This window comes from Alligator mississippiensis, chromosome 2 (genome assembly GCF_030867095.1).
Source record: "Alligator mississippiensis isolate rAllMis1 chromosome 2, rAllMis1, whole genome shotgun sequence".
In the NCBI taxonomy this organism is placed as follows: Eukaryota; Metazoa; Chordata; order Crocodylia; family Alligatoridae; genus Alligator; species Alligator mississippiensis.
Window position 1 is genome coordinate 62,484,259 of NC_081825.1, and position 1,153,433 is coordinate 63,637,691.

The window sequence follows — 1,153,433 nt, forward strand, 5'->3', positions numbered from 1 at the left end:
CTATTTCACATATAGAACCAAAAAACAATATCATAGCATTTTTAAAATCACTGAAATAGTATGAAGAGTTGTAAGAAGTACTTTGATAAGTTTTCAGCCCAAGTATTTATACTGATCTCATCACCGTAGTATTTGAGCTTGCCTATGTTCGTTTGGGAACTGAAGCAGTGAGCTTTTGCAACATGGAAGCTGGTTTCATAAAGCCTCTATAGTAGTAGGCCATGCTAAAAAAAAGCTAAATCAGGAGACCTGTGAAAATTGGTAAGAGCTTAGCAGTATACCTATTCGTTGCTATCAATATTTAATTGATAAATTACAGGAACAATTGTTTGCCACCCTTTTTAAAACAAAGCAGGAATTCATATAAGGAGAAAAAAAGGAAAACCAAATCTGTCTGTAGAAGAAATATAGGGTCCTATGTACACTATAGAACTGCACATATCTTCATTATATTTGTCTCATGCTCTGAGTGCAGATGTAAGGAAGCACAACATTTTTACCCCAGGAACAAGTCTTCTTTAGTTTCTGCCAGGATCTCCATGGGAACCTTCTTTCTCAGCCAATGCTACCCACTTTTTTGGCTTTTGGCTTCTTGGTGGCTTTTGATATCATAGTCAAAACAAGCCTGGCTGCCATTCTGTTTCCAGGAGCTAAATTTGAATCATATAATGAATCTGGAAAACCCTATTTTAAAATAATCAGCATAATCTATAGTGAAAATCATGTTAATCAGAGCAGGTATGGCTCTGACCCAATTGATTTTTGGTCTATCTCTGACATCAGGCAACCCATCTTAACTTGACAAAGATTATTTATGAATATTTAACATTCAACTGGAACATCTCCATCTTAATGCTTAAATAACCAGTGTTGAATATTCACTGTGGTGAGAGAGTCAGCATGTGATGCCATGAAGTGTGGCCAGAAATGCTTTCTACAAATTTACAAAACTTATTTTTATCTTAATTGTAATTTAAAAGAGCCTTTAATTTAATTTCAGATAGAAGCCATTGAATTACATTCTTATATCAAACATCTTAGTGCCCTGTGGAAAAGGAAAATTCTGCCTGGTTTTTTTTTTGGATGACATTTCTCCATGCCCCTTCAGAAGTCAGTACCTTGACAGGGACCTTTAGATTTAAGCTATACCTAAATCAATACCTTCTCTCTCATATATTTGTTCTGATTATTTGAATGCATCATAAGCATTTTACTTCTTCACTAACACAAGTGCTAAGAGCAGCAGATAACAGAAGGCATGCTACTGTGACATACAGTTGACACACATGAAATTCAATGTTGACTGCTCTTTTCTGTACTGTAAATCCGCTCTTTAATAAGCACAGACATTTCTTTACAGCTGTTGTTCAGCTACAGATAGAAATTATCAAAAGAATCAGGTATGTGTCATTTGGCTAAACTAGCACAGAAATGATTGGGTAATAGTTTACAAATATTTTAATGTCAAAGCCACCATTTATCATGATACATGGGAATGTATTAGAAATAACTGTACAAAATTAAGGAAAACTTAGGCTGAATATTGGAAAATTCTCTAAGAAAGAAACTGAGAGACTATTCCTTACACAAGACTTTCAAGGGAATTGGTGGATTTCCACTAGCTGGAGATATTTGAAAGTGACTTTACAGAGGGCTATTCAGCATTTCATCATAAGGTAGCAAGTAACAGCTTGTTTGCCTTGAACAAACAGCAAGACTCTGCCCGTAAACTGCAGAAAAGCAATTGTTTTACACCTGATTTTTTCCTATGGCAATTCTCTACAAGTTCAAAAAAATTACACTATGCATTTTTGTTTATCACACTGATGTAAAGGCCAATTACACTGGTGTAAATGATCTGTATGTCCAGGCCCTGGGGAAAATTCCACATCATGTACAGTAATAATGAAGCAGTGGTGAGAACTGAATTAATATCTGTTTAAATTTAAAAATTAATTAATGATGACAATGCTCATGTCCTTCAGTATTAAATCTCAGGAATACAGAATGCTTAATGGGTTAAGATTCAGGTTCTACCATAAACTTTCACTAATGAACAAACTAGATCTTCCCAGAATTAGCAAGCATTCCTTCATAAAAATGATGAAGTGTTTGACAGATAGCTGCTGACCTACAATAGAATTGATCCTTGGTCTTGGATATATAGGTCTACACAATAGCTCACATCTAAAATCCTTTGTGTGTCATTTCTAGTTTGTTCCTATAATTAAAAAATATTGCTTACATAATTTACTGTACACTGTAAGAACCCTATGATTATTAATTCATTGGAGTCATGGAAATAACTGCCTACAACCAGCTGCTTATCTTACACTCATTGCAGAATGTCATGTATTCTCAAATTAATTTTGTCAATTGCAAAAAAGAGATGTTCTGAACTGACAGATGACTTCTTTAAAACTGATTTGCATTTGACAGGATCTAGATTACTTTTTATAAATATGAGGAATTAGAAGTAGAGGCTTGGGTATTTATTTTCTTAAGCCATCAACTGAGCAAAATCATTTTTTTCTAAGTCAGATGAATTTGTCATATACACCATTAATAATATCGCTAGAAATCCCAAGTGTTATAACCTTCCATGTTTTACTTTCTCAGATGGCAATGCATTAATTCAGGGCTGTTTTCTGATTTTTCTCAGCTTTTTTGGGGGGGAGGGGTGGAGTGGGGAGGGGAGTCCCCTTGTTAATGTCAGACTGTTGGTTCTTTTATCCATTGCTGAAAAATGAAATAAGATTAAATGTGAGCAGCTAGTACAAGTCTCAGGCTTTTCATGTAACAGGTTCTTTCTGTTTTGTCTATATAACAAAAGGTGATGAATATTTATAATTATTACAGCTCTCCCCTTCCCATTCCTATTATGAACAATTAAAAGAAGAAAGAAAAATACACCCTCTGGACACATTCATTTCTGGTTTTCCATAAACAAATTGAACTTTGATTACCATAAATTGTATTATCTTTTTTCCTTAAAGCCATTGTTAGTAGGCAAACCTTTTCCAGATATGATCAGAACTTGTGCTTTGTTTCTCCATAGATGTCACATTATTCTTTAATACGTTTAAAGATTGCTGCAATGCATTCAGTCTTTAGATACTGCATTGAATTATGTAAAGCATAACACATAAGGTATCCTTTAATTCCTTCTCTGTTCTGACCAAGTCACATCACATAACCATTTTTTATTTCTATTCTGTTAGTCCTCAGAGGCCCCAGTGTTGATCATGGCTCCTTTTCATTCTAGCTGCTGTACAAAATATGTAAAACTGTTCCTGATGCAAACTGTTCTTTAAGCTTGTTGGACAAATACTTAGACCCTCCTTTCATACATATTTAAAACAAAGTGTAGCTATACTTGCCTGGGTTTGTATCCCAAATACAGTCCAATAAAATCAATAAGACTGCACAATGAATAAATTAGGACCAGTTGGCCCATCAGGTATATTTTTTAATGCGGCAACCCATTCATATTAACTCAAACCAGCCATTGGTGCTCCAGCTGCAACAAGGTTTGTTATTAGGGTTGTTGATTGTAGCCGTGTTGGTCTCATAGGCAGACAAGGTTCTTTGGGTAAATGTGATATCTTTTATTAGACCAACTAAATAGTTTGAAAGATTGTTCTTTGCAAGTTTTTGGGCACAAACACACTTCTTCAGACATAGGGAGAGTCTGGTATTTTGTGTGCTCTCCTGGGAAGAATAGAGGGTAATATGCAAAATGAAGATCTGTGAAAATGCAAATGTGTGGCAGTGAGGAGCAGAGGGAATAGGAGACAATAGGTATGAGACAGGTAGGTGGAAGGGGCGGGGGCAGGGAGGAAGAATGTTGACCTGGTGATAGAAAGTAGCTGGTAAAATGCAAATAGGTTTCCTGAGGTTATCAGATATCAGGCAGGTTATAATGTGCCATAAATCCAATGTCTATATTTAGTTCATGATTTTTTGTATCCAGTAGATTTATGAAGTGAAGTTCGTAGCCTTACCTACAAGAGACGGTTTTTAAATTCCCTTTGAGGATTAGGATTGAGAATTCAGAGAGAGAGTGGTTGTCTTATGAGAAGTGTACCCCCACAGGTAAATGGATGTTTTTGTCTTTGATAGATTTTCTGTGTGCATTCATTCTGGTGCACAGTTGTTTGATTTCTCCTACATATTTTCCATCAGGGCATTTGGTGCACTGGATGAGATATATTACATGTCTGGAGGTGCAGCTGTAAGATCCAGGAATGATAATGGTTCTGTTGTGGGGTGTAGTTATTGTGAGGGTGGTGGAGATATGTTGGCAGGTTTTACAGTTTTTGTCCTGGCATGGTCTAGAACCATTCGGTGCGCTTTGGGCCATAGGAAGTTTGCTACTCATGATGAGGTTGGTGAGGTTCAGTGCTTGTTTAAAGGCTAGGATGGGTGGTTCTGGAAAGATCTCTTTAAGAATTGGGTCTTCTTTTAGTATGTATTGCAATCATTTGAGGGTTTTCCATATAGATTCCAGGGAAGGACGGTATGTCATAACTAATGGTGCTCAATTCATGGGGAATCACTGCAGTTCAAAAAGAAAGGCCCCATGAATCACACACCATTAGTTATGTAACATGATGCTTCCTCTGCATGACTAAAGGTGTTTGTACCCAAAAGCTTGCAAAGAAGAATTTTTCTAACTATTTTGGTTGGTCTAATAAACAATATTGGATTTACCCACAGAACCTTGTCTGCCTATGCCCTTAGACTAACACAGCTATAACCAACACCCCTGAAGGTTTGTTACTGGCATCAGCTATTTGCATTTGTTTTTTGCTTATTTCCCACTGGAGTCTCATCTCCTTGCTCTCTTATCACATAAATTTTCTAATGTGACTGTTTCTATCTTCTTTAGCTATTTCCTGTGAGATGAGGGACTAAAAATCAGGCAATTCAGAAAGCCCTATTTTTTCTCTGAGCATTGCTGTTTGCAGAACTTTCTGCCTCCCATTGCTACAGGGATATCTTTGCTGTAGATTTCTCAGGGTCTGCATATTTTTAGAACTCAGACTGCCTAGGATGTGAATTTAGGTCACCTGACAATCACAATCTCAGCCAGAAGGAAGATGTTTACCATTATTCTAATGCATTGTTATCTTTTCCTTGTAAGTGCTAAATTTACTTTCTATAATATATGCACTGAGGAGAAATGCAAATTGAAAGCCTATTATCAGCTACAAGGTGTTCCTAGTGAAAAATGTGTATCTGAATAAGAAAAACCCTGGTAGACATACAGAGTGTTTAGGAAACATTGTTACTGAAGTAAATGCTCATGCACCTGGATGTCTCTGAGACCAGTTCTACACTAATGGAAGAACATTTTTATTCAGAGTTCAATAGAATAACATATCTAGAATAATCTGACACAGCCAGAAGTTAATAGAACTTGGAGGGATCTTAAGAAAGAGTTTACTAAATCACATAATTTTTCATGAAAAAGCCTCTGTGGGCATGTTCACACATGCAGGCATGTGAACTTGCAGCAGCTCAAATAGGAGTGGCACACATCTGAGCCCAGGATTTTTGTCTCAGTGCACATGCACTTTGGTGTGGGGCAAGTTGTGCCACTTGGTGCAAAATAACCCTGCCTGGCTCTTCCGGGACCTACAGCCAGGGAGAGCTAGAACCTGGAGCCAGCACCTGTGACACAGGCACCTGTGGCCCCCTCCTCCACACAGGGCCCTTATGTCCTCAGTGTGATGGCCTGCTTTGAACTGTCAAAGCACGTCCTCCTGGCCCCAAGTGGCCAGGAGGTCAGCCATCTCCAGCTGGGTCCCGAGTGCCAGCCCTGAGCAGGGTCTTCTGCCTGGGTCCTGCCACTTGCCTCACTAACAGGAATCCTGGTGTTCCCTATTTAAAAATTGAAAAATCTCTGATAAAAAGAATCTGAAATTCACTCTTTGCAATACCCCCAAATCCATGTTCTTCCACAATTAAAACAAAAGACTATATATAGTGTCTCTCTCGCTCTCTCTCTCTTGTGCTCTATATAGATATATCTATACAGATACATATATACAGATACTTTATATATATATATATAGAGAGAGAGAGAGAGAGAAAGAGAGAGAGAGAGATCAGTTAGGCAATGTTATATTGATATATTTACAATGTTCAAGAAATTTGGAAGCCTACCAGTGACTATATCATCATAATAAAATACATTTTAAATATCTATGTTTTGATGTTTGCTTTTGGTTTTCTTGTCATAGAACAATTAAAGCTCCTCCTGACCTCTTCACTAACTAGGATGTGGGGATAGCTACCTCTGCAGTCACAGCTCCTGCCAGCAGGTCTCCTCCTGTCTGGTGGCTGGGCACAATGGGTGTGTGATGGGGGGGGGGATGTGGGGTGTACAGGACGGGAGTGGGAAGGGGTTTGGGGGGATATGGGTGGGTCTGTGGGTGGGCATGGAGGGATGTGGGGGGTGTGCGGGGGTTGGGGGACTGTGTGAGGAGGCTGCTCAGGAGGGGTGGGTCCCCTGCCCCCCCACAGGGCACAGTCCCCCCAACACAACACTTGGACTGCCTCCCCCACAGGGCCACAGGCCCCCCCACCCACACAGGGCCCACATGCCCACCCTTCAGGGCACACATGTCCTCTCATAGGGCCTGAGCCCCCCCCCGTATGGCCCCAGCCCCCACACAGGGCACACATGTCCTGCCCGCAGGGCCCATATGCCCTTCCCGCACAGCCTCAGCCCCCTACACAGCCCACATGCCCCCCCCCTACTACATGGCCCTCAGCTCACCTGCAGCAGCAGCAGCCATTGGGGCACTTGGGGCCTCTTGGCACAGCCCCCCCTCCCCTATGTGGCATTGGGCAGTGAAGCTCAGCTTTAGGTGCCTGGTACTGCCTGTATTTCATCATGTGGGCCCGGCCTGGCCCGGTTCGGCACAACACCGCGTGCCTTTGGGCAACTCTGGGCTGCTTGTGCTGTCACAGATTCCTATGTTCATATGGCACACTATCCACTTCCATTGGTGTAGGGATATGCTTGGAGTGACAGTGGAAGGGACTTACTTGGCCAGAAGGAAGAGGCAGGTAACATCAACCCAGGTTATTATTCTCTGCTCTGCTGTATCTGCTGATGGACTGAGAATTCCATCAGTTCTTACCCACATCATAAAATGCTTTTATGGTTCAAAGCATGCATAGGCACTTTTTCTTTGTTATGTTTTAAAGTGTCTTATACAATTAGGCCATAGCCTTTCCATTGGTTCTACCATAGTGAAAATAAATAATATTACTCTGGGTACTCAAAAGGGGTTTGTTTTGATACTCAGACTGGTAGGAACTGGTTTTGTGTAGCAGTATCATCAGGCAGAATGTAGAGAGACACATCTGGACAAATAGCTGTGGCTCAAATGTCCTCAGAAATGGACTAGAAATAGTTTTGCTGTGAAAGGAGAACAAGGTACAACATTAAGTCTGATATCACCAGGAAACTGAAAGTCTCCTCAAGCTCTTGTCATATGAGAAGCTTGAAAGGTCAAGGACTTGTTTCTTTCTTGTGTGCAGCTCACAGCCAGATTGATATCTGATTTATCAGCCACCCCTTAAAACTGAGAATGCCTAAGGAGGAGGGAAAATTGGAGAAGTATAATGGAACAGTGAGGTAGCAAGCATAATCAACAACTCCTGCTTAACACAATTCATTTAATAAATGCTATAGGAAACATAGGTATATGACAACTAGAAGTGTATTATTCTTTGAACATCTGACTTTAGGATAAAGATAAGGGTAATGAGCACTTCAGGGCTAAGTACAGAGGTTCAAAAAGCCTGAGGCAGAATTGATTCTATCTTTGCAATGTTTTTTTAAGCTGTGTAGATTAGCCTGATAACAAGCTGAACTGATGTTCAGTGTTCTAGTGGCCAAAGCAAGCAGAAGCCCTCACTGGCCCTGGCCAGGAGCCTGGGGGCACTCACATGTGCCTCCCACATGTCAGACACTGCTGAAGAGAGTGGCCACTGCTGAAGGTCACTGAACCCAGACAATCAGCAGGCCATGGCAGTTACAATCCTCCATTCCCTGCTGTCACCTGCAGGGAGGGGGAGAGCCAGCAGACATGCCCCTCCCCAGCCCCTTTCCAGTCACCCCCTGGCGTGGCACTGGCTTCATCAAGCAGGAATCTGTATGGTTGGGAGGTTTCTGCCCCACCCACTGCCTAGTAAGTCAGGCTGGGAAAGCTACAGTCCCACCTCCACACCAACCACTGGTCTCTCTGAGAGGTAGACGGCAGGGATGAACACACTCCCTGGCCCAGTGCCAGGCCTCCCCCAGTGCCAGCTGCAGGGTGCACCCCCCCCCCATACCATGCATCTCAGAGAGGCTGGCAGCTTGTGAAGGCACAGGGTTGGGGCTTTCCTAGCTAGTCTTCTCCACCCTCCCCCACCATACAGACCCCTGCTGGGTGGGCAGTGCTTAGCTGGTGGACTGCGTTCCACCTCCTGTGTTGTGCAGACCCAGACTGGATGGGGGACAGGGATTCAGTCCCCTTCCCCCTGCCCCATCCCACCAAGCTGACAGGTGCAGGCAGGATGCAGACTAGGAAGCAGAGGCTTTACTACCTCAGCTCTGTGAGAGCTCAGAGTGGGGCTGGCTCTGCTCCACCAGAGCAGACAGCACATGCCAGGGCTGAAAAGCATCCTGGGATGCTGGTGGACTATGAGGTAATGAGTGGGGGGCAGGATCTGGGACACAAGTTCAATAGACTGATTTAATCTAAGCCAGTTAAATCTGATACTACCTCCAACCAGGTTTAGACTGGGTTTGGCCATTTTGAAAGCAATTTATTTGCATTGAACTTCTCTTATGTTACAGGCTTGAATAGGTTTCCAATCACTTATAGTGGTTTATGTGTAACTTCTATCCCTAGCCTAGGAGTTGAGGAGGTATTGCCTAATGGAATAAAATCACCAGTGGGTGGTGGGGAGAGAAAGAGGCCATGACCACTTCATTAAAGCATACTTATAGCTTGTTTCCTTCTGGCTCCATATATTTACCCTTCTTAGCTGCCCAGTGAGCTATCTTCAACAGGAAAACTTCTGAGTGCTCTCAGCAATACCTAGCCAAGAACCTGGTATAGTTAGATCACTTTTCTGGGAAGTGGGAGATGTAAACTCAGACTTTTATAGGTACATAATTTTATAGGTAATGAATCTCCTGTCTACAAACCCCCTAGATTAGGGGTCAGCAAAGTTTTTGGAGCACAATCCTTGTTGTGGCAATGCAGCCCTGGCCCCTTCCCTGCCATCCGCCCCGTGGCATACATGCCAAGCAAAATACCTTTGCATGCAATGCTCTAGCACATGTGCTGGCGGTTATGACTCCTGCCCTAGATCATACCTAAAATTGTTCTCTAGAAAGATCTCAGATGTCATCATTACTCCCAGATAAATATGAAGACATGTACATGTTTTGAGGAAAAAAAAAAGTTTTCTTTTGCTGTTATGTCTAGAAAATGGGGCAACATGCTCTCAAACATGGGACTGGCTCCCAGGTCCAGCCCCACAGCTATGTCTGTTCATAGTTTCCATAAATTAAAGTAGTTCATAGAATCATACGATTGTAGGAAAGTACGGTTGGAGACACCTACCAAGGTCATCTAATCCACTCCCCTCCTGAAGGTAGGATCATTCCTGACTAGACCTGTCTAATTGTAACATCCCCCTTTCCCACTGAAAAAGGGAGAGGCCGAGACAGTCTCTTCCTATCTTCCTTCCAAGAGCAATGGAGTGGTAGCAGAATCTGCTTGCACAGTTCCAGAAAGGAAAGGGAGCAAAGGAGCAAAGAAGCTCTGGCAACAATGTGTGGGCTAGACCATCTGCACCCCTCCTGCACCTTGTCTCCCTCACAGAGCTGTGAGGGTACAAAGTTAAACCATCTGCTGAAGTGCACAGTGCAGTCAAGACTTCCCAGAAATAATGTGTGAGGATGGCTGCAGAATCAGACATTATTCTATTGATTATATTTGGATTATATGTTTAAACTTTCTTCATGAAAGCTAGACAAGCTTTTTCTTTTTCCCCCAAATAAAACTGAGATTCTGATTAAAGCACAAACAAATCCATTAAGGTACTAGCCCTTCAGGGTTTATAATACTTGTGCTTTATATCAAAACTGTCTGGACCAATGTATAATATGCAAAATATTCAAAAAATAAATTTTATAATCTAATCTAATCTAACCTAATCTACAGTATTAAAATGTTCAGAGGCTTTCCTTAACTTTCTATGATTATTTTTCATACTCCTAAAAGACAAAATTTAGTTAGTGATTCAATGACAAAATTTATTCCTTAAATTAGATATGAAGAACTTTAGCATCCATTATAATCCTTGTAGCTAAACAGATACAATGAAGATGTAAAGATTATTATTTTCTTAATGAAATATGATGCCAAAATATAGTGGGCAAGTCCATGATATATGAACTTATTATTCAATGTCAGAAGGTAGTGAAAATTTACCTAGTTCAACTATAGCCAGTTTTACCCTCAAGAAAAAAATAAGAAAACCAAAGTTAGCAGAAAACTGGAGCTATTTATCTAGTTCTGAGAATTTTTCAACGTTGATGAAACAGTCTAGTAATTGGAACTTGTGAGCCCATTCTGACCAACTTTTGGCAAAATCTTAACAACTTTGTTTTTCAAAGAACAGTGTGAACAACATATAAAGGTCTGTCCAGATGTGACCACTGAAGTGTTATGGTGGTAGTAAGGGACCATTGAAGAATTACGGTGTACTTCAGAAGAGGTAATGCTCCCAAAATGATGAACTGTTAAAAAAGCTGGGTTCGATTTATGACATAGTATTTTGGTATAGGTATACTTTTGGAAAAATTACTAAAACAAAAGACATACACCTTCCTCTCACATGCAGTCTACATCCCTGTCAAAACTTCACAGGTAACCTTTGGTTCTCTGTGCACTTCACTGGCTCACAGTACTTTTTTGACTCTCAGATTCACTAGATTCTATACTGAATTATATTATCTGACACAAATTAATAATTGCTCAGTAATTTACAAGGCATGGATATTAGTACTATCCCTGAAAAAATACTGCAAGGAAGACAGCCATACACAGGACACGATATACTGTGAGAACCAACATTTGTTTCAAATTGCAATATAATTGATATGACAAGCATTGATTTGAGCATCCAAACATAGGCACAAAGACCTGATGAAGATTTTTGTAGTGCACTTGGGGTATAACCATCCTGAGAGAAGCAGATTTCAACACCCATTGAGGCATTTTGCATGCATATGTCCTCCTGGAATGATAAGACCTTTATATTTTAAGGGTTTTGGAACCATTATAATTGAACATACAGTGGCAGCAAGGATCAGGGCTCTACATTACAAACTGTTTAGAAAGGGAGCCAGAAGGAGGTTCACCTAAAGGGTATGGTCCTCAAACCACGTTAAAATTTCAGCTCAGACCCTCAGCTATAATGTTTAAATGGTATAATATACTTTATACTTACATTATTATACAATAGATTAATATCCCTTTTATGAATTTTATTGGATATTTATTATTGATTCATTCTTAATTCTTACACTGCAGGCACATCTACATGTGCACGGTTACTGCACAAAAACTATGGGGACTTATGCCAATTTGGGCATAAATTTGCTACCTGCATGCTGCAGGTAGCAAATTTACATCCACGTAGTTACTGCATGGTTAGGCACGTGTAGATGCCTTACTGCTCAGTAACCCTATTTGTGTGGACTGACTTGGGGCTAATTTTAGTCCCCCAAGTCAGTCCACACACCGTGTTACTGAGCTGTTAGGCCTGCACATGTAGATGCCGGTGTAAAAGCCACTTACTGTGCAGTAACTTATTGCATGGTAAATACATATGTAGACACACCCTGCATGTATTGCTTTGGTCCCCAGCAGTTGAGTTGCTTGTTTCAGAGATACAGAACTATATTTGAGCAAAAAAACCCAAGTGCCCCGATTTTATTATTCCTGAACATAACACAAACGATCAGTCCTTGCCAAATTAATTCCATACAATGCTCCTCATAATAAATCTACTGAGACACAAAGCAATGCTGCTGAGACTATGGTGGAAATTGAAGTGGGGGAGAAAATACAGCCTTACTTTGGGTATCAGCCTATTGAGAATTGAAGTTGCAGAGAAAATACAGCCATACTTTGGGTATCAGCCTATTGAGACAGGCTTCATCCATGGGTCCTGAACAAAATATTAAAAAAAATATATTATCCTCCAGATAAACCAGTGTTAATCATTTTTTATGTAAAAATAGGCTAATTAATATTTTACTTTCCCTTAATAAACCTTTTCAGGCACTGTATGCATCTCCACCAAATTGCCCAGGTAACACATAAGCGTAAAAATGTGGACAGATGTTTGAGCTGCTACAACTTGTTTGATTAATAATCAAAGCATTTGATTAATAATCAGCTTTCAGTCCCATTCTAGGCATATACTCTATCATTTACTTTTGAAATATTCTGAAAACTAAATATTAATAACCATGGGGAGAAGGGAAGATGGGACACAATTTTGGGTTAATTTTATATTTTAAAATCTTTTGTGAAATAGAATTTCCATTCTCCAATTTTAACTGACCTTTTAGCTTTAGGAATTCCCAGGTTACTTTTCACTTCCAAGGCAGTGTGCCTCCTTTAGTATAGTACATACACCTTCACTTGAAACATGGTCAAAAAATGAGAAATGATAGCATAAAAAAGTGAGTGAAAACTTTTTCAATAAAATATAATTACTCAACATTTTGTTTCCCCAATAAAGGTCATAAAATGCTGGTACAAAAACATTTAATAGAATTCCTATGCATCGATTAGAATTTTCTCTGATAATCTTAGATTTATTTATTTTGCAAAGGATATTGCAATTAAATCTCATTGATTCAAAAATTGGACCTGTAGGTCAGGGTGGGGAAAATATTCATTAAAAATAAGATTAGAAAATGTCTGTGTCAAATAACTTAACTTATGCAAAGGTTTAAAGAAAACATTACACATGGCTATATCTGAAGATTCTGGTGGAGCTGTATTGATTTACATCAGGTGTAGAGCTGATCTATTTTGTGTATCTATACAAATCTATAAATAGATTTTCAGTATCTCCAAAGTTATATAAACACCATGACTAGATACAGACACTGAATAAGCCTGAGGCAGAATTGATATAAGTTAAATGGTTTACTGTAAGCAGCGAGATCAGTGGTGAACAGAACACTCCTTTACCCTTTGGTGGGGGGAAAAAATCTTAGACTGGGTTCTGCCATTTTTAAATCAGTTTATGGGCATGTCTAGACATGCATTTACTCTGGCTTAAATTTACTGCACAGTCGATGGCAGTCCCTTGAAATTGAGGATGATGCCCATCAGGCTTGATGGGTCCTCAGGTGACTGAGGAGCCCAATTCTGGATGCACGCATTCTTTGGCAATGAGGGCATGTTGTTGCATGGGGGAGTGGGATTCACAGCCCTGGTTTGGTTTCCTTCTCCTTCCTCCACTGCCACTGTTCCACCTCAGTATCGAGTTGTTGGGCCTCAAAGTGGTGCGCACCTTGGTGGACCAGGTGGTGCCACACCAAACGGTCAGCAGTTTGCTCCTCCCAGCTGTTGGTGCCAATGTCTCCATGCTTGATGGCTACCTTGATCATATCTTTATACCATTTCCTTTGGCTGTCCTTTGAGCATTGGCCATTGGAAAGCTGGGGAAAGAGAATCTGGTGAGGGAGGTGGTCCTCAGACATCTGGATGCAGTGTCCCATCCATTGGAGTTGATTTCTCATTAGTGAGGCTTCGATGCTGGTGGGCACAGCTTCTTGGAGGATGCTCACCCTGGTCCGATGATCATCCCATTTGATCCCCAGGATTCAATGCAAACACCGCTGGTGAAAGCTCTCAAAGGTCTTAATGTGGTGTTGGTAGATGGTCCAGGCTTCACTGCAGTACAGGTGGGTGGTCAGCACAACAGTCTTATAAACCAGGACCTTTGTTGACTTCTGAAGATCTCTATTTTCAAAGACACATTGTCGCAGCTTGAAGAAGGCAGCACTGGTGCAGTTGACTTGGTGCTGGACTTCTTCATCAATGGTAGCCCATTGAGAGAGATGGCTGCTGAGATACAGAAAGTGCTCCACATACTCCACAGCCTCCCTATCTATGTAGATAGCACAAGGGATGTTCAGTTGGCCGGGGTGGAGAATAGTGGATAACCTTCATCTTGGCAATGTTCAAGGACAGGCCAAGTCTCTTACATGAATCACTGAAAAGACCTAGGGTTGCTTGCACATCCTGTGCAGAGTAAGCCATCACACAGCAATCATCCAGAAACTGAAGGTTGTGGATGTTCTCGGTGCTGAGTTTCATTTTTGCCTGGAAACGTCCAAGATTGAAAAGATGCACAGTAAGTGGGAACAGGCTGGCATTTACATGTGCAGGCGTTAAAGCACATTAACGCTGTGTGTGGACTGACCTGGGACTAAAGTCAGTCCACAAACAGTGTTACTGTGCAGCAAGACATCTACATGTGATGCAGGTATCAAATTTATACTCAAGTCAGCATAAGTCACCATATTTACGGCACAGTCAGGGCATGCATGTGTAGACACACACCCATACTGTGCAGTAATTTCGGTTACTGTGCAGTAAATGCACATGTGTAGATGTGCCTTCTGTGTGTCAAACTTATTTTCTGTTACAGATATAAACCAGCTTTATGTGCCAAACTTCTGTTCTGTTACAGATATAGACTGGTTTCCAATTATTTATAGTGATTAAAGTGTAATGTCTGTACCAGGCCCATGTGTTTATTACATATGTATTGTATTGCAACCAATATATAATATATTTAGAAGCTGAATGTAAAGAAATGGTGAGAGGATATTATAGTTGTAGAAAAACATGATGCATAAATCAACCTGTTTTTCAAAAAGCTTCATGTTTATCCCTGCTATGCACCAAATATGTAAATGGTTTAATAATCACAATCTTTTTGCCTTAGCCATCACAAATGCAGATGACTTGTTTATCCTTTTTAATTATATTTCTGCTAGAATAGTAGCATCAAAAACAAAACAAGCAAAATTACCTTTTGTACCATTTTTGCTATTAGGTAGAAAAAGCCTCTTTACCTGAAAAAAAACAATAGTCAGTCCAGTCATAAGCAAATACATTTTCACCAGAAGAAAGCTATGTTTACCACTTGAATTATAGGGCTTGCTTCCCACTGGAGAGGGGTTGAAGGTTAAAACTAAAAAATAGCTTTCAGCATCATGTGGTCTGGATCTTAATAGTGTTTAGACAATGACTGCAAAAACAAATAGTACAGGTCTTAATGAGCTGCCTTGACAAAACACACTCATTTTTACGAAATTAACATAAAACTAAAGTCAATTACCTCACCATTTATTATACTAAAATGAGCTTCTAGAATTATGAAGGTCAGTCTAGATCTCTAGATACTTAGTAAAAATGTGTGTTTAAAATTATATTTTTCTTTTAAATAAGAGGATGGGATTTTCCACCCAGCTCCCTGACTTCCAATCACTAAGCACAAAGTTCATAAACTGGAAGCTGAGCAGCTTCTTCACAAGGTAAAAAGTTTGGGGAGCCAGCCAGCTTGGGAGTTGGAGAACTGGATACCCAACATTCAAGGTAACATAGGGATACAGGCATAATAAATAAATAAATAAATAAATATAGACAGCCCAGACACTCATCAGATAGTAAATCCTGAAAACTAACCAGCTAGAGAGCCAGCCACTGGGTTCTCCAAGGAGTGTGGAAGCTAAACAACCAGTAAACCAGCTCCCTGGGGAACTGAACAATTAATCCTCCTAACAACCCACCTGATGGCTATAAAAGAAGCTAGCTATTCAAGTGAGCCAGGGATCTAGATATTATACCAGCTGGGAGAATCTTAGAATCAGGAAGCCTGGTAGGTCACCAGATAGTCATTTGATATACTAGAAAACCCAGGGTACCTATGGGTACATCCAAACCTCTTTGAAGCAGGGCAACAGGTATGTGTGGGAGCAAAAAAATGTTCTCCACACTGCAAACTGGATATCCAGGAGTCTAAAAAAACCACTCTGCAATAGAGCAGAACAAAGCACAGTTCAAGACCGTGTCTGGAGCCAGTCCTCCAAAAGAAACGCTCTGGTTTTGGCTAGAGTGTCTCTTTTGTATTCCTGCTGCCCCTAGCACTGTCCAAGGTAAGTTGGGGGGGTCATGAGTGTCAGGGGGTGAGGGGTGGAAGGAGGATGTGGGGGGGGTTGGAGAGTGGCAGGGGGGGAATGTCCCTGGGGCTGTGGAGGAGGGGGGGGTGAGGAATTGGCCTAGATCCCTGAGGCTCGCTAGTCTGGCTTTGCACCGGAGTGGGTTGTATGGCTCTGGGAGGTGCGCACAGGAACCGTGCCTCCTGGAGCCCTGTGACACACTCTGGTGCAAGGCCAGACTAGCGAGCCACACGGGGCTGGGCCAGGTCCTCACCCCCCCACAGGCACAGGGGTCAGAGGCGGGAGCCAGCCTGGGGCCTGGCCCATGCTGAAAGGAGCTGCAGCGGCATATGGTTCCCCTGTGCTGCGGTGGGTCCTATAGCTGCAGGACCTGGCTCAGTGTGTGGGGACCGCGTGGAGCCAAGCCGGGTCCTGCACAGCCCTGGGGCTGCTCATGCCACCTGGCAGCCAAGCGGCATGAGCAGCCCCAAGGCCGGCAGCTCCTCATGGTCCCTGCATGCTGGGGAACATGAGCCACCTGGGGCCGGCAGGATGCAGCTCAGCTCTGCACAGTTCCTGCATACTGGGCTGGGCCGGGGAGCATGAGCTGTGTGGTCCCCGGGTGACTTATGCTTCCTGGCCCATCCTGGCATGCAGGGACCATGCAGAGCCAAGCTGGGTCCTGCTGGTCTTGGGGCTGCTTGTGCCACCCAGCTGTCAGGCAGCATAAGCAGCTCCAGGGCCAGCAGGACCTGGCTCAGCTCCTCACGGTCCCCACATGTTGGGCCAGGTCCTGCAGCTATAGGAAGGGCCCAGCTGTGGCAGAACCCAGCATGGCACATGGGAACTGCATGCTGCACTGGCTCCTGTCAGCATGGGCCAGGCCTCAAGGCTGGCTCCCACTTCTGCCCTCTGTGCATGTGGGGGTGAAGGTGTGGACCTGGTTCAGCCCTATGTGGCTCGCTAGTCCAGCCTTGCACCAGAGTGGATCACAGGGCTCCAGGAGGCGTGGCTCCTGTGCGTGCCTCCCAGAGCTGTGCAATCTGCTCTGGTGCAAACCTGGACTAGTGAGTCTCAGTGATCTGGACCCAGCCTGGCTGGGCTGCAGAGGAGCCCCAGGACCTGGCTGGGCCTGGCACGCAGTCCCAGTTGCCACAAGACTAGCCCAGCTGGGCAGCAAGAACAGCCCCAGGGCCGGCAGAACCAGGCTGGGCTCGGCACACAGTCCCCCTGCTGTTGCTGTTAAAGGTTAGTTATGGGCCATGGGCAGGGGAGCTGGGGCCCTGTGGGGGATTGGGGCTGTGGACCTCCAGGGTGGAAATGAGACCCTAAGTGGGAGCGCCTCCAGGGTGCCTGGGGCCCTGGGCTGAGGGGCTGGGACCCTGTGGGGGATAGGGGTGCATCCACACATGCAAGCATGTGCACTTGCAGCAGCTCAAATAAAAGTGGTGCAAATTTGAGCCACGGCTTTTTGCCTCAGCGCACATGCTCTGACATGCACTATGTTGTGGAGTAAATTGTGCCACTTGGGGCAAAATAACCCTGCCTGGCTCCTCCTGGATCTTCATCAAGGGGAAGCTAGAGTCCAGGGCCAACACCTGTGCTGTCCCTAGCAGTATAAAAAGCTGCCCTGGCAAGTAGTTCAGGGCTACTAGCTCACAGGAGCTTCTGGCCAATTGGTACCTGGGGACACTACCCCTTGTGCCAGCTGACTGCTGAAGCAGCCCTGAGAGTTCCCTGCACCCTCTACCCACTGCAGCAGTTTGGCAGTGGGGGCTGCTGCCTGGCTTTGATCTGCTGCCCACCTGCCAGACTCGGGTGGGGACTGCAGAGCCAGTAGAGGCATCTGCCCCTCTTGGCCAGCTGCCAGTGGACTGTGGTTGCAGGGTTGGCTTTTGTGTGGCACATCTGCCATTTGTGCCCCCTGCCCGGCCATCTAGGCAGCTATCACCTGGAAGATGTTCCCAGTGTGGTGGCCTCCTTTGAACTGTTAAAGCATGTCCTCCTGGCCCCATTTGGCCAGGAGGTCAGCCACAGCCAGATGGGTCCAAGGTGACTGCTCTGAGCAGGCAGGATCCTGCCACTGGCCTCCCTAGCAGGAATTCTGTTGTTCCCTATTGGAAAACTGAAAAATCCCTGATATAAAAAATTCCCAAATCACTCTCTAAAATACCCCCAAATCCATGTTCCTCCACCAGTAAAACAAAAGACCACTATAAAGAGAGAGAGAGTGAAGCAGAGACAGCAATCGGTTGGACAACGTTTTATTGATATATCTACAGTGTTAAAGCAAGTCTCTTATCATAATAATAAAGTGAACTCTAAATACATGTTTCATGAATTCATGCATACATATTTTGCTGCTCTCCCACAGGGCGATGGACCCCACACAAGGGGTTGGTTCCCTACACAAGGGCTACGGCCCCCCAACAAGGGGTTCGTCCCCCACACAAGTGGTACGGCCCCCCAATGGGGGCCAAATGCCTCCTGAAGGAGCTACCACCCCCACTGCAAGGCCCACATGCACCACCCTAGCCCCCTGATTGCTGCCCCACCTGGTCCCATCCCTCACCAGCTGCTGCAGCCCCCACAATGGCTGCCCCCCCAGCCCCACCCCCCCACTCCCCCAGAACCCCCCCAATGGCTTCCCCACCCAGCCCCACCCCCAACTTTCACCCCCAGGCCCCAAAAGCTACCCCCACAACCCCAGGCACCATCACTTAAAAAACCCGGAGAAAAACAACAGAAAAAAATGGGAAAAAAAGCCTCTGCTTACTTTAGAAGGTTGGGGGGCTCCAGGGCCTCCTGGCAGAGCCTCCCAGGCAGCACAGGATAGTGGGGGGGAGGGAAGGAGGGCCCAGTCTGGGGCCGCTGCAGCTGTCACCCTGCCCCACTCTGTACGGACGGGGCCCCAGTCAGCCAAGGGCAGCTTCAACCGCCAGTAAGTGCCAGGGTTTCTCCTTGTTTTTTTAAAGTATGGGGAGGCAGGGAAAGGGGGGTTTGGGGGGATGGGGCCAGCCAGGGCAGGGCCCAGGGGCTTCAGGGGGGCTGGTGGGGGGATGTGCCAGCCCCAGCAGGGGTTGGGGGTTCGAGGGGGCTGGCGGGGGAAGGGGCCAGCCGCAGCAAGAGTCAGGGGCCCCAGGGGGGCTGGCAGGGGGAAGGGGAGCTGGGGGAGATGGAGGAGCCATCAGGGGTCCCCCCCCACAGTCCCTTTCCCCTTCCTCCAGCCCCCCTGACCCCTTAATCACCAGCACTGGAGCCCTAGTTCTGAAACACACAGTCTGGCTGGCTGTGTGTTTCAGTACCAGGGTGAGAGGTAACCATAGAGATGCTCTGGCAGCCAGAGCATCTCTTTGGTGGACCCAGCCTCCGGTTGCCTCAGGGCACAGTCAAGGACCATGCCCTGCCCCACTTTTTTATACTTTGCTTTTTTTAGACCCCTGGATATCCAGGGGTCTGATTTTCTCCCTGTGCTGCAAGTTTGCAGTGCAGGGAACAATTTTTTGTTCCTGCACATGCCTGTTGCCCCACCTCAAAGGGGTTTGAGGTGGGGAAAGAGGCACATGCACACTCGTGTGGACATGCCCAAAGAGTCGATTGGGCTGGCAAAAATTACTGAATTGCCCTGGTCTATTTTATGTGAATATTGGAAAGGGAAAATTTTGATCCCATCAAATCAACATTTTCCAATGGAAAACTATCACACTGCATTTTTTTCCAGCCCCCCAAAACAGTAGAGTCTTTAATAACTGCTGGAGCTCTAAATTGTTATTATATGCCAAAACCTATACAACCTTCTGAAAACAGGAATTGCAGGAAGAGAGTAAGAATAAGGCTTGATCAATACTAGAAAGTTTCACAAGCAAATGTTCTACCAATTTATTGCAGTGGAATACTGCAGTTGACAGAGCTATACCAGCAGAATAAGTTCATGCTTAGCTGCCTTTTCTGACACTGTGTGCTCTCACAGCTTCAGGCTGCAATAGCAGAAGATGTGGGGCACTGGGGGTGGGCATACCTGTGTATCCCATGCAACACTCTGACCTACAACCTTGTGGGAAATTTGTGCAGTGTGTAATGGCATGCCCTCGCTCTAATCATAGAAAAGTAGAATGGTCAGAGCCATCAGGATGTTATTTAGTCCAACCCCTTGCTCAAGACAAGATTATCCCTGACTACTCCATCCTAGATGAGTGTTCCTCTAAGCTGCTCTTGAAAATGTGCAAGAAGATTCAGAAGGCACTCTGGACAGCCTGTTACAATGATTTACGACCCTGGTAGTGCAAAAGTTCTCCCTAACATCCAATCTAAATATCCTCTGCTGCAATATAAGAGCAGTGTTTCTTGCCTGCTCCCTTGCAGCCACAGAAAATGTTCAATCACTAACCTCTTTATAAAAATCCTTCAAACCATATTTAAAAACTATCAAATAGTCTCCCACAGTCTTTTGTCTTCTCCCCTTCTCCCCTTTTGATTTCATTTGCCAAACCGTGATGTCACACGAGATAGGCAATATATCCTGAATCTATCCCTGCCCTCTCACCTTGTTTCTCAACACAAACTGAAGGTTACTTCTTCCTGATCATCAAAACCAACTTCCTGATACTAGTATTAATTGGTTGGAGGCCTTGCATACTTGTATTATTAAGAACATGGAGCAACACAAGGACAACTTGGAGATAAAGCCATACTTGTATAGGTGGAAGGGAAAGAGGCATTTTCAAAACACACCTGAAATTTTAAGGAAGGTAGGCTTATGGTCATTGTGACCACTAAGCAGCAATGTCTAAAAACTCAGAAAGAGCAGTGACTGCTGCAGAGACAGTTATATTATGGGCTTATTACTGTATGATTATTTTTGCTGGTATACTAATTTCCCCATCTATACAGATGTTGTACCCATAGAATTATACAGCAGGGCTAGGGACAGAAATTACACATAAACTGGTTTAAGTGATCAGAAGCTGGTTTACACCTGTAACAGAACAGAAGCTCAATGCACATAAATCAATTTCAAAATGGCTAAAAACTGGTTTAAAATAAATCTGGTTGAATGTAGTACCAGACTTAACTGATTTGGATCAAACTGGTTTATGAAACTTCTGTCCCAGATCCCTTCCTGGTTCAAGTTAAATCACAGTCCCCAGCATCCCAGAATGCTTTGCAGCCTTGAGCTGGGCTGTGCTGTCTGCTCCAGTGGAGCAGGGCTGGCCCTGCCCCTCTGCTCCCTAGCTGAAGCACTGAGGGCTGGCTGACAAGTGTGTGTGGGGGGGTTAATGGGGATGCAGCCCAGTCTGGGGGGTGGGGGTAGAGGTGGGGGATTGCCCTCCCCAAACAAACCCCGGCTGGGGTCTGGGGCCAGGGAGGGGGATTAAACACTCCTTCTCCCTTGCAAACTTACTCATGGCTGTGACTGTGGACTACAAATACCAGAGGCACCTGGAAGCAGGAAGAGGAAGTGATGAGCAACACTGCTGAGTCCTGCTGCTGTGATTCTGGACTGCAAATCCCAGAGACCTTGGAGGACAGCAGAAAGAGAAAAGAACATACAGGCCATGCTGATTATGACATGCTGTCAGAGAACCATGCTGTAGCATTCCCTGGCTTCTGCCTTGAGCTACTGCAGGCATGTGGCTGCGTTTCCTGAATCAAAGGTAAATGTTTGTCCAGTTGTTTTTTAGTTTAATCTCTGCAGTTTAGACTAATCTGTAAAGACTGGAACAAGTCAGCCTTGGGCTTTTTGACTCTCTGTACTTAGCCCAGAATGCTTATATCTTTCCAAGGTCTGGTTTAAAACTAAATTTGAATACATACAGTTTTATGTTGATGGAAGGAAAGATTTTTTTTCTATTAAAGTTGTCTTGTAGTCTTGCACAGATCATGCCTAAGAGGAAGGCAAACTTAAACAAAGGTACTGAAGATGAAAGATTGCGTGTGTGTGCCAGAGAGAGAGAGACGTGGCTTACATGATATAGTTTAATATCTTTGAGGCTTGTTTTTGAAAAATAAGCACATGCCAGACCAAAGTATATTTCATACTGGCTTGTCTTTTTTTTTTTTCTAGGAGGAACAAAACTACTTAAATGATTTAATTGGCATGTTCTAGCACTACTTGTTGTACTCATTGATTTTGCTCTTTCCAGCAATTCTGTGTCTGTAGCTTCCATCTTTTGATCAATCCTCATTTGTCAAATTCTCTGTTTCTGAGCTTGTTCTTTTTATGTATTTATTTTTAGCTTCATCCAAAAGTTCATTCAATGGTTTCAATTTTCGTGGTGGCTGCAAGACAGAAGTTTCCCACCTTCAGCAGATTTGTCAGTCACTTCATCCAAGAGGCTGCTCCTTACTGTCCCAGCATCATGAAAGCCAAACATGGGGTAATAGAGCCTGATGATTTCATTCTTGGTGTCCCACTTCACTGATCAAAAGAGACCTTTTGAATGCTAAGGTGAATTCTCCCAATAGATTTTTCAAGTGATACTGTGATATTTGTTATCCTTCATGTTAGGAAAGATTGACAGTTTAGCTTTAAAAAGCATCCAGAAATCTGAGGTTTCTATGCTGCCATCAAAACACCTAATTTCCTCTCTGTATTTGGCTTTATAGCCTGGAGATTTTTACTGAACAAACAAAAAATTACCCTTTAATCTAGTCATTTCATATAAATCCTGTATCTTCCTGCTGTTATTTATTTATAATACTCTTTACAGTACTAGAGGTGGGCATGGGGTTTTATAGATAAAGACAAGTATCAGTTTTCAAAAGGCTCAACTCAAAATTGTACATTACCTTAAAAACGAAGATAAACAAAATGTGGTCAAGGAGGGAGAGTGGAATGGAACTAGGATCAGGAGACTGGTAAGGAAACCATACCAGGAGTGAAAGATTGCTTATTTATAACTGCAGCTCTCTACAGGGAGGCTTGGCCTGCCTGTGTCAATGGAAGAAAGAACTAAATTTCTAGAATACAAAACTATGCTGGTGAGTGTGCATTTCTGAGCTGAAAGACATCTACCATGGTGACTTGTTTGGAGAACCTCTGCATTTATATAGTATTTAGGAATGCTATTATTAAGAATAATATTATGCAGTATTTATGAATACTGCATTATTGGCTTGGTTATTGGGATGTTTACAGTAAGAATATATTGGGGATTTTCTGGGAAAATGGGCAGGAAGGAAAAGAATGGCTTAAGATAAAACCTCACTGAAAAGTTGTTTAAGGATAATAGAGAATGACTGGATCTGAGAATTATGGCTCAGTCTTCTGCTGAATTTACAAGACTGATTCTGAGAAAAAGGTCAAATTCCTAGAACAAAGAAGAACTAAAATTCCTTTCTCAAGAAAGAAATTGGGGGAGGTGGGGGGGAAGTAGGGGGCTGGAAGTGGGGAATCAGGTATGGCTTTATAAGTTAGGTTGCAATGAACAGATGATAGGGTCTTTGGGTAGATATATAAAATGTCTTAAAATCATTTTTTTAAAATGTTTTCCCATTGAAAAAAACAAGTGGGCTGACCACAGTGAACTGGTGGCACAGACCAGCTTTGAAGGAATAACTTTAAAGTGGCTTGAAAATGAGCTACACAAAGGCAGAATTCAGTGGTACCTTAGGGTGCCTGTATACATGCAGGGATGCTGCTCTGACACACTGTAATTGCAATGCATCAGAGCAGAGTCAGTTAGCCAATTCTTCTAGGCTGTGCTAATTAGCATGCTCCAACAGCCTCTGAGTGTCATGTATTAAGCATCCCCATGCTTCATAATGGTGGTGGAAGCACCTTAAAACTCATTGAATGAGCTTTAGTTAAAGCACTCCCACCACCATTTTGAAGCATGGGGCACTGAATACATGAGATATGCAGGTGCTTTAATTAGAGCAGCTCTTGGAGCCATTCTAATTATCATCCCCCACTCCCCAAGCATGTATAAAGACATCCTTAGAGACTAACTTGTTCATAAAAGTAAAGGTTTCACAGGCTACTGTCTCCTTTGTCAGATGCTATGAAAGAATTTGCAGAAAGCAGAGGTACTACATGGACTAATTTAAACACAGAAGAGAGGGAAAGGCAGAGGAAAGGATTGGGGAGGGGCACTACAGAGAGAAAAGAAAGTGGGTTGAAGAAATGAAAAGGGAAACACAAAGTAGTTAACCCGCTGAGGGACATAATGTTTATACAAGTTCACAAGTTGGTTTTCAAGAACAGCTTTGTTGTTTAAGAACAGCTACTCTGAGGTAAATGATGGACTGTCCACAGAGATTAGAGTCTTTTGCCTGTGCTTGCATGGCTTTCTGGCATTGATGTAAAATTGGTGTCTACAAGCTAGACAAACACAACATAGAAAAAAGGTCTTCCAAGGGGGCTAGTGCAGAAAAGCTATTATGTAGTAGGTATTGTGAGTTTTTTTTCCCTTTTACCCTCCTCCCATGAGAATAGGAAAACTGTAAACTTCCAACCTTGGAGGACACCTAACACCTGAGGGACTGACTTCAGGAAAGAAAGAAGTGCAGTTAGCCTGTAACCATTACACGTATGCACCCCTTGGGGAATAAAGCACAGCATGAATATCTTTTTCTGTGTGCCGTATCTGACTGAAGATTTTTTTCCTAAAAACCTATTAAAGGAAGGAAAAATATTCATATTATACACAAAGTAATCTTGAAAAATGTCAACTGTTTCCTTGTCATACACTAACATTTTTGTCAAGGTCCTGGAAGAAAGCATAAAATCATAGTGATAACATTTTTCTATAACAACGACTAGGTTTGTGATAACCAATGAAGATGACTCATCAGTGATACAAAGGGATCCAAGCAAGCAAACAATTTGTGTGTGAAAATTATACATGTAAAATTGCAGGCTATACTTTCAAAATGAGAGACTATCCTAGGAATCAATGAAGCTGAAAGGATTTGTATGGGGTTAAGGGGGAGACAAACACCCAGTGTGATGTCGTGACCACATAGACTGAAATCTGTGGATGGATACATGGGGACTATAGAGTAGGAGAGAGAGGTATTTGGCCTGAAGAGGTCCAGTAATGGAACATTGTGTCCAGAATTCAAAGAGGATATTAATAAGATGAAGAGGAAATTGAAGAAAATTCCTGTGTAGCAAAAGATTCAAGAGGCTCAATTCTTTGAGCCTAACAAAAGGAAGACAAAGGCATGACTTAATTGCAGTTGTAAATACATACATGGGCAACAAAAATGTATAACAAATGGCTCTTCGGTCTGGCAGACGAGAGCGTAACGTGAATGCTGAAAATCCAGACTAGAAATGAAGTGTGTTTAGCCGCAAACTGTATGGAACATTCTACAGCCTGCAAGGGTTAGGGTCAACTTTCCATCTCTAGAAGATATTAAATAAAGACTTGACATTTTTGCTGAAACATATGCTCTACATCAAATGGGAGTCTTGTGGTATCAGAGAAGACGATAGAGGTGGCTTCCTTTGGCTTGATAATCAGAGTCAAATAGCAAAGGCTTCTTTAACCCATGCTGTGGAGAAGGAAAGACTGAAACAGTTAGGGCCCATATTAACTTTATATAGCCTTTCATTCCAACCATCTGAACTATTAATTTGTGCTTATGAATCCCATTAGATAATACTTTCTAGAAGGCATTGGAAGGTCAGGTGTGAAGCTATCCCATCAATAGGAAAGCATTCAAAAGCACTTGAAAGGGAACTTAACATATGCTTATCTTTCCTTGTAGTCCTTGGAGCTTCCTCTACCACCTTCCTTCCTTCCACACTTCTTAAAATTATTACGTTAATTAGTAAAATCCCATTAGAGTGGGAAAATGATGTTAATAGAAATCAAAGTACTGATTATTGTAGAGGGATTTAAAAGAGTGTGAGGTTTCATGACATAGAGGTCAAACTGGGCTGTGTAGGCACAGGAGGAAATCCCAGTTGTAACTGCCTGGGGAGAAATATATAGAAAAAATACTGATCCAAGGAATGATCAAAGGAATTTGCTATAATCTGGGAAGTGCTCAGGTCTTACAGTGATGGGCATCATCACAACTGAGATAAAATAAAGGGATGATCAAGATGGCACAGAAATGAGGCAGCACCATTTGGAGTGAGGGGACCAAAGAGGAGGAAAGAGGTAAGTTAATATATATATTTCACAGAGGTCAGAATGCAAATTAAGGTGGAAGGACGCAGAAAGCTGCATGAGAAAGAGCTGTGCATAGCCTTGAAAGTGAGGAAGATGATATAGAAGAGGGTGAAAAATTAAAGCATTTGCTAAGAAAAAATATTTTAGAGCTGGCAGCATTCTGTATAGATTTGAAGAAAGCAAGATGAAGAGCAGTGATATTTGGTAGCAGGGGAGAAGATGTGGATTTCTGAGATATTAGAGAGAAAAGAACCACAAGGATTTAGCAATAGCTTTCATGTCAGAGGAAATGGAGAGGAATTTATCTTATATAACCCAAAGACTGTGAACCTGGGTAAGTAGAAAGATGTTGGATATTACTAATGGTGTTACAAAAAAGGAGGGAAAGATGAGGGCAGGGTGTATGTGCACAATAAGTTTTTTTTCAATGATGTGTTTGAGATACCAGATGGACATCCAGGCAGAAATGTCAGAGAGATAGGCAAACGTGAAAGTCTGAACAGAGAGGGAAAGGTCAGAGGCATAGATGAAGATTTAAGAGTCATCAGTGTTGAGACTGTAACTGGAACTATAAAAGTAGACGATGGGCACAGAGCAGTATAGGAACAAAAGTAGGAAAATACAAAAAAGTTAAACACGTCAAACTGACACTGTTAAGAACTCAACAACAGTAAATGTCAGCGTTAGATTTGCACACACAAGCTGATCTCTTCCCTTTCAAACACAGGCATTTTGATACAGGGGCCGATTCTCATTTGTACCAAACCAGTTTGCACTGCACTGACATTAACATGAGTGTAAATACAATTAATGCTTTGAAGAGCCTTTACATTGCCAGGATGGTGCGAATTACTGTTAATGAAAATCAAACAAACTCCAGAGTATAATCACTCCAGAGTTTTCTATGAGCGTAAGCATAGTATATATTTTTTTCTCTCTGGAGTCTTGCATGTGCCATTCTGACATTATTTTTACTACTGTGTACTATTCTGTTTATGGAAGGACTTAACATGGTGAGTGTGTATATGGGTATGGAAGATGAACTGCCTTGGCAGTTATTATTAGATCCATCAACAGCTTTCATAAAAATCACAGAAAGGTAGGGCTGGAAGGGACTCTGGAGGTCATCTAACCCAAAGACTAGTTCAATACTTGAACTGTTAATTTTCAGAGGCAATGCAGAGGATTGTATTTAGGAGCCTCTAGTCCATTCCTGCTGCATATTCCTAAATTTCCTATTGCTCTTCATCCTTGTAAGTTCTTTCATGCAGATTTCTATATGCTTCTGCTTTGGCTCCAGAACTGACATTACAATTTAGTCTGTTAAAATTTATTGCGACTGAAAAATCATTGACCTCGCTAGTACAACTCACTGTAATGAATGTCTCTAGTCTACAAGGCAAATAATACCGCACTTACCAGTTCAGAACTAAACCATTTCAGAAGAGATGAGTATGCAAAGCATGAGACTCCTGTTGTTTCTGCATAATGTAAAAACAAACATTTATCTGATGTTCTCTTCCACAAGTCAGAGGTTCACAAAACTTCTCTGTAAGGATACCACTTTGTAGATGTAGGATTGTAAGACACTGGACCATGTCCTGTATCAGCCACTCTTTGGTTTAACTATGTAAATAAATGACAACTTCACTGATGCAAACTGAATTCCCACAGAAGATGCAGAGCTGCAAACAACTCTGTGAGCAACAGACAACTTGCTTTACTTAATTCTTACTTAATTATTGTGGCAGGCTGGCTGGTGAGCTCACTGGCAGCCCGGCTTGTTGGTTTGAGGTCGAATGGCTCAGGCCAATTGGTGGGGGCATTTCCCTTCCCCACCAGTCAGGAGGAGGCAGAAGGCAGGCTTGCCCCTTCCTGGCCCAGGAATGAGGCGAAGAAGGAGGAACTAACCTCTCAGGCTTTCCCACTGATCTTTTTTCAGTCTGGGGGTGGAGCCTTCAGAAGAGATAAAAGCCCATGTGCCCAGCACATAGGTGGCTTCAATGAGGGACAATGAAGACAGGCTGTAGAAAAGCTGGTGGAGCTGACCAGCGGAGGGGAGCAGTTTCCCCAAAAGCGCCCTGAAGATGCCTCTGCTGAGTGGGAAAGCAGAAAGTGGTTGTTCCTAGCCCCATCCATGGAGAGAGCTGCGGTGTTGGTACATGTAGGGTCTGGAGAGCTGAAAGGACCCTGTGACTGCATGAGGCATCATGGGTCCCTACCCCTGCAAGAGGCAGGAGCCCCCTCAGTAGACAGAGCAGTGCACAGGGCTTGGAGAGCTGATGGGACCCTGTGGCTGCACAAGACAGCATGGGTCCCCAAGCCTGCAAGAGGCAGGAGCCCCTTGGTGCACAGAGTGATGCAGGGGGCCTGAGAGGGTTGACAGGCCAGGTAGCTGCACGTGGCAGCGTGGGCCTTCCTGCAGCAAGTGACAGCAGGACAGAGTAACTATCTCAGTGAGGGGGGAAGCCCTACAGCCAACCCAGATAGGGAGACAGATAAGCCAAGCCCACCAGAACTGCAGGGAATAGAGTTACCTGAAAAGGGAATTGCAGTCCCAAGGAGGGGAGGAGATGAGGACTTCCACAGGGGAGGAGGGGCCCTCCCATTTTGGTGCTTGAAGGGAAGCCCCACAATGAGGGAGGGGACCCCTTTGTGGCAAAAGGAGTTAAGGGCCCCCATTTGTCAGGGGGTGACTTCATGCTAACTGGGCCATGATAGTCATGTCGCCTAGAGGAGGGAGATAGTGTATTTATATGGTTACCTGCTCTTTTCCCCTGGTATCAGTACAGCAAAAATTGCTGTACCATTGTTGTTGTCCTTGTTCCTTTTATTGTTGGGACCTCTGATGTAAACTTGAGTGCTTAATGCTGTATTATGAGATGATTATGAGCTGCCTATTTAGCCTGCTAGTGGTTCAGTTGCTTAAGGGCTTGCTAGAGCATCCCCTACACAATATTTGCTTTCATTGTATTTGTTATCTTTATGTACTGAATCCTATTAATGTAATCTCACTTACATATGTTTAAACTAGTGATTTATCCCTGCCAGGTTTCAGCTGGTGTCCTACTGTTTAACCTGTGTTTTACTGTTGATTGCCTTTGCCTGCTGCCTGGAAAGTCTGCTAAGGGTAGGGAATGTGCACTAACTAGAAGACCAAAGAGGGTGAAGGCCTATGATATAGTGCCTTCATCTGCCATACCCAGCTGAGATTGCCTGGGTTTATGTTCAACAAGAGTTATTGTTTGTGAACTTATATTTGTAAATAGTTTATGGAGTATATAGTGTATTGTATAATGTGTGTATACTTATAGTACACACACACATTTTATAAGTTTATCGACGCTGCACTGTAAAATTAAATCTGTAAACAGTTAAACATCACTGGGTGCCTCTGGTCTCTGCTCTTCTCTTCTCTGTAGGGGAGGGAGGTGAGCTTGCCTAAAGCTAGGCAGTCATGCCCCCACACCACATTCACGCTCACTAGTATCCCTTCAGTTGAAGAGCGGGTACCAGCTACGTACCGCCTGGGCTACATTATGAATATGAATAAACTAAAGATTTGGATTTGCGTCTCTCATATTACCTAATTTGTTGAAGCTAAGTTTTTGCATGCTTTTCATTGTTTGACAAGAGAAATAAAACTGAACAAATTAGCAAAGTACAGTCCCAAGTGAAGTGCTGTAAGGGAATCGTACATTCAAGATGAAGAGTGTATTGAAGGATAACTTGAGGTAAAAAATATCATAAATGACCATAAAAAGTCAAATCAACAATTTACATTTTTGTTGTATGACACAAATAAAAAAAAATCAAATCACTTAGTGTTTATATAAGTGTATGATAGCCCCCCTCTGCACATCACAGTTATTGAACAATTAACTGACTAATTGTGCAATTACCTTCAGACCAGCTGCACCTGCAAAATACCTATCAAGCCATAAACAGCTACAACCAGCTGTAATATTAGGTCTCAAAAATGCATACAAACTTTATAACTGGTTGCTATCTAGCTTTAATTTGCCTGTGTAGCAGGGTCTCCCATGTGGCTAGAAACAACGTCAGTGAACCAGGCTCCCAGCTCCAGGGGTGCACCATGCCCAGCTGGGTCTGGGAGTCCCACAACAGAGGGGACTCTCAGCCACAGCAACTGCCAATGGTGTGTCCTGGCAGCACACTGTGGCTGCCAGGGCCCGAAGTCCTTCATCTGCAGGTGCTGGATCTCTGCAGTGTCTGTCCTGGTGCTGAAACCCAGTTGGGTCCCAGCAGCTATAATATGCCAGCCGCAGGGGTGAGTAGATCTGTGAGATGCACCTGCTGCAATATTGCAACCTCGGGGTTTCACCCCCCACCCAAGGCTGAGATACTGCGGTAGCTGTGTCTCCCAGCCCTGGAGATGTCTTGGGTGTCCCCATGACTGGGAGTTCCTCAGCAGAGGGGGGATCTCAGCCATGGGAGCTTGCACTAACAATAAGGCACAATTAAATCTAATGCGCAATCCATGCAAACGTGCCTTCCATGGCATATGTGCATAGATTCATAGAATAGGGTCGGAAGAGACCTCAATAGATCATCGAGTCCGACCCCCTGCATAGGCAGGAAAGAGTGCTGGGTCTAGATGACCCCAGCTAGATGCCTATCTAACCTCCTCTTGAAGACCCCCAGGGTAGGGGAGAGCACCACCTCCCTTGGGAGCCCATTCCAGACCTTGGCCACTCGAACTGTGAAGAAGTTCTTCCTAATGTCCAATCTAAATCTGCTCTCTGCTAGCTTGTAGCCATTATTTCTTGTAACCTCTGGGGGCACCTTGGTGAATAAAACCTCACCAATTCCCTTCTGTGCCCCCGTGATGAACTTATAGGCAGCCACAAGGTCACCTCTCAACCTTCTCTTGCGGAGGCTGAAGAGGTCCAGGTGCCCCAGTTTCTCCTCATAGGGCTTGGCCTGCAAGCCCTTAACCATATGAGTGGCCCTTCTCTGGACCCTCTCCAGGTTATCCACATCCCTCTTGAAGTGTGGCGCCCAAAACTGCATGCAGTATTCCAACTGCGGTCTGACCAGCGCCCGATAGAGGTGAAGTATCACCTCCTTGGATCTGTTTGTCATGCATCTGCTGATGCACGATAAAGTGCCATTAGCTTTTCTGATGGCTTCGTCACACTGCCAACTCATGTTCATCTTGGAGTCCACTAGGACTCCAAGATCCCTTTCTGCTTCCGTTCCACCAAGCAGGTCATTCCCTAGCCAGTAGGTATGCTGGACATTTTTTCTCCCTAGGTGCAGCACTTTGCATTTCTCCTTGTTGAATTGCATTCTGTTGTTTTCTGCCCATATGTCCAACCTGTCCAGGTCTGCTTGTAGTTGTTCCCTGCCCCCCGGCATGTCCACTTCTCCCCACCGTTTTGTGTCATCCGCAATCTTGGACAGAGTACACTTCACTCCCTCATCCAAGTCGCTGATGAAGATATTGAAGAGTATCGGTCCAAGGACCGAGCCCTGTGGGACCCCACTGCCCACACTCTTCCAGGTCGATACCGACCCATCCACTATGACTCTCTGGGTACAACCCTCTAGCCAATTCGCCACCCACCGGACTGTGTAGTCATCCAAGTCACAGCCTCTTAACTTGTTCACCAGTATGGGGTGGGATACCATATCGAAGGCCTTCCTGAAGTCTAAGTATACGACATCAACCCCTACTCCTGCGTCCAGGTGTTTTGTAACCGGGTCATAAAAAGAGACTAGATTAGTCAGGCATGATCTACCTGCTACGAACCCGTGCTGGTTTCCCCTCAGCATAATTTGTCCTGCCGGGCTCTCGCAAATGTGAGTCTTGATCATTTTTTCGAAGACTTTGCCAAGGATGGAGGTGAGACTGACTGGCCTGTAGTTGCCTGGGTCCTCCTTCCTCCCCTTCTTGAAAATGGGGACCACATTGGCCCTTTTCCAGTCCTCCGGGACCTGGCCCGTGCGCCACGAGTGTTCAAATATTACCGCCAGTGGCTGTATATACAGCCAGTGGCTGTATATGGTTCAAATATTACCGCCATAGCAGGAGGCCAGCTTGTGTGGATCATGCATTAGATTCCATCATGCTTTTACCTGTATGTGTATAGGAGCCCTTATATACACTACTTGTTTGGAGGTAAAATGTATCTGTTAAAGTGAGAATCATGTGATAAAATATGTTTATTTTGTACCTTTGGCTATCTGTCCACGTAATCTCTGAAATGTTTCTGATATCAAAAAACTCTGTGGTAGCTTCAAGATATCAGAGTAAGTTTAAAAAATGAATCTGCTAGTGAAAATATTTCCCCACCTCACATATTTCTGCAGCCTGAGGCCAAAGATGAACACAATTCAACATTATATGAATAAAAACTTTTTTTTAATAATTTTTTTTTACTCCTGTCACAAATCCAATATCTCATAACTAGAAAAAAAAGCATTTTGCCACTGGAATAATGCCACTGGAATGTGCATCTTCCAAGATTATTACTGGGATCCAGACCACTTGCTCCTATCTCTGGGAAAAAAGCTTAATAGGACAATCCCTAAGATGATATTTTTTTAGTTACAGAAAGCTATTTAAGCCATTTTGAGGTGTTTTCACATGTTTCTGTGTTTAGCAGAATTGAAATCATGAGCTCTGGTTGCACACATGCTAAAGTCAATAGTAGTAGTTCTGCCATAAACTTGAACAGATGCAAGACCAGGACCTGATTTTATAGATGAGGCACACACTATATAATCAATTCCCCAAATCAAACCAAACACTCTGCACAGAAACCAACAACCAATATTTTCATTTTTTTGTTGTTGTCATTTTTTACTATTTACAGAAAATATAAAGGTAAAAAAGGGCACAACATTTTTATGAGCACTTATTTGGGGTGACCTCAGTAACTTAACTATGGCGATGTGACCCCTTCAGACTTAATCCACACTGTGCCATAATGTGTTCTATACACATTTTGATTGATCTTTGAATATTTCACCTACTTCACAGGTCTTTCTTACCCTGGCATTAATGACTCCTCTGATTGACTGTAGGGTGATCAAGAGTCCAAGCCACCTATCAAGATAGCCTGGACCAAGAAAGAACATGTTTCACTCTTTATGTGGGCTGTATGTCTGAATCTCTTGATGAAGGTTTCCCTCAATGAAGAGGCCACCATCTGAATAAGATCCTCTATTTTAGGAGAGGCTCTTTTAGCTATTTCATACTCATCTTGGACTCTTGCCTTCCTAAGGTATGCAATACTCATTTAAACTTTGTCTTGCAGAGAGGTAAAGAACCTGTACTGGCCACTCTTCTCCTATGGCTTTGGTTGGTTCTGTCATAACTGTTGTTGGGCTGCTGCAGCACCACATGCACTCTTATTTTGGGGGAAGTGGTGAGAACAGCTCAGCCTATGTACAAACTGTCTCTCAGCCCAATAGTGGCCTTCTAATACCAGCCAAGGAGAAGTATCTTCCAAGAGAAAATAGCCACAATCACTCTGTGTCCTGCTTCTGAGCTACCTGCCATCTCACATGAACTCCAGTGCCGACCTGGCTTCCTTGGTTGGCTCCATTGGTGATTTTTTTGCAGCTCCTAACTCAGGTACAAGAGGCTCCAGCTGGAGGGAGCAGAGCCACACTAACAAGCCCACAAGCACTAAGAAACCCAGATGATGCTTTCTACCTGTCTCCTAACCACTTTTCATCCCAACCCAAGCAAGTGGAAGGAGACCCTATCCCTTTTCCCTATCAGTGCAGAGAAAACCCCCATGTCTTTGAGGTTGTAAGTGGGTGTTCTTAACCAACTCAAATTGATTAATAGGAATTCTAGGAAGGACAGAAGGAATCAGTATGGTGATTGAACCTTTTTGTTAAAATTCACTAAAGTTAACTTTTGATATTTACTCTTACGGTAAAATATATCAGCATTTGTTCTGATAACATTATTTGATATTCAAATCCAGATACACAAAAATTTACCACCACCTCACACAAACCTACTGATCCCAATACTACTGTTGAATTCACTAAGATTATAATCAGGCCGGCAGTTCAGTTTTTTGACACAAAATAAAAAATCCAGATTGACCTCTGGCCAGGCAGGACTTACTAATTAGGCAGCTTGCCTAGGAGCATGAGTTGAAGAAGGGCTTAGATTTCATATGAAGTCAATGGAGAAAGTAGACACATCTATGTCATGACCCAAAGGGTATGATTTTGTGTGCGCTTCGGCACTGCAGAATTATTTCCCGCCACAAGGAGCTTTCTTTGCACGGTGCAATTCTCAGTTGCATAGAGACAACCCCGGTACAAAGGAGTTCCTGCCACCCGTATGTAAATTTGTGTCCCACTATTGGCTGTTTCTAAATTATTCCCATGTGGCAGCTAGCGATTGGCTTGCTAGCCGTATAAGAGGCTTGAGCGGTTTCCGCCCAAGTTGGAGAAGGAGAAGAAGGACTTCACATCTCGTGAAGAACTCTAAGCGCGCTGTGGAGCTTAACGAACCCAGTGTGTGCCTTAAGAAGGATATAGGGGCCTGATCAACCTCTAGCCTCTCCCCGTCGCTGCCTGATCCCTACACGTACCCTTCCCTGCGCGCTTTCGTGGAGAGTCACCTTTTGGACTCTCATCATGCTATCCAGAGCTCTTCTCGGGTTATTTCATCCGGTTGATTCGACAGGCTCGCGGTTCTAGAGCTCTCAGCCGGCCTTGGACCAGAGTTCGCGGTTAGAACTCTTGTCCGCTCTTCTTCTTTTCTATCTGTAACTGCAACACAAGCAAGTTTTCCTGCCTGCACCGCGACCATCTACGGTGTAAGTAAAATAATCTTTAATCAACCTCTATGCATCAATGCCTAATTCTAGTCCGCTGTGCCAAATTTCCTGACCCACATGCCAGGGCTGCTGGCCACAGCCCGCCGTGCGCCCCCGAAAGCCTCGGACGGCTCCTGGCCCGCACAATCTAAAGAATTGCAAGGTAGATGTTCAAGGTGCTCCTGAGGATATATGTTGAAGAGTGACAGTGGTGCCCTTTTTTTTAAATAAAAGCCTAGTGGTTTGAGTACTTATTCAGGAAGCTATGGATGTAGAGCTCTAGGCTTTCCTTAGCTAAAGGGAATTTAAACCCACATCTCTGTTTCCCAGAAGTGTGCTATAGGCACTACCTACGGAATCTGGAGTATTAAGTAGTCAAGACCAAAAGAGTTAAGGGATCAAAAGAAAAAGCAAGCAAAATTGATAAGGGAAGTCAGCTGGAAAGGACAAAAAGAAGGTTGTAACTCCCTGTACCAAGTTTTTACCTTTTTTTTTTTCTTCTTTTTAATAATGAATGTAAAATGCATGAGCACTTCTGGGAACAAGAATTAATTTGCCAAAATTAACAAAGATAGCAAAAGTATACATGTGAAACTAAATTATATCTGTTTGTCTCACCCTCCCATACTTTATAAGTTGCTTATCTTCTAAGATGTGAAGTACTGCAGGGAAGATGGTGTCTACTGTTTTAGTAGACTATCTTTACTTTCACCCAAATCTAATGAAGTTCCTTGGGGCTAGCATAATGTCAATTTAAAAATAGAAATAAATTGATTACTATTTTTAGCCATAAAGTACATTTCTTAGATCAGTCACAAGATTGTTCACACTGCAGTACTAGTGTTAAATCTACCAGGCCATCTCCTTCTTCCCCCATTTTTTCCCTAAGAGGATAATTTACTGGAACCCAGGGGAATCAAAGTCTCTCCTAGACCCTGATCCTGCAGGAAGTTCTGGATAGATATTAACATAAATCGATGTAGAACTTCTTGTAGGATTAAGAACCTGTAGTGATGGACGTTGTAATTTGTAGACACTCCCTTACTTGGAAGGCTATAGATGTGAGGAATTAGAAGATGGTCCCTCAGTTAAATGGGTCAGATACAGCCAAAATGGTTTGCAGAGGGTGCACACTACTCCATGATTAAAAATAGTTGTTGTCCTTCTTGTTTATTGTATGCATGTGTTTTAATGAACCCAGTGATCACTACATCAAAAGCAGTGAATGAGCCAGAACCTGAAAGTATGTATATATCCTATATGTACAATTTGAGTTCCAAGTTGAAGAGGAAATTGACGCTTGAGAGCAAGTGGAATAACCCAGCCTCTGCATGCAATGTTTCTGCGCTGTTCACTGAAAGACAGTTAGTTACGGAAATTTTCTAGCCTCCACATACCCTTCTGACGTCCAGCAATATAGCAGAGAACTGGAGGGCATTCAGAGAAAGGTTTGAGTGGCACCTAGCAGGCACAGAGGCAAAAAAGATAGTTGACAAAGTCAAATCCTTAGTATTCATGCATATCATGCAGGAGGAAGCTTTGGCTGTTCATAATAACTTTACCTTTGAAAAAGGTGAAAATATGCAGTTAAGTGCAATACTGTCTACATTTAAGAAGTAGTGCACCCTCAAGAAAGGAATGAGTCTTGCAAGACATACATTTATGTACAAACAAGCATAGGAGAAAGTGCAGGTCAGAAAGGTACTGAACTAAAGTGACTGAGTAAGAACTGTGCTTTTGGAAACTTGACAGAATCCCCACTTAGAGAAAGGATTATTTGTGACATTGTAGACACGGCATTACAAGCAACACTCCTAGTTTCAGGGAGATCAGACCAACCTGATTGCCTTCTATGATAAGGTCATAAAATCATTGGACACAGGTGTCATGGTAGATGTAGTCTTTCTGGACTTCAGGAAGGCCTTTGACACTGTCTCCCATCCCATTCACATTAAAAAGCTAGGCGACTGTGGCATTGATGCCTACACAGTCAGATAGGTTGCAAATTGGCTGAGGAGTTGTAATCAGAGAGTGGTGAAGGATGGGTCATATTCAGCCTGTAGGGAAGTGAGCAGTGGAATCCCCCAGGGTTCGGTCCTTGGGCCCGCACTGTTCAATTTCTTTATTAGTGACTTGGACAATGGGGTGAAAGGCACCCTGTTTAAATTCACAGACGACACCAAGATTTGGGGTGAGGTGGGCACGCTAGAAGGGAAGGACAGACTACAGCAGGACCTGGACAGGTTACAGGGGTGGGCAAATGAATATAGGATGGGATTCAATACTGACAAGTGCAGGGTGCCGCACTTAGGCAGTAGGAACCAGCAGCATACCTATAGGCTGGGAAACTCCCTTCTCAAAAGCATGGTGGCAGAAAGAGATCTTGGAGTCATTATTGACTCCAAGATGAACATGGGCCGACAATGTGAGGACATGGTCAGTAGGGCTAACCATTCCTTGTTGCGCATCCACAGATGCATCACAAGCAGGGCCAAGGAGGTGATCCTCCCCCTCTATGTGACACTGGTCAGGCTGCAGCTGGAGTACTGTGTCCAGTTCTGGTTGCCGCACTTCAGGAGGGATGTGGACAGCATTGAGAGGGTCCAAAGGAGGGCCACTTGCATGATCTGGGGACAGCAGGGCAGACCCTATGAGGGGAAGCTATGGGACCTTAACCTGTTCAGCCTTCAGAAGAGAAGGCTGAGGGAGGACCTGGTGGCTGTCTATAAACTTACTAGGGGGGCCAGTGGGGAATGGGACAGACCTTGATCACCCAAGCGCCTCCCGGAGTAACAAGGAATAATGGCCATAAGTTGTTAGAGAGTAGGTTCAGACTAGACATTAGAAGACATTACTTCACAGTTAAGGCAGCTAGGATCTGGAACCAACGTCCAAGGGAAGTGGTGCTGGCTCCTACCTTGGGGGTATTTAAGAGGAGACTTTACGTTTACCTAGCTGGGGTCATTTGAGCCCAATTTTCTCTCCTGCCCAGGGCAGGGGGTCAGACTAGAAGATCTACAAGGTCCTTTCTCGCCCTACATCTATGAATCTATGATATTTATCCCTGGAAAAAAACTATGTGCAAGGCAGAAGAAAATGTGGAGGCTCAGGATGTAGAGCTGAATGCACCAAAAGGGGTTGTCCCTAGGCATGAAAGCATATGGCCAGAAAAAAAGAAAACACTTCACAGGACTTTCCCACTGGTAAGAAGACACCTTGCAGAGTGGAAGCAAAGGGAGAGACAGCAAATAAACAGACATGTACCAAATATGGACAGCAACATGGCTACAACCACAGTGCTGCATTTGGAAAGCTCTGTTTTAATTGTAACAAAGGGAATAATTTTGCCAGGTGCTGCAGATCCCAAACATAGAAACCTCAAGTGCACACAGTTGAGAGCATACCTGGAGAATGTTATATACATATGGAAGAATCAAGCCAAATCAATGCAAGAGGCTGGATTTTGCCAGTGGAAGTACACTGCACACTGATTTCATTTAAACTGGGCATTAGAACTCCGGTTACTATTTTGCCATACATGAATACAGAAAATTAAAATTGCGGCCAAAAGTGAATCCAATAAATATAAAAATAATTGGCTATATGGAACAAATACACCAGTAAAAGGAAGATGCATTGCTACCATGCGATATACAAATAAAGTATAGAATTTTCCATTTATTGTGGCACCTAAGGAGGCGACACCAATTTTGAGTCTGGCAGCTTGCAAGAAACTGAATATAGTTAAGTGTGTGCTTAAAGTATAAGAAAGCACCACATATATGCTTCCTGATGATCCTTTTGGCTGTCACAGCCCACATCTGGACAATCTTCTTAAGAAGACACTGACTGTTCCAGAACACAAGCAGCAATGATGTCATTATGGGAAGAAATGTACCTACAGGCCTAAATGCAAATACTGTCATACAGAAAGAGGAAATTAGCCTCAGCAGTCTGTAGCTAATGAACTTTGCAATGCACAGAAGTACAATTGCCAAAAGTGCAAGTCAGTCAGATCCCATAAAAGAAATCAAGTTTACTAAGTTTACTAAGACTTGGATGAAAAAATTCCCAACAAAAGCAAATCAGAAATTTGATTGGATAATTTGTCTTCTGAGAAGAAAATTAAACCTCCTAAATTCTTCAAAAAGAGTTGTTAAAAGGGCTGCAGAGAAGGGGTAATAGGAAACAGAGTGGTAAAGACTCCACAGTGAAGTGCTACTAACCTCCCTTCTGTAGAGGTGTGTTATTTGATTTTTGTTGTTATTGTTAAAAGGGAAGATGTTGTGGTAGAAGTTGTAGTTTGTAGATTCTCCCTTACTTGGAAGACCATGAAGGTTGGGAGGAGGAGGATGGTCCTTCAGTTAAGCTAGTTAGTTAGAGCTGGACAAATGCGTCTTGCAGTGGTTGCTTGCTGCTTCAGGATTAAAGTTTGTTGTTCCTGTCATTCATAGTATGCCCATGTTTTATTGAACCTGGTGATAATTACAAGGCCCAGGGGGCAAAAAAAATATAATCTCCAGTCACCTTCTAACTATACTACATGTACTATCTGGAGGAACAACTTCTGGACATCAGAAGGGACTTCATTATATCTTAAGATCTGTCAAGATTACCAACAAAGATCTGTTTTTTTCCCTTTGTGGTGACTTTCTGACCTTTGGAAACTGGTTCATTAAGGTCACCAATGTTTCACATTGTCCACTAAATAGCTATCCTAATGAAGGTCCTTGGCAGATAGACCGTTGTAGATGGGAAAATAAACAGATTATTAAGTATCTCGTTATTCAGTGAACAATGATAAAAGTATCCATTAGGGATATTTTGCTGTGCCAATTACAATCATATACAGTCATCTGCATTACAAGTCGTTGTCAACTCATTGGAGAGTATCATCAGTCAGCTGATGCATCTGCTACTAGTGGCAGCTGTTCTGTTCTGGTATACAGACAATTAGACATGAATATATGCTTTCCGCTATTTACATTATTCAAACATGACATTAGCTGACACCTGTAAATCTATGATGTATACTTCCTTCTCAATATCTGCACTTTATAATTATTGAAAATATAGATCAATATATTCCTTAAACAAACTGTAATATACGGATAATTCAGCACATATTACAGTGAAGTTGGTAGCACACTGTGTTTATCTTAAGTAATACTTTTAAGACATTTGGGGGTCTGGTAAGTTTAAAGATTGTCAGTTAATAAATAAAAGTAACAGGTTTATTTTCTTTTGAAAGAATGCCATGCTAGGGCAGATTTTGTGAAAAAAATCCCCAAAAAACCCTCCCTACAATCCTGGTAAAAGTTTAATGATCTATATGAAAAGGAATATGTCACAAAGTACTCCAGAATCCCAAATTAAATGCTTCATTATGTTAAATGGCACATAACTTTGCCTGGGGTAATGTAGTATTTACTAAATAAGGTAAGTCAAATACATTTATATAAAGATGAAATCAAGGCCAGTAATACTGTTCATAATACCACACTGATGTTGGAAGGGAAAAAATAATCCCAGATATGTTGCATGGAGAGGTGAATAGGTTAAGACAGTGCAGGAAAGGACTCCTCTATTATATGTTCTTCACTTTTGTATAAAATGTTTTACATATTATTCATTCATTAGTAGGTTATTGATTATCACAAATAGATTTACAGCAAATGGCATTTTACTTTGTCCTGTGTCTTCAACACCTCCTCAGGGTAATAGACTTTCCTGTGGGCTGAAGGATGAGTTTTCATTATTCCACCACTGAAAAGATAGAAAGTAGAATGGACTATTCAGTCACCTGCTATAGGAAGGTATTGGTCTTCTCCAATTCAGGAAAACCTCAGGTATCCTGATCTGTACTAAATGAAAAAGAAGTGTGATCCTTTAAATAAAACCAGGTAAAATGTCTAAATACTATCATAATCTTTCATATCATGCCCTAACCCTGAATTGTGAAAGGATAGACAAAGTGAATAGAAACTGTAATTTACCATGTTCCAGAATACTAGAACTAGGGGCACACATTGAAGTTAGCAGGGAGACAGATTTAACACTAACAAGAGAAAGTACTTTTTATGTAGGGCATAATTATTTTGTGGAACTCATTTCCATAGGAAGTTGTAGCGGCAGATACTATAGCCAGGTTCAAAACAGGACCAGACAAAACAGGACTAAATGATAGATCCAGGAATAACTCTTAAGCAGAATATCAGGGATGTAGCTCCAAACCAGTGGTTCCTAACCTTTTTTATACTGCAGACTGGCAGTGGAGCCAGGAGGGAGCAAGGACTGTGGAGTGAGACTGAACCAGGAGAAGGGATGAGGCTGGAGGTGCTGCGTGCCTGAAGAGCATGTCTGAGGAGCAAGCAAGCAAGCAAGCACGGGCTGAGCTGCCGCTGCTGGGAGCTGGTTAAAGCTTGTGCCGTGACCTGGCAGCTTCATGGCCCAGTGGTTGGGAACCTCTGCTCTAAACTAATGATGAAGGATTCCAGGGAGGGTATAACAGTAGATAGACTACTTTAGATATACCCTGTTCATATGCTCTCCCTCTCAAGCATCCACTAATGCCACTGTTGGAGACAGGCTTCTGGACCAGATAGTCATTAGTCTGTCTCAGTAGGGCACTTATGGTCTTATATTCTTATGCTTACCATCAATAAAAGCAAGGATTCCCATATCCAATTACACACATTATGAATATAGGAAGACAGACTAGAATGGTCCTCCCAAGCTATAACGTTTGTTCCCCTGTATGCAGTCAACTGTTTACCCATTGATTTTCCCCAAATTGAAACTTCAAACCAAATATAGCATTTAACCATCACAAAACTACAAGGTGGAAATTAGAAACACTAAGAACACCCAAAAATATGGTATAGGTAAAATCAAGAGAAATAAGGGCACTTCCAGTTTTCTACCACTATAAAGATAGGGAAACTATTTAACAGGATATACAATTGCATGTATAGAAAACCTATGCTCCTTTTGAGATGAATAAAGTTCCTGATATCTTTTCTTTCCTCCAAGCAAAATGTAAAGCAAAATAAAGTGGAACATGCATTAGATCAAGTCACGATTATTAAAAAGTTATTACTGGTAATAGTAACTTAGTCAACTTTAATCAATTACTTAATTTAGTAGCAATGACAGCAATTCAACTATGTTCAGATCAACAAGATTTTAGATTTCAAACTGAGAAAAATAAAGACCCATTAGCTTATTATAATCTAAAATATCTTGACAGGCATCAGAATAATAGCACCAGAAAAGTGAGATTCTGTCCTTAAAGATACCCATGAATCAACTCCCTTAAAAAGATTTGTTGACCTAATCTATATTTTTTTAAACTAAGTATTGTACTTCTGATAGATGCAGATTTCTGACAATTTAAGTTATCTGAGGGTTATCCCAGTGAAAAGGGCATGAATTAGGTCAAATACCCTACTTCAATTTCAATTAGATCCTTTATAAAGTCCATAAAACTTTATTTAAACATACTGAGCTAGGATGAATTTCATAGTATAGGTGGTACATATTTATATCTTGATGTTGAAAATGCTTACCTAACTTTGTGCCTCTAAATAGTCCCATTGAATACATTACATGTTCACATTACATTTGTTAAGCACATTTGTAAGACTAGACCTTAGGATTTAGTTTTCCAAAATGCTAATCTTGTAGTTAATTTTATTTCATGTGAGTGGTTCAACTGTCTTCAATGAGATTATTCACTTGAGAATTTTTTTTGTGCACCTAAGGACAGGGATCTGTAAATTAAGTTACATAGAAATATTTTTGTGGAACACTTTACTGTCAGAATAGTGCTGATGCAGTGAAATCAAAATATTCATAAACCTCCAGCAGCTCTCTAACCTGTTATATAGCCATCTCCTTAGGTATCCTTGCTTCCTGATTGCTCATTGGTCCAGGCATACAGCTCTTTAGGAACTGGGTAGATTAAATTGAGTGGTAACAGGTCAAAAAATTCTATTTTGAGTGCCTCAAAGTGGACTTTTTAAGAAATTTTCCTCACATGAAAAAAATCACATTTTGGGGTTTTCTTCCTTATTCAGGATAAATTTTCTCTCAAAAAACATTTTTTTTGTGGCAGTGGAATCCTATTTTGTAGCTAGCTCTACAGTCAATCTACCTATTGAGGTCAATATAATTTACAATCCTGTTCGAATCCTCTTTATGGTAGCTTGTCAGTAAACAGATCAGTCATGGGTTTTTTTTTTCTTTTTTTAAATAATGTTATGGACACGTGTATCCAAGTAAGTGAGACAAGCAATTTCTTATGGGTAACTGAATAACTTTTGTTTACTACTAAACCAGTGTAGATTCAAATCCATGGGCTACATATGAGAGACTCCAAATTTCATCCATTGCCCTATTCAACAGCTCAAACAGATTCAAGTAATCCAGGGGTAAGCAATCGGAGCAATTCAGGGGCCACTTAAAGAGTTTCAGTGAGCTGTTGAAATCTGCGTGAAGTGCTGACTTGGGGTTTTGGTGAGTGGTTGAGGGTCTGAGGGAAGGGGGTGCTGCTGTCCCAGAAGGCAGGAAGGAAAGGGTGGGGGCCAGTGAGATGCCACTTGGCCCATCTCCGTGCCCATCTGTTCCACACCCATTACCATGGTTGCCAAACCCCTCTGTTTGGCAGGGACTACATGGAGATCCAGGACCCACATGGACAGAGTACACTCAGCTGGGTGGATGGGGTCTCAGGTGGGTAGGGAACGGCATCCAGGACCGTGATGGGTGGGTGAGGCTGGGATTGCAGGCCAGTGACAGCCTGGGGCCAGGGCCTGAGGCAGTGCCACAATCCACACCCACACATCCCTGCAACAGACATTGGTTCCCCTTCCATAATTCTCACCCAATATAGTTTAGATACATTTTATTACAACAATATAAAAAATTAAGGATAGAGAACCTAACTAGAACTATAATTAACGGAAAAGTCATAGAATCAGCTTAGATCCAAGGTTAATGTAAAAGGATTATGTTGGCTTAAAATGTGTTTCCATGATTTTGGGAAAGAGTAGATTTCCTAATATCTAACCAGAGTTAATATTGTAACATTGTAAGACAGATATGACATTTAAAAACATACAAAGGAACTGAATAGAAACAACAGCTGATCATTTGATATTGCTAAGCATTCAAGAACACATATTAATATTTACTGAATTATTGAGTTGGACAGACTTAACTTGAAAATTACTTTTTATCACACACAATGGGGAAAGAAATATGAACTGAAAGTTTTTACATTGACAATAAATTTCACAAAGCATGACAACAATTAACTTGCATGTGGCAGGAATTATAACTATACCTTTGTCAGTGGTTAAATAATACAGGATGCAAATCATTGTCAATACTGCATTTTATTAACCTCTTATATGTTCTGGTTCTGCAAATGTTGAAGTTTGAGATGCAAATTCAGAGAATTATAGAAATTACCAATGAAAAGCAACCTGTCAGTCATTTTTTATATTTGTTACCATTTAAAAAAAAATGTTAGTTATTGGTGAGATATGCTCATACTCCCTGCTCAGAATCAGTCATAGCTACTCTTAGATACAGTGAGGGAACAATAATGAAATGGTAGTTAATACAAAAGAAAAAAGAGTATGTTTGATGGAAAAACTGTTTGTTTCTTCTTCAAGCAACATAGTATATCCTGTTCTGACACCTGAAACTCTAAAGGAATAAATATATATTTTATAGCCAAAAGGAATATTGTAAATAAACGGCTTGTTACACAATTAGACATATACAGTAAACAGGTCTAAGATAAAGTCCACTCTGAATAAAGGAAATCCTACTTTCAAGCATATTCAAGCAAAGAAACAATGATATTAATAAAAATAGAACATCATTTACAACTATTTACAGATCACAGAAGCATAGAAAATTAGGGTTGCAAGAGTTGGAAGGGTCCTCAGGAGGTCATCTAGTCCAACCCTGTGCTCAAAGCAGGACCATCCCCACTAGATCATCCCAGACAAGGCTTTGTTTAGCCAGGTCTTAAAAACCTCCAAGGGCGGAGATGCCACAACCTTTCTGGGGAACCTGTTTCAGGACTTTACTACCCTCACAGTGAGAAAGTTTTTCCTAGATTCTAACCTAAACTTCCCTTGCTATAACTTGAGACTGTTGCTCTTTGTTCTGTCATCTGCCACCACTGAGAGCAGTCTATCTCCATTCTCTTTGGAACCCCCCTTCATGTAGTTGAAGGCTGCTATTAAATCCTTTCTTAGTCTTCTCCAGACTAAATAAACCCAGTTCACTCAGCATCTCCTCATAACTCATGTGCACCAAGGTCCCTAACCATTTCTGTTGCCCTCCGCTGGACTCTCTTTAATTTGTCCACATCCTATCTGTAGTGGGGGGTCCAAAACTAGACACAGTACTCCAGATATGGCCTCACCAGTGCAGAATAGAAGGGAATAATCACTTCCCTTAATCTGCTGGCAACACACCTGCTAATGCAGTCTGGTATGCCATTGGCCTTCTTCATAACAAGAGCATACTGTTGGCTTATATTAAGCTTAGTTTCCACTGTAACCCCCATGTTGATGAAGATATTGAACAAACCCAGACCCAGAACTGACCCCTGGGGCACTCCCTGTGATACTGGCTGCCAAATAGACTTTGAGCCACTGATTACTACCTTCTGAGCCCAACAATCCAGCCAATTTTCTATCCACCTTAAAGTCTATCCATCCAACCCATACTTTTCTTAGCTTGCTTGCAAGAATGTTATGGGAGATTGCATCAAAGGCTTTGCTAAAGATCATGTCCGTTGGTCTCCCCACATCTACAGAGCCAGTCATCTCATTACAGAAGGTGATCAGGTTGGCCAGGCATGACTTGGCCTTAGTGAATCCATGCTGACTGCTCCTAATCACCTTCTTCTTCTCCAAGGCCCTGGTGGTGGGGGGGGGGGGAGCACTTTAATTAAAGCGGCTCTTGTAGCATCTTGTGTATCAGTATTCCCACACTTCAAAATGTCAGCAGGGATTCTTTAACTAAAGCTCCTTGAATAAGCTTTAGTCAAAGTGTCCCTGCCGCCATTTTGAAGTTTGGGGATGCTGATACATGAGGCACAGAAGCTGCTGGAGTGCACTAATTAGCATGCTTCAGCAGACTCAGTTAATTAAGTCTGCTCTTATATGCTGTAATTAGAGCACATTGGAGCAGCCTCTACACACATCTACAGATACTCCAAGTGCTTGGAGAGAGATTACTTGAGGACCTGCTCCATCATTTTTCTAGGGACAGACATGAGGCTGACCAGTCTGTAGCTCCCCAGATGCTCCTTCTTCTTTTATTAAAGATGGGCACTAGATTTGCCATTTTCCAATCATCTGGGACCTCTCCCAATCACCACAAGTTTTCAAAGATAATGGTCAGTGGTTCTGCAATCACATTGGCCAACTCCCTCAGCACCCTTAGGTGCATCACATGTGGCCCCATGGACTTTTACATATACAGCTTTTCTAAAAAGTCCCTAAACCTGTTCTTTTACTACAGTTGACTGCTTACCTCTTCCCCAAACTGTGCTGCCAAGTGCAATAGTTTAGGAGCTGACCTTGCCTGTGAAGACTGAGGTAAAAAAGGCATTGAGCACTTCAGCCTTTTTCACATCATCTGTCACTAGGTTGCCTTCCCCATACAGTAAGGGACACGTGCTTTCCCTGCTCTTCCTCTTGTTGCTTGTAGAAACCCTTCTTGTTACTTTTCATGTCGCTTGCTACTTGCAACTCCAGCTGCAGTTTGGCCTTCCTGATTTCATCCCTGCAGGCCTGAGCAATGCTTTTATACTTCTCCCTAGTCATTTGTCCAAGTTTCCAGTTCTTGTAAGTTTCCTTTTTGTATTTTAGTGTGCTTAGGAGTTCCCTGCTAAGCCAACTTAGTCTTCTGCCATGCTTCCGAGTCTTTCTATGCATTGGTATGGTTCATTCCTGCATCCTCAGTAAGGCTTCTTTAAAGTATAGTCAGCTGTCTTGGACTCCTTTCCTCCCTCAGACTGGCCTCCCAGGGGATCCTGCCCATCAGTTCCCTGAGTGAGTTGAAGTCTGCTTTTCTGAAGTCCAAGGTCCTTACTCTGCTGTTCTCCTTCCTTCCTTTCCTCAGGATCCTGAATTCAATCATCTTGTGGTCGCTGCTGCCCAAGTTGCCATCCATTACTACATTCTCCATCTATTCTTCCCTGTTTGTGTGCAGTAGATCAAAAAGAACACATCCTCTAGTTGGCCACTCCAGCAGTTGCACCAAGAAGTTGTCCTCAGTACTCTCCAAAAACTTCCTGGTTGCCTGTGCACTGCTGTACTGCCCTCATAGCAGATGTTAGGGTGACTAAAGTCTCCCATGAGAACTAGGGCCTGTGATTTAGCTGTTTGAAGAAAATTGGTCAGATTAATATTAGGTACTTACTTAAATCACAGTTAGACTACACAATTTTTGTGGCTTGGTCACAGCTTAAAGAGAAAATTTTGTGAATATTTCCTGGATGCTCTCCACTGGCCCCATCCCTTATTGCTGATCGGTGAAAAGGCTCTGGTGAGGAACAAGGGACAAGGGGGAGGCCGTTATCTCTGGTGAGGGAGAAGGAACAAGGGGGAGGTCATCTGCTGCCCTTTATATAGCCTCACCCACCAGTGCCTTCCCTGCCAGGTGGGCTGTGAGGCCGGACCATGACAGTGAGGACCACTGGCTCCCATTGAGGACCAAGCATTTTATTATTTTAAGGTTTGGGTTTTTTTTAATTCATTCTGCTGATAATCCCAGATTTTGAAGTTTCCACAAAATTCATGAAATTGCAAATTGAGTAGACTCCTAATTAATATTTCTGGAGGAAATCTTTTCCTCACTGCTCCAAATAATTTTCTCATGTTGGGAAATTGGTAACTTATCTATCTTATTCCTACTGCCAATGGAATAGACTTTGTAACATCTGTTTTTTAGGAAATGAAATGTACCAGACATGCAGGCATCAGACACCTAAACAGACTGAATGAAGATATGATAATAATTTTCTGACCTTGCAAACTTACTAGTGGCTAACAATAATTTCAGCTTCAAATACATAGTTTTCTTTTCCACAAATACCTAGATAATATAGTAAACTTATTCAGTTATATTCTGAATATTTTGAGATGGAAAAATATTTTCCAAGTTAGGTGATCAGACTGACTATTAAAGAAAAAAAGCAACAGTCTGAAGTTTACTGCTTTTTAGAAATAAGATTTATTTTCATGAAAGAGGCTGAAGTGATCATCTTTTTTGTGTTTGTGCTTACATTTCAGATTAAATGGTGGAGATATATGGGCCTTTCAGTGTATTTCAATGAGAGAGAAATCCTGTTAAATATTTTGCAGTATGTCAGGTGGAGTAAACAAAGGTGAATAACACTGACCTGAAGACTGTAGTGGACCATAAGCTGAATATGAATCACCAGAGTTCTCTTAGTGCCAAAAAAGGCCAACTAAAAGGCATCCGCATGTGCCCCCCACGGCACAGTAACAGCTGCTACTGAGCTGTCTCAGAGGCTCATAGTTATTTTTAGCAGTTACATCAGTGTAGTGATGCACTATATTGAGGTAGCTCATCACTACAGCAATCTAGCATCGGCATCACGGTTTATGCCTGTCAATGCTACATTGCTGCAGCTCTCTGTACAGTGATGTAGCGTCTCATGCAGACACAGCTACTGGGTTGTATTAACAAGAGTTTCACTTGCAAATGAAGGGAAGTGATTCCTTTGCTCTATTCAGCATTCCCTGGAGTACTGTGTCAAGAAAGATGTGGACAAATTGGAAATAGTTCAGGAGAGTGTGACAAAAATTATTACAAGTTGGGGAAGCATAACTTACAAGGAAAGGCTGAAAGAGGTAGCATTTCTTTACTCTGGAGAAGAGATAAGAGAGAGGGGATTTGATAAGTCATCAAATACCTGAAAGGTGATGATAAAGAGGATGAAGATAGACTATGCACTGTGCCTATAGGAGACAGGGTGAGGAGCAATGACCTCAAAGTGCAGCAGAGAAAATTTAGTTTGAAGATTAGGAAGAACTTTATGAGTATAAGGGTTAAGCACTGGAACAGGCTACCTGGAGAAGTTGTAAAATCTCAGAAATTTTGAAGAGCAGGTTAAACAGACACTTGGCTGGATGGCTTAACCAGGGATGATTCTGCCTTGAACAGGAGGATGGACTAGATGAACTCCAAAGGTCCCTTCCAGCCCTATTTTCCTAGATCCTAAATTTTCCCTTCCCTTCAGAACTTCATAAAGCCTCAGACTGCAGGTCTTTTTTTCAAGGGAAGGAAATAATACACCTGAAGAATAGATAGTGTGAACTGTTCTCACTGGCAGTGTTGTTATCTTGGCTAATTTCCATTCTGAACGTGATAAAACTTGATTCTGCAGGTCTTTTTTGAGAGAAGGAGATAATACTGTTGAGAAATGTGTGGTGTGAACAGTCATCACGGGCAGCACAATTCTCTTGGCTAACCTGAAGACTTTCTAGCAAAAATCCCAGCAGAGTTCTTTTGGAAAATCTGAAACATACAGAACCAGTGGTAACTTGGCTTCTGTGTGACCCTGGTTATCAGAAGAGAAAAGAGTACTGGAAGAAAGGATTTGTTGTGCAGAAGCTTTGAAAATGATGAGTTTTAAAAATGTCTTAGCATCAATGACATTCAGAGGCTGTATTGCATACTTTCTCCAGAATACCTGCAGGAGATGCTAACTTTAAAAAAGTCACCACCCTCATGCTGATAACTTATTCGGATAAGAAATCATTTAGTATATGATCCCTTTACCTAGAATGACAAAGTCTCTGACTTCCTCTTATGAAATCAATTCTTTTCACCCACAATTTCTAGAATATCTTACATCTCTATGACAACCTCCCTTGGTAAGGTTATATAGTTGAATGGTTAGAAAACTTTAGGAAGCAATAGTTTTTCATTGTGGCTTTTCAACTAAAGAGAGATTCTTGTTAGCAACAAAGAAATAAAATACCAGTTATGGAAGTTTAACAATATTACACTTTGTTATTTCATATTTGTAGCAGTCCAGTCACCTAGTGAGGAAGAAAAGAGCAATGAGGAAAGAAATGCAAAAGACTAGATTCTTGTTTAAGAGATGATACCTTGTATTAGACCAAATAAGAAATCACACAAAAAATTATCTTTCTGTGATTGCTTAGTTGGTCTAATAAAAGGTATCGTGTCTGAACCAAGCATTCTAGTCTTCTGTATTTCTTTTTGTCTCAGACCAACAGGAAATACATCCCTGATACATCCCTGTATAATATGTATTACCAAATACATACCAATACATACCAAATACATCCCTGAAATAAGGAAAGGAAAAGATTTCAATGTTAAAAATCAACTGACAATGAAATGGAAGTACACAACAGAATAATATTTTCTGAAAAGTTGGATCATATGGTCCCTTGAGCATAATCTTACCTATAGAGTCATTGCTTGTTACATAATTGATACCAAATATCAAAGAATCCATGTTATAGAGTTAATATTTTCACAAGAGTAAGTGTTCTGAATATTGTCAGTGTATTTGGTTTGGCGAGCCTTTTCTCCAACAATGGGAAAGCAAATACAGCAAACACTTCTTTTTTCTAAAATATTTATTGTGGCAAGTATTAAAAAAAAGCAACCAAAAAAACCCCTGTTTTCCATTTACTTGAGTTCTCTACTATTTTTTGGCAATAACTAGGGCAATGTATCCTACCATGGCTGTCACATGAATTTCTTGTTTGATTTTTAAATACTGCTCCCCTTTCCCCACCCTCCCCCCCCCAAAAAAAAAGAAAGAAAAGAAAAAGAAACGGCTCCAATGCCATGAAACAGCTGGTTAATAAACAGTTGCCATCTGCACTGGTTTCATCTTTTAAGGACTGAAATTTATTTTCCTTATCTTCTCATGTGGAGTCCTGGGGTACTCATTCCCTCAGTACCGTCCAGAGTACCAACAGCGTGAGCAAACTATACTGAGCCAGGTAAACTGTGAATTCAGGCTGCTAGTATCCAGTACATGCTGACAAAATGCTGCTTCAGCTATGTAGCTCATTTTAAGGTCCTTGTAGTTGCTGCACTTCACATGGCTAATTGGTATAATTCACTCTCAAACACTCATGTTCATATGTAGGTTGGATTTATTTCTTCCCGTAAGTGCAGAAAGCACCTAGCTACTTAGCATGTAATGGACGTAAACATAAGCCAAATAATTACTAAGAATTACTAAAACTGCACCTCTTATTCTGTATTAAAATGTCCTGTCTCGTTTCCAGGAGACATATTCAAAACTTCTGAAAGATATGAGCTGATTAGATGAAAACTAATGTAAACATCATAGATATAATATAGATAATACTTATAGCTTCCTGGAATAATTCTAAAGAGCATGCCATTATAACAGGAAAATAAATCAAGCTTACGCATTTAACAACAGTTTATACTAAAGACGTTTATTTACATTTATTTAAAAATTGATATAGCTTGTCATACTTCACATGATAATACATTTATATACTTTTTCAGTAATTCTAGTAATAAACAAGGTGTTTTTTTTCCTAAAAGGGAATAATACACTTTTTAGAAATTTTGTGTTGGAATGTAAATTCTTTGTTGTCACTACAACCTAATTAAAGTGATGCTTGCTTGATAAATGATACAGTGTCAAATTTAATTAAGGGTTTCTGTGTTGGTTTTCCTAAAATCAGATAAGGAAGATGCCCAAATCAATGGAAATTAGACTGTTCTGTAAAATGAGAAACAATACAATTTAAATGTATTTTTCCCTTTCAGTTATCAGAAACATATGGCCATTAATAAAGTTTTGTGGTTTACACATATAATTTCAATCTCCTAAAAAGTATATAATGTACTATAGAGAAACAAAAGATTAAGCCAACCGTAGATTAAATCCATGCAAGATTTTGGAAACTGGAGGTAAACAACTAAATCAAAATATTTTAGAGAGCATTTGCAGTAAACTGATTAATCATGTGGTGCCTTGTTCATGAAAAATGTGCTAACATGCATGGAAAAGATATTTATTCTCATGGCACTGCAGAAAGAATCTGCATAGTGTCCCATATTTTCCTAAAGGAAACTGAGTGTATAAATGGTTTATGTTTGATACCAACATTTTAACATGTCTAAAGCTAATCTAAGAACTTTAGCTAGAAAGCATATATATGTGATAATATTAGTCAAACGGGATTTGTGTGAAGGGCCGTACATAGAATGCGTGCTAGGAAGTGCAGAAAGTAGGTTTAAATTAGGGAGAATGATACCAGATGGTCTTTTGGGGGGTTTAGGACTGTGATTTGTTTTCACTGGAAAGATGTTTTTTGTTACATTTCTACCATTAGCTTTTCACAGGTGCCAAATCTAGATTTCAAAACATAATAAGAAATGTCTGCTTTTTAAGAAACTGTTTTTTTCATGACTGAACTTTTTTTAATCACTGTGGATTGAAAATAAACCTACTTGTTCTGTTCGCTCCCAGAAATGGCTTTAAAAGATATGCCTAATAAAGGGAAATACAAGAAAATAATGATATGTGCTGGCTATCTTGTTTTATAAAAAGTGTTAAACATAAAGGAAATATGTTTGTTTGTTTGTTTGTTTATTTATTTGGCTTCTTTACTTTTCATTCCATCCAGGAAGAGCACACACCAACTGCAGAAACTTCCATTGCCTGACCAAGGGTTTTTGAACCCGAAAGCTTGCTTAATAGTTGTTTTTCAATTATTTAAGTTGGTCTAATAGAAGATATCAGATTCACCCAAAGAACCTTGTCAAACATAAAGGAATGTATATGATTGATTACCTTTTTATTTTCCATGTATCCCAGAATAATACACTTAAAGATGCATTCCTTCATGTCTCTAATACCCATCTTGAAGTGCTGGGTAAATAAGTACAGGACTGGTCCCTGTATGTATTTGAAACTTGCTCCTTTCTCCTCCCCTTCTTCAAAAATCATCATGAAGGGTCTGGAATAAGAATCATTGTAGCAATCTGGAATAAATCAGACCTCCATTTGCTATCAGTAATAAATGTCTAATGGCATAAGAGACTGATGAATAAAGAACTTTTTAACAATCCGTATTCTCTTCCCACGTCTCGGGGCATGCTGTTTTTAAAAGCCCAGACAAAAACAAAAATGTAAATGGGGATTTATTACTCTCACCTTTCAGCTGGAAACTTCCTCATATATATATATATCTCCCTCGCTTTAATATGTTTTCCTTTTTTCCTGCTCTTTCTTTCCTCACTCTCTCTATTTCATTAGTTTTGCTTCAAGGCTCCCTTTTTTCTCTTTCCATTTGCATCTCCATTACAAATTAGGACTCCACAAATTAGGACTCCAGCTGAAACTGGAAGAGAGTGAAAAATATCCCTCTAACCTGAGAGAGAAAGAGACTTTCTGAGCTAATCAGGAGAGAAGTTGAGGAAAGAAGATGGGGAAGGATTTCAACTGGTAAAACCGTCAGGGATTTGTTGGGATATGCATTCAAGATCCATAGACCTTTAGCCCTTCCTCCTTAGGGATACTTTGGTTCTATCTGAACCTTAGAGGCACGTCTACACATGCAATTAGTGTGATGTAATAAACTTCAGCATATATCATGCCTGAATTAATTTTTCCCAGGCACTACATTTGAACATGTGCCTAGGACTGCAGCATGTTGACCCAGAACAGAGCAGCCTTGGCTGGCAGGGAGCCCAGGGGGGTCAGCCTGCCAGCTTGGAATTGCTCCATCCCAGGTCTATGTAGTGTAGAGGGGCTGGCTGGGACATAAGGGTGCATCAGTGCAGAGCTAGCCAGCAGGCAGCCCTGCACAGAAGCACTCTCATACCTCAGCCAGCCCTGTTACATGTCTACATGTGCACTGTGGTACACTAAGTAACACCACAGCAGGATAGTAATTATATTTACAAGTATTAACCTGCAGAGGTGTTTAGTAGTTTACTGTGACCTAATAGGGCAGTACATGTAGATGCAGAGACTTTACTGTGGAGCTTTTTAGGCAACTCTGCAGTAAATGTCTCTTGTAGACACACCCTAGATCACTCCCCTCCGCCACAAGTGTAACTAGTACAGATGATGCCTTCTAGGAAAAAAATCCTAAACTGCCACATTGAGCCCATCAAGCTTATTGGCTACTGTTAGATGATAGATATCTCCTCTTTCCAGGATGCCCCTCTAGATTCACAATAGAGTTTCTGAAATGTTCAGAGAGAGAACAGATCATGTCAGGGATCTCAATTTGATTATTTGGGTGGTTTGGGTTTTTTTGCCTGATTTTCCCTCCCACCATGCCTTAGTCAGGAAAAGGGGCACGTGACTTCAGACTGTGGCTGGTACTAGTCCCCCTAAGACTTAGCACTGATTATTTTTTTAAATTACAGCCCTGTAAGAACAAATTGTATGTAATTTGCATTGTGATGAATACAGATACACTACTTTTGTTTCTCTCATGTTTTAACATGTCCAAAGCGAGTGTGTTGATATTCCATTTTGACTAGTCAGCAAACACAAAGCACCCAATGAGCTAAAATCCAAATTACATACACAGAAAAATTCAAAGTGTTTTAGAAGCAGTACATAAAGTCATGTAAATTGATAAAATATATTTAGCACAAATATTTGATAAAAACTTGGAACATGATAAAAATCTTGTGAAATCAGTAGACTTGCATTGACTTCAATAGGGTTTGGATAAAATCCTTAATGTTCTGGGGTGTGTTCATTCTATTTGTCATGAACAACCACCAAGAGCGTCTTATGACAATTACTGAAGCAGCTCATGGTACTTATTTCTAAATTGCTATTTTTCTTCTTTTTTGCAGATGCTTGCTAAGAAGAGTCAGAAAAGGCGAGTTCCTGGGCAGAATAGCATAGACTTGATTTATTTTATATGTGACTTTCCACTTGATCAGCTCTGTAAACTCTTTCCTATTGTTAATAATAGCCTATGGGGCAGCAGAATGACCATTTTCTTTCATTAAAAAATACTCAAGTTTTCAGCTGCATTACTCCTGTGTACACCTGGAAGAAAGCCAGTTCTGATTTACTGCCTGGAAATAATTACTGTCCTCTAAAAACTAAATAATAGGTTGAGCTGTTCACTGCTCTTTCAGTGCTTAGGTTCTTATTCACAGCTGGCCAAAGGTACAGTTACAGCAACTTCAGTTGAAGTGTGAAGGTCTGGTCTCTGGATTGAAGTATTTTTGTAAGATAAGGACATGACAGACCTTGACTATCCTACTGTGTTCTTAAGCCTTGTGAGTTTATTCGTAAGATCCCTTCCTTAGATGACCCTACACCAGCTTTCGCGTATTGGTAATCTAAACGCAGAGAAGTATTTGAGTAATAAAAGGTGCAATGTAAATGGTAGGTATTGTCATCACTAGAATGAAAAGTAATTCTAAAAAGAGTTAAAATTGCAGGAGAAACCAATACAATAGGAATAAGAACCTTAATTTATATAGGATATGAGATTATTATGTTGCCCACAAGGAGCAAAATTAGGATATAAGAATGTTATCATGCTACCCTCTAGAAGCAATATTTTGATGTAATTTAATAAAACTGCATTTTGTAATACTAAAATGATCAACAGGGTGTAGAAGGACACATGATTACCATATGGAACAACCTCTCTATTCTAGTTGCTTAGAAAGCTGTAAGTAGGGACCTAATGAATTTGTGATTTTGGTGGAAACCGTAAATTTGGTTGGACTTCACAAAAAAGCCCACTCCACACAAAGAAGCACAGAGACCACAAAAAAGCCCCAAATTGGCAGGGAGTGGGGTAAAAAAAAAAAAAAAAAATGCCACAAAAACAGAAAATGGAGGGAAGCCCTCACATCCTGAAGCACACAGGAAGGGAAAGGTGGGGAGAAGGGGGAGTACAATGGGCCCCCTCTATGCCTCTGACTGAGGGGCCCTGAAAGTCCTGTCCCTCCCTGGAGATTCTCAATCTCCAGGGAGGGACAGGACTTCCAGGGCCCCTTGGCCAATCAGAAGTGTAGGGGAGCTGCTCCACACTGCCATGAAAATGGCAACCAGTGCCATGCTTAGACCATGACATCAGGGGCAGCCACAGTGGCAGATTAAGGTTTCTTGGAGCCCTGGGCAAACAGAAAATTGGAGGCCACCCACCAGGTGAGGGCAGGTTCCCTCTGTGTCTGCCAGGGGGCTGAGACTAGTCCTGCCCAGCCTTCTTGGCACATCTGGATTGAGTCAGGGGGCACAAGCACCACTGTGGTGAAGGTAGCCTTGGCCCAGGCCTGACCCGGCCCCTACACCTGGAGGGTGTCACAAAACTGGGGCTGTGGTCCTCCAGTGCTGTGGGAGAAGCCAAGGTCAGGACTTGGGCTGGGGCTGGGGCCAGGGATGGCTAGTGGCAGGAACACGAGTCCTGTACCACCCTAGGCTACCTACCTGCCCCTCCACCAGCTCCAGTGGGGTGGGGATGGGCTGTCCAGTCTCATCGTGTCCCATTGGTGCTGGTGGCCACCCACAGATGGTGGAGAACAGGAGTGGGAGTGGGGCTGCCCATGGGATCTCCTGGCAATAGATGGCCCCAGGAAGCCGCAGCCACCTGCATGGAGACCCGCACCCATCCTCTAGCCTTTGGTCCTGGCCTGGCTGGAGGGAAGGAGGAGTGTGCAGGATTGGCAGGGGCCCCTGGGCCTAGGCCAAACTGGCCTGCGTGTTAATCTGCCCCTGAGCAGCCGCCCCAAATTCAGTAGGTCCCTAGACATAAATGCATATTGTTAACAGCTTGGAACATCTTGTATTATGTATTTATTCAACACCATTTAAAACTTTTTTTGGTGAATTTTAAAGTAATTTTAAATAAAAGAGAATAAAGAGGGTAGGCCTATTCAGTTTTAAAATGAGATATTTGAGGGGGGACATTTTAAGGGCATATAAAATACTAAATGGTGAAGAGAAAGTCAATAAGGATGTGTTATTTACTCTTTCACAATACAAGGAATAGGAGTCACAAATGGAAGCTAGTAGGTATTAAGTTTAAAACTAACAAAAGGAAATTCTTTTTCACAGTATGTAATTAAAGTGTAGAACTCATTGCCAACAGGTGTTGTGGAAGCCGACAGTTAGCCAGATTCAAAAAGGGATTGGCCAAATTCTTGGAGGAAAGGGGCATCAGCAGCTATTGAATATGGAATTTAGGGATACAGCCCCTGAATCAGAACTACCTAGATTTTAAAAGCTGGAGGCTGCAAGTAAGAAAGGAACAGTGGAAAAAGCCCTGGTCATATCCTCGCTTTCAGCATCCCCCCACTGCCACTGTGACACAGGATACTGGGCAAGATGGACCTACGGTTTGACCCAGAAAAAGGCAATTCTTATGTTCTTATGTTTTTAAAAAGCAGCGTGGAGAGATGATCAGTACTTTCTGTATTCATTACAATAGGAAGAATTCATTTTGACATTTCCTATCTTTATTCTGCTGATTATAAGACATGAATTTTTCCTGAACAACCTATTATCCTCTATGGCAGAACAGTTTCCTGCCTGTGATTCCCAGTAAGGTACAAGTCACAATAATTTTACATTTGGCTTTAGAGCCCCAAACCTTCCTGTGAATGAGTACAGCTGTTATTTTTGGAGGCTGGACTAAAGAAAGACAGGATTTCCCTCAAATTAAAACCCTGCGCTTCCTAGGGTGAAACTGTTTAAAACACGCCTGATTTAGGAGGAAAAATGTGCATGCTATAGTCTAAAATAGAAAATTATTAAATACATCACTGGCCAGCCTGGAAATCTCTTAGTGGTGGAAAGCTGAGTCCCTGCCATTTCCCCTCAGCTGCTAACAAATGGGATGCGCCCGGAGCACTAACTGTATCCAGCTGCTGTAATGCCTGTTCTAATCTTACATTTAATATTTTCTAAGGCTGCTCTAGTTTATGCTGGTGGCTGAACTGATCCCTGGCAGGCCTCACAAGGAAGTTGATATACATGTGGTGGAAAGCCACCTTTGCTTTCCAGCTCAGGTTTAGTGCCAGTGGTAGCTTGGATGGCTTGAAGCTCCCTTTTTTCCCTCTATGCAGAAGTCCTAAAGCATACTGGCCCGTAGGTATCTATGAGAGAGCTGCAGAGAAGATAACATGGTCAAAAGCTCAGAGAAGCAGCTGCTTCTCCAGATCCCATGGTCCTAAAACAGTGTGTGCCCTACTTAGACAGAACCAGGGTGGAAATCAAGGACATGCCTTTTCTAGGTCATTCTAATACTTTTCTTTTGCTTCTATGACAAGCAACAAAATAGAGAACAATGGAATGATTAGATAGGAAGTAAAAGAAACAACATATTCAAATTTCTAAAGCATGTAATTATTTGGTTCAGCTCAGGATCCAGAGAAAGTTTCAGAGAAATAGTTATTTTAGAAAAGTAAAAAGTTTGCATCAATCAGTTCCATTCTACTATGATTGGTGTAGGTTCAAAATACATTAATAATATACTCGATAATTTCAAAATCATCAAACTTCGTGGAATAGAAAGAACTAGCCCAAACCTTAATTACTTGGTTCTTAATAGATTTTCTTAATGACTACTTTATTGGTACCTTTGTATTATTCACTGAGGGTCTGATTTATATTTATACTAATGATACATTTACATTTCAGTCACTACACTGACCACTGCTTGTGAAGACATACTCGATTTAGTTTTAAATTATCAGTGTAATATTGGTACTGGATAATTTAGCACAGGCTAGATACCTGAGTATTTAGTGAGCTTTGCAGATTGTACTAAGCTCTTTGCTGCTATGGTTACAGTTGTAACAGCACACAAATTAAGTAGGTACACGTGAGCTGCAGCTATGATAGTATGAAGAGGCTTCTGAAGAGGGACAAATATAATTTATATTCATTTTAAGGCCCCTTTATGCTTTCAGAGTTATAGTAAAGTAGCCTTAATATAAATTAGAATCACAACCTTTGTTTTAACTTCTCCAAGTTTGGCATGAAAAAAAAATCCATGCACTTTGTAGTATGTAGTCAACATGCTGCTTGGTGATTTTCAAGAACTCATCATATGTCCTTAGCAGTCTGTGTTGTATGTAGACAAATTGATAACAGTTATCTCAAAATGACAACTTTAGAACATAAAAGAGGGAATGTGCTAATAAAAATGATCTTTAAATAGAAGATACTCAGAAAAAATATACATCTCTCATCTTTACAAAGCCGCATCTAAGTATCCTTGAATGCATTCTGATACTTGTTTTGCTATTTTATCTATCATACTTATATATGGTTATACAGTAGCACCAGATGGAAGTACTAAAACCAAATACAAACTACAGTAGAGACTTTAAAATCTCTGTTAATTACATGCCGTGAAAGTTCCATCTTTCCAAGAAAATCAATTTCCAACTTCCAAAACCTTGCTTTTTCCCAACCTAAAAGTTCTCAAGCAAACCAAAACAAAAATCCTGAAATATAGTATATTGTTTTTGAATAATGTTTTCTACAATTTATAAGACAGACAATCCATTTAAATAGAAAAAGATTTGTTTTACATAAAGCAAGAGAGAATACAAAAGCACAGCTTTTGTAATTTTGGTAATATTGCAGTTTTACAAACATATTGCATAGTATGTGTAAGAAAATAGTTCATCTTTTTATATATCTATGTACATAAGAAGAGCATTAAGATGAAAGTTACAAAAAAAAAATGTTTAGCAGATCTTTACCAAAGTACTTTTTAAAATAATATGACACTCAAACTCATATCCAATTTGCATCTGCATGACAGTGAATCAGCTGATAACACTTTATTAGTCTAAATTTGGCTTTTATTTTAGTAACATTTAGACAATGACTTAGAAACTCTAAGAGAAAAAAAAATCATAGGTTACTAACAGCTGAGCATCCTTAACAACCTTCATCAGCTTTTTTCAATCCCTATGGCTCTTATCTTTGATTCGTGCTTAATAGCCCTCTGTTTCTAAATTAGTCTAAAGTGAATTGTGTTATCTAGTTAAACCACTGTGCAGGCAACACCATATAAACTTCAATTTAGGCAAGCAATTTTTTTGGCCCATTTTGGGCTGTACACTCTTTCCTCTTTACATGATTTCATGCACAAGTGAAATACCTTATTATGCATGATTAGCAACATAATTCGATGATGCTGACATCTTCCCCTATGAAAAGATAACTGAACAACCCACAGCTCAAAATGCTGCACAGATCAAAAGCATATTACTATTTCATGTTGTAATTACAACTTTTTTTATCTTATTATCCCAACAAAATTAGTAGAAGCAGCAGTGTCATAGTGTGAGATATACTAGAAGTGTTAGTCTTTGGTCTTTAACACTTAACCAAGTAATGAACTGCAGTACAAAACCATATAGGTAACAGTGCTCAAAGAGGTTGTTTGATGTTTTTATTTTCATTTTTTGAACAAGAAAGAGACAGTATCCTTTAAAATTATAACAGGGATATTTTACAGCATATAATACTATCAAAGATATTAAATACATGTGGCTAATAAGGTCTTTTTATATTTTACTGTTGTCATATGGGCAATTCTGAAGAGGTCAAACAACTATCAAACCATTTTAGTAGTGCCCAAACTGACATGCTAATACAAAAAGAGGCATTATTTGATACATGTATTTATGTTTTATAAAGCACCTCAGAGGATTATTTTTCGACACAAATTTTCTTTTTCTAATTGGACATTTACCTAAATGAAAGAAAATAGTTCAAAAATTTTCTTTAGGGACCTCCATCCTACTCTGTCACCATAGAATGACTTGTTAATTGGGAAGCTCTTGCCTTAGCCATAACAAGAAGTGACATCTCTTTTCTTAAGAGAGATAGAAGAATGTTCAGCCAGCCAAGCAATCTAACTGGGGAAACATTTGCAGGTGCTTTATCATGAGAAGAATGGTAGATAGTGTAAATAGCCCAAAACAGATTTAAGCAACCAAGATACAATGTGAAGCAGCAGAAACAGGCAGAAAGGACAACTGATAAATATCCTTCAGTGTTGAATAGGGGACCTCTTTTATTTTACACCTCAGCATCATCACACCACATCTAAAACCCATGCCCATGGCTCAGCTTCATAAAACTAGCCCTAAAAGAGTAATGATTTCACTCCCTGTTTAAATATAATCTGAGTCTTCAGAGCTGCCATTTGCCCCCCAAATGAAACAACATCTGTAGGTGTGTACGACTTTTCATACATTTTTTGGACTGTTAGGAACAGAACAACTGGGACATTGTGAGAAAGAATCATTCATCTGTTTTGAAACATCCTCATTTTGTTTGTCTTAGCAGCCCTTCTTGCTTGTTTTTGCATCTCTCATGTGCACATGAGTGTTTAGCTACTGTCAACTCCAAACATTCAAAAATCATTAATCAGGCTCCCAAGAAATCATTATATTGGCTTATAAATAGTGACTTTTTTCTTGTAATCTGCCTTCTTTTTTTAGCCTAATGGAGTGCTCTAGTCACATGTGCAAGTTTTCTTTGCAATCTCACAGACTATAGATGTACTTAAAAAAAAATTCAATGGGGCATCTCACATATTTGAATTGTTACCAGGAGTTTGAACTTAAATTAAAGAATACCATGGTGAGAGTTGGAAACACTGAGCTTTCTTCACAAAACTCTCTTCTCTCTGTTTCTTTTTGTTTGTTTGTTTTTTGATGTAACAAAATTCTATTTAGGCAGAAGTAAAGGAGCTCATAAAGGATGGATCATTCAGCCAGGAATCTACACATGTGCTTCAGGTGACTATTACAGCTCAAATAGCAAATGAATAGACTCATAGCACGATATACTTGCAACACTGTACACCACTCCTTAGGTTTAAATTCATTAATTTGCATATAACTTCATCGTAACATTCTTAACAGTAAAAAAGACTCTGAGTCTGTGTACAGACAGTTTGGGAACAGGTTGAAGATTTATCTTCACTGAATAAATTACTCATTGCATATTATTTGTCCATCTTCTAAATTACCAGCAGATAAGCATAGGTAATTGAATACATGATATTTTGCAGCCATCCACTCCCTTTAAATATAATTTGTCTACATAAACATTATATTACCTGTGAGCACAAGTGAAAGATATTTCTTTCCTTAGAAGGCTCTTTGAATATTAACTGTACAGCTACAATCCCTAAACTCTCTTTTTATATTTCTTTATACTCTGCATTGTAATGAAGGGGCCTGTTCAAAAAAAAAAGAGAGAAGGAAAATAAGAGTTACTGTATGATATATTTTTATCCTATTAAATAAAGGAACTAAAATTTCCAAAAGGAAGTTTAACTGGTCAGTCTTAACTGGCTTAACACCCATCTTTTGAGTGCTGCAAGAGTCTATTTTAAATTCTTGTTCAGAAGCAGGAGATATAATTCTTCCCACAGAATGAAATTCACGCCTTTGAAGAGAGACAACAAAAGTTCAAACACCAGTTAAATGGTGTAGATCTCTTTTGTTGGTCTTCTGCATGGGTGAAGATCACCTGGAGAAAACAAAATAAATCCTATGAAATGAGAATAAAGTAGAAAATTAGCCATATTGTTATGGTTGCTCATTTTCTTGCTTTCCCTTTTTTGGTAAACTGCATATTGGACACAAGTACCTACCTTGTACTGCTTTCCCTGTGTTTTGAACCAGTTTAGAATGCTACAGTAGGGTCAAAATGTGTCCTCCTCTTTCTTAGACCGGAGAAGGGGCACTTGATGCCCAAAAGCTTGTCCAACAGCTCTCCCAACTGTGTATTTAACCCAATAAAAGATATCACAAAAAGTCCTTATGTTCAGAAGCAGCTAAAAGTATGAGTTGGATGGGGGAGTTCAAAAAATATTAAAACATACACTTACCTTATTGTAATCAAGTCATCTTCACAATAGGAAACATTTTTATATGTTTTACATTCCTGGGTTCTGCAAGTTTCACGATACTCTTGTTAAAAAGTGTTATGACAAATTTATCAGCAGCATACCACACTGTCTTTTACTGGAGTCCAATTACCAAGGAAAACCAAAGCAGGTAATGAAATATGATAAAGAAATCCCATATCAGTTAAATAGTAGGTAAATATTGAGAGCTGAGTGGAAATACGGCTGCATTATTTAAACAGAGACTTAATGGTGTCAACATAATATCAGTGTACTTGTTAATATTCTATTTCATTTGATTTAATTAATTAATATATGACCATGTATTTTTAATGATATCACTTTGAAAACTTTAATAAAACACAGTAAGCAAAAAGGATAATAAATGTAGTTAGTGTACTGCTTGTTGATGTTATGCATTACATTAGTACTGATGTGTTTGCACTGTGTTCAAATAGCAGCAGTTAGACATGGCTATAAAAAGAGACAAGATGTACCTTCAAAGATATTCTTTTCTTTTCTTTTTTGCTAACCATAAATTACCTTGTGAAAAGTAACAATTTTATCAGCCATTTCCATATCATTCCATTTCCCTCTTTATCTTGTTCGATCCATAAGCTGTATGTTTTATTTAAAACAATCACTTCACATGCAGTAGCCAAGAAATTACTGCGTAAGGCCATTCAGATTTGATAAACAAGAGCAGATGTCTTTTTCACTCTGGAAAGGTAATATTGCTGAGCGCTTCCAAAATGTACCTAATGTACAAAACCCTAGATTAATAGACAAAGAGTAACAACACACTATTTTAAAGAAACAAAACTCAGGGAGGGATTCTGTCTCTTTTTTTGTTAAAAACCAAGTACTGAATTTAATTGTTTAGTAAAGCAAGCATCACACAATGCTTCAAAATTTTAAAATTCAGGGATAAAAGTTTACATCCAAAAAGATGAATGGAAAATTGTGCTTTCAGACAGTAAAGTTATTTATCATACAGGGATTACCAATTCATCTCACCATTGGATTCTGGGCAAATTTGTATATGTACCGTATATATATATATGTGCAGTTCATATCCAGGTCCTGCAAAAATCTAAAACTATGTGCTTCACTTCATGTAGCAAAGGCACCTGTGTTATTCTCCCTTTTGGACAAAAGGTGATTTTATGATCCAGGTTTCCTGATGAAGACTACATTTATTTCTGAATATCTCACTCCCATCTCTACATTGAGTGGTAACACGAGCCACAAGAGAAGGCAGCGTTGTATTCCTGCTTACGCTGGAAGAAGTTGCTCTGCAGGCCATTTGAAGCTTCTGACTTGTCACAAGGGAAACCGGGCAGAATTGTGAAGCAGAGGGACAGTAACAAAGGCTATTCTGGTGTGAGGAAAAATTGGAGTCAGTTCAGCTCCACAAGCAGATGTTGCTACTGGATTGACATGTGGAGCCTGCTCCTGCCGGGGACAAGTAAAGTTTACCACTGGGACAGACGCAGACCTCGTAGATAGTCTGTCGAGGAGCTGAAGAGCTAGGTGAGGAAGATGAAAAGGAACCCATGGGTAGATTTCCCAGTCGGATTGTATCTGCATTTAAAAATATCTACAGGGAGAAGAAAGGAACAAGATAATTTAATGTCTATCTGGATCCCAATATAATTAAAAAAAATGTATTCTGATGCATAACCACATAACCATTTGACTTTATGAAGAGTTAAGATTTTTTTCTGTTTCTCCTGTGATGTGCTGTTGAATACACAGTATATGCAAATACCTCTTAATATCTCTCCCAAGATTATCATTTAGCCATTTGTAACAATCATACAATAACACTGCTATAATGTTTCCTGACCAGGTTGAATTCTCTTGTGTATCTTTTATAATAAAAAATAACTCATTCCATGCAGAAGCATCTCCCAACCTTGAACAACTGATACTTTAATAAGTGTGAAATGGCTTTAAAGGGCATTCTGCAGCATGTTTCTTTACATAGTAAAATGTATCGTTGAAATATGCTAAATTGAATAATGTTAACAATAGCTATATGCAGAGAATAATATAAGAAGGGTATATGTTCACATACACAGGATAGGATAAATCACTTATTAGACCTGATATATGGGGGGAAAAGCTTTAGATTAAAGTCTTATTTAGAGGGGCATTAAACCATTCCTGTTTGATTTTTTAATATTACAGGTGAGTCAAAAGACTTTTAAAAATGTACTGTCACCCATTAAAAATATTTTGAAGTTGCCTAGCCTGGAAAGGCTAATGAGATTACACATTTATCTGACCACATTTCTATAATTTTTATAAAGAACTTCCCCCACTTGCCAAATTGCTCAGGATGCTGATTAGGTACCACCACTATAACAAACGTCATTAATGGAGATGAATAAAATAGGGGTAGGTTATAAGGAAAAATGCCTCTGAACAAAAGAGGTTTTCATGGTTTTGTTTTGTTTTTTAATTAAAGAGAGATGACTGAGGGAGATATTTTAGGTAATCGAGTTCCATGCAGATGCTCAACCACAGCTGAAGCAAAATTGACCACTATCTTAAATGAAGCATTGAAAACTAAAAATCTGACAGCATTTCCAGTGCCAGTATAAGCCCCGGAGACAGTAATATATGACATCCAAAAGGCGTAGAAGTTCTGAAACACCACATAAATTACTGGAAGTCAATATTTTCACTTTAACATCAATCTACAACATTACACGTAAAAATTAGGGCTGTGTGAAGCTTTGGTAGCCGATTCAATTAGGAGGAGATTCAACCCAATTTGGCAGCTGAATCTCCGAATGTGAATAGAACTGGGAGACCCATTAAAAGGTCTGAATTAAATCAGAAGCCTCCAAATTGATTCAGAGAGATTTGGAGATTCAGAAGGCTTGCAGAAAACAGAAATGGAGAAGAGAGAGGGGGATGGGGTGATCTTCCATATATGGAAAAGACTTGGGGGGAGGTGGGGGCGGGAAGACTGCTCTGATATTGACATCTATAGCTGGCCAGTGACTGTGATCTTTGTCTGAGTTCCCTTCCAATCACAGTGTTCTGGGGGAGGGATATAGAAACAACATATAAAGCTGTGTTTGAACAGTTTGAGGTATACTTTCACAGAAACCCCTGTGCCTATCTCCTTGAAACTTGGCAGGCTACATGCCCTCAGAAGGGGCTACTATTCCTGTTGCTGACATCTGAATCTTCAAAAAAATAACAAAATTATAGGTATTTTAGTGATTACTCATTATAATCTATGGCTGAATCTCTGAATTTGCACCGAATCTTTGAATCCGAATCGGCCACATTCAATCAGAACAGTGATTTAAATCAACAAGTCAAATCACTGTCCCTCTGATTCAGCTGAATCCAAATCTGAATCAAATACTTGCTGCTTTGCACAGGCCTAATAAAAATGTATAGAATGTAGAATGGCATAGCATATATACTACTGGTCAATTCAATAGGCATATTTTTTTTAATAGTGAATGGTTACATAGGGCTTTTCTGTAGACTGAGAAAAAAACACTTCGGAAGTATTTCTAAGCCTCAGCTACAGACAGATGAATATGACCAATGTGAGAAACTAAGAAGAAGAGAACCGGTTAGAATTTTATGAAGTTCAGTGCATACAGTCATGTTACGAATGTGAAAACTGGAGAAAATATATTGAAAGATCCAGCTGGTTGAATGTAATGGAGAGATGTACAAGAGAAATCTATAGATGGATGCTCAGTCTCAAAAAACTAAGCATAACCACAAAAATATCTCCAGCTGCCCCAGGAACACTGAGTTGGGATTCAATGCTGAGAAAGAATAGAAAGAAGAAAGTACTGAAAGAGGTAGCAGAAAAAGTAGTGTGCTGTCTTCCTGGATCCAAGACATGATGCAATAGATGGGTTTTTGTGGTCAGTGCTCAATGACCCACTGGCAATGATACCTGTTTACACTAATGACACTGCTTCTTAATATACCTCTCAGATAACAGATCAGGAGTGGGCAAAATATGGCCCGTGGGCTAGATCTGGCCTATGAGGCCATTCTATCCAGCCCATGGGGCTCCTAAAAAATTTAGAAAATTAATATTTATCTGCCCTTGGTTCCTATAAAAAATGACAAGAACCAAGGGCAGTAGGATCCAGGAGAAGCTCGGCAGGCTCCCACAACTGCAGGGCCCACCCAGCCCTGCCCCCCCCCAGCTGGAAGCCCCAGCCAGGGCTTCTGGCTTGGGACCACATGGCTGACATGGCACCAGAACCACAGGTAAGGGGGAAGGGTGGAGGGAAGGGCAAGTGAGGACCCTGGGCAGGGAAGGAGCCTGGGGAAACATGGCCCAGGGAAAAGCTGAGCACGGGGGGGTGGGGGAAGTAGTCCCATGCCCACTCCATGCCCGATGCCCCATGCTGCAGCCACTCGCAGCCCACATGGGGCTGCCTGTGCCTGCTCCAGACAGCCCCACGTGGGCTGAGAGTGGCTGCAGCAGAGCATGCCAGCCACAGGGCAGGCAAGGGGCCACTTTTCCCACCCTGTGCTCAGCTTTTCCCCAGGCTCCATCCCTGATCCTTCCCAGCACATAGGAAGGCATGCCTCCCCTCCCTGTTCCCGGCCCTCCCTGCTGCAGCCACTCGCAGCCCACGTGGGGCTGTCTGGAGCAGGCACAGGCAGCCCCATGCAGGTTGCGAGCAGCTGCAGCACAGGGCGTCAGGCACGGGGGGGGGGCGAGGGACCGCTTTCCACCTCCCCCCACACAGCACCAGCTTGTAACCCAGCCCCACTGCCAGCCTGGACCCCATGCCAGCTTCGGGCTTGCTCATCAGGGCTGTGCTGCGGCAACAGATGTGGCCCCACCCCCCCCGCTTGCCATGCCAGGCAGTGTTCGCCACTGCTGCCTGTGGGCTGCCCAGCGTGCGATCTCTGGGCGGACAGCAGCAGCAGCCAACACTGCCCGGTGTGGCAAGTAGGGGGGGGCCGCAGCTGCTGCAGCTGTGCGCAGCTCCAACAGGTGAGCCCAGAGCTGGTGCAGAGCCCAGGCTGGCAGCAGGGCTGGGTTACAAGCTAGTGCTGAATGAGGGGAAAAAGTGGACCCACTCACCCTGTGGCTGGTGCCCCATGCTGTAGCCACTTGTAGCCTGTGTGGGGCTGCCTGTGCCTGCTCCAGACAGCCCTGTGTGGGCTGAGAGCACCTGCAGCAGGGAGTGCCGGCCATGGGGTGGGCAAGGGGTTACTCTTCCCCATGCTCAGCACCAGGTTCTTCCCTGTTGGTGAGCAGGGGGTTGGGGCTGTGTGCTGCCCCCCCACCTGTACTGCAGGGCTGGGGGGCACTGGGAGTGAGCAGGTGCAGGAGCCAACGGGAGCATGGGGCCTGCACCAGTGTTCCAGGGCCAGTACTGGTGGGGCCCAGATCAGGGTGGCAGGAGCGTGGGGTCCCAGCCAGCAGGGGCTCTATGGAGCTGGGCCAACTGCCCCCTCTCCCTCCTGGTGCAGCCTAGCCCAGCTCCACAGACCCCTGCCAGCCTGTGTCCCGCTTTGGGCCTCACTGGTGCTGGCCCTGGGACCCTGGTCCCAAGACATTGAGACATTGGTCCCAAGATGGTGACCAGGGGGTGGGACATCTGTCAAGGGGCGGGACTACTCATGTGGCTCTCGACAGTCTGCCAAAACTAGGTAAGTGGCCCTCTGCCCAAAATAATTGCCTGCCCCTATAATAGATGTACCAGAAGGATGCTACAAGAAAATCTTTGAGTGATCCTTTCTGCTTCATGATTAAAAGGAAGATGGACATCAAAGGACTCACTAGTCAGTCTAGACAATGGGTAGGTAAGGCATAAAGTGGAGTATTTGATGTTTCTGAAGTAGTGATAACTTCCTGTATCTTCAATGGGGTAGAGGGAAGTATGGTTTCGATGGTCTCCAACTCAGGAAAAGGGAAACCAATATTTTTAGAAGGGAAGCTAGTTCAGACTAGTTTCATAGTTGGTAGGGTTGGAAGGGACCTGAGCAGATCATCAAGGCCCACCCCCTGCCATGGCAGGAAAAAATACTGGTGTCAAACGACCCCAGAAAGGTGTTCGTCTAACCTCCTCTTAAAGACCCCTAGGGTAGGAGCCAGCACCACTTCGCTTGGAAGTTGGTTCCAGGTCCTAGCTGCCCTGACTGTGAAGTAGTGCCTCCTGATGTCTAGTCTGAATCTACCCTCCGCCAGCTTGTGACAGTTATTTCTAGTCACTCTAGTGCTTAGGGGAACAGGGACTCCCCCAATGCCTGATGGTCCCCTCTGACTAGTTTGTAACAGGCCACTAGATCCCCCTTCAGCCTTCTCTTGTGGAGGCTGAACAGGTTCAGGTCCCTTAGCCTTTCATCATAGAGCCTGCCCTGCTGCCCCCTCATCATGTGGGTGGCCCTTCTCTGAACCCTCTCAATGCTGTCCACATCCCTCCTGAAGTGCGGCGCCCAGAACTGGACGCAGTATTCCAACTGCGGCCTGACCAGTGCTGCATAGAGGGGGAGGATCACCTCCTTGGACCTGCTTGACAGCCATTTGTGGATGCATGACAAGGTGCGGTTGGCTTTCCTGACTGCGTCCCCACACTGTTGGCCCATGTTCATTTTGGCATCAATAATGATTCCAAGATCCTTTTCTGCCTCTGCACTGACAAGAAGGGAGTTCCCCAGTCTGTAGGTATGCTGCTGGTTCTTCCTCCCCAGGTGCAGCACCTTGCACTTGTCAGTGTTGAAACCCATCCTGTTCTCATCTGCTCACCCCTGTAACCTGTCTAGGTCCAAATGCAGCCTATTCCTCCCTTATAGTGTGCCCACATCCCCCCATGTTAGTGTCATCAGCAAATTTGAATAGGGTGCTTTTTACCCCCTCGTCCAAGTCACTGATGAAGATGTTGAACAGCGCGGGTCCGAGGACTGAGCCCTGGGGGACCCCACTGCCCACATCCCTCCAGGTCAAAAATGACCCATCCACCACCACTCTCTGGGTGCAGCCCTCCAGCCAGTTAGTGACCTATTTGACTGTGTAGGTGTTGATGCCACAGTCCCCTAGTTTTTTTTTAATAAGAATGGGGTGAGAGACAGTGTCGAAGGCCTTCCTGAAGTCCAGAAAGTCTATGTCCACTGCTACCCCTGCATCTAAGGATTTTGTGACTTGGTAATAGAAGGCCACCAGGTTGGTCTGACAGAACCTGTCTCTAATGAACCCATGTTGGTTGCCCCTAAGCATAACCTCCCCTGCTGGCCCCTCGTGGACATGCGCCAGGATAATTGTCTCAAAAAGCTTAGTAAAGAGGTATGTAATAACAAAATGCAAATATAAAAAAGGAATAAGAATACTCATTTAAAACAAAACTAAGATGTTGAGAAACAGAATAATCAAGATATAATAGGATTTGGAGAGAAGTATTTCATGAATTGCATCAATGTTGGTAATGAACCAATAATGAACATAAGAACTAAAATTTCTGATATGTGAGAATAATTTGACCTACCTGTTATTATTTATACCTGTTGGGGAGCATAATTTGAATTTTAAAATCAATAGTTATTGCCCATGTGAAAAGGGTCATGTGGGGATGGGGAAAAGGTCAAAACTGGCAGTACCTGTTCCCCTGTCACAATCAATGTAGAAATAGATTGATTTATGCATGCTCATGGATGAGCATTCAAAGAAGTAAACCTTAAAATAAGGTACTACTTGTCTGCTAAAGACTAGCAAACTATACCAGAGAAAAGAATAATGTTTTTTTAAAGCAAAGGCTAGGGAAAAAACACTGTGTTGGCCTGACAATTAAATTTAAATGAATTATTCCAAAGATCTCATGTAGGCGCAATCCTCAGAATTTCTAGTTTTATGGGTGATGTTTTCCTAATTCAAAACATTGCAACCAACACGGGGAGAATTCTATATTTCTGACTGAAAAAAGGAAATGAATCACAGAACTAAAAACTAGAAGTGACTGAAAGTGGGAGTAATCATGTGTTATCCATTAACAGAATACAACCTAACCCAACAATAAATATCTTAGGTCCTTCAAAAGGCCAATTTTATAAAAAAGAAGAAATAATTCTGATCCATATTGGATGGGAGAAATAATTTAAGACAACTTGAATTCTGATTGGGAACTGCTTAGATGCCAGAAAACTGACTGAGAATGTTACACTTGCAAAAAAAAAAAAAATTATCTCCTGCAAACAGCAAAAGACAAAGCAGTTATAATAAATGTAAGAACAAGAAAGAAAAATATAATAAAATAACTAATGGGAGTAGGGGAAGTTAATAGTACTGAATATAAACTAAAAGTTAGAAACTTCAGAATATAGAAAGCAAAAGGACACAAGTTATTATCAATGCCCAGCACTGTCGAGGGACCAGAAGGAAGAATATTTTAAGGGGCCTACTACCCATGCAGGTAAAGGTGTGTTACACAGGCATGGCAGGAGGCAGCCATTGCCAAGAGACCCCATGACAGACAGGAATATTGGCCCTGGCTGTGCCCCACATGCAGCCAGGACTGAGAGTCCTGCAACTGACAGGGCTCCCAGCCCAGATTGCACCTGGCTGCACATGAGGTCTAGTTGGGGCTAGGAGCCCCAACAGTTGCTGGGCTCTTGTTCCCAGCTACATGTGAGTAGCAGCCAGGACCATGAGCCCCATCAGTTGTGGGGCTCTCAGTTCCAGCTGCATGTGAAGGACAGTTGGGACTTGGAGGCCTGTTAGTTGCAGGTCTCTCGACCCTGGCTGTGAATGAGGTGCCGTCAGAACGGAGAGCCCTATGTGGGGTGAGGGTTTCAACCATTCCCAAGCTTGGGGGATGACTGCAGCTGTGATCCCCAGGGCTCAGGGGTTTCACGTTAGGCAAGGCACACTCCTGTGGCTGGGAGCCTCATCAGCTGAAGAACTAGCCACAGGAGTGATCCTGCTACACATGCAAATTAAAGATGGACAGCAATCAGCTATAAATAAGGACCTATTGAATTAATGGAGGAAGTAGGGTGCATGGCAGCTCCTTTAATCTTGCATGTTAGCTGCTGATTAGTGGAGGACCCCACTGCTCCCTCCTTATCAGGAGGAAAGCTAAAACCATGATTTTAAACACAGCACCATTTTTTATAGTCAGCAGCAAACAGCAGAGCTGTCCAGGGCCCCTCAGTCAATCAGTAGCAGGAGGCAAAAACTGTGCCATATTTAAAACTGCAATTTTCACCTTCCCACTGATCAGGAGTAAGCCACAAGTGGGGCCCCACGACCAACTGGGGGGGGGAGGGGTGTGGGGGAACCTGCAAGATTTAAGGAGCCACAGTATATCTATCCTACTTCCATGATGAATTCGGTAGGTCCCTAGCTATAAAATTAATACACATTTTTTATGACTAACTTTATATTTGGTTGGAACTTTTTATTGTATGATACCTATTTGCATGTGTAGGTGGTCTTAAGGTAATTGGGCAATTAATCAGTTTATTGAGCAATACAGGAAACCCTCGCTATTCCCGGGTTTGGCATTTGTGGTTTCAAATATTCGTGAATGCCGAACCCGCATTTTAAATACATTTTATGCACTTACAGGAGCTCCTCAGGAGCTATGAGCTTGCTGCCACTGGGCTCCTGCCACCGCCGCTAGGCTCCCACTGCCATCACTACTGGAGCCATGCACCTCCCCCCTCTTACCCCCAGCCACCAGGCATACTATGTTCATGAACGCAGTGTCTTATTCACGGATTTCGCCATTTGCAAGGGATACAAGAATGCATCCCCCGCTAATGGCAAGGGTCATCCGTACCTGTAACATGTAGAGGCGGCCTAACATATAATGAATAAAATGAATTCTAACAATGTTTTTGATGATGGCAGAACTGTTAAGACTAATAAAGAAAATGCAGAAACGTTTGACAGTATTGGTTATAGCTGTGTGGGTTTAAGGACACAGGCAGACAAGGTTCTTTGGGTAAACATGATTCCTTTTATTAGATCAACTAAATAGTTGGGAAAATTGTTCTTTACATTCTTTCAGGCACCCTTCTCAGGCATAGGGAGAGTCTGTTGGGGTTTGTATGCTCTCCTGGGTGGAATAGAAGCTTAAGCCAGTATGCAAAATGCAGGTCTGTGAAAATGCAAATTAATGGTAGGGAAGATCAGAGGGGATGGGTGTTAATGGGAGTTAGTGACACAGGTATGTTGGGGAGTGGGGGAAGGGGAGAATGTTGACCTGGTGATAGAATGTAGTTGGTAAAATGGAGAGGGGTTACCTGGTGTTATCGGATGTCAGGCAGGTTATAATGTGCCACAAATCAAATGTCTGTGTTCCATTCTAACAGTAATTTGGAAGCATGTTCAGTAGCACCTACTAATTTTAGACATTTTTATTCATCTCTAGATAACTTGCACATAAAAACTTTAAAACAACTGGCTCTGGAGATCTTTGGAGAATTCATGTAGGCTTTTCAGTAAATGGTGGAAACTCTAGAGGAAAAAGTTAATTGTGTTCTGTTCTATAAAAAGGGTCAACACTGACACAGGTTGTTATCTATTTCATATTAGAGGATTTTTCAAATCTAGAAGATAAAGCAACAGCAAAATCCAAATTAAGACTAGAAATAAGGCACAATTTTAAGAGTGAAAGTGATTTATTGCTGGAATAGATTACCAATGATGGTAACAGACTCAGCATTATTGGATATTTTATAACTTGTTAGAGGTTTTTTTTAATATATGTATTCTACTTCAAATGAGAATTAATTCAGGTAATTTTGAGGGCCTGTGTTATGCAGGAGATCAGATTAGATTATCATATTACCCCCTTTTGTCTGATAAAACACTAATCTATAAATTTCTATAAAGGTTTTTCTTCTTTTCTTTTGCATTAGCATAGTTACACTCATGAAAGCTTCTGATGTAGATGTGCTGTAAAACAGGGACTTCAGTGGAATTACTCTGGTGTAAATCAGGTGAACCTGGCAGAATTTTTTTACTAATTAAATTAGCAGGCTTTGTTAAACTTAGCTGCTCATTAATTTCCATCTGAGATTTGTTTCACACTGTGCTGTCACCAAACTGGATTTTTTTTTTTGCTACAACTGAAAGAGAAGCAACCTTGTTTTCTTCTGCTGGTAAACTGCTTTGAGGCATGGATTTGTCCATGCAACATGAAAATCAGGCAAATGGAGTGGTAACAGAAGGAAATGAAATGGTGAAATATTATTTGAAAAGACAGCTCTGTGATGTAATGATCTTTATAAGTAACAACTCAAAGTAAATTAAACCCTTTGGCAAAAAAAAATCCAAACTTCAATGATAATTGATGAAAGAGCATTCTCCAGCTATATGAAATGAGCCTCTTTTTATGCTGTGTTTTATTCTCCTGGAGCAATAATTGTGTAAGAAAATGTCCCCTTTCAAGATGCACTCTGAAAGTGCTTACATTTTGGGATAGGTAGGGAGGTAATATTCTAGAGGCAGAACTGAGGTGGATACTTGGGAGCAGAGTGCTTGGCAGGGTCTGCAGCCCAATAGTTCTTCAATGAATTCTGTGAAGCATGGTGGCCCAAGATCAGGAGAATGTAAGGATGTTTAAAGTTATCATCACAGCTCAGGCTCTACTCATGGCCTTTTGTACTTACAAACAAAGAGCTTTATCTAGCATGAGAGACTGCTCTTTACTAGGGGTGTCTGAAGTGCCGTAATAGATTCAGATTTCGCCCGAATCAGGGACAGTGATTTGATCCATTGATTCGAATCACTATCCTGATTCAATTCGGCTGAATCTGAATTTGAAGGTTCGATGCTGATTCATAAGTGACTCTGAGCTAGAGCATAAACTCCTCTCTGTGTGGACATTGTCCTCTTCTCTTTCTGGTACACCTCCAAACACCTTATTGGTGCTTAATACACAGATATATACCTAATGCAACTTAATAACAGGAGTTCTACACATGAAGAACTTGTGAAACTGGGCCCTACATTTTCCTTCATTACAAATTAATTTTGGAGGGAAAAATCTTAGTGTAGAGAAGCAAGACCACAACTTTCCATATTTCCTCAGCAAAAGGGATTGCCTACTAATTAGATCAGTGATAGATATCAACCAGCTACTCTGGCTCTGCAGAGTGGGGAGGCACAAGAAATGAGTAAGAATATTAAGATTCTTTTTGGAGGCCTCCCTAATTAACTGTTTGAAAGCAGTTGGGCAATTGTTGTTTTCTTTCTGAATACATACAAAAAAGACCAGCTTTTAAAAGCAGGTACAGACACAGTGCAGCATGTAAGGGAATACTAAATATGTGACTATGGAACATATACAAACTTCTATTATTTCCATTATAAGTAGAATTTAGATTAATAAACTGCAAGCAGCTTCTTCTAAATGGAACAATCATTTGTAGTTTTCTTCCAGTTAAGACATAATAGTTTTCACCAAGTAAAGGTTTGACAGTTGTCACGAGATACCACAATGAATTATAAGAAACGCTGAGGATGCATGACCAAGTGCTTGGGTTTTGTCTTGGAAAATTTGTAATCAATTATATTTATGACCTTTAAAGGCCCTCTTTTAGGCTGTATGGCAACTATAAACCCTCAAACCATGAAGGGAGAGGCTGAAAGAGTCCACAAAACTGGCTTCACTGCTTTTTTTGTTGTTGGGGGAGGAAAACACACAGGACAATCCAGACTCATTATCATAAAACTGAAGGTAAAAGTATAAGGCCTTATTTTTTTGAGTTAGCAAGAATCCTGAAACAAAGGATCATTAACCTCAAGAGGGACCCTTTGTGAGAAGAGGAGATGAAGGTAGAAGTCACAGACCATGTCATCAGCCCTGACCATTCTTACTAGAATCCGAAAGACTCTTGGTTGTGTAAGCTCAGTCTCTGGTACGGCCCTCATTTGGTCTCTTGATTGAAGCAATAGCTCTTACTCTACATGAGTCTGAAAAATATACTTTTTTATCCTGCCTTTTTCCATTTTGGGGTATTGGGTTTTTTGGTTGTTTTTTTTCCTTTTTGCCTTTTGCCTTCAAATTGGGAAAAATCCCAGTCCTTTTACTATATGAAGATAAATAGTTGAAGATAAATATAATAGTAAATTAACTTGAAAATGTCTCAATGATTTTGAAAATATTGAAAAATATATCATATAGAAACTCATCAAAACAAAAACATTTCCTAATCAGTGTCAACATTGACAAATCAGCATTTCTTCCAAAGAAATGTTGAGGTACTCCCCTTCAGCCCTATTATTTATTTACTTACCATATAGGATGACAAGTAGCTAGTTATGTTCCATAAAATATTTTGAAGACAATATGAAAAGAAACCTCATTCTATTTGTTTGGTTTTGTTCCATGCTAGTTCTTTGGTTCTCCAATTTAATTTATCGTTATAGTTTAATGAATTCACTTGAGTAGGGTATCTTTTCCTTTTAAGTTTCCTTTTTTTTTTAAGTTGGTTAAATGGACAAGTTTAACTAACATCCTTAAAAACATGTGGATTTAAAAGGCCATGATATTGAAAAGAAAATATAAGAGGAAACTCACCCTAAAACAGCAAACAGAAGAAAATCTATCATGGACATAGAAACTTTAAAAAGACTAGAAAGTAATAAAATCCTAAAAGGTTGAGAAGGGCTACAATGGAAGGTAAATTGCTACAATGGACGCTATTTAGAAATTTAGCACATGCTTTCTTCTACTACAGTGTTATTTCCTACATAAATATGTTCTTAGACATTTTGCAATGTTTTAGATGACAAAATTAATGGAGTTTCTACCACATCTTTCAGAAGATTATCAAACAATCTAACAATGAGATATAGAAAATATACCCTAACATAACCCACTCTGTACAGAACTAACTCTGCTTCAGCAAAGATGTAAACTGAAATACAGGAAGAAGTAGAGAACAACACATGTATAAAGTTTAAATTAATACTTTCAACAAATAGTCATATCATTATTAGTAGGCTAGTTAGAGGGACCCCAGCCAAGAATCAAACCTCATTATCCAAGAAGGTATATAAAAAAAGCAAACTAAAACATTCTTTTGCCCCAGACAGCTTGCAGTCTAAAAGTATAATAGCAAAGCAAAACTGGACAAAAAATGGGGAAAGGGCTGGGAACAAAGTGACAGTAAAGGTGAGTATGTTTGTGTATATGAGTAATTTTCTCCTTTATTTTATTTGGCCTTTGCTAGACAGTAGGAGTGTCTGAAGTGGGCCCTATTCAGCCCAAATCAGGGACAGTGATTTGATTCGGATCTCTGTCCCTGATTTGATTTGGCTGAATCCAAATCTGAAGGTTCAATGATGATTCAGAGAATCAGCAATTTGGACATAGACAGTTTTAAAAGTTTTTTCTACATACCTTGAGGTAGCAGACATGGCTCATGATTGCTGCAATACTGGGGTGCGTGGAGCATCCCACAGGAGTGGGGAAGAGGCCCTCCATGTGCTCAGCGGTGAACTTGGAAGCAGACGCGAAGTACTTCTGGTCCACTTCTGGGTCCTCCAGGGAGTACACTGGCCCCCCCGCCCGCTCCTCCCTGGCTCAGAGATCAGCCACAGGGGGACCCCAGGTGCCCTGAGTCACTGCGCCGGGCAAGGATAGGCAGCTCCCTAGCATGCTCCCCAGTGGACCTAGAAGTGGATTGGAAGTGCCTCTGGGTCTGCCACCGAGCGCATTGGGGAGCCCCCCGTACTTCTGTGGGATGCTCCATGTGCCTCAGTATCGCAGCACTCATGAGCCCCTGCTACCTAGAGGAATGTAGAAAAAACATTTAAAACTGTCTCTATGTCTGAATCTCTGAATCTTTCTGAATTGATTTGGAGGGTTCTAATTCGATTCAGAGAGATTAAAAGATCCTCTGATTCAATTCTGATTCAGAGATTTGGCCACCGAAGTGGGCCGAATCTCTGCCGAATAAATCAGGGACTGAAGCTTCGCACAGCCCTACTAGACAGTGAATGTTGCTAAAAGGGAGGGGCTTGGCTACATGGAAATAATCTGTTTGAAAAAATGAATACCACAAGAATCAGGATTAGATTTGGTTTCATAAGAACTTGGTCCAGATAGACATCCTTCTCCTTCAAAGACAAATCTTTCATCAAAATCACTTAAATCATATTATCAATATTTGAATTGACACCATCAAATACTCCTTTAGCCATCTGATCATCTTAGGCTGAATTATTTATAGTATGATATATTTGTATGCATTTGTAGGCTTTGCAAAAAATGGTAATTACAGGAAGAAAATACCATGATGTGAATATCTTTGATCTTGTCTACTGTCTTTATATGTAGAAGAAGCAATAGTCAATTAGCAGCCATGGGCTTGTATTTTTCAGTGATGGAATGTTTCTTCTTATATGAACTGATGGAATCTGTTAATGCCCAGAGCTTCTAATTCTATTTTATGTGTAAATGATGCTACTTTAAGCCATTGGCTATGGTTTATTTATAGAATAATTCATAGCTCACAATTAAATGCCAAGCTGTAATTGAATCAAAGGATTCTGCTGATCTCTTGAATCACAAGGGTGTAGCTCAAGTGCTTCATAAAGAGCAGCAGAACCTGAAAGTAAATTATAGCCTCCAGTACTCAATCTGGGATCATTCTTTATAATTTATAATTCAAATAAAAAGATTATTGTGATACTGAAGTAAATAAAAAGAAAAAGTATTGAATAGCAGAAACCAGAATGCTTGCAAAAGTTTTCAGTTTATGACAGGAATGACTATAAATCATATTATATAAGAGAAATAGGACTGAGGGAAAGGGATTTGGTAAACTTATTTAAATTCTTCAAAAAATAATATCAAGGTTATTGCTAAATAAAAGGGGAGCATATCTTTCATAATTTAATCCAAGTAAATCCAAAATGTTCTTAGATTTTGTTATTAGTGGTTGATTTCAAGTACTATAAAAATAATTGCTAGCATATGAAGGAGATAATTATGCTTCAGAAAAAAAATAGAAATTCATTATATTTATCTTGTCTGAATTTGTAGAATAAGTAAAAATCTCCATATGTTATAAAGTACAATTTGGTTAGCTGGTATATGAACTATACAAAAATAAAGTGTAGTACTTTTCTAGTACAAAACTTCTAATCTTAAAATAGTGCACTAATGCATATATGAAAGTGATCAAGGGATTTGTTTATCATAGAAAGCAAGGATTGCTTTTAAGCTTCTGATTTAATTTGAAAAAATGTTCTATTAATAAAATAAAAATAAAAACTCTTTCAAAGTGGAGTTCTCATGAGCTAAGAAAGAAAAAGCTGTAAACTATTCAGTATGACTAAATTTTAATTATTATATACTTGATGTAATACTTCTCATATACTATTCCTGTACATACCTGCTTTATCTTTTTATTCTACAATTTAGCACTCACAAATGGTGTTGGATTATTTTGCCCTGAACATCAAAGCCCCCTGTGTATCCACAAAGAACTTAAAACATGGGCAGCAACTACCAAACCTTTCCAAACTTATCCAACCAGTATGCATCAATCTGTGTTGTAAGAAGAACAACTTTAGGGGCAATTAAGCAGTTTAGCCCAAACTGAATGACAGCATGGTTACTACCTGTTGATACTGCCAAAAAATACACTAGTTAGTGTCAGTTATGAATGGTTGGTTTTTTTAAAGGGAAATGTGCCCTTTTAGAAGAAACATTAAATCCATCATCAAATCTTTACTCACAGAGCACATTACATGAGACGCTACGTCGCTGTAGCGATAAGCTATGGCAATGTAGCTCATCGCTGTGGCGACAGTGTAAGCAGGCACTAACTGTAATGTTGCCACTACTGCACAGTAGGGTCAGAAACGCCCCAGGTGCCACTGAGACTGTGCAGTACCGGCAGTTTTACCGAACATAAAACTTCACAGTAATGCTGGAATTAAGGAATTTACAAGAAACATTTTGCTTTATTAAATATCTCCTAGTAGATAAAAAATGGAGGTGGAGAGTTACAGTAATAAGATTTCATGACAACTATTACTGAACCAGCATGGAACTAACCATCTGGGAAATCCCAGATGGGTTTACAGTTTTAATTGGTGGAAAATTTAATGGCAGTTTAGGAATTTAACAAGTATTCATATACAATATTTTGCCAAACCTACCTGTCAGCTTGTGTTGATATTATTGAATGTCTTTAACAGATGCTTGTATTATGAGTAAAATATTTGTGACAACAGTACTTCCTTTTTTATTTGAATGGTTTTGAAAACCCTACTAGAATATCATGACATCCAGAGGCAGTGTTTTGGCAAATTAAATGTTTAAACTTACGCGTATGAGGAACTTGGGTAAAGAATCTAATCAATTTAACTTTCTTTGGCTAGTCAGCAAAGTCAAATTGATTCAATATAATCAATTTAACTTCTTCGATAATGATAATCAAAGTATCTGTTATCCTAAGTAATGCAATTACAGAGTATTAGATTTTTTTTCTCTCTCAAGCTTCACCAAAGTGTTATTCAAAATTTATGATTTATTGGTTGGTTTGTCATATCATGTCAGTCTGCAAAATCCTAACTGTGAAGGGCATAGTCAATTCCTAACCTACCAATTAACTGACTCATTTTTAGGGATCTAGTGAAGGACTTGAGTAACCTGCAGCATTTCATTCCATATAATATGTACAATTTTGAGTGCAAACACTTAATGGGTTTTCTTAGTATATTTGTTCCTGAAAGTAATGGTGTGAATAAAATGGAATACTTCAAATTTTTTTTAGAAATCAAATAATGATGAAAGAGTATGACTTAAGTAAATTCATTTCTAATTTGGGTAATCACAGAATATTCCATGTGGTTTTTATGTTGCCCTGCATGTAGTACTTCTTACACAGCATGCTTTCATTTTTCTTGTGCATTTGGCTGGACAGAGCTGCAGAGCATTCAATTCTGCACAAAACTTACCTCCCCTTCTGTGGACTGCAAGTGCAGTTCTTTCCTGCAGGTGGCCTTTAAGTCTCCTGCAGCAGCGCTAACTTGCACTCCCCTGGGAGCTTCCATTATTAAAGATCTAGTTGGAGATTCAAGTCTGAAAAACAAAAATATCCATTAAATAGGAACCCCCTGACAAAACCTCCCAGGCCCCAAAAAACATCAAGCCACATTGTATTCAACTACTTGTCCCTGCCATCTCCCTTCCTAAATCTAGATAAAGAACATTAATTAATGAAAATCTATTGTCAAGACAAATGAGAAGTGAATTGTTCCAGAAACTGGTCATCTGGTCTCCTTTATGACTCTAAATCAAGAAAACACTCATGCAAGTGCTTGATTTCTTAAGACAGTGCTTATACACATGCTTAACTTAGTGTAAAGAAATGTACCTAATGTTACAAGCTATTTGGCACACTTCAGTTTTCTACTCTAACCACATGCTGATAAGCTGTGTCTACTCTATGTATCCAGTGGAAGATGTTCTTTTAAAAAAAGTTTAAGTTAAAAGATTTCCTTTGAGGGTTTTTACAATTGAAGCTCATTGGGACCTCTTCTTCTTTCACAGAATAGCTGCACAGGATACTGGAAGGGTGCAGGTAGAGGGAGAGGCCAGGTGTTGTATGCATGAGAGAGAAAGGATTTGGACCCTCTGCCTGTCTGAATTTTCCACTTTCTGCATTCTATTCACTTTCCTCTGCTAACTGCCCATTTCCTTTTTAAACCCATTACAATGGTCACATTCTTTATTTCTTTTCCCAATGCAATTAACCACATTGATTTTATTTATTTTTATCATCTAGTTTTGTCTTCTCTATCTTATAATTTCCTTATATCAAGATTCTGGATCCATCATAATCAATAGTGGTGTTCCATTTGGTGGGCAACCTCACATTGTACCAGTGTGCTTTGTTGAAAGTTAAAGTTCCAGCAAGAGACTATGGGAGGTAGTCCTGAATAAGTAAAGATAACCTAGTACAGGGATGTCCCATTGATAAGTGACCAGGGCCTGTACACCCCATAGGCTGCATCAGCAGGGACCACACACCACATGAGCACCCGCTTACTGTACTGCCCACACAGGACTCTCCCTATTGCACCATGCACCAAGGCATGGGTACCTTGTCCTCATCCTTAGCTGCCCTGGCCACAGATTTTCCTGCAGCACAATGCTGTTCTGAGCCACGTGCTCTGGGCCACAAACTTATTCAGTACAGTATGCCATGCTGACCCACAGTGCTGGCATGAGGGCAGAAAGTGGAAGTCAGAGGAAGGAAGAGGATCTGGGTCACTCAAGTGGCTGCTGCAGCCACAGCAATGTGGGAAACAACAGCTGAGTGAACCCAGGGGGTGCAAATTAACCCCTTGAAGGCTGCTTACTCCCTCATCTAGCAGAGAGAGCACTTCACTGAAACTCGGGAAACCTGGATTAAATTCCTGGATCAGTCAGGAATTTCTGACCTTGTTAACACCTTGGACAAGCCACTTATCCTAAGATATACCCCAATTCCTCATCTGCAAGATAAGGAACATATTACTCATGTACCCAACTACATGCATCTAGGGAAGATGAAACTGATTAATAATGGTGATGTATTTGCTACAACAGTCAGGGCCATCAGTACTTAGAATGAAGTAAATTATAGAAGTATATAATTATTTGACTAGAAGTATTGGCAGATAAAAATCGACTTAAATATCTATTAAGTAGTCATAGGAAACTGGAATTTGATGTTTCATAATTTTTTTAGCACTCTTGCACAGACAAGAGAGATCAGCAATGGATTAACTTCTTGAAGCTACATTCTTTTATGTGAGTGATAACAAAGATGAGATTTAAGCTACCAATCACTGAGGTAGCATCTATGCAATATTTCTGACTGCTGAATATCACTGACACTAAATGACAAATTATCTGAAAGCCTTTATTTGGCTGCACAAAATGAATCTCTTTGTAGGGACATCCAGATATGAAATCATTAGGTACTTGGGGTTTTTTTTGTGTGTGTCTAGGTAAGAAGGCAGATACACATCTGTTGTTAAAGAAAAGGAAAGAGAAAACTTTTGAAGGTACACTTCTTGTAATTTGATTTTATTAAAAAATGAAATACCAGCCAAACCTGATTATTAATTATGATTATCACTTGAATAACACCAATAAGGGGACAAGGAAGAGCAGGTAGAGGTAAAGGGTAAGAAATATTTTAAAGAAAGAAAAATGTTTAAAATGTTTTTTAAAAGCATGGTGATGAGGAATCACTACTCTAATCACTACATTGTATTTCAAGAACCAATCTATTCGGCTTGAAAACATCCCTTATCTTTTCATTCAGGTATTATAAAGGTAAGTAAACAAATGTACTTAGCAGGCTACTTTCTTTCCTTTTGGCATGTGACATTCCCATTTCAGATTGTAGCAAAAGACAGTCTCTCTGATATCTAAATGGATCATATAGTCACAGGACAGTTAGGAAAGTAGGGATGGAAGGGACCAAGGTTATCTAGTCTAGCCTTCCACTCAAGGAAGAGTCATCCCTGACTAAAACATCCTAGCCAAGTGTCGATCTAACCTCCTCTTGGAAATTTCCAGGAAAGAAGATTCCACAGCCTCTCTAGGTTGCATGTTCCAATGGTATGCAGCTGGGAGATTGCAGCAGCTGTGGTCTCCTAGCCATAGGGGTGTGTGGTACACCTCCATGGCAGGGAGCTCTGTCAGCTGAGGGGGCTCCCACCTATGGGAACTTGCTTCTTGCTGGTGCAGGGGGACCTCCTTTCCAGAATTGGATGCCCACTGCACCAGCAATAAGGCATGATGGGATCTGCTTTGTGATCTCACAATCATGCCTCCTGCCTAGCACATGTGGCATGACAGGAGGCATAATTATGTGGCTCAAGCTTTAGATCCCATAGCATCTTTACTTGTATATGTAGGGACAGGGGGGCTTAGAGACAGATTCTTTTCCACCTATTAGTTGTGTGCAGTGGGTAGTTAGTGCAAAGCAGTTAAAGGAAAAAGTGAGTGGGTTCTACTTCTTTTCATTGCTTTTTTGTCACTCAGTCTTAAAGGGCAAGTTGGTATTTATAATAGTAGATGCATTCATAGATTTTGAGGGCCTTGAACAGGGTGGAGTAGATTTGCAGTTCAGCACTTAAATCCATCCAGATGTGTAATAGAATCATAGAAAATTAGTGTTGGAAGGGACTTCTGGAGGTCATGTAGTCCAACCCACTGCTCAAACCAGGACCACCCCCAACTAGATCATCCCAGCCAAAGCTCTGTCTAGCCAGGTTGTGAAAACCTCCAAGGATGCAGATTCCACAGCCTCTCTGGGTTACCTGTTCCAGTGTTTTAATAGGTAGAATACATTTTGGTTCCCAGTGCTTAGATCACTCATTCAGAAAATGGTAGGTCTGGGTTTTAGGCCCTTCTCAGAGATGGGGATTCAAACTTGTCTCCATGGAAGTTGCCCTATTAGCAACAAGGTTGGAATAATGGCAGTGATGGGAAAACAGCCTGTCCTTCCTTTTGAAGCTGTGATGTGTGAAAGAATAATTGGGTCAGAAGAAGAGGGGACAAAACAAAATCTTACTTGGCAAACATTCTTACTGCTAGGTTATAATGTAAACTATGGGTGGCAACATTACTTGCCTGCTATCAGAAGAGGGCTTTATATCCTGAGTGAAAGGAGATACCTAAGCACCAAAGGGAAGTTAGTTCACCTTTGCTCATCCTTTCCAGTTGTTTTATTTTCTAGGTAGCTCTCAGTTTCTGAATTGTCCCTTGTGCCTATCTCTACCTGTTGACTACACTGGAGTCACAGATACTTAACCCTGATTCTTTGGGACCAGAAGAAAAGCCTTACTTGAAAGCACATAACAGACCAATCTGGATTTTCCCCTAGTATGCATCCAAATAGTTTATTAAATGGCATACGGTGGGATTTTCAAAAGCATGCAGGGATTTGGCTTAATCCATTTTATCATTGATTTCAAAGGGAATGGGATTTGGGCTAAGATTGAATGCTTATGATAATACTACTCATTGCATATCTCAATTGGTATAACATTGCTATTTAGAAATGCATTTACCATAATCTCTAAAACTTCCACAACTTTCCTCTGCCATTTCTTAGTTATGAAGATAAAACTGCCCTCCATGAAATACACTATGCAAAATTTTCACTGTCACATAGTTTTCCAGGGGCATACCTGTTGTCATGAATATTAATTTGTGCAGGGGATGTTTATCAGACGCCATTAGTCTTTTCTTTACAATTACTAACAATTATTGGCATGCCACATGCTGCTCATAATTGCCACCCTTATTTTCACCAAAATTATTCATTTTCCACCAAATTAATGAACCAGATACCTGACTGTTAGTTGTGCAAAATAAGCTGTGCTCGTATCAGTTTTCTATGCATATTAGCATTTTCAGAAAAAGAATTAGGAATTTATCAGTATCCTGAAATTATTACATTAACCTGACTGATGTATAAATTATTTTTTGGGTTATTTAAAGGGTAGCTTTTAAAAATTAGCTATATGTTAATAAAAATGAATTTTCCTGTCATGTTCCAATTGCTGCTTCTTTTGTATTAAAACTTTCCTTCTTATGATTCTGAAAAGGAATTTTGGAAATACATGACCTGCAACCATCATCTGTAAACACAGAATCCTTTATATAAAGAAAGGTCATTTCTTCAGCAGTGTTGCCAGAGGACAAGTCTGAGATAAGCTCCTTTTCCAGACTTTCATACAGAATAATATTTTTTGCTTGTTTCAGTCCTATTCTCTAAAGGCTTTGATCTTTGCTACAAACTTATTGAAACATTCCATGCTATAATTTTAACATCTTTAAGAAAAGCATGGCAGTGAAGAATGCTTATAAATACCATATCAAGAATCTGCTTTTCTTTCAAATTTCTTTTCTGTCTGTCACACTGGTATTTAATTGCACAAGGGGGTCCTATACACATGATTTCATTTTTTCTTTCCCAAGCAACAAACAGCTATGTTAGAGCGGGCAACTTAATAGACACACCACTTGAGAATAAGAAAAAGCAGAGTACTTTTAAAATAAGGATCTTTGACATCTGATCTGCCACCTTTCTGTGCAGGTGATTTAGACAGAATACATATCCAGATTAAGGGCTTTGTTATACATTCATTTTAGGCAGCTCCTGGAGCTCTTAACTTCTGGATTGTCTACCAGTTAACACCTGAAACAGCCTCTGCCCCCCACACCTACCCCACCCCCCAGCTACTTACCCTTCCTTACCTATCTGGAAGGGGAAAGGAACAGTGAAGCAAACCCTACAGTTTCTTACCAAACTAGGCACTGAACATCTTGGGAAAGGGACTGGGGATTTTCCTTGCTGCTTCTTTTCCCTTTCAGACTGGTCCAGAAGAAGAAGGAAGTGAGAAAAAGTCCCCAACCTGTTCCCCAGACCGAGGACCCTGGTCTGGGGAATGGGAGGGAAGCATTGTGCAGCTGTTCCTGTGCTCTCTTCCTGGTCTTAGAGGCTGCACCTAAAAATCATCTATTTTACTGCGGATAAGGCTAATTAGCTCCACAGTAAAGTGTCACCATCTACCTGTGCACTGGTATTAGGGTTCAGTAAACTAACTGCTGCAAGATAGTAAAGTCAGGGACTTTATGATCAATCCTATGATGGGGTTTGATATGCATGTGTGGATAGTGACCGAGTGGGAGCTGGACGCCTGGCTGCCACACAGGGGTGCAGAACCTGCAGAGCCATGTCCCAGCCAGCCCCTCTGCCACCTACCATGACCACGTGGAGCCCAGCTTTGACCCCACCATACTTCTGCCAGCCTGGACCTGCTCCACCTCCGCTCAAATTGCTGCCGTCTTGCGTGTACACGTAAGCGCTGTGCCCAGGAGCAATTTACTCCAGCTTAAACATCTTTGTAGTTGATCGTTTCGCCTTAATTGCACATGTAGCTGCACCCAGAGTGTAGAATGGAGGGAGCAGTAGGACAAACCCCAAACCTGCTTCTTATTCCAGGACTCCAGTCTGAGAAGCAGGCAGGGGGCAGTGCTGTTCATCCAGTTCAATCCAGAAGAGGGACTGAAGCCACAGCAGTTTTTACTACAGACCTAGGGCTGAACCTCACATATGATATTATTGATTAAAAATGAACTTACATTCAAATAAATAAAGTATTAGAACGTTATCAGAAAAATTTACTGATTATAAAGTAAGTGAAAGAAAATAAGAAAAACAAACATTAAAGTCTATTCAGTTCTATCCAGGACTGTCTAGCCCAGATGTGGATTTCTCACATTCCATTCCTACATTCCCCACAATTTGTATGCATTTGTGAGCTCATTTCACAGATCTTTCTTCTAATTACACTAAGAATAGGCTATTGCCTTAAGTGCTTTCGTACTAGTGTTATTCAACATGAAAAATATCCATTCTATATGAAATTTCAACACTTTAAAAATATTTATTAAAAACTGTAATGAGTAGTAGAAACATCAACATATCTCATGGAAGGGAAACTCACAAAGTATTTCATTTCAGAAAAAATAATGTTTGGGTCCATTTTTTTAATATCTGGATGTTTTGGCTCTTGGGGACTCCTTGGACCATGTTTATAAAGTGTTCCACTGTAGAGCAGGAAGTTCAAAACACCCTCAAAAGATGGCTCAAGTCAGGCCCCTCAGAGCCTCCAGTTACCAGGTTCCTGGGTATATGGCAGGTAGGTCAGAAGCCATGAAAGCCTTCCAGGAACCCTTCAGTATGTCCTCCTCTTGTCCCTGATACAGCACTCTGGGTATCAGGTAGGGAAACAGTGGTGGGTGGGGGGTGAAGCTGTAGCTGGGCAGGAGCAGGGGGCCCATGCCGGGGACAGCAGGAGCATGGGACTGGCTCTGCCCCATCACGTGGTCCTCCCAACAGCTCATGAGCAGCTCTTAGGACTCAGCTAGGAGCGATGAGCAATGTACAATGGAGCCAGAAGCCTGGCTTCACTCCCTGCTGCCATGTGCAGCTCTCAGGGCTCAGCTGGGAGAGGCAGGAAGCCCTGCACCATAGAGCTAGTCCAGCTCAGCCCTGCTCCCTGCCACCCTGGTTGAGTCTTGGGAGCCACATGAGGTGACAGGGAATGGGGCCAGGCTGCTGGCTCTATCACATGGGGCTCCAGTGGTGTGTGACTGATAGAATTCTGAGAGCTGCATGTGAGTTGCAGGGAGATCCGCACAGTGGAGCTGGCAGCCTGGCTCTACTCCCTGCTGCCAAGTGCAGCTCCTAGGACTTGGCTGAATGTGTGCACTGCTGTGGAGGGAGAGTGGGGAGGGTACTCTGCCACTGCAGTGGGAGCGGGCAGAGCCCTTACTGGGGGTGGCAGCTCTTGTCACACTGTGGGGGAGAGTGAGCCCCTTCCTGGCAAGGGGCTGCACTGTGGGCTCAGGCTGCACATGGCAGTGCCGGGGTCTGGGGACAGAGGTCTTCAAGTCCCTGCAGCACCACCACACTCAACAGCAGCTCTTCTGGCCCCAAAGTGTGGCCCCCCTGGGAAGCTGTGACAGACTCTTGCCCATGGGGCTCTCACTGCTCCAGCTGCTGGTGGAAGCAGGGGAAGTATTCCCCCCTGAACTTCAGCTGCAGCCCAGCCACATAGACCCCACAGCCAGTAGCTGAATAAGCCCTTCCTTGCCAGGAGATGCCTTACCCAAAGCACAGAGGGGCCACTCACACTGCAGCAGGGTCTGCCAGCGGGTTCTGCCTGGCCTAGCCGCTGCTGCCCTGTGCTTGAAGACAGCAGCTGAATAAGCCTCCTCTTGCCAGCAGGGAGCTGTTTCTGAGCAGGGGGCAGCAGTGGCCAGGCCAGGCAGACCTGGCTGGGCAGATCTAGCTACGATGCGAGTGGCCTCTCTCTGTGCTTCGGGCAAGCCCCCTCCTGGCAGGAAGGGGGTTATTTAGCTACTGGCCATGGGATCTGCTCAGCTGGGGTGCAGTTGAAGCTCAGGGGGAATAATGGGGGGCTAAATAAGTCCCCTCAGTGGCTTGCCCCAACACAGAAAAAGTGGAGGGGGCTGACCCCGTCCTCGCCCGGCAGCTGGAGCAGTGAGTGCCCAATGGCAGGAGCCCATCATGGCTTCCCAGAGCACAAGCCCCTTCCCAGTGGAGCCACACTGTGGGGCTGCCAAAGCAGCTGTGGAGCACAGTGTCCCTGCAGGGCTCTAGCTAAAGACCTGGCACTGCCGTACACAGCTTGACCCAGCAGCACAGCCCCTCTCTGGGAAGGGGCTCACACTCCCACACAGTGTGATGGGCTGCCACCCCCAGTAAGGGCTCTGTCCCTCCCACTGCAGTGGTGGAGAGGGGGCACAGCCAGGCTGGGCTCCTCGTAGGGGGGCAGGGAGGGGTTATTCCTCCTCCCTCCAGCCTCTGGTGGAGGGGACAGCTGGGGGCCTATTCCAAGCAGGGAGCCACCCAGCTGCCAGTGGGATAGAGAGGAAAATAACTCTGCTCCCTCCCCCTCTCTGCCTCAGGGGCCAAGGTGCCCCGCTGCTGCAGCAGTGAGGGGGGAGTGTGGGAGGACCTGGCTCAGGTCCTTATTGGTGGCACAGGGAGAGGGAATTAAATCCATCTCTGGTCAGTTCAGCCTGGGTTGGCTACACCTTCCTGCCCAGCACAGCTTCCCTGCAGCTGAGGGCTGCCTCTACAGCCCCTTGGCACCTGGCCTGAGCAACTGCAGGCATGTGCCTGCATTGCCTCAGTCCAGAGTGAATGTTTGCCCTGTTACAAACTGGTTCAGCCTACACAGATTAGACTAACGTGTGAAGGTTGAATCAGTTCAGACTCTGGCCTTTTGAATGTCTGTCCTTAGCCCAAGGGCCCACTGCCTGCTGCTGCTGCCACTGGTGGTGGGGGCTATGTGCCATGGGGGGAGGCATGTGGGGAAACCCACACCCAACACCAACATACACACATCCACACCCTCCCAACACCCACACCCTCCCCCATACTCACCTCCTCACCCACCACACATCCACAGCCCTCACAAAACACATCCACCATATACACATCCCACCCCATCACGCACACACACAGGCCCCACCCTCAACCACACCCCACGTGCTGCCCCCCACACACAATGTACAACACTAAGATTTTATTTTGAGCTATTGTACAATTGCTTCTATATACACTATACACATAAATCAGGACAAAATATTTTTTTGAAATAAAACTAAGATATGTTATAGTTGATATTTGATTTTCAGTATATGATTTTTTTTGGTTCCAAGATAGCACCCCCCCAAAAAAAAGGAATATTTATGGGGGCAAGGGGAGGGACTTTCTGTCACAAAGTTTAGGGCATTAGGGGCAGGAATTCTGGTCCCAAGATGGTGACCCAGGATTGGGGCATCTATCGAGGGTGGGATAGTTCATGAAAAGGCATTAAGCAGCCCTCTAGCTGAAACAATTGTCCACCCCTGGTTTAGAACTTGACCACCATGCAGGGCTGCACTCTAGCCTTGGCCAGAGATTGTGTACTTTGCCTGAGCACTGAGTTGGCCCCACTCTCTCAGCTGTCACTGGCCCAAGTCAGTGACAGCCTCTGATCCTGGTCCTGCCTCCTCCCTCTGGCCATATGTGAATTTCAGCCTGGAAGAGGAGGAAGGAAAGAGAGTCTCTCTCCCGACAGCTGCCCTGGCCCTGGAGTGCACTACAGCTCAGCCAGTGGGGATGCAGGAGAAGGGACCCAGGTTCTTTCTCTCTGTAGCATCCCTGGCCCTGCAGCTTGCCACTGCCTGGCCTGAGAGACTGCAGAGGAAGTGTTCCAGGATCGCTCCTCTATCAGCCACTGCTGACAGTGGCTGAGACTGTGGGGAGACAGTAGGGATACAGCCCATTACAACAACCTCCTGGGAGGTATGTGGGAGGCATGCTGGGAGGTGTGAGGGAGCACCCCCAGTGGCCAATGTGGGCAGGCTGTGAGCCACTCCACCAAAGAATGAATGTCTGTTTGGTTTGCTCTCACTCTAACTTACAGTGCTTTAAATAAAGTGTGATAGTTATAGCTCTTCCACCAGAGGCTTTTAGCCTTCTGCTACAATATCATTATTTATAGAATTTATATCTGCATGTGTGTGTGTGTAAATATAGTCCACACATTGATACCTGAAAAAAACACTGAAACACACTCACACACACACATGCACAGACAGTACATATATGGAGGAATTTAAAATATTTTTAAATTATCAAAAACATTGGCAAGCTTTTCGTATTTTATTTACACATTGAAGGACTAAACTAATTAATTTCTGTGAATATCCTTTTTAGCTGGGCCTTGCTAAACTCCACTCTCTAAATTGGATATAAGCATTTTTAACCACAGGAGTACAGTAACTCCAGGACTAAGGCTGCTATTGGAATTCAAAGGAAATAAATATACATTTACATCAGGGCTTCACAAAGCCATAATCTTGCTCATTGATCAGCTGTATTATATGGATTGCAATCCATCTTCAGGTGCTTGCATGCAGACTCCTTTGAGTTCTGTAGAGCCTACCACATACATTCCAGGGTAGAATTTGTCCATTGGTTTTGTGACCTTGTTAGGAGAGTGAAAGTGGAATAAATTTCCTATAAAAATCTTGAGTATATATTTGTGAAAACAGCAAATAGCAATTCATATATACTTGTCAACATTCAACTTTACAGTTCATTGAAAATATTTTTAGAGGAAACTTTCCTGACTTATAACTAGGACAGTAAGACAGTCATTTTGCTATTTGCTGTTATATTCACATTCATATCTAACTAATGTCATTGACTGTAGGACATATCTTTGTCACCTTAATATAGCTCCTAAAGCTCTCATTAACCCAGAAATCCAGTCGCTGGACTCCAAACTGAATACTAATTGCACTGCACACTCCATTGCTTTCAATATGGTGAGTCTGTATTATCAAAGTAACCCAGAAAATAACTGAATACTTAATATTAATACATTTGCAAGGGTAGTTCAGGAAAATCACTGGAGTCTTCAAAGGCCAAGCTACTGGATCTCCTCTGAGAACCACAAAAGAAAGTTAGTTAGTGAGTAGGGAGAAAAAGAGATAAAATAGAATAGGCGAGTCTCTGACATTGTCATTGTTATTTATAATGAAAAAGAAAGAAGGCTGAAAAGTGTTAAAGGAAGTAATAACATTTAACAGACAGTATCCAGGACATTTGACAAAGCTTCAGAAGTAAGTAGGACATCTGAAGGAAGTTATAAAAGGTCTGGTGTGGCAAATACATATGGATGAAGGCAAAGTAAAGATGTGAAAAAGTATATCAGGATATAGGGGAATACGCAAAAAAGAAAAGACAAAATAGTATTTAAGAAACAAGGAGGTTAAATTTCAGAGAAGTCTGAAAACAGCAAAGAAAGTTAGGTGAATGCTAAAAGCAGACAGGGATGCAGAGAGGAGTCAATTCTCTGATAAAAAAAGCTTTGTCAGTGCAGAATCAAGCTTCACTAGTAGTATTTAACTTAACAAACACCCAAGTCTCTAAAAACCAGGAGTTCAAGTATTTAAAACTGAAACTTCAGCAAACAAGAAATACAGGTTGTAAAGTATACATCAAGGCAACCTCAACTCTGACCTCTTTGGCTAATACCCCAATATGCTTAAAATACATGCATTTGAATACTAACTTTGCAGACAGTGTTCATTTCCTATGTAATGGGGTATGTAGCCATATTTGGACAGAATCCAGTACTTTTATGTATTTAGGTTAGTTGTCTAGAACTGAAAGTACTACCTATCCTCCCAAATATTGACCTTACTTCAGCAAAACCCAGCTCCCTTTGGCTGAACTTCTCTTTACAAGGCCTTCTCTCTTACTCACAGGACTCTATCTAACACTGTACTTCTACTTATCCATCACTTAAACCCCAAGATCATTCTCATTTCCAACTTCATTGCAGGCTATCCTCACAGCAAGAATCAAGAATTTTTTGTGTATTGGATAATGCTGATTCACAAAACCCAAAAGCTTTGCACAGAGACATATCCATGTTGATGAATATTTCAAGAAAAGTTTTCTCAGCTTCAGGATGGAATTTCTAATTCAAATTCTCTCCTCCAATGAACATTCAATTATGTATATAAGTGGAACAGCATACACTGGAGAGATTGAGAAAGAACCCCAACCAGACAATAGCCTGCTGGTTAGGAGACTGCACTGAGAAGTGAAAGATTACAATCCTGCTTTGAATTTGAGAGCATGTAGACTTGAAGCTGGGTTTCCCACACTCAAGGCAAATGTCTTAAACACTAAGGGTGCCTATACATTAACTGGGAGGCTGTTCCAAAGTGCTATAATTACAGTGCACCAAAGCAAACTCAATTAATCGAGTTTGCCAGGGCATGGAAATTACCACTCCACATCTCGTGTTTCAGCATCTTTGTGCTTCAAAATGTTGACAGGGGAACTTTAACTAAAGCACATCAAATGTGCTTTAGTTCAAGCACCCAACTCCCATTTTGAAGCGTGGGGATGCTGATACGCGAGACACTGTGACGCTTTAATTAGCGTGTCTCTTGGATCCACTCCAATTAAAGTTCCTGTCCACCCCCTTCATCCATGGAGCACATGTAAAAGTGCCTGAGGCTATTGGCTATTTTTGGTTGTGTTTGTCTCTCTCCATGTTTTTGGCAAGTGGGAGAGGGTGTGAGGAAGAGCTTGGACTTTGAAAGGTCTTAGGTTTACCCAAAGTAAAATGGAGGAAATTCTGTAATATTGAAAATTTTCATACAATTCCCTTCTAGTTTTACAAAAAAACCTTGTAAACTCTTATTGGTACTGCTTACAGATTTCAGTTCATCTCAGGTCTCTCAAAGTACATATGCAACATCTTTTTTTTTTTGATCCCACATACAGGAGAAAAAAAGTTGTGTCCTGAGATCTACAGGTTTTCCTCAGGTCACCTCAGATCACAGTCACAACTGCATAATGTTGCTCTAACCAATTTCTCCACGATACAGTATTTACACATCACATAGGAAATGCAGACAGAGCAACTGCCAACTCCAGGATGCAGAGTTAAGGCTACACTGGCAACTATATTAAATTTATATTACCTGTTTTGGGAAGTTTAAAATTTCAGTTAATTTAATCCTATAATTTGGCTTTCAGGGAGGCCAAGCAGAGCCCATGGGGGGGATGGGAGGGGGTGATGATGGATGCAGGCTGCCCACTGCAGGCTTGGGGCTCCCTGCCCCGCTGCCCTCCCCCAAGGAGCCCTGCACAAGCCATGCTGCTTCTGAGGCCCAGCCAATTGGTACCTGGGGACAGTACTCCTTGTGCTAGCAGGACTGCTGAAGCAGCCCTAACAGTTCCCTGCATCTTTTACCGAATGCAGCAGTCTGGCAGTGGGGGTGGCTGCTTGGCTGTGACCTGCTGCGCACCTGCCAGACCCAGATGAGGACTGCACAGCCACTATAAAGGCATCTGCCCATCTGGCCCAGCTGCCAGTGGGCTGTGGCTGCAGAGTTGGCCTTTGTGTGACAGGCTCCTCTGCCTGGGTCTTGCCACTTGCCTCCCTAGCAGGACTTCTGGTGTTCCCTATTTGAAAACTGAAAAATCCTTGCAAAAAAATCCCAAAGTCACTCTACAAAATACCCTTAAATCCATGTTCCTCCACAATTAAAACAAAAGACCACTAATATATTATATATATATGAGAGACAGACGGACAGAGATCAGTTTTATTGATATATCTACAGTGTTAAGATAATTTGGAAGCCTACCAGTGTCTTTATCGTCATAATAAAATGATGTCTAAATACCTATATGTTTTGCTCCCCACAACAGGGGTTACATCCCCCCCAACAGGGGCTATAGGCCCCCTCCCAAGGGGCTACACCCTCCCCACAGGGGTCACAGCCCCCCCACACAGGGACCACTCACCTCACAGTACCAGGTGCTCTGGGGGCTCTGGGGCCTATGGTCCCCTGCCGCCTCCTCCTGCTCCTCACTACTTACCAACAGGAGCCTGGGTCTAGATCTCTGCAGCAGGCATGCTGCCTTTCCTGCACAAGCAGGCAGCATGCTTCTGGCTGCTACCAGAGTGTCTCTGTGGAGGACCCAGGCTCTGGTCACCTTGGGGCATGGTCCAGGACTGTGCCCTGCCTCACTTCTTTATCCTGTTATTTTTTTTACCCCCGGATATCCAGGGGTCTAATTTTGCCCCTGCACTGCAAATCTGCACCACAGGGAACATTTTTTTATTCCTGCATATGTCTCTTGCAGCATCTCATAGAGTTTTGAGATGCTGTAAGATGCACGTGTGTGCTCATCTGGATGTGCCTCTTAAGGCTAAAAACATTTTCTCCCACATGCACAGCTCTGACTTGCCACTAGAGGGGGCTGACTAGGAGCTACAGCTGTGAGATGGCACTACATGACTGGTGAGTCAGGACAGGCTTCTATCTTTGCTCTAGGTGCATGTGTGTGAGAAATGGGTTGAGGGGGGAGGGGGCAGAAACATGGAACTGAGAGACAGAGTTAATGGGATAGGATGGGTAAAAAATGGAAGGTAGAAAGGAAATGGTGGGGGGAAGGGTGAATATAAGGAAGTTAATCACTGAAAGATAAAATAAAAATAAATAAAAACAATTTAAAAGAATGAGAGGAAGTAAATTAAAGAAGGTCTCATGTTTTAATAAATTGGGATTTGGGATTGGAGTGGTGGGGGGGTGGTGGTCATGCTTCCCAGGGTGGCTGAGAGGTGGGAGGAGTGATGGAAAGTGCTTTGGGGGAGCTACTGCCCCTGCCCTAGGTAGGAAGTCCCCAGCTCATGGGGACCCAATCTGGTTCCCCTTAACCTACCCAGACTCCACTCCCCAACCTGTCCATGTCCTATGACTTAATTAGCTGGGATGTGCTCTGCAAGCTGTTTGCATGTGGTCGCATGACAGCAGGGAGTTGACTTGGTGTCAGAACCCCTCCTCCCTGGCAGTATAGAGTTCAGGGGGTGTAAAGTTTGTCCACACAGAACAGGATAGTGGGGAAGAGGACACTGCATCCTGGGATGCTGGTGCACTGCATTTTGTGCTGTTCATTTGTAGGGAGTGGCTGTACATTAATGGAACATGAGCTGGATAACACAGATCAGAGATAAACCTGCCTTGGAGTGACATAACTTTAAGCCATCTAAAGTGTACTTCAAACTAGTTTCAGGCGTTAATGTGTGGACAATCCAGGGGTTAAGAGCTCCAGGGACCACCTAAAATTAATGTGCAACTAAGCTCTAAGTATTTCTCTAACAACTTACAGGAATACTATGGATGAATTGACTCAGGGAAATAAAAAAAAGTGAACCTTTTTGCCTGTACATTGTATAACAATTACCCTCTTGTCCAACACACAAATGATCTCCAGAACTTAAAAAAAAAAAAAAGAGATGTTACATCTTGTGTTAAAACCCTGTTTTGGGAACTCAGTCATAGAGTAAAGCAGATGACAGAAATTCTATTTTAGGAAGGATTTTAAGATCCTGAACTGCAGCTGCTTCCTGAATCAGAATGAAACCTGAGAATGTAAACATTTCTTTGTCAATGAAAATTCTGAAAAACACATTTTAGTCAATCCAAACTTTTCATTTTGATGTTAACATCTTAAATGTTGTATTATAACATGCAAACTTAAAAATGATAATACTTTTGAAAACAAAAGAAAAAATAATAAATAATTTTAAAAATTTCAAAATATGTATTTCAGCATTAGCAGAATTGTAATGACTTTTCTAGAAACAAATTTTCAGTAAAAATCCAGACCATTTTATGTGATGTTCTGATTATGACAGAACTACATTTTCCTATGAAAAACTGCTTCCTCCAGATCAGGCACAGAGGAAAACCTGTAACACAGATTTCCCAGTTGATTATATTTGCAGTTTCCTTATCTTTTAAAACCAATAACCAGAAAAGATTTGGAAAGCCAACTTATTTCAGTTATCTTTTTAGGACAGGCATCATATTTAGAAGTAACTAGGCAGCAATTTATACCCTTTGCCAGTGAACTCATGTCACCAGTGAGTCACATGGCCCTTTCTCCCTTTTTGACAGTGAATTCTCTCTTCAAGGACAACAAGAATAGAATAAAGCTTGTCGACTAACTTGTTAGTCTGTTTGGAATTCTTTGTAAAACTACAGACATTAAACAATAGAAATGCCAGATGAAATATGGAGAGATTGAAAAATAACAGCATCTAGTGTAAAATGTTTGAAGGAAGATATAGTAAGATAAAATAATTAAATTAACTGAAGATAAAATAAAATATTCCCTTACTGCAACATTAGATCTACACAGGTAAAAACAGGAAATTCTAATATTATGGCTCATTCAGCTGCACTCATTGAGGTGGTAAAAGTTTATGATACAAACCTAAAATTACACTTTTAAAATGAGAAACATGAACAACAAAGGATATACAGATGCTTTGGGGCTTCTTTTAGAGTCCAAACATAGTATTTAGTAATATAGCTCTGGGCAAAATTTTGAGTCATTGAACCCAGTCCCATACTATTGCTATTGAGGGCAATCACATCATATACTCCACTTCAGAAAGTCAATCAAGCTTCACCTTAAAAGTCTTTTTTTCTTTCTCCCTGCCACTACTCCTTCTGAAGATTATTCTAGATTCTCACTTACCTATTCTTTAGAAGCTTTCTTTTAATTGCAAGCCTAAATTTATTCATGTACAGTTTATATCCTTACAACACAAATAAATGTTGCCTCCCCTTCAGTCAATTCCACCCACCTTCCAATTCTTGTACTAAGCCCTCTTTTCTCTAGTTTAACTAACTGTTTTCTGCTTGGCATAATTTTTAATGTTTTAGCAAAAATCTAGAGAGGTTAAAACTCCAAAACAGTCTTTATCTAGAAAATCAGTGATCTTTGCAAAGAGATAAGTCAGGTTAATCAAGCTGCATTTGGTAAACACATGTTCCATTTCAGCCTCTCCCCCCATTTTCCTCCAAGTTTGTAATTATTCTTTCCTTCAAAATGACTTCCCAATGACTCCCCAAAAATCCTTCTCAAACCCTTAACAATACAGAGATCACAGTAGTAGGCTTACAGGGCATTTGTACATGACACATGATTTCCTTCTTATGCCACCACAACTACATTTGTGTTTGCATGAGCAGGATTTCCTGCTGCTTTAAAAGTACTTTCAGTGAGTTAAACTAAAGCGGCTTGGACATGTTTTAGTTTGTGTTGCCGTTGTTTACATAGCCCTATCTATGGATTCATGGTGTGTCAACACTAAGTGACTCAAAGACTTGTAATTAATGTTTTTGCCACCAGGTAGTACTGTGCTACTTCTGTAGTTCTGGCCTTTGGCCACTGGGTGCTGCTGTTATTTGCTGCGGTTAGTTTTTTGGCCTTTTTTTTGGCTCCTGCTGATCCTTCCTTCCCTCTCCCTGCTCCCACAGGGGGCAGAAGCTGGGGCTACTACAGGGCAGCCTGTGCTCACAGGGGCTGAGTGGCCAGGAGATGCTGCCCCGGGGGTGGGGGGGAGCAGGGGGGGGGGGGGGGAAAGGAGGCTGTGGCCAGGCTGTCTGGCACAGCACAGCAGCCCCATCCCTGTGCTGCATCTGAGCAGGGTTTTTAAATGCAAGCTAAATGTCCGGGATTTTCTCCCCCAGTTTGTTTTCAAGATGGCCGCCATTAGACAGAACTACAGTTTCCAGAATACCTAGCATGATGCGCGCATGATCAGGAGCTGAGATTTTGCTTTGCTCCACTGGAGGGAGCAGGGGTGACCTCCTATCAGAACCATAAGGCAGAGCCGGTGGGGAACATCCACCATTTTTATTTTTATTTTCTATGACTCCTGTCATACTTTCTGCATCCCTCTTTCCTGTTTTCCTTATCTCTTACTAATTCTTTTGTCACTGGAAGCTTCTTTCTACCTTGCATTCAATGACTGCTGTCTCTTTTCTTCCCCTGCCTTCTTCCCCTCTCCCTCTTGTATTCTCCCTTTTATCTTTCTAATTTCTGCCTACTTACATTTTCACTCCCACCGTGCTATACTTTTAGCTTCTCTCATTCCTTGGAGTCTCAGACCAGCAGAGACTCTGACTGTACCTGAAAGCTTGCCACTAACTTTTTTCCAACTACTCAGTTGGTGTAATAAAAGATAATCACATCTACTCAAAGAACCTTGCCTACTTAGGTAAAACAATCAGGATTCATAGTAGAGATGATATCTTTTATTAGACCAACAAGGGTTTTTTGCAAAAAAACCCCCCAAAACCTCAAAAGAATACTGCATGTAACTAAACTAAAATAAACAGAGAGAACTCCTGGCTGTTTGCTAGTGGTTTTCCTATAGCCATGTGTGAATTAAAAATAACTTCCTGTTGCATTTTTTCCCTATCTGTAAGGCTCATACTTAGAAGATTTACTTAAAAAATATTTCCTCTTATCATGAACAGGTTGTGACATAAGACAGGTATTTGTTAATCCTAACACACAGTGTTTATCAAGAGCACATTCTTATTTACACAGCACAACTAAATTCAGTCAATGTTTTACCTGATATTTATAGTAATTTTATATGCCTCTTTCCCAAGTTTGGATTTATTGGCCAGACATTAGACCAACAAGATTTTTGCAAGAAAAAAAAAATATTGAATTGCAAGTTTTCAGGAACAAAAACCCTTCATTAGACATCAGAGAAAAGATTGTAAAAGTTCTGGGTAGAAATGAAAGTTCATATTTCATAGGATTTCACAGAGAAGTCAATAAATGGAAAACTCCTCTGGGTAGTTCTTAACTGGTATGGACCCTCAGGTCTCCTGTGAGGCTGTGGTGATGTAAATTACTTTAGACAACGGAAAGAGTAGGATCTCAGGTCTGACTAGCAAAGCAGGGAAGGCATCCTTTACATTTCAAAGAGGGCAATTGTCACTCTTTTCAGGCCCAGCTCTATCTGTTTTGTTCTCCTGAGAGCAAGAGAGGCTAAGAGATATTCTTCCCCTTGCCCTCACCCCACCCCCCACCTCATCCCACCCAGAAGCAGGATGATGGTGGGGAGGGCAGTGACATGTTGGTGCCCTGCTTTTGCCCATTCTGTTGCCCACTAATGGCAAGCCACAGCCCCAAGCCCAAACCTGCCAGAGCCCCTCGCTCCCAACCCTTTGTGTCCCCTGCAGCCTCTAATTGTCCTCCCCCTGGTCCCACCAGCAAAGAAAAGCATTGTATTCTTGAAATTGTAGTTCTACCTAGCAGTATTTTGGGTTCATTTTCAACATAGCTGCTGCTAGGTATTCTGGGAACTGTAGTTTTACCTAGCGGTGGCCATATTGAAAACAAGCTGGGGGGGGGGAGGGGTTAAAAAAACCCGGATAGACATAGCACAGGAGGCCAAAAAAGAGGACATGTCTGGGAAAACCCTGTGCTCCATGGCTGGCCATCGAGTTTTCCACTGCCCTCAGAGGCAACCCCCACCCCTCCTGCCCTGTAGCAGCCCCAGCCTTTATCCCCACCTGCCCCCCACCCCCCACCCCCCCCCAGCCTGCCCAAATGTCAGGGATTTTGCTTTATTTGGCTGGTGGGAGCAGGGACAAGGTGATCCAAGCTAGTTTGATATTTGACTCCCCCTGCTGGAATGTGTTGGGATTTACACATGGGGCTTAATTTGTTCAAAAGCCCATGGTGTGTAAACACAAACACGATGCACCAAAATAAACCAGGTTAAAATTTAAGGTGAGGTAAATTAATGAAAATCAAATGCCATGGTGTGTACAAATGCCCATAGTTGCCTGGAAGTCTTTTTTGTCCATTTTCTTAAGGATGGGCAACTACATATACTACCACCCAAAACAGTGCACTACCACTTTCCAATTTAATTGCCCTAAGAAGAATATTTGCTATAGCTTCTGCAATACCATTTGCTGGTCCTTTCAAAATGTTGGAATGCAGAATACATACTCTCCCTGCCTTGGTGCATAAAACTTTTGAATTTAGCTTTTACCCTGAATGTTGTCATTTTCATTATCATTCAGTCCTATTAACCATCTTGCTATTGGTGTCATGGTAATTACTGTAGCCCTTATTGAAAGCTAAGGCAATGTGTTCATTTTGTTTAGTTCCATTTCCTAGATAATCTTTAACCTATGTCCCTCGCTCACTGTATAGTGGCCCTGCTTCTTTTTGTGTACATGGGTGAAGAAACTTTCCTTATTTGGTTTTCATGTACTTATCACAATCTAAATCAGCATGAATTTTGGAAAAAATATATATTTCCCTTTTTTTCTAATTTTCACCACCTATAAGAATTTCAGGGAGAAAAAGCATGTATAGAGACACAAGAGAATTTCAGTTTAAATACTGAATATGTTAACAGTGAACTCACCTTAAGACAACTTGTGACAAAAGAAATCAGAGTCACTAGGACCCTTCAAGTCACAACTTAAAGGGCAGATAATGGGAAGCTTACAACTCTTAAACCTTAAAAACAGCATGGGCTTGGATGGCCTCAGGTTATAACACACAATTTCCCTTCTATTGATGATTTGTTTATTAATGTTTCCTGAGTTAAAACCATGAAGAGAAGTCAATTGGTCCCCTGACAACGTAAAACTACCTCTCATACTGGTTTCTGTAAACATCTAACACTTTAATTGCAAAATTTCTGTGCAACCTCTTCTTTGGCCTCTGACTTTGAAAGATAGGATGCAGAACCATTTTAGCAAACTACCTCTGGCAACTTTGGCAGAAAATGGCTCTTAGAAGAATCATAGTTTTAGCTTTGTAGGAAAAAAAAAATCATTATGCAAGATTTGTGCATCTTCAGACTTAAAATGGAATCCTACAAACTATATTGTATGCCATTTCCTTGCTGCCCGATCAATTTCCATTTCATTATGCCCAGTATTTTTTTCCAGGATTATCTGATAGTAAATGGCATACTAAGCTTGACACTGAAAAAAGCTATTAAATTTGATCTTCTCGTTCTTCCCAGAGGTAGAAAACAACAACAAACTAATTTACCCCCTTATTAAGGAGGTGATTCAGGGCATAGCAATCAGTATATAACCACTGTCTGCCTTTTATGTGCATAGATATTGCCGATTAGCATACCATGTTTGAAACGCATTATCTTCAAAACCAATATTTTGTGGCCTATCATTCTGGCAATTTAGTTTACTAACTGCAGGTTTATCAGAAAAGGTAGCAAGATAAGTCAGAAGATTAAATTATTAAAATGTAATTCATTTTACCAATTCTAAGGCATAATTCCTGTTTTCTGCTTATTCCAGCTAATGAAAGTTAGATTCAGTTCTTTTTTGATTTTGATCTAAAGGAGTTTACCAGCTTTCCCAAAGGATTGTAGGAAAGCATTTTATACTAGGAAGGGCTGGCTGGTTAGATTTGAAAACAGCAAAAAAAAAAAAAAAAAGCTAGAAAGACATAGGGAAAAAAGACAGAGGAAAAAAGTCATACCAAGTTATGTATATGTTTTTTGTTTATAGTGTTTTTTAATTTTTAATTTTCATAACAAATACTTGAGGGGTGAGGGGGAGGTGCAGGGGGAATGTTTAAATCAAACTTTCCCAGATGCTGGAAGGAATGGCATTATTTACTGTGAACCTGACCAAGATCTGATTTTTCAGCTATACCAAAAATCCCACTGTTGAAAATTTCTGAACTTTCTGTTGAAACCTGGGTCCACAGAAACATTTTGTTGTTCATCCTCATCTTTTGTAATCAAGATGTTCAGAATTTGGCCTTAATTTTTTTTTTCAATTGGTTATTCCACTGTGTATGCAAGGTCAGGATTTAGTATGTCCAATTCCTCCCCTTCTCCCCTGGAATAAAGTATAACATATTATTAGCTTTCAAAAATCCTAATTTGAAAGACTTAGTTTGACTATAAAAACTATCTTTGATACCAATTCTATCTAAATTAAAAAAAAAAAAATTGGTCTTTCATCCTTGTCCTCAGCATTTTTTATTTATCTTTTATATTTGTTTGTAATATAGGTTCAGATTGCACAATCAAATGTATACAATGGAAAATGTCCATCTTTAATGATGATCCTATTATTCAGCTGGCATGGCCAGAAGACTTTGTAACATTTCATACTAAGTATCAATTTCACATTTCCTGAGTTCCATCAAAGGAATTGTATTTTGGGGTGCAAATCCACACAATATCCACAAGTGAAAACCGTGGGTTCTAAATGAGTGACAAACGAACCTGACAGGCCTTCTAAGGCCACTGTGATGCTGACAAAGGAAAGCTAGGGGACATCAGGTAATAGGTTTGGTCAGGAAGGATTGGGAAACAATCAATCATTTTTACAGTAACTCCCTTATTTTAACAGTAGCTTTAAACTAAGCAAACCTGCACTTCCCCCTCATGTACAAGCCACACGCAAAAGCAGTTTAAAAAAAAGGCCATTTGAATTAATTAAGCTAAAAAAGTTTTGCATGATGACAAGGAAGACTAAAAAACTGTTGTAATTTCCCTCCTGCTGTTTAAAAACACCAATCAAAAGCACAATTATTTAAAGTTATTTAAATCAAAACAGCAAAGATTTCGTACAAAATATTTTGAAAGGTCCATTATTGACTGATACCAAACTTGAGAAATCTCTGCCCAAATAATTATTGTTATGATTCTATAAAGGCTTAAATGAAGGGAGGGATTTAAAAAAATGAGTATATTTAAAACTGAATTAAATAGACAGTGTACTTTTAGGGTAACTAGTAGATTACAGAACATATTTAATAAATGAAGAAAAACATTACTGATAGGTTATGTTACTTTATTGGAAATTTGTGGCAAATTTTGTTCTAGTTTAATGGATTATTGTCAAATGCAGGAACCCAAATGCAAGAAGGCTAACTGAGGACTATTGGCAAATACCCAATAACTGTAGTCCATGTGAGAAGACATCATCTAAAGGTAGGTTTAGTGATATTCAATAAAAGGGAAAAGCATGGGAAAGAGAGATATTAAAAAAGGATTAGGATCAATAAACCAGTCTGAAATAGGATGCGGTGGCAAATAAAAGGACAAGAAATAAGCGTACCCAGGGACATACCCATGGCAGTAGGGAAATTTTACCTTAATTTAAAATAACTCTTAAGATCATACCCAGTATCATAAATTTAAAAGGCGAGACAACAAGAGAAGCAGCCATGGGTATTTTCTTTGTGGAAGAAGGTGGGGTGGGGTGGATAACAACAAAAACCTGCCAACCCAGTTGGCATCTGGTTTTGCCACCTCCTCTGACAGCGCAGCAGTTGGTACTGCCCTATCAGTGAAACAGCTCAACTAATGAAACTGCCTTTCTATGCCTCTGATCATACCTATTTCATTGCATTCTGTTATATCAATTCAAATATCAAAAAGAATAGTCAAAATATAACTGCTTTTGGTCTCCATATCCTTTAGGCCGCTACAAGTACTTTAGGGGAAGTTACTTAGACCACACTAAGGGCATTTAAAATGCAAGCATCTGGGTAAAGCTTATTAACTCATGGTAAATGCCTTCTAAGGCCATGTCCAGATGAGCGTGGATGTGCTGTATGCAGTACCACAGACTGGGAGATCCCAGGGTCAAAAAACCCACGCCAAAAAAAGGCATGGTGGTGCATGCAGCAATAGTGCATGCTGACCAAAACCAGCCACAGTTGCTAGTCCTAGCCTTCCCTACCTCACCCAGGATAACCTGCCACATGCCAGAGCTTGTGTGGCATGGACATTCCCCAGGGACAAGTAGCAGTCCCACAAGGTATGCCTACTACTTGTCCCTAGGGAAACAAACATCTGCACTCATCTGGATGTAGGGTAAGTGTCTCAAAGCTTTATCACTTCAGGGGAGGTTAACTCTTGGCCTAGTTTGTGTAAGGGTACTTCAGTCTTGTCCACAGAGATAAAGCAAGAAATGTGCGGTCCTCCAGAACACTAAGATTCACTTCTCCCAAACTCCCCTCTCCAAGCAAGGATAGAGCCCAGCTGTCCCAGCTGCTAGCCACTTCTCTGCTTGCCATCCCTCTACTGGCAAGTCAGAGCTGTGCAGGTAATCCATGGTCTTAACCCTTAATTTGTGACTGCTCATAGCTAGGAATCTACACTATTCATGTTGAAAGTTCACTGCACAGAGGGTCCTTTAATATTGTTTTTTTCACTGCACACCTGTCCCTCTTCACTGATTGGTAGATTACCCCAGCAGCCCTGCCTCTTGCTGCTGATCAGCTGGGAGGTAACAACTGTGGCATATTTAAAACCATGTTTTTTGCCTCCTGACTCATCAGGAGTGAGTGGAGAGCGATGGGGTGGCCTGGGCCACCCCACTAATCAGCAGGGAAGGGGCAGGGTGGGGGAATGTGATGAAAAGAGCAAGATTAAAAGAGTCACTGGGCAGCACACTTCCAGTGTCATTTAGATAGATCCCCACTTATAGCACAGTAACTTTAACACAGCTTAATATTTCATAAATTTAGTATGGTTTAAGTATAATGTGTAACTTCATCGTTCCTTGCACGAACAGCAGTTGCTGCTTGTTACTTTTGAAACAGCAGCCTTTTCTTGTTTTTTCTCCTTAACCTCAGGTGCCCTTTGTGCAATTATTAACCCTACCATCTTGTTACTTTTGGAAACAGTAACAACAGCTCTTATGAAAAGTTATGACAGTAGAGGGATATAAAAATGGACCCATTTGGAAGCTGCAAAAGTATTACATTAAATGGGCGATAGCTTTTATTAGATCAACTGTATGGCTGGAATCGAGTTAGAGTGGCGTGATACTCAAAGGCTTGCCTAAGTCTATCCCAAACATGCAGTTGGTCCAATAAAAGATATCAGCTACACAAATTCTTGCCATATATTTTCTGAACCACCATGGTTACAACATCAATTCAGCACTATATTAAGTTCAAAATATTATGTCTAAATGGACAAATTTCACTAGACAGCTCTTTTTTCTGAGAAAGAGGGAGGAAATGGACCTATTCTTGCAATCTGTGACACATGGACAAACCTGTGGGCCTCAATGAGTTTAGTGCTTGTTGATGGATCCCAGGACCTTTAAAATATGAAGAAAGGATCCTCATTAGAGTACAATAAGTCACTATAAAAACTGATAGGTAGGGCAATGATGAAGGTTTATAATTTTCAGGAGGCAAGGTAGAGCCGAAGCAAACTCTCCGATATAAATACAGGGTAGAAAGTTCAAAAAGCCCCTTCAGTCTGCAGTCATTATTTCTCATATAAATCCCACCTCTCTGACACTAAGTGTGAACTACTGATTAATGTCAGCAGTCCAATTGCATTTAAACTTTATGAAAAGACTTCCGTTTTAAGTCACTCTAAATTGTCTTTTTCTGGGTCCCTTAGTTGCTTTAGCTTTAGTTTTTTACCTTTTACTATTTACTCATGCCCATGTGTTTGTGTAAATTTACAACAACCTCAAGATGTCTTTGAGTACATTTAAAGAGGTAGACTCACTTAACTTGAAAATGAATTTCTGGAGAAGGGAAAAGCCTTTAAAAACAATGCAGAAATACTGTTTGAAGGACAAATTGTATATTCTTACTTTTTGTTGACATTTTGACTTATATCTCCTGGAACAGTTCATAAACAAACAAGAAATGGCCTTCATGCTAATAGACAGCATTGTATGAAATAGGACTTTGTAAAAAATCTGACAGCTTGAAAATGTAAGGAAGGTGGTGAAACCTGAACTTTCAAAGAATAACATTCGTTCAGTACTGGAGAAAGATGTTTTATAAAAGGAAGAAGCTTTACGTTTTGCTTGATTATAACAATATTTGTGTCAAACTGTTGCAGGTTTAGTTCTAATAAAAATTGATTAGTGTTTTAAATATATCAGGAATGGGTCATTAGAGTCAATTGCATAGATCATCAATAAAAAAGAAAAATCAAAACTTCTTAGTTGATTTCAGGAAAAATAAATGTAAAACAACTCTGAATAAACACCTACTTGAGGTCTTGGGAAGGTTCTGCTCTGATATGGGGTGTCTCCACAGAGTGCCCAAACACTGCCCCTTCTGTGCCTAAAATAAATACATAAATAAAATATAGTACAATTATACTGGCAAGAAAAAATACAATTAAATGTATGACCAAAACTTGACATTTTTAGGATAAATGATTTAGTCAATTAATTTACTAATGCATCCATCCATACCTCGTTATCAATGGACATTCTGCAGGTTCAATATGTATTTTTATCTTAAAGAAATATTACTGTTTATGCCAAAATCAGGATTAACTGCACTAAAAACTGATGACTTCCATTAGTCCATGGAAGAGGCTTAACAAATCCAAAAATCTTAGAACTAGCTAATAAGTGTGAGCATACCATCAAAAGCCCATGAAGGGACCTTTTTAATGCCCAGAAGTTTTAAAACAACTAAAGAACTAAAACAAGCACAATTTTGAACACACACGTACACACACACACACACACACACAAACAGTAGTTAAATTTTCAGAAGTGTCCATTAATTTTTATTTGTTTTAGGATTTGAATAACCAGAATGAGTTATTCTGTATGCCATTATTAAAGCTTTTGAGAACCCATAGTTTCCAGCTGTTTCTGAATTTAACACTCACCTTTAATCACTTTCAATTTTGTATTCTCTCTCAGAGATCTCTCATTAGTTTTTGAAGCCAACCAGTTTTGGGGTATTCAGGTATTTGTTATTAGTACCCATACCCCAGTGCAACAGAATACATGAATATGTCTGAAAATGTTGGGTCTAGAGTATTTTTATGCATTTATAAACTCTGAAACTTATATGAAGCACTACTGGGTTTGACTGAAAGATTTCCATTAAAACCATGGTTCAGGAATAGTCAGGTTTTGACAAAACATTTTAAATAAGTAATTCTGTCTTCCATTAAGTTTTCATTTTTATTGAAAAACTGAGAAAAATGCAATCAACCAATAAATAAAACCATTTTAATTTCTAGCAAAACATTGATTTTTCAGCAAAAACCTAAAGTTTGCTGTGAATTCATCCATGCATTTTCAATAAGTTCTAAATTAATAGTCACAAGTAATAAGCTATTTTGTCTTTATTTAGTTCTCTTTACATATGCTATCTGTATATGTTAGGAACAAAGACCACCTATAGGCACCCTGCTCTCCCCTCTAGGATTCCTGTTTACATTTTTAAGTGCAGCATGCCAGCAGATAGGAGTCATTGGCTTTTGCTGCAGAATAATAAACAACAGAAGCCTATCCAGTTTTGTCTCTGAGAAATGGTTCCACACCTCCGCAGAGACCAAGAGCAAAGAACCATGATTGTTTCTAGAGAAGGGCTAGCTTCTAAACAAAAGACATATTGGTTGCTGGAGGTTTGGCTCCTAGATATTTTCCTTAAAAGATGACATACTTGTCAAAAAAGTTCAATTTGAGTTCTAAGTGAATGGCCAGTAAGAGTCTTATTCCATTTTAACCAGTTAACCAATCTCTAATAATTAATAATTTTGTTACAAAGATGCATATTTTCACAATATTTTTCCACTGAAGCTTTTCTTTAAAAATCATTTGAAGAGTTAGGTCAAATATCAAATGTCATTAAAGTGAAAAGTCTGCTTACAAATTAGGAAAAATTAAACTAATATTTATGGCTAAATGAAAAGAAAACTGCAGAATCTGACATGGTAAAAAAATGCTATGCAAATGGATGCTATTCTCTTCTCTGAGGGCACAGACAGAAGTGACAATTTGAACCCAATCTGGCTACATAAAGCAGTATATAGTGGAGAACAAATACAAGTGCATGGCTGCACCTTCAAAAATGGCTGATAGGGTGAAAATCTGAGTCATCATTATATGAGGGGTCAGATTAAGACATTGCAAATCACAGCATCTTCTGTAACTTCTGTCTGCACTGAATGTGAACTTCAAGCTGTTTTCAGAATGGGAGGGGAGAAAAGAGAGTGGAGGGGGTTCATTCTGGTTGTTTTTCAGCCCCTCCAGAGCTGGGTGGAGAACCCCTAGAATGAGCTCACTCTGCTCCCTTTCCCTCCTCCCATTCAGAAACAGGGACAGGCTGGGAGAGAGGAGGGGCCATTGTCAGGGGAAACTAGCTGCAGGCTCACAGCAAGTAGCTAGATTTTTCTCTCCCCTGGAACCAACAGGGAACTTCTGTTTATTCCAGGACATTATTGTAACTCAGAACACTTCCTGCAAAGCATTCTCAATTACAGTGGGGAGATGCACTTCTACCTGAGCCCTGTATCACAAGGATATATAGATATATAATAATTTATATTTCTAACTGTATATATATTTAAGATTAATAAAATTCTGATATTGTTCATCATTACAAAAATAAAAACTTTTGTTTAGAATGTACTGATATCTACTTTTTGTTTATTTCAATCATCTAATGTCAAATTTATTTTTTTTACCCATTTTATAATATATATATATATATATATATATATATATAAAATCAATAGCCATGTGCCTGAAAGTTCTTTCCTCCTCTTCTGAAGATGGGGTTAAACTCTGTGCAATAAAAACAAAGACGCTCAGTGCTTTGAAGAAAAAGACTTCTTTTTAGACAACTGAAAATGAAAGAGAAAGAATTTGATGAAATACATATATCCATTCATCTTACACTACTAATATATGATTTGGAAAATTGTCTAGGATCCTAATATTAGATTATTTAATCTTCTAAGATTAAATAATATATTTTAATGTGATGTATCACCCGGAGGTTGGCTGATCTCCTCCGAAGAACTTTAAACTAGGCTCGACAGGGGTCAGAGAATCAGTAGTCAAAGAGAGCCCAGGGTCGATAAACCACAAACAAGACACCAGATTGGACCAGGTAAGTATTAAGGGGTTGGTAAGCCATAAACAAGGCACCAGACCACACCAGGTAAGTAATAAAGGGAACACATGCCATCAAGGCACAGGGGCACCAAGAGCCCCCTTTTGGGGGGCTAAAATGTCTTTATACAAATGCCAGGAGTATGGGGAACAAGCAAGAGGAGCTCACACTCTTGCTTGCTAGCACCCAGTATGACCTACTTGAACTAACCAAAACATGGTGGGATTCTACACATGACTGGGCAGTAGGCATTGAGGGGTATAGGTTGTATAGGCGTGACAGAGTGGGGAAAAAAAGGTGGGCGGGTAGCACTCTATGTTAAGGAGCAGTATACATCTTCCACCATTAAGTCAGGGGGTGGAGGAGGGGAACACCAAGGCATTGTAGGTCAGGATCCAGGGGGAACCAGGGGAAAAGGACTTGGTTGTAGGGGTCTACTATAGGCCTCCTCATCAGGATCAAGAGCTAGACGATGTATTCTCCAGGAAGCTAGCAGACGCCACACAGGCGAGGGAGGTGGTGGTCATGGGAGATCTAAACTACCCAGATATCTGCTGGGAGGAGCAGACAGCCAAAACAAGCCGCTCATGAAGGTTCTTACACTGTGTGCAGGACCTCCACCTAACCCAGGTGGCATCTAGTCCCACCAGGGGTAGCGCTTTGCTTGACCTGGTCTTAGCAACAGGGGATGATCTCGTGGGGAACATGCACATTCATGGTAGCCTGGGAGATAGTGACTATCACTTGGTTGAGTTCACTATCCAGCGAAGGGTGGGTAAAGTAACTAGTGGGGCTAAGGTGTTGGACTTCAGAAGAGCCAACTTTAGCAAGCTTAGAAGGCTAGTTAGTAAGGGGATACAACTCAAGAACATAGAGCAAATTGGAGTCCAGGAGGGTTGGAGGTATCTCAAGGGAGTGATCCTTGGGGCTCAAAAGAAGTCTATCCCATTACATAGCAAGGGAAGTAAGGGGGAAAAAAAGCCCCCTTGGCTGAACAGGGAACTCCAGGAGAGTCTGGGGGCAAAGAAAGAGATGTATAGGCAATGGAAGCAGGGAGCAGGCACCAAGGAGGAATATATCTCCCTGGCGTGCTATTGCAGGGAATCAGTTAGACGGGCCAAGGCGGGGCTTGAGCTCAGGCTGGCTTCAACAATCAAGGACAATAAAAAGTCCTTTTTCAGGTATATAGCAGGCAAAAGGAAAGCTCAGAGCAACATAGGGCCCCTGCAGGACAGTTGGTGGTTGACGCGGGGAAAAAAGCAGAGCTCTTCAATGAGTTCTTCATTTCAGTATTTCTATGTACCGACCAAGCCAATTCCCCAACCTTGATCATTGATGGATGTCCACATGGCACCAATCCACCTACGGTTAGTTCTGAAATAGTTAAGGAGCTCCTGGAGGAGCTGGATGGGTACAAGTCATCAGGCCCGGATGACCTCCATCCACGGCTGCTGAAAGAATTGTCCGGTGTCATAGCTGAGCCCCTGGCACAGCTGTTTGAGCACTCGTGGTGCTCTGGCCAGGTCCCTGAGGACTGGAGAAGGGCCAATGTGGTGCCCATTTTTCAGAAAGGGGGAAGGGATGACCCGGGTAACTTTAGACCAGTCAGTCTTACCTCTATTCCTGGGAAACTGCTAGAGAAAATAATCAAAGAACACATGTGTGGAGGCCCAGCAAGGGAAATGATGCTGAGGGGAAACCAGCACGGGTTTGTCACAGTTATATCCTGCCTGACATCCTTGTAGCCTTCTATGACCATGTCACACACTGCCTGGATGTGGGAGCTGAGGCTGATGTCATCTTCCTGGACTTTAGGAAGGCCTTTGACACAGTTTCACACCCTATCCTCATTGGGAAGCTAGCAGATGGTGGAGCAGATGCCTACATGGTCAGGTAGGTGGCCAACTGGCTTAGGGACCTCACCCAGAGAGTGGTGGTGGCTGGTTCCTTCTCGGCCTGGAGGAAGGTGGGTAGTGGGGTCCTGCAGGGTTTGGTCCTCCAACCGATATTATTTAATATCTTCATCAGCAATTTGGATGAGGGCATGGAGAGCACCCTCTCCAAGTTCGCTGATGATACCAAGTTATGGGGCAAAGTTAGTACACTGGAGGGCAGGGAGCAGATTCAGGCTGACCTGGACAGGTTGGATCAATGGGCAGAGAGAAATAGGATGCAATTTAATAAAGATAAATGTAAGGTACTCCACCTGGGAAGGAGGAACCTCCAGCACACCTATAGGTTGGGGAGTGTCCTTCTCAGCAGCTCAGAGTCAGAGAGGGATCTTGGAGTCATAATTGACTACAAGATGAACATGAGCCGGCAGTGTAACGAGGCCATCAACAAGGCCAAACACACCTTGTCGTGCATTAGCAGGTGCATGACTAATAGATCAAAGGACGTGATGCTCCCCCTCTATGCAGCGCTCGTCAGGCCGCAGTTGGAGTACTGTGTCCAGTTTTGGGTGCCACACTTCAAGAGGGATGCAGAGAATCTGGAGAGGGTCTAGAGGAGGTCCACTCACATGATTAGTGGCCTTCGTGATACACCCTACGGGGGAACGTTGAGAGAGCTGAATCTCTTCAGCCTTCACAAGAGATGGCTGAGGGGAGATCTTCTGGCTGCCTATAAATTTATTAGGGGAGGTCAATGGGGAATAGGGGACGTGCTGTTTACTAGGGCACCCCAGGGAGTGACTAGGAATAATGGGTGTAAACTAGTTGAGAATGGATTTAGGTTAGATATTAGGAAGAAACTTTTCACAGTAAGGGTGGCCAGGATCTGGAATGGGCTTCTAAGAGAGGTGGTGCTATCACCTAGCTTGGAGGTCTTCAAGAAGAGGCTAGATAGTCACCTGGCGGGGGTCATCTGACCTCGGTCCTCTTTCCTGACGTGGCAGGGGGTTGGACATGATGATCCATTGTGATCCCTTCCGACTCTACAATCTATGAATCTATGAATCTTGCTTTTTGAGCACTTCTATTTGTGTTTATTTAAACATATTTCATCTCCCAATGACATCCATACAATAAAGGCACGTCCACACATGCAGGCACGTGTACTTACAGCAGCTCAAATAGAAGCAGTGCAAATTTGAGCCAGGGCATTTTGCCTCAGCGCACGTACCCGGATATGCACTTTGGTGTGAGGCAAATTGTATCACTTAGGGCAAAATAACCCTGCCTGGCTCCTCCCAGGTTTGCAGCCAGGGGGAGCTAGAGCCTAGGGCCAGCACCTGTGCTGGCCCCAGCAATATAAAAACCTGCCCTAGCAAGCAGGTCAGGGCTACTTGCTCTCAGGAGCTTCTGGGGATCAACTGGCAGGATCTGCTTGGTGAGGATGTGGCTGGGGCAGCCCAGTGGCTGAGTCTGTACTTCAGCCTCATCCCATGAGGAACTGGGGGCCTCAGCTGGTGACTCCTTCATGGAGCTGTTGCCATGGGCATGTATGTGGTGAGTTTCACAGACACCCTGGTCTCCTGCCCCTTCTGATTGCACCAGGCTGCAGCCCCTCCACTTCTAGTACCTCCTCCTGAGTTTCTGGTTGAATTTCACCCCCTACATCTTTGTTTTTGGTCACCCCATCTGCAGCTCCACCAAGTCCCAGGACCTCCTGGTCAATGTCCTCCTGGCCATGGCCAAGTGGGCCCTATACTTGACTAAGAAAGAGGCTTTGGCCAGAGAGGTGCCCGAAGACTGTGGAGCCACTTTCCTGTCACTCATCCATGCATGATTTTGGATGGAGCACCAGTGGGCGGCATCCATTAGCTCCTCAGATGCCTTTGACAACTGGTGGGTGTGGCTCAGGGGGCCCTGCTTGTTGTCCCCTTCTGGAGAAATTACTTTCAAGTTTTGAACCTTTGACCCCTACTTGACTCCTATCTTGTTTTTGCTTTAGTTGTCCCAAGGAATTACTCATGTTATTCATTCATTGGCCTCACACCGCAGGGGCCACTAATTAGTTGGGTGGGCCTTGGGCCACAGCATTTGGGTAACAAATAGACAGGAGCTTCTGGGGCTCAGCCAATTGGTATCTGGGGACACTACCCCTTGTGCCAGTTGGACTGCTGCAACAGCATCCCAAGTACATTTTTAAAAACACCCCAAAATCCTTGTTCTTCCACAATTAGAACAAAACACCACTCTACATATACACACACACACAGAGCAAGAGAGAGAGAAGAATCAATCAGTTGGGCAATGCCTTATTGATATATTTACAATGTTAAAGCAATTTGGAAGCCTACCAGAGTCTCTATCATCATGTTAAAATAAATTCTAAATATCTATGTATTGATGTGTGCTTTTGTTTTTCTTTGCACATGATGGGTGTATGATAAGGTGATGCGGGGTTTGCAGGAAGGGGGTGGGAAGGGGTGTGGGGGGAAGGTGCATGGGTGTGTGGGTGGGTGTGGAGTGACTGCAGGTGGACTGTGGGCATGGGAGACCTTGCGGGGGGGGGGCATTGCTAAGGAGGGATGGGTCCCCTGGCTCTCACAGGGTGCAGCCTCCCCACACACATGTGTGCACTCATCTGGATGCGCCCAATTTGAGCAACAGAATAGATGCATCATTCTAAAGGTTACAATATTTTACACAATTTTCAGAACTAAATTATAGAATCACATTAGGAACAGGTATAGCCAGAAGCCTACATTGCAAAGAGGTTAATTTACTTAATTTAAAGTTTAATTTATTTCAAAGTGTTAAAGGTAAAACATTCTCAATTTGTATTACTGCTAAAACTGCACAAAATGTTGATTTATTTGGCTAAAGGCAACTGTTGTTACTAACTGGTGTTTTTTAAATGGTACTTGGACAGAAAAGAAAGTACTGCAATGCAAGATACAATATTGGTTAACAGATAGAAGTGGTTTAGGGCGACAATATATTAATGCCCTAATCCTTCATCTCCAGAGACCTAAGTACTGAAAATTCTTAAATAGGTTAAAATACAGGGGAAACTGTTTGCTGGATAAATACCCTTGTATATATCAAAAGAAACAGTTTTTCAAGACAAATTTACTCTCTACTTCTAAATGTTGATGCTTATGGTGGAAGTCTACAGGAAGAGAAAAGGAGCAAGCTTCCTTTAGCATTAAAGAACATGAATAAAGCTGTTTCATGGTACCTGTTTATAATATCCGATGCTGACAAAATAAACCCTGCTCCTTGTAGCCAGTGGCTACAGCAAAAGTCAGCATTTAGGCAGAGAAGATGGCTCATAGCAGACGTTAGTGTACATCCAGGACTATTCTTCTTCTGTGTCTTGTAAACACTGGAGAACCATGAGGGAAGGGGAGAAGAAAGTGTAATCAGAACTATCCAAGTAGCTTGGGGCTGTTTCTGAGCCATCTACTCTGCATAATTAGTGATCTTTGGAGGTGAGATCAGAAGGGTAGTTGATATGCCTATACCATGAAGGCAAGGTGCCTCATGCACACCCAGCTCACCTACTCTTTCTAGCCCACTCCAAACCTGGAAATGTGATGGTGAGGCCATTTCAGGGTCCTCCTAAGAAGCCGCTCCCAAGTTTTTCAGAAATCAAGATTTGAAGGATAGCCACAAATGGATGACCTTGGAGTGACCTTGCTGGCACATAGGAACATAAGAATTGCCATTTACTAGGTCAGACCATGGGTCCATTTCGCCCAGCATTCTGTGTCCTACAGCAGCAGAGAGTGAATGCTGAAAGGGAGAGTGAACTGGGTCTGACCCGGGTTTAATTTTTCCTCCACTGTTCCTCTCTCACTTGCAGTCTCCAGCATTTAAGGTCTATGCAGTTCTAATTCAGAGGCTGTATCCCCAACTCCCATGCTCAATAGCTACTGATGTCCCTTTTCTCCAACATTTGTCCACTCTCTTTTATAATCTAGTTAAACTGTCAGCTCCACAACACCTGGTAGCAATGAGTTCCACACTTTAATTATATGCAGTGTAAAAATAATTTCCTTTTGTTCATTTTAAACTTACAACTTACTAGTTTCATTTTGTGGCCCCTAGTTTTTATATTGCAAGGCAGAGTAAATAATAAATCCCTATTCATTTTCCCTGTAAACCCTTATCATGTCCCCCCTCAAGCATGTCTTCTCTAAACTGAATAGGACTACCCTCTTAATCTCTCCTCATATGGAAGTCCCTCCATCCTGCTATTCATCCTTGTTGCCCTTCTCCATGCGTTCTCTAGTTCTTCTATATTTTTCCGAGATGAGGTGACCAGAACTGGGCAATATATTCACAGTGTGGACACACCATGGATTTAAAAAGGGGCACAATGGTATCTTCAGTTTTGTTCACAATTCCCTTCTTAATAATACCTAACATTTTGTTTGCCTTTTTAATGGCTGCTGACCACTGAGCTGGTTGTTTTAGAGAACTATCCACAATGACTACTGGATCTCTTCCTTATGTGTTGACAGCTAGTGTACAGCCCATCATAGCGTAAATACAATTCAGGTTATTTTTGCCCAGGTGCATCACTTTACACTTCTCTACTTTGAATAGCATCTGCCATTTAGTTGCCCGTTCCTTCAATCATGTCAGATCCTTCTGTAATTCCCCACAGTCTGCCTTGGTCTTTGTCACTTTGAATAATTTTGTGGCATTGGAAAATGTGGCCACCTTGCTGTTCAGCCTATTTTCCAGGTCATTTATGAATATGTTAAAGACCACTGGTCCCAACACATATCTCTGTGAGACCCCACTGTTTATTTTTTTCCATCCTAAAAGATGACCATTTATACTCACTCTTTCTTTTCTATCTCTGAACCAACTTTAATCCACAAGCGGACATTCCTTGTAATCCCATGATTACCTAACTTAATGAAGAGCCTCTAAAGGTGACCTTGTTAAGGGGTTTTTGAAGTCCAAATAAACTGTCAACTGGATTGTCCTGATCCACCTGCTTATTGACACAATTGAAGAACTGTAGTAGGTTGGTGAGGCATGATTTCATTTTAACAAAGCTGTTATGATTCTTCCCATGCAAATCATGTTTATTCATGTGTTGAAGAGGTTGGGTTTTTTTTCTTAATTTTTGTTTCTACCAGGTTTCCAGGAGCAGAAGTTAGGCTCACTGTGCTGTAGTTCTAAACACATTTCTGACTGTCAAAGGCCTCTCTGCATCCAGTACACTTTGGTTTTTACTACCTATGGCTGCTTGTGGAGGTTAAAAAACCCCAAGCAAATGGCACTTTACTTTAAACTCTATGAGCTCCCCCACTGAGCACAGCATGCCCAGAAGAGGCAGCATGTTAGCTGGACTGGGCTTGCCCAATTTCTGTATAAATCAGGTGATTTAGTGGGGCTTTTTTGGTGCTTTTATCTAATAGATGATTGATTCAACTTTAGATAAAAGCAGCAAAGAGACTCACTGAAGCACCTGATCTATACAGACACTGCAGAGCTGGGTCGAAGTAACATGCTGCTTCTTCCAGTATAAAGCATTTTGTTTTTTTAACATCTGCAAGCAGCTATTATGTATTGTTACCTCAATTACTATATGTATATCTTTACATTTTCTAAAAAACTCCACAGGAAATCCATCATGGCCCAGAGATATATTATTGTTCATGTCCTTTTAAGGCCAAATTATTTCATCTAATTATAAAAGCACTTAAAGTTTCCTTCTCCATCTCTGAAATTCATTGTATGGATGTAAAGTACAGGAGCATATCTGTTTTTTCACTAGTAACATACTGATTCTCACTATGCAAACTGGAAGACAATTGACTACTGTTGTCTGATTTGTCTCTGTGTTATATGGATATTCCTCAGAGAGTCTCTTATAGCTAATAGTTTATTATGATTGGATTTACTCTTTAGTTTATATGTTAGTAACATTATTGCATGTCTCTCCCTCCCACAATTCTCAATAATCTTGGTATGATCTATACTCCACCTTCTGGGGCAGTAATTTATTCAACTCATATTGGTAAAAATGCATAGTTTATCTAGCAAAGGATTCATGACATAATCATCACTTATTATTATTTAAGTATCTATTTCTATATCTATTTTTTCTCCTTTTTTTGCATAAGCATATAATATTATACATCCTCATAAAAAGACTTCAGCAGTTTCCTGTAACAGCAAGGCGGACGAATCAGTAGGTTGATTAATCTCAATCAAATTTTTGAACTCCTCTCAAATGAATACTTCAGATATAGAATCATTTAACAGGGAGATGTTGAATTGACAGTAATTATTTACAGCCAGTCTTTCTGCAAGGAAGAGCTGACGCTCCACATCAGCATGGTCCAAAATAGCTATAGAGGCACTGAAAATAGAATCATTTATGCTCTGAGAAATAAAAAAGCAGTCAATTCTTGAATATACTGAATGAGATATTGCGGGGTGGGGGGAGGGAATCCTTCATTTTTGGATTCACTGTTTGTCAAGTATCTATGCAACCCAGGTCCATCATATAACTTTTAATGACTTCCCAGAAGTAGATTTCATGGATAGGAGGGCAGGAGACCTATCAATGACAGGATCCAAAGACTCCTTTGTATATTTTGGGGTGAAACTAAAATATGTCCCCAAATCATAGAGCTTAACAAAAAAAAATTAAAAGATAAAATGTGGGATTGTCTGCATTGGGACTTAGGAACATCTAAAAGTAAAACTGGAATCCATAATTTTAACATTTGCAAGAACAAATCTACCCCCTGGACCATCAGCTATTTCAATGAAATGCGGGTATAATTTTTTATGTACTAAAATAAAAGCTCCATGTGACTTTGTGTTTTATATACACTATTAAAGACTGATAATCACACCCAACCATGCTCTAATTTTGAGACTCCTCTACTGATAGACATTGCTAAGCTCCAACAGACCAGCCCTCTCTTTTCTTGGGAAAAGACAATATTTTTTCTTTTTAATTAACATTCTAAGATACACACTTAATAGGACAGGCCATTCTCAGTAACTATATCTTCTGTTCAACTTTTATATAGCTAGCAATTTGCCATTTTCCTTAAATCAAAAATACAACAGTTATCTGCATACTTGCCACAGTTCATAATATCAACATTCTCCCATATATTTAAAACTCATAAAAACATATATTCCCAAGCACACTCTTCGAAAGGTCATAAAAGGGGAGAGGAAAAAAAGGCAAAAGAAAAACAAAATAAAGTACAAGAAATACTAGCTAGCAGAATATTTATTCTATGACATATTATGTCTGCCAGGAAGATTTGGGCAGGTGTAACCCAAAGTGATCTACCACTTAGTGACAATAAAGACAAAGACATTAACAAAAATCATATGAATGCTAGTCACTAATAAACAGTTCTTAACTATCCCCAAACCCTCCCCCCCCCCTTTTTTTTTTTTTTTTTACAGCTCAGATTATTCTATAAGTTTGTCTCCTCCAGATGGTATCCATGTAAGAAAGGTTTTTGTTTTCCTAGGATCAGAAAAAAGTGTCGGTTTTCTACTCTGTGAATCCGATGTAGAACAGAAGGATCTCTCGTGAAGTATCTCAGCTGCTTTTGCATGCCATGTAGTTTTGCTGGTGTAAACAGAGCCTTCTTTTCAGCCACCTCACAGGAAGATCAAGACTTTGGAGATGCCATACAGTAACATGGGACAATGCCCACCAATTAGAGGGGTGATGGAGGCCACTAAGGGCATATCATTGATTGCTTGGGACAATGAAATCAGAACAGGAATGGGAGTGAGGGTCATAGGTACAAAACAAGTGCAAAAAAGGGGTGGGGAGGGAGAGACATTGAATAAAGCACACCAAAAACAGGGAAGGTCAGGAAACAGCATAATAGGAGTGCCAGCCTCACCCCATGTCATCTTTCCTACTTCTCTGGCAGCCTTGAGTGCCCTCTTGTCAGTGATAATTTACAGAAACTTGGCTATGAATGCCCTAGGTTTTTTTCCTAAACCAGACTTCCTCCTATACAAGCTGTGGGCCCTCTCTCTCCAAATCAGTGTCTGAGGAGAGTTTTAAAATGCACTGGACAAATACTATTCTATGGCAGAGCTATTTAGTATGCTGAAACTCATGTGTAGATAGTCACTGGGGATGCCTGGGGCACAAGGGTGCTATAGTGTGGGGGCTGCCTGCTTGCCTTCGTGCCCCAGCCAGCCCCTCTGCAGCATGTTGAGCCAGGGCAGAACAGCTCCCTCCCTGACCCCTGCCAGCTGGAACTGCTCCACCTCAGCTCAATGTGCTGCAGTACCGGGCGCACATGTAAATGCTGTGCCTGGGAGCAATAAACTCTGGCATGAACTGTGCCAGTGTTTATTGCTATGTGCTAATTGCACTTGGTGCACTGAGAAGTAGGTGATTTTTTTCACAAACTTGGTGGAATTAGGTTTTCCAGACCCCCCAGGCACTCCAACAATGTAGTTGTTGTATCTCCTGAATCTGCCTTTTAAATGTAGCATTTTCTCTCTCACAACCTGCAGCTCCTTGCTGTGAGAGCCTGTCTATCTCCACAGCCTGATTTTGCATGGAGAAACTGTCCTCCATTCCTTGAATCCTCTTCACCAGGGCATTCAAGGAAGCCCACACAATCACTGGAAATTCCTGCATCTTATCCACTGTAACTTTAAAGCTAGATCTCTCTCCAACATCCCCTGCATCAGAGAAACCAAGTCCTCTGTTTTCCTCTCAGTGCTCACTTCAGAGGCTAGGGTTGCTAACTGTTCATAAACTTAGATGGTCAGTAAAAACAAACAAACAAAAAACAAAGAACACAGGGCAAAAATACCTGTCCATAAAATCCATAGAAAACTTAGGTTGTCTCTAAAAATGCTAAGCAGTCAGAGCTGATTGAAGCAGCCGGGGTGCAGTGGGACACAGCAATGAAGCACAGAACACAGCAGTGCCACCTGGTGTCTAAGAAAGTGTGCAACACCCTTAAGGTTGCTCTTCTCAAGGCTTTGTAGACCCCTTCTCACTAAGTCACACGTTTTTCTTGCTGCTGAGTCCCATTGGCTCCCTGTAACACTGATCACAGATAGATTCTTTGAAGGTCCACGCTGGTACAGTGGAAGTGACAGAGGTGGATTAATGTGTTTTGGGGCCCTGGGCAAGCACAAAATTAGAGGCTTCCTCCCCCCTATGGGAGCTGGGCTGCAGGGGGCGGGCCCCCTTCCCCTTCTAGTGCTGTGGGGAGAGGCTGGGTGGATCCCACTGGCCACCAGGCTTGGGGACACACGCCTGCCTCTTCTCCTTGCTCCCTGCCCCTGCTATGGCCAAATGTACAGACACACATGCAGGAGCGCACACTCTACTCTCACTCTGCATGTGGACACAGACAAAACACACAGACAGACACATACCCACGCACACACAGACACACTTTCCCCTCACAGGACCTCCCACCTCTCCCTTCCCCCACTCCTGATCACTTGGAGGGAGCCCTCCATCCCTACACTGAGAGCCACCTGTGGCTCAGCCTCGCTCCCTGCCTGGCTCATGTTACACTTACCTGCAGGGAGCTGCTGACTGGCTGCCTTGTGTAGCTTTGCAGATGCAGAGGGCCGGGCTGGGCTGGGCTAGGAGTGCCGTGCCATATCTCTGTGGGTGGGCAGCAGCACTGGGATGGGTGGTTATGGGGGGCCAAGATGAATTTTGAGGGGCTAGAGCCCCCAAGACCCTCCTGGTGCTACTGCTCACAAAGGTACTGTGCAGCACAGCACTCCAAGCCTGGCCCCAACCCTCCCCCCCATCAAGTGGGGCATGGGTCTCCCAGCACAGCTCAGCCCCCTCCCGTCCAGATGTGACACCACTTGGCCCACCCCCCTCCCCCAGGTGCAGCATGGCTCTCCCAGCCTGACTCCACCCCATAACTGGAGGGATCCTACTTCCAGGTCCCAGGGAAGCAAAGGTGAAAGCCGCTGTTTTAAACCTTGATACCAAAATGGGTGCTGAGTTTAAAACTGCAGCTTTCACTTCCCTGCTGATGAGAATCCCAGGGCCAGGGTCCCAAATTGATAGGGGGCTCTAGGCTCATGCCCAGCTTGCCCATTCATTAATTTGCCTATGGGAAGTGGGGGCCAGTGGAAGTAAGGCCTTGGGCTGAGCTGGGCTGGGCATGATGCAGGGTATAGTCAGTGGTCATTAGGGCATGGCAATGAATAGGAGGTCCCTTGGGAAGAATAGCATGGTATAAATCCATTGCTGCAGTCAAACAGGGTTGCAAAACCAAGACTTTTTTTTTTACTGCAAAGTCTTTTACTGACAACCAAACATTTTTACTTTGTTACTACAGTTGCTGTTAAATCCTTATGTTTGAACCCAGCTCTTCTAACTGGGTCCTGGCAGCAGGGCAGAGGATGGCACATTTACATTATGTAACACATCAGAAAAAACTTGTGACAGTAAAAGAGTTTGGTTATCAGAAAAATGTTTGTAGATTGTCAGTAACCAAACATTTAAAAAATTGGATTAGCAGCCTTGTCACAGCCCTCCATCTTGATAGCCAAGGGGTGTTTTGATCTTTGTTTTTTGATGGCCTCTGAAAATGGAGAAGAGTGAGACTTTTCTTCAGCCATATATAGGGATTGGCAGTAGTCTCAAATTTTTTTTATAAGGGTTTACTAAAAGTGACAGAAAATATCACAAAATAGCAGGAGTCTATTTAGTTCACATTTGCTTCAGTCCACAACACCCCTTAGCTCCCAGAGTGAGGTACTTAGTGGTGTTAGTCTGAAGTCACGCAAAAGGAAGGACAACAGATGTGCAAGAGGAAATGTACTTATTATAGATATTAAAGATTTATTTTACATTTTGAAAGTGAATATTTGTTCTTGATAATTATCCAAAGGATATATTAGTTCCACTTATTATTCAGAGATAAAACATGTGGCTTCTTTTAAAGGGACTGTCAAAGCATTTTTGGTACCTAATAACTGACAAGATTAACAATCTCAAGAGTGAAAATTCACAACATTCTGAGTGATCATTATACAAAGGACACAGAATTTATCAGGATATGAAATTTGAAAAAAAAAATTTAAAATGAGTTTAAAATCACCTTCTTAATGAATGAAATTTAGCATAACTGGATACCTTTGGAAAGAAGTATAAATCTAAAGAAAATCCACTATAGTGTGCTGTATCACTTTCTAGATTTGTAAAGTTGCAACCAATTTACTTACCTACTTTGAGGTGAATAAAATCTAGGCAGAGATGAATCTATATATCAAAGCTACAACCTTTTAGCCCTTTCAAGTATAACTCAAAGTGAAGTAGTCAGGAAACTAAATTCAAAGGAACATGACTTAGAATGGATAACAATAAAAAGTGAACCTTTCAGACACTAAAATAGAGAGGGCACTGAATTGTGGGCAAAGGACATAAAATCAAACCACCAGAGTGAGTGAGTAAAATTACTTCCATCTCCAGTCTTTAAACCTGGATAAGAATGAGTTAATTTCCCAAGAGCTTCAGACTGCAGGAAGCTTCTCCTTAAGCAGCCTAATGAACAGCATGATGCATCTATTCAGAATTTGCTGAAGCTAAAAAAGCAACCTGAGCCAGGAAAGTATACCAGAAGTAAGAATTCCAAAAAAAAAAAGAAGTCTGTAATACATGTGGAGTTTTTATAAACTGCAGGCATTCAAAAGACATTTCTGACACACAGAACAGCACAAGTCATAATCATTCTAATTCACTACAAGCAAGAAATAGTCACGCATTCCCACCCTGAAACTATGGAAACTAGGGTTACCATATTTCCAGCATCAAAAAAGAGGACACCTGTGGGGGGACAGGGAGGAAAGGGGATGGGTAAATGACTGTCAGGGGAGGGCAGTGATATGCCTGTACCCTGCCTCTGCCCTCACTCCTAAGCCACAGCCCCCCAGCCCTGCCGGTGCCTCTCACTCCCAACCAGCAGGCTCGACTCCCCCAGAGCTGTTGCCCGTGAAGTTTGCATGTTCATATGCACGCGCACACACACACACGCACACTCTCTCTCTCCTACCTGCAAGAAGCTTGCCGAGGCCCACACAAAGCACATGACCCCTGACAGCCAATTGCCTTGCCCCACCGCTTTCAGCCCCCATCAGCCAAGCTGGAAGTGCCTGGGAAAAGCAGAGGCACAGCAAAAACCCAGACATTTGCTTGCATTTTAAAAACCCACCCAGACAAGAGGCCAAAAAAAGAGGATATTTCTCAGAAGACCTGGATGTATAATAATTCTAAAGGAAACTGAAAATATGGTACTCAAAAGGACTGTGTGGGGTAAGCTACTTACTTCTGCTTAAATTACTGGTTACTGAAACTCAGCCTTTAGATAATGACAAGTTTCATTACAATGACTTTCCTATACAAAGCTGGTATTTGGTAATGGATGATATTTTCTCAGTTATGCACTCACAGAAAAATGCAGTCATTTAAGTATCACATGTAATAAGCAATACAAGCGTTTCTTAACCTTTTAGTTATCTCCCCAGAGCTCTTAAATGTCTTATTAACAGACTTCAGGGATAAAGACATTGTTCGCAACTATTTACTTGGTCTAATGAAAGATAACACTTCTACCAAGAGTTCTGACTGGTTTTGCCTATAGACTAACATAGCTACAACCTGTATCCCTGAAACATGGAAGATACTGTAATTAGCCATTTTGAAATGAAAACTTCATTTTTTAATTTATTTTTATTTTTATTTATTTATTTATTTATTTTTACAAAGAAGCAGTAAAATTCAACACTGTCAGACCTGGGCTAGGGACACACATTACACATATACCAGTTTAAGTGATCAGAAACTAGTTTAAACCGTTAACAGAACATAAGTTCAGTGTACATAAACTAGTTTCAAAACAGCTGAAACTGGTTTAAGGTAAATCAGGTTGAATGTAGTATCAGACTTAACTGATTTGGGTCAAACCAGTTTATGCACCGTCTGTCCCAGACTCCTTCCTGGTTTAAGTTAAACTAGAGTCCCCCAGCATCCCAAATGTTTTGCAGCCTTTGGCTGAGCTCTCTGCTCCAGACAGCAGGGCTGATCCCACCCCTCTTTTCCCTAGCCAGACCTCCAGAAGAGACTGCAGGCACAGCAGGGTCTGCCTGGCTTCCCCCTGCCCCCCCCCCTTTGCTGCTCGCTACTTAAGCAGGGATCCCCCTCCCTCCCACAGCATGGACCCCAGCCCCATGGACCACAGACTATGGTACTCAAGCTAATGCTGAGAGGTGTCTGTGTCTCCAATTTCACAGGGACAGGCAGACAGAACAGTGTCCACTTAGGGCTTTTTGTAGCTAATCAACAGGTCAGCTGGTAATCCCACAACCATTCCTTCCTTGGAAAACGCTTTTTAAGAAGATCTTGAAGCAATCAGAGAGGCTTTTGTTTTGTTGATAGTACGGTAAACGCTATGTTATCAGCTCCCTTGCTTATCAGGTTTGCAGACAGTATGAAGAAGCATGGAGAGGGAGATTGAAAAGCTCAGTATCATCAACAGATGCATGCACTCATAGGTGGCATATATGGGGAGCATGGGGCAGGCCATGTGTCCCCCCCCAAAAAATTTGGCCCTCGCCAGCCAGGGAGTGAGGAGCACTGGCTGGTGCCCCCCCCCCCCAAAAAAAAAGCACCAGTAGTACTTCCATTTTTTCCGGCAGCACTTCTGGTTTACCAGCAATCAGCCGCTGGGGGACCCCTTTCCCCATCTGCAATTGGTCACTGGTGCCCCGCTCCAGAGCCAGGAGAAACCAGTTGCCCACACGTGCGCTGAATAACCCGCCCCACCTTTTGCCTCAGAGTCCTAGCTGGGAGCTGAGGTCTGGCTGCACTCCTGCCCCTTGAACAGTGAGTGGGAAAGAGCCTGGGACTGCAGGCAGAGTGGGAGTTTTCACCTCTCCCTAATAATAACATCCTGCAGGGGCCTAGTCACACCCTCCTCACCTCAGTACTTTGTAAGGGAAGGGAGGACTTCTCTAGAGCCCCTTGCCTTCTAGCCTGAGCCACTGCAGGCATATGCCTGCATTTCCTCAGTCCAGAGGTAATGTCTGTGAAGTTGCAAATTGATTCAATCTAGGCAGGTTAAAATAACCTGCAAAGATTATATCTATTCAGTCTCAGGCTTTTTGAATGTCTGTCACTAGCCTCAAAGGCTAACACTCCTGCTCCAGCAGGCTTTTGTTTGAGCCAAATTTGCATACTTAAAAAACAACCTCTACATAACAGAAGTGCCTTAACCAGGAGAAACATTCCACTGACTAACTCTCTTCTGCAATATAAAACGTTACCAAGAAAGAAGCAGAATTCAACATCCTTCTTGCCATCAGACATCTTTCAGGTAAATAGACTGCTCCAAGTTTTATTTGAGCCTAATTTAATGAAGTCTTCCACCATGGGGAGCTCATAGCATCCTTCAATTTTCCTTTGAAATATAAAATTTCTTTTCCACCTGGGAGAAATTTTACAATCTTTGCATTCTCTTTGCCTGAAGAGCACATGAGCCCAAAATCTTGCAAATAAAGAATTCTTTTTTGTAGCTATATTTTGTAGTTGGTTTAATAAAAGATATCACCTCTACCAAGAGTTCTGGCTGCTTATTAACAGAATAATAATTAAAGGAATGTATTCTTCATTAACTGATGTTAAGAGTTTGTATGTCAAAAGCAAGCATTATTAGGAATAAAGATCAATAATATCAGGAATCAGAGAGCTGTATTATTCCTTGTAAATAATGGACAAGTTGCTACCCCTGTTATTCTGCTTTCTTTGCTGTATTTTGTATGACAAGGCACATGGAATGCCAGCTTAAATGAACAGTTGAAGACACCTCTAATATTGAGACAGGTGTGATGCCCTAGATTGGGCTGTGGCTTATTATCATGAACTGTTCCAAGTTCTTCCAAAATACCTAGGGATATATAGCAGTGGCTTTTGAGACCTAAAAGGTCAGAATTTGGGGCACTGAAAGGGGGATGAAAATAATTAGGATCTTTAAGAAAAATCAGTGACAAACTTTCAATCCTAGAGATCAGTTTGCATCAACTACCTTCTGATGATCATTAGGGACAGAAGTGGTAAAAGCTAAGATTTACTTTACTTTCAAGCTTACTGAAATTTCAGGAGATGACTAAGAAACGTGAATTCTATTACATTCCTATAAATGTCTGTTTAAGAAAGTGGCATATAGTAGGAATAAAGGAAGGGATTTTGATGAAATGCCAGTTTGTTCTCTTGAGTTAAAAAAATTTAAAGAAGAAACTGAACATTTGAAGCTTAAAATTTTAGTCATTACAAATTCTTCATTAAGCTAAAGCACCCACAATTTAACTTTCAAAGAGAAATTAAGAATAATTAATCAAGATTACTTTACCATTGAAGGAACCTTGAAATCACAGGCTTTATGCTCTTAAAGTTTAATTAGGATTTAAAAAGCTTATTAATTCTTATATTCTCGGTAGAGTTAACATTAATTGTCTCCTTAGGTTTAGACATTCTTCTCTTCCACTATAGCCTGTGAAAACTGGATTAATGTTATATCAAACACCAAATCAAAGACTCACTGGGCACGTCTACACATACAACAAGTGCTATATGGGTTTACACTGCAGTAATTCACTGTGGGGTAAACCCAACCCTCGGCATGGGTCTACATGCACAGCCATTTGGGAGCAGATTTGTTCCACCCCCAGGCCCTGGGAGTGATATCCAGTGCTCTGAGATCCTGCTGGCCACCCTTCCCGCTGTGCTTTGCCACTGTAGTGACCACTGCCTGGCCCAAGGCTGTCTTGGCTCCGGCTACCCGATGTGTGGTGCACTTATGTGGACAGGCTCACCATGGTGTCACTAGGCCCCCTGTCACTGCACTGCTACTACCTGGACCCTGTGATGCCTCAGCAATTGCCAGGGTGTCCAGCACACAGCAGTCCTCCTGTGTGGCCCCCACTACCCCAGCCACCATGGCAGCCTATAGTTCCTGGGCCTCCAGAGGCCTCTCCTTGTGGGCCAGAAACCTGTTCAAGAGCTCCTGGTCTGCCTGGTCCCTCTCTTGCTCATAAGCAATGTCTTCTGCATGCAAGGCCCACAAGTCCACCACTTTTTCCTCCACCATAGTGATCAGGTGGTCCAGCAGCTACATCCGGTCCTGGGTCTGCTGGTGCTGGAGCCAGCATATACAGAGGGCCCCAGCTGAGACTGGCAGTGACCCTGATGGTACATCTTTGCTGGCAGCTGGCACCTCTCCCCTGCATGCAACTTCAGAATCTGCAGGGCCAGGGGAAAGAGACTGTTTGTGAGAGTTTGCAACATTTCTAACTATACTGGGGGATATGCACTGCCCAGCCATAGATTGGGGGGGGGTCATACACACACAGGTGCCCAGAGTAAGTTAGCTGGGCAGGTGATAGCACAGGTGGCTGCTGGCTGAGCTCTCCACCCCCGCTTGCTCTGCATGAGCAGGTGGGCTGCTGGATGCTTGCTGCAGGCACTCTGCCTTTCCTGCCCCCTTCCCAGGTTGGGCCATGACTAGCTCCTGGTAGCACCTGCTGCCATGGCTCCAGACCCACTTCCCCCTTCTCCTCCAAGACTGGCCATCTCCTCTATTGCCACCAGGCCCATGGTGGCTGGGCTTGGGGGGTGAGGGGCTGCAGACCCTCTCATGGTGTCTTAGAACACAAGCCTCTTTCTGGCAGGGGAGCCACACTGTGGGTGGGGGTGGAAGTGGGGTGGGGAGAGCTGCCACAGGCAAGTGGTAGCACTATGGGGGCTTGGGGGGCTATGGCCCTCTCCAAACTTTGGTGCCGCTGCCTGCCCTATTCAGTTAGTGGCAGCTCTGACACCCACTCACAGCCCTCCCCCCCCCCCACTGGGAAGAGGCTCATAGTCTCCAGACACCAGGAAAGGGGCTACTGCTCCATCAGGGTTCTGCCCCCTTGCCATTCTAGTGGCAGGGTCAGGGGCCCGGCCACAAGCTGACCAGCAGGGCCCATTAGGTGAGGGGATAGGGAGGTGGGTTATTCCCCCCTCCCTCTGGTCCCTGGCAGAGTGGGCAGGAGAAGGCTTATCCCACCACTTGCCGCATGCAGGGAGTGAGCAGGGGCAGCAGTCAGGGCAGACAGACCTGGGGTGTGGTCCCCCAGGTGTAGTGGAGGGAATAACCCTCTTTTCTGCCCCCTGTACCTCAGGGGCCATGCTAGCTGGCATTTGGTCATGACTCCAGCCCCACCATTGCAGCATCAAGGGGGGAGCTCCCAGAAACCCCAGCTCAAGTCCACACCAGTGGGAAAGGGATGGGGGATTAAACCCCTCCCTGTCCAGTTCACTCCAAGCTACTGCCGGGGCTGGCCATGCCCCACAACACAGCTTCCCTGTAGCTAAGGGCTGCTCTAGTGCCCCTTGGTCCCTGGCTTGTATCTCTGTTTTGTGAATGTTTATTCACTTGCAAATTGGTTCAATCTAGGGAGGCTAGACTAACCTGCAAAGATTGAATCAATTCAGGCTCTGGCTTTTTGTCCCAATACTTTGCTCCAATTCTAGCATTTTGAAGGCCAAACGAGTTAATTCATTTGGAAATTACATTTAAAAAAGTCTTACAGAAATCTGGTTGGCATTCATAAAGACAGGACACAGACCTTTATCCAGTCAGAAATAAACTGTTTCTTACAGATGGTAAGATTAAAAAGACCCACACAAATCCTGAGGATTCATGCATTTGAAGTTGAATGAGAAAAAACACTCCTATTTCAGGTACATCTCTGGCTAATCATCACCTAAGAGAGATGCTGAGGTACCAGACCAGTATCTTTTGGCAAGATATCTGTAATTCATTCTGTATTTAGAGTTTCCAGAGAGGTTGTGATTGATGAATGAAGATCTAATGTTGATTGCTACCTGGACTTCTTTTAATCTGTTTTATTTTCTTGGGTAGATGTTATTTTTTATAGAGGGCATAGGTAGCAAACACCTTATAGTAGATTTCTTGGGTTTGAATATTTTATTCCTTCTACAAGTTTCTCAAAGAAGTTCATGCAGGCCGCATCCAGATGAGTGCAGACGTGTCTGTGGTGCCAAATGCCACAAATTCAGGTGTTCTCCATGTTTCAAGGTAGCAGTGTGGGTTTTATTTTGGTAAGGCTGCTGGGGCGCTACTGCTAGTGTAGCAGAAAGCCCCCTTTGTACATTTCCCTTCTGGACATTGATATAACAGAAGCCCATTCTTCTCTGCACCCCCCCACCCCATATTGTGCATTTCTTTTTCCTTCTAAGTACTGGCAGAGACCTAGCACACTCATTGCATGCATGTGACAAGGCTCAAAGCAAGCAAGAAAGAGGAAGTGGCTTTCTGTGGGAGAATCCTAGAAACTACTTCTACATATCAATTAAGCTCAGTGTCACTAAAGAAAACAAAAGAACTAAAATATCCACTTCAAAGACTGTAAATATATCCTGGTGCTAACCTAACTCACTTACTGTCCCCAGTAGCCTTTGATCCTCACTACCTCACATTGCATTTTTCTATATTTCTTACAGTGCATTTTTTATATTTCATCTGTCTCACCTTTACCATGACATTTTGTATTTTATATTTTATACTTTTAAACCCTTAAGGAATGTACTTCCTGTAGAATGAAGTTACACCCTGGACCATTGTTAGAAACTGCATTGAAATTGTAATTGTACAATGATAAAATCTGCTATATTGGGCAGTCCCTTGAATGAATGCGAGTATGAATGACAAACCAAGTACCTCTGGCTGTTAATTGACAATAGCCTAGCCAGAGGAACTTACCATTACAAAACTACTCTACAAGCCATTTTAAGCTAATCAAGCCAAGGAACTGATTCTTGGAACTAAGCACCCACTTTATTGACTATTCCTGTAACCCATGATAATACAGCCATAAAGTCAATAAGTCAAGGGTGGACTCCTGAAACTTCAGATACCAGCAGGCAGAGACCCCTATGACTAACAGCTGTCATGTACTACTCAAAACCCACATGGTCCAGAGACCTCCAGATTGGGCAACCAAGATGATGCTGGGGGATCACACAAGTCTGCCTGAAAGGGATAAAAGGCAGTGAAGCATGACCCTTAGTGGCACCCTGTCATCCAGCACCTGACCTACTTAGACAGAAGGACAAGCAGGTGACCCCCTTCTGAAAAAGACATTGACTTGAAGGAAGCTGACCATTGACAGCAGCCTGCTCTCAAAATCAGTGCTCTCACAATCAGTACAGCAGCTACTATACTACATGGGTTTAAATGACATGGGTTGGAATGAGTGAGTGCGTGTGTGCACATGTGTGCATATGCTAAGGTGACCAGTACCACTCATAACTCAAAGTTTGCATTTATGATTTTATTGATAACTTCATATCCTGTCTAATAAACTAGAATTTATGATGATCTGAAGAGTTGGTCCTTTGTAGCCAATGCTAGTTATCCACAGACAACCCAATGTCCATACTCACATGGACAGAGTTTAAAGAGGTATTTCTTACTTTGAAGGTTTAAGTACCCAGGTCACCTAAAAGATGGTTCCATCCTCTAAGCCTTCTCTCTTCCACAAAAGCTCCACTCCTCAGGAAATAAAAAAGTGAAGATGAGACAAGCTTTTGTCTAAGTTAAGCCTAAGTCTTTATAATTCATCCAGCCAAATCTAAGAACAACCAAAAGTCTCACCATTTTATGATCCAAACTCATTTCCTCCCTGAGATTTAGATAACAAGGCTCCATAGTATAGATGTGTAATGAGCTATGTAGAGCTATAGTGATTCATAAGAGCTTTAGCAAATTATAAAAGCTCTGTTGTTAGGACACAGCTATACCCTTGCCAAGGGCTTAGGAGTAACATTTGACAAAAGGCAAATGAGCTTTAAGCAAAAACATGTGCGGAGGCAGTTGAGACTATGGTATTAATCTGATCTAAGATTTATTTGAAGATTAATATTTGTCCAATTACATACTAGACAAATAACAAAAGCAGACAGGAATCAGATGAAGTTTAACACTTCCAAATGTAAGGTGCTCCACCTGGGGGAAAAATAACCCTCAACGTACATACAGGCTTGGAGGTGACAGCCTGACCTGCACCACAGCTGAAAGGGACCTAGGGGTGATGATGACCACTGCATGAACATGAGCCGTCAGTGTGATGCGGTGGCCAGCAGGGCAAACAACATTCTGGCATGCATCAACTGATGCATCTTGTGTAAAACTAAGGAAGTGATACTCCCACTGTACTCAGTGCTGGTGAGAACTCAGTTGGAGTACTGTGTCCAGTTCTGGGTGTTGCACTTCAATAAGGACATGAAAAAACCTGAGAGGGTCCAGGGAAGAGCCACCCGTATCAGCAGGGACTTGCAGGGCAAGCCATACAAGGAAAGGCTGAGGGACCTGGGCCTCTTTAGCCTAAAGATGAGAAGGTTGATGCACTCCTCTGATATAGCTTACTGCTATATCAGAGGATTGCATTAGGAGCTCGGTGAACTACTGTTCACTAGGGCATCCCTGGGGAAGACCTGGACCAATGGATATAAACTCCTGGAAGGCTGCTTCAGGCTTAATACCAGGAAAAACTCCTTCACAGTCAGGGTGATCAGACTGTGGTATAAACTCCCTTCAGAGGTGGTGCAGTCCCCTATCCTGGAGGTTTTCAAGAGGAGACTGGACAGTCACCTCGCTGGGGTCACTTGACCCCAGTTGTCTTCCTGCCTAGAGTGGGGGAGCTGAACTTGATGATCTGCAAGGTCCCTTCCAGCCCCTAACAATCTATGAATTAGAAACCATTTTTATGACCAATGTGAATACTTATTTCTTCTTTCTAATGCGATTCCTGAAGCTTTGCCAACACAAAAGACAACAATAGACCCTGATATTTTGGAACATTAGAAACTGATGCTGAGGTGCAAATCCTGAAAAAGACAAAATTACTCAGCTAGCTCTTAAGTAAACCTCAAGTTAAACAGGGTCTGTGAAAGGCCACCGAGGGAGGGGAGGAAGCTGCCCCAAGTGCTGATGAATATATCTTTCACAGAACGTTGCTTTATGAGAAAATAGGTTTTTTTGCTTTCTAACTCCTAATTATTAAAAATTATTTCTAAAAAACTTTTATGCTCTTGGTGTAAATAGGCATTGAAATAATTTACAATGCAATAACCATACCAATCTTTTATACTCTTTCAGAGGAAACTACCCAAAAGGCAATAAAAACATCCACACTTTAGAGGCATCATTATTTTTGGTTGTGCATTTGGTATAGTCACTACAAATCAGCCACTCAGACAAATCTGCTTTTTCACTTATTGGCAGGACAGTAGCACCTACACACATTTTTCGAAATCAGTCACATAAAAACAATATTCTAATCAAAGAAAGCTATAGTGGCTTCAGATACCTTGGAGTACCAGAAGAAATGAAAAGATGATAGGAGGCCTTAAGTTTCCTTGCTGACTAAATGAGCTATATTTCCTGCTATATTGAAACAAAAATATTAGCAACTTTAATTACTGAAAGTTGCACATTTTATTCCAAAATGAGAAATAAATGAAGGCTATAATATCAGTTCTTCATAAAAGTGTTAAGAAGTTTCTATTTTGACATTATCATTAATTTTCTTGATTATTACCTATTTTGAATGCCTTTTTAGTCATGTTCTCTATAAAGTTCTGTTTTTCTGTGTTCACTGGAACAAAATTACACAGACAAATGCAGCACATTAAAACCTGTCATTACTACAATGAAAAAAGGAAAATTACTTATTTAGACATGTCTTAACTGTAGTTTAAAATGGAAATTCTGCAGCTGTGAGGGAGAGGGTAAATGTAGAACAGTAATTTTGTCAATTTAAAATATTCTAAACTCCAATTCAGGGTAGCAGTGAAGCAAGCCTCTTAATTTAGCAACAAAGTGGCAGCAGGTGTATTTTAAAGCGATTAACTGCAATGACTGGAAACCAGAAATGCCCCTGTCAGCCTCTGTGTGTGCTTATGTGTGACCTGTGCTGATCACAGGAAGATCATTTTTGCTGCAGTAAAGTAGCAGAATTTCACAATATATCACTGCAGTACTCAAGAGTGCTTGCTTGCCAAATTAATTTCAATTATCAATCACAATGCTCTCATTGATGTGTTTTGTAAACAACAGTTTTATGATTGCATTTTTTCCTTTTCTCTTTAATTTCTTTTAAAAGTGTTACTTAATTTTTTTGTTTTCATTTCCTGAATTTCTACAGTATCTGAGTATTAAGAGGCACTTCAATTTAAAAAAAAAAAATCTCTAAAAATATGTTATCCCAGGACAGAAAGGAAACACTGTTAGAACTGTAGCTAGAAAATCCTGGAAGAGGAAGTGTTGCACAAACTGGAAGCAAAATAATCCAAATGTAAAAAAAAAACCAAACAAACCCATGACTACACGAACAAAAGCAATCCAAACTAGTCCAAGAGAAAAACTAAATAGAAAGGCTTTAAATCTGGTTTAGACAATCATCGAACTGCCACTCTGGAGAGCAAATTCCAAAGAGTGAATGTTATTCTCAGAATGACAGCAAAATCATTCCCAGATCATTTAACTACCATGACATGGTACAAGTTGAGAGCACTTTGCTAGAGCAACTAACTAGAGTTTATTAATACCTTTGACAGGAACTCAGAAGCAAAGATATTGCCAGTGCTGAAAATGTAATACGTGTCTATATTTTCTTCAGTGTGACTGTCACGGGATGGGGTCCCCAGGGATGGCTGCGATACCCCTAGGGCTCCTTGACCATGCCAATCCCACCCAACGGGCACCCACTTCTCATTTGGCACGTCTTGTTGGTAATTATTATGAATAGGGAGGCTGCCCTCGAGATTGTTTGGAAGCAGTCGATAGACTCCACTGAACCCTGTTGGTTCTTGGACCTCTTTTGAGTTCTGCACAAAATGGTTGCCTCACAGGGCACCCTAAGCCTTATGGGCTAGATGTGTAGCTCCAAAACTGGCCCTTTACCAGCCTCACAGATGGCATTCACACATTGTCCCTCCCAGGCCTCAGTTAACTTGGCCTCTGCTCATCACTGGGCTCTCCACAACTGTGTCTCTGCGCCCCCTGGCACTGGGTCTGTTCACCCCCTTTGTCTCCACACCCCTGGCACTGGTCTCTCCACAGCCATATCTCTGCACCCCCTTGCACTGGGGTCTGTTCACCCCTTTGTCACCATGACCCCTGGTGCTGGGGTCCTCACACTGTAGTGGGCCCCACCAATGAGGCCTCCTCCTTCCCCAATAGCATCAGCCCAATCCACCAGTCTATAAACAGCAACTAAAATATAAGCCTTTGGGCTATAACATAACACAAGCAGTTCAGGGCGTGCTCTGTTTCTTTAAATAAGTCAAACTTCCTCTCAACACTAAGTGCCTTGCAGCCCAAGGTACCTGGAGAGCTCCAAGAACCCCATTAGCCCTAAGCACAGCATATCTGGCAGCCACAGCATCTCTGGGTGATTCCTCCATGAAGGCTCCTTCCCCTGACTGCTGCCAGAGAACTAACCCCTCCTGGTCCCAGCCCTAGGGTTTATATGTGCCATGGGCCCTGCCTTCTTCCAGTCAGCTGACCAGGTGCAGGTGCAGGCTAATTCCCTTGTTAGCCTGCTGCCATTGTAACCTGCAGCTGTGGGGTTTCTGTCTGACTCTTAGGGTCCTCTCCCTAGGTAGTTTATGCTCTTAAAGGAGCAGGCACCTTAGTGTCCTGTGACAGTGACTTTCCCTTTATTTCTGTCCTTATGGTCGACTAATTTCTCAGATCAATGCTTTAAAAAACAAAACAAAACAAAAGCAATTAACTCTCTTTGAGCAAATGCTAGTTTTGCTGCCATGACAAACAAACAAAAACAAGGAACTACTGTAGCAAATCTACTTCTACTAAATCTTTATATTCAGAAATACTAATTGCCCTTTAAGTTTTCCTCTCAAATCAAAGCGAAACCAGGGAAGCAATACCCAGAACAACAATAAGAAGAAAAAAAAATTACAACTTGGAGAAAACTGAAAACAAATCCGATGGCTTAAACATGAAATACACATATTGATAAATATTCTCTCTACACAGTATGCTTTAGCTATAGGGTTTTATCCATTCCACACTGTGAGAATTGCATTCTGAGTGTAAAAATAGATAAAGAAAAGCAGTCCATCATTTTAGTAACACTGTTCAGATAAAATACTGGAAAATTACACAACCTGTTTGTTTTATATGAAAATAAATATTTTAAAAGACATGCTTCTTTTTGATGTTTAATGAGATAAGACAGCAGTATTGATACAAATCCTTTCAGGTTTAACCAGCAACCTTACTTTCTGCCTCTGACCGTAAATCAAGAAAAAGCATGTTTCAAGACAGCTTTTCCTGCTGCCATGCCTGGTGTTTCACATCATTGATCTTGGCTGCTTTTGGTATATCTTTGTCCACATGCAAGATATTGTAACCCTGTATTCTATAGGCCTTCTAGGCCTCTGGGTCTAAAGTTTTAGCCTCTATAAATGTTTGCTTTGTAAAAAATGTGCTTGGTTAAAATCAAGTACAACCTATTGCTGTGATTTTTTACCCTATTACTATTAATTATGATGATATAATCTACTATTTGTTGTGACTTCTGTTACACTTTGAGTCATTGTTGTTGAATGGTAGCAATAATTAAATTCTCCTATTGAGATCAGTGACAGGTTTTCATGTGAGTTGGGAGAGCATAATGGTGGAGAACCACTTTGAGGATAAGTCAGGCTTTGTTTGTGTAGAATGATTGGAAAATGATTTTCAGATTAATTTTCAAACTCAGAATATTGTGACACACATCCAGAGTGTACTCATACTTTCAGAAGTGTCCTTCAGCCCCAAGCTCCTCTCTAATGTCTGCTGTTTGACCAAAAGCCAAGATATACCCAGGGACAATTCTTTAGCTTCTGAGCTCCACTTATCTCATTTTGGCCTCGACAGCTCTTAGCAGAGTGGGTTTTGCCAGGTTAAAGAATCACACCCTTTCTCTGATTCATTCCAGAAAAAAAATTATACATCTTTTCATTCTGAAGAAATGATAGGTCCAGGAGAGGTGTCTGTGGGTACAACTACATGAGATGTTTACAACAGAGTAGACTAATTAGCTCCTCAGTAAATGTGTTGCCATCTATACATGTGACTCTATTAGGCAGCAGGAAACTAATAAATGCTGTAGGCAGCAAGTTAGTATTTGTAAATACAAGTACTATCCTGCTATGGAGTTTTTTTCATGCATAGCAACATACATGTAGATGCTGACCTGGCTGGCTGGGGCATGAGGGTGCATCAATGTAGGGGCTGCCTTCCAGCTAGCTCTGCACTGATACATCTTTGTGCCCCAGGTAGCCTCTTTGAAGCGCATCAAGCTGGGTTGCAGCAGATCTGGGCTAGCAGGCTGACCCTCAGGTTCCCCCTGTCAGCTACAGGTGCTCCGACCCAGCTCAGCGTGCTGCAGTCCTTAGTGCACATGTAAACATGGTGCCCAGAAACAATAAACTCAGGTGTGATATGCACTGGAGTTTATTACTTTGTATTAATATGCATATGTAGATGTACCCAAAATGGTCAAATTATCTGAAATCACAATTATGACTACGAATAAGTAAGAAATAAGACTTAGGCAAAAGGTTAAAGACAAAAGAAGAGAAATCATAAAAATATATCATATGTTGAGATAGAGATATAAAACAACATATGAAACATTAAAAAAAAAGATTATATTTCCTCATATAAAACATACATTTTTTCCCCCAAACATCGGCTGATGGAAACTGGGATGCAAGTTTTAAGCAAGGAAATATGATGATACCAGCTTCTGTGGAAGGAATGTCTTCTGAAGGTAAGACAGAGTAGTGCTGCTGTGGGGCTTCCTACCTGGTGGTTCTGGACAATAGAAGCCTTTTGCCCCACTCCCCCTGGCAGAGACCTGAGCTGCAAAAACTGGTACTGGCTTTACTCCACTGTGTTTCTAAAGTGTACCTAAGCTCCAGTTTGGATAGGTCCTCAGCTGATTCCACAGGTCCTGCAGGCTAGGATTGGACCCCCTGCTGATCTGGTGGAGGTTGCTGGCTGCTCACTTAGCTCAGGTTGAGAACAGAAGAGGGGTAAAGCAGTTTGGCTCAGTCAGCAGCACCTGCTGCATCCTGCAGCTAGAGGCTAACAGAACAGCCACAGTGTTTTGTTGCCTCTGCATACTGTGTAGTTGCCTGTTTTTCCTGGGATAATGCCAATCTTACCATTATTTTCAAGGAAAGATTTTTTTTCTTTTCATTCTGCCTCTCAAAAATAAGGTGCATAACTTAATTTGGGTGCATATTGTACATGAGAAGAGTGTGTATGATCTTGCCCCTGTATCTTTACTCTCAAAATGTGGCTCTTCCCTCTGACCCTTTGTCAGAATTTTCTGCAAGCCAGCTTGCACTGCCCAGCTAAACCAGCTGGGAGGCTAAATCATCCCCTATTCTGTTGTCCTATGCCCTGCAACCATGGACATTTTTAAATACCTGCCTTTGTCCGACAAGGTTATTTGGGTAAATCTGGTATCTTTTATTAGACCAAATCAAATAGTTGGAAAAAGTTTTTATTTGCAAGCTTTCGGGTATAAATACCCTTCATCAGGCTGGCAATTTATGTTTCTATTGGATTCTCTGGGGAGCCTATATTATGCAGAAAACTTCCTGCCCCAGAACTTCCTGCCCCTTTGAAAAAATACGCATCTTTCCTTATCCAATAAATGAGGAAAAAACTTCTTTACAATCACAAAAATCATTAATTCCCAAATCAAAAGGTACAGTTTTTCATTTCTAATCAGATGCTGTTTTGCAGACTAACACCTCTTCCCTTTGAAATAGAAGCCATCACCACCTGAGGATGGATCTGGAGTTAAGTATCCACCTCAGCACCTGGCAGGTTCATTTGCATGGCAATTACAGATGTATATTTTTATTGTTAACCCTCTCTGAGCCATCTGGGCTTTGATCCTTATAGGTATCAACCTCATTGTCTGGAAAGAAACACCTAACCATATTACCAAATACCAGCTGCACTATAAAAACGTCAAAAGAATACACATCAAAGACAATAATTAATTAATTAATGCAAATAATAAAAAACAAGGTAAAACAGCTTAACATTAGCTAGTCATAGAGACCACACACTATATAACATATCTAACCATTGTTTACCATTAGCTATAAACAGACTACACATCATATCAGAAAGCCTAATTCAGGAAACAACCTGTGCATGATATTCCACAAGCACTCCAAAATTTTATGGGTTTGTGACAATTATAACTTTAGCTGTGACTGAAGTTCAGTCATATCTAGAAACTTCCTAAAATATTTTCTCAAATTCAGCTCTTCTCTACTGGCATTCAGTGACAGAAATAAATCATAACATTTATATAGCCATATCACCCTATTTCCACTATCAATACTACTGTAAACTAGGCCACAAATAGTCATTTAAGCACATGTCTATCCAGCAAAATGTAATTGTGAGTGATCATGTGTAGGCACGCCCAATGTAGCTTTAATTTTGCACAGAAACCTTTTATAACAAAGAGGCAGTAGCATGGGCTTCCACAAAAAGCTAGCAACCAGATTATTCATGTAAGCCCAAATCCATCTCCACTTTTACATGGGAACATAGCATGTATGTGGTAAAGTTAGCCATGTAAGTGACGCTAACCTACAAAATGGGGAATTACTACTGGACCCTGAAAGACTTGGTCTGAAGTTCCTAGTCCATGTTGAAGCCTAGGGTGCTGAGTTCTCCTTGTTGTGATTCATGTTCGCTAAATTAAAGCTGGCTAGGGTAGATCAAGCACCAAAAAATATATAAATACATCTTGTGCAGAGCTACCTTTAATCAAAATTCATACTGAAAATGAATAGAAAAAAAGTATATAGGAAATACAGCAAATGTAGAAAGTGTAGAAAAAAGGGGACAAGTGTCAGTATCATTGCTTTTAGAGGCCAAAACAAACTCTTTTCATTCTTTAGACCCTAGAATGATTAGGATTATCTGGGCGGGCCACTGTGATTTTCAGTCACTTTAACCTCAGAGCTTCAGTGTGCCAAGATGTTATAAGGAAGAACCACGTTTATTTGTGTGCATTCTTCTATCCATTGTTCCATGTCATTTTTATAAATTAATCCTATGAAATGGTAATGTTTTGCCTGTGCTGATTTTTGTTTCAATTGCTTTGGAATCTGGCCTTCATTTCATTTAGTACAGAGGTGGCTAGCTGTTTTAAGCTGAGGTCAGGCTGAAGGAAGGGCAGGGGACACCTTGCAGACTAACTGGTTCACAGAGACATAAGCATTCAAAGGCAACAGCCTACTTTGTTGGATGCTATGAATGGATTAGAAGAAGGAAAAGATTTTATATGAAAGGGAAAGGGACAGGGAAAGAGGACACTAATAAGAAAGATAAGAAGTGAGTTAATTAAATCAATTGAAATAAACAAGGCAGTGAACTCCTGGAGATCCCCAGAGTAAACATCTAGTCCAGCTAGTGGGATATAAAACCAGGCTCTGTTGAGACCATGGGTAATACAATCTAGACTGTGGATTTGTAAGGTATTCTCTTTCAGATTTCACAACTCAAAGCTCACAGTTTGGCCTATCAGGAACTACTCTCTTATAACAGAATTTAACAAATGGGTCCTATTCTGACATGTTTATGGGAAAAAACCTTGTAAAGCAAGGCGGGGATCAGAATATTCCACCACACAAAATAAAGGTCAAAGAAGAATTCTCAGTATCATTTAAGATTCTTGGGGGAAAAAGATAGCAACAAAAATTGAGAAATGACAGCCAAAGAGTCTAGGAGATAAGAAACATGTTTAGCAATATATCTAAGGCTATACAAGAACTAGGGAGAAAGTAGATTAAAAGAAAAATGGAACAGGATATTTTATTTCCCTCAAATGAACAAGTTACCCTACTATAATTAAAAACTTAATTTTCCTTCTAAATTTTGTAACAACCTGTGAGGAATGATTTGGAAGATGACACCAGGAAACTCAATGTGCTCAGATAATTTTGCAATCGTTCTGAGCACATGCTGCACCCCAAGGATGCAAGCAGCAGTACATGGCTTTTCTAATAAAGTTTGAGTTCTTGAAATCCAAACGAAGCCCCTTTATTATTGCACAGAGCTCTATGCATGAAACACATGATCTTTAACAGGAATAACACACATAAATTATGATAATTATTACAGATAGAAAAATGTCTAAGAATAACTGTCAACAAAAAAATTGGCCATATTAGATTATTAGAACAGTGGCTCTGATCCTGCAATATATTTTAACATACCCTGAAAAGCACATGCTAAAGTGTTTGGCAGGATCATCACTAGAAAGCTCAGCAACTTGTTAAGCTGTAGAACTGAACTGTGGAAATATGGAACCATGTCATTACACCATAGTTCTGTGCTTTAGTGGCCTTGAATTTGAAAGTCAATTTCATTTGTTTAATTAGCGTCAAATATTGCCTCCATTGAAATTAACATTTGTAAACAAATAAAACAAATATAAAAGTTATTCTCTAGGAAGTTTGCTGGAAGCAAATACAGGACAGGTTTATATTTTTTATGTTTTAGCTCCCTGTTCTTCAACATCCCGTAATGCCTACAGCTCCACTTTTGCACCATTGAAATTAGTGGAAAGTTTGAAATTCTACTATGACTCCCTTTAGTCTACAGATGTGTACCAAAAAGCAGGGTGGAAAAAATTGAGCTAAGACAGTGGCCAATGTAGTGGCACCAACACTACTAAGGCTGTACTCTACCAACTATTGGCCTTGTGGATCATAGCTATCTTTCTACCAAGAACAGAGACAAACTGGGCAACAAATTGTGTGCATCTTAGCTTGCCTGTTGAGCAGGAAACAATGTAGTACTACCTGTTCCAGGCTCAGGCCCATAATTTATTTCTATATAATGAAAAAAATGCAACATGTAAGATAGAAAAAGAGCAAAATATCCTATTGCTAAAAAAAAAAAAAAAAAAAAAAAATCAACAAAAATTCAGTTCAATTATAGTAGAACATTGATTATCCAGAAGTTATCTGGAATATCTGTTAGCCAGAAGGTCTCCCCGACCTTCCCCCTCACTCTTCAACTCATAGAGAGTGGCTGGCTCCTGGATAGCCTACCCAGTGGCAAGCTGTTCAACTGCTCTATGGGGACTCTGTTACTGCTGCAGCTTGAGCAGCCCTAGGACTCTCTGGTCCTCCATAGTCTGCATTTCTTTGCACTTGCATCTATTCATGTCATTAGAATAACCCCAGTAGCTGCAGAGCTGTACTGCTATCCAGAGCATCCACAAGTAGTGGATAGAGGAATGACCTTCAGGAAAGGGTGGCTGTGAAATAAGTAGGGGTAACTCTGATGAATAAACAGTCATGGACCAAGTAGTGGCAGTACCACCAGGATGTGGTAGGGACAGTGGATGGCAATGCTTTCCTTCCTGGAAAGCCAGATATTTCCTCTCACAGTGTTGTGACATGGTAAGTACAGGTCACCACTATAATAAGCCTGTTCATCCCCAAACCATGGGTCTACAAGCCCATAATGGTGGAGCAGGCAGAAGATTTTATAATCTCAAAAGCTACGAAGGTGGATAAAGGCTGCAGCGGAATGAGATCTCCAATTGTCTTGGACTCTTTACCATTAGATTAAGGTTCCATTCTGTCAGGAACCATGTGGAAGCTGATGTGCAGCAGCTTCTCGATGATAAAAGGCACACACACACCTTCCATGAAACAGATGTTCCAGCACATTTTTCAAGCCTTTTGGTGATCAGCTATTGACAATAGCAGCAGGATTGTGAGTGTGGAAGCTCCTAGTCATGAACTGGCATGAAGGCCTCAGTTACAAGAAGGTCATCTAGCACTTCAATGAGGCAGAAGTGTGATTCGGCAGTTGTAACTGAGACTGAAGAGACCTCTCCAGGATCCACTCTGCTCAACTCTACAGTCAGGGCTATGAAAGATTCCCATAACATAGCCTGTCTACCTTTTTCCTAACTGGATAACCATGTCTAGTAGGATTACCTTTACTGTGGTTGAAATCAACATGGACACAAAATCATTTTCAGAACCTGGAACATCAGGATCCTCTTGGACAATCAACAGTGAACACCCAGAGTGCTACACCACAATTATGGCTTGAGAATTCTGGAGACATAACATTGACATCACTGCACTGAGTGAGACATGGGAAGCGGAAGATAGGCAGCTCAAAAACATGGAGATGGCTGTACCTTCTTTTGGAAGGGTAAACAGGAAGGAGAACACCAGCTTAATGAAGTTGGTTTTTCTATCAAGAATGAACTCAAACTTACTCAATGAGTTTCCAATCAGAATTAATGAGCACCTCAAAACTCTGTCTTAAACTGGCATGTTGCCAATATGCCACTGTCATCAGCATGTTTACCGTGACACTTGATGCTGCTGATGAAACCAAGGAGGAATTCTGTGCCAACTGTGACTAAGTCCTTTCTGATGTTCTGGAGGAAGACCGACTTATTTTTCTCAGTGATTTTGATGCCAGAGTTAGAAGGGACTGAAACCTCTGTAATGGAACCATCAGTAAGGAAGGAGTAGGAAAGGTCAACTCCACCAGCATTCCCCTCTTTACCAAACGCAAGGAACAGGGATTCACTATCACAGCATCCTCCACCAGAAAAACAAGCATAAGTCCTCATGGCCACACTCACAAGCTAAGCATTGGCACCTGATTGACTATGCCATTGTTCATTCCTGGGATCACAAAGATGTCCACATCACCTGAGCTATGCTAGGAGCCAATGATTACTGGACTGATCACCAACTCATCCAATCAGTTATGTCACTCAACTGGCTCCCAAACAATGTCTGCAACAAAGCAATGTCAACAGAAGATCAACATCAAAGGACTCAAGGCCCCAATCAAATGAGACATCTTTCATCACTGCCTCAAAGAAAAACCAACAAATTCCAATCAACAACAATGGGAGAATGTCAACAACACTTGGGGTGCCTTCAAGTCCAGTATCATCAGTGCCTGAGAAAAGACCTTGAATTCTTTACCAGGAATCATCAAGACTAGTTTGATGAGAATGACCAGGAGATCCAAGAGTTGATCAACCAGAAGCACAAGGCCTTTTGTGCTTAGCAGAATGACATCAACTTTAAGCAAAAGAAACTGAATCTCCAACAAACCAAGGCAGAGGTCCAAAGAAAGACCCACAAAATGAAGAACAGGTGGTGGGAAGTTAAAGTGAAGGAGATTTAACATCTCACTGATATCCATGGTATATGTATTTTTTCAGTACCAGCAAAGCCCAGTTACAGTCTGAGCACTCAGGGACCAAGCCCTTTGAGTCCTAAGGATGGAAAAGACCTGATCAAGGAAAGGGAAGCCATCAATACCCATTGGAAGGAGCATTTTGAAGATCTTCTCAATTGAGACTCTGCTATGGATGAGAGTGTTCTCAACTTCATCCCACAACATCCAATTAGGGATGACCTCGGAATCCCTCCAACATTTGATGAAGTAAGGAAAGCCACTAATCAGATAAAGAAACACAAAGTACCTATAGTTGATGGAATCCCTGCCAAAATCTTCAAGAAGGGGGGAGAGGAGCTCATATCACAGCTCCATGCCCTCATCTTAAAGATTTAGAATGATAAGGAAATCCCAATCTTCAAGAAAGATTGTGACAACCTTCAAGAAAGGAGACAAGCCCAACTGTGCAAATTACATAGGGATAGCCTTGCTGTCCACCACAGGAAAGATCATTTTGAGAACCATCCTGAACCATCTCCTTCCACTTGCTGAAGATCTCCTTCTGGAATCTAACTGCAGATTTAGGGCATCAAGAAGCACAATTGACATGATCTTCACAGCTTGCCAGCTACAAAAAAATAAAATAAAAAAATGCCAGGAAGAACAAACTTCTCTACATGTCCTTTTAACCTCATGAAACCCTTCAAGTTTGATACTTCTGAGGTATAGATGCCTACTAAAATCCATCAGCATTCTTTGTCTGATGCAGGATGGTATGTGAGTGAAAGTTCTCAGTAATAGATTTATCCCAGAACCCTTTGAGGCTAAGATGGGAGTTAAGCAAGGCTGCATCATTGCTCCAACACTCTTGTTGGTGGTCAGATGTAGTACATGATATTCCTTACCACAGTGATACATCTGACTACCAATAAGCTTCCAGGTGAAATGGAGTTAAACTACCCAATGGATGGTAAGCTGTTTAAGCTTAGCTGACTCTGAGCCAAAATCAAGACCACCCCAACCTTAATCAGTGAGCTCCAGTATGCTGATGATGCTTTAGTGTGTGCTTACTTGGAAGTAGACCTTCAGGCAGTTGTTGATGTCTTTATTGAGACCTGTGAGAAAACAGGACTGATGCTTAACATTCAGAAGATAAGGTCCTCCATCAACAAGCACTTAATGAGTAGTCCTTAGCTCTGAGAACTCTGGTTCATGGTGAGACTCTGGAGAGAGTTGTGTATTTCTTATACCTTGGAAGCCATCTCTCACAAAAGGCTGTCATCCATGAAGAAATTCAACATCACCTAAATGTGCAAAAGTGCAGCCTTCAGACACCTGAGGAAATGGGTGTTCAAAGATCACATCAGATTAGAAACCAAGATCATGGTTTATCAAGCAGTTGTGATCTCCACCTTACTGTACAAAGCAGACACATGGCGAACGTGCAGGAAACACCTAAAATTTTTGGAGAAGTACCATCAACGCTGCCTAAGAAAGATCCTTTGAATCCAGTGGGAAAGCAGACATACCAACCTTAGTGTCTTTTTACAAGGAAACACCAAAAGCATTGATGCTATGATCAAACATCAACTTTGTAGGGCTGGCCATGTCATTTACATGTCCAACTCCGACTCCTGAAACAAGTTTTATTCTCCCAGCACAGTCAAGGCATATGCTCAGAAGGAAGACAGAAAAAAGCTTCAAGGAAGTCCTTAAGAACAACTTCAAAAACATTCAACATTAACATCAACTTGTGGGAGACTATGGCTCCGGACCACCCCAAATGGAGGAAGAGTCTGCTGGAAGGATCTCACTAGTTTGAAACCTTACGATGACAACAGGAGATGGAAAAGCAGGAGTGGCCAAAAAAAGTATGTTGAGGATCAAATCAAGAATCTGGAGGCATCCCACATGGAAACATGTTTCTGAGTTGCAAGACTCTGTTGCAATCAGCCATCTTTGGAAACACAGATAAGACAATTGTGGAGGACAATCAACCTTGACTGAGAAGAATTACTGAAGAAGAGAAGGAGTGCAGCTCCATCCGATCATGTTTGTTTTGATCTTTCAGTTCATGTGTCCAGGTGATTTGGGCATCATCATACTGGCCAGTCTAGATCAGCCTCTTTGGGAAGGCCATCCTGGGGTTCCAGGTCCATTTCAGAGCACCTGATTGCACATAATCATGGTTTTCAGAATCTCAGTCATGTCCTGTCTACTGTCATCTCCAACACTGGTCACTAAACTCTTTTTTTACTTTAAACCATTTAATTACTTCTGTGTGACCATAGAGTGGATGCCATGGTTGTCTTCTATCTGCCATGATCTTTCTTTTTTACTTGCTACCTTTCTTTTGATATCAGGGGTAACAGATGAACAATTATCATAAGAAAAGAAGCTGATTATTGGGAGATCAAGGCCTCTTAAAAGGGAGGAGGGTCATCCTCACTTTTCATGTGTGTAAAGAATTCAAGAGTTGGTTAAAATATAATGTGCCATAAAACCAATATCAATGTTTAGTTTTTGTTTCTTAGTGTTCAGCCAGCTTATGAATTTGTCTTCCAAGTTTTCTTTTTAAAAGATGTTAGGTAGCTCCCTTGAGCAAGATGCTCCCTTGAGGAAGAGGATAGTGGACAGAGAGAGAGTGGTTATTCTGTGAGAATTATGCTTCTAATGATGTGCATGTGTCTCTACCCTTTATATTTTTTATTATGAGAGTTAATTCTGGTGTGTAGTTGCTGCTTAGTTTCACCCACAGTGCTTCCATGAAGGCACCTGGTGCTTTGGATCAGGTATATCACAATTTGGGAAACACATGTGTAGGAACTGTGGATTATCATTGTTTTGCTATGGGGGGTGTTGATAGTGGTGGCAATGGAGATGTGCTGAAAGATTAAGCATTTCTTGCCAAGGCAAAACTGTCCCAGTTGATGTCTTTTACGCCATGGAGAGTTTGCTTTTGATGATGATTTGGGCAAAGTCAGGGGCTATTTTAAAGGCAGTGTGGAGAGGCTGGGAATATTTCTCTCAAAATCTGCTTTTTTGTCCAAGTATAGCCAGAAGTTGTTTGATGATTCTTCTGATTTGTTCCAGCATGGGATGGTAGGTAACCACAAGGGGTATGCAGTTGCAAGGGTTTTCTTTTAGTATTGTATTAGGTTACTAAAGGGTATTTAGATATTGATATTTGCAATTTCATATGAATTTATGCCACTGGTCAGTCTGGGACCACAGAGGCATCAGAATGTCAATGAAACTGAAGGTTTACAAAGCCATCCTTCTACTAACCCTCCTTTCTGCCTGCAAAACCTGGACCATCTACCAGTGTCATGCCAGAAACTAAACCACTTCTACCTGTCCTGCCTGCAAAAGATACTAAAGATCAAGTGGCAGGACAAGACTATGGATACTGAGGTACTCAGAAGATCAGCTCTCCCCAGTATCCATACCCTACTGAAACTAGTCCAGCCAAGATGGTCTGGCCACCTTTCAAGAGTGCCCAACACTTTCCTGCTAAAGAAAATCTTCTATGGTGAACTGCCAAATGGAGTATGCTTTCGCAGTGCACCCCAGAAGCAGTACAAGGACACCCTAAAGATGTCCCTAAAGAGTTTTGGCATCGACCTGGAGCTGTGGGAGTAAATCGCTCATGACCATCCGTCCTGGAGGTCATAGATCCAGAGCAGAGCTTTGGCCTTCGAGTAGCAGTGCACAGCAGAGGCAGTGAGGAAGTGCATGGCCAGGAAAATGAGGGCCTCTCATGTCCGGTCCTCATTGCTCTCCTGCCCCTGCTACAGCAGATTGTTCAGGGCAAAGATTGGGCTTATAAATCACTTGAGTACTAATTCAACCTAGTCTCCATCCCCCTCCTTTCTCTTTCTTTTCTCTTCTTCTTTTTCCCTTTTCCTTTTCTCCCTCCCTTTTTCTTTCCCACTTCTTTTCTCTCTTCTCCTTCCCTCCACCCACTGGCTGAAGTCATCTTTGCTTGTAAAGGATGAACAACATGCCACTGGTACAGACATGGGCAAACAGCTCATTGTGATGTAAATAAGGGTTGGTATTTGCAGTGCATCAGCTGTTCAGTGGTAATTGCCTGTGTGCATGCCTTTTCCTGTTGGTAAGTGGAGCTAGTTCATGGTAGCTTACTAGTCATTAATAGAGGTAAGAGAACTCCATCTAAGATACTGATAAAAGAAATAAACAGTCACAACAGTCAACCAAAGTAAGGGGTTTGGGAATTACTAAATCTGCTTACATATGAATTGATAGTGATAATACAGTGCATTTACTGAGTGACCTTCACTGTAAATTAACGGTGTAAGGGCTTGCTTCTTGTTTTGTGGAGGTATTTTGAAGTATATTTTGTTAAAAAAAAAATCAAAGGCTCTCATTTTACACTGCTGGAATCTGTTACTTCTGCATTCTAAGTATTTCATGTAACTGGTACATAACATTTACAGTTTAACTGCAGACCATATAGCTCCTCAGTCTGAAATGCTCCTAGCCCAAAGTGTCCTTATTTCTTATTTTAGGAAAAAAATCCAGCTATTGCTTCCTGTAACAAATCTAAATGTGATGTGGGTTTCCTCTGATGAATGTGTAGGCTGACTGGCATAACATAACACATTTCTAAAAGATCAAAATAGAACAATATCTTTTTAAATGTAAAATATTGTAACATTTAAAAACTTGATGAAAATAAGGTTTTCACAAGTAAAAAACAACCAACACAAAGCAATACCTAAAATGAAAACAAATACATTAGTTGTACCAAAATAGGAAATGGTTGTTTTGATTTTTTTGTTGTAAGAAACTGAGATTAACAGCCTTCTTTCAGGTAAGAAAAGTGTTTTTTTTCCAAGTTACTGAGAGTTGTAAAAAGTAACATACTACTCTCTCATATGGGATAACTTCTGGATAATCAAAAAGGAATTTTATGAAAGCTACTGGAGCCAATTTGTGACTAGAGGTACAGTAATATCTCATTTATGATCTCCTGAGGATCCTTCCTTGCTCCAATTGTAACATATAGACTGTACTGAAAAGATAAAGCCTGAGTTGCATTTTTATAATGCAGTATCTCATATTTATATCTAATAAAATTTGGTCCACTTTACCAAGTAATTCACATATCAAAGAATTGTTACTTGCTATTTTATTTGCTTTTGTATCATATTCGTCTCATTCGAGAAAGCTGATATAACCGGGTTCAAAAAGAGATTTGCTAAATTCCTGGAGGACAGGTTTATTGAGAGCTATTAAACAGAACAGTCAGGGATATATATATCATCAGATATAGTGACAATGGTTGATGTCAGGGATGTTAGGTCATTACTAATTTTCATTTGTTTCATTTGTTTATTTTTATGGGTTTGCCTTATTAGTTTAGATCTATAAATAAATGTGGGTCAATAATTTCATCATATCATGCAGGGAACAGATTACACTAGACACGTTCTGCACAGGTACTTCTAAAGTATCAACCTGCAGTTGTTGGAAATAGGATGTTGAGCTACATGGACCATTTGTCTAACCCAATGACACTTAGGTTTTCATGAAAAGTCACTTGTTAGTGTCATCACAAGCTCAAGTTCTAGAAATGCAGTCTTAAAGTAATAATTTAGAGCATACATTCCCTTGTCCCATTTCATCTGTGTATCTCTGTAATTCTGTCATCCAGCCTTTTCTAAGGGTCTCAGGGGAAAATTGCACTTCAAAAATATGTGTCACAGTACTTCAAATAAATCTAATAGATTTGTTAGAAATGATTTCTCCTCCTTTGTTGATAAATCCATGTTGACTATCATAATTAAATAGTATCATTCTATAGGACCATTCTTTCTGTACCTTATTACATTTTTAAGTATGCTTCCATTCATTACTGTGTTATTGTTGTTACTTTCCTATATATATAATTTTCAAAGACCTAAAATATATTTGTTACGTGAGTTGTACCAACACTGTTATTTTACCAGTCTATACATTCTCCCTTATTTTTAAACCACATTGGTAGAACAATCTCTATTGCATTTCATTTTGCTTCTTTTGTATGAAACAGTTGTTGATTTTTGTCACAATCCCCTCTGCAAAGTTTGTGGTAAAGCCACACTGTGAATTCTTTAGGTGCATGTATGCATACTTCTGTATGCACCAACTACCCAATAACACCATAATTTTATGTACTTCAATACAAAAGTAAAGGCTTGTATATATTGATTACATATTTTAAGAGCCAAAAGGATGGTTCATTGTACTAGTATACCAGTGAATTGAATTTACTGCTGTCAAAAACTGTGAAATGTAAACCCATCATTATCCACCATCCAGACAGAAATTCAAATTTACAGTACAGGCAGAAAGCTTCAGGACATATTTTTGTGGGCAATTTAATATTTTTCTGGAGTGGTTCCCCATGGGTGAAAGTATGCTTAGCTCATAGGAGTCTGTTATAAATAAGCTCCAAGATGTACTGCACCACAGAAATGCCTTGAATCTACAATTTCTTTCACAGCTTCATCTGAATGCTTCTGATTTGTTCATAGATCTAATGACAACAGTGAAGCCCTTGTTGATAGTCTAGCAAAACTGCTAATTTCCCCATCAGTGTTTCAAATTGCGACTGTTATAGATTTGCAGAGCAAGAGTTGGGGGCAAACAGAACTCTCCGGTGGTGAAAATTTGAAACATGGGGAGCATGGGAGCTTTTGTTGAAGCATGGGGAGCATGGCAGAATTTGTTCCCTAGGAGCGTGAAGAACAAACAGGAGAAACTGGTCCTCCTGCTTTCCAGCAGGGGCTATGATATCACAGGGATAACATAGACCTGGTGGGACTCTACCCACAATTGGACCATAGCTTTAGAGGTCTACACCCTGCATAGGAGGGATTGGAAAAAAGGGTGGAGGTGTAGGTCTATACATAAAGGAGCAGTACACTTCCTTGGAAACTGAAATTAGTGAAAGGGTGACTTGACACCCTCTGGGTCAAGATATGGGGCAGAACGTGGTGAAAGGGACCTAACTATAGGAATATATTACAGACCTCCAAATCAAGATGAGGAGCTAGATTTGGAATTCCCCAGAGAACTGGAAGAGGCTGTGAGAGCATGGGCTATGGTCATTATGGGCAACTTTAACTACCCAGAAATCTCCTAGGAACAACACTCGGCCAGATTTGACTAGTCACATAGATTCCTGACTTGAATTGATGAGCTCTACCTGTCTCAGGAGGTATATGGGCCAACCAGAGAAAATGTGCTCCTAGATTTAGTTTTGGCAAAGGGGGACAACCTGGTGAGTGATTTGACAATAGAGGGTAACCTAGGCAACAGTGACCACAACACTATTACTTTCACTGTCCATCATAGGGATTGGAAATCTGTCAGTAAGGTAAAAATTCTTAACTTTAAAAAAGCTGACTTCAATAAGCTAAGGAATTCAGTGAGTAATTCCCTACAGCATCATGGACCACAGGGAAAGAGTGTGTCTGAAGAGTCGTTGTTCCTCAAGGACACAATCCTCCATGCACAGAAGTTGTCCATACCTGCACAGGGGCCCAGAGGCCATCTTGGCTCAATAAGGGAAGTTGCAGATCTTTTGAAAAAGAAAAGGGAGGCTTACCAATGATAGAATCTAGGAACAGGGCCCAAGAACTACATAAAATGGCCCACACCTGTAGGGGACAGATTAGAAAAGCAAAGGTGACCAAATTCAGGTTAGTAACTGAAATAAAGGACAATAAGAAGTCCTTCTGTAGGTACATAGGTAACAGGAGGAAAACCAGTGGAAAAGTGGGACCACTGATCAATGCATCTGGACATCTGATCACTGACACCAAGGAGAAAACAACTCTTGAATGAGTACTTCACATCTGTATTCCACCAGCCTGCTGAATGCAAATATGACACAGAATAATCACAGTAGGGATGATCACCTACCAAAAGTCAATGCACAGCTGGTGATAGAACAGCTGTAGACTCTGGATATCTGTAAGTCAGCAGGACCAGATGAACTCCATCCGAGAATGCTGAACAAACTAGCCAAAGTCTTTGCAGGACCACTGTTTAACCTCTTTGAGAATTTATGGCACTCAGTAGAGAACCCAGAAGACTGGAAGAGGGCCAACATTGTGCCCATCTTCAAGAAGGGGAGGAGAGCGGACTCTGACCTTAATCCCAGGAAAAATCCTTGAAAAATTTCTCAAAGTTTCCACATGCAATAAACTAGTAGAAGGCAAAATTCTGAATGAAAGCCCACATGGTTTTGTCATGGGTAGGTATGTCAGGGCACCTAGGGGTGAGTGCACATTTAAGAGCAGAAACAGCTTAGCAAAGGAGCCTGGCAGGCTACAGAGATCCCCACAGCTGCAGCTTGCCTGAGTAACAGACTAACAAGATAATTAGCTGGCACCCTGCAGGCAGTCATCTGACAGGAGGGAGTCAGAGCCCAGGGCACATATAAGCTCAGGTCTGAGGTGGGCCAGGGGTCATTCTCTCTTTGGCCACTACTAGGAGAAGGAGCTCCTGCACAAGAGAGCAGCCCCATGCATCTGACTGCCTGCTTTGCTACCTCCAAACACAGTAAGACGCTAGGGGCTCACAAGGTGCCCAGAGATAGAAGGGGCTAGTATTCTAAGGGCGGGAGGGGAGTTGGCTCTCTTAAAGAGGCAGAGTGCTGCCTTTATTATTAATGTCATGTTGTAGCCCAGGGGCTGAAGTTTGTGTTATTGTTTGCTCCAGTGGATTAAGCTGAGGTTACTGGGGAGGAGGAAGCCTCATTGGGGGCACATGATTGTGTAGAGCCCCAGCACCAGAGGGATGCAGTCTCTGGGGCTGCAGAGAGCCCAGTGCTACAGGGGCATGAGCTTCAAGGGCCAGGGGACCAGTAATAAAAGGAGTTTGTGGGCTAGTGCCTCAAAGCCGGGCCCAACACAAAGGGTCTAGGCTAGAAGGCCTAGCTATATCAAATGGGTGGAGTCCAAGTAGGCCAAGGCCCCAACAGAGTATAAAAGCAATGTAACACCCACAAGGCATGGGGCATGGTAAAGGAGTGGTTGGAGCCATGCAATTGGCCTGTAAGGCCAGAGGTGTCTCATGTAGCACCATCCTGAAGAGAGGCCTGGCAAAGGGCCTACAGATCAGAAAGCTTGAGTAAGTCCTGGTTCACTGAACCTAAGCAAAGGCTCATGGGCAGCCTCCCAAGTTATTTTTCCAAAGACATGGCAGGTGAGATAAGAGGGCACCCATGTTCACAGAGCCACCAGGGGCATCACAGCCACCCCTGAGGATCTTGCTCCGTGACAGCAGGTCAAGGAGATGATCCTCCAAGCCCAAAGGGTGACAATCCCAACATGGATCAAACAGGACAAGAGTACTGAAAAGCCCCCATGGCTCACCAAAAGCATCCAGGAATGTCTCAAGCTAAAAAGGAGGCGTACACCCAATGGAAGGGAGGGGCCATCACCAGGGAGGATTATACCTCCTTGGCTCAAGAGTGTAGCGGGGGCTCTTAGGAAGGCTAAGGTGGAGATGGAACTGGGACTAGCAACCTGGTTCAAGGATAACAAGAAATCCTTTTTTAAATATGTAGGGGATAAAAAGAAGGTATCAGATAATGTGGGGCCTCTGCAGGACACGCTAGGAAATCTGGTGGTCACCCCAAATGACAAAGCTAATCTCTTTAACAATTTATTTGCCTCCATTTTTCTGAGCAGGGACCAGGTCCTCTCCCCCACTGGGATCCCCAACGAGGCACAGTGAGGCCCAGGGTCAGTGAGGACCTAGTCAGGGAACTTCTGGTGGTACTAGATATGTTCAAATCAGCAGGTCCTGATGATGTCCACCCCAGAGTGCTGAAGGAATTAGCAGAGGTCATTGTGGGACCCCTGGCATGACTTTATGAGCACTCATGGTGCTATGGTGAGGTGCCAGAGGACAGGAAAAGGGCCAATGTGGTCCCCGTTTTCAAAAAAGTGACAAAGGAGGACCCAAAAAACTATAGGCCCATTAGTCTTACCTCAGTCCTGGGGAAGCTCTTTGAGGAAAATTATCCAGGTGTACATCTGCGAGGGACTAGCAGGGGAGATTATGCTTAGGGGCAACCAACATGGGTTCATTAGCGGCAGGTCATGTCAGACCAACCTGGTGGCCTTCTACAACCAGATCACAAAATCCTTAGATGCAGGTATCGCAGTGGACATAGTCATTCTGGACTTTAGGAAGGCCTTTGACACTGTCTCTCACCCCATTCTCATTAAAATTTAGGCAACTGTGGTGTTGATGCCTACACAGTCAGATGGGTCACAAATTGGCTGGAGGGCTGCACCCAGAGACTGGTGGTGGACAGGTCATTTTTGACCTGGAGGGGTGTGGGCAGTGGGGTTCCCCAGGGCTCGGTCCTTGGGCCTGCACTGTTCAACATCTTCATCAGTGACTTGGACAAGGGGATGAAAAGCACCTTGTTCAAATTCATGGATGACACTAAGCTGTGGGGAGAAGACGGCACACTAGAAGAGGGGGATAGGCTGCTATTAGATCTGGGCAGGTTACTGGGGTGGGCGGATGAGAATAGGATGGGTTTCAATACTGCCAAGTGCAAGGTACTGCACCTGGGGAGGAAGAACCAGCAGCATACCTACAGGCTGGGGAACTTCTTTCTTGGACTTATTATTGACTCCAAGATGAACATGGGCCAACAACGTGAGGATGCAGTCAGGAAGGCTAACTGACAACTTGTCATGCATCCACAGATGCATCATGAGCAGGCCCAGGGAGGTGATGCCCTGCTTCTATGCGACATTGGTTAGGCTGCAGTTGGAGAACTGTGTCTAGTTCTGGGCACTGCACTTCAGGAGGGATGTGGACAGTATTGAGAGGGTCCAGAGGAGGGCCACTCGCGTGATCAGGAGGCAGCAAGGCAGGCCCTATGAGGGGAGGCTATGGGACCTGAACCTGTTCAGCCTCCACAAGAGAGGCTGAGAGGGGATCTGGTGGCCATCTATAAACTGGCCAAGGGGGACCAGCAGGCAATGGGAGAGTCCCTGTTCCCCCAAGCACTACTGGGAGTAATAAGGAATAATGGCCATAAGTTAATGGGAGTAGATTCAGGCTAGATATCAGGAGGCACTACTTCACAGTCAGGGTGGCTAGGATCTGGAACCAACTTCCAAGGGAAGTGGTGCTCACTCCCACCCTGGGAGTTTTGAAAAGGAGGCTAGACAGACAACTAGCCGAAGTCATTTGACCCCAGCGTTCCTTCCTGCCCATGGCAGGGGGTCGGATTTGATGATCTGCTCAGGTCCCTTCTGACCCTACCGACTATGAAACTATATCTGACTAACCTCATATCCTTCTATGGCCATGTTACTCACCACCTGGATAAGGAAAATGAGGTTGATATGATATACTTGGACCTGAGGAAAGCCTTTGACTTGGTGTCCCATGATGCTCTCAAGATAAAACTAGGGGACTATGGGCTCAACAATTCAGTTGCCAGATGGATGGGAAACTGGCTGTGGGGTTGGACCCATAGAATACTAATGGATGGATCTGCATCGACCTGGTGGAAGGTAGCCAGTGTGGTCCCCCAAGGTTTGATACTCGGACCAATGCTTTTCAAAATCTTCATCAATGATCTGGATGTAGGGTAAAAAGCACACTGGCAAAGTTAACTGATGACACTAAGCTGTGGGGAAGTGTGTCCATGCATCAGGGTAGGCTGACAATCCCGGCAGACCTAGACAGATTAGTTAGATGGCGGACCAGAACCAGATGCTGTTCAACATTGACAAGTATAAAGTGGTCCATCTGGGGAGGAAAAATCTGCAACAAACTTACAGGTTCAGTGGTGCTATGCTAGCTAGCACCACATCTGAAAGGGACCTGGGGGTCATAATTGACCATAAAATGAATGAGCCACCAGTATGAAGCTACAGTTAGCAAAGCAAACAATAGGGTGGCATGCATCAACTGATGCATCTAAAGCAAAACTAAAGAAGTTACTCTTCTGCTCTACTCGGTACTGGTGAGGCTGCAGCTGGAGTAGTTCTGGGTGCCATACTTCAAGAAAGATGTGGAGAAGCTTGAGAGAGTCCAGAGAGGATTCATTTGTATGATTAGAAGCCAGACGAGCAAGCCATATGAGGAAAGGCTGACAGATACGGGATCGTTCAGCGTAGAAAAGCAGAGACTTTGGGGGGATTTGGTGGCAGCTTACAAATATATCAGGGTTGAGCATCAGGGACTAGGTGAACAACTATTCACCGAAGTGCCCCAGGGAATAACCAGGTGTAACAGGCATCGCTTCCGAGCCAAGTTGCGGCCTGCTCAGCTGTTCCTGTGGCAACTGCCCGTCTTCTTGCCTGTCACGTCTTGATGTTAATTAATTAATTAGCGGGAGGCTGCTCATTATAATGTCCCGATGCCAGGGGGCGCTCTGCGGCTCCAACCTCCCCTAATACCACAGCCCAAGCCTCGCAGATGTTTCTGGACATTGTCTTGTCACTAATCAACTCACCCGCTCCCTCGGGCCTGCTACATACACTCTATGGAAGCACCGCCTCTGGGCTCCTCCTCTCTGTGCCCACTCTAGGACTCTATAGTGAGCCTCCGGCCTTTCTGGCCCACCGCGCTGCTCTCCCCTTCTCTCAGGGCACACCGCGCTGCTACCCCGTTTCCCTGGGGGCAACCGCAGCCCTCTCCCCTGCTCCGGGGTTAGCCTAGGCAGTAGCCATTCTCCCGAGGCCCACCGCGCCCATACTGGGCCTCCTAACAATGTTGCCCCCTCTCTAGGGCTTGCTACTCCTGTCCTGGGCTTCCTCAATATTGCCGCTCTCGGGCTCCTCAGTAATCGCCCCTCCTTGGGGCTGGGGTCTATGCACCCCGCAAGTGACGCCCTTGCTGGCGTCTGCTGCACCTGTCCCGGGCTTCCTACTATGGCGCTCCCCCTCTCCGGGGCTCGCTGCGCCCACCTTGGGCTTCTCAATGCTGCCCTGCTCTGGGGCTGGGGTCTACGTACCCCACACACAACCCAGGGTCTCTGTTCCCTGACCGCAACCCACTGGTTGTGCTCCTCACCGCCAGTTACGCCTTCACCGGTGTGCAAGCGGCGCCTTCACTGCCGCTGGGGTCCCCCTACCACCGGGGTACCTATGAGAACAATGCGCCCTCTTGGTGCTAGACTGCGCCCTCACTGGCGCTGGGGCACCCCACCCCTATGGGGTCCCTATGAGGCCTCCTCCAACCCCTACAGCCTCACCCAAGCCTCCGGTTTAATAAACAGAGCCTAACATAAACTCAAAGCACAAGCCTCTAGGCTATAACATAACTACAAGCCGCCTGGCCATAACTTAGTATCATGGCTCAAGCCTCCAGGGCTATCATGAGCTATACTTGCAAGTCAGGCTTCTTCCCCATATCTTGGCTGAGGGAACTCCTGCCTCTCCAGCTGCTGGCAGGGAACTGCCAGCCTGGCGTCAGCCCTGGGCTTTATAAGGGCCAAGCCCTGCCTCCTACAGGCAGCTGGCTCCCCTTAGTTGCTCCGGCAACCCGCAGCTGCACTCATTACCCTGGCAACCCTCAGCTGGGCTCATTCTGTCCGGCCAGGGCTCGCTCTCTCTCTCCCTGGCAGTCTCTCCTCTCTAGGAGCAGCGGCACCGGGGTGCCCTGCGACACCAGGGGATAACCAGGAGCAAGTTTTAGACTAGAAATAAAAAAAAAAGAAAAAGGTAACCTAGCCTGGGAGATCTGCTGCTTCCCAGGGGCCTGACCACTACCCTATGCTCCTTATCCATGTGGGCATGAAAGACATGGCTCGGAGCAATCCCAGCCAGGTCATGAGAGACTACAGGACTCTGGGAGCGGGGATTAGGGGGTTAGGGGCACAGGTGGTCTTTTCCTTGCTCCTCCTTGTTGTGGGTCATGGCCTGAGGAGGGAGAGATGGGTTGAGGTAGCCGACCAAAGACTATGGCGCTGGTATCATCATGAAAACTTCAGCTTCAACAATCACAGTCCACTCTTTGGTGAGAGAGACAGCAGTCTGCTGGGGAGAGATGGCCTCCACCTCACTCTGCTGGGGAGGAGGCTCTTCTCAGACAGACTGGTTGACCTGCTCGACCGGGCTTTAACATAAGCCCACTAGGGGTTTGGGGGATTACCGCCACTGCAAGCCCACTGGGTAACCTTTGTAAATCCAGCAGGCTAAGGCACTTAAAGGAACCCACCCCTACCCTACCCTACCCTACCCTACCCTACCCTACCCTACCCTACCCCAGAATGATCTGTAGGGAAGGCAGAGGCCCGCAATGGGACACTTGCCTGCCTGTACACCATTGCCAGGAGCTTGAGGAATAAACAGGAGGAACTGGTCCTCCTGCTAAACAAGAATGACTACAACCTCATATGGGTAACGGAGACCTGGTGGGACTCCACCTATGACTGGGCCACAGGTATAGATGGCTATACCCTGTACAAGTGAGATCATACAGAAAGAGAACTACACCCCCACCCCTTCTATGTCAAGGACAGCTACACGTCCTTGCAAATTGACATTGGTACCCAGGAAAGATGACTGGAGGCTCTCTGAGTTAAAATACATGGGGAATGTGGCATGTGGGGAACGTGGCATGGGACATCATGATAGGAGTCTACTACTGACCTCCTAAACAGAAACAAGAGCTGGACCAGGAATTTGCCAGGGAACTGGCTGAGGCTGCATGCTCTCGGTGCATGGTTGTCATGGGAGACTTTAACTACCTAGACATCTCATGGGAAGAACACTCGGCCAAATCCAATCAGTTGCAAAGCTTCACATGTGTGGATGAGCTCTACCTGTCCCAAGAAGTCTATGGGCCAACAAGAGGTAAAGTGTTGCTGGACCTGGTACTAGCCAAAGGGGATGACCTAGCCAGTGACCTAAGAATCAATGGAAAACTGGGTGATAGTGACCATGAGTTAATCATCTTTACTATCTATCACAAAGCTGGCAAGTCAGTCAGCAATACAGAAGTCCTCAGCTTCAGGAAAGCTGACTTTGACAAGCTTAGGAACCTCGTTGTTGAGGCCCTAAGGGATCATGACTTGACTGGAAGAGGAGTAGTTGCTCCTCAAGGGAGCGATCCTGACAGCACAAGGGATGGCCATCTCATCTCGGAGGAAGGGTAGCAAAAGGGCACAGCAACTCCCTTGGCTCAGCAGGGAACTTGAGGACCTCCTATGCCTCAAGAGAGACTTATAAAGAATGGAAGGCTGGAATTACGACCAAGGATGATTACTCAGCACTGGTCTGTACCTGCAGGGAGCAGATCAGAAAAGCCAAGTCTGCTACTGAGCTCCATCTGGCTTCACATATCAAGGATAACAAAAAGTCCTTTTTCAGATATGTAGGGAGCCAGAAAAAAGCAAGGGTAACATTGGACTTCTGCTAAACCAACCAGGACAGCTCATAACCAACCCCCAGGAAAAGGCCAATCTGCTTAATGGGTGCTTCGCGTTGGTCCTTCATTGATCTATTGGGACCACCCTGCCTAGCAAGACATAGGACGGCCAGGGTGAGGGTGTATTTATACCCAGCATTGGTGTTGATTTAGCAAAGGATCATCTTGAGAGGCTGGACACCTTCAACTCAGCTGGTCCTGAAAGATTACACCCTGGAGTACTCAAGGAGCTGGCAGTTGTCATAGCCCAACCATTGGAAAAAATATTAAAAAACTCGTGGAGCTCAGCTGAAGTACCTGAAGACTGGAAGAAGTTTAATGCGGTACCCATCTTCAAGAAAGGGTGGAAAGTAGATTCCAGGAATTACAGGCCAATCATCTTGACCTCAATCCCGGGTAAGATTCTGGAGAAAATTATCACGGAGACCCTCCTGGATAAGCTGGCTGAGAGCAACATCCTGAGGAAAGTCAGCACGGGTTTGTCATGGGTAGGTCTTGCCTGACCAACGTAATCTCCATCTATAATCAGGTGACATATCACCTGGACAAGGGAGAATAGATTGATGTCATATATCTGGACTTTAAAAAAGCATTTGGTCTGGTGTCCCATGACCTCCTCACAGAAAAATTGGCCAACTGTGGCCTTGGCTACATCGCAGTCTGGCTGTGAAATTGGATCTGAGGTTGGACCCAGACAGTAGTGGTCGATGGTAGCGAATCATTATGGTGCTCTGTGACCACTGACATCCCCCAAGGCTCTGTCTTTGGACCGGTTCTCTTTAACATCTTCATCAACGATGTGGACATTGGTCAGAAGCGCACTGGCTAAGTTCACCGATGACACTAAACTTTGGGGCATGGCGTCCACACCTGAGGACAGGCTAGTGATCCAGGCTGACTTGGATAAACTTAGTAAGTGGGCAGATACAAACCCGATGCATTTATCAGTATTGAACATCAAGGTACTACACCTCGGGGGGTGGGGAACCCTCAGCATACTTATAGGCTCAGCAGTGCTATACTTGCTAGCACCACTGCTGAAAAAGACTTGGGGGTGATGACTGACCACAAGATGAACATGAGCCACCTGTGTGATGTTGCACCTGGTAAAGAAAGAAAACTCTGGCTTGCATCCATAGATGTTTATCAAGTAACTCTCAGGATGTCATCCTCCTGCTGCACTCAGCCTTGGTCAGGCCACAGCTGAAGTACCGCATCCAATTCTGGGCTCCACAATTCAAGAAGGATGTCAAGAAGCTTGAGAGAGTCCAGAGGATAGCCATGCACATGATTAGAGGGCCTGAGAACAGGCCTTATGAAGAGAGGCTGAGAGCCATGGGTCTCTTCAGTCTGGAGAAGCACAGGCTCAGGGGGGACCCTGGTGGCTGCTTATAAGTACATAAGGGGTGAGCATCAGGACCTGGAAGAACATCTGTTCACCAGAGCACCCCAAGGAAAAACAAGGACCAATGGTCAAACTCCTCCAAGACCATTTTAGGCTGGACATAAGAAAAAAATTCTCTACTGTCTGAGCCCCCAAGACCTGGAATAGACTACCTCCAGAAGTGGTGCAGGCACCTACTCTGGACTCATTCAAGAAATGTTTGGATGCTTATCTTGCTGGGATCCTTTAATTATGGCTGACTTCCTGTCCCTGGGGCAGGGGGTTAGACTTGATGATCTTCGAGGTCTTTTCCAGACTTATGAGATCTATGAAATTCATTTTAATTATAGTTTCATTATAGTTTCATAGTTTCATAGATGGTAGGATCAGAAGGTACCAGTCCAACCCCCTGCAATGGGCAGGAAAGGATGCTGGGGTCAAATGATCCCGACTATGTGATTATCTAGATCCTTTTGAAGACCCCCAGTGTAAGAGCGAGCACCACTTCCCTTGGAAGATGGTTCCAGATCCTAGCCGCCCTGACTATGAAGTAGTACTTCCTGATGTCTAGCCTAAACCTAATCATACTTATGGCCATTATTCCTAGTTACTCCTGGTAGTGCTGGGGGTTGAGGGAACAGGGACTCTCCCATTCCCCGTTGGTCCCCCCTGGTAAGTTTATAGATGGCTACCAGATCCCCTCTCAATCTTCTCTTGTGGAGGCTGAACAGGTTCAGGTCCCATAGCCTCCCCTCACAAGGCCTGCCCTGCTGTCCCCTGACCATGCAAGCAGCCCTCCTCTGGACCCTCTCCATGCTACCAAGTTGGTCTGAAACAGGGGTGGGTAAAATGCAGCCCGCAGGCCAGATGTGGCCCACCAGGCCATTCTATCCAGCTCGTGGGGCCCCTAAAAAAATTTAGAAAATTTTGCGGTCCTCAATGGCTTGCCAAAACTCAATAAGTGTCCCTCCACCCAAAATAGTTGCCCGCCCCTGGTCTGACAGGACCTGGTCCTAATGAACCCATGTTGGTTTCATCCATCTAGAAAACACAACCTCCAGACAACCTAAAATCAAAAATCCACATTTTAACATGTGGTCTACAGCATCCTTCGCATTGCTAATGGATCTGAACTACCCAAAATAGTTTCCTACTATCATAGGAATCCTACTATCCTGTGGATAGTAGGAAATGATAGTAGGAAATGATACTATTTCCTACTATGATTTCCATGGCCAGAGAATCTTGCCCATTTTTATTAGGGGTGCACCGATAGCGATTTTTTTTGGGCCAATACCAATGGCTGATTTTTTTTTCTTTTTTTTAAGGAGCCATATCAGCCTATCAGCCTGATCCAATTCCAATATGCAGCTGGGCAGCTTGGAGACCAGCATCGGGCTGGTAAGTCTGGTGTGGGAGAAGGGCTGCGGGGAGGGAAGGGGCATGGGGGGGGAAGATAGAGGCCCCCACAGTGAGGGAGGGAGTGGGGAAAGGGCAGGGACTGCTCCGCTGGGGTGGGGTACAAGATGGAGCTGCAGCTCATTGAGGAGGGTGTGGGAATGGGAGGCAGCTCCCACCGCTGCATGCACCCCAGGAGGGCATGGGGGGTGTGTGCCCCTGTATCTGCACGTGGGGCGAGCATGGGCTGGGGCAGGTGTTGTGCCAAACTATTCCTGGTGGGGTCTGGGCAGGGCTTTGGCCGAGGCAGGCAGTTGCAGTGCTGGGATGGGGGCTATGGTGGGGGCTGCAGCCATCCCAAAATTCACCATAGTACCCACATAGCCCCCCTCTCAGCACCGCTGCCACCCACCCTGAGCTCAGCTTGGCCCAACCCCAGCCGGGAAGAGCCTGGCACCATCCTGGCCCCAGCCTGAAGCAGCAGCCTGTCTTTGCTTTGTGCAGATCCAGGGCACACACCCCCATGCCCTCCTGGGGTGCATGCAGTGGTGGGAGCTCTGTGCCCCTACTGCACCTCCCAAATGAGTCACTAATGACTCCACCCTGCGTCCTGCCCCAGCTGAGCAGTGCCTGCCCCAGCCCCACTCCCTCCCCTACCATGGGGGCCTCTATCTGCCCCCCTGCTCCCCTTCCCTCCCTCCCCTCAGCCCTTCCCCCACACCAGATTTACCAGTCCGATGCTGGTCTCCAAGCTGCCTGGCTGGATATCAGAATTGGATCGCTGGGACTCACTGCCTCATCAAGTGTTGTTGAAAAATTTAGAAGCAATGTACAGTCTTTGGTCAGAATGCAACACCTTGCTGTATGAAATTCTGTGCTTTTTTCACAAGCTGAGGTTTAAATGCCTTGCGGTGGGATTTCAGCCTTTTCTGTGGATATATTTTGGATATATACACAGTTCATAAAAATTCTTCAGTTCTTCTCTTATATTTGTAACTTAGTTCAATAGATTCAGCCTTGGATTACAGTCAGTAATAAAATTTATGTAACTCATTACAGTTTATACTCCATTACCTTTTCAAGTGTCTAGGAGTTTAGATTTTTGTGTGTGTGTGTGTGTGTGTGTGTGTGTGTTGGGGGAGAAGCGTGCAACTCTATTAGAAAAGCCATTTAATTTGACACTTCTAACTTCACATAATAGGAGATCATATTATTATTTATAAGCTGATTAAAAATAACATAAAAAGGACCTTGGTGCTCCTTTACAGTACAAAGTTTTGAATTCTGATCTGTGTTGCATTCTTGTTTATGAGGTCCTACATTTCAGCTAATTAGCATGGTTAGTCAGAAGGCAGTAGTGAAGAATGATCTTTTAAGTTTTGAAATAATTGATTTAACAGGTAGAGTAGAAATGTCAAATTTGGAAGTATTTTCCCCAAAGAAATTCATTTTATTAATATTAATCCCCTGTCTAAATTTTACCTTCTATATAATGTTTATAGTCCTTGGTTAGGAACTGAAATGAACACTAACTTTGACTTTCTGGCATATCTAATCTAATTGACTCCAGATAATCATTCTTTATACTACAAGTGATAACAACCCTCTTCCCTTTTGAAAGGTTTTGGTCTTCCCCTAATCAGGCTATCCTTTCTTCTGTTATTTGCTCATTTGCCCCTCTTCTCCAGTTTTATAGCCCAAACTGGTTTTAATCTTTCGCCTTGTGCCTGATGTTTCCTTAGACCTAAATAAAAATGTATTGCATTTGAAAGTTTGTCGAAGTCTATCCCAACCATGCAGTTGGTCCAATAAAAGATCTTACCCACAGACATCCTTGCCTCTCATATATTTCCCAGGGCAGGGGGTTGGACCTGATGATCTGGTTAGGTCCCTTCTGACCCTAAGCACTATGAAACTATGATTTCCTGGAGCAAGGTGGCTATAACATCATTCCAACATTACCAAACATGAAGGATATTTTTACACAAGTACTTTTTAAAGATGAGTTCAACTAAAGATACAAATGACATCATGTTCTCATTCAAAAGATTTTCTGATTGGAATGGATTCCATATCTTATATTGTATAAAGAAGGAAGGAAGACCTGAAGGGAATGAGAAAGTATCTTTAGTATACAGGACCACTAAGAGTTCTGTGTTCAGTGCTACACTTGGCTCATTTTCAGAAAAAGTCTGGGTTAGAATAATCAAACTGAAGCTCAAGAGTAAATCTGCTCAAGGAATCACAACAAAGCAGAATTTCTGCATTACTTACACGTTACAGATGCCAAAAAGTCACTACAGGGTGTGCCTGAACACTTTCTAGTCCGGATTCCACAGGATTGGTTCTCTGCATTTACTATTCATCTCTGACACATTAGATCCCAAGAAGTCAAAAGATTTCCTCCAAAATTCCAGTACAAATTTTGCTTAGTTATCACCCCAGTATTTGCATCCTTATGTATTGTATTCATACATTCATTTTAACCAATAATCTTATGATTACATGGTAAATTTACCACATACTTTTCAGAAATAATACATCCACATACCTAGGGCAGATTTTCACAGGTGTTTAGCAGTCAAATGCTCTTAATTAAAGCAAGAGAGTTACTGAGTATTTTTTAAAATTTATAAGGTTAAATCAAAGAACTTTATTATTGCTTAGATAATGGCAGACAGCTTTACCAAAATCTATACAGTATTCCCTTAGACTCTGACCACACAAAGACTTACACATATGTCTAACTTCACTCACATGAGTGATTTCCTTTTAAAAAGAATGGGAATATTCATAGGAGTAAAGGCTTGCATAAATAGTATCAAAATCAGTGTCTGAAGGTCCTCTAGACTGGATAGTAGGGATAACTGGCTGGCAGATAGGAATTTCATTCACCCTAGAGTGGCCATGTAAGTTAGGCTGTTTAACTTTGATGTATGAAATGGAGGTTCAAATTTCTGCTGGGCCTCCCACATACTTAACCACTTCATTATTTTGGGCTAGTGATTCTCAACTAAGGTGCCACAGCTGAGAAAACCAGAGTTTTCACATAGGAAACCATAGTGTTAGAAACACACTGACCTGTTGTGGTCTTTTTGAGTTCTTTGCAACAAAAGAATAGCTCTAATATCTGTCCAGCAGTCAAAAGAGAGTCAATACTAAAAGCTGGCATTTTCCAAGGGGTCCTCAAGGCTATGAAGGGGTATCTCAAGTCTGGCCCGAAAAGGTTGAAAACCACAAAAAGATTTGTGGTGCCACAAACTGCATGTGCCTGCATGTCTGGATGCACCCAGCGTCCACATGAGCATGGATGTTTGGTTCCCTAAGGACAACACATTGTGCTGCTACTAGATGTCCCTGAGGAACAGTTGTGCCACAAACTGTTTAGTGTGCAGCAAGTTACCGTGGGTGGGGTAGGGGAGGCTCACCCCAACAGCCTTACTTGGGGTCTTGAGGGGCTTCCTGGGGTTGCAGCTGTGGTCATTCTGCCACTTGGAGCCTGGCTGGAACTTGGAGTGTGGTTCCAGCCAGCCAGGCTCTGGTTTTGAGCAGCACACGCTGTCCTCACATGCAGTCTCTCCTCCTAAATCTGTTCCTCATAAAAAAGTAGATAGCTAAGCAGGGGCTGGACCAGTATCCCTACTGCCAAGTGGATACTCCAACCACCAGTTCTTATTTTTTTTCCCCTTGTTCACTATTCCTCCAAAGTATATTTCATTATTTGTACAAAGTGGAGCTATTTCAACATGAAAGATAAAGATCAGACTGTTTTATAGCCCAAGGGGTTGGGCACTGTTCTTAGAAGCTGAACACTCATGTTCAAATGCATGCTATGAATTAAACAGGAGGGCGATCTAAATGTGTGACTTCCACATCCCAAGTGAGTTCCCTCATCACTGAACTAGAAAAAAAGAGTGCTCCAGCCCCGCTCTGTACCTTTGTAAGTGGCACCTCTGTCCCCTTGTAAAGCTGGCCCTTTGTTTCCAAATTTTCTTTTAATAAAAATGCCTAAAATGTAATATTAATTTTGGGTTGAATGTTTGGCACTATCCCCTCACCCTCCATCCCCAGTTTATTGTGGGAAAACAAAGCCTTAAGAAAATCTGCTTTGAGTAAATACAATGTCATCCTTTTATATTTTTGAGCAAGAATGACTGCTAGAGGACCATATATATAATAAACCCCAAGACTCTGATAAAGTGTCAAAGCAGCATTAAGTCAGATTTTTATGTGTTTTTTGCTTTGACCTTCCCTCCTGCTTTGGAGGGTGTATGCATGAATGTGTGTTAGCCATATCATATTTTTCCCTGAAATAAACTGTGTATATGTGTGTATGTATACATACAGTTTCTTTCAGAGAAAAATACTTTTTTTCACATATGCAACTATATATATCCAATATATGCATTATAGGCTCAATTATGGTTAGCAGTATAATTGAAATGAATGGATGCTAAAGATATTCAGTCACTTTGAAACTTGGGCTCTGTAAATTGAAGTAAAGTTCAGCTAAACATTACATTATTTTTTTCAAAGTCTTTCAACAGAGAAATGTCATCATGTCTACAGCACATCTAGCTCTTCTATGTCCTTTGTGAAACATTTTTTTAATAAACTTTTAATAGCTACTGTGAAAGTTCCTGTGTCAGATTGTTTGTTTAAGATTGAACCTTTAAATATTTAACAACCTGTCTGGGAGTCTGGGTCCCAGCAGGGGCTCCAAGATGACTCTCTTTTCTTCTTCTGATGTTACATTGCTTCTCCTCTGTTTCTGCTCCATTATTATGATAAAAGTCTCCTAAAAACTTCAAGTTGTGAAGAACTCCTCTGAATCGATAGGAAATTGATTTTTTTTCTTATTCTGGTAAATAGCTGGAATTAATACTATTTCACTGGACACTGCACCACTGCTAACTGCCTACTAGCAAAAAAGCTTTTCATTATGAAGTAGCCATGTGTGATGATGAGAGGATGGGCTATGCAAGGAAGTAAAGATAAAATAGGAATGGATGAACTGGAGTGAAAAAAAAAAAATCTTCACTGTCCATCAACACAGCTGTAAGCAAAAACAAACACACTTTATGCCCTTCTCTCCCTTCCCCTGCTTTTTTAAAATGTAATGATAAAATTATATTGAGAGAGGGAGAGAGAGTTAAGTCATTAAAGATTAGCTGTTTATCTAAACCAAATGTAGCTGAGCTAACTCTTTTCAGGCCAATGTTTCAGCAGTTTCAAGTGTGTAATAATGCATCCATACACCAAGTAGGGTCTCTAGGTCCTACTGAGGCAGATCAGCTGTCTAGCAGGATGTGTCCTAGCACAGCTGATCTGTTTCACCAAGCAAAACACACGTCCCCTGTTGGTTCCACGTTGCGCGGGGTTCCTGTCATGTGGAATAATGTGCTCCCTATTTTCAGAGTCATACCCTGGGGAATCTCCAGTGTGTTTCTAAGCTGGGACTCCCAAGACTTGAGGTGCCTGACATTGCAGGAATTCCTGGGGCCCGTCAAGTCCTGGGAGCTTCTGCCCAGAGCAGCTGAAGCTCCAGGCTGGTCACAACCTCTCACCATAAACTGAATGGACATGTGCTGCAATAAAGCAGCTTAAATTGATATAATCTATGCTGCAGCCACAAATGTTGAGTATTTGTGGCACAACAAAGGGTATGGAAATCTGTTTGCTTGGCTTTTGTGCTGCCATAAAAATGTTATGGTGGCACAAATGTGATATCTGTTTCTACCTTAGGTTTTGCTCTGTGAAAAGTGAATGAAACTGCTTTAGAGATTCTTTCCCCCCAATGCTGATAGTTCACTGTTCCTCAAAACAGAATAATTAGCCATCCAGGTGCAAATTATTTTGCATTTTCCTATTATATTATTTTACACATTCAAATCAGAAATAGGCTTTTTCTTTTCAAATTCAAGCAAAACTGATGGGGTACTTCAAGAACATACTCATGAGCCATACAAAAATTAGATATGAAATTTCGAGACTAGAAGAACTATTAAATGTACCATACACTTTTCCCAGAGTCTGACAAATGGACTTTGATCCTGAAAGCTTGCAGAAAAGGACAATTTTCTTGCCATTTTCCAGTTGGTCTAATAAAAGGTATAATTTTGGAACTAAGAATTCTAGTGTTTTGTATGCCATTTAAATGGCAGCTTTTATGCTTATGAAGGGACATTACCCAAATACACTTTTCAAACTCATACATAAATCAAACATCAATACTTTATAACTATGACAAAAATAACCTCTGTTGAACATGTCATTTGTACAACAGCTGGTCACACAAACTTTAAGTTCACCTTTGATCCCAACAAGCCAATACAACAGTCAACATATCTTCCATTTGTTACATTATATGGGGCCTATTGGTTGCTCGTTCTACATTGTTTTGAACAGGACAAGAATTCACTGCAAATCATGAGATATTTTTCCTCATATACAGATTCAGTGGAAGAGAGCATTCAAGAAAATCTAGTAGTGACAGATTAATTGGATGAAGTTATTGGTAATGTTAAGATATAAACAAATACTTTTTAGAAACCTGATTGTTACTCTACCTGTTACTTTGAGTCTGTCAGCTCCAATGATGATCTCATCTTCATCTGCAGAAAACAGCAGCTTTCCACCTTCATTTGCCCTCACTTCAAATCGCTTACACTGGGCCTCTACAGCATCAGCTCCTGGAATTGAGAGGATTCTGTGAGAATTCCGAGAAACAGAATACTTCACCTAAGAAAAGATTTCTGAAATTGTAAATGAGCCATAATTTACTTTGAATCCCCAAAACACACGCTCAAGCTTTGGATGACACAATTTCTTGTAGACTTGGTTGATTATTTTGTATTATAAATCTTTCATTGTGTAATAATTATTCCTTTATTATACATTAACATGGACTTTAAAACTAATAATAAGAAGTGCAATACACCTCATTGCTATTAGTGAAAAGGAAACAAGAGTTTAGAAAAGTCATATTCTGAGATGCTGAAATATCAATGCAGAAAGGTTCTTAGCTTTTATTCTAAATAATATTCATGGCTCTTTTGACAGTAGGAACAAAGGACAAAACAATACTTTATTCTGCCCAGATCAATTAGAAAAAAATATACCCAAACACATTTAGTAGAAAAGGCTTTTTTCCAAGCTTTATTTATTTTTTGCTTAGTCTTGTTGCAAACATTCACTGTTGAATATCTTTAAAAAGCAAATACACTTTCATATAACCAACAAGACTGTTTAAATATTCTAATGAACTCAAAATCTTAATTTTTTTTCAGAGATTAAAGAAAAAGTACACTCATGTTATGTATGAAAAAGTTTTTGGACAAATTGTTAATCCCAATGCCTCATACTCTTCCTCTTGTTCCTAAATATACCCCTTGTCTTCTTTTAATTCCTTTCTTATAATTTTGCTCATATGTAACATCTTTCAAGTTATTCAATGAAAGCAGAGGTATCGCTCAGAAAATGATAGTGACTAATGACTAACGACAATCCATAAGGGACCTATCAGCCCTTTTGTGAACTGTTCTTTCTACAATGTACTCAGGTTTTTCAGTTGGTTTTCAATACTCAAATACCTCATTTAGGCCTGGATCACTCCCCCCCTCCCCACCCCCAACACACACACACACGTAAATGGGAATGCAAGAGGTTGTCAGGATAGCACTCTAGACATAGAGATCCATTCTTATTTGAGTTGTCTTCTCAATTACATCCAGCCTCACAGCTGTGTGGAAGTTATTGGTTCATATAATGAGAAATGCACCTGTTTGCATAATGCTGCAGTCATCAGCTCAACATCAGTCCAGGCCATTATCAAAAGACCGGAATCTAATCAGAAACATAGAAGCCCTAACAGCTTATATGAGATAAGGATTTTCAAGTAAACTCCTTCATATGCTGGTCAAAATTTTCATAAATGATTCATGATATAGTGGTGTGATTCTCCTATCAGAATGAAAATACAGGTACACTGTTCAAAACAGAGCATTATGTTTATACTACTAGTAAGGAAAGTAAAGTAGTAGGTTATAACAACAAATGTAGGACACTTCTTTTGAAAGCAGTGACAATTATCCCATTATAAAGTGTAGCATTTCATATAGGTTTCCTTTAATATCCAGTTTTAGCTGTATTTTGATTTGTGATGTGTGTGTGTGTGTGTGTGTGCGTGCGTGTGTGTGTGCACATGTTTAACACAATACTAATTTATTTTGAAGGCAATTTTTTTTCAGGATGGGGAAATTGAGTGGTGAAGTGACTTGCTAAAGATCACATGGGTAATTAGAACAGTAGAACCTAGTTTTACTGCATCCTAATTTATTGCTCTATCTGGTCAACCCTCTGTAGGATTTCCCAAAGAATCTTTCCCATATTTGCTTTTCCTGATTTGTCAAAGCTGAAAGTAGGTACATGCATGGTTTTTGAACCTGTAAGGTGCATGTTTCTTTCAGATCTCATTTGAAGGTCTGTATAAGGAATCTCTGCATCCCCTCACTGCTGCTTGTGTGTTATACAGTGTATGTAAATTTAAAAGTGCCATGAAATGGAGAATAAATACAATGATGTAATGTTTCAGTTTTGCATCAGGAACTGAAGTCAAGTATCTTCAGTCTAAAGACTACATTATAGAATCTCTCATTCTTTATTGCCCAATAAATACTTAGCTATTCCACGAAGTGGAACAGTTTGGACAGGAGTGATTTAGAAATCCCAACCCATAATACCTAATACTGTGCTGGTTACAACATCCTTGTGGGAGATTCTTCAAGGTCCCTTAGTCCGATGAAGTCTCCACTATTCTAGGCACTGGATCAGATTGCACAGATGAGCTAGATGGGGAAATGTCTATTTTGTGAATCTCAAAAAAGATTATGCTGCTGGTTGGTGCTGTCAAGAATTAGGAGACTTTACAAATGAACGCTGACAGAAACACAGGCATCAACAGACTTCAGAAACTACTCAGAAGGTTCATTCCTCAGATTTGTAATGCTTCTTTTTAAATGATAAATGTATAAAATTTATAGGCTGTGCATATACTACATTACAAAATAATTCATACGTTGGCAGTGAATACATCCATTTTGTTCTACAGGTTAGGCATGTCCACATAACTCACAAGTCAAGAACACATAAATAAAATGGATGATGATATTTAGCACATCATTTATTTAAAAGAGAGAAGCAAATATAATAAATTAAATACAGGGTTGAAATACTTAAAGAAATTTTAAATGGCTTGTTTCTAGGTTTTATGTGATTCACAGATGATTTACACACATATTGGATTCAAAGCTCAGAATAGTTTTTAAAAGATAGATGGTTGATATAAGCACAATAAAAGAATACAGTTTGTACTATACTTCTCTTCTTATACACGGATATAAGAACATGCCTTACTGACTGCACAGGTTTTGAATGAGAAGAAATAATCCCCGCCTTGCTGCTCTACATTAATGCTTTCAGATTAAATTATTGCAATTATATATCTCCAAGACACAATATCATTAAATATTAGATAGTTATTAAAAGAGAGATTCTCCACAGCAGTCCATAATGATACCTAAGAGAGCATTACTGGTGATTTAATTGATGGCACATTCTCCCTTGATTTATTCCTAAAACAAAGTACTAGTGCAGGGCTGTTCAACTGACAGCCCACTGCCCACATGTGGACCATGAGGGGTTAATCAGTGATGCGAGATGCCTACCTGCCTAGGCTTTCTAGGGTCTAGGCGTTCCCTCCCTCCCTCAGTTTTCATTTTCTGCTCCCACCCCAAAGGGTGCAGCCCAGGAACTGAGGTGGATGCTGCCTGTACAGATATTACAGCTGGGTGTGCAGCTTGGGAGCATGTGGCTTGCATGTGTGTGGCCCCCACTGTTGCAACCTGTGTGGCATGTGGCCCCCAGCCACTTATCAGTTGAACAGTTCTGTGCTAGCATGTACTTCCTGATAATAATGCTGCTTCATGTATTAATATTTAATTTACACACACACACACACACACACATATATATAGTGCTAGCAGACACTATATATATATATGATATATATGTCTGCTAGTAAATTCCACAACAGAACATTGAAGGGCATTTATACACATACTTATTTTCCAGCAACACGCTGGAGATCCACCACTTCAGAGCAGACTCAACTCATCTAGTCTGCTCCATACGCAAGCTGAGGCGAACTGTACTGCATCATGTGCAGTTGTATAAGCGGAAAAATGTGCGTCAGTGTGCAGAACATGGCAGTGGTATGCTTTTGAACTAAATCACCTCTGAGGTGTTTTAGATCAAAAGTATGCCACCACCATTTTCTCAGCGCTGATGAGCATTTTGCTGCTTATACAACTGCATGTGTTGCATGCAGTGCTGCCACCCATACAACCCAAAGAGACCAGGCTGAGACTTCAGGAGATTTTAGTGTGTGTATGTGTGCGTGTGTGTGTATACACATATATATATGATATATATGAAAATTAGAATCTCTTCAGGTCTCAACCTGGTCTTTTTAATGTTCTGCTGTGGAATTTACTAGCAACAAGATTGCACCATTTATGTATCACTGTACTGTCACATTTTCATATAATGTAGAGTTCAAGGATCAAGTAGTCCTAGGAATCTATGTAAATATAAAAGGCATATGGCATATTTTCAGATTAGCCCTTAATACTTACACATCTATGTTCACTATCTTTATATAAATAGAGTTCCAGTTTGTCATATCTTAATTTCAGCATTGTTAATTAGGAATAGTTTTGTCCATTTGTGAAAATTAGAATTTTAAAATGTGAAATATAAATTATTTTTAAATGATTTTATAATCATTTACAACATGGCTTTGTTGCTGAAAGGTCCTGCCTGACCAACCTCATCTCCTTCTATGACCAGGTGATGCATTGACTGGACAAGGGAGACAAGGTTGATGTCATATATCTGGATTTTAAGAAAGCCTTTCACTTGGTCTCCCATGATGTCCTCATGGTTAAGCTGGGGAACTGCAGCCTTGACCATCTCATGGTCCAATGGCTGAGGAACTGGCTCCGGGGTCGGACCCAAAGTGTATTAGTTGATGGGAGCCAATCAACATGGCGCAAGGTGACCAGTGGTGTCCCTCAGGGCTTGGTACTCAGGCCAGTACTCTTCAACATCTTCATTAACGGTCTGGATTTGGGGGTCAGATGCAGACTGGAAAAGTTTGCGGATGACACTAAATTATGGGGGACAGAGGTCCCACTGGAGGACAGGCTGATCTAGGCTGACCTGGACAGGCTCACAAGGTGGGCGGACAAAAATGCGATGGCATTCAATGTAGAGAAGTGCAAAGTGTTCCACCTTGGGAGGAAAAACCAGCATCATACATACAGGCTCAGTGTTACACTGGCTAGCACCATGAACAAAAGAGACTTGGGGGTCTTGACTGACCACAAGATGAACATGAGCTACCAATGCACTGCTGTAGCTCACAAAGCAAACCCCAACTCTGGCATGCGTCAACCAATGCATCTCAAACAAAACCAGTGACATCATCCTCCTGCTTTACTTGGCCTTAGTGGGGCTGCAGTTGGAGTATAGTTTTGGGCCCCCCATTTCTGAAGGGATATGGATAAGCTTGAGAAAGTCCAAAGGGGAGCCACCTGCATGATCAAAGGCCAGGTTGAGAGACATGGGCCACTTCAGCCTGGAGAAGAGAAGGCTCAGAGGGAACTTGGCAGCAGCCTATAAATATATAAAGGGTGTGCACCAGGATCTGGGAGAACAGTTGTTCACCAGGGTCCCCCAAGGAATAACAAGGTCTAATGGCCACAAATGGTGGAAGGCCTATTTAGACTGGACATGAGGAAAAATTTATTTACAGTCCAAGGATCCTGGGCCTTGAACAGACTCCCCCAAGAGGTGGTACATGCATCTACTCTGGATTAATTCAAAAAACATTTGGATTCTTATCTTGATGGAATCATTTGACCCCAGCAGGCTTCCTGCTTATGGCAGGAGGGGGCAGGACTCGATGATCTCGCAAGGTCCCTTCCAGCTCCTAATGTCTATGAAATGTATGAGTCACTTAAAAACCAAAAAAAGTCAGTTCAATTTCCCAATTTTTTTCTCTTGGAACAACAAACTCTCTATAGGCTTACAGTGCAGTAAAATACTGTGCAGTAAGCCTTCCCCAGTATCACATCTACACATGCACCCTGTTGGGAGCCAATCTGGTGCCAACAGGGGCAGCCTGGTGCAGGGCTGCTCCTGCCCTTGTTTGTACCCCAGCAGCAGGCAGGGGGAGCTCCAGGCTCTCCCAGGGTGCTAGCGCAGGGGCTGGCAGGGGGCACAGAGTCTGGTCCCAATGCACATAGGGCTAGGAGAGCTCTGCCAGCTGCAGCATCAGCTGTCTCCTGGACCCATGCATATCACTACAAGCAGTAGAAAACTGCACATTAGCTTAATTTACTGCACAGTAGTTGCTGCACACATAACATGGTGATGCCTTACAGCACAGTACATTAGTTTAGTGCACAGAAAAGTATCTCTTGTAAACGTGCACAGACTTTGTCAAAGAAACTAAGACCATATTCCATTGCAACATGTCATTCCATTCAAATTGAAGTCCTTTGTGAAACTTGGTCACTTTGCTTGTTATTTCATTTTGGGAGAAAAGCAGAAAAAATGTTGAAAACATTCTATTGTTATATTTTAGGAAATGTACATTTTTCATTCTAAGGACTTTCAATGTTGAAAGTTTAAAAATGTTGTATTATAGTTATTATGTAAAGTTTAAGAAGTAAAACTAGAAGGAAAACATTTAAATTGACCCCCCCAAAATTATTGGCCTCTGAAATTTTCCCTTGCAGAAAATTTAGAAAATCTGGCATTTTGCCTGGATTCAGAAGCCAGATTCAAAAGTCCCAGATCTTGTGTGACATGCAACTTCATTCCTCAAAAAAACCTCTAGGTTTTCTTTATATATTTAGTTTTCTGGAGCACAACAAACTATGAAGGAAAGGCCGCAGATATAGACACTTTGAGTCATTCATTTTATAGTCTGAGAGGCGCTTTTTCAGGAAGCCCATAAACTTTTTAAATCTAAAGTGAATAAATTATCTGCTTGTAAAACTGATTGACAGAATCTGGGTTGGTCATCTCAGTATACTCATCCATTCCTTATTGTAATTTTAAGTTTTTCAAGGTTACAAAACAACAACAACAAAATGAATGGGATAAAAGATTATTCAACATGGGGCAGAATCAAAGGATTTAGAGGCCCTTGGCTAGTGCAACCTAAAGCCTAAAGTTAGGTGTCTCGACTTAGGTGTCTTGTTTCCCTTAAGTGTAAATGGGCAAAATTGGGTGCCACAGAATGGTACTGTGAAAAAACAAAACAAAAATGCTGAATGGGGAGTCTTCTTCAGCTTAGGCATTCAGGTTCCTGCTCTCAAAACACACCTATCAGATTGGGTCTTTAGGGGACTTTGGCACCGTTCTGTTTAACTTATAGATCTAACTGTTGCTTAGACAAGTATCACAAACCCCACTAGGGTCTGACAATGTTAGTGGGGTGTCATGCATGTTTCCTTGAGTTTGTTTTACTGAAATGATGTGTGTAGTCTCTTCAGAGAGGTAGCATAAAACTGTATTTGGCATTATCATCCTTATGTTTGTATGCACTGTGGTTTTATGAGAAAATAGGACTCTAGACACTTAGAAAACTTTAATTATCTAAAACTAAGATTTCCAATGGAGTACAGGTACCCACAAGTGGTAGCTGAAAACAATTTAGGTGCCTGAATTCCACACAAGTGCCATTTTAGGTGTTGATAAGGCTATACCTATACTGCAGAACATCTAAGCTAGCTAGTTTATGCAGAAGCAGGTAAATTACCCCACAAGGAGGTTTAGGCTCTCATGGCCACACTGGTACCCAGAATGGAGGTTTAACTCTAGCTATATATCTGTCGGTGACACTGACTGAAGCACAGATATTCCTAAATCCTTCACTGCTGTAAGAGTCTGGACTTAATAAACTAGCCAAAGATCATGCAGTTAACTGTGGGATAGTAGAAAGTAAAATTTGGGTTTCCTAAGACACAACCTTGCACCTTCATCTTTCTGTGTTGAAATAGCCTTTGAGGAGAATTGATGTTTGTAAAAATGTATGTGTACATATGAAAGTATGTGATGATATCCCTCTATCATTCTAACCAACCTTTCAGACGAATGTACATAGTACTACAGAATTAGCTTTCAGCTCCACAGAAGCATTTTCCAAGTTGACAGGAGGGCATATGGAGATGCAGATGGTGTCCCTAAACCCTTTTTCCTGTCTGAAACTGGTAGGAAAATCTTTCATGGAACTGGAATGAATATCAGTAGCTGGGTAATACTGCCCTTCCATTTTCCTCCCAGAACTAAGGCCATAGGAAGTACAGCAAGTAGTGAATCCAGCTGAACTCTGTATTACCATCAAGTCAAATCAGTCCCAAAGCCACTGCAGCTGTTGGAACATCTTAGATGCTGTAACAACCCTCCTTTACTCCTCACAAGGTTAACTGAGTTGGTTTGCATCACCGGTGATTCTTTGGGCAAAGTGACTTGGTGGTGCCCATCTCCTGTCCAGGTATGGCCACTGGCTCACAGGGAGATCATTCACCCTTTCACATGTCTTGTTTTCAGTCTTGCTGGATATCCATACCCCACCTCAACCAGGGTAGCCCAGGTGGAGTTGCCAGTTTAGTTGCCAACAACCCGAACATGGAACAAGCTGTACTGGTTTACATGGTACCTGAGAGAGGCCTGGCCCGCTAAGTTGTATTACCATATTTACTTGAAAAAAGCCCCTCATCTTATAATCACATACAAGGAAATCACATTAAATACATTGTCTATTATTAAACTGCTGCCAAAAGCAGCATGTGCTCAGTAGTGGAAACCAACTATGAAACTGATTAAACACAACCAACACTGAGCATAGCCCACGTTGGGTGAGCAAGTTTGAGAGAACAGGTGGGTAGTCTCACTGCAAGGAACTGACACTGGGCCTGGAAACTTAGCTAAAAAGACCAAGATGCTGATAGAAACCTACCAGAAAGATAGGTTAGTATAGCCCATCTGAATAACATATATAGTAGTGACCATAAAGCAGTCCCCCTCACTGCTGACTCTTTTTCAAGTCATAGTGAGCCAAGACATTGCATAGAGTTCACCTAAAATCCTTCTCCTCTCTCAGCCTGGCACATAAGATTCACATGGCTCTGTCCATAAGCAGAAGGTGGACCAGGATGCCCTGTGCCTTATTTTCATATACATTTTGGAGCATCCCAGGCCTCATGACATGAACAACAGGTTCCAGTCACGAGTAGAGGTTCATTAGCACATGGATCCTTCATGTATTTGGAACAGTCGTATACTGAGCAGTAGGGCTGTGTGAAAATTCACTGGGTGTTTTGTTTTGACACTTTCGAATCATTTCGAGCACAAAACAGTGAAATCAAAATGAAATGAAAGGCTTCAAAATGGTCTCAAAATGAAACAAGGGCAGTTGAAATATTTTAAAAGTTTCAAAATGTTTTGAATTTTGAAGGTGGGCTTGCTTGCAGGGAAACAGAAAGTAAGGAGAGGTATGGGGAAGAGGAGGGAAAGTCTGCTCTGATATTGACATGTGTAACTGGCCAATGACTGTGATCCTTACCTGAGGTCCCTACCAATCCCAGTGATCTGGGGGAGTGATGGAAAAACATCATAAAAAGCAGCATTGTTTGAACTGAGTTGCTTTCTGCCTTGGGGTCAATTACTGAGCTGCATCTTCCAGCAGCTCAGCAGCGTCAGACAAAGGCTGTAATTTCCTACTTGCTAGCCTGTTCCTAGCAACTGGGATTCATCAATACCTTCTGCTTTCTATACCCTTTTATTATTATATTAATTAATTCCTTTCAATCTATTCCTCCCCCATAATCCTGTTTTTGTTTTTGTTAATCTATTTTGATTCTTTTCCCCCAGGAAAAAAAAATCTGCTTTTTCTCGCATTGTGCGTTCCATTCACTGTGCAGGAAACCACAGCATATATTGCATATTATAATATAGAATTTATTCAGGAGCACATACTATATATATTTATATATTTTATTTATTACATAAATACATAGATACATTATATAAATACACATACATTTACAATTATCTCTATATATTACATAAATCAGATTAAATTACAGAAGAACAGACAGATTTTCCAGCACACCAAGGCAAACACGCTATGAAACACACCACGAAGCATGCTAGAAAGCCAGCTGGCAAGCTTTGCAGGGAGGGGTGGAAGAGGGGGTAGAGGAAGTAAGTTCCACCCCACCCCCAAACAGACACAGCCTCTTTCCTACAACTAGCAGGCATGAGGCTTCCGTTCTACAGGCAGCAAGAAGAGGGGAGCAGTGCCACTGCCTGTGCCTGAGTCTGCATCCCCTCCAAGAGCACCAGCCATAAACCCCCCCCACCCCCACACACCACCACCACCATGACAACAAGCAGCACCAGCATGACAATCTCCTTCACCATGCATTTCACTTCCCATGCTGAGCCTTCCAGTGCCAGAGGAAGAGCTGGAGCTGGAGCTGGATCTGAATGCCCTAGCAAGGGAAATTCTGGGAAAGGAGGGGGAATCATCTGGATCTGGTATATGCCATACTGGATCTGGTATTGGCAATGGGAGATGACATGGTAGCGGACCTCCAGATCGGTAGCCATCTGGGGGACAGTGATCACCTAATAATAAAATACACCATAAGATGTCGAGTGGGTAAGGTAACTAGTAGGGTGAAAGTGCTAGACTTTAGGAAAGCTGATTTCAATGAACTCAGGCGATTAGTCAAGGACGCACTGCAGAGTAGGAGATTTGAAGAAATGGAAGCCCAAGAAGGGTGGCTGTGCCTTAAGGAAATGATCCTTCGGGCACAAAGCAAGACGATCCCCGAGCGAGGCAAAAGAGGGAAAGGGGCCAGGAGGCTTCCCTGGCTGACCAGAGAAATCCAGGGCAGCCTAAGGGCCAAAAGGGGAGCACATAAAAAGTGGAAACAGGGAGAGATCACCAAAGATGAATATACCTCCTCTGCTCGTGCTTGTAGGGAGGCAGTTAGATGGGTCAAAGCTACCATGGAGCTGAGGATGGCAACCCAAGTAAAAGACAACAAGAAATTGTTTTTTAGATATATAGGGAATAAAAGGAAGGCCCAGGGAGGAATAGGACCCCTGCTAAATGGGCAGAAACAATTGGTGACGGGCAAGGTGCCAGACTTCCATGCGTAGACCCTGAGACGGTGCAGAGTCACTTGGAAGAACTGGATGCCTTTAAGTCGGCAGGCCCGGATGAGGTCCATCCGAGGGTGCTGAAGGTACTGGCCGACATCATTGCACAGCCACTGGCGGGAATATTTCAACGCTCGTGGCGCATGGGCCAAGTCCTGGAGGACTGGAAAAGGGCCAATGTGGTCCCCATTTTCAAAAAGGGGAGGAAGGAGGACCCGGGCAACTATAGGCCAGTCAGTCTCACATCCATCTTTGGCAAAGTCTTTGAAAAAATTATCAAGGCTCACATTTGTGAGAGCCCGGCAGGACAAATTATGCTGAGGGGAAATCAGCACGGGTTCATGGCAGGCAGATCGTGCCTGACCAATCTAGTTTCTTTTTATGACCAGGTTACGAAACGCCTGGACACAGGAGGAGAGGTGGATGTCGTATACTTAGATTTCAGGAAGGCCTTCGATACGGTATCCCACCCCATACTGGTGAACAAATTAAGAGGATGTGACTTGGATGACTACACAGTCCGGTGGGTGGCGAATTGGCTGGAGGGTCGCACCCAGAGAATCGTGGTGGATGGGTCGGTTTTGACCTGGAAGGGTGTGGGCAGTGGGGTCCCGCAGGGTTCGGTCCTTGGACCGATACTCTTTAATGTCTTCTTCAGTGACTTGGACGAGGGAGTGAAATGTACTCTGTCCAAGTTTGCAGATGACACAAAGCTATGGGGAGAAGTGGACACGCCGGAGGGCAGGGAACAGCTGCAAGCAGATCTGGACAGGTTGGATAAGTGGGCAGAAAACAACAGAATGCAGTTCAACAAGGAGAAATGCAAAGTGCTGCACCTAGGGAGGAAAAATGTCCAGCACACCTACAGCCTAGGGAATGACCTGCTGGGTGGCACGGAAGTGGAAAGGGATCTTGGATTCCTAGTTGACTCCAAGATGAACATGAGTCGGCAGTGTGACGAAGCCATCAAAAAAGCCAATGGCACTTTATCGTGCATCAGCAGATGCATGACGAATAGATCCAAGGAGGTGATACTTGCCCTCTATCGGGCGCTGGTCAGACCTCAGTTGGAGTACTGCGTGCAATTCTGGGCGCCGCAATTCAAGAGGGATGCAGATAACCTGGAGAGGGTCCAGAGAAGGGCCACTCGTATGGTTAAGGGCCTGCAGACCAAGCCCTACGAAAAGAGACTAGAGAAACTGGACCTTTTCAGCCTCCGCAAGAGAAGGTTGAGAGGCGACCTTGTGGCCGCCTATAAGTTCATCACGGGGGCACAGAAGGGTATTGGTGGGTATTTATTCACCAAGGCACCCCCGGGCATTACAAGAGATAATGGCCACAAGCTAGCAGAGAGCAGATTTAGATTGGACATTAGGAAGAACTTCTTCACAGTTCGAGTGGCCAGGGTCTGGAACGGGCTCCCAAAGGAGGTGGTGCTCTCCCCTACCCTGGGGGTCTTCAAGAGGAGGTTAGATGAGCATCTAGCTGGGGTCATCTAGACCCAGCACTCTTTCCTGCTTATGCAGGGGGTCGGACTCGATGATCTATTGAGGTCCCTTCTGACCCTAACATCTATGAATCTATGAATCTGAGTTTCTGCTCCACACCCCTCAAGTTTCCCTTAGAGCCAGGTCTCCTTCCCCAGAAGGCATTTTGGAGGAGTTTGAGGTAGAGGTTGTGGAGGCAAGTGGCTCAGCTGAGTCCACTTCTCCTGTTGCTGTGCCTCTGTCTGCTGATGAGGAGGAAAAGGCAGCATCAGCACATGCACCTGCACCTCAGAAGTGATCGGGTAGTGTGGTCTGGGATCATTTTGAGCTGGCAGATTATCCCACATATGCTACCTGCCTGTACTGCCAAACCAAAACCATCTGAGGAAATGGAACGAAACACATGAGCACCACGGGGATCCTGATGCATCTCTGTAGGTACCACCTGCTTGCCCCTGCTCCTTCTCAGCCTGGTACCAGTGGGAGCATGCCCAAAAAGAAGTTCCCCTCTCGGTCCAAAGCCCCAGTTCCCCCAAAGCAGAGGCAGGCCATCCTGGAACGGTGGGGTAAAGGCAGATAGAAAGGAGGGCACATTGCAAAGGTGAGTGAGACCATCCAGACCATTGGGGAAATGCTTGCTGTGGATGGCCAGCCCTTCTCTTTAGTTCAGTGGCCCATCATACCAACTGCCCGCACACACCACCTTCAGCAGGATGGTGGTGCCTTCCCTTTATGAGGCATGCAGGGAGTAGTTGAGGGAGGAGCTACACAAGACAGATCATTAGGTGGCCTTACACTTCACCTCAGACATCTGGAGCAGCCGGGGTGGAGATCATGCATACCTCTCCCTCACAGGGCACTGGTGCAACTAGTCAGGTCATCAGTGCACTCTCCTTCAAGCTGAGGTGATGCATGAGTCCCTCACGGCAACTGAGATCATGGGGGCCATGGACCACTTAGTGCAGGGGTGGCTCAGTGGGCAGGGCAAGCTCACCCACAGGTTCATGATCACTGACAATGGAGCCCATATGGTCAAGGTGGTCCATGATGCCAACTTAACAGAGCTGAGTGGGATACCATCTCCCAGATCTTGCTGGTCCTCAAGCCCTTCCTTGAGGCCACCAAAACCCCCAGCACTGGCAATGCCCTCCTTAGCCAAGTGATCCCTGCAGTGAGGAAACTTCAGAACCAAATGGAGAAGTTCCAGGGGATCAGTGTTTCTGGCTGAGGCAAGTCACTTTCACCAGACATGCAGGCGCTGGTGAGGCGGCTGAAGGAGGGCATCAGGAAATGGCTTGATCTCTTGTGGTCCAGTACGGATCACATGCTGACTGTCATGTGTGACCCATGTGTGAGGGTGAAGGGGAGTGTATGCAGCAGCCAAGTGGATTGAAATCCTGGTGAAGATAGTCAGGGAGGCAGAAGGGCAGAGGTGGGGGGATGTGGAAGAGGGACATCCACTGTCTTGGTGCCACCACACCATCCACCAGCCAGTCTCCTCCACCACCACTGGTGCTACCAATGTGGGCCAAGGGCATGGCTTCCATGGTGGGGTCCAGAGGCACCAGACCCCACCATCAGGCAGGTAGATCTCAGGCCTTGGTGGCTGCCTATCTCGCTAAGCACATGGAGCTACTGCTGTGCAACCACTTGGCCTACTGGGCAAGCTGCAGCCAGATGTGGCCGGATCTGGGCATGGTTACCCGGGAACACCTGTCCTGTCCACTGACCAGTGTTCCAAGCAAGAGTGTGTTCAGTATTGCTGGTGATGTAGCAACACCACAACACACCTCCTTGGATCCTGGTTTGGTGGAGCAGCTGGTGTTCCTCAAAGTGAACCTCCCGCTGCTGGGGTTCCCCAAGCTTCACCTGCAGATGGAGTGAGTGCCACCCTCCTCACTCCATCCACACCTATTTCCTTTTGGTTTCTGGTTTCCAGACCATTTAATGAACCCTCTCAGAGCTGGAGGGGCCACTCACTGCATCACCAGCTAGCAGGGGAAGAACATGCCCCTGCTGAGTTCCTGTGCCAGGACAAACTTGGAGGTATGGGCTGGGGCTGTGGGGAAGGAGAAGCTCCAGGTCCTGGATATGACCACTAAAACTGCACCCTGGCAGGGTTGGGAGACCTGGTGGGAAATGCCAGGATTGAGGTGAAAGGTGGGTAGGAGTCACCCTAACCTCCAGCTACCACATGCACACAGTCCTGGCTGGGGAAAGCCCAGACCCATCACATCTTTGACAGGCCTGAGGATTGCTGGTTGCAGTGGAGATGTGAGGCTCCAGGTGAGCTCAACATAGCTACGTGGGATGCCAGGTTTTGGGTTGAAAAAAACTTTCAACAGGCTGAGGAAGCACCTGCAGTTTGTGCATGTCCTGTTTCTGGATGGAAGGAAAAGTAAAGAAGCCAGAGGCTGGCATGCAATGCAGGCAAGAAAGCCAGTGAGTGAAAATGGAAATGGAGGTGTCAGGGGGTGAGGGACAGGCTGGGGAGGGAGCGGGGAGAGGGATGTAGCAGTACGGATAAAAGTGGAGAGGTACCTGGGGAGTCAGATGTCCGGCAGGTTGTAGTATGTCAGAAATCCAATGTATTGAGTCCATGAATTTCTGTGCCTGGGAGGTTGATGAAATGCAGTTCATAGGCTCATCTCTGAAAAATGGTTTGTAAATTCCTTTTGAGGATCAGGCCTGAGAGATCAGAGACAGGCAGTGTTCTGTTGTTGTATTTGATAGATTTTTGGTGTGCACTCAGTCTGGTGCACAGTTGTTGCTTGGTGTCTCCACATATTTTACATCAGGGCACTTGGATTTGTATCTCCTTCCATCCTGGAGATGTGTATAGTATTGTGAAGATATCTTCATACTGGAGATATTGTTGGCAGGTTTTGCATGTCTTGTCATGGCATGCCCTGGATCCATTCAGTGTGTTTTGGGCTGTAAGAAGTTGGCTTCTGGTGATGAGGTTAGCGAGATTCAGTGCTTCTCTTGCTTTCAAGACTTTGCAGTGCAGTTTCCCAGAAACCCCTGCACCTATCTCCTTGAAGCTTGACAGGCTTTGTGGCCTCAGCAGGGGCTACCCTCCCTGCTGGTTTCATTCAAATCAGGCAGTGAAACAATTTCAATGAAATGAAATGGAACAGTGCTTCAAAATGAAATGAAACATCAAAACAAAACACTGTCCCATCAAAATGGTGAAACTGAAGTAAAAACGAAATGCTGCTGTTTTGCACAGCCCTACTGTGGGGTCACTGTGACTTGAAGTGCTGTTGACTCTGGAGGAGCTCAGCCCAACGACCTATGTGGTAAATCATGACCCTTTGGCTTTGAACTAATATCATGCATACTTTGTATAAGTAGATGCCAAAGTGCTGTTCAAAAGTGTGTTTATGGAATTCCTTTGCTAAAACGTGCAGCAGTTTCAAAAACAGGTAAGATGGATCAATTCTGGATGAACTAAATGCATGGGTACTACATGGAAATTGCTACAGCCATGTTTAATTTCAAGGTTATTATTTTCAAATTTATTCCTCATGTCCATGTGTTCAGGGAGAGAAGAGTCTGACAGTAAGGAGAAGGGAAAAGGGCTGCCAGGGAAAAAAGTTGGGGGGAAGCAGAGAGCAAAGGGCTACCTGTTCCCCAAATTTATTTTTCCTGATGCAGCATTGGGGGGGGGGGGGGGGGGACAAATTCAAGGCAAACCTCCAATAATTAGATTCTATACCTGTAACATTATAACAAATTTATAGTATGTATTTTTTCCATACATAGAATCTAATTATTGGGGGGGGGGGGGGGGCATCTTATAATCAGGGTCATCATCTATTGCAGTAAATATGGTAACTCTCCTGGGGCCTATACAGCTAGGTACCACTGCACTGCCTATGAGAGAAGTAAAAGGCTTAACACCCCTGTCAGCTTTGTGAAAGGCAGTAAATACATTTCAGAAAATGATGAGAAAATGGGAGAAAGGAAGAGAGATCTGCCATGTTGGCATTCATGATATGACTACAAGTGACAGCATAGTTTTAACAACTGATGTTTAAAACTTGAGAAGTATTCCAGATAACAACTTTTCATGAAAAATGCTTTACAAGACAATGGTCTGTAGCAAACATGATTGCTAACACCAGGAAAATTGAAAGATACTGTAAAAACTCAATGTTTTAGCCTTCTCAGTTCCATACATTACAAAAATACCACTGAAATTCACCAAGTCCAAAGATGCCATTCCAAAATGAATTCTACTTTCTAATGAAAAAAGAAATAATCTGTTAGTATATGTTGCACAATGAAATGTAATGATGCATCACTTTCAGCAGTAACTAAATACCAGTAATAGTACATAGGAACTACTGGGAAAAATTAATAAATATTAAAATTAATATATGTGATGTGCACTTAGGTGAAGGTGTTCTGAAAATGCTTTTGAAAATTTAAGTTGATGACAAAGTCTAAATGCTACAAAAAACGTAACTGTTTCATTATATTTCAGATGTGGAATGGAAGTAAAAGTGTACTCATAAAGAGTATCAAGAATTTTGATTACTTTCAATTAATAAGCAATTTTTTATCTCTCAAATGCAATCATCAACCCTGCTGTCAGTCCATGAGCTGTCAATCTGTGATACTGACAGTAAAAAAGAAGTGTGTCAGGGTTGCCTTCTAATATCACATAGAGACAATGTATGGTCCTCATGGTAATTACATGCTTGAAACTAAACAGCAACTATGCACAAGAATGAATGCTCTCAGAAAAAAAAAAAAATATTAAGGACGAGACACACACAGATTAGTAGGAGCATATTTTTCCCAGAACAATGACTATTTCTGACCTTACTATTCTCTTACTCAAGAGAAATCTACCAGACACCTTTAAAAGGTGAGTTTGGGAATAAAAATTCATTGGATGGCTCAACAGTAGGAACAGAGGTCTGAACATCAATATTGATTTTATGATGTGCTAAACTACCTGATTCCTGAAATTCTTCCTATATTATTACAGGTAATAATGACTTCCCTCCCTCTTGATAAGTCTTGATTCCTCAGAAATCAGCTTCTTTTCTTCTGCTAATTGTTTGCCTGCTACTCCTGGGAATTTCTTAGCAAAGTTTCACATCTTTATTCACTGTTCTTAAAAATCACTGTGCTTGCTTTTCTCCTCAGACATGAATATGAATGTTTGGCATTCAAAAGCGTGTCTAACTTTATCCCAGACACACAGTTGTTCCAATAACCAATATCACCCCTGAAAATCTTTGCCCATCACAAAAAGACAATGTGGACATTTCGACATGTGCAATTAGTGCACCAGAATTTTCTGCATGGAAAATTCGGGCACATTAAACTGCACCCCTGCATGCATCTGAACGTGCATTCATTGGGTGTTCCTACACAGGCAGGCATGTGCGCTTGCAGCAGCTGAAACAGGAGTGAAACAAAATTGTGCTGGAGATTTTTGCCTCAGCACACATGGCTGAACATGCACTTTGGTGTGGTGCAAGTTGTGCCACTTGGGGCAAAATGACCCTGCCCAGCTCCTCCCAGATCTGCAGCTAGGGGGAGCTAGAGGCTGGGGCCAAAATCTGTGCTGGTCCCAGCAATATAAAAACCTGCCCTGTACTGGCCCCAACAATATGAAAACCTGACCTGGTGAGCAGCTCAGGTCTACTTGCCCTCAGGAGCTTCTGAGGCCCACTACCCCTTGTGCAGCTGGACTGCTGAAGCAGCCATGACCTGGAGTGGCCCTTACCCCCTGAATCCACTGCAGCAGTCTGGCAGTGGGGGCTGCTGCCTGCCTGGCTGTGACCTGCTGCCACCTGCAACAGTATCCACCCTCTTGAACCTGCAGTCCCATGGTTGCATGCCTGTCAGACCCACTCTGTCATCTGGGCAGCTATTGCCCAAAAGATGTGTGCACTGCAGTGGTCTGCTTTGAACTGCCAAAGTGTGTCCTCTTGGGTCCAAATGGCCAAGAGGCCAGCCACTTCATTTGCACTCCAGCTGGGTCCCCAGTGCTGGCCCTGGACAGGCTCCCCTGCACGGGTGTCACCGAATGTCTCACCAGCAGAGAACCTGGTGTTCCCTGTTTAAAAATTGCAAAATATTTGATAAAAAACCCAAATTCTCACATTAAAACACCCAAAATAGTGTTATTTTGCTATTAAAAGGAAATGCTACTATATAGAGAGAGATCAGTTGGGCAATGTTTTATTGATATATTTACAAGTTTAAGGCAATTGGAAGCCTACCAGCGCCTCTGTCATCATAATAAAAAGGATTCTAAATATCTATACGCTTTGGCATTTATGTTTAGGGTTTGGCATGGAAAAGTCAGAGCTGCTTCTACCCCCTTTGCTCTCCAGGATGTGCGGCTCTAACCAGCACTGATATGCCACTGCCCTGTCCCTGCCCTTGCCCCTGCTAATTCTCAACCCACAGTCCCTCCTCCCCCCCAGTCCCCTCATCCCTCACCCACAGCCCCGACTAGCTCCATTCCAGCCACAGTTCTGTCCCGGCACCAGGACGTGAGTCCAGCTGCAGCTGTCCCTCCTGCTGCTTTGTGGCTCTGAGCAGTGCCAGCCCTTGCTGTTCTGCTCCTTGCCCCACTCTGTTCCTGGGAAGCCCTTGACTGGGGATGAGGAACTGAGCTAGGCCCTTTCCTCCCAGGCCAGACTCCCGCTGCACAGGCTGCTGTAATGGGGCAGGAGGGCTCTAAGTCTGGCTTTGGAGGCCTCTCCTACCTGAAGCACTCTCCCACCCCTAAATCCCATCTCTCTCTGATGCACTATTTCTGCCATCTCCACCCCTCCTCCCAGCCCATTACCCCTCCACAGTGGCTCCTGGGACCAGAAGCCCCCTCCCCCCCAGCTGGGGCTGTATATCCCAGCAGTGGTGTGGCCATGGGGCAGGGCTGCAATGTGTCAGTTGCCCCTGCAGCTCCCACCAGCAGATTCCATCCCATCCCATCCCATGTGGATGGCAGGGTATGATATTTTTGGAGGGATGTAGGGGGTTTGTGGGTGGGTGTAGGGCTTGGTGAGGTGAGGCTTGGGGGGCTATGGGGCTCATGCAGGAGTTTGGGGTTTGTGGCTGGGTATGTGGGTGAGGGGTTTGTGGGAGTGGTTTGGGGTGGATTGTGGGGGGGTTGTGGGTATAGGGAGACTGGATGTGGGGGGGCTGTGTGGGGGTGGGGGAGTTGCTTAGGAGGGGTGGGTCCCCTGCCCCCCTGAAGCATACAGAGCCCCCCACACAGCTCACTGACAGCCCCCCCCACAGGGCAGACACCTCCCCCTGGCACAGCCCCCCCCATGGCATAGGGCAGCATGGCATGGCCCCAGCCACCTGGGACCCGGCGCCTCCTGTGCCACATCGTGTGGGCCTGACCCAGTGTGGAGCTGTGTTCCTTTGGGCATTACCGGGCCGCTCAGGCTGTCACCTGGGGACCCATCACCTCTCACAGGTACCACACCAAGACAGGTTCTGCCTTCATGGAATGAACCTGACCCAACAGCACATAGGGCCCGTGCACTCAAAGCCTAGCTCAACATGATGCGCAGTCCCTGCGAGTGATGCCAGGCCCCTGGGTGATAGCCCGAGTGGCCCAGTCCTGCCAAAGGTGCATGGGTCCATGCAATGTGGCACAGGCAGCACCAGGTGCCAGGCAGCTGGGCTGTGCCACACTACCCTGCACCATTGTGGGGCTGTGCCATCAGGGCCCTGAGCACCCCAATGGCTGCTGCTGCTGTGGGGGTCTTTGGGTCATGCAGGAGACCCACCACACATGAGCATCCCCCTTCCCATGCAGTCCCATGCACTCACACAGCCCCTCACTCCAGTCCTCCTCACTCCCAGTCTCTACTTACTTGGGACAGAGCCCAGGTCCAGGTCACTGCAGCCTGCATTGCTCTTTACCCCACATGGGGAGGCAGAGTACTGCAGCACTGAGACAAAGGGCACCCATAGAGATGCTCTGGCTGGCTATCAAAGCATCTCTTTGGAGCACCCCAGCCTCTGGTTACTTCAGGGCATGCTGCAAGAGTGAGCCCTGCCCCACTTATTATCCGTGGGCTTTTTTTTTTGATACCTGGATTTCCAGGCATCAAATTTAGAGCCTGCAATGCAAATACGCAGCACAGGGAACAGTTTTTTGTTCCCAGCATGCCTCTTGCTGTGTCTCAAGCTGCTCTGAGACACCACAAGAAGCACTTGCGTGTTCATCTGAATGCGCCCATTGGGAGCAAATTTGCTCTCAACAGGAGAGTTCAATCTTGAACTATTCCTGCCCAGGTCTGCCCCCTGTAGCCACCAGGAGGAGCTCCAGGCTCCCCTGGGTGCCAGCTAGTCCTGATCTCTGCAGGGCATGGGAGAGCTATCCCAGCCATGTGGATGCTGAGACTGTCCTGATCTCCACGTGTCTAGGAGAGCTGCTCTGGCTGCTGGGCAGCTGCCTCCAATCTCTATAGGGCTGGAAAGCAGCTGACTGGCAGCCAGGACAGCTCTCCCAGACACATGGAAATCAGGATGTGTCCCAATCTCCATGTGATTGGGAGGTAGCTGCCTGGCAATCTGAGACAACTCTCCTAGACCCCTGTAGCCACTCCTGAAATTTGCTCTGCAGCTACACATGTGCTTCAGGTCATTAATTTAAATGAACTGATTTATTTATTATTCTACAGGTATTAGGAAATGTTACTTTAGACTAATCTACTGTGCAGCAATTGTCATGCACGTGTAAATGGTCAGACTTTACTACACATTAGATTAGTGTAATGCGCAGTAAAGCATCCCATGTTGAAACGCTCTGTAAATCCAAAGTTGTTAAACTAAACTTCCAGAAAATTCCAGCCTACACTATACTCATATGTAATGTATACACAAAAACATACCTCTCTGAAACATGCATTTCATGCTTTGTGAAAACACAAGTCAGTCTTCCAAATGTTGTTGATTTGGAAAGGTAATTTCTAGGAGTCTCTCCAACTATTAGGCCATCTGGAAAGCCTTCTGATCTGCTGAGGGCATACCTACTCATCATGAATGCAGTCTACTTCCCAAGTATCATAATCTGTTACCTTTGATGCCAATGGCAAAACTCTGTCTTTAGTGTGCCCAGGATATGGCACCAAGAATGATATTTAAAGTTATTTTAATTTCTAATCTACCCAACTCATTTGAGGCTGAGGTTACATTTCAAACTAACTCCAAAATGTTACCTTAATTTTTTTTTTAAACATGCAAAAATTTAGCAACAGTTTCAGATCAAATTAATACTGAATAATATTCCCCATGATTTCATAGATTTAATAGACATTAGGGCTGGAAGTGACCTTGGAATATCATCGAGTCCAACCCCCTGCCCCAGAGGCAGGAAGTCAGCTGGGGTCAAAGGATCCCAGCAAGATAAACATCCAAATATCTCTTAAAGGAGTCCAGAGTAGGTGCTTGCACCATTTCTGGCAGCAGTCTGTTCCAGGCCTTGGGGGCTTAGACAGTAAAGAAGTTCTTCCTTATGTCCAGCCTGAAATGGTCTTGGAGGAGTTTGTGACTGAACTTTTCATCCCTTGGGGCACTCTGGGAAACAGGCGTTTCCCCAGATCCTTATGTCTGAAAACACAAAGAGTTACTTACTGCACTCTTGCACTAACAAACACTAGCACAATGGACTAATTCTTACAAATAAAGTACCAAGTACAAGTAAGTACAATAAAATAAAAAAAAGTTTTGGCTTTTGCCTTCTTTAAAGAGAAAACATTCTATACAAATATTCATCAAAATAATACAATGAAAGGTGTGGTAAAAGCCATCTTTATTACCCCATCTCCAGTTGTCTGAGACTCACTCAAAGTGGCAGTGGCAATTTCTCAGGATGGACAAAAAAACTTACTGAGCTGTAGTTCAAAGGAGCCATAACATAGTCTCAAATGTTAGTGGGAAAACTGCATTGGGCCTTTTTCTTTCCAAAGACAATGGAAAGGTTGCAGAGGGCATAGAAAAGTTCCGTCCCACTATAAATACCGATTGAATAATCTTGGATTAGTCGTAAAGTTAGAGGTGCACAGAAGCTGCTTTAAAATGGCAATGGAAAAGACATTGAGAATCAAGTGTCCACAACTGGTTTCTCTCATATTCTCACATATGTACAAATTGTCGACTCTGTGCTTATGCTGGGGAGAACTCTGGCACAGGAGAATAATCAAGTGCGAAGCGGTTCTAAAAATATAAAGCATGTTTTGAAACATACCTCTAGTAAGAAATAATTTTGTCAACCTCAATGAACAATAGTGTGAGATAGTTTTCCCTATACTAGCATTCATTTTTAAATCTATTAAAGTTTCTTTATAAGTTATGCTTAATAAATATTCTTTGTATAATGAAAACTAGCATCTCAGCAACTGCACTGGATGTTTTCTCATTTACTAGCAATGTTCTCTTCCTGATAATTTATAAATGTGAAAATATAAAACTAGGATTTTTTACTTATTTGCAATAATAGATTTATGTATTGATCAAGTGAAATAGGTGGCCTGAATATACTATGTTAATAGTGAATATAGCTTTATTGCTCTGATTGTAAACTTTTCAAGGCAGAGACTGTATCCAATATATATGTATGCAATGCCTAGTTTAACGAAGTCCTGTCTCTTAAGTAGTACCATAAAGTAAACAATAAACGGTTGCTGTTGTTATAGCTTAACAAAAATAAACTGCTGCTCTTTTAAAATAATTTATTCAAATAAAAAAAATCACTTTTGGCCTTTGATAAATACTTATTCAGACATATCCTGGAATTTAAGTATGACAAAGTAATTTTACAGGCACAAAGGTATGTGTTACCATGATTAGCATGCTATTGAGTAAGGAAAGACTCTAGATGCTCTTATTTAGATGTGTTATACAAACCCAAACAGATACATAGCCCACTTTTCAACACATTATGTATCCATTTCTCCACCTGATCCACAGAAAATATGTCTGTTTCCACTTTCTGCTAGAAACCCTCAGTCTTCACCTCAAGTCTTAGTAATTTAAACCTTTATCTGTTGACCCCATTGTTTCAGTCCTTAAGATATCAGCCATAATGAGATCCATGAAACAAAGGGAATTTACTGAAGAGTCTACATAGAAAATCTCCCCAGTTGGGGTAAGTGCTATATAATATCCAACCAATACAGAGTGCGATTTCATAGATTTCATAGACACTAGGGCTGGAAGGGACCTCAGAAGATCATCGAGTCCAGCCCCTCGCCCGAAGGGCAGGAAGTCAGCTGGGGTCATAGGATCCCAGCAAGATAAGCATCCAATTTTTTCTTCAAGGTGTTCAATGTAGGTGCTTGAACCACCTCTGATGGCAGGCTGTTCCAGAGCTTGGGGGCTTGGACAGTAAAGAAATTCTTCCTTATGTCCAGCCTGAAATGGTCTTGCAGTAGTTTATAACCGTTCGACCTTGTCATCCCTTTGGGCGCTCTGGTGAACAAATATTTCCCCAGATACTGGTGATCACCCCTGATAAACTTATAGGTGGCCATCACATCACCCCTGAGCCTGCACTTCTCCAGGCTAAAGAGCCCCACAGCTATCAGCCTGTCATTGTAAGGTCTGTTTTCCTGACCTCTGATCATGCACATGGCTCTTCTCTGGACTCTTTCAAGCTTCTCCACATCCTTTTTGAATTGTGGGGCCCAAAACTGGACACAGTACTCCAGCTGTGGCCTCACTAAGGCCGAGTACAAGGGGAGAATGACGTCCCGGGATTTGCTTGAGAAGCATCTATGGATGCAAGCCAGCGTTTTGGTCGCTTTACTAGCCGCAGCATCGCATTGCAGGCTCATGTTCATCTTGTAGTCAATGATGACCCTGAGGTCTCTTTCTTCCGTAGTGCTAGCCAGAGTAGCACTGCTGAGCCTATAAGGATGCTGCAGGTTTTTCCTCCCAAAGTGGAGAACCTTCCATTTTTCAGTGTTGGACACCATCAGGTTCTCATCCGCCCATTTGCTGAGCCTGTCCAGGACAGCCTGGATCGCCCTCCTGTCTTCAGGTGTGGATGCTTTGCCCCAAAGTTTCGTGTCATCGGCGAACTTGGCCAGTCTGTTTCTGACTCCAATGTCCACATCATTAATGAAGATGTTGAACAATATGGGTCCAGGGACAGAGCCTTGGGGGACCCCACTGGTCACAGGACACCATGACGATTGACTTCCATCAATTACCACCCCATGGGTGGTAATTTGTGCAATAATTCTAAATACATGAAAGAACTGCAACCAGAACTTCAATATTCGTGGGAAGCAGAGCTCAAAATTTCACATATAATAAATGCAGTGGGCTGCTCCCCTAATAACAAATAATACAACTTACATTCTTACAGCATTGCTACAAAGCATATTTCTTGATAAAATATATTCTGCATCAGTCTTACCAGAATACAATGACCTCCTTTACCTCATTTGCTTGTAAACAGCTCCTCATAGGTGCTAGCTGCTCATGCCAAAGATATAACTGGCAACTTCTCCACCTGCACCCTGTACCCTGGACCCTGTGGTGCGTGAAGAGTAGCTAGAGATTCCTGCTACTGGGGGAGATCATGTCTCCTTTTGTGGCCATCAACCTGCATGCTGAGCAGCCAAAGAAAAAACAGTTTTCAGTATCAGTATCTGCTCCCCAGCAGTATAGAGTCACTGACTGTTGCTGCCGCTTCTCTCCCTCCACTCTACTGGAGCTGCTGCAGGGAAGTTGCAATGGGTGGTGTAGTCTAAAGGCAACGGGGGAGAGAGGGGGAGGGGGATTTTAGGGTAGGGCTCCTCCCTTAACTCCATTCCAGTGGCCCCCATGCATCATGTTAAGGTCTTGGGTTTGTGTCTCATTCACCCACTCATCAGTACACTACTGGCTCATAACATCCCTAACAAGTTATTTGAAAGCTGCAGCTCTTCACAACAGGTTTTGTAGCTATGCATATGCATATGACAGACTTTATAGCTATGCATATGACACAGAGCAATATGTTATGTTATGATATATAATGCTCATTGCTGCTTGAGTACCTCTTTGCTGCATCTTTTAATAGATTTCGTTTCTATTCACCAGCTCTGTAAAAATGTAAAAAATTATTATAAAAAATGTATTTTATTATTAGGTAGACCCTAACGACAAGAAGAATATCTGAATTTCTTTGATTATAACAGAATGCATTATTTGATTTCCTTTTTTAATGTTATTGCTTATAAAGCACAAAAATTATATATACCCCTCTCGGGGGATCTTGCAGCTTACATTGGTCTTTCTCTGTGTCTTGGCAGTAAAGCATTGCACTCCCACAGCTACCAGCAACAATAAATGCTGAGAGACAGAATAAAGCTAACACTTTCATTACTGAACCTTTTTCTCTCCTTTCAGGCACTATTGTACATTTTAATCTGTTCTCAAAATACTAATGTTTGAATTGAAATTGAGGTGTCAAAAAGCAACCATGCACCTCATTACAATGGCCTGCTTAATTTACAATATTCCATGGGATTAGCACACAAGAGATTTCTTATATTTTTTAAGTTAGTGCCATGGAATCATAGAACAGGAGGGCTGGAAGGGACCTTCAGAGGTCACTAGTCTAACCAATTCTTATCCAAACCATCTTATACAAATTCATTGCCTAACCTATTAGTAAAACTATACAGTGAACCCTGATACAACCACAGGACATAATACCCTAATCTATCACAGGCAAATCGGGGGGACAACAATAGCCAATTCCTTCTGCTACAAGGGTTGTTAAAATACACTTAAGAGATCCAAGGAAGAGGGCCACACCCCCTACTACAGAGGAAAGCAAAATCCTCAGTGGTCTGTACCAATCCATGTACTGTGTCAATATGCAATACTGAAATGCTATGGTCATGTAAGGGTCTAACTGAAGAAACGATGTACAGAAGTAATGTGTTTTATGAGGTGCCTTCCAGCCCTAAACTTCTGTGAATCCGTGTGCCTGAGAAGATGGAAATAGTCTATACTACAGTACTCCATACAGCTATGCTCTGCAGATGGTGCATCCGTACTGGATCTTTAATAAAAAGGTGTTTGGGGAAAATGTGGATGAGTGCATATTTCTGTATATCTGCTTATCTCTGAATCATGCCCATATTTACTTCCCACTATCAGCAGAAAGGATGAAGAAACTGAGATCATCAGACTGAAAACTAAGACTGACATTCTGGAAATCTAACGTGAAACATAAGGCCTGATTTACACAGCACCCAAAACACTAATGTAAAGACCATGGAAGCTGCAAGAAAATATGGTTATTATCTTTACTGTTCCAGTTCTGTAGAAAAAACAGATGACTTTGGTCTCTAAGACTGGCAACTTTTACATGCAAGAAATTTGAACAAGAGTAAAAAAATACTGTAAATGGAAAAATTAGGCCCCAAGTTCAAAGTGATTAAGATTTCATACACATTAGGGCTGGCAGGGATCTTTTGAGATCATCGAATCTAGCCCCCTGCCCAGGGGGCAGGAAGTCAGCTGGGGCCAGATCACCCCAGCAAGATATGCATCTAAGCATTTCTTAAAGGTGTCCAGAGTAGGTGCTTGCACTGTAGCAGAAAGCCCCCTTTTCCTCTTGCCTGCAGTTGTTCTCCCCTCCTTGGATATGGTTTTCCTCTTCTACCTTTTCTTCCTTCCTCTTTCTTTCACTTTAAGATAAGGAATTGTGTTTTAAAATTTGTATGTGTGTATTTTGTATCTCCCCTTGTATTGTGGTATTTTTATCTATTTGTGTGCCATGGCATTACTTTTGTAGCTTATACTTTATACTCCTCACCTTTCAACTTTCAACTAAATGTGTTTAGTTTCAGAAGTAAGTTATACATTGTAACAATGTTAACAAGGGCAGGAGTCAAACTGCCACCTCCCTGTATCAGGCAGGCCCCTGAAAGAGCGAGTGAATCAGTGCTTGAATGCGTAACGCAGTAGCAGGCAGCAATTAACACCTAAGAAAACCACAGATCAACCAATGGAAGAAATCAATAGAAGACAATGTAGCAACCGGGAAATCTCTAAACATCACTGTTCAAGGGCTAGAAACCCTGGTCTGAGTTAATCAACGCTGGGGACAAACTTTTGGGCTGAATATCTCCAGATCGGCCACTCCCAGAGCCCTATTCAAAATTCATCAACGGACTCCCAAACCTGCACGTACATGCGGATGACCCCTGGGGCTGACAGATGCCATCCAGTAGCCATCAAGGGGGAAGTCCCATGAGGGTCAAAAACCCCTGGATTGGGCAAACCTAAAAACTGGAGAGTCACCAAAGTCTGCCAAGAACAGATAAAAAGCAGTGAAAAGTGACCCTCAGGGGCACCCTCTTGATCTCCAACTTGACCAGCACCCGACCTGTCCAGCCAGAAGGACCAGCCGGCAACCCCCTTCTGGAGGATAACACCACGCTGAAAGAAGCCTTCACTGGCCACCAACGGCAGACTCCAGCGCCTGTGGGATAGGTATACCTGACTCTTGTAGCTTGCTACTGTGTGTGTGCATGTGTGTGTGTGGGGGGACCAGCCCCAAGGTTTATGATTTAACTTCATTACAGTGTTTCAATTTGCCTAATAAACCAGAATTTTAAGGATCCTGAGTTGGAAATTTGTAGCCAACAGCACCACTTCTGGGGGGAGTCTATTCTAGACTCTGAAGACTTGGATGGTAAAGAAGGTTTTCCTTATGTCCAGTCTAAAGTGGTCTTCCAGAAGTTTGTGACCGTTACACCTTGTCTTCCCTTGGGGTGCCCGGTGAACAAATGTTCTCCAAGTTCTGATGCACACCCCTTATACACTAAGAGGCTGCCACCAAGTCGACCCTTGAAGGTGGCCTTCCTCATAAGGCCCGTTCTCTTGGCCCCCAGTCATGTGCATGGCTCTCTTCTGGACTCTCTCAAGCTTCTCCACATCCTTTCTAAAGTATGGAGCCCAGAACTGGATGCAGTACTCCAGCTACGGCCTCACCAAAGCCGAGTAAAGCAGCAGGATGACTTCTTGGGTCTTGCTTGAGATGCATTGGTAGATACAAGCCAGAGTTTTATTTGCTTTGCCAGCTGCAGCATCACGTTGGAAGCTCATGTTCATCTTGTGGTCAATCATGACCCCCAAGTCTCTTTCAGTTGTGGTGCATGGTGAGTGTTGCACTGCCAAGCCTAGAAGTAGGATGTGGGTTTTTTCTCCCGAGCTGGAGCAGCTTGCATTTCTCTTTGTTGAATATCAGCAGGTTTTGATCTGTCCACTTTGTGAGCCTGTTCAGGTTGGCCTGAATTGCCAGCCTATCCTCTAGAGTGAGCATACTTCCCCCTAATTTAGTGCTGTTCATGAACTGGGCCAGTCCGCTTCTGACAGCCAAATCCATAGAATCATAGAATCAAAGGACCAGAAGGGACCTGGAAGATCATTACGTCTGGTCCCCTGCTAGGGGCAGGAGGTTAGTGGGCTCAAATGAGCTCAACAAGGTGCTTGTCCAGCCTTCTTTTGAATACCTCCAAAGATGGTGACTGCACCACCTCTGCTGGGAGTGTGTTCCGGATTCTAGTTACCCTTATGGAAAATAAGTTTTTCATTATGTTCAGCCTAATTTTTCTTCAATTAGCTTGTTCCCATGCAGATAATTTATGAATATATTAAAGAGTACTGCTCTGAGTACTGAGCCCTGGGGGATGCCACTGGTCACCATGCACCATGTTGACTTGGTTCCATCGATTATCACTCTCTGGGTCCGATTATGGAGCCAGTTTCCCAGCCATTGGACCATAAGGATTAAGCTTATGATCAAGAGCATATGATCTCTGAATATGCAAAATGTAATGAAATCCAAACTCAATATACCCTCTTTAGTTTCTTCAACAAAAATTAGTTGTTTAAATATTTATTAAATGCAGGATGACAAAGACAATTTTTTAAAAAGTAGGGTGATTGTGAGGCCAGGCGAATAATAAAAAAAGAAAAATCACAAATCTCAACAGGATCTGAACTCACGTGATTAAAAATATATATACAACAGATAAAAATATCTGGCAAGCCACAGACATTTTGTTTAATAGTCATGCAAAAGTTTCAATGTCAATATTATATTATTTGGCCACCAGAGGGCTCCCATATATTTTAATGACTGCAAAGGAAATACAGCAAATGAAAAAAAAAATCACATCAACTGAAGATAAGGGTTATAAAATCCAAATAAAGTATATTCCCTCATTCTTAACAAGTTGTCCACACATTCTGATTTCCATAAAAAATCAGAGGGTTTTTTTTTTAAAGAGTTTTCCACATAATATATAAGATGAGTAACAGTGAGGGCTTTTTTTCTCGAAACTTGTCAGTGAAATGATACCTATTAAAATAATGTTAAATGTTATATTCTCAAGTAACTAGGCCAGCAAGATTTGACAAGACTAAATTTGCCATATTTGAGCTACTGCATATTTTTTCCTATGAAATATATTCCTCTATAATGTAGAAGGGCACACCTTTTTCCTAATCTAGTTTTGACTGAGCCCTGTGATTTTCAATTTACATACATTCAATTCACTTTAAGGTGAATTTTCAGTGAAAATTTATTTTAGAGGTAACATGAAAGAAAGGCTCAAAACCCAGTAGTATCACCATTTTCACAATAAGACTACTAATACTGGAGAAGCAGGGAGAGAGAGAGAGATAAATACATGGATTTGGGTGCAGAGTAACTACGGGGCATGAAAATAACATGCATATAAAATCTTTCTCTTTCTGTGGAAGCCCTTTATGAACCCTCTTTTTTGGGGGAGGATGGGAACTTCTGTATGGCTCCAGTAGGTGGCAGAAGGTGAGGAGGGGCTGGAAAAAATAATTTTCTGAAGCTCCTCTGAGTCATCTTGGGATTTGACTACCCAGGATAATTTGATATAATTGGTGAACCTCGATATTTCACTGTGCACCCCCATTTCCAGGTACTCAAGAACCTTTTTGGAAGTTGGGGGAAATGAAAGTGGCAGTTACAGGAAAACCTCAACTGAGCTCCATACAAGGGTACTGAAGGCACTGGCTGATGTCATTGCACAGCCACTGGCAAGAATATTTGAACACTTGTGGTGCATAGGCCAGGTCCTGGAGGATTGGAAAAGGGCCAATGTGGTCCCTATTATCAAGAAGGGGAGGAAGGAGGATCCAGGCAACTATAGGCCAGTCAGTCTCACCTCTATCCTTGGTAAAGTCTTTGAAAAGATTATTAAGGCTCATATATGCGAGAGACCAGCAGGAAAAATTATGCTGAGGGGAAACAAGCATGGGTTCATAGCAGGTAGATCATGCCTGACTAATCTAGTCTCTTTTTACAACCAGGTTACAAAATACCTGGGTGCAAGAGTAGGGGTTGACATCGTATACTTAGACTTTAGGAAGGCCTTCGATACGGTATCCCACCCCATACTGGTGAACAAGTTAAGAGGCTGTAACTTGGATGATTACTCAGTCCGGTGGGTGGCAAATTGGCTAGAGGGTTGAACCCAGAGAGTGGTGGTGGATGGGTTGGTATTGACATGGAAGGATGTGGGTAGTGGGGTCCCGCAGTGCTCGGTCCTTGGACCGATACTCTTCAATGTCTTCATCAGGGACTTGGATGAGGGAATGAAGTGTACTCTGTCCAAGATTGCGGATGATACAAAATTGTGGGGAGAAGTGAACACACCGGAGGGCAGGGAACAACTACAGGCAGACCTGGACAGGTTGGACAAATGAGCAAAAAACCACAGAATGCAATTTAACAAGGAGAAATGCAAAGTGCTGCACCTAGGGAGGAAAAATGTCCAGCACACCTACGGCCTAGGAAATGATCTGCTCAGTAGCATGGAAGCAGAAAGGGATCTTGGAGTCCTAGTTGACTCCAAGATGAACATGAGTCGTCAGTGTGATAAAGTCATCAGAAAAGCTAACTGCACTTTATCATGCATCAGCAGATGCATGACAAACAGCCAAGGAGGTGATACTTCCCCTCTATCGGGGTCTGGTCAGACCACAGTTGGAATACTGCATGCAGTTTTGGGCTCCGCACTTCAAGAGGGATGTGGATAACCTGGAGAGGGTCCAGAGAAGGGCCACTCGTATGGTTAAGGGCTTGCAGGCCAAGCCCTAAAAGGAGAGACTAGGGCACCTGGACCTCTTCAGCCTCCGCAAAAGAAGGTTGAGAGGTGACCTTGTGGCTGCCTATAAATTCATCACGGGGGCACAGAAGGGAATTGGTGAGGCTCTACTCACCAAGGCGCCCCTGGGAGTTACAAGAAATAATGGCCACAAGCTAGCAGAGAGCAGATTTAGACTAGACATTAGGAAGAACTTCTTCACAGTTAGAGTGGCCAAGGTCTGGAATGGGCTCCCAAGGGAGGTGGTGCTCTCCCCTACCCTGGGGGTCTTCAAGAGGAGGTTAGATGGGCATCTGGCTGGGGTCATCTGAACCCAACACTCTTTCCTGCCTATGCAGGGGGTCGGACTTGATGATCTATTGAGGTCCCTTCTGACCCTAACATCTATGAATCTATGTACTGGGGTAAGGGTTTCTGGATCCTAACCTTTAAACTATGGACAGATCTGTTATCTAGTAGATAGTTCTGTGATGGAGATACTGGAGAGGAAACAGCCACCTCTGGAAGGAAATTGGTCTTTAAAGTACCCCTGTTTAGTTGTTCGCCACCCTGGATAGGACACCCCCTCAGCTGTTTATCCATAAAAAGATATACTGCACAGGTTCACTCTATCCCAAAGTCATTCCCCAGTGTTTGACTATAGCTTATACTATGAACAAAATATATTATAAGATACTAATTAGTACATACACTATTTGGTACTGTGGAGGACTCACCAACAGAGCCCAGCATGTCGGGCTCAAGAAATCTCCAATGTGGTTGGTTGAGCATTGCCACCAATCTGACGATGGATTGAAAACTCGCAACACATTTGGTGGAGCATTTCCACTGATTGAGAAGGGACAGGGAGGAGCCTGCCCAAGAGTCCAGACCTGAGTGTGAACTGCACTTTTCAATTCTTTCATAGATTTCATAGATTTCATAGACATTAGGGCTGGAAGGGACCTCGGAAGATCATCGAGCCCAGCCCCCCGCCCAAAGGGCAGGAAGTCAGCTGGGGTCATAGGATCCCAGCAAGATAAGCATCCAGTTTCATCTTGAAGGTGTTCAAGGCTGCAGCTGAAGTACTGTGTCCAGTTTTGGGCTCCACAATTCAAAAAGGATGTGGAGAAGCTTGAGAGAGTCCAGAGAAGAGCCACGCGCATGATCAGAGGTCAGGGAAGCAGACCCTATGATGACAGGCTGAGAGCCCTGGGGCTCTTTAGCCTGGAACAGCGCAGGCTCAGGGGTGATCTGATGGCCACCTATAAGTTTATCAGGGGTGACCACCAGTATCTGGGGGAACGTTTGTTCACCAGAGCGCCCCAAGGGATGACGAGGTCAAATGGTTACAAACTAATTCAAGATTGTTTCAGGCTGGACATAAGGAAGAAATTCTTTACTGTCCGAGCCCCCAAGGTCTGGATCAGTCTGCCACCGGAGGTGGTTCAAGCGCCTTCATTGAACACCTTCAAGATGAAACTAGATGCTTATCTTGCTGGGATCCTATGACCCCAGCTGACTTCCTGCCCTTTGGGCAGGGGGCTGGACTCGATGATCTTCCGAGGTCCCTTCCAGCCCTAATGTCTATGAAATCTATGAAATCTATGAAATGAAGGCACTTGAACAACCTCCGGTGGCAGGCTGTTCCAGACCTTGGGGGCTTGGGGGCTTGGACAGTAAAGAAATTCTTCCTTATGTCCAGCCTGAAACGATCTTGTAGTAGTTTGTGACCATTCGACCTCATCATCCCTTGGGGCGCTCTGGTGAACAAACGTTCCCCCAGATACTGGTGGTCACCCCTGATAAACTTATAGGTGGCCATCAGATCACCCCTGAGCCTGCGCTTTTCCAGGCTAAAGAGTCCCAGGGCTCTCAGCCTGTCATCGTAGGGTCTGCTTCCCTGACCTCTGATCATGTGCGTGGCTCTTCTCTGGACTCTCTCAAGCTTCTCCACATCCTTTTTGAATTGTGCAGCCCAAAACTGGACGCAGTTCTCCAGCTGCGGCCTCACTAAGGCTGAGTACAGGGGGAGAATGACATCCCGGGATTTGCTTAAGAAGCATCTATGGATGCAAGCCAGCGTTTTGGTTGCTTTACTAGCCGCAGCATCGCACTGCAGGCTCATGTTCATCTTGTGGTCAATGATGACCCCCAAGTCTCTTTCTTCCATAGTGCTAGCCAAAATAGCACTGCCGAGCCTATAAGGATGCTGCAGGGTTTTTTTCCCAAGTTGGAGAACCTTGCATTTATCGGCATTGAACACCATCAGATTCTCGTCCACCCACTTGCTGAGCCTGTCCAGGTCAGCCTGGATCATCTGCCTGTCTTCTGGTGTGGATGCTTTGCCCCAAAGTTTGGTGTCATCTGCGAACTTGGCCAGTCCGCTTCTGACTCCAGTGTCCACATCATTAATGAAGATGTTGAACAATATGGGTCCAGGGACAGAGCCTTGGGGGACCCCACTGGTCACAGGACACCATGACGATTGACTTCCATCAATTACTACCCTCTGGGTCTGACCCCAGAGCCAATTTTCCAGCCAGTGGATCGTGGAGGACCCAAGGCGACAATTGGCCAGTTTCTCCAAGAGACAATCATGGGACACCAGATCGAAGGCTTTTTTGAAGTCAAGATATATGACATCAATCTCATCTCCCTTGTCCAGGTGATAGGTCACCTGGTCATAGAAGGAAATGAGATTGGTCAAGCAAGACCTACCCTCAACAAACCTGTGCTGGCTATCCCTCAAGATGTTGGCGTCGGCCAGTCCATTAAGGATGGCCTCCTTAATAAACTTTTCTAAGATCTTCCTTGGGATAGAAGTCAGGCTGATGGGCCTATAGTTAGCCGGATCCACTTTCCTCCCTTTCTTGAAGATAGGCACCACATTGGCCTTCTTCCAGTCTTCGGGCACTACACCAGAGCGCCAAGAGTTTTCAAAGATCCGCGCTAGAGGCTGGGCTATGATGCTCACCAGCTCCTTAAGTACCCTGGGGTGAAGATTGTCAGGGCCGGCTGACTTGAAGGTATCCGGCTTCTCAAGATGTTCCTTCATGAAGTCAGCATTAATGGAGGGCAGGGGATCACCCTCACTCAGACTTCCTGGCCCTGTAGCGGGCATGGGCATCCCATGGGGCTGATGAAAGACTGATGCAAAGTACCTATTTAATAGGTTGGCTTTTTCCTGGGCGCCAGTTGTCAGTTGCCCCATCTGGTTCAGCAGGGGTCCAACGTTGCCCCTTCCTCCGGCTCCCCACATATCTGAAAAATGACTTTTTATTGTCCTTGATGCTCAAAGCTAGCTGGAGTTCAGTTGCAGCCTTGGCTTTCCTGGTCAGCTCCCTACAGGACCGGACCAGTGCAGAATAATCCTCCTTGGAGGTGACTCCCATCCTCCATCCTTTGTAGGACTTTCTTTTTAGCCTCAGGAGGTCTGCTAGGTCCCTGGAGAGCCAGGGGGGCTGCTGTGCCCTCTTGCTGCCTTTCCTCCATTCTGATAGACTTTGGGAGTGGAGCCCCTGAAAAGAATAAAAGGAGTAGCATGCTCAGCATGAGGGAGATGTGTTGAGGGACAGAGGTGAGAGTGGGGCTAAGAAGAGCTGGGGAAGAGCTGCCCAGTGGGCAGACGCTGCTGCCCTGAAGAGCCCCTGTGGATGCCTCTCACCAGACAGGAACAGCAAACAGCTTCAGCCCCAGTTGGTGCACAGTGCAGCACATGGGTCCAGACCCTGGGAGCAAGAGGCTCAGGTCTGCAACTCGTGGCATGAGGCCAGGGCTCCTGGTGCACAGAGCCAGTAAGACTCCAGGAGCTATCCGTGGTGGCTTAAGATTCCATCTCTTGGCATGTGGAGGGGAACCCAGTGCAGGAGATGCTGTATGGAGGGTCCAGGAGTGCCCCGGAGCTGTGCAAGGCGGTCTGGGCTTCCAACACAGAGGAAAAGCCAAAGCCCCCCCAAGAGCACACGATGGTGCTCAAGGCTCTGAATAGGGAGTGGTGCATGAGAAGCCAGAGGCTCCAGAGGCTTCTCCAAATAAGAAGCCACTCGTCTGAGGGGATGATGGCCACCTGCCCGGGCACCAGATTTGTGAGTTGCTGAGAAATTGGGTTCCCACAGGGCAGGGGAAGGCCTTCTTGGCTAAAAAGGGGCTTCTTGAGAAAGGGAACGGGGAGGGTCCCTTCTGCATTTGTGAGCTTCCTAAGGGGCTTGGTGTGAGGCCCAAGGGGTAATAGGGGCTTCCCTCATGGGTCACTGGGCCTTGGGGAACCTTTTAATAGTTTAAGGTTACTTCTATGCTTATGTGCCTTATAATTTGTGATATTGCACCTTATATTTTGTGATATTGTATTTTATATTTTGTGATATAAACAATTTTTGATTTTTTATATTTTGTTATATTAACATTTATCTTTTAAGGTTCCCTGTAAATATTAATACATTTGTATATGATTTAATATTGTCTTGGCCTGGCTCTATAGGGAATGGGGAGACTGTGCTGAACTTGCAGTTCTTTCCCACAGCACCCCTGCCTGCTGCCGGTCCCTTTCAATCAGAATGGGGAGTATATACCCAGGCTATAGCATATTATGTCTGCTTAACTATAGCCATACTTAACTGATGTACTTATTTTAATGTAAATATAACATTAACACAAGTTAGTAGTAAAATGTATAAATAATAGCTCTATTAACAATTACAGATTTTCTGCAAAGCTATAAAACCGGCATTTTGCCAGCATTAAATGTTACAGTACGCATCTAAAAATAAAGGAGTGACAGTATTCAGATTTCTACGAAAGAACAGACTGATTTATTGACTGCCTTCCTTTGCTTCCTATATGGAATGTTGCTATTTGCATAGTTGTAATTCACATTCATGTGTGATGCAGAAATTATACTAAAATATATATTAGAAAAATGTAAGAACATAAGAAATGCTGTAATGGGTCAGCCCTTCTCTCCTAGTATCCTGTTTCTGCCGGTGACAGGAATGGATGCTTTAGAGGGAGATCACTGAACAGTATATGTCGAATGTTATCTATTGCTAGAGTGACCATGTGTCCTGGTTTGGCCAGACCGGATTTTGTAGGCAGGTCCTGGCTGGTTGGTGAAAATTGAAACAAAAGTCCCAGAATTGCAGGGACATGGGGAGCAGTCCAGCAGGGAGGTGGAACAACAGGCTTTGCTGCTTCTGTGCAGGAGCAAGTCAAATGGGCTGGAGTTCACCCCCTGCCTCCAGCCACTGCTGAGGAGGAGCCAGGCTGGCATGTGCAAACAGGGTGGCACCTGCTTTAGTCCACCCACCTGGCTCCTTGCACCTTTTGCACCTTGGTCATTTAATGTTCCCACCATTCTCTCTCTGGCTCCCTTATTCTAATGCATTTTTATTTTTTTTTTCATGATTAACTTTAATATTTTTGCTAGGTGCTTCTCAATTTCATTTTTGGCCTGACTCAATTCACATTTACATTTGACCTCCCAGAGTTTGTGAGTTTTCCTGTTTTCCTCATTTGAGCATCCCATCTATTTTTTAAGGATATCTTTTTGCCTTGAATGGCCTCCTTACCTCTACTAAGAAACTATGTAGGAGTTTTATTGGGCTGCTTGCTACCCTTTTTAATTTGGGGTATACACTTTTCCTGATCCCCTAATATGGTCTTTTTAAACAATTTCCAAGCTGCCTGAAGGAAAGTTATAAACAGGCTGGACTCAGGTAATTAGTATTTCAATGGAGAGTTTTTCTCTCTAGATTGTAGGTTAGCATCATGTCACTGGCTTCTGTAAAATGAGCTTCATGATTCCCTTCAAGTCTTCTATAATCAGGTGTTTACATAAAAAAAAACAACCTACTACTAGAACTTGTTATAGATGTCTGGGGAGAGGCCTTCACCCCCAGTCTGGTCCTTTTATGTGTTGTGAAGGATTGGAAAGACATAAATGGGATTCCAAAGGTGTGTGAACAAACTGGATGAAAGGATTCCCCTGGCACTACAAAAGATTGCAGCAAGGGCTCCACCTGGAATTACCATCATGAACTTTGGCCAGAGAGGTGTACTAATTATGGTCCTCAGGTGGAAGGAACATATTAGAGACAGAATCATAGCACATAGTGCTGCAGAGATTCCTAGGCACAACTCTGCCCAGACAGAAACCTGCCATAAATTGGATATGTCCCTAGGGCTATTTAAATTACACCTAGAAACTCATCACATCCCAAAGTAGCTTTAGCTAACAAACAGGGATTCAACCATCTCACTTGCAGCAGGGAGATTTAGTTTGGATATTAGGAGGAACCTTCTACTTATGAGAGTCATTAAATACTGGAAGAGATTACTTAGAGAAGCAGTGTAATTTCTATCACACAAAGTTTGTAAATTCAGGTTAGACAAACATTTTTCTGGGGTGGTATAGTCTTGAACAGGGATTGGACTAGATAGAATCATAAGGCTGAAAGAAAATTCAGGCACATTAACCTGTCCCTGGTCATGCATCTACACGTGTGCATGGGTTATGGTCAAATTGAGTCCAACTGGAGTGGTCTAATCCAGGGCTGCTCCTGCCCTGCTTTGCCCCCTGGAGCAGCCAGGGGGAGCTCCAGGCTCTGGCTGCAGCTGCCTGGGTGCCACACCACTCAGAGTTGTCCCCAAAGCTGGAGACAGCTCCTCCCCCATCCTTAAGCTGAGCAGCCGTTGTGGACCCCTGCTGCCTAGGCTGATCAGGAGCAATTTGCTCCCAGGTCAGCATCTACACATACCTTCAGGTGCATTAATGTAAAGCACTATTGGTTAGTACTTGTATCTGTTGGCACTAGCAAACAGCTCTCTACATTAATCTACTATGCAGTAATTACCGTATATGTGTGGATGCAGTAATTACCGTATGTGTATGGACAGTCCTTTAGTTTAATGCACAGTAAAGTGCACATATAGATGCACCCTGTAAGGAACACAGGCAAAAGCAGGACTTAGGGAACCAAGCTACCAATCACTCTACTTCAGTCAGGACAGTCACAGCTTTAAAAAAATGCTATCCCACCCTCCCAAGGAGATTACTAAGGGGAAAGAAATTACACTGCCTTAGTATAGGGCTGGCAGAGTATAACCAATGGGAGAGACCAGAGCAGAAGATCCAATTGAAGTTTTTGAGGGTGGGACACAAAAAGAACTGCCATTGCCTCTCTACACTGCTGCTGTTGGGCAGAGCAGTACTGAGAAATACTGATGCATCATTCCATCCATGTCCATTTAATCTGAACCAGAGGTGCCTTAGCGCAGTGCTTCATGCATGCCAATAACCTCTGCTAAGAAATATGACATACAGGCACATTTGCTGCTTGGCATTAAGGAACCAGAGGTATTCTGATGCATGCAGTAGATTCATAGCAGGCATGGCCTCTCAGCACAGTATGCCTGTCACCGTGATACTGTGATTGAGGCTTCCAGAATATTAGTAGCTTCAGGACTAAGGTTTTTAGCCCCCTGTATGCACTCCCAGTTCTGATCTGCATCAGGGGCTTCAGTGACCTTCAGCATAAGTTAGGTCCAAATAACTGCTCAAGTCTACTGTGACGCTTCCTCAAAACTCACTCCAAGAACACTTTCCCTAAGAAGGGCTGCTAGGGTTTCCAACAGACAGTTTTCAATTCCTGGAGAATTCGCCACTGGACTTGAGCCTTGGAAATTTGGGAGCTCTTTATACCTTTCTAGCTTTTATATAGAGGCTAGAAAAGGTGCGAGAAGATCTCTAGGTTGTGTCTCAGATTTTCCAAGATGATGAATCTACCATATTTACACTTTATAGGTCAACGTGGTATACAAGTCAACCCTATTTTTTCTGATGCAGAAAGTTAGGAATTTCATAGATCCAGTGAACCTTTTTGGATCAGAACTATGGGGTCAAATCATACCAGTCCCTGCACACCCTCAATGCAGGCCAGGCACCCAAGGAGTGGGCATGTGCTACCATGTCACTTCCAGAGGACAGGGCCGGGCTCAATGCCTGACTGGCGTGGCCCCATCCCCTGAGAATAGTGCTGCCTGGGCTGTGCTTGGTGCTTGGCTGGCACAGCCCAGGTAGTGCTGCTCGCAGGGGATGGGACTGCACCAGCTAAGCACTGAGGCCACCCTGTCCCCTGGCTCTGCCCCCTGTGAGTGGCACTGAGCTCAGCACTCTGCTGGCACGCCTCCATCCCCTGTGAGCAGCACTGACTGGGCTGCATCAGCTGAGCACCAAGCCTGGCCTTGTCTGCTGCGAGTGGCACTACCAAGCAGAGCCTAGCTGTACCACCTGAGCACCGAGCCCAGCGCCACTTGTGGGGCTGGGACTGGGCTTGGCCCTCGAGCCTGGTGCCACTCGCAGGGGATGGTGATACAGTGTTTAAGTCGAGGTCGAATTTTAATAGTAATAAATTGGGCTTCAAAACTCAACTTATACACTGTGAAATATGATAATTCTTCTTCATACTTATTTTTAAAACTTATTTTGCTCTACCCTGAATTTCATCCAATACATTTATTTTCTTTAAGACATGATGCAAAAACAAAAACAGTAACAGAACTGGACTTGTTTTATACATATTTCTATGAATATAATCAAATTTGGTGCCTGCATTCTTTTGCAATACTACTGTATTGACTTGTACTTCATTCATTATCCACTACAGTCCCTAGATCCCTCCCTGTGATTTTAGCATGTACCAAGGAGAGACTAGAGAAACTGCACCTTTTCAGCCTCCGCAAGAGAAGGTTGAGAGGCGACCTTGTGGCTGCCTATAAGTTCATCACGGGGGCACAGAAGGGAATTGGTGAGTATTTATTCACCAAGGTACCCCAGGGGGTTACAAGAAATAATGGCCACAAGCTAGCAGAGAGCAGATTTAGACTGGACATTAGGAAGAACTTCTTCACAGTTCGAGTGGCCAAGGTCTGGAATGGGCTCCCAAGGGAGGTGGTGCTCTCCCCTACCCTGGGGGTCTTTAAGAGGAGCTTAGATAACATCTAGCTGGGGTCATCTAGACCCAGCACCCTTTCCTGCCTATGCAGGGGGTCGGACTCGATGATCTATTGAGGTCCCTTCCAACCCTAACATCTATGAATCTATGAATCTAAGTGACATTGGACTATTTATCCTCATCTGAAGTGTTTTCTATTGTTCTTTATTACATCGCCTTTTATTGGCGTTAGCCCAAATGTCCATTTTATGAAGATCATTTAACTCTCTCTTCCAAATTAAACTATGAATGTGATTGACAAAACTTTCAACTCATTTTTTGGAGTGATTATTGAAACCTAAGTAGTAGTAAATTCAGAAGAATCCTTTAAGAACTCCACTTGACACACACTTGCCCTTGAAAATGAATCATGCATAATATTTACTGATTTTTTAGCCTACTGTATTTATTGTATAGAAGTTAATTTAACTTACATTCTTCTAATGGCATGGTGTATAAATCCCATTTCAAATGCATTTTTGATGCTGTGATATACTCTTTGCACTATGCTACATGTGGAAAAGGCTTGCTCCAACAACCACTGAAAACAAAGGGAATCTTGCATTTGACTTCAGAGGGACTTGGATCAGGCTCTAGGTCTGCTATATTTCTAAAATATAAAATAGTTTAAAGTTACATGTTTTATTACAAACCCAAGTTACCTTCTAATAGTCCTAAGTGTATTATTGATATGTTAATAGACTGAAAGAAAAAAGATACGATGAAAAGGGAATGAGTAATATGCAGTATTAAACACATGGCCTCATACTAGGTGCACTGTATAGAATACTAAAATCAATTACAAGAGCAAATCTAAGACACTACTAGGAATCTAAAATTTCTTAGGTAATGAATTCAAAATCTAAGGCTTAAAAAAATCTTTGAAAAATAAAAATTTTCAGCTTCTATTACGCGTTTTAAATTTTCTCAAATGTTGCAGTTAAACTCACTTAGAGTTCCCGCAGCCTTGTTTTATTCTCTTCTTAAAAACAAGTTTGATATTTGACCTGATCCAATCTTCTGAGACCTTACCTGTCATCCATGAGCTCTCAAAAATAATTGCTAATGGTGCCAATACCTTTCTGCTGACTGCTTTAGTACTCTAAGGTGAATTTCAATGGACTATGAAGATGTGAAATATGTTCATATTATCTAAGTATTCTTTACCCTTTCTCTTCCTGATTTTCCTTTGTGAACTCTCTCTTGTTAGTTATTATTGTATTGAGCATCTTGCTTTGTACCTGCATTTCAGTTTTCTCTTTGTCATCTGCTATTTTTCTGTTAAGTATCAGGCCTATACTTTCTGAACCTGGTTTATTTAAAAAAAAAAAATAACACCCTTTGTATTTTTCTTACTTTAGCTAATAACACCTCATTACGTCACTTGTGTGCATAGACATTACTTATCTGTATTTTTATAACCCTGTTCTCATGTCTATATTTTTTCTTTTGATTTTCATTCTAATGTTTTTCATTTTTATAAAACAACTGGTGTACCTTGTTAGTGCAGAAGTTTGAAAGCTTACCTCGCTTTCCTTGGAATTTAAAATCTACTTTGTTGTGCCCTAAAAATACTGCAGCTCTGACATAATCCTAGAAATTATGTAAACATCTTTTTAAAGATTTACACATACTAATTGAAACTTGTGAGATGAAGTAAATTAGTCTAATTTTGAAAATGAGAAGCCTGAGGCAAAGGAGAAATGTCTTGCCAGATTCCCCACTTGGGAAATTTTAAAAAATAATTTCCAAAGTTTTTAAGAGCAGTTAAGGTCTAAAATAGACAGACAGATAGTTGTCATGACTGTTTTACGCATGAAATTAAATGAAAGGTCACAAGTGGCTCTATCAACTCTAGGAAATCTCTTTGAAAATATGTTCCACTTTTACTAGAACTGAGATATGCAACCAGTACGCTGGGGAAAAGAAAAACAAAAACACCAGGATATGTGTTGGGATTTAGGGCTTGGGACTGATATCAGTTGGAGGTTCCTAGTGCAGATGAGCTTGGCAACTGAACCCAATGAGGATTTCCATTGAAATAATATTCCCCTGCCAGAAATGGATTAGGTCAATATTATGGAGAGAGGCTTCTGGCCCCCGGTATAATGAACCTTGCACTGAGTGACAAAGGAATAAGCACTGTTTAATTTTGGGAGAGCCAAGTAATTTTCTGGACTGGAAATGTTCCAAACCTCCTGGTGGATCCTGAAACACAGGAAGGAAGTCAGCTGTATGTGGAGGCAAAAGTATTTACTTTTATTTTGGATTCTGCTTACTCAGGAATGGGAAGTTTTTTACCCTGGCAAAAAAAATAAAAAAGTGGAGTGTTACTCCACTGGTCTTGGGAAGACTGTCTTTTGTGGAAAGATGACCCAAAATGGAGGGTGGAGTGAGGAAGGTAGGAAATACCTTTCCTTAACACTTGAAGGCAAGATAATAAAAGACATGTAGTTGTCATTAGGGCTCTGCAAAATTTCACCAGCAGTTTCATTTTGATGCTGTTTCAACTCATTTTGAGCTTGAAACAGCAAAATTGAAATGAAACAGAAAGCTTCGAAACAGCATCAAAATGAAACGAGGCAAGTTGAAAGCCCTGCTTTCTGCCTTGGTGTCAGTTGAGTGAGGGCGCACCTTAACACACACAGTGTCACCCACCCACGTCACAAGTTTTGCCTGTTTGGCCCCAGAACCCAAACGTCCCCTGCACCTATCTCCTTGACAGCTGGCAGGCTTCGTGGCCAGAGTAGGGGTTAGCAGGCCTGCAGCTTTCACCCCCCCTGTGCCCCAAGACAGACACAGTCCCACAAGCACCCATGCCATGAGTTTTGCCTGTCAGCCGCCAGAGGTGCAGGGCCCCAGAACCCAGAAGCCCCTGCACCTATCTCCTGACAGCAGGCAGGCTTTGTGGCCTCAGCAGGAGCTAGCATGCCTGCAGTTTTCACCCTGCTGCGCCTTAACAGACAGTGTCACCCATGTCACAAGTTTTGCTTGTCTGCAGCTGGAGGTGCAGTTTCCCCTAAACCCCTGCACCTATCTCCTTGAAACTTGGCAGGATTCATGCCCTTAGAACGAGCTACCATTCTTGAAAGTTTCATCCAAATCAAGCCAAAAAATGACAATGTTATAGGCTGTTTTGAGCTTCCCCATTATAGCCTATGGGCGAAATGTTGAAACAGCGAAACTGTTTTAACGAAACAAAATGGAACAGGAGTTTCAAATCAAAACAAAATTCAAAACAAAATGCTCTTTCATCAAAACATCAAAACACAAGTTGAAATGGAACGGTGCCATTTCACACAGCCCTAGTTTTCATCGAATCCTAACAAATACCTGCCAGAATCTTAAGGAGCAAGCAGTGAAAAAAAGTTATTTTTCCCTTCCAGAATCAGAAAGGGCAATTTACATTCCTAAAGTACTTAGCTTACCAGAAGCTATTATAAACAATAAGTCCTTTAAGGAGGGTCCAGAGAGTTCACTTTAATGCATATTCAATAGGGGTGTGCAAAATGGGTAGTATTCAATTCAGATTTATCCTGAATCAGGGACAGTGATTCGATTACCTGATTTGGATCACTGTCTCCAATTAAATTCAGCTGAATCTGAATCTGAAGATTTGATGTCAATCCCAAGAATCAGTGATTCAGCCATAGACACAGCTTTAAATGTTTTTTCTACATACCTCAAGGTTTCAGGTGCAGCTTGTGAATGCTGCAATGATGGGGCAGATGGAGCATCCCACAGGAGTTCAGGGGGCTCCCCTGCATGCTTGGCAGCGAACCCAGAAGTACCTCCCAGACCCAGGATGCACCAGTCGCCGAGCTGGGGAGATATGGATGGGGCCCCTCAGCATGCTCCCTGGCAGAACTGGAAGTGGACCGGAAGTGCTTCCAGTCCGCTTCCGGATCTGCTGCTGAGCATGTTGCGGATCCGCACCCCGCTTCCTGTGGGATGCTCCATCCGCCCCACCATCGCAGCATTCATAAGCTGCTTGGTAACTTGAGGCATGTAGAAAAAACATTTAAAGCTGTGTCCATGTCTGAATCATCAAGTCTTTCTGAATCTCTCCAAATTGATTCAGAGGGTTCTGATTTGATTCAGAGAGATTAAAGGGTCTCCTAATTGAATTCAGATTTGTCAATTCACCCACCAAATTGGACCAAATTATGCTGAATCAAATCAGCGACCGAAGCTTTGTACAGCCCTAATATTCAATCACTAGGTGAAAACTGGTTGAAACTCTGTAGCTGTTGTCTGCGCCTTTCTTCAGTTAATAAATGTAGCCCATCCATTGTAAATAGCCTTTTAAATTTTTAGAATTGCCTGATGAGAGCTGGGTGAGGGGAGTCAATCCAATTATTTTTCCAAAAAGCAAACTAGTGGCAGTGTCACAAATGCACTTCACTTTCATGACATTTCTAGTGTTCAACATGAGAATAACCTGCCTAAGAGAAAAGAGAGCCCTTAATTTTAGTTTAGAGGAAAAATGATGATTGAAAATTGTTAAGCTATTGAATATGAAAATGTCACCAATTACATTCAGTGATTTGGTCTGATTCCTTCTGAGGGGTGCTGATTGGTACTTGACCTGAGCTATTCTGAGATCAAACGGTGATTGAATCAATGACTCTTAGGTATTTCATATGATTAACTGAAGGTTTATGGAATATTCTTTATTCACACACAGGAAGAACTTTAGCAGGATATTTTCAATAATCAGCTATATCACCAATTTAATGCCTTCTATTTTCTATTCCACTCTAAGTGCAATATTTATCATCAATTAAAATAACCTAAAAGAAATGGAAATATTTTCTGATAAATATTTATTTACAACAGGAGTTAGAATTAAGGCCATAGTTATTTATCTCCATCAACTAGTGTGTATTTTGTAATGCATCAATAGGGTTATAATATCATATTAAATTCCTATGAATTGTAGATTTCACTGTCTTTTATTGACCCTCAGTTATTTTGCTAAAATAATTAAATCTTGACATTTGTCAAATATATCATTCTTAGTAGAACATATAGTGGAATACTCCCCAGTGCAATTTGAGCCACTCAAAAGACACTTGAGTACAAGGAACATATTAGGGCTGTGTGAAGCTTTGGAACGCAATTTGGATTCAGAAAAGATTCAGACCATTCAGAGGCCTAATCTGTGAGTCCAAATTGAATCGTTAGCTGCTCTTGGCTTTCTGAATCAATTCAGAAAAGATTCGAAAAAGATTCAGCAATTTGGAGGGCTGTCTGTATGGGGAAACAGAAACTTAGAAGAGGGAGGGGAAGCAGGGGTGGGGGACGGGGAGCGGGGAGAGGAAAGACTGACATGTCTAGGTGGCTAGTGAGCATGATTTCTCTCTGACTGCCTTTCCAATTACAGTGTCTGAGGGGAGGGACATAAAAACAGCATAAAAGCCTCTGTGTGTACTTGCTGTGCCTTTTCTGAGCTGGTTCAGTCTGAGCAACAGCGTCAGAAAGGTACTGTGCTTACTTTATAGTCAGTCAGTTGCAACTTGCCTGCTCCTTTTTGTTCTTAGAAAGGATTGAATAGGATTTAGCTTAGCTTAGCTTAGAATCTCTTTACTTAATACTATCCAATTTATTTCTTTCAATTTATTATTTGCTCTTTCTTTTTTTTTTTTTTTTGCAAACTTTGAAAAAAGAAAGCTCAGTGTTTTCCCTGCCAGCATAATCCATCACTGTGCAGGGAGGTACACAGATTGCACATACATACTTATAATATACACACATAGAAGAAGAAAAATCAGATATTCATAGAAGAAGGGATTCAGATGCACCTGCACCACCTCCCTTCAGTCTAGAAATAGGCACCAGCAGCAAAATCACTGTCTCCTCCACCCCAATATCATCTCTCAGCATGAGCTTCCCACTGCCAGAGGAGGAGCTGGAGCTGGAACCAGGGATGCTGAGCATGCTGGCTCAAGAAATTCTGGGGACTGAGGGGGAATCAGAGTTTGTGCTCTACACCCCTCAAAGTTCCCCTAGACCCAGGTCTCCTCCAGAAAGCAGCACCTCAGAGGAGGTTGAGGTTGTAAGGGCAAGTGGCTCAGCTGAGGCAGCTCCTCCTGCTGTTGTGCCTCAGCCTGTTGAGGAGTAAGAGAAGGCAGCATCCTCAGCCACAATCCAGAAGTGGGCAAGTAGCATAGTGTGGGAGCATTTTGAGCTGGCAGATGATCTCAGATTTGCTATCTGCCAGCACTGCCAAAGGCATATCAGTTGGGGCAAGGATGTGAAACACTTTTCCACCATAGCCATGCTGCTGCATCTCAGGAGCCAGCACCCCCTTGCCCTTCTTGCTGCTCAGCCTGGCACCGGTCTGTGCATACCAGAAGGGAAGTTCCCTGCTCGCTCCACAGTTCCCTTCCCCCCAAAGCAGAGGCAGGGCATCCTGGAACAGTGGGGGAAAGCTTCAGACAGGGGGGCGGGGGGCGTGTTGCAAAGGCAAGCAAGATCACCCAGACCATTGGGGAGATGCTTGCTTTGGATAGCCAGCCCTTCTCCCTAGTTGAGTGGCCAGGGTTCAGGCAGCTCATAGCATTTCTAGCCCCATCTTACAAAGTGCCCACACCCACCATCTTTAGCAGGACAGTGGTACCTTCCCTGTATGAGGCATACAGAGAGTACTTGAAGGAGGAGCTGTGCAAGGCAGGGATGCAGGTAGCCTTGCACTTCACCTCTGACATCTGTAGCAGCTGGGGTGGCAATCACGCCTACCTCTCCCTCACGGGGTACTGGTGTGATCAGTCAAGCTGTCAGTGGGCTCTACTGCAAGCTGAGGTGCTGGATGAGTTCCACATGGCAAGGGAAATAATGGGGGCCATGATCTGCATGGTGCAGGGGTGGCTCATTGGGAAGGCTGAGCTCACCCGTGGGTTCATGGTCACTGACAATGGGGCCAATATGGTGAAGGCTGTCCATGATGCCAACTTTGTTGGCATCCATTGTGTGGCACACAGGCTGCACCTCATAGTCAAGGATGGCTTTGTGGGGGACAGGGTTGCTGGTGATGGTGCCGCCACCAGTACTGCTACAAGCCAGGTGATTTCAAAATGAAGGAAGGTGGCAGGCTACTTCCACCACAGCATCAAGGGGGGCAAGATGCTGTGGGAGAAACAGGCAGAGCTGAGCATCCTGCAGCACAGAATCATACAGGATGTGGAGACTCGGTGGAAGTCTACATACCTGATGCTCAAAAGGCTGGTGGAGCAACAGAAAGAAGGCCATCCATGAGATGTCCTTGCTTGGGGAGATCAGGATCAGAGGCCTCCTGAACAAAGCTGAGTGGGGTACCATCTCCCAGATGTTGGTGGTCCTCAAGTCCTTCCTTCAGGCCACAGAGACCCTTAGTGCTGGCGATGCCATCCGCAGCCAGGTGATCCTCCTAGTGAGGGAACTTGAGAACCAAATGGAGACGTTCCAGGGGATCAATGTTCCTGGCTGGGGCAGACCGGTGGCTGAAGGAAGACATCAGGAGATGGCTGGATCCCTTGCAGTCCAGTATGGTCCACGTGATGGTGGGCATGTGTGACCCAAGGGTGAAGGGGAGCATGTGCACTGGCAGCACCAAAACCCTCAATCACTGGACACAGGTGCTGGTCAATAAAGTCAAGGAGGCCAAAGTGCAGAGGTGAGGGGATGTGGAAGAGGGAGATCCACTTTCCCATGCCAGCACTCCCAGCACTGGCAACAGCACCAGCACCTTCATCAGCCAGTCTCCTCCACACCAGCCACTGCCGATGTGGGCCATGGGCATGGCTTCAATGCTGGGGTCCAAACACACCAGACTCCAGGCTCAGGCAGGTAGCACCAAGGCTTTGATGGCTACCTATCTCGCTGAGGATGTGGAGCCACAAGACTGCGACCCCTTGGCCTACTGGGCAAGCTGCAGCCAGATGTGGCAGGATCTGGCCACAGTTACCCAGCAACACCTGTCCTGTCCACCAACCAGTGTTCCAAGCAAGAGGGTGCTCAGCATTGCCAGGGATGTTGTGACACCCCACTGTACCTGCTTAGATCCTGCTTTGGTGGAGCAGCTGGTGTTCTTGAAGATCAATCTCCCACTGCTGGGGTTCCCCAAGCTGCACCTGAAGATGGACTGAATTCCACCATCCTTACTCTGTCTGCACTGATTTCCATTTTTTTTAATACCAGGTAATGCCCTGCTTTCAGCTGGAGCAGGCACTAACTGCATCAATAGCCAGCAGGGGAAGAACATGTCCCTGCTGAGCTCATTCCCTTGCCATGACAAACTTGGAGATAGGGGATGGGGCTATGGGGAAAGAGGTGGCCCCAGGTCCTGGGCATGACCACTAAAACTGCACCCTGCCAGGGTAGAGAGGCCTGGTGGGACTGCTGGTGGTGCGGCAGCCCTGTAAATGCCAGGACCAACAATCTCCTGGTGAAAGGTGGGTAGGAGGTGCTATAACCTCCAACTAACACACGCACACACAAAGTCCTGGCTGGAGAACACCCAGACCTGTCATGCCTTTGATAGGCCTAATGCTTGCTGGTTGCAGTGCAGTTGTGAGGCTCCTGGTGTGCTCAGCTTAGCTGCCTGGGATGCCAGCTTTTGGGTTGAAAAACTGTACTTCATCAGCCTCGTAGGTAGTAGGAACAGAAACTCATGGACTCAATATAGATTAAACAGTGGAATTCTGGCACACTGCATCCTGCTGGACATCTGACTCCTCAGGCACCTCTGCACTTTTACCTGCACTACTACATCCCCCTTCCCGCCTCTCCCCCAACCCCAGACTGTCCCTCACCCCCTGATGCCTCCATTTCCATTTTCAGTGATTAGCTTTCTTGCCTGCATTGCATGCCAGGCCAGCCTCTGGCTTCTTTACTATTCCTTACATCTAGGACAAACTCCAGGTACTTCCTCAGCCTGACAAAGGGTTTTTCAACCCGAAAGCTTACTAAGATATATTTTTTTAAGTATTCCTTTTTTTTCATAATAAACATATAAGCATAAAAACACAACATAAGCCAGCACACACCATGAGTAACATCATATATCCAACACAACACAACATTTTTACTTCTTGCTGTCAATTCCTTTATAAAATGACAGGCTTTGTGACAGTTCCGTTTGGGTACCTTTGATACTGTTGCTGATGCTACTGGTGTTGAGCCAGCTAAGTTATTTTGACCTGAGTTGTTTACAGTGGTGGACCAGGCTGAGACTGTAGGGGAGGAGAAGACCTCACTGGGGCACACTGCCATGTTGTGCAGAGGCCCCAGCACCAGTGAGGGTACACCTGAACACAAGTACACACACACACACACACACACACACAGACACACATAGAGTTGCACAGTGACAGCATACTTTAACAGACATGCTAGAGAAGAAGCAACTCCTATACTTGAGAGGAAAGAAGGGTTCTCTGACAGTTTGGCTACCTTAGATGCTGCTGGTGCTACTGCTAGTGCTCAGCTGGCAGGCTTTGTGGCTTGGCAGGGCCTAGCAGGCCTGCAGTAGTTTTTTTCATCCCCCGCCCCGCCCTAAGAGAGACACTGTCGCACAAGCACTCGTATCATGAGTTTGCCTGTTAGAAGCCAGAGGTGCAGGGCCCCAGTACCCCACCATGCACCTGTGTCTTTGACAGCTGGTAGGCTTCATAGCTTGGCAGTGCCTAGGAGGCATGTAGTAGTTTTTTTCACCCCCCTGCGCCCTAAAAGAGACATAGTCGGACAAGCACCCATGTCACAAGTTTTGCCTGTTAGCAGCCAGAAGCGCGGGGCTCAAGAAGCCAGACTCCCCCTGCACCTATCTCCTTGACAGCTGGCAGGCTTTGTGGCTGCAGCAGGGCCTAGCCGGCCTGCAGTTTTCACCTCGCTGCGCCTTAACACACATAGGGTCACCTATGTCTTGAGTTTTGCTTGTCAGCAGCTTGAGGTGCAGTTTCCCAGAAACCCCTGCACCTATCTCCTTGAAACTTGGCAGGCTTTGTGGACTTATCAGGGGCTACTACTCCTGCAGTTTTTACCCCACTGTGATGTAACGCACATGTGACATAAGTTTTGCTTTCAGAACTTCGAGGTAGTTTCCCAGAAAACCCTGCACCTATCATCTTGAAGCTTGGCAGGCTTCATGCTCTCAGCTGAGGCTACCACCCCTGCAAGTTTCATCTGAATCACACAAAAAACAACAAAGTTATAGATATTTCATTGATTTCCCATTATAGTCTATGGCCAAATCTCCAAACCGGCTCTGAGTTGCCACCAAAGTTTTAGAGCTGATTCCGCTGAATCAAAGCGGAAAAATGATTCAGAGCTCTGAATTGAATCGCTGGCATCCAAATCAGCTGAATCCAGATCCGAATTGAATTGTTCCCTATTCGCACAGGCCTAGAACATACCCAACTGATCACTAAATGATCTTCCTTGGCACACAACAATTATACTGATGATTTCTTGGATGCAGTATACACTGCTGATACACTTTAAAGTGCGACTGAAAACCTTCAGCGATCAACAGGTTCAATAAGTTTTCAAGTAGGGTTCCAAAGCATTAGATACCAGACCTGAAGAAGCAGTGATCATCAATATGAATTCCTCTGTGATATACCTCAATCGGGCTTATATTAAATGAGCTCCCAATTTTTATATGCACCAAATATTCACACATGCAAATCAGATGCTTAGAAGCCTGGCTACCCAATCTACATGTGCAAATCATGTACACATTAAAACAGAGACGGTCGTTCCTTAAATAATTAAATAAGTTTCAGATCAGATCTTTGCAAGAGTGTATATATGGAATTCCAATTTTTTAACCAAATTTTCCCCTCTGAATACTTTCCTTTTCATAGATTCATAGACGTTAGGGTCAGAAGGGACCTCAATAGATCATCGAGTTTGACCCCCTGCATAAGCAGGAAAGAGTGCTGGGTCTAGATGACCCCAGCTAGATACTCATCTAACCTCCTCTTGAAGACCCCCAGGGTAGGGGAGAGCACCACCTCCCTTGGGAGCCCGTTCCAGACCTTGGCCACTCGAACTGTGAAGAAGTTCTTCCTAATGTCCAATCTAAATCTGCTCTCTGCTAGCTTGTGGCCATTATTTCTTGTAACCCCCGGGGGCGCCTTGGTGAATAAATACTCACCAATTCCCTTCTGTGCCCCCGTGATGATCTTATAGGCAGCCACAAGGTCGCCTCTCAACCTTCGCTTGAGGAGGCTGAAAAGGTCCAGTTTCTCTAGTCTCTCCTTGTAGGGCTTGGTCTGTAGGCCCTTAACCATACGAGTGGCCCTTCTCTGGACCCTCTCCAGGTTATCCGCATCCTTCTTGAAGTGTGGCACCCAGAATTGCACGTAGTACTCCAACTGCGGTCTGACGAGCGCCCGATAGAGGGGAAGTATCACCTCCTTGGACCTATTCGTCATGCATCTGCTGATGTACGATAAAAGTGCATCAGCAGATGATTTACTGCGGGCTGCCTATCCTTGTTCCACCCCTCAATTATCTAAACCAGTCCCACTAAGAGCAAGCCCTGTCACTCAGTCACTCCAGAAGGGTGAAAAAAAGAAAAGACAAAGTGAGAGAAACACACACACACACACTCCCAGCATTAGGTAAACACTCTGGGCAGGGTATTTTTTACACATGCTCCTGACGTAGCATCAGGTGCTTTAATTAGTGAGACATGCTAATTAAAAGTGTCCAGCACCTCATCAGGAACATATGTATCAGCAGTACAGTGAGCCTCCATGCTGACAAAATTTTGGTAGTGGACTTTGAACTAAAGCACATTGAGTGTGTTTTAGTTCAAAGTGTATCACTGCCATTTTCTCGACAAGGAGGCATACTGTGCTACTCATACACATGACATGCAAAAATGCCAGTGTGTCAATTTACATGCTCCAGTTGACTTGATTAATTGAGTATGCCCCAATCTTGGAGCAGGCTTCTCATATGCATGTAAGTGCCCTCTAGAACCAATCTGCCACCCTAAGTCACTAGCACAGAGGAAAGCCTTTTCAAGACATTCTTACACCTAAGCTGCTTATCCCAAAACAATGGCTCTCTGCTTACATAGGAAAGATTAATGTGAAGAAGTGCAAATATTAGTACATTTGTATCCTTGAAAAAAAGGAAACAAAGCTTTCTGTAACTTAGCAAGGGGAAGAATGAAGAAAGAGACAGTGAATTAAAATTAAAATCTAGAAAATCCTTATAGAAGTCTAGAGCAAAATATATTACATGCAGAAGTACAAGGAAGAGTTCTCAGGCCATCAGCATTAAAAGTGTTGGCACAGTATTTAAATATTTTGTTAAAGGTAAATGATTTAAGAAAAGAAAGAAACATTAATACATGACAGGCAGTTTGGCATAAAACAGGAAATGTAAAATTTGTTTTTTGTGGGCATCATTTAAAAAAAATACAAATCCCACTATTCACTAATACACAGCTCCCACTGGAATGACAAAGAAGATAAGGAACTGAATTATTAGCTTATTAAAGCTGTATATCCAGAGGTCCAAACCCCTTGGAACTTCTGACATCAAACAGCGAGAGATGCTCTGTGTTTCACAAAGGGATTTTAGGCCGAGTAAGGGGAAAAAAAAATAAACTAGCTAAGTAAATTAACCAAATGCTTTTACTAAATTCTGATGGTTTACTGCTTTCTCTTTATATTGTTCAATATCATTTGTAGTAAACTATTTGTAAAAGAAATACTATACATATTATTATCTGCTAGAATAAGATAAATGTATGATACAGTAGTTTAATGTCATAGTTCCACATCAGATCAAAAAGATCTCAAGGTACTGACTTGTATAAAGGAGATTAAAGGTAAAAGCTGTCTAATGCAGAAGTAGCAAGTCCTTTTAATTTAAAGTTATATCGTCTGTAGATAGCAGTAGCGTAACTTGGGGTGAATGGTACACCAGCTCTAGGTGCCAAATTAGTAAGGATGCCAGAATTGTACCCCCATTCCTGAACAGTTGATGCCCAGGCAGCAGAAGCCCCATGGCATTGCTTCTGCAGCAGGGTGGGCAGATTAGGCTGTTGGTGCAGTAGCAGCCAGAAACTGTTTTTGAGTCCCTGGCATATGTAAGACTCCTAGGCCAAAGCACCCTCAACTTTCAGAACTCCCACCCCTACCTTCACCAGCCTCCTGCTCTCCCAAAGCATTTGCCCAGGGAAAAAAACAACCATGCTCATTATGCCTCTCATGAACAGTTTGATCAATAGTGTCTACTTTAAATAGAAACAAAATCAATAAATGGTTACCTCATTAGAAGAGGTATAACATGGTTTTACATTCAGTTACTAAGTATTGAACAGGATGTGTAGAACAGTGAAAGTCCACGCGTGCACCATATGACTAGAGGTGAGAAGTTTTTAGAGGGTTTGAACTCTCAACCTTGATGAAGTCATGACCTATTTTTAAGGTCTGGGCATGCACAGTGTATAATGGTAATGCAACTGTTGATCAATGTTGATATCTTAATGAATACGGCAGTTATGATAATGCTGCTTGTACAGAGTTGAAATACTTTGAATTGATTGGTCCGTTTAAGTATTGCCCAGGTTTGAATGTTATTGGGCATTGTGAAAAGGGTGATGATTGGACCATTGGGTGAGTGACAGGTGGTAGGATTAGAAGCATAATTCCTGTCCAGAGCAGCCAGCAGGGGTTGGGAGCTCAGGCTTGGGCTCAGCCTTACTCTCACTCTGGCTGGACAGTTCTGACTCCAGGCTCTCTGGGTGCGGGAGTTTGTTTTAGTGCAGGTTCCTTGTTGTGACCTGGTCATTGGGAAGATACAGTTGGGTAAAGTATCATTCTTTCCCTAGTTGAGGTGCTTAGTCCCCAAGAAGGGAAATCCTCAGGGACTGTCAGAGGGTTTCTCCTGCTGACGAGGCCCAGGGTGTTGTTGCTGCCAACTGGAAGACTGGGGGCTCAGCTGCTTGACAGTTAAGTGGGTGAGAAACTGGCTACAGGGTAGGACCCAGAGAGTTCTCATGAACAGATCTGTGATATCCTGGTGCAAAGTGGCCAGTGGTGTCCCTCAGGGATCTGTGCTTGGACTGGTGCTTTTGAACATCTTTATCAATGATTTGGGTGGGGGAGTGAAAAGCTTACTGGCCAAGGTCGCAGAGGACACCAAGTTATGGGGCAGTGTGGCCATGCCAGAAGACAGGTTGCTGATAGAGGTGGACCTGGACAGGCTAGAGAGTTGGGTAGACTGGAACCAGATGAAGTTTAACACTTCCAAGGTGGTCGGGTGCAGTGAGGTGGGTGGCTCAGTGCAGAAACACCCCCTACTGGCCTGCCACAGTTGCTGTCACCCAGGTTACCCTCAATGTTCAAGCCACACACCAGATCATCTTCCTTGGCCAAGACCAGGTCTAGGAGTGCATTACCTCTGGCTGGCCCTTGCACTTCCTGGGCCAGAAAGAGCTTCTCAATTATGGTCAGGAAACTGCGTGAACAAGATGACCTAGCCAAGTGTTCCTCCCAATCTATGTCCAGGTAATTGAAGTCACCCATGACAACCAAGTTCCTTGCACATGAGGCCTCTGTCAGTTCTCAAAGAACTCCAGATCCAATTCCTCCCCTTGGTTCGGTGGCCTGTAGTAAATGCCCACAGTTAGGTCTCTCTCACCTTGCACCTCCCCCCCACAACCGCCTCGTCGTAGCTTGACCCAGAGAGTTTCAAGCTGTTTATCTTTGGAGCCAATGTCACACTCCAGAGAGGTATACTACTCTCTCACATAGAGAGCTACCCCTCCACCTTTTATCCCTACTCTGTCCCTTCTGTGTGGGGTGTAGCCCTCTATGGCTTTCCTAAATCATGCGACGAGTCCCACCAGGAATAATGACTCTCTGGATTAATTAGTTAATTGACATCCCCATGGGTTGTCCTTCAGATGAAGTGCAAATCTTCAGGATAAATCAATGCAAACTTATAAGGGCCATGTGCTCAATTACGCAAAGGCCTGATTGACTGCATTATGGAAGTTCAACACATTAAGAGATCCTACTACCTTATAAGAATTCATGGGAAAAAATATAGAAAGTTATACAGAGCTGTTTTCTATTTTTTGTGAAGTGTTAGAACTTACTGAGGTTGAACCAAAACAAATGAGTTCCTTTCAAATGATGAACTACTAAACAAAGACACAACCTCAACAGGAACATGAATTTTACATGAAAACTATATTAACTTCAAATGGCCATTTCAGCAGATAGCTCACACTAAGCAGAGAAGTCACAACTTAGGAAAGAGCTGAAGAAAATTGTGAAAAGTGGCTGAATACACACTGCCACTGGGGTCTAAAGTCTTTAGCCTGTGGAAGTAGATTGCTAAGCAAAGTTATGTTTACTGTACATCTCAAAGTATTTCATAAAAATTGGCATGCTTATGGATCCTATACATCAAGTGTTTTCTATGAAGATACATTTTCCAGACATGAAACTACAAGAATCTGTAGAGGTGACACTACATTACTTCCTGGATGATAAGAAGGGACATAACTTTGATTCTAGTTGGGCATTTCAATCTTCATGAAAAACATGAGGAACTCTCTTAGTGGCCTACATCAGCTTTGAACAGAATACAATTAAAGGCATACTGTTGATTAGAAACACTATAAAACTGAGATTTTTTGTTCAACATGCTTTTTCTGAAGCTGTGCTGCTTTTTAAGCATGCTGTCTGTCTGTTTGGGAGGAGGTGCTTGGCTGATGATGTCAGTCCTGTGCACCACCACGTAGGGTTTAAAAGGCACTGGAGAAGTTCCAGAAGACAGGCAGGGAGGAAGCAGGCACCAGGCAGAATGAGGTCAGTGGTGTTAGATGCTGCAAGGCATCAAAGCAGTGAGGCACCCCCAGGAGCTGGGTCCCCACTGCGGCAATGATAGGGGCGATCACCTCTCTCACTCCTCATCCCAGAGGGGAGGACAGGAGGAGAAGCAGCCCATTTCTTTTCATAGATTCATAGATGCTAGGGTTGCAAGGGACCTCAAAGGATCATCAAGTTCACCTCCCTGCCAGTGGCAGAAAAAAAGTGCTGGGGTCATGTGACCCCAGCCAGATGCTTGTCCAGTCTCCTCTAGAAGACTCCCAAGGTAGGGAGAGTACCATCTCCCTTAGAAGCCCATTCCAGATTCTGGCAACACTAACTATGCAGAAGTTCTTTTTGATGTCCAACCTAAATCTACTCTCCATCAGCTTGTGGCCATTGTTTCTGGTTATTCCAAGGGGTGCTCTGATAAACAGAGCATCTCCTAATTCAACTGCTGCACCCCCCCACCTGGTGAATTTGTATACTGTCACAAGATCCCCCCTCAGCCTTCCCTTCCCTTCCCTTCTTGAAGCTGAAAAGGTCCACGTCCCTCAGCCTTTACTCATAAGGCCTTCCCTGCAGGCCTCTAACCATACAAATGGCCCTCCACTGGATCCTATCAAGGTTGTTCATATCATTCTTGAATTGCAGTGCTCAGAATTGGATGTAATACTCTAGCTGCAGCTTGACCAGTACCACACAGAGGGGGAGCATCAGCTCCCTGGACCTGTTTGTGATACACCTACTAATGCATTGCAAAGTGCAGTTAGTTCTGCTAATTACTTCATGACATTGATGATTCATATTCATTATGGAGTCGACAAAGATTCCAAGATCTCTTTCTGCCACTGTGCTGCTGAGAAGGTCATCCCCCAGCCTATAGGAGTGCTGGTGATTCCCTCTCCCTAGGTGCAGCACCTTGGACTTGTCCTTGTTGAACTACATTCTATTGCTGCCCACTGGTCTAACCTGTCCAGGTCCCCCCACCCAAGGACTGAGCCTTGGGGGACACCATTGCCCAGATCTTTTGAGGTTGATACCAACCCATCCATCACCACTCTCTGGGTACGAACCTTAAGCCAATTTGCCACCCACATGACTGTGTAATCATCTGTGGCACAGCCGTTCAATTTGTTTAAATGAATAGGATGGGATACCATGTCAGAGGCCTTCTTAAAGTCCAAGTAGATGACATCTACCTTGACTCCTCCATCTAAGCTTTTAGTGTCCTGGTCAAAGAAAGAAACAAGGTTAGTCAGGCAGGATCTACCTGCTATGAACCTGTGTTGGTTGCCCTTCAGCATTATATTACCCACTGGACTCCTACAAATGTGGTCCTTGAAAATTTTTTCAAGGGTTTTCCCAAGGATAGAGGTGAGACTAACTGGTCTATAGTTACTCAGGTCCTCCTTCCTCCCCTTCTTGAAAATAGGGACCACATTGGTCCTTTCCCAGTCCTTTGGGACCTCACCTGAGCACCTTGAAGTCTCATCCAGTCATGTCAGTGACTCTGATATGACACTGGCTAATTCTTTCAACACACCCTTGGATGGAACTCATCCAGTCCCACTGATTTAAACACATCCAGCCCCTCCAAATGTCTCTTTACTAGGTTGGTGCTGACAGTTGGTAGGCTGGTGTTTCTCCTGCTTCTGTCAGTGATGAATTTGGGAGATTTGTCTAGATCCAAGTTCAAGAATACACAGGAAAAAAAATACTCATTGAAGAGCTCTGCTTTGTCCCTCCTATCTGTCACCAACTGCCATTGTCTATCCTGTAGGGGCCCTATGCTGCCCTGCACCTTCTTTTTGTTCCCTTGCTTGAGGAAGGGTGTTTTATTGTCCTTCATTTTTGTCACCAGCCTGAGTTCTAAAACTGCTTTGGCCTTCCTAACTGATTCCAAGTGTGAGCCAAGGAGGTATACTCCTCCTTGGTAGCTACCTCCTGCTTCCACAGTCTGTATGCTCTTTTTTCTGCCCTTAGGCTTTCCTGGATTTCCCCGTTTAGCCAGGAGGATTTCTTAGCCGCTTTGCCCTCTTTTCTATGTAGTGGGATTGCTTCCTTCTGTGCCTGAAGGATCATTTCTTTGGGGAATGATCACCCTTCCTGGACCCCAGGTTGTCCCCTGTAGACAGCACAAAGTCCAGCAAGGTGTTCCCCCTAGTGGGACTGTATACCTCCTGCATTAGGTGGAGGTCCTGTATGCAGGTTAAGAACCTACATGAGTGATTAATTCTGGCTGACTTGTCCTCCCAGAAGATGTCAGGGTAGTTTAGGGCACCCATGACAACTGTATCTCTTGACCATATGGCCTTTTCTTTTGGGCTGCTTTTTTTTTTTTTTTCCCTTGCTTTGAGACTCTCCATGTCAAGGAGGCAGGGCCACCTCCTTGGCAAGGCAAGGTACAAAGGGATGAGCCCCTACAAAGGACATGAAGGCTGGTGGTGGGGAAGATGCCACATGGGCCCACCACATTGCAACTGTAGGCAAACCAACACAGGGTCAAGCTACACATCTTCAGCCAACATAGAACAAGCTTGGCTAGTGAAACAAGGCAGCAATGGGGTTTGGAGAAGCACTGACATGCACGGTTGATAAGTGGATGGGATGTAGGGAAGGCAGAGCCCTGAGTCAGCTATGGTGGCAATGTGAGTACCCCTATGGAAACCCATAACATACACCACTGAACCCCTTGTTCCAAAGTACCATCAAGACATGGCAGGAGAGTAGGTGAGGGTGCAGCCCGAGGACTCATGTGGTTATTCATCAGCAAAACCATGGCTGTGACAAGTTACTACAAAATATACTCAGTGCACATTAAAAGGTTCTCTCTGCTACATATTTGCAGAGCAGAGTCCAAATTAGATGGCAGTAAATCCCAGTATGAGGCATAATAAAAATGACTGGCCATAAAGTGGAAGAAAGAAATCTATGGAAAGTAAAGAAAGTAGACTGTCGAATTCCCCCAGCAATACACGTCTTTAGCTAGAGTCAAAATTCTTGCAAGTGGCTTGTCAACTTGTACTATGTAGCTTCAATCCACTGAGGTCTAAGTAATCCAAAGCCCATGGATCCTTAGACCAGTGGTTTTCAACCTGTGGTCTGTAGACCTCTTTGGGTCCACAGACTATATCTAAGGGGTTCGCAGAAATTACTATCATCAGTCAAAAGTATGTGAATATCCACACATAATTTAAAGGGGTCCACACCTCCATTCAATATTTTTTAGGGGTCTGCAAATGAAAAATGGTTGAAAAACACTGCCTTAGACAATCATTTGCCTTTCAAGGCATGCCTTAAGTACCTTCACCATATTTGTTTATTTATTATTATTCTATTCATCTAGTTTTTTCATCTATTACTATTCCATTTTCAGGGAGTATGCGTATATTACACAGAAAACTTTCTCCCCTGATTTATGAATCCATTTATCAGGCCAGGTGTCATTCCTGATCCAATTATATATAAGAAATATTTCTATCCTTTCAGACATATAGACCACTAAATCCAATATGCTTAGCTATCACTTATTCCAGAAAGCTATAATCTCTTGCTTATTCTATTCAAAGATTATAGATACCAGGCTCTCTAGATACTCCAATTCAACTAAAGGCTTCTCCCTTTGAAGTGTACACCATGCTACTTGGAACATTTTGAATGGGGTGGGATATAAATAAATTTTTCTGTGGATAGGCCTCCGCTCATTTGTGTGCCCACTGCATAGCCATCTCAAATGCAAATTATCAGTGACTGCTTTTCCTCAGCTAGCCTCGTCCTTTTATATGTGAATTAAACATTTAATTCTTTTGTCTGTTCTGATGCTTTTGTCTGTCCTGATGCGCAACCAGCATCCACTCGACTGGCTAATGTCAATCACATTATAAAATACATGATCATATTCACATCAAATATCACAGTAATAGTAATAATAACAATAATAATAACAATGCAAACCTAAAATGATAAAACAACTTCAACTTAACATTAGCTACAAATAGAAGCCAAGCACTACATTGGTATATCTAATTTAGGCAAATGTCTATATGTGACATGGCACAACCATAAACCTTCCTGCTATTCGGTGGGTTCATGTCATGTTAGGCTTATGACCTAAGAACCCCTCCTGGGCTCTCTCTGAATATACTTCTAAGATTGATCTTAAAGGCCAGGTACAGACATTACACTTATATGGTAAAAGTGATTGGATGAACTTTGGTAGTCTCTCTCTTATGGCCTGACTTCAGACTCCAGGCAGGCAGCACAACTCCTGTGCCTCCAAATCTGGACAATAAATTGGTGCCTCTGTCCTCCACAGACGGGAAGCATCAGCTACCACCATGCTTCTCTTCCTTCATGATCCAGTGATGCTGGACCCCCTACCCTTGCACTTCCTGCTCTCTGGGCTGCTGCCTCTTCTGCCTTATGCCTCCTTTTCCTCAGCAGTTCCACCACAGAGTGTTTGAAAAAGTTGTTGACTTCAATCTACTGCTCTTCAATTCTGAGGACTCTCCTTCCTTGACTACTTGCATGCTGCCACTTCTCTTTGCTTTCGGACTCTCCAGTGCCAGCCTCTCATAACTCTTGTCCAAGTAATCTTCCTGGCCCCTGATACAATAAAGCATGGATACCTGTCCTTCCAATCTTTGAATCTTCTTCTCCAGAGCAGACATCAGCTTACATTTGGTGCAGATGAAGCGCTCCTGGCCTTCTGAGAGGAACACAAACATGGCACATGCCACACAGGTCACAACAGTTTATCCAGACATTATTGTGCCTCTGCTGCTGGAGAACACCTATTCTGTAAGGAGAGGGGGTAGGGAGTGGTGGGAGAGGGGGGAAAAGTGGGGAAAATTCATAGATTCATAGATGTTAGGGTTGGAAAGGCACAAGACCACTTGGGATGTTGACGGCTCACACGGACAATGCATGGAGACCCAGCTGTGGGAGCAGAGTGAGACCACTTGGGCCCATCACAGTGCACAGTTTAGTGCATGGAAACCAGGCTTTGGGAGCTGCAAGCAGTGGCTTGAGCCTGTAACCCAGGTGGGCCAGTAGGCCACATAATGAACAGGGCAGCGCATGAGGGAGCACAGCCAGGGAGCCATGGAGGCTGTTTGAGTTAGCCACCCAGCAAAGGATGGATGGCCAGAGCCTTAAGGGCCTGACCTGTGCTAAAAGAGCCCTCAGTGCTGAGCCAGGGCATGGGGAAAGAGTAGTGCTGCAGTGTGAGGCCCAGTATCCAGGAGCCAGCAGCAGTGGTGCACCAGCTGAGAGAAGCTGAGTTCTCCATGCCCAGAGCAGGGGACGGGATGGGGAGGAGCCCAGTGATGCAGGAAAGGCTTGGAGAGGCACTCTAACAGAGGAGACCCCATTGAGCTGCACCCTGACAACTGCCACCTGAGACAGCGTGAGTCATTCCCCCTTGGGTCCCACAGGAGAAAGGCGTTTGAGGCGGGCAAACCCAGAGAAGGGGCTGGGTGAGCATCCCCCCTCCCTACCTAGTTAAGACCCTAAGGGAAGGGGCCCCTGGTGCTTCCTGGACACCTCACAAGGGACCCCATTGGAAGGAGGACTATCTCTTGCCATAGGTCAGGGATTATATTAAGGAATAGATGTTATTAAGATTGCTCATGTTTGTGCCTTGTATTTTGTAATTGAAATGTTTTATTGTGATGTTGTATGGTGTTGATGCTGCTGAATTTGTTTTATTGCAATGGGTAAATAGTGTTATTTACGGTTTGGCCTTGGTTATAGGTTAATGTTCACTGTGTAAATATATGTATATGATATTTAGTTTTATGTCTATGTATATTATAATTCAATAAACTGTAAATAGTTAAGAACATTGGCATGGGGTTGACTCTATAGAGGAAAGAGGGACCAGCGGTCAAATCACTGGTGTCCCTCTCAGCACTGTCGCCTGCCTCATCTATCTCTTCCAATCGAGGATGAGCACACCCTTGGGTGTTCTCGGGTTACATAAGTGTAGGTAAATCAGAAGGCCCCAAAACCTGTTCCTGAGTCACTACAGTGTGCTTATTTTAGTTACTTGGCAGATATTATAACTAGCCTAGTGAGCAAACTAAAGAAAGCAATCAACATACTCAGCTAAACTAGTGAGAGCAAATCTAATACAGCAACACTACTGAAAGGAGACATTGTACAAGACAGGTTTAAAACAGATAATCCAAATTTGGCATATCATAATTTTACCTTAAATGCAGCAGTAGTGACTGATGTAATCTACTGTATTATGTGTAGTTTTGCTATAATAGATTTATTTGTATTTAGGATCCTTTCAAACCACAAAACAGATATTAGAAGCAGATTCTGTATGTACCAGAAGCAGTATAGCACATGAGCTAAATCCATTCTACAACTCTATTTGCCTTGACACTTAAACTTATGTCACCCTTCCTTGGATTCCACTACCTATCCTATGACCAATCTCAATTTTCCTGTCTTACTGCAGGCTAACTTTTATCCCTGCTTTGCTTGCTCAAACTGTCATGAAATGTGGCATACTTCATGAGGATACAGAGCAGTTTTAGTTTTCCCAGTTTGGTGATATACCCAAAGGGTTCTTATGCTATAGTATCCACGAGAAACCCTCAGTTCCTTGAAGCTGACACATTATCAATGTTTGCCTGGACACATACTGAAAATCAAGTATTGGTTTTTCTCAAGTCCCCCAAAATCTCAGAAACTAATTTTTTTACCCCAGCTAGTTCATGTCACTTAACTAACCCTTGGGGAAACAATATTCAATATAGTATTCATTAAATGATTAAGCCCTACAGACAGGTTTAAGCCTAATGCATGGGACCTGGAAATCCATGCCCCTTTGGCTGTGTCCAAATACCATGTTTGCCATGTGCAGTCATGATGTCAGTGGCTATTTTTGAGGTTCAGGAAGTCTGGTCTCTCTGTTTCCTTTGTGTGGGTTAGGTCTCACTATTATGAACAACTTCCCTTGCCCTGCAGACAATTCAACATATGGAGGGACCCAAAAAGCACCCACCCTTCAACCGGTAACAGCCAGGTAGTAGCAAAATTAAGGTACCTACCACCCTTGTGTGTAGTGGGATAACTAATAAAAGAAAGAGGGAGTAGGGCCGGCTGTGAGCCTTGAGCATGGCAGGGGTATAGCTGAAGTAAAGGAAGAGAATCCAGCTGGGTGCAGGACCAGGGTCAGTGTGCATTTTATTCTTTTTTACTAATTTATTATGTGACCATTTGCTAAGCTTCTGTCTATGATATATACATGCAGCAGCAGAACACAACAGACAACATAAAGTAACTTTCGTTGTGCTGATGTCTGCTACTGTGTTATTGGAATGGGTAGACACGAGCTGAAAATTGGACAAACTTTGTGCTCCATCTGAATAAGTAAGCAAATTTGCTTATATTTCAGATTTGTTTGGAAAGCCTGGATGTTAGGTCATCCAGGTCCTTTCAGTAAGCCTGTTCTGTTTAATTAGGAAACACAGCCAAGATACCAGGAGAAGCAAGATACCACTGAAATAATTAGAGAATGTTCAGCAGAGTTATGTAAGTTCAGCACCTAGAGAACATTTTAAGCATAATTACTTTACCAGTCTTTTCACAAGGAAATAATGATCTGTTTTGTCAGTGGAGAGAGGGAATCGAGGAAGGCAAAGTATCAAGAATCAGATGGAATTTTCTTTAAGTGGGAAATTGGGACAAACATGTTGCTAACACAACTATCTCTGACTGACATTAATTTGAATGTATAGGCCAACGTTCTCTTCTTTCCTATAAAGTCCTGGGTTGTTCCATCAGAGTTTTAAAGATTTTGTCTATATCAGATTATATTTTCATCTCAACTCCAGGTAGAAAAGGTCATCCATAGTAGTACAATCTTATTTTGCGAGTCAGAATGCTCTGACTTCTTAGTCATGTGCTAATATGTATTCTTTCATATTCTTATTTTTTCTGAGAAAAAGAAAAGAAAAAGGAGGCAGCATCATAATTAGCAGACATTGCTCCCTTTCTCTCCTCTTCTTGAACCTAAAAACACACACATATCTAGAATGCATACAATCTTTTCACTTGCTGTCATTGGCAATCCCTCATTGTGAAGATAATCTCTTTCATGGCTCATAGATGGGTTTTGAGATGATTTAAGAGTCTAATTCTTGAGCCACAGATATGTCTGCAGAAGTTGCAGGTCTTTCCACAGGGGAGAGTAGGCTGCAGGCTGGGATTCCTCTACCTTTCCTTCCTCTGATCTCTCTTCTCAGCTTTGAGGACAAGACACTTTACCTCTAAACCAGCCACTGCTTTGTTGAGGTTGTAACACCAATGAAATTGGCCAGCAGCCAGCTCCTCCCAACTCTTGATGTTGGTATTCATTTTCTTCAGGTATGCCTTCAACGTGTCTTTGTAGTATTTACTGTGGCCACCAGGAGATCTCAGGCCATTACTAAGATAGGAGTAGATCACTTGTTTTGGGAGTTGAGAGTCAGGTAACCATACACAATATCCAGTCCAGAGAAGTTGTTGCTTGAGGATCACTGACTCAATGCTGGTACCACTAGCTTCAACAAGGATGCTAATGTTTGTGCAGTGATCTTCCTAATTGATGTGAAGGCTTTTCTGGAGGCATAATTGGTGATACCTCCCCCCAAGCACTTGAGATGACAAAAGTAGGTCACCCATGTTGCACATCTGTAGAGGAGAACAGGGATGATGATGGCCTTATAGACCTGGATCTTGGGGTCTTTCTGGAGAACATAGTGAATAGAGACATTCCAAAGCAATTTCCCAAAGGAAGCACTTGCACACCAGATCCTATGCTGGAATTCCTCATAAATGAGAACTCCCAGGAAGACATGGCTACCGAGGTAAGGGAAGTGCTTGACTACCTCCAGGGTCTTTCCCTTGATGGTAATTTGGGGAGGAGAATCACATTCATGTCCTGGCGCAGGCTGATAGATCTCTTTATTGTTGTCAAAGTTGAGAGAGAGGCCCAAAGTTCAGTAGGCTTCTCCAAAAAGATCCAGTGAGGCCTCAAGGTTTTCCTCAGTATGCAAGGATGACACCGTTATTGCCATACTGAAGGTCAAGGGTGGCTGTTTTGCATACTTTTGTCTTTGAGGGAAAGTGACCCAGATTGAACAGCCCTCCATCAATTTGGCATTCAATGTCAATTCTGTGAGAACCAGGATGACTGTCAGAAAAATGGAGAACAGAGTTGGGGTGATGATGCATCCTTGCCTGACCCCAGTTCAGATGACAAATGGATCTGTCTCCAATCCACTACAAAGAACAGTCACAGCCATCTGGTCATGGCGGAGCTTCAGGACATTCATGTACTTTTCAGGACATCCAAATCTGGCCAGTATTTTCCACAAAACTCCATGATTCATGGAACCAAAAACCTTAGTAAGGCCAATGAAGGACTTATACTGGTCTTGATGTTATTCTCAATGCCTTTCTTGGGCTTGGCAGGAAACAAATGTCATGATAATACTGGAGAGACTGGATTGTCAGGCTCAAAGGGTAGTAGTCAATGACAATGTCTAGTTGGTAGCTGATATCAAGTGGAGTGCCCCAAAGGTCAGTCCTGGGACCAGTTTTGTTCAATACCCTTATGAATGCTCTGGAAGATGGGATGGAGTGCACCCTCAGCAAGTCTGGGGTGAGCAGTAGATACATGGGAGAGTTGGTCTAGGATTCAGAGAGACCTGGACAAATTGGATGATGAGCTAGAATGAATCCCATAAAGTTCAGTAAGGACAAGTGCAAAGTCCTGTACTTAGGATGGAACAATACCATGCACCAGTACAGGTTGGGGACTGACTGGCTAAGCAGCAGCTCTGCAGAAAAGGACCTGGAGGTTACAGTGGACAGTTACCTCAGTATAAGCTAACAGTGTGCCCCTTTTATGAAGAAGGCTAACAGAATCCTAGTCTGCATTGGTAGAAGCACTGCCATCAGATCAAGGGAAGTGATTATTCCCCTCTAGTTGGTACTGGTGAGGCTACATCTGTACTACTATGTCCAATTTTGGGCCCCCCACTACAGAAGGGATGTAGACAAATTGGAGGCATCCACTGAAGGGCAACAAAGATGGTTAGAGGGCTGGGGCACATGATTTAAAAGTAGAGGCTGAGGGAGCTGATCTCATTAATCTGTTCTCAGAGGTAGCAGACACCAGCACAAGAAGCAGTGGTCTCAAGATAAATTAAGGGAACTTTAGATATAAGGAAAAACTCCCTCACTACAAGGGTAGTAAAGCAATGAAATAGGTTATGCAGAGAGGTTGTGGAATCTCCATCCTTGCAGGTTTTAAAAAACCTGAGTAGACAAAGCCTTGGTTGGGATGATATAATTGGGGATGGTCCTGCTTTGAGTAGGAGGTTGGACTAGATGACCTCTTGAGGTCCCTTCCAACCCAAATTTTCTATGATTCTATAATTGCCCCATGGGATGATCTGAAAGCACACCCATAGGAAATGGTTCAGGAGGATTCAGGCAAGGATTTTCCATGTTGTGGATATGAGGGCAATACCTCAATAGTTCCCACACGCAAACATCTTTTCTTTCTTCAAGATAGTCATGATATCTGTATTCCTTAGGTCCCCATAAATCTCTTTGTTGTTCAAAAATTTTTTAAAAAATTGTGGAGTCTCAATACTAGGTCCTCACCAGCCTTGTAGATTTCAGGAGGTATGCCATCTGGTCTATTATTCTTGTTCTTGATTTTCTTGAGACTTCTAGGATAGGAGGGATGGAGATCTTTTAAGTGATGGTGTTACGCCTCAGCTCTGTATTCTTGGGCAACCCTGGCACAGGATGCAGTCTTTCTGACTCACAAAGGACACCCCCCCCCTCCCTCCCCTCCTCTACATAAATGAAACTGATTAAGATGCAGTGAGAGACGCACCTAAAACTCTCCAGATAAGAGTGATAAGAGGGAACAACTGCCCTCGGTCTCATCTACATCTGAGATGGAACCAGATGACCATTCATTTACATGAGAGATGGAAAACAGAAAGCCTGAAGCAGAGACTGCAGTGAATTCTGGGACCAGAGAAGCAGGAGAGCGCTGCATGATGGGGAATCTGTGCTTCCAATGTTAATTAACCCATGTTCACACACACCCAGCTCAGCATTTATCAGACCAGTTCTAATCTGGATTTGCTAAGGACTTTTCTCCCCCCAGACACACACACACAGCTCTAAGTTTAATAGGCATCTCGGGCTGTACATTCCCCGGTCCCACTATGGGAGGCCTATTTAAACTTGATTGACTAAAACTCGGTTGCCGGGTTAGGGAATGCTGAGGCAAGAGACCGAGTCCGAGGGGGTACGGGCAACATTGGAACAATGGTTAAGGGTTCATCACAGCATCCAGCCTGCTGGAGCCCTAATCCCAGGTGTTCTCGTATCTTTCCCGAGACGACTGGTGGGAGTCCTCTCCACAAAAGGTTATGAGCACCCCAATAATTGCTTTAAGTCTGTTAAAAGACTATAGTAAAATCTGGAAAAGTCATGCTAAGCTGAGGCTTGTGCACAACAAGTAAAAATCCAAAATCCTGATACTGCAAGCTATCTATTGTTCCTGAAGAAACCATGAGATATCCCATCAGGATATCTGCCATCCATAGGAATCTCAAGCTGGCTCCCAAGTAGTTGGGTTACTCCCTAATCTTAAGTGTTTCCTGATTATCAATCAGTTTCCTGAGATGGTCCAAACCAGATAACCCCTTGTCAATATAAAAGACAATGATTTACACTACTGAGGGTGCTTCAAAGCAACTGAACTGAGGGTATAAAAATGTGTAAGTGTGTGTGCTTAAAAGGAAAAAAGAAAGAAGAAAGAGAAAGAAAAGAAGGAGAAAGAAAGAAGAAGAAGAAAACTCCTGTGCTGACACCATCCCCTGTCGTTCTTGGGACGCTGGAAGAACAGATCGTCTCTCTCTTCAAGGATTGTGCTACGGTCTGTGCCTGTCAGCTTTGCAGCCTGGGTACTGTGGACTCGGTGAGATTCCCAGCGTTCTCTCTCTTCTTTCTAGGCATAAACTTCTGAACCTGAACTGTATCAGTTAAGCTTGAGCTAAGTTTCCCCAAATACTTAGTGAAACCAGGGTAGTATTGTTATTGTTTGTGCTTGTTTTTCTTTTGCATGTCTATTACTACTAGTACTATAATATATTTCATATGCTTAGCAATAAATAACTTTTATAGGCAAACTGGTAGTAATTGGGTATATTTTTCCTTCTCTGCTTCTTTTTCCTCCTGTGCTCTGCAGCAACGCTTCTTTTACCTATGCTAAAGATCCCTGTGAAGCCTAAATTATTGTGGAGTTTGCTCATCAAGAGGCCAAAGATTGGGACGTGCTGAGTTTGAAACACATAAGGGGATCAGCTTGTACAGGCTGATTGACCCAGTTTGACTCAGACGTGCCCTTATGAACTGAATGCTGGCCCATGAGGGTGTCAGCTGGACACCCAGCCGGATTCAGAGGGATTCTGTTTACCTGTGTGCTTGTGTCTGACTGCGTTTTATTGTTGCTCTTATGAACTGATTCTTGGCATATGAGGGTGTCAGCCTGTCCATGCTGATCAGCCCGGCCAGATCAGGCGTGCCACGTTAATTTGTGTGTGTTTGTGTGTATGACTGATTTGGTGACTGGAGGAACCCAGTCCCATTGAGATTGAGTCCTGCAAGATAGCTCCACTGGGGGTGAGGGCTTGCAGAAGGGAGAAATACAGCTCCATATAGTAACACAAGCAGCACATTGACAGAATCACCAAGACCCTAGAAACTATCCCTAATAAATGAGCACACCCCAAAGTAATGGGCAAATTTGGTAACAAAATTGGTGGAGAAGGCTGGCAGCATGTGACCCTAATCACGTGGTAATTGTTGAGTAGTTGCTGCAGAGTGGTAAACTGAGGCACCGATCTGAAAGCTTTACTTTCCTTTTTCTTTTCCTTTTTTTTCTCTTTTCTTTCTTATCAGACCCAGCTCCTTCAGCTAGGTCCCTCTCTCATAGAACCCCTTGTAACTTTTAAGTTAAGAACTGTGCTGGAATAACTTGAAGACCGTGCTGTAGAGTTAAGAGTTGTACTTTATAACTAGGATTGTGGAGTAATACTGTGGCAGTGTGGAATCTAAGTGACTGTGTAAAAGAGGCTTTTTGATAGTGATCATTAGTGTGATAAGGGAAATGGAGATGTCTGGTAAAACCCCTTTAGCTGCTCGTTTGAGGCAGGAGAAACCCTGCGGGTTAGAGAGATGGGTAATGAAGAAGGGAAAATGTCCCTGGGAAAAAGGGTGCTTCAAGGGTGAGAATCCTCTGACTGAGGTTTGAGTTTTGAACAGTATTGCACCACTCTTAAGCCACGTAGTAGTGCAAAAGATGCAGCTGCTGCCTGGGCATTGTTTTATGCATGTTTGGAAATGATTGAGATGTTAAAGGAGAAGCAGGAATTGGAGCTTGAAAAAGAACAGTTACAACAGCGTTTGAAAGATTGTGAGATAAACAGGTGTGATTTTGTAGCAGAAAAGCTTAAACTGGTAACTTTACTTAGAGATATGCAGGAAGACAGAGACAATGCAAGCAAGACGTTAGAGCTGTATAAGAAAGAATTGGCATACACAAAAGTGTTGTTAGAAGAAGTGAGAGCAGCGTCCCGTTTCTTGGTAGAGGAGAATAAGGCAGCAAAGACAGCAGCAAGCCATCAGAAGTGTGAGGCAGAGATCAGTAAATTGCATGCCCAACTTAGTGTCCATAAGGGAGTGGTAGCAGCTGTAAGGTTGAGAGAGGATTGTGATTTTGAGTCCCCTGGGAAAATAGAGGTACTCCCTGATGCAGTCCCCAAAAGCCCATTCAACCCCGATTGGCCCTATGTGCATAATGTTGCCCCTGTTTCCACAAAGGAGGTTAAACGCCTAGTTGCAGGAGCTGATCTTCCCACAACAGAAATAGTCACTGACATAGTCAGATGGTCTCCCAGTCAAGCCAAGGCTATTGCTGAGAGACTGGGGCCACTGAACCGAGACACTGCTATTGCATGGCTGGCTCGTGTTTGGCAAATGTACCCCTCTGCTGATGGCACAGACTTAACTCAAGTAGCTCAGTTATGTGCCTCTCCTTGTGATGCAGATGCTTTAGACATGGGCATAGGTTCTTGGGAACGAACTGCTCCTGGACCCCGGGAATGGATGATAAGTGTTCTTAGAATATTACTGCCTACCTCTTCCCTTAAGAAATTGTATGTAATGGAAGAGCAGAAGCCAGGAGAAGCCCCAGAATCTTACCTGATCCGAAAGAAAATGCTAGCAGCTCTCTCTGATTCATTGCCCCAGACAGAAGAGAATGGAGTTATCACTTTCCATTATCAGGGACTTGAATTGATACAGAGCACCTATGCAGGGTTAAATTCCCAGACAAAAATGACCATAGGGGTTGTGGATTTAGCACACATGAGCTGGAATGAACTAGTGGCAAAAATCAAACAGGCAGGAGATTTGCTGCGAGAGACTGGTGTTTTAAAGAGACAAGCAGGCAAAAAGATTACATCAGAGCCTGTGCAGGCTATCACCTTTGCAAGTAATGGTCCTCACTCTGCCAGTCGCCCTCCCAATTCTAATCCCCCTTTGCCTCACAACCCTGGGCAACGACAGCCCAAAGAGACCCTTAGGAGAATGATTTGGAAAGAGCTAGTGAATTTAGGGGAAGATATGGGAAAATATGATCACCAGCCCATTAGTGTCCTGATTAATGCTTTGTCTCAAGCCATGCGGAGAGCAGAGTTAATGCAGGGAGCACCTCCTCAGCCCACTGCCCCAGTACAGAGTGCATCCCATGTGCCTGCTCCCTGTCAGCGCCAGACCCCTGCCTCCTCTCCTGAGTGGAGGCTCCAGAGGGAGTCTGCTGATCAGTAGGGGTGCCCGGTTCTCCTCGGGCCTCCCCAGCTGGTCGCAAGACTTCAGTGTGATGTATGGGGGAGACCCACTGTGAGGGCTACAGTGGGGAACCCAGGGATGTTAGCCCAATTGCTAGTGGATACTGGATCCTCAGTAAATATTCTTAGTCCCCGGTGGATCTCTGGAGGGAGACCCACCACGAAACAGGTTCAGCTCAGTGGATATGGGGGAGAAATTCAGGAAGCTCCTGTCTGGCAGGATGTTCCCTTGCAAATTGACAGATTGCAAGGAAAAGTAGAGTGCTGTGCTCATGAGGGAAATGAGAAGGGAATCCTAGGAGTTCCTTTCCTCCAGGCATTTCAGCTAACTGTAGATCTAGCTAATGGGGTGTTATGGAAGTTAAAAGGAGGACCTGCAGAAGTCTCTGCTGTGCATTGTTGTGCTGCCATAAAGGCACCTACTGCCACCCTAACCTCTATTAGTGATCCATGGGTACAGGAATTTCCCAGTGTGTGGACTAAGCATAAGGCGGAGTGTGGAAAAATAAATGCTGAAGTTTTGATTGAAGGAAAAGATCCCCCTCCTCAAAGACAGTATAAATACCCAGCTGCAGCAGAGGAAGGCATTAAAATGACTATTGATAGTCTCTTAGAACAAGGAGTGCTTGTGCCTATACAAAGTATTTGCAATGCACCAGTATGGCCAGTCCTTAAAGCGGACGGGGTCACTTATTGAATGACAATAGACTTTCGTGCCTTAAATGCAGCCACCCCTGCCGCTGCTCCTGTGGTAGCTAAATATAATGAGATCTTAGCAGCAGTAGCAGCTGGCTCCAAATGGTTCTCTGTAATTGATTTGGCTAATGCTTTCATGGCTATACCCCTCCACCCTTCATGTTGGTATAAGTTTGCTTTCACCTACAGGGGACAACAATATGCCTTCAGCCGAACTCCCCAAGGTTTTCATTCTTCCCCTAGTATTTGCCATGCCCATGTCACTAAAATGTGGAACCGTTTGAGCCCTAAGCACCACTCACATGTAATTTCATATGTGGATGACATTTTGATACACACCCCCACTGCAGAAATGAACAGAGAAATCACTAAGAAGGTGCTCCAAGGACCAGCTCGCCCTCATTCTGCCCAAGCAGCTGAAGTAGAGGCAGTTAAAGCTGTCCTAGCTTATGAATCTCGGGACACTTCTGTTGCTATTTATACTGACTCTGACTGGACAGCCAGAGCCATCACTGTGTGGCTCCCACTTTGGTTAGATAGAGAAATGGTAACTGCAGATGGGCGTCCCATTTCTCATTTAGTCAAATGGAGACAAATTGCTAACCTGATCAAAGAAAGAACTGGGGACACCTGGGTGACTCACACAAAGGGGCACCAGAAAAATTACTCAGAAGAAGCACATTGGAACAATAAAGCTGATGCCTTAGCTAAAAATGCTGCTACTAGTAACCACACTGAAAATCAGGTTGAAATCCTGAATGGAAAAAGTAGAAAACCTTGGAGGAAATGGTTTCATTCTTCACAGCTCAAAGAATGGAAGGGTAAACCACCGGACCCTCAAGGAATAGGGTAAACAGTCTTCTCTATCCTGCCGGCCACCCTTCTTGGCTAGCAGGAAGGAATGGCTTCGAGCCCTTGGAAAATACGCATCGGATAGGCTTGTCAGTGCCTACCCCGATGTTGAGGCAGGAAAAGGCCAGAGAAGTGCTCAACTTGTTATGGCCACCCTCTTGTAGATTAATGTTCCACTTTTCCCCTGCAATGTTGATCGCAGCTTCTCCCAGTATATACGGGGGGAGTGTGGGAGTTTGTTTTTCTCTTCTCTGTCCCCTCACAGGTCTCCAAACACGAATGATGACATTCCATAGCTGCACCAAGGCATTGCTGTGCATAGGTATCTGGAGTCTGATGTCCAGACTCTATTCTGAACCTGCAATACCTCTGAAACTCTGGAAGTGTTTGCCAGTTGGAGCCCAGGAAATAAAATGCCTGTGTCATATGCATGGATTCTATGAAAGTGGAAGCAACCCCCTGGCCCTACAGCGTCACTACCAGTTCTGTAAGCCATCATGGACTCAAGTGGAACCTGTACCATAAGTGATTAAATTGCACTGGTAGGAGCAGGAGTCTCCTTAATTGATGCTGCAAATATAGAAGTTCTTGCTAATAAACTGTCATATGCCACTGAAAATATGGGGAAAATGGGAAGTCCATTAACTGCATCTTTAAAAATGTTAAGCAAAGAACAGCAGTTAATAAGGAAGGTATTTCCTGGGTGGGAAAAACTCATAGAAGGGGATGAAAAGTTAATGATGTCTGGTGTACAGTCCCTCCAAAATAATGTATCATTGGCTTTAGCGTGTGAGCAAGCTCAGGCTCTCACCCAAAATGTCATCATGGGAATGATTCGGCAAGCCATGATGGGACAAATTCCCATGGAAGCAATCAACCTAATTCGGCCCCATGTAACAGAGGAAGAATTAGCCCTCCAGCCCTGGTGGAGATTAGTTAACGCTTCATACAATCACCACCAGCAAAGCTTGCAGTTATTCCTTATAACTGTGGCAGGCAAGGAAATTAGAACAATCCACCCAGTAGTCCCACTGGGATTACAAATTGATGATAGCTCAGTAATGTACTCCAGGGATCATAACACTTGGGCCTGGCAGAAAGATAGTGCATGGAAAACAGTAAATGTAAAAGGGTGTAGGAGAAAAGAAGGGTTAGGTTACATCTGTGAAGACCAAGCATTGGAGGAGCATGATGAATGTTTTTTTCCACAACCTGGGAACAAGTCTCACTGTTCCTTCGATGTTATCCAAGAAAGGGAATCTGCTATTGTTTATGTGGGTAAAGCATGTGTATGCATGAGAACAAGATGTGATATTGTATTAATTAATGGATACTGGATTCAACCTATGGTGCCTTATATTAATCGCTGTTTCTGTAATGTAACCACTATTGTTACTTGTGATCTTAAGTTTACTGTACCTATATGGACCATACAACATTTGAATGCCTACCCTGAGCTCTACAAAGAGGTGTCCCCCATTTTACTAGGAATGGGTCTCATCACCATTAAGGAACTGTTAACTCATCCCTCCTTACAAGCTGAACTGCTAAGACTCAAAGCTTTGGGAGAGAATGGCAAACTCGAGATTCAACACCACAATCAGGAGATCTCTCAGCTAGCAGCTACAGTTAAAAATGCAGGCCATCACTCCTGGTGGGAGGTTTTGTTCGGGTGGAGCCCCAATGCAACAGGTCTTTTAAATGTCATGCTTCACCCCATTGTAGTGATCATTAGTTTTCAAATTATACTAGTAATTAGTCTGATGCTACTAGTTTGCTGGATCCAGAGACTGATGCGACGATTGCAATGGATAGAAGGCCAGAACCAGTACCATGGAGCAAGAATGTGATGGGGATACTCGCTCAACGCAAGCACCCCATCAACGGGGGGAATTGTTACGCCTCAGCTCTGTATTCTTGGGCAACCCTGGCACAGGATGCAGTCTTTCTGACTCACAAAGGACACCCCCCCCCCTCCCTCCCCTCCTCTACATAAACGAAACTGATTAAGATGCAGTGAGAGACGCACCTAAAACTCTCCAGATAAGGGTGATAAGAGTGAACAACTGCCCTCGGTCTCATCTACATCTGAGATGGAACCAGATGACCATTCATTTACATGAGAGATGGAAAACAGAAAGCCTGAAGCAGAGACTGCAGTGAATTCTGGGACCAGAGAAGCAGGAGAGCGCTGCATGATGGGGAATCTGTGCTTCCAGTGTTAATTAACCCATGTTCACACACACCCAGCTCAGCATTTATCAGACCAGTTCTAATCTGGATTTGCTAAGGACTTTTCTCCCCCCAGACACACACACACAGCTCTAAGTTTAATAGGCATCTCGGGCTGTACATTCCCCGGTCCCACTATGGGAGGCCTATTTAAACTTGATTGACTAAAACTCGGTTGCCGGGTTAGGGAATGCTGAGGCAAGAGACCGAGTCCGAGGGGGTACGGGCAACATTGGAACAATGGTTAAGGGTTCATCACAGCATCCAGCCTGCTGGAGCCCTAATCCCAGGTGTTCTCGTATCTTTCCCGAGACGACTGGTGGGAGTCCTCTCCACAAAAGGTTATGAGCACCCCAATAATTGCTTTAAGTCTGTTAAAAGACTATAGTAAAATCTGGAAAAGTCATGCTAAGCTGAGGCTTGTGCACAACAAGTAAAAATCCAAAATCCTGATACTGCAAGCTATCTATTGTTCCTGAAGAAACCATGAGATATCCCATCAGGATATCTGCCATCCATAGGAATCTCAAGCTGGCTCCCAAGTAGTTGGGTTACTCCCTAATCTTAAGTGTTTCCTGATTATCAATCAGTTTCCTGAGATGGTCCAAACCAGATAACCCCTTGTCAATATAAAAGACAATGATTTACACTACTGAGGGTGCTTCAAAGCAACTGAACTGAGGGTATAAAAATGTGTAAGTGTGTGTGCTTAAAAGGAAAAAAGAAAGAAGAAAGAGAAAGAAAAGAAGGAGAAAGAAAGAAGAAGAAGAAAACTCCTGTGCTGACACCATCCCCTGTCGTTCTTGGGACGCTGGAAGAACAGATCGTCTCTCTCTTCAAGGATTGTGCTACGGTCTGTGCCTGTCAGCTTTGCAGCCTGGGTACCGTGGACTCGGTGAGATTCCCAGCGTTCTCTCTTCTTTCTAGGCATAAACTTCTGAACCTGAACTGTATCAGTTAAGCTTGAGCTAAGTTTCCCCAAATACTTAGTGAAACCAGGGTAGTATTGTCATTGTTTGTGCTTGTTTTTCTTTTGCATGTCTATTACTACTAGTACTATTATATATTTCATATGCTTAGCAATAAATAACTTTTATAGGCAAACTGGTAGTAATTGGGTATATTTTTCCTTCTCTGCTTCTTTTTCCTCCTGTGCTCTGCAGCAACGCTTCTTTTACCTATGATAAAGATCCCTGTGAAGCCTAAATTATTGTGGGGTTTGCTCATCAAGAGGCCAAAGATTGGGACGTGCTGAGTTTGAAACACATAAGGGGATCAGCTTGTACAGGCTGATTGACCCAGTTTGACTCAGACGTGCCCTTATGAACTGAATGCTGGCCCATGAGGGTGTCAGCTGGACACCCAGCCGGATTCAGAGGGATTCTGTTTACCTGTGTGCTTGTGTCTGACTGCGTTTTATTGTTGCTCTTATGAACTGATTCTTGGCATATGAGGGTGTCAGCCTGTCCATGCTGATCAGCCCGGCCAGATCAGGCATGCCACGTTAATTTGTGTGTGTTTGTGTGTATGACTGATTTGGTGACTGGAGGAACCCAGTCCCATTGAGATTGAGTCCTGCAAGATAGCTCCACTGGGGGTGAGGGCTTGCAGAAGGGAGAAATACAGCTCCGTATAGTAACACAAGCAGCACATTGACAGAATCACCAAGACCCTAGAAACTATCCCTAATAAATGAGCACATCCCAAAGTAATGGGCAAATTTGGTAACAAAGGGGAGGATGGACTAACAGTTCAGAAATGGCTCAAATGTGCTATTCATTCAGCAAAAATGCTCTTTCCATCTATCTTGGATAGATTCATTGCCCTTGAGGAGCACCAGGCCATACTGCAACAGCAGAAAGGTAGGCCCATGGGAAGATGGACCTTAGATGGCTTTCATTGCTTGGAAAAAGCTATGTATATCATGTTTGTCAGCACAGATCTGGATCTCCTTGACTTTATCTTGCCACCACTGTTGTTTGATTTCCTGGATCTTCTTTTATGCTTTGAGCTCGAGGAGTTGATATGTCTCCTTCTTTTTTGAGATGGTGTGTCATCTTGCCAAGCAGAATGAGCCCTTATCTTCTGGTTGAGGAGGGCTTGGATCTTGGTATAACTCTCACTGAACCATTCTTGGTGTCAACAGGTGGTATAACCAACCGATTTTGCATGGGCCATATGGAGTACTTTTAAACCCCTGCCAGAGTTGCTGAATGCTGCCTTCATTTGTGGACGGGGAAGAGAGCTTTTTCATGGAGACACTGTTTGAAATACTTACAGACCTTTGGGTCTTGAAGAGATGTGGCATTGTGTTGAGAGTCCTTCATATGGATTTTGGCTGTTTTTGGTGTTTTGGAACAAGCCAGGTGTTCAAGATAAATCTGACAAGATGATCTGTCCAGTCATTGGTTCCTTGCATAGCTCATAGATACAGGCATCCATTCAAACACAGGATCTAACAATAACATAGTTGAGGAGGTGCCAGTACCAAGAGTGGAGTGTCTCGAGGTAGTCCTCTGCCTGAAAATGGTGTTCATGATGACAATATCATGCTCCATGTATTTCCTCAGGAGGAGGATGCCATGGGAGTTGGCCTTCCCTACTCCTTCCTTTCCAATGGTGCCACTCCAGAGTTCCAGGCCACATCTGACCTGGATCTTGTCCCCCTTGCAAGTATTAGTCAGTACATGGTCAAGGTTGGAGTAGAATTGTTCTTTTACATCATCATTAGCATCAAGGTGTGGCATACACATTGATGATGGTGGTGTACTGGTTGTTGCTGAGCTTAAGGCGGAGGTTCATAAGAGGTTTGTTATGGACCACAGGGAATAAGTTGACTGACAAGCTGATTCTCGATGGCAAAACCAATGCCATGAATGCATCTGTTCTGGCCAGTTTTGACTTCCAGAAGAAAGTGTAGCCACCACCCTTTTCCCTCAGTTTACTCTCATCTAGGCATCTTGTCTCAGAGCTGCAATACTGATGTTGTATCTTGCTAGTTCCCTGAAGATGATCACAGCTCTTCTTTCTGGTCATTTGTTATCTTGGTTATCCATCAAGGTACAAGCATTCCATATTGCACAAATTACTGTCTTCTTGTGATGCCTTCAACTGCAGAGAGAATGATTCCTCTGGACATGATTATCCAGCCAGGAGCAGAAAAGACAGCTTAGGTTTAAGGCACTTTTTCTAGCTCCTTCCCCATGTGGGGTGAGAATAGGGGATTCTGAAAAGAACTGCTGTCATGGTAGCAGCTACCAAATGACACCCCATCTCACTTCAGGTGCAAGATGACAATTGAACTACTGCTACCTGCATGAAGATTTGTAGCTGGAGACTGCTGGATTCACTAGTTCTGTCTCCAACACCAGTAGTCCATTGCCATATGGGTTATTTGAGGTTGGTACAGGAGAGTGTATTGCTTCCTGTCTTAGAAGCCTGTGCCTGGCTAAGTTTAATATAAGCAAGCTGGTACATGGAAACAGCAACCAAATGATCTTGACAAAATGGGCATCTGAGCCCAGTAACAAGGGAGACCCCTAGACAACAGGAGACCACCACCTAGCTACAGCCTTCCTCTGTCTTTACAGCCACTGAGATCCTGACATCTTCTTCCACCTGGCCTGCCATTGAAGACTTGGGTTGTACCATGGTTTGTCTGGAACCTCCCCTCAGACCTATTCACCATAGGTGACCTTTCCAGGAGCATGAGACTCAGGGAAATAAAGTCCTTAGGGTCTTTGGGACACACAAGCCTCCCCACCACTATAAGATCTCAGTCCACAGAGAAGTCACTTGCTGCGGCTGCACTTGGAATAGTAAACATAAAAAAAATGACTGCTCCCTCACTTTTTACTTGTAAGCAAGCTGTACTTTTCTCCCAACTATCACAGGAACATTATGTCAAAATTTAAGATGACATCTGAGTTCACAAAAAGGAATAAGGCATTAGTGAATATAAAAGCTGTGGCCAGTCAATGGGGACCTTCTTTGGTGATACCACTGTCTTAAATGACTATGATATGGAGAAGTTAGAAAGGACAGAGAGGACATCAGAGAACATGATGACAATAATATAGAGAAGCAGATTATATGTAGCAGAAAATGTATCTGAAACATTCTATCCTCTCTGAGAAATAGGTTGAATCCATGGTGGTGGTGTTGTCATCTTTAGTGTTGAATTGGGAGAGAGTAATCTGACCAGGCAGTTTGTTCCCCAGAGGATAATTTCTGTGAACTGTGGGAGGTAGAAGGCTGATTTTATAAACCTGCTAAAATGGGTGAGAACTCCAGCCAGTTTCCCAGCTGCCTGGCAGGAAAGCAGGTACAGGGGAGGAGAAATGGGAAGAGTTTTGCAAGGATAATATTCAGCTTTCTACCAACAACAGAAATCATTAATGTGGGAAGGAAATATCAAGTGATAGGTGCATATTTGAGAAAGGAACTTGAGATCTAGTAGGGAAGTAGATGGGATGAGGAAGAGCAGATTACATCATCTAGTTGAAAGTGTAAATTTTTAGAAATTACAGCAGATTTTTATTTGAAGTTCTTCTGTCTGAACAAACCTAAAGTATAGTGATCCTCAAAGGGACCAAAACCATAGGTTATCATTAAATATTTTGGTAAAACTAGTACAAATTAAAAATGAAAAGTTGCACACATTATTATATTTTTTTTCTTTGAAACACTTATCTAATTCTTGTAAATTTATTAAAAGTGATTCTAAGGACTGGTTCCATAGTGTTTTCACAAATTTATATTTTTTTCCATTATAAAGGAATTTAAATATATTTTCTTTAAGCTGAGGAAGGGTCAAGCACTGAATTCTGAACCTATTTTTTCTACTAGATATCTCTAACTCAGGTATCCTATCAGGCTATTAGTGAATATAAATGTTAGAATGTTTTACACATCACTGTGGCTCTCTAGGTTTGTTATACATTTCCAAGTAAGTTCTTTGAACAAAATTATCATATTTTACATAAAATTTACCTTTGTAGTCTTGCAGTATAAATCTTTATTATATTATAGAAAATAAGAAAAATGGATGAAATCTCCATTTCCATTATTAAAATCATGTGTATTCAGCAACCCTCCCCCCCAAAAAAACCCCCATGAATTTATTCTTTCTACTGTTTCTTTATATTTAGTCTCACTCTTAAAAGTCGTATTAATAACCCTGACCTTAAAATGTATATTGAGTTTGGAGCAAAATATGTATACTAATTTTCATTCTTCTACCACTGTGAGATGAAGTCTCTCTCAGTGGTACCAGCCATGAGATTTAAACAGTAAAAATGAATTATGCTGTAGAGATCATATTGTGTGATGCTGTATCACCAAATTGATTGATGTTTCTAAAAGACATCAAGATTCCCAGACAGAACATTCTACGGAATTTTCACTGTTCTTGTTAGAATATTACACTCTGTATTGCTGAGAGCTCCTATCAGTGCTGCCATTAAAAACTATATATCTACCTACTATCTTGAGTTGCTACTTGGAAAAGTGTGAGACAACATTGATTGATTCCCCCCACAGTTTGCTGTAACTCCTGATTAACAAAAGGTCACTTATGTTCTCTCAAGGCTGTACTGACTTATGCTCTCAAAGAATACAGTTGCTACCTTCAAAGCCCTCTAGGACTGAAATTAAGTTCCTGTGTAACTCTGAGCTCTAGAGGACTTTAACTTTGATCCTAAAGAGCTTACAAATTCAGCAGAAATGAAGCACTCAATTATCAGAACCTTAAGTGTTACAAAGGTTTCAGATATTCCCAAAGACCTTTATAAAATGGAGGTTTATATGTAGGTGCAATTTCTAAAGTCAATTACATTACTGTCGCAGAAAAGAGTTTGTTCAAATCAGTTGACAAAGCATCAAGAAAAAATATCTCGGTTAAAGCTCGGTTTCAGACTAGACATCAGGAGGCGGTACTTCACAGTTAGGGTGGCTAGGACCTGGAACCAACTTCCAAGTGAAGTGGTGCTGGCTCCTACCCTGGGGGTCTTTAAGAGGAGGTTAGATGAACACCTTGCTGGGGTTGTTTGACCCCAGTACTTTTTCCTGCCATGGCAGGGGGTTGAACTTGATGATCTGGTCAGGTCCCCTCTGACCCTACCAACTATGAAACTATGAAAGCGTCCAACTGTTACTTTATTTCAAAGACATCCTAAATATGTGGGCTGCAAACTTCTCCTTATGACCATGATTTACTTAACTCAGATTCTTTTAACAAATATAATAAAAATGAGGTTTTCAAAGTTTGTTGTTTGATGTGTGTGTGTGTGTGTGTGTGTGTATGTTTGTTGTTTCCAGGGTTTGTTGTTTGATAGATACATCTCTCTCTCTCTCTCTCTTCCCTCCCCCTTCCCATATATATTCTAATATTATAAAAGCCTAAGTCTGTCTGTCTGTCTATAACACTTTATTTGCACGTTGATTGGCTGATGGAAACAGCCAATCAGAGTGCTACAAGTGTGTGGGAGCGCTGCCATGATTCCAAAGCCATGTCAGTAACTGGACAGAGGGTGGGGGAGCTGAGGCCAGCTCCCCGACCCTGCTTCCTGCAAGAGGCAGAACAATGGCAGCATGGGGCGTTAGGTGGCAGCACTCCATCCCAGGCCCTCCCCCACATCATTCTTGATGGGCAATTGGCTACTGTGTCTATATATGCAAACAGTAAGCCTTGGTAACCTCACTTTTATGTTTTGAACGGAGATGGAGAAAAGATAGGTCTCTAGCCTTTATTCAGAGGTTGGATTGTGACGTACATTCTGCAGTGCATATATCTAAGGTAAGTAGGAACACAGGGAAGATAAATAAAGTTCGTGTGGAAACAATCAATGAGGTGTTGAGACCTGCTGTAAATAGTGGGAAAAGGTAGAGAAAAGGTTCATTGGTACCCTAGTTAATAATCCCTCAATGTTTTCTGGTTTAATTCTTAGCTTCCACTGAGCATTTATGGACATATTTTTACACTAGAATTTAGTTTCTTTTTGATTAAAAAGAATTTCTAAATTATTATTCTAAAGTAAATTCATGAAAAGTTTTAAGCCTATTGAAATAAGTAATTTCTGAATGACCAACTCTTCCAAAAAGTTTTTAAAAAATTCTAGCTGGAGTGTGTTAGTGGAACGTGAAGAGTTCCCTCTCCTAAACAGGCTAAAATTGCACAATTTTGTAACTTGTTGAAATGTTCTATTCTATAAACTTTCCATAAAACTTAATTTCTTGTCTGAGGTTAAATATGGTTGTTGTTAGGTATAAATGTTTATTTAAAACAAACAAATAAAATCAAGTTAGAAAGCCCATGGAAATGAAACCTGGGTCCAAGATCTTCAAAAGAGAGGTGTCAAAAGGCAAGCTCTTAAACCTTAAATATATAGCTTAATTTTCAAAGTACTGTAAGACATGCTGTAGCCATGCTGGTTCAAAAATTATGTGAAAGGCAAAGATTTTTTAGGGTGATATATTTTATTGGACTGAGTATGTAGTTAGGGGATAAAGCTAAACAAGCTTTTGAATCCAAGACATTCTATTTAATTTTCAAAAGCACTGATGATCATCCAACAGAACCTGTTGACGTCAATGGAAACCTCTGAATGCTCAGTACTTTTTAAAATTATGCCATTTATTTAAGTGCCTAAATAAGATTAGTCTTAGGAGCCTCATAAGACACCGAATGTTGGCTTAGAATGAAATGCTTCTTTCAACCTTATTGATATTATGACTCTAAAATGAAATCTTGATTGTTGGGAGGGAGAAAAGGAATACAATCCTTTGCCTGATCTACTTTACATACAAAGCAATGAACACTTTCTATCATGATCCATATATTATCATTCTACATTTCTGTTCTGTCTACGGTGCACAGTAACTGAACCTAAATTCATGTTTACATTGTTGTAATGTTCTAAGAACTAGCATAAAGGTTTCACTGAATAAAATGAAGACTCCTTATATGTTCCAATTTTTTTTTTAGTGACAGACAAATGTCATTTCAAGCATAGACAATGTGGCCAGTCAATCTATACTGATCCTTATATAGCTCCACCTATTACTTTCTTCCCTTGCAATTTGCGGCATCATGAAAACTAGCTCTGTACAAGGATAACAGGTGCTGTTGTGTTGTTGTACCAACACAGAGCCTTACTTTTACATTATACTATTTAAATATGCACGTACTGAATCTTCCAGTACTAACAGTTGCCATTTTTAAATACTTTTTTCCCTCCCTTACTCCTCATAGAATGGGATGTGCTCCAACATGTTTTAATTATGTTCTTTATTACCATCCTGCACTGAAACACTTTGTTATCCTACGGATTTTGCAGAATTGAGTAACTAATTTATTAAGAGTTTCACTACATGGCCTTCTGTCTCCCTACATGACCAACATCTCCCTTTTTTTCTGCCTGCCTCTTCACAACAATCTACTCCCCCATTGTTATTTTAACATTTTATTTCTTGCTTTTCAGATCTATCTTAACTTGGCATGAGCAGGTTTCCAACTATTTGAGATGCAGAATGTTCATTCTTCTAGAGTTTGACCAGTGTAGCAATTCAGATCTCAAGATCAGAATCCTGGTTATTCACTACCTGGCACTTTGGCACACTTACATTTATGGAAAGTAACAGTAGCAGTTTACATCCATTTGGCACATGAAGAAATACAGTGTTTAAAACAATACAGAATTTGCCACCAAAGTATTGTTTTTGAGATTTCTAACAAGCTAACACTGTATGTAGATATATTTCCTATGCAACTTTTCCAGAAAATCTCATTCCCAAAAAGGTGCAAGAGAATCTCCTTTTCTTTCTATACGTTCAACTTTTAGGATGAGATAACAATTTAATCTTTTGTATAATATATCTACACTAGTTTCTTTTATTCCTGTGACCTTGTGTTCAGAAATAAAGAGCCCCCACAGCTTATACTAACAACAAAGTTGTGGATAAAAAACCCCTCCCCATCCCCCACCCCAATAATGTTACTGTGGCTCCTTTATATTCTTCACATAACACTGGTCAAACTACAAATGATACTTCTAGTTAGCAACCTCCTAGTCTTCAGACAATCTGCACCCTCTGTAGACCAATTAAATAGTTCACAGGTGTTCATATTAACAGCTTTAACACAAGAACATGTTTACTTAAGGATCTTCTAAGTATTTATAATAATAAAATTAAATATAATGTCTTTAAGAAACCAGGATTACATACATGTTTTCAATATTGGACTGACTTAGCAAGAAGTGTGGTTATAAACCAGAATATCAGAACCATTTCTGTATATATGAATGACAGGATGTTGTTACAGGGTACCTTTAAACCATTCTAAATCTGTGGATTTTTAGGCAGTGTTGAAGTTGGTCCAATTTCAGAAGAGTAGCAGGTGAAGCTGTAATACTGTCTCTGACCTACATAATTATGACTTGCTACTAGAGGGCCTAGCAAACAGGATCATGGTCAGAAGCCAGGTTTCTATCCTTCCTCTGGGAAAGAAGCCCCAAAGTTAATTGTGGGAACAGCATAGAACCCAGGTACACATGTCCCTGCAGAATCCATGCTCTCATCACACTCAGTGCTAGGCACCTCTTTTCCCCTCCCCATCAAGGAATGTGGGGAGCTGGGAAGGAAAGACACACCCCTCCCTCTCAAATTTTCTTGGCTAGGGGACTGTTACCTGGATTTGGGTTACACTCTAAGGGGATGGATGTGTGCCCAGCCCAGGGACTTGGATCAAGTCACCTGGGGTCCTTGGAACTGGCACCATGGTTGAGAGTAGGTGCAGGCTTGATATCAGGAGGCATTACTTTACGGTTAGGGCTGCCAAGCTCTGGAAGGGGCTCCCAAGGGAGGTGATGCTCTCCCCTACCTTGTGGGTCTTCAAGAGGAGGTTGGATAGATATCTGGCTGAGGTATTATGATCCCAGCACTTGTTCCTGACCAGCGCAGAGGGTTGGACTTGATGTTCTGGGCGGGGTTTTTTTGAGGTATGAACAAATACTTGATTTGAAATAAAAGATTTTGCTGATAGAACTGCATTTCCTGGCTTGCCCTAGTGAGTGTGCATGTTTACCAAAGATCTGGGTTTTCTTTTTGCTACCAAGGATCTGGGTTTTCTTTTCACTGCAGAAAAACATGGATTTTCCTCTTTAAAGGACGAAGCTTTAGGTTTCCCCTTGCAGGCTGGCAGCCTTCCAGCCTGCAAGGAGCTGCTTGGGTTGATTAGAGGCAGAGGGTGCCATGTGTATCTGTGCATGCACATGCACACGTCCAGGATACAGCCAGGCAGGGTGGTGGGAGTGGCCCCAACAGCTGGATACAGGTAAGTCAATGGGAATTGGGGGTTGGAGGGCCAGGGCTTGGGTACTGTCCAGGGGGCTGTGTGTGTGTGTGTGTATGGGTGTGCATGCATATGGTAGGTGTCTGTGGAAGGGGATGGGTGTGTGAAGGAGAGTGGGTGCCTGCCAGTGCTGGGAAAGGTGTCTGGGTGCTGGGACTGCAGCAGGACTGACAGAAGATGCCTGCCTCACCAGCAGAGAATGGGGGCATCAAGGAGCTGTGTGGTTGGGCCAGCAGCACTGGGGCTGGAGCCTATTTTTGCTGGGGCGGGGCAGCCAGGAGACTGCCTGTGGGGGAGCATGGCAGGCTGCCTAGCACGGTGCAGGAGCCCCAACCCAGGGTGAAGAGTGCCACAGGCCTTCCTTCCTCCTCCTTCTAGCCCACACCAGGGCCAGATTTGCTCTGCTGCCACCCACATGAGCAGGAGCCACCACAGATGTTGTGTTTTGTCCAGATTGGGACAGGGTCAGCTGGAGGCCCCTTTGGCAGGGCTGGGGGGAGCAAGGGGCTGTGAGTCAGGAGTGAGGGTCACCCAGAGGGCTGGGAGGCTTTGGCTTGGGAGTGAAGGGTGCCAGGTGGGGTGGGGGTCAGGTGAGCGGGGCACTAGCAGCCTCAGAGGGCTGTGGGTCAAGAGTGAGGGGTACCAGCAGGCATGGAGGGTAGTGGATTGGGAGTGAGGGACCCCAGCATGGCCTGGGGAGCAAGGTACTGTAGGTTGGGAGTGAGGGGTACTGGCAAGGCCAGGAGTGTGCAGGTCAGGAGTTAAGGGCAGCAGCAGGGATGGGGGGCTGCAGGTTGGGAGTGAGGGGCATTGGCAGGGCTAGGGAGAGCTATGGCTTTAGTTTTGTTTTACATTTAATTTCTGAGGCAATAATACTTGTCATTTACTGTAACAGTTAGAAACTGCCCTCCTCCCACAATTATATACCCTCTGACAGGTGTCCTCTTTCTTGGAACTGGAAATATGGTAACCTAATCTATTTGAAGGAACAGAAATATGTTCCATAAATGTGCTAGCAAGTACAATATGGCTCAAACAGTTGTTAGCTTAATTTCTACTCATCTGTATCCACTAGCAAGTCTGGTTACCTTTGCACAGCCATTTGATGTGGTCATGTAAGATAATCATTGCAGATGGTGCATCTTCATGAATGATATTGCAACATCAAGTGAAGTTTTCACATGCTTAAAGTAAAATTCCCAACTCAACAGAAGCAAAACATAATAGGTCATCCAAACTAGAATTTATAAATGATCCAGATTTAATACCAAGCATTTGAAGTGTCAGATCATGACAAACATATTAACACCATGATGACTTGAAAGAAGGAATTAAAATAAAATATAAGAAATTCTCTCCTGGAATACAAATTCTGAATCAAAATAAGACTTCATCAAAAACTAAAACAAAACGTATCTGCCTGCTACCACTATACCCATTGAAACTTAAATCAGGAAGTCTCTTGTCATCACCCATTTGCATTGAATATAGGTTAGGAATAGGAATCAGTCATTAGGAATAGGAGCTCATGCCTGGAAAGTGGGCTTTAGAAACATATAGTTTCTATATAAGAAGTAGGTAAAACAAGTTCTGCTTTTTCACTTATATAAAAATAAATCTCAGACTTTATAGCCTAACTCTATATAGAGCCATTGGGCTTTCATAATATTAGATGTTTTTTATTATATAATGTCATGCTCATGTCCACAGGGAAAGACTATTTTTAAATATCCCAACTAATGAAATGCTGATTGGCTTTTATCAAAAGCGTTTTCGGTCCATTCCCACGTAGCTGTGAAGAGTATAGTTGGGTATCTTTTATACAATGGGGGACAAAAATCATGCTGATAAAAGCTAGATGAGCCCTCCATATTCCATTAAACAATTTTTGCTCTGAATGTTGTGGGAAAGTCAGAATCATGTAAAAAAACCAACCAACCAAAAAAAAAAAAAAACCAAAATAAAAAACCTAGCCAGGAGACAATCCAATAATCTTGCCTCTGGGAGGGCTCATGATCAGCAGAGCAGCCATACTCTTTACCAGTTCATCTCTACTATATGCCACCTTCATTGTAAGAAGGCAGGATAGGAATGCTCTAATAAATTACTTCTTATCTACTAGCTTTGTAGTACTTAGTGAGCCTTATTATAAATTACAATTATATTGTCTAATTGGGGCTGCTTTGTTTGAATTGAGTGAATGCATGGATTTCTTTTTAATTCACGAACTTGGATACCACATTTAGAATTGTCCCAAATAGTAAATGATTTACTAATGGCTGTTTCATATACCAAATAGATGTAGTCATAGGAACAAAAATAGTATCTACCACAGAAAACTAGTACTACTGTTTTATTATACTTGATCTCTACTTATCTGCTTTAATACTATTAAAGAAACAATCATTTTGAAGTTTCAAATGGGATGTTGTTAAAAGGATGGCAGTAAGTCTTAGGAAGTGAAGAAGTTACAGAAGCCTGCTAACTAAACATTGCAACAGAATACTTAATCATGCCAACAAGAATACCTGTTCCTACAATAGTAATTTCTACAGTGTAAATAAAACCTTATGGACTGCATTACCTAGGATCTAATGAGACATGATTTTTTTTATTAAAACACAGATGTTTCAAATAATTTTTCATGCAATAAAAAGGATAAAAATGCCTTTCCTAATTTTAATTCAGTAGCACATCTTTGTGTATATTTATGTTGGACAGAGAATGGACATTTTTTTCATGATATATTGTGTCTAAAATACTGGATGTCTTACTTTCAATGAAGTAAGGAAGAACACAGTTTTGCAGTAAGAGCTAGGGATGATTAGAAAAGAAGAAATCCATTTAATGAAAAATTAAGTGATTTCTAAATTTATTTTTATTCTATACTATACTAAAAATGAGAAGTTTCAAAGTTGTTGTTTTTTTTAAGCATCTTGTATAACTGTTCCACTCACCTGTACAATGTTGAAAATATGATGTTCCGAGTAGCTTAAAGTTAAACAATATTTTTCAGTTTTTGGTTGGGAATTTATTAAACATATGACAATATTCATTCAGAATTCCAAAGAATTCCAAAGAAAACATCTATGACTGAATAAATATTGTCATATATTTGCTGTATATTTCAACAAATATACAAACTAGAAAAAAATATATTTTCTCTAGTTTGTCTATTTATTTTCAAAACATTAGATAGAAAAAGTCTTTATTAAAAATCCCTTCATAATATCCTTTCCCCAGCAACAATTTTTTTCACTGCTTAATTTTTCTATCTAAAAGTTTTGCTATGTGGACAAAACAACAAATATTTGATGACAGCAATGATACAAATCCAGTAGCATTATTTTTATAAATAAATTTTATACTAGAGCATTCTGTGTAATCTACTGAAATTCTAAGTTACATTAATATTATGTATTAGTTACTAATAGTAATAGTATTTCCTCCATGGTAAATCAAATAATTTCAAGACAATATTGAAAAGCCATAGAGCTGTGCTAAAAAAAAATGTTAAAGGCATAGAGACAAGCACAAGCCTGTTCAAACCTATATTTCTCTCACATACACTTAAGGTCATCACTAGTTACTTGGTGCCTATTTACTTTCTTTCACAATTTTCTATCTACTTTGCAGAGAACATTAAATAATGGTCACCTTTGTCAATACTTTCATGAAGGCAATGAGTGCCTTCATCCCTGTGCTAGCCAACAGCATGTATAACCTTATTAGTATAATTTAAAGTTGAGTGGGGGTGTCTGCACATACAATTTGAAGCAATATGCACTGGAGTTTATTGAACCAGAGTTTATTGCTCCCAGGCATGCTGCTTGCACGTGCAATGGGGACTGCAGCACAATGCACTGGGTTAGGGCAGGCTCTGCTGGCATGGGGCACCAGGGGTCAGCCTGTTAGCCTGGGGCTGCCCCCACCCCTAACTCAACATGCTGCAGAGGGGCTGGCTGAGGCATGAGGGTACTTCAGTGTGGGGCTAGCACTGTGCCCCAGCCAGCCGGGGCAGTGTCTACATGTGCACCGCTGTAGAATAAAAAAAAAACTCTGGAGCAGGATAGTACTTGTATTTACAAATACTGTCCTGCTGCAGTTAATTAGTTTACTGCAGTTTAATAGGGGTGCACATGTAGATGTGCAACATTTACTGCAGAACAAATTAGTCTACTCCACAGTAAGTGTCTCATGTAGATGTGACCATTTGCTATACATTTACACTTAATAGTAAATAATGAAAACAGAGAAATAGAAGGAAATAGAAAATGCATGGACACAAGAAAAAAAGTATAGGAATAGGCATAGTGATGATCAAGGCATTTTGAATTTTCTTTTCATCTGGAGTCTTTTCAGTTGTAAAATAAAGTTACATCAAACACAGTTTCACTAAGGACTCAAAGTATGATTCTGTTTTTTCTTGCTTTACAATGCTGTATTATCCCCCCCCCCCCCCCCCCCCACCAAATACACACACACACACCACCCACACTTTGCTGAGTGGGACAGAAATGCTAACAGGTTTACACTGTTTGCAACCTTTTGCTCTGATTCTACAACTCCTTTTGGGCAAAACCCTATGCATGATCAGAACCCTATGCATGATGCAGGACTCAAAGAACCCAAGTAAGAGAGAGAAACCTAAAGAATTAGTGATCATTTTCCATGAAAACCTATCTGATGAAACACTTCAGATGGTTGTTTTTTTTGTGTGATAAGCTTCCCCCAAACAATACAATATTATCGTTTTTTCATAAAAATGTTGACTCAACTTTCTTTTGACTTGCTCAATTTTCTACCAACTTTAATGAAAGCTGAATCATGCCTATCATGATGGTGCGTGTAATATTTTACACACTTCACCACTATTTTCTCTTTTATACCACTGACTAAAACTAAGGCTAAATTGATACATGTAATCTTTATAGAAGATAACACTCACCTACAGTTAGTTGTCCAGTTAATTGTCCCATGTGATTTCGTGCATTCACTGTTACATTCCTGTCAGACTGTAAGACCAGTGGGCTATCCTGGGAAAAATATATAAGGCAAAAAAATGAAAAAGTATTATCATAAAATTAAGATAGAACTAGAACACACACATGACAGGAGAAGCAACTCTTTCCAAACAGGATATTCTTATTTAACATGAATAATTAATTCAAAACATTTTACATATCCAATTTAAATGAAAGTTTGCTGCTAAAAATATTTTATTTTTGGAGACTAAGATTGAAATTAATTTCTTTTTTTTTCTATGAAGGCCATGTTTGGATGATAGGTATAAGCTCAAAAGAACTAATTGTTGCAAATTACATTAACCATAAGTATATATTTAGGGTAGATGCTGTATTAATTATATGATACATTATACTATCATTACTGTCTTAGTTCATGCTATATCAGGGGCAGGCAACTATTTCAGGCAGAGGGCTGCTCACCAAGTTCTGACAAGCTGTCGAGGGTTGCATGGGTTGTCTTGCCCCTTGACAGGTACCCTACCCCTGGCCACCATCTTGGGACCCAGAGTCCCACTCCTTGGCCCCAACCTTTGCTATTGGAAGCCCTTCCCATCACCCCCAGAAATACTCCTGTCAGCAAGGGGTTTTGCCACCTCAGAATCAGAAAAACACCAAATTATATTCTAAAAAATCAAACAGCTACAACATTCACTAATTTGATTTCAAAAAATATTTTTGTCCTGATTTACATGTGTTTGTGTAGTGTACATAGAGGTGATTGTATATAATAGTTTAAAATGAAGTCTTACTCTTGTATACTGTGTGGGACTGGGGGGCGGATAGGTGCGTGGGATGTGGGGTGAAGGAGTATGCAGGTGTGTGTAGATATATGGGGTGTGGGTGGGTATGGGGTTTGTGGGGGAGGATGGCTGGGGTCTGTGTGGGGGTGTGGGGGTCTGTGTGTATGGCAGTGCAAGGGGTGTGTGGGTGCATGTGTATGGTTGGCTGAGCATGTGGGACTCATCCTACGAACACACACACACACTCCCTCTCCCTCCCTCATTGCACACACAGTGTGCTTTGCTCACTATACCCACCCACACAGTGTGCTTCACTCACTACACACACACAAACACAGTGTACTTTGCTCACTACACACACACACACATACACACTGTGTACTTCATTATATATACTCACACTCTCTCTTTCTCTTCCCTTCCCTAATTGCTCTCTCTCTCTCTCTCTCTCTCTCTCTGTCTCCCTCTCCCTCATTGTATGGACACACACACACACACACCCCTCCCGCTCAGGCTTTGGTGTGTATGGGGGGATGGGATTAGGAAGGGGCTGTGGGGCGGCGTGGAGCCAGCCTGGTCTCTCCTGACTCCTGCCGGCTGCCCCTGGGTCCTACTGCCCCTGACTTATGCCATCTGTGACAGCAGCTAGGAGCACATAAATATTATTTTTCTAAACTTCTTAGGTATGCTATGGGCCAAATCTGGACCGCAGGCCATATTTTGCCCACCCCTGTGTTATATACTACTCTCCTTTGGTCACAGCTAATCAGTATTATAACCTAACTTAAACTATATATGTCTTTGGTGTTAATACAAATGGTTATTCTATTTTGAAGACGGAAAAAAGAGGCAAGGAAGGTGAGTGCTTTGCAGCATAGCTATGGCCAAGCCAGCTTAAGTACTACTAGCAGTCTACTCTGCTACCAAGAAACTCAGCAAGTCCTAACTGCAAGTATTCATTAAATTTCTTGGATGAGTTTTTCAGCCCACATCAAACATCATGCTTCTCTGGCTATACTTTTAGCAGGACCCAAGATATTCAGTTGAAAGCTAGCCCAGCTATGCCTATATTATTCAGTAGTCTGAATTACAGGCACACATTGTTTCTTATCTCCTGCATGTCTAAATGAGAACATTTTACAAGGACAGTTCTGTTTTTTTGTAGTTGTCCTTGATATCCTGAGAACTTCTTTATGACACCTAAATCATTCCATTTTATTTAGGTAAGCAGTTTAAGGTTTCAGGTAAAGTTTTGCATAAGTCATTGCTATATTGAAAAAACCCAACAACAATTACCACATTTTTACTCTCATTAGTTATCAGGCACAGTTATCTTTGTATCTTTGTATCATGTCAGTAGCTCCTCAAGGTTAAAGCTTGTCTTATCTTGCCAGGATGCATCATCTTGTTGCTACTATGGATTCTATGAGTACATAATCAATAGGGGTGTACAAAGCGGGCCCTATTTGATTCAGATTTGGATTCAGACTGAATCAGGGACAGTGATTCGATTCATGGATTCGGATCACTGTCCCGATTCGATTAGCTGAATTTGAAACTGAAGATTCAATGCTGATTCTGAGAATCGGTGATATGGACATAGATACAGCTTTAAATGTTTTTTCTTCATACCTTGATGTACCAGTATAGCTTTTGAATGCTGAGATGCTGGAGCGCATGGAGTGTCCCACAGGAGTGGGGTGGGGGGCCATCCATGTGCCAAGTGTGGAGCCAGGAAGTGGACTGGAAGTACTTCCAATCCAATTCCAGGTCCACCAGGGAGCACAAAGCCTGCCCCGCCTCCGCACCTGCCTGGCTTGGCGATCAGCCATGGGGGTACCCCAGGTGCCCCCCATTGTCAAGCCAAGGGGGCATGGGGGCCCCCCTGCGTGCTCCCTGGCAGACCCAAAAGTGGACTGGAAGTGCTTCTGGTCCATTTTCAGGTCTGCTGCCAAGCGTGCTGAGGAGCCCCCCATGCTCCTGTGTGATGCTCCATCTAGCCTACCATTGCAGCATTCATGAGCCGCCTGCTACCTAGAGGTATGTAGAAAAAACATTTAAAGTTGTGTATATGTCTGAATCACTGAATCTTTCTGAATCTCTCTAAATCAATTCAGATGGTTCCGAATTGAGCCAAATCTGCACCGATTTGAATCATGGACTGAAGCTTCACACAGCACTAATAATCAAGTCACTGTAAAATCTTTACTTTGGCTTATAAGAGCAGGGGGTTGAGGAGGTAACTGATTGATATTGTTATCTAAAATATAGAAATGGGGGAAGCAGCAGAAATGGGGGAAACACAAAACAAAACAGCAGAGTCCAGCTGCTTTTTACCTGTGGAAATCAAATAATTCCAAAACAGGCCAAAACAGGGATCTCATGAATATTTTATGATCCTGAAAGTATGTTTTTATTTTTGAAAATATAACATCTCATTTGTGGAGAGCAAATCCCATAGGAAAAAAAAAGACTTCCAGAAAAATATTTCCTAATGATCTTCTTTATCTAAATTTATAATGTTGGGGTCTGCCTCAATCAGTGATTCTCAGCCAGGCTGCTGCATCACTCTAGGGTGTCTTGACATCCTTTCAAGGGTGCTGTGGGGTGCCATACAATGTGCAAATATGATTCAGAAACACCCCCCACCCCAACATTTCAAAGAGAAATTCATAGTGTAGAAAACTGTCTGACCTGTTGTCTTTCTAAGTTATTTGCAATAGAAGAATTGCTCTGTTGTTTTTCTACAGTCAAAAAATGAGTGACAGTGAAGAGCTGACACTTTCTAAGAGGTGTCTTGAATCGTACTGAAGCAGAGACAGAGCACAGCAGTGCCACCTGGTGTCTGAGTGGGAGGGTAACACCTTGAAGGGAGCTCTTTTCAGGACTTTGTAGACCTCTCCCTGCTCCAGTGTGTACTTTTGCTGTTGCTGAGTACCATCTGGCTACCTCTCTTTAATACTCCTAGATTGCAGGTAGGTTTCTTTGGGAGTCCATGCTTTGGGGAACTAAGTATTGTGGAACAGGCAGGGGAGGGCAGAATTGTGTAGGCTGTAGTCAGAGGCATCAGGCTGTGGAGGTAAGTAGGTGACCCTTGTATGGGGGAAGCATGGTGTAAAACCATTGCTGCAGTCAAACAGGGTTGCCAACCTTAGGATTTATTATTATTATTATTATTAACTGCAAATATTTTATAGGCACCCAAACTTTTTTTTTTGTTTTGATTTGATTTTTGCTGTGGTTTCTGTTAAACTCTTAAACTTGAACACAGTCCTTCTAGCTAGGGTCTGGCAGCAAGGCAGGACCTGGCACAAGAGTTATATTTACATTCTATAACTGTCAGAACACATATCAGTAAAACCATGCATCAGTTTGGTTGTCAGTAAAAATGTTGCAGATTGTCAGGGGGAAAAAATATTGGGTTGGTAATCCTGGCCTTAATTTTTTTAATGTTTTCATGAAACATCCTTCTGACACCTCCAGGTAAAATCCATGCAATGTATTTCATGCAGCAGAAATTTGGGAGCTGGAACTGGGGCAGAAGTTGCCTGCTTTTTGGTAAACTGCACATCTCTGAGTGAGCACATGACACCTGTCTGCTCCTTAATACATGTGCTGTGGGATGGAGTGGGGGCCATTTTAATTAGAATTCTAATTAAAATGCTTGCAGCATCTCATATATTCAGCATCCCACACTTCAAAATGGTGGCAGGGGCACTTTGACTCATTTGATGAGATTTAGTTAAAATGCCCCTGCTGCCATTTTGAAATGCAGTGATACTGAATATGTGTCATGACAAGGCTCCCAAATAGTTCTAATTAGGTCAAAACCAATTCCTTAAACTCATATGCATGTGTATAGGCATCTTATGAGTTTAAGGAATTGGTTTTGACCTGACAACCCCTAAGTGATCAGAGAAGCCTATATAACTGAAAGCTTCTACTCCTGTGAAACACTGACACAGTTGTAAACAAATAAAGCGCTGATGTTTAATCTTTCTCACTGTAAGAGGGACTGGCAGGACTTTCTCTGTAAGTACGTCAAGACTTTGGGATACTCATTCAAACCTTAACCCAAACAGCTTCAATCTGCTAACTTCCAGGGCATGCTCCAGATCCTATTTATTTCACTTGGCTTTTCAAGTAGAGACTTGAGGTGTAAACAGAAAGAGAAGGTTGTTAGCATTTGATTAGGAACTTTTGCTTGGCACAAAAGGTGATTTTAAAGGGTCATTATTTTGTGATTTTAAATAATTGGGAAGTCACTCTGAACATGTCTCTTGGTTCTTTTATTGTTCAAAATCAAAATCAAATAAAATGAACCCAGGCACCTGTGGTAAGTTTTTTATCTTTCTAGAAAAGATAAATTATCTTCCTTTTTCCCACCTCCTCAACTTCCTTTTCCCCTCATTTTAGTTGGGAAGCACTAAAGGACCCACAGTTTGAATGATGAATTTGAATTAGACTTTAATTTAGTCCACCTCCCTCTGACCTTTCATTTGGCTTTCCTTTATAATAGAAAAACTCTTATTGATTTCCCCCTGATTTTTAACCTCAAAATGTTCAGTCCATAGAAACATACTTTGACCTAATTTCTAGCATTGTAAATATGTTTGTCTATCACTGGACTATGCAACTACCTTACTTAATGGCTTGCCAAGCAGCTTGCCCTCATGGAACCTGTCAGATGAAAGGTGCTGCTTGGCTTGTCCATTTTTCCAGGTGCAGAGCTATAACTGTCTGCAAGACACTGTGTTCAAAGCAAGCATTTGAGCTGAGAATATGACCATATCAAGGGATGTATCAGCAACAAAAGCAGCTGCTAGGGATATTTTTCTCAGCACTAATTTGATTTCTGCATCCCTTATGGACCTTTGAAGATCATTAGCCCAGGCAACTGCTGCTCTGGCAAGCGGCTGTAGTAAAAGACAGCTGTGTGGCTGACACCTCAAAAATGTATCTTTAAAAATCCCTTTTCTCTCTGCTTAATCAATGGCATAAGAGAAAGAGCCTCCTTAGCCAGAAAAACCAAACTCTTACTATGACAAGTTATTTGCATCTACTTTTCTTTCTGAACTGAGAACCTAAATTTTGGGATTTACTGTGGCAGCCATTTGATTGCTTAGATTTCTCAGTAACTTTTTCTGATTAGAAGAGTTCTTCCTTCTTACTTGTTTTATCTTCCCTCTTACTTAGAAATACTTATCTTTGCTGTTAATATTTTTCTACTCCTCGACTTTCTTGGGATGGTGCTCTGATTATAAAATGATGACCTAGAATCTTCACTACAATGTCATGAAAATATCAAGGTGCAAGCCTGTCCTGAATTTCTTTACTCTCCTCACTCCACCCTGGATACATTAATGAAACTATAAGCCATCAAGAATAAGGAAAAAAGTGAGGGCATCAGTCTGTATTTGAAATCATGCATCTTACGCATGTACTTATAGGATGAAATCCTGGCTCACTTGAAGTCACTGGCAAAACTCTCATTGACTCCAGTGGAATTAGAATTTCACCCATAGGGCTTAATAGTAGGTTTTGGTCCATTCTGTCTAAAAAAGAAACTTATAGAAATTAGTGTTTTAACAGTCTACTGAGAAGGGACCTGTGAAGGTCAATGAACTTATACCTGTATAAGGCAAATTTGAGATGAACACATGTGCTAAGAAAAAAAGCCTAATCTAGACCTTGAATGTGCTAAGGTGGGATCACTCTCTTGAAACCACTAGACATGCCATTTTTGATGTGGCCTTTTAATACTCAGTAATGGATGTGATAGTTCACAATATTTGAGTGTTGATAAAAGTAGTCAGTTGAGAGTTATCATCAAAATATGATCAATGAGCTTTTCCTGTGAAAAGAAAATTAAATCTACATTTCAAAACAAATGACACAAAACAGAAAGACAGAAGATTAATTCCCTCATCCATTCAAATTTAGGAGAATTGTATCAATGGAAAAATCCTTTTTAAAAAATCAGACAGAATTGGAACTATAGCGTGGTTACTCATATGTGATTCATAATGTATCTAGGCTGCCAAATTAGGAGCTACTGAAAAGTACATTAGTAATAATTACATATATTGAAAGGTATCAAAGAGCCTTAGATGATGCTTGACAAGAAAAAAAATCCTTACAGCTTCTGAAGAGAGAGGTTAAATAGTCTGCAACTATTCCATCTCCATGATGGTGACTTTACAAATTACTCGTTCATAAATAGTAAGAAAAAGTTGGAGTCGGGTCGTGATTCCTTCTGGCCACTCCCATCCGTTATTAGTGAATCAGGGGCATACAGACTAATAGATACGCTCTATATTTAAAAAAACACATATTCATATTGCATGAAAAATTTGCTTTGATCTTCCTACTTAGAATATTGAGAAGGAACAACCTATAATAAAGGTCTCCATTATGCTAATATTATTTTTTGGGTATTGAGGCTTCTTAAACATATGCAAGGAAAGAAGTGATAAACTAGGCCTTCCCTAACTCCCCAGATAACATCTCCAATAACAAGTTCAGCCTCTGCTCATTCTTGAGTTCTGCACATATACCTTGCTATCACAAACTGGGACAAAAGCCATCTGAGCAGGACAGGCGGGTTCAACTTCCTCCTCCAGCAGACAACAGTAGCCTACCATGTAGGGGAGCCTCAAATGACACCTACCTAAAAGGTAACAAAGCACCTTTGTGCATTGATGGGCACTCCTCACCTTGATGGGCATTTTTGGGAGGCACTGTGTTTTTTAAGGCCCACTTTACTTTAGGTTATCCACTGTCAAACACCAATTACTGCCAAAGTCTATTGCCTAAAGTCTAAACTGAAATCCGTAATGATACTGAATGCATGTAAGAAACAGAAACTGGATCTTCCACCAGGTTTTCTTAGGGCTTTGTTACATATTACGTTTGGGTGGCTTCTGGAGCTCTTAACCCAAGAGTGAACAATTATTTGGGCTGCAGGTCCACTTTACTTAAGAACTTTTGGTGAGTTTTTGAGGGCTGAGAGGGGAGGGGGATTGATCATATCCAGCCCACTGGCCTGCCAGCTGCTGCTGGGAGCTTGAGAAGGAGGACTTTATCCTGCACCTCTCTGGTCTGCTGCAGCTGGGGCCATACCAGGTCATAGTGCAGATTACTGTGCACTCCCACATCCACCCCCTTCCATAGCTGAGCTCCCTATTGGTGTTGCACAGTCCTGGCACCATGGCTACTGACAGCCGGGTCTGCACAGGACAGGGTGCAATGCAGTGTGGGTAGCCACTAAAGGCAACTTTTATCCTTGGTCTAATTGGGAGCATGTGAGAGATGGGTTGGAGAGGGGGTGGAAACATGAAGCTGGGAGGCAAAGAGCTAGTGGGAGGAGTGAATAATGAAATGGAGGTGGGGGAAGGGTGGTAAAATGAAGAAAATCAGCCACTGTAGGATAAAATAAAATGACAATAAAGGAGATAAACCTGCCATGCAATGGCATAACTTTAGTCACCTAAAGAGTGCTTAAAACTAGTTCCAGGTGGCAATATGTGGATAATTCAGGGGTTAAGAGCTTCTGGAGCCACGTAAAATGAATGTGCAACAAGACCCTCAGATTTGTGTTACCCAGGTCACGTTCCATTAATGTGTCCACTCCCCACATATGAGCCACACAGGTTGCAGTCCCCCAGCATGCCAGAATGCAGTGTCCCCTCTCTAATTCTTCTGGTCCGTGTGGAGAAACTTTCCACCCCCTGCCAAGCCAACTCCTCCTCCATGCCTGCAGTTATGACTTCCCACCCTCATGGCTGCAACCCTGTGCAAACAGCTCACAATACACATACCAGGCAGACACATTACAAGGCATGGATGGGTCCAGGAGTGGAATCTGAGGGTGTGGGGGAGAACAAAGAAAGGGGCTGTATTAGATCCCCATGAGCTGAGGCCTCCTTCGTGAGGCAGGGGCAGTAGCTCCTCCAAAAACACCTTCCCTTCACTTCCCCCAAGTCCCAGACACCCAGGAAGCATGACCAGCAGCCCCCCATACCCATATTCCAAATCCTAATTTATTAAAACACATGGCCCTCTTTAATGCACTTATTTCTTTTTTAAATCTTTTTAAAAAATCCCTCAATGGCTGACTTTTTTCATTTCCCTACCCTTCCTTTCCCCCCATTTCCTTTCACCTCCCAGTTTCATTTTCTAAGCTCCCCACCCCTACTCTCATACACTACCAGCTACAACTTGTCTTAGTTCACCAGCCCTGTAATGTAAACTCACAGCTGTAGCTCCTAGTCAGGCCCCTGCTTGCCAGCCCTCTAGTGACAGTTGTGCAGGTGGGGAAGGTTTTTAGCTTTAAGGTATGACTGCTCCAAACTCAAACTATCCCTAACATCGATCAGTATCTGAGAAGCTCAAAGTGAAATGTGTAACAACAGGGCACAGAAAACATGGTTTTCTCTAAGCAACATAGTGAACAGACACACATTCACCCTTTGGTGATAGTGGAGGGGAGTAGGGTAGGGGCAATCTTAGACCTGGTTCCACCATTTTTTAAACCAGTCTATGTGGCAAACTTCTGTTCTCTTATGAGTACAGACCAGTTTTCAGTGATGGACTTCTGTTCTGTTCTGGGGGTTACACTGGGCAATAAGCTGAATATGAGCCAGCAGTGTGCCCTTGTTGCCAAGAAGGCTAATGGCATACTGAGCTGGATTGGTAGGTGTGTTGCCAGTAGGTCATGGGAAGTGATTATTCCCCTCTATTCAGCACTGGTGAGTCCACATCTGGAGTACTGTGTTCAGTTTTGGGCCCTGCACTACAGAAAGGATGTGGACAAATTGGAGAGAGTCCAGTGGAGGATGACAAAAATGATGAGGGGGCTGGGGCACATGACTGAAGAAAGACTGAGGGAACTGAGCTTATTTAGTCTAGGGAAGAGGACACTGAGAGGGGACTTAATAGCAGCCTTCAACTACCTGAAGGGGGTTCAAAAGAGGATAGAGCTAGACTGCTCTCAGTGGTGGCAGATGACAGAACAAGGACCAACAGTCTCAAGTTGTAGCAAGGGAAGTTTAGGTTAGATATTAGGAAGAATTTTCTCATTAGGAGGATTGTAAAAAACTGGAACAGGTTACCTAGGGAGGTGGTGGAATCTCTATCCTTGGAGGTTTTCAAGACCCAGCTAGACAAAGCCTTGGCTGGGATGATCGACTTGGGGATGGGTCCTGCTTTGAGTGGACTAGATGACCTCCTGAGATCCCTTTGAACCCTAACTTCCTATGATTCTAAGTTTAAGCCAAAGTAGACTAATTAATTTTGCAGTAAAATATCTCTGTCTACACATTAGGCCAGAGTAAATTAATTGACTCCACCATAGGTTAGTACTGCCAGGTACAAGTACTATCCTATGGTGGAGTAATTTACTTTGCCACAGTGCATGTGTAGATGCTGACAGGGCTGGCTGGGGCACAATGGTGCTTCAGTGTGAGGACTGCCTGCTGCTAGCCCTGCATGGAAGCACTCTTGTGCCCCACCTTGCCCTCCACAGTATATCAAGCCAGCTTGTAGCAGTCCTGTGCTGTCAGGCTGACCCCTGGGGCCTCCTGGCAGCTTTGGCTGCTCCACCCTGGCTCAGCATGCTGTGGTCCCAGATGTACATACAAAAAGGCATGCCTGGGAGCAATAAAGTCTAGTATGAATTGTGCTGGAGTTTATTCAGTCACTTTAATAGCATGTGTGGGTGTGTGCATCATGTACAACATGTAGGAGTCACTGTACTCTGTATGCTTGTTCTGACATTACCTGTATTTGTAAAGCTTTTACAGGAATAATTTCTTGGACAGTGTAAAACCTATGAAAACCTTTTAAGTGGAACAGGTCATCTTATCCACATGAGGATTTTATTTGTATTCACTTCTTCCATGCCTAGAGCAGCCAATCCCTTTAGTGTAGTACTGGTTTCTCAAGCATTTGGCCTGCTTCAGGCACAACAAACAAATTGCTTTAAAAAAATAAACGCTAAAATTTTTAGAGAAAGATTATTTAAGATTTTATTCCCTTGATAAATGATTTCATGATCCAAGAACCTTAGCAAGTAAAAGTTCTGAGACTATGTGGGGGGTGGGAGGGAGAGAGAAGCTACTGGGACTATTTACTGAAAGTAGATATATTAAAAGTTAAACTTGTACACTATGGCAGACTTGCAGAGAGAATCTTTCAAACAAAAATAATTTTCTTAGAAGATTCAGGCAGCAATATTCTCCATTTCCCCAAATGGTTATGAATGTGTTTGTGCCAGATTAATGCAGTAATTCTAATTCAGTTATTCTATAAGGTGCATCTTTACCCTGTCTTATGTCAGAGTAAAAACTTTTCATCTTTCAGTCCTTTTTTCTTGCTCCCGACATAGTGAAACTATAATCTTGTATTTTTGGCACATACAACATGCCATGGAATGATACTAAATTGAGATAATGCTTTGATGATACCAATACAAGAACCGATACTTCACAGAACCAAAGGTGAGGTCTTGAATGAACATACAATTTATCATCAGCAGAATATTTTGATGTCTTCTTTGTGTAGTGCTAGCTAAGTTTGGTGGTCAAAAGATGTGTTAAATGGGTACAGGATATATCAGAGTCTATACTGCCTTTAACTAAAAGCAACATGACAGGAACACAGGCTCCTTCTCTTCTTTAGCCTTTCTACTGAGTCTTTAACAAAAGCAATGTTTAATAAAATCAAAGGGATTACAGCAGAGATGAGGAACTTAAATTGAAGCATGATGATGATAGTCTAATACTTGAAACGTTAGATCTAAAAGATTTCAGTGCAATATATTAAAAACAAACTAGCTACATCTGATCCCACTGTCATCTGGTTATTACCTGAAACAAATTTTGCAATTTGAGTTTATGATAGGCAGAGGACAGTTAAACTATTAGGTGCATAAAGAAATAGTTTAAAGGCTTTCTTAGATTTGAATTTAGTTACAAATACAAGAGATCTTGAAAAGCTACAATTCCTTTATCTTTTCCTGCAGAGCAAGATTAACCTAATTAAAATTAATAAACTTCCACGGGTACTTTATTATCTTTGACTGATATTCCTGCATATTATCAACATATGACTAAGGGAAGTGAAATGTGGTCATAAGAAAATTACATAGTTGCAAATAAATGAATAAATAAATAAATTAAATATTTATACAGAGTGAAGAGTTTCAGGGTGCCTTAATTTGAAATTATTACACTTTATTGTCATGAGGATTATGAAACTGGCTTTTAACAAAAAAGTCCTGTGTTTCTTTGTAAGTGCTTTCTGTTTAAAAATCTGGATCAAGTCTATGCAGAGCAGATACATTTGAACAAATCTGAGAGAAGTTACACATTTCTATGATTTAAAAAACATAGAAAAATATAAGATAGCTAAATAACATTGGAGTTAATTCTTATAATACTTTTTGATTTATGCTTCAAAACCACTGCAAAAAATTGTCTATTCATCAGGTTTTTAGTAAAGTATAGAATTTGGATATTTGTTTTTGAAATTATCCTTTGCTGAGTTAGGAATGTTAGACTAGTATGTTAAAGTTGAAAAACCTGTGGATTTTGCAAATAGTTTAACCAACCTGGACATTTATCACGCCTGTCAGATATTATGCTGAATTGGACTCACTGATATAACAGCAGAGCAAGAAATTTTGCCCTTTCACACTTTCCATCATAAATAAATATGCTGTCCTGCCACTTAAAACAGACATTTTTCATAACTCTTTTACATTTGGGTTAATATAGTTAGGACCAAGCCTAACACCTGCTGAAGTTGATGAAAACACTGATTGACTGAAGGGGCATTGCTTTGGGCCCTTCTTACTGCAAGCTCTCCAAGCTTTCCAGTTCATGTACATCATAGAAAAATCTCTCGTTGGTTTTTGAGTCTTCAGTTGCACTAAAACGAAGCTTGATTCATAAGCCAAAGACTCCTTATAAATGCAAAATGTAATTTCACAACCCTATTTCTCCTTCCCTCCTTCTCTTCCTCCTCCTCTACCTTCTCCTCTTCCTAAGGAGACAGTACAAAATTCAGATGGCTGGCCAGGTATAACTAGGCATCACTATGCATTCATGTAATATAACAAATCTACAAGCTGTTAGGTCATCACAATTATGCCTCTGCTGCAAGCAATAATTACCTGGGTTTTTTTCTTTCCAAAATTAACGTAACACCAGAGCAAAAGGAAATCATTTGTTATTACTGGTACAAAATCTATGATACAATTGCACTATAGATATGACCACTTGATTGAACAAACTATTTTGGCCATTTTTTCCTCAAAGCAGAAAAAAAAAATTGGCACTGAAATAAAATGTTTAGAAGGAATAAGATAATTTATTTAGGTGTATACATTTTGGACTCATTTTTTCTGGGGTGGAGGACAAGGGAACTTACTACCATTTAATTATTATATCACAGTATAGAACTGACATAGTTTAATTTTTATTTATGAAGTCTTTATTAATCTATCATGAGGTAATTATCCGAAAGGGCAGCAATGTATTTTTAGATGACCTTATAAAGAGTCATTTTATTAACAAGCTCTACCCAGAAGCAATGATAGCAGGATTCACATTTGTTGCCAACTATTCAGGTGTTTTAATACGTTTGGACAGATTTAGAGTTACCAGTAGGGTAAGCTAATTAACTCAGCTTTGAAGGGTACGGCCAATATCCACCTAGGAAAACTAAAACAATTTACATTTGATATTTTGACTACATTTAGATAAATCACTAGTTTAGGTAAGATAATGTACTTACCTAATGTAGTTAGGTAAGTTAATGTACTATATACAATGAACTATTATTTTGTATTTTAGCCTTAGGACACACTTAATGAAAAACAAAACAAGATATAACAAGTGTTCTGTCTCTTATATGAACAGTGAAACAATGTAACAATGGTGGATACAGCAGAGTGCTCTTTCAGCATACCTAGCTAGCTGTATAAAATGTATAGGACAACTTTAGTTAGTTGATGACTAAGCATTCATTTTCTGTTCAAAAACATTTTTATATCTCAGAAAATATTAAGCGATAATACAAATATTTAAACATAGCTTCTAGATCTGAGCAGCAGAAGTATCTACCTCAATGCTACTTGAGCGCTAGAGCCAACCTTTTAAGATTGATGGGCTTTGATTTCTGGTGTCATGACCCTTGGAAGACCAATGCCTATTGGGGGGTGAGATTATACATTACAGTTAGATCATGTTAAGAGCACTGAAAACTTGAATGATCACACATTAAGGTTAATTTACTAGTGGTAATTGCCATTTAGGTGTCTTGAAGATAAGACACTTCAGGCTAGGATTATCTCTGAGCTGTGCTACCTAGTTTGATTAATTTAACTGCTAGGTTAACCGTTCACCTAAAATAGAACCACCAATTTGCAGTTCTCCAGTATCTGAGGAGGCGCTGCTCCCAGGTGGATTAGCTGTCATCCAGGGTTCTATGGCCCCAGACTCACAGCTAGGAAAAGCCAAGCAGCAGGTAGGTGGGGATAGGATGAGTGGGGAGAGAGAGAAAAGGGGTGCAGGGGTTGGGGGGTGGGCAAGGAGGGGGGGGAGACAGATTAGGATTGCATTTAGTGATTTTTGATGCCTAAAAGCCATGTAAAAGCCAGTTAGACAGAGGCAGACTAAGACTGGTCCTTCCTATTTATTCCTTTCTTTCGGATTTTTATGTTGCTGGGGTGATCTGACCCCAGTTGATTTCCTGCCCCTGGGGCAGGAAGCTGGACCAGATGATCTCGCGAAGTCCCTTCCAGTCCTAATGTCTATGAAATCTATGGCTATATGAACAAAAGTTGTTCAGTAATTGTCTTTGATTTTTCTTCTTTTACTCATCATTTTTGCAGAATCAGGTTTGTGTAAATATTCAGACCAAATCTAAAGTCAAATTCATTTATTCCACAATTACAAGACTGATCATCTACATAATTATCACCAGTTCCATAGGTATGAAAAGAATCAGTTCATTATCTTTTCTATATACTGCCCTAATTAAGTGCATAGTAATTTTTATTATTTCTACCATAAAACTAGGGCTACCTCAAGTTTACATAGGACCAGATTTTCACCTAGATCTCTAGCCAAAGGAAAACCAAAGCAACTGGAGGAAAACCACTTCATCAACAATACCAATGTCATGAAACAAATGATGGGTCTCAAACAACTGAGACCAAGAAATAAGATATTTCATTAGCCAATGGTGACTTTGCTAATTCAGTAAAGTACATTGTCACAACTCTAAATATTTCTTCTTCCAAGTCATGAGATGCATCTACACATGCATTTACCCCAACCTAAATTTACTATGCAGTAAGTTAGTGTGCAATAGGCGGGAATAGGCTGGTGTCTACACCTGCAAGCGTTAAGGTGCATTAATGCTGTGTGGAATGACTTGAGACTAAAGTTAGTCCCATGTTAGTCCACACAAATAGTGTTACTGCACAGTAAGGTGTCTACATGTGTGTTACTGCACAGTAACTAATCAGGCATAAATTTGATACTTGCATGACGCAGGTATCAAATTTATGCTTAAATTGGCATAAATTGCCATATTTACTGTGCTGACTTACACTGACTTGAGTATAAATTTGATACCTGCATCATGTAGATGTGTGCCCATATTGCACAGTAATTTCAGTTACCGCACAATAAAACTGTGCATGTGTTGATGCTCCCATTCTTTCTTATTTCCAAAAAGCCATTCCATCAAGAAAGAGCTGCATAATTCTCCAGCCAGCACTTAAGGTATAGTCTGCAATGCTTTCAATTCTCTTTGGCTTTAGTAGTTGTTAAGGATGCTCAAAAACTTCCAAATGTTACACTTCGAAATCTTGTGAAAGTCAGCTCTCCTGATAGTTCCTCTTCTAAGAGACCACTCCCTTTTACTTCTTTTTTTCTCTTGTCATTTGCTTTTTTGGAAACCAATCACAAAAGAATTCCCTTCAGATGTGTTCCCTTTTTCAGGCTTCCTGCTCAGGTACTCTACATTCCCACAAGCACTTTGAAAAGGTGGAAAACCCAAAGCAATGCTCACAATCTTGTTATCCTTTCTCTGGTTAATATTAGGACATTGAACATACACTGCCATGAGGAAAGCATTATAATGAAATGACAAAATCTTGTTAAATTATTTTTTCTCTTTCAAATTCCAGGTTACAAAATGTGTCTTCTCCCCCTGCAACTCCTTCGTCAAGTCCTTTGTCTTATACGCTGGGAATGTTTGGAGGAGGGGTGTCTGTCCATACTGTCTGTTTCCCCTTCCTCCCTACCACATCTTGGAGAGTTAGGGTGGAATCTTGGTATTTCCAGTCTATTTGATCATGAATCCTTTGTGCATCAGCCATCATCTCTCTTGTAATGAATTCTGACCACACCTATAAGAACTTCATGCTGGGTTCTGGAGAGCCCCATCTTTATTAAAGTCACATGGTGATCTATAACCTCTAGACAGAAATAACCTCTATATTTTACTTTCCCATATAATGCACCATGAAATTTTTATAACATCAACATTTAGTCATGCATAGAGAAGCTCAGTGATATAGAAGAAGTAGTCAATCCAAATAGCAAATAAGAGACCTAGGGTTTCTGAAATTGATTCAAACATCAAACAATACTTCAAATGGACCTTTAAATTTCAACATACCAGCTTGAAATGCAACAAACCTGCAGTGAACCTGAAGAAACATTGTGAACTGCCTGCAGTTCTCTCCTTACTCATTAAGCTTGTGATGTAGCTGAACAGCTAAAATTCATTAAAAGCAAGCTGCAAAATCCCCAGAAGACTCAAATTATGACACACATAGAAAGCCAATGTAGCTCTTAAAACTACAAGACAAAGGTTGAGGTCAGGGCACTGCACCCATAGCACAGCAGTAGTTGAATAGTCCAGAATGCTGTCATTTTACAATACTGGGTCTGGTCTAGGACTGTATATGAAAACATAAGTTGTGATACAATTAACACGGATTCAGTATATGTTTTCAAGGAGGCAGGAGGCAGACAACAGTAAAGTCTAGACACTGAGGAGATTACAGGCACATTTGCAAACAGGAGTATCTATTTTAAATGTTTTTGAGCATCCCTGGGGATTTTTCCATTGGTTCTGGATTATATTTGTTTTAGATTCATTGGTTGGGAGAAAAAGCAAATTAAAACTCGAATGCTCAAAACTACAGTGGACAAATGCTGGTTAACGTACAGAAGGGAGACATTTTTAACTGCCGGAGAAATGAAGCAGACAAGTGGAGGCAAAAGCTGGTTTTAAAATTAATTTCACATTTTTTATCTTACCTTTTTTCAAACACAGATTTCACCTACATGGTTTCTTTTTTTTAATAATTATTCATTCATGTTCAGGAGGTGTAGTAACTACATTTTTCCAATGGATAAACTAACTGTTATACAGCTGGGTGAGCTCCCCATATTTGCACTGATTGACATTTAAAAGCTTTGTCATGGATCAAAAGGAATTCATCACAAACTTAATGAATAATAATCCTAGTTAGGTCAATGTAAAGGTGTACCCTTAGTGTCTGGCTGCCTAATTTGGATTAATTTACAAATACTAGCACTCTTATTCCCCTGTGGGGATTAACTCCATGGAGTTAGTAACTTCACAGGGTTACTGACTATTATCAGATTCCTAAACTGGTTTTCAGCCCTAATCTTCATTTAGGTTCTTCCCTCTTTCTTGATAATCAAATAACTATACTGCTGCTGCCCCCCTCCCTTCTTTTTTCCCTGTCACGGCAGGGTCCTTCAGGAGGGCCGTGATCTCCTCGAGGTCACTTGCTCTGTGTCAGGCCAGCCCAAGGCACCCTCTTATTCTCGCCCGCCATGTCTTGTTGGAAAATGAAATAGGGAGGCTGCCTATGACTCCCTGGGCACAGCTACTCAGGACCTCTGTCCCCGTGTGTTCCGGGACCCGTGGGGGTCTCCCGATACAGTGGGTGTTCCTCGGACACCCTAGCCTTATGGGCTATGCGTGGCTCCTACCTCCCCTGATACCACGCCCCAAGCCTCGCAGATGTAATAGACGTTGGTATGTCTGCATGCCCACTTCCGGGGCTCCTCTATAGTTTAGCCCCCTCTGGGCTCTCTCTAGTACCCAGCCTCTCACTGGGACTCTCGTCCAGACCACTCTGGGCCTTCTCTATACTCAGCTAGTCCCCTCTGGGACGTCCTCTCTGGCCACCAGTCTTTTGGGCCCAACGCACTACCACCCTTTCTGATTTGGACTCACCGTGCTGCTACTCCCCGTCCTCTCGGAGCAACCACAGCCCCTTGCCCGTCTCTGGGACCCTGTGCCACTAACCCCTTCTGTCGGGGTCCACCACGGCACCCTGCCCCTGTCCTGGGTTTCCCTGCAGTGCAGGCCTATCACCGGGTCTGCCACGCCCGTCCTGGGCTCCTCAGTATCGCCCCGCTCTAGGGCTCCTCAATAATCACCCCTCCCTGGGGCTGGGGTCTATGCACCCCGCAAGTAACGCCCTTGCTGGCGTCTGCTGCGCCTGTCCTGGGCTTCCTAATATGGCTCTCCCCCTCTTCCGGGTTCGCCGTGCCCACACTGGGCTTCCCAATAGTTCAATATGGCGCTCCCCCTCTTTGTGGCTCGCCATGCCCACCTCGGGCTCCCTGATAAAAATCGCCCCTCTCTCTGGGGCTGGGGTCTACGTACCTGTACATAACCCGGGGTCTGTGTTCCCCGTCCGCAACCCACTGGTTGCACCCGCAACCCACTGGTTGTGCTCCTTGCCGCCAGTTGCTCCCTCACTGGCGTGCAAGCTGCGCCTTCACTGGCGCTATGAAAATAATGCGCCCTCTTGGCGCTAGCCTGCGCCCTCACTGGTGCTAGGGCACCCCACACTCTCTGGGGTCCCTATGAGGATACTGCGCCCTCCTCGGGTGCTGGGGCCCCCACACTCCCGTGGGGCCCTTTATGAGGCCTCCTCCAACCCCTACAGCCTCACCCAAACCTCCGGGTGTAACCAACAGAGCCAAACATAAACTCAAAGTACAAGCCTCTAGGCTATAACATAACTACGAGCCGCATGGCCATAACTAAACTCAAAGCCCTATGGCTCCAACAACATTGCTCAATGTAACCGCGGTACTGGCTCTTAGACTTCTCTCTGCGTCCTCACTCCAGGAGCTCCTGCCTCCCAGGCTGCTGGGAGAGAACTACCAGCCTGGCCTCAGCCCTGGGCTTTTAAGGGCCAGGCCCTGCCCCCTACAGGCAGCTGGCTCCACTTAGTTGCTCCGGCAACCCGCAGCTGCGCTCATTAGGCTCTGCCAGGGCTCTCTCCCTGGCAGTTTCTCCTCTCTAGGAGCAGGCACCGAGGTGCCCTGCGACATTCCCCCACATATGGTTGGAGGATACTAGGCCCCTTTCCATTCAAAGAAGAGAAGTAGAATATCAAGGAACAGAGAGCTTTTAATACAACAGAAGTCTAAAAGAGCTTGATTTGTTTAACTCAACAACATGATGTCTAAAAAGAAATCACTTTCTACAAATACATCCATGTTTACAAGACAGATGTAGAAGATCCATTTAAGCTGAATGGAAAATAAATATATGAGTACATTTCAGTTAGAAAACAGAAGTAGCTTTCTAACCAACAGAGCTTTGAAGTTGTGGAACAGCCTTCCAGAAGTAGTGGGGGTTTCAAGATGGCAAATGAAACCAGGAGTAACTGGTTTCAAGATGGTTTTTGGAAGGGACATTATGACTTTGTCATGTGCAACTGCAGGGAACTGGACTTGAATCAAAGGTCCCTTTCAGTCTTATATCAATTTTGGACTTGACTATGTGCCCTGAGACACTCCCACAGTGACAAAAAATCTGAGATGACTAGGGGTGAACTCAGGTGTCTTTATGGGAATACCAGAAGCATGGGCAGTAAACAGGATGAACAGGCACTCCTTCTGGTAGAATTTCTGTCTCAGCAGATGTGTTACAAATAGATCCAGTCCAGTGCTCCTCCTCCTCTATTCAGCATTGATGATGCCACAGCTAGAGTACTGTGTCCAGTTCTGGGCACCGCACTTCAGGAAGGATGTGGATAAGCTCAAAAGGGTAGAGAGAAGGACCACCTGTATGATCAGGGGCCTGGAGGATAGGCCCTATGAAGAGAGACTCCAGGAACTGGGTTTGTTCAGTCTGCATAAGAGAAGACTGAGAGGTGACTTGATAGCTGCCTACAAGTATGTTAGGAGTGAACACCAAGATCTAGGGGAAAAGGCACCCTTTGGGAGGATGAGGACCAATGGGCACAAGCTAGCTGAGGAAAAATTTAGGCTAGACATAAGGAAAAACTTCTCTGGTATCTAGAATCTGGACACACTCCCAGCAGAGGTGGTGCAGTTGCCATCCCTGGAGTTGTTCAAGAGGAGGTTGGACAAGCATCTCATTGAGCTTGTCTAAGCCCAATAACCTCTTGCCCATGGCAGGGGACTGGACTTGATGATCTTATGTCTCCTTTCTGGTCCTTCCAGTCTATGGTGAACCATGTTTTCTAGGCTTGATTATAGCAATATGACACAAAACCATATCTTTAAGAGTTCCAGCTGTTGCAAAATATGACTTATTTATTCAGCAGCACAGATGATGAGTCCAAGGTTTCAGTTTAAGCTTCAATGCTTGCATTATGGGACTCGCCAAAATCATAGAAATGTCTGAACTGGATCAAACTAGTAGGTCTTTCTGTACTCTATAACCATTAATGTTTAATGTCTCTGCATAGGAATCTGTACCAGTTACTCCATGGGACCAAACCCTGTTTTAGGCTGTTTTTGGATAAACTGTATACAGGGAAAGCATCTTAATAGTTAAGACAAGGTTCTTTGGGTGAATCTGATATCTTTTATTAGACCAACTTAAATAGTTGGAAAACAATTATTAAGCAATCTTTCAGGTTCAAAAACCCTTCATCAGGCTAAGGAAGTTTCAGCAGTTGGTGTGTGCTCTTCCTGGATGGAATGTTTTGAACCCGAAAGCTTGCTTAATAATTGTTTTCCAACTATTTAAGTTGGTCTAATAAAAGATATCAGATTCACCCAAAGAACCTTGTCTGCCTATGTCCTTAGACCAACACGGCTACAACCTACACCCTCTTAAAAGTTAAGGCAGAGACACTGTAGACTGCAAGTCCTGGATTTACTTAAGAATATAGGAATGTCAGCTTGCATTGTTTAAAATGTAAATTTCTAGCCCTTACAGTTTTGCAGAGAAAAATGAAAATATGAACCAAAAATAACTGATGCAGTGATTTCTAAATGAATCTGAAGAAAGTTTGATACACTAAATAGGAGAGGTGAAATTTGTTCACTGTCTCAATAGACTGTTAACTTCTAGACTGACTTGGAAGGCAGCCAACAAATGCTAATTTTGCAGTGCACTGTGTAATAGCAAAATGCAGACAGGTTGGCCAAAGACCCATTCACACACAAGTCAGCTGCTGTTGCAAGTAACTAGAAGGCCATGAGTGGTCACCTCTGAGTCTCTGGGTAGGAAAAGGAAAATCTGCAACACTCACAGCTTCTTTTGAGAAGATGGCTTCCTCTTACCATTCCTGGGTCAGCTGCTCTCTTTTCCTAATTCACTGATGTAGCTGTGAGTTAAATGTGTTAATGTATTAACAAAACCACTGAACCTTGTTGCCTCACCAGCAAATCAGAAATTGGTTTATTTAACTTTGCTTCTTATACTTGAATATTTTAGCATCTACAATTTATTAATAATATAGGTTAGAAAGGTTTTTTTTAATAATGCCCCTTTTGAAGGTTTTGATCCCAAGGCTTGCAGAAGAATCAGTCATTGTTGGATCTGGATTACTTAAACTAGCAATGTTTGCAAAGTATTAGTTCTATCTATAGTTTCTGTGTTCAATAAAGAGTATATGTATTTCGAAGCAACTTTGAACAGTTTTATTGAAATGTTAAGATTTGTTCATATCATTGTTACCACATTCTATCTCCCTTTATGCTTATTCCTTTGCTTAATAAATCAAATTGGTGTGTGGTATTCTTTTTGGGGAATGGACTATTTTTATGACAATCTATATAGTACCTGGGTGCCATGAGACCCGAATAGAAACGTAAAGATGCTACTAGAAAACAAATAATAATTTGGAAGGAAATGTAGTGAATTGTCTTTGATCAATTATAAATTGTAAAGTTCTCTTGCATCTTTGGACAGAATCCCTTTTAGCCATGACAACATAGCAACTCTTACATTTTTCTTAATTTTGGAAGATGTCACCATGGCAGGGCACGTGGGACGCCTGGTACTTTAAGAGGTCAGGTAGCCTGCAAAGCTTGTGGCAGCTGCAGGCCAGGGCTAATTGAGAGTCAGCTGACCCAGGGACTGGCAGGTGAGACTAAGCCTGAAGAGGGAATCACCTGGCTCAGGAGGGAGTCTTTTGATTCAGGAAGAGGGCTGGGCTTAAAGCAGGCATAAGCCTAGGCCTTGAGAGAAGCCAGTAGTAACAGCTTGGAGCCCACTAAAATAACATCATCTCAACAGGATGGCTGCAGCTTCAGAAGGTCAACATGGAGGATAACACCTAGAGCAGTCTAGAGGTTTGGGGAGGAGCTAAGGGTAGGAGGAGATTCCTAGGGGCTCAGGGAGGGTTTCAGAGCCCAAATTTAGGAGCTGTGAGTACGGGACCAGTGAGGGTCCAGGAGCCCTGAGAGAAGGGACTAAGTGAAAGAGCACATCAATGAGGATACCATCGGCAAGGCATGGGGCATGGTGTAGGGATGTAACAGAGCCATGCAATTAGCTCATAAGGCAGGGACCTCTGCACCTAGTGGTCATTTGAGAGCAATCTGGGAAGCTCTGGGGCAGCCTCCCTCATAAAAATAATAAACATCAAAGCATGGCAGGAGACTGGAGGAGTGATTGCCCAGAAAGTGAGAGATGCAGAGATTCCAGGGGCTTTATAGCCACCCCTGGAGAGGCACCCTGCCACAGTTGCACCATCCATTTTTATTTTTAGTCAAATACATGGATTAATCTCTGAAAATGCTCACAACATTTCTCTCATGAAAGCAAAATCTGTATGTATTTTATCAGCATATTTGAGTGGTTAAATCTGAAGAATAGATATAATAACTACAATCTTTTGTAAGTTAGGAGAGGAAGGAAAACATAGAGCTGCCAAAAGAAAGCTCCATGAGAACATCAAACTGTCACCCACAATTCTGATAGGACAGAAGTGACTTTGGGAAGAATTAACTCATATTCTGTTCTTGCACAATACTTAACCTTGTAAAATCTTTAATAAGGAGCTTTGCCATCAGTCTGACACAAACTTGGCCAGTATCTGAGCTCAAAATTTGTTATATGCCTTCCTCTAAAACTTGTCATCTGTGGAAAGGAGATATTCAGCCCCACCTTTATTCTAGGACATGGCTTTGAGGTTCAATAAATTGCCTTTCTGCTAGAAAATGTGTTATGAGACTTACCAATCACAGATAAAGAAAATTCATCAGCCCTGTTCTGAAGGTCAAAATAAAGGAAATAAGATTCTACAGACAGAATTATAGTTCAGAGAAAGAAGACAGCAGATGTCCCTTCAAGAGGGTATATTATTTTTAAACAAGAATGGCATTGGCCTCAACTCCTCAGCTGTATATAATCATCATGTACTATAGGTCTTTTCTAAATTAAACCACTTTTACTGTTTCATTACTAGTTATGTAATACTGCATATATAGCTCCAACTCTTTACTACAAGATATTTTAGGAACGTTTCAGTTTTAGACACATGTGACTAAAATCTATGATTAGGGCCATAATCTCAAAGGGGCTTGAGCATATTGACTCTGTATCACCAGACATAACTTATGCAACCTTGAGTTAGTGTGAAACTACTTCTAATGACTTGGGTACGTAAGTTCCCTTGGATATAAGGACTGTCACTTATTTCTTAAATAATAGCTACAGTACTCAGGAAGTGCAAGTTCTGTGTTCTATAGTGAACAACAGGTTAAATAAATGCATGCATATTATAACTAAATAATGAACTTAATTGTGGAGAAGTAGGTATCTTCTGCAGACCCTTGGTGTCTCTCTAACTACTTAGCTGCAGCCTAACTGAAGGACCATCTCTCATTTCCTGACTCTCACAGTCTCCTGTTAGGCAGCATCTCTAAATTATAACTTTTATCACTATACATTCTATGATCCTTCCTCAGGCTCTTTGAATTCTAACCCATACCTTCCATCTTGTAAGAGAGTGCTTGAATGCCCAAGCTAAAGACTAAGCCAGAATAAGAACATACTTTACCTTTTCTGTTAAAACTAGGCCATAGCAAGGAATGCAAGGTTAATGGATCCAGATATTAAGCAACAGAAGGAATAACTTTAGTACATCTGCATGAGCATTCCCTGGAAGAAGGTAGTCAGAGTTTCTGGTCCCTGCTCTCCCACTGTCATTTAAACAGTGACTAATTCAAAAGTACCTGAAGGAGGGCCAAGAAACCAGGACTTTTCCCTACTCCCAAGAGAATGTCACTATCACTGAGCTACAAAGTCATTCTCCCTTTCTCCTGCTCCTTTTAGCCTCAGGAATCTTGCATCCAATGATCTTTATAGTGGCCCAGCTACAACAGGATGGTTTAGAGACTGCCCCCCTCCAAACTGGCTACTGGAAGACAAGAGATCTGGGTTTGACCTTCTTGTGGGAGTGCTCTGACCATTAAGTCATTACATAAAGGATGAAAGGATGGAGAACAGCACCCCTTGACCATGTTTTTGAATGAAAGTAGTTCTGGCTTCATACATTCAATAGGTATGAAGATGCTCAACTCACCTAAAATTGTGGCAGATCTGGGTACACATAGCAACAGAACGGGCAGTGTCTAACCTGTTTCAGATATTTGAGTGGTGAGGTAGGTTCTGGATCAGTATTGTGAAGCTTCAGTCCCTGATTTGATTCAGCAGAGATTTGGCCTTGTTTGGTGGCCACATCTCCAAATCCTAATCAATTTAGGATACCCTTTAATCTCTCTGAATCAAATCAGAACCCTCCTAATCGATTCAGAGAGATTTGGAAAGATTCGATATTCAGACATAGACATAGCTTTAAATGTTTTTTCTACACAGCTCAAGGTACCAGGTAGCTCATTTACTCTGAGATGGTGGGGCAGATGAAGCATCCCATGCAAGTGTGTGAGGGGGAGGGGGTCCCCAGTGTGCTCAGAAGTGGACCAAAAGCACTTCCAGTCCATTTTGAGGTTTGCCACTGAGCATGTGTGGGGCCCCCCATGCTCCTGTGGGACGCTCCATGCACCCCACCATTGCAGTGTTCATGAGACGTGCCTCCCTTCTCTGAAACGGATCAAAACTTCAGTTTCAGATTTGGTTGAATCGAATTGGGATAGTGATCTGAATGAATTAATCGAATCACTGCCCCGATTCAGGCTGAATCCAAATCTGAATCGAATACAGCCTGTTTCACACAACCTTATCATACATTAAATAGATTTATATCTGAAAATGATTTTTTCCCCTACAGCCACAGGGAAAAGCCCATTATCCACCTCCATACCCTTCATGAATTTGAAGACTGCCATCAAATCCCCACCTCTCCCTGCCTTCAGTCTTCTCTTTTCTAAGTTAAATAACCATAACTCTTTTAGCCTTTCAGTCTTTCTTCCCAGACCTCTAAATTATTTTTGTTGCCCTGTGCTGGACTCTTGCCAAACTGTCCACTTCGTTCTTGAAGTGTGGAGCCCAAAACTAGACAGTTCTGCAGGTGAGGCCTTACCAGTGATGCATAGAGTGGAAGAACCATTTCCCTTGATTTACAAGTGACACTCCTATTAATGAAAACCAGGATGATTTTGGCTCTTTTTCCAACAAGAACACATTGCTGGCTCATATTCAGCTCATGGTCCACCATAACCCCCAGGTCCTTCTCTGCAATACTACCACCTAGCCAATCATTCCTCAGTCTGTATTTGTGCATCCCAAGTGCAGGACTTCACACTTGTCTGTATGGAACCTCATCTAGCTGATTGTGGACTGTTTTTCCAGTTGATCCACATCATTCTGGAACCTAGCCCTGGTCTCCAGAATGTCCACAATTCTACCCGACTTGGTGCCTTCCAAAAATTTGCTAAGTGTGCACTCAATCCCGTCATCCAAATCTTTAATAAAGATGTTGAACAATACCACCCCAGGACAGAACCCTGGGAAACCTCACTTGATACCTCCTCCCAACTAGACATTGAGTCATTTAGGACTAGTCACTGAGTACAATGATTCAACTAGTTATGTATCCACTTTGCAGTACTTTCAACTTATCTGTATTTAATTAGCTTGTTAATGAGGATGTCATAAGAGATGGTATCCACTGCTTTCCCTTCACCCTCAGAGCCTATCACATTATCATAGAAGGAAATTAGATTGATCACACATGACTTGCTTTTGGTGAGTCCACGCTGACCATTCCAATCATCTTCTTTTCCTCTAGATTCTGCACAACAGATTTCTTGAGGACCTGCTTCATGAACTTTCTAGGTATAAACTGGTATGTAGCACACTAGATCGTCCTTCTTTCCATTCTTAAATATGGGCACTATATTTTCCCTTTTCCATTCACCCAGGACCTCACCTGACCTCCATGAGTTCTTAAAAAGGATAGCCAATTGCTCCAAAATTATCTCAGACAGTTTCTTCAGAACCCCTGAATGCATCCTGTTTGGCCTTGCTGTCTTGAAAACATGTATCTTCTCTAAGTTATCCATAAACTAGTCTGCCATTACTCTAGGCTGTTTGTCTCCTTCCTTATCTCTGCTGCCAACTCTACTTGTCAGTTGGTAGCTGCCCCTAGTTGGGAAAACCAAAGTAAAAAAGGCATTCAGTATTTCAGCCTTCTATGCATTGTCTGTGATTAGATTGCCTTCTGCATTCCATAAGGGACCTATGGAACCTCTAGTCTTCCTTTTACATTTGACATACCTTAGAATCCCTTTTTACTTCCTTTTATGTCAATTGCCAGCTGCATCTCAAATTGTGCCCTGCCCTTCCTAATTTTCTCCGTGCACATCTGCACAATACTCCTATACTCTTCCCTAGTACTATGACCAAGTTCCACTTTTTATAGTTTTCCTTTTTGAGTTTCAACTCCTTGAAGAGATTACTGTCTAGCGAGACTGGTCTATCCTATTATGCTTCCCATTCTTCCATTTCATTGGGATAGATTGCTCCTGTAAAAGGGTCATCTTAAAGTACAGCCAGTCTTCCTGGACTCCTTTCCCTCTCAAACTTGCCTCTCAAGGGATCCTGCTCACCACATCCTTGAGTTTGTTAGTTTGCCTTTCTGAAGTCCTATGTCCTTATTCTGGTCCTTTTCCTTCCTTTCTCCCCTTAGGATCTCATGTACATCTGTCCATGATCTTAGCTTCCAGACTTCTATAGTCTTCCCTGTAAGTAACTAGGAAATAGTGAGGTAAGTGAATTTATGAAGTAAAAGTTTACCCTTAGTTCACAGGAAGCCAGATTGTGCTCTTATTCACTGTAGTACTTTAAAACATTTTAATTACTTAAGGCACCTTAAGTCACATACAACATTAACTTAAGTTAATAGGGCATTTATGTGCATGGGGGCAGAATTTGTACCAAAGTTTTTATTGTCACCATAGAATAACATTTTGCACAAAAAAACAAGTTTAACTAGCAAAACCAAAACACTTTGGAGCTATTTACCTAAGCTGCAGCTAAATCATTATGGGGTAAACTGTCCTGTTAGTCAAACTCTTTCCCAGTTCTGCTGAAATCTAATATGTTTGTAATTGCCTCTTAATTGGTAACAGAGACTGTGCTATAATTCCTTTCCTGAAAAGCATATTTCTTTTATTTTCAGTTCATCTGTATTGCCTGGGGGTAAAATGTAGATAGTTAGCGCCATGAGTATATGAAATTGCCAGGCAATAAACTGGAAAGCCATTTGAACTAAAGTTTGTCACTGATTCTCATTCTATAGCAAAATGGCCTTTCTTGTAAAAAATGGCCTGTTAAATACTTTATGTGACATTTCTCTGAGCCAATTTGCTTGCCAGTTGTTGGCAAAGGTTTTAACTCTTTTGGGGAACATGCTAACAAACTCATATAGATATTAAATTGAGTTTTCCATTTTTCACCACTTTTGCAGCAGTGCTGTAGCACTATTTCCCTTAAACAGTATTACAGCAATTTCTGAGTCCATGAAACGTTGCATTCATTCCCCCCCCCCCCCCCATGAGATCCTGAGAACTCACTTACTGTTTTCAAGAATATGGGCACTGACTCAGTTTTCTCTACATAAATGTCATTGCAGTAATACAGTGTTTACATAAAACCTGCAGTCCTGTTACAAATTAAATGGATGTCATTTTATGTAACAGAGGTGAAGAGTGCAGACATCCTTCTGAGTACCTTTCACTGATATATAAAGTAATTTAATATGCTTGATGCAAGAAGATACAGAGTTAATTGTGAGTTTAGTCCTGAAAAATAGGGCCATGATACAGGTTACACTGTGAGGCGCATAAATGCTGATTGGTATTAATGCTAACTTGAGTTTGGAGTAATCACACTTCAGGCCAGCAGGGGCTTGGAGGACTGAAAGGTAAGAATCCCCCCAACCTCCCATTCTTGACTTCCTCCCTAACCCCCCAGAGCTTCCCTGGTTCTGCCCCCACACCCCTGGAGCTCCCCAACCCCATGCCCCTTAGGGGTTCTCCTTCTCCCTCCCCCCACAACATACTTGTAGCTGCCTGGCTGTTTTCCCCAGAGGAGCAGGCAGAGAAGAGTTAACCTGCCTCCCCAGCTGTCACTGCCAGGTTGCTGCTTTTCTCGGGTCTGAGCCCACCCAGAAAGCAGAGGCAGCCAGGCAGGCAGGTTAACCCTTCCCTGCCTGCTCCCCTGGAGTCCAGGTAGTTGCATTTGAGTATGTGGGGGGGGGGGAAGAGGGCAGTAAGTAGGGATATGGGGTGCTTGTGGGAGTGGGGGGGCAGTAGGCCTGATCTGGCCCATCAGGGGAGGGGGAGGCAGGGCATGTGGGGTGCTTAAACTAAAATATAGCCTAGAGTGGCTACATCTTAGCACATGAGCTGGGTAGCACGGATCAGAGGTAAACCTGCCCTGGAGTGGCATAACTTTGAGTTATGTAAATCGTGCTTTAAACTTGTTTGAGGTATTAGTATGTGGATAAGCCAAGTATTAAAAGCTCTAGGATCCACCTAAAATTACCATGTAATAAGGCTCTTATTGAAGATCCCAAAGGGAGCAACAAGTATATACAGTACCCTTTTATGGAATGGAGGCTGTCTATGACCCTCTAACATCTTGTTTTCACTGTGGAAATGTAATTGTGTTTTGATATAATTTTTGATAATTACAACTAAGAATAAGTCGCCTGAGTCACGTGTTAGCCACTGAAGTTTGCTCGAATGAGGCTTTGATTACAACTAGGTGTAGGATGCCTTTTCCCACACTGACTAGTTAGTATGGTCTCATCTAATTCAATTATTTAAGAACAGTGATTAAACAAAGTTACATTTCCTAGAGAAAACAAGTTTTAACATTACTCCTGTGCAGTCATCAACAAGTAATTCAACTTCAACAAAATTATTTGATTATCCTCATTTTTTATGATACTTTCCTAAAATTGTATCTTAACAATGCATTTTTGGGAGGATGGATCTATCTGATTTTTTAAAATACTCTAAGGGGTAGAAGAAATATTTCTACTCAATAGTGTAACATGGGGGTATGTGAGCAGGACACGTAACTTGGGTGCCACCAAAGGGGAGAGCACCAGGAGGACTGGAGGGAGGGGGCAATCACTTTATCCTGCCTGCTTCATATTGCCTGCACTTTCCAGCTGCAGGAAGCAGCTGGCATATGCAATGTGCGTCATAAAGCAAAAGGTGTTCTAGCAGGGGCAAGGTGTAGCGGGTGCACTTGTGTGCATGTGAACCCCCTGAGTATGGCGATCCACCCCTTGCAAAAAGGCTGCCCCCCTGCGGGCAGTCGTCGTTCACCACCCCACTGCTGACACTGCCAGCAGTGTCTGTGGGTGGTCTGTGATCCCCACTGGCTGCCGACAACAGTGCCAGCAGTGTCTGCAGGAGCTCCCCTGCTTACTGCCACCACACTTCTGCTGCTCCCGCCGCTGCCACCACTGTGCCTCCCCTAGCTACCAGGGGCATGTGCTGTTCATGTGTTCTAGGAAGTTGTTTTGTAAGGAAACAATAGAGTTTCACTAAGGGGAGAGCTGACCCCATATTTTGCCACCAAAATCTTTTTTTTTTTTTTGTTGGTCTTTTGGACAGAGGTTTCAGCAGCAAAAAAGCGGGGTGAAAGTTGTCCCTTGGCAGCAGTGAAGTCCACTGCTGCTCTATAAACTGATTCCCAAAATACTTGGGAGGTTTATTGTGACAAAATTCTGTTCAACAGAAGTATGCTCAGAATTAAGCTGATGGGCAAAAGACAAAAGGAAAAGAAAAGCCTATGCACTACACAGTATTTTAAGTAATTTTTGTTCTTGTAAATTAATATGAACATTAATTCTGAAACTGGAGGGTTGATAACATTGGTATGAAGGTTTCCTGAGAGAGATGTTGAACAAAAACAAGACACTTCAACCCATGTTTTCCTGCTATAAATATTTTATGGTACTGAGCTCAGCTGTAGTTTGAACATGAATTCATGAACATATAAAACTGGAGAAAATAGATCTTTGCACTCAAATGATAATTATATTTCATGTTGTATTAATAAAAATAGACATGTATTGTGCAAGTCTATGAAAAATCTACTGTTCAAAATGAAATTCAAAATTGCTTTGAAGTTTCTGGCCTACAGCTTTTTCATTCTGGTCTATCTGAAAACTGCAAATAAAATATTAGAAGCTTGGTTATGAGAGAGGCAAGGGTTTTTTTGTGGGTAGTCTTCATCAGGGGATACTTGGTAGACAAACATTTTTCTATATTCCTCCCAAATATATAGTTGGTCCAACAAAATTTATTATCTATACAAATCCTTGCCTCTCACTTTCTAACTAAACCATCACAGCCACAATATCACCCCCAACTGGATTATGGCTTTTTTAAATGTTTAGCCCACACTGTAGACCATGAGTCATTTGTACTTGCTGAAACAGAATTTTTTCACTACATTACTATCAGGGGCCCCAATTACTGAAATGCTAGGTGATCCACATCAGGGTATTGCTGGTCAGTTGTGTGACTGCTAGTGCAGACCTTCTACCATCTCTTTCTTAGAGCTTATATCCCTTTCTTAGAATCTGCTGCTTCTTCCCAGGCCCCAGTCCTGACTCGCCAGGCTCTGACATTACATTAAACACATATTTTCCTAAAATTTTACCAAATGTGAGAGTCTTCCAGCTTACTATTTAAGCCTGTATGAGGCACAGGACATATGTGGTATGTGAGCAAATATACTTTGTAATTAGTGCCTGATCATACTATTGGCAACTTTAGTTTATTTGGGGTTTCTGGGGGAGGGGGTTACAATTGCAAAGCACAGGAGCATACAGGTAATTATAAAGACAATGCTTCTTTAATGTAAGACCTTTTGCCCTGGTTCATCCTTCCACTGGGAATTCCTAGTGTTCCATCTGTGTTCAGGAAGGATGGGTTTCCCCTGTCTCACTGGTGGTGTTGAAAATAAACAAAATGAGACTCAGATCCAGTCCATTTATAAACTTTTGATTTTTCTGTCAGGTGATTCCTGATCTGGTGATTACAAACTCCTGACAGGTTAAACTCCTTTATTGCCAAGGTGACATTCCCTTTTCCCTCTACTCTCCATTTTCCTAGATAGAAGCTATGAGTACATACAGGCATTACATTTAGATTGACCTAGCCAGGGTTAAGTTGATCTGAATACCCACTCATATAGGTATTTGGAGGGTTTAAATTAGTCAAAAAATGGGGAACTTGATATACATGAGTTCACCTCAGGAAGTATATTAACTTAGATTGAGAAAACGTTAACCCAATCTAAGAAGGAGTGAATCCATTCTCATGAATGTCTGTGCCCACTGGGGGGCACAGCCCTGGAGCTGGAAAGCCCAGCTTCTTGTTCCATCCCTGGAGCTGTGCTATTCCCACCCCCTTGATACTGACTGGGCTATTTTTTAGTGCCCTGACCTCCTTGCCAACTAAACAGCCTTCCCCAGGGACCCACTAGCCCCCTGGAACCTGCCAGCTCCCTTGGACCCACCAACCCCCATTATCCCACCACCCCTCCCACCACCTACTTATCTTGGGCTCCCTGTGTTTCTCTCAGCAGTGGTGAATGACTGTATGAGCCACTCCCAGTAAAAGTTTAGGCAGCTTAAATTAAGCCACCTAAACCTAGACCAGGTACACTGAATGCTTGTCACACCCTTTATTATGATCCCTGACAATAGCACTTTGCTGGTATAGCACTTAAATCAAGAATCCTGTATTGATGGACTTATTCCGAACTCCTTAGTATATTTAGACTGATCACAAAAAAAAATAAGAAGGAAAAACATCAGCACTATTTACAAAATGAAGTTTGCAGTCTCACACACCCATTCATTGCTCATAATCTCCAACAGCATCCAAAAGCTATACAAAGAGATTCTCCAAATCACTGCTTTTCCCTCACCCCTTATAATTAATATCATTGGAATAAGACTCATTTTATTTTATTTATTAGGAGGATGCACCAATAGAATAGAGCTCAAAGCCAGTACAGCCAAAACCCTAATGAGGTTTTGTGACAAACTTATGTAGGGATTTTGCCTGGGACCCAGATTTAAGCAAAGATTTTCAGAGGAGAGAAGAATGTCCTTCAATCCTTCAATTAATAAAATGTGTGCTTTTTTCATTTTTTGTTTAAATTGCTTATGCAAAAGAAACAATGTAATGCATCTTAGTCAAGCGCTGAGTTAAAAAATGCATGCATCTTCCTTTCCTTTATTCCTGAAACTGCTCTGTCTTCCATTACGTTGTCACACTTCTTATTTTCCCTAATTCTTTGTATGAAATGTCTACTGGTACTGCTTTATGGATGCAGACATTTATTTGGATCCATTCAACTCTATTATATTACTAGTGATTCATGATATCTGGAGGCTGTTCCAAACCCATAACTCAGTGAGACGAAATGAATTAGATTTAAGCCTTTCTTTGAGTGCTGTCACAAAATGATAAGGGATGTAAGGTTTCTATCATCTAGAAGTAAGAAAACAGGTCCCTGCTTTGTGTGATTATTAAGTACAAAGTCTCCCCCTCAAAAATATAAACAGTCCATTTCTTAGAACTAATGAATATAGGCTATTAAGGTCTTGTGTTAAATGTCATTTGTGGTAAAATGCAGTAATGTGGTAAAATAGGCTTTTCTAATAAAATAACTCTCTTTCCAGCAGTTTATACGCATGAATAAGTACAATATATTTTTATACGTTCTTAAAGAAAAATGAAGAGATATTATGTTTGTATACTGATATTAAGGATAAAGATGCATAAGGCAGCCAATTATTAGATAACAAATAATATAAAGATGGTTAAATAAACGTTGAATGATGTTTTTAAAATATGACACAGCCATTCTGAAAGAAGTAAATAACTACTATATTTATTCAAATATAAGATATCCCTGAATATAAGATGACCCACATTAATAAGATTCTATAAGAGGAAAATGTATATATTTGTAATAGTTTTACAGATATAGTCCAATTATTAGAGGGTTTTCTTGAATTTGTCCCTCCAACTGCTACAGTGGGGAAAATAAATCTGGGAGGGGTCAGGTGGCTCTCTCCCCACCCAACTTCTTCCAGCTGCAGCCCCTTATCACTTAACTGTCAGACCCTGCTCCCCCTGAGCATATGGGAGTCAGGGGCAACTTTGAAAAAATGGACTTGGAAATAAACATGCCTATAATTTAGTTCATCCAGAATTTATGAATTTTATGTTGGTTTTTTTTTAAATGCTGCAAGGTTTAGCACAGGTACCCCATAAAAATATTTTTAAGAAGTTATTTTCTTACCTACTTATACATAATACAGTGCATACAAGATATTAATTGAAAGCCACAGGGCTCATGATTTATCACATAGTTCATTGGGCTAGGACTCAGCAGATACAACAGCATTTCAATCCATGGGGATCCTATAGCTCAGCACTGCTCAGTACATGTGTCTATGCCAGATACCCGCCACAAAGGATTCATTTGCTAATTAGCCCTCCACCCATAACTGGAACTGGGTGTCCTTGTCACAAGTCATGGGATCCTCCAAAAATGCATATGTAGTTGTGGTGCATGGCAACCTGGTCTAGCTCTACCTTATGGAGGGCACTGCCACACAAATCATGTGCGACAGACAGAAAGGGGGATACGAGAGAGATACTGGGAAAACTGTTTGGGGTCCAATTCAGTGATGTTTGTCAGACATTTAAGACTGGTGAAGAAATAGTACTCATTGGAAATGGGAAAGCCAGGCATGGCTCAACTGTGGGAGTGAAGACAAAGTCAAAATGTATTCAATATAGTGGCTCACCATGACTTGAAATAAAGAGTTGGCAATGGGGGGGACTGCACACAATGGGCTCTACCATTAGGGCTGTGTGAAACAGCACCATTTTGTTTCAATTTCTGTTTCACTATTTCGAAGGGACAGTATTTCATTTCACTGCTTTGAGTGCTGTTCCATTTCATCGAAACTGTTTTGCTGTTTTAACACTGTTTTGATGTGTTTCAACATTTTGCCCATAGGCTATAATGGGGAATCATGAAAATGTCTATAACTTAATCATTTCCTTTGTGATTTGAATGAAAACAGCAAGGATGGTAGTCCCTGTTCAAGCCATGAAGCCTGTCAAGTTTCAAGGAGATAGGTGAAGGGTTTTCTGGGAAACTGTACCTCAAACTATTCAAAGCAAAACGTATGTCACTTGTAAGTATGAAGGCACAGGGGGGTGAAAACAGCAGGCCTGGTAGCCCCTGCTGATGCCACAAAGCCTGACAGGTGTAGGAGTTTCTGGGAAACTTCACCTCAAGGTGCTGTCAAGTAAAACTCATATCATATGTGTGTGTTAAGGCAGAGCAGGGTGAAAACAGCAGACATGGTAGCCCCTACTGAGGCCATGAAGCCTGCCAGGTTTAAAAGATATAGGTGCATAGGTACTGATGCTGCTGAGCTGCTGGAAGACACAGCTCAGTAAGCTGACCCCAAGGCACAGAGAAAGCTTGGTTCAAACAATGCTTTTTATGCTGTTTTTCCATCCCTCCCCGAAAGGGGGGAATTCGAAGGGACCTTAGGGAAGGACCACAGTCACTGACCAGCTACACAGTCCATATCAGAGTAGTCCTTCCCCCCTCTTCCTCCTCCCTCTCCTTATTTTTTGTTTAGCTACAAGCAAGTTCTGCTTCGAAACTTGAAACGTTTCAAAAATTTCAAAATGTTTTGAGTGCCCTCATTTCATTTTAAGTCTGTTTCTAAGCCTTTTGTTTCATTTCAAATTTGCTGTTTTAAGCTCAAAACACATTGAAACAGCTTTGAAATGAAAAACCCATCAAAATTTCACACAGCCCAATCTACAATATATCTTATTCAGATGGGCTTCACTAACCTATCCTTGTGGTATGTTCCTATAAGGATCTTGACCTTTTGGCTAAGGTCAAATGAAGCATTTTTGGCACAAAAGTGAGGGTTGCCAAAAGTGAGGGTGTCAGAGCTGGCTTTGGCCCTGTCGGTGCCAGTCTGAAGGAAAGTTCTTGTCAGTATGTTTGCCCAGTGTAGGCCATGCTCAGTGTTGGCTGCATTTAATCAGCTTCAGAATTGGTTTCCATTACTGAGCATATGCTACTTTTGGCAGCAGTTTAATAATAGACAATGTATTTACTGAGATTCCCTGTATGAGAATGTAAAGTGAGGAATTTTCTTACCTGTGCTGATTGGGGGAAAAATCCTCATCGTGTATTCAAGTAAATATGATATATTCATTGATAGAACACTAATATTAGTTTTGTTTGTTTGTTCATTTTTTCTAAGAAGATACCATTACATATATCCAGGGACCTGTAAGCAAGATATGCTTTCTGCACCATCACCAAATTTTCCCTCAGTACTCGCATTCTGCAACTCTCTCTCTGTTTGTGGGCTACTCACACTTCACCACAAATTTAGTCTCTTTGGAATTAATTCAGACATATCTGGAATAAAGAACATTTCTAACATAAAACTATTACAAAGTTGCAAAGAAGTGTAAAATCTAAATTATCTGAACTTAAAGTCACAAAAAGACCTCACACAAAAGAACAAAATGACAAAACAAAATAATTGACCTCAAAGCAATCTTTTACCTGAAAGGAAGTGAAATTTCAGCTAAACATTATAATTTTATGTTTTTACCTTATTTTTTAACATATTTTGTAAAATATAGGTAATTACAAAATGAACTAGGACTTTATTGCTTTGCTGCACTACATGTTTACTTGGCTTACTTGGTAGTATACAACAAAAAACTCAGATTTTTGATCAAAATTGCAGACCATTGTCATATGAATTCAAAGAACAACAACCTAGTGTGTATGTTGCACTAACATAATAGCCTGAGACTTGCGTTCAAGTCTTGGTACTCCCATAGGTGATTAGTGGCCCTTGGAAATTTTTTTTTGTATTTCTGGTTCATGTTTCTTAAATGGGGAGATATTACAAGAATGTTAGGAGAATAAATACATTAAAAAGAATGATAGACAAGTAACCATCATTTAAGCAACAATCTAGATATCAAAATCTACACTTTAGCCAAACATCTTCCTTCAGAAGGGTGGGGGGAACCTCCAGGTGGACAAAACTTCTCTCTCTTTTAGTAGATCTAGATTAGATATAAGGAAAAAGTTCCCTACTATTAGAACAGCAAGGCCATGGGTGACTGGTGTCTCCTGAGTCTGGTGGGGGCAGCAGATCACTGATGGGGGGGAGGGTCCCCCAGTGGCCAATTGCCAAGCCAGTGGCAAAATCAGAAGTGCACTCCCACCAGCACTTCTGGTTTTGCAGCTGGCACTTCCACTGGGTCCATGGCACATCTCAGGGTGTGTACATGCACCTGCATGCAACCACTACATGCTGCCAATGAGTGAGGCAGTGGAATAGACTGCTCAGGGAAACCTTCTGGGAGGTTTTCAAAATGAGGCTAGGTAAGAGTTGGCCATGGATGATTTAGGAGTGGAATTCCTGGATTTGTGCATAGGGTTGAGGTCCCTTCCAACCCTATGATTCTACGATTATAAAAAAAAAAAAAAAAAAAAGTCATTTACAATAACTTAATTTTAAGCACCTGGGGAGCAAGTGAAGAAATCAACTTTGTTGTTAATATCTTAACATATTTTAGCATATTCTATCATGGCTAGGCTTTTAAATGGCTTTCTCTTTTTTTGCCTTATTCTACATAGTTATCTAATGGTCATAGGAGAACATATACCAGCCTCCATATTCCCTACAAAGAAACAAACTCTCATTGGCTTCAATGATGCCTTCCGTTGGCAGGGATGGTGAGGGAGAGAGTGGAAGAAGAGAGGGAATAGAGGATATTCACTTGCTTAGTGATTTTTACTGATTTCTTCTAAAGATTCTAACTTAATTTGCTAATCTTTGCTAAAATCATTACTTTCACAATTTCTATACTTCTACATTAGTAAAAAAATATCCTCTGGGAAAATAAGTAAGTCATCTGTTTTAATTTTCAAAAGTTTAGTAAAATTTGAATAAGTTCCAATGGGAGTACTACAACCCATAACCTAATGTCACACTTCCAAAGTGCTGATGCTTGCAGAAATGTTTTAAAACTACTGAAATGCAACTTGACCAAGGAGGTGAGATGACATGAATCATGTTACATACCTATGTCCCTGAGCTGCCTTTGCTCCGATGTCCTATTTGCCTATTTGCACATGGCTTTCTAAAGGTTAAGACAAAATTGGCTGGCATACTGACAATTCATATTTATTCTAATTGCTATAATTTTGTAGAAAATTACCTTAGCCAACAAATCACTTCCAACCATTCTTTCATAATTCACACCCAACCTTTATCACAAGGCCAGCTGTCCATTTGCCTTTTTTTTAAGGATGCAAACTTAGATATACAAATTGCAACATCATAAATTTAAACATCAACATCTGAGTCATTGAGAAAAACAAAACTACCTAAATGTCTCCTGTTAAACATTGTGTACTTTTCATTAAAATAAGGAAGCAGGGGAAAGCCAAACTAAATTAATTTTATCCTTCCTATATATATATATATATATAGACTTTAATATTTCTCATTTCAGTATGTTGTTGGGTTAATCATTTAATACATCAATGTTCATCAATTTTATATATGTGGAAATATTAATATTGATGTATTAAATATATATTTATTTAATGAATTATTTAAATTGTGTGTCAATTTTAATTGATGTATGTGTGTGTATATACACATGTACACACACACATATATTTGTAATCCATAGGATAATAAAAATACTTCCCTAGAGTTGTTCTAGAATTGTGCATACTTTACTCACATACTATGATAGTGTGGTACAGTGGTGTTAAGAATTTGACATCATCAGAAAACGTGAAATTAGGAGTTCAAATTAACTATTGTATGTGACTGCATTGACTCATGCTTTCTGTTACATTGTGTCATGGACTGAGAGGCACTCCTGAGAGTGCCAGAATGGAGTGAATGTAATTTCAGCCTTATATGTGGATTTCCCCTCTTTCATTCCTTGAAGGTGTGTAGACAAAATGGGGACCCTAAATTGAAGTGGTAGGTTTTCAAGGAAAAACACCGCTTCAATTTAGGGCTGATTAAACCCCTGTGTAATGCAGACATCCCACTGACTTACCTGCCTTCCTGGCAGGGAGGGGAGGGCGAGTTGCCAGCAGGTGGAGCAGTCCCTGGGCTGCAGGGGACTGGTGCTTGCCTCCATAGCAGCAGTACCCCCCGCCGCAGGTGGCACCCACCAATAGATACCTGACTTGGATGGTCCCGGGAGGTACCACAGCCACAGAGGGAAGCACCAGGCCCCTGTGCAGATCAGGCAGGCTCCAGGGGTACAAAAATAAAAGATCAGACTTGCTTTTCTTGGGCAGAGCCTGCTTTCCTGGCCTTCCTGCAGAGCCATGGAACTGCATGGAGCCTGGTGCTTCACTCTGAGGCTGTAGGGGCAGCAAACTAAAACTCTTCAAAGGAGTTTTAGTTTGCTGTGCTCCAAGTCATTTAAGGCACATTATGCCACCAAATTTCCTATACCAGCTGGAATTAATGCACAGTACACCACCAAGGTGTGCAAACACTGACACCATTAAAGAGGTGCAAAAAGCATTTAGCCTGCTTTAAAGTGTTGTGCACACATGTCTTTCATTTCATCTACATATGGCCTTTTATGGTAACTATTGCTTTGTTTAATTTTTTTTAAGAGGAGGAAAAGAGCCCCAGACTTTAACCAAAGAAGTGTTATTAGTTAATGAAACAAAACAAATAATAAAGAACTTTAAAAGTGTTGTTTTCCATTGCACTAAAGTACGCTTTGACTCCAAGATGTGACCTTGTGTTTCAATCCTTTTTTCTCAAATTCTTTGATGACATTATCACCTATTATTAGGCCAGTTCAGAAGCCATGTGTCTGCTTTTAATATTAATTAATACCATGTACACTGTACTTTAAAATATCTTTGGACCCTTTATAATGTTTGTAGAAGATGGCACAGATTTTTATTTTTCAGTCTTCACATGTTTTTCATCCCTTTCAGTTTTGTTTCAAGATTGTGCACAAACATGATTCTGTTAGGACAGCAGTTCCCAAACTGTGGGTCACAACCCCAAATGGGGTCATAACATCAGCAGATGGAGTCATGGGGGTGGGGGGCTGTGGTTTGGCAGGGGCCATGATAAGGAAATGGGGTCATGCTGAGGGCATGGGGTCATAACTGGGATCATGCTGAAGAAGTTTGGGAAGCACTGTATTCAGATGAAAAAAAATCTGAAAGACAAGGTTTTTCCTATTACTGAGTAGGTTTATCCAAGTCATAGTTTTGATGTGCTTCTGGATTCCTGTTTTCTGCTAGAGTTGCTAAAAGTTTTATTGTCTGTTTCTAGCTCAACATTTGTGAGCTCTCCTCCTAGATCTAGACCTTCCCAAAGTTATATATGCCTTTATGTTTTAATTGCTAGATTTCTTCAGATTGCTTTATGAGGGCTGGTAGCTGAAAGCCATTCAGAGAATGATAGAAAAGTAGGGTTGGGAGGAACCTCAGGAAGTCATCTATTTCAATTCCCTACTCAAAGCATGTTCATGCCTGTCACAAGCATTTCAGAAAAGTGTTTATCTAACTTGTTCTCAAAAACTTCCAAGGAGAGAGAATCCGCAGCTTCTCTAAGTAATCTGTTCCAATGCTTAAACACCTTCATAGTGAAAAAAAAATCTTTCTAATATCCAACCTAAATTTCCCTGACTATAATTTAAGACTGTTAGTCCTTGTCTTGTTTCCTGCAGCCACAGAGAATAGTCTATCATCATACTTTTTTATAACCACCAGGTATGATCTTAAAGATCATTGAAGACTTGTCAACCCCTCCCCTCTCAATCTTCTCTTCTCCAGACTAAATAATCCTAGTTCTTTCAGGTTTGCCTGGTAAATCAACTTTCCTAGATCTCTAATAATTTTCACTGCTCTCCACTGAACCCTTTCCAATTTCCCATTTCTTTTTTAGAGTAAAGGGCACAAAACTAGTCATAATATTCCAAGTAAGGATTCACCAGTGCTGAATGGAGAGGAAGGATCATGTCTTTTGAATTATAAATTATGCTTCTATGAATAGAGTTCAGTATTCTATTGGCTTTTTTGTAACACAAGTACACTTTTAGTTCATATTCAGCTTATGATACACTATAAATCCTGGTCCTTTTCTGCAGTACTGCAGCCTAGACAGTTGTTCCCTAGTCTACATTTGTCCATGCAAATTATTCCATTCTAAATTCAGGACTTTGCACCTGTCCTTATAGAATTTAATCTGATTGATTATGGACTATATCTCCAATTTATTAAGGTCATTCTGAATCCTTGTCCTACTGTCTAGAATGTCTGCAAGTCCATCCAGTTTGGTGTCATCTGCAAATTTAATAAATGTACACCCAGTCCCACCTCCCAAATCATTACTGGAGATATTAAAACCTAAACCAAGGACAGACCCCTGAGGAACCTCATTTGACACCCAACTAGACACTAAAACACTGATGACTACTCTTTGAGAACTCTTTGATATGACTACTCTTTCAACCAATTCTGTATTCACCTTACAGTAGTTTTTAGCGCTGTGCGAGTCTTCAGATCCTGCTTCAGATCCGGTACCATTTCAGATGCTTCAGCGTCAGAGTGGCATGCCCGGATTGAAGTGCGAGCTCAGGAAAGTTATCCAAAGTGGATTGGAGCGCCTGGACACTTCAGATGCTTTGGGTGCCTTGATTTACAATTAGAAGAAGGAGGGGGAGGGAGGAGGGAGGCAGTGGGGGGGGGAGCGGAGGGAAGACTGACATCTGTAGGTAGCCAGTGAGAAGGATTTCTGCCTGGCTACCTTTCCAATGGCAGCGTCTGTGGGGTGGGACTAGACACAGCATAAAATCCTCTGTTTGGAGGCATTCTGTACCTTTCCACAGCTTGTTCCCTGTCAGCAACTGTGTGACAGAGGAACATTCAGACTGATGCATTGTGGCTTGCTAGGTCAGTACTAGTTGAACTTGCCTGCTCCTTTTTCTCGTTCCAAAGGAGTGGGTACTATTTAGCTTAGCTTAGTTTAGTTTAGCTATTGTATTCAGTTATTATTAGTATTACTATTCAATTTATTTCTTTGAATTTATATTTGCTCTTTTTTTGTGGAAACTGAAAAAAGAAAGGTGTGTTTTCCCCGCCAGTGTGATCTAACACACACACACACACACACACACACAGATATACAGACAATATAGAGAAAAATCAGATATTCATAGCAGGAGAAGATAGACAGACAGACAGCACACAATTTTTACATCACCCTTAACACTGAAGCAAACATTCAAAGAAGAGGCCAGTGCACACATGCAACAGAGGGAATAAAATGAACAATACAAAAGGATTCACACACACACGCACGCACGCACGCACCTTTTGCAGCACAGGAAAGATCAATATGAAGCATGCTGGAAAGGCAGGTGCCAGGTCTTCTGGCAGGAAAGAGAGAGGGGGTAGGGGGAGAATTAAAGCTGCCAGCCCCTGCCGCACTCCCAAACACAGACGCATTCTCTTCCCAAGCAGCCATGACATCTGTGCTTCCAGTGGAAGCCAGGAGGTGGGAGGAGTGTCTGCACCTGACATCCCTGTACCTGCACCACCTCCGCTCAGTCCAGAAGTGGGCACCAGCAGTGGAATCACTGCCTCTTCAACCCCAATTTCAGCTCTCTGCATGAGCCTCCCACTGCCAGAGGAGGAGCTGGAGCTGGAACTAAGGATTCTGAGTGCGCTGGCTCAAGCAATTCTGGGGACTGAGAGGGAATCAGAGTTAGTGCTCTACACCCCTCATGTTTCCCCTTGACCCAAGTCTCCTCTGGAAAGCAGCACCTTGGAGGAGGCTGAGGTTGTGGAGGCAAGTGGCTCAGCTGAGGCAGCTCCTCCTGCTGCTCAGTCTCAGCCTGCTGAGAAGGGGGATAAGTCAGGATCCTCACCCTCAACCCAGAAGTGGGGGAACAGTGTAGTGTGGGATCATTTTGAGGTGGCAGATGATCCGAGGTTTCCCATTTGCCAGCACTGCCGAAGGCACATGAGCCGTGGCAAGGATGTGAGACACTTGTCCACCACAGTGATGCTGACATGTTGTGCAGAGGCCCCAGCACCAGGAAGGGCATACCTTAACACACACACACACACACACACACACACACACACACACACACACACACAATGTCACCCACCCACATGATGAGTTTTGCCTGTCAGCAGCTTGGGGTGCAGGACCCTGGACAACAGACTCTGCCAGCGAGACACACACAGCTAGCAGGCTTCATGGCTTGGCAGGGCCCAGCACCCAGGCCTGCACTAGATGTCACTCCCCTGTGCCCCAAGACAGACGCAGTCATCCAAGCACCCACCAACATGACGAGTTTTGCCTGTCAGCAGCTTGGGGTGCAGTTCCCCCCAAATCCCTGTACCTATCTTCTTGAAACTTGGCAGGCTTTGTGACCTTACCAGGGGCTACTATCCCTGTAGTTTTTATCCCCCTGTGGAGTAACACATAGACGTGACAGGAGTTTTGCTTTTAAGAATTTGGGGTACAGTTCCCCAAAAAACCCTGCACCTATCTTCTTAAAACTTAGAAGGTTTCATGCTCTCAGCAGAGGTTACCATCCCCACAAGTTGTACCCAAATTGGAGATAAAACAACAAAGTTATAGATATTTCACTGATCCCCCATTATAGCCTATAGCTAGATCTCCGAAGCGACTCTGAAGCTTTGGAGCTGGTTTGACCAGATCAAAGCGGCAAACCAATCCAGAGCTCCGGATCCAAAGCTGGATTGGATCACTGCTGACTCACGCAGGCCTAGTAGTTTTATCTAGAGTCTAGACTGTATTTTCTTAGTTAACTAATGATAATGTTATGAGGGGGAAGTAATTAACTATAGTAATTATCTATAGTTGCAGATTACAACTCCCTGTCACATTATCATTTGAAAACCTTACACTAATTTACCATAGGCTTCATTCTCATTTCCTGATCTGATTCAAAATGCTGACAATAGTCAACATAGTTTGAGACCTATCTGAGACCATGTCACTTTCCTGATGTGCCATTTAGGCAGTTGATGCCACCTGTAGCATTAACAATAACAATTCCAGTAGAGGGAGGGAAATATTTCAACCAGTGATGTGAGAAAGCCTCAGTATGCTGGTTAGGGCACACTGCATGATCCATCTCCATACACAAGGAAGGAGAGGTTGAATTTCTATTTTCATAGACTTAAAGCTGAAAGGTTAGATCTCTATCAAACAGGCCACAGGACATCAACACAGCCATTTCTGCATTTTTCAGAAAATGTCATATTTTTAGGAGGTTTTTATTGTTTCTTACAAAAAGAAGACAAATGTTTCTATTAAATTTGTAAACAGGCCTGCACCCATCTGGTCTCATATAGGTGCTCTCTAGTGACCTTAGAGCGCATGCCCGGTTCCGGCTGTGGGTTGTGTCCCACCGACTTGTGTATTGGGCTGCGTTCACCCCCAAGGGAAAGCCCCGACACTCTCCTGCCATGACTTGATCTTCTTTTCTTCAGTGGTGGGACTATCCCTCATGGAGTTTTGCAGATTGGGCACTGCCCTTTGCGGGCATTCTTGGGGATCCACTTCCCCTACACCCCAGCCATACATCAGCCCTCAGGATGCCCAGGTGATGGACCGTCGAACTGTCTCCTTGGTGTTCCCTCCTGCTCTCATCCCTTCTTGCCCATCCCTCGATGTCTTTTTACCCTAGGTGTCTACGGGTTGCAGGACTATTCATGTCTCAGATTCTGCTCTCCCCTTTTGAGACATCATGGTCCATGGTGTTGCCTCCACTCTTCTTCTTGACCGTGTGCATTGCTTGGGAATGTCTTCCCTGGTACAGGCTCTGTGCGCCCTTCAAAGTGATAACATAAAAGAAAAGAAAAGAACAGTAGGGGTTCGGGCCTCAGCCCACCCTACTCACGGATCCAGTGTCTGCGGTCCTCGGGATCCCTCAATGCCATCCTCCTTGACACAGCTGCCCTGCTGAGCCAGGTGTGTATTCCTTTTAGGGGAGCTGGGACCCTTCTTGTGGGTCTTTGTCTGGCCCCCTGCTGAGCTGACAATCCTGCCACTATGCAGCCTGGAGAGCAGGTTCGCCTCTAGTCTTCTGTTTCCCCACCTCTGGCTTTTAAATCAGCCAGGTGGCAGGTTTTGATGATGTCATCTGCCAGTGCCGCTCCCAGCCACAAATAAAAGCAGCTGATGAACCACACCAGCAGCTCTTCTTGGCATGGCGTGGCTTTTCCTACAAAAGGTAAGTAAGCCCTCTATTTAGGGCTTTTTGTTTTTTTCTTCAGGCAGCTCAGCCCTGCCTACAGTCCCACCATGGGAGGGTGTTCTGGGACCTCTGTTTGTGTCCCCCTGGGACAAGGCCAACTAGTGAGAGAAGGAATATATAAAATATCTCTAAACAAAAGGTCAGATTGGGGGTAGGAAGAATGTATTATAAACTGCAACCCTAATGATAGCTGTAGCAATAGTAAATGTAAAACCAAACACTGACATTTATACATGTACACATTTTAGTGGCTGAGCCTATTCTTAAAAAATCTGTTCATTTGTACAAAAAGAAACCATTACACAGATGCAACTAGAATTGTCTAGTTGTAGTATAGAGCAAGCTGAAGCAGAAAATAAGACTTTATCCTACAATGGAAATGCTGACTGACCTTACATTTAAGCTATTTCATGCATGGTAAAGCTATTTCCTAGAAATCCTTAAGTTCTGAACTTTATTGAGTTTCACTACTTATTTACATATTTACATGATATTACCCATGCTGGTTTGCTTCTCTGAAAAGCATGTAAACTAGTAAGAACATTACAGTCATATCACCAAGGGTAGAACCAGCTGACCTTGGTTAAGAATCCTTCAATGTACACTGAAGGTTAAGTGAAGCTCCTGTTGGCTCTAGTAAGTGTGTTTTTAATGACAAACAGTACATTACAATAGTTAGATAAAATAAATCTTAGAGTTTAGAAGCCCAGAAAAAAAAATAAAAACAACTGATCAACTGGGTGAAACACTGCTTGTTTCTGTTGAGCTTCACATATCTAAGATAAAAATGCATTTACGATTAAAAAAAAACAGAAAAAAAAAGAAGGAAACATCCCATAGCATTCTCTGAGCAAACAGCAGAGGAAATCCATAAGATATTAACAGGTTTTTCTAAAAAAATTCAGCAAGTGAAAAGCATGACATATATTTTACATATCAAGATTAAAAGAACTATAAAACTTCAATAAAACTGCTAATCGGAGATAAGTAGTATCACTATTATTATTTGATGAAGACAGGATATATATCACACTTTTTATTGCTGAGGCACTTCCAAAACTGCCTTTCCCATTATTCCAGTTTCCTAAATTGCATAAAAAACACTTCAACGTATTAAATGATTTAGTTTTATATCTCAGGTTTGCCAAGTCTAAAAGGACAGGGTCCGGTTGTTTTCCAAACTAATTTGAATATCCCTAACAATACATAAATGGACAGATGTTCTTTCTCCCTACTTATGTTACATGTTAGAAATGTGCTTGGAGGGAAATTCTGTCAAGATATCTGGAATTATGTTTGCGCTTTATTTTAAAATATTACTGAATATAGTTTATTTTATCACACTTTAATTTCACATTACTGTTTAGTCTAAACATATATAATTAATAAGAAAACATATAATTTATAAATCATGCTTCAGGTTTTCTCCTTTGTTGTAGTTAACTTGAAAGTAAATCATGTAGCACACTAACACACTTAAAAATAGTTGTTGAATTATTTCTTATTTTATTCTACTTAATAACAATACTTAAATAGGTTTTAGGCACTATATATGAATGTTTTTTAATTATTATACTCTGTCTCAACATGCAAAAGTTTTTGGTTAGCTTCGCACAGAAAAAAGAGCTGGTTTATATAAATACATTTGATTGTGCATAGGTAACTTATTTTTAAGGCTTACTGTGACAAAAACATGTTGGGGTGAACTACAAACAGGATTTAAGGTATGTAAATACTCAAAATGGAACAGAGAGAGAATGATAAGTTTTCAAGTTTCTTTTGTAGTTGTATTTCTGTGCGTGGCCGACTCACATCCCACTTACCACAGTGCCAATGTCTCAGTCGCCAGTCTGTGAGTGAGCTGGCTGGCACCACACAGGTGGAAGAAGCCCCACTGGTTGGCCGGGTGCCTGGAGGCTCTGGGTATAAAAGGACCCCAGGAGCTAACCCTGGGGGAGAGAGGAGGGAGCACCGGCAGTAGAGCCAGGAGCTTCCCCCATCACCAAAATGGAGCTGGTGCATCCATACCAAGGGATCATGCCTTAAGAGAGAGTGCATGCCCATCCCATCACCATAAGACCATAAAAACTAAGGAGGCGGTAGTCATGGGGGACCTAAACTACCCAGACATCTGCTGGGAGACACAGACAGCAGTCCCACCATTCACGCATGTTCTTATCCTGCGTACAGGACCTCCACCTGATGCAGGAGGTACACAGTCCCACTAGGGGGAATGCCTTACTGGACCTGGTATTGGCAATGGGGGATGATATGGTAGGGGACCTACAGATTGGTAGTCACGTGGGGGACAGTGATCACCAAATAATAGAATTCTTCATAAGACATCGAGCGGGTAAGGTAACTAAGTAGGGTGAAAGTGCTAGACTTTAGGAAAGCTGATTTCAATGAACTCAGGAGATCAGTCAAGGACGCACTGCAGAGTAGGAGTTTTGAAGAGATGGGAGCCCAGGAAGGGTGGCTGTGCCTTAAGGAAATGATCCTTTGGGCACAGAGGGAGACGATCCTGATGCGAGGAAAAAGAGGGAAAGGGGCCAGGAGGCTTCCTTGGCTGACAGGGCAGCCTGCGGACTAAAAGGGGAGCATATAAAAAGTGGAAATGGGGAGAGATTACCAAAGAGGAGTATACCTCCTCTGCTCACACTTGTAGGGAGGCAGTTAGACGAGCCAAAGCTACCATGGAGCTGAAGATGGCATCCCAAGTTAAGGATAAGAAAAAAATGTTTTTTAGATATATAGGAAGTAAAAGGAAGGCCCAGGGTGGAATAGGACTGCTACTAAATGGGCAGAAGCAATTGGTGACGGACAGGGGGGACAAGGCTGAACTCCTCAAAGAGTTTTTTGCCTCAGTGTTCCTAAGCGAGGGGCACAACAAGTCTCTCACTGGGATTGTAGAGAGGCAGCAGCAAGGCACCAGACTACAATGCGTAGACCCTGAGATGGTGCAGAGTCATTTGGAGGAACTGGATGCATTTAAGTTGGCAGGCCCAGATAAGCTCCATCCGAGGGTACTGAAGGCACTGGCTGACGTCATTGCACAGCCACTGGCAGTAATTTTTGAACACTCGTGGTGCATGGGCCAGGTCCCAGAGGACTGGAAAAGGGCCAACGTGGTCTCCATTTTCAAGAAGGGGAAGAAGGAAGACCTGGGCAACTATACGCCACTCAGTCTCACCTCCATCCTAGGCAAAGTCTTCGAAAAAATTATCAAGGCTCACATTTGCGAGAGTCCGGCAGGACAAATTATGCTGAGGGGAAACCAGCACAGCTTCGTAGCAGGTAGATCATGCCTGACTAATCTAGTCTCTTTTTATGACCAGGTTACAAAACACCTGGACGCAGGAGTAGGGGTTGATGTTGTATACTTAGACTTCAGGAAAGCCTTTGATATGGTATCCCACCCCATACTGGTGAACAAGTTAAGAGGCTGTGACTTGGATGACTACACAGTCTGGTGGGTGGTGAATTGGCTAGAGGGTCACACCCAGAGAGTCGTAGTGGATGGGTTGGTATCGACCTGGAAGGGTGTGGGCAGTGGGGTCCCACAGGGCTCGGTCCTTGGACCGATACTCTTCAATATCTTCATCAGCGACTTGGACGAGGGAGTGAAGTGTACTCAGTCCTAGTTTGCGGATGACACAAAACTGTGGGAAGAAGTGGACACACCGGAGGGCAGGGAACAACTACAAGCAGACCTGGACAGGTTGGACATATAGGCACAAAACAACAGAATGCAATTCAACAAGGAGAAATGCAAAGTGCTGCACCTAGGGAGGAAAAATGTCCAGCATACCTACTGCCTAGGGAATGACCTGCTTGGTGGAACGGAAGTGGAAAGGGATCTTGGAGTCCTAGTAGACTCCAAGATGAACATGAGTCGGCAGTTTGACGAAGCCATCAGAAAAGCTAATGGCACTTTATCGTGCATCAGCAGATGCATGACAAACAGATCCAAGGAGGTGATACTTCCCCTGTATTGGGTGCTGATCAGACCACAGTTAGAATACTGCATGCAGTTTTGGGCACCACAATTCAAGAGAGATGTGGATAACCTGGAGAGGGTCCAGAGAAGGGCCACATGTATGGTTTAGGGCTTGCAGGCCAAGCCCTATGAGGAGAGACTGGGGCACCTGGACCTCTTCAGCCTCCACAAGAGAAGGTTGAGAGGAGACCTTGTGGCTGCCTATAAGTTCATCACGGGGGCACAGAAGGGAATTGGTGAGGTTTTATTCACCAAGGCGCCCCCGGGGGTTACAAGAAATAATGGCCACAAGCTAGCAGAGAGCAGATTTAGACTGGACATTAGGAAGAACTTCCTCACAGTTAGTGTGGCCAAGGTCTGGAATGGGCTCCCAAGGGAGGTGGTGCTCTTCTCTACCCTGGGGGTCTTCAAGAGGAGGTTAGATAGGCATCTAGCTGGGGTCATCTGAACCCAGCACTCTTTCCTGCCTAGATAGGGGGTCAGACTCGATCTATTGAGGTCCCTTCTGACCCTAGCATCTATGAATCTATGAATCACCAGAGTGCCCAGGGAGGACCTGAGCACTCAGCCAACCGCCAGCAGAGAGATGGAAAATCTCTCCAGGGCACAACAGCCTGACGGGCTGAGGGACCCAGGTCTGACCCTGCTTGTCCACATTCATGACAATGCCTGCAAGAATGCACAGGTCAGCTGGGCAAACTTCCAAAATGTCTCTAGTGCTCCATCAATCAACACTCCCCACGACAAAATCATCAGAATCCACAGGTCCTACACATATATATCTAAGAATACAGTGCATCTCATTGAGTATTCATATTGCCTTCATGGCAATTATGTACATGAAACAAGACAGGAATTACATACCAGAATGAACTCTCATAGAAAAAAAAATACATGGGACAGACACAAGAACTTTTGGAGTACACTTTTCACAGAACAACAACTCCATCTCATAGACAGAGGAAGAAAACATCAATTGGGCGGGCTGAGTGGACAAGAAATGCAACTCCCATCATGCTCTATGCAGTGCGACATATGCACAGTTAGCCTCTTCTTCCTCAGACACGTGGTGCTGAGCATATGTGGGGTGCTGGCCTGGCTGAACACTGAGAGACACTGTGGTCCTTCTGCTGTTGCCAGCTGCCACAAAATTAGTTTGGGGGGTGGGGGGAGGCTAAGCCCCTCCAAGCCCTAGCCTTTTGCCATCTATGCTCCCTCTCTGACCTCACAGTCCCCATAGTCCAAGGGAATTTATGAAACACCTCCAGAAGACAGGGCCTGAGAACAGAAATTCATAACCTTTCTGGACAGGAAAAAAAATGGACTTAATACAGATAGTAAATTTATGGCTCATTCAATGTAATAAATATTGGTACTATCTCCTTGCACTACACAGGTAATAACTACCATCTCCCTTCTTGAATGGCTTCACTCTGCACTAATTGGATTGCCTAGTCTACTGAACTCCTTTTCTGTTATAACAAGTTTTGATAACACCTCTTCACTCTTAGTTCACAGCCCTCCTCCATTTCTTTAAGCAGGCTGCTTGCATTTATTTGGAGTCTTTTCTCTGATCTGTAGCACAGCCTTTGTCTTGCCTCTTTCTTAGACCTGAAAAAGGCACTTGTTGCCCAAAAGCTTATCCAACAATTCTTCCAATTATACAGTTGGTCCAATAAAAGATATCACCTTACCTTTCTTACATTTCCTGGATCATTGTAACTACAATAATCCAATCCTACTATTTTAACATGCTGCCTTGAACATTGATATGTTTCAATATAGGATTTTGAAATGACTAGTAATTCAGCAGGGTATCATCAACAAAGGGTTTTTCTCTTGCTGCAAGGCCTATATGTTTCTTAGAACATACAAAGTATATCAGAAGCAGGAATAGTGGAACCAGGGCTGAAACCATGGACAGTGAGGAAAGATATAAAGAGCACAAGAAGTTCAGCCTTGTTAGATTCCCCTTTTTTAAAAAAAAAAAAAAAATGCAGAACAAATTAACTATAATTGGAAAGGAGAAAAAAATTATTTTGTAGGTAAACTTAGCAACACACTGGCCATGTCTACATGAGCTGCTGACTACTCTGTTGTTACTGTGCAGTCATTTAGCACTTGCATACATAAGTACTAAATGACTGCACCACAATCAGAGTTACTGCACAGTAGCATCCCCAAATGGCTTTTTGGTGATGGTGACTGCACAGTAGCTCGTTACTATTGTGCAGCAGTGTCGCGTCATGCTTTGTGCCCCGCAATGCTATTGAGCAGCAGTAACGAGCTACTGTGCAGTAGTAACAAGCTACTGCACCATCAGTGTCTTGTGTAGACGCTGCCACTAAGAGGGAAACACAACAACAAAAATACCTCAAAACACCAAGAGACTGAGGGAAAACCAGTTATAATAAAATAACAGTTTAGTTTGAAGGATGAGTGGATTAATTTGTAAAACCTAATCCTTTTTCTGCGAGGAAACCTTTTCATTATTCATGTAACCCGAGGATAGTTACCTGTGGAATGGAAAACCCAGGTTATAGTGCTCCCCTTACACAGAGCGGTTTGAACCTATGTTGCCACATCCCAGCAAAGTGCCTTAACCTCTAAGCCAGGCTCTTTGCTAAGAGATGGCAAAGCAAGGCACTGTCAAAAGCACCCTCCACATCATCTGCTTGAAGCTGACACACTGGATCACCACAAGGGGAAACTATCTATAAACATAACTATTATAAGAGCAAGCCAAAAGACTAATGGTTCAGTGAAATAGGAACTGCCCTGGGAAGCAGTGGGGCAACAGCTGTGCTATTGCTATTTCTCCATTTCATTGAGAGACTGTTTTGCAAAATGCAGAAAGAGTACTGGGTAGCAGAGGATCCCTTTGCAGACCTAACCCAAGTCTTTAACAGGAAACACTTGTAACTAGTGCTTGCAATATCTGCACGATGTGAGGGGAAACTTGATAGAAGTCTGATTCATAAAGCACATTTCAGAGTGAATTGAACCATGCAGGCAATTCTCTAGAAGGTCCATCACCTTGTGCTTAATTTAATCTTTCATTATGGAGGGGGGGGGAAAAAAAAGTAACTTAAAAACAACTATTTTTATAGCTTTTGTAGTTGCCAGGGTAACCTTGTGAATGTAGTTATTGCAAATGCATTCTCTCTTAGGGCTTGATCTTAAAAAAAAGCAACTTTCCTGTGAAGGGCTGAGAGATTTCTTCCAGTAAAGCAAGTTTTGTTGATGGTGCTCAGCATCTCTCAGAGATAGATTTTTGTTGAGGCTGTAGAACCTCCTCTGTCTCCCCCTCTCTCCCCACCCATCCCACTTGTCCCCCACCCAAGAATGTTTTAAGATTTCAACTCCCCCAATTTTTACATTAATACTTGTATTTATTTAACCTGAACAATCCCAGAGAATGAGTACTGAAGTTTTGCTTCATGAAATGAGACAGCAATGGTATATGCCTATGCTCCATGCCTGATGATAAGGATTTGAGGGTCTGACTTTCAGGAGTCTCTGATTTTATGGTATGTTTAATAGCACTTAGACATCATAATGTTTAATTTCCTTGTTATAATAGGCACCTACTAAATTCTGCCACAATAATTAGTGTACATAAAGGTTGAATCTCTTGAAAATTGGGACTGAGATGTGTGCATGCAGCCTTAGCCAAGGTGTGTGAATGGCAACCACGGATGCTGCCAGCCCAGGTGCTGCATCTATTTCAGTCTGCCTGACCCTTGCCACTGCCCCATCTAGGGCACAGATTATGGCTGTTACATCTCTGATGTTAACATTGGCCATTCACCTGGTGGTTATTAGGGGAATGTGAAGCTTCAGTCGCCGATTCAATTTGAAGGACATTTGGGCAATCTGGAGGCTGAATCACCAAATCCCAATCAAATCGAGAGACTAAAAAACCCCTCTAAATTGATTCAGAAAAGATTTGGAAAATGATTTGGAGATTTGGAAGGTAGTCTTTCAAGGGAACAGAAACTGAGAATAGGGAGGGGGAGTGGGGGGGGGCGGAGATTGAGCTCTGTAGCTGGCCAGTGACTGTGATCTTTCCCTGAGTCCCTTTCCAATCACAGTGCTCTGGGGGAGGGACATAGAAACAGCATATAAGCCTGTGTCTGCAGCCTTTCTGTCCATTTTGTGAGCTGTTTCTGCCTGAGCAAAAGAGGGGCAGGCAGCTGGCTGAGAAACAGGTGGGCAGGTGGCAATCTAACCAGCACTAGGAAGGACCCCATTACAGGCTACCATCCCTGCTGTTTTCATCCAAATCTGCCTTAACACACACAAGTGACATGAGTTTTGCTTTCAGTAATTTGAGGTGCATTTTCCCAGAAACCCCTGGGAACTTGGCAGGGTTTGCCCTTGAAACTTGGCAGGGTTAGTGGCCTCAGCAGGGGCTACCATCCCTGCTGCTTTTATCCAAATCTGCCCCCAAATGACAAAGTTATAGGTATTTCAGTGATTCCCCATTACAGTCTATGGCTGAATCACCAAATCTTTCCGAATCAGCGCTGAACCTTCCAAAGCTGATTCATCCAAATCAATTCGGGACAGTGATCTGAATCCCTGAATCAAATCACTGTGCTTCAAATCGGCCAATTACGAATCCATATTGAATACTTCCCTATTCGCATAGGCCTAGTGGTTATTGTAGCTATAGGGTATAGCGTTTAGGATCACGGAAAGAACCAGAGGAGAATACAATTAGTTCCCTCCCAAATCTAACTCCTGGCTTATTCAAAACAAACCTCTAAACAGTAAGGATAATAATCTTAGCTGAAGAAGGATAACGAGTTCTGAACATTAAGAAACCAAACAATCGTCATCATGGACAACAAAAACCCTAGAAATTTAACCCAAAACAAGACCAGAAAACTAGGAATCTGAACTACCTTCTCAACTGATGCAGAATAGTGGACTATGGTGGTTCAGATTAACACCTGAATTCACTGTCCAAGTTGTGTCCAACAAAGTAACACAGTAGAAAAGGAACTTCTATGAAATTCTACTTATTGCTTTTACTGAAACAGTGGAAATCTGAAAAGAATCTTGGGAAAGTGGAAACAGTGGAGCTGTGTATTTCAATCCCTCTGCAACACTGAGCTAGGAGCATCAGCAAGAAGGTAGTTTCCTTTTTTGAATCAGAACAAAAATGGATGGATGCTCTCAGAAAGTAACAGCATGAACTTACATGAAGGTGAGTTGAGAAAACTGCCTCCTCCAGGCAATCACTGCACTTCTAAACATGTAAGTTCTGCTCTGAAGCTGAAGAAATAGTAAATGAACTTATGCTGCAGGTATCCAATAGACTCCCAGTAACAGGCATTCAAATACCATGGTGATCAGCACAGGATAGACAAATTGCATTTTTCTTCTATTCCCTTTATGTTTTTAATCAAACAAATGGCCATGAGAGAGGGGAATAAGCACAGCTACCTTGGCTCCTGCAGCAAATAATTCTCTTTCTTTGCACTGATTCAGAAAGAATAAAGAAAGAAAGAAAAGGAACAGTAGGAAAGAAGAAAGAAAACCAATTATTTAGCTTCTGAAGTCACTGGACCCAGAAGTGTTCATTTTGCAGGTTTATTTTCCACAGAACACATACAGCAAGAGCAGCAACTGTCTTCTGCCCCTCTAATGGGCTCAGTTTTTAATACACAGGAGCACAGAAGGCAGAAGCAAAGATGGTTGTAAACCAACTTTCCATCTTGCCAGTTCTGGGAATTGGTAGATTTCATCCTGTACCATAAGTTATCCTTGAGCTACTTACTTAGGCAGTTTTAAGGTTCCTTTATGTTGCTCCAGAGCTCAGGATCTGATCAGATGCGTATAAACTCTGATCAGCACAGACAGTTTTGGAGACAGTGTAATTATTGCAATGCCTGTTCAACTCTGTCATCATTGCTAAGGCTACAAAACATGGGTGACATTTATAAAATATTATTCATGCTATGGGCAAATGTCCACTAGGAAATATTTTAAGAATGGGACATTGGGAATTGTGCCTTTAAGGGTTGAGCTTCCTAATTTTGGAAAAGTGCTATGAATCTCTTTTTGTTGTTATGTATAAGAAAGAGTAAAGCAGATTTTTTGCAATCAGCTTAAACAATGACTGATCACTGAACACTAGCGGGAGCAACAGCTTACTTCACAGCCATCTAGCATCTTGCCACTGAATAGCTTTCAAAAGAGATCAACTTTGTTTAATCACTTCAGACTGGATCCTGAATTATAAAGAAAAAGAAATTAAAGAGAAGGATGGAGTGAGGGATAAAGTGATCAAGTACATTAAAAGCATTGCAAAATTTTACCTTCTCCATTTATGAAAAGTAACCAGTTTCTAAATAATCATTGCCATATTTATTTTTTTACTTGAATGTAGGAACAATCTTTCAAAAAACCTGCAACCTGTTTTTTAGCTTATTTATTGTTAGGTACATGATAAGAAGGAAATAAGAAAGGAATAATTAAATTCTCCAGAGGATTACAACTGTTCATATTTTCTAAGGTTTTGGAGCGTTGTGGTTCTTAGTGGGAGCACCTATATAAGAAGTCTGTTGTGCAGTTGACTAACTAACTGCATAGTATATATCTCAGCATCTACACATATGCCTCTGTTAGGGCACACAAAACTAATACATTTCACAGCAGGTTAGTAGTACTTGTGAATACAAATACTACTCTGTTGTGGAGTTTTTTCATGTGCAGCAGTGCATGTGTAGACATCAACCCAACTGGCTGGGGCACAAGGGTTCTTCAGTGTGTGAAATAACTGAGTGAATTATAATTAAAATTGTAACAAAATACTCACAAGTCATTTCAATTTGAGCAAAAGAAAAACTAAAAGGCCTTATATAAGTTTACTATTATTTGTCAAGTCAATATAGTCTTCAGAGCGAGTCCCAAAGGCATCAACACATCAGCCAGTGTTGATTAGAAAATTCTCTGACAACCCCTGGGGAAGCACTCCTGCTCGCAGATGTTTTTTTTTTTTTTCCCAATAAGAATCCATACATAAGGTACCCAAATTGCCAAGGACTAAGTTATACATTTTGGTGGTATCTGCAGACAGCTAGAAAAGCATGGGCTTCCTTAATGCTGAAAATTTCTTACCTGTATATTTTTTTAACTCTGCTTTAGAAAAATTTAAACAGAATAAGAGAGCAAAAAAAGGAAAACTGTGAAGATTTTTGATTTAGTGAAAACTGCTCATGAGTATAGGAAAGGTGAAGTAGGCAGCAGCTTGGTTTAAGCTTCTAAAAAAATCATTCTTACTTGGCCTTATCTGATAAACCATTTCAGTCCTCTCAGGCATGATATATAGAACTCCATTTAAAGTTAGTGAGAGCTGTATTGAATATGGCTCCAAGACTGGAACTCACTGGACAAAAAAAGCTGCGTTGGCTGGGTTTCAGGTTACAGAAGCTTGAGATGAGACACTTGGATTTGAGCAAGAAGTAGAAGATTTAGCCTGACTAGGAGATCAAACTAAAATTGGAATGACAGCTGGAAGCAAGAGGGGAAATGGAAAGAATAGATTGTATCTGGGAGAAAAAGAAAACAGAAGGGTGTGTAATTATTCCTTCCAGACCCTGGATCCAGGATTCTGAGAGGCTCAACATTCTTGTGCTATTAACAAATATCTGTAAAACACTCTAACAAAACAGGTGTGCAGTTCATGTTTATTGGTTAGTCTGCCTACAAAATAACAACTGATTACTGCTATCAGTTACTCAATTAGTACCAATGTGCAATGGATGCAAATGTTCCAAACTTTTCAGTGCCTCATTTCAGGATCACCGTAATCTATCATGATGAATTTTTGGAGGGTTTGTTTGGTTTTTTTTCCTATATCCTTGGAAATTGTGCTCCCTCCCTCTCTCACAATTAGATTAAGGGAATGTTGATATTGAAAAACAAACAACTTTTTAGGTATCAAATCCCAGCATTAAGGTTGCCTGTGCAACCTTACCTCGGGCACCTTGTGTGTTGTCCTTGTGATACAGTCTGTAAATACATGATTTGAAATACAGTCCACAAAACTCTGCCCCAGCCATTGCACAGGACATAGTATGCTCTCTTGGGGCACATTCACACATGCAGGCACGTGAGCCTGAAGCAGTTCAAATAGGAGTAGCACAAATTTATACCGGGGATTTTTGCCTCAGTGCACGTTACCGGACATGGATTTTCGTGTGGGGCAAGTTGTGCCACTTGGGGCAAAATGACCCTGCCCATCTCCTTCCAGATCTGCATCCAGGGGGAGCTAGAGCCTGGGGCCAGCACCATAAAAACCTGTTCTGTGCTGGCTCTGTGCAGGGCAGTATGAAAAGCTGCCCTGGTGAGCAGCTCAGGGCTACTTGCCCTCAGGAGCTTCTGAGGCCCAGCCACTTGGTATCTGGGAACACTACCCCTTGTGCCAGCTGGGCTGCTGAAGAAGCCCTGACCTGAAGTGGCCCCTGCCCCCTCTACCCACTGCAGCAGTCTGGTAGTGGGGACTGCTGCCACCTGCGACAGCATCCACCCCCTTGGATCTGTGGCCCCAAAGCTCCATGCCTGCCAGACATGGCTGGGGTGCCCCTGCTCTGCCATTTAGGGAGCTATCACCCAGAAGATGTGCTTTTTGTGGTGGCCCGTTTTGAAATGTCAAAGCATGTCCTCTTGGCCCCAAATGGCCACAAATTCCACCATCTCATCTGCCTTCCAGCTGGGTCCCCAGCGCTAGCCCTGGCGAGGCTCCTCTGCCCAGGTCATGCCACTTGTCTCATCAGCAGAGATCCTGGTGTTCCCTGTTTAACAATTGCAAAATCTTTGATAAGAAACCCCAATTCTCTCATTAAAATACCCAAAATAGAGGTTTTTCACTATTAAAATGAAATGCCACTATTTATAGAGAGATCAGTTGGGCTATATTTTATTGATATATTTACAAATTTAAGGCAATTTGGAAACCTACCAGTGCCTCTATCATCATAATAAAATGGATTCTAAATATCTATACACTTTGGCACTTACTTTTGGTTTTTTGTCATCTAAAAATCAGAGCTGCCCCTACCCACTTAGCTCATCAGGATGTGCGGCGCTGAGCAGCACTGATATGCTAGTGCCCTGTCCCTACCCCTTACAATCAACCCACAACCCCTTCCCCCCAGTTCCCTCACTCCTGACCCACAGCCTTTGCCAGCCCTCACTAGCTCCCTTCCAGCTGCAGCTCTGTCCCAGCACCAGGACATGGGTCCAGCTGCAGCTGTCCCTCCTGCTGCTTTGTGGCTCTGAGCAGTGCCAGCCCTTGCTGTTCTGCTCCCTGCCCCATGCTGTGTCTAGGAAGCCCTTGACTGGGGATCAGGGACTGAGCTGGGCCCTTTCATCTCAGACCACCCCACCCTACACAGGATGCACTAGGGGGCAGTGGGGCTCTAAGCCTGGCTATGGAAGCCTTTTCTACCTGGAGCACTCCACCACCCCTGACTCCCATCTGTCTCTGACACAACCCTGCTGCCACCTCCACCCCTCCCCCAAGTCCATCACCCTTCCCCTCCCAAGTGGCTCCTGGGACCAGGACCACCCCCTCCCCCCAGCCTGGGGCTACATGTCCCAGCACTGGTGTGGACATGGGACAGGGCTGCAGTATAGCAGTTGTCCCTGCAGCTGCAGCTCCTGCCAGCAGGTCCTGTCCCATCCCATGTGGCTGGCTGGGCATGCAGGGTTTAAGATTTGTGGGGAGGGCATTTGGAGGTGTGTGGGGGAGCTGTGGGGCTTGTGGATAGGTGTAGGGTTTGTGGAAGTGAGGTTTGTGGGGGGTATGGGGCTTGTATAGGAGTTTGTGGGTATGGGAGGTTGTGGTTGGATTGTATGGGGTTTGTGGGTGGGAGGGACTGTGAGTGTGGGCAGGCTGTGTGGGGGTGGGGGGGCTTCTCAGAAGGGGTGGGTTCCCTGCCCCCCAAAAGGGGCAGCCCCCCCCACACAGCTCACTGACAGCTCCCCCCTGCACAGCCCCCCACAGGGTAGACATGCCCTCCCACAAGGCACCCCACCTACATAGTCCATAGGCCTCCCACAGCAGCCATCGCCATCTGGTCACACATGGCCCTCCTGGCAACGTCCCCCCCATGGTGTGGGGCAGAGCACTATGGCCCCGGCCACCTGGCACCTGGTATGGCTTGTGCCACATCATGTAGGGCTGTGCACATTCAGGCAGGACTGGGCTTCTCAGGCTCTCAGCTGGGGCCTGGTGCTGCTCTCAGGGACCATGGGTCATGCTGGGCCCAGTTCTGCCTCCTTGGAACTGGCCCACCCCAATGGTGCATGGGGTCCATTGAGGCAGGACCCCGGCATGGCATGACGGTCCCTGCGAGTGGCGCTGGGACCCGAGTGGCCTAGTTTTGCCTGAAGGTGCACAGCCCTGGTCTGAGCTGGGCAGGGCCTGCAAGGTGTGGCACAGGCAGCGCTAGGTGCCAGGTGGCTGGGGCTAAGCCACGCTGCCCCACCCTGCGGGGGGGGGGGCGGCTATGCCAGGAGGGCCCTGACTATCCCCATGGTGGCTGCTGTTGCAGGGGGGCTGTGGGCTGTGCAGGGGAAAGGTAGGGGGCCCATCCCTACTGAGCAGCCCCCCCACAAACCCATACAGCCCCCCACACCCATACAGCCCCCACTCCAGTCCCCAGCTCCATCTGTCCCTACTTACCTTAAACAGAGCCCAGTCAGAGCCTGCACTGCTCTTTGCCCTGCACAGGGAGGCAGTGTGCTGCAGCACTGGGGCAAGGGGCAACTGTAGAGATGCTCTGGCTGGTTGCCTCAGGCATGGTCCTGGACCATGCCTTGCCATGCTTTTTTTCTGTAGGCTTATTTTTTTTATTCCTGGATTTCCATGTATAAAATTTTGATCCCGCGTTGCAAATATGCAATGCAGGGAACATTTTTTTGTTCCCAGTATGTGCTTTGCGGCATCTCAAACTGTTTAGAGATGCTGTAAGAGGTACATGCATGCTCCTCTGGACCTACCCTTGATGAACCACAGTTCATCAAGGCAGTAAAGGAAGCATTTGTACACCGGACCTCTGTCTTATTTACTGAACAAGTCAGAGTTCTGCTGAGAATAAGGAAGGGGAAAACAAAAAGAGTTTCATGTTTAATGCATGTGACTAACATTAGAGAACTGGATTCTATTCAATGAAGCACCCATCAGATCAGGTCCATAAAGAAAGCCCGCAAAGAAATTAATAAGTCTGTACTCTTATTAGAGGACAATACAAAATGTGGGATAGTTGCTCATTAATTAAATACTGTCCATCCTGTTAACTGAATAAGGCAAGGATCTGCTTGAAAATCATTTATTAAACTGTGCACATGCACAAAGGGCATCTTTCCATGTGCTTAGGGATGTGGGGTGGTGCTTTAATTAGAGTGGATCTCAGGAGCCACTCTAATTAAAGGACCCACAGCATCTCATATATTCAGCATCTTAGACTTCAAAATGGCAACAGGGGTGCTTTAACTAAAGCTCATTTAATGAGCAATTTTCTGGCCTTTTGCCAGAAAATCTATATATCATTTTCTTAAATGTGTATTTAATAGTGTTTATGACACCTGGCCGTCTATGTTGTAGGTGTGCACTGCAGTTTTGAAGCACAGGGATGCTGAATACATTGTGATGCTGAGGCTGCTGGAGCATGATAATTAACAAGCTCCATTAGACTCAGTTAACTGAGTCTGCTCCAACGTGCTAATTAGCACACATTGGAACAGGCATTGGGCATGTGTGTAGATCCCCCAAAAGGCACTACAACCTTCACTGCTAGTATTTCCAAAATTTGAGGATTTTGCAACCCTAACAGTCTTATAACACAGGGGAAGGGGTTATGTAACAGTTTTAAACACACATATCACCACACATACACTTCCTGAAAAGAGAATAAGAAATATTTTGATCTTGTTTGTGACAATTTAGCAGTTTTTTTGTTTTTGTTTTGTTTTAATACCTATAAGTTTAGTAGTGCATGTCTTACTGAATTTGCATGGTTGGTAGGTAAATTATATAAAAATTCCTTTCGGCATTTCAGGTACTTGGTTTTCAGTTCCTTCCAAAATCATTTTTATATATACTAAAAAAATAAATAAATTTAAAAACCCTTCTATTGATTTAAAATACATTTGCCATAGACCCAGGAACCTAATGTACTCAGCAATTTTTTTGTTCAAGTATGTTTGTCCTCTTTTCTTGTTTTTCCCTCCAAATCTCTGCCAGTTCTAATTTGCTTTATTTCTAGCATTGCATAAAGTATTGGTGTCCTGGTTTTAATGTTTGTACAGTATGTCAGCTAAGTTAGCAGAGTGTTTTGTAACACACTTTGAAATCTTTGTTTACTTAGAGGAGTGTTAGTTCTAAAGATAACAACCTGCCAGTTATTTAAAGTATGTTGAAAATTCCTCAGTTTAATTCCCTTGCATCATAGCATATGCTTTTTTACACTCTGTGCAGAAATTGACATGAACACTGTGCTATACATCTCAGGATTACTTTTACGCTGTTTCCCAAGATTATTATCTGAAACATATTATACAAAACAACATTTTCTTGTGCCATGAATATTCCAGTTTGTATCTTCTGCTACGTTCATTGAAATTGTGGGAAACAAATTTACCCATTTTTGTCTTAAATAGGTAGGAAAGTGTATGTCAGTCCCAATATCAAGAGCATGGGAAAGTTTGTATGGACCTATATGGAAAAAAATGTTAGTGAACCCTTTAAAGGTCCCCCATCACCACAGTATGGGATAGGCAAGGAAGACCTTACCTAGTAGGGTAGAAAGGCAAATGAAGTTCAGGTAACCCACAGCAACTGAACAGCCATAGAAAGCTTATCCCTCCAGCCTAACTCTTCCTTCTTTTATATTGAATATGCATGGTTTAAGCAGACCCTGGAACTGTACCTATGCTGTTTCACAATTTTTCATCAGAACAAATAAGTAACATTCCTCCTTGCAGTGAAATTTGCCTATAACAACATCCCTCACGCTACCATGAAGCAGAGTCCCTTCCTGGCCAACTACAGTTTCCACCCTTGTGCAAACTCAGACTACCCAACTGTGTCTTTGGTAGCCATGGACTTGGTTACATTAATACATCAACTGCAAGAAAAACTGAAGAAACATCAGAAAGCACTACAGAAGCTTGCAAGAAGCAGGCTAAGAGGGGTCACCAGGCCACCCTTGCATTTTCTACTGAGCACCAAGTCTGACTGTCAGCACAGAATCTCTGATCAGTCTAGTCATCTTCCAAGCTGGACTCCTGGCCCCTCAGTCCTTTCCAGCTTATGAAACGGATCAGACTTTTAATCTCAGACGCCCAGATACTATGAAGTTCTACCTCATGTCATGAAAAGCATTTGGCCCCCGCAACCCATTGCTGTCAAGGGGCATGATGAAGATGTTTGTCAAGTCTTGTACTTGAGGCAAAGGAGGAAGAAAATATTTTATTTGATATAGAGAAATATATATCCCAGTGGATGGGTCTTGGGAATAAAAATTATATGTTTATTCCCCTAACCTAGTTAGGGACCTCTATCTGGCACACCCTGAAAAGCCTGGCTAATGGGTCACTAGAAGGCACCCATAAGGAGAAGGGGTACTATTAGAAGGCAATCTGTACCTTTCGCAGAACCAGCTCCTATCAGAATGGCACCATCTGCAAGGGTTAAACTAATTTCTTGCAAAATAGTATATATAAGCTCAGACCCTTCATTTGGTCTTAGCTGCTCAACATGTCATACCCTGCAGCATCTCCAGCCTTACTCCCAGCCTTGGACCCTCATACTTTGTTCCTGCTTTGCGTCAGTCTTGAACTCCAGTACCTCATTTTTGCTTTTCTGCTGTGTGTTCTGGACTCCTAAGCTCCAGATCTCTTGCTTGGCTTAGACTAGAGACCTGGATATCACTATGGATCAGAAATTTGACTCTGATTACCTGGTTTTAATCCCTTAGTGCAGCCTCAGCCCCTGATCTGGATTCCCCACAAGTTTAAGTACTTGTTTAACTCAGTTCTCCTGAAATTCTCTGCCTACTCCCTAATTCTTATAACCGTTAACTATCTAGAAACCCTGAGGGGGTGGAAAGGAAGCCAATCAAGTTGCTGACATCTCATTGTGACAAGTTTCCAGTTCAAGTCCTTGCTTCCTGAAATCCAGAATTAGAAATCGACTTAGAGGAAGGCATCCTGTAAAGAAACTGGAGAATGGGTTTGGGGCTTAAATTAGACTTTTTTTGGGGAGATTCAATTATTTGTTTGAATGTACACTTTCAAGGTTTACAGAATTATTTACAGATTTATATCAATTATTAATTGGGGCTGAGACTGAAATCAAGGTGCTAAACATCCCAGGTGAGGCCTCTCACCAGAAGTTTATATAACCTCTTTCCCCTCTTTTTGTCAGTTAATGAATATTTAAGTAGGTATTCTAACTAGAACAACAGCAAAAGGAGAGAATGAGGTTGCATACAGGCATTACATTTCTACTAGAAGAATCACAGCTCTCTTGGTAGAAAAAAATGAGCATGTAGAAGTATAAAGGGAACCTGGCAGGGGGATTCCCTGTCCACCCCCTTTTCTGCGGTCCCCAAAAGCCAAGCCACCACACCAGCATTGGGATGAGTGATGGCAGAGACCAGAATTGGTTGGTGTACAAGCTGTCCCTCACATTGGGGGATAGCCCAGGGTAGGGCAGAAGGCCCAAGAGGTAAATACAGTCTACTTACTGGCTCTTCTTGGGATTGGGGGTAAACAAAACCGGTAGTTCAGGGAAGGGTTTGAACAGAGCGGAGCTGTTCCTGGACCCATGACAAACTGCCTTAACTCAGGCCCCAGGGGAGGTGTACCCAGGCCTAGGGTCAGTGAGGATCTAGTCAGGGAACTTCTGGAGGGACTGGACGTATTTCAATCAGCTGGTCCTGACGACCTCCACCCCAGAGTGCTGAGCGAATTAGCAGAGGTCATTGCGGGACCTCTGGCATGGCTTTACAAACACTCATGGTGCTCTGGTGTACTGCCAGAGGACTGGAAAAGGGCCAATGTGGTTCCCATTTTCAAAATAGGGAGGAAGGAGGACCCAGGAAACTATAGGCCAGTTAGTCTTACCTCAATGCTGGGTAAGCTTTTTGAGAGAATTATCCTGGTGCATGGCCATGAGGGGTCAGCAGGGGAGGTTATGCTTAGGGGAAACCAACATGGGTTCATTAGAGGCAGGTCCTGTCAGACCAACCTGGTGGCCTTCTATAACCAGGTCACAAAATCCTTAGATGCAGGGGTAGCAGTAGACATAGTCTTTCTGGACTTCAGGAAGGCCTTCAACACTGTCTCTCACCCCATTCTTATTAAAAAACTAGGGGACTGTGGCGTCGACACCTACACAGTCAAATGGGTCACTAACTGGTTGGAGGGCTGCACCCAGAGAGTGGTGGTAGATGGGTCATTTTCAACCTGGAGGGATGTGGGCAGTGGGGTCCCCCAGGGCTCAGTCCTCGGACCCACGCTGTTCAAAATCTTCATCAGTGACTTGGATGAGGGGGTAAAAAGCACCCTGTTCAAATCTGATGATGACACAAAGATGTGGGGGGGATGTGAGCATGCTAGAAGGGAGGAATAGGCTGCAATCGGACCTAAACAGGTTACAGGGGTAAGCAAATGAGAACAGGATGGGTTTCAACACTGACAAGTGCAAGGTGCTGCACCTGGGAAGGAAGAACCAGCAACATACCTACAGGCTGGGGAACTCCCTTCTTATCAGTGCAGAGGCAGAAAAGGATCTTGGAATCATTATTGATGCCAAAATGAACATGGGCCGACAGTGTGGGGATGCAGTCAGGAAGGCCAACCGTACCTTGTCAGGCAGGTCATCTCAAGCAGGTCCAAGGAGGTGATCCTCCCCCTCTATGCAACATGGGTCAGGCCGCAGTTGGTGTGCTGTGTCCAGTTATGGGCGCCACACTTCAGGAGGGATGTGGACAGCATTGAGAGGGTTCAGAGGTGGGCCACCCATATGATCAGGGGGTAGCAGGGCAGGCCCTACGAGGAGAAGCTAAGGGACCCGAACCTGTTCAGCCTCCATAAGAGAAGGCTGTGGGGTGATCTAGTGGTCTGTTACAAACTAGTCAGAGGGGACCAGCAGGCATTGGGGGAGTCCCTGTTCCCCCGAGCACTACCAGGAGTGGCTAGAAATAACGGTCACAAGCTGGCAGAGGGTAGATTCAGACTAGACATCAGGAGGCACTACTTCACTGTCAGGGCAGCTAGGATCTGGAACCAACTTCCAAGAGAAGTGGTGCTGGCTCCTACCCTGGGGGTCTTTAAGAGAAGGTTAGACAAACACCTTGCTGGGGTCGTTTGACCCCAGTACTTTTTCCTGCCATGGCAGGGGGTCGGACTTGATGATCTCTCAGGTCCCTTCCAACCCTACCAACTATGAAACTATGAAACTTGGTTCAACACCCAAGAGGACTCCCTCTGGAAACACAGCAATCTGGAGAAAGAGGCCCTATTTGGGACTGCAGGAACTGGGGAACAGAAGTTTGAGTGGTGCTGGGTTCTGGGACAAAACCCACATGATCACAGCCTAACCCAGGAGATTCCTTTGAACCCAGGAGGAATGCACCATGGTTGGAGAGCAGAAGCTGGCCCTGATAGGGTTTCCTCCTGAGACTCACAGCCTAAAGGGACATCAGAAGTGGTGAAGGAGAAGAGTACCCAATGGAGAGTGATGCTCGCAGAGGGTGAGGGGAAGGTCCCCTGCCCATTTCATTATTTTTGTGTTGGATGGAAATATAGGAGTTCCCAGTAGTCATCTGGGGAGGAACTGCACCTAGCTCCTAGCTGTGAAGTCTTAACAGTGGGGGCTAACAGCTGCATCCACATTTGGAGGCCTGCGGTTGCAGGTGTAGGGGTGAAGGAGCTCCCATTATAGGCCTGGTGAGGCCATACCAGAAGCCTTCTTGGACTATTTCCAACCGTGAGATCATCTCTGCCAGTGGAGCTTTCTGCTTCCTACAAGGTGCTATTCTATCTGAACTTTCCATCAAGTTGTGGCAGGCAAGTGTCTCAGGAAGGTAGGGAAGAGGGCCTAGTCTCAAGGGAGAGGCACTGGTACAAGGTGTTTGCAAAGTTTCTCCCAGAATGAAAAATGTCCGTTCCAGGGGGAAAAAATGTCCAACCCCTTACCTCCAACCTCCTATGAGACCCATCTCCATCCCCTTATGAGAACAAACACCTGTAAACTTCCCCACCACATGACTTTTCCTGAGGTCCAGGAGGGGTTGAGTAGTGGAGAAATGGTCTTTATACCTTTCTGAGACTAGGGTCACAGTGGGGTGGGCAGTGGGGAAGGCAGCGGGGGTAGTTACTGGGAGTGGTAGTTACTGTGGTTCCTGGGAGGAGTCAAGTGGCAGAGAAAGGCTCTCATATCTTCCGTAGACCAGGTTCACCCCAGTCTAAAGAAGTGCAGGAGGGCAACTGCTCCTACCTCTCCTATAGATCAGGAGGGGAGGGGAAGAGCAGCCACTGGGATCCCTGCTTAGAGGAGTGTGCAGTTTGGTGGGGAGGGGAGGCAGTTCTGCACTGCTCCTTGCACCCTGTCCATGCCTCTGCCATTCCAGTTTCTCCAGGAGCCACTGATCCCCAAACTTTCCCCAAATCCAGACTTGGGAAGGTGTTAGTAGTAGGAAAGAGGTCGTAGTAGCAGACTGAATGCTTGTAGTGCTCTCTCATCTGGAAATATTTCTATTTGCACCACTAGAATTGAATGCCTATTTGTGGCCTGAGAAAAGCCAGTGTCCAAATACTCCAAAGCCAGTCACATGGTATTGTTAATTCTGATTTAAAGTTCCTATTTTACCCTGCTAGAAACAATCAAGCCTATTGATCAGCATTTCATTTGCTCTTCATATATATATATATAACTGGAGGAAAGCTGAAATCACTGCCTAGGTTAATTCTCAGTGGGGGGGAGGGAGGGGAGCGAGGAGTAGTCAAATTGATCCTTTTGAAATAACTCAGAACATATAAATAAGGCATCAAGAGCATGTTTCTAATCACCAGGATCTGATTCTGCCATTTAGATTAACACCGTATATTACTTGATCCACCAAGATTACAATCCCCACTTTTTTCTTTAGATTTATTAAAAGTATTTCAATAGAATGTGTGAAGTTAGATACCACATGGAAGGGTGGTTGGATCGAATCCAGGTGGACAGCAACTAGGGAAGTGTTAAGAAACCTTCACAGAAAGAGGGAATTGGTAGATTAAACAGATTATATTGGACATAAATTTTGATTGCATCAGTCAGTTAATACAACCAATGGTATCAATTATAGCTAGTAGAGGGAGAAGGTTTTCAGACCAGTCAATGTTAGATAATGGGTGGAGAGAGATAATGGCATCATAAGCTGGGTATGAGAACAGGGTAGTTATGAACATTATCACATGGTAGTTTCACTCGTTGGACTTATGAAGAAATAGAAATCCAAGAAGTAAAGAATATAAATTACTACACAAAACAATTGCAGATCAGAAGTGCACACCTACAACACAAGAGCCAGGCTTCATAAACACTATTAAATACACATTTAAGAAAATTATATTTAGATTTTTACAAGCGCTTGAAAAACCCAGCTTCTAGATTACTTAGTATCTCAAATAAAAACAAATGGACTATTCTGAACGTGACCAACAGCATTCAAGATGGAAGTGGGAATTTAACAGGGATTAAATTAAAAAAAACCCCAGAAATAATATGCTGAGATTCCTACCATTCCATATTGAAATAAAAAGATTGCCCATGTTATTACCCTAAAATATGTTTCAGAATATTAAATTAGTCTTTTCAGATGTAAAAGTAACAGTCATAGCTACTTTTCATCAATAGAGATTAAAAATAATGTTTCTATTAATCTTCTCTTGGTAGATGATGATGTGGATATGCCATTTACTTGTATAGGAAAAGCCACAAAAGCATAAAAATCTTTTAAAAATCTGTCAGTTACCCAAGGCAGAGCACAGCATCTGTACAAATACAAAAAAAAATAAGATTATGGTATAGATACAGTAGGCTTGAGCTATGAGAATTAGTTCTCTCTGTGGACAGATTTCAGTCATCCTTAAAGTGTGGGCAATCAGAACCTGGGTTTTAGGTGTAGTTAGGGATAACATAGTAACTTCTATCCAGTGTTATAGCATGGTGTATTTATAGGTTAAGGAAGAAATGGTTTGGCCATCTCAAAAGTTTTGCTAATGTGGGTTGGTTCCAATGATGATAATGATGAAGATAGTAAAGGCACAGAAAGGACCCAAACTGTTAGGGAAGGCTCCTCATTTTAGGTGCAGCAGTGTGAAAATTCCACAGCATCTTCATTTACATTTCAAAATGAAGGTTTTCATTTAATCAAATGTGAAAATGCATATTTCAACTATTTTTTTGTGATATTAGATTAATTTTTAATGATATTCCCAACTTCTATCATTTTCTAATTTGCTGCTCTTTTTTGCACTTCCTTATTCATTGTGTAGTTGTCAGAGGAATGGTTGCTGGTTTCTGCAGCTGAGGAGGTACCTGTTGGCTTTTGGGAACTGAGGTCACAGAAAGTGAATACAATTTTTCTGCTACAATCATCAGCTAATGAAAAATAGTTGAACATTTCAGTGCCAGTATTATAAGCTGTAAGCATCAAAGTTAATGCCCCATTTCAAAGCTTGTGCTTTAAGTGATCTATAGACAAGATTGATGCATATTCAGCTCACTTTTTAATGTTTTTTTTCATTGCTGCATAGGTTAAAACATTTAAACATGAACATTTAGATTTATGAGAACATTTCTGCAGCAAGGGCTGAAGTATATTGACAAAATAATTTTGAATGCTTATTTACCCTATTTCATAATGCAGCCAAACAGCTAATGATTCCCAGTGATGTGTGGGTCATTTTTTTGGCATCCCTAATAATTCTCAGTCCTCTTATTAATAGAAATACATTGATATCAAACTGGAGTAATTTAGTGTTGAGTCTTGCTTTATGTCTACTACCCTTTCTTTAGGTGTCCCTAGCTCTGTATTACTGATAAGGAAAAAATTATTATAGAACCTGAATATAAAAAAAATAAAATAAAAAAATTCTTACTAGAATGCAAGGATAAAAGTGCACCAGAATAAATATTAATTTATAGTCTGAATGTATCAATGAATTAAAATCCTAAAGGAGAATCCATTGAAAAAATATGATTCTTGTAAGATAAATGTATGAAATACTAGCCCCACTATATTTCCATTGAAAGAGATAGTCATATAATGAGGGACTTATTATAATTTTGCCGTATACTACACATAGGCATTGAAATGCAATATATTAACCAATCAGGTCTTTTCCACTGCTTTATCCATACAGACTTACCTGAAACATTAATTCTGCCCCTGACTTAAAATAGCATGCAGATCACCCATGCATCAATAGGTCAGTGTATATATTTATACCAACAGACTAACAGTACACACACACACACACACACACACACACACACACACACACACACACACACTTGCTTCACACACAACTGCATCATCAGGGGTAATATGGACTCACTGATAAAATGTTTTGTCTCTTGCTGAGCAAGTTTCATCTGAAAATATGAATGGTATTGAATCTTTCCATCTGGAGAAATGTCTTGAAATGGTGTGGGTATCATTTCATTGTACTTGTGGCCTGTGTGCCATTACATCGTGCCATCTTTTCATTGTGAACAAAAAAGCAAAATACAATTTTCTGGCCTTTTGCCTTTCATACTAGTTACTCATGTTTGTACTGCAAATGACTAACATATCCTGCATGTTGCAACTGGATCATATTAAGATTTTAGAAAGAAAGGAATGAAATTATTTCAGTGCTTGAACAACAATGTTCACACTAATTAAAATCAGTTATATACATATGAGATATAACAAGAGCTGTAATTTAGTGTTGACTTTTTTGCTTTATTTTGTCAAGATCTCCATGTTTTAAAAGTTTTACTGTCTTCAAAAGACTTCTTTAGGAACAATCTGTAAAATTAATAAATGAAAGGAGGTTTAGCAATATACGCTGGATATCTTAAGATGCTGAAGTTCATCAAGAAAAGAAACAAAAAAAGACCAAAATAAAAAAGTAAGAAAGTCAGATCACTGAAAAAGGAGCTTCTTTAGAATGAGTTGTGAAAGTCTACAGGGAATGAAAGAAACTGACATATACAATCCTATAAAATTTCTAAATAAACAACAGACTAGAGAAAAGAACTGCCTGATTATTATTTATTTATATAATTCCATACTGACCAGTGACTATAGCATTGTAACTATGGGGCCAAATAAATACATTTCCTATGCCCAATGTCTAAAAACTGATTTTCAGGATTGTTGGATATTTATTACTCCAAATGAAATCAAACCTTCATATTACTTCTGAATCTAAAAAAGCATGACTACTCTGGAGACGGTCTTACCACACTGCCAAAGCTATGGGTAGTGGAAGCGTTAGAACTGAAACTCTCTAAAATCTTTCTGAGAGGTGTTAAGGAGAGCCTGTTAGGAATTTTTCAACAAAATAGCTTTTCATAGGGAAATCTTAATTAATCAAAACCAAGCATTTTCCATTGGAACATGTGTATAAGTTTTGAGATAAATATATCTCATAAAAAATGAGAGAAAGAACCTTGCCCACACCTACACATCCAATAGACCTGTGGCACCCAGAGATAGGAAATCAAGATACAAACCCCTTCTGTCTGATTCAGACCAGGAACGTGAAGCTCATTCATTCATATCCCAATTTAAGTCCCTTAATTTTTTAACTTAGTGATATTTTGACACTGGTTTACTCCACTTTCCTCCTCATCCCTTCCCCATCTCCCCCCTACACCACTACCTGTCCCTTCTCCCCAATTCCCCAAATCTTGAAAATATCTTGGGGTTATTCCTCTGCAGTATAGAAGAAGAAAATCTTGAAAAAATTCAAGGACAGGAAAAAGATTTCCTCCTGAATTCTAACACTGATCACCTCCTGTGAAATCAGATACTCAGCATCTCAGTCAAACGTTGGATAATGTGTATGTTGGCACCAGATTTATGACCCAGATACTTTGTTCTGAGCAGACTCAAACCCTCAGACTGACCACAACCTCTCCGTTCAATAACAGACAGATTGTATTGATACATTGTGATAGCAGATAAGAATAATGCAAATATTTCTATATCTATCAGTCCTAGAGCTGTCACAGAGGGAAGGTACATCTGGTCAGTATGTGATCCTCACCCTGAGGTTCTCTCTTGAATGTCAGATGTCAGCAGCCTGGAGTTCAAGGGCCGAGGCCCACCCCCTCCAAGTGGGGTAGGTGAGATGGGCTGGCAGTATGCCCTCTGTCCATGGTGGCCTCAGGTTCCCCACTCAGGGACACTTTGCTTCCTGAAATCCCTCCTTTTGTATCCTTTTTCTCATTTGATGACTCTTCATTCCTGGGAATCATTAATCAGTTTCACTGTGGTCATCATACTATCCACATTATGGTCTGTCAGCATATTCCTTTGTTTCACAAACCCATCACATGCACACATCCTATTTTGGTTATTTACCAGTCTTCCTAATTTGGTCTGTTCACTAAAGCCAGAAATCCCAAGTGCATTGTAATTTGGCACTGTGATGTGGTGCCAATGCTGCAGAATCCATTATCTCTGCTTGCATACGCTGTTCATGTTGTGGAACAGTGTGGTACATGTCTTCAATTTCCCAGCCTGTATGTCTGCTGGCTTCAGATACAGTGGGCCTTGAAGAAAACTTTGTCACAAATAGGCTTTTAGAAATCTATTAACTTTTGCCATTGCCCCGGACCATTGTCCTAATGCAATATCTACTAGGGCTGTGTGAAATTTCACCAGGTGTTTTGTTTCAAAGCTGTTTTAATGTGTTTCAAGCTCAAAACAGCAAAACTGAAATGAAAAAAATAAATAAGGCATAAAATATATTTTTGTAGTTGTACAAGCAGCTTTGAAACAGCTTTGAAATGAAATGAGAGCACTCAAAACGTTTTGAAAGTTTTGAAACATTTTGAGCTTCAAAGCCAGGCTTACTTGGCTTCAGCACCGGTCCCAGGTGGCAGCAGCAGCCTTCTGTCATCTGGCATGCAGATCTGGGGGCCTGCACCCCTGGGAGGAGTCCAGAACAGCTCTGCAGTCTTCCCTGTGGTGCGGGCCCCCGGATCTGTGCCCCAAATGAGAGGAGGCTGCTGCTGCTGGCAAGTGTCAGGAGTTTTGCTTTGAACAGTTTGAGGTGCAGTTTCCCAGAAACCTCTGCACCTATCTCCTTGAAACTTGGCAGACTTCACGCCCTCAAAAGGGGATACCATTCCTGCAATTTTCATCCAAATCAGGCAAGAAATGACAAAAGTTAGGCATTTTCATGATTCCCCATTATAGCCTACAGGCGAAACATTGAAACGCATCAAAACAGTAAAACAGTTTTGACTAAATGAAATGGAACAGTGCTTCAAAATGAAATGAAACAATGAAATGAAACACTGTCCCTTCAAACTGGTGAAACAAAAGTCAATACAAAACGGTGCTCTTTCACGCAGCCCTAATCTACTTTACCTACAAGCCAATTCCCAAAAGCAAAGCTTTAATACTATTTTCTTGCCATTAATGCATATTTAGGACTCACTGGCCTAGACTGATAATTTTGAAAATAAAAATGAAATACAGAAAATACACTGAGGTGACATCAGGTTTCTTACAATATCAAAGTCTCGTAATGTTGTTGTTAATGCACATTCTTGTGGGATATAGAAACAGTGAACATTCGGTTTAAAACACTGTAAATTTATTCCAGCAAAGTCAAGGCCTGTTTGTACTACTGGGAAATGAAACATTTAAGCCTGACAGACTGAGATGGATCTTGCTATTTGTCTGTCGTACACAGGTAACATGTCTGCTTGCTTTCATCTTTACTGACTCCGGTGTTAGTGCTGCTTCTCCAACAGCAACTGAAAGAAGGTAAGCGGTACACTGGAAGCAATGTATAACAATACAGCTTCTTCTTCTTCTCCGGTCTGGAACAACATCGTTATTGATTTTATTGTTTTAAATAGGAATATTGCATCAGCAGCCCCATTAACAGTGGTGCTTAGCAGGCAATAAATAATGCTGGCCTTTACTTGTAGTTGCTTCTGATTAGAAAAATGAAAGTATCACATGTACAACTGATAGCAGTGTAGTATTCTATAAGAGAAATAAGAGGTTGGAATAATAAACCTTAGTACAGACTAATAATATAACCCTATTCTTCTAAATGGGAAACAAATAATTATAGTCCCAGTCACTGAAAAGTAATTGATAACCGCAGTACATTTTTTCTGTTTACTTCTGAACATCACAATAATACCACCCTGGCAATCTTCTACTCTCCTACCAATCTTACATATTTTTATGGCCTCACAATCATTAAATCTAATCCCTCATAGCTTTTTTTTACACTTCCCACTTTACATTAATTTACCTCATAGGTTAATGTAAAGAGGGAAGTTTTAAAAAAAAGCTGTTATCCCCCTTTCCCAGATGGAAAACTGCATGCATGTAATGCATAAGAACTCCTGGTCTGGGGTTAGTTAATGGATCTCAAGCTGTAGTTAGCCCATATGAAATAATTTTAGGGAAGTCTTTATTCATCTGTCCAAGCAGGCTACTATGAACTTTTCCTTCTATTACAGATTTTGCCAAAGTCACTGTCACTATCACCTATGAAATATATTACTGGAATGAGCATTACAATACAATACACTTTAAATCAACTTAGCATGGTGGAATGCTACTCTCTGCTTGCAATGCTGGGAGCTGTGCTGACACTTTTTTGATTTCTTGTTGTATAATATGTAGGTTTAGAATGACTAGACCAGGTTTCACATCTCAGGGAACTGTAAGGAGAAATACATTGAAAGACTGTGACAAGCGTGAATATCATGCCTCTTAGAGCATTTCTTTCACTGTCATGTACCACAGAAAACTGATCAACAAAGGTTCAAGAACTAGAGTCCTCTTCATATGAAATAAGAGGGTGCTAGAAAATATTATTCTTGAAGGACTGTTACATGTTTACATATAAAAACACACATTAGTCTAAAATAAAGTTAATTCTTTGACCATGTCAAGCCCATCCCATTTTTCAGACTTTGGGCTGAAGAACACATGGAAGTTGGTGTTTGTGGTAGAGAGCTGGGTGGCTATTCTGTTGAATTTAATACATTTTGGGTGCAGACAGAAGTGCAGCTCCCAGCTGTAACTCAGAACATTTTCTACAAAGCGTTCTGAGTTATAACATTACCCAAGATTAGAAAGAAGAAGGGGTGGGAGGGAAGAGTCAGAACTGAAGGCTGGGAGCCTACACCCAGGTTCCCATAACAAGAGCCATGACCTTCTGCCAGTGCTTGCTGTTTTCAGAATGGGAGTGGGGGGGAGGCAGCAGAGGGAGCCCGTTCTTGGGACTCCCCAGCCAGTGCTGAAGGGTAGGATGGGTAAATGGGAGCCCCCACCTCAGGGGGTGCTGAAAAATCCCCAGAGTAAACTCTCTCTTCTTCCTTTCCCCTCTCCCATTCTGAAAACAGTGACAGGCTGGGAAATCTGCAGACACAAGTTACAAAAGTTACTACATTTTGAAATGCCTTCACCTGATACCTCATGCAGTAAGGAGTCAAATTTTCACCTGATAGACAATTTTTGAAGCTGTCTACAGCCATGCACTTGTGTTTGGTCACAGCTATAAACTTATTTCTGTAGCCAGATCTGGTGAAAATTTCATTTCTGTCTGCACCTTTTATCTTGGGGGGCTGGACTCGATGATCTTCCGAGGTCCCTTCCAGCCCTAATGTCTATGAAATCTATGAAATCTTTTTCTTTTGGTTTTGGAAAGTAGATTAACTGTTGATACTATAATTTTTTGAACAACTGTATTTTTAATTTATGACAAAGTTACCTAAAGTTTAGAGCAGGCATGAGAAAAATAAACACATGAAATGAAAAATTACCGATGATGCTGGCAAGATATTCAGTGATTTTGGTTAAACTTTGCAAAGTCATACACATTTAAAACTAAATTGCATGCTGTATGCACAAAGCAACTTTCTGAAATCAGCAATATAATAAATAACTTATATAAACAAGGAAATAGGGGATATCTTAAAGTACTGTGTGGTGTAAAACATTATGTTAAGTAGAAGAGAGATGTGAATACAGGGAAAATGGAAAAAAAGTTTCCAAAGACATTCTGACCCTGACATCTTCTTGAAAAACGAACAGTGAAATGAACTATAAAGTGCCCTTTTAAACATAAACTAGATATACTAATACCCTAAGGGTGCACAGAGAGAGAAAGAAATATGAAACATATAGAACTATTTGAGCAATGCAAAAGAAGGATGCCTTTGTGGAAATATGTAGAGAACTATACATATATGGATAAGTGCACATTCAAATTCTATTCAGATTCTCTGCCTATTGAAGATTACTTTGAAATTATTTCTTATCTGTACAGACAAGCATAATGGGATTCCAAATGAGACAAATGGATATGTGGAGTCTCATGTAATTAAGAACTTTAAGAAACTAATGAATTATTAGGGGCCACAACTAAAAAGACTCTTGTTTCCTCAGAAAAAAAATACAACTTTTTCTGAATGTTTCTTGTTCAGAAATGGCAGATTTAATAAATTCTGATGTCTTACTTTTGCTCCACTTAAAAAAATCCTAACCTCTCTGGAGCCTCTGTGATGGGGTATATAAATCCAAAACTAGCAAATGGACACAGTGACTCCAATTAGCTTTCAAGGCTGGCACATACCTGTAGAGGTCTTTGTTCTCAGTGTAATGTGGGTTGTAACAGGTTGGCCAATGAGCGAAGCTTAGTAACTGAACTAGCTCAACTGAAGAATGGGACTGGGTTCCTCTGTTGGGCCCTGAGATACTTGTCAGCTACTGGTGGTCTTAAACAGAGATGTGAAGAAAAGAGAGTCCAGGATGGACTAAATTTCAAACCTGGAGTGGGTTCCAGTGTTTAAGATTTGATTTCTTTTTTTCCCTTTGAGTTTGGCTAGAGAGTCCTGTTGAGAATCCCTCGCTTTTGTTACTTTGAAAAGAAGAGTGTTATGGAAGAGGAACACTGTTGTGGTATTGAACTGCATATTGTTTGAAACACTGTGCAGTTTTCTTTGAAGTATATAGATAGTCAAAATGTAGAAGAAGTGGGAAAAAGCATGGTGTCGCTTAATGGCTGCATCCAAGAAGATGTAGTCTACACTAAGTCCTGACAATGACAGAGGGTGCCATATGAATCTATTGTACTCATCTGTGGCAGACTTTCTGGGTAGCAAGTCACCATTCTATAATCTGTGAGCTCAAATGTTTATTTGACTTCTTAAACCAGTATTTTTAAAGATTCATCAAAACCTGTTTTTGATCTAATGATTACTGTAACAGAAATTAGTTGAATGAAATTATTAAAATCATGAATCTACAGAAGATCAGTACATGTGGAAAGTACATATTGATTTATATAGCCAAGCCACATAACATGACTGTATTTTGTGAATATAATTTTTTGTTTTCTTCATTTAAGGTCTCTTATGGGAATTTGTCAAAAGATTTACAGAAGTCCAAATACACTCTACCCACTGCCTTCCCTTCATCCACCCAGCTAGTGATTTTGCTAAAGAAGATCAGATTTGTCTGGCATGATTCATTTTTAGCAAATCTATGCTGGCTGCTCAAGATCACCCTTTGCTTCTCTAGATGTTAGTAGATGGATTTCCTTATAATATGCTCCAGTAACTTCCTAGGTATTGAAGTCAGGCTAACCAGTCTATAATTCCCTGGTTTCTTCATTTGGTGCTTTTTAAAGAGGGCACAATGTTGGTCATTTTCCAGTCCACCTGTCTCACCTGTTTGGTAAATATCATTGCCAAGGACTCTGAGATCCCCTCTGAGAAGGGAGGGATTTCCTTCAGTATGATGGGATATGTTTAATCAGGTCCTACTGACTTGAATTCATTCAGACCAATCAAAAGTTCTCTTTCATTACCTCAGCCTTCAAACTGTCCCCTTCTTTATCCAAACAATGTTTATTACCTTTATAGTTACAGATTATTTGGTTTGTTTTGTGAAGACAAAAGCAAATGTGAAGTAATCTTAGGATAGCTTGAAGTTAGATTTCACTGGGGAGAGGGAAGCCCAGTTTTCTGTTTCCAACTCTGCTTATGTATGTTACTTTAAACAGTCACTGGACTGAAAAATTGGAAATCACTCTGGGAGCAAGGGCTGGAAGCCAGGATTCTCCTTTCTGAATGAGTGCCCGAATCACTATGTAACAGAGTCATGATCCTTCTTGAATATTTTACTCTGGGCCCATGAATTGTACATTCTTTTCTACAAAGAAACACAGCCTCAACAGCAGGGCTTCCAGCCTCAACAGGTAGGGCTTCCAGCTTCTGTAGTCCATAGCCTGTTGATTGGGATGTTTTCTTGAGCAGTAGGGGAGGGAGTTCAAGCAGGAAAGACTCCTGGGGTCAGATGACCCTAGCAAGATGGGCATCAAGACACTTTTTGAAGAGCGCCACAGTGGGTGACTGTATCACCTCTGGGGAGACCCTGTTCTAAACCCTCAGTATTCAATTGGTAAAGAAGTTTTTTCTTATGTCTGGTCTGAAGTGCTCTGCAATCAGCTTGTGCCCATTGCTTTTAGTCCTCCCTTGGGGGGCCTTGGGGAATAGTTGCTCCCCCAGGCCCTGATTTATGCCCTTGATATACTTATAGGCTGCCACCAAGTCCCCTCTGAGCCTTCTCTTCTCCAAACTGAACAGTCCCAAGTCTTTCAGCCTCTCCTCATATGGCCTGGTTTCTAGGCCTCTAATCATGCACTTGGCCCTCCTTTGGACTCTCTCAAGCTTCTCCACATCCTTCCTGAAGTGTGGCACCCAGAACTAGATGCAGTACTCCAGCTGCAGTCTTACCAAGGCTGAGTAAAGAGGGAGGATGACATCCTTAGCTTTGCTCAAGATGCCTCGGTAGATGCATGCCAGTGTTTGATTAGCTCTGCCAGCTACAGCATCTCATTAGTGGCTCATGTTCATTTTGTTGTCTACCAGAACACCCAGGTCTCATTCACATGTGGTGCTAGCAATCATAGCACTGCCAAGTCTGTAAGTGTGTTGTGGATTATTTCTCCTCAGATGGAGCACTTTACATTTCTCTGTATTAAACATCATCTGGATGAAGTCCGCCCACCTTGCAAGCCTGTCCAGGTTGGTTTGTATTGCCAGCCTGTCTATGAGCATGACCACAGTCTCCCATAGTTTGGTGTCATCAGAAAACTTTGCCAGTTTGGTTTTTATACCCAAATACAAATAATTGATGAACATGTTAAAAAGCACTGGTCCAAGTGAGGGATGCCACTGGTTACTCTTTGCCATGATGACTCAGTTCCTCAGTACTCTCTGGGTCCTACCACAGGGCCAATTACCTAGCCACTGCACTGTAAAGTAGTCAAGCCTGCATTTTCCAAATTTTTTCATGAAGACTTCATGGGAGACCAAGCCAAAGGCCTTTTTGAAGTCCAGGTATATGACATCAACCTAATTTCCCCCAGACAGGTGGCAAGTAATCTGATCATAGAAGGAAATGAGGTTGATCTGGCATGACCTGCCTGTAACAAAGCCATGTTAGCTGTCTTTCAGAATACTGCCTTCTGCTAGCCTGTCTGTAATGGATTCTTTGATAATTTTCTTCAGGATTTTACCAGTGATTCAGGTTAAAATGATTGGCCTGTAATTTCCCGGGTGCTCCTTTCTCCCTTTCTTAAAGATAGGCACCACATAGGCCTCCTTCCAATCTTATGGGACTCTCATGAGTACCACAAGTCTTCAAATAACTTCACCATCAGTCATGCAATGACATCAGCCAGTACTTTTATCACCCTTGGGTGTAGTTCATCTGGTCCTGCTGGCATGTAGATATTTAGCCTTTGAAGGTGCTCCCCACAAGATCTATGCCAAATATTGGAGGCGGGGATCAGTCCCACTATGATCATCCTGTATCCTGTCAAGCAGGCTAACACCCTTGGACTGGTGGAATACTGATGTGAAGTATTCATTCAGAAGTTCGGTTTTGTCCCAAGTGTCGGTTATCAGCCATCCCATTTCATTCATCAGGGGCCCTATGCTTCTCTTATTTTTTTCCCTGACTTCCTATATATCTAAAGAAGGACTTCTTGTTGTCTTTGATTCTGGTTGACAATCTGTATTTGGTTTGTGCTTTTGCTGTCCTGATCTGCTCCCTACAAGTGTGGGCTGTTGCCAAGTACTTCTCTTTGGTAGTTATTCCTGACTTCCATCTTTTGTAGGCTTCTCCTTTTTAATTTCAGGAGGTCCATGACTTCCCTGTTGAGCCAAAGGGGTCTTCCAGCCAGCATTCCCTCTAAGCTCTGTGGCATGCGTGGCTGCTCAAGTGTGTTCATGCCGTGCTGCCAGGTGCGCCTGTGTGGCCACACATATCACACAGCTTAGAGGGAACACTGTTCCCAGTGCTTTTGCTACCTTTCTTATGAAAGGGAATGGATTTCCTTTGAGTTTTTAGGATAGCTTCCTTAAGGAATGATCACTCTTATTGTACCCACTTCCTCATTGGACCATGGCTCCACAGAGCCTTGCAAACCAATCCCCTAAGCTCATAGAAGTCAGCTTTCCTAGATTCAAGGATTTCTCAGCCCAAGCTCCACGAGCACAGAGTGGAGTCTGGGAAAAATCTCCCAGCCTGTTCCCAGCCCTCACTCTGCAATCGTGGAGCTGGGACTGGGAACAAGCTCCCAGCCCTGCAATTGCAATCGGGGTATGGGAGCTGGAAGCTCCCTGCTGTCAGGGCAGTGGAACATTGTTTACACCCAGGCTCCTATGAGAGAGCCTGCCCGGGCCACAGGGAGCAATCTCCTGCCCCCTGTTGCCTGGATGACTAGGAACAAGCTTGCTCTTGGTCAACTGTCTACACATGATGTACTGCACAGTAACTAAACACGAGTAAATTTGCTACTTGTATTTACAGGAAGCAAATTTACTTGTGATTAGAGTAAATTACTGAACAGTATGAGTCTGCATGTGTAGATGGTGATGCTTACTGTGCAGTTATTTGTGCTAATCTTGAGTAAAGTGTCTTGTGTAACACACCCTGCATGTATTGTAGCATTTGATATAAATGTACTTCTTTAATTTCATGATGTAATTGGAAGATACTCAAAAGAGTTATATAACACACACCCAAGGCATTGCCATTTGTAATGGACAAAAAATCAACTCATCTATAGAAAAGGCATTAGAGCGAGAGAGAGAGAGAGAGAGTCCACCAGCCAGGGGAATTCTGGGTACCCCAGGATGACCAAACATTTTTAGAAGATTCTTGCAATTCATGAGACTTCTGTTGGGATGATGGGTGTTTGGTGGTGATTTACGAAGCTAGCTGGGGGATATGCTTTCTCTTTGGATGATCTCAGGCCAATGTAAGAGTCCAAGGTCCCAGATGCAGGGCTAATAGAATCAGCAGGAAAGCTGATGTCTTAAAACACCAAAAGGACTCTCAGGAGGGCTAATATGTAGCCGAAGGAGAGGGTAAAAAACCTCCAACTCCATACTAGCATAAAACAGCACCACAAATATGAAAAAAACACTGTTTTCTGCTCTGACACAGACTCCCTTTGCAGTTATAGACAGTTTACACTGTACTTATTTAATTAGGGCTTTGTGATGGAGTTGATGAATTCTTTGAACATGCTATGAAAAGTTAAGGATAACTAAGCACTGCAGGTGAAGGGGTTTAGCACATTGTAGCAGGGGGGAGACTACTGCTGTGAATGCGGGCTGCTCATGCACGTGTGTGTGCATGTGCATGGCACCCCCCTCACCACAGTGCCCCGGGGCAATCACCCATGTCACCCACCCTAAGGCTGGCTCAGCCTGTTTGTGACTTATGCTTCCATTTACTTCACACATAGAAGAAACCGATTACTGCAACTTAGAAAACAAATACGGAGCTACAAAATACTGGGGCCCAGCGAAAGATTCATAAATGCCATTCATATTCATAAATGAAGAATTTATCATATGATTTAAGTAGATTCTGTGTTGCATACAATATGTCCCTGCTGTGCCTATTTAAAGGTGTCTATTTAAAAATAAAATATACTACTACTTTCAGGTAAACTAGTTGGTAATATAAATTCAGTACATCTTCCAAACCAAATGTGTGTCTAGCTATTTTTAAATACTTCTGGTGCAAGTTCCAGATCTAAATTGGCATGTGTACTTTTTGTAAAATATTTTTCAAATTTGATTTTGTTTTATTGCAGTATGTTATTTCCAAGGGAGACTCATGATTCTAGGGGACATGGTTGCTGCCACAGAAAGCTGATTAACTGGCTGTGTCAGTTTTCCGGCTCAGCTAATCAAGAGAGCTAATTGACATTCCAGAATGCCTACAGTTTATTAAAGGTGATGACACAAGTATCAGGGACTTTTCCTCTGGAGTTTGGGAGTTAATTGGATTCCACAGAAATCAGTGGTAAAGAAAAGAGATCCATGGATTTAAAGAAAAAGATTTAACTCAAGTGGTGCCAACAACATGTCTCAACCCAACATGAATACAACTCATTTTTCCTTCAAAGATCTTTGATTTTTTTTGTTCCAAATCCCAAAAGCCTCATTTTATTGTTCTATTATTTAGCTCTAGCTCTTTCTGCTTCTTTCAAAGACCTGGAGGGTTTTGCACCCAAACGCTTGTTGAATTTCTCTCAAAACAAAAATATCCCCAAAAAGGTACCTTAAAAATAATCCAAATCCTTCTTGGTCATTTTAGATTCCTAATCTCAGCTTCATCAAAGAGTTCTCTCTTTTCCTCATTTTTATAAATTGCCAGTACACCAGGACCCCTGACTACTATAACAAGGTTTGTGTGCATTAGTCAGTCTTTGCAAGATAGAGCGTGACAGTCTACAAGTACACATTATGGTTAGGAACAGACATTGAAAAAGCCCAAGGCAGAATCAATCTAAATTGTGTGGTTTTCTGTAAGCAGCATATTTTAGATCAGTAGCAAACAGAACACATATTGGATCTTTGGTGGGGTAAGAGGGGGGTATCTTACCCTGGATTCTACCATTTTTAAACCAATCTATGCATGCCAAACTTCTTTTCTGTTATGGGTACAGACCGTTTTCTGCTTACTTATACCAGTAAAAGTGTAATGTCTGTACCTGGCTCTCATGAATTTGAAAGTAACTACAGGCAGTTGGATAACAAAATAATCTAGTTTATCAGATATGAATGAATGTTGGGCTCAAGAAGACCTGCCAACTTCAGAAAAAGTTCACAGATGTTCATCCCATGATAATAATGCTAAGACTCCAGTGATTGATTCCAAGAACAGCTTGAAAACTGATTCAGTTGTTTCTTAGAAAACTTTTGCTTTCCCCATGAGTTTATCTGAGCCTATTGGTAGCCTGCAGAAATGGTATTCCTCTTCATTTATTCCCACTTGACTTTCTTTAAAAAATTACTCTTATAACCCTATAATATGGTACTTAATAGATAATACATTGCACAGTCAATCATACTGATGATAAATTAATGTGAAAGGATATTAAGATTTTCTTTATTGACTGCTACTGTGAAAAATAGTGATTTCTCCATAAAAAAAAGGCTATTACACTCCACCCTTGTCTTAACAGATTCTTGATGCTGAATTATATGCTATGCTACACAGAGTTCCCCCTGGGAGTTGCTTGCTGTGGCCTTTCAGTCCCTGACTTTCTCTGGATGTCCATGGCCCTGATTCCAGTAGCTAGCTTTCAATTCTGCTCCTGAGAGAAGGTCCTTTACCTCTTATTGGGAAGAACAAGTAAAACCTCAAGTTCCAAGGAGCAAAACTGACAAGTCTTTCTTCAATAAAAGCCTTTATCAGCGCAAAGACCATCTGACCAGAGGTTCTACACCACCACCAAAAGTTCCTCTGTTTCCAACCCAGCCCTAGGCCCCTGAAACATAGTCTGCTGTTCCCTTTCTTGTCTGCTCAGGTCTGAGCCCCAAAGCTGCCAGCTGGTCTCTGTATTCAGACTCCCTTCATCACCCAGACACTCTGTTTGTTCACCCTCACCTATCCATTGTCATGCTTATCTCCTTCAGGTTCCCTGGAGCCTCCTGGGTGTCGTTGACAATCCTACCTGGTTGATGTTTCAACAAGGCTATTCAATTGCTTTTGTTATCGGAGCTCCATCTTATCTCATCTTGCACATAGGCAGCTCTTTCTGTCAGCAGGGAATCTATTATGCCTTCTTTTCCTGTATATTAATGTTTTAGGAAAACTGAGGCACACACCAATATAATAACATGAATATATTAAAACAGAAATATTATAATGCAAGCCATGGTCTGTCTCACACATCTACAGCAATAATCTCTTAATCACCAAACTATGCATGAATAAGGACTATATGATCAGATCAAAATCAGACAGGAGATATATCTTAAAACACCATAAACAAGTTCAGTCTTAAATTGTTATGAATCTTAATTTTTAGAACCATGAAGATTAGACACATTATAGGTAGGGTAGTAGTTACTGACTGCAGTTACCTGTGTTTGAGACAAGTGTTTTTTTGTTTTTTTTAGTGCAATTTAATTGATTTTTAATATATTTTCAATAAATGAACTTGAAAAGCAAAGTACTGATTGTATCCCTGTACAATAAAAATGAGTTAAAAATCATTCAGTGTGTTCAAGCTGTTCCACAGAGATGTAAGTAAGCTGGCAAGGCAAGCATTTCATCTAATGTTCATATTTGTTTGTATCACTATCAGATGCAGCACAATCATAGAAAGTACACTGTCCTTGCTCTGGGATAACCAACTGTGTCCAAGTACACTCATAAAAGAATTAACCTCAGAGATCTTTAGTGCAGAAATATGAACAAAGACAATGGAGTTTAAGTGGATAACGTATGAGATAATAGTTCAGCCTTGAAGAGATGTGCTTATTTACTTTACTTCTATAAAGGGAATCATTACTGGAAGACATTCTGCAAGCCCATTTGAGGAATGTATTGAATGAACAATATTTTAAGGATCTCTGTACAATATATGCTGTTAATATCTATTTTTTATTAATTGCAGTAAGTGAAAATATTGGGAGAAATGTAGGCTCAGGTTTGAAGAAACACACTCTGTACCTTAGAAGAATCTTAGTAATTTAGACAATGTTATTGCAATATTTCCAGTGTTGTATAAATTAATCTGAATAATTTTGATCAAATGCAGATCATTTTCTTCTCAGTATTGAAAAAAGGAAATTTGGTATGTTATTACCATAACTATTGCTACATCTGTTCTAAATCCAAAATTTGATTTTTATACTAGGCACCCTTCTTAAGAAACAATCTGAAGGCACATAACAAAGAAATCATTGAAGTCACTGAGTCGACGTCATTCAAAAGTACTTAAGGGAATTAGGAACAAAACCCCCATTATTAATGGGATGAGAAACTACTTAAGAATATAGAAAAAAATGGTAGAATGCATTTTCAGAACTAAGAATTCCATAGCCAATGGCCATACATTTTGAAAATAAGAAATATTCATATTAATTTAGTGTATTCCTTAAGACAAGCTACACATTGTAGATTTGAAAGACATACTTGGCATGAATTCAGAATATTTTAAAAACTTCAATATGTTAGTATTGGCCTGGCCATTCGAAAAGATTCATAGAAGTAAACAGAAATTAAACTAGAAGCATGTTAACATTTGGAACAGATGATTCAGGGAAAGCTAAAATATGTGAAAATCAAATGACATTAACATTCTTTTAAAAGAGATAAAAACAGGAAAGCTGACAACAGGATGGAAGAACAGAACATTGTGAATACTATATATGAGGGATATGGATTTACAATAATCAGTTTTAATCCAGGAGGAAGTAATTTGTTTAGAAAGGAGCAAGATGAAGTTGCAGAAGTCCTAGAATTTGATACCAGATTCTGATCTGTTCTAGGTTGGAAGAATAAGGGGGTACAGACCTGCACTGACCAAGTACATTTCAAGGAAGTATTGGGTTTGAGATGGAAAGTATATGCAGGTTTAAACCCGAATTTGTTCGGCTCAGTCTAAGAAAGTAGAGCCTTGATTCCTCCTGTTCCCATGACAAAAGTTCAACACAATAGTATCCAGGTGGCCACACAATATGTCTATATTTAAAATAAGATTGTCTTTCCTTTGTCTATTTAGAAACACCATGAGACCTGCTTTCAAGCATTTAATTTTACTGTAATCCAGAACAGTTATTCCAATACAATCAGGTCCAATCTGATTTCTCAGCAAACAGAATACAAACATTTTGTCTAAACTGGTCCATTTTTCCATGGAAATAAGGTTCTGTTACTTTAAAGGAGATATACAAAGGAGATTTAAAAAAAGATTGTTTCAAGATTCACAATTTCTCTATAGTCACAAAGTATACTTCGGTTTTTGATTTTCTTACGCTTATTCCAGTAGATTTTATATATCCTCTGGCTTAACTTTTTATATGAATTTTTATAAATGGTTTATAAAATAAGATTAAGTTATGTATAACAAGGCGTACTGAAAGCCAGGATGAGTAAGGATGGTTTTCTCTGATATACATGCCTGTGTTATATTATTTTGTTGAAATATCTGTTACAAATTTAAGATTATCTAAGTATTTATCAAATGAGTAAGAACTTTAACTAATACTAATAAATGAATTTGTCTGAGAAATAAAACCTTGTAAATTCATGTCATATTAAAGTTGATTCTCTTTGAAGATATTAACCTTTTTATTCCAATCAATGGAATCATGTGGTTACATGTGATATGAACCAGATGGAGAATACTGTCATTTTTACTGTCAATTGTCATTTCCATTTATGTTGGAAAGAATTATAACTCAGAAAAAGTTCAAAAGCACTATTTTCATTACTTGTCTTTCTATATTCTCTTCTTTTGCTTCTGTAGTTTACTTTCAGTTCCTTTTCAGAGAATATTGCATTAAACATGAAATTCGCAATACTTGGACTTTCTTAACTGGAATACTGAATATGAAAGTCAAATTCAAATAAACACCCCTACTATGCTGCTGCGATACTTACTTGAGACTAAGCCCAACATTATGAGAAGAGATTGCATCAGAGTTTTGTCCCTGCCATTCAAATAAAGAGAATAAATCTACAAGTTTGGAAATATATGTTGGAATCCTGTCTTTTTTAATCAATGTCAGTTGAGGTCAGTGAGGACATCATTTCATGTCTAGGTGAGCTCTCAAACCCATAATCAAACTCAAGAACTACACTGCAGTAATCAGTAATTATTTTAATGAAGTGTGGAAAAAAAGAATATTTCAGGAGGGTTAAAATTCCATCAATGAAAGAAGCCTCAGTTATCCCCTAAGTCACAGCATACAAAATAATCAGCAGAACATAGTATTGGAAACATCAATTGGTCATTCATTTCAAAGTGGAATTCATATTGGTTTTCAATCAAATGACTGCTAACCCCCTAGTTCAGTATTTTTTGTGCTATCAAAGAGAAAGTCTTCTTAATTGCTACAGTTCTGAAGATTTCCTCTAATGCAACCTAGGGCTGTGTGAAATTACAAGTGACATGAGTTTTGCTCTGAACAGTTTGAGGTGCAGTTTCCCAGAAATCCCTGCACCTATCTCCTTGAAACTTGGCAGGCCTCGTGGCCTCATAAGGGGCTACTATCCCTAAAGTTTTCATCCCACTGTGCCTTAACACACACACAAAGTCACACGTCATGACTTTTGCTTGTCAGCAGTTTGAGGTGCAGTTTCCCAGAAACTCCTGCACCTATCTCCTTCAAACCTGACAGGTTTTGTGACCTCAGCAGGGGCTACCATCGCTTCTGTTTTCATCCAAATCAAGAAAGAAATGACAAAGTTACATGCATTTTTGTGATTCCCCATTATAGTCTATGGGTGAAACGTCGAAATACGTTTAAACTGTCGAAACAGTGAAACAGTTATGACAAAACAAAACAGAACAGTGCTTTGAAACAGCTAAATGAAACACTGTCCCTTCAAAACAGAGAAATAGAAATGAAACAGTGCTGTTTTGCATAGCCCTAATGCAACATGCCCTAAGTAAACTCATATTTGCCAATTTCATCTAAGAAACTGAATAAAAAATAAATAGCACAACTTGGAATGACTCCTGGACCTGGCAGAGGAATACATCAATACATTAAAATATTTTGCATCTCCACCAACATTTGCTCTTGATAGTGCACAATAACAATAGTATCAGGGACTACTGAAAAATATAGGCCATAAAAGAAGCCAAAGAATCCTGCTGCCACTTTGTGACTTAGTAAAGAATCTTTTTTACTTTCTGACCCTCCAAGAAATCACCCTCAGACCAAACATACCTATTAAGGCCTAGTATAAAGAGAGGGATAGAGTTAGACCAAGGGGGGCAAATTCACCTGAGCCTGGGCCAGATCTATATAATGGGCACCCCTCATGGGCTGGATGTAACCCAGGGCATGGGGCAATGGTGGCAGTCACCATGACAGTGCATCTGGCATTACAGCATTGGGAGTGGCAGCAGGCACCATAATGGCTGGAGCAGTTGGAGTAGCAGTGGGAGTGGTTGCAGACATTGTGGCAGTAGAGGAGCAAGTAGATGCAGGCCAGGAAGTCAACTGCCATGGCAAAGATGCACAGTGGCAGTGGGTTAGGTGGCCACTGAGCAACTGACACCTATGTTGCACAGTCCCTTGCTTGCCTGCCACCTACTGAGGGCCATGTCCATTAGGGGCCAATGGTTTCATATTCTGCAACAGACTTCACCACTGGCCATGCCCCCAAATTTCCTGGCCCAGTAGCCCAGCATACTGAATGGAGCAGCTCCACACACCAGAGCTAGCCAATGGACTGTATGTTTGACACCTGTGAATTTGACTCATGATTTCACTCAGAAGTTGCAACTACCTCAAATAAACTTTCAATGCGAAAGTCTGAAATCTGCTTGGATAAAAAATAAATCCATGAAATTATAAAAGGGAGTACTAGACTGACATGGAAAAATGATGTCTTCAAAAGACATAGTTTTACAATTGGATGACCTCAGATAGGTTTCAGTGAAGTATAGCAAATCAAGGGCAACATCAAGAATTGTCAAGGTCTTCTTAGTTATCAGTGTAGAATGGGATATAGCCAACTTAATTTCAGCATTGTAGTCACTACCCAGACCACTAAGAAAAGTAAAAGTGAGTGGTCCATTGGCAGATCTTATGATTAAGACAATTTTATGTTATGTTCGTAGACAATACACTGACACCAGACTTTCAGAACATTGGAACTACACCATGTTGAGGAATCACAATCTCATAGAGTGTGACAGCTGAAAATTATGTTTGTGTGATAAAGGTGCTTGCTGAAAGCTCTATGAAAATTATACCAAGTGTTTATCTGTCATTTTTCAGATATTAAGCTATATGTTGTTGCTAAGAGCCTAATTAAAGTCTAAAATGTTGTTTGAGGCCTAGTAAATTTAGCAAAGCCTTATAGAAGTGATGGTACGCCCTGTGGAGTAGTTAAAATTAACCTTATCAGAAGAATGCAAGGCTTGTACTGCTATTGGTCAGTCTAAGGACAGTTGAAGTAAAAATAATCTGAATGGCTGTAAGTTATCAGCATAGCTCAGAAGTTATAAATTGGCTGGCACATCTGGAAATCATTTAGAAGGAAATACAGCTCTGTGAAAGTAACTACAAATTAGCTTTTAGCCTGGATTTGGTGGGCTCGTGGATCTCGAGGAGCCCAAGGACTGAATACCAGGTTCCTTCCCGGTACCTCTCGGACAGCACTGACCAGGGACTCCTGACTTTGCTGAGCTTTGTAGAAAGAGAAACTTGTCATACATCAGGCATCAGAGGGGACTGCCAATAAGTTGCTGATGTGAATTATTATCGTCTGTCATTATCTATCTTAGTATACTACATGTAGTTGTATTTTTGTTAAGTCAATAAACCTTTCTTCCCCCGACCATACTCTCAACCCCGACCCCACTACAGGCAGCTGGGACATAAATCGATGTCATGAACAGGACTGAGAGACTCTGGTCCAGAGAGAAAGGTTGGAATGGAGGGAGTTGCATGGGCCCTGTTGGTGGCTTTGCTTAAGGAAGTGACAGGGATGGAGAATCCTGGGTGTGATAAGGACAGGTTGAAACCTGCCTGGAGTGACCCAGGAACTGTACTCGATTATTAGGCTAGGTTTGCTACTGTTGCCTGGGGTAAGCCCAAGAAAGGGTGCCTGTCATGGCTGCTGGGGAAAATGCTATAATGACTTTATTCTCACTGACAAAGGAATAATCCTAAAGGAAATTCAAGAGAGTAGATTTGAGCAAAAGGAATTGGGGAATGTTTGAGATTTTCTTACACAGGAAGGTAAAATTTAATCAGGAATAGACATCATGCTTTACTCAGAAAAATAATAGATGAAGATATGCTGTTTCCTTTGTGGTGTGCTAGGGAAGCAAACGTAGCAGAACCTGAGTCCATCCCATGATTATGGATTTCCTGGCACATGGATTAGTTAAATGATTGTAGTTCTAAGATAGTTAGCATCAATACCAGACTCTCAAATCCTCATGCATGGGAATAGGCAGCATTATCAGTCAGAATGGAGTCAGGAAGCACCAGAGAATCTGGCACTGAATGTGTAAACATGCATGCACATATAAGTCTGGTAAAGAAAATAGCTTGTCAAGAACATTAGAGCAGTGAGCAGATTACAGACATCTTTGTAGCACTCTTTACTCAAACTGTAAATAACACAAGCAAAATCATTATAATGTTACATTAACAAATCCTTTTTGATAAGCTAGACTGGAGGCAGTCTGTTTTTTCCAGTGCTGGTTAAGTTTAAATAATAAATATATTTATTCTAGCCAGGCAATAAATCTTTTTTGGAACGATCAATTTCAGCAATCACACTACCATACTCTTACTGAAAGGATAAGGTAATAAAAAACCATTAAAACAGATAAGCAGTGATTAAGACTCTAACTGTCCTATAAATCTTGGGACTGAAAAATAAATCACATACTTATTAAATTTATCAAAGCAATATTCTATACGTTATAAACTTTTTCTCAATCAAAGAGTCAGAAATAGAGAGCCACATTGTGTTCTCCAATACACAAGTTCCACCTTTACTTAACATCAATGGGAGTCCACACAAGTATTATCAAGACATATTTTCCCCTCAAATATTCATACCATATAGGGAATCTTGAAAGAACTCCATCAATGTGGTTAACCTCTAGTGGCTTCCCTATCATCAAAAATCTTGCTTTTGCAAGTAGAAATGCACTTAGAGTCTACGAAGCCAGTTAAAAACCCAAATTCATGTAAAATGTGCACTGATGTATAGAAAGAAAATTGAAGGTCACCAGGAGCAACAACTTAGATAACAGTGTAAATCTAGAAACAGATTCTGAAAATAGAAAGATCTCCAGAGATTAGCAACTAAGAAAAAAAAAAAAATCAACAAAAAGGCCAGAAGGGGATGGAATATAGCCCAGAATTTCCTTTTATGCTTTAGACTATAAACTTCCATTTTGTATTAGGTTCTGGACAAAACAGATAACTTTAGTTTGTGACAATGGCTTTGCTGTTGACCATAAAATTAATTATTAATCAGAACTTTCAAAATCCAACATTTCAATAACAGGAAGAATTAGAGGAACTATCCAGTGCTTCCAAAGTGGATCTCCTGTTGGATGATGATTCCCTATCTCCTCTCAAAGATAAACTACTGCTTATTTAGGCAGAATATTTAAATGACAAACTGCCTTAATGAGCCACTGGCCTAAATTCCCAAAGAGTAGACTGGGCTTCTTCCTCTTTGCAGATGAATCAAAGAGGGTGTTACAAGCTTGGTTGGTGGGGGAGAAGCAGAAACATATTAAATGCCAGACTTGGCTAATATTGCCTCACTTTTGAGCTAGCAACATTCTACTTTCCTTCTTGGAAGGAGCTTATGACCCCAGGAGAGGCAAGCATATTCAAGTGAAGGTAGATTTCCAAGGGAAATGTCACAGGGCACTAAGAGGTACCTGCTCCTTTAAGCCCAGGGGTAGCCTAGCCAGGGGGCTCTGCAGGCTAGGCAGTGCATCACAACTGTGGGTTACCTGAGCAATGGGCTAATGATGTAATTAGCTGGCACCTGCAGATGGTCAGCTGACCAGAAGGATGCAAAGGCCAAGGCTGGGACTGGCAGTAGTTAGGCCTCTCGCAACAGCCAGGGCAAGGAGCTCCTGCACAAGGAAGTTACTCAGGGATGTTTGGTAGCCCATTCTGCTGCCTGCAAGATTAGAAAGGCTCCAGGAGCTCATAAGGTACCCCGGGCTAGGAGCCATGCTATATGAGGGGAGAAGCGTGCCTTCTTAAAGGGTCAGAGCTCAGCCTCTTTTGGTTATTGTTATGTTATAGCCTAGGACCTTATGTTTGTGTTATTGATCGTACCAGAGGTTTGTGATGAGGCTGTAAGGGGAAGTTCGGAGGCCTCAGTGCCCAGAGGGGCAGAACCGGACAAGGGCCAGAGAGCCTGGTGCCAGAGGGGCACAGCAGACATAGGGCCAGGGAGCCCCTCACCAGTGGAATGCAGCAGATAGGGGTCAGTGGCCAGTGACTGGAACAGACCAAGTTGAGTTAGTGCCTCCACACGGTGGGCCTAGGCTAGAAGGCCTAGCCAGATTAAAAGGGGCTGAAGCAGAGTAGGCCAAGACCCCAACAGAGGGTACAACATTCCTATAATGCCCACAAGGCATGGGGCATGGTAAAAGGGGGGTTCGGAGCCACACGATTAACTTATAAGGCTTGAGGTGCCCAGTGTGGCACAATACTGGAGTGAGGTCTGGTGAAGGACCCAGGGACTCATGCGAGGGTCAGCAGACCAGGGCTACATGAAGGCCCGTGGGAATCCTTTTAATGTATTACTTTACCATCAAGACATGGCAGGTGAGACAAGAGGGCGCCCTTGGGGCAGAGCTGGCATGATCAAAGAGCCACCAGGAGCTTCACAGGCACCTCCAGGGACCCTCACCCATAACAGAGCATTTGTTTCTTCAAGTCTTCCAAAAACAGATTACATGCTTTACAATGAAACAAATACTGTTTTTTCTTGAATACCACATCCCCCAAAAAGACACACATTTTGGTTTTGGAAGTCAGAATGTAGGAAAAAAAGAGATGTTTCCAGTCTTAGTTGAGTGGGGTGACTACATGCATCAGCTCACTCACCCTCAGCCAGGTCAGTGGCTCTTCAGTGGCAAATGTCATAGTGTTACCTTCACAGTCACTGCCAAATTTATAGCAGCTGTTTTTGCTGCTCATTCAAAAGATACTGCCATTTCAGTCACAGTTGTCAGTGGATTAATAAATGGATTCTGCTCCTGCTGCTTTCTGGCCAAAGAGAACTGTCAACCACTTTGGCAGCCATTCCAGGCTCCTATTCCATCAAAGAAAAAAATCCTCATTTAAGACATGCATGCCAATTTTGGAGAACTTGTTTCAGGGAAAAAAGGTATGTGGTAGCTATGATATAGATTGTTTTAAGAATATTCAATTGAGCATACAAATAGATTATTATTATTATATTATAATATATATAATATTATATATCATAATATATATAATATATCATAATATATAATATATAATATATTCTAATATATAATATTATATATTATAATATATAGTAATATTATTTTATTATTTTAATAATATGGTTTATGCACTGTCCATTTGTTTGTTTTTTTATTGGTATGCCTTGTAAAAATGTGTCTAATTATCTTTAACAATATTATATAAGGATGTTTTCTTGAAGGATCTCTTAAACATAATATCCAAGAAACACAAGTCTTTTGCCCCCATGAACTGAAGAAAAGGAATATGAAAAAAAATAGTTATAAAAGAAAGGAAGAAGTATCTACAAGTAAGGAAATTAAGTTACAAGAGTGTAAATTTGACTTCACCTGAGTAGCTCATTTATCATCATATGGGTTTGTGCCAAGCACCAACTGGAATCAACAAATTTTGGAGAACTGTATATGAATTATGTAAGGATTAATATATCTATGCACTGATATCTGTAATTCACAAACGTAGAAACAGAAAACTATAATACCTGAATTCAAGGTCCTTGAAACATTGTCTTAAATCAGTTTGAAAGGCAATCAGTAATTTGTGAGTAATTTGCATGCCAACAATTTCTTTTTTTTTTATGCTATTTTGATTATCATATCATTCATTATCTGATGTTTATTTGCACCTAGATTAATGCAAATGAATGAGAACAGGAAATAAATTAAAAGCAGAAATATAATTTTCAGCCATAATTAAAGCTGCTAATTTCCAGGCAAAGTTATTTGGCTGTTCTGATCATGAGAAAAACTCTTTGAATGATATCATTGTCCATGAACTCATGATTCAGAATAGATGCCATTATATGGCCCTAACGGCCCTCCAGTGGTTTAAATCCTATTATGGATTTAGGAGCTAGCTAGTAATACATAAAGCAAAGATTCAGTATTAAAAATTATCCAATTTGGAGTATACTTCAATGATATTTGCCTCATTATTCAATATATATTCGAGATTTCTCAGTGATTTAAAAAAAGATTCAAGTACATTTGACAATATGGAACTGTCTATCTCTGAATACATAAACCCATAACATTCAATCTCTGTTCTGAGGAAAATCTCTAAAATAGATTTGAAAATATTAAAATAAAAAATCCCTTGATAGTGGGAAAGTAGGATTTCTGAATAAAAATAATTAAAAAATAATTGGGCTAAGAATTTTTGGCATCACTTCTGAGTGCACCATTTTCAAGGAAATAAATGTCCTGACTAAAGTTTCAAAATGCATGTAGTAGTGAGTATAGTAAGTATGGCTGCATTCTTACTTCTCCCATGAACACTTTTTAAACAGCAATATATTATAAAATTAGTTACTGTACTTTCCTTTGAGATTACAGTAGAAATCTTCCATCCCTTTTCCCTCAATCAGGATGCAGCAACAGATCTGCCCTTGGGTTTTGGCCTGCTATCATTAAATAATATCTGCCTTCATGATATGAAATCTGGAACCACCGTACACTCACAATTCTCCTTTAGGACTTTTCTAACCACTGTGGAGAAAAGGGAAACTATTTTTTCCAATGAAAATCTAGACATTTTTAAATTGAGGACTGTGGACCTTATGACAATGGGAGATATGCTTCAAGGGAGGTTGCTTGAAAACTTTAATACCCTGCCTCACTGTTTTTATCTGTTCTTTTCCCCTGTTTTCAGGTTAATCAATAAGCTTTTTACAGAACATACAATTTTATTTTATTTCTTTAATATCTGTAAAATTGTTTGCATTATAATGCACATCTTCCCAAGCATCTTTATGGGAGTTAGGGGATTTAAAAATAATGCCATCATACTTTTCTACACATAAAGGAAAAAACATAAAGAGCATGCAGACTGGTGTATTTTAAACTCTACTGACTACAAGTAATGAGAAGCTTCAGTATAAAGTTTCAGAGTTTATTTTCTTCTCTCTGTAAGTGCCAGAGTCATAATGCCTCTAGTATACTGGAAGTTACTCCACATAAGTCCCCAGGTGTACTAAGTCAGTTAAAGAAGTTTATGGAAAAAAATGTCAAGAGCAGAGTTGGTACCTTAGGGACTTCAGTGTGTGGCAATGATTTTCTCTCATACTTTCTGAATTCTTTATCTGGATAAGTAACCTAACTTTTGCAGGCTAAATACAAAAGCAGAAGGTGCAGATTTGTTTCAGATTAGGTGTAGTAACCATGTAGCAATAAATGTTATTTATTATTTCTTTTTAATCTAGAAGTTTTGAATAGAAAATTTTCCCCATGCTTCCTTGAAAATGTTCTCTATTCAAGTACTAAGGTGCATATATCATACAATAGATTTGTGGCATGCATGCTTACACAAGGAAATAAGACCAATATAGGGTGCAAAACTAGATCTGGAAATTACTGTTATTCAGACATGCTCTGGTTTATATTACTTCCATTCCCAAAAAATCCAAATATTTTTTTCTATCTGCATATCAAACCCTAACAGATAACACTACCAATTTACCATGACAAACCATAAGAATTAGCATGAGGAAGACTATTTTGGCATTATTTTCTAAAGGTAAATTTTTGGCACTGTTTGCCAGGACCCATATTCCATATATCTTGTGGACTTTTTTAAAAAGTATGGTATCATTTACTTTCAGTTTTAATACTTCATGTTTGAATTCTGCAATTTCAAGATATGGGTCTTCTCTTCAGCCCATGTACAAAGCCCAAGTAGATTGTCTGCAGCTGTGAAGGCATCCTTAAGCTGTACTCCCCCACCATGAAAGTCAATCAGATGCAGTCTGATACCAAAGCATACAAACTTACCTGAACTAATTAGTTCACCTACAAATGTCACTGCAGTTGTGGCAGCAGGCATCTCAGCCAGACCAAGTTGCCCAAATATTATTTATCCTGAGTACTAGGCAGGTAGTCTGCACTGAATATTATCTGCACTGGATCACTACTATGGCTAGGGACAGAAATTACACATATGTTGGTATAAGTGATCAGAAACTGGTTCAAATCTATAACACAACAGGGGTTCTTGTACACATGCTGAAAAGTGGTCTTTTTTGAGGTTTAATCGTGTCATGCTATACACATGTGGGGGGGGGGTAAATGATTAAATGAGTGTGTTACATTGCAAACTGAACCACATCTGCATGTAGTTTAGTTTGCAATGTAGCTATTTGTAATGTTGCAGCCTTTTGACAGCTCACTGTCCACCTTTCCCTTCCTCCTGTACCCTCGCTGTGGGAGAGGCAGGCTGAAGACAGAAGCAGTGAGAGGCCTAATCCTTTTTCCCCACAGCAAAGCCTACTCTTCTCTCTTGCAGCCAGGGGGTGAGTTGCAGGTGGGCTGAGCAGCCCCTGAGCTGTTGGGGGCCCCAGTCCTTCCTTCCATAGTGCTAGCATCCCCTGGGGTCACCCAGGTGGGCTGCTAGCAAGTGGATGTTGCCTTAGCTCAGGCTAGGGGAACAGTTGGATTGGATTTAGTGCTGCCTCTGAGCTGGGGCAGTAACTGCCTGCTAGCAGCCCACCCGGGTAGCCTAGGGAGGTGCTGACACTGTGTAGGGAAGGACCAGGGTCCATGCAGCTCAGGGCCCACTGGTGGCTCACCCAATGGCTTCAGGAGAGGTGGGAAGGCTCTGTCGGGGGGTTAAAAAAAAAAGGAGCAGGCCCCTCACTGGTTTTTTGTGGTTTTTTTGACAGAGCCTGCCTGCGCAAGCTGCCACCGGGCTGTATAGCTGCAGGGGAAGAGGAGGGTGGTCCTCCTCTCTGCAGTAGTGGCACCCCCCAGGGACACCTGGGTGGGCTGCTAGCTGTGCAGGTGCTGCCCCAGCTCACAGGCAGCACCCGCCAGATCCAACTCTTCTCTCAGCCCACATGGGGAGGAAAAACTCGGGCCCCCACAGCTCAGGGGCCACTTGGCCCACTAGCAGCTCACTCCCCAGCTGCAGGAAACATGGGCAGGCTTTGTGTGGGGAAAAAAAAAAAAAAAAAGGATTGGGCCACTCACTGTAACAGAGACAGAAGCCCCTAAATTGAAATGGTGGGTTTTTATCATTGCAATTAAAAACCACCATTTCAATTTAAGGGACTAAACACTTGTCATGTGTACAAGCACCCCAGAAGTTCAGTGCACATAAACAACTTTCAAAATGGCTGAAACTGGTTTAACATAAACGTGGATACTGCAGGATCAGACCTAACTGATTTAGGTGAAACCAGATTCTGTCCCAGATCCACTCCAGATTGAAGTTAATTCAAGTTAACTCAATTGCCCAGCATCCTAGAATGCTTTGCACTCCCCCCGCCCCCCCTCCCACACACACACACATTTCAGGGTGGGTGAGATAGACTTGGCCCACACTGTCTGCTCCAACCAACCAGGGAGATGTGTTGTAGCACCCTACCCCTCCAGAGCTTCTGGCCTGGGGCACTGCAGGTATATGGCTGCATTTCTTGAATCAAAAATGAATGTCTGTTCACTTGCTTATCAGCTCAATCTACATAGCTAAGACTAAACTGTGAAGACTGAATCAATCCTTCTTGGGCTTTTTGACCATCTGTACTTAGCCTATATGATCCAGGCAGTTTAAAGTTAGCTTGGGCAGCTCTACATGAGTTTCAATCACACCTTTGGATTTCAACAGAGCAGTGCTACACAACTTTCCAAGCCTGCAGGCTGGAAGTGATGTAGGGTCAATACAAGGCCTGATCCACTATGGTCTTTCCTGACTGGGGCCTGATCCAGCAGGATGCAGGCCTGGCCTGCCCAGGGCCTGATCTACCCAGCACATGAGGCCAGCCTTGCTGTTTCTTCATCCAGCTTGAAGGGCCAGCTTGTTGTATGGTCCAAGCCCCACATGTGGAATTGGGCCCCTTGCCAGATTGTTCCAAGTCAACTGGCCCATGGGTCTTGGAAGTTTGGTGGTGCGGGAGGGTAGCAATGTTAATAATTGCCACTGGTCCTCTGCTGTCAAACTTCTGGGCCTGTGGAGAGCCCTGCAGGCAGGATGACATGGCTTAATGGGCCTGATCTGGCCTGTGAGCTGGAGGTTGACTACCACTGTGATAGAGCATCAGTGTCACACTGAAAATAACCTTGTTTTTCCCCAATTCAATTCTCCTTTTCCCTAGGTAACAAGAACCAACAAAGTGTTGCTGGAAAGTGTTCTGGAATGTGTCCAGGAGCTGTCATGTGATTGTTCTATTGCTTACTTCCCTTTGCAAAGAAAACATACCAGTTCTAAAAAAAGTCCTGTCTTAAAAGAACCTCACCACCTGTCAGCAAAAATATTAAATAACCAACCACTCAATGTTAGTGCCTTTTAATGGAAAAAAACAACAAATATGCTTAAAAAGGGAATATTTGTATAACTAAGCAATACCAGACTTCAAAAGGTTTTGTTTCCAACACTGTGGAAAATAAGTAAGCCACGCACACACACATACACACTGAGAAGACTGCAATATCTTCAGATGAAGCTGAATCTTTCATTCCCTGGTGAACCACACTTATATTATTATTATTACACCACAGGCTATACTGTCCCAAGGAAAAGGAGGGGAAAAAAATCTCACTTTCCTGCTTTCTCATCCTTCTCACAATATGTTTTATGTTCCTAATAAGATAACAGATAACACACACAGCAATTTTTGCAAGCAAATTGCCAGGCTTATAGAGTAAGTCACAAAGAAGAAATGAGTAAGTAATCTTATAATTTCCAAGTGCAGTACCATAAGGTATCTTCTTTGCTCAAATAAATGGTTAAGAAAGAAAATAAATTAAAGCATTTCTTTATTTGCATTTTCAAGACCCATTTCAAGGGGATATGGTTTAAATAATAATTTCCCTAAGGGTTTGAGAAGAGTATCCAACCAGCTGCTTCCACCCTGGCTGCAATTTAGCATCTAACCATATGTTCTATTCACATGGATACTCTTTGAATTTGAGGTTAATCCTTTACAAGAGTTGAATGTTATTCTCTAGGTTTAATTATAGAGAGATTTCTTAATTTTTTTTCTAATCTAGATAAAATATGAATAAAAAAAGGGAAAGAGAAAACAGGTAAAATTTATATTCTTTCAATCTTAAGAGCCAAACATTTTTAGTCATATAATTATTTCTATTTTATAAATATCAACATCTCTTACCAATAATGGGAAGTACTGATAAATTAACATTTGGAACATTTTCTAGACTAATATCTGGGTACATAAAATAAAGCATGTTATGTTAGGAAGAAAAATAGGAGCTAATATGGTTAAAGTATTTAAAATTCCAGTACAATCTTATGATTGGAATTGCCCTACATAATGGGTTGGCATGTGATATATGGATACTGGCCTAGAACCACTGAAAATGTGCTCTAAGGTAATGATGTGGAAAAGGAATTTTGATTTACTACTAGTTTCAAAAAGTCAACACTTTTGAAAATGAATGCTTTTTAAATTGTAATTGAACTGAAATGTCACAACATTATATTTTATAATTGTGCTAATTAAAATAAAATTAAGAATTTTTCCCTTATTTAAGAGAAAACATTGAAATCCTTAGTAAAAAACTATACAAGAAAAATGTTTGTATTCTTTGGAATTTTATTTTGGGCTATTTTTATCCCTCAAACAATTTCACAATTTTTACATAAAATAGTTACTATAAATGATTGAGTATTGCCTAATCTTCACTTCTGGCTGAAAGCGTTTCACTTGAAAAACTCAACCAGCTTTACACCAAAACTTCAGTTGTGAGCTATGCAGAGGCATGGGCTTTTCCTTCTTATGTGTGGGTTTTAGGCTAGGCCTGTCTTTCCAAGCTTGAACCTTCCTATATTGAGAACTGGAGCTAACATAACCTTCTATCTTACTTTGGAAGAATACATTCATTTGGGTTATATTTAGCCCTTGTACTTAAAACTCATGGTTAATTTTTGTTTTGGAGTAACAGCATTGGATGAAATCCTGTGGTAAAACCCCATTAACTTTATTTGAGAAACAAATTCACTTATTGGTTGTAGTAGGACCAAGTAAATAGTTATAAAATCCTCAGAATCTTAATTACTTCATACTTAAGCTGGCTAGAATCACAAATATCTATTACAGAGAGGAATTATCATGGGATATTTAATGCTGCTACTCTGAGAACTTTGGGGAAAAAGCATATTTCATCATTGTTGTTTTTGCAGCCTGGGAAATTCATAGAACTTCCATAAGATTTGAATTTGTAAAATTCATATTGGTTAGGTTGGGGCATAATGCTGCAGAACTCATTTTTAAGTTATTGGAAAGCATGCTCTAAATATTCTTCAGTTTTAAAGAATGGCCTCTCCCCCCATCTCCCGCCCCCCTCCCCCCCTCCTTATTTTCTACACCAGGATCTTGGAAGCATCCCTGAAATGTTATAAATAATTTTCCATTGTCTCTTTTGGAAAAAAAAAAAGTTAGAATTAATTAATAAGAAAGAACTTAGCGTTTCAAAAATAAGCATGAGACTAATGGCAGAATTATAAGGAAACTATTTTTAGAAGGACTTATGCCTTCTGATAGCATGATACTTTTAAAATAATTATTTGAAGGATTATTCTACCCAAAGAAGTATTTTCATAAATAGAAGAAAGAAAAGGCCTTATTATAGTTATTCTTGATAAAAATTGTTTAATGAAATATATAGAAGCCATTTTTGTAAGCTTAATTTTTCACTCTATCATGATCTATATCAGTTACAATATTTGCATTTTTAAATACACTTCAGCAGTTCATTACTGAAAGTTTACTGATAGATGTTGTCTTAATTACCTTTTCCTATTTTTAGTATCCATTTCATAAGGAATATTTCTTCACAAGCAAGCCTTAATAAGGAATCAAACTGATTGTGAATAACAAATTCAAAGGTGATCTTCTGTTCAATAAACAAGTATATTTTGGCTAATGTGCAGATTGATAAACTATTACATGATTGTTTTGTTGCCATGCCAACACTTGCAATATTGTAAAAAAAAAATCACAAGGTTTTGGTCTTATAGGTACAAGAGTTAAGTGTTCATTTCAAGTGAATATTTAAACAATGGCATGTATAATAATTAAGAGGATACAAAAAACTTATCACTACAAATTTAGGTGTAGACTTTTTTCGTAACCTGTAGTTCCCTGATATATTTTAATACACACACAGATGACCTCTGCAGACAGTAAGAGCAGAGACTTTTTCGGAGAGATCTCTAATGGTGTTAATATAGTTCTAAATAGCTCTTCACTCTTGTCACGTTTCACTCTATGCATATTAAAATTCCCTGTACTCCATTGACTAAAACACATTATAACATTTCTCTCTGATTGTAGGTTAGCATTTTTATGGCAGCAAGAACTTAATAGATTTCAAATACTACAATATTTTTAAATATATCTAGGAGAGCTACAAGCCAACATGACTGAGCCAAAATGAGCTGTGCTGAACTCATAAGTATAGAATATCTTGGTTTAACATGTTTTTATAATGATCTGCTAAGTGATAAAACAATTACATTTAAGCAATATTATAAATAAGTTGCTATGTAAAAATCTCATTCTAGCGTACATTATACAGTTTTAATACAATTCTCTGGAATTAATGAAAAAGAACAGTAGCTGAAGCTCAAATGGATTCAGGTTGAGCTACCTGAGTATATATAAAATTGCTCATTTTGCAGCTCTTTTTCTTATTGCTGGAATTTGACTGCTAAGTTCACCTCAAAGGAGAAGAATCAAAGGCTCTAGTCACACTACTGAGGACCTCTCTTGAAGAATAAATATACATGTTTTGGCTTCTCATCTTAGAGATGAAGGATAGTATGTTCTATATCATAGCAGAGAAACTCAAAAGTTCCAGATGCCAGTGTATATATCCACTCACTAGAAAAAATCATCATTAGCAGTATAGGAGACTGTTACTTCTTTAAAGAGCTTGCTGTACAGGAAATTGTTATACATAATATATACACTTGTAGAATACCACATAAGGTATTTTCAGAGCAAACCTCCATTCAATGCTACCTTGGAAAGTTTGGGAATCATATTCTGTAGTTTTAGTCTGAACATACTAATCATTTAAATGATTTACCTTGAGCAGGGGCCTGGACAAATGGATCTTGTTAGGTCCCTTCCAGCCCCACTATCCTATAATCTGTAAATAAAACAAAACATGCCAGGTACTTACCTTTCGGGAATGGATTTCTTTCACATAAAGTGGAAGTAGAAATTCAGATACACCTTCAAGTCGTATTCCTTTTTTGGTGACTCTCAGATTCCCCATTCCATCCTACAAGCAATAATATAAATATGCGTGTGTCACTTAAGGGAGAAACCACTGTTCAGAAAAAAAAAAAATACCAAACGTATATACGTAATATCTGGTCTGGGGTCCAGAAGTAGCAAATGCTAATTCTCTGAACAGCAAAGGAAAATAAAAGGAACTCTCATTATACACAAAACTTTTCATGCATACAAAATCATAGGAAGGGCAACCAGATTTTGAAAATATGTTTAAAAATAAGTATGCAATAGGTGTCAAGCTTGAAGATATATGATACTTTTCTATATTTGCCAATCAACATCCTTCCTACCTCCTGTACTTGTAGACACCCATCTTGTAACAAAATGAATGTTGTTCCACTGACAAAAGGGTAGGTCAAGATCTGGGGAATCTATGCAAGGAATGGTACCTTTATACTATCACTCATTAGAATATTGAGAAGTGCTCAATATTAAGAGAATCCTACTTTATACAGTTGAAGGTAAAAGCAGCAAGGAGTCTATTGAGGACCTTAAGGCAGGAAAAACAGCATTGCCACTGAGCAGCAGTGTGAAAGGAAGAAGCATTCAGCTGTACATAGCGCAGCAGCTTGAGCTGTCAAACGCTTGCAAGAATAAACCCTGGCACACAAGTTCTGAACCAAAGGTCTTTCTACTACCTTCTTCAAACTCAGTTTGGGTACAATTTTGAAGAGCAGCAGAAAAATAGAAAGATGTTCAATTATTTTTTTCTTTATTATGATACAATAAAATGACCCTTCTCCTGCTTACTTAAAACAGACTGGATTTAGTAGGAACGTATTTGGGTCCAAATTAGTAACACGTTAATATAGTCAAGTTATTTTAGACATTTTACATGCAGATTGAACTGCTGTGTTCAGAAGTCACTCAGACCCTAAGAAAGTTGCAAAAAGTTGTTTCATTCTAGGCATGTCTTTACTGCCTTTTCTGCATTGCCATGAATCACACTCCACCTGCTAAGAACTAAATAACAATGTTCAAGAGGTTTCAGTGATGCCATGTACTATTCCATAGTTCTGCTGGTCTCTCCCAAGATATCAGTACCACTGTTGTAAGGCACTAGTAACTCCATTTATTTGGGCTGTCTCATGCCCTCAGCCATTTTGACCTATTGTGGTTGTAAGCTTATCTAAGACATTCTGAAGGAAAACAACGGTCTTGGTGCCTATTTCCCTCCATTTTGAGAATTGGAGAAGACATCACATATTTCTCTGAGAGGGATGTTGGACTAGATGTTCTTGTGCGGGCCTTTCCAGTCTTTGCATAACTATAATTCTGTGTGCCCATGTAGAGAAACAGCCTCATATGATTAATGAACTTTGTACCACTATTACAATTTGTAGCCATTATTTCTCATTGCACATAGACAGACACATATTCATAAAGAAGTGACAGTTTTCAGGACCCCAAATCATACAGAATTGTTAGCTTTCCTTTATCTATCTCTTTATGGACCTGCAAGTTCCTCCCAACTGAGGGTTTGGACAGATATAACATTTGTAGCACTATGAACACTCTTGTAGTGCTATAGAAGTTGAAGAGACAGGTGAACATGCCCCCTGTAGTACTATATAGATGGCACAAGTATTAAAAAATTTTGCTAGATGAAACAGTAACTTCTCTGTAGCACTACATTTTGGGGCATTAGGCTATCAGTGTGCATGCTGCAGCTTTCAGTGTCCTGGGAGCTGCAGCACTGCTGGCTACTAGGACTGTGCAAAGCTTTGGTCCCTGATTTGATTCAGCAGAGATTTAGCCCAATTCAGTGGCTGAATCTCTGAATCCTAATCGAATCAGGAGACCCTTTAATCTCTCCAAATTGAATTGTAACCCTCTGAATTGATTCGGAGAGATTCAGAGAGATTCGCAAAGATTCAACAATTCGGACATAGACCCAGCTTTAAATATTTTTTCTACATACCTGAAGGTACCAGGTGACTCATGAATGCTGAGATGCTGGGGTGGATGAAGTGTTCCACAGGAGTGTGGTTGACTCCCCAGTGGGCTTGGCAGCAGACCCAGAAGTGGACCAGAAGCACTTCTGGTCCACTGGGGAGTGCACTGGGGGGGTCCCCTGAACCCTCCTGGCTCGGTGACTGGTGCCTCCTGGGTCTGGGGGGCACCCGGGATCGCCCCATGGCTGATTGCTGAGTCAGGGGGATGAGGGGGGGAGGGGGCCCAGTATGCTCCCTGGTGGACCCATAACAGGACCAAAAGTGTTTCTGGTCCCCTTCCGTGCTGAGCATACATCCCTCCCCTGCACTCCTGCTCCTGTGGGACACTCCATCTGCCCCAGCATCGCAGCATTCATAAGCTGTGCCTGGTACCTTAAGGTATGTAGAAAAAAACATTTAAAGCTGTGTTTATGGCTGAATCGCTGATTCTCCGAATTGCCACTTAATTTTCAGATTCGCATTCAGCTGAATCAAATCGGGGACAGGATCCTAACCAACAAATCAAATCACTGTCCCTAATTCAGGCTGAATCCAAATCCAAATCAAATATGGCCTGTTTCGCACACCCGTACTTGCCACCACCAACCAGGAGCTCGCTGTTCCAGTTTATTTCTCTTTGATTGAAATACTAACCATTGGCCCTATGAAAAAATCCACTAGAACTGGTGTTGGTGGTATTATTATCCTTGTCCAAGCTCTGCACACTCTGCTCATTAGTAAACTATTAATACACTGTGAGGTAAATTCATTGCAGTTCTTGCAGTTTTCCAGAAGTTGCATATTGATTTGGCTTGTGTTGTTTTCCATAACATGTATCAGATGTATTTGCTTTTTTTGTTGTTGTTGTTGGACTTGGAACAGCAGTTTCCTTTCTGCCTCAAGTCTCTTTTTTGTAGTGTTGTGGATTCTCTAGCAGATCTATGATGTTACCTCAACATACATCTTCAAAAGGCTTTAGTGCTAATTGGTTGACTTCCTTTACAGTATTTTAATTAGCTTTCATGGGTTATTGCTGTCTTTCAGAAGTACCTCTGAAAGTTTCATGCCAGATCCTACTCATGCTTGCATCCCTAATTAGAATCAAGTAATCCCCTAAAATTGCAGCATTTGCTCTCCATCCTTGACTCAATCACCAATATTCTGTATTTATTTTAAAAAAGCAGGAGGTCACCTGATCACAGAAATGCAACTACAGTCAAAGAACTGTCTATTTCAACCCTTTCGGTGAAGCAGTATTAAGTATATCCTAGACCATCCCTGGAAGGGAAACTTTAAATTACAACTACACTAAATCAGAGTACTACCTGCATGTTATGGTTTTAATAACATATACATATACAGTGATTGCATAGTAGAAGTAGCCAATGAAACAAGGAAAGACTATTCTAATATAACTAAATCTCATAAATAACCACACACTCTTAAAATCAAACTTTTAATTGGAAAATCTGTGGCAATCAAGTGTAGCTTGGGAACAATTTATCTTACTTTTACAAGTCACTATCTTGCATATGTTATGGCATATCATGTGGAAGCAGACATACATTCTATGGTACAAATACACTTTTATTTAAAAAGTTAATCTAGTTTCAGTATCACATATACATTACAAATACATGTCATGCAATCACAAAAACTTTAATAATATAACTTTGGCCATCAACCTCAGCTGCAACCCTAAATCTGGCCAACCCAAGAGGGATTCTCCTATATGGAAGTAATCTTTGGTAACTACGAAAAACATAGGAAATATCTGAATTATTTTGTGTATTTTTGTATTATTGTGTGTACCTCAACTTTCTGCTTCTTGAATAAAAGTGTATATTCAAATATTTTTTGTGAATACACATGTAAATGAAATATGTAGGATTTCCAGTTTTATAATATATAAAATCTATGTTCCTTTGTCTTCCTCTGATAGATAAGGTACAAATACAGTATCTTACAACCCAAAATAAACACACACACAATGCTACCCAAAAAGTATGAACTAGCAAAAGTCAGCTTAAGCTTCATAGTCACAGTTCTCTTTTAAATAGAAATATGTCATGTTGTTGTACCTAGTGAATCATATATTTTTATATCAAAGAGCTAACAATAAAAAAAAATCATATAGGAAAAAAGAAAAAATGTGATATTAGTAGGGCACTTTGAAAATTCTCTTACATTTTACAATATCAAATAGTTATGATTCAAGAATGATTTTTCTAAAAAAAAGAAATAAAAATTAAAAAGGGTCTTTAAAAAAGCCTAATTGAAAGAAGCAATACATTAGACTCTCTGTTCCATCCCATAAACAGAAAAATATATGTCTGAGAACAGCACAGTAAGATTATCTCTACTGGTACAGTTAAGGTGATATAGCTCCCAAAGGCTAGGGACAGACATTACACAACCCGGTTTAAGTGTTCAGAAACTGTTTTAAACCTGTAACAGAACAGATGTTCAGTGCACATAAGCCAGTTTAAAAATGCCTGAAACTGGTTCAACCAGGTTTAACTGAATTAGGTCAAACTGGTTTATGCAATGTCTGTCCCAGACTCCTTTCTTGCTGGTTTAAGCTAAACCAAACACCCCTAGCATCCCAGCATGCTCTCTGAGCTGGTTGGGGTTCTCTGTTCCACAGCAGAGCTGGCCCCTCCCCTCTGTTCCCTGGCTACAGCTCCAGCACAGACTGGTCTGCTCCCTTCCTCCCCCTCACCACTCCCTGCTAAGCAGGAATTCCTTTCTCCCCTCTGCCTTGCTGAGGAGGTGTCTGTGTATTAGCTAACATATCGCATGCTGGCTATGGTCTGTGCTGAATCAACAGGTAGAATCAACAGGTAGCTGGTAATGTCCCTCCCTTGTTTTCTTAATGGGGCAATAAACACTGAGTTCAAAGTGATAAACACTTTCATCAATTCCCTGCTGGGCTAATCAAAGCATCCTGCCTGGCCATGACCCCCCTCAGCTTAGTGCTGTCAAAGGGATGGGAGGGCTGCTCTAGCACTCCACAGCTCCTGGCCTCAGCCACTGTAGGCATGTGCCTGCTTTTCTGGGATGTCTGTCTGGTTACAAAACTGATTTAGCCTAGCCAGGTTAGACTAACCTGCAAAGATTGAATCAGTTCAGGCTCAGGCTTTTTGAATGCGTGTCCCTAGCCAAAGTGAGAAGACACTTACATACTAAAGTGGTTTTATTCTTATGTAGCTGTATCTATCATCATACATGAGGGAAATACATACACAAGTGTAAGGCTTCTTAATATTGATATTACTCTGTCTCCTCTAGAAATCACGCTTGGCAATTATATCAGTTTAAAAAAAAACTCCACCCCCTTCCACCCTCCCCACCAACACATTTACACAGGTATAGCTTTTGAGTTAGGACAAGCAAAGAAAAGAGAAAAAGCATATGTAGTAATCTAAGAAAGACTTAACTGTAGGTGGTAAAGCTGAAATAAGCCTGAAGATTTAATGAATGAAAGTCACTTCCCTTATTTCATGGTTACAAGAATATCAGGCACAATAGAAGAAAAGATTGTTTTCAAGCTACACTGGATCTTTAAAGATGATTATTTAGAGGAATTATGCCTTTGTACACCATTTTAAGATTAAACTGTCTCTGTGACCAAGGTCCAAAAGCCACCATTGTAACAATGAAGGCCACCTTATTTTCAAGACAGGGGACTATCACAATGGCAGACTCAAGAACAGGTAACTTTTTCAGTTAGTATATCTACACTACAGTATATACTCCTGAGACAGTGTGAAACTAATGTAGCATCAGTAGAAAGTAAAAACAGAATGAAGGACCCCTGATATTCTATACATATTTAGGAAGGCTTAAAACTTATTACACAAAGTAGGAGGGCACTTCCTTTTCCATTAAAAGTAAGAGGAGATCAAATGTGATCTGGGAGTAGAAGAATTCTGAAACTGATGTCATGGCATATAGTTAATAAAAAAAGCAGTGTTCTCACTCTAATTTTGGTATTTTTTAAATAATTTGTATACACTCTGTAGATGTTCTTTAAAAACAAAAGTGAGAATGTGATACCACCACCTGTACTCAGAGGGGAAACTAAGATAAAGACACTATCTCATCATTGACAGATCAATGCTAATGCAATACTCCTGCTGTTCTATCAACAGGGATAACCTGAAAGGGAACACCAACTGTGCTGTATTTTAGCTGTGAATAAAAATTCAGTAGGAAGCAGGTACTGTTTTATTCACTCAGAGACAAACACATTTGCTAAGTTAAAAGGGGAAATTAACATATTACTTCATCTGGTTCTGATGGGGCATTTGTGGCTGCAAGGTTTAGCACTAATATATATTGCACACAAAAATGCATTAAAAAAAGCATTGCTGAGGTTGCCAAGTCAAGTGCTTAAGGGACAGGAATTGCCAGTAGTAAGGTTTCCTTTTTTCACTGCCTTTTGGATATCCTTTTGGATATGCATATGGTACTATCTTTAATAATACTATCACCCACTGTTATTTTCTCAAACATCCTACTTCAATCATTACAAAGAACTGAGAATACTTTGTTCATATGCAGCTACTTAATATTTTGATTTGTTCAAAATGCAGCCCTAGACAATTAACTTTACACTATTCAAACTCTGTTGTGAAGATACAACTAATCCAATAGCTACTACTTGTGCTAATCTGAAATATCTCAAACTTATTTTTCAGAATGCTTTGTATTATATAGCATGGTTTAAGCACAGTTCACATAAACTTTGGTTGAAGCTATGGGTGCTCAGTTTTAGTACTTTGCTCAGTCATAGTCTCAGTTTCTTTCATCTTCTTTTTGAAGGTAGACGTTTGTAGCTTTGGTGTGTGGGCCTTGAAATTAAGTAAATAAAATATCCATTTTCCAGTACAATTTTATTCTTCTTTGGGGAAATATTCTTAGGTACCTTTAGCTCCTTCCCTTCCTTTAGTTTCATTCTGGTCTTCCATAGGACTATCCTTCTGACCATCTGCCAAAGCTTTCCACTTTAAATGCTGTAAGACACTGGGCATATGGGACTACTCTCACCCCAATAAAATTACATTATAAGATAATTAGATTTATTCAATAAGACAAGACAGTCAATGCATTTTGGAGCATCTGCCATGGATGGTGTTAGGAAACTGAAGCAGGGTGACTGTGACCTTAACCACCTGAGAAATGCAATAATCTTCTTGAAATGATTTTCCTGAAGTGTCTTCTTGCCACTATGAAACAAAATTTGCAAATAACAAAGAAAAGCAATAAGGCCTGTACCCATTGTGCAGGGAAATTTGCTTGAATCATGTTGTCCTCTCTCTTAGAAACTGTTATAGTAGAGAACTGGGAGGAAGTCAGATAAATTCAGATAAATTTGAAAGGTTCACTTTCTGTCCTATTCCCATACTTACTCGGTGAGTGGAATGGGATTCCCAAATGCATCATTGATGTAGTTAGTCTATGAGGTGCAACTACACCATGCCTTTTGCCTGAGGCTCTTATAATACTATGAATCACATGAATGTTGATGGCTATTAGTGCTAGCTTGAGTTTGGAGCAGTCCTACTACAGGCCATTAGGACCCTGGACTGATAGGTAAGAATCCCCTCCCCTCCCATTCTGGCCTTCCTCCTTGCTCCCTGGCCCACAGCACTCCCCCAGTTCCCTGCCCCCAGCCCCTCCCTTCCCCTCAGGGTCTCCCCCTGCTTCTCCCAACCTCCACAGCATTACTTACTTGTGTGACTGCCTGTGCTATCTGTCCCAGGGAGCAGGCAGGGAAGGGTTTACTTGCCTACCCAGCCACCACTACTTCTGAGCTGCTGCTCTTCTGGCTCAGACAGCAGCAGCAGTGGTAGCAGCCAGGCAGGCAGTTTAACCCTTCCCTGCCTGCTACCCTGGGACACACAATACGGACAGCCACAAGTAAGCAGGAGGGGAAGGTGGGAAGCAGTATGTAGAGATTTAGAGTGCTGGGGAGGGTGGGAGGCACTGGAGGGGACAAGTGGTGGGGGGTCATGTGGAGAGAAGTAGAGAGAGTCAGGATCAGACTACCTGTCTCCCCCACCCCACTGCTTGCCCCCTGCCTATAATGAGATATTATACATGGGAAATTATATAATTGTTATAACTTTCCATGTATAGACTAATTGTTGGAGGATCTTCTTAAATTCAAAGAGATCTTGGATTCAGATAAATACAGTACTTCCTCTTAGGCTTGTGGGCCCTTTGTTTCTATTTTGCTCTCCTTGGCATTATGATTCTTCTTGAATCTTAATCCTAGGGCCTTCATCCTAAAAGGGGTACACAATTCTCAACTATTATATCATTTCCATGGAATGTAATTAAATATAAAGAAATAAATCTGCATGAGATTTTATTCTCTAATAAGCTGATATTATATTGGTGTTGAATTTTTTTCTTTCATAGTTGACTGTTAACAAAAATCAAGCTTCAAGTAAAACCAACTCTGTTTAGCTTAAATTCTCATGTTGAAGGTTAAAGGCCTTTTGCACTGGATTATAAAATATATGTATGGCTACATGTATACATGGATACATTGGTTAGCAATCCCAGAAAAATGAAATAATATCCAAGCAAGAGGATGAATGCAACTCTGGCCCAAAGATAAAACTTTTACTACTGGCTGTGGGAATTTGATAAGGTGGCACTGGCATCTGTATTAAATCAAAGCCTATAATATATTGACTAATAATTTGATATAATTGACTCATAATTTGATACAACCAAAAGCACTGTTGTATTTCCTATCTTTATCTATATCAAGTCTTTGGCAGCAATAATATTGATTTAATTTATAGCCTTTTCTCTCTTTCCTTGCTCTTGTAACTTGCAATTCTGCCTAGTAAGTTTTAGTGGACACTATAAGGACATGTTAGTGTGAATGAAACAGATCAGCATGTTTGACAGCTATAGGAAATGATTATCAATTTGTCTTGCCAGGCAGATTTATGTATTTCCACTCACACTCTTCAGTGTATTGGGAAACCAAAACCTTGCTCGTATTATAGAAAAAGAAATAAACTCATAATAGAGTCCTACCAGTCTGGCTAGTCTATTTCACCCTATGAGTTCCCAATATCCTCCAGTTTAATAAAACAACAACAAGGGACCGATCCCCCTCAACTTATTCAGTTTTTTTTATGCTGCTTGTCCCTGATGAAAAGAAAAGAAAAGAAAAGAAAAGAACAATCCCACCACATGCCTGAGATACTTATTTAGAAGCAGGTTAAACCATTTTTAATGATTTTTCTAATGTTCTGGGATTAATGGTTTTTCTACAAAACAACTTTGATCTTCACCAGTAATTCAAAAAGCAGAGTTATTAAAACTCAAACATATGAAAGACAAATCATTTATTTTATGCTGTTGCTGGGATTTTTATTATCATATCTTGTAATAACTTTTCTGCATTTGAAAGGCAATATCAAAGTAAATGAAGTCTCATATTATAATGGTGTTATAAATATTTGGGAAAGAAAAGTAGTCTGATTTGTTGAAGCTTATGAACTGAGAAGCTTAAAAGACATTTTTATCTTTTATGACAAATCTCTCTCTTGAAAGTAAAATAAACAAATAATCAGTCCATGGAGTCAATCAAGCCAAATGCTAATAAAACAGAATTTTTAAAGTACTTTGGCTGTGAGTAAGTGGGCGTAGATAAATGTTTTTAAGGGAGCTGTTAAATGGACTTATATATGATTTAAGGTCTAAAATTAATATTACATTTTAAAGAATCAAGATGTTCTTCCAGGAGGCAAAAAAGGGTGTTTTAAGCCTTTAATATTCTAAAAAGTCCTTCAGACAACTAAGGGTTTAATTTCTGTATAATATTTTTCCTTCATTCAGGTACACTATTAAATCAGAATCTTATACACATCATTACACAAAGAAAAACTATAAGTGGACTATGAATTTCACTTAGCCAGTCAAGAATTTGTTTAATAATACTTTGCTCAATGTAGAAAGGTGCAAGTACTGCTACGAAGGCTAAAAGGGGATGGAAGAACCTACCGATCTGCCTTAAGTAAGTCTGTATATTATTTCATATATGATGGAAAGTGATTTTAAAACTTTAAGGCACTGACCAACTAGATGTACAAGAAATTCTGTATACACATGTGAAAATGTTGATTTTATGATTCATGTACATCTGTTTAACAAAACACAATAGCTCATTCACTACACAATGCATGAAGAGATTTGCACACTTAAGGGTAAGATTCACAACAGCCAGTATAATTAGCAGGGCATTGAATAAACTATCTTGCCTCTCCCAGACAATGCAGGGGCTTCTATCACAATCCAGTGTGTCGGATCAGACTTAATTATTTGAGCACAGAAATTGACGTGCTCTGGCAGCCCTACACATTACGTGCATCAGCATTGCTGCGCATCTCCATGCTGACAAAATGGCAGCAGCACACTTTGAAATAAAACACATCCAATGAGCTTTAGTTCAAAGCACCATGCCACCATTTTTTTTCAGTGTGGGGACACATGGAGATGCTGATACACATGATATAAAGGCACCTTTAATTAGTCTGGGTTGCTAATTAAAGTGCCCACCATATCCAGCACTGCATGTAAAAATGACCTAAATGCCTACTTCGTATTTCAGGGAGTCATGTCTTTCAGATGAGAAATCAAAGCTTGGAATCCTGTTCTGAATATTTTTTATTATGCTATGCTTTGCTTGTGCTGATGAGACACGATGAAGAATGCCTTGCATTCAAAAGCTGTTCTAATTCTATCCTAACTATGCAACTGGCCTAATAAAAGATATTACCCTAAGAAATTCCTGAAGGCATTTAGGTTTTTTTAATTTAAAAAATTGACCTTGGATTGCATATTTCTTTCAAAATAATCGTGTTAGCTTCTCCCCATTCACCCAGGTATGGGAGACCAAAGTTCTACATCTTCCTTAACCTGAGGGAGTTCAGACCCACATCTCCTACCACCCAGAAGCCTGTCTTAACCATCAGTCTATTAACAGTTCTGGGCTATATTGAAGTACTTTCCAGTTGTCCTCTTGAAGCTGTGTTACTTTGCAAAATAGAGCTTGGCTTTCTAGCACAGTGCTTGGGGGACTTTCCCTGTTTGAGCAGGTCTTGGCTTTTGATCCCTTCAAGGATTTCTTATGCATTTTATGTTAATCAAACAGTCATTGGTTAGTTGCCTGGGGATCTTCACTGTCAGAAATTTAAGCATCTAGGCACTCATGTGGGAGTTTTCAGCACTCTTGAACTTTGGTAGAATTTCAGCATCTAAGTTTTTTGTACATTTGGGTCTCTGTTCCCTTGAAAAAGAGCATGAAAAAATAAACTAAAAAAATGCTGGGCCAACATCTGACTTCTATGTAAAAAAGTTGGTAAGGCTCATGACTCTGTTTTACAAGATAGTTTAGTTTTAATTTATTTTATCTTATTTCATAAAATGTGATAAATACTATTTGTTCAGTACTTTTCAGATGTGATAACACATTACTAGTGGGCATGGACATTTATTAATTACAAAGACATGTGGGTCTTCTCCAAATTCTACTATGGTAATGATAGTATGCAAATTGTTTTACAGATGTGTAGTCAGTCACACATTCAGTCTCAAAGAAATTACATTTTATATTTCCTATCTCCTGTAAGGAGATAGGAAATATAAAATGACAAAATCATGCATTTTTAGAGTACTAGCCATACTAATTAGCCTTCTAATTAATAATAAATAATTTGCATTTTCTTGTTGGTTTGACAAAAATTGGTCTTCAGAAGGAATTTGAAGGAGGAGTTAGTGTACCATAAGACATGATATGCAAGTACAAAGAGGACTGCAGGAGAAGTAATAAAAGTGAGCTGTCACTAGAAGACTGAGGAAACCAAATTATAGATAAGAGAAAATAATTGGAAAGTATGAGTTATGAGGTAGGAATAAGAAGTTTAAATTTGATTTGGTGGAGAAGGGGGAGAGATAAAAAGGGTTATATGGTTAAATTATGGGAAAAGTAGGAGTTATTGGTAAGTATGCTGATGTTGGGTAGAAAGGGGAATTTAAGTTCTGGAAGACACCAGAAAGAAGGAGGAAAATAGTAATAGTGTAATCATAAAGCAAGGGATTTTATAAATGTTAGAGGTAAAAGAGGCACCATTTCATCACTGCATGATTGTAGGAAGTACAGGAGCAAGGTTAGCTATTGATAGGCTTACATATGGGAAAGGATGGTGGTTTTGTCAATTGTGATAGACTAAAAGGAGTAGGCCTGCTTTGAGAGGAAAGATAATGGTAGGAACAGTGAAAAATGTTGGTAAAAACAAATATAAGTGAGTTCGCAAATGGGCAGAGGAAGAAGTAGGAGAACAGCATGAAATGTTGTATTGGACTGATTGAAGCAAGTCAGGAGAGGAAACTTTGATTCATGAATAATTAGTGGAAAACAGTAACTGAAACCATGCATGACAATGAGGTTACTTAGAGAATCACTTAAAGCAAATCTGGATTCCATCATAGAATAGCAAAGGAAGATGGAGCACTGTAAGACAGTGAAGGAATATTCAAAAGTAAAAGAAGAAGATAGAGATGATGGAGAACAGGCAATGAGATTTACCTAGCAGAACTGACTGCAAACTGGTGACAGCAGTTTTGGGGAAAAGGCCAATAACCAGTCTAGTAGGAATCTGAAACAAAGTTTGAGAAGAAGGTGACTATATTATAACCTCTAGAACATTTAGAAAGGATAAAGTTTGAGTTTCCTAACATTCTTGAGTTATACTCAGTTAATATTCATTTGAAATTTCATACATCTCTTGGCATCCCTATCTGCATTTTAGACTTCAGACTCAACAAAACTACTAGAATATGTTTGGGTACTACAATCACATTACATAAATGTTTAAAGAGTAGTTTTGCTGAGTCTACAGCCTAAAACACAATTAATGACATCAAGAGACACATAAAATTGCCCCTACATATTAAGGGAATGCCAATTCAGAAATCTAATTATTATCAGATACCTACTTTAAGTACCATTTAATAATGTATCGTTCCATGGGCAGATATAAGATTTTGAAAAGGAGGGTACAGATGGCATAGAACATCATCACATATAAACATGGCACATACCTTTCTCCAACTAAAGAGAAAGTAGAAGCTTTACTAATATACTAAGTGCCCTGTGCTATATTATTCCATTTAAGATCAAAGCAAGAAATATATTGATACGTTTACTACAGTATTTACTCAAATATAAAATGAGGATTCTCCTCTGCCCTCCATCACATCAACACAGGGGGGGAAAAAAAGCTCCTTACCTTACATTCACATACAAGGAAACTGCATTAAATACATTGCCTGCACTGAACTGCTGGTAAAAATAGCATGTGCTCAGTAATAGAAACCAACTATGCTAAATGCAGTCAACACTGAGTGACTATAAAGTACATGGCTCATGTTGGGTAAACATGCTGATGGGAACCATTTTTAGGTTTTGTTGGGGGGTGGGGGGGGGGTTGGGTTTTTTGGTCCTTCAAAAAATGGGCAGGTGTTCCCTCCACAAGGAACAGGCCTGGAGGTAATACCAGGCTGGCAGCAGGAGGGCCAAAGTCAGCCCTGACACCCTCCATAAGTGATCCTACTACTGACAAACATCCCCCACCCCCATCTGGGGCTTCAGATGTTTCCAAATCCTTTGGCAGGCATCCTACTTGCAGGCCCAAGCTCAGAGGCTTGGGGTTTTGGTGCCCTGAGTTTTTCTTGCCCTCAGCCCTAAGGCCGCAGGAGCAAGCTAGAAAGGAATCTCCCCTTTCCATAAAGTGGGCATAAAGCCAAGATCTTCCCATTACAGCCCCTATTGGAAGGTGTACTGTACATTAACAGTGCCAAGAGAGCAGTCTTCCCCACGTGTGACTAGGAAGACTGCCTCAGTAGTCATGGTGTTTTTCTTGCTAGGCAAACATAGGACTAAACTTGAACTGAGCTGACAAGAGGCCGAGAAGCGATATGACCTACCACAAGGACAGGTTAGTACAACCCATGTAAAGAAGACATGCTGTAGTGCCTATCGGGTATAGTCCCACTCAGTGCTGACTTTTTTTATAGTCATGATGAGCCACTACACTGAATAAAATTTGTGTATTCTTTCCTACAGCTCAGCTGCATGTTTCTTTCCCATTCCCAATTACTCTTGTTTCTTCACCAGCCTTAAATGTCTGGCAAACATCACACAACTGAGACCCAAACAGTTCACCCAGAATCCCTCTGTTGCCCCCTCTCTCAGCCTGTTGCATATGATTGGTGTGGATCCACCCTCTATGAGGTGAAGTCATACCAGGTTGCCCTACATCTCATTTGCATATACATTTTTGGAGGATCCCAGAACTTGTGACAAGAACACCTGGTCCTAGCCATGAGGGCAAATTAGCACATGGATCATTTTTCAGGCATCTGGAGTATACAAATATATGGAGCAGTGCTGAGCTGTGGGGTTACCAGGGTTTTAAATGCTGTGGCTCAGACCAATGAACTATATGGTAAATCATGAGGCTTTTGGCTTTAGAATAATATCATGCATAGTTCACAGTCTCTTTAAGTAGGTGTTAAAGTGCTACTTAAAAGTGTGTTTATGGAGTACCTTTGCTAAAACTAACAACAGTTTCAAAGAAGGTAAAAATACATTGATTCTGGATGAATTAAGCCTATGGGTACAATATGCAAATTGCTACAGCTGTGTTTATTTAAAGGTCAATTTTTTTCAAATTTGTTTCTCACTTTCATGTGTGCAGGGAGAGTAGGGTCTAACAGTAGGAAGGGAGAAAGGGGCTGCAGAGATAAGTTGTTGGGGGGCAGAGGACAAAGGGACTACCTGACCCCCCAGATGTATTTTCCCTCTTGTAGCAGTGCGAGATTGACAAATTCAAGACAAACCTCCAATAATTAGATTTTATACCTGAAAAGTTATATTAAATATATAATTGTTCCATACATATAATCTAATTATTGGGAGGGTCATATTATAGTCAAGTACATATGATAATAGCTATATTATGTATTAAGTTTAAAAACACTAGAAGCTAGGTAAAAATTGTAAAAATAGTCAAAAGATTCTTATTCGTTAGTCCTGTAGTCATTGCAGTTATATGAACATCTCTTATTCAAATACAAAATCTAGTCTTGAGTGTCTTAACAATACCTCTAATACTTTACCATCAGTAATTTCTACACCAAGTTAATATTACTGTGCCTGAGTTAAGGTTTATGGCTAAAGCTAAAAACAGTCTGTGGGGCTGTGGCACAGAAGAGACACATTACCAGGAATGGCTAACAGACAGCAAAATTGTAGAACAAAGTACAGCTTGAATAGTATAGACACCATTAAAAAGGGAGAGAGGATCATTAACACCTCTGGAATGAAGAGACATTAGCAGAAATCAGGTAGAATATAATGAACCAAGAAGTCATTTAACTCCTTCAGGGCTGTCTGAATAGAAATTCCAGTGCCCCTACTAGGCAGTCAAGTGCTAGTTAAATGTTATCCATAATAGGTCACAGAAATTCATTTGCTCTCAGGAGAATTGTTGCTTTCCTGATAGAAATCACAAGCGTGCAGAAATTGCAGCTTTTTGGTTTGTTTGTTTTTAAGGAGCAAAAATGGCTGCTCTGGCAGAAAAAATAACTGGACTATGTTGAAGTAGAAATCACTCCTGAGAGAGTTTCTTCCAGGAGAATGAATGTTTGAACACTTTCATGGAACTTAACTCCTCCCAGGTACCACAAGGAGTGGAACCACAGAGAAAGGTTCCTGTGCCTTCTAGAGACCAGTCATGCATATCAGGAAAAAGCATGGGTCAAATCTTCCTATCTCTCCCATAGACCAAGAAAGGAGGGGAGATGTAGCTGCCAGCTATTCCCTGCCTGCTGAGCACCCTTGAGTCCTCACAGTGAGAACTGGGTAGTAAGGGTTGCCCCACTGCTCCCTGCAGTCTTCCCCCTGAGACTGGGAATAGAGAAGAGGAACAACTGCTTGCTGTTCCCCATCTTCTCCCTAGATTGGGGTCTCAGGTTTGGGGAATGGGCAAGGGGATTTGCCCTGCTGCTCCCTTCCACTCCTGGACTAGTCCAGGAGGGGAAGGAGGAAGTGAAACCAAGCCTCCAGTCCCTTCTCCAAGCCAGGCAGTACCTGGTTTGGGGAGGAGGCAGGGAGCCATAGCAGCTGACTGGTCCAAGGCTAGTTCAGGAGTAGAGTGCTGAAGGCTGCTCCTTTCCTTTTCACCAGACCCCTGTCTGGGGAAGGCATGTGGAGTGTTTTCCTGCTGCTCCAATTCCCCCAGGGACTGGGAGGAATGGAGCATCCATGGTTCTTCATGCATTCCCCAGGTCAGGATCATGGTGATCTAAGGAAAATTCAGAGAGTGGAGAAGGAGGGCAGAGGAAGTGTGGCTGCCAGCGGAGCTGCACGTGTGACTGGCCATGGAAAAGTGTCACACAGTGGTGACGGCAGCACAGAGTGGTGGGTGGCGGGAGCAGGGCCCACCATATGTGAGCACCACCAGCTCCCTCCCCACTCCCTGTGTCTGGCCACCACCACCAGTACACTATTTAAAAAAAGGTTGAGAACCCCTGTCCTAAATGATTTTCATTAAATTTACATTTTCATATGTTTAAGCCCATGCTGGATTGTTTTGAGAGGTGTTCAATGCTTGTACTAGAATATTAAAGATATCAATTAACTTAATTATGTGTTACACTGATTAAACATCCCATGAGAAGTAAAATTCTGCATTTGTCAGGTTTGATATAGTACCCTTTTCTTAATTTCAATGCAATCACTTAAAATAATCACTTTCTATTATGACATTATTAAGATTAAGTGTTTGTTACTACTGTTTGTCTTGAAACTTGATGACATAAATATTTCTATAAAGTGTATGTGATGCATTTCGTCAAGGAAACTACATAATAACTATTATTGAATACAGTTTATTTTTTGTTATATGAGAAACAAACTTTGTAACATAGAAAATAAAATGTACATGCTTAACTGTGACCATTTCAGTCAGCCAAATGAACTGCTTATATGGTTATAACTTAGTGCATGCTTAAAGACTTCCAATACTAAGGCAACAGAATAGTAAAACAACATTAGCAGAAACTTGAAGCCCATCCAATGGTTAAAGCACAGCAACTAGAATAGCCCCCTTGGGTCACTGAGTCTAGTCCTCTGCTATCACAGACAGTCAACTTGTATAACGTGCCCTAAACTTCATAAGCTCCAGAGGTGTAACTTGAAATGTTAACACCCTGGGTGGACAGTCAACTTGTATAACGTGCCCTAAACATCATAAGCTCCAGAGGTGTAACTTGAAATGTTAACACCCTGGGTGGCAGCAGAGGGGGTGGGGGTTGGAAGAGATCTCTTTCTTCACTTGTCAGAGCTGCTGCAGTTATGGTGGTGTTTTGGATTTCAGCTTCCTTAGCCCAAGCTCCTCAAACAGGGATTGCTGCAATAGCTAGAGTTGATCCAAACCAAGTTGGTTTTTTTTCATTATTCCATATTTTTGTCATGGATGCCAAAGTGAGAAAAAAAGATTCTGCATGAAGCCCTAATACTGATTTTTAAAGGCACTAGCTCTTGTTCTACTTCTGTGTTGTTTCCCCCATCCTGTTTAGAAGTCCCTGGATGCCTCTAGTGTTGAGAAAATACTTTTTGGTGCTTTGGTTTCACATAGTGAAAACTATGAGATTGACCAAAGTATTATGAAAATACAGAAAAAAGATATTATTTTCCTTGAGAGCATATCTGATTAGGAACAAAATTGTGCTCTTTGCTAACTATATAATATTACTTCTTACACGAACCTACACAGTAGATGGATCCATTTTTTGTCTGAGGCCCCCTCTACTGTGCAGGGAAACATGTGATGGGATCTAAAGCATGATTCACACAATCATGCCTCCTGCAATGCTGCATGTGTGTGGCAGGAAGTGTGACTGTGGGATTGAACATTAGATCCCATTGCACCTTATTCCCAGGTTCCCCTTGCACCAGCACAAAACAAGATCCTACAGCTGGGAGTCACTCACACCCCTGAGGCTGGAGGATCCCTACTGCAGTGATTGCCCTGGCTTGGGGATACATGAAACAACTCCCAGGGATGCATGATCCTCCAGTCCCAAGGGTTTCCCACACCCCCAGGGTGGGGGGGGAGGTCACTCCTGCAGCTATCATCCAGCCCCAGAGGTTTCCCCACATCCCAGAGGCCTAGGGATCACAGTAGCCACAATCCCCAGGGTCTGAACCCCAAGCCCCAAGGATTTTGGTAGCCCCAATCCCCAGGATCTGAGGGTTTCAAACAAACTCCCAGACCCTGGGAATCAGGGCTTGGGAAACCCCCAGACCTTGGGAACTGGGGATGCTATAATCTTTAGGACTCAGGGGTTTTATGATGGGCATGGTGCATCCCTGTGGCTGGGAGCCCTGTCAGCTGATGGGGCTCTCAGCTGCAGGGGAGACCCTGCTACATATGCAACTTAAAACTTGATAGTAATCAGCTATAAAGTTAGTATACATGTTTTACGTCTAATTTTATAGCTGGTTGGAGCTTTTTATTGTGAGATAGGTACTTTGCACTCAGGGCATGTGTCCAGGTAATTGCACAATATCTGTAATGTGTAGAGGGGCCTGAATCTCCTTAATATATAATGGCCAGATTCTCAATTACTAAATATGTCTTATCATATTACCCAGATCCCAAATACTTAACAAATACAATGAAAATAATTTGAATGAAAAGGGCTCATGCCTTTAAATCATGCTAATTAAATCCTGCAATATAGGTTAGTAACCAGTGGAGTCACCACCAAAACAGTCCTTCACAACCCTTATTGTCAATAAAGAGAACTCCATGCTGAGTTCAAATAAGACTTCATGGGCATTTGAAGCCCTTGGGTCCATTTATGCTTGGATGCAATCACCCCTTGTACACAGAGTATGAATCTCATTGTAATATTTTCGTTTTAACTGTGTTTTTGTGGTAATAATGGTCTGTGCCCAGTAGGCCTGGCTGAATAGGGAAGTATTCAATTCAGATTTGGATTTGGTTGATTTGGAGGATAGTGATTCAATTCATAGATTTGGATCACTGTCCTGAATCAATTCAGAGAAATCAGCTTTGGAAGATTTGGCGCTGATTCGGAGTGATTTGGAGATTTGGCCATAGACTATAATGGGGAATCACTGAAATACCTATAACTTTGTCATTTTGTGCCCGATTTGGATAAGAATTTCAGGCTTGCTAGCCCCTTATACAGGCATGGAGTCTACCAAGTTTCAAGGAGCTAGGTACAGGGGTTTCTGGGAAACTACACCTTAAACTCATGGAAGTTAAACTCATGTATGTGTGTTAAGGCAGATTTGGATGAAAACATCAGGGATGCTAGCCCCTTCTGAAGACATAAAGCTTGCCAAGTTTCAAGAAGAAAGGTGCAGGGGTTCTAGGAAACTGCACCTCAAGCTGCTGACAAGTAAAATTCATGTCATGTGTGTGTGTTAAGGTGCAGCGGGGTGAAAATGCAGGTATGTTAGTCCCTGCTGAGGCTGAAGCCTGCCAGGTTTCAAGGAGATAGGTGCAGGGGTTTCTGGGAAGCTGCACCTCAAGCTTCTGACAAGCAAAACCGTGACATGTGTTACTGTGTGCATGTGTTAAGGCATGACCTCACTGGTGCCGGAGCTTCTATACAACACTGCGGTGTGCCCCAATGAGGCCGCCTCCTCCCCTAGAGCCTCATCTCGGTCCACCACTTTAAATAACAACAGGCAAGCAGTATGCTGCAGCACAGTAGCAATAACATCTTAGGCAGCCAAACTGTCACAGACTAGAGCCTTTCTTTCCTTTTCTGTAGGAGCTTCTTCTCCAGCAGCTGCCAGAGAACTCTCCCTGCCAGCCCCAACTCTCTTCTATGACTCACTTCTTTTCTGCTGTGTTTAATAATCTGAATCTCTATCTGACTTCTTCTGTGTTGTGTTCATTCTGTGTGCATGTGTAATAACTAATAATAACTATATATAATCTCTTCTTCTATGACTGACTGACTTCTTCTGTGTTGTATTTAATAATATCTGACTACTTCTTCTATAATGTGTGTGTGAGTGTGTGTGTAATGTATGTGTTTCCCTGCACAGTGATGGATCACACTACCAAGGAAAGCACACTTTTCTTTTTTAAAAGTGTGGGGAAAGAAAACAAACAAGAACAAATATAAATTGAAAAGAATGGATTGGATAGGGATAAATGGAGGGATTCTAGTTAGTAAGCTATATTCAATCCTTTCCAAGAAGAGAAAATAGCAGGAAGCTAACTAGGTAGGAAACCAAGCCAGTCCAGTACTTTTCAAATGCTGTTGGTCAGGCAGAAACAGATCACTAAAGGCACAGAAAGCCTGCAAACACAGGCTTATATGGCATTTCTACGTCCCTCCTCCAGAGGACTGTGATTGGAAGGGGACTCAGGGAATGATCACAGTCACCGACCAGCTACTGATGTCAGTCTGCTCCATCCCTCTCCACCCCACTCTCTCCCTCTTCTCAGTTTCTGTTCTCCTGAAAGACTGTCTTCTAAATTTCTGAATCTTTTCCAAATCAATTTGGAGTTTCCGAATTGATTTGGAGGTTTTTTTCTTCACCAAATTGGAATAGAATTGGGAGATTTGGCCTCCAAATTGTGCCAAATCCTCTCTGAATCGAATCATGGACTGAAGCTTTGCATACCCCTAATGCCCAGCTAATTTATTCAAGGGAAAGAAATGGGTTAAAAGCAGTGGTATGAGTTGGATGAAGGGTCTGGGGACAGTCTATGGACTGGATCAAGATCACAGGCCAGTCCTATATGCCAAAGCCAGCTGCTTGCAGGACACACTGGCCTTAGTCCCACAGATGGCATGCATGGCTGGTTTGGAGTGCATGCTGCATGTGATGCTAGTGTCAGACTGGTTCCCTTCATTTGGATATGGCACAGGGGGTTGGTCTGGAGGCCTGATCCAAAACAGCCCCATATCCAGCATGCAATGGGCTGGTAGCACACCTCATGCAACCCATGCAAGACAGTCTCTACATACCATATGCAGCATGAGGGGCTTTAGTTAGCATATGCTGTGTACAGGTCACAAACTGACAGAAAGCACTATGGGCTCCACAGGCTGGATCTGGTCTACAGGCTGTATCTTTGACAACCCTGGATTAAAGAAACTATGAAGTCAGAATTGCCTACATGCAGAATAGGACAAGACCAATCTCCAGCATCCGCAGAGACTTGAACAGCTTTGTTACACATCAACAAAGGTGGGATGGCCAGTGGAACTCAGGAGGCTACTGGGAAACTGAATAAAATAGGGTGGGGTTAACAAGTGGAGCATTTTCAGGGGTTATAGCTAGGCACACTGGAAAGGAAACAGCTGAGTAATTTTATTTGCTCAGGGCTAAGGGGGCAAAATGACTGCTTAACCCTTTAGAAAGGACAAAGAACCTTTGGTTGGTCGGCTTTTCCCCCAATAAATACTCTTAGTCAATAGGAACTGTTTGCCTTGCTTCTTGGAAATTTGAGTTACACTTATTCTCCCCAACAAGAAATAAAATCCCTTTCTCAGGAATTGAATTGGAAGCTAGTTCCTTGAGTAATGGCCACAGAAAAATCAGGGAGCGTGAGAGTGGAAAGGAGTCAGCTCTAGAAGGTGTACCTTTTGCAGGGGTCCCACAATGGTGCTGAACAATGGTGCCCTAACATCCATGCAGGGACATAAGAAAAGGCAGGTATCTTTCCATTGATTGTAGAATTGCATTTTGTCTCCACCCACTCCTGAAGCTAATTAAGCTAGTTTTGTAGTGTAAGTAGCCCTTAAAAGCAACACATATGTAAATGGTATGTATCACGGCGGGGTCCTTCAAGGAGGGCCGTGATCTCCTCGAGGTCCCTCGCTCTGTGTCAAGGCCGGCCCAAGGCACCCTCTTATCTCGCCCGCCACGTCTTTGATGTTTGTATATATAGTTGGGAGGCTGCATACGACTCCCTGGGCACAGCTACTCGGGACCTCTGTCCCTGTGTGTTCCTGGACTCCTGTGGTCTCCCGGTATGACGGGTGCTCCCCAGGCACCCTAGCCTTATGGGCTGCGCGTGGCTCCTACCACCCCTAATACCACGCCCCAAGCCTCACTGATGTGAAAGACGTTGTTGGGTCTGCATGCCCGCTTCCCGGGCCCTTCTTCTATAATCTAGCCCACTCTTGGGCCTTCTCTATACTAGGCTAGTCCCCTCTGGGATGTCCTCTCTGGCCACCGGTCTTTTGGGCCCACCGCACTACCACCCTTTCTGATACGGGCTCACCGCGTTGCTACTCCCCGTCCTCTCGGGGCAACCGCAGCACCTTGACCTTCTCTGGGACGCTGTACTGCTAACCCTTCCTGTCTGGGTCCACTGCAGCACCCTTCCCTTGTCCTGGGTTTTCCGCGGTGCTAGCCTGTTACCGGGCTCCTCAGTATGGCCCCGCTCTCGGGCTCCTCAGTATGGCCCCGCTCTCGGGCTCCTCAGTAATCACCCCTCCCTGGGGCTGGGGTCTATGCACCCCGCAAGTGACGCTCTTGCTGGCGTTTCCTGCCCCCGTCCTGGGCGCCCTAACATGGCGCTCCCCCTCCTCGGGGCTCTCCGTGCCCACCTTGGGCTCCTCAATAAACCAATATGGCGCTCCCCCTCTTTGGGGCTCGCTGTGCCCACCTCGGGCTCCCTGATAAAAATCGCCCCTCTCTCTGGGGCTGGGGTCTACGTACCCCACACACACCCGGGGTCTGTGTTCCCCATCCGCAACCCACTGGTTGCACCCGCAACCCACTGGTTGCGCTCCTCACTGTGAGCTGCGCCTGCACTGGCGCTGCGCCCTCACTGGTGCTGGTGCACCCCACCCCTATGGGGTCCCTATGAGGACACTGCTCCCTCCTCAGGCGCTGGGGCCCCCACACTCCTGTGGGGCCCTTTATGAGGCCTCCTCCAACCCCTACAGCCTCACCCAAGCCTCCAGGCGTAATACAAACATTAACCAAACACAACACAAGCCTCCTGGCTGTAACTCAAACCCGAAGCCCTATGGCTATAACAACATTGCTCCATATGACAATGGTACTTGCTACTAGGCTCCTTTCCACATCCTCACTCCCTGAGCTCCTGCCTCCCAGGCTGCTGGCAGAGAACCACCAGCCTGGCCTCAGCCCTGGGCTTTATAAGGGCCAGGCCCTGCCCCCTACAGGCAGCTGTCTCCGCTTAGTTGCTCTGGCAACCCGCAGCTGCGCTTGTTACCCTGGCAGCCCGCAGCTGTGCTCATTAGGCTCTGCCAGGGCTCTCTCCCTGGCAGTTTCTCCTCTCTAGGAGCAGGCACTGAGGTGCCCTGAGACAGTGTATTTTTTAGAAAAAACAAAACTATATGAAACAAGTTAGATCTGCATCCTTTATCCTTATTGTCTGCAGTTGATTATTTTTCCCTATTTGTTCAATGTCTTAATAAGCATTACTTAGCTCTGAATTACCTTTCATATGACAATTTGTTTCATTACGCAGGTGTCATGAATAAATTTCCTGCAAAGCAAAACAGAATGCTGTTTTTATAAGCTTTTGAAATAAAATCTTACAAAAATCAAAGGTGTATATGTCTAGATAGTTTCCCAAATGAATTTTCCCCAATCTTGAAAAAGGTAAGATAAAATCAGAATGTTGCCATTAAAAAAGATGTTAAGGGGTACATAACCAAGTTTTTCAGAAGGAAACTACATTCTCTGTCTCTTTCACTGTAAGTATCAGTATTTGTCCTAACACTGTCCTTGAATCCAATATATGATTATTATATTTAATTTATGATGTCAACTTCACTAACACGTACTGTATATTTTATTGATCAGCAAAATGTATGTATACTTTGTTGGCTTATAAGCCGCACACAGATGGTTTGCCATAATTGTGTCATGAATATGATATAATTTATGTCTTTCTATCAGCAGTGAAACAGCAGCAATTTTTTTATTGGATTGAAAGAGCTCAAATTTTCTATTCCTAGCTTTAGTGACTCTAATATAACCCATATTTTTATTGCTGTACAAACAAACAGTAGAGTGCTTAGGAAGAGCTTTGTTTATTATTGCAATAGACAAGAAAGGGAGAGGTTGGGGGTTATCTCTTTAAGAATCATCAGTGAGATTAAATAGACTGGAATTACCTGCATTTACTCTATGATCCCTTATATAGCTGAAACCACCATCACTCACATAGGGAATGTGGGGGGGGGGGGGGGGGGGGAGGCCTGTGCTGCAGAAGACTAAGGAAATTACTTAAAACACAGAAGGTAAAAGAAAAAATGAGGTAAAAATAAGCCAAAAATAATTTTAAAAAGGGCAAAAATAATAGAAGAGAAAAAGATAATGGTAAATACAGATTTGAGTGAGGAGGCAAAAGGTGAACAAGAAAAAACCTGAAGGTACATTTCTGAAAATAAATGTAATTGTATTAATGGGTCATTTTTCAGTAAGAATGAAGATATCAGAGAGCATGGAGATGAGGTATTCCAAGGGTGGCCCACAAGGCTCCCTCTATACATTACACTTAAGGTGTGATTAACCAGTTAATCATAACTTAAGTTGTGACCCAACTAAACATTCAGCCAATTAACAATGTGATAGAACAAGCAATGAGCTACACAGTTAGCCCACAAAAAAAATGTGTAGTAACTTTGTACCTTGTTCTAATCATTCCATTAATTGAGCATGCGGCCAAGTGGTCCCCTGTGACTGCAGCACTCACTGCCAGCCCCACAGCTTACAAGGCTCACAGTGGTGGCAGTGTTCCTGGCACTGTCCCCAGCTGCAAGCCCCACAGCTACAGTAGTTGATGTAGGGGGAGACTGGAATCATGATCCTGGACTACCCTTGCATCAGTGATAAGGCACTATGGGATCTAGCGTATGATCCCACAATTGTGCCCCTTGCCAAGCATTTGTGGCATGGCAGGAGACACAACTGTGTGGACTGCACATTAGACCCCATTGAGCCTTCATCTGCATGTGTAGAGGGGCCCCACATGGCAGAGGCAAACTCTGTGTGGCACATGCCATGTCAGAAGGAGCATGGAGCACAGTGGTAGATAGAACAGGGAACAGATAGCAAAGCGGCAGATTGGACAGGCAGCACACAGGAGGAAACAGACAGCAGAACAGCAGATTGGGCGGAGGAAAGGGACTGGAATGGCATCTGGGGTGGAGCCAGGGCTCATTTGTGGCATGCCTGCCAAAAAGGTTGGGCCCCACTGAGCTAGATTGTTTGAGAAATGAGGAGGAAAAACAAGCAGGTTAGGGAAAATGGAATATGGTTGAATCTACTTTCAAAAAGACCTTTCTGAAAGACTTTTTAAAAAGGTGAAAAAAAGCAACTCTTTATTGAGATACCCACGGATTTATATTCAGCAAGGTAGCATAACTAAAACATTAAAGGCCAGATCCTTGGTTCTTAACTATTTGCTCAAATATAATCAAGAACATATATAATCAGCTCCTGAAAATGGGCAATGTAGTTACTTTATGCCTTTAGATTGGCAAGGCATAGATGTGGCCAAACAGTATGTACCTGCCCAAATATACACTTTCTTCTAAGTGAGGAAAGATCTGAGAGAACCAATGGGGAATCAACAGCCAGTAGTATCTCTCTACTGTTATGCAAGAGGATTTGCTAAATGAATGCCACATTTTCTTGACTGAGAAGATTCTTTTTCCATTTGAGCCAGACATTGCCTCATTTTGCAAGAAAAGTTAAGGCAAGGATAATCAAGACCACAAAGGTCCCCTGCAGTGTCTGCACTGTCTACCATGATGAAAAAGCACCTGGACTAGAAGATACATAAGGCAGAATGCACTACAAGAGATGATACTTTGGGGAAGCAATAAAGGGAACAGAGGGATTAATATGTCCCCCGTCTCATTGATTACAGGAACTTGTTTTGTTTAATATTTAAAGTTTGAAACAGTAATAGAGAAGAATAGGAAAATACGCATGTGGTTAAAGAAAACCAGTTGGGAATAATGCAGATAATTATTTCTTCTCTGTATTCCAGTGACAAAGAATCTTCTGAACTTAGCTCCTTGATCACCCAATTCTCCTTCCTCGACCCATTCCACCTTATTCATCATATACTTTACCTCCACCTCTGATTAGCATCACATTATATCACTTTTTCATTTTATCACATTTTACACTGTGTATGAAACGTAATGGTCTGTTAGGTGAAAGTTAATGGCCAGTGTTTATAGGAGGTCACACTAAATGATTGAATGGTCCTTTTGTGGCTTTAATTTCCATGAAACTATGAAAAGCAGGACAACCCGAATGCATAGACTTTCAGAATTTTAAGGAATAAGGAATACTAACAGAATGATGCTGAGAAAAAATCTAGAGCAGTAAAAGAATCCCTAATAAAACAACCCTACAATATGCTATTTGATTTTTGACATCTGCAGCACGTCACATTAATTCTGTTCAGTTAAAATATGTTTTAATTAAAATGGATCAACCAATTTATTTTAGACTTAATCTGGCACCTGTTGCAACTCTAGCCTACTCAGATTCCTTCAAGATGAATAAAAAAATTATATAAAATAAGAGTCCATTCACTCTAACTTCACAAGTGCCTTATTTTAATCTTTTCATGACTGTTTTTTCAAAACCTAATATATCTTGACTTTAATAAAGTAATACTTTCTGACATATTTTTTCAAAGATAAATATTTATTAAAATACCATTAGGTATCTTGCTTTTTAAAAATAAATAGTTTCAAAGTTTTACATGCAAAACAAGCCATTGTTGCCAATTAAAAACATGCCAATTTATGTGTGTCTGTCTCTATTAACACCAGATTTTCTCTCAAGTGTTTAATTATTGTGCAAAATATATTTTGGTAAACCAATTGAATCTTAATGGATTTTAATTACGTCTTATTGGGAAAAGGAATTTAGCTATCAAAAGATGCTAGAAATTGGTAAGGTAAAAGTGCTAGGAGAATAAATCAGTCAAAACCAAAGAGAAAAATGCTCCTGAGTTGTTCTTTATGCATTAGAAAAAATAATACATTATACCTTTTAATTTAAATCCAAAGATCTTGAAGTCAATAGGAGTACTTCCTTTGATTTTACTAGACAATGGACAGGCATATAGCAGTAGGACAAGCAACTTCTGGCTTCATGGTAATGATGTCATCCTGATTGGTTGATACCAGCACCTTCTCAGAATAATTTCACTGTGATGTGTATGATAGCACTGCAGTAAACTAGAGTGCCACAAATGTAAAATTTGAAATACTAAAAAATCCCCCAAAATTCTGACTATCAATAGAGTCATTTACTAGTCATACTTACAAACTCAAGTGCATTTAACTAGAGGCTGTTTTCAGGTCAGATTAAGATAACTAGACAGAGCTCCATTAAATTGAAACTCAGCTGAGGACAAGAGAGAGAGAGAGAGAGAGAAAAGAAAGACATTCTGTAAATCATCTGGGTACCAAACATTATTCTATCCTAACTGCATGGTTTATGTTTGTGACTTTTGGTTGTAAAATAACATGCAAAACTGTAGCACACAACTTCTTTGAGTCAACCTTTTAGGCCTGCAGGCTGATTAAGTGGTGTGGAATTGTCTGCAGACCAGATCCTGTGTGGGATCACCATAGCTGAATCTAACTCTATGTGTCTGGATCTGCCTGCATGTAGGACAGATTCCATGGGTGCGTCCAGAGGAGCACAGATGTTTGTTTCCCCAGGGACAAGTAGTGTGCTAGCCCCAGCAGCCTTACCTGGGTTCCTGGAGGCCTCCCAGGGCTGCAACAAGGCAGGAAGACTGCCTGTCAGCCAGAGCATGACTTTGGCCAGCCAGGCTCTGGTTTTGGATGCTGTGCACTGCTGCCATATGTGCCACCCTATGGAATTGGGTTTTTTTGATGCTGGGATTTCCCAGGCAAAGTAGCCATACAGGGCATGCCTGCATGTGCGGTGTATGGCACTGCAGATGGGCCTGCGGTGCCACATTCCACACATCTGCGCTCATCTGGATGCACCCCTGGAGCCCAAATACAGCCAGGTGTTGGTCCATCCCCATGCACCCAAATATGGCAGTGTGCCAGACCATTCCTGCATGGCTGGATCCGGCTGTCCACTGGTGTGATCTATTGTACAGGGCCATGTTATCTAGCCCATGTGGTTCCCCACAGGTCTGGACATTTAGCACTGCAGAAATTAACACTGACACTGCTGTGCTGACACTCTTTTTTTCCCCTTTGAAAATGTTAGAGGTAATATTGGTTAATTGCTCATCTGATTTGAAGGCTTTTTTGCGTGGGTTACTGTAGCACTGCATTCTGTTTTAACTATGTTTAATACTAAATATAGTTTGATTCTAGGTATGCAAGCATGGACTAGAAAGTTAGGTAGGCAGTTTTGGCTGTGATGCCATCAGCTGCTACACGTGCTTCCTCAACCTCAAGGCCTAGGAATCAGGTTGCAGATTATTTGTCTCTTCTGCATGAATTGGAAGCAGTAGAGAGAGGAAATGGGGTATAGAGGGCCCAGAGGAAATTCTGGCATTATTTCATAGTTTCACAGTTTCATAGTTGTTAGGGGTTGGAGGGGACCTTACAGATCATTGGGGCCAGTCCCCCTACACTTGTTGCTAGTAGCCTTCTTGGACTTGTGGCCAACAATGTCCAGGTAAAGGGAGAAGTAGGCTAGAAAGCAGTCTCAGCCACAGGCCCTAAAGTTCAGTAGAACTTTCCATGTCTGTTGGCTGCCACAGGATATCTAACCTTGGGATTTTCAGTGTAGGCTTGAGAGTGGCCCAAAGGTAAACCTTAATTAGCATGTAAATATACCCCATTGGTTAAGGGGATAGATCCATATGTATGTTATCAAAATGTGAAACTTAAGGGGCTTTGCAGTCATCCATATCTTTGTAACTTCCACACTGGATCAAATTACCTAGAAAGGTTAACAAATGTAAAATGCAATTGTCTGCACATCTTGAAATGCTTCTATTTAGAGAATGCATTACAACATTACTCCATAAATTGAATCAACTTCCACTTAGTTTCCCAAAAGCAATTCAAAATATTGACTATTTAACCTACAAAACCTATAATGGATTAGGTCCACACTATGAGAAAGATTCTCCTTTTATTATATGATATCTGAAACTAAAGGAAGTTTCCCCGAGTTGACATTCCCTGGACTTGGATTTCTGAGACAGGTATAATGGTCTTCTCAGATCAAGGACTTCATGTTTACACTTCAGTCTTCTCTCACGAAACCTTTTTAATTATCCAGATTTTTACTGAGACTGGAGGGATCTGCACATTAGGGAGTTATTTTTACTGTAAAATGTTTCATTTTACATGTATTTATAAAACCTAGTTGTATTGCAAATAACCCTAGAGGGGAGAAAAAACACAAGAAGAAACATTTCAATTCAATTTAACATTTACTTTAAAATTTGGGACCAACTTCTTGCTGATGTTTTTAACCAGGAAATATGATACCTACAAGATGTCCTGAAAAAGTTATATTAATACACTTTTAAATACTAGCTGACATTAGACATTTCCAGTTTCCTTGATTTGTTTGTTGTTGTAAGGACATTTTGACAAAAGCTATACTTAAAAGGCATAGATGTAAATGCATGTACAGTGACCCTGACCAGACAAAAGGTTATTTGTGGCTATATTTTGATTTTTGAACAATAGAAAGAAGCAGTGTTTCCAAAGCTTGTTACAGGAATCATTACTTAAGTGGCCATCTCCCACCCTGAACTTCTGTAGACCATGTTTCTTTGGTGGAAGATTATAAGCAATTCCTGTTGTTACAAAAAGGTCTATTACCTAAGCATAGGTAAGTCAAATCAGAGAGCAGTGCATGTTTCCAGAGTTCTGTAATTATATACTCTACAAATGTGTCCTGTAGCAATGATTATGTTAAATACATTATTTCTTCAAACAGTTTGCATTTTTGTCAGCAGCTTTACTTAGCTTCTAACTTGAAGGTTCTGTTTTATTCTGCTCTTTTAGCAAGAAACGTATAAAAATCCCTGGAGAGTACAAATCTGGTTGCTGATATGCTAGCAGCATGTACACTACAAAAATTAAGATATCTGTTGATGTGGAAAACTATGTCAGATGGTGGACACATATTGAGATGATAAATGTGTATTAAGATAATGTCATGATTCAATGTAATGTAGCTATCAATGAACAGCAAACTTTTCTTATAAAAGAAAAAAAGAAAGGATAAGCCAATATATATATATTGTTAAAAAAGTAAGCTGCATAATCATAGACCAGGCGCAATGAATGTCTGCACATACCCTTTGAAGTTGAATGCTGTGGGTCTGATTAAAAGCTCATTGAAGTCAATGGAAAAGCTCTCATTTGCTTGAGTCTTTGGATTAAAATCAGAGAGTGAAATGGGAGTTTTGACATTGATTTCACTGAAGTGAGGATTTTACTGTTTGCACACAAGTCTAAAATCTCATACCTGGATTTTCAGTATTTATTCTTTCAAATAATTCAGTCTGTCTATTTTTCAGTCCATTAGACTGCAGAATTAGCTTTTTGCTTGTAACTTTGACCTGAATTTTGTCCAGAAAAAATATCTTTCAGCAAAATCTAGTCCGTTTGCTTTTAGGATGGTTCAGACTGCACACTGATATAAAAAGAATAACATTTTCAAAAGTCCTTAAGTAGCTTTTCATAACTTCATGGAGTTTGAGGCCAGAAAACATTATTATGTTTCCCAGTTTGACTCCCCCTCTCCTTCCCCCGAATTTAATATTGCAGGATATTTTCATCCAGTTACATATCCATTGAACTAATAACTTTTGTTTGACTGAACATATCTTCCAGGAAGACCAGAAGTGTTGATGTGCAAATACTAAGAAATAGAGAATATATGTCTTTCCTCAGTAGCTTGCTCTAATGGTTGATCATCATTGCTTAAACATTTGTGTTGTTTCAATTTAAAATTAATTTTAGTTCATCTTTTAGGTATTGTTTCCTAATCTGATCCTTTACTTTCTCCATATGAGAAAATTAGGACACCTCTCTTGATAAGAATTAGGCCTTATTCTTGGTAAAATAATTACTTTATGACTTAGAACATTTTTTTCCAATCTTCAAGTACTTTTTTTGTCTATTTTCTCACTATACTCAATCTTTCATTTCTATTGCAAAATGTACATACTAGAACTGTATACTGCATTCTGGTATTGATCTCACCAGCTCTGTATAGGGGTAAAATGTATTTGATATTGCTACTGAATACACACACACACACACATAACTGAAGAGGTAGAACAGAAGACATTGAGGAGATCCCATTGCAAACTAGACAACAACATGGTGGTTAGGGCAGTCATCTTGTATATGAAAGACTAAGGCTCAGGTTTCCGTTCTGAATCAAGTACATTAGCAATTTGAATTTAGGTATCTTTGTCACAAGATTACTAGTTCCCTTCAAAGGACCAAATTACCACTCATTAAGACCTAATAGAAAGCAGCAGCCTGTAGTTAAGAATGGAAATGGGAAGGAGTAGCAAGGAAATGATGAAAATTGCTTTGAGAGCTGCATGAGAAATAGGATAGTCAAGATAATGCAGAGAGAGAGAGACATCTAATAAAAATGATTTGGAGAGCATTGCAAATGAACTTGTTTGGAGAGGACCTTATAAAGGTCAAAGCTAAAATAGAAGAAACAGGTAATTTCAAGAAGACCGAACTCAAAAACAATAAAGCAGATTGTGGAGGACGGTTCACTTAACAAGGAGCCTAGTAAGGGTAGGACTCACAGGTGAAGGGGCCCATGGAATGGAGTTCTGAAAGGGAACCCCCTGAAGAAGCCATGAGCTGCGAGTAAGAAAACTTACAAGTGTAGAGGATTTCCAAAGAGGGGGAGGCTCAGGAGAAAACTCCAAAGAGCATAATTAACTGTCTGACCTTGAGAGTGATTGCTGGGAATGGGCACAAAGGAAATAGAGAACTGCCACATTCTAATTTGGGTTATTTTGGAAATCTGCATGGGGATCTGTAGATGGTTTCAATTATACTAATAAATTGGTATGAATCAGACTGTCACAGAGATGATGTTCCTTTCCTATGGGGAGATGATGACCATTGTTCTGATCCATCATGGAAAAAGTGAGTGACTGTTATCTATTGGAGAAACTGAAGCAGGCTTGTTTCTTTTGCTCCAGCTAGCTATGCACCAATTTATATTATCATTCCCTATTCCAGTGCTTTACAAACTGAGGTTCTGCAGTAGGTCATCAGGTGTTGTGCAAAGAGATTAGGGTTAATGGCAGAGCAGGACAGGAGGTTGCCTGGCTCTACATCAACTCACGTAGCCCACAGAGCCAGGGGTAGGTGCTCCATGGCAGAAGTGATATGAAAGGGTTCTGTGACTTTAGGAACTTTGAAAAAACACTGTGCCTATGAGAGGGCCCCAACCACAGTAGCATTCTATGAAGTGTCCCTCTATTTTTTTGTACTTGTGGGGAAAAAAAAAAAAACTTCAAAAGATCTTTGCATTGTATCAATTCATTGTGGAAGGTAATTCATTTATTTCAAAGTTTCACAGAATAGTAAAATATTCCCCCTACAGTTCTACTTTCAATTTGCATTCTTTTTTTCCTTCATATAACGTTTTCTTCCAATCACTTTTGCTCATGATTTTCCTTGGCTTTGAAAAATGGATTCTTCTGTAGCAGGAAATATATGTTAGCAGTTGGGACAATCCTTTCTTTCCCATATTGGGTACTGACAGGTCACTATCATTCATCAGAGGTCATGTACAAACTTCCAGCCCAGTGATTATAAGTTTAAGTCACATAGTATTTCTGCAAAAAGGAACTTACGGTACTTCTACTTTGCAGTTACAAAAGTGACTCTAGTGCAGCGTGGGAGTGTTAGAGCTAGCTTTAAATTAACTACTTTAGGGCATGTGTAGATGAAACAGGGGCCCTAAATTGAAGTGGTGGGTTTTTAAAAACACCATTTCAATTCAGAGCTGATTAAACTCCCATGTCATGCACACACATGACTTACCTGCCTCTCTGGTAGTGAGGGGGGGAGGGCAAGATGTCAGTGGGTGGATTGGTCCCTGGGCTGCAGGAGGGGCTGGTTGTTCCCTCTGTGGCAGTGGTGGTGTCCCCAACAGGTGGCACCTCCTCACAGGCACCTGGCTCAGATGGTCCTGGGGGGTACTGCAGCTGTGAAGGGAAGCAGGCTCCTGAACACCTCAGGCAGGCAGGCTCCAGGGGAAAAAAAGATCAGGCTTGCCCCTCTTCTTGGGTGGATCCTGCCTTCCCAAGCTGCTGTCAGGCTGCCTGTAGAGCCCCTTAGTTGCAAGAAGCCTGGTGCTTCACTCCACAGCTGTAGGGGTAGCAACCACTGGCTTCCTAGAACCTCAGAGGGTCATTACCAAAAAAAACCCCCAAAACCCCAAACAAACAACCAAAAAAAAAAAACCCCAACACCTGATAATATATTTAGAATAAGAGAGAAAAAGTAACCAAAATTTCACCATACAAAACTCAGAACACCTCCTGAAACACAACTGCAGTAAATCCACATCTACTAGTTTGTTAGAGAATCTATTCACTTCATTTCAGTAATAATACATCATATAACTTTTATGTATCAGCACTATGCTGTTTTGCTTTGTCACTGCTTTCACCTCTTCCAACTCATAAACGACTACTTGAGTTGCAAGAAGTCATCATAACTTGAGTGTGAAATATACTCTACAAACATAGGGAAACGTGATTGTGAAGGAGCTTTATAATGTCATATTCAGCACCCAAGTAAGCCAAATCTTCTGTATGCATAACTTAAGTACCAAAAAAAAGACAAATAAATAAATCATATATTTACCTTGAAACCTCACAAACAGAGAACTTATCCATGTGTCCCTTGTCTTTTTTTGCTTATCACAGAATGCCTGAGAATATTAATTATAATAAGAATATAGACAGTTTTAGAAAAGGCCAAGGTCACTGCTTCCCATACAGATTTTCAAAATTTTAATGTAATTTTAGTGTAATTTTACAGAACTCTGGAAGTTGCAACTCTGTTAGATATGGCTACAGCATACTGACAGTTTAGCACTGCATGGTAAATATAGGCCTACATTGAAATGTTCACCTCATAAAACTAGAATATGCCTCTTATTTTATATAAGAAGCAAGTTCTTTTTGTTGCTATCTTTTATTGGACCAATTATATAGTTAGAAGTATATTATACTCTATTCATTGTAGTTTTGTAGAATTCATAGTATATTTCAAGAAAGCACTGGGGACATTTGGAAATGTACAGAAAGAAAGAATACAATATTCAAAGTGAAAACAACACCAGTGCAAAAAAAATAAAAGCCTATCATATCACGGAATAAATAAATTAATCTCAGAAATCAACATATGTTATATTTTGATAGATTTAACTATAAAAATTGTATGATGGCGATCTATAAAACACTTCCACTAAGATGATTTTTATTAACAAACATAACAAAACAAAACAAAACTCCCAAATATAAACAATCTAAAAGCATCATGAATCTCGACTATCTATTTTTATTTTTTAAAGCCTCAGATGTAAACTCTGCCTTACTGAATTTCTGAGGACACCCAGTTTAATTTTATGTGTAAGATGTAATAAGGGCTCCAAATCCAAGATTAAACTCTATCCTTACAGGTATTTAAGAAACCACAGAAAAGACAGGAATAACAAATCTAATGGATTTTTGGTTTAAATGCACTGCATACAACAATAGATAGGCAATATATGTCAGATACAAATTTAGTTTTAAATATTACAGAAAGTTTTACCTCTTAAAATTAAGAATTTCTGGAAGCTTCATTTATTTTACTGCTCTCATTCTGTACACGCCACATTTATTATATAGATATGAATATATTATGTTTTTTTTCTATAAATGCATTAATATGTATTAATTGGCATCAGCATATGTCAAAATTAATAGCTTTTTAATGATAGTACATGCCTTATGATTAACTAGAAATAACTGAGGAGGGGGTGAATGTGTTGGTTTAGTTAATAATTAGTATAACAAGTTTTTAGATGATTCCATAGTTTTGAAATGGGATAAAAAACATTTTTTGCCTCAAAAAGAAAAAATGAGCAGGAAATTTCAGTTACCATTATGAGCAGTCTCTATGGGCCTGTTCCACTACATTCATAGATTATAAGGCCGGAAGGGACTTTGGAAGATCTTGGGGTCCAGCCCCCTGCACCAAGCAGGAAAAGTATTATAAGCACTCTGTTGATAGCAAGCTTGTTCTGACAATACTTATTTGAAAATATAGAAAAAATTAAACTGAAATTTAAACACACATCCAACATAATGTGTATATTTTCTAGTCCAGTGGTTTTCAACCTTTTTTGTACCAGGAGCCATTTGTAAACATCGATGACCAGTCCCAATCCTGTGCTTCTCACTCCCAACCCACTGCCCCTTCCCCCAGGCCCCAGCCCCCCAATGTGTGGGGCAGGGGGTTGGTATGTGGTGTAGGGGGAGGCTGTGTGGGGCATGGGGGGCCCTAAGGAGCCCCTTGCAGGGTGCAACTCTGCCAGCCTGCAAGGGAAAAGCCACCGTTTCCCATGTTTTTTCCTTTAAAGGAGAATCCATTTTTAAAGTTTGTTCACAACCCCTTCATATACTCTTGCAACCTACTTTTGGGTCACAACCCATAGGTTGAGAAATACTGGCCTAGTCAGTTCAGTATATAAGCATATTTAAAGAACACCGCTTCTTGTCTTCATCTCTTTTTGTTTACTCTTTTTCATTTGCTTGTCACACTACATAGGTCTAAATGCTAGACAGTGAAGTAAGCCTGTTAGGGCAGAGACCTTTTGTGAGATGCAATTAATTGCAAAATAATATAGAGAACATTCTTGTGTAATTTTAAAATCAATGGCAGTAGTAATAGGGAAGTCTTACAAAATGCAATGAGTTTTTTTCCTGAGAAATTAAAAAAGTCACTTCTGGTCAAGAAGTCATTATTATGAAATGTGAAGGGGGGATCATGTTGATGCCTTTAAGAACATAGCCAAGGCTGAACATTGTGAGGTTCCGGAATGCTACCTGCCAAGTCTACAAATGTCTGACAGTAGAAAGAGTTGTTTTGTTTTGTTTTTTATTTAAAATTCTTAACATGGAAAAATTGAAGGTAACAAATGAAAAGTTCAAGGTCATGCAAGAAGACAGTAACAGAACTTAAATGAAATATATGTCTCCTGGATCCAGACCAAAGTCAATCAGGTCAGTCTCAAAAGTTGCAGTTCAAACCAGTTCCCACCTTTCAGTAACTGGTGCACTCATCTATACTTGAGTATCAGTTGCATAATTATGCTACTATATGTATTAATGTTTTATGATATTATTGCAGTATGTACAGCCCTATGGATTTTTGTGGGGAAGAAAAAATCATTTGGATTAAGAACTGTGAGGTTTTTGTTGCCTATCCATGCAGAACAAAGAATCATAGCTTTCTCTTAAATTCATATTTCCTCCATTAGGAATGTGAAAATAGAACTGGAAATCTTTATAGCATGCCGTTTCTTATCAAACTGGATATATCCAGTGACCTAAAAAGTATAAAAAATAAACACTTTCAGCTGTTATGTTAGCTAAAATAGACTACAAACATTTTAGAAAAATGAAAATCTACAACTTATTTAAAATGTTATTTTTAATACGATTTTTTTCCGAAATGTCAACTTTCGCTTTAAAATGTTTATTAATTAACTTCTTAATTTTGCACAAACTCTGGTGTCTCTTTGGAATTCATAATGGTTTGAAATTTTCAGACTAATAGAGATAATTTCAGCTATATAAATATATTTGTTAATATTTAAACTGATTTAAGGTATATTAAAAGCAACAGGATTCTCATAAATCTTCCTATCTATATTTAAAATGAAACCAATAGAAGCAGAGGAAATTTTTTTTTCTTCAATATACGCAGTATTATATAAAACCATTTCCCCCCAATAAGTAAGAACTTTTTATGAAATGGTCTGCTGCTTTTTTTTAGATAATCATACTCTTCATTAGAATGCATACACTTCAAATTTTGAAATCTCTAATGTGTATAAGAAATGAGAACAGAGCCAAATGATGCAAGACACTCATTTATCTCATCATGACTAGTGATGGCAATGCATACATTCCAGACCCCAGACCTTCAGTTTGAGGCTTATAATCTCTTTTTCTTTGGATTGTCAACAAGTCTGCTTCTGCTTGGCATTCCCTACTTTAGCCACCAGTTAAGTAGCACATTCAAAATGAGTTGTGCTCATATATCAGGAAGTGTTTATGCATGTTCAAGAAAATAAGATTTTTCTGTCATGCCCTTGATGGCATGGAACTCACTGGCCCCTGAAATAAGTATCTGTTTGCTTTCAGGTGTTTGGTTTTTTTTGGGAGGGAGGGGATTACTTTGTTCATGCATCCACTAGGCACTTTAATTTTACTGAGTATAGTTTTTTTTGTTCTGAAATTATTTTATGTTTTTTCTTCAGCAGGCAGAGCACTTTATAAATAAACAAATAAACTATTATTGCCATTTTGATATTAAGCTATCTTCCCTTCTGCATGGGAGAATTAATCTGTAAACCTCTTATGAAGACAGTAACTATAGGAAATATATAAGTGTAGGTAATGCATACTTTTCAGTTATGTATGTCTGAATAACCAAATCAATAAAAACAATTGCCTTAATATCAGAGACATCTCTTTCCACACATTCAACACAAATAGCTGAAGATTCCTTCCTTAAGAAGGTTTATAGCCTAGTGAGAGACAATCCAAGCAGGGCATGGGGCCTGGGGCAAATCAGCCTGTGCAGGGCCCCATCCCCAGATGGAAGGAAGCCGATGGCAGATTCAGCAGCCGCGGTGGGGAGGGTGGGGAAGGGGTGCCGAGTGGCCGGACTTGAAGCCAGCATCAGGGTAGAATTGCCACAGCCACTTTGACAAGCTTCACAGGGCCCCCCGAAGTGCAAGGCCCGGAGTGGTCACCCTGATTCGCTCTCTCCCCCCCAGGGATGGCCCTGAGCCTAGCAGAGAATATTAGATGAAGATAAAAACACATATATTGGGTCACTTAACATACTTCCCTATTCATATAAGGCTGTTCCTTATTGGGTTTTATTCATTACTTTGTTCATTCCAGTTTGATATCAAATAGGGATTCTAGAACTTTTGAACCTATTAGGTTTCTCATTAACACTTTTATTTCGGATTTAGTTCTATGTTCTTCTTCTGTTTATTTAATTGTACCACCATATATTATATATTTTCTTTGACCTTCTCCAAGACAGGTTTTGTCTTAGCACTGTCCCCAATTCAGCAATTAACTGAAGCAAGTAGGCAATTCCATTCTTATTCAACATAGTGTTCATGTACTTCAGATCCAGTGAAGACACTAGGATTAAGCATATCTTGAATTTAAGCGCATGCCTTGGTAAATAGAGGGCTATACTCTTTAGTTCAGGTCTTTTCAATAAGTGTATATTGTTTGACACAAATATACAATATTTGATTTGATTGGGTAATGGTATGTATATTTTCTTGAGTTTGTTTTATTGATATGGCATGTGTATTCTATATGTAGGTTACATCAAGCTGTATTTAGCCATGTCATTGTTATTTTTGCATGAATTGTAGTATTTGATACAAATATCATTTTTATGCTTCCTATTGTCACCAAGACTGTTTAGCAGAGCAATTAATAAGTGTTCTCTTCTATTCAGCACTTGAGAGAAATAATTGCTGGGAATTAGCACCTGATTTGGGTAGTTTTTTTTAGCCAATCAAATAGACCTTTGCAGATGTGGTTTAAAGCACATGAGCCAAGCCCTTTCAGATAATGAAGAGTATACATGTTGAGAGCCCCATTAGAATAACACCTGAGAACAGGTTATTCAGGGAAGAACATTTCTCAGAGTTGGGAAAGTAAGTGAGAGAGAATATTTTACAATAGTGGATTGGTAGTCCATGTCTGCAAAGATGCACATATTCTCCTGGTCATAAGTGGAAGAGGGACGACTTTTAGTCTGGCCAACAAATACAATTGTATCATATGAGCTCCCAGTAATCCAATGGATAATGTATGTAAATGGACAGATAGGAAAGCATACTTAAACCCTGCCATGAGAGCAAGTGTGGACCTTCAGTTTGTTCCAGGCACAAGAAATGACTTTAGGTTCCTAGCCAGTGGCCTGACTGAAACAAGCTGATGGGATAGGAAGGTCAGAGGCAGGAGCTGCATTCTAATCTTCTGAGCTGCATTCTTATGTTTAGGATGCAGGGTAAAATCCGATTATTGTTCTGATAATTTCTTTAATTGATTTATTTTTATAGCTCTATTTCAACACTTGTCTTTTGATTTCTTATGTTTAATCTTATTTTTATAATAAATCTTTTTGTCATCTTTTATAACAAACTTGTTAATATAAAGATGATTTCACAGTACTTCACTGTACAGGCAGGCCTCTTCCAAGGAAAGAGGGATCTATCATTTCTGAGCATCTATCCAGAGAAGGGTATGATTCTTCTAACTGGCAAAAATCCCACTCTCCCTCCCTTCCCCCACTTCTAACTGATGGCAAGACCTGGGTGAGAAGCATAAAGCTGAGGTTCTATCAGGGAGGTGACTTTTTGAGCATGTTAGTCTGTTCTCAGTGACAAGCAGAAGATGGCAGAGAGAGGTATGGAGATGAAGGTGCGAAAACGCTCTAGGAATGCATCTTAAAGTCACTTCTAACTGCATGCAGACTGCTCCTCTCCCTTAGTTATTTGGCTAACATTTATACACATTTAATTATTTATTTTTATAGTTCCCCACACCCATTTGTTGTGCATTCAAAAATATTTTCCTTTCTTCATCAAATACTGAAGGGTACATAGTTTGAAATGTATTTAATTGCAAAAAAGTGAAGAAGACTGGATAAAGGACAGGTGGAATGAAGGGATGTTCATGTTTTCTTTAAATCAAGTAACTAACAAGATACGCACCTCTGACATTTTGAATACATGTTAATTATTTGAGATCATAAATTTCTTAAGGAAAGGATGAGCCTTAATTATGACACTTCTCCTATAAAGACTCAACTATGTGTTTAACTTTATGCATATGTATAGTTCCAGTGAAATCAATGAGATTACTCATCTGCTACATTGAAGCACATGCATAAATCTGTAGAAGGATCAAGACTTAGACTGGCTTAATGCCTGAAAAAAAATCAGTTTTGATTTGGCTATTAGGTGCTACCAAAAATAATAAAAAAAAATATAACACCTGCTTCTGAGAAACTTTGCCAAATACAGGGATTTACAACAGAATTTCCTTTTTCCTTTTTTCCCCCCCCCTTTGTCTTTTTTTCATCCCTCTCTGTTCCCTATTCCTGCATGAAAAATTCACCGAAACATTACTGGAGAAAACTGACTGACTTTAGCTTGTATGATTGACAAGTACACAAAGGGCTGGCAAATACTTATAACTGTAAAAAACTGAAAGAGAAAAATATTTTTCTCTGCTCTTTCATTTAAAGTCATCCTACTTGTTATTTGCAACAAGAGTCAGTAAAAAATGACAAAGAAATTGATGGTGTCACTTTAACTTGTATTTTGACAGAGAACAGATCAAAGCCTCTACTTCAAGTATACAGGGCAGGCAAACAGTAGAAAATCCATTAAAATGGAAATTTCTTTAGGCCTCTATGATCACTTCCACCTTAGTTCTTGTCTTCTTTAAACCTACAGTGTAGTTCAGCTTACCATCATGTTCCCCATTCCATATTAAAGGTTAGTCTTGCTGTAGATTCAGATAGAATCAATCATTTACAAACTTTGGATTTTGTACCTCTTTTTACCGAGATGAAAAAGAGTCGAGTCCTAGAGGTGAAAAAGCTCTTTGGCCTATTCAGTAGGACTGGTAGCAGTTCTACTCCCCTATTTTATTATCTTTAATTTGTGACTCTTGAGTGATAAGCTTATTTCCACTCTGAAATGTCCACTATCTTTCTTATCATGCAAGTTATATGCCTACTTTGCTTTCCCCTATGATAGGACAAGAATCTGTGACATAAAAGGTGCATCCAGATGAGCACACACATGCCTCTAGCAGCATCACAAAACCCTTTGAATCACTGCAAGTGGCATGTGCAGGAACAACATTTTTTTCCCTACACTGTAAATTTGCAGAGCAGAGTCAAAATTAGACTCCTGGATATCTAGGGGTCAAAAAATACCCCAGGAGAAAAAAGCATGGCAGGGCCAAGCCCTGAAGCAACCAGAGGCTCGGGTCTTCCACAAAGACACCCCGATAGCCAGCCAAAGCATCTCTATGGGAGTAAAAGGAAGGCCCAGGGAGGAATAGGACTCCTGCTAAATGGGCAGAAGCAATTGGTGACAGATAGAGGGGACAAGGCTGAACTCCTCAACGAGTTCTTTGCCTCAGTGTTCCTAAGCGAGGGGCACGACAAGTCTCTCACTGGGGTTGTAGAGAGGCAGCAGCAAGGCGCCAGACTTCCATGCGTAGATCCTGAGGTGGTGCAGAGTCATTTGGAAGAACTGGATGCCTTTAAGTCGGCAGGCCCAGATGGGCTCCATCCGAGGGTGCTGAAGGCACTGGCCGACGTCATTGCAGAGCCACTGGCGGGAATATTCGAATGCTCGTGGCGCACGGGCCAAGTCCCGGAGGACTGGAAAAGGGCTAACGTGGTCCCCATTTTCAAAAAGGGGAGGAAGGAGGACCCGGGCAACTATAGGCCGGTCAGTCTCACCTCCATCCTTGGTAAAGTCTTTGAAAAAATTATCAAGGCTCACATTTGTGAGAGCCCGGCAGGGCAAATTATGCTGAGGGGAAACCAGCATGGGTTTGTGGCGGGCAGATCGTGCCTGACCAACCTAGTCTCTTTCTATGACCAGGTTACGAAACGCCTGGACACAGGAGGAGGGGTGGATGTCGTATACCTGGACTTCAGGAACGCCTTCGATACGGTATCCCACCCCATACTGGTGAACAAATTAAGAGGCTGTGATGTGGATGACTGCACAGTCCGGTGGGTGGCGAATTGGCTAGAGGGTCGCACCCAAAGAGTCGTGGTAGATGGGTCGGTCTCGACCTGGAAGGGTGTGGGCAGTGGGGTCCCACAGGGTTCGGTCCTTGGACCGATACTCTTTAATGTCTTCATCAGCGACTTGGACGTGGGAGTGAAATGTACTCTGTCCAAGTTTGCAGATGACACAAAGCTATGGGGAGAAGTGGACACGCCGGAGGGCAGGGAACAGCTGCAGGCAGACCTGGATAGGCTGGACAAGTGGGCAGAAAACAACAGGATGCAGTTCAACAAGGAGAAATGCAAAGTGCTGCACCTAGGGAGGAAAAATGTCCAGCACACCTACAGCCTAGGGAATGACCTGCTGGGTGGCACGGAGGTGGAGAGGGATCTTGGAGTCCTAGTGGACTCCAAGTTGAACATGAGCCGGCAGTGTGACGAAGCCATCAGAAAAGCCAATGGCACTTTATCGTGCATCAGCAGATGCATGACAAATAGGTCCAGGGAGGTGATACTTCCCCTCTATAGGGCGTTGGTCAGACCGCAGTTGGAGTACTGCGTGCAATTCTGGGCGCCACACTTCAAGAAGGATGCGGATAACCTGGAGAGGGTACAGCGAAGGGCAACTCGTATGGTCAAGGGCCTGCAGACCAAGCCCTACGAGGAGAGACTAGAGAAACTGGACCTTTTCAGCCTCCACAAGAGAAGGTTGAGAAGCGACCTTGTGGCTGCCTATAAGTTCATCACGGGGGCACAGAAGGGAATTGGTGAGGATTTATTCACCAAGGCGCCCCCGGGGGTTACAAGAAACAATGGCCACAAGCTAGCAGAGAGCAGATTTAGACTGGACATTAGGAAGAACTTCTTCACAGTTCGAGTGGCCAAGGTCTGGAACGGGCTCCCAAGGGAGGTGGTGCTCTCCCCTACCCTGGGGGTCTTCAAGAGGAGGTTAGACGAGTATCTAGCTGGGGTCATTTAGACCCAGCACTCTTTCCTGCTTATGCAGGGGGTCGGACTTGATGATCTATTGAGGTCCCTTCCGACCCTAACATCTATGAATCTATGAATCTATGGTTGGCCCTCACCCTGGTGCTAAAGCACGCTGCTTGCTCATGCAGGGCAGGCAGCATGCCAGCCACAAGGAGCTGGACATTGGCTTTGTGCAAGTAAGTAGCAGTGGAGGGAACTGAAGGAGGGGGGAGGGGACCATGGAGGGACCCCTGCCTGGCTCCGTCCCCCTGCTGCACCCCCCCAAGCCCCCGATTACTGCCCCATCCTTCCCCATCTCCCGCTTGCCCTCTGAGCCTCCCCTGCATCACTGCCTTGCCCGGCCCCAGCATCCCAGCAATAATAATAATAAAAAAGCCCCATACTCACCAGCAGTAGAGGCTGCCGTTGGGGTCACCGGGGCCTCATGGCAGAAGCACCCTCACAGCACAGGGCCATGGGGGCAGCAGAGACTAGTCCAGGCCACCTGGCACCTGCACTGCCACTGCCTCATCATGCGGGTGTGACCCTGGTCAGCAGGGCACTGTGCAGCTCTGCACACTGTCAAGAAGCTTGGGCCACTCGGGCTGAGCAGTGCTGGGCCCCAGGTGATGGCTGCAGCAGCCCCAGCTGCCCCCACACAATGGGGAAGGGGCAGTGTGAGTGCAAGGCAGCTGGAGCCCCACTTCCCCCCACTGCCTTGTGCTGTGTGGGGGGCGCTCTGCCACGAGGCCCCATTGACCCCAATGGAAGCTACTATTGCCAGTGAGTGTAGGGATTATTTTTTTATTATTATTATTTTTAATTGCAGGGATGTTGGGGCCAGGCAGGGCAGTGATGGGGAGGCTTGGGGGGCAGGCAGGGGATGGGGCCGGAGGGGGTTGCCCCATGGTTCCCTCCCCCAGAAGCCCTCCCCCCCCTACTTACCAGCTAGGAGGCCCCAGTGACCCTGATGGCTGCTGCTACTGCCAGTGAGTGCAGGGATCCCCCCCACCAGGAGGCTAGAGCTGTGTGAGGCAGCCATTGGGGGTCTGGGGGTGCAATCAGGGGGTGGTGCCAGGTGGGGCAGCCATTGGTGCAGATGCAGGAGCTGGTAGGGGATGGGACCCAGCAAGGCAGCAATCTGGGGGGACTGGGGGAGCAAGCAGAGGTGGGGCATGTGAGCCCTGGAAGGGGGGTGGTGGCCCTTGTTGGGGGGGCTGTAGCCCCTACTGGGGGACTGTAGCTCTGTGGGGGGGCAGTCTACGATCTGTGCAGGGGGGTCTCCTGAGCAGCCCCCCCACACAGTCCCTCCACAATCCATCCACACCTACCCATACACCCATGGCCCTCCACATCTCTCCACAGCCATACTTATGTACTTTAATAGTGCTGCATAAAGAATACATTTTAGAACATAATATTCCAAAATTATATATAGCTGATTATTAGACTATTTTTTCAGTATTTTTTCTGCTCACTACATTTCATCACTCTTTGCCATGTTTTAAATACATATATAAAGTATTTAGTTTTCACAGATAAATACATTTATTCTCAACAATAGAGACCCCACTGCCTTTCACCTACTGAAACTGAGTTACTGTTCTGTTGCTAAAGGGATATTCAATGTGGCATGCAGTCAAAATGGTCTCCATAGCATTTATCTGTTAACGTTCAAGCTATCCATTTCATTGCCATTTTTAAAGTTTAAAAGTTGCCTAAATTGTAGACTGAATGCCTGCAAATACTGAACAAAACATAATTTGACTGAGATAGTGTTTAAAGAAAAATAATAGTGCCAGGCGTAAGAAATTAATTCACTTTGCCTCATAAATCTATAACAACTATACCTAGTTGTTCCTGCATGCACCAAAAAGAAGGAAGACTCAAATTCAAACCTACTCTACACCTCATCCACAGCAATAATCTGAAGGGTGGTCTTCCACCCATCATGAAAGTGGCCAGACCTCCAATCTAGAAGGTATTCTGATATAGGTTTGCCTCAGTATATTCTATTGCAGCTATTTTACCTTGCAGGAAATAGTTAAATACTCACTGTGTATGTCTACACATGAATTAACACTATATGGGTTTACTGTACAGTAATTTACTGCACAGTTATTTACTGTGCAGTAAAACCACCCTGGACATGCATCTACATGTGTAGCCATTTCAGAGCAGATTTGCTCCTCCCTGGCAGTAGCCTGCTCCTAGCCTCCTCTGGCCCTCTGCTGCCCCCCTGCAGCAGCCAGAGGGATCTGGAGTCTCCAACCACAGTTGTCTGTGGCCAGGGGCTCTCTTTAAAACCAGCCCCCATGTGGTGCTCCCTGGACACCTGCTTTTCTAGCCTGAAGCAATCTGAAGTGTGCTGGTACAGCACTCTCCAATACTGTCGCCAGAGCCTGTGCCCACTATGTAATGGCTGCTGCACTCCCAGGCCCTGAGAGTAACAATCCATGGCCCAGGCTCCTGCTCACCACCCTGCTCACTGTGCTTTGCCACCACAGTGACCGCCACCTGGCCCAAGCCAATCTCAGGCCTTCCTGTCCCCCTGTACTGCACAGCCATAAGGCCAGGCTCACCATGGCATCTGAGGCCCCCTGCTTCTGTGCTGCTGCTGCCCAGTCCCTGGGTTGCCAATTAGAACCCAGCAGGGATGCTGAAGGCATGCACATGGATGCCTCCACTGGTGCCATCTATGAGCTGCTGTGACTTCAGCTCTGCTGCTTGTCAGCCCACCTGTGATGACATGCAGTGCCATTCTTTTGGTACCATCACAGTACAAGAATGGCACAAAAAGATGTAGGTCAGGCAGCTTTAGTGAATGCTGTTTTAGAAGTGCCATTTTTAGTCATAGAATGGCATTTAAAATGATTTTATGTAATTTGAAAGACAGCCTGATAGATTAAAAATCCAGATGTCACAATCACAAGAGTAAATACAGGTGAAATTCTAGTCACTTTTTCTCATAATAAAAAATGAGGCCACACCCAGTGAAACTGAATGACTGTAAAAACAAACTGATATAAGGAAATACTATTACATACAAAACACAAATCTGTATCTTTGGGAGTCACTGCTATAGGGTGCCCTTTAGGCTAGGGCACCTTAGGATGATTTAAAAAGGATTTGGATATGCATATGAATAACAGAAATATTGATAGGGAAGTATTAACTATTAAAAATAAAATTTATAAATAAAAGTTAAAACTTATTTTACAATGGTTCAATTTATCCATTGGATAGTGATATTTATGATGTTTTATGTGGCTTTTTTATTTTAAGAAGTCAATTAGAAAATTCTTGGGTTATTTTACTTTGTTTTTTATTTTCTTTTTCATGCGATTCTGTACCATGCTAAATATATATGCCATACTGTATATACACATATATAGTATCTATATTACATTATTTATAATATATAGTATGTAACACAAATATAACACAAATGTATGTATGTATGTGTGTGTGTGTGTGTATATATTACATTACATACATGTATTACATAAATCAGAGTGTGCATGTGTGTGCACCATTATTTTAAATGCCACTGAAGGACTAAAAATGACATCTTTTTGTGCCATTTTTGTATTTCTTCATTAGCCCAGTAATAAACATTTTCCATTTCCCTCTAATTTGTTCAAGGCATGAGTAAGACCACAAATAATGGTGTGAATCATTCATCTCATATTTCCTACCAGAATATAACCTGACTGCACATGGGGTCTGAAGCCTGCACGTGATGACTGCAGTTCTCATAAGACTGAATTCTAGTGTAGTAATAACCTCTCATTGTTCGCAGCTGTGTACTTCACATAGGTTTCTAGATCAAAAAGAGTGCTTTATTAATCTCAAAAAAGGAGAAGTTCTAGAGAAGCTCATTGCCCAGATATTTGTCTGCATGTTGCCATTTACTATTCTTAATTATGTATCTTGTTTTAAATATATAGGAGAATACCAGGTAAGTAACTACTAGCATATTACCCAGGCCATTTTTTTCTGCAGGGGAACATAAATATTATTTAACCATCTAAATAAGGGCTTACTTGGAAGATGCACTTCTTAGTGTATTTGATAGGGGTACAGACTAATTTCTATCCAATAATTTTGAGTTCTATCTTTGAATGAACAATGGGGTCAGCACCCCAGAGTTCCACTCCATACAATAAAATGGACTGTGCCGTAGATCCATAGACTTGAATGATGCCCGTACCACCTTTCTTCCCATTTTATTGTAAAAGGATAAGACTCTACTCAAGGCTTGTTTTCCATTAAGCTTCCATTTTCAGTGTATTTAATCCTGCTCAGATTTTTATTAAAATAAATTTCAATCGCTCTCATCTCATTAAGAGTCAGATTGAGGGATTAGAAATTGAATTAGATTCTAACTAACTTTTAGCAGTACATATTAAATGCCATGGCAGAGCCCCCTTAATTCTTATTAATGTTTATTTCCCACCATTTACATCAAGCATAGATGCAGTCTTAAAATAGGAAGTGTTACATAATGGCTTGGAGATGATCCAAAATAAATACCCAGAGTTAGAAGTAATTATAGCAGGGGATCTCAATGCTAGAACTGGTGGCATCAATATACATGATAATGAAGATATTTCATTTATCATATAGGGATTCCTTCCAGTAATCTTAAATGATAAGACACTAAATGAAGGAAGACGATGCTTCTTAAAATTTATTGCAGAAGAGAATTTTAAAATACTTAAAAGACTAAATGGAAATTATGTACCCCAGGCACCTTTGTTAAAACTAAAGGAGCAAGCATCATAGATTATATACTAATAAAACCATATGTGAGGTAGGAGTATTCATCAATTGAGATTCTGCCGTGTAGGGAGCGTGATCACTTCCCCCTCTCCCTAAAGATTCCATTACAATTTTATGAAGAATCTTCCCCACAAACTATACAACTAACTCCCAGTTTGAAATAATCAATAAGAGAATCAAATGAAACAATGAGCTGATAGAAATGTGTTGATCTTTTCAAAGATGCTGTCTCAGGTCACTAATCTCACATTCTGAAAGAAAACGAAACACAAAAAACATCACTCCATGTAGCAGTTGTTTAACACCTGGAAAATCTTTCCCCAAAACAGAGTGTCTTTGCAAAGGATAGACTTTTGTGGCACAAACCATAGTTTGAGGAGAACTGTTCTAAACACACCTTAACAGGAGACTTGAAGGAATACAAATCTAAAAATGATTTTGTCAGTTTCCAAAGGATGAAGAAGAATAACTTAAATTATGGAAAATCCATAGCTACAAAGAAGAAAACTGAGCAAATGAGGCAGTGGGAGGAATTAGCAGCCATAGAGAAAAATAAAAATAATGGATGTTTTTGGAAAATTATAGTCAAAAGAACAACAATTTGAGCTTAGTCCTTGATGCTTATATTCCTGAAGAAATATGGTTTCATTTTTTTTTTTAAAGTAAGTTTACACCGTAGTTGCAGCTTGTGAGGGAACTGATGACTGTTTGCTGAAGAAAATTTTGCCTGTTAAATCACAAGCAGATCATTACCCCTTCTGAAACTCAAGTCAGATCATACATATCCTTATTCATTAATGAAAAGTCCCACTTTGATTTTCTGGCCCTAGAAATCTTCAAGGTATTTATTGATGGTGGTCTCGAATTTTGACAAAAAAAAAAAAAAAATTATCATTATTTTAGAAGCATTGGAAAGAAAATATAAGCCCCAATCTTTAAACAATGGCATTAGGAGATCCTGCAGCATTTTGTCGCATTAGTCTTATAAGTATTCCAGCCAAAATGTATGGGAGCCAGGTTTTTAAATGGTAAAAAGCTTAGCAGTGGAAGCCACAATATCAGTACCAGACTGGTTCAATTAAACACAGGGCCTTGTTATACCCTACATTGTGAGCCACACAAATATTGATTGATGTTAGTACTAGCTCAAGTTTGGAGCAGTGACACTTCATGTCATCAGGATCCTGAAGGACTCAAAGTTTAGAATCCCACACCCCGATATAGGCTTTCCTACTGCTCCTGGCCCCTTGGGGCTTCCTCAGTCCTGTGCACCCCCCCCCCCCGGCTCCTTCCCTGCCCCATATGGTTCATTCATGCTCCCTCTAACCCTGGGGTTCCCCATCCCCCAGGCTCCCCCACAACTTGCTTGTGGCTGCCTACACTGTCTATCCCAGAGGAGCAGGCAGCCAAAAGTAAGAAGGCGGGGGGGAGGGGCGTTGCAATGAGTGGGAGAGGGTAGTGGGTCCATCGGGATGGATGGGATGTTTACACTAAGGCATAGTCTAAAGTGGCCACAACTTAGTGTAATATGAACTGGGTAACGTGGATCAGAGATAATCCTGCCCTGGAGTGGCATAACTTTAAGCTGGCTAACAAGTGCGTAGAACTAGTTTCAGGTGTTAACATGCAGACAATCCAGGTATTAAGAGCTCCAGGAGCCACCCAAAATTACAGTATAACAAGGCTTATATTTCCTGAACGTCCATATTTACAAATATATCACATGCACTTTTTGCCCAAAAATTGGTCTTCCAAAATTTGGATATCTTGATTTTTCCGCCTGACAGCAATGGGATTTCTGTGCAGGCAGTTTTCAGGAAGTCAATTGATTTCATGGTTCATTGTAATTTACCTGATCCCTGCTAATTGCTCTTCATTCCACAGAATTAATGATCCTCTCTCCTCCTGCAAGTCTTGATATACTACTAATCAAGCTATCCTTTCTTTGTCAACTGTGCTATTTGCTTCTCCTATTTCACAGACTGCAGATGCCTAGCATTTTCAAAATCCCAAATCTGCCCAGGGAGTCTAGTCTCCAGTAGTAGTTACAGTTTCAGCTCCTGTCTGAGAAAGCAAGTGCTGCTGACAATTCTTTCCTTTTCAAATCTTTTTTCTTCACTCTGTCTTCCCAAAAAACAAGAGACACGTCTTATTTGGGGGAGAGGGGGGGTGTTAAAATGTAGTAACTATTTATAGTATTTACCATTTGTATTGAGATAGTGCCCAATCAATTAAAATTGAGGACCAACCAGTCTAAACACTATATAAAGTACACAGAAAAGAAAAATCCATGCCTCCACAAACAAGTCACACAACAAGCATGAGAAAAAAGGAATTTGCAAAGTGACATGTCTAGTTTCACACAACAGGTTGGTGTCAGAGCCAAGAAAAGATACCAGTTGCCCAGGATCCCAGTCACCCTGGATCCATCCAGTATAATGTCTGCTAAACCATGCTGGATTCCCATTAACTAATTTAAATGTTTATTAATGCCAAATTTGAAGAGAGGGTCACGAGCAAGATGTCAAAAGACACAAAATTATTTAAAATAATAAATTCTGGAAATGAACTGTCAACTACACTGCAAACAACTACCAGGTAATGGATATTGTAATGAATAGTCTGATGTATTTATACTGCTGTGTTCAAAACTAATCTAGAACGAGAGCAAGATGACTTTATGGATAGTTCAAAGAAAACCTATAGTCAACATGTAAAAGCAAGCAAGTGCAAAATTACAAAATATTAATGGAAATGTTATGATTTTATTATATGAAGTATATAGATTTCATTATATATAATATGTTATAAAGCTCAATATACTGAAATATCATATAATTATATACAATATGCAACATATAACTATTTCTTGTAATTATATAAGTCAGTGGGGTATATCCTCATATTCAATAGCATATCTTTTCTTGAAAAGGATAAGTAGAAAAAGAAAGGATTCAGAGATGGGCTAAGAAAGTGGGCAGAGTCATAGTATACAAAGTAAAATGTTGGGACTGCTTACTGAAGAAATGACACAAAAATATACATGCCAGAAACATAAAAATGACTAATAGTTGAGCAAAAATAAATTAGTTCTCTCTCCATCAAATAATGAAAAAAAAGGCAGGAAGTATAAAATTAGTAAAAGGAAATAATTTTTTAATAAAGCCACACATGAATAACTCATGGAAATCATTGCCACAATACAGCATTAAATCCCTACGTTTCTGAGCACAAACAAATAATGAATTAATAAGTCGTCAAAAGAACTTATCAGGGTGGAATTTCTTTAACACAGAATACACTAAGGCTAAGGACAGAAGTTGCACATAAACTGAAATAAGCTATTGGAAACTGGTTCAAATCTGTAACACTACAGAAAGTTTAATGCATATGAACTGCTTTGAAAATGGCTAAAATTGGTTTAAGACCAATCTGAATGGATGTAGTATCAGACAACTGATTTAGGTTAAATTGGTTTATTGAACTTCCCAGTTCCCCTCCAGATTCAAGTTAACTCAGTTGCACAGCACCCCAGGCTGCTTTGCACTTCCCCACCACCACCCACCCGCCCGCCCGCTCCTTGCAGGGTGCGTGAGCTAGCTTTGGCCTACACTGTCTGCTCCAGCCAACCAGGGAGGTGTGCTTTAGCACCCCCCAGCTTCTGACCAAGGCCACTGCAAGCATGTGGTTGCATTTCCAGACTCAAAAGTGAACCTCTGTTTATTTGCTTATTAGTTCAATCTATGAAGCGTAGACTAACCTGAGAAGATTCAACTGATTCAGTCTTGGGCTTTTTGACTGTCTGTATTTAGCCTAACTGGAATCCCAAAATTCCCTTTGACACATCTAGTACTGGCCACCACCAGGAATATGGGACAAGGCAGAATATTGGTTTGAGACGTTATAGCAGTTCCTGTATTTCACACAAGATGACAGCAGAAGCATCTATGTGATGAGACTCTACAGCTTGATATTTCACTTTTCTGTAATAATTAATCTAGTAAAGCTGCACTTTATTCCACTGTGTCTTTCAGAGTCCAACTGTTAGAATAATGCATGCTTAGCTCCAAAACAATACATTATTACTGCCAAGTGCTATTTATCATTTCTAATGTTGAATTCTTTGTGGTATTAATTATTTATAGGGTGAGGCCTACTCAGTTCTTAAAATGTAAAATAGTCTTCTTTGATAGAAATCCTTTGAAATTTAGAGTGTCATAAATCTTCAAATCAGGTATTATTCTAGTTTAAACCTTTTGAATCAGATAAACTTAGCAGAAGTGGTTTCTGACATTGCTTTGGGTGGTTCACTTTAAATAAATGACCTATCCATTATGTAAATCCACATGTTCTATATTCATGCTAGATGTTTATAGAAGGCATCTTAATAAACAATCTAGCATTTAATATAGTCCTAATTTTTCCAGCGCTATTTAATTTAATCAAAAGTTATGAAAAAGATATGGCCAAAACTTCCTTGCAGAAGATAAAGTATTAAATTTGCATATGTGGCAAAGACAAAATAATCATTTTAGATCAAGGTGATGAGGCATCAAAATTCGTTGTATAGAATATAAAGACATTTTTAATTAAATGAATTTTGTAAGCTATTTGACATTCCAAACCTTGATGGATAAGGACTGCAAAGAAGGAAAATCATCCTGGCGAGTACATTAGGTCAGCTGTGAGTTTAAAGTTTAAACAATTCTAGAAAATGTTCTTCACTTTAAATAATCAAATGTATAATTAAAAAAGTCTTATATACCCAGCAAGGTATATATTAAAATTAACATTTAACATTTGCAGGAGTTGTAATTTAGAAATATATTTTAAATCTAGAACGTTTAAAATTATATAATATGTTCAAACTAGGCATATTCAAAAAATGTATTAAGAATGATTACATTTTGTTTATATACTTTTGTTAAAATACTTATTTTCCAAGTGCTGTTTCATTTTTTAGGTGGAAATAAGTGCATGGAGTGAAAATAAATGGTAAAACATACTCTGAAATAAGGCACTATAAAATGTACCTCAACATCTCGTCAAATCTACATCATTTTTTAATGGAAGCACTAAGCTGCATATTTTTGTTCAGTGAGCAGGGAAAATTCAAAGAAAAGAAAATAACACTTCTGTGCAATAAGTGCACCTAAAGGTATAGTTTTTGAGAGACAAAGCAAAAACAACCACAGGATTTCAGTAATTCCTGCTGTGCTAAAAGCAAAAGTACAGTAATGTACATCACACAAACCAGGGGTACTGGCTGTATATAAATAGGCCTGCTTCTCTATTACCTTCAACATAGTGCAATCATTTATATCTATGTGAAGTAGATCTGAAATGCATTTTTATCCAATGCCATTTAACACCACTTTGCAAAAATATAAATATCTACACAAGAAAGTGCACTTTTTCCACCAGACCCTTCATTTTCAACATCTTTTGCAGCTTAATCTTTTTTCAGTACTATTCATTATCTCCATGCAACGTCACTCGAATGACTCAAATGCCAACAGTAAAAGAATAACACACACGTCTAGCCATCACATCCTATGATAATGTCTCTTACAGTCAACTCAGCGCACAGTGCTGATCAGCAGAAGTATGAAGAACAGCTGGTTAATCCCTAGGAAGAAATGGGTTATGCCACCAAGCAGATGGAAATGTTTTGATGGGTTTGTGGCTCTGGTGCAGTTTCTTTCAACTGAAGATGCACCTGCAACTTGTCAAGTCAGTCAATTTGTTTTCAGGGTGATTTGGACAACTTGGTTACAATTAACTCATGCAACATCAAAAATAGATATGTGTTTGGAGTGGTAGGGAAAATGCTAATGGATCCTTTAAATCCCTCCTTAAGGGTTGGGAAAAGTAGGAAACAGGAAGGCTGAGGTGAAGGTTGGCAGGCTGGTAGGGCTCAAATAATTAATTGTGCCTTTTGTACCTCTGAGAAGGTAACATATTTTCTCACATAGAACATTCCTCAGAATAAAATCCTTATCTTGTTTTTAGAAGGCAAAATAAAGAAAAAAAGATTTTTCCAGAGTTATGGCTGCATAGAGTAAGACAAGAACCTAATCTTCAGCTGACTCGCCTACCCTCTCCTACTTAATTAAAAGCTGAAACCCTCAGTGCTGCTGAACACTGTTTCCACGACTGGATCAATGATTCTGAAAAGAGCTAGAGTCTTCAGGACTGTGAAACAGGAGAATAGAAAGTAGGAGATGCTCATAGGCAGCAAAATTGTGGCAAGGAAGATTAGCTTGATTAGTGTAATATCAAGACCATTAAGCAGGAGAGACTATCATGAACAGCACATGCTCCCGGCAGCTGGGGGGTACGGCGGGAGTGCAGCAGTGGTGGTGGTAAGTGGGGGAGCTCCCACAGATGTCGCCGGTGCTGTTGGCAGTGGGCGGGGGGGGCGGGGGAAGTGTCGGTGGATATCTGATGATGGTGTCCCACAGATACCGCTGGTGGTGCAGCAACCACCCGCAAGCATCACCAACAGTGTCGGTGGCACCATTTTGCAGGGGGTGCTCCGCCATGCTCAAGGAGTTCACATGAACCCCCTACACATCGCCCCTGGAGACTATCATTAATACCTATAGAGTAAACAACCATGAGCCAGTAAGTCAAATGGATACCTCAGCTCCCTGAATATTATGCCACTGCTACTGCACTGTGGAGTATGAATCAAAACAGGGTGCTTTTGTTCTTGGGAGGAAATTCACATTCCTGCTTAAGGCATGCACCCTAGTTTTGGAGGGCTAATTTTTTTGGGAAAAGATATGTGTACTATGCAAGTCAATACAGTATATAAATGTTGCTCCTCTAATTGAGGTCTCTGTCACTGGGTCATGGCTAAGAGGACATTACGTCCCTTGAGAATATAGTTTAATCCAGAGATAAACTGATTTTCTTACATACACATAACATAGAAACTCTTTCCAGGAAGTACCTGCTCTGAATCTTTTACCCTCTTTTATCCTGACAGAAGGTAACAGAAGTTCCTGTATTTTGTTATGACCAACTTTCCTGATGAGTCATCTAGATGCCCTTTGTTTCCAGCAAGGATAAATTCAAAAGAGAGCTTCAATGCATGATGACTGACAGATTGTGAATGAGACACAGGCACTTTTTTGCTACACCATCATCTTCTCCCTCCTGTCTTCACCAGTCTGGTTTGATAGAGATGAGGTAACCCTACTCACTAGTGATAAACTGACTGTATTACAGGAGTTGAATATGAGGACTAGGGATCCAAAATTACATTGCATTTTGTAAAGGCAAATTAAGAAATGGAGGTTTTAATATGGAGTTTGACATGATCCCTTAATTGCTGCCATAAGGGAGACTGATTCCACATGAAACCTGCACACTGATTTGCTTATATTGAGCATTGCTCTATCTTGGGCTTCCACTAATGTAAGTGGTGTTCATAAAGTCTGAAAGTAGAGAAGGATGTAAACCCTACATGTGCTCTTCTTTCTCCGATTTACAAAGACTACGTGCAAAAATTACCATTGAGTAAGTCCCATTATTTTAAATCATGCAGGGTACATCTACACATGCAATTTACTATGCAGTATACTAATTTACTATGCAATAAATTTCATAGATTTCATAGACATTAGGGCTGGAAGGGACCTCGGAAGATCATTGAGTCCAGCCCCCTGCCCAAAGGGCAGGAAGTCAGCTGGGGTCATAGGATCCCAGCAAGATAAGCATCCAGTTTGCTCTTGAAGGTGTTCAATGTAGGCACTTGAACCACCTCCGGTGGCAGGCTGTTCCAGACCTTGGGGGCTCGGACAGTAAAGAAATTCTTCCTTATGTCCAGCCTGAAATGGTCTTGTAGTAGTTTATGACCATTCAACCTAGTCGTCATCCCTTGGGGCGCTCTGGTGAACAAACGTTCCCCCAGATACTGGTGGTCACCCCTGATAAACTTATAGGTGGCCATCAGATCACACCTGAGCCTGCGCTTTTTCAGGCTAAAGAGCCCCAGGGCTCTCAGCCTGTCATCATAGGGTCTGCTTCCCTGACCTCTGATCATGCGCGTGGCTCTTCTCTGGACTCTCTCGAGCTTCTCCACATCCTTTTTGAATTGTGGAGCCCAAAACTGGATGCAGTACTCCAGCTGCGGCCTCACTAAGGCCGAGTACAAGGAGCGAATGATGTCCCGGGATTTGCTCGAGAAGCATCTCTGGATGCAAGCCAGCATTTTGGTCGCTTTACTAGCCGCAGCATCACATTGCAGGCTCATGTTCATCTTGAGGTCAATGATGACCCCCAAGTCTCTTTCTTGCATAGTGCTAGCCAACATAGCACTGCCGAGCCTATAAGGATGCTGCGGGTTTTTCTTCCCAAGGTGGAGAACCTTGCATTTATCGGCATTGAACACCATCAGATTCTCATCCGCCTACTTGCTGAGCCTGTCCAGGTCAGCCTGGATCACCTGCCTGTCTTCTGGTGTGGATGCTTTTCCCCAAAGTTTGGTGTCATCAGCAAACTTGGCCAGTCCGCTTCTGACTCCAGTGTCCACATCATTAATGAAGATGTTGAACAGTATGGGTCCAAGGACAGAGCCTTGGGGACCCCACTGGTCACAGTACACCACGATGAGTGACTTCCATCAATTACTACCCTCTGGGTCCGACCCCGGAGCCAATTTTCCAGCCAGTGGATCGTGGAGGACCCAAGGTGACAATTGTCACTGTCTGCACATATGTGGCAATTGAGCCATGGGCGACTGGTGGCTCCTGAGTCGGGGGGGGGGCACTTGCCCCCCAATGGCCATTCTGCAACTGGGGGGAGGTCCCCCCATGGCCAATCACACCAACTGCGTCACTTCCAGGGCAGCATAATCAGCTGTGGGGGACCCCCACAGTCACTGTGATTGGCTGTGGGGGGACTGTGGAGAATCTCTTCTCCTGGTGCTCCCAGTTGGCACTCCTGGTGCTCCCAGCTGGCACTCTTAGGGAGGGCACCAGTGTTCTTGCTTGCCATCCCTGCCTGTCACCTAAACAGGGAATGCTGGCTGTCAGGGGGTGCACCAGTACTCTCAGGGGGTGCACATTCACCCCCAACACATCGCCACTGAATTGAGCCAGCTTAGACTAATTTACAGCATGATTGGATAGTCCCATCAGACACTGTTAATTTCTGATGGTGGAGTAAATTACTGTGCTTAAACACATGTGTAGAGGGGACACTGGGATTAGTTTAGTTCAGCTCAAATTGCACTGGAGTTTATTCAGTCACATTAATTGCATGTATAGATGTGCCACCAATGTATTGAGTGAGTGGACTTCAAGATTTGGAGGCAGAAACCAAGGCACACAACCAAACGCAGCAGGGACTGTAGAACCTTAGTTCTTGACCAGTTTTGTCTTAGTACAATGTAATCAGGAAGGGTGGATGTGATGGGGGGAGATTGCAGTGGTGCAATTGCACGCTGCCTTTCATTCCTGTTTCACCCAAACTTTAAATCAACTGCCTAGGAGGGACAGCAGCATCTCTACTCTATGGAGATGGATAGATTCAATTGACTTCATGGCTCATTATTATCTCCCTGATTTCTGCTAATCTCTCTCCATTTCACAGGTGTTAACTACCCTTTCTCCTTTTTAGATGGCATGAGGTTCCACTATTAAAAGTATCTTTTTTTCTTCCTTTTTGCTATCTGTTATCCATTCCTAGTACTGTTTATCTTCTATTTCACAACTCTGCAGACTTTTTTTAGCTCTAGCTAAGAAACTTGACTGAGGTGTAGTAGTATTTACTCAGGTGTAAAAATGACTGACAGCAAGGTATTGGAGGTACTATCAGGATGCTTCAGAAGCCACAACTGTGTTTTATAAATCCGAATAAGACATGTACATTTGACTACAATGACTACAGGACTAATGGCAAAATATCTTTGGTTAGTTTGACTATTTTTTGCCTAGTCTGTTGTGTTTTTTAAACTTAATAAATAATATAACAAAGTAATGCACATTCCAATAAATATATTGGTTTATAAATATATTGGTTTTTGCTCTGATCTTAAACTGAATATCATAGTAGTAGACCTCCACCATAGTAAAGCTTACATTTTCTCTTCAATTGGAGAAAAACGTGTGTGTAGTGTTATATATGATGAATGATGATATAACCACACCATCTCAGCACCCCTTTTCAAAATCCTAGATCCATCTATGGGTAAACAGTCCTTGAAAATTCAAGTGTATATTGACTGTATATACTTAAGTGGATAGTCTGAGGGCTAGGACAAATCATAGCATTTAACACAACAATCCATGGTGTCATTGCTATTGGAGGAGACAGTCTCTATCAAGGGGTATAAATGATTCAATATATAAGGAATTTAGATCTCTGAAATGGGAGGGTGACATAGCACCCTTTCAGGGCATCAAAATTAATTATGATATTGCAAGCTGAGCCACAATAATGTAATCAAATACACATTACAAATGCAAACATCTCAGAGTTCATATCACACAGGCAAACATAATAGTCATAATTTTGAATTATACTTTCTTTATGAACTCTTAATATACACACACATACACACACATATATATGTATGTGTGTATAAATATATTTGGAAGAAATATTAAAGAGTTATCAAGTTCAATAACTTAATAAGGGGAAAAGGTGTTGTAGATTTTAGGATTTAAAATGTTCCTTCACTCAGTCAGTGGGATTTGTTTGATAACATTGTTATTTGCATCACATTTTTATTTTTTTGGAAATAAAAAGTACACACTGGTCTTCAATAACTCACTTATCTGGGCCAAGTAGTAATTTTTATTTCTGGGCTTCAACTTTGTAATACATGACTTATTACAATATGTTTAAACTTTGATGCCATGAAGAATGAAGCTGGGAAGATTTTAGTATATACTGCAGTTCTAATCAGAACACTGCAGTGTGCTGCAGCATCTTGTGTACTCACCGTCCTACATTTCAAAATGGTGTCAGAGGAACATTAACTAAAGCTCATCTAAGAAACTTTAGTTAAAGCATCCCTGCTGGTATTTTGAAACATGGGATGCTGAATACATGAGATGTTGTGTGTGTTTTAGAGTGGCTCCTGAGAGCTGCTTTAATTATCCCTCTTGCCCCCTACCCCAAGTGTGATGGCCAAAACCAAAAGCGTTAATGAGCAACGTATAGCAAAAAGAAATCTGCTTTTTGAGAGTATCTGATAAAGGCACATAATAAACATTGGCTAAAATAGAGTTTATGAAACTGTTTCCTCCAGACAGTTCCTGCCTGTCTGGAGTATAACCCATAATGTTATATATATAACTGTTTGTACCGTTCATGAGACTGCCATACATTTTTTAAAAAGCAGAACTAAAAAAATTAAACTGCAGACTTAGCTGATTTAATACATGTTTGCTTAAAGGTCAATAAAATTAACAAACCTTATAAGGTATAATTAACACATTTAAATTTTTTTTAAAGTAGGTTGAATTTAGGCAGGAAAAATGCTAATCTCAGACCCCAAAGTGATGTGGTGTGATTTGCTTATTGGGTAAACCCAAGCTTGGGCAGTAACCTACTGTAATAATTTCTAACACCTTTTAACCCCATAGGGTAACAGCTATAGGGTAAGATTGTGAATGGCTCTAAAGCCAACAGATTAGCATAGATCAGAATATAAAAGAACACGCACATTAAGTGACCAGCAGGAAGGACAGAACAGAATGGTAATTGCTGTCCCATACCTCCAGATCCCTTACTCCCAGTGTGAGTGAGAACCAGATCCTGACTGAGGGATCTTCCCGGTATTTCCTCCGACAGCGTGGATCGTGGATGCCTGACTTCGCTGAATCAACTTGATGTGTACCTGACACTGAGGGACTACTGATAAGTTGCTAACCAAGTGGGAACTCTTTGTCAATTTGTCTGTCTATTTTTATTATTATTGCCAATTTTTTACTTTGATTGTTATGTTGTCTGTTTATTAGCTTAATGTTTTTATTAACTGTTATACATGTAAACTATATTTTTTGTTGTTATAAGTAAAATTCATTTTTACTGTTATAAGTAAAACTTGTCTTTGCTTCACTTTCAACTCCACCTCCTCGATCCCAAACCAAACAGCCCAATGGCTGATACAGTTGCAGCACTCAGTCAGTCTGCAACTAAATTGATACACTCACAGTGCCCAGCTGGCCTGTGACACCCAGGCACATATATAGGCTCCTTTAGAGTCTCTACATCTTAAAGTCCTGAGAATTTTCAGAGCCTGTTACAGCATGTTACAGAGATCTTATCAAAATTTGGAGACTAAGGATATGTGCAAACATTCAATGTACCCAATCTATGATCATGTGGATTACTTTAAGGCACATGATAGTAGATCAGGAGCAGTTTGAGCACACATTCACCAGTGCTCTGAGTCAGTGGCAATATGTAGGGGGTGCACATACACCCCCTGAAGGGCAGCACTCCCTGTTTAAGCAATGGGCAGGGGGGTAGGCAGGAGCACTGGTGCCCTCCCTGCGAGTGCCAGGTGAAGTGCCATTGGCACTTCTGGGAGCACTGCTGGCACTTCAAGGAGTGCTGCTCATACTTCCTGAGGGGACCCCCCCATCAGCAAGATTGGCTGTGCCCCCCCCCCCCAGTCACTGACTGGCTGCTAGGGAGGCATGTACCCCTCCTGACTCAGGTGGCACTAGTCACCCATGAAGTGAGTTGTTTTTCGGGGAGGTAGGATACAGGAGCCTATTGGGTCCATGGGGTGGGGTTGGTTCCAGGGAGGGCAGTGGGATCAAGGAGAGTGGAGGGTGAATGGGGCACCTCTCTGTCACGGGGTGCAGGGCTTGGGGGATAAAACTGGCCCAAATAGTTTGGGGGGTGTTAAGAAGATCTCAGCCATGGGGCTGGGATAAACAACTGGGCTTTCCCAACCCCAGGGCTGCACTCTGAACATGTGCAAGCCAGACATTTTTTGTCTAAGCCAACCTCCCTGAATGTCTATGCATATCAGCACTTAGATTGACCTGATACTAGTTTTATTAATCTAAGTGTAACATCTACAAATACCCTAAGCTCTAAGAGACGCTGTATCTTCCTTATGTCTATAGACAGGAACTTCAGCAAAGATACCAGAGGGAACATTTCTCAGAGCACTGAGTCCCTTTTTATTACCCTCCCCAAATAAATGTTAAACACTATTTAATATAAATAGAGACAAATATGGTCAGCAAAGAGATATGCTTGTGTCATCCTAGTGGTCAAGTTAGAATACACTGACTGGACATTTTAATTGAATTTTGATGTCTAAATACCAGATACTCTTTCCAAAAAGTTTCTCTCATTTATGACTCAGTTCCTTTTACACTACCTCCTCCTCAGCTTCATTTATGTTAACATGGCCTAACTTAAGTCTCTAACATGAACTGGGTAGAACAGCTCAAAGATAACCTTCGCTTAGAGTAGCATAACTTTAATATGTTTAAAAGGTTCTCAGCACAGTTTAACACTCTTTAACATGTGGACATTCCCATTTTAAGTGGTTTTGGAATGATTTAAAGGTAACATGTAATAACACCACCCTTAAAGTTAGTACAGTTTAAAGCCTACTAAAGCTACTATAATGCAAGCTAGGAGGATTCAAAGTTAACAGAAAGTTTTGTATTACCTAGAACTCAGTCATCAAAGATGGACACAACAATACATCTTAAAAGTCAGGAGAAAGCTATTAAATTATCTAAATTTTTTTCTGAATTTAAAGAATTCAAGGGGACATAAGGTAGAAAGGGAGGAACTAGGATATTTAACAAAGGGACAAAGAAGTGCATGGGACATCAGGGAGATGAATGCAGCCAAGTCTATGTGGAATAATTAAATTGATTATTTTAGGTGAAGGAACAGGAATATTTTAGGTGAAACTGGATGAAATAGACAGTTTAAGAGGTTCTAAGATAGAGATAAAGCATCAACATTTTAAAATTTGTATTTTGAGTTGTTTCATTAAACAGATTTGATAGTACCGGATACATAGTACCTTTCATCTGACGATATAAAAACACTTTTCAATCAGTCATTAAGTATGAAAAGTACCTTAGACCTTAGTAATCAGTTTACTTACCTGGGAGAGAAGGGTTATGGATTCCAGTTGCAGCTCCAGTTATGTTTGCAGAGTGCTATATTAAGTATTTATTCAAGCACATTGTGCAGCTATGCATTTCCTTCAGTCCACAGTTAAGGCATCTAAGTCTCTAGAGAGGCAGAATATTCAACTTATCCTCATCCTTGACATTTCCTATTGGCAGCCTAGGTAGCTCCCTGATCAGCATGATTAATTTGAAAGATCCTATCCTGTTAGGTACTAATGCACTTATGGTGACTGACTTATAACTGTGCATTCCACTGGGTGTCTAGGTCCATGCAAGTTAGGTTCTGCCATGCTGATCACTGCAGTGCATAGCACCTTTCATGGAACTTTTCTTAATATGCTTAGTTTCAAGATAGGTCCCTTATCACAAAATCCCATGACAGATACCAAAAATAATTCACAAATCCATTCTGGTGTATATTTTATCAGTTTCATGGCCAGAGAGAATACAGTGATAATCTGATCTCCTGAATAACAGAGATACAGGTCTTCTCTGAATATTTTTTTTCCAATCTGAACAGCAGTGGTTGAATTACAGCATGTTATTTTTAAGAGCCTACAACAAATCAAATTGTAATTTTAAAATTTATACTAAAGAATAATTCACTACAGCCTTTGTTAAATCAGTCCAATGGTTAATGTGCTGTAATTCAATGCAAGAAAACCCTGCAGTTTCCTTTTTGCCTGAATATTCTAGCTTGAATTTCTTTCTAGCTACTAGGTCTTATACTACCTTTGTCTCAGAATGAAGATCCCTTTATCATCAAATTTCTGTACCTCATGCTAGTACCTGTAGGTTACAATCATGTCACTCCTTAATTTTCTTTTTGATAAATTGAGCTCAAGGCAATTCTTGTAATAAGCATGTTTTTCAATCCATTAATCATTCTTATGGCTCTTGCATGAAACCTCTTCAATTCATGAACATTCTTTTTAAAGTGTGACCACCAGAACTGGGCGGTGTATGTTAGCAGTGCAAAATAATCAGAATTAATTTCAAGCATGACTTTCAAGTCTCTTTCAAAGTCCGTATTTCCCAGGATGGAGTGTCATCATCCTATAAGTATTATAGGACTCTATTTTTGCCTTGACATTGGATTTTGCATTTAACTATATTCAATGGCATATTGTTTGCCATGCCAACATTGCCAAGTGGTTCTACCTATTCTGTATCAAATCCATTTATATAATTTGACAACACAGGCTGTAGCCTATGAAAGTTCATACCTTTCTCAATGAATTAGCTTATAAGGTGCCACACTGCCCTGCTTTCTGTTTTTTATCAGTTACTTGTCATCTTCACTATTTAACAATTTCCCTATCCTTTATTTATCTGGAATCTTGGAAGAATTATTTTATATTTCCTTCTAGATTACTGATTTTAAAAAAGTGATTAGCATAGAACAAAAAATATTCCTATAAAATTCCATCAGGAACATAGCAGCTCAGTTATGACTACTCATTTACACTTACATTCTGGGATCATTTGATCTCACAAGTATTCCTGCCCAAAGAAGGGAGGATGGACTTGAGGATCTTTTGAAGTCCCTTCCAGCCCTTAATTTCTATGATTCCATGCTTGAGAGTTAAAAATTAACAAGTTGGAATCAGTTAAATTGTGATGTAGTAATTTTATATTGTTTTAACTTCTAAAAGCAACACATCACATGGCAACTGTCTTGCATAGGTATATTACATTATCTTTACACACTTTACAAAATCAAAATGTTCAAGTTAGAATTTGTTTGTAGCACTTTCCATAAATACTCATAAAATGGTATAAATAAAAAATAAATACAGGTTGGATAGTGATTTATGATGTAGTCTTTGCTTTGTAGATGTGCAGAGAGAGCATTTTACTGAAGGGAGACTTGATGCCTTCTGGAGATCCCAAATACAGAAAGGGAGGATAACAATGACTATACGACTACTTGGTATCTAGTTCCATCTTGCTACCAACATCTACACTGGCTAGACTATGCATGGTGGGAGCAGAGCCATTGTCACATGTCCTCTTGGCATTTTTTGCAGAACTTCAAAGGAAAAAGGAAGAAAAGGATCAACTTCTATTTCTAATTGACTACAGCAGCTGAAATTGTTGTTGACCCTTTGTGGCCTATGGAGAGGATGAAAGGACCATCCTTCCCAAGTGCACATTTTAGCTCCCAATGAAACCAAACAAAAGTCTTGCTTGCTGCAAAGAAGCTAATTTAATACTCTAACCCAATATTATCCTTTAAAACTTTATTCTGTTTTTTTTTTTTTAAGAACAGATAAGCATGTCATTACTAATGGCTGTAACTTTCATTATAAGAGCACTATCGGAATTATAGAAAAGTTTTTCAATTAAAAATGTTGTTATGTTCTCCCAATGCTCTGTGTAATGTGATATATTGCAAAACATCAGATAAAGTATTTTCTGGCTGAAAAGCAATTACTTTATAAGTTTGGTTTGCATTATGTCATCCTAACTTGCCTGAAGCTTAGAAAACACGAATTCTAGTCATTTAAGTTCATTTTTAATGTTTTATTTTTAATATTTAAAGGATATATTAATTTTTAATAAAATGCAGAAGCTGAAAACAATAAAATATCAGCAGAAACAATGACTGTTACATAAATATATATCTCTGTAGCACACTATGTGCACTATAAACACATATCAATTAGAAGTGAACGGGAAACTGGTTTTTCCATCTGACAATGTTGAGATTTTAGGATGCATAAGGTCAAGCCTCTGTTCTGACAGGACTTCAAATCCAAGTGACTGTTCTAACAACTGAGCTATAGTTAGTTAAATAAAGTATTAGCGGGAAAAATTCAAAAAGCGACAGTGACCAATTGCATAGTCTGGTAGCTGGGAAAACTCAAATAAGACCCAAGAAGAACAGCAGACAGGTACTTGGACCCAGATAGGTGGATCACTCTTTCATTTTGACCTTTCCCAATGACCTAAGAAACCTTTCTGGTGAAAACTCCATCAAAACTAATACTTATTTTGGAAAGTATTTTAGATGTGCTGAATCAGCATGTGCTAACAAAAAAATGCTCTCTCATAAAATTCCCAATGAGCTCTTACAAGAGTAAACTAAGCTCACAACTGATCACATAAATCAAAAAGCCAAACTATATAATTAAAATGTAGCTTCCCAAATATATTTAAGTCTATTATTTAAAAAAATAATCTAGGTCACCTAACCTCTAATCTTTGGTTTGTTAAGATATATTTTCATTTGATAAGGATTGTTTCTTTTCATCCTCCACAGACATAAACTTTACTTATATCACAGAGATGGTGTCAGGAATTCTACTCCATCTTATTAGCACTTTGCAACTTTATTTTGCTCTATTTTTTTCTTTTAGTTAGTTCATAAATGGACAATGGTGATCTGCAGAACTTTTTAAAATTCTTCCACTGTCTTTTCTTCTTTTCCCCTTCCCTTTTCTGTTCTAGATACGTTTTGGAGCATTGCAGTGTTCCAAACTCTTTCCCAGCTTTTCTTTGCTTCTGAATTTTTAGGATCTGTGCAGGGTCACAGAATACCTTGATTTTACATGTCTCTGTGGAGCAAGAAAATTCCCTGGGATAACAAGATCTCTGTCTGTATGCAGACAGCTTTTAAAGGTTTTGAACTTCAGAGATTCATGGATCGTCCTTTCCTTCTCTGTTCTCTGGTGTTTGACGTTTCCAAGAGTAATTGTAGTTCTTAGATCCTGCAGTTCTAAGGTTCTGGAAAGCTCTTTAGTTTAATTTTTTCTCTCAATCTCTTCTTGTATCACGTAGAAATGTAAAGCATTTGAGGGATTGAACCATGCATCACTTGATCACCATGGTAAGGGTGAGTTTTATAACCGTTACTTAAAGCATTTTTTTAATTAACTCATTCATTAATTTTAATAGCATTTATGTATGCAAAATAGGATGTGATACTATTCTATTAATCCATTTATAGGGGAATTTGAAAGCACTGAAAATGTTCTGAATTATCAGTTTAAACCTCCAAAGTTAGAAATTCAATTCAGAATAGTTTGGTTATTCACAAAGTTTTCCCAGCACTTTTTGTACTTAGAGTATTTGAACTAAAAATAGTTCTCATGCATACTTGTAAGGGACATACAAATAAGTCATTATATAGAACAATAGTTATACCCACAAGCTTCTAATTTGCCAACAATTACACACATGTACTTGATTTTATGCATGAGTAATCTCATTAATGTCTGTGGGACTACTCTTCAGAAAAAAATTAAGGAGGTAAATAACCGTGTGTGGGATTAGGATTTAGTTACAGAACTGGCACTGAATGGCTCCACATGAACAGTAATTTTTAATGACCTTCAACTCAAAGACAGTTTGATATATTTTCTTGACACAGAAACAAAAAGTTTGCTGCAATGCAGCAAGAAATTCATTGTGTTGTTTGATTGCATGAGTCTCCAAATAAGATACATCATTCTATGCAGTGAAAATAGAAATCCTGCTACTAATGTTCCAAAAGAAAAAGGAAAGCTTCCTATTAGCTACGGAAAGCCTCCAAATTGTCTTGGGTTCAACCAATCATTACAGGGCAATATACTTAATATGAACAGAAGAGGTGAAATATATTTTTTCTCAGCATAAAACTTACATTTTTCAATGAAAAGCAGAAAACTAAATTTTTCAGTTGAAAAACTTTCCCCTGCCCTCAATGAAAAGCAAGGGGCTTTTTTTGGAAAGCAGATGTCAGTGAAAAACTGTGTAGTCAAGACATTTATTTTTCTATCCAAACTGGCTCAGATAGGGTTTTTTTTTTAATCATACATGAATTTCATGCTTTTTGCTTTTATGATTGTACATATTTCTTAGCAAAAAGCTCAGGCTCAGGGACAATCGGATGGCCACCTATATGTTTATCAGAGGTGCTCACCAGGATCTAGGGGAATGTTTGTTCACCAGAGCACCCCAAGGGATGACGAGGTCGAATGGTTATAAATTCCTCCAAGACTGTTTCAGGCTGGACGTAAGGAAGAACTTCTTTACCGTCCGAGCCCCCAAGGTTTTGAATAGACTGCTGCCATAGGTGGTTCAAGCACCTACTTTGAACGCCTTCAAGAGACATTTGGATGTTTATCTTGCTGGGATCCTATGATCCCTGCTGATTTCCTGTGCCTGGGGCAGGGGGCTGAACTCGATGATCTTCCAAGGTCCCTTCCAACCCTAGTGTCTATGAATCATGAAAAACTAGGGCCCCTGCACATTACTTACTGGTGGGCTAAATATCACTGCTGAGTAATAGCAGCAATTAGCCTCCAGGCACAGATGCAGTTATGCTGTGTCAAATTCAGGATGCAAGCAGTGCAGCATGCCGGAGGGCATGGAAGTTTATGCTGTAAACTTGAGTTAGCTGTTTACTTGAAAATACCTCTTAGCCTTTCCTTTTGATGAACTGATTCAAATGAGATCCTCTTAGCTAGGCTACTCAGATGAGTCAAGTTAGCGTTTCCACACCCCCCCCCCCCCCCCCCAGCCACAAACACCACTAGGATTAGATAAAAATATTGCTAAGGATTTTATTTATTTACAACCTAATTAAGTCTAAATAATTTTAAGGATATTTATATGAAAACTTCAAAAGGAAATATCAACATCAAACTTTCTTTTCCCTCAAATTAAAACAAAGACATTTTAAATGCTAGTCAACATTTTAAATCAGGGACATGTATTAGTGCCTTGTCACATGATCATTTTGGGTGACTGCTGGAGGTCTTACTTCCTGGATCGTCCATACATTAAGACCTGAAACTAGTTTTTAGCACTTCGAAGTTTGGCTGCTCAAAGTTATGCCACTCCAGGACACAGTTATCTTTGATCTATGTCATCCAGCTCATGTTGCCCTGAGGTGTAGCCACTCTAGGTATAAACACCCCACCTGCCCCCACCCTCACTGGCCCAGATTGGGCCCACTGCTCACCATCTACTGCCCCAGCACAGCAGAACCCCACTCACTCTCCCCCTGGCTTACTTGTGACTGCCCATATTGTCTGACCTAGGGGAACAGGCAGGGGTTAAACTGCCTGCCTGGCCACTGCCACTACTGCTGCTCTCTAGGTGGGCTATCCAGAAGAAGAGCAGCAGCCTGGCAGCTGGGGCCAGAAGGCAGGTTAATCTTTCCCTGCCTGTTGCCTTGGAACAGGTAGCATGGGCAGCCACAAATGAGCTGGGTGATGTGGGGAGAGCTCTGAGAGGCATGGTGTGGGGCCTGGGATGGGAAAAACTAGGTGAGCCCTGGAGGGCAGGAGGGAAGCACAGAATGGGGAGCACAATTCTTACCGTTCAGTCCTCCAGGCCCCTGCTGGCTTGAATGTGTGACTGCTTCAAATGAGCTAGCACTAATACTGATCAACATTTCTGTGGCTAACAGCATAAAGTGTAACAAGGCCCTTTTAAAATATGTATTATCTCTTTTGTCTTCTGAGTTAAATTTAAATGTTTTCAGAGTGGCTGTCCTTGCCAAAGTTATAATAAAGCTAACAATGGGGTTTATACTAGAAATCACTGATTAGTGAAAGAATGACCAATGACCATTATTTCAAGATGTTCAAAGCATAATATAATTTTTAGTTGCATTTCTTTGGCTGTAGGTAAAATGGTACAAACAACTGCATGGGCAGATAAACTATGCAGCAGGAAACTAGACCAAGATTTTCCTTTAAAATTGACTTTAAGAAACACAGCACTTTTGGTTTCAGCACATATGACAGAGATTATTTATTCAGCACCTGACAACTGTTTTAGGCCCTTGACTTTTCTATTTTTTACAAGCTTGGCTTGACTGCATTAGTAAACAGACAAGTCTTTGCAATAATTTAACTTGAGATGTAACCAGGTATGTGGTTATGGCAGAGGGGATATTTAAAGGAAAAGAAATAATGCATTAATCATTTTAAGTACTTTATGGATTGAAAATGAATTTCAACTCAATAATAGATCACAATTACAAAAACAAATTTATTCCCTTCTATTTAAACTTCTCATTAAATATCTTATTAAAATATAATTAAAAGCTGATGCTAAGAAGAATGGAGACAGACATTCTGCAAGCTAAAATTAAATTGTTTTTGCAGAGAATGATTGAGAATGATATTCCTAATTAGTAAAATGCTTCAAAGGAGTCCCTTTTTATCTCTTCCTGAATCACTTGATAATGCTTCAGAAAATATTTGTTAATACAGCTTTTGTCATTTTAACAAAAGAATCTCAACATTTGGATGTTTCATAATCTGAATTCATAAAATTATGTTTTACAAACACTTAAATTAGAGGGCTGTAGCACACAATGTGTCCATAAGAATACTACTGGGAATTTGGAACACACTAGCTTAAAACATTCTTTGACATTAGTCATATTAGTACACTAAGTAAAGTTTTATAAAGTTTCAAAAAAACCTTCTTAATGGAAACAGGATGCATTAGACAAATATGCTGTGTCTGTTTTAATGGACAAATCTTGAATTACAGATGATGGAATTTATCTTATTACAATAGTACATGAGTGCTTTTAGAATTGCACAGCAGTGCTTCAATTTAATATTCTTTATAGAGGCAACCCTCTCTTTATTAGCTTTCATAGATGATGTGCATGAGTAAGTACTGCAGGAACAGAACCAATGACATTAAAATTTAGTTAATCCTAAAGAAAAAAAATGGGCCTCATTTTACATAATTTTCAGCGAGTGTATTTCTTGGGAACATCTCAGGTGACTTGACACATATTAGAAAGGTAAATTAAATATAATAGTTTTTGAAAATAGAACTCCTTATTAAAATCTACTATCATTAACCTAATTCTAAGAAATTCTTTTCATCTTCTAAGAAGAAAATAGTTCCTACAATTGCCTAGGTAATACCTTTAATGAAAATTTGTTCTAATCTTTGTCCTACTAAAGTTTATGAAAGTTTTGCCATTAATTATAACAAGAAAAGTGATTTACTAGAGATAATCAGATAATGATTCCATAAAGTTGGCTTTTGTAAGGAGACATCTTAAAGAATATTTGACATTTACAGTCAAACCATCCATAACCTATTCCCCAAATCATATGACAGACATTCTGGACATCTGATCCAGCTCAAAGGATTAATAATGTCTGTCTCAGAATAATCAGTGGCTGTTAAACCCCACTGAGAATGTCTACATGCTCTATTAGCATGCTGCAATAAACTCTGGCACATATTGTGCTGGAGTTTGTTGTTTCCAGGAATTTCATTTGTACATGTCCCTAGGACCACTGCCAGCTCAGAACAGCCCTGGCTGGCAGGGGGCCCAGCTCAACGAGCTGTAGAGGGTCTGGATGGGGCATGAGGGTGCTCCAGTGTGGGGCTAGCTGTCAGGCTGTCACCATGTCAGGGTGTGCACCCCGACATCCTGCTGACATTCAACAGCCCCTATGGCAGCTGTGCCCCTATGGCTGAGCTGGAGGGATGCCCCTTCTTTTCCCACCTGCCATGACTTTGATGATATAAGAGATATGAAAAAGGGGGGTGGCAACCACCTGTCTCCTGCCCAACTCAATCAAAGGGGCAACTCCAGAAGTGTAGAAAGGACCAGCTTGGGGCCAACATTATGATTCTCTCTTCTCCTTTATTTCTTTATTTTTTTAAAGGAAAAAAGAGTCCTTGACCTTTGGCCTCCTTGGCCTCAGGAGTCTTCCAGGTCTGGTGCTTTCCTGCCTGGGGTCGTTACCCCAGACTCTTCTATGATCCGCTCTCCCTGCTTGGGTCTCTTCCCTGGGACCTTCAAAACGTGCTGCAGGGAACTTAATTATCGGCAAGTGCAGCTCCTGTGGCAGGGGATTCCCTCAGACATCATCAGTTAGAGTGGATACAATCTTCGCGACTCAGGATCTTGCCTGTCCTGCTTTGACTATGAAGGTTTCTGGGGGTGAGTCCCTGCTCCCCTTTCCTTGGGCAGGTGCCCGTCCTCAGTCCAGACTCTCTGACCATCTGGGGAATGTCCACCGGAGGTGAACAGAAGAAAAAAAAAAGGAAGTAAAAAAAAGAATGCTGCGGCGGGTTGTTTCAAGTGGATCCGCTGCCTCTGCTGCTCCCAGGGTATATCCCGGATTCCCCTCTGGTGCCCTGTCTCTTCCACCCTCAGCTTCACTGCTGCAGTGAGGATGTCACCGCCTCTTCAGCCTTAGCCCAGTGGCTTACCCATGATTCTTTTTCTTCAACTACTCGCCCCTGCTCCTTTGACCTTCCTCTGGGTCCGCCCCCAGCCTCCAGATATAGCCCGTGCTGCTGATTGGCCCCAAATCGCTTCACCTGACATGGAGATAAAGCTGAGCCGGTGCAGACTAGGAGTTCCCACCATGGATTAGATGTCACTGCATGAGGTGGTTCATGTCCCTGGCAGGGGATACACTGCTGGTGAGTGCCCTCTGGGCTCTCACACTAGCCAATAGAGAGTCCTCACACTGAAGCACCCTCATGCCCCAGCTGGCTGCATCAATGTCTACACATGTGGTGCTCCAGAGTATAAAAACTATGCAGCAGGATATACTTGTATTTACAAGTACTACCCTGCTGCAGAGTTTATTAGTTTCCTATGGCCTAATAGGGCTACACATGTAGACACAAAACGTGGTCTACTCCACGCTAAACATCTCATGTAGATGCACCCACTTTTGTCCCTTCCCGCCCCGTCCCCCAATTACTTTGGCACAGAAGTGTCAGCCTCACTGAAAACTGTTGGAATCTAAACTTTTACGTGCCAAGTCACTTTTGCAAATGGAACTTGGAAAATTTTGTAAACATTTCTTCTCAATTTAATTTTTTCTTTAAACCTGAGGTTTGATCTTCTGGTTGTCTCTGGGCTGGTACTTTCTTTAACTTTAATCTTGCCACTCTTTTCCCAATGGCTTTGAACTGACCCTTTTTGTTCCTTTCTTGGTTTATTTGCCTCACTGGTTATAACCCATGCAATCATATCATTAAAAAATTGAAACCCATAAGGGTACATAGGATAGGTTAGGTCCTCCTCATTATTACAATATTTGTTTTTTCAAGGTAAGTTGAGAACAAATACAATACTGAGCTCTTCGCATCATAACCTCAAACCAGAGCAAAATGTTGTCTTGCAGAAATGAGATGCAGTAGAGCAAAAAATTAGCTGAACACAGTAAGACCTTCAGTACAGAGAGAGTTACAATTTAATGTCACCTTTCTTTATGCAATACCTAAATGCATGGGAAAATTAAATTCTCACCTACAAAAAGTCAAAATTTGGGGTGTAAAAGTAGTTACTGAGAACACTTCTGTTGAAAGCCTTATCATGTATTTCCCTGTGGATGTGCTTGCTCAGGATTCCCCAGCCCTGCCTAGTCTCTGAGCATCTCCTGAATCCAGACTAGGCATAGTTTATAGAGTGGAGAAAATCCCTGATACTTTATGAGTCAGAACACTTGAAATTCCCAATCAGACTTAACCATTACCATGAACTAAAGCATACAACAGATGTTTTGGACATCTGATCCAGCTCAATGTCTCTGGGACCCTGGCCTTTTGGTCCATGACCTTCCCTGGTTTTCTGTGGCTCTCCCTCAGGAAGCTACCTTCCATTTCAGCTCCTGAAAGAAAAGGGTGAGTTTGCCTCTTCAGAAGGAAAATGCAGCTCAAAGTGCACCAAAGTAGCAAAGGAGACCTCCTCTTTAACAAAGGCACTTATTGAGCAATTGAAGTCCAGAAAGCAAAGTACTCCCTAACCTCCAAAGGGTTAAGTAGGATCTTTGTCTCCCATCTAGCCTGCAGATCCCTGAACACTCTAAAAATGATCTTAGCTGTTCTTTCTTCAGTCTCTCTTGATCTCAAGCTGACACCCTCCTTTTTAGGCTCCTATCCTTATTGTTCTCCTTACCTTACTACCAACCCTGCCCTCCAGTATCCAGGTACAGAGACAACTTCTCTTCTGATATTCTGCCTCAATCTACTTGATGTGTCATTTACTAGATGCCTCTGTCATGCCAAGTCATGGGCAGCCAGGTTTGGGGCCATTCGGGATCAAGGTATAGACCAGGTCAGGGACTAATGAGCACATTCCAAGGACAAGCCAAATCAGGAAGCCAGGAGTCAATCTGAGCACAGGGTCTAGGAACAGGCTGAGTCAAGAAGCTGGAGGATCAGCCAGAGAGCCAAGTCAGAGAGCCATTAAAAATTACCCTTTGCTTGTGGCTATTGAGCCAGCTTTCAGTCTACCTTGTAGTAGTTTTATGTAGCACATTTTAGCCCAATTTTAATTGGAGCTGGGATTGAGGGTGAGGGGTACTGCTCTTGATTCCTGAGGTGGCTTCCTAGGGTGGCTGGGAAGTGGGAGCAGTGATGGAAGGTGCTTTTTGAGGGAGGGAAGCCCCATTGTATGGGAATCTGAGCTGGATCCCTATTTTGTTCCCCCACCACCACCCCTCCCAGAGCCCACTCCCATGCATGTCTGTGCCCTGTGACCAGGCTAGCTGGAATGTCCTCTTACATCCCTGGGGATGTGCAGGTCCTACCCCTTGGGGTGGGAAGGAAAATTGGCTTAGTGTCAGAACCTGGGCAATAGAGTTGATCTGGGTAGAAAGTTTGTCCACACAGAACAAGAGGTTAGGGAGAGAACACTGCATCCTGGGATGCTGGAGGATTGCAATTAGAGCAGCTTATGTATGGGGAGTAGCCACACATTAATAAGACATGCTGTGTAACACAGATCAGAGATAAATGTGCCCTTGGAGTGTTGTGATTTTAAGTCACCTAAAGTGTTCTTAAAACTATTTTCAGGTGTTAATGTGTGGATAATCTAGGAATTAAGAGCTCTAGGACAGTGCTGTAGCAACTAAGTTTGGTGCCTGGGGCAAAGCCCACAGTGGCAGCCTACCCTTGCCCTGAGCATAGATCTGGGGGGCACACGTGAGGTCCCTGTCAGTTTTACTTTTATAATGGTTCTATAATATTTTAAAGACTGCATATTCCAAAATAGAATATAGGGTAGACTATGAGGCAAATGGTGGGTGATGCTATTACTGAGACACATGACCACTGGATAAGGAAGTAACATCAGACAATAACAGAAAACATGCCATTCTTCACATCTCCTCTAAGTATCATAAATATTTTGGGAAAAATACTGAGTTTGCTGTAACTGCTGCCCATTTTACATGAGGCACTTTCAACCTGAACCTTCTTCTTCAGTAAACCATATCAGTGACAATAACTGCAATTATATAGACCTAAATAGATACCTAAATACTACTTTTATAGTTTGTTGAAAATAAATGTGTGCTTTCCTACATTTTTTAAATTATATTATTATATACGAAAACTGTGTGAGAACTAACAATAAAGAATGGATCCCATAGACAGAAATAAAATGTTCTCTCTGTCACTTACTTAAAGTAGAATATACTTTGTTTAGCTGATGCTCACAGATTTCAGATTAAAATGAGTGGGATAAGGAAGAGGAACAGGGGTCTCTGGCTTGTCAAAATGATTTTGCTTGCATTTCTATTCCTGGAGTACAATACAGAGAAACAGATCAGGTTTATGTACTTTAAAGTCTTTAAGTCTGTCATAAAGCTAGTTGTCTGTATCACCCAGGGCACCTATACACATGCAGCGAGACTGCTCCAACACGCTATAATTACAATGCATTTGAGCAGACTTGCTTAATTGAGTCTGCTAGAGTGTGATAATCACTGCACTCCAGCAGACATATGTATCAATGTCCCCACACTGAAAAATGGCAGTGGGGGTGTTTTAACTCTAGAGCCACTCTAATTAAAGCACCCCACACCCCTGCCACTCCTGAAGCACATGTATAAATGCTCCCAAAGCAACCCTGAAATCTGGCAACCTTGGGCTTTGGAAGCTGAGTTCAGTTGAGTGGATTTTACTTTCCTCTCAAGGCAATTTTGCATAACCTATTATTAACACATTTGATTTATGCCAAAAATACAGATTTTGACACTGCAACCTGATTACCTATTCAACTAGGCACTATTCTTTACCACCTTTCTTCTGTGATGTTGACTCAGTTGTTGATTAGGTTGTCAAATGTTTGACACACAACAGTTTGCAAATCCTGTTTTGAATTTATTGATATTTGGTTTATTTCAAACCACTAGAAAGGCTAGATAATCTGCTATAATTAGTAAACTCTTACTTGAGTGATCCAGAACTGAAATAGAAGTGATGCAGTGTGAGAGAAGAGTCAGGAGAGGCAAAATAATCCTGAAATTACTCTCTGGAAAAGTACCAGCTGTTAAATGTCAAACCCACCATTCTATGTTGATAGAAAGGAGATAATTTTCTTGTCAAATTAGAAAGTGGCCTCCATGGTTATGGATTACCCATGAGCCAGAGCATATAGTTAATTCTCATCTACATAGTAGTACCACTTTCTCTCCCTTGTATACAGAATTTAGAATATGGATCCATATTTTTGAAAGAAGACAGAAAATACATTAGAAGACAAGTTTATTTATATTTTCTACATAAACTATCAAAGACAAAAAACAAATATAATTGCATAAGACCTTTGTGAATGACTCCACTGTCATCTGATCAATTGTTTAAAATGCTTTGTTTTTCTCATTAATAGATTTTCCTGTACAGTGAAACATCAGATCTTTACAGACAGATTTTTCCTACTATTGCATAATTTAGTACTACAGAAATTGTTGAAGTTTCATTATTATTTGACTGACTATCTGCAGCTTCCCTTAGGGCTTGATTGTGCTTCAAATAAGCCCTTAAATGATCACTTGCAAACTAATGGTGCTCCCACTGAAATCAGGTTATACTTATTTCCCGAGCCAAGAGCTAACATTTGATGCTTTTACTTTTGATTCCTCTAAATCACCATGTAAATGTTTTATTGCTAAGCCTGCTCTACAAAGACTTTAGTAGCATGCCTACCTAAGCATATAAAATGGCTCACCTTCATAACCAGTTCAATAAGAATTTACCTCTGTCATAACTCTATTATTTCTCTTGTAGAATTTAATTTATTGTTTGTATTTAGTACAACACGGCAGCTCAAAAGCATATTGCGTATTTATCCACATGCTCCTGGAGGTGGAGGGCAGGGGCACTCTAATTAAAACACCTGGAGCATCATGTGCATCAGCATCCCCACACTGAAAAATGGTGGTGAGGGTGCTTTAACTAAAGGTCATTGAATAAACTTAAGTTAAAACACCCCACCAACATTTTTCAGCACAGGGACTCTGATACACGTGACAATGGAGTCTGCTGGAGTATGTGAATTACCATGCTCCAGCAGACTTGATTGAGTCTGCTATGATGTACTGTAATAACAATGCAACAGAACAGCCTCTCTGCTCACGCATTGTGCTGAGTGGTGCACAAGGATAAAATGAACATCAAGAGCTATAGGCTTTACAGGAGGGATAGAATAGGGAGGAAAGGTGGAGGCATGGCACTCTACATCAAAGAGCAATTCACATCCTCAACGAGCAGCACTGGGTCAGAGGAGGGGCAGACTGAAGTGCTCTGGGTCAGATTACAAGGGGGTTGGGGGAAAGGGACTTAATAGTGGGCATCTACTACAGACCACTCAACCAGGGGCAAGAACTTGACTGGAATTCTCAGGTCAGCTCACAGAGGCAGTTAGGTCAAAGGATGTGGTCATTATGGGGGACCTAAACTATCCGGACGTCTGCTGGGAAGAACAGTCGGCCAGGTCTGACCACTCACATAGGTTCCTAGCCATGTTACAGGACCTCCATCTAACCCAGGAGGTGCACAGTCCCACCAGGGGAAATGCCTTGTTAGACCTGGTCCTGGCCACAGGCAATGACCTGGTGAGGGAACTGTGGGCACTCAATCACCTGGGCAACAGTGATCATCGCCTACTGCAATTCACCATCCAGCACATGGCGGCAAAGGCCTGCAGCAAGACAGTAACCCTGGACTTCAGGAGGGTGGATTTCAATGAGGTAAGGAGATTAGTTGGGGAGAGACTGAGGTGCTAGAGGGGAGGGGAGTTGGGAGTCCAAGAAGAGTGGTTGTTCCTTAAGGAGATAATCCTCCAAGCTCAAAGGGTGGCAATCCCAAAAAGGGTCAAAGGGAGCAAAAGTGCTCAAAAGCCCCCTTGGCTAACAAAAAGCATCCAGGAATGTCTCAAGGCTAAAAAAGGGCATACACCCAATAGAAGGGAGGGGCCATCACCAGGGAGGACTATACAGCCATTGCTCAGGTTTGTAGGGGGGGTGTTAGGAAGGGTAAGGTGAAGATGGAACTGGGACTAGCAACCCAGATCAAGGACAATAAGAAGTCCTTTTTTAAATACATAGGGGGTAAAAAGAAGGTTCTGGGTAATCTAGAGCCTCTGTGGGACACGCTAGGAAGTCTGGTGGTCGCACCAGATGTCAAAGCTAACTTATTTAACAACTTCTTTGCCTCCATTTTTCTGAGCAGGGACCAGGTCATCCCCCCCATCATGATCCCTGGCAGTCCCAGGGGAGGTGCAGCCAGGCCCAGGGTCGGAATGGACCTAGTCAGGGACCTCCTGGTGGGACTGGATGCATTTAAATCAGCAGGTCCTGATGATCTCCACCCCAGAGTGCTGAGAGAATTAGCAGAGGTCATTGCGGGTCCCCTGGCACAGCTTTATGAGCACTTGTGGTGCTCTGGTGAGGTGCCAGAGGACTGGAAGAGGGCCAATGTGGTCCTCATTTTCAAAAAAAGTGAGGAGGGAGGACCCAGGAAACTATAGGCCTGTTAGTCTTACCTCGGTCTTGGGGAAGCTCTTCGAGAAAATTATCCAGGAGCACATCTGCGAGGGACCATTAGGGGAGTGTATGCTTAGGGGCAACCAACATGGTTTCATCAGAGGCAGGTCCTGTCAGACCAACCTGGTGACCTTCTATGATCAGGTCACTAAATCCTTGGATGTAAGCATTGCAGTGGACATAGTCTTTCTGGACTTTAGAAAAGCCTTCGACATTGACTCTCACCCTATTCTCATTAAAAGATTAGGTGACTGTGGTGTCAATCCCTACAGTCAGATGGGTCACCAATTGACTGGAGGGCCATACCCAGAGAGTAGTGGTGGACAGGTCTTTTTTGACATGGAAGGATGTGGGCAGGAGGTTCCTCAGGGCTCGGTCCTTGGGCCTGCATTTTTCAACATCTTCATCAGCAACTTGGAAGAGGGGGTAGAAAGCACCTTGTTCAAATTTGCAGATGACACTAAGATGTGGGGGGAGGTGGGCATGCTAGAGGGAAGGGACAAGTGGCAATCAGATCTGGACAGGTTACAGAGGTGGGTGGATGAGAACAGGATGGGTTTCAACACTGACAAGTGCAAGGTACTGCACCTGGGGAGGAAGAACCAGCAGCATACCTACAGGCTGGGGAACTCCCCTCTTGCCAGCACAGAGGCAGAAAAGGATCTTGGAGTCATTATTGACTCAAAGATGAACATGGGCCGACAATGTGAGGATGCAGTCAGGAAGGCCAACCGCACCTTGTCATGCATCCACATCACGAGCATCACAAGCAGGTCCAAGGAGGTGATCCTCCCCCTCTATGTGAACTTGGTCAGGCCCCAGTTGGAGTACTGCATCCAGTTCTGGGCACTGCACTTCAGGAGGGATGTGGACATCATTGAGAGGGTCCAGAGGAGGGCCACTCACATGATCAGAGGGCAGCAGGGCAGATCCTATGAGGATAGTCCTATGAGGATAGTCTACGGGATCTGAACCTGTTTAGCCTCCACAAGAGGAGGCGGGGAGGGGATCTGGTGGCTGTCTATAAACTGGCCAAGGTAGACTAGCAGGCAATAGGAGAGTCCCTGTTCCCCTGAGCACTACTGGGAGTAACAAGGAACAACGGCCATAAGCTGACAGAGCAGATTCAGGCTGGATATCAGGAGGCACTACTTCACAGTCAGGACAGCTAGGATCTGGAACCAACTTCCAAGGGAAGTGGTGCTTGCTCCTACCCTGGGGGGTCTTTAAGAGGAGGCTAGATAGACACTTTGCCGGGGTCGTCTGACTGCAGCATTCTTTCCTGCATGTGGCAGGGGGTCGGACTTGATGATCTGCTCAGGTCCCTTCTGACCCTACTAACTATGAAACTATGAAAGATGGCCTCTGAACCAAGTGCTTTACTGTTTAGTAAATCATAGGGTGTGTATAATAAATTATTGGGAGTAATAGGAAAAAGAAAAATGAAGAAAACACTAATAAAGTTATGAATATCTGTAGCCCAGATATAAGTATACCTCAACTATTTCAAGTAAATTTCATAAAAGGACCACAAAAATATTAAGCTAAAAAGGTAAAGAATAAACATGAAAAGTCTCTGCTGACCACCTGTCAAGACTGTACTAGTTGGACAGTTTTCTATGGCCTTAATGGGAAAGTGGATCTTGAAGACAGATTATAGGCCTGTGCGAAGCAGCAAGTATTTGATTTGGATTCAGACTTGGCCAATTTGGAGGGACAGTGATTTGATTCAGTGATTTAGATCTGACGCCAATTCTGAGGGCACAAAGCCTGCCAAGGTTCAAGGAGATAGGTGCAGGGGTTTCTATGAAAGTGACCCTCAAACTGTTGAAAGCAAAACTCATATCACTTGTGTGCATTAAGGCAGAGTGGGACAAAAACAGTAGGGATGGTAGCTCCTAATGTGAGCATGAGGTCTGCCAGGTTTCATGCAGAGCAGTGCATGGGTTTTTGTGAAAGTGCACCTCAAGGTTCTGAAAGCAAATAAAAAATGCAAATAGGTGAGGGTGAGGAGAATGGCATGCACTCTGTCTGCACATGGAGCCTGGGGAACCCCAGGAGCAGGAAGTTCACCTTCAGGAACACCAGCTGCTCCACCAAACCAGGATCCAAGGAGGTGTGAGGGGGTGTCACAACATCACCAGCAATGCTGAACACCCTCTCACTTGGAACACCGGTCAGTGGACAGGACAGGTATTCCCGGGAAACTGTGGCCAGATCCTGCCACACCTAGCTGTGGGGTGCCCAATAGGCCAAGGGGTCACAGTACAGCAGCTCCACATCCTCAGAGAGATAGGTAGTCACCAAGGCCTCTGTGCTACCTGCCCGATGGTGGGATCTGGTGCCTCTGGACCCCAACCTTGAAGCCACGCCCTTGGCACATATTGGCAACAGCTGTGGTGGAGGAGATTGGCTCATGGTTGGAGTGCTGGCACAGGAAAGTGGATCCCCCCATTCCACATCCCCCTGCCTGTGCTCTTCTGCCTCCCTGACTCTGTTCACCAGCAACTCTGTCCAGTGATTGAGGGTTTTGCTGCTGTAGATGCTCCCCTTCACCATCAGGTCACACATGCCTGCCAGCAGGTGAACCATACTAGACTGCAATGGATCCAGCTGGTTCTTAATGCCCTCCTTCAGCTGTTTCATCAGTGCCTGCACCTCTGGTGAAAGTGGCTTGCCTCAGCCAGGAACATCTATTCCCTGGAACCTTCCCATTTCAATCTCAAGCTCCTTCACTAAGGGGATCACCTGGCTAAAGAGAGCATCACCAGCACTGAGGCTCCGGTGGGCTTGAGGAATGGCTTGAGGACCACCACAATCTGGGAGATGGTATCCCACTTTGTTTTATTAAGGGTGCCACTCATCCCAGTCTCCCCAGCCAAGGCCATCTCATGGGTGACCTTCTGTTGCTCAACCAGCGTTTCCAGCATCAGGTGTGTGGAGTTCCACCAAGTCTCCACATCCTGCATGATTTTGTGCTGTGGGATGCTCAGCTCTGCTTGTTTGTCCCACAGAATCTTATCCTCCTTTGATACCACGGTGGAAATAGCCCACCATCCTCTGGCATGTTGAAATGAGCTGGCTGGTAGCGATGGCACCATCACTGGGAGTTCTGTCCCCTTTCAAGGTGTCCTTGACTATGAGGTAGAACTTGTGTGCCATGCAGCAGATGCCAAAAGAGTTGACATCACGTGCTGCCTTGAACATGATGCCCTGTTGTCGGTGACCATGAACCAGTGGGTGAGCTCACCTTGCCCCAGGAGCCACCCCTGCACCATGTAGTTCATGGCCACCATGATCTCCCTTGCCATGTGAGACTCATCCATCACCTCCACTTGAAGGATGGTGATCTACTGATGCCCTGACTGTTTGCATTAGTGCCCCAGATGTCTGAGGTGAAGTGCAAGGCTATCTGCAGACCTGTCTTCTGCAGCATCTTCCTCAAGTACTCCCTGCATGCTTCATACAGGGAGGGCACCACCATCCTGCTGAATGTGGTGTGTGCAGGCAATTGGTATGGTGGGGCCACAAGTGCCATGAGCTGTCTGAACCCTGGACGCTCAATAAAGGAGAAGGGCTGGCATCCAGAGCAAGCATCTCCCCAATACTGTGGGTGACCTCATTTGCCTTTGGAACATGCCCCCTTTTGTCTCCACCTTTCCCCCACTGATCCAGGGTGGCCTGCCTCTGCTGCTTGGGGACAGGGGCTTTGAAGTGAGAGGGGGACTTCTTTTTGGGCATGCTCCCACTGGTTCCAGACTGAGGAGAAACAAGGGGAAGGGGGTGCTTCCTCCTGAGATGCAGTAGCATCACCGTGGTGGCAAACTATTTCATGTCCTTGCCCTGGCTGATCTGCCTTCGGCAGTGCTAGCAGGTAGCATACCTGAGGTCATTTGCCACCTCAGAATGATCCCACACTACATTACCGCTTCAGGGTTGAGGGTTGGGATCCTGCCTTATCCCCTTCCTCACCAGGCAGAGGCACAACAGGAGGAGTTGAGCCTCCTGCCCCCACAACCTCCTCTGAAGTGCCTTCCAGAGAAGGAGATCTGCCTCTAGGGGAACTTTGAGGGGTGTGGAGCACAAACCCAGATTCTCCCTCCTCCCCCAGAGTTTCCTTTGCTATGGCCTTCAGCTCCTCTGCTTCCAGATCCATCCCCTCCTCTGGCACTGGAAGGCCACTGGTGGGAACTGAAACTGGGGTGGAAAATGACCAGCTGCTGCTGGTCAGTGGTGTTCGTGCTAGTGGTGCAGGTGCAGACACTGCTACCACCTGCTTGCTCCCACTAGCAGCAGAAGACTTACTGCTTCCAGGAAAGAGGGTGCATCTATGTTTGAGGCAGAGGGAACTTGCAGCTCTCCCCATACCCCCTCTCCCTCCCCTGCCAGAAGACCTGGCACCTGCCTTTCTAGCACATGTCAGAATGTTTGGTGTGCTGCAAAATGTGTGTGTGTATGTAATATATGTTGTGCTTTCCTGCACAGTGATGACACACTATCAGGGAAAACACAGATTTTTTTTTTGGGGGGGGGGTAGAATCAAGACAGACTAACAAGAACAAATAAGAGGATTTTGGGGGAAGAATAAGTTGAAAGGAATAGATAAGGATAACAATAGGGCTTGCAGGCAAGGGTAAGTAGGAAAGGATTGGATACAATTTACAAGAAGAGAGACTAGCTACCAAGAGACTAGATAGCAAGCCAGAGCCTTTCAGATGCTGCTTGTCCAAGAGAGACACAGCTCACAAAAGGCACAGATCACTTCAGACACAGCTTGATCTGTTGTTTCTACATCCCTCCTTGAAAGCACTGTAACTAGAAGGAAACTCAGAGAACGATCGTAGTCACTGGCCAGCTGTCAATATGTCAATATCAGAGCAGTCTTCACCGCTCCCTGGCCTTTTCTATATATGGAAGATCACCCTCTCCCCCTCCCTCTTCTAAGTTTCTGTTTCCTGCAAGCCTTCTGAATCTCCCTGAATTGATTCAGACCTTTTAATGGATTTCTTGATTCGATTCAGATTCTGAGATTTGGCCGCCAAATAAGGCTGAATCTCCTCTAGAACTGAATTGGCTACTGAAGCTTCGCACAGCCCAAACAGATAATGATTTAAAAACTAGACCAAGGAAAATGTGCCACACATTAAGGGGCTCACATAGCATTCCTGGATACTGGTAATCAGGTTAGCACTACTGACAGAGAGGATTAGAAGAAACATTTGGTATTCAGGAGATACAGCAGTGGGTAAAAAGAAAAGGATAAAGTTGAGAAGGAATGTAAAAGTCTGGTGAGGATACAGTCTCATGTTAAATGTGGGGCCAAGAAAATGTTTTCAAGAATACCATTTTCAACAGATCCGAAGACACTGAAATATGTTTCAGGAAGGCCAGCAAGGTGGGGGTTGCACTTGTCAAAAAATAGCATGTTAGGATGTTGTATAAGAGTCCTACCTATGTGTAGAGAAAAAAGAGCTATTATCAATGAAGAAACAAGAGTTGGAAGCATTTGAGTATGCTCATCTGTAAGAAATGGGAAAGGAAGATGACACAAGGTGCTGTAGTGACATGGAGACTGGTGATACTGGCAAAATTGATGGAGAAAGAGGAGAAAAGATAAAAAGTCCAATTCAAGCTGAATGTGAATTATCTAGGAAATCATGGCTGACAGGGACTGAGACATGGCACTGAATGAAAAGTAGCAGATCAGGCACAGAGAGGTAGATTTAATAGTCAGTGCCCCCCTCTATGCTTTACATATATTATGCAATTACCTGTTTAATTGCACAATTCATTTCATAGTTTCATAGTAGCTAGGGTCAGGAGAGACCTGAACAGATCATCTAGCCTGACCCCCTGCCACAGGCAGGAATGAATGCTGGGTTCACAAGACCCCAGACGGGTGATCGTCCAATCTCCTCTTGAATTTGCCCAAGGTAGGGGCGAGGACCACTTCCCTGGGAAGTTGGTTCCAGATTTTGGCCACCCTAACTGTAAAAGACCAGCTAAACTTGCAAATTAACTGTCATGCTTTAAAAGGGTCCAACCAGCTATAAAGTTAGACCTGGGAAATGTATAATAACTTTATTGCTGATTTCTATCTAGCTCTCATTTGAAGGTGTGGCACAGCTATGCTCCAATGGCTGTGGATCCTGTGTGGGGCTGCCAGGGCTAGGAATCAGTTGATGGGACTCCCAGACACAACACTGTCTCATGGCCTGCCCTGGGACAGCACGTATGGCAAGGCAGGAGGCACAATTGTGTGCATCACAAATCACATCCTATTATGCCTTTACATGAGCGTCTAGAGGGACCCACCAGAACAGATGTGGTAGTTGAGAATATGACAGACAATGTGAACACCTAGCGAAAAGGAGGAGGAGGAGGAATAGGACTAAGATAGAGCCAAGCATTGTAAATAATTGGGTAGAGAGGAGAAGGATTTCTTTTAAGTGTATATCAATCATTTATTATAATGTTGTACAACTGTATGTATTATTAATTTTGATAAATATTTTACAATACTAATCTGGCATCCTAAGATAATATGAACTGTTCCCTTTCTTAAGCTCACATTAATGCATTTGTTTTATTTTTCAACTGTTTTCTAGCTTCTTTCTTTTCACTCCAAATTTATTATTCTCTTTCTTTTTTCATCTGCTTAATATTCTCATCTGTAAAGACTATGCTACAAATTTATGGTAGCATAGCCACCGTTACAACTCTTCGGTTCAAAAACAATTTACATTTCCTTTATGTTCTAATATCTACCCCTTCAAATGATCTAACACTCTTTTTGACCCTTATGATAACCTTGCCCTATTTTACCCTTCCACTTGCTTTTTCTTTTCCCTGTCTCCTGACTTAGGTCACCCAGCAGCCTACCCAACAGCCTCTAAAGTAACAGCTTTCTTGCTATCTGCACATCTTTTCCCTTTCACAACCAGAGCCATCAAATACAGTTAATCTCACCTGAGTCCTCACAGTCTTTACACAGGATGGGCATATGCAAGTATTCTATGTCTATATGTCCCTCTGCAGCAAGTTGAAAATAAACGCCTAGAAGAAAGAAGGATGCTGTTACTAGTTTACTGTTCTGATTTACAGTTTAGATCATTTGTAAATGAAAAATAAAGCTGGCCACTTTAACTTTACTGCTTTTAGGAAACACGTCTCATGTCTCTATCTTTGCAGTCATTGAACTGTGTTCTTCTAAGCAACCCCTTCCATCTAAAAGACTTTACCTCAAGGCTACGGCACCATTAATTCATGCATCACCCCTACTATTACCAACAACATTTTCTTTGAAGTGTTTCTTAAATATTCCTGTGCCCCATTCTACCTCATTCCCTTATTCCATTCTGCCTGGTCCTTTATTATCTTTTCATTCCACAGGTGTTAAAAACATGCTCTTCATTGTAATGGTCTTGATGTTCCACCAATCAAGGTATCTTTTGTTCTGCAGTTCTGCTGTCTGTTAGCTGCTCCTGGTAATGAAGTCCTATTCTACTACTCCCCACAAATCAAATCAAAAATCCTTTTCAGTACTGTCCTCCTAAACATAACTCTGACTTACTCAATGACTCACCCACTCCCTTAACTTGATAATTAGAGAAGTCCTACCAAGATTGATCACCTAGTGTTTAATTAAACACTCGGTGTGAACATTTCCTGATTAAACTAAATAACATTTTGCATACTTCAGCCCCAGCCCACGCTCTTCACCTATTCTTCACTTGACTGGTTTACACCCTCAACCCCCTTAAAAATCCCTATTCATCAAATATTTGTTTCAGCTTATTTCCACTTTTCAAATTGTTGTTTTGCAGAAAACTGGGATATTCTTCCTGTAATTCTCAATACACTTTTCAAAAAGTTACTCAAACTCAGATTTTCAAATCCTCTTGTAGGATAAAGAATTTCAGAATCAATTAAAATCAGGAGGATGAAGAAATGTGTAACAGGAACAAAAAAAATCTTAAAAATCAAAGCGAGTTCTAGGATGACCTCCCAGTCCCCTAACAAACTTCACTTGGATGAAGATAGCATTTTATCATTGAGTGTTCTCCAAGGACCAGGACATTATCCCAAACTCTAAAGCTCTAGTCATTTTTTCATCTACTTATGTTCTTTTTTTTTATCCTATTCTGTTAGTGTTTTCTGTTTATTTAGGTTCCATAATATTGTTGATTTTTGACAGAAACAACCCTGCCAAATACACCTAAAGCCTCTTAGCCTTCTTTAGTTGAATATTATAAAGCTGAATTAAACATCCTTAGAAAGAAATATCTAGAGCTGAATATCTAGCTTATCTGTCCCCCTTTTCTGACCTCTATTAAACTTTTTTTTTAAATCAATCTCTTTTTTTGTTTTTGTTTTTACAGCTCATGGTTACTTTCTTCTGTAACATAACCTGCATTTAGTACTAGATTTCTAAGAAAAGAAAAAGAGTTAAGACATTTTCATTCATGTATTTGTCTCTTCAGATCTTTATTATTCCAAATTAAATTTTTAGGCCTCCTAAAATCAGTCAGATGCTAACTTTTATCTGCTGGAAAACTGCTGTAATTTCTATATATATATGCCATATCTGAATCTTGAGAGATCTCATTCTTTTATTTACTTCTGGAGCTTCCAAATAAATATAATACACATTGCCCATTTTTCCTTCTAAATATAAACAACCCAACCAAAACAAGTGGTTTTCTGTCGCATCACTCTTAGTGGATGGCAAAGATTTTGGCTCTGTCTTAGGGTATGGTTCTCCCATCTATATATCGTGTAGGCTAATCCAAAACCATCCACATTGTTCTTATTTTTGAGCATGTCACTAAAGATATCCCATGATCCCTTTGGACCCTTACCAGGAAATGCTCTGTATGCTGCTTGATTCTGTTTTCAGACTTGTTTCCACTTATGGGCAGAAGGAAAAGGAAGTAGAGCATATTGAAAGACAGGATCAGAGATTTATGATATATCTGTGGGCAGAGTTCCTTGAGATTTGCAATGTGCTTGTAAATTACAAACAAAGGGCAGGATAAAATAAACCTGGAGGTTCAGCAAAGCTTCCATGGTCAGACTGAACTGACCCTGGAAATTAAGGGATATAAATGCAGGTGCGATGGGCTTCAGGATGACCTTAAATTAACCCTAATCATCAATGTACACAAACCCCAAGTTTCCCTACTGCATCCTTTGTTGGTAGAAAATGAGATAGGTAAATTTATTTTGCCTACTTTCAGAAGTGGTTATTCAGGAGGAAGATCCAGCAGTATTGTGTAACAAGAAGAGGATTTAAAAAATAAAAAAAGAAAGAGAGAATTCTCTCATTTTTACACTCTACACAAAACATCTACCTGTGCCAATGTAGCTCTTTTTCCTATTAGTTAAGGGAAAGTCTTGCAAACCCATACCTTAATACTTCCTTTGAGGTCCACAACTGTTAGTAAAACACAAGCAAACATCTAAGCTCATCAATGACTCCTTGTATCACTGTCTTTTCATCCCTTAAAAATGCCAGACTCTTCAACCCAAACTAAAAGTAAAAACTGGTCAGAAAGTTCTGCTAATCCTTCATATTTCTGCAAGTCCACTATCATCCATTATTCTGTTCTTATTGGAACACTTTACATTTTAATTGGTGCAACACAACATACAAAATTACATTTTATTGCATTATACTTTAGCTCAGCTTTCCCCTTTGCAAATTTTATTTCCAATGGGCAAAAAATACTGCTATCAAAGAACAATTCCTTTTTTGCTATTGTGTCTGCACTAGTATGGACTGCCTATTCCTATGCCAAGAAGTAGAAAACAATTCATCTCCATCTCAGTTTATAACACTGAACTGACAAAAAATGTAAAGTGAAAAATCATCTCCAAAGGCTATAATACACTGTAATATATCATATGTAATTTCACTCACATTAAGAAAGAAGCAGGAAAAAACTACTATTGCATAGGTGCAAAAAACCTAGATTGCATTATTAATAATGCTATAGTACCACTAAAAACAAATAAATACTATTATGTCTCAGAAGGTAGGGATTTAACATCTTGTTTTTCTCTATGCAAAACATGCTAACAAATACAGTTCTATTTTGCTAAAAGTAAGATCCTTTTAAAATTGCATGGCCTTTCCACAGGTGGACATTTTGTAGGAATTTCAGCACCAAATCTACAGATACAGTGCTTGGAAAATGGGAAAGACTGTAGGTGCATAAATGAAAAAAAAGCATAGAGCAAATAAAAAATGATAAAGACTTAATACTTATCTTAGTTGCGCCATTTTTTTACCATGATAGTCTACTGACTTCAATGGCATTCATCTTGGATTCACACTAATGTTGGAAAAATCAGAATACAGTTCAAACTAAATTAAACTAAATTAGCCTTGAATAAGATTCATAGATTGTTAAGGGCTGGAAGGGACCTTGCAGATCATCGTGTCCATCCCCCCTGCTCTAGGCAGGAAGACAACTTGGGTTAGGTGACCCCAGCGAGGTGACTGTCTAGTCTCCTCTTGAAAACCTTCAGGGTAGGTGGCTGCACCAGATAAAAGGGGAAAAACACACATATATTTAAAATATTTAAGAATAGTCTATTCTTGGAAATTTACCACACAGCTGTTTTGGAATAACTCCCTGTATAGATATACTAAAAAGAGTGCATTTTTCTGACTTGGCAAAATGTGAAAACGTACTCAGGAGTACTCACATTTTGTGAGTACATAATCCAAATAGTAGTATCCACATAATGGCTTGCCCCAAAATAACTATTTCTGCATAGCTAGTTTTGTACATTTCCTAGGGGAGATGAGCACTTCTCAAGAAAGTGTTTTCATGCCCAGAGAAACTAAATGCAGATTCTGACATGACTTTTCTCTGTTTGATACAGTCTATGTCTAAGCCAAACATGTGTTGCTCAGGAGGCATGAATGTTTAAAACTAAAATTTTTCCCACTTGAGATAATCTAATCATTCTTTGCTCCTTGCAAAGCAGCAGGCACAATCTGGTTTTAAATTAGGTTGAGATTACATGTCATAACTAGCACATGCTAACTCTTAAGGAATGTTAGACTGTGCTAAAAGTCAGTCTGTGCTGTGTGCAGTCACACATTATGAGCCAATACTCTCTCTGCTGTGCACTGCTCAGATCTGTAGCTAGAGGCCTGGTGGCTAGGACTTGCCAAGTCTGCTCCATGTCTGCACCACTTGACAGCTCTCTAGGCACAGTATGTGGGGAGGCAACCCCAAACCACTTGGATCACTCCCTCACAACCCTATCACCCCCTTCACACCTTGTTTGACTCCCCACTCCCTGAATCCCCCTGATTGCCCCCTAACCTCCCCCATCAGCCTTTCCATCCCCAGCTCAGTTCCTTGAAACACTGATCAGAGCAAGAGAGATAGTGACAGTGGGAGGAGTTGCCTCTGCTGCCTGCTTTGAGGCTCCGTGAAGTCTGTGCCACTCCCAAGTACAGGTCCAACCCCTTGTGGGCCCTGCATCTTCTTCACAGCTCCCTGTGGGGAAAGGGGGTCACAGGGAAGACAGGAAGGTGAAGAGCTGTCAGGCAGCTTCACTGGGACATCATAAGACCAATGCAGGCAGATGCCAGGTAGACCTGCAGTTGTCAGGTAGCTCCCTGCTCCCCTTCCCTGTCAGGATCTGCTGGGCAGCCACAGGGCCCAACAGGGCAATGCAAGTTTTACCTGGGGTATCTCTTTGCAGCCCAACAGCTCCTGTCTGATCATTTTTCTCTTTCCGCTGCCCCACATCTGCTTCCCCCTCCACCCCTTCCTCCCTATCCCATGCCCCCCTCCCCCTTGCAGATTTTAAGTGCTCTTAATGTATTCTAATTATAATGTGGAATTTCACCCTTACATGAACAAGTTCACACAGAAAACCCATGGCAATCAGGAGAGGAACCTGAGAACTAGTGCTGCGCCCAGAGCAGAATATTTTTGATAAATGAAATGTTGGAACACGCTGCTTCACTGAATGGGAACATGTTGAAAAGATAATTTGGCTCTGAATAATTTTTTTTTCCTGGAAAGGGTTTTATTTATTTATTTATTTACTACTACTACTAAATAAAAGACAGATTTATTTATTATTTCTCAGTTTTTGGCCTCAAGGACAGAGACTCTCTTATACCTGCTAAGGTTCTATGGCCAGGGGCTGCCCCTCCCCTCAGGTGGAGGTGGTAGGGCTCCCTGTTGTTGGGGGCCCCGTGCCACCATACAGTTTGTTTCGCATTAAATCTGCCATTGCTTCCTTCAGAATAATATTGTTTTCAAAAGCTACAAAATTAATGGCCTTCAGCTATGTATAGAAGAACTTCTTCAATATTGTGAATTATATGAACACAAATTGGGTAGATAGATGTTTTACCAGAAGATGGGGAAAAAAAAAAAATGGCTCTTTACCAGAAGAGAAGGCATATTGATTTGACCTAGGTCCCCAGCATCTGTATAAATATATACAGATATATATATAAAAAAAAAAAGCCCTGGTTCAGCAGGGCTTTTTGGAGATTATTCTAAAGCTGATTCAATTACCTATCAGATAAAAACACCAAAAAGTACTGATGAAGCACCCAATCTATATAGAAGTTGGGCGAGCTGGGTCAAACTAATGCATTACCTCTTCTGGGCATGTGCTGCACTTGTCATGGGGGAACACTGAGCTTAAAGGAAAGCACATTTTTTTTGTTTGGGGTAGGGGGGCTAAGTCTTTAAGAAGCCAAAGCAGCCTTTCCCTACTTTCTGTGATTACCGTAGACAACACTGTGAACCTGGCTGCCTGGGAAGATAGAAATCATGTTAGTTTTGAGGCAGTTCTTTCTCTCACTAGCATTTGTCTCTTCTTCCTGCACCACATCTCAAAGAGTAAGACACTTCTCTTCACACACCTAAAATTTTTAACCTGAGCTGCCTCCTCTGATGCTGTGATGAGAGGCTATACAACATCTTAATTCATGCCTGCTGTTGAATAGTGTACTGGCTATTCCTAAACTGCAATATAAAGAATGTTATCTTCCTAAGGCAAAGGTGATCTTCTATGTGTACAGTAAGCCTGTGTGAAGTGGCTAGTATTTACTTTGGATTCGGATTCAGCCAATTCAGGGGACAGTGATTCGATTCGGTGATGCTGCCAGGTGAGAGGGGGCAGTTCCCACTGCCCCCCCCCCACTACCCCATGCTTCATGGGGGGTTCTGCCATGAGCCCCCAGAAGCTCTGATGGCCACTGTAGCAGCTGGTAAGTGCAGGGCTTTTTTTATTATTTTTTTTTTAAGAGCTGGGAGCTGGGGCTGGACGGGGCAGGCATGGGAGGGGGCTAGGAGAGCGAGTGGGGGATGGGGGCTTGTGACAGGGTCCCACACTCATCACAAGGCAGTGGGGGTCACCTCCCTCACCTAGCAGCAGCTAGTGAGTGCGGGTTTTTTTTTTTAAAGAGCTGGGAGCTTGGACCAGGCGGGGCAGCCATTAACATGGCTGGGAGAGAGAGTGGGGGTTGGGGCACTCAGGGGGCTTGGGGAGCAGGCAGGGGATCGGGCCTGGTGGGGGCCTCCCCATGGTCCCCTCCCCACTCCTCCAATTCCCCAACCCCTACGTACCAGCATGGAGTCCAGGTCTAGCTCCAGCTCCCTGCATTGGTGAGTGGGGATTGCCTGAACCTCCAAAGCTCTCTGAATCTTTTCCAAATCAAGTTGGAGAGCTCTTTACTGGTCTCTCAATTTGATTTGGATTTGGAGTTCGGCCGCTGGATCGGGCTGAATCTCCTCAGAATCAAATCAGCACCCAAAGCTTCACATAGCCCTAGTGTGTACAGCATGTGTGTGTTTGTACATCATGTAACAAACTGGGGTCCTGTACACAACTTCTGGGTATGATCACAAATTAGAAAATAAATAATAGTGTCAAAAAAAATTCTACTTAAAGGGTGATTGTTGCTGGAACTTTGCTGGTTGTGTGATTGACTCTTTCTGACCCACCAGCTGGCAGTATGCATGCTGGTACCTTTCTGTGGGGATAGGTTTTTTGGAGTTGCTGACTCCTGAGTTTACTGACTTCCCCCTGAGTGGCAGGGAGCAATGAAGGCAGCCAGCTCCAGCATGTGGGCCTTCCCTCCTGTGCTACATGAGTGTGGGGGCTGCATGTGCAGGGCAGGGAGCTCCGGCAATAGAGAAGGCCTGGCAGGGGCTGTGCTCCTTCCCGCAATGTGCAATGCTGGCCGAAGCCATGTGCCACCAGGTGGCAGCACTTGCACCAGCCACAAGCATCCCAAGTGCCTCTGCCTGCTTCTGTGCCATGGGATTAGTGTGGGGAGGCCCACACTCCCCACCCTCCCCTAGACCCCACAAATGCCACACACCTATACCCTGCCCCCACACACACAACCACACCCCCTCAACAAACCCCTCCACATATTCTTCCACATTGAACTATATACACAACCGCCCACACCCCAACACACACACACACACACACACTATACAAAACTAAGAATTTATTTTTTGAGTTTTTATGCAATCAACTCTATATACAGTATACAAACACAAGGCATAACAAAATTTTTTTTTTAATATAAATAAAATATGCTATAGTAGGTGTTTGACTTTTAGTTTATGATTTGTTTTTGTTTTCTGGTTCTAAGTTGACAACCCCCTTCCCACAAGGAGTATTTCCAGGTGATGTAGGGTGGGACTTCTGGTGGCAAAGGTCAGGGGTTAGGGGTGGGACTTCCAGTCCCAAAATGATGACCAGTGGGTGGGGCAACTGTCAAAGGCTGGGGCTATCCATGTGGCCCTCAATCTCACCAAACCTTGTTAAGCAGTCCTCCACCCAAAATAATTGCCTGCCCCCAGACTAGGATAATGGGACCTGGATGTTGCTTGAAGCAGAATAATAATTATTTTAATTTCCATAATAAAAACAAGTTTTACTTAATGTGAAATATGCGGGGGAAATGACCAAAAAAAAATCAAGAATTATCAAGTAACAGCAAAGGGTAACTTAAGAATGAAGTCAGTTTACTCTAGATGAACAGCTTAAGATCATTCATTTTGTAGTTACACTGTATATCTTGATTAAACAAATTAAGTCTTCAGTGCGAGCCAGTCTTATGAGGCTTTTTCTAACTGTTCAGTAATTTCAGATCTCAATACATTATGCAACTTATGATCAATATTTCACAGCTTACTCCAATACTTTTTTACTCTTGACTTCTTTTCCATGTTTATATTGTTTCACATTTTGTCGTTGAGGTGTTAAGTCCTCATTTTCATCTGACTCCTAATCAAACATCTTTGTAACATTGTATTTGTAATATCATAATTGTGATCAAAATTAGCATTGAGACAAGGCTTCAACATAATTGCATTTCTGCCAATTACAGTCTCCATTGTGTGCTTTAGCTTATTTCATGTTTAACTGATGAAGCTTGATTGTTCACCCAGACTGAAGGAGATACCTTCCAAATGCACATTTTCTTTCAGATGTCTTTGTGGTCTTCTGAAAGATATTCAGTGAATACCCAATTAACTGCACCTATAGTTGGTATTGTCTGGTATCCTCTTACAACAATGGCCATTTTCTAGCTGTAACTGAGTGAACTCCTATTTTTGCCTCTTAGCATGTTAACCTCCAGGTAATCCTAGCAACTGCTTTGTTTCCAGGCTAAATGGTCATGTTAGCATTTTTCTTGCTACAATAAAATTTGATTTAGTTTCCTTTTATAATTTATATCATACAATCAGTCTTAGCCACATCGGATTCACAGTGAAAGCAGAGGATTGAGTGGTACTGATCTGCAGATGCAAAATATCTTTTGAAGTTTCAACGTTGTTCTAATGTTGATAAACTAGGGCCCAAATATAGGGCCCCGACGTTGATAAACTAGGTCCTAGTCTTTATATCAGGGATGGAGAACCTCTGAGGCCACCAATCAGCCAGGGACTCCATTTCCCAGCCGCCCTTGTCCAGATGGCTTGTGCTGGTCTCCATGGAGGCCTCAGCCATGCTGGCAGAGCACGCAGCAGAGCAGTGCAGGGGGCTGCTCCAGAGCTTCCGGGAACATGAGACAGGGGCCTCTTGCTCCAGAGCTGCAATCTGGAGCAAGAGGCCCCTGATTGCAGGGGGCCCATGGCCCTCTGGAGCAAGAGGCCCATGGCAGGGGCATGCAGGGGGCAGGGCAGAGGCACGCATGCAGGGGAATGTGGCTCTGCCCCAGCTCCAGACAGGCTGTCACTGCTTCAAGGAATTGGGGCAGAGCCACAATTCCCTGCATGCATGCCCCTGCCAGGAGCATACAATACAGGCTACAGATTGTGCCTCTCCCCAAGCTCTGGAGCAAGCTGCCCCCATCCCACATTCCCAGCAGCTCTGGAGCAGCCCCAATGCTGCTGCACGTGCTGCTGGCGTGGCTGAGGCTGGGGTCTTCATGGAGACCAGCACAAGCCATGCGGGCATTGGCAGTTGGAAAACGGAGTCCCCGGGCAACTGGATCCAGGTCTGCGGGCCAGACATTCCTCATCCCACTTTATATAAATAAGAAGGAAGACATAATCTATACCAAGGACAGCTTACTACTCAAGGAAAAGATGTACAAAGTGAAGGAAAAGAGAACTAAAATGATATTTCTAAAGTCATACAAGGGGTCAATGAGCAAAGCAGATTTAGGACCAGTATCTTTTGTCTCATTATCCAATCCCCTTCCCCTTCAAGCCCATTGCTTTACGTGAAGACTCACAGCTGCAGTATTTTCCCTGGCTGAATGAACTTTTGAGGAGGCCAAGTAACAATATGGAGACAAGTGTGAACAAAAGACCTATCCCCAGAGAAAGGTACCACCATGCATACTGCTAGCTGGTGGATCAGAAAGATTCAATCTAATTTGTGGTCATACCCAGGAGTCATGGATCAGGACCCCAATTTGTTACATGGTGTACAAACACACACATGCTGTACGCACAGAAGGTCACCTTTGCCTTAAGAAGCTAACATTCTTTATAATGCAGTTTAGGAATAGCCACAAATCTATTCAACAACAGGCATGAATTAAGATGTTGTATAGCCTCCCATCACAGCATCAGAGGCTGCGACTCTGGTTAAAAATTTTAGGTGTGCGAAGAGAAGCGTCTTACTCTTTGAGATGTGGTGCAGGAAGAATAAAGAGACATGTGCCAGAGAGAGAAAGGCCTGCTTCAAAGCTAACATGATTACAATCTTCCCAGGCAGCCAGGTTCACAGTGTTTTCCATAGTAGACATAGGACACCTATACACATGCCTGACTCCTGCTCCATTACATTCTAATGAGAACAGGTCAGAGCACACTTGATTAATCAAGGCTGCTGGAGCATGCTAATTAGTACATGTAAAGATGCCCATAAATAGTAAGGAAAGAATTTGTGTTCATATGGCCATTATGAGGATGTTCCAAAGGCTGAATAGCCATAAAAACTATCAAGAAAACTACTTCAGAGTCTCTGCTGAAACAAAGTAAAATTTCTAGAGTGAAGAGAGAGATTTGAATCAGAAAATATATATTGCACTGCATATTGGCTAGGGCATGCTTTCCACTGGGCAGGATTAATAGACTTGTGGTGAGGCAAGTGCACATTTTGCTGCTGGAAAGAATTGTGGAACAGTACCAGTGACTATGTAGCTAACTGAAGTGTATACAATATATATGCAGATGTGGGGAGATAGGGGGCTGTGTGACACTGCTATCCAGAGATTGGTATAAGCCCTCTGGCCACTTATTTGTTCTGCAAATGCCAGGCATCATATGAAAATAAAGACTGATCTAGCAGATGCCTGTATTTTGTCATGATTTACAAATCAACAAGCCAATGCCTCCGGCCTTTTCTTAAAATAATTCAGTTAGATAAGGAAAAAAGGTAACAAACATTCTGAGTAGCTTTTTTAAAACTTGGTACTATATCCTCTAGGAAGGCCTGAAATTCCCACAAGTCTGACAAATCTGGAATGCTTTCCTATTTCAGTAAACAGCCCAAAATGACAGAACAAACTGCTCTTGTCATTACCTAAAGCAACAACAAAAAATTATCAAGGTGCCATTAATAAGGAAGTCTTTTCCCTTAATGTGAAAATGGCCAAGTACAACTTTGTCTAATTTGGATAACAGCGTGTTCATATGAGGCTGACTGAGGGTGTTTCCAATAAGAGCTGTCACGGGCTGTGGTCTGATTTAAGCACTAATCTTGAAGCCTGTCAGGGGAAAAACAAAACTTTTCAGCTACATTTATGCTTGCTTAGTTCCCAAGGGCATTTTTTAGACCTCTCTAATTAAGGCGATGCTTTACCAGCTCTGCTGCAGTTGCAGGTAATTGGCAATCACTGACGGCAGGGGTTTGATGAGGATTTACTTTCTTTAAAAAATCATAAATTTGTTTTCTTTGTCAAATTTCTCTAAGAGTGATCTCACAGATCATTGTAATGAATTCTTGAGTTGTTCAGATTCAAGTATCTGAGCCATTTTATACTGAAAAATTCAAAGAATCCAACCATCAAGATTTGGATTTCCCAAGGCTGCCAAATGCAAAACTTTATCCTACCAACATTACTCTAGAGAGTTATTTTTAGTAGATTTTTGTCTGTTTTCAGGTTCTGACAACATAGACTACAGATGAGGCAAAAAGGATTTGAAAAAAAAAAGAAAAGTACATTTTGATTTGAATCCCATATCATGAATGCATTAGTAATTTTCAACTTCTAACGTAAATTTTAAATTCGTTTTCTAAACCAAGGCCCTGGTTTTGTATTGTGATCTATGTTCACAGGCTGAAACCAAAGAGGTTTTTGGAGACAAGGGAGTTGGTTTGTATGTATATCATAATGTAGCATTAGAGCCAAAAACAATTTAGGAGAAGAGAATTAATTTGACCCAGGAAGTCTATTCCATAGGGCTGGGCAAATTCTGAAATCATACACACACTTTTTTTTGTAGTTACAAAAATATATATTTTTAATCACTATTGTCATCATCATCATTATTGCCCTCGTTGACTTCATCTCTGTTGTCATCATCATCCCATAACCACTTTCTTTAGGGGTTCCACCCCTGAACAGTCTATGACAGCCTTGCCTCTTCCATATGATCTCTGCCATCTCCTCCACAATGTCTTCTACTATTTTCTTGTAGTATCCTGGCATATCACTTAGTCCCATTTTGATACAGGCCTTTACTGAGAATTGTGTGCCTGTACACAAGCAGGTTCCTTGCCTTTCACGAGGCATTTCACACACACATGGATACATATATCTACAGTATCATTTCATGATTTTAAATTAATTTGAATGAATTTGGATCTTTTGTATGTCGTTCAGCAATTAAGACTGATAATTATTTTGCTAGATCATAAACAGTGCTAAGTGGTTTAGAATGAAAAAAATTCTATAGAAATGCTTTTGAGTTTTACACAATTAATAGAGATTAACTTATATATATATTATTCCTTTAAACTACTGTTTAAAATGCTGAATGAATGTAATTTAGTATTACATAAAATTATTAAAAACTATTAAAAGGTATTATTTCATATTAATAGTTTCCTTTAGAGAATTAACCATGTAGAAAACAGACATAATGTTGAAGAGCACCTTCTGCTCCATTTGTGGTCACACAAACATCCTCATCAAATCATGAGGTAGTAACATGCCCACAGCAACCACAACAACCCTACAGCCGGGGAATAGAAACATACAGTGTGACCTACTTACTCAATAAAAACTAATGCATGAATCTTTAATTTTAAATGTTGATATTTTAAATGAATAGCTAAAGAACCATCTACAGACCAAGATGTATTTCCAGCAGTTTGTTTTTTTTATGCTTACACTGGAATTTGCTTCCTTATATTTCACTTGTTTACTCACAAAACCAGCTCTTGCACAGTGACCATATTCCATAATCTGTACAAAGACTAGCACATTTTAGAAGTTAAATAAATATGTAGGAAACATAAATCTTCTATGATATATATATCCATTTAAGAAAGTTATTTACAAACAGTTCCTAACAGTACAAACAATTTATAAGGAATCAAAAGGGAAAAAAAAATTGATTAAATGCTTTCCAAAAAATGAGTTGTCCAGCCCTACAATTCTCTTTTTTAGGTTGACTTTAATCTCATCTTGTTTGATTCATTATAGTCCACTGTTTCCTTCTACCTTCCTCAGACAGAAAAGCTATGCTTAATGTTTATCTTTAATTGGATTCATTAAACTCTAAATGGTACAGGTGAAGTAGGTTCCATGAATTACTGGACTGAGTCAAGATAAGCACTCATGAGATGAACAGGAATGTAGTCAGTGGTGGAGATGTAATTTTCCTAACATCTTACTCTGCAGGAACTGTCAAAATCACTTACCAACTTAACAGAAAGAAACACAAACCAACAAAGACCACTTTAGTCAAAGATTTTGACCTTTCCATTCTTTAAAACCCAACATTTTAATGCAAGGAAGAACATAGGGAGATTTTGGGTATACATACTAGATCTTTTCTTAAGGCTTCCTAAATCACCGCATATTTGAATCTGAAATTGATTAAACAAAACTAAATGGGCTGGGAGAAGGCTTATGAACATGAACCACCAATGCCAGACCTCAGCCAGCAAGGCCAGACATACCTTGTCGTGCATCCAAAGGTGCATCTCAAGCCGGTCCAGAGAGGTGATATTCCCCCTCTATGCAACTTTGGTCAGGCCGCAATTGGAGTACTGCATCCAGTACTGGACGCCACACTTCAAAAAGGATGTGGCCAGCCTGGAGAGGGTTCAGAGGAGGGCCACCCACTTGGTGAGAGGGCAGCAGGACAGGCCCTACGAGGAGAGACTGAAGGACCTGAACCTGTTCAGCCTCAGCAAGAGGAGGCTGAGGGGGGACCTGGTGGCTGCCTACAAGCTCATCAAGGGGGATCAACAGCAAATAGGCAGAGCTCTTTTCTCCCCAGCACCACGTGGAGTGACAAGGAACAGCGGTCATAAGCTGATGGAGAATAGGTTTAGATTGGAGATCAGAAGGCAATATTTTATAGTTAGGGTGGCCAAAATCTGGAACCAACTTCCCAGGGTGGTGGTCCTCACCCCTACCTTGGGCAAATTCAAGAGGAGTTTGGACGATCACCTGTCGGGGGTCTTGTGAACCCAGCATTCATTCCTGCCTGTGACAGGGGGTCAGGCCAGATGATCTGTTCAGGTCCCTCCTGACCCTAGCAACTATGAAACTATGAAGGTGGGGATTGAAGGGGATAGAAGGAAACAATATCTGTTCTGGACACAGGTTATATGTTAGGGCCATCTTGATTGCAAACAGCATCATGAATCTGTTTGAATCTCTATGTTTCTTAAAATGAGACTACATTACTATTTCAAAGCTGCTAATTAAATACATGCTTCTTTATAAGGACATTCATACCATTGCAATTTCAGCTGGTTGGAATGTCTTCACCAAAATGCAAAGTGAATCTTCAATAAAATAAGCCATTTCTTTTAAACCAAAATTTATTTTTAGAGATATATCAGTTTCCACAAAAAAGGTGTGGGGAGGAAGGTTACTTGGTTGCAAAACAAAAGAATGGAAGATTGGAAGACCCTGCAGGCTGTTTATTTAAGGTACTGTCCTGAGATACCAAAGACTGAGCATCAAATCTAGGTGATTTAGAATGATCTCAGGTGAAAAATTCTGAATCAGGCTAACAAGTACCTTAAAGAGGGTCTTCCACACCCTACATCAGTGCTAAAAGCATGAATGAAGATAAAGATATATTTTTGTAAATATATCCTTAAAATTTATTTTTGTTTTAACTCAATAGTTAAAATTGTCACTCTCTGGTCAGCTGCAAAGGAAGAGATAAAATAAATATGTATAACCCCTTTTGAAAGGAAGACATAGCCAAAAGGGACAGGGATTAGCATTACCCATTTCTCTGGTAACCTAGAAACAAATTTGAAATGCGTAAGAATCAATTTTCTAAAAGATAAAGCATACAATTGATTGTATGTTGATTACTGTTAAAGATACCAAATCACACTAAAAAACAAAAATGACCCATTCCTTATACACATATCTACAATGTGGAGCAAATAAAATGTGTCAGTAAATTAGATGATGGGGTGCTTTAAGACAATTTCTTAAAAGGTAAGCATACATAGGAGTTGGAAGAAAGAATTTATAAAGAAAATGTGAATGGAAATTGTAGACTATTTAAGTAGTAATCCATAACTGAAAGTGGTAGCCACACTAGCAAAGCATGCAAAAGAAACAAACCAAACCCAACATGTCTTAAAGGAGAATGAAAATCAGGAATAAAACGTAGCAAAAGGGAAAGCAAAAGTAAAAGAAAGTTGACAGTTTTGAATATAAATTAGATTTTAGAAATGGTAGAAAAATTATAAGGCAAACCAAAACTTAAAGGGAGAAAGAAGCCTTTGCCAGTAATAAGGAGGCAATAATAAATAAAAGAATAATAAGGAGGATTTTTAGAAGTATATAGGAACAAATAAGATTCCAAGGATTGTATCAGCCCTGCTAGTAAGATGTTCCTGGTAGAATTTTAATGCAGAAATGGCAGACATGAAAAGGGAATATTTCTGTTTGTATGTGTGGGCAGTCTAGGAGGCCAGAATGGAGGCTACTGTTTCTCCAGTAATTAAAAAGGGTATATGGAAAGATAAGATTGTCAATCAGATACCAATAATGGGGAAATAATGACATACCTGATAATGGACTAAATCAATACACATTTTAAAAGATTAATACTAAAATTCAGGTTGTTTTAAAATACTGATAGTGTTGGTGCACTCAGGCTCCAATATAGTAATTTATAAACAAGAACAATAAGGAAGAAGAGGGAAAACACCTTTTCTCGCTTGCTGCAGAGATCAGGTTGTGAAATGGCTTCAAGTTGAAACAAACCTCAACTTATATCAGAAAAACTTCTTCGTTGTTAGAACAGTGAGACAGTAAAATAGACTGCCTTGGTAAGTTGTGGACTCTTTATCACTGGAGATGTTCAAGAGGTTGGACCATTACTGGCCAGGAATGATGGCTATCCATATACTATTTGTATTTCCCATGCTTCTGGGATTTGCTGGTTGCCACATGGGGCTGGGAGGGAATCCCACTCCTCGCCCCTTTCTGCTACATGTGTAAGGGTTTTATTTTCTGCATTTACTTGAACATAAGATGATGCCCCAGTAGTTAGCTTCTATATATGAAAAATATAAATCTGTTATAATTTTCCAGGTACTGGATCTAATTATAGGAGTTTTGTCTATAATTTCCCCCTGTCCCACTGCCATAGCAGAGAAAATAAAACTGGGGGGGGAGGCGTGTCACATACACACATTGTCCTCTGCTCCCCACCAACTTCTTTCCTCGGAAGTCCCTTCCCCCATTGCTTAATGTCAGATTTGCTCTCCCTAAGTACATGGAAAAGAGCAGCAAATTTGAAAATACTGACCTAGAAACAAACATATCTATAGTAACATGCATATAGGGAAATTACTCTAGGTACCTAAAGACTTAGTTCATCTAGAATTGATGCATTTTACCTTTTTGAAACCGATTCAGAATTTTAGCCCAGGTATTCCATAAACACATTTTTAAGCAGCATTCCTGTACCTACTTGGTATAGTACAAACTATGCATGATATTAGTCCAAAGCCAAAAGGCTCATGATTTACCTATAGTTCATTGGTCTGGGCCCCAGGAAAGACAACAGCATTTCAAGCCATGGCAATTCCGCAGCTCAGCATTTCCCAATGTGTGTGTGTCCTCCAGATGCCCCTCCCCAAAGAAGCTATGTGTTAACTAGTTCCCTCACCTCATGACTGGAACCAGGTGTTCTTGTCATGAGTCCTGAGATCCTCCAAAAATTACATGTAGATGAGGTGCAGGACAACCTAGTCCAGTTCCGTCTCATACAGGGCAGGGCCAGACTAATCCTATGTGACAGGATGAGAGAGGGGACAACAGAGGTATTTTGGACAGGTTGTTTGGGGCCCCATTCCATGATGTTTGCCAGATATTTAAGGAGATTAAAAAACAGGACTCACTGGAAATGGGAAAGAAAGGTGCTGCTCACCTGTGGGAGTAAATAGAAAGTCAAATTTGGGCCTGCATTGTTCAATATCTTCATCAGTGACTTGAACGAGTGTGTGAAAAGCACCTTGTTCAAATTTGCGGATGACACTAAGATGTGGGGAGAAGTGGGCACGCTAGAAGGGAGGGACAGGCTGCAACTGGATCTGGACAGGTTACAGGGGTGGGCGGATGAGAATAAGATAGGATTCGATACTGACAAGTGCAAGGTACTGCACCTAGGGAGAAAGAACAGCAGCATACCTACAGGCTGGGGAACTCCCTTCTCATCAGCACAGTGGCAAAAACGGATCTTGGAATCATTACAGACTCCAAGATGAACATGGGCTGACAATGTGGGGATGAGGTCAGGAAGGCTAACCGCACCTTGTCATGCATCCACAGATGCATCATGAGCAGGTCCAAGGAGGTGATCCTCCCCCTCTATATGACATTGGTCAGGCTGCAGTTGGAGTACTGCATCCACTTCTGGGCACTGCACTTTTGGAGGGATGTGGGCAGCATTGAGAGGGTCCAGAGGAGGGCCACTCACATGATCAGAAAGAGAAAGGGATTTGGTGGTAGGGGTCTGCTACAGACCCCCACACCAAGGGGAAGAAATAGATGCGGGGCTCCTGAGGCAACTCTCCGAGACCATAAAAGCTAAAGAGGCGGTAGTCATGGGGGACCTAAACTACCCAGACATCTGCTGGGAGACGCAGACAGCAAGGTCCCATAGCTCATGCAGGTTTCTAACCTGTGTACAGGACCTCCACCTGACACGGAGGTGCATGGTCCCACTAGGGGGAATGCTATACTGGATCTGGTATTGGCAACGGGAGATGACATGATAGGGGACCTCCAGATCAGTAGCCATTTGGGAGACAGTGATCACCTTATAATAGAATTCAACATAAGACGGCGAGTGGGTAAGGTAACTAGTAGGGTGAAAGTGCTAGACTTTAGGAAAGCAGATCTCAATGCACTCAGGTGATTAGTCAAGGAAGCACTGCAGAGTAGGAGTTTTGATGGGATGGGAGCCCAAGAAGGGTGGCTGTGCCTAAAGGAAACGATCCTTCGGGCACAAAGCAAGATGATCCCCGAGCGAGGCAAAAGAGGGAAAGGGGCCAGGAGGCTTCCATGGCTGACCAGAGAAATCCAGGGCAGCCTAAGGGCCAAAAGGGGAGCACATAAAAAGTGGAAACAGGGTGAGATCACTAAAGATGAATATACCTCCTCTGCTCGTGCTTGTAGGGAGGCAGTTAGGCGGGCCAAAGCTACAATGGAGCTGAGGATGGCAACCCAAGTAAAGGACAACAAGAAATTGTTTTTTAGATATATTGGGAGTAAAACGAAGGCCCAGGGAGGAATAGGACCGCTGCTAAATGGGCAGAAACAATTGGTGACAGATACGGGGGACAAGGCTGAACTCCTCAACGAGTTCTTTGCCTCAGTGTTCCTAAGTGAGGGGCACGACAAGTCTCTCACTGGGGTTGTAGAGAGGCAGCAGCAAGGCGCCAGACTTCCATACGTAGATCCTGAGGTGGTGCAGAGTCACTTGGAAGAACTGGATGCCTTTAAGTCGGCAGGCCCGGATGGGCTCCATCCGAGGGTGCTGAAGGCACTGGCCGACATCATTGCAGAGCCACTGGCGGGAATATTCGAACGCTCGTGGCACACGGGCCAAGTCCCAGAAGACTGGAAAAGGGCTAACGTGGTACCCATTTTCAAAAAGGGGAGGAAGGAGGACCCGGGCAACTATAGGCCGGTCAGTCTCACCTCCATCCTTGGTAAAGTCTTTGAAAAAATTATCAAGGCTCACATTTGTGAGAGCCCGGCAGGGCAAATTATGCTGAGGGGAAACCAGCATGGGTTTGTGGCGGGCAGATCGTGCCTGACCAACCTAGTCTCTTTCTATGACCAGGTTACGAAACGCCTGGACACAGGAGGAGGGGTGGATGTCGTATACTTAGACTTCAGGAAGGCCTTCGATACGGTATCCCACCCCATACTGGTGAACAAGTTAAGAGGTTGTGATGTGGATGACTGCACAGTCCGGTGGGTGGCGAATTGGCTAGAGGGTCGCACCCAAAGAGTCATGGTAGATGGGTCGGTCTCGACCTGGAAGGGTGTGGGCAGTGGGGTCCCGCAGGGTTCGGTCCTTGGACCGATACTCTTTAATGTCTTCATCAGCGACTTGGACGAGGGAGTCAAATGTACTCTGTCCAAGTTTGCAGATGACACAAAGCTATGGGGAGAAGTGGACACGCCGGAGGGCAGGGAACAGCTGCAGGCCGACCTGGATAGGTTGCACAAGTGGGCAGAAAACAACAGGATGCAGTTCAACAAGGAGAAATGCAAAGTGCTGCACCTAGGGAGGAAAAATGTCCAGCACACCTACAGCCTAGGGAATGACCTGGTGGGTGGCACAGAGGTGGAAAGGGATCTTGGAGTCCTAGTGGACTCCAAGATGAACATGAGCCGGCAGTGTGACGAAGCCATCAGAAAAGCCAATGGCACTTTATCGTGCATCAGCAGATGCATGACGAATAGGTCCAGGGAGGTGATACTTCCCCTCTATAGGGCGTTGGTCAGACCGCAGTTGGAGTACTGTGTGCAATTCTGGGCGCCACACTTCAAGAAGGATGCGGATAACCTGGAGAGGGTACAGAGAAGGGCAACTCGTATGGTCAAGGGCCTGCAGACCAAGCCCTACGAGGAGAGACTAGAGAAACTGGACCTTTTCAGCCTCCGCAAGAGAAGGTTGAGAGGCGACCTTGTGGCTGCCTATAAGTTCATTACGGGGGCACAGAAGGGAATTGGTGAGGATTTATTCACCAAGGCGCTCCCGGGGGTTACAAGAAACAATGGCCACAAGCTAGCAGAGAGCAGATTTAGACTGGACATTAGGAAGAACTTCTTCACAGTTCGAGTGGCCAAGGTCTGGAACGGGCTCCCAAGGGAGGTGGTGCTCTCCCCTTCCCTGGGGGTCTTCAAGAGGAGGTTAGACGAGTATCTAGCTGGGGTCATCTAGACCCAGCACTCTTTCCTGCCTGTGCAGGGGGTCGGACTTGATGATCTATTGAGGTCCCTTCCGACCCTAACATCTATGAAACTATGAAACTATGATCAGGGGGCAGCAAGGCAGGTTAAGGGACTGGATTTCACCAGAAGAGAATGTTTGTAGATGACAATTTATTAATTAAAGTACTATGTGGATCAAGATGTGGAGAAGATGGGAAAGGAGAAGGCAGAAAAGAAATGGAGGAAAGAAGAATGGTGGTGTTTCTTCCAAAAGGACAAAGGAACAGAGTGAAAGTTGGTGTTTCCTCCTGAGTTGAGGGTGGTTTGTGAGAGGTTAGCATGTTAAAGGTGAAAGGAGGTGCAAAAATATAGAGGTATAGCTGTAGGAGAGATTGTCAAGTTTTGTGTTAATGTAGTTTCTTTTAATTGTTTGTAATTAGAAAAAAGGGTTCCCATCAGCATCATGGCCTTTTGACTACAATCAAGCATTTTTGGCACTAAGCAGAGTGTTGTCAAGGCTGGCTCTAGCCTTCCTGGTGCTGACCTGATATTGCAGTACCTCCAGGACCAGTGCCAGTTCCCTGTAGGGGGAACACCCGCCCATTTTTTTAAGGGCCAAAACAAACAAACAAAATTTCCCATCGGTATGGTTGCTCATTATGGCCCACATGTTTTACTGTCATGTTTAGTTTTGGTTACATTTAACCAGCTTTATAGTTGGTTTCCATTACTGAACACATGGGGCACTTTTACACATGTTCTGGAAGTTGGGGGTCATTTTAATTAGAGAGCTGGTCTAATTAAATCACCACAGTCTCTCATGTATTATCATTCCCATGCTTCAAAATGGTGCCAGGGGCGCTTGAGCTAAAGCTCATTTGATGAGCCACCATTTTGAAGAGTGAGGACACTAATACTTGAAATGTGGAGGCTGGCTGGAGTACAGTAATTACCATCTTCCAGCCGACTTGATTAATTAAGTCCGCTTCAAAATGCTGTAATTACAGAGCATCAGAGCATCCCCATGCACATGTACAGACACCCTTGCTGCTTTTGGCAGTAGTTTAATGCTAGATAATGTATTTATTGAGGGTTCCTTGTATGCAAATGTAAGATGAGGGGCCTTTTACCCCATGCTGATTGAGGAAAAAAACCTCATCTTATATTCAAGTAAATATGGTGTTTTTTTTAAGTCTTCCTCAGAAGGATTGGTTGTTAGCTTCAGCCAGGACTGCGGATTTTGATTGGGGTGTGCCAGTATTCCTGTTAGGACTTAACATTAGATGTTCCTAGCTAGAGGATCTTGCTCCTCCACTCAGGGTTATTGACTGCCATATTTGGGGGCAGGAGGGAATTTTATTCCCTGGTCCAATTGGTATAGATTGGGAAGGTGGGGTGGGGGTTTCCTTCTTCTAGAGCAGGTGCCATGGCCCTTTTCCTGGTATCTCTTGAGCATATATTAACAACCTTTTTTGGAAGCAGGATGTTAGCTTCCATGGTCCCCCTGCTTTACCTTTGGCACATTAGAGTGTTATGTCTTGTGTTGTGTAAAGGTTGATAGTAGTTTTACTAAGAGAGTGGATTATAGATTTGTATAGGATGGTTTGGATGACCCTGCCTCAGACAGGGGTTTCCACTAGATGTGACCTCTGGAGACCACTTCCAGCTCCATTTCTCTATGATTTCTCTGAATAGAGTCCACACAGCATAAATTAAGTGACTAAAAATAGGTTAATAGCAAGATTCCAGCATGCAATTGTACGTGGGAACCATCATAGAGCCAATGTAATTCTATTAGGCATATACAGCAGCCAGTTATTTTTCCTATCATGTTAAATATTTATACCGATGATCTTGAACAAATCATACTGCTAACATTTGCAAATGTCACAAAGGTCCAGAAGTATCAGGTCACTGATACAGAATGAACTGAACTGCCTGGTACAGTGAGAACAAAAAAATACTATGTTTTAACATGCCATATTGTAAAGTATTACACCAAAGAAGAAAGAACATAGGCCATACTTTGGAATGAGAGACTATTCTGGGTAGCAGTAATGCTGAAAAGGACTTTGGCTCACAATCACCTACCAATGCAATACGGTGGTTAAAAGAACTAATATGATCATTGGAGGTTTAAACAAGAGAATACTAGGTATGTCTACATGAGACATTTATTGCAGAGTAGACTAATTAGGTCCACAGTAAATGTCTCAGCATCTAAACATGTGGCCCTATTAGGCCACAGGAAACTAATAAACTCCACAGCATGTTAGTACTTGTAAATACAAGTACTATCCTGCTGCAGGGATTTTTCATGCAGAACACTGCACATGTAGACATTGTTGAGGTTGGCTGGGGGCATGAGGGTGCTTCAGTGTGTGGGCTGCCTGCTGGCTAGCACCACACTAGAGTTAGAGTCCACCCCATGCTTGGAAACCACTCCCTACCCCTCCCTGATGAGCAGCATTCTGAGCTGCCACTGGAATTCTGCTCCACTCCAGCTGGGCTGAATGTGGAGCTTGGCTCATATAGGGACAACAACAAGGGAAGTAGGCAGGTTCCCCCATTCCTGAGCCTGTTTCTGGACTGATGGGGAACACAGCAGGGAAAGGAAACCACTGAAAAGAAGTCTCTGGCTGCTGCTCTTGGGACATGGTTCAAAATGGGGGCACAACTGTGCCACAGCACCTTCTGTGGACCCACCCCTGGGATAAGCATTATGTAGATTATAGGGGTTAAATACTACTATTTTAGAAAAGCAGACCGCTCCAGTGAACAATGGGGATAATTGAAGCCTTGAAGGGGCTGAATTAAAGAAGGCTTAATTGATCAAGCCTAACAAAACTCACCAATACTTCAAAGTAAGTCATGCCTGGTCATACTGTTTTCCTTCCATGATAAGGCAACTGGGTCTGTGAATAGGGGGGAGCAGTAGGTCTGATATATCTTAACTTTAGCAAGACTTTTAACCCTGTCTCCCACAACATTTTCATTTACAAACTAAGGAAATACAGACTAAATAAAAGTACTATAAGGTAGATACATAACTAGCTGGACATTGTGCTCAATGAGTGATCATCAGTGGGTCAATGTCTAGTTGGAAGGAAGTAACACATGGGTATCCCTAGGGGTCTCTCCTAGGTCTGGTATTGTTTAAGACCTTCATTAATGATTTGAACAACAAGGTTGAGTGCATGCTTAGCAAATTTGCAGATGATACCAAGTTAAGTGAAGTGGCAGCCACCCTGGAACGTAACGGTAGGATCCAGAATTACCTGGAAAACCTGGAGAAAAAGTTTTGAAATAAAACATAAAATTAAACAAAAACAAGTTAAAAAGAGCTTTTGGGATGCAATACTGCATGCAGAAATACTTGAAGCACAACTACAGATAGGATGGAGATGGTCTTTTCTCTTTGGCCATGCGGACAGAACTACAAGCAATGAACTCAAGTTGCAACAGAGGAAATTTAGGTTGGAGATTAGGAGGAACTTCCTGACTAGTAAGGTGGTTAAGCACTGAAACAAGTAACCTAGGGAAGTAGTGGAATCTCTGTCCCTGGAAAGTGTCAAAAGCAGGTTGTACATGCACTTTGCACAGGGTGGTTTAGTCAGAGATGATCCTGCCTTGAGTAGGGGCTTGAACTAGATGAGAACCCTTCCAGCCCTAGTCCCTGTGGTCCCATGAAATGGCTCTTGCTTATTTTAAAGAATCACTCAGGATAATGATTATAAGCTAAGAGGTTTTGGAGCTAGAAAGAACTGGCACAGAAGAGGCTGTTGCTGATGAATTAAAAGAAAAGAGGCAGAGAAAGAGTAGAAAAGAAATAAGCTGTTTCTTGGCAACAGGCTATAGAAAACAGAATTGCCTGTATGCCGTTTTATTAACAGGACCTAGGCCCATTTTGTATGAAACTAATAAATACCTATAGATAATCCTTATCATTTATTCCCCCCCCCCCCCCCCACTAGAAACCTGAACCAATTTACAGGAAAAAAAGTCTGCTACTCATCATAAAGGGCAATGCTACAGGCTCCCACCTACACACTATGTACTCTCTTAAACATCATTTGTTGGGTTACGAATATTTATAATACAGGGAAAATATGGTAGGAAATGTTATGTTATATATTATGTTATATGTTATGTTATACTCAGATACATATAATTCACAAAGACAGCATAAGATTTCAAAATGAAAAGTTTTGGCTAAAATATTGCAGTAAATTTATTACATTTTCTAAAGGGGAACCTGATACTTTGTCTAAATACTTGTACCAAAGGCTCACATGAGTGAGTGGACAGTCTATAGGAGGCAAGGACTCAAAATTACAATGCAGGAAAAAAAATATTTACACCAACAAATAATGTTTCAATAATAATTGTTTGTAGACTTGCTAATCTGTACCATTTTTAAGCAAAATTGGGCACTTCTACATATGCCATTCAGGAGATATAATAAGCTCCTGTGGAGTTTGCACTGGGGTCAGGTGCTCACAGGTGCAGCATCTGCATGTGTGCCCATGACCACAGGAATTTGAGCCACCATATGATAGCACTGTCCCTGACAATACTATCCTACAGCAGAGTTAATTTACTGGTTCCTAAAACTGGCGCACCTGTAGACAGTGATGCTTTACTGAAGAACTAACTAGTCAACTCTGCAGTAAAGTACACATGGAGATGCACCCACTGGGCATGTCTACAAATGCATTTATGCCATCTTAAATTTACTATGCAATAAATTACTGCACAGTAAGTAGAAATAGGATGGCATGTACACATGCAGGTATTAAAGCACATTAACATTTTGTGTGGACTGACTTGGGACTAAAGTTAGTTACAGTAAGGCAGTCCCAAGTCAGTCCATACACACACACACACACACACACACACACACACACACACACACTGTTGCTGTACATTGAGGCTAAGTCTAAGCCTAAATTGATTCAATCTTTGCAGGTTAGTCTAAACTCCAAAGCTTGAACTGATTTGTAGGTGGATAGACATTCCCTTTTCATTCCAGAAATGCAGGTGCTAGAGCAGCCCTACCTTCCCTTCCATATGCCTGAGCTGAAGCGGCCATGGCCAGGCCCTGGCAGGATGCTTTAATTATTCCTGCCCACTCCCCCACCCCAGCAGCCCAGCAGGGAATGTTTATCACCCCTAACTCAGTGTTTATCAACCCATTAAGAAAACAAAGACTCTCTTCATTAACAAATTCAGCTCTTCTGAAACAGCTTTTCCAAAGAAGGACATTAGGCTATCTGTTGATTAGCTCCAAAAAGTCTGTCTGTCATCTTCCACATCATGGACCATAGCCAGTGTATGGTCTGCTAGCTAATGCTGAGGTGTCTGCGTAAGGTGGAGGGGAGGGGGGAATAATCCCTGCTTAGTAGAGAGAAGCCAGGCAGATGCTCTGTGCCTGCAAGTCTCTGCTGGAGCTGCAAGCAGGGAGCAGAGAGCCCTGCCCAGCCCAGAGAGCATGCTGGGATGCTGGGGGTGTCTGGTTTATCTTAAACCAGCAAGGGGTCTGGGACAGACACTGCATAAACCGGTTTGACCCAAATCAGTTAAGTCTGATACTACATTCAACCAGGTTTATCTCAAACTGGTTTCAGCCATTTTTAAGGTGGTTTATGTGCACTGAACATCTGATCTGTTACAGAATTACACCAGTTTATGTGTAATGTCTGTCCCTAGCCTAAGTCTACATGTGCATTACTGCACGAAATAATCAGCTGCAAATTTGATACCTACACGATGCAGGTATCAAATTTATGCTCAAGTCAGCATAAGTATCCATATTTACTGCTCAGTACAGGCATGCACATGTAGATGTGTGCCCATACTGCACAGTAATTTTGGTTACTGCGCAGTAAATGTGCATGTGTAGATGCACACACTGAGTACAATTGCACGGACCTGCCAATATTATGCAACTTTACTGTGTTTTGTCTTTCTCAAGGAAGATCAATAAGTAAAATCCCTTCTCTCATGCCTGGAGGGAGCCATGATTAATCCAAGACCCACCAGGCTGCATGCTGACTCAAGTGAGTCTTTCTTTTTTGCAGAGAAAAGGAGCCTTAAATTATCATTACCTTTTCCTATTGGTCCTAGCAGGAGGGCAGCTGTAAGGGTTTGCATTTTTGGCACAAAATACCTACTTTTATTCAGAACTGACAAATATGACCTGAGATTTCATTCTTTGTGAGATTTTTCTCATATTTATTTGAAGAGGAAGCCCCCTAGCATTATGAAACTACCACTTTAAGTATTTTGTTGGTTTATTTATTTTTTCCCCAAGCCCAAAATAACTGGTCCTCTAAATTAGGTGCAAATTGTTTTTTAATGATATCTTAAATGTATATCCAGAAAAAAAAAAAATTTCAGGGGTCCCAAAATAAATATTGCAGATAATTAAACAACTAGCACCTGTATTCAAAATCTGTGAATGAAATCAAAATACCTATATATCATATCTATACTAATGGTTATTTTACATTATTTCCAGGTAATACTTGTGTAGCTTACTGATTTTATACAGAACATCAACTTCAAAAGAACACTTCACAAGATGAACATCTTGGACAGCCCCCTGTGTGAAGGTGGTGTCCAACAAACAGCACAGCACTTTCAAAAGCTGCAATGTTTATAAATGCCCAGACAGGGTAGATGGAATCTGCACATTGAGCGATAATACCAGACAGTGGCTCACAGATTTGGCAGTTGATATCTGATGCTATACAAAGGAAGCAGAAGCTTCTATGATTATGCAGGTTGATATAAAGAATCCCTCAGTGGTCTGCAAATCATTGCTTATGGCATAGTGTCCTCATCCTATATAATTCCCTATCTTGAAACACATCCAAATACTTCTAACATGACTACTTACTTCATCTGAATTTAATTTAATCATAGCAGCAAGTGAATCATGTTGCATTTAACAATGGCAAGTCCTTTGGAAGGGATTTTTAAGTACTGCTGTAGCTATTCATTTTAAATAGATTTTGTATGCATCTAGGAATTTCAAACAGCTAAACTCTATTTAGATGCATGCTATTCTATTACCCACAAAAAGTTAATACCAAAAAACCCTACAAGCAGCAACAGAAAAACAAAATCAATACTAACATGGTGCTTATGATAATCTGCTCATTATCTAGGAAAAACAAAGCACTAGGACCAAACTCGTGGATAATTGAGCTGTTGCATTTAGTTTAGTGTTTTGTCAACTCCAGTCCCTTCTCTTCCCCTCTTCTCTCTTCTCTCAGTTAAATCAGACAACTGCTATGCAAATGAAGTGATCCTAGCTTACAGAAGCTGTACATGCACAGAACAGGACAAATCCATAAGTGGTGAAAATGGTAGAAAACTATTTAAAAAAGAGGCCTTCATAACATTGTGGGAGAGTGAGAAGGCATGCTACATATGTGCTTGTATGACTCAAAAAAGATGCTTTGTCCCTTTGGTTCCCTATAATGTTCTATCAGTTAATTCAGCCCTGCTTGGCTGCATTTCTATTGTAAGTTTGTGTGTTAATCATGAAGTTTGCTTTTACTTTAACAATAACCTCAGAAATATTTACTTCTTCTAAGGACAGGTCCTGAGGGAGTGTTGTGGTGGGGTCACACCCCGTTTTAGACAATGGTGCAAAAGCAGAATCTGGGACCTTTATTTAAGTCCCCAAATCAGGTAAGAATTCTCCCCCCTACCTACCTTTCCATGTTTAGCAGCATGATGTCCCTTCCCCTTCTACGTCCCCCATTGTCCACTCACCACTGCCACTATCCCTGTTGCAGAGCTGCTCCTGCCCCACTTCAGTGAAGCTGCATAGAAAGCCAGGCTCAGCGGGGGACAGCAGAAGTAGTGACAGCAAGCAGCTTCCCCCTCCTCGTCCTTTCTCCCTGTTAGCCTGGCCACTACTGACACCATTGTCCTGGGATAAGCCTGGGTATCCACACAGCCCAGCTGAAGTGGGGCAGGAGTAGCTCTGGAGCTTTTCCCACCCCCAGATCTGCTGGGGACAGCAGCAGTGGAGGGTGCATGAGGGACTGAATGGGAGGGACGGGGAGGGGAATAAGGCTGTGCCAAGATTTGGAGTGTAAATATTCTTACCCGATTCAAGATCTTGGAGAGGAAAAAAAAGCTCTAAATGTTGCTCCTATGGCATGGTCTGCTCAGCCTGATGGAGGGTGGGACCACAGGTGGACCAATCCATGCAGAACTGGTCATTATTCACACAGCCCCTTTTTACAAAAATCTGGATTTGCTCATGGCTTCCTCAAATCCCACTATGTAATGTAATATAAATCAGAATTTCAGCTTTTCTTGTGAAAGATAATATGAATGAAAGTCAGGATACTATATAATCCAGTGTGTGCTCTGACTCACTTCAGTTAGAAGACTGGGTTTGGTATGTAATTATACAACTGCAAGATGGGAGAAATTCATAGCAGTATATCACACTGCATGTTGAGTGTATCACCAAAGTCTGATACAAGAAATGTTTCCTTTTTGTTTAAAACTCTAATAAATAACAGGACACAGAAGAAGGGAAAAAAATAATTTAAGCATGAAAAATGGAACATATCCACAAATATAAATTATAAAATGAGTTTACTTTCTTACACTGCTTTAAAATGCTACAGAGTTTTATGACATGAACACAATGATGTTTTTTGACTAAATCTGACCTCCCCCTCCACACACACACACACACACACACACACACACACACACACACACACACACACACACACACACAGTACATTATGAATTTCTATGCCATTGTGTATCACTAATAAACAAAGCAGATAGAATTCTACCTTCTTTTCCTTAACTAGTTTAGGTAAATAAAAGGAAGGATGGACTTTTATTTGGGGTCCTGGATGAAGTCTCTAAATTCTATTCCAAGTTTTGCTTTTGACTTCCTGTTCAGACAATTCTTTGTGCATCATTTCCCTGTGTGTAAAATGGGAATGATAATACTCTTTTCTACTGGTTTTCTATGGTTTACTATGTTTTGTACAGTGACTAATACTATGAGGCCTGAAGTATGCATGCCATGTGTACTAAAACATGTAATGTACCACTTTACTAAGGATATCCAGAATTGGGAGTGGTAGGCACATGATAAAAAAACAGTGCCACAGGAATATACTTAGGGATAGGCAAGAGAGGCATTAGCCCCTTGCACTTACCCCTTGCCCCTGCTAAACATTATTTCCATTGAAAAACTGGCAATATTGCTATATGGAAACTGCCACGCCATGTAATCTACCTCTTTACAGTGTAAGCTATCTGGAGGGGGGATACATGTGAGAAATTGTGGGGGAGCCAGAGACCTGCTGGCAGGGGTTGTTACTAGGTCTGTGCGAAGGAGCTAGTATTCACTTTGGACAGTGATTCAAATCACTGTCTCTCATTTGGAGATTCAGGCACCGCTGAATTCCTGATCGTACAATAATATGAGGTTGGTAAGAGAAGGCCTGCCTGTGACAAAGCCATCCTGGCTGTCATTCAGAATCCTACCTTCTGCAAGACTATCATGCAGACCCCTTAATGAATTTTTCCAGGATTTTCCCTGGGATAGAAGTTAGGCTAATTGGCTTATAGTTCCCTGGGTCCTCTCTCCCCTTCTTGAAGATGGGCAGAACATTGGTCCTTTCCAGTCCTCAGGGACCTCTCCAGAGCACCACAAGTTTTAACAGTTTCATCAGAGGTTCTGCGATTACTTTAGCCAGCTCCTTCAGCACTCTCAGATGAAGTTCATCCGGTCCTGCTGACTTATATATGTCTATTTTTTTAATTGATCATGCACCAGTCCTATTGAAATAGTAAGAAGATGGTCATTCCTACCATGCCCACTCTGTACCCTACCTGGCATGATTTTCCTCTTGGCCCGGTGAAATTCCAAAGCAAAGTAGTCGTTCAGGAGTTCAGTTTCTCTTGAGTGCTGGTAACCAGCTGTCCTGAGTTGTTGAGCAGTGACTCCGCACTCTCATTTGTTTTCCTTGTGTTCCCTACATTCCTAAAGAAGGACTTTTTGTTGTCCTTGATTTCCGTTGCTAATTTACGTTCAGTTGCCACCTTACCCTTTCTAATCTGTTCCCTACAAGTGCCTGTTTAGCCAAGAGGACTTCCCAGCCCTTCTGCTACATTTCCTCCACCTAGGAATGGACTTCCTTTATGATTCAAGGATCATGTCCTTAAGGAACAACCATGCTTCATACATTCCTTTTGCCTTCAGTCTTTGGTCCTGCAGCACCTCCTCTACTAGTGGTCTGAGCTTGTTGAAATTTTCCTTTTTGAAGTCCAAAAATTCAACCCTGCTGTCCAATTTGTGTGCCTTGCGATGGACAGTGAATGTGATGGTTTCATGGTAGCTGTCACCCAGGCTGCCCCCTAAATTTAAGTTGGTCACCAGGTCATCTCCTTTGGCCAGGACCAAGTCTAGAAGACTGTTACCTCTGATTGGATCATGCACCTCCCGAGTCAGGAAGAACTCTTCGATGCAGGTCAGGAAGGAACACGACTGATTCGACTTGGCTGAGTGTTCCTCCCAAGAGATGTCTGGATAACTGAAGTCTCCCATGATGACCATGTTCCATATATGCATGGCCTTTGTCAGTTCTCAAGAGAACTCTAGATCAAACTCCTCCCCCTGGTTTGGTGGTCTGTAGTACACACCTACAGTTAGGGCTCTCGCAATGCACCCTCTCCCCTCCTGCCCTCTGCAACCTGAACCAGAGGGTTTCAAGCCATTTCTCTTTGGAGCCAATGTCAGCCTCCAAGGTGTACGGCTCCTTCACATAGAGAGCTATACCTCCACCTTTCTTCCCTATTCAGTCTCTTCTATGCAGGGCATAGCCCTCTATGGATATTCTCCAATCATGTGAGGAGTCCCACCAGGTCTCCATAATCCCTACTAGATAGTAATGCCCATGGGAGAGAAGGAGGGCTAGCTCCTCCCGCTTGTTCCCCATGCTCCTGGCATTAGTGTACAGTCACCTGAGTCCTCCTATTGAGACCCTCAGCTTCCTGTCAGACTAAAGGAGAAGTATTTCCTCAGCTCTTGCAAGAGTGACTCTCCTAGTGTCCCTATCTATGGAGCTTTCTTGTATGTCAGTTCCCAGGCATGCTTCAGTCAGTGTTTCCCTGTCCCCAATAAATGCATACTTTTGATGTGTGCATTTTTCCTCTCTCTTCATCTTACCTGCAGTTTTTCAAACAAATTCCCTGAAAAATTGTGCATGACTCACGGAGTCGCCCTGGTAGTGGAAAGAGCAATAAATCCTGGAGGACCTAGTCAAACAGTGTAATGATATGTGTAACCTAACATTCAAATTGAAGTGTGTCACAAATGAGCTGCAAATATATTCTACATTTTACAACAATATCTTTGAGGCTGGATCACCATTTTGAAGCTCATAAATGGATGATAAATTGCTTGAATGTCTGGCAGGTTACAATTAATTGCTTGATTAACACTTAAATGCAACTTTTGTAGAGGCCTTAGAGATGGAACCAGAATGGAGGCCCCTAAGAGTCTGTGCTTTCCTTGTCCCTGGGGCTTCAGCTGCTACATCAGATGTCTCTGCTGCAGGGGAAGGTGTTTGTATCGCCAGTAGTCAGGGGGTACATGGAGCAGCTGCTGGGTGCAGATCCTCCCCTACTGCAAGCTGCCATTTTTATTACTAACAAATTTACATTTGGTGATTGCTGCTGGTTAGGACATTCAGTATGCTCTGCAACAAAATGGAGACAGATGTTCCATTAATTCTCTAGCTACTGGCTACAATGACACCTCCTGAAGTATCAGGTTTGGTCCAGGGTGTAAACTGCCAGTTACACTATTGCAGTTACATTATTGTTTTTTTCACCTCTGCATATAAAGTTAGAAGGGCACATTTTCACAGCAGTGCAATATTCTGTGGTCTGATGCTAACCACTATTTCAGTACAAACCAACAACAACATTAACAGACATCAAGATTCATTTCTTCTAACAATGCTATTTCAGCAGCTACTTTTATTTGGGTGTAATCTTCCCAGCATTTCACTTCTCAGGAAAGTGGATTCAAATGAAACTTCTTGTATGCTAATTAATCAATTAATTAGTTAATTAATTAATTAAAGCTAAATAGTTCATTATGTTACGAATACTGCCTGTCCAAAACATTTTCTTGACCAAGGCTAGAATCCCAACTTTGGAAATTTAGGCATGTCAGAAGTTACGTATTGGCTTCTCCATAATACCAGAGGCTCTAATAAAAAGATGCTATTAAAAATGCCTCTCTCTCCTACTTAGATTCTTATTTTCCAGTCCTAAAATCATAAAACAAAATAAAACAAAACAAAAAACCCCAAACAAATGCCCCCTACCCCCAAAATCTTCTACTGATAGTAAATTTTACCCAATTAATGACTGCATCAAACTAGCAAATTCTCAGGGACTTACAGCCAATTTCTTGAAGGTCATGTGGCAGTATAAATAGAAGAATGCAACTTTTGTTTCATTTTCTGTTCTTCATAGATTCTATGAATACTGTCCAACAGAATACATATGCAAATTAATGTATTGTTTCCTTTTACAGTGAATGAACATCAAGCAAGAATATCATGAAGATAGTTAGGAAACTATGTCACCAGTTGTATGAGGTAGGAAGCTATTAATATAAAAGTGGTTCATTTAATAAGAACAGTGTCTTAAGTAAGGTTGTCTTTATTTCTCATAAATATAAAGCAGGTATTGTATGTACAATTCTGTTGTGCAGGGAAGTGCTTTACATTTCTGGTGCCCATAAACCATCTCTAAGGACTTGTTCACTCTTAAATGGCTATAACTGGTCCTTCTGTTCAAAGGTCTGAAAACAGTTGATATTATTTAATTATCAATTTATACAAGCCCAAGTATTATTTGCAATAAATTTTAAAAAGCTCTAGTGCTCTCTATAAAGCTTGTGCAAGATATAATCTTATGGAAAACCCCCTTTTACTGTTGCATTGTGCAACAAGGAATATTTAAATCAGCATAACCCATAAAATAAATAAGGGACTGAGATAAATTTACTGTGAAGTTTAATACTGATGTGAACTATTTTTCTATGCTCTCTGGATATGGACAAATAAAATAAACTTTCTATAGATTAGAGCAAGTAAGTGTTCCATGTTTATTATTTGCAATGGTTCATAGTTTTTTTCAGAAAGCTGTTATCAGAGAGAATTTACAAACAAAAATCACACTTAAAAAGTGCAAGGTTTTATTCATAAATGAAGCTGTGAAAGATATAACGAGTTCAGAAACATGAGAAATAATTAGATTTGTTTGAACCTCCCTTGCAGCAAATTATAAAGTAATATCCCAATTATCCATATAAACAAGTTAGCTAATTTTACATAACACAGAGAGGCATGGAAAAGATTGCTGCACAATTCAAAACTCACAAATCTAAATTTAGACTGTTTACGGGCTGCAACAGCATGCCTTTCAACTTAAAGGCATGCTGAGGGCCAGTCTTCCCCATGTCCCCAATTCCAGGCTCCCTGTACACCTGTACACCAGCAACTTGAATACCTTTAAAGAGTGCATGCAGCTGGGGATCAGAGAGCTTGCTTATCACCAACTACAGGCATTAGCAATCATGTGATTGGGATCTGGCATGGCAGGACATGCAGTTTTGGGGATCAATCATACAATTCCTAAGATCCCAATTGTGTGATTATATTAATGTTTGCCAGGGGTCTAAGAATAGAAAATCCTGCATTTGTGAAGTGGGTTAGATTAGATGACTCGAGAGCTCTTCCGACATTATGATTTTACAATTCCAGTCAAGAAGGAATAAACATACAGGTTTCCCTCACTGTATGTGGGTTTTGTATGTGCGAATTTAGTCTTATGCAATGACCTTTTTTATACCAAATAATTTGTTAAATGTGAAGTAAATACACTGTTAGGCAATCGGTGTGGTGGAAACCCAGAGTCAGCTGCTTTGTGCAGTGCATTGTGGGAGTGATGCACACCAAAATATAGTCTCCTGTGTGGATCTGTGCTCCTCACTCATTGTCTGTGACGTGTTTCTGTAGTTGCCATCCCCATTAGGATAGTGTCCTGTACTTGTGTGTACTGTCTGCTGTTGGTGAGTACCAGAATTGTCTTGTAAAAGTGGTAGGAATGGATCTGGGGGTCAGCACACTTGAGGTCTTGGAACATACCCTATTTGTTACATTGTAAAATGGGTTCCCTTTATACAAACTTGAGTTATGCTCCATTTCCCAGGAATTCATGTACAGCATAAAGTGAGAAAAACCCATGCAGCAAAGGGATAGAACAAAACCAGAGAGAAGTTGACAGTGTTCTAGGTGTTTTGGGGCAATGTGCTTTTTACGTGTTGTTATACACTTTGACCCTGGATTTATAGTGGACCAGGTGAAAAATGGCTGCCTGATCTAACACAGTGATTAGGCAGGTGCTGGGTGCTTGATCTAAGGGTCAACTGGGGAAGGAGGAGGGGTGGGCAGGTTTGGGGAAGGGGTCTAGGAGGATCATGTGAGGACTGATAAGAGGCTGGGGGCTAGCCAGGTCTTCAGGGGGGTTAGAGAGGGATGGGGAGATATCAGGGGATATGGGCAGATGGTTGGGGGAGTTGGCAAGCTAGCAGGATCTGCAGGAGGGTTGGTAGGGTCCAAGGAGGGTTTGCAGGATTGAAAAGCCTCTCTGATCCTGCCAGACCCTCTCCCCCTCCCCCAATCCTTTCAATTCCCCTGATCCCAGAAACCACTCCTGGTGCTGGTTTCACAGGCATTCACTAGTATAAGTCAGGGTGGGGGGTTGGGCTGGCAGATCATGTGGGCCTAGCAGCTCTGCATGGGGGCTGGCGGGGTTGGCAGAATTGGGAGGGCTCTCTCCCTTGCAACTAGGGACCATTTTCAGCCTACCCAACCCCTCCTGCCACAAACAAACAATCCCCTCCCCTGTGGACCAACCTCCACCCCCTGATCCTGCCTGCCCTTTCCCCCCACCCTGAATTACTTCCTGGTGCTGGAAAATGCTGGTCAAACTGGAACCAAGGATGGTCTGGGGGGGGGGGAGCATTGGCTGGTTTGAGGGGGTAGCTGGTCTGCCCTTTGGGGATGGGGTAAAGGGTGAGGGGGCTAAAAATAGCCCAGTGGTGGGGGCAAGGGGTAGGAAAAGCATAACCTTGGGGCTGGGGTAAACAGCTGGCCTCTCTCAGCCCAGGGGCTACACGCCAAATGATTACAGATAGATTCATCTAACTGTGTCCAGTCTAACTTAGTGCACTCTCAGGTGATCTAAAGTTAGATTGGGCTGACCAATTTTTGACTGATCTAATCTTTGGGGAATATCCATATGGTAGATCAACCTAACTAGGGCTCTAAATCTAAGGTCCAGAGGAGAATGAACTAATTTAGACCAGGAAGCCATTTTTTACCTGATCTAAGTTCTCAAATGTCTCTATTCACCTTTAGTCAGTTTTTCAAGAAGAATCCTCCTGCTAACAGAGTTATTGTGTAACACCACAGATTTCTTCCTCTTCCTAATCCCTATTCCAGAACTATATTGTGGAAAGGATAACTTTATCCTAGATTAAACTAGCCTCCTAGGGAATTGCAAAGTTGTTGGTTGAAATTATTTTAAGTATTATCCTTTGAGAACTAAGTCTCCCCCAACTGAAATATGGTTTATATAGCAATAAAAGCATAATTCATATTTCACTACTTCCACTAACACTTCTAAGTTTGTGAAGAGGATTGAAAGAAAGGTAAAACTCTTCAGACTGAAAAGAAAGTACTTTCCAAAAGGAACTATTCCCAGGGGCAGTTTAATATCCATGACAATATCAAATAGGAAGATGAGCACAGGGGCTGAGCAGAGATCAATGAGAAAGTCAGATACAGACCCAGATGCTACTGCTGCTACAGAAAGACTGATTTCTGAATTCACCATCTGGAGTCTACTGCTGCCAAGCACTTCTTGTGGGTGGCCACTGGTATTGGCTGAAATGCTGGGGCACATTAACTAACATGGCAAACAGACTGCACACACAGTCATTCTTCTAATATCAGTGGGAAAGACTAACTGGAATTAATCATATCAGCCAGTTTATCTGTAGTATAATGTCAGTTAGACCAAAAATTTACATGTACAAAAACATATCCTGTAATTTAAGGTCTAGAGTAAGCTTTTCCAAACTGCAACAATATCTGGATGAATTACTGAAATTTTAAAGATCAGATCTTGTAAGGGTGCCCTGATTAATTTACCAAGTTACAATTTTGACATTCAGTCATACACCAGGTACTTATGATGCAAGCCTTAAAGCAGTGTTTTTCAACTTTTTTAGGCTCAAGGCACTCTTTACACAACTTTTCTGAATTTAGTAGCACCATGGGCTCCCAGCTGTGATTTGCTGAGTGAGAAACTAAATTCAAAAAAGTTTTGGAGGGCTGCCTTGAAGCTAAAAATGTTGAGAAACCCAGATCTAACTGGTGCAAGGAGAGGATGGCAGGGGCAGAACCTCACTCTACCATGCCCCATTCTTTCCACTCCTTACTCTCCCTGCCACCCCTGATCCATACCTGAGAGAGTAAGGGTGATCTCTGTGGCCAAAGCTGCTTGCCTGAGGTTGTGCAGGCTGGTAACTAGAGCCATCTTCCCCCTTCATCCCTCCCACTGGCCCTGGGAGCATGGGAGAAACTACAGGGGTGAGTAGGCTAAAAAGTATTGCTCCATCCATGCATCTGTCTCATTTCTCAGAGTATATTTCTCAGTCCCCAGAGAAGCAGGCAGGGATTCCATTGATTGCAGTGGGCATAGGGAGCCAGACAGGGAAGAAGAGTCCTTTAGTTGCCATCTACTGTATGTGCGGTGTGCTGCATCACCCCTTGTAGGATCACACTGTACCTCAGGGTGTTGAGGTACCCCAGCTGAGAATCAAATAAAACAGCAAAGGAAACTATACCTCACAATCTTCCTTCTGTCCTTTTTTCTCTTACTCGTACTATTTCCTTTTCAAGGAGCGTGACATTTAATCAATGTGCAAATTGACTCAATTACCAAAAGCAACTAATATGCACATCTTCCTGCTAATAGGCTATTTTATTAGCGGTTTAGTTGTATTGAGTTATACATCATACTGCTATGTAACTTGGGCCTTTCAAATGTGCTCATTACCTTAATACTTAGATACCGTAATTGGGGACGAACAGAATAATAGAAAACAAATCTTGAAGGCGTCCACTGAGGGTCGACACAATCAAACAATGGGATTCTGTCACAATCCTTTGGAATTTTAAGATATACAGCAAGGGCTTATCACAGTAATGTTGGAGAGAGATGGTGAGAGACAACATCACTTGCATTTGGTGTTAGTGTCTTATGATAAAAGCATAGGATTAGAGGGGATTGTTAGGGTCACTGAGTCCAGCCTTCCCTCCTGCCCCACCCTCAGCTCCCAGGCCAGCTACCCCTAAGTAGCTTCCTGAGGTAACCAAAGCTTTCTAAAGCCAGTGACTTACTAAAAACGGCTTTCTGAAACAGTGATTTAACAGCAGAAATAATAAGATTTCAAATGTGATGCAACTAGCACATGAGTATCTTTCTTTTGCTGTGGATTTTGTTGCAATAATGCACTTGAATATACACAAAACTAAATCATGCCATAAAAAGAACAGTATACAAGGTATATCTTGGTAACAACTAATGAGTTTAAGTGTTATATTGCATTTTTTTTTAGGATTTTAGTGTTTTGAAGTATGTGTCTTAGCGTTTGTTCATATGATAGGTTTAAACTGTCCTTCCCACCAACTGGCAATATGCTCCTTTTAGAGATTATTTGTAGCAGCCTAGAGCTGTGCTTTGTTTTAATATAAAAGCTTTGGGATTGAAATTTGAGACCATTAGTAAAATAAAAAAGGATTTCTAAGGTTTCAAATATGTTAAGGCCTGTATGGACTGTTTTGTTAATGTAGTCTGATATCCTATAAAACATATCAGCTCCTTACTCCTGTTCAATATTTCCCTAAAAATATATGCAAGTAACTTGTTTGCCCTATTTACTGTAATGTCACAATATGAACTCACATTTGGTTGGCTATCTACAATAAACCTAAATCCCTTTCACTGATTTTCAAAAGATGAGTATTGACTGGCATACCTTATATTCTTTGCACTTATAAGTATGATCTTACAGTCAATTATGTTGCATGCTGTTTGATTATGTCCAGCCCAGAATATTTGAAAAAGATATGGCTTGGAAGATACAAAAGTTTTAAAAACATTTAATTACTTTCCAGCTGTGCAAACAGCCTCAGTTTAGATTCACTGCATTTTTTTTTAATATGAAAAAAACATGGTGAGCACATGGAGACTCCTATCTCAGGCTCAGACCAAAACAGTTTCCCAATTTGACTGAATAATTCTCATAGCTCTGCCAGTAAATCAGATTTACTGGTATTTCAATTTGAATGCAAAATCATATTAAAGCAAACAAAATAGAAAGTGCGTCCAAGCCTGGCACAGCAAAAAGTATTATTTATTATACATTTTATGTTAGAGAACTAGTTTGCTACCAGAAGTCTTAGCAACAAACTTCAAAATGAGCTAAGTTTTAAAAGTCATGTCCACACTAGCTCTATATAAACCCGCCTTTTCCCCATGATATATTACAGCAATATTTCAAAATGGTCTTGGTACAGCTACACTACCTCATGTGTCATCAGAAATACAGTTCATTAAACTATAAGATAACTTACACAGTTCGAACACAGTTCTCTCTCACTTTTACAAGTTTAGGATTGGCTTTGTGTGGTGGGAAATAATGCTGCTCATTTGTTTAGCTGCCGTGGAAGACAAAACATTTTGTTTTTTTTTACCTTGATTCATGAAGGAAAAGCATGTGGCATTGTGCAAAGGTATTACAAAAAAAAAAAAAAAAAAAAAAATCAGAGTTCCTAATTCCTTATTTTCCCCTTGAACTAAGTATTACTATTCTTTTCAAATATTATAAAAATGAAATTTTAATTGTACCCAAACAAATTTCTCTCCAGCTGTGTAAAAACGTGCATTGTCCTTTGTGAACAGATCTTCTCATTAATACTTTACTGTTTGTACTAATGTGCTAACTTTCTGACAGCAACTTTCTGATAGTTAAGCCAACTTAACTTTTTAAAGTTGACTTAATTATCATAGCATACACACATATGTGGAGCAGAGTTGACTTAAATGCAGCACCATGGAGATGTATTATCTTGAGTCACATTAGGTAACTTGACTTAGCTCACAAGATGGCTACCACCATGTCAAGGAGCTGTACATATGTACACTCCAATATGGCTTAACTTAAGTTGACTTAGTTAAGTTCCCTTATTTAAAGTCAACTTAGTACATGTGTTTGAACCCGCTAGGAATCATCATAATTCTGTTGTGTATTACACGACAAGAAGAAACTGTTTTTCAACAACACATTTTTGCTGTTCTCAGCTAACATGCCTTCTAGGAGACTTCAGAAAGAAAGTGTGGAGAAGCAGAAACACAATTTTCCTCAGAGCTTACATAAAGAGGCTACATTTAAAAAAAAAATTCTATCAGCAGCTGGAAATCATGAGGAGAGAAAAAAACCCTGTATAACTGAAAAAGTACCAAGTGACATGAAGACTAGAAGCATTCCAAACATTATTTAAAGTATAAGACTGAGGTAAGTAATTAAAAAAGCAACACTTTTTTTTTTTTACCTAATAGTAATTCTGTTTTTGAGATGTGCAGTCAGGTGGATCCTGTAGTAATTTTCATGTACCTCCTATATAAGAGTCTGGAGTCTTGAGTAGATGTGTCTATCATGACCATACACATCTTCTGGGAAGTCAGGGAGAGAGAAACTGAAGCTGAGGGGCTGAAGCCAGAGCAGTTAGGCTAAAGCCAGGGCAGAGACTTGGACTCGAGTGGGTCAACACTGATACAGGGGTCAAGCCTGAGTGAGCAGAAGCTGAGACAGGGACCAGGGTCCGGAGGCCTGAAGGAACCGGAAATAGTCACCATTCATCACGGCCCCCTAGAACTAAGTAAAACTTGTGAGGCATGGGCATGATTATGGGTGGGACCTACCTAATTCATGATTTCATGGATTTTCCAGATTCTGACATGGAATCTGCACCAAAACAGACAAACAAACAAAAAATGATAGAAAAAGTGCTGGTTCCTCAGAGAGAACCAGCAGTCTTCAGTGTGCTGTGGTGGTGGTGGTGGGGCATGCCTTCTTGAAGGGCTGCAGGCAAGATGACCACCAACCTTCACCAATGATTGACTGTGAGGGCTGCCTGTGATATGGCCCCACCCCTCTCCACTAATTGGCAGTGAGGGGTGGGGCTCCATGATGGATAGGCCTTGCAGCCAATTGGTGGTGAGGGGCAGAGTCACAGGGGCCCCTTAGCTAAGCAGAGCCATGGCCCATGAAATGGCTACCCATGCCCACATTCTGCCTGTGAAACTGGGGAGCAGGCCTCATCAGTTAGGTAGGTTCCTAATTATGAGAGAGACTGGAGGCCATGCTTATGGCCAGTGAGGGAGCTAGAAAGAAAGCAGAGAGGAAGAGCCAGGAGTTGAGACCAGACTAAGGATGACACCATCAGGCTCCCTTCAAGGCAACCTCCCCAGATACTAATTTATATCAAGGCATAGAAGGTGAGTGTAAAAGGGAAGAGATCCTAAGGGAACTGGAGAGTGCAGGGTTAATCTGAAATCAGGGGCATCTGAGCGATTTTGGATAGGTCTGACAGTGAAAAGTCCTTCAGCTACTAAGGAACAATAAGGATGAGGACTTTGGACTTCGAATATCATTGATCCAAAGGGATCAGTGGAAGGCCTTAAGTCCATTGCTCTTATGGAGCAAAACCTTTTTTTTGTATTTTTGTATCTCCAGGATTTAAACCACATTGATTATGTATTATCTGCTCAACAGGCCAAGATATTCAGCATTATTGGTTCATTACTGCATGTCTACTCAAAGTTCACTGGGCTGTTGCCAATTCTTGGAAAGTGTCCATTACTAAACCCATGTCCATAGCCTCGTGGCTTCCTGGCAAAAGGATAATGAATGAAATCTTCCTTGCTTGTTCCTGTTGTTTGTTGCAGATGTGCTGTATATTTTGTCAAAACATGCACTGCCTGGTAAGGTATGTAGGAATGACATACAAGGTTGACTTGTGACCCTGAGCTCCATAGCATTTAATCAGTTGCAGGTTATACAGGTCTCCTGTATATTCCTGTGGTTAAATGGGAATACCCTGCTTCCAATGGGCATAAAGTATCAGAACCCTTTCTATGAACAGTATTATATTTTTCTACACATTTTTGCTTGAGCCAGGATATTGGATAAGCAATTGATATAGCACTTTAGCAGACAACCATGACTAGACCTGATGACAAAGTGAGACTGAACCATAGCTATATCTATGCAGGGTACTTGAAGATATTTAGAGTTCAAAGGTATTTTGAAAACAAGGATGACTTGGTATTAGTCAGCACACCTTCAAGTTTCTCACAAGAGACATGGTGCCTTGCTTTTACTTCATACAAACCTCTCATTGTCGCTTGTGGAGAGTGGCCATTTGGAGGAAGTTATTATTTTATTACCATTTTTGTTCTTTGGAAGAAAAATAACACACAGTGATTCCCTAAATTCTAATTTAAAATTGTTGTTCTTTAACTGAAAATCATAAGAGGAATTTTTCCTGTATTTTCTTTGTGTTGCCTCTTTGCAGTATTTGTTTGCCATCTCCAGGTATCAGTCATTTTTTGTGGATGCTCTCCCCATATACTTTTTAATGTTTGAATATCTTGCTTAAACTCTGTGCCTAAAATTGATGAGGCATGACTGGGAGTCTGTGTGTATGTTGTCATCTTCAGTATTAAAATATAGTAAAAATGTTGACAAGTAGAACAGCATTACTGTTGTCTAATCTAGTAAATAGTTTACAACGCAGTAAAGTCTGGAAATTTTCTGTTCCATTAATCATTATCTTGGCATTTGGAAAACAATATTATGATCCCTAAAGAACCATTGGGTAAAATATGTGTTGATTTCTGGCAACTTTTAACTAATATAGCCTCCTACTTCAGAAATGAATATCCAAACAATATCCTCTACAGGAATTATCCCAATATGCTTTGCAGAACTAAATAATACCACACAATTCTTAGCTAGAGGGCAATAGAAAATCATAGTTATGGAACAGGGAGAAAAGCCATTGTTTCGAAAAAGAGAGAAAAAAAAAATGATGAAACCAAGACATTAGATGGCTATTCCAAATACTGTATTTGTTCACATACCACAGGCACCCTTTTCCCAAAAATCAGCTCTTCATAATTGGGGTGTGTGACAAGTAGAAAAGCTGTTTTTTTTTTCCCCATACCCACTTAAACAGAAGCATGGAGAGTCTGTGCTGCAAGATGGCTTCTAGGTTCTGTCTCAGGCAGCAAGCTGGAGGGGCAGTATCTAGTATTAACCTTCTCACAGTCACTTTCAAATTGAAAACAGCTTTTATCTGAGTATCTGAACGTACATTATTGACAGATCTGATACAAGGCTTTTGTAATGGGATAAATACCATTAATATTAGTACACAAGGATGTAGGACAAAGAGGATAGTGTATGAAGGTTAAGAAGAAAGAAAAGCATGGCAAAATGGAGTTGAGTAAGAAAGTAGAGACTGATGAAGTAAAGTATAAGTAAGCTTACATGTAAGGCCACTGAAATTAGTACTGGCCTGTACTGATCACCAGAAGAGCCAATGGAATAACGAATCTACAGGATGGGTAAGGGAAGGAGGGCATGAAGCTTAGAAGCCTTGGATTCGGAAGGGGGAAAGGTGTGATATGTGAGTAAATAAATCCTTAGCCAGCTGAATCATGCAAAGCAGCCTTTTAACAATGGAGGCTCTGGCAGTCTGAGTGAAAATACTCAGAAAGGGGTAAGAGGAATCACAAGAGTTAATCCAAAAGACAGACATGAGTTAATGTTGACACTTTGAAGATAGCCTTAGCTGCAACAAAAGACCAATATTTGTGCCTTCTAATTCAACAAAATTTGCCTCTGATTATTAGACATTTACATCGCTGATATAAGAAAAAAAAATCTGTAAACCATACATGGAAATAACCCAGATTGCTTCTTGAACCATAGGCTAAATTCCCCACTGACCAGCTTGGGCATGTACAAAATTCAGTGGGAAGGGATGGGGAAAGATCACATGGATCTAACTTCTCTTTTACTAAATAAAAAAATGAAAGTATTATTTGAGTTGAGAAAGGAAAATCAAAATCATCCCAAAAAATGCTTTAGTGTATATTTAAGATTCAAAAGGATGACCAGAAAGCAATAAGAGATGATGTAAGAGATTAAAACACTAGTTTTCTAGAGGAGATATGATGTTACAATTCTATTCAGAGGAGAGATTTTATTACTTGGGTGTTTTTGTTTCAGCAACACAATATTAAATTAAATGGAAATGAAATAAACAATTTACGGTTTATTAAATGCATTTTTGAGCACTCTACTTGTGATATAGCAAATTTCAGGACATGCTTAACCTCGCAACTATTCCTATGGATACTAATGGTTTTAGTAGCAACACACACTATTAAGACTGCCCAATAAAACAAGTGTTTTGTTGGACACGTTGCAGGGTTCTCAATACCTTACTAGACTGGGGGTCCTGAGCTAAAATTAAGAGAACATTAACTATAGAAGTTTTGACACTGGCATTAAAGGAAGATAGCACAAATTTATGGAGGAAAATAATTTAGAAAATGTAAATATTTGAATCAGTGGAACTATTAGCATACTTAAATACTTGCAGAAGTGCTACAGTAAATCAAGGTCTATTTTTAAAGGAGTTTGTAACAGCAGACTCCTTCCCCCTGTTACTTGAAGCAAGTGAAGCTTGCAAGGAAATGTGTGCACTACCTGCATCTGCTGTCTAGTGGGCTGTAGAGCTCAGCCTTCAGATTGCAGGTAACAAAACATATGGTTGCTGAATAGGGGATGAGCAGCACCTGGGCCCTACTAACAGCAAGTCAGGTCAGAAAATTGGGAAGGGGGAGGAGCAAGGACCAAAAAAGCTTACGCCTGATCCCAGAGATGAAGATTAGCTCAGACCTTCACTATACATGTGCTGCAAGCAGGCGGCACAGGAGGGGATAAAACCTACATTTTATTTTCTGTGGTTGTTTGGGTTTTGTATTATATTGGACGAGTAGGTTATGGCTATGGGGGGAGGCATGGAGGCCATGGATGGGTGCCTGGTGTGGCACTGTCAGGGACTCAGAGGGCTAAGGCTGATGTAGTGAGAGGGCTGATAGAGCAAAGGCAGCCTAGTCTGGGGTCAGGGACCCAGAGGGCTGCTTGGGGACAGTGCAGGATAGGACAGGTGCCAAGGGGCCTGCAAGGGTGTGACAGGGGCAATGCCTGCAAGGATCTGACAGGGGCCCAGAGCCCATGAGAGCAAGGCTGAAGCTGGGGCTTGGAAACCTAGGGTCCTGGAACAGTGAATCTTGTGTGGAAGGGCCACAGCCCAGACAAGGATCTAAGACTTGAAGTGAAACCTCCTGAATTCTAGGGGCAGCCTCCCAGCCCAATTATAGCACCATAGAATGGCAGGCAAGACAATAGGATGGAAACTGAGAGGCCAGAGGGCATGGGTAAAACAGGATGCAAGCCAGAGAGTGTGGGTAAGACAGTGACCACCAAGGGTGACTTGGCTGTGAGGGCCTGAATTGCTACAGAGCTAAAATATATTTATTGTTACATTCATAACTCTTTGAATAGTCAATCAATGCAGGTGGTGTTTTCCACAATCCTCCTGGTTTCAGGCTATGGGATGAGGAGGGAGAGGAGAAATGAGGTAGTCAACATAAGACTGTGGTGCTGGTGTCATCATGAGGCTTCGGCTTCCATGATCATAGTCCACTCTTTGGTGAGAGAGGCAGTGGTCTGCTGTGGACAGATGGCCTCCACCTCATTCCACGGGGGAGGAGGCTCTTCTCAGCCAGACTGGCCGGCCTGCCTGAACAGGCTTTAAATTAAGCCCGCCAGGGGTTTGGGGGATTACCGACACTGCAATTCCACTGGGCAACCTTTTAAATCTGGCAGGCTAAGGCACTTAAGGGAACCCACCACTACCCTATCCTTGGAACGATCTGTAGTGAAGGCAAGGACGCCCAATGGGACACTTACGTGCCTATACACCAATGCCAGGAATAAACAGAAGGAACTGGTCCTCCTGCTAAACAAGAATGACTACAACCTCATAGGGATAACAGAGACCTGGTGGGACTCCACCTATGACTGGATCACAGGCATAGATAGCTATACCTAGTACAGGCAAGATCGTACAGATAAAAGGGGTGGGGGTGTAGCTCTCTATGTCAAGGACAGCTACACATCCTTGCAAATTGACATTGGCACCCAGGAAGGACAACTGGAGTCCCTCTGGGTTAAAATACGTGGGGAACATGGCACAGGGAACATTATGGTAGGAGTTTACTGCAGACCTCCAAACCCAAAACAAGGGCTGGACCAGGAATTCACCAGGGAACTGGCTGAGGCTGCATGCTCTCAGTGCATGGTTGTCATGGGAGATTTCAATTACCTGGACATCTCATGGGAAGGACACTTGGCCAAATCTGATCGGTCGCAAAGCTTCCTTACATGTGTGGATGACCTCTACCTGACTCCAGAGGTCTATGGGCCGACAAGAGGTAAAGCATTGCTGGACCTGGTACTGGCCAAAGGGGATGACATAGTCAATGACCTACGAATCAATGAAAAGCTGGGTGATAGTGAACACAAGCTGATCACCTTTACTATCCATTGCAAAGCTGGTAAGTCAGTCAGCAATGCAGAAGTCCTCAACTTCAGGAAAGCTGACTTTGACAAGCTCAGGAGGCTCATTGTCAAGGTCTTAAGGGATAACAACTCAACAGGAAGAGGAGTCCAAGAGAAGTGGTTGCTCCTCAAGGGAGCGATCCTGACAGCACAAGGGATGGCCATTCCATCTCGGAGAAAGGGTAGCAAAAGGGCACAGCAACCCCCTTGACTCAGCAGGGAACTTGAGGACCTCCTACACCTAAAAAGAGAGAGTTATAAAGCATGGAAGGCTGGAATTATCACCAAGGAGAATTATTCAGCACTGGTCTGTATCTGCAGGGAGTGGACCAGGAAAGCCAAGGCTGCAACTGAGCTCCATCTGGCTTCATATATCAAGGATAACAAGAAGTCCTTTTTCAGATATGTAGGGAGTCAGAAAAAAAGCAAGGGTAACATTGGACCCCTGCTGAACCAAACAGGACAACTGATAACAGACTCCCAGGAAAAGGCCAATCTGCTTAATTCATGTTGGTCTTTCATCAGCCCAATGGGACTGCCCCTGCCTAGCATGATTCAGGATGGCCAAAGTGAGGGCATATTTATACCCAGCATTGGTGTTAATCTAGTAAAGGATCACCTTGAGAGGCTGGACGCCTTCAAGTCAGCTGGTCCTGACAGATTGCACCCTAGAGTACTCAAGGAGCTGGCAGTTGTCATAGCCCCACCATTGGCAAAAATATTCAAAAACTTGTGGTGCTCAGGTGAAGTACCTGAAGACTAGAAGAAGGCAAATGTGGTACCTATTTTCAAGACAGGGTGGAAAGTAGATCTCGGGAATTACAGGCTAAACAGCTTCACCTCAATCCCCAGTAAGATTCTGGAGAAAAGTATCAAAGAGACCCTTCTTGGTAAGCTAGCTGAGGGCAACATCCTGAGGGACAGCCAGCATGGGTTGTCTCTGGTAGGTCTTGCCTGACTAATCTCATCTCCTTCTATGACCAGGTGACATATCACCTGGACAAGGGGAAGAGATTGACATCTTATATCTGCACTTTAAAAAAGCCTTTGGTCTGGTGTCCCATGATCTCCTCATGGAAAAATTGGCCAACTGTAGCGTCAGTGACACCACAGTCCAATGGCTGGGAAATTGGCTTCAAGGTCAGACCCAGAGAGTAATGATCAATGGTAGCAAATCATTCTGGTGCTCTTTGACCAGTGGTGCCCCCCAAGGCTCTGTCCTTTTTTTTTTTAACATCTTTATCAATTATGTGGACATTGGTGTCAGAAGCGCACTGGCCAAGTTCGCCGATGACACTAAACTTTGGTACATAGGGTCCACACCTGAGGACAGGCTGACTTGGATGAACTTAGTACGTGGGTGGATACAAACCTGATGATATTAAATACCAATAAATGCAAGCTAGTCCACCTCGGGGGGGGGGGGGGAACGGACCCACAGCATAGTTTTAGGCTCGGCAGTGCTACGCTTGCTAGCACCACTACTGAAAGAGACTTGGGGGTCACGACTGACCACAAGATGAACGTGAGTCACCAATGTGATGTCACAGCTGGTAAAGCAAAGAAAACTCTGGCTTGCATCCATAGATGCTTCTCAAGTAAATTTAATGATGTCATCCTCCCGCTGTCCTCAGCCTTGGTGAGACTGCAGCTGGAGTACTGCATCCAATTCTGGGCTCCACAATTCAAGAAGGATGCTGAGAAGCTTGAAAGAGTCCAGAGGAGAGCCACATGCATAATCAGAGGGCAAGAGAATAGGCCTTATGATGAGAGGCTGAGAGCCATGGGTCTCTTCAGCCTGGAAAAGCGCAGGCTCACAGGGGGACCTGGTGGCTGCTTATAAGTACATAAGGGGTGTGCATTAGGAACTGGGAGAACATCTGTTCACCAGAACACCCCAAGGTAAAACAAGGACCAACGGTCATACACTCCCCTGAGACTGTTTTAGGCTGGACATAAGAAAAATGTCTTTACTGTCTGAGTCCCCAAGACCTGGAATACACCCCCTCCAGAAGTAGTGTAGGCGCCTACTCTGTACTCATTCAAGAAACGTTTAGATGCTTACCTTGCTGGGATCCATTGACCCTAGCTGACTTCCTGCCCCTGGGGCAGGGGACTGGACATGATGATCTTCAAGGTCCCTTCCAGCCCTAACATCTATGAAATCTATGAACCTTCAATTAATCTTTAGAAAATACATACATTTATAAAAAACAAATTCTCCAAATACCTGGCTGGGTAACCAACCTGGTGAGGTGAAAGAAACAGGAATATTAACCACTGAATATCATGGCAAGCATACATTGTGCATTTTTTTAGTTCTGAATGGTAGGAAATGTCAGGAACTAGAGAGCTAAAAGTAACATATTGAATTTGGAATGTGGTGAAAAATAAGTGCTCTTATACTGCATGACTTTTTATATCGATACGTTACATTTAATATTTTTTATACTGGACATGAATCTTTCTTTTTAAAAATATACATATTTACCCAAAACTTAAACAAATTAAAAAGAACAGCTCAATATTTCTCCTCTGAAACTTAAATGTTTAAATTTGAAATAATTCAGGTGAAAATAATGATGATTTTTTTCAAAATCTTTTGTCAGTTTATCAGATTTTAGACATGTGTCACGGCGGGGTCCTCACGGAGGGCCGTGATCTCCTTGAGGCCCTCTCACCGCGCTACTCCGGCCCGAGGGCACCCTCCATTCTCGCCCGCCACGTCTTGATGGAATATATAATAGGGAGGCTGCCTTGTGTTTCCTCGGGCCTGTCAGCTCCTGGACCCCTCGTGGGTCTCCCCGTACAATGGGCGCTACCCAAGTGCCCTAGCCTTATGGGCTATGCGTGGCTCCTACCTCCCCTGATACCATGCCCCAAGCCTCACAGATGTAATGGACTTTGTTCGGTCTTTACGCCCGCTTCCCGGGCCTCCTCTCTAATGTGGCCCACTCTGGGCTCCCTCTCTCGTGCCCTGCCGGTGTGGTTCCGCTCAGGAACTCTCTAGCGGGCCCCGGCCCTTCCCTGGCCAACTGCACGGCTACCCTCCCTGACTCTGGCTCACCGCGCTGCTACTCCCTGTCTTCTCAGGGGCAACCGCAGCGCCCTACCTTGGTCTGAGGGGTATCGCCGCACTAGCCTGCGGCCGGGCTCGCTATGCCCGTGCGCCCACACTGGGCTACTCAATAACGTACAAGGGCATTCCCCCTCTCTGGGGGCTCGCCGCGCCCACACTGGGCTACTCAATAATGTACAAGGGCGTTCCCCCTCTCTGGGGACTCGCCGCGCCCACACTGGGCTACTCAGTAAGACTGCCCCTTTCCTGGGGCCGGGGGCTATGTTCCCCCACATGCAATCCGGGGTCTCGGTCCCCGTCTGCAACCTACGGGTTGCGCCCGTGACCCACTGGCCGCGCTCCTCGCCGCCAGTTGCTCATACACTGCCGTGCGAGCTGCGCCTTCCCTGGCACTATGAACAATAATGCGCCCTCCTGGCGCTAGGGCACCCCACACTCTCTGGGGTCCCTGTGATTGAGGCCTCCTCCAACCCCTACAGCCTCACCCAAGCCTCCGGGTGTAATAATACAAACACATAGCAAAACCACAAGCCCCTAGGCTGTAACACAAATGCAAGCCGCATGGCCATAACTCATCATCATAGCTCAAGCCTCCAGGGCTATCATGAGCTGTACTTGCGACTTAGGTTCCTTCCCATATCTCGGCCGAGGGAGCTCCTGCCTCTCCGACTGCTGGCAGAGAACTGCCAGCCTGGCTTCGGCCCTGGGCTTTATAAGGGCCAGGCCCTGCCCCCTACCAGCAGCTGGCTCCCCTTAGTTGCTCCGGCAACCCACAGCTGTGCTCACTTGGTTCTGCCAGGGCTCTCTCCCTGGCAGTTTCTCCTCTCTTAGGAGCAGGCACTAAGGTGCCCTGCGACAACATGGTTGAAAATTTTTAAGGTCAAAGGTTTGAATTTTGTCCATTCTCTTCATAGTTCCTCTATTTTAGTTGTAATTATCTCTACAAGTTAGGCAACTGCATGTTCAATTGTCATAGACATACTATAGATTTATAGATGCTAGGGTCAGAAGGGACCTCAATAGATCATTGAGTCAGACCCCCTGCATAGGCAGGAAAGAGTGCTGGGTTCAGATGACCCCAGCCAGATGCCCATCTAACCTCCTCTTGAAGACCGCCAGGGTAGGGGAGAGCACCACCTCCCTTGGGAGCCCATTCCAGACCTTGGCCACTCTAAATGTGAAGAAGTTCTTCCTAATGTCTAGTCTAAATCTGCTGTCTGCTAGCTTGTGGCCATTATTTCTTGTAACCCCTGGGGGTGCCTTGGTGAATAAAACCTCACCAATTCCCTTCTGTGCCCCCGTGATGAACTTATAGGCAACCACAAGGTCACCTCTCAACCTTCTCTTGCGGAGGCTGAAGAGGTCCAGGTGCCCCAGTCTCTCCTCATAGGGTTTGGCCTGCAAGCCCTTAACCATACGAGTGGCCCTTCTCTGGACCCTCTCCAGGTTATCCACATCCCTCTTGAAGTGCGGTGCCCAAAACTGCACGTAGTATTCCAACTGCGGTCTGACCAGCGCCTGATAGAGGGAAAGTATCACCCCCTTGGTTCTGTTTGTCATGCATCTGCTGATGCATGATAAAGTGCAGTTAGTTTTTCTGATGACTTCGTCACACTGCCGACTCATGTTCATCTTAGAGTCCACTAGGACTCCAACATCCCTTTCCGCTTCCATGCTACCGATCAAGTCATTTCCTAGGCAGTAGGTGTGCTGGACATTTTTCCTCCCTAGGTGCAGCACTTTGCATTTCTCCTTGTTGAATTGCATTCTATTGTTTTCTGCTCATTTGGCCAACCTGTCCTGGTCTGCCTGTAGTTGTTCCCTGCCCTCCAGTGTGTCCACTTCTCCCCACAGTTTTGTATCATCCACAAACTTGGACAGAGTACACTTCACCCCCTCGTCCAAGTCACTGATGAAGACATTGAAGAGTATCGGTCCAAGGGCCAAGCCCTGTGGGACCCCACTGCCCATGTCCTTCCCTAATGAATAGGGAGTTCTGAATGGCAATTCACAAATGCCTAACACTGGTGCTCAACCCTTTGGTCTCTCAGGCCAAATGAGGGGCATGGGGCCAGCCTATTAGCTGCATCAGAATTTACAGCCCAGGATTGAGCCTACACATCTGGCTCTGTGCACCAGGATCAAGCTCTGTACCACCATGCATTTCAGATCTAGCATGCAGGGCTACAGCTTCCTGGACTCCCCACAAGTTCCTGGGCATCCCCACAGGCTGGTTGACAAGGTGCTGGGAGGGACAGACCAGAATTGGCCCATGGGCTGGGGGTTTAGCACCCCTGATTTATATGGAGAGTTGCTCAGTTATTACATTTAATTTTAGAAAGCAAACAAAATTTAACTTTTTTCTTAAAACAAAAATCAAAAATCTATTGAATTTCTAAACTTCAACAGCTTTTGTTGGCATCCAGGGTAGACAGTCATAGCAATTGTTATAAATAAATGTCTATGACTTTTATAAATTAATTATATCTAGGTATCACATAAGCTAATGGGATTCCAAAGTAATTTAATGATGGTTAAATGGTAGTAATGAACTGCTAAAGTACAGATAGCACAGTCTTTTAACATCCACTTACACAGGTTGAATAATAGTACAGTTCACTTGAAAATACTTGTAATATCCATACAAATATGAAATTAAGTCAGTTTGATAAGTATGTCTACCATGAATACTAGGGTAATTATATAATAGAGTATGTTAGCCACATTAATGAAAAGCATGGCAGAACAACTTTAGTGCTGTCATTATGGATTCTGAAGAAAAGAGGCCTTTCCAGTTAAATTTGTGTAAAATCATTATAAGTAGGCAACACATGTACATCTATTAAATTACCTGCTTGAATTTGCAGTTCAAGAAAACAGGTGCATGGGCTAGAAAAGTTGGGAAAATAAAAATAAAAGCCAGAAGAATCCTCATTCAGAAATAGAAAGTACCCAAGCTACCGATGTGTTTTGAAAATTATCCAATCATTTTTTTTTAAGTTTAAGCATATCCCAAATTAAACTTTTGCATAACTAAGAATTTATTTCTTGGAATGACTTCACTCATTAGGCTCTGACAAGCATTCTGCATAGAAATGAAGTTTTAACTAAGTATTTAATAGTTTCCTAAAGATATTTTGGAGTATAAAAAGACAAAATGCATAACTTCTATTATAAACCCTGCTATTCATGGTACTTGTGATGTCACAGGATACTGTGTTATACTCAACTTTTCTGTATCTTCTCCAATATATCTAAATGCTAGAAACATGCTAGAGTCTGTAGAATGCACCTTTAATCATGAAGAGACAAATCATTTACACCAGTTAGAAAATGGAAACAGAGGAGAAAAACCACCCTAATCAGTGGATAATTAAGTTTAAAGAATATCAGGTAAAACCTGACTGGTGTAGATTAGTGATTTAGTTCTTGACTGTCTGCACCCATTCTAGGGTAGCCATTCACTCAAGGCAAACAGGCACTTGCTCCCCTCTGGCATGATGGAGCAATAATAACTCCCCCACCACAGTAGAATCTAATTTTTTTTGAGGGGGTGGGAACTAGTCTTTATGGGCTCCTATAGACATGTGGGGAGCCTGTTCCGATGTGCTGGAAATCCAGTATGTTGAAGCAGACTTGATTAATCAAGTCTGCTGGAGCACAGAAATTGATGTGGTCCAGCAGCTTTCCATGATATGTGTAGCAACATCCCCCCCCTCCGCCCCAATGAAAAAATGACAGTGGGGTGCTTTGAAATAAAACATGTTTGATGAGCTTTAGTTCAAAGCACCCTGCCTCCATTTTTCCAGTACAAGGGCACTGCACATGATGTAAGAACGCTTTTAATGAGCACAGCTCACTAATTAAAGTGCCTGGCAAAAATGCCCTATGGTTCTGTGAATATTCAAATTCTTGAGTAGGTAACAAAAAGGGGGAAATGCATCAGGGATAGAGATTCTTTATGTTCTAGACAACAAGAAATTTTGGATTCCATTTTGTTTAACAAGTCAAATTATTAAGAGACAGCACCTTCCTGTGAGCAGACAGAGTTCCTTTGTATTTGGTTAGGGTTTAAACTCAATTCCTTTTTGATGTTTGACATCCATGTTGACTGTAAACAAGCCAGGACATCTGTGCCCAAGCTTCCTATGGATGTGACATATTCTCAGAGGTTCTTGCTACATAAATGTCTTTCTGCTGTTGTGACTCAGAGATGCATTTGAACACTTAAAACAGCTAGTAACCACTGTCACTATCAAATGGATTAGAATTTCACATCTGTGATGGCCAGAACCAAAAGGGTTAATGAGCAATTTATAGCAAAAATGCTTTTTGAAGGTGTCTGAAAATATTAGCTAAAATAGACCTTATGAAACTGCTTCCTGTAAATGTTTCCTGCCTGTCTGAAGTATAACTGCAAAGAATATAACTGTTTGCACTGATCATGAGAAAGACATAAGTTTTTTAAAAAGTAGAACTAAAGTGAAACTGCAAACCTAGCTGATTTAATACATTTTTGCTTAGAGTCAGTAAAATTAACAAACCTAACCACAAGGTATAATTAACATTAGTGGGTTGAACTTGGGTGGGAACATGTTAATCTCAGCCCACAAAGTAAAGTGGTGTGATTTGCTCATTGGGTAAACCCAAGCTTGGGCAGTAACTCATTATAATAATTTCTAACACCTTTTAACCCCATAGGGTAACAGCTATAGGGTAAAATTGTGAGTGGCTCTAAAGCCAACAGATTAGCATAAACAGAATATAAAAGAACATGCAAGTTAAGTGACCAGCAGGAAGGACGGAACAAAATGGTCATTGTTGTCCCATGCCCCCGGATCTCTTACTCCCAGTACGAGTGAGGACCAAATCCTGACTGAGGGATCTTCCCCAGTTTTTCCCTTTGACGGCATGGACTGGGGATGCCTAACTTAGTTGAATCAACTTGATGTGCACCTGACACTGAGGGACTATCGATAAGTTCCTAACCAAGCAGGAACTCTTGGTTGATTTGTTTCTCTATTTTTATTATCACTGCCAATTTTAACTTTTATTGTTATGTTCTCTGTTTATTAGCTTAACCTTTTTACTAACTGTTATATGTGCAAATTATATCTTTTGTTGTTATAAATAAATTCATTTTTACTGTTATAAGTGAAACTTGTCATTGCTTCACTCCCAACATCACCTCCTCGATCCTGAACCAAACAGCCCAGTGTCTGATCTGCAACTAAATTGATATATTCACAGTGCCCAGCTGGCCTGACACACACATCTTCCATCCTTTTTTTTCATTAAAAAAAGAAGAAATCAATTGATTCTGTAGGTAGGTAAATGTGTAAGAAACTGATTTTTAAGTTCACTTAAAAAAACTGAGTTTTTGTTTTAATTTTAAAAGTTTTATTGAAACTTTATCATTTGAAAAATGCCAACTGGCTCTAACTTTTAGAGTCCTGGATTTATTCTAATGGGATTCATCTCATCTGGTGAAACAGCGCAAGTGAATATATTTTTTGCACATACTCCAGCAACCTGACATCCTTTCACTTACCCTACCACTCCCAGAGTTGAAGAGCCTTCTTTCTAAGGTGAATTCCAAACTCTGGGTGTACCAGTCAAATTGATCATTAGTCCTTTGTCTTCCTTGCTGGCCCTTGAGGTGGAGGGACATTCAAGTTATTCCTAGCTTTGTCTGCAGAGGAAACTTACTGTCGTCTCACAATGTGATAACAGCAGTAACATTATTGAGAATAGCTCAGTACATTGTGGATAAAAAATGGTTCAGAATAAAATTAACTAATAACTCACATACCATACCCTTCCATTACTTGTTATAGTGGGTACATACAGGTGTTACATTTAGATCAACCTAACCCTGGTTAGGTCGATCTAAATGTCCACTCATGAAGGGGGTCAGAAGGTTTAATTCACCTCAGGAGGTTCCCTAACTTAGATAATAAAGGATGTGTCTACATATGCAATAACATGCTTTAGTTAATGTGCATTACATTTAGTACCTTCATTGTGAGGTACTAGGAAAATGTGCATTAGCCTGTCTTAATGAGCATTAACTAAAGAGCACATTTTTTTAGTGACACCTTAATATGCATTAAAAAAGGCTAATGCACATTTAAGCACGTGTAGATGGGCGCAAAATGTTTAACTGGATGTGGGAAGAAGTTAATGCAATCTCCTGAATGCCTGCACAGTTTAATAGCACAGCACCTGGGCTGGGAAAAAAACAGCTGCTTGCCTCATCCTGGGGCTGTTATTGCCCTCCCCCATCTCTGCCCCTGACTCTGACTGAGCTATTACTTTTAGCCTCCTGATCCCATCCCAACTAGAAAACACCCCTTGAGGACTCCCCAAACCCTTCCAATCCTGCCAGGCCTCCCCCACACCTCAAATTACTTAACTCAGGATGCTCCTGCAAATGGCTGCACATGCTACTCATGGTCTAGGTTTAGGGAGTGTAATGGGAGCTGTCTAAACCTAGATCTAGTGCAGTGAATGCTTGTTTGCACCCAGTATGAGTATTATATTATTTTTTCCCACTACATCAATATACTGTACTGTAGTCATACAGTAGCTCTCCAAGATCTACTAATTTTGTTGGCAGAACATTTTTCTGACTGTAATCAGATATGCTTTGACAGCACACTGAACTACAACCCTACAGCTAAAAGGAGGCTGTAGCACAGAGAAACATGTTAGTGATAGCAATGCTGTCAATCCTGTGAAACACACACTTTTAAACTCTGAATGACACCATCATGCCATAGAGTAAATAGACCTTGTCACTAGGACACAAAGTGACAAAGTACATTGCAATGTTCTGCAGAAGCAAAACTCTCATCATAGGAAAGTGGATGTCTAACAATTATATGGACTGTTAAGCATTATAGAACTGATTTGGAGGAGTTAATTACTATATGGCCAGTAATAGGTGTGAAACTAATTACCCCAGTTCATGGAATTCCCTACACTGCTGTTGGAGCTACAGATGATGCTAATAAAAAAAAAGAGATTTAAAATTTTAGCTTGGTATAATTGTTACCGGTGTTTTCAAAGACAGGTAGAAGAGAAGATAACTAAAATTAATTAAATAAAGAAAAGGAAAATATGGGCTGAATAGGAAATATGAAAAACCTCTGACTGGTGAAATCTAGAGTGATATAGAAAGCCATAGCTTGATTTCCCCCTCTCCCCCATTAATTTATTAATTTTCATTAAATCTCTGAAGTGATGACACATTACTCATCTATTCATTTAAAAGATAACATGAAGGAGATGACTAATGCATCAAAAACCAATTTTTTATCAAGTCTGCCTAGAATAGACTAAAAATGTGCTTTACGGTGCTTACAAATTTACTCTTCACTGGGTCTACAATCCTGCAGTTTACAATTTAGTCACATGGCTGAGGGCCAAGAGCTTCATGTGCAGGCACTGACCAGTGCATAGAGCTGTGCAGGGAACATGGTGTAAGTAACCTGAGGAAGAAGGAGGGGCAGGTAGGATTGATAGGGGCTAGTGGGTGTGCAGGCCAGTTTGGTGGGTTCACAGGGACATTGTCCATCCAGTGGTGGGGAGGGACCACAGGGCTGAAAACAGCCTTGTCAAGGTTGGAAGAGGTAGGGAGAGCACAAGCCTGAGCCTGGGGTGAGTAGCTGGGCTTTCCCAGCCCTTGGGTTGCACTCCGAACCTGGGCAGTTGTGCACTGCATCAGGTTAACCCATTCCCAATTTAAGTTAGTTCACGTGCTCAGATGAACTAATTTAGACTGGCCTCATAATTTTTGCCCCAATTTAAACCCTGCAACAATGGGCATTTAGACTGACCTAACCCTAGTTAGGTTGATTTAAATGTAATGTCTGCACATAACCTTAGAAACAACCTAGAAGAAAAATTAGAGAATAGAGAAAGGCTACCTTCATGATGAGATATATTTGATGATCTCATAGGTCTGTTCTACCTCTGACTGGGACTATCTTTGGTTCCTCATTTTATAAATATGGAATATAGAGGGCAAGAAATATTTTTTTTAATTAATTTTAGTGTGCAAAATAACAATTTGACTCTCAGTAAATATTCCCTGAATTGTCTTTGTAGTCATTTCCCCAATATTCCTAAACTCAACATTGACTGTACAAATTGAGAGAGAGAGAAAAAAATTAGGAGAATTTAAACTTTATGACCTAATCCTGTTGTTAGTTATTCTTGAGCACAAAAGACATAAATAAGAAAATAATTAATTTAAATTAATAGATGTTGTACACACCTATTAAAACTAACAGAAATCCTATTAGCAGCACACAAAATAAGACAAATAGATTCTGCAAACTTTCCTCTTATAGATTCAACTGAAAGGCCTCTAGTGCAAATAAAGCATGGTATGAAAGGTAGTTTCAAATGCTATGTAGGTCTTCAGTGGGATTAAGCCAAGATCTTTAGATGCTGTGATTGTCTAGCACAATTCAAACATGGTCATCCCAATGATTATTTGGTAAGAATGGCTCTGTTTGGTTTTGACTAAGATTTCCACCTTCAATCTGAGTGAGGTTAATCAAAATCAATGCGTCTACAAAAAGGTTCAGTTTCAAACAAAACACCAAAAACCAAAGTTGACCCCTAAATATTTTCTGATGAGATCTAATGGATATGCCAGAGCAGAGAATTAGTGTAATATGTTTTTGTTGAAACATTTTCAACCATTTTAACACACAATAATGTCTCAACTGATACAACATATTTCAGGGAATTATCAATACAAAGTAACATTGCTAGAATGTATATGCTTCTTTGAGGTTAATGAATAGGCAGCATTTAAAGGGAATTTCTAAGCAACTCCAACTCATGCATTTTGTATGACTAATTAAAGGACCATCTAATTTATGAAAAATATATTTCTTCTGTACTGAAATATCAAACATCACCACCTACACTTGTCTTTAATGCAACAGAAGTTGATGAAAGACTGACATATTTATGCTTCTTCCATTAATTTTTATAAAAATCCTGTACCAGGATATGTAACTGAAATGTCATAACTTGTACATGGGTTTATCCAGGAATCAGCCAGGATTTGTTCAGTTCAGAAAAAAGGGTAATGTTACACAATTACATTACTGAATACTACATCTGATCTTTAATTATCTCTTTGGATTCAGTTAATTCTCAGTATGGTGATGTAATAAATGATTTGTTGCACTAAAGGTTTGAGTGACAGCAAAAGTTTTATTCACTCAAAATTTAAGCATTCCTTCTACCTCTTTGCATCCCTCTGATTTTTAGCAGGTCTTCATAGTCTGCCTGTAATATAAGCCAGAAGTTTTTTTCCTGCCAGATGTTTTAGATGTTTCCTTTATGTGCTTCAGATACCTGGATACAGGTGTACCTAAGCAAAACTAGCTAGTAACTTTTCTACACTGGGATTCCAGCTGCTAGTGTAATTGAAGGGTAAACATCTTGTGCTTGGCAGCACTACTCTTGAGCATGCCTACTTTGTGGTTTCCTCCTTAACTGGAAGCAACTTTGCTATATTTGCATGGTAGGGCTGTACAAAACGGGCTGCATTCAGTTCAGATTCAGATTCAGCCTGAATCAGGGACAGTGATTTGATTCCTTGATTTAGATCACTGTCCCCAATTCAATTTGGCCAAATCTGAATCTGGAGATTCGATGCTGATTCAGCAAATCAGCGATTCGGACACAGGCATAGCTTTCAAAATTTTGGGTTTTTTTTTTTACATACCTTGAGGTAGTAGGCATGGGTCATTATTGCTGTGGTGCTAGGGCACCTGAAGTGTCCAACAGGATTACGGGGGGCTCTCCAGCATGCTTGGCAGCAAATCCGGAAGCGGACCAAAAGTACTTCCTGTCCACTTCCAGGTCTGTCAGGGAGCACGTTGGGGGCCCCTCATGCTCCCCTGGCTCTGCAATTGGCCACAGGGGGACCCCGGGTGCCCCCCCCGACCCAGGAGGCACCAGTTGCTAAGCCAGAAGAGTGCGGGGGGGGGCTGCATGCTCCCCAGTGGACCAGGAAGTGGACTGGAAGTACTTCTGGTCCACTTCCAGGTCTGCTGCTGAGCCTCCCACGCTTCTGTGGGACATTTCATGTGCCCCAGCATCACAGCGATCACAAGCCCCTGCTACTTAGAGGTATATAGAAAAAACATTTAAACATTTAAACCTGTATCTACATGCAAATTGCCAAATCAATTCTGAGGGTTCTGAATTGATTCAGAGAGATTAAAGAGTCATCTGATTTGATTCAGATCCAGAGATGCAACCATTGAATCAGGCCAAATCTCTGCCAAATCAAATCAGGGATCAAAGACTCGCACAACCCTACTGCATGTTTCTTGGGTAGGCACTGATGAGTGACAGCATCAATCTATGCTTAGACCAAAGGTCTCTGCTTATTAACCCACCTGTAGCAGCATGCAAATGAGCCAGCTTCCAATTTAGGAGCAAGACCTTGTAAAACACTGCATATATGATGGTTCTGTTGCCAGGCATAGAAGGTTTGGTCTGCTGACCCAATGACAGTTTTCTCTGATGTTTCAGTATTCAAACAGGTGTAATTAACCAAAACTAAGGAAATTATTCTCCTGCTCTACTCAGCATTGCTGAGGCTGCAGCTGGAGTACTGCATCCAGTTCTGGGAGCCACACTTCAAGTACAATGTGGAGAAGCTTGAGAGAGTCCGAAGAAGAGTCACTTTTATGATTAGAGGCCTGAAGAGCAAGCCATACAAGGAAAGGCTGACAGATATGGGACTGTTCAGCCTAGAAAAGAGCATACTTTGGTGGGATTTGGTGGCAGCTTACAAATATATCAGGAGAGAGCATCAGGGGTGGACCAAACAACTATTCACCAAAGTGCCCCAGGGGAAAACCAGGAGCAGCAGTCATAAAGTCCTAGAAGAAAGTTTCATATAGGATATAAGGAAACACTTCTTCACAGTTCATGTGACCAGACTCTGGAATAGACCCCAAATGGGGGTGGTGTAGGCACCTACCCTGGAGATCTTTAAAAAGGGACTGGGCATGCACCTTGTTGGGGTTATTTGACCCTGGCAATCTTTCCTGCCCAGAGCAGGGGGGCTGGACCTGATGATCTCATGAGGTCCCTTCCAGCCCTAAACTTCTATCAACCTGTAAACTAAACTCTACTGACACTAAGTGAACTCAACCAATACATATTGATGGAGTAGCATTAGTACAGTTAAACCAGTGACTGAAAGCTCAGTGTTGGTGAAACACTAGTTTTTCCCAATGACCAGCTATCTCATCTTGAAACAACTGTGGTAGGATGAATATTTCTTGACTTAAATAAAGAAGAGTGCTAGGTATCAATTTTTGTAAGCAATCAAGTAGGAATCTTTTCTCAGTGACACGTTCTTCTGTGGTCATTAGACAAGCACTGGGATGGCTTAGTGAAGAATGATCCTACCTTGAGCAGAAGGTTGGAGTAATACACCTGCTGAGGTCCTTTCCAGCTTCACTTTTTTATGATTCTATGATTTCTGTCTAATCTGTGTGATTACTGGCTAATTTCTATCCTTCTCTAGGGAGGCGGTAGTCATGGGGGACCTAAACTACCCAGACAACTGCTGGGAGACGCAGACAGCAAAGTCCCACCATTCACGCAGGTTCCTATCCTGTGTACAAGACCTCCACCTGATGCAGGACGTACATGGTCCCACTAGGGGGAATGCCTTACTGGACCTGGTATTGGCAACGGGGGATGACATGGTAGGGGACCTACAGATCGGTGGTCACCTGGGGGACAGTGATCACCAAATAATAGAATTCATCGTAAGACGTCGAGTGGGTAAGGTAACTAGTACGGTGAAAGTGCTAGACTTTAGGAAAGCTGATTTCAATGAACTCAGGCAATTAGTCAAGGATGCACTGCAGAGTAGGAGTTTTGAAGAGATGGGAGCCCAGGAAGGGTGGCTGTGCCTTAAGGAAATGATCCTTCGGGCACAGAGGGAGACGAACCCGATGTGAGGAAAAAGAGGGAAAGGGGCCAGAAAGTTTCCCTGGCTGACCAGAGAAATCCAGAGCAGCCTACGGGCTAAAAGGGGAGCATATAAAAAGTGGAAACAAGGAGAGATTACCAAAGAGCAGTATACCTCCTCTGCTTGCACTTGTAGGGAGGCAGTTAGATGGGCCAAAGCTACCATGGAGCTGAGGATGGCATCCCAAGTTAAAGATAACAACAAAATTGTTTTTCAGCTATATAGGGAGTAAAAGGAAGGCCCAGGGTGGAATAGGACCCCTACTAAATCGGCAGAAGCAACTGGTGAGGGACAGGGGGGACAAGGCTGAACTCCTCAATGAGTTCTTTGCCTCAGTGTTCCTAAGTGAGGGGCAAGACAAGGCTCTCACTGGGATTGTGGAGAGGCAGCAGCAGGGTGCCAGACTACCATGTGTAGACCCTGAGATGGTGCAGAGTCACTTGGAGGAACTGGATGCATTTAAGTCGGCAGGCCTGGATGAACTCCATCTGAGGGTACTGAAAGCACTGGCTGACGTCATTGCACAGCCACTGGCGGGAATATTTGAACACTCGTGGCGCACGGGCCAGGTCCCGGAGGACTGGAAAAGGGCCAGTGTGGTCCCCATTTTCAAGAAGAGGAGGAAGGAGGACCCGGGCAACTATAGGCCAGTCAGTCTCACCTCAATCCTTGGCAAAGTCTTTGAAAAAATTCTCAAGGCTTACATTTGCGAGAGCCCGGCAGGACAAATTATGTTGAGGGGAAACCAGCATGGGTTCGTAGCAGGTAGATCATGCCTGACTAATCTAGTCTCTTTTTATGAACAGGTTACAAAATGCCTGGATGCGGAAGTAGGGGTTGACGTGATATACTTAGACTTCAGGAAGGCCTTCGATATGGTATCCCATACCATACTGGTGAACAAGTTAAGGAGCTGTGACTTGGATGACTGCACGGTCCGGTGGGTGGCAAATTGGCTAGAGGGTCGCACCCAGAGAGTCGTGGTGGATGGGTCGGTATCGACCTGGAAGGGTGTGGGCAGTGGAGTCTCGCAGGGCTCGGTCCTAGGACCGATACTTTTCAATATCTTCATCAGCAACTTGGACGAGGGAGTGAAGTGTACTCTGTCCAAGTTTGCGGATGACACAAAACTGTGGGGAGAAGTGGACACACCAGAGGGCAGGGAACAACTACAAGCAGACCTGGACAGGTTGGACAAGTGGGCAGAAAACAACAGAATGCAATTCAACAAGGAGAAATGCAAAGTGCTGCACCTAGGGAGGAAAAATGTCCAGCATACCTACTGCCTAGGGAATGACCTGCTTGGTGGCACAGAAGCGGAAAGGGATCTTGGAGTCCTAGTGGACTCCAAGATGAACATGAGTCGGCAGTGTGACGAAGCCATCAGAAAAGCTAATGGCACTTTATCGTGCATCAGCAGATGCATGACGAACAGATCCAAGGATCTGATGTCCACCTACAAGTTTATCAGGGGTGACCACCAGTATCTGGGGGAACGTTTGTTCACCAGAGCGCCCCAAGGGATGATGAGGTCGAATGGTCATAAACTACTACAAGACCGCTTCAGGCTGGACTTAAGGAAGAATTCCTTTACTGTCCGAGCCCTCAAGGTCTGGAACAGCCTGCCACCAGAGGTGGTTCAAGCGCCTTCATTGAACACCTTCAAGACAAAACTGGATGCTTATCTTGCTGGGATCCTATGACCCCAGCTGATTTCCTGCGCTTTGGGCAGGGGGCTGGACTTGATGATCTTCAGAGTTCCTTCCAGCCCTAAAGTCTATGAAATCTATGAAAAAAAATCTATGAAAGGAGGTGATACTTCCCCTCTATCGGGCGCTGGTCAGACCTCAGTTGGAATACTGCGTTCAATTTTGGGCACCATAATTCAAGAGAGATGTGGATAACCTGGAGATGGTCCAGAGAAGGGCCACATGTATGGTTAAGGGCTTACAGGCTAAGCCCTATGAGGAGAGACTGGGGCACCTGGACCTCTTCAGCCTCCGCAAGAGAAGGTTGAGAGGCGACCTTGTGGCTGCCTATAAGTTCATCACGGGGGCACAGAAGGGAATTGGTGAGGTTTTATTCACTAAGGTGCCCCTGGGGGTTACAAGAAATAATGGCCACAAGCTAGCAGACAGCAGATTTAGACTAGACATTAGGAAGAACTTCTTCACAGTTAGAGTGGCCAAGGTCTGGAATGGGCTCCCAAGGGAGGTGGTGCTCTCCCCTACCCTGGCGGTCTTCAAGAGGAGGTTAGATAGGCATCTAGCTGGGGTCATCTGAATCCAGCACTCTTTTCTGCCTATGCAGTGGGTCTGACTTGATCTATTGAGGTCCCTTCTGACCCTAGAATCTATGAATCCGTGAATCCTTTGTAATATATCTGCTATACATAGTTGCTCTTGCCACACACACACACACACACACACACACACAAACTGTGTGCGCACACACACTTATACACACATGCACAGCCTATTCCTATCTTTCTTTTACCCTTTTCCTCCACTCTGTACCTCTTCTCCTTTCCCTTAATATTGTCCTTTTCTTTCCTTTACCTTATCGTATTAATTTATTCTTTCATCCTGAATCCACACAGAATTACTGCCTGTAGGAGTACTTCACAGAAAGGAGAAAGAATTACCTGATGAATGGTTTTAAAATTTAACAAAATGAAAGGACTTCCAAAACTACCAAGATACCCCAAACTGTATTGTATAGATACATCCCTTTTTTTCTGATGTAGGGCAAATGGTACAAGCATATAAATAAAGAGTGTAATGCACATGAACAAAAGGGACAAATTAAGTCTGTATTATCAATCCAAACTGTAGAGTTCCTCATTTAACTGCTTGACATTTAAGTTTTGTATTCTTTTAATGCAGTTGGGGAGGAGGGGGTTGTAATATGTATATATACTAACAAACAATTTCCTGAGTTTTTGTCCCCACAAATACGAATGTATTCATGATTACTAATAGTAATGTAATTGAATATGACTTAAATAGATAGCAAGGTTTAGCTAGTACCTGAATCCACTGTTTAAAGTCACTTTCTGTCATTATGCACATTATGTACTCCTCTGCACCCTTTTTGTCACAGGCCTCAAGAACTGCACAGAAGCACAGTGACATAAAGAGCTTCATTTAGGCAAAGATCTTTCCCATAACCTTTATGCACATACACTCAAGCAGGGGACAGCTTAAACTTCTTTAGGGGCTTAGATAGCTCATAAGGCCATGACCCTACCTTCTTTTCTCCCTGCCACATATCCTGTGACCTAAGGAATAGGAAGAAAGAAGTCCCTGATCTCTTTTTAGGGATCTGTGTTCTGTCTGTTCTTATGTAGCCTGTGTCAAGGGAGGCTAGCAAATAACTTTGTTATTTGTTTCCCCTCACAAGGAACAGACAGAATCAAGCTCTCATATATTAGTAAAACTCAGGTAGTATGTCTTTTCTGTTTTCTCGCGTTCTCATTTTTTTTTCTTAAAAGTGATTCACACTGAATTATTTTCCCCAAGATACCAACTAGACTTTCACTCTGATGTCATTGTCCATACTGTATTTTAGCATTCATGGATCATTATCTGTCATTTTTACTTTGTGTCAGACCAAAGTTTTAATCTGACCAATATATCACTGTAAGATGTAGGTAGAAAACATCAGGACTTGTGGCCATAAAAGCTATGCAGTGTAACTTTTTACAACCCATTGCCAAGACCTCTGGGTCCTCTTGTTTTCTGGGTATTGTGAGGCTCTGAATACTTACAAAAATTGTTCTATTCACACCACTTTGCAAGAGTTGCCTTGTATAAAAATAGCTCTTATTCAGCAAAATCAAGATATTAATTCACTTCTATAGGAACAAAAAATGGTAGTGTAGAAGCAAAAGACCCCTTTGAGGTATAAAATTTAATAGCAGTAAAGCAGTATCATATTTACATACTTGCAAGATTATTAGTAGTCTATTTCTGTAATAATTTATTTCTTTATTAAAAGAAAACAGTCTTCTAAGCCAGTGGTTGGCAACCTTTTTAGGCTGTGGCCACAGTGATCCAGTTCTGTTCAGAACCAGGGGAATGGGTGGGCACTGTGCCTTTGCCTGTGATACTATGGGGACAGCAACTATTTCAGAAGCCCTTGGCCACCAAATGTAGCTAAAGTCCAATATCCACAGGCTGAATCAAATGATTCCACAGGACAGATTCAGCCCCTGGGCCATAGGTTGCCAACCCCTGCTCAAAGCAGTCTATTGCTTCAGCCATTCACATTTCACTTGTTCAGCAGTGTCTGTTTAGGGACAGACAAAAAAAGATTTAAAATGAGGAGAGTGGACAAGGACCCTTATTGTTTATCACCTTGTTTCTTGTTCCTACTCTATTCCAAAGTAAGTGGACACTACATCAGAAAAGTTTATTCCTGAATATACTTACCCATAATTTAGCTTCTACTTCCCCCAGAATAGTGTGGGCTCACACAAATAGTTACCACAGACTAGCTTATGGTACAAGAAAACCCGTCCCTTTTTATTGTAACTTGGTATACTTGTTTTGGCTGTCCAAACCCATAGTCATCCACCAACAACTCTCATAACATTTGCTCCCCGCTAGTCCTTGATCCTCTTTACATGGCCTGCTGTAGTCTGACAGCCCCTGAAATGGAACGTTCTTATCCATGACCCTCAACTAAAGCTGAAGGATTTGGTTCCAAAAACTCTTACATCTAAATGGTTCCTCAGAGGTTAATATTGCTCTGTTATTTTAGGGACAGGTTGCTTAAAACGACGCAACAGGAGTCTTACTCAAGACAAAATTAAAAATGTAAAAAAACTTAAAGCAAAATAAATAAATAAATATAGGTGCACCGATATATCAGTCCATATCGGATTGGCACCAACAAAAGAAAAATTAGCATTATTGGCTTTCTTTGGCTGATGTAGCTGATAACGTCACTGATAAATGCCATGTACTTGTGCACAGCCATATGCTGTGGCTGCATGTGGCCAGGAATGAAGCCAGGCAGGGTAGAGAGCAGCATCATGCCAGTAAGTATGTGGGGGGACATAGGGGAGGGAAGGTGCATGGGGGGGCAGATCAAGCTCCCACAATGACAGAGGGAATAGTATATTATATATTGTGTGTTATATATAGCATTATATATAGTACATATGTGTATTATCCAATCTATATATTTTGGATAACAATACTTTTTATTAGCTAAAGTGAATAAGGTAATTTTGATCCGGTTCCAAGGAAGATGTTACTTGTTTACCCACAGTGACAGCATCACTTGCTATACAGTAATATGTCTGTCACCCTCTCTCACTTGGCCATCATTTTTATGACCTTGTGAGTCATAAACTTCCACTTGTGAGAATTCATTATCAAATCATGTAAGGTCATGTTTCCTTCTTCAAACTCTATGTGACAGTCACCTTCTCCAAGCAGGAGTTCCCCTCCTGCAAATGCTCAAAGAAGGCATTTTTCAAACCATAACAAAATAAGAGAATCACAGAAAATAGAGATGAAATTACCTCAGAAGGTCACAGTCCTCTGTTCAAACCATAATCATCCCTAAACCATCATAAACAATTTTTGTCTAGAATTTCCTTAACAACTGAGGGAACTTTTACATGTGCTCTTAGGGTGGCGGTGGTGATAGTGCTTTAATTAGAGTGGCTCTGGCAGCCACTCAAGTGCCTCTACATTTCCTGTATCAGTGTCCCCAGGCTTAAAAATGGTAGTGGGGGCACTTTAAGTAAAGCTCATTCAATGAACTTTAGTTCAAGCACCCCCAATACCATTTTTAAGCATAGAGATGCTGATACATGAGACACAGGAAGCTGCTGGAGCATGGCAAAAGTCACACTTCAGCAGATTCAGTTAATCAAGTCTGCTCTGGCATGCTGGAATTCCAGTGCATCAGAACAACCTTGGTGCTCATGTATAGGCATCATGAGATTCTAGGTAATCTGTGTCAATGCTTAACCGCCCTCATACTTAGAAGGTTAGTCTTAATATCTAACCTAAATTTCCCTACCTGCAACTTTAAGCCATTTCTTATCTTGTTACAGAGTATAATTGGCCTTCCTTTTTTATTTTTATAAAAAATACTTTTTGTATTTGAAGACTATTATCAAAGCTTTCTCAGTCTTTTCTTATGTAGACCAAATAATCCTGTTCTTCAACCTTTCCTCAAGACTCTTGTGTTTTACATGAGACACTCCTATTAATACATGCTGATTTGAGTCCTTTTCTGCAGTGCATTGATAATAGAGAAAAAAAGTATCATGGAAGAATCTAGATTATTCCAATAGATTTATATAAATAATATTTTTCCAAAGTTTAAATAGTGTCTAAAGCTGGCATGTAGCTGACGATTGGGGATACGGCACCTAATTTTCCCCTCTTCAAAGAAGAAAGATTAGTCATTAATTCTTCTGTTTATATTCTAATATTCAGATACTTCTCAGGAGACATCACAAGACATATAAAAGAAAGTAAACAAGCAAAAATATTAAGCACTTTTTAAAGCATCTCTTATCCCACAGTTTGCAGTTTTGTTCATATTATAACCCATGTGTGCTAAGGACACAAAATACTTTATTTGAAACAGGACAGAACATTTATTTGAAACAGGACTTGATATGTCCCTCCCAACTAGACGTTAATAATCCAACCAGTTACATATCCACTTTACAAAACTCGTGTCTAATCTGTGTTTCCTTCAATTGTTAATGAGAATGTACTGAAAAACAGCGACAAAGCCTTGCAAAAAGTAGGAAACATCATATCCACTGCTCTCCCAACATCCACAGAGCCTATCTCCTTGTCAAAGAAGGAAATCAGTCACCCAGGAATTACTTTCTCTTGGTGAATTCATGCTGGCTGTTTCTGATGACCTTGTTCTCCTTGAAGTGCTTCACAACAGATGCCTTGAGAACCTGCTCTCTGAATTTTCTGGGTATCAAAACCAAGCCGACTGGTCTGCAATTCACCAGATCCTCCTCCTTTCCTTTCTTGAAGATGGACACTGTGTTTGTCCTTTTTATCCTCACCTGAGCTCCATGAATTCTCATAAGCATACAGTACAGCCTGGCTGTAGTCCAGCTACTTAAGGTAAGCTATTTTGAAACCCAAGTGATACAAAGTTGCTAAAGCTTTGCAGACAGCATACACTACAAACAGCATTTAGCTGGGGGGTCCCAAAGCAGGCTTTCCAGCATGATTAGGGACCACTGTAATTCAGGCCCTGGTGAGGGGAAAAGTGGGCTCCCTGCAGACTTGCCAGAGCCAATTTCAGGCCGTTTTCAGGTTGGCCTCCCCCATGCCTTTGACTGGCTGAGGAAGTGTGGCCTGGGGCTGATTACCATTGAACAGCAGCACACAGACTGTTTTTCAGCTGTTTTAAGAAAGTAAAGCTCACCACTTATTAAACAACAACTTTTAAGTAAAGCTCACCACTTAGCATTCTTAATGAAATTGTAATAAATAAACTTTATTAAACAACAGCTTTTACTGAGTGCTAACTTGCATGGAATACTGACTGGCAGGCAAAGTTCACCGCTGCAAATTCCATGTACATGATTCAAAGCAAGCATGGAGCAGCCACCGACATTTTCTAGTGACACAGCCAATCTTTGTAGAGTGAAAATGATCATAGACAGAGATTGCATGCTCTGCGTCCAGCAAATCCAGTAGAGACTGCAAGGCACCCTTCTGCCATAGTGTATAGCTCTGGGAACCAATCCGTGAGAGAGTCCCAGAATACAATTACTATATCATCCTAGACAAGGCTTTACTTAGCTAGTTAAGTGTGGGGTGAGGCTGGGAGGGGGTGGGGGAAGGTTTCCCCCAGATGCCTGCCCTGGATAGGGGGTAAGGGCTTCCCCCAGCCCAGCACAGGGTCTCCTGACTCATGCTTTGCTCTGCTGCCACATGGGAGAGGAGGGGGATTTCCTCCTCTTCTTGTTTGCACACCAGGGCAGAGCCGGGCTTGGGAGATCCATGCTGGGTGCCTGCCCCCACAGCTAGGCATGGGACACAGGGTGCCCCTGCTGTAGGGGCTTCCCCCTGCCTGGCACTGGTCTCCGTAGCTCTGTTTTGCCCTGCCAGGCAGAAAAGGGGAGAGAGAAATTTCCTTTGGCTCCCACATGGCAGCAAAGCTAAGTAGGGCTCGGGAGAGCCATGCTGGGCAGGAGGAAGCTCCTACAATGGAGGAATCCTGTGCTCCAGGCCCAACTGTTGGTGTAGATGCAGGACATGCCTATGCCCACAGTTGCTAGGGCATGGGGTACTTACCTGCTCTGATCTGGGCAGGGCTTTTAAAATCCCCACCTAAAAAAAAAAAAGCTGCAGATTAAATAATGGTAACAAGATACTAAAATTATTCAGTTTGAAGCCAACACAGTGTTCTTTTTCCCATTCAATCCTCATTGGTCCCTTTATGTTTCCAAGTTAGGCTTTGGCATGCTGAAAAATTATTACCTGGTCCCAAGCAAATGATTCAAAGAAACAGGGCTACATACCAAGACTTCCTATGAAACTAATGGAGGGAATTAGGTGCCTCTAAAGGATGAGCAACAAAAATCCACATAACAGGAGGTAGCCAACACAAGATCTCTATCAGCAATTGGTTATGTGTCTGAAATACCTGTTTCCCCCCACCCCGCAAAACTGCCCTCTCTCCTGAGCTTAAGTAACAGCATCAACTTGGGATTTCAAACCCAGAGTCTTCATTTAAGGGTAGGCACCTAACTGACAAAAGCTCACTCTGAGAGAGTGATCCTTAATAAATCTTTGATATAAAAAGTAAAGTATCATTCAAGGTGGTAAGATAGGACTCCTCAACCTGAGAAGATGTAAGCCAATAATTTTCACATGAAGAATGAGAAAGTGCCATTTTAAAATTCAAGGTATGTTGTTGATGAGAACCTCTGTGCAGTGACAGAAGATGTTTCATGTTTACATGTCAGTTAGATTAAATATACAAGTCTAGCTGCAAATTAAAAAAATAAATCAATAAGACTTTGGGCATTGTTACATCCTACACCGTGAGTCCCACAAACATTGCTCGGTGTTAGTGCTAGCTTGGAGTTTGGAGTAGTTCTTATTCTAGAAACTTTCTTTGGCTGCCCCACACCTGCATAGCTGTGACTTCCTACTACAGGCCTGGTGAGCGGGGGCAGGACTAGGAGCTGTAGCTGTGAGTTGCAACGCGGGGGCTGGTGATGTAGGACAGGTTTCTATCCCTGCTCTATGGGCAGGGGTACGGGAGATCCGGGGATACTGGAGGAGTCCAACTTGGGCAGCAAATCTGTAGGAAGTGGTCACACTTTAATGGAACAGAAGCTGGGCAGTGTGGATCAAAGATAATCCTGCCTTGGAGTGGCATAACTTTGAGCCACATAATATGCACTTAAAAATACAATGAGCAATGAATCCAGGGGTTAAGAGCTCTAGGAGCTGTGCAAAATTACCATGCAACAGGACCCTAATATTTCATTTTTTAACAAATCAACTGTTTTAGAAAGGTACTCAGCACGCTCTGTTGACCTCACCTAATACATATCCATAGTGAGAACTTTGTGAGAGTACTGGATTTTTAAATCAACATTTAATTTAGAAGTTTTCTTCTTGTCCCCTCGAGTAATTTTGGACTAACAAAAATGTTTTCTCCCCTGTAGAAATGGGTATTCTACTGTTGAAACATGCCAAAAATGTTTAAACTGACTAGGTGCATCTATACGAGACATTTATTGCAGAGAGCATCTACACACATGCCCCTATTAGATTGCAGTAAAATGCACATGCAGATACTGACAGAGCTGTCTGGGGCATGAGGGTGCTTCAAGTGTTGGGACTGCCTGCCAGCTAGCCCTGCACTGAAGCACCCTCATGCCACAGCCAGCCGCTCCACAGCACATTGAGCTGGGTCAGAGCTGCCCTGGGCTGGCAGACTGTCCCCCAGGGCCCTCTGCTAGCAGGGTTTGTTCTGATCCGGTTCAACATGCTGTGGTCCTGGACACACATGTAAATGCAGCACCCAGGAGAAATAAAATCTGGTGCGATATGCACCGGAGTTTATTGTGTCACATTAATATCATGTGTACATGTGCCCACTGATATATTTGTAAAATCATCAAATAGAAACACAGACATGCTAGAAGAGGTATGAAATATGTTTTTTTTTCTTGACTTGTGAATTAGAGAATGCTAGTTAAAGGGCTGTAAAGCCTGTGTAGAAGTTCTTCCAAACCTATTTAAAACTGAACTATCCATTCATAGAGCTCCCTCAGCTCTCAACATGAGGATTTTTGATATATTTGAAAGATCTAAAATGTCAGGAGCTGTGTGTGTAACAAAATTTAGACTAGGTAGGCAGGATACAGAAATTGAAATTGAAGCACTCACTGAAGTATAAAAACCCTAGTGGATATATATTTAAAAGTACAAGCATAACTGCATATGTAAAGGAGTAGGCAGGCTTGGTTTTCCCTGGCAACCACCCACCAAAAGAGTTGCTGAAGCTCTGAGTGACTACTGGATACTGACAGGAGCCAAACTATGAAAGATTCAGCCATAACGCTGGAATTGTAAATTGGTAACACTACTCATTTGCATACAAAGGGAAGCTAAGGCAGGCTAAAGGGAAACAATATTTCAATTAAATGTTCAGATGAAACATCCAGAATCTTTTCCTGTTTATGATGGTCATTGCTCTGAGAACCTGGTATTTTGCTTTCTGATTATTGCAACACTATTTTCTGGCATTATTCCAGGGAGTGTTATATGCGAGACATATGGTATAACCATGAACTGAATACTTGCTTAAAGTAATTAACTTTCTTTTGTGAGTACAAAGTTAATTACTGCGGGGGGGGGGGGGGAGAGGGAATCTTTTTATTATTATTATTTTGTAATATACACACCATATAATCAGGAGAAAACAGAAATCTATCAAGCGTTTTCTTTTAGATGCAAAGGGCATTTGTACATATGTTTACACCACAGCTCCAGGCACTTTTAAAAGTGCCTAGTGCTGTGGTGCATAGATTTGTATAAATGGTGAAATGCATGTCAGTGCTCAAAAAATGGCAATGGCACGCTTTTGAACCAGAACACATCAAAGGTGTTTTAGTTCAAAAACACACCACTGCCATTTTCTCAGCACTGATTTGCCTTTTATAGAAATGCATGTGATGCAGCTCTGCACACCTCAGGATCAATTCATTGCACCTCAATTAACTGTGTCTGCTCCAATGCGCTGGAAATCCGGCATGTATAAATGCCCAAAAAGATTGGGCCTGGATAATAGTAGCAATACATCAGGATGGGCTAAGAAAGTTGCCTATTGTGTAAACTGAAGCACTTCAAGAAATTTGTTCCTGCATTTCACAATGTGATAGTAAACACTGACTTAGTGGATACTGACAGAAAATCCGGGAATTATTCAATGCATATTTCTATATTATATTAGTAAGCCTCCCAAAGCAAGCAGAGACCAGTGACCTGAATCTCCTCCTAGTTAAACTTGTGTAGTAAAGAGGATCTCCACTAAAATCAGTACTTACATTGATAATGTCCATATAGAAAATCAGGCTCAAGAATTTTAGTTTACTCAGGTACAGGCACATACACATGCAGGCGCGCGCACGCACACGCACACACACACACACACACGCACACACTCCTGCATATGTGAGTACTTGTATAAATACATGTCCCCTCACAAAGAAACACACAGTTTAACCAGGCCCTCTTGCCCCCTCACAAAGAAACACACAGTATAACCAGATCCTTTCCTAAACATAATCTGAAAACTTAAAAGGAAGATTTGACTGAAAAGTGCCAGGGCAAATTAAATTATTTAAACATTTAAAACAAAATTAAAACAATGCCATTTATCAAAATAAAAATATCCCTCCAAGCAAGTTAGAATTTATGTTTTGAAGGATTATGATTAGTCTTCATGCACCATTCATGATTATTCGTTAGAAGTCAGCAGAAGTCTTCAAGCAATTCATGGAGAAAGTTCATGAACAGTTCACCTTCATTGTAATGTCTTTGAATGATGATTGAGATAAATTTAGCCTTGTAAATTATCCAACTTCATCGCAAAACTTGTTCCTAACTTAACAACAATTACAATTCTGGTAATTTTCAGTATTTTTTTTAAACATGAAATGTAGTCTGGATAAATATGATGTTATATGCATTTCATGTTTTAAATATGTTTTATACTTGGTATATATATGCCAAGTTATAAAACTACATACTTTTTACTATAATCCTGATTGCCATGTCCATCAGTATAAAACCTGAGGAACGCCAATTATACCATTCTTGCTTTTCCAAGATCAGATTTTGTGCCTGTACTCAGCCATTATTTGTATTTATATTGTATTGTATTTTACTTTTTCCAAGTATTCTATTTCTATAATTATCACTTGCCATTTCTGGGAAGGTCTTCATAAAAAAAAAGGTATATTTGATTTTTTTTAGAAATTACCCTATTTTTTTAAAGTACTATAGCATAAGATTTGATGATTTTTAATGATCATAAACAAGTTGCAAGTAAAGTTAATTTACATTTTTCTGTCTTTTGAGTAACATACTTTTGCTCAGAAATAAGCATATTCTTTAGGTACTATACTAGCATCATAAAGCTATATGTATTCTCTCATAAAATGGATAAATTCAGATTATTTTTACATCCTCCTCTGACAGGAGCCCTTCAAATTAAGGAATGATGGTAATAAGAAAGAAAGCATATAAGAAATAGAACATATTGTCAGTATTGAGGCCATTGATAGGCATTACATTTCTGCAGTAAGAAAATCTTTTTCCCAGTACAAAAAGAGTGTGTCTACACATGCAATTAATGTTTTTTGGGTTTACTGTGTAGTAATTCAACGTGCAATAAATCAGCCCCGAGCAGGTGTCTACATGTGCAGCCATTTAGGAGCAGATTTGCTGCTTATGCGAGTAATCTGCTCCAGGCCTCTTCCAGGCCTGCTCCGCTCCCCTGCATCCGCCAGGGGGAGCTGGAAGCTCTGGCCATAGCTGCCTGGGTGTCAGGGGCTCTCTTTAAAAGGCAGCCTCACATGGTGCTCCCTGGCCACCTGCCTTTCTGTCACAGAGCAGGGTGCAGCCTTCTATGACTGTCTGCAGATCCTATGCCCAGTGTGCAATGGTTACTCCAACCTCAGGTCCCAGCAGCGATGACCCATGCCCCAGGATTCTGTCTGCCACCCTGCTCACCAGGCTTCACTGCTGCAGCAACTGCTGTCCTGCCCCAGTCAGCCCGGCCCCTTGATATTCACGTAGCACTGCTGCACTGACGGGTCATGCCTGTGCTCCAGCATATGGGCCTTCCAAGGCCTCATAGATGTGGGCATTGGAGCACCCACCTCATGAAAACTAGTGTTGGACCTCAGTGTCACCTCACAGTGCCACTATATCTATGGTCTCATCCTGAGAGCAGTTGGGGTCCTGGGATGCAGTGTGCGGTATCAGGAAAGATACCAGCATAGCTTCCTCAACAGCCCTCAGAGATTGCAGCCAAGAGTCTGTGTGCTGCTGGGCCTTGGCAGGTGCCTACAGTGCAGGGGCACAGCATGTGGCAGACAGGTAGGTGGTGGGATTGGGCCTGGGGGCCAGCACTGGGGCCTGTGAAGCTGCTGCAGCTGGCATGGAGCCACTGCTGCAAGACCCGATGGCCAGAGACAGGCAGCAGGTGGCTTAGGCCCCACAGTTGCAGCAAGAGTTTTAAGGCCAGGCTTGGGCAGGCAAAGAGCCACCCCAGTTCAAGGGCTGGAGAAACTCCAAACTATGTGCCCCTGTGGCAAGCCTGAGGGTAGTCCCCAGGTTGTGGTGCTGACCAGGAGTAAAGCTGCTCCCAGTCAGCATCTACATGCACACTACTGCTGTTAGTAAACTAGCCGTGCAGTAGACTAATTTACTGCACAGTAAACTAATTTACTTCACAGTAAGTGCCTGCACGTGTAGGCGGTAATGCTTTACTGTGCAGTAAATTAGTCTACTGTGCAAGAAAATGTCTCACATAGACACATCCAAAAAGAGTATGCAACCATTCAAGGGAGGTTTTGCAAAACAAAACTGGCTCTTCTGCAAGAATGCCCTCTCTTCTTACCAGAAGTCTCTCTTTCCTCCTGCACTAACTTCAACAGTTGCATGTTTCTCTCAGATGTTGAGAACACCCAGTATCCCATAGACCTCTGCTCTCTCTCCTTCCCTTTCTCCTGATAGCCACAAGGGGTGACCTGTCAGGGAGCCCTGAGGTCTGTACAAAGGTCACCCCAGGTCTGTACAAAGTTGTGGGGGCATTTCCCCAGGTTGGAATCAACCCTAGGCACTTGCTTCCAACCCCTGCCCAAACTGAAAATCAGTCTGTGCATGGGCAGGGACTATTTCCCACAGCTGGATATATCCCAGCTAGGGTAATTTAAGATGGACATCCAAATTAGATGGAAATTGTACAAGTTATATGGATTTCAAGTTGGAAAACCAGACTCTTACAATTCAACATAGGATGAGGGTCATAGGTAAAAAGCTCTGTACATTTTTCAAAAAAGGATATTATTGCAAAATGCCTGTGTAGGGAAAATAAAGGTCTTGATCCAGAATGCCTAAAGATCACCAAAATTCTTGAGATGAATACCACTGTCAACCACTCCACTTCTTCTAGCACAACCTAAGTTTAGCAAAATAAAGATAACATTTATCTGTTCAGTAGGCAGAGCTTTCTTAGATGTTCATGAAAATCTTCCAGAGGAACCAAAGACTACCACAAATCTCACTACCCTTCAGGTCAAAGTACAGTGCTAATTACAGTTCTTAAGCTTCTTTTCATTCATGTAAAAAGATAGTAAGATGCACATTAAAACCAAATAAAGAAACAAAAACAAAAATTACCTAAACCAAAGAAATACACACAATACAATACACAAAATAAAACACAATACAAACAGTTCTCTCCCAGGAAGGTGGAGAGAGACAGAGAAAGAAGGAGATAGAAAAAAAATCACACATGAAAAGTCCTATTGATTAATTTTCTGTTGGAGGTACCCAGCCATTAACATAAGAATCGGTAAAGAGTAGAAGAGACTTACTTAGCCAAAAGGCATTTCCCAAGCTCTATTACTAATGAGGCTTTTTTGTATATTATTGCATATGCTATAAGTTGGAACTGTAGAAGGATTAATATTTCCAGCCATACAACTGTCATTTAACCTACTTACTATTTATAACTACATTTGCAGCCACGCAAATATTTCAGATGAAGATCTCAAATCTTTTAATCCTCATAATCCCTCTGTATGGCACTATAGTTAAGTGTAAAGTAATAACTATTTTCCTAATGATTAAACTGAAGCAGAAGAAATAAATGATTGCCAAATTTTCAGATGTTCACAGCAACCATAGCTCACTCTGAGTTCAGTGGAGCTGTCAGTTCCTCTGAAAAGTCATGACATAATTGGCTTACCCATGTTTTAACAGTGATCCGATAAAATACAGTTGACATGGGTGAATTCCTATTAAGAGAAGAGTTCACCACAGAGGACTATAATCCAATTCTCCTGTTGTAACTCTGATATTCTTCCCGTGCCATGGAGTGATGGGTAGGAGGGCAGGAGAAGGGTAGGTCTCAATGAAAAATGAATAATATAAGTGCAGCAAACATTTATTAATTGAATGACATTCCATTTTCCAATGAGCTGCTGTTCAGGCATAGCATATGACACTAACTGAAAATGTTTTTCACTTATATAGGCTGTCAAATTTGGTGGGGTTTTTTAAGCATACAGATTTCAGTGAATTGTACCAGGTGCCACACTGGAGATTAATTTTCAGGCATTTAGGGAGCAGTCAAGAAAGAAACATTTCAGCAAAGATACCTCTTTCTTTGGCTATAGTGCTGTCAAAGTGGTTGTAGAGACCTGTCTAACAGGTAAGGCAATCATTTTTTAACATCGCACTGTGACGATGTAATTGGGGGTTAATGCTCAGCACTATTATAAAATTACTACAGAACTTGTAGTTATGACAATGGTAACTTTGAAAAACAGTGGTTCTACAAGTGTATCCAGACTTTTTGAACCAAATCTTAGTTCTTATTCAATCTTTTTTTGAAGGAAAACTCTCACTGGAATTTTTATTTAATTTATTATTTATTTTATTGTATTTTATAAAATACAAATAAAGCCACCTGCTGGCCTTTAACTCACCTCAGAGACAGGAGTCCAGTAATGATACTGAATTACAGCTTCACTACTCCTGGGAAAAAAAATCTTACTTAACTTCTAGTACATTAGTACCAAAAGAAATATTGGCAGGCTTTCCATAATCTTAAATTCAGTACAAAATTTTGGCAGTTTCTATAACATATAAGGAATACAGACTTGTAAATCTATACAAAGCTAGTATTGCAGCATTTAATCCTACATACATACATATAGGGCATGTCTACATGAGGCATGTTAATGTGCATTAGCCTAATTTAATGTGCATTATGGGTGCACGTCTACATGTGTGCACCCTGTATGCACATGAAAAATGGTATCATTTGGCTAATCGTGTCTAAATTTGATACCTGTAAATCCAGGTATCAAATTTAGATGTAATTAGTTAAAGCACATTAACACACTTGTAGACACAACCCAGAACTAATTTTAGTGCCGGGTCTGCCCAGACACTAGGGACACAAGGCAGGGACTTGGCACTAACTTTAGTGTCAAGTAAAATCACTTTAGTGCCAAGTCCTTGCACTTGTAAAACCTGCCAAAATTGCTTAATCAGCATTAAATTTAGTTGCACTTAAATGCACCCACATACATACATACATACATAAAATTTGGTATACAAAATAATATATTCTACAAATGATGTGGAAAGGAATATCTTTGTTGGCATATTGTAATCTACTGTTTTATATCAAGAAGATGAGAATAAATATGTTGCATCCAAATTTATTCTATTCCTAATGGGCGAAGAGCTGAGTTTGATCTCTTCTTGAACAGACTTCTGCTACTTTTTGCCAAAATCACTGAAGCCAGAGGTACTTGGGCATATGAACATATACACTCCTACAATCCTCCTATATAGATTCCTTCATCCTTTCCTACTACTTAGTGGGCACATCTGCGTGTACAATTAATGCAGATCATTAAACTCCAGAATTTTTTTCTTTTGGCGGCATACTTTCAATATGCACCTGGGAGCAAAAAACTCCAGAGCATATTGCTCCAGAGTTTATTTGTGCACACCACATGATGCCCGGTTGCTGCAGTCTAGGTTGTGCTGGACAGGCAAAAGTGAATGTCTGTTCATTTGCTTACTGGTTCAATCTATGCATCTTAGACTAACCTGAGAAGATTGAATAGATTCAGCCTCAGGCTTTCTGACTGTCTGTACTTAGCCTCATAGATCATATATTCACTGAAGGGGATCATAGTAGCATTTAGGGAGGATGCAAGGATAATTTGTGACATGCCTGCCAAGAAGCACCTAAGACCCTGGTCTGGGCTCCCAGATGTGCAGCAGAGAGCCTAAAAGATTTAATAGAACTTGAGTTTAACACTGTTTTGGTCTGGGATTAAACTAACCCAACATCCATTAAAGATCACTAGACTCTTTCCATTGACTTTCATGGCTTTGGATCAGTTAAGTCTGCATCTTGGGGTCTTTGGATCAGGCTCTCTCTGACTAGTATGAACATATAAATAGAAAAAAAGTTAAAATGTTGACATCAATTAAATAAAAAGAACTCAATAAAATAACTTTTAACTAAAATTTTAGGCTAGATGGACATATTTTATTCAAGTAAAAGACAAGCTTTTTCTTCCCCAATCAGCATGAGAAAAGCCCCTCACCTTACATTCTCATATGGTAAACTTCATTACTTTGTTTATCATTAAACTGCTGCCTAAAGCAGTATATGCTTAGTAATGAAAACTAACTATAAAGTTGAGTAAATGCATCCAACACTGAGCATGACTATGAAACACACAACCCATAATGGACAACAATACGGACAGAAACCTAACAGAAGGACAGGTTAGTACAGCCCATCTGAATAAGATGTATGGTAATACCCATTACACTCAGTCCCCCCCAGCATTGACTCTTTTTCAAGTCATGGTGAGTCATGGACCCTTTGTAGGGATTATCTGGGGTACACACACATACTGAGAAGTGCTGAGCTGTGGAGTCCCCCTGGCCTGAAATGCTGTTGTCTCTGTTGGGGTCCAGCCCAATGAGATTTTACAACTATATTGTAAATCATTAGACTTCTGGCTCTGGATGCATGTCATGCTCAGCCTCTTGTGGGCTAAGACGAAGTGTAGTCACTGCACTGGTCTGGTATCCAAACCAAAATGCATTTAAAAATGGCACTATGTAGTGGAGGGTGCATCCCTGTCTGCTCGCGGACAGGACTCTCTACGAGAGCCTCATAGTTAGCTTCCCACTAGCCAGCTTCCAGTAGGAGGATCTTGGCTACATAATGGGTTTATGGAAATGGGAGACTTGTCCCTAGCTTGCTTCTGCAGCCATATGGCTGAAGGCAAGTGAATCTCAGGGGCATCTGAACCCCAAGCCTCCAGGCTTAGTCCAACATGTAGGATGCCTGCCAAAGAATTTGGAATTAATCTGAAGCCCCAGGCTGAAAAGTCTGGGATGGAGGATACTTGCCAGAAGTAGGGCTACATAAGGCTTTGAATGATTCAAAGGATTTAGAACTGGCTTATTTGACCTGGTACATGAAAACATTTCCAAACTCCCTCCCCACCTAACCCCCCCCCCCCCCATTTGTACTATACACAAGTAGTTACAGAAGTGCTGTTTAAAAATATGTTTTGAAGTACCTGAGCTAAAACTTGTAGCAGTTTCGAAAGTGGTAAAAAACCTGCATCAATTCTGGATGAACTAAGTTAATGGGTACCTGTAGTAATTTCTGGATATGCAATGTATGTTTGTTGGTAGATCAGTATTTTCAAATTTGTTTCTCACCTCCATGTGCTCAGGGTGAGACAGTAAGGGGGAGGGATTGATGAGGGAAGAAGTTGGAAGGAAACTTCCCCAATTTATTTTCCCTGCTGTAGCAGTGGGAGGGGAACAAATAAAAGGCAAACCTCCAATAATTAGAATCTATACCTAGAAAATTGTAACAGATTTATACTTTTCTATATATGGAATCTAATTATTGGGGAGTCATTTTATATTCTAGTAAATATGGTATTCTTTACCAATACAAGTAATTATAAGTAATACATATTAAGATTTGTGATTTACATTTAATTCATATGCATTTTGAAGAAAGTCGCTGATTTTTTAGCTCCATATAAAAATAATTATTTGGTCAGGCTAGTGGTATGTAAGTTCTGAAATTATGGATACAGCATTTTTGCAAAAACTTTATGAATGCCTTAGTTTAAGTTCATGAATGGCCTATTTCTCTTATCATAAATGACAAATGCAAGTCTGTGAATCGGGTTCTTAATCCCTTTCCCTGGTAATTTTTGTGTTGTTAATTTCACAGAACATTTCACAATGTTGTTGCTACTAGTAGAGGGACTTTTCCATCATACAAATACAATACCCACAAGTTCAGATTCCCAGCCAAATATGTGGGAATTTCATGAGTACCTAAATATCATTGTGCTTATTATGACTTTTTCTGGGTCCCAGGTTTCTAACACAAATTGCCTTATAAAACTAATTTGGTAATAATGAATCTGGAATAAAACAGAATTCTATATGAAATCATATTTAACACAATTATGAACTTGAAATAACTTGTATGTTCTATGAAATGTAATTATTTTTGTTGAATTTTCACTGGCTTGGATATCTTATTTTTCAATCAGAAAAATAAACTATTGATTCTTAACATCCTTCACATTAGCTTGTTGAATAGTTAATTTGCCATAGGCAAAAAGAGAGAGAAACAGATTTATGAAGTTGAAAAGCAATATTCAGCTTTTTATTATACATAAGCTTTCAGCTTTTTATGATAAGTTTTTTATTATATCTCCTATCCTCTTTCAATTGTGACCCTAGCTGCTAGTGATCAGGAGTTACCAAATGATGACTTTTCATCATACATACTACAGGAGTGACACTGATGTGATGCTACTGAAGTGGCAGAACAGGAAGTAAACTCAACTATTTTCACACTAGTGAATATCATAGCTTGTGCTAAGGCACCGTGCTAGGTTTTGCAAGCTTTGTTAATCATGAGGAGAAAATCTGTACACTAAGAAATAGAACTGTGATTGCTTATCAATATCCAATATAGTGGCTGTCTGTAAGAAATTCTACAGGAACTTACAAAAGGAGGAAAAACTTACAGGAAAGATGTTTGTGGAGAGGAAACAGCAGAGGATAGAGATATAAAATCAGGGAAGCTGGGCATGATAGTAAAGAGTAAAATTGATAGCAAGAGGAAAAGAAAAAAGTATAAATACATATTATTTTCCAAATAGAAAGGGGTAAGATTAAGAACAGCACTGGGAACTCAGATGCTCAACTTCTAATCTTTGCCCAAGCAATAAAAGGGAGTAGCAAGAATGAAAAAGGAGGCAGCAATCTTTACTAGCTAAAGAAAGGAATCCAAACAAACAGCTTTAGTTTGATAAGAAAAAACAAGATGGTATGCAGCCTTCTGTGCATCAGAAAAAAAACCAGCGCCACAATAAGGATAATGCATGTCATAAAGAATGATGAGACTTCCTGCTAACTATAGTCACCATGAGAACAAACACCCCCCAGTGATAGAAAATTCAATCTATATCAATGTCAGTTTGGGAACCCGGTAAGAAGTATGACAAATTGTCTTCTCAGAAATTCTTCTAGTATCAAAGGCAGGCAAAGAAATGAGATTAATACTGGAGAACAACTGAAAGACTACTTGTTTTTACATTTATGATGATATCCAGTGAGATGTACTGCCATCAAGCCTTGGAATAAATCACACATGACAAAATACAGAATTATTTTTCATTAAATTTGGGGCTGTCTCTGCCAGAGGGACATCTGCTCCTGCTACAGATATATCCACAGACTTTTCTGTAACCAGCTGTCCAGGAAACTGAACTCATCATAACTAAAGACTCTCAGATGTTGTCAAAATAAAATGCTTTTTTCCCTTGATTGATGAAAAGTGTTTTTTAGAAGTTAAAGAATAGTAATTACTTTTAGTTAACAGAAGTCAAGGTATCTATTTTTCCAGTCATTTTTACACAAACACAACTATACACATATGTATTATTCTCTCTTGCACATTTGTATAGATCCTTTTGCTGAATGGGAGAAGGAAATCTCAGGTAAAATACAGATGTTTTTAAATTTGACCAATTTTATCAGTACTTTCTTTCTCTTAAAAATGTTCTCATTGAACATTTCTTAACTAACTTCTAAAATTAGAAACACTATCTTTTGTGTGATTTTTGCTGCACACAGGAAATCTTTAAATATTTAGCAGTTGATCCTAGAATCAGTTTACTTTTTAGACCCTATTCCTACAAACCACTATAGCCTTCAAGAATGTGTAAGAGTGAGGGATTATGAAATGTTCTGTAAAATCAGGGCCTTGCAGGTTCAATACTTTGGTTAAATGTTTATATTCTATTTTTGATTGTACATGCTACTATTTTTACAGTTGTACAGGGTCACAATTCGAACTTCTTCATTTAAGAAAATGCTTTAAATAAAGGTGGATTTCTGAATCCTCACAATGTGAGAAAATGAGGATCTTCTTTTTTGTGATTGATAGGGCCCCTCCAGACAGTCAGGTAAAGGCACGATAGGATCTGATGCATGATCCACACAATTGGGCCTCCTGCGGAAACATGATTGTGGGGGATTTAGCATCAGATTCTAGTGCACCTTACTGCCTGTGCAGGGGGAGCTCAAGATCATTATCCCAGGCTCCCCCTGCAATTATACACTGCTATCAGTCTCCCGTAGTGGTGAGTCTGGCAAGTGATGAGACTCCCAGATGCAAAAGTACCCTGCAGTCTGCCACAGCTTCAGGTCTCAGCAGCTGCAGGACTCCCAGCCATGGCAGCCCATGGTGCTGCTGCAGCTAGGAGTCTCATCAGCTGATGGGGCTTCCATCTACAGCAGTAGGGTGGTGACATGGCTGGGAGTCCTATCAGCTGTGGGACTCCCAGCCACAGCAGCACATGGTGCACTCCCAGCCATGGGGCATAATCCCTGTTACACATGAAAATTAAAGCTGGATAGAAACCAGATATAAAGTTATTGCACATTTTCTAGCTCTACCTTTATAACTGGTTGGGCCTTCTTAAGGTGTAATAGATAATTCACACATGTAGCCAATCTAAATTATCTCTATAATTTACCAGGTAATTGCATAATATATGCAACATATAGAAAGGGCCACAGTTCAATCAACTTAATGTGGTAACATTGAAACTCAACTAAATGGTTAATACAACAAATATCAAACTTTCTAAAGTATACACCTTTGTGTCTGTATTTGCATTACAGCATTTTCTGAAACAGACTGCACTTGTCCTGTCTATTTTCAGAGAAAAAGGTATGAAATCTGTTTTAAGTTTACACACATACACACACACACACACACACACACACAGAGTTTTTACTGCAAGATAATACTGGGATAATTTTGTTGATCTACAATCGTGTTACAGTGACTATGCTCTCCAAAGGAAATTGTTCAATAGAATAGGATTCTGCAATAAGTATGGCTGAATTATGTAAGTAATACGACACATGCAGCTTATGTTCACATGGAATGACCACTTATATACCCAGACCCACAGTGAGTCCCACAGACCTTCAACCACTCAGTTAAACTGGTAATGTAGTAAAAATGCTGATCTGAAAATAGTTCTGTAAAATAAGTTTCTTCTATCAGGGAGTCCAACTCCATTTAATTTTATAGTCAAACCTCCATCAGCCAGTTAGATGGTATATAAGAAATGTATGTGATTCACTCTGCATAAAAATAAAGCACTGTTTAGCAGCTAACAGTGGTGTGTACAACATCCTGAAGTGTGGAGCAGAAAGAAGATGTAACCTCAGATAAACAGATGCCAAAACTCAGATTTCTACACAGACCTATGGAGGACACTCTCTCAACATTTCACCCTTCGAGTGATTGTCTCTGTCACTTGCAGCACAGCTATCTTTTCACCTAAGCTGCCATCAGTTGATGGGCTAAAGTTGATATGTGGTCTGGATCTTAAATTCAGAGTAAGGCCCCTGATCCAAAGTCTGTTGAATTAAATGAAAAATTCCTATGCATTTGAACAGAAGTTAAGAAATGGTAATTAGTCTTAGTTAACAAAGTCAAGATATCTATTTTTTCAGTCATTTGTACACAAACACAACTGTACATGTATATATTATTCTCTCTGCCCTTTTGTACAGATCTCATCCTTCTGCTTGAATTGAGAGAATTAGATCCCAGGTCAGATACAGATGTTCTTAATTCTGGCCAATTCTATCAGGTCTTTTTCCTTTTGAAAATGTTCTCCTTGAACACTTATTAACTTTAACTTCTAAAATTAGTAACACTACTATTGAAGTCAATGGGAAAATTTCAGTTGAATTCATGAAGCTTTAGTTCAGGGCTGGAAAAGCAATTTAATATTGTTTAAAGCAATATTAACCAATATATTGTTACAGTATTTCAACAGCATGAAATATGCTACGCTGAACTGCTATTCCCAGATCACACCTCCTTCTACTATTTAAAAACCCTCCTGTCAATGGTGCAACATTGTGGAAAAGGCACTTTCCACACAGCTGCCTTTTCTCTTTGTGTGATCCTCTGCACATTTTATTGATTTATGTGGTTGCTTTATTTGGGGTGTTGTATATAGTACTATAAAAGTGAATGGCATTTTATAGACACATAAGTGCCTTATAAGCTAGCAACTTGAGTTCCCCAAAGAGCTTATAAAGCTAGGTCCCAATCCTGGAAAGTGTCCCAATTTTTAGTGTTCCCACACAAACTTAATAAGACTACTCTGATACATAAAATTACTCTCACAAATTTTTTTTGGTAGGACTGGGGCTAGGAAGAGAATGGAAAATCTCAAAGCTGAAATGAAATTAGCCACAGATGGTCTAATTAACCAAGAGTTAGCTCAGCTCTCCTCTTTTGCCTCTCCAAAGTACCACATGGATATGTCTACATTGTTTCTGGTTTAGGTGACATTTCCTGAAGGCACATCATGCTTGAAACAGCAAGTTTACCTTATAGAAATGGCCATAGGCCTATAAATATCTATAAAAATCTCGTCTGAGTTTAAGAATAGTTGTACATCAAACTTTTATTGCAGAAGAAACCTAAGAAGAATAATATATTACTTTGATTTGCAGTACATCCAAGTTTCTGATTCTCTTCCCTTACCCTTGCAGGTAGTGCTTGGGATCTTTAATTTACATTAAGGGTCTGGATTTCTGTTTTCTCTCACACACATTATCTCCATCTACAGCATATTTAGCACAGGTGATTTCTACTGAATTATCAGTACACTATCTTTCCTTCTTACTTTGTCTTTTCTTAGAGAACTCAGATTAACCTCAGTATTTTTTGAGATTGATTAGGATCACTTACAATAGTAAACCCTTATTTTTTTCTAATATTGAAAAGACAATAAATATGTGATAACAAGGGGTGTGCTGGTGAATAAAAAAAAAAAGCAATGAAAAAAAACATAAAAGAAAAATCAGAATGCTTCGTTGGTTCAAATGGTCTTCAAGATCCTGTAGAGAGAGGTAAAATTGTTTCTGCATTGATAATTTTTTTTTTTAAAAGGTTGCATGAGATGAGGCTAGATTAAAAGGACTTTTGCACCTAAAGTAAGACTTAGACAAAATTCAGGCACTTACTCAAAACTGCAACCATCAAATATTTTACTAACTCCACTCCATAGGTATCAATGTTTACCCATCAGGAAAGTCATATAGGTGCCTGTAGTTTTCAGAATAATTTCAGGATATGTGTATTGTATAATATAATAAATTGTGTATTGCACTATAAAATGTACAATACAAAGATAGTCAAGATAGCATTGAGAGTGAACCCATTTACACTACTTCTAAGAAAAAGAGATAGCTAAGCATGTGGATCCACTAGCTTTCCTAGGAAGAGAAGGTAGCTTGTATGGAACTCCATGCTATTGCAGTTATAGTTCTCATATACAAGCAAGCAGCAGTAGATTATATTGACATACCCTCAAGTTTGGTTCACAACGACCAGTTTGGCATCAAATTCATCCTAAAACCCATAGGGATAAGCAAATGGTTTGATCCAATAGTTGTTCACAAACACATGCAGGGGGAAAAAAAAAAATCAGGCTTCAAACACAGCACAGTGGCAGTTGCCACTTTTACTCAGAAGCACAGAGGAAATGATTATAGTACTAGTGCCTTCCTTTAATACCGTAGCCTTATGATTAGACAGCTCACACAGGATATGGGATACCCAAATAGAGTTGCATCCTTTGCTTGAGGGAGTAACTCCTATCATTCTGGGTGATTTTTTTTTCTAATCATAAGCATGGCATTTTGTGAATCCCATTCCCAACACTGTGTGTGCATTGAATAGGGAATAGTGCATTGAATAGGTGTTACAGTCAATGTTGTGGGTTCTGCTTTGGGGGCTATCTGCCTGCAATTTAGATGTTATAATAGTTATTGCAATAAATTAGCTTCTTTTCGGATTTAACTACAACTGCATAGATAGATGAAGCAAAACAAAAACATTGTGTAGGATATATTGCCTACTTGAATGTCTCTCTCAAATTGCCAACTTACTCTTTTAATGTCAGCACTTAAAAGATTGTATTACATTAACATTTCTGCATAAGAGGTTAATAAAAGACATATATTTGATGACAATTATTGAGTACTAGCTACATATTTTCATAATTTATTCTAAAGCAGGGGTGGGCAAAATACGGTCCCTGGGCTGTATCTGGCAAGCCAGATGCTTTCATCCGGCCTGTGGCATCTGGCCTGTGGCACCCCCCATGCACCTCACCTAGTCCTTCCACCCATGAGGGTGGGAGTGAGGTGCCCACATGTACAAACCCCCAACATATCCTACTGCACCTTGCTCCCACCCTCTTGGGTGCAAGGGCTCTACCCAGCCTTTAGCTGCTCTGCTGCAGCTGGAACCTGCTCACTTGGGGCAGCAAGTAGGGAAGCAGCAGGGTTGGTGGGGGGGTGGAGGGTGGAGTTACAGTTGGGAAGTGGGAGTGCAGTGAGTAGCCTGTGCCCGGAGCTCAGCTGGACAGGGTGCAAGTGTGAGGGAGGGTTGGGGTTGTAGGGACCCCCACAGACTCCCCCCATGGTGTGCAGCCCCCATTGCCTAGCAGCAGCAGCAGGCAGAGAGGTCAGAGCACTTGTGCTTGGTGCAGGCACCCGGTGGGGTGTGGTTCTGGCCAGCACTGTGCAGAGGGAGGGAGTGGAGCCTGCCCTATTGCAGGGGCTCTGCACCCTGAGCCTGCAGCTTCAGCACTTGCTGCATGGAAAGCCCCACACTGGAGACTGCTGCTTACTCCACTCCCTGCTGTGCAGGTCCCTGCACTCTGCTGAGGGTGGGGGGAGCCCTGCCCCCTGCTTCCCCACAGAGTCCAGCATGGAGCTTCCCCGCTGCAAGTACAGAACTGGAGGTGTGGGGCATGGAGCCCCTGTGATAGAGGTGGCCATTACTACACTGAGTCAAGGACTGCACCCCTGCATGGTCTGCCTAGCCACTTCTATTGCAAGGGTTCAGCATAGTGCACTTGCAGCTTCACGCTTGCAGTGGGAAGCCCTGTCCTGCACTCCGCAGCAAGGGGAAGGACTTCAATTAACTGGATTGGGGAATGCTGCAAAGGCAAAGGTCAGGGGTTAGGGGGCAGGACTTCTGGTCCCAAAGTGTTGACCAGTGGGGGGGCAGCTTTCAAGAGGCGTGCCTACCTACGTGGCCCCCAATAGCTCACCAAAACTTGTTAAGTGGTTCTCCACCCAAAATAATTGCCCGTCCCTGCTCTAAAGCAATGTATTTCTTGATAACTATATCAAAAAATAAATAGGTGAAGAGATCTCTAAATAGTCTTTCATTTTGCAAAATATTAATGCGAAGACTGTGGTCGGATGCATAGTTCTAACTATAACTTGAGGTTGAAAGACTCCATAAGAGATGCACAGAGATATTTTTTAATAAATGCCTCCTCGATATTGCATAAAGGTAAAGGAAATATAAAATAGTTTCTACTGGAAACAAAAATAACTGCTGATTTATCTCAAGTGTGGGTTAAGAAGTCTAAGAAACTTTAGTGTGAGGAGTCAATGAGAGTCTATAAGATCAACACTACTCCCAGTTGCTTCTGGCTGATAAATTAATTGATGATGTTGAACAGTTTCATAATTTTATTTCAAATGCAAACACTTTGTTGGCCTGTTTTTCAAAAATCCACTTTGTCATACTCTCCTACTGAGTTAATCTTCTTAATAGTGGCTAAAAGTTTCTGCTTAAAAAAAAAGCTTTTAATTTTATTATTTTCAACACAATATAAGGTTTATGTGCAATCTTGGAAAAATGGAAATGAGTGAATCTGTGGGCCACGTATACAAGCCCAATGGCCTTATCTCATGTCTAGGAAGTTTAAGCTCTTTTCTCTCAGTTCATTCATTTTCATACACTGGAAATTATTTTATATAATTCATGGGAAAATGGCTTATTTACTATATACCAGCCACTAACATGAATACAAGAAGTAATGAATTAGAAAAGCATTATATACACTAACACATTAGCTAAATTAAACTGTGTCACTGTTGCTAAATATCTATTTTAAATATGCTAGTATGGTAAATTAAGTTAATATGTAGAACAGTCATATAGCCTTTTTAATTACTGAAAAACATTTTGGAACTGATCTGATACAAGTTAATGTGATGTCAATGATGGCTTAAAATAGGTGTAACTGACAGACAGCTTGTTAAATTCAGAATGTTTGAGTAAGGACCGACATTGGAGTTCAATGAAAAAATATCTGAATGTAATAGGAACTGGGTTTGAGACCAAAGGGACAAAAGGGACTTGGGTGACTAAGGCTACAATTTAGATAATCAAAACTGTAATGTAGCTGTCAACTAATCTTTGAAGTGCCTGAAGTTTGTGGATGCCCCAGTTTTCAACCTAAATGTTCTCTAGGTGCCTCAGGGTCTTCTTCTGGGTTTATCTAGAAGTATCTCAGTATCATAAGGCTGAGAAACATGACACCTAAATCCTGACAAGGATATATAAACCAGAACATTCTTCCTTTTCTCTCTCCTGAGGGGCTTAATCCACTAGATATTCTTAAATGATGGTTCTCCACAGAAAAAGGAATGGCAGCCACTCTGTTAAAAGCATCATGGGGAGGTAGGGGAATGTGGTGGTATATTCTACCCTTTTTTATACAAAAGCTCAATGGCTAAGGTACTCAACAAGGATGTATGAGACCTGGGTTCAATTGCCTCCTCTTGAGATTTCCTCTCCCATCTCTTAGTAGCATGACCTAACTATCAGGTCTTCAGGTTGGTGGTATTCTCCAACCTATTTAACCTGTTCCACTCTACATAACATAATTAAAAAGACACTGGGCTAGACTAAAGGAACAAATATGGGTATGACTGTCCAGTCTAATAACTAAGCATTCCCTACAAGTAGGGGCAAAAGTCTTTGGTTCCAGCCCTTGATTCATGGACATTAAATATATTTGGAGTAGGAACCAAAATCTCAGCATCGCCCCAACCCAGTTAATTGATGCAAACACTGGGCTAAAGACTTTTTCTCTCCCTTTCAGTGACTATTTCTTTTATGCCTCATGTAACATCATCAACAGGAAGGAGAGAATGTCCCCACCACCTAGGATACCCTGTATCACAGCAAGGCAGGAGATATCCTCTATCTATATTAAAATAGCCACCTTAATAGAGACTAGGGGTTATATACTAAAGATGGTAAACAGTTAAATAAATTTTTTAAAGGTGAATCGATATGTTAGTAACAAAGTGAAAAGACTTTGCAACACTCTTTGGTCCCTAGTGCCATCTATACTGGGGAATGTTTGTCCCAGTTTCCCAATTTCAAAATTATATCTACATTAAGATTCCACCACCCACTCCTTTTCCTCCTTGTCCTTTGCCTGTGTGTATTGAAAATCTAGAAAAAGGGGTAAAATGATTTAAATATTACCAAACATTGCATATAGTATTTGCTATTAGAAACTTTTATAAAGTCAGTAAAGATGAATTTCAACAGAGTAAGCAGAACTTGCATGACAGAATTAGGTACAGAAAGAGCAGCATCATAAAAGCACCTCCATGTGAAAGGTATGCAAGAGACTTCTAATTTCTAAGCAATGCTAATCGCCCAAAATTGTAGTTTAGGAGCCTCAGACAAGCAAAGATTTCTGTCCCAAATGCTAATCTGGAAGCTAGAGAGTTTACCCCTAGCACCAAATGGGGAGGGGAGGAGCAGTAAAAAAAATTGCAACTGCAGCCACAATTGTGACAGTGGCAGGAACTTCAAGTTGCACCTGCCCCTGTGTGTGGCTGCTCCCTCAGGGGCCCAGCCTTGCCATTATGCCTCTGGGTACTAAACATGAGAAAAATATGTAAGGAATGACATTATAAAGGGGGGAATTAAATTCATTTCCATGTAAATGTTTAGCCCATACATTTGACCCATGGGGTTAGAACTATGTCTTTGAAATGGCATGTATCACACATATTATTACACAGAAGTTATTAGGCAAAAAGACTGAGTTATATACAATACTGGTTGGCTGGCTTCTTGCTTCACTTGGTCTCTGTTTCCAACATCAACTTCAGTTTGGAACTCAAATTCTTTCCAAGTCCTTTCTTACTCACCATTCCCGACACCATGTAGTGATCACTGGCTTTCATAAACACAGGTATACATGAATGGGAGGAATGACAGGAATAGAAAGGGTGAAGGAACTAAATCAGAACTTTCTACATTCCAAAAGCCAACATTCAAAATTTAGACTCGCTGTCATATACTGGGGGGAGGGGAATCGTTTTCCAAATAAGGGCAGACTTCAATAAATTTGTCAGTTTGTGCCACATGGGAAGCATAGATTATTTACTTTTTTGCTGCTGACAGTGCTTAGGGACTGGTTGGAAATGAGGTGCAATAGAAAGTCAAAATACTTCATATTGTGCAACATAAATGTATCCCCAGTGTACAAATTAAGTATAGATTTGCACTTTTATTTCAAAGCAAATTAAATGCTCTTTGTTTAAACCTTAAACTTTGAAGCAGGTGGTGCCAGGAGTTTTTGGTTAAACAGCATAAATTTCCACTACTTTCTCAACCATTGACAAACTCAGAATTAAACCTTCGGGAATTAGGGTCATGAATTGAGAGCTGTTTCTGAGCTACATTCAGATTAATTTAACAAGCAATGACTAAAAACTACAAAAACAATTTTCCAGGCAGGAAATTTAATTAAAAACACCAGATACTTCATATAGGTTGAGGATCTACTACAGGGAACTTGTATGTAGCATCAGGTACAGGAATGCTACAAATCCTGGAGATTGTAGAATTAAGATTATCCAGTTTTGATGATGTATATTTTAGCCTGTGCTCTATGCAATTTCTCAAATGAAGATGTCTTGGTAAAGAATAAAAACCTAAGACCTCAGACTCTATCCTGTGGTTTTCCTAATGTTAAAAGGGATTTGCTTTAAAAGACCACCACCAGAAGGAGATAAAAATTAATTCTTGTGTATTTAAAGAATATCTAGGCGTCCACAAATAGGAACATAGCACAAAAGCAGGAGTATGCAAGGGTTTATCTATATCACTGGCTGGGACACATGGAGTGCATGCCAGAAGATACTGTCCACAAACCAGAGGAAGGCCAAAGCTCTGATAAAGTGACAAGATCAAGCAAGTTCTCAAGATATTCAGCATTCAATCACCACAGAGAGCCACCAGAGGGCCCAGGCTGAGGCCCATAGGTGATCCAAGAAGCAGTGTATGTTTCAACCTCCATCTGACAAGTGGACCTGTAGCCACTGTAGGAAGGCTTACTGCTTGTACATTGGGCTCTTCTTCCACACCACTGCCAAGCACTGACTTTTTGTCATGTTTCCTTTCATCTGTAAAGATGTTGGATGATCATATCTGTAACACAGTAGAAGCATGCTGCAGCCAGGATATCCCTTGAGCATGCCTGTCCACCCATCTCTGTTGACAATCTCAGAAATATACCTGTGAGTCACTCCTCAGCAGCAGTTCTTAAGCATACTGGAGACTGGTCTCAGGATAACCACATTGTAACATCACTGAGTGGCTTTGTCAACATTTTTCTGAGTGGGAGCGCATCAGTGGGAGTCAGTAGACAGGACACACTCAGGGCATCCAAACCAACATGCATTGTTACCATCATGCAGCCATACATTTTGCAGAAGACCAACATTTTGAAGAAGGCTTATTTTAGAAACATTTACATTTTCAAATTGTAACCTAGAGAACCAAGTAATCCAGGTAGTTGATCTGCCAATCACATCATCTACGAATGCCGTTATGGCCCTCCTTCAGGTGCCCAAGGTCTTGACATTGACCATTTCATCTAGTGCTGGCTTTCTGGCCCTCTTGCATTAAACATATGAGTGTAGTGACACTCACTTCATCATGATCATCATCATCATCAGCAGCAGTTTAAACATGTAACTGAAGTGCAGTCAATGTGGACATTTTTCACATAGTCTTTTTCACAGGAAAACTATTTATTTTTTCATTAAAATGTATTAGTTTCAATAAACCTTCATCAATATGTTCCCTCAGCTGAGGATGTAATTTATGGACAAAACTAAGAAAACTTCAGCCCAGAATAGCCAATAATGCAGTGGCTGGGGATGTAGCATGCCCCAAAGCTCAAGTCCCTGCTCTGCCTTACTTGAACCTGCTGGGTCTTTCAGACCCCCGGCAGGTGGCCTAACTGATCAACTGTTGAATATTATGGAATCTTTGTCTCTTGTTTTCTCTCAAATAAGTTCTTTTGGTTTCCTCTCTTCTAGTTTTTCCCAATATAAAACCAAAAAGCAAGTGACAATGTTTTTTTTTCATGAAATGGAATTATCTAGTTATCCAACTGTTGTAAACTCATATTACTTTCTCAAGATACTTAGGACTATTTTAGTAATAGGCCTGCACATCACATTTCATTTCCTTCAATACATTGATTCCCTGACTACTTAAGACAAATAGTTTCCATAGCAGAGTAGACAAGGCCACAAGGATTCTGTGAAGACTCTCTTTAATATGCTTCTGCAAAAGATCTCCTTTCCTGTATTCCATGCTGACATTTTCAAAATGCTGTCCTACTGTCCTCACTTCCTCAGTTTTGCATTTTCTCATTGAAATCTCATGAATCTTTTATTTTCTGTGAGCTTAACACCTAGTAATGATAATTGAATTATAGATAAACTGACTAAGGGAGAACCAGAAAAAAGGACTGTCAGTAGAAGTCACTAGCCAGCATAAAAATAATTTATAGCCTTAGAACCAAATTAATTAATCTGTCTGAGTTGTTGACAATGGCTCTGAAAATTGCCTTGCTTTGGGGAAAAAAGGCTTGTTATATGATTAGGACATGATGCCAAATGTTTTCATTATGTTCTGCTAGATAACCCAGGGAGTGCTTGGTACATAAGGTCCAAAGTGGTGTGTATAACCCAAAAGAAAAATACAAGCCTGTTTTACTTCAAAGTGATGTTGTGGCAAATTCAGTTTTCCTATAACCTAATTTAAAATCTAACCCTTCCAGTGCTGCCAACAGTTTGCAGCATTTACAAACAGCAAAAAGTGGCTAGTTTGGGGTTTTTTAAAATAATGAATTGTTTCCTCTAGCATAGAATAGACACACATTTCTTTCAGTTCTTCACTGTGTATAAAGTAACTGATACTATTATCTAGAATAGTCCCATGTCTACAAATGTCTTAATTCAATTTGCCAAACCCTGGTGGTGAAAAAATGTGTAAGAACTAGTACTTGCCTCATTTTCAGAATGAAGCCTTCTACAAATCTGACTAAAAGCCAAAATCACAATCTTTTGTTCTTTGTACTGCCTATTCATTTATATTCAGAAAGGAACTTTAATGAATCCAGTGCACATTTACCTTATAACAATTTAGCAGGTATTCACATGCACTATTCTATTACTTGTCCTTATAAAGAAGAGAGGAAAATACAAATGAGAAAGTCTTACATTTAAATTAGTTGTGTGATTGCAGAAAGGTAAATATATAACTGCCTGACAGAAATTGTCTTCTCTCTTAGCAGGAGAATGAGAGGGAGAGAAGGGGAGGAGAGAAATGGAAAGAAAACATGTGCACTAGAGGGGGAAAAAGATTTGTTGATTTTTGATCAACATCTCTAATGAAGTTTTCACCAATCTGATGGGGCCAAATTAGACTAGTCATTCATGGTGTGTACAGCCATTCACTTCACCCCGTGTAGGTTTGCATGGCTTGCTTTAAGCCACCTAAACGTAGATCAGGAGCAGCACATACAGCCATTCATGGGTCCCAGGATCCATGCAGGGAACCCAGTGTAATCAACTTGGTGTAGGCAAATGGAGGGGCTAGAGAGTCTGCGGGGGGGAAGTGGGGTTGGTGGGTATGCAGATCTCCTGAGGTGCATTTAGATAGGATGTACCATTTGGGGGTAATTGAAGCCCTCTCAACACGTGCATGGTTGGGCATTTAGATTGCCCTAACCCTGGAGTAAAACCTTTAAGAACCTGAGAAAGCAAAACAGAATTTTAAGATTCTTCAAGAGATGAGTCACTTCCTCTATGCCAGGCCATGGGAATTGGTCAATTCACAATTTTAAGGGATAATATAGGTTGGATTAGCTTCCATAAAAATGAGCTCCCTCTCATAGGACATTTACAGCCTGATTTGGAAAATACTTTTCACACAGAATATGAAATATATGTACTTTTTCATGCTGTGCCAATTTAGTTGTCAGAGATTGTTCAATCTGTAACATACACTAAAGATTTTCTCTTGACATAACCAGGTTTTTCACCTGAAAAAAATGAAAATAAAAAAGGTCACAAAACAAAGTGGTTTAGCCAATTATAAAACTTTCAAAAAATAGCCTGGAGTGGGATAACCAGTCAAATATTAACAGGGCAAAGCCCTTATTGGGAGATGAATATTGTTTCTATTTAAGGCAATGAGACTACTGACTGCATTGATACTGAAAACTGTGGTGCCCGGTGTCTACAGTCCACCCATTTACTTAAAAACCATTTTGGGCCAAGTTGCTTCACTGTTGCAGGAGGCCAAAAATGGAGGAAGTAGTCTGCAAGAAGGAGCCAAATATATTTGCTATGTCTATATTCCCTCCTAGCACTTACGAAGACTCCCCAAAGTGAACCAGAGTCAAAGACTTGTTCCCCACAGCTGAGTTGCTTATATGTGCACAGAATACTGCATGCCTCTCAGGTTTTTCCTTGGGATGAGGAGGTTCCACATGCCCTCTCATTCAGGCAGGGCATATAAAGCACAATTTTGCTTTTTTATTGTTAAATCAAAATTTTCTGTGTAAACCATCACTCATATACTATCAAAGCCACATATCAGAGGCTTTCAGCAATCAGGGTAGACTGTTAATCCTTCTGGCCTACTTCACCCATCAACAGTACTATAATTTTTGTAGCCATGAAACTAAGTCTTTTTATTTTTAGGGCTGCTGTTAGAGACAAGGTCCTCTGTCTAATAATGGAACAAACTTTAATGAGATGTATACAACTCAACAGAAGCTCTAAGCAGGCTCTGCTAACATTCAACATATCTATGCTGCCTCTGTGGCACTTTTGAGATTACAGCTGAAAAGAAAGATCTTCCCACACCCCCTGCTCTGTGCCGTCCTTCCACCTCCCACCACCACAAATGCTCCTGCTCTGTTCTCTCCATACCTTGGTGGTGTGGAAGTTGTTGGGAGGTCACTGACACCACTGTCAAGTATACCAGAGACAGATGTATCAACAAAAGTATAAGTATAAAATGGAGTGGAAGGGCTATGGATCATAGCTAAACAGTTTAGAATGAATTGGCTAAGTGTGAATGAATTTAAATTGGTAGAGCCTGAACTAATGCATGCTCAGGTTCCATCAGGATGAATGACAGGGTGAGGTCCCAGAGTGGAGACAGGTTAACCTACTTCCCATCATTAAAAGGGGAAAAAAGAAGGACTCAAGGAATTAAAGACTAGTGAATCTGACCTCTGTATCTGTGTAATTACCAGAGCAAATAATTAAACAGTAATTAAACAGTAAATCAGTAAATCTGTAAATACTTGGAAATGATTATCCCTAGTAGCCAACACATTTGTTAAGAACAAATAATGGAAACCCATCTTATTTTCTTTGTTGCTGAGGTAACTACTTGTTTAGCAGATGAAAACTGTAGAGTGGACAGCCATAAAAATCATAGAAAGATAGGGTTGAAAAGGTGGTCTAGAGGTCAGTTATCCCAATCCCCTGCGTGAGGCAGGATCATCCCTATCCAAACCATCTTATACAAATCCATCATCTAACACAGGCATGCTCAACCCCCTAAACTGATGAGCCAAATCTGGACCACGGGGCTTCCCACAAGTCTGAAAAGCTTGGCAGCGGGATACCGTGCTAGGATGTGATGAGGCACTGCCACTCCCTAAGGCCCACTCCCCACATTTGGACCAGTGAGGGGGTGATGCCAAGGCCCGATCCTTGAGTGCAGACCTAGATCCAGCCCATGGACCAGCTCTGCTCGACTCATCTGGCCCATGAGGACCAAAAGGTTGAGCACCACTAGTCTAACCTATTAGCAAAGACACACAGTCAACCCTGACACAACCACAACACATTAACTTGCAACAGGTAAAGGAGGGGAACACAGTGGCCAATATCTTGCTGCCGCAAAGGTTGTTAAACATAGCTGAACTTCAGTAAGACTTTTGACACAGTCCCACATGATTTTCAAGAAATGTGGTCTACGTAGAACTAAGTGAATATAATAATCAGAAGCAAACATAATTTATAATCTGATGTCAGAAGGTTTTAAGTAAGGTTTTACCTTGGCATATTCTTTATTCAAACCTTTTATTGAAGTATTTGGATACAAGAAGAGACAACTTTCTAATCAATTTTACAGGTGACAAAACTGGTAGAGATGAATTCTAATATTATTCTCTAAAGTTTGTGCTCAACAGGATAAACTGGAAAACTCATCTGTAGACAAAAACAACCCTCCCCCCCTCCAAAAACCCCCCCAACAGAAACTGAAAAACCAAAGCAACTATGCTTAAAGGGGAAAAGTGCAGAAATTCAGAATGGAATAAAATTGGTTATGCAGTTACACTGTGGAGAAGAATGTAGGGGTTTTGGTGGATCATAAATTTTATGCGAGTCAGCAACATGATATAATCACAAAAAGGCAAGTGCAATATTGGACTGTATTAACAGGAATATTTGGTGCAAGACATGGGAGGTGACTGTACCACTCTACTCAGCACTGGACAGGCCTCGGCTGGAGGCCTGCAGCTCCAGCTCCATAGCACATTTTAAGAAAGGATGTGGAAAGACTGGAGAGAATCCAAAGCAAAGTGACAAAGATGATAAATGGGTTAGAAACCAAGTCATGCATGGAAAGACTGAGAAAACTACGTTTACTCCATTTGGCAAAAAGGAGATAAGGTGGGGAGGAAGGAAAGGGAAATGATAGCAATTTTCAGGTGTTTAAAAACCTGCCCTAAAGAAAGAGAACTGCAGAGGGTTAGAATCAAGCAATAGATTTAAAATGCAGCAAAAGTAGATTTTTATTATATTTCTAAGGATGGTTGGACTGTAGAACAAACAGCTCAGGGAAGCTGCAGAATCTCCTTTATTGCTGGTTTAAAAAAAAATGCTGAATAGGCATTTAACTCATTGATTGGATTAGGTGACCCATAAAGTCCCTTCCAATCCTATGATTCTACAAAACATTTCAGTAAATCCCAAGTAAAATTCTGTTTTCATTTAGAAAACAAATGAGAATATATATTAGAAACACGATTTTTTCATAATGGAACAAGTTATTTGTATATTTATTTAGCTTTTGTTGCTTCTGACAGTAGTCAATATCTGAATGACTCAAAGGAAAGCAAAGATCTCATCCTTCTGTTTCTAAGGCATTTATTTGCTAATCAATGAAATATTATTATTAATATTTTGAGGAATCCACAGTGCTGCTCTTATAATTTTATGATCAAGCTTCTTGACCCCAGATATTCTGAGAACCAAATAAGGTTCAAGGAGACTGTTCCAATGAAATTAGGTACTCAATAAAATAAATAAAAATAAATTTCAATAGCAAATTTAATAACAAAATACAGATAATATATGCATGACCAAATTATACAGGTAAAGCATATCAGGCAAATGATTAAAGAATAAAATGTACATTCACTTAAAATGCAACAATCTTATTAATATTTGAAAGACTTTAAGATTAATTTCTCCAAAAAAGCTTTTTCTGGAAAAAAGCCTCTAATAGGTGGCCAGCCTGTTAAGGAAAATGACTCCTTACCTAGGTTTCAAAAAGTACGTTTTTAAGCAGGGCTAACTGTTTCACCTGAAGATGGGCAATTCAGTGAAAATAGTAGTTCAAGACTAAAGAGCTAACATTCCAAGCTGGACTTGGATTTATATATTCAATTACCTGGCCCTATGTCAAAAGATAACTAAACAAGACTAGTGAAGATAGAAATAACCCTAATAGATCCTATAGTATATTAATATTTGTATTTTTATCCCTCATTTAAACTATATCTTATTCTAAACCAGATCTAATTGGCATAAAACCACTACACAAACTCTAACCAATCTTAGATGACCTCTTTTGACTTTTCTCACAGCTTCTAAACCCTTTTTGCCTATGATTCTCTCCCCTGCTCATTTCATAGAATCATAGAAAATTAATGTTGGAAGGGACTTCAGGAGGTCATTTAGTCCAACCTCCTGCTAAAAGGAAGACCATCCCCAAACTAGATCATCCAAGCCAAGGCTCTGTCTAGCCAGGTCTTAAAAACCTCCAAGGATGGAGAGTCTACAACTTCTCTGGGCAACCTGGTTCCAGTGTTTTACTACCCTCCTAGTGAGAAAATTCTTCCTAATATCTAACCTAAACTTGCTGCAACTTGAGATCATTGCTCCTTAGTCTGTCATTTGCTACCCCCAAGAACAGACTAGCTCCATCCACTTTTGAATCCCCTTCAGGTAGTTGAAGGCTATTATTAAATCCCCTCTCAGTCTTCTCTTCTTTAGACTAAATTAGATCAGTTCCCTCAACCTTTCCTAATAAGTCATGTGCCCCAGTCCCCCCCCCCCCCCCCATTTCCATTCCCTTCTTCTGGACTCTCTTCAATTTGTACACATCCTTTCTGTAGTGTGTGTGTTTGGGGGGGGGGGGTACTAAAAATGAACACAGTACTCCAGATGTGGTCTCACCACTGCCGAATAGAGGGGAATAATTACTTCCCTTTCCTGTTGGCAACACTCCTACCAATGCAGCCTAGTATGCCATCAGCCTTTCTGGCAACAAGTGAACATTGTTGTTTCATAGCTGGTTTATTGTCCACTGTAACCCCCAGGTCATTTTCTGCAGAGCTGCTGACCAGCCAGTCAGCTCCCAGCCTGTACCAATGCATGGGATTTTTCCAATACTCCTCTATGATGGAGCGGCCCTGATACAGGGACCCACTCATTGCCGCAGTGTGGTGAAGGTTGGGGCCAGGGAATGAGCTCCATCTCAGTGGAGCCTGCTCAAGGCCAGCTCGAATTAGACTTACCTGCAAGGATGCGCCAGACTTATGAGAGCATTGGACTATACCACTGCAGCGCTTTATAAGCTCTTGCATCATCCAGCTGGGTGGGTGCTCAGTAGATGACATCAGAGCCCCATGATGAGCTGGGAGATTTAAAGTGGAGTCAGAGCCAGCACAGGATGGTGAGCATGGGATGGGGAATGCTGGTAGGAGCCCAGCAGGGCCATATGAGCCTCCTGGGAGGAGCCCTGGGTGGAAAAGCCAGGGCAAAGAAGAGACAGGAAGTCCCTAGTGAAATCAGGGAAGGAATAGGGGCTACAGAGAAGCTTGAAGTGAAAGGCTCCTGAACACAGCACACCTGGTCCACCTGACCTGAAGCAAAGGCAGGAGGTCTCATTAGCCTGAGAGGTATTGGGTTTTCTTAAAGGGATTGTGCCTAAAGCAGGAGAGCAATCTAGTCAGTCCATAGGGACATTTCTTAGGTTGGAACTGTTACCACTTTGGATTATTTGATTTTGGGTGACAGAGGCATCAACACTTCAAGGCAGTTGAGCCATTGGTTCCTGATGTCACTAACCAAGGAGACCATGCATACCTGGTAACTTTGGGGGGGTGAGGGGGGAGAGGAAGCGGAGGATAGGGTGTAGGAGAGGTGAAGCCCCAGATCAACTGGATGTTGCATCATGAGTAACCCGTGGGACACTGTGGCAGTGAGACACCCTCACAGGCTCCCTATGGGGAGAGGGTAGTTCCCATGGGCCTCAAACCCCACAAACAGCCCCCCCCCCAGGGGAAACTTACCTCTCAGGCTGCAGCCAGAGCCAGAGCCAGAGCCAGGGCCAGAACCGTAGCCACGCAAGCTGGCGTTATGCTGGCTGTTTAATCAAGCCAATCAAGGTGGCCATTCCGGCCACCACGGGAAGATTCAAAAGCCCCACCGGAACCCGGAGGCTGAGGAAGGAGGAGAAGGAGTGCACTGGCGGTGAGCCTGCCAGACACTCTGAGGCTCCTGTGGCAAGGAGGAGCAACACAGCCAGTGCAGCGCTGGCAGGCAGAGCAGAGGAGGCATTTGAGCCCCCTGTAGGAGGCTGGGGGAAAGGAGGCAACTCCACAACCCCCTCCTCCCCAAGGGTCTATTTCTTTTAAGAAAAAAAAAAGGAGAGAGAAGAGGCTTGAGATCAAAAGTGCCCTACTCAGAGGTGATGAAGTAGGCACCAGCCTACACAGATATAGCCTGCTAGTCACTAAGATGGGAAGACTACAGATCGAAGTGGGGGAAGGCAGCCTGACAAGTGCCAACAGAACTCACCCGGATGCGGGAACCCCCTCAAGGCAAGCCGAGGTTGATCGAGTGCAGCCGAACCACCATTGCTGGCGCCCATCTGGTTGGCGAGTGGATGGGGTGTAGGGGAGGCAGAGCCCCATGGAACATTGCACCCAAACTGTGAGTACTGCTGTCCCCGAGGGACCCCCCCCAGGAAGAAGATCTCCACTGAACCCTCTCGTTATATAATAACACAAAGTCATGGCAGGCGAGTTGAGGGGGGCATGCCAGATGGATAATGCATCACTCAGGGAATCCCCACTTAAGGCACCTTTCATCACAGACTCCATTGACTCCTTTATATTTTCATTATGACAACTAAGGCGTGGCAGGAAAGTAAGCAGTGAGTTACACCACTACAGGGAGTAACACCTCTCACGGGGAGTGGCCCTGTCACATCCTCCCTAGTTGTTTGTCCAAGTTTCCACTTCTTGATTTAGTTTACTGAAATGTTCCCTGCTAAGCCAAGCTGGTCTTCTGCCATACAAGCTGGTCTTCCTGCACATTGGAATGCTTTGTTCCGGCACTCGTAGTAAGATTTCTTTAAAAGTATTGGCAGTTCTCCTGGACTCCCCTCCCCCACAGACTACTTTCCCAGAGAATCCTGCCCATGAATTTCCCTGAGGAAGTCCAAGTCCACTTTTCTGAAGTCCACAGTCCTTACTCTGCTGCTCTCCATCCTTCCTTTCGTCAGGATCCTGAACACAATCATCTCATGGTTGCTGCTGACCAAGTTGCTATCTAATAGTACGTTCCCCACCAATTCTTCCCTGTCTGTGAGCAGCAGGTCAAGAAGAGTATAGCCCCTAGTTGGCCACTCCAGCACTTGCACCAGGAAATTGTCCCCAATACTCTCCAAAAACTTCCTGGATTTCCTGCATGCTGTTGTATTAGCCCCCTCCCCCTCCTCCCCCCACAGAAGATGTCAGGATGATTTAAGTCCCCCATGAGAACCAGGGCCTGTGATTGGGAAACTTCTACTAGCTGTTTGAAGAAAGCCTCATCCATCTCATCCTCCTGGTCTGGTGGTCTATAACAGTCCTCCACCATGACATCACTATTGTTGCTCTCTCCTCTGACTCTAAACCAAAGACTTCCAACAGACCTTTCTTTAGTTTCATACTGGAGCTCTGAGCAATCATATGGCTCTTTTACATAAAGTGAAACTCCTCCCTCTCTTCTCTCCTGCCTGTCTTTGCTGAACAGTTTGTACCCATCCATGAGAGTCATATGAGCTATCCCAAAGTCTCTGTTATTCCAGTCACATCACAGTTCTGTGACTGTGCAAGGACTTCCAATTCTTCTTGCTTGTTTCCCAGGCTCTGTGCATGTGTGTACAGGCACCTAAGGTAAACAGTCTACTGCTCTGATTTCTCAGGAAGAATGAGAGCACCTTCCCTGTTGCTCCCTCTTGCTTGCTATTCCTCCAGGTCACCCACTTCCCCATTTACCCCAGGGCTCTGCTCTCCATCCCCCAGCAAATCTAATTTAAAGCCCTCCTCACTAGGAAGCTTTGCCTCTTCTTCTCTTACTCAAACTCTGGTCAAGTGCATGCAATCAAACACTCAGCAACATTACTTAAAATACCAGGTATTTTTCTTAAAGTCTCAGCACTTATCATACAAGCCTACTAGTTTCATTAAAATAACCAGTATTGCCTGTTCTTGAACAAAAAAGGAGCCTCTAGAGCTAAAATGTTCTCAAAAACTAGAGGACAAATAAAACCTCTGAAATTACTATTTTTTAATAATATGACTTTGGATGCCTGATCTTTTTTTGGCATAATTGGTATTGCAATATTATTTCCAGTTGCACATAATTAAGTATATGAGTTACAGAGGGACAGCTTGATAAGATTTTCAGGGAAAATAGGGACATTTTAAATATCTCAAAGGAGACAATAAAGACAATATTTCAATACTGTAAATGGAAACAATTTTCTCTTGTCCCTCAAGTCTATTCAGTATACATCTACAAGCACAATATCAAATTAATTTTATTACATTATTACATTAACACGACTGGAACACCTCTCCTTTTGCCCCCTCCTGTTTGTTCTTCCTCAAATGGTGTCATTGGTCATGAAATTGGGAAACTGAAAGAAAATTCAGCAGCATATGATGTAGTCTGTTCCAACAGTGCAATTCCAAAAGCCAACTAGATGCCTCAAAATATTTCTCTGTTCCAAATATATTCTTTTAAAATGAAAGAAGTAACTACTTGTAAGGACAACAAAAAACAAAAAACAAACCAAAAAAAAAAACCCCAAAACTCTGATCAGTTCAATGCCTACCTTCTATTCACTCAGTCAGTGGCTTTTTAGCTTTTACCTTCTCAGGATAATTAGACCTACCTTTTGTAATCTCTCACCATACACAAGACTTTTTGTGCCTGTAACAACCTTTATTCTCCTCTCATCAATCATTGTTACTCCTTGAAGTGAAGTAATCAAAACTATATGCAGTACACTCAGATGAAAATATGCCTTCTGTAATGTTCTTTCTTTCTCTCTCTCTCTAACAAAATATATATATATATGAAAATATACACACGAGTATGTGTGCTTGCATGAGTTTGCTGCAGCACCAGCTAATAGAAAATATCTTGCGAGAGAGAGAGAGAGAGAGAACATACACACATACCATACTTACTAAAATATAAGATGAGATCCCTTCCCCATCAGCATGGGAAAAATACTCCTCATCTTACAATTGCATACAAAGAAACCTTATTAAATACACTATCTATTGTTAAACTGCTGCCAACAATAGCATGGAAATCAACTACAAAATTGATTAAATGTAACCAACACCAAACATGGCTATAAAACGCATAGCACATACAACCAGTATGGCAGTTTGACCAGTTTACGTTGTATGACAAACATTTTATTTTAAGTATTTTTTTTTGTGTTCCAAGCCAAAACAATTCCAAATCTATGAGTCATGCACATATGGCCCTACAACCAGAAAACATCCTCCATCCCTACATGTTTGCAAATCATCATCCTATGTGCAGGTCCACGCCCAGAGGCTTGGGGTTCAGATCCCCCTGAGTTTCGCTTGCCCTTAGCCATATGGCTGCAGAAGCATGAGAACCTTTAAGAAAAATAATTTTTTTTTTTTTTTTTGCATTCCAAGTCAAATCACCCAAATCAAGTCCAAATCTATGAATCAGTCCAGAACCATAAGTGGCCCTACAACCAGCAAACATTCTCCACCTCAACCAGGGGCTTCAAATATTTCCAGTGTCTCTTGGCAGGCATTCTATGTGCAGGCCCATGGCCAGAGGCTTGGGATTCAGATACCTCCCAATATCACTTGCCCTCAGCTATATGGCTGCAGGAGCAATCTAGGAAGGATCCTCTCATTTCCATAAAATGGGCATTAAGCCCCAATACCTCAGCAGGTACTAAACAATGCCAGAAGCACAGTCATCCCCAGGAAGGCTTAAGGAAAACTAACTTCTTGAACCCAGATACATGGCATTTCCCCCAGAAGCAATCTACTGATGGGAACCTACCACAAGGATAGGTTAGGGAAACCCATCTGAATAATATGGTAATACCTCTTGCCCTCAGTGCCAACTCTTTTTCAAGTCATGGTGAGCCACTACATTGAATACATTTTTACTTCCTCTTCACTCCCACAGCTGAGCTACACCTTTCTTTCCCATTTCCTACGATTCCATGTGTGTTCACCAGCCTTAAACGTCTGTCAAACATCACCAAATGGGGCCCCCAACAGATCACCTGGAATCCCTCTGTCACCTCCTCATTCAGCTTGTCTCATATGATTAGTTTGACCCCACCCTCCATGAGGTGATGTTGGATCAGGTTGCCCTGTGCCTCATCAGAATATAATTTTTTGGAGGATCCCAGGACTCATGACGAAAACAACTAGTTCCAGTCATGAATGCGGGGGCAGTAATTAGAATATGAATCCTCTGTGAGGAGGGAGGAGTATCTGGAGTACACACAAGCTGAGCTATGGGGTCACCATGGCTTTCAGTGTTGTCTCTGCTGTTGTCCATCCCAATGAACTACACAGTAAATCCTGAGTCTTTTGGCTTTGGACTAATATCATGTATACTTGGTACTAGTATCATGCATAGTCCATTTGGTTAAGATCAAGTGCAGTTTTACTTACCTGGGTCAAGGCCAGAGAGGCTGAGAAAGGGACAGGAAAGAATGGACTGGATGGTGTGAAGACTAATCACCTGGACAGAGCACTTGTACAGGGAAGGAGAAGGAAAGTGGCTGAACAAGGACCATGGCAGAAGGAAGAAGGCTCCTGGTAAGCACAAAAAGCCTCCCTAAATACTAGACCAGACTATCAAAGTTGGACTTGGTCCAACTGGATTTCAGCTGGCTAGTGGTACAGAACACCTTGAAGGTAAACTCTAGAGATCTGGTCATGCTGGCAGCCTTGCCCAGAGGTCTGTGTAGGATTTCATATTCTGGGACCATCAGGGCTTTAAAGGAGTTCTGGGAGATTTACAAGAGGGAGAATGAGGACCCAGGACTTCAGTTCTTAGACTTTGGGAAGCTGGGGGGAACCAGGAGTATGTAGTGATTGTGAAGATGTTTAACCTGGCAATAAAGGAAGATGACATAAAGAGATGTCTCATCAGGTACTGCAAAAGGGTGGGCAAGAGTGAAAAGGTATGGGAACCTGATAGGATAGGAACCAGGGCTTGGTGGGCTTGTGCCCTGCTATAGGGAGACCCAGAAAATCCCAGGGTAGTGAGACACCTCCCACCAGCAATAGCCCTAGGGGCAAACACAGGGTTGTATTTTACCATGCACACCCAAAGCAGGAAATGAGGTGAAGAGGTACAGTTAGCTTTGGTCTACCACTACACCATATGTTTAATATGTAGGAAGAAGGGCCACATGGCAAAAGACTGTAAGCAGAAAAGGCACTGCAACTTTTGCAGGAAGAAGGGCATGTGTTCCATTCCTGCCCCCAGTCCTTTGCAAACTGAGCAAGGCAGCAAAGAAAACAGGAAAACAAAAAGCATGAGGAAAGGAAATGAGGGGCACCTGTAGAAATGGCTGCAGAGCCTGAGGAGCAGGTGAGTGAATCAGAAGAGGAGGATAATGGAGAGATAGAGGGGGAGGGGGAGGATGAGATTCCAGCCCTCCACCTCCACCCCAGAGCTGAAAACAAGGGAGAAATAGGAAAAACAAAATGCACTCTGTGGCGGGCCAGTAGGGGGCGCTCCTGCGTTGAGCCGCCCACCTCCCTGCGCCCGACCACCTTCCAGGCTCCGAGTGCCTCCCTTAGGGTGCCTCCCGTCCGGCCGACCCCTTCCCTGGAGCATACCCGTTAGCCTGGGGTCCCGCTGCCACCATCCAAAGGCCCTGGACTCACTGCTGGCTCTGCGCGCCTTGGAAAACACAGGCCTGATCGTCCAATGGGTACTAGATCCAATACAAGCACTTGGGGCACTTCCCCAAGTCAGGGGCTTATTAGGAAAGTCTCCCTTAGTCCACAGACCTAAGGGGCCTCCTTGGCATAATTTAGACCCACCCTCAATAAGTCTCCCACACGGGTCACAAGGAGAACTTTACTGATTACAGGGGGTAGGGTGAAAACAGGGGAAAAGGTAGAGCAATATCATAGAAATCTTACAGGAATATCAAAGGAATCCCATTGAGCAAACCAGGGTGGCTGAGGTAGCCGTTTAAACGCATCTGAGTTACTGAAACTAAATATCTAATCGGATCTTTAGTAGCTTACTCACTCTCATCGTCCAGAGGTAGTTGTTGTTTCCTCTGGAGGCAGGGCACTCTTGGAGCATGCGGTGATGAGGAGAGAGCCAGGCTCAGATTCACCTGGATGACCGCATGGCTAATGGCTGACCCCCCCTTCTTCTTGGACCGAGCCCTTAAATAACCTCTCTGACCTCAGCAGCCCGGTCCAATTGAAGCTGCCAATACTGGCCACAAGCCGACCAATCTCCCCAGCATCCCTGGCTACCTGGGCCCGCGCAGGGCCGGGTCTTTCCTTCCTGCCCAGGTGACTAGAGCATCGCCTCCCAGGCGCCAGGCTTTTGTCATGTAGACCAGGTGGGAGATCCCCACCCTGAGGAATGAAACACCAGCCTCCCAGGCTGGCTGAGACAGGTCTCTGGAGAGGGGCACCCACGGTGGCATTTCTGCCACACACTCCATATCCAAAAAAGAAAGGAGGAGAAGAGAGCTCACAGGAAGAAGGGTTGGAAAAGGAGGAAAAGAAGATGCAATGGCAAGAAGTTAAAAGAAAGAGAAAGAAAGAGAAGGGAGAAAGAGAAACCAAACAAAGGAGATGAAGGTTAGAGGGGAAAAAAGCAGGGTCCCGGCCAAACACCTCTGCCAGTAGTCTCCCCTCCACGAAGCCCTGACCACACAGAAGAGATTTTCACCAGTCAGGAGGAGTGAATGGACAAGTTCCTAGAAGAGTCAGACATGGAAGGGTTTGTGAAAGCAATCGATATGGGAATGGAGGAGTAGAATAAGACAGAGAAAACCCTGTAAAGAAGGAAGCTAAAATCAGACAGACAAATGTAAACCAAAATCTTAAACTAAAATGTTAATTCTGTAAATGTATGATCTGTATCAAACAGGAAAAGACAGAATGTGATTGGTGTGTATCTAGCCCAGATAAAGGCAGATATTATCTGTATACAGGAAAAAGTTCAATACCAGCAGCAAAAAAATTCAGATTTCATAGACATTAGGGCTGGAAGGGACCTCGGAAGATCATCGAGTCCAGCCCCCGGCCTAAAGGGCAGGAAGTCATCTGGGGTCATAGGATCCCAGCAAGATAAGCATCCAATTTTCTCTTGAATGACACAGAATACGATAGATTGTGGAAGTGGGGGCCATCTAACTGGTCTGGTTCGAACATTAACAGAGCAACAGGTGTAGCAGTGCTAACTGAGAACCCAAGTATTAAGATGAAGAGAACAAAAACAGTGTGCATGTGTATGTGTGTGTTTGGGGGGGAGGGGGGTTATTGCAAGTAGCGTGTGAAATGAATGAGAAAATATTTGAGATCACTAATATCTATGCACCAGTAAATTGAGAGAACAGGTGCAGATTTCTGGAAAAACTGGAAGTCAGCATTACTGGTGGAACACCTTGTATATTAGTAGGCTATTTCAACTGTCTATGGCAAGCACCGGATAGAAAGGGTGAGAGGCAAATAGGAACCATGGATAAGTCATCAAAGATCCTAAACAGAATAATTACACACAGGAGAAAGAGGACGGGGGGCGGGGGGGGGGGGGGCGTGGAGGGGGGGAAGAGTCACCTTCACAAGAGGAAACGCATCAGGGAAATGTTTCTCAAAGATTGACCCTATCTGGATATCAAAGCACTGGACAGAAAGTGAACCAGACAACACCATTTTCTTCTCAGACCTACATCAGGGCTGGAGGAAGAAAAGTGCATGCAAAAAGGAAAAGGAATCTGAAAGCTAAACACCAAGCTACTGGAAGAAAAGAAGATCTAAGAAGAGTACAAAAAATGTATGTAGGATAGAAAGCACTAAATGAGTGCTTTGAAATAGTAATAGACTGGTGCGAGTGGGTAAAAGGTGCATAAAAGACTAATTTATAAAAGCAGGGAGAGAACAAGCAAAAAGGAAAGAAGCACACAGGGTGCAATTGCAACTGAAACTGCGAAGACTACATCAGCAGTGTGTGCTAGGATTCAAAGTGATAAAAGAAATCAAGGAACCAAAAGAGGAATTACGACAATGGTTTAAAGAGCAAGAAATGAAAAAAATGTTTCTGGCATAAGTACAATGGGTGGAGGAAAAGGAAAAATGGATGTAGTACTTCAACAAGATCAGAAGAGGAGGGGAAAAGGGAATATGGTGTCTTCAGAATGAGAAAGTAGAAGAACACACATCTAGAGAAGCTATGCTGCAGATAGGGAAAGATTTCTACCTGGAACTATACTGAGAGCGAGAGAGGTAGAGCTAGAGGTCACACAGATCTGTCTGGAAGGACTCCAAAAGAAGCTAACAGAAAACCAACAACAACTAGAAGAAGACTGGAAGGTGCAGAAAATCTGGGACACTGAAAAGTTTTAAGAACTGGGAGGAAAAAAAGTGGAAAAGACAGACTGCCAAAAGAATTTTATGCAACTGTCTGGGGTCCAGCTGGGACCAGACCTTATAAAGTCTGTGATGAGAGAAGGAGAGAAAAAATACTCTCTAAAAGCCTGAAAGAAGGAATAGTAACCCTGATTTTCAAGAAAGGGGACAAATCCCATATAAAGAAGACACCAATAACTTTGTTAAATTTCAACTACAAACTCTTTCCCAAAGTGATGATAGTGAACAGACTAAAAGGAGTAATCAGGAAAATGTTAGAAGAATATCAAGTCTGCATATTCCCTGGGAGAAGGATTCATGAGGCCATGATACAACTAAGAGACACCATGCAATACTGCAGAGAGAGAAAAGTAAACCTGTCAATATTAAATGCAGACCTGGAGAAAGTCTTTGATAGGGTCAACCACAAATTCCTATGGTGAATACTGGGGATCCCTGTAAGATTCCTTGATTGGCTGAAGATGCAGTACATAGGGGCAAAAAATCAAGGTTTAATAAACAGACACCTGACACAGCCAGTAGCAGTGAGATGAGGAGTGAGGCAAGAGTTCCCCCTGTCCCCACTACTCTTCATCTGTGCAACGGAAACTCTAGTAGAGCAAATACAGAATGATGCCAATGTGCTGAGTCCAAATACAGGGAAGAAGTGGAAGGCAGACCAAATGCATTGTGTACATGAATGATGTAAGTGTGGTATGTAGAATCATCAGGAAAGCAACAAAGCATATTCAGCTTTCTGACAAAGTGGTGGAGGCAAAACTCAGCATTGCAGAGTACTTACTTGTATAGAATATAGGGAGATGGGGGACCTGTCGGGGATGGGGGATCATGGTGGTAAAAGAAAGGATACACATACTACGAGTACATTTGATGTAGAACTTAAAGGGAGGGAGGGATGGCAAAAAATGGCTAAGAGGGTCAAGCAAAAGCTGGGACTGGAGTGGGTGGAAGCTAACCCTAGAGGGGAAGGTGAGGTTGTTAAAAACCATGATCTTACCCATGATTTTATATACAGGATTGGTGCTCATGCACATGGAGCACAGCTTGTGCAATACAGAGGAGCACCATATGTACTTTTTGGGATCACAACAGGAGAGGCTGGCATGGGACATATTATACAGACAGAAGAATCATGGTGGGAGAGACTTCCCAGATATGTTTTTGTTCATAATGGTCAAGTACTTAAATCTGTGTTGTAATTTGGTGGTGGGAGGGAAGCCCAAAGCAGCATGCTTTGTCAGATAATTTGGAGAAAGACTATAGAGAAAATGGGGAATAGGAGACTGCCCATCTACACGGCTGTGGGCGTGGTAGCTCCCTAAATGGTACTTGGTAAGAGAAGCTTTCCAGCGCTGATATAATTTACAGTAGCTAAAACTAGAGGAAATGAAGATCATTGCAAGATCCAGCAAAAGATGCATGTGTGAGAGAGAACAGTTGTAATCAGGAAACTCTCCACAGAGAAAGGAGACACCATCTGGAAGGAGCTGTGTGAAAAAAAAATCTTTCTAAAGGAGCACCAAGAGCTAATCTGGATGCTGGCACACAGAATACTGCCAATTTGTGAGCTGCAACATTGCCAGCAGCTCTGGCAGCTCCTTGGACTGCAAAGTGCCCAAGGAAAACGTGTACAAGGGAAGAAACGCATTAGCACTTGCTGTGGGAATATGCCTTTACACAAAGGGTGTGTGGAAGGGTAGAGCAATTAAACCAGCTAATAACAGATACCAAGGTGATAGCTGAAGTGGGGCAGTGGGAAGAGATGCCAAATGCAGAGGAAAATTGAGTACACAGAGGACAGAAGGTGGTAATCAATGCCCAAAATGTGCTGTGGACTGTAAGAAACTTCCCGGTCTTCAAAAAGGTGGAGTGGTCTGTCAAAGGTGCTTAAAGTTACCTACCTATGCAGACTCATAATGTACCTATGGAACGACTGGGAAGGAAAAGGAGAGGAGAAAGCAGACAAGGTCTGGGAGAACGAGAAATGGGTCCTGATATTTGATGACAGAACCTAAGGAAAGAAAGACACAAAAAAAGGGATGAGGAAAATTTAATATACAAATAAGATGTAAAATTTGGAATACTTAAAAGAAATAAGAGAGTAAGTCAGAGAAGAGTTTGTGTTCCAGGAACAAGATACATACTTACTATGTTTTTACAGATGAAGGGGAGGGGAAGGGAAGAAGAAACTAAATGGAATTTGGATTTTTTTTGTAAATAGTAACAACCATAGCCTGTACTATATATAAATACATAGAAAATGTTGCTTAAAAGCATGCTTGTGGAGTACCTGAGCTAAAACTTGCATCAGTTTAAAGAAAAAAGTTAAAATGCATCAATTATACATTCTTTATCATTCCTTTTTTGTGTGTGGGGGGGGTGGGAAGAAGCTACAAGAGGAAGAAGTTGGGGTGGAGAGAGGCAGAGATTAAAGGGACAATCTCATTCCCCCAGATATATTTTCCCAGCTGTAGCAGGGAGAGATGTTAAAATTAAGGCAAACCTACAATATTTAGATTCTATTCCTGAAAAATTATAACAAATTTATAACTTTTTCATATATAGAATATAATTATTGGGGAATCATCTTATTGTCCAGAGCATCTTATAGTCAAGGAAATAAGGAGGGGTGTGTGTTCATATATATCTAAGTCCCATATGCAGTACTCAGATGAACATAGGACTTCTGTATAATTTTCCTTTTAATCTTTCTGTATGTAGAATATTCATTTACCTAAAACTCCATATATATGGGGATGTGTGCATGTGCATTCGAAAGCAACATATTTGATTTAACTGGAGCTGCACATTCAACAAGAGCATCCACTGAGTTAATCATGATGGATCCAAACTTTCCTTCCTTAGAGAGTCCTGAACATTCAGGGTGCGTCCACACATGCAAGCACATGCACTTGCAGCAGCTCAAATAGAACCAGTGCAAATTTGAGTTGGGGCTTTTTGCCTCAGTGCACATGCTCGGACATGCACTTTGTCATGGAGCAAATCATGCCACTTGGGGCAAAATAACCCTGCCTGGTTCCTCCCAGATCTGCAGCCAGGGGGAGCTAGAGCCTGAGGCCACCGCTTGTGCTGTCCCCAGTAGTGTAAAAAGCCACCCTGTCCTAGCCCCATCCATACAAAAAGCTGCCCTGGCAAGCAGCTCAGGGCTACTTGCTCTCAAGAGTTTCTGGAGCCCGGCCACTTGGTACCTGGGGACACTACCCCTTGTGCCAGCTAGACTGCTGCAGCAGCATCCCAAATCTTTTTTTAAAAATACCCCCCAAACCCATGTTTGTCTGCAATTAAAACAAAAGACCACTCTACACACACATGTATATCTAGAGAGAGAGAGAGAGAGAGAGATCAGTTGGGCAATGCTTTATTGGTATATTTACAATGTTAAAGCAATTTGGAAGCCTACCAGTGTCTCTATCATCATGGTAAAACAAATTCTAAATACCTATATGTGTTGATGTGTACTTTTGTTTTTCTTCACACATGATGGGTATGTGATGGGGGGATGTGGTGTTTGCACAAAGGGGGTGGGAAAGGGAGGGGAAGGTGGGTGGGTGTGTGTGTGGAGGGATGTGGGTTGGTGTGTGGGTAGGTGTGGGGCAATTGCCGGGGGGACTGTGGGTGTGGGGGACCTTGTGGGGGGCTGCTCAGGAGGGGTGCATCCCTTACCACAAGGCCCCAGTTCCCCCCTGGAGGGCCACAGCCCCTATCCCCCACAGGGCCCCAGCTTTCCCCTGGAGGGCCCCAGCCTGTCCCTGACAGAGTCCCAGGCACCCTGGAGCGCCCCAGCCCCCCCTGCCCAAGGCCTATAACTTACCTTTTACCATAGCAGTGGGAGTGGGGTGCTCTGAGCCTGCTGCTCCCAGCTCTTGAGGACCTTGTGCCAGGTTCAGCCAGGTCCTGCCAGCCTTGGGGCCCCTCTGCTGCCCAGCTGGGCTGGACCCATGGTGACAGGACCTGGCGTGGAGCGTGTGAACCATGTGCTGGGCCCAGCCAGGGCCTGGGGCCCCTCTGCCACCTGGCTGGGCTGGGCCCATGGCAGCAGGACCAGGCACAGCACGCAGGGACCGTGTGCCAAAGCCAGCTGGGTCCCGCTGGCCGTGTGACCCACTCTGGTACAAAGCCAGACTAGTGAGCCACACCAGTCTGGGCCAGGTCCCTCCAAGGCTGCTCCAGCCACTTGCCCCTTGCAGCCACGGGAACATTCCCCCGAACCACTCCCAACCCCCCCACCATATCCCCCTGCCACCCCTCACACCCACCTACCTCCATAAACCCCCACCACCCCCATTCCCAACTTACCTTGCACAGTGCCAGTGGCAGCAGGAGCACCAAAGAGATGCCCTGGCCAAAACCAGAGCATCTCTTCTGGAGGACTGACTCCTGTGCTGGTTCCAGGCATGGTCTGGGACCCTGCCTTGCTCCGCTTTACTGCAGAGTTTTTTTAGACACCTGGATATCCAGGGGCCTAATTTTCTCCCCATGCTGCAAGTTTGCAGTGTGGGGAACATTTTTTAGTTCCTGCATGTGCCTCTTGTCCCATCTCAAAGGGGTTTGAAATGGGGCAAGAGGCTCGTGCATGCTCATCTGCACAGAGTCTACCACTGAAGGAGAATTTATATCAACATGTATCCATTTAAACTGTCATTTCTCCTAGTGTTGCTTGATCTTCCATTGTGAGGAACTGCAGATGGATTTAAATATAAAACCTACATAGTTCTTACTGGCCCTAATTAAGAAAATCATCCACTCCATACTTTCTCTTCCATATGATTAATACTATACATACAGAGTAGTAACACTTAATTGAATATTGACCCACAATTAATTTCTCACAGGCTGTCTTAACGAGAATTAACCCCATCAACTACTGAAGAGAAAGGGAGCTTTTATTTTCTACTTTAAGGTTTCAGTGGGGAAAAAAAAGTATAGAGAAAGGTGTTTTGTAAGCACTATGAAGAGGTGAACATAGCAGAAAAAGCCAATAGGCCGGAGAAGTGAGTTGAGGAAGGAGATACAAAGGACATTACTCAAATCCAGTTGTCATGGAAATTAATCTTCAAGTACCTCTTCTCCTCCATTCCAGATCCTTGGCAATCTGGCTTTCATTACAAAACTTCAGAAAGCAAATTGCTGACATAAAATTTTCTCTCTCCCCAGAGAAATCAGTCTGTACTCTATCTTCATGCTTCTTGACCTTTCTTTTGTTTTTGTCACAGATGGCCATGATTTCCTTGTTACTTCATCTTCTCTTTGATTTCTCATTCTCTTCCTACTTTTTTGTCTGGTTCCCTTTATATGACATGTTCTCCTCACTATCTTAATGCCTATTTAAGTTCCACATAACCAAAACCAAATTCCTTCTCTCTTCTTCATTCTTCCCTATACTACATAGTAGGGCTGTGCAAATTTCAGTCGCTGATTCAATTCAGACCAGTTTTCTGACTCCTGACCCCAACTTGATTACTCCTGGGCTTTGCCTTATGGATTACCCTTTAGACTTGGTTACTAGGTTTCTGATCCTGAACTCCTGACCCTGGCATAGTATTTTGCCTCCTTTCTTGTGGCTTCACACCCTTACCCCTGGAACCCCAGCTCCATGTCTGGCTCTACCTATTAAGCCAGTCAGACTGGTGGCTTGTGACCATTCCCCCATCATTAAGACCTGTAAAATGGGGGTCAGGTTTTACAGAAACCAAATCCTATGACGCCACATCCAGTATATCCTACCAAAATCCTACCATATCATTATCTAAAATACTTTTTTTAAACTTTCATATATAAATGAATAAGATTAACCTTCTGGCCATGATTCACTCGTTAAATACCTAAAACTTCCTAGTGTTCTCTGGCCTCCCATGTGGCCTAATATGATGACCTTTAATTCAAAGGGTTAGCAAACTACAGTTCCCAGAGATTGTATCTGACCCGCAAAGCCAGGATGGCAGCATCAATCAGCAGCAAAGGGAAGTGGCAGCAGCAGCAACTGGATCACAACAACCCAACCAGGGACAAAGCATATGAGCTTCCCTGCCACACAGAAGGGCACTGCTGCCCTTGCCCCATCCCGACCCTGCTCCTGGGAGGCAGCAGCACTCCATCTCTACCCACCCACACACCATCCCCACCTCCCTGCTCTGTCTGGCTGCGCACTAGCCCCTGCACCCCCTCACTCAGTATTCGGCTGCGTGCAACCACCCCTTCCCCTCTCGGTGTTCGGCCACACACTACCACCCCACCCCACTTGGCATCCGGCTGCTGGGGGTACTTAGACTAAAAAAGGTTGAAAACCCCTGCTCTAGAATGAATATACCTCATTATTACTGTTCACCAAATTACACAGAACTGTTATTAAAAAGAAAGTAATTTGTTTTTAAATGGTTGTTTTTAAAGTGGAACTATATAGGAACTTGAGAACTATACATATATTTTTCATATAAGAGAAGGAAAATGTAGTAGCTGTTTTCTAGCTCTTCCCCCTCCCCTGCACCCCAGAAATAAAGAGACAGGGAAGTATACAGCAGACTATGTTAGAATTGGATGCGTCTGACAGGAAATAATTAAAAGGAAAAAAAAAAAGCATCCTTTGAAATAAAACTCAAGAAACAATTTGGGATCAATTGAAACATTTAATTCTAATTTGGGACTTTAATTTTTATATAATCTTAAAATGAAAAGTAAAACTAATTTCAAAAGGTAAAATTGAAGTATTCTGATGAACAGTTAAAATTGAATGCGTTCATGTGAACATACTGATGGCTTTTTAAAAAAGACTGATATCAAAATCAGAAAGTTTCTATAAATGTTTTAGTCTCAGTTCATAGGTGTCTTCTGACATGAAAACACATAATCTGAAACTTTCAAACACTAGTAGCACTATTCAAAATTATGGCTAATGATTAGAAAGCTAATGGGGTATCCTGAAATCCTTTTGTACCCAAAAATAAGAGTGAAGAGGAACTTTCTGATGTGACTCTTACAAAAGTAAAAGTCCTATTTTGGCGAGCGAAGGTGAACTCTTGATTAGGGTCCTTAGCTGGGTAGCATTCCTGTTCTGCCTTAGATGGTGTAGGGCTCTGCAGTTCAGTAAGCCTCCTTACGCCTCAGCTTCTTGCCTGTAAAATATTAGTATTTTCTCTATTGCATTAAAAATCTTGAGGAACACTGGTAATGGGAAGAGCATTAGTACTTCATATAGATGTTTGCACAGAACACATTGCAAGATTTCTTCCTTTGAAGCTATTAATATCATGTTTCTTCATCTTTATTTGGACTACAAGGCCTATTTGTAATACTGCACCATGGAAATTGCAAATGAAACTGCAACTCTTCAGAATGCATGTAGGGCAAACTTCTCAGGCAGTAGAAAGTTAACATTTGACTAGCATGGCTATGTGAGATCAATGTTAACAACAAGAGAAACAACTCCAGTGAGAATTCATTAAATGAAAGATCTAAAAATAAAATGTGCTTTAGAAATGGCATTGTCTTTTGAAAATGAGCAGTGTAAAAAGTTTTGATCCTTCTTTGTAAAATGGGCCTCAGGCAAGGAAACACAAATAAATATTAAACACAAATCTGTAAGGGAGGCACAATGTAAATGTAAACAGACTTCAAATATTACTTTGATTTCATTTAAGAAAGGGGCATAATATAGTTTATTTAGAGTCAGAACAAGTCCCTGCCCAATATCATAATTAAATTTTTGTTCCATTTGAAAGAGAATAAAATGTGCAGTCTCAATAATAGAAAGGGCAACATGTGAAAAACAATAAGCTAAAAAAATAATATGCTTCTTCTAGAGTCTCTATTCCATGATCTCTGTGCTGTTTAAAAGGAGAGCTTTTGAAAACGGCAGACTTCTATATACAACTTTTTAACTGATCTAGAAAGACTTCTTTATGGTTGATTTCCCCAAGAGATCCTTTCCTGTCAGCTCCCTTTTAGTTTAAATAGGAATGCCACAATATTCAGGCAGGTGAAACACTGTTATTGGCATTGACTCCTGCTCTATGTTATTTTAGACGTGTATTTTGTCCCTGACTTCTATACATTTTAAGAGAAGGATTAGTGATATTTTTTAAGAGATCTTCTATTCAGACCCAACTTAAACAAGTTCCTTACTAATACCATCTTCAATCAGGAACCAGGTGTTAGATCATGGCAGGGCTTTGTCACACATTACACTTGGGATGTGTTAACTGCATTTAAAAAGATAATGTCCGAGTGTCCATGCAGTAAAACATGTGCTAAAGGCCGTACAAGCTAGGACTTTTCCAGTGAGGAGTATCACTAGGTTATATTACATAACACATGTTGAGCTAACCTTCAACTGCTCCACGTAGGCAATACAATCAGGAAACTCCTGTGCAGTGAAAGGATTAGGCGTATCAAATAGCCATTTGTTAGCTCCCACAGCGCACTGGAGTCTTCAACTGGCTCTAGTGCTTGGGATGCATTTTATTTAGACTATAATAAGTATTTCTGTACAACTGCTCATAAAACTTTTAAACTTGTAGTAATTCTTACTATGATCTAAATAAAAAATTGTCATAAGCAAAACGTGTTCAAGACCCTTGGTGTTGTGTAGGTCCTCCTGTAGACATTATGTAAGTTCAGAGGCTAATTGTCATAAAAAACAGTGGAATCTTCTTTCACTGTAGGGTTTGTTTGCTTTTTTCCCATTTTATTTTCTTTCTGCCTGCTAGCAGCCAAGATTTACTACCTTCTCTCTAGTCTGTGTTACACAGTGTCCATTCTCATTCTCTCTTTTTTCTTTTTGGTTTTTAATGTACAGATTGCTCTCCCCCCTCCCATCTAGCTAACAGACAGCAGAGAAGTACCGTAAGCAGGTGCTGCCTAGGAAAGCTGTTACTTCTCTGAACCTGTTATCTAATGTGCCATCCTGCCCTACCTTCTGCTTGACTTCAGATTAATCCAGCTAACCACCTCTCTACCCTTCACAGAAACTGAAGACACTAAAAATGAATGGGTCAAAAATTTAAACTCTGTTGATGGAAACATAATAGGAAAGGTATTTGAATACACAGAATACATCTTAAAGGCAGAAAAATTATGCAACAAGTATCATTTCAAGTATGTTCTGTTGAACTGAAATCCTTTTTTACCCATGATCACATAGATATATGCTGCAGGGCAAGTAAAGACACACATGGGAAAAGCCCTCATCTACTCTTTGCTTTAGTACACCTGATTGGACATCAACTTACATGCCCAATGTTCCTCCCAACTGAAATTTCACTAATAGTCTGACCTCATAAAGATTGCCAGGGGCTTGCATGCATGAGAAGTATGAACTCAGATGTGCCATATTGTTCAGCATCTGTTCTTAACTCCACACAAAGTTCTCCCAGCAAAGAACATAGGGCTGTCAGCTTCAATAAAGTCTGCACTGATCTGCCAGTAAGATACATTTTCCTTGACCTACAATTGCTGTCACAAATTTCCCTTACTTAGATTTTGCTTACTTGACAGATAATGAATGAGCTATGAACTAACATATAGATTTTTTTTTAACTATCAGTGTGCTTTGTATTTGAGAGACATGGGCCTTCCCCAACCATATAATTAAGATTCAAAGTCTATTTTCTTCTATCTTAGGTCTCCTTTTCTACAGGCCTCACCAACTCATTTCTTAAGACCCTTCTTTCTTCAGGTTTTTTTGTTTGTTTGTTTGGTTGGGTTTTTTTTACCATATCCACTTTAGAGACTGTAGACTGGTTTACTGTAATACATATTTTTAAAACCATTGGTGTATTCAGCAACTGTATTATTATGAGTCATCATGAAATCACAATGTTTTAAGTGAACATGCACTTCTAAATTAATAAAAAACCTGGTCATTAATTGAGAAGAGCAATAAAAAAAATACTAATGGAGGATGTCTAGGTACAAAAGGTGGCACTATCACACATAACACATTCTGATATGTAATTAAGAATTTAAATAATAAATCTGATCACCATAGCAACAATAAAACAAATAATTCAACAGGGCTACTTGTTCTACTAATATTACTCACATGCTTGTGTTTAGAAGACTAACTCCTAACTTTTAGCAGGAGATTAAATGCAACTGAGATATTTGCCTTCTCTTCATTTCTTGTTTTCTTTTCTTTCCTTCTTTATTTAACTGCTTATCTGCTTGTGATTTTCATCCTCTAGTCTTCCTTTCCTTTCCCACCCTCCCCCTTCCAAAATGAGAGGCAAGAATGATTGGTTCCTATAATCAAAACTAGAAGCCTCAAGACAGGTACATTAAAAAAAAATGGATATCATGTTTCAGATATTTCTGTCTTCAATCACCTACCCATTTAAGATATTGAGATTAGACCCATAAAGTATTCAAAGGCACTTTAAAAATATTAGTGGATGGATCAGTAACTAGTGTACAGTAAGGATATATACAAAATACATTTTTCTATCTTTTGCTGCTTCGCTAACCCTCCTTAAAAAGTCAAACTTTTAGATGTGCTATTTAAATGCTTGTACATTATTAATATGATTCTGTAGCCTTAGTAGAACAATAAAAATAAAAGTACTCATGAAACAGCTAATTCTTGCTGTCCCTTTGAAAACCAACCAACCTTGTTTTTTTAAAGTTGAAATTAGACGTTTTATATGCAATAATCTAAACAGAGCTTTGCCTTCAGTTCACGTCAAGTGGAGTATTCTGTACATACATTTTTGCATACCGTGCAAGATGAACAAAACAGAACAGTTAGAGAGAAAATTTTCATGCTTACATGCATTGCAAAATGTCTTATTTATAATACAGTCAGAATCTATTTTTGTTTTGTTTTTTAGCAGAAAAATGGCTGCTGAGCTCTCATAAACCAATAGACATCTGAAGTGGAAGTGATCTGCTGGGTCACCTAAACCACTTCTTCAGGATTCTATGTGATTTTAAAGAATTACCTTCATTGTAAGGCATTTCACTTATATTAGTAGATTTATCCTCAGTTGTGAAACATAAGCAATTACAGATGGTCAGGTGACACAAAGTATCTCAGGAGATATGTAGCAGTACTGGAAACTGAATCTTCTTTTTCATGATCCAAGACCAGTATCCCTGGACTGGGTATCCAGTGCCCACTGGTTTTCTTCAATATAATATATTATTTAGTGTTCCCTGTCACCCAAGCAATGCATTTTGGTTTCTTCCCTTTAGAAATCATTGCCTTTAATGCTGAATCTTTTAGTCATGAAGCTTTTTCCTAGTGTAAATATAATGTTCCCTTTCTTAATTTCATTCAATAGCTTCTCAATGCATCTTCTTTGACATATTGGCTAAGTAAAGACATTCAAAAAACCTGAGTTGGAATCTGTTGAATCTTTGTAGGCTTCTCTAAGCTGCATCAACTGGACCACTAATGAACTGACATTCACTTTTCAGTTGGGAAAAGCAGCCGGATGTCTGCACTGGCCCAAGCCAGAAACCAGAGGGGGGTGCTATAGCATATCTCCCATCCTGCTGGGCATTGTGAACCCAGCCAAGAGGGACCATGCCTGATTGGCTGCCCAGAAGACACCCCCATCTTCTTGCTGCTCCCCCTTCAGGGGGGTGGGGAACACCCCCATCCAGGAGCTGCCCTATGTAGTGGGAAACTCTGACTCAGGGGGTTTGCCCCAGTCCAGCCCTGAGTCCCCTGAGCCCTGGTCTGCCCTGCCCAAGGGATCCAAAGAGAATCCTCTCCCCCTACCTGCATGGGTGCAACCAAGCAGAGGCCCAGCTGCACTGGGGGTGGGGGAAGGGGGGGCATTCCCCTCAGCTCCCTGGTGCAGGCCAGCCCCAGACTGGGGTACCCTGCTGCAGGGTAAGCTACCAGAGGCAGGGGACCCCCCCCGCCATGTGGGGAGGACCAGCTGCCATTGGGAGCACCAGCTGGGGAGCTGCTCCCCCCTCCACCTCAAGCAGCTTTGTGACAGCCCAGGGCAAGGCCAGATAGGTGCTGGGCTGGAGCAGCAGAGGGTGAGCCATGTTCCAGCAGGCTGCCCTGAGGGGGAGTTTCCAGGGGAGGTTCAAGGCATCCCAAAATGCTGGGGGACTTCAGTCAGGAGGGGATCTCGGACAGAAGTTCAACGGACTGGTTTAAACGAAAGCAGTTAAGTCTGACACTACATCTATCCAGGTCTATTTTAAACCAGTTTCTGCCATTTTGAAACTGGTTTGTGTGCACTGAACTTTTGTTCTGTCTGATACAGGTTTAAATTGGTTTCTAGTCACTTACACGCATTTTTGTGTAATTTCTGTCTGTAGCCATTAAATCAGCCCCTTCCTTTTTGACTTTAAGGTGTTCAAAATTGTTGTTTAGCCATTATATCCTCTTTAATCTTTGCCAAACCAAGTTATCTATAATTAAACCTCTATACTCCAAGTACACATATGCTAAATTTTACATATATAAATAATCCTGAAGAAGGAAGTTCCATTGTTTATAATGTGTAAGCTGAACACCTTCTGCTACTGTTTGAAACAATAGCACTATGCATCTGTCAGACTTGGGGACCTACCAAATTTTCAGAAAATGCAAAATTGGGCAGGCTCTGTGAAAAAAATAACTGTGATTTGGGCAACTTACTGGAACCTGCCCCCCCTCCAAACGACACCCCCCCAAAAAAGTCAGTGCAGATATAGTTTGGGACCTTCTGGAAGGGCTAGACATTTTTGAATCTGCAGGTCCAGATGCCCTCCACCCAAGGGTGTTGAGGGAGCTGGCAGGGGTCATCGCGGAGCCTTTGACCTGACTGTATGAACATTCGTGGTCATCTGGCCAAGTGCCAGGGGATTGGAAACTGGCTAATGAGGTCCCTATTTTTAAGAAGGGGAGGAAGGAGGACCCAAGTAATTATAGGCCGGTAAACCTCACAGGTGCTTGGGAAGCTCTTGGAGAGGATCATCAAGGAGCATATCTGTGGGGGGTCAGCAGGGGAGATCATGCTCAGGGGCAATCAGCATGGCTTCACCAAAGGCAGGTCCTGCCAGACCAAACTGATTGCCTTTTACAACCAAGTAACTAAATCCTTGGATGATGGTGTCACTGTGGACATAGTCTTTCTAGACTTGAAGAAGGCCTTTGACATCGTCTCACCCCATCCTAATCAATAAATTAAGTGACTGAGGCATTGATGCCTGCACAGTTGGATGGGTAAAAAATTGGCTGATGGGGCGCACCCAGAGAGTAGTGGTGTACGGGTTGTACTCAACCTGGTGAGATGTGAGCAGTGGGGTACCCCCGCACTGTTTAACATCTTCATCAGCGACTTGGACGAGGGGGTGGAAAGCACGCTGTCCAAGTTTGCTGATGACACGAAGATGTGGGGCGAGGTGGACACACATGAAGGGAGAGAGAGGCTGCAACTAGATTTAGACAGACTACAAAAGTGGGCAGACAAGAATAGGATGGGGTTCAACGTAGACACATGCAGGGTGCTGCACCTTGGGAGAAGGAATCCACAGCATACATACAGGCTGGGGAGTTCCCTTCTTGAAAGCACAGGGGCGGAAAGGGATCTTGGAGTCATTATTGACTCCAAGATGAACATGAGCTGCCAATGCCAGACCGCAGCCAGCAAGGCCAGCCATACCTTGTCATGCATCCAAAGGTGCATCTCAAGCCAGTCCAGAGAGGTGATACTCCCCCTCTGTGTGACTTTGGTCAGGCCGCAGTTGGAGTTCTGTGTCCAGTACTGGGCACCACACTTCAAAAGGGATGTGGCCAGCATGGAGAGGGTTCAGAGCAAGGCCGCCGACTTGGTGAGAGGGCAGCAGGACAGGCCCTACAAGGAGAGACTGAAGGACCTGAACCTGTTCAGCCTCAGCAAGGAGAGGCTGAGGGGGGACCTGGTGGCTGCCTACAAGCTCATCAAGGGAGATCAACAGCAAATAGGCAGAGCTCTTTTCTCCCCAGCACCACCTGGGGTGATGAGGAAGAATGGTCATAAGCTGTTGGAGAATAGGTTTAGGTTGGAGATCAGAAAGCAATATTTTACAGTTAGGGTGGTCAAAATCTGGAACCAACTTCCCAGGGAAGTGGTCCTCGCCCCTACCTTGGGCAAATTCAAGAGGAGGTTGGACGATCACCTGTCTGGGGTCTTGTGAACCCAGCATTCATTCCTGTCTGTGGCAGGGGGTCAGGCTAGATGATCTGTTCAGGTCCCTCCTGACCCTAGCTACTATGAAACTATGAAAACCCATAACAATTTACCAGCAAGTTGAGAAAAGTGAGGGAAGCCCTGCAGTGTTTCAGCATTTTGGGGAGGAGGGGGGAAGCAGGGCAGAGGAGGGAGAAAGGAGGGGGGCAAGGCACAGCTGCTCTCAGCAGGAGGTGGGGATGTTGTACAAGCAGCTACACTGGGGTCCAACTCCTGGGCCAGATATGGTAGGCAGCCAGGAGGCTGCACTAGAGTCTACAGAACCCCAGCCTAGCTTACTGGATGTATGCACCTGCCACATGTATGCTCTGCGGATACCAGTTCCACCTCCTGGCTGCCTCCTACAGCCAGCCTGCAACCCTGGCGTAGCTGCTTGTGCAGCATCCCCATTTGGGGATGGCCCTAATTACCCTCATTAAACCCAGGGAAACAATTAATCCACATTTAACTTTTAAATGGATTAAAGGTTTCCCTGGGCTTAATCAGGGTAAACAAGCTGTGGTTTCAGGCCATCTGGCAATCTGCAGAGAGGGGCAGGACTGCTGGGGCCACTCAGCTAGAGGTGTGTGGCAGGGCGGGACCCACTGCACTCAGCCTGTGAAGATGGTGGCCAGCGATCTGACCATGAAATTAGAGGCCGCCTCCTTAAATTTGGTAGACCCAAGTCATATTAAATACATTTACAGGTTTGTATATTATTCCCCTCCCCCCATCCCCAATCAATCTGTTCTCTGAGTCTTCTTTCACTCCTCACCACCAACAATTACAGCGTTTTTAAACTACTTAAATATTTTCTATAACTTCCTGTTTTGGCTACCTAGAGCAAACACGATATTCAGGCTACGGTCTCACTAGTACTATGACATCCCAGTTTCCAAATATAATCCCTCTATATATGCTGCTCTAAATCTGAACTTTTTTTGGCATCCTAAGATACTGAATACTAATATCCAATTTGCTATTCACTCTGTTAGGTTTCTCTTTCAGCATGACTGCTCTCGGGTTCTCTCTTTCCCATTAAGTTTCAGATTTTTTCCCCAATAAATGCAGAATATATTTTTTTCTCTTAGACACATTTTGTTTTTTTCTCCCTATATTTCTACACTCTCTAGGTCCTTTTATATGCTGTCTACACATGGCATCCAGTATAATGCCATCTGCAAAAGTCATGTTAAGCCATCATTCACATCATGTATAAAGATATTAAATATGATTTGGATCCATCTCCCCAGTACAGCCTGTGGTACCAAAAATCTTGTCTATCTCTCTCCCATACATCAAGTGAATCCAATAAGCTATCCTCCCCACCAAAAAAAAAAAAGGACATTATATGCCCTATATTAATAAAGACAAATCTTACAAATATTCTAAACCTTAGCTTTGAACTTTAATAAATTGTAAACAAATTAATGTAAGACTAATCAGTTAATTACAAAGTTTTAGATCATGATTTTTTTACCTTTAATGCACCAGGTTTCACATGCATCTCTAACTCTATTTTAAATCATTTTAGGGTAAACATCTTTCAAAAGAGACCAAAACATAAACTCCAAATCTGTAATAAAGACAATTTGTCTCATGTCATCCAAGTTTTGGATTCTGTGCTTATATTAGAAAATATATTTTCTAATTCTCAAGTCATGTAAATCCTGAATATTTTACATCCATGTGATCTGGTATTTGATTCTACAGTGATGTTAATCAGCAGGAAACAGGAGGCACTACAGACATGTAAAACTGAAATAAGTGGGATCAATATGAGATCATTAGAATGCAGAAAAATAGTTAGTAATTTTGTTGGTCCACTGACAGCTATATTCACATTTCCCCTTTCTCAATTCATACAGCAGCCTTTTGCCCTCAAATTATACACAAGCTACCTGGCTCATTTGCAACAACAAGCAGCAGCATTTATGTAGCACTTTAGGTATTCAAAGCACTGTGTAGGCCATTATACTACCTATGTTCTATTTAATAGTCCCATTTTACGTATGGAGAAATGGAAACAAAATAGGAAAGTAGTCCTTGCCACCCCCTTAATCAGTTAAAATTCTAGACCATGAGCAAATTCTCCTCCTCTTCTTACTCCTACAGCAACAGTACAACTTATTATGCCAGTCAAGCAAGCAGTAACTACTCTGAAAGGCAAACTCTCCAATGCATATAGAGAAAAAGGGGAGGGCTGGGCAGGATTCAATTCATGCTCTTATCTTATCTTAGAATATGAGCAGAATTACTGACTTCTGTACTTGGAACAATTTGATAACTGCTGCCAAGTAATGTTTCTGGCATGTGGGCCTGGCTTTTCTACTCAACCAAAGTCATGATGATTCTAATAAGTAATAGCAAAGAATGGGAACATTTGGCAAAATAATTCCTTGAAAATATGAACTCCTTTAATGCTTTCATTACATTGTCATTTCTAGCTCTCACTGTAGATTTTAGCAAATGCATGTGCATATTTTGTTCATATTGAACATTTTTTGCTTTCTGGGTTATATAATCAACCATGCAAAAGTAGGGCTGGAAGAGACTTCAGGGGTTCATCTACTCCAATCCCCTGTTCAAAGCAGAATCATCCCTATATAGTTATAAGTGTTTGTCCAACCCATTCTTAAAATTACACAAACAAGTTTGTGGCACTGAGCTCACTGCCCCAAAACACCAAGAGCTCCCTAACTTGCTAAAGTTAAAGGACGTGGATGAGGGCACTGTCAATGTCTTGCTGCTGCAGGGACAGGAAGCGATATATATGGGTCCTTTCTGAAAAGTACTATAATACACCTCAATACTAAGCTGAAATTTAGAGGCATGGCTCTTTACAGTAACAAAAAATCCATAATTAAAATACAAAAAATTCAGTTCAATTAGTACTTAACTACATTATTTAAACAGGTCAATAGTTAAAAAAATAGGAAATACATAACCAGTTAAAGGAAACAGAATTAGGGCTTTGTTACAGGTTAATTTTAAGTGGCTCAGGGAGCTCTTAGCCCCTGGATTGTCCATAAATTAAGAACTTTAAAATAGTTTTAAACACCCTTCAGGCATCTTAAAATTAGCCACTCCAGGCTAACTCTCTCTGATCTGTGTTATCCAGCTCATGTTACATGAATGTATGGCCACTCCCCAGAGAACGTGCCCAAGTTTCAATCCCCCAATATCCCAAAATGCTGTGCCCCCTCTCTGTCTCCCTACCCCGTTCTATGGAGGCAAACTTTACACCCCCTGAACTCTACTGCCCAGGTGGTTGTACTGGCACCAAGCTAACTCCCCTGCCTGTCCCATGGGTGTGACCTGGCCATATAGTTTTCAGGGGCACAGACTGGTCCAGGAGATAGGGCTGAGGGGGAGCAAGGTATGGGTCCAGATCAGGGTCCCCATGGGGCTTCCTTCTGGGGACAGAGGCAGTGTCTCTGTGAGTTGGGGCTACCCAATCCCAGTTCCAGTCCTGCTCCCACACCCAATCCCAATTTATTAATTTACTTTCTCTAGCTTTGTGCAGAGATCATTTGGATGGCTTCACCCCCTCTGATTCCAGCCTGGTGCACAGCCTTGCTGTGGGGGAGAATTCTGTTCCTGCAGCTGCCCTGGCCCTATGGCATGTCACAACCTGGCCGGGGGTGGGGGGGGCAGGATGTGGGGGAAGGGCTCTGGGGTGTCTCTCTCCTTGCAGAAGGCCAGGCTAGGTGGCAGTACACTGCTGCTTGGCAGCGGGGGTAGTGGAGGAAAGCCTTTGGGGTCTCTTCCTGCAGCTGCCCCTGCCCAGGTGCAGCCCAGGCAAGGACCTGTGCAGAGAGGGGTCTAGGGTCTCTCCCTCCTCACAGCAACCTGGCCCAGACAGCGGTGCACTGCTGCTTAGTGTGGAGGTTGTGGGGGAAGGGGTCTCCTCCCTGCCCCCCACAGCTGCTGTTGCCACCTGGTGGGGTTGGGGGCAGGGCTGGGGAGAGGGGCTACTCAAGCAGCCTCCTGGGAGGCACGTGGGAGCACCTCCAGAGGCCATTCCTCCCATCCCTCCCCTTCTAGTCTCATGAACAGCAAATCTCCATTTGGTTTGCTCACACTCTAACTTATAGTACTTTAAGCAGAGCACAATAGAGTTCTTCTGTCAAGGGCTTTTTGAACATCTGTATTTTAGCCCCAGTGGCAACTGACAGCTGTAGCTCCTAGCCAGGCCTCTGTCTGCCTCTGCCTGCCAGCCGTCTACTGGCAAATCACAGATGTGCAGGTCAGGGACAGTTAGAGGAGGTTTTTAGCCAGAATGTGCAAATACTCTGACCTAGAGCAAACAGTGATCAACATTTTAGAAGCTTGAAGTGTAATGTATAACAAAACCCTTACACCACCATATAATCAGCATATGTATATGGAACATATAGAACTGGAAATTGGACATTAAACTTCCATTGAAAGGCATTGAAGTTGGAAAACTAATTGCCATTTATAACTTGGAAAAGAAAATCTCTTTTATCATTCTTACTGAATACAATAAATGCATATTTTATCACAACAGAACATTCTTAAAAATGGAAGGCAGTATCATTAATGAGTATAGTTTCCAAAGCTGATGATGCCTAGAAAAAGCATTAATTTACTATTAATACTAGTGACTTACTACACTGTATTCATACTTGACTGTTAAATGACAACAGTTTGACACATTATACTTAAAACTCTTCATGAAGCTTATGGATAACACATGCCAACTGGGGTACACTGTGCACAGATAGTATATCATAAACAAAATATCTTTGTCTTTTACCTTAACTGGATTCTTCAACAATAGAGTTTTTGTAGAATATATTCTCCATCAACTGTTTCTTTTTCTCTTGCCTGCCTCTATTATAGGTAATTTCCAATAATGACAAATTTCATTTGCATTTTACTGTTCCTGAACCTAGAAACTGTACCGTACAAATCAAAGTCTGTCCAGTTTCAAAATGTGCACTATGTCACTTTTCACTGGAGGAAGGGGCACAGGAAACTGTTAAAAGGTTTGGAGCAACATACATTTGTAATGACTTTAAAAGGGAGAGAGCACTACTACTTGGAAGCACACAGCAGCTATTAAGCTGTAACTGTTATGTCCATGAGCCCATAGCAATAAAAGTGAGCTAAAAATCACCGTGGCTGAAGTAGGGTTAAAAGCAGGAGTGGTTGTACCAGATAAAAACTGCTGTGTAATTCCAAATAGAAGCCCTCCCTTCCCTTTTGAAGCAGTGACAAAAAGTACTTTTGTCCATACCCAAATGTGATAAATTCATCAAAGACCCATTTTAAGTTCTTCTCTCAGAAAGAATGTACTTGATTATTTAGAAATGTTTCAGTTTTCAGTGCTATCAATACGGAAACATTGATATTTTTCATGGGTATTAAAGCACCATCTCTAAGGGTACCAAATGTGCAAGACCATTGAAACCAATGGAACCATCTGTACACTTAAAATTAGACACGTACCTGGAGATTTGACATCTTAGACATTACTATTTGTTATCATCATCAATAAAACCTAAACATGTTACGTATTGCTATCAATTATTTTTAACAAAAGTACTCTCTCAGTGTTGTATTTTTAGATATGCGAGCCAGCTGAGAACACAGTCACTCTTGTTTAATGAGTAAAATTAACCTAAACTAAACCTTTGAAGTTCAAGAAATTTGGGTTAGTTTAGTAATAAAAGCATGTCTTAAACACCTTCATTTGTTTTCTGATCTGGACAGAAAAGGTGCTGAAATATCTTGACGGGGAGCATTTCTCCAGTACATCTGAACTGTAAAGCAGCATTAAATATTGAACTTACAAGAAAGCCTTTCATATAGCTTCCAGATATCAGCGTCACATTACTCTTTAGAAATTTTAAATTCCAGTCCAAATACACAAGTTGTGCATTAATAATTTTATTCATTATACTCCTTTTTAGCATCCTAAGATGCTTAGAATCAAGTGCAAAAAGCAAACAAAAGTATATGCATAAAAAATGTATACATTATTACTAATTTAAAGCTCTTCTATATCTGCTTCTGCAGATTAATGATACTGTAATTGGAAATTATAAAAAAACACTCCTTTGTTTTACTTGGAAGTTCTCTCTATTGAGTTTGTACTGCTGACAGAGGATTTATACAATTTTGTGACATGACAAAAATTAATCTGTACCAAATACAGATTGGTGAATGCTAAATCTTACATTAGTATAAATCATCATCCAGAACCACAGGTGGAAATACTAGATGAGCAGCATACTGCTTTTTAGCACAGATATTATGAGTAAATGGTTTCTAAGCCATTTCCAAAGCTTACAGCAACATATATAAAGGAAGCAAAAAATGGTGAAAGGGAAAAAAACATGCGTTGCCAAAAAGCTGGATCTATGAAGTTGCAGCTTTTACATCTTGTGTATTGTTTTGAATCCACTCTTTTTGCATATAATTTATCTTGAAGTATTTGTATTATTAAAATGAATCAAAATTAACTTGGACATGATTTGTAAATGAAACCACACCATTATTGTAGATAGTTTTGATTTGTGGCTGCAAATCCGGTACTTAGTTTGATAAGACATTTCAATTTAGCTCTCTCCTGCTGCGCTACAACACTGCTACTCTGCATGCTCCTAAATAATTCTGTAAGAGTTTCTCTCCACCCCGCACCCCACCCCCATCCCAGTACACACACATTTTTCTTTTATCCTTAAGGAAAAGAAACAGATTTCTTCCACACCCGATTGCAGGTTGAGACTAAAATATCTGACCCTACTATCAATGCTCAAATACCTTGCTTGCTCACCAATACTACACACAAAATTTGTTGATGTCTGTCAGAATCTAAGTGATTAGTCTGGACCTGCTGGAAGAGAGTCTTGTGACCCTAAACCGCACTCCTTGCATTTTAACTCTCATTCCTAGATTGGCAATAATTTATCCTGTTCAGGTCATAATTCCTTCCTCGAGCATTTCTGCCTGACAGAAGGCTTTTTGTTGGTCTGGGACCTTCTTGCTTTTCTTTTCATGTGCATTAAGGGGCTTTTACATCATCAGGGATAGGGGCTGAACGAGGTATTTGGAGGTCCAACCCGCTTTTTCCAGATTTTTTAGATGATACAGCTTAGGAATTCCCTGTGGACGAACACATAACAGATAGTTATTCTGGAACAGTGTGGGGATCAGGTTTGATGGAATGCTAGGTTCCCTCCTCTCCTCATCTCATGCTGCTTCTATGTCTCTGTGCTCTCACACTCCCTCTTTCCCCCACTTCCCTCACAAATGTACAGCCTGTGACAATCAGTGGCAACAGGAATTGGTGCCGAAGGTAAGCACCCAAGTCATCTGATGTCTTCCCTGCTCTTTTTCCTACTTCACCCACCTCTTTTATTGTCACCCATTCCCATCACCACTGATTGCCAGCAAGGGTGCAAAAATCAAGCGAGTAGCCCTTCGAACAGAGTAAAGGTCTGGAGCAGCAGAAGGTGGTTTGGGCACTGCAAAGAAAGAGTTCAGGGGAAGAGGTGAGAAGGGAGATACCAGCCAGGGCAAAAACTATACTACAGTATTTAAAGGCCTCTGCCCTGCCCAATTGTTCAGGTAATGCCTACCCTTCTTCCTCTCAACTGTCCTCTCCCTAACTTAACTTTTCAGGTACATCTTACCCTTCTTGTACAAGCTCAGTTGGAAGCCATCATTGCTCTAAATAGCATCGTGTATAGAGGCTGCAGTGGCAGTAATTTTAGTGGTTCCATCAGGCACTGATTTTCAGATGTTTTCACCATATGTTATTTACATTATATTTACCAGCAGTCAGGGACTCAATAGTGATAGCAGCACCCTCAGAGGACACAAGCAATACAAAACTGATTGCAACCCTTAAATATCTAACAGTTCAAACATCAGTACCTGTGACTCAGTGAAACAATTGCTTACAAGAAGCACAATCATTTTAATTATGCTCGTTTGAAAAATAAACCTATAAATTACACAACAGAAATGTCACTACGTTTGCAGTCTACCTAAAACTAGAGTTCACCCAGCTTCATTTATATTACTAACAAACGTAGGAAGGAACCTGTTATGTTGAATCTATGAACTGCTCAAGATGCATTTTCTCCCTTGCTCAGTTAGCACCACATAGCCAGGTGTTCTTAAATAATTCATATCATTTCACTACAGCGTACCATAGGTTGATAAAGAATCTATTTTGCAATGTAGTTATCAAGCCATCAATAAAGAGTTTCAAAAAGTTTTCCAGTGCTGCTAATGAAATGCACTGCCTGATATAGCAATTAATACCCAAGAAGATCTTTTTATTTGTTAATAAACAACAACACATTATATGCTTATTATCAGATTTTGAAATATTATTCCAACCAACCATTTCATATAAGTAGGATGTAGTATTATGAAATATTTGTATACCCAGATTACTCAAACTGACTTCGAAAATGTCATGTCAGTATAATTTAATATTCTGCCAGACTATTTCTGCTGAGATTATATTTATGATTAACATTCCATAATTCATGCTTTTTTCTTTAGGGAAATGAGGCAATGAGTTAAGAAACCTCCTCCCCTTACAAAGCTATTGAACAAAAAAAAAATTATTATGTATTTTATTGTACAGTTGCTTTACATAAGTGACTCAATTCTAATCTGAACCTTAGGGCATCTGAAGTAATTTTATTCTCACACACCATGAATCTGAAATCCATAAGCATTTTCCCTTAGAAATGGCTTTCATACCCTAATTTTTGTGCTGTAATAAAAACCTTCATCTGCCATCCAATTTTATTTTCTTGAAAGTAAATGATTTGTTAACATTGAGTGAACTATAGATTATAGCTTTATGAAATTGAAAAAGAAGAGCCTATTGGCCCGTTGACATTTAGACCAAACTTAGGTAACCATTTCATTCCAGGATATTTATTTCTCCATAGAGTCAACTACAAACTAGAGACCAGAGAACCAGCTTCCTGTAGGAAAACAGAGAGATATGGTTGAAGGAAGAAATCTCATTTTTACAGTTTGTTTTGAAGGATTCCCCAAAATAGGAAGTACAGCTGGCAGAACCTGCAAACCTAGGAGAAATTTGCCATTGACCTCATGCTTTTTCTCTCCCTGGCTCTGGATCTTTCCATCAAATTCTTGCCATATTCCTCAATGACAGCTCCCGTTAGTGGGGCCAAGATATCAAGGATCCCCCAAAAGTATGTTTACCCAGAACTCCTACTGGAGAAGTGGTCCCAAGCAGAAAGAATATATAGCATGGAAATGTTTAGTTACCTTAGAGGTAAATTAGGATCTTGTTTGAAACAAGGTGGAATTTAAGCAGAGATCCAAATCAATTTTGCTTAGTGGCTACAATCCCTCCCTCCTCAATTCAATAGACTGAAAAAAAAATAGATGGGCTACTACACATACTTAGAAGGAGTCCAAACCAGGCACCTAAGCACCTCATTCTGCCTCAACTCTGGACTGTTGTCCAAAATGGTTCTGGGAGGCACCTAAATTCTGCCTAAATCCCTAATTTATTACATGAGCTTAAAGCATGACTGGCAACTGTTTAATTCTGAGAGCACACATGCAAATTAATATATAAAGCTATTGGAGAAAGTGATGGTAGGGATGCCTCCTTTTTGCACTAGACTAGTAATTGGAGTTCCTATCCAGGAAATCGAAGACTTGGGTTGTAGGCCTGTTTCACCTTGAGTCGATTCTTGTCCTTTCACCCTTCTTGAAGCAGATAAGCAGCCAAGAGGGCAAGACTCAGTTTTATAAACGGTCCTGGCAGCAGGGAAGGAACCTCGAACTCCCAGCTGCAAAGGGAACATCTTCTCTGCTAACCCATAGAAATACCCTCCCTTCTTTTGTCATTGTACACACTGCCTTCCTCTCCCTCAGAGATGGATGTCTTTTATTTCACTCCCTGCTGCTTCTTTCTTCTCCAGTGAATCTTTCATTTTTGGCCACCCAGTGTGCTAGTTTCTTGTGTTGTTCACTCTTCAACAAGGTTACTTCGCTTTAAAACAAACTCAGTGCTTTTTCTCATTTAGCGCATTTTAATTCAGGAAGGCACCACCTCTTTGATCAATCTGATTCATGGTGTTATTGCTATGAAGTCCTGAATCCAACATCAAGTGTGTGTGAAGGACAGCAGGGGTCTAGATGCATACAGTTAAAATTGGTGACTATCCCAACTTCTGTATAGTCAGAGAATAAACTTTGCACACTTTTTGGAAGGGCCTCACACTTGTTTCTTCTGTTCTTACTGAAAATTCTTCATGACAACCAGGGAGGGAGGTAAAAGGGTATTTTTGTCATCTATAAATTATTAAATTTTGCATTATAGATTCTCATTTTAAAGGTCGCTATTGCTCAAGGGGAAAAAGAGGTCTAATCAATATGCAAGTTCAGTTTCTCTCTTTCCTCTCCCCTCTCACAGCATTCACTTTTTGTTTGGTCAGTCATCTCAACTGAATTTTTATCCTAAAAGTGGAAACCTGCAAGTGTCAGAAATACAAACTACTAAATTTTGAATGTGCAAGAGGTAGACCTTATAATGATAAGGGGTGACAATTGCCCTTGGGGAAAGATAAGTTTACTATACCTGCTCTCTCCAACAAATATAAGATTGGACCAGCTATAACAACATCTGCCAGCACAATGACTGAAGGAGGGAAAAAGAGAAAACTCACAAATACTAAAGGCAAGTGACATTTTATTTCACAAGTTCTTTCCGCAACAGTTTTGAACCTACTCTGGGAATATGCTGTTGATTTACAATCATTTTTAGCTTGTCCAGTTCTATTTATATCTTTAACATTTAGAATCTTCCAGTTCTTCATTTTTAAGCACATCTGGCTATATTTAAATGAAAACAACTTGTAGAACCAGAAGCTAAGGGCCTTGTCAGATCTTATCCTGTAAGCTGAACAAATATTAATTGGCTTAGTGCTGTTTGGTTTAGTGGAGCAGTTACAGGATAGGCAAAAAACCTGCTCTGGATGCCCCTCACCTCCACAACTGTGACTTGATGAGCAGGCTCGGACACTAGAGGCTTGGTGAGCAGGGGCAGGACTGGTACCTAGGATAAGGACAGTCTCACTGGTCCTGCCACGTACAGTGAGTGCTGCAGCCCCAGTACCTACTGCTGCCCCTCAGACTCGCTCTGCTCCCAGCTCTAGCACGACAGTTGGGGTGAGGGAGTGGATACATTGCTTCCCCTCCACTATTCTCACTGGGTCTACTCCTGGCTGTGCTCTAGGAGCAAACAAGCCAGTCTGAGTGGGGGCTCCAGTAACGTTAAACCAAGTAACAAGTGTTTTAAGCCACTTAAAAGGTATTAATATGCAACCAGTCCAGGGATTAATAGCTCCAGAAGCCACCTAAATTTACTGTGTAACAAGCCCCTAAGTAACTACAATGCACTCATTCCCTTATCGTAACAGTTACAAAACCAAAACACTGAAAAAACAACATGATGAAGATTCAAAGGTAGTAGAAGTTTTATTCTGCCCACAAAATATATATATATATCATGAAATTTGTATTTTATCACTTACAAACCACCTAAAGGAAGACCCAAAACAAACTGCATCTTTTTTAGCACTTTTTAAGTATAAATACTAAATAAGCCCTTCTGAACACAAAACATAATGCAAATTGTGTAAACATTTTGTTGTGTATACAAACACATTGGTTTGTGTTGATGCAGACTTGATTAATTAGTGATTAAATTACAAAGGGATATTTAAACAGTTCTATTGCCGCTTGCAAAATATATAAATGCCAGCATTTCCCCTTTCACCATCAGTAGGAAAAATGAAATTGTTTCTTGGTCTGCCTAGTCAAAGTAATATGTGAGAAGATTTTTAACTCTCCTTGTACCCTGTGTAAGCCACCCAAACCTTAATCTGAGACATAAACACTATGCTGCTTCTGTACCTGCTATTGATGAAAGAAGGTCTATAGGGACTGAGCATTGGCTCTGCCTTGCAATGAACCAGCCAATGATATCAGGATTTAGTGGAAGGAGACACGATTTTCTGGAAGTTGAAGTCAGCAAACCATCATCCCTCCGAAACAATAAGGTGGGGGGCAGGAAAAGAATCATGGATTTTTTTTATAATTTCTGGAATAGCAAAGTAATACCTTATACTTCTATCTCATATTAACAAAAAATTTCTCCCTGCTCTCCTCTGCACTTCCTCTCCCTTCAAAAAAAACCATTTAATTAGAATACTAGTTTAAAAACCTGAACTCAAGCAAAGTTAAAGCTGTGTTTAATATACCATGGTAAACTAAGAGTGATATTGTAGCTGTGATGAGTCATATATAATGTGAGAGGCAAGGATTTCTGAGTGAAATATCTTCTATTGAGCCAACTATGTAGTTGGGATAAAGTTAGACAAGCTTTCGAATGCAAAACATTCTTCATCACATCTAACTTCATGCTAACTACATAGCTGGTCCAATAAAAGATATAATTGTAAGCCATCCTTGCCTCTCACATAATATATCATGCACATTTTGGACACAATTAAAACACAGGGTATACCACATTGCAGTTCTTTTCTTTTAAAAGCCTGAGTTTTGCAAATGACATAAGAGGTAAGCTTTTTGTTTTAGGAATCAATTTATTGGTGCTGCTCTAGTGTGTGCAGTATCTATTTGGAATAGAAACAAAGGAAGAAAATAATTAGAGACAATTCTCTGCAACATAAACTGAAACTGCTATTAATAGATTGAAAAAAAAGGACCATATTTACCGTATTTACTTGAATATAACTTGAGGTTTTTTTCCCTCATTCAGTATAGGGGAAAAGTTCTCATCTTACATTTGCATTTAAAAGAAACAACATTAACTACATTGGCTATTTTTGTACTGCTGCTAAAAATAACATGTGCTCAGTAATGGTAACCATGTCATTGATTAAATGTAGCCAAAAATGAGCATGACTATAAAACACATAGCCCATGGTGGGCAAAAATGCTGATTTTATTTATTTAATTAGCTTGCAAAACCAGTTTATCTATCTATCTAGATCTATAAATATATTTATATAAAAGATATCTCAAGATATCTCTCTATATAAATCTATGTAGTGATATCTCTCAATGTAGATAGGTAAGAGAAAGAGAGAGAGATTGTTATGCCTCTACCAACCTGTCTTGTGACCACTGTGGTCCACTTCACAGTCCAAAACCCACCTTTACAGTTACACCATTCTTATTCCCGTTACAAAACTGCACCATGCACCTGCACACCCACATTCCCACATGTCCACAAGTTGGTTTGTCATCTTTAACTGTTGCAATTATGCAAAGCACCACATACTGATGGGAAACTACCACAAGGATCGATTAATGCAACCCATCTGAATAAGATACATGGTAGCGCCCATTAAATGCAGTTCCTCGCAATGACATCTCTTCCTGAAATCATGGTGATCCACTACATTCCATATATTTTGACTTTCTCTCTACTCACACAGTTGAACTGCACCTTTTTCCCCCCATTTCCAATGATTCCTGTGTCTTTGCCAGCCTTATATGCCCAACCAACATCACCAAATAGGGCTAAACAGTTTACCCAGAATCCCTCTGTTGGACCCTCACTCATCCTGTCACATAGGATTATTATGGTCCTGCTCTCCATAAGGTAAAGGTGGGCCAGATTGCCTCATGCCGCATTAGTGTATAAAGTTTTGTAGCATCCCAGGACTCATGACAAAAACACCCAGTTCCAGTCATGAGTGAGGGGCTAATTAGCACATGGCTCTTTTGTGGTGGCTACTTGGAGTACACACATTCAGAACAGTGCTGAGCTGTGGTGTCACCATGGCTTGAAATGCTGTTGGCTGTGCTGGGGCCTAGCCCAATGAACTACATGGTAAGTCATGGGCTTGGCAGTGCTACACTCACTAGCACCATGAACAAAAGACATGGAGGTCATGATTGACCACAAGATGAACATGAGCCACCAATGTGATGCTATACCAGCAAAGCTCTGGCTTACATCTACTGATGCATCTCAAGCAGGACCCAGGAAGTCATCCTCCTGCTTTACTCAGCCTTGGTGAGGCCACAGCTGGAATACTGCATCCAGTTCTGGGCTCTGTACTTTAGAAAGGATGTGGAAAATATTGACAGAGTCCAGAGGAGAGCCACATGCATGATTAGAGGACAAGAGAACAGGCCTTATGAGGAGAGGCCGAGAGACATGGGATTCTTCATCCTGCAGAAGTGAAGGCTCAGGGGGGGACTTGGTGTCAGCCTATAAGAATATAAGGGGTTTGCATCAGGAATTGGGAGAATGTCTGTTCACCAGGGAACCCCAAGGGAAGACAAGGTCTAACAGTCACAAACTCCAGGAAGACTGTTTTAGGCTGGACATAAGAAAAAACTTCTTTACTGTCTGAGTTCCAAGAGCCAGGAATAGACTCCCCCCAGAAGTGGTGCAAGCACCTGCTCTGGAGATTTTTAAGAAACACTTGGATGCTTATCTTGCTGGAATCATTTGACCCCAGCTGACTTCCTGCCCTTGGACAGAGGGCTGGACCCAATGATTTTGCAAGGTCCCTTCCAGCCCTAGTGTCTATGAAATCTATGAAGTCATTAACCTTTTGGCTTTGGACCAACATCATGCATACTTGGCATGTCTATACGTGCACATGTTCTGGGCTGGGTTTATACATACAGGGACATGGAAGCAGATTTGCTGCTCATGGCAGCAGTCTGCTCCTGCTTCTGCCAGCCCTGCACCAGCCCCCTAGAGCAGTCGGGGGGAGCTTTAGGCTCCCACTGGGTGCTGGCTCAGGAGCTGACAGGGAGCAGAGAGACAGGAGACAGCTGTCTCCCGGCAGGGGCTGGGACATTGCTCCCTACTCCCGGAATTTGCCTGCTGCCAGGGTTGGCTCCACCACTGGAGCCTGGGTGGGGACAATTTTCCCCCGCCATGGCAGCAAGAAGCTTCTAGCCCCTATTCCACTATCACAGGGCTAGGAATGGGAGATTCTCATCTCCCAGCCCCAGCCCCACAGCTGTGGAGCTCAGGCTGGGAGCTAATAATCTTTCAGCCCAGGCCCTGCAACTGCATACCTGGGGCTAGAAGATAAGAATCTCCCAGCCCTCACTCCTTGATTGTTATTGCAAAGCAGGGGTTAAGAGATCCCTGCTGCCAAGGCAGGGGGACATTGTCCCTGCCCAGGGTCCAATGGTGGAGCCCACCCTGGCACCAGGCAACTCCTGGGGGCAGGGAACAATCTCCTGCCCCTTGCTGCCTCACCGATCAGGAGCACATTTGCTGCTGGTCAGCCATCTACGTGTGCCATACTGCGCAGTATGTAATTGGTAATAAATTTGCTACTTGTATTTACAGATAGTATATTTACTCAAGATTAGAACCAATTACTGTGCAGTAAACATCATCTGCATGTGTAGATGATGATGCTTACCATGCAGTAGTTAGCTCTAATCTCAAGTAAAGCATCTCATGTAGATGCATCCAGTTTGTACTCTATATAAGTACAATAATGCTTTTTAAAAGTGTGTTTATACAGCACTTGTGCAAAACACTTGCAGCAGTTTCAAAAAGGAGCAATGCCTTAATTCTGGATTAACTAAATCTATGGGTACCCGGATGAACTAAGTCTATGGGTCTATGGGTACCATGTGAAGAACTGCTGCAGTACAGAAGAAATACCCCCACAAATTGCACACCACTGGTTATGACATATCACCCCTCCCTTGAACCCATATGGAAAATCCTCAATCAATTGCAACCCATACTAGAAAGAGACCCTATTCTTAAAGAGATCTTCCCAGAACCACCCATCCTAGCCTTCAAACAAGCACCGAACCTCGCTAACCTCATCACCAGAAGCAAACTTCCTCAGGCGCAGAACACACCAAAAGGATCCAGACCGTGCCATGACAAGAAATGCAAAACCTGCCAACACATCTCCGCCACCCCCACAATTACTACACCCCACAACAGAGCCATCAGCATTCCTGGATCTTACAGCTGCACCTCCAGAACCATAATATATCTCATCCAATGCACCAAATACCATGATGGAAAATATGTAAGTGAGACCAAACAACAACTGCACACCAGAATGAACGCACACCAGAAATCTATCAAAGACAGGAATACCCAATTACCTGTGGGAGCACATTTCTCACAAGAAAATCACTCTCTCTCCAATCTCTCAGTCCTGATACTCAAAGGAAACTTACAAAACACTTCCCAGAGATGAGCCTATGAACTCGACTTCATCAACCTCCTGGATACTAAAAATCATGGACTAAATATAGACCTTAGATTTATGACACTTTATAACCTGCCTGACATCTGACTCCCCAGGTACTTCTCCACTATTCATCCTCCTTCTCTCCCCTCCCACCCAACCTGTCTCTCACCCACTGACTCCTCAATCTACATCTTCACTGACTACCTGTCTTGTATGCATACCAGCCCAGTCTCTGGCTTCTTTACTTTTCATTCCACCCAGGAAGAGCACACATCAACTGCTGAAACTTCCTTAGCCTGATTAAGGGTTTTTGAACCCAAAACCTTGCTTGAAAATTGTTTTCCAACTATTTAAGTTGGCCTAATAAAAGATATCAGATTCACCCAAAGAACCTTGTCCACCACGGGTACCTGTAGTAATTTGTCTATATGCAAATGTTGTTCCACTCTTCCATGTGCACAGGGATAGCACGGTCTGACAGTAAGAGGTGGGAGTGTGGGGGAGGCAGAAAGAGGCTGCAGTAGGAAGAAGTTGGGGGTCAGAGACATGGAGCTACCTAACCTTGTAGATTTATTGTCCTTGCTGTAGCAGTGAGATGCGGACAAATTCAAGGCAAATCTCCAAAAATTAAATTCTATACCTATTCCTTTTAGAGACAATAAATACAATCCAAATCATCATCAAGTCATGGTACATTTTGCAATTTTTTTTTTATATTTAACTGAATGACAAAGAAAAATAAAGACATTTACACCCAGGGTCCCTGAGGGATAATGCTAGTTTGGACATTTTATTGGCATGAAGGACACTGATGTCACAGAACTAGTGTGTGATTACTGCCAGCAAAAATGAATCAAAAGATTTTGTTTTTTCATTCTTTACCTCAAAAGCGACTAGTGAAAATGCATTAAGTTGGATTTTTCAAGAAGAGTTGGCCAACTTTATATTACAATCTTGGGTTTTAGATTGGTGTAATAATGCTGGTTTGTATTCTGTAATGGTTCTACAATTCCTATGTTGCCTCTGGGAGTGTCATTCATATTCTGTTTTTGCTCGCTTGCTTGCTTTTTATTTTTTGTGCCTAGAAACTTATGACCCTAAGGCATACACATGAAATACCATCAGCTGCTGGACTCATGGGATCAAGAACAGCTGTTTTCTTATGACCTAATTAAGTCCATATAGATGTCTAATGTCTTTGATGGGAAAAGTCCTACTGCCTTATCAGTCCCATTTAAAACTTTTAGTTTCATAAACTGTGTTTTGGAATTTAACCATAGCTGTGACTATACTGACTTAGAAATAAAATTTCAAAGAAATCATAGGAATAAGCAGAATGTGTACCATACCACTTATCTTGTAATTTTTATCTTCCCTCTCCCTCTTTATTGCTATCTCTTGATATGTTATGTATGTCTAACTTAGGCTGCATGCTTCCATAGACCTAATTATGATTATGACCCCTTACCTACACAGGACCTCTGATTTCAAGCACGTAGAGGTGAGTAAAGAGCTGTGTGATCAGGGCCTTAAGCATTTAAGAACATAAGAAGAACATGTAGATTTATTGCTTTAAGGAACAATCTACACTTATAACATGGAAGTGAGGAAACATACAAACAAATAAAATGCTTATTTACCAAAAAAAAGTTCCAAAACTTTAGTTTTTGGAAGTATCAAAATTTGCTCAAATTAACATGGTGCCTTTCTAATTATAGCCAAATAAAAGCACCAGATTTATAGCATCACCTAAAATGTAAACAGTTGTCAGTTTCCTCCAGATGACTCAAATATTTGTAAAAGCAAAGGTCTCATATATATCAAAAACTATAATTTTTCCTTCTCATGCAGCAACTTTTAATCAGTTATTACTTCTCTTAAATTTTGATATTTAAAATGTCAGCTTCTTCAGAAATTTTTTCAAAATCATTCAGTTCTCTTAAACAATTTATATTTGATCTGTGTACTTGACTATTAGGCTATGCAAAGCTTTGATTGCTGATTTGATTCGACCGAAATTTGGCCCAATACGGCAGCCAAATCTCTAAATCCAAATCAAATCAGAAGACCCTTTAATCTCTGTGAATTGAATAGGAACCCTCCAAATTGATTCAGAGAGATTTGATGATTCAGACAGACACAGTTTTAAATGTTCTTTCTACATACCTCAAGGTAGCAGGTGGCTTGTGAATTCAGAGATGCTGGGACAAATGGAGCATCCCATGGGAGTGCAGGCGGCCCCAGCTTGCTCAGCAGCAGACCCCGAAGTGGATCAGAAGCATTTCCAGTCCACTTCCAGGTCCACCAGGGAGCTCACGGGAGACCCCCCCCCCCCACAACCCTGGCTCAGCGACTGGTGCCTCCTGGGTCTGGGGGGGACACCCAGGGTACTTCTGGTCCACTTCTGGGTTCACCACAAAACAAACATGCAGGGGGGTCCCCCTGTGCTCCTGTGGGATGCTCCATCTGCCCCACCATTGCAGCATTCATGAGCCGCACCTGGTACCTCGAAGTATGTAGAAAAAACAGTTAAAACTGTATCTATGGATGAATTGCTGATTCTCCAAATCAGCATTGAATCTTCAGATTTGGATTCAGCCAAATTGAAATGGGACAGCAATCCAAATCAATGAATTGAATCACTGCCCCCAATTCAGGCTCAATCCAAATTAAATAAGGCCCATTTCACACACCCCTATTGGCTATGACTTGTTAACTAAAATCATACAACATTATTTTCATTTCCCAGTTGAACAAATGTTACTATTAAAATCAGGTTTCTGGATCAGACACACCCACGTACACCCCTTAAAGAGACCACTTTGAATTCTTAACAGTATCTCATAATTGACTTTCACAGATACTCAGACCTGTAAACCATCTGTTAGAATTTTCATGGAAAGGGAACATTTTATTTTAAAGGGCCAAAGAGAGAACTGAAATTAATTCCATTTCTCATTCACACAAGTATTTGAAAAATATGTTTTAAGATACTTGAGCAAGTTACATTACATGAGACCTTTAATAGTTAAACATACAACTTCTTAAGAAAACTCTTACTCACTTAAGTAACCCTTTGAAATGATAGTTTTTTAATAAGTAAATAAATTTAATCATATTTATGCTTTTCATTTATCAACTTTATTCTTTTTAGCTTCATAACAGTGTTTGGAGAATCATTCCCTTCTGAGCCTTCTGCATTTTTATGCTTTCTAAGGGTTTAACTTTTGTCATTAACCACAAAACGGGTAACAAAAAATTCCACAAAGGGCTGTATGTATTTGGTAATGAGCTGGCCACTGAAGATGCACTTTATATGTAGCTGCAGGTAGGTCATGCTTCTCACTGGCATATGGGGCACATTACCTACAATACTCATTATCTGCTGCAGGAGTGGCAGTTCCTGAACGTAGGGTTGATTCACACCAGCCCTGGCATTTGGAAGGGCAGATTCAATGCTGTTCTAAACTATATAGGATCATTATCAGTCTACAATAACCCTTCTCCTTCCTAGGAAGTATAACTTGTTCTGCTTCCTCCAAGAATTTGCCAGTCATGCTTCATGGATTACAATGCATTTCTATATTTACAGATTAAAGGCTCTGCAGTTATAACACATGCTCTTTCAGAAATAAAAGAACTTCAAAATACAGTACTATGTATAAATAAGATGGTTTTAAATGTAGTCACATCCTTGTACAATGTACATACACAAGGGATTTGTTTTCTGTGCTTATTGAATTGCCTAACAATAATCTCTCAACAGATCCAAAGTGACACAATTAATATCAAAGTCTAAGAACAGACAGTCAAAAAGCCCGAGGCTGAATCCATTCAATCTTCATAGGTTACTCCAAGATATATAGATTAAACCGATAAGCAAGTAAACAGACATTCACTTTTGATTCCAGAAATGCCACTATATGCCTGCACTGGCCCGGGCCAGAAGCCAGGGGCATTAGAGCACACCCCTTTGCTCAGCTGGAATATCCAAGCTCTCCCACCCACCCTGTAAGGGGGAGGGGGGAAGAAAGGTTTCCAGGGGAGGTACAAAGCATCCTGGGATGCTGGGGGACTGTGAGTTAATTTGAACCCAGAAGAGATCAGGGACAGAAATTCAATAAATCAATTTAATCTAAATCAGTTAAATCTGATACTATAGGCATCCTGATTTATCTGAAACCAATTTCAGCCATTTTGAAAGTGCTTTATGTGCACTGAACTTCTGTTGTTATAGACTCAAAATGATTTTCAATCACTTATACTGATTTACGTGTAATTTCTCTCCCTGGTCAAAATGAGCAATCAATATTATTATTATGACTACTACTACTTTACCACTTTTCAGCAGTAATTTGCAACAACAATAACCAAAATGTATGGTTAATCTGTATCTCAATAACAATAACAACTAATTTAAAAACACATCCTGAATAAACTGTATGTATTAAACAAACCTTACCACCTGTGTTTCAATATCTGGATAACACCTCAGACAAGGAAATACTTCTTAGTAAGAAAAAAAAAACTGTTGGAAAGGTTGACATTTTTTTAAAAATGCTAAATGAATTTTCCTTTTTTCATTGTTTAAGACTTAATCAATGACTGGAAATATGCAAAGGAGATCATACAATTTCTGATATAGGTAAAATCCAATAGCTTAGCTGCTAATGCAACATATTTATGTTTGATTTTAACCTGAGAACTTTAATTAAAAAAAAAATATAGCCAATTATATCGTCCGTTGCAATGTCTCAAGCAGGAGACTGAAAATCCTGGCATGTGTAGTGCATTGATTATATTTTTTATGCCAAGCCATTTGTACATTAGTAGACTGAATAGAGTATTTAGGGATAAAAACTGAATAATGTTTTCTCTAAATTCATTTCACTTATACTTTTCACCTATATTTTACAGGTATGGCAAGAAAAATTAACTACAGAATCTTGTAAAACGGGCTTTAATCTCTAAATTTGCTAACTCAAAAGGAAAATGTCAGAAATCTTTCAATAAACTTGTTTTTGTAAGATTCCCAGTCAGGCTTGTAATTGCTTTCACTGGCCTTAAGATTAAAACTTACATTAAGTAGTACCCAGTTTTGAATGTCAGGTTACAGCAAATAGTACTTTGTACTACATGTTGTAGTCAGCTTGCACTTTACCATTACAACTGTATTTCACCAGGAGGGAGGAGTAGGGAGGTTCATTCATTCTGGTAGTTTTATATTCTGTCGATGCACATGTATAAATTCCAGCAATATTCATAGGGTCATAGGAAAGTAAGGCTGGAAGGGACCTAATGATGTCATCTAATCTAGCCCCCAGCTCAAGGCAGGATTACCCCTGACTAAACCATCCCAGCCAAGTCTATTTAACCTGTTCTTGAACATGTCCAGGGATAGAGATTCCACAAGATTTCTAGGTACCCTGTTCTAATGTTTGTCCACCTTCACAGCAAGAAAGTTCCTCCTGATCTCCAACTTACATTTCCTCTGAGGCATCTTGAGGGCGTTGCTCCTAGCCCTGTCCCCTACAGCCATCATGAAAAGCCTGCAATCTTCCTTCAAGTGTCTGAAGACTTACCAAATCTACCCCTCAGTCTTCTCTTCTCCAGGCTAAATAACCCAGTTCTTTCAGCCTTTGCTCATAAGTCTCATCTCCCGGATCCCTGACCATTTTTGTTGATTTGTGCTGGACTCTTTCCAAACTGGCCATGCTCTTCTTGAAGTGGGGCCCAAAATTAGACTTACTTCTGCAGGTGAGGCCTCAGAAGAGAATACTTACACAAACTGCTTTAATCAGTGTAAAGTATTTAAAAGAGGACTGAAGCCTAAATAATGAACCCTTACTATACTGGATTATGTAATTACATAAAACTTAGGCTAGGAGAGCCTACTTGGGAATTCAGAACATAATTTATCTGATAAATGTATTATTATACTTATGTAATATTCCAGACTACAATATTCCTTCAAAATTATGCATTAGAAATGTCTTAGCAAATTTTGGGGAAGACTCTTCTCTCAGAAAGACTTCAGGACTTTACTGTTCATGAACACTCATAGCTGTGACGAGTTTAACCAGATCCTTTACTGATTTAATTGATATAACCCTGCTTGAAATCATCATGATGAGCCTCTAAAATTTCTAATTTAATTTACATCCCATGTGCGCACTTTTGATGAAAATACTAATCTAAATTTAAGAAGTATAAAAAGTCTGAATATAGCACAAGGTTTTTTGCTTTGATAAAATAAAACAAAATAAAAGAGATGCAAGCATGATAAAAAAAAATTGTTATACATTTTTGTAAATGTCCACAGAAAGTTATGTTACTCTTCCAGTTCTTAAAAAATGTTTTTTACATTTATTATAATAATCCATTATCACTGCATTTGAAATACTATAGTCACTAAATATCTGTTAATAAAACACATTTTCAAACTATGAAATATACATTTTTGACTAGACAGTCACATTTAGAAAATCATAAAGAACAGTTTTATATCTACAAATCCTGTTGTCTCTAACAGGCTAAACAGAGATCATATCATAAATTTATATAAATATTTGGAGTGAAGCACACAAATCAGCCCCAAAATAATATATCACACTAAACAAACTATTATGCATTCCGTTTTATGAGGAATAAATTTTAATAATCTAATGCCAACAATGCTGTACTAGGCATAAATAGGGGTAGAGAATGATCTGCTAAAGGAACAACTATAAAATAAAAAATGATCCTGTCAGTCTTCACAGGTACAAAATCTTTTGATAACAATAACATGTCCAGATTGTTCAAACAGAAAATATTAACAGCTCTGAGTTTCCATTTATAGGATGGCAAGTGCAATAATGAAAGTGAAATATAATGCTGTTAGATCAATAATGTTCCCTGAACAATTTATACATTGTTTTCTGCTTTTTAATGGTATAGGAGGGCCGTATTTTCTTGTTCTGCTCTTTACAGTTGCTTATTTGAGTAACAGTATAGGTACTTGTAAAATGTAAGCATTTTCCTCTATAACAGGAGGATTAAAGAGTAATTCACACTGCCAACTGTACACAATCTAATTGGATTTATAATATTGTAGGGCTGCAAAAATTTCACATTAGCTAAGTGATTTTTGAATTGCAATACCTAGCACAGTCATGAAAGACTGGATTTAAGTATAAAGTGCATTACACTTCAAATGTTATCTTTCTGAAATCATTAAGCCTGTGTTTGTATAATGACTTTAGCCACATTCATACTTCTTAAGCTACTGAAGCAAGGACTTCAATCGACTAAGTAGTAAGTAGAATCACTGAGACAGATTTGTGTTGTCCACCGACATGGCACTTCCAATTTTGCGGAGCACCCACAGCCCGGGGGAAAGCAGCCTATGCTGCCAAGCCCCCATGGCCCGGGGCATAGCAGGCTGTGTGGGTCCCCCGTCCCTGTCCCTTGGGGCCCACGGGGCCCGCAGGAGGGGTGGTGATGCAGTGGGAGGGGCAGCGATACCCCAGATGCAGCAGGACAAGCGCTCAGTTATCTGGCATATTTTGTTATCTGGCACCCTCCATTCCCCATGTTATATTTTGTTATCTGGTACCCATGGGGAATGGAGGGTGCCAGATAACAAAGCTTTTACTGTACATGGAAAGCAGGCCAAATAATCCAACAAACATATTTCCATTTTTAATTAAGTAATACATCTCTAACATGCCATAGGTAAAAAAGCTTGTCCTGGCAAATTAGAGCAAGAAAAAGTGTGTCCCATAGGAAACCATGGATCCTCAAGTTTGTTAACCCATCTATGTATGCCATTGTTTCTGCACATATTTCCCCTTCACTAGAAAGAGATTCTAAGTCATCAGAACTCTAGGCTGCCCCTGTGTCTTGACCATCTTTGTGCATCCACCCCAGAGCATAAAGTTTAGACCAAACCCAACACCAACAGTCAATGTTTTTCCCTTATTACGTTTTGGTATTAACATAGTGGGGGCAGGGATATAAGGATGGGTCATAGTATTTGTGAGTAGCAAAATAAAATTACTATAAAAGTAGCTTTTTTCTTTTAGTTCTTTGCTCTTCCCCCTAGCACCAGTTATTGTTGTCTTCTCAGAAATATCTCTCACAGACTTGTTTACCTCCTAGCAACTTAATGATCGTACTGGAATGGTCCTAAAACTTATCAGGTCTGGATGCCTGTATCATAGTAGACTACTACATAAATGTGCCTATTAATAATTCAATGTTTTACAATTGCTTACAGTTGGCAGATATTTTCGGAGAAGTGACTACTAGAATGAGCAGTGACTGTAGATGGTATTATATTAGTTACACCTTGGTGGTTTGATCACAGGTCACTATCCAATTGATGAGTTCTTCCTCCTTTTGATAGTTGTCCGAGCCCTGAGTCTCCCCACAACGCTACACATATTCTGTGGTATAGTCTGAATAGTCCACTTCTAGTTAAATAGAGTGTCCTAAAAACATCTCGTTAACCAGTGGCAATGTGTAGGGGGTGCATGAGAGTGCACATGCACCCCCTGAGAGCACTGGTGTACCCCCTCACAGCAGCATTCCTCACATAGGTGGCCGGCAGGGAGGACAGGCAGGAGTGCTGATGCCCCCCCTGTGAGCACCAGCCAGGGAGCGGAGGCACCAGGAGAAGTGCTGCTAGCACTTCTGGACATGTCCCTGGCCCTTCCAGGCGAGCCACTGGCACTTCTGGGCAGTGTTCCCTCTTAGAGCCAGCTTAGAGGGAACACTGCTTCCGGGTTGGCACAGATGACTGGCTGCTGGGGGGGGGGCGGGGACAAGTGCCCCCCCCCAACTCAGGAGACACTAGTCACCCATGTAGTTGACATAGCTTTCCCTCACCTTTTTCATGAGAGATTTGGGAAGAATACTGGAAGGAGGTTGAGGGCCAAGAAACTGGGTGCTAAAGCACAGTATTTCTATGTAAGCTTCAATACTTCCAATAAGATTCACTCCTATAATTTATTTTGGTGGTACCAAGGCACCTTAGCCAACACTTAAAATCTTCTCTGAAAGTCTTTGTAATACCACTGGACTTCAGTGCCAGTATGTGAGCTGTTAGTGATTGCATGGTTGCATCAATACCAAGTTGTTATAAAGTAATCTTTAGAATTGAGCAGTGAGTATGGACTTGGGATATGGTGAGAAACACCAACATGGGCCATCAAAATTTTCTCCGAGGCTCAGGAATTAGAAGTTGAGCAGTCTTGAGAAAGACTTTTGTCTCTTTCCCTCTTCTCTTTCTTCCTTGACAGCTAAATTTGAGACAGTGGGTCCTTAGGAACATACAACTGGAAGACGCCTCCTGAGCCACAAGGTTCAGTCCCTATAGTTCCAGGCAATCATTAACCCAAGGACTACCTATAATCACCACCACAAACTCTCACACTTAATTACATGGCAAAATATCTGATGAGTATTTAAAACTATGTCATAGGCAAGTGAGAGCAGGGCACTGCTAATGTAGTGACAAGGAAATAGCTGATTAATATATCTTCAGAAGATCAAGACAAGAACCAAACCCCATACAAAGAAAAAAAAAAAAAAAAAAGAACAAAAAGCTCCATGTCAGTCTGCATTCTCAGAGGCATGTATATGGGAGATATAGGAGCAGTACATGATGAAACAAATTCCAGTGTTCCTGACAGGCAAATTAGGATGAGAGCAGGGGTGCACTGATTTTTATTAAGAGATCTTAGTAGGAATTCCCTCACCTCTAGGATTCTTTTAGAGAAAGTTGTGACATTTGCAAGTCAAACTGGTGTGTTCACATCCCATCTGGTATGTCCATTGTTTAATGGCATTACAATCTTGAATGAAAAAGGGCTGTTAACATCTGGGAATTAATGCTGAGAGAGTGGCTGAAATCAGTGTTGAGAATAATTTGAGTAAACAAAAGCAGTATTTTCACAAAAAGAAAAAGAGCCTCACAATGAAACTTAAAACAAGCATAATCCCAAGTGACTATTTATCAAAATCTCTATAAACTATCTATACACAGGGTGGAGGAAGAAGAAGATAAAGACAGACATTATAGGGTGTGGCCACACCCTCTCTGTCCTAAGGTGGAAGCATAAGGACGCACAAGGTAAAAGGACAGCCCTAAAAGAGACACTGCTGACCAAAACACTCCTCCAAATGCACATATGGAGGAATATTTGAAACTCACTAAGAAATAGCCGAAAAAATATAATTTTAAATATCCAATATTCAAGTTACTCATATATATATATATATATATATATAATAAGATGAATGTGTACCAAAAAAAAGAGGAAAAAAAGGAAGCAGCACAAATTGTAAGCATGAAAAGCAAGAGATGCAAAATCATGGTAGTACTTACCACTGTGAAATTCATAACCTTCAATATCCAGATTGTCATTGCTAAGTTAACAATCATGGTAACCAACAGCAGAAGGACAAAGAAGTATAAGCACCTCTTTCGCCATCCATAAATGCCTACTGGATAAAACTGAGGATTTTCAGTCCTTGGCAGGTTGTTCTGCTGTGTTGCTAGTATATACTGCTCTCGTGTCATCTGGAAAAATAATACATAAGTAAAAATGAAAAGTCTATATTATAGATTTTATTTTATGTAGAATATCTAGGGGCAGATCTGTAGCAGCAACTTACTACAAGATGGAGTAGGATGTGGTAATTGCCTATCTGCAAGTTCTTATCACACCTTTACTGAGGCCTAAGCTACCTCATATTCATTGTTGGGTAAAAGCCTGCACATGGGTAGTAACCAGAGTACCTAATTTCCACTATATAATCTACCTAGCCTTGCAGTAACTTCTATTTATAATAGCACTGTATTTTATGGTTAAAGTACTACTACAGCCACTGATTGGGTTAAAGGTAAATATTTCACTGATTCAGGCTTCTAACATTTCTTTGAGCTCAAGTTTTAGTAAATGTGATTATTTTTTAGCTCTGCTGTTCTAGATAATAAGCATCTTTCCCACTTTATGATGATTTATAAAGTGATTAATTGAAGACAGAGGTACATAGTTATAACTATGAGATTCAAAGTTTTATTAGACATGTGAGAAGTATTGGAAACTGTAACTAAAAGGCAGAAAAAAAGGATTATGGAAATGAAACATGAGAAAAATACAGGAACACTTTTTTATTGCTTTTGTGCATATGAATAACTCAAAGTTATTCTTGGAAAAATCATTGTATTGGGGATGAGGAGGGGAGAGACAGCAGTACTAAAACTTAGGTACAACTTTGTAAGTAAAAACCTCACTGTATCGCCATATAAGCAAATGAATAAAATAATCCATCTAATTACCAAAAGAGTACATAAGTTATCAGAAGTAAAGATTCTGTTACAAATTACTAAAATTCCAGAAAATCTCATGTAAAAGATTACTCCCTTCTCCCCAGGAAGCAACAAGAACAGCAAAAATAAGGGGAATTCCCATCATAATCCAAATGTAAAAAAGAGAAAAAAGGAAAAAAACTCCACAGGATGCACATTTCTACTCATACCGTAAATTCAGAAAGACTAGATATAAAGAATTTCAGTCCCTGAAAAGGCACAGTGGGGAACAGTAAAAGGAACTAGAAAAACATTTTCCAACACAAGAGCGTCAAAGCTAAATTAATTATTAGCATAGTTCTGTATTTCACATATAAATGTATGTGAGCAACCCGGCAAGTATAAGAAAATGTTGCTTCAGCATCTTCATTACATGTGGGTTTCTGGATAAGTTAAAAAAAAAAATCAAAGCATCACAGGGGTAGAAAATACCTTGAGTCGTCTAGCCCAAACTCCTACCCAACTTTCATTATTCCTTATACCACCTCACGTAGATCCCTGTCAAGCCTCTTCTTGAAAACTTTTAACCTCTTTAGTTTCTGTAAATCCTTCTCACAATATGGTGCTAAATCTGGCCATAGTACTTCAGATGAGGCCTAACAAGTACATAATAGATTATGCAACACACAGAAAGTGATTTTAATTCATTGGCATATTCAGTGCATAGTCTTAAGAAACGTATTTGCAGCAGAAGCATACAGCTAGTATTTGTGAGATTTCCTTTTAATACAAACATGGAAAGTCAAATACTCAATATATCACAGTAGCTAACACAAATTCGTCTATCCCAAACAGCATTCAAAACACTGACTTTCAAAAACAAGTTATTTATCAAAATAATTTCAGTCCGCATTCTAGACCAAGGCTCACCATATGCCAAATTTAGAAACTCAATAACCAAAAATGTCAGGGCACATTGTATTCACTACATTAACTTCTAATATTTTGGTGTTTAGTAGAAATTGCTTTAATGATTTCTGTATTAGGGTCCTCAGTTGTCTTCTATTTGACATCATTTAATTTCCTGTAACAGACATTTATCTTCATATTCAATATTCATACTTGCATTTCTCTTCAAAAAGAGAGGCCCCTGGTTTTATGTATAACTTAAGCATTAAAGGAAAGCAATTTATCGTTGTTTATGTAAAACTAAGTCTTTCAGAGAACATTACAAGGATGAAATCCTAAAGTTTCTGTAGATTTATGTGCCTAAGATTTAATGAAATGCACTAGAAAAGAAACAGTTTTGCATATAAAAACTACTTTTTTCCTGGAAAAAATACTGGGATAACATTTTTAAATATACAGAGGGGTGAAATGATGCAAATTAAAATGTACCATTCTGGATCTGATTGAAGAATCAAACAAATCTTAACCTCACAAAATGTCTGTTCTTAACACTTTGAAATAAAAAATGTTTAGATAAGCATCTGAACTACTGGATATACATCTACATCAAAACCATTTGAGGCTTCTCCATCACTTCTTACGAGCAGAAGTTACACTGACTATGCCACAATGAATTTTAATTTGTTGTCCCAGAGTTGCAAAGGCAGATGAACAGATACAGTAGTGTAACTAGGGCAGTTGTCCCAGACACTGATCTGGGTGGCAGATAGTGGAACAATGACTGCTGCTGTGTGACTACAATAATGATCATATGGCAGGGCAGCAACCAAAGCTGCCCTGTGTCTATCAGCTGCCCTGAGCACCAAGCCATGTTATTCTTAGGTCTGCATGAAGCGGCTAATATTTGCTTCGGATTCGACCGATTCAGGGGACAGTGATTTGATTCAGTGATTCAAATCACTGTCCCAATTTGATTCATCCAAATGCTGAATCTCTGAATCAGCCAGGCCAGGACCATCCCCCAGCCCTCTCCCAGCCAGGCAATGGCTGCCCCAGCTCCCAGCACTTGTAAAAAGCCCCAGTTCACCGGGTACTGCTAGGCAGGGGGCAATCCCTGCTGCCTCCCACTGCCCAACACTGCATGGGGGGCTCTGCATGAGGCCCCCAAATCCTCCCTCACACCCTCAGCCCCACCTAGTGAGCACTGGGGCTTTTTTATTTATTTATTTTTTTAAGTACCAGGAGCTGGGGTGGGTGGGGGCAGCAGTGGGCAGGGGTCAGGGGGAGCTGGGGGGTAGGGGGACTGGCAGAGATGCCCCCATGGTCCCCTTGCTCCTCCCCTAGCCTCCTCTCCCCCGCCCCTAGTACTTACCAGCATGGAGTCAGTTGCAGCTCCCAGCTGCAGCCACTGGGGACTGCCCGAATCAGCAATGCTCTGAGAATCATTTCTGAAGATTCAGAGAGCTTTGAACTTATTCAGACCTTTATATTGATCCCCTGAGTTGATTTGGATTCAGAGATTCAGCCACCGAATTTGGCCAAAACTCCTCCGAATCGAATCACCACCCGAAACTTTTCACAGCCCTAGTTATTATACTCCTGCACACATATAGCAAAGTAGTAAGTATTACAAGGCCAATACATCATTGTAGTACCATATTTACTCAAATGAAAGATAAGGTTTTTTCCTTCCCTGTCAGCTTGGCAGAAAAAGTAAACTCAACTTGGATTCAAGCACCAGCTCAGGACAGGCAGCAGATTAACTCTGGCTTTGGCCCCCGCCTCTGGCTCAAGCCAGAGTTGGGCCACTGCCTGCCCTAGGCTGGATGGCTTGATTGATGGGGGAGAGGGCATGTGGCCAAGGGGAAATGTAAGGGAGACTGCAGGGTAGGATGAGAGGGAACTTGAAGCCTGAGCCCTGACCCCTTGCCAACCATGCCCGTGTCTGTCCCCCACCCCTTACCCCGCCATTCCCACCCCCTGCTCCCCCTCCCCCAAGCTGCTCCTTCCCCCCTTACCTTTTGCTCTAGCTCCAGTCTTTCTAGCCAGAACCCTGCCCAGACAAGAACTGCTGCTGTTTCTCTCTGGATGGGTTGAGACAAGGCCAGGCTGGGGCCACACTGCTGCTGACTGCCCCACAGAAGAGCTGCAGCAGGTGTGTAGGGCAGAAATGTGCAGAGGGTGGGAAAGTAGGCTACAGGAAGGAACAAGGGGTGAGGGTGGCAGGCTGCAGTGGGGAGCAGGGAAAGTGCCAGACAGCCTGCCAGGGAGAACAAGGGGAGTGGGAGGCAGGGAAGAGGGGCAGGCACAGGCATGGGGGTGCACATCTAGGTAGGTAGGCAATAGAGGGAGGAGGCACAGTAGTGGAAAGGCAAAGACACAGGAGGTAAGGGGGCAAAGGAGCAAGAGGCAAGGATCTGGCTCCTCATCGCACTGCCACTGCTTTCACCAGCACAGCAGTGGTGGCAATAAATTTAAGATGACCTCCCACTTTATCATTTTCCATGTATAAAATCTAATTATTGGGCGGCGGGGGGGGGGGGGTCTTAAATTTGAAGCTGTCTTGGGTTAATGCAGTACATCAGGTAATCTCTGAAATTAATCATTTTATACAGTGGCCTATGAAGTAAACAAGTGCTCTTACAACAAAGGTCTTCACATGGAACTTTAAGAACGCATGCAAACAAGAATAAGTCATCCTCATGCAGACGGACTTCAGCACCCGTCCTTTCAGTCCTCCAACTTGTATTGCAGGGTCACCTCAGTGTCTTAAAACCCTTACTCATCCAGTGATGTAATTTCTCCCACTTGTGCACAGTCCTACCTCCCTTGCAATCCTATGCTGAAGGCAGGCAGGTATGGTCTTTATGTCCTTCACAGAGAGAAAGTTAATTTTCTGCCAACTACTGAACTCCATACATTTACCCAATAATAACAGCACAGCAACTTATGATTAGTTCTTTGAGTTTCGAAACAGGCTGAGTACATTCACCCCATTCCTCACCTTAAAGATCCCCTGCAAAAGAAGCTGATAGTATAGTGGGGTACTATTGAGACTCCATTGTACACCATTGAAAAGTTAGAAAAATCTAAAATTAGGGTGGTCTCGGGTTGTTTATACATTAACTATATGCTACCTTCTCCCACAAGACCCATGATTCATTTAGCTTACAGAAAGGAGAGTGCCCACTGAATAAATCAACTTCCAGTATATGTTTTCTTATTATTTCAAATGATGAATGTATAGGTTTTGATTGTTTAGATTTATATGCATGAACAGCGCGTGCCCCTGGCAGGAGCCTGGTGGCAGGGAGCTTCTGCAGACACCACTGACACTGTCAGCAGCAGTGGGGGTGGCGAGCAGGGTCAGCAACCACCCGCAGGCACCACCAGTGGCAGCTGGGGCAATCATGGACTGCCTGTAGATGCTGCCAGCAGTGCCAGTGGTAAGGTAGCAAGCATGGTTTTTTTGCAGGGGTTGCACCTTTTTGCAGGGGTTGCACCGCCACATGCAGAGGGTGCATGTGCACCCACGTGCACCCCCTGCACATCACCCCTGTTTAAATGAACTTGCAATAGTTATACATACTGCTATTGTATGGTCAAAAAAGCTTCCCAAAAGGCTTCAGCACAGAGCAATCAAATCTTTGAAATAAAGATCTGGCTTTGTCATCTCAAACTTCACCTCTAACTCCTCCCTGTTCATTTGCAATTGATAGATTAGAAACTCAGTATAAGAGCTGGGCATTATCACTATGGCCATAGTTTTTGTTTTGGAATGTTTTGTACTTAAGACTTGGCTTTATGTCCAATTTACATTTGTCAAGAATTTTCCATTGAAAACATATTTTCTGTAATAATTGTTTGCCAAGGAAATTTCCTGTTTTATTTCATTCAGTTTTTCATATGTAAAATCAAAATAAAATGCTTTTTTTTTAGTGACTTCAAAACTACTTCTTTGCTCTTACATTGCATCAGAGTAGTAGCAACTTTGTGTTTCTTCTACTTGATGAACTCCAATATTAAACATTTTCTTTTATTCGGGGGTTATTTCAACCTTCCTATAATCTTTAGCCCTTAAAAAATTCAAATCAATTTGACATAGATGTGCCATTTGAAACTGTTTTGATTATTCCATTTGAATGATGAAAAACAGTATCTTAACCTTTCATTCCCCACCCAGCTTTTAATAAAATTAATTTTGATAAATCTAGTGGACTGAAATTCATTAATAATCTCAGTGGTTCCAAGCCTACATTTTTTGCCAAATAGTAATTTGTCTAGTTCTAGAGGAAGGGGATTATGAGATGGCCATCATGAGTAAATTTTGGCTCTTCAGTAATACTTGACCTCATGTCAAGTCTTGGGGTCCCTTTATTCTATTCATAGTACCAAATACATTTTTGCATTTTGCAAAAATACTGCTTAATGATAATGTGCAAAGGACTTACAACTTTGTTAATATTTAGGAAGTTATAAGATCATATAATAATCATCATCATCTCATGGGTGAAATCTTGGCCCTGTCGCAAGCAATGGCAGGTTTCTACACATGTAAATAATCTTTGAGTAGTGTTTTTTTGGTTTATCCAGGTAAATTATTGTTATCTTTTAAGTGCAATAGATACAAACAAAATTCTAACAACATTAGTGGCCTATTTGTAGTTGGAATTGGTCACTGGTTATTTAATTAGTAAGTATTCTTTTTTTTTTTTTTTTTTTTTAACGAGTATTGAATTGCATGGAAATTTTAGGTAACTGGAAATATAATACAAATATTTGGAAAGGAGAAGTGGGTAAGTCAATCTGATACCAGTTCCAGGGGGGAAAAAATGAATAGATAAGATTCAGAAGCAAATAAATAAAAAATTCAAAGCATAGGAAGTCATGGTTTTATAAAAAACCAAGTCATTCCATATTGACTCCATTTCAGTCTCTGTTGAGATTACAAATTCAGTTGATGGAATAAATATATAGGTCTGAGACTTGAGTAAAGTGTTTGAATACTGCATGGCATTTTGTTTAAAAAATACAGTATCAAAAAATGTTAAATGGATTAAGATCTGTTTTGAGAATCTTGCAGTTAGCCATATTTGTCAATGGGAATTATCATTCTATGTAAATTTATCTGAAGGGATTGCAGAATTAAGATTGTTGCTAGTCAGTATTTTCATCAGTCTGTAGGTAAATATAAAATCCCTGCTGATAGAATTTGGGAATAACAAAAGCCTTAGACCATAAATTCTTCTCAGCAGGGTCTTTGTTTTTATTTGTCTCCCAAGACCTCTGAACATTTATAGTGTAATAAAAGATAAAAATAATTACATTAGATAGTATTCTATTAAATGGTTGATGGATTTTTAATAAAAGCAAACTATATTGATGAATTGTGGATAAAAAAAAAAAATCAGAATGTAACCTACAGATACATGTTCAGTTATTAAAAAATATCATGGTAACACCCTAACAATTAATGAGATTTTGAAATTGAAATTAACAGGTACATGAGATGCATTATTCGGTTACTATAAAGGAAGCAAATCAATTCATAATGTGCATCAAAAGGATTATTATAAACTAGGGAAAGGAAATTATCATACCATTACAGAGTGCACAGTCATGTCAACACATTATCTAGAATATATTTAAGTACATTTAACAATTTTCCTCCCAATTTTCATCTACCTTTACACTTTCTGATAACATCTGATATATATGTTTTATACTAGCATGAAAAACACAATCATGGAGGCATGTCTAGTGCTGGATAGTTCAGATAGAAAAGTTTAAGTATACAGAGGGGAATTTAAAACACAGGCCAGTGGCAAAACTTCTATTGAATTTCCTTAGAAAAAAAATTTTACTCCTAGCCCTTCAGATTATCACCTGAAATTAATATTTTAAATGTTCAAACCTTCTCTAATCGTGTCTCTAGAATACAGAAAAATTATCAACTAACAAAAAAGCATGCTGGGCCTCTGGCATGAAGATAGATTAAAGTTAATTTGATTTAGAGAGAAGACTTAGTATAATTCCTTTAAAGGGTTTCTTTTGTCTTGGAGATGATTTTTATTCGAACTGGATTTCAGCATACAAGAACATAAAGGCCACTGACAGACCTTCGTTTAAAGGCATGATGAGATCTGATCCCAGATCCCACCAAACTTGCGTCCTATCTGCTATGCCACACATGAATGGCAGGATGTGCAATTTTGTGATTGAGAAGCAGATCCCCATTGTGCCCTACATTTACAGTGCAGGTAAAGCTCAAACTAGCTCCAGTGTGGTCCCTGGAGCTGGCTGATATTTAGCTGATTTGTTGGCATCCTGGAACAATCTCAGAGCCAGCCAACAGCTGATGGTTGGCTGGCTCTGGGGACCCCATTGGTGTTGATTGAAGACCCCAGTGCTGTCCTAACCTTGCCACACATTCGAATTTAAGGTGTGATAGAAACCACACACAAAAATATTACACATTTTTATGTAATATTTTTAATGCCATTTTCCCTGAATGTAGCTGGGTTACTATTTAAGATGCAATTAATAAACTAATTGCATCTTAAGTGTAATGTCTGCCAGGGGTCAGAGTTTTGGCAAGCATTTTGCCTTGTGTATATAATACTCCAGGCAAACTGAAAGCACCAAATCAACTTCCAGATGCTGCAAAAGATGCAAAATGGGAAACATCAAAAGAAAAATTACAAGAATCATCAGTGATATTAAAAGCAAGTTGGCTAGTTGAACAGGACAAATGACCCAATAATTGCTGGAAAGTATCCATACAGGGAACATGCCTTCCTGCTTAATACTACTGGTTTTCTGAAAAGAATTAGGTATCCATGTTGCAGAGAAGTTTAATGCATTAAAAAAAAAGTGAAAAGGAGATTTCTGCCACTTCCTCAGAAAAGAAAATGTACAAAAGATGAGACAACTTATCAGGTACAATCATCCTAAACTTTGGATACAGAGGCATTCAACAATAATACTTGATCCAGCTGCAAAGCACATTGTGGCAGTTCTAAAACTCTACCATCGGTCTTATTACTGACTGAAAAAGCAGGATTGATGTACTAGCCTCTCAAAGACACTCTGGGGAACCTTCAAGAAAATGGATACAAACACTGAGCAACAAATTGCCACAAGTATGTAGACATTTGCACCAAGCACAAGGACAGCATTGATCAAAACACCACCACCTTTTTTAACAAGAGGGTTCACTACAGAGAGACACTAGACTTACAAAAGTTACTGGAGGAGGTTTCAAAGAGACTTGACAGTTTGCAGGCTGAGTACACTTTTTCTGTATTCTCACTAGAAAACATGGAATCTAACAACAAAGAACATAAATCTCAGCACATAAAAATCAAGAAATAGGAGTTTTGGATGTTTAGTTTAATCAACATGACTGACCAAAAATAGTTAGGTTAAATCTGGATTGTGGATAAAATGGGAAGAGGAAGCTGCAGGGGCATTATCCCTGATTTTTATCCCAAAAATATAGGTCCCAAACCTTTCAGTGCCAAGACGGCAAAACACTTTGCAAAGAAAATGCTATTATGATTACACATTTGGAGACTGAGGAACAGGGAAACAAGTGACTTGCCTAAGTCAGAGAGTCAGAAATTGAACTAGGTTTCCTTAGTTCTTATATACTCATACTCAACCTTTGCTCCCTGCTCCACAACTAGAGGCCAGAAAGTCCTGGTGCTCCAGCTCATTCATTGAATCTGAGCTCAATATTTAAACTATTTCAAAATAAAAACACTTCAAACAATATTGCTTTTATTGTTTTTCCTTGCATGTTTTCTTTTCAAACATTTTTTTTTTAATTTCCAAATTTCCTGCAGAATGGCAATACTATACTTCATTTAATTTTACTAGTGCCTTAGTTTATAGGTTTCAAATTTTCTTTATAATATTTATATTCTGACATTCAAACATGCTGAACATTTCCATTTGATAGGTTTTTATTAATTCCTCAAGTTAGCATTTGTTGCGGTTGAAGAGTTTATTTTTAAGGGAGGGATTTTAAGTATAGTAATATCCTTAGGAATTGGGGAATTTATATTTCAATCCCTATAATTGATTTATCATAAAGGAATTATGCCTTGAAATTCAGAGATTTTTTTTAACTTTTTCCTTTAGTGGAGCACTTCATACTAATGAATCATACTGCAGAATTATTTTGTAGCACATCTACTAATTGCTAATAGCTTACAGAGCTTTATTTAGCTCCCCCAGAATTACATGCCAACATCATTTACACATTTTGGCTTCATTTAGGGTCATCAATATAATTCACTAGACATTTTTTTTAATTGTTAAAGTCCTAAATCATTGTAATGTTGCAACAAATATGGGATTTATTGTAATATTTCTGTTTTAAATGTGTTCATGTTACAAACCTGTGGCGTGACTCAGTGTCCCCTTAGCTAACTGGGTAGAGAGAAAGTGAAGCCAGAGTTTCTGGCCTATGTGAAAGAAGACTAGCCATCTACAGAGATGTGAAAAGCTTTGTTGCCATTTCAAGAATAGTGGAGAATTGTGGGTATCACACAGGAGACATCTCAGGGGGAGTAGGGGGAAGAGAAATAAATTTAAAAATGGTCACAACAAAGATGCATAAGCAGGGTAATGTGTGAAGGGTATAGTCTGCAGAGAGAGGTCAGCAGAGAAGCATTGGGGCTCAGAAGCTGGGGTGACTGAAAAGGAACTAACTGAGTATATTTGGTGGTGCTCTGAGCTGTGTAGGCTGACTCGGAGACAGAGGAATGGCATAACCTGGCTGGATGGACTTCGCCTCAATAAATGCCTTTATTGAACCAGTGCTGTCTAACTGATGCTTGGAACTTTTGGTTGCACTTTTCTCACCAGCAGATGGCTCCTCTCTCAGGAGCAGAACTAGATGTTAGCCCCTGGAGTCAAGGCAACAGAAAACCAAGAAGGGTGAAGAATCAAAAGGTCAGGGTTTTAGAGTGGAAAGGAGCTGGGACTGGGCTTGAATCAGGGTGTGCTCTCAGAAACCAGACAAGATGACACAAGCATCCCCTTAGTTGGGGCTCCATGACAGGTACATTTCAAAAGCTATAAGAATTCAGTTTAATACATTTTGAAGATTAATAAATGTGCAGTACATTCTTACACTTGGCATAAACAGAATCACAAACTGAGTCTGAGCTTTGCTACCAGGATTATGATGATTTTAACAAATCACAGTGCACTGCTTACAGATCTTCTTGGGCATCATTGACTTAACCTCAGCGACTTCTATGTATTTTTTATTCATGCACTGAATGAAAAATGTTATAAAGGAATTGAAAAGATATATAGAATATGACAGTGCTCCAACCAAACAATGATTTAGTTTGGCAAGGAACCTCCAAGCAATCAGATGACCTGTAATGGAACAGATGTGTGTGTGGTGTTTCCTGACACAACAGAGAATGAACTGAGAAGAGAAAATATATCGCCACCAGGATAAGTGTCCACATCAGCATTTAGAGTCAAATAGAAAAGCAAAAAACAATCTGCTGTTAACCAGCCATAGCATCTCTGAAGAACTCTTTCAGGACATTAGACAGGTAATTTACCAGAACCAGCTGGCTTTCCTTACTCACCCTGACGGTAACATGCCCTCTAGCCAGACAGCCCACGCTGTGAGTAACTTTTTTTTTGCATGACATGCCAGCAAGTCACTCACCCTTTTTCTAGTTTGCGCAGCATGTGACATTAATTAAGTTTACAGATGAAATATTACTTTAAGTTTTCTTTAGAGTCCTTAGCTGGCAATCTACCATATGTAGCATAATGTGCATCACACAGAGGAGATGCTGCACTGGCACAATAATAATTTCTTATGCTGTAGACCCATAAATGCATAAAAATTATGCTTCCTAAACAAGTTCCTAAACCCAATATAGCTTGAACTAGACCAAAAAGGAAAAGATAAGGCTTTTTCATGTTAAAAAAATAGTACTGGGGTAATCAGTTACTAGTTTTATTCTGGTATCTCTTGTAAAAGGCTTTAATGTAAAATAAATAGCTTTACTTGGAACAATAGCTTTGAAATGATAAGCAGCTGTATATGCAAAGCTCTTATTTTCACTCCCTGCATGTACTGAGCAAATTAACCTATATTTCCTCTTACCCAAAAGCTCTGCCTTTTTGTAAATGGCTTCTAAAATATCAAGTGTTAATATCATCCCAGCTAATCAGTACCATATTGCTCGTCAGGTTTCTGTAACCTATGACCAGGGGTCCAGGTTTTCCGTTTGCCAGGGAAAAAATGTGGATTTTCTCTTTTAAAGGAAAAAAATGTTAGCAACTACTGGTTTCCCCTTGCAGGCTGGCAGAGTTCCAACCAACAAGGGGCTGCTTGGGGCAGGCGGGAGTGAGAGGCAGGGGGCACCATGGGCATGCATGTGCATGCACACATGCACATGGCCAGCAATACAGCCAGGCAGCGAGGGAGAGCAGCTTCCACAGCTGCTTTCAGGTAAGTCTATGGGAGGCCGTAAGTGCTACAGGGGGTGGGGAGGTAGATTGAGGCGACTGTTTTCAGTTGTGGCAGATGACAGAACAAGGAACCATGGTCTCAAGTTGCAACAAGGAAAGTTTAGATTAGTTATTAGGAAAAGCTCCCTCACTAAAAGGGTAGAAAATACTGGAAATGGTTACCCAGAGAGGTGGTGGAACCTCCATTCTTGGAAGCTTTTAAGACCCAGCTAAAGAAATCTTTGACTGGGATGATTTAGCTGGGGATGGTCCTGCTTTGAGCAGGAGGTTGGACTAGATGACCTCCTGAGGTTCCTTCTAACCCTAATTTTCTATGATTCTATGTTTCTATGACCACAGTGAGGGAGGCAGTGGGACAAGGTTGGTGACTGGGGGCACTGCCAGGGTGGGACAGTGCATGGAGCCCAGGGCCCAGGGTTGGGGTGGGGATGTGCAGCCATGGGGCCTGGCCAGGGAATGGGACAAAACCATGGACAGCTCATCTGAGCTGTGGTAGGGGGGCTGGCTTCCCACCATTGCATGCACTCCTAGGGAAGGGACCATGCATGGGGCACATGCCTCCCCAGATTTGTGCATGGGGTTGGGAAAGATGTTGGATGCCCACTGTGGGGCTTGTGGCTCTCTGCCCTGCTGCCATCCCCTTAGGGCAGGGGCAGGCAAAATGCAGCCCACGGGCCAAACAAGGCCCACTAGGCAATTCTATCTGGCTTGCAGGGCCCCTAAAAAGTTTAGAAAATGAATATTTATCTGCCCCTGGATGCCTGTCATGCCAAAACTCAGTTAGTGGCCATCCGCCTGAAATAATTGCCCATCCCTGCCTTAGAGACCTTCACAGCCCAGCAGGCAGGACCTGGCACAGGAGGGTGGAACAGGGAAAGGAAGCTCAGTGCTGTCACCACCACCTCCAGGAGCCTGCACCAGACATGCCAAAGTGAGGAACCCCTGCCCACTCAGAAGCAGCAGGAAGGCACAACTCCATACCACTGCCCCTACTGCTGCTGGGTGGGCAGGGGGTGCCTTGCCATAGCAGCATGGCTCTCCTGGCAGTGGTGCCAGCAACACTGAGTCTTCCTGTTCTCTCATGCTCGGTCTCACCTGCTGGGCTGTAGAGGCCGCAGGGGGAAGGCAGGAAGGCAGGGAGCCTTGAGCCCCACAGCAGGCAGCCTGCATCTGCCCCCACCCCCACAGGGGTTTGCTCAGCTCTGCTCCAGCTGTGCTACCTGTGGTGGAAGGGAGGGTACTGGCACCCACAGTGCAGGGGAAGGGCAGCATACAGCCACTGGATCCCATAGCCCTGACAACTGCCCCCTCCCCCTCCAGTAGAACTGGGGGGGGAGAACTGTAGGTTGGGAGTGAGGGGCCCCAGGAGGGATGGGGGGCTGCAAGTAAGGAGTGAGGGCAACCAGCAGGATTGGGTAGGTGGGAGTTATGCATCAGGAGTAAGTGGTATCAGCAGGGTGGAGGGTGTGGTGCTGTGGGTCAGGAGTGAGGGGCACTGAAAGGGCTGGGGGGATTTTGGCTTGGAAGTGTGAAGCAATGGCATTGGCAGGGGCAGGGCACCAGTATATCAGGGCTGCTCAGCACCACAAGCATTGTGGGGGACAGCCACAGATGGACCTGCATCTTGGTGAGCAAAGGGGGCAGAGGGTGCTCTGATTTTCCATGATAAAAAAAACAAAACAAAATCAAATGGTAAAATACATAGGTATTTAGAATTTATTTTATTGTAATAATTGAGGCACTTTAGTAACTGGCATGCTCCATTAACTGGCATGCTGGCTGACATGACAAAAGTAAAACTAGAAGTGCCCACTGTGGCACTTCCAGTTTCGCCAAGCCCCCATGGCCTGGGGCAAAGCAGCCTGCATGGGGCCCCCCTCCCTGTCCCCCAGCACACTGATGCCAGGGAGGGGTGGCAGCGCACCAGAAACGATGGGAGGGGCAGCAATTTGAACAGGCAAAGATGCCTGTTCAGGCCTCTCAGATAACCAGCATATTTGGTTATCTGGCACCCCCCCCATTCCCTATGAGTGCCAGACAATAGAGCTTTTGCTGTATATCATAAAACATTGTGTTCAACTGATACCTATATATTAGTACTGTTTCATTTTAATCATAGAATAGCATAGATTTTGGGGTTTTCAATCAGAAAATTTGGGATTTTTTTAATCAAAGAATTTGGGATTTTTGAACAGAGAATGCCAGGATTATTGCCTATGACAGAATAGATAGTCCTAAATCAAGAATGTAGTGAATATTGGATGCATCTACATATGCAATTAATGAGCCTGAATTTACTGGTTTTCTCTGATTTAAAAAAAATCCCCAATTTCAGTTACCAAAAAGTAACCCCAAATCCATATTTTTCTGTGATTTAAATGAAACATCACTAATTATATCTCTATAAATAGATATACACATACACACACACACACACACACATACATACATGAGAGAGAGAGAGTGGGGGGTTCATTTTAATCATGGAAAAATGTGGATTTGGAGTTACTTTTTTTTTTAAATGAAAATTGGGGATTTTTTTTTTTTTTTAAACAGAGCAAATCAGGATCCCTGGATTACACATAATGTCCCATTGGTAATAGGAAGGAGCAGAAATTCATGACAGTTTCCCTTTAAACAAATATTCAAAAAATCTCAAAAACTTTTTTGCTTCATTTTCACTTGACCTATAATAGTGGGGGAATTTTTGAAAATATTTGTTTATTTTCTAATTCTGAATATAAATGATCTTTGAAATATAAATATTTCCTGTGAAATGGAATTTCCAACTTTCAGCCAGCAATATTATCTTTTCAAGAAAAGGTAATGGCCCTCCCTACCTCTACTACAAATATAAGCTAACCTTTTTCCACCAGCAAGGATGTTCATGGCCTACCCCTGTCTTCTTACATTCACTATTGAGATGTCACTTCCTATCTCCAATTAGCCCATGGTGTCAGCTTCTCATACATTTGTAGCACTTTCCAACAAGCATTCCTGTGCTTTCTTCTGTGCTGACCCTCATGCTTATAAGGAACTCACTGAAAGCAAATCAGCTTTATTTTTTAACTTTACATCTTCCTTAAATCTTCCCTTTGTCGTTTGGCTGTAACAAGCTTGACATGGGTTAATGATTTTTTTTTTTTTTTTTAACAATTCAATGCTGCTGACCAATGTCTCATTGTTTCCCCATCTTTGTCTTTTTTCATCTATAGTCTTACATTTCATTTGTCTTAGATTTAGAGAAAAAGGTCTGATACATGGACCATTTTCTGTTCTGTGTTTGTACCATACCTAGGAAAACTGATTATGGTCCATAATAAGGGATTGTAGGCGCCCTAGCAATAAAAAAAAATAATGATAATAATAGTAAAGGACCTAAGAACATGTTCTTTATTATTTAAAGATCCTACTGATTGCAGTGAAATTATCTACTTCAGAAGAAGAGAGTCTCTCTGTAACCAATAAGGTATTTCAGACCAATGAATAATTCAAAGTGCATCTACTTGACTTGACTAGGGAAAATGGTATTTTCAACATCCACTCAGATCTTGAGAAGTGCATTGATAAAATTCAACATCACTGGGGAAATACTAACACAATTAGAGAACTGGGAACTTTTCAATCAACTCCAGCAGGATTAGGATTTCACACACAAAGCAATTTGGAGAACTTGGTTCTTGTGGGTGTCACAACCCTACAAAAAGTTGAGGTGTTTATGGAATGTCATGCATGTTTTCTTGCATTTCTTTACTGTTATAGTGTGCGTGGTCTCTACAGATAGCTAGCATTAAAGTAGGTTTAGCCTTAACATTCTTATGTTTGTATGAATTGTGGTATTTGATGTAAATGTATTTTTTGTTTCATATTTGGCCAAGATTGATTAACAAAGATTAGCTAAAGTGTTTCTCTCTTCAGTCATGAGTGAAGCTATCACTGAGAATTAGCATCCAGCATACGTATATTTAATAACCAGTCAAATAAACCAAAGGATACATGACCTGAAGCGCATGAGCTAGGCCCTTCTAGACAATGATGTATTTACATTTTAAAAGGAGAGGCCTGTAACAAGAATGACACCTGGAAACAAACTATTCAGAAAAAGGTCTCTCATACAGCAAGGATAATAGTTGAGAGACAGTATCTTTAGGATACTGGATTAGTAATCTTTATTTCTTAATGGATGTAAATATTCTCCTGGTCATAACTGAATCAGAAAAGACTTCTGGTCTGGTAAATAGATACACACCAGCGTCAGGAAGTAATATGCATAGGCATATATATTAGACAATTTCATATTTCTACAGAATCTCAGGAAGCATGCTTCCTGAGATTCTGTAGAAATATGAAATTGTCTAATAAGGGCAAGCACTTATGTATGGCCTTGAAAGCAATTGTTTGGCTCAAGGCTCATGAGAAAAAATGGGCTTTATTCCCCACTGGTTTCATTGGGTAACGCCAGCTAACAGTCTGGGAAAGGACTTTGGCTTGGACAGTAGTGGAAGCTGAATACATAAAAACATAGAATGATCTGGAGGTCACCTATTCCAAACCTCTGCCTGAGGCAGGATCATCCCTAACAAAACCAACCCATATAAATTCTTGCCTAACCTATTGCTAAAACAACACAATCAAACTTGTAATACAACTACTGGCCATAGTGTCCTAATCTGCCCCAAGCAAGGCAGGGGAAAAATGGTGGTCAGCATTCTGTTGCTCCAACCGGCGTTAAAATTAACTCATGAGATCCAAGGAAGAGGCCATGCCCCCTGCTCCAGAGAAAGGGAAAAAAAAAAAAAAAGAAGAGAGGGTATCCCACAGCCCAATCTGACCATGCAGTAAAATTCCTTTCTGATCCCAAATGTGGTGACTTGTTCGACCGTAAGCAGAGAGGTAAAACCCTTTAATAGGGAACCTCTGAGTTAAAAGCATTAACACACCTCAGGCGAAATATCCAGCCTTGGTTGCAGCCAACACCCAATGCTCGTAATGCAACAGAAAAGGGGGGGGGGGGGAATCTTTCCTGGTCCCATGTAGAAACCAAAAAAGCCCAGGAGCATGGGAGCTGGTGAGGGAGGGAACAAAACCCTCCATTCTACTCTGCAGCCTGGGGACAGCAAACATTATTCCATAAGGACACCTTCTAGATGGACAGCCAGAATTCCCTGCACCCCCTCCATAATCTGTTCCCTTAACCCCATTTTTGACCTCCTTCTGCTGCCTTTCCCCCTCCCATTCTGAAAACAGCCAGCACTGGCAGAGAGCCCTGGCCATTGCTATGGGAACCTGGCTTCAGACTCCTAGGGGCAGCTAGATTCCCCTCCTCTCTGAAACCAACAGCGAACTTCTGTTTGGTCTGGGGAAATGCTGTAAGTCAGGACACTTCGCAAAATTCATTCTGAGTTACAGCTGGGAGATACATTTCTGTCTGCACCGCTTGGCTTCTAACTGTTGCTCTTTACAGTTAAAATAGTTATCAGGTACCTTTGACTAATGCTTTTACAACCTCTTCCTGAAAACGTCGAATGATGAAAAGTCTGCAACTTTCTTAGGCAGTCTATCACACCGCCTTGCTGTTCTAACACTAAATAAGTTTATCTTGATATCAAATCTAAACCTACTTTGCTGCAGTTTCAAATCATTGGTCTGCATCTTGCTCTCTGCAGCGAGAGAGAGAAGGTGTTCTCTCAGTTCTTTATGGTAGCCCTTCAAGTATTTGATGATGGCTATCATGCCTCTCTTAAGCACCCTTTCCATAAACTGAACATGCCTATTTCTTTCAACCTCTCCTCATATGGCTTACCTTTGAAGCCCTTTACATTTTTGTTGCCCGCCTCTAACTTCTCTACACCCTTTAAAAAATGTGGAGCCTAAAACTACACACAGTACTTCAGACGAGACCTAACCTATCACCTTCCATATCTTGCACCTTAACCTCCTGTTGATGCATCCCATTTGCTTTTTGTACACATGAGTCAGCAATAGACTCCTGGGTCTATGATTCAGCAAAACTCCTAGATCATTCCCCAGAGGGCTATCAGCCAGCCAGCTGCAACCCAACTTGTATTATTTTTTTTATAATTCTTCCCACTCTATAGCACTTTGCATTTGTCAGCACTGAACGTCGTCATTTTGGCTCTAGCCTGGTTTTCCAATCTATTGAGATCCTTCTGAATTGTTCTCCCGTCTTCCAGTGCATTCACAATACTTTCCAGTATTATGTTCTCTGCAAGTTCTCTCATAAAGCTCTCTATTCTATCATTCAAATAATTAACAGACACATTGAATACTACCAGGCACAGGACAGACTCCCCAAGGGACTCCACTCAAAACCACGAAACCTTAGCGCTTGAAGCTAAGATGCAAGGATAGGATAAAATCACTGTTTTGATACTGTCTTTTGTGTATATATTCTTATATCTTTGTCTAGAATTTAACATATGGTTATTGATTTCCTATGATTATTCTTGATTTTATATTAAATATTGTTGTTATTCTTTATACATTGTTTAATGTTAGTGGTAGGTATGATTTCGGAGCATTACACTAAACAGACAAGCCACTCTTCAGAAGTAAGAATCTCTAATTTCTGAGCAGAAATATGAGAAATATTCTCATATTTCATGACCAGACAAGGGTATGAATGTTCTAGCTGGCAAAATAGATAGAACATAGCTCTGCTATGAGCTAGCAAGATCTGGGTGGGGTAAAGCTAAGGTACCTTGGGCCACAAAATCCATTCTCAGTGGCCAAGCAGTACATTGCAGAAACGGGTTAAGGGCTGAAGGACATCCTGCAGGTGTGAAAACACTCTGAAGGAGTGTCTCAAAGATGCATCTGACCAAATCTGGGCTCCATCATAGTGATGTTGGATGTTTGGTGTTCTAGGTTAGGGCCAAAGATGTCCCATCTTGTCTTCTACTTCAAATTCATCTAATTTCCATCAGGGGGGTAGTCTCCTGTTTGGGTGTTACATAAACTTTCACCTCCTAATTCTAACTTTTACTTGGAAATTCTTTATCTGACTAAGTGCTTCAAAAAGTTGTTTTTAAAGCTCACAAGGAGACTATTTTAGCCAATAGGTAAGAACATACTTTAACTTCTCTCTTATAAAACAGCTTTCCTATTTAGCAAGAACAACAGGCAAGCGGGTCATCATCTTGCTGGCAATTTTGGTTAACACACCAAATATACAGTTATTTTCAGATGAAAGCATTTTTCAAAAAGTGTGTACTTTAAAATGAAAGATAGTATTTTAAGTACCCAGTTTTCCTCTATCTTTCTTTCTGCCCTAAACTTTATTCATTAAACATTTACGTAAATTGAACATAGTATTAGATTATTTCATCCTGGACAGGAGAGAGAGGAATGTCACTAAGATTTTCTGTTGGGTGTCCTTTATTCTATCGTTCACTTAAATATTTTTTACAGTGTTTCTGCTTCAGTCAAGGCACATTTTTTGATTGTTTGCATTTCCTTAATTATTGCTGTTGGCAATATGTCCATGCAATGTTCAGCACCTGTAATATGAGCTTACAGAAGCCAAAGGGTACATATGAGAAGGGGTAAAGGGGTTTCTGTGATTGAGCTATGACTCTATAATGTCACAGGCCTCCACTTTCCTCTAATTCTTTCATACACTAGTTAAAGAAGGTTGTGATATGAGATTTTATCATACACATGTATGTACAAATACATGTGCATTTGTGCATATGCACATGTGCATGTCATGCATTAGTTTAGACTTACTTTAAAATATGTTCAGAGCTATAGCTGCACAAAACATAAAACCCACACACCTTCAATTAAGGCACTAATGATAAAGATCTTAACAAAATGATCCAAACATGGAGTTCCCCTTTAGAAAAGTTATGGATCTCAGTTTTGCCTAGCTGCAAAAGTGGAGCTAGGGTTCCTGCTTCTTAACCAGAAATAAGAAAAACAATTCAAGGGCCTTATCCTATTGTCCTAAAAGTCTCAATCCTCCCCTCTTAAAATAATAAAAAAAAAAAAAAAAATTAAGTACGTAAAGAATGTGCGACCAGGACACAATATTGTACATAAAAGTAAAATAAGTTGATTGTATAATTTAGTTGTTTAGAAGTTTAATAATTGAGAGAAATCTGACTTTTCTAAGCCACTGAAAAAAATAAAATCTTTTGACATCAAATGTCAACAGGGCTTAAATCAGCATGTCTCTTCTGATAGTGCAATTTGCTTGGCTTTATATTGTCAATTAGAATTCCACTTTTCTGCTAAGTCGATACAATTAAATTACTACAGAGACTTCATTACAGCCACAGGCAGGACAGCAGCTGAGGTACACAATTTTCTCCCTATGATGCCAGCAATACTAAACAGTTATTGGAACAATTGTCTATAAAAGGACAATAAATGATCCTAATCTTAAATATTGTTTTCCAATAAAATTATCACTTCACAAAAATGGATACAAGCTAGATGCGACTATTAGCATTATTAGTTACTGGGAACATTTACTTCTGATCTGTATTTAACATATTTAATTATAATGTTTGTCATGCAATCAACTTCACAGCATGTTCACAAGAATAAGTAATCATATGATGAATAAAGGATCATATTTTTGTTGGAGATGTAAATTCCAGTATTTGAACCATTCCTGAACATTTGTTTCTGGTGTTTCTAGTCATTAATTTATACCTTGAAATTCAGGGAGTCCAATATTTTGCACACTTGAGTTTTCTTAGTGATCTGCTTCTAAATTATACTTTCAATAACAATAGCAATGCTATTTTTTCTGTGCATTCAAAACTCTTTGATTACTCCTTTCATCTTTGTTCTATCTTCATTACCATCTGCCTCAATATATTACCATCTTGAAAAACACACACATACAGATTAAGACCAAACATATATCTAGAATGTTTCAGGGGTTTTTTTTAAATGTCAGAACTGAAGACAATTAATTCACCCTGCTGAGAAGCAAGATACCTAAGAAGCAGGGTAAATTAGCTTGCACATAGCTCCATGCTGCTGTTACTGGACTCCTTCCAGCACCCAAGATAGTTCATTTTAAAGCCAGCTTGGGTTACACTGCAGTGTAAACAAATGAGCTGTTTCTAGTTGCTAAAGAAAGCAATGAAAATAGCAATAAATTAAGAAGATGAAAGCAAAATCAATTAATTGAAAAATATTTTTCCCTTAATTCATGTTGTATCCTATCAATTGCTCTATGGTACAATACAACATTAAGAAACAAAGCATATTGGTAGGGAACGTCATGCTCCACAAACAGAGAGATTATTTGCATTGCAGAAGCAGAAGTGCAGCAGAGTTATCTTTCTTGAAGAACTGCCTCTTTGGGAGGAGGAGGTTTGGCAGGGGGTGGGGGCACTTCCAGGGGAAGTCCTTGACAACTCACCTTCATGAGTTTCCCTGGAATGACTGAGCTACATTGTATTATCTTATAAAAATGTAGGTGCTAAGATACTGCAATCCCCAGCAATGTTCTCACAGTATGTTTGATTTGATATAGCAGGAGACATCAGGAAATGTGATTTTTGTAGAACGAGTGCCCTGGCAGAAATTGAATGTGGGGTGGTTGGGGAAACTAGTATTTCTCTACATAGGAAAGAAACTAACTTACTCTGATCTTTTTACACTATTGATTCTCACTGAAATTATTATAGGCAACATATTTACAAATGTAGCTGAACCAAAATATAGTAAATGTGTTTTGATTCCTGTCAGGGATGTTTCTATAGTGTTGCTGAATTTGATCCAACCAATCTTAACTTGCCCTGTATAGAATTTTATGGAATACCTTATTTTGTGATGTGGTCCCAATTTGGCTGACTGTTTGCAAGTGCCCAAGAGAATCAGAGAGCAAAGAGGTTTCCCCCATTCTTATGCATGGAGCAATTACCTGGTTGTAAAATTGCAGCAGAAATCCTCAGTTTAATCACCCATTATAAAGTCAACCCTTGCCAGACCCTATTTTCTGTACAATAACATTTCCCCTACTCAGCATATGAAGTAAGAATGATGTCTTCATTACAAATATTCAATTTTTAATGGGTGCATCATTTTAGCTTGACAGTATTTGGCAAGAGATCTCTGCTTGTCATTTATATAACGTACCTCAAATGCAGCCAGATGATTAAAGCAGCAGGTAGGAGCACTGCCCTGTCTACAGCACCAGTTCATTTCCTGTATCTTGCAGTATAAAAACTTTTTTTTTTTTAAGACTTCTGCAGAAAAAGGGCCTGCCTTCTTAAAAAAGAAAAAGATGCTACAAATGTTTTGAGGTAGGACTTGACTTGCAAGTTGTTGAGCACCTCCTAGGACACTAGCAGGTGTTTAAAACAACACAATGTCTTGCAAGTGGTTTGTGGATTAAACCTTTATTCCCTAGTCTAATATTCCAATTTGAGTCAGCAACTACCTGATATGGAGCACAAAGAAGACATTGCACATTTGAGAATAGATGATGAAATGTAGAGCATTTTATTAGTGATATCAGCTGAATTTTATATTAGCCTGTCTTGTGAGCTGCATTTTGTTTTATAGCATCTAGCCAAATGGGCTGTAATCAAATTTGAGAACAATGAGGTACACATAATAGCTATATCAATTGGTACACATTATAATAGAATAAACATTATTAATACTTCAGTTCGCATAGTGGTTGTGTTATATTTTTAAGTATATACAGTATATTTAAAGTACCCTTAAATAACTATTTCTTCCATGAAGTCTATGATTGGATAAACAAACATGCATAGAAAATAAATACTGTGTAACAAACAGAATTATGAGGCTGTAAATCTATCAAGTGGCTCAGGTGATATCATAAACCAAGGGAGAATAGCTTGAGTTATCTGTGCAACTGTAATGACTCCAATATGGAACTACAGCTTCATCCTTCATAATTTTCATTTTTTAATTTTATTTGAAATATAGGTCTGATTCCTTAAACTGTTCCTTTTCCTTCTCCCACCCGTCTCTGCAGGCTTTCCTCCATAATGTTAAGTTCCATCTTGTTCTTGCTGATGGACTTTTTCTTGTCTTCAATTTCTTTTAAATCTTATCTTTGACTTGTACCAGATGCCCCTCCTAGTCCTCCAGAAATATTCTTTCTTTTCTTCTAATTTAATTTCTTGCTTCTTCATGAGGATACAAAGAAATAATCCACACATTAAGGAGTGGAGGTCCACAAACTTTTTGATTTCTGTTTCTCCTTTCCAAGAAATGAAAAAGTTGGGCCTAATTCCTGGCTTCTTGGATAACTAAAGTCCCAGTACAGAATTTTTAATCATGACTATTTTAGCCCTGTTAAAAAGAACTCCAGTTTTTGTTAGTGGGAACATAGGCTGCAAGAGAAAATATCATTTGGAGAGCCTGAGTAAATCTTATTTGGGAGGGGCTGTTGTGAGGCTGTTGTGGGGCTGGTGCACACTGGGTTGCTGGCCTGGCTGCAAGCTGAGTTTTGCCAGGCACTGCAGGATGGTGGTGCCATGGTGCTGCTGCTGTCACCAGCCACTGCAAAATTAGTTTGGGGGGGGGGGGGTGCTAAGCCCCGTTAGCCCCAGCCTTCCACCACCTATGAGTGGGATAGTAAACCTCAATTGGAAAAGTGCCTTCAAAGCAGCCTTACGAATCAATTGTAAAAGCATGCATTTGGAAAGGGTTGCAAATCTTACCCACTAGTAAAGAAGTTCCTTAGCATGTAATAGAAAAGGCTGGGAGATGCATTAAAAGAGAGAACTGATAGCAGTTTGTTGCTTACCCTTTATAGGACCAGATTACTGACAGACACTTTTTAGAGGTGACATCAAGAATATTGAATTGGTACTACTACTACTACTTTAAAAAACAAACAAAAATAGGCAAGTGGAAAAAACAAACAGCATATATCAAAAGTTGGACATGAATATATGAGTCTTGGAAAATCCTCCCTCATTCCTTTAAGTCAGAGAGCTAGAAAGTCAAAGTTGATCATTATACATCTACTGTTTGCATTTTTTGTGGCTTCCTTCAATTATTTCGGGAGAAACAAGCTCACTGAATCTCCTAACAATCTAACATAGGTGCAGGTTCTTCCTTATCTGATTGCTCTTCAGTGAGAAGTAGAAGACTAAATGAACCTTAGCCTACATATATTGTGCTCTCCCTGCTGTGAAAGAAAATGAATCAATATAGCTTGATGGAGAGAGGTCCCTTGCTAACTGGGAATAAAGAAGACAGGCTCTCTCTTTTACACCTAGAAGATATTGACAGAGGAAGAAGTAGTCTATACCATTATGCCTCACAGAGACACGAGCAACCTTGGTGATTAAGCTTGAAGAAAAATGTTCTCCTCTGCTTTTAGCCTTGGCCTGGAATTGTAAAGTATACATGTGGTCCCTAGACAGAGAACTGGTAATTACTCCTATTGCTACACTGTGTATGAAGAGGTAAACTTTTCCCAGGTACTTTTGACTTAGTTAATGAATGCCATCTCTTCTCTCCCCCTCACCCGTCAATACTTCAGTTCATTTTTAAAGTATGCAGATACCCTTTACTTTAACTATTTTCCTAAGACAAAGACTATCCTGAGAATAAAGCAGACATTATTCTGAATGATAATTGAAAGTACACTAACTTATTAAAAATGAAACAACAATTTGAGATACTGTATGTAAGCAAAAAAAAAAAATAAAAAAAAATACCCAACTGAGCTCTGTTTGGTAAACTGGCTAGTGATTTTATCTAGACTTTCAATCATTAAGATAAAATGCTGTCATTATTTTGATCGTATACTATTTGTGTAAACTGCACTACATAGTAGGAAGCTTGAAAAAATAATCAAGCATATTACTTGCCTAAGTCATACCCATCTACAACTCTCTTGTAGGAGAAACCATGGTCCTAAAATGTATATAGTGTCTAAAATTACTTGTCAGGAAAAATAACTTAATTTTAGTAGTAGTTTAATAACAGCTTTCACTAAGACAATACAATCAAATAAGCAATAAAATTATATGCATCAATCTAAATATAATATAGTAATCAATTATACAATTTATAATTACTGCATACAATGCAATGGCAAAATTAAAAAGATTAAACAAAACTTAAACAAAACAATATATAGCAATACAAAAAATGGGTGATTAAATAAAACGGGAATTCTATTTTGACCCTTACTCCTTGAGCAAGTTACACAAATAAACTTTGGAAGAAGAGTGGGGGCTTGTGTTGTCAGAAAAGCCAAATTGTTTTTTGTGGGTCAGCCAAGTGTTTTAATCTTTCCACTAATGGAGAAAACCATGTTCCTCTTATTTCTTCAGAGAACAAATAAGACCACAAATAATGATTTAAGTCATTCTCCCTGCAAGAGCATATTGTATCTGAATATGAGGTCTGATACCACCTGCCCTTGACAACTGCAGTTCTCATTAAGGTGAATCCCTGTCTAGTAATGGCTTCTAGGTATGTAGTTTTGTACTGCAGATAGGTAGGTTTATAGGCCAAAGGAGTGCTTTATTTCTCTCAAAATAGGGGTATCTCACTACCTGCATATCTGAATGCTAGCATCTTTATATCTAAATATTTATGTCTGGCTTAAATACAGGCAAAATACTGGGTCAGTGACTCTCAGTTCATTCCCCAGGCCATTTGTCTGAAGGAGAATATAGATGTTATTTAGCCATCTAAAAAAGGTTTTATTTGGAAAAAAGAGAGGCTTCTAAAATGTACTTCTTAGAGTGTCTGATAGGTGTAAAAGATTCAATAATGTAGAAAGCTTAATTGAGCTAAATTGCATGCAGGATGCATCTACACGTTATTAATGAGATGCAACGAACTCCAGAGCAGTTTGAGCCAGACTCAGCTACTCCTGGGCACATCTACATGTGTGCCTGGGATAGCAGCAATTTGATCCAGGGTGGAGTAGCCCCAGGTTGGCAGGGCCACAGGGGCTCATTGCCAGATTTCGGGTAGTGACATCAGAGGGACTGGCAGAAACCACGGGTCTGGACCCCGGCTGGCTGGGCTGACCAGGATCAATTTGTGCCCAGCAGTCACCATCTACAAGTGCATTTGATCACACTTAATGACTGTCATAAGATAGTAGAGTCTCCAACAGCACGGTGTTAATTAGTTTACTTACAGTGGAGTTAATTTGTTTACTGTGCCCTAATATTGGCACATGTGTAGACTATAATGCTTTACGGTGGAGCTAATTAATCTACCCCACAGTAAAGTGCATGTATAGCTGCAGTCACACACATGCACACAAACACTACATATATACATACATATGCATACACACACACACAAAGAAAGGCTATATCCAAAAGAGTGGAAATGTTCTCTCTTGCTCTCACACACACAAACAAATATGGGGGGGGGGAGGAGGAGCAGAGGGAGACTAGTATATACATATCTTATGTAAATACATGCTTCTGAATAGGTAGCATATACAAGGACACCATGTTTCCTAATATTGTTTTTAACAATTATAACCCTTGAAAGGTACCATGAAAATAGCTACTGAGAAGACAGGTAAGCAAATGCTTAGAAATTGAGAAAAAAATTCAAATCAGGTCAGGATAATATGCATCTTATGGAGCTTAGTGAGTTAGCTAACAAGTTTATTGACCCACTGATAAAGAACTAGAGAACAGAATGAGGTAAATAATTACTAACAAGTCATTATTTGACTCATTTAGTCTATTTTGTTTGAGAATTGTCTGCCAACAAATCAAGATTTGTTCACTAACAATTTGTTAACAGAAAAAGAGGTAAAACTACAATAATCCAGTACAAACTATTCTTTTTGCTGTATGCATGCTTCTAAGTGTAACCATGTTTTGTAATTGAGAAAATTTGAAGTAAAAAAAAAATCTGTTAATTAAAAAGAAGAGTAAACCATAAGTAGTACTGGCTTATAAAGCATTTGCTTTGATGCCTCATAGCTGTACTGCAAAAATAACTGAGCCAGATATAAACACTGTCACATAGGATATAAAAAGCAGAGTTGGTCAAAAAATTATCTGATGGACTGATACAATCCTGGGTATGGTTTTATTTGTACCTGTCAAAGTACTGGGTCAGTTGGGGGAGTAGAGGTAGGGGAACTGTGGGGGCTTTATTCTTTCCTTGCTGGCCAGCGCGGCACCAACTGCCCCCCCCCCCCCGACCTGAAGTGATGGGATTGTAGCCATCCCTCTGGCCCTGGGGGTTTCTTGCACCCAGGAGCCCTAAGAAGTGCTGCAGCTGTCACCCCCAAGGTGCAGGTGTTTCATGCACCAAGCCCAAGGGCTCAGGGTTTTTTCACTGGGCATGGTTCAGTGGTGGGGGAGCAGATGTCCTGACTGCATGAACCAAGCCTTGGACAGTCTCCCCCCCCCCCCCCCCCAAGCCAGCCAGCTTGGGTGGGGAGGGCAAACCCTTCTGCCTGGCTAATACTGACAGGTAGCTGTTGGGAGGGTTAGGGCTCAGGAGAGAGGCAGGCTGACCAATCAGGGGTGGTCCAGCTGCTGAAAGGCATGCTCCAGCCTTACTATGAGGTAAGCTGGTGGGTGATTTTATAGTCTACCTGTCAGATACTCTGTGGTAACTGCCCATGTGACTCAAATTAAGGACCTAAGAGCTGGATTATCCCTGGGCCCCTAATAGGAGCACATGGGTGAGTGCAAGTCATATGCATGGAGCCCAGCTTGGGGAGCACAGTACTGCTGACTGCTTTGGTCTATAGAATTGAGCAAGGTCATCAGTGATGATGGCTAAATCACTGTAGGGTTAGGATACTGCAGCTCCACAGTCCCCTTGTGAGCTGAGTGGCTCTTTCCTCTTCAGGAGTTCTTGGAATTAAATTCTATAGTGTTTTTCTGGACCTAGACCACCTAATCTGTTCCCCAACCAAGAACCGCCTCCCTGCTGTCTCAGACCTCTCCCATACAAACCAGTCAACCAAATCTACTCTATAGTCTTGCCTTCTTCATGTTTTGAGAAAATGTTTTGAGTTGGTGGCAACTGAGCCACCTTATTTATATATTATGATAACACATAAGGCAACTGTTTGATTGAAATATATATATTTTAAATATTACTGCTGAAACTTCCTTAGCCTGACAAAGGGTTTTTGAACTCAAAAGCTTGCTTAATAACTATTCTCTGGCTATTTGGGTTGGTCTAATAAAAGAAATCAAATTCACCCAAGGAACTTTGTCTGCCTATGTCCTTAGACCAACGTGGCTACAACCTACACCCCTGCAATATTACCCTGATAATCTTTAGAAATAAAAAATGTAATATTTTGTTTGAACTGCAACTCCAATACTTTTGGTATTTTCTTACCAAAGGGAATGGTTTTATTTTAATAGAAAAGCCCAAAAGACATAGTGTTATCAACCACATTGGAATTATGGGGTTACTCACAGGACTTCAAACCTCTATACAGGGACATATATTGCTTTCAAATGGAAGATAGGGGATTTAAGGCAAGCAGGAATAGAGTCTTCATTCCTATATTTGTTTTAGATTTGTGTCTCTGCTGAAGAAAAGGATTTACACAAGCATAAAATTAGTGTAACTGTAGAAAAATCAGTTTTCATTGTGATTCCAAATCCCATTGGAAGCTTAGCTAGATCCTTTTATTTATGAAAGACTCATTTTATTTTACCATCTACTGTCTTAAATTTTGGCTGCCTTAAGCTGTCCAGAAGCATGAGGGCCAAATCTGAAGTGGGCCCATCAAGAAAGATATTGTAATTTATGGGGTTTTTCAGGCTCTCTGAATAGGGATGATTTTCACCCAGTGAATACAAATGTCCTGTTCACCATGGTCTGGCTCTTACAACATTTTTTTTTACTCTTTTACATGCATTCTCTTAACTGCATATCTACTTAGTGACATGCAATGGGTGTATAGAAGCTAAGGGAGCCTTATTCATGTAGAATAGCTTATTAACATGTTGAAATGGCTATTTTAAAAGGAGGATGTTTAAAAAAAAGTAGTAAAGGGAAGATGCAAAAATGTTTAACGTAAGAGAGACAACGATTTTTTTGTGATATATTTTATTGGACTAACTGCTTCCTCAGAACAGATCTGAGAAAAGACACTTGATTTGTGAAAGCTTGATCTCTGAAAGCTCTTCCAGGCTGATCCAATAAAAGAGTTGACCATAGAGCTATCATAGAGTTGGTCCAATAAAAGCTATCATAAAAAATACTTTCCTCTGGGACATTTCCTGGACCATCAGTTACAAAATACCCCAACCCTACTACTAACTTAAAAGAGAATATTTAAAATCTCAGGTTTCTTAAAGATTCACTATTTATTTTTAATAACTATGTATCCTGTTGAAACAAAATTAATTTGAAATATTGCTATACTGGAATGGAGAGGCAAATTGTACTGGCAAATATACTCTGTCCCTCACCCCCATTCTCTGCTTTGAGTTTGGCAAGAAGTGGCTATTCCTGCTTCAGTAATTAAGTTGCTGCAGGTAAAGTTTCAAGAAACCATGTGATTTGCACACAGTTTCAATGGCAAAAATATACAACTGAAGATGGAATTTGTAGTCTTGAGGGAAAGGCAAGGCGGAGGCAATTTAAATGTCTATGTTACTGACTAGCACACAATCTGTGATGACTTCATGAAAGGGTCCAGCTCTATGTCAGAATTAAATGTGAAACTTTATCATTTGAAAATTTTATTTTCCCTGGGAAGAGGCAAAGAGTAGAATTTTTCAATTCTATGTAAATTCAATGCCTGTAAATTCACTGCCTTCAATTTTTCAATGCCTGTAAATTCTTCTGTTTAAAAAGATATTTTATGTGTTAACTCTGTTCATTAAATGGAGAAGAAAAGTATTAAAAACTATAAGAAAATAATTTCATGATTTAATTCTAAAAAATTACTTCTAATCTTTGAATTTGGAGCCTTCTAACTGAAGAGTAAAAGAACTGCAGATATTAAGTAGTATAAGTCTGCTGTCACAGCTATCTAGACTTGGAATAAAGGGAGGACTCATTAGTCCCATTATCTTAACAAAACAAATAACAATCTATGTGCTCTGACTCAAACAAACCTGTTTCAAATAGCAATTATTTTAATACCAATGAAACATGAAGTTATTATCAATTCATGCAAATTGAGCTGAAGATATAAGCAGCATACTGCTTTTGAGCACTATACAAGTTGACAGCCAATTTCAATTAGCTATTTAATCTGCAAGCTCTAGCAAAATGCCCTGAGTAATGCAATAAAGTGACTGTGATCAAATGGCCAGGCATCACTATTGATCTCAACCTGTGGAATCCTAACCAGTTAAGAGGCAGGGGGTGGAGAGGAGATAGCAGTTCCCAAAGTATAAGAAACACATTACATGCTCAAATGCACAATTCTATCAATAGTGCAGAATGCACAAAACCCATCTCCTGTATCTTTTCCTCCAAAACAGAAAAAAATGAAGTACATTTATAGTTCAACTACTGTAGAGAGTGCCTGTATGTCTATAAAAACCTTATAATGATGTTGGACAGGGAGAAAACAAGTAACATACAAAATAATTTATTATTGTTTAAAAAAATTGTTCTGGCTATGAACAGAAGAAAAGCTGTTCCTGTTACAAGAGAGACAGAACATGCCTTCAAAATGTTAAGACTGACCTGAAAAGGTTTTGTGAACATAAAATGAATAACCAACTATTGTGGTGCTGTCTTTAGCCATCATCAATGGAAATGGTAAATGGAAAGCTATACTCCTTTTGCAATTGGTTGTTGGTCATTGAATCTTTGGAGAATATGGTAGTATAACAACAAAAATCCTATTGAAATATATTTCTGAACCATGTTGGAATCCAGATAAAGTATAACAAAGATGACAAATAACAGCGATACAACTAGTGTTGGAGTGATGTTGTAACCAGGAAATAAGGGGGAGGCAAGGATTTTTAGAGGTGAGATCGTCTTAAAGCTATCCCAACCATGCAGTTGGCCCAATAAAGGATGTCACCCACAAAAATGCTTGCCCCTCACATATTGATACAGCCACAATTATCTCGAATGCCATAATCTAAGGTAATGGATTCTGAGGATATTGACATCTAATCCATGAAACAGATGCAAGACAGATTCTCCCTCTGCTAGCTAGATGCTAAGTAACCTCTCAACATCCACATTGCAAGATCAAGCCTTTTATAAAAGGATTACATCCACTAAATTCAACAAGTTATTTATAAGAAAATACAAACTATTCTTGAAATAAGTTGAACCACAATAATAAAGCTATTTGTTTCTTTAGTCATAATAAAAAGGCACTTGTTATGTTCCAATGAGGAAATAAAGCACTGGTAAATAGAAATGCTTCTAAGTTACAATGAATTTAGGAGATATTTTAAGAACTGGTTTATTTCTAAAATGCCATCATCAACTTATAGACAAATACTAAACTAAATTCCACTATTATTTGATCCCCCCCCCCCCCCGCAAAAATATGTGATAATGGAGGATTTATCCTGCAGACAAAAATTCACCTCATTTGGAACTGGACTAGGAGTCAGCCATTTATTGGGTGGTGCCAATTAGGCACTAATTAAGTCCAGTCCAATGATTAGTTATGACAAGCATCTTAATTTATGCAATGCTTATATTTCAGAGAGTTGTACCAGACCTTACACAGATAGATACTAGCATATGTTCTTCAAAACAAAATTTGTTTATTTTTCCAGCCTGCTCTTTTACTGAACTTCTGCTTTAAACAGATTGGTACAAATAAACTGTGTGACTAAGTTATTTACCTTTGAAGTTCTGTCAGATGCTCGAAGGAAAAAACATTTTCAGAAAGGTTAAAGTAAATGCTACCCCTCTCCCAATACATTCATGAATGGGCTCTGCCCATCCCATAAAGTCCCACACGATTTTCCTAAGATCAGGAGAGCAGGCATTACATTTGTGCTGAGACATACTCCCCTTCAGTGCCATGCAGAAGCAAGCAGTCAGCTTTTTGTGGAAAAAACATAGCAGTTCCACATAGAAACACTGCTGTTAGGAAGAGCTAATGTCTCACCACTGCATTCATTTCTGGCACCATATGCAAAGCCTGTCCAGTTATATGTAGTGCCATAGAACATGCGTTGGCTCTCTTTGCAGAAAGCTGTGCTCCATGGTCCTCCTGAATGTCTTTAAGTCAGCAGGCCTGGATGATCTTCATCCAAGAGTGCTGAAGGAACTGGTTGGTGTCATAGCAAAGCCACTGGCACAGCTGTTTGAGCACTCATGGTGCTTAGGTCAGGTTCCAGAGGACTGGAAAAGGGCTAATGTGGTCCCTATTTTCAAGAAAGGGAGGAAGGAGGATCCAGGTAATTATAAGCCAGTTAGTCTCACCACTATCCTTGGGAAAACTTTTGAAAAAGTTATTAAGGATGACATTTGTGGGAGCCCAGCAGGAAAATAAATGCTGAAGGGCAACCAGCATGGGTTCATAGCAGGTAGATCCTTCCTGACTAACCTTGTTTCTTTTTATGACCAGGTTACAAAATGCTTAGATGCAGGAGTTGAGGTAGCTGTCATCTACTTGGATTTTAAGAAGGTCTTTGATATGGTATCTCATCCTATTCTCATAAACAAACTGAGTGGCTGTGACATAGATTATTACATGATCAGGTGGGTGGCAAATTGGCTTAAGCATCACACCCAGAGAGTGGTGGTGGATGGGTCAGTATCATCCTGGAAAGATGTGGGCAGTGGAGTCCCCCAAGTCTCAGTCATTGGACTTGTGCTATTCAATGTCTTCATCAGCGACTTGGATGAGAGCGCGGGGAGCATGCTGTCCAAATTTGCAGATGACACAAAATTATGGAGTAAAGTTAACACACTAGTGGGAAGGGACCGAATCCAGGTGGGCCTGGACAGGTTGGAAAAGTCAGAAGAAAAGAATAGGGTGCAGTTCAACAAAGACAAATGCAAAGTGCTGCATCTAGGGAGAAGGAATCACTAACACACCTATAGGCTAGAGGGTAACCTTCTTAGCAGCACAGCAGCAGAAAGGGATCTCAGTCATAGATTCATAGATTGTTAGGGGCTGGAAGGGACCTTGCAGATCATTGGGTCCAGCCCTTCCCCCCCCCCCCCGGCAGGAAAACAACTGGGGTTAGGTGACACCAGTAAGGGGACTGTCTAGTCTCCTCTTGAAAGCCTCCAGGGTAGGTGACTGCACCACTTCTGGAGGGACTTTATTCCACAGTCTGGACACCCTGGCTGTGAAGGAGTTTTCCCTGTTATTAAGCCTGAAGTGTCCTTCCAGGAGTTTGTATTCACTGGTCCTGGTCTTCCCCGGGGGCACCCTAGTGAACAGTTGTTCACCAAGCTCCTGATGCACTCCTCTGATATAGAGGTAAGCTGCTATCAAGTCCTGTCTCAACCTTCTCTTTTTTAAGCTAAAGAGGCCCAGGTCCCTCAGCCTTTCCTTGTTTGGCTTGCCTTGCAAGTCCCTGATCATATGGGTGGTTCTTTTCTGGACCCTCTCAAATTTTTCCACGTCCTTACTGAAGTGCAGCACCCAAAACTGGACACAGTACTCCAACTGCAGTCTCACCAGTACTGAGTACAGCGGGAGTATCACTTCCTTAGTTGTACATGAGATGAATCGGTTGAAGCATGCCAGCCTGTTATTTGCCTTGCTAACCACTGCCTCATATTCATGCGATGGTCAATCATTACCCCTAGGTCCCTTTCAGCTGTGGAACAAGTCAAGCTGTTACCACTGAGCCTGTATGTATGTTGAGTGTTGTTTGCCCCCAGATGGAGCACCTTACACTTGGAAGTGTTAAACTTCATCTGGTTCTGGTCCACCCAACTCTCGAGCCTGTCCAGGTCTGCCTGTATAAGCAACCTATCTTCTGACGTGACCTCACTGCACCATAACTTGGTGTTGTCCATGAACTTGGCCAGCGAGCTTTTCACTCCCCCATCCAAATCATTGATTAAGATGTTGAAAAGCACCGGTACAACCACAGACCCCTGTGGGACACCACTGGCAATTTTGTGACAGGATGACAGATTCATTAATGAGAACTCTCTGGGTACTACCCTGTAGCCTGTTTCCCACCCACTGAACCGTAAAGCAGCTGAGCCCACAATCTTCTAGTTTTCCCACAAGGTTATTTTGGGATACTAGGTCAAAAGCCTTTTGGAAGTCTAGGTATATAATGTCTACCTCATCTCCCACGTCCAGGTGGCCATAGAAGGAGATGAGATTGGTAAGATAAGACCTACCAGCGACAAAGCCATGCTGGCTAACATTCCAAATCTTACCTTCCACGAGCATATGGCATGCAGATTCTTTAATGAGCTTTTGCAGGCTTTTTCCTGGGATGGATATTAGGCTAATTGGCCTATAGTTGCCCGGGTCCTCCCTCTTCCCCTTCTTGAAGATGGGCATAATTTTGGCCCTCTTCCAGTCCTCTTGGATTTCCCCTGTGTGCCATGAATTCTGAAAAAGCTTTGCCAGGGGTTCCGCGATGACCTCAGCCAGCTCCTTCAGCACTCTTGGATAGAGTTCATCTGGTCCCGCTGAATGTCTGTCTTTTCTAGTTAGTATTGCACCCACTCAGCATCCACAGTGGGGAAGACTGTCAGTCCAGGCATGTCCCCTATGAGTCTCATCTCACTTGACTTTCCCCTTGGTCTGGTGAAATACCGAAGCAAAGTGGGCATTCAGGAGTTCAGTTTTTTCCTGAATGTTGGTTGCCAGCTGTTCCAAGGTGGTGAGCAGGGGTCCCACACTTCCGTTTTTTTTCCTTCTACTTCCTACATACCCAAAGGAGGACTTGTTATTGCCCTGGACTCCCGTGGCTAACCTAAATTCAGTCACTGCCTTGGCTTTCCTGATCACTTCCCTACAAGTGTTGGCCACTGTTGTATAGTCCTCTTTGAGGACCATCCCTAGCTTTTACTGTGTGTACACCATTTTTTTTTCTTTTTTTAAGGGACCACAATGTCCATATTAAGCCAGGAGGGCTTGCCAGCTGTTCTGCTACTTTTCCTCTTTGCAGGAATGGTTTTCTTTTGTGCTTTGAGGACCATATCCTTGAGCAATGACTACTCTTCATGCACTCCATTCGCCTTCCTTCCTGGTCCTGCATCACCTCCCCTACTAATGCTCTGAGCCTGTCAAAGTCAGCATTTTTAATTACAGGACTTCAATCCTGCTGGTTGTTTTGTTGACCTTGTGGCAGATGGTGAACCTGATAATTTCATGGTCGCTGATAATTTGGAGTCATTTGACTCCAAGATGAATATGAGCCATCAATGTGATGAAGTAATCAGTAAAGATAACCGCACTCTATCATGCATTAGCAGGTGCATCATGAACAGGTCCAGGGAGGTGATACTTCTCCTCTATGGGGCATTGGTCAGGCTGCAGTTAGAGTACTGCATCCACTTTGGAGTGCTGCACTTCAAGAGGTATGTGGATAGCTTTGAGAGGGTCCAGAGGAGGGCTGCTCATATGGTTAGGGGCCTGCAGGTAAGGCCCTACGAGGAGAGACTGAGGGACTTGGATCTCTTCAGCCTCCATAAAAGAAGGCTGAGAGGGGATCTTGTGGCTGCCTACAAATTCATCAGGATGGGACAGCAAAGAGTAGGAGATTCTCTGTTTACCAGGGCATCCCTTGGAATAACCAGGAACAATGGCCACAAACCAACAGAAAGCAGATTTAGGTTGGACATCAGGAAGAACATCTTTACAGTAGAAATTCTTTATAGTAAGGGTTGCCTGAATGGATTTCCAAGGGAGGTGTTGCTCTCCGCTACCTGGGGGGGGGGGGGGGGGGGGTTAAGAAAAGACTGGACAAGCACATGGCTGAGGTAATATGACCTCAGTGCTCTGTCCTGCTGAGGGCAGGGGGTCAAACTCAATGATCTATTGAGGTCCCTTCTAACCCTGATGACTATGAAACTATGAATCACATTGGCTCCATGGAATCTGTCTGGCATCCTGAATTCTTCTGCTGTAGGAACATGGAGTGTGGTCACACTGCTCAGCCTTATCTTTTCTTTTCATTTTTTTTATGAACAAGATAAATTCCATCCTGTCAAGGAGCAGAGTAAAATCCATCTCCCAGCCCAGCCTGCTCTGCAAAAAATATCTGCCTTTTCATTCAGATTTCAGCTGAAGTAGAAGCAACATCAGAACCCTGTAGGGTAGTAGGAAGGCAGAAAGGTCCATGTGCACTTAACAGGGAAACTGGCTTCTTTAATTTCTAAAGACTATAGCTAGGGAAAGGGGGAGTCAATGCAGACCCCTCTTAAGTGCAACCACACTGGAACCCTCTTGCCCCCACCTCCCACCCCCACAAAAGGTTGACAAGGCACTAGTGAATCATAGGGCCAAAACCCTATGCTTTCTGTGCTCTCCCACTATGTACCTGACTATGCAGAACTGTTTGGCAAACTGGTGACTCTATCAGTCTCAATCTTGAGTACATGTAGCCATACATGGCACTGCACACCAGCCCACATAGGATCTGAATGAACTCTTAGAAGAAGCATGGTAAACTTAGATTCTGTGCTGGTACAAATACAGCATCCACTGGATCTGTTGTACTGGACTTAAATAATTCCAGGTTTTCTCTCCATTCATTTCCCTTAATTTCTCTTTGCAAAGACTTCACTAATAAGTTTACTCCATCTGTCAATATTTGGTGTGTGTGGAGGGGGGGTAGGAAAAAACCAAACTACTATTGACCTACTGTCTCTCAATCTTTTTGAAAGTGAATCAACTCATAACTAGGGCTATTTTCTCTAGTATCCTTACAGTGATCCAAAACCACATCTAAAATAGAATCATGTAGATGGGGATCAACAAGAAGCACAGGCATCAGAGAGCCATTAAGGGCTGCAAGAGAAATTGATTACGCTTTTTGGCAATAGATACTGTGAACAGGTGTGCTGTGACTTTGCACTCCAAGTGTACTGGGGTCCAGAGAACAGGGAAGGTGGTAGGGTAGGTCTGTTAGGTGTGGCCTGACCAAGTGGCAGTTTTCTTTACACTCAATTCTCTTTGGGACTCTCCACAGGCTTGGTCCCCACAAAACATGCTAGGATTGCTATAACAGCCTCTTGCCTGTGGAGTGCCAGCAGTAGAGACACTTGTCACATTCTGCATAACTCTGGATGACTTGGACAGCTGTGTGGGCAACTCCTGGTACATTATTGTGGCATTGTAAATTCCTTGGAAATTCTTAGTGCTTCTAATGAATGCTTATCCATATCCTACGACTAAGTACAGAAGTCAAAAGCCTAAGGCTGAATCAATTCAGTCATCACAGGTTAGTTTAAGATGCATAGATAGAACCTATAAGCAAGTGAACAGACATTCACTTTTGATTCTGGAAATGCAGCCACATGCCAGTAGTGGCCCAGGACTGAAGCCGTAGGGTGCTAGCTGAAGCAGGCAGCTTGGGCCAAGGCTAGTCCACCAACTCTGCAATGAGGGATTTGCAGGTGAAGTGGGATGCTGGGGGACTGAGAGCAAAACTTGAATCTGGAGGGGATATGGGATAGAAGTTCAATAAACCAATTTAACCTAAATCAGTTAAATCTGATACTACATGCATCCAGGTTTATCTTAAACTGTTTCAGGCATTTTGAAAGAGATTTACATGCACTGAACTTGTTGTGTTACAAATTTGAATCTGTTTCTGACCACTTATACTAGTTTATATACAATTTCTGTCTCTAAACAAAGAGAATGTGGTCGTCTGTCATCAGGACTAGCTGGTCCCAGCTGGCTTATAGATATGCTGTGAATGAGTAATAAAACCCCAAGACGGGACATTAAGGTCCTCCTTGTAAAGCTACAAGATGCTCTTAGTAGACTTTTCCAAAATTGGGATTTTTAAAAAATGGACTACAGGCTTTTGATTTCTACAGGAACCAATTTCATTTACAAAGCAACTCCCAATATGAAAATGCAGGATATGCTTTTTTTTCCCCAAATACATAGCAGAGAGATATTAAATAGAAAAGCTGGACAAAAATGTCTTGAAATTCAGTAGATTTAAACTGACTATCTGAATTTATGTAGAGTTAATGGGTCTTTGCAATGAGAAAGAAGAGAGATGAGATGGTTGCTGAATACAGCAAAAAATTTAAATCCTGTTTATTAGACCACCATAATGGACACCCTATTGTGTAAATTAATTATGTATAACTTTAAGAGCATTAATTATTTTTTAAAAAAAATCTTGGAATTTAAATTCAGTGTAGGACTACAATGAGTAAAAAATGAAGATTACAATGAAGTGTAATGATGTTTTCTGCATTAAGTTTATATTGCTATTTTCCTCTTTATTAAACAATTTACATATTAAAACTATTAAATTCTTCTTTAGATATCACCATAGCTCTTTGGCATTCTCCAAATATTTCTTCCCAAATACTGAACAAAACAAGTATTAGATTAAGTGTAAATATGTCAGAATAACCAATAATTAAAGAGGAAACTGAAATAAAATGTGGACCTTTTATCCATAAATTAAACACAAACAGGAACACAGAAAGATACTAGTGCCTTTACTGAGGGTGAAAGTGTGAGAGAGAGGAATTCTGCAATTAAAAAAATCTGCAAAATCACTAGCAGGCAGCTGCTGAGTTCAAAGTCTCTTCATCATTTCTGTTCTATTTCAACCCTATTTCAAGGACCTAACTTGTGCTGGTCTTTTTATACCAGGGTCAGTTTGAGTCTACATAAATTACTTTTTTAGCTGTACACATTCTGAAGACTTGCAGCAGACTCATTCTCACTAACAGATGGGTGGCTGCTCTCCACCATATCTCTCCCAGAGGACCTGTGTTTGGATTTAGGATGACAAAAATACAGAGAGATTCCAGCTGAACATATTGCAGTCACCTGAAATTCAAGCACATGTAACTTTGTTTTTGTGTACCCTGATTTTGTATTGAACAGAGTTCGGAATGGATTCCCAATATGCTGTTTGAAAGCCCATAGATGTATACATACATTGTCATTCAGTACACGTAGTACTTAACAAAAACAAATTAGAGAGAGCAATAAGTGACCAATGTATGTACAATAAAAGCCAGTTATCCAGCATTTTACTAACCAGAATACTCAATTAAGTGGTATTCTGGCCAACTGGCCACATATGGGGTGGGGGAGGGGAGAACTCATACACGGCAGCCACCACCACCCTGTGTGCGAGTCTGTGCTGCCGCTGTTTTGGCCACCACAACAACCCCCATCCCCCCACCTCCTCTCCTCCCCCCCATCACTCTGTGTCTGGCAAAAACCATCCAGCCTCAGGTAACCAGAATTTTTAGATACATGGTACCCCCCATTCCCCACTCATGCTGGAAAACAGGGCTCTTACTGTACATATAATGTATTCATATGAGCACCTCTTGGTAAGTGGAAAATACCCAACCTACAGAAATCTAAAATGAATTGGAATTGACTGACCACCTGACTTCTTACTAGCAACCATTCAGGATTTAAAATAGTGAATCAGGGGGAAAAGTAAACAAATCGGCTACAGAGAAGAACACCTTAAGCAGAACTGGGATTGTCTAAAGTTTAAGTTCTGGATGCAATTTATTTAATTTCATGTATAACATTTGCTTAGCTCTGGTTAATTCTCCAGAGACATTACAGTGAAGAATCATAAGTATATATATAAACATAATACACAAAGACGAGATTCACCTGTACTAATATATGGGGACATAAGAAAAATAGTTAAGTTTTAATGTTTGCATGGAGCAAGTTGATCTGTAGGCACTGACTTATTGAGAAATAAATCAAGTTGATAATCAATTAGCATACTGGAACTTCATATGATGTCCCAAAAATGTAGAGATTGAAGACAAGAAACATACTGACAGGACCTGCATGAATCAGTAAAATAGAGTTCATCAGCTACAGGAGAACTATCAGGTTAATGTAGTTTAACCTAAATGATTTTATTATTATGTCTGCATTAAACTGTACATTATTTCTTAGCAATGAGGCAACAAGTTATTTATACAGGTCATCCCATTAAGTGTTGATAGTCTGTATGCCACTCCATAAGATCATTAGCATTTTTTAAGAGATTAAAAATGTGATTGGAAACGGTATGGTAACATTGCAAATGTTTACCTTGACACTTGGAAAAGCATTTGACTTGACACTGTGTAATATTTTATTAAGAGGACATAGTCAACTAGTAAGTAATAGGTCTCAAAATGTACTTGCAAATGGGAAATCAGAGTGTTTCTATAGGGCTCCCCAAAGGATTGATTTTGGCTCTAAGCTATTTAATGTTTATCAATAACATGAAGGACAACAAAATCATTACTGATAAAGTTTCCAGATAACCTAAAGTTTGGGAGCATGAGAAAATGATTAAGAGGACAAGTCTCTGCTACAGTGGAATCTAGGTTACTTTATAGGCTGGGTGTGAAAAAGAAACAATAAATACTTCAGTACAAGCATATTCAATACAATTCACTGCAAATATAAGGACAGCAATCTAAGAGACAAAAAGAATATAGGACATACTTACAGAATGGAGGCCTCTATCCTGGGAATCAGTAACTCTGAAAAAGATTTGGGGATCATAGTGTATAATAGTGTGATGTTACTGACAGAAAAACGTATGTAATCTTGAGGTGTTAAAAAAAAGCCTATCAAGTAGAGAGAGAAGGGTTGTATTATCTTGGCATATAGTGATAATTTAACCACTTCTGGAATACTATGTACAGTTCTGTTGCACACTTCACAGATGATGTTGATACACTTCAAAAGTTTCACAGATGGCCATGAAAGTGATAAGAATGTTGTAAACTGCCTCAAGAATTAGAGATTCACAGAAGTCAAGCCCTCATTTTATCAAAGACATAGGTACATAAATATGGAGCAAAAATCTGACGATAGAAGATTGTTTTTTCTAGCAAGAAAAATATAACAAGATCTAATAGTTGTGAAGTGAAATGAGAAAAAAATCAGATTAGAAATATGGTGTTAAGTGTTAACACAAATAGAAATTAACCACTGGAACACCTCACAAAGGATTAATGTAGATTTTCTATCACTATAGCTCTTTAAGTGAAAATAGGATACATTCTTTCTCAAAACAAATAGCTGAGTAAATCTGAAATCTGGCAGAAAGCATGGCATCTTAAGGACTAAATTGTTCAGAAAGAACAAACTAAGACATTTTAAAGATGATTTTTAAGATGACACCTTGACATACCTCCTTTCCAGAAGAAATGTAATAGTTCAATTACAACTAGTAAACTAGGAGTAGTAACTGATTAACTGAATCCTGATTCTCTTGTAATATACTGGAATAAATTATTGCCATAGTCCTCTTTTGGGATTAAAAATCCATACATTTGAATGTTTGTTAGAAACCACATATTAATTTTTAAATGTTTAAAGATTCTGTACTTTTATTTCAGAAACATTTCCTTGGTACTAGAATTGGCTCCTGGTATCTATAAAATAGTATTTTTTTTTCAGTAGCATGTAGCTGCAGAAGATGGGGTAGGCATGGCAACATCTTAAAAACTAAAAATTATCTTTCCTTTATCTAATAGGATTGATTCACAAGCCTCTAGTACCCTATGCCCTAAATAATGGACTAAAAGATTTAATTAATGACATATTAAATTTTTCTTTCTTGCATCTAAGAATGGAGCAGTAGAGGGAAATTCTACATTTGAGATACAAAATGGTATTTATTTTTAACTTTCTAACCCCCCCGGAAACTTTCAAACAGATACTGAGAAAATGCAAGTGGCAGCCACAGGTGCATGATAAATGCTATTTGTCACATGGTTCTGCAGCTCATCAAATGTAAGTTATCATGCAACATGATTATCAGGTGACCATCCTGCTCCAAAATAACGCATGTAATTCCTAGTGGTTTCAAATTGGTGCTCATCTCAAAATCTCCTTCCTTCCTTCCTAAATTAACCCAAATCATCTCCATAGCATGCATTCATTCCCATCTTGGCTGTTTCGCAGTCCAACTAACTTGGACCAGGAAAGGAAAGATGAATATGTCCCTGCTGTTAAGGGAGTTGTTTATGTAGTGGACATGACAAGCTAGAGCTCCAGCAACAAGGAATTTAATAGCCTTGTTAACACATCCATAAGATGGGAGAGAAACACCTAGGAGGCTTCCAGGATAGCTGAACAGGAAAAGTAAAGGACAGGGGAGTGTAAACAAGCAGGGTGTCTAGATGGGAAGAAAATGAAAAGACAAAATACAAGCAGGAACACTTTTGGGGCTCAGAAGAGAGAAGAGAGGAGATCTGGGTTAATTTTGGGCTTCTCAGTATTGTGCAGACTGGACTCAGGAAACTCTTTGGAAGAGGCAAGGTCTTTCTGCTCTATGTTCTTTGCCCTAGTAAGTGCTTCTATTGAAGAGAAAATGCTACAGTACTTAGGTTTTTGCATTGCAGTTGTTCTTCCCAAGAAAAGATGAAATTCTCTCAGAAATTCTCTCACTGGAAGCTAGTTCCTTGTGTCAGGGTAACTCACAACCATGAGAAGTTGGAAGCTGAAAGTCCAGGGTCTCAGAGTGGGAAGGAGCCAAGGGTCCCTGCTATGCTCTACCCCTAGCCTGGACTAAAGGAGCACTCAGACACTAGACACAGTTGCAGTGATACTGAGCAAGCATCCCCCTGGGGGGACTCCATAAAACATCTCACTGTAGAAGTTCAAATATTTACCATTGCAGTGGCTCTGAAGGACCCAACTGCCCTGTTACACATACATACATATATATACACACATATACATATATGTATTATTAACAAGCACATCCCTATGTGTTACAGTAATGTCATTTGCAAGGCCACATGATAACTTTAATTTGGCAGGCACTTTATCCCTTCTTCTATACACTATTAACTTTTCATCTCCATTGGTGCTTAACATTCTAACTTTGTGAGCAGTTTGAAACAACCATCATTTTTTTTTGCCATTAGCTGGCAAAGGAAATTTCCTTTTTCTTCCCTTAGTTGACTATTAAATACACATCTCTGTCTTTTCTTACTCTATATCACATAAAACCATTAAAAACACTCCAAAGTTTAAAGTAATTGTGCATACAAGCTAACCTATCAAAAGAACTGCAAATGGCAATTCTTGTAACGTTACAAGTTATTTTTCTTCTTATAAAAGTTCTAGTGCTTCTTAGAAAGGCAGTAGAATATATCGTTGTGATTTGGACTTGTTTGTATTGGAATGAAAATATTTTAAGGGACAGCTTAAGGTTCTTAAGTATAGAATCATAGAAAAACAGGTTTCCAAGGGACCTGAAGAAGTCATCTATATCTAATTAAACAGGATCTTCTATGCCTTACAGTCTTATTTGTGAAAAGAGAGTCATTTGAATTTCAACTATTGGAGAAATTCGTATTTCTTTACTTGCCACAGGTATCTTCTTTATAACTTTGAAGAATCATTTTTTTTAATTGCTATCGAATTTAGTTAGCAACTACCTGTGGCTCTAATTCAGGAAAGTATCCCTTTTCAGGACATACTCAAATACATACTTGTCTTGTGATATATCATTAAGTGTTATGATTAGCATATTCATAAGTTACAGTCCATGTTTATTCTTAGAAACACAAAATGTCTTAGTTTTTAATTATATGGACACAACATTTAAGAAATAGGAAGATTTTCAATAACATGAAGAAGTTTACTACCGCTATACTCAACAATAAAAGAAAATTTAATGATTCTTTTTAATCATGGGTGGGGGCTGAAAGTACCTGGGAGTAACTAAAATCCCTTTACTGTGAATATTATTCAGTTAACAAAAACAGTTTCAAATTGTCCTATACTTGGTAATGGATTATTTAACTGATATAAAATTGCCAACTTTAGAGTGATAGTTGACTCCAAAGAGAAAAATAACTGGGACATGATTTAACATGCCCAACAAAATAATTTTCATCAGTAAACAAACAAGGTAAAGTATCACAATTCCTATCCAATTTGCTAAGAACTACAAATCCATTTAAGGAAAAAAAATAAATAACCACGGACAGGAAGAGAGCCAAGTAATAATACAGGGAGAACAGTTACTCAGATGCACACCAAGTGAGCACCCAAAACTAAAAATATCCCAAATAGTCAAAAGTTCCTGAAAGATAAAATAAGAGGCATCACCAGGTCACAAGCAATACAAAAACCATTAATACCAACTCATGTGGTCTAAAAGCAGGTTTTCCATATTAAACCTTGTATAGAGGATTAGGTAAGTGTGGTTAAAAGTCTTGGTATATTCCAGAACAGAGAATATTTCAGAATCTGAGAGGAGAAGAGTATGGGAATGACCCTGCATCCTGTAAAAGCTTTATGCCGTATAAGAAAAGCATCTTAGACTAGCAGAAGAGTAACCATTTTTCCTCAAAGCTACAGTAGAACCAGCTTAAGGATTTTGGATATTAAAGGGTTCATGCAAACCTTCACCACATCATAAACCAATAGCAGCATGTCCAGGCAATCGCTGATGCTGTGAGCCGCATGCAAAACCCAATATAAGTAACTCTGGTGGGACAGGGAGGCCAGATCAGAAAAGTCTGGGGGTCTGGGGGGGAAGAGTTGTCTGTTTAGAGGTGGCAGGGGTCAGTGGACTAAAAATAGGGTTAGGGTTAGGAGGGTAGGAAGAGCACAGCCCCAGGTCTGGGGCAAGTGGTTGGTCTTTCCCAGACCCAGGGCTGAACTTTGAACCTGTACAGACATTCACTGGATTAGGTTAACATATTCCCGATCAAAATTAGTTCACCTACTCGGGCAAATTAAGATTTAGCCTGATTTAAACCCTCCCTAATGTCTGCATAGATGGGCACTTAGATTGACCAAACCATACTTAGGTTGATCTAACTGTAACATCTGCATGTACCCAAAGGTAATAAAGCTGAGGTCAAAAGACTCATTATGCATTATTTACATGCTACTAAGGGTTCTGCACTATTTAGGTACAAGGTGAGGAAATCATTAAGGTTCAGGTCCTGCAGGGATTCACAAAAGTTTACTTAATATTATACATCACATGTAATTATCTTGATTTTACTGTAATGTTAATGTAAATTTAAATACATGTTTAAACCTCAGCAGGATCAAGGCCAACTAGTAGAAATAGTTTTGTATTTCTATTATCTCTATTATTAATTGAAAATATTATTATTATTTTAATTCCTTTACTAATATTTGGAGGGAAGTTTTTATATTCCAAGAGAGCCTATTTGATGTCCAGTTCTCTTTGAAAATGGGAGGTGGGTGTTATTTTCCTTTGAAAGTATTTTTTATATTGTTATGTACAATAGCAGAGCAAACATACATTTGTATTATAGCAGCTAATAAAGCTGTGAATTGTCACTTTTTTCTTCTTGTGTTGATATGATGATAGTCTACTTGAAGTCTGTGTCTATCTTGTGGCCACAATTAATTGCACAAAACCCTGACACATTAATTTATTTGTTGAAGGTGCAGTGTTCTTCTACACAAGCCTTTGTGATAGAATTCCCTTTCTTCACCCCATCCCCACCCCCTTGGATTTTAGGATAGGAATCCTACTCCATACCTATCAGCATACATTCATCTGATATTTGTAAAAAAGTCCAAAAGACCAAATACAATATTAATTTACATATTATGGTATAGAGTACCAATAAAACTAACAAACATAATCCTAGGCAGAGTCAGTATTGTGTGTACAATAGAATGGCAATGCTTTCTAAAACAGTGCAATAAAACATAATGAAGAACAAACCTCCAGAAGCTCAAAGATGCATCTTGAATGTCAGCTGAACCTCTCTGGTCTGAATATCATTTTGGAAAATAGAAATCCAAAAAATAAGCTGTTAGGGTGACAATATTTGGATCTTGGAGAGCAATGGATTTGCAGCTGAATAAAAAGGCTGTAACCTGTGGCCTAGCAGAGCTGCTAACCACAAGGCAAAATGATATATTAAAACTAACATTGTGAGATGCTTAGGCAAGCAGATTTTGCTTATGAATGCTTATGCTAAGCCAGCAATTTGCTTATGCTAAGTAATCATCTTAACTGTGTCAACCATTTTCAAGTGAGTCTGTGTAAGTTTGTGTGTTGTGAATGAGGTGAAGCCTTAGCAATGTGGAAGATGGTACAACATGGAAATGAAAAACAGACTGGAATGTGGAAGACAACACATAATTGGTAACAGGATCCAAGATGAATATATGCAAAAGGGCAAATGGTGATTGTTGAAGAAGTTTCCAGGTTTTAGTCAAAGTCCGCCCATTGACCAAAGTAAGTTCATGGCCTTCATAGCAAAACGGCATGTAAATGAATGAAATGCATTGGCAGTTCCATGCTAATGAAGCAAACAGTAAATAAAGTCAGAGCTTGAGATGGGAGGAGAAATGGGTGGAACAGAAGGAGGGACAGAGGTGGAACAAATGTTAATGAACATGAAAAAAAGTGTATAAATGTGGAAAGAACTATTGTTCATTGCAGGTACCTGGTTTGTTGGTTTTTTGGGACCTTTGTCTGAAGCTGTTTCCATTCTGAATAGAGCTATTGCGAGCAGTGTGTGCTGGTGATTGCTCCCTGCTTGCTCTGGCTAATAAGTAACAGGATCCATGAGCAACTGGATCGTTGTCTCCCTAGTCGTTGGGCGCTGCATGGAGTCATGGTTTAACATAAGCTTTAAAATAGTTTTTCTCGTGATATTTTGATATTATTAATTGGTTTTGATTAATGAAATTCCCCAATGTGTTCATCTAAAAGTCTTAATATATTTAGTAAAAACAATTTATACTCCACAGAGTTCATCTGAACTAGCCATCCTGCCCAGATAAATGTTCACTGGAAAAATCCCCCATACTCTTTAACACTACAGAAAAGAGAAACAACCCTTTTTGTATTCTTTAATCTATACCCTTTCCAAATGCACTCAGGATAAACTGGACTTTGGAGCTTCTTTTAAAGGTTTTAATGAGACAATTTGTGCTGGACTTTTTCACTACATCAAAATTTACCACAGTGGTGATATTTCAAATTTGGACAAAGCACAGTTTGTTTGGGCTTTTTTTCCCTGCCATTGGGGAAGGAGGCAACAATGAAAATAGAGTGTTTGCAACAGTTCATTTTTTATAGTTCAGCCAATTTTTAATTCTGCAAGAGAAAAGAGGTCTGAAATGATGAGTTCTAAGTTGGTAAATTGGAAGTGACCAAAACCATTCAAATAAAAATTTGAATAAAGCATATGTAGGCAAGGGATGCTTCAGTGCCAAGTTTCAGCCTAACATAAATTATAACAACTAAGTTATTAACCCCTCAGAAAAACTAACTATAGAATGGAAAATCTGACAAGACATTTCATTATGAAATTGCTGCTGTAATTATAGCAACAAAAGAAAAGACAGATAACACAAGTTTAGGAAACCAACAATTCACTCAGAAATTGGTCCAAGAAGAATCTTATGGGTCTTATACAAGCTGTCAATTAAGTGTCAGCTTTAACATTTGGCATCATTTAATGGAGTAATTGAGTTTCAGAAATAGAAACTCAAGCTTAAAAGGGCTCCTGGAGCTACTGATGTAAGCCAAATTAGAAAAGTCAGATCATGATTCAACAAAGAATTGCAAAATCTTTTGTTTGTTTGTTTGAATCAAGTCCTTTGGACAATTTAAAGATAGGTTTCAAGTAGAAACCCAACTATCAGAACATGTCTGAACATTTTAGAATACAAAGATAATACATGTGCATGTGAGCTGACAGATATAAAATATGAGACTACCTTATAAAATGTGTGGGGAAGGGGGAGCCTATCCACTCCAGGGCAAGAAGCATGGGGGAGGAGGGAAAATCCTCCCCTCTTCTTTCCATGCATGCAGGGAGCAGGGAACACCCTGCCCAGCCACAGTGCAGCCCAGGGTCTCTCGGGAATAAGCGAGAAGCAAGTACCCCCTTCTGCCCTCCCCCTCTCCCCCCCGCCCCCCCCCCCCCCCGCAAGCTTGCTGCTGCCCAGGAGACCCCAGGATCTGTCTGGTCGGGCAGGGTGTCCCCCACTCCCTGTATGTGTGGGTGGGAAGTAAAGGGAGATTTCCTCTCCCAGCCCCCACTTCCTGAGCTTGCTGCTGCCAGGGAGACCCTAGGGGTCCTGGGGAATGATTCCTTAGTAGAGACATCTAATTCCTTCAGTGATACTGCTGACCAGAAAGAGCTTCCCCAGTTGGTGAACATCAGCACTACAAGCTGTTATGACTTTTTTTCCTCCTGACAGCCTGCCCTTTGCACGGGTGGCTATGCATATGGCATGATACCTTCATTGTTCAAGAAAAGCTGTGCCACAATTGGAATGTCATCTGTATTGACCCATAACAACCTCTGAACTGTTACACTGTTAAGGTCCCAGCTTAACCAATAACTATATGTCAAAATATCTGTCACCACCATCATGGGAAAGCAATGGAGTAACAAAAAGCACAGAAAGAAGTGCGAATCAAGAATGCATGAAATACTGCAAGTTTAGAAAGTGGTTCTTTGAGTTTTGATGATTGAGGCATTCAATTCCCTTGCTTACACTGATTCCAGAGATAAGTCAGTACACTAATATTATCTGAAGAATTACCATGAACAAATTGTGCACAAAGTCTTCACATATTTACATCTTCCTATTCATGAAATGTGCTTTGAAAATAAACTTTGAATTGCTGCCACAGTGTTAATACTATCCTCTTAATATCTCTGCTTAGTATTTCTTTTCACTTCAGCCATCTGGATAACAAGGTTGTATGGTAACATATTAATTCATCTATTTTGTTTTGGTGCAAATTGTTTTGATGATGCCAAAAAATTATAAGCATTTACTGAGCAGATAATACTTAAAAACCAATAAATATAAATTAAATCAACCAAAAAAACCACAAAACTACAGTGAAACAATAGCCCATCAAGAAATCACATGCATAATGTAACGAGGCAGACAATATTTTAAGAATCTCTCAATGTCTGGTTTCTACTTTGCGTGCATCTTTCTGAACCAGGCATTCCATGGCCCAATGATTTTACAGAATGGCAAAAGGAGAACTCTGCCCACTTTTCATATCTCTTGGCTGTTGCAATCTAATTCATAGTAGCATTACCAAAGCAATTTGCCCTTCAGAAATGCTCAGTGGACCACATACATGTTATTAATTTTGGTATTTGATACAGGATTGATCCATATCACAGCAGATTTTATGAGAACCAAACTAAAAAGTGCTTTTCTATGTACATTCTGAAGGTATACTGAACCGTAATTATTGGAAATTTGGCAGCTGTTTCCATTCAAATTCATTACCTATATATTTTCCAAAACATAAAAAATTAAAAAATTAAAAAACAAAAGGTATTAGGCAATATTACCTGCAAAATAGTTTCTGAAAATGACAATTCATATGGATTTGGGGGTTTATTTTACCTTGTAAATATACTTATACAGGATATTTTTCAACATCAAGCTGAACATTTTGCTATCTAATTTGGACGTTACATAAAATGAAATTAAGCATACACATGCATTTAATTATTACCTACATTTCCAATTTTTTTTTTTTTTTTTTTTTTTACAGTTTATTATATGTTGATGTACAATAAGCATTTAAAAACAAGAAGGTGACATTGCAGACAGTTTTATCTTTCCCATGGTAAGTAAAGGTCAAATGGTAAAATCTTCACACTTATTAACCCTGATGCATTTGTAATTAATAGTAAATTGATAATTATGAAATTGTTTAGAAGTACTTCATAAAATCATAAATGAACATTATTTTGATTCTAAGAAAATATTAATTAAAAAAACTTTCATATTTCCTGTTCTCTTTACTTGATCTTATCTGTTAGCTATTTTAAGAGCAATGCTAGACATTTGTATCTGACATTAAAATTAAAATTTAAAATACTGCTGGTCCCATCCTAAGTCTCTGGTAACCTAAGCATCCAGCAGTGAAGTAAAACATTTTAAAACTGATCTACTTATATGTACTTCTACATTAGTGAGACTGTACAGGAAGTTTGGATAACTAACCTCCAGTCTTGTTAGAATTTTTTTCTAAACTGTCAGCAGAGATTTCACTGTCTATGGGACATGTTAAAAATGCAACTGATTCTATCAGTGATAGAACCTCATGATATTTCTCCAACACAAATGCCAGCTGGGTGAAATGCACTTTCCTTTAGGTTTCATTATAAACCTACAATTTCAGCCAGATCTCAGAAACCACTGAAAAACTATCACATTTTGTGAGAATGCTTAATTGCAAAAACTCTCCTCCTTGTATCTGATGAGAACTACCATTTCCTGACTAATGGTTCTCATGACCTTTCAAGTCTTGTGGGAAGTTCAAAGAACTGTATTTCCTTCCCCTTTCTCCATGCCTTGAGACAGGAGACCTAGTCCCTTTCTCTTTAAAATATCTCTATATGAGCCTCAGATGAGCTATTCTATCCTATCCCCAAAAAACTATGTGAAGACTGTGTTCTGCATGAAAGAAGACACTGCTGTGATGAAAATCCTGGTCTTCATCAAACTGTTCAATTTGATGAGGAGCTCAGCTGCTCCTGGAGGAGGTTGACATTTTTCAAACAAAAATATTTTTTTCAACAAGAGAACACACTATTTTTAGAATTCTTCTCAAAGCCTCAGAGACATTTCTGAGGCATGGGTTCCATTTCCAGTGTCACAGGTTTGTTATTTAGCACTAGAGTAATTCACCCAATTTCTTGGGAAAGTGCAGGGAGGTGGGGTATGGAGTACAGGCATGGGCAGATTTAGGATTTTGAAAAACGGGGTGCAGATGGTGAGATATTTCATCACATATAATACAACATATATTTTTCTCCAGTTAAAAAAAAAAAAAAAAAATAGAAGCTTTACTAATAAGCTAAGGACCCAGAGCTATATTTTCAGTTTAAAATTGAAGTAAAAAAGTTATAACTATATTGATATGCACATTAGTTTGCTATGTTATATATTTATGCTTAACAACAAAATGAACTAGGCAAAATATAGTCAAATACGTTTTTTCATTAGTCTCATAGTTGATAGCATTAAATGGACATCTCTTTTTTTAGATACATAAAAAAATCAAGTCTTCTCGAGCATCTTAGCAATGCAGCCAATGCTGCATTGAAAGATATTTCCACACCTGAGTTAATGTTTTTAGCTAGAGTTAAAAACAATGTCCAGGATTGTGTAATAGGAGCTACATTACCAAGAACAGATAACAGAACTGCAGAAAAACAGATAGCTTGATTTGTGTAATATCATAACCATTAAAGAGGAGAAAATGTCATCAACACCTATGGAATGCTGAGTTTAGGAGGAAACAGGTAGATTATCATGAGCCATAAAGTCAAATGACTCCCTCACTGCTGGCTGAACAGAGATGCTGCTGCCATTGTCAGGCATTTGGCTTTAAACTTTGGAACTAAGTACAGACATTTGGGGAGGTTAAATCGGGTTCAAAACAGTCACCTGATTTAAACTTTGCTCATCTGGGTGCTGACTTACACTTACAGACCTAGCCTCAGTGACCGGCAATCAGTCTAAGCCTGTAACTATACAGAAGTTCCAGGCACACAAACTGGCCTCAAACTGCAGAACCTGGCTTAAGATAAACCTGGATCTATGTTGTATCAGATCTTATTTAAGTCAAACCAGTGCATGGAACTGCTGTTCACTTCCCCTGCCACAGCCCCAGGGCTGGGAAAACTCAGCCACTGGACCCAACCCCAGGGCTTCTCTTTTCACTCTTACGACCCCCTGCACTGGTCTATTTTTGGCCCACCCCTCTGGCCTTCTGCCAGGTCTCTCAATCCCCATCCCACAAGCCACTCCAGGTACAAGCTGCTTTTATCAATGTTTGCTACTGCAGAAGCCAAGCAAGTCAGTCCACATGGGGGGAGGGGTACAAGGAATAGGGGCGTTGGTTTCACTGTGGGGAACCCCAAGCCCACCCATGGGTCATGCCTACCCCCCACCACACCCCACCTGCAGGTTACACTTTTTCCCATACTCTGGCAGACCTTCAATCTGCTCCAGCCTGCTGGACCCCCAAACAACCTGCCTCCCCCCCCCCGCCATCCTGACTTACCTGATATCAGGCAGTCATTTTGAATCAATTTAACCTCCTCCTAATGCCCCCCATATGTCTGTAATTAGCCTGGGTGGACCAGGAATCAAAGGGGGAAGCAACTGCACCACTATATTCCCTCCCCAATAAATCATTCAGATTTTCCCTTAGGCAGAAGCAACTATTGGACAGCTGAAAGAGATGGAGTCTTGCTTGCATTTGAGGATAGTCACAATCACAACCCTGCAAAATTGAAAAAGTCCTAGTAGTTGCTCTACAAAGCAAAGCCATCAGTTTAGATTTAACATGCACATGTTCACACTGAAACCAATTAAATCTGTGCAGTTTTAGATCCTTTTCTGTACCTAGTTGCCACTGATAATCACCTCTAGTGGTACTTTTGGTTAAGCTCCTTCATGTACTTGTTGCTAAATTTATTTAGAAGGAATTATGCCCTGTTTAAATAATTAATACTATGACATCTTAGTTCTAGCAGATTCTCTAAATACCTTTTTTCTGAAATAATAGCTGCTTAAATTTGACTCATGAAAAATACTTGGACAGAAAGAAGCTACTGTCATTCTGCTTGACTAAGATATTTTAAATGTTTTTTAAAGACTATGAAGTTGCATATTCAAATGAGGACTTGGTACTCTTATATTTAGTAAATGAGATCATATTAATATCTATGTAATGATAATTTTTCAATTGTTTATATATTTGTTTAATAGCTTTACTGTTTGTTTGGTCTTGGAACTACCTAATGAGTTTCAAAAAATTAAAACTGTCCTGTATTTTTTCAAAAAAAGGATTGCCGTTCTGCTAAGCTGCAAATAGATGAGAAACTCATGAATATAAAATGAGCAGAAAACTCTTTAAACTATTTGCACACATCTACAGTCTTGATGATAGCACACTGAATACCCGCATCATAATACCCTTCATCAGCTAGAAAATAATTACATATTTTTCTTGCACTGTACGTTTTAAAAAAGAAATTAAGCAAAAGATAAAAAATATCCCTCATGCCTAAAAAGACTAGTTACTCCTGTACTGTATTTTCTCCAATCTTTCTTATGGAATATACAGCTAATAGAAGCTTTTCCTCCCCTCACTCATTTCTGAGTGATGTCCAAAGTGAAGGAGCTTGGTGTTGACAACTTCTGTTTTAGCAAATGTTTCCAAAAACTAAAAGCCAGGAAGGAACACACATAGTTATTTTAGGCAGAGCTAACATCACATCTCAACCCTCTTCTGAGTATCCATCTAATGTCACTAGACAGAAGCCAAAGGTGAACACTGGGTAGTCTGTGTAGCCTAGAATATGACAAACTTTCCACTTCTGTATGTGGCTAAAGAGATTATTAGAAGAGAAGCAGTATTCATACAGCCAAACAAATGAAAACTTTATTTTTTTTTGAGCTCAGTATAGCTGATAAATAGTTAATTTGTCTTCCTTTTACATCCCTTTGTACTTGGCTGGCCAGACACACCAACAGGCAATGGCAACAAAATCAGTGCTGTACAAGCCAACTTCTAAATAGGAACAATGCCACTGTTTGTTGCCTTGGCAGAGGCAACTCAGGAATAAGCATGCTGCTCTTAACCAACCTCACAGAAAAAGCAGAAAAGGAAAGTTAGTAATATTCACTGTAAATTTATTTTCCTGATTTTTTCAGAAAATATTTAATATAACAAAAATAAATTTACAGTTTTTCCAAGCTGACAGCACATCATCCACTAGAAATTCTGTCAACCAGTGACAATCAAGCTGAATGGTTCTTTCAAATTTATCAGCATTTTGTACAATGACACCTGTTTCTTCATGGTTGCATGAGCTACTGCTATGGTAAATTCCTCTTTCCAGTTATTAAAGACAATCTAGGGGTCCAAAGCTAAATACTAACATGACTGCTAACAGATTCCATCAGTGGCTGTTTGCACAAATAATTCAGCTTTAGTTTTGAAACCCTGTAGATAAAAAACTAAAACAAAATGCAAATTTACATTGCTTGACATGACAGGAAGTGTATGAAATATTGAGTAGCTGTCCTGTCCTGTAACACATCACAATGAACTTGGCCTGAAGTGAACTCCCAAAGAAATCCTAGAAGGCTCAACAGTAATGTTTATTACTATGCTAACATTATTCTTGGACAGACGCATCAAGAATAAGTCTCTATCGGTTTAAGCATCATCATATTTAATGTTTGTTGACAATAATACCATTTTATGAACACGCTAATTTTAAAATATATCTTAATTTCAAGCTGATTGTGGTAGGAATCAGCTTTCCAGTGTACACAGCTCTAAGCCCCAAAGAAGCCCTCAAAGGCCCAGAACTGGGTGAAGCTAACAAGAGAAAGGAAGATCAGGATTATAATGCTCACTGATGGCTAGAAAGTGATATTTAGAGGTTTGCCTTTAGGAACTGGCTTGTAAGTAAAGTAGATATTCATTACAGCAATGATCCAGGGGAACAACAAGAGTTAATTGGTTACCAAAAGCCTGTTTGTGATGAAGTTTCCTTCAAGGTCCCCTGTGTATGTAGCAAGCAGACACATAGTTTGGAAAATTGAAGACACATCCCACACTGTTCCACAACATGAACAGTGTACCCAAACAGAGATAAGAGACCCTGCAGCATTGGTGTTAGGTCACAGTGACCAACTGCAGAGCCCTTGGAATATCCAGTTTTTGTGGAAGGCCTAAATTTGGAGCCCCAGTAAATAACTAAATTAAGATATGTGTATGTGATGAGTTTGTTGGAATAAAGGAATATGTTGACAGAACAGAACACAGTATGATAACCACAGGGAGACCAATCAATGATGCCTGGGAGTGAAGAGTCATCAGAGAGGAAAAAAGAACACAAAAGGAGGGATTTCAGAGTAGCAAAGGGTCCCTGAGAGGGGAACCCGAGGCCACCATGGACAGAGGGCACACCACAAGCCCATCTCACCCACCCCACTCTGGGGGAAGGGAGGTGAGCCTCAGCCCTTGACCTCCAGGCTGCTGACATCTGACATTCAAGAAAACCACAGGCTAAAGATCAGACACTAGTGAGATTTCATAGACATTAGGGCTAGAAGGGACCTCAGAAGATCATCGAGTCCAGTCCCCCGCCCAAAGGGCAGGAAGCCAGCTGGGATCATAAGATCACAGCAAGATAAGCATCCAATTTTCTCTTGAAGGTGTTCAATGTAGGTGCTTGAACCACCTCCGATGGCAGGCTATTCCAGACCTTGGGGGCTTGGACAGTAAAGAAATTCTTCCTTATGTCCAGCCTGAAATGGTCTTGCAGGAGTTTATAACCATTCAACCCGTCATCCCTTGGGGCACTCTGGTGAACAAACGTTCCCCCTGATAAACTATAGGTGGCCATCAGATCACCCCTGAGCCTGTGCTTATCCAGACTAAAGAGCCCCATAACTCTCAGCCTCTGATCATAAGGTCTGTTTTCCTGACCTCTGATCAAGCATGTGGCTCCTTTCTGGACTCTCAAGCTTCTCCACATCCTTTTTGAATTGTGGGGTCCAAAACTGGATGCAGTACTCCAGCTGCAGCCTCACCAAGACCGAGTACAAGAGGAGAATGATGTCCCGGGATTTGCTTGAGAAGCATCTATGGATGCAAGCCAGGGTTTTGGTCACTTTACTAGCCACAGCATCACACTGAAGGCTCATGTTCATCTTGTGGTCAATGACGACCCCCAGGTCTCTTTCTTCTGTAGGGTTAGCCAGTGTAGCACTGCTGAGCCTATAAGGATGCTGCAGGGTTTTTCTCCCAAGGTGGAGAACCTTGCATTTTTCAGTGTTAAACACCATCAGGTTCTCATCTGCCCATTTACTGAGCCTGTCCAGGTCAGCCTGGATCGCCCTCCTGTCTTCAGGTGTGAATGCTTTGCCCCAAAGTTTGGTGTCATTGGTGAACTTGGCCAGTCCGGTTCTGATTACAATGTCCACATCATTAATGAAGATGTTGAACAATATGGGTCCAAGGACAGAGCCTTGGGGGACCCCACTGGTCACAGGGCACCATGACAATTGACTTGCATCAATTACCACCCTCTGGGTCTGACCACAGATCCAATTTCCCAGCCACCAAATTGTGGTGGACCCAAGGCCACAATTGGCCAGTTTCGCCAAGAGATGATCATGGGGTACCACATCAAAAGCTATTTTAAAGTCGAGATATATGACATCAATCTCTTCTCCCTTGTCCAGGTGATAGGCCACCTGGTCATAAAAGGAAATGAGATTGGGCAAGCAAGACCTACCCACAACAAGCCCATGCTAGCTATTCCTCAGGATATTGGTGTTGGCCAGTCCATTAAGGATGGCGTCTTTAATAAACTTTTCTAAGACCTTCCCTGAGACAGAGGTCAGGCTGATGGGCCTGTAGTTTGCCGGATCCACTTTCCTCCCTTTCTTGAAGATAGGCATCACATTGACCTTCTTCCAGTCTTTGGGCACTACATCAGAGCACCAGGAGTTCTCAAAGATCCATGCCAGGGGCTGGGCTATGATGCTCCCCAGCTCCTTGAGTACCCTGTGGTGTAGATTGTCAGGGCCAGCTAACTTGAAGGTATCCAGCCTCTCAAGGTGTTCCTTCACGAGGTCAGCATTGATGGAGGGAAAGGGATCTCCCTCACCCAGACCTCCCTGTCCCGTAGTGGGCACGGGCTTCCCATGGGACTGATGAAAGACCAACACAAAAGTACCCATTTTAATAGGTTGGCTTTTTTCTGGATGTCAGTTGTCCCATCTGGTTTAGCAGGGGTCCAATCTTGCCCTTGCTTTTACTCTGGCTCCCCACATATCTGAAAAAGGACTTTTTATTGTTCTTGATACTCAAAGCTAGTTGGAGTTCAGTTGCAGCCTTGGCTTTCCTGGTTTGCTCCCTGCAGGACTGGACAAGTGCAGAATATTCCTCCTTGGAGGTGAATCCCAACCTCCATCCTTTGTAGGCCTTTCTTTTTAGCCTGAGGAGGTCTACTAGATCCTTGGAGAGCCAGGGGGGCTGCTGTGCCCTCTTGCTGCCATTCCTCCAAGATGGAATAGAAATAGCTTGTGCGTTGAGGATCTCTCCTTCACGAGATGTACCTTTGCCTCTGCGACAGCCCTAAGATTGGTAGATATAGAACTTGTTTTTGCCTTACCTGCATTTTTCTTATCTGCTATCGCTGTAAATCAATAAAATTTGCCTATTATCGAATGGAGAAGTCATGGTCGGTCTGAGAAAAAAGTATCTACATCAGTGCCAACAACCACCAGATGACCTCCTCAGCCTTTGCATGGAGTCTGTAAGGAAGAAGTGGTAGGTTAGAAGTCCTACTTATTTATTTTTCAATATTTACTTTTTATTTAAGATCACAATGGAGTTGGGTTCATAATGAATTCAACCTGTTTGATACATGAAATATTTGTTTCAGAAAGCCTCTAGCAACAGAAGGGCAGTAAATGTAGTTAAATGTAAAAGTAAATATAGCAGATTGAAAGTATGTTACAATTAAGGGGGGAAAAGCTCTATAAAGATAAATTATATGTATAGAGCAGATGGGAGAAAAAAAGGACATGGAAACAGATGAAAACATTATTCTAAAGCAGGAAAGATTTATCAAGACAGCAAGCACTGTGAAGAACAGTTTATTGTTGTCCACAGCAAGAAATGTTGGGCTCATGTCCCTGTGAAGGATAGAAGCAAATGCTTTTAGGCTTTGAATGGATATAAACTCCATTATGGTAGGGCATCCTGTCCTATTCACAAATGAGTGAAATTAATAAACAGAAATAAAAATTATGAAAAAAATTACACAATCATGTTGAAACACCTCTGAATAAGACTGGTATGCTTTATAGTATAAAACTCACAAGACCGAGCAGCACATAAATGCCACTGATAGGAAACAATGTTTTAAGCAGCCTGTATTAAGATATGCTCACACATATTTATCACATAAATTATAACATATGCTTAATGGGACTTGCAATAAAAATATTTTAATGGCAAAAGACAGAATGGAAAACATGTTTTGAATCAACTGGTTTGCTTGGCTAGCACAGTACAAGAACTGACAGTGGAAGATCAATGATTATTAATAGCAGTGTCAAGTAACAGAGAACTAATTCATTAGTTTATTGCATCTCCTATTTATATTAACACGAGGTCTATGAATGCATCGTTTGCAAATAATTGTCAACAATAAGTATATTTTATATAAATTGCTTATCAGCTTACAATCTCATGTTAAATCCTAGTGTTAAAGCATTTAATGATCTGCTTTAGTATACTTGTTGCAGAGTAATACTGAGTATTTGTACAATATACAGTGACAGTGAAACAACAACAAAAAACAAACACTTTTGACCCTCCTTTCTCATTTTTGTACTCATAAGGCCCCTTGCATGTTACACTTAAGATGTGATTAACCAGTTAATCATGTCTTAAGTAGTAACCCAGCCACACACACATTGAATTAATGGCACAATAATACACGGAATAAGCCACAGAGTTGTTGCACAGTTTTTATCTAATAACTTTGTGGCTAGTTTCCATCACACCATAAACTGAACATGTGGCCAGTACTGGAGCCTTGAAGGGCTCCCTGAGGCTGAAAGTGCCTGTCAGCTGATCAGGGCCCCCAGCTGTGGCAGTGCATCAAAGCCACAGGTCTCCCTGTGCTTCTGCAGTCAGGAGCCCCAGACAGACGATTCATACACTCAGCTGTGGGAGTGCATGGGAGCCCAGGGCTCCATGTGCTCCCATACCTGTGAGCACCAATCAGCTGACTGGTGTTCCTGGCCATGGAAGTACCACATGCTGGTGTGCAGGAGGATCCTGGGCTTCCCCTGTGCCAGCAATATGGCACAATAGGGATCTGATCCCCAGTCCCATAGTCGCACCTCCTACTGTGCACGTGAGGCATGGCAGGGCATGTGATTGTTGGGCTTGCAGATCGGATCCCTTTGCTCCTTTAATGGAATATCTGCCAAATGCCAAAGTTTCCTCTTGCATAGTTTTAAAGAATATGATCTTTGTCCAAAGCCCAGGGAAGTCTACTACTATTACTACTACTACCATTATTATTAGTGCCCAATAGTAGTTGGTCCTTTCAAGCATAAATCATTTAGAAAACATTGTTGGTTTTTTTCCCTATTCTCCAATAAGGAGCAACTAATTCTCTCTGCAATATAGTAAAGAATAATATTTTAAGATCAATCATATTACAGTAACATTACAGTTATAAACTCAATTGTGGCCAAAATGGTAAAGAAATTAAACGTATTATTTGATTTTAATAAAATAGGACACGAGTCCTGAAGGGAAGATGGAAGCTCCTTTGACTATCCAGGCGGATGTTTGTTTCTCCCAGCTTTTACTGGTTTCCTCTCTGTCAGAATCAGTCTGTTGGAGGCTTCATGCCCTTCTGTCTGAAAAATCAGAAGAGCACAGAGCTCAGTGCCCTCTCCTAAGGGAGAGGCTGACAAGAGCTCTGTGACAGAACAACGAAAGAGTCACTGTTCTTAAAACACAGCAACCGTTCTCTGCTCTGAGAATTATTTCTGTGTTTTATCCTGATGTCAATGTAAAAATGCATAAAGCAGTCTGGGGAACAGGGACTGAAACTCAGAACTTCCCCCCACTGCATGCTGTAATTGTTAGGCTTCAATCATGCCACTCTTGCTTACTCTTCTAACCTCAGGGCTTGCATTCTTTGTTTCACCCTAGCTACCTTCACCTATCCTATTGCTTCATGCCTTTCTGGGAGGCAAGAGATAGTCATATGAACCTCTACAGGCTGATGAGGGAGTTTAACTTAAGTCCCTTACTTCCTGGGCAAACATTTTAATCACTAGGCTATTATATATAAAAAAGTTACCTCTCCTTCAGCTCTGTTTTCAGAGAAAGTGGTTGTTTCATCTGTGTGCTGAACACTGTTGTCAGTGCACATTAGGGGCTCTTTGAGCAGTCTTGCACCCTCGAAAGACCTGGCTCTTCTTTGCCCAGTACCTGTATTCAAATGGGACTTAAGTAGGAGCTACTTGTGAACAAGCAGCACTATTGCTTTTGTCCAAGCTGCTTAGATTAGGATAGTTTTTAACATGCACCAAAGGCAGAACTCCACAATTCTAATGAGCCGTCAAGTAAAAAAACAAAACAAAACAAAACAAAACAAAACAAAAAACAAAAAAAGGAGGTACACATTATGCACCTTCAGCATGAGGCAGCTGCTATGCAAGGATTTTTAGATCCAAAAGTACAAAGTTCAAATAAGCTCATTTTTACATTATTTATCCTTTAAAAGATCTGACCCTCCACCTTTAACTATTCCAAAGCCAGTACATATCTAATCTGATCTCTTATCTGAATTAGAAAATAGAGACAAATATCCCCTGTCCTATTGTACACATTGCCAGCTTTTCTTGCTATTTCTAGAATTAATCCTGTTCATTTAAAATTGATGAAGATGAGAGCTTGAAATTTAAACATAGGCAGATTTGTCAAAAGAGAGGGGGAACAAAACAGCTTTTAAAACTAATAAAAAGCAATTTAGGAAAGTTTGAAAAGTGCAAAAGCATTATTATAAAAAATTTAATGCTTTGGTATTTGGAACATTTCAGTACAGCACAGAGCAAAGAGCCCATGACTCACATAATATATTATAACAATTTAAATCAAGATTTTACAAATGCTTTGACACCATTTCCAACTTTCCTGAAAATAATATTCCATTTGATCCAGGGCCTATGGTTTCTTTTACCGTGTCATTCAGGCAGCAGATATATTGGAAAACCATGGCCAGATCATTTTAATTAAATTCTCCTATTTTTGCTTTTGGTGGAATTCACCTGGTTACCTAACCGTGTAATTTTTTTTTCTATTAGTGTAATTTATTAACCACTTTCCCTTTTTCTTAATGTCTTCCTACTAACCACAGAAATTTGATCATTGTTTACTGAAATGGGTTACTGACATCAACTCCAAATTAAGGATAGGCAAAACTTAAAATCATTGGATCACAAGAAAGTAGTGTTGGAAGGGACCTCATAGGGTCATCTAGTCCAGCCCCCTGCTCAAGGCAGAATCATTCCTAACTAAACCACTTCATTCCTGACTAAACCATTGTAAACCACTTAAATCCTTGGCCAAAATTAGACTGAATCAGAACCATACTTTAATCTATTGTATTATAAATTCTAAAGGATTGTACAGCTATAATTAGGCTAATATTGACCAAACTTTCCATTCCTTGTTTCTAGGTAAGACTGGAAGGGCAGACTGTTTTCATGATATTTCCAATCTAAATTGGAAACCAATTGAAGACCCCAGCAGTCATGGTTTGTTCAAGAATCCACACTTGTATATTTGGAGTGTAAAAGCATAATTTCTGGGATACTTGTGCAAGAAATAAAACAGTCCTTTTGAGGTTTACCTGCCAGTAGTTGTTTTCTGTCACTGCTCAAGAAGTGGCATCGTTGGAAATGACATTGCAAAAATAAAGGGCATGGCATGGCTGACGTTTTGACAATATGCTAGGGAACATTGCCTTTCAGAACTGATATTTCCTGGTGCTGGCAGATCTCACCCATTCAAAGTGCCTGTGGGCAGGTCAGGTTCAGACCATATTCTGGGTACTAGTTAGTCAGTCCATCTCTACAAATTTTAGATTTTTATTTTCTATATGACATTTCTAGAACACAGCTTTAAAAATAAAAGCACTGTATGCATTAAGGAAAATCCTGCCCTACTGCATGGCATGGAGAATGCTGAATACAGCGTAGCAAATAAGCTTCCTGAGCATGGCTATGATCCCTTGTGTGTACTTCTGTACTCCTATGCTCCCTCAGATGGAGTTGATGAATCTCCCTGTGCAAGTTTTTAAGGAAAGAGATTGAGCAGTAAATGGTGTTTAAAAATGCATGGCAGTTCTACTGCTTCCCCCACCTGCCCACATATATATGCAAGTATGCATGGATAGGTGAGCCCATATGTCACAAAGGCCACTGATGCACACTTGGGGTGGGTTAGGGGGAGGAAGAGTAAAGATTCCTTCCTCTCCCTGGTCCCACAGAACAATCCATTTTCCTTGGTTTGCTTGAGCACTGAAATCACCATTATCCTCTGCGGCAACTTGCTGCTTATTCACTGTTTATAATACTCACATGAATAATATGCAGTTCATTTAATATACAGTCTCATTGTCACAACACTGTTAGTCAGTACTGTAACAATTCTGAATTTGAATTTAAAAAATGCTCCTCTTACTGCCCACATCATTCAAGCATAGACACATTTTGAAAGTGATGTGAGGAGAGTACAAATCAGCTCACTCATTAGAACTCTGCTAATTCAGCTATGGAGGTAGCAACACAAGCGAGAATGTTGCACCATCATGCACCCTTCTGGAAGGAAAGGTTGCAAACTAGTAAATACACATAAGAAAAGAGAAATAAAATTTTACTTCCACACTGAAAGGTGGATGGAATATTAGAAGATTGGACCTTGTCTGCACTATGCCCTCAGCACTCCTGGGGCTCCTTACTCATGAGCATGTGCTGTTCACCTGCTCCTACACGAGGACCTAGGAATGAGGCAGTGCAAACATTTGGCTGGTTCCTTCTTGCCACTTCTCAAGATGCTTAGGATGAGTACTGGCCAGAATAGCTTTGCTGCCTCATTTCAAGCTTTGGTATGTATACGTAGAAACTGGCAGGAGCAACATGTTTGAAGACAATCTCCCTGGAAGTAGTGGGAACACAGACATAACCTAAGAGTGAAAAAGAAGAGCTATATGTGAGTTCCCAACATGAGTCTTTGGTAGAAACAATATAACTTATAAAATGTTTCTGAAAATCATGTGAAAGTCATGAAAGTAATAGAACACTATGATTTCTTGAGAAATACAATATTATATAATCCAACCCCCAATAGGAAGAATATAGAATGATTATAGGATCATAGGAAAGTAGGGCTGGAAGGGGCCTCACAAGGTCATCCTGTCCAGCTCCTTGCTCAAGGCAGGATCATCCCTGACTAAACCATCCCAGTCAAGTGTCTGTACAACTTGCTTTTGAAAGATTCCAAGGTTGAAGAATGCACAGTTTCTCTAGGCAGCATATTCCAAGGCTTGACAACCCTTGTAATCAGAAAGTTCCTCCTAACTCCAAAGTAAAATTCCTGTTGCAGCTTGAGGGCATTGCTCCTAGTTCTGCCCCCTATTGCCACAGACAAAACCTCATCTCCATCCTCTCTGAATCACACTTTAGGTATTTGAAGACTTATCAAATTCCACCTCAGTTTTCTCTTCTCCAAGCTAAATAACCCTAGTTCTTTCAGCCTTTCCTCATACATCTTGCCTCTCAGGCCCCTAATCATTTTTGTTGCTCTATACTAGACTCTTCCCAATCTGTCCACATCCTTCTTGAAGTGTGGTGCCCCAAACTGCACAAAGTACTCTAAATGAGGCCTCACCAGTGCTGCATAGAGTAGAAGATTTACTTCCCATGATTTGCAAGTGAGACTCTCATTATACAACCCAGGATGCAACAAGAGCACACTGTCATCTCATATTCAAGCGTATGGTCTACCCCAGGTCCTATTCTGCAGTACTGCAGCCTAGTCAATTACCCAGTCTACATGTGTGCATGCAATTATTCAAGGACTTTGCACTTGTCCTTGTTAAATCTCAACTGATTGATTAGAGACCAATTCTCCAGTTTAAGTCATTCTGGATCCTAACTCTATCCTCCAGAGTGTCTGCAGCTTCATCCAATTTGGTGTCATATGCAAATTTGCTAAGCGTACCCTCGGTTCCATCATTAAAAGCATTAATGAAACTATTAAACAATACTGGACCCAGGACAGACCCCTGAGAAACTCCACTCTATACCTCTTCTCAGACAGACATTGAGCCATCAATGACTACTCATTGGATGCATTTACATGCATCCCTATGGGACCTTTGTTACTGGGCCATCATTTAGTACTGTGCCATGCATACGGTGCACATTTATTTTTAGTTGCTATGTTGCCATAGCAATGTGCTATAATGAGGGAGAGCCTTGCTATGGTGATGTAGCTGTGGCATTATGGTTTGTGACCGCCAGTGCTACATCACTGTAGCACCTTGTTATGGTGACGTAGCATCACATGTAGCTGTGCCCAAAGTATGATTCAACCAGTTATGTACCCATCTTGTAGTACTTTCATCTAGTCTGTACTTCCTTAGCTTGTTAATAATGTAATGAGAGACAGATTTGCTAAAGTCAAAGCTGAAGTCAAGGTATATTACATCCATTGCTATCCCCCTACCCACAAAGCCTGTCACCTTATCATAGAAGTAAATCAGCTCCTCTGATTTGGGCTCAACTCATACTATATTATATGCCCATTCAGAGACCCAAAAACTTTAAGATTAGTGATATTATTTCTGCTCAGCTTCTCTCATTATGACAAGCTACAAAATTTTTCATATCAACCAAGTTTCATTTGTTCTAAATACAATCATGGAGATGGATTTGCAATTCTAAGCACAAAAAAAAGATTACTAAATAATGTTCCTCATTTGCATAATTAAAAGCTGGCAGCTCTTCATTCGCTGCTCATTTCCTTTACCTACTTGTAATATTATTATCCACTTTTCTCCATGTACATAATTAAAAGGTAAATTTACAGCTTATAAATTAATAATACTAATCACCAACTATCTAGTTTACAAGACATCAATTATTGCTGAAGTTTCCATCACTCTCCATTGTACGGCCAAATGCTTTCCCACCCACCATACGCAGAAACGAACGAGTGAGCTTGGTATAAAGTTGATTTTGTGTGACCTGGTAGTTAGGGAAGGAGATACACCAAGTTCCTGGCACCAGGCATCCAGACTGATGTTAAAACTGCTCTGCCAAACTCCTCCTGTGTATGCAATCAGATTAACTCATTACCATATATAGATCCATATATAGATCTAAGTTCAGGCTACGGGACCTGAACCTGTTCAGCCTTCACAGGAGAAGGCTGAGGGGGGACCTGGTGACTGTCTATAAACTCACTAGGGGGGACCTGAAGGGTTTGGGGGAGACCTTGTTTCCCCTAGCGCCCCCCAGGATAACAAGGAATAATGGCCACAAGTTGTTGGAGAGTAGGTTTAGATTAGACATCCGTAAGAACTACTTCACAGTTACGGCGGCTAGGATCTGGAACCAACTTCCAAGGGAAGTGTTGCTGGCTCCTACCCTGGGGGTCTTTACGAAGCGGCTCGATGCCTACCTGGCTGGGGCCATCTGAGCGCAGTTTTCCTCCTGCCCAGGCAGGGGGTCAGACTTGAAGATCTACAAGGTCCCTTCCAACCCTACTTCTATGAGTCTATGATCCACATAGTTGGTGCACCAGTCATTTCTTTGCCATTCAAACTCTATTCAGCAACACTTAATGATAAAGATCCATCTCCAGTGGTTCCCAAATCATGCAATAGAACCACTCCAATTCTACTATCTGAAGCACTCAAAGAGCATGGCACATGATTAGCCCTTCACAGCCTATATTACAGTAGTATAATGAGGGGGAAGAGTTGAAGGACTGAGCACCAGCCTTGAACACCACCTTTGTGAGAAGGAAAAATAGCTGCCGCTGCCCTGTTATGCCTCTGCTATACCACACTTAGTAGATTGTGTATCCTTTATGCTAGAGGAATATGTGCTATCTAATACTTATTACAATCTATAACTTCAGTGTATTATATTTTAGATACTTAACTGTTTTTATTATTTCTGAAATTTAAGATTCAAAGGTTATATAAATGTTGATGCTGCACTGCACTTAAGGATTACTAGGGAAAAAGGATTGATATAAACATGTATAATTTTTCAAGGGCTCATTTTAAAATTTCTATTCAGCTATCATAAATCACTTTTAAGTTAATCTTACTTGGAATTTAGGCAGCACTATCTGATCATTGCCATTTTGTCCCCTGCTTTCCCCTTTCTCTGAATGCATCTTTCTCCAATATATCCTCCTGGCTTGTTTCTTTTGCTCCACCCAAATGGCTCCTATTGTTTTTTATCCAGGTATTTTCATCATCTCCATATCCTTTTGCCCACCTAGAGCTCCATCAGTTTCTTGCTCTGAAGTTTCATTTAAACATTTTTTTTTTAAATTGCCCTCCCGCTTGATGAAATACATAATTGCTATTAAGACAGTGGGTTCACTGGGTAAACTTAGGGTATTTAGCTTGATACGAGTTCTAGTGCAACTCAGGTTGATTCAGGAAAGTCGAGTCACCAGCCAAAGAGCAGAGAGGAGGGTGCTAAGAATTAATGAAGCCTCAGATCTACAATGGGAAATATAAAGCACTTCCATTGCTATTGCTTCAACCCTGGGTTGGAGGAGAAGTGCATAAGTCTTGTGAAGGAACATAAGTTGTTGAACAAGATAGAGTAATACATATACAGTTTAGTGTAATAGTAAAGTGCACAGTGCCTTTTGTCGACAAGTACCTTTTTTATTGGAGCAGCTCTAGTCTCTAACTTATTTTTAAGAAGAAATAGTCCACACTGTAAAATCCATCAATTTCTTTGGTATGTGTATTTGGTATTTTAACAAAGAGGCCTAGAATTCAAATTGGTATGTGAAATGAACTTACTTCAACTTCTTGTTCTTCCAGGTGTTTTTTTTTAAGTTATATATATTGTGTTCATTGTTACAGACACTATATGAACACAGAGATCACAAAACATTTACTCAGAAGAGTTTAAAATCAAGTTTAAAAAGAAGGCTCTGCAACAAACAATAGAAAGGAAGGAAAAGAGTAAGAATGCAAGTTTATAGTGTTTAACTAACTGCATAGCGTAATGACAATGCTCAAAATGTAGTAGTGCAGTAGGGGGGGAGATCTGCTCTTCATGACAGATCGTTCTTTGAATAAACAGAAGTGGTTTCTACACAAAATATTAAAACAGCATATTTCAGGAATTTGAATTGCTTTCTAAAAATTACATACACTACTCATAATCTAACTGGAATGCTCAGGATTGTGGAAGATTTTTGTTTCTTGATAAGTATAAAGAAAAGCTTTATCTACATTACCCTAACCAAATCAAATATATACTTAATACAATTAAAGTAATGAAATACTGGGATTAGCACACTGAACTTCAGGTTGGTCACTCTGTGGATCTATAGTTTATGCAGTTTCAAGCACTACAGTCTGTATGTCAAGGAAGAGGTTAAAGTTTAGGCACATCTGCAACCTATTTTATACCAGGGAACTTTTAGTGAATTATCATCTTACATAGTTGATGTTTCTTTTGATAGGGTTGATGGCAATTCCCTTGATAATGTGAATGCAGACATTGAATCTCATGGAATGCTAATGTAGAAACTGAATCTGCAAATCATGGAATTCTTCAAGAAGTAAGGGAAAAATCTTGACCCCATTGGAGTCAATGATTAAAGTGAAGAGGTGTAGCATGTGGATTTGTAATTTTGTGGCACACTAGCATCATGGCAATTGAGATCTAGATCAAGAAAGGAGTGCTAGGCTCAGCAATGCAATGCCTAACCATTTGGAACTCTACTACCAAATTTGGAGCCCTGTGTTAAGCATTTATGAACAGGATCCACAAACCCATAGTCAGCAAGGAGATAAGAGGATGGTTTGGGCCAAAACTCTGCCTCTCACAGAGAGTTACGTGTTTAACTGCAAAATTTAGGAAAGCATATGGTAGAATAAGGAATTGATCCCAGGTCTCACAAGTCCTATCCTCATGCTCTAATCACTAGATCATCCTTATTCTCTAACAGAGAGTCATGGAATCATAGAAAATTAGGGTTGGAAGAGACCTGAGGAGGTCATCTAGTTGAACTCCCTGCTCAAAGCAGGACCATCCCCAACTAGATCATCCCAACCAGAGCTTTGTCTAGCCAGGTCTGAAAAACCTCCCAAGATGAGGATTCCACAACCTCCCTGGGTAACCTGTTCCAATGCTTTACTACCCTCCGAGTGAGAGAGATTTCCTAATATCTAACCTAAACTTCCCTTGCTACAACTTGAGACCATTTCTCCTTGTTTCCAAGCAAGCTACATTTGTTGTCCTCCAACCTGGGCTGTAGTTTTCCTCAGCTCCTGGGTTAAAAGGTGTTAGGAAAGGTAGCTCCATCCAGATCTTGTGAATCTTTACTTCTCAGATTTAACCCTTTTGTTCAACTTACAGGACTGCTTATTAGACTCAGCTTGTTGGAAATACAAAGCTATTCTCCCAATTATTAATGTTTTACCCTTTTCCATTATTAAAAAAAAAAATCATGAACAACTTCCAATGAATTTGCATTTTCCTCAGTGTCCAGCACTAGGTATGTCTTTCCATATTTAGCATGTCTTTCCATACATATTCAATTACAAATTTCCCCTGTTTCCTTTCATTGGTTGCCATGGCAAAATTTCAAAAAAGATAAAATGCCTTTTTGATTTCAAAACCATGCCATTAAAAGCTCTAAAGCTTAGCAAGAGTAAAATTGCTCAGATATGAACTAGTTCAAGAAGCCAGCCAATTAGATACTTACAACTACTTATGTCCCCAACCAATAAGGTCCCACCCCTTTTCAGCTATAAATTTGTCCTGTGGTTTGTTCAGTGTGCTATTTTTACTGGTTAGAGTGTAAGAAAAACAAACAAAACTCATCTTAATTAGCCACTAGGCTACAGCTCCTCACAAGCTGCACTTCGGTCCAATTTAGTGTTATCAATCACAGACCTTGATCAGACCAACTGCTAGTCAGAGGAGATTCAACTGATTAATGGCCAGTTAATCAATTGAATCCTGCAGAATTTATCCCTTTCCTAACCAGTTTCTTAAGTGAAGAAAGGTACTGTTAAGATTATCCAAAATGCTGGCATTAAACTAGTAAATCATCATAAGAAAAACAAAAGCAGTACAAGAATAAAAGGTTACACTTCTGCATTTCATCCCTCTGCAACTAAGGTACATTTGACATTCTCCAAACTGGTCTGTAATTTTCCTCAGTTCCTAGGTTAAAAAGCATTAAGACTTCTAGCTCCATTGCACTCTGCCTGTGATTTTCTTACCAAATGTTTCTTCCTCTACTTTTCCTCAGAAACCACAGGACATAATGGGCATGTCCACGTGAGCACAGTTGTGAGGTATGTGGTGCTGCAAACACGTTTGCAGCACCACCTACCATGCAGTCCAGTCCAGAGTTTTTTGTGCTGCAAAGGCACACTGACCAAACATGAATTGCTCTGTCCCCACCCCCCTGGGGTCAAAAAAATAAAATAAAAACCCACAGGGAACCCCACCCCAAAGCAGTACATGCTCAGGCAGTATGCACTGCCAAAAAGTGGAGCTAAGCTGCTTGGAGCCATGCTGTGGCTGCTGGACAGGCTCCACCCAGCAGAATCGCCATAGCTGCAGGTCCAGGAGGCTCCCAGGACCCCAGATAAGGCTTCTGGGGCCATCACAGTGCTGGACCCCAACCTCTCCTATGCCACCCGGGGTAATTTGCCACTTGCCAAAATAAGCGTGGCACAGGCATTCCCAGGGAACCAAATGTGCGCACATGTCTGGACACACCTGATGATAGCAAATCTGACTATATCTAAGATTATTTTCAAATAGCATGCATCTGAAAGTCCAGTTTTTGTAAAAGAAAGTACAAAACAGCTAGTCAAAAAGCTGAAGTTTTCCTCATCAGGGGACGTTTGATAATTAGACCAACCCAAGTGCTCAGTTGTCACTGAAAGGTATCAATCAGACAAGATTTAACTCTCTGGGAAAGTTCTGTTTCCAAAGTGGAAGAATATTTATCTGCACATAGTGCAGATCTGCACATAGTATTTCAGAAATTAACAGTAAAGTGGCTGCCCTCACTATATGTCTGTGACCAAGTGGGACACTACAGCAGCAGGGAACACTGATGGAAGCAGTGTTGAATGCATCCATCATTTTACACTGAACATATGATGCTATTAAGCATATTTTTGCACCCACCCCCCTACAGAAATGATGTGGACAAATTGGAGAGTCCAGCAGAAGGCACCAAAAGTGGTTAGGGGGCTGGAGCACATGACTTCTGAGGAGAGGCTGAGGGAACTGGGCTTATTTAGTCTGGAGAAGAGAAAACTGATGAGGGATTTAATATCAGCTACCAGAAGGGTGGTTCCAAAAAGGATGGAGCTAGACTTTGATTAGTAGCAGAAGATGACAGAATGAGAAGCAATGGTTTCAACTTGCAGCAAAGGAAGATTAGGTTAAATATTAACAAAATCTGTCCCACTTGGATGGTAGTAAAGCACTGGAACAGGTTACCCAGCGAGGTTGTGGAATCCCCATCTTTGGAGGTTTTTAAGACCTGGCTAGACAAAGCCTTGGTTGGGATGAACTAGTTGGGGATTCATAGAGTCATAGATGTAGGGTCGGAAGGGACCTAAGTAGATCATCAAGTCTGACCCTCTGCCCTGGGCAGGAGAGAATACTAGGCTCAAATGACCCCAGCTAAGTAATTGTCAAGCCTCCTCCTAAAGACCCCCAAGGTAGGAGCCAGTACCACTTCCCTTGGAAGTTGGTTCCAGATCCTAGTTGCCTTAACTGTGAAATAGTGTCTTCTAACATCCAGCCTGAACCTACTCTCAAACAACTTATGGCCATTATTCCTTGTTACTCCAGGAGGTGCTCAGGTGAACATGGACTCTCCCATTCCCCACTGGTCCCCCCTGGTAAGTTTGTAGACAGCCACCAGGTCCCCTCTCAGCCTTCTCTTGCAAAGCCTGAACAGGTTCAGGTCCCATAGCCTCTCCTCATAGGGTCTGCCCTGATGTCCCTGGATCATGAGAGTGGCCCTCCTCTGGACCCTCTTGATGCTGGCCACATCTCTCCTAAAGTGCGGTGCCCAGAACTGGATGCAGTACTCCAACTGTGGCCTGACCAGTGTTACATAGAGGGGGAGGATCACCTGCTTGGCCCTGCTTGTGATGCATCTGTGGATTCATAACAAGGTGCATTTGGCCTTACTGACCACGTTCTCACATTGCCGGCCCATGTCCATTTCGGAATCGATAATGACTCCAAGATTCCTTTCTGCCATTGTGCTTTTGAGAAGGGAGTTCCCCAGCCTATAGGCATGCTTCTGGTTCTTACTGCTCAAGTGTAGTACCCTGCACTTTTCAGTATTGAATCCCATCCTATTCTCATCCGCCCACCCCTGTAACCTGTCCAGGTCCAGCTGTATCCTGTCCCTCCCTTTTAGCTTGCCCACCTTGCCCCAGATCTTGGTGTTGTCAGTGAATTTGAACAGGCTGCTTTTCACCGCTTCGTCCAAGTTGCTAATAAAGAGATTAAACAGTGCAGGCCCAAGGACTGAGCCCTGGGGGACCCCACTGCCCACATCCTTCCAGGTCAAATATGACCCATCCACCACCACTCTCTGGGTGCGGTCCCTCAGCCAATTTGTGACCCATCTGACTGTGTAGGCATCAATGTCACAGTCACCTAGCTTTTTAATGAGAATGGGGTGGGAGACAGTGTCAAAGGCCTTTCTGAAGTCCAAAAAGACTACATCCACCATGACACCTGCGTCCAATGATTTTTGTGACCTGATCATAAAAGGCAATCAGGTTGGTCTGAGAGGACCTGCCCCTAATGAACCCATGCTGGTTGCCCCTGAGCATCGTCCCTCCTGCTGGTCCTTCCCAGAAGTGCTCCTGGATAATCTTCTCAAAGAGCTTCCCCAGGATGGAAGTAAGACTAATGGGCCTATAGTTGCTCAGGTCCTCCCTCCTCCCGTTTTTGAAAATGGGGACCACATTGGCCTTGTTCCAGTCATCTGGCATCTGGCCAGAGCACCACAAGTTCTTTTAAAGCTGTGCCAGGGGCCCCTTGATAACCCCTGCCAATTCCCTCAGCACACTGGGGTGGATAACATCTAGACCTGTTGATTTGAACATGTCCAAACCCTCCAGATGTTCCCTAACTCATTCCTTCCTGACCCTAAGCCTGTCAGAGTCTCTCCCAAGTCCATCTTGAATCTCAGTGGGGGAGTCCTGGTCCCTGCACAAAAAAAATGGAGGCAAAGAAATTGTTAAAAAGGTCCGTCTTTTCCTCTGGTGCTACCACCAGATTGCCAAGCGTATCCTGCAGGGGCCCCACATTATCCGGTGCTTTCTTCATACTCCCTATGTATTTAAAAAGGACTTTTTGTTGTCCTTGATCCTAGCCCTAGTTCTGTATCTGCCTTAGGTTTCCTAACAGCCCCCCCTACAAGCCCAAGCGATGGAGGTATACTCCTCTTTGGTGACAGCCCCTCCTTTCCATTGGGTGTACACCTCTTTTTTGGCTTTCAGGTGTTCCTGAATGCCTTTGGTGAGCATGGGAGGCTTTTGAGCACTCTTGCCCCCTTTGATTCTTGTTGGGACTGTCACTCCTTGGGTGACAGGATCGTCTCCGAAAGGAATGACCACTTATCTTGGACACCCAGTTCCCCAACTCTCCAGAACCCCAATACCTCTCCTACCATCTCCTCAACTCATTGAAGTTGGCCCTCTTGAAGTCAAGGGCTACTGCCTTACTGCAGGCCCTTGACACCCTGCGCTGTATGGTGAATTCCAGTAGGCGATGATCACGGTCTCTCAGGTGGTCAAGAACCTGGAGTCCCTTCACCAGATCATTGCCTGCGGCCAGAACCAGCTCCAGGAGGCCATTCCCACTGGTGGGACTGTGCACCTCCTGGATTAAGTGGAGGTCCTGCATCTCAGCAAGGAACTTTCATGAGCAGTCCGACCTGGCTGACTGTTCCTCCCAGCAGATGTCCAGGTAATTTAGATCACCCATGATTACTACATCCCTTGCCTTAAGTGCCTCCGCAAGCTGGCCCAAGAATTCATGGTCCAGCTCTTCTCCTTGGGGATGGTCCTGCTTTGAGCAGGGGATTAAACTAAATGACTTCCTGAGATCCCTTTCAACCCTAATTTTCTATGATTCTATATGAACAACATGACTGCACAGGTGCCAATGCGCAAAGAACAGCACCTTTTTGTTATTTGCTTTTTGTAAATAGGTGTGCCACCAGTGAAATGCACCATAGGACTCTGGCATAATATAGTGACAAATGTATAGCTCAACAGGCAGTTTATGAGTGGGTGATGGTCAAAAACGGCCACACGTTCATAATGGATGAAATCTGGGAAGGATCCCACAATGCTCAAGCAAGGTATTCTTCTCTGGTGCAACATTGTGAGGCCACCTGGTACGCAGGTGACTCTTGAAACTTTGCACTGACTAGGGTTTTAAATCTTATCACATCTGCTCTACAGTCCAGGTCTTATGCCAACTGATTATCACCTGTGTAGCCCATTAAAGGATGCCACTGTGGACACAGATTTGCCTGTGATACAAGGCACAACTCAAAGTAGTCAGTGTCATAGCTACCAAAAACTTTCTGTGAGCATGGTATCAAGAATGTGCGACTCACTGAAATATCTGTGTTGTAAAGCAGGGCAACTATATAAAGAAGCAATGTGGTCTAGTAAGTGAACATTTCACGTAAAATGGTCTTAGATTTAAATTGCCATTAATTTCTGAAACACTCTTATAGTTTGCTGTTAATTAAGGCTAAGTGGAATGAATGAGACTGACTTGTTCATAAATTTACTTCCTTCTCTATCTAACATATTCATCAAGTTTTGCACTAGAGTGAAAGATTAAAGCGTTCATTAATATTTTGGTTCCTTTGTATAGACATCACAGGCTTCAGGAAGCTTTGTGTTAGCTTTAGCTTAAGTCAGTAATACATTATGTAACATAATTCACTATGCTTTATCAGTTTTCTTTCAACAAAACTATAGTGCAAGCTTAATGTATTATTTTGATTGTAATAAGATCATAGGGTTGTAAGGGACTTAAAAAAGTTCAAGACAGGATTATCCCTATCTAAACCATCCATGCCAAGCACTTGTATTACTTTCACTTAAAAACCTCCAAATGATAGGTTTTACAACCTCGAAGAGAATCTGTTGCTATAATTTTCACAGTAAGAACATTCTTCCCAATATCTAGCCTAGATCTCCTATATTTAAATTTACTATGACTTCTGTCCACTGCTAACACAGAGAATGGTTAACAAGTATCTGGACCTTTAAATGTATTTTAATATTATCAATACCTGCCTCAGTCTTTTCTTCTCAAGACTAAATAACCTTAACTATTACAACAATTCCTCATATGTCATGTTTGCTAGACTAAAACAACACACTACTCCAGATGAGGTCTCAGTCACCAGTGCTGAATACAGTGGAAGAATCATTTCCCTAGACTTACAAGTGACAGTCCTGTTGATACAGGTCCTGTTGATACATCCAAGAATGCTATTAGTATGTTTTTCAACATTTTTTACACTGTTGTCATCTTCATATTGTTGTCCAGTATAATTCATATTACTGCAGCCTAGTTAGTCACTAGTCATGTGTGTCCAAAGTCTGTGTTAACAAGAAAAGCAAGTACAGAAGTGCCTCCTACTTCCACCCTTTTGGTGGAAGGCCCTCTATCCACACCTTTTGTTGTCTTCCAGGGTGCATAGTGGATACTCTGTCAGTACTGAAAACAGAGAGAAAGACAACCAAATGTCTGGCATAACTCCTCCTGACTTAAGAATAGTTTCCACTTCCTATTTTTACATAGGCTGAATATAGTGTCCAATTTTTTTTATTTATGGTAGATGATTCGCCTCTTAAAGTCTCCCTATTAAAAGTTATTACCACTTTTCTGTACAGTCAGGGAGAATTTAATAGTAGAGAATTTAAATGTTAGTGGATTAGAAGACCATCAACTGATTCCTGCTTGTCCTTTCACCTTATCCTAACACACACACACACACACACACACACACACACTTTTTAAATTTTTAATATGGAGAGGAATATGTGTCTTTTAGCAGTTTGTTCTCACACTTGTTTGTGTGGGAGGGGAGAAGGGAGGGCAACTGCAAGAACTTCCCTCATTTCCCAAAGGCTAGCAGTAAAGCTCAGGGAACCTGAAAGAACATACTTACCATGTGTCCTTTTCCATTACTAACTTTAAAAATGTATCTATAGAAAATTAGTTTTTGTTCTCAGTCCCAGATGCCATCCATTGCTGGAAGGAAAAAAAAAAAAGGACTCAACTGTCTCTTAAGAAGATTACATCAGAAATGAAGAAGAAACCCACAGAGTTTGATTCAAAACCTTTCTATCTCTATACTTAGCAAAATGGCCAGAGGCACTGCCTACATTTACAGTAGTGAAGGAAACAAATACTCCAACTGCTATCAATAGTTTGGGAGAATCAAAGGTAAATCTTAAATAATTTTGGTCAATGTGTTCCTTGGCTCAGCCAGAATATCACACTTGACACATATGGATCCTTTATGGCCACTTGATTAGAATTGGGGAAATGTGAACAAATAGAAAACAAAATGAAAAGAAAACTGAAAAGTATTTATACACATTTTACTGATATCAGCGTAACTACATCAAAAGGAAGAATGCAAGTTAAAACGAGAAACACAAGTATAAATCAGGAAGCAGTCAGTTTAAAATGTTGTTTCATTTTCTGTAATCCATATTTCGTGATTTTGTCCTGAAGCAAATGATTTCTTCATTTGAAACCAATTCATGGTAATTCTATATTAAGGCTTATTCTGACAGATAAAGATGAATTGATCATTGAAATGAAAAGTCCATAGTTCACTAGGTACACATGATAATAATCTAACTCAAATTTCTATGTACAAATAATCCCTTTCAGTTACATACTTGGCGATTCTCGAGTGGTAAGTTTTTCCCCCTTCAAAGTTAAAAATAATTGTGAGAAAAACTGAGTGAAGAAAATGTGCATGAAGAAAATGTGCACGGTTCATATTTTTATGTGCAAGTTTCCCTGTACACCCCTCCCCCCCCCCCCAAATAGGAATGGTTAAAGAATACATCCCAATTTCTGATTAGGAAAGGAAGCAAAATAGTAATATATACATATATACAAATTACATAAAAATAGAAAAGCTGACAGGAGGGAGTACAAATTAGCAGTTAGATGAAGCAAACAAAAAAGTTTCAGTAATAAAAACATCTAAGGCCAGTAGGGTTAAGAAGATGAGAAATTCAAAGGCATAAGTTGGTTAGTAGGTAAAGTTGATAAACTAATCAATTTCTATGTAGAGGAGACCAGTAATACTCGATACGTATGCAGATTCAGGAATAAAGTCACATGATGCATTCATTTCTTACAGCGATGCAAAAAAGTAGGTGGAGAGGTAAATGATGAGGACAGGTAAATCAGTTTCATTAACTAACTGGGAGTCCTCTGTAAGTTTGACACTTCTGAACAAAAAAAACCCGTTTAATGCACTCACATGAGGAGTCACAAATCAAGGAACAAATAATACAGGCCATATTTGAAAGATGGAAGATTATGTCCTAGAAACTATAAAAAGAATTTAAGGTGTCATGGTGACTGACCAACTGAACACGAGTTTCCAGTACAATGCAACTAAGATGGTGAATCCAGTGGTTTTGTCCAAAAGCAAGGAAACAACAAGTAGAAGCACTTTTGGTGTTACTTCTGAATAGCTGACCAAAATGTAGACTATTCCATTTCTGAAATTTTATTTTTAAATGGTTCACTCTAATTATGGCCAAATAATTCTCTCTCAAATATTCCCTTTTAAATTACACATCTGAAACAACATTTCCATTTTATTAGTATTAATGTTACCAGCAGCAAGTACTATTTTAATGGTATCCAGTGTGATTTACTAAACTCTGAATAGTTTAATTTCCTTCAATCCTGATCTTGCCAACTGCATGAACTTTGTGAAGTATTTCTTCATTATGATTTTATTATGTGATGAACAAAATATTCCCTTTCAAAGACAGGGACAGATAAATGAAGCAAATTAATAATTTTCCACTAGAAGAATAGGAATAGTAGTAAGATAAGAGCCTACTACTTCTTATAGGATAAAAAAAATTATTGTTTTAAACTTGAATCAGAGGGATATGCATTTCAAAGGAACACTAATTCCAAACTGAGGTTGAGAGAGCTCACTTAGGTAGTATGTCTCTAAAAGGAGGATTTCCAAACTCAAACAATGACAGAAAAGATGATAATACCTACTGTCTGGCATTTCTTTCATAAAAGAAAGATGAACACAAGCAATAGAAAAAATAATTAAAAAAAAAAAGATATTAGTTTGTGAGACCTCTAGGCTATTTGACAGTTTATATTCTACAGGGGAAAAAGACGCATCAGATTTCTAGAAAGCATCTTTATGATGCAAAAAGCCCCAACCCAACCTTGAACAGAACTCTGTCATTGATGTTTCTGTGGCTTTTCAGGGTCACCACCTCAGTTTAGCCCAGCAGAAAACTGGTCAGGTAGTTCACACTCTCTGTGACTGCTTGTTATGGGATAGAGAAACTGTCTCAGAGAAGACCAAGTCCAGCACCCCAAAGAGGGCACTGAGGTCAAAGACTGACTGCAATGAGGGTGGTGTAGGAGGCATAGAATAGTTTCCTCTACTTTCTCCTTGCAGAAAGGCAGGCCACTGAGAAGGTCAAGTTTAAGTGTCGCAAAGGGACGCATGGCCAGCAGTCACTTGCAAAGGTCACCAGTTCTCTTGGCAATGGCAGCTTGTACAGGGTCCAGCAGGCTAGGCAGGCTTGATTTTGTATTGCTGCCACCAGGCTCCATCTCCAGGTCATGTCAGAATGACCAGCAAGTCACTTTGACTGTCCACAGGTACAATACCTTCCCAGACAGGATCTTAAAGAAGATCCCACTGCTGTTCTCATTGGGCACAAAGCCAGGCAGCAAGGTACTGGACTCTCCCCTATAAACACTATCCATAGCTGGAGAAATAATGTGGAGGAGGGGTCTGTTTAAATGACCTGCCATCAGGGAGGGCTCTTTGTGTATGGAGGTGGTGCTCCAGGGCAGCAAGTGCATCTACAGGGAGGGTAGCTTTCACTTTAGTCAAAAGATGCAAGGCAAATTGGAAAGATTGCATTGGGCAGGGTTTTGGTTTGTGTTTTTGTTTTTTGTTTGGGACGGGGGGGGGCGGGCTTTGATTTTTTTTTTTTTTTTTTAACCGAGAACCAGTTGGATTGATCTGAGTCAAAGAGGTCTATCAATTTGATGGTATGCAACTGGACCAAGGAAGCAATGAAGCTTCTGGAGGTAAGGTTCAGTGGTACTTACTGCAAAATCAAGTCATAACTTGGACCAGGGGATCCTACAGCAGCTCTGCAAGTTACAGGGCCGTGCCTTGAGGCTTCAATTAGTGGACCTGCCAAGCCTACACAGGGCTGTGGTAGATGGGCAGGAGGGTATCCCAGCTGAAGTGCTTGGGATCCAAAAGGAAAAGTTTGCAGTTGAGATTGATGTCCCTCCACCTAATGCAGGAAAGCAAAAAATCAACCGTCACCAGGGGAAACAGCAAAGAGCCAGCAAAGAGCTTGCAGGTAGAAACCATCCACCCTGCTCATTGGGTCAATCAGGCCTTGACCCCAACTCATGGGCAGGCAAAGAACAGCTTGCTAGATCCAATGGTGCCCATTCTAAAAGTAGTGTATGAGGAGCTTCTGGAGCCTGTCAGGAAAATTTGTTGCAGGGAAGGGGGGGCGGGGGGGGGGCAGGATGGCACATCTATGCTAGAGAATAGCAGCTGCCAGACTGCTTAATGACCAGGACTTGGCTACAGGTGGAGAGGCTTGGCAGGTGCCAGCACCACTACTGTAATTGCACCTCGACCTCTTGACTAAGGCCTTCCCAATGCTTTGCTAGGTTGTCCAGTAGCTCTAGGAAAATGCCTGGGGTTGTGGGGTAGGGGGTGCAGCTGAGGCTGTGGCTGATGGACTGGCCAGGCTTGTCAGAGTGTGGAGAAGTGGCTCAATGACTGGGTGTATAGTATTCTAAAGAGGGGCTAGCCCTGCTGCAAGACCCTGCATGCTGGGAACAGGGTATATGATGCTCTGCTCATTGTCAGGAGGCTAGAGATATTCAGGTACAAGAACTGGATGGTCAAAGTAAAGAGAGACCCAAAACCAAAGGCTTCCACAATCTGGAATAAGAAGTCACGGTTGACCTGATCAAAGGTTTTTCTTTGATCAAGGGAGACAAGGCCAATGTCCAAGTTGAAGAGTTCTGCAGCTAACTGCAAGTCACTCAGCAGAAACAGGCTCTCCTGGATGCTTCTGCCACATACAAAGTAGCTCTGTTCAGGGCCAATGACTCAGGCAATGACAATTTTGAGCCAGCTGGCCAGGACTTTGGTCAGGATTTTGGAATCATTACACAGGAGCGATACCACTCACGAGTTCTTAACTTCATTGAGATCCCCTTTTTGGGACAGTAGTGTGAGGACTGCTCTGTAGAAGCTGACCAGTAGAAACCAAGCTTCAAGATTCTGCTGGAATAGGCACAGGAAGTCCTGGCTGAGGAGGGGCCAGAAATTCTTGTATAATTAAATGGGTATTCATGGTCATTACTGGCATCCCTCAGGGTAGCCTCAAGCTTCAAAGTGTCTGTGTTTCTCTCAAACTCTTGCACACTGTAGCAGCAGTCTTGAGTCACCTGATATGTACATTGTTGGCAGAAATTCTTGACTTGTACTTTTGCCATTTCCCACAATTGCTTCCAGGAGAGGAAGTTGTTTCTTGAGGCCACTCAGGTCCATCAGAGATACATGAAGTAGTCCCAAAATTGAGCATCCTGCAGGAGGCTAACACCAGTAGGTGCTCAGGTGCGAGTCAGACAGGAAACTTCAGTTCATACCAGACCAGGCTGTAGTCCAAGAGTCCTGACGGAGTACTATGGCTGCAATGAAGCAGCAACAGGTGGTATTCAAAGGAGGAAGAAGGGAAAAGTAGTACTGTGTCAGAAGGTTATATCATGTGGTAAAACAGTTCTTAAATTTAAAAGATTTTTGAACACGTGACTGTAGATATTGTGGGTATGGTAGATGTGAGATAGTTCAGGCCAGAGTCATTTAACCACTTCATCAGGTCACTCAGTGCTTTATATTCATGCAGAGAAGAACACTGTTAATTAGGAGTGGCTGCTTGGGGGAAAAAAAAAATGGGATCTGCTAGAGCAATTCTTGGTTACTGTTCAGTAAATGGTTTGAATAAAATCTGTGAGATTTGCTTCATCATGATATTTGACTCCATCGAGTTTAAGAATAATTCATATTTATGCCACAACTGCTTCAGAAGTGGAGGTAGGAGAATTCTATGAATGCTTTGCAGGAGCTAATTCGTTTGCACCCTGAAAAGAGATGCCCTTATAAATTTGCAGTGTCTTCAAGTGCCAAAGATGCAGAAAATTACGAAATTAAAGGTATACTAAGTCCTTTTGATGAAGAGAAGAATGAAGCAAGCCAGTATCTGATAGATTTTTGTATTGAAACTAATTGCTAACACACTATTGTTGCCAGATAAGAGATAAAATCAACTATGTGCTTATATCAAGCAGGTGACGAATGTTAGTCTGCAAAGGCAGAACTTATCCTTGTGCAATTTGTGCCTCACAACCAACTGCTTCCAGTTTTACTTGAGGTAAAACTTAATAAGTTATAGAACACTGACTTCACTGTGGTTAAACGTTGCTTTACTAAAAGTGACCCGTGAGGTCAATAACAGATTCCAAGTAGTCGATGCGGAAGGAAGAGAAGAACTAAATATTATATGAGAGGTTATTAAGATAGCATAAATAACAGCAGATGAGAATACATTAGGAAGAAAGAAAAGGATTAAGAAAGAAGAATGGATCTCAAATGAGGTCTGAAAGTGTTTGAGAACAGAAGGAAAACAAAAACAAAGGATGAATTGAGGCTTAAAAAATAAATCCAGAAAACAGTAAAATGAGATCAACATGATGTGTCAGGAATGAGGAGATAGCAATAATAATACAAGGAAAGTGAAGGGAAGATTCCAGGAAGATTTTCAAATTATTGAGGTCACTGATGGGAGTCAAATTACAAACTAAAGTTATTAAATAAAAAACAAGCAAGATTCAGGCATAAGGGTGGTGGAAGGTGTGCTCAGGTGGATAGAGCCCTGAAGAACAGTATAAGGATAATGAACTATTAATTAATATTGATTGGCCAGTGAAAGGAGAACCAGTTCCACTGAAGTTAGAAATAGTGCTTGCAATGAAATGAGTCAAGAACAGAAAGGTTCCAGGTTTGGGTGACATACCGACAGAACTTCTCATTACATTTGGATACCAAAGACAGGCAACCAGAACAAGTCTACAAATTACAGGATAATTTTTGTACTGCATGCAAGCAAGGTCATGTTGAATGTCATCCTGGAATGATTCAAAGCAAAACAGAACAGTAAATATCAATTGATATGCTGGGGAAGCATCGGAATGATTTTTTATAAAGAGAAATCCTGCGTCACCAATCTCTTGAAGTTCTCTGAGGGTGTTAACAATCACCTAGACAAGGAGGATCCAGTTGACATAATATATTTAGATTTTCAAGAAGCTTTTGACAAGGTCTGTCACCAAAGGCTCTTTAAAAAATGGAATTGCCATGGGACTGGAGGGAGGGTTCTTTTTTGGATTGAGAGCTGGTTAAGAGTTAGGAAGCAAAGGGTGGGGTTAAAATGGGGTTATTTAGGATGGAGGGAGGTGAAAATAGGGGTCCTGCATGGATCTATGCTGCTGAGCCTAGGTTGTTGGGGGGGGGTTTTAAACATTTTTGTCAATGGTCTAGAAATAGGAGTGCACAATAAACTATCCAAGTTTCCACATGATACTAAATTATTCAGGTAGGCAAATCCCAAAATAACAGAGAGGATCTGTAGAAAGAGCTCACCAAGCTGAGTGAGTAGGCAAAAAAATGGCAGATGAACTTCAGTGTTGACAAGTGCAAGGTAACGCACATAGAGAAAAATAACCTCAACTATAAGGATATAACGCGGGGCTTTGTACTAATTGCTATGACTCAGAATGAGACCTTGGAGTCACTGAAGACAGTTCTCTAAAAACCACCAAAAGTGGCAATCACAAAGGCTAATAAAAAGTTCAGCATCATTAACATCCGAATTGAAAAGAAAACTGAAAACATCATCATGCTACTATGCTAATCCATAGTGAACCCGCATCTTGAATGCTGTGTATACACATCTCAGAAAGAATGTAGTAGAACTAGATGAGGTATAAAGAAAGGCAGCCAAAATGATCATTGGTGGGAGCACTTGCCATTTGAGGAAATACTAAAAGAGGCTAAGACTCTTTAGTTTGGAAAGAAGGTGGCTAAAGGGAGATGCGATAGAGGTCTCTAAAATCATGAAGAGCGTAGACAAAGTGAATTGGGAACTGTTATTCACCAAGTCACAGAATACTAGTACTAGGGAGTGCTCACTAAATTGGACAGGTCAAGATACAGTTTTAAAACTCACAAGTACTTTTTTTTTTTTTAACATAACACATAATTAACTTTGGAACTGATACCAGAGGAGGTTGTAGGGGCAGATAGTATAACCAGGTCCAAAAAGCAACCAGACAAATTAATGGATGATGGACAAATTAGTCTAATTAAGTGAACCAGTCAAAGATGTATCCTCTGGCATCTCAAAACCTATGATGGTGGGTGCCAAAGAACATAATAAATAGGGGATATATCACTTTACATATACCCAGTACAATGCTCTACCTCAAAAGCATCCACTCCTGCCTGCCACTGTCAGATACTGGGCTAGATTTACCATTGTTCTGACACAGTATGGGCCTTCCAATGTTCTCACATAAATGGGATATTCAAGACATAATAAAAACAGCCATCAAGGATGTGAAGAACAGAGAGGAGAGGGAACTTGCATGACCAACAGTAATATATGGCTTCAAAAATTGGAAACAACAGGCATTGAAAGACCAGAAGCATTTGAAATTCAGTCTTATAAAATATATATATATATTGAGGATTCCATGGACAGCAAAACATGTAATAATTGGGTGTTGGAGAAGGCTACAATGACAGGAGACCTTATAAGCTTAGTGAATAGAATAAGTGAAAATTCTTTGGACATGTGATTAGAAAAAAAGAAGGAGGCTGTGCACAGAGTACACTTATTCAAGGATTACATAATATAAAGGAAGGCGGAGGGGAGGGTTGGGGGTGCAGACCAAGAAGAGCATAAAGAATCAGAAAAGTAGGCTGGAAGGGACCTTCAGAGATCCTGCCCTAGGCAGGATCATCCCTACCCAAGCCATCCCATAAAAACCATAATTTAAACTCTACATAAGCCTACCATTAACATGGATGGATAAGGGACATGGAGGAGTGGCCAAACTGGGGACAAACCAAGTAACAAGGTTATCAGTAGACAAAAGCAAGGAGATCTGATTTATCATGCCACTAACCATTCTCCTCAAGTCTATTTCTTCTCTCCTGTCTTGTCACCATGTTCATATTTGGGTCCAAAACCAGGCACATACTACTGCTTCACTTGTAGCCATAGTGAGGCACTCACTGGCACATGGGTCCCCTATATATATCATCTCCATCAAAACTATCTGCTTAAGTGAGAATGGCTTAAGAACACATGGTTTTATACACATACTCTGGAACGTGTTGTGGGGGCGCTTTAATTAAAAGCATCCAGAGTGGAACAAGCTTCAGTTCAGTGCACCCCCACTGCCATTTTTCAGTGTGGGGACGCTAATACACATGACACTGGAGGCTGCTGGAGTGTGGTAATTTCCATGCTTCAATGAACTGGAATTACAGCGCATTAGAGCAGGCTCCTTGTACATGTCCTGGAGTCCAAAAAACATGCTTTGGTGTCAAAGGTCCTGCATTCAGTCCTACTGATGAGCTATAGTAGGGACCATTTCAATAAGACCCCTTTTATATATTTTAGGGTTTTTTTATTACATACCAGTTCACACCACCACTAGACGTGGGATTGCTCTGTTTTGCTGACATCAATATTTCTCTTTATCTCTGCATCTTTTTTGTGGTAAGAAAAAAATTCTTGCTGCAGTGCATCATTAATTAAAGTTCTTTTTTAGACATTAAATGGCATAAGAAATCACTGATATAACAAAAGTCAAAACTATGCTAATGTTTCTATTGCAATAGACAGATGGCTTTATCAACATCTGGCTACCTAAAACTACAGTCTCATAAACTAGATTTCTGCAAGTTTGACTACCATACATATATCAAGATAATTATTCTGTTGTGCCCTATGTAAGTATACAGGTAAAATCATGCCACAATTTATACTGAAATAACTTCAGAACTAGCTTTCCCCATAAATTCAACAAACAATGAAAAATAACAAGATCTTCCTGTATAATGGAAACATTGGTCATAAAAGAAACCTCATACAGTATGCAATGAAAATTGCACTGATGACAGTATCAGACAGTCTTGTACTAGCCAAAGGCACATTCAAGTACCTAAGTTTCTATCATAAAGCAGATTTCAACAATGAAAATAAACACCATACATCAATGTTAGATGGTGTCTGGGGTCAGATATAAAAAAACCCCCCAAAACCAAAAAACCCTACAGCAACTAATAGGAAAACTATAAGTTTAATACATTATACCAGTGGTAGCCAGCCTTTTTTTTTGCAGCAAGGCCACAAATCAGCCCCATACCCTGCCTGCGTGCATCCATATATGCAAGCACGTGCACTTGCAGCAGTGCAAATAGAAGCGGTGCAAATTTGAGCCAGGACTTTTTGCCTCAGCACACGTGCTCGGATGTGCACTTTGTTGTAGAGCAAATTGTGCCACTTGGGGCAAAATAACCCTGCCTAGCTCCTCCCAGATCTGCACCCTGGGGAAGCTAGAGCCCAGGGCCAGCAACTGCTGTCCCCAGCAGTATAAAAAGCTGCCCTGTCCTGGCCCCATCCATACAAAAAGCTGCCCTGGCAAGCAGCTCAGGGCTACTCACTCTCAGGAGCTTCTGGGGCGTGGCCACTTGGTACCTGGGGACACTACCCCTTGTGTCAGCTGGACTGCTGCAGCAGCATCCCAAATCCACTTTTAAAAATACCCCCAAATCCATGTTTTTCCACAAAAGACCACTCTATACACCCACACACACACCCACACATATATATATATATATCTAGAGAGAAGAGTGGGCAATGCTTTATTGGTATATTTACAACGTTAAAGCAATGTGGAAGTCTACCAGTTTGTCTATCATCATGATAAAATAAATTCTAAATGCCTATATGTACTGATGTGTACTTTTGGTTTTCTTCACATGTGATGGATGTGTGATGGGGGATATGGTGTTTGCAGGAAGAGGGTGGGAGTGTATGGAGGGATGTGGGTTGGTGTGTGGGTAGGTGTGAGGCAACTGCAGGGAGGACTGTGGGTGTGGGGACCTGCTCAGGAGGGGTGGGTCCCCTGGCCCCCACAGGGTGCAGCACCCCCCCCCAGCACCTGGAATTCCACCTCCCAACAGGGCCCCAGCTCCCCCCTGGAGGACAACATCCACTACCTCCCACAGGGCCCCAGCCCCCCTGCCCAGGGTCCCAGGCACCCTGGAGGGCCACAGCCCCTCCTCCCAGGGTCCCAGCTCCCTTACCCAGGCCCCTCACCCCAGCCCCCCTACTCAGGGTCTATAAACTTACTTTTACCAGAAGTGGGAGTGGGGTGCTCTGAGCCATGGCAGCAGGACCTGACATGGCATGCGGGGACCATGCGCCAGGCCCAGCCAGCCCTGGGGCATCTCTGTTGCCCATTCAGGCTGAGTCATGGTGGCAGGACCCAGTGTGGCATGTGGAGACCACGTGCCAGACCCAGCCAGGTCCTGCTGGCCCTGTGGACTTTCTGCTGCCCGGCTGGGCTGGGTCCTTGGTGGCAGGACCTGGTGCGGCACATGGGGACTGTGTGCTGGACCCAGCTGGGTCCTGCCACCCTTGGGGCCCCTCTGCCACCCAGCTCGGCCAAGCCCATGGCAGCAGGACCTGGCATGATGAAAGCCAGCCCTCAGGTGGCAGAGGGGCCCCTAGGGCAGCAGGACCTGGCACGTGGTCCCTGCGTGCCGTGCCGGGTCCTGCCACCAAGGACCAGGCCTAGCCAGGCAGCAGAGGGGCCCCAGGGCTGGCAGGACCTGTCTGGGCACAGTGCACATCCCCACACACTGCACCGGATCCTGCCTCTGCTCTGTTGTGCCTGTGGGGGGGGGAGGGGGGTGGCACATGGTAGGACCTGGGCCAGCCCCATGTGGCTTGCTAGTCTTGCTTTGCACCAGAGTGGGCCACACAGCTTCGGGAGGCATGGGTCCTGTGTGTGCTTCCTAGAGCCCTGCAACCCACTCCAGTACAAAGCTGGACTAGCAAGCCACTTGGGGTTGGGCCGGGTCCATGCCCCCCGCAGCCCCAGGGACATCCCCCCTGCCACTCCCCATCCCACATTCCACTGCCACCCCTCACCCACCTACACCCATGAACCCTCCCCCCACTTACCTTAGACAGCACTGGGGGCTGGAGGCAGCAGGAGAACAAAAGAGATACTCTGGCTGACACCAGAGCATCTCTGTTGGAGGACTGACTCCCTGGCATGGTCTGGGACTGTGCCTTGCTCTGCTCTTCTGTGGAGCATGTTTTTTAGACCCCTGGATATCCAGGGGTCTAATTTTCACCCCTCACTGCAAGTTTGCAGCATGGGGAACCTTTTTTCATTCTCACACGTGCCTCTTGCCTTGCCTCAAAGGCATTTGAGACGGGGCAAGAGGCACATGCGCGTTTGTCTGGACATGCCCCTTGAATGCCACTCTGATCTCCTTTCCTGCCCAATTGGCTGCTTTGCTCTCCTTCCTCCCCTGTGCTCCCTGCCCAAACTGCTGCTCTGCTTTCTGCCACTATGCTGCCTGTCCCTTCCCCAATCTGTTGCATGCCAAATTTGGAGGTTGCCCATAACACTTGTGGTATGTGCAGAATAGGTTGATCACCCCAGGGTCATATTATTCTACATTATACTTTGGATATCAAACAATTACAGCCTATACTCAAAAAAGACCAGAACTTGAGAGAAATACAATGTTCCACCTCCCACCCACCACAACTGTCCTGCAGACAGCCCCCAACCCTGCCCAACTTTGCCGATCAACAAGCATCTAATGGGACACAAACCTAATTAATAATAAATATAAGATCTCATTTCTACTGCCACAATAATCAATATTCCCCACAATAAAAAAAATCTAAATCCAAGGATCATGGCCTTAGGGATGGGCGGTGCCACACTGCACCACACACACACACACCCTCCCCCCTGCCTCCTTTGCCAGAAGCTCATGCTGGACAGGAGTTAACTGGAGGCTACTGAAGTACCAAATCTTAGAGCTGGGCAGTGGGGCCCACTCACTCAGCCATGCCTGGAGCTGACTGGAGCCAGCTGGCTGGGAAGTGGGATAAAAAGCCCTCTGGTGGCAGCAGCAGGAGTGGTTGCTGTTGGTGTGTCCTACTCAGGTTGCTGTGGGCTGCACCTGGACCCAGACCCCCATTCCCTGCTGCTGCTAGCCCATGTGCATGCAGGGAAGCTCCCACCAGGCTCTGCCTGAGCTCCTGAGATGTTAAGTGCCCAGGGCCACTGCTCTGTGACCTGCCCCCTGTCCCCATGTCTGAGTGTATGCTTGGCTGTGGCACCTTGTAGCCAGGCAGGTGGCTAGAGCACCAAAAATCCTGATGCCCTCCTTGCTTGATGTGCTGGCAGGAACAGCAAGACCAACAGCAGCAGCAGCAACAGCAAGGAGGCATCCGACCACTGCTGTCCATAGGAGGAGCCTGAGCTTGACAGACCTTTGACAGCAGCTGGGACTTGGCTTCTTGTGTGGGCAGTGGTGCCTGTAGCCTATCACCCTGCCCTTCCTGGGTCCTTCTGCACTGCACTCCTGCCACCTCCGCTGCCCAGCACCAGGTCAGAATCTTGGGTGAGCAGACACATGATAGCCCACAGGGTCCCCTGGCAGTGGCAGCTGCTGGGACACATGTGCCCCTCACATACCCCCCCCCCCCCACACACAGAGTACTAGTGACTTTCAGGGAAACCAAAATACAAGTTTGCTCAGGGTGCCATTTTCCCTAAGGTGGGCTCTGCATAAACATATCTATCCAAGAATGTGGTATACCTTTGGGGCATGCTGAAAAATGGTGGAAGGGGCACATTAACAAAAGCTCATAGCCATTACTCAGCAGAGGGACTCCAATATGTGTGATGCTTTGGCACTTTAATTAAAGGCCGTCCCGCCCAACACCACCACCAGAGAATGAGTATAATTGCCCAAAATGCTCTTATGGTAACTACATGGGTGAAACCAAAGAAAAAAACTACACACCAGAATAAATGATCACCCCTCCTCCCAAAAAAGAACAGAGACTTTAGAACACAGGGAGCACATCTACATGATACATTTACCATGGAGATGTGCTAATTAGCTTTGCAGTAAACATCTTGCGCCTACATGTTCACAGCTAGTAGGCTGCAGGTAGCTAGTAAACTCCACAGCAGGGTAGTACTTGTACATACAAGTACTATCCTAGTGCCAAATTATTTACTGTGCAACAACACGTGTAGATGCTGACCTGGGAGTAAATTGCTCTTGGTCAGCCCAGTCAGCAAGGGACACACTTCTGCCTGTTGCCTTGGCTTTGCAGCTGCAGGAGCCTCATCGCCCAGGTAGCTCCTCCACCTCTGCTCAGCCACTTGCTGCTCAGGCATGATCCTCCATGCTTCCTGCCAGCCCAGGTATGCCCCTCAGACCTCAAGCTACACTGCTGCCATCAGCCAGAGCCCTGGGCTGACCCCTGTGCCCCGTGAAAAGCTCAGGGCTGGCACCTGGGCAGCTGTGGCCTTAGCCTGGAGCACCTCCTGGCTGCTCCAGGGAGGCAGAGCAGGGCACAAGCACCCCTAGCCTAAACTGCTCTTCCCTAGCTCAGTTTGCTGCTGTCCCAGGTGCACGTGTAGATGTTGCACTCAGGAGTAGTTTATTCAGTCACATTAACTGCACATGTAGACATGCCCAGGTAGAACACTTTTCACAGACTATTCACTCCCAGTCTGGCCTCACAATTCTCATGCTGAAAGGAAATTTACAAAAAACCTTAAAAACATGAGTCTGGGAACAAAAATGCATTTGCCTACTGGACACTAACAACCAGGGACTTAACTTAGACAATGAATTCATGCTCTATTATAATTTACTTGATACTCATTAATCTCTGCACTTAACCATTGTTATCAACTCTCCTGAATGATCCTGTTCTTCTGTTTCTCAAGTCTTTACTGAGTCTTTCTTGTCTGTTGGTTAGCTCATAATTTCTGTCATATGTTGCCTTTTTTTTTTGTTTTGTTTTTTTTTTTTACATATGGCCAAGCTCTTGTTCTATTTGCCCAAGCTCTTGTTCTATTTGCAATTTAACTCTGCTGTGCCTGCTTCTCTCTCTGAAACCCAAAGAAGGGTGCTATGATGCCCAAAAGCTTGTCTAAGTCTACCCAACCATGCAGTTGGTCTTCTAAAATATATCATCCACAAACATTTTTCCATACTTTATATTTCCTGGACCATCATCGTTACAACATCACTTGAAACAGCTATGATATATTATGGTAATTTATCTTTAATAATAGTTATCAATGGGTGATTATGTAATGGTTATTATAAATACAGCTAATGAAGATGTATTACTATGCAAATATATTCTTATGTATGTTCACTCTCATGAAGCCTTCAGTTTTAATAATCAGCTGGTAATTAATATATCTGGTTGTGATTATTTTCAAACTAAGGGAGAAATTCTGGTGCTAGCAACATCTATGCTATTGTTACAGAATGAAAAACGGCATAACATATGATGTCTATTTTTATATAACAGAAAAAACCAAAACACAAGCAACCCAAGCTTAAGATTCCATAGTTAGTCTGAAGCCCCAAATTTGGTTGCTTCTACCAGCAGCATAATAAGTAAGCATCTCATTTGAGGGCTCTCCCCCTACTTGCTCCCCCAACACCATGCACTTTCCCTGGCTCCAAAGCAGGGAAGCAGAAGTGATGACATTGTACAGGAGCAGCTGGGGGGTTTCCTGTGGGAGAGGGAGATATCATATCCTTTTTTGCTCCCAAAAAATGGTTTTTGGCCATTTGAATGCATGTTGATGGTAGAAAAAAGGAGGTACCTTCTCCCTCACTAGTAATGAACTATCAGCCATTGCAGCATGTGCTGGTGTCTCCAGGGCAATAGTACTGGCTAATTAGTCCCCTGGCCTCTATGCTTTTTCCTTAGCATCTCTCTCCCCCATACACTAGGTCTGCCACGAGTCTGCTTCTATTTTTCTTTTAATGAGGGTAGAATCCAATTAATATTTGCAGTTGAGGGGGGGAGGGAGAGGATCAAGCAATAATTAATTTGTAGCTCTCAGAAGGACTTTAAAGTCTGCAAAATAGATTAGGGACCAGATTTTGGACATATCTTTTCCTCCCTCACTTAGAAAAGTGCAATGAAAATTCTGCCCTAGGCACAGGTATGGATTAAAACTATATATCCATAATGCCTAACCAAGAATTCTTCTTCAACACTTTTAATATGCACTACAATTTAGTAAAAAAAGTTTTCTAAACTGCTAATTGAAGGCATCATTCCAACTTATGCCTTAGTTCTAGATTGTGTAGCCTTAGTTTTAGATTGTGTAGCCTTAGTTTATCTGATTAAACCCTTGTCTCTGTGTGTATGGCACAGTAAACAATTCATGAGTTATATACCCTGTTAGAATTTTTAACCTCAGAATTTGACTGTTGTTCATTAGTGTAACTTCAGGTCTAGAGCAAAATAGCCTACAAAACTGATTTAGAAATAAGGAGACATACAACTTCTTCTATAAGGAAAAGTGGGTGTGAATATACAGCGTAATCACAGAACACAACAATCACAGAATTATAGAATCTCACAACAAAAGTTGCTCAGGATAAACGAGCAACTTTAAAAAAATGTCCACCTTGAAACTTCTCCTCAAAACCCCCCCAAACAAACAAACAAGCTAAACAAAGCCATTTCCCACCTCAGACTCACTGGAAACTTTGATCAATTTAATAAACATTTTAATAATGAGCAACAAATGGGGTCCAGCTGGCCTTTAAGTATTCAAAGAGCAACATATATACACATCTCCTACACCCCAGAATCTCATGACTTCTCTGGTTTGCAGAAGCTTCACATATACTTAAAGATGACACATATATATAGTTTAGTATTAAATAGAGGTTTCCATTTAAAATTTAGAAACATGTTTGGAAAACTCAAAGCATTTTTAGTCATTTGTCTAGTTTCTGCTTGATCCCCTAGTGAACTAAAAGAAACCGTCCAATTATGAGGAAAGCTCAGTCTAGTGAAAATAATTTTGCTGTCCCAAGAGCATCTTCCTTTTATTTCTTTATTGTGCATAAGGCATACCTTTTTAAAGAGAGACGTGGTGTTAGGCAAAGCACTTTTGAAGTCCATTTCCAACCATGTTACCCTATGCTAATACTCCTTTCAAACAGCCATGTAGTTAACAGACCAATTCATCTCTTGGTATGCAGCCATTGGCACACTGAGCTTCCTCTGTGAATCTAGAATTAAAGCAAAAGCTATAGCAGTAAAAGGAAAGAAAGATTTTTTTTTTTTGCCACCAGCTACATTATCTCTTTTAAGATAAATCCTGCCCCCTGAATTAAAACTAAGTAGCTGAGATGCCTGTGAGACAAGATTTACTGTAGAGAAAAACCTATGGGCTTTTTCTGCAGTTAATCCTTTAGGCTTAAGATGTGGCAATGTTCCTTCCCTAACAAGGTTCCAATGTCATATCCAAATTTTGTCTCCTCAGATTCTGCTCACCAAAAAATAATTTTAAGGAAGACATTGGCATTAATCTGTTCTGTACAGTGGGTGAGGCTGTGGAATGAGCAGACATAATAGATTTTAATGAGAAGAGTTCATATTGGCTTGCACAGGTGTCAGACCTGGGGGTCATCTACATACTATTATCTATCTTTCACAATATATGGCCATAGAACTATCACAAAGTTGGCCAAATAATTGAACAACATTTTCTTGCGTGTGGAAGAACAAATGATTGACTCTGAACCTATACAAAATAGAGAATATGCTTGTGAGTTCAGGAAATCCCTTGGAAGAGTTGCAGCCTTGTTACCATTGCCTCTGGCTGAGGGCATATTCCCATTTTAATCAGTTTAGTCTACAGTAAAAATGAATCGTTAGACTCCTTGCTGAGGGTAAACTCTTATATTCCAGCTTTCTAGAATACCTAATTAGCTAGGAGATTCCCTCTCATTCTAGAGTGTGAACTTGACCTCATTCATGCATGCTTTTTTTTTCTTACTATCTAATCTTCCACACTGCATGATATTCTCATAGGTATGGTATTTCAAAGGTCACAGCTAGCCCAGAATGAGATGAGGCAGGGGGTTTCCACTGCCTGGAGCACAGAAGCACCACTGAGTGGCTACCAGTACGTGCAGGCCTGATCCAGCCCCTGGCCATGGTTCTGATCCTCATTTCAGCCACACTTCCAGGGTCCATGAAGCCAGGGTTTGAGTTGATGCCAATGGTGCCGAACCCTGACAACTTGCTGGTGATCACACCACCACTTCAACTATACTGGTTTTAGGGGATGGGGGCTGTATAAGTGATGGATACCAGGGAGGGTATTGAATCACTCTAGGGAAGGGGTGGTAATTATTTGGGCTAGAGGGTGACTCAGTTTTGGTAAGCTGCTGAGGGCTGGAGGGTGGGGTGCTGACCCAGCCTCAGCCTTCTGTCATGGCTGTTTAGGCAGTGAGGCTGCAGGGGGAGGGATGAGATGCCAATTGATCTAGGACAAAACAAGAGGAAGAAGAGGGGAAGGAAGAGGGAGAAGAAAAACTAGGTAAGAAAATTGGAAGACGCATAGCAACAATCTTGCAATTTGTAAAAGCTTGTTATAAAGAAGACAGGGATTAAATATTCTCAAGGCCATTGGGGAAAGCATAAGCAAAAAAATCAATTTAATTTGGAGCAAAGAAGATTTACATTGGCTATTAGGAAAACACTGCATCTGGGTATCTAGGGATGTTTTAAAATTGCCTTCAGTGGCAATTTAAAAATAGGTAAGATAAACATCCATTAGGTATGGTCTAAGCATAATTACCCTCTCTCAGAGCAAGGGATTGAACTGGACGATTTACTGAGGTCCCTTGCAGACCTACATTTCTATGTTTCCAACATAATGATTTTCCAGCTGTTTCACAATGCTGCCACACATCCTGTCTTCTACTCTCTACATTGACATTTCAGAATATAGTGTCAAGCTGAGAGTCTCGGTCCCTATCATCGAGATGCTCACTGTTCTAAGTTCAGTTTATCTAAAATATCACCTAAAGATCCAGGGTGAACACCATTGTGTCTGAAAAAGTCTGCCCTTCAGATACAAAAGAACTTTCTTCCATGGAAGCAAAGATCATGTATTAGGCAGGATCAAACTCAGGGAGCATTGAACAAATCTCCACAAGAACTAGAGATCATTGGAAACGTTGCCACTTTTTGCACCAAATATTAGATGTGGTTCTTTCCCCGTGAACTCTCTAGCACAAATTTAGCATGCACAATAAAAACAGAAACAAAATTACTGAAACAATACAATGGATGCACAATTTTCCTGCTCGTGAGATGATGGGACAAAAATCAAACCTAATGTACCCCATATTAACCATATTATTTAACGCACTGCAGGAAGATGCTCAGACACTATAGTGCAAGAATAGAAAAACAGAGTAGATTTTAAGTTCATAACAGGTTTTCAAAACCAAAGTGGAAATTCAATTACCCATTAGTCTGCAATAAATCCCTTTGGGGGAAATCTTTTCCCAGTTCTCTACATTTTGAAGTAGATGCATCTTAACACCTCATGTTTCATAGCAAAAAAATACATCTTTTTCCAATAGGAAATCCTATTAGCCAATCAACTAGGTAATTAGAGGAGCACTTATTGCCATCAATATTTATTCTATACCACACTGAAAAAATCCCCATTGGATAAACCATCACATGCTAATAACTTTTGTCTTTTATGTGCTGCCTACGCTGCTTTAAAGAAGGAAGCTTCCCACATGCCAACCTATAATATCTCTCTCTGCCTGCTGCAGCTGTTGCTGAAGGATAACAAAAGCCTTGCATTGACTTGAAACTGCAATAGATGCCATTTGCTCTATAAATAGAGTAGCAAACACTCACTTTGTTAAACTGAGCCAGTGTCAATATTCGCACATATGCAAGTAGCCCTAAAGAGACGACTAGAGAGAGAACAGCAGAATTGCAATACTTTTTTCCTTGGCAACAGTTGCAATCTTATCTTTGGTCTGCCCTTCAGCAGTAGAATGAATCAGAACCCCAGCCTGGCTACACAAAAAAAATACTGCATCCCTCATAGCTTTTATGTATTACCTCTGTCTATGCTGATATAACTATCATCAGGTAGGGCCATATGTTTTACTTCATACCTAAAATACCAGGGGAGCACCAGTTTCCTGACAGATCCATCTGTTGTATTGATCTCAAGATTGCTCGATTCTTGTGCAGTGCAGAATGGGATTCATAGCAACAATCTGATTTATACAGTAGCACAGACACTTATGGTTGCTTATTGTTTAGGTCTTAGGAACAGTCTCTATCTTAATGCTCTTCTGCCATATAATGGTAGTAATGGCTCATATGACTGCTGTGGTATTAGATGGCAACCACTAGGTTGACTCCTAAACTCCTTCCTGAATCACTAAAACAACAACAAGGAAGTGGTTTGTCTTCTGGACACAATTTATGCCTACTAAGACCAAATATGTACTGATGTAAAATACCAAGTACGCTGAAAAGCCCATTCTAGATTAAATTTGACACCTTTTTTCCAGGTTCATATATTCCAGGCCTCCAGAGCAAGGTTAGATATATTTGCAAAACTACAATTTTGCTACTATCACAGAATCTACACTAGGGGCTTCTTCCACCCTGTCAGCCACAAGGCACATTTGATCAGACCTTTGACTAACACATTTATGTCAGTTTGCAGACTCATCTGTCATTTTTCTCAGCAGCTGTTCCCAGGTGTCTCCTTTTCCACATGGCTTTGAATAGCCAGATGTATGTTTTCTAGCTCCTGTGTAGCTGTTGTAAGTGGGCAAGGAGTCAGACCTCCAAATTATTTCAAGCTTTGGCTTGTTTTCACACAATCTGAGAAGAGAAGGAAAAGCAGGCTGCTCTCTCCACCTTCTGTCAGCTTTTCATCATCTGACTAATGATCAAAACATAGTTGTTAGTCTTTATTTTGGGTGAAATCACAAAGAGGAAATCGCAATGAATTTTGGTCATTTTAAGCCACCATAATATATAAGGGTTTGTCCCATAAAATTATGTCTGTATCTGTAAGAGTAACAATTTCAGAGGCAATAATCATCATACCAAATAGATGGGGGGGGTTTTCTTAGTTTAATAATTCTCTAGCAACCTAGGGTTTGAGGATGATTAAATTAGGCTTTGACTATGTCATTTTTCATTTTTATTTTGAATTATTTTAAAGATTTTGGGTTCAGTTTCATGTTTTGTGTGGTTTCATAACTTGTGTTCTAGTAAATCATACAGACACACTAGGACAATCAGCCATTTTTACATTATATATACCCTAGCCCATGGAGGTAGACTCCTAAATATATCATAATCAATTATTTTCCAACAATGTAATAGGTAAATCATAGTTGCTTCATTTACCTGCTGGATTTTTTTATTTTTTTTAGATAAAACAAAATATGGTTATTATTAAGTCTACAGAAGCAGAAATGTCACACTTCTTGGGGGGAAGAGATATGTATCTGTTGCTTTCACTGTTCACTGCAAATAGAGAATTAAATTAGGGCAGTAGCCTCTAGTCTAAAAATTAGGGCTGACAAATTATTAAAAAAAAAATAACAACAATTAATTGCAAGATTTAAAAATACAGTCTCAATTAATCACAATTTTAATTGTACAGTTAAACAATAGTCAGAAACCTCCCACCCAACACCCTAGAACCCATATGCCCTGCAGCTCCTCCCCACCACCACCAACAGTGCACAGTCCCCAGCCCTGACTTGCCAAGGCTGGAGTAGACCAGCTGGAACCAGTGCAAACAGCCCCAACCCCAGCCTGCCCTGCACCTGCTCCAGACTCACCTGCCCATGCTGAGCAGCAGCAGCAGCCGCCAAACAGAAGCTATTGCTCAGTGTAAAGGAAAAGCCGCACCCCTCCCCCTCCCACCCCCCCGCCAGGCCCTTCTTGCTGCAGCCACCCAGAGTCTGCACGTGGGCTGCCCCGCAGCTCCTCTGGACTGCCACCACTGCCGTGCTAGGCAGCTCAGAGGCAGTGGTGATGGAAGCAGAGAGGAACCACAGGGCAGCCCAGGCACAGGCTCTGGGCAACTGCAGCAAGAAGGGCCCAGCAGAGGTGAAGGGGAGGGGCTGCTTTTCCCTGTGCCTAGTAACAGTTTCTGCCCGACCACTGTCACTGCTGCTGCTCAGTGCAGGTGGGTGAGTTTGGAGCAGGTGCAAGGTGGGTTAGGGTCAGGACTGTGCACACAGGTTCTGGCTGGTCTGGAGCTGGTCCACACCACTGGTCAAAATGATGTGTGTGATTAAAAAAATGAACACGTTAATTTGTTTTTGAGTTAATTGTGTAAATTAACTGCCATTAACTGCCATGCCTATTAAAAATAGGCATTCTGTTTAAACATTCTGTTATAGTGCTTGTAACAAATTATGTCTGTCATTATCTGGTTGATATTGCAAGGTTTGCTATGGTATCAGTTTCCAAGTTTGTTTAAATAATACAAGGTTTTTACCTTCTATGCAGATATAATTATTAAGAAACTTGGAATAACTCATTCAGGGAAACTATGGAAAACACACTACCAATGTTTGCTTAATATTTGTAGAATATTACTTGTAGTATAAAATAATTAAATACCAACTTTTCTTGAGCTCAAAGAAGAGCAACCTCTCTAATCAGCTTTATTATTCTGAAATCCAATTTACTAGGGCAATAGCTACAGCTGAGCAATATAAAATTTACTGAACCCATGAGAAATAGCTACATTAAGAAATAAATACAAGACAACTGAACAGAACCTAAACAGTCATCCTCTGCTAAAGGTTTTCTTTGGTTTGGATATAGATGATCCTGCCTCAGGCAAGGAGCTGGATTAGATGATATTTAGGGGTCCCTTCCAGCCCTACTCCTCAATTATTTAAATTGTTTAGTCATTATTACATATTTTTCTTTCATAAAATATATCAACATTAAAATATATCCTTTCTTAGTTTAATCAAACCACTGTAATTTCTAATATTTCAATAAGCCCCATACAATTGAAAAATAAAGAAGAGATTTCCCCAGCCCAGAGCATGGAAAATAATGTTTTGTTTAATTTGTTTTTAAACTTAAACTCCAGTTGAAAACAAATGCACTGTATTTTGAAGAGTGTAGAGAAATGATTCATGAATAAATGTCATTTGAGAAGTTAAACCTGAAATTGAGATATCTGGTAACAAGGTATGGTTCTGAACTCTTGTGCCAGGTATACCACCCCCCACCAACTTGTAATGATAGAGAGCTTGTACACATGATGTTATGATGTGCACATGACAAAAATTTCCCTTTGTGTGGGTTAATGGCATTACACATTATGGGTATGGGAGTTTTGGAGGTTTTCAATGAGTTTGTATCATTGCAAACTAAGCCACATCCTGATGTGGTTAAGTTTGCAATGTTGCAATTTAGAACATTGCAGCCATTAATCAGCTTGCCCCTGGGCTTCGGGGGGAAGTGGGTAGACTCTTCAGGAAAAAAAAAAAAAAAAAGATTGGGGCCCCTCACTGCTTCTGCCTTCAGCAGGCTCCTGCATCTGGCAAGACATCAGCAGCTGCCTAGGAATGGGCTGGCTTGTCCCTGGGGCAGTGCAGGGAGGTGAGAGCAGGGCAGCTGGATGTGCTGGCAGCCAGAGAAGGTGGTGGGGATGGTGCATAAGGTGTGGGGCTGCCCAGTCAGGCTGCTAGCTTCCCCAAGCCCACCCGGGCTGCCAGTGCCCTGTGCACCATCCCCACCATCTTCTATGGCTGCCAACAAACCCAGCCACCTTCTTGCTACCTCCCTGTGTAAGGAGTGACCTAGAAACTACTATGCAAAGCCTAAGCAAAAGCCTCTGTTATGTGACGAATGCCCATCTGCAATGATAAGGAGGAGACAGTCTTAGATAAAGGAGGCTTGAAAACAAAAGCAGAATCAGAGTACTGGGTCAAAGAGCTCATTAAAATACTAAAAATCACGCCCCTAGGTGGGGAAAAAGTATGCTAATGAAACATACATGTATGTTAATGAGATACATAGCTAAAACACAGGTATAGAGACATGCTCAGTAAATAAGTCCTTGCTTCACTCCTTTATAGCCAATTAGCTAACAAGGATGCTTATGAAGGTCTAAAATCCCTGTATAAAAGATGCTTAGAATTAGAAATCTGTGTGCTTGTTATGTGAAATTATTCTGCTTGCACCTTTTATTGCTAGCAATAAATCTTCTTTATACTTTCACCCCTGGTATCTTTATTGGCCTTTGCATACCGGGCACGATCCCAGATTTGAGCTGGGGCTCAACAGTTTTTGGCACCCCAGATGGGACTGCCTTAGATGAGCTTTGCCTGGACTAACTGACGACCAGCTGATTTGCTCTTCCTTATCAAATGTCAGGCGCGCCCCGGGATCTCTTTTCCCTGTGAGACTTTTGCTTCAGGGGGAGCTGGATCACTGAGGCGGCAGTAGCCTAACGGTGCAACGCCATAGAGTGAAAGTACCAGTAACAGGCACCTGGGTGAGAGGGTAGAAAGGGCATAAGGCCTACCATCAGTACGCCTGCCTGGGATTATCTCTGTAAGTATTCTGTCTGGCCCGAGTCCAAGTTCAGTAATTTTTCCCCTGTGAGGACGAGGACTAAGAACAGATCCCTGGATCCCAGGTAAGTCGGACGGTCAGAACCGGGAAGGCAGCCCTGAGATGGGTACCATTAACAGTAAGGTTAGGAAATGTACCCCCCTCTCTTGTGTATTGGGACATTGGGCAGAGTTTGGTGGGGATCCTATGACTAAGACGAAAGCTAAATTCTTCTGTGAAACTGCGTGACCACGCTATAAGCTAGATGATCAAGAACATTGGCCTCAGGAGGGAAGTGTTAATTATAATACCATCTTACAATTGATTTTGTTCTGCTGGCAGAATGGTAAATGGGAGGAATTAATGTATGCGCGTTTATGTCTCTTTGTAGAGATAGAAAGATTTTGGAGGAATGTGGATTGGGGGAGGGGGTTGGGATCTGTGAGATGGCCATGGCTCGACCAACTGCAAATCCTGTCCTGGACAGTCCGGAGCCGGAGGCTCCCCCCCCTCTGCTGCCTTTACCTTATTCTCTTCCTCTTCCCCCTCCTCCTCCTGATTCATCTGATTCCTCATTGGCATCTGCTCTTCCTGCTTCTTCCCCCCCCCCCCCCGAGGCGGAGGTTGAGAATACTCCCCGACACAGGGATCTGGAACAGCGCCAACCATGGCTGTCAGGTGCTTGGCAATCTCCAGAATCCTCGACTTCTCCTGATATAACCCCGGGAGGTGGGTGGAGAGTACAGTTAGGAGCAGGCTCCGGGGTTAAGGAAAAACATCACAGGGAATCTGATCCTGGCCGTGGGAAGGGAAATGGGGTATTTCCCCTAAGAGAACAAGTGGTACCCGGGCCTCTCGAAGATGACGGTGAGCCAACCTACCGTCGAACCTTTGTGCACGTTCCTTCCACTACATCAGATTTGTATAATTGGCGGAACAATAACCCCAGCTTGAGAGAGAATCCTGAAAAGGTACGAAACCTGTTTAAAACAATTTTCAAAACCCATAACCCAACCTGGGCAGATGTTCAGTCTCTTTTAGATATCCTGTTGACACCAGAGGAAAGGAGGATGGTAGTGAACAAAGCTCGTGAGTACGTGGAAAAGGAAATTACTGCAGGGAACCTGCAAGGAAATAGAGATGATCATGTCCCCATCCAGGAGCCAGATTGGAAACCAGACCAAGATATGACCTCCATCCATGCCTATCGAGAATATATTCTCCAAGGATTGAGAGATGCTGTGAAAAAACCTCAGAATCTCAGTAAGGTGTATGAGGTTCGACAGGAGACGAACGAGACCCCAAGTGCTTTCTTGGAAAGAATTTACACTACTTTCAGGCAATACACTTGTGAGGACCCGGAGGATGCATCAAACGCTCGCATGGTAAATATGATCTTTATAGGTCAGAGTGCACCAGACATTAGAAAGAAATTGCAGAAGACAGACGGAGCAACAGGTATGCCTATTTCCCACTAGTAGACATTGCTTACCATTGCTTACTAACCGAGAAAGTGTTCAGGAAAAGCAACAGGACAAGAAAGAGGAGAGAAAGATGAAAATGCAGGCAGCCCTAGTGGCAGCTGCAATCACGGGAAAACCTAGAAATGAGGGATTCCGGAGACAGCCTCAGAGACGGGGTCCATTAGAGAAAGATCAGCGTGCCTATTGCAAACAAAAAGGACATTGGAAGCGGGAATGCCCCTATCGGAAAGTTGGGGAAGGTGAAAAGAAAAAAGAGGAGAGCAGTGGATTGTTCGCTTTTGGAGGGGATTCAGATTGAAGGGGACCAGAGGCCCGGGAGGGAAAGATAACCCAGATCCCGGTGTCCCCTGACGAGCCTCTGGTTAAAATGCAACTAGGGGACAGAGATGAATTGGTAGATTTTCTCGTCGATACAGGTGCTGCCCATTCTGTCTTAACTCAAAAACTGAAACCTTTAAGTATAAAGACTGTGCCGGTAGTAGGGGTTACAGGGAAGGCAGTAACACAACCCTTCCTACAGCCAATGACCTGTAATCTTGGGCAGGCTGAAGTCACCCATCAATTCTTGTACATGCCAGACTGCCCCGTTCCCCTTTTAGGGAGAGACCTCCTCTGTAAACTGCAAGCTACGTTGTCGTTCCAGGATGGGCAAATGTTTTTAACTGTGCCTTCTGAAAAGGGGTGGCATTTGCAGGCTTGCCTTCTAGGCCTTCTCTGAGAGGAAAGTACACCGGATATTCCTCAAACCCTGCTCGATGCTGTTGTTCCATGGGTATGGGCAGGTCACCGACCCGGGAAGGCTAAAAATGCTGACCCTGTAAAGATTCAACTTTTGCCAGGGGCTCAGCCTCCATGCATGAAACAATATCCAATGTGGATGGAAGCCAGGAAAGGACTGAAGCCATTAGTTGAACGGTTCCTGGAGTATGGCCTTCTCCGTGAATGCACATCAGCTTTTAACACACCCATCTTGCCCGTGAAGAAGCCTAAGAGTAACGAATATCATTTTGTCCAAGACTTACGATCACTTTATTTACAGCTCTCGAGTATATACCCGGTCGTGCCTAACCCGTACACCTTGCTGTCTGCCTTGAACCCAGATCATAACTGGTTTACGGTTATTGATTTAAAAGATGCTTTCTTCTGTATATCGGTAGAGAGGGGATCTCAGGAAATATTTGTATTTGAATGGGAAGACCCAGATACTAGCATTAAGACTAGGTTTTGCTGGACTGTCTTACCCCAAGGGTTTAAAAACAGCCCAACCCTATTCGGCACTGCATTAAGCAAGGATTTACGTAGGCTAAAACTGCCACTGTCCTGTGCTCTTTTGCAATATGTGGATGACTTGCTTTTACCAGCCACCACTGAAGCAAGCTGCTTGGAGGGAACAATTTGCCTCCTTAATTTTCTGGGACAGGAAGGATACCGGGTGTCCAGAAGTAAAATGCAGCCCATGTCCCAGAAGGTAACATACTTGGGATTTGAATTACAGCCTGGTCAGAGAGCCCTGTTGCCTGAAAGAAAAGAAGCTATATGCCGGCTAGCACCCCCAAAAACAAAGAAACAACTACGGGGATTCTTATGTACAGTAGGTTTTTGCAGGATTTGGATTTCAAATTTTGGGGTTATTGCAAAACCTCTGTATGGAGCTACACAAGGTGATGAAAAGGTGCTCGAATGGACTGAAGAGTGTGAGCAAGCATTCTGCCAGTTAAAGCAGGCTCTCATTGAAGCACCCGCCTTCGGAATACCAGACACGAGTAAGCCTTTTTCCCTTTTTGTGCATGACCGAGGGGGGTAGCCGTGGGAGTGTTAACACAGAAATTGGGTAGCTGGCAACAACCAGTGGCATATCTTTCAAAAAAATTAGACTTTGTGTCATCCGGATGGCCTGCTTGTCTCCGGGCTGTTGCTGCCACCTGCCTGCTAATACAAGAAGCTGAAAAGTTAACCCTAGGCCATGAAATGACTGTATATGTGCCTCACGCAGTGCTTACAGTCCTGGAGCAGAAAGGAGGGAACTGGTTAACCCCGGGACGAATGGCTCGATATCAGGCCATCCTCCTAGATAAGCCTGAAATAAAATCGGCCATTTCTTGCACTGTAAATCCAGCAACACTGTTGCCATCTATGGCCGACACACCAGATCTTGTACATGATTGCCTGCAAACATTGGAAGCTGTTTACTCCTCAAGACCAAATTTGAGAGACCGACCCCTTGAAAAAGCTGACCTGGAGTTCTACACCGATGGCAGCTCGAGTATGGAGAATGGAATTTGAAAATCCAGATACGCTATCGTGACTACACAGAATGTGATAGAAGCAGGACCTTTAAACCCATCTGTTTCAGCTCAAAAGGCTGAACTCATTGCTATGACTCGGGCTTTGCAATTGGCGGCCAACAAAACTGTCAATATTTATACTGACTCTGAATATGTTTTCCTTGTTTTACATGCTCACAGAGTGCTGTAGAAAGAGCGGGGTCTACTTGATGCTAAAGGAGCAAGCATTAAGCATAGCAAGCAAATAAAAGCTCTCCTCAAGGCAGTCTGGGAACCAAAGGAGGTAGCGGTAATGCATTGTAAAGCACATCAGAAAGGGAACGACCCCTCCATAAAAGGTAATCGATTTGCTGACACTACAGCAAAGAGCAGCTAAAAGACCTCAGACAGACTTGCTGCCCGAAATAAGTAATCTGTTACCTCTCCTCCCAGACCTATACCAGCCTGTGACACCACAGTATGGGGAAAGAGACAAACAATTGATAAGAGAGTTTCAAGCAAAGAAGGGGGAGCACGGGTGGCTAGTAGCAAAGGATGGCTGCATTATCATCCCAGCTGCCTGGGTTCATGCGGTAGTAAAGAGCGTTCATCATGGCACCCACTACGGACCCAGGGCCCTGGTAAGATGGATCAGTCACTATGTAACTGGAGTGGGATTAAGAGAGGCTGCCAAGAAGGTATCAGAGACATGTGAGGTCTGCCAGAGAAATAACCCAAAAGGAGGGAAAAAAGAAACTCCAGGACATCAGAGAATAGGCAATGGGCCAGTAGAAGAATGGCAGGTGGATTTTACCGAGTTGCCCCGGCAACAAGGGATGAGATATCTCCTTGTCTTTGTGGACACTTTCTCTAATTGGGTTGAGTGCTTCCCATGTCGGACTGCCCAAGCCCGAGAGGTGGTCAAGGCGCTCCTACGAGAAATCGTGCCTCGCTTCGGACTTCCAAAAGGAATAGGGTCAGACAATGGCCCACATTTCATTGCACAAATTACTCAGAAGGTTTCTGAGTTCCTGGGAATCAGCTGGCATTTACACACCCCTTGGAGACCCCAGCCCAGTGGAAAGGTGGAACGTATAAATCAGACCTTAAAAAGACACCTTGCAAAGATTTGCCAAGAAGCTCGACTCAAATGGCCAGAGGCCCTACCCTTGGCCCTGTTACGAGTAAGGGTTGCACCACAGTTTAAATTGGGATTAAGCCTGTCTGAGATAATGTATGGTAAGCCTTACCCCTCTGAGTCTGCCCATGGGTACTGAACAACAGTTACATGTTTTAGGGGAGGGAATGATTAGAGAATATGTATGGTCCTTGGTTTCTGTTTTGTCTTCCATCCATCAGCAGGTACGGGATGTCCTGCAGACACAGGACCAGTCTCCTACCCTGGAAAATCGATTATTACCTGGGAGTTACACCCTTGTGAAAGATTGGAACGAGGAACCACTTCGAGCCAGATGGAAGGCCCCTTTAGGGTACTTTTAACGACCCCAACGGCAGCCAAGCTTGAAGGAATCAAGACTTGGATACATTCCAGTCGCCTAAAGCTGGTGGCTGGACCGGAACAAGAAGGAACCCCTGCAGACTCCGGGACCGGAGGCAGAGAACAGTGGAAGGTGGAGCCAATAAGAGACTTAAAATTCCTATTCAAAAGAAAGGAACTTTAAATAATTTGTCAATCTTTGATCAAGTTTTACTAGCCTTAATATGAAATTGTTCAAGGTTTTATTGTGGGGCGCCCTGATCTGTCCACTCCTACTCATAGGAGGGGAAAACCTTTTACAACAAAAATTTGACCCTCAGGAAAATGTCTGGGTTTATCTGGCCTGGGAAATTCTAAATAGAACGGACTTCTGCTTAGCGGGAGGGATCAATGCTCACCTGGTTTTTACCTCATGCTTAATCGCAGTACCAACCCCTTTGAAAATTTTACAAAATTATACTATGCTGAAAGATGGAGATAAGGAAAGTACATATCAGGATATATATAAGTGGGGGACTGTTGTAAAAGAGAAAAGCAGAAATATGTTTTCCGTACGAGTTCAGGCAACAGCTAGTGCTTCCGAATGTTTCCTAATGGTTAATTGTACTAATAATTGCTTTAAATTGAACCAAGGAAAAAAAAATCTTCTGTAATAAGACCAGTCAAATATCCTACGCACACACACATACCGTCCTTCCTCAAGGATGGTTTCTAGCCTGCGGGAGAATGATACATTCATACCTCCCAGTGAATGCTACTGGGGGACCATGCACCATTGCTCGGGTAACTGCAGCTCTTCCAAGGAAATCTGACCTAATGCACACTGAACAAACCCCTCTTGGTGGGAGGTTTAAACGAGCATACACTATTCTCACTGCTGATTGTGACGAGAATGATTCCCCCGGACTATTATCTAAGGCTGAATATGTAGCATTAGCTGCATCTATGGTGGGGGTTCCGGGTCTTGCTTAAGTAATAGCAGAAATCTTAATGCAGTGGCCTGTGTTTTAGCAAAAGGACTAAATACTACATCCCAAGTGCTCTCAGCCCTGAATGCTGAACAAAAACAATTAAGGGACACTGTCTTAGAGAATAGAGCCGCTATTGATTATCTTTTGTTACGACACAATCTTGGGTGTGAAACTTTAAAAGGAATGTGCTGTTTCAACCTCACTGATAATTCTGTGCTAATTGAAGACAAAACTGGTGCCTTACAATGATTGGCACAGACGTTGAAAGAATCATCTGGCTTAGACTTTTCCTGGTTAACTTCCTGGCTTCCCAATTTTGGATGGTTGAAACAGTTATTTAGTATGGTTGTTTTATTTTGTTTTATAGGGATTATGGTTTGTTGCTGTATCCAATGTATACCTGTTTTCATCACATCTATCTTCAGGCCTAAGGTGAATCAAATGATTTTGCAAACAAAGAAAGCTGAGGATACTAGATTTGTGTTAAGTCAAATTGAATGGAGCAATCATAATAATAATAATTAAAAATGCTCCAGGGGAGGGAATGTAAGGAGTGACCTAGAAACTACTATGCAAAGCCTAAGCAAAAGTCCCTGTTATGTGATGAATGCCCATCTGCAATGATAAGGAGGAGACAATCTTAGATAAAGGAGGCTTGAAAACAAAAGCAGAATCAGAGTACTGGGTCAAAGAGCTCATTAAAATACTAAAAATCATGCCCCTAGGTGGGGAAAAAGTATGCTAATGAAACATATATGTATGTTAATGAGATACATAGCTAAAACACAAGTATAGAGACATGCTCAGTAAAGAACTCCTCGCGTCACTCCTTTATAGCCAATTAGCAAACAAGGATGCTTATGAAGGTCCAAAACCCCTGTATAAAAGATGCTTAGAATTAGAAATCTGTGTGCTTGTTATGTGAAATTATTCTGCTTGCACCTTTTATTGCTAGCAATAAATCTTCTTTATACTTTCACCCCTGGTATCTTTATTGGCCTTTGCATACCGGGCACGATCCCAGATTTGAGCTGGGGCTCAACACCTGTGCTGTCACAGAGGCAAGCCATCCCCAAGCATTCTGCTGGCCACAGGAGCCTGTTGAAGGCAAAAGCAGTGAGGGGAATAATCCTTTTTTTTCCTGCAGAGCTTGCCCACTTGTTCCATAGCTGGGGGGATGAGCTGACAGATTAATGGCCCCCCAGCTGTGGGATAGGGGAAAGGATCAGGCCTCTCATCACTTCTGCCTTCAGCAGGCCATCACAATAATGCTATACAGTTTTGTCAGAAAAATACAACTCACCATTTCAATTCCGGGAACTTAGAACGCAACCCTAAGGAGTAAAACCCCATCACATGTACGAACACCAATTGAAGTTGTAATTTAAAGATGTTCCCTAAGTAGGCTGACAAAGTTTGTAATTGGGAGATGGTCCCTTAGTTAAGTAGATAATTAATTAATTAGAGCCAGACAAAGGGTCTGCAGAGATTACCAACTGCTTTTCAATTAAATTCCATTGTTGTTGTTCTTATTGATTGCATGCCTGTGTTTATTGAACTTGATGATCACTACACAGTGTCAAGACTGGTAAATGAAAGAAAAAAAAAAAACCCAGAAAGAATTTGAGCTCCAATCTAAAAAAAAGAAGTTTGTAAACATAGCAAGTGAAGCAACACACTGCATGGAAGGAAAAAGGCCACAATAAGTGATCTACCTGCACAGTTGTAGTCTAAAGACAATTGGTTCTTGTAGTTTTGCAACTTCAATATGCCCTTCTACTATTGGGTAGTATAGCAGAAAACTGGAGGGCATTCAGGTGTGAGTGGTACCTAGGAGCCAAAGAGGCAGAAGAGAAAAATGATAAAGTTGAATCCTCCATCTTGCTTAATGTACAGGAGGAAGCCCTGGCTGTTTATGACATGTTTATCTTTGAAGAAAGTATAAACAAGAATGGCAGACAAGGTTCCTTGGGTGAATTTGATATCTTTTATTAGACCAACCCAAATGGTTGGAGAATAGTTATTAAGCAAGCTTTCAGGTTCAAAAACCCTTCGTCAGGCTCAGGAAGTTTCAGCAGTTGGTGTGTGCTCTTCCTGGATGGAATGAAAAGTAAAGAAGCCAGGGGCTGGGCTGGGCTGGGCTGGGGAGTCAGTTGCCAGGCAGATTATAATGTATCAAAAATCCAATGTCTATGTTTAGTCCATGATCTCTAGTATCCAGCAGGTTGATGAAATGGAGCTCATAGGCTCATCTCTGGGAAGTGTTGTGTAAGTTTCCCTTGAGGATCAGGACAGAGATTGGAGAGAGAGTGGCCCTCAAGGAACAAGATTACAACCCAGAATACAGGCCCAAAGATATTACTGACCTTATACACTTCATCCTCACACACAACAATTTCACTTTTAATAATCAACACTTCCTCCAGATGATGGGAACAGCTATGGGCACTAAAATGGCCCCACAGTATGCCAACCTTTTTATGAGCCACCTGGAAGAAGACTTCCTTAAGAACTGCACCATCAAACCCTTGCTATACTTAAGATACATCGATGATATCTTCATCATTTGGACTGAAAACCTGCAATCTCTGATTGAGTTCCACCAGACATTCAACAATCACCATCCCTCTATCCGACTTTCTTTAGAATACTCCAGCACCAACATGTCCTTTTTAGACACAATGATCAGTATCCAGAAGGGTAAAATACAGACCACAGTATACAAGAAACCCACAGACCAACATACATATCTGCACAGAACCAGCAATCGCCCTAAACACATCAAAAGGCTGTGATATACAGCCAAGCCTTCAGATGCCACCGCATTTGTACTGAAGAGAACACCCAGGATTGCCACCTCACCAATCTTAGAAAGGCTTTCACCCAGCAAGGACAATCCTCCAGAGAGGTAGATCGCACGTTTGAAAGAGCCACCTGGATAAACAAGAATGGGACTCTTGAAAGACACAGGTATTTTTATGTGTGAAAAAACCCAACAGAACAAAGTATAAATCAGTATGTTACTTAACTAAAAATAATGAATAGGAACTGTGCTTTTGAGGACTTGACAGAGACTAATTAAAGAAAAAAGTATTTGTGGCACTGTAGGCATTACAGAAAGGGCTATTGTGGGTGTGTCTACATGTCACCCTACAACGACATAGTGACCACATGGGTCTACATGCGATTGGCAGCTGTGATATGTCACCATAACAGCACCCCTATTTTAGCGCACCACTACAGTGATGTAGCTGCAAAATATAACCATGCGCTGTGCTTTAGTACTTCCAAAAGGTACAGCACCATAGCAACATGGCCATACAGCGATGTGGAGATGCACCCTGTGTGAGGGAAAATTGTCTCTAGGAAAGACTATCCAAAAGTGCAGGGGAGCAGAAACGGTGAGGGCCCAGGTTGCAGAGCTGGTACATTGCCAACCAAAAGTTCCAGATACTAAGTAAGAAAGAATATGGCCAGAAAAAGCCACCTAACATGGTGGAATTTTCTGCTGGTAAGAAGCTTTCTCACAAGGTAGAGCTTTGCATTAGCAAGGAGAATGCTAAGAAAGAGACAGTGAACCGCCAGTTATGTCACAAATGTGGAAGGCAACTGGGACCCAAATGTTGTGCTAGATTTAGAAAGCTGTTTTAATGGTGACAGGAGCGACCATTTTGCAGGTGCTACAGATCCTGAACACATAAACCTTAACTGAATACAGTTAAAAGCATATTAGAAAATCAATGAGAGGAGTTGAATTTTGTCAGTGGCAGTAGAAGGAACAATAGTTTCATTTTAATTGGATACTGGAGCTTGGGTTAATATTTTTGAATATAGAAAATTACAACCGATATAAAAAATGAGTCCAACAAACCCCAATATAACTGAGTATTCAGGAACAAATATACCAGTGAGTGGGAGATGCATTGATAGTATCCAATATAAAAATGGAACATACAAAGTCCCATTAGCCTTGGAGGTGACACCAATTTTGGGTCTGGTAGTTTGTAAGGGACTGAATCTAGTTACACATGTGCTTGCAGCACAAGACAACACAGCATTCATACTTTCCGATTATCCTCTTGGCCACCATAGCCCTAATCTGGACAGTTCTCTTAGGAAGAAACCAATTGTTGCTGAATACAAGAAACAACATGTCCTTATGGAAAAAAATGAACCTCAAAGTACAAATGCAAATACTGTCATGCAAAAAGAGGAAATCAGCTTCAGTGGTGTATAGAAAGTTAACTTTGTTCTATATACAGAAGCACATATGACAAAAAATCAGTTGGATCAAGTCAAGTATAAGGACTCAACTCTATCAACATTTGGAGGAAAAACTTACCACGACAAAGTAAATCAGAAATTTGATCTGATACCTTTTCTAGCTGGAAAGAAAGTGAAACACCCTGAAAGACTCCCAGGGATTTGTTTAAAAAAGTGCATCACTTTTTTTAACAAAGAAGTCAGTGGTCAAGACTTATTTTTGAGTAGTGTTCTAGCAATCTCTCCTCTATAGATGGGTATTAATTGATTTTTGTAGTTATTGTAAAAAGATAAGTCATAGTGAAAAATTTGTAATTTAAAAGATGCTCCCTCAAAGTAGACTGAGGAAATTTGTAATTGGGAGACAGTCCTTTCGGGAAGTAGCTAGTTAGTTAGAGCAGACAAAAGTTTTGCAAAGTTTGCCTACTGCTCTAACATAAAGTCCACTGTTGTTAGTTCTTCTTACTCATATTTCTGTATTTATTGAATCCAGTGATCATTACACCACTGAAATAGAACTTTTATTTTTGGCCATTTGTATTTACTTATTCATGTATTGGCACTATATTAGACAATTTGAATCTTTTTTTATCCTTTGGAATGAGAGACTTATGTAGTGAAAATAGAGAGTAGAAAAACTTGCTTACCTTTTTATAATTTCTAGACCAGTGGTTCTCAACCTTTTTAGACTCAAGGCAGCCTTCAGAAAATCCCAGCTCTTAATTTTCACTCATTTTTTACTATTGAATAGTAATAGAGCAATTGTTCTGTTGCAAACAACTCAGTCCAGTCAACAATAGATCAGAGTATTTTAACACTGTGAATTTCTATTTGAAATCTCTGGGTTTCCTAATAGGTTAGACAATGGTTTGTATAGGATGGGTTCATATAGGGATGATCCTGCCTCAGGCAGCAGGTTGGACTAAATGACCTCAGAAGGTCCCTTCCAGCCCTACTTCATATTTTTATCTTGTAAATCATACCTGCACACCTAACAGTGCTAATATTGCATGACATCCTGAAGCATACTTGAAAGAATCTTAAGGCACTCCAGGGTGCCATAGCACCCTGGTTGAGCATCACTGCTCTAGACCCTATGCAGTAGATAATGGAATATACTTTTGGTTTCAACAGTTATAGTATTCAGACTTGTTTTGATTATAAACCTCATGTTTGTGAATAAATTGCTCATTTAGGTCATATTAGCATAAAATGGTTTTTGTGATTCATGTATATGGATGTTAATTTCAATTACTCCAAAGTATCATTCATGATGGAAAGCAATAGGGTGCACAGCATTTATCCTAAATTTACTTTAGAGAGCTCTTATCTTTTGTGGCTGACCTAATTAAGAAGTAATCCTGTCTTTATAATATCCTGATAATATCAAAATTCCTAATATGGTATTACCAGTGCCAAGCATCCAGAAGTCACAGCTGAGCTACAAATACATGTTTTTGGTTTTGTTTAAAAAAAAAAAAAAAAAAAAGTGTGCTCTTATATTAACCTTTGGGGGGGAGGGCGTGTTGTCTGTAATATACACTCATGTCACATTTTGAAGACTTTTCATTGGTACCATGAAGACTACAAACTGTAAAACAGAAAACAAACAAATAAAAACAAATTCATAGCCATGTACCTTCAGGAGGTAAGAATTAAATGTAAACATATAATGTTGTGAGATCTGGCAATACTTAACACTAAAGCATATCTGGAATACTTTGTTTATGGACACACTCCTCTGTGAATGATTACAAAAGCCATTCCTCAGAACAATATCCACCACAGGCCAGATTCTGTTCCACTGATTAGCTATCCAAGTAGATAAAGCAACTAAATGTACTTCTAATTCCATTCTGTCCAAGACCTTAAAAATGTGTTAATGCATGTAGTTTTTTAAGACATGGTCATCTTACTCTACAGCAGTGGGTCTCAACTCTTTTGGACTCGGGATACCCCACATCAAGCTCAAGAAACCCCTTGGAAAATCCCAGTTCTTAGTTTTCAATATCTTTTGACTTCAGAAAAATAAGAGTGATTCTTAGGTTGCAAAGAACTCAGAAAGACCACACCAGTTTAGAATGCTTTTAGCACTATGAATTCCTAGTTGAAAACTCTGGGTTTATCTTATGAATCTTGTTTGTACACTTAGCCATGCTGACATTGCACGGTATCCTGCAGCACTCTTAAATGAATATCAAAGCAACCTAGGGTGTCATGGCACCCTGTTTGAGAATCACTTTTCTGCAGATTAAGTCACAAAAAGGATCAAGGAGGAGGAGGAAGACCTGCATGATGGCAGTCAGGTAGATGGTAAACAGGGTGGGGGCAATCACACAACCTTGTTTGACCCTGATCTGGATGCAGAAGGCGTCGGTTTGAAACTGATGGCTGGATTTCCACTGCTCCTTGAAGCATGGATACCTCCCCCCTCCCAGGTATCCTCCCTTGAAGCAGAGGATCCCCCCCACACTGCTCCCTTGAATCATGGAGAACAGCTAAATGTGTGGTATGTGGCACCACAGATGCATCTGCAGCACCATATACTTACTGCATGGCCCATGCTTGTCTGGACACAACCACAGGGTGCATCTACACATGCAATCAGTGTGATGCAATAAACTGTGGCGCAGTTTGTGCTGGAGTACACTGCTCTTGGGTGCAGCATTTAGTTGTATGCCCAAGACAGCAGCACTTTGAGCCAGGGTAGAGCAGCCCCGGACTGGCAGCAGGCTCAGAGCGTCAGCCCAGGCTCAAGGAGGTGGGGGTCATGTGGTGGAGGCCTCTATTGATCGATACCCATTGTAAAACAAGAAGATAAATTAGTCAAAACAATTCTTGTTGTACCAAAAAGACATTTCCGAAAGACCTGTTTCCAATAATCTGTGCACTCCACAGCAAACAGGCTAAAAATCCACAGGATTGCCTCGTACCTTCAGCAGCTCTCTGGAATAACAAAAATTCTATAGAAGCCTTGCGAAAATAAAGGCTAACATAACCATCACCATACTGAAATCCCTAAAAATAGTATTATACCCACTTCTCTTATTTAGGTATCGAAATGAACTCATTGCATGCTATCCCACATTTACAATATTCTTGGGGAATTTTGTATAACTATGCTGTGTGCTAGGCCAGATAGCAGAAGTGCATAGATGTGATGCTTTCAGCTCCTGCAAAGTGTGGAAAGCCATTCAACTTTTAGGCACAGAAGAGTTAGCTAGGTTTTTTGCCACATCAGCTGTGTTTTACATTTTCCTCCCCATTATGGAAGAGGTAGAATTCATTTTGTCATCATGGACAAAGGCCTTGAACTTCATTTTTCTCCATTCAGCATCTAGCCGCCCCCTGCACTTATTAGGATATTTTCCAATGGGTCCCCAAATAGTGGGTACAAACATTAATGTACAAATACGCTTCTCAAAGTGATTGGTAATGAAACAGTATTAAAAAGTGGAAAAGTTGCTATTGTTGGGTGCTTGTATTAGTTGAATGGGGTAATTTTCACTAAGAATTAAAAAGAATATGTAGGGACTATGAAATAGTCATTTTTAGATTCAAAAGGAATTAAAAATGATGAAATTTTATGTGCTGTTTGGAAATGTGATTCTCTATATTCTTGTTCTATTTTAATAGGTGATATGCTAAGGCCAGATTTTATTTTCCTGTCATTACTTTATAAAATAATTGGAATGGACTAATTAATCTAAACATAGTTCTGCTAAAAATATTAATGAAAGGAACCCACTTCAAGCAATATCTTTACATGCTTAGTTCAGTTCTAAAATGCTAGACATAAGACAAGCTACAATATATGAAGACATCTGAAAGTATATAAAAACAAAAGAATGAATTAAACATGTCTGAAGTACTGATAGCTAGATTATTATACATTCTTAAAAATGTTTAATCTCCTCATTTTCAAGTTGACTAACAGTGCCTAAATGTTTGTATTCACCACTCTGTGGATAAGTCATTTCAAATGTAAAGCTATTAGGACACAAGGCTCTAAAAATATACTACATTTTGTACTCCCATGCATTCAACTCTGCTAACAGGTGGGGAAACAAGTGTTGGTTCATTCATCAATGGTTTCGATTAGTCCATTTTCACCAAATAAAACCAGGGTGTTTGGATATTAACATTACACAGTTACTAAATTTGGACCATGTAGAGATAGAACACAACTACTGGTAACAGCTGTATATAATATGCAAGGTCTGTGCATCCCCTGTGGCGTAGCTGTGGTTTGGCTTGTCCTACACTTTTTGGAGAGAGATTGAAGCTTTGAGAAGATGTTAAACCATATTTCTAGTATGTTCATACAAAATTCCATCAGGGACCATCACACACACACACACACACACCTGTCAGGTTGCTACAAAATTCCATAATATAATTTGCACTCAGATTACAGAAGCATATCCTAAAAACAAAAGTCTATGGACTTCCAGTTGATTTTCAGAAAAAGTCTTTTGTAGGCACAAGTAAAGTAAATTATGAGCAGCCTCTTTCTCTTCCTTTTTGTCTGTGGGCATATTTTTTCTTCCTATTTCAGTTGCCTTTTGATTTTTGCTGCTTTCCTCAAAGGGGCTAGGAAACTATTTTTACAAACTTCTTAGAATCATATGCTTGGAAGGGACCTCAAGGGTCATCTAGTTCATCTCAAACCACTAGGTTATTCTGAAAAAGGCAGCATAAGCCTATTTACTTTTCTGGAAGCTGTGTCAGAATAGCAGCATTCTGGCACACATGAAAGGATACACTGTTTCTAAAAAAACTGTCCCAAATAGATGCCTCTTCAGACTTCTCTTAAAAACCTACAGTAAAAACAAACTGCCTAGGTAGCATATTCCCTTTTCCTAAGTATAAGAACTGTATAACATTCATTCTGAGACTTGATCTCACAGGCTGTCTACATGAGACGCACAGTAGCTTATTCCTACTGCACAGTAGCATTGCGTGGCACGAAGAAGCATGACGCAACACTAATGCACAGTAGTAACAAGCTACTGTGCAGTCAGTGTCACCAAGAAGCCATTTGGAGATGCTACTGAGTAGTAACTCTGGTTACTGCGCAGTCATTTAGGACTTGTGCATGCAAGTACTAAATGATTGTACAGTAATAACTGTGCAGTCAGCATCTCATGTAGATGCAGCTGCTCTGCATTAGTTTAAACCCACTGCATTGCGTCTTGCCATCTGTGGCATGGGAAAACACTTTTTTCTCCAGTAACTGAAAATACTTCTTTTTTTAGTTTATCATACCAGGAATGTTTTGTTTTTTTTTAAATTTTAATACATTTAAATTTCATTTCCTCCATATACCTTTGAACACAGGAGAGCAAATGAAATCTCTCTCTCTCATGCATACACACATCCTCTCACACACAATTTGTGTCTTTTAAAATGCTCCTCTTGTCTCTCTCTCCCCCCTAGAGGTGAAGATATTTTGAAAAGTTTCAGAGGAACTAATGAAAAAAAAATTAAAGTGAAGAAACATTTACATAATTCACTTTATTTCACTCAATGGAAAGGGAAAAAAAAGAAAGTAGTAGTAAAAGAAAAGATAAAATATGAAAAATTGTTTTTCAACTTCAAAACAGTTTTTCAAAAGAAAAAAACAAAATCCCCCTTTCCTGTGATATGAAGCAGAATCAACTTGAAAAGAATTCCAGAATTTTTTTTTTTTCATTTGTTAACCCAATTCTACTATGTGCCTTACACAAAAACAATTACATTAACCATACATAAAGTGCTGTTAGATGTACTGAGGGGAAAAAAAAAAAAAGTTTCTTTAATGCCTTTAAGCAGGCTGATGCATGATGCTCCTTATAACAACACTAATTATACATTTTATGTAGAAATATGATGGTTCTGATTGACAATGATCTTACAGAAGGACATCCCTAATAATCAACTTCCCTTTTTAAATGAAAAAGAAAAGGAAAGCCCTACTCCCATTCATTAACAGGTTTTAATAATTTGCAAACAGACCTTTTTAAAAAAAAAATCTATAGCTGGCATAACAACTATATTCACATTTTTAAGTTTTGAAAAACCCTTTATGAATCAGACAATAGAAAACTAGTCTATCACAATGTTTTTTACATCCCTATAGTTTCTCCTTAAACTTTACAACAAAAAAAATAAAACTACTAGTGAACAGTGATTTTTTTAAGTTAATTTTATTAACAGATCACCAAGAGCAATCCTTGACCAGCAGTGACTAAACATATTTAAATCTGAATGAAATAAAAAAGAATACAACCTTGTAGTCTGATAAAAAAAAGTTCCTCTATCATGTGAACTTTATTTTATTTTACTTTACCAAATCACCCAACCCAAAGGCAACAGGATTCATATGCAGTCTTTAGGTTAATAATTTAGACATTCCTCAGTTGTACCTGCCACCATATTCCATATAAAATAAAAGAGACAGATACTTTTAACTTCCCACAGGGATGACTGGTGCCTCTTGGGCCTGGGGGGGCGGGTACCTGGGGTCCCCCTGTGGTCAATCACTGGGCTGGGGGCGCAAAGGGGGGTCTCCAGCACGCTCCCCAGCAGACCCAGAAGTGGACTGGAAGTACTTCCGGGTCCACTGATGAGCATGGTGGATAGGTCCCCACGCTGCTGTGGGACGCTCCATCCGCCCCAGCATTGCAGCAATCATGAGCCATGCTGGTACCTCAAGGTATGTAGAGAAAAGTTTTAAAGCTGTGCCTGTGTCTGAATCATGGATTCAGCCAAATTGAATCGGGGACAGTGATCTGAATCAAAAAATTGATTGGTTCAGGCCAAATCCCAATTGAATAGGGCCCGTTTCACACACCCCTACTGCTCAGATGAGGCATGAAGTAATAGAAGAAAAGAGTTAGAACCAAACTATAGCTATTCGAGCCAACAGGAATCCTTGAATGATAGCAGCCACTTTTCTTTTCAATGACTGTATCCAGCCATGAGAAACCAGTATTCAGTGGACTTTGAGAAAGCTAATGCCTTGTATTACTTGAATTTTCTAAACATCTACATTTCCTGATCAGATTCTAACTAAAACTCCCGATGGTCAGTGGAAACTTATCTACCTAAATATAACCAGAAATGAGCTTGCTCACAAGTGACAAGCACCCACACATAAGCAGCACAGACTGACATGGCAAATGACAGCCATCTGTCATGACTGGCTCATGTTGTGAAGGGAACAAACTGTTGGTGGAGAAGCTATCTAAGGAACTCTTAGGAGATGATGTGATCTGAGGGAACTAGAGATTAAAAAGATGGATGAATGGTACGTGAGTGTAAAGAGTAAAGAATTTTTTTTTTGTTTGTTTTCTTTTCTTGTCTAGATTGAAGGGTATTTTACCAAAGGAAAGCAATTATTCACCAGTGGAGATATTTCTGTAGGAGCCTATTTCCATAATTTAACATCTACGCATAGTATATTTCAGTTATCTAATTACTCCTGAACATTTGGGAGGTTCTCTGTACAAGCTATTAGATGACCCTTTGGATTCAACCTGTCAAAAGATGCAATTAATTTTGCTATTTTTATTTTTAAAAGAGTAATGCATATAAACAGATTTTAAACTCTACTGGTACTTAACAACTAATACCCAAGGGAAAACTTAATACCAAGATAAAAGCACACTAAAACCTGGGTGGGCTGCTGGTTGTCATGGTCATCTTTTAAGTGTGCAGTAGCAGTGTCAACATAATTAACTATCTAATTGCACATCCAAATTTAATCAGTACATTGGCATGTCTAATTAATTATGATTTACAATAGGTCAGAGCAGTTTATGATGTTATGACCTGTTTCATAAAAAAAAAATAAAATAAAATTACTGAGGAGTGATTGGATTTTGAAAAAATGTTAAAAAGCCTTTCCTTATGTATGGTGAACATAACACCATACAAAAGATATCATCATCACAGCATAAAGGCAAAAAAATAAAGAAGTGTTATAGAGAGTTAAATAATAACAAAACCTAAAGCTTAATATAGTTAACATTTATGTTTAGTATAACTATAATTTGAGTTTCACCTATTCCTGATTTTACTTTGGCTACAGACACCATGATTTGTTTGAATTAAGAGAAAAAGAGCCATTAGAAGCTGTCTAACCAACACTAATGAGCATAAAGATAATAGGGGACAATTATGTTAATGAGCCGAAAGGTAAAACCCTTTTCCTTGCACTTTTTGAACATCAAATACCAGACAGCCTTAAAAAGCTAAAACCCTTATCTATTTGTACACCTTTTTCTATTCTTGGTAGAATTATATTTAGTGATACCATATTCAAGCAGTAGTGTGATAGATTGTATTTAAATTGCTATTATTTAGCTACTTGAATTCACTAGCATTTGGGTCTACCCATAAAACTGCTGTTTTCTCCAAATATAAATACATTTGGAAAGCCTAGTGCTATATGTTCATCAATGTGAACTTTTAAGGAATTTTTAGGCCACCAGTAAGCAGCTTTGAAAATTACACATTACAGTTCTACAAAAGTATGTGTTACAATGCTTATTTATACAAAGGCTTTTCTATAATGCTAACACAATAGTTTCAAAGAACTTTCCAGAATAATTTATACAAGTTATAAGAGGGTCACATCTGCACATGCTGTTTGTTAACTCTTCTATAATGATCTTGTAGCAATAGGAATAGATATCAATTCAGGAGACCTGGGTTTAGCCTCAGCTCTACTACTAGCTGTCTAGATGACCTGAGGCATGGCATTTAGATGTGTAAACATGAAACAGGACTTAGCCCAAGTGCTACTTACATGGCCATGTAACTGAAATTTTTGGCACAGACACACTTTGGATTCTATTTGCACAAGTGTAGCTATACCCAAGTATTTCTTTCTTTCTCAAGAAGTTCAGAAGGATATACTCTGGCCTCTTAGGTTCTGGAGTACAAAGGAAATGCCCATTTACACATGTAGTAAGTCCTGAATAAGTAACCTCAATCATTAGGTGAGGTTTTTTGTGCCTAAAAAGGATACTTCTCATACTATTTAGTCCAAGGCCTAGTGATGAGAACATTTTCATATGGAGCACAAGATCCTGGTTCTAGGCCTAACACCCCCTAGAGGGAATCCAAATCAACATCATCTACTTTCCTAGAAAAGTACTTTAATTATTGCACTGTGGGTTAGGTAGTAACCCTTCTGAAACTGGTCCACTGGGCAGCCAGGATGGGATGTAATGTAAGATCAGGAACAGGAGAGCAAGCCAAAGGGAATATGGCTCAGGGAGGGGATAACTGCCTTAGATGAGAGTGTAAAGTGTGACAAACTATCCAACTACTCCATACCCATTTTATCTAATAAATTTTAAATACAAGGTATAGAAAAAACATTTTGGGGGATAGAACCCAAGGTCCTCTCCCTTCCACAGGGGCATGCATTCCACTGAGCTCCCCTTTCTGTTGTTGTAAGCACCTTCAATAGGAAGCTGAAGGAGACTGGATGAAGGCCATGGCGCAATGTTTAGAGCACTTTGCTGGGAATTGGGAGATACAAGTTCACTTCCCCTGGGTGAAGGGCCCTAGAACCTGGGTTACCTGTACCCTGGGAAAGGTGCCAGCTACCATGATATTGATCTAAGTATCTTTCTCCACCACTTCACTTCCAACAGATATGTACATACATGGACAATCCTGTTCTGCCACAGAAAGAAATAGGATCTAGTGTTCACATAAGTGCTAAAAATTGCAGTAAAACAGCTAAGTAACTGCATAATTGTGGACAAAATGGCTTGACAATATTAAATACATAATTTATAATGATTTTCATTATGCTATTCATGAGGACACACAGCTAATTAAAAGGAAAAGCCAAAATATAAGGAGGAAAACAAGACAGTGAAACACAAATAGTGTTTATCAACTGATGAACATTAGGGCTGTGCGAAGCATTGGTCCCTGATTCACTTTGACGGTGATTCAGTCCAATTTGGTGGCTGGAATCTCTGAATCTGAATCAAATCAGGAGACCCTTTAATGTCTCTGTATTGAATTAGAACCCTTCGAATCAATTCAGAGAGATTTGACGATTCGGATATAGATACAACTGTAAATGTTTTTTCTACATACCTCAAGGTACCAGGTGGCTTGTGAATGCTGAGATGGTGGGGTAGATGGAGCATCACACAGGAATGCGGGGAGGGGGGGCAGCTCCCCAGTGTGCTCGGCAGCAGACCTGGAAGTGGACCAGAAGCACTTTCGGTACACTTCTAGCTCTGCCGGGGAGCACACCTGGGGGGGCCCCCGTGCCTCCCCCTGCTTGGTGACTGGTGCCGTCTGGGTCGGGGGGGGGAGGGGACACCCAGGGTCTCTCCCCATGGCTGATCACTGAGCTGAGAGGGCCCCCTATGTGCTTGGCAGTGGACCTGGAAGTGGACCAGAAGTATTTCTGGTCCACTTCCAGGTTCACCGCTGAGCATGCAGGCAATCCCCCCCCCACTCCTGTGGGATGCTCCACCTGCCCCAACATCGCAGCATTTATGAGCTGTGCCTGGTACCTTGAGGTATGTAGAAAAAAAAACATTTAAAGCTGTGTCTATGGTTGAATTGCTGATTCTCCAAATCAGCATCTAATCTTCAAATTTGGATTTGACTGAATCAAAAATTGGGACAGTGATCCAAATCAACAAATTGAATCCACTGATTTGGGCCAAATCCAAATCAAATACAGCCCGTTTTGCACACCCCTAATGAACATCACTCTCTCATCACTTTTTTGCCCGTGTTATACATGAGATCACCATGATCCCTTCTGGCTTTAAAATCTAATCTCATTTATGAACCAGCCACCAGTGGAGGGTTCAGGATTGAGAGTGTGGTCAGGAGTAAAAGGCAAGAAAGGTTTATTGACTTAATAAAAACACAACTACACGTAGTAACAAAACAATAAGGACAGACGATAACAATTTGCGTTGGCAACTCATCGGCAGTCCCCTCTGATGCCTGATGTATGACAAGTTCTTCTCCTATAATGATCAGCAAAATCAGGTGTCCCTGATCTGCGCTGTTCAAGGGATACTGGGAAGGAGCCTGGTATTCAGTCCTATTGCTCCTCGAGCTCCACAGGCTCACCGAATCTAGGTCAGCAGCTAATTTTAAATCAATAGCTTCTCTCATACCACTGCATCTTCCTTTTAATGATTTCCAGATGTGCTAGCCAATTTATAACTTCTGAGCTATGCTGATAACTTATAGCCATTCAGATTTTCCCACTACAAACCTTCCTTAGGACTGACTAATAGCAGTACAAGCCTTTGCATTCTTCTCACAAGGTTAATTTTGTCTATGCCACAAGGCCTACTACTATGTCTACAAGGCCTTGCTAAATTTAGTAGGCCTCACTACATACAAGGCCTCACTAATCTTTGACTTTAATTAGGCTCTTAGCAGCAACATACAGCTTAAAATATCTAAACAAACAACAAAAACACCTGGTCTAATCTTCACAGAGTGTTCAGCAAGTACCTTTATCACAAAGAAATAATTTTCAGCTATCACAACCATGGTATCTAAGTTTTTTCTCTACATCCAGTCACAGAGAAGTCTAATAAGGCTTAATATTTCATATTGGAAGGCACAGAAACCAAAATCCACAAAATTATTCAAGGAAAGACTTCAAGGACTTAAAAGATGCTGTGATTGTAAAGCCAGAAGGCATTGATATTTGTAATTAGCACAGTCCCTCCCTGGATGGAATTCCCATTGCCTTCATCATACTTCGGAAGTATTTTTTCACAATACTACCTTCACCCTTCTAGAACTTGTGGGAAGTCCCTATTTGCAGCTCTGCATAAGGGACTTGGTACAGTTTTGAAATTGAATCAACATGAGGAATAGGCTGATACTTTGGAACAAGATATCTTACAATGCTCATCCAGTATCCAGCAGATACTCCAGAAAGAATAAATATTTCTTTAAGCATCATTTACACTGTGAATCTAAGAGATCTTTAGAAGCTGTTCCAAGGTGATGGAACTAAGGGATCTCTCCCAAACAGATTTGGAGCTTTGAAACTACGGCCCTAACTCCCTGCTCCTGAAGAAGTATGGCAAGAAACACCGCAAGTGAAAGCTCTGCTTTCCTGCCACTCCCACAGGTTTCATCATGGTATTGCACACGTGGATGATGGGAGTCAATAACATCAATAAGTTCGTAATGGTGTGGTAATTAGAACAGCAACTCTTGCTTCTGTGCATGGCATTATTCTTGAGGTCCTTGCCAACCTTATGATCCTATGCTTCAAAAGGCTTTAGGAAATGTATATACAACAGGAACATAACTGTAGGATGAAATGTAACACTCAGTAGTCCTGCAAAACCCCAAACTTAGAAAGCACTTTAGGCTTGTTTGGTATACCTACCTGGAAATACAGTATTTTGGTACAACCTGACTTAGGACTACAAATGAACCTTGCAATGCAGCTATTTCTATCTGGACAGTTAAGTTGTCCAAGTTGATTAGAGAAAACTTTAAGACAAGAGATAGTAAATGTATTCAGTGCAAATAAATTGATTTTTCTTTTACCCAAACTGTTTATGTAGTTTAGAAAATGTATTCAAGTGCCAAGGCAGCTCATTGTTTAGTTATTGCTTTGACATGTCAGTGGCAGAATGGGTGCCCACAATAAAATCAACAACATTTAGTCTGGGAAAGCACCAGGTATCAGCGAGTATCAGGTTAAGTCATTTTTTTTTTAGCTATATGGGTACTGTTGGCCCTAGCTGTGAAATTTAGATTCATCTCCAAGCTCAGCCAGTATGTCTAAAGTTTGAAAATACATGTGTAATAGGGCTGTGTGAAATTTCACTGGCTGTTTCAATTTGAAACTGTTTCAACTCATTTCAAGCTCGAAACAGTGAAAATGAGTCAAAATGAAGGGCTTCAAAACAGCCTTGAAACAAAACAAGACTAGTCAAAACATTTTGAAAAAGTTTCAAAACACTGAGTTTTGAAGCAGCCAGCAGTGAGGTGGTGGGAGACAGAGAAGAACCAGGGGAGAACCCCGTCTCCCCCCCACGTGGCTGCAGGAAGCTGATGACAGTGCAGGGGAAGAGAACTGAGCCTGGGCTCAGTGCTCCTCCCAAGCATGGTGATTTGGTTGGTGAAAGGAACTGAGCCCAATTGATCAGTTCCCCTCCCCAGCCCTATGATCAGAGCTGACTTCCCATCCCAATCTAGCACTGGGGAGAGGAACTGAGCAAATCGAGCTCAGTTCCCTTCCTCAGGCAGCACCGGCTTCCCTCCCTCATCTGGCAGGCAGATCGGGGGCCCGCAGCCCCAATCTGCCTGCCAGAGGAGAGAGGCTGTTTTGAGCTTACCCATTATAGCTAACGGGCAAAACATTGAAACAGCATAGAAACAGCCACACTGTTGTTTTGACAAAACAAAATGGAACAGCTGTTTTGAATCCAAATGAAATTCAAAATGAAATGCTGTTCCATCGAAATGGAATGGTGCCGTTTCACACAGCCCTAATGTGCAACTGTTCTCATTCAAAAAGGATAGTAAGTGATAGCACAGGACTGCTTTTATTTGTACATCTTAACTGCATGTGAATTATAACCAGTCTCAGTTATAACCAAGTCTTTCTTAAGTAGTTAAATACCTGTCTCTCCTACCAGTTAATTTATTGGCAATTCCTACTTATTAAGCATTTTCAATTAAGAATATAATTTTTCACTGAGCTATTTTTCCTAGTCTTATTACTGCAGACATAAGATTCCAGACTTCTTACTCCTTCAACACTTTGCAAAACTCATTTCCTACTGCACCCTGTCTCTTGTATATTCAGTGTGTATGGTAGTCAGAATTTTCTCGCTGTGGCTAGCACCCTACCACTTAGCAATACTTATAAAAACTAATACCAACTTTATATTGCTAATTAGCCTTCCATAGGTGGCTCCCCTTCCTGAACACCACTTAATTTTATAGGACTCTCACTATCATTACTTCTTGAAACTTGTAAAGCTCAGATGACTTGATGATCAATCACTCTCACAGAAGGACAAAGTATCTATTTTAATAAGAAATTGTTATAAAAATGGAGGATCAGTCTCTTATTGCTGATGTGATAATATACTTACATTACCTGAAACCTACTTTTAGAGGTGTGCTCTGAAGGTTGCATTCTTCTTCCAAAGAGACACAAGAGTTCAATGCTGCCTGACATCCTACTACCTCACTCTGATCCATTCACAAAACCTCTTCTTCAGTCTCCTTTCTCTCTGCCTCTCAGCATGAAGGCAATAAAGTTCTCCTTCTCTCTATAAACAAAGGCTTTTCTCACAAGATCTTTTCCAGCTTCAGTTGTTGCCATTGCCCCTTTTTTCTTATGTGAATTGTCACCAGTTATTGCACAACTCCATTTGACTTTCTCTTATTTCATTCTAAACTGCTGTTATTTTCATTCTAAAGAAAAACACTCCTTCTGCTTATTAACTATCACATTACAATAACTCCAGCTTTTCCTTTTATCAGTAAGCCTAACATGCTTTGATTCTTTGAATCTTCATCAAGAATCATTTCTAGTATCTGTAATACTTAAGTTTCAGAAAAATGGCAAAACTGAAATCTTATTTTACAATTCAGCAAATTGATATATTTCCTATTGTTCAGAAGGTGGTCTCATACAGAAAATTAGAATTCTTATGAATTGAAAAACAGAACAAAACCAAACAAATAAACCCTTAATGTTTCATTCCCTCCAGCCAACAAGTCCCTTAACTCCTGTCCTTGTCCTTTATCAGAAACTTCCAAAAGGCACTTTATTTAACACTTCAGGGCTCTCCATGTTAGAATGTTTCAAGTTTAAGTCCAGGTGGGCAAAAACATTACTGTATTATCTCTTAATGCTGGGCTTTGTCCTTCCATTTCAACCATCCTCTTTTGATACTGTGTATGACAGGCACTGAATTGAAAGATATATGTTACATCTGTGTTCCATAAAAGGAACATTTTCAATAACAATTTGTTTTACTGTAGTTATTTTGATAGTAAAGCCCAATATATTTTGAAGTTTTTGGCACAGTAAGGGACTTTGTTATTGCTAACATAATTAAATTCTAGCTTTAGTGAATTATGGTATAAAAAAGTACACCTCCTTACCAGTGGGAGTAATTTGCCCTACAGAAATCTGTTATAACATTTAAATGAAATTGTTAATCAGGGACTATTTACAGCTGCACCTGTTCTTATTTGTAGCTTTAAACTGTGTAACCACTATCGTTTCTTCCTGATCCAGGCAGCTGATAACGGTTAATACAACAGAAGCATAATTAAAGAGAATCCCCATCTGTTGTATTATCCCGATTGTTGGAGAATAAGGACTACAGATGCAAAGTTCATCAAGGAAAACAGTGGGCATAGTAGTTTGTTTTGTTTAGAGTCATTTGTGTGAGTCATGTACAAAAGACCACTATTTCAAACTAATTTCTTCAATTAATTAAATCCATGTCAAGCTCCGATAGTATGATAGACAATCCATAACTAAAAGGAACTGAGTGGGTGCAGTTTTCAGAAAGGGAGGCAAATAAAAAAGTGACAGTCTACAGAATTGTCCATACTTCCTATTGACCTTGAAAAAAAATTGAAGAGCTAGATCTTAGTTCACCCATTTTAATCTCCAAACACAAAATGTACATATTTGCCAACCACATATCATGTAAACCCTAGGGTTCCTGGCTCAGGGTACATGCCCCTCCTCTTGGGATTTATATATTTGGGGTTAGGAAGGAGTTTTACCCCATGGTCAGATTGGTATGGACTGTGGGTTGTTTTGTTTTAATCTATAGCAAGAGGCATGGCCCTCTGCCTGAGATCTCTTGAGTGTATATTAATAATATTTACAGAAGCTGGTTGTTAGCTGCCATGGCCCCCCTGCTTTACCCAGATAAATCAAGGTGTTATGCCTTGTGTTGTGTCACAATTGCCTATGTAGGTTTACTAAGAGGTTAGATTATGGATTTGTTTAGATGGCTTGAACAGGGAGGATCCTGCCTCAGTTAGGGGGCTGGGATAGATGACCTATGGAGGTCCAGTCCAGCCCTACTTCTGGAGATGCTATGATCATTTAAAAAAATCTTTTAGGAATATGAATCATCAAAGCAATTGTTTTTTGACATATGTACATCATAATGGCCATAGTCAAAATTTGTATTTTCAGTTAAAGGTGCAATAACATTTGTACTATAAAAATGAGCAGAAAATAAGCAATCAATTTAAGGAATTTCCATTTTTCTGTACACAGCAGGGTACATTAGAGTTAGTCATTTCACTGTCACTATTCACTTCTCATTGAATCAGTGTGTTCTCTAAATATGCAAACTCCAATGGTACAGTGAAACACCAGAGGCTTCAAGGGACTCAGGATTTCACCTTCAGCTTTATGTTTTCAACAGCCAAGTTATACAGATTTTAACTGTTGTATGTCAAATACATAATGCTTGGAGCTACACACCCTTAGCTGGACTGTTGTTTTTCCAGCTGAAGATCCTGTTCCAAATTGCAATTTGGCATTATTTTATCTGAATCCTGGAAGTAATGCTAGAGCATATGAAAAGCAGGTTCCAAAATTGTTTCCCTAATTATTACCTTAGATTGGTACTGCTTTATCAGGGTTTTATGAAAAAAAAACAAAACGCTTCTCCAGTTATACATTTATACTGTCTATGCATTTTCCCTGTAATAATAAAAGCCCTGCTGTGACAATTGCAAGTTACGTTACAATCTAATACATATATACACCACAGCCTTTTTAATTATTATTTTGTGAACTATAATATAGCAGGTAAGAAAAAAAAAATAAAGCTTCACCCATTTCAGCTAAGACAAGCATCTTCTGTGTTATAGTTGTAAATGTCCTAGTTTCTACTTCTTATAAAATGAGCTATATATTGTTACATAATCAACTTCTAAAATGATGTATGTATTTTATATAATACATAATGTTTATGAGAAAGTGGTTACCAACTATCTAGAACAGTCTGGCCCTTCAGTACTATAAGCTAGGATCATTTTGAACTCACCACCAATAAAACTAGCTAACAGGGAACGAAAGCATTAAAATGCTATGTCTGAACCAAAATTCAATGAAGTTAAATAAGATTCTGGCAAGATGCCACAATGTAACCCTGTATTGATTTGCAGGATAAAAACTTTCATAGGGAGTATACTCAAAGGATACAAAAATACATTTCTTAAAATATGTTCCTCCTTGGTCTAAATTCCATTAAATATACAGTAATGCCATGAAAAGTGCCTCTCTCTTGTTTCATAGACAGGATTACAGGAAAGGTAAATTGCATACAATGATTTTTTAAAATTATTCTTTCAATGATCCTTATTTTATTTTAAACAGATAACAAATGCTAAACTTGTTAGTGAGGACAAAGTTTGTGACAAGTCAGGGGGCAGAGGAGAAAACCTTTGAGAAGGGAGGGGACAATCTCTCCACTAGGAACACTTGCAACAAGCCAGTTTGTTTTAATTTCTTTGCCACTTTCTTTCATCTCTGCAGGTGTTAAGGTGAGGTAGTGTAGATTTCCATTTTTCTCTCAGTAGTGGTGGAGTGACAAGGGGCTTGACAGGAATCATCAATTGATATTGTTCATTTATACTAGAAGAAAACCTAGACCACTTTATATATTTTAAACACGCAAGAATCACTGCTGAAAAGCAGCCACCTCAATAATGATGCAAAACAACCAGGTGAAAAATAACATAAAACAGGATAAAGAGGAGATTTTTTGAATAACTGAGGTGAAACTCCTCACACTCCTGTAAATATTTCTCTTTTCTCTCCTTGAAATCTAGACAACATACCTCTCTATTTTTAAGAGCTCTAAAATTCCCAAGGTAAGAAAAAGGACACTTGGGTAGCATCCAGACGAGCACAGTTGTGTGGTATGTGGCACCACAAAACACATTTGCAGCACCACATACCATACAGTCTGGAGTTCTCCACACTGCAGGGGCACACTGCCTGAGTGTGCGCTGCTCCATTTTTTTTCCCCAATTTTTTTTTTTTTTTTTTTTTACCCCTGAATATCCAAGAATAAAAAATAAAAATAAAATAAAACTGCTCAGGCACCATGTGCTGCTAAAAAACAGAGCTGGGCCACTGGGAGATGAACTGTAGCTGCCGGCCAGGCTCCTCCCAGCAGGATCACCATGGCTGCAACTCCAGGAAAAACCCAGGTAAGGCTGCTGGGGTCAACCACTTCTTGACCCTGGGGAACCAAATGCCCATGCATGTCTAGACATGCCCGCAATGTAAACAATAGGGAAAAATCCTTGTAGAGCAAACCTAATCCAAGAGGTGCAATATAAACTTGATGCTTACATCTCTTTAATTTTCAACTGAGGCACTTCAGCATGATATTAGCAGGAGAGAAACCTATTTCATCTTACATGTCTAAATGGCAATGGACCATCACCTCAGTAACACATAGATTTTTGTGCACCCAGAGCAGGGTCACAAACTGCATATAAGTGGGAAAAAATGGCTATTATGGAATGTGTAACCTGCCATTTAGGCAGATTAAGTGGAATAGGTGTTAGCCCTTACTGGATGCATTTACACAAGATGCTAACTATGCAGTTGCCTAATAATACTGTGGAGTAATGTGTCACAGCATGGACAGTGCGAATCCACTACTGTGCAGTGTTATTATGTTACTGTGCAAAACCCTCACTAAAAAGGTGTTTGCCAGTGCTACTGTGCAGTAGCCCTGGTTACTGCACATTTGTTTAGTACTTGATTATAGAAGCACTAAATTAAATGTGCAGTAACCACAGCGCATTCATGAGTGTGTAGATGCGCCCACTATGTAATGTTGCATAGGACTGAAAAAAAAATCAATTCATGAAAGCATACTTTCATGAATTTCCTTATTCCAAATAACAATAATGTGTTAAAATAGTCTGGACTTAAACCAAAATGATCCAGCTTAGATCATTATTCTTATCTCTTGTTTGATGGCATAACATTCAGCTTCAAATCACCTACCACTGTATTGATACTAGCAGGCACAAGGACACTTTGTTTTGCCATATATGATAGTACAAGCTATATAATGGAATAAAATAAAAATGCTGATTGGAAAAGCAGGATGTTTGGAAAGTAGGTCTTTCATGCTATCAGAAAAAGCAAATAAAATAATTACAGGATAGATCCCATTGTAACTATAATGGTTGGCACATTAAAGGAACATTATCAAATTGACTAATGTTAAAAGCTTTATTTTCTGATCAAATACCTACTAACAGGATAATGTTTTGTATAGTTTTACTAATAGGTTAGACAACAGACTTGTATAGGATGGTTTGGATAGGAATGAGCCTGCCTTATGCTAGGGCTTGGAGTAGATGACCTCCAAAGGTCCTTTCCAGCCCTACTATTTTATGATTCTGTGTTCTGACTTTCCTTTTAATACTTTCTAAATATATTTTAATGGTTTCTACCTGCTGATCTTCTGTGTTTGTAAGGGAATAAAAGAAGCCTTACAACCAGAAAGATGATGATAATCTGGGCTACAGAAGACCTACATTTTATGTCAAGTCTGACAAAGACTTCCTATGTAATTCCTTGGTGCCTCATTTCCCACCTATAAAAGAACCACAGAGTAAAGCTCACATACTGGCCAGATTGTACCTTCCTCTGTGATAGCCCTAGGACTGGTAGAAACTGAATCTGGGCAGAGTGGGGGCATCTATTTTGTTTGTATTGCCTTCATTATTCTTATCTGCTATCACTGTGTATCAATAAAATTTGCTTATTATCAAATGGAGAAGTAGCAGCCAGTCTGAGAGTTTGGGTTTGCCTGGAAAAAGGTGTATGGGTCATAAATCCAGTGTCAACAGAACGGTAAAATCAACAAGGTAAATATCTGAAAGGAAAAGGAATTTTCATTTCTTACTAATTTGTTTTAGTCATAGTAGTCTTATGTGCCATTAGTAATTATGGTAGGTGCAACATTTTCAGATACAAAAGGATTTACACAAAGTAAAAAAAAAAAGTCACAGTATGATTAAATCACTTTGGCTGCCCTCCTAGATCCTATTAGTCATCTAAAGTATATTAGCCAGAGAAATATTATCCTTGACTGCAACAAGTTTCAGTTCAGGCCCAAAGTTTCATATAAAAGAGCTCTGAATTTTGCAGAAAGACTAGAAAGCTTGAAAAGCCATAGGATTTATTTTATTTGAAGCATGCTCTAAATCATATTTTTTATATGTATAAATGTGTCCCTACATAAAATCTCTGGGTGAATTTTCCTCTCTTCAAATTTTCTGCAAATATTCCTCCCAGGATGCCCATTTCTGAGAAACTTCACATAAGTATAACAAACACAGATAAAGCAAATTTAGCGTATTGTACGATTAACATTTTTTTAGGCTTAGCTGTCAGCAACACTTTCAAGTCTATTTTCAAATTATTCCCGTCCCATCGCCACCCATGTTCTTCCATGAAGTTTTGTTTCCTGCTAAAATTAAGTTTTCAGTTATTAAAAAAGTGTAAGGAGTCCCATATATTTCAATGGAGTGACTTAACACACATTTAAGCTTTAGCTTCTAACTTTCTCTGCTGAGTGGTCATTTCTGTCATAGTTGTAATGCATTTGACATAAACTATTTTGCCTGTGAATGGTCCTGAATTACTTCAGGTCTTGTAATTAATACTTTTCCTTATCTAAAATGCCTTAATTGCATGCATAGTAAATCAGAATTATTACCTTTTCAGGAAATAGAAACTCATGAAATATTTAGGATTAATGACAAGTTTTAGGATGAATGCCAGAATAGGATATAATGAAATTAGTAGGAAGGCAGGTATTTTATAATTACTTTAATTGCTCCTGAGGTGGACAAAACACAAGATCTGTTAATATTGGCAGGACTTTAAAGTTGGCTCCCTTGACAATAGTGAAAATACTTAAAGAAATACACTCATCAGTGATAAGAGTAAATATTTTAAATGGCCTAAATATTCATTGAATAAAAATACATGATTATTTTCAGTTTATGCATGTTATCTTCCATTGGGCAGCTGGTAACATGTAATGGGCAAGCAAAACTAACACTTGAAGTTATTCTAGTTGTTAGGTGACTGCTGAGGAAAGTATTAGACTTGATCTGATATAATAAAACTTTTATCTCCCAGCAAGTGTGGATTTACAGACGTAACTCGTAAGCAGAATTCATTTCACTATTTCTGAGGTTGGCTGTTGCTTCCAATACTGTGCTGGACTGCCAAAGTTCCTGTTTCTTTAAAAGATATATCCTTTTTCTAAACAGATCTGATCCTTCTGGTTGAACTCATGATGAGAATTCTCCCACCCTGATCTTTGTAGTACTTGTCAAATAATTGGACATCAGCATGACCAAGGTGGAAAAAATCAGGTTCTATAATTTGTCTACTCAGACTGATTAAATTGGGTTGAAGAGTTGTGGAGAAAAAATTCTCATTTTTCTCTAGAGTAAAAAAATATGAAGTAAGATTAGAGGCTCTAAAACATTTGTGTGGATGACAGAAGAAAGAAGGAGCAGACAAAGCAATCTTTAAACTACACTGTGTGGCCATATATATATAGATGTAACCACTCAAACTGAAACTTAATTGTTGTAAACAAAAAAGGGGTTCCCAACAAGGACTCATCTGTGTAAAGAATGATCCTCACTGGAATTCATGCAACTCCTGGATCACCACAGCCTGGCTTTATGAACTCTCAGGGCATGCTGCAGAACTATTTCCCCTAAAGGTGAAGTGCTGGTTGAGGATGAGAGCTTCAGTTGAAGCCTGTATTTCTGGTCTGGTCTGTTTGTTTTTGCTGGGTGAGGAGGGTGTTCATTACATTGTAGGAAGATGTCCAGTGCATACATATTATAAAATGAAATTACAGTGAGGTTTCTGGTTTCTTGGGATGGATGCTTTAACTCTGTTTTACAAACTAAATACCTACTGTAAATATCCCTTATTACAGGAACAAGTATGAAGCCAGTTACTATCTCTAAGAAGGTAAAAAAAACAGTCACAAATTGTTAGAAAGAAGGTTCAGGCTGGACATCAGGAAACATTACTTTACAGTCAGAGCTGCCAGGCTCTGGAACAGGCTCCCAAGTAAGGTGGTGCTCTCTCCTACCTTAGAGGTCTTCGAGAGGAGGCTGGACAGATATTTGGCAGGGGTGATATGACCGCGGCACCCATTCCTGCCCGGGGTAGGGGGTCAGACCTGATGACCTGTTTAGGTCCCTTCTATCCCTAAGAACTATGAAACTATAAAATTAATACTAAGTTTTGGCTGAGTTTCCCTGGCTAGTTTCTGAAGAAATCTGGTTCTTTACACAAAGGAGTTCAATTTAATCTTATACAGGGAAGTATTGACTAGTACTTGACTAAAAATATATATTTTTTTTTAATGACTCATCATACCATCCAACTGTACTGCTTCTTTTGCTTTAAATTAGGCATTGTCTAACTAAGCAACCAAAAATTATAAAAAGCTTAACATATCATCCTTATGCCATATAATACTTGAGCCAAAATATAGACTAACAAAGTCAGCCCAAAAGACTGAGCTAAGATGCATTATGTTCCAAAAAGTCCAAGTTCTCTTAGAGAGTTTAAGAATGACAATTAGAGAATATGATTAAAATTCTACAGAAAATCTATTTCACCTTAGTTTTATCAGATAATAAATATGTGCAACTCAGAAACTGATATTTCTCCAGGTGATAGCTTTTTCAAAGAACAGTATAACAATGTTTCAAAGAACTGCTTCACAATGACATTAAGCTTTCAGGAAAGCATTTTTTTGGGTGAAAGCTTTTATTGGACTAACTTCATAGTTGGACTAAAGTTAGACATGCAAGGCATTCTTCATCAGGTGTACCTAAACAAAATTCCCTATATATAATGATTATAGTTTCTTTCCATTCTGAATAAGAAGGGATATACTCAAGGTAAACAGTGCCTTAGTTTATTTGTTATGCAGAGAAAGAAAGATTACAGAAAATAATAATACAAAAGTAAGCCCAATATAAGGGCATATTCATATATTAAGCTATCACCACCCACCATTATTGAAAAGGGCTCGATGACAAAGAAGGTAAAACATGTTGCTATACCTTTAGTAGTATGCCAAAGACCATACAAAGATAACCTGGCAGAAAATAGGTACCTAGCTGCTAAGCCTGGGGATGTGAATGTGAGCTACATCGCTACCTTACATTCTCTTGGCTGTGGAAGCTGCCAAGTCTTCAAACTAACCTAATGCATGATCTTGACTCAGGCAGACTATGACTATTAATATTTATAGGAAGCAAGCACCGAGATTCCAGTTAAAATTAGATCCAATATTTTGCTGTAAGAAAATTCAGAAAATATATCAAAGAGGAAAGAGAACAGATCACAGGAAATAATGCAGGATAATTCCTGTGATTAGGATTGTTGGTTGTAGCCCTGGTGGTCTAAGGACACAAGCAGACAAGGTTCTTTAGGTACACGTGATATCTTTTATTAGACCAGCTAAATATTTGGAAAAATTGTTCTTGCAAGCTTTCAGGAACAAACACCTTTTTTCAGGCACAGGGAGAGTTTCCCTGTGCCTGAAGATGGGTGTTTGCACCCAAAAGCTTGGAAAGAACAAATTTTCCAACTATTTTGTTGGCCTAATAAAAGATAACAGAAGGATGACACTTGGAACATATGCCAGATGGAAGAAACAGACTGAACATGAAAACCATCCCCTACAGCAATGGCATCCAACTATAACTCCTACTACTATTACACCAGAACCACCAATCATGATCCTCATGTACATCACTCCAGTAATATGGATTTTTAAAAACATAAAAAAAAAAGGATATTGACTTTGCAAAACTCTTTCCTTTTCTATCATGACCTGCTAATTTACATAATCCCCTGTGCCAGTTTTTTTAGTCTAGAGGGCTATGTCTACAGATACGCTGACTTTACAGTCATTACCGCGCAATCATTTAGTACTTGCATACACAAGTATTAAATAACTGTGTAGTACGTGGAGTTACTGCACAGTAGCATCGCCAAACAGCCTTTAGGTAATAGACTGTTTAGTCATTCATTACTAATGTGCAGTAGCATTGCACCATGCTTTGTGCCATTCATACTACTGTGCAGTAGTAACAAGCTACTGAAAAATCAGTGTCTCATGTAGCTGCAGCTGAGGTGTAGGTAATTTACATTTATAACTGACTGATACTTAACATACACACATGTATACACAATTTTGTCTAGACAGAAGGGAAATACCCTATATTACTTTAAGAATGCCCACTGTAAATCATTTGGCCCTATCTTGAGAAAGCTTCATTAGTCATTCTCTGCTAGTGCTCCAAAGACCACAACTAACTTCATGTCTAAAATCAAAACAAGCACAATTGCTTCATTTTTCAATACCTTCTCCAAGATTTGAGTTCAGTTTTCTCCAGCAGCACCAACTCCAACAGCAGGTCATACCATACTTTCAGTTTAATTTATCATAAACAAAATAATTTTGTTGACAATTTTATGGAAGTCAAAAACTGTATAATGAAAGAATATTAAACATATTCATATACATAAGCAAACACAACACAGAAAAACTCACTGGACTGGCATATTAACTTTATGGCCATGTGTTAAGTGAGAGACCAAAAACTGTTTTGTGCATCTTTTTTCTACAAAAAGTTCTTCTGTGACTGCATCATAATGTGGACCTACTTGAGCTAGCTTTACATTTCTGGTTTGAGTATTACATTTCTGGAGGCACAGGAGTAATATCTTTCATCCAGTGCACCATGTGCCATGATGGAAAATATGCAGGAGAAACCACACAACTGCATATTAGAATAAACACACACCAAAAATAACCCAGTTACCTGTGGGGGGCACATTTCTCACAAGAAAACCGCTCTCTCCAATCTCTCAGTTCTAATCCTCAAAGGATTACAAAACCCCTTTCGCAGACAAGCCTACAAACTTCACTACATCAACCTATTGGATACCAAAAATCATGGACTAAATACAGACTTTGGATTTATGAAACATTATAACCTGCCTAACATCTTATTACCCAGGAAGAGCACAGACCAACTGCAGGCACTTCCTCAGCTTGATGAAGGGTGTTTGTACCCAAAAGCTTGCAAATAATTTTTCCAACTATTTTAGTTAGTCTAATGAAAGATATCAGATTCACCCAAAGAACCTTGTCTGAATTCTTATCATTGAAACGCTATCAGTACCCAGGCTACCTATGTAAAATTTAGTTCAAATTTGTCTGCCCTACATTGTAATTGCAGATGTGGCCAAGGAGACTAGACATACCTAAGAATTAAATCTTATTCACCTCAGGCACTTAAAAAGATACAGATATCTAAGTATGGCCAAATAGGATCATTTTTTTTAAAGAAACCATCATGTTAACCTTAAGACTAAGTCACAAAAATCAATGAGCAAAAGGAGGATAACCTTTTGGATACATTTACACGTGCCATTAAGGCAACATGATAAACTCTGGTGTAATTTGTGCTGGAGTTTATCACAGCACCTTAATGTATAGATGCTCAAACTGCTGTGATCCAGGGCACATGCAGCTTCTGTGCCTGAGACTGCAGCTCTATGAGCCAGGGCAGAGCAACCCCAGACTGGCAGGAGGGCTGAGGAATCAGTCTAAGCCTCCAGGAGGTGGTGACAGATAGCAGAAGGGCTGGCTGGGGCACAAGAGTGGTTCAGCATGAGAAGCCCTGAGGTTAAGTAGCAGGCAGAGGTCTGGCCCCCTGCTGCCTCGGCTAACCAAGCATAACATGCACCTAGGTCAACATTTACTCATGCATTTAGGTACAGTTATTTTTGCCACCGTAATATAGTACTGTCCCTGACAGTACTATCTTACAGCAGTGAAAATTAGTTTGCTGCAGTCTAATAGTGTTGTACATGTAGACTGTGATGCTTTATACCACAGCAAATCAGTGTACTGCACAGTTAAGCACATGTGTAAATGGACACTTTGTGGGGTGTTTTTGTTTGTTTGTTTTTGGGGGGGGATTCATGTAGAATTGCATGGGATTACACTTAAGCCTGAAGGTCCACTTAGGTATCTAATAAAGAGGACCTGGAATAGGATAAAGTATCAGTCAATGTCCAGTCTTATCTTCATTCTTAAGTTCTTACGTTTACATTCTTAAGTTTACATTGAACTTTTTTCTTTTCCCATTTCAGCTCAAAGGTATGTTACTATGTCAACTCAAACATGTATGCAATAGTTCCTCCATTCTAGGGATAGCAATTCCATCCTACCTTACATTTTACTTCATTACTGTAGAAATAGAAAAAGGCTTCTTATGTACAAAATAGCTTAAGAGAAATATACTTCTCAGAAGCATTGACAGAAAATACTAATCATCATCATCATCATCATTCATGCCACAAGTAACACTCATATAAGGCAGGTTGTATACCATGTGTCACAATAACTTTTGGCAAGAGATTGTCTCCTAAAATTCAAAACCCACTAAAGTTTGTGTCTCACCTCTCCAGAGAACAGCCTTCTTTGGAACATCCCTAATACAATTTCATATAATCACAACTGCAGATTCATTCAATTATCTTTATTGCTGGTATAGAGGGCCATCATATTCCAATACATATTCACAATTCCACCTAGCAGCCAAGACTGGATTAATTATTTACTTGGTCTCATGCCAGTGGTCAAGTCTTCCTATTATTTTGAAATTATCTGATATTCATTTCCAAAATACTGTAAGAGTCGGAAGCTATTTAGGCAGAAACATAATGTAAGCGGTTATCCTGTTTACTACTCATTACTGAATAAACCCTATCAGTTTTGCATGCCTTAACAACACTGACTAAGTGGGAGTTTAATTTGGCTTTGGCATTCCTCCTTATCCTCCTCCTCACTTTTTTGGTCATTAAGGTTGCTTAACAGATGTAAACCCCCAAAAAATAGTTCTGCACTTTAAACTGTGTGCCCCCACACCAAACCCAGCGCATTCCCAAAAGAGGCATTACATTAGTGACCCAGCTTGTTGAACATCTGTATAGATCAGGGTCTTCAGCAGGGCTTCTTTAGGACTTATCTACTAGCTGATTCAATTTTATCTACTAACGTGATTCAATCAGCTAGCACAGGGGTTGTCAGCTAGGGGTATGTGTATCCCTGGGTGTACTTGGGAAGGCCCCAGGGGGTATGTGGCAGTGGCATGGAGAAGCAGAGGCACTTCCAGCTTTGCCAGTGGCACTTTCACCGCTGTACATGGAGGATGCCCCCTCCCCCCCACCAAGCTCGTCGATCAGCTGCCACGGGACCATACCCCTCTCCCTCCCCCGCTCATCGAACGGCCAGGGGACTCCCTGCTTCTCAACCAGCTGCTGGGGGTACACCAACCGAAGAAGGTTGAAAACCCCTGAGCTAGTAGATACAAGTGCCAAAAAGCCCTGTGGAAGCATGTGATCTATACAGATGCTACAGAGCCCGTTTATACTAACACATTGCCTCTTGGTTGTTTTGTTTTTTTTCCCAAGGCTATCAGCAGCCAAGGTGATATTACAGTATCTGGTAAAAGTTAGAATTTGGAGCTCTTCAGCTTCATTATGCCTATGCCCTCCTATGTCATGCTGAATTACCTGTATGTGATGTGTGTGTGCAGCTAATCAACGTGTTCCAATCATAGTTCATTTAAACCAATAAACAGGTCACTTGCAGGGTTTTTTTTAATGTAAATATATGTTGTTACTTAAGGTCTTCAGAAAACACACACAAATGTATATAAATGTGCATAAATACAATTAGAATCTTTATAAGTGGATATATACATTTACCTTATAAAAATAAGTGACTTGTTATTTATATAAATGAACTACGATTGGAACATATTGATCAGCTACGCAAGACATTTCCTACATAAGGCTCCCAGTGATTGGCTGACACAGGCAAGGTTCATAGTAATGGTTATCTGCTTGCAGCATTTTCTAAATAAAAGGGTGCATATGACATGTTACTGACATGCATCCTTCTACCGATTAACTTATTAAAATGAAAACCCAAAGGAATACGATAAGTGTATGACTATAATCATTTACACAAGGACTTGATGGGAACGTGCATCAGAAGAAATAAAAGAAAAGGAAGAATTGCTTGTGCATTCATACAAGTTTCAGTTTAAAAAATAAATAAATTGACAGCCCCTGAAGAACATGCCTTCATTGACACTGCATAGGATTGTGGTCTCCTAATCATTTCCTCCTATCCCTGTGGTGCTTTCAGGGGAAGTCACATTTCAGGAAATGGATATTTTGTTGTGGTATTATTTTTACTATTATTATGACTTAGTATTGTTATAAAGGTTATACCACACCATCCTATATGCACCCTAACATTGCATTTAAACATAGAAATGCTACATGTAGATTGACCTAACCAAGGTTAGGTGAATCTAAATGCACGGGCATGCAGGTGTTCACAGGGCTTACATCACCAAAATGTGGTGCACCCAATCTAAATTTAGTTCGCTTCTCAGAAGTGAACTCACTTTAGATCTACTTAGGTTAACCTAATCTAAAATGGGTTAATCTCATCTAGCGAATGCCTGTACACATTCACAGCACAGTCCTAGGGCTGTACTGTTTCTATCCCCCTAATCCTGACTGTGTTATTTTTAGCCCCCTTACCACTGCCCTTCCAGCAGATCCACTGACACCCCTCTGAGTTACTTGCCTCAGGCTGTCTGCACCACTCCCGGCAACAGCAAGAGCCTGCACAGACCATGTCCAGTTTAAGTTTAAGTGACTTAAAGTTAGGCTCCTAAACCCAAACTGGGTCCTATGAATGCTTGTTCACACCCTTACTGAGCGCATCTGTACATGCAATTAATGTGCAACAATAAACTCCAGCGTATATTGCCCTGTAGTTTATTGCTTGTGGGTGTCGCATTTGAATGTGTTCCCAGCACTACAGCATATTGAGCTGGGTCAGAGCAGCCCCAGTTGGCAGGGAGCCTGGGAGGTTCACCCTGCCAGCCCAGGGATGCTCCAATCTGTGAAGGGGGTGGCTGAGGAACAAGGGTGCTACAGTGCAGGGCTAGCCAGCAGGCATCCCTGCACTGAAGTACTATCATGCTCTAGCCAGCCCTGTCAGCATCTATACGTGCATTGTTGCAGAGTAGAAAACTTTGCCATAGTATAGTACTTGCATTTACAAGTACTACCCTGTGGTGGATTTAATTGACTCCATCCTAATAGCACTGCACATGTAAACGCCAAAATGTTTTACCTAGCTAATTAGGCAACTCCACTTCAAACATTTTGTATAGACGCACCCAGTGACAGTAAGTTTGGGGCCAGTTTAATACTAGATCTCATTTACCTGTTTTCATCAAATACATCATGCTGTAATTAATTAAATATCAAAGATGGGAAACTTTTGGGAGTACACATTACTGAAGCAGTGGAAACATATATGCTTACTTTGAACAAAAAGATTCTCTGCTGGTTGAGTGGGACTGGGAATTTGAAGCGAAGGCAGAACAACTGCCAGTTGATAACAAGCTGTTCATTATTGCATTAGAATCCTCAATTTTAGAAATGCCAGAGCTACTTTGTCTCTCATATATATATAAACCCACCATCACAGTGCTTGGAGGGAAAAGCATATATGGCTAAAAAGGGTCTGTGTGTGTGTGTCTGTGTGTGTGTGTGTGTGTGTGAGAGAAAGTAGCTCTGGAATTATATCTATATACACACACACTACTTTCTCATTTGTTATATATATTAGAAAGCAAATGAAATACTGCTATGCATTTGCAGTGTGTGACAGAATGCCTCTGAATAGCAAAACGTGTATATTTCCTTGGCAAACCTTTTTAGCCATATATGCTTTTTCCTCCAAGCACTGTGATAGTGTGTTTCATGAATGCATTTATTCAGTTGTGACCAGTATGATGGTCAACTTGTTTTCTTATTTTTGCTTTTAAATAAACATAACTATTTCTTTCTCTGGTATCTCAATTTTCTAGTGATTTCAGTGTTCGTATTCTGAGAACCAGGGAAAGGATTTTTCAAATAAGCCAGACTTCAATTTAAGGTAAACAAATGGCTAAAGTAAAGCACACAGAATTTTCCAGTATCCAGATTTATATAGGATAGGGATAGAAAACTCCAGGTTACATGATGTCAGTGCTCATGTAACCTTTCCATACTCATGCAACTTATGGATCCTGATTACCTCCTGTAATAGTTCATCATATAAGTTTTCCCAGTTATCTTGCACTAGGAGAAGGAACATGGGAGTGATTACAGATTTCATACCAATGAAACATAAAACAGCCATTATTCAGTGGCCTGCAGGTGTAATCTGACCAAGTGTACATTGGAGTGTATATTTAAGATGCTGACACATGTATGCATAAGTTAATCATGCAAGGTCCTTTTAAATGTAATATGATGGTTGAGCAATGAATAAATAACTTATGTACTATAGAGTAAAAACCCCCCAGACAATAAAGATGTATAATTCAGCTCTTGACCTGCCAGCATGATGTGTACAGTGTGCCCTCAAGTGCCAGCTGAGCTGCCAGGCAAGTAAGAACCAGGTAGAATTTGCCTGTGAAAGGAGAGAAGCTAGGCTGGACTTCCCCAGGAGCAGCAGGCACTGAGTCCGGCCCCTCACTTGTTCAGCTCTATGGCTTAGCTGTGCCAAGGCTGTCCCCTGCTGCCTTCTCCCATCTCTGAAGAAACCCCTCCTCCCCCACACTCCCTGACTCCTTACATCAAATCCATGAGAGCCAGGGAATACATTGAAGAAGGGCATGTCTCCTGCAGGGGTATGTCTATCTATAGCTGGCTTAATGGACATACTTATTATAAAAAAAAATAATAAAAGGTTGCATATAGTGAAATTGTAATGAAGAATGCATTCTTGTTCAGAAACGGATGAATCTGAAGCAAGCAGAAGTTCAACTAATGGTTTTAAAATAAGTCAGAATGTAGGTAAACAGTACAATGAAACCTATTGAGCTATAGGTTTACTGGTACAGATACAAGGATTAACTCAAACCTGAATACATTGTCTGTGATGAAAAATTATTTAAAATCAGGCTATGGTCCTGTAAATAAGTTGAAACACCAATTCTCTATGAAACATGTGGACAATAAGCGCTTCAAATGTTTTAAAAGACTTAAATTTGAGGAAAAAGGTCCTTAGACTTTGTGAAAAGGGTAAAACTATTGACAAAGCACAGGAGGCTAGTTATAGAGTTGCTAAATTGATTGCTAAACAAATGAAAGCTTGCACAGTAGGTGAAACATTGATACTTCCATTGTGCAAAGAAACAGCAGGAATTAAGTTTGGTAGTAAAGCTGAAAAAGGAAATTGACAAAATTACATTGTCCACTGAGAGGATCCAGAGATATATATAAGAGATGTCAGAGGATATTGAAAAAAAAAGTGAGAGAGACATTTAAAATGGCTATTGCTTTCACTCTTTAGGTAGATAAATCAACAGACATAAGTGGAAAATGCCAGCCTTTATCCTTTATTCATTTTGTTGATGATGGAAAAATAATAGAGCATTTCATCTGTTGCAAAGAACTTAGTGAGACCATAAGGGGTCAGGATGTTTTTGATTCCTATTTGAAGTCTCTGTGTTTACCTTGGGAATCATATAGAGGTTTGCAGGGATGGCACTCTCGCTATGGTTGGATCAGTAAGAGGATTTGTTTTGATTGTGAAGAAAGAATCCAAATGTCATTACAAATCACTTTTTCCTTACATCAAGAAGTTCTTGTTGCAGAACCTACGTGCCAAGAATCAATAACTGTGCTTGACTAAATTGTAAAAAAGTATGGTCAGTTATATTAAGAAATTCGGGTGGCCTACTTTGTCTTCTCTCAAGATTGTGCAAGACAATGGAATCTGAATATGCCAGTTTCATTTTACACATGGAACTAAGATAGATAAAGGGGGAAGGGGCTATCCTAGGTTTATCAGTTGAAAGAGGAAATATTAACATTTTTTACACCTGAGAACCTACCTGGCTTCTGCAATTTTTATTGAGCAATGATAGCTGATGTCAGTTTAGAGCACATCTTGATAACATATTTCTGTATTTGAATAAAGTGAATACCACTATCCAAGGTCCAAATGAGAATATTTTAACCTCTCCTGATAAGCTTTGCATCCTGATAGATAAGATTCAGATCTGGAAGGCACAAGTTATATGTAGGAGAGCTAGAAATGTTCCCTTGCACAACTGCACCAAAGAAAAGAAGCACTGCCACTGATATTAGATCATTTAAAATTGCTAGAACAGAAAATTCAACAATACTTCTCAAATATAAATGTTGGCAAGGAAATGCCTTACTGAGGTTTCAGGAATCAGGGTCTTCAGTCTTCAGAAAGGTGAATTTGCTGATATAGGCCGTGATTGGACCCTAAAACTGAAATACAATGATGTACCTCTGGATAGCTTCTGGATTTGGCTAACCAGGCAACATATAAAAAACATAAAATTAAAAAAACCTCAGCAGTATATTTATGTAAGTTGGGATTCTCTGACTAAACCAACATAAAAAAAAGGAAAAAAAAAAAAGACATTTCAGTAGAAGAAATAAGAGCAAGTCATCAATTCAACCATGAATTCAAAATATTTGCAAAAACTGCCAACTATAACATATTATTATTCATGAATTTTTCTATTTTGTTTAAAAATGTATTTTTTTAATCACTAAGACTTTTTCAATGAAGTGCTACTAATTCAGGAAAATTATGGAGGTGTGCCTTGAGAACCTCTGATATTGGCTAATTATCTTGGTATTGTATTCTGCTATGTGGGTACCAGTCAACAGACACAGTTGTATGGTATTAGGACTTCACACATTCTAGCCTACTGATTAATTTAGGGCATGGTCACCTGTCCAACTTCATTTGGTATTTTTTCAGAAGCAAACCTTCTGCTTTCAATCCAACTTGAGTCTCCAATGTGCCCAACTAATGACCTCTATTGAGTGTAGATGAAATGAGGGGCATGCGTGCACGACACTTTAAAGCAGGTTAAATGCTTTTGCACTGTTTTAATGGCATTGGTGTTTGCACATTCGGCGGCGTAATGCACCTAAAATGACTTTGGGGTGCAGCAAATTAAAACACCTCCAAGGAGTTTTAGATGCTGTCCTACAGCTGCGGAGTAAGCACCAGGCCCCGTGCAGCTCGGGGGCTGTGCAGGCAGCCCCTGCAAGGAGCCTGGCAAGGCAGTCTTCAAAGATAAATAAATAAATAAATAAATAAATAAAAGTGGCAAGCCTGATTGGTTTGGTTGTTTTTTTTAACCCCTTGAGCCTGCCTGCCTGCATGAGCTGTGCGGGGACCTGGTCCTTCCCTTTTTGGCTGCAATGCCTGCCAAGCTGGGTGTCTGCGGGCAGGTGCTGCCTGGGAGGAGGGGCGCCACTGCCATGAAGGGAAGCACCAGCCCTCCCCTCCCCCGCATAACCCAGGGACTGCTCCGCTGGCCAGCAGCTTGCCCTCCCCTCTTCACCACCAGAGAGGCAGGTAAGACATGGGTGTACATGACATGAGGGGTTACTTCACTGTAAATTGAAGTGGTCTTTTTAAAAACCCACTTCAATTTAGGGTGAAGTAAACCCCCATTTCATCTACACATGTTCCTATTTTAGAAAAAAAAATACAACCACACACAATATACAGAAAGCCTTGAAATAGAAATACAGAACCAATGAGAGATGATCATTGTGTGTGTACACTGTACAATAGTTTAGTTACTTTCTATCATTCTGAGGAATAAATTGTTCTATGCTCATTGTTTGGGGGTTTTTTTGCAGTAGTGATCAAAACTGGAAAACTGGAAATCAGTATTCTGACTTTTTCTACAACTGTTTCTCCATGGCATTTCTTATTTACAATAGGGATCATTCTAGATCTCTACTACCAATCTTTTCAGTTCTTCTCTCAGATCTAGATTTATTTCAGTAGCTTTCTTTATATCACCCCCTTCTTTTTATAGCTTTGCCTATATCAGCCATAGGTCAGGCAGTTGCCTCTTACACGTTAGTGTCCCTTTACACTCAGTCACAACTGTCAGGTACCAATTTCATTTAAAATCATAGAAAATGAGGGTTGGAAGACACCTCAGGAGGTCATCTAGTTCGACCCCCACTCCTTAAAGTAGGACCAGCCCCAACTATATCATCCCAGCCAAAATTACTCCAGTTCTATGCAACAGATAAGTTAGAATAGATAAATATTTTCTTAGTTTGTTTCACCACAACTTTCTCTTATTTTTTTTTCCTTTAGATGTGCATAGCAGGTCATTTGTATTAAACGAAATCTCCCTTCCCCACTCCTGATCTCCGTGCATCTCAAATGCAGATTTAAAAAAATGTTTACAAAACAGTTATTACAATCTCTATAGGGTGCTGTACTGGGTTTGCATAGAGCAGAACTATAGATCAAAAGCAAGTGGAAATGGTAGTGGAAGACTAGGAAAGAGGGCAACACTTGGCTCCAAACAGCCAACCCTGAACTTGAAGGACAGACAGTATCACAGAAAAGAGTCTAACTAACACCCCTCCCCCAAGATGCTTACGATAAAAACAAAAATATGGAAAAGCTTCAGTACTATGAAACATTTGGATCTTCTCCAACTCCCATCTACATACTGTATACAGTAGCTAGCTTAAGCAAAGAAGCTCAAGAAAACACTAATGGAAAAAAGGCTAGAATTAAGATCTGAGGCAAGTTTGTTTTGATGGGAAGAACCACACTAAATATTGTACATACCAATGAGAAAACGTAGAATTTCTTAATACACCCAAATCCTACCTCCTTAATGATGTAAAAATTGTGAAAATTAGAACACTTGATATATTCAGGGAGAAAATATCACAATCCATTTTGCCTGTAAACAGCCTTTGAAGAATGAATATCCCCATCAAAATGACAATTGTTTGAAATCCAACTACAGAAACATTATTATTCATGTAAGAAATATTCTTCACTTTTCAACACAGATATTTTGAAATCCAAGGGAAATTCTAAAGTTCCTAGATCAATTTATTTATTGACTGAAGTGTACACATGCTTAGCCTCAAGAAATTTTCACATAAAGCAATTGAACTACTGCTAACTAAGAACTTGGGATACTGCAAGTCCCCTAAGCACAGAACTCCCATTTAAGCCAGTGACATTTCCACCTGTGCATGCATCACTGACAGGATTTGGCCTTAAATTATTATAATCTGGATGTTTCAACAGTAACTCATGACAACCTGCCAGTTAAGTTTACAATTCTTAAAGAGAAAGGGATATATTATGCCATTAAGACATAGCTCCTTTTTTATTTTCAGTTGTTTTCAGTAGGAAAATGTAACTTTTTTGTAGCAAAGCCAAAAACTTGAAAAAAATCTTCAATTTTAATTTTTAGTTTTCTAACAAAACAGGTTTTTCTTCTCCTAGGAAAGCAGATATTTTTAGAATTTGTTTTCTTGTAATCAAGAACCCAATTTTCTGTCAATAACCGATTGAAGGAAAATTTAAAACCATCTCTAGGTAGCCTTATCTTTCGCATGCACTCAGTTTTTCCCTTGTGCCTACACTTTCTTATTTTAGGAGACAGGTTAATTTTAATTGCAGGAACTACCTTTTTGTAGTTTTTGTGCATGTTATGTTTGAGTACTACTATTAAGCCTAATCTCATGAACCCTATGCTTTTCACAGCTTCACAGAGCTGAGCACAACCTTATTCAAAGTATTATTTATTAGTTAGTATTTTTCCAGCACTTGAAGAATATACCGAGCACTTCTATAATTACCTACAAAGTCATTCAATTTTTACCAATTAGAAAAACAAAACAAAAATATCAAGTAGCATATTTTTCATCTACCCTGTAGCTCTTAAAAAATCAAACAAGTGCTTGTTTGTCTAGTCTGGCTGTTTTGTAACATAGGAAACAGATGGTTATTTAATAATACAGTGGTGACTAGAAGTTTGTAAAATTGTAGAGAGCATTTAGAATACAAGACAGCCAAAACAGTGCTTCCAAGATACCCTTCCTACCCCAGTTTCAATAAATTCCAGAAAGACACAGTAGGTGTATAACTTTGCCATGTTCTCCATTGTTCTGGGTTTCTCTTTAAGCCTAGTATACCACATATGGTAAATATTAATTATTATTGCTTTGACGAGGGAGGAAAGTAGAATGGGATGGCACTGTGATTAGAGGACATGACTAGAAAGTACTAGGGTTTTATTTCAGTTTTTTGTTTTTCTGTTGGCCACTTGATTCCTATGCAAGCTTAGGTAAATCCTTTTCAGATTTTGGCTAGGTACAGATGTTACACCTATTGCTCTTTAAGCACACACAAAGCACTCCAAAGCCATAACTGAACAGACATTAATGATTCTCAGAGTGCTTTAACATGGCAGATCTCACTCTAAGTTAACCCCCCATGGATGAGGTAGTAGACTAAATTTCTTTGTTTGAGTGCTTTATCTGTGCCAGATCCCATTGAGGGTTAACTTAGAGAAGGATCACTACCATCCCAGGTGGTGTGGCACTGAGCTGAGCTCTAGCCTCAGGCAGAGCTTGTTTGCTTTGCCTGAGCACTGGGCTGGCCCCACTGTCTCAGCGGTCACTGACCTGAGCCACAGTTGGGAGGAGAGGAGGTGGCGGGGGGGGGGGGGAGGGGAACAGGGAACACCTCTCCCTGCAGCTACCCCAACCTGTTGCATTCTACTGCCTGGCCAGAGTCTGCTGCAGAGCCCAGGCCCCTTTTTCCTCACGGCCCTCTGGGCTGGCTAGGAGGGCTTTCTGGCCAAGGAAGGAACCTGGGGTCTCTCACCCTGCAGGAGCCCCAGCCTTGTGATGCACCCCTGCCTGGCTGGGACTCCTGTAGGGACAGCTCCCTAGCCAGGCAGTGGTACAATGCAAGACTGGGGCTGCTGTGGGGAAAGAGCCCAAACCCCTTTCCCTCCACAGGCCCCCAAGCTAGCCAGAAGGGCTGCCCAACTAGGGGCTAAAGAGGAAGGGGTTTAGGGTGTCCCCACCCCAGTCACTGTTGAGTCAACAGCTGGTGGGCAGGGGGGTGCAGGGCTAGTGAGAAGGGCCACTCCAGCAGCCTCCTGAGATGTGTACAAAAGTGCCACCATTGGCCAATGTGAACAGGCTCTAAGCCTCCTCCACCAAACAGCGGATGTCTGTTTGGTTCACTTGCTCTCTAACTTATAGTGCTTTACTTAAAGCACAATAGTTAGAGTGCTTCTGCCAGGGGCTTTTTGAATTTCTATGCTTAGCCTAGAGTTTTCAGCTCCTTGGGTCTCAAGTTCTTCTTCCTTAAAATGGAAATTGACACCGACAAAATATAAAGCTCCAACATCCTTGGGTGAAAGGAGAGGTGGAAATTCAGAGTATTAGAATTAATGTATTACTTGTATGGGGTGAAAGTATGCCTTGGCATAAACCTCAAGTAAGGGACAGGGTAAATTGCATATCTCAAGAGTACGCTGGAAAGCAGATGGTACCTTAGACATTCTGAATTTTCTTCCCAATTTCAGCCCTGTTCCAGAAGGAAGTAACCTATGCTAGTCCTACAAGCTGGCAGAGATTACACTTTCTAGCTCACTTAAAATGTTTGGCTCAATGGGAATCACAAGCTTGCCAAAGGCTGCTGTCTCTCCACAGCTACTACTCATTGCAAGACACTGTACTCTTTTGATGCACTGGCATGAACCAGTTGAAAACTTGTTATATATATATTCATGTCAAACCATTTTGATTCAGTGTCTGAGTTCTAATGGAAGCTGGAAACAGAATCAACTGGTGGAGCATGATTAGTTGTGCCATGATTAGTTGTGGCATAGCTGACTGTGGTCCAACACCATCTATGGATGTTACTGGTTGCTGACCCCACTTGCAGACATCTCCCCTTTGTTGGGGAGCAGGGGAATCCCTGTGTAGAAGATTTCCCCACACACACATAAGCAGGGAACAGGGACTCCTTTCTCCATGCACGCCCTCAAGCACCAAAGGATGAACTCCCACAGATTTTTCCCCCACTCCCTGCTTGCAGACATGCATGGAGAAATCTTTGGTAAAGGGACTGCCCCATAAAAATTAGTGCTGCATGGAGCATGTGACTACAAGTGAGGAGCCCCAGCTTGCAGAAATATGCCCCAAAGCCCTGAATTTCCCTGCTTACCCATATGTGCCCCTTCAGCAGAGGAAGTGAGAGGGGTTTGCAAGACTCAAGGGCCTGATCCTACCTAGGAATTCCTGGCATATGCAAAACTGGGTCCCTCAAGCCCACAGAGCCCTGGCCTGTTTCTGCGCTTGGTTCTGAGTCTAGAACACAAGGTAGCATGAGTAAAATGAATTAAGATGATACTGAATTGAAGAACGGAACATACAAGAGCTCTGGAGTTGAAACACTCCAGAAATATGCAGGAAAATTGGAGCTTGTTTCAACTGTGCTTCATTCTATGTTCCAAAACAACTGTTGCAGCAGAAAAGAAGACATTCACAAGGTAGCCTTATTTGTGACAACAGCTATTTCAGAAATGCTTGGTTTTTTAATAGTTTTCAATTAACTTTGGCAGAGGAGTCTAACTGTGAAACTATTACAGAAATGTGATGAGTACTGCACTCCATGGTAAAATTAAACATATGAGTGAGATGTTTTTAAACAGAGTACAAAAAAGTGAAAACATGAAGTTTGCAAAGACTAAGGAGCTCATCTTGCTACTGGCTAATTAAGGGTCTCTCTACACTGTAGCACTTCATAGATTTCATAGACATTAGGGCTGGAAGGGACCTCGGAAGATCATCGAGTCCAGCCCCCTGCCCAAAGGGCAGGAAGTCAGCTGGGGTCATAGGATCCCAGCAAGATAAGCATCCAGTTTCCTCTTGAAGGTGTTCAATGTAGGCGCTTGAACCACCTCTGGTGGCAGGCTGTTCCAGACCTTGGGGGCTCGGACAGTAAAGAAATTCTTCCTTATGTCCAGCCTGAAACGGTCTTGTAGTAGTTTATGACCATTCGACCTAGTTGTCATCCCTTGGAGCACTCTGGTGAACAAATGTTCCCCCAGATACTGGTGGTCACCCCTGATAAACTTATAGGTGGCCATCAGCTCACCCCTGAGCCTGCGCTTTTCCAGGCTAAAGAGCCCCAGGGCTCTCAGCCTGTCATCGTAGGGTCTGCTTCCCTGACCTCTGATCATGCGCGTGGCTCTTTGGACTCTCTCAAGCTTCTCCACATCCTTTTTGAATTGTGGAGCCCAAAACTGGATGCAGTACTCCAGCTGCGGCCTCACTAAGGCTGAGTACAAGGGGAGAATGACGTCCCGGGATTTGCGTGAGAAGCATCTATGCATTTTGGTTGCTTTACTAGCCGCAGCATCGCACTGCAGGCTCATGTTCATCTTGTGGTCAATGATGACCCCCAAGTCTCTTTCTTGCATAGTGCTAGCCAACATAGCACTGCCGACCCTATAAGGATGCTGCGGGTTTTTCTTCCCAAGGTGGAGAACCTTGCATTTATCGGCGTTGAACACCATCAGCATCTCGTCTGCCCACTTGCTGAGCCTGTCCAGGTCAGCCTGAATCACCCGCCTGTCTTCTGGTGTGGATGCTTTGCCCCAAAGTTTGGTGTCATCGGCGAACTTGGCCAGTCCGCTTCTGACTCCAGTGTCCACATCATTAATGAAGATGTTGAACAGTATGGGTCCAAGGACAGAGCCTTGGGGGACACCACTGGTCACAGGACACCATGATGAGTGACTTCCATCATTTACTACCCTCTGGGTCCGACCCCGGAGCCAATTTTCCAGCCAGTGGATCGTGGAGGACACAAGGTGACAATTGGCCAGTTTCTCCAAGAGGCAATCATGGGAAACCAGATCGAAGACTTTTTTTGAAGTCAAGATATATGACATCAATCTCTTCTCCCTTGTCCAGGTGATAGGTCACCTGGTCATAGAAGGAAATGAGATTGGTCAAGCAAGACCTACCCGCAACAAACCCGTGCTGGCTATCCCTTAAGATGTTGGCGTCGGCCAGTCCATTAAGGATGGCCTCTTTAATAAACTTTTCTAAGATCTTCCCCAGGATAGAAGTCAGGCTGATGGGCCTATAGTTAGCCAAATCTACTTTCCTCCCTTTCTTGAAGATAGGCACCACATTGGCCTTCTTCCAATCTTCGGGGACTACACCAGAGCGCCAAGAGTTTTCAAAGATCCGCGCTAGAGGCTGGGCTATGATGCTCGCCAGCTTCTTGAGTACCCTGGGGTGAAGACTGTCAGGGCCAGCTGACTTGAAGGTATCCAGCTTCTCAAGATGTTCCTTCACGAAGTCAGCATTAATGGAGGGAAGGGGATCACCCTCACCCGGACTTCCCTGTCCCGTAGCGGGCATGGGTGTCCCATGGGACTGAAGAAAGACCGACGCAAAGTACCTATTTAATAGGTTGGCTTTTTCCTGAGTGTCAGTTGTCAGGTGCCCCATCTGGTTCAGCAAGGGTCCAACATTGCCCCTGCTTTTCCTCCGGCTCCCCACATATCTGAAAAATGACTTTTTATTGTCCTTGATGCTCAAAGCTAGTTGGAGTTCAGTTGCAGCCTTGGCTTTCCTGGTCTGCTCCCTACAGGACCGGACCAGTGCAGAATAATCCTGCTTGGAGGTGACTCCCATCCTCCATCCTTTGTAGGCCTTTCTTTTTAGCCTCAGGAGGTCTGCTAGGTCCCTGGAGAGCCAGGGGGGTTGCTGTGCCCTCTTGCTGCCTTTCCTCCGAGATGGAATAGACTTAGTTTGTGCTTTGAGGATCACTCCCTTGAGGAGCAACCACTCTTCTTGAACTCCCTTCTCCCCGTGGTCATGGTCCCTTAGGGCCTCACTGACAAGCCTGAGCTTGTCAAAGTCAGCTTTCCTGAAGTCAAGGACTTCCATGTTGCTGACTGACTTGCCAGCTTTTTGGTGGATGGTGAAGGTGATCAGCTCGTGGTTGCTGTCACCCAGCTTCCCATCAATCACTAGGTCGCCGACTAGGTCATCCCCAGTAGCCAGTACCAGGTTGAGCAGCGCTTTGCCTCTCGTTGGCCCATAGACTTCTTGAGTCAGGTAGAGGTCATCCACGCATGAGAGGAAGCTTTGCGACTGCTCAGATTTTGCGGAGCAATCCTCCCATGAGATATCCGGGTAATTGAAGTCACCCATGACAACCATGGTCCTGGAGCATGCGGCCTCAGCCAGGTCCCGGGCAAACTCCTGGTCAAGCTCAGGACTTTGGGTGGGAGGTCTGTAGTAGACTCCCACCATTGTGTCCCCTGTGCCGTGTTCCCCACGGATTTTAACCCAGAGGGTCTCCAGCCGTCCACCCTGGTCGCCAATATCGGCTTGCAGGGACGTGTAGCTTTCCTTAACATAGAGAGCTACACCCCCGCCCCTTTTCTCTACACGATCCCTCCTGTACAGGGTATAGCCATCTATACCCATGGTCCAGTCATGGGTGGAGTCCCACCAGGTCTCCGTTATCCCTATGACATCATAATTATTTGCATTGAGCAGGAGGATGAGTTCCTCCTGCTTATTCCCCAAGCTCCTGGCATTTGTGTACAGGCAGGCAAGTGCCCCCTGGCGGGCTCCTTCCTTGCCCACAGATTTTACTAGGGCTGGGGCAGGGGTGGGCTACTTCTATTCACCTGATCACAGTGACATGCCCCAAACCTGGCAGTGTGTTAGCAAGGTTATCCCCAGGGACTTCTCTCAAGTATGCTGAAGACCGAGGTCTCCAGGAGCAGCTATAGAGGGATACCCATGTATAACCTCATTGGCATAGATTTTAAGCATGTTGGGACCTAGGGTACTGATGCTGGGGCCATGCTTTTCCACCTTCAGTTATTCAGCTGGAATAAAGTTGTGGCTTGTTCCAATCTTGCCATTAATTTTGAACATGTGGCTGGGGGGAGGGGAGGGATGGGAGGGCTGTGGCTGGAAGCCCCTTCAGATTATTGGAGCTCCCAGCAGTTGTGGGGGGTGCACCATGTGCCCCCAAGCCTGGGAGCCTGCAGCTGATGGGTTTCCAAGCTGACGGAACATATACCTCCCATGGATTGGAGCCCCCTCCCCTGAAGGGGTATGCACCATGTGTCCCAATGGCTGAAAGTCCTGTCAGCTGAGCCAGGCTCCCAGACACAGGGATGCACCATGATCTCCTGGATGGGAGCCTGGCTCAGCTGACTGGACTCTGAGCCACAGGGATGCATGGTGCATGCTATGGCTAGGTGCCTGGTCAGCTGAGGGGTCACCTAGCCACAGAAACTTGATTCTTACTGGTGCAGAGGGAGTCCAGGATCAGGATCTTGGGCTCCCTCTGCACCAGCGATATGATCTGATGGGATCTCATACCTGATTCCACAGTCACACCCTCTCCCCTCTTCTCCCCTCCCCCCCAGCACCCAATGCCATGTGTGCAATTGTGTAGCTCACACATCAGATCCTATCATGCTTCTACCTGTACATCTGGAGCAGCTCTGAGAATCTAAAATGCTACAAGACTAGACTGCAGGAAAAAAGACATGTGTAGTGCAAAGTGAAATACTGACTAATCCCTCATTACCTGTATGTCAACTGCCTATTAAATAAAAAAATGATTAACTAAAAAAATTCCCCATTGAAATAAAATGCCTACTGCAAAAGACTCCAGAGTTGGACACTGATTCATATTTAGTACTGCTGAAGTAGAGAACAGCACCAACAAAAATGTTTAAAGAGATGATAAGGCAAAACTAAAGTGTGGTATGATTTCAGACTAGAGGAGCTACCATCACTTCATGAAAGGGACACTTCATCTACTATCAGAAACAGTGATCACAAACAGCAGTAACATTGCAAGAGGTAGCCCCCCCATGGTCATATGAAATCATTACCGTGGACAGAGAAATAGGCAATGCCATGTCCAAATACTAGGGACATTCAGTGAACTGTATCTTCCCCAGAAAGTTACAAACAGCTGACAACCACAGCAGGTTGAGATAGCTGAGCCCTGAACATGACACAATCAAAATGGACGATTTACCATTTTCTGACTACAGTGGTTCTAATTTCTCACAGGAGCACAACAGGGCACATTGCTAATTAGTCTTCTTAATATATTGCTTAAGAGTATTTGCAATTCTATACTATACTGTTCTTAATTGCTATACTGTTTTATAATTGTTATTGTTATTTTTGGCCTTGGAAAGAAAGATGTGGGGGGACTGTCCCATTAAAATGCTCTGGCATAAGGCAGTTGAAACTTATTCCGCTTGAAACAGAGACTCAGATCACATAATACTGATTTGTTTTCTCTCAAACTTTGAATGAATCTGGTAAAACTGCCTGAAACACAGAGGCTGCACATACACATGCTTGAAGATGCGGGGGGAATTAATAAGAGCAGCTCCTTGACAGCTATTCTAATGAAAATGGCTCACCCCAAAATTCAAAATGGCCATGGGGGCACTTTAACTAAAACTCATTCAGTGAGTTTTAGTCAAAGTGCCCCCATGGCTACTTTGAAACTTGGGGAGGGGGGGCACTTAATACATGCAACAATGAGGCTATGTTCTAATTAGAACACAGAAAAGACTTGATTACTTGGAGTTAGAACATTGGAACATTCTAATCAGAACACAGAGCACATCTATAGGCATCTGATGTGATTATTCAACAAAGCACTCAATGTAGACAAGACAGAGATTTAAGGAAGAAGCTCATGCTCCCTCTAGGCCATATATGAAACCATTCTTAGACCTACAGTGTGGCCTAGTATTTATAAAAATATTTATTAATTTTCTGACTTTAGAAGCTGCAAAATTTTGAACTGTATTTAATGTGGTGTTGTTAGAAATATATAAAGAATTGGGCAGGTTAGTAAGGTATTTTTGCAGTGATATGCAACTTCTTGCAACTAAAATTTCATTACAATTATTTATTTACAGCTTAATTACCAGATTGTTTTTGATGAATTATTCTATTATCATCTAACATTTTACTTCTCATTCCCATAACTAACTCATTTATAACACCTATAGCCATGATTAATGTGAGGAAGTTGGCAATCTGATTTATTTACATACAGGGTTAGTATTTAAATAGAGTGCCACACCTTATACTCTAATTTAACAATAAAATGCAGGGCTAGACAAAAGGGCTATTCCTTTGTTCTTATATAGAAACTAGATTTCAGGTATCAGGGTCCTAAGGAAGCCATTGATAACAACAACAGGAACAAATACATACAATGAACCCAAGGAAAAATATACATCTATACTATATAGATTGTTTGTTTCTAATTCCACCCACTGGCATTGCATAGCTACCAAAAGTTATTTTCCTTTCAATCCTATTCAAACAGGAAGGCCAAACCATGATGAAGGAACTTATCCAAGGAACAGCAATGTTTTGGAACAGGGGGCTGCTTTAACAGAATGTAGCCCAAGTTCAGGCTGCTTCCAAACACCACTTCAGCTACTACTGCCCTGTGCAGTGCTGCTGCCATCACTACAACTGAGGTCCACAAACTACAACTGAGGTCTGTCAGTTGCTAAACCCTGACCTGAAACATACTGAAGGTGATTCTCAAAACAAAAATGAGCAAAAAGGCAACTAAAAGGTGATGAGATTTTGTACATGAGCTCAGTCTCAGATATGTTTTGTGAATTCAATTGGTTTATAAAATGGATTTGTCCAAGATTCAGAATTGCCCAAGTGACTTGTAATTTCTTCTTTATTGGAGAAACTCAAGTTCATATACATACATTACCAGACATGAAATAATCTGAGTTTTGTTCATAATATCCTGCTACATTGTAAGTCACAGTGAAGTCTATCCAGGAGAGGGACTATTTCAACTCATAGTTTGTTATACACAGATAAATTGATACATCCTAGGATAGAGGGGTGAAATATGAGTGGAGGGTCTGCACTAGTTAGGCTGCAAAAAGATAATATGGTGAGAAGGAGGAGATTATACTTTGTTGCTATTATAAGTTTGTAGCAAATAACCTTCTTGCTCCCTCCCCATAAAGGGAGAAAGAGGAGGGGGCTGCACCTAAAAGTGACACCTCTGGGTCAAAGTTTGTCTGTTTTTCTTGTATGGGTACACATTATACCCCACCCCCCACCCCTACCGTTAAGGAATGCGCCTAAATTATTTTGGCCCAACACTATTGTAAAGGAGTGGGTCAGTGAGAACAAAACAAAGATTTAAAAGAAATTGTGTTATCATAGGCCAATCTGCAGAGCTAGATTTTTTAAAAGGCAAATTATGAAAAAGAAAGCAAATGGATACCAAGATGGCCCCCTGCTGCACTGAATGAATACAGAGAAAATACAGAGATCCCGTGTGGCTGCTTGTATTCCCTTCATATTTAGTTACTGAAAATGTTCAACACCGCTTGAAAATACAGGTATCTGTTTCAGTGTTATTGGTTGTAGCTGTGTTGGTCTAAGGATATAGGCAGACATGGTTTTTGGGTAAATATGGTATCTTTTATTAGACCAACTAAACAGTTGGAAACATTGTTCTCTGCAAGCTTTCAGTCACAAACATCCTTCTTCAGGCATTGGAGAGAGTCTGCTGTTGGTTTGGGTGGTCTCCTAGGTAGATTAGAAGCCAATATGCAAGTGTATGCAAATGCAAATGCATTGTAGATAATAGAGGGGGGGGAGGGGCTGTTGACCTGGTGAAAGAATTGGGTATTTGTGCCCGAAAGCTTGCAAACAACAATTTTTCCAACTATTTAGTTGATCTATTAAAATATATCACATTTACCCAAAGAACCTTAATTGCCAGGTACCTGTTTAGTATTCTTACCTTCCAGTCACTGAGTTGTACGGCCATGATGACCAGTTATTCCTATCAGCAGGCCCTGCTGCTTGCATTATTCCGATCATGGTATACCAAGGAAAGGAATTCCATCAGCTACCAGACTGTCACAGCACAACAAGAAGAATCATCCAAAACATTAAGACACTTTGAATATAAAAGCAATTAGATCTACAGAGACTTGGTCAGATCTACAGTTACATCTACAGACACTGCACTGCAGTTGCAATCCCTAATTTCTAAATGCCTAAACCTGTTGCACAATCAATAGCTGTGATTTAGGCACTTATACTCCTTAAGCAAGGCATAGGGCAAAACAGGCATCTCAGACTGGGCTTCAAAATAGACATCACACTGAGAAGGATTTGCCTAAAATATCCAATAAGAAACACTGAAAAGAAGAGTATGGCAAACATTGTCTTTTTCTGGAGGTTTCATGGGACATACAGAGGTGCCTTCCTCAGCTTGAAATTCACTCCCCAAAATCTTTCCATGGAGTTAGGCCTTGGTGACTATTTTTCTGAGGAGTATAATTTGATATTTTTATCCATGTAAAGAAAATGTAAGAACTACTCATATAGCTTCCCCCCAAAAATCATACCGAAGTCAGTGGAACACATATGCTTACCTGTTTTCAGGACTGAGACTTTAGTGTGTTGCCAATTTCCATTTCTGATTACCTGAATTTAAATAAAAGTGGGTATTTATTTTAATAACACTAATTTCATTTCAATCAGCAAAGCAAGCAATTTAATGCGTGCCTGCACTACAGTATTTGTAGAATCCCTTTACTTCTTACCCAATCTTTGTCAAATTTGGAAAAGCACATATGGACATGCAAGAATGCAAACACATGTGGACTTTAAAACAATAGCTTTCTGAGTACAAAAAAAAATATTCATTTGTGAAAAAAAAAATGTTTCCTTCCCATAACATCAATAGTTTATTCATGAATAAATGGTTACACACTAACAAACTGTCAAACACCTCTACCTCTCAATATAATGTATTATATGGTAAGAAGCCTGGGGAAAAAAACACAATATAAAAGATGCATGCTATAAAAGCTTAAGTAACTTTTGAGGGCAGAAATCTACTCCTGTGCTATACAACTTACAGTTTTTGAAATTCATACAGAATAGCTTATATTGCTTCACACAGGTAATAGCTTTGGGGGAAAAATTAAAAGACAGCAAACAGACCATTGCTAAGTTAGAGAACATTTAAAAAGATGCCTTACATTATAATAAATGATAGGGGAAAAAAGAAAAGTATAAATGATAGGGCAAAATCCAACGTGTTCAGTTTCAGCCTTATCCAATTACTGTATGACAGTCAATTAGCATGTAGGCCAAAGAGCAATTTCATTTTTACCACTATAGAAGATTGCAAAATAGATAACTCACTATTAACTTTCCTTTTTCTTAATTACTGTTAAGCAACAAGGGCAAGGAGTATGTCTGTCTGCTTTCTCCTGTACAGTTTACTTATTGAACATTGCAGCATCTTTTCCAATATTCTGCTCTGGTATATCATTTATACAAATTAGGAAAAAAACCTGCTGCTTTACAGAAGTCCTGATGAAGGACACCTCCAGTATTTTTTTAATGGACTATATTGTATTACAGTAACTAGCTGTATTTTTCTATTTCATAAGTACACACATGGTTTTACTTGCTTTGGGGCTTAATGCCTCAAAGGGTGCATCCACACATGCAAACACATGCGCTTGCAGCAGGTCAAATAGAAGCAGTGCAAATTTGAGATGGGGCTTTTTGCCTTAGTGCACATGCCCAGACATGCACTTTGGTGTGGAGCAAATTGTGCCACTTGGGGCAAAATAACCCTGCCTGGCACCTCCTGGATCTGCAGCCAGGGGGAACTAAAGCCCTGCCCTGCTTTTTTTCCCCCAGGGTATTATTTGACTCCTGGGTATCCAGAGGTCTAATTTTGCCCCTGTGCTACAAATTTGCAGCACAGGGAATGTTTTTTTATTCCCGCATGTGCCTCTTGTCTGGACATGCCCAAAGGAGACACTCAAAACCCAGCAGTATCCAGTCTTACTAACCAAGGTTCAGTGCTTGACACCTTCCCTACTAATATAATATAAATGCATTGAATTAGAATGGTATAACTGAGAACAGAACCATGGCATTAACCCCAGTGGTGCTCCAGCATCTATGTTCCAGAACACATTTATCTAGATGCTCTTAGGAAATTTAGTTTAGAACTTTGTCAATTTGAAATATTCTTTTGTATTTAAATAATCCCAACACTTTCTTGCCCGGCCTATTTAGTCAGCAGGCCCGGATGAGCTCCATCCAAGGGTGCTGAAGGCACTGGCCGACATCATTGCAGAGCCACTGGCGGGAATATTCGAATGCTCGTGGCACACGGGCCAAGTCCCGGAGGACTGGAAAAGGGCCAACGTGGTCCCCATTTTCAAAAAGGGGAGGAAGGAGGACCCGGGCAACTATAGGCCAGTCAGTCTCACCTCCATCCTTGGCAAAGTCTTTGAAAAAATTATCAAGGCTCACATTTGTGAGAGCCTGGCAGGACAAAATATGCTGAGGGGAAACCAGCATGGGTTCGTGGCAGGCAGATCGTGCCTGACCAATCTAGTCTCTTTTTATGACCAGGTTACGAAACGCATGGACACAGGAGGAGGGGTGGATGTCATATACTTGGACTTCAGGAAGGCCTTCGATACGGTATCCCATCCCATACTGGTGAACAAGTTAAGAGGCTGTGACTTGGATGACTACACAGTCCGGTGGGTGGTGAATTGGCTGGAGGGTCGCACCCAGAGAGTCGTGGTAGATGGGTTGGTTTCGACCTGGAACGGTGTGGCCAGTGGGGTCCCGCAGGGCTCGGTCCTTGGACCGATACTCTTTAATGTCTTCGTCAGTGACTTGGACGAGGGAGTGAAATGTACTCTGTCCAAGTTTGCAGATGACACAAAACTATGGGGAGATGTGGACACACCGGAGGGCAGGGAACAGCTGCAGGCAGACTTGGACAGGTTGGACAAGTGGGCAGAAAACAACAGGATGCAGTTCAACAAGGAGAAATGCAAAGTGCTGCACCCAGGGAGGAAAAATGTCCAGCACACCTACTGCCTAGGAAATGACCTGCTGGGTGGCACAGAGGTGGAAAGGGATCTTGGAGTCCTAGTGGACTCCAAGATGAACATGAGTCGGCAGTGTGATGAAGCCATCAAAAAAGCCAATGGTACGTTATCGTGCATCAGCAGATGCATGACGAATAGGTACAAGGAGGTGATACTCCCCCTCTATCGGGCACTGGTCAGACCGCAGTTGGAGTACTGCATGCAATTCTGGGCGCCACACTTCAAGAAGGATGCGGATAACCTGGAGAGGGTCCAGAGAAGGGCCACTCGTATGGTTAAGGGCCTATAGACCAAGCCCTACGAGGAGAGACTAGAGAAACTGGACCTTTTCAGCCTCCGCAAGAGAAGGTTGAGAGGTGACCTTGTGGCTGCCTATAAATTCATCATGGGGGCACAGAAGGGAATTGGTGAGTATTTATTCATCAAGGCACCCCTGAGGGTTACAAGAAACAATGGCCACAAGCTAGCAGAGAGCAGATTTAGATTGGACATTAGGAAGAACTTCTTCACAGTTCGAGTGGCCAAGGTCTGGAACGGGCTCCCAAGGGAGGTGGTGCTCTCCCCTACCCTGGGGGTCTTCAAGAGGAGGTTAGACGAGTATCTAGCTGGGGTCATCTAGACCCAGCACTCTTTCCTGCTTATGCAGGGGGTCGGACTTGATGGTCTATTGAGGTCCCTTCCGACCCTAACATCTATGAATCTATGAATCTATTTTCAGCCTATTTTCCCAACTAGTCAGGACTGGAAGCATGCTGTTTTTTAAATGAAAGCAGAGTCTTTCATTTTATGCACCTCCAGGAACTGGGGCTTTAAGAAGAACAGTACATCTCAAGAATTTCATTAAAATTGGGAGATTTGTTAACACTACTCTCCCATGGCTGATGTAGACAAATTACAAACAGAAAGGAGAAGCTGGCACAAAAATAGTACTGGGTTTAACATGTGCTTCCTACTACAGCTGGAAAGGCCTATGGTAGATAGTAGACCATACGCCATGAGTTCATTGGCTCTAGTTTTTGAGTTTCATTTGAAAATAAAGCCAGCTTGAAGAGGAAGGGTGCGAACTAACCTCAGGGATTTTATTTTTCTTCCCTCAGTTCTTTAAATCAATATGCTGTTTCATAGGCTTACATGCAGGCCTGAGTTACTCTTACGAGGAGAGGTTTCAAGAAACAGGCATTTAACTCAAACACTATCAGAATGAGGATAGAAGAGAATCAGTCTCTCCCAAACAGGTCAAAAGAAGTGCTACCCAATTTCCAAGATTCTTAGATGTAATGAACTATAATTTTCTATTTTTAAATTTTGTCAATAGTTGTTCAAATATGTTTGATAAAAATCCCTTTAACAAGATATCATTCTTCACTGTACAAATATAGACGTTTTATACATAAAAAAATGCTTTCTGTTATTCCAGTAATCTGTATATGAATTATTTACATCCTTTTAAGATGCATACACATCTGAAATGCAGTTAATTTTCTAAAAGCCTTCAAAAGAATACAAGAACATAAGAACTGCCATTTACTGGGTCAAACCATAGGTTCATCTTGCCAAGTCTCCTATGCCAGACAGTGGCAAAAAGTGGATGCTGAAAGGGAAAGTGAACTAGGTATGATGAGGGTCTTCTTCCTCTGTTCCTCTCTCACTTGCAGCCTCCAGCATTTAAGATCTAGGAAGTTCTAATTTAGAGGCTGTACCCCTAACTCCCATGCTTAATAGCTATTCATGCCCTTTCCTCCAAAAACTTATCCAATCAATTTTTTTTTAAAATCTGGCTAAACTGGCAGACTTCCCCAATGAGTTCTATACTTCAATTACATGAAAAAAAAACTGTGTTAGTTTTAAACTTAGTGGGTGTCTCTACACATGATATTGAACTGGCACAATAAACTCCAGCACACTTCATGTCAGAGTTTACTGCTCCCAAGTGTAGTGTTTACATGTGTACCCAGGACCATAGCATGTTAAGCTAGAGGTTGGGGGGGGGGGGGGAAGCACCAGGCTGGCAGTGTCTGATCCCCTTTCTCCTCCTGCAGTTCCCCTGCTAGCCAGCAAATAGCTCCTGCACTGAAGCATCCTCATGCCTGAGCCAGTCCCATCAGGATCTACATGCGCATTGTGGTAAACTAAATAACACCACTGCAGGATATTTCTTGAGTTTAGAAGTACTAACCTGCAGTGGTGTTTATTACTTTACTCTAGCCTCAAAGGAGTGCATGAGTAGAGAGTGAGACCTTACTGCAGAGCTAATTAGTCAATTTGTAGTAAGGCATCTCCTGTAGATGCACCCACTAACTATTACTTTCATTTTGTGACCCCTAGTTCTTGTTTCCCTTTTCTGTACTTTCTCTAGCTCTTCTCTATCCTTTTTGAGGTGTGTGGACAAGAACTGGGAACAGTATTCAAGGTGGGAAGCATCATGGATTTATAAAGGGTGATAATGATTGTGGCAGACCAGTAGGGGGTGCTTTTGTGCTGAGCCACCCACCTCACTGCATCCAACCACCTACCAAGCTCCGCGTGCCTCATGTGTAGCTGACCCCCTTCCTGGAGCACACCCACAAGCTTGAGGTAACCGCTGCCACCACCCATGGGCCTGATCTTTATTCAGGCCCTGTGTCCCCTAGGGTACACAGGCTTTGTAGACCTTGAGGGTGCTTGATCCACTGCGAGAACGTGCAGTGCTTCCTTAAGCCTGAAGCACAGATAGTAGCCTCCATTAGTAAGTAGAGCATAGGGAGTATAAGCCATGCCCCAATCCCTCTCCCAGAAAGTCCACCAAGCTTGTTATAGTGAAGAGCTTTATTGGTTAAAGCGGGTAGGCTTGGGGAAGGGTACAGGTTAGGGAAGTATCACAGAATAGCCTAGAGCAGACAGTACCAGCCTAGGCACCTTTTGACACGCTTCTACATGACAGTAAACTATATTTCTAGATAAGTTTCAGGTAAGTTACTCATATATTCATCTGGAGCCTAGAAGAGCTCCAGAGGCCATGTGCTTACTCCATGTTCCCAAATATGGCTCTCCACCTTCCAGGAAGAAGGGGCCCTTAAATAACTTTTCTGACCTCATCTTCCAGATCCAATCATTGCAGGTGTTGTTTGTGGCCAACCAACCAGTTTGAAAAGCATCACTGGTCACCTACAGGAGTGACATGGCTCAAAACCCTTCCCCCATGCCATGAGGTCAGTGTTTAAAACAATAGAGGGGTTGAATTCCCACCCTCTTACCTGTTCTCAGGCATGTTGGCAGAGTGGGTTGCCTAGCAACTGGAGTGATAGAGAATTCATCCGGGGGGGGGGGGGGGGGAAACAAACTACCCCAGGGAGTGGAGGGGGCTGGAATAAGATTCTTCCACAATGATATATTCAGTTTCAACTAAACTGCCTAAACTTGAGCTGGGTCTCAATGTTTGTTCACACCCTGGAATGATTTTACTCAAGTCCCACATTCAATAATTTCCACTGATTTCTAAGGATGACTCAGATGAGTAAAACTTTACAGTCTGATCCCAAATTTTCTCCATGACACCATCACAATAGCTTTTCTAAACTGAGATAACCTTAATCGGTCTTTATAATCTCCCTCCCAGAGGGGAAATGCCATCACAAAAGTTCAAAAAAATGTGAGTCAATTCTTCAACTGCAAGAGCTAATTAGCAACTGGACCAGCAGTGCTGAGACTCAAACCATTGTTTTCAACAGTAGAATGTCTAAGTGACTAATGTATTCATTTGCTTTGCCACTGTGCAAGCCCCCAGTTGCTCATTTTTTACTAAAAAGTAATTAACTAAGCACAATATAATAGTTTCCAGCCTATTAAGTTATTTTCATGGGAACTGAAATAAATTAGCTATAATTAAAACTAATGAAATCTCTAAGAGTGCTGGGTTCAATTGCAAAAAAACCCCTAAATTCCACTCACTGCCTGTGCTTCCTACTTACTGGAGTATCAGAACATATACAAATAATTCTTAATTTTCCAATGTTCACATGGTAATTAAAATAAAAAACAAGCTCTCTCATAGCTTTCAGTTATGATGAGATATTATTTAAATGAAAAAAAAATCATAACACAATATGCAAAGACCCAAAATCTGCCATGGAGAATTAATCACCGGACAATAGGGATAGGAAAACTGTATAAACATATATAGTTTAAATTCCTGCACTAAAAAAAATATAAATCAATATTTTATGTTAGGTTCATTTACACTGTTAAGAGGTTAAAACTAGAAGGTATTGTCTACAAATAAAGAAAGTGGAAATAAATAGGATTTTCTGGCAGAACCACTGAAAGCAAAAGATTATACTGGAGTATTGGAAAAGCAAGGAAAATTTTATAACATGAATTGACGATTAAACCAAAAAACATTATTGAAGCCCTCTCAAGAAATGAAGGCAATAAAATGAACTTAATGTAACTATTTTTTTAAAGTTATTTCATTAAAGGACATTAATAAAGTTACTTAGAACTTTGTTTATGTGTCTAGATCATCTAGCACAGAAGTGGTCTGATTCCATTAGCGATCTCTGGCCATATGTTATATAAACAACAGGCTAACTAGCATATGAGCACAAGAATCAATCAATCTATCTATCTATCTAGAGAGATACACAGAGAGATACAGGCACACATTGCCTCTCAGGGGTTATTACTCTTCCTCAACCCCTTTCCCTTTCTAATTTAATTGGCATTTTTTTTTCATATTTGCATTCCTTTGTTTTGTTTTCCTTAGGTTTCACCTTTCTATCCATTTTTTCTCTCCCTTTTGGTTTATTTTCTCTCTATCGCCTTCCCTTTCCCCTTCACATGGTCAGGCATCCCCAAAGTCCAAATCTCAAGCAGTTGTCTCCTACAGCCTTATAAGCCCTGTGTTAAATCTTGGCTCCAAGTATCTATGGCATACCAGGACTGGTAGTCTTCTATCTGGCAGTGACTTGAACAACTTTGGTAGAACAAAGAATTAGACAAATCTCAATAAGAGAAAGCTATTTAGGAAGTGTTAGATTGGCTCCAATCTCTTCCTTACTCTAATTCTTCACTTTCCTTCTCTCCCTTGCCCCGGTTTGTACTCACATTGTAACAAGAACCAACCATCTCCATGCTGGTGAGTTTACTCAAGCAGCCATAATCCCTGGAAAATGGAAAGAAACAAAGTTTATTTAATTCTATTTTTTAATTCTGAAGCAGAATTTATAGGCTGCCACCTACTTCCACTGCTTCTAATATTCTTGTCATGCTAGCACTTTTTTTTTTTTTTAAAAGAACGGGAAAAATACATAAAAACCACACATAAAATGCTCCTACAGAAATATTTTATTTCTTAAAATTATCCCTGTGTTATCCCTTCCACCAGGGAAGGGTCCATTTGGGAAAGATATCTACACTTATGCTACAAAACACTTAATTTTGTTACAGTCCAAATAAAAGCACCTCACAATCCAGGAGTTTATTAAAAGGGGGGTGTGGCTGCAGTGACTGGCACTGTAGGTGTGGTGTGGCTGTATTCCCCACTCCCATCCTCCTCCCTCCCCTCTCCTCCCTGGGACTAGCAGATGCCATAGGAGCAGGAGCCAGAGACTTAAGTCCCAGAGAAAGTAAGCATTCCTCCTCCCCCTTTCCCTTCCTGCTTAAAAGGCATGTCCCTTCTTTTTCCCTCTGCATCCCTTCCTTTCCACTCCACTTCTCCCTTGCCTGCCACTTCAGTGGTCTGGCCTGTCTTGGGGCAAGGGGAATTCCTATCCTGCTCCAGCCAAGCTGTGTGGGGGCTGTGCTCACTTTAGACTATGACAGTGATGCGAGGGCGGGTTCCCCTTCCCCATACCTGCTCCTGGGCTGGTGGGGAACACAGGAGGGGAGCATGAGGGAGGGGGTATATGCCCACACACTGCCTTAGTATTTTTTTAAAATCCACAGCAGACCGCTATACCACATTAGCAACAACAGCAAGTTAAGATTGTGTTCAAAAGGAGTTACATGGGTTCTATTGATTCAGTAAGGTAGATGGCTGACCCAGATATTTGGAAGTTGAGACTCGCTTTCAAGAATGACAAAGTAATGGTGGGGAGTGGGGTATGGGCAGTGAGAAGGGCTGGAGTGAAGTAGTCCTGAACATTTTAATTTTATTGCTAATTTATTTAACAAACCCAAGCCCCAAAAGAGGAAGAGATGATCCTACACCAAGTAGAATTTCTATTAGAATGCATTGGGTAAGGGCATCTGCTCAAACATCTCCATTTTTTAGTTTGAAGTTCCACTGTGAAAAATAATTTCCACAGCACACATTTAGGCCCAAAATAGTGAAGATTATTTGTTCTACTACATTTATACAGACTATTAACAGGGTTTGCTCAACAGTTAGTAGGTGATAAGAGGAAAGACTATCAAGTCCCAGATATAAATCCATTTGTTTCTGGAGAAGATGAATCAAAAAGTGGAATTAAGATAAATTAACCAAGAGCAGGCTGATTAACCATTAGGCTGATTATTTCTTTTCCCTAAATTGTTTTCTATTTGCATTCACCCTACCTGTCAAACCACATATATTTGGCTTAAAAATCCCTGCAGAACATTTTTAGAGTACAATATTATAGTGTATGTGAAACCCTCTCCATTATTACTGATTCTCCACAAGACAAAAGAGGTCTCATTAGAATCATCAACATGTACTAGAATATCCTATCTAGCAATTGCTGATAAGAGCTTTCCAGCAGAAATTAAAATAAAAAGGATAAGGGGAAAATGTAATGTAGCAGCAGAATCAGGTAGTATATTTTTGAGCTCCAAAATACTCATCTAAATGATGCATTCCAGTTCTTCAAAAAAACAAAAACAAAAACAAAAAAATCACAAAATTACCTTTCCAAATATCTATCAAATCTTTTGAATTTTGAAGAAACAACTTACATTTCTCATTAAGAAGGCCTCTGTATAAGAGTGGGAACAGATAAACCAGATATTCAGCATGGCAGAACTGTGAAGTCTGAAAACCCAACCATCTGACCATTATTACTTGGATTACAGGCTCAAAGCCAAGATACTTCCTCTGGCATTTAATAGTCATCAGATAAAATGGATGGAGGGCAGTGCAGCGGTAAAGTTTCTGACCCACTGGGACCAAGGATCCAGGCTGGAACCCAGAGCCTGCACCCATCTATAACAGCAACCACTAAGCCATAGAGCCTCTAATATGTTCTCTTCTTCCTCTGGAGAAGTACAAAATTGAGAGTTTTCCAGTTCCTGGGCAAGTGTCGTAACTACTCAGCTACTGGGATAAAATCATAGAAGGGACACTATATATACCTACCCTATCAGTCCTTTATCATGAGTTTCTGTCCAGCTACAATTTTGTGACTCAAGCCCCTGGCATATGTTGTATTTATTGTTAAATTAATCCCCTAATTGCACAATAGTACCAACATGCCACACATGCAAAAAATGTATAACACCATAACGTGCCAAAACAACCACAAAGCAGTTCCACAGTAAGTGTACCGTGCTTTAATATGAACATATGGCACACTGGTCTGTCCAAAGAGTGGCAGATCTAACTGGGCAGCAAACAAGGTTTTCGAAGGTCCTGGGGCACTGGGGGCTGGGGAGAGGCTCTGCTGTGTTTGGCTCCCTGAGCCCTGGGACTTAACGGCCATGTGCACAGCTGGGACACTGGACAGCCTCCTCCTGATCTCAAGTTTCCAGCACCTGAGAACTTTTAAAACCCTGGCACTCATGATTGGTATCCAAAAGAATGTATACCAGATTTCAAAAATCACATGCCTTGCCACAAACATGTAGCATAGCAGGATAGGTGATTTTCAGGATCTAGCATAAAATTAATCAGATTCAACTTGTGCAACTAATTAATGTCTGCTAAAGGTTTAATATACTTTTATGGATTCACAGTGGGTACAAAAGCATAGCTGTGTATGTGCCTAGCAAATGGATTGCCAGCTGTGTGTGCATACTTAAAAGTCCACTATGAGGTAAAAGAATGGCAACCCATACATATGTGCCAAAAATAACATTTACATGGCTGGAACAGTGATTCAGACACAATTGGAAATAGACTTCTGCACATAATTACACAAATTCTAAATTATTTTCAGTATAACAAAGGCTACAATATACACATATACATCTTTATATAATTGAATACAATTTTCATAGCTTACCGATAGTCTACTAAAGACTAAATTTAGAATAAGACCTTCTATCAGGCAATTTTCTATTCTGCTTTCCTTGCTTAGATTGTGGAGCATATTTGTTTTGCTTGTCATATTCTTCTACTACACTGAAAGTTCACAGTGTGGTTACAAGGGTCTCCACACTCCTACACACTTGCCTAAGCACTCAAAAATTACCGTGATTGGTAACACCACAGTTCCAATAAAACATTTGCTAATGTTTTGCCCTTGTACACAGAATCTGTTTTCAGAAAACGCTAGGGGCAGATGCCAGGTTGTGTAACTTGTTATAGATCTACTCAAGTCAATGGACACCGACAACTTGCAGCACCTGAAGATTTGCCCTCATAACTCTCCATTTACTGTTCTTTAGGCCAACTAACAAAAGACTACAGATTTCAAAACTGACTGAAAAAAGTAGCAGTGGTTGACATGTTCAGAGATTATTATTGAATGCTGTTCTGTAGTTCCTAGAAAACATTCAGCTACCCAGAAGATAAAAGCAGAACATAAGGGATACATCATCTGGCTCATACAACTGATCCTTCTTGAAGAAGTTTAAAAAAGCAAACAAACAACCCAATTTAATAACCTTTTTTCCTGACTCAATCTCCAAACTTTTGGATCTACTAGCAAAAGGCAATAAAAAGAGAATCCATAAGATACCCAATGTAATGGCAAAAAAAAGGCCTTCACCCCGTCCTATAATTTTCTCCCTATGTAACTTTAAAGACAGGCAATCCATTTTACAAGCTGCCACAGCATAGAAAGATCTCACTCAGTCATACAGGCAGAAACTGTCACTCCTCCAGTGACAGAGAACTGCATCCAACATGGCAATGGAACTACACAGAGACCAGATATTAGATATACTATCTTACATGCAGTGACCCAGAAGATCTTTAAAGTTGAACAAATATTTATGTTTAACAGTCCTGACAAAGCACTACAGCTTTTATCAAGTCAAGAGCATAAAAGCTTGACCCAATATTATATTGTTTGTGAACATACATGTGCACGTACACACATACAATTTCTTCTTGTGTGTGTTGAATTAGTGCCGACACTTAATTAACCGAGTTGTTTGTAATATAAAAAAATTAAATAGTTTCCCAGTGATATATATGCATTGTCACCAACTAATTAGTAAGCATTTTTATCTTAAGAATTCTATGAAAAGCAGCATTTGGTGGTTTTAACCGAGAGCCATTTATGATTTCTATTTAGTATATGGTCTAATTCAATGGTGAAATATTTTTGTTTTCAGGAACCTAAAACCCTGATCATTCATAATATTCTTTTTAATCAGAGTGCCAACTCTGGAGTCTTTACCCAAGGGCTTTTACCTACATAAAGGGTGAATGCCAATCCCTGCCTTCACTCAAGGACACATCTCATTGTCAATTAAATTAGCATACAACATAAATTAAATATTGCACACACTAGTCAAAATCATAGTGCTTGAAAATAATTCCTTTCTTACAATTAAGATCCAGCATGAGAGAGAGCACTACTAGACCTACCAACTAGCTCACATTTTTATTGGTCTGCTTAAAACAACCAGATCCAAGAGGGAAAGTATTACTGTGTGAATAACAAGCACCAGTTCTATGATAATTCAGAGTAGTGGGTCTTTGTTTTGATTTTAATTATGAAGGTTTAATAACTAGGACTAGTCATTTTGCCTTCAAAAGGATATTTGTATAGATTTGATCTAAGAGTCTTTGTTAAATATAAATGTTTGATTTAATCATCTATTTGGGAATATAGTGATTACTCAGTAGTTTAACTGTGAAGAGAGCCCCAAAAAATAAGGTAATAGGCAGAACATCCCATTTATGTAATAATTCTTAAAATAAAAACATTACACAAGCTTCAACTACATCCTCATCTCCTCTTCCTGAAGAAGGGTATTGGTATCCACAAGCTTGCAAATAATTTTTCCAACTATTTTAATTGGTCTAAAAAAAGATACCAGATTTACCCAAAGAACCTTATCAGCCTATGTCCTTATACCAACATGGGTACAACCAACACCCCTCTGCCTTCTTTAAAAAAAAAAAAAAAAAAAAATATGAACATACTACATCAAAACATCTGCAAAATAAGTCATCTTCTTTCTTATTAAAGGAGATGTACCCAATTCAGAAGCACTTCTAAGTACCCCTAAAGCCCCTGATGAACATAGGTGAACATATATAGCTTTATTTGAAATAAATCGATCAAACAGACTTCCTACATATTGTGGTTGATAATACATTAGTATATTGAATATCAGTTACATGACAACTAATCTGAAAGGTCTTTTCTTTTCTCCCACCCCCACTTTTTTTTTTTTTTTAAACCTTAGTGACTATCTTACAAAAGAAACTTTCAAAGTGATTGATCACTGTGCTTCCACAGCAACAAAGAGAAGGTGGAAACATTTAGTTGCTCTTTGACATCATCACTTCTATGGCACAAACAGTTCCCTTTTATGCTCACCAATTTGCGTTTGATTTTGGAACTACAGTGACACCCAAAACTTCCAAAACACACCCGTCTCCCTGATGGTTATATTTAACTTTCAATATGATTGTAAACTGGTAATAGCACAACAGAGACTTTTGAAGTTAAATCAAAAGCTTTACAAGTAGTCAAAAATTCCTTCACTGTTTCTATAAAGACTTTAGATTTTTGCAAGAATTTAAGTCTTTTGGTTTAACAAAGAAGAGAAAGTAAAATCTCTCACACATACTCAGTTGATACTGTTCAGAACACTGAATGGGTTCTTTCAACTGCCAAGTCTCCAAGACTGAATGGCTTTAGAAATCAATTAGAGAATGTATAATTATATATATTATACTATGTTTTATTATAATATATTTGTATTTATTTTCAGGATCATGTAATGCTTCCTGTGTTCACTTATTCTCTTAAGCAGGAATAGTAATTCAATTCATATTTGTAATCCAGTATAACCATGCCACTAAGCAAAGATAAAAATCCAGACAACTATATAGTTTGTACTGAACATCATGAATCTAGATAACACAATACTGGCAAAAGTCTTAGTAACTGATTATCTGCAGAATGTGACAGTAGCACATACCGGTCAATCTAACTTTATTCCCAGCAGAAACAAAAATCTCCAAGGGGAAAACAATGGTTATCATATTAAAAGCAACAGAATAAAAGCATCCTACTTCTGGTTTTAGAGCCAAAGAAAGGATTTGATGTTATTTTTTGGATTTTTATTTTTCTAGTACTAAGGAGACATGCTTTTGAACACCAGTTTGTAACCATCCTCAAATAGCCCCACAATCCTCCATGCACTGTGCCCTGACTAGAAATGTTTCCATAAGAGGCAACATAAGATGTGTGCATTCTTTGTCACATTTTTGTCTCCTCTTTATTCTTTGAAGTGCTTCCAATTGCTATCAGAAGTTCTGCAGAGATTCGGGGTATTGCAAACTTTGATCAACAACAAAAAATTACTCTTTTTATGGCTTTTTTTTTTAGTCTTAGCAAAACATAAGTCTCCAGTCATTGCTTTGTGGAACTCTTAGAAGCCTACAGAATTGTATCCAGGTTTGGCTATGAAGTGTCTCCCCAGGCATGGATTCTAGATCAGGGGGAGCCTTGTCTCCTTCCAACTCTGGCCTTTTGGACCCTTGCCATCCCTAGTTTTCTATGGCTCTGACTCCAGAAGTCAGGTTTCACTTCCATTCCTGAAAAAGGGACTTTAGCTTTTGTCAGGGAGAACCAGTGTAACCCAAACTTCCAAGCAGCAAACAGGTAGCTCTTCTTCAAAGACATTTATTGAGGCAAAGACTACCCATGGCGAGAGGTACCCTGCACCTCCTCCAAAGGGTTAAGCAGTCCCCAACCCAGTCTATGCAGCCCAGAGCTCCAAGTTAACTCAGCTGTTTCGTTTCCAGACTCTGCAGGTTCTGAGCCCCTAAACTCTGCTGGTTTCATTCTCCAGACAGCACCCTGCTACTCCATTCCTACTGCATCCATTGTCATATTTATTTCTCTCTCTCCCCCTCTCAATGCCTCCTGGGTGTCATCAGCAATCACCATCTTTGTTGAAATGTCAACAGAGCCATCTCTAAAAATGGATGCAGCTTTTGTCATCAAGGCTATAAACTATCTTCACTGTCTGCATAACTTATAAATCAGGGAAAGAATGAGTTATCTAGGAGGAAGCTGAAGCACAAAACATTACTACAACATGAACACTGTTAACACAGAAATATTATAAATACACCCCATACTCTGTCACACCAGGTATAGTGCTCATCACAACTGATGCTCCCTAGTGTCTCAAGGTGCAAGGTCTCTTGCATCCAGTCATCATTTCTGTCCAACTTCTGGGCAGCCAGGGGCTTCATGCAGTGCAGGCTGCAAATACAAGGTCCACCTCCCAAACCCCACCATTATGTACACAACCTAGCTTCCCCACTACCCCCACTGCCAACTATGAGTGCAGCCCAACTTTGCTGTCCTCACCTAGTTCCAGCACCCCTGATTCCATCCCAGCCACATACGTCATGCAGGCAGCCCACCTAAAACACACAGCAGAATTAGCCTGGCTCCCTTCCCTGCTACTCATACAGGGCAGGAAGACAGCACAAAGCAGAAGCCAGAGGAAAGGGGAGAAACTGAATACTCCAACCACCGTGTCCAGAACAGTGGTTAGAATGGTGCCCAGGCAGCAGCCCATGGCCTACATGTTAAACCCTTGCAGACTGCCAGTTGAACAGCCCAGTTTTAGCCTACATTACCCATCCTAATAAAAACAAAAAACAAAACAAAACTTACTTTTCCTAGCATCTGTCAGGAAATCTGTCCTCCACCATCAGCCCTTCTTCTCTTTACTATTGGGCCCCTTCTCATGTCAAAGCAGACTATTCTTATTCTTGTTAAAGGGCCCTTCCCTTTCTTTCTCACAAGGACTAGAGTGGGCCTTGTTACACAGGAGCACTAGAATAGTAAATTGACTGATGCATGTAGAAAGCTTAGGTGGTGATGCAGATCCTAAAAAGATTTGATCAGCAAGACATACTTAACATACACTGTATTTACACCATCAAAGGAGACATCTGTCAACTAAAATGTGGTTTATGTAGATACCTAGGATTTGACTACATGATAAATCAACTGACTAGCCATAGGGTTGAACTGTCCTGCAGTTCTTTTTATTTGCTTTTCTAATTGATTGTTTGTATATTATTTTGCTAGAACAGTATTATTCCTAGTCACTTTTATTTTCATAACCAAAATACTTAACATCTCTAGTCATGGACTAGGACCCCATTGTTGTTGGTGTTATAAAAGCATAGAAAAGGGAAGGGTAGGACCTAGACATAGGTGGAGTCAGGATTTAATAAGGATAGTGGGGTGTGTAGCACACCGGCCCTCTGACCATGGTTGGGATAGGACTGAGGCATGGATGGAGCTCCCAGACTGGTGGAGAACATTGAGGAGCCAGGCATGGCACAGGTGCATGAAGGGGCTGGGGCCGGGGAAGGGGGAAGAGAGGGGGGATGCAGATTTGCTCCTGTACCTCTCCAACTGAGGACAACGAGGAACAGCTGTGCAAGGAGCCTAGCTCAGCTGGGAACAGCGGTGCTACAGTTTCCTCCCTCTAGCACCTGCTAAGAACAGGTGCTGGAAGAAGGAAGCAGCACATTGTCACCACTGTCTCTGGCTGAGCCCAATTCCCATGCAGCCACTCCCTGCAACATGGGGCAAGAGTGGCTTTGAGGCTTGTCCCCTGATGAGTGATCCTGATACACTACACAGGTCACAGCCTATGGCTGGAGCAGGGCATGAGCAGCTCTGAGTTCCTCTTGTGCCTTGATCAACTGTGGACACCAGCAGTACCAAGGTGCATCCCTCCTGAATCTATCCCCGGCCCTAGGACTGGTTTTCAACCCATGGTCTATGGACCCCTGGGGGGCTGTGAAAGATGACTATGGTTAAAGTGTGTGGGTATTCCCACACTTACATTTCAAAGGGGTCCACCACACCTCCACTCAAAATCATTTAGGAGTCTGCAAATGTGAGAAGGTTGAAAACCACTGCCCTAGGGAATTTACAATCCAGGAAAGAGCCAAGAAAAGCAGCAGAAAAGCAAGTACAAAAAATGATGAGACTGCGTCAGTCAACACAGCAAACCCTAGTCTTCTGTTCTCTATGTAATTGTCCTTCATGCCATTTATTCTGAATACTAGACACATAAAATTAGAAAAAAAATATCAAACTATTTCCAGGTTACTTGAAGAGTTTTTAAACAAATGTATTATTTGATTTTAGTCAGGGCAGTATGGCTTAAATTAAAACCAAAACTTGAATGCCAGTTACTTTTGTTAGAAAAGGTCTGCAAATATTTTAACAGCAGAACAATATAAAGCAAATGATTCAATTCATTTTATTTTTGGCACTGTTTACAATCTTCTAGTTTAGGAGTGTAAAATATTTGTTTATTTGTTCTCAGTTATGTCAAACATTATAGATGCCACATACTTCATACTTAACCATTTAAAAAAACCATTATTGCTATTTAAAAAAACCCCAAAACCCACAATACTTAGGAATGATCTTCTCCTTAAGAACCTAAACACTGTTAGTTTGCTGCGGGGGAGGAGAGGCAGGTTGTAATTCAATGGCATTTTGCTTACAATAACATTTCAAGAGGATATAAACATCCCAATTGTATGACAGTTAGTTACCTGGTAATGACTTCTAAGAATTTCTCAGATAGACATATCAAGGTATGTTTATTAGGTAAAGTTCTTTGTCATCAGATAATGTTTCTCAATGCATGGTGAAAGTTGCATGATATCAAGGGGTAAATAAAGGCCAATTCCTAAAAATGTTGTAAGAGTTTTCTTTTGCATGTAATCATATTTTCTGCAGAATTTACTAAGAGAAACTATACAGCACATCTTTTCCCAACAGAGTATAGATTTCTGCAATTCATTAATCATCATAACCAGCTTGTTAAAACACCAGTGGGACGAATTCATGAAAGTTTATGCAGTTTGTGTTTTGAAATGTATGCAGAGCAAGAAGGACCATATTCTGCCTCCATCCCCAAACCTATAAATCTGGGGTTGATTCACTGACTTTAAATGAGTTAAGTCCTGATCTCTGAAAGTTTCAGTGGAAAGTTTTTCATTGATGTCAATGGGCTTTGATTAAAACTCATTTACAGGATTTACACTGGTCTAAATGACGGCAAAATGTAGTCCAAACTATCGAAGTCAATAGACACATCTTTGAAGCACTTCATATGAAGTAAATTTCATTAAGTACTTTCCTAGTCTCCAGACAGATTTTAAATCTCTTCCATTATTTCACTTTCCTAGAAGCATATAAGTAATTAAAAAAAATACTCAGGTTGCAGCTCAGATTGGTTTTGGTCCACTTTATTAAGTGAACAAAAGAAAAAAAAAAGTAATTGTAGCAATCCCCATTGCACAGATAGAAATGCTCTCTTTGGTACATAGGGATTTTTCTAAGGACTGTTTCATCCTGCTTTGATGCTTGTTTTCAGGAATCTTTTTATTATTTAAGAACAAAATACAATTTCTCCAAACAAACCTTTGCTCTGTGTTCACGTCTAGTCGGTGTGGGGTACCTTTTACTTATGTTAAACTTCATATGTAACTTTTATTTTCAATATCTAATATAAAGAACTGAAGTGACTGGATTTGGAAACCTGCTGTTAATGATAGTGTAATGCTAGATTACAAATTTGCTTCATGCAGGCTTAAAAGAATGGTTTTGGCAGTGCAGTATTTGTATAAATTTAGAACCAAATAAGAAGTGCTTGAGCATTTATAAATGTCCTTTGACCAATTGCAGGTAATAATTATTTCTTTGCATTTGATCCCATGATTAGAAAAAAATAAACTGAAAAGCTTTGGTCCGTAGCAGTTCAAAGCTATTATTAAAGCCCCAAATTAAGGCTATGGTTACTCAAAGAAAAAACATTTAGAAAGTTTAGACCAGGGTATCATTTAAAGTTGGGGAAGAAACATAGGGTTTCACCATGTTTTTTTTCTCCTAACTCTAGGCAGGAAATTCTTGGTATTTCAAACTGAATTTTAGTTAACATGACCCAGAATAATTTAAGTGAAACAGATAAGAAAAGTGCTCCCCAGCAAACCCTGGAAGTCTACAATGATAATGGCAAGTGCACAGACATTCATTTTTTATCACAGAGTTTCCTTTGATGATAAAATGACAGGTTCTGGGGATGATGAAGTGGGGGTGAGGGCAGGGAAAGGACAGGGGAGATTAGGAAAAAGAGGAAGGGATGCAATATACTTTGATGTTAGCAAGGCTTTTGACATTATTAATGAGAAATACAGACTAGATAAAAGTACTGTAAGGTGGATACATAAACTGTTTAGGCCATCATATAGTCATCAGTGGCTCACTGCCTAGTTGTGAAGACGTATCAAATGGGGTTCCCCAAGGGTCTGTCCTCGATTTACTATTGTTCAACATTTTTGTTGATGATTTGTATGATGGGATTAAGTGCACACTTAGCCAATTTGTGGATGATATCAAGCTGGCTGGAGATGCACACTCTGGAAGACAGGATCCAGAATGGCAAGGATAAATTGTCCATCCCATGCACTTTGGATAGAATAAGCTGCATGCACAAATACGGTCTAGGAATGATTGGCTGGGCTGCAGTACTGGAGAGAAGGACCTAGAGGTTACCAGTAAATCATAAATTGAATACAAAAGTGAACAGTGTGCTCTTTTTATTAAAAAAAACCCCCAAAAATACAATCTAGTACACTGTTGGCTAACAGAAGCATCAGTTGCAAATCAAAGAAAGCGATTGTCTGGTCATTCTGGCACTGGTGAGGCCTTACCTGGAATACTGTGTCCTGTTTTGGGTCCTTCATTTCAGGAAAGATGTGGACAAATTAGAAAAGTTCAATGGAAAGTTACAAAAGTTATTAGAGGTCTGGAAAACATGATTTATGAGGAAAGGCTGAAAGAAAAGACTATGGCTAGGGACAGAAGCTACACATAAATGGATTTAAGTGTTCAGAAACTGGTTTAAACCTGTAAAAGAAAAGAAGCTCAGTGCACATCAGCCAGTTTCAAAATGGCTGAAACTGGTTTACAATAAACCTTGAATGTAGTATCAGACTTAACTGATTTGGGTCAAACTGGCTTATGAAACTTTTGTCCCAGACCCCTTCCTGGTTTGAGTTAGATAACAGTCCCCCAGCATCCCAGAATGCTTTCCAGTCCTAGGCTGAGCTGTGCTCTTACTGTAATTTAAGGTAAATTAAGTTAAATTTCTTATACTGTAATGAGAGGAACTTCATTCACTATTAGACATCATCTATCTACTGCCATCATTCCAAATTAAATATTTGACTGAATTACATATTTATTATCATATTTACCATAAACTATGCCATGCTATTGTTATAAGAGCTATGCGTCTTCTCTAATCCCTTTCAATACTGCCAAATTCTGAAATCTGTTTAACTGATTCATGACTTTTAAAAATCTATTTAATAAAAAAGCAGAAGTTTAACTCACAGCTTAGACTGCTAACAATAACCAGACATTTATATATGCACTGTATGACGTGGCTGCCTTCTGATTCCAAGTAATTAATATTGCCATTATATCAAACCATTTAAGGTCTTAAGAACTTTAACTTTAATAAACATTATTTATGCTTTTCACCATACTTGTAATTGTGCATCTCTGCTGAAATACCATTTGCACCATCTTTGGGCTTGCTGAAATACTATTTGAAATGTGGTCTTCACAAAATTAGAAGGAGAAAGCTTTGGGCACTTCAGAAATTACTAAGATTCAGATGGCAAGGTATGAAATGCTATGAATTTGTCCCTCCGTTTAAAAAAATGAAAGTGATTTGCTTGAAATAAAAATATGTCATTTTTGTACCTGTGTCTTTTCTCTTGAGATAGTAATGGCTAGAAAATGACAAGTCATTCAGACCCAATCAGCCACAATAACAAGGCACATTCTTCCAGGCTTTTAGAATAGATTCTGAGCACTAATTACAATACAAAAGTCAATGCCTGACTAGTGAAGGCCAACCTTTTTGTCAGGTGTGTCCCAAATCAACTCTACATCCTCCTTAAGTACCACTCCAATCCCCCTTCCTCTGCCCTGTTGGCTGCTCTGTTTCTTGTTTCCTGCCCTGTGCTCTCCTCTGCTTTTGCTCCTCGTCTGCATTCCTTGGACGATCAGGTGCTCTGCTTTCTGCTTCCTGCCATATATCTGCCCCCTCCAGTCTGCCATGGGCCACACACAGAGGCTGTCTGTACCATTTGTGGCATGTGTGTCACAAGTTGGCCACTCGTGGCTTGGCCTCAACCTAATGTCCCTCTCCCTCCCCCAACCCCTTTAATTTCTTTTTTTATAGGAGTCCTTCACCTCTTTGTCAGGTCTTTCTGGTTAATTTAGGTGTTCAATCTTTTGATAAACACAACTGATTGGGGGGGGGGGGGGGGAATCTTTCTTAAAGTGAAGAAACAATCCTAATAACAAGAATATATAAACTGAACATGATATTAATCCCACCAACATTTTTTCATAAAAGGGTTACTTCAGGAAATATATAACTTACAATAATATTGTGATTCAGATAAATCTTTTTATTCAGCTTTTAAAAAAATGTTGAGTGTGACACTAATACATTAGATTCTGTAAGCATATGCTTCTAGTAAAAAAAAGTAACATTGATAAGGGAAGGAACAAGAAACAAGTATTATATATTTAACTGAAATCTGGCATAAGAACAGTTTAACTTACCATTTATTCACATCTGTGCTATAATATCATTGAGAGTTTTCAAATTACTCTGTGACTTGTTTCTTTATTTTGTTCTGATACATCCAATTAGCTCAGAATTCTGCAATGATGTTTCTAAACTGACCTTTCTAATCAGAGAACATAAAAAGGAAACAAAGATTCAGGTACAATTATAAGAAATGGATTTTCAGTTTTCTATTTATAATGCAAAAGCAAAGGTTTTAGTACATTAGATGTGTGTCAGAATCTGTAACATAATTCTAAGTGCAAATGCTTCGATTTCCCGTTCTCTTTTTTCTTTCCATCTTCAAAACTATTCCTTTTTATCTCTCTCGATTGACAATTTCTTCCCTTCAAATGTTAATGTATCACATCTTATTTGATAGCATAGGCATGCGAGATAAAGACAAAAAAATACATCTTGGTACCTTTCCCTCTGAAATTACATTAGCCTACTGGGATATGGTAGGATGAAGCTACAGACTCTAAGATCATTACACTGCTTATTACCCTCTGTATTTATATTCACTGCTACTAAGCTTTCTAGAAAGTGTAATTACTTCAAGTCTGCATTACCATCAAAACCTCCACTTTTTGGATGCCAGTCTACATTCCAACTTACAGATAATGCACAGAAGGATCTAATATCAATCACAAGAAGATATAGGAAAGCTAAAAGTTAGGCGTATTTGGCACAAATTTCAGCCAAAGCTATATTTCCAGATTACAGTGGTACATACACTCTTCAATTTGTTTAATGATTTATTAAAGAAACAGATTAAGTTGAATTGTTGCATAATCGGGGTCAAAGTTGTGCTATACAGCCTTCTCTCATTCCGATATCATTTGGAAGACATTGTAGGTATTACGTAACTGTATTTATCTAATTCCACTAATGCTGTTTTTCCACAGGAAATATTACTGCACAAGGCTAAATGAAATAAAACCCTGCAATGCATCACATCAGCTCATTTATGTGTCAAAACCCTGCTCCAGCTTGACAAAATGCCCGGTAGCCCTCCAACACCCCCCCTCAAAAAAAAGAGAAATAAAAAGCATAGGTCAGAAAATTATCATTGAAATGCAGGTGTTTTTGCAGTACAGAGCAGCTAATTCAAAACATAGGGAGCTATTTTTACTTATAAAAGCCATGTTCTGTGGACTCATCAGCATCTTCTTCCCATTGTAAATGAAGGGATTATACTGGTACATAACAATATGTGGCTGTATTTTCGGCAAAATGAATGACAGCAAAATTTCAAAAGCAAGCATAAAGACATTCTCTGCTTGAGCTACACAAAGATAATAATATCTGTGCTTTTACTAAATGTTGGTCTTCTGACTCAGCAGCCTATTATAGGTAAAAATATTTCAATTCATGATTCCTCTTAAGAGAGCTGTCTTAGTCTGTTACTACTGCTGACATAAATGACAAGCACTGGCCTCGAGATTCTCTCCTGCGAAGGCTTATAAATTATGATATTCTCTTGTGCCAGAAACAGGGACTAAAAATTTTAATCCCAAATAAGAGGTCACTAAACATTATCAACTTCGAAAAGTAGCTTAAGTAGAAGATTCCACTAAAAAGATCCAGAAGCCAAAAAATAAAATCTTCATTCTAAATGCCTGGCATGTTTTTCTTTGCAAATAATATAATACTAGATTGTAGGACCGTGCAAAGCTTTGGGTGCTGATTAAAATTTGGAGGAGATTCAGCTGTATTTGATGGCTGAATCTGCAAATATGAATCAAATCAGGAGACTAATAAAAAGATCTGAATCAATTCGAAGCCTCCAAATAGAGTCAGAAAAAACTCAGAGAAAGATTCGGAGATTCAGTGATTCAGGCAGTCCCCGCTCACTGCCGCAGGCGGCTGGACCCGGGCTCTGTCCAGGCAGGGCATGGGGGGTGAGACTGTAAAGAACCCCCACCAGGCCCCATCTCCTGCCTGCTCCCCCAGCCCCCTTCAGTGCCCCCTGGCCCCCACCCATTCTCCCAGCCCTGTTAATAGCTGCCCTGCCAAGCCCCAGTGTCCTGGCTCTTAAAAAAAAAAAAAGCCCCATATTCACCATCTGCTTCAGCGGCTATTGGAGCTGCTGGGGGCTCATGGCAAAGCCCCCACACACAGTGCAGGGTAGTGGGGATCACCCTCCACCCCACCTGGTATGAGCCGGTGAGGGTTTTTTTGCTTTATTTTTGTTTTTTGGTTTTTTAAAGATGAGTCGGGATGTTGGTGTCAGGCAGAGAATGGGGCCTGTTTGATTCTGAGATTTGGGTGCAATCAAAACTCTGAATCAGATTTGGCCAAACCAATTTGGGACAGTGATCCGAGTCATTGTCCCCTCAATTGGCTGAATTCCAATCTGAAGCAACCACTAGCTGCTTTGCGCTGGCCTAATAAGATTGTTCAAGGAACATCAATATGTGAATGATGCTAATGAAAGATATTCAAAAGAGGTCTGTGTGCATATTTTGTTTCCATAACAGTGTCTTATTACAGGTTCTGTGAAAGGTTTTTACTCTCTCGCCCAACTTGTCTTCTGGAAATAAAATTGTCAGTACTTGGGGGAGTGGGGAGGATGCAAACACACTTACACATCTCAATAATATCTTTTTCCATTGCTGATTCATGTTAAATTAATCCTTTTTTTGCTTTTCAGCTTCCTTGCATTGAAATACAGACATCTACAGGTTTTACTTTTGGCCAAGTGTCTATTGTTACTTAATATTGACAATCTATTACTTCTGTGTAATTTAACCCTGTAATCTCAATTTTCAGTTCTGTTGCAGTTTTTGTCCTATCCTTTAATAACTAGAGATACCTTTATATTGCCATTTCCCCTTAAATATATTCTTGTCCAAGCTGAAAGCTCCCTCCGTACCTATAGCTTTTTTTCATCTTACATACATATACTCCTTTACACTTTTGTTAGTTTTTTTTTTGGTAAGCAGCAATCCAGGTCCACTCTGATTATAAGCATTCCTCAAGTCCAGAAACCAAACTGAAGTGTCTTCAATACTGAAACTTGTATGGTAAAAATAAATAGAAAAAAGAAAAAGAAAACCAACCAAGAAAACAGGTCTAGAACTCAAATCTCCAACTCTTTGGTAAGTGCATCAACTACCAAGCTGTTAAGGAAAAAGGAATGGGTACTACTGTCACCACTGCTTTTTGAATCAAACTCAGTGTTGTTGGTACCAGTTAGACATATTCTGAACGTGATTAATATATAAGGCCCTTTCATAAACTTAGTCAGAGTCTAGGTACATCTGCAACACTGATCTTAGCTGGAAATGAGTTACTTGGATGACCAAACTGAATCACTTCTGAGCACTCTCAGAAGCCCAACTATAAGAAGCTATGGCTTCCAAACTGGAAGCACCAAATGTATTTAGATACCCAATATTTTTGGGCCCTCTAGACCTGTCAATCTGTATCACTTTCTAAACTAGAGAAGCATAAATATTGCCCGGCCTCATTTAGATATTTATCAGATAGAGGTGCACTGATACACTGATCCATATCATATTGGCATTGCTAAAAGGAAAATTGATACTACTGACAATCAGCTATTTTTTGGCTGATGTGGCCGATAATGTCACCAATAAATGCCCCATGCCTGCATGCAGCATCAGTATGCACAGGGCCAGAAATACAGCCTAGCATCTTGGAGAGCAGTGCCTGGCTAGTAAGTCTGTGGTGGGGAAGGGGCGTGTGCAGGGCAGATTGAGGCCCCCACAGTGAAGGAAGGAGTGAGGCTGGGACAGGTGCTGCATAGCCAGGGTGGGCCAGGGAATGGGATGGAGCCATGGGTGACTCTTCTGGGAGTCGCAGGGAGATGTGGAGGGGGAGGCACCTCCCACCACTGTGCACACCCATGCTGGAAGCATGGGGGGCAGGTGTCCTCCAGATCTGTGCATGAAGCAAGGGCAGGCTGCATGCTGCACACTTGGGACTGGGGCTGCTCTTCCTGGGGGGCTGTGGGGGGGGGGGGGGGACTGGTCTGAGGCTGTGTTTGGGGCAAGTGGGGGGTGAGTGGCAGTGTTGGCACTGGGAGGGGGAGGCTACAGCAAATTTTTGAGTGGCTGTAGCCCCCGCTCCCAGCACTGCCATCTACCCCTGCCTGTCCTGACTGGAGCCCTGGCTGATCTCCCCCACTGGGAAGAGGCTGGTGCAGACCTACCCAAGCACCCCACTGGCAGCCTGCCCTTGTGCACAGATCTGGGGGGCACATGCCCCCATGCCACCCCCAGGGTGCATGCAATGTTGGAAACCACCCCCTTTCCCTGTCTCTTTGTGCCCCTCAGATGAGCCACATCCCAACCCACCCTGACTCAGCAGCACCTGTCCCTGCCCCACTCCCCCCCTCACCATCGGGGTCTCAATCTGCCCTCCCCACTCCCCCTCTCCCACAAAAAGACTTACCAGCCAGATGCTGCTCTCCAAGCTGCTGGGCTGCATATTGGCAATCAAATTGACATTGGCTGATATGACTGGTCAATAATTGGCCATTGGTGTCAGCCAAAAAAATCTTTCAGTGCACCCCTACTCCGAAGCCAATCTAGACTGGATACTTGCATTTAAAAGAAGTTTAGAAGTGGGTTAGAGGGAGATTTAAAAAACTCTCAGAATTGTTTTTTTTTTCTAAAAGGAAAGAATTATTTTGTTACAACAAAAACATTGCAGTTAGAAATATACAGAAAACAAGATCACAATTCACTAAATTATTCACTAAATAGTGATATTATAACATCTTTCTTAAACAGATCAATATAATCTACTATAGTAGAAAACATTATATAAGTCAACACAAGACTAACCATGTGTTTTTCATCATGGTTTCTCCATCTCAGTAGGTCTACAAAAGGCTTTGTGAAGCTATTTTTATAACCATGAATATGGGTTTTCCATTTACCATGGAAAAATGTTATAAAACCTGGATTTTCTAATTTTAAGGAGAAAAACCTGAATTTGTTCCTTTAAAGAAGGAAACCCAGGAAAGGGTGGGTTTCCCTTTGCAGGCTGACAGAGGTCCAACCTGCAAGGGGCTGGGGGGGAGTGGGAGAAAGGCTGGCCAGCAGGGGGCACCATGTGCATGTGTACACATATACATGCACATGGGCCTACAGGCAGCCTGGGAGGTAGTTCCCTGAAGGTAAATTTGGCAATGCAGGGAACTGAGGCCCCCATAGAGAGTTGGGCAGGACTGGGGGCACTGCCCTGCTGGGGCAATGCATGGCTGCAGGGCCCAGGGAAGAACATGGTCCCAGATTTGTGCATGGGGTAGGGGCAGGCTTACCATTGTGGACTCAGGCTCCCCACCCTTCTGCCCTCCCTGGTCCAGCAAGTGGGATATAGTGTAGCAGGGCAGAGTGGGATGGGGAAGTTCAGTGCCATCGCTCTGAGCCTCACATCTCCTTGGTAAGGCACCACTTGCCTGCCTGGCAACAACATGGGTGGTGGCATGGAGTTGTGTCTTCTGCTGTTAGCTTGCAGAGGGGTACCTCACTATGGTGGTACAAAGTTCCCAGCAACAGCAAGATCATCCCCACCTGGCCCTGCTCTGTTTTGAAGTACTGGGTCTTGCCTGCTGGGCCACAGAGGTCCCAAGGGAAGGGCAGCAGGGTGGGGAGCCCAAGGCAGAGAACCCGCACCCAACCTCATCATGGGCTCTGCTCTGGCCATGCCACTTGTGACGGAGGGGGAGCCAGGCTCCATGCTCTGCTCCACTGCAGCAACTGCTGCCTCTCATGAGTGGCAGCTGGGGCAGGGGGCTGTGGACCTAGGTTCCTAACCCCATAGCCCTGGCGGGGGGGGGGGGGGGAGGCTGTGGCTAGGGAGTGAGGGGCCTGGACCTGCACCCTTGTGAGTGATGGGGGTAGGGGGAGCTCTGATTTCCCATGATAAAATCCCCCAAAATCAAACCCAAAATTTATAGGTATTTAGAATTTATTTTCTTATAGCAACTGAGGCACTGGTAGGCTTCCAAATACCTTTAAAAATTGTAAATATAATCAATAAAATATTGTGTTCAACTGATACCTATACACACACATGCACACACAGAGTGGTGTTTCATTTTCATCACAGATTTGGGTGTTTTAAATAAGAGAATTTGGGATTTTTAAATCCAACAACTTGCAATTTTTAAACAAAGAAAACTAGGTTCCCTGTGACTTAGCAGTTATTTGAAAATTCAGAATCCCACAGCATTTTCGAACCACAGAAACCATGGGAAACAAGACTGGGGAGTGTATTACAATAACAGTCTAAAGTCTTTAAAGTTCTGGATGCCATAGAGAATTCCAATGTCATTATCTTCATCTTAAAAGAAAGGGCTTGATAGAAGGACAATATTAAACATAAAATGTTTAAAAATACTTAAGAGATAGCAATAATTTAGTCAGCTGAGAAGGGAAAGGCTAAAGTATAACCTGACCTGACTTAAAATCCCTGGTTTGTTCATTTCGAAAGAAATTTTCCCTAATTAAGAAAAGCAAAAGCAAATCTTGAATATATCCAACTATTCTATTTCTGGTAAGGAAAGAAAAAAAAAGACTCTAGAAAAGTTATTATATCAGTCCTTCACAGCCATGTTCCAGTGCTTTTCCAGAACCATATTTTCCTTCCCTCATTCCCCCTCCCCCCAATAAGTCTCTATTGCATTTAGAGGCATACATTTTATCTAGGTTTTTGTTCAGAGGGTAAAAGTGCCTTTTAGAACATGTACATATTAATGTATAAATGGGTAAGTGGAGAAAGGCAATATCAGTAACAATAGAAAATAGTAAAGAGATTCTCTGCAAAGATCATATTTAAAAACAAAATAGAACCAGGTATCACAGATGAAGCCTTGCAGCCATTTTCATATACGAAATATAGAGCATTAATATACATCCTTAACCGTTCTAAGATGGGAAATCATAAATAGAAAAAGAAATGTCCTTTCTTTATATCACAGTCCTGTTTACAAAAAAAAAAATTAAAAAAAAAATTAAAATCAATAGCTATGAAAAAGAACAAGATTAAGTCAGGAAAATCTAGAGCTATATTTTGAGAATCTAATTTCCCAGCAGGTTATACTAGTGAAAACTGAATTTGACAAAAGGAATAATAGAGTACATAATCTTAAATGGTAGCACTAAATGGTAACCACACTTTTCTTTCTGAATGGTAACCACTATTTTCTCTCCTTCACTCCTATGGGATCATTCCTAGACACAAGCTAAATGAACCTATAGTTGCAGAAGACCACCACTAAAACTATGATGTAATCACAAGGGTCATTCATTCAGGCCCAGGAACATGGGCCTCCTTGGAAAAAAAGATTTTAAAATATAATTGAAAATTAGGGTTGGAAGGGAAATTGGGGCATCATGTAGCCCAACTCCCTGGCTCAAAGCAAGACTATCCCCAACTAGATCATCCCACCGCCTCTCTGGGTAACCTGTTTCAGTGTGTTACTACCATCACAGTAATAAAATTCTTCCTAATATCCAACCTAAACTTCCCTTGCTACAACTTGAGACTATTGCTCCTTGATCTGTCATCTGCCACCACTGAGAACAGTTTAGCACTGTCCTCTTTCGAACCCCACTTCAGGTAGTTGAAAGCTGCTATTAAGTCCACTCTGTCTTCTCTTCCCTAGACTAAATAAGCCCAGTTCCTTCAGCCTCTCCTCAGAAGTCATGTTCCCCAGCTCCCTCACCATGTTTGTTGCCCTTCACTAGACTCTCTCCAATTTGTCCACATCCTTTCTGCAGTGGGGGGCCAAAAACTGAACACGCTACTCTAGATATAGCCTCACCCGTGCTGAATAGAGGGAAATAATCACTTCCCTTGACCTGCTGGCAACACTCCTACCAATGCAGCCCAGTATGCTGTTAGCCTTCTTGGCAACAAGGGCACACTGCTGGCTCATATTCAGCTTATTGTCCACTGTAACCCTCAAGTACTTTTCTGCATTGCTGCTGCCCAGCCAGACAGCCCCCAGCCTGTGCTAGTGCATGGGATTGTTCTGTCTTAATAATATCATTATATGGATTTCCTACTTCTCTGTCCCTAAAAGGGATACAGAGGAATGTGTTTTTTGTCATATCTTTACAACCTGCATAAGGGTGCTTTGGACTCAAAAAGCCCATCTCTTTCAATTATATAATTTGTCCAGTAGAAAATATCACAATAATCTTGTTTCCCAGACCACCATGGCTATAAAACACACCAACCCCTGAAGTTTAGAAAGAAAAAAAAAAGACTTTTTTAAATGTTCAAGCACAAGGTGGAACATACACACTTGACTTTTAGAAAAAGAAAAAGATCTCAGGAGATTACATAACTGCAGATAAAATAAAAATATGAGGAGTAAAATTTAACAATAAGCATTTCTACGTCATCATTAGGGAAGCATAGCCCTGCAGGGATACAAAAGTGCCATCAAACTGTTCCACACAAACATGCAGACACATCAAATGACAAAAGGGACCTTAAAAACCTATACACAAACAAGATTCATCATCTCTCCATACATTGCATACCTTTTTTTATTCTTTTTCCCATGAGACAGATTTGGAGTTTAAATCAGCGTACAGAACAAATCAGATTTTTGTCCTTCATCATCTTCAGATTGTGAAGTATATAATGAAGTAGATGAGAAAGTACTGTTTTTAACATCTTTGTACCACAAAAAGAATTTGACATAAATGACAGGAGTAGCAGTCATGAGCGCAGCAGCAGATCAAGAAATCAGAGCAAAGTACTGGAAGACAGAAGGAAATTTATAGTATAGGCCAGTAAGCATCTAAAATGTACTTTGACTTTGATATCCAGTCACAAAAGTAGCATGACAAGGCCTAATTATTTTGTTACAGGTTGAACTCCTGCAAATGTTATGTAGTGAAAATAGTATAAACAACAAAAAAGTATTTTAAGCTGGTTTGTCAGGAAAAGGCATTTCAGCAAGCAAAAGTAATTCAGATCTCCACAAAGCATATAACTTCTGTGAATAAGTCTTTTGGAATACTATATACTTTCAGTTAAATTGCCACAAAGACGTACAGAAATGTACATTATTAAGATTAGATAACCAAATATGCAAATAAACACAAAGATAATGAAAGTGAAATGAATATATTTCAGGTGCAGATTAAATTTAGGCTAAAGCATGAAGTGTGGGTTAAAGCTCAGGCTACAATCAAAGTGTGGAATCAGATTTTCATATTTACATTTAGAATTTATCTGTCAAATACTAAATTCATTACATATAATAAAAAACATAGGTATAAATACTTCTCAGGCCCTGGCAGATGCTACATTTAGCATGTGATTAACATGTTAATCATATGATATTGTAACCTGACACATGAACAAACAATCCAAGGCAGAAAAAGTGGCAAACCAGTCATCACAAAGATGTTCCACATTATAAATTTGGTTTTGTGGCTGGTTTGTATTGCAGTTGAAATTGAATGTGTAGCATGTGTCCCAGACCTGGAGCTGCCTCCTGCCTGATTCCACAGATTAGCTAAGGGTCCAGGATATAGCCACCCTCTCCCCAATCCCAGTGTAGTCCATGTACCCAAACCCCTATTCCCCACCCCCTCTGACCACCAAACTTTAAGCAGTTTTTCTACAGGATTTTGATCAATAAATGGTAGAAATCTAACCACAGTATTTCAGTCACTTCAGACCATACCCAGACAACAGGTGATAAATAACTCCCTGCTCTGTGTTTGGATTGGAGCTTCTAATTGAAACCTATAGACAAATATGGAAAGCAACTAAAGAGAAGTTTCCAGACATAGAATAAGATCTGCATGAGGTTTCATCCCAAGGATGAAAAAGATAATTGTTAAACTGTTAGCAAATGAGCTAGAAGAGAAGGTTAGGATATAAAAGCCTTAGACCAGATTCCTTTCCCTTTATGTTAAGGCTTGAAATTCCAATGAATAATTTTAATATATATTTATTTAAGTGTAATAATATTTATATAAATATAAAAAGTGTGCAAGTGTCTATTTAAAAGTTATTCACACATACATGTGTGCATGCCTGCATACACACAATGTTGTAATTATCCCAAACCCAACATTACAAACATGGAAATTTAGAATCAGCTTAAAAAATAAATGAAATATATTTTGGCAGCAAAATGTACAGTAAAGGCAGACCAACCAATTTAACACTGTCCTCTAGTCAAGTCATGAACAAATGATATAATTGTGAATAAAGCATACTTAAGGTAACCATATATCTCGGTTTGGCTAGGACGCTCTTGGATTCTGTAGCCTGGTCCTAGCTGGTTGATCAAAAGTCCTGGGCCAGAGTCTGGCAGGGAGGTGGAGTAGCATGGATGTGCCAGACAGGTAGCTGGGCAGGCACTACTACTCCTGTGCGGGAGCAAGTTTGTGTGTGAAGGGTGACACCTGCTCCCATCCACCAACCTTGCTCCTTCGCAAAAGCAGCAGTGACTGCCTTGCACACCATGCCACTCCACCTCTCCATCACACTCCAGCCTAGGACTTTTTGACCAACCAGCTGTAATTGGACTACAAAATCCAGGAATATCCCAGCCAAATTGATATATAATCACCCTAAGCATAATAGTTCTTTAGTTTCAGATTAAGGGGGGAAAAAAGAAAAACACTGATCTTCAGTCATTTCAGCTTGTTCATTTTCCTTCCAGGCTCAGGGGTGATCTGATGGCCACCTATAAGTTTATAAGGGGTGTTCACCAGGATCTGGGGGAACGATTGTTCACCAGAGCGCCCCAAGGGATGACAAGGTTGAACGGTTATAAACTACTGCAAGACCGTTTCAGGCTGGACATAAGGAAGAATTTCTTTACTGTCCGAGCCCCCAAGGTCTGGAATAGCCTGCCACTGGAGGTGGTTCAAGCACCTACATTGAACGCCTTCAAGAGACACTTGGATGCTAATCTTGCTGGGATCCTATGACCTGAGCTGACTTCCTGCCCCTCAGGTAGGGGGCTGGGCTTGATCTTCCAAGGTCCTTTCCAGCCCTAATGTCTATGAAATCTATGACTGTGTTTTCCTTGCCTTTTAGATGCATGCATTAGCTTTGAACTTTTTTACAATCATCATCTGCCTTTTTATCCAACACCATGTTAGGTCAAATGTCTTCTGAAGAAGTTTATAATCAATAGTTAGCCTAACTGAATAGCCTGAGCTTTATAAACAGTGTAGCCAAGCCCCTTCATTTCAGTACCGTGTCTAGAATAAATCTAGGCCTACTGAAGCAATATAACCTGTTATCTTTGGCAGGAATGACCAGTTACAAACTTAGTGCTTCACATACACTATGACTACAGCAATGTACTTTGTCATTTTCTGTTTTCCCATAATCTTTGCTTCCACTACATAATATTTTTTTTCTATTTCAGTTTCAATACAAGTTACATTCCTATTTAAGAAAAAAAAAGAAGGATCAGCTCATAAGTAGGAATGCCAAAGCAATAAAAATCCCCAAAGTACACAGGTGCATAAAGCCGCAGTGATTCTTTCACTGTTTATTTTAAAAAGTTTATCAGAATTCCATGTACTTGGATGCCAAGATTGGCCTGAGCTGATACTAAAAAGCTTACAAGCTTTGAGTGGAAGCATTAGTCCTGGACACGTCAGATAAATTTCACTTGAGGCAAGAGGATGAAATGTTAGCTTTGGCTCTACATGTCACAGCCTTATGTACCTATTCCCCTCTTTCTGGGCATGACTACATGTGCAAATAAATGCACTTAAAATTAATGTGCCTTAAGTTAATGCAAATTAAGTGATTTTAAGCAGGTGTCTACACGTGCAGCACTTTGGGATTAAAATTAGTCCCAAGTCCCTCCATCTCTTCCATGTGCCCCTGTGGCCACTGGATGGAGCTCCAGCCACCAGACACATGGCTGCCAGCACTCAGCAAGCATGCTGAAGCCACAGCCAGCTGCCAGCATCTAGCAGCCATTTCAGAAGTTCTGATCTCTTGCAAGCCCCTTCCCTTGGACCTACACAGGGGCAACACATGCCAGCTCCCTCCTTGTCCACCTAGCTTCCCCACACCAGGGATGCTCCTGCCTCTGCAAGCAATGCCCAGCACCATGCTGCTCCAGCCTGGCCCCCGTCAGTGATGGCCAGCACCCCACACTACTGCTGACCATGGTATTGGCCCAGGCAGGTCCCCCTAGCCCTGGCCCCAGGACAGTTGTGCACCTGCCAGTGGGGGCCAAGGCACCAGCTGTGCAAGGCCCTGCTTGATCCCTGGCTCCTGCATGCTTCACTCCAGCCCACCTGCCTCACTGGCCACAGTAGCACCACCCTCTGGATACACACATGGTTGAAACGAAACACTTATTACCCTCACAACACCCACCCCCATCCCTCACCCCCTCAATAAACAATGTCCTCCCCACCCACCAACAGTAAAAAGCCCTCTTTCCAAAGTGAAAACTATTTGCAATGGTCTCAGTCTCTTTCTGAGTCTTAGAGTGGAGGCACCTAAGGGGCAGGGCCTGAGGACAGGCACCCAGCACTCTGGCCTGGCCAGGTCCCTCATGGTGGGCAGTGGGCCCATCCATGACCATTGCCAGAAGATACTCCTTAGCAGTGGTTGGCTCCCCTCTCTGCCTGCCCCAGTCTAGGCACATGTCCTTGTGGTGCCATGCTTGACACCTCAAGGTGGCCAGATGCATGGCCTCTGGGCAAGCAGTGGGGCTCAGCTCACAGGGGTGGTGGAGAACCTGGGCCAGGAGGCACTGGAGGGCTTCCTCCCAGGGCTGGGCAGTGGTGGACACTGATATGGCTGCCAGGGCTAGTAGGGTGTTGATGGCCTTGTGATCAGCATCCCCCTACAGCTAGGGGTGCTCCAGCCACTGCTGCTCCAGGGCCTTCATTCATGACCAGTGCTTTCACAGTGCCTGGTCCTGCCCCTTTGCCTAGGTGATGTCCTCTGCCCACCAAGCCTGTTCCCACGCCTCTCATGCCCACTCTTCCCTGCATCCAGATTTTGGCTCTGCAGAGACAAGAGACAGAAGGCTTTTGTGAGACTTTGCAGTGTTTCAGAGATAAGATGCTCTGCACCAGGGGCCATGTGCTGCCTGGCCTCAGATCAGGAGTCAGTTGCGCATGGGTGCCTAGGGACCGTGGTGAAGCTGGCCAGGCTGCCCGAGCCCCCTGTTCCTCTCAATCCCACATACTTCCCTGGTGCTGCTAGCCTGCTGGCTGCAGGCAGCTTATGTCCCCCACCCCCTTCCCAAGGCAAGGCAGGCCAAGCAGGCCATGACTCCAGATCACACTCCCCCCCACCTCCCTGCAGGTCAACCACTCTGCTGTGCTGCTGCCCAGCCCATGCCACACAGGCTTGGGGTGCACAGGGCTCCAAGACAGCATGGGTAAGGGACTGGCTGGCCATGGCCCCACCCTTCCCACAGGGAGACTTTCTGGGAGGCACTCTGAGGCTGCCCCACTCCACATGCCACCGCTATGCCTTGAGATTGCCCCTAATGTGTGCACTCTGGGAAGTGCATGATGAGCCATTCCTGCAGGCTGAGGAGTGCCCGAGCCATTATGCCCTGCTGATGATGATCCTTCCCGTGTCCCAGGTGCATCTGTATCCCTGGTTCAGGACCCTGAGCAATGACAGCACAGGGGACAAGCCCAGGCTGCCCTGCAACCTCCACCACCACCTGGAGGGCTACCCATGCCAGAGCTTCATGTCCCTGCACCCCACTGCCAGGGAAGACATCACTATCTGGAGGGCTACTTTGGTGTATGAGAGGCCCATGCCCACCCAGCTGCAGGGATACGGGCTGCCCAATAAAGTTATGAACAGTGTCCCACATCTCTGAATGCTGCAGGAGGTGGGAATCCAGGACCAGAGGAGTCTGGGTGGGCTGGTCAAGGAAGGGGGACAGGGGTGAGGGCTGGGAAGGCCCTCCCCCAGTGCAGGACTTACCTCATGTCTAGGGCTGGTGAGAATGATGGTTTGGCGTGGGCCTCCCCATCAGTGATGGTGACTGTCTGCACCTGGTGTCCATGAGCCATGGTGTGCAGCAGGCCAGTTCCTGGCCAGCCTCCCACCCCCCTCCCACCAGCCAAGGGAGGGGCTGGTGTTGGCAGCAGCCAGTGGTATTCTGGCTGGCCATTCCTTATGGCAGAGGCTGGGGGTGCAGAGCTAGTGAAGAAGCTGATGACCAGATCTTTCTGAAAATCTAGTGGCTGCAGCTGTGGAGGTGGACAGGGTGGGACGGGGCACTGAACAGAGGCTCCCCTTCCAGTGAGGTGTCCACAATCACAGGGATCAGGGTGGGGCAGGGATTTGGCCAGGCCATCCCTGCTGATATACACTGCAGGGTTGCAGCCTGGGTCCTGGGGCACAAAAATGTGGGTTAGCTCCCACAGGGCATAGTCATGTGGGCACAACCAGACCGATGCATGCTGTCAGTCTTGCGGGCACACTGGGTGCATGTGACTATCTTCATGAGGCATTGCTGTGCTGTCTGAGAATGGCCTCTTGTGCATCCTGCCTGATAAGGCCTAATAAATGTCGGTGTTTGAGTGCCAGCCCTGGAGAGCTGGGGGACAGCAGTAGTCTGCAGCCTTTTGCAACACTTACCTATGGCCAAGCAGGATCTCCAGCTAGTGGACAGGATTAGCAGCAGGAGCCTGGGTGCCGTCTAGGGGGTACAGAGGACATTCAGTACTGAAAGGCTCTGTGAATTGTGCCCCAGGGTACAAAATGTCTGCAGGCTTTTATATCTTGCAGATGCAGTTAGAGGCTACTAGAAACAGTCCAGCTCTGGGGAGGCTCCCAGGCAGGAACCCTGGTGCTATGCTCTAGTCAGCCCACTGGTGGCTGGGCAGATCTGACACTAAAGTTAGTGCCAGGTTATGTCTACATGTGCACTAATGTGCCTTAACTAACTGGGCCTAAATTTGCCATTTTTAATGCGCATTAAGTGTGTGCATGTGTAGATGCATGCCCTTAATGTGCATTACCACATCTTGTGTAGGCACACCCTTCAAGAGATATATTTTGAAACCCTTCAGATTAACTTGATTCAGAGAGGGAAGAAGGAACTGAAAGGGAAAGAGAGGAAAGCAACAGACAGGAAGAAATGTTGCAACTAACACAAAGTATACTGAAAGAATGACTCAGGTGCCTTATGGAGTTATGGGAGAGTCAAATAAGGATAAAATTAATCACAGAGAGGGTTGGAGGATAATCCATTTGATCCAGAAAAAAAAAAAAATTTGTAAGATCAGGACAGTAATCTGAAATCATAAAAAGAATATTTAGACTGACAGCCAGATGAAAGAATAGCATGTCTGGTTTACCAGAAGACAGTAAAAAGGATGCGAGCAATACGTAATAGCAAGAAGGTATAGTACACCAAGAAAGATGGTTAGGAGAAAAACGTATTTTGAAGGTTCATTTTAGATGCCTGAAATGGGTGACAAAACAAGTGCAAGAAGCACTCAGAAAGACTGATCTTCTGAAGACTAGTACAGTATCTCACTTCTAAATTCAAGCAAAACAATGCAAGATACCCAAACAACTTCTGTAATTACCAATTACTAAAATATTGAAGAACTGAATTTAGGTTAGTTCTGTACATATAGGGCAAGCATGCCTTAAGTCTATTAAACAAAAGGCCTATATATAAATTAAAAAAAAATGTATTAGTAAGGTTGCAAAGAGACATAAATGCTCAACATTTTGGGAGTGCCAGAATTAAGGTTGTATTTGGCCCCTTCATAGCCTGCACCAGCCAAGAACGGCAACTGCAAGAAATTTGTTCAGCCTTAGCCTGAAGCATGGCCAAAATGGGAATACTTTTCATTAGGGATGGCCAAAGAGACCATCCTAGACAGTCTACTTTTCTGACAAACTTTTGGTCTTTTGGTCTACTCAGTTGACTAGAGCTTAAAATGGAAAGATTGAGAGAATTACAAACAAGTGTTTTCTCACCCAGAATGCAGCAGGCAAAAACCATATCGTTCCCAGAGGATTGAACATCTACAATCCTTTGACTACCACACACAACTCCAAATATGCTTCACAACTATGCAGAAGAAATTCAGAAAAAACTTAGAAATTATCTCCTTCGCATAATCTACTCCAAAAAAAAAAAAATCAGCAGAAGAAAACCAATATATGCTACAACAACTTGAGAGAGATAAATTCGGATACCTTCCCAAACATTATACAGTGTATACAAAAAGAGTACAAAAGTTTTGCTACATCTATCCAAGAAGAAATGGAACTAATTGCTAGAGGAACAACTTTCCCAGCCACAAAACAGTCAGAGAAACAACACCAATACCTTACAACATTCCCACACCTCATACTCGATGAAATGGAAGGAACTAGTCAACCTTCAAATATTATCACTCTCTCCATGCACACACTTGTCAAAACTGAAAGAAAAAAAAAATCTGTCCTCTCCAAAGGCCTTAATTTCTGTCCAGAAAAATACCCAAACAAGATACTACAATGGGAAGAACTAGAAGAATTTTTTCTGATGCCTCCGTCTAAAGGAATATTTCCACAAGCAAAATGAATCCACTTTCAAACACAACTTCATCTTGTGACAACATTAATGAAAATATACTAAGTACCAAAAAAATCCAAAAATACCCCTCAGATTGGACACTTTACAGTGGACAGGATTCAAACCTTGACCACTATATTGACTACGTCAGAGAAAAAATGAACAATGAAAATAACCAACAAACACCACTATAACAGCCTCTCCCTCTCAGAGAGAAGGGCCATAGACTCTCTAAAATCCAACCATGAAATAATAAGAAAACCAGCAGATAAAAGAGGACCTATAGTTATCCTTAACTCTGATGACTACATAAAAGAAGCCAACAGACGACTCTGACACCACCTATTGTGAAAAACTAGAGGAAGATCCAACTCCCTTTTTCACCTCAAAACCACCATGGCATTTCCATCTGAACTACAAGAAAAACGTCATACCCTGATCCCTCCAATACCAGATACAGGGCCATTTTACATACTTCCCAAAATCCACAAACAAGGGAACCCTGACCGGCAGACCTATAATATCCAATCATGGAACCCTAACTGAAGAAATATCAGGGTTCATTGAATCTATCCTAAAACCTCTCGTCATCTGAAGATCAAGTTTTATCCAAGGCACAACAGACTTTCTGTGAAAACCTGAACACACAGACCACCTTCCAAGCAATACCCTCCTAGCTGATCATGGATGTCACCAGCTTATATACCAACATCCTACACCAGGATGGCATCCAAGCCTGCCTCACATCTATAAGAGAAAGATTACAAGTTGGAGTACAGACCTCAAGATATTACCGAACTTATACACTTCATCCTCACGTGACAACTTCAGCTTCAACAACCAACACTTCCTTCCCCCAACTTCTGATACAGGGTGTGCACCATAGAACTGAGGAAATATGCCAGTGTGAGGAAGAGCACAACAACTGGAATGGAGTATGATTATAGTACATAAAATAAGCAACTAGAACCAGAGTAAGATTATTCAAGACTATCACATCACTAACAGAAGGCAGAGCATTCCATTATCTGGTTGTATACTATAAGTGATACCCTGATGGTCCTTCTTTGCTTCACACAAGAGGAAATTCAGCCATAGCCACACACGTTTCCCTAAGGAAAGTGAATGCAACAAAAAAAGTGTGACTTAAGCATACAATACAAACATGACCATTGAAAAACCAGGAACAATAGATAAGCTTTCATCCTACAGCTTTTGCATCCTATAGCTACAACTTTTCATTCTCCACAGTAGCTCACTTACATCTACCACCTACAATACGCATACCTTGTCCCTTTGACTGTTTAGAAAAGAAGTAATCTTTAATTTTAAATAACCTGAATGACTGGATGGATGCTTTTTACATAGCACAATAAAGATTTACCTGGGGTGTATTAAATAATGTTGAAGCGCAAAGAGAGTCAGGAAGAGTATATTATTCTTATTGCTGTTCATGGAAATAATGGCTATTAAAAGCTGTTAAAGGTAACACACACACACACACACACACACACACACACATATTCTGGGTGCTCCATGATGATTCTGAATCCTGAATTGTTGAAAGAAAAGGTCTGTAAATATTGGGAAAAAATTAAGAGGTAGCATACTCCAGTAACCTGTCAGGGAGGTACACTTGAATTGAGCAAATCTCCAGGACTCCACCATCAGGACCCACACCTTCTCTATACCTTCTACCCATATACTCACTGATTATTTTAGAGACACTCAGTTTCTCCCTCTATTCCTTTCTTTATCCCCATATACCTCCTACATAGTCACTCAAAAAAGCATGAGAGTAGAATGCATAAGTTACAAAAGTAAAGATATTATGAGGGGAATAGGTTTTTGATGGGAAGACTGTGCACATTACTTAAACTGATCATTCAAGACAATTACCATCAATACAATAGCATAGTAAGGACATGCTTGAGGCAACTATATGCTTAGTGAAACCCCCACCCCTGTACCCTGGATATGGTCAGATGCGCCTTTCAAGTATACTTCTTTGGTGGTCTCACACCTTCAGCCCCAAACTTTTGTCTGCCATTGGCTGCTTGACCGCTTTGAATAGACTGATATGATCCAGAGGTCATTTCCCTGACCAATGGCACCTCAGCTCAAATGGCTAAGAGCATGTCCATAAGGATCTATTTGATAAGTAAAAAAAACCCACTCATGTCACATGCTAATTTATAGCAATTACTTCTCAAGTGTGACTAGGTGAGGAATGCTTAAGTTAATCATTGTCCTACTGATCAGCACTGGCTAAAATATAAAAGTAAATCAAAGTTATATTTATATCAAATACCACAATGCATGAAGACATAATAAGGATAGGCTAAATACAGCTTGACATAATCTGTACTTAGGGACTGCACATTCCACAAAGCAATTCTGTAGCTGTGATGGTCCAGAAATTATGAGAGGGGCAATGATTTCTAATAGTGATCTCTTTTATTGGACTAACTGCATAGGAGAAAGAGCTAGACAAGCTTTTAAATACAAAACTAAATTTCTCTCTTCACTAAATCAGTTAAAAAAATAAAATCAAGATAACATGCATGACAACCCATGAATACCTAAAAACATTGTGGGTTTGTGACTTATTTTCTCCAGTCCAATCTGTGGAGCTTTAAGTTAGCAGTCTTGGCTTCAAGGATTAATAACCTGATAAAGAGGCATGAAAATCTGCCTCAAGTCTGCAGAACAGGAACAGACCACATTGATCAAAACTAAAATTCTTCTTATCTTGGCATTTGTCTGCTAATACTCTTTATTTTGTTTCTCAAAATCTCATACGCATTTTCTCATCTTCTCTTTCCCTCTTCAACATCCTATCTGTCCTCTAGAAGCTGTTCTTAATCTTGGGTGCTCCCATTTCAAAACCCATCTCCCATTATTATCTGCTGCCCAGGTTGTAGCCAGCTCTGTGAAGAAGCAGTCTGGCAGCATCAGGAAGTGAAAGTATTTTAAGAACTTCAGGAATATTGTTGACTCATGTCAGTCTCCATTATGTTACCCTGAGTAAACAGGAAGGACTATGTAGTGAATTTCAAAAGCAGCTTATGTCCACATGAGTCTGAAAAATATTAAAAATTGTGAAAGTCTTTATTGGTTGGCTATGGGAACTTAATGATAGATGAAGAAAAAATTTCAGAAAGGAAGTATTTTTAAACATTTATTAGGCCAAAGATAAACTACAAAAATGTACATTAAAAATACAGTTTTCTGTGAAAGGCTATAATGTCAAAGGTGTTGAATTTAATTAGGCAACTACTACCAATCCTTCTATAATGGATATAAATGTGATGCAGTATAAAAATGACAGTGTAAGTTGACAGTATTTCTTACAAGAGCAAATTCACTCTTGATCAGCACAAAGGTGATATACTGCTTGAGAGTCTGACATGGTACTATGGCCTTTAAAAAGCCTCTTGCCCAGGTGTAAGAATAACACTTGAGTGGCTCATCCATGAACAGCTTATGCAAGGCATGGAAAGTTATACGAAGAAGTATAGACCACACCTTTCCATATTTTGGCTATGCTATTGAATAATAGTAATTATAGAAAACGTTGAGTTTTTCTACATTGTTTCACTATTATTGACACTGGTTTATAATAAATCTTATTTTTTTATTTTTATTGATATAAAATAAAATATATATAATATTACACATATATGTGATGTAATATATTTTTATAATAGTTGAAAAACATTTTTTTAACTATCTGGAAAGGCAAGTTGCCTTAGTTACCACAGAAGTGCTTAAATTAGTTGCTCTGCTGCAGCAAAAACTGAATTCTCTTCACAGTATGCTCCTCTGCCCGTCTGCAATGCAGCACAAGTAGCCAATTTAAAACACACTTAATGGCACTGTGAAGCCAAGAATAAAGACCTAGAAATGACATAAATGTTTTTATTATTACTCTTCAACAGTTTTTAAATATAATTTAAAATATTTTTATTTTGTAACCTGTGTATCACAATTTTAAGGGCTAGTGCTTCAAGACCAGTTGCTGTAATGGATATCAGAGAACCCAGAATGCCACATGTCCAACAGAAAAGAGAATATATTTCTAGCCATGGAAGAAATAATGAAATACTGGAGGAGAATATGAGCTTTCAATGTGATGCTGCAGCTAGTAAAGTGAGCAAAACGCTGGCTTGCATCCACAGATGCTTCTCAAGCAAACCCCAGGACATCATCCTCCCACTGTACTCGGCCTTGCTGAGGCCGCAGCTGGAGTGCTGCATCCAGTTTTGGGTTCCACAATTCAAAAAGGATGTGGAGAAGCTTGAGAGAGTCCAGAGGAGAACCACATGCATGATCAGAGGGAAGGAAAACAGACCTTATGATGAGAGGCTGAGAGCTATGGGACTCTTCAGCCTGGAAAAGCGCAGGCTCAGGAGTGATCTGGTGGCTGCCTATAAGTTTATAAGGGGTGCTCACCAGGATCTGGAGGATCTTTTGTTTACCAGAGCGCCCCACGTGGTGACAAGGTTGAATAGTCACAATCTCCTCCATAACTGTTTCAGGCTGGACATAAGGAAGTACACTTCTTTACTGTCCGAGCCCCCAAGGTTTGGAATAGACTGCCACCGGAAGTAGTTCAAGCACCTACTTTGAATGCCTTCAAGAGACATTTGGATGCTTATCTTGCTGGGATCCTATGATCCTTGCTGACTTCCTTTTCCTGGGGCAGGGGACTGGACTCGATGATCTTCCGAGGTCCCTTCCAGTCCTAGAGTCTATGAATCTAAGAAATTGGTGCAGGGAGAATGTTTTTCGTTACAGAATTCATGCTACTCCATGGTTATTATTCCTATTGTGTATATGTATTGTGGCAGTAGGACCAGGAATCAGTTGCGCTAGAGGCCTGATTGGGGAACATGGAAAGGAAAGGCTTTGTCATTGTTTATTTTATTTTGTATTTTATTGAGAAAAATCAACTCTGAAAGCTGTTTAGAGTTTTAGATTGGCCGACAGGAGAGAGGGAGAGAAATGACAGGAACACCAGATGTAAAGGGCAAAGATGAAAAAAAAATGCAGTATATTAATGGTTGACAGAAGAAAAGGAACTTATGCTACAATAAATGTATCATATGGCTGACTCCTCAAAAGAACAGTGACAAAAAATAATCACACTTATGACATTATGTAAAAACTTTAAGCACTAAAATATATATATAAAAAAAACCCAATAAACTATTCCTGTAGCTTCCAGAGTAACCAAAGAAATAGCTATGTTTAAGTTAGGACTGTTGTAAAAAATATGTTCAACTATTTGGGGCTGGAACATATTTCCAGTGAAAAAGTGAAAAAATGCACCTCTTATGAATTCAAAATTTATCTTGCTAATGAATAAGAATCACCACTAAGAAAGCTAGAATTAGTTCTCCATACTCTTCTTTTAAGTGTTTTTCTCATTAGCATAAGGATTTAAATAGAAATAGTCTTTTGGGATATAATACATCAGCAACTAAGCTGCATGTGAATCCCTGGGAAGGCCCAACTAGACTCCATGATGAATCGCGCAGTGTGGTTAAAGGGAAATCCATAAAACAGTGAGTAGATTTGGTCTTTCATGGAGCTTGGAACACAGGAAAGACGGGGGATACAAACTACAGCTGGTAGCTGTGTATATTACATATATTCACAAAGTGATATACTGATCTAATATTGTATTGAACTGATTCCTAGGAAAATATTTCAGGTCAATTCAAAAAAAGGCTGGCAGATGCACAGGGGATCTAGAAGGTCTGCAGGGAGGAAGGCGGGGTGGCGGTGGGAAACTAAAAACCAGCCCAGGTAGAAACAGCACAGTCAGGGATGGAGCTGGTGGCTGGGCTTTCTCAGCCTTGTGACTATGCAGCAAACATGTATATACATGTTCTAGATCAGTTAAGCTCTTTCTAGATTGGGTTAATCCTTTCTTGATCTAAGCTAGTACACCTCCTGAGGTGAGCTAACTTAAATCAGATGTCCTGCTTTATGGCTGATTTAAGCCCTGCGAATGCCTACAAATATGGGCATTTAGGTCAACCTAACCCAATCCAAATATTGTACATACCCAAATTCTTGTACGTACCCAAAGCTGTTATCCAAGTCAATGGAAGTTACAAATCACCTGCCATGTTGTAATGCAAGGCCACATGCTGAGAGACTTTGGTCTTCAGTGCCTCAGATTGGGTACCCAAAATTAAATGCAACAGTAAGTGCATTAGTCCTCCATCTGTAAAACGGGGATAATACTTTACAGAGATACTACAAAAATAAATGTAGCAAAGTTTGTGAAGCATTTGGGATACTGTAATGATAAGCACAAGAGAAAAGACCATGAATAAATCTGGCATGAGAGAAGGATTTGATTTGTGTACACTAAATATGGGTTCATACATTAAATAATGTATTTTGAAAACAAAATATTGAAAAGCTGCTCATCAGTTGAACTACCATGCTTCAATGAAATTCTCTTTGGAACACTCCCACGTGAAGAATAAAACTTCTAGATACCACAATCTACATCTTCAATGGCATCCTACAGATTTCTACTACAAAAAACACCACAGATCTCCACATATATACTTCCACAAAACCAGCAATCATACAAGTAGTCACCTTTCTTAGTTTATAGCAGCCTGCCTGTGTTGAAGAGTTACTGAAACATCAAGCTGAAGTGGTTTTGTGCCAAGAAGAGTAATTTTCCTCTTACAAGCCAACCTTGGAAACCTCAGTTTTGAGTAGCTACTCATCCACAACCAGGGAGGCCACTAAGTTGCTTCGTTTTACTGTGAGAACCCTTGACTAGCTCAGCAAGAGACACCAGGCAGATTGCACGTTACTCGTACCTCTCATTTTGTCATAATTACCTTCTCATAATATCCCACTGTTTTTAAATCTTCCCCACAGTGTGGAATGACACTAATTGAGAGCTGGCACATTCACTAGTCCTGACTCCTGGAAGACCCAACTCAATAGTTTCTAGACTGCAATGAGACACAGTTAAGCATTCCCCCCCCCCCCCATTTTTGCTTCCTTAACATGTGTAGGAGGCCACCTTAATACCTTTGTATAGTGTTCTTTTTGGGGGCTGGGATCTTTATGATGTGGTAGTTCAGTTAAAACTTTGAAGTTTGGTAAAGCTCATTGTCTTAAAACATGATTTTCCTTTTTATCAAGCTTTCTATCTTCCATTTGTTAATCAGGTTTATATTCCCCCTAACATGAATTTAAATGCAGAAAAAATATTACTTTTACAGTATTAGTAACTGTAGAGTACATTAGAGAGTGCATTGTTTTGCACAGCAAACATACGGTCTTTTTAAAGCCCCCACCACATATTAAAGGTATAGCATAATTAACTGGTTAATTGAGCAATTACCTTGAAACCAGCTACACTTGCAAAGTTCTTATGCCATAAAAAGCTCCAACCACCAATAAAGTTAGATCTCAAATGTGTACTCAAAATGCTGCAGGGGTGCAACATGCTCAGCTGGGGGTAGAAGTCCCACAACAAAGGGGACTCTCAGGCCCAGCAGCAATCTTCCAGCCTTAGTGGTTTCATGTACCCTTGAGGATGGGAGGTTACAGAAGCCATAATCTCCCAGCCCTGGTGGTTTCATGGACTCCCAAGACAGGGAGATAATGGCAGCTGTGATCTTCCAACCCTGGGGGTTCAAGGATCCCCCTAAGGCTGGAAAACCACAGCAGCTTCCATCTCCTAACCCCAGGGGCTCCATGCACCCCCTCTCCCCCTAAGACAGAGATTGTAGCAGCTGCATCCCCCAGGCCTGGGGGGGGTGGGGGAGTGCCCCCGTGGCTGGGAGTTCCTCAGTTCAGGCAGTAAGGCAAGATGGAATCTAATGCACAATCCCAGAATAGTGCTTCTTGCCATACATGTGTGGCATAGCAGGGAAAAATTGTGTGGATCATGCATTATATCCCAATGTGCTTTTACCTGTACATGTAGAGGGGCCCTAAAAGACCATCAGAGTTTCATAGTTCTAAAAACAAATACAAACAACACACACACACAAACACACTTTGTGGTCATTTATGCCTGGAAATAGAATACAAACATTTTAGACAAGTTGACTAAGGTGGAGCATTATTTGAGTCCTAGGACCCAAACTGGAGCCTGAATAGGCAGTCTTTAATTTATCCCATTAAAATCAATGAGAATTTGGCCTGAATGAAGTGTATAGGAAGGAACTAGCAAAGCAGCTTAAAAATGCAAGGGATAGATTGTGAGAAGACCTCACAGATATTCTCATGAAACTTGTCACCTTTACATGTCTCTCAGGATACCATTTAGTGCAAAGGGAAGCAAGTTTTTAATTAATTAATTAATTTTTTTAAATTAAGCTCATCTAATCCAGGCACATGCACACTAGGACTGTGCAAAATTTCACCACTAGTTTTCTTTGCAATGGTTTTGCTGGAGATGAATCAGTTGATGCATGCCAGGTTTTGTTGACCCTGCTGGTTACAGCATCACACTGCCTGCTCATGTTCATGCTGTGGTCAATTACTACCCCCAGGTCTGTGGTGGCAAATGATGGGGGATCTTCAGTCCTGCTGCCTGATAGAGGCAGCAGCTGCACAAGCACCCATGTCACGCATTTTGCCTGGGGTGCAGGGCCCCAGAACCCCCCTGCATCCATCTCCTTGACAGCTGTCAGGCTTTGTGGCCACAGCAGGGCATAACAGCCAGGTCTGCAGTAGTTCCACCCCCCCTTTCCCCAAGACAGACACAGCTGCACAAGCACCTATGATGTGAGTTTTGCCTGTCAGCAGCTAGAGGTGCAGGGCCCCAGAACCCCTGCATTCATCTCCTTGACAGCTGGCAGGCTTTGTGGCCTCAACAGGGGCTAGCAGGCCTGCAGCTTTCACCCTGCTGTGCCTTAATACACAGTGTCACCCATATCATGAGTTTTGCTTGTCTGCAGCTGGAGGTGCAGTTTCCCCCAAACCCCTACACCTATCTCCGTGAATCTTGGCAGGCTTTGTGGCCTCCACAGGGGCTACCATTCCCACACCTTTCATCCAAATCAAGCCAGAAATTACAACATTATGGGCTGTTTTGTCCTTCCCCATTATAGCCTATAGTCAAAACGTCAAAACAGTTTTGCTGTTTTGGCCCCGTTTCAAGGGAATGGAATGGAACAGCTGTTTCAAATCGAATCAAAATCCAAAATAGAACACTGTTACACCAAAACATCGAAACGGAATGCTGTCATTTCGCACAGCCCTAATGCACACGTTGAACACTAAAATGCTTCAGCTATAATCATGAGGATACTGAATGATTGTGTCACAAGATAAAGCTTACTGTCACAACAGTGCAGAGAGATAAACTTGGTGTCTTAACTATGCATTCATTATCTTCACCTATGTGGGTTTCAAATTTAGCCTGAATTCTGATTTTTTTTTAGCGTATAATGCTGGGTTTAGGGATAATTGTAATATTCTTCTGATGCATTTTACCCTAAAGTATACACCTGTATTCTAAATTTTAATTAAGTCTTAATATGGTTGATGCCTGGAAATATATAGCCATCTTCAAGTTTTGTGTAAATTGTATTGTTAATGCACATTAGCTGGTCTTACTTCATTTCCCTAGAGTAACCATGTGTACTCTAACTTTCTCTCTTTGTAAATTGTTACTGAAATTTGTCTTATATTCTTATTTTTATAAACCAGGATTTGATAGAAGAGAACCTAGTGCTTATTCCCCATTCACCTCTAGATATATGGTTCATATGCAGACACTGAGAATCCTCTCCTGCTTATATAATATCATGTACAAAATAAATATCATCTTAAAGTATCTGTTTCTGACTGGAGCAGTATTAAAAGCAGTAGGCAAAACCTCTGAGGGTAGGTGACTAGAAATATTGTCTCCACATTGATACTTTCGAGATTGCGAGGTTTATACATCAGGCTACTAATATGAAGATGGTTATAATAAACCATCCGTATCCTAACAGATGATCCATCTGTGAGAATATTAGGGAAAGTCTGCACAGGTATAATGGTCATCTAAGATATCCATTTAAAAGTTGTTAATACATAGTACTTTCTACAATATTATGCTTAATTAATGGCACAAATACAGTGTACATACATATTGTTATGTCTTAAATGTTTAAATAATTAATTAAAGGATGGTGTCAGCTAGTTTAAAGAGATGTTTGATTTTTACTATGTGTAATTATAAAATTAACAGTGCTACAGCACAGCTGTCATAGATACTTTCACACTGCTTTCTTTCATAAATTCAGACCCAGAAGAGCAAATATGCATCACCTAAAGCCAGGAGGTGGATGAAATTTCTGTTTCACAAAGGACTTTGGTATTTCAAAATTTTCTGTGATAACCAAAAATGTCTACATAAATTGAAGCTGGATACTTGCTTTAAGAGATATGGCCTTGGTGATATGATGATGTATTAAATATTGTGTATACTATTAATTCATTTTTGTCAAAGATACTCAAATATATTGGTTGAAAAGAATTTTTGTGCCTTACTTTAAATATTTTATAAAACAAAAAATAAAGTATATTGTTGCTACTTATGTGTCTTTTTAATAACATTACATAATCTTGTTATGATCAACAACTAAATATAATTCTGCTGGAAACACCTGGCATGCAGCTTCTGCAAACTAAAATCTTAAATCAATAAGCTTTCAGCAGATAGTTCACAAAACTCTAACCCTAATTAGATAATAAGGGTAGTATTTCTTATCTGGGAGTGTTTACTTTTAGTAATTGATCAAATATAAAATTTCCTAGAATAGCTGTTATTTGTGTACAATAAAAATAAAAAAAAATGCTCTTCCTAATCTTATGTATGAATATGAAAAATAAAATAGAATAGTCCAGCCACTGATACATAATAACATTACCTGAAGTCATTGATATTCTTCTATCAAGTAATTTCCTCCCCAGATGTACAATAAAATATTTTAGGTACTTTCCAAATGTGGTAATGGAAACAATGATTGCAGCAACAATTTAAAAGTGTAACTTTTTAATTTGTACTAAAATGTTCATGCTCAGTAAAAAGAAAAAAACGTTAATTAAATATAATTTTGCAGCCAGCAAAATGGAACTTAAAATAGGTTATTTATGAAGAGCATTATAGGAGTCTCTCTGCAGTTTATAACTGTACAGCTTTTGTTGTGTTTTGGGACTTAGTGCCCAAACCAGATGTTTGGGCTGAGGTATGAACAAGATTTATGTCACTTTGAGCATGGCGAAAAAGTCCAAGATCTTCCATTCTGTGATTATAAACATGGCTATCATGAGAGCACTGGATAAATCAAAGCGAAGGCTTCGGAGTACAAATTTATGAATACAGGAACAACTCGGAGAGGTAGAAAATGGAAACTGTTTTGCTACAGACTGTGATCATAGAATCATAGAAGTAGGGTCAGAAGGGACCTTGTAGATCTTCAAGTCTGACCCCCTGCCTGGGCAGGAGGAAAACTGGGCTCAAATGACCCCAGCCAGGTAGGCATTGAGCCGCTTCTTAAAGACCCCCCAGGGTAGGACCCAGCACCACTTCCCTTGGAAGTTGGTTCCAGATCCTAGCTGCCCTGACTGTGAAGTAGTTCTTATGGATGTCTAATCTAAATCTACTCTCCAGCAACTTGTGGCTGTTATTCCTTGTTATCCCAGGGGGCGCTAGGGGAAACAAGGTCTTCCCCAAACCCTTCTGGTCCCCCCTAGTGAGTTTATAGATGGTCACCAGGTCCCCCCTCAGCCTTCTCTTGTGAAGGTTGAACAGGTTCAGGTCCCGTAGCCTCTCATTGTAGGGTCTGCCCTGCTGTCCCTGGATCATGTGGGTGGCCCTCCTCTGGACCCTCTCAATGTTGTCCACATCCCTTTTGAAGTGGGGTGCCCAGAACGGGACACAGTACTCCAGCTGCGGCCTGACCAGTGTCACATAGAGGGGGAGGATCACCTCCTTGGCCCTACTTGAGATGCACCTGTGGATGCACGATAGGGTCCAGTTAGCCTTGCCGACCGTGATGTTCTGATGTTAGTTACCAGATTCCAAAAAGGCAGATTTTTTAAAGCACCTTGTTCACATCAGAAATAGATGTTCACCTGGTTAAATAGAGGCTAAAATGCAACCCATTTTAGAGAGACTGAAGCGTCTTTGGTATACAAAATGGGGCTTAATTGTAAAAAGCTGCCTCTTTTTGGGGGGGTGAGGTGTAATCCTCATGGTACCTGCACAAGTCAGGTCTTTCTTCCACTTAGACTAACAGGTCGTGGGTGTAGAGTAGGTATCAGTCAGTCAGATTCCTCTGGGTCTCCATGTGTGTGGCAAACCCTTTCAATGCTCCGTTGGTGTGTTTGGGGGGGCGGGGGGGCATGAGTCTTCTTGAGATGGTTTAATCAACTTAATCTCTACAGTATTCTTGACAGTCCTGGCTTTCCTTACGTCATTTTGTAGTTCTTCTAATAAGCTTCCATGGTCCTCAGCCTTTTTTTCAGTCTACTGGATATCAGTCTAGATGCAGTCTGCTCTGGTCTTTACCTCAACCTAGTGTCTGAAGAAGCTCCATTTATCTATGCTGCTGGAGCACTTACTGGTCCTTCCCTTATATACCCATAATATTGATGCATCCCAGTCTGATGCCTCTTAAAAGGCTTTTTCTCCTTCTATGTAATGGGATCTGAGGAGGCTTTATTACAGAATCTATTTGGAAATGTCTGGTACATCTTCAGTACCCTGTGATGACTCAGTACTATATCACCAAACTATCATATCAGCTGTTGACATAGTGCATACTCTAGACTGTCCCTTAGATTTGGTACTGGACTTAAAAGAATATACATATACTCTTGCTTAAAAAATTACACCGTCTGTAAAAATCTTTATAGGATTTTCTGGCATGCCATTAGCAACATTATAGTTGGCCTCAGACTGAGGCCAACTAACACATTGCTTTAAAATATTTGGAAGTTAGAGAGTTTTGATTCTGAAAATATTTAAAACTTTTTTTTGTGAGGAAATAGGTGACAGGTTTTTCCAGGCTATGACAAGAGTTGAAAGAGAACATAGCAGCAATAAGATAGTAGAGGAAGGAAAAGCAGGAAAGAAGAATGCAGAAAACAGAGAGGTACCATTTTCCATTATGGACCAGTGTAAAAAACAAAAGGCAGTTTTCAGATGGGAACACCTAGAGAATAAAAGGAGTTCTATAGTTCCACAGTTTAGTACCACAGAAGCAAACAAAAGGAGTTATAAATAGTAAGTGTCCTTTCATAGAAAGCTCTTAGTTTTTGCTTTTGTGTTCAGATGAGTCCACTGTGTACTTTTCTTCTTTAGAAATGGTATCAAGTGCTGTGTGTACAATAAGTGGAGCCAGCTGAACCATAATATGAAGATTCTGACCCACATATATTAGTATGATATCAATTCATGGAGTCTTCACCATACTCTGACTGGGGGTGAGATTACACATTGGAGCTGGCAAATTCTAGTTCTGAGGAATATTAATCTGTATTAAAAAGTTAACTAATGCTAATGATCAGTCATATTTTTGGGGTTATGAACTGCTTAATATGCACTGCTCAGACCTGCTGTTAGGGGGCTGATGAGCAGGGGTATAGCTAGGGGCTACAAGTCTACTGCATGCCTGTCCTGCTTCCTGGCTCTCTAGACACAATATAGGATGGGTGGGGAGCAGGGGAGGAGAGAAGCCCCACCGTGCCCCCTGGATCACTCTTTTCACTGTCCCAAAAATCACCTCACTGTCCCTCATTAATCCCTAGATCTGCCTCTATCCTGTGATTGGTCCTTCCCCCTCTGTATCACTTCCCCATTCCCAGTCTGGACTCCCCTCCCCCGACCTCCATCAAAATCTGCAAGACTCAAAACTCAGAGGATACAACTTTCTAGACAGAGCTGTGCTTGGCAGACCAAGGACCCCGCACACGTGCTCCCCCTGCCTCCTCTTCAGTTGCATGGCCTGGGAAGGGCTGGATCTGGGCACACAGGGGAAGTGTAGTCTGCAGGGACCCTGGGAGCAGGCAAGGAAGGGGAACTCTCCTACAACACCTCCACTACTCACAAACTGATCAAGGTGTTAAGACAGTGATCCAGGGGTGGAGGGGCTGATGTGGGGCAGAGGGCAAATGGAGTGGCAGGGAAGAAATTTGGAGTGCAGAGAGGAGCAGCAACCCAGCACCTCCTAACTCTCCTTCTTCCCCCTGCCCTCTTTCCCTGGCTTCCCTCCCCATCCACCTGTTGCCCAGCTATTCCCAGCTGTCAGTCCAGTGCCATAGAATCCTGGACAATAGCTAGTTCATCTGGGAGCAGTGCCTTCTGAAATACTGGAGAACAGCAAATTGGTAGTTCTATTTCAGGTGACCCCCGAGAAGTTAAATTAACTCAAGCACAGTTTAAAGATAATCCTAGTTCAAAGTGGCATAACTTTAATGCCTAAAAGGCAATTAGCACTCATTAATAAGCCTTAATCATTTAAGTGTTCTTAGTATAATTAATTGTGATGTGTAATCTCACCCTATGTATTGTGGGCATTTTATATACAGTCAAAAGTTATCCCTTCCTGGTGTTCAGTTTTATCCCCCAAACTACCTCAAAATGAAAATGACAAAATTTAGAGATAATCCTTAACCCCAGAATTGGCTACTCATGCCTTCTAGTGTCCTAGATACTAGCTCTCTCTCATTACACCTCATGTTCTAGTTGATATAGAAAGATTCAGAAGGGATTTAGTTAAAACTCCATGCAAGGTTCTAATACTCACAAGAATTGATGATCAAAAAGGAGACTTTTACCAGGTGTTTTATATGAAAATTTTGCTCAAAAACTTTTTGATTATGCTTATTGTTATCAACATAGTGAAGAATATGGATATGGTGGAAAGCTAAGGGCATTACAAGAATTTTATTTAAATTTCCTTACTAAATATTCAGAAAAATCTTTATGTAAATTATATGAAGTAAGTATTTACATTTATTTTGGTATACAAGGGACTCCAGCATGGATTGAAGATTTATTTTCAAAGAATCATAGAAAAGTAGTGTTAGCAGCCATCTAGTCCAACCCTGAATTATCCCTATCCAAACTACCACAAAGAAATCCCTATCTAACCCATTACTAAAACAACACAAACCAACCCTGTTTCACAGTTACAAAGCATAGCACCCCAGCTTCACACAGGTAAAGCAGAGGAACAATTGAACCAACAAGTGCTATTAAAATGCATTTTAGAGATCCAAGATAGAGGGATTTTTGGCTACAGAGGAGGGCAAAAAAATCCCTAGAGTCCATACTAATCTGACCATGGAATAAAATTCCTTCCCAATCCCAAATATGGAAATTGGTTTAACCCTGAGCAGAGAGGCAAAACCCTCCAAACTGAAACTTCTATTTTTTAGTCCAAAGGATCATTGGCACACCCCAGTCAACATTTCCAGCTTTGGCTCCAGCCAACACCTAATGGTTCTAAGGAAATTAAACAACAACAATAATAACAATGATACCCTGACCCCTGTAGCAACAGGTGGGGGGAGGGAAGGGGTAATCCTTCTTAGTACCATATGGCAACTAGTAGAGCCAGATATACCTAACATTCTCCACCCTGTTCTGTAACGTGGGGACAACAAACATAACTCTACATATCATATGCTCTTACTGGACACCCAGAACTTCCCTGGCTGTATCCCTTCCATAACTTCTCACTTCCTTTAATCTTCTTTCATAACTAGATAGGCTGTGTTGCTCTACTACTTTTTCCTGCTGTTGAGTGTGGTCCTTTCCAATATACACTGTGTAACAGCTGAAAGTTATGTCTGTGAGATAAAGGTGCTTGCTGAAGGCTCTATGGAGATTAGATCAAGTGTTTTTCTGTCATTTGTTCAGATATTAAGCTATGTTGTTGCTAGGAGCCTAATTAAAGTAAAAAAATTAGCAAAGCCTTGTAGAAGTAATGGCAGGACCTGTGGCATAGTTAGAATTAACCTTATCAAAAGAATGCAAGGCTTGTACTGCTATTGGTCAGTCTAAGGACAGTTGAAATAAAAAGAATCTGAATGGCTCTAAGTTATCAGCATAGCTCAAAAGTTATAAATTGGCTGGCACATCCAGAAATCATTTAGCAGGAAGATACAGTTCTGTGAAAGGAACTACAGATTAGCTGTTGGCCTGGATTTAGTGGGCTCATGGATCTCGAGGAGCCCAAGGACTGAATACCAGGGTCCTTCCTGGTACATCTCAGACAGCACTGATTGGGGATGCCTGACTTTGCTGAGCTTTGTGGAAAGAGAATCTTGTCATACATCAGGCATCAGAGGGCACTGACGATGCGAATTATTATTTTCTGTCCTTGTTCTGTTATCTACGCGTAGGCATGTTTTTGTTGAGTCAATAAACCTTTCTTACCCGCCTACCCCCAACCACACTCTCAATCCCGAACCCTCCGCAGGTGGCTGGGACATAAATTGGCATCACAAACAGGATTGAGAGGCTCTGGTCCAGAGAAAAAGGTTGGAATGGAGGGAGATGGGTGGGCCCCATTGGTGGCTTTGCTTAAGGAAGTGACAGGGATGGAGAATCCCAGGTGGGATAAGGATAGGTTGAGGCCTGCCTGGAGTGACCCGGGAACTGTATCCAATCATTGGGCTAGGTTTGCTGCTGCTGTCCAGGGTAAACCCAAGAAGGGGTGCCTGTCCTGGCTGCTGACCACATGCCTGTGGTTAGGGGCCAAAGAGAATGCCCAGCTCTGGGAAAAGGTCACTCGGCTGAGTAAGGAGTTAGAAGACATGAAAGAATCCAACAATGTGGCGTGCAAGGCTGCGTGAACCACTCAGAGCCACTTGGAGACATTTGAACTGAGGGAAGGAAAATTTATGATCACGTGTGTAGCCGCTGCCCTCCAGAAGACAGCGCAGTTAGCACAGGCTGTGGAGCCATCCTTTGACAAGGTGCAGCAGTGTCTGTATGGGGAGAAACTGAAAGTGGAGCTCTAGGAAGATCAAGGGGAGGAGACTGATGATGAGTCTGGTGCTGAACCACCCCCGTATGTCCCTGCCTAGAGGGAAGGACCTAGCCAGGTCTTCCCCTTGGTGATAACTCATTCAGGGCCACAAGGAGGGAATCCCCAAACAGAGCTGTGTTCCTTTACCCATGCAGAGATCCAAGATATACACACATATTATATATACAGACACACACACCATAAATCCAATCTGGGAGAACCAATGATAGACTGGCTAGTTCGAATGTATAGTGAAGGGGCATCCACAATTTCAGTGAATAGGGCCAAAGCATCCTAAATCATCCTGGGCCCTGAGCTCCAGTTAAATCAGTTTGCAGGAAGTGATGAAAATATTATTTTGTTTTCTGCTGCACTCCAGGTGACTGCTGGCAGTTATGGTAATATGGAAGAAGAGCTTAATACTGCCCCTCTGTCATGGGCCAATTTAAAGGAGGCTGTCTGCTGCTTGTAACAGTTAGAATAAACTGCTGCATGAATAGTTTCAGTTAGGACTTGCATGCCAGATGCAGAAGTAGTAACACATCACCACTGTGGAGGAGGTTTTGCCAATGAGCACCAACAGAGCGCACCTCAGTCCTGTTGGCCTTGAAGCCAGAGGTCATGAATCACCCAGTAAGAGATGCGAGCTGGCAATTAGTGCAGCTTTTACCCATTTTGCAGAAGCCAGGGCTTGCCAAGCCGATGAAAACTGCCAAGGCCATGGTGGTGGCCTCAGCGAAAGATAAACCCCCTGACCCCTCCCAAATTGTTGGAAAAAGCCAGGGAAGGCCAGCCCAAGACTCTGTGAGCAAAAATGTGGAAAGACTTGCTAGCTGCTGGTTTCAATATGGTGCAAATTGATGGATTGCCCACCAATGTCTTGAAAGGGCTGTGGGCTAAACACTGTAGTGAAAGGGCAAGCCCAAAAGCAGAGCCTTCTGCACCACCAGCAGTGCCACTGGAGGGATTCGCTGCCCTAAAGGCAGACCTGTTGACATTTTCCCAGACACATGCGGGGCCGCCAGCCTTTACCCCCACTGATCACATGGCCTAGGGAGTCCGGCTGGCCTGACGCCCAAAGAAAGGGGCCACAATAGGAGCAGTAACAGGCCAGTGACTGGTATCTAGTTAATATTAGCCCCTTAATTTGGATACCTGTACAGATTCAATTAGGCAAAAGTGAGAAATCAATTGATATGCTATTAGACACGGATGCCCAGATTTGCATTTTAGATTCCGCAGATTGGAAGGGGGAGAAAGGAACTCCGTATCAAGTAATTGGAGTCCGAGGCACCAGGACATCTGGTCCAAGCAACTTTTGTGTTACCAAATGGCTCTAAGGTAACGGCAGCAGCAGTAATACTTAAGGGGGGGACCAAGCTTACTGGAACTTAATGTACCAAGAAGACAGCGGTTTGCCCTTGAGCGAGAGAACTGGAAGTTTGGGTGTGCAGTGCTGTAACTCAATGTAGCATGATCCCACTAACCCTGCCTCCCATGAAAGGAGTACACAGACCCCAGTATTGAACTCCCCAAGGCCACACAACCTATCCAGTGTATTATCAGCCAGCAGTTGGAGGATGGGACTCTCCGTGTAACAATCCAGTGTGGCCAGTGCATAAGCCAAATGGAGGGTGGCAGCTGACTATTGATTTTTGAGCTTTGAATGCTAATACTGACCCCTTGATGGCTGCCGTCCTATCACTACCACCCTTGACAGAAAGCATCTGGTGTTATGGGCCTGCGTGAATGGGATCTGTTGATATCAAGGACATGTTTTTCGCTATTCCCATCCATGAGGTTCACTGGCCAGTATTTGCTTTCACATGGACAGGGCAGCAGTATACCTACACCGTGTTGCCCCAGGGGTGGATACACAGCCCCACCCTGACTCACGGGGTTCTAGCTACCATAGTTCATGAGGTCCAAGAAAAGTACCCCAATATACGTGTGTGGCTATATATAGATGACATCGTGGTACGCAGTGAAGACAAGGAGGCTGCCACCAAGGCCTTTGAATCATTAAAAGAGAAAGTGAATACCTTCGGATTCATGCTGTCTGAATGGAAAAATCCAAGAAGTAGGGCCCCAGCGTGAATTTCTAGGAATAGAATGGCAGAATGGGGGGTCCACAATACCAACTGAAGGGCTGTGAATTATAGTAGAGACCCTGACTCCCACTGATGTGAAAGAACTTCAGGCCCAATTGGGAGCACTCAGTTTTTGGTGTATGCATGTTCCTGACTTTAGTGTATTAGCTTGTCCCTTGTATAACCTGTGTAAGAAGAGGACTAAATGGGAATAGGGTCCTGAGCATGAATATGCCTTATGGGCCCTTAAAAAAGCAGTAACTGTTCATGCCTCCCTAGCAGCATGACGTCCCAAATGAGAGCTTTGGCTCTGCATAGGTGTCTTGGAAGGAGGACCACAGTGGAGCCTATGGCAGAAGGAGTCCTCAGAAGCAGAAGGAAAACCCCTTGGATTCTGGAGCTGAGGCTGGAGAGGGGCAGAAGCAATGTATACGCTCTTAGAACAGATGTTGTATGCAGCAACACAGCCCTGAAAGCCACAGAAGTACTGAGAGGGAATTACCCACAGTTATCACTACTCTGATATCTATTCTCAGAATGGCTCTGTCAGACCACCAGCTGCCACCTGGGGGAAAAGCCCAAGACACCACAGTCCGAAAGTGGATTTATTACATCTTGAGCAAAGTCCAATGAGTAACCCCAAAGGTCGCCCTGCATTAGTTGAGAGAGTCACAGAACGTACAATTAATGTTTATCCTGACCAAATAAGCTGTAGTGAACCTTCACCCATCAAAGAAGCACCTCCTCTCTCACCTGAAATGGAGAGCTTGGCTGATATCAAAGTCTGGTTTACATACAGGTCTGCTCAAGGTTGTGCCTGGAGAGCAGCTGCCTTGAGGATTCGAGATGGCTTGCAAGTAGTATTACAAGGCCTCGGAAAAAGCAGTATGCCGAGCTCAAAGCAGTGCTTGGTGTGGCTGTGTGGGATTTAGTAGAAGGTCCATGTCCTGTAAAGCCCATTTATATTTATAGCGACGCCTGGATGGTGGTGGAAGGATGTACTACTCCTATGGAACAAGGAAAATTTAAAAGATGAGGACAAGACATTTGGAGCCACGAAGAATGGTAGACCTTATGGAAGTTAGCCAATGATGAACTTCCTCTACACTTCTGACATGTGAGTGCAGCACATGGGAATAAGGTGGGAGAAGGCCCGGAAGCAAAGTGGAATAAGTGAGTTGATCAGCTAACAAGGGAAGAGGGCACTGAAACCTTGTATGTTAAAGAAGAAAATAAAGCAGTTAGTCCATCATTACCCGATTCCTCCTCCCACTGTACACCTGGAGAATGAGCCACAGAATGGATACATCAACAACACGGACACCCCGGGCATGATGAGACTGCCCGCCTGGCCACGTCTTGGGGCATTCATGCGACTAAAAAAAGAAGCACAAGAAATAGTTGACTCATGCATCACCTGCCGAGAGGTCAAGGTGAGACTAAAACCTTGCCCGACTGCCCCGTTGTCATTATGTAAGGGAAAGGTAGTGTGGCAGGTATGGCAATGCAATTTCATTGGCCCCCTCCCTCAAACTTCCCGGAAGCAACAGTATGTGTTTGTAGCTGTAGAAGTTATCACAGGAATAATGTTCGCCTGCACCTCAGCGAGAGCTACAGCCCAGGACACTTGTGCAGCACTGGAAACTGCTAGCTGTGTATCCACCACCCATAGAACTACAGAGCGATAATGGCCCTCACTTCCAGAGTCATCTTGTGTATGACTGGACCGTGAAATATGGCATGTTATAGACATATCACATCCCATACTATCTGCAGTCTAATGGATTGGTAGAGTGAGCCAATGGCATCCTCAAACGCAATTTGCGGTTGGCCGCTGGCCCAGCTCTTAAGGACTGGGACTTGCACCTGGATTGATCTACCCATTGGGCCAATAACTGACCTCATCTGGGAGGCAGACCTATGCAACAGACCTTTGGATTGGGTGGTCCCCCGTGAGCCAGCAGTAGAGTGACCTAGGGGTGGTGACCTGGGAAAACTCCAGGCAGGTGATTGGGTGGTAGTGAAGCATCCTCAGGGAGATAAATGGGAGGGGACACTGTGGCAGGGCACTGTAGGTTCCTGCCACTTTAAGGGCCTGAAGCTAGCAGCCAGCAGGTGCCTGATGAGGGCAGCCATTTTGGATCCAGGGCTGCCCATATAAACAGGGCAGTATTTCTGCTGGAGGCCAGACAATAACATTGCCTGGCTGTAGGGTTGCTGGTATCATCTGGAGGTGTAAGGGAGGAGCTGTAGGGGATGGTCAGGAGGCTCCTGGTCCTGGGCATGACCTAAAACTGCACTCTACCAGGAGTGGGTGGCCTGGTGGATCTCAGTGGTGCAGGAGCCCCCAGGAAATGCCAGGCCAGTTATCACCCCAGTGTAAGGTGGGTAGGGGCACCTTAACCCTAGCCCTCACCTTTGGATGGGTTTGTGTTCCATCAGAGGTAGTTGCGGGGGTGCAAGCCCCAAGGAAGAGCGCGGGGACCAGGTACGGCTGAGACTGCCTGAGACCAGCAGGGTGTGTGAGACCCCATGAGGGAGAATTGGGGCCAGGTAAAGCTGAGGATGCCTGAGTCCTATTGGGGTTCGAGACTCCGAGAGGGAAAGTTAGGGCCAGGCACAGCTACAGCCACCTGAGCCCACCATGGAGCAAACCCCGTGGCCCCGAATGAGGGGGTGGTCTGGAGCCCCAAGTGAAGGGGGCAGAAATTAGGACCCCAGTGAGGGGGTAGCCCCATTGAAGGGGGCTGAGATCTGTAACCCCAAGTGACGGGCAGTGTGCTAGCCCCAAGCGAGTGGCAGAGTTGTGGAGCCCCAGTGAGGGTGTAGCCCCAAGTAAAGGGCAGAGATCTGGAGCCCCAAGTGAAGGGGGGGGGGATATGGAGCTCCAAGCAAGGGGAGTAGACCCAGGTAAGTCTTTGGACACCTGAGGCTGATGTTTGGGCCAGAGGCGGAGTGAAAGAGGCTCAGCCCCAGAGCGGGAGAGGTGAATCCTGACCCTGTTAAGTCCTCCACTGCTGAGGCAGAGTGCGAGTCAAATGTAACATCTGTAGTAGCACCAGTCATGGTATGAGGTACCCCAGCTCCCCACATCCAGGAAGGGGGACCCCGAGAGAGTGTGGGGCTAGTAAGGCCAGAGGTAGAGCGCACCTCTGACTGACCCATGCTGGGGCCAGGACTGAGAAGGTCAAAAGAGCCAGACTCCCACTGCAAGAGGCATCCAGAGTCTTGGGCTTGGGCCCCCCACCTGACCTTTGAGGTGAGGCCAGGACCTGTGTATGGCCAAAGGTCTTGAGTGGGGACCATGCCCGAGAGTGGAGCCAGATATGACGAGCTCAGCAGCATGGATGAAGGCGGTGTAGGCTGCCGGAGCAGGGGGACAAAAGGAGGGTCCTATGAAGAGGATTCTGAAGTCTAGTGTGGGGCTGGTGTGCTTGTTAACATCTGGATACCATCTGTGAGGCTTGGGCTGCGGTGTAGGGGAGGAATGGAGCTGCAGAGAGCACCCCCTGGCATTGGGGCAAAAAAAAAAAAAAAAAAATGGGCAGCCTCCTGCCTTATTTAACAGCTTATTACTTTTCCAGCAAGTTGTGGTGAGCGAGACAGGTGGGCGGAGTGCCTAGAAGCAGGTGGGAGGCCAACAACGGCTGGCCTGAGAGAAGCCCACTTGGCCACAGACACTATTGGCAAAAGGTATACATAATATATGGTGGATATTTAAGTCAGATTCATCTAACGGGAACCGAGCTCCTTGCTGTCTTCCTATGGATTGGATCTGTTCCCAAATGCAGCCATGGCTATTCCTAATTAAGCCTGCCACTGAAAACAAGTCCTGCTCTGGCACCTGTCTGAACTGACTGGCGCCATGAAGTGGTAGACTGTTATAACTGTATTCTTCTTGTTAATGCCATATTGTGTTTCCTGGGTAGGGCATATTTACTATCCTTCTTATTGCCCAGACATTAATGAACTTGCTCCTGAAGACCTAAAGGAGTAGCCTGACCCTGAAGAGCATCCCCCGGAAACATGCCCAGATGACCTTCACATGGTCCAGCCACAGTACCTGTATTGGAAGGAACCTGCCACCCCAGAGCAAGTTTAATCCTGGTCTCCGAGTAGAAGAAACAGGAAGGTTGATTGGCAAAGTGGTAACTGTTAGTACACCTGTGGCACCAGTTATTATCTTGGGTACATTCCCTATCTGAAGGCTGGAATGGCTAACTATGGGAGGGGAGGTAATTATTGCAGCTCTGTTTGTTTATAGGTTTCATAGGCATTAGGGCTGGAAGGGACCTCGGAAGATCATCGAGTCCAGCCCCCCGCCCAAAGGGCAGGACGTCAGCTGGGGTCATAGGATCCCAGCAAGATAAGCATCCAGTTTCATCTTGAAGGTGTTCAATGAAGGTGCTTGAACAACCTCCAGTGGCAGGCTGTTCCAGACCTTGGGGGCTCGGACAGTAAAGAAATTCTTCCTTATGTCCAGCCTGAAACGATCTTGTAGTAGTTTGTGACCATTCGTCCTCGTCATCCCCTGGGGCGCTCTGGTGAACAAACGTTCCCCTAGATACTGGTGGTCACCCCTGATAAACTTGTAGGTGGCCATCAGATCACCCCTGAGCCTGCGCTTTTCCAGGCTAAAGAGCCCCAGGGCTCTCAGCCTGTCATCGTAGGGTCTGCTTCCCTGACCCCTGATCATGTGTGTGGCTCTTCTCTGGACTCTCTCAAGCTTCTCCACATCCTTTTTGAATTGTGGAGCCCAAAACTGGACGCAGTACTCCAGCTGCGGCCTCACTAAGGCCGAGTACAGGGGAAGAATGACATCCCGGGATTTGATTGAGAAGCATCTATGGATGCAAGCCAGCGTTTTGGTCGCTTTACTAGCCACAGCATCGCATTGCAGGCTCATGTTCATCTTGTGGTCAATGATGACCCCCAAGTCTCTTTCTTCCATAGTGCTAACTAACATAGCACTGCCGAGCCTATAAGGATGCTGCGGGTTTTTTTTCCCCAAGGTGGAGAACCTTGCATTTATCGGTGTTGAACACCATCAGATTCTCATCCGCCCACTTGCTGAGCCTGTCCAGGTCAGCCTGGATCATCCGCCTGTCTTCTGGTGTGGATGCTTTTCCCCAAAGTTTGGGGTCATCAGCAAACTTGGCCAGTCCGCTTCTGACTCCAGTGTCCACATCATTAATGAAGATGTTGAACAGTATGGGTCCAAGGACAGAGCCTTGGGGGACCCCACTGGTCACAGGACACCAAGATGAGTGATTTCCATCAATTACTACCCTCTGGGTCCAACCCCAGAGCCAGTTTTCCAGCCAGTGGATCGTGAAGGACCCAAGGTAACAATTGGCCATTTTCTCTAAGAGGTGATTAAGGGAAACCAGGTCAAAGGCTTTTTTGAAGTCAAGATATATGACATCAATCTCTTCTCCCTTGTCCAGGTGATAGGTCACCTGGTCGTAGAAGGAAATGAGATTGGTCAAGCAAGACCTACCTGCAACAAACCCGTGCTGGCTATCCCTTAAGATGTTGGCATTGGCCAGTCCATTAAGGATGGCTTCTTTGATAAACTTTTCTAAGATCTTCCCCGGGATAGAAGTCAGGCTAATGGGCCTATAGTTAGCTGAATCCACTTTCCTCCCTTTCTTGAAGATAGGCACCACATTGGCCTTCTTCCAGTCTTCAGGCACTACACCAGAGCACCAAGAGTTTTCAAAGATCCGCGGTAGGGGCTGGGCTATGATGCTCGCCAGCTTCTTGAGTACCCTGGGGTGAAGATCGTCAGGGCCAGCTGACTTGAAGGTATCCAGCTTCTCAAGATGTTCCTTCACGAAGTCAGCATCAATGGAGGGCAGGGGATCACCCTCATCCGGACTTCCCTGTCCCATAGCGGGCATGGGCGTCCCATGGGACTGATGAAAGACCGACGCAAAGTACCTATTTAATAGCTTGGCTTTTTCCTGGGCGTCAGTTGTCAGTTGCCCCATCTGGTTCAGCAGGGGTCCAACGTTGCCCCTGCTTTTACTCCGGCTCCCCACATGTCTGAAAAATGACTTTTTATTGTCCTTGATGCTCAAAGCTAGTTGGAGTTCAGTTGCAGCCTTGGCTTTCCTGGTCTGCTCCCTACAGGACCGGACCAGTGCAGAATAATCCTGCTTGGAGGTGACTCCCATCCTCCATCCTTTGTAGGCCTTTCTTTTTAGCCTCAGGAGGTCTGCTAGGTCCCTGGAGAGCCAGGGGGGCTGCTGTGCCCTCTTGCTGCCTTTCCTCCGAGATGGAATAGACTTAGTTTGGGCATTGAGGATCGCTCCCTTGAGGAGCAACCACTCTTCTTGAACTCCCCTCTCCCCGTGGTCATGGTCCCTTAGGGCCTCACTGACAAGCCTCCTGAGCTTGTCAAAGTCGGCTTTCCTGAAGTCAAGGACTTCCGTGTTGCTGACTGACTTGCCAGCTTCTCGGCGGATGGTGAAAGTGATCAGCTCATGGTTGCTGTCACCCAGCTTCCCATCCATCACTAGGTCGCCGTCTAGGTCATCCCCAATAGCCAGCACCAGGTCAAGCAGCGCTTTGCCTCTCATTGGCCCATAGACTTGTTGAGTCAGGTAGAGGTCATCCACACACGAGAGGAAGCTTTGCAACTGCTCAGATTTTGCTGAGCAATCCTCCCACAAGATGTCTGGGTAATTGAAGTCACCCATGACAACCATGGTCCTGGAGCATGCGGCCTCAGCCAGGTCCCGGGCAAACTCCTGGTCAAGCTCAGGGCTTTGGGTGGGAGGTCTGTAGTAGACTCCCACCATTGTGTCCCCTGTGCCGTGTTCCCCATGGATTTTAACCCAGAGGTGCTCCAGCCATCCACCCTAGTCACCAATATTCGCTTGCAGGGACATGTAGCTTTCCTTAACATAGAGAGCTACAACCCCGCCCCTTTTCTCTACACGATCCCTCCTGTACAGGGTATAGCCATCTATACCCGTGGTCCAGTCATGGGTGGAGTCCCACCAGGTCTCTGTTATCCCTATGACATCATCATTATTTGCATTGAGCAGGAGGATGAGTTCCTCCTGCTTATTCCCCAAGCTCCTGGCATTTGTGTACAGGAAAGCAAGTGCCCCCTGGGGGGCTCCTTCCTTGCCCACAGATTTTGCCAGGGCTGGGCTCCCTTAAGTGCCTTGACCTGCTGGCTTTGCAAGGATTGCTCAGTGGGCCAGCAGTGGCAGTAGTCCCCCTGTCCCCCAGCGGGCTTAGTTTAAAGCCCAGTGGAGCAGGTCAGCCAGTCTGGCTGAGAAGAGCCTCCTTCCTAGGGGAGAGAGGTGGATGCCATCTCTTCCCAGCAGCTCGCTGCCTCTCTCGCCAAAGAGCAGGCTGTGGTCATGAAAGCCAAAGCCTTCCCGACGACACCAGCGCCACCGTCTTTGGTTGACCACGTGGATCCTCCTCTCCCCCCTCAGCCAATAGCCTGAGACTGGGCAGATCGACGAGAACACCACCTGTGCCCCCAGACTCTTTAGCCCCGCTCCCAAATCCCTGTAGCGCCTCGTGACCCGGCTGGGAGCGCTCCGAGCCGTGTCATTGGTGCCCACATGAATTAGGAGCATGGGATAGTGGTCTGTGGGTTTGAGGAGCTCTGGGATCCTCTCCGCAATGTCCCGGATGTGGGCCCCCGGGAAGCAGCAGACTTCCCGGGCTAAGGGGTCAGAGCAGCAGATTGCCGCCTCAGTCCCCCTCAGGAGAGAGTCTCCCACAACAAACACCCTATGTTTTGTCTTGGGGAGAGCAGGGGTGGGAGCTGCCGTTGGGTCCATGTTGCCTGTGGGAGCCGGCAACTCAGCAGGCTCTGCTGTAGCAGCAAGAGGTGCATACCTGTTGCTCAGCTCCAGCGGGGCAGGGGCCTTGGTGCAGCAGGCCTTAGGGCCCTTGACCACCGTGGTCCATGTCCCTGCCTGGACAGAGCGGGAGGTCCCGGAGTCCTCCTTTGGTGTGGAGGAAGACTGTAGTCTACCCTCCGCCTCCCGGGGGAGAAGTGCCTGGCAGTAGGAGTCTATCTCCTGCTCGCAGTCCCTGATGGCACGCAGTCTCTGGACTGTGGCCTGGAGCTCCTCCAGCTGGTGCGCCAGAGACCCCAAAAGGGAGCAGACCCCACAAGGGGAGGTCACCATGCTCCCAGGCCCCAGAGCCTGAAAAGGGGACAGGCAGCCCCCGTAGCTGAGAGCCAGGGGCTCCGTCTGGGTGGCCGTCTCTGAGGTGCCAGAGGAGGGCTGTGGAGCCCGAGTGGACCCTTGGGGTGCAGCGCGTGCCCATCCGTGTCATGCCGCTGGAGGCTGGCTACGGCTGGGACTGTCTACCCTGGGGGGGGGCGCGCTGGCAGGGTCCTGGGCCCTCCCGTGTGAACTCCGCGCTAACTCACACCCCGGCAGAGAAGCGCGCCTGTTTGCGCAGCCTGGTCGCGCGGCTCCCTGGAGGGCTGGGCAAAGTAGGGGCCTGGTCATTCTTTTTACGAAGCCATGTCACACTGCATACTCATGTTCTGCCTCCAACCCATCAAGACTCCCAGATCCTTCTCTATAGTGCTACCATGCAGCCAATTATCATCCCTTTTCATATTCATTTTTTATCATTCGCCCTCCCCACCCTGAGGCATAGCATCTTACATATGTTATATGAACTCCATCCCATTGGCTCCAGCCCAGACTTCCAATAAATCCAGATCCTTCAGAATTGTGCCCCATCCTCCAATGTATTCACAATCTTTTGCAGCTTTGTCTCATCTGCAAAACTTCTCAAAACACTCTTTATTCCATTATCTAAATAATTAACAAACATGTTGAAAAGCACTGGGCCTAGGACAATCCCTGTGGGACTCCACTGAAAGCCTCCTGCCATTCTGACATGGATCCATTTATCATTACCCTTTACTTGCAAGTAGTGAGCTAGGTGTCTATCCACTTTTTAGTAATTTTGTCTCTCTCATCTTTATCCAATTTGTTTATGAGAGGGTCATGTAGGACCTTGAAAAAAAACCTTGCTAAAGTTCAGATATAATATAGGGGGTCGGACTTGATGATCTATTGAGGTCCCTTCCGACCCTACCAACTATGAATCTATGAATATCCGCTGCATTCTCTTCATCCACTCAGCTAGTTGCTTTGTCAAAGAAGGAGATCAAGTTTATTTGACACAATTTTTTCTTAGTACATCCATATTGGCTGGTTGCAATTTTGTTGAAGTCTATGTTGATGCATCTGTATATCACTGTTTTTTTCTGTATGGTATGTCTACTGCTAAGATTCTGTTCATTCTATTTTATCTAGGTCTTTTACTTGCACTGACCTATACTACAGATGGTGGGGCTTCTCTGTTGAATGCACATCATTGTAGAAAGCATACATCTTTACAATGGACCCCTCTGAGAAGCAGCTATTTGCAGGAGAAGGATATCAGAAAAATAAGTGTCACTGCTGACATTGTGATTTTTAGTCTCACAGGGACCATAAAGGATATAGCTGTACTGTGTTGAGTACAACAGACTTTAATAATCCAAGAAATAAAGCAGTATGGAGTTGTGTCAGCAAGTCATTTGTGCCCTATTCTAAGAGTTGCAAATTTTTTTTGGCTGGTAGGGAGAATTTTTTTTTCCTTATAGAATCATATCTTGAAGTCCTTGATCTACACTGAGCACAAAGGTCAGGTGATTCCATGCATTCTCTCCTGATTATTGCCAGTCTACTGCAGTTCCTATCTTCAAAAAAGGGAGGAAAGTAGATCCAGGGAACTACAGGCCTATCAGTCTGACCTCTATCCCAGGGAAGATCTTAGAAAAAAAAATTATCAGAGAGACCATTCTTGACCAACTGGCTGATGGCAACGTCCTGAGGGATAGCCAGCATAGGTTTGTTGCAGGTAGGTCTTGCCTTACCAATCTCATCACCTTCTATGATCAGGTGACATAACCTGGACAAGGGAGAAGAGATTGATATCATATATCTTGAGTTTAAAAAAGACTTTCGATCTAGTATCCCGTGATCATCTCATAGAAAAACTGGTCAACTGCGGCCTTGGCTACATCGCAGCCTGCTGGCTGGGGAATTGGCTCCAAGGTCTGACCCAGAGTGGTAGTTAATGGAAGTCTATCATCATGGTACACCATGACCAGTGGGGTACCCCAAGGCTCTGTCCTTGGGCCTATACTTTTTAACATCTTCATTAATGATATGGACACTGGTGTCAGAAGCAGACTGGCCAAGTTTGCTGATAACACCAAATTTTGGGGTAAAGCATCCTCACCCAAGGACAGAATGGAGATCCAGGCCAACCTCGACAGGCTCAGAAAATGGGTGGATGAAAACCTGATGGCGTTTAACACCAAAAAAATGCAAGGTACTCTACCTTGGGAAGAGTAATCTGTAGTATGCTTATAGGCTTGGCAGCGCTACTCTTGCTAGCAGCACAGCTAAAAGGGACTTGGGTGGCATGATTGACCACAAGATGAATGAGTCACCAATGTGATGTTGCAGCTGGCAAAGCAAGCAAAACACTGGCTTGCATCCATAGATGCTTCTCTAGCAAGTCCCAGGATGTCATCCTCCCACTGTACTTGGCCTTGGTGAGGCCGCAGCTGGGAGTACTGCATCCAATTCTGGGCTCCACAATTCAAAAATGATGTGGAGATGCTTGAGAGAGTCCAGAGGAGAGCCACACAATTGATCAGAGGGCAGGAAAACAGGCCTTATGATGAGAGGCTGAGAGCTATGGGACTCTTCAGCCTAGCAAAGTGCAGGCTCAGGGGAGACCTGGTGGCTACCTAAAAGTATATAAAGAGGTATACATCAGGATCTGGGGGAGCACCTGTTCACCAGAACACCCCAAGGGATGATAAGGTCAAATGGTCACAAACTCCTCCAAGACCATTTCAGGCTGGACATAAGAAATAGCTTCTTTACTGTCCGAGGCCCCAAGGCCTGGAACAGACTGCCACCAGAGGTGGTGCATGCACTTACTCTGGACTCCTTTAAGAGATACTTGGATGTTTCTTTTCTGGGATCCGTTGACCCAGCTGACTTCCTGCCCTGGGGCAGGGGGCTTGACTCGATCTTGCGACGACCTTTCCAGTCCTAATGTCTATAAAATCTACAAAATCTTTGATAGCCAGATTCCACTGTCCATTTCCAGTGGGATCCATGTTAGGATGCTGCACTGTAGTAGAATTTAAGCTTAAAATACTTAATACTGTCCATTATTAATACTGATTCAATCCAGAATTACTTGAGAGTTCTTCCAGTTTTTAGAAACTTTGCTGCCAAGCTTACCCCTTTCAGCCCATATTCTTAGTCATCTATACAAGTCATTGTGAGAGATATTGCACATTCCCATTATGGATCCTCAGACTAGAAGCTTTGGACTAAAGAATCCTCAAACTGTGGTCCACGGACCACCACTGGTCCATGAGCTCCATTCAGGTGGCATGCAGAAAGGTTGCGAAACAAATCAAGAATATCTATACTTGTAAGGTAGGACTACTGGTATTAAAATACGAGATGTGTGCTTTGGATTTGTAGAGCAACAACAACAAAATTTATTAAGTGGTCTGCCAAGACCCTCAGCAATTTTCAAGTGATCCACAAAAAAGAAAAAAAAAAAAAAAGCAGCTTGAGAATCACTGCTGTAGTCTATCCTCACTCAAACAAAAGTGGAAGGACTTCTATTATCAGCCTTCAAATTTTTTATGCCTCACAAAGTAAGTGGTAACAGTGTTCCAGAGTAGTAAAACAAGCAAACAAAGACACTCCATAAACTGTTTTTTCTTGAAGCTCACAAAAGTCTGTTTTTTGAGTGGCTTCTTACTGAGAGTACATAAAACACCCTTAGGGAGCATTATGGGAGAAACCAAACAGACAACACATTTTAAAACTACCATATGCTAGAAAACCACCATCAGATAAAGCACTTTGAAAGATGATGTTTCCAGAAAAGCACCTTTAGTCACGTTAGCAACATTTATCTAAATCTAGAAATATCACTTTCACACAAGTTAAAATTGCTCTGCAAGAAATGTTTTCCTGTAAGTGCCTATTCAAGTTCATGAATTGCTAACAAAAAAATCTTCCCCCACCTCCCCTCCTTTCGCTCTTGAATAGAACAGATTATGCCTAACTGAAAACTGCAGTCAGAAAAGCAATCAGACTGACATGGTTAATAACAGATACCTTGACTAAACTATCATTATAGGCTAAATTAAAATTGCATTTTTTTTCTAAATATGAAATCTGCCATTGTTACAGAATGTGAGCTCTCTCTCACTTGGATTTAAGAGAAAAGAAACAATCACAGCTTTCGTATATCATTTTTTATGTGCATCTGGGTCTTACACATCTAGGTTTCAAATGTATTGTTGTTATTATGCCTTTTATTCTTCTCTCTAAATCATGAGCATAAAGTAGAGACAAAACAGTGCTAACAGGGCTTCCCCTCCCCCCCAATCAGGGTCACCTGATGGCAGTCATTTCTCTGGAAGTAGTCATGGTTGATTTAAACATACAAAAAAGTTCTAGCTAGTCAATAGCCTAACATGCCTCACCCCGGTACCCACTTCTTAACATACATAAAAGAGTTCCTTTTGTATTAACCTTGGATGAAACATGCTTTTGACATTGGAATTTTCTATTACAAGAAAACAACTGTTTATATTTTTTTTAGGGAAGAATAATAGCTCAGTTTAAAATACTCCTAAAACATGACAGGATATGCTTGTAAAATATAATTTCTTTCTGTTAATATTATGCCCATTATCCTACTATCTAAACTTCAACAAATCAACATATTTAGAAAATATTTTTCAGTGGGACTATTTATATGCTTATGATTAAGCAAACCCCAAACATGCAATTCTACTAGGGATTAAATTCTGGGGGAGGGAGGGGGGAGGAGGCGGAGTGGAGACAACAAAATTCCTCTACTCCATCTTCTTGTAGCAGAATACAGTTCTCTTCCACCCAGTTTTCGTGGGCAGAGGAACAGAAATGGATTTTTCATGACTCCCCATCTTCCTCCCTCAACAATTCTGGATATAGATGCATATAAATAAATAAATAAATAAATAAATAAATAAGGTGGGGGGCATTTAGGACTCAGTCTGACCTTGTTGCATTACATTCAATTCAATATATTCTGGTAACTACAGACCTAATTCCCCTGAGATTGTTTTATTCTCAGTGTCTGACACTCCAGATCTGGGCAGGATGAGATGTTCTGGTGTGGTCTGCAACTGATTTCTGAGGCCTGTAAGAGGTAAGGGAGAATTGAGATAGATAAAGGCTCCAGCTTGCCAAATGCTTGTAAATTTAGAAACTAGATTTTGAATTCTTTTGTCACTATTACAACCATAAGGACTTAAGTTCGTCATTCATGGATGTGATATGTAGTTGTTTCTTAATGAAGTATACTACCTTATTCAAGGGGTTCTCTAGCTAAAAAGGTACACCCTAAAATTCAAGCACATTTTATGCGTTTCACTACATTGCATCTATTCTGCTGATTTTAGGAAAATAAAAGGAATTAAAAGGAAGAGTTTCTGTTAGGAACAAGTACCTGAAAGCAGGTCACTCACCAACCTTCCTCATCAAGGAAAGTAAGCTCTAAGTTCAGGTACCCAGTCAGTTTTTTTTTCATATGGGCAACCTTGCCCCTACAGTGAACAACAAAGCAATGCAAAAATCAAATGAAAGTTAAACCTGCTGTCTTTCTTCAAACCTAGAGAAGATAAACCAGGCTTTGGGCTTCTTCCATGGCATGGCATGACAACCTTACCTCTTTTCTGCTTTTGGTCCTCTGTTCCTGGAGCTCTTGACTCTCTTTAGCCCCACCCTCATTTACTGGTCATCAGTTGCAGCTGTCACCTCCCCACTTGACAGACTCTTTCACCTGCTGACTATCTGTATCTGTGTCTAAGCCCTCTGCAGCCTGAGAACCTCTTTATAGCAGCAAATACTACAGCTTTAAGGTAATAAATTCTTGTCCTTCGGGCTGTAGTCTTTTCTAAGACTTTACTTCATTCTACTTTTTCTGGATCTGCTTTTAAGCTTCAAACTGTTTGAGGCAGGAACTGCCTGCAATTCTGTTTCTTCTATAGAGAAAAGCATCAAGCATTTCAAATTCAAACTTCCTAATTACCACTTGTGTGGAGAGAATAAGGAGCACTTATTGACTGTATAGAATTGACTAAAATACAAATAGCAAGATCTTGCAATTCTTGCTCAGGCAAAACATATCTAAGTGAACAAGAGCTTTAGCTTGCATACAGAGTGTAGGTCTTGACCTCCAAGTCATATCCTAAACCACAAATAAAGTCTTTGCTGTAGTGCAACTCTTTCATCAAGGTGATTATGTAGAGTAACAGAATGACTATACAGAGTACTGGAATGACTGATGTTATAATTTAGACAAAATTGTTGTTGCATAATTTTCATGAAAATATAATCAAAGCCTTCACACATGACTATACAGAACAGTATCACATACAATGCTAACAGATAAAGTCCATACTTCTGCATGCTTGCAAAAAAAAAAAATACTGGACTTTGAGGAGAAAGTAGTCTATTCCTGTTAGAACACACAATCTTAAGGAACTGTAAAGGTTAAAATCCACAAAAGCAATGTTTCAACTATTGTGTACACATATGATCGAGAGGAATGGGCAGGCTTCTCTGCACATCAAGCCTTGTGGTTTTACTCCTGGATCTTCATTACACTACTTCAACCTGATGAAGGGTGTTTGTGCTCAAAAGCTTGCTAAGAAGAGTTTCTCTCACCTATTTGAGTTTGTCTAATAAAAGACAGGATTTACCCAAAGAACTTTCTGTCTATATTTGAGCATTATACTTACACATCTGTGAGGTCAGTTTAGGCAACAAATGGCTATCCACTCCAACTTAGTTCACCCCCTTGTAGACCCTACTTTTATATTCCCAGTTAGGTCAATCTGAGTGTCAAACTGTATAGATGTTCTCTGAAGGCTAGATCAGGCAAACAATGGGTAGCCCCGTCTAACTTAGTTAACTTGAAAGGTGCACTAAATTTAGGTCAGGCCTGGGTTAGACTGATCTACTTAACATGTTCAGAGCACAGCCCTGAGAAGGGGAAAACCCAGCCACTTGCCCCAGCCCTGGGGGTAGTGTTTTTCTTACCCCTACACCCAACCTGGCTTTTTTTTTTTTTTTGGTCACCTTAACCCCATTATCCCCAAATAAGCAACCTTCCCTGCAGACTAGCTAACCCCACCATGGATCCAGTAGCCTCTCCAATCCCATGAAACTGCCCTGCTCACCAACCAAAGCTAGTCTCTTTAATCACTCCATACTGCTCCTCCCTGCAGACCTACTAGCCTCTTCAAACCTCTCCTCATAGACCAACTTCCCTGTGGACCTGCTAGCTCCCTGATCTCCCCTACCTGTACCTCCACCCAGATTGGTACTTAGATTGGGTTCCTGGAACTGACAAACAGCTGTAAAACCAGCACTTGATCTACAACCACGTGGCTTAAAGTAATTTCCTGGTAATGTCTGTATTGTTTTGCAGTTCATTTGCAAGAAGGATGATTCAAATGAGGAATGACTTAGCTAGATCAGGTGATCATTTTTTACCTGATCTAATCCCCCAAACTTCTAAGTGTAACATCTGTATGTACTCTAAACAGCTGACCTTGCTTATTGCTATACTGATCTATAAAGTGGGAACTCCCTCAGAATTTTAACACTGCTCATGATTTACAGCTGTCTTTTACCTTACCTGTGCAAAATGCTTCCCTTTTACCTTGATATTTACTCAAGTAAACCAATGAGTTAGAAACAGCTGCAACTTTTATACCTCTCCCTCATTCCCCATGGAGATCCCTTGCCAATTTGTGATTTTACATTTTTCTCCATTTTTTTTTTTTTTTTAACAGTTCACTCAATGGAAGATGAATATAGATCAAATGAACTGAAAGAGTACAGAAAAAAATGACACTTACTACATGCAAAATGTGCCAAATATGCAGAATGACTAAACAAGGAAATGAGAAAATTATTTTTTTCCTAAGTTATAACTGTAATTCTTTGCTGTTTTGTTAAAATTATATTTGTGTACATTTAAAGAATGCATTTCAGTTTTCAAGCTGAAATGAATATTTCCTATATTAACACAGAAAAAAAAGCACTGGAACTGGTATTACCTCTAAGTGAATCCACTGTAGAAAGTCAAGAGCACATAAAGAAGCATTTTATTTTACCTCTGTGATGTCATCTTATTTACCTTACTTTATCTGCAAAGTTCTTTCCTCCCCAGTATTTATTGAAATATAGAATACAGATTTAGATTATTAGAATCCTAGACATAAAACATGTCTCCACAGCAATCTGTTTCCCCTAAAATACATAATTCTAAATAATCTTGTTAATTTTACTGCATGAAAACTGGGGGTGCTAAATTTTGGGATCTCTCTTTCTGCCCCTCCAAGTTACAGCCTTACAACCCATAGCCATATATACAAAAATCAACAGAGATGCCATGGTTGTCATGTCATCCCATATGCGAAGGGTTTGCAGAACAGACTTTAGTTTACTAGATAAGTTATTTTCTAAAAGTGGTGTTTCAAGCAATTAGTTGTCTCTTAAATGTCTTTTTCCTGCTGTTTTTTTAGCTCTGTTCTATATCTACTTCCACATAAAACCACACATCATTTGTTGTTAATGAAAATGGTGGCAAACAAATTGAGCTGTAGAGACATTAATCCAACTGGACAATTAGATATCTATGCTAACTGGCATTATCATTTGTCATTGCCTTATTCAGACCATTCCATAAAGAGAATTATTCATCTGTATACAAACAAATTCTAAAGAATAATTTCATAATTATTGAAAAAATATGGTTGTGAATGTTAAAAAGACTATGAAAACTATATCAAAATAACACTAATTTTTCAAAGAGCGTAATGTGCACTTGGTGAGCTGTTATTTATGAGTTTAATATGTGTAAATGAGACCTACATAAGGAAATATTGTCAGTATAGTCAAAGAGGTTATAAATTGCTGGGCAGAGATGATAAAAGTCACTATTTCAAATTATTTATACTTTTATTTGGTGAGAAACTAATGTCTTAGGTGTTGAAATACCATTGTTACTAAATAGTAAACTTCAAAGCAAATCTTTTCATATTGCTAGCCATTGTTACACTGAACACCAAGTCTTTTTGCATAGTTACATATATACTAATTTTTCATTAAAAAGGCATACTTACTAGCATTTATCACACCATGGAAACTAAGCTTCTTTATTTATCCTTTTTATAGCTACAGGAATACTAAAGCTCATATACAAAAAATCTATAACTATTTTGGCAGAAAGCAAGTACAATCAATGAAGAAATCCCTTCAACCCCTCATTAAGGATGTCCAGGTACTGCTAAGCTAATATGCCTTTACATGATTATATTCCATGCAGGCATAGACTTTTCAAACACGTTTATAATATACAACCCTTTCCCCCAAACGTATTGTATTTAGTCACCACTTCCTGTAAAATAACCATTTCATCTCTAATTTTCCCTCTTAAACCTGGCCCCTAACCGTGGTCTGTCCACACCCAGACAGAGCATCGGGTTTAGTAACAATAATTTATATTAAAATACAAGGATTTCTTAGGGCAATGTCATCATGACATGGCCTGGAGCCTGGACTGGTACCTGGCCAGTTGCCCCAGTCACCGTAGGCACCATTGCCTTATGGCCCTCAAAGTTTCAACAGTGTACCAAGATGTTACTGCAGAATTTCTACATTCTAATGCAGATGCTGAAGTTCATTACGAACAAGAAATTAATTAAAGAAGAGGTCTGTCTTTTCTCTTTAACAAAGATGTGCAATATATGCATTAGCAGCTCTTTTGTCTGATTCAGTCCACTTCAACTATTGTTGTAAACCTGCTCCTTCAGATTCTAAACAGAAACATTTCTATAAGTGTCATGCCTGGAGCTGGGGTGGGGCGGGGGGGGGGGGGGGAAAACAAAATAACCCCGCCTCACAGGCCCAGCCTGGCTACTCCTCCCCTGGAGAAAGCTGGGCTGGGCCCTTGAGGTGGGGAAAATTTATCTGACTTCCTGAGCTCCAGGCACAGAAGCTTCCACTGCTGTTAAGACACTCATGTGGGTGGGCTATAGGGGGGAGGGACCACCCCCCACACAGACACCCATGCAAGCCTTGCCCAGCTCCAGCAGGGGTAGCTGGTGGGGGCATGTGTGGCAGGAGAGGCTCCTCTCCTCCCCCTCTTCTCCTGCTGTCACTTAAGAGCTGGAAACGGGTGGGTCTGGGGAGAGGGGCAATCTGGAAGCATTTTGGAAGGTTGCTGGAGCATCTCTGCCTGCTGGCCAAGGCCTGTGCAGGCAGGCTCTGAGCCCATCCACCCAATAGTTGAACACACCGATTGGGTTTAATGGTGCTCTAACTCATGGCACTGTGTGTAGAATGCTATGAATTAGAGCACCTTCAGATGGGCTGTCTGCATTTGTGTAACCACCCCATGTTGTTTAAAATCATATTAAAGTGCTGTGGTCTCATTTGCAACACAAGAAGTGCTGTATTAATTTTTTATAATAAAAAAAAAAAAATGAAAAAAAACGAAAAGCTAGAATTTTCTGGGGGTGGTTCCTTCAGTGTGATGAGGGGAGCATGGAGTCTAAAAAGGTTAAAATAAAAACACTAGAATAGAGTAGAGGACAAGGAAACGGGAGGAAGAAAACAGAAGTGTGTGAAATGTTCATATTCCATCTACTTTCTTTGTTACACCTGAATTCCTAGAAATATTGCCTCTGGGTGCAAATTATTATGTCTCTTGTACGTAAGCCTTGCAGGTTACACAAGGCTTACAAGGTTGATTTCTACTGCTGTCATTGCAAGCAAATACATCAGCATCTAACTGAATTCATTCCACACCTAAAAACTAAGATAGCACATTTCCTGTTTATTCAAATTCTGCTATGTGTACATCCGTTTGTTTTCTAAAGAAACACATTTTTCAGTTTCAACTACTAATTGTAGTCTAGTAATTGTAAAATTCAGCAATTATATTTAAAATAGGGGCTCTGTTGTCAGTTACAGATCATTAGTATTCTAGAAAACCAAGGACTCAATCAATATCCATGCAATGCAACATTGACATAATCAAGAAGGAGCCCACTATGTCAACATTGTGCTTTTGCCCTTTATTCAGACAATATTTTCTTTGACCTGAGCTTTAGTATGAGCTATACAACACACATTTTCAACTCCTAGATGTTAAGACTGGTATGCAACCATTTTGCAGAAACAGTTATTTTACCCTAAGACCAAATTAATTAACTGCCAGTGCTAAGGTATATATTATTTGTTTAATTAAACAAGATGACAATAATGACTTATACTTAGCCTAGATCTCCTTAGACCTGTGTAAACAAGAAATAACTCCATACAGTTATTGTGGAAAGGAAAATCCAATTCAGTAGACCAGATTTTGACCTCTTTTATCTTAGGGTAACTCCACTGAAAGCAGTTAGTTACATCAGGGTTTAAACTAAATTAAGATGAGAAGCTGGCTCAGGGTCTCCAATAAGCATACTTATGAAAAGTAACAGAGACCAAATAAGTTTACTGCATAAGTTGATGAACATTTTTTTCCTAAAAACAATGCAAGAGTTATCTATTTAAAAGTTCATAATTAAATGAATGAGAGAGAAAATGAAGAAGAGCGTATGAAAACATGTGAAGTGTGAAAGGGATTAAATTTTATCACAGGAGACAAAAATGGAAAAGACTTACCAGGTTGTCTAGTCCTCCCATGGGTGGTACAGGAATATCCCCTCTTGTATAGTCCTTTGTGTAGTCTAATCATTAGGGACCTACCAAATTAATGGCAGAAGTGGAGTCTATAGCTCCTTTAACCTTGCAGTGTCCCCTGTGCCCCTGCCCGCACTGATCGTTGGAGGGGCCCCACTTGCAGCTTGCTCCTGACCAATGGGGAGGCAAAAGATTCATTTTAAAATATGGCACCACTTTTACCTCCTGCCACTAATTAGCTGGGAGGCCCTGGACAGCTCTGTGGTTTCCTGGTGACTGGCAGAAAGGCAAAAATGAAGCCATGTTTAAAATGGTGGTTTTAGCTTCCCTGCTGATCAGGAGGGAGCAGCAAGGTCCTCTGCTAATCAGCAGCAGGGGGTGGGGGTGCAAGGGGCAGGGTGCATGCAGGAGAACATGTAAGATTAAATGAGCTGCTGTGCACTCTACTTCTGCTGTGAATTCGGTAGGTCCCTACTAAATCATAAATGTCCCAAGCCATACTGCTTACACCACTGTCATTGGGCAACTCTTTTTGAACTATTATGTCTCACTGAAAACAAGTTTTTACTGGCAGTGAAACTACTCCCTATTTCTCCTAATTATGCTCTTTTGCACTGTTAAAGACCCATCCTAGTGAGCAAATGTACATAAGATGCTAAATGTGCAGTAGATTAGTTCTACTGTGCATTAGTGCGGCAGGCAAAAACCATGCTAATGCACTTTAAAATTAGTCTACTGGGCATTAACATCACAAAAAAGCATGTGCCAGTGCTACTGTGCAGTAGCACCAATTAGGGTACATTCAGTTAGTAGCTATTATATAGATACTAAGCGTAGTGTGCCATAATTACAGTGCATTAATGAACATTTAGAAGCATCCAGTGTTATGTACTCTTATGATTTCATCATACCTTTCACAAGTCACTATTTTCCTTAAAGTTCCATATCACAGAGTCTTTAATATTAGTTTTCAGTTAAAACAACAGCAGCAAAGTTCTTAGTTTTCATGGTTGTTGTTGGAAACTTGATACATGAAATCCAAATGATCAAAGCCTAGAAGAGAAAGGGGAAATGCACATATTTTCTCTTTTACTTACTTTTTTTTTCTTGTTTTCTTTTTTCTTTTATTTTTTTTTTTTAAGTCAACTGTTTCTTTTAGCTCATCTTTTAGTATCTGGGACACAGTTCATGATTTTTTCATGCCCTGATTTGCTAATGTCAGAATACTGAATCTACAGGCTTCTATCCAGGATTAGCTAAATAAACCCAAGAATGCTAGTGATGTTAGAAGAAATGCAACCTATTCAATTCATGATATGTGCATCCCTGTGCATGCTCAGAAGACCAGAGATGGGTAGATTTTCTGTGCTGTTTTCTCAGGATGATTTAAAATAGATGGCACTTGTTTTTACTTCCCACATTCTGGACCACAGTGGACTACAGTGTTAATTAGAGCACAGAAGCTTAATGAAGGAGGGGTGATCAGGACATCAGAAAGTGTGACAGAGACACCTAGAGGGGGCACAAGAGCATCAGCATCTGTGTTGACAGCACTGCTGCTGCCATAGTAGTGGCAGCACAGCCACTGACACTGCCTTGCACATAGTTGCTGCCTATGGTGCTCAAACACCCCATTATGCCTTTGTTGGATCAGGTAGATACTTTCTATTAACTGGTCTTCCAATAACTGCCTACAAGCAACTAATATTCTCCACAGAGCTAAGCAGCACCATGGAATCTCTTGCCACTTTCAACATCCCTAGTTCTTGTCCCGTCCCCCCCCCCCCCCCCCCAGGCAGAACATGACCTAGGGGAATTCTACCCTAGCTAATTGCAGTTCTTTTACAACCCCTCTATGTTGTGTTAGCAACATACGGGTTTCTTACAGATGTTTAACCCCCCTGCAAAAAAAAAACAAACAAAAAACCCCATACTTTAAACTCTAGGCACTCCCATGCCAAGCCCAGCACATGCCCAAAAGAGGCAGAACGTTCGTTGGACCCAGCTTGCCCAACATCCATATAGTTTGGGCACTGGGCTTTTTTGGCACTTATATCTAATAGGTGACTGAATCAGATTCAGACAAAAGCTCCAAAAAGCCCCACTGAAATATCAGATCTATATAGACACTGCAGAGCTGGGTTGAAGTAATGCGCTGCTTCTTCTAGTAAAGTGATTTTTTTTAACCTCTGCAAACAGCCACAGGGGCCACACTTGCAGATTATTAGAGATCTTTTGCTCCTGAAAAGATTTTTCCCTTTTGGAAAAATTATGTACTTTGCAAAATTTTCTGTTTTTGTTTTCCCACCCCATAAACCTTGTCAGGTATCTGATGCCAAGAAAAGATTAGCAATTGGTCACATTGGTACAGACTGGGGTTTTTTTGCCTTCTTTGTAGTAAGAGGTGTGACCCTCTTCCTTTGATCTCTTGAGCATATTTCAACCACCTTTGCAACAGGTGAACATTGGTGTGCACATGCACACACATGCGCGCGCGCACACACACACCCCCACACCCATGTCACATGGATTGTGCTATCAGCTTCCTTGTTTCTGCATCTAAAGAAGCCATGGCTAAGTTAAGCACCCAAAGTATCCAAAGGTCAAGGCTCTTCCTAGATACTTGTCAGTTCAATTAGTCATTACATATTTAACTCAACTTTTACTTGGTAATTAATCCAGCCAACAACGTTGTTTTCTCTCCTCAGGAGCCTCGTTAGGCTTTATTTGGGTTTTAACTTCACATCTCTGTGAAGCCAATTAACAACACTGGATGACATGCGAAAAAGAAAAAAAACCCATCTCCCCTCTCAAAAAAATGAGGTGTAATATTGCAATATCAGCATCTGTTTTTACATTTGTTTTTCATTTGATTGTAGAAAGCAAATTGGGTAATTTACACAGGTACACAGGAAATGGGAACAATATTTTTTTATCCTAATCTATTATCTCTCTAAATACAGGAACTTCATTCAATGCCTAACCGGTATAGCATAACCAGCCCACAGTCTGAGTTAAAAAACTGGGGTTTTTTTAAGTTTGGATATATTCATAGTTGGTAGGGTCAGAAGGGACCTGAGCAGATCATCAAGTACGACCTCCTGCCATTGGCAGGAAAGAGTACTGGGGTCAAACGACCCCGGCCAGGTATTCATGCAGCCTCCTCTTAAAGACCCCCAGGGTAGGAGCCAGCACCACTTCTCTTGGAAGTTGGTTCCAGATCCTAGCCGCCCTGACAGTGAAGTAGCACCTCCTGATATCTAGTCTGAATCTACCCTCTGCCAGCTTGTGACTTATTTCTTGTCACTCCTGGTAGTGCTTGGGGGAACAGGGACTCCCCCAATGCCTGTTGGTCCCCCCGACTAGTTTGTGAACAGCCACTAGATCCTACCTCAGCCTTCTCTTGTGGAGGCTGAACAGGTTCAGGTCCCTTAACCTCTACTCATAGGGCCTGCCCTGCTGACTCCTGATCATGCGGATGGTCCTCCTGTGGACCCTCTTCATGTTGTCTACATCCCTCCTGAAGTGCGGCACCAAGAACTGAATGCAATACTCCAACTGCGGCCTGACCAGTGTTGCATAGAGGGTGAGGATCACCTCCTTGGACCTTCTTGAGATGCATCCGTAGATGCATGACAAGGTATCCTTCTTGACCACGTCCCCACACTGTCGGCTCATGTTCATTTTGGCATCAATAATGACTCCAAGATCCTTTTCTGCCTCTGCACTGATAAGAAGGGAGTTCCCCAGCCTGTAGGTATGCTGCTGGTTCTTCCTCCCCAGGTGCAGCAGCTTGCACTTGTCAGTGTCTTACCCCATCCTGTTCTCATCCGCTTACCCCTGTAACCTGTCTAGGTCCACTTGCAGCCTATTCTTCCCTTCTAGCATGCCCACTTCTCTCCACATCTTAGTGTCATCTGCAAATTTGAACAGGGTACTTTTTACCCCCTCATCCAAGTCACTGATGAAGATATTTGTCACGGCGGGGTCCTCTAGGAGGGCCGTGATCTCCTCGAGGTCCCTCGCTCCATGTCAAGGCCAGCCCAAGGCACCCTCTTATTCTCGCCCACCACGTCTTGCTGGAAAATATGATTGGGAGGCTGCCTATGACTCCCTGGGCACAGCTACTCGGGACCTCTGTCCCTGCGTGTTCCTGGACTCCCCTGGGGGTCTCCCGGTGTAATGGGTGCTCCCCAAGCACCCTAGCCTTATGGGCTACGCATGGCTCCTATAAACCCCTAATAGCACGCCCCAAGCCTCGCAGATGTACCAGACGTTGGACTGTCAACTTAACACGCCCATTCTCCCGGGCCTCCTCTGTAATCTCGCCCACTCCTGGGCCTCCCCTGTAGTCTAGCCCACTCTGGGCTCTCTCTAATACTCAGCTCCTCGCTGGGGACTCTCGTCAAGCCCACTCTGGGCCTTCTCTAAAAGTGTCGTCCTGCTCAGGGACCCTCTAGCGGGTCTCCGGTCCTTCAGGCCAACCGCACGGGTACCCTCTCTGATCGAGGCTCATCGCACTGCTATCCCCTCTCCTCAGGGACAACCGCAGCACCTTGCCTCTGTCTGAGGGGTGTTGCCACACTAGCCTACGGCCGTGCTCGCTACGTCTGTCTTGGGCTTCTCAATATGGCGCTCCCCCTCTCCGGGGCTCGCCGTGCCCACCTTGGGCTTTTCAATATGGCGCTCCCCCTTTCTGGGGCTCGCCATGTCTACGCTAGGGCTTCCTAGCAGTGCCCCCTTCTGGGACTCATCATGCCCACACTGGGGCCTCACAAAGCCACCCCTCTCCGGGACTGGGGTCTACGTACCCCACACACAACCCGGGGTCTCTGTTCCCCGCCCGCAACCCACTGGTTGCACTCCTCGCTGCCAGTCGCGCCTTCACTGGCGCTGCGCCTTCACTGGCACTGGGGTCCCCATACCACTGGGGTTCCCCCTTAAAGTACTGCGCCCTCACTCAGGCACTGGGACCCCACCCCTCTGGGGTCCCTGTGAGGCCTCCTCCAACCCCTACAGCCTCACCCAAAACCTCTGGTGTAATAACAGAGCCAAACATAAACTTCAGCCTCCTGGCTGTAACTCAAACACGAAAGCCCTATGGCTATAACAGCATTGCTCTATATGACAATGGTACTTGCTACTAGGCTCCTCTCTGCATCTTCACTCCCGGAGCTCTTGTCTCTCCAGCTGCTGGCAGGGAACTGCCAGCCTAGCCTTAGCCCTGGGCTTTATGAGGGCCAGGCCCTGCCCCCTTCTGGCCAGCTGATCCTTATTAGTTGCCCCAGCAACCTGCAGCTGTGCTCATTAGGCTCTGCCAGGGCTCTCTCCCTGGCAGTTTCTCCTCTCTAGGAGCAGGCACCGAGGTGCCCTGCGACAATATTGAACAGTGCAGGCCCAAGGACCGAGCTCTGAGGAACCCCACTGCCCACATCCCACCAGGTCAAAAATGACCCGTCCATGACCACGCTCTGGGTGCGGCCCTCCAGCCAACTAGTGACCCATTTGACTGCATAGGTGTCGATGCCACAATCCCCATGTTTTTAAAATTCTTCTAATTTAAAAAAGTTAAACCATTTATTAATAAGTCAAACAGTGTGAATTATTGCTTTATGCAAATTTCTAGCATTTAAAAGATAAAATGTATACATTAATAACAAAAGCAATGTGGTAAATACAATTCTAAATCATAATAGATTTAGTCATTTATTTCCTGAATTCATTTTCTCTATTTATTTTCATTTGTGAAAGGCATTCATAATAATAATTGAGCTCGGACAGTCAGCTACAGCTCTTGTAAACATATTTCAATACTTTAAGAAGGAATTATTTGTTGTATCTTTATGTAAACTGATGTGCTATTCTACAATACATCTGTATTTTATGATTACTTGCTTAGATTTACCAAGGTATTAGCATTCACCAAGAGTCTATTATAGAACTTGATTACCTTGTGTATTATAGTGATAGATCTACAGCCGTTGTGGTAGTATTACAACTCGTACCACTGAGGCCTAATTAATCTCTTATGAATCAGATCAAAATTAGCAGTACAGGACAGTTCAAAAATAGGGCCCTTACAATGTTACAACAAATATTGGTATATGTTGTAAATGATGCCAAATTAAGTCAACCACTGGTTTAAGGGCAAGTTAAAATATCAAAGAGGAGTATGTCAAAATGATTAACTGTGTAGCATGGGACATTTTCAAACCACTGGAGGAAGTAATCTATTCCGTCAAAGTAATAATATTTTTTGTTAAAAAAGAGAATACATTATAACACAATATTTGGGAGATCACAGACTCTTTCTTTTTCTTTTTCTCCCTCTCTCTCTCAGGTTGCAGGTAGAAACCAAAGACCATTATGGATAGAGTACAGCCCGTATGAAGTGGCAGCACATTATTGTGCCATTACCAAAGTATCCCAAAAAAGAAACTCAGGTTCAAGGAGACAATTACCTCCCTACACTTTGTTTGCCACAGTGGACAAGTAACTTACCATATTTACTCAAATGCAGAACAAGATTTTTTTTTCCCAATTGGCTTGGGAAAAAAATCCCCTCATTTCATAATTTCATACAAGGGAATCTCACTAAATACACTGTCTGTCAATAAACTGCTGCAAAAAGTAGCATGTGCTCAGCAATATAAAACCAACTATTAAGTTTATTGAATGCAACCAACACTGATCGTGACTAGAAAACACATGGCCCACATTGGGCAAACATGCTGATAGGAAACTTGTGTGTGTGTGTGTGTTTGTGGGCCTTAAAAAAAACAAACAAAAAACCCAGGAAGTTGCTCCCCCAGGATGGAATGAGCACTGGGCCTGGAAGTACTGCAGTACCAGACTGGCACTTGAGAGCAACCACCAGCACCCTACCATGGTGCCAAAAATGCTGTTGGAAATATACCGCAAGGAGAGATTAGTGCAGTCCTTATGTATAAGAAATATGGTAGCACCCATTGTCTGCAGTCGCCTTCACTGCTGACTCAATGGTGCAATGGTGAGGCACAACATTGCATACATTTCAACTTCCTCTACATTCTCACAGCTGAACTATGCCTTTCTTCCCCATTTCCAATTATTCCTATTTCTCCATCAGGCTTAAATACCTGGTAAAAATCACAAAATGGAGCCCCAAACAGTTCACCCAGAATCCCCCTGTCACCCCACCTCTTAACATGGTGCATTTGATTAGTGTGGCCCCACCTTCCATGAAGTGAAAACGGACTAGTTTGCCCTGTGCCTTATCTGCACATATATTTTTGGACCATCCCAGGGCTTGTGACAAGAATACAATTCCAGTCATAAGTGTAAGGGCTAATTAGCACGGGGTCCTTTGTTGGGTGAGGTATCTGGATTATACACACATACTGAGCAGTGCTGAGCTAAAATGCTGTTGACACATGTGTGGCCCAGCCCAATGAACTATGTAATAAATCATGTGCTTTTGACTTTGAACTAATATTATGTCTAGTTTGTATTGTATGTAAGTAGGTTAAAAAGTGCTGCTTAAAAGTGTGTTTATGGAGTACCTGTGCTACATTTTACAGCAGTTTAAAAAGAAGGTAACATGAAATAATCCTGGATGACAAAGTTCATGGGTACTACATGCAAACTGCTTCAGCCATGTTTAATTTCAAGTTTATTGTTTTCAAATTTACTCCCTACTTCCAGGTGGTCAGGGAGACCAGAGTCTGATAGTAAGGAGAGGGGAAAGGGGCTGCCAGGGGAAAAAGCTGGGGGAGGCAGTGATCAAAGGGGCTGCCTGACCCCCCCTAAATTTATTTTCCCTGCTGTAGCAGTAGGAGGGGGACAAATTCATGGCAAAACTACAACAATTAGATTTCATACCTGGAAAATTATAACAAATTTATAAATTTTATATAGATGGAATCTGATTATTGGGGAATTATGTTATAATCATGGTTGTCTTCTATCTGAGTAAATACAGTATTGTTGACTTTTATCTGGAATAGTTTATTCCATACCCTGCCTAATACATCAGCCATAGTAGTAAAAGTGAGGTACCATCCATTTCTCAGTCTTCACAGCTGAGAAAAGTCTATGTACCACACAGAGCTGTGACTGGGGGAAGAAAGTTCTCTCTTCCTTCTCTGTTGGCTCCTGCAATCAAGGTCAGAATCTAACTCTGACAACTTAAATCCTCTTGATATTGATATAGGCATTATTTCATTGCTGTGCTAACCATAGAGATCTTCCAAAGTACAAGTAGATGCCTAAAGACATATGCAAATGCAAGTAAATTAAATTTGCTTTGCATCTAATTCAAAGGCTATACCCTGTACAGGAGGGATCGTGTAGAGAAAAGGGGCGGGGGTGTAGCTCTCTATGTTAAGGAAAGCTACGCGTCCCTGCAAGCCGATATTGGCGACTAGGGTGGACGGCTGGAGACCCTCTGGGTTAAAATCCGTGGGGAACACGGCACAGGGGACACAATGGTGGGAGTCTATTACAGACCTCCCACCCAAAGTCCTGAGCTGGACCAGGAGTTTGCCCAGGAACTGGCTGAGGCAGCTTGCTCCAGGACCATGGTTGTCATGGGTGACTTCAATTACCCGGACATCTCGTGGGAGGATCGCTCAGCAAAATCTGAGCGGTCGCAGAGCTTCCTCTCGTGCGTGGATGACCTCTACCTGACTCAAGAAGTCTATGGGCCAACTAGAGGCAAAGTGCTGCTCGACCTGGTGCTGGCTACTGGGGAGGACCTAGTCGGTGACCTAGTGATCGATGGGAAGCTGGGTGACAGCGACCACGAGCTGATCACCTTCACTATCCGCCGAAAAGCTGGCAAGTCAGTCAACAACACGCAAGTCCTTGACTTCAGGAAAGCCGACTTTGACAAGCTCAGGAGGCTTGTCAGTGAGGCCCTAAGGGACTGTGACCGCAGGGAGAGGGGAGTTCAAGAAGAGTGGTTGCTCCTCAAGGGAGCGATCCTCAATACACAAACTAAGTCTATTCCATCTCGGAGGAAAGGCAGCAAGAGGGGACAGCAGCCCCCCTGGCTCTCCAGGGACCTAGCAGACCTCCTGAGGCTAAAAAGAAAGGCCTACAAAGGATGGAGGATGGGAGTCACCTCCAAGGAGGATTATTCTGCACTGGTCCGGTCCTGTAGGGAGCAGACCAGGAAAGCCAAGGCTGCAACTGAACTCCAGCTAGCTTTGAGCATCAAGGACAATAAAAAGTCCTTTTTCAGATATGTGGGGAGCCGGAGGAAAAGCAGGGGCAACGTTGGACCCCTGCTGAACCAGATGGGGCAACTGACGCGCAGGAAAAAGCCAACCTATTAAATAGGTACTTTGCGTCGCTCTTTCATCAGCCCCATGGGACGCCTGTGCCTGCTACTGGGCCGGGAAGTCCGGGTGAGGGTGATCCCCTGCCCTCCATTAATGCTGACTTTGTGAAGGAACATCTTGAGAAGCTGGATACCTTCAAGTCAGCCGGCCCTGACAATCTTCACCCCAGAGTACTCAAGGAGCTGGCGAGCATCATAGCCCAGCCTCTAGCGCGGATCTTTGAAAACTCTTGGTGCTCTGGTGTAGTGCCCGAAGACTGGAAGAAGGCCAACGTGGTGCCTATCTTCAAGAAAGGGAGGAAAGTGGATCCGGCTAACTATAGGCCCATCAGCCTGACTTCTATCCCGGGGAAGATCTTAGAAATGTTTATTAAGGAGGCCATCCTTAATGGACTGGCCGACGCCAACATCTTAAGGGATAGCCAGCACGGGTTTGTTGCAGGTAGGTCTTGCTTGACCAACCTCATTTCCTTCTATGACCAGGTGACCTATCACCTGGACAAGGGAGATGAGATTGATGTCATATATCTTGACTTCAAAAAAGCCTTCGATCTGGTGTCCCATGATCATCTCTTGGAGAAACTGGCCAATTGTCGCCTTGGGTCCCCCACGATCCACTGGCTGGAAAATTGGCTTCGGGGTCGGACCCAGAGGGTAGTAAATGATGGAAGTCACTCATCGTGGTGTCCTGTGACCAGTGGGGTCCCCCAGGGCTCTGTCCTTGGACCCATTCTGTTCAACATCTTCATTAATGATGTGGACACTGGAGTCAGAAGCGGACTGGCCAAGTTCACCGATGACACCAAACTTTGGGGCAAAGCATCCACACCAGAAGACAGGCGGATGATCCAGGCTGACCTGGACAGGCTCAGCAAGTGGGCGGATGAGAATCTGATGGTGTTCAACGCCGATAAATGCAAGGTTCTCCACCTTGGGAAAAAAAACCCGCAGCATCCTTATAGGCTCAGCAGTGCTATGTTGGCTAGCACTATGGAAGAAAGAGACTTGGGGGTCATCATTGACCACAAGATGAACATGAGCCTGCAATGCGATGCTGCGGCTAGTAAAGCGACCAAAACGCTGGCTTGCATCCATAGATGCTTCTCAAGCAAATCCCGGGACGTCATTCTCCCCCTGTACTCGGCCTTAGTGAGGCCGCAGCTGGAGTACTGCGTCCAGTTTTGGGCTCCACAATTCAAAAAGGATGTGGAGAAGCTTGAGAGAGTCCAGAGAAGAGCCATGCGCATGATCAGAGGTCAGGGAAGCAAACCCTACGATGACAGGCTGAGAGCCCTAGGGCTCTTTAGCCTGGAAAAGCGCAGGCTCAGGGGTGATCTGATGGCCACCTACAAGTTTATCAGGGGTGACCACCAGTATCTAGGGGAACGTTTGTTCACCAGAGCGCCCCAGGGGATGACGAGGACGAATGGTCACAAACTACTACAAGATCGTTTCAGGCTGGACATAAGGAAGAATTTCTTTACTGTCCGAGTCCCCAAGGTCTGGAACAGCCTGCCACCGAAGGTTGTTCAAGCGCCTTCATTGAACACCTTCAAGATGAAACTGGATGCTTATCTTGCTGGGATCCTATGACCCCAGCTGACGTCCTGCCCTTTGGGCGGGGGACTGGACTCGATGATCTTCCGAGGTCCCTTCCAGCCCTAATGTCTATGAAATCTATGAAATCTAAAGGCTGCATTCTTCAATGCTATTGCTTTACCTCAAATTTGCATTCTTTCTTCTAATGGCTCTAGAACTTCACAGGAGACTATTAGCCCAGTGCAAGGAAGGTTTTGTGCTGCTGGTGAGGGAGGAGGAGCTAATAATTCTACTCCCCTGTCCTGCTTCCTGTTTTTAGGAGAAAAGGTAAATGTTGAAATGTGCTGTCAGACAGAAGTCCCAGTTCGGTACTGATCCTCAGGGAATACAAAACTGAGAAACCAGTCCTGCGCAGGCCAGTACTAATACATGGAAAAGTGAGCTCTAAATGTGCATGCACAACTTGCTCTATACTTTATCAAAAAAGCTAAACTTTAGGATCTGGCCTAGAATATATATTTCAAGTTATGACTGTTGTACTGAAAACTATTTTTGATTCTAGGTATATTCCACACGGAAGGTTTATATATTAGGATAAACAAATCATTGCACTTAGATATGCAGAAATAATTGTAAGCAAAATATATGAACCTTGAGTACAAAAACATTTGTAATATTTATAGTTTTTAGGTTCCAGCCAACAGTTTGGGTATAATGAGAAGAACTGTGTTAGGCACATATTCATTTAATACAAGGAAAATAAATAAAACTGAAAAACATTAGATGGCACTATATAATAAATAATTCATGACCTATTGTCATTTAATGGTATAATGGGAGAAGAATTATTGTTTGATAAAGATGCATGGGGATTTAAATATCTGTTCTTTCAGATAACCCACTGATAGTAATAGCTGGAATGATACCCTCCTCTTTGAGGGAAACAAATGTGATTATCTCATTATTTGGCTAGAGATACATTTTTCAATTAACTTCCTTCCAAAACGATAACAAAACAAACAAAAAAAACAGTAATAGCATAGCAAATTACTTGTCTGAGTAACACATTATGTTATGCACATATATACTACTAGGTAACACAATCTTCATTAAAAAAGTACATTTGGAAATTTTTCAAGGCTTTAGTACAACCCCTTAGTAAAAAGAACTTGACAAAATAAGTCAAATTCTCCAGTAAAGCATATATGGTTCTCAAAATGTGTCACAATATTGATAATTAAGTTTCACACCATCAAGTAAGGGAAGCTTGCAATGCTTTCTTTCCTCTGTTCTACAGCTGGAGGCACTGGGCAGCAATGTAGGTTAGGCAATGTCTTCAAGGCCAAGAAAGAAGTCAATGATAAAGCCAGAACTACATTCTAAAACACAGGAAAAGAATGGTGAAATCAGCAAAGTTTGGGATTTTATGAGCATCTGAAACTATGTACAAAATATTGAGCATGCACATTTATTCCTGCAATGTTATCCAAGTGCTTGTTTACACTTGCAATGTAAAAAGGTTTGGTGTGCACAGGAGAGAGTCAATAGGTTTCCCAGGCCCCTTATGCACCTTACTGGTATTGCACAATCAACTAGTTCATGTCCAATTACCTTGTGACAAGCTACAAGTGCAAAGTAGCTATCACACAACTAAAAAGCACCAACCAGATACAAATTAGAAATGTGTACTCACTTTATAGCTGGTTGCCATTGAGTTTTAATTTGCACATGTAGCAAGGTCTCCCCTCTGGCTGGGAGTCCTGTCAGCTGACAGGACTCCCAGCCACAGGGGTGCACCTTGACCACCCAGGGCTGAGAGTGCTAGATCTACTGGGGACTCTCAGCCTCAGCAACTGTGAACTCTGGGTCCTGGCAGCAAGCCATAGCTCCTGGGATCCAAAGTCCCACAGCTGCAGATACTGGGTCCCTTCAGTGTGCCTTCTGGTAAACCCCTGGGGTGGGAGGATCACCACTGCAACAATCTACCTGCTCCCAGGGGCATGGAAAACTCCAGGATGGGAGGACTGCTGCAGGGGTTATCCTCTGGCCTCAGTGGTTTTCTGCACCCCTAGGATGGAGGAGATTGCCCTGCAGTGATTCTCCCACCCTAGGGGTTTCACACACTTCTGGGGTGGGCAGATTGCAATCCCATTTCCCCAGAGGTATATGGGGCACCCTCACAGCTGAGGAGTCCCTCAGTTGGGGTGTGTGGGGCTAACAGCCATAGGAGCTTGCTTTCTGGTGCCCCAATAATAAGGAATAAATGGGATTTAACATGCAATCCCACAATCGTGCTTCCTGCTGTACACATGTGGCATGGCAGGAGGTGCAATTGTGTAAATATTGCATTAAATCCCATCATGACTTTACCTGCATGTGTAGAGGGGGGCACATATACTTCAGGATCTATAGTTGCTTATAGATTTAAATATGTGGAAACTCCACTGGTTTGCCTATGCATCACAGCCCTGATTCTACTGGGTGTGGGCTTGGAACCTACACACCTTTGGTCAATCTTTTTCTCTCAGCTGCTACTAATTCTAAGAAAACTCCTCTTGCACCTCTCTTGTATATAGTTTCAAGCAAATTGATCCAAAATGAACCAACAGGGTCTGACAATCTCTAATTCCTATGTATTATCTTGATAAATTATTGTATTGTCCACTTTTATACAGCAATTAGTGTCATTACATCTAATTACATAATCAGTGTGAATTCATGTAACCACAAAAATAGAATATGTAATTACCTATACTTTGTTCCACTGGAAAGCATGACAAACCCATCAAACCTGTGGGAACTGAAACCTCAGCAAAGCATTTGACAAAACTTCTTTTTACTTCTAAAGACCAGCTATTCTCAACATGAGGTACAGTGACAGAACCAGAATGAAACAGGCAAGATATGTATCATTGTATTGCCTCCAAAAACTGGCAGGTTGATTTTTTGTAATTAGCTCCTATATCAAAGAACTATTTTTCATGTTTTATTTCTCTCCTTAACTCCTAGATTTCTTCCACACTTCCTCAAATCAAAGCAATGATAAAAAAAGAATGCAAGGTGCTTAGAAACCATGACTCCATTCCATATGAATCTTTTTAGGAAATAAAATACATCACTCCAAATTTGCTGGGTCCTACATAGTACTTCGGTGGGAGGTGAGGAACACATTGGTTCATTCATCCCTGAATCCACTAGGACTGATGCACTAGGCTGTTTTATAGATCTCCATATCAAGTGTTACAGGATCCCTAATGAACATTGCTAAGGTTAGGAGGTCTCTGCCTAACCTACTTTTGTCCTTTACCCAGCCTTTATCTAGAGGGTAGGCAGAGGTGCTGTTACAAGAGAAAGTCACTCTAGGTCCATCAACCAAGTTCCTATCTCCTTGGAAATCTAAGCTGCCTATTTCCAGGCAGAATCTTGTTTCCTCCGTACTATCAAAATGGCATAAATGCCCTAGAATGTACTTGAGAATCTGGACTGATGTCTAAATCATTGCTATGAAGTAGAGACATAGAGGAAACTAGCAAAAAAGACCTACAGGGGAAAACTGCTGAGGAGAGGTAAAAAAGAGTTTATAATGAGGTAGGAAATGTTGATGCACATTCTTTTTATGAAGTCTATGTGGTGCAAGCCAGTGCAGCAGCAAAATGTCTCAGTACACGAGAAATTTCTAACCAGAAAATATATAGTTGCAATTATCTCAGATTCTTACAAAAGGAGTGTTTTATGCCATGACAAAAGCTGGCACAGAGGAAGATTAGTAAAGTTAGGGACTGGGGGGATGGGAGGGTGGAATCTTTAGTTTTAATATTTGGGGCAGCATACTGAAATCTGCCACCTAACAATCAAGGGTATGGGGAGCTGGAAGAAACAGGAGTATAAGTGCAGAAAGCATATTTCTATCGTGTGATCTGATGAGGTTTTGATAAAAATTAGAAAATACTTTTAAGTCCTCAAATGTATGCAAGCTTATAGTATGATAGGCAGCTAAGACCTCAAATCATATTTTTTTAAATTACATTTTAAAAAATATGATTTGAGGTCTTAGCTGCCTATCATACTAAGACAGTTTCAGGAAGACTTCTTGATAATTCTGCAATGATAGCAAGAGCTCTCTCAGACTTAAAAAATGAGAGCTATTAAAATGAGGCACATCCTATTTTCAGTCCTTCATAACTTCTCCCATTACTCCCCAGCACCAATTGTCCTTCATGGCTTCAGTTGCTCATGTTTGTTCTCCACCCATAGCTGTTACTTATGTAATATTTTTACAGAAAGGAGACATAGCCTTTATATAAAAATATATGGAATTTTCCATGGATTTTCTTCTACACGAGTTCAAGGATTTTTTTTTTTTTACCCATCAACATTTATACAATCAAATTAAAGGTATCCATACATGATTGTCATGATTCATACTGTTTTTCAAATGGTCTTGAGAAATCTGTGTTTCAGAGACTCATACTTGTGCTTAGAGAACCACTCTTGGTGTGTGCTCCTGAACACTAACAGAAACTAATAGAAATTCAGAAATAAGCACTATGCACAATTATTGTAAAGCCTACTTTAAAAAAAAAACATGACACAACTTATTTTTCATTCTAGCATCATGTCTTTTGCATTTTTATTTTCCATGCTGTGTGCTGCCTCCTAACTGGAGTCCTGAACATCAGTCAATAGGGATCTTTAAATTAAATCAGTGTAAATAAAACAATTGCTCTATTATTTTTCTATAGTAAAAAAAGAGTGAAAATTAAGAGATGGCATTTTCTGAGGAGTGCCTCAAATCTTATAAGGGGTACCCCAGGCCTAAAAATCTTCAGAACCGCTGCTCTGTCACAACAAGCATCTCCTTCTCTAATCATTCCTGGTAAAAAAAGTGTTTTTTGAAAAAAGGTACTTAAGTGCCTCCCATTCAGAAAAGGTTCACATGTTCTATAATCCAAGTAAAGGGACCTACTTCCTGGTAAAACTGAGTAAAACAGCTAAGCTCCAGAAAAGAATGAACATGCTTGCCTTCAGTATTTGGTCAATTTGCACAGTTCTCCTGTCAATTTTGTAAATTTTGATAAGTATCTCAGAATGAGATTCTCTCTCCCAGGCACTGTAATGGGAATCAGGGGTCTGGGACAAAAGTTTCATAAACCAGTTTGACCCAAATCAGTTAAGTCTGATACTACATTCAACCAGGTTTATCTTAAACCAGTTTCAGCCATTTTTAAACTGTTTTATGTACACTGAGCTTTTGTTCCATTACGGGTTTAAACCAGTTTCTGATGACTTAAAACAGTTTGTGTGTAATGTCTGTCCATAGCCTAGGTACCTAACTCAGAACTTTTTATTCTATTATTGGGGAAGACATGTAGATGTTAGGCACTGCAATACTGGGTGTCACAACACCTAGGTCTCTTTGTGAATCTGGGCCTAACTTATACATTCTTCTCTTTACCTATAGAGAATGAGTCAAGGAAGGGGTTAGAAAACTTGCTCAAATCTGTAGTATAAAACAGATCATTTTAAGTGGTGGAATTAGAAATCAGGAGCTCTTAAATCAGGTGAGTGTGATCAGAACCCTCAGCACATATATACTCCTTAAGCCAGGAAACAAAAAAGCTATTAGTTAACTTCATTAAGGCTGCATCTAGATGAATGCAACCGTGCAGTATGTGGCACCACAGATCCATCCGTGGCACCAGACATCATGCATTCAGGTGGTCTCCCCACTGTGAGGTAGCTGTGCAGGGGGGAGGGGTTTGACCCCAGAAGATTAGTAATAATACTAAGAAAAGTCTTATATTATAGTTTATTTAAGTGCTATTACAGAAGCCTAAGTCAGGGGTATGATGTTGCTAGCTGTTAGTGAAAAAGCTTAAATTTATGAATCTAACTTTATGCTCCCATTTTTAAAAATCATTGGCCTATGAAATTTAAAAATAGATTTTTACAACAGTCTTAACCTTCCTTTTTGAACACAGATCTTTCTACACATGTATGTGGAAAATATATTTTTATTTCACACAACACGTAAGCAGTAGCAATTGTTTCCCGAACAGCAAACCCTTCAAGTTATAGGTGCTTTTCAAAAAAGGCTGAGGCAATAAAAAGGTCCATTGGCATCCTTATAACATACTCTTATGTCTGATTACTTCATGGCCCCTCATTGTGCAGCAAGCTCCACAGCTTGCAAAAGTTTGGTGTAATCTAAGATGGTTTTTGGACTAATGGCTCTGTGCAGAAAGAAAACAACAGAGTCAACAGTGCCACTCTGTTCAGGATATCAATTTACAAGTATTTCAACTGGATTTTAATTTTCATTAAAGGTGTTTGACTGATCAGACACTGAAGACATCTCTGCCTACCAAAATGGAAGGTGCAATGCAATTTATCATCCCCAGAAGATTTTTCAGACTAGACCCAGAGGGAGAATCCTTTAGAGGCAAGATCAGAATACTTTCTCCATGGAAGTTTGATGCTTGGTCTTTCTTCATAAACTGCCAAAACTCTCATTAGGATAAAGCTAATTAATGCCAATTGTTTTGTGAACAGGTGACCACACAGCAAATTGAACCATGACCCTTTACTCACTCACAATATAAAAGAAATCAGCCATCAAATATAATGGCTGAGGAAAAAGTATTCACACAGGGTGAATTCATAATAAAGACCTAGATATAAATAGATCTATTTATCATCCATCACTTTGGGCATCCCATTTTTCTCCTCTTACAGCTATGACTAAGGAAGTCTAAACCACTGATCCAAAACTTGTCTTTAGGGTTAACTCAGTATACATTTTTGAAATCTTGAATAATAAAGTGAAGACAACTGGGAAGAAAAAGTGAAGAAGTAATATTGGGATGAATGGTACAATTTCTTCACATGTAAATTTATGCTGAGTAGTTTTGCTTCAGTGACTTGTTATAGTTATATCCCACTCTCTAAAACTATTCAGAACAAGATTACATATTGTCAATATGCATTAGGAGCAAAAAATTGAAATATAAAACTTTATGTTTAGAATCATAAACCAGAAATGTTTCTTGGGAATAATTGCACAGATAGTATAATATAGGATAGTTCAGAAAACAGATTTTTCCTGTTAACAACATAGATTTCACTAATCCCAAGATCTAGGTCTTTTATATCAAATCACACTTTATTTATAAGATCAGTTCAGTTCAGCTAAAAACACTTGAAAACAAATCTTTTTTTTTACCACTAAAACACCATGTTTTTCAGCCTGAAAAAAAATGTTTACTATCTTAGTAGAAGAATTAAAATGAAACGCTGCAAAACACATCAGTTTATGGTAAACCAATCTGATATTATATGCAGAATGGAAAAAACATTCTTTTACATAATTGCAGAAGACTTGTGAAATAATACACACTCTTAAAAACTTTTCTCAGCTGTCCTTTATAATTCCCACTCCCACCACACTTTAGTTTCCTTTCCACTGGTCTTCCTTATTCCTAAGGTAACTTCTTTCTCTTATTTCCCCCTCTCCATTCTATTATCCTCTTTTTCTCCCATCTTCTTTAGCCACAAATTACTTTGTTCATTCCCTAAGAGTTTCAACAAAGACATCCAGAGCTGGAGCCCAGAGAAGCCCTCACCCAAATGTCCTTATTGTCCCAGTTATTTCTCATCTCAACAGTCAGATACCATACACTCCTTGACTGTTTTGTTGTGTTTACCATCCATTCTCTACCCTTTTCCCTCACACAGGCTAGGTACAGACATTGCACTTTTTCCAGTTTCAGTGGCCAGAAACTGGTCTATACATGTAACAAAACAGAAGTCTGGGGTATATTGGCTTCTCTCAAAGTGGCAGATCCCAGTCTAAGATAGACTTGGATCCATGTAGTATCAGACTTACTCAACTTAGGCTAGATAGGTGCATTAAACATCAGTGCCAGGTGCCATTATGAACCAAGGTAGGTCACCATCCACCAGTATCCCAGTTGCCTGTGCAGCCCATGTGAGCCCTGACTCATAGGGAACTGCCACTTTGTTGCTCCAGACCAGTGCCTAGCTGGCCTTGCCCCTAGAGCTCTCTAGCTGTCAGCCAGGCAGGACAGAGATGGGAGGGACCAGGGATTGCAAGCTGCTAGGGGGAGGCAATGCCAGCAGCACACCCTGCATTCCCAGCTAGGCAGGGGACACAGAGTGTCCCACCTTGCCCTAAGCCCTGGGATCCTGTGCTACAGCATCTTTGAGAAGGGCTCAGAGGATTCCCCCCCTCCCCTACACACACACACACACACACACACACACACACACACACACACACACACACACACAGTGCTGCCTCCTGTGCAGCAGTAGGGCTCAGGTCCATGGTTGGGGCAGTCATACCCCCAAGGCTGCAGTGCCTGGCTGGGGCATTTTAGTGCAGGAACAGGGGAGGGGGAGGAGAGGGGTTGAGCAGTGTGCCCCTGTGCCAGCATGAGCTGGCAGCAGACCCTTCCCTGCTCCTGTTCTTCCACAAGAATTGCCCCCTGTCTAGTGAAGGGAAGGAGGGGCAGCCATGCCTTGCACAGCTTCAACACCTAGTAGGAGGTGATTCTAATGTGGAAGCAGGGGTCGGGGAGGGACCACTGCCAGCTCAGCCGAGCACGGGGATCCTGATTCCCCTTCCCGTTTCTGTTCCTGCACTATAACTGCCCCCCCATCAGGCACTGCTGCTGCAAGGGCATAGCTATCCCTGCCTTGTCAGGTGGGGGTTGATTCCACTGTAGGAACAGGGCCACAGGCCAAGAAGTCAGGTGAGCCCCCATCCAGCCCCACCTGGTGCTTGAGCAGTGACTCCTGCCAGCTGGGCTGGTTTGGCTAATGCTGGAGAAGGGTGGCTGCCATCTCAGCCCAGTTGTGCACATGGACCCACTTCTCCCCCACCCATTGTGGTGCTAGAATCACCCCCCCCCCACCAGATGTTGCAGGCCCCCTCCCCTTGGCCTAGAGCTCCACAACAGCACAGGAGGCAGTGCTGGGTGGGGGGAGGAGATGCATGAATCCTGCAAACCTTCCTGGAGCCACTGAAATGCAGAGTCTTAGGGCTTAGGGTATGGCAGGCACACTCTGTGCCCCTAACCCAGCTGGGAATGTGCAGTTTACTGCTGGCACCATCTGCCCCCAGCAGGTCATGAGCCCCACTCCTCCCACCTCCGTTTTGCCTGGGGTTGACCTGCATGCTTCCATCCCAGACAAAGCCCAGACACCCCCATGCCACTGAGTGGGGGTGTGTTACGTCTCAGCTCTGTGTTCTTGGGCAACCCTGGCACAGGATGCAGTCTGTCTGACTCACAAAGGACTCACCCCCCCCTCCCTCCCCTCCTCTACCTAAATGAAACTGATTAAGATGCAGTGAGAGACACACCTAAAACTCTCCAGATAAGGGTGACAAGAGTGAACAACTGCCCTAGGTCTCATTTACATCCGAGATGGAACCAGATGACCATTAATTTACATGAGAGATGGAGAACAGAAAGCCTGAAGCAGAGACTGCAGTGAATTCTGGGACCAGAGAAGCAGGGGAGCACTGCATGATGGGGAATCTGTGTTTCAAATGTTAATCAACCCATGTTCACACACACCCAGCTCAGCATTTATCAGACCAGTTCTAATCTGGATTTGCTAAGGACTTTCCCCTCCCCCAGACACACACACACAGCTCTAAGTTTAATAGGCATCTCGGGCCGTACATTCCCCGGTTCCACTATGGGAGGCCTATTTAAACTTGATTGACTAAAACTCGGTTGCCGGGTTAGGGAATGCTGAGGCAAGAGACCGAGTCAGAGTGGGTATGGGCAACATTGGAACAATGGTTAAGGGTTCATCACAGCATCCAGCCTGCTGGAGCCCTAATCCCAGGTGTTGTCATATCTTTCCAGAGACGACTGGTGGGAGTCCTCTCCACAAAAGGTTATGAGCACCCCGATAATTGTCTTAAGTCTGTTAAAAGACTATAGTAAGATCTGGAAAAGTCATGCTAAGCTGAGGCTTATGCACAACAAGTAAAAATCCAAAATCCTGATGCTGCAAGCTATCTATTGTTCCTGAAGAAACCATGAGATATCCCATCAGTATATCTGCCATCCATAGGAATTTCAAGCTGGCTCCCAAGTATTTGGTTACTCCCTAACCTTAAGTGTTTCCTGATTATCAATCAGTTTCCTGAGATGGTCCAAACCAGATAACCCCTTGTCAATAGAAAAGACAATGATTTACACTACTGAGGGTGCTTTGAAGCAGCTGAACTGAGGGTATAAAAATCTGTAAGTGTGTATGCTGCAGAAAAAGAAGCAGCAGCAGGAGGAAAGAAGGAGAAAAGAAAAGAAGAAGAAAACTCCTGTGTTGACACCATCCCCTGTCGTTCTTGGGACGCTGGAAGAGCAGATCGTCTCTCTCTTCAAGGATTGTGCTACGGACTGTGCCTGTCAGCTTTGCAGCCTGAGTACCGTGGACTAGGTGAGATCCCAGTGCTTGCTTTCTCTTTCTCTTCTCTCCAGGCATAAACTTCTGAACCTGAACTGTATTAGTTAAGCTTGAGCTAAGTTTCCCCAAATACTTAGTGAAACCAGGGTAGTATTGTCATTGTTGGTGTTTGTTTTTCTTTTGCATGTCTATTACTACTAGTACTATTATATATTTCATATGCTTAGCAATAAATAACTTTTATAGTCAAACTGGTAGTAATTGGGTATATTTTTCCGTCTCTGCTTCTCTTTCCTCCCGGGATCTGCAGCAACGCTTCTTTTACCTAAGCTAAAGATCCCTGTGAAACCCAAAAATATTGTGGGGTCTGCTCATCAAGAGGCCAAAGATTGGGACGTGCTGAGTTTGAAACACATAAGGGGATCAGCTTGTACAGGCTGATTGACCCAGTTTGACTCAGACATGCCCTTATGAACTGAATGCTGGCCCATGAGGGTGTCAGCTGGACACCCAGCCGGATTCAGAGGGAATCTGTTTACCTGTGTGCTTGTGTCTGACTGCATTTTATTGTTGCTTTTATGATCTGATTCTTGGCATATGAGGGTGTCAGCCTGTCCATGCTGATCAGCCCGGCCAGGTCAGGCGTGTCACGTTAATTTGTGTGTGTTTGTGTGTATGACTGATTTGGTGACTGGAGGAACCCAGTCCCATTGAGATTGAGTCCTGCAAGATAGCTCCACTGGGGGTGAGGGCTTGCAGAAGGGAGAAATACAGCTCCGTATAGTAACACAAGCAGCACATTGACAGAATCACCAAGACCCTAGAAACTATCCCTAATAAATGAGCACACCCCAAAGTAATGGGCAAATTTGGTAACAGATGAGCATGCCTCCCTCTGTTACCTGCATGCTATAAATATATAGACTTAAGCCCATAATGCATAGAGTCTTCTGATTAGAATCTTTTCTTCATTTTGTAAGTTGTGCTAACTTTTCTGCCAATTTTGAAATATCTTTTGATCTATTTTTTTTTCTATGAAATAACTTTTATCATTTCAGGTGTTAGATTCTCTGCTATTTCTTGCCACCTGGTTAAACTGAACCTCATATGGTATTTGTCTTTAGAAATGCTATACTAACCAGTGTAACGCATCCTTAGGCAGAGATCCATTAACAGGTCAATTGCAAGTCTACACTGAGAGTTCACTCATGCAATGAAGGTCACTGTGTGAAATGTAAAGATTGGTGGAGAATACAAAAGTATTAATCAAAAGTGTAGATGTGAAAAGGATTTAAATGGAACAAGGAAGATTACACCTACACTTCTGCCCACACTTCAAATTTCATAAGGTATATACTGACTGTCTACAGATTGTCACATTCACATTCATCTTGATTTCAAAAACAGTAGGGCAGATTCAAACCTCCAAGTTCAGCAAGAGATCTGTAAACTTTTGAAACAATAATGATACTTTCATGACAGTGTTGCCTTTTCTCAAAATACTTCCTCTCACCCTTCTACTCTTCCCCCTAAAAGTTTGTTTTTTTATTCACCCCTGTCACAGAGCACTAAGGTGCCCTGCTCCTAAGGAGGGGAGTGAGTCAGGAGCCCAGCTGTTGGTTACCAGGGCAACTAGAGTAGTTAGTGACCCACACCTGCCAGCGGTCAGCTGACCGAAGGGTGGGGCAGGGCCTGGCACACACAAATCCCATGGCTGAAGCCAGGCAGGGAGTTCCCTGCCAGCAGCCAGAGAGAAAGGAGCTCTCTCTGAGTAAGCTGAGAGGAGAGGCCTGACCACAGGCCGGGTGGCTTCAGTTTATGTTATAGCCAAGGGGCTTGTGTTTCGTTGACTGTTTAAAACCGGTGGTTTGGGTGAGGCTATTAGGGGATGGAGGAGGCCTCATAGGGGACCCACAGCATTATGGGGACCCCAGCACCAGAGGCGGTGCAGCATTTGGGGTGCACTGACCCCCAGCCCCAGAGAGGGGGAGCGGCAAAAACCCCAGAGAAGGGGGCTGGTGAGAAGGTGTAGTGCAGGACAGGGCTGCAGAGAGGACAAGAGGGCCAAATTATATAATAAGGCCCAGACCGAAAAGTGTCAGTTCCACCTGCAAGGCTTGGGGCGTGGTAAAGGGGTGGTTGTAGCCACGCATAGCCCATAAAGCTAGGGTGCTCTGAAACACCCATTGTACCATCTATCTTGGAGCGGGACCTACCAGGGGTTCAGGAATCCACAGGGCCTGAGTGTCCAGGAAAACATGACCAAGAGGATGTAAAAGGCAGCCTCCCAAATATATATTTTATCATCAAAGACGTGGCGGGCAAGAGTTGAGGGTGCCCATTGGGTCACCTTGGCATGGTAAAGGGGGCCTTAGGAAGATCACGGCCATCCTACTAGACCCCACGCTGTGACAACCCCCAAAAATTCTTGACATCGTTCAGTATAAAGAAAATATTTTTCTGTTCCCTTACTTGTTTTGCCATTGTTACTATCAACAGCTCATAGACTTTACTTTCTAAGTTTAGGACTCTCAAACCATTATAACAGCATTTCTCCCAACCTTCTACTGTACCATCTTTTGCACTATTTAGTTGAGCAGAGTTCTTCAAAAATACTCAGATGTTGTCTTTCTATCACATCTCAATAACTGTGGCTGAAGTCACTTAACTGTCACAAACTGTTTTTTGATGATGCAAAATGCAAAGAGGCTGTGTAATGTATACTAGTCATGCTATAAATATATAGACTAGAGCAAAAATTTAGTGTATCTTAGAATTTTTCAGGTAAATCAGAGTAGTCACTGCTGTGTTTTTCACATTGGGTGTGAACAAGCATTCAAAAGATACAAAAGAAGTCTACCTGTTTCATTCTCCTGGTAGAAAAAACTACTGGAGGAGCATTGTACAAGTGTTACAGAGCTTGACTGGGTCCTCTGCAGACACCCTGAGCTGCTAATACCACCTAGCCAGGAGGCCTTTGTGCACATATCTAAGTGTGTTTTGAAGGCTCCCCTGTCTGTCTCTGGAGACAACTGACAGTAGCTAAGGGCACAGAGCTGATTGGCTGGCCGCCCCAGGGGACCACATCCCCTGCCCAAAATACCCTCTCCATCCCTCCCTCCCTCCCTTTCAGCTGCTAGGCTTTAAGGCTACCTATACATATAATGGTTCATATTCTAATTAGAACATGTCAGAGAAGACTTTATTAATCGAGTCTACACCATGTTCTAATTAGAACACTCCAGCATGACCTCACCATTGTGTATAAGCCCCACATATTTTAAAATGGCCACAGGGGCACTTTATCTAAACCTTGTCAAAAGTGGTTTAGATATAGCATCCCACACCCATTTTTAAAACTGCAGGAACTTAATACATGTGATGGTGAGGAATTTTAATTAAACTGGTTCTCTGGGAACCGTTCTAATTAAAACACAGCCCCCCACCCCCAAGCACATACATAAGCAACCTAAGACAGAAGGCCCAGAGCAGGTCTGCTGTCTTTTCAAGCTGTCAACTTCCCCTCCAGAAGTCTGCAGTCAACCACTACTCCTCTGGCACCAGCTGATGGACCCAGTTCCATCACAATTTGAGTGAGCTTGGATGGGGTCAGGTGCTGCCAGGGCAAGATCAGATCCTGCAATGGCCAGGTGCAGAGGCTATCTAGGCACTTTGGGTCTTCTGTGATTGGACCTAGATCAGCCAGACTCTTCCCCCTCCTGGATCCAAGGTAAATAGACCTGGCCATCTTTCTCTCAAGTTCTGCCAGATTTAAATCATCCTTTCAGGTAGGGTCTGGGTCTATGTGGGCTCCAGGGACAGCAGGGGTGAGTCAGAGGGCTCCAGGGACAATGTAGGTAGAGTGCGTACCTCAGTTCCATTTGGAGGTGGGTCAGGGGGCTCCAGGAATGTTGGACCTGGGATCAGTGGGGTCTGTGCCCCTGGAAGGGGTGGGTCAGAGGGCTTCTAGTATGGTGGAGACAGAGGCAGGCCCGCCTACATCTGGATGAAGTGTGGTGGGGGGTGCTGTTGGGTCATTTTCCCCCACCTGCTCAGGGTCAGGGGAATTGACAGCTGCATAGCCCTAGGGCTCTGGAATTTTCCAGTCCAAAACTGACAGAGGGAGGGATTTTTTTTAACTTTTTTTTTTAAGTTTGGCCAGAGCAGTAAAGTCCAGCTGAGTTGTACTGCAATCTTGAAAGAAAGTTTAGTATTTCTTACATTGCTAGAAAATATATTCTTTTTTTTTGATTCAGAGGGAGAGGTCTATGACAAAATTAACCTTGGCAAGCATAATACCCATATTACTGGCAACAATTAATATTCTTATGCTAATTTTCTTTCTTTTCAAGGGTTGAAGCAATTCAATAGCAACTAGCTTTGCCCTTTCCTTGACCCCAAATTTTTAATGATTAAAAATTCCACAGGAAAATTCAGTAAGGCCCCACATTTTAACCATTTTTTTCACTACAGCTATGATATGCTTAAGTGAACTAGTAAAGAGTCAAGATTCAGTGCTGGTATTACAATTCAGTTAACTTTCCACTATCGGCAAAAAGAAAGGGTTTCAAGTTTCTGAAAGATCAACTCTTTTTCTAAATACAGTTACTCCATCATAGTGTAACCCAGGTACACACAAGGGTATGCCCGATTCTCAACTGAATGGGATGGGTCAGCAGGAAGGGGTGCTGTGAGAGGGATGTCAGAATTTTGAGTAGATTCCTGTTTCCTCTAGGCTTAGCCCAAGCCCAAAGTTCTTAACTATATACAATTTATTGAGTTATAAAACTAAATAAAATATACATATACTTACACAGTGAACATTAACCAATAACCAAGGTCAAACTGTAAATAACACTATTTACCCATCACAATAAAACAATGTCAGCAGCACAAACACAATCTGAATAACATCTATTCCTTAATATAGTCACTGACCCAAGAGATAGTCCTCCTTCCAATGGGGTCCCTTGCGGGGGGTGTCCAGGAAGCACCAGGGGCCCTTCCCCTTTAGTGCCTTGACTAGGTGGGGGCCTGCTCTGCCAGCCCCTTATCTGGGTTTGCCCACCCCAAACATCTTTCCCCTGTGGGACCCAAGGGCCCAATGACTCACGCTCCCACAGGTGGTGGTGGTCAGGGCGCAGCTTGATAGGGTCTCCTCTGCTGGAGCTCCTCTCTAGGCCTCTCCTGTGCCACTGGGCTCCTCCCCACCCTGTGCCCCACTCTGGGCACTGAAGTCTCAGCTCCTCTCAGCTGCTGCACCACTGCTGCTGGGTGCTGGGCCTCATGCTGCAGCACTACTATTTCCCCGTGCCCTGGCTCAGCACCAAGGGCACTTTTAGCACAGGCCGGGCCCTTCAGGCTCTGGCTGGCCATCTTCATGCTGGGTGGCTAGCCCAAGCAGCCTCCATTGCTCCCTGGATCCCAAGGATCAGGCCCGTGTGCTGCCCTGCACACTGTGGGACCTGGCCGCTTGCTGGGAGATGGGGTCTGAACTGCCTCACTGTAGCCCCCAAGGCCCTTCCCCTATGCACTGCCCTGTGCACCATATTGCAACCCTGGCAGGGCCAGTGGGCCAGCTCAAGCCTCCACTTGCGGCTCCCAAAGCCTGGACTCAGTGCACCAAACCATGTACCTTGATGGGCCCAAGCAGTCTCACAATGCTCCCAGGGCTGGGTGTCCCCGCACCATTCCCATGCGACATCAACAGCCCGAGTGTTCTCACACCACTCCCAAGACTATTCATCTAGTGGCAGCTTCAGGAGGCTTGGGCCTATAGCCCACTGGGGGAGAGCTCCCCAGCTCTTCTTGGCTCCACTCTTCTTGAGTCTCTCACCACATCTGCCCTTGTGCTGGGCACACATCTCCTTTTATATGCTCCAGGGCTCTGCCCCTAAGGTCTTCCAGACCTGACAGTTGCAGTCTTCAATCAGGTCTGGGGGAGCTCTTCTCCCCCTCCCCTCAGGAAAGGGGTGTCACTTTATTTTTCTTGCTGCCTCCTGATTGGTGGATGTGTCCACCAATCAAAACAGCAGGATCTCAAGGCTGGGACTCAACCCAAGCTCTGAAAGTTAAGCTTGCTACAGTAGCATTAGAAAACTGTGCTGCATTGTTAAAGGTGTGATACTTTGACTTTCCTTTCCTTTTTCATTTCCTTGTGACAAGGTATTATATCTTTAGGTTACTGCCAAACATGCTATTGCAGTAATAAAATAAACATTTAGTTTATTTAAGGTATATATGCACTCCACTGAGAACCAACCAGTAATGATATAGAGCTTTTTGTACTCTATCTTTTTAAAATGAGCAAGTATTATTATACCCACCGTTCATAATACAATTCCATCCTTAACATTAAAGAAAAAAAAGACAGACTTTCTTATTTTTTACTTTTTAATTTTTACTTTTTTTTTTTTAAACTTAAGTACACAGTTACAGAATTTTATTAAATGTCACTGGCATGAATATATATTTGCCACCCCACCCCCAAATTTTTCATAACTAAAATTGTTATGAAGTATAATCTAAACTTATCTACTTACCTTTACCTATCTGATTCTGAATATTTTGGCCTTATTTTCCCACAGAACTTCTGACTTTTGCCATGTAATTTACTGTACCACAATAGCAGAGAACAAGCATTACCAGTTTGAGAGTCACTGTGTCCTTAACATAATGCAAAACCTAACAAAATGCAGTATTACCTTGCAAAGCTGTCAGACAAATTTACAAGCTCAGGTAAAAATTTACTCACCCACTCTTGACATGACGGTAGCGATGAAGACAGCCATGAAATACCTATTATTTTATTTGCTCATCAAACATAACTACTGGCAAAAGGAAAGACTATAACTCTCAAGTTGGTGGACTGTGTACTTATCTAAAAGCAGACTGACATTTGGTAATGGAAAACTAGAGATCACCATCTGAAGTATGGAAGGTTTTCTAGATTACATCCAAGCAATATAACAAGTCAGTGAGTGATGGAAGTCATATTGCACATTTCACAGCTTTTCCTAACTTTCAAATATTTGTTGTACTATCCAATCCCTTCCACTGAACAGGCTATTAAATGTAAAGGGGGGGAAAAAAAAACAACTTATCACTTACTAAAAACTAAAGAACTTATAATAGCTGGTTGTGTTTGGTGTTTTCTCATAACTTCAGAGTTGAACACACAGGGTGAAATCTTGTTACTAAGATGGTGCTATGGAGGAAGATTACTATTATTACTAAATGTAAGTGCAAACATTAATTTTCTGAGAAAGATATGCAAAACAATTGATGTCTCAAAAAATTTCACATTAGTTGGCTAACCAATAGAAGCTGAAATAACAATGTAACTATGATTGCCCCCTAGCTGAGGGTGCATCCAGATGAGCCCACAAGTGCCTCTTGCCATATCTCAAAGCAGTTTGACATGCAGCAAGGGGCACGCTGTGAACAAAAAAAGCTCCCCACACTATATTTGCACCAGGGACTCAAAATTTGATACCTGGATATCCAGGTACCAAAGAAAAAAACCCAGAAAAAAGTGCTGCAGGGCATGGTCCAGGAACATGCCTGGAGGCAACCAGAGGCTTGGGTTCTCCAAAGAGACAGACACTCTGGTAGTTGGCCAGATAGTATTTATGCCTGTCCCTTGCCCCAATGCTGCAGCACACTGCCTTCCTGTGCAGGGCAAGGAGTGATGCAAGCTGCAGCGATAAGGACTGACTTAATTCCAGGTAAGTAGGAGGTGGGAGGGACCACGAATGTGCTGCGGGGCCCATGGCAGGGGGCAGCTCAGGAGGGTTCGGTCCCCCACCTGCCCCCCACAGGGCCCACATACCTCCTTGCATGGTCCCAGCTCCCCCGCATGGTCCACATCTCAGCAGCAGCAGCAGCATATGGGGCATTGGAAGCCTCCTGGTACAACCCCCCCCCATACATGGCATGGGGGGGGCAGCATGGCTTGGCCCTAGCTGCCTGGCACCCGGCACTGCCTGTACCACATCGTGCAGACCCGGCCCAGCTGGGAATGGCACCATATGCTTTTGAGCAGCTCTGGGCTGCTCAGGCTCTAACTCAGGGCACTGCACCACTCACAGGGACCATGTGTCATGCCAGACTAGGTCCTGCATACATGGAAGTGGCCTGGCCCAATGGCATGTGGGCCAGTGCATGCTGGATCTGGCCTGGCATGACAGGCAGTCCAAGTGGGTAGCGTGGGGCCTGAGTGACAGCCTGAGTGGCCTGAAGCTGCCCGAAGGTGCATGGTGCTGTGCCGAGGTGGGCTGGGCCCATGCAATGTGGCACAGGCAGCACCAGGTGCTAGGTGGCTGGGGCCAAGCCACACTGCCCCCCACTGTCCCACACCAAATGGGGGGGCTGTGCCAGGAGGCCTTGAATGCTCCAATGGCTGCTGCTGCTGCCAGTGAAATGTGGGCCATATGGGAGGGCTGGGCCCATGCTGGGGGTTATGTGGGCCATGTGGGGGTCTTTGGCCCCTGCAGGGGAGCTGGGGCCATGTGAGAGGGCTGGGGGCCAATCAGGGGGGACCATGCTTGGGGGCATGTAGGCCCTGCATGGGGGCATGTGATCCCTGCAGGGGAGCATGTGGGCCCTGCGGGGGGGAGCATGTGGGCTCTATGGGGATCCAGCTGTAGCCCTGTGGGGGGGCAGTCCAAGTGCAGTGCTGTGTGTGGGAGCTGTGCCCTGTGAGAAGGCAGGGGGCCCACCCCTCCTGAGCAGCCCCCCCAATCCCCCACACTTACCCACACCGCCCACACCCCTTCCCACCCTGCTCCTGCAAACCCCACATTCCCCCATCACACACCCATCGTGCCAAGCTGCCAGACAGGAGGAGACCTGCTGGCAGGAGCTGTGGCTGCAGAGGCAGCTGTCCCCACATCCTAGTTAGTGAAGGGGTTGGGGGAGCTCCAAATGTTCCTATGATAAGGAAACCAAAAGCAAACATTAAAACACATAGATATTTAGAATCCATTATATTATGATGATAGAGACACTGGTAGGCTTCCAAATTGCTTTTACACTGTAAATATATTGATAAAACATTGCTCAACTGATCCCTTTCTCTCTTTTTCTCATGGCCTTTTGTTTTAATTGTGGAAGAACATGGCAGTGAAGCCAGTGGCAGGACTTGGGCAGAAGAGCCTGCTCAGGGCTGGCACCCAGGACCCAGCTGGAGGTGGCTGACCTCCTGGCCACTTGGGGCTAGGAGGACATGGTTTGACAGTTCAAAGAAGGCCACCTCGCTGAGAACATCTTCTGGACAGGTGGCAGATGGCAGGACGGTGGCGCACATAGTAGTAGTGCCCCACAAAGGCCAACTGTGCAGCCACAGAGGTGCAGATGCCTCTGCTATGGCCATGCAGTCCCCATCCGGGTCTAGCAGGCATGCAGCCTTTGGGTTACATGCTGATGCAGGTAGCAGCAGGTGACAGGCAGGCAGCAGCCCCACTACCAGACTGCTGCAGTGGGTAGATGGTGCAGTAAACTCTCAGGGCTGCTTCAGCAGTCCAGCTGGCACAAGGGGTAGTGTCCCCAGATACCAACTGACCAGGCCTCAGAGGCTCCTAAGAGCAAATAACTCCCCCTGTCTGCACATCTGGGAAGAGCTGGGCAGGGTTATTTTACCCCAAATGGCACAACTTACCCCACATCAAAGTGCATGTCCAAGCATGTGCACTGAGGCAAAACGCCCCAGCTCAAATTTGTGCTGCTCCTATTTGAGCTGCTGCAAGTGCACATGCCTGCATGTATGGATGTGCCCTGAGAGTGTTACTATTAATCTATCTCAGTACTCATACATAACATAATATGTGCTTTCTTTTCCTAAGCTTGCTTGGGAGATGGACCTAATCATGAAAGAAAATTCCAGTACTACATAAAAAATAATCTCCAACTAGAGGAATAAAGCATTACATCGCAAACAGAAATAAAACAAACCCCTTCATGAAAAAGTGATTATGACTGGAAGTGTGTTTCTCTCTAATTCAGATACTCAGCCCATTCACCCTACACACATGAGAATTTTTAAAACATTGTATGGTTTAAAAAGAAATATTTGAAAATGAGCAGTTAAATGAACAGTGCAAAGAAAACTTCATCACTCCCTTGCTATATGTAAATAAGCAGTAAACACATTGTTAATGATGCAGCTGTCCTCTTCAATAAGAAATTATTATTCCAATTACTTGCTGGCATTTAGCAGTGTAACACAATTCTACAAGAAGGCTGAGTATGTCTTGTATAGATAGCATTGGTGGATTAGAAGGGGCCCCTCAGCCATCCAGTATAGTTCCCTGCATTAGCTGGCAATCATTAATCAGAGGAATTCCCCTAATCCCATCTGCAAACCCTCACCCCTGTATACAAGGAACAATAGTTGGAACACCAGGAACTCTCTAGCATGGCATAGGTAAAAGCAAGGAAGACCTGGACCACTGCGATGACAGGGAAGCAGTTGGTTAACATATGCTCAGAAAATCCTAGGAAAAAAATGATTCTATGTATAGCAGGACACTAAGGTGCCTGCTACTGCAAGAGCCAGGAAGGCTCATCAGATGCCGGTCACCAAGGCAACAAAAGGGGGCTAATGGGTTACACCTGCCTAGCCGGCTGGAAGAAGGGGCAGGGCCTGGCCTATATAAACCACAGGCAGGAGGCCAGGTTCTCTACCAGCAGTCAAGGCAGAAGGAGTTCCCTGTCAGAAAGAAAAGACAAACTGTCCTACCAGAAAGAAAAGAGAAGCAGAGCTGGGATGCCAGAGCAGAGTTGGTCATCACTGGGTGACAGAGAACCCTGGTAGGCCTGAGCGCAGTTTAACTGGAGGCTTATGTTTGCTTTGTAGCCCAGGGGCTTGTGTTTATGTTGCAATTTGTTTACACTGGTGGTTTGGGTGAGGCTATAAGGGGATGGAGGAGGCCTTGTAGGGGACTCACGGTAGAGTGAGGACCCCAGCCCCAGTGAGGGTATGGAGTTCAGGGGTACAGACCCCAGCTCCAGAGGAGAGAGCCCCGGGAGAGGGGGCCGCCTTGCAGAGGGTGGAGAGAGCCCCGGGAGAGGGGGCCGCCTTGCAGAGGGTGGAGAGAGCCCCGGGAGAGGGGGCCGCCTTGCAGAGGGTGGAGAGAGCCCCGGGAGAGGGGGCCGCCTTGCAGAGGGTGGAGAGAGCCCCGGGAGAGGGGGCCGCCTTGCAGAGGGTGGAGAGAGCCCCGGGAGAGGGGGCCGCCTTGCAGAGGGTGGAGAGAGCCCCGGGAGAGGGGGCCGCCTTGCAGAGGGTGGAGAGAGCCCCGGGAGAAGGGCAGTGTACAGAGAAGGCCCATAAGGCTTAGAGATACAGAACACCCGGAGCAGAAGAACTGTGGCCAAGTGGAAGAGAGGTAGCCTCCCTATAAAAACACAGATATCATCAAAGTCGTGATGGGCAAGAATAGGAGGGTGCAAGTCCGAAGCTTGGCACAGTAGAGGAGGCGACAGGGGCTAGCACGGCAACCCTGCTGTCCCTCCTGTTACACTATGCACTACAGAGGAAGGCAATGCCAGCTACTCCTTCCTCCTCCCCAATCTATACCTGTATGACCTAGTAGAAAACTTCCTTCCTGAACAGAACTTTGTTTGTTTGTTAGGAAAATTTGTCATGTTCCAAGTCAATTCAGCCAAATCAATTCTAAATCTGTGAAGTGTTCGAGGACCATGTGGCCCTACAATCAGCAAACATCTTCCACCCTCACCTGGGGCTTCAGATGCTTCCAAATCATTTGGCAGGAATCCTAAGTGCAGGGCCAAGCCCAGAGGCTTGAGGTTTGGATGCCCCAGAGTTTTGCTTGCTCTCAGCCGTATGGCCTCAGGAGCAAGCTAGGGAGGAGTCTCCATTTCCATAAAGTGGCTATAAAGCCAAGATCTTCCCACTGGAAATGAAAGTGGGAGGTTAACTATACGTTATCTCTGCCCAGCTACTACCCCTTGCCAGAAAGCAGTTATCCCCAGTGACTAGGAAAACCATCTTAGTGGTCACAGTATTTCCCCTGCCCTGAACAGAACTTTCTAAATGGAGTCTTACTAATGACTTTTACAATAGTATTAATATCTCCCGGTCTGTACTGTGCGTATATATAGCCCAGATCACATACTCCAAGATTTGCATCAGCCTTTTTCACAGTTTTGACATACTGGTTGGTTATGGTCATCCAATGATTGACCAATCCCTCTAGTTCCTTTTTTCCTTTTGCACTTCATACAGTTAAACTTCATTCCATTTCAAATGCTCCATTCTACAAGATTATCAAAATTGTGACTAGGCTAGATAGTAATTCCAAACAATAAGGAATATCACAGGTACCTGTTCTCCAGTAGGTAAACTCACCTCTCAGTGTAATCCCCTGTCAACTCCTTTTGAGCCACCTGCTTATCTACTTCACAATCACAGGATTGATTCCCACCCTCTTGAATTTGGTTAATAATTTCCCATCATGCATGGTATTGAAAGTTTTGCTCAGATCTAGATAAATTAAATCTGTTGCATTACCCTTAGCCAAAAAGTTCTTTATCTTATCATATAATAATATTAAGTTATCCTCTCATAAAACTGGACAAAACATAACATGAATTTATATTTCTTTCTATATCTTTAGCTATTCTTTCATTCAGTATTTGTACTAATATCTTACATACTGTTGAAGTCAAGATAACAGACCCACAACTACCTAGGTCACTTCTTCCTCTCTTGAAAATAGGTATTATATTCGCTATTTTCCAGTCGTATTTCCTCAGGGACATTATCCATGAACTGAAGATCCATACCAAAGAAATTGCTATTTCATGTCCCATTTCCTACAATATTCTATGACTAAGATGACTTGTCCCCTTGCCTCAATTTTGTGGCAGTAAAAAGTCTAAATTTTGCTTCCATCTCAGATATGGTAATTTCTATGTTCATGTCCTCAATGCCATTTGGTATCTCATCTATATCTTGGCTGAAGACTGAGGAAAAACATGTGTTCAGTTCTTGCGCCAGGCCTGAGTTATCCTTGATATTCACTTCCTCAGCACATAGTGGGCCTACTACTTCCCTTCCAATTCCTTTTAAATTACATATGGCCAAAGACAATTTTTCTACTAATATATATAACTGAATTTACAAACTAAAAAAAGCAGCTGAGACCCACGAGGCATTGTTTTTCATTAGAACATACTTTTTTCCATAGAATGTATGGTCAGAAGGGACAACTATTATAAGTTTACCTCATTTCCTACCTAACCTAGGTAGTAATTTATGTACCAGGCCTATATCCAGGAATCAAGTTATAATTTTAAAACTTCAAATGATGCCTCTCCTAGATAAGTTGTTTAAACAGTTAATTCACCTCACTTTTAAAAAACCTGCATCTTATCTTAATTTGCATTTGTTTAGCTTCATTATTTAATTGACGGACTTCATTAGGCCTATTTTTTCTAGAGTAAAGAACCATCTCTTAACAAAAATATTCTGTCCAAATCTCTTTTAAGATGTGTTTGCCAGATCCCAAATCTTGTAGTTTTTCTCTGAGCTCTTTCAAATTAAAAAAAATCTATTTTGAATCACAGACACATGACCTGAATACATTATTCCAATAATGGTCTCACTGCTGCAATATATGCCATCTCTCTGATCTAATTCTTCATTTCCTTATTTCTGCATTCCAGGAATGTATTTCCAGTCTTAGCTACAGAATCATAGCAGGAGTTGTACATAACTGGTTATATATTATGACTTTTTTTTTTTTTAAGTGTCACTCCATTCCATGAAGCTGTGTCCTATCCAGTAAGTGGGTGATCCCAGTCACACTTTCTAAATATAGGTTTCTTTCACAATCTTCTGCAAACTTCTTGGTGTTCTAAGATTTGTTAAAAACCTATTATGAAAGGTTTGAGAGAGATCCCTGTCCAGTTCTTTCACCAAATATATACTAATGAGTGGGGCAATACTGCATTTCTGCATTACAAAAGATCATGATCATTTTCACGTACTCCTTTACTATGAAAAAAGGGCAGGGAGGGGGTGTTTAGTTTTTGCTACACTTCAAACCTAAAATTACAGGCTAAATAAAATGTTTTCAAGTGTATTATAATCCAGTTCTTAAAAAGCAAGAACATTAAAATAACATTTCTTGACACTGTCCCTTTATTAGAAAGAAAGATTATGTCTAGTGCTCAGTTGTTTCAGTTACAGTGAGACAGGAATTATAAAGAAGGTTTTAATTGATTTTAACCTAATTGGATGGGAAGTAAGAAGTGCCTTACATAATAGATTGCACTGTCAAAAGCAGCTGACTAAAAAGAAAGATGTCAGATGGTAGACATTTTCTTGTACTTAGATTTTGCCTCTTACAGCATGGTTAGGATTTAAATACTATAACTGCTGTTTCCATTCTTCATATCTACTGTCTTATCTTTGGTTTTGTATATTTTGTTTGCTTAACAGTGATTAATATTTCATTAATTTCTTTTTCAACTGACAGGTTACAGCTGAATTTCCTGACCAATCTAGCCCTCCCTGGTCAATAATCTATTTAACCTAAATTACTGTTACTCACTAGTCATTTCCATGCACGTCATTCAATATATTATTTGATATATTTTCATGTTGATATTTCTTTTATCATATTGCCAGTAATACATATTGTGTATAGAGTTTATATAGGCTCAATGTAACAATTTTGTAAACTGATAAAAACTTTGTTGAATAACATATGTGCAATTTCTGATTTTGAATGAATATTAATGTATATTGCAAACCATAAACTATATTAACAGAAAATCATTTCCCAAGAAGAGAATTCTTATTATCAGTAAGTGACAACTTCAGTGTTACCCAAAGTGATAGATATAGATTGTACATGTATGTAGAAACATTTGGGGCACATGGTCTAGGTGGCTCAATTTAAGCCTGGCAGAGTGGCGGTGGTGGGGGAGGGTTGAGAACTCAGTTGACTCCATCTTGCCTAGGAAACCTGGGAGAGTAGGTAGGGGAATGGTAGTGTCCTGGATTTCCCATGGTCCCATATGGTCACCCTAGGTAGGAAGAGCACAGCCCTGGGGCTGGGTTGGTTGGCTGGGCTTTATGAGCCTGGCGCTGGGCTGCAAAAACTGGACTGAGTTAAACCCTTAAGGAGATTGTGTTAACCCTTTCTCAGTCTAAGTTAGTATACCATTTTCTGTCTAATTTAAGACCCAGGATTACCTGCACAACTGGGCATCTTGATCTAAAAGCAACACTTGTACATACCTCCATGTCTCTCCACTAGGCTACATTTTTAAATTAAGCATTGTCATAATTTTAAGTATCTTAATAGTTCAACTGATGTCTACTGGGCTAATGTGTATGTCTACATGTGCAAATTGATGCACCTGAATTTTCTGTGCAGAAAATTCAGGGGCATTAAACTGGGTCCCTGAACAAATTTAAACCTGCATCCATTAGAAGCAAATTTGGTCTCAACAAGAGCAGTTCAGTCCAGGGCTACTTCTGTCCTATTCTGGCCCTCTGAAGCAGCCAGGAGGAGCTGTCCCAGATGTTGGGCAGCTGCCTCCCAGCCATGGGGAGATCGGGACCTGTACTGATCTCCCCAAGGCTGGGAGAGCTGTCCCAGCAGCCAGAAATCTGCCACTCAGCCATGTGGAAATTGGGATATGTCCTCATCTCCACGTTGCTGGGATGCAGCTGCCTAGAAGCAGGGACCTCTCTCCCAGCCACGTGGAGATTGGGACAGGTTTGGGATTGAGAGGCAGCATCCTGCCAAGAAGGGACAGCTTTCCCTGCCCCTTGTGGCCCCCTGCTGCCTAGGCTTCTGGTCCGCGTCTACATGTACACTTTGGCACATTAGTATAATGAGCCAATTTCTATTATCTATATCTACAAGCTCTAGAAAATGGTGCATTAGACTAATCTACTCCAAATTAATTGCTGTGCATGTGTACACAGTGACACTTTACTGCACATTAGATTAATCTAATGCACAGTAAAGCATCTCGTGTATGTTCACCCACTGAAAAGCTTGATGTTAAGCATACTTAGTTAACTGAGAATCATTATTTTAATTACATACATTCCAATACCCAGAAACCCACACTGGAAGAAGGTCTCATGGCACTGACATTTATACATGAACAAAATAAGTGACCACCAGTTTATTAAGATTTTACAATAAAATGAAACAATATGCCAAGACTAAACAAGTAACATAGAAGCAAAAAATCAGCTTTTCTGAGTGAAGGCAGTTATAGGCCCTCAAGGCCTGTGAGATGAGAGAGAGAGAGAGAGAGAGAGAGAGAGAAAGAGAGAGACTACTATATTTCTCATATACTAAGTTTCTACCAGGACTATTCTCACCAATGAATCAGGTGTTTGTTTGTTTTTTATCATTATTTGGTGTCTGCTCCCCGCCTCATTTATTAAGCATGGCCATCTTCAATATTGTATGCAATTAAAGACTAATTAACTGTATTCAGTATGTAATTACACATTGCCCTGTAATAAATGTATTCAAAGGGAAGAAATTAAGGTTGTCTGGGCAACCTTAAATACGGAACTTCTTAATGAGTTTGTGCTTTACTTTGCAAATAAACTTTCCTTTAATTTTTCTTTCATAAATGAGCTAGCTTGCTTTCTTATGAAAAAAAGGAAAGCACATTCTGTGCATCAGATACAATATATATCATATTAGAGGCATTTATCGGATGTTCTGTTAGCAGGAGACAGCTCTGACTTACATAATAGAATGAAAGTCTTAATGGAATGTTTGTATATCCTTTGAGTGTGTGTGGGGCCTTTTCTACTAGAGGAAGAGAGCCTCAGCAGGACCATGACATTGTTGTGCAACATGCTGTATGAGCACATACTAAGACCTGATCCCTCAGGTACAGGCTTCCAATCCAAATCTCTGACTCATAAAGGCATGCGTTGTGCTTCACAGTGCATTTGAAAAGAAGATTCAACAACTGCAGTGTGACTTGTCATAGGGCATAGAGTTTAGTACAATTTCACTAAACCCTGCAAAGGAACAGTGAAGGGTAGAAGTGAGGTAGAATAATAATGAATATGAATAAATGGACCTTTTGCATTTTTAAAAGCTACAGTAGCCAGATATTGTATGAATTATCCCCATTTGCTTCTCACTCTTATTCTGTTAATTCTTTCTGGAATCATCCCAGAGGATTTTTAGGAGATAGTAAGAGTCATAGATGAGATATGGAACATCCCACATACTATGGAAAATAATGGAGAGGGAGAGATTTCAGAAGCTAGCACATGAATGTACAAGGACAGAGTCCTTGGCAGAGTAGAGGAAGCACAAGATAATATGAGATGCAAGAACAGATAATAAGTGGAGAGGGAAGTGATGTGAAAAGCCTGGAAAATCAGAAAAGAAACTGAAGTTTCTGTGGTAAAGAAGAAGAAAGCTGATCAAGGTGACAAGTCCCACAGGGTAGCAACATGAGACAATGATCTCCTGGGTCCAGTGCAAAAAGTACCATAGTTATTTGCCATTTACAGAATGCAGCATTGTCGCAGGGCACTAAGGTGTGCCTGCTCCTTTAAGGGCAGAAACTGCCTAGAGAGAAGGCTCTATGAGCTAGGCAGAACCTCCACAGGTGCAGGTCCCCATGCCAGCAAGCTAAAGAGGAAATGAGCCTGCACCTGTACCTGGTCAGCTGACCAGAAGAAGGCAGGGCCCTGGGCGCACACAAATCCCAGGGCTGTGACTGGAGGCAGTTAGTGCTCTGGCAGCAACCAGGGGAAAGGAGCTCTTGCAGGAGCTCTTTTCAGAGATGCTTGGTTGCCTATTCTGCTGCTGGTAAGTCTGAGGAGCTCTAGGAGCTCCTAAAGTATCTGGGGCTAGGAGGCACACAATATTGAGGGAGAACCTTGCCTTCTTAAAGGAGCAGAGTGTGACCTCCAACGTTATTGTTGTAATGTTATAGCCCAAGGACTTGTATTTACGTTGCTAGTTGAAACCGGTGGACCGGATTGAGACTTTTGGGGAGGAGGAGGCCTCATTAGGGCACAGTACTGTGTAGAGCCCTAGCAGCAGGGAGCATGTAGACATGGGTGTAGAAAGCCCTGCACCAGTGAGGGCATGCAGACAGGGGCCGAGGACCCAGTAACGACAGGAGGCTGAGAAAGATTAAGGCCTCAGAGAGACAATATTTGAATGCCATCTGAGACATTGGCCATGATAAAGAGGCGGTGTTGGAGCCACGCATCTAGCCCATAAGGCTTGGGGAAGTACTATAAGGCACTTACTGAGTATGAGACCCAGTAAGGGATTCAACATCCCACAGGGTTTAGAGGAGTCTGTCAAGACTGTGACTGAGTAGCAACTCCAGGGCGGCCTCCCGATTCATCATTTATACTAGCAAGATGAGGTAGGCAAGATTAGTAGGCACCCAAAGGGTGGAGTCTGTTTGGTCACAGTGCCCTAAGGACATCATGGCCATCCCTAAGGTGGCTGTATTAAGAGAAGCATTATTTGCAAGCTTTGGTATCTGTTGAACTCTGTTATAACTCCTAAGGTTTGTCTATAGAGACTAATATCTGGTTGCAAGTTCAAACTCTCAAAAATTGAGTAAAAATTTTGTATACAATAATTTTGATAGACTATTCTTAGCTATATATAATGAGAAGTCCACCTGTAGCTATTTAAGAGTAATGCTAGTAGCAGTGGTGAACATGGTCACAATTTGCATGTTCGTACATTGGTCCCACATATGTGTACTAAGTCCATCCCAACCTTGCAGTTGGTCTAATAATGATGCACAAAAATCTTTGCCTACTTAACAGTAGAGAGGGTTTTTTCTTTCATTCTTTCTTTTGTAGATTTATTTTTAATTGGCTTAATTGCTTAGGTTATATCATAGACACAGTGACTATGGCTTGGTATTGTTATATGTATTTGCCAAAGCAAAATGACTGTTGGGACATTTCATCCAACTTATTTATAAGCATACACTCTTTCAGATTTCCTTCTTAAAGTTTATTATTTCAATCTATTCATTTTCTTAACTCTGCAGTTAAACATAGTTTAGAAACCCTAAAGAAATGCAGCTTTTTCAAAACAGCCACAGTCCAAATATAGATTAAGATAAAAAGAGATGCCTAACTCCAGAGGTAAATTAGAATGTACTGCACGTTCTATTTCAAAGGAAAGTTGGTCTATGGTTAGGACAGTGGCCTTGCACTTAAAGAGATCCAGAGTTCAGTTTTATTTTTTATCTACCTAGCATGGGTCACAACAGCAGAGGAAACATAAGGGCACAGGCTCCAATAGAGGATAATTACCAAAGTAAGAGTATACCAGATTTCCTGGATAGGTACTTGAGATATTTGCTGCCACATCTTCACCCATGCTAGCTAGATCAAAGCTAACATGGATACACCTGTTCTCACAACAATCACATCTTTGTGAATATATCCCCAGACTTCCTTTGTGATGATTTCCTTTTTTCCTCTGCCTCAGTTCCCAAACAGAAATAGTTGTACTTGCCTAAAACTGGGGCATTGTGAGATTAAATGGATAAAATTGCCATTCAATCTGGCTGTTTAACACAGTAGTACCCAAGAACCTCAGGATTAAGTCACCAGTTGGTCCTATTCTTAGAGATACTATAGAACGGAATGTTCCAAAACTTCAAGCAGTCTATGGAAAACCTGATGTGCATTACTGAAAAGCTTTAATAAATGTTGGACTTGCTTGCTCTGGAGATTACTGTTAATCCATTTTCTCTTTCCAGTTAATCTCAATCTAAAGAGATGCACTTAAAACACAAGGTCATGGTTAATTTTTCATTCATGTGCACACTCCTAGAAACTAAGATGTGTCAATGACTCTTTCCTGCATTTCTTATAATAAAAAATATAATTTTAAGCCACTATTTAAGAGTTTAATGGCATGTCTAATAATGAAAGAAAGTTCAGTGAAAAAGTGGTGAAAATCTTAAATCAGTAACTTCATTGAAATATTTGCAATAGGACACCCTACAGAAGAGAGCAGGCAAGGTTCTTTGAGTAGATGTGAGATCTTTTATTAGACTATCTGAGGAGTTGGAAAAAAGTTCTTAGCAAACTTTCAGGTACAGTCACCCCACTTCATGAATAGGGAAGAGAAGAGATGTATTTAAAGTTACGCAGAAAGGCAGGAGATCACTTGTGTTGCACATTTGAAGCCATATCAATTTATCCTAGCATCTTATGCTGCCATTCTGCTCACCTGATCTGCGAGACATATAGGAGTCACTTCACCTACCTCACTTGACTTTCAGCAACCTAGGACACAAGAGAAAAAGGATTATAGATCATAGGAAAGTAGGGCTAGAAGGGACCTCCATAAAGTCAGTTAGCCCAGCCCTTTGCTTAAGGAAGCCTCATCCTTGAATAAATCATCCCAGCCAAGTGTCTGTATAACCTGATCTTGATCATTTTCAAGGATAGAGATTCCACAACTTCTCCAGATAACTTGTTCCAATGCCTGACCACAGTCAAAGTCAGCAGGTTCCTCCTAATCTCCAACCTAAATATCTTCTGTTGCAACTTGAGGCTATTGCTCCAACCCAACCCTATGCACCCTGCCCCCTCTGCCCCACCCCGCCCTGCCCTGCCACAAAGAAAAGGCTGTCTCCATCCTCTCTATAATCAAGTGTAAATGAGTTAGATCAGGCTCTCTTACAGCCTGATCTTTGTCTGGTTGGGCTTACGCTTCAACCTGTTGCAACCAGGGAAGTTCAGTGTGATTGGACCATTCAACCCAAACTTCTGATTGGACTAGCCATCATTCGTGGATGTGGCACAAGGTGATTGGAGAATTCACTCTGAACTCCTGATTGGATGAGCTGCTATCGGGGGGGTGTGGCCCCCTGAGGAGATAAAAGAAGTCACGTGTTGCAGTCAGAAAAAGAAGCGCATGGGCCTGGAAGAGCTAGGGTGATATAACCCAGTGGGGCAGCTGAAATGAGCCTCAGAAGAGCCTGAAGTCAGCAGATCAAGGCTGGAGTGAGAGCAGGATGGCAGAGATCAAGGCACTGCTCCAAGGGCCAGCAGGATTTGGGAGACATAGCAAGGTGAATCCTGTCAAGTTCAGACAGAGCTGTCAGCATATCCTTTATTTCTTATAGGGTAGGGAATTATAGCTCCAGAGGAGCCCTCCCTGGGTGCTTGCAGCCTGCCCATGGGGGGAGGTGGGGATAGACACCCACCCCATGCAGGGGAGAGTACCCCCTCAAATCCTGAGCACTAGAGAGAGAGATTGCAGGCAGAGATAGCAACACTGCAGGTTTTCACCAAAACATGGAACAGGACATAAACCCAAGGTGCAGGGATCGGGTGCTTGCCAAAGTCCCTGCTGAGGGGGAGGAGCCAGGTTCTGGCCACAGGAGGTTGGCTCCACCCACCCCACAGGAGGGTGATGGCTACAAGACTGATCCAGGGAGGATATGACTGCTACACTCTAGAGTATAAGACTCTGAAGGGCTTACCCATATGGATGAGTCAGAACTTTGCAGCCTCTCCTGTGGTGGGTAGAGAGTATGTGTAAAAGACTGGGTTGTTACTTGCATCCAGGACCAGTGTGACATTCATTGCTGGGAGTGTACAATGTCACTACAAGTGATGTAGGGTGAAACTCATTTAGGAACTGATCTGACCTGACAGTTGAGTGTAAGGGGTTCTCACTGAACCCCCACCCCTCCTCCCCAGAGACTGCTCCCAAATTTCCAGAAAAAGAGGCAGTTTGGGGTTTCATACTCCTGTAGCTTATGTATACTAGTTATTAGTATATAATAATTGATTTTTATGGTCTTTTCTACCCCCTCCCATTTTTCTCCCTATGTAAATAAATTGTATATAGTTAAGTACTGAGTGTTGTCTAAGTGAAGGTTTTGAGGCTCCACGTGTCCTTGTGTAGGGAGACTCTCCACACTCTAGGAAGGAGGGGTCCAAGGTAGAGACCCAAAGGATCCATAATTGGCTGCAGCTGGTGGGTAGCTCCACCTCCCAGGTTACACAATCTTCACCTATTTGAAGACTATTGTCAAATCACACCTTGGTCTTCTGTTCTCCAGACTAAATAACCCTAGCTCTTTTAGCCTTTCCCCATGAGTCACTTCTCAGGCCCTTAATCATTTGTATCACTTTGTGCTGGACTCTTTCCAATCTATTCACATCCTTCATGAAGTGTGGGGGTCAAAACTGGACACAGTACTCCAGGTGAATACTGAATAGAGAAGAAGAATCACTTCCCTTGATTTGCAAGTGACATTCCTGTTAATACAACCTAGTATGCTGTTGGCTTTTTTTTTTCTTTTTTAAACAAGAACATACACTTGGCTCATATTCAGCTTATGGTCTACTGTAATCACCAGGTCTTTCTTCATGGTACTGCAGCCTAGCCCATCATCATCCAGCCTGTGTATACATGCAATTATTTAATCCCAAATTAAAGACTTATTTTTTTTTTCCTTTTTGAATCTCACCTGACTGATTGCAAACCATTTTTTTCAGTCTATCCAGATCATTCTGGATCCTACCCTACCCTCCACAGTAGTTATCACTTCACCCAACTTAGTATCATCTGCAAATTTCCCAAGTGCACACTCCATCTCATCATCCAAATTATTAATGAAGATATTAAACTGTACTGGACCCAGAACAGAACCCTGGAGAACTGCACTTGATTCCTCTTTCCAGCCAGACACTGAGCCATTGATAAGTACTCTCTGAGCATGATTATCCAACCAGTTATGAATCCCACTTAGAATCTGTTCATCTAGTCTATATTTCCTTAGCTTGTTAATGAGAATGTTGTGGGATACAGGGTCAAATGCTTTACTGAACTCATGGTTTATCACATGCACTGCTCTCCCCCACATACAATATCATAGAAGGAATCCAGTCACCATATAGAAGGAAATAGGGTTGGCCAAGTATGACTTGCTCTTAATTAATCTATGGTGGCTGTTCCTGATCACCATGGTGCTTTAGGTGCTTCACTATAGATTCCTTAAGGACCTGCTCATGATCTGTCCAGGTATCAAAATCAGGATGACTACTCTGTAATTCCCCAGATTCACCTTCACACATGTCTTAAAAGAGAGGAATTATATTTGCCAATTTCTAATCATCAGGGACCTTACCTGACCTCCACAAGTTTTAGAAGAGGAGAGTGAATGGCTCTGAAATTACCTCAGCCAATTCTTTCAGTATCCTACAGTGTCTATCATCTAGATAGGGCTGCTCTAAGTTACAATGGCTGGACTGGACTTCTAGGTACTATGCTACTAGCTATGGATTGCAAGAGTACAGAAGTGCATTCCAGTCATGCCCTTCCTAACTCAGTAAGCAAGAGAAAAAAAAAAAAAAAAGAAAAGAAAATGCGAACCCTCTAAAAACAAAAAAAGTTGGTATGAGGAGATTTTACTTTTCATGTTCGGATAAATTACATAGCTTAGATAAATTAAATAGATACATTTAAAAATGGTTTTGCTCTTTTATTTTAGACCATGGTGGAGGATATGGGGGCAAAGAGTGATTGGAGCCCTTGATACAGCAAAGACTACTCAGGGGAGGGGGCAGTGCATGGAGCAGGTGCAGGAAGAGGGGTCCCTGTTTGACCTGGCCATACAGGGGGGAGGAAGGAGGGAACCCTAGAGCTTCTACTTTCACCTCATGGGACCTGATGGGTAGAAGAGTGGCTGCAGGGAGCAACTGTGTGAGGTGCTGGGATCAACAGCAGTGGTGGCAAACTTCTTCCTTTCTGTGCCTGTTCCTCGCTTATCCTCATACAACCTGTATTCCCTACTGACTCAGAGCAGGTATTGGAAGGAGCAGCAAGGAGCAGGTGCAGGAAGAGAAAATCCACCCACTGCTGCTGCTGCCCCCTGCCAAACCCAGCACAATATAAAGCTACAGATGGAGTGAGGCAGGAGTAGCTTTGGGGCTCCTTCCATGCCTACCTGAAGATGGTGCTGGCAGTGGGTGGGTCCTCCCTTCCTGTGCTTTCTCCCTGTCCAGCCCCTGCCACCCCTGCCACCTTAGGGTTTCTAGCTGTGTGGAGAGGAAGCATAGAGTGCTAGACAGAAGACAGCAGTGGCAGAAGGGGGATGATGACTGCATCACCAAACCCCTCTGATCCACCGTTCTAATTATCGATCCATGAAAGGCAGTAAAATAGCCTGTTATACCAATGCCAGAAAGATAGTGGAACTGGGGAGGAGAAATCATATAATCGTCATTGCCTCTCCCTCTTCCCACCCCACAATCCATTTAGGTTGTGAATTCAAGTAACTGTTTTGGACAAACAAAAAAGGTGGTAGATTTCCTTAAGCCTATTTCAGTAATGTGCCAGCAAAGTATGTTTAAACTTTGTCCTTTCTGGTGTAGTCTATGGAAAGCAAACTTGAACTAACCAAATTTCTCTCCTTCCTGATTATCCTTTGTAGGCTTGAGATTTATAGTTCATTTGAGACTCAGAAGTTGATTATTCATAATTTTTTGTATATCATCATAACATGCTACAAAATGAAGGCCCTCGTTCAAGGGAAGAACAATCCCCTAAATGGTAAAGAAATTCAGCTGTCAAGGGTGCTCCTTCTAAAAGCCGTTGTGCAATTTTCAGTATTCTCTTAATACCTGCTGCTGAAATGCATATATTGGTGGCATAACAATAAAGTGTCTTCTGTATTATGGCTTCCCCCACTCCATATACTGTACAGAGAGTCTAAGGCTTAGGGCAAACATTCTAACTTTTAATAAAACTCAACACATATGGCAATGTTTGCAGTTCAGTGCAGCTCAGCAAAATATTATGTATATTATTACTCTGGCTTTGAGGTCCGACCTTTAGTAATCCCCATGAAGCTGCAGTGATAAGTTCAAATGAACAGTTCTGAACTGTAGAAAATTAGAGCTCTTCAGGACATTCTGTTTTAAAATTAAACAATAATGAACACAAAGTCATGCTCTGCATTTCAATAATGCAAATGGATTAACTAACTCGCTGCTACCAATAATATTAGAATGCACATCACAGCTTCATACTTAAAATTCTATGAGAGAAGAGCAAATGATAAAATGTAAATAATGATGTACTTTTGGGTTAAGAAAATGTTTAAAAGATAGGCCATTGTGCACTCTTTGGTGTAATAAAGTACAGTCACTAACCAACAAGGAAGAAATGTTGGACTGAGGTGAATTAAGCTTTGGTTTTTGTTTTTTGTTGTGGGGTTGTTTTTTTCTTTTACCTACAGTGAAAAATAAACAGTAATATTTTCTAGGTGGCCAATACACCTGGAAACTAACAAAATCCATATCTAACAAAATTTGAGCTCCATATGTAATGATAATCAGAATAAGAAAATAATTGAGAGGAGCTCCTATCTACTGTTTATTTACTTTAGACTTGTGCAACTTGTGACCCACAAAGGGCTAATGTGTCCACCCACTTTCCTACTCAATTGCCACTCCCCACATTGCTCCAGGTGCAGCTGCAGCCAGTGTCTCCAGGTTTCCCTTTCCTCCTTTTGGCTTCCAGTTCCTGCCCTCCCTCCCCCAGTATATGAGATGAGGAAGTGCAACCTCCAGTGCTAAGGTGCCTATGACCCATGGCACCATGAGACCCTATGACAAGGGAGCTGGAGGTGTGGCCCCTGACTGCTTAGAAGTTGGACAGCTTAGAAGTTTGCATCAATCATTAAAAACTCACCTTGAAAACTATACCATCAAAGCTGGATCTGAGAAACTCCTGGAAATGCATATTTGTGAGAAACCCAAATAAAAAAAATAGAAGACGTGCACCAAATTATCCATAAAATACAAACAAATTATACTATTTTCTGTCCAGGAACTATATTCAGTAAGGGCTAAAAGGGACCACACTTCCATTAAATTGTGCCTGCTGACAGATGTAACAATTGTACTGATATCAAATGATGCTGATATAAGCTGTTAGATGCAAATGTTACCTATAAAAGTTACAGAAGCATGAAGACAAGTGTAGCAAAATCATTGCAAACTTAGCCCTGTTTTATTCAGGTTTAAAGTTATAGCAATTTAGCTCTCTCATAGTTTTACACGGGCAGCTATGCATAACAGTTGCATTGTAATAGCCAGTGTGTGCTTTTGAGAGGCAGCTCTTCCTCACCTCTTAAACTGGTTTAAAAGGTATATTTGTCCGTATCATAAAGGCATATCTACCCTGCCAGTCAGTCACACCTACAAGTGCCACCATGAATCAAGTCTTTTCCATTTGCTTCTGCCATGGGATTGCCTCACTTTCAGAAATTGGCAATGTGTAAGCTGTATTATATCTGAGAACACTCCCCACGGCATTACTTTTAGACTCGCTGGGCATGTGTAGATGAGATGGTGGCCCTAGATTGAAGCAGTGGGTTAAAAAACACCACTTCAATTTAGGGCTGATTAAAACCCCGTGTTGTGCACACACCCCACTGAATTTCCTGCCCCTCTGGTCGGGAGGGAGGGTGAGGTGCTGGCAGGTGGAGCAGTCCCTGGGCTGGAGGCGGCAGGGGGTGGGGCTGGTGCTTCCTGCCATGGCAGGGTGGCCCCCACCACATGGCATCCAGCTTGGGCAGTCCCAAGGGGCACTGCAGCTGCAGAGGGAAGTGCCAGATCCCTACACAGCTCAGACAGGCAGGCGGCGGGGGGGGGGGCGAGATCAGGCTTTCCACTTTTTTGGGGAGAAGCCTGCTTTCCCAGGGTGCTGCCAAGCTGCCTGCAGGGCTTCCTGCAAAGCCATGGAGCTGCATGGAACCCAGTGCTTTGCTTCATGGCTGTAGGGGCATCAAACTAAATCCCCTCAAAGGAGTTTTAGTTTGCTACACCCCAAATCATTTAAGGGTGCATTACACTGCTAAATTTCCTACAATGGCTGGAATTCATGCACAATACACCACTGAGGTATGCAAACACAAACACCATTAAAGTGGTGCAAAAGCATTTCACTTGCTTTAAAGTGCTATGCACACATGCCTCTCGTTTTGTCTACACATGGCATCTGTCTCAGGAATACATTCTGACACTCACTCAGGGCCAATGAAAAGCAGCATTGGAATTTGATTGACTATGTCAATAACTTAGATAAAATCCCCTTATTAAAACCAAAGACAAGTAGCAGTTATACAATTACTTTAAGTGAATGTTCTAAAATAATAGACGTTAGGGCTGTGCAAAGCTTTGGTAGGTGATTTGATTTGGGGACCGAATCTCCAAATCTGAATTGAATCAGGAGACCAATTACAAGATCTGAATTGATTTAGAAAAGCTTTGGAAAAGATTTGTCCTTTTCAGAGATTCGGCCATAGACTAAACCAGCAGCTGACACAGCTGCTTCCAGATGTTAAGTCTGTTGGGGTTGTAGGAGAATGGAGGAAAGGGGCAAGGGGGAGGGAGGGATTAGAGCTGGGGCTGGGACAAGCTGCCCAGCCAGGACAGGGGGATGCTTTACTTAGGGAGGGGGGCACAGAGGTGGGATGAGGGCAACTGGGAGTGGGGGCTCTGCCCTGCTGCTGTTTGCCCAGCTGGGGGGGGGGGGGGGGAGGGCAAGGCTCCCTCCAGGCAGAAGGGGGCAAGTGGCAGCAGGGCATAGACTCTGCTCCAAGCACTGCTGCACCCGCATCCCATACCCCCCGCACTGACTGGCAAGCAGCGGCAGAGCAGAGACCCTTGTCCCAGTGCTGATATGGGCACAGTTGTGCTGGGAGTAGGGGCTATGCCCTGCTGCTGCCAGAAGCAAGCTGCACCTGCATCACGCTCCCCCACAACATTGGCTGGGCAAGTGACAGTGGGGCATAGACCCCGTGGCTCCCCCTGCTTGGGCAGAGGCAGGCACAGCTGGAGGAGCTGCAGGAGAAGCCCCCATGGCTCCCCTGCCTGGCCCAATCCCCCACCCAGCCCAGTCTCCTGGCACTTAAAAAAAACCCTAAAAAACCCCATACTCACCAGCTCTGGCAGCAGTGATCAGGGCCTCTGAGGGCTCATGGCAGAGTCCCCCCCCCATGCAGCATGTGGTTAGTGGGGATCACCACCCCCCCACCTGGCCCCTGCACAGCAGCTGTTGCATTGCACGGGTGCAGTACAGTTTGCAGGGCACCATGTGCTGTCTGGGATCTGGGGCACCTCCAGCAGGCGCCCGGAGCTTGGCACCACTCAGCCCCAGTGGCCCCAGCTCCCAGACGGTGCACAGTGCCCTGCTGAGCTGCGGTGCACCCATGCCATGGGGCAGCTGCCACATGGGCACCAGGCATAGGGTGGCAATCCCCGATGCCCCCTCAACCCTATGCTTTGGGAAGGGGCGCTCTGCCACGAGTGCCCAGAAGCCCCAATCACAGCTGCCACAGTTGGTGAGTGCAGAGCTTAAAAATAAATAAATAAATAACACCGCATTCACTGGCTGCAGGAGCAGCAATTGGGGCCTCTGGGTGCTCATGGCAGAGCCCTCCCCATGCAGCACAGGCAGTGGGGAGCAGTAGGGATCACCCACCCCCCCACACTTGGCACTTGTGTGGCAGCTCTTGCATCAGGCAGGTGCTGTGTGGCTCAGCAGGGTGCTGTGCACTGTCTGGGGGCTCAGGTGGCTCCATGTGTCAGCCAGAGCCTGGCATCACTCAGCCCCTGGCACCGCTCAGCCCCAGTAACCCCACCTCCCAGACAGCATGCGGCATCCTGCCGAGCCATGCTGCACTTGTGCCATGGGGCAGCTGCTGTGTGGGTGTTAGGCAATTCCCACTGCCCCGAGCTTCGTGGGGGGGGGGGCGCTCTGCCATGAGTGCCCAGGGAGCCCCATCATGCTGCTGCAGCCAGTGAGTGCAGCGATTTTTCCCCCCCTTTTTTTGAAGTGCTCGGACTCAGCTGGGGCTGGATGGGTGATGGAACCGGGTGGGGCAGTCATGGGAGCTTCTCCCATGACTCCCCTGACCCGGGAAGAGGCAGGCACAGCTGGAGGAGCCATGGGAGAACCTGCAGCTGCCCAGCTGTGCCTGCCTTTTCCTGACCAATCTGAATCACCAACTCTCTAAATCAGTGCTGACTCTTCCAAAGCCAATTTGGCCGAATTGATTCAGGACAGTGATCCGAATCTCCAAATCAAATCACTGTCCTCTGAATCGGCCGAATCTGATTTAAATACTTCCTTATGCTCAGAGTCCTAATAGACATCAATTATGTACTAGATGTTAGCATTGTGGCATTTGTAATTGACAGCACCCATAAAGTAGTTAGTAAAAACCATTTTCTCAAAATACTTACAATTGCGCCAGCAAGAAAGTTATTCTAGCTGTCCCAGGCTGGTCACTTCTAGCTCACATCAGCAAAGATCCTCTCTGTCCCTCTGTTTTATCCCTTTATATTTCTTATTACAGCTTGTTATCAGATCTAGCCCCTAACTTCCAAACTTCTGTGTCTTATTTTTCCCAAAGCACAAACTTCATCCTCCTCCATTCTTATTTACTCTTAGTTTCACCAAGAATGAATTAAGTGGCTAATAAACTCTTGTCAACTACCTTCCTGGGTGTGATGGGAGCCAAGTGGTGGACATTCCAGTTTGCTACTAAGTCTTATCACCTTCTATCCTATGTACATTTTCCTCTTTCTAAGGCCTCGTCAGCAGGGGTGTCAAACAAGGCTCATGGACCAGATGTAGCCAATGGATTTGCGACCCATGTCTGTACACAGTAGTCACCTACACTGCCTTTTTCCAGGATTTGGTATGTATATGAGGATCAGTGGGTGGGTCATGGTTTATAGAGGCATTCCGAACTGCAGCATGAAGAAGGTATTCACCAGCCCTAAGACAGTTGCTCATGTTAGAAATGAATTTGGCCTCTATGCTCTCACCCAATAATAAGAAGACCTGGATGGTTTGAGTTTTACAAAATTAAAGGGTATTTGAAAAATGTTACAACCCGGCCTCACCTCATATCCCTCCTCAAATACCCTGGATTTCAGCACTTGAGGTCAGTTTCCTCCTTGTCTTTTCATTTTGTTCTTACAGCCCTGAGCTTGACTATGGTACAGTTACTGTGTACATTTCTGAAAATGTATTAAAACAAAATTGAAACAATATGGAGTTACATATGGCTGTACATGGAGTTATTTAAACATAACTACAAGGTATGTCCAGTCTGACCCTTTTGTTCTGCTCTTGCTATGTTACTATGGTCCAGACCTGAGGGAACCTACAGATGCCTTTCTGTCTCCATCTTTTTCAACATAAAGGTATCAACAGTCCAAGATCTTCCTCCCTTTCTCTCTCTGCCTTCTCATTTCAGATTCCAGAACTGCTGTTCTCTTCACAAGATAACATGATAAAGACAAAATAGTAGTAGGTACAGTTATTCTGTGATAATATCACAATAAGTTCTTGTTCTCAAGTGCTCAACCTATCTGGTCCCACGGGCCGGATGAATGCTGTGGAGCTGGTTCATGGGCTAGGTCCCACATATAGGGTCAGTCCACAGGCCTAATCCAGTGAAAGGTCTGCAAGGGGTTAGTCCTCACATGTGACTTTACATGCCAGAGACAGCCCTGTGCCTTGGTACAACCCAGTGCATTAGCTTCCTGTAGGTCCAGAAATTTGATTGGAGCAGAGGAGTTTGGGAGCTGTTTTAACTGCCATAGCTCTGGACTCTGCTTTTGCAAGTAATGATGCTAATGCTCCACCACTACAACATTTCTGGATCTGTGAGGAGAACTGTTGGTCCAGTAACATGGCCCATGCACTGGAGGTTGAACACTACTGTTCTATACAAACTACACCTGACATACAACCTATTGTAGCAGTGCCATCACATTCTCAATATCTTTCTTAAGCAAGAATTGCTGTTTTCATTAGAAGTTACAAATAGTTTTAATATACTTTGAGCTGAAATGTTGCTTAGACATTTTCAAAGTACCAATTTTGTATCTTTCCCATTATTTTAAAAATAAGTTTTTTCTCCTGTAAGCACCAGCTTTTAAACTGACAATCAGAACTATAGCTTGGGAAGTGATTGGTGAGCTTTCAGCTTTTTATAATGTCCCTGTATTCCTGCTGGCTTTTACTTACACAAGGTTATAACCACTGACTTCAATAGGATGACTAAGGCCATGTACAGGCATTCAGTTTCTTCTGGGAGAGTTGCTGCTCTCAGGAGAAACCACAAGTGGTTTCTTGCTCTCACAAGAAACCACATATTCAGGATTTCTCTCCCACAGGAAAAATGGATGCTCCAGGAGGAAAATAACCTGGGAACAACTAGAGTTAAATAATTCCCAGGAAAGTTTCTCCTGGGATGCATTCTCTTCTAACAGAACCATAGCTAAGTCCTTCAACATCCCAGGGTGCTTTGCTCTTACCCATCCCAGGGAGACAGTATGTCACTCACTGGAGTTATTGAGTCTAAATTTTAGAAATTAGGTTCAAAAGATCTCAGATAAGAAGAAACCAAAAGTTAGTAGTTCTAAAAATTGAAAAAGGAAACTTGTATGAAGGGGGGGAATAATTCTAATCCTGAAGCTAGATGAACTATGAATTTTAATGACCCATACACCTAATTTTACTTTTCATATTTCCCTTAGTTTTGTATTTGCTTAAAAGATTGTGAAAAGCTGAATTCTCTTTATATAAGCATAGATGAAAATTAAACTAGGGGCTTGCAGCAGAAAGTAATTTAATTCTAAACTAAAGTTAATTTGGGCAGAAACAGAACTAGTATAAGAACAATCTTAAATTCCTTCTGGTAGGTAAATGACATCAAGGAGGTAGGTAATAATGAAGCAAGGAAGAAACCAGGATAGATATGAAAGACAGAGATGGTGAGATGAGGCTAATGGCTTCACCAATGTGATGCCATTTCAGACATAGTGGAAACAAAGCATCATCATCCTCTGTGAAATCTAAGTGAGTTGTGCTTCTGCTGAGAACACAGTAGAAATCTTGGCACTGTAGCGTACCCATAAGCTTGTCATAGGAATAAACATGATGGCAAAGGGATGTTCAGTTCATGAATGGGGATGGGATTGTTTGGTTCATAGGCAGAATCATTTCATGAATCTGTCTGGGAGAAGTGGCAAATGAAAAAAGCAGTTGTCAGGACTACACCTCAGAGGAACTGTATTACTGAGGAATGGAACCAGCTGCTCTGGGACCAGAGACATATTAGATAGTACTGCACATCATATGGGATACAGTGTTTGACATTAAAATATGAAAGGGACTGATTTAATAATTTCCAAAAACTCTAGCCAAAGACTTGAAATAAATCAACTAATTAAATAGGATCAGAAAAAGTAAGTGATGGCATCTACAACTGGGACTAAGTACATTTACATACAATTACTAAATTGTTTGTGATTAAGTTGAATGGGGTGAACAGGAGGTGAATAAAGGACATCCAAGTACTTGACTGAGATATGAATCACTGATGATCATGGAACACTGAGTTTCTGGACTCTCAGTCCTGGGCTAGGAACCTGGCTTTAGCACTATTATGTAAATTAGTTTAAAATACTATGTAACCAAAACTTTTAAAGCTCAAACTCAGAAAAAGCTTTGGCACTGAGGTAGTTAAATGAATTGGTGCTCTGATTACAATGTCTGTGCATGTACCACAAACAGACACACACACACAGAGCACTTGACAAGAATGTAATCTTAAAAATTAGTCTACTGTTACCAGCCCATAAATTTTGCTTTCAGTTGTTTGTCTTTCCCCATCCTTTAGTCAGAAAAGGACCCCAAATATTTTCATCTGAGAAAAAGTATTCTTTAGCTTCCCAATAAATGCCTTGTCATCGCTATAATTATGTGTAGATGCTAGACAAATTTAGAGTAGAAATAAGAAAAAATGTTTTAGTGCAAGCAATTAACCATTGGGATGATATACTAGATTGTGGGGGATTCTCCTTCACTATTATTTTTAAAATTGACATGGAATAAGATAAGTCCTAATTCAAACAGAATTAGCGATCCTGTTGTTTGTGAGGAGGTGTGACCCGATCACAGTAGTGCTCTTGGCTTGTAATCTATGTAACCTTGAAATATCATCAAAACATTATTTGCATGTTTATTACATTATTTAGCTTTTAAAGTAGCAGCATTTCCCCCAAATCAGGACATCCACTCTATTAAGCCTGTCAACAGAAAATAATAAACCTCATTGATTAAAACTATGGTAATCCTGCCTGTAAACTAAATGCCAGGTAATTCCAGAACCTACAGGTAGTGTAAAACAAATAAATGTATTGTCAGAACCCAGTGAAATATTATCAGTGTAAATAAGCTATGAAAGCATAAGACTGTGCTAAAACCGTTTACCATTGTAATAGTCCCGCTAAAACTGAGGCATTAAGGTATTTATGTAAAATATATTAATTCAATAACAGAGGCAGTGCATTTTCAAAACATTCATGCCCTGCCTTTCATAATGTTTATTTTGTTATTAACAAGTCAATGAATTACAATGCCAAGATAACATGATTTTTACACATATAAGAATGTGATAATACAGCAAATAATGCACTGCTCTAATTTGACAGAATGTTAATTAATTGCATTTTCCACAATTTTTTATTATTGGTAAGAGATACTTTTCTTTGCCTTATTGTAAGTCCTGTAGGTGATTTATACTGAACATTCTATGCAATTTATTCTGAACTATTTCATGGAAAAGGGGGGTGGGGAGAGGCTGGATAACAAAACCAGAGTGAATACTGTAACAGCATTGTTTGTTCTGCAAAGATGAGAAATGATTCATAGATTAGAAAAGTCAGTTAGCAGTTATAGGTCAGTTAGAAGTATTGTTTTATACCTACCTTACAAGGCCAAAAAGTCAAGACAGTAGAGAATAATGGCAAATGATTTCATTTCTTTGTGAAATTTATTATTGTACACTGAGTGGAAGTTGCTATTTTTTCTAAGAAATGGAACACATCCAGTTTTCTATAATTCATTGTAAAAGCCTATTTGCAGAAAGAGCAGACAAAGTACTTATTGACTCTGTGGTGGCTAGAGGGACAGCCAAGGCAAGGAAATTGGGTGTTCCTTATACATTTTGCCAGTTTACATACTGGTTTACACTTTTAGCCCCTACTGACTTCAAGTCATCATTCAGGTACCCAAACCTTCAAATTTCAGTTTGTTCAAAATCTCCATTGTTTATGTTAGCATATCTGATATAGCCAGGGGCTCTCCTCCCCTTCATCCTCTGACTGCAGACAACTCCATGACGGCTATGAAGCCCAAAGAATAAGTGGCATAGGTGGAGAAAGAAAGGCAATGAGCCTTAGCAGCCCGCACATGATTGGAGGTTCAATTTCAGGAAAATTCTTAATATGGATTCACGTGACAGGCTCATCAAGCGCATGAGTATTATATGACACACATTGCTACCTTATCTGATGGGCTGGAAAGGAAATAATGCCACTACTCTTCAGCCCAGTTATATTTATTCATTATGAATTACTTTGGTAAAGGCCCATCTTCTCCCCTTTGAGGAATTCTATCCTGCTTTACCACAGAATTAGCACATTTTTCTTTGAACACTGAGAGAGATGTTCATATACCTCTCTTGGTCTTTATCAATTTACAACACAAAAATGTTCCAGACAGCAAAAGCAGTAAAGCAGCCAATATCCAAACTGAAATTGTGCAATGTAAAAGGATTTGACCTCCCAAACAGGCAAAACCAAGATATGACATACAACTTGTTGTCCTAGAAAAATCAAAGAATGCAGAGAAAATTTATAGCAATTAAGTGAATGCTCTAGTCATCAATGCTTTGCTAGCAACAAATATTCCCATTTTAGTGTGGTAAAACATAATTTGCAATAGAAGTGAAGTACACAAATGCCAGCTGCAAATGTTGTGCACTTATGGATTTTTAATTGGGCCTCAATAGATTTAGAAATCTCATTTTTTTCACTTGCTATTATGTTATCCTACAGATTCTACCATGTATACTGGTATACCCTGACAACACTGTACTGTTCAAGTGATGCAAGAGAATTGTAAATTTCATTTAACTGTTACTTAAGATATGTAGCTACTAAGGCATGTCACATCACAATAATTTCCATTTGAAAATAGTATTCTCTTAACACTTTTAATTAATTCAACCTATTACTTTAAAAGTTGGTAGCAGTGGGTGCATCAATACATGCAATTAATGTGACTGACTATATTCCAGTTAAATTTGAGCTGAAGTAAACTAATCCCAATGTCACGGTCTACATGTGTGTTTAAGCATAGTAATTTACTGCATTGTCAGATACTACTTGTATCTGACAGGACTATCCAGCAGCACAGCAAAGTAGTCTACTGCACCCTAATTGCTGTGCGTGTGTAAACAGTGACACTTTACTGCACAGCAAATTAGTCCGCTGTACAATAAAGCATCTCATGTAGATGCTCTCAGTATCTCTAAAACTTGGTGGCATACTGGTAGATGCCTCACAGTCCTCTTTCTTGGCTTACCTTCATCCTCCTTCCACACCTAGCCCCCAGACGGTCTTCCTTTTGTCATCAGCTCCCTGCTTGTCTCCAGCTCTCCTGACTAAGTGGGCATGTCTACACATGCATTTAATGTGACTGAATAAACTTCAGTATGATTTGAACTGGAGGAAACTAACCCTGACATCACTATCTACATGCGTGTTTAAGTGCACTAATTTACTCTGCCATAAGATAGTATATGCGTCTGATGGGAGTATCTGATGGCACTGTAAATTAGTCTATACTGACCCAGTTGCCACACATGTATTGGCAATGACACTTTGCTGTGCAGTAAATTAGTCTAGTGCACAGTAAAGTGCATGTATAGATGCATCCACTGTCAATATTTCATCTCACTGCCTCTAGTCATGTTACAAGCTTCAGAATACTGTTACTCCCTATTTGCTGAGCCAGCATTTATCTACTCCATCTTATCCCCAAATATTTTAGAGTAAAGCGTATAAATAGTCTTGGGAACATGAATGGGAACCAAGCACTCCTTTTCTTCAGCTGAACACCCTCATCACTAAGCTACAAAGGAAGACACTTTTTTGTTTCACTTTGTTTTTCTCCAGTACAGTGCATCTTGTGCTCTTGGCTTCATAGTCACCCATATTCAACATGAAACATGAAAGGTTCCCCACCCCTACTTAGTCTGTAGCCTGGTACTTAAGACACTATGCTGGAAAATCGGGGATATGCATTTGAACTCCCTTATTTGAGGAGATCATAGGAAACTGAGCACAAGTAAGTGTTCTAACCACTAGCATAGCATAGAGGATGGGTTGCCACTACTCTCCTCTAAAGCTATTTTAAAAGAAACGGCAGAAAACTATTTCCCCAGGTCTAGAAGGGATTACTTACTTACTTACCTCCCTGAAAGTGGAGTTTTGGTTGTGCATCCAATTATTATATAAATACCAAACTCAGGGCTTCAGATAGGCATCTATGTCCAAAAGAGATGTGACATTTCAGACCCATATCTTTCAAGCATTTCCTGCTGGCTATGTAAGGCAGCTCCCTGCCTTACCTGCTGATTACTGTGACTCCCACCCTTGGGATCACAGGAAAGAAGGGCTGGAAGGACCTCACAAGATCATCTAGTCCCCCCCCACCCCCACCCCCGCTCAAGGTAGGATCATCCTGGAATAAACCATCCTACCCAAGTGTCTATTTATCCTGTGCTGGAACATTTCCAGGGATTCAGATTCCACAACCTCTCTAGGTAGCCTGTTCCAATGCTTCACCACCTTTTTGTCAGAAAGTTTCTCCTAAACTCCAACCTATATATCCTCTACTGCAGCTTGAGACCATTACTTCTAGTTTTGTCCCCCATGGGCACAGAGAAAAGGCCATCTCCATCCTCTCTGTAATCAACCTTCAGGTATTTGAAGACTTATCAGATCCCACCTTGGTCTTCTGTTCTCCAGACTAAATAACCCTAACTCTGTCAGCCTTTCTTTACAAATCTTGCTTCTTAGGCCCCTAATCATTTTGTTGCTCTGTGCTGGACTCTTTTTAACCTGTCCACATCTTTCTTAAAATCTAGAGCCCTAAACTGGATGCAGTACTTCAGGTGAGGCCTCACCAGTTTGCAAGAGGTACTCTTGTTAATACAACCCAGTACTCTGTTAGCTTTTCTTGCAACAACAGCAGCAAAATTGGTTAGATGAGATTCAGATTAAACTCCACTATAGCCTCCAGGTTCTTCTCAGCAGTACTTCAGTCTAGGCCAGGGGAAGGCAATTATTCTGGGTGGAGGGCTGCTTATCAAGTTTTGGCAAGCTGTCGAGGGCTACATGGGTATCTCTGACCCTTAGGTGCCCTGCCCTCTGGTCGCCATCTTGGGACTGGAAGTCCAGCCCCCTAACCTCTGCCCTTTGCTGCCAGAAGTCCCTCCCTGCCAGAAATACCCCTTTCAGTGAGGTGTTTTGCCATCTCAGAACCAGAGAAATGTATATTCTAAAATTGAACATCTACAACATTCATTTAATTTGATTTCAAAAAATATTTTTGTCCTGATTTACATGTGTTTGTGAAGTGTACACAGAAGTGATTGCACAATAGCTTAAAATGAAGTCTTACTCTTGTATATTGTGGGGGAGTGGGGGGCAGGAGGGCTGGGTATGGGTTTTTGGGGGCCTGTAGGTGTGTGGGTATGTGGGGAAGGGTGTGGGTGTAGGTTTTGTGGGGAGGGTGGATAGATGTGGGGGTGGGGTGAGAGAGCCTGTGGGTATGTGGTGTGTAGGTGGGCATGGGGCTTGTGGGGGGCTCTGTGTGGGGGGAGGGTGGCTGGGGTGTGTGAGGGGGTGTGCGTATAAGAGTCTGTATGTATGGCAGTGCAAGGCGGGGTGCACATGTATGGTGGGGGAAGTGTAGGAATTACCCTATGAACACACACACACATACAGACATACACACACATTCTCCCTCCCTCCCTCACTGCACACACCCACAGTCTCTCTCTCTCCCTCCCAGCCCCGAGGCACCGGCGCAGGCCACTGATGCAGCCAGGGACCACATGGTGCCAAAGCAGCTGGCTGCTCTGCAGGGGAGCAGTGAAAGTTGCAACAGGTAGAGGCTTCTAGTTAGGGGTGGCAGTGGTAGAAGGGGGCTGGGAGTGGGGCAGGGCTAGGTCTGCCTTCCTGCTGGGTCCTACTGCCCCTGGCTGCTGTCATCTTTGACAGGCAGCCAGGAGCAGATAAATATTAATTTTCTAAAATTTTTAGGGGCCCCATGGGCTACATAGAATGGCCTGGTGAGCCGGATCCAGCCCATGGGCCATATTTTGCCTATCCCTGGTCTACAGAGTCATTTCCCAGTTTCTAGTACATGCAATTGTTCCATACCAAGTGCAGGACTCATCCTTGTTGCATTTCATGTGAATCCTACCCTCCAGAGTGTCTGCAACTCTGCCCAATTTGGTATCTTCCAAAATTTTGTTAAGCATATACTCAATCCCACCACCACAAAGAATACTTACCAAAACAAAATACTGAATGGTGTATATAATTCTTCCTCTGGGGAAAGGATGAGAGAGAATGTAAGCCACACATAGCCAATGTTGATCTTATTTAATATACTATTGGAAGACATCATGATGCTATTAAATGAGTGAGCTGTAAGACCTACATAGACTGGAATACTGCAGTTTGGTGGGATTCTGATTTTTTTTTTTCGTGCATACTTATTAATCTTTGGCTCTTTTGGAATATTTCTTCCCTGGCTACTTGAAGCACCATCTCTTCAGTGGAAGTCCATATCTTCACAGTTTTGTTGACAGCTTGATGAGGAAGAGGTGCACAAGTGGACAAATGCAAACACCAAAGGGAACTGAACCCTTTAAGAAGAAAGGCACAGTAACATGAATGATGCCAGAGCTAGTGTTAATGGATAATAATCAACATTTTGTTCACAGTCCTATAATTTTGGCTGTGGTCTTGCTTCTTTCAGTACCATGACCTCACAGAGGCTGGAAGGATGGTGTGATGAGTGAGTGGAATGCAATAAAATGGAAGGCTTGTTCATAAACAAATAAAATATCTGTAATGAAATCACAGGATAAAGAAAACAAGAAGGTTCTTTCATGATCAGAAGAAAATTGTATTCTAAGCTGGAAAAAGAAAGCTTTAGACAAACAACATAGCACCATTGCTGAGAGTCCCAGGGTGAAACAAAAAGGAAGCCAAAAAGCAGAGGAAGCAAGGTGAGTTGGTGATTATTAAAAAAAATAATAAGTCAATATTTAAATCCACAGTGAATTCAGAATGTTGGGGGGTAGGGCAGGAGTTATATTCAGTTGTGGAGGGAAAACCAGAGAAAGGAGAGATTTACGATAATTCAAAGGGATATGAGAAACAGAATTAGCAAATAAAATGAATGGCAAGAGGGATTCATCATTTAAAAGAAACTGAAATTTTCCTGAAATGGTGTTTTCAATGGACAATAGGAGAAAAAGCCTTGGATTATAAGTCTTAGAAGAGACACCCTAATGGGTGATGCCCTGTGGGCCAAAAAGTATCAGCTCTGGAAAAGGCAGAATCAGATCAGCTAAAACACTCAACCACTGTATGCAATGTGCACAAAAGCATAATTTTAATCTTTAATACCACATATGGCTTACAGGAAAGTTAGACACTGACTAATAGCAATATACAATTGCTTCATTGCCTTTTTGGATACATATAGTTGTCATTACACTGTAATATACAGACTGATCCTAACTAATCTAATTGGACATACTAGTGTTGTATTCAAATAAAATGTCAAATAGACATCTGAATGTATCTAAAAACAGTGCCAAGGCTAAGAAGCTAAAGAAATAAAAAATGGATTACTGAAAGATTTCAATTTGTTTTGGTAGTGAAGTTACTTCAAGGCCTTCATTCATATCAAATTTCTAGCTTTATTAAAGTAGGGAGCATCAAAGTCTGAAATTGCTAAGATCTGGCTTGTTGCAAAACAGCAGTGGATGCATCTAAAAGCTATAAGCAAAAGCCAGAGAAAGTAATATTTGATTAATAAGCATTACAGTATAATGAGTAACTAGAGACAAAAAGACAGTGACAATAAACCATTGCTGCATGCTCAGACTCCCTGTCAGGATTGATAGCCTATCTTCCATCAGTTTTCATGGTCTGAATTAGCAGCATCTTCTATCACTGTATTTTTAAGAGAGTCACACTCATTTAATGTATGAACTCTCATAATTATCATGCTTACTAAAATTTGAAAATAGCATGGGTCATTACAAACCCTCAGACACTGGAACTTACTAGGATAATGACTCCCATAAGAGTTCTTTTTGTGTCCTTCATAATACAGTGCAATAAGATTACTTATCTCAAAATATAGTCACAACATGCTTGATTTCTAGAACTAAATCCTTAAAACATTTATGGACAGCAAAGACAGAACTGTACAGAGATGACCTGGATCCTATAATCTAGGAAAATACTGTGTAGGACAGCAGGCAGGAACATCTTCTGGCAGGGGTTCAGAACCACCCAGATCAGGTAAAAGGCAAGTGAGCATTAGGATCACTTCTCCCTGTACCTGGCTGTGGCTCTGGGTGCCTGAATATGGCATAGTGCAGGAAAAAATCTCCCATTGTGGAATGCAATAAAAGCCATGGCTCTGTGGGCTGGATCTGACCTGTAAACTGTAAGTGCTAAACCCTACTCTAGGAAAACAAAGCTAGCAATGCAACTAGTGCATCTGGTACAGAGGATAGAGGTATATTTAGGAATGGTGTAGGTAGGGTTGATCCTGTCTTGGGGTTGAAAGATGTCCCAGAAGACTCTGAGATCACTTCCACCCCACCATTGTATTTGGAGAAAAGAAAAATGATACGTACACACACACACACACACACACACTAGACCATTATACTCATAAATAAGAAATAACCACCAAATATTTAAAATTCTGCATATGTTAAACACAATGAAAAAGATATAAAATCATAATTGAAGTTTCACAAACAACCTTAACTCTGATCCTATACCTTTTTCCTTCCCATCAGACTAATATTACTTACATAAAGATGTCACTGTTATATGCACTGTACACGTCATATTGATCATAGCTGCCTTTCAAAGAAATAAAAAAGTATGACAGATGTACATAATATTAAAAAGGTGAAAAAAGTAAATATAGTTTTCTCTTGTAAATAAAATATACTTTTGAGGAATCAATAAGATAAAGATATAGGGAAACAGTCTGCTGTAAATGCCCAGGCACAGTGTAGGAAATGAAAAAACCCTGTATTGTAACTCTAGCTCTTTCATTTGCTCAGTGCATGGCTTGGATAAGTCAGTTTATTCTACCGCATGGGATACTGAGGCAAAGATGAAGATAGTATCATCTGCTAGGAGGAGATCTTTGTCAGAGGGGGTGAGGAATATTGTTGTCATTCCTAAACTCTGAGATTGAGCCTTGCTTTGTATTTTGCTGAAGGCAGCCTCCAGGCCACTGAGCTCTACATAGAAACCTGATTGTTGGAGCCATGGAGTCAGATGTGAATACTAGCACCCTTGTATTCTGTTGGCTACAGAGCAGGAATGCCTTACTGATTCTACCCCAATAAGCTTTCAAGAAGCATGGTAGATTTTGACCTTGTAGAGTAAGCAAAGTGTGCAACCCTCCCCACCCCACCCCCAAAGGCTTTCGTGAACTGAAGCGCATTTCTTCAGATGCTGTGAAAGATGTAAAAAAGGTACAGTATAAAAAGAAAAGTACAAAAAACAAGGGGGAGAAGAGATGGAGGAGTAGAACAGGGCTCAGAGAGACAAGCAAAGAAACAGTAAACCCACAGAAACAAAGAAGTCACCAAAGCTAACCCAGGCAATACATATCTACTTTTGTTAGCTTATAAAGTGCAAATCTACCTCACCTTCTAATGGGAAAAAAATCCATACTCCCTGTTTAAACAATACTTAACACAATCCAGTCTGCAGATGATTTATTGTTCTGTAGTTTTGCATTCAAATCAGTTTTTATAAGTTTGCTCTTACAGACCAGCCACCTGCAGATAGCAGTGGAGTATCCAGGGAATGTTCTGCTTTGTGTAACAGTGTCCTGGCATAGGCTTGCATGTTTTTCTGCAACTGAAATCACAGTAGTGTTTATTCATTCCATCACATAGGGATCACCCAATCTGTCCAGTATAGACACAGCATATATAACAGTGGAGTTGCAAGTTAATAAACCTTGGATGTTATAAAACCGTATTATTTGGCCCAGTGATGATGTGGTCTGTATTGATCTTGTAGCACAGAAGCCATTTAGGTCTGTTTCAAAGCCACGTGCCTTATTGAGACTGGGAATTAGGTACCCTGATGCTTGAGAGATGCTGTTTGAAGTTGGGAAGCCATCTGCAAGCAAGGATTGGTTTGTTCCCCATGACTACTTTGAGATGGTCACCCTTTTCCAGGAGGGGCTGGAGATCATTAATGACATGTCTAAGGTGTTCAGGCTGGGGACTAGGTGGCAACCAGAGAGATTCTGTTCTCCTTGGTATTATAGATCAGAGCAGGGTCTGAATCTGGTTTTAATGACTTGAGTGGCTACAGTTTTGGGGTTGTGTTTTAACTGCAGGAATCTCTTCTCCAGATCCTTAAGGTGTTCATCCTGGTCAGTAGGATCAGAGCAGATGAAGTTGTAACATAGGGCCTGGCTGTGGATGATGGATTCAATGATGCACTTGGGCCCTCAGAACTCAGGCAGACTAGGACTGTTTGCTTTCTCACTGGTTCTCATGAGGTAAAAAGAACATGTAAATACTATGTATTTATGACATGCATTGTAAATACTTACATTCAAATAAAGCATCACAGCAGGATTTTTTTAACTAAATGATTCACCTTGTATTCCCCCCTTATTTAATTTGTATGGGTGTGGGAAGAGGAGTAGGGAAGGGGTAGAGGCATTTAGACTCATTATCTTGATACAGAATCACTTGTCATGTTATTAGAGAAATTGGTCCAATTTTTTTTAAGAACTGTGTGCCAAGAGTTGTCTCAAAGCCACCAGTGTGTAACTTCACATACCTAAATTCCTTCAAGCATCTAAGTTTCTGCTCTTAGAAATGCATAAAGGCACTGAAGTACAAACAAAGACCTACTATGTAAAGCGTACTAGCAAAAGCTAAAGCCACAGAAGCCCTGAATATGAGTTATTAAAATGTAACATGTATTCTACATCTCTCTCACCCACTATGGCCAAAACTTTCAGGTGTGCTCATAAGAGTGTACATAAGAGCAGACAGTCCTGCGAAAAGTCTCCTAAACCAGAGTTTCCCAATGATGAGAACTGCCCTTTGGAGTGGGAAAGATCCACACCGAAATCCCTCCTCCACAACAGGGGTGATCTGACCCCAGCTGACTTCCTGCCCCTTGGGCAGGGGGCTGGACCCGATGATCTTGCAACGTCTCTTCCATCCCTAATATCTATGAAATCTATGAAACAGGGATACCCATCACTGGGACATTTCAATCCTCTATTAAAACCATTTCACAATTAATAAATAAAATATGTATTTGTCCGAAAAATGACCTATAGAGTTCAGTGTTTAAGAGCAACTTACTGTGAAATTAACAGCAGATTCATTGATGCAGGGGGTTGAACATTATACTCATTTGTAAGGAAGTGAAATGGCTCCACCACAAGGCACTGAATATCTAATAGCTTGGCAAATAGAACACAGACCTGAGACGTGGATACAAATCCTTATCGACTCCCAGTGGTGGTGGTTCAGGCACCTAGCTTGGAGGTCTTCAAAAGGGGGCTGGACACACACCTTGCTGGGGTTATTTGACCCCAGCAGTCTTTCCTGCCCAGAGCAGGGGGTCTGGACCCAATGATCTCATGATGTCCCTTCCAGCCCTAAACTGTGAATCTGTGAATCCTGAAATAGACAAAGCAGGGTTCCAAGTCCATGTCTCCCATATCCAAGGGAAACACCAAGCTATTATTTCCTTGTGCATGGGGAACAGCTGGGAGGGGTGGAAAGGGAGAAGGTTTCTCTTGTTTTTGAGAACTGGACTTTGAAATCTAACTTCAGGAAAAGGTCCATGGCACAGAACCCGATTCAGCCAATGGTTTCTACTTTTAAAAGATTTATAATAACATCATAAATCCATCTAAAACCAGAAGTGTCAAGTTTAGTAGCTTGCTTATTAAGAAATATTTTGCATTATGATCACAAAAAACACGAATTAAAACATGCTAATCGGCACCATCTGTGATTGGTTTCCAGATGAAATTTAAGGTGCTTCGGTGGTTTGGGGACTCCCTGAGGTCAGAAATCCTCTCTCTCTGTGCCATAATGCCCAATTTGCAGTCAACAGTAGTCTCCTTGACATAAAAGGGATCCTTTCTGTAAGGACTCCATAACTATGAAACTCACTTTCCCTCGGTTCAATACAGCCCAGTTGTGATAAATATTAGGTCTTCCATGGTTTTTTGTGAAGGAGGATAATGAGGGTGGTAAGTTTTGAGAGGGATTTTTCTAGACCTATTTTTTCCTGGCCATTGCTAATTATGTGTGTTGTTGAAAATAAATGTGCAAATATCAATAATGTTTAATCTAAAATGTCTAGCAGCACCTGGAACTATTTTTACTTGTATCATCTGCTTTTACTGATATCATTTTATATAAAGAGTTGTCACATAAAGAGTATTAAATTAACAAGAACTAATGCTTTCTCAAACAAACAAATGAACAGTTGCAATGGTTCTACTTTAAAAAGCCAGCATTTATCAAAAACTGTAGCAGCTCCCATCATTTCTAGATATAAGAAAATAACTTTCAGATAGTATGGTTTGGTCAATAGATGATGCTGATAGTTTTATGGTGATGATTCAGCAAATTGTCATCAATAGCACATTAAAACTTCTAATTATCTGAATACCATGGCAGCATTTCTTAACCACTCACTTTCCTTATTACTCCCCTTTTTTCCATCTGGCCTTACTCTTGCTTTAACACATGCTACTCAGTAACCGTATATTAATAATGGTTAAAAAGAATAATGTTTTTTGATAAAACAATAGTATTTAGTTGACTGGCTTTTGATGCAGCATTTATGTCCATGGGTTATTCCTGACCATTCACAGCTTACTTATTCTTCCATTTCACTTGACTGCTACTAGATTGTGACAGTATTTCCCTCAATCACACAGAACCTTCCGGAAATATTTGCAGTGGTGACTTGAAGTATATTCTCTGTACATATATACCAGTTAATGGTTATGGTAGAAAATATAATCCTGCTGCTTCAAAAATGAGGCTGTGTGTGCTATTATGGAGATTGTTTGGGGTGGGGGGTGTTCATTCTGTGGGATAATCATTTCCATTTTAAACTTCAGTCAATACAAGCCTGATTTTTAAAATTCAGTTGCACAGTTGTGTACGCAACTTGCATATGCAATTACTGTGATTCTTCATGTAAATACAGCATGGGAGTGACTATACCAGTATTTCAAGTGATATACAGTACTAGCCAGTGAAGAAAATCTGTACCTGTCTTTTGGCTCCACAGGAGTCAATATACTTAGCATCTTCACTTGACATTGTGACGGATGCGAGACCAAAGACCCAGAGATATTATACAGTCCCTAACATGACTGTTTCCATTATTTAACACAAAAAATGCTTCATTTTATAGCTTAAATTTGGGCAAAGGTAGAAATATAAACCGTCTTTAAAAAAAGGCAAAGGGTGGGAGAAATAGAAAGGAATTAAGGAACACTTTTTGGCCCTATTCTTAGCCATTAAAAAAAAAAGGAAAATAAAATCTTGCTGTCAGTCATAACACAGGTCAACTGAGGTCAATGAGATTATAAGAGTATATATAGAGTTTATTTCTATAAATAACTATAGAATATTTTTATGCACTGTTCTCACACACATTGCCTAAAGAAGCCAGAGTTCTAGAAAGCAGATGTGTTCACACCCCTAATCAGTCCATATGTGTTCACATAAATTTACCCAAAGAACTTGATGTTTGATCCACTCTGTATCATTATGAGCCATAAAGACAGCTGTCTATCACAGTAAAATCTCTAACTATCATGCATATGTCCATCCTAAGATGCCTCCCAAGCTGAAATTTATTTCCATTTAGAGTCTAAAAGTATCCCTATCCTAAGTTAAACAATGAATTAGCTATTGATAGGCTCTTGCTCAGTTAAGGCAAAGTTTTGTTTCAATAACCTAGAATTTGGCTTCTCTTTTATACATAAAATCCAAATTCCTCTCATCTCTCAAACTGACACTAAATGAACCATATCCTGCTGCTTAATAATAATAATACAAACATTTCAGCTGATTTAAATGATTTTAAAAGATTAAACAAAGAAGGGGAAGGATCTCATACCTGGATTTTCTGCTTTTATTTGAAAAGTACTAACAATTGTGAAAATGATATATGGAAATTTCGGATTCCAGTTGAAAAACAAGTTTGTGGAAATGTTTTGTTAAACTAAACTGTGTTTTTATGGAATGCATCATGTTGAAATGGCTAGAGATGAAAGGGGTGGCTACATAGGTATTATTTTGATAGTGCAGTTTTATGAATTTGATACAAGCCTAGCTGTATTATCAACAGTTTGAAGCTGTATTCTACTGGCATAAATCCTGTCAAAACAGAGCCAGTTTTTTTTCTGAGTTTTTTTTGTTTTTTGGCAAGCAGTAAATTGTCCAGGAAATGCAGTTGGGAGCAGGGGGATTGAGGGAGAAGAATAGAGAAAGGAGAGAAAGAAACTCTTGTGAATTTGGCAAATACTTTTGGCAGAAAAACCCCCAAAATATTGGAGAACTCAAACATCATTTTTATATTTTAAAAATAGAATGTTTTGACTTTTTGCATCAAAGAAGAACAATATATATATTTTCCCTCCTCAAAACTAACTGAATAATTTTAAAGGTTAAAAAAAAGAAGCTAAATAATAAGCAAGGAATAACTTAACCCTTCGTTAAATGTTTGTATAGACCGGAAATCCAAATGATCCTTTTGTAGCCCAAGGTGCTATCATATAAGAAGTTATTAATTACATCTCTCTCAACCAGCCTTATTAAATCTGGCCCACAGTGTTCTGATAGAACTTCATGTTAATTTAGCCCCAAGATTAGAAAAGCAAGCAACTGACAGGTGCTCATTTGAAGTTGAAATAGGTCATACAGAACCCATGCTAAAAGGCAAATTAATTACCTCTAATTTTCTCTCTAAGATGTGGAAAAAATCTAAGGGTCAAAATAATCATATTAATTTGCCATTAATTAGAATAAATGCAAGCAAATCTTGCCAGACTGATATAGCAGAACGATCTAATTAATTTGGATTTCTAAAGGAGAACTTGATCTATGAATATATGACAAAATGCATACAAGAAAGTTCATAGGAGATCTGTAAATTAACAAGAACTTTAATAGACTGTGTCATGGCGGGGTCCTATAGGAGGGCCGTGATCTCCTTAAGGCCCTCTCTCCGTGCCAATTCTGCCCAAGGGCACCCTCGATTCTCGCCCGCCACGTCTTGCTGGTAAATATAGTAGGGAGGCTGCCTTGCGTCTCCTTGGGCACGTAAACTCCTGGACCCCTCGTGGGTCTTATCCTGCACCCATGGGTGCCTTGGGACACCCTAGCCTTATGGGCTACGCGTGGCTCCTACCAACCCCTAATACCACACCCCAAGCCTCGCAGATGTACCGGACGTTAGTCCATCAAAATACACCCCCGCTCTCCCGGGCCTCCTCTGTGACCTAGCCCACTCGGGGCTCTCTCCTCAGGCTCACCGTACTGCTATCCCCTCTCCTCAGGGACAACCGCAGCACCACGCCCTCATCACTCTCTCCCCAGGTCTAAATTCCCTGGGCCTTCTCTACAACAACATGGCCTGCTACGGGACTTCCAGCCGAGCCTCCGGTCCCTTAGGCCCACCGCACGGCTACCCTCTCTGACCGAGGCTCACTGCACTGCTATCCCCTCTCCTCAGGGACAACCGCAGCACCTTGCCTTTCTCCTGGGGCGTTGTACCACTAACCCCTTCCGTTGGGGTCCACTGCAGTACCCTATCCCTGTCTGAGGGCTGCTGCTGTACTAGCCTGTGACCGGGCTCGCTATGCCCATCCCGGGCTTCTCAATAAGGCACTCCCCCTCTTTGGGGCTTGCCGTGCCCACCTTGGGCTTCTCAGTAGTCCCCCCCTTTCTCTGGGACTCATTGGGCCCTTGCTGGGCTCCTCTAAAGTGCGCTTCCCCTTTCTGGGGCTCGGCACGCCCACGCTAGGGCTTCTTGGTAGTGCCCCCTCCTGGGGCTCATCGTGCCCGCGCGGGGGCTTCTCAAAACGCCCCTCTCCGGGCTGGGGTTTACACACCCTGCTAGTTGCGCCCTTACTGGCGCCGGAGTCCTCACTCCCTTGAGTCCCCGATAAGGATACTGCGCCCTCACTAGCGCTAGGGTCCCACACCCTGTGGGCCCTTATGAGTACACTGCGCCCTCCTCAAGTGCTGGGGCCCCACCCCTATGGGGTCCCTATGAGGCCTCCTCCAACCCCTTATACCCTCACCCTAGCCACCGGTGTAATACAAACACTACCAAAACAAAACACAAGCTTCCTGGCTATAATTTAACTTAAGGCCGCCTAGCTGTAACAAAATAGCTCCTGTGTCCCAGAGCCACCATCCTTCAGTCTGCTCGAGCGGTACTCGCATAGTAGCTATGTGAGCTCCTGCCCCTCTGGCTGCTGGCAGGGAACTGCCAGCCTGGCTTCAGCCCTGGGCTTTAAGGGTTAGCCCCTGCCTCCTACAGGCAGCTGACTCTCATTAGTTGTGAGTCAATCTATCTGGAGTTGCCCTGGCAACTCACAGCTGAGCTCATTATCCCTGCTAGGGCTTTTCCCCAGCAGTTTTCCCCTCTCTAGGAGCGGGGCAGCGAGGTGCCCCGCGACACACTGATAATATGTAAACAAAGAAGTTCACAGTTGTATGGGTCGTGATATCAAAGTGAATAATCAGAAACCACCAGATTCTACAAGGAAGAGGGGATGAGAAAAGGGCAGATGATCAAGTGATGTGAAAGCCACAACAGTTTTGGTGAAAGTGAAGAAAAATGCTAGTTTAAGAGATCTCTCATCAAAGTAAATATCAATAAATAGGTTAATGTAGTGGATCACAGAAACAGAGAATAACGATGTCCTTCTTTTTTCTCGGCTCATTCACGTAATTTGTTAAAGTGTGACGAGCAAGAGGACCTCAAATTATAACCTAACGGTCTAGTGAATTCTAGTGCTAAAGTGAATCCTACCCAACAGTCATAGATAATAGGAAAAATGCTGCATTGTTCAAGATGTCCTTGTCACAAACCTATAATACTTGAAGGGCTTGTGGAATGTCATGCAGGTTTTTGGGGGCTTGTTTTACTGATATGTGTAGTCTGTACAGATAGTTGGCACCAAGCTGTATTTAGCCTTATCATTATTACATCTACATGAATTGTGGTATTTGATATAAATCTAATATTGATATATCTTTTATATTAGCCAAAACTACCCAGTGAGGATGGCTTTAATTAGGTTCGCCAGGAGATGGAGACCAAAGCCCTGATGTAAGTGGGGAAGTGGGAGACCTGGAGGAAGAGCAACAGGACAGGGCAACAGGGGAGATGCTCTCATGCTTCCTGAGAAATCAGGGCAACTGACTAGTAACCTCAGGTATCTGTACACAAATGCACAGAGCTTGGGGAACAAGCAGGAAGTATTGGGAGTCCTTGCACAGTCATGGAATTACGACGGGACTGGAATAACAGAGATCTGTTGGGAGCTAGCATGATTGGAGTGCTGTCATGGATGGGTACAGGGTACAAAGTGTTCAGGAAGGTCAGGTAGGGGAGAAGAGGAGGAGTTGCACTTTATGTAAAAGAGCGATATGATTGCTCAGAGCTCCAGTGTGAAGCAGCATATAGGCCTGTTAAGAAGCTCTGGGTTAGGGTCAGAGGGGACAGCAACAAGGGTGATGTCATGGTGAGAGTCTACTACAGACCACCAGACCAGGAAGAAGTGGTGGATAAGGCTTTCTTTAAACAGCTAGCAGAAGGTTCCTGATCAAAGGCTCTAGTTCTCATAGGGGACATCTGTTGGGAGGGCAATACAGCAGTTCACAGGCAATCCAGGAAGTTTTTGGAGAGTGCTGGGGACAACTTCCTGGTGCAAGTGCTGGAGCAGCTAATTAGGGGCTATGTTCTTCCTGGCCTGCTGCTCACAAACAGGGAAGGATTGGTTGAGAATGTAGTAGCGGATGATAACCTTGGCAGCAGTGACCACGAGATGATTGAGTTCAGGATCCTGAAGAAAGGAGGATGGTGAGCAGCACAGTAAGGACCCTGGACTTCAGAAAAGCAGACTTGTACTTACTCAGGAAACTCATGGGCAGGATCCCCTGGTAGCCAGACTGAGGGGGAAAGGAGTCCAAGAAAGCTGGCTGTACTTTAAAGAAGTACAGTGCAAGAACAAAATATCCTGAAGCAAATACGGGAAGACTTGCAAGTACACTATGGGAGAAGACCAGCTTGGCTTACCACAGAAATCTTCAGTAAACTAAAGCACACAAATGAAGCTTATAAGAAGTGGAAGCTTGGACAAATAACAAGGGAAGAATATAAGATCACTGTTTGAGCATGCAGGGATGAGGTCAGGAAGGCGAAAAAGCAATTAGAGTTGTAGCTGGCAAGGGATGTGAAGGGTAACAAGAAGGGTTTCTACAAGTATGTTGGTAGCAAGAGGAAGATCAGGGAAAGTGTGGATCCCTTACTGAATGGGGGAGGCAACCTTGTAACAGAAGATGCAGAAAAGGCTGAAGTGCTTAATGCCTCTTTTGCATGTCTTCACAGGCAAGATCAGCTCCCAAACTATTCATCGGGCAGCACAGTTTGGGGAGGAGGTGAGCAGCCCCCAGTGGTGAAAGAACAGGTTACGGACTACCTAGAAAAGCTGGACGTATACAATTCCATGGGGCTGGATGGGGTGCACCCACAGGTGCTAAGGGAGTTGGCTGATGTGATTGCAGAGCCATTGGCCATCATCTTTGAAAACTTATAGTGATTGGAAAAGGTCAAAGTGCCCATATTTAAGAAAGGGAAAAAGGAAGATCGAAGGAATTACAGACCAGTCAACCTAACATCAGCCCCCAGAAAATCATGGATAAGATCCTCAAGGAATTCATTTATAAGCACTTGGAGGATAAAAATGTGATTGCGAACAGTAAGCATGGATTCACCAAGGGCAAGTCATGCCTGTCCCCCTGTGGCTGATTGCTGAGCTGGCAGGGTGTGGGCCCCCCCCCCCCCCATGTGCTCGGCAGTGGACCACTTCCAGTGCTTCTGGTCCAATTCCAGTCCACTTCCAAGTTCACTGCCAAGCACACAGGGGCCCCTCCTGCACTCCTGTGGGATGTTCCATCTGCCCCACCATCATAGCATTCACGAGCTGCGCCTGGTACCTCAAGGTATGTAGGAAAAAAACATTTAAAGCTGTGTCTATGACTGAATAGCTGATTCTCCAAACTGTTGGCTACAAATGTCCAACTCGAGGTCCTTAAAATTCTAGTTTATTAGGCAGATTGAAACACTGTAATCATAAACCTTGGGGCTGGTCCCCACATACACACACACACACACACACACACACACACACACACACACACACACAGAGTAGCAGGCTACAGAGTCAGGTATACCTATCCTACAAGCGCTGGAGTCTGTCGTTGAGGCTTCTTTCAGTGTGGTGTTATCTTCCAGAAGGGGGTTGCTGGCTGGTCCTTCTGGCTGGACAGGTCTGGTCGAGTTGGAGATCAAGAGGGTGCCACTGAGGGTCACTTTTCACTGCCTTTTATCTGTCCCCGGCAGACTTTGGTGACTCCCCAGTTTTCAGGTTTGCCCAATCCAGGGGTCGTTGACCCTCGTGGGACTTCCCCCCCCCTCGGTGACTACTGGATGGCATCTGTCAGCCCCAGGGGTTGTCCGCATTAACGTGCAGGTTTGGGAGTCCGTTGATGAATTTTGAATAGGGCTCTGGGAGTGGTCGATGTGGAGATATTCAGCCCAAAAGTTTGTCTCTGGCGTTGATTAACTCAGGCCAGGGCTTCTAGCCCTTGATCAGTGACGTTTAGAGATTTCCCGGATGTTACATTGTCTTCTATTGAGTTCTTCCATTGGTTGATCTGTGGCTTCCAGGTGATAATTGCTGCCTGCTTCCATGTTACACATTCAGTCATGTTACACATTCAATCACTGATTCACTCACTCTTTCAGGGGCCAGCCTGATACAAGGAAGAGCAGTTTGATTCCTACCCTTGTTAACATTGTTACAATGTATAACTTACTAAAGCACATTTAGTTGAAAGTTGAAAGGTGAGGAATATAAAATATAAGCTACAAATGCCATGGCACACAAATAGATAAAAATACCAAACTACAAGGGGAGATAAAATGCACACATACAAATTTTAAAACACAATTCCTTATCTTAAAGTGAAAGAGAGAGGAAGGAAGAAAAGGTAGAAAAAGAGAAACGTATCCAAAGAGGGGAAAGCAAATGCAGGCAAGAGGAAAAGGGGGGTTTCTGCTACAAAATCAGCATCGAATCTTCAGATTCAGCCAAATCAAACTGGGACAGTGATCTGAATCAATGAATCGAATCATTGTCCCCAATTTGGGCCAAATCCAAATCGAATATGGCCTATTTCATACACCCCTATTGGGAAGCCCTGGCAGGAAGATAAGAAGCAGAAGTTTCTTTCTAGTCTGAGCTAAGTAGGAGCTGCAGTCTTAGGTAAAATGCAGGGTAAGATTATACTGTTGTTCTGATATTCTCTTTTGTTTGTTTCTTCTCATATCTGTCTTTATCTCAACTTATGGTTCCTGGCAGGGGAGAATCCAGGCTGTGTGCAATTGCACTCCTCTGATTCCTGTTCCACCCAAAGTTTAAAATGAAGTAGCTGGTAGTGGGAGTAGCATTTCTATTCAGGCAGAAGCAAGGGAGTCAATTAAGGTTCTGGCAATTATAATGCACCTGATTCCTTCAAAAACCTCCATTTCACAGGTGTTAACAAACCTCTCTTCTTTTTAAAGGTCTTTAATGGTTCCATGAATCAAGCTATCCTTTTTTTTGCAATTCCGGGTAATATAAATCCTATTTCACATCCCTGATGACTGCTTTTAACTCTGGCTAAAAACGTTAACTCAGGTATGGAAATACCTTTCAGTGAAGCACTGGATGCACTGTCACAATGCTCAAGAAGGCTAGATTTTGTTTTATGAATCTAAAAGAGAGATGCATTTAATTCTAATAACTACAGGATTAATAAAACATCTTGTGATTATTCTTGCCTAGCTTGTTATGTTTTTATACATAATATAACAAATTAATGCACACTCCAGTAAAGTTATATTTGTTTTTGCTTCAATCTTAAATGGAACATAGCCCAAGGCCTCTCACCTACCAGCAAAGTTTCTAGTTTCTTTTTAAACTGAAGAAAAAATGTATGTTTTGGGATATGTGATAATTCACTGTACAATCTACATCCCCCTTGCCAAAACCCTAGATCTGCCCATGGTTACTGATTTCTTATGATTGTTTGGTTGTTTTCTTTTTCTATAATAAACGTTTTGTTATCTTTTAAAGTTGTTTATTGTCAGGGTGTGAATGCAGAGTATTGACCATGTAGGCAGGCCCTTTTTCAGAAGGGTGGGGATGGGATCCACCTTTTCTGAGCACATTACCAGGCAAAGTCCCCTCTGCTAAGAACTGGCAAGACCTTAGTGAGACAGGTACAGCCAAGGTGCCAGAGATCAGGAAAGGGGCATTTGGGGCAACTCAGTTTGTTCTTAGTGATCAAGTAGCAGACAGCAGAGAGGGGTTTGGAATGGAAAATACCTCAGAAGGTTTGAGAACACCCCTGGAGTGTGCCTCTGGTCACATCTGTGTTCAGGGTGTGTCAGAGTCCTCTTTGTGAAACTTATTAAACATTCCTCCTAAGATTCACTTGCACTTCTAAACTTGACAACTAAAGATTAATGAGTCAGCAATAAAGTCCTGGCTAGAACTGCTAGAGAACAATAATTCTGCTTCATCATAAACTTTGAGTTTAACAATTAGTTTCATTCAACATCAGGAAAGTAAAGACTTTTCAATTTATTTATTTATTTATTTATTTTTTATGGAAAAACAGACGAAAACTCACAATAGTAAATAGCCCAGTGATTAGAGCAGTCACTTGCAAGAAGAATGAACTGCACAAGTCCTAAGAAAAGAAGTCCTAGAGAGGATGTAGAATCTCATCATTTGGAGTTTTTAACTGCAGGTCAGACACATGTGTCTGGGATGGTTTAGACAGCCATGATCCTTTCAAAAAGAGGTTTTAGACTAGATCAAATATTGAAGTAGACTGTGTAACTTCTGAATGACCTGGGGATGCACACTGCACTGGTCATGGATCCTGGGCCATATAGCATGTGGCTTCTCTAGAACACCCCCCACATGGCTAGCACAGCACTCCCATTGTGTAGGCAATGTAAATGCCCACCCCCAGCACTGTCATATAAGCAGTGTGCTCACCAGGTCCCTTCTGGTCATGCTACCCTGTCCTAGAGACCCTGGCCACTGCAGCTACAGGAGCAACATAGGCAGCTCTGACCAGCTAAAAGCCCACTGGCCATACAGTAAGCTCTCATGGGTTAAATGAGCATCACAAGTCCCCACTTGCGTAGCCCTAGGCAAAATAATCCCTTGAGGCTCTCACCTGCCTTATTATGATCCTAAATTCCTGCTCAATACAAATCAGAAAACAACTGGAAAGTTGGTCTCCTTTTCCCCTTTGGACTCATGAAGCTATGTCAATCTCTGACTCCATATCAAGATCTTTTGGAACTGTTCTATGTTGTCTAAATAAATAGTCACAAGGACAGACACTCTGTAGTTTGGTGGTTATGGCACTTGCAGTACTTCTGCAGAAAGCACCACAAGACATGTATCTTTTGATACAAATTCCTGTTCTAAATCAGTGTACTTGGGTCAGGTCCCCATATTACCAGCTGAGAGCCCTAATCACGGCACTATTTGCTACTCAAGAGGAACTCCCTTTCCTTCTCCCTTAAGTTTCTCCTATAAAACTTTTGATTTTTGACAAAGGGGGCATTTTGATAGAAAAAAAAATGTTCCATAAAGAAAATTCCCAAAAAGATCCAGTTCTAGCTAAATTTTCTTTTGTAAGTACAACAGTTTCAATTACCAAAAACCATGAGCTAGCATTTTTGGCTGCCATATTTGCTTCACAGTTGTTACAATATGTTATTCTCTAAAACACTATTGAATACCTTGGCAGCTGCTTTTTTGACTGTTTCCATTAGTGTCACTCAGGTACATAAACTAGAATATGATATAAAAAATATAGAAGTCACTTACTGGTCATTGACTCGGGGTTACAGAGTAACAAGGGCGGGGGGGGGGGGGGGAGTGGAAGTTCTAAGCTACTGCCTACAAGCTATCACCTATTTTTCTCCAATAGTTCATGAATAATATGCTTTCTGGTGAGTGGCAAAAATTCAACATAGCTTGCTATGGATTTTTTCAAGGGACCATATTTCTGTCGCTTTTCAGTCTCAACTAAACAGAACATAGGACTCACAGTTTTTGCAAGACTGTCAAAACACAGTCCTGAGTTCGCTTTTATAACCTGCAGACTTGCAGCAATCTGCTTACTCTATTATGGTAAAATTACAGCAAACAGTCTGAACAGACCTCAGCTTCACTACATAAAAAATAAAGTTTGGATGCCTTAAAAAGATCTATGGCCATGTTGTAATCTCCAGAAGTCTGTCAACTCAGGAGAGGATGAGTAATTTGACAGATTGGTCTGAAATGCTCTGGTCACAAAGATCTCCAAGAAAAAAAAAAAAAAGGATGGTAGAAGGGCAGGTTCTTTTTACTTTCTCCTTTTTTCTTTTTTTGTCTTTCCTTTTTCCACGGCTGGTGCATAGTTTGTTTCAGCACTTGTCATCTTGCTCACACCTACCTCCAATCTGTTCCTTCTTCCCCTTATCTTTCATTTACAATGGACCTGCTTCTTGCTGTTTCTCAGCATGAAGTGCTATGTGAGCTGAAAAACAATCTATGCCCTCTCTGCACAAAGCCTGAATAATCGGGCTTCATGTGCAGCACTCTTCAGGGCTAGGTGGATTGAGTTCACCCTGCAATCCACAGGCAGTCTGAAAGCACAGCCCTTCTGCAGCTATTACTCAACTATAAACTGGTACATAGTGCAACTTCCTGTGCACCCCTAGTACAAAATCTTCACCACTGGATTATCATGACTCTTCCGTGAACACCCTCTTTGCTGGCTCTCCTACTGAGTCCCTCTATAAGCATGTTGGCAATGTTAAAGACTTTTTGGTGTAACTTTCACCTATAGAAAAAGTCCCATCTAGCAGAAGATTTATTATATGGTAATTTGGGGAATATGTTTTATGGTGACAAAAATAGTGTTTCCTGTAGTTTAGGTTGCCTGAGAGGTTCCATAAGCAGATGTTGAATGAAGAAGGGTTGAAGAAGAGGTATTAGAAGACGGAATTAAGATGGCATGCCTGTGGTCAATACTAGGGTGGGGGGCTGTGAGTGAAGGTGGGTTGAGATGAGATATAGAACAGCTACTGGTCAGAGGTCCAAACCAAGAAGCTAAGAAAGGGTGGGGAACACGACTAAGTTATGTACCAATAGTGGTAGTGAATAGGCCTGTGTGAAGCGCTAGTATTCACTTTGGATTTAGATTCAGCTGATTCGGGGGACAGTGATTCGATCTGGTGATTTGAATCACTGTCCCGATTTGAATCTCCAAATCAGTCAGGCCAGGCACATCCCCCACCCCTCTCCCAGCCCTGCAATGGCTGCCCCAGCTCCCGGCACCTGGAAAAAAAAAAGCCCCAACTCAGTGAGTGCTGCCGGGCATCCCCAGGGGTACCCCCATGGTCCCCTCTCTCAGCCCCACCTCCCCTGCCCCTAGTACTTACCAGCTTGGAGTCATGGTGACTGCCTGAATCAACAAAGCTCTCTGAATCTTTTCCAAAGATTCACAGAGCTTTGAATTAATTTGGACCTTTAGGTTGGTCCCCTGATTCAATTTGGATTTGGAGATTCGGCCACTAAATTGAGCTGAATCTCCTCCAAATCAAATCACCAACCGAAGCTTCACACAGCCCTAGTACTGAAAGATAAATTGTCAAACAATCTTTCTGTAACTACCTGCCTCATTTATTACACAACTTCTGAAAAAAATGAATCACAGCTCCTACAGACAACAACTTCCTTCACTACACAGCCCTAATTAATCCCCAGAGTACAGTCTATTCTGAGCATCAAATGAGGCAATGCTCTTGTGGAAAACAATATTATGCAACCCCATAAATAAAGGCAGTGTATATGCATTATGAAACAAGAAGGCCAAATTAAAGTTTCACATATAACCCTGTTTCTGGATTTTTTCAACTTTTGATTGCTTGACTTTCACTTCAGTGTTCTTTTAATGTCTCTGTAAGTAGTTTTCTGAGCAATATCTTTGTATGGTTATATATATATTATATATATATATATATATATATATATATACACACACACACACACACACACACACTTTTCCATTAACTGATAAGAAGTTAACAAGCATCACTGGTATGCCCAGGGTTAAAGTGTCAGCCAAATATTCAGCAAATTACTGTTCAGACAGAAAATCAGTCCCATGTTATCTTATTCCTATTTTTTTTCTACTGAGAAGACACCTCCACGATGCTTCAAACCAAAAGAATTTTTTCTTGGGCAAACACTAGCAGCAGAGGATGAATCCCAATTCTATCCTTGTATATTAGTAATTTCAAAATCTAAAGAGAACCATTCATTTTCAATAACGTTATATAAACTCCATTTGGTATGCTAAAAAGTAGAATGAAAGATGCACATTTGCTGTCTACTACCTATTATACTAACCAGTGAGAAAAACTAAAGAAAGTATGAAGTACCATTCTTTTACAGTTACTAGGTAGGGCTACTACTCGAGGGGAAACATTACTAGGGAAGTGACTTAAAGAAGTAGCAATGCTGGCAACAACAGTGGAGGGAATCTGGATGGAAAATAAACATTAAAAATAGGCTTAATTAAAACCATATCAAATCTAGTCACTAACAGTGATAAATTGTTCTGAATTGCCCGAGTTTTTCTAACAATTACAAGATATAAACATAAGATCAATAATTTTCTTATATCCTACTGCCTATGTTAAGTTCACTTTATGAGACTTTGGAAATAAAGCAATACGCCTACCCATCTTTCACTCTTTCAATACAAATGCTAATAGAAAATGTTCTTCTAAATGTACATAAAGTACTTTGCAGTAATAATCTGCATGTACTTTTGTAAAAATCTTTTTGTATCCCAAAAAGAGGCATCATTCTTTAAATGCTTATATTCTCCAGCTGAAAATACTTCATTGCTGTTGACTCTGATCCAACTACATCTTTAGCTTATTAGTTTATTTCAGTAGCAATTCCAGTAGATTGAAGGTTTTAAACACAAATAGTCTTAGATGCCATTTACTTAATTCCTAATCTCACATAATACATACCCTCATGTATATCTTTAAGCTCCCAAGGGAGAAGACAGGGTTAAGATGCATTTTACAAACTAACTAAACTACCTGAGATTTAGTTAGTCTCTAATGGTATTTATACATGTACTCCAGGAGTGTGTGTGTGGGGGTGCATTTTAATTAGAGCGGTTTCAAGAACCACTCTAATTAAAGTACCTGGGCATTACGTGTATCAGTGTCCCCATGCTGAAGAACAGCAGCAAGGGCCCTTTAACTAAAGCTCATTGAATGAGGTGTAGTTAAAGTGCCCCTACTTCCATTTTTCAGTGTGGGGATGCTGATACACATGACACTAGAGTCTGCTGGTGCATGGTAATAACCACACTCCAGCAGACCAGGCTCTCTGCACATGTATAAGCACTCTACAGTTCCCTAACCTAAGACCCTAAGGTGCTCTACCCTGCCTCCTTCTTGACTTCAGACTAGCACAGCTAACTGTAAGTAGGGATCTACTTAAATTGCAGTGAGACAAAGGGTTTTTTACAGACCACTTGTGGCACACGGACCCAATTTCGTAGGTGATTCATGGTGGCCACATCTCTCACTGCCAATTGGTGCTGGAATACTTTCACTCTCCTGACTGGTACCTTTACTTAGTCTACATCAGTAGCTCAGCCTCTCAGTAGCTCTCACTCAAATCACGTGTTCTACAGCTACAGTGATTGATGCACTTTCTTTGTATTCCAGTAAGCATTTTATTTTGGGGGAAGGGGGCGGGCCAATTTCACAGGAAATCACAGCCAATGCCATTTTTCAGAGATCACTATTTTTCACAATTTTTGTGAAAATCATGAAATTGTGATTTAAGTAGGTCCCTAACTATAAGCTTGTGAGTGGCCAGTTAAGTTATCCAGTGCTTCAGTTAAGCACTGGATATCAGTGCTTCAGTTATCCAGTGCACATATTAAGTATAATTTAGAAGTGTGGTCTTAAACATAAAACTTTTTCTCTTTAGCCCTACTAGTAAAGTTACCTGTTTGGTTATATGTTTCCCAGAGAAAATATTTACTAAATTTGGAGAATTCTAAGAAAAGTGCGATACTGACGCAACCTGTAAACAGCATTCTAAAATTCTGAATTATAAATTTGATATATTAGTGTTTCTACAAAACCTACAACCTTGTATGTAAGAACTTTTTAAAAATACTTATGGTCTCCATTTTACACTGTGATTCAGTACTTTTTGTAAATTAATGCACTTTTATGTATATATTTACAGATATCAAGTACTATAGTTATTTCAATAAAAAATGAGTCAAAATATATACGAGAGATTCAACCATCTTGAAAAAAAAAACTGTAAAGACTGTCAGCTCAGAATGGGATAGTGTTCCCCCATCAATCAATAAAGTTGATTATGCAGCCTTATAAACTATCAGGAAACAATGTACTGTAGATTTGGTATAAACAATAGAATTAACTTCCAGCTGGGCAGCAGTTAGGTCAACATTTTATATTTTCTTTTCGGAAGTGCAGAAACAAAAACAACTTCGGTGTTTACAGAATATATCAGGTAATTAATGGGCATTCAAAAACTCACTGAGAATGTACAAGTATTTAAAAATTTGACTAACTGCAGCATAGGAGGAATAAACAGGCCAGTTTACAGATGAGTTTGCTAGGAAGATCTGCTTGAATGAGGGGCAGCCAGACAGAGGCAGTGGATTAAGAGACCCTGAGAAATGCCTGGAGGACAATGCCAGATTCACTGCTATCTCTTCCTCTGTTTGCACTTGTGAGGCCTCTGTCCAGACAGGACAGCTCACTGTTGAGGCTTCCATGCAGGTCCTGGTTTAGCGCTGTGGAGACTGAGGCTCTCAGGTGACTTCCATCAACAGACAGGAGGGTGGGTGCCTGCAATGTGAGTGGTGCCTCCTTGTGGTTTCCCTCAGAAAGCAGGCAAGAGAACTACAGGGAAAGGTGACAAGGCTCTGAAGCATCCTCCTCCATGAGGTCTTAATTGAATCAATGCTGGAGGAGACTTCTAGGTGTGCGGAGGAAAGAATGCCAAAAGGAAGCACTAGAGAAGGAAGAGGACATGGTAAAAGCTGGAAGCTTGTGAACTCTGGCAGTAAGCAGAACTCTTCATCTCCACCTGCAGCAGTTTGCCTGGAGAAAAGATATGGAGCCCTAGTAGCAGAAGAGGAAGAGCACATTCCATTGGTGAAGGAAGCCAAGCTAGGCAAACCCAAGGTTGGAAAGATCAAGACCACTACCACCAAAAATCAATGGGTGGTTGTGGTTGGTGACTCCCTTCTGCAGAGAATGGAGGCATCCATCTGCTACCCCACCCTCTTGCCTCAGGAGGTCTACTGCTTGCCCGGAGCCTGGATCTGAGATGTCACCGAAGGATTACCAAGACTCATTCGGCCCTCTGACTACTACCCCATGCTGCTCATCCATGTGAACACTAATGAGACCCTAACCAGATCAGAAGTGACTATAGGGCGAAAGGGTGAAAGGGATGGAGGGCTCAGGTGGTGTTCTCTTCAGTCCTTCCAGATAAGGGGAAGGACCCAGTCAGGAGCAGACACATCCTGCTGATCAATGCATGACTGTGTGGATGGTGTCACCAGCAGGGTTTGCCTTCTTCAACTACAGGATGTTGTTCCAAGAAGAAGGATTGCTAGGAAAAGATGGGATCCATCTGATGAAGAGAAGGAAAAAACATTTTTACAGACAGTCTTGCTAACCTAGTGAAGAGGGCTTTAAACTATATTTGCTGGGGAATGGAGACTAAAGCTGTGAGGTTAGTGGGTGAGCTGAAGGAAGCAAAGCAGGAAGGGACAGCAGGGGAGACCTTTTCATTCTTCCTGACAAGGTAGGCCAATCAATCAGCTTGTTACCTCAGGTGTCTTTACATGAATACATGAAGCCTGGGAAACAAGTATGAAGAAGTGGAAGGCCTTGCATAGTCACAGTGCTATGACATGATTGGAATAACAGAGACTTGCTGGGATAGCTCTCATGACTGGAGTGCTTTTATAAATGGGTATAAGCTATTCAGGAAGGACAGGCAAGGAAGAGGAGGAGGAGGTGTTGTTCTTTATGTAAAAGAGCTATATGATTGCTCAGAACTCCAGTATTAAACCAGAGACAGGCCAGTTGAAAGTCTCTGGGTTAGGGTTAATGGGTAGATCAACAAGGGTGATGTCATGGTGAGTGTGTGCTACAGACCACCAGCCCAGGAGGATGAGGTGGATGTGGCTTTCTTCAAACAGCTAAAGCAAGTTTCCTGATTACAGGCTCTGGTTCTGAAGGGGGACTTTAATCACCCTGACATCTTCTGGGAAAGCAATACAGCAGTGTGCAGGAAATCCAGGAAGATTTTGGAGAGTGTTGGGGACAACTTCCTAGTGCAAGTGTTAGAGGGGCCATGCTCTTTTTGACCTGCTGTTCACAAGTAGGGAAAAATGGGTGATGAATGTAAAATGTGGATGTCAACTTGGGCAGCAGTGACCACAAGATGATTGAGTTCAGGATCCTGGGGAAAGTAAGGATGGAAAGCAGCAGAATATGCATCAAGGACTTCACAAAAGTAGGCTTTGACTCACTCAGGGAATTGATGGGTAAGGATCCCCTGGGAGGCCAGTCTGAGGGGAAATGGAGGCCAGGAGAGCTGGTTCTACTTTACAGAAACCTTACTGAGGGCACAGGAACATGCCATTCCAATGTCCAGAAAGAATAGCAAGTATGGCAGAAGACCAGCTTGGCTTAGCAGGGAGCTCTTTAGTGAGCTAAAACAGAGAAAAGAAGCCTTACAAGAAGTAGAAACTTGGACAAATGACTAGGGAGGAGTATAAGAGTGTTGCTCTGGCATGCAGGGATGATAATCAGGGAGGCCAAAGCACAGTTAGAGTTGCAGCTAGCAAGGGATGTGAAGGGTAACAACAAGGTTTTCTAAAAGTATGTCATCAACAGAGGAGAATCAGGGAAAGTGTGGGTCCTTTACTAAATGGGGGAGACAACCTAGTGACAGAGGATGCAGAAAAGGCTGAAGCACTTAATACCTCAGTGTTCACAGGCAAATTCACTTCCCAGACTTCTGCACCTGCAAATACAGTTTGGGGAGGAGGTCAGCAGCCAACAATGGCAAAAGAACAGGTTAAGGACTATTCAGAGAATCTGGATATGTACCAATCTATGGGGCTGGATGAGATGCACCTGAGGGTGCTGAAGGAGTTGGCAGATGTGATTGCAGAGCTACTGGCCATTATATTTGAAAAGTCACGGTGTTTGGGTGAGGTCCCAGATGACTGGTAGAAGACAAAACTAATGCCCATGTTTAAGAAAGGGAAAAAGGAGGATCCAGGGAACTACAGACTGGTCAGCCTCACATCATCCCCTGGAAAAATCATGGAGGAAGTCCTCAAGGAATGAATTTATAAGCACTTGGAGAAGAAGGTGATTAGGAACAGTCAGCATGGATTCACCAGGGGTTGGTCATGTCTTGTCCAACATGTCATGTCATGTCATGTCTTGTTCAACAGTTGAACATGAGCCGGCATAATTAACTATATATCAAGATAAAGAGATATCCCATAATCACTTATACATGAGCCGGCAGTGTGACGAAGCCATCAGAAAAGCCAATGGCACTTTATCGTGCATCAGCAGATGCATGACAAATAGGTCCAGGGAGGTGATACTTCCCCTCTATAGGGCGTTGGTCAGACCGCAGTTGGAGTACTGCGTGCAATTCTGGGCGCCGCACTTCAAGAAGGATGCGGATAACCTGGAGAGGGTACAGCAAAGGGCAACTCATATGGTCAAGGGCCTGCAGACCAAGCCCTACGAGGAGAGACTAGAGAAACTGGACCTTTTCAGCCTCCGCAAGAGAAGGTTGAGAGGCGACCTTGTGGCTGCCTATAAGTTCATCACGGGGGCACAGAAGGGAATTGGTGAGGATTTATTCACCAAGGCGCCCCCGGGGGTTACAAGAAACAATGGCCACAAGCTAGCAGAGAGCAGATTTAGACTGGACATTAGGAAGAACTTCTTCACAGTTCGAGTGGCCAAGGTCTGGAACGGGCTCCCAAGGGAGGTGGTGCTCTCCCCTACCCTGGGGGTCTTCAAGAGGAGGTTAGACGAGTATCTAGCTGGGGTCATTTAGACCCAGCACTCTTTCCTGCTTATGCAGGGGGTCGGACTTGATGATCTATTGAGGTCCCTTCCGACCCTAACATCTATGAATCTATGAATCTATGAACCCTAATGCTTTATGAGTCTATGATTTGGATACTACATAAAAAGCAGCTTTCATTTTTAATAAGGTAACATATAAACAGAACTATTTGTGGTACAGCTAACTGTAGGATAGCATAAAACCCCTAAATTCAATTTGTGTTCATAATTCTAGTCATACTTAACAGAGAATAAAGTATGCCTGACTACTGCTGCTCTATATGTAGATATCAATAATTTCCCAGAAAATATTCCTGGGACATCAGTCAAGAGGCATTTTTCTTTCTTGTTTCATATTTCTAATTTGAGGTCTTAATTCTGTAATTGTGACACACAAAGAATTTGCATTTACTTCAGTGAACGTTTTGCTTATAACGTGCTTCCAGGATTGAGATTTTCATCATATGGCAGTAGAAGGCCCCAAATCTGGAAAGAATCTGTATTCAGAACAGCACTGAAGCACTTGTTAAGTCCCACTAATATTCTGTTTAAAACATATTTAAATGCTGTAGTGTAACTCGGGTGTGTTGAGTGGGAGTGCAGGCCATGAGGGGTTGCCAGAATCCCCCCACTTGGGGCTCTTTGCCATGGCAGGGGCAGCCTAGCCATAGCAGCCACCCTGCAGCCAGCAGTATCTAGCCAAATCCACTCCCCACCCCTCCCCTTCCCTGCCTACAGCACACCTCTCCCCCAACCCACTTTCTTTTCTCCCCACTACTCAGGTGCTCAATAAGCTTTCTATATCTTTGTTTGAGTACTTTCTTAAATCAGAGCAAAATTAAATGCTATAAATGATGGATGCAGAATTAAGGATTTAGATATCTTTTACATTCAGGGAGAATCAATGATGGAAAGATATATTGCTCTCCTGATGGGGTACTCAAAGTCTTTATTGTTGGAAATTCAAAACTGTAATTTATATTCTCATAGGATTCACAAAACAAACCCATGTATAGTAATCCCCACTGAGTTTCACACATAATTAACTATATATCAAGATAAAGAGATATCCCATAATCACTTATACATCTATGAGGAATGCATGGACTTATCTGGATGTATATATGTAACTATTTGGGCTGCTTTTAGTTTTGCATTTAAAATAAATGCTGCTACTATAATGGATAGGCAGGATATGATTTATGCCTTTCTTTAGAACATATGTAAATTGGTGAAACAAGACTTATTTTAAGGCTTTTCATTCTATTTTTATTACTCCAAGAAGACCTAAGTAAATAGCAATCATTGGCTAATTGCTTTTATTACCTGGAAAAAAAAAATAAGCACTACAGTCCTTGAAAGCCTATAAAGGTACTTCATATAAGAAAGTTGGGGTTTTTTTAGTTTTGATTTTTTTTTTTTTTTTTTTTTTTTTTTTTTTTATGTTTCACAATATGGGTCTCTCCTTGGCAAACAGACTTTGCTAAGCAACCTGTCCCTTCAGGTTAGAAAATGTTACACATAGTACTGTTGAACTCTCAATTCATTTGAAAAAATTAAAAAAAAAAAGCCCAATCCCTTAAAATCTTTGCTATTTAATCAAGACTGAAAAGAAAGAGTTAGGAAGATGAAGTACAATATTGTTCAAAGTATTATAGGAAGCTGAAATACAATATTGGTCAAGGTATAAAGCCCAAAGTATGCTGGAATCCAGAAGTGTCTCAGCAGGTACACAAAGGCAGCATTAAAGATTTAGGTATCTCTACATTCAGGGAGAATCAAGGTTGTTAAAATACCTCCTTTATTGAAATTGAGCAATACAATTTTGATGAAATATACAAATAAAACTTGCTAGTGTTCTTAAAAGATCTGACTAAAAGTGCAATTTAGGAGTGCAGGGAATTTACTAGCATTATTATTATTATTTACAAATCGTGGTCAGTTTCTGCCCTGGGTTCTTTCAAAGAAGCACTCCATGCTGTTCTCTTTTTGCTGGCTGCCAGCGGTTCCCAGGGACTGTTTTAGCAGATGAGAACCACCAGAGTAAGGGGTGTGGGGACACCCACTGTTTTGACAACTGGAAGGAGTAGTAACGTAAGAGCCACTGGGCAATCATAATCTCATAAGAGATGGATTTACCTTTTCAATACCTTTCAGTCTCTCTGGTGAAAAATAGCCTTAATGAAGGACCATTTTTAAATTTTCCTTCTCCCAAACTTCACTTGTAATAAACCCTTCCAGAATCCTCATTCTCCAAACTTTCCTCAACTTACTGAAGTGCTTCAAAAATCCTGGAAAAGTGTTACTTCTTTATTAGTAAGATATTTACTATCTTTAATAGTAAGATATTTGGTTTTAGTTTTATGCTAGGTGGCAGTGAGTGCATCTACACGAGCCATTTACTGTGGAACTGCCTAATTATCTCTACAGAAAAATGTCACCATCTACATACGTGATGCTATTAGGATGGAGCAAACTAATTAACTCTGCTGCAGGACAGTAGTTGTAAATACAAGTACTATTCTTTGGTGGAGTTCTTTACTCCACAGCAATGCACGTGTAGACAATTATGGGGCTGGCTAAGGCATGAGGGTGCTTCAGTGCAGGGGCTGCCTCCCAGTTAGACTGACACTGGAACACCTTCGTGCCCCAGCCAGCCCCTTCTGCAGCACGTTGAGCCCAGTTGGAGCAACCCCAGGCTGGCAGGCTGACCCCCAGGTCAGCATTCCCTCTAAGCTGTGCAGCATGCACAGCCACACAGGTGCACCTGGCAGCACGGCATGAGTGCACCTGCATGACTGCACATCTTATAGAGAATGCTGCCCCAGCTCAACGTGCTGTGGTGCTAGGTGCACATGTAAATTTGGTGTCTGGGAACAATAAACTCCAGTGTGATATGTACTGCAGTTTATTGCTTCATGCTAATAGCAAATGTGGACATATCCAGTGAGCACCTACGTTGCCAACAGTGGTTGTCTCTGAATTTTAAAATGTCTTAAAGGCTGTTCTATAGCCCAGATATGATGGGAGATGGAGCTAATTAAGGGCACCGTGATTCTGCTTCTTAGTTGGGCTGAGTAACTATGAATAACTAGTCAGAAATCTTTCTAGCAGTCAAAGCTTACTCTCATGTAGCTTACTCTCATACATCTATTTATTCATTGATTTGATTTACATACTGCCATTCTTGACAAAGGGTCTGGGAAGCTTACAGAATAACATAGAAAAAATGTATTAAAGCAAGTAGAACACAGTATGAACTAAAAGCTCCCTAAAAAATAAACCAGCCAAACCTGATTTGCTAAATGCCTAGCCAAATAAAAAGGTCCTACAGTGCTTCCTGAAGATGTCCAGGCTCTGGCAGGCCTAAAGGAGTACCTAAGGAGGGAAGTACCAAAGCTAAGGAACAACTAATGAGAATTTCCTCCTATGTGTTTTTGCCAAGTAAGCTCAGCACACCAGTGGTAGTACTGTAGTAGAAGGTTGTACTTCTAGGATTTGATTCATCCTCTCCTTGACAGTGTTCTCAAATAGAATATAAAAATAGAGTGTAATTATCTAAGAGATTCCATTAAAATGATAAAAACAGGCATATAAAACTTTCTGGGTCTATTCACAGTGTGAAGTGAATGTAACATTTGTTTTTACTGTACTTAAACATTGTATTCCACAAATACACTGCTATGTTCCTCACCTGTATTTCATGATAAAAATTATGTTTATAAGCTTTATTACTTCTGGAAATAAAAAGGATAATGCTACAAGAACTCTTTTTTTAAATACATTCAAGGTAGCCTTGGCTATATGTACCGATGTTCTTGACCAAGCTATTTTTAATTTTAAAAAAACCCCAACAACAACAAAACACACAACCCCCACCCCCAAACCTCTATTTTGCAGCCAACTTAAAGATCTCAAATGTCTAAAATAAGGCATGATGCCTAATAACATTAGATAGATGTCCATCCAAACCACCAAGATTAACTTCAACACTCACCTGTATTGTCCCAGCTACTCCAGTCCTGGATCCTTCTGAACAGAGACAGACAATTGTGCCATATTTGGTAGCAAGGCATTTTTCTGATGTGAAGTGGTGACCACTGGAAACAGATTGAGAACAAACTTGTTCGGGGTGCAACCTATGCTGGATGACAGCCAAGGTCATTTGGAGGTAAAAGGCTAGTACACTTGCTCTTTCTGACCAGGCAGTGCTGTGGCTGCTTAATATCTACTCAAAGCCACAATCACCTTCTGATCTGAGGAGCAGGTGACTTGGCGATTCTTTCAGCTGCTGGTAACTTTGTCACAAAATTTCTTGTAAAAGTTGAAATATAATGGATTAAACCATATTCTAAATCACCAAAACAATTCACCTTGCCCTTTTAAAAATTGTCTGTATGCATCATTATCAATCAAAATGGCTTCTAATGACAGTGCTGGATCTTTAGGATTATCTTGGCACCAGTAACTGAATGTTTCTGATAAAATAGTAGAAAAATTATTAGAAATTCAAAGGCAGACAAGGTTATTTAGGTAAATCTGATATCTGTCATTAGACCAACTCAAATAGTTGGAAAAAAAATTATTCCTAGCAAGCTTTCGGGTTTAAACAAAGCTTTCTCAAGAAGAATTTTTCCAACCATTTGAGTTGGTCTAATAAAAAGATACCGGATTTACCAAAGAACCTTGTCTGCCGCTGTCCTTAGACCAACACAACTACAACCCACACTTCTTAGAAATTCAAAGGAATTCCAGTTAAATACACAAATGTGATTTTCCAAAGCCTTAAAGTCCAATAACTCAGATTGAATGTGATGCTACCTGTTATTAAGAAAAGTCCGATATAGTTACAATGAGCAGCATATAAAAGAGAGACATTTTACTGGTTTACATTTCCTTGCTTATTACCCCTTTCTCACACTCTAATATAAATTAACAGATCAAAAAGCCACCATAGTTATGATAATAGCATTCATTCCAATGTGTACATTTCTTCTAAGGAGAAAAAAGGAGAAAAAGTACAGCCTTGAATTATATTTATGTTTTTATTAAATTGCTTTTCACATCCAGAAGATTAACACACACTGTATTCAGACTCAAATATAAAGGTGAGATGTTAGGTTAAAACATAGCTAATCATTCCAAAAAAGGTTTCTTCTAGTCAGAAGGTATAATTATTCTATCTTATAACTATATATATATATATATATATATATATATATATATATATATATATATATAAAAAAGCAATACACACACACACACCCCCCCCCCCTGTAAAATGAGAAGCACTGGATAGTCACTAATACTATTTGCTGAATGTTTGTTAAAAAGGAAATGTTGCTGAAGAGTGGATTTTGTTTCTGTCAAATGGGCTGTACTGTAATATCAGTCGACTACTCCGTTATCACATCTGATCAAATGAGAGACTGACCAGCTTCTCTTTAAGCTTAACGGTGACCATTCAGTTAGAAAATGAACAAAGAGATGAGAACTATCAGACCATGTTTCTCTTGTTCCTAGACAGAATATACTCACAAGAATACACTCATTTCATACCTATAGCTTAGCTTAAAATGAGTCCCTGCTAAAAACTGAACTGCTCTCTCATTCTCAAGATACTGCTGCTACCTACTCAGATCACTTTTATTTAATAACATTGTTAGACTTACTCAAGCCAACTATGAAAAGTTACCAAAATAATGAAAGAAAGCATATGGTTAGTATTGTAGCTGCATCATCATATGTACCCGTTGAGGTATTAGCTTCAGGAATTTTCCCTAGATATATTCCCTTTTTGGTTCTGAGAGGCCGAATATGCCGAGTAACATAATGACAACGTTGAAATTCAAAAGGGTTGTTGCCAAATTGTAATGCACCCCTCTGCACTGTGGAAGTTCTAAAGCAGCCCAGTTTTCATTACGCACAGTGGTGCTGATTAGAGATAAGGCAGTACAAATGCACTGAATGAAAGCACAAAGCAGTGCAGTTCTCATTTATGTATCTCAGCAAGGTATTTTGCAAGTAATACAAAGTCAATTCTATGCTTTATAGCATTATGCCACTACATATAACTATGTTCATTGTATATGCTCAGTTTAATGAATTAAGACAGATTACCCAATGGAAAAATACTTGTGTCAAAAAGTATATGGATCTAACAAAAAAAAGTTTTCATATATCCTTTAGGAAAGTTGTATAAGTTTCAATACTGGTGAAAAAAAAGTTACAATTTTACATCATTTCTCAAAAAACACTAGTGATTGGGGGAGGGCAGCATATAAGTGCAACAGTGAACTTAAAATTAGGAGTTTAAATAGCATATTTATTGGATCCAAAATTTCTTTCCCAGACAACATGGGAGGAAAATCCCGATCTTAGATTTGAGTACTGGCCTAGGGTAGGCAGTGGCTCAACCAACTTCAGCCCTGGGCTTGGATCCAGAGCCACAACTGAACTACCAGCTGCCCTGGGCCAGAGTGGCTAGTGTAGGGGGAGGCAAAGCCACATGGTGGGGGAGCATGAGGGAGACAGTGTGGTGTATGGGGGCAGGGACGTGGGGGAGACTCACCTGTGAGACTTGCAGGGAGTGCAGGGGAAACTGCAGAGCCATGGTGGGGGAAGGTGGGGTGCAGGCAGCAGGGGGGCAACATGGTATGGGACAAGTGGCAGGAGAGAGCAGGGACAGGCAAGGGGCAGGGGTCTGGCCCATCACCCCACACCACTACTTTCCCCACCGCAGCAGTGGGGGAATAAATTCCAGATATGCTTCCGCTAATTAGATTCTATATATGGAATTATGAAAACCTTATAGTTGTCCATGTATAGAATCTAATTATTGGCAGGGTCATCTTAAATTTGAAGTTGTCTTGGATTTGGGTAAATACAATAAGTTACAAAAAAGAAAATCTACAAAAAGGCATTTGATTTTCTTTACTGTATTTGTGTTTGATTTTCTCTGTGTGTGTGTGTGTGTGTGGGGGGGGGGTCTTAAAACTCCTTTATTTTTGTAGTGTTGTTATGGGGGAATAATAAGCAGCAATACATTTTCAGACCAGTGCTGTAACTATGGCTGTGCAAACTGTTCCCCACAGGAGCAAAATTTTTCCATTTAACAAAAAGCATTATAAATTTCATCCTTAGATCATATTTGTCAAAATACTTAAAGATTACAAACTTTGTACAAAACTATGCCAGTGTTAAGGGAAACCATGGACAGTTTTAAGTGATGATACAATGTGGTATTAAAATAGGGTTAATACAGCATGGCACATGGGAGTAAAAGACTCTCCTGGCCCTGATAAGCTTATGATCACATTTTGAATGTGCTCTGGAAAGAAATACCATACAAGTAGTCATGATCACTTCCCATATGTCATTTCTCATAAGCTAACTAACAAAATATGTACTCATCAGATAGCTGCACAATAGTTTTGGGAGGAAAAAAAAAGAAAATCAGTCACTCTCAAAGAGTGTCTACATGTTGCCATACAGTAACATTTCTACAGTGCCATGCTAAATCACAGAGCAGTAACTGCCCACACTGCACCATGCACATGATACACAGTTACATTTTGCTGCTATGTTGCTATAGAGGCATGCTAAAATGGTGGAGCATGCCTCTACAATGATATAGCTGCTGATCACATGTAGACCCGCCGTACAGTAAAATTGTGTGTTGCTACAGCAGTGTACAGCAATGTGTAGGTGTGCCCAAAGAGTAGTACTACTTTTTGGTTAAAGAATGAAGGCATATTATGTAGGGTCTAAAAGGGTTGGTCTTGGGTTCAGTTGTATCCATTAGTATTAAAGACTTGAATGATACAATATAGAACAAATATATCAAAAATCTGAGGAGGACACCAAGCTAAGGGATTGCACACAGTTTGGAGTACAGGATCCAAATTCAAAAAGATCTTGACACACTTGAGATATGGACCAAAATCAATAAGAGGACATTCAATAAAGAAGTACAAAGTGTAATACTTTTGGAAGAAAGAAATCAAATGCACAAATACACAGTGGGTAATATCTGGGTGGCATAGTAAGTTACCAATGTGGTCCTGTTGCAAAAGAAAACCAGAAAAAAGGGGGAAGACCCCAAATCTCATCCTGGTGACACCTCAGCTAGAATAGTTATGAGTAATGCGATTTAAGAAAGTTATAGACAAGCAGGAGAGATTCAAACAAGAAAAAAAATAATAGGATGTTAATACAAATATAACCCATGATGAAAAGTTGAAAGAATTTGGGGGTTTTATTTTTTATTCTAGATAGGGAAAAGAGACATAGTAAGAGTAGTCCAACATATAAAAATCTTTTAAAGGAAATAATGATCACTTGTTCTCCAGGACTACAAGACATATATTAAGAAGAAAACAGCTTAATTTACTGTAAAGATAACTTAAGTTGGATTTTAGGGAATAACTTTCTACTTGTTTGCATACTAAAACACTGGAATATGCTACCTAACAGAGTGTGGAAAAGGTTTAAAATAGGTAAGCAATAATAATTAAGTAATAATTACAATTAGTATAATTAGAAGAGACACAGTAGACATCAGCACATTTTGATTAGTTAAGACCACATAAAGATTTTTTGGGACCTGATCTACAATCATGCAGCTTACTTTAAATGGCACAATTGTAGATTAGGTCCCAATTGCACAGGCATTTACTTAGCCCTATCTAAGTAAATTGGGGCTGGGACAGGGGTGGGTGGTATTACGGCAGGATTATCAGATCCATAGGGAGATGTTGACAGGATTGGGGGGGGGGGGGAGGGATTTTAGCAGGTCCACAGTGTGGGGTTAGCAGGATCAGAGCAGGTAGGAGGTTTGTGGAGGGGAGCTTGTGGGGTTTGAGGGGCTAGCAGGTCCATGGTGTGGGGTTGGCAGGTCTGTGGCAGGATTGGGCAAGCGAAACGGTCATGGGAGGTGGGCTGGAAAATGCGGGGGTTGCGGGTCTGCACAGGGGGGTTGGGAAGTCTATGGTGGGGGGTGGAAAGAGGGGGTTCTTCATCCAGGATTGGAGGCATTGGAAGGCTAGAGATAGAGTGGTAAGGATTGTGTGGATAAAAAAAAAAAAAAAAGGACAGCCCTAGGGTTGGGGTGAGTGGCTGGGCTTTCCTAGCCCCAGGGCTGTGCTCCAACTGTGTACACATGTGTAGGTTAGACTGGACATGGATTAGTCCTATCTAAAGTAGGTCACCTCCCAGGTGAACTAAAGTTAGATCAAACCAGTCATTTTTTACACAATGTAACTTCCCCAAAAGTTGGAAGAGATCAGCAGTTAGATTAACATAATCCTAGTTAGGTCAACTTAAGTGTAATATCTGCATATGCATATACCCTAAGTTTCTGAAGGGAAATTAGTGTGTAATACACTCTGAAAATCATACCCTTCAACTCAAGTTCTGATTCTGCTCTGCACTTCAGTTTTTCAACTTAATTTTCTTCCTGTTACAAAGAACAATGTTTTCAAAAGCATTTAGCACTCGGAGGCACTTGCCCTGCTCATCTCAGTGCCCCAGAAGTGAAGACTGTCTTATTACAGTCAACCTCTCTGCTGTGGCCTGTTGTTTAATTAGGGATAATGATTTACTTTTTCTTGTAACTCAGTTGTCCAGGAGCTACAATGCCGAATAGGTTTTATGTCATCATAATTGCTCTCTGGCTTTTTCCTACCAGCACATTCTTGTAGATAATTTTTTTTAACTGCAATTTTCATGAAGGGAATTTGTCAGCAAGGACAAAAGTTCTTCTTTCCAAAATATTTTAGTAGTCATAAACTAAAGTTTCACAGACCCCAAACTGTTATTATGCAACTCCCTGACCTCATCTATGAAACCAGGAACAAATAGATTTAAATCCCTCTGCTTGTTACTCTCCAGTTCTTTTCCTCTCATTCATTATCTCCCTTCCCAGTTTGCTGCTTCTCCTCAGAATGGAACTAATACAAAACAAATGCAGTCACATACACTGAGTAAGTAGGAGTCACAATGCTATTCCTTCCAATAGAGAGCAGTGCTGAGGGAGAAAAACTGGATGCATTGGATACGGGATGTATCCAAATACATTTGGACTCTATATTCAGCTACACAGCTTACAACAGAGCAGACCAGGATTTATGAATCACAATAGGGAACAAATGATTCCAGAGCCAGCCTTGCACAAAACACATGCAAAGACACAAACAATAAGCTGTACAACATCCTATTTGAAATTTAAAAAAAAGTTTTAAAGATGCCAATTTCTGTTTAAAATTGAATGTGAAGGGTATAGTAGAAAGGGAGTCATCCTATACTAAAGCAAACTAGATGTAAAATATATTAAAAATGTATGTTAAACTAGCCTGAAGAACCATGTCATGTAGCTCAATGGCAAAAGGGGCTAATCTATACACAGAAATACATCAGAAGTATTTTATGAACCATCAGTCAATACATTACATAAACAGAGATGGGTTAAAAAAAATTCAAAATAAATTTTGGTGAAAAATGAAATTTATTGTCAGTGGTAGTTGCTCAGTATTGACAAACTGGTTTACCTACAAAGTGATTTTCAAATAAGCCATTTCATTATTTAAATTTGAAAATTTGAGAGACTAAATCCAACAAGTTATAATTAAAACAACACCCCCCCCCCCAACCACCACCACCCAAAAGAGAAATAAAACATTTTGTTTCAAAGAGAATAGTTTTGGTGGGCTCAAAGCAATATTTTTTCTGCTTGTTGGTCATTGAAAAATTGTTTCAATTGTGTGGTACAGGGATTGTCCAAGCAGGGACAACCCTGAGCCTATGCTTATCTCCTCACACTTCTAAGCACCCTTCACACTAGGGTGACCACCTATCCCTACTTGGGCAGGACGGTCATGGAATAGGAACCTCAAGTCCTGGTCCCAGGTTACATAACTTGGGTCAGCATTTGTCCTGGATTTGCAATGCCATGCAGGGATTGGGAAACAGAGGGTTTACCCCTGCAGGCTGACAGTGATCCAGCCTGCAAAGGGCTGCTTGGGGCTCCTGGGAGTGGGACACAAGGGGTGCCACATGCATGTGTTCACCCTCACATGTTCATGTGCCTGAGGATACAGCTGGGCAGTGTGGAGAGCAGCTCTTTGCAAGTAAGTATGTGGGGGAGGAAGGGGACAGATCCAGGCCACCATGGTGAAGCAGGGAATGGGGCAGGGGCTGGGGGCGCTGCCCAGCCAAGGCAGTGCATGGGGCCAGGGTGTGGAGCAGGATGCAGCCACAGGTGGCTCATCCAGGGGACATGGGGGCAGCTCCCTGACACTGCATGCACCCTCCAGTGAGAATGGGAGGCATGTGTCTCCCATATGTGTGCAGGGCAGGGGTATATACAAGCTGCCTGCTGCAAGCTGGGGCTCCCCACCCTGCTACCCTCCCCCAGGAGCCCTGCACTGGCCATGAGTCCCCTGCCCTCCCAGCAGCATTGGGGATGGCAGCAGTGTGGAGTTGTGTCCCCCACTGATGCTAGGCAGGCAGGGGGCATGTGGCTATTGCAGGGCTTCTGAGGGAAGTGCAGCAGGGAGGGAAGCCCCAAGCCCACAGCAAGCAGCGTGTATCCACCCTGACCCTGCTCAACTGTACTCTGGCCATGCTACCAGAGGAGGCAGGTGGGCATGTGTCCCTCACCTACATTTTAAAAAAGGTGGTCGCCCTATTCAAAGCACCCTAGTTGAGAATCACTAGATTGGAGCCCTGGGGAGGGAATGACTTAAGTCTTTGCTCATCTCTGTATGTAATATACAGTATCTATGTGATTTTCAAAGTCCACAACTTAAAATAGTTGTGACTTTTTTCTCCTAGCTTTTTTTTATCCACATACTGTTTTATGGAAAGTGCAGAAAGCCATTTTAAGGACAGTGATGCATGTAAAGGCCATTTTCTCTTAAGCCCCAAATTTTGTGCATGCATTCTTTCCAAACATACATTCATTTGTAAAATAGGCTACATTTAAAAACAGAATATCCTTGAAATACATGCAGCTATAGAGAAAAGAAGTATTTTTCTAGTCCACTGCTATTTTTAACTGGTTTCTAGAGAAAAGGCATTTTTTTCATACATAGTATTTAAATTAAAAAAAAAAAAATCCAGTCAGATCTTGCTTACATTTTGTAATCACTAGTTTCTAATTCTTTAAATAGGCTTGTATAACTTATGATATACTGATGCCTGGTGATAATTTAGCAACCTAAAAAGAGATAGCAGGATGGTAATAGTAAATGTTCAGGTATTTAAATATGGAAAACATCACAAACGTTGCAAAGACTTACAAGAATAAAAAGCCAGGAATAAGAATGATCTCTCACAGTATAACTAGAAAAAGGACAAAAATAATGGAAAGTACACTGAAGGCATTGTTGTGATTATTTAAAATATGATTTTACTCTGACCTGTCCACATAACTAATGCTCTCTGATTCCATTTAAGACTGAGAGACAGGTTTTTCTTACCATCACCTCCTTTTTTATCCTACAATAAATCAACCATTTATTAAAAAAAAAAAAAAACCCAAACAAACAAAAAACAGTTTTGTACATTCTGAAGCTGTTTGTAAATTTTGGTTAAATTTAGTTAAATATCAGAGGCTAGATGCAGACAAAACAGCCAGGAAGCAGCAGCAATTGTGCTGCTCCTGTCCTTTTATCTAATAGCCACGACTTTCTTCCAAGATGTGGGATTTTGCAATTTAGTCTCTGCTCTGAAACAGGTGAAAAGGGTGGATTTCAACTGGGGTCTCCCACAACTCACATGCTTCCTATCTTTAGCACTCAAGGTATTCTTAGGTGGGTCTTTCCCAGTATCTCCTATTGATATTGGTCCTCCACATTGTATTACATATTTAATTCTTCACTGAGACAGAAAGACTATAAAATGATGACTGAGGACTTATGGTTAGTCAGGAAGATGAGAGACTTCTGGTCTCAGTACATATCTACAGTAAAGTATTTGCAGAAGCATAGCAGTATCAATATCATGCACAATCCATATTGCAGCAGATTGTCATCAGATGGTTGGATTTACACATTCCAATCTAATTCAGGTAAAGGGGGAAAAAAAAACAAAAAAAACAAAAAAAACAGTAAAAACAGATTTTTTTAAATTCCTGGTGAATTCCCTGATCACAAGACTATTGGATAAAATGGCATAGTGCCAATAGGTCTTTCGTTTTCTTGAATAGTACTTATGGGCCAAGTTGCACATTACACTTAGGAAGAGATCCAGTGGCAGGTGCAGATCCAACAGAAAAAACAGCATCCTCTCCTGGACTCGACTCCCCATAGCTCCCTTCATGCGCAACTACTGGCAGAGACCTGGCTCATCCTGGTGTGCCAGGGTCAGGCATTCTTGGGAAGTAGTGGCACATGATGGGAGGATGTGGCCACACAGGGGCACAATTAGCCATCCTTTTTGGTCACACAGAAGAAAGGAGCCCTAGTTGGTGATATGGAGGGCCAAATAAATTGTTTTTACAGATTCTCCATGATGTACTCTTTTGAATTCAGGCTCAGAGAGGAAATATACAGTATTTACCTGAATGGAATCTGTGGTCCTGGTGAGATGTTGTCGAGGCAATCATATAAGCGATGCAGAAGAATATGGTCCACCCCTTCTTACCAAATGCATCAGCCAGATCTTGGTACTTTGCCAAAACAGATGAGCCACTGGCTGGCAGACTTTGTTCCCTCTGCAGATGGTATAAAGTGCTCTACTGCACTGGCTCCCAACATGATCTGGGCTGTGGTCCGGGGTCTCCCCTGGAAATGCATCTGGTTGCTGTAAGTGGAACTAAATCAGAGTTCCCTCTACCCCTACAGAATATCAAAGTTGTGTAGGGAAAACCAGGGGGTTTCCAGGATAATTGAAAAGTGGAAAGAATGGATCAGGTGGAAGCATAAAAATTCCTGATGCCCTCTGATTCACACTTCCAGTAGGACTGTTTCCTTAGTGTTGAGTCCCAAGGAGAGGATAGACCCATCCACTGACTCCGCTACATCTGAGGTGCATTTAGACCTGACTAGAATCTGGTGCTGGGAGGCAAACACCAAGGGCATTTATACACCTGCTGCGAGAGTAGGCTGTGGGGAAGGGGGTCACTTTAATTAGAGCGGCTCCAAGAGCCACTCTAATTAAAAGCGCCCAAGGCGTCACATATATCAGCATCCCCACTCTGAAAAATGGTGGTGGGGATGCTTTAACTAAAGCTTTTTGAATGAGCTTTAGTTAAAGTACCCCTGCTGCCATTTTTCAGCATGGGGCTGCTGATACACGCAACATCCGAGTCTGCTGGAGCATGGTAATTACTATGCTCCAGCAGACCTGATTAATTGAATCTGCTCCAACACGCTGTAATTACAGGGCATCAGAGCAGCCTTGCTGAATGTGTATAGGTGCTTCAAGTCCATAAAGGAGGCAGAAGGGTATCCAGAAAGGCTGCCTGGGAGATGTCATCCAAGGTGGGTAATGTAAATGAAGGGAGACCAGTAAAGGTAAGTCTGATTTCCTTATGGGGGCAGAGGTTCTTATATAAGATATGGGGGAAGGGGTAGAAAGATAGCCCAGCCCATGACCCTTTTCAAGGCTGGGATGACAGGTTTCCCTGCAGTGAAACTCAAGTTCCCTTTTGAGGAGAGGTCCAAGCAAAATGCCATGCTTCCCACAGTAGAGGAAGAGACCTCCTGAACACTGGCACACCCTTTCTTCAAGGCAAAGTGTTCACTTAGTTGCCTCAACCTGGATGGCTATATGTGTGGCAGTATAGGTTTTTCTGGGTCCCTGGGCAGTCCTAGAGCCTGGGGAAGCTGCATTTCTCTTGCTGACATTTGATCAGGCAAACATCAATCTTAATACAGAGGTCAATGAGGCCATCCAGGGTTGCTGAAAGCTCAACTAGGGCCAGTTGATCTTTGATAGACTCCCTGAGGGCCTGACAAAAATTGAAGTGCTGTGTGCCCTCACTCTACTCTGTGTCCCCAGCCAAGCACCTAACTTCTCTGGCATAGCTGGACACAGGGTTGTGGCCATTTCAGGATCTGGAGTTCTGTTGGGTTGGGTGTTCTATCACATGTACCCAATTCAGGCCCCCAAAGATCTTCGCCATCACCCCAATAAAGGCTCTGAGTTGACTGAAGAAGGGACTTGAACATTGGCAATGTGTAGGGGGTACACATGCACCCCCTGAGATCAGCTGTGCACCCCTGGAACTGCTACCCACATAACCGGAAGTGCACCTCCAGTTTTGCTGCTGGCTTGGCTTCAGTTGCTGGGGTCCCTCTTCCCCCCACCCCCTTCGGCCCCATCAGTGATCTGGTACCCTCCCCCCCCCAAGCCTCAAGAGGCACCCGTTGCCCATGGACTTGAGGCATCCAGACATGGGGTGGGCCAGGCCAGGCCAGGCCATCTCCCATCAGGAGACTATATTATCAGCCCTACTCTGACTATGCCTGAGGTGTATGTTTGGGGATACATCCTGAAGGCTGGGTAGCACTGATTTATAAATCCCCAAAACTTAGAGTTCACTGTCAAATTTTTCTGGCAGTGGAATCTTGGTTTCAGGGTTGTCAGGAGTGGAGGGCTGAGCAAGTGACCCTGGAAGCGAGCCTGCAGCACAGTGACCTGAGTTAGCAAATTCTGCAACTCAGCCACCAGTTCAAGTACAGAAATCTAACCCGACAACTCTTCAATCCTTCAATGACCCTGCCAGGGGACTGGGTTACTTCACAAGCTATCTTGGTCTACTAAGCCATCAAGTTAAATCCAGGAGTGGAGCTGGGATTAGGGTAAGGGTCAGAAGCCACAAGCCAGGAGCCAAAATGCCAAGCCAGGAGCAAGCAGGAACTGGAAATCGGAAAGCTAGGCTGCTTCCAGAGATTAAAACAAACAAACAAGGTGCTTTACTGGAAAAGCAGCACATTAGTTTGACCTGGCTCCTCAGGATCTGTATAAATCAGGCAGCTCAGCAGAGATTTTTGATAATTTTATCTAATAGCCGATTTGAATCAGCTATTAGATAAAAGCCCCACTAAAGCACCCAATCTAGACAGATGTTGGGAAAGGTGGGTCCAACTAATACGCTGCCTCTTCTAGGTATGTGCTGGAATTGGCATGGGAGCACACCAAGTAAAGCACTGGTTGGTTATTTATTTATTTATTTACTAACATCTGTAAGCAGCCCTAATTACCAAATATGAAGGAAAATCCACAGGGTGAAGTCTAGGAGCAAGCTGAAGGCAGGGTCAGGAACCTGATAAACCAGAGATGTTGCTAGGACAGTCTCAGAGACTGGAGACCAATGTGTTGTACAGCAAAACTCAAGTGCTAGAGGAGTTCCTTAAATGCAGCTCCAAAATCAATTTGAGGGAAGGAGCTGGTGGGCAGCTGGCCTTGATTAGTGCTAACTGGGTCAGTGCACTGAAAGAGGGCAGCAGGGCAAGATCTTCCCTGAGCCTTACAGAGCAGGCTCAAGCTGTAGCATAGGAGCATTACATCTTGCTCCTTGCCTTTACAGTGCTTTTAGATTTGCTGTTTTCCCAATAAACCTGATAGGATAGAATTCATATCTAACATAAACATTAACAATGCATTCATATCATACAATATAAGCCACTGAGTATCTGTCTTCACAATCCCCAGATGAGGTTCTTTGAGTAAAGCCTATATCTTTTTTTAGACCAGCTCAAACAGTTGGCAAAATTCTTCTTAGCAAGCTTTCGGGCAGAAACACACGTTATCAGGCCGAGAAAGCATCTGCAGGTGGTCTGTGCTCTTAACAAAAGATATTAGATTTACCCACAAAACCTTGTATGCCTATGTCCTTAGACCAACACATCTATAACCTACACCCCATTCATAATCCTCAAGTACTCAAGCATCATCCCTAAATTTTTGATGAAGAGAAACTAGTTTTTTAAAAAAAAAAATGCAAAATGAGATCCATGGAGTTTTCAAATATCTACTCCAAACATTTGGAGAGAAAACAATCTTTTAGGATTTGTCTGAAGAGAATAACATGTTTAAAACAGAAAGATACTTAATAGCCTTAGCTCATTTACAGGAACTTTCAGATTACCTTTCTTAATCATACCACTCTAGCAATCCAGCATGGCTAGTAATAGGTCAGTGTTAAAAAGCTCCTGATTTGCTTCCCAACAGATAACTAACTAATAAATAAAATCATATTCTCTCAGACACCATTGACTATGTTTGCACACATCTCCTCTCTCATTCAGGAACCATGTCAAGGTTTTTTCTTATGCTAGTGATTCTTGTCAATTACTTAAATGAATGGTTGCAAAACAAAACAGTGAATGTTCTAAACCCGATTTTAATTAGGCAAAAAACAGCTAATGTCTTCAAAATCTTGTACACACACACACTGCGTGTTAAGCAACTGCTGGTGTTGCATCTGGGATACTGCAGACTTCAATTACACCAGATGGTTCTCAAAGGCCTTTCACCTTGTATTTATCACCAAACAAATAAAAGCTGCACTCAAAGACATTAGCTAACTCAGGAGCTCAGAGACTAGAAGATAAAAAAGAAAACAAAAATCTCTGTGGTATAACTTAGAAATAGAGGATCTTATTCCACTATTGGAATGAGCGGATTTAACTTTATTCATGAATGTTAAAAAAGGGAGTTACTATGTTTTAAGGGGCAAAAAGAAATAACAGTGGGTGCTTATACACATGACAGGGGTTTAGTTCTCAGGGTTTTGCTCTATGCCCCTAAACTGAAACAGTGGGTTTTTAATTGAAACCCTTGGTTTTATTTTTTCTATAATGTTATGGCAAGGGGCCTGATCCTTTCTTTAATTTTTTATTTTTTTTTGTCAGAACTAGAGCCTGCCTGCAGCTGTGGGGCAAGATGTCAGCAGGCTGAGTGGCCTCTGAGCTGCAGGGGGCCCTGGTCCTTCCCTCCATGGTGGCACCTGGGTAGGCTGCTAGTGGGGCAGGTGCTGTCCCAGCTCACAGGCAGCACTTGGCTTGATCCAACTGTTCTCCAAGCCCATCTGGGGAGCAGCACCCAGTGGGCTTCCAGTGGGTGGGCTTGGGTAAGAGTTGGATCAGGCCAGGTGCTGCTTCCAAGCTGGGACAGCACCCAGTCCACTGGCAGCTCTCCCCACAGCTGTGGGAGAGACAGGCAGGCTTCACCCAAAATAAATAAAAGTATCAGGCCCCTCACTAATTCTGCCTACAGCAGGCTTCTGCAGCTGACAGGATGGCTAGGGCCACTCAGGAATGGGCTGGCTTGCCCCTGGGGCAGAGCAGGAAGGCAGCATAAGGTGGCTTTGTTTATTAGTGGCTGGAAAAGGCATCAGGGACAGTGCATAGGGTGCTGAAAACCTGGGTGTACTTAGGGAAGCATTGGATAAAAGATGCCTCCAAGCTGGGGCAGCACTCAGCCAGCTAGAAGCCTACGTAGGCTTACTGTGCCCTGAGCACTGTACCCACTCCCTTCTCCTACCACCACCAAACCCAGCCACCCTCCTCCCACCTTCCTCTACTGCCCCAGGGGCAAGCCAGCCCATTCCCAGGCAGCCCAAGGCATCCTGTTAGCCACAGGAGCCTGCGGAAGATAGAAGCGGTGACGGGCCTGATCCTTTTATTCTGCAGAGCCTGCCCACCTCTCCTGTGGGCAGGTGGACAGCTGCATCATTGCAATTGTCAGCATTGCAAACTACACTATATCCGAATGTAAGGTTCTTGGGAGGGGGGGGCAGGGAGAGACCTAGGGTCATGAGGCTTGCAGATTAAAGAAGATACAGAGTCTCCACACAATGAGGCTGCATTGTTATAGAGATATTCGTTTTGAAGGGTACCCACAAATACAAGTAAACAACTACACTTGATCTTAGACACAAAAGAAGAAGTCTCTGCTTCTACCAAAGACGGACACCATATTTCACCTAGGAGAAGTACTTTTGTCTTGGAATGCTACAGACATAGGAATTCATTGTCCTGGTTTAGATGCCTGTGGAGTATGCAAGATAAAATATGCTAACACTACCTTGACATCCCTCCCCTCCCCCTCAGACAATGCTGTATACATCCTTAAATTAACAGCGAGTTATTCAAATTAATTGTGAGTCATTCCAGAGATAAGCCTATCAGGCTGTGTGGTCTTACTGGTCAATGCAGTGGTCTTGGAAGAGGTTACATGTGAAAATGGCTATACTGCTAGTGTTTTGATCTAAGTTAAATCCCAGGACAATGAGGACTACCTCAGCTCAAATGAGATGCATGTTTACAGCCTTTCAATGTACCATGTGGAACCCGAGTGGTACTCCAAGAGGTACCCCCTCTCCAATTGAAGGAATCAGAGCAGGTGCATGAGCGCTGCGGGAAGTGTAGGGACCCTCCTTCCCTATCGAGCAGAGCCAGATCACCAACGGGGACTTAAACATACATTGTTTAATGAGATAAACCGTGGTGGGAACATAACATATATAAACAAAGGGGTATAGGGGACACTACAATACCCCAAGGGGATGGAATTTAATAAAGGTTAAGCTTTCAAGTTCATAGACATTCATCTAGTTAACCAAAGACAGGTTTAACAAAATATAAAAAATGCAAACAACACAACAAACAATGCTGATTGACAAAATATAAAATGCACAAAATAACAAGAGCTAGAAAGCACAGGTACCTGGTGGGGGAAAGGGTGAAAACACAGTGACTCCTTCCACTTCCTCACCTCTGCTTGAACTCACATCTCCCACATGGTAGGCAGAAACTTGACCACATAGTCACCACTGCTGGGCCTGTTCCAGGCTGCTGGGGCTTCTGACTTTCTGGCAACTCCTCTCTCATGTCAAGCTGCCCTGCCTCTTATTAGAAAAACTGGAAGCAGAACTGGGAGCCCCTCAGGTCACTGTACAGCTTTCTGCTGGAGCCAAGCAGGAAACATTTCCTGCTGGTTGCAGCCTCTTGCTGGGGATTCCTGGAGCACAGCACAGAGCCTCTCCTGATAGCTGTGCTGTGCTGTGCTGTGCTGCGCTGCCTGCAGGTCCTGCTCCTTTAGGCTCTTCTGGGGCAACTGCTTCCACCCCACTGGCCCAGCTCTTTGAAACTCCTTCCTCATCATCCCTCACAGATCTCCTCTGAGTTAGCTGTGCTGTCCCTTTTATCCCCCTCCAGGTGACCCAAGGGGCCAATCAGGGGACATGGAGGGTGAGTCTCTGAGGCCTGATTGGTGAGGAAAGGGAATCCCAAGCCCTCCAATCATCTTTTACCCTTTCAAAACCCCTGGGCCAAATCACTACCAGCTAGCCCATCACACATGATTAAGGGGAAACTCATCATTTTATTGGTCTAGCATTAGACTAGGGAATGAGTGGCAACTCCATCAGGGTCCCTTTTTACTCTCTTGCTTTGGAAAGGGAGCATCTTCTAACAACTTTTTTCCCCTCAGTTCTTTTTTCCCTACTAGTTATCCTCCCAGCTACTTTGACCCCAAACAGCATGATTGTGGGAACAGGGCTTGTCTGACACCCTACTTTTTCTACCTCTTGCTCACAGTAAAGGCTGGGATTTCTTGGTCTCTGTTATCAAAACACCATCTAGAGAGTCCAGATAGGGGCGTATAATGGTTCATATTTCCCATCCTTCTACTCTGCAGCAAGATCTAATAATTTAATTCAGTTAGGCCAATGAGACATGGATATTATATAATAAAGCAGAAAAAAGTAGTAGTTCACATTCCCCCAAAATGAAAGTAACTGTACATGTGTTGAACAATGAAAACTTGTGTAATATGAATGTAATATGTATAACTGCAGGAGGAACTGGGGGTCAGTCTGCAGAGCTGTGCTGAAGGTTAATTTGGACTACAACTCCTAGAAATCACCAGGGGTTAGGGGGCCAGGGAAAAAGGAAGAGGAAGCATGATACTGGAATAAGGAGGAGAGAGAGCAGTGTGCACATGATACCTGGTCAGCCCTATACAGAGGAATGCACAATGGATCTGGCTGACCACTTCACTGGCTTGGTAAGCCAGGACTGCGGACTGAAGGAGCTGGACTCAAACTTGGGGGCAGCTGCAGGCTGCTATTTGAGCATCCCAGGGACTAAAAGCTTGTTTGGGGACACTTCCATGGAAATTAAAGTGCTGAGCATATGTTACCACCTTGTTGAATTTTTTTACCTTTTATCCATTCCCTCCCTTTGGCCCATATGATTTTCTACATAAAAGTGGGAACTCCCCCTTGCTTCTTGTGCCAGTTTCTGGGGCTGTTGAGTTGGCACACTTGTGGATTCAGTCATTTTTGTGGTAAAATTTGCCACTAATTTGCATATTTCTGGTGTGAATAACACTTGGAAAGTCAACCCCTGATGCACAGGAATACCATTACAAAAGAGCCCAGAAACATCATTGATTTCACTTGAGTCTTGCTAGAGAAAAAGAAGCTGCCTGCATAAATCCAGCAACAGGATTAATGTAGCAGAGAGCCTGAAGCATTTTCCTCATCACCCCATTGATCAGCAGTAGCTTCACCATGAAAACTTCCCACACAATGTGCTATAATTGTGGGGTTTCTAGTTGCAACAGCAGGCATTCTTTCTCCTGATCTTGGAAGATATATGGATTTGTTTGGTAAATATATTGTTCATGTATGTTTCTTCTAGATGCAAATCCTGACTTTCCTCCAGCAGTTTCTATTGCATTCTGCTTTATCCTATCTTGTCAGGTTAGATTATCATAGCACTGTCCCCTTATCTGCCTTTGTATTATCTTGATTAGAACTTCTGTAAACCAGTACAATTTTTTTTTTTTTTTTTAAAGAGTCAAGGAAGGTATGTAGGAACCTAGCAAATATACCTTCAGCTTAACTTCACCTGGTGGGCAGGAGTAGGGTAAAAGAATAATTTTGAGACTAATAATTAAAAGGGCTATTTAACCATTCAGCTCATTCTTTATCTCTGTTCTTCCTATCATCTTTTGCTCTCTTTTTTGATGAGGTGGGAGGTTGAAATAGGATGAACAGTCCATCTGGTATTTATATTTCCTTTCCACTGTTTATTTCATGTCTGTGTTTTATTATGACTATTATGCATATTAAAGGGAGTTTAGAAAGTCATTGTACATTTAGACAGATGACAATAAAAATAATTGAATATTCATCTCCTTTCTATATTTATTCCCTTCCTTTAATCCCTCTGCTTGTTCCTCCTCACTCCCTCATCTTTTCCATCCTTTCTTTTCTAATTGTGGTTAATGCCATTTCAAAATAGGACTGTTATTCACAAAGTCATTGCAGCATTGGACTCATCCCTCCAGTGTCTACTTTTATTTGCAATGTGATGTCAGCTCACTTTGGAAACAGCACTGTAATATGTCCCCAGAATCAGTTTTATACTAGGGCTAAGTACAGATGTTCAAAAAGTGCAAGGCAGAACTGATCTAAGTTGCACATTTTTCTGTAAGTGACCTAGGTTAGATCAGTAGTGAACAGTATACATATTCACCCTTTGTTGGGGATGGCGGGGGGTGTGGAGCATGTACACTGCTTGAACTAACTGAGGCCTGTGGGGTGGGGGCACTCCTGCATGCCTCCCAGCATGACCTATGGGCTCCTCAGACTCCCAGAGACTGACAAGTACAGCAGAGCACCCAGAATACACCTGATTGCTCCTGCAAGCACACCCCCACACTTCCTCCCCCCCACAAAGTATTACTCCAGCACCCTGTGGCTACAGGTCAAAAAAGGCTTGCAGCGTCCCAGGTGCCCATGGCCCACGTACCTGCTAGATATGGCCGAGCCATGGAGGTCATAGGATTGCCTCCATGTAGGCCCAGTTCTGATGTCATGCCCCCTGCCACCCTGACCAACCAGAGGCGAGTGGCCCATACCAGCTCCTGCTCAGGGGAGAGGGATGGGTTCTGGGTGGCAGGGTGCCTATTTTTGTCCTCTAAGATGTGGTGTGTGGGAGCCAGAGTCAGGCTTTCTGGGGCTGTGCCTGAGCACAGGGCCATAGGTAGGGTGGCCATCATATAGGACAGTCTGGTTGTCATCTATCCTCTATTGATACGAAACTGGACACCTTTATGTCCTCTATTCTTCAAGAGAAAAATAGAGGACATAAAGGTGTTGGGTTTCATATCAATAGATGACAGAGTAGCAGAAAACAAGAATGTCCTCTATGATGGCCACCCTATGTGTAAGGGTCCCTGGCTGAGTGTGCAGGAGCCAGGGTTGGGCTCTCTGGGGCTGGGGTTTCTTTTGGACTCAGTGTCAGGTGTGTGTGTATAGCATGGCATGCTTCCTGACAGGGTATGGGCCCAGAGCCTGTGGATGTAAGTCCTGGGGCTTGTGCAGGGGACACAGGTGCCTCCCTCCTCCCCCCTCCGTCCTAGCTACATGTCTGCGGCTGACAGATGGCAGGAGGAAGGGCTGGGGAGAAGGTCTGTGCTTGCTCAATTCTGGGACAGTTTGGGCGCGGGATACACTGGGTGCTCAGCTGGAGCAGCTGAGCACAGAGTTCTAGTATGCTTCCCTACAATGGGGAGGCTGCAGGGGGCCACAAAGGAGGCTGGGATTCTGGAGGACACTGATCTAACTTCTATTGATAACCAATCTGGTACAGAAGTTCAATTCACTGGTTTAACCTAGGGGCTAAGCACAGACAGTCAAAAAGTCCAAAGCTGTATACATTCAGTTTTTGCAGATTAGTTTAATCTGCATAGATTGCAACAATAAGCAAGTGAACAAACACTCACTTTTGATTCCAGAAATGCACCGACATGCCTGCAGTGGCCTAGGACAGAAGCTGGAGGATACTAAAGCATGCCTCCCTGTTTGGCTGGAACAGACAGCCTGGGTCAATGCTAGGTGGGGTTTGTGGGGAACCCACAACCCTGCAAGGTGGGGTTTGTGGGGAAGGTGCAAAGCATCCTGGGATGCTGGGGGACTGTGAGTTAACTTGACTCTGGAGGGGATCTGGGACAGAAGTTCAAGAAACCGATTTAACCTAAACCAGTTAAGTCTGATACTATATCCATCCAGGTTTATATTAAACCAGTTTTGGCCATTTTGAAAGTGGTTTATGTACACTGAAGTTCTATTGCGTTTCAGATTTGAACCAGTTTCTGATTGTTTATACTGGTTTATGTTTAATTCCTGTCTCTCGCCAAATTGATTAAATTTAAGTGTACACTTCACCAGGTATATCCTGGACCAAATTATGACATTTTTAGGCCATTCTATGTACACTGAACTTCTGTATAATTACATGTTTAGACCCATTTCTGATCACTTAGACTGATTTACGTGTAATATCTGTACGCGGCCTAGATGCCCAGTTTGATCTCATCAATATTCTCAGATAGTCCTCCCTGTAAGCAGCAATACATCTTTTGGCTCCTGGAGTTCTTGCTCAGAGATAATCCCTTAAGCTGTTAAGCATGTCTATATTGTTTTTCTCAGTTATAGGTCAATCCTGTTTCACAGCGTCCCCAGGATTCTCATATTGAACTTGAAGTCCTGTCTTCCTCCTGCTTAGCAGGTGTCCTATTTAACTTTAACTATTTAAATTTAGTCAGTCACTACTGCCTTCAGAGTCATATCTTGCTTTCTTCCAGTGTGCCTTCTGCTTTGGAAGAAGCAGCTACTGTATTTCATGGTATATAGGTCAACACAGTGCATAGATCAACCAAGGCTTTCTAATCTGAATGGTAAGTATTTTTATTGGAATAGTGTATAAGTTGGGGCTGGGCTCAGCTAGTGCAGCCCCATCCCCTGTGATTAGTGTTGCCAGAGCTGCTTGCAGGGGATGTGGCCACACCAGCCGAGCGTCAAGCCTGACCCCATCCCCTACAAGTAGCACTGGGCTCACTGGGGAAGGGGCCACTGTGAGAAGCACTCCCAAATGCTGAGCACAGCACCACTCACAGAAAATGGGGATGGGAGCAGTGCTGCACACTGAACCCAGCCCCATCCCCTGCAAATGGCGCAGTGCTGCCAAATACAAAGCCCAGAGCCACTCAAAGGGGATGGGACTGGGCTTGGTTGACATGGCCTCATCCCCTGCGAGTGGTGCTTGGCTCAGTGTTCTGCGGCAGCACCACTTGCAGTGGGCCCATCCCCTGCAAGCCCAGCACCGCTCACAGGAGACAGGGACAGGTATAGGGCTGGGCTCAGCGCTTGGCTGGTGCGGCCTCATCCCCTGAGAGTGGCACAAGACTGAGCCTGGCCAAGCGCATTCCCATCTAGATCTCCCATGGCACTGGGCTCACAGGGGATGAGGCCACAGAAGCCAAGCACTGTGAGCGGTGCTGCTGAGTGCCAAACCTGGCACCCCTTATAGGGGACAGGGCCAGGCTCAGCACTTGGCTGGTACATCCCCTTCCTCTGCAGGTAGTACTGGTGTGGCCCAAGCAGCACTGCTCATAGGAGATGAAGTCGTATGAGCTGAGTGCTAACACCAGCCATGTGCCCAATTTTTTGATGAGGCATGGTGTATAAGTCGAGTTAGATTTTTAAATCCCCAAAATTGGGCTTCAAACCCCTATTTATATACCGTGAAATGCAGTACTTATTTCAGGTCTTTTACAGGGCCATGCTCTCAAGTGCTAGCCTACTTGTAATGAAGTAAGACTCATATAATAGCTCAAGTATTCTAATTCTAGATAAAGAGCCAAATTCAACTGTACTATAAGCAGGTCAGCTAAGTGAATGTTAAATTAAGGAAGAGCCAGATTGAATTTGATCCCAATACCTAAGTTTTATTCTTTAGTGGTGCAAATGGACCTCTTTGCTAGTTGATGGCTGCTGAGGTTTCAGCCATGGCTTGTGATGATGAATACAAGTTTAGACATATTACACGCCTTGAGGGGGGAAAAAAGATTGGTTTTTTTTTTGCTTTTCAGCCCAAGATAATTAAAACTTTCTTAATAAACCGAAAAAGCACAGAGTTTATGTTCTTGGCATTGCACCCTCCAATAATTAGCACTTGGTAAAGTACAGCAGGCTTCAAGAATTTGCTGAAAAACACTTCACACAACATAAGGATAAACACATAGTGTGAGATAGTTGAGAGAAGGACACATTTATGGGATATATGACATTGAAATTGTTATTTATTGTTCAAGCACTGTATATGAATTATAGTACAATATTACATTATACTACTACATTAAGAAAAAACAGTACTGCATCAGTTTTTATTATCCCCTACCTTTACTACAAGTCTACAAGTGCTTAAACGTTAGCACTCATGGGTTCCTATACACATGCAAGGAGGCTGCTCCAATGCGCTGTAGTTAATTAATTGAATCTGCTGAAGCATGGTAATTACCATGCTCCAAGATCCAAGAGACTCCAGCATCATGTATATCAGTGTCCCTGCACTGAAAAATGGTGGCAGGGGTGCTTTAAATTAAAGCTTGTTCTATGAGCTTTAGTTAAAGTGCCCCCACCACCATTTTTCAGCATGGGGACACTGATACATGGGACACTCCAGGCGTTTTAATCAGCACAGCTCTTGAAGCCACAATAATTAAAGCTCCCTGGCCCCCTCCCCACCCTTTCCTGGAGCACATTTATAAACACACTGTTTTCAATATGTGCCCTATTTGTACCTATTACAAAAAATCTTGTAACAGCTACAGCAAGCCACAAAATGGCCCCTACTAAGAACTCATGAACTATTCAAAAGAACCAGTGAATCAAAGAATTCAAAGTCATATATATTTAAAAACCTAAATGAGACCAATTTGACACCACAATACTGTAAATTTGAGCAAAACCTAAAATATAATAAGAAGCAAAATGTTTGAAAATATATTGTAGATGCCAAAGATCTGGCAGAATGTGTTGATGGCATGCAATGACATGCATGATTTCTGAATACTTTTCATGGTTAAAGTAATGCATTCGGTCATATCACATAATGCTACTCCCCACTCTCCCTACCTGTCCTTTTTCAGTAAAGAGAAATCTTGGATAATCAAACTGTGGTGATAAAAGACTCAAACATACAGTCCATGGGAGAGCTGGATTTATTCTAAGCCACCATAAACAATATTGAGCGGGTTTATCCTTCCATACAAACAAAGTTTTGTTGTTTTATTGGTATGAAGACATTGATCTTTGATATTTCCCCTTCTAGTCTGTGATAACTGTGTTATATCACTGCAATTCTATTCCTGTGACAAATGTAACATCATGCATGGTTTCATCACATAAACATTGAGAAATATCAGGCTTGGGATAAGTGTAGACCTCTGTGTGAGGCTAGAGTGAAAGTATTTTTCTTATGGGTATAACCTTTTAGAAAAAATCAATATTTACAACCAGGTTGAGTGAAACAGAGAAAGAGGAGGTCAGCCCTTATAAAAATCAGAGGAATTTCATAAAGAAGCTAAATTCAAGCTGAGAATTCTTTGGGCCTTTATACGAAGAGAATCAAAGTTATTAAAACAGAGGAGCTATGCATGCATTAATAAGGGAGATGTGAGAAATTCATGCTGTTCACCACATACGGATGTCATTTTGTTTCAAAAAATGTCTACAAGTATTTCAGTTTCAAGGGAGAAATAACTGCATGAGTTTATTAAATAAACTACTGGCTACCTTTAATGGGATGAATTTCTCTCTTATCACTTCCCTCAGTTGTCTTTTGAAGTGCACGCTTTTTAAGTATATGCATTCATCTTTAGAAATGTAATTCCCATTCTTGAAAAGGTAATTGACTGCCAATGATATAGCCTCAAAGGAAAAGTCTGACTTCCATTTTCTATCACATTGGGGAAAAAAAACATATTGGTGTCCCTTTGGTGACAGTTTCAAAAAGAATTGGACAATGATTCCTCAAGGTTCACTCACTGAGAGTCTTTGCTACAGGTTACAATGAACACGTCTTTATTGTGTCAGAAGCTATTTGGACCTTTCACATTGATGATGCTATCAGTTTTTACATTCCCTAAAGGAGTGGTTATTGATCTTACAGGGGCTCTTGTGCTTTTAATTTCCATACCGGCCCTTAAAAATGCCAGGAGAAGGAGAATGGGTTTGAGTGCTGATTGTTTTTTCCCCCATCACTCACTGCAACTAAAACCCAATATGAGAGGAATGCACTTCTACTAAAAATAACATATTTTATTCACAGACAAAATCATTATTTTCATTTGTGTCTACTTAGCCTTATCTCTACTGGCCTCATATCTACAGATTTTCTTTAAAGAAAAATAAAGATGATGTCCCCACAGCAAAATGGGAAAATGTTAGTTCACAGAGATGAAAAGTACAATTTAACCTTCATGCCTTAGAGTAAACTGCAATTTCATTAGCCTCTGGAGAAAGTGAGACTGCAAATCAACCGTATAGTACCTTAAGAAGATGAACTTTTCCAACACTCTGCAAACTGTCCCCCAAAAGATGGTGAAGCCTCATTAGTAGCTAAAGTAAAATAAGACTTACTCACTCCTACCTAAATCCCACTGGGATCCAAGGGTCTTGCACATGTTCTTCAAGGGGTGTGTTCAGAGTATACTGTTCACAAAGCAAAAGAATTAGGGTTCCCTTGTAAAATTAAGTTGCTTTCTTTTAAAATGTGGCTGGAAAGAGTTAAGTGTCCACCTTATATATAGCAGCTTAGTGTTTGCAAGATCTGCCTAAGAAGTGGCAGACCTAGGTTCTATGCCTATTGGGTTTAAATCCACATCTTGCACTTACACAAGCATAGTCTAGGTACAGGATAAGTTAGATAAGATCAATCATCACCTGTTCTGTTTAAGGTTTGTCACTGTGAAACAAAGAATGAAAGAATGGGCATTGAAAATGGAACCGTTAGTTCATTCAGCAGGATAGAAGAGTCCTGGGATAGCAACTGGTACTCCTTGGACTGCATTTCACCTGTGACAGGTTAAGTTGCAGTCCCCATGTTCCCACTCACTCACCACTGCCCTATCATAATCTCTAAGCTCCTTCCTCCCCTCTCTGGCTTCTGTATTCTGCACACATCCAAGGGGTGATGTGATGTGGCATGGTATAGAGAGTTCAGGGTGAGGCCAGGGTTGCATGGAACAGTGCGGGCACCCGTGCAGCATGCAGGCTGGGGACCCATGCCCCACACTGGTGCAGTCTGTGGGGCATGTGGCTCCTGTTAGTGTGGCCCATGAAGTATGTGCCACTCAGCCACTGAGAATGTAGACAGATTTGCTCTAATCCACTGGTGCTCAATCTTTTTGGCTGATGGGCCAGATGGGAAGTTCCTGGTCTTTCTGTGGGCCAGATCTGGCCAGTGGATCCAATTAAGTGCTTAGAGTGCGCACTATGGGCCCATCTACCACTGCAAAGTGGTGCAGGGGGGAAGCCCAGCCCCAATCCAGGAACAAAGGAGGAATGGGGCTTGGCCCAGCCCTACCTGATCCAGGCCATAGGGGGAGGAGATATGTCCTGGGCCAAACCTGACTGGGTGGAAGGGAAGGGCATGTGACCCAGCCCCACAGTGCAGGCAAGAAGGGGAAGGGGGTCTGGCCCATAACCAGCTGCAACTCAGGTCTAGGCCTGCAGGGGGATGGAGCTTAACCTACTCTGACCCACAATTTGGATTTTGGCAGCAGAGAGGAGTGGCAGTATTAACTGCCAAACCACCACCAAATTTCCTGACCCACAGGAAGCCCCACAGGCCAGATTCCAAGGTCTCCCTTGGCCTGTGGGCCAGAGGTTGTGCACCCCTGCTCTAATCTATTCACTCAACATGAAGGGTTTAGGGATCACTTTTCTGAGGTACCTGTTTGCATGTACTGCATATGGAACTTGTGTGCCTAATTTTTTTACTCCATTTCAGGAACAACACGTCTAAAAATGCAGGAGTTGTAAAGCCAAGTCTTTTGTTGGATTACAGTTATTGTTTTCATAGCAACATTGTCTTTGTGGTAGATTTTCCAACTCATTTTAAAAAAAAGAGATAATATAACCTAATGCTGTATTGCTTTTTCATTCCTCTCAGGGAGACAAGAAAAGCCGGAGATGGGAGGAATTTCTGGCTATATGGCTCCAGAGACATCAAAGGAGCAGCATAGTACAGAACCACTGTAGGTCTCTGGGGTTGTCTTATGAAAGAAATATCTCCACAGCTTCTTGCTTCTTGCAAGGTGAGGAAGGAGAGCAGACCTTACCTTCCACCTCTGATGTGTGGAGGTGGTATGAATCTCAGTGAAAGAGATACTTGCTGTAATTTCCTCCTTCTAAGTGTGCTCATTCCCCCTGTTCTCTCTTGCTGAGCAGTTCAATGAATAATAAAATACATAAAGGCTAGGTACAGACATTCAAACAGCCCAAGGCAGAATCGAAGTTACACCGTTTTCTGTAAGCGGCATAGTTTAGGTAGCGAACAGAACATACATTTGCCCTTTGGTGGGCAGGCACAAATCTTAGACTGGGTTTCACCATTTTAAACCAGGCTGTGTGCGCCAAACTCCTGTTTTGTTATGGGTAGGGACCTGTTTTGTGTGTTGAACTCCTATTTGTTATAGGTTTAGACCGGTTTCCAATCATTTATACTGATAAAGGTGTAGTGTTTGTACCTGGCCAAAATATATTGGCTATGGAAGAAATAGTCTTTGATTTTGCTAATCCCCTATAACTGGCAAGATTTTCACACAAATAATTTACTATTAAAACCCTTATCTAGCAGGTGATGAGAGGGGATTTAGGACTCATGCAATCTAATGGTAAGGGTGAAGTCACTGCATACAGACTAGGTCCTGCTCAGACTAGCAAAATGCATTTATTTAAAATTACTTAGACTGACTAGAGTCCCATAAAAAACTAGTCATATCCTGTGAAAGTCTTCTTATTTAAAAAAATCCCCCAACCCACTCTAGAATGCAAGGTCAAAAATCCTAAATATTACCATGCGCAAAAATCCAGAAGAAAAAGAGAAGGAGGATGAAGAAAAGGAAAAACAGGAATGTAGTGCTTAAACCACATGAAAATGAAAAGCCAATCTGTCAGGAAAAAAAAAAACAGCCTTTTCATTTTGGAAAATGTTAAAAGAAACAATTTTGATAACTTCAGGACTTTTAAGTAAAAATTGTGTGAAACCAACCTTTTCCCACACAAAATTTTGTTTGTGACATTTCAGCAATTTCCAATTAAAAGTGCTAAATGACATGTTTGAAGATATTCAGAAACAGTAACTACACAACTTCTTGATTTAACAAGACCCCTCCACCCATTTCCAAAGCCTCTAAATTAGCTTAAACTTTTCAGTAATATACAAGTATTCTGAGTTGTGTCAATGAAATATAACAGTATATCATCATCATAAAGGAGGGCTTTATGTTCCATAGCCCAGTCTAGATTCTCCTAATGTCCTTGTCTTTTCTAATAACTCAAGAGGTAAATTAAATAGTAAAGAGAATTATAAGACTCCCTGGCACAGTGCCTCAGCACAATGGAGATGTTTGTGAAATAAGCCCATTTATAATGATCATAAAATCCATTTTGTTCTCTCCACTTCTCAGGAAATCTCTGCTACTAGAGAATCATTAGAAAGTAGAGTAATAAAGGAAGCCTGAAAAAATTGGGAGTCTTTCCAGGCTAGACATTTCTTAATCTTCCCTGATTAGTATAGATTAAAAATAAGATTATTTCCAGTCTAGATCTTGACATTTATGCCAATATTTTATAGTCTATATTTACTAGAAACTTGGCCATTATAGTAGGCTGAAAGCTTACTTGGTGGAACTGAAAGGAATAATGAGATATTCTTATTATTGATGTTAGGGTAGTCATATCACTTCCTTATGTGTCATTGGATAAGAAGCTGGTGTATTTTACTGATACCCACCATAGAAAAGGGACTCACTGTTGACACTCATATGTCTTTTTAGAACAAGAATCATGCAGCGTCTCAGTATAGTTCCAAAAACAAAATCAGAAATTGATCAGTAATTAATAATGTTGAAATCTGATGTTTCATCATCATGTCCAGGTTGTCATGGGCCAGGTTTTAATCTGTTGGACAATATGGCCATGTACAGATATTCAGTTTATTCTGGAAGAGTCACTGTTCTCCCAGAAAAAAACACAAGTATATAGATGTCCAGAATTTTTCTCCCAGAGTAAAAATAGCTGCTGCAGGAGAAAAATATCCTGGGAACAACCAGAGTTGCGTCACTCCTACAAGAGTTTCTCCTTGGAAAGGAAATGCCTGAACATGCTGTGGCATCTCTCAGAAAAGAACATCATCCTTCAGCATCCCCCTCCCCACCCCCCAGGAGACAGTGTCTTTTGTTGGACTCTGCTGCTCCAGCAGGGAGCAGAACATGCATGCCCCTTCACAATCCGCACATTTTGCTTCAGGGAAGCGCACACTGACCATGGGCAGTCTGGGGCAGCCAATCAGGGCTGTCCTATATGCTGTTGCCATCTGTTGCCAGGCAAACTAAGGAAGCCTGCAGAGCATGCTGAGATGTTTTGCACAGCTCTCAACACTCCCTCCCACCCCCCCCCACCCCCCGACTGCAGTGTCAGCATTGCAGACTCTCAGCTGTTCAGGGCCTCAACATTAAAATGTCCATACATGTGGCTCTGGGCAAGTTTCTCTACGAGGACAACAAATCTGGGAGAACCCTCCCAGATTATTTTTATGTGTGTACACAGCCTATATTAGACAGGTTTCAGAGCTCCAGATCTCAGACATCTTTCTGTGATAACTTTTCAAACTGCATTTTCATATTTTAATGGGACTATTTCATACAATTTGGGGGCTCAGTTAAATGAACAATTCCAAGCTAGTTTTAATAAATCTACTAATCTTCAATACTGGATTTTTAGAAGTAAATTCATTATTGCTTGGGAAAGACAAGTCTAAAACAATTTAAACACCATGCAAAACCTTTATCTTGCATGATGAGACCTTGTTTGACTGATTACACTAACTTTTGTTTTATGCTCCTCCTACTCAGCCCCATGGGATCACTGAAGTAGATCACTATGTCGAATCCTGCTGAAAGCAGTTTTGAAGCATTTAATGAAAGGCAACAAGGCCTTATTAACAAGTCTTACACTAAGAAAAAAAACCTGGCTAGTGAGTAAAGACTTTGGATTTATCACTGATAGCTATGGTTCAATTAGTTTCATGACACCAACTAAACCAGTGTTGAGTAGGTTTAGGCTGTCATAGCTGGAAAGCATTTCTTTTTTATCAGTACAAAATGCAATTGAGTTTTTTTTTTCCCCCACGAAAAGGAAGATAAGTTCTATACCTGCATGTTATCTGGATTTGCATTTATTTTTCATCTAAAAAGATATATTTTAAGGTTTTTTTTAAGTTTTTGGAAACTGTTGCATATGGTGTGACAAGTATGAATGTACAAGCATACACTTCTGTAAAAGTTTAAATTCTTCATTAAACAAGTTCACAGCTTTTTCTGATTGACAACACTTAAATAGGCAGGCATAGGTGTTTAACAGTATTTAGATTAGTACAAACAGTTGAAGACAAGCTTTAAACAAAATCATAGTCAAGAGTGCACAAGATACATATGTTAAATTAAGGTGGAATGTTTATGAATGCACACAATAAGCATGGCACTTTTTCAAAAATGCTGGCCTTTCAGGAAACAAAATTGTATTAGTGGACTGGAGAAAATTTTATTTTTAATCTTGATTTTAAACGACATGATCTCCCAAAAGCCTAACCTTACTTTTTTGACTATGAGATGGGCTCCATAATTATGGGCCTAATTTCTTCTCAGATAAAACCTCACAATTGTACGCCTCATTACTTTACAAATTCTGTATTATCAGCACCCCAAAAGTTGCTGAATAGACTGCTACACAAGAAAACAATTGATTAAAATCAGGATAATTTTACTTATATACATATTATCCAGAAATAAGCATAAAAGATGTAGAGTACAATTTTTTGTATTTTTTGAAAGAGGGTACTATATTCTAGAAAGCATGCATGTGTAAGAAACACACATCTGATATGCAGTAGATTGTAGGTTTTTGCCTATTTTTCCTTCCTCTTAAAAATAATTTGAGAAAAGAATAGTAATTTATTACCATGTACAAGGCATATTGGTTGTAACCATGCTTTTTATTGAAGATATGACAATTTAGAGTATGTTACATTTTGCAGGAAGGAAATTTCTCCTCCAAGAAATCCTACAGAAAATTATTAGCTATTTCACTTGAACTATGTTGCAGCTAAATTCAGTATGTGCAGACCCCACCAAAGACGGTAATATCTCTGTTTCACATTTACATAATAGAAAAGGTAGAAATTGAATTCTACTCTTGGTAATAGCCCTGGAGATTCCTTCATTTTGTTATAAAATGAGAGATAATTTGTTCTAGTCAAATGGGAAATTTGTCCAGTGGAAATGGAAAAAAACCATCTAAATAGATGAACTACACTACCTTTTTCTGCACAAATCCTTTGCTGAATTTTACGTGGAAAACCCAGAGGCAGATGATCCCATGACAATCGTGTCTAAGGACTAGAACTATACTGTGAGTCTAAACAAAAGAACAGAAAGGGACAATGACATCGACTAATGGAAAAATGACTAGGAAAAGTTATGGAATCAATTCATTTCTTCAAGAGTACAACTATGAGCTCAAGGGCTACAGGGAGAGTCAAACTGCACCATTTCCAATCCAGGGATTCCAAGGGTCACTATGCAATGTCCCCTGGCATGTGTCCTCCATTGCTTGCTTCTGGCCCACCCCATGGAATATTCACTCCAGCTGGAGCTCCTGTGGAGGTAGACCAGAACTTACACAAATGGCTGTGTGCTAAGCATAGTGAGATTTGAACTGAAAAGTATTTTTTGAGGGAGTAATGCCATCTAATCAGGCACCAAAGAACCATGGTGTAGTATAAATTACGCTTTGGGTGTTCTAACACATGGTAGGTATATTCCACAGAAGTAATATGGCCTAGAAAATGTAGTTTAGAGAACAAAAAATGTCCCCATTTCTTTTCCATGAAAGATAGGGACAAAGCACCACTTGAGGTTTTCTTGTGCAAACAGTGTACTTATAGCAGTCATTTGCCTGGTGTACCCATCACTATCAACAAGTAGGCTAAGAGCAAAAGAAACCCCCTTATTGATGCCAGAAGGAGGAGGAGGAAGTGGGAAATTCAGTGGCAACTTCCACATCTCCTTTAGTGACACACACGGATATGCTGTAGATACTTTAAGGAGGTGATCCTGTTGTCAGTTCTGATTAGACAATGATACATTTTTTCTTTATTTACCTTATCTAATTATTGAAATGATGGTTATTTTCTTAAACTGTTGTGAACCACTTCTCAGTATGATTCTTTACTGAGACACTCAAAAGTGTGGCAAATTTTGTGCTCACATCTTTACAGAGACTATTGTTCTTTCCAGAATGATTTTTTCACCCCAGATATAGAAGTTGTGTGCCCATATGACTGTGGTCTTTTGGAGTACGGGTAAATACACTTACTTCAAAACTAAAATGATGTACGTGACTTCAAAGAGGAAGTGCAGAGAATAAGTTCCTGTCTTTTTAAGAAGGTTCAAGAAACACTTATTAGTACAACTTGAATACAAATTACAAGTAAAAAAGGTGAGAAAATCCATTGTTACAACTAGCTAAAATATTTTTCATACTTTAACATTTTGTGTCCACAAAACCTCAATCCACCACGAAAGGTACATATCAGTGTGAAATTGGCCGATTACCACCTGATGCAATTTCTTAAACATCAATATCTTATGGCTCAGACCAGTCTACATAAAGTGTTAATATCAAGTTTTATCTTGCAACCAAGTCTAAGGTGTTTGTGCTTGATGAGAAGCTTTAAGTGCTACAGAAACACTAGCATGTGTTCTCTTATGATCTGGTTCTCTGTGATAACACTTCCATCAGATTGATTTATGCCAGAAACTCGGAGATTTTTAGTGCAGTCTTAAGACAGGATGGAGGAGGATTTCTGAAATGTGTCTCTAGGTAACAATCTGAGAATTGAGTTGCATAAGAAATGCACCATCTTGCTGCAGGGTGTAACTAACTGAAACTTATATGCAATTTTTTTTTTGTTCAATAAATATAAAGAATAAAAAAGTTGACATTTAAGTCAGGAAGCAAAAGTCTTATCCTCATTTTTTACTTCATTGTTCTTTAAACTGACAGCAGGATTAAAGTCATGTTTTTAACTTAAGTGATGTTCAGATAGGGGCTATAGGAATACTTCACTAGAATACTAAGGCATAAAGTATATCAATAGTTATTTATTATTTCTATCATAGTAGCTCCTAGGAATCCCAATCAAAGATCTACTGTGCTATGCACTGTGCAGACGAGTAAATAAGATGACAATCCCTACCCCAGGGAGTTTACAAACTACAAATCAGGCAAGACATGACAAGTGGGCAAAACAGATTATCTAGGGGTGGATTCAATGGCTGCAAATGCAATGCAAACAAAAAGTTCAACAGAAAAATCAGATTTATGCCCCCTTGCCCCCATCTTGCCTAGTTAACTCCTGTTACAAGTGATCCAAAGGTATCACCCAGAAGGTAAGCTTTAAGGAAGAAATTTGGAGGAAAAAGGCAGTGGCTATCTTATTGCTGCTTTCAGTCTGTAATCAAGCAAATGGATTACAGGACAGTTTTAAATTCCACACCATCATTTCTGACTGTTCTTTGCCATTTCTTTCTTTCTCTTCCCTGATACTCCCCCTATATTTTCATGATTCATATTTTCAAAAGCATGTTGCTATTTTTGGAATGACTGACTGAACCTAATTTTCAACAATTTCTTCCCCTTCACTCCTTCTGCAAAGCCCTGATACCATGATCTCCCAACATGAAAGAGGTGTTCTTCTTTTACAAGTATTACCTTTCCCCTAGGGCTGTGGGAAGCTTCGGTCCCCGATTTGATTTGGTGGAGATTCAGCCCAATTCGATGGCCGAATCTCTGAATCTGAATTGAATCAGAAGACCCTTTAATTTCTCTGGATCGAATCAGAACCCTCTGAATCAATTTGGAGAGATTTGGTAATCTTGGCGATTCAGACATAGACAAAGCTTTATGTTTTTTCTACATACCTCAAGGTACCAGGTGGCTCGTGAATGTAGTGATGCTGAGGTGGATGGAGCATCCCACAGGAGCATGGGGGGCTCCCCAGCACACTCAGCAGCAGACCTGGAAGTGGATCAGAAGCACTTCCAGTCCACTTCCGGGTCTGCTGGGTAGCGCACAGGGGGGCCCCCCACATTCCCCCTGGCTTGGCGACTGGTGCCTCCTGGGTCTAGGGGGGCACTCATGGTCCCCCTGCAGCCAACTGCCAAGCTGGGGATGGCGGGGGGGGGGGTGCCCTGTGTGCTCCCCAGTGGAAGTGGAAGTGGACCTGAAATACTTTTGGTCCACTTCCAGGTCCACCACCAAGCATGCAGGGGGGTCCCCCGCACTCCTGTTGGATGCTCCATCCACCCCAGCATCACAGTGTTCATGAGCCATGCCTGGTACCTCAAGGTATGTAGAAAAAACATTTAAAGCTGTGTCTATGGCTGAATCACTGATTCTGCAAATCAGCATCAAATCTTCATATTCAGATTTGGCTGAATCAAACTGGGGACAGTGATCTGAATCAATGAATTGAATCACTGTCCTTGATTCAGGCTGCATCCGAATTGAATACAACCCATTTCACACACCCCTTCTTTCCCCCTATACAGACCTTTTAGATTCAGGCCATATGCGTGTATGTTTTATGAACTTGTGTTCTGTAGACAGCTAAGCACATTGCTAGAGCTTCATATACAGGTCTACTCAGAAGATCAAAACTCGAAACAAATGCATGAGTTTCATGCTTTAACATTTCAATATTTCAGATTCTCTCCCTCTCAGAAAAGTGAGAGAATCAGTCAGTGAGCATCCATGTATCGTAGCTAGAATACTCTGTCTCTTCACGTGTCCAGAGGGCATGGGAGTCCCTTCCCTGGAAAGGACCAGAAACATTAAAAAATAGGACATTACAGTTACCATAACATGTTGAACAGTTATTTCCAAGGCTGTATAAGTAGTTTTCACTGTGAGCAAGCTGTCTGACAGATCATGCACTTTCAGAGTTAAGAAACAGAGGGAGAAGTGGTGAAAGTGATACATACAAGAGTCTCACAAAGACTGAGGTCTCAGTGGTTGACACAGGACCAAAATGTGTCCTCTGTGAGATAAAAGCCCAATACCTATAACACTCTGGATACAGCCTTACTTACAGAAATGATAACTAAACAAATGCATATAAAAAGGAATGGGAAAAAAACAATTCTAAGCTGTGATTTAGAGAAACCCATCTCTAAATACTCAGTAACTTTTAAGCCAGAGAATATATTTTCTAATTCATCCACTTTGTTTAGCAAAAACATTGTTGGTCTAAATTCATGCCAGTGGTAGCTCCCTTAAAGTTATGAGGAATGAATTTGGCTCATTACAGCAGTATTTTAAATCAGTCAGAAGCATAAAAACTTTTGGGCGCTTTCCTTCTAATCAGAATATGACAAATAACACAGCTGCATGTATTTGCTTGAAGTATGCTTGTTATGTGAAAATATTTTCACTAAGTAACTATAGCCTGATTTTCCAAAGTACAAAACACCTGCAGCTCCTGTTGATCTCATTAGGTGGGTATTTTGCACATTTGGATATAAAGCTGCTCTAAATGTAAAAAGGAAATAAAAAGGAAAAGCAAATGGCACATCAACAAAGAGACTGGTTTAAGTAGATCTCCTTACAATTATATCATTTACATTGGAGGTGAAATCATAGAAGCTATTACCAGCAGGTAAAACATGCTTTATCTTTAGACCTATTGGTTTCCTTTCTTCAAAAGTTTAGATATATGAGAAGGCTTCTCAAGAATGCTTCTATCATCCTGCACAACAGAGAGAGTTTGTTGTTTGCAGACTTTTTCTAAGTAAAACAGATTAAAAATAAAATACAGATGAAGTTTTATACAGGACATCATACCCCAATCTCACAACTGGAAGCCAACACCATACATGATGCCAAAGAGCAGGGTATACTAAGAGATTAATTTAAACATGCTGCTTAAAATAATTAATTGCTATAAACCCATTCTTTAAAATAACAGATATAGTAAGTAATATTTTAATTTAACTCCAAGCAACTTCAAATGTATAAAGCTGCAGATTACTACTATATACCTATCTGAGGCAGATTCAGAGGGGGTCAGGTTGTGAAATGTAGCTTGGCTCCAGTTTCCCATACCCTGAGACACTTGGGTCTTCTACACAGTCCAGATCATGCCTCAGGAACACCAGATAGAGAACCCTCCAATGCCATTTTAAGTCCTCAGAGCAGGTAAGAATCCCTTCCACTCCTCCCAGCACCCTCTCCCTTTTTCCCATGCTCAGCAGCATCTCATCTGCCCACTCCACCTTCCCCTTTCTACTTATGTCTCTGAGTGAAGAAAAGGGAGAACTGTTGCTGCTGTCCTTGGCTGACCCAGAGGCATGGGGAGCCCCAGAGCTGCTCCCACCCTGCTCCAGTTTGGATTGCAAAGAGCAGCTGCATAGGGTTCAGCCAGGGACAGAGGCAGTGGTAGGCAGGTTTTAGCAAACTGTCTACAATGACTCAAAGGTCTTTCCTGTGTGGTAACACCTGATGGAGAGCCCATCATTGCGTATGCCTAATTTGAGTTATTTTTCACCCCATGTACATCACTTTGCATTAATTAACGATGAACCCATTTCCTATTTCATTGCCTATTGACTTAGTTTTGCAAGATCATTCTGTAGTTCTTTAGCCTGCCCTGGTTTTTATTGCTCTAAATAATTCAGGCACCTGAAAACTTGGTCATTTCACTACTGACCCCTTTTTCCAGCTCATTTGTGCATATATTTAACAGCACCAGCCCCAACATAGATCCCTGGCAGATGCCACTGTTTACATCTTTCCGTTCTGAAAAAAATGTCTGTTTCCTATTCTTAAGCTGATGTCTCCCTAGCAAGTCCTGTTCATCATGTGGTGAAATATCTTTTTCTTTAAATTATTTTTTTTTCCAATTTGCTAGGCACAGTAGTAAGACTCACTGGCTTTTAGTTCCCTTGCTCTTCTTTTAAAGATGGAGTCACATTGCATTCAAGAGTACTGAAGGAATTGGCCAGTGTCATAGCAGACTGAATCACTGGCACGGCTGTTTGAGCACTCATGGCACTCAGGCCAGGTCCCGGAGGACTGGAAAAGGGCCAATGTGGTCCCTATTTTAAAGAAGAGAAAGAAGGAAGATCCGAGTAATTATAGACCAATCAGTCTTACCTCCATCCTTGGAAAGGTCTTTGAAAAGATTATGAAGGATAATATTTATGGGAGTCCAGTGGAAAAAATAATGCAGCTGGGCAACCAGCATGGATTCATAGCAAGTAGATCATGCATGACCAATCTGGTTTCATTTTATGACAGGGTCACAAAATACTTAGATGCAGGAGTAGAGGTGGATGACATTTTCTTGGATATTAGCAAGGCCTTCAATACAGTATCTCATCCCATTATCATAAATAAATTAAGAGGCTGTGACATAGATGTTTACACAGTCTGATGGATGGCAAATTGGCTTAGAGGTTGCACCTAGAGAGTGGTAGTAGATGGGTCATTATCGTCGTGGAAAGATGTGAGTAGTGGGGTCCCGCAGGGTTCGGTCCTTGGACCTGTACTCTTCAATATCTTCATCGGTGACTTGGATGCGGGGTGAAGTGCACACTCCAGAGGGTAGGGAATGATTGCAGGCATACCTGGACAGGTTAGAAAAGTGGGCAGTACACAACAGGATGCAGTACAACAAGGACAAGTGCAGAGTTCTGCACCTAGGGTGCAAAAATATCCTGCACACCTATTAGTTGGGAAGTGGCCCTATCAGCAGCACAGAAGTGGAAAGGGATCGCGGAGTCATAGTAGATTCCAAGATGAACATGAGTCATCAATGTGATGAAATTGTCAGCAAAGATAACAGCACTTTATCATGCATCAGCAGATTCATGACAAATAGAACCAAGGAGGTTCCCCTCTATGAGGCATTGGTCAGATCGCAGTTGGAGTACTGCATCCAGTTTTGGGTGCCGCACTTCAAGAAGGAAGTTGATAGACTCAAGAGGATCCAGAGGAGGGCCACTTCTATGGTTAGGGGCTTACAGGACAAGCTCTATGAGGAGAGACTGAGGGACTGGACCTCTTTAGTCTCCACAAAAGAAGGCTGAGAGGTGATCTTGTGGCTGCCTACAAATTCATTAGGGGGATGCAGCAAGGGATTGGAGATGCTCTGTTCACCAGGGCGCCTCTTGGGGTAACAAGGAACAATGATCACAAACTGATAGAGAACAGATTTAGGCTAGATATCAGGAAAAACTTCTACACGGTAAGGGTGGCCAAAATTTGTAATGGGCTTTCAAGGGAGGTGGTACTCTCCCCTACCTTGGGGGTCTTTAAGAAAATTCTGGATAGGCATCTGGATGGGGTCATCTGACCCCAGCACTCTTTCCTGCCTAGGCAGGGGGTTGGACTCGATGATCTGTTGAGGTCCCTTCCGACCCTAACATCTATGAATCTATTGCCAACCCTCCAGTCCTCCAGTACCAAGCCTATTTGTAGTGATTGATTGCATATTGCAGTAAGTAGTTCCAAATAGTAGATATGGTCAAGGCTTTTGCATTAGTGCTATATTGAGTGTCATTTCAAATTCAATACATCATTATCAAAAATCTGTATGATTCAACTACACATCAACATAGAAGTGAAAGAGATACCTTGACACCAAGGCATCCAAGAGGAGAAATTGAATATTTGATTAATATTTATATGTAGTGGCATGCAGCTCTGTGCCTGTACAAAACACCAATTCATTTACCTCTAGTTCATTTTTTATTTTAATTTTTTTCAGTTTTTTGCCTGGGTATCTGACACTTTAAAATGAGGAAAAAAAAGTAAGCCTGGTATAGCTAAAACACACAAACAAACAAATCCCACCATAAAAGGTATCTTTCCTGCCCAGTGCAGGGGGGTTGGACCCAATATTCTTGCAAGGTCCCTTTCAGCCCCTTACAATCTATGAATCTAAGAAAACAAAACCAAAAAACCCCAAAACCCCACACACTGACTTTTATGCAAAACTTGAACACAAATAAATTGAGTAGGGGTAAACTTGAAATGGGAGACACAGCAAAACTGAGTACTTCTTGTATTTTCTTCCAGGCTGATCAGAGATGGGGGAACTGGAAATCTCCTGAACATGAAAATCCCTTTCATTAAGAGATGCCTATCCTGGTTTAACAGGTATATAGCTTAATGTCCAAGTCTTGCAACAACAAAATTCTCCTTAAATGATTCTATAAATATAAGATACTGTAAAAGACAAGCAATATATCTAAAACCGACTGAGAAAAGCAAAGGATAAATACAAATATAAAAGCTTACATAAAATGATAGCATACAATGTGTAATGACACAATTCTATGACCAGAGTGTTCCAAAATAAGTTTGCTCATCTGATACATACCTGTATTCTTCATAACACATCCACTAACCTCTAGCTGCTATCTATGATATCTGGATTTCAAAGGATGAAAGGCACTTGGATGGAATCTAACTGTAACTGAAATATGTAAGATGGCAAAAAATTAGAAGCAATTACTGACCACTTGGGGGGAAAAACAGTATGACAATAATACTATTTCAACAAGCACACATTCAATAGTTCTGGAGTGCTTTGAAATATTTTTATTCTTGCCTTCTATTCTGTTTGGATTTTGTTCTAGAATGTTTAAAAACTGTTCACTGGTTTTCACAGGTTTTCTTTCTATTTGTAAAGATCTTTATTTAATATATACATGTTTTAAGGAAAATATGAAATGAAAGCTGCTTCTTTTACAAGTCCTCACCCATTATGGAGACAGAGTCTAGGGAAATGGCTTTTATTGTTTATATAAGCTTACCAGGGCTAGGGACATTCAAAAAGTCTAAGTCTGAATTGATTCAATCTTTGCAGGTTAGTCTAACATAGCTAGACTGAACTGATTTGAAACCAAACAGACATTTTCTTTGGACTGAGGAAATTCAGGAACATGACTGCTGTGGCTCAGGCTAGAAGCCTGGGGGCACTAGAGCAGCCCTCCCTTCCCTTCTGCAGGAAGCTGAGCTGAGGCGGGTATGGCTAGACCCTGGCAGGACTGTCTTATTAGGGAGGTCGGCCTGAATAGTACCAGGCTTTTCCCCATTAACTGCTCATGGGGTGGGAGTATTGCCATCCCCCAGCCCTGGGCTAGCACTGTGAGGCAAGAGCAGAGGAGAGGTGGGGGGCATGCAGTGCATGCATCTGTTGATGATATGGAGCTTTCCAATTTCCCTCCCTGCTGCAGCAAACTGACAGGCAAGCAAGCCAGCTGGGGGCTGACAGTGATAACAGTCTTTATCACCCAATTAGCAAAACAATGGCCTCTCTTCATTACTTAAACCTTCTGAAACAGCTTACCAGCTGACCTGTTGATTAGCTCCAACCAGCCCTAAGCAGATACTGTTCTGTCTGCCTACCCCAGTGAAATTGGAGAGAAAGACACACACAGGCAGCTCTCAGCATTAGCTAGCATACCAGGTGCCTAGGGTCTGTGGGACTGGGGTCCATGCTGTGGGAGGTGGGAGGGAGGTGGGGATTTCCTGCTTAAGCAGCAAGGAGGGTGTAGGGCAGTGGGAAGCCAGGCAGACCCTGCTGTGTCTGCAGTCTCTGAAGGAGCCTTATGAAGAATTAGCTAGCATACCACATGCTGGCTATGGTCCATACTGTAGCAGAGAGGAGGAAGGGATCCCTGCTTAAGCAGTGAGTGGTGAGGGGGTGGGAGGAGGGGGGTACAGGGAAGCCAGCAGACCGTGCTGTGCCTGCAAGTCTGCCAGAGCTCTGGCCAGGGAGTGGAGGGAAGGGGCTGTCTCGGACGGCCGGAGCCGACTCGAGATGATTTAGAAATCACTCGGTCGCTTGGGCGGGCTGGTGAATGGAGAGACAGACAAAGCTTATTGGCTGCAAAAACTTTACTTATGCCGCTTGTAGCCGAGACGCAGGTGGTTCAGTCGCTTAAACAACTATGTGAGTTGCTCCAGCTGGCAAGGCTCAAGCCAGCTAATCCGTCCACATATTAAGCCGGCAGGGAAAGGGTACGTCGAGGATTGTGCTCGGCGACGGGGAGAAGAATCGATAGGTGATCAGTCTATCGATCAGCTCAGCCGCAAGTCAGATCTCTTTAGCGGCACTCTGCAGCGTGCTCAAAGTTCTCCGACTTCGGCGGAAGTCGCATGAAATTTTAAATGGCTAGCAAGCCAATTACTAGACACCACGTAGGAATAATTTAGAACTGGCCAATAGCGGGACACAAATTTGCATTCAAATGGCGGGAATTCTCTTGCACCAGGGTTTTCTGTTGTAGCAGAAAACTTTTGCTGTGCAAGAGGCTCTCATGTGGCGGGAAAATTCCATCGTGCTGAGGCACCAAAATCATTGGGTTGTGACATGCCCCCTTGCCGACGGCACAACTGGAATTTTAGACACATGAGCACATTATAAGGAATCTTTGTTTCAGGATTCACTGGCCTGGTGAAGCTTAAACAACCAATACATATATATAAACAATTTTATAGACCAGTCTTTTTAACAAACTATAAAATATAATAACTTAAACATATAACAACAACTATTGATCATCGTCTGATTGGAGAACATCTGCTTGGGACTCCCCTCATTTATCAGTCAGTCCGTCTTCTCCTATAACAGACAATGCCAAATAAAATACTTCACTCCATTGACTCGAATGAACTGTAGTTTGTTGCTCGACGGATCTCACAATCGAGCGGCTGTAGATTACCGCTTTGCTGAGGTTAGACCTGTAAAGAAAAAGAAAACAACAACAAAACAAAACAAAAGAGAATCATAATTGAATTCACTGTAAGGATACTAGGTGAACGTCGGAACGGTGAGTCATCCAGTTGTGATGAACGATAATAGGAGGACAATCGGGTTTTTCTTCTAAGTGGACAGAATAGGTATTAGGATATCGTCCCGACCGTGGAACTGTTCCTTTGTGAACTTGTGGATGAGACTGATGGGGGTGCGGTATTGAGATCCACACTAACTCATCTGGCTGGAACTTGGGTTCCCAAGGTGGGGGTTTCTGGACATTAGCTTCGTCCCATAACGGTTTAGCAGTGTTCAATGAGATGAGAACATCATGATTGAATTTAGTCCAGTTTTTAAACGTCCCTCCTCCTCTGAGGCGAAGTTGTTCCTTGTACAGGCCTATGTGTCTTTCTACAACGCCGTTGGACTGCGGGTGGTACGGCAGATGGAGATGCCATGCTACATTGTGAAGATGAGCAAATTTGTCTAGGGCGTTAGAGTTAAATGGGGGTCCCCCATCAGACTGAATCTCATGAGGAGGTTGCCAGGTGGCAAATACAGCAGTTAAGGCAGAAATAACAGCAGTGGCATTGCTTTTTTGTAAGGGGATAACTTGTAACTGTCTTGTTCCCAAGTCGACAACAACTAATCCTTTATTTGGCGGCTTAGACCCTGGGAGGGGTCCTAGCAGATCTACCTGCCAGACTATTCCCGCTTGGAACTGTGAAGAATCAAAAGCTCCGAGCTGATGCTTGGTTCTATGACACTTCTCCTTAGCACATACCTCACAAGTCTGAGCTACCTTTTCCCAGTCGCGCAGAACCGCGTATGAGGCCGGCTCCGTAATGGTTTGGCACCAATGTTGATGGCAAGCTCGTGGTCCTGGGTGACCCGAATTTTCGTGAAGCCACGCGAGGAATGGATTTACTTCAGGACTGGAGGTAGACGTGATAGGCAACACTATGACGGTCCGGAGTGGGTCTTCTAAGAGCTTATCAATGACCTCATGTACTGGATCAGTATCCGGACGGTGGGACTTAGTATGCCTAACCAACGGGGGGGCATGCAAACTTAGTTAACGTTTTCCAGATGTCTTGCCAATCATTCAAATTTTCGGTGGGAAAGGCTGTACCAGTAAGAATTTTATAAATGTATTGCGAATCAATTGCGATGATTGGAACAGGGAGCGTATCGTCATGATGTGTCAGACAATGTTCTAATACCTTGAGGAATCCTAACAACTCACACTTTTGGGCCGAATTGTCATCAGGGTTGGCTTGGAATATTTCCCTATCATAACAAGCCTTGCAATAGTACCCATAGCCTCCGCCATGTCAGGAGGTTCCACCTGAGGCCATCCACACTGGGGCAGAAGTTCCATACAGTGCAGGGACCTTCTCCTCATCTTCTGGGCTAGGATTAGGTGCCGTGTCTTCCAACCTCCAGCAATGCCAGCTGTAATGATGGGTAAGCACTAGCGTATTCCAGGTCTTAGGCTCCCCCTGAAAATGTGGGTCGACTTTTTCCGCATCCAGCAAGGGTAACAATGTGGCACCGAGAGCGTGTAACGTCCTATGTCCCCTTGCTAATGGCTCCACCAGTTGTTCAGCTAGGAGGATTTTTCCTACAGCTCCATATCGATGTTGTGCCGCTTGAAGCGTCTTATGGGCCATGTATACTAGCTCATCGCGAGGGTTATGCACGACAGCCCACACGTGGTTTGTGGTGAATCCAAGGGTTACGGTTAGTGACTCACCAAGATCGGTGGCATGGAGCTGTGTATCTTTAACCGTGGCTAGCAGGTGAAGCAGGTTCCGCTGATCTCCTTTCGTCAAAGGCGTGGACTTTCGGGATTTGTCACGGATCTGTTGCTGCAACTTGGTGAGGAGTGCCAAATCACTGGGTCCAACATAATGCCAATACCAGTTCAAATGACCCAAAAGCTGTTGAAAGTGCCTCTTAGTAACAGGGAGGAATGTTTTTAATGGATCGATGTTAGGACCATCATGTGAGATTCCGTGGTGGATGGAACTGATGTATCGGGTGCCAAGGAACATGATGTCATCTACAGGATGTAGGCATGACTTTTCCTTGTTGATTGTCCATCCCTCGCTTTGAAGGTGAGCGACTAGTTGGTTGACTATATTAGTAACTATGGAACTATCACGACCCATGATAGCAATGTCATCAACATAACTCCAGATTCTTAATTCCTCCTCTGGGGGAAGAGAGTGTGAGGCTTGAAAATTCTTTAGGGTGTTATTCATGGCACCAGTAGCCAGTGACGGAGCGTTGTGATATCCCTGTGGACAAACCGTCCACCTGTACATAGTGCTATCAATGCACATATTTAGTATTCCTTCCGGGTCAGTTATCGGGATGGAAAAGAACATGTTTTTTAAATCCAGTGTGACTCCGACCCACTTACTTTGTTGGAATTGTGCCATCTCGAACATGCATTCTGGAAGAGTAGAAGGATTAGGCTGCTGAAGTACTTGACATCTTTTGTTAACCTCTCTATAGTCTACGACTAGCCGGGCTTCATTAGGCTTTCCAGGTTTTGCAACTCCCCATCCTGATGACAGGTAGGTGTTGGCAGTTATGGTCTTAATACAGCCTCGTTGCTCGAGTCGCCGCAGGAGGTCAGTAAGGGACTTTTTTAGAGGACCCTTGGTTGGGATTGGTCGATATCACCAGGTGGAGGTGTTACGAAGCGTTGGTCGATGCCAATCCTGTTCTGGGATAATGATGGGTAATGCCTGTAGCACTTGTTCTTTAAGGTCAAGCGCTTTTATCCCCGGGATTCCTAAAATATTGATGCCCCCTAGGACAGCTTCTAGGGGGTATTGGTGGCCTTGGACCAAAAATTTAACCTTTGTTGTGATGGCGATAGTGTTAAGCCCTTGTACCTTGATCGTTTTGGTGGTCTTCTGATGAGGTATCGTTAAGGTAATCACATTGACTTGAGCTCCAGTATCGAGAAGGAAGAATACTTGTTGTTGGTCATCTGAATTGGTAGGGTTGTAAACAGTGAGTTCGGCATAAGGACAAGAGTCAGTGGGGTCAGGTTTGAGTTGGAGAAGGCCGCCGGCGGAGCCGACGGCCATTATTCGTTTTTTGGTGGGTCTTCGAATTTGAATCCTAATGCTTTGGCCAGACGACATTGGGTCCTTTCTCCCAAAACTCTCAACTGAGGCTTTGTAAGGCCGGAGCGGGTGAGAAGAAAACCAAACATATTTCTTTCCTTCAGGGTTCTTTCGTTCGGGGATCTTGGAGGTGACCACCATAGCTCTCGCTGGGGGGTAAACTCTTGACGTCTGGGTTTCAGTGTTTCGGCTAAGTATGCTGAAAATCAGTCTCTTATATAATCAGAAGTTTCTTCACCTTGCTTCATGAGTGCCTGCAGTTGTGGGAGATGGCCTAAGAGATTTCCCACTGGCTGACCCGCCATCGGGTTCAAAAAGAGTCGGAGCGTGATAGCATTTACTCCTCCGTATACCTCCACGCAGGCGTCTATAGCTTCCAGGGACGTTGGAATTGCCCTGGGGTCTGTTAGGTGACGATGAGCCTATCTCTGTTTGCGATGAGCTGCTGTTAGCCCCATTGGATTCATTCTCGGGCTCCATGAAAGATACGATACCCCGATTATGGCTAGGAGGAGTTGCTCCACAGTGGCCTTCTGCGGGCGACCCTCATGCCAAGTGTGAAATTTGTGGGTTACCTGTCCCACTACAAGCACCGGGAATGGGATGGGCCAGTGGGCACTGTCCTTGACCACGTTCAAATCAGTAGCACACCCTCCGCTCCACGCCGCTTGTCGAGTCAGGGCACTTGCTTCTTCCCTAAATGACACGCTTCTTGTCTAAAATGTCAGATCCAAACTCCACTATTAATCGTCCCAACCACATGGCCAAAGCTTCTTCTGGTTTTATTTTAGATTCTCTGCAAAGTTCCTGAATTTTTGGTTGGGTGCGTGTGCGAGAGATAACAGTGGTACATGTAGTACCTTCTTCATCCGCAACACGCTTCATCACAGCTATCGGGTGATCTGCGGCAGAGAGAGAGTTAAATTCTTCATGCGGGAGTGTTGGATATATCCCTCCTCCCATTGCCCCCTCCCCGTGGCAAGGAGGCTAGGCCGTTGGGAATGACGTCACCTCAGGGGGCGGAGTCACTAGGCGGATCCCCGACGGGTCTTCTGAAGCTCTGCCCCTCTTTTCCGGGTTAAAAGGATGGCTCGCGCTTCTTTTGGCGCCATTTTCTGTCAGCAGCATCATACGGCCGGCGCTACTGATAAGCGTCACTCCGGAGCCCTTTGCTGTCCGCTCCAGTGACTCCTTACCCGCCGTATGCATCTGAGCCTCCAAATTTGCGTACTCCCTTAGTAGACCCTCTACCGTACGGAACAGCACATTCATCATCTTTCCCTTCTTCCATTTAGTTAAACCCCATTTCGGCACGTGACGGCCCTTGGTCTCCAGGTCCTCCCGGACCTGAACAAGGAGCTCATGGCCCTGTGACCCAGGCACTAAATCCGGACAGTTGAACCAGTCCGTGGGGGTGGGTTCCCCTCCTTCCCTTAAGTATCGGGTGCATTGAGCGAACTCCTGAGCGGGGGTCAGCTTTTCTGCCTTCCGCGCCTTCACCCCGGCTAGGGATATGGCTGATGTTTCCTCCGGGGGTCGATAATAATACCGATCGCTCCCCATTATGCATCTGAACTCCCCAAAGGATAGCTTAGTTCTCCATTCTTTTACGACTGCTTCTTCTTTCTTTACAGAGAAGTAGCCATCAATATTTCTTTCATCCCCTTCTACTGCCTGGTGGTAAGCAAGATGCACCCATATATCGTTTGCATTCCCTACTCGGCAAATCCTGGTGCGCCAAGGGCAGCACCCAATTAAGTTCATCTCCATCACCGTGCCCTTAGATCCCATCCTCGTCGCCATGTCTCGGCCGGCTGGAGCCGACTTGAGATGATTTAGAAATCACTCGGTCACTTGGGCGGGCTGGTGAATGGAGAGGCAGACAAAGCTTATTGGTTGCAAAAACTTTACTTACGCCGCTTGTAGCCATGACACGGGTGGTTCGGTCGCTTAAACAACTATGTGAATTGCTCCAGCTGGCAAGGCTCAGGCCAGCTAATCCGTCCACAAATTAAGCCGGCAGGGAAAGGGTACGTCGAGGATTGCGTTCGGCGACGGGGAGAAGAATCGATAGGTGATCAGTCTATCGATCAGCTCAGCCGCAAGTCAGATCTCTTTAGAGGCACTCTGCAGCGTGCTCAAAGTTCTCCGACTTGGGCGGAAGTCACATGAAATTTTAAACGGCTAGCAAGCCAATTACTACCCGCCACGTAGGAATAATTTAGAACTGGCCAATAGCGGGACACAAATTTGCATTCAAATGGTGGGAACTCTCTTGCACTGGGGTTTTTCTGTTGCAGCAGAAAATTTTGCTGTGCAAGAGGCTCTCATGTGGCAGGAAAATTCCATCTTGCCGAGGCACTAAAATCATTGGGTTGTAACAGGGGCCAGCTCTGCTGTGGAGCAGAGAACTCTGCCCTGCCCAGAGACTATGCTGGGATGCTGGGGGAGTCTGATTTAAATTAAACCAGCAAGGGGTCTGGAACAGACATTGCATAATGTTACACCTCAGCTCTGTATTCTTGGGCAACCCTGGCACAGGATGCAGTCTGTCTGACTCACAAGGACTCACCCCCCCCTCCCTCCCCTCCTCTACCTAAACAAAACTGATTAAGATGCAGTGAGAGATGCACCTAAAACTCTCCAGATAAGGGTGATAAGAGTGAACAACTGCCCTCGGTCTCATTTGCATCTGAGATGGAACCAGATGACCATTCATTTACACGAGAGATGGGAAACAGAAAGCCTGAAGCAGAGACTGCAGTGAATTCTGGGACCAGAGAAGCAGGAGAGCACTGCATGATGGGGAATCTGTGCTTCCAATGTTAATCAACCCATGTTCACACACACCCAGCTCAGCATTTATCAGACCAGTTCTAATCTGGATTTGCTAAGGACTTTTCTCCCACCAGACACACACACACAGCTCTAAGTTTAATAGGCATCTCGGGCCGTACATTCCCCGGTCCCACTATGGGAGGCCTATTTAAACTTGATTGACTAAAACTCGGTTGCCGGGTTAGGGAATGCTGAGGCAAGAGATCGAGTCCGAGGGGGTATGGGCAACATTTGAACAATGGTTAAGGGTTCATCACAGCATCCAGCCTGCTGGAGCCCTAATCCCAGGTGTTGTCGTATCTTTCCCGAGATGACAGGTGGAAGTCCTCTCCACAAAAGGTTATGAGCACCCCAATAATTGCTTTAGATCTGGAAAAGTCATGCTAAGCTGAGGCTTGTGCACAACAAGTAAAAATCCAAAATCCTGATGCTGCAAGCTATCTATTGTTCCTGAAGAAACCATGAGATATCCCATCAGTATATCTGCCATCCATAGGAATCTCAAGCTGGCTCCCAAGTATTTGGGTTACTCCCTAATCTTAAGTGTTTCCTGATTATCAATCAGTTTCCTGAGATGGTCCAAACCAGATAACCCCTTGTCAATAGAAAAGACAATGATTTACACTACTGAGGGTGCTTCGAAGCAGCTGAACTGAGGGTATAAAAATCTGTAAGTGTGTGTGCTTAAAAAAAAGAAGAAAGAGAAAGAAAAAGAAGAAGCAGGAGGAAAGAGGGAGAAAAGGAAAGAAGAAGAAAACTCCTGTGCTGACACCATCCCCTGTCATTCTTGGGACGCTGGAAGAACAGATCATCTCCCTTCAAGGACTGTGCTACGGACTGTGCCTGTCGGCTTTGCAGCCTGCGTACCGTGTACTAGGTGAGATTCCCAGCGTTCTCTCTCGTCTGTCTAGGCATAAACTTCTGAACCTGAACTGTATTAGTTAAGCTTGAGCTAAGTTTCCCCAAATACTTAGTGAAACCAGAATATTATTGTCATTGTTTGTGTTTGTTTTTCTTTTGCATGTCTATTACTACTAGTACTATTATATATTTCATATGCTTAGCAATAAATAACTTTTATAGGCAAACTGGTAGTAATTGGGTATATTTTTCCTTCTCTGCTTCTTTTTCCTCCTGTGCTCTGCAGCAACGCTTCTTTTACCTATGCTAAAGATCCCTGTGAAGCCCAAATTATTGTGGGGTCTGCTCATCAAGAGGCCAAAGATTGGGACGTGCTGAGTTTGAAACACATAAGGGGATCAGCTTGTACAGGCTGTTTGACCCAGTTTGACTCAGACGTGCCCTTATGAACTGAATGCTGGCCCATGAGGGTGTCAGCTGGACACCCAGCTGGATTCAGAGGGATTCTGTTCACCTGTGTGCTTGTGTCTGACTGCATTTTATTGTTGCTCTTATGAACTGATTCTTAGCATATGAGGGTGTCAGCCTGTCCATGCTGATCAGCCCGGCCAGGTCAGGTGTGTCACGTTAACTTGTGTGTGTTTGTGTGTATGACTGATTTGGTGACTGAAGGAACCCAGTCCCATTGAGATTGAGTCCTGCAAGATAGCTCCACTGGGGGTGAGGGCTTGCAAAAGGGAGAAATACAGCTCCGTATAGTAACAGAAGCAGCACATGGACAGAATCACCAAGACCCTAGAAACTATCCCTAATAAATGAGCACACCCCAAAGTAATGGGCAAATTTGGTAACAATAAACCAGTTTGACCCAAATCAGTTAAGTCTGATACTACATTCAACCAGGTTTATCTCAAACCGGTTTCAGCCATTTTTGAACTGGTTTATGTGCACTGAACATCTGTTCTGTTACAGGTTTAAACCAGTTTCTGATCACTTAAACCAATTTATGTGGAATGTCTGTCCCTAGCCCTGAATTCCAAGGGGTCTGGGAAGAAGCTTTGGTTTTAGGCCAGATGTACTGCAAAATAATGGATAAAACAAACTTCAGTTGTACAATTAGCAAACAAAGTGGCCAAGCCATGTAAATAATGATGCATGCAGATCAAAATAGTATATTATGAAAAGCAAATACAAGATTATGACTCTGCAAGGAGATCTAAGGGTTTAGACATAATAGCTAAATAGCTCAAATCATTTTGAACATGTCAACATTGAACAGAATGCATCTTTCTATCAGGCAAAATCTAATCAAGCACAATCCTTAAGGAGAAATACTACATTTTCCAAGAAGGAATCTTCTAATGCAAACATACACATTGGGCACATCTACATGTTGCCGTACAGTACAGGTGGTTATTGTACCGTTCATATGGCACACGGGTAGATTTCAATGCTATGTTTTTGTAGCAGCGTGCTGTACTAAGGGAATGCATCACTAGAGCAACATAGCTGGTGATCACATGTAGACCTGCATGATTGCTACATCGCCATAGCATGTCGTACAATGACATACCTTGCCACTATGTTGTTGTAGGGTATACTGCCTCAACTACATCTTGCTATGATCCCTTTATTTAAATTAAGCTCAAATGTCACAGTTTGAACAAGTCTGCTAACTAATTAATAAATAACTAATGCCGAACAAGAGGGTGAATGAACACATCTGACAAATGTTTCAGAAGTTACACACTATAAACCCTTCAGTGCTGATCTAGTTCAGAGCTCATGAAGCAATGCCATTTCAATTAAAAGTATCACCCAGGGAAAATCTAAACTGCCCATCAGGCAGGGTGGGATTAACTAGCACAGAACAAAACAAACCAACCAAATAAAATCATAAAACCAATGTTTTCTAAAACTGAGGCAGAGAAAACATGCAGAAGGAAATGCTAAAAGAAGGAACAGAAGATATTTATTGTGCCAGCTAAGAGCATGGTGTCTTTATAGCTAACATCTAGCTCTTTCTCTAATAAATTAACAATTTTATCTTTAGTAACAGGGGAACATTTCACAGCTCCCCATTCTTCTCTATGACACCTTTCCTTGGCTATTTATGAACACAATAAAGAACCACAACCCCAAATGTAAATGTCCTTAAAGGTGCACCATTTCATGCAAAAAGGGCAATAGCACTGTAAAAGAATTCAGCATTTTGTTAAAACTTACTAGCAGCTATGTTTTATTATATGATTATCTGCCAATACTTGAATATCATCAAAAATCTTGACAAATTCCCAGTTAATAAGATTGTATTAATAATAATTTAGAAATATGGATTTAGGATGAAACAAGAGGATGAGAAACAGATTAGAAACACAGTGTAGAGAGAACTTGTAATGGGAGGTATTTTAACCAAAGTATGCCTGTTAATAAGTTTATAGAGAGCTATGCCCATAAAGTCCTAGACCTGTCCTTATGCTATGCTAGGAAAATAGTCAACCAGAGTAAGGATGACAGTTTTTGGAAATAGAAAAAACAAATACTTTAAATTGAAGCCAAGTCTGTTTGATACCGCATGCAAATTTTAAAGAGCTTGTAGTACCTCTATATTTTCTGAAATGAACCAAGTTACTTCTCCAGCTCTATGAAAGAAATTCTCAGTGTTCTGTAGTTGTGTTTTTAATTTTTACCAGGGTAAATCCATTTGAAGTCAGCAGGGTCACATTTGTTCTTTGTTACACTGTAACCTTTGAAGCTATTGTACTGACCTTTACACCAGAATACACCTAAAGTTTTGCAGACATGGGGACACCAAAGCAGAATGCTGAATGCATGTTTGATGAAGTACTAGTTATGTGAGAGAAAAATTAAGATCTACCCAATGTATTCTGGCTTTTGCATTCATGCATGGAACCAGTACAAGTAACAAAAGAACACTTTGGAAAAGCCTATGCAAGCAATATTCAAGTACTTTATAAAGAAAGCTATACTACAAAGCTGTATACCATTTGTTTAAGGGAGACAGGTAACATCAAGAATTCCAGTCATTCAATTTGCCTCTTTCATGCCCTTTTCTACAGAAGTTACTTAGTTTTAAAAGATCAGAAGGTGATTTCATAGTGCGAGAGTCAAATATTTAATAGAACTGTCAAAATTAACTCCAGTGAAAAGTTGTTTATTTGAGAACTTTCGGTCCCTGTTTTATTTATTATACTTTAACCAGCAATATATGTTGTATATTTCAAATGTACTGTAGTTTATTTACCATGTAACTGCTTGGGAAGGAAATTTCTTTTTCTTTCACTGCAACTAAAAAGAAACCAACATTTGTAAAGTCTCAAAACAGATCACCAACTACAGACTATAGCTACTTGTGCCCATCCAAACACCATATTCGAGGGTAGCCTGTAGAGGTGTGCAAAGTGGGCTGTATCTGATTGGAATTCAGATTTGGCCTAATTCGGGGGACAATGATTCGATTAGTTGATTCAGATCACAGCCCCAATTCAATTTGGCCAAATCCAAATCTGAAGATTCAGTTCTGATTTGGATGATCAGCAATTCGGCCTAGACATAGCTTTAATTTTTTTTTTACATACCTTGACATACCAGACATGGCTCATGAAGGCTGACATGGTGGGACTGATGGAGGGAATTCGGGAATTCGGGGGGGAGGGGAGGGCTGTACCCCTCTGGCTTGGCAATCAGCTGCAAGGGCAGCCTGGGTTCTCCCCCAGGCCCAGGAGGCACCAGTCACTGAGGCAGGGGTAGGGGCAGGGGGATGGTCCCCCGCACACTCCCAGAAGTGGACCACAAGTGTTTCTGGTCCACTTCTGGGTCCACTTCCAGGTCCACCATCAAGTGCTCTGGGGAACTCCTATACTCCCATGTGACACTCCATCCGCCCCACCATCTCAGCATTCACAAACTGCCTGGTACCTTGAGGTATGTAGAAAAAAACAAAACTGTGTCTATGTCTGAATCATTGAATCTCTCCAAATCGAATCGGAGGCCTCTGATTTGATTTGGAGACTTTATTGGGTGTCCTGATTTGATTCAGATTCAAAGATGGGACCGCTGAATTGGACCGAATCTCTGCCAGATTGAATCAGAGACTGAAGCATTGCACAGCCCTAGGAGCCTGGTGAAATAGTGGCTGAACATAATTAGCAGCTCAGGACACATTTCCAGCCTCAGTAGCTGATGAATGAGGGCCTTGTTACATGTTAATTTAAGGCAGCTCCTGGAGTTCTTAACCGCTGGATTGTCCACAGATTAACACCTGAAACTACTTTTAAGCACTCTTTAGGCAGTTTAAAATTAAGCCACTCTTGCCTAGGTTTATTTTTGATCCATGTTACCCTGCTCATGTTACACAAATGTGTAGCCATTCTAAGCTACCTATTAATGTAAATACCCCATCTGCCCACCCCAACTGCCCTGGATCAGGCCCACTGCTCCCCCCACCACCCCAGACCCACAGAAACTATCGCCCCCCATCCCTCCCTCTAGTTACTTGTGGCTTCCTGCACTATCTGTCTCAGGGGAGCCAGCAAGGAAGGGTTAACTTGCCTGCCTGTCTGCCTGCCACTAATGTTTCTGTTACTCTATGGGTTGGGCTCAGCCCAGAGACCAGCAGAAAACCAGCAGCAGTGGCAGTGGTGGTGGCGATGGTGGTCTGGCAGACAAGTTAACCCTTTTCTGCCTTCTCCCTTGGGACAGACAATGCAGGCAGCTACAATAACCTGAGGGAGGGGGGAACCCAGAGAGACAGGGGAGATCCCTGGGGCTGAGGGGGAACCAGGAGAATCCCAGGCAGCACAGGGGTGGGGAGAAGCCAGAATGGGGTGGGATGGACTCTTACCTTTCAGTCCTCCAGACCCCTGCTATCCTGAAGTGTGACCACTTCAAACTTGAGCTAGCACTCACACTGATCAACATTTGTGCAGCTCACAGTGTAAGGTTTAACAAGGCCCTGATATGGTGCTGCTTAACCCTAGTATTCACAGGATAAGAAAGGGGCTGATCAGAACAACCCTCTGTGTGTCAGGGCCTGCATCCAAAGGTCTTGGCACATAACTCCTATAGAGCAGATGTCTTAATTGAGTACTGATTTCAGTGAGAATTAGGCACCCACATATCTTTTGTGGCTCTGAGCCTAAGTTTAAACTCTATAATTACTGAAACAGAACACTTTCTAGGACAAGCTTTTATAGAGGTGTTGAAAAAAAGGAGGTAATCAAGCAATGAATGACATGTCTCAAACGTCCACTTATCAGTGTTTTGCACTTTATTTTGAGCTCAGAAATACCATTTAGATACCATCATGCAGTGAGGAGGATGTGAAACCATCTACTTTCATGGGACTTTGAAGAAGAATTACTTCTCACAAAATTCTGTGTCTTTCACCCCATGTCTTTAGGCATGCTCACCATCAGAGAGAGACAAAAGGATGCCACATACTTTCCTGTGACTGCTCACTAAGCTCTGCTGTCCATTAAGTATAAGTATAGAGCTACAGCTCAGTTCCTTCTCACATCCCTTGTGGGTATTCTGCACCAGTTAGGGGAAGCGGTTCCTGAACCCTGGACTGCAGATGTGAAGGAGGGGGGAAGAGAGGGCAGTTCATTCATATGGATGGGTAGAATGATTAAGAAGAGAGAGCTTTACAAAATAAAAATCACACAAGATGTTTATGCTTATAAATAGCTATAGGTCTTCTCTACATGTTATATCTATTGCAGAACTACTTTCATTACACAATAAATTTAGATTGCCTACATGTGCAAATTAACTATTGTGCCTTTAAAAGATCTAACCTGCTATAAAGTTATTGCTCAAAAATGTGTCATAACTTCATAACTTTCTATCTAGCTTTCATTTGCATGTGCAGGCCGTCTGCTGCTGGGAGACCACAGATGCTGTTATCTCCCAGCTGCTGGGGAGCACAACACACCCCTAGGGCTGGGAGATCACAGCCGGTGCAATCTCCCAGCTGCAGAGGTGTGGGGGCACTTGAGGTAGCAGCTGGGAGATTACAACTGCTGTGATCTCCCAGCCATCAAGTGCTCCACATCCCCCTGTGGCTAGGAGACTAACAGCGCCCCATGGCTGCAGGGGCTGAGAGTCCCACAGTTAATAGGGCTCTCAGTCCTGGCTGTCCATGGGGTTCATCTGTGACCTATAGTCCTGCACCTGATGGGGCTCTTGGCCCCAGCTGTGTCACGTGTGTGGCACAGCCAGGACTGAAAGCCCTATCAGGTATGGGGCTCTCAGTCACAGCTGCATGTAGTCCCCATGGCTGGAAGCCCCATCAGCAAAAAGGGTTTCCAGCCATGGGAGCATGCTTCTTGCCAATGCAAAGAGAGCCCAGGAGCAGGCAATAAGGTGTGCTTGGATCTAATGCATGGTCCCACTATTGCACCTCCATATATGCTTATGTAGCATGGTAAGAAGAGCTATTGTGTGGATCATGCATTAGATCCAATCACACCTTTATCTGCACATGCGGAGGGGGCCATACATATGATTTTAAGTTTTCACTCTCGAAAACAAATGGGAACCAACTTAGATGGTGCAACCAACTCCAGAATAATACAGGCAAACCTGAAAGCAGAAGTAGATCACAATTAAGACTGAAAACTTAGGGGAAAAAGGAAGTGAGAGTGCCATGCAGCTATATTCCCAATAGTTGTGCTGCTGAGGTCAGTGGTACAAAGTTGGAAATACTGACTAGTACATTCTCAGAAGAGTCGTTCTTCTAATCGTTTATATAAAAAATGAACCATGATGGCATGTTCGAAATAAAATTAATGAAAGGGCATCCAAAGATTTGGTTGGATACCTGGTATTTGAAAAGGTGCATTTCAATTCATAATGTAAAAGAATTAATTTATGGATTATTGGGTTTCTTTATCTTTGTATTGGGTTTCTGTTGAGTTTAGTGTTTGCATTATTATTTATGTAGTTAAATTGTATATTCTTTCTCAGCTGTTGGTCTTTCTGGAGTGGACCGTCAGAATTTCTACTGGAGTCATAGGTCAGAATGGGTATTGGTGTATTCCAACATCATGGCAAAAAAGAAAAATTGGCCAATAAAGAAATGCTGTCAAGCAAGCCTCTTGTGCTTGTAAATAATCCTTTAGCAACTTTATGGGGAGAACAGAACTGCACATAACAAAACCAGAGAGTAAAAATTTGATAAGAATGATCTGTTCCATTACTGCTCAGTGGTGCCGATTATAATCAATTTACATGAGTTATTAACCATTCAAAATACTATGGCAAGCACAGCTCAGGCAATTAACACTGGTGGCCATCAGCTTCCTTTTCCTCCTCCATAGGGAGGTTGAGCTCTTCTGTTTCACATCCCCAAGCCCTGGTACTCAGGGGATTTTTGAGCAATAGGTTGAAGCTGAGTGTTACCCAGGCCCTGAGTGCACCCGAAGGCTCTCTCTCAGGTTCCCATATGTCCTGGCAATCCAAAATGCCAACAAAATTTAGCATGATTCCCTGAAGAAAAGGCTGTATCTTTTTATCTTGCTTTGTACTGTCCGCAGTATGCAAATTTAAAAGTGAGCATTCAGAAGCAGGGTCAAAGGAGCAGAGACAGGTGCTGGGTGCAATGGAAAAATGTCCAAGTGTGGGGGAAAAAAGGTTAAGAATCCTATGAAGGTAACAGAGCATAATGGAAACAAAGAAAGGGATGGATGAGCCAGTGTTAACCAAATAAACAATAAGCAAATAGGGAGCTTACAGAAGTTAGAAAGGGCATTTCAATCACGCTGGAATGTTTTGCACTTCACACAAAGCGCTTAAAGTTGCAGTGTGTCAAAACCTAACACAAGTGCAGCTCCTGTACATGGAGCCTTATTGACTCCATGCACTGAGAGAAGCTAGGTGGCAGGGAGCACTGTCTCCTGCTTTATTAGTTGACCAAGGCTCCAGAAGCCCCCAGCTGGCTCTCAGTGCAGCATTCCCCTGTGTGGGGGAGGCATGTCTTGGGAGGTTTGCAACACCCCCCAGCAGTGCTATCAGGTACCAAGGACCCTAGTGGGAGGACCCAGCCAGGCCCTCTGCCCAGCCCCAATTGCTAACTCAATCATCCACCACCCACACAGATACAACCAGCTGGCTGGCTGAGTCTCCAGCTTTGCTCTCCCACCCTGACTGCACAAGGAGGAGATTCTCTCTCTCTCTGGTCTGTGGCAGACCAGAGGCATGACAGATAACCCTCACAGGGAACTATATACAAGTTCCCTAAGACACTATAATTTAGAGCACCTTCATTTATTACCAGATTTAACAAGGGTCACTTTCTTGCGCGATCGGACATTTAAAAAGTTGCTCTGCAACCATGCACATGTGTTATGACATGGCTGTAGAGCACTTTCAGGAGCCCGATCACACAAAAAGTGTCACTTCTGTCTGTGCCCAAAGTTTATAAAAGGGGTTAGTAGGGAGCAAATGCAAATTGAGACACTATACAGACCTTTGAAATCTTGTAAAAAATGAACAGGAAGGACTTGGATAGGAAAGGAGAAATGGATCACAGCAGTGGACAAGGCGGATAATTCTTTTCCTAACTGTAGTGTGCTGAAAGAAATGGAACAGGAAGAAAATGAGTAACATGGTGACTCAAAAGGATATGATTTCCATTACACATGCCTCAGTTATATCTTGCTGTCACAGAAATGCTGTGGGCCCTAATATGGAATGAAAGGGAACCAAAATGTGCACATTGTGAACCCATCCTTAATCCTGTCCCTACGTCCTTATCAAGGGAAAGCAGTTCAGGCACTTCTGTATTAAAACCAGTCATGCCTCAGCACACCTGTGTTTGCTTCCTTGTAGGTAGCATCATGTGACCTTCCAAAACATCTTTTGTTCGTGACAGTATCTACAGCATCTGGACATGATCCCAGCCAGGCTAGCCTTGTTATGTAATTTCACTGAAGCTGTATTTCAGTGATATTTGGTCATTGACATTCCCATAAATATGTTCCTTGTCTGGATTTATGATTTCCTACTCTGGGCTGTAGATGTACCATTGAGCATGATATTTTATGGTGACTAGCAGTCACATGATGAAAAGGAAAATTCAGGCATCAACACAAAACAAAAATGTATTTATTGGAATGATGTGCAACCTATAGAGGTTGGTGAATAGTTTACATTTTAGGCAGGAAAGTTTGTGTGTTTGAGCTTTCCTATGAGTAAAAGAAAACTTAAAAAAACAGATTTCTTCTCCCTTAACCACAGAAAGAAAGAAAACTAGGAGCAATTATTTTTCCTGTAGCAGCTGAGATATTTATTTAGCATAAATGATGACAGCCTATGTCACTTACATAATGCATATCATAAATTGTATTGTAATCATGTCAATGTGACTGAGTGTAACTTGATTTGCTGCATAATCACAAGAGATGAAATCTCCAAGAAGTTTAGGAAAAGGAGGGATTCATTTTAGGAGATACTCTGAAGGGCTTTTAAAAACAACTTCATCCCCACCCCACACTGCTATTGTCCTTTTGACTTTTAAAAATAGATGAAAAGCCATTATGGCCTGATTTCTTCATTGCTGACATCAGCACCATAAACAGCAAAAACACTTCAATGACTATTCACTCTGATTAACTGGCCCTTCAGCACCATAAAAATAATCTCTCTCCATTTGAATCAGTAAAGTCCCTCTCCACGGAGCTGAACTAGAAGGTTGCTCCCTGAGGCATGGCCACAAATAGGCAGGGAGGGTCAGAGACTGAATGGCCAGGGTCTCAAAATTAGATGGAGCTGGGGTTCGCCAACACTCTAGAAGCTCTCTTTGAGAACACCTAGGATGCCAAAGGGGTACTCAAAGGGAACAGACAAAGCCAGGGGTCTGCAGCAAGTACTCCTCCAGGGGAATCCATGGGCCCTTTTACATGTGATGCCATTAAGATGTACATGTAACAAAAATGTCACTTTGCTAGTGGGCAGGGTACTGCCCCAGCTCAGTTGCAGCACCCAGCCTGACCCAACTCTTCCCCGACCCCAAGCTGGCTGAGACAGCACGCAGTCTGCTGGAAGCCCACCCAGGGGGTGCGGCTGCTGCAGAAAGAGGGACCAGGGCCCCCCACAAGTTGGCTTGCCAGCAGCTGCCCCCCAGCCACCAGCAAGCTCCAACAACAACAACAACAACAAAAGGACTGGATCCCTTGCTGTAATATGATGGAAAAATTGAAACAGCAGGTTTCAATTAAAAACTCACCATTTCAATTTAGGTGGCATAGAATGCAACCCTGGGGATTCAATCCCCATCACGTGTACAAGCACCCATAACACCAAGTAACTAAAAAGACTGTTACAAGAGTGCAACACTCAACCTGTTTCTACAGCATGCACTCTGAGTCTGTAAGAAATGAATGAATAGGAACACTGCAAGACCAAAGTGACCAAAGGAAGAATTAGTGACAGGGTACACACTGCACAGCAGCAACCCTTTTTTCTCCAGGACAAAAATGGATCAACTGTCTCCTAGTTTAGTGACACATTTCCCTAATGCTCTGCCACGACTCTGGCTTCAGTCACAACAGATATCGGCAATAGCTCATCACTACCAGAAAATACTTTTCTGGAATTGTGCACTAAAGTATGGATCTAATGTATGTCCTCATGCAGCATCACACTGTCGAAAGAATCAGCATGAAGATGAATGGGGTTTGTGACCACCATCTTATCTTTGTTATTTATGTTTTCTTCTTCTGTATTCTCTTTTACCTTTATGGATGATTGGTGTTCATTCCCAATAGCTTCCTGGTAATCAAAGGAGTTAAATATATAATATATCTAAACAACTTTAAAAAAAGTTCAGATCTAAACAACATAGAGGTGTCACAAACTTAGTCTGACATTTAGCAAAGGAAACCTGCTCACTCTCTCCAAACACCTGACACAAGTGGAATCTACTACATGTAGGGCCCGGCTGAATAGCATCCTAAATCTCCAAACCAGCTATGTCTGTCTGTCTGTTGTGGCTCCAATTCACCTGTTCTAACATGGACATCATATTCTGCAAGTTCCCCTACACAGAAATCAAGCAGCTCTTCAGGAAAAAAATAGTACAACACAAGAATGTTTTATTCCCAAAGAGTATCCTGCTTTGGCCTTCTCCTGATCATCCATTTGTCTTGCCCACTTGTCTAGTCTTCATTTTCTCCCTAATTTCAAAACATAAAAGTACAGAGAAGCATTTACAGTTTCTAGAAGAAGAGGTACTGTGGGGACAGCTAAATCCTTTGGTTACTCAGAAAATTGCATGTGGAGGGTACAAGATGTGCAAGATGAATCACAGACAAAGAAAACAGGGTTCTATTCCTTGTTTCATAAGAATTTGTCCTTTTCTCATTGCTTTCCTTAGTGGTCCAGTCTTCGAATCAAAGTACCTAACCTCTAGGCATAGCAATATACTCACCGTATCAGAACCCAGGTCTCAGATAGATACACAGTCTATTAGATATTCATCACCCCTCTGCAGCTGCACAGCTTTTCACAAATATGGAAATCCATAAGGTTTGCATGTTTCAGTGTTTAGATCAAACCAGAAAACCGGAGAAAACGTATTCTATTTAACACTGCAAAGTCACAGTAAGCTTCCAGTTGTTTACTTTAAGATTTACTAAACTGTTATTTGTATTCAGCTATGGACTTGTATCCTCTGACTCTCTTTAGCAGCCAGCTTGTCAATGGAACATGGAACCGAGCTAAAAAAAATGTTTCAATCCTCTTAATCTCTGTTTTTACAGCTTTAATCCAAATAGAACTTTAGTTAGCTTCAGTCTTCTGGGGACTGGCTGAGTTATAGATAAGCAGATCCCACTAGGGATCACAACAGGAATTAAAAAGCTGCTATTTCCTTAGGCCTGCTTACATTCAGCAACACAAATTAAGATTGTTCAATTTATTGGGCGTCTACTAACCCTACCTATCCCCTACCATATAATATACAAATTTTCCATTACTAAAACATGAAAATAAGCACTTTAAACTTAAGTGACCTTCTAGACTGAAATCTTCTAGACAGCTAATACAGCATACCATTGAAAATTTGTGATTTCTCAGCAGATTTGACAGAAGGAGCTTCGCAACTGATCCATATATTTAGGAACAGGTGCTTAAACTGATCTTTCTCTTTAAGTACTAAAGAAAAATCCTTATTCACATAATCTGTACAATTGAAAATTCCTTGATTTTTTTTTTTAATACAACATCAGAAACTTTAACAGGTCTTTGCCATCCTATTTCTCATATTAGTTTCTAGATACTGTTTTTGTATTTGAACTATGTTCATATTATTCTCATGCATGCTAGATTAATATATTATTTACAATTCCAATCATATCAAGCATTAAAAGGAGCTTTAATAGCTAACTTATAATGTATTATTTGTGACTGCATTTTGTACCATTATAGGCATGATACAGAGATATGAATTAAGGAGTCTGTCACGGAGAATTCAAGAGAGGAAGCAGGGTGCAGTGTTGATAGGAAGATGGTACTTTCTGAGATGATATTAAAACAGTGTTTCAGTGTTGTGTTATGAACCATTATGTTGTTTAAGTTACTTGTTTATAAGATATGACTCAAACATATTCCAATGAGTCAGAGATTATAGTATCTTAAAGTACAGCAGGTTTATTGGCCACATTTGTTATAAGTATGTAGGTTTCCAAGAGGTCAGGTGAGAGCATTTGAACACACATTGAACTATGTAGCGCCCACAGTAGGATGCAATTTAAGACTGACTTGTAGCATGTTAACTACTTAAATTCCTCCTACTGTTCATAACCAGTATTTTTGCACTGAAATTATTGTATAATGTGTGCAGCACAGTTAAGCAGTTTTCCTGTTTCATCTCCAAAATGAGGGTGAATACAGTTATCCAAATACGTTGTCCTATTGCCAAGTTAACAACAGTATAACACGTCTCCTGATTTCCTGTTTCACTTTGTCCTACTCCAGAAGGGCTACAGGACTTTTATGACAAGCTATTCTTTCTCTTCTTGCCACTACTTCTGGTACTTCCAGTTGAGAGAGCTGGATCAGAGACTGGAAGGCCTTTTTAGTATTTTCACTTAAGTTGCACTTTAAATCATGTACAAATAGGGCACATAGGTTTGTATTTAGATCATTTAAACCTTTACTTTCAAAAGAAGCCAAACTTCTTTGGATTCATTCTCAGAATTTCTTTTTAAAAAATGATAGCATTAGATATGTGACCATATCCACAGAACTGTGTGGGTGCTAAACCTTGATTTATTTATTTTAATGGGTGATTAGAAGGGATCCTGGTTTTCTCTGTTTAAAAATCACAAATGCTCTGATTAAAAACCCCAAATACATTATTAAAATGAAAGGCCACTATATATATCAGTTGAACATACTGTTTTATTTATATATTTACAGTTTTAAAGTAATTTAGAAGCCTACCAGTGCCTCAATCACTGTAATAAAATAAATTCTAAATATTTTGGCATTTAATTTTGGGTTTTTCATCATGGAAAAATTATAGCTCCTGTTGCCCCCCCTCACTTACCAGGATGCAGGTTCAGCTGCAGTTGCCCTCCTCTCCCCCCATTTTGTGGTGCTGAGCAGCCCTGATATGCCGTTGACCCTCACTCCCAAGTCACAGCCCCCGCTGCCCCTCCAGCCTTGCTGGTGCCTCTCACTCCCTGTCTACCCCCCACTCACTCCCTCCTGGTAGCAGTTCCCCCTGTGGGGAGGGGTGTGGGATTTGTGTGTGGGGGGTGGGTATTGTCAGAACCCAGTAGTTAAGTGCCTCGGCACAGTGGAATTTTCCAGCACAATTAAGTTTCTCGGCATGGTGGAATTTTCCGCTACGGTGGAGAACCCCGGTGCAGAAAAGTTCCCGCCATCCTTATGCAAATACGCACACCATTATTGGCCAGTTCTAAATTATTCCTACATGGCGACTAGCAATTGGCTCACTAGCCATATAAAAGTTAAAGCAGTTTCCGCCCAAGTCGGAGAACTCCGCGCCCATCTCGGAGTGAACTTGGCAGACTGATCACCCACCAACGACTCCCCGTCATCGACCTTCCCGATGTACCCCGTGCCCTGCATGCTCGTTGAATTGTTCATGGACATCTCACCTCGGTTTCTAGAGCTCTCGTTCGGTTTGCAACTGTAACTGAAGTTAACTTTCTGCCTATGCTGTATCCATTGACAGTGTAAGTAACGCAATCTTAGTTTAACCAATACGCTTCCATGCCTAATTTTGCTCCATCGCGAAAAAGTACCCACCTGCCATTTCGGGCTACTGGCCACGGCCCGGCCTACCACTCGACCGCCACAGGTATGGGAGTATGTAGGGAGGTATGGGGTTTGTGAGAAGGATTGTGAAGGGGGTGCAGGAAATAGGTATGGCGGCGGGTTGTGGGCAAGTGTGGGGTTTGTGGTTCACAGACCCCACTGCTAGCAGCTCAGTAGTGACAGGACACTCATGGGACTCTTGGTCTAGAGCCCCCAATGGTCAATGGACACTTCTGGCTGAGTCCCAGACCCCGCACATACTGGCATGGAGTCAGCATGGCCCGCTGGTGTGTGCCTTCACACCAGATTGGGCTGGCTCTATGCCAGCATGTGTGGACCGTGGCACTGTAGGTGGGACCCACATGCCACATGCCATCAGATTGGCTCTGTGCCTTCATGTGCAGCTTCCTGCTAGCGTGCTGGAAGCTGCATATGGAAGCAGGGAGCTGGCCAGCCTAACCCAATGGTGCATGGACTGGGAGCCACGTGGCATCCTGCCAGATGGACTCCATGCCTCCACGTGGGGCTTCCAGCATTCAAACGGGAAGCTGCATGTATAGACAAGCAGGAGCCTGCCCAACCCAATGGTGCCTGGCTCCATGCCTCCATGTGTGGGTTCCAGCCTGCACCGATGGCACGTGGCTCCAAGTTTTTGAGACCCAGATGCTTCTAGGCCCAGCTCAGTAGTACTGGCGCTTGGTCAGATGGCCCAAAATCTGTGTTTGCTGCATGCTTATTCTTAGTTGCAACCCAGCAGAAATCTGACAGACAGGTCACCCTGACCATTACCCATCCCTGACTAGGGAAAAGAAGTAGTCTGGGAGTACCCTGGTCGGATGACCAAAGTCAAAATAGGAATTGGGCTGACCAAAATACAACATTTGGCTGTGGAGAAAAGGGAAATTTTCAATAGCAATACTAACCCCTACCTAAGAATAAATTCACTTTTAGGTACTGGAAAATTCTAGTTACAGATAATCATATATGGCAAGCAGAAATAGGCTCATTAATATGCATTAGGAGAAAGGCTTAAATTAATTTTATGTAGTAAGAAATGCAAGCTATATGGTATAAAAAGAGGTGAGAGAGTCTACCCTTTGGAATATCATTGGGTCAGGCCAACTGGCTCCGGGCCCCAATGCTGCATGGACAGCAGTAACAGCTTAGCACCTGCCACAGCTTCCACACACCGCAGTATCCCCTGAGTTGCAGTGCTGCACAATGGGCACTCTTTCCTCATCGCAAAAGCAGGCAGCATGGCAGGTGCTCTGGCTGCTCAACACTGCTAGGCACTTTCCCACCCATCCCCACCACCGGTGGGGCTGTCCAGGTTCTCTTGTGGTGGCCTGAGAGTGTCCACAGACACCTCCCCACTCCCTCGTCCCTCCCACACACACCCACCCTGCCCCTACCTGCCTCACTGGCTCTTCCCACCCTCTTCCCTACCCTCCCTAGCCCTGGCAGTCACCTGCTCCCGCTCCCCACTTGACTCATAGAGACACTCCCAGCCCTGCCAGTGTCCTCCACCTCCGACCTGCAGCCCCACCACATGCTAGCATTTGATTTAAAGTTGCCCCCAATCTGGTTAATATTTTTTAAACTCTCATTTAGAGTCCCATAAAAAACAGAGTTCATATTTCCTATGGGACAATTTGAAACCAGTTTCTATTTTTTAAAGCTTTTGTCTTTGTCAGTGATTTGTAGTTCATCTAACAAATTCTGTTTAACTTAGAAGATACTGATTTAGGTATACCTTGAGGGCTCAGAATTTCAAGCAAAAAAGCTTGTTAGTTTCATTCAGAAACTGATGTGGTTCCTTTTTTCTGATTGTGTACCTTTGCAACACTTATGTAAATAGGGTAAGAAAAAATGGTGCTGGTAGATATATGCAGCTAATTTAAGTTCTAATTTAAGTTCTTACATTTATTACAAAACTTCCTGAAAGTAGAGAAGAAAAGAAAGAAATGCCATTTCTTTGTTTATGTTGCAACTCAGCAGAGCAAAAAATGATAGGCTTGGATAAATGGTATGTACCATATCCCAATAGACAACAGTTACTACAACAGATCTATTGTTTTCTTTCTTTTTCTTCAGGTAAAGATGTGGCATCTTTAGAAGTCTGACAGCTTACTGGAGTTTTATGGGAGCCTAGACATTGTGAAGAACAACTACAGTATTACTGATAGACATGGCAAGATCACAGGATTTTAGAAGCTACAAAGTTTGTTTCTTGAAGCTTTGATTTAGCCTGTAGCTAACTCTGGCTGTCATAGCTAGACAATGAAAGGACAAGCCCATCATTACCTCAAGTGTTTTTTTCTACTTGTCTTTAGAAATAAGGTCATATGACTTTTGCAGGAGCAAAGGGCATAGCTAGTATCTTAAGGGTTTACCTGCTAAAAAGAATCTCTCCACATTTTGGCCACACGTAATGAAGAGATAAGTCTAATAACCAAGTGACACACAGTTAAGAGTCATTATATGGCCAGGTTTAAAAAAATAGTGGGAAGGGAAGTAATATTTCATTTTCCAAGATGGAGAAAAGCATTGTTACTGAAACAAGATCCTTTGAACTTCTGAATTCAGGCTTATTTTCAATTTATAATTCACTGGACTTGACTTCAATTAGTCCAACTTTTCTCCCAAAAGGATCTGTTTTGCTGGTCACCGCTTAAACTAAAATACACATTAATGCTTGGAACATGAAGAGTTTTCACATAATTTTTACTTTGCAATAAAAATGTAAATGCCTTGCACATTGCTAATTATTTAAAGAAAAGACGTAGAGTTTGTGTATGTATATGAGGAAAATATGATGCATTTAGATTTAAATAGTAAATAATATTCAATTATACAAATAGAACGATTTCAATAGTCCTGTTCAGTCTCTAAAGCTAGACAAAACCGTGGGCAAAACATTTATATAAATATACCTAAGTTGTTACTCAGAGTCCTGTCCTCCAGTTTTTCTATCAAAAGGATCTTCTTCCATCAGACTGAATGAGGTAAATATTTGACAAAAGTATGCTCATGATATTTTTTACTTATAACACTGAAACTCAAAAACCCATCCCAGCTGCTCCACTCGTTTTTTCCTTTTTTGCAATTTACTATCTCCACTTTATTACAGGCTTGTAAAACTATTTGAAACAGTAAATGAAAGAATATGGTGCAAGGAAGTAAGGAGTAATTAGGGACCAAGATAGATGGATCATGGCCTAAATTGCACCATTGATTTGCCAAAGGTAGATCATGTCAGACAGATCTGCTAACTGATTTTCTAGACAAAGGAAATGCTGTTAGTCTTTCTTATCTATCTGAATTTCACTAAAGTGTTTGATACTGCATGAAACACTATGAATCTGAAGAAGACTGTAAGAATTTTAAAGATAGATAAGCAACTGGCTAAAAGGAATGCAGCAATGAGTGGTGCTGAAAAAGGAAATGTTAGCTGCAGAGGTGACTAATGGAGTATTTTTTAAGACTTGATTACAGTGTTGATCTTGTTTACTATTAACAGTGATGCCCTTGGCACAAAGAGTGAAAGCATAATGATGACACAAAGTTGAGGTCCATTTTCAACATGAAGGAGAATCACAATACCATATAACATGAACTTGATAACAACTGAAGCAATAGAGGTGGATGAAATTCACTAATATGAATGGAAAGGGTCTGCACTGGAGAATAACAAAAACTGTAACTATAATCAAGAAGCTGATCAGATGGAAACAATTAAGAAAGACCTTGGTTGATCATATGATGATTATAAACCATAGGTGTGATATGGCAATGAAAGACAAATAAAAATCCTTGGCTATACCAGTCAAGGTATTGCTAGTAGAGAAAGTAATGAATTAATGCCAGTTTATAAAGCAGTGGTGAGGCCTCATCTGGAATACTGTGTGCAATCCTTTTAGTTCTGTGTTCTTAGTCTCCCTCTAAATAAAGCTCTGGAATGACCTGTGTGTTTATGAAAGTGGGTGCAATAAAAATAGATTTTCATTTAACCTTTTGCATGATAGTGAGACTGAAAGGTCAGTTTCTCTATGTAGCTATATTTCAAATGGAGGACATCAACTGCATGACTTGGCCACCCACAGGTGATGTTTCTACTAGGAGAATCATAGCTCTCCTGGTAGAAACCACAAGTATTCAGGTGTTCATACAGTTCTCCTAAAACAAAAATAGCAGTTCCAGGGGAACCCCCACCCCTTCCCCAAACATCTGGGTTAGGTAGAGGTCTCTACCAGGAGAACAAATGTCTGCACACTTCCTTAGGGACCAGGAGGAATCAAATGGTGCAGGGAAATGGTGCCTGTGCTTTCCTGAGAGTGGGGTCACTCTAATCTGAGGGTGGCAGAGGGAGCACAGATGCTGCTTGCCTCCTCCTGATGCCAGGAAGAGTCAAACAGCAGGAAAAGGTGATCTGGAGAAGGCATGTGGGACAGCTGCTCCTGATCCTCCCATATACTAAGAGCTGAATGGAGGAGAGGCAGCTGCTAGCTTGGGTCTGCTGCTCCAACCCTGACTCTTTCCCCAGATCAGGATTATCCTAGTCTGAGCTGAACTGTTCCTTTCCTGGGAAGATATCTAGCCCACGAAAGTTCCCATCACTAAAAATGAATGCCTGTTAGTGAACCTTGTTTCATTTATGTGCATAGCATATGATGGGTGTATTTTAATTATATTACCTAAATTTCCATTAAATGTGAACTTTTATCATAGCAGCAGTAGCATCCATTTCAGCTGGGGAATTAAGCACTTTACTTTAAAGGTATCAACTCTTTGGCAGGGACAATGCTTTAATTTTCAGAGGCTTCTAGTAATAGGTACTTTGCACTTACCAAATTGAACTTTCCTGCAACCTTTTGCAGAGAAAGAATAACCAATGGCAAACAGCCATGCTGTGAGCTTTTCATATTTAATTTCATTTTCACCAGTCTTAAATGGCCACCCAAAAGTTCTGTGCTTCTGTAGTAAAAAACCATTTATAAATGAAAGGGCAATATATTCTTCTTCTCCCAGTGAACTGACCCATTTGTTAATCATTGATTTTTCCCCAGCACACAAGTTTCTCTTTCACCTCATCTGTGGCACTCTTGCTTCCATTTAAACATTATACATAGCTTCAAAAACTTGTGGCTACTGAGTCCATTCAACAGGGTCACAGAGTATCTGCTTTGGATCTGAACTGTACATCTCAAGTACAGTCCACATGCAGTAGGTTTATTTTGTCTTCCTCCCAAACAAAAGCCATGAACAAAGGTGGCCTGATGACAAGAAATCAAATTAATGATATATAAGGTGGACAAATTCCTTAAGCCTTTGCACCCACCTGCTATTTTCCCTAACAGAAGATTTCCCTGCCATGAAATTTCATATTTACTAAGTTCAGTTCTGGTTTTCCATTCTAGTATTTTATAGTCACTTAATTTTGCTATCTCACTGCCAAGTTTCCAGACCTCTGAGGAGCCCTGTGGGCTGGATGCTATGGTTCTATGGGCCATATTTGGCCCATGAGCCAGAGGTTGAGCACCCCTAGTCTAGAGGCTTCTTCCCTCCATCTCCCTGCCTTCTGAGGGATGCAGGGGTAATACTGTGCAACAACACAAGGAAAGTACTTTTCCACCTTGTTGTCTGACACAACATAACTTACATTAAACTGAGCAGATGCTCACATAATTTTGAATTGAATGTATGACACCAAAAAAAAAATCATACCAGAAATACAGTAATCATTAAGTGAAATAAAAATTTGATTCACTTTTACGCAAGAAGTGGATATCTCTCCCTGCCACCGTGTGATACAATTTAAGTTACAATAAGCCAGTCTTCACATCTTGAAAGACTTTTAATTCTGAGTTCCCTATTCAACAGTATTACACAGTTGTCATTTCATTAAAAGGTCTCTTGCAAATTTCTGCAAATAAAGACAGCTTTTGTTACAGCATACTGTAGTTGTCTGTATCTGCTTTTAATGTAGTTGTGCATGCTTGTTGAATAGTAAGATGTACCTCCTCAAAGGAAAGCTGTATGCAAACAAGAAGTGAAAACTTATAGTTAAGGCCCAGATTTTATTTTGTAATTTGCAAAACAGCAGGTGCAAGGCTTTGCACATTTACTGAAATTCTTTTTGAATTTAGCACAATTGCTTGTGCCAATTTTTATTAGATTAATTCATAAATGAGGAAAATCTAACCTACTATGGAGAGCTAAAATGAAATATGATCAACAGAGTATTTCTATAAAATGAGACTATCATTTCCTCCATTTAAAAAATGAAGCATTTGAGATATGTATTAAAAAAAAGTCCAGAATTATCCAATGACTTGGGATAACACTTACTGCATTTTCTTTTGTCGTACTGCATAATAAAATAGTTATCTTCTTACTAGGTACATCTACACGTGCACCCCACTGTGCAGTCGATACTATGCGGTCATTTAGTACTAGCTTTTGTAAGTACTAACTGACTGAGTGGTACCCGCCAGTACTGAGCAGTCCCAGTGGTGCACAGGTCTTGTCCAACCCTACTGCTCAGTAATAGTGTCATCACGATTAGTACCTGCCAATGTTGCCATAGCTTGTTGCTACTGGGCCATAGTGTCTCACGTAGATGTGCCCACTGAATTTTTAATTCTCTGCCAAAGATGACATGTGAGCTTATATTATCATGTGGTTTATTTTCTGCTTCAGCTGAAAGTGTGATAATTAACATTCACAAAAGTATACAAAACTGTTTAAATATTCCATTCTGGGAATCATCGTTGTAATTTTTTCTAGTATGAACTAGATTTTTTTCTCCTTTAGTGAGGGGTTTTTTTCTCTCTCCCTTTTAATTGAACAACTGTCATGTAATTCTTGCACTTCAACAACAGAGACCTTTTCAGCAGAACGTATTTATATCTTTGAAAACATAGCCAGTGCTAAATCAGCATGATGACTATAAAGGGGGAAAAATCAAAGAAAAGGTTGTTATAGAATACATGGAAAGAATAATAAATAAGACTAAGGACCATGGATTAACTCAATAACCTGAAGACCACTGGATTGCTACCTAGGCCAGGGGTGGGCAAAATATAGCCCTCAGGCCAGATCTGGGCCACAGAGAGTCTTTGTCCAGCCTGCAGTGGGTTCCTTGGTCCTGCCTGGCCCAGGCACCATCCAGCTGTGTCATGTCCTGCCACCCCCTGGGCATGCAATGGGGCTGGGGTGACTCCATGGCTGGACTGCCTTTCTAGGCAGCCCAGGCAGCAGTGGCTCCTTCTGGCTGCTGTCACCACAACCTCCTGTGTCACAGTACCGGTGGGTGGCCATGCACATAGCCCTGAACCAGCCTGCCCCATGCCTGCTCCAGACTTGTTTATGCTGAGCAGCAGCCAGGCAGGAAGTGTTGCTTGGTGTGGGGAAAAAGCATCCCCTCCAGCTAGCTGCTGCCATCACCACTGCCTCTAGGCTGCCCAGTGGAGCAGTGGTGACAGTGCAGCGCAGTCTCAGGGCAGCCTGGTGGAGGCTCCAGATGACTGTAGCAGGAAGCGCCTAGCAGTGGTGAGGGGATTTGGCTGCTTTTCCCCCATGCTTAGCAACAGTTTCTGCCCAGCAGCTTCTGCTGCTCAGCCTGGGTAGGCAAGTCTAGAGCAGGCACAGGGAAGGCCAGGTTGGGGCTATGTGTGCAGGTCCCCACTGGTACCACAGAACTGGGGCCAGCAGAAGCTGTAGTAGCAGCTGGAAGGAGCTGCTACTGCTTGGGCTGCCTAGAAAGGCAGTCCAGCCACAGAGCCACTCCAGCACCACTGCATGCCCAGGGAGCAACAGGACATACCATGGGCCGGCAGTGCAGAGCAGGCACAGGCTGGGCTGGGTTGGGGATGTGACCACAGGTTCCTGCTGATCTGCTCATACCAAGGTGAGTTCAGAGCAAGCATGGGGTGGAACTGGGGCTGCATGCTCTTGGCGGTAGTAGGGAGGCACCACAGGGCATGTGGACTCCAGGCTGTAGCAGGGCAGGGATGGGTACTGACTGACTCAGTGGGGTGTGTTCATGGGGACTCCCTACAAACACTCTTCTGCAAACCCCACAACCACACTCTCCCCCACACACAATCACACACCCCACAGAAACTGCACAAGCCCCATACTCGTCCCCACATGCACCCCCTCAAACACACACCTATTTGCCTTTGTGGAGAGCCCTGCTCAATGCTATACACCCACACCCTCCACACACCCCCTCCCACACACACTCCCAACCACCCTCCCACTCCACACACCCACAAACCCCATACCCACCCCACAACTCCACAAACACCTCCCACAAGCCCTCCATACTCACCCACATCTACACGTATGCCCCATACCCTACATACACACACAGCCATACACACACCCACAGTCCCCAACAAACTCCGTACCTACCTACCTCCCCACACCCCCGCAACATACAAGAGTAAGAGTTCATTTTGAGGTATTATACAATCACCTCTATATATGTAACTCAAACATGCACAAATCAAGACAAATTATATTTTTTTAAATAAAATTAAAATATGTTATTGTTGATGTTTGATTTTGATTGAAGAACTAGCAAATAGCCCATCAAGAATGATGTGGGGTGGGGGATGGAGGAGGCTGGGATGGAGTGTCTCCATTAATGCCCCATGCTGCTGCTGTTCTACCTCTTGCAGGGAGTGGGGCACTGCTGACCTCGGCTCCCCCACCTCCTGTCCAGTCCACCACACCATTTGCAGGGGGCAGGGTGGCCTCAACTCCCTCACCCTCTGTCTGGTCCTTGGCGCAGCTTCAGAATCATGGCAGTGCTCCTCCACACTTGGAGCACTCTGATTGGCTGTTTCCATCAGTCAATCAGAGTGGAAATTAGGTGTTACGGACAGACAGACAGAGTAGTTTAGACTTTTCTAATATTAGAATTTGTGTTTTTTTCTGGTTCTAAGTTGGCAAACCCCCTTCCCAAAAGGAGTACTTCTGGGGCAAAGGGAGGGACTTTCAGTGGCAAAGGTCAAAGGTTAGGGGGCAGAACTTCCAGTCCCAAGATGGCAACCAGGGGGTGGGGATGGGGTACATGTCAAGGGGTGGGGCTACCTTTGCTGCCCTTGACAGCTCACCAAAACTTGTTAAGCAGCTCTCCAGCAGAAATAATTGCCCATCCCTAACTTAGATCTCACTAGTAAATAAATGTGGTATGGTATGTTTATTATTGGTAAAGATGAATTTTTAATGAGGATCGTGTTAACACTAGGTACATCTACACATGCAATTAATTCAAAACAATGAACTCTGGAGCAGTTTGAGCTGGAGTAAACTATGAATGGGCTACATGTGTGCCTGAGACAGCAGCAATTTTTTTGTGCTATATTTGCTATCAAACGATTTTTGGTGGGGAGTACTTATTTATTTGCTGTTATAGGCCACATCCAGATGAGTGTGGACATTTTGCTCCATGGGGACAACTAGCAGCGGTGCACCTTGTGCTGCTGCTAGTTATCCCCAGGGAACATCCCCAGAGGGCATGTGGCAGGTTACCCTGGGTGGGGTAGGAGAGGTTGGGGCCAGCATTGGACTGCCCCAGAAGCCTTGCCTGGGGCCCTGGGAGTCTTCCAGGGATGCAGCCATGGCAATCCTGCTGCTCGGAGCCTGACTGGCAACTGGAGCATGGCTCCGGCTGACCAGGCTCTGGTTTTGAGTGATGTATGCTTCCCCTGCGTACGCTGCTCTGTGTTTTGTGTGTGTGTGTGTGTGGGGAGGCACGGGTTAACCTCTGGTTTTCAAGGGGCAAAATAATTCCCCATGCTGCTCCATTGCAGAGCATAGAACAGCTGACTGTGTGGAATGTGACACCGCATATATGTCTGCAATGCCACATACCACACAGCCATAATCATCTGGTGTGGCCATAGATTTTTTTGTTTGGTGGGGAAAGCCCATGTGATATTTCTACCTCTTACTGAGTGTGCAAGTACTTGCATACAGATTTGTGTGTACATACTTACCATTATGCTTCTGGGAATATTTTTGCATGTGACTTCATAATATGCTTCCTGGATGAAATTCATGGGGGCAGCATAAGCCCTAGGACTATTATACCACCCATTAAAAATACTTGTGCCTACATAGTTGAATTGCTGAAATATTCATGGAAAATAAATATGAAGGAGTCTCAAGTGCTGTAAAAGCAAACACATTTCTACATGCAAATGGCACATTTTTCCAGTACTTGGCTAAACCTGTTCATAGTCATTGTCATATTCAGGTATATTATCATAATAAAACAATTCATCTAGAAGTGATTGAATGGAAGTGACTGGAAATACTCTGAAATGGTTTAAGCTCTTCTCTTAGATAGTTCTAATGATTTAATAGGAAAATAGAGCTTCATCCCTGGAATTTAATTTAACTCAGTAGCTACCAGGTTTGTCAGTCACACTCTGTTAGTGCCCTCTTGATATTCAGCCTCCTTCCTTCTGACCCAGGGCCTCTGTACCCCTTGCTTGTTCTCAGTGCATCCAGGTCCAGTGATTCTATCCAAGTCTCCACATGAAGGAGCCTTTAAGTCCTGGCAAGGCTGCTTTTCTTGGAAATGCAGACCCTATAAAGGAAGGTCTCCAACAGGGGAGGGTTCTTTGTGAATCTTGCCTTTGCTTCAGTAAAAATTTGCCATGAGGGCTAAGTACAGACAACCAAAAAGCCTGAGGCTGAATTAATTTGATTTTAACAGATTAGTCTAAGAGGCATAGATTGAACCAATAAGCAAGTGAACAGACATTCACTTTTGATTCTGGAAATGCAGCCACATGTCTGAAGTGGCCCAGGCCAGAAGCTGGGAAGCACTAGAGCACACCTCTCTGCTCAGCTGGAGCAGACATCTTGGGGTCAGGGCTAGCCCACCTGCCTTGCAAGATGGGGGAGGGGTCAGGGAGGTGCAAAGAATCCTGGGATGCTGGAGGACTAAGAGTTAATTTGAAACTGGAGGGGATCTGGAACAGACATTCTATAAACCAATTTAACCTGAATCAGTTATGTCTGGTACTACATCCATCCAGGTTTATCTTAAACCAGTTTTGGCCATTTTGAAGGCAGTTTACGTACACCGAACTTCTGTTGTGTTACAGATTTGAACTGGTTTCCAATCACTTACAATGGTTTCTGTGCCATTTCTGTCCCAAGCTGAGGTGTTTGAGATGAAACACGGCAAGTTAAAAAAAACTAGCATTTATTTGCAAAAATATTTCACCAGAAATTTTCTTAGCAGCTCAAGTGATGGGATTTTTATGGATTTATTAAATCCTTGCTAGGCATTGGGCAAACAGAGTAGAGGACACCACTTACCCTTGAAATATTATAATCTAAATAGAAAAAAAACATGTTAAGGGTAGAAGATTGGAGAAAAAATACATGGAATTTTAGCAGCTTTAGCTGCTCTGCTGGATTCAGTCACTGGCTGGCTATTTATTTTTGCAGTTCTTTCCTCAGTTCTATAGGGCAGGGGATCAATGTACATGTGTTTGTGTGCTCCCCTACCCACCCTCAAATACTAGGGTAAGAGAAGAGATTTAATTTCTCTTATTCAGTCCTTCTAAGCAGGAATTCCTTATAAGAGGGGACTATCAGGCCCTGTTATAACATTTTATCTTCACAATGACACATGAATATTATCACCTTCCTAATGACGTTTAATTTTTATGTATGGAATCTATAAAAATAAAATATTCTGTCCAATTTCACATCTCAACAAAGCAGCAATATTTTACTGGAATTTATTGTAAGAACATAGCACTATTTAAAGTATTAGGATATGAACCTGGAAATGCTTCCTCTTGCTCCTAGTCCTTACACATGCACGTGGGCCAGTACAACTGATGGTGTAAATAAGAGTTTGCTGAATTTGTCACACACTTGCATTAGTTTCTAGGCATATCAAATCCATCCTTACTGAAGCTGTCACCATATATGAAATGTAGATGCTTTAAAGGAAATGAATCCAACTCAGCCATCATAAACCCAGAGTAAAACATAGGGTTATAAAATATTTTAGATTCATAACAACTTAAAATGCTGTGAAAGATTTTAGTCTTATGTATATGAAACACAACAATTCAGACAGAACTCTCTCCCCCATACACAAAATCCTCTCCATTAATTTTAATGAGAATTAGGTGGAGCCATAACTGATACGTATAATCTTGGTGTGCCCATAGAAAATGCTGTACAATTACAAAAAAGCCTATGTTGTTAGAATATGCATAATACCCCAGACAATAATTGTTCACTAACTGCCCTATCCTTCCTTAAATGCTTGTGAGGATTTAAGGGTGACATAATAAAACAGATTATTTCAGCAAGCAAGGATAAATCCCTCATGTCAGTTGAGTAATTACCCCCAAACATCCTTTACAGTTTCCCAGACAGAAAATAATAGAACCACTCAAGAATGATGCCATCACCTGGATCTGCAGATGAATCAAAAACTCCTACTCCATGTTGCCAGATTTAACAGAAGCAGTCTGGCATTTATCTACTGAGTGTAAGGGATCAGTGAAATAAGAATTAGGTTCCTTCACTATAGGCCTCAAACTAACATTCATTTCTATCAGTGGAAATTTTTGAGAAGTTTGCACCACTAGAAATCTTTCCAGGAAAGGGGGTACAGGAATTCAGTCTCAGTTGTCCCCTCTTACCTGCTCTCCTGCCCAAGAGCAGGAGGATTCCAGTTTGAAGTAGGAGTGGTAAGCAATGGCTGTTCCACCTCTCCCAGTCCAGAAAGGGACCTGGATTTCAGGAGTGCTGGGGAGAAGCGGGTAGTTATTCCTCTCTCCTCTGGATGAGACTGGGAGAGGTCTGGAGCAATGGTGCAATGACCTTGCCCATTTCACCCATTCCATCAATCAGGCAGTCCCTAGTGTTGTGAAGCACAGGGAACATCCCCCCAATTCCACTCTACTCCTAGACCAGACCGTGAAGGGACCGTACACACATTAACTCTTACAAGAGGGTTTCTCTTGCAGGGGAGATTTTCTATGTGTCAACATGAAAGATCTTTCTCCTGGAGAAGGCAATGTTAATTCAGGGAGAAATTGAATGAAAGTATGTAGGCTCATAGTTTCTACTAGGAGAGCAGTGATTCTTCAGGTAGAAACTTAATGCTGGTACATGGCCACTATCTTGCCATCACATTACCTCACAATTAAAGATTTACTATTTACTTCTCCTCCTATATTTGAGTTTTGCTGTTCTGATGTTAGCTTATTTTTCCATCTTCACTCATTTCATAATTGTATTAATATATGAACATATCTGAATCCCTGTGTGTTACATCCCAGATCTTACATGCATTGACAATACTTTCTACTTTTGCAATTATTTGTGAAAACAATATAGGCTATAAACCCCTGTTCCAATTTGTCACTGCAGATGTTACTGCTGGTCTTGACAGTATCCCATTACACACCTTCATATATTTGTTGTGTATCATTACACTTCATTCAAAATCTATAAGCCTATTTGTAGGCACCAAAAAGACTCCTGGCCAAAATACTTTCTCTTATTATGTGAATAAAGTCTCAGAACACATCAAGTGCTTCACTTACAAAATTATAATACCTTTGGCTCTCCCCTTCCTTCAGCCCTGTATCCTTTTTTTTTGTCTGTGCAAATGTTGTTAACAATCTGGTTTTTCAACTAACATTATTTTGTTAACCTTACATTCCTGAAAGGAATTTAAATTATGCTAACTCTGTCAACTAAACTTTCATTGCTTTCACCTCTCCCCCTGCTGCTGGTCCTGACTTTACCCAAGTCAGTGTACCCAGGTTTGTCTTTCCCCAAAGTTGGCCATGCATTGGAGAATTGGGCTGTGTCTACACTGTAAACTACATTTTACTGTGTCTACACTGTACAGCATTAAGATACTTATCTATCTCTAAACATGAAGTCTTGTCAAAGTGACAGAGTACTGTAAGCTAATTAATCCTAATGCTCATACTATTGTAGATAACCTTCCTTCAGTACCCATCCTGGCTAGCTAGCTGTGACATGTCTACACTTCACATGGATGTGTCATGTAGATATACTGAACCACAGAGTATAAAATGTACACAGATCAAACCCTATGGAGTAGCCAAAGTTGTCAGTGTTCACTGTAACATAATTTTAGGGTTAGAAGTGGAAAGCAAAATAGAATCTTTATGGACACAAACTGTAATCACAAAAATTCAAGGATAGGATTTTACTATCAGCCTTCTAATTAACAGCATAACATTAGCTTCAACAGGAACAATGTTTAATAAAATCATAACTTTAGACATTTTATAACATCAGCATCCTACACAAAAATAAAAATGTGCTGAAATGTCACAAAGGGACAGGACCCAGAAATATGATTTCTTGTCACTTTAAATGGTTGCTTCTTGAAACAGTTAAGATATACAAGTCTCAAGAGAGGAGTTTAGGATTGAATCCAGAACATGTAATATATAGTAGCTGGCTCAAGAGTAACTTTATTTGAGCTGTCAAGTAATACAGGGAACACAATGTAATCAATCAAGTCCAATATTCTGCGAAGAATATTGTACCAGGAAAGAAAATGTATCAGGAAGTAACACAAAGCTATATTTTTAGAAAGCTTTTAAAAAAATAAGGAAATTATTTAAAGCCACTATAAAAGAGGGCTTTAGGGCATAAGCCAATCTATAAATAATGGACATTAGGAAGAAACTTCTTCTGTCAGCAAGTTGTCCCTTAACTCCTTGATGAGGGGTTTCTTATATGTTCTTCTGAAGAATCTGCCACTGGCATTCTGCATTCTGAACTAACTGAATCACTAGACTCATTTAGCATGGGAATTCCCATGTGGCCAGCAAGTCAGGAAGAGAAATCAGGAAAGCACAAAACTACAGAGATCAAGATAGAAAGAAAAACAGGAATGACAGGGAACACCACAGGGTAGAAGAAAACTTCCAAGCCATAGATAATGACAGCAAAGTAGGTCAGAATAGTCTAAATGGAACATAGAGGAGAGAAGACAAATTGGATAGGATCAAGGAAAGACTATAATGGTGACATTAGAAACCATGTTTTCTAGTGAGAGACAATGACACTTAGGTATAACAAATAGTGCTACAGATGTATTTATGACCTTCTATATAAATAAATGCAAATTTAAGTCTGATGACCCTGAATGTCATGACATACACAGTTATTACATTTATCAGGGCCAGCCTTTCATTTCATGAAGTGAACAGGCTTTCCCCTGTTTATGTCAAAGATAATCTTAACAAAAAATTTCAAGGATAACCTCAATATAAATAAAAAGTGTAGAAGGAGAGTTTATATGCTTTTCCCAAGAAATCCAATTAATTTAAAGGATGATTGATTTGAATATGGTATCAAGATATTAGCATTATACATTTTTATTCTGGAAAGCATTATAAATTTTTACTCTGAAAAACAAATTTAAATTTACCATTACCTTTTGATGATCAATAAATCTTTAAGTAAACTAGAAACTGGAGCCAAGTTAATTTGTAAAGGCAATTGTAACGGTAAACTGAGATTGGGATGCCCTTCAAAAACAATAAATGAGACTTATCTTTCAAAATCTTTTCTTATTTTCTTTACCCTTCATCTTAAAGAATATGGTAGAATTAAACAGGAGTCATTAGGGAAACTCAGATGGCCATACTGGACTGAATGCACCTGTTCTTGTCTGATTTCAAAAAGCTAAACAGTCTTGGGCCTTGGGCCACCTGGGAATCCTAGGTGCTGTAGGTGCACCCTGTCTAGTAGTTTTCCAACTAAGACAGGGGTATGACAAAGATGTCTGCTCACTCCACTACTTTTAAATCTATTTCTGAATGATCCAAAATAGTTTCTAACTGGGAACAAATACTACGTGCCTATGATATTGAATAATTCTACCCCTGTCTTGCTTGATGTAGATGACATGTTATTAATGTCAGAATCCCAGATAGGCCTACAAAGATTATTAGATACTTCTCAGCAGTATTGTGTTTCAAATAGCTTGGAAATCAATACTGCTAAATCCAAGGTGCTGATTTTGGAAAATGAAAGGAGTAAATGAGTGTGTGTAACAGGGCACTTATCCTCGATCCTGTTATGTTCCGCTTCTTCGCAGGAGCCCAGCCCAAAGCCATTTCATCCCAGAGAGCAGGAAGAGCCTGGTCTGGTGCTGAGGGAGTTAAATGCTCTGTGCATCAGGCAAGCGCAGCTGGAGCCAACCCAAAGGATGCTAGTAGTTCCAGTTCTCTTTAAAAGAGAGTAGCTGGCTTACTTCTGCCCTGGGAAAGGAGAAGTGAAGGTGATAAATTCCTCACACACTCACATGGAGGCACAGGATGAGAACGGAGACCAAGGGAAGTATCACACGGAGGGAGAAGAGAGTGGGAGATGAATGCCGGACTGTCACCCATCTGCATTCCAGATAAGTGAGAGATTGACTTGGCTTTGACAAAGGGAGAATTGTGTCCAAAAAAGGTAAGGAAAACTGGGTCGTGTAGATGGTGAGTGTGATATGTAACTAAAATAAATTTAAAGAGACGACTAAAAGGAGAGACTATTGTTAATTCATGATAAAAGTGGGTCAATTTAATTTAGTGACTAAATCTGAGTGAATCCATCAGGGGACAGGACTTAATGGGTCATCCCAAAGGAACCTCACTGCAAAATGAGAATTAAGGCATGATGAAATCTATTCAATTAATTAAAGGCGGGAATTGATCAATGTATAAGTGATAAGAGGTGACATAACTGTGGGTCACTTGTGCTATGGACCCAAGATAAATTAAAGAAAGGGGTGCTTGACAAGATTCTCTGAACTATTTGCTGATGACTTGAATTAAAACGGATGTCTGATAGTCAGGGTGTAGGGGAGGCAGACCCCCTGTGAAAATATTTAGGATTTTCATGGTTTGATCCACTCTGCAAGACACCTGCCTCCCCTTTATTCTACTTTTGATATCTTAGTGTGGTGGGCAAAAAGAAAATAGCAAAGAGGCAACAGGGTGAAGAGAACCTTTTAAAAATATATATATATTGACCATACAGTTAGTAAACATTGCAAAAGGGAAACTACCACTGACAATACGATTTTTACAGAAAAAAATTGAGATGATGCCCTCATTTGAATACTTGGACTCTCTTTTAATAAAAATCTGAGCTGAAATAAAAATACAAAAAATATATGCATTAAAGCAAAACTTTTGGTGGAATATTAACTTTTACATTAAGACCAATAGAAAGGCAGTACCGGCAGTACTAAAGGACTACAGATCTAAGGTATATAGTTCAGGATGGTCCCTAATTTTATACAGATCTATGATTCTAAGGTACAGTCTATTTTTTGATTGGAGCAGGACTATGGGCTGCTGACCCCACGGTTCATTCCAAAATAATAAAAAAAAAATCTAATTACTTTTGAAGGTGGTATTTATCTGTACCAAATTCAAAGATGGGGAGGAGATGGGTGGGGAAAGGACCTCATGCAATCTGATACGGGGCTGCTTAATTGTGAGAATTTTAGCTCAGTTAAGAACTCTAAATTATTTTATAAAAATAGAGCCTGTATCCCTATCAGATATCCTAAGACAGTGCTTCCCAAAATGTCACACAATTTCCTCAGCATGTCCCCTCACTCCCCACCACACAGCCCACAACCCCCCATCCCTACTGGTGCCCTTCACTCATAACCTGCAAACCCTGCCCCCGCAGCCCTGCTGGTGAGGGCCCCCAATTGCCAGGGCTACAAAGCCAGGGCCAGGGACCAGTTGCTGCCTGTAGGAGGCAGCAGCTGCTGCAGCCAGAGCAGAAAGTGGAGTCTGGTTCCCCTCACACCCTCCCCTCACAGGCAGCACAGATGGAAAAAAGCCCATTGGGGGGAAGAAGATGCAGGCTGTCTGCTGCAGGCTCAGAGATCCCTGCCTTGCTGTCCTCCCACCAGGACCTCCATGGCTTAGTGGGTGAGATACAGTGCAGGAGGATGGGGAGGCTCAGTGTCGCTGCTGGGATCCCTGTGCCAGCTGCACCACCATGGTGAGATGCCTCCTGCCTGCCTGGCAGCAGCAGCAGCATGGCGTTGTGCCCCCCCCCAGTGCTTCCAGGTGGGCAGGGGGTGTCTTACCATGGCAACTCTACTGATATGGGGCTCCCAGCAATGGCATAAAGCTGCTCCACCCTACTCTGCCCCAGGGGGACAGTGGCATGTGTCACAACCCAATGATTTTGGTGCCTCGGCACGATGGAATTTTCCCGCCACATGAGAGCCTCTTGCACAGCAAAAGTTTTCTGCTACAACAGAAAAACCCGGTGCAAGAGAATTCCCGCCATTTGAATGCAAATTTGTGTCCCGCTATTGGCCAGTTCTAAATTATTCTTACGTGGCGGCTAGTAATTGGCTTGCTAGCCATTTAAAATTTCATGCGACTTCCGCCCAAGTCGGAGAACTTTGAGCACGCTGCAGAGTGCCGCTAAAGAGATCTGACTTGCGGCTGAGCTGATTGATAGACTGATCACCTATCGATTCTTCTCCCCGTCGCCGAGCACAATCCTCGACGTACCCTTTCCCTGCCGGCTTAATTTGTGGACGGATTAGCTGGCCTGAGTCTTGCCAGCTGGAGCAACTCACATAGTTGTTTAAGCAACTGAACCACCTGCGTCGCGGCTACAAGTGGCGTAAGTAAAGTTTTTGCAACCAATAAGCTTTGTCTGCCTCTCCATTCACCAGCCCGCCCAAGCTACCGAGTGATTTCTAAATCATCTCGAGTCAGCTCCGGCCATCCAAGACATGGCGACGAGGATGGGATCTAAGGGCACGGTGATGGAAATGAACCTAATTGGGTGCTTCCCCTGGTGCACCGGGACCCGCCGTGTAGAGAATGCAAACAATCTATGGGTGCATATCGCTTACCACCAGGCGGTAGAAGGGGATGAAAGAAATATTGATGGCTACTTCTCTGTAAAAAAAGAAGAAGCAGTCATAAAAGAATGGAGAACTAAGCTATCCCTTGGGAAGTTCGGATACATAATGGGGAGCGATCGGGTCTATTATCGACCCCCGGAGGAAACATCAGCTATATCCCTAGCCGGGGTGAAGGCGCAGAAATCAGAAAAGATGACCCCCGCTCAGGAGTTCGCTCAATGCACCCGATACTTAAGGGAAGGAGGGGAACCCACCCCCACGGACTGGTTCAACTGTCCGGATTTGGTGCCTGGGTCGCGGGGCCAAAAGCTCCTCGTTCAGCTCCGGGAGGACCTGGAGACCAAGGGCCGTCACGTGCCCAAGTGGGGTTTAACTAAATGGAAGAAGGGAAAGACGATGAATGTGCTGTTCCGTACAGTAGCGGGTCTATTAAGAGAGTATGCAAATTTGGAGGCTCAGATGCATACGGCGGGTAAGGAGTCGTTGGAGCGGACAGCAAAGGGCTCCGGAGCAATGCTTATCAGTAGCACTGGCCGCATGATGCTGCTGACAGAAAATGGCACCGAAAGAAGCACGAGCCATCCGGGGAACCCGGAAAAGAGAGGCGGAGCTTCAGAAGACCTAGCAGGGATCAGCCTAGCGACTCCGCCCCCTGAGGTGAAGTCGTTCCCAACGATCCCGCCTCCTTGCCATGGGGAGGGGGCAATGGAAGGAGGGATGTATCCAACACTCCTGCATGAAGAACTTAACTCTCTCTCTGCCGCAGATTACCCGATAGCTGTGATGAAGTGTGTTGCAGATGAAGAAGGTACTACGCGTACCACTGTTACCTCTTGCACACGCATCCGACCAGAAATTCAGGAACTTTGCAGAGAATCTAAAATAAAACCAGAAGAAACTTTGGCCATGTGGTTGGGAACATTAATTGTGGAGTTTGGATCTGACATTTTAGACAGGGAAGAAGCGAGTGCTCTGACCCGACAAGCGGCGTGGAGCGGAGGGCGTGCTACTGATTTGAACGTGGTCAAGGACAGTGCCCACTGGCCCATCCCATTCCCGGTGCTTGTAGTGGGACAGGTAACCCACAAATTTCACACTTGGCATGAGGGTCGCCCGCAGAAGGCCACTGTGGAGCAACTCCTCCTAGCCATAATCGGGGTATCATATCTTTCATTGAGCCCGAGGACAAATCCAATGGGGCTAACAGCAGCTCAATGCAAAGAGAGATGGGCTCACCGTCACCTATCAGACCCCAGGGCAATTCCAACGCCCCTGGAAGCTATAGACGCCTGCATAGTGGTATACGGAGGAGTGAATGCTGTCACACTCCGACTCTTTTTGTACCCGATGGCGGGTCAGCCAGTGGGAAATCTCTTAGGCCACCTCCCATGACTGCAGGCGCTCATGAAGCAAGGTGAAGAAACTTCTGATGATACAAGAGACCGATCTTCAGCATATCCAGCCGAAACACTGAAACCCAGACGTCAAGAGATTACCCCCCGGCAAGAGCCATGGTGGTCACCTCCAAGAACCCTGAAGGAAAGAAATATGTTTGGTTTTCTTCTTGCCCGCTCTGGCCTTACAAAGCCTCAGTTGCGAGTTTTGGGAGAAAGGACCCAATGTCGTCTGGCCAAAGCATTAGGATTCAAATTCGAAGACCCACCAAAAAACGAATAATGGCCATCGGCTCCACCGGCGGCCTTCTCCAACTCAAACCTGACCCCACTGACTCTCGTCCTTATGCCGAACTCACTGTTTACAACCCTACCAATCCAGATGACCAACAACAAGTATTCTTCCTTCTCGATACTGGAGCTCAAGTCAATGTGATTACCTCAATGATACCTCACCAGAAGACCACCAAAACGATTAAGGTACAAGGGCTTAACGTTATTGCCGTCACCACAAATGTCAAATTCTCAGTCCAAGGCCACCGATACCCCCTAGAGGCCGTCCTAGGGGGCATCAATATTTTAGGAATCCCAGGGATAAAAGCGCTTGACCTTAAAAAACAAGTGCTACAAGCATTACCCATCATTATCCCAGAACAGGATTGGCATCGACCAACGCTTTGTAACACCTCCACCTGGTGATATCGACCAATCCCAACTAAGGGTCCTCTAAAAAAGTCCCTTACTGACCTCCTGCGGCGACTCGAGCAACGAGGCTGTATTAAGACCATAACTGCCAGCACCTACCTGTCATCAGGATGGGGAGTCGCGAAACCTGGAAAGCCTAACGAAGCCCGGCTAGTCGTAGACTATAGAGAGGTTAACAAAAGATGTCAAGTACTTCAGCAGCCTAATCCTTCTACTCTTCCAGAATGCATGTTCGAGATGGCACAATTCCAACAAAGTAAGTGGGTCGGAGTCACACTGGATTTAAAAAACATGTTCTTTTCCATCCCGATAACTGACCCGGAAGGAATACTAAATATGTGCATTGATGGCACTATGTACAGGTGGACGGTTTGTCCACAGGGATATCACAATGCTCCGTCACTGGCTACTGGTGCCATGAATAACACCCTAAAGAATTTTCAAGCCTCACACTCTCTTCCCCCAGAGGAGGAATTAAGAATCTGGAGTTACGTTGATGACATTGCTATCATGGGTCGTAATAGTTCCATAGTTACTAGTATAGTCAACCAACGAGTCGCTCATCTTCAAAGTGAGGGATGGATGATCAAAGAGGAAAAGTCATGCCTACATCCTGTAGATGACATCATGTTCCTTGGCACCCGATACATCGGTTCCATCCACCACGGAATCTCACATGATGGTCCTAACATCGATCCATTAAAAACATTCCTCCCTGCTACTAAGAGGCACTTTCAACAGCTTTTGGGTCATTTGAACTGGTATCGGCATTATGTTGGACCCAGTGATTTGGCACTCCTCACCAAGTTGCAGCGACAGATCCGTGACAAATCCCGAAAGTCCACGCCCTGGACAAAAGGAGATCAGCGGAACCTGCTTCGCCTTCTAGCCACGGTTAAAAACACACAGCTCCACACCATCAAACTTGGTGAGTCACTAACCGTAACCCTTGGATTCAACACGAACCACGTGTGGGCTGTTGTGCATAACCCTCGTAATGAGCTAGTATACATGGCCCATAAGACGCTTCAAGCAGCACAACATCAATATGGAGCTGTAGGAAAAATCCTCCTAGCTGAACAACTGGTGGAGCCATTAGCAAGGGGACATAGGACGTTACACGCTCTCGGTGCCACATTGTTACCCTTGCTGGATGCGGAAAAAGTCAACCCACATTTTCAGGGGGAATCTAAAACCTGGAATACGCTAGTGCTTACCCATCATTACAACTGGCATTGCTGGAGGTTGGAAGACACGGCACCTGATCCAAGCCCAGAAGATGAGAAGAAGGTCCCTGCACTGTATGGAACTTCTGCCCCAGCGTGGATGACCTCAGATGGAACCTCCCGACATGGCGGAGGCTATGGGTACAATTGCAAGGCTTGTCATGACGAGAAAATATTCCAAGCCAACCCAGATGATAATTCAGCCCAAAAATGTGAATTATTAGGATTCCTCAAGGTACTGGAACATTGTCTGACACATCATAACGACTCGTTCCCCGTTCCTATCATCGCAGTTGATTCGCAATACATTTATAAAATTCTTACTGGTACAGCCTTTCCCACCGAAAATTTGAATGATTGGCAAGACATCTGGAAACTTGCCTATCACATCTACCTCCGGTCCTGAAGTAAATCCATTCCTCGCGTGGCTTCACGAAAATTCGGGTCACCCAGGACCACGAGCTTGCCATCAACGTTGGTGCCGAACCATTACGGAGCTGGCCTCATACAGAATTTGGCGCGATTGGGAAAAGGTAGCTCAGGCCTGTGAGACATGTGCTAAAGAAAAGTGCCATATAACTAAACATCAGCTCGGAGCTTTCGATTCTTCACAGTTTCAGGCAGGAAAAGTTTGGCAGGTAGATCTGCTAAGACCCCTCCCAGGGTCTAAGCCGCCAAATAAAGGATTAGTTGTTGTTGACCTGGGAACAAGACAGTTACAAGTTATTCCCTTACAAAAAAGCAATGACACTGCTGTCATTTCTGCCTTAACTGCTGTATTTGTCACCTGGCAACCTCCTCATGAGATTCAGTCTGATGGGGGACCCCCATTTAACTCTAACGCTCTAGACAAATTTGCTCGTCTTCACAACGTAGCATGGCATCTCCATCTGCCGTACCATCCGCAGTCCAACAGCGTTGTAGAAAGACACATAGGCCTGTACAAAGAACAACTTCGCCTCAAAGGAGGAGGGACATTTGAAAACTGGACTAAATTCAATCATGATGTTCTCATCTCATTGAACACCACTAAACTGTTATGGGACGAAGCTAAGGTCCAGAAACCCCCACCTTGGGAACTCAAGTTCCAGCCAGATGAGTTAGTGTGGATCTTAATACCGCACCCCCATCAGTCTCATCCACAAGTTCAGAAAGGAACAGTTCCACGGTCGGGACAATATCCTAATACCTATTCTGTCCACTTAGAAGAAAAACCCAATCATCCTCCTATTATCGTTCATCACAACTGGATGACTCGCCGTTCCGACGTTCACCTAGTATCCTTACAGTGAATTCAATTATGATTCTCTTTTGTTTTGTTTTGTTGTTGTTTTCTTTTTCTTTACAGGTCTAACCTCAGCAAAGCAGTAATCTACAGCCGCTCGATTGTGAGATCCGTCGAGCAACAAACTACAGTTCATTCGAGTCAATGGAGTGAAGTATTTTATTTGGCATTGTCTGTTATAGGAGAAGACGGACTGACTGATAAATGAGGGGAGTCCCAAGCAGATGTTCTCCAATCAGACGATGATCAATAGTTGTTGTTATATGTTTAAGTTATTATATTTTATAGTTTGTTAAAAAGACTGGTCTATAAAATTGTTTATATATATGTATTGGTTGTTTAAGCTTCACCAGGCCAGTGAATCCTGAAACAAAGATTCCTTATAATGTGCTCATGGGTCTAAAATTCCAGTTGTGCCGTCGGCAAGGGGGCATGTCACAACCCAATGATTTTGGTGCCTCAGCACGATGGAATTTTCCCACCACATGAGAGCCTCTTGCACAGCAAAAGTTTTCTGCTACAACAGAAAACCCTGGTGCAAGAGAATTCCCGCCATTTGAATGCAAATTTGTGTCCCGCTATTGGCCAGTTCTAAATTATTCCTACGTGGTGTCTAGTAATTGGCTTGCTAGCCATTTAAAATTTCATGCGACTTCCGCCGAAGTCGGAGAACTTTGAGCACGCTGCAGAGTGCCGCTAAAGAGATCTGACTTGCGGCTGAGCTGATCGATAGACTGATCACCTATTGATTCTTCTCCCCGTCGCCGAGCACAATCCTCAACGTACCCTTTCCCTGCCGGCTTAATTTGTGGACGGATTAGCTGGATTGCCAGCTGGAGCAACTCACATAGTTGTTTAAGCGACCAAACCACCTGCGTCACGGCTACAAGTGGCGTAAGTAAAGTTTTTGCAGCCAATAAGCTTTGTCTGCTTCTCCATTCACCACCCCGCCCAAGCGACCGAGTGATTTCTAAATCATCTCGAGTCGGCTCCAGCCGTCCGAGACAGCATGGTGGGGTGCCCTGAGCCTGCAGTGGGTAGCCTGCATCCACCCCTGCCCCATGCACAAATCTGGAGGGCACATGACCCCACATGCCTCCATCCCTGGGAGTGTGTGACCCAATTTTTTATCATTGTGACCCCAAATGGAGTTGCAAGCCCAAAAATGGGAATCACTGCCCTAAGTGGTGCATTTTAAAATTCTCTCCTTTTCCAAATAAACCCTTATTAGTATCATTAAATAACTTTTTTTTTTCTCTTTCAGGTTAATTTCCTGGAAAATGTGCTGACAGCCACTGACCCAATAATTCCCCTGTCTTAAATGAGATACAAAATTTAAGGATTAAAGATGCCAGCATGCAGACAGATCTGGAGGTGGTGATATCTTCTCATATTTTTTTTTTTTTTTTTAGATTAATAAAGCACTGTTTTGGCCCAGAAACCTACCTATTTTAAGTATGAGATTATGAACAATGAAAGGCAATTACTAGGCTGTGATTCACTCAAATGAGATGTGCAGTCATTATGGGCAAGTGATGTTATATCCTGTGACAAATTGTGATACTTCTGTCTTAAGGGTGTTCACATTGTTATAATAGCGTGTGATTCAGTTTACCTCATTACCCTGTTCACAGAGAATGAAGACTTAAGTGCCAAGGTGCCAGAGCTGGCTATGTGGAAGATAGGCAGGACAGACAAGATGGATCTTTAACATCAGATCTGAATGGCATTGTTGTCATATCAACAAAGGTGAGATGCTCAACACTCACAGGAGGTGTTCAGAGGAGATATACATGACAATGAGAGAGCAGACTGGGAGTGAAGCACCAGTCAGGTCCTGGCCAGAAGAGTATAGGGACTAGAGAAGTGGAGGAGCTTTGGGGAGCCTGGCCAGGGAACAACTGAGTTTCTCTGGGGTATGTGCAGGTTGGACTGGGGGGACAGTCTAATTATGACCCCCAGGTCCCTTTCAAAGGTGGTGCTAACTAGTGTACCATCACTGAGCCTGCAAGTTTGTTGCAGATTTTTCCTCCCCAGATGAAGCATTTTACATTTTTCAGTGTTGAACAGCATCTGGTTCTGGTCTACCCAACTAACTAATCTGTCTAGGTCCGCCTGGATTGTTAGCCTACCTTGATGCATGGGTGCACTTCCCCACAGCTTAGTGTCATCGGCAAACTTTACCACTGTGCTTTATGACCTAAATACATATACAGTACAAGCTCTGTTATCCAGCATCCCCTGGGAATGAGGGATGCCGTATAACAAAATATGCCGGTTAATTGAGCGGCCCGAACAGGCGTCTTTGCCTGTTCAGGCCACCACTTCTCCGCTTCTCCCACCGTGTCTGGGCCCCGCAGAAAAGGGAGGCAGGCCCCATGCAGCCTGCTATGCCCCGGGCCGTCGGATCTCAGCAGCGCAGGCTGCTTTCCCCTGGGCTGTAGGAGCTGAGCAGCGCAGGTTACTTTCCCCTGGGCCATGGGGGCTTGGAGAAACCGGAAGTGCCATGGTGGGCACTTCCAGTTTCACTTTACCTTACAAGTCAGCATGCTGGTTAATAGAACATGCTGGCTTCTAAGGTGCCAAATAACGGAGCTTTTACTGTATTAGCATGTGCAGCAGAGACCAAGCAACAGGGATTTTGGCATCAAAATTGGTGATCACTATTCCCTGAAGTAGAATAGATGATGACTGGCCAGAAGAGTGAAGAGTAATTATTTGTTTCAACATGTTAATTGATGGATGGATCAATTGGATGAGCATTTGAGTGACAGGTAACTTAGAGACATGATTGGACTGTAAATATGGGGTGATTTTGAGGGTTAAAAGGGCCTGTGCTCCACTCTGGGGGAGAGAGAGAGAGAGAGAGAGAGAGTGTGTGTGTGTGTGTGTGTGTGTGTGTGTGTGTGTGTGTGTGTGTGTGTGTGTGTGTGCGCGCGCGCGCGCCTTGTGTGAGTTTGGTGTATGTGCTGAGAATTTGTGTCTGATGAGAGAGACTTGTGAGTTTGAGGCCTGTGTCTGAAAACAGACTGCTTATGTCTAGTGAGCCTGAGACTGGATTAGATTACAGATGTTTGGTGGGTGTCTAGTGTCTGTGGAGTGATTGAAGGTGAGTAGGACAAGACTCCCTGGTGATCCCTCTGGGAGCACAAACATAGACCAGGACTGGTGATGGTGGGTCAACACTCTTGTCGTAATGTATCACTTATTCCCTGGATTAAAGGAGAGAGAATACACTGAAGAGGGGAAAATCTCCTGGGAAGGTGGGAAATCTACAGAGTTCTCATTGTAAGCATAGGGCCTGAGAGCCTGTAACAGCCAGGCTCTCTGTGTATGTGCTAGTGCATCTTAAACATTGTTTGCAGCCCTCAGACTAGGATTCTGCATTCTGTTCTCACTCTCTCACTGTTTTCTTACTTATCATTGTAAATAATCTTGTAAATATTTTAAGCATTGTTGTTTTCTGTTATCATTAACATAGTGCTGTGGTTTCCAGTTTCATTGAAGAGTCTGCTCATTTGTTTTTGCATTGGGGTAGCCTGGGCTGCAAGCAAACACCCTGCTTAGAGTTGCCTGCCACCTTACAAATCCTTTCCCTAGGCTGGGTTTTGAGAGGAGTAATGCCCTCATTTGCTTAATTAAGAGTCCAGCACTTAACAGTCTGTTATGCTACTTAGAACTCTAGGTTGTGCTCAGTCCCACAAAAGCTGGGGCACTTACAGATACATTTGGTGTGCTCTGACACATCAGAAATCTAGCGCGTTGGATCAGACTCAATTAATTGAGCCTGCGGAGCACGTGAACTGGCGCAATTGGTGCTGTGTCACATGCATTTGTATAAATGGTGAAATGCACATCAGCGCTAAGAAAATGGCGCTGGTGCGCTTTGAAACTAAAACACCTTTGATATCTTTCCATACAAAAGTGCACCACTGCCATTTTCTCTATGCCACATTTCTCCATTTATACAAATGCATGCATTGCAGCTCCTGAACCAGATCCCAGTAAGGGGCCTGGGCCTAGGATGGGAGTCCTTTTTCCCTTCGCCCCCCCCCGCCCCGCCCTTAGTGCCTGACAGGTGAGGCAGGGCTCCGACAAACCCCTAACAGAGCTGGGCTAGGGACTCATGGGTGTGGGAATCCCTTGCTCCTTGGCCCTCCTCCCCCTGCAGCAGACCCCATGAAGGGCCAGGTCTGGGACAGGCCCTGTGCATAGGCTGCTAGCTCACTGGCCAGAGCCAAGCCCAGCCCCGGCTGTGTGGGACCCAGGGACAGGGGCAGGGGCAGCTAGGCATTGAACTAGAGCAGTGAATTGTGATCTAGCACACCTCCTGCAAAGGCACTTGGGATGCTGGAGGACTGTGGCCTAACCTGAGTCAGAAAAGGATCTGAGACAGAAGTTTAACCTAAATCACTTTAACCTAAATCAATTAAAGTCTGCTCCATCCAGGTCTATCTAAAACTGGCTTTAGCCATTTTGAAAGCAGTGTGTGTGCATGGAACTTCTGTTCTATTACAGGTTTGAACCAGTTTTTGATAACTTGTACTGTTTTATGTGTAACTTCTGTTCCTAGCCCAGGAGACTCTCAGAGACCAGGCAAGGTCACAGAGGTTTTGAGCAAGCATTCCCCGGGAGGGGTATCTATGACACACCCTATATACAGATAAGATATGTTCTTTCAGGAAGCATGAGAGATTATTTAAAATCACTGCTTGTGGTCTTGCTCATTCTTTGAGGGGAAAAAAGAGAAAAATGATAGAAAAAACCCATGTTGTTCCTCTCTAATAACTCACAGCTAGTCCTATACTCTCTAAATGTTTTTGCACTCTTTGTACAAGAATAAGTGCCAAAATCAAACCCAATTCCCATTTTTATTCTACTATTGTATATTGTTTCATTTTATCTATTTTTGTATCATATGTTATATTCTATTTTAACTTTATTGAAACCAGTAGAATGTGTAGTTTTATTGTGTGCTTTTACCAATAACCATAAATTATATAATTTTATTTTTATATTATATATAATTTTTTTGTCAATTCTACTGGATTGTTTTAGTGAAAGCTGTAACTAAAACTGCTATTACTGATAGACTTCTGGAAGACTTCTTAAAGCTATAAGAGGGGTTGCCTACATTTTCTTATTCATTTAAAATTGTGCAAAAAATAAGTTAATTCCCCCAAACAAAAAAGTTTACTTTTGAGCTTTAAGGATAAGCCCTAGAGACATGGAGGGGATATAAACTGTAGCATCTCTGAAAAGTCTTGAGATGCACTGTACTGACAACTCCCAGTGACAACTCCTCTGTCTTCTCCTTGCTTTGGAGACCCACAGAAATAGCAGTAATTGGCTGCTGATTGGTAGCTGCAGTCAGTTATGATGCTTCTATGTGCGCGTGGGTGGGATGAACTGCGCACAAAAAATGGTGGTAAAAGTTCATAGCTATCCTGGAGTAGCTATTTGTTATTGGAAAAAGGTCTATTAACTGCTTCCTGCCCCCACTGGGATGAGGCTTCATGATGGCGTCTACTGCAAGTACCTACCCCCAGATACAGATTTGTTTCTCCTTTTACACAATGGTGTAAGGGAGTCCTAAACTCTACTCTGGCTATGTCTACCTGAGTGGAGGACTGTGCAGTAACACTGCACAATCATTTAGTACTTGCTTATGGATGTGGCTTGTGAAGATGTATAGTTCAAGTGACTACCCCTTTCCCAAGAAGCTTTTATGTACAGACAGATGTTCCTTTAAAGGTTTACTGATGTGATTGAATGTATAACCAACAGGGTCCCCAAACTACTTGGTTTTATGGAAGAGAAATACTAACAAAGAATTGTTGGTATTCAATGAGTTTCATGGGCAAGGAACATCTAAGTGATGCATCTAGAAATGTAAGTGCTAGAATGGCCTTTTTTCTCATTGCATTTTTTTTTTCCAATTGAAATGTGGTATGGGCAGATTCTAGACTGTTACCACTGCCTCCTCCCCCCCCCCCCCCGAACTACAGCTGGGGAGGTTTGTTTTGGAGAACCAGTATCCAGGTTGTAGCCATATTGGTCTAGAGGAAAAGGCAATCAGGACTCATAGTAGGGAGGATACCTTTTATTAAACCAACAAGACTTTTGAAAAAAAGCCCTAATATCTATGGTATCTATGAAATCCATAAAAATTGCACCTTTCATTTAAAAACATAATGAAATGTTTTAAATTTCAAAGTTCTTTTTTTATTTTAAAACTGACTCAAGTGTATGTGGTGTTTTTATTTGCTTCTTTTTGCAGGGTTTAATTCTTTTAAATTTTTTTGACATTCTTCAGTGAGGAATACGCAAGATAGGAATGCAAATGATGTTGATTTGACAAAAAGTCAAGATGAGAAAGTTGTCAAATCTCCCCTTGTACTTACACTTTGAAGAAGAAGCAACAGACTCATTTCCATAACTATTCAAATGTATTGAATTTCATGAGAAAAAAAGACCCAGGAGTGCATAATCTTCAAGACTTAAAAGACACTATCTCAGATTTCCTAGTTCTGTTCTCTGAATCTTTTGTGTGGGTTTGACCACTCACACAAATCAGTATAGTTTTGTAGAGAGATTGAGATATCAGCTACTGGAAAAAAAAAACCTGAAAAAAGTGGTGTGGAATGGTATATTTAACATACAAAAAAAAAAAGAAATGAACATGAAAAATCATCTATATTCAATTTAAGGCATTATTTAATGCAAACTCAGTCCTAGAGGACTTATATTAAAATAAATGTACATTATCAAGGCTTTTAAAATACTCTGGTCAGGGAAAGGTGGTATTATTTCCTGGACAAGTCTTGTTAACTACTGAAAAAACTAACATCTTTCATTTTTTACTTTCAAATATTTCTGGCCTTTTGGCTGAGAATAAAAACTCCTATGGGAATGTTGTTTCAGCCTATGAAATTCTGCTCTCCACAGTGCACAAACCAATAGTTCCAGTCAAGACAGCCTTTTTTGCTACTATTAAGTATTATTCACAGGCCTCTGAGATTGGGGAAAATACGTCAGTTGTACATGCTGCTATTTTGAAAAGAATTTCTATCCCAAGATATGGCACTATAGGTATTCATGAACAATAACAACTCGGAGGAGGCTAGGTCATCTTTTATATATAACCACAATCCTCCAACTAGCCAGGAGGTTCAAGAAAGAATGATAATAGAATGAATTGGACAATACTCTCCTTCCCGCCCTTCCCCACTCCCATTAGGAGAAAATTGGGCCCAGGGGACATTTTATGCTGACTGGATAAATGATAATGTCAACTGTTTGCGTTTCCTGGTATCATGATAGCATTACAAGGCTGAAGAACAACACCCAATAGCCTTTCCTCAAAGATTACCATGGGATGATGTAGCAGGGCAGCCTAACCCTGGTAGGAGAAAATGAAGGTAGAAAGCAAAGCTGACATCCAGGGAATGAGTGCAGCAGTTCCTTTAAGAGGCTTCAGAGAAAACCAGAACTGGCTGCTGCTAATTAAGAGAGGGGTCAGCAGAGCAGGCAGATAATGAGGAGATAAGAGACAACTGTCTGGACAGGTAGAAAAAGGAAGCTAGAGGCAGCAGATACAGGGAGTTGACGGACTCCAAGAGAAAGGCAGGGAGGTTGCAGGGGGTGAGACCAGAAGATTCCTGGAATTCACAGGTTCCAGAGACCCCAAAAGGAATGACCACATTCACAGTACAAGCCCAGGCAGGGGTGAAGGGAGTGCAATGGGATGAGCAGCAAGGTCTTCGCTGGACTACAAAGAGCAGCAGCTGAATGGTGGGAGCCGGGTGAGCAGTGGAATGGGAACGTGGCAATGGGGAGATAGAGCCAGACAGAGGACAAGAGACTGTTAAAGAGGCAGTATTCTCTATCAGTCAGATTGACCAAGGGGCTGTGAAACCCAAGTCTGTGAGAGGAGAGAAGATGGGAAGCCAGTGTCAGTATTTCAGTTGTGTTTTTCTTTTGTTGTTCATTCTCCACAGAGGGTCTTTGAGTTGCAGGAGTAAGCTCCAAGGCAGAGCTACCTGAAGAACCCCACAAGCAACAGAGGAGAAGCCAGAGTACCTAAAATGGCAAGGCAGGGTAAAGAAAGGAAGGAGAACCTCAAGACCAGCACTGTCATGAATTTCCAAAACTCTCAGTTACTATCAAGTCATGGCAGGTGGGAACATAGAGACAGTTCAGGGACAGGGGTGGACATAAGGGCTACCTCCTAATATAGTGAACCCTTGCCAAAAGTGCAGAGAATATACATTAAAAAGGGACTAAATTGGTCACAGGTGGCCTCAGAAATGCACCATGTGGAAAGTGTCCCACCTGTTGGAAAGGTACATTTACTTACTGCGTACCTTACTTGGAAATAGGTGCTCTACGCAGTTAAACTATTGCTAGGTATAAAACTGTAAGTAAGTGGTAAAACTGAGTGGTAAAACTAAAAAAAAAAAAAATAGTAGTAAAACTTCATAGCTATCCTGGAGTAGCTATTTGTTATAGTCTATTAACTGCTTCCTGCCCCTGCTCTCCCCTCCCACAGGGGTGAAGCTGTATGATGGCATCTACTGCAAGAAGCTACCCTCAGATAGCTACTTGTTTGTCTGATCTGGCTCCCAGCAAAACTTACAACGGTGTTCAAAACTGCAGTAAATTAAATCCATGTAAAATGCATCATGTTTCGAGACACCAAGTTTCAGTGAGGTAAAACCCTTATTGGCATTGACGATATTTGTTAAAAAAGTATTTGCCTTAAGATGAGAGAATTGCAGAGAAAGGTCTTGAAAAGAAAGGAGTAAAGAAGCATGCACAACCTATGATTTTTATTTAACAGGCTAGAAAATTGGAGGTCCAAGTAAACATTAAAAGTTCAAGTGGGAGGAAAGATAAAGGTTGAGGAAGCAGAATGGAACAGAAATGCATTTTATTCAAGGATATTTGGAAAAGAGGAAATGCAAATCAGCTGCTACCAGTAACTACAATTATGGTTCTAAGCTTTCAAGAAAGAATAGATCTATAAGACATGAAATTCTATATTAGGAGCATAAAGAACATAAAAGTAGAAAACTAGAATAGGTCGTCATCCACACACAATGTCTTAAAAGAAAATTATCATCTTTTCATCCATTCAGTTACTTTTATTTCAATTCAGAGGCAGACACTAGCTTTTCTAGGTTCCAATGCACGGTACATTTGCTGTTTATCACCACTTGCTGGAAAATGAATGACATGCTTCAATATAGGCATACTATTCATGTTTTACACCTAGAACATAAGACTATGCTTTTGAAAAATATGTGCGCTCATCCAAAAAAGAAAAAAATAGAAAAAGAAGGCAAATCATCCAATAACAACAATATCACCTCACACACTGAAATAATGGTACTGTAATTACTGAAGCAACTGCTATTTATCATGCAATTTAAATGCCCCTGAATACAATCTGTCCAACTGACATTTCAAATATTTACTTTTTAATGCTGTTTCATAGCCTTCTCTCAATATGCCAGATAATCAACTTTTTGGAAAGCAGGGTTCTCAGAGCTGTTTTCTGAGGTTGTACACAGGTGTTCATTTCCAAGCAACAGAAGTCTTCCTGGGAGAGGAAGCATGCACATATTCCAGTGTGCAAATGCCCTGCTCCTCTTGCCTTCCCCAGACAGTGATCACCCCAGAGTGCATATGGAGCAGCAACAGCTGAACTGTCTCCCGGGGATGGGAAGGTGTCAGAAGATGGGAAAAAGTTCTCTACATCTTCCCCAGATAAGTGCGACCCAAGAAACCTATGCACAGGAGAGATCTTCCCTGTTGAAACAGGAAAATCTTCTTCCTAGATATGGCATGTTTCATTAGGAAGAAACTGCATCCACATGTCTGTAAACTCCCAATTTCTAGTGGGAGGGTGGCAGTTCTCCTGCTATAAATGTAATACCATCCCTTGAATTTATTAAATTAATTTTAAAAATCTCCAAAATGTTAGTTTCTATATTAAGGAATCCAGTGGAATTATTTGACAAATAGTTGGCAAAAAATCTTTGTAGATTCCCCTGTAGACATCAATGTGAATGTTACATTCAGACCATAATAAATCCATCTCTCATTAAGGGTAGTCTCACGTTAAGGGTTCATACCATTTCTTGCCTGCACAACTCTGATTTGCCACTAGAAACAGCAAGTAGAAGCATAGCCAGGAGGAAAGTGCATCCTGGTATGCTAGAGAACTGCAAATTGCTCGTTTTATCTGTGTGGAGCAGACTGAAGTTAACTTAAAACAATCTAGGTGCAGTATGAGAAATCTTAATCCAATGATAGTTAACGATATGATAATAGAAGTCCCTGGAGCATGCACAGCTGTAACCATCTCATAAACCTCTAGAACAGGGCCAGGCAATTATTTCAGGTGGAGGGCTGCTTAACAAGTTTTGGCAAGCTGTTGGGGGCTGCATAGGTAGTCCTGCCCCTTGATGTCTTCCTTGCCCCCTGGTCACCACATTGGGACCAGAAGTCCTGCCCCCTCGCCTTTGGCACCAGAAGTCCCTTCCCTTGCTGTTCCCTCTCCCAAATACTCCTTTTGGGAGGGGGGTGGTTGACATCTCAGAACCAGAAAAAAACCCCCCAAATCATACACTAGAAGTCAAATACCTTCTATATTTTAATTTTATTGCAAAAATATTTGTCACGACTTGTGATTGTGTACTGTATATAGAAGGGGTCGCATAATAACTCAAAGATAAAATGTCACTCTTTTTTAATATTGTATGCATGTGTGTATGGTGGGGTGTGGGAGTGTGTGGAGGTGTTCTGAGCAGGTGTGGTTTTGTAGGGGCAGAAGGTATATTGGAGTGTATGTATATGCCAATGGGGGTTGTAGGGGCAGGACGTGGGTGTGTGAGATGTGAGGAAGGATGGGGGGTGTAGGGACCCCCCACACACTCCAATGGCATACAGGTCCCAGTGCCTGGCAGCAGCAGCAGACGGGGAGGTCAGGGTGCTCGTGCCTGGCGCAGGTGCAGCTTTGGCCAGCACTGTGCAGGGGGAAGTAGCAGAGCCTGCCCTATAGACGGGGCTCCATGCCGCATGCCTGCAGCTCCAGCACTCTCAGCAGAGGAAGCCTCACTTTGGAGCCTGCTACTTCCCATGCTCCCTACTGCTCAAGTCACTGCACTCCACCAAGAGTGAAAGGACCCCTGCCCCATACTTCTCCGCAGAGTTAAGCATGGGACTTCCCCACTATGAGTGCAGAGCTGCAGGTGCGCAGTGTGGAGCCCCTGTGACAGAAACAGTCAGTGCTGCACCAGAGGCAAGGAGTGCACCCACATGCAGCCTGCCCAGCAACTTCTACTGCTGAGGCTCTGTGCCACCCGCCTGCATCTCCACACTTGCAGTGGGGAAACCTCAAGCTGGAGTGCAGGGACCTGCACAGTAGGGAATGGAGGAAGCAGCAGGTCCCAGTGTGGGGCTTCCCCTGGTGCAAGTGCTGGAGCTTCAGTTGCGCGGTGTAGATACAGTGATACAGCAGACTCCACTCCCTCCCCCCGCACAGCTCTGGCCAAAGCCATGCCTGAGCCGGGCATGAGTGCCCTGACCTCCCTGCCTGCTGCTGCTGCCAGGGAGCGAGGGCTGCACGTCATGGAGGGAGTGTCTGGCAGGGGTCCCTACACCCACACCCTGGCCAGTTGAGCTCTGCGCTCCCACTGCCCCTCTGGGTGCAGGCTCCAAGCTGTGCTCCCACTTCTGCCCAGCTGCAACTCCACCACCCACCACCAGCCCCACCACTTCCCTACCTGCTGCCCCAAATGAATAGGTTCTGGCTGCAGCAGGAGCCCTGCCCAGAAGCTGCCGGCTGGGCAGAGCCCTTCTGCCCATGTGGGTGGAAGCAAGGCCCAATAGGGTATGTTGAAGGGTTGTACACATGTGCGCCTCACTCCCACCCTCATAGGCAGAAGACCTGGGTGGGGTACAAGTTGTTGAGGGGTGCCATGGGCCAGATGTGCCTGGCAGTCCAGATCTGGCCTGTAGGCCATATTTTGCCTGCCCCGGTTTTAGCACCTGCTGCTGGCCAGTGACAGACATCAGGTGTATGGGATGGGCAGAGAGCAGGCGTTTGAAGAAGGAAATTACATGCTGCTTCTGCTGCTGTCTCCAGCTGAGCCCAGGACCCTGCACAACCATTCCCTTCAGCCCCTAGCTGGACTGGGTCTGGGACTCCCCCAAACCCTGGGTCAGTTAGGGACAGCCGTGGCAGTTGAAAAAAAAACATCTAGCATGCAATGTTCATTGTTTCCTGGCAATTGCAGATTTGTTTTATAGAATTTTTTTTTTTAATTTAAAATACTGCAGCTAGCAGGTGTTCCTGCTCCCTGCATCATTCCCCAGTGTCCCACACTGGCTTGGCATCTCCAGCCATGCTTCATCCCCTCCTCCCATTAAATCCTGGATCCATGCATACCAGATAATACCTTTAATGTAAAAGTGGTATAGGTAAATTGCGAAAACAGAGTCAAAAGTAAGCTTTCTAATGAATCCCAAGGAAAAGACACATCTGTTGAATAGGACCTTTAAGTATGTATTACTCTTCTCAGAAAATGAGGTTCAGAATCCATTCTGAAGCTGCCTGTAGCTTTTTAGCAAGTGGTTTGTCCTTACTAAACCCCCCTCATTGTCTTCTGTGCCCTTCAAGCAGTTTCACATAAAATATATGTATAGCACTTTGCATAATTTAAGATCGGAAATGGAGATCATAATGGTCTTAAAGTGTAAGCATTGCTCCTCTAACAAAAATCTATATAGCAAGCAGAGAAGCTGCAGAATCCCAATACCAAAATTTACAGCCTGTTTCACTGTCTTTTGTCAAAATGACTACTGGTTTAGACAGATAGACATGCATTCCACATGATAAAAATAATATCCCTTCACAGTTTTTTTAAGGTTCCTGATATAAACAGGTTTTTTTGAATTGTTATATATGAAGTTGCATGCCCACTTTCAAATGTGATATATTCTTTTACTGAGTTATTTAAACAGCAATGTAATATAGCTTCTATCACTATTTTTCTGTTGAAAAGAATACTGTTTTTTCAGTATCTGACGAGCTACCTGATGGATGGACAGAGCTTTTACCTGAGTGTGTTTTTAATTTAGAAAGGAACTTCTGATAGAGCTTATCCTTTTTCTCCAAACATTCAGTTGTCACCTTTATAGCTAGGGTGACTATATGGAACAATGTGAAATCCAGGATGCTGCCTGCTCCTGCTTCTGCCCTCTCCCACCACCACTGCAGGTGGTCGATGGTCCATTAATGCCCCATTGTTATTGACTTCACAGGCATTAATAATCACTAGTGATGTAAAAATTAATGTCAAGAGGGCTTCCTATTTAACAGCTCCTGCTGCTCTGCCTCCACAACCTGCACCTGGGACACTCATTTTAAGTTTCACCAGCTGGCCATGACTGGCCTCCAAAATCCAGGGCTGTCCTGGCCAATCCAGGGCATATGGTCACCCTATTTATAATCATCCCAGTTATGACATATCAACAGGTAAGATGGCTTCCAGTATTAGTATTACTGGAAATACAAAATACTGGGACTATATTAAGCTTAAGTTTTTTTTATACATATTTTTTTTACTTAGATTCACTCAGCCAGCAACCATTGGTAAATCTAAACAGAAGGAAATCTGTGACAATTTACTTTAATGCAAGTAAACTCAAGTCATGCAAATCAAGACTACATTTTTGCTACAGTTGGAATTGCATTGTTATAGTAACATTGGCTGCTTGAATAAACTATGCCCATGCAACGTGGAACTCTGTCGCTCCCTCTCTGGACGTGGCCGACTCATGGATGCTCATGAGTGTACTCCAACAGCTAACAATGCTACCCCTTTTAACTCAGACAGTAGCATTTAATTCTTTTAAGATCCAAGTCTGGCCCCAGGTTTTATTCTTGCTGCCAAGAGTCTGACAAGGAGCTTTATAAAACGCTCAGCCCCAGTTACAGTCATAGCTATGTATAACATATCTAAAACTTCTAACAGGTTTTTAAGCATGACCACAGTAAATAACTATAAACATGCACACAATTATAAGGATATATTTACAGAGAGGAATTAGCCCCTCAGAACTTCATTGCCATGGTGTATAGGAAAAAATAATACAAAACAAAACAATTGTGCTGTCACTGTTAAGCATTTACTCAACACATCTATAATTATCTGGCACAGTGAAACAAAAACCTCATGCAGGAGAACAGACCTCCCTTTCTGTATGAACATGAACATATATGAAGGAGGACTGGGCATGATGGTTAAGACAACTAAAAATAATCCATTGATTTACAATTTTTAGTCATCATCTTTATGTATGTGGAAGGAAAATAAAATGAGTTTAAGGAATATATTTCCCATTGTAATGTGACAACCAACATCGCTGTATCTTGGGACTGTTTGTGGGACACAGGGGAACATATTTTTCTTTTGGATTTGTACTTTTGTTTCATTTATGGCTGGATGAAAAGGTAGGTTCCTCCCAACACGATCAAAAAATGTAGTGATGTAAAAGGACATCTTCAAATGACCTAGAAAGGTTTTTGTAGTTTTAAAAAATATATATATGGAAACATTAAATAATTTCCCTATATGGAAGAACAAGACATAAAGGTTTAATAAGAATGTGTATCATGGCTTTCCTTAGACATAGAATGTCACTCAGCATGCTGCCTACAGCAAGGGAATAGGGAAATAATGGAGGGGAGTCTTTCTCATCTACAGAAAGGGTTATATCTGAAGGAGGAAATCTAGAACAGACAGTATTGAGAGTAAGAGACCTACAGGGGAATTCATTACTTGACCTGTGGGAGTGATCATCCTTGACCATGAGGGGGTGTGCTGCCGCCACTGCCACCATGGGAATTGAGTATTTTGGAAAAATCCTCCCTCACTGAAACTTAGTGATGGGATTTGGAAAAAATGCAACTCCAAAAGGAGAACAATTTATGAGAAAGTTCTCTTAGTGGTTCTTTGGCTTTTTCTCTATATTTTTTATTAGATTGTGATTCGACGATTCTAAAAATTCTTAAACATTCAGTTTTGGTCAAGGGGAGTTCTGTGCTGGGCTTATTGTGGAATCGGATTGTCACTTTTTACATTCTTTAGTGTCTCTGGTAGCAAAAAAAGGAACACTAGATTGGATGACCTTGTTTCAGGAGTAAACCAGAATCAAAAAGGTTAAATTTCATTATTGTTAAATACCTGTAATTACTTTCAGAGGCTTTGCTTTCATAGATACAATTTTTAAATCTTTCATTTAAGGAGAGATTCATAAAAGCACTGCAGACATTTTGGAGCCCAGTGACTTAAAATGGAGTTGTACTTCAAATCCTTTAGGAAATCTTCCCTACTTTGGAAGGACATAGTGGGTGTGTCCAGTGGCAATGCGTATGAGGGTGCACGTGCACCCCATGAGAGTGCCAGTGGACCCCTTGTCAGGCCGTGCCCCCTGTTTAAGTGATGGGCAGGTGGGCAGGTGGGAGCGCTGGTGCTACCCCTACGAGTGCCAGCCAGGGAGTGGGGCGTCTAACACAGACATCTGTGCCACTTCTGGAAGTGGCCACGGGACTTCCGGAAGCAGCGCAACCACTATTTGTCAGTGAGACCGGCCACCGGGAGACCCCGCTCTGGTCAGTGAGATCAGCTGCTGGGGCACCCCCCGCCCCCCAATCGCTGACTGGTGTCGGCATGTGCCACCCCTGACTCAAGAGGCACCAGTCACCCCTGGGTGTGTCTACATATGCAATTAATGTGCTTGAATAAATTGTGAAGCAATCTGCTCTTCATTATACTACTCCTGGGAGCAGTATGTACAAATACACTTGGGACAGCAGCAAATTGAGTTAGGGTGAAGTAGATTAGGCCAATGCTACTCCTGTCCTGGTCTTCCCCCTGTGGCAGCCAGGTAGAGCTCCAAGCTCCAGCCCCACTGTGTCAAAGTTTGCCCAATGCTTTGGTCCCCAGCCACATGCCTCTGTGGCCCTGAGCAGTCTTCAACCTGCTGAGACAGCCTCCAGGATGCTGTCCTGGGAGCCTGTTCCCAGCTTGCTATAGATGCTCCTCACCCTCCTCCCTGGCAGTGGTGGCCAGGGCAGTGTCCACAAGGTGGTCACTGACCACTTCCTCTTCTACCTCCCACAGTAGGGCTCCTAGGCAGCTGCCCACAGTGCAACCCCAAGAACATGCACACTGCAGACAGTTTTCAGCAAACCCCAAACTTTATTTCTCTCCACAATACAACATACCCCCTCCTTTCCTCCCTCCCAACACCACACTGCCTCATTTCCTCTCTGCTAGCAACATACCCCCCATGCAATGCCAATGTGCACCACCAATAAAGCACTCTTCATCCCCATGAAACTATGCACAGTGTCTATTTACAAGTGTCAAGGGGGAACACTAGAGAAGAGGTGCCTAGGGCATGGAGCCTAGAGGGAAGCGCTTGGCATCTTGGCCTTGGCCACCACTACCTTGTGTCCAGATGCCACAGTGAGGACAGCAGGCCAGGGGCCAAGGAAGGCACTGTCCAACCTGCTTAGCCCACTCCTCCACCCTCCTCCACAGGGCCAGGGCCAGCAAGGCTCACATGGGGAGCTGGTTCTGCCACAGCCACCTCCTGCTCAAGGAGGGCAAGCTTGGATGTCAGGCCTGAGTGGTTGGTGGCACCATTGGGTAGCATCTGGCAGCAGTGGCCTGGCATGGTGCCCAAGGGCAGCCCCAGGCTTCAGGGGGCTCCAGGGGCAGTCCTGGGGTCTTGCCAATGGCAGTTGGCCCCTGGGGGCAACCCCAGGCTGGCAATAGCCTCCAGGGTGAGCCCCGGGTTGCTGGAGGGTCTGGGGTGAGCTCTGGGCTGGCAGTGAGATCTGGGGTGAGTCCTGGGCCCTTGATGGCTCTGTTGGGGGGGGTGGGGGGGAAGGAGGAGATGCCCATGCCATGAGGCTCCTGCCAAGCCATGTGGCAGCAGGCAAGAGCATGGCCCCCTGCTGACTAGGCACAATTTGCACCCAATTCAGCATCTATACATCAGGTGCTGCACAGTGGGATAGTACTTGTATTTACAAGTACTAACCTGCTGCAGTTTATTAGTCTGCTGCAGCCTAATGACCCATAATGTATAGACATACAACATTTACTGCAGAGCTACTTAGTCAGCTTCACAGTAAACATCTTGTGTAGACGCACCCTGTGTTTTAGTAGTAAATAATACCTGTGTACCATATGTACTGTAGACTGATAACTTTGAACTCTGTCATGCAGAGTATAACACTAAGCTAAATCTAATGTCCTGCAAGCACCCAAATATGAGACTTACATTGCAGCAAACTTCTAAAGCCCTAATCAGAATTGCTGGCAGTATAATTTTCCCCAATTTTTAGACTCCATCTCCAAGCAAGACACCATACTGAGGAAGAAGTGGGTAAGATAAGAAGTTTCTCACGTTCAATATTTAGCATTTCAGTCTTCGTACTGCTGTAACACTAAAAAAGGAAAATATAATAGAAGCTCAAAATATACAGACCTGAAATATTCTTCAGAGATATTGGTAACCTTTTTCTAGAGGAAAAACATTTCTGAATATGAGGACATTACTGATTAGATGCCAGGTGTCTCATCTATTTAACATTTTGCTGTTCCTTTAGTGAGATGAGTAGCAGTGTACACATTTGGTTCAGAACATTAGTAAACATAAGTAATATGAATTAAATGTTGGGAGGAATGTGGAGTGCACTAAGTCTTGCTTGACAACAAAAGAAAATGTAAAAAGGCAAAGAACCTTCTAAGTGCCAATGCAGAGGGCAGCCATATTACTTTACCTTGTTTTCCATGACCAAAAGAATTCAAAGGTCCAAAGTCACCAATGCCCTTTTCCCTGTACGCTCATTTTTACCAGGACAGAGTAGAGCATACAGCCCATGAACTATCAGAATGGTAGCATTTTATGCTCACTTTGTATTTGTGAAAGTGGCTAAACACAAAGAATAGGACAGTGAAGAATTATATCTGGAGGTCAGTAGGATCAACACTAAACTCACCCAAAAGGCTGTAACAAGGAAGATCATGCTTCTTTTTCCAAACCTGATATTAGAAAACACGAGTAAACTGTAGGAACTATATATTAAACTTTACATATAGTGGAATCCACATGGGTGCACATTTTAAACATTCTGACTCAGTAAGCTAAGTGGAATAGAGAGTATAGATTTCTGCTTCACCACAGCAGCCTCATATCTATTGCATGCTGTTAATTAGCAGCTGTAATATAGTCTTAGAGTAAATCTTGCCTGCATTTTTTTTTCCATAGCAGCAGTAGAATCCTTTGAAGTCCTGCTGTTAACTACAAACAAGTGCCATTCTAAGTCATGTTTAGGTAGGAAGCATGGGAGTTGGTAGTGAGGTAGTAATTAGTTGCAGTTTGCTGAAATGGACTGTCAATTTTAAGTGATTACTACTGCAATAACACCCCAGATCCACAACAAAAAAAAAACCCCTCTACATTACAGGTCAGACTTAATACAATAACTTTTGGTTTTACTTCTCTTGCTGCCCAAATAATCAACTTAACCAATTAAAATTACTAGTGAAAGTCTAGACAAAACTAGTTTAAAATGCTACTCAGAGGTATATATGGACTAATGGTAGCAACAGCAGGAAATTTTAATTTAGGCTGGAGAAGATATGTCATAATAAGATGGTCTCTGTGATAATTCAGATTTTAGCCAATCTATTGATGCTCACCTGAAGTCAATTAGAGTTAGGCAGCTGGCATTTTTATAGGTAAATCATTTGTCTTTTGTAATATCTTCTTTCAAGTAGACCATAGAATAGGGCCACCAGTAGGTGTTTAGCTCTCCTGCACAATTTATACATCCTTCAAAGCCAAGGTGTTCAACAGATCTGCTTCATTTAGCAGCAATTAGTATTCTATTTGATCAGTACTAGCCCTTGTAAAGCACACAACAAACAGTTCAAAATGGTTCTTGTGAAATTCTCCTAAAAGCACAGCATGGGCCAAATTTCATTCTGTACTCCTCCAGTGAATACAGAAATGCAAATGCATATAAATAACTTATTGGTAATGTTCAAATAGTCTTTACAGGCATTGATATGTTTACAGATGTATTGATACGTGTGCAGAGGTTTACAGATATGTATCAATGTCTGTAACCTCGGTGCTGTGGTTGACATGCAATCTACTAATCTATAAGTCTATTAGTTCTGGGTATATCTGCAGATAACTTTCCTTAAGGAGGTTCTCTCTAGGGTCAGTTATATTTTGTATTGTGCAGGGGCTAAGGCTACACTGATCAATTAAATGTTAGACCCTGAATGAATGAAACAGGTCTTGGTTGGACTTCTTGGCACTGGGTGACTTCTGAACAAACACCCTTCCATAGACTGGGTTTGTATTACTGCTTTTTTAAAGGAACTAAGACATGATAGACCTAGGGAATGCTATGAGCACACACTCAAATATAAGCAAAGAAAGAGTAGGTTAGGAATAAGAAAATATTCTTTGTACTATTAATTTTGTTTTAGAAGTGAAGTCATGGTTACATGACAAAATCTTTAGATCTGAGGCACCTAATTCCATCCCTAAGTCCCTGAACCATTCAGCCCAAATCTAAATCCTTATACTTTCAAATACATTAAAATGAAAGATCTTCCAAATTGAATTTGGATTATTCATTTACAGGTCAAAAGACAAGACACTTATTTTAAGATTACAAATATGATGAGATTCCTGGAACGGAACCCTGCAGCATCCCTGGGACCATGGCCTGTCATTTTATACATGGGATTAATTCATATTCTGGTGTTTTGATAAATTCATTCCAGAGACAGATTTTATATTAACTACTGAAGAGTCTGTTTTTAGTGATGTTTTCTCCATTAAATAATTGATTAAGAATATTAGCATTATATTTAATAGTATTACTTTAATGCATTATAAAAAGTAACCCTTGCCCCTGGGTTGCAAGGGGTTAAGCAGAGAGGGATTGGGCCACTTCAAGCCTGGGAAAACCAGACCTAGGTTGAACCAGGCTTCTATGAGAGCTAGCAAGAGGGAATTAGGAAAGAAGAGTTGCAAAACAGGAGCCATTTTGCCAAGAGCCATGCAGGTGGAGCAGGAGAGAGGTCTTGATAGGTCCCATGTGCTATTGAAAATCGCTCCTGGAAGATTGTGGAGGAACCTGATCTGAGTACAGCTGGAAGAAGGATCGACTTTGCCACTGAGGAGACCCCAGTCGAGATAGAGAATCTGACTGCTGCTACAGAGCAGGGCCTGAGTGGGTTGCACTTAAAAGGCTGCAGAAAATAATGCAGCCAGTGTAATTGTGGAGCAGTGGAAGTCCTTGTGGCATCTTGGACAGTTGGGGCTGTGCACAAGATAAAGAATTTCATCCCAAAGGGTCCTTGTGGCACTGTTAAGAGTTGGACACTTAAGTTGTACTTGGGTTTCTATGCTGAGAGGAGTTATTTTGTGATCAGGTTTCCATGCTGGGGTTACAACTTGCTGTTTGAATGCTTGTGTGTGTAAATAAATCAAGCTTGTTTGTACTATCCAGTTATATTGAAATACTCTCAGGAAAACTGAGTCATCAGTGCCACACACCTGCACCCTCTCATGAGAGGTGTTACATACTATAGCAATAAAATACTGTACAGTATTACTATAAATTATATATCGATATAATTTAAAAATTAAAACATCATTACAATTTTAAAATATTTCTTCTTTATGTTTTATGTTCCTTGCCTCACATACTGCATCCTGAGGAATGAGGATTCCCCCACACACCTCAGTTCTCATTTTTCACCTTTCCTTTCTGTGAATCATGTTCTTAAAGATGATCTTCAAGTCTTAACATACATTAACTTTCCTAACCAACAGTATTTGCTAGACCACAAATCACAGTAACATCATTACCTATATTTTACCCACCCCCAGCACCCTTTTATTAAGGCTTTCTTATAGATTTACAATTATGGTTTAGTGCTGCACTGAAATTCCCTTCAGTAACATTGCTAAACTCCATACAGGATTTGCACCTTGTAACAATTAAGGAAAAGAAAGAGGTAGCAGAGCCCAGCATGACTTTATAAATGCCTCAAGATTTCTTTTTCATATTTTATATGATAGGAAGGACCATATGCTGCACTGGTGAAAAAGAATCTTGAAGACTTTCAGAGTCAGGCTGGACTGGGTTATACTTTACTTAGTGGAGTGACAATAATTTATTCCGGTGGAGGATCTGTCCTGTGATAGGGCCAGGTTCACCCCTCCCTCATCAGTGATGAATTTTGCCCATTGTTTAGAAGAAATTTGTGTATAAAGTAAGCATTACAATATTTAAGGAGAGTTTTCCCACAGATTACTACAGTGGAGGAGTATAATTAGCATATGGAAGTTAACAGCGGTAACTAAAAAAGTAGTTCATACATTTCCTTAAATGAGTCTGTTCTTCATATTGTAGAAAAGTCATTGCTGGTAACAAAATGACCAAGTCCCCCTCATAAAAGAAGATACTGTGGATATTTGGCTCAGACCAAAATGCAATTCCATAACTAGAACAGACAAGCAGTGATAAATGCTGGTGGGTTACAGGGTTCTTTATTTTCTAAGGTGTTTGCCAGTTTTCAGTATACATAGTTTATGAAAGAGTATACACTTTCACCAACCCATCTAGGAAGTCATGAACCTTATAACATGATTTATTATTTATTTTCAGGAAGCTGACATAAAAATATGATGACCCACATACTTCTCCACAATAAAGATAATGTCTGTGCCCCTGTAAAAGGATTCAATTACACTCATATGTTGTTTCCTCTATGTCTGTTCCATTACAGCCGTTTGTTGCTGATGATGTTCATGCTATCAGAACAGCTTTTCTTTTGGTCCTATAAATATGATAATGTAATTACACTCTCCCTCTGATGATTTTAGGATGCATTAGGGTATTCTGAGCAATATATTCAGCCTTTTTCTGTCAGAAAGGTAGAAAGCAAGTAAGGTCAGCCAAGCAGTAGGCCAGGTTAAAATTGCAGCTGTTGTGCTTAGGCACACTAATTCAGAGCCAAGGGGTCTCTACCTTTAAAAGGAGGTGGAAGATAATATATGTAAATCAAGCTTGTACTGAAAAAAAGACAATTGAACAATCATCAAGAGTCCCATGCTGGTTCAGAGGCACTGGCAGCACTCATGTATCCTATTTGTCATCTGCCCAGTCATATTTGCATCTGATTAATTTGGGCTGTGAAAATCCATTCTGGATAAGCTATCTGTAACTGTGATTCAAGTCATGGGTCACATTAAGCATTTATATTACAGCTGCCCTCAGTTTATGGTACCTCATGTCACATGCCATATTCCACAGTAGCATAACAAAAAGACGCCCTCTGAAGCAGCACAGGAAAATGCTACAGAATAAAAGCAATATGCAGCTGGATCCTAAATAGAGAATTATAAGTATAGATCATAGATAATGATAAGACATCCATAACTTCACTCATAAGTGAATTATTTACCTCCAGTGAGAACTGGTAGGAGACAGGGTAGGGTAGCATGTTAGAGATGAACTGGTTCAGAGAAGCATGAGCTTTCATAGGCAACTGTCTATTTAATCTGATGCTACAAATGGAGAGTGGGAAACAGAAACATCCTTGTTGTCATAAAAGGTCAAATTAATGCCTTCTTTTATAAATAATCCACTTCCTAACCTATCATATCTTGATAGACTTTATCTTTTCCATCTCCCAATGCCAAGGAGAAAACAAAATCTGTACAATTCTGCTCATTGTATGTAGGTTCTCTGTGAGTTAAATTGTTGAACCGTTTCATTTTATAATTCTCAGTCGTCCCAGACTATACTGTCTTCTGTGTTTGTTTGATATCACATTAAATTATTAGATTGAGTGATATTAAAATATATAGATTTCTTCCAAGATTGCTACAGATTATTATTTCTTTTTTTTTTTTTAAATCAGTATAAAAATGATCTTTTCTCCATCTATATCTTCGCTGACTAGAACGTTTAGACATCAGGGAGACTATATTAGATGAAGGAGAGATGTTGAAGTCAGAGGGATCTTCATATGTATACCACTATGAACAGTAATACCTTAAGGCACATGTTGGCTGGATTTGGCACAGTAGATCTGGCGCACTGAGTTCAGTGGTTTTGCCCATGCCAGTGCCTGCACCCACCGCAGGGCTAAGCACTAAAGAACTGTGTCAGGGATGGTCAACTTTTAGCTGCATTCTTGCCACCAATGCTTCTCCCTCTCATCCCCTAGCTTCCCCATGGCTACAGTTGTGGGTGCCACAGCTTCAAGCCAGTGGGGAGCTGTGCCACAGCCAGGTAGCTGGGAACTGCATCCATACTGCTGCCATTTCTCCCTCCCCCTCCCCATACCCCGCCTCTATCCCTTTGCTTCCTAGTTGCAGTGTAGAAGCATCAGCAGCCTGAACACATCTTACACAGTCCCCAGGGCAGCTTCCCAGTGACTGGAAGCTGAGCCTGTGCCCTAGCTGAAGAGTAGGTGACTGGGAAAAGCTGTGGTGACACAAATACGGTTCCCAGCTGCTTGACCCCAATGCAGATGCAGGGAAAATTCCCATCCATGTGTCATGGAAGCCACTCAGCCCACCTCAGAAGAGGGTCAGGTTGTTCCATGAAATGGTTGCCAGCTGCTGCTTTAAAGCAGTTCTAAAGGCACTGACAGAAGTGACATTTGTCGTATGATCAGTCCCCTGAAAGTGCTCTACAGCCATGCAGCAACACACGCACACAGCTGCAGAGCACTTTAAAAGATAAATTAACCCTCATCTAATGAGGGATCAGATGAAAGTGCTCCAAGGTGGAATACCTCAGGGAACTTCTGTTTCCTAGGGTCATTTTATCAGCGTGATTGGGGCTGAGCTTATGCACTTCATGGATTGGAGCCCACCTGCCTTGTGTACCCTCCTCACCCCCCTCCCCCCCCAGCTTCCTTCCCCTCCAGCTCAGGTTGTGCAAACCCCAGCGTGCAGCTCCCTCTCCCTCTCTTCTTCCCCTCCCCTTCCTGCAAACAGCACTAGAACTGGGTGGGGGTTGGGGGGAAGAGGAGAAGGGGCTAAGGGAGAGAGGTTGCAGGTACTTTACTGAATCAGCTCCAAAGTGGAGCTGAGCACCATCCCCACTGAACCAACAGATGAAGATCTGTTGGGTCAGGGAAGGTTTGCTCTAACTCATGGCGCTTTATGAGAAGTACCATGAGTTGGAGCAGGGACCTACATTTTCTTTCAGAGATGTTAAATTCTGCTTAGGAAATTGTAAAATCTAGATCTTCATTAATAAGATATTTTTGGTACCTGGTTTCCTATGGAAAGTATAATACAGAGTTCTGTGGGAATCTATGAAAAAGAAACTTAGAGAAAAGTGGTAGTTGTCCATTATGAACCCCTGGGATCAAATTTGACATCATTATACAACTGGGTAATAGAAATAGTGTACATGTCACTTCTAGATGTTACTGCCCTTTTTCTTATCCTGTTTGATTTTTTTGAAGTTATATATTGATTGGCACCAAAAGAGATTATCTTTGCCATAATTCAATTGTTTTATAAAAAAAAAAAATTGTAATGAAAAACTCTAGCTTGGGTAGGCAGAGGAAGAATGGAATTCAAGTCTATGTTATAAGACTACTGACAAGGAGTTTCAAATTGAAAAATATCTTACTGACTTCATGCATAAGTCACATGGGACTCCCAATCTTTGATAAATTATTTGCTTGTAGTGCACTGAGTCAAATCATAAATAGTAGTAGGTACTCTGAACATTTCTAGTATCAGTAACACAATAGCAACATTTTAGAGGCCATGCATATGACAGAGACCTGGACTTGTTCCAAACAAGCTCTGCAACCCTATCTGAAAGCTTCTGCCAAGTCCACTCTTGCTAATGAAATAAAGTAATTGCAGATGCTGTGGGAAGTCAATGTTCTAAGGTGCAGATTTGTGGCTGAGGGTAACATGCTCCAATATCTCTGACATTTCTAGTGTCCCTATCAGGTACTATGTTTTCCAGTTGGTGGGCAGACATGCAAATGAGACTTAACAGAATCAGAGAAGTTCCAGCCCCATTGCTTCATTGAAAATGCATGACCCACAGCAATGAAGCCAAGACTCAAATCAACCTATTCACAATTCACAAAGCAGCCACAGCTGCTCCATCAGGTTAACTAAACAGAAGCATCACTCAGTGGCCAAACCAGGAGGAGACAGAGTAAGCTTTTCTGAACAAGAGATACATACATTTACCACAGCATGTTACAGTTAATTTGGAAATTTTGAAGAGTGCTATCTGCTGCTAATAATGCCTTGCCATACATATCCTAGCTAGGGATTGACTGATTTTCCTGTTTGCTAACTATCAAAGTATTATTAAGGATTTAACACCTATTTTCTGAGTGACACACAAAAAACAGACTTCATTTGCTGATGTTATTTAAAGGTAAGAAATTTAAATGAGGAAAAGAAATTGGAAACTACAATCAAATAAAATAAATCAGTTTAATATAGGGGGAAAATTTGTGTTGTCCTTGCAAGCTCAAAAGGATACTGGCTTCCAAAATGAATATGTAATGGATATTAAACTAATGATTAATATTGATCTTTGCCTAAAAGGATAACCAGAAATTATGATAGAGATAAACTGAAAAAATAATTAACAGCTTATTTTCCATAACAACCACAGCTTATAACCAAGATCAGTATAAAATAGTCCTTAAAAAATTAACAATATTGTCTGCACTTGTACAGTTGGGCACTAGTCTATAATGAAAATTTGACAGACAGGAAATATACAGGCTGAACTAGCATTAATGTTTAAGTCAGACTGTGCAAGTGGCTTTTTTTATACCATAAGACTTAAGAGCTGAGAGACTCCATGCAAATAGTTATCTTCCAGACAGATATTAGAGACAGCATCCTTATAACTTCTACACAGTGGGAATCAAATCCTTAAGTAATACGCATTTGTAGTAAAACATGGCCTGCACTATTTTATTAATTCTAATGGAGAAAAAAAATTGCCCTAAATGAGCTAAAGACATGAAAAACAGTCAAGTGATCAGATTGTGGGCCAATATTAATTTTTAACCTACATAAAAATATTATTTTGCTACAGCAAGGATTAAATCATTGTAGCAACATCACTGCAAGACTCACCATCTAAAAATGTAGCAACAAGAGATATCTCATAAGCAAATAGTTTCAACCTAACTACCATATTTAGCTGAATACAAGATAAGGCTTTTCCCTGCAAGCACAATGGGGAAAAAAGCCCCCTGTCTTACATTCACAAACAAGGAAACCTCATTAAATACATTGCTTATCATTAAACTGCAGCCAAAAATAACATGTGCTCAGTAATGGAAATGAACTATGAAGCTGATTAAAAGAACCCAACACCAAGCATAACTATAAAATACATAGCCCACTCTGGGCAAACATACTGAAGGGGGACCTTTGTGTGTGTGTGTGTATGTGTGTCTCTCTTAAAAAAATGGGTGGTTGCTCCCTCCACAGGGAACTGTCACTAGGCCTGGAAGTATTGCAATACCAGGCTGGGAATGGGAAGGCCAGAGCCATCCCTGACACCCCTTGGTGCCAAAAATGTGCTACATTTGATCTTAGCCAAAAAGGCTGAGATGCTGATGGAAATCTACCACAAAGATAGCTAAGTGCAGCCCATCTGAATAAGATATACAGTAGTGCCCAGTTTCAGTCATGAATACATGGATTCTTTGTCACGGGTATCTGGAGTACACACACGGAACAGTGTTGAACTGTGGGGTCACCATCGCTTGAAATCCTGTTGACTCTGGTGGGGCCTGGTCCAATGAAACTATAAAGTAGATTATGAGCTGTTTGACTTTGGATTAATATTATGTATAATTTGATGCATGCTACTATACATATGTATGTGCCAAAGTACTACTCAAAAGTGTATTTATAGAGTGCCTGTGCTAAAACTTACAACAGTTTAAAAAAAAGGTAACATACATAAATTCTGGATTAACTAAATCTATGGGTACTATATGTAAATTACCTCAGCTATGTTTGATTTCAAGTTCAGTATTTTCAGATTTGCTCCTGGCTTCTATGTCCTCAGGGAAAGCAGGGTGTAACAGCAAGGAGGGTGGGAAGTGGCTGCAGGGGAAAGAAGCTGAAGGGAGGCAGCAGGTAAAGAGCCTACTTGATCCCCCAGTTTTAGTCTTCCTGCTGTAGCATTAGGAGGATTTGGTCCCTGCTGTGTAGAATTTATAAGGATCCTGTCTCTAATATCTGTCTAGAAGATAATTATTTGGAAGGGGGACAAAATCAAGACAAACCTCCAATAATTAGATTCTATACTTGGAAAATTATAACAAATTTATAAATTGTCCATATATAAAATCAATTTTGGGTGTGGTTGTCTTTTAATCAGAGTCATCTTAAGGAATTATGGGCTTGATGAATGGATTTTAAAGTGTATAGAAAACTGACTAGAGCATCGAGCTCAGAGAGTAGTAATCAATGGCTTGATGTCTACTTGGCAGCCAGTACCAAGTGGAGTGCCCCAAGGGTTGATCCTGGGACCAGTTTTGTTCAATATCTTCATGAATGACCTGGAAGATGGCACAGAATCATAGAAAGTTAGATTTGGAAGGGACTCAGGAGATCAGCTAATCCAGTCCCCTGCTCGAAGCAGGATAATCCCCAACTAGACCATCCCAGTCAAACCTTTGTCTAGGCAGATTTTGAAAATCCCCCAACGATGGTTAGAGTGCACCCTCAGGAAGCTGGCAGATTACACCAAACTGGGGGGAGTTGTCTATACACTGGATGCTAGGGCTAGGATTCATAGCGACCTAGACAAACTGGAGGACTGGATCAAAAGAAATCTCAGTAAGGACAAGTGCAAAGTCCTGCATTTAGGATGGAATAATCCCATACACCGGTACAGGCTGGGAGCTAACTGGCTGGGCAGTAGCTCTGCAGAAAAGGACCTGGGGGTTACAGTGGATAATAAGCTGAATATGAGCCACTAGTTTGCACCTGTTGCCAAGAAGGGTAATGGCATACTGGGCTGCATTGGTAGGAGTATTGCCAGTAGGTCAAGGGAAGTAATTATTCTCCTCTATTTGGCACTGTTGAGGCCGCATCTGGAGTACTGTGCCCAGTTTCAGTTCACCTACTACAGAAAGGATGTGGACAAATTGGAGAGAGTCCAGCAGAGGGCAGTGGAAATGGTGAGGGGGCTGGGGCACATAGCTTCTCAGGAGAGTCTTTGAGAACTGGGCTTATTTAGTCTACAGAAGGGAAGACAGACGGGATTTAATAGCAGCCTTTAACTACCTGGAGGGGGGTTTGAAAGAAGATGGAGTTAAACTGTTCTCAAGGGTGGCAGATGACAGAATAAGGAGCAATGATCTCAAGTTGCAGCATGGGAAATTTAGATTAGACATTAGGAAGAATTTTCTCACTAGGTAGGTAGTAAAATACTGGAACAGGTACCCAGAGAGGTGGTGGAAGCTCCATCTTTGGAGGTTTTTGAGATCTAGCTAAACAAAGGCTTGGCTAGGATGATCTAGTTGGGGATGGTCCTGCTTTCAGCAGGTGGTTCAACTAAATGACCTCCTGAGATCCCTTCCAACCCTAATTTTCTATGATTCTATGATCTTATATTTGAGTAAATACAGTAGCTCCAGTGAAGTGTGTGGAAATTTCATTTTTCTTCCTCTACTATTGTTTTGGACCACAATGAAAACTCCTTCAGAATGTTATTTAAGGTAACCATTTCCTTTTAAAAATTGTGACTGATACAAATAGATCTGGATATTTTTATTACAATGTTCATACCGGGGCAATATGAACTCTGGTGCACAATAAGTTTTTTTTTAATCCTGAAAAGTAAACTTAGCTCCAGTCATGTTTAGCTAGATAAATGTGGCCTAGATTCTGATGTATTATGTCCTGTTTGCTACATATTCCCAGTGGAGTGTTTTCCTCTATGTGCAGTGGAAAATGACAAAACAAATGGGTCTAAGCATCTGTCCTAACCCTCCAGCAAAAGTCAAGAAAGGAAAAGAAAAGTCAGAGGCAAGTATGCTTCACTAGATCAATCCTCAGCTGACATAGGGGCCATTAGGGATCCAACATTCATCCAATATATTAAGAGATTTTCCACTGGTCTCTCCACAGGGGATGCAGCTGGTTTAGAATGGTTTGACAAAAGGTTTAGTCATAAAATGCCAATTTTTCAAATATACATGCAAATCCATTCTTTTCCTGGTAGTTTCAATGAAAATTTTAAAGATGCTCTCTCAAATCCAGGGTGGTTTTGAAAGAAAGAATAATGATATATGTTCATACATTGAGATTTTTGTCATCTACAGAAGTGGACTTTTTTTGCTATTGAGTACCTTCTTTCTGTTTTCATAATTTACAAAATATTATTTTCTTGCCTCTTTCTACAGGATTCCACCAGTCCCATTCATCCTCTTGAATATCCTACAGTTTTAGTCAGATCTCTTTCTCTGGTTCTTGTTACAGCAAGTAAAACTCAGGTGGAACTTCCTGATATGGGATATTCACTAAATTCAAATATATTTCATGTTTAGTCCCAAAATGTAGAAAGATCTTTTGCTTGTCAAGTATTATGGCTGCTAATGATAATTAAACCACCCCGCATCTGTCTTCCTCTCTTCACTTGCTCTTTCTCTCATGGGCCCCTTGCCTGTAATCCTGCCCTACTGCACTAAATTTACCTCCCTATACTCCTCCATTTTTACAAATGTTTGCTGCTTTGCATATTAGAACTGCCCCATCTGATCCAGTATCAGATCAACCATTACCTCACTTTCCCATAATTTACTGCTTCAGTTTACTCTCATGAATCAAGTAGTCAGAAGGGGGACAGATGCTTAATTTAGTCCCAGAGCCAAAATAATAAGTGTTTAACCCAAATTAGGTCAAGTTAAACTCCAGATTAAATAAAGGTTCTATTTTTTCCACCTAATTTTTTTTTCTGTCTTTTTCGCCTTTTCTCTTCCCTGTGGACCTAAAACACTTTTATTCTAAAGCAATAGCTATCATTATTTAAGACTTTCCTCACCACTTCTATATGGCAACATAGAGAAACTCAGGTCCTACCCTTAGATTACATATGGTCATCTACCCTGAAAACTCCAAGCCCCTTTTCTTCTCTGCTCCCTAAACAAGCCCACTAGTACTGAGGTGAATAATACAACTTAGTACTATTGGGATTAGGACTGGAAAACAAATATTTGAGCATCAATAAAATAACGGGAAAGTCAGGTTTTAGTTTCTCAAAAGAAAAACACCTACAGCAGCATCATGGTAATATTGGGTCATTACTGTCTGATGAATCATCAACCCCACTCTCTACAGGGCATATGTTCTTCCAAGAGATCTCCCCCTACAATTCTGCTTAACTTATTCAAGGCACAAATGATAATAGATGGGACCAACACTGCTGAGCGCAGTGTAGATCCTAAACACAGGGAGCTGTATACGTAAAGTGTTGGAAAAGGTGTACGAGCACCCAACCCTGCAGAGGTTCATGAAAGATACATAGCATTGGTAGGATGCAGGGCATGGTGCCAGTTTCTGATCCAAGGAGTAAAGGATTCATGAAGGCTCCTTGACCAGTTTCAAAACTTGGAGACATTTGCATGGACAGGCACCAGGCAAGGAAGTACACAGATGCAGTAGCTGCCCTGCAAATACCGTTTCCTTGACCATAACAGGGGTCTTATCACACTACCAGACTTCTTATTGTGCAACAGTTCAGAGGGCTGTCATCAATTAGGATTCAGGTGATGGCCTTAAAGATGACACTTAGAAAGACCCTGGCATCTCTGAAAAAAAAAGGACATGGAACTTCTTGTAGTAACTTGTTTGTTCCTGATGTTAGATATGACAAAGGATAGCTGTGATAATGTAAAAGATTATCAGAAGTGAGAGTGAATGCAGAAGAGTATTAGAATACAGGTGATTTTTTTGAATGGCCTTTCTGAATTTGAGTATTTAAAAAAAAGTTTGAAAACATTTAGCAGTTTCTGAAATGCAAATTAATTCTGACATGCAGATTCATTAGTGTCCCAGGGGAGCGGGGGCACTGGGAGACCCCCGCGGCGGCCAAGGGGTCTGCTTACCTCCTGCAGGGCCGGAGGAGCCGAAGAAATTCCACGCGCCGGCACTGCCGGCACGGGTCGTCAGCCGGGCGTTTATCCGGCTGTGGCTCAGTGGCGGGGGCGGGGCACGCCACGCCGGTCAGGAGGAACAAAAGGCGGCCCCGCCGAAGCAGCGGGGTGGCTGAAGGGAGAGAACTGGAGCACAGAGCCCCAGCGAGCAGGGGATCAGCCGCCACCCAGAAAGTGCGGGACGCCGCCGGGTAGAGGTGGAGCAGGCTGCGAGCAGCACAGCGGAGCACCCAGGAGTGAGGAGACAAGGGGAGAAGTTAGTCCCAGAGGTGGGGCAGCAGCCAGCGGGGAACCCGACACCTGAGGCAGCAGGAGGCGTAGCAGCTATCCCGAGAGCGGGGCCAGCTGTAGCCTGCATTACGGAGCCGACGGCGCGGGTAACTGCGGCCGGGACTATTGGGGAAGCAGAGAGGACGTCTGCATCCCAAGGAAGGAGGGATCAGGGCAACACCCCCCCACTGGGAGAGGCATACCCGGTCCGAAGACCGCCGGTAGTGGCTAGGGTGACCGAGCTGAGAGAGGACGAGACGAGGACGGGTTAGAGGCCAGGACAGGAAGACCTGAGGTGGCGTATGGCCGGGGTGTAGGGGAGGACCGAGCCCCGAGAGTACCCGCGAAGAGGCGTGCCAGCACCAGGGGATGCCCCAAGGGAAGACCCCCCACTGAGAGAGTCATCGAAGTCATGGCAGGCGAGTTCTGGGGTCCCCCTTGATACCAGCCGGGGTAAACCCTGGGGCGTACCAATGAAGCCCGGGGGTGCAAGATCTCGAGTCCGGGCGAAAGCAGCGCGCGAACTCCTAGTCGAACGGAGGCTGGTACAAAGTGGTGCATTGGCTGGGAACATGGAGGACCCGGACATGGCGGCCTATGCCAGTGCCCAACCCGTGCCGGTGTCTGCACTCAAGGCTTTGGGACAAAACCTACAAGCCCTCACCCAAATTGTGGGCACTCAGCAGCAGATGCTGGGTCACAACAGGAATGGTTCAGGCAAGGCCAAGCGTCTTTTAGGATGCCGAAAATGACAAAGGAGGATGATCCCGAAGCGTATATAGAGGCCTTCGAGCGTCACGCCTTAATGACTAGCCTCCCCCAGGAGCACTGGGCCAGCCAGTTGGGAGCCCTAGTGGTTGGGGTGGCACAGGCGGCCTACCGGGCCATCCCGAGAGAGGAGGCCCGGGACTACGAATGGGTCAAGCAAGCCATACTCTATCAGCTGGAGCTCAGCCCAGATTATTACCGACACCTGTTTCGGGCTAAGAAGAGGCCCGACGAAAGGCATCCCCGGGTGCTACTACAGTTATTGCGGGACCTCCTTGACAAATGGGTGAGCCCAGTGGGGTCGGACCACCAAGATTTGGCGGATCAGGTTATTTTGGAGCAATTCCAGATTGACCTAGATGAAAGAACTCAGCGATGGGTGCGGCAACACACCCCGCGGAATTGCGAGGAGGCGTTGAAGCTGGCGGAAGCCTATGTGGCCGCAGAAGCAAGTTACCTGAAGGAGCAGAGGAACCAAAAGCCAACATCACTGCTACTGAGAGAGGCTGAACGTCGTCCGGCCCCTATCCGGGGGACAGGTAAAGATATAGTGTGTTTCCGCTGTGGGCAGAGGGGGCACCTCTCGCGAGAATGCCCCACGCAACCCACTGCACAATGGGTCCCAGCTAGTCAACCCAGAGGCTTCCCTGACCGACGCCGCGGCACGGAAGTGGGAGAGCCTATGGACTGCAGCTACGCTAACTGCAAGGGGAACGCAACGTGGAGTCGCCCAACTGTCAAGGCCTGGGTAGACGGCCGACCTATACGGGCCACTCTGGACTCAGGGTGCGCCCAATCGATGGTAAGGGCCAAGGTGATCCAGTGCCGAGAAGGAAGGGAGGCCCCTCCTGTGATGGTGGCCTGCCTCCATGGGGAGACCGAACGCTTGAGGCGGCAATGGATACAGCTGCGCGTGATGGAGCACCAAGGGGAGCTACTCGTAGGGGTGGTGCCGAGGCTAGCGTGCGACATGCTACTAGGCCGAGATTGGACACCCCTCTACGACGTACTGGAGCGAGTGAGGGATGTGGAGCTAGCCCGTAAAAAGATGGGGGCCAGTGAAGGGTGGCTAGGCGAGGAAGAAGCGGATCCGACCAACAGGGAGGGCTCCATAAGCATCAACCTAAACCATGTTGCCAGTAGCCAACAATTCCAGGAGGCACAGAGCGATGACCCGGAACTCGAAACCCACTGGAGGCAAGCCCAGGAGGACCGAGGCGAAGCCACGTCACCCAGAGGAGAGCAACCCCAATACGAGGTAAGGAACCACCTCCTCTATTGCATACCAGGGCCCAGGAGGGAGGGCCCCGCAGAAGCGCAGTTGGTAGTCCTGAGACAGTTCCGCCAGGTGGTCTGGCAACTCGCCCATGCGAGCCCAGTGGGGGGCCATTTGGGGCAAGATAAAACCCTGGCCAAGGTGGGACGTTGGTTCTTTTGGCCTGGGATGGGAGAAGAAGTGGCCCGCCGGTGTGCAGCCTGTCCAGAATGTCAGAAGACCTGAACGGAGCGCCCTGCTAGGGCCCCTTTGCAGCCGATGCCGGTCATAGATACCCGCTTTGCGAGGATAGCCCTAGACATTGTGGGGCCCCTACCCCGCAGTAGTTCTGACCACCAGTATGTGCTAGTCATGGTGGACTATGCAACACGGTATCCCGAGGCTGTTCCGTTACGAAACGCCACGGCTCCTCGGGTGGCAGAAGAACTGATAAAATGGGTCGCAAGAATGGGTGTCCCTGAAGAGATCCTGACTGACCAGGGCCGAAATTTTATGTCTGGTGTCATGAAGGTGGTGTGCCAGACCCTGCAAATAAGACAGATACGTACCGCGGTATACCACCCCCAAACCAACGGGCTGGTGGAGCGCTTAAATGGCACCCTGAAGAGGGTACTGAGGCGGTGCATTCAGGGAGACCCACGGAAGTGGGACTTGTTGTTGCCGTTGGTCCTGTTCTCTCTCAGAGATACCCCTCAGGACTCCATGAAGTTTTCCCCGTTCGAGCTGGTCCTTGGGCACCGCCCGAGGGGATGGCTGCAGGTCCTCTGAGAAGAGTGGGAGCTGGACCCTAGGGGGCTGCAGGACCCGGCAGGATATCACCAGGCTTTCCAGCAAAGGATAAGAACAGCCCAGAACATAGCTCGTGAGAACCTGAGAGACGCCCAGGCACGGCAGAAAGAGAGGTACGACAGCAACACCAAAGAACGGGTCTTCGGGTACTAGTGCTATTGCCCACATCCACTAGCCGGTTCCTGATGCAATGGCAAGGCCCCTTCGAGATTCTCCGGTGAGTTGGGCCTGTGGACTACGAGGTGCACCGGCCCGGCCATCGCCGAGAGAAGCAAATCTTCCATGTAAATTTACTGCGAGAATGGAAGGAACCAACAGGCTGGGTAACTTTCGTGGAGACTGAAGGGGAGGATTTGGGGCCCCAAGGGCAGCAGCGAGAGGGGACACGTTCCGACGAGATACAGCAACTAGTCGGGGTAGGGGAAGACCTGTTGGAACTACAGAAGCAAGAAACACGGAAGGTAATTCAGGAATTCCGGGACGTGTTTTGCATAGAACCAGGGTGGGTCCATGGAGCCAGGCATACCATTAAGACGCCTCCCAGGGCCATAGTGAGGGAGAAGTGGAGACCCATACCGCATCACTTACTAGACGCCATGCGGGAAGAGGTGGACTCCATGCTACAATTGGGAGTGGTGAGGCCTTCCCGAAGCCCTTGGAGAAGCCCACTGGTCCCCATACGAAAACCGGACGGGTCACTGAGGCTGTGCGTTGATTATAGAAGGTTAAACGCATTGGCTACCTTCGATGCATTCCCCATGCCCCAGGTAGACGAGTTAATAGAAAAGATCGGAGAGGTCCAATATACATCAACGCTGGATTTGGCCAAAGGATACTGGCAGATCCCAGTGGCACCAGCCGACCGACCAAAGACGGCCTTCGGCACGCCCTGGGGCCTATATGAGTTTGTGAGAATGCCCTTCGGGCTACATGGGGCGGCAGCAACATTCCAGCAGTTAATGGACCAACTGCTGGCCCCGCACGCAGAATACGTGGCGGCCTACATCGACGACATTATCATATACTCGCCAACCTGGACGCACCACAAGCAAGCCCTCCGGGCTGTGTTGTTGGAGTTAAGGCGGGCCGGGATGACAGCAAACCCGCGGAAATGCGCTTTAGCAAAAAGAGAGACCAAATACCTAGGATTCCTGGTGGGTAGAGGCACTATCAGATCCTTGGCGGATAAAGTTGAAACAGTGCGGAATTTCCCAGCCCCTCAAAATTGCCGTCAGCTCCGATCATTCCTGGGGCTAACCAACTATTACCGAAGGTTCGTGCCCCACTTCTCAGAACTGACAGCTCCCTTGACAGAGGCATTAAAGGGAAGGAAAAATGGGGCGGTAAGGTGGACAGAGCACGTGGAGCAATGCTTCCGGAGATTAAAACAGGCCCTCTGCGAGGATGTGATAATGCATACTCCTAACTTCGGGAAAACTTTCGTTTTGCAGACGGACGCCTCCGAAACAGCAGCGGGAGCCGTCCTCACGCAGGAGGAAGAAGGAGTAGAAAGACCAATAGCCTATGCCAGCCGCAAGTTGACACCGGCAGAAAAAAGGTACGCCACGATAGAAAGGGAATGCCTGGCCATTCAGTGGGCCGTGGACCATTTCCGATATTATTTAATGGGCCGAGAATTCAAACTAATAACGGACCACGCCCCACTCCAATGGCTGAGCACGGCCCGGACCAATAATGTCCGGATCACCCGGTGGGCATTGGCCCTACAACCTTATAAGTTCCAAATAGTGTTCAGGCCTGGAAAATCAAATGCCATGGAGGATTTCCTGTCTAGGTGCAACAGCAGCGACTCAGACGAAACAACAAAACCGCAGACGTACAAGGCGGACAACTGCTCTGGTGTACCCTGGAAAGGTAAAATAGGAATGCCCCAAGGCATCTTGAGGGGGGGGTTGTGTCCCAGGGGAGCGGGGGCACTGGGAGACCCCCGCGGCGGCCAAGGGGTCTGCTTACCTCCTGCAGGGCCAGAGGAGCCGAAGAAACTCCACGCACCGGCGCTGCCGGCGCGGGTCGTCAGCCGGGCGTTTATCCGGCTGCAGCTCAGCGGCGGGGGTGGGGCACGCCGGCTGGGAGGAACAAAAGGTGGCCCCGCCGAAGCAGCGGGGTGGCTGAAGGGAGAGAGCTGGAGCGCAGACCCCCAGCGAGCAGGGGATCAGCTGCCACCCGCAGAGTGCGGGACGCCGCCGGGTAGAGGCGGAGCAGGCTGCGAGCAGCACAGCGGAGCACCCAGGAGTGAGGAGACAAGGGGAGAAGTTAGCCCCAGTGGTGGGGCAGCAGCCAGCGGGGAACCCGACACCTGAGGCAGCAGGAGGCGTAGCAGCTATCCCGAGAGCGGGGCCAGCTGTAGCCTGCATTACGGAGCCGACGGCGCGGGTAACTGCGGCCGGGACTATTGGGGAAGCAGAGAGGACGTCTGCATCCCAAGGAAGGAGGGATCAGGGCAGCACCCCCCCACTGGGAGAGGCATACCCGGTCCGAAGACCGCCGGTAGTGGCTAGGGTGACCGAGCTGAGAGAGGACGAGACGAGGACGGGTTAGAGGCCAGGACAGGAAGACTTGAGGTGGCGTATGGCCGGGGTGTAGGGGAGGACGGAGCCCCGAGAGTACCCGCGAAGAGGCGTGCCGGCACCAGGGGATGCCCCAAGGGAAGACCCCCCACTGAGAGAGTCATCGAAGTCGTGGCAGGCGAGTTCTGGCGTCCCCCTTGATACCAGCCGGGGTAAACCCTGGGGCGTACCAACGAAGCCCGGGGGTGCAAGATCTTGAGTCCGGGCGAAAGCGGCGCGCGAACTCCTAGTCGAACGGAGGCGGGTACAATTAGATATATGTTTTTGATGTTTAATTGGTTTGTCCATGTATAACATTTACACGTGGTCACAAAAGAAAGTGGGAAAAAGAAGATTTTAGTGAAAGTTAGGTATGAAAACATGTCACAGAAAAATAGCTTCTGCAATAGACTACACTGACATCTGCAAGTCAAACAAGCTGAAATACAGTAGAGAACATTCTATTCTTCATATGGCATATTCATGAGTTTATTCAGATAAATCTATCATCTTGGTATTTACAACAGACAGAACTCCACAGAGCTTAAGTATTTGGGCTCTAGAGATGAAATGGAGATAGGTGAAACTCAGCTCATAACCTTAAAATATGAAGCAAGTCTGTTGTGTCTCCTTCCCAGTTTCTTCTATTTGACTGTTACTCTGGCTGAAAAAAAGGCTGTAGCTTCAACATTTTGATTTTTATTAAACAGGCTTATCTTTAATTAGTTCATTTCAAACTTTAAAGTGGAATAACTTCCTGCTTTCTCCCCACAACTTTATTTAGCTTTCTAAACTACATACTCAAATAGCCATATTGCTTCATACAAAACCATTAAGCTACTTCAACCAAATACATATAAAATCAAATAGTTCCTTTTTAATAGAAGTTCTTTAGCAAGCTATTTCTTATTCAATGTTATTAGAAATAAGTGAACCTCAGAATGTAAAGTTTTGCAAGAAACTTTTTTATTATTATTTTCAATTATGGTCCTTAACTGCATGTGTTTTGTATATGCTAAGTTACATTTTATAACTTCTAAAATTAGTTAACATTGCTAAGCATTATTGGACTAGGTAATTTAGAAGATGTTTTAGTCCACACAAGAAAGGAGCTGAAATAAAACTCATCTGAACACCCCCATACTTGATTTTTAGTTCAGACGTAGCTTAGGCTACATAGATGCACAGGACTAGTTGGTCTGGACTTCCAGCTTTGGTTTCTTTTAACTGATGCCTGTTTCATGAACAAGGTGGAGCAAGTGGAAGTTAAATTTCAGTGAAGTTGAATGCAACTCTAAGAGAGAAGGTTTGAAGAGAAAGAGATTTACACTTGTGCCTAACCCTCTGTAACCATATGACTTTACATTCACTCTGCACTCTGGGCACATAGAAAATTTCTTTGCACAGAGTTTACATTAGGAAGCAGACTTTTTACATAGTGGGGCTGATATTAGTCAATAAGACAAATCTTGTGGGTCTTGGTAAGGGCAGTAAATATGGCAACTGTTGCTGTTAACATTCCATAGGGAAGCATAGAAATTATTGCCTTTGTCAGTTATAGTATTTATTTAACAAAAGCAGCAAGTTTACACAGTATCTGTACAATTGTTTATGAGTGGTTTTAGCAATGCCTCCATTTGGCATCAGCTGTTTTCCCCCTTCTATCTTCAAAAGAACTATTAATGCCAGCAATTTTAAAAATGAAAGAACATGCTCTTACTTCACACTGCGCTCATATCTACTGTCACATAAAATATTTGTCTATGCAAACCAAGGAAAAATAGATCCTGAAGTATCCACTTATTAAACCATTTAATATTATGGTTGCATTGTGTAATACATTTGTTTTATTATATTCAACGTTACAACTATAGTGTGATATAGATTAAATATTTTGCTAAGCACTGGGGAATCAATTTTTAACATATATAAAACTATGAAATAATTACATCTTCCGTGACGCTGTTTAAGATGTATTCAACACATTCAAGGGTTTGTTTGTTTTTAAGTGGATACAGTAAAACTCCTCTCATAGAGTACAATTCTGTAAAACTAAGAAAAGATATTAACAATTATAATTAATGTGTATTAGCCATTTGCGGACCAGGACTCTACTGTGTTAGGCTCTGTACAAACAAAACAAAAAGACAGCACCTGCCCTAAATTGCCGAATAATTGCAGTATTTCTAATGCAGTTCAGTAACAATGCATTTTGTTATTCTCTTAATTATAATAAATCATGCACTGACTTTGACTGAATAAACAAGGAGTGCTTAATTGCATCTCAGTTCACTAATACAGCTCAGTCTGAATTTTCCTTAGACTGTCATATTTTTATCTATGAACTCACGGGAAACTGTAGATGGCATTTTTCAGGGAAAGGTCAAATCAAAGAGCTTAACTACTTTATGTACTAGGAGCTCATTACTGTCATAGAGGAGAACAGTGTAATTGTACTTTTTTTCTAGCTGATCTATGAAACAAACAAACAAAAAAGCCGCACTCCACTGAAAGTATTCAAAGGCATGTGCCTAAAAATATGCCAGGGGCTACTTATTTACAAGAAGCAAAATCCCAGCTGGTGTTAATTTGTATGGCTTTAGTGTCAAAATGATTATGTCAATATATATCACCTGATATTTTGACAAACATTTAAGAAAATTCTACTGAAAAAGTCAAAATTCCTGCCACTGCTGTGAAGGAATTAGAATTCTGCAAGTCCAACTAAAAAAAAGAAAGACCGAAAAATAGTTTACTATCAATTATGCACTTTTAGCAGCCTTATGTCTTTCCCCTCCAAGATTTAAAATTGATTCTCAGCTATGTCTTATCTAAAGGCTGTAAGTGAAGTACATTTCATTTTCGTCTATTAAACCTCACATTCCTCTGACTCGCTCACCAACTGAACAGGATGCCCAATGCATTCTCATATACTCTTGAAGTTTTGCCCTGCCCAAAGTCAACACCAGTACCCTAAGGGCAAGCCTTCCACTATCTATAAAATAGATTTGATGCTTGATATTGCATATTCATCATTTCATAGTGTTGATCATTACTACTGTTCCTAGGAACTTCTTTTCACTGGCCGTGCCTACACGAGACGTTTACTGCAGAGTAGACTACCCCTGCCATAAATACTGCGTGTCTGTCAGGGTGGGGTAAACTCATTAACTCTGCCACAGGATAGTACTTGTAAATAAAAGTACTATCCTGCAACAGAGTTTTTTTACAATGCAGCAGCACAAGTGCAGATGCTGATGGGGTTGACTGGGGCATGAGGGTGCTTCAGTGCAGGGGCTGCCTGCTGTATAGCCCTGCAATGGAGCATTCTTGGGCCCAGCCAGCTGTTTGGCAGCACACTGGTCTAGGGGGGAGAAGCTCCAGGCTAGCAGGCTGACTCCTGGGGCCCCCTGCTAGTCAGGGCTGCCACGTACCGCAGTCAGGTGTTTTCCACGTTGCAAGGGTGTGCTGCCGTTATGTGTACTGCTCCACTTTTTTTCCCCCATGCTTTTTTGAGCCCTTCAAAAAAACCCAAGGAAAAAAAGGTGGAGCAGCCCACGCATGAGCAGTGCTCACCATTGAAAAGCAGAGCCAGGCTTCCCAAAGCCACACTGTGGCTGTTAGCCAGATTCTGCCCAGCAGGATTGCTGCTGTTACAGCCCCAGGAGGTCCCCAGGACCTGAGGTAAGGCTGCTGGGGCCAACCCAGCACTGGCCCCAGCACCCCTACTATGTCCAGGGTAACTTTTCTGGGTGCGACTGTAGTTGCACTCACTGGGTACATCTACACATGCAGGCTCATGCGCTTGTAGCAGGTCACATAGCAGCAGCAAAAATTTGTTCTGGAGATTTGTGCCTCAGCACATATGCCTGAACATGCACTTTAGTGTGGGGCAAATTGTGTCACTTGGAACAAACTTAACAGGCCCAGCTCCTACTGGATCTTAAGCCAGGGAGAGCTAGAGGGTGGCGCCAGCACCTGTGCTGGGCCCAGCAGTAAAAAAATCTGTCCTGGTTAGTAGCTCAGGGTGACTTGCCCTCAGGAGCTTCTGAGTCCTGGCTAGTTGGTGTCTGGGGATACTAGCCTCTTGTGCCAGCTGAACTGCTGAAGCAGCCCTGACCTAGAGTGGCCCCTGCACCCTCTACCCACTTGGCTCCGGTGTGGGCTCTGCAGCAGAACTTCCTGCACCTTTGTGCCACCTGCTAGTGGGCCATAGCTGCACAGTTGGCCTTCGGGCAGCACTGTTGGTCTTCTGATGTCGCCACTCTGCCATCTGGGCAGCTATTGCCCAGCAGATGTGATCCTTGTGGTGGCCCAATTCAAACTGTCAAAGCATGCCCTATTAGCCTCAAATGGCGAGGGGGTCAGCCACCTCATTTGCCCTTCAGCTTGGTCCCCAGTGCTGGCCGTGGGCAGACTCCTCTCCCTGGGTCTAGTCACTTGCCTCACCAGGATTCCCCGGTGTTCCCTGTTTAACTGCAAATTCTCTGGTTTAAAAATAAAAAAAAACAAATTATCTTATCTTATTAAAATACTCAAAATCCATGTTCTTCCATGACTAAAATGAAACACCACTATATAGACAGAAATCAGATCAGCAATGTTTTATTGATATATTTACAAGTTAAAAGCAATTTGAAAGCCTACCAGTCCCTCTATTATCATAATAAAATGGATTCAAAATATCTATACACTTTGGCATTTGCTTTTGGTTTTTTTATCATAGAAAAATCCAAGCAGTCCCTGCCTGCTTCATTCACCAGGATGTGGGGCACTGAGCAGCACTGATATGCCAGTGCCCTGCCCCTGCCCCTGCTCCTCACTCCCAACCCAGAGCTCCCACAGGATCCCTCACTCCTAACCTGCAGACCCTGCCTGCTCCCAGTAGCTCCCTCCTGGCCACAGCTCCTTCCCAGCACCAGGACATGAGTCCAGCTGCAGCTGTACCACCTGCTGCTTTGTGGCTCTGAGCAGTGCCAACCCTTATTGTTCTGTTCCCTATGCCCAGGCCCCAGTGATCCCCATGACATTCCTGGGGAACCCCTGATTGGGGCTCAGGGACTGGGCTGGGTAAGCCCCTTCCCCTGCACAGGGTGCTCTAGGGAGACAGTGATACTCTAAGCCCAGTTCTCATGGCCTCTCCTACCTGGAGCTCTTCCCCACCCCAAACCCCCATCTCTCTCTCGCACATACCCCTGCTGCCACATCCACCCCTGCCCCCAGCCCATCACACCCATGACAAGCCAGGGCCCCATGCCCCAGCACCGGTGTGGGTGTGGGGCTGGGCTGCAATTTGGCAGTTGCCCCTGCAGCTGTGACTCCCACCAGCAGGTCCTGTCCCATCTGGCAGCTAGCCACACTGGATGTGAGATGTGTGCAGGGATGTGGGGCTTGGCAAGCAGCAGCAGCAGCCATGGGGTTGCAGGGCCATTTCAGACCAGTGGCTGCACATGGCGCTGGCCTGGCCTCACCCAGCCCACATGCCCTTGGACAGAACCAGGCCAGCTCCTGCTGTCAACCACAGCTCTCAGCACTGCACACAGAAGCATCACATCCCTGGGCCTGCCTGGGTCCTGCCCCCATGTGCCATGTACACCACTGGGCCAGGCTGGCTCCATGCAGGCAGAACCCAGCCCAAAGGCATGCAGCCCCTGGTTCTGTCACTGGAAGCCGCAGGTGACAGCAGGAGCTCGCCTAGTTTTGGATGAGGGCATACAGGCTGGGCCGGGCTGGTGCCATGTGCAGCTGCCAGTCTGAGGCTGTGCCACGTCACTGAGGGTCTCTGCCAAGAGTGGGTTTGAGCGCCCTGATGTCCACTGCTGCTGCTTTGTGGGGGTGGGCAGGGGGCCCAACCCTCTGGAGCACTTCCTCCACTCTCACATGATCCCCCCAACAGTCCTCCCCCTGCCCCCGTGTTATGTTCCTACTTACCTGGGACAGCACCCGAGTCCAAGAGTGCTGCAGCTTTGCCCCGCTCCTATTTGCCTCAGCACGCTGACACAGTGTGCTGGAATAGCAGTTGAAGGAGGCAGGCTTAGAGACACTCTGGCCAGGTGCCACACCACCTCCTTGGAGGACCCAACCTCTGGTTGACTCAGGGCACACTCCAGGAGCATGCCTTGCACTGCTTTTTCCCAGCACTTTTTTTGGGTTTTCTTGATGGTAAGATTTCCTGGTATCAAAATTAGAGTCCACACTGCAAATATGCAGTGAAGGGAACATTTTTTTCATTCTCAGCATGCCTTTTGTTGCATCTCAAATTGCTTTGAGATGCCGCAACAGACACATGCTCACTTATGTGGACACAGCCACTAGATGCATCTACATGTGTACTTTACTGCAGAGAAAACTAATTAGCTCTGCAGTAAAGTGTCACCATCTATAAGTGTTCCAGTATCAGGGTGCAGTAAACTAATTAACTCTGCCATAGGATAGCACTGTTGGGGACTGTACTATCTTATGGTGGAGTACTTCACTGTGCCAAAACACACATGTAGACAGTGATCAGGGGTGTAAATTGTGCCCAGTAAACCCAGCCAGCTGGGGGCCTGCTCTGCCCTAGCTCAAATTGCTGCTGTCCTTGGTGCACATGTAGATGTTGCCCCCAGGAACTGCTCTGGAATCTATTGTGTTACATCAACTGTACGTGTAGATGCACCCACTGATAATTAAGGATAAAATTCATAGTGCCATCTTCTGGTCCCCATCCCCTCCCCCCATGTTGTGTTAGAACTATTTTATCCTACAAACAACAAACAACTTAATATCACATTTTAGACACCATTGCAAATATTTTCCTAGATATATAAGATATGTAATATGTATATAAGGACAATATACTAGTATAAATAACCAGCTGCATGGTTACTGTGATACTCAAGCTAGGTACAGATGTTTGGGGAGGTTAGATTGCATTAAAATAGCCACTCAGTCTAACCTAGTTCACCCAGGTGTGGACCTTACATTTAGATTGACCTAACTAGGGAGCTTAAGTATGAACTGCCAGAAATTCAGGAAGGTTAGATTGGTCTAAAAAATGGCTGACCCAATCTAAATTAATTGTACTACAGAGGTAGTCTAACTTAGATCAGGTTCAGTGACACCATCTAACTGAATTTCTCTACAGTTCCCAGTGCAGCTCTGGGGCTGTGAAAGACCAGCCACTGGCCTCTGCTCTGGGGCTGCAATTTTCCTACCCACCTTCATGGCACCAGACTATATTTAGCCCTCCAGTCCCTCACTCCTCTAGATGAACAACCTCCTGATGGACCAGCCACCCCTCACCCCCTAGCCCACAAAACCCACCATCCTACAAGTTTGTTTCAGTGCCAGTTTTGCCAGCATTTGCTGGTGCCAGGAGTCGATCAATTTGGGTGGCGTGGGCAGGCAAGGGGGGGGGGGGGGGGAGTTGTTTGTGGGTGAGGTGGTGGGGAGCTAAAAACAGCTCCTGGTCGTGAGGGGTTGAAGAGAGTTTCCCATCCCCCCCCAGACCCGAATAGCACTCCCAATCCCTCCAAGTCCCCTGTGGACTCTGCTTGCCACCTCAATCCCACCAAGCCCTCTGTGGATTATGCTACCCCTGCCAGTCTCCCAAATCTCCCCTGAAGATGCTACTTGCCCCCGATCCTTCCAAGCCCCCCGCCCTCCACCGGTCCCTTATCATGACTTATCTTAGATCAGATGGCCCTCAATCTAAGCTCCCCTTTTTAACTCAATCTTACCTCCCCTTAATCTCCCTGAATGTCTGTATGTATGCTCATGGTTTTGTTTCTATCCTGTGATTGTAGACACTTTTAAAAGAATATTCTCTAATATTACTAATTACATCTTTATATAATTTTGAAAAATAATTACTCTTGCATTGAACTTTAATTAAATTAAATGGCCTATTAAAGTTTTGAGTAGTAGATAAAATAACAAGCATAGACGGCTAGCTGTAAATTAGCACACATAATATCTATAAAGTCAAACACAATATATATTAAGGGTCAGCTCAATGTCAAGCAACATTTACAGTATTATTACTGCTTAGTGTAAATCTATAAGTGTAATTACAAATTACTATTGTGCTTTTGAATCTATTGCATGATCTTTATATGTGAAGCTATAAGTATTAAATGCAGATGAACACCAAGCTGGGGAGCATAGATACGCTGGAGGGTAGAATCCTAGCGTTAGGATTCAAAGTGCTCTAGACATATTGGAGGATCGGGTCAAAAGGAATCTCATGAGGTTCAACAAGGATGAGTGAAAAACCCTGCACTTAGGACAGAATAATCCCATGCACCAATACAGGCTGGGTGCAGATTGCCTGGGCAGCAGCTCTGCCAAAAAGGACCTGGGGGTTACAGTGGACAATAAACTGAGCATGAGCCACCAGTGTTTCCAGATAAGCCTGCATGTGCCTCTTGCAGCATGTCAAAGAAGTTTGAGACACCACAACAGGCACGCTGGGAACAAAAAGAAATGTTCTCTGCACTGCAGATTTGCAGCACGGGCTCAAAAATTCGATACCTGGAAATCCAGGTATAAAACATAATTTAAAAAAAGCCCACAGAATTAAAGCAGGGCAAGGCATGGTCCAGGAACATACCTCGAAGCAACCAGGAAGCCAGCAGGTAGAGAGTGCAGGGAACTCTAGGTTAGGGCTGCTTTAACAGTCCAGCTGGCACAAGGGGCTAGTGTCCCCAGAAACCATTTGGCCAGGCCCCAGAAGCTCCCAAGAGCAAGTAGCTCTGAGATACTTTCCAGGGCAGCTTTTTATACCACTGGGGCCAGCAGAGGACAGGTTTTTATACTGCTGGAGCCAGCACAGGTGCTGGCCCCAGGCTCTAGCTCCCCCTGGCTGCAGATCTGGGAGGAGCTGGGCAGGGTCATTTTGCCCCAAGTGGCAAATCTTGCCCCACACCAAAGTGCATGTCCGGGCATGTGCACTGATGTAAAAATCCCTGGCACAAATTTGTGCCACTCCTATTTGAGCTGATGCAAGTGTACATGCCTGCATGTGTGGACATGCCCAAGAAAGCTAACAGCATATGGGGCTGCATTTGTAGGAGTATTGCCACCAGGCAAGGGAAGTGATTATCCTCCTCTGTTCAGTACTGGTGAGGCCACATCTGGAGTGCTGTGTTCAGTTTTGGTCCCCCACTACAAAAAGAATGTAAAGAAATTGGAGAAAGTCCAGTGCAGGCCAACAAAAATGGTCCAGGGGATGGGGCACATGATTTATGAGGAGAGTTCTGTTGGAATTGGGCTTGTTTAATCTACAGAAGAGATGACTGAGGAGATTTAGTAGTAACCTTCAACTACCTGAAGTGGAGTTCAAAAGAGGATGGAGCTAGACTGTTCTCAGTGGTGGCACTTGACTTGAGCAACAGTCTCAAGTTGCAGCAAGGGAAGCTTAGGTTAGATATTAGGAAGAATTTTCTCACTAGGAGGGTAGTAAAACACTGGAACATGTTATCCAGAAAGGTTGTGGACTCTCCAGGTTTTTAAGACCCGGCTAGAAAAAGCCTTGGCTAGAATGATCTAGTTGTGGATGTCCAGCTTTGAGCAGGGGTTTGGATTAGATAACCTCCAGAGGTCCCTTCCAACCCTTATTTTCTATGATCCTATGATTGTGCCCAGATCTTAAACTATGCTACTGGAATCCAAGAATAATACAAAATGATACTAAAATTGACGAGTCTGACTTCTGAACATGCCTCTGTCAAGTATTTCATTACCTGAAGGAAACAGTTGATGCCACCTGTTCTCTATGATGGCCAAAAGGAAACTTGAACATCTATGATACAGGCAATTATGGAAACATGGGAAGACATCCTATCGATAGAAAAATTGTCTGGTCTAATATTGTCTAATAGCAAAATAGTTGAAAACTTGGGGTTCCAGTTCCAAGAAGCTGAGGGATTATTAACAAAGAAATATATCAAGAGCATTGTGGTGGAAACACAGCTTGCCAAAATTTTGACCATGCTGATCCTAGAAATTATGCAAAACAATGAGTAATGACCAACAATAGAACAAAGGTTGTATTCCTAGCAGAAGATTTTCAATGTGAAGATGCTGCAAAACCTCCAGTGTTTCCTAAAGACAATAATAAAACTAAGTTTTGTAGGGAAGTATGAAAATGCTTCTTTTAAAATACTGGATCTGTAGCTATCATAATAACCTCTGGCATCCATCATGAGAAGAGTCTCTGGGTTGTGGGAGACCTTGGAGAGTCTGATTTCAAAGTTATGCTACAAGTGGGGGGAAAGGAAGATTTTTCTTAAGCTATAGCAACATTTCTACTAGAAGAAATGCTTTCATTAACTACTGGAAAACTTCAACCTGAAGATGCTTAAATGTAAATAGAAGGTGGGAGTTTTAGGGTCTCATTGATAGAAAAACCAGAGAAAGGTTTGATTGAATTATTCATGTCCTGGGAACTTCAATATTCATAGAGTGAAGATTGTAGGGACACCAGTAGATGCATGATTTATAGTTCCAAATTCAAGCCAAGATCCTAATACTGTACCTTAAAAATACAAGATAAGTATAACCTTTATTCCCTAATTAACACAGTGAAAAATCAGGAAGGACTTATTGTGAGTTAGCTGTGTATTTGTCTTAAATGTGCATTTAAGAAAATAGGTAATGTATGCTACCTTTATACTATTTAATTACTTAATATCATACTTTTAATATCTTTCTCCTCTGCTGCCTATTACTTAAATTATAATATAACTGAGTCATTTATTCTTACTCATAACATTTATTTTTAAACATGTTCATGTAAAGCCATACCTAATTTTATCCTTTAGTTAGACTATTTTGTGAGGAAAATAATTATTATACAATAATTTTACATCAATCAGTACATGTGCATTGCTATAAAACCATTTTATTTTTCTTATAAGTGTTTTTTCTCTTCAGACCAAGAGTTAGACTGCCCAGAGAATCCCCTCTTTTGAACACAAATATACATGGGGATATTTTTGCTGTATCAATAATTTCTACAATAAACAGATGGAATTGAGGCAGGCAAAACGTACAAATATTTAGAGTGAATATAAAAATATTCAGTCCTTTTCCAAGAACTATAATAAATTGATGAACCAGAACTGAGATTATTGATATATCTATGAAATGTTTGTAACATTCTGAATACCAGCATTGTAAATGAAATGAGAATTTCCTTGTAGAATTTCAATCCCTGCACAATGAAAAAAAAACTCTCTTCATCTTCTGTCCTCCTTTTTATTTGCTGTTCTTTTTCTTTATTCTTGTCTCATCTATCAATTTCTATTGTTTTCCTTTTTATCCTATTTTCCCTGCTCCTATAATCATATTTCCTTTTTAGAAGACTTCCTAAATGAATTGCATTGCCGCTGCCAGACCACCTTTTTAAAAAGGAAAAGCAGAGCTAGATGCCCAGTTTCCAATGAAAGTCTGGCTGATAATAGCGTGGTACCTTGGGCACTTTGAGAAAGTCAGACATGCAGATTTGATAACCCACCTGTTGAGGTGAGCTGAAAGTCCATGTCTCAAGCTTCCTACTAGAGTATTTTAACTATCAAATTATTTTACAAAAAGGTCAGTGTCACCAGAAAGGAGAGAGAGGCTGCAATTAGACTTAGACAGACTACAGAAGTGGGTGGATAGTAATAGGATGGGCTTCAATGTAGATAAATGCAGGGTATTGCACCTGGGCAGAAAGAATCCACAGCACACACACAAGCTGGGGAGCTTCCCCCTTGAGAGCACAGAGGCGGAAAGGGATCTTGGAGTCATTATTGACTCCAAGATGAACATGAGCCGCCAATACCAGACGGCAGCCAGCAAAGCCAACCACACCTTGTCGTGCATCCAAAGATGCATTTCAAGCTGGTCCAGAGAGGTGATACTCCCCCTCTATGCAATATTGGTCTGGCCTCAACTGGATTACTGCATCCAGTTCTGGGCACCGCACTTTAACAAGGATGTGGCCTGCCTTGAAAGGGTTAAGAGAAGGGCCATCCACTTAGTTGGAGGGCAACAGGGCAGGCCCTGTAAGAAGAGGCTGAGGGACCTGAACCTCTTCAGCCTCAGCAAGCAGAGGCTGAGGGGGGATTTGGTGGCTGCCTACAAACTCGTTAGGGGAGATCAGCAACAAATAGGCAGGGTCCTATCCCCCCCGCCCTCCCCGGCACCACCTCGGGTGACGAGGAACAATGGCCAGAAGCTGCTGGCAAATAGGTTCAGGTTAGAGATTAGGAGGCACTATTTCACTGTCAGGGTAGCTAGGATCTGGAATCAACCTCCTAGGGAAGTGGTCCTCACTCCTACCTTGGGTAAATTCAAAAAGAGGTTGGATGAACACCTGTATGGGGTCATGTGATCCTAGCATGTGCCCCAACCAGTGGCGGGGGGTTAGACTAGATGATGTATTCCAGTCCCTTCTGACCCCTAACTACTATGAAACTATGAAACCAACTTCACAATGCTCTTACTCTAAGAATGATTAGAAGCTCAGAATGAAGTGAACTAAGATGCTTGATTCAGTGTTATATAATTAGCACCTAAGATCCAGAGTACAGGAGGACCATTTTGCTTTTTCTGTTTTTGTTTGTTTGTTTTGTTACTTGGGTACTCTAAATTGCCCTTCAGAGTCTCCTCTCTCTTCTCATTCCTATATAAGGGAAATTGGGCACCTCTCTCTCTCTGTTGATTTTATAAGGAAATAAAATGTACATTGTTCTTTGTATATATGTAACTGCTGGCAAACCAAACATAGCCAAGTTCATTGTCAAACAACCGCTAATCATGTCGACAATATCACGGATTTGCAAAGTCTTTCTGTGTATTCATGGCAAAGTTAGCATAATAGAGAATAAATTAAGTTTGATGTTTCTTTGGAAGTACTGAATCAGTAGGTAGAACAAACTTGATCAAACATGGTGCAGATGTAGCCACAAAAGGAATTTGAATATCTTAGAATGGTTCAGACCATTAGGCAATGTGAAGAACAATGTTGTGGGTGACTGAGATATCAAAATTTGTACAACTGTCAAATATACTTGTAGTGGAGTAGAACGTTACTCCAGATATCCAACCCTATCTAGGTGGATAGACTTTTATTTTTGTTTTTACTAAAGTGTTATATTACTTAAATGGAGGGATGTAACAAAGTTAAAAAATTTCCACAAGTTCAATGTGATTATGATATTTATATATTAGCTACATACTGCAGAAGTGACACAATTAGGTTTAGTGTGGAAAAAAATATTTTTTTAATATCTTATTAATCCTTTTGTGTGTTATAAGCCACCAAGTTACCCAACACCTTCAAAGAAAGATACAAACTACTAGCTACTTTTAGCCAAGCTGCCTGTTTTCATATCTCAGAAAAATGGGCAAGTGATATTACCTGTTTATTATAGAAAATAAACATCCTATTTTAAACATGTTTATTACTTATAGAAATTTAAAGGCAAAAAGATGAAGATGCAGGCCTTATTTTTACTGAGCATAAATTTATGCAGAGACCAAAGAATAAAGCTTCTTGTGAAAGTTAAGTGGATGTTTTTAATATGGGCTGGTACTAACCAGCAGCCTCAGCAACCCATTATTTTCTGAGCCATTGAAATGTAATGATTTGTTATACAATCAAGGATTATGCTTTTAAACTCAATAGTTGTTGTGCCAATACCTTTCCAAATAGGAATTAAAAAGTCTCCAGTTTCACTTTTTACCCTTATATAACATGACACTTTTACCATTAAGCTACAATACTTACCTCTATCAAATATCTATCCAGGATCTGCTGTAGGAAGCATACAGATGTAAATACTCGAAACATATACACACTTACTTGGAATAAAACTGGAGAGCAGCTGCCTGTAAACAAAGTTTCCAGCTCCCTAGAAAAGATGAGATTATTTTGGATATAGTATTTTGTCTTTTATTCAGAAATATTTTTTCATAACGAATTGCATTTGTGATACATATGCAACAGACCTCTTCTTGGAAAGTAAAACATTATATAAGCTATTAATTCACAGCTGTTAACTTTTTCCATCAGATCTAGAGCATGGTATATAATAAGGGATGTTGATTAACAGGGAAAGTGATACAAAGATGTAAGAGGGCTATCCCGGGTGCATTCTTTACTAAAAAAAAGTACTCCGATTAAAACATAAGTACTGTAACATATTACTCCCACAATAAGTGATATTAATAATATATATTGGAACACACAATAAGTTTACATTCATCATAATATGGCCAAACACTATTACTTTGTGTACAATTATATACACCTGAAGATGTGAATGTGGGCTGAAGCCTTATGACACTCAGTGCTGTAGTGCCTCCCCTGAAAAGTGTAACAAATAATAACAATATAGTGAGTAACCCTACCAAGAAATAATAGCAGCTAGAGGAGTAAAGACAAAAGATAATGAACATAAGATCACACTGTTCCATATATTCAGATCATGCACTTAATAGTTACAAATCTTCTGAAATCTTTTCAGTTAAATAAAATGAACTAACTGTGGCACAACTTAATCACCCTGGTTGGCTGATTTCTTGATGGCAATGCAGGACAAGCAAGTTGGACTAATTTGGGTAAGAAAAGCCTCCCTTGGCAGGTGCTTGGAAGAAAACAAAGACATATGCTGGATAAACAGAAAAATGGGCTTTCACAGTTGGTATATTTGGCAGAAGGGAAACAAGAGCAGTTAAGAGCAGGATAGAATTGTACAGAACTCTTTAGAATGTAGGAAGAACAAGCTTAAATTTGACACAGTGACTTGATGCAGGCAGTGAATAGGAATCAATCAGGAAACAGCACGGCTGGAGTGGTAAAACCAAAAGTTGTCATCAGTTGTGTTTTTAGTTGATTATAAAAAAAAACCAATATGCACATCTGGAATCCACAGGCAAGAAAGTTGCAACAGAAAAGTTTATTATTAGTGTTAATGCCAAGAAATGATTAGCTATTCAAAACACTATGCAGTAAACAGAGCCAGAATTTGGACTGTAACTGAATGTGGGGCAGAGAACTATCAACAGTTATCAGCATATTCATATATACCAGTGACAGGATGATATTTTTTATGCTTGAGAAACATAGGGAAACATTTATGAGGAAAGATCAGAAGTTTGCTCAGATGTATTCTTCTCACAACTTAAACACAACAGGTGCATCTACATGAAACATTTATTATGGAATTGCCTACTTAAGCACCGCAGTAAAACATCTGTGTCTATATGTGTGGAGCTAGTAGGCTGGAGCAATCTAATTAACCTCACTGTAGGTTGGTATTGCTTGATACGCATACAATCCTATGGTGGAGTTATTTACTCCGCTGCAACACACATGTAGAGGCTGATGGGGCTGGCTGGGCACAAGGGTGCCTTAGTGTGGGGACTGCCTGCTGCTAGCCCCATACTGAAGCATCTTGTGCCACATCCAGCCCCTCTGCAGCATGTTGAGACAGATTGGAACAGCTCCAGGCTGACAAGCTGACCCCAGGGTCCTCCTGCCAGCCAAGGCTGTGCTGCCCTGGCTCAATGTGATGAGGTCCCAGGTGCACATGTAAATGCTACACCCAACAGCAATAAACTTCAGCACAAACTGCACCAGAATTTATTGTCAAATTAAATTTCACATGTAGATAGACCCAATAGGTCCAAAAGCAGTAGGCTGAAACAATGAACTATGTATGAGTCAAAAGTAGAAAGGTAGATTTGCAATAGGATGTCAGTAGAATGTTTGCATAATGAATGACTGAATGACACTCCCCTTCAATCTCCATTCATGTTTGATATTCAGAGTGTCATGCCTAGGAGTGCTGATGGGTGCACAAGTCTTAATGTGGCCAATAGGGGTAGAAATCAAGTCTTAAATTCACCCATTTACCAGTGAAAATTTATAATTTATGCAAGGCTGAGATAATAGGGGGGCGATTAATCTGAAAGAGCAAGAGACAATGGGCTCATTACACACCACAATTTTTGCTTTTTGCTTTTTCATACGCTGCAACTGTGTGTCTGTTTTTATGATTGGGATTTCCCAACACTTTAAAATTCTCTCTTGTACTTTAAACTAAAACTCCTTGGATGTAGTTTAATAGGTTAGGCTCACCGGGAATTAAAGCCTTGCATCCATGGATTCATTGTGTGCAAACACAAAGGTACTCCAAAATCTGTAATGAGCCTCTTTGTTCACCAAATGGTGCTGTGACTTTTTTGTAGTTCACTCTTTCAAATTGCTTTCACTTTCAAATTGCTTCCACTTTTTTTTTCCTTGTGTGGCTTTTTCTTTTTCTTATTTCCTGACTCCCTGCTTCCACAGCTGCCTGGCAAGGCAGAGGCACAGGGTGGGTGGTGTGGCTTGGGCTGGGGGGGCAGTACTGGATTGTTCCGCTCTCCAGCAGCACTGGCCAGGGACCTGGCTTAATTCGTTTGAAAACCTAGTGTGTGTAAACACAGATGCGACGCTCCAAAATAAACAAGTTTAAATGTTATAAACCTATTTAATTTAATGAGGATTAAAACCCATGGTGTGTACAGGTGCCCAATATGGCAGCCTGAACAACACTAAGGATTTTGACTGGGGTGTGCCATTGCTCCTGCTGGGACTAAAAGCAGGAGGTTCCTGACCATAAGTTCTTGTCCCTGCACTCAGGGTCAGACAAATTGCCACATTTGGGGATTAGAAAGGAATTTTACCCCATTGTCAGATTGGTATGGACTCTGGAAGTTTTTGCCTTCCTCCATAATGGGTGGGCATGGCTCTCTTTCTTGGCTCACTTGAAAGTATTTTAACAACCCTTGCAGCAGCATGACATTGGGCACTGTTGGTCCCTTGCTTTACTTGTAGCAGTTCAGGATGCTATGCTTTGTGGTTGTGTGACAGGATTGTCTATGTAGTTGTAGTAATAGGTTAGACTAGGATTTGCTTGGTATGGTTTGGTTAGAGATGATCCTGCCTTCAAAAAGGGGTGGGGTATATGACCTTCTGAGGTGCAGCACTGGTACAACTAGGTAGGTGAGATAAGGGCAACTGCCCTGGGCTCTGACTTGGGAAGCAGGGGGAGAGAGCTGCTGCTGGCAGCCATGTGTTTGCATTCACAATTGTGTGCTGGAACTTAATGCTACTACTCTGCCTGGGTGACCAGTCACATCCTTATGTTGCTGCATTTCAGCTCTTCTTTTCTATGATTTTATGAGCTTGCAAAGGTGTTAGAAGCACTCAGAACATATCTTTATCAAGGCACTTTCTCAGCTGCTTGTAGGCTAAGATAAATCATAGTCTGTGCTTTTTTCAATCACTGGTACTACTCATGTGCTTAGGCATGCAATTTAGTGAGGCCCTAATAAAGTACATCTTAAAAACATTTACATTACCATTATTTACAAATGACTTACTGAGCAGACATACAAGGTCACAGAGCATGTCAATTATGTCTTTCACTGCTGTAAGTATTTGAAAAGATAGTCCTTTTCACCCCCTTGTTCCAAGCAAATCCATGAGTTTTTGTTTTTTTCTTCTTCTTCCCACCTTTTGTGCCCTTTGCTCTTTATAAGATATATAATACAAATATACCAGTACAAAGTAACCAAACAGACCCAGTGAAATGCAATAACTGTTCACTAATCATATGAAATATACAAGGCCCGGCTATATACAGACTGCTCCTCTATTGATTTCCCAACATAGATGCTAGCAAGGAACTCTCAAACAAAAGGAATATTAGCCAAATCATATGCACTAAATGACTCCAAACCTTCCAGTTGTATCAAACAAGGCCCTCATCTAACACATACATATAGTTGCTACCAAGTTGACCCAAAGCTTCAACTGGAAAGGTATTTAATAGGGGTGTGCAAAACAGGCCCTATTTGATTCAGATTTGGATTCAGCTGAAATCGGGGACAGTGATTCAATTCGTTGATTTGGATCATTGTATCCGATTTGATTTGGCTGAATCCAAATCAGAAGATCTGATGCTGATTTGGAGAATCAGTGATTCAGACATAGACACAGCTTTAAATGTTTTTTCTACATACCTCGATATACCAGCATGGCTCTTGAATGCTGTGATGGTGGGGTGGATGGAGTGTCCCACAGGAGCACGGGGAGGCGGGGGGGGGCACATGTTTGGTGGTGAACCCGGAAGTGGACTAAAAGTGCTGGTCCACTTCTCGGTCTGCTGCCGAGAGTGCTGGGGAGCCCCCCACTCTCCTGTGGGATGCTCCATGCACCCCAACTTCACAGCATTCACAAGCTGCCTGGTACCTTGAGGTATGTAGAAAAAACATATAAAGCTGTGTCTATGTCCAAATCACCAAAACTTTCCGAATCTCTCCAAATTGATTCGGAGGGTTCCAATTAGATTTGGAGAGATTAAAGGGTTCTCAGATTCGATTTGTATTCAGAGATTCAGCCACTGAATTGAGCCAAATGTCCACTAAATTGATCCAGTGACCAAAGCTTCGCACAGCCCTAGTACTTAAGTTAAGGAAAAATGTGGAATTTATAAGATTTGCCAAATTTCCACTACCACATAATTCTGTTCACTTCTTCTATACCCAAGTTCTTTTGTATGTGAAAACAAGATTCATCTTGTCTTATGCCTGTAAAGTTCCTAGCCCACTCATATTAACAATATATACTACTCAAAACAGTATATCATCATCAAGTCCAATATTCTTTTCTATAGGAAGTCAGAATTTATTTTCACATTCAGATAATATTTAGTGCATTGGCTGTTTAGGAGAGTAGCTTCAAAGTCTTTCCTTACCAAAATTATTTAAGAAAGAATGCATGTGTCAAAGTGGCAGCTCTGTGACTCCAGGGGCATTTTAATATCAGCTATGAACCAAGAGAGCTACAAAACCACATCTGATGAATACATATGTTCATTATATTCTAAGATTGAAAATTACATAGAAAACTACTTGTAAAAACAAAGCATAATATAATAGCAATGCAGGAGACTAAAGAGCATATCCTAAGCAGGTGATATCAGTGAAGCTATGTGAATTTTCACAAACTAAAATTTTAACCCGTTAACTAGAAATAGTTAAGATAGTAACTCTAAAAATCAAGTTTTGTGGTTTATTATTAAACAATATATTTATCAATACTGAACTCATGACTCAGCAAAAGCCAAGGTAACAAAGTTTCATACCAAGTACCTCCTATAACCTATACTTAGGTACCTACTGAAAATGTGATTTTGCAATTTTAACAGAAATACAATTTTGGGCAGAGTCTATGAAAAAGTGTGGGGTCCGTTTTTTGGCAGGCTCCCTGAAAAAAAAAAAAAAATCACCAGAAGTAAGATACTGGCTCCCTCTATGGAGCTAGCAGTCCTTGAAGCTGCTATAGTCCCTGTCCCTTGCCACTGATTGGTGGCAAGGTCTGTCTGTTATATGGCTATGCCCCTCACCACTAATCAGCAGTAAGGGGTGGGGTCACATTACAGACAGCCCTTGCAACAGTGAGGGGCAGGGATGTATGATGGACAGCTCTCACAGCCAATCAGCAGTGAAGGGTGGTACCACTAGGGCTCCTTGGACAGTCAGAGGCATGGGGGAGCCTGCCATGCTCTGCCCAATCTGGACACCTGCCTGCAAAATCATCTGGCAGCCACCTTAACTTTGGTAGACCTCCTATCTATATTGGTTATAAAAATGATTTAAAGATGTTAAATTAGTTTTAATATAAACTTCAAACACTCATAAATATGGGGTGAATAGCCATAGAATACGTAGGGGTGGGTGACTGAGTATGAATGACATGCTGCTGCCGCTGCCAGCCTGGCTGCTGCATCTGCCAGGATGCAGCACCTGGTTGTTATGCCTCTGGGTGTCCAGTGTAAAAATAAATTCTTGGGATTGATCTGGTTTTGAAGTTCAGCCACAGTTTACAATTCTGGTGATTATCATATAAAACAAACAATATTTAGTCATGTAGCAGTTACAACACATCTTGAACAAAATGGATGATTAGACAGGTGGTTTTACTAGCATACAATAATATGGAGTGATATATCAGAACTGACATGTCTACACTTACAAGTGTTTCCTCAAAAAACTAAAAAGGGAGTTAAAGAAAGAATAAGAGGTAAAATGGAGGGCTTAGTTTGAACATCCAATTACAAATACAAATCAGAGAAATAACATCCCTTGTTATTGTGCCTACTGCATAGAATGCTGAGATTTCTCCACAATTCTAAAAACTTTTAATTTTTTAACTGAGAGGTAGTAAGACTAATTTTTCAAAGGTATAGCTAGCCACCACTTTCAAGATTAGGTCGCAAGCAACAACAAAAAACTTCAATTACAGGGTGATTGTAGTGGTGATCCCAACTCACCTGCCATGTGTTGATGAAAAAAAAGAATTTCTATCAGGAAGGTTGAATTTTAAACACCACTACCTAACTGGACCTATGTTAATTTCTCTTGCAGCACTCAACTCTTGCAACCCACCTCTGTGACAATGTAAATTCTGCAATTCTTATAATTAAAACTCACAGTGATCAGTTTTTATTTTCTTTTAATTATATTTTATTGATTAAATTATAATTTCCTTTTATTTCTAGGTATCTCAAATCTCTCTTCTCCAATCCCTAACAGACAGTTTCATCAGACTCTGGCAAGTACAATGTCAAGTCTTTATCAACAAAATAAAAATAAAAATAGGGTAACGAACAAAATGAAAAGAAATCTTTTTCCGATGAGGTTGCTCAGTCCACTCTTCTCTTAGGGATATTTCTATCAAACAATGGACATCATTCAGACTTTTCACCTATCTGCATCGGGGCTTCAATTTCTAGAACCTGTAATGTTTGGTATTCTCCAGCTCAATTTTGCCCTTTTTAACCTAAAAACAAAGGAAAAGTTTTACTTGTTTCTGAAGGGTTCAGTGGACTCCTCCTGATTAGCCCTTACTCTCAGTGTAGTTATCCTGGCTCTGGCACCATATTCACATCAATGTTTCTTCAGCAGGAGTCTCCTTGTCTAGAAAGACTCTTCTGAGTCACTCAGCTATCCAACTGTCATCTCTCTACCACTGAAGCCATCCCACACGCCTGCTTCGGCTTTGCTCCATGCCACATCACTCACCTTCCCCTCTTCTGGGTCTCTCCCCATCTCTCCCTCTCTCTGTAGCTGTTCTAACTTCACAGAGCAGTAACTCCTGAAACACAGCTCCCAGGGAGCTCTCTTTTCCTTTGCCAGCTCCTGCCTGCTCCCAGGCAGCATCAGCAATGTCATCTTCTTTCCTTACATTAATATTGGCTTGTCTTTGTTCTATGAACATTCTAATGCAACCACAGTGAAACAGGCTGTAGCATAGGACGAGATGAGATTCTAAGATTACCAAAAGCTTTTAACTATATTAAACCTATTGAACTATGAGGTAAGAGCCTTCTACTGTGTTCAGGGAATGAGAAAAGAGGTTTACATCTAACACCCATTGTCACATATGATTGGTTCCTAGATCACTGATCTTTGATTAGGAAATAAAACACACTCAGGCTTCAGAACTCTGGGACTGTTCATGCATGAAGCAAAGTTAGTTTCTTGCAACAATATAAAGAATTAATCTTTCTTTTTTTGACTCTCCAAAACATATCATCTAACTGAAGTGTTCTTATGAATAGATCTAAAGAAGCAAGAAAACCTGAAGAACAGTTACTTGTTTTGTTAAAAATATATTTCCTTAGAGCTTAAAGCTACAGATTTATAATGTTACATAAAAGCCTATGCAAGCTTTAAAACTTGGAGGAATAAATGTAACAGCAGAGATAAACAACTGGGCCCCTTAGAAAAAAGATCTGAAATGATCACTCATTAAAGAAACAAATAGTTGTCTCCTAGCAACATAGATAATGTTTGCTTTTCACAGATAATGTTAAGAAGGAAATTGTACTTGAACATTGGTTGGTGGGGGAGGTAAAGAAGTGTGAATGGAGTATGTGGTGGGCCAGTAGGGGGCGCCCTTGCATTGAGCCACCCATCTCACTGCACCCAACCACCTTCCAGGGTCCGAGTGCCTCCCTGGGGGCACCTCACGTCTGGCCGACCCCCTTCCTGGAGCACACCCGCTAGCCTGGGGGTTCCACTGCCACCACCCAGGGCTGTGCTTGATTCTGGCTCTGTACACCCTGGGAAACACAGGCCTAGTAGCTCTCAAGGATACTTGATTCACTTCAAGAACTTTGGATGCTTCCCTCAGTCAGAAGCAAAAGCAGTGGTCTCCCTTAGCCGAACCAAGAGGACCCCCAGGCATAATCTAGACCCACTCTCAATAACTCTCCCACACTAGGTACAAAGGAGAACTTTATTGGTTACAAGGGGTAGGGTTAGAATAGGGTACAGGGTAGAGCAATATCAGAGAAATCCCATAGAGCAAATTCCCTTGGCTGGGTAGCCTTTGATCACGCATCTGAGTTACTGCAAGCTATATATCTCATTAGAGCTCAGGTAGCTTACTCACAAGTATCATCCAGAGGCCGGTGGAGATTCCCTCTGCAGGCAGGCAGTTCCTTGATCATGAGTTTTGAGAGAGAGCAAGTTTCAGATGGTACAGCTCTTCTCCCTCTCTGAGTCTTCCTCATGGCTGATGCCCCCTCCTCCTGGGCAGTCCTTAACTTTTATAGTCCTTGTGACCTCATTTACCTGGTCCAATGGAGGCCAGCACCTGTTGGCTGTCAGCCAACCAATTTGAAATGCATCACCAGTTGCTGGGCAGATTGGCAGTCCCTAGCTCCCCAGGGAGCAAGCCCCTCACCCAGGTATGTGATACCAGTCATGTAGGCAGAGGGAGCAGGTTTCCCCCCTCCCTCAGGAATGTATCCAGCTCAGGTTACCTAAAGAGATAGGGTAAGGTGTGTATCCTCTGCTGGGCCCATCCCAACCAAATTGTCAAAGAGCAGAGTTTTGGGGGAGAAACAGAGGTGGCCTTCTGCCACAGGGTAGAGGAGGGTGGAAAGGGAGGTTACAGAAATAGCAACAACTTTTAAGCAGTAAAATAGAAAGTATAAATGTCCTAAGGAAAGTTTCAACAGCTATTGCTATTTTTTATTTTTCTATTCAAATTTCAATCTTTGTTATTGTTATTTTTACCTATTGGGACTTTGATTGATGAATCAGAAAAACAAATTTTAACTGATATCATGGAGCTTACTAAACTTAACTTCCTCTTGAAACAGAAGCTGTATTAAAACTAGGCACTGTTTCAGTATGCTGTACCATCCAAGTTTTTTTACACCCCTCCCCCTGCCCCCAAAAAAGGATGCAGACGGGAAGTAGAACAGCCTTGAAGAGTGAACCAGAACTTTACCTATGCTGTCCAATGGAAGATAAGAAACGTGGAGTTAGGTGGAAAACAACAATAAAGAAAATATCTGGGATCATGAATGACTCATGCCCCTGGCAGCTGGAAGGGCACAGCGGTGGGGGGAGTGTGGCAAGAGTGGCAGGAGCACTGTGGCAGTAAGTGGGGAAGCTCCCCCAGATGCCACTGGCACTGTTGGTGGCAAGGGGTGGTGGCGAGCGCTAACCAACGGTCGGTGACCACCCACAGCTGCTGCCAGCAGCAGCAGCCAGCAGGGATCGCAGGCTACCCACAGACCCCACTGGCAGTGTTGGCAGTGGGGTGGTGAGCAGCGACTGCCCACAGGTGCTGCCAACACTGTTGGAGGTGCCTTTTTGTAGGGGGTGCACCACCATGCTCAAGGGGTGCACATGTACCCGTGTGCACCCCCTACATGTCACCCCTGCTGGGATGGGTGGTAAAAAACTTTTAAAATTTGCCTAATTCTTCCAGTGCTACAAGGTAAATTTCCAGTAGAGGAGTCAGCATAAGGTACAGCCAAAAAAGCAAATGGATATGGCCTGGGTATTTGCAACATATTGGCATTATTTTGTGTTGGTAAAGAGCTTCACAATATGGGTAAAGAGCAAAATCATGTAACAAAAATAAAAATATTAGAGGTCTCATGCCCCCACTTATCTTTCTCAGACAGCAAAACATAAATTACACTTAATTCAGTCATACATAGCACTTTCAGTTCTATAACTGTCAACTAACACATTAACCCTGTGACACCACAATAAAAGAAAAATACCTACTTTGACTAAATTAGGGATACCATGTCTGTATTGTCACTGAAAATGAGACAAAAGTGGTTATTTGAAAACAGCAACAGGATGCTTGGGATAGGTGTTTACAATGAGACTATCCCAGCAAAAACCAAGATTATGGTCCCTCTAGATTAAATCCATATTTATTTAGAACTGAAGTAAAATAGTGGATCATGAAAATGTTATACAAATAGATAGCAGGAAAGAGTCCTTCAGTTATACCAGTAGCTATAAAAGTATCCACCTTTTCCAAGGTGGACAGCTGCTGTACACTTGCCTTGTTTCCAGAACATGATCGCTAACTAAATGCTACTTGCCAAAGATTAGTTCTGAACCTTCTGCCAGGAGGCAACAATGCTACCGAGACTCAGCAAACTGTTATGTGCCACTAGGTACCTTTGATACTGATTCTGATTTGGAGTCAGATGGCTGTTCAAGAAAAGTAAAAGATTTTGACTGTAAAGAACAAATATGAAGTGTGCAGCAAATGACTTGCCTCCAGCATCTACTGAGCTACCAGTGACAAGATACACATTGTACTGCAACACTGTAACAGCAGGACTTCCTGGGAAGCTGGAGAAACAGTCTGTGCAAGAGAATATTTTGCTCTGTTCCAAAAACACATTAAAGTAAATGCAAAGGCTCCTATTGTAATAAATAGATATTGGATCAGGTTTTAAACACACAGAGCTTTCAGTCAGTTAGGCCTTGCCCTGCTGTTATTGCATACCTTAGAAGGAGACTCTTCAGAAAAAGTTCACATAAACAAAGGGATGCTACCCAGATAGAAAACTGTGTTGTCTAAAGAAACTTATTCTGACAGATAATCACTTTCATAATTGATGCCACTACATAAATTACACATTCATAGCGTATGTTACAAGATAAGGCATATTTCAGTTGGTTGTTAATTGTACCTCAGGACATGCCCGCACCTCCTCATTTGGGGGCAGCTAAAATATATTAATTTTCTTAAAAGAAAAAAAAAATTGTCTCAAGAAAAGCAACCTCTTCCTCAAAACTGGTAATGGCAGATTTCCTTTTTTTATTTAAATTGCTTCTTTACTGGTGTGATGTACTCGCTGCACATTCAAAGTACCACCAACCACCTAATGATCTAAAGGGGACCATTCTGCACATGGTCATGAAAGGTTTCTATAGCCTCACTTCTTTAAATTAACTGCCAAGTCTACATGACATGGCAAGATGTACACAAGGGGTTGACTATATTTATGAAAAAGGGATTAAGGAACTGGACTCAGGAGAATCAGGGATGTACACTATGCAGATCATTTGGTTTTTCCCAGAAATTTTTCAGTTTAGTATTCAAAGCAACCTCATTCTCACAGCTGCACATCACATCACATAGTTGCACAGTAGTTTATTGCTTATACTTTAGTATATATATTTTTCTCTACTTTAAGAAAAAAAATAAGAATATTTTTCCTGAAACCATTCCACACAGCCTTCCTTACAGTCCCATCTCATTGCTTGATTGTGATCCAGGAAGGTATAACATTACATGCAAAGCAAAGCTGAACCTGCAGAGCCAATTACAGAAATAGTCCCATAAATTTATATTCACGTTCACTTTTAGTGGCAATCCATGACTAATTTTACCAAATAATGCTTTGGGCCATCTTTTATTTAACAGCAATCAGAAAAGGAAGCATTTATACTTTCTTTTCACAAACATTTGTCCTGGAATGTCAATCACAAGTCCCATGATACTTCCTCCCTCTCCTGCCCCCACACATTCCTTGATTTGCTGCATTATGTTAAGCAATACATTTCATGATTTGATTTTAAAATGGCAAAACTACAAGAGTAAGGGACTTCCTAATGATTTTCCTGAATAACAAACAAGCTGTGATCTTTTCTTGGACATTCCACAAACAGGTGAACATTATTAATTAAAAACTGTTCAGTAAGATTAAAAAAAACATGCTCCACGTTTCAAAGACTGTCCATTCTGCCTCATCAGCTATTCCCTTTCCTTTATAGACAACTTAAATAATAACTTTTGGGGGAGTACTCTCCCAGAAGAGAGTCTTCTGGATGCTGCTTTAGAGAGATGGCTAAAGATTAGAGATGAAACAGATTATTGGCCTAAGATTCTATTGGAAAGAACTACATGTAGCAACTAATTTGTGAGAATAAGTTATTGTTCTATACTTTATCAAATGAAACTTTCCCCTGCTCCCTCAACATGCTGCATGCAGATGACTGAGCCACAGCACAGAAAGAAATGGCTGAAAAACAATGATTATAAGAGTAAAACAGTCAAGTGAGGGCAGATGAGAGAAGGTACATTTTAAGATGTGGGTCTGAAAATCTGGGGTATAGCTAAATCAGAGGAGGAGCTCCATCAAGACAGAGGAGTCTTGTATGGATGAGTGAATAAGGGGAAAATAAAAACGATTTTGTATATTTTCAAACCAAGCAATATTTTAAATGTAAATTCAAAACAAAATTGTTAGGTTTTTTGTCTACAATGTGACAATATGGCATTATGAGAAGAATGGCTGGGAAAAATGGCAGCTAAGGAAATCCAACATATTAGTATCTGCCTCCAACAGATGAGGAGTCCTTGGACAAGTGTTGACAGTAAACATGAAAAAAATATTTCTGTGGACTTGCACCCCTCTTTCTTGTCAATGGATAAATGATTTTTGTCTGCTTCTCTCCAGCCACATGACCTTAAACTTATGTCCCCAGCTATATGAAGTTAATTAAGTGAAATTTATGAGATCCTACAAAAGTCAGAGAATGATGCTGGTTAGTCTCACCTCAGAATATGTGTTCCCTTTTGCACTTGTGCTCTACTCACATTCCTTCTACTAGTCCTAGAAGGAAGTATGTATCTACTAATAGGAAAATACTGTATTTTCTCACATGCCACACCCCACCCAGTAATATATACACCTCATTTTGGGAAGGCACAGAAAAGCTCTCCCCCCTCACCCCCAAGTCATGACTGAATTTAGAGGGCACAAGAGTCTGATCCCATGGCTGAATTAGCTCAGGTAAAATTTAAATTTTAACCCTTTTCACAGCCACTGGTGAATTAACAACAGCTGCTGACTCATCAGCCCAAAGCTGCTATAAATGTTGTGAATAGTTTATCACTGAAGGGTGAACACCACTTCCTGTTCTTTCCTGTAGGAAAAACAAGAAGGTGCCTCCTGCTGCCATTCCACATGGCTTCCCAGGCAGTGTCATTTTAACTGTACTGTGATCCCAAAAGGAACATTCAGGACACGACAAGTACAGAAGACCCAATGGTAGGAATATCACCATGAATTTGAAATTTACACTCTATGGCTGCACGAGCGCAGCCATGCAGTATGTTGCACCACAGACATATCTGCAGTGCCACATACCACACATTCAGTTGTTCTCCACTGTTCCCCCTAGATATCCAGGGATCAAAAAAACCTGCACAAAAAAACAGTGGAGTGGCGCATATGGGAACAGCACATGCCACTTGAAACTGGAGCCTGGCTCGCCGGAGCCACATTCCGGCTGCCAGCCAGGCTCCAGGCAGCAGTACTATCACTGCTGCAGCCCCAGGAGGCCCCCAGGTAAGGCTGCCGGAGCCAGCCCAGTGCTGGCCCCTGCCTCCCCTACCCCACTCAGAGTAACCTGCCATGTGCCAGAGGGCATGTGGCACAGGCATTTCCTGGGGACAACTAGCAGCAGCACAAAGTGTCTGGCTGCTAGTTGTCCCCAGGGAACCAAACATCCACACTCATGTGAATACAGCCTGTAAGTTCATGTGTCAAAGGCTGGCAGGAGGAGAAGCATGGCTATCATTTTACAGCATCTGCATGCTTCCTCCTTCCATTCAATTTCTATGCTTCAGACAAACACACTAGTTTTGAAGGCCTGATGCTTGGGGAGGGGGAGAGAAGGGGGCATCTGCTATGTCTGTAAATATGGTATTTTACACAGAGGTTCCCAGCTTATGGGTGGAACGCTGCAGTTGTTCAATAGCATACAGTAACACTACACCAGAACTTAAAAATGAAACAAAGCACTAGGTTAGAAATATATTAAACTGCCCTGCTATTCTAGAGCTTGTCAAATATATTCTTGCCAATGCATGCATATTTTTCGTCTCAGTGCTATTGATACTGTTCTGTATTGATCAAGAGGAGTATCTCCTGCTTGCAAGGAAAGAGTTGGCTTTTTGCAAACATTATTGCCAGTAAATGTTGCACTGTAGCAAAAACCTATCTAGAAATATTTGCCAGATGATATGCAAAATTAACCTTAGGACTGATCCTCATCTAGGACAAACTAGCATTGTCACAGTGAAGTCAATGGAGCCTTGCTAATATATCTAGTTTATTTGCACAGCACAGTACAAGGGGAAATCAGGGAAATCTTTTTTTGGTATGTGCTATGTGCTATTTTGTGAAACTGGTAGATACTGTCTAAAATTATTTTTTTTCATGTATTCAGGACTGACATTCACTTTCAATAAGGGCTTGATTTCTGATATGGGAACTTATTTTTAAAAAAGCAGAAGAGCTAGAAATCTCTTGATATTGATTTCTGCCTTCAAATAATTTTAGTGATGTTTCAAAAGTTGACTAATAGAAAAGCTATCAATAATCTGTAACTAAGTTACAGTTCTGAAAGCTCCTACAGTTTTAAGATGGTGCAGATTCAGAATCTGTATTGACACCCATGAAATGCCTAAAGAATATAATTACCTTTCATTGCTGTGACCACCTATTAATCTGAGCATGTTATGGAGGAAAGTTGCAATAGATAAACAAGATAGTTTCTTTTCACATTAGGTGTCATGTTAGACCAAGGGTGGGCAAAATATGTCCCACAACAGCCCACCAATTTTTCATAGTTTCATAGTAGTTAGGGGTCAGAAGGGACCTAAACAGATCATCTAATCTGACCCCCCACCACTGGCCAGAGCACACGCTGACATCACATGACCCCAGACAGGTGTTCATCCAAACTTTTTTTGAATTTACCCAAGGTAGGAGCGAGGACCACTTCCCTAGGAAGTTGGTTCCAGATCATAGACACCCTAACAGTGAAATAGTGCCTCCTAATCTCTAACCTGAACCTATTCTCCAGCAGCTTCTGGCCATTGTTCCTCATCACCCCAGGTGGTGCTGGGGGGAATAGGACCCTGCCTATTTGCTGCTGATCTCCCCTAGCGAGTTTGTAGGCAGCCACCAAATCCCCCCTCAGCCTCCATTTGCTGAGGCTTAACAGGTTCAGGTCCCTCAGCCTCTCCTCATAGGGATTGCCCTGTTGCCTTCCAACCAAGCAGGTGGCCCTCCTCTGAACCCTCTCAAGGCAGGCCACATCCTTCTTAAAGTGCGGTGCCCAGAACTGGACACAGTACTCCAATTGAGGCCGGACCAATGTCGCATAGAGGGGGAGTATCACCTCTCTGGCTCGGCTTGAGATGCATCTTTGGATGCACGACAAGTTGCAGTTGGCTTTGCTAGCTGCGGTCTGGCATTGGCAGCTCATGTTCATCTTGGAGTCAATAATGACTCCAAGATCCCTTTCTGCCTCTGTGCTTTCAAGGGGGGAGTTCTCCAGCTTGTATGTGTGCTGTGGATTCCTTCTTCCCAGGTGCAGCACCCTGCATTTATCTACATTGAAACCCATCCTATTACCATCCGCCCACTTCAGTAGTCTGTCTAAATCTAATTGCAGCCTCTCTTTCCCTTTGAGCATGCCTACCTCTCCCCACATCTTGGTGTCATCGGCAAACTTGGACAATGTGTTTTCCACCCCCTCGCCCAAGTCGCTGATGAAGATGTTGAACAGTATAGGCCCCAGGACCAAGCCCTGAGGGACCCCACTATTCACATCCTGCCAGGTCGAGTATGACCTGTCCACCACCACTCTCTGGGTGCACCAATTTCTGACCCATCCAACTGTGTAGGCATCAGTGCCACAGTCACTCAATTTATTAATGAGAATGGGGTGAGAGACAGTGTCAAAGGCCTTCTTAAAGTCCACAAAGACTACGTCCACAGTGACACCATCATCCAGGGATTTAGTTACCTGGTCATAAAAGGCCATCAGGTTGGTCTGGCAGGACCTGCCTTTGATGAACCCATGCTGATTTCCTCTGGGCATGATCTCCCCTGCTGGCCCCTCACAGATGTGATCCTTGATAATTTTTTCAAGGATTTTCCCCAAGACAGATGTGAGGCTTACGAGCCTATAGTTTCCTGGGTCCTCCTTTCTCCCTTTCTTACAAATGGGGACCACATTAGCTAGTTTCCAATCTCCAGGCCCGTGGACCACGATTGCTCATACAGCTGGGCCAAGGGCATTGCAATGACCCCTGCGAGCTCTCTCAACACCTGTGGGTGGAGAGTATCAGGGCCTACAGATTTAAAAACATCCAGCCCTTCCAGAAGATCCCTAACTACTTCTGCGCAGACCCGAGGCCTGGCAGTGCTATCCCCAAGATTGCCCCTACCTGTGGTGGGAGAGCTGTCCTGGTGCCTGTCCATTGATTGGATACAGCCAGACAATTGATTTGATCTGGCCCGTGGCTGCCCCTACAGCCTCATGTGGAGTGCTGAGCCCTACCTGGGGCAGTCTACACCATGCTCTAGCCTACTCCTGCCCCACACCTGCTGATTACACTGCTACAGCCCCAGCCTTGGCCCTGACCAATGAGCACAGCTTTCTGGTAGGGCTTCCCCCACTGTTGCTGCAGCTTCCCAGGTACTGCTTGGCTCCTCCCATTTTCAGTGGCTCCTCCTTTTCCTGTCCCTGCTGTGCCACTGCAGGCAGCAGGTGGTTTGGGGAAGCAGTGGCAGGCAGGGGTGGAAGCTGCAGCTGGGAAGCTCCTACCCCAGCGTTTGTCTCCAGGTCCAGCTCTTGGCCACCTTCCAACCACTCTGCCCACCCAGTGCAATGAGCAGCCACTTGCAGGTAGCTGAGTGGATGGAAGACAACCCTGCTAGGAAGCTGTTCACACTGACTGGGACTGGGGTGGTGCTGTTGACAGGTGTGGGAAGGTGCAGGTGGAAGCATAGCATAGGTACAGGTGGGAGCGCAGCATAGGCTGCCCCAGACAGGAGTCGGTGGGGATTGGCCCCATGTGGAGCACTGGAAGGTTACCCATGGGCCAGATAGGGCAGACTGAACCTGCGCCACACCACCCAGAAAGCCTCTGCTACATGTGCCTTCTACCCCCACACCCTCCCTCTTCCTACCTCTGGCTTGTTCCTGGGACCTAGCATGTGGGCTGCCTCCCATACACAGCTCCCATGCAATCACCTCTATATACACTACTCAAAAAACATACATCAGGACAAAATGTTTCTTGAAATAAAGACAAAATATGTTATAGTAGATATTTGATTTTGAATATATGGGATTTTTTAAATCTATAATGTGTTAAAATAGTATCTTTTGAAAGATTTTATGTGCGTGACTCTTGACAGTTCACCAAAACTTTTTAAGTGGCCCGCCAGCTGAAATAATTGTCTACCCCTGTGCTAGACTCTGCAGGGTAAATATGCTTTAATGAGCTCCATGTTGCTGAGTCTGAACTGCTGCCAGTACACAAGCTAGCTAACTTAAAACTAGCTTGGGTATTACTGAATCGGAGATGCCTGGTGAAGCAGGCTTCATGAGCAGAAGCCCACTTCATCAGACGCATCTCAGGAGTGAAGTGAGCTCTGGTTCACAAAACTTACGCATCTCTGATTCAGTTAGTCTATATGGTGCATCTCTACCTTGCCTTCTGCTTGGTTTCAGATTAACACAGCTAGTTACCTTTCTTGGCTCTGATACCCCTGGTAACTTTGTGATTGCTCAGTAGACATATTCATATATTAGTTCTTCAAGAGAACCACTACAAAACAGTTTGTTTTTCTGCTGAACTTATTATGATTCCCTCATAGACCTATAAAGCTAGTGGTCATTCATAGCTGTTGTTACAAACCTTCCTGTAGGGATACCCAAAGCCCCAAGTTTCTCATCACTGTGCTGCCACTTCCTCCGAAGAACAGACTGAGATTACCCTGAGGTAGCTTCCTATCCCAGCAGTCCACAGTTCCACTCCCCATACACTGGAGCCTGAAGCTGCAGTGAAAGATTGTCAGCCCCAGGGGACCCCATTTTTGGGTTGGGAACAGATTATAGGTCCCTTTTTCCATTGAAAGGGTAGTCTAGAAAAATCACATGGCTTGAAATAATTATTTCTACCAGCAATCAGTAAGAGACAGACAACAACATTATTTATTACATAAGAGAAGAGTTATGCAAACAAAAAGAGACCATTGGTTTGAAGAAAAGAAAAGTAAACTAAGTACAGATACTGACCCTCTCTCTACACCTACCCTTCCATGATAATCTTTCCCAGAATTCTTAAAGATCAGCCTGCATGCTCACTCTAACCAGTCCTAGTAAGTGGGATTAGTGAACCCCCATAACCCTGAGATTCAAAGACAAATATTTTAACATGACCAGACCCTTAAAATCTTCAAAGCCCAGCTTTATTGTAATTATCCTAGTCGTCCATGAGTCACTGTATTAAGGCCCCTACCACATTACTGGGTGCAAATACTGGGGCCTCCCAGCCAGAGAAGCCCCCAAATATAGACATAAAGATAGAAAAGATTCAAACAAACACTTACCACCTAGCCAAGAGTATCAGTGACTGCAAAATCTAGGATCAGGAGCTTGCCTAGAAACACCACAGGTCCCAGAAGGAAGGGGCTTTCCTGAAGCTACTCCACCAAGCCAAATCAGAAACCACCTGTGGCAGATCTAGAAGGCAGCTGACCAACATAGGACAGGGCCAAAGAGCCATATAAATACAGGTCCTGAGCAAGAGTACAGCAGGTTGGCCCTGTAAATTGTAAGAGGCAGGAGTTCCTGGCTAGGAAAATTGTAAGGGAGCATCTTGAGGACTGTTGAGTTGCTTAGGAAGTACCAGCAAGACTCCGAGAGCTTACAGAAGGATGTAACCTAGAGTTGGGGTTATGTTGCAACCCAGGGGTGGTTGCCCTTAGTGTTTGTTTGCCTACCCTGATGGGGGTGGAAAGTAGCATGCTGTTTTTCTTTAGCTGATATTTGTTGGCCCAGAAGGAAAGGTTTTTCTCAAGTAGTTGCTTACTGCATTTTGAATTATAATGGTTGTTTGGGGGATGATTGAAGGGTGGTTTTTGGAGGTCCCACTAGTGCCCTAGGGGCATATGATTGCCCCCAACAGGGATCAAGGCAGGCTTAAGGCAAAGTGAGTAAGTAGAGCCTAGAGCAGGACAGTGTTTGGGACCAGATGGGCCTCATTGCCACCTGATTTCTGGGCAAAGGTGGGCTTAGGGCAAAAACAATATGCAGAAGCCAGGTCTGGTGCAGTAAGCCTAAAACATGGGGAAGCATCCAGTAGAAAGAAGGAGCTGAGGCTGAGCCCTGTCAAACAAATATGAGTACCCTGAAACACCACATTAGCCTGTGAACCAGTGAATGAGTCCTGAGACAGCCTCCCTTCCTTCAAAGGGCTAGGACATCAAGGTGTGTCACGAAAGCAAAGTGCCTTGAGGGCTCCCCAGAAGGGCAGAGCAGGTTAGAGCTGAGCAACTAGCAGGGCATGTTGTAGTCTCCCCCTGGGGCAACCACTTTGTTACAGTCACCAGAAAACCCTTTCAAAGTTTCTGGTTACCAGGAGCCATTCCAGCTGACAGGCCTCTAATCCCAGATTCTTCTGCTATTGTAGAGTTGCTTTCTCCCATCATAGATGGACAGTAGGCAGAGCTGCACATCCAACCAGTGGTCCCTTCTGACTACTAATGTGAGTAGCAATTGTCCTGGCTCTAAAACACTCTAGCAAGGGTTAATTAGCAGTTCCACCCATTTCCTGAGTTGCCTGGCTAAATGGTATCCAAATTATAAAGGTAGGTATAGCTAGCATAATATAATCCATGCAGTTATAACAACAGCACAAATGAATAAATAACATGGACTTTTCAGTGAGACCACACATGCTCTCTCACTACAGTAAAACACAAGAAAACAATTATGAGATGCTGCAGACTCCCAAAATACAATGGGAGTTCATAGCAGCTGCCTTAGTATGTTCTGCAGTAGACTTATGAACTCTTGGTACTGGGTTTTCACTATGTTCCACAGTAACATGCACATGGAACTCAAAGGAAGCAGCAAAGACAGAAATCTGATTGTCTTGTGTGGAAAGTCAGTCAGTTTCTGATTGTACTGAGTAGAAGGACCTGATTGAATACAGGATATATATAAAGCTATAGGAACCATGTACTGTCTTAACCAGGCATTGCCATTAAAAAGGCAAAATAAATTGCTTCAAGGTCAGTTTACAATAGTCCTACAATAAGTAGGTTATACAATGACAGATCCTGAACTAGCTGCTATGACTCAGGAAAGAGACCTTGGAGTCATTTTAGATAGTTCTCTAAAAACATCTGCTCAATGCACAACAAGTACCAAAAAATCCAGTACAATATTGAGCATCATTGGGTGCCTGTAGATGTGCTGTGGGGCTGCTACAGTGCACTGTAATTATGGCATGTCACAGCAGACTCAATTAATAGAGTCTGCTGGAGCTTGGTAGTTACCACATTCCAGCCAGCCTCCATATCTCAAGTATTAGCATCCCTTCACTTCAAAATGGTGAGGGGATACTTGAACTGACCCTGCTGCCATTTTGAAGTGCAAGGATGCTAATACATAAAACACTGTGGCACTTTAATTAAAGCAGATCTCAGAACTGGTCTCATTAAAGCGCTCCCCTCCCACCCCCAGAGTATGTGTAAAAGTGCCCATTAAGAATTTAAAATAAAACTTGGAACATCATCATGCCATTGTACAGTGTGTCCACATCTTGAATGTTTGCAATTATGATCCCTGTATCTCAAAAAGGATGTAGTAGAATTCGAAAAGGTACAGAGAAGGGCAACCAAAATAATTGGGAGCCTGGAGCAGTTGCCATACCAGAAGAGACTAAAAAGACTAAGACTCTTCAGTTCGGAAAGGAGAAGGTGGGAAAAGATAAATTCATAAAGGGTGTGAATGAAGTGAATAAGGAACTGCTATTCATGGAGTCCCAGAGTACTAGAACTAGGGAACATATGATGCACTTAGCAGGAGACGGGTTTAAAAATAACAAGAGAAAGGTTTGGGGGTTTTTGGTTTATTTTGTGTTTGTTTGTTTTGGGGGGGGTTGTTTTTTAATGCAGCACATTGTTAACTTGCAGAACTCATTACTGCAGAAGGCTGTAGAAGCAGATAGTACATCCAGGTTAAAAAAGGGACTAGACAAATTCATGGATGGTAGATCTATTAACAGCTATAAAACAGAATGCTGGACTGTGTGAAGCACAAGTGTATATTGCTAACAGAGATAGGCTGTGTGGACATGGACTGTTTTTACGTACCCCTGCCTTCTGAAGTGGTGTGGCATGGAGCGCTGTGGGGTATTCCAAAACAGGGATACTGTCTGAGACAGGATATTAGTCTGGAGTGACTATTGGCTTGATCCAGTATGGCACTTTTAAAGTTATTATGTAAGAAATTAGCAAAATATGCTTTTGCTGTAGTTTAAACCTAATGTTACAATATAAAAGAAATGGCTCTGGGATGCAAGACAAATACATTTTGTTATTTGCCAGGCAGGAGAAGCTCTGGATAAATTCTGATCCATGTCTAAGCACTAAACACCCAGCAGTACTGTATAGAAATCTTCAGGTACTAAGTTTCAGTGGTGTGTCACACAATTAAATGACTATTTTGCATTATGAATGGCCTTTTTTCAATATGCAACTGAAGATATACTACGCTGGACTCAGGTCACAAATTAAGTTGCTATGAATACACTAAATACTTAAATGAAATACCTAAAAATGGAAACAGAGAGCAATTCAGAAAGTGATGTTCGTGGTTCAAATAGGTGGCATGTCTTCTTCTTGACCCAGTAGAGAATCTGTACCCTTTTACAGATTTTGTGAGCACTTGGCCACTGATGTGTCTTTTTAAAGAGGCTTTGACATAAAGCAGGTCATTGTTATTTATAGTTAGAGAATCCTAAAGTAACAAGGCAGGCGAGGTTCTTTGAGCAGATGTGATATCTTTTATTAGACCAATTGAGTAGTTGAAAAAAAGGTCTTATCAACCTTTTGGGCTCAGTCACCCTTCTTCAGGCATAGGGAGTCTTTGCTGGTCTGAGACTCCAAGGAATGAGAGCAGCTAAAAGTGTGGCAGGATGTCAGTGAGAACGTAAATAGGTAGAAATTAGAAAGACAAAAGGTATAGCAGGTAAGGGAGGGGGAAGAAAGCGGGGGGGGGGGGAAGCCAAGGAGAGACATTACAGTGATAGAATACAATGTAGAAAAGAGGCTGTCTGTGAAAAAGGAAATAGTTCGAGATCAGGAAGACAGGAGTGAGAGAAGCTAAAAGTGTGATAGGATGTCAATGAAAATAAAAATAGGTAGAAATTAGAAAAACAACAGGTAAAGCAGGAAAGGAGGGCGAAGAAAGTAGGGTGGGGAGCCAAAGGGAAACACTACAGGGGTAATAATACAAGGTAAAAACAAGCTCAAAATGAAAACAGGAAATAGTTAGAAATCAGGGAGACAAAGGGCAGAAAAGTAGGGGTGGGGAAAAAGAAGAATGTAAAAGGTCAGGTCAGGCAGGTACCTGGTAAATAAAATGTCAGGCAGATTGTAATGTGTCATAAATCCAATGTCTATATGGAGTCCATGGTTTTTTGTATCCAGTAGAATTATGAAGTGAAGTTCATAGGCTCATCTATTAAAGGTGTTTTGTAAGTTTCCTTTGAGGATTAGAACTGAGAGATCGGAGAGGGAGTGATTATCCTGTGAGAAGTGTGCCCCCACAGGTGGTTGGGTATTCTTGTCTTTGATAGATTTTCAGTGTGGTGTGCATTCATTCTGGTGTGCAGTTGTTGTTTGGTTTCTCTGTGTTATCCCTGATGTCTTGCTCAGATTTTATTTTAATATTAAAGTAAAGTAGGTATATTTAGCTACTGACTAGAATTTAAGTTGAATGAAGAACATTCTTATATACCATGGCCACTTTACTGCAGAGTAAACTAATTAGCAGCAGAGTAAAGTTTCACTGTTTACACATGCACTGGTATTAGGCTCCAGTAAATTAATTAACAACACCGTAAGGTAGTCCTCATCAGGGCCTATTTTACAGTGGAGTTATTAACTGTTATTAAATGCATGTGTAGATTCTGACCACTGGGTGTAAATGCCACCCAGTCAGCAGGAGGCTAGACTCCTGCCTGTTTCCTCACCACATGGCTTTGCACTTTCAGCATCCTTGTGCCCTAGCCAGCCTATCTGCTACCCACTGCCAGAGCCTGAGCAAAGCAGAGCAGGACTGGAGTGGCCCTGGAGTAAACTGCTTCACCCCAGCTCAAATTGTTGCTCTCCTGGGTGCACATGTTGACACTGCACCTAGGAGTAGTATACTCTGGCTCAAACTGTTCTGGAGTTCATTGCTTTGAATTAATTGTATATGTAGATGTGTCCTTTGTTCCTTAAGTTATGTTATATTGATTGAACGTGTTGAATTAAATTCTATTTAAGATGGGACAATTGGTGTGTTAAGGCAGGTGTTTACGCAATATAGAGTTAATACCTATGTTACATATTTTGAATGAATCAATGCAAGTATGTTTTATAAACAAGGAGAAACATAGTGCCAAATAATCCTATAGTAATTCCCCAGAACAGTATCTGATGTCCATGCTTAGGTTGCTACATAGGATATTAGATATATGGCAGCACACTTTCCTACATATTACATCACTACTAAAAAAATCATAGAGGTAGGTTTATTGTAAGATTTTTGGTCCTACATAGGATCTAATCTAGTAAGGATTTAAAATATCTTATTCCTAGATTAGAAAAGAAAATTCACCCACCATAGTCTAAAATAGCAACTCTGATCCTCATCATTTGTAGTGTAAGGGCCCCTAACCAGTAAAACTGGGCTCTCAACTGCATAATTCTAGACCCAAAATTATGTAGATGAATTTCTGTCATCCCCCAATACTTTCCCTCTAAAAGGAAATACAAATGGTTTTGGGATATGGAGGGTCTGTACTGGCCTGCTGCCAACAAAATTCTAACATTGTACTCATGGCTTTCTTTCCAGGGCCTGCTGTTAGGAAGAAACCTATCATCACAGTGTTCTTTGATAAAGGCCCCAGGACAACAATTAGTACATCTCTAACTTCAATTAAATAAATCATTCCATTTGGGCTAGGCACATGCTAATTAAGTACTTGCTTACTTAATGGATGAGGGTCTAGATACATAATTTAATATCTCTAACTGGTAACATAGTAGAGACTGTTTGCTGCAAATGTGTGTAGATACAAGAGTGGTGAAGTGTTTAGCTAGTCAAAGGTATCATTCACACTAACCCAGGTGTATTCATTTTTAATATTGAACATAAATAGTTGATGTATTTGGTTTTTATGGCTAAACAGGATTCCTCTGACTTCTATTTAGTCTGACTCAGGAAATAGCATGGCACTTTTCTAATCTGGCTGTATATTCCATCTTGTTATCTTGCTAGCTAGACTGGCAGCTTTTTATTCAATTGGAAAATTACAGCACAAGTTTTAGTTCTGGTGAGATGCTAGTCAGATACTGTATGATACTTTTAAAAAGTTTGAATCATTTTTGCTTGACTGCATGTTCATCGTCATGATAGCATTTCTGATACTATTTACAGATATTACTACTTCTTTATGTATACATGGCTCTGCATGTGACAGTGAAATATTTCTTAGACCTGCTTAGTTTCATGGTGATCAAATACCTATTATACAGTGAAGTACATCTGCTTTAAAATCTCTACCACTGCACAATGGATAAGCTCTTACTTATAAACCCCAACCATATGTTTACCTGCCAAATTAGTAGTCAAATGCTTCCTTCCTTTGCTGACAGTTAGTATCTGATCCAAATGATCTTTACCTTAAATTGTCATGTTGTGTCACATTAATCACATAGTACCTGGTACAGCCTTCTACTTTGTGCAGCATTTGGCTTGGAACTGCAAAACAGTAACTTGATGATAATGTGGCATCAGGTGTCATTTTTATTTTCTTCCTCAGATTTTATTCCAACAGAGAAATGACAGACCTGGGCAGCAGATCTAAAGCACTGTGCTGCAATGTGAGTTGTTCACTACAAATTAATGTTCTAATGTGCTGCTGCAAAGATTATTATCGTAGACTTTTTCATTGAGAATGTAGCCCCTCTTTTTAAAATCCCTTCCCAGCTTCACCTTTATTTCATACAGTATAAAAGGTTCTTGTCTCTTTTTTTCCCTTTTGGCACACACAGACTTTAAACACGCTGACTCTAACTTCTGATCAGCTTCATGAACTGGTTAAGTTCTTTCTTAAAACTCACTTTGCTGTGATGTCTACAATATAAATGATTTGATTGCTGGTGTGCAGATCCCAATTCTGAGTCTGCTACCTAATAATCATAGAAAATTAGGGTTGGAAAGGACTTCAGGAGGTCATCTAGTCGAACCCCCTGGTCAAAGCAGGACCATCCCAGATGGTCATCTCTAGATCATTCCAGCCAGGGATTTGTTGACCCAGGCCTTAAAAACCTCCAAGGGTGGAAATTCCACCAGCTCTGTAACCCATTCCAGTGCCTTACTACCCTGCTAGTGAGAAGAACATTAGGAAAAGCTAACCTAAACCTGCCTTGATACAACTTGAGACCATTGCTCCTTGTTCTGTCATCTGCCACTGTTACCACAAACCTCCATGTCCCTGGAATTGGTTGTGTCACTTACGTTAAGTTGAAATTTGCATGCTCAATAGTATTCAGGAACAGTAGGCTTGAGAAGGTATGATGTTTTGAACTATTGTCCTACTTAAGAGTTGCGAGGAGATGGCGCACAAGTGACAAACAAGTTTTGGCACCAAAAGTGTGCGAGACAGGAGATACAGGTTATGAGGAGATTAACATTGTGATTGGTTGAAAATCGAGAATGTGACAAGTATGTATCTGAAAGTGACGAGTGACAGGCACATCTTTGGTTTCATTGGTTGAAGTTTTGATTGGCATGAGCCCTGGGAGTGTAATTGGTACAGGAAAGTGGTGTGATTAGTAGGCTACAAAAGAGACTGAGCCCAAGATTTGGTGTGCGAGTGGGACTTAGGTGTGCAATGAGTAGGATTTGATCAGTGTGCGAGTAAGATTGGGTTCTTTTGGATGTGTGTGTGTGGGGGTAATTGTTACATAAGGTGGATGTGTTGGTGTGACCCATGGGTCTGCATGACAGTTGCTGATTGTTGAAGGTGATTTTTCTGGGTGTGAGCTCAGATTTCCTGGGGTCACCAGAGATAACCCCAGACCAGCTATTCACCAGGTGCTGACCACCGCTGCCTGTACAAAAGGTAAAGTATTACCCATCTCTATTAAAGGCGTGGAGCCTCTGTGAGAGAGGAATACTCCTGGGAGGGAAGAGGAAAATAACATGGGTTGACATACTATTGTGGCTAAGGGAGCTTGTGAGTTCTTGGGAGATACATCTCCCACATCAAGGGGAAGAAATAGATGCGGGGCTCCTGAAGCAGCTCTCAAAAACCATAAAAGCTAAAGAGGCGGTAGTCATGGGGGACCTAAACTACCCAGACATCTGCTGGAAGAAACAGACAGCAAAGTCCCACCGCTCACGCAGGTTTCTAACCTGTGTACAGGACCTCCACCTGACACAGGAGGTACATGGTCCCACTAGGGGGAATGCCATACTGGATCTGGTATTGGCAACGGGGGATGACATGGTAGGGGATCTACAAATCGGTAGCCATCTGGGGGACAGTGATCACCTAACAATAGAATTCACCATAAGACTTCGAGTGGGTAAGGTAACTAGTAGGGTGAAAGTGCTAGACTTTAGGAAAGCTGATTTCAATGAACTCAGGCGATTAGTCAAGGACACACTGCAGAGTAGGAGTTTTGAAATGATGGGAGCCCAAGAAGGGTGGCTGTGCCTTAAGGAAACGATCCTTCGGGCACAAAGCGAGACGATCCCCATGCGGGGTAAAAGAGGGAAAGGGGCCAGGAGGCTTCCCTGGCTGACCACAGAAATCCAGGGCAGCCTAAGGGCCAAAAGGGGAGCACATAAAAAGTGTAAACAGGGAGAGATCACCAAAGACAAATATACCTCCTCTGCTCGTGCTTGTAGGGAGGCAGTTAGACGGGCCAAAGCTACCATGGAACTGAGGATGGCAACCCAAGTAAAGGACAACAAGAAATTGTTTTTTAGATATATAGGGAGTAAAAGGAAGGCCCAGGGAGAAATAGGACCCCTGCTAAATGGGCAGAAGCAATTGGTGACGGACAGGGGGGACAAAGCTGAACTCCTCGACGAGTTCTTTGCCTCAGTGTTCCTAAGTGAGGGTCACGACAAGTCTCTCACTGGGGTTGTAGAGAGGCAGCAGCAAGGCACCAGACTTCCATGCGTAGACCCTGAGACGGTGCAGAGTCACTTGGAAGAACTGGATGCCTTTAAGTTGGCAGGCCCGGATGAGCTCCATCCGAGGGTGCTGAAGGCACTGGCAGACATCATTGCAGAGCCACTGGCAGGAATATTCGAACACTCGTGGCGCACGGGCCAAGTCCCAGAGGACTGGAAAAGGGCCAATGTGGTCCCCATTTTCAAGAAGGGGAGGAAGGAGGACCCGGGCAACTATAGGCCAGTCAGTCTCACCTCCATCCTTGGCAAAGTCTTTGAAAAAATTATCAAGGATCACATATGCGAGAGCCCGGCAGGACAAACTATGCTGAGGGGAAACCAGCATGGGTTCGTGGCAGGCAGATCGTGCCTGACCAATCTAGTCTCTTTTTATGACGAGGTTACAAAACGCATGGACACAGGAGGAGGGGTGGATGTCGTATACTTAGACTTCAGGAAGGCCTTCGATAAGGTATCCCACCCCATACTGGTGAACAAGTTAAGAGACTGTGACTTGGATGACTACAGAGTCTAATGGGTGGTGAATTGGCTGGAGGTTCGCACCCAGAGAGTTGTGGTGGATGGGCTGGCTTCGACCTGGAAGGGTGTGGGCAGTGGGGTCCCGCAGGGCTCGGTCCTTGGACCGATACTCTTTAATGTCTTCATCAGTGACTTGGACGAGGGAGTCAAATGTACTTTGTCCAAGTTTGCAGATGACACAAAGCTATGGGGAGAAGTGGACATGCTGGAGGGCAGGGAACAGCTGCAAGCAGACCTGGACAGGTTAGATAAGTGGGCAGAAAACAACAGAATACAGTTCAACAAGGAGAAATGCAAAGTGCTGCAACTAGGGAGGAAAAATGTCCAGCACACCTACAGCCTAGGGAATGACCTGCTGGGTGGCACGGAAGTGGAAAGGGATCTTGGAGTCCTTGTTGACTCCAAGATGAACATGAGTCGGCAGTGTGACGAAGCCATCAGAAAAGCCAATGGCACTTTATCGTGCATCAGCAGATGCATGACGAATAGATCCAAGGAGGTGATACTTCCCCTCTATCGGGCACTAGTCAGACCGCAGTTGGAGTACTGAGTGCAATTCTGGGCACCGCAATTCAAGAGGGATGCGGATAACCTGGAGAGGGTCCAGAGAAGGGCCACTCGTATGGTTAAGGGCCTGCAGATCAAGCCCTACGATGAGAGACTGGGGCACCTGGACCTCTTCAGCCTCCGCAAGGGAAGGTTGAGAGGCGACCTTGTGGCTGCCTATAAGTTCATCACGGGGGCACAGAAGGGAATTGGTGAGGTTTTATTCACCAAGGCGCCCCCGGGGGTTACAAGAAATAATGGCCACAAGCTAGCAGAGAGTAGATTTAGATTGGACATTAGGAGGAACTTCTTCACAGTTCGAGTGGCCAAGGTCTGGAACGGGCTCCAAAGGAAGGTGGTGCTCTCCCCTACCCTGGGGGTCTTCAAGAGGAGGTTAGATAACCATCTAGCTGGGGTCATCTAGACCCAGCACTCTTTCCTGCCTATGCAGGGGGTCGGACTCGATGATCTATTGAGGTCCCTTCTGACCCTAACATCTATGAATCTATGAATCTGTGCCTGCAACCACAACATTGTTGCAAGTGTGAGGTGAGAGACTCATTAGCTCTCCAGCTTTCTCTTTCTCTCCACTATATTCCTTTGTTTTCTGTCCCTTCCCTATTGTTAATTCTGTATTTGGTGTTGTTCATTATTGTTTGCTAATTAATACTGTTACAATATATATTCTTGTGGTTTTCAGTCTAAATTAAGTCGGTTGAATTTGTTTAAGTCCCTTTGTCGCCAAGTTAGAGCCAGGTTGTTGGTTTAAGCTTGGTAAGAGTCACCACTTTCATTTGCTGAGTGAGAGTTAAATACTAATTTGCATATCTCCAGTCACCACCACCACTGAGGATAGTATAGTTCCAATAATGTCTCATTGTTTCCTTGAGTTCCCACACTACCTCAGCAAACACATACATACATGCTTTATTTTTTTTTAATCTATTGTCTCCCATCTTAGATTGCAAGATCTCTGGGTCAGGTGCTCTGGATTTGTGCAGTATCCTAGTACAGGAAGTTACAGGTCTATAACCAGGGCTCCTTAGTTGCTATGGAAAAAGAGGAAAGTAGGTCTGTACCTGGCATCCAAAAAGACAGCATATGGATGTTGGAGAAGGTAGTTACACACCCATCCCCCCCCCACACACCCCTGCCACATGCACACTCTCACAGCCACCCAGACGGTCCCCAAGCCCTAGCCCTCCAACCTCTGCCCCTCACAGACTTATCTGCATCCAGCTGCTCAGGCTGCTCCCACCACACTACCTGGCTGTATGCCAGCCACCTGCATGGGCACATGTACATGCACATGGTGTCCCCTGCCTCTAATCACCCTCTCTCCACTCCCGCCAGCCCCAAGCAGCTCATTGCAGTGTTACGCCTCAGCTCTGTATTCTTGGGCAACCCTGGCACAGGATGCAGTCTGTCTGACTCACAAAGGACTCACCCCCCCCTCTTTCCCCTCCTCTACCTAAATGAAACTGATTAAGATGCAGTGAGAGACGCACCTAAGACCCTCACCAGATAAGGGTGACAAGAGTGAATCAACTGCCCTAGGTCTCATTTACATCCGAGATGGAACCAGATGACCATTCATTTACATGACAGATGGAAAACAGAAAGCCTGAAGCAGAGACTGCAGTGAATTCTGGGACCAGAGAAGCAGGAGAGCACTGCATGATGGGGAATCTGTGCTTCCAATGTTAATCAACCCATGTTCACACACACCCAGCTCAGCATTTATCAGACCAGTTCTAATCTGGATTTGCTAAGGACTCCCCCCCCCCCCCCCCCCGGACACACACACGCAGCTCTAAGTTTAATAGGCATCTCGGGCCGTACATTCCCCGTTCCCACTATGGGAGGCCTATTTAAACTTGATTGACTAAAACTCGGTTGCTGGGTTAAGGAATGCTGAGGCAAGAGACAGAGTCAGAGGGGGTATGGGCAACATTGGAACAATGGTTAAGGGTTCATCACAGCATCCAGCCTGCTGGAGCCCTAATCCCATGTGTTGTCATATCTTTCCCGAGACGACTGGTGGAAGTCCTTTCCACAAAAGGTTATGAGCACCCCAATAATTGCTTTAAGTCTGTTAAAAGACTATAGTAAGATCTGGAAAAGTCATGCTAAGCTGAGGCTTGTGCACAACAAGTAAAAATCCAAATCCTGATGCTGTAAGCTATCTATTGTTCCTGAAGAAACCATGAGATATCCCATCAGTATATCTGCCATCCATAGGAATCTCAAGCTGGCTCCCAAGTATTTGGTTACTCCCTAATCTTAAGTGTTTCCTGATTATCAATCAGTTTCCTGAGACAGTCCAAACCAGATAACCCCTTGTCAATAGAAAAGACAATGATTTACACTACTGATGGTGCTTCGAAGCAGCTGAACTGAGGGTATAAAAATCTGTAAGTGTGTGCGCTGCAAAAAGGGGAAAGAAGGAGAAGAAGAAAGAAGAAGAAGAACAGATCATCTCTCTCTTCAAGGATTGTGCTACGGACTGTGCCTGTCAGCTTTGCAGCCTGAGTACCGTGGACTAGGTGAGATCCCAGCGCTCGCTCTCTATCTCTTCTCTCCAGGCATAAACTTCTGAACCTGAACTGTATTAGTTAAGCTTGAGCTAAGTTTCCCCAAATACTTAGTGAAACCAGAGTAGTATTGTCATTGTTTGTGTTTGTTTTTCTTTTGCATGTCTATTACTACTAGTACTATTATATATTTCATATGCTTAGCAATAAATAACTTTTATAGGCAAACTGGTAGTAATTGGGTATATTTTTCCTTCTCTGTTTCTCTTTCCTCCCGGGCTCTGCAGCAACGCTTCTTTTACCTATGCTAAAGATCCCTGTGAAGCCCAAATTATTGTGGGGTCTGCTCATCAAGAGGCCAAAGATTGGGACGTGCTGAGTTTGAAACACATAAGGGGATCAGCTTGTACAGGCTGATTGACCCAGTTTGACTCAGACGTGCCCTTATGAACTGAATGCTGGCCCATGAGGGTGTCAGCTGGACACCCAGCCGGATTCAGAGGGATTCTGTTTACCTGTGTGCTTGTGTCTGACTGCGTTTTATTGTTGCTCTTATGAACTGATTCTTGGCATATGGGGGTGTCAGCCTGTCCATGCTGATCAGCCCAGCCAGGTCAGGCATGTCACGTTAATTTGTGTGTGTTTGTGTGTATGACTGATTTGGTGACTGGAGGAACCTAGTCCCATTGAGATTGAGTCCTGCAAGATAGCTCCACTGGGGGTGAGGGCTTGCAGAAGGGAGAAATACAGCTCCGTATAGTAACACAAGCAGCACATTGACAGAATCACCAAGACACTAGAAGCTATCCTTTAATAAATGAGCACATCCCAAAGTAATGGGCAAATTTGGTAACAGCAGGCTGGAAGGCTGCCAACCTGCAAGGGGAAAACTGCAGCTTTTCCTTTAATGGAGAAAATCCATCGTTCCCTCCTTCAAATGAGAAAATCCGCATTTTTCCACAGTGAATGAAAAACCCAGATCCCTGGTCATAAGCCACTTGAAATAAGATGTGCACTTTGATATTGAGTAGACAGAATAAGCTCTCACCCTGTGATTTAAGAATTTAGCTTTTTCTTGATCCAAGACATTTGTACTCCTAATAAGAGAACAGAGTCTTTCCCTAAGAGTAATTAAACTAGAACTACATGCAGCCAGTTCAATGATAAATTAGTTTTTGGGTGTCAAACTCATCTGGCCACATGGGCTGGATGATTGGTGTGGGGCCACTCAATGTGCTGGCCTGGACTCACGGCTCCCACCACATCAACCCACCAGTGCTGGATTCAGTACACATGGTGTTAGCTCTGGCTGCTCCAGGACAGCACTGCATGCAGTGCCCATATGGGGCCAGAATGGGACCCATGTCACATGTGGCACTCACCCAGCCACTCCAGGACTCATGTTGCACACAGCTCCTGCCCTGGTCAACTGGGACCTGTGCCACCCACAGTAACCACCCTGGACAGGCCAGGGTGGGCACCACATGCAGCATGCATCCCAGACCCTGCACATGGAGTCAGTCTGGTACAGCATGTGATTGTACAGCATGTGGGGAACTGCGTACAGAATGTGGGTTAACTCCAGGCCCAGAGGCAGTACCTGAGGCCAGATGATGAGGCTCAATGGTTCAGATCTTTGACACCATGAAATTAGCTAGTATTGCAATTGGAAGTTAATTACTTCCTGAAGTTTCTAAAGGAATACAAATTGTGAGTCAACTCTCCATCACCCGCTTTTATATTCTTATAATGAACCAACCCACCTTGATGAAAGAATATAAATCCTTCAGAACAAGATGACATAATGGAAAAATGCTCTAACCTTGCACCTCTGGTGTGAATTCAAAACTGATATAGAACATGTGAAACAGTTTTAATCTCACCTTTTTTTGTGTACCTCTGGTCACTGGACAATCTTCTGTAATATTCAATAATTTGGCACCAGGTCATCAGCTTCTGCTTTGTGACTCTGCACGTTACAGTTAAATATATTTGTCCATGCTTTATGGGAAGCTCTATTCTTGTCAGGGTCTTCTATTCTGGGGATGTCTACAATTATTTTTTTAAGAAAGTAATCCAATAAAACCAGGAAAAGATGAACACTGCCAGGTGCATAATGGTATCCATGAAGCTACCTAGGATTTAAAATTATACCTCAGACTAGTATCTCAAAACTAAAAGTAATCAGTTAAATATAGGATCCTGCTTCTTCCATTGTTAACATTAAAACATGTAAGTTAATATGAACCACATCCCTGACATTGCTTATATTTGCTAAAAAGAAATATGCTAAAGATAGTAAAATGAGCAGCAAAGGATTTTTTCAAATGAATACTGTTAGGTGGAATAGTAAGAGCAGAACCTAGTACTTTCCCCACTCTAACCCTTGCATAATATACACACAATTAAATCTCTTATTATTTCAAAGAAATTCACCATTAGCTGTTTCAAAAAGTGCAGTCACAAATGGAATATAAGAGGGGAAAATTTTGGTCCCACACATTCCAACAAATGAAAAATGGATATATCTAAATCTAAGTATCAAATTATTCTTGTTCAATTGCTGTGTAAGGAGGCACTTGTCACCATCATGGCAAATATGCACTATAAATGCAACTGTACCTCCTAAAGAAGGATGCTGGCTAGTGTAAGTATATTTTACATTAGCCTTCAGATTAGTTCTTCTTTACTTTGGAATTATTTGGACTACAGCGTATCAGAATTTGGGTTACATTGTGCCACATATACAAAACACACAGTAACAGACTCTGCCATGAAGACATTTACAGTCCATGCTGATTGTTCATTACCAGTATAAGATAAATACTTTCCAAGAAACATTTTAAAAAATGAACTTTATGTTGTGGAGGTGCATAACTGAGTGGAAAAAGGAGGAAAACAGGGAAACAGCATGGAGTACTACCTTTGGGCACGTCCCAACAAGCGTGCACATGTGGTTTGCAGTGCTACAAACCACACATACCTCACATTCCTGATGTGAAAAAAAGCCAAAAAATATGGGGTGACACACATGGCTGCTGCGTGCATCACCAAAAACTTCCAGCCAGGCTCTGTGCACCCAGATTGCCACTAGTACAGCCCCAGGAAGCCCCCAGGGCCCCCGATAAAGCTGCTGGAGGCAGTCCAGGTGTCCAGCCTCCCCTCTCTCACCAGGGGCAATTTGCTGTGTATGCGTGCAGAGGCATGCCTGGAGACAACTAGCAATGGCACCCTTTGAGGGTGGGGGAGAAAAGGGAAGAAGCAAAAGAGCCTCTGTAGCAGCTGGTGGCTAGCCATGATGCTACCATGAATGCAGCAACGAACACTGTCCTGTGTCAGTGCTGCCCAAGGTGAAGAGCTACCTTGTCACTCCTCTGGTTTTAGGATAGATAAAGATATTTAGAAAAGATATTCCCTTGTATTTAGCCATCACCAAAAATAAAACAGCTGTATACAGAATCCTACAAACTTTGTCATCTTTCAAAAACAGTAATTTGATTCTTTGAAATACTGCATGTTTTATTTTGTTTTGTTTTTAATATTCTTTTAATCATCTCCTACAAAGCAAAGCAGGCTCAGGGAATTCTGCACAATATAAACAGAAACTAACTTATTTTTTATAGTGCTTCACTGAATTAAATTATGATGGCATAGAAGATATTTACAATAAATGGCTTATGGGTATTTTGTAACCTGGTTTCATAGGAACCCTCTCTTTCATGGGCAACTGGTGCTGCCTTAGTCGGGGGTGGAGGGATGAGCCCCCCACTCCCAGCATCCAGTCAGCAACCAGGGGGAAGTCCCCCATGACTGATCTTGCTTACAGGGGGGTCCCCCATAGCCAATCTCACTGACAGGGGGGTCCCCCACGGCCAATTGCTTCTGGGGGCACCATGGCATTCCCACTCCCCAGCTGGTGCTTGTGGGGGGGCACCAGTGCTCCCACCTGCCCCCTCAGCTCATCGCCTATGCAGAGAGCACATCCAATCAGGGGGTGCACCGGCGTTCACAGGGGGTGCACGTGTACCCCCGTGCACTCCCTACACGTCAGCACTGCTCTCTTTAATCCTATATTCTACATACTCAGTGTTGGTGGTTTACCTACAGTAGCACCTGTAGCCATAAAAATCCTAAAATTTTCCATATAATCCAGTGGTCTTCAGAACATACATCTAAAAACATTTTGCTTATATAGGAATGAAAACTAAAAGTTATTTCATCCCCCAAGGAGGCCAGAAATTCATTTTTTCTCTGCTGAAGATTTTCTGTTTTAAGTCGCAAGTTCACAGCCAAAAACTGTTGAATAACTGGGAGAACGATACAAAAAAAAGTACAATTGCTAGAGATCATAGGCTATTGATTCATGAAGTCAGTTGTTCTATGGCAAGCCAAGATTCTAATAATATACTTAAGATTTCAGTTAAATATACTCATCTAAATTGTTCAATGGGGAAGGTGACATTTATGAATGGTATAATAAAATTCTGATTTGATAATTATGTCAGCTTTTCAGAGACCTGTTATAGTCAAAAGGAAAAGAGTTTTCAAAAGAAGGATAAAAATATTCATAACCAATTTTTTAAGGCAACAACAACCAAAAATTCTAATGCTCAAGATCATGAAAGAAAGAAAAAAAGTTTTTAATGCCAGGATGAAGTTCTGACTATCAGCTTCTATTGCAGATAATCCTATTTACATAAGTGGGTCCAGAATTTTATCCTAACATTTATTTGTTGAGTGATCAATTAGAGTATTTTTGCTAGCTACAGAAGTTGCAAATCTTATTTTCCTTTTCTGTAAGTCAATATAGTTGCTTGTTTACAACTAGTAACATGAATCACATATTTTTTGGCTGACTGAACATGCCACAAGTTCAGCAATGTGAGCCAAATGATGAGCAAAATTGTTGTGTCCAGTTTCCTCTAAATGAAGGACTCAGATATTCTGTGTGCTGGTTCTCCCTGTCTGGCACACACAGACAAACATTTTCACTGTCAGTTCCTAGGATATCCAGGATTTCAGGAACAAAGTTCTGACAGTTGAAAACTACAGCTGTACTTCTTAGCTACAGATAGTCAAACAAATTTGGTGGCTAACACCTTCTTATGATCTGGACCACTTCCTTTGTTGTTCATCAGACCATTTTGCAGGTGTTCCTACTCATACAAAATGCTTGACTTTTTATTATATGTATTGCTAGTCTACTATGGCATAAAATGTTTGAAGTATATCTATGGAAAGAAGTCCATAATTAAGTAGTGGAAGTCTGTAAAAATATATCATAAAATAAAGTTTTACTACTCATTTCACGCAGCCCAGTTTCCAGTGTAATGTCTCAACCACATAAAAACAAGCACATAACTAGATATTTCACAGAACAGTTGCTTTAAATCTAAAAGCCAATTTATTTTGAACAATATAAAATCAAGTTGATAATTTATTCTGAAAATATTTATACATTAACAGAATTGAGAGTTAGTTTTTTGCTTCCATGCTTCACAACATGATTAGTCGTAAGCCCATTAACATGGGTCTCAACTAAAATTTCTTTGTTTGCATTAAGTTCAGCTGTCAGTCACATACATAAAAAGGAAAATGAATACCTGCACTGATACAGGGACTGGCAGCTGGTTCATTCCCTACTGCAGGCTGAATTTGTCGTAAGTTTTTTTTCCCCTGTAAAAGTATGAAGCATTGGCAAATGGTTGAGTTATAGAACTGCCTCTTCTCGTCCGTTACCTGCTTTTGCCTAGTGTCTGCACTTGGCACGATATACAGCCAGTTTTGTGCCTAACATAGAATCCTTCTATGCCAGCACTGTTCACTGAGACTTACGGCTTTGGCAATGTAGCCAGCTTTTATAGGCTAATTGTGAGACAGGTTCAGCCTGTATCCAGCAAAAGGAAGGCTCATACCACTGCTGATTATTTTCCAATCATTAAAAATATGAGTTGTGTGCTTACTTGTCAGTCTCACTCCTGTTCTGATAGGGGAAGGGGAAGAGGTTCTTAGTTTACGAGGAAATGTGAGCCCTTTACAGCTTGAACTTGAGAGTAACGAAAAATCTCCATTGCTGATCTATAATGTGGTATGAAAAAGTAGTTCAAAGTATTTTGCCAGGCTTAGAGGTTGCTATCCAAGAAGCCAGTGTGGGGATCTCAGTAGACTAACCACAAAGCAGTTGCCCATCAGACCCAGGCATACACAGAGTAGTTTTGAAATTTTTGAAGAATGTTGGGAGTTCAGCTGTTTTTTTAAGGTCTTCAGTAGTTTTTCTTCCTCTACTGCTAGACTAGCTCTGGTCAGGAAAAGTGAAAGTTTCAATAACAAAGAAAGAGCATTTAACATTCTTGCCATGCAGGGAGCAATTTTCTACTACTTCAATTGCTTCCTTTTCACTTTATTTTTTTAAAGAGTCTCCTGCAGATAAAGAAAGAAGCTGTAACACTACAACTTCCACATTGACATATGGATATTCTCACCACGGTGTTGCCTGGTGAGCCAGGAAGACCACAGGGGAAGGAAAAAACACCAGAGAGCCTGTAGCACTTGTTATGAAGTGTTTATCTGTGTTTAGTTTACTACAACTAAAAAAATTTAGGTCCATTTCCCCATGAGTTTTCTTCTCTCTCCAGGAAGTCAAAGCCTTTCAGAGAGGCAGGTCTCAGCTCATTCTCAATTCTACCAGAACTGAGTACCTGTCTCCTTTTGTCCTTGACCTTCTTTCCTTAAATGTTACCTCTCAGTCCATCACCTTGAAATGAGCTGATCAAATTTATATAAATTCTAGACCATTCCTAGTCCAAGCAACAGGCTTAATGGATAATTAGAGATGGCTGTTTAGGTTCGGTCCCCATGTAAAAGTTAACTCTGTCACAGGTGTAAGATGCCCCAGTAGCAGTAAGGACTCATTCAAATGTCTGCCCTATTAACTTTCAGTGCTACAGGTGTATAGATATGTGTACATGAGATAGGTAAGCACCTAAATCACTTTCAAAATGAAACCTGCGCTTTTTGCTTTTTTAAAGATTTTTGCTCCTGTTCTGATTTGCTCTAAAACTAACAATCCATGATTGTATATTCCTGCAGAATATATGTAATGGTAATCATTTCTAACAAAAAAATATTCAAAACAATAAATGTGAAATATTCTAAAAATAGTGTACCTGTAGCTGTCAAGAAGGTGCTTCCATGTACAAAGAAATGCTCTTTTCAAATGCTTTAATACCCTTTAAAACAGAGAAGTTGAACAAGCATAATTTTAAAGCAAATGACAGTAAAAATGTCTATTTTAAGCTTGTAAAAGTGTGTTAAATTAGTAGTAGCATAAGGATCCAAAGTAGCTCAGCTAATAATCTTCTCTCCTGAGCCTTGTAGTCAAGTTAGCACTTCCATTAAATTCAACTCCACTAAGGTTACTCCAGACAAAATGCATTTGAGTTTGCTAGTTCTTATTCACCAGTATTCTTTTAAAGGACTTTCTCATGCTGTTTCCATGTTTTAAAACCCTAATCAAGTCTTTCTCTAGTACAATATCCTTACTAAAAATTGCAGAAACTGTATAATAATGTTTTCAGTCAAAGAAAGTGAACATAGAGATAAAAATGAAAACATCCAACAAATCACTTTGTTCATGCTATGCAACGTAATATTGTATACTAAACTAGGAGTTATTTTGCCTTCCATGGAAGATCACTTTTAAACAAAAAAAGTTAGTTGTAATCCTAGGTTTTGGGGTTTGGTTTTTTGTTGTTGTTTTACTAGACATTGGTATTAACATATTCAATCATCTTTGGTAAAAAATGTAGGCAGATGGCTAGCACATCTGACTGAATATCTAGGAAATTACCACTGTCACTATCACTGTAGAATGTAAGCCTCTTAAAAAAAATACTAAATTTGTCTTCAGAACAACCCTGTGAGATACAGAGATATTAGTATTCTCAATTTACAGAATAAGAAATACAGTATATGGGTGCTTGAGTGACTTGCTACATCATAAAAGAAATCTGCAGAAAAAATCAAGATTGAACCCAGATACTGCATGTCACTTTCAGTTAGATTCTTGGGGTCAGATTCTTAAAGGTATTTAGGTGCCTAAAGATGAAGATGGCAATTAAAGAGTAAGATAGATTAAAGGTATGGGTACAGATACTAAGATTCAAGATTTACCTCTCCCAGGAAAAAAAACAAAACACTAACTATTATGCTACAAAGCCCTACCCCTGATCATTTGTCCTCCTTTGGACTCCACAGCTTTGCATTGTTGGCTTTAAAGTTGCCCAGATACTTCAACAAGAGGAGTAGAGGTTTCCCTTTCCCACTCAGAATAGATATGAGTTTGAATGCTCTGCAGGTTGATGAGACCCAAACAGTGGGGACCAAGCCTTTTGGTAGGCTTGCCGCAAATTAGCTCTGTGTGCCACTCTGATCCCCTGCCCCTTCCCCTGCCCAATCTGCTGCTCTGCTTTCTGCTCCCTTCCCTACCTGCCACTGTGCCTCCTGTTCCCTCCCCAATTTGCCTCATACCACTCACAGAAGTTGCTTGTGCCACCTGTAGTATAGATGCCACAGTTTGGACACCCGTGCCCTAGAACACAGGTTTCCTATTTCCTCCACTAAGTATTACTTACGTAAAAAGTGGGCACCACCACCTCCTGCCGGTGAATGCCTATTCTCAGAAAAGGAACTCAGCATTCTAAATTCTGAAACAAAGAAGGTGCTTTACTCAGGAGGTATTGTTGCTCCAGAGAGGGGCACAGCGTGTCTAGTTACTTATTGGCTACTTACAAAGTTGCTTAATTCTCCACATTCTCTGTAGAGAGCCTAGTTGCCTAAATCTGTCTGTCTGGATTATATTTCAGAGAATTTTCTTGTAGTCTGTAGAGATAATAATCCAGTAAAACATAGCAGTAGACTGTTTCCTGAGGGTGGAGCAATCTGCTTTCACTGAAGAAACCGTCTAGATGACTAACACTGGATTGGTCTTCTGAAGCCTGGCACCTAGTTTTCAGGTGTTTCAATGTGTAAAGAGCAAACTGGATTAGGTCTTTACTGCAATTTTTTAAAGTGCCTAGATACCTAAATCTTATTGGTTTCACACTTGCTTTAATCGCAAGACCACCCATCCTCTTTAGGAGAACCAATGTATTTGAACTATGCTTTTTATTTTTCCAGGGACTGTACTATGACCTTTGGCTTTCCATTTTCTCAGCAGTGCACCTTGCTGTCAATTAATTATTTCTACAGCAATTTCATATTTCAGTTTCAGCAATTCCCTGGCATAATGCAAGAAACACCTATGGTGACTTGCTGATGCAGCTTTAGTAATGTACTAGCTCAACAAATCCTGAGTTAGAGTACCTTTTCCTCAAATAGGGCATTTACATGTTACAAACTCAGCTATAACTGAAACATATATGGAGCTGTAACTTCCACTGTCAGGAATCAATCTAGTGTTATGATTTACAGTTACTGAGTTATTATTTTTAGAGTTTCAATGTGAAAGCTGCAGGCATGTCCAATGTTAATTAGTTCATGTCACATTTCTTTTTGTTTTCTTTGTATTGAGACTATTGTGGTGGACTATCTCTATTCAAAACAGGTACTACTAAAGAAATGTATTTCTAAGGTTATTTTATAAATATTTTTTTATATACACTTTTTAGGCAGTTGACACAATTTAGCCCATCACCATTACATGATCATCAGAATCCTGATGTACAGATTTGAATGTCCTTTGTGATCAACTTATGACTTAGTTACTTTCCCTGACAAAGTTTAAAACAAGATCCATGTTCTTTATCTAAAGTATAAAATTTACACAGCTTTTGTGACCTCTGCAAAGTAGACAGTGAGACTACTGATCAACAAAATTTCAATATCTACTTCCTTCATAGTCACTAAATCTATGGTTCATTATGGGTGTGCGAAGCTTTGGTCACTGATTCAATTTGGAGAAGATTCAGTCTGATTCGGAAGCCGAATCAGTGATTCCAAATTGAATCAGGAGAAAAGAAAAAAACCTCCAAATCGATTCAGAAAAGATTCGGAGATTTGGAAGGTGGTCTTTCAGGGGAACAGAAACTGAGAAGAGGGAGAGGGAATGGGGCGGGGAAGACTGACATCTCTATCTGGCCAGTGACTGTGATCTTTCCCTGAGTCCTCTTCCAATCACAGTGCTCTGGGGGAGGGACATAGAAACAACATATAAGGCTCTGTCTGCAGGCTTTCTGTGCCTTTTGTGAGCTGTTTCTGCCTGAGCAACAGCATCTGAAAGGTACTGGACTGGCTTAGCTTCCTACGTGGTCTGTCTCCTGCTAGTTTTTGTTCTTGGAACAGATTGGATACAGCTTACTAACTAGAATCCCACTACTTATCCCTATCCAATCTATTTCTTTCAATTTATATTTGTTCTTGTTTTGTTTCCCCCCCCCCCCACACTTTTTAAAAAGTATTTTCCCTGTATTTTGTCATGTTTTCCCATGCTTCCCCTGGCAGTGTGATCCATCACTGTGTAGGAAGACACATAAATTACACACACACACACACACACACACACACACATCATAGAAGAAGTAGTCAGATAGAGATTATTAAACACAACACAGAGAAGTCAGACAATCATAGAAGAAGAGGAAGAAATTATATATAGTTATTATTAGTTATAGTTACACACACATACACTGACTAAACACAACACAGAATTCAGACAGTCATACATCAGAGAAGAAGAAGAGATATTATTGTAATTACACAAACAACAGTAAAAACACAGAAGAAGAAGTCAGACACAGTCATACATCAGAGAAGAAGGAAAGATATATTATTAGTTACTTACACACACACATACATTTTCCAGCACAGGAAAGATTAATATGAAGCGTGCTGGAAAGGGAGATGCCAGGTCTTCTGGCAGGGAATGGAGAGGGGCTAGATGGGGTAGGGAGAGAGCTAGAGCTGCAACTCTGCCCCCCTCCCCAAGCTGGACGCATCCTCTTTCCTGACAGCCATGAATCTTCTGCTTCCAGTGGGAGCAAGGAGGTGGGAGGAGTACCTGTCCCTGCACCACCGCCCCTAACACCATAAATAGCCACCAGCAGCAGAATTACAATCTCCTCTACACCAATTTCATCTCCCAGAGTAAGCCTCCCAGTGCCAGAGGAGGAGCTGGATCTGGAACCAGGGGATCTGAGCACTCTAGCAAAAGAAATTATGGGGACCAAGGGAGAATCTGAGTTAGTGCTCCACACCCCTCAAAGCTCCCCTAGAGCCATGTCTCCTCAGGAAGGCACCTCAGAGGAAGTTATGGGGACAGGTGGCTCAGCTTCCCCTGTCATTGTGCCTCTGTCTGCTGAGGAGGGGTATAAGGCAGGATCCCCACCCTAAACTCAGAAGCCAGGGGGTGGGGGGGTAGAGTAGTGTGGGGTCATTTTGCGGTGACAGATGATCCCAAGTATGCTATTTGCCAGCACTACCAAAGGCAGATCAGCCGGAGCAAGGAGTTGAAACACTTCACCACCATGGTGATGCTGCCACATCTCAGGAGGCAGCACTCCCTTGCCATTCTTCTTCCTCATCCTGGCACCAGAGTGAGCATGCCCAAAGGGAAGTCTCCCTCTCACTCCAAAGTCCCCATTCCTATGAAGCAGAGGCAGACCACCCTGGAGCAGTGGGGGAAAGCTGCATACAAAGGGGGGCACATTAAAAAGGCAAGCAAGGTCACCCAGAGCACTGGGGAGATGCTTGCTCTGGATAGCCAGCCCTTCTCCTTAGTTGAGCGGCCAGGGTTCAGGCAGCTCATGGCACTCTTGGCCCCATCCTACCAAGTACCTGCATGCACCATCTTTAGCAGGACAGTGGTGCCCTCCCTGTATGAGGCATGCAGGGAGTACTTGAGGGAGGAGCTGTGCAAGGCAGGGCCACAGGTAGCTTAGCACTTCACCTCCGACATCTGGAGCACCCAGGGTGGAGATCACACCTGCTTCTCCATCAGAGGGTTCTGGTGTGATCAGTCAGGCCATCAGTGGACTCTCCTTCCAGCAGAGGTAATGGATGAGTCCCACACAGCAAGGGAGATCATGGTGGCCATGAACTGCATGGTGCAGGGGTGGCTCATTGGGCAGGCCAAGCTCACCCATGGTTTCATGGTCACCGACAATGGGGCCAATATGGTCAAAGTTTTCAGTGATGCCAGATCTGTTGGCATCCATTGTGTGGCACACAAGCTGCACCTGATAGTCAGGGATGCCTTGGAGGGGGACAGGCCTGCCAATGATGGCACTATCACTACCGCCCAGCTGATTTCAAAGTGCAGGAAGGTGGAGGGCTACTCGACTGAAACATCAAGTGGGGCAAGATGCTGTGGGAGAAACAGGCAGAGCTGAGTATCCCTGTAACAGGTATCTGTGCTGGGCCGAGCTAAACTGTGACCCGCACACATGTTCCTGAGGCAATCGCCTGCCTTCTCGCCTGCCATGCCTTGCTGTTAATTAATTAGTTGATGTTAATTAGCGGGAGGCTGCCATTGTACTGCCCTGTTGACAGGGGGCGCTATCCGCGGCTCCTATCCTCCCCAATACCACAGCCCAAGCCTCGCTGATGGAATAGTAGTTATGTCTCGGCCTTTTCTCAATCAGGCCCCTCTGTGGGCCTTCTCAAGTGTCGCCCCCTCCTCTGGGGCTTCTCAACTGTGCCCCCTCTCTGGGGCTCACCACACCTACTCTGGGGCTTTTCAACAGGGTCCCCTCTCTGGGGCTCGCCACGCCCGCTCTGGGGCTTTTCAACAGGGCCCCCTCTCTGGGGCTTGCCACGCCCGCTCTGGGGCTTTTCAACAGGGCCCCTCTGGGGCTGGGGTCTATGTACCCCGTACGGTGCGCCCCTACTGGCACTGGGGCCCCCACGCTACTGTGGGTCCCCTATGAGGCCTCCTCCAACCCTTAATAGCCTCACCCAAAACACCGGTTCAAACAACAACAAAACACAAGCCCCTGGGCTGTACCATAAATTGAAGCCGCTTGGCTAAAACAACATTGCTCAAGCATCTTGGAGCTGCTCCCCTTTTCTGCTAGCAGTACCTCCAGTCAGGCTTCTCCTCACATCATTGCTCCCAGAGCTCCTGCCTCTCTGGCTGCTGGCAGGGAACTGCCTCTGGCCTCAGCTCCTGGGCTTTATAAGGGCCAGGCCCCTCTGGTCAGCTGACCTTCCCTGGTTGCCCCGGCAACCCACAGCTGTGCTCCTTAGTCACTGCTAGGGCTCCTTCCCTAGCAGTTTTCCCCTTTTCAGGCACAGGGCACCTGAGTGCTCTGTGACAATCCCACAGCACAATATTGTGCAGGATGTGGAGACTTGGTGGAACTCCACATACCTGATGCTGGAAAGGCTGGTGGATCAATGGGAGGCCATCCATGAGATAGCCTTGCTTGGGGAGACTGGGATCAGCAGCCCCCTTTAACAAAGCAAAGCGGGATACTATCTCCCAGATGTTAGTCATCCTCAAGCCATTCCTCAAGGCCACCGAGACCTTCAGCACTGGCGATGCCCTCCTTAGCCAGGTGATCCCCAGAGTTAGGGAACTTGAGAACCAAATAGAGAAATTCCAAGGGATCAGTGTTCGTGGCTGGGGCAAGCCACTGTCACCAGACATGCAGACACTGGTGAGGCGGCTGAAGGAGCATGTCAGGAAACAGCTGGATCCATTGTGGTCCAGTACGGTCCACATGCTGGTGGGCATATGCAACCCAAGGATGAAGGGAAGCATGTTCACTGGCAGCACCAAAACCTTCAGTCACTGGACAGAGGTGCTGGTGAACAGTGTCAGGGAGGCAGAAGGGCAGAGGTGAGGCAACATGGAAAAGGGGGATCCACTTTCCTGTGCCAGCACTCTCAGCACCAGCACTAGCCAGTTTCCTCCACGCCACCCACTGCCAATGTAGGGCAAGAGCATGGCTTCAGTGTTGGGGTCCTGACGCACCAGACCCCAGCCTCAGCCTCAGCCTCAGGCAAGTAGTGCTGGGGCTTCAGTGGCTACCTATCTTGCCAAGGACATGGAGCCACTGGACTGCAACCCTTTGACCTACTGGCCAACCTGCAACCAGGTGTGGTAGGATCTGGCTACAGTTGCCTGGGAATACCTGTCCTGTCCACCGACCAGTGAGTGAGAGGGTGCTCAGCATTGCTGGATATGTTGTGACACCCCACCACACCTCCTTAGATCCTGGTTTGCTGGAGCAGCTGGTGCTCCTGAAAGTGAACCTCCCACTGCTAGGGTTCCTAAAGCTCCACCTGCAGATGGAATGATCATTGCAGGCCAGCCTCTGGCATCTTTACTATTCCTTCCATCCAGGAACAGCACACACATACACACACCCACCAACTGCAGGTGCTTCCTCAGCCCAATGAAGGATTTTTCAAACCAAAAGTTTGCTAAGATATATTTCTCTAATTATAATCTCTAATTATTTAGTTGGTCTACTAAAAGATACCAGATTGATCCAAATAACCTTGTCTTCCAGTGCCATGTCCTTAGAGCAACACTCGTAGCACCTGTCCCCAGTCAGCTGACCTGAAGGAGGCAGGGCCCTGGGTACATCTAATCCCCAGGGCTGGGGTTGGCAGGGAGAGTTCTCTAGCAGCTGATGGAGAAGAAGCTCCTGCAGCAAAGGAAAGAAAGGTTCTGTGACAGTTTGGCTGCCTGAGATGCTGCTAGTGTCACTGTGCAGGAATGCACTGCTTACCTGTTGTTATTTAAAGTGGTGGACCAGGATGAGGCTGTAGGGAAGGAGGAGACCTCATTGGGGCACACTACCATGCCCTGTAGAGGCCCAGCAGCAGTGAGGGTGTGTCTTAATACATACACACAGTTACACATGTCACAAGTTCTGCTTGTCAGTAGCCTGAGGTGCAGTTTCCCAGAAACCCCTGCACCTATCTCCTTGAAACTTGGCAGTCTTCTTGGCCTTAGCAGGGGCTAGCATGCCAGAAGTTTTCACCCTGCTGTGACTTAACACACACACGTGACATAAATTCTGCTTGTCAGCAGCTTGAGGTACAGTTTCCCAGAAACCCCAGCACCTATCTCTTTGAAACTTTGCAAGCCTCATGTTACCATTTATGCTGTTTATATCCAACTCTGCCTTAACACACAGGACACGAGTTTAGTTTTCAACATTTTGAGATGCAGTTTCCCAGACCTCTGCACCTATCTCCTTGAAGCCTGGCAGGTTTCGTGCCCTCATAAGGGGCTACCATCCCTGCAATTTGTAACCAAATCAGCCAAAAAATGACAAAGTGATAGATATTTCAGTGATTCCCCATTACAGTCTATAGCCAAATCTCTGAATCTCTCTGAATCAGTGCTGAATCTTCTGAAGCCAGTTCGGCTGAATTGATTTGGGACAATGATCCAAATCTCCACATCAAATCACTGTCCTCCAAATCAGCAGAATCCGAATCCGAATTGAATACTTCCCTATTCACACAGACTTACTGTTCATACCAAACATTATTTCAGATCTTCATCCTATACAGAGTATGTTTCTTGTTTACTATGTCATATTTAGCCACAAAAATGAAATGGTATTCTTTTATCAAAAGTGCAAGCATGTGTTTGGGTGCATACTTAACATCCTTTTTTATGTCTGTGATGGAGTAGGATGCTATCGCCTAAAATAATGATCAAAATGTAGACACAACTCATAAAAGTATTTAATCGGTACTTCAGCCTTAGGCAGAGTGTGACTACAGGATGACATAAACAGATTTAAATGTTAATGGTAGCTTATCTGTCCATGGAAAAGATGAAACTGAAAACACCCACTAGTTCAGAACAAGTGCATTTTAGAAGTTCTTAACAGTAAGAAAAAGAGCCCCATACAACTGGCTGGTCTATACAACTTACATTTTCACAAAAAGGCTTTTATATTTTTATTTGTTTACAATATTGGAAACAATCTTAGTACAGTTTTTTATGTGCATTTAATAGTATGTTTGTTGAATTACATCTAATTAAGCTATATTACATCTACTTAAAGATGAACATGAGCCAAAACCAGAATAATGGAGATCCTTAAAGAAAGATGACATTGAATACAACAGATGACTAAATACCTCTTAGATGGAAGAATAAAATTATTTTGTCTGGCATAACCAAAACGTTTAAAAGTACTAGTCCATATTTAAAACACAAACTATACTAATGTGAAAATGGAAGTTTTCTTTGTGAAGGACCAGTGGGAATATAATTCATCATTCTTATGTTTTCTGGATATTGAAACTGGTGCTGTTTGAATGGTCTTCATAAACTTTAGATTCTAAAACCACACTTTCAGCACATAAACCGTTCTGAAACTTCAACTTTATGATAAGTTTTCCATGATTAATCTTCACTTGTAGGAAATATTTTGTTGGAAATGGCAAAAAAAGCATATTGTCCAGAACACTGGCCTATTACCATACTTGCTGTTCTCAGATTATAACAATATATTTGGGACTCAATGTAATAAAAAGATTGACTTCAATGTGTCTGAAAACCCCTTACTCTGCAATCCTCTGAGAATCCAGAGGAAACAGTCTTGCCTTGCATTACCTCTTTATTTCAGTTAGAACCCAGAAAGACCAACAAAGATATGAATGTGAAACCCATTACCCATATAATCTCAATGGCTGCATTCAGACAAGCATGGCCATGTGGTATGTGGCACTGCAAACACATCTGCAGCGCCACGCACCACATATTTAGACATTCTCTATGCTGCCAGTGAGCGCTGCCCATGCACGCACAGCAATTTTTTTTTTCAAAAAGTTTTTTTTTTTACCAGGATATCCAGGGGTCAAAAAAACCCACAGAAAAAAAAAGTGGAGCAGTGCATGCATGGGCAGCATGCACCATTCAGAAGCGGATCTGGGTCACCCAGAGTCATGCTGTGGTTGCTGGCCAGGCTCCACACCAGAGAATCACTGCTGCTGCAGTCCTGGCAGGGCCCAGAGCTGGCCCCAGCCTCCCCTACCCCACTGGGGTAACTTGCCACGGGTCAAAGTGAACATGGTCTGGGTGCAAGGTGAGCCACCACTACTTGTCCTAGGGGAACCAAATGTCCATGCTCATCTGAGTGGTCTATAAGTGTCAAATTCTTAATTTTTTTTTTCATTTTCTACGTCTTTAAATATTTTAGTTTATACTGAAAAAAATCTGATGCTTTCTTTACCTAAGCAATATAAACTTACTTAAAATATTAGATCGCTCTATTAGGCTGGGGGAGATGGTGAAAAAGAGGGGAGGAGGGAGAAAGAGAATTTGAGGAGACAACAACAGTGTTTGAGGACTGAATAAGGTGTCTCAAGTTCATAGAATCATAGAAAAGTAGGTCTGAGGGAGACTTCAGAAGATCACCTAGTCACACCCCCTGGTCAAGGTGGTCAAGGTAGGATCATCGTTATCTAAACCATCCCATACATGTGTTTGTCTAATCTACTCTTAACTTTGGAAACAACTGTCACACACAACTGCTCAGTATTATGCTCAAAACATCAAAAACATGCTTCAGCTTGCCAGAGGTAAAGCAAGGAGGTTAGGACACTGTCGGGGCCATGTTGCAAGTTACACTTAAAACATGTTAACTGCATTTAACATAAAAGGGTCTGCATATTTAAGTAGTAAAACACATGTACATCGCAATCATATTGTAGCAAAGTTACAACTTTTTGCAGGAAGAGTATCTCCAGCTCTTATTAAGTAATATGTATTCAGCTATTTTTGGACTGCTCCACAGAGATAATATGAGTTCAAGACTCCAGTGCAATGTGGGAGCTAGGACTGACAATCACTAAACTGTGCATGTTGGAGAGTGTAGTAAAAATCACTGTGCAACCACTCAGAATACATTCTAAACTTAACGCAGCATAGATTTAACATTAAGTGTCCCATGCATCAAAGCCATCAATGTCCAGCTACTACAAGAACAGGAAATAGATTTTTAAAACATATTTAAGGATGAGGAATATGATTAAATTATACTCTTAGGGTCTGATTCACCAACATTTTCACTGATTTCAGAAGTTTTGCATTATACCTTCAGAAGGGCAACATAAATGCAAAAAACAAACAAACAAAAAAAAGGCATATAGGCGGTGAAAGCAGGGGAAAGGTACCAAGGAGGAGTATACCTACTTGGCCTGCACTTGCAGGGAGGCAGTTAGAAAAGCGAAAGGAACTACAGAGCTGAGGCTGGCAACACAAATTAAAGACAACAAAAAGTCTTTTTTTAGGTATGTAGGGAGTAAAAGGAAGGCACAGGGCAGCATAGGACCCCTACTGAACCAGAAGAAGCAATTAGTGACAGACAGCGGGGGACAAAGCTGAGCTATTCAATGAGTTTTTTCCCTTGGTGTTCCTGAACAGAGCTCAAGATAAGTCTCTTAACTCCTAACTTAGACAGGCATCAGAGGGACACCAGCCCACCAACTGTTGACACTGACTTGGTAGAGAGTCACTTGGATGGATTGGATGCATTTAAGTCAGCAGGCCTGGATATGCTGCATCCAAGAATACTGAAGGAATTGGCCGGTGTCATAGCAGAACCACTGGCACAGCTGTTTGAGCACTCGTGGGGCTCGAGTCAGGTCCCAGAAGACTGGAAAAGGGCCCTATTTTCAAGAAGGGAAGGAAGAAGGATCAAAGTAATTATAGGCCAGTCAGTCTCACCTTCATCCTTGGAAAGGTCTTTGAAAAGATTATGAAGGATTATATTTGTGGGAGTCCAGTAGGAAAAATAACGCAGCAGGGAAACCAGCATGGATTTTTAGCAGGTAGATCATGCCTGGCCAATCTGGTTTCATTTTTTGACAGGGTCACAAAATGCTTAGATGCAGGAGTAGAGGTGGATGTCATTTTCTTGGACATTAGCAATGTCTTTGATACAGTATCTCATCCCATTATTATAAATAAATTAAGAGGCTGTGACATAGATGTTTACACAGTCTGGTGGGTGGCAAATTGGTTTAGCGGTCACATCCAGAAAGTGGTAACAGATGGGTCAGTATCCACCTTGAAATATGTGGGTAGTGGGGTCCCACAGGTCCTTGGACCTGTACTCTTCAATATCTTCATCAGTGACTTGGATGTGGGTGTGAGGTATACTGTGTCCAAGTTTGCACACAATACTAAATTGTGGGGTGAAGTGCACACTCTGGAGGGTAGGGAATGATTACAGGCAGACCTGGACAGATTAGAAAAGTGGGCAGTACACAATAGGATGCAGTACAACAAGGACAAGTGTAGAGTGCTGCACATAGGGCACAGAAATATCCAGCACACCTACTGGCTGGGAAGTGGCCCTCTTATAGTGAACTCCAAGATAAATATGAGTAGTGAATGTGACAAAATCATCAGCAAAGCTAACTGCACTTTATCATGCATCAGCAGATGCATGACAAATAGAACCAAGGAGGTGATACTTCCATTCTATGTGGCATTGGTCAGACCGCAGATGGAGTACTGCATCCAGTTTTGGGTGCCGTACTTCAAGAAGGATGTTGATAGACTCAAGAGGGTCTGGAGGAGGACCACTCATATGGTTAGGGGCTTACAGGACAAGCCCTATGAGGAGAGACTGAGGGACCTGGACCTCTTCAGCTTCCTCAAGAGAAGGCTGAGAGGTGATGTTGTAGCTACCTCCAAATTCATTAGCAGGACACAGCAAGGGATCATAGATGCTCTGTTCATGAGGGAGCCTCTTGGGGTAACAAGGAAGAATGGTCACAAACTGACAGAAATAAGATTTAGGCTAGCTATCAGGAAAAGTTTCTTCACAGTGAGGGTGGCCATAATTTGGAGTGGGTTTCCAAGAGAGGTGGTGCTCTCCCCTACCTTGGGGGACTTTAAGAAAAGGCTGGATAGGCATCTGGCTGGGGTCATCTGACCCTAGCATTCTTTCCTGCCTAGGCAAAGGGTTGGACTCGATGATCTGTTGAGGTCCCTTCCAACCCTAGCATCTATGAAACCTATGGGCACATCCAGATGAGCACGCATGTGCCTCTTGCTCCATCTCAAACCCCTTTGAGGCGGGGGCAAGAGGCACGTGCAGGAATGAAAAAATGTCCCCTGTGCTGCAAACTTGCAGTGTGGGGAGAAAATTAGACCCCCGGATATCCAGGAGTCAAACAAAAACCCAGGGGAAAAAACTGGGTCAGAGTCCCAGACCATGTCCTGAGGCAACCAGAGGCTCAGTCCTCTAGAAATGCTCTGGCAGAGTGCCAGAGTGTCTCTATGATTGGCCCTTTCCCCACTCCTGAAGCATGCTGCCTGCCCGTGCTGGGCAGGCAGTGGTGCAAGCTGCAGAGACCCAGACCTAGTATTTGCCAGGTAAGCAGGGGATTGGGAAGCTGGAGAGTGGGGGCTTGAGACAGCAGGGGAATGAGCAGGGGGCTGGAGACAGCCCAGGAGGCATTCCCCTGCTCCCCCAAGGCTGGAGGCAAGGGAATGTCTCCATCCCCCTGCACCTTCCCCTGCTTGTCTCCAGCCTTGGGGAAGCAGGGGAAGGAGCAGGGGGCTGGAGACAGCAAGGGAATGTCTCTGGGGCTGTCTGCAGCCTCCTGCTTCTTCCCCTGCTTGTCTCCAGCCTCAGGAGAGCAGGGGGATGGAGACAGCAGGGGAATGCCTAGGGGCTGTCTCCATCCTCATGCTTCTTCCCCTGCTTGTCTTCAGCCTCAGGAGAGCAGGGGACAGCAGGGGAATGTCTCAGAGCTGTCTCCAGCCCCCTGATCCTTCCCCTGCTTGTCTCCAGCCTTGGGAGGCTGGAGACAAGCAGAGGAACAAGCAGGGGGCTGGAGATAGCAGGGCAATGTTTCCAGGGCAGTTTCAGCCTCCTGCTCCCTCCTGAGGCTGGAGACAGCAGGGGAACAAGCAGGGGGATAGAGATGTGCAGGAGGCTGGAGACAACCCCCTGGAGATAAGCTGAAGGCTCTCTCCAGCCTCTTGCTCATTCTCTGCTACTGCTGGTGTGTGTGGGGGGGGGGCTGGGAGAGCAAGCAGGGAGCATATGGTGGGGGGAATGAACAGGACAGGGGAATAAATAGGGGACAGGGGAATGAGTGCGGAGCAGGGGAATACATGGGGAGCAGGGGGAATGAACAGGGGGCAGCGGGGAATGAATTGGAAGCAGGGGAATGAATGGGGAGCTGGGGGAACCAATGGGGTGGGGGGCAATGAGCCTCCTGTTCATTCTCCTATTCTCTCCAGCCTCCTGCTTGTTTTCCTGCTCATCTCCAGCTTCCAGAGGCTGGAGAAGTTCAGGGGAACGAGCAGGGGACTGGAGCCCAGCGGCGGGGGGGAAGCTGTCATCCCTGGGGTGGGGGCTGGGACCCTGCAGGCAGGGTAGTCCATATGCTGGTGGGCGTGCGGCTCTGCCCTGTGGGGGGCAGGGGACCATGGGCAATGCATAGGGGGTGTACAGTTGCTGCTTGCCACCCCCTGCTACCAGTGGTGTCTGCAGGCAGTCAGCGATCACCGCTGGCCACCGCTGTCACTGTCGGTTGTGTCTGTGGGTGCTTGCCACTCACCACCTCTCCCCCCACTGCTGACAGTGCCAGCAGCATCTGCAGGAGCTCCCTGCTTACCACTGCCACCATGCTCCCACCGCTGCCAGTGCCGCCACGCTCTGCCAGCCACCAGAGGTATGCGGCATTCATGCAGGGGGCCCACCCCTCCTAAGTAGCCCCCACACTCACAGTCCCCCCCACACCTATCCACACAGTGACTCACAGCCCCCCACATCCCTCCATGCCCACCCACATCCCCCCACCCCACTTCCCACTCCCTCCTGCAAACCCCACATCCCCCCCATCACACACCCACCATGTGATAAGGAAAACCAAAGCAAACATTAAAACATATAGATATTTAGAATTTATTTTATTACAATACTAGAGACACTGATAGGCTTCCAAATTTCTTTAACATTGTAAATATAACAATAAAACACTGCCCATCTGATCAATTTCCCTTTCTCTCTCTTTTTTGTTCTAATTGTGGAATAATGTGGATTTTGGGGTATCTTAAAAAGTGAATTTGGGATGCTGCCTCAGCAGTCTAGCTGACACAATAGGCTAGTTTCCCCAGATACCAATTGCCTGGGCCCCAGAAGCTCCTGAGGTCAAGAAACCCTGAGCTGCTGGCCAGGGCAGGTTTTTGTACTGCTGGGGACAGCACAGGTGCTGGCCCCAGGCTCTAGATCCCCCTGGCTGCAGATCTGGGAGGAGCCAGGCAGGGTTATTTTGCCCCAAGTAGCACAATTTGCTCCACAACAAAGTGCATGTCCGATCATGTGTGCTGAGGCAAAAAGCCCTGACTCAAATTTGCACCGCTTCTATTTGAGCTGCTGCAAGCACATCTATGAAATGTTTATATGCAGAAATGGCTAATAGGAGTAACAAACATTAACATATATGAAAATACTAATAACTCTTTGATAAATTAGTGCATAATAAATCTTTGCATGCACCACTTACTCATACTAATTTAATTATTGGCTGGCTGGGTTCTATTGATTTTTTAAATTCCCATTAAAACCTTTGGAAATTAGACTTAAATACATGCATGTTGCATTAAAAAGAAGTATAAAAGTGGCACAGGTAACTACTCATATGGAAATATAAACAATTAACAATTGCTAAGGTATATTATGAGGCAGGCTATAAACATCTGGTCACAGTATGGTTGATGTCTGTGTATAAAAGGTCAAAATATTAAAAGAAGGCCAAACCACCTAAAATGATATTGTTTTGACCAAAATGACATGCGTTCATAACTAAACGTAGTATAATAACAGATATGCACAATCAGGAAAAGACATGCATTCTTTATTAGCTTTTGCATGACCTGCTATTTGAGCATCTAAAGTTACAAATTCATGTAACTTTACATAGATTTTACAGTTAATAGGTATTGTAGAGAACAACTGAAAAGTATAATGAGATATATTCTTCAGATGGCAAAAGTGCCATCTACTTGTGAATATAGATGTATTATTATACCATATTTTTTAAAAGGAGTGGTCATTTACAATCTCATAGTAGCTTCAGAGAGAAAGCAAATCAATAAACAGGTAAGTTTCCAATAGTTTCTCTCTTGTGTTGGTGAACAGACTGTAATTGTAGAAAGTCTAACTCTATGAACAGATTGCCTGGCTAAGTATTGCATATGAGTTCTCACTGGGGGGGGGGGGGGGGAAACAGAAGAAAATTGTGCCTATTTTCAGACTGAAATTTTTCAATATGTTTGGGCTGTGTTACAAGAAAAGGTTCATTCTTGTCTCCATTGCAATGACTGGCAGAATTCCTATTACTTCAGTGAAACTAAGGCTGGTCTCTGTGGGTCTTCTGGATTGGGAAGTAAAGATTGCAAGCAAAAGGAATCTGAGCTGTCTGAAAAAAGACTAAATTGAATGTATCAAGAACACATTTCATAGATTTCATAGACATTAGGGCTGGAAGGGACCTCGGAAGATCATCGAGTCCAGCCCCCTGCCCAAAGGGCAGGAAGTCAGCTCGGTTCATAGGATCCCAGCAAGATGAGCATCCAGTTTGCTCTTGAAGGTGTTCAATGTAGGCACTTGAACCATCTCCGGTGGCAGGCTGTTCCAGACCTTGGGGGCTCAGACAGTAAAGAAATTCTTCCTTATGTCCAGCCTGAAACGGTCTTGTAGTAGTTTATGACCATTTGACCTAGTCGTCATTCCTTGGGGCGCTCTGGTGAACAAACGTTCCCCCAGATACTGGTGGTCACCCCTGATAAACTTATAGGTGGCCATCAGATCACCCCTGAGCCTGCACTTTTCCAGGCTAAAGAGCCCCAGGGCTCTCAGCCTGTCATCATAGGGTCTGCTTCCCTGACCTCTGATCATGCGCGTGGCTCTTCTCTGGACTCTCTCAAGCTTCTCCACATCCTTTTTGAATTGTGGAGCCCAAAACTGGACGCAGTACTCCAGCTGCGGCCTCACTAAGGCCGAGTACAAAGGGAGAATGACGTCCCAGGATTTGCTTGAGAAGCATCTATGGATGCAACCCAGTGTTTTGGTCGCTTTACTAGCCGCAGCATCGCACTGCAGGCTCATGTTCATCTTGTGGTCAATGATGACCCCCAAGTCTCTTTCTTGCATAGTGCTAGCCAACATAGCACTGCTGACCCTATAAGGATGCTGCGGGTTTTTCTTCCCAAGGTAGAGAACCTTGCATTTATCGGCGTTGAACACCATCAGATTCTCATCCGCCCACTTGCTGAGCCTGTCCAGGTCAGCTTGGATCACCTGCCTGTCTTCTGGTGTGGATGCTTTGCCCCAAAGTTTGGTGTCATCAGCAAACTTGGCCAGTCTGCTTCTAACTCCAGTGTCCACATCATTAATGAAGATGTTGAACAGTATGGGTGCAAGGACAGAGCCTTGGGGGACCCCACTGGTCACAGGACACCACGATGAATGACTTCCATCAATTACTACCCTTTGGGTCTGACCCCAGAGCCAGTTTTCCAGCCAGTGGATCGTGGAGGACCCAAGGCAACAATTGGCCAGTTTCTCTAAGAGGTGATTATGGGAAACCAGGTCAAAGGCTTTTTTGAAGTCAAGATATATGACATCAATCTCTTCTCCCTTGTCCAGGTGATAGGCCACCTGGTCATAGAAAGAAATGAGATTGGTCAAGCAAGACCTACCCCCAACAAACCCATGCTGGCTATCCCTTAAGATGTTGGCGTCGGCCAGTCCATTAAGGATGGCCTCCTTAATAAACTTTTCTAAGATCTTCCCCGGGATAGAAGTCAGGCTAATGGGCCTATAGTTAGCCGGATCCACTTTCCTCCCTTTCTTGAAGATAGGCACCACATTGGCCTTCTTCCAGTCTTCGGGCACTACACCAGAGCGCCAAGAGTTTTCAAAGATCCGCACTAGAGGCTGGGCTATGATGCTCGCCAGCTTCTTGAGTACCCTGGGGTGAAGACAGTCAGGGCCGGCTGACTTGAAGGTATCCAGCTGCTCAAGATGTTCCTTCACGAAGTCAGCATTAATGGAGGGCAGGGGATCACCCTCACCCGGACTTCCCGGCCCTGTAGTGGGCATGGGCGTTCCATGGGACTGATGAAAGACTGACGCAAAGTACCTGTTTAATAGGTTGGCTTTTTCCTGGGCGTCAGTTGTCAGTTGCCCCATCTGGTTCAGCAGGGGTCCAATGTTGCCCCTGCTTTTCCTCCGGCTCCCCACATATCTGAAAAAGGACTTTTTATTGTCCTTGATGCTCAAAGCTAGTTGGAGTTCAGTTCACATGGTGGGAAGCTTTTGGTGTTAGCCTCTGTGTGAAGTTTTCTTGTATGCTATATGCTTTCTGTTGAAATCCATTCTGTTCAAAGTCTGACTGCAAGAATTGTATTTTACACGTAAGGAAAATAGATTAGAATATTTCAAATATAGGGTATGTTGTCCATTTGTGTTTTCTTCTGATAGAAATTACCCACATCCAAATTCTATTAACAAGGTCACAATTATACAGTGAAACCTATTTCACTATTTGTAATGGAATGGATACACTGTATGCCTCCAATTCTGACTGTCTATGCTTGCATGAACAAAAGATGATGCCAAAGAGCCTTGGGAATTTTTTTAATATGTACAGTGCTGATGTCTTTTTAGTTAAATACTGGATATGGTACTGGATGTCACTGGGGCATTGCTGGAGAGAGTAAAGACTCAGTAAGTATGTTGCTTCCATTCCAGCTTTTGGACTGGGAAAGGACATGATGCACTTCCAGAAAGTATTTAAAAAAAATTTCTAAGTGAGGTTGCACTGGCACCTCTGTCTGCTTTCTGTCTCCCTTTGCCATCAAAAAGGTTCCTGTTACTGCCGCTGGCACAACTCCTAATCAATGCAGTAAGTGCACAGAGCAAACTCCTATAGGTGACTTACAATATATGCAGCCTCAACACAGCTCTTGGGCTTCGATCCTTATGTTGTAAGGCTAGCTTTCATTTAGATCAGATGCAGTAGCTTCTAAAAGTGAATAGTGGTGCAATATATGAAATAAACTTGTAATTATGGTCATCATTTCAAATACAGCATGTCTTTAAATTGTAACGTAGAGGGAAGGAAAAGTTTAAATTTTCTCTGAAGTTATTAAAGGGCCTGTTTTCTAATTCAAATTCAGTAGAGCAGATCAAATTCTTAATACTCTCTTTCTTTCTCTAGATGGTAGGTCCAGCAATTATAACTAACATCATTCCATTTTAGGACTGTACATGGATTTTTACTTTTATGCACTTTTATTGCAGACTAAAAAACCTGATTTCCTTGTGCTGGCATCTGTCAATAAAGATCTTCTGCCATGTTGCCATCTGGAGGAAGCCTCCCAAAAGGGGAAACTATGCTGCAGAATGGGTGAAGACAGTATCTCCACAGGTGGAGTACCCATGTGAAGTTTAAGATCCAGTGCAATGTGAAAATGTTCTTGGGTAGGTAGAACACATACATGATTCAGTGAATTTATTAGGCAGTATAAATCTTCTATGAAGTTCTGGTTGCCAAAAATTGTATCCTGTCCTGCTTTCCCTTGAGCATGCTTCCCAGCCAGGGTGCAGTGGACAAGGCTTTTCTAATTGGGGTGAATGGGAACAATGCATAAAAATTATGTTGGAACTTAAATAGGAATATTTAGACTTGTGATTATTTAAAAATCATCTTTGGAGAGGAAAGAGTGGTAATTTAGCTATTACCATACCAAGAAATAGGGTTCCATTTGTTTCTCTGTAGCATTCAGTAATTAGCTTTTAAATCTTTCAAAGCTAAAATTTCTCCATTGCAATACAATTACTATAGTTGCTACTTTACACTCCGTTATAATGGAATGCCACTTACCGTTGATATTATCTATGATGGAAGAGGTTTTAAGACGTGAAGGTCAGCTACTTTCAAAATTCCTGTCGTGTAAAGAAAATTAATTAGTAGGACTCATTATGTGTTTTCTTTGAGGCCTCCTGTTGTTGAAATACCTTAGAATAATGTGTAACATGCTTAGTGATTTCCTTTTTATTTCTGCAATAGATGTTCCGGGCATGAACAAAAGAGAGTTGCCTTAAAAGATTCCTTATCTACTTTTAGTTTGTACCTGATCTGCTGTTACAGAGAGGATCGAATACTCACTGTTATAGCTGCAGGTCCAATTCTGTAATTTAACTCAGCCTGAATGTAAAGAGAGATCATTCTTTTCCCCACTACTTTCTTTTTATACATCTTAAATCAGCCATAAATCTACTACTCCAGATTCCCAGCTTGAATTTATTTAAACCAGTGACAAGGATACTTCATGCTTTTAACACTAGCCAATTAGGAGCCAAACTTGCATGAAAGCTCTACTCAATAGAGCTTATACTACAGTGATGTAAACATGTTTTTTCTTGTTTGTTGCACAGCCGATTAAACTCAAAAATCGCATTTGATGTTTACAAAAACATGACTGTACCAAGAGATGGAGGGACAGTTTTTTCCAAATTAGAGGAACAACAGTGAATATATATATGTGCACACATCAGGCATGTCTCTGGATAAATTAAAAGGTTTGCAGACTGAGTTGCAGTTTTTGTGTACAATTGAAAAGCTGACCCATATTTTTACAGTTTCATTAAAATATTATTAGCAGTGCAACTTTAAAAAAATATTGCTAATTTTCAGGGCATATGGAAACTTAGTTATGAATTAAATGTTAATAACCATTTCTGAAAATATGCAAATAAAATTGAAAATTGTATTTATATATTAACTACATGAGAACAGTGCCCTTATTGATTGGGCGGACAATATGGGCCAGATTCTTCCACACATTCTACATGTAACCTCACTGTAACAGAGTCTCTTGTAAAGTTCCTGATAGAGTATATCAAAATTTGGTTGGCACTAATAGGAACTAAATGAGCATATGGAGAGAGAAAAGATCGCCGTTCTGTTTAACAAGATCAATCTCACAAATGCTTTAGTTAAAAAAAAAAAGTTATTCATAGTTCATGGGAGTGTTATGAAGCCAAATCTCTTTCCAGATAAGATGGGTCATCTGCAAAGATATATATTCAAACATAGTTCTACTCTGAAAAGGGATTTCTGAAAATGCTGTCATAGAATTCAGTAATGCTCAGGTAACAGGTAAGCTGATGCATTTTCTAATTGTCGGTCCTGCAAGCTCACAAGTGTTTGGGCAGTGTTCAGGGACCTCAGGCTTACATAGATGATATTTTGATGTGTGAAAAAACCATAGAAGAATCTGAGCAGAGGTTCTCTGCAGTGTGGGAAAGAGAAAAATGCTGGGCCAATCTATTCTAATTAGAACGCTCCAGCAGCCTCACGTGTTTTAGCTAAAGTGTTCCTGCCACCATTTTAAAGGATCCTGAATACACAAGACACTGCAGGCATTTTAATTACAGCAGTTCCTGGGAGCTGCTCTAATTAAAATGCCCCCACCCTAGAGCATGTGTAAAGATGCCCATAAATTTCAAGTAATGAAAATAATGTACCTGGAAGAAAAATTAACACAGCAGGGTGCCAGGTATATCCTAGGAAGGTGGAGGCCAGCTGTTGCATGCCTATCTCAACAGACAAGGAAGAAGTACAGAGATTCAAAACAACCTACATAGGAAAATTTGTTTCCAGACCAGCAACCTGACCGAATTACTATAAAAAGTTACCTGATAAACATGGTATCTTAATAAAGAGCTTGAGAAACAAAAGGAGTTAATTTAAAAGGTCCTAACACTGAGGTATGATGATAGTAATTTCTGCAAATGCTTCCAATGAGAGTACTGGCACAGCTGGAACTAAAGGATTTATTAGCAGCATTAAAGCTAATTTAAGGATTTATGAGTGATGGTAAAACCGTGGTGTTGATCTGTCAAGTAAGACCCAAAGGCCCCACGTGGCTCTGCAAGGTACCATAGAGACAACTTAAATATATCTAGCTAGTTCAGTCAATAGACTAAATAATACGTATTTAACATTATGAGTCATGTCCATGTTGATTATTAATTGTTACATTTGGCTACTAAAGGAAGATGCAGGAAGTCATACCTTTAAAAAAATCTCTGCCCTCAGCCAGTTGGAACTAAGTTATATAGAAGTTCATATTATGCAGTGCTGATTATTTAGCACTCGAGGCACTTTCTAACACCAGACTCTCTAAATAACCATACAGTGGTGAAGATTTACAAAATATGAATCTGTTAAATGAGACCTATTCTTGGATGGGTCTTCATATGCTACATGAAGTCTGGAAAAGTTAGGTCTCTACTCGCTTGAAAAATCTATTATTCAGTTTAAAATATGAAATTATGTGGGGTTGACAAAAGGACTTCATGACACCTGTAGTATATAAAACAGCATATGTTTTAGGCAAAAAACATGCTTTCAAAAGTTGTATCATAAATATTAGCAATGAACAAACACTTTCATAAATAGATTGGAATGTATACATTAAACCTCCATGAAAATCCCTTCCCCTTTCTTGTGAAAGTGATCCAACTCCTTCAACCCACATCATTTTTTTTTTAGTGTTAAACAACTTCATAAAGGATTGGCTCAACTGAGCAGTGACTTCCCAAAAACCTGTATGGGTCAAGCTATGCAGCTCCTTTCCTGAATGCTGGGGACCTATGGAGATGCCTACCTAGCTAGTCTCAAGCAGAGATGAACAGGTGTTATGAGTTTTTCTGCCAGTAAGGAAGATGAAAATAAAATAAGTAATGAGCAGATAGGAAAAGGGGAGCTCACTGTGGTGTAAATATAGTACCAATGCCTTAGGACTATAAAACTGAGATTCTAATCTCAAAGTTGTGGCTTTATTTATGTCATGATAACATACTATTTAGCACCATACTAAGTTTTTAATTTTTCTTTTTCATTTATATATTTTTCCTACTGCTCCCCACTTTTCACATTTCCCTCCTAACAGCGGTGCACAGCAGACTACTACTATTCACAAAAAAGCCCCAGGAAAAAGTCCCCAGGCAATATCTAAGTCAGAAAATTAAACAACAAAAGATGTCATTCAAGCTTTCAGGATTTTGCAGACTAAATCCTTTATAACATATCAAGTTTAACTACACTTTAAACAACTTCACAATAAATTAATATGTAAAAATCATTTAAGTTAGATTAAAATGCCAAGTACTTCTTCATTTGCTACCTGGTAAAATATTAGAGCTTTCATTAGTTTTTCAGAGAAATGTAGGTGTACAGCATGCTGCCTTATTGTCTTATTTTGCTTTAGAAAACATTCTAGGCAAATGCCAACTACAGTATTGAAAGTACATAATTCTGTTCTTCTTAAAGCACAGCTTTATATTAAGAGATGCTCTGAATGGTTTAAATGTTTATCACATTCCTTGAGGGAGGGAACAAGATAAGATGCTTCTGATTTCATTTTGCATAATTTTAACAACTGTGATAAACTAGCAAATATTAACCTTCTGGCATAAAATTGTCATTATTGAATGCCTCAGTAATTTTAATCTGTTTAAGTATCACCATATGATGGCACATGCTGAACATTCACCACCTAGATTCTTCCTTTTCCATGTTGGTCAAAGCTTAATGGAGTTATCTGTGGCTAATGAGGAGGAAAAACATTCAAGGGACTTGGATGTAGTAAATGAGTAATAAATGAGGTTTAAACAAACATGGAAACTAACCTTCAATAACCTAACCATTGAACAGTTTAAAATATGCTTAGACACAACAACATACAGCAAATTACTGTTGTGCTGTAGTGTCCAAGAACACTGCAAGAATTTTAATTTGCTAATGCTATAAAAGGAAACTATCCATTAGTCAGTTCTGACAAGTTAGGCTGCCCTATGTTGACCTAACGTGATACATCTGTTGAGGGTGATGAAATCGGTGCCAGGTGAAACAGGCATGGATTGCAGCTGATGTGACAGATTTGTACTACAGTACAAAGCACCCCAGCGGGTTTTTTTAAGAAAGGGATTTACTAACTTTATATTGTCAAACAACCAGAATTCAAGTCTATCGAGTGTTCAGGGAGAGACACTACATCAAAAGTACTGAAGGGGTTGCATGCCAGATGGCCAAAAAGAGTACTTTTCATTATGTGGGTAGGGGTGATTAAGCAAGTTTTCTTTCTTGACTGACTAGGAGGGAATTGAGTTATTTCTGCATGCTTTGACATGCACAGAGGATTTTAACACTAAATTTAAAGTCTCTCTCTGGACACTTTAAATCTAAACACTTTAACATTAAAAAGAACCATAAAATGTCTTCAATTAAAACCTCTGACCTAAGGAAATAGATATTTCACTGAAATATTGATTGAGGTTTGAAGAGGATATTAAAATATATGTTTTGGTAGGCTTGGGAACTAAATTTCTTAACTCTTTAGACCTGATAATCTAACTCAGTTTTGCATGTGTAGAAAATAGGAAAGAAATCAAAGACAGCACATCATTTGAATCACACTCAAGTGGAACTTTTTTTGAGCTGCATATGACTTATGGCCAGCCCAATATAGAAAGGTTAATATTTGTTTGTAAATAAGAAATAAAGCATCCATTAGGGTCTTGTGAGATTGTTTTTATACTAAGCAATGAAATTTGTGTGAATAAGAAATTCAAACCAAAAGTACAATGCATGAACAGTATACAGCAGCCTTATTTATGGACTTATTTTATAGTGCTTCAAGGAGTTGTTGAAATTAGATGACTTTCTTGTGATTTAGATAGTCAATTTTTTGTGGGTGGACTATATTTGGTATGTTTTACATGAGTAGCAGGTTCTTATTTTACATGTAGCTTGACACAAAAAGCAAATTTAAGGAATACAAAAATTGTGAAGTACCAGAATAAGCCTGTCTCTGCAAACTTAAAATGGTCCTATTGTGCATATGTATGGCACCGTGACAACATTACAAAACTAGCAGACTGCCAACCTAGACCAGAGTCTTCCACAGTGGGGGCCAATGAAATCTTAACTGAATAATCTAGTGTTTGCAGCTATCCCATGGATATTTATTGGACTGAGCACTCTGAGGTACTGTCTCTGAGAACAGCAGGGCAGAACATTGCAGTAAGAAGCAGGTTGGTCAATTCTGAGGCCTGAGACATTTGATTTAGACTTCTCTCTAGTTTACTTCATGGATATTCAAAGCAGGCAGAGGCTGAACACAACACTGGTCATGGACCATACAGTGTAGGGGTCACATGCTGTGGGGGCTGCACACCATGTGGGTTTCCAAGATCCCTGTTACATTCAGCCCTTTCCCACAACACAAGCACTGCAAGCCACAGCCCACTGATGCTGCCACTGGACTGGCAAGACCCCCGCCTCCCCACTGCTGATACACACACAGCATGAACCTACTACCCCCTCCTGGCCACATGTGAGAACTCCCACACTGCCAGGGGCAGGCTAGGGGAAGGCTTGGGGGGCTATAGACATCCCAAAAATCACCTTAGCCCCCTTGTAGCCCCCCCCAGTGTTGTCCCTGTCCAAGCCTCCTACCCCCTCCCTGGGCCACGGTCACCCATCCCATGCAACTGAACCTGCCCTGCTCCCACCCACGGAGGTACGACACTCCTAGCCTGGTCTGTATTCTACCTTTTTCTGGGGATGGAAAGAAAGAAAACAAGCAAACAAACGTAAGTAAAACACATACTTAAGTTGGTATTGTTAAAAAAATGAATAAGTTTGTTTGGCCAGAAGATGTATAGCGCAGCTCCCAGCAATTTTATGTCTAGCCCACCCCAGCCCTCCTACCAGGAAGAGGCTTGCAACCCCTGCTCACTGCTGCTGCATGAGCAGTGCAAATCCCTGCCCAACCCAGCCCAACTCAACCCAAATCTCCCTACTTCCTGCCCAGGCAGCCTACTCACAGAGCTACCTCCAGCTGTGCCAACCTGCCCCAAAGACTGTTGCTGCTATTACAAGAGGTTGAGCAATGGGGTCAGCATCAATTGCACAGGAGCACTTTAACTTGACCCACAGGCCACTAATTAGTAGGGGTGGGTGAAATGGGGTGTATTTCATTTGGATTTGGTCCAAATTGGGGACAGTGATTTGATTCGTTGATTTGGATCACTGTCCCTGATTCGATTCAGAAGAATCTGAATCTGAAGATTCGATGCTGATTCAGCGAATCAGTGATTTGGTCATAGACACAGCTTTAAATGTTTTTTCTACATACCTTGAGGCACATGAATCCTGTGATGGTGGGCAGATGGAGCATCACACTGGAGCACGGTGAGGGCCCCCGTGTGCTTGGTGGTAAACCTTGAAGTGGACCAGAAGTGCTTCTGGTCCACTTCCAGGTCTGCTGCTGAGTGCTCCGGGGAGCCCCCCATGCTCCTATGGGATGCTCCAACTGCCTCACCATTGCAGCATTCATGAGCTGCCTGGTACTTTGAGGTATGTAGAAAAAACATTTAAAGCTGTGTCTGTATCTGAATCACTGAATCTTTCTGAATCTCTCTGAATCGATTTGGAGGGTTATGATTCAATTCAGGGAGATTAAAGGGTCTCCTGATTTGATTCAGATTCGGCCGCCAAATCGGGCTGAATCTCCATCGAACTGAATCAGGGACCAAAGTTTTGCACAGTCCTACTAATTAGATAGCCTTGGTTTACTTCATGACTCCTCATCTTCATTTGTTATTCTAATATCTGTCCAATGGCCCATGTGAAATGGGGTGACCTGAAACTAGTTGACTGTTTCACATAAGCTGTTCACCATATAATTGGAAAATAGTACTTGATGAAAAGTTAAATATTTTTAATGTTCCTCAGTAATTTCCAAACCAATCCTAATTTTTGTATGTTGTTCTATACATTTTACCAAAACAATTTTCAACCCAGGGTGTTTCAAAACAGTGTGCTATATAATTTTTACTTAGCCTGATTGTACCGTGTATTATAGAGTATTAATCTGCTGCTTGATTTAGAAAGTAAATAAAGTAAATAAAAATGCTTTGCTGCAAGATAATAGGAAACATAATTTGTGCCAAAATTCATTCAACTTTGAAAATTAGTTTATCAATACACAATGACCAATTGAAAAGGTAGGAAAAGTGAATACTCTGACCTTACTATTAACAGCAAACTTATCTGTTTTACTGATCTAATAATGAAAAAAAATTATAAATAGCTTTGTATGGTGAGATGGATCTAGCCTCAGGTTTCAACTCTTGCTGGAGAAATATTCCATTCACAATTAACTCCCTCAATAGCAGGAAGCTATAGATTAAAAGCTTGATATAGCCTTCGACCCAGTAAAAAGTCAATTGAAGGATTCCATTTAAGGTAAACAGGAGTTGCGTTGGCTTCTGAATGGACCTAGAAACAGTATCATCCTTTTGATACCATGACCCCACATTTCCAGGTAAAATAAAAAGGAGGAATGTGTCATTTGTGCTATTTTTTTCTTGTTATATTTATTCCATGTATTAGATGACTTGATTGCAACTATTTGGGCTCATCAGCACTTTCATGAGCTGTAAATCCATTTCAAACTTTTAAAAAATATTAACAAATATTTAAAAGAGCTAGGAAGAAAAGCTGGTTTTTAAATCCTAGATTTTAATATTTTTCCAGAATAAACAATTTTAAATGACAGTCTTCAATTCTTTCAAGAATGCGTAAAGTATGAAGGGCCAAAGGATACGTTTTGCCGTTGTACATTGAGCTCCTCAAATGTTGCTATCAGCTAACTGGTAAAGAGCTTAAGGAAACTATTTTAACCACTTATAACTAGCTTTATGCACAACCAGAAGAAACCTGAAGATACCAGTATTATTGCTCAGAAACCTCACTGAGTAATCATATTCAGTAAATTATTGTGACTGTTGTTTCGACTAAGCATTATTTTATACATTTTCAAAGAAAAAGAAAACTCTGTTAAATATACCTGTAATTAGTATTAGAAATGCCCATGGCACATGAACATGTATATGCCAAAGCTTAGCTTTAATACTAATGTTCCAGGTACCAGAATGTACCACAAGCATGATTCTATTATGGAAGTGAACACAGGTTTATGAAAGCTTGTACTGTGTCTATATATATATTAGTTAGTTTGTATGTAAAAGTGCGTATCTACCCTGCCTCATGATTATATAAGATATATACTATGGCTGCTTGCAGATGTTAAAAAAAAGCCAACCCCCGGACCCTCCCCCCCCACTACCAGAAGCAGCAGCACATTATTTCAACCTGGCTTCATAGCACCTGCATGATTCAATCAGCTATTAGATAAAAGCACCAAAAAAGCCCCACAAAAGCACCTGATCTATACAGATGTTGGACCAGCCGGGCCCAACGAATACACTGCCTCTTCTGGGCATACACTGGACTCAGCACAGGAGCACATGGAATTTAAAGTAAAACACCATTTTTTTTAAGGTCTGCAAGAAGCCTATTGGTAGAATACATTCTGCAAGTTTCCTCCTTTGCAGTGGTACAGAGCAGCAAGCAATCTTTGGTCTGAGGTAGCTAAAGCTGTATAGCCAAAACAATAATATTGATAACTTTTAGCTATTTTGTTCGTCTGCTCTATCCCATAGAAAGTGGAAATTAAACTGCAGTAATTTAACAGCTGTTTCATTCTCGTGTAGGTTGCCCCATTTAAGTTCACTCACTGAGACAAAGAACTAGAAACAGTTATAAAGGATCTGATGAAACCTATTCACAAGCAGTAAGTCCTTCGGAATCTGAGAAATTAAAGGAAATATTGAAGTTTAAGTAATTTATTATTCTAACTTTTCAGCAAATGGTAATTTGAAAAATAAGATAGCTAGTTGAACATAACACTTGATTGCAACAAAAACAGAGACATCATCATTAAATATATATTTTTATTTTTTAAAACAAATTATTTCACAAATGTGCTAAACAAATTTTCTTTGGAAAATGTCCAAATGATGCTTTCTTATTTTTCAGGTTATTATGCAATTTCACCCCCAAACAAGCAATTTAGGAAACTTCCCCAAATGTTTTTCTTTTGCCTAAAATGTTTCTCTCTCTCACAAACAAATCAGATGGTTTTATCTGTATAATATATCTCACCAAGATCTTTTCAAATAAGTCATGTGAAGCCTTTAGATGAGGTATTATGTAGCTAAATTACAACAAGCAATTTTTAGAAGCATTTAGAAAAAAAAATTTACTTGTCAAGGGCTCATATGTTAAAAATAATTCATTCAGCCAAACTCAAATTTGATTAAGAAAATGTGTTTTGGACACAGACTGCACATATCATTTTGGAAAATTAATAGTGTTTACTGGAAATGTTACAATGGGTCCAATATCAACATCGTTTTAGACAAGCAGATAAGCTAGCAATATTTTTATGTTGGCATGTTCACCATTTGAATTAAATGTGAATGTGACCCAAAATCTTAACCAAATCATGCCTACACATATTAAAGTAATAACAAAACAGCAAATGATGGCTTTTTTAAAAGTTTTCAAGAAACATAAACATTGTTGGCGGTTATGCTGAATGTCAATTTCTTTTAATAATTCTTTGTTGCAATGTGAAATAACATATATAGCATGTAACGGCATAATGCCTTAACCACACATTCTTTTAATGGTGCAATGGGATCTAATCCCCAATCCCAATAATAATTCTATATACCATGCCACACATTCATGGCAGAAGCTGTGATTTTGGGATCAGGGGTCAGACCCCAGTCACCTTGTTACTCCTTGCCAGAGCAGGGGGAGCTGAACATTATGATTCTGGGCTCCCCCTATACTAGTAAATTGAAAGCCAGGTGCCTGTAGCCCCATGCATGATGCCAAAATATCAGAGGATTACTGCTCCTAGCCTGGAGAGATCTGTGAACATTTCTAGACCATGTGCTGTCCAGGTCAGGTATGGCAATTAGTTGACTGTCAGTCTCAGTGAGCTTGAGGACCTCATGTGCTAAGGACTTTATACAATGTGCCAGACAGCTCTGGGCAGGGCTGATGGGTGTGGGGCATCAGAAGCTCCAAGCAAGGGGGAGTCAAAAGGCTTCTATTATAGGAAGCCTCTGGTGCCCCACACCCAGTTCTCCTTGACACAGCTGTAAGGCATGGGTTTAAAGTTCCCAGTGAAGGAAGCCCTATGGCTACCTCTAGTGACAGAGTCTGATCATTTTCCCACTTCCACCACTACTAGTCCCACTTCCACTACTGCTAGATACAATTGTAGGGCTGGGAATGTTCTGGGACCAGCGCTGACAATCATCTGTTTGTTGGCACTGCTTCTTCTTTTTTTTGTTTGTTTGGAAAAGACATATCTGACATCTGTCTTCTCTGACTATATAGCATTCTTTGGAAGAATGAGGCTAATGTGCATTCTGTTAAAAGCTGTTACAGTAAATACTTTGTATACTATTTTGTCTGCTTTATTAAGGATCTTTTTTTTTATCTTTTTCTCATTCTGGGTATTCATTTACTCTGGATATTTGTTTCAAAGTGTATCCTTTGAAATTAATTGAACAAGAAAGCCACAGAATAAGGTATTACCCAACATGAACTAGAATTGCAAATTCTCTCCCAAAGGCACATGCATCAGCATATATATATTCATGAATATATATATAAAATTAGTGAGATTGCTTTTGCTTTTGTTTGGAAGTCAATCATTTTCACACCAGTGACAACTACACATTTTTATTATTGTTATTAGCAATAATAATCATTTATGAACATCATTAGGCATGCATGTTGCATTACAATTGAACAATATGTCATACAAAAATATAACTCTAGTTTCTAAAGAGCTCAATAAGGCAGAGTGGAATATTACAAAACAGAAGCCATGTAGGCAATCAGCAAGGGGAGTACTCATTTCCACTTAGGTGCCTTCTAAAGCAGAGAGGCTTCTCAAGAATCTTCTAAAACAGAAGAAAAGGAAAGGGTCATTTGTTTTACATTCCCTGGAAGACTCTTCCAGATATAAGGGTAGATGTGAAAGAATGAGCAAAGTAGGTAAAAGACAAGCTTGGGGCTGACTCTTGGAAATTAGCATTTAGGCTGATAATGGAGCTGGAAACTAGAAGGCCTAGACAAGAATGAGGATACTTTTTTTTATAAAGAGGACAGTGGAGAGATTCAAAAGATCCTCAGGTGGTGTAAAGGGTAATCATCTCTTTAAAGAACCCTTTAACAGTTGATAAAACATAATTAGAGGACAGAAGAGGAGACAGATAAGATGTAGAGAATGTGAGGTTGTGTGTTTGGGAGAAAGGAGTGATGTTGATACTTTCAAGGGTAAAAAAGGATAGGAAAATATAGGAGGAAAGATATTCAATTCAGTCTTGTTACCTGCAAGAGAAGAAATTTCCTACTCCTTCACCTTTCTCCATAAGACAAGCAACCCCATTACTTTATGTTCACTAATGCCTAAAATTCTGAGGCTATGCCAACACTTATGACTCCAAAGCCTACCTTTCTATCTCTTGTCTTCAGCCTTTCCTGTATGCCTAGCTGTCATTTGAATTTCTGCAGGACAATTTCACATGATTCTGCAGAAATTCAAATGACAGTTAGGCATACAGGAAAGGCTAAAGACAAGAGGTAGAAAGGTAGGCTTTGGAATCATAAGTGATGGCTTTCACATGAACACAGTGAACGATATTTGCTACTGGGTTTTTGCTATTGATTTCTTCGACATTCTTGAAAAAAAAATAAACTATGTACCTTCCAAAAAACAAAAATTTGTGGCATGCTGAGATATCCATTTTTTTTTTCTTTTTTTATTAATTATTACTGAAATACAGCTTTAAGATTTTTAATACTCTTCATGGATCTTATTAACAAATCCTTCATGAATGCGAAAGCTCCAAAAGCATGCCCTTTATCAGACCTTCTTCTTATTCCTTCTATATTACTGACTCTTAGAAGATGTGCTTTTGATTATGCTTGGATGGAAGAGATTCTCTTATATTAATACCTAGGTTTCTACTTGATTCTCCCTTAAACTTCATGACATATATTGACATCTAGGTCACTTAGGACTATTTTGGAAGGCTACAGAGAAAGAAGACAAATTCAGAGCTAGGCTCAGTAGGAGAACTGGAACAGGCCTGAATAAAGCATGATGTGCTTGTCCTAAGTTAACATTGTTCACTCTCTTAATCAAGAAAACAATCTCCATTTTCCAAAACTCTTCTGTTTTCTTTTATGTGTGTAGAAAATTGAGGGGAAAAGGGGCAAATGCGTTATATTTCTGGTCTCATTACACCAGTTTCATAATAGGGCATTTATTGGGGTCATACTACTGTAAAATCAAAAAGAGAGATAAAAATTGGACCCCGTAATCTGCATTTTTAAAGAAATACCACCTCTGATTGAATATTGTAACAAAACCTCCTTTTTCCAGATAAGATTCCACTAATTTTCTTGTTTTAGTTGTATTTTCATAAGATGTTTGTTCTAGCCAATTGAAGGAGAAAATATTTCCAGAAACAGTTTATTCTTCAATGCTTACTTGCCAATATACATTTTTGTATATATAAAAGCATTCACTTATAATTTGGTTATGTGCATTTTAAGTGAGAAATCATCAGAAGTAATATAGTTCCTGGTTCATATTTAAGTAACCCAACAACATCACCATTATATAAATTCTTTGGATAAACTACACTACAAGCAAGACATCCAGAAAGGCAGTGTTAAGTGTAGGCATCAACTAATTCTGAATAGGTCTAAACACTGTTGTCAAACTGTAACTTAAAATTAGTTGCCTTATATATACTAGTTCTCTGTTTTCTAAAGGAAACAAACCATTTTCACCCTGAATTATGGAAGCATGAAGGTTTAATGTTTATTGTAAATGTCACTCTGTATAATACTCTGTAATGCGCAATAGCTGCTTAGCAATATACTTAGTGCTTAAGCATCTGCAATGCCAAATGGGAATGATTGCTTCTTAGAAGGTGTGGTCTAATTTACATGTAATTTATGCTTCCTTTTTTCAAGAATACTCTATGATTTCCACTCCTTGTGTATTTTATCTCTCCTGACAGTAGGAACAATTGCTTTGTGCCAAATAAAATTGACTTTTTAAAGTTTAGCTCTGGTTTATTGCTTTGTTTTCCTAATAGGATCATTCCTGCCTAACTTATTTAAAATTCACAGATAAATATGTGGGCTTTGGAAGAAACTTAAGAATAGGACTGCTTTACAGTGGTTGCTGTTTGAAATTGCTAATTTGCAAGCAATAAAAAGGGCAGAAAAGGTTATTTTCTGCAAATTGTGAAGTTCTAGCATAGTCTTTGTTTCACTCTAGCATTTCTGACTGAAATGATTGCATAAGCATTTTCAGATTTCAGAGCAAAAGCCAAGGGGTCCTAAGGTATGCAAACAAAAGGCAACAACTCTTCATGCTACAATGCTAGCTGCCTGCTGCTCCCATGGCATGCATCCCAATAGTGTTATTAGGAAAGGAATGATAAGATTCCCCTAACTGGTAAACAACTATGCATAAAAGTGAGAAAAAGGGCCTAGAAAATAGAAAGTAAAACACCAGCAAGTCATTGAACACATTTACATAAGAGGTTTACTGTGGAGCTCTGTAATTAGCTCTGCAGTAAAGTCTCAGCATCTACACGTGAGGCCCTAGTAGGCCATAGGACACTATTTAACTCTGCTGTAGGTTAGTACTTGTAAATCAAGTACTATCTTGCAGCAGAGTTCTTTACTGTGCAGCAACACATGTGTAGACGCCAATGAGGCTAGCTGAAGGGTGCTTCAGTTCAGGGGCTACCTGCTGGCTAGCCCCACACTGGAGCACCTCCGTGCCCCGTTTAGTCTGTCCGCAGCAAGTTGAGCTGGGTCGGAGTAGCCCCAAGCTGGTAGGTTAACCCCCAGGCCCACTGGCAGCCAGGGTTGCTCCAACCCAGCAAAATGTGCTGCAATCCAGGGCACAAGTTCAAACATGGTGCCTGGGAGTGATAAACTCCAGTGCAATATGCACCAGAATTTATTGCCCCTAGCTATTAGCACATGTAGATGCACCCAGTGCCTATGTTTATAAGCAGGGATCCTGGTTTTCCCTAATAAAAAGAAATCCCCAATTTTCAGATTAAAAAAGTAACCAAAATCCACATTTTTTACCACAGGAAAATGTGGATTTTGGGTTACTTTTTAAATTTGGGGATTTTTTTTTTTATATCAGAAAAAACCAGAATCCTTGTTTATAAGCTTCTCCTCTGTATTCTGTTTTACTAGGCTCCTACAAACTCCCTATCCAGAATCCCATGCTTGTCTTCCTGTCTTTTCCTTTCCCTGAAGTGTCTTTTCCCAAATTTCCTATACTCACAAATGTGAAAATAAGGCTGCTTAGGCCATTTTTTATTATGTTCAGTTTTCTTGAGAAAAAAGTACTTATAATTCAATAATGCCTGCATTAGGAATAAGGTACACAGTGGTATTTCTACTATGAGCACATAGAAAGGGGAGGAAGGTCTGGATCAGCTGGGATGCAACTAAGCCATTTGTTTCAGAGGCAATGTAGATTTTTGCTTATTCTTCTTTTTCTTCTCCATAGCAGGTACATACAAGCATTACATTTTAATTGACCTAACCAAGGTTAGATCAATTTAAATGCCTGGGTGTGCAGGCACTCCCAGGGTTTGTGTCATCCTAAAAATGGTGCACCTTCTCTAAAGTTAGTTCACCTCAGATGAGATGGACTAACTTCAGATTGACTTGAGGTAACAGAATCTAAAATAGGTTAACCCAGGCTATTGAACAACTGTACATGTTCACAGCACAACGCTGGAGCTAGAAAAGCTCAGCCGTGCATTCCAGCCCTGGGGCTGGGCTATTTCTTCCACACAAAGACTCTGCCTGGGCTATTTTTAGCCTGCCCTCCACCCCGGACTACTTCCCCCTGAAGGGGCAATTCCTCCCTCCCCCCACTGACCCACCAGCCTGCTCAGACCCACCGGCCCCTCCTTTCTCTGATCCCTGTGAACACTTGTTTGCAACCAGGAAGTGCAATGTCCCTGTATGCAAGTTTTATTTGCATTCATAATAATCAAGTATGATATCCTTAAAAAGGCAGATGTAACCAGATTGTATGTAGTGCTGCACATATACAAAATATGTTTTATTTTAGACATAATTAACACAGCAATTAACACAGGAACAGATTAATATGTAGGATGTTCTTTCTTCTGAAATAAATTATATGGAGCAAAAATATACTTGGAGAATTCATAACAATCATCTCTAGTCTGTCCTCAGGCAGCCAAATGACATTTAAAATTAATTTTCTACTAAAAGTTTGGGTGATATATCCACTGCCAAACTTTTCAATATTTTGCTTAGGTATCCCAAAGGCAGCATAGTTGACCTAGGTGTTAATACAGAGTTTTAGTCAAATACTTTTGTGAATAAAAGTCCAGGAGAGTCAAAGAGAGTGAAGGAAAGGAATTATGGTACCTCAGTGCCTCAGGATAGAGCTAGTTCTGCCAATATAACACATAAATTACTGAATAGCTGCTTGTCAATCACAGACATTGTATGTTGTATACTGAAGCCTTTGTGAGATGCTTGGTCTTTTGTATTTATTCCCAGGACACATAACTCCCAGTTCATATCTGAGTTGATTGCTAATTTAGTTTTCCTAGATTCTAGGTCCAGAACACATCTATACAATGCATTAGTGATAAAGACTGCTACTTTATGTGAGCCGGTTTGCTTGAAGAAATGACTGAATCCTACTTAAAAGAAAGGACTGTTGATCATCTTTGGTGTCCTTGAGGATTTCAAGCCCAGGGTTCAGAGTTTTCTACAGATTTGTTACACTGTGTAAATCACCTACGATCAAATCAGTTAAAGGAAAAGCTTTGCTAAACATATGGTTCCAAAACAGAAAGGAATTGTTCTATTCTGAAGAGGTATCAAGTAGTGTCTGCTTTGCAGGTACATAGAAAAATCTGGGGAAGAAAGAAAATATTCCATTTTATTTTTACCTTGAGAAGTTAGTTATTTGTGGCCCTGGATAAATCCTGTGGCCCTTTGAGCTGGGAGGAAATGCTGATAGATGTACCTAACTAGATTGATTTCCTATAAGGTAGTCATTGTTATGTGATATTTCAGGATTCCTTGACACAACAAGTTTTCATCTCTGTATCTTAAGATAAAAATCATGATTAAATGGCAGGAAGAGGTTTCTATGTATTTTTCTGACTCAAATAGTCTTGTATTTCTTTTCCATTGCAGTTGTCTCATAATAGAGCTTGAAGTTAAGGAAGTTAGTTTCACTGGTGTTGTTATTCCAGCTGGATTTGAAATTCAATTTAAAAATGAAGGGGGTAAGTGTGTGAGTGATAAAAAAGGGAGCAAAAGGGAAATGGAGCAAAGTTAAGAAAAGAAAAACAAAAAGGGGAGAGGAGAAACAGGCACAAAATGCTGAGGGGAAAGCTTCTGAAATATAAATATTTGTTGTTGTTGTTTTCTAAAATCATTGCAGGATTGTAAAAATAACCACTAGCATAATTTAGACAACCCTGGGACTTGATTTGAGTTATAGTAGTTTTTTCAGGCTGCCCTGTGGTCTGAAGCATTGCGCAAATTTTATTCACAATTATGTGCTATGGGCCATCGATCTTGAGATCCCCAGCTCCAGTCTGTATACAGGGGCTTACAACAGAGCTTTATGTGTCCTCCACCATGCCTATACTGGTAAAGATATGTTTTATGCAGAAAAGGGGTAGAATGGGAGTTAGGATTTTATCTGTACTATTTGGAATCTGAAATTGGATTACTTTGTTCTAAGTTGTTTGGTAAACAAAATTACTGTTCGGTCAAAGTCAGTTTGTTCTGACATCATGCTCATAATGTTATAACTAAAGCACATGTGGGTAGAAACATATGAAAAGTGAACTAAAATTTGTCTGCCATTTAGAATGTATTGTTCATCTTTAGCTATGGTATATGGAACAAATTTGGCTTTTTATTAGTTTTGGAAAGAACAACAAGAACAGATAGTAGATAAATACTTTTGTTTATTAAATCATCTGTAGCTGTGTATACACATTCAAATAATCTTGGATAATTGTCCTGGGTGTGTTCTCCTGGAAAAAAAAAATTACCCAGAGCCATGTGTTCAGACATTCAAGTGTTGAGCCCCTAAAGAGACCCTAAAGACTTTTCAATGCTAACAGTGTGCAGCTAGTGCCTTGTGTGCATATCTCAGCAAGCTCTGCAGGCTCCCTTAGTATTCCTGATGACAAATGGCAACAGTGCATAGGGCATCTCTGATTGGCTGACCCAGACTGCTCTTGGTGAGCCTGTATTTCCCTGCAGCACAATGTAGGGATTGTGAAGGAGATGTGTCCTACTCCCTGCATCTGCCTGGGGGAAAAACAGGTGGGGAGGGGAGGAGTAGGAGCAGGAGGATGCTGGTGGGCCATGTTCTCTTCTGAGAGAAGCCATAGCATATACAAACATTCATTCTCCAAGGGACTTATTGAACCCTGGTTGTTGTCAGGTTTTCTCCTGAAGCAGAATTTTTACTCTTTTACTCTAGGAGAAAAATCCTGATCATCTATATACTCATGGTTTTTCCTGGGAGAGCAGGTACTCTCCCAGGAGAAACTGAATCTCTTGATAAAAATCTCTGTTATCTGTAGATACTTAAATCTCCCTAGGAATACCAGAAATGGTTAATTTTGTATTGCAAATAGGTTGCACAGATAGTATTCTCTTGAGTACTGTATAAGTGTGTAAAATAAAATACTCCTAAATGACAGAAGGAAGCAGCCTCAAAGTTGAATCTAAAATAACAACCAGGAATTAATTCTACATTGTAAAAGATATATTACATTATGTTTTCAACAAATTTTTATGGACAGATGAAGAAATTTTACCAAGTGAAATGGGAACAGGCAACTTAGTGGTCTCCGCTGCTTCCTGATAACTGTTTTATGGATTCATGAATATCCCACAGTAAGTGGAAGCTAAACTACAATAAAAACATGTTCAGTGGCTATTCAGAAGGCTGAATTCCACTTCTGTTTTAAATATTGGTAAATAACATAATACCTTACACTTTTTTGCAAACTGCCCAAAAACAAATCTATGCACCTTTCTCTATCACGAAAGCAAGTTTCTGTTTGTTTAGCAGGATGAATGTAGTGATATCTGTTTATGTGAGCATTGGTTATACATTTTGGATATGTACAGGTGTTACATTTAGGTCAGCCTAACAAGGGTTAGGTCTATCTAAATGCCCAATCATACTGGTGTGCCCAAAAAATGGCACACCTGATCTAAGTTAATTTATCTGAGTAGGTGCACTAACTTAGATCAAGATTGCAATCTAAGAAAGGGTTAACCAAATCCCATGAATGCCAGTACAACCCTGGGGCTGTGAAAGCCAGCCACTGGCCCTCATCCTGAGGCTGCACTATTCCCACCCCTCTGACCCTGACTAAGCAATTTTTTTATTATAAATATGGTAAAATTAATAGAACGGACCTATTAAGATCTTTTATGGCTAGTCATTCATTGTTATGGAAATTTGTTTAATACAATAAACCATTCCCAAGCTGGAATAAATAAGTTCAGTCAAAACTGAGAAACGTGAGCTTTTGCATCTGTAACAATTTAAATTTGAGTAACCTTCCCTTTCTGCCTGGATAGCAGTTTTATAGCCACTTTACACTGATGTGAATGATTACTCAATATGTGGTTTTGGGTACCTAGACATTGTGATAGCAATTTTTTTCTCAGGAAAGAAAGGAAACCCAGGAGTACAAAGTTAGAAAGAAGTACAGAGTTAGAACCTCTCCTTCAACTGCACTCTCTTGCAGTTGATTTTCCTGTTATGATTCCCATCATTTGTCTCCACAATATGTAATTATCAGAGATGTACACACAGACAATAAAAATCTAATCTTCTTCCATAGCTATGTATATCCTTTCTGAATTTTTCCCTGTATCCATGATAAACTTTAAGAATATTCACGTATCACCAGTTATCCCTCAACTATCCTTATTCTACAATTAGCTAGAGCACTTTTGTATAATTCAGGGGAACCATTTATCAACATCTTCTCCAGTGTAGCCACCATAATCACACTGCATGGCCAAACATTTCCAAGGGATATATAAGCCTAAATCAGAATGCACAGAGGTAATTTCACGATGTTGAACTGTCAAAACCAACAAATTTCTCTCTCTTTTTAAGTACAACAGTACTTTAAATGTAGAAAAGCTGATGAGAAAAAAGTTACCTGCTCACCTCAGCTCTTTCAGTGACTTAAGCATTCTTGGTGTCCTGCACAGACCAAAATGACAATAGATAAAGATACAAAAATTAGAGTGAATAAAAATAATAGAACAGAATGGAGATGGAAAAAAATAACAGAAAGGACCTAAGAGGTGGAGGGGGTAGAAAGGGAGAAAAGGAGGAGGAGAAGAGACAGAGAAAGAAATAACTGGAGTGAAAAAATTGGAGAGAAGAAAAAAGTGACTATAAAAAGGAAAAAGTAAAATGATCACCATAGAACAAGGTCATTCAAGCTAGAGAGTCCCAGAGGTAATCCAGATAATGTGTTGTATTCCTCTTTCTATGGGCTGATGCTGAATGCAAGTAGGTAAGTAGTAAATTATCTTTCCAGTAAAGAATCATATTCTACTCCTTGCCAGGTACAAAATCTGCATTGACATTAATGGCAGTTTTACAGCAGGGGAAAAAAAAAGTTAAATTTTCAGTCCTGGTCTACAGACCCTATCTAAGTGTGCACCTTCAACAGCCTTAATCAAGAATTTTGAAGAAAGTATGAAGAAAATACTTCTTCCAAATTAAAACAAATACTCCTAAAACAAAAATGTTGATAAACTGTCTGCACAACATATATTAGGTTCAGAAACTGTTAAATAATAATAATATATTTTATTGTAACAAGTCCCGATATAGCATTATTTTAAAAAAAGATGAGACACCATTCAAGCAATATGGTGAGCACTAAGCTTGCTACTGAAACAATAAGCCTACAACTAGATGTAGTAGGACAGACTGACTTCAGCCAATATATGCCTTACCCATACTTTTTGGTTTAACCTATATTTTGATTGTAGACATAGATTCTAATGTTTTAAAAGTTCACAGACTAACAGTATTCATTATTAGTATCAGTCATGTATATAGTGCTAATACCTAGTGACCACATCCAGGTTGTTGTAGTTCCAGTGTGCTCTACATAATAGAAAGAAGATATAAAATATTCTTTGCCCCACAGAGTTTACAATCTAAGATATAACAAGTGCATGTAGCATTCAAAAGGCATGGAAAGTAGAAAAGATAACAAAATTGAAAGAGTTTCTACCATACGTTAATTGTATATAATATGTAGCCAATCAGCAACAATAGCAACTATTTGGTTGCTAAGTTTTCAAAAACAATGTGAGTTTATTAATATGCTTTCTCTAATGAAATATTTCTAGATAATCTAATTCCATCTGTACAAAATATGCACTTGAAAAACAGATTGTGTATAGTTATATACAGTATGATTATGCTATGCAGTGAAAAGACAAAGAAACTACATTTACATAAAGGACATGAATATTCATTTACTTCAAAATGGCAAGCGAGGAACCTTAAAAAAAACTGTTTTCGTGCCAGCATCTGGATACTTATGATTGTAAGAAACCATTGTGTTAGCCTGTACAATACCTATTGTATTTCTTTCAAATGTAACAGGGTGTTATCCTTTATGTATAAAACTTAGCTAAAAATGCAGACATTTCCAAGAAAAACAACAGGAATGATTTGTTGTCTTTTATTGTAAAGGAAAGCACTACATACATTAAGATACTTGTAAAGTAACCAACAATCATGTCTTATCTGGAAAAGTGCTCTGTTCTAACTAAAAAGCCACTCCAAAGGATCTAATAGTGTGATTAAAAAGAAGATTGTTTGTAATGATATATATTATATCTGTATTCTACAAAGGACAAAAAAGTCTTCAAAATACTTTGAACAGACCTGCTTGTAGCTGTTCTGTTATAATGTCTACTAAAAAAAGGGAACACTAAGTGACAGAATAGAGCTTTAATATGCAAAATGTCATTTAAAAATGGCTGGCAAATTGCTGGCTGTCACGTATGACAAATACATGCTTTTAGTTTTACATTTCCCAAAGTTAGGGTGAAATTGTTCTGATGGAGACATGACCATTACTTCAATAAAGCAGAGAGTCCAGTTCTGTCACTTAGTGAATGTCTCTCCTATTTTCTCAGTGCTCTGGAAATACAACACTGTTCATTTACCCCTTACCCCCAACTTATTTTGCACACACCAAATCTGGAAATAAGGTGATGAAGTTTGTCCAGGGGCATAACTAACAGGGGTGTTAGATTGAGGAGCAGATGGTAACAGCCTTCTTGTGTAGCCCAATCAGTTAAGGCACTCATCCAGGCTACAAGGTATACATCTCCAGGCCTCCTTCTGAAGCTGCCCTGCTGTGTGGCTAAGAAAGAGAGATATGTGAGGCCAGGAGGAAAAGAAGCAGCTAGAAGGGATGTGTGTCTGGGCAAGATGGCTACTCTGGAAAGTTTATCTTGGGTTCTATTGTGGGTACTTGATCCAAAGAGGCAGACACTGAGGTACAGTGGTTCAACTTCAATAAATAAATAAATAAATAAAAGCCCTGGAGAGAAAACTGGTTAATGCCTAACCTGCAGCTTGTTGGTTAGTGTCACAACTCAGTGATTTTCGAGCCTTGGCACGGTGGAATTTTCCCGCCACATGAGAGCCTCTTGCAAAGTAAAAGTTTTCTGTTGCAGCAGAAAACCCCCGGTGCAAGAGAGTTCCCGCCATTTGAATCCAAATTTGTGTCCCGCTATTGGCCAGTTCTAAATTATTCCTACATGGTAGCTAGTAATTGGCTTGCTAGCCGTTTAAAATTTCGGGCGACTTCTGCCCAAGTTGGAGAACTTTGAGCATGCTGCAGAGTGCCTCTGGAGAGATCTGACTCGTGGCTGAGCTGATCGATAGACTGATCACCTATCGATTCTTCTCCCCGTCGCCGAGTGCAATCCCAGACGTATCCTTTTCCCTGTCGGCCTGATTTCTGGACGGACATGCTGGCCTGAGCCCTGCCAGCTGGAACAACTAATGTAGTTGTTCAGATGACCGGACCATTTTCATCGCAACCACATGTGACGTAAGTAAAGTTTTACAACTATAAAGCTTTCTCGGCCTCTCTATTCACCAGCCCGCCCGACGAACGAGCAATTATTAAATCACCTCGAGTCGGCTTTGGCCGTCCGAGACATGGCGACGAGGATGGGATCTAAGGGCACAGTGACAGAGAAGAACCTAATTGGGTGCTGCCCCTGGCGCACCGGGACCCGCCACGTAGAGAATGCCAACGATCTATGGGCGCATATTGCTTACCACCAGGCGGTAGAAGGGGATGAAAGAAATATTGATGGTTACTTCTCCATAAAGAGAGAAGAAGCCATAGTGAAGGAATGGAGAACTAAGCTATCCCTTGGGGAGTTCGGATGCATAATGGGGAGCGACCGGGTCTATTATTGACCCCTGGAGGAAACCTCAACCATATCCTTAGCCGGGGTGAAAGCGCGAAAAGCAGAGAAGCTGACGCCCGCTCAAGAGTTCGCTCAATGCATCCGATACTTAAGGGAAGAGGGGGAATCCACCCCCACGGACTGGTTCAACTGTCCGGATTTGGTGCCTGAGTCGCGGGGTCATGAGCTCCTCGTTCAGCTCTGGGAGCATTTGGAAACTAAGGGCCGTCATGTGCCGAGATGGGGTTTAACTAAATGGAAGAAGGGAAAAATGAGGAATGTGCTGTTCCAAACAGTAGCGGGTCTACTAAGGGAATACGCAAATTTAGAGGCACAGATGCATACGGCGGGTAAGGAGTCGCTGGAGCGGACAGCAAAAGGCTCCGGAGCAGCGCGTATCAATAGCGCCGGCCGCATGATGCCGCTGGCAGAAAATGATGCCGAAAGAAGCGCGAGCCATCTGGGGAACCCGGAAAAGAGGGGCAGAGCTCCAGAAGACCCGGCGGGGATCCGCCTAGCGACTCCGCCCCCTGAGGTGACATCGTTCCCAATGGCCCAGCCTCCTTGCCACAAGGAGGGGGCAATGGGAGGAGAGATGTACCCAACGCTCCCAGACAAAGAATTTAACTCTTTCTCTACCGCAGCTCACCCGATAGCTGTGATGAAGCATGTTGCGGATGAAGATGGTGCTACACGTACCACTGTTATCTCACGCACATGCACCCGACCAGAAATTCAAGAGCTTTGCAGGGAATCTAAAATAAGATCAGAAGAAACCTTGGCAATGTGGTTAGGACGGTTAATAGTGGAATTTGCATCTGACACCTTAGACAAAGAAGAAGCGAGTGCCTTGACCCGACAAGCAGCGTGGAGCGGAGGACGTGCTACCGATTTGAATGTGGTCACAGACAGTGCCCACTGGCCCATCCCGCTCGCGGCGCTCGTAGTGGGACAGGTAACCCACAAATTTCACACCTGGCACGAAGGTCGTCCACAGAAGGCTACTGCGGAGCAACTCCTCCTGGCTATCGTTGGGGTGTCATATCTCTCATGGAGCCCGAGAACAAATCCAATGGGACTAACCGCTGTGCAATGAAAAGAGAGATGGGCTCATCGCCACCTATTGGACCCTGGGGCAATCCCAACGCCCTTGGAAGCTATAGATGCCTGCGTGGAGGTATATGGAGGAGCAAATGCCGTTACACTCCGACTCTTCTTGAACCCAATGGCAGGTCAACCGGTGGGAAATCTCTTAGGCCATCTCCCACGTCTACAAGCACTTATGAGGCAAGGTGAAGAAGTTTCTGATAATATAAGGGACCGACCTTCAGCATACCCAGCCGAAACACTGAGACCTAGACGGCAAGAGTACCCCCCCCCGGCGAGAGCTAGGGTGGTCACCTCCAGGAACCCTGAAGGAAAGAACCCTGAAGGAAAGAACCATGTTTGGTTTTCTTCTCTCCCGCACCGGACTTACAAAATCTCAGTTGCGAGTTTTGGGAGAATGAACCCAGGCTCGTCTGGCCGAAGCATTAGGATTTAAATTCGAAGACCCATCAAAAAATGAGTAATGGCCGGCGGCTCCGCCGGCGGCCTTCTCCAGTTCAGACCTGACCCTACTGATTCTCGACCATATGCCGAACTCACTGTTTACAACCCTACCGATCCGGATGACCAACAACAAGCATTCTTCCTTCTCGATACTGGAGCTCAGACCAATGTGATTACCTCAACGATACCTCACCAAAAGACCACCAAAACGATCAAGGTACAAGGGCTTAACGCTATCGCCGTCACAACGAAGGTCAAATTTTGGGTCCAAGGCCACCGATACCCCCTAGAGGCTGTCCTAGGGGGCATCAACATTTTAGGGATCCCAGGGGTAAAAGCACTTGACCTTAAGGAAGAAGTGCTACAGGTATTACCCATCATTATCCCAGAACAGGATTGGCATCAACCAACGCTTCGTAACAACTCCACCTGGCGATATCGACCAATCCCGACTAAGGGTTCTCTAAAGCAGTCCCTTACTGACCTCCTGCGGTGACTCAAGCAACGAGGCTGCATTAAGACTGTAACTGCCAGTATCTACCTGTCATCAGGATGGGGAGTTGCGAAACCTGGGAAACCTGAGGAAGCCTGGCTAGTTGTAGACTATAGAGAGGTTAACGAAAGGTGTCACGTACTTCAACAACCTAATCCTTCTACTCTGCCACAATGTATGTTTGAGATGGCACAGTTTCAACAAAGTAAGTGGGTCGGAGTCACGTTGGAATTAAAAAACATGTTTTTTTCCATCCTGATAACTGACCCGGAAGGAATACTAAATATGTGTATTGACAGCATTATGTACAGGTGGACGGTTTGTCCACAAGGATATCGCAACGCTCCATCACTAGCCACTGGTGCCATGAATAACACCCTAAAGAACTTTCAAGCCTCACACTCTCTTCCCTCAGAGGAGGCATTGAAAATTTAGAGTTATGTCGACGACATCGCCGTCATGGGTCGTGATAGTTCCGTAGTTACTAGTATAGTTAACCAACTAGTCGCTCACCTCCAGAGTGAAGGATGGACGATTAACAAGGAAAAGTCATGCCTACATCCTGTAGATGACATTACGTTCCTTGGTACTCGATACATCGGTTCCATCCACCATGGAATTTTGCATGATGGTCCTAACATTGATCCATTAAAAACATTCTTCCCTACTACCAAGAGGTACTTTCAACTGCTTTTGGGTCATTTGAATTGGTATCGGCATTATGTTGGACCTAGTGATTTGGCACTCCTCACCAAATTGCAGCGACAGATCAGTAACAAATCCCAAAAGTCCACGCCCTGGACAAAAGGAGATCAGCAGAACCTGCTTCGCCTGCTAGCCAAGGTTAAAGATACACAACTCCATGCCATCAATCTTGGTGAGTCACTTACCATAACCCTCGGGTTCCCCACCAACCACGTGTGGGCTGTTGCACATAACCCTCACGATAAGCTAGTATATACAGCCCATAAGACGCTTCAAGCGGCACAACATCGATATGGAGCTGTAGGAAAAATCCTCCTAGCTGAACAGCTAGTGGAACCTTTAGCAAGGGGGCATGGGATGTTACGCGCTCCCGGTGCCACATTGTTACCCTTGCTGGATGCGAAAAGAGTTGACCCACATTTTCAGGGGGAGTCTAAGACCTGGAATATGCTAGTGCTTACCCACCATTACAACTGGCATTGTTGGAGGTTGGAAGACACGGTACCTGATCCAAGCCCGGAAGATGAGGAGAAGGTCCCTACATTGTATGGAACTTCTGCCCCGGCATGGATGGCCTCAGATGGAACCTCCTGACGTGGCGGAGGCTATGGGTATTATTGCAAAGCTTGTAACGATAGGGAAATATTTCAAGCCGACCCAGATGATAATTCGGCCCAAAAATGTGAATTATTAGGATTCCTTAAGGTACTAGAACATTGTCTGACACATCATAATGATACACTTCCCATTCCAATCATCACCATTGATTCACAATACATTTATAAAATTCTTACCGGTACAGCTTTTCCCTCCGAAAATTTGAATGATTGGCAAGACATCTGGGAAACATTAACTAAATTTGTGCGCCTCCCGTTGGTTAGGCACACTAAATCCCATCGTCCAGATACCGATCCAGTGCATGAGGTAATTGATAAGTTCTTAGAAGATCCACTCCGAACCAACATAGTCTTGCCTATCACATCTACCTCCAGTCCTGAAGTAAATCCATTCCTCGCATGGCTTCATGAAAATTGGGGTCACCCGGGACAACGAGCTTGCCATCAACGTTGGTGCCGAACCCTTACGGAGCCGGCCTCATACGGAGCTCAGCGTGATTGGGAAAAGGTAGCTCAGGCCTGTGAGATATGTGCAAAAGAAAAGTGCCACAGAACCAAACATCAGCTCAGAGCTTTCGATTCTTCACAGTTTCAGGCAGGAAAAGTTTGGCAGGTAGATCTGCTAGGACCCCTCCCAGGGTCTAAGCCTCCAAATAAAGGATTAGTTGTTGTTGACTTGGGAACAAGACAGTTACAAGTTATCCCCCTACGGAAAAGCAATGCCACTGCTGTCATTTCTGCTTTAACTGCTGTATTTGCTACCTGGCAACCCCCTCATGAGATTCAGTCTGATGGAGGACCCCCGTTTAATTCTAATGCTCTGGACAAATTTGCTCATCTACATAATGTAGCCTGGCATCTTCATCTGCCGTACCGCCCGCAGTCCAACGATGTTGTGGAAAGACACATAGGCCTGTACAAAGAACAACTTCGCCTCCGGGGAGGAGGGACGTTTAAAAACTGGACTAAATTCAATCATGATGTTCTCATCTCACTGAACACTGCTAAACCATTATGGGACGAAGCTAATGTCCAGAAACCTCCACCTTGGGAGCCCAAGTTCCAACCAGACGAGTTAGTATGGATTTCAATACCACACCCCCATCAGTCTCATCCACAGGTTCACAAAGGGACCGTTCAGCGGTCGGGACAGTATCCTAATACCTATTCTGTCCAATTAGAAGAAAAGCCCGATCGTCCTCCTATTATCGTTCATCACAACTGGATGACCCGCCATTCCAACGTTCCCCCAGTATCCTTACAGTAAATCCAATTATGAGTCTTTTTGTTTTGTGTTGTTGTTTTCTTTCTTCACAGGTCTAACCCCAGAAAAGTAATAATCCACAACCGCCCGATTGTGAGATTCATCGAGCACCAGACTGCAGTTCGTTCAAGTCAATAGAGTGATGGTTGTGAAGGAGACACTGAGACGGCGAACATCCATTTGCTCAGGACTTACTATAACACTATTCACTCTCATTTTATTAAGTATTTTATTGACACTGTCTATTAGTAGGAGAGGACGAACTGACTACCAGACGAGGAGAGTCCCAAGCAGATGTTCTCCAATCAGACGATGATCAACAGTTGTTGTTATATGTTCAAAGTTATTGTACTTTATAATTTGTTAAAAAGACCGGTCTATCAAGTTGTTTGTTTATGTATATATATATTTTACTGGTTGTTAAAGCTTTGCCAGGTCAGTGAATCCTGAAACAAAGATGCCGTATGATGTGCTCATGTGTCTAAAATTCCAGTTGTGCCGTCAGCAAGGGGGCATGTCACAACCCAGTGATTTTGGTGCCTCGGCACGGTGGAATTTTCCCGCCACATGAGAGCCTCTTGCAAAGTAAAGGTTTTCTGTTGCAGCAGAAAACCCCCGGTGCAAGAGAGTTCCCGCCATTCGAATCCAAATTTGTGTCCCGCTATTGGCCAGTTCTAAATTATTCCTACATGGTGGCTAGTAATTGGCTTGCTAGCCATTTAAAATTTTGCGCGACTTCCGCCCAAGTCAGAGAACTTTGAGCATGCTGCAGAGTGCCCCTGGACAGATCTGACTCGTGGCTGAGCTGATCAATAGACTGATCATCTATCGATTCTTCTCCCCGTCGCCGAGTGCAATCCCAGACATATCCTTTTCCCTGCTGGCCTGATTTGTGGACGGATGTGCTGGCCTGAGCCCTGCCAGCTGGAACAACTAGCGTAGTTGTTCAGACGACTGGACCGTTTTCGTCGCAACCACAAGTGACATAAGTAAAGTTTTACAGCCATAAAGCTTTCTCGGCCTCTCTATTCACCAGCCCGCCCGACGAACGAGCAATTATTAAATCACCTCGAGTCGGCTTTGGCCGCCCGAGACAGTTAGAACACTGTGCAAGCAAGCTGGAGAGACACAAGGTCAAATCCCTTCTGGGTGAGGAAGGCCCAGGATCTGGATCTCTGCAAACCACTCAGCTACTGGGGCTAAAGCACAATGGGACTACAATTATGTCCTCCATCTAACATCTGTTAGTCTTGGATGTTTGCTGGGTGAATGTTGTGACTCAGTGTAGAGCTACATACCGTAGAGCTTACTGTATGTGCTTGGTAGTCATGTCAATGCCTGTGCATCCACACTGTGAAGACTAGAATCATAAACCATTTATGATTGCAAAACATGCCATTATGTAGCAGCCATTTGGGTAAATAAAGTGAAATAGGTTATTGGCCCAACTAGCTCTACTTTTTATCTCTCATGTTAAATGGTTACTGTTTAAATTATAGATTTTCTAGAATATTGTAGTTAAAACAGAGCCCTCAGCCATGAACAGGATATCTACATCAAAAATATATTAATAAAAATATTACAGATTGTATCTCTCTCTCTTAAAGATGCTACAATTTACAATAGTTTTCATGACATTTTTTTCTTCCTTGGTTAATAGACAGTAATTTCAATTCAGAAATCTCAGAAATCTGCAGAAAGTAAAACAAAACTGTATTCAGAAGACAGCCATGGAAAAATGTGGCCCAACTCATATTTGTTTTTATATATACACATATATATACATATACATATATATATATATATACACACATATATATACACACATATGCATATATATATCATTATATACATATATAACTATATAAACTTGAGAACATTTAATGTTACAAATTAAATAACATTTTATTGTAAGCAACTAACTTTCCATACAGTAGGATTAGAAATGATAGCATAGATGTGTTAATAACCTTATATTACATTTCTCTGTGTGAATGATGAGGATAACTTAACTTTAACAGAGCATGGCTATCTCCAAAGAAACTATTTAACTAATTACTTATTTACAATGTCCAGCCATAGGACTACCACCTGGATGATGTGAATTGGCCTCAATTACAGCTGACTTAACCATTCAGGATCAGTCTTTGCCAGTTTCTATTCAATTTCACTTTAAGCTACTCATGATTTAACCTACCTGAGTACTACATGAGTTGCCAATAATGAGAAGAATTACTACATTAAAGCAATTATTAAGAATAATTTTAAATATGAAGACAATATTAAACATATGATTCCACTGGAATCATAAAGAAATCAATGAATGGTCTTAAATCTTGTGCATTTTGATACTACACCAAAGTATCAATTCCTCTTCCAGCCACAGTAATGCATGAGCATGCAGCTCTCTGTAAAGGTTTTATAGTATAATTTAAATGTTCTTACAGTATGGAGCAAGTTCTTGAAATGATGAACCTTTATCTCTGTTTATCTTCATCTTTAAATTAGATTACAACTTTACAAGCTAGTCTGAGCAAGGAGCAGAGTATAATTGTGTTGACCCCAAGATGAACAGCAGGAAGCAGATTGTACAACACACACACACACACAAATCACATGGTCTGTCTACTGATTCTCTCTAGTGCTGGATGGGAGGCTTCTCCAACTAGATTGCTTTCCAGTTTGCATTGACTTTGATGTATTTGCTGCGGAATTGATCTCCATCCACTTCTCCCCATCTATATAAAGCTAAAGATTAGCAACCCAGGGAAAGTTCCTTTCCCATCTTGCATAAACTTCCACTGTGAAGACCTCTACCTTTAGAGACTCTGGTGTAAGACATTTGGAATTGATAGTTTTGTTATCCAGAGGTTTATATTACAGGGCGCTGAACAGTTAATGCTCAGAGTTTGAATGAATAAAATTTATTCTTGGCTCTACGTAATCAGTGAACATACTCATGATGCCTGCATGTGTAAGGGGACTTCTTACATCCATTTATTCTCTGCAGGGGCATTAATGCACTTATTAAGAGTAAGAACTCTTTCATATGTAATACTTTAAGTGACCAGAAAAGGCATACATTTCTGGGTAAATAAAGAAATGATTTTTCCCCATGTTCAGCCAAAACTCTTATCTTCTAGTAAATAGAATTAATTCAGCCAAAGAGTCCTCTTAATCAAGGTTTTCTTTGCCTCCTCCATACAAGTCGGTCATTAGCTTGAATGGTACCAACAGATAAAATTTGTATCTAGTCATGGCTCTAAGTTCCAAGTCCTTGCAGGATTCATTGATTTGTAATTGAAGAGCTAACAAATGAACTAAAATGTTATCTTCTATACCAATAATTTCAAGGCTTGTATGTGCAGCAAAAATGAGCTGAATAGATTGAAAGTTCCAATTGTTTCTAAACTAAGATGATTCCTTAGCTTGATGGTATTGTCAACTCTTTTTTTCTTGAGAATTTAAGAAATACATAGATGCAACATGACATGACCCTGTTGGAGAAGTATGAGCCTGATTGACTCTGGCAAGACAAAGACAGATGAATTGGTTGCCTTTCGAGGAATAATTGCCTACTTTGCCAAGACTTTTCTTGAGTAAGCATCACGTTACTCTAAATTCATTTTGCTTCCTTTGTGTTATCAAAGGTTACATACACACATGCACATAATTATGTGTATGCACATAACCTGTGTATGTAAAGGCACTCAAATGTTGAGTCCCTGAAGAGTGGAGAGCTTGCAGTGCCGACAATGTGCTGTCAGGGGAAGACTTGTGCACATATTGCAGCATACTCTGCTGGTTCCCTTAGTCTACCTGCTGACAGATGGCATTAGTGCATAGGACAGCCCTGACTGGCTGACCCAGACTACCCATGGTCAGCCTATATTTTCCAGCAACACAATATGGGGATTGTGAAGAGGGTGTGTTCTTCTCCCTGCTGCAGCAGCAGAATTCAGCAAAGAATATACTGTTTCCCTGGGAGAAATGGGAAAGAGGGAGGGCAGGAGAATGCTGGAGGGTCATGTTCTCTTTTGAGACAAGCCATAGCATGTACAGACATTCAATCTCCCAAGAGAAACTCTCCAGAGATTGATTTAACCCTGGTTGTTCTTGGGTTATTTTTTTCCTGGAGCAGCCATTTTTAGTCTACGAGAAAAATCCTGAGTGAAATGTACACTCATGGTTTCTACCAGGAGAGCAGAACTCTCCCAGGTGAAACTGAATATCTGCATGAGGCCTTTAAGTGGCCTCTGTGTTCTCAGTGGCACTTCTTGTGGAAACAGGTAAATAAATATCATTTTTTAAATCCATGACCAATAGAAAACATTCCACTTTGCCTGCCTCAAGCAAAGAGACGTGGTAAGATTTTCTCAGAAAGCCAGAAACCATATCTGAACTCAAGTGATCTAAAAAATAAACTATGAGGTTTTTTAAAAAAATCCAAGTTTATAACCAAAAGAGGAAAAGACTATAACAGAGGGTAAAGTATGGTATTATTAATACAAGTAGGATCTTGTCATTGATTCAATCAGACTAACGTGTTCCATAGAAAATATTTTCAACTTGAATTTTCTTGAAATGTCTGATGAGCCTAGCCTGTAAGATTAATTATACAAAGAAGCATGTAAGATTAATTATACAAAGAAGAAAGAATATATTGCTTAGCAATATAGAAATTTTAATTATACTTCCCTTGTGGTATTTATGATACAGACTGAATAAAAAGGTCCAAAATGTACTCTCTCTTTCCTTACCCCTATTTTTCATTAAAGTGTTTCCTGTCTCTATATCCCCATTTAAATTTTGGAATTTTCTTTTCTATTTCTCTGGATTAGCAAGCAAAGATTTTTTTTCTCCTAAAAAACACATGCATGTTGAATTCAAACCATCTATCTCATTAGCTGTCACTTCTCTTTAGTCCTCTATATTTGTGGGACAGAATTGCTCATTCTTGTCTTAAGGTAAGAGGGTGATTATTCCAGGGTGATCACCCATGTCTGTGTTACTGTCTACACATGTGTTGTGGTGGAGTAAATAACTCCACCATAGGATCATAAGTTGTAGCCATGTTGGTCTAAGGACATAGGCAGACAAGATTCTTTGGGTAAATCTGATATCTTTACCCAAGGAAGAAAAACTCCCATGAATTGCACACAGCTGGTTATGACATATCACCTCTCCCTCTAACCTACATGGGACATCCTCAAACAATTGCAACCCATACTAGAAGGAGACCCAATTCTTAAAGATATCTTCCCAGAACCACCCATCCTAGCCTTCAAACAAGCACTGAGCCTTGCTAACCTCATCACCAGAAGCAAACTTTCTATGGCCCAAACCACACTGAATGGATCCAGACCATGCCATGACAAGAAATATAATACCTGCCCCCACAATTACTACACCCCACAACAGAACCATCAACATTCCTGGATCTTATAGCTGCACCCCTAGATATGTCATATATCTCATCCAATGCACCATATGCCCTGATGCAAAATGCATAGGAGAGACCAAACAAAAACTGAGCACCAGAATGAACGCATACCAGAAATCTATTAAAGACAAGAATACCCAGTTACTGGTGGGGCACATTTCTCACAAGAAAACCACTCTTTCTTCAATCTCTCAGTTGTAATCCTCAAAGGGAATTTACAAAACACTTTTCACAGATGACCCTATGCACTTCACTTCATCAACCTCTTGGTTACAAAAAATCATGGACTAAATATAGACATTGGTTTTATGACACATTATAATTTGCCTGACATCTGACTCCCCAGGTACCTATCCACTATGTACCTGCTACATTCCTCCCCACCTCCCACCCCCACTGAATTCGCAATTTACATCTTCACTGACTAGCTTTCTTGCACACATATCGGCCTCTGGCTTCTTTACTATTCGTTCCATTCAGGAAGAGCACACAGCAACTGCAGATGATTGCTCAGCCTGACAAAGGGTATTTCCAACTATTGGAGTTGGTCTAATAAGAAATATCAGATTTACCCAAAGAAATGTGTCCACCATAGTATAGTACTTGTGTCAGGAAGTACTATTCTATGGCAGAGTTGTGTTGCAATAGGTGTGCACATGTAGATGGTGATGTTTTACTGCAGAGCTAATTAGTCAGCTTCACATTAAAGTGTCTCGTGTAGAGGCACCCTAGGAGTTGTAGCAAAGAGCAGTCTCTCAAGTGTGATTCACTATTTCCACCAAATGACTTACTATTAATCCTTGCTTCTGCCACCCCTAAATGAGTTTCTGTGACAGGAACAATTTTGTAGCAGTTTACAAAATGCTAAACATCCGGAATCCCAATGGACTGAAATGAGGCATAAGGGTTCCTGGTAACTGATACTACTGTTCCTGGTACTACTCTGAAGATTCAGGCCATTAATTAATGTTGAAGAGCTTGTTCAAAGAGGGACTCAAGAATGTTTTCTGCTCCTTTTGAGCAAAAAAAAATTCCTAACTGAAGTGAATGTTGCTTCACCAAGACTGAACTTTTTCTAAAGTCTGAAGCTACTTTGTGGGTAACGGTGGACCTGTTAAAATCCTAAAATATAGTCTTTCAAAGTGTTAATAAGAACTGCCCTTCATAATGGGGTGTATGGCTTACTGTACATGCTTCTAAACATGTAGATTGAAAAACTAAGCAGAACAATTCAAGTACAGTTTATTTGGAATCCAAATGCCTTCTTAAAATAATATATAATGATATAAACCCAAAGTAAAAAATATTACTATATATTCACACATCTTAAAATCATATATCACACTTAGAATAAGAATCTAACATGAAAATTATAGCTATGGGTTGCTTGGATTTTTCTCAAGTTGTGCTTAGGCTGATGTGAAAATATAACCCTCTTCAAATATTAATTTCTCTGTTTAATATTACATTTTATACACGCTGTAGTAGTTCTCTACCCAAGTTGCATTCATCTGACATTCTTTGCATTTCACCCTTCCCACTTGGTGTGTCTGAATTCACAGACACATTTGCATTTAGTGCTTCTGTTCAGGCCATTCTTCTTACATGTTCTACCATTGGAAGTAGAGGATGTAAATCTAGAATTCTTCCATGAAATATTATTATATTAATTATGAAAAAGAGAAAGTATGTATATATGCATATATATTGTTCTGTTGTATTAAGACAGTTTTTATTTCTTAATTTTGCTTTATTTTACTCACACTGGTCTACTAGATCCTGAATTTAACCTGAACATTACTGACATGTCAAAAGTTGTTTTTTTTCCAAAATGACAGTACTGTGCCAAATCCAGTTATTAGAAAAATTCAATAACCCCCCCCAAGCCTTAGAGAAACCCATCACAATTATTCACCCTTCACATTGATGCCTGTGCATAGTTATGCATAAAATGCCAAGACATAGACCTTGTCAGAAGTATTTAGTATTTGGTGATTCAAATAGACCAGGGCTGTCCAAATGATGGCCCACAGGCTGCATGGAGTTCTCGGCTCCCACTCAGCCATCACTGCCCCTATTGCTCTTGGTAAAGCTAACCCTGGAATCTCAGAGCTCCTGTTCCCTCCCCCTGGCTTCTTTTATATGCCCCCACCCCCTGGAGTAAGGCAATATGGCACAGTATGATTTAGCATGTAGTGTTAGGTGAGCCAACAGCCTGGAATGCCTGTGTGGTACAGAGCCCACAGGGAGACAAAGGGAGGCAGGATCCTGCAACACACAGGAGAGTGTTTACCTACATGTGAGATGCAGCAGGATGGGGGAGTACTCAACCTAGTACACCCACACAGTGTATGCAGCCAGGGGGACTAAGGACCCCTGCTAGGGCTGTCCCTGTCCTTTGGAGCCCCCTCAGATACACCCATGGGCCACATGGCCCCCAACTATTTTGAAATAGGACAGCTCTGAAGAAGAGTTCAATTAAAATATCCATTGATCTTAGCAAATGTGAAAAATAAATGTATGAAAAGTAAATGAAAGCAGTTACTACATTTTCTTCTGTTTTATAAAAGGAACTGTAACAAAGCGATCCTCTTTAATTAATGGGATCCTATGTTTAAGTGGTAACAAGGAACAAGTTAATCTTAAGCTCTCCTTGTAATAGACAGAATCTCTGCAAAATTTCAGCTGTTTCTTTTTTCTCCTCTCAGGGCAAATGATGCATGCATGTGCACACATGCACACACATATGCACATATATTTGCAGCTGTGAAGGGAACCTGGGAGGGACCCCAGAAATTACTCCTTTTCGCAGAGAAACCCACGGATTCCCCACTTTTGCAAAGAGCTCTGCAGGCTGGTTGAGCTCCAGCCTGCAAGAGCTGTTTGCAAACAGGGCAGGAAACCCCCAGCCCTGCCCAGAGGGGGAATGGCAGGGCCTGAGGCTCTCAGTCAGTCACATATCAGGGCTCAGCTAAGCCTCGCTCTTTGCTTCTGGAGCCTGTGAGGTAAGTGGGGCTTCCAGGGGCTGGGGGTCCCTCTGGCAGGGCTGGGGAGTTGAGGGTCATGTCTGGGGGCACCAGCAAGCCTGGCCAGGAGCCAGGAGTCAGCCTTGGCTCCACCCAAGCAGGCAGAAGCAGTGGAGTAGCCAGCTCCATGGTGCTTCTGCTGCAGCTGCCTGCTGTTCTGGGCACAGAGCTGTAGACTTGGGTCCCTGGCCCCATAGCCCTGGCAGCTGGGGACCCTCTCTGGCAGGGCTAGTTTCAGAGGATGTGGGTGGGGGGAAAGAGGAATGAATAGGGCAGGGGGGGCTGTTGTGGGGCCAGTGAGGGGCACCAGTAGAACTGGGGAGGCTTTGGGGGCAATGAAAGGCACAAGCAGGGCTGGGGAGGGGCTTTGGGGGAAGTGAGGGGCACCAGCAAGGCTGGGGGGGGGGTTGGGGGTGTGAGGGGCACCAGCAGTGCTGGTAGGGCTTTGGGGGGGTTTCAATTTTAATAATTGATTGGGGGGGGGGTATCAGAGAATTTGTGATTTTTTTTGTCAGAGAATTTATTATTTTTTTATCAGAGAAAACCAGGATCCCTGCTGATGAGATCTTAAAGAGGCATTTGTAAAACTACCTGTCTCTCCTCTTTTCCTTGTATCAACTGCAGTGCAAAAGAAAGGGCATGACTTTCACTAAATAAGTGTTATCACAATGTATCACTGTAAAAAAGATACAATATCTGCAGTAATGAAAGTACCAGGGGCAGATATGGGGTGGGGAGAAGGGAAGGGTTCAGTGGTGCAGATTCACCGCCCCTCCCTTTTGATCCCTGGAAGGGGCAGTGGCAGTTCTATTCAGGCAGTGCTGAGAGAATTAATAGATTTCATGGCTCATTATTGTCTACCTGGTTCCTGTTAAGCTCTCTCTATTCCACAGGTGTTATAAAGCCCCTATCCTTTTTAGTAATATTGTTCCACTATTCAAACTATCCTTTCTTATGTAATTTTGCTCTCTAATAACAATTTCTGATAAGATCTCCCATTTATTTCACAGCCCTGCAGACTGTTTTTAATTTTAGCTAAAAACCTTAACTAATACTAAGTGTAGAAATGATTGATAACAAAATATTAAAGGAACAATCAAGATGCTCAAGGCTAGATTTTCTTTTATGAATCTGAATAAAGGATGTACATTTAACCAGTCACGGGAATTAACTAGTTAAAAAGTTAAAGAAATAGCTAACTTACATTTAAGTAGTTAAAATTTTCAGCTGTCAACTTTTAACTTTAGCTAGTTAAAAAAAAAGGTTAATTTTAGCTTTTTTAAAAGTATAAATTAAAAGTTTTAAAAAATTGAAATCCAGCTTTCCCAGAGTTTTTCCTGACGCAGCCACTCTCTAAGACTTACATGGAACAATATTTCTTTATTGATACTCGAGGACTTCTTGTTTGAGAGACAGAGAATAGTGTGCTTTCTTATGAGATATGGTCTCTCAAGAACTACACATCCCAGAGTTCCTTAGTTCATGCTGGCATTTTCTGTGCATTTGCAGAGATCAACAGGGCAGCTAGTTGGCTGCAAGAGAGAGAACAAGCACAAGCAAGCATAGACATTGATCACAGTAAGAGTGTGAGCAAGTAGTGAGGGTGAAGCAGATGATAATTTTTTTAAATTTTAACAAAGATCAGAACCAGCAGCCCACAGTCCAAGAAGTCAAGCATTACTTCTCATCTGTGAGAAACTTATCTGATATGTCACCTACTGTGAAAAACTATTCATCTCTTATAACACAAGCATTCCCTCATCTGCCCAGGTAAAGCAATTGTTTCAGTAGTGGGGACTTAGTTTCACAAGACAGAAGAAGAAAATTGTCAGATGTAAATTTTGAAATGCAGCTTTTGCTGAAGTTCAATAAGCATATTTAAACAGTTTCTTCTATGCAAATAAATCCTTGACCAAGTAACTAAATCCTTGGATGATGGTGTCACCATGGACATAGTCTTTCTAGACTTTAAGAAGGCCTTTGACACTGTCTCTCACCCCATCCTCATCAATAAATTAAGTGACTGTGGCATTGATGCCAACACAGCTGGATGGGTAAAAAAATTGGCTTATGGGGCGCACCCAGAGAGTAATGGTGGATGGGTTGTACTCAACCTGGTGAGATGTGAGCAGTGGGGTACCCCAGGGCTCAGTCCTCGGGCCCGCACTGTTTAACATCTTCATCAGTGACTTGGACAAGGGGGTGGAAAGCACGCTGTCCAAGTTTGCTGATGGCACTAAGATGTGGGGCAAAGTGGACACAGTTGATGGGAGAGAGAGGTTGCAAATAGATTTAGACAGACTACAAAAGTGGGCAGACAAGAATAGGATGGGATTCAACGTAGACAAATGCAGGGGTCTCTGCACCTTGAGAGAAGGAATCCACAGCATACATACAGGCTGGGGAGTTCCCTTCTTGAAAGCAGAGGCGGAAAGGGATTTTGGAGTCATTATTGACTCCAAGATGAACATGAGCCACCAATGCCAGACCGCAGCCAGCAAGGCCAGCCATACCTTGTCACGCATCCAAAGGTACATCTCAAACTGGTTCAGAGAGGTGATACTCCCCCTCTATGTGACTTTGGTCAGGCCGCAGTTGGAGTACTGCATCCAGTACTGGGCACCACACTTCAAAAGGGATGTGGCCAGCCTGGAGAGGGTTCAGAGGAGAGCCACCCACTTGGTGAGAGGGCAGCAGGACAGGCCCTGTGAGGAGAGACTGAGGGACCTGAACCTGTTCAGCCACAGCAAGTGGAGGCTGAGGGGGGACCTGGTGGCTGCCTACAAACTCATCAGGGGAGATCAACAGGAAATAGGTAGAACCATTTTCTCCCCAGCACCACCTGGGGTGACAAAGAACAATGGTAATAAGCTAATGGAGAATAGGTTTAGGTTAGAGATCAGAAGGCAATATTTTACAGTTAGGGTGGCCAGAATTTGGAACCAACTTCCTAGGGAAGTGCTCCTCGCCCCTACCTTGGGCAAATTCAAAAAGAGGTTAAATGATCACCTGTCTGGGGTCTTGTGAACCCAGCATTCCTTCCTTCCTGTGGCAGGGTTCAGGCTAGATGGTCTAATCATGTCTCATTTCACTCTAATTTTGATTTTCAACGTGAGCGTGTTCTTCTTCTAGAGCATACAACAAGATGTTATAGCTCTGTCTTCCCTCGTTTCAGTGTCTGTCTCACCTGCCATGACTTTGATGGGACCAATTAAAGGGAGATACCACACAAGAGGAGTGATCACTGTCTTTTAATAATGAGCATCAGCAATGCCCACTCACAAGAAATGTAACTCGGCTAGCCACCAGCTATAGGTCCCTCAGCCAGCTCTCCTTACAAGTTCCCGATTCACTTATCAGTCCTGAAATGAACACTCACCAGGTGGGCATTTGCAAGCCTGCTCCACTTATCAATTCACAGCAACAAAGTCCTTGTCACGGATCCAGATCGAGCTGCAATCATCTGGATGAATCAGCAATTCATCTTCTAATGGGCTGGATAACCGACACCGCTGCTTCAACAACAATTTTTTGGCGAATTTCTCTCTCATCACCTGTGCATCCATGCAGGCTGCTTGCCGTCTCTGGTGTCTAAAGCCTGGGCTCCTCTTCCCCTTCCAGGGAAGTGCTGATCGCACTGACAGTCCTTTATACAATGATTCCACTCGGCTGTTGTCAGTTTCTAGTTGTCTGCCGCCAGCCAGTAAAATTTAATTGGCAATTAAGCCTTTTGTTACCTTAATCTGACTGAGCACCTCATTGTTGTCAACAAGTAATGGGCACTTCCCAAAGTCCATAGCATGTGTTTAGTATACTGGATGGGTGGGCAAACAGTTACTATGTCACCCAGTTCCATGGGTTGGACAGA

General features: G+C 42.0%; 1 protein-coding gene across 1 annotated transcript; it reads right to left on the reverse strand.

Moving 5' to 3' along the window:
• Positions 1–51,712: 51,712 nt before the first annotated feature.
• Positions 51,713–831,662, reverse strand: SGCZ (sarcoglycan zeta). The gene is made up of 12 exons (XM_059721776.1): positions 830,810–831,662; positions 829,881–829,960; positions 823,240–823,335; positions 752,879–752,930; positions 752,239–752,354; positions 596,383–596,577; positions 361,204–361,305; positions 259,237–259,324; positions 169,050–169,172; positions 107,149–107,221; positions 81,117–81,240; positions 51,713–64,784 (listed from the first exon to the last, which is right to left on the reverse strand). Exons 5-12 carry the CDS (start codon positions 752,263–752,265, stop codon positions 64,590–64,592), a joined length of 927 nt encoding a protein of 308 aa, XP_059577759.1. The 5' UTR covers positions 752,266–752,354; positions 752,879–752,930; positions 823,240–823,335; positions 829,881–829,960; positions 830,810–831,662; the 3' UTR covers positions 51,713–64,589.
• Between the last annotated feature and the right edge of the window lie 321,771 nt (positions 831,663–1,153,433).

Bases quoted from the DNA above. Each gene is read 5' to 3' on its own strand.
- SGCZ (XM_059721776.1), bottom strand. From the start codon at position 752,265: ATGGCCGTACAACTCAGTGACTGGAAG. The intron at 259,325-361,203 runs GTAAGTACCTGG...TATTTTTCCCAG, and splicing joins AAGAAATCCATTCCCGAAAG to GATAGCCCACTGGTCTTACA. The intron at 81,241-107,148 runs GTAGGTGTTTAT...TTTGTTTTTCAG, and splicing joins GAACCTTCCCAAGACCTCAA to ACTTGAATCTCCAACTAGAT.